The sequence below is a fragment of the Diceros bicornis genome, chromosome 2, assembly GCF_020826845.1.
Source record: "Diceros bicornis minor isolate mBicDic1 chromosome 2, mDicBic1.mat.cur, whole genome shotgun sequence".
NCBI lineage: Eukaryota > Metazoa > Chordata > Mammalia > Perissodactyla > Rhinocerotidae > Diceros > Diceros bicornis.
In genome coordinates, this window is record NC_080741.1 from 42,104,227 (window position 1) to 43,257,659 (window position 1,153,433).

At 41.9% G+C, this 1,153,433-nt stretch overlaps 12 protein-coding genes, 2 non-coding genes and 1 pseudogene across 34 annotated transcripts in view; all 15 read left to right on the top strand.

The window, feature by feature from the left end:
* Positions 1 to 857, top strand: part of CCR8 (C-C motif chemokine receptor 8) — a 1,131-nt gene extending 274 nt beyond the window's left edge. The window contains exon 1 of the mRNA XM_058549442.1: positions 1 to 857. This exon is cut by the window's left edge and continues 274 nt beyond it. Within this exon, the coding sequence (XP_058405425.1) occupies positions 1 to 794 (794 nt within the window). The 3' untranslated portion in view covers positions 795 to 857.
* Positions 858 to 19,857: 19,000 nt separating this feature from the next.
* SLC25A38 (solute carrier family 25 member 38) lies at positions 19,858 to 32,144 on the top strand. 3 transcript variants are annotated; one of them, XM_058555489.1, is made up of 7 exons: positions 19,859 to 20,258; positions 25,498 to 25,619; positions 26,223 to 26,307; positions 27,039 to 27,218; positions 27,483 to 27,651; positions 29,837 to 30,003; positions 31,328 to 32,144. In XM_058555489.1, the coding sequence occupies exons 1-7, from the start codon at positions 20,190 to 20,192 to the stop codon at positions 31,448 to 31,450; spliced, it is 915 nt and encodes a 304-aa protein (XP_058411472.1). In that variant the 5' UTR covers positions 19,859 to 20,189; the 3' UTR covers positions 31,451 to 32,144. The 3 variants fall into 3 exon arrangements, with proteins under 3 accessions (XP_058411474.1, XP_058411472.1, XP_058411473.1); XM_058555490.1 differs by lacking the exon at positions 19,859 to 20,258 and adding an exon at positions 23,878 to 23,963; XM_058555491.1 differs by lacking the exon at positions 29,837 to 30,003 and having other exon boundaries at positions 19,858 to 20,258.
* A 3,580-nt stretch (positions 32,145 to 35,724) lies between these two features.
* On the top strand, positions 35,725 to 57,330 carry LOC131414386 (caspase-14-like). 2 transcript variants are annotated; one of them, XM_058555492.1, is made up of 8 exons: positions 35,725 to 36,192; positions 37,766 to 37,818; positions 38,986 to 39,135; positions 42,139 to 42,228; positions 42,384 to 42,609; positions 43,081 to 43,197; positions 55,052 to 55,161; positions 56,121 to 57,330. In XM_058555492.1, the coding sequence occupies exons 1-8, from the start codon at positions 35,826 to 35,828 to the stop codon at positions 56,220 to 56,222; spliced, it is 1,215 nt and encodes a 404-aa protein (XP_058411475.1). In that variant the 5' UTR covers positions 35,725 to 35,825; the 3' UTR covers positions 56,223 to 57,330. The 2 variants fall into 2 exon arrangements, with proteins under 2 accessions (XP_058411475.1, XP_058411476.1); XM_058555493.1 differs by lacking the exon at positions 42,139 to 42,228.
* Positions 57,331 to 60,413: 3,083 nt separating this feature from the next.
* On the top strand, positions 60,414 to 66,060 carry RPSA (ribosomal protein SA). The gene is made up of 7 exons (XM_058555494.1): positions 60,414 to 60,476; positions 61,370 to 61,536; positions 62,469 to 62,606; positions 64,146 to 64,387; positions 65,201 to 65,329; positions 65,445 to 65,610; positions 65,898 to 66,060. The coding sequence occupies exons 2-7, from the start codon at positions 61,404 to 61,406 to the stop codon at positions 65,990 to 65,992; spliced, it is 903 nt and encodes a 300-aa protein (XP_058411477.1). The 5' UTR covers positions 60,414 to 60,476; positions 61,370 to 61,403; the 3' UTR covers positions 65,993 to 66,060.
* Positions 62,245 to 62,395, top strand: LOC131421614 (small nucleolar RNA SNORA62/SNORA6 family). The gene has a single exon (XR_009223915.1). It is a non-coding gene; the product is annotated as a small nucleolar RNA SNORA62/SNORA6 family (small nucleolar RNA).
* On the top strand, positions 64,453 to 64,606 carry LOC131421609 (small nucleolar RNA SNORA62/SNORA6 family). Its single transcript, XR_009223914.1, has one exon. It is a non-coding gene; the product is annotated as a small nucleolar RNA SNORA62/SNORA6 family (small nucleolar RNA).
* Positions 66,061 to 136,123: 70,063 nt separating the features above from the next.
* On the top strand, positions 136,124 to 146,243 carry MOBP (myelin associated oligodendrocyte basic protein). 2 transcript variants are annotated; one of them, XM_058549462.1, is made up of 2 exons: positions 136,124 to 136,329; positions 146,204 to 146,243. In XM_058549462.1, exons 1-2 carry the CDS (start codon positions 136,124 to 136,126, stop codon positions 146,241 to 146,243), a joined length of 246 nt encoding a protein of 81 aa, XP_058405445.1. The 2 variants fall into 2 exon arrangements, with proteins under 2 accessions (XP_058405445.1, XP_058405438.1); XM_058549455.1 differs by lacking the exon at positions 146,204 to 146,243 and adding an exon at positions 136,628 to 136,883.
* Positions 146,244 to 360,811: 214,568 nt separating this feature from the next.
* On the top strand, positions 360,812 to 707,823 carry MYRIP (myosin VIIA and Rab interacting protein). 3 transcript variants are annotated; one of them, XM_058555496.1, is made up of 17 exons: positions 360,812 to 361,052; positions 411,979 to 412,122; positions 510,841 to 511,062; positions 619,893 to 620,029; positions 625,761 to 625,841; positions 629,604 to 629,701; positions 629,921 to 630,001; positions 632,629 to 632,772; positions 643,596 to 643,749; positions 651,536 to 652,173; positions 669,117 to 669,356; positions 690,986 to 691,180; positions 697,802 to 697,963; positions 702,079 to 702,183; positions 702,296 to 702,356; positions 703,726 to 703,844; positions 705,678 to 707,823. In XM_058555496.1, the coding sequence occupies exons 2-17, from the start codon at positions 412,013 to 412,015 to the stop codon at positions 705,708 to 705,710; spliced, it is 2,580 nt and encodes an 859-aa protein (XP_058411479.1). In that variant the 5' UTR covers positions 360,812 to 361,052; positions 411,979 to 412,012; the 3' UTR covers positions 705,711 to 707,823. The 3 variants fall into 3 exon arrangements, with proteins under 3 accessions (XP_058411479.1, XP_058411481.1, XP_058411480.1); XM_058555497.1 differs by lacking the exon at positions 360,812 to 361,052 and adding an exon at positions 361,367 to 361,425; XM_058555498.1 differs by lacking the exon at positions 690,986 to 691,180.
* On the top strand, positions 705,557 to 874,717 carry RPL14 (ribosomal protein L14). Of its 2 annotated transcripts, XM_058555523.1 has the most exons (7): positions 870,460 to 870,481; positions 871,286 to 871,548; positions 872,080 to 872,181; positions 872,819 to 872,913; positions 873,946 to 874,045; positions 874,136 to 874,189; positions 874,402 to 874,717. In XM_058555523.1, exons 1-7 carry the CDS (start codon positions 870,475 to 870,477, stop codon positions 874,675 to 874,677), a joined length of 897 nt encoding a protein of 298 aa, XP_058411506.1. In that variant the 5' UTR covers positions 870,460 to 870,474; the 3' UTR covers positions 874,678 to 874,717. The 2 variants fall into 2 exon arrangements, with proteins under 2 accessions (XP_058411513.1, XP_058411506.1); XM_058555530.1 differs by lacking the exons at positions 870,460 to 870,481; positions 871,286 to 871,548 and adding an exon at positions 705,557 to 705,561 and having other exon boundaries at positions 872,079 to 872,181.
* Positions 742,738 to 745,400, top strand: EIF1B (eukaryotic translation initiation factor 1B). Its single transcript, XM_058555539.1, has 4 exons — positions 742,738 to 743,003; positions 743,919 to 744,082; positions 744,512 to 744,613; positions 744,996 to 745,400. The coding sequence occupies exons 1-4, from the start codon at positions 742,973 to 742,975 to the stop codon at positions 745,038 to 745,040; spliced, it is 342 nt and encodes a 113-aa protein (XP_058411522.1). The 5' UTR covers positions 742,738 to 742,972; the 3' UTR covers positions 745,041 to 745,400.
* Positions 809,372 to 848,446, top strand: ENTPD3 (ectonucleoside triphosphate diphosphohydrolase 3). 5 transcript variants are annotated; one of them, XM_058555501.1, is made up of 11 exons: positions 809,372 to 809,439; positions 810,221 to 810,272; positions 814,383 to 814,510; positions 822,132 to 822,249; positions 829,592 to 829,742; positions 831,819 to 831,978; positions 832,961 to 833,194; positions 840,266 to 840,538; positions 840,683 to 840,793; positions 841,231 to 841,368; positions 848,308 to 848,446. In XM_058555501.1, the coding sequence occupies exons 2-11, from the start codon at positions 810,233 to 810,235 to the stop codon at positions 848,395 to 848,397; spliced, it is 1,443 nt and encodes a 480-aa protein (XP_058411484.1). In that variant the 5' UTR covers positions 809,372 to 809,439; positions 810,221 to 810,232; the 3' UTR covers positions 848,398 to 848,446. The 5 variants fall into 5 exon arrangements, with proteins under 5 accessions (XP_058411484.1, XP_058411482.1, XP_058411483.1 ...); XM_058555499.1 differs by lacking the exon at positions 848,308 to 848,446 and adding an exon at positions 843,610 to 844,986; XM_058555500.1 differs by lacking the exon at positions 848,308 to 848,446 and adding an exon at positions 843,795 to 844,986.
* Positions 874,718 to 876,311: 1,594 nt separating the features above from the next.
* ZNF619 (zinc finger protein 619) lies at positions 876,312 to 905,266 on the top strand. Its single transcript, XM_058555549.1, has 7 exons — positions 876,312 to 878,709; positions 879,238 to 879,323; positions 882,913 to 883,039; positions 883,622 to 883,738; positions 887,244 to 893,448; positions 900,488 to 900,561; positions 905,181 to 905,266. Exons 2-5 carry the CDS (start codon positions 879,300 to 879,302, stop codon positions 888,677 to 888,679), a joined length of 1,704 nt encoding a protein of 567 aa, XP_058411532.1. The 5' UTR covers positions 876,312 to 878,709; positions 879,238 to 879,299; the 3' UTR covers positions 888,680 to 893,448; positions 900,488 to 900,561; positions 905,181 to 905,266.
* On the top strand, positions 893,418 to 907,962 carry ZNF620 (zinc finger protein 620). 3 transcript variants are annotated; one of them, XM_058555573.1, is made up of 5 exons: positions 893,418 to 893,448; positions 900,488 to 900,561; positions 902,417 to 902,543; positions 903,036 to 903,149; positions 905,181 to 907,962. In XM_058555573.1, the coding sequence occupies exons 2-5, from the start codon at positions 900,538 to 900,540 to the stop codon at positions 906,176 to 906,178; spliced, it is 1,263 nt and encodes a 420-aa protein (XP_058411556.1). In that variant the 5' UTR covers positions 893,418 to 893,448; positions 900,488 to 900,537; the 3' UTR covers positions 906,179 to 907,962. The 3 variants fall into 3 exon arrangements, with proteins under 3 accessions (XP_058411556.1, XP_058411548.1, XP_058411541.1); XM_058555565.1 differs by lacking the exon at positions 893,418 to 893,448 and adding an exon at positions 900,267 to 900,288; XM_058555558.1 differs by lacking the exon at positions 893,418 to 893,448 and adding an exon at positions 900,301 to 900,384.
* Positions 907,963 to 912,470: 4,508 nt separating this feature from the next.
* On the top strand, positions 912,471 to 945,526 carry ZNF621 (zinc finger protein 621). 8 transcript variants are annotated; one of them, XM_058555618.1, is made up of 6 exons: positions 912,471 to 913,371; positions 918,908 to 919,034; positions 919,596 to 919,700; positions 921,002 to 921,535; positions 924,508 to 924,622; positions 944,858 to 944,922. In XM_058555618.1, the coding sequence occupies exons 1-5, from the start codon at positions 913,267 to 913,269 to the stop codon at positions 924,588 to 924,590; spliced, it is 954 nt and encodes a 317-aa protein (XP_058411601.1). In that variant the 5' UTR covers positions 912,471 to 913,266; the 3' UTR covers positions 924,591 to 924,622; positions 944,858 to 944,922. The 8 variants fall into 8 exon arrangements, with proteins under 8 accessions (XP_058411601.1, XP_058411597.1, XP_058411602.1 ...); XM_058555614.1 differs by lacking the exon at positions 944,858 to 944,922 and having other exon boundaries at positions 924,508 to 927,488; XM_058555619.1 differs by lacking the exon at positions 924,508 to 924,622 and having other exon boundaries at positions 912,472 to 913,371; positions 944,858 to 945,526.
* LOC131411313 (transmembrane protein 134-like) lies at positions 937,521 to 938,487 on the top strand (annotated as a pseudogene).
* Positions 945,527 to 1,153,433: the final 207,907 nt, after the last annotated feature.

A 1,153,433-nucleotide genomic window follows, 5' to 3' on the forward strand; every position in this document is an offset into this window, starting at 1 on the left:
CCCACTATCAGCTGGACCAGTGGGTGTTTGGGACTGTAATGTGCAAGGTGGTCTCTGGCTTTTATTACATTGGCTTCTTCAGCAGCATGTTCTTTATCACCCTCATGAGCGTAGACAGGTACCTGGCAATTGTCCACGCTGTATATGCCATGAAAGTGAGGACAGCCAGAATCGGCACGGCCCTAAGTCTGGCAGTATGGCTGACTGCCATCATGGCCACCAGCCCCTTACTAATATTTTACCAAGTGGCCTCTGAAGATGGCGTTCTACAGTGTTATTCATCTTACAATCAACAGACTTGGAAGTGGAAGATCATCATCAACTTTGAAATGAATATCTTAGGCCTGTTGATCCCATTCACCATCCTTATGTTCTGTTACATTAGTATCTTGCATCAGCTGAAGAGTTGCCAAAACCACAACAAGACCAAGGCCGTCAAGTTGGTGCTCATTGTGGTCGTTGCATCTTTACTCTTCTGGGTCCCATTCAATGTGGTCCTTTTCCTTACTTCCCTGCACAGCATGCACATTTTAGATGGATGTGCCATGAGCCAGCGGTTGATTTATGCCAGCCATGTCACAGAAACCATTTCCTTCACTCACTGCTGTGTGAACCCTATCATCTATGCTTTCATGGGTGAGAAGTTCAAGAAAAACCTCTCAGAAATATTTCAGAAAAGTTGCAGCCACATCTTCCTCTATGTAGGGAGACAAATCCCCAGGGAGAGCTGGGAAAGATCATCCTCCCTCTATCAGCACTCCTCCCGTTCCTGCAGCACAGACTACATTTTGTGAGGAGGGTGCCTTAAAGCAGGCTTCTGTGCTCATCACCATTCTTCTCTCAGGAACCAAAAATGATTTACATTGGAGTATGAGGCTACATGAAGGGATTCTCTTAGAAGTTTGGTTACAGACACAAGACTTATGTTATAATATTAAATGAATTCCTACTATTGCAAATTAATTTTCTCAACTTTCAAGACTTTTTTTTTTTTTACTATTTTCTGGAAATAGTCTATATATTTCACTATTAAGTATAGTGTTAGTTGTGGGGTTAATTTTGTTTTTAGTTTTTAGAGTATATCATATACCAATTTAAATTTTATCAAATGCTTTTTCCTTATCTATTGAGGTGATCATATAGTTTCCCTCCATTATTCTGTTAATTTGGTGAACTACATTGATCAATTTTCTTATCTTAAATCAACCTGTATTTTTCCTGGAAAAAAATGACCTCTTGATCACAATCATTTTAATAAGTTAGTGGGTTCTCTTGGAATTTCCATATATCTGTGTTGTGGGAGATCAGAATTTGCCACCCCCTAATGTGTCTTTTGGCTTGATTATTTTTAAGAACAAAAGACTCAGAAAGAAACTTTGGCTTTCCCCCTAACTGCCAAAAAAATTTAAGATAGAAGCCCTGTCCCAGGAAGGAACTATCACCATATATAACTGTAAGTGTGGTAGACTGGAAGGCACCTAGCAACACCATGGCCCAGCAAACATTTGTTTACCAAACATTTGCTTTTCCATCTCCATGTGAATTGCCTTCTTCCCCTTTGAAGTCCCAAACAACTACCCCCAACATCCTCCTTTGTCTTTAGCTGAAGACAGTATTTAAGGTGGTGACTTCAGATATTTTGGCGAGTTACTCAGTTTTCCTGGGTTTCTCTCATGTATACATGTTCTTCAACTTTGTTTTATTTTCTCCTGTTATTCTGTCTCATGTCCGTTTAATTCTTAGACCAGCCACAAGAGAGTAGAGGAATATTCTTCCTCCCCTACAGTGTTTATAAGAGATATTATCTTGTAATTTTCCTTTCTTATAATGTCCTGGTCGGATTTGGCCTCCAAAAATGTGTTGGGAAGTACTTCCTTTTCCACTACTCTCTGAAACAAAGTTTGTGTAAAATATTTGGTTTGCTTCCTGCTTAAAAGTTTGGTAAAATTCGTTAGTGAAGCCATCTGGGGTTTCTCTGTAGGAAGATTTCAAATTATGCATTCAATTTCTTTGGCAGATAGAGATTATTCAGCTTTTCTGTTTTTGTTTGTCTGATTTTTGGAAAGTTGTGATTTTTAAGGAATTTTCCCACTTTAAATTGCAAAACATTTTAGCATAAAGCTGTTCCTAATATCTTCTTATAGTCTTTTTTTTTTCTTTTGGTGAGGAAGATTGGCCCTGAGCTAACACCTGCTGCCAATCCTCCTCTTTTTGCTTGAGGAAGAGTGGCTCTGAGCTAATATCTGTGCCCATCTTCCTCCATTTTGTATGTGGGACACTGCCACAGCATGGCTTGATGAGTGGTGTAGGTCTGCAGCTGGGATTCAAACCTGTGAACCCTGAGCCTCCAAAGCGGAGCATGCGAACTTAACCACTACACCACCAGCTGGCCCCCTTATAGTCTTTTTAATACATGAGGATCCGAAGTAATGTCCCTTTTCATTCCTGATATTGGTAATTTATATTTTCTCTCTTTTTTTTCTCTGGTCAGTCTTATGGGGTTTATCAACTTTACTAATCTTTTCAAATAACCAGTTTTTGACATTGTCGATTTTCTGTTTTTGTCTTTTCATTGATTTCTATAGTTATTATCTTACCTGCTTTCTTTGGGTTTAATTTGCTGTTTTATTCTAGCTTCTTGAAATGGAAATCTAGATTATTGATTGTCAATCTTCATTCATTTCTGAAAGATGTCTTTAAAGCTACAAAATTCCCTCTAAGCACTGCTTTGGCTGCATCCCATACATTTTGATATAACAGATTTTGATTAATTTTCAATTTAAATTATTTTCTATTTTCCATTGTGAATTCTTCTTTGAATCATGAGTTGTTTAGAAATTAATTTAAAATTTCCAAACATTTGGCGATTTCTAATTATCTTTATGTTTTAATTTCTAGTTTGACTCCAGTGTTCTCAGAGAACATACATGTACAACTCAGGTTTTTGAAATTTATTGAGAATTGTTTTATGATCCAGAATATGGCTTATTATGGTGTATGTTCCACGTATACTTGAAAAGAATGGGCATATTGTGCAGTTGTTGGCTATAGCTGGTTGATCTCATTGTTCAAGTCTTGTATATTCTTGCTGACTTTTTTCTGTTTGCTTATTCTACAAGTCACTGAGACAGGTATATTAACATCTCAAACTGTGATTGTGACTTTGTCTATTTTTCACTTTAATTCTGTTAATTTTTGCTGTATATATTTTGAAGCCATATTATTAGGTGCATACAAACGTAGGATTGTTATGCTTTTCTGTTGAATTGACTCTTTTATCACTATGAAATGTGTCTTTTTCTGCAGTATTGCTTCTTGTCTTAATGGTACTAGGCCCAGCACTAACATAACCACACCAGCTTTCTTTTGATCAGTGTATATACTGTGTTTCTCTCTACTCTTACTTTAAACCAAACTATTTGCTTATATTTAAAGTTTCTTTCTTGTAGGCAGAATTTATTTGGGGCTTTTAAAATTCTTTTTGCACAGAGAAGGTTTTATTACCATGAGGATACACAGTATGTTTAAAATATAAAGCTCACTTTTAGATGGAATATTTTATTGGATCCCATTACATAGCATACAAAAGGCTGATTTCAGATTTTGGAACAATTTTTTTCTTCAATTTTCCAGTTAAATAGCATAACTTAAATTACAGATGTTACATTCTGCAAAACTGACCTTCTACTGACCATAGTGAAGAGAAATGCCCGGAGGGCAGTCTAATCATTTCGGGAAAGCATCCAAACAGCTTTACCTCGAAATGTTTAAACATGTGCTTACAGTATTCACACCACTCCTCAAAAAAAGTGTAAACTTCTGAAAAACATGAAAAAATAGTTTCTTTCTTCTTCTTTAAACACAAATTTACTTAATTCTGAATATTCTGTGAGCTCCATTATTATGTTGAGGTCACTAGTAACAAAAGACAAACTCTCCTCATTCTGAATTTCTAGAATCTGAAATCCCAGTTGAAATGTAACCATGTGGCAATTTCCTGATAATCTGTGTCTTTGTAGAACTTTCATTATATTCTTTTCTGTCATCTCAGTGCTTGCTAAATCCTCTATCTTCTTGGAGTAATTTCTTACATTGATGCCAGAAAGTGTATTTAGAAATGAAAGTTCTGATTCTAAATGTCCAAGCTGACTTCTCAGATCTTTTGAAGACTCCTTTCTGAATTGACACGAGTGAAGCCATGATGGCCGCTCCATGACCCTCAGAAACCATCTGCACTGAAAAAAATACAAAGCAGTTGCTTGTGGTGGGAACTGGCCCTTCCCCCACAATACAAACTGCAATTGTTTATGTCTCAAGACTCTAGGAGCATCGGGAGCAGGCACAGACTGGCCGTCTGTGTCGGCTCCGGGCGATCACCGGGAGTCACGGTGCACGTAAACACTAGATAACGCCTAACACCTAAAGAAAAGAAACACCAGATGTTCCCATATGGGCCCTCGATGAAATCCTAAATAAAAACCCTTGCTCAGCATTGCCTGGGTGGGAGTCTTACCTGTGGAGGGGACGCCTTGCCCAGGATCCTTTCTTTCAACCGGCACTCCCCGCCTGGCCGTGCTGTTGGGACCCCCCGGGCTAAAGGCGTGGATGTTGTGAGTACCCGGTTTGATGTTACTTTCGTTTTCCCATTCTTGTATTCTCATATTTTACAGATTTTCTTTCGCTGTAGCTGTTTCAGCCTAATTTTGTATATCTCTATTAATAAACAATCATTGCTTACTTACTAGATATTTGCTCTGAGTGGTCCTTTGGGCAGGAAAGGCGCTATTCTTTGACCGATCCGAGCCCTTTTCCCCGGTTAAAACACTATCCTTCAGAATCTGATTGGTGTATTTCTTGAAACGATTTTTGGACTCTGGAAGTTTCTTCCCAGGGTGCCAGCAGCTCCTCACAAGCCAGGCTCAGGGCTGCCATCTCTGCTTCCAAGATGTGGACCTCAGGCATTCCTGCCTGGCGCCGACAGGTACTGGGCCCCAGGGGGTCCTCAGTCACTTCCCGAGTGCTGTACACACCTCACCCAGCGCGAGGAGCCTGTGCGCATGCCTAGCCAGTGTGGATCATTTCCCTAGCTCAGAGGGGAAATGGGAGAGTGACAATGACTCTGCCCCCAACACATAGAACCCCATGCTCACATAATCTCTCAGGGTCATTTATGGCCCTGCTCACGTTGCTATAGCTGTCTATAAGTAGCCCTCCACTGCAGGGAGTGGGATCATTCCAACCCAAAGCCCAAGGGTGCCACAGCCTGTATTTCTTACCCAGTCTAATATCTTTGTCTTTTAATCAGAGTGTTTACCCCATTTATATTTAATAAAAATATATGAAGCAATAGCATAAAAGAGGGGTGTAAATAGAAGAATAAATGGAGTTGAACGTTTATATTGTTTTTTTGCGTTATTCAAGAAGTTAGAGATGACTTTTGAAGTTTCTAGGATAAACAGTAAAAAATATAAGAACAAATAACTAAAAAGCTAGTGGAGAGAAATGGAATTAAAATAATACTTGATTAATCAAAAAGAAGCCTGGAAAGGAGCAAGAAACAGGTATAACGAATACAGCAGCCTGGTAGAATTGAACCCAACCACATCAGTAATAGATACCAACCCCAAACTCTCATATTGAGTTGCTAAGCCAACTCTGACCTCCTACATCTAGGCTCTTTTTTTTTATTGTTAAGGTAAAATTCACGTAATATAAAATTCACCGTTTTAATCACTTTAAAGTGTACAACTGGTGGCTTTAAGTACATTCACAATGTTGTGCAACCATCACTACTGTGTAGTTCCAGAACTTTTTCAACACCCCAAATGGAAATCCCATTTCCATTAAGCACTCTCCATTCCTCTCCCCCTTCCCCAAGCACTAATCTGCTGTGTCTCCATGAAATTGCCTATTCTGGATATTTCATATAAATGAAATTACACAGTATGTAGTCTTTTTTGTCTGGCTTCTTTCATTTTGCAAAATGTTTTCAGGTCTAGGCTTCTTTTTATGTGAGGAAAAATATACCCTGACTTCTACTCTTGGTAGTGCTAGACTAGGTACATCAGACCAACACTTCCAATGAAGAAAAGTGGAAAAGCTGGACAAAAACTAAAAATATATATGTATCCAACTGCTTGAAAGTTCATGGATAATTATGTAAGCAGACCTTGGAAAAGACATAAATCCAGAGAGTTAAACCCAGAATTTGGGTCTGTTGTTCCCCTAGAGATATTTGCCAATTTCAGGAGAGGCTTCTACAAGGCTGAGAATCTGAGTAGCATTTTTGACTGACTCATAGGGAATAGGGAGACTACATTTGGACCCCAGTACTTTCCAAAAAGGGATGCTGGTAAATCTCTGTTTGGGGTTGGGACCCTGAGAGCTATACCTTAGGACTAGGTGAACCAGAAACAGAGCAGCCCTTGGAGGAACCAGAACTCAGCTTCCAGTTATCTCAATCCTTAGAAATTGGTTTGAGGGAATCCCAGGTTGCTACTGTTCCCCAGGAACGTGACATATTTGAACTAATCCCCTCTGGAGGAAGATAATATCATTCTCCACCTCAATCATTCTATGAACAGTTTTCTAAATTTTTTTGAATTTTTTATTGTTTTTGACGCACAATAAAAATAACATAAAGAGATGTGAGACTGTAAACAAGAAAGACCAGAAGAAACAGACAATAAAAGCAGACCTACAGAAACTCCAGACACAGATGTGACAAAACACAGATTTTAAAACAACTATACTCACTGTGATTGGTTAGATAAAAGAAAAGCTTGAGAATTTTGGCAGGGAACTGGAAACTATAATTTTAAAAAAGAAGATAGTATATTTGAAAAAGAACTAAATAGAAACTCTAAAAATGAAAAATAAAATAATTAAAATTAATAACTCTATGGATGGGTTTTTCAACAGATTAGACACAGCTGAAGAGGGAATTAGTGAACTGGGAGGTAGGAAAGAAGAAAATATAAAAAATAAAGCATGGAGAGACCCCTCTCCACCAAAAAAAGAAAAAGAAGAAGATAACGGAAAGGGAACGAGTCATAGAGTGTAAAATGATAGAGCCTATCACATGTTTTTGAGTCCTAAAAGGAGAATAGAGATAGAACAGGGCAGAAGCAACATTAGAAAATGTAATGGTTGAGAATGTTCCCACATTGAAGAAAGTCATTAAGAGACAAATTCAAGAAGTCCTGCAATCCCAAGCAGGAAAAAAACTTCACATTTAGGCAAATCAGAAATTGAAGAAAACCAAAAACTTAGAGAAAATTTTAAAAGCATCCAGATTTATTTTTATTTTATTTATTTATTTTTTTGGTGAGGAAGTTTCTGCCTGAGCTAACATCCACTGGCAATGTTTCTCTTTTTTTTTTGCTTGAGGAAGATTAGCCCTGAGCTAACATCTGTGCCAGTCTTCCTCTAGTTCGTATGTGGGACGCCTCCATACCGTGGCTGATGAGCAGAGTAGGTCCACGCCTGGGATCCGAACAGGCGAACCTGGGCTGCCAAAGCAGAGCACGTGGAACTTTAACCATTTGGCCATGGGGCCGGCCCCCAGATTTTTTTCTTTCTTTTTTTTTTTTTTTGTGAGGAGATCAGCCCTGAGCTAACATCCGCCAATCCTCCTCTTTTTTTTTGCTGAGGAAGACGGCCCTGGGCTAACATCGGTGCCCATCTTCCTCCACTTTATATGGGACGCCGCCACAGCATGGCTTACCAAGCAGTGCGTCAGTGCGCGCGCGGGATCCGAACCAGCGAACCCCAGGCCGCCGCAGCGGAGCGCGCGCACCTAACTGCTTGCGCCACCGGGCCAGCCCCCAGATTTTTTTTATAAAGACGTTACCTTCAAAAGAGTGGCAATTAAAATGAAAGCAGACTTCTCAACAGGAAGAATGAAAGCTAGAAGAAAAAGAAATAATACCTTCAAAGAGCTAAAAGAAAATAACCACTGAACTAGAATTCATATCCAGTGAAGATATCCTTTAGGAATGATGGTAATATAAAGCATTTCATAATTTATCTTTTTAAAATGCAAGGTGTCAAATATAAACAAGGCAAATAATGAAATTAAGCTTCTGGACAATAATATAAAAGAAGATCTTCATGACTTTGGTGTAAGGAAAGATATCTTAAACAGAATTCAAAAATATCAGATTAAATTAGACTGCATTGAAATTAAGACTTCTATTAATCAAAAGACAAAGTGGTGGATGTTATGATGTGCCACCCAGATTCTCCCTCGGGAATAAATAACTTTTTACTCCAGCTGCTGGAAGAGCCATCAGCAGACATCACTCAGCTCTCAGCCCCCTTGGGGATTGCCTCATCTGTCCCCTTCACAGGGTGGCTTGCATCCCATGATCAGTCAACTTGAAAGTATAAAGTCCTGGTCCCCTCATCTCAACTTGGGATAGCTTTGAAGGATAGAGTCAGCTAAAATTTGCATTAAGACTACAGTGCAGCTCAACCTCTCCCTCTCCCCAACCCCCTCTTTCCCCAGATGTTGATCCCAAGAGCACTCTCAAATAAACTTCCTACACACTAGTCTCCATCTCAGAATCTGCTTCTTGGGAAACCCAACCTGCCACAGATACCATTCAGAAAGTGAAAAGGCAAGCCTTAGACTATATCATGAATTTTGAGTTATTGAAAACAAAACTAAGAAAGATTTACAGGCTCTTTCTATTTTTCTGCTCTGCAACATGCTTCTCCCATGAGACAAAAAGGTGCATTGTACTATATGTCAATTATAACTTAATAAAAAAATGCAAACTTCTCCAAAAGAAACACCAAAACCAACCAAACAAAAAACTCTTCAACAGGGCCTATCACACCCTGCCTAGGCAGCTCGTCTTCCTCTCCTCCTCTTGGCCCCCCTTATCCTTCACTTGTGCTGTTCCAGCCGCTCTGGCCTCCCCTGAGCCCGGGGAGATTGGTCTCCATATTTATTCAAATGGTTCTTCCTCTCAATTTCTCTGTGTGTGTCTCTCTCTTTTTTCCCCCTGAACTCTAGTTATCTGAGTGTTAGCACTTTTATTTCTCTTATCCATATCTTGTAGCTTTATTTTATATTTGTTTATTAAAGAGTTCCTCAATCTGCTCTTGCAATTTTCTAATTCATTTTTCAGCTCTATTCCATCTATTGTGCTCTCATTTCAGCTATTACATTACATATATATGTTTATATATATGTATATATGTATTATACATATATATATATGTAATGTGCTCTTTTTCACACTGGCACAGTCAGGCGCTCAATCAACACTTGCTGAGTTGAATTGAGGAGGGCAGAAGGGATATGGGGAAGGGGACAGAGGGACATTCACATTTTTAGGCACCTGCTCCGAGCTGGGTATTTAAGCAGCATTTTCTCGTTCAACGAAAAAGTCCTTCAAGATGATTATTGTTAACCTAAGAGGCTGCCAAATCCGAATCCCAGAGCACAATGTCTCCAAAGCCGTGGGAGTCCACTCTACCTCCTGCATCGGCCGGCAAGTCCACTATCTTCTCACACATGCCCTGTGCTCCTCAGCTCGCCTGCCTGGCCTGGAGCAAACTGAGTTCTGGAGGATGTGACTCTGAGCTCAGCCAGCCGCACACCCTCCCCTGGAGGGGCCATCGTGCAGGGCACAGCCAGATTGGACCAGCTCTGTGGTTGGTGTGCAAACTGGGGAGATGTTTCCTCTACCTGCTGCCAGACTGCTGCCTGTCAGGACTTCTCTGTCTCTGAGCTAACAAAGACCATTTGGAGCAGCCAACACTTGTGAAGTGGGACATACCTCTGGATCTTGAACCACGCCAGGCTTTCCTGAGGGGATACTGCAAGGGACACCTCAGAAGTCCTGTCCTGGACCCTGCTCCTCCACTTACAAGCTGGCCTAAACCAACCTCTCCAAGCATCACAGCAGTCATCTGTAAGATAAGGATCTGAAGATAAGGTGATGATGATGCTATCTGTCCTGCCTGCTCCATAGAACTGCTCGATGTCCAATCTGTAACCTGTAAACATCTCTGTACACATAAAAGGTAAATTATTATTACTATAACAAAAATATACAGCATGTAGCCCTTTACCACCTGTGTAACTTTGGGAAACTTACCTTAACCATTCTGTGCTTCAGTGTCCTTATGTGTAAAATGGGGATAGTGACGATGCCCATCTCTGATTTATGCGAGAGGCTCACACAGGGTTATGAAGCTGTGTTCTAGCACCACCTATCACTCACTAGCTGGCAGTAACAACAGTCGCCTACAGAATAGAAAGACTTGGAGCTCATTTCTGTGTGTGTCTGGGTGCATGTGTGTGGTATGCTAAGAATATGTCTGTCAAGGAAAGGCTGAAGAACAGTTCCAGATTAAAGGAGAGTAAAGAGACATGACAATTAACTGAAATATATGATCCTAAATTGGATTTGGGATCAGGGGGGAAAATGCTATGAAGGAAAGTTTTGGTACAATTGGTGAAATTTAAATTTGGATTATATATGAGATAACATAAGTATTAAAAGAGATAAAACAGGGAAACAGCTAGAACAGTGCCTGGGATATAGAAAGCACAACAATAAATGTTACCTGTTATCACCTACTAGGATGTAAGCCCCATGAGGGCATCGACTTCATCTGTTTTATTCACTGCTGTTTCCCCAGAGCCTGGAACAGGCTCCTGGTACATAATATGTGCTTAATTAATATTTGTTGAATGAATAAATGAACGGGCCTCTGAAGCAAGAAAGAGTTAAGGACTAGGGTGAGGTATTCAGGGCCAATTGTCCTCACACGCAGAGACTGATGTTATTCACTCTGGTTCCTGGTCATTGTTGGTTACCCTGGTGACCCTGGTCTGCAAAACATTCTGAGATTGATCCAATTGTTCCAGGCATCTGGTTAACACAACCAAAAATGCATCTAGCAGCTCCCAAATCAAATGCATTGTAATTTACTAACTCACGATTGCCTGACGTCCCTCCTAGTTCTGCTCCTCACTGCTTTGCCTGGTAAGTGGAGGGGGACTGGATTTTGCTGCTGTCTTCTCTCTGCTCCTCAGGGGATGAAGAAAGGTTCTGATTAGCTGAGTCCGAGCCTCAGGCCAATGCTCACCTACAAGGAGGAAGGCTTGCCTTTGTAAGGAGGTGCAGTTGGCAAATCTCAGCTGGAAGTCATGCTGCAGAGCGGTCTCAGACGGCTGGTGGGGCACCGACATGCAGCACCTCTTCTCCAAGCCCTGGCTGGCCGGCACCGGCTGCCCAGGTCAGGCTGGGTGCCAGCCCAGCCTATCACCGTGAGTATCCTCATCGCTTACCAGATGCCGAGCAGTTGCGAGGGTGGTCAGAGTCCCAGAATGAGAGAGATGGAAGGGACCTTACCTGTCATCCAGTCTGCTGCTCTCCTTTGACAGATGAGAAAACTGAGGCCTGGAGATACCAGGTGGCCTGCCCAAGGCCACAGCAGTTATTGGCAGAACACAGACTTAGAGCCAGCACTGGTGATTCTCAGAAGATGCTCATTCCACTTGGCTATATTGTCCTATATTGAGGGGTGGGGCCCTCGAACTGAGGGCTTAGAGACAACATCTGGAGGCCACCTCAGTCTCACTCACCCTGTTGAACATTTCTTACATGGGAAAGTTGGCTTGCTGATCCCCAGAGTGAGCAGAGTCACGGGGAGAATATCTGATCAGCGGCAACTCAAGGGAAAGCAGTAATTACATTTTAATGAGGTACCTTCTGGATTAAAAAAAAAATAGGAGCCAAAATTAAAAGTGAACTGTGTGCAAATTAAGTGCAAAAAAGTGGCATTCATTGGATGTCACTCCTTTCATATTTTCATAAGGTGAGTAACCTCATTCCAAAAACATTTGAGTGCAGGCTTGGTTTCATATGATCAGTACTAGGAAAGAATTCTCTGGGATTAAACTAGGGAAGGGGAGACCTTTCCTGTTGGATTCAGATGGAAGTGACATCTTGGAATGCTTGCTCTGGGCCAGGGACCAGGACAAGGACATCTGTGTATCGTGACCTCATGCAGTCCTCACAGCTCCCCACAGGGCAGGTGGTGTTCTTCTCATTTGACAGATTTGAAAACCGATGCTGAGGGCAGTTAGGGACCAGCAGCAGGAAGTACAGTGTATTAATGGGAAGAAGTTATGGAGACTGAATTCAAATGCCACTCTACCATTAACTAGCTGGCAAAAGAGCCGCCTTGGGAGAGCAGTAAGGATTAGAGTTCATTCTTAGGTGTTAGGCTTTTGTTCCCCCCTTAAGTGCCTGTCTGTCTATAAATAGTATACGAATCTGTATTTCTCTCCATCTGTGTGGGTAAGGAAGGGCGTATGCAGGGAACTGTAAGTAAACCAGATAAATGAGCCAGAAAAAGTAGAAACTGTAAAAGAACAGGACTGCTTGGCACCAATGAATACAAATAATAACCAGGTGGAAGGTACAAGGTACAAGACAGTGCTGCCACATGATGGATTATTCAAAATTCCTGGGAGAAGAGCTGGCCATTTGGACCCTGTCTTCTCCCCTGTCTGTCAGAGAAGGGAGTCTCTGGTTGAGCCTCCAGTTGTAATGGGACACTAGGAGGCATAATAAACCAGATAGTCAACCAAAGTGAACTGTCTTGGGAGTAGAGCCTGGAGGACACGGGGGAGCAGGAGAGGGAAGAGGCAGTGAAAAGACTGTCTTTAAATTGTATATCAGCCAGACTCCCCAAGGTCACTGAGGCTTGACCAGACTACAAGTACCCCTGTGTGAGTAGGAATCTTTCTAACACACACATCTGGACAATTTATTCTCTTGCTTATAACTGTTCTGGATAAAGCCCAAATTCTTTCACATGGCAGCTCGGGTCCCAGGCTTTCTCTCTGACCTCCTCTGTTGCCTCCCTTCCCTCCCACTAGACCTTTCCACTTTTACAGTTCTGAGAACCTGCCATGCTGTCTCTCACCTCTGGGCATTTGTACACGCTCTGCCTGGTAAAAAAAAAAAAGGCCCACCTATTTAATACATGCATGAATTAATGAGTCAAATTGGAATTGTATCAGACACAGTCCACCACCTCTTTTGGACTCTGCAGGTCTCAAGCAGCCACTTCCAGTCCAATATAAAGGATTATTCCCTCCCCAATGCCAGCTGGAGCTGAGTCATGGTGGGGATGTCAAATGAACTCACAGAGAGGACTGTGGATGGGTCGTGGACGCACTTCCAGATTATTGGTGCTCTATGCAGTTACTGAAAGAGGCAGAACTTGCTAGGATTGCTAAAGCTGTCCCAGGTAAGTTCATACCCCTGTATCAGGAGTGCTTAACCTGGACTAGAGGGGGGCTCTGAATAATGCAGAACCATTGGCAAAACTTGCTTATGTGTGTGCATTTTCCTCAAGGCGCTCCGTGCCTCAGCCCATCTCCCACATCTCTGGTGTGGCTTGCATTAGCCTCAGAGTCAGGTACCAGGTAGTCACGACATGGTGATCCTAGACTCACCTGATATCAGGCCAGGAAAGGAACTTGGAGGCCACCTAGTTCAACTCGCTCGTTTTACAAGTGAGAAAAGTGAGGCCTAGAGAGGTGCCACAGTGAGTTTTTGGCAGAGCCTGGACAAGAATCAGGAAGCCCTGACTCCTGGTTCAGTGCTCTCTCCACCGGGTCGGCAGTCAGGATTCAGATGGAACCATCTCCTTATACCTGCCCGCCCCACCATCTCCTGTAGACCAGACAGGTGCAGTATGAGAGAGGAATTGGGGAGGGGCAGTGCCTTCACCCTGGTACACCCAAGGCTGGTAGCTCAGTGACACTACCAGTGGGCAGCAGTCAGTCAGACCACCGAGGCCAGGAACCACAACCTGTCGGGGAAAGGACTCATGCTCCCTCTAGTGGTCAGTTTGAGCTGAGATCCTGAATAGTCAAGGAGAACGGATCGAAAAGAATGGCAGAAGATGGGATATGGCATTGAAGAGACAGGAAGAGCCAGTTGGAAGACTTCTAATTTTACAAACCTAACCTGTCATTAGAAATTCTGCTTTGAGATTCTTGGCAAAAGTGCAGGCGTTTGATACGTGTTTGGATTTTATGTATTGGAGGCTTTACCCTTGACCTCCAATTAAGGCCTCTAAACCCTCCCACTTCCCTTGGAGGTCATACTGTATAGACAAATATCACTTAGATCTCAGACCTGTGGGAGTTAGAGGAGGGGACATATTTGCTTATTTTACGGGAAGGATTTTCACCTGCTTATTCCTTGATCTGCCCGAATCAGTGCATTTCAGAGTAGCATTTGCATATTCAGTTGATAGACACAGTGGTATTCCGATTCCACGGGCAGTTCACTTCTCCTCACTGTCCCTCACACTGCTGATCTCTTCCCCTCTCTGGAAGCTGCTCTTCTCCTTCAGAGGATTATGGGGCCATTCTAGGAGGTGGAGATGGGAAGCTGAGGGCAGTGGGTTTTCCTGAGGACCTCCTCCGGTCAGATGCTTTCTGCCCTGGAGACCCGCACCGCCCTGAGGGTCAGACTCTAGCTTGAGGTCCGTCTCATTGACTTGACTCTTCTCTCTAGTCCAAATGATAGAAGATGCCCGCCTCTTTCTGCGGATCACAGAGATGGAGACACTTGGCTTTGAGTATGTCATCTTCCACAATGACTCAGAGAAGAAGTGTATCTGCTTGTTCCAGCCTGGGCCCCTCCTGGAGGGGCTGCCTGGGTCAGGCATGGAGGACCATCCCAGTTGGCAGCTTAAATGGGCTTTTTCTTGGTCAAAGAGCAGGGACAGGGGCGAGAGGCCAATTTGTGGGTCCGTGGCTACCTTCAGCAGGTTCTTGGTTATCACAGTGCAGAGGAGCATAAACCTCATTCTACTGGCTCCCTGCGGAAGGTGGCTCAGCCAGCCCCTCAGCCACCTACCTCGCTGATCCTCAACCTCCCAATCGGCAGTGGAGTAAGCCATGGACGTTAAAAATGAGAAACGGGAGAAACTATTTTTGTTCAGTGGCTAGTATATGCCAGACCCTGTACATTGAGCTTTGGCAATGTTAATGCTCACAAAAATTCTTAGAAGGAGATGTTCTTTTTTCCTATCTTATAGATGAAGAAACAGATGTTCCAAGTGGTTATGTGACTGAGGTCACATAGCTAGAAATGTGGGATTCAGAGTTAGGTCTCTCTGCCTGCAAAGCCCACGCTGTGTTCCCTGCACCTGTCTATTTCCACCTGAGGCTAACCCAGGAGGGAACACAAGATTCATCAGAATTTGAAGCTGAGGCTGGCAGTGGGGTGGAGGGCTTCTGCCACCACTTTGAATAGCTCATCCCCTTCTAAGCAGGTGCAACTTGCTTTAGACAACTTTGCTTGTCTTCCCCTCTCATTGGTTTTCCTCCCACTTCTCTGCTCTACCCTGAGTGATGCAAGAATCTGGTCCTGGATGGCAGGGAGCCCTTCAGCATTTCACCTCTCCAGCACCTGGCTGTGCAGAGTGGGGTCCTGGGTGATTATTGTTTTCCTTTTCTTCCCTCGTCTGGCCCTGCAGGATCATCCACGGCAGTGCACTAGGGACCGTGATAGACACCACGTTTTTCATGATGGCGTACTACAGTGCCAGGGCGGTCTTTACAGGGACCATGACCATCACCTTCAAGAGGTCTGTTTCCTTGCCTGGGTTCAAGTGAGGAGTGAGCTGGTGTGGGGTTATTCCATGTGCTATGATGAGAAATAAGGGCTCAGGCAGCAATCTGAGTGCAAAGAGATTCAACTTCTGCTTTTCTCATGGACCAATCTAAACTTTTTAGCTGTTCCTTTTTCATCCAAGGACAAGGTAACAATCTTGAAGATGGGTTATGTGTCAAACATAAAAATATTCTACATAGCGTGATGATGGACTATTTTTGGCCACTTCTGATTTAGAGAAAACCAATCAATGTGCCCATAAATATTTAACTCATCCACAAATAATTATTGGGCCCCTACTGAAATGATAATTCCTTACATTTGATTAGTCTCTTACTAAACACTTAGATACACATTATTTCATTTGATCTTTACTATAACCCTGCGAGGTAGGTACTACTATCTCCAATTTGACAAATGAGGAAACTGAATACACAGCTAGCAAGTGACAAAGGCAGGATCAAAGGAAGGCATCGCTGCTTGATTCCAAAGTCCACTTTCTTTGCACGACACCACTCTGCCTGGGTGGGCTCTCAAGGACAAACAGGGAAGAGCAGGACACAGCCCCTACCCTCCAAGGAGGGCAACAAGGTGTATTGGTCAGAGTTCTCCAGAGAAATACAGATAGACAGACATGAAATCTTATATTAATATATTAACATAGCTATTATATATAATATTAATATATTAACATACACATATATAGATAGATTTATTTCAAGGAACTGGCTTATGCAAATGTGGGGACTGCCGAGCCTGAAATCCATAGGACAGGCCATCAGGCTGGAAACTCTTAGGCAGGAACTGAGGCTGCAGCCTTGAGGCAGAATTTCTTCTTCCTCAGAGAAGCCTCAGTTTTGTTCTCAAGGCCTTTCAACTGACTAGATTCAGCCCACCCAGTTTATTGAAGATAATCTGCTTTACTTAAAGTTAACCATGTCTACAAAATACCTTCACAGCAACTCCTAGATTAGTGTTGACTGAATAACTGGGGATTATAACCTAGTCAAGTTGACATATATAACTCACCGTCACACAAGGAATACTCGTTTACAGATAGAGCCTTTCTGCCAAAGAGGAAAACCTTCCATGTGTGGGTACAGCTACTTGACATCAGGCAAACTGCTACTGGGTCCTGCTCAGCCCTGTGGGCAATTCACACCGGTCAGGAACAGGGAGAACTGTGACCAGAAAATATGTGCTAAAGTTTATGAACTTTTAGCCAAAATGTAGCATATGTTTCCTCACTGGGAAGACGGCAGGAAAACAAGAGGAACTTGATCTTTCCGGAGGACGGGGAAATGGTTTGTCACAATGTTGATGGAGTGGTTTGTGGCTTCAATATGATGATAAAACAAAATGCCACACAGCCTGGGCTTGCCTTATGGCTCCACTCTTCCAAGGCCCCTGATACTCAGCCCTCGGCGTAGAATTCCAGGACCCCCTTTCTGGTAGGGGCATAGTCTCTCTGCCCGAGTCATCCACTCCTTTCTTGGAGACCAGCCCATGAGCCGCTCTATCTCGCTGCTCTCTCATAGCCCAGGCATCCTCAGCTCACTGGTGAGGCTGGAGGCAAAGGTCACTGGCACAGAAGGAAGAAAGGTAATTCTCTCTTGTGAAGCCCAAGGCAGTGACAGGACCATCATCTTTGCCGAAGCTTCTGGTAAAGCCATTACAATTCATTTTTCTTCCTGTTTGTGCCCATCCCTGTGACCAGGCACAGAGGGTGACTTCCCCCACCACTGAGGGCAGTGCTTGCCCTTGGAGACCCTTAAGGTTGCTCTTTCGTGTTTGGGGGGGGAGGGATGTCCAAATAGAGAAGAGCATCCATTAGTTATAGGATGGAGACCACCGTAACATACCCATTCGCCTCTCTGGGAGGCCCCAAGTCATAAAGAGGCCTGTGAAGAGGAGGGGAGGAGGTTGTGGCAGCACAGTGTGCATGGTATCTCACCTCTTGATCCCCTACTGGCTTCCAAAATGCAAAGGCGAGCTCATTGCTTTGACAACAGTAGAGGAAATTTAGACATTTCCAGAAGCAGCTCTGGCTCCAGCAGACAGGAAGGGTCTCCCTGAGCCAGTTTTCCTGGAAGCACTGGGGGCAACTCACCTTCGTGTTCTTCACCATTCCAGCCATCTTCTTCCGGATGAGGTGACACAGGTGCAAGGCACTGTAAGGCTCATCTCCTCTTGCCCTGGAGGGCAGAAAAATGAAGCTTCCTTTGGAGCAGCTTCTGTTTCTCCCATTCGTCTCCAGCTTCTCATGTTTACTCCAGCTGTTTCCATTGTGGGTGGTGGAAACTTCTCCAGATGTCAAAGCTTGTTGTAAATAAAGTTTTAAGAGGGAGGTCATGTATCCAAATTGACATATGTGCATTTCTTCCTGGATAGAGAGTGTCTACAGTCACTGGGATGGGAATGCATCATTTAACCTTAGCATTCAACTCAGAAAAAAAAGGGTCAGATTGGGTTTGAAGGACCCAGTGTGTAACTGGGGAGGAGTTAGGTCATAGAAGCAAAATCACTTTCCACTGACTGTGAACAAGTCAGGGAAGCCTTGCCTGATGTAAATGACCTTGTTTTGAACTAACGTCACACACAATGTTTTTACCAGATATTTTTCCTTTTATTGTTTAATTCACTCCTCTAAGTTCTGCCATTAAGTACTGCTCCAAAATCCTCACTTATCTGCCGATGGGTAATGCTTCTTTCACGCGACCTTATACATCTTTGCATCTCTAAGAATATGGGGGGAGGATCGGAGGAGATGGGGGGACCTGGGGCTCCAGGGTTGTGAGTGTGGCAGGAACATATAGAGGAGGAAAACCTGGCAGGCATCCACTGCCCTTGAAAGCCAGCCCACTTCTTTTGAGCTCAGAGCCAAGACCACAAACCTGCGGAGGGTGGGGCAGTGGGCCACCACCCGCAGAGTGGCCAAGAGCAGCCTCTGAAATATACCAATCCATTATTTCTCATAAGTAGGAAGCCTTGCCTTATAAGGGGGAAAAAGTAGGTCTCCCTTCAAAAAGAACTCTCAGCTTAGTCATCAACATTGCACAAAGAAAATGAGTCTAGCAGCTCAGAACAAGGGGTAGCAAAGTACTCAACAATTACCAGACAAGTTTGCATATATATATTTTTTAATGTTCATGCTTTGCTTAATCCCCTCTGGGGATAAAGAGCCCACTTTCTTGCCTGTTCCTTGGGCGTCAGTGGCACAGGAATGAGGCCTTAAAAAATAGCATCTTGCTTCCTAAATCATCAGTTTCTTTCCTGACCTAGATTTCCTGGGTGAAGAATGGATGGTGAAAAGTAGCAAAGGCTGTTGCTATGAAAAGTTTGGACTTTATTCTTCAGATAACCGGGGCCACTGAAGGTGTGTGCCTGGCTTTTTCAACAGGAGTAGCACGATCTCAGCAGTAATACTTTTCCATGGATCAGCCAGACAAGAATAACAGGAAATTGGAGACCAAAAAGAAGGTTATTAACAGAGTCCAGCTGCAGGATAAAACCATAATCTTAACCATCTAGACTACAGTTGTCCAACAAAAATGTAGTGTGAGCCACATGCTGTAATTTTAAATGTTCTAATAGCCATATTAAAAAAGTAAAAAGAAACAGGTAAAATTAATTTTAATAATATATTTCACCTAACCCCAAATATCCAATATATGATTTCGACATGTTATAATATAAAAATTATTGAGATATTTTACCTTGTTACCATAAGTCTTAGAAATCCAGTGTGTGGATAACTTACAGCACATGTCAATTCCTAAGTTAAATTTTCAGCGTTTAAGGGAAAACGTGGGTCTGCCAAAACAAAGAAGTCGCGTTTAACGAAAAAATATTCCGCACTGCTTCAGTTCTTAATATAAGTTAATTAAAATTAAATAAAATTTTAAATTCTGGTCTTCAGTCACACTAGCCACATTTCAAGTGCTCAATAGTCATGGATGGCTACGGGCTACCGTATTGGGCGGAGCAAGTCTCGACTGTAAATATGTTCCGAAGTTGTGCCCAAAAGCATAACCCCGCGTTAACGCCCCATTAAGCTCCCGGCGCAGAGAAAGCGCGGATCCTGCAGTTCTGGACGTCTTCAGGAGGTGGCACTAAGGAGAACGCCCTTACCCGCTCGTGACCAGCGTCCAACCCCGGAAGCTAAATCCCCCTGTTCTTTCTAGTTCTTCCGGCTTTCTCCACCGGCTGGTACACACGGCCTGATTTCCTCAGGTCCTGAAGACTGCGGCGAGGCAGGATGGGCCGGAGAGCAGAGCCGCGGTGTCTGCGGAGCGAGTGAAGAGCGGCGAGTAGTTGCCGGGTCCGGCGCCCGGAGCTACGCACGGGCGGTGGGTGCTCAGGTCCTGACTCCCGACAGGCACAGACGGCAGAGCCCCCGCCTTAGAACGCATCTCCGGGCTACCGCCATCACGTCGTTTTGTCCTCTGAGGTCCCCAGGGCCGGACCTGAGCTCCCACCGACGCCACCCTGAGCCCAGTGCACTCGCAGGCCTCCTCTCCAATGATTCAGAAGTCACGCCCGGCGCTGCTGCAGCCTCAGGATGTCGGAGACAGAGTGGAAACGCTTATGGTAAACTGCGGGAAAGAAGAGGCAGGGGTTCTGGGACCGCCGGCCCGGGGAGGGAAATTCGGGAGATTGCCAAGGGTCAGCAGCCCTTGGGGAAGCTTTTTCGCGTCCTGGATGCGCGCGGAACCAGTTGGGGACGTGGCAGGAGAGACGGAGTTGGACTAAGGGAATTTAAAAGCGTGGGAGCAGAGAGGAGAGGAGTTGCAGCCCAGCCCTTGCGACAGGCAAGCAGAGGTCTCGCTGCTTCATTAGATCTGGGTAGAGATGGGCGGAATTGCCAGAGCCTTGGGGGATCTCCGGAGAATGTGCCCGCACAGCCCTGAGCGAAGTGCGAGCGCTACGGGACGTTGCTTTGAGTTGGATGCCTAGAGTGACAGAGGTGGGAGGACACCTGGGCAGATATTTGGACTATCGCAAGGCCCGGTAATAGTCCTATGCCTGAGAAGCGGTCGGTGCTGGAGTGAGGTGTGCCAGGACCGCAGTGCCCGCGGGCGGGGCGAGAGGGCCCCCTCTGGAAGTCCACCTCCACGCCTGCCGGGATCCGCGTGGTTCCCGGGCGCCGCCAGGCCACGCCCCTCCGGTGTCTGGATTGGTTGCCGTGGTCGGGCCGCCGGGCCGTCATTGGTGGAGACGGAGGCGGGGCTGGGGAGGCGGGTCCCGGAGGATGGTCTGGTTGAGTCACTGTTAATGATGGGTGGAGGCCGGGATGCTGCTTGGCCTTGAGCGGCGAGAGCCCGGGGTCGGTGGCCGCTCTCCCCTTGAAGTCATGGTTCCGGTCCGCCCGCGCAGGAGTCGAGGGACGGTGCGGGATCCTTTTTATTTTAATCCTTAAAAAAGGTAGCGGCGGCCGCTCTACGTTTACATCTCTGAAAACATGCTTATCTATTTCTCTTTCTGATTCCTCCAGCTCTGGTCTTGAGCTAAATTGAGCTAAATTGAATTTAGGATTTAGTTTCTTAATGGGAGTAGGAATTGCTTGTGGAACCTGTTTGCTAACTATGTAAGTGCTAGTTACTGCCTTTGTTTTCCTCCGGATTATTGTTTGGTTGTTTTTGCCCTCCCTCCTCAAAAAAAAAACAAAACAAAAAAACCCTGTATTACTCGTCTTATTTACCTTGAATAACTTTGGGCTATTTAGGAAAAAAATCAAACATGCCTTCAAAGGATGTGCCGTTCACCATTGATAATATCTTAAGACTATTCAAAACGAGAAGTGTAAATTCTGTTTTGTTTTGTTTTTTTTTAACAATTATATTACCTGCTGTTTTTTAACTATTAGAGGTTAATCCATACTGCTAGTATATATTTAGCATCTGCTGTGTGCTAATGCACCTGGAAAATTACAAAGTTAAAAAAGTTATGAACTCTATTCATTTATTCAACATATATTCATTGAGCCAATAATATGTCCAAGCAATGTGCTGTGAAAATAAAGACATAAAGAAGATAATTCCTGCAGTGGGGGATGGTGTGTGTGTGTGTGTGTGTGTGTGTGTGTGTGTGAGTGAGTGTGAAGGACAGCAGCCTTAAAACAAATGCCATACAACACCTGTGAGAGCATTAGGGAACCAGCACCGAGGAGAACTGCTCCGAAGCTTTAAAGCTGGAACTACAGGTCATTCCTACAGCCTCACTGGAGCTAAGGGCTGAAGGAGATTACCCTGTCTGGGGATGGGGCATGCAGGGCCCACTAAGCTTTATCTTGTGGAATTGTGCTCAAGGAAGAGCCATGTGCAGATTTCCTGTTAGATGATATGATTCCTTCATTCTTGACTGTTGAGCTCTACTGTGCGCTCGGCTCCATGCTGGGCAGGACAGCCAGTGACCTCTTCTGTCCTAGACCCTCAGTCATAAGGGAGATGGGCTCAGGTGCAGTGGAAACACTGAGGAGGAGCGCTGAACACCAGTGGGGGTTTACGGGGCTTTCCCAGAGCAGATGAGATCTAAGCAGAGGCCCCCAGGGATGAACTAGACGTGGGAGGAGCTAGGGTGGAGTTTTCAGAGATGAGAAGAAGGCAGAGTCCATCATGGCTGCAGAGTGTGTAAGAGGGAGGAGGCTGAGAGAACAAGCCACAAAGGTAAGAAGGGCCCCATGAGTCTGAAAGGCCTTGTCAGCCAGCAGATTGGACTTTATCCTGAAAGGAATATGGAACAAGGGTATCGTTTTGTTTTTTTAATTGTAATTCAGTGAGTGTTAATGACATTTATATGATACTTTATGGTTTCTAATACATTTGTCACTACTTAAACTTTTTATTCTATCTTGTATTTAATTTCAAATTGATAACTTCAAATTATACAAAATATTGTCTCTCATTGAAGGGTTTTGCACCTGGAAGCAATGTGGTCAGATTTACAGTTTTAAAAGATGACTCTGGCTGCAGGGTAGAGGGTAGATTAGAGGGATCAAAGAGATGAGGTGACGTGTGGGTGAAGAGGTGGTGGCAGTTGCCAAGGTAAGAGATGTTGGGGTTCTCAGCTAAGGTGGACAGAAGGAGGTAAATTTGAGAGCTGTTTAGGAGGTAGAATGAGGCTGAGTCAAGGACGGTGCCCATATTTCTGGCTGGGGCAGCTGGGTAGATAAATGGCAGGGCATTCACTGGGATAGGGCACCCTGGAGGAGGAGCGGATTGGGGGCGAGGGAGAGAGACGAGTTCAGGTTTGGAAGTGTTGTCTGAGGTGCCTGTGGGGCGTCTGAATAAGTGGATTATGTGGGTTTGAAGCTCTGGAGAGAGGTTGCAGGTGTGGATAGGAGGGTGGAAATTGAAGCCATGGGAGTGGATGAAGGAGTGTGTGAGCATTGTTCAGGGAAAAAAGAGCCTCTCCCTGTAAAGGAGGAGAGGCCAGAGAAGTGGGAGGAAGACCAGGACAGTGTTAATCCCCGAAGCCGGAGGAAGAGACCATTTCAAGAGGGAGCTCCAGTAGTAGTCAACAGTGGAATGCTGCTGAGCTGCCTGAGAAGTGCCCTGGATTTTCACTTCACACTAGGTGGTGTGCTGAAAAGACCGTGAACGTTGAGTCCTAGCCAATGGCTTCAAACCCTGTGACTTAGGACACATTTGTAACCTCTGTGAGCTTGTTTCATCTGTAAAATGGGTTTAAATACCTAGCTCTTAACAGTGTTGTGAGACTTTGAGGTGGTGTATATAGATGCCTTGCCCAGTGCTGCTCTGGGAGCACAGTGGAGGGTGGGTTGGTACGGTTGAGGCTGGAGACCACCAAGGAGGCTACTAGTGTGGATCAGTGGGGGGCAGACTCTGGGAAGACTGAGGGGTCATCAGCCGATCTTGGTCATGAAGCAGTAGGTGGAGTGAGGAGTCTTATGTGTCTCCCAAATATCCCACTGGAATATCTCAGTGTGGACTGGAGAAGAGGCAAGTGTGTGGAGAACTGTTGGCCGAGTTTCCATTTTGGAATGTTGAATTTGAGTTGCCTGTGGGCCATTCGACACAAGATCAAGGAGGTGTGGGGATAGCAGAGTCTGGAGAGAGGCTGGACTGGGCTGAAGATGTGGGCGTTGTCAGCATGTGTGTGTGAAGTGTGGTGCAGTGTGGGTGTGAGGAGGGTGCCCTGATAGGCTACAGCTGGGGGAGATAAGAGGAACAGCAACATCTGTGGGCAGGGCCAAGGGAAAGGACAGAGGATCTAAAAACAGGACTAATGGTCAGCAGAGCACCAGAACGCCAGCAAATGCACCAGAGAGGCCAAGTAAGAGAAGGCGAAGGATGGGAAAGGGTCCTGGGATATGGCAGGTCTTTGGTGAGACACAGGGCAGCCTTAGTGGATTGAGCTTTAGCTGGATAGTAAACTGTGGGGACCTGAGGGGTGATTAGTCAAGAGGGAGTAGAGATGATATGGCATCAGGCTAGAAAGATGGGGGCTTTCAAGCTTGTTTCCAGGCAAAGGAGAAGATGCCTATGAAAGGGAGAGGCCGAGTGTGCAGGGAAGAAGGGCTCATTGATGCCACAAAGTCTAGGATGAGGCCAAGAAACATAAAACTCATGAGAATATGGGTTAGCAAAAAGAGCCTCTCCTTGGGGGAGAGGGAGTTGGGTGCGGACACAGACCTGGCGAAGTATACATGTTGTGCTTGGTTGTACTTGTTGTCTTACCAATTCTACCATCCTTTGATACTTTACAAGCTATCTGAATGTGGTTATAAGCTCCAGTATTTATTATCTGAATTTATTTAGTTCTTTCCCCAACAGCCTTTTATGTAATTCAGTTACAATTTGAGACTTGCTTGTTTGGTGGAATGTGGAATGAGCTCTCTTCTCTGTGAAACACGTGCCACAGATTACAAACATTTTAGTTCCGGGTAAGTGGTTATGTGAGGTGTGTAACAGGCAACTTGCTATTTATCTTAGTGTTTTAGGACAACAGTATGCCGTTTATTAAAAAATAATAGTGCAAATGCCATTTAATGAGGAGAGAGAAGATCTTTTTGGATGGAGTTTGCCGTGTCTCCTTTGGACAAGAGGGCTTTTCGTGGTTGGGTTTTTTAAAGTGTTTTTCACAACCATTTGTGGTTGAGTCTGGATTCTGGGGCAGGTACTTGGGGGAAGCACATTTTGTCTTTGAGGGAGTCCTGCCCTTCTGGGTGGTGCCTCTAGATTAGCCAGTGTGTGTGACTGTCCTGGATTAAAGGAGGGCCAGCGAACCCAGAAGTGGCTGCTGGTCTATGTCACCATCTGCGATCTGTGTAGGTCCCAGCGAGATGGATGGGTATAAGAGAAGGGGAAAGTTTTAAAGTAAGGAAATCATAGGTTTTACAGGAAGTGGCACATATGTTTCACACTGCATCTGAGCTTACGGTTTCACTTCTGTGTCTTCTTCCTATAAATATCTACAGGTCCTACAACCAAGGGAGCCTAGAAACCAGCAGTTGAGAGTTAAAACATTATGTTCAGTTTATTTTGCTTTTGTGAAAATAAAGAGATGGTCAATAACTTTTATTGTCAGAACAAATAGGGAGATGTGGTCGGTGGCGTAATTTACAGATGGAAATAGACATGTTGCTCAGCAGGAGGAAACATTATGGATACTAAGACCAGAGAGATACCTCTTGCAATATACTATGTTCTCAACAACATTCTAGTACTGTTAATTCCTGGCTACACTTTTCCCTCCTCTGAAGTATGGAGGTAATACAGGGCACTACCAGGTGAGCTTCTAAGTGATCCTTGCAAAAGTGAGTCTTGCTGCAGCAAAGCCGCTGACACAGTGTTCTCTTGTCCTGCAGTTGCATCCAGTGATCAAAGCTTTCCTGTGTGGCTCCATCAGTGGTACTTGCTCTACCCTCCTTTTCCAACCTCTGGATCTCCTGAAAACACGCTTGCAGACTCTCCAGCCCTCCGCCCACGGGTAAGACCTGCTGCCCCCCATTTCACTGAGGAGCTGGTTTCAACAATTTCTCCCAGACACAGGAGCATCTTTACTGGGTCAAGTCAACTTTCATTCTGTTGGATGTTCAAAGAGAAACACTGGCCATGCCCAACTTTCGTGTGTTTTGTGTATCTTCTTTTCTGTGAATATTTTTTATATTTGACATTTCTTGTTAATTAAATAGGATCCTTCCCTGAGCAGCTTTCTGGGATCGGCCTCCGTGACATTCGCATTTTATTGTGCTAGCCTGTAATGTCCTAACTGTGCTGCCTGGCATGAGTAGTGGGTGGTCCTTGAAATAATGTTAAGTATTGAGTGCCCGCATATTGGGCTCAGCACTGTGGGAGGTATACAGAATATATAAAACAGGAGGTTATCCCATTGCTTGTAGTGTGAATGGACAGATAAACATGTACATGCAAAATCATGAACACATAGGAACTCCAAGATTCCGAGATGCATTGTGGAGATTCTTAAGTGTTCTACAAGAGTCCATACAAAGAAGTCTTTGAGTGGGGAGTTCTTTTATGAGAATGTGGTCTAGGTGATTTTTTCTTCCCTGCCTCCATTTTGTCTCCTCAGATCCAGACGTGTCGGGATGCTGGCTCTGCTCTTGAAGGTGGTTCGCACGGAGAGTCTTCTGGGCCTCTGGAAAGGGATGTCCCCTGTAAGCTGCGTTTTGGGTCTTCTCTTGCACCTTCTGCTTTAATAACTAGCCATTTCTCGTCTTCCTCGTGTATCCTCTCTTTTAAGGATCCATGAGAGTTGGAAGTGGTGAAAAGACCTGCATAGTCTTCCTGCCCATCTCTCATACCGTCGCTAACTTCTGTTTGAGGGCTTGGGGAAATATTACATCTGTATGCCCGGGGTATGACTTGTTGATGCAGCACAATCTCTGGAGCAGACGCAGCTGGTGCCCCTGCCCATCAGCCTATCCTTGCCCTTACCCCGTCAGTGCAAGCGGGCTGAGACCGCCACACCTGCCCTTTGTCTGAAGGCTTTTTCTCACCTTAGGAACTCACTTTGCTGGAAGAGCCAGGGGAATTAATGCCCACCCCAACCCCGCAGCATCCCTTAACCAATGAGAGATGAGAGTTGATGGTTAAAACCTCACTCCCCTCCTCAGGTGGAGGGATAACTCTGAGGTATGTCCTACACTGATTCCCAGAGGTCCCCAAAGGGATTAACTTGACCATGGCAGTAACTGGTTAGATAACACAGCCTTTACTGGCTGCCTTCTCTCCTATCTCTCTTCCCCACTCTCCTGTTGGTTCCCTCCACACCTTAAATCAACTACATGCGTGCAAATCCTGGGCCTCCTTTTGGGAAAATCCAGCTAAGACAGTATCTTACAGTGTTGGTCTTTGATTTCGTTCCTTCTTCCCACTTTTTCTGCAGTCCATTGTGAGGTGTGTTCCTGGCGTTGGAATCTACTTTGGCACTCTCTACTCTTTGAAGCAGTACTTCCTGCGAGGCCATCCCCCCACTGCCCTGGAGTCGGTCATACTAGGGGTGGGCTCTCGCTCAGTTGCAGGGGTCTGCATGTCGCCTATCACTGTGATCAAGACACGTTACGAGGTGAGTTTGACTGCTCTAGGCCCTCAGGGTGGGTAAATAGAGGCACTAGGCTCTTGAGTCAAGTGGCCACTGATGTCAACTCCTGATTTATAACCTAACATAGAGGCAGATGTGGTCAGAGAACCCATTTGTGTAGGCAGGCCAAGCCACATGTGAACCAGAGCGCCCAATGCTCTGGTAATGCCACATACTCTAAGTTGGCTTGGTTCATTGCTCAAACCCAAGGGTGCCATGCCAGTCACTGGTTCTGTGCCTCCTTTGCAGAGTGGGAGGTATGGCTATGAGAGCATCTACGCAGCCCTGAGGAGCATCTATCGCAACGAGGGGCACCGGGGCCTCTTCAGCGGCCTGACAGCGACACTCCTTCGTGATGCACCCTTTTCTGGAATCTACCTGATGTTTTACAACCAGACCAAAAACATTGTGCTCCACGGTACGGATAAGGGAAGGTGTGGTAGGGAAGAGATATCCCCAAGACATCACGTCCTCACCACTTTTTCTTTGATATGAGACTATTTGTTGTTCTTAGCAGCTCCAGGTTCTTAGCAGAGTTAAGGGACTGAGCCATATCAGCACTATGTCAGGCATGGGCCCGGGTGCTGGGATGCAGTGGCGGACATGACAGACGTGGTCCCTGGCCGTTCGAGTTTATAGCCTAGTGAGGCAGAGTACTGATAGTACTGTAATTCTTACGTGGGGGAGGGGATGGAATAAAGCACGTTTTGCATAGGTCTTGCGACAATACTTCCCAAATTTGCCTGATCTTCTGATTGCTGGGTCCCACCCAGGGCCTCCTGAATCAGAAGCTTTGGGGTAAGACCTGGGAGTCTGTATTTTTCAAGAAGCACTTGATGTGATTCTTATCAGACAAATTTGGGAAACACCAACGGGTTAGGAAGAAAAATATTATTTCCGCCTCTCTTGCTGTGTTCTCAGTTAATGTGGTTCTAAGCCCTTCATTTGGATGGAGAGAAATGTGCCAGACCTCAGGCATTCTGGCAGGCTAACCCTACCAGTAAGTTTATATTGGGCAAGACCTGGGCAAAGTCAATGGGCAGTAAACATCTACCCAAGCAGAGCCAGGTATTGATAGAAACACATCCTGTAGAATGAACCTTTGTTCAATAAGTTTCCTGTGGATAATTTGAGCAAAGAATTGCAACCAAGGTCATTTAATTGGGAAAGCTGGAATGCCACCATCATGTGATCAGTGATGACCAGCTGCAATTGGGGTGTTTTGGAAGATTTGCTGCTTCTCCCCAGGCACCAGGAGTTGTGACACTGCAGGTCACAGCTTTACTTTTTTTTTTTGCTGAGGAAGATTCGCCCTGAGCTAATATCTGTTGCCAATCTTCCTCTTTTTTTGCTTGAGGTAGATTAGCTCAAGACATGGGCAAAGACATGGGCAAAGTCAATGGGCAGTAAACATCTACCCAAGCAGAGCCAGGTATTGATAGAAACACATCCTGTAGAATGAACCTGAGCTAACATCTGTGCCAATCTTCCTCTATTTTTTGTATGTGCGTTGCCACCACAGCATGACTTCATGAGTGGTGTAGGTCTGCACCCAGGATCTGAACCCATGAACCTGGGCCGCCAAAGCAGAGCACGTGGAACTTTAACCACTTGGCCACGGGGCCGGCCCCAGTCACAGCCTTATTTTGCAGTAGAAAGTTAAGGCAATATGGGAGCTGGGATGTACGTTTTTAACTTCTCAATCCATCTTTAAAATTTTTTTTTATTTGGTATTTACAAATCATTTTAAACTTACAAAAAAGCCACACGAGTAGTACAGATAACTCCATAGCCGTTTATTATTCTCTTTCTATGTGGTAATTGTTTTTTTCCAAACCATTTAAAAGTAAGTGGCAGACATGATGCCCCTTTCCCCTTAAATAACTCAGTATGTATTTCCTAAGAACAATGACCTTCTCATATAACCATCTTATCAAATTCAGGAAATTTAACGTAGGTATAATTCTTTAACCTATAGTCTGATCTCTAGTCTTAATTTCTCCAGTTGTCCCAATCATGTACTTTGTAGCAATTTTTATTTTTTATTTTCAAGAGTATGGGCCAGTTATATAACCTCAGCGTGGGTTTATCTGATGTTTCCTCGTGACTAGATTCAGTTATACGTTTTTAGCAAGAAGACCACATAAGTGATGTTGTGTCCCCATGCCTTATATCAGGAAGCTCATGACATCAGCTTGACCCATTGTGGGTGATGTTAACTTTTTATCTCTTGGATAAGATAGTGTCTCCACTGAAAGCTCAATTATTTTTTCTTTTGTAATTTGTATCTCTATGGGGAGATACTTTGAATCTATATAAATCTATATAAAACATCCTGTGCCTTTCATCTATATGTCTTAGCATCAGTCAAGGATTCTTACCTGAATCAATTATGATGATGATGGTTGTAAAAATGTGAATTTTTAGCTTCATTATTTTGTCCACATTTATTAGTTATACCTTTAAGTTTTTAATTCTTAACCTCGTTTGAATCCAAACCCTTCTGGCTTTTTGGAAAGAATTAGTGGGCAACTTGGCATTGATATTTATCTGATGAATGTGAGATTTGTTTATAACTGAATGTTGCCTTTGTCCTATTTCAGACCGGTTGGATGTAGCCTTTATTCCTGTTGTAAATTTCAGCTGTGGGATATTTGCTGGTATTCTGGCCTCACTGGTAACTCAACCTGCAGATGTTATCAAAACTCATATGCAGCTCTCCCCAGTGAAATTTCGGTGGATTGGCCAGGCAGTGACACTCATTTTCAAAGTAAGGCTATAGAAAAAATACTGGTTCTTATTGTGGTTAAGGCTCCTCTGTAGAGCAGTAGCTCTCATCCTTTACACGTTAGAATCACCTGGGGAGCTTTTAAAAATCCCCATTCCCAAGTCACAACTTGGGCTAAATTATATCAGAATCTCTTGAGGGAGTGAGACCTTGGCAGCAGTATTTTAAGTTCCCCAGTGATTCCAATGTGTTGCCAAGGTTGAGAATCACAGCTTAAAATCTCTTGTTCTTTTTTTTAGGGGGGGAGGCTACATTAGGACAACCTGCAATGTTTGTTAAACATGCAGATTGCTGGGCTCTACCCCAGATCTACTGAATCAGGCGATCTGGGAGGACTAAGTAATCTAATCAAGGACCTAGGAGGAAATATAGTCAGAACAAAACCAGAAACACATTGTTTTGTTTCTAGGAGTTTGCTCTAATACAAAGGACAAAGGGTATTATTGAAGATAAAAAGTAAAGTGCACTAAAGTATTATTTAAAAGCCACTGAGTTGGCCCTGTGGGAACATGTACTGTTATCACACACCAAATATTCTTGTTCAAGGTAAATTTGTCACCTATATCTTTAGCTTTTCTGTACTTCTCAATTTTTCTGTGTAGCAGGGGAAACACATGAGCATATGCATCAAGTATCTGTCTCACTCTAGATCTAAGCAGACATTTGTGAATCGGATCAGATTCCTCACAGTGCTTAGGTTGCCTGCTTTCTTATTCTCTGTACCTAAAATCACAAAGTTTGAAAATACATTCTTCAGTATACATGAAAATGTCAGGAATGATAACAATAGAAATGAACAAATCAATCCAAATTATGAGGGAGGGATAAGAGGTGTTTTGTCTTTAATTCTTATGTAACGCGACCAAGAACATACAATGAATTACAAAACGTTGCTCCCTCCAGGCATACAAATTGCCAAAAAGTCACCTTTTCCTGCAGCCTGGAGCCAGGGCCCACGGCTTGGCAAGCAGACCTTGGTCTGGATTTCAGCTGCCACCTGGGGGCTTGATGCTTCTGTGCACTGTACAAGCTGTACAACTGTATGCAGCAACCCTGCATAAAGATTTTCAGCTAAGAAATAAATTCCCCTGGATAGAGCAAGCCATAGCTTAGCAACTATGCAAAAAATTTTTTTTAAGTTCATTGGCTCCTTGGACCCATTATTCATAGTTTTGGCATTCTTTATAAAAGTCTAAAAACTGAGTCTTAAAAATGGGGTAACAGAGAGAGACCCTCACTCTCATGCCAGGTGTATAATTGCATTGCTACTTTGCTTCCAGAGTTTTGACGTTCATTTTCCTCATAGGACTATGGGCTGCGTGGCTTCTTCCAAGGTGGCGTCCCCCGGGCCCTCCGCAGAACTCTGATGGCAGCCATGGCGTGGACAGTCTATGAAGAGATGATGGCCAAGATGGGCCTGAAGTCCTGACCCAGTACCTTCCTAGAGGGAACTGGGAAAAGATGGGATCCGTTGCCCTGCCTGGTTTGGGCCATAGGCTGCCTCCTCTCACGATCCTGAAGTAAGATGAAGTCCTATCTGGAAAGCGAGGCAGATATGTCACCCTGTTACTCAGTTCAAGTAGAGAATAGATGAGCCTGACTCAAGCCTTCAGAATCTCCCCAAAGAGGAGTCAACTGATACACACAGCACTTTGGGGAGTTAGGAAAAGGGTTTGCATACCCTGCAAGGCTACTTGAAAAGGCATTTCCAGAGAGAGCCCTGCCAGGTGGCTCCACCTCAGCCACCCTCCTGTACCACGGTGCCTCTTTGGGTCTGTTCCTGGGCAAGGAATCACAGAGCCAGAGCTGTGGGCTGCCTGCTGTGGCCGAGGAGCTCCAGCAGGGAACGCTGGATCTTCAGAGAAAGGAGTGACTGTTACCAGGCTGAAGTCTGCATCTGAGGTGATGTGAGGATGAGGAAGATAAGATGTCACTACTTAACTGGTTCCTAATCAACTTCTCAGAGGCTCTGGAGAAGGGGGGACAGTGGCTTCCTAGCCTCTTAAGTGTCCAAATTAAATTGTTTGATCTTGGCCCCAGCACTGTCTCAACTCTAAGTTGTTCTGGCATTTTTCTGCAGCAAAAGTTCAGATAAATAAAGTGAAGCACTTTATCATTGAAAACTTTGGAATACCTAGCGTCATCACTCTGTTCTGAAATAACAAAATAGTCTAAGGTGGCTGGCTCTTGACCTATATGGATTCTAAAACCTAAAAATTTTTAAAACAGCTTTATTTTACACATCATACAATTCACCGACTTCAGATATACAATTCAATGATTTTTAGTAAGTTTACTGAGTGGTGCAACCATCACTATAAATCAGTTTAGAACACATTCATCCCCCAAAAGTTCTCTTATTTGCAATTAATCCTCGTTCTAAGCCCCAGGCAGCCACTGATCTGCTTTCCGTCTCTATAAATTGGCCTTTTCTGTACACTTCCTGTAAATGGAGTCACACAATATATAGTCTCTTGTTTCCAGCTTCTTTAGCATAATGTTGTTGAGGTTCATCCATGATGTGGAATGTTCAATACTTTTTCCTTTTATTTTTAATGGCCTGATAATATTGTATCGTATGCCTATACCATATTTTATTTATCCATTCATAAATTGACGAATATTTGAATTGTTTCCACTTTTTAGCTCTTATGAATAATGCCACCATGAGCATTCATGTACAAGTGTTTTGGGGACATATATTTTCATTTCTCTTGCGTATATGCCTAGGAATGGAATTGCTGGATCGTGTGGTAACTATGTTTAAACATTCGAGAAACTACCAGACTGTTTTTCAAAGTGGCTATACCATTTTACGTTCCCACCAGGAGTGTATGAGGGTTCTGATTTCCCCACACCCTCCTCAACACTTGTTATTGTCTGTTTTATTTGTTATAGCTATTCTAGTTAGTACACAAGTTTTTCTGTCAATTTTCAAACCTAGGAAAGGGCCATTATTTTATCCAAAACAGCAGAAGGGGGAGGTTTTGTCTCCTGGTTAAGAACATGGGCTGTTCTTAACAGGGGGCCCAGATTGAAAGTCTGGCTCTCCATTTACTTAGACACATTTGAAATTGTGCCAGGGAAATGGGGTTAGTAACATTTCCTACCTCCTGCGGGGTGGTAGGGTTAAATGAACAAATGTTTCTGGCACACTGTATTAGTTTCCTAGGGCTGCCACAGCAAATTACCACACACTGGGTGGCTTCTAACAACAGAAATTTATTCTCTCACAGTTCTGGAGCCTATAAGTCTGAAATCAAGGTGTCACCAGGGCCATACTCTCTTTGAAGTTCCTTGTCTCTTCCAGCTTCTGGTGGAACCTGGCAATTCTTGGCATTCATCACTCGAATCTCTGCCTCTATCTTCACAGTGCCTCTCCCCCATGTGTCTGTCTCTCTGTGTCCAAATTTCTGTCTTCTTTTAAAGACGCTAGTCGTTGGATTAGGGCCCATCCTACTCCAGAATGACCTCATCTTAACTTGATTACATTTGTAAAGACCCCTATTTCCAAATGAGGTCACATTCATAGGAACTGGGGGTTAGGATTCCAACATATCTTTGTGGGGGACACAAGTTAACCTATGACACACATTAAGTTTAATGATTTGTAAGTTTAAATTAAGTTTATACTTTAGGTTTTAGGTTAAAATGCCCTATTCAAAATAATATGGGGAGGAGTATGGGAGAGAACAAAGGATCCTAATCTCATAGTGGCACCCAAGCTACCAGTGCTTGGTGACATATGTGTGAGGCCTTGTGCTGGGGAAAGCAGGGGAGCACTGAGCACTGGAAATGGTGTGCTGGCCCAGGAGTGAGGGAAGGCAGGTTACACAGACAATGGATGAAGTAGCTGTGTCCTAAGAATTAGACTCTGAGGCAGGGTATTCAGGTCCTTTCTCAGGGCCTCTTCAGTCTCCTTTGACCCTCATCTTGGGCAGTGGGAGACTAATGCCAGTGATGGCCCAGGGGGAGGGCTTGGGGGTGGGGGGACAGAGATGAGGCCCAGAGGTGTAGGCTTCACCCAACACAGATTTGCTCACCTTATACTTGGTTGGTGAATTTTGGCCACTACAGTCCCCTTCTGTGCCCCTCATTTGTTCTTTTTGGGGTAAATAATCATAAGATTTGGAGAAATAGTCTAATTTTCTCTAAACATGGGGTAAAACTGAAATTTGCCTTTGTGAACTCTGACTCCAGAGGCAAGTGGCCCTGGAGTCTGCATTTGCCAAGTCCCAAGAATTTTTTCTTCCTCTCCTGCCGTCTCCCAGTGTATGAGTGTTACAGTTCAGAAGGAAGGGGCTAGTGAGCTTCAGCTGGCTTTGGGAACATTACCCAGTGCCCTTTTTTTTTTTTTGATTGATTCATTTTAGCTGTCTCAGACAAGGCAAATTACTTAGTGGCGGGGCTTTGTGGGAGGAAATAGTCATCTGGGGACTAGAGATAAGGCTTAGTAAAGCATGAGCCAAAAGAGGACAGAAGCAAAGCTTTGAAACTGCCGTTATACTCAATTTACAAAAATATGTCATGAAATTTTTCAAACAGTCAGGAGAGTAGAGCACATGGTACATTGGCCCTTCAGTCACATCACCCAGGTGGAACAATTATCAGGATTTTGTCCCTCTTGCTTGTCTTTCTTCTCCCCCCACTTTTTTCTTTCCTTTATGAAGCTTTTAAAAGCAGATCCCAGACCTCACACCATTTCACCCTTCCTCACTTAATATGCATCTCTAAAAATGATGGACATTTCTCTAACATAACTACAATGTTGTTTTCCTATGGGGAAAAAGTAAAATTTTTTGCATATCATCCAATACCCAGCCCATAGTCACATTTCCCTGATTGTCTCAAAAATGATTTTTTACAGTTGGTTTATTTGACTCAGGATTCAAAGGAGGTCCTGAGATTCTTTCATCAGCTGTTCGAAAGGGTGAGTCTGAGACAAACCACGATTCGAGTCAGTTCCTGAGGGCTCAATCAAGTCAGGGAATCTAGCAATAATAACGGGGGGGGGGGGGTCGCAAAGCTGAGATTTGCTCACCAAGGCAACGCCCCTTCCACGCCCCCCAGGCTGAGCAGTGTGCATTTCTAACTTCTTGCTGACATCAAATTCTCAAATCTCAGCTTTTGTCAGTATGCCCTCTACAGAAAAAGCTGGCTCAATGCAACAACCTCTAGGTCTTATTTCAGCTTCCAAGTTCTTCCCGCTCCTTGGGAACCGCTGGCTTGGGTAGCTGATAAACACTCTGGAGTCTAAGATCAGTGGTTCTCAAACTTGCCTGCACATTGGAATCATCTGGAGAGCTTAACTGATGCCTGGGTCTGCCACCCAGAGATTCTGCTGTAATCAGCTTAGATTGTGGCCTGGGCACCAAGAGTTTTAAAAGTTCCCCAGGTGATGCTAACGCGCAGGCAAGGCTGAGCACCACGGAGGAGCCCTGCAGGGCCAGATTCACCACTCAGCTCTCCCGACCCGGGCTCCAGGGGTTAAACTGGAGCGGGTTTCTATGGCAGGGAGAGCAGAGCCTCTGGGATGCGGCGGGGTCGGGGTCGGGGGCGGGAGCGGGAGCGGTAGCGGGAACGCGGGGGCTCGGATGCGGGGCGTGGCTCGGGTCGGGGGCGGGGCCCGAGGGGACGAAAGGCGGGAGCAGCCAGGCGCAGCAGCCTGCCTGCCAGCAGACAAGCGGAAACGCCTCCGGTTTTCAAAACAAAGAGGAGAAGCGGGAGGCGTGTGCGGCGCGCAGGGTTGAGACCTCCTTGGGTTGGTCCGTCAGGCTCGGGCGCTTCAGCATCGCTAGGTGACAATGGAGGGAAGCATGGGGGGCGGCCGGCGCTCGGGGTCCGACGGCCTCCAGGTGCCTGCGAAGATGACGCCAGCCATGGAGGAGTTGCAGAGCCGCTTGCAGGAGACTCTGGACGTGCTGTCCCCGCAAGAGCTGCGCAGCTTCCGCGTCATCCTCAAGACAGTGGACGAGGAGCCGCGCGTGAGCCCGCTGCAGCTGGAGCTGGAGGGCGGCAGCGCGTCGGGGCTGGCTCGCCTCCTCGCCAAGCACTACTACCTGAGGGCCGCGCCGCGCGTCCTCGCCAAGGTGCTGGAGCAGCTACGCCGCGCCGACCTGCTGGCCAGCTGGCAGAACGCCGCCGCTGCGGCCGCTGAGGACGACGGCCCGGGTGAGCGCGGGGACTGCCCCGTGCCCGGGCATTCCCGGACATTGGCGGGGACAACTAGGGGGAGGGGGCATGTGTGAGCGCGCGACTGCTCCGTGCCCGGGCATTCCCGGACATTGTGGGGGACAACTTGGGGGAGGGGGCTTGGGTGAGAGCGCGGTTTGGCCCTTCCGCCCCGGGGATTCCCAGGCACGTCCTGAGGGGCGGCCCGGCGCCCAGATTAGCGGCGGGGAACCGGGCTTGGCTGGGGGAGGAGGAGCAGAGGAAGGAGGGTGCGGGCGTCGAGGGACCAAGTGAACGCGCGGCGGGAGGGGGGAGCCCGGGGGTAAGCGGGCAGGAGAGTCGCCTTCCCAGGCACGGAATCCGAGTGACCAGTCGATGAGTAGCCCCCCGGATCTACCAGTTCCTTTTGGGGTGGGCTCAGCAATCAGATTGACTCAGCAGGCCTGAGATGCATTTTTAACAAGTACCTCCAAGTGATTATGATGTGGGAAGTTTTTAGACGATGCAGTGAGAAACCCAGTGTTGGAATCCCCACTGCTACATCTCCAGTGGGTGTGTTGATTGGCAGTGGGGGTGGGGCCCCTCTTCTTGTACGCCGTTAGACCATTTGCCATAAATCTGGGAAGATGTGGCTTACGATCAAGAAATGCAGTATGGAACAGGTTGAGGAAGGTTAGGGCTTTCCCCGCTAAATTTAATAAATGTGTGTGTATGAATGTGTGTGTGAGTGTGTGTGAGAGAGTGTGAGAGAGAGAGAGAGAGAGAGAGAGAGGAAGCAGCCCTTGTATGCGGGGCATTGAGGTAGACACTAAATGTACCGTCGCTGGTCTCTGTCCTCAGCATGCTTATGATCTGGTTGAGTTTTGAGGTATGTTGCTGATTTTTCTTAGATTTGTAATGGATGACAACTGTAATCGCCCACAAAACCTGGCCTGTAGGCAGAATCCGGCCCCATGGAGCCCTTGATTCTCCCTTTACTGCACCTGCGCAGCACTTCTCTCCTTGTCCCTCAGGACTTCCTTGTTTATGTATCACTCTTTTATTATCACCCCTTTAGACTGTGAGTCTCTTGCTGTTGGCAAAGTGGTTTTTTTTCCAGAATCATCCAAACTACACAATATCATGACTGCACACTGTAGGTACCCAATAAATATTTGAATTGAATGCTAAGAGATTATGTTAAATAGAAGAAGTATAGTCCTTTACTTCATCTTTCCCTTTATTGGTGCCATGGTCTCCTCTTCAGGAAATGCATATGCAGTGATGTTAGTTACTCCTTGTCCTTTTTATCCCTGGCCTGGGTCTTTCTGCCCTTGAACCTGACTGGCATCTAAGGGAATTCTGTTTGAAGTTTCCCACTTCATGAGTTTGAGAGAGGGTGTTCATAATCCAAGGAACCTGTTCTAAAGTGAGATTGAACCTGCTGACCCAAAAACCTAAGAGGCAACTGAATTCCTTGGGAGGACTTCCTGTTAACAGGCACAACAGCAGATATTGATTAGAAAGAAAAAAATGAGAAAAAAAAGTAATGCTCTTTTTCTCTTTTATTCTCTTTTCATGAAAATTCATCCAGTGATTCCAAGCAAGATTCTAAAGAGAAGCTATGACTGTGTGGAAGGTGAAATGGTAAATATTTTCTCTCTTACTCCAACACTACACACTGGTTAGTAAAGATAATATTTAGCCACTGTTTGAACCTTTTTTTGTCCTGGTCCTGTTTGGTTAAAGGGCGCTATCTCTGTGGTTGTCTCAAGTGTTCAGATCGTTATAATACTAAAAGATAAACATTAGCCAGTTAAAACCATGGTGCATACATTAATCAAATGAGGTAGGCCTTTTTTTTATCTCCAATTTACAAGTCAAAGAGGGTGAGGCACTGGGGGTTAAATGACGATTGTATGGCCTTGGGCAACTACATAAATTGCTGGCTGCAAGATTTTTTTTTTTTAAGTTTTAATTATGGAAATTTTAAACAAATACTAAAGTAGAATAGAAAAATGAATCTCCCAAACTCCAGCCCAACTGTTATCACCCTGCTTCAACAATTAGCAACATATGACCAATCTTGTTTCATCTGCTCCCCCCTCCCAGTTATTTTAAAGCAAATCCAGATATCAGATCACTTTTATCTACAAATATTTTGATATGTATCTCTGAGAAAGACTTTTTTCAAAACATAACCACAATACCATTATTTTACCTAAAAACAAGTTCCTTAATCTTGGCAAAGATGCAGTTAGTATTCAGATTTTCTTGGCTGGTTCCTATGTCTTTTACAGTTGGTTTGTTTGAATCAGGATTCTGATTCAAACCAGGTCTACACAATGACATTTGATTAGTTTGTCTCTTAAGACTCTGAATTTATGATACTTCTCCCTTCTTTAACCTTTTTCTTGTTTATTTGTTGAAGAAACCAGGTTATGTGTCCTGTAGCATGTCTCATAGTCTCTGGATTTGCTGACTGCAGCCCATGTTGTCATTCACCATTTTCCTCTATTTGCTGTATTTCCTTAAACCAGTAGTTATGGCTATATATAGGAATTTAAAAATGAGATTGGCCTATTAGTCCTAGTCTGAGAAAGGTGTTTGAAAGAATTATAAATCAAGTCATGGTTTCCCCCTACTCCCCTTCCAGAACTGATAAGAGAGGCAGTCAGTGTTGTTCCCCTGATTTGAACTGGAAAACCTCACCATTAATACCAGAAAAAACTCGTTGTTTCATATATATGGCATATTTGGATTTCTGAGCTTGGTTTGGTTTGAATATTGTTTCTCGGCTTTCCTGGCAAACAGGACCGTTATGACCTGAGTGGCAGACGGAAGGCTTTCCTCATGTGTGTGAAGAGGAACAGGCCCGGGGCTCACCGGGACATCGTGCTGATGAAGGAATGGCTTGGTCAGTGCCAGTTCGAACATACATCCTGCATCGATCCTGACAAAATGGTAACAAATTAAAATCAGAAATGAAAAATTATAACTTGGATTTCGTAACTTTCCTTTTTCTTTTTTTTCAAATTGGGTTTTAGTACCTGGTGAGAACCAGGACCTGCTGAGCAATGACATGTATGTCCTGATGAAATTCTTGATGCTTTTGTGATCTTCAGTGTGTGATACCCCAGCTCCCCTTCCAGTCAAGCAGGGACCTCTGGGGCTCCATTCCTGGCTAGGGCTGCAGTTGAAGAGGGAAGAGAACCCAAGATGGTGTCCTAAGCAAGACAGGCAAGGAGGCCCGAGGACAAGCCGTGAGTCCACGGTGGGCAAGGTCCAGAGCATTTGGGAGCAGGGAAGACCAAGGAAACAGCTTTGAGAGGTCAGGCCAGAGGAATTCCAGCAGCATCAGAGCCCAGGGACTTTGAGTCCTTGTGGGACTCACTTGGAACTGTGGGAGGGGTGAAGGGGGTCTGAGAGCCCTGGTAGAATTGCATTGTGACTTAACTAGATGACACAGAAAAAAATAAGGTGGAAGAGTGGTGGTGCTGGTTGGGTGGGAACTCCAGTTTGACCTCTTTGACCCTAGTTGAGTCATGGCCTACACCTGCCCTTATATGGGGACAATAACATAGGAAGGCCCTTCATAGATGTCTGGAGTCATTGCTAATGAATATCAAGGAACAGCATAGCAGAAGGGCTATGAGTGCAGCATGGACTGCCAGAGTTGGAATCCTGTCTTTTACTAGTTGTTACCTTAAATCTGGTTCTCAACCTAGGGTAATTTTGTCCCCCAGAGGACATTTGGCAGTGTCTGGAGACATTTTTGGTTGTCACAACTAGAGGGTGCTGCTGGCATCTAGTGCGTAGAAGCCAGGGATGCTCCTACAATGCCCAAGACAGCCCCTACAGCAAGGAATTATCTCGCCCCAAATGTCAATAGTGCAATAGTTTTAGAAACCCTGCCTTAAATTGACTACTTTCTTATCTCTAAAATGGGAGTGATGATAGTAACTTATCTTGTAAGGCTGTTGTGAGGATGAAGTGAGCTGCTATGTATAAAAGATCTCAGAATGTTAGCTGGCTTATAGTAAGTGCTCAGTAAAGTTAGATTTTATTATTTCAAAGCTAAAAATAGACTCCTTCGTTCTTCCCAAGGATTGTACCAGAATCTCTTCCACAATACGTGATTTTTAATCCAGTCCTTTCCATTCAGATGGAAGATATTGCCAATGTTCTTTTGATTTATTCCCCTAAGGGTCAGGAAGTAGGCTCTTTCTCTTACATCCTGTCCACATTTATTTGTATATATTTAGTAATCTTACTGGCAAAACTATTTTGCTGTTTTAAGTTTCATTTTGCAGATTGTAGTCATGCTCTGCAAAACGACGTGTCAGTCAACAGACTGCATATATAACGGTGGTCCCATAACATTAGTACCATATAGCCTAGGTGTGTAGTAGGCTATACCATCTAGGTTTGTCTAAGTACACTCTATGATGTTCGCACAATGATTAAATCACCTAATGATGCATTTCTCAGACTGTATCCCCATCATTAAGCGATGCACAACTGTATTAGTTTGGTTGAACATCCTTTGGCATTTTTTTCCTTCTGTATAAATTACCTGTTTGTATCCTTTGCCCTTTTTCCTACTGGATTTTCTTTTTCTTGTTCTTATTCTATAGTTATTTTCCTGGACATTATTCATTTACAAATATAGCACAGATATTTTTCTCTTACCCTGTTACTTGCTTTTTGACTTTTTGTTGTCTTAAGTCATATGGAAGTCTTTTAATTTTTGTGAGTAAACTTGTCAATCTTTGTTTATCGGCTTCTTGGTTTATGTCTTGATTAGACCCCATGCCTTCCCAATTTTAAAATTTTTAAATTATTTTTCTGTAATTTTTTATAGTCTAAGGTTTACTTTTTACTCTCTGGAATTTTATTTTTGGAACTGTGTGGGGTAGGAGGTCTAACTTTCTTTCCAAATGGATGGTCAGTCTTCTCAACATTTATTGAATGATACATCCTTACTCCACATATTTGAAATTCCACCTTTATCATGAACTCTAAATTCCTATATATACTTGGATCAATTTCTGGATTCTCAAATATACTGTTCATATATTTGCTTGTACTTTTGCTGGTATATCACTGTTTTATTCACCATGATTTTGTAGTACATTTTGATGTCTAATAGGACCTATCCCCTCTCATTGGGTTTGTTTTGGTTTTTGTTTTTTGCTTCTGAATGTTCTTGGTTATTCTTGAGCATTATTTGTTCTCTATGACCCTGAGAATATTCTAGTTAAGCTCCACAGAAATCTTTTGACATTTTGATTGACATGCCATTGAATTGAGATTAATTGGGAATGAAATGGCAAATTAATAGTATTGAGTCATCTCTATCAGAAGCATTGGCATGTCATGGTTTGTTTATGTTCTTCACTAAAGTTTTTTTTATCATTTTCTTCATTTAGGTAATGTGCATTTCTTCTCAGGTTTATTCCTAGGTATTGTTTTAGTTTTGGTGTAACCATGTATGACATTTCTTTTTCCATTATGTGGTTTAAATGATTATTGCTGGGTAATTGGGGAGCTATAGATCTTTGTATCTGGTCGAGTTGCTGATCTGTAGTTCTAATAGTTTTTAATTGATTATTTTATATTTCTAGATAGTTGTGTTATCTGTAAATAATGAGTTTTGGCTCTTTGTTTCCAGTATTTGAACTTCATTTAATTTTTACTTTATTGACACGGTTAGGATCTTTGTTACAACTTGTATAGGAACAGAGAAAGCAGCCGGTCCTGCCTTGCTTCTCTTTTTAGTGGGCTTGATTCTGATGACATCTCCTCATAGATTCTGGCAGGTGTATATTATTGGGTAGACTCCTCCATTCCCTTCCATTTCTAGCTTACTTATAAAATGATTTTTATATATAAAATAAGTTAATATAAAATTTAAATACATTAACCATTTGGGGAGCTATAATTCTGTTGTATTTTGTGGTAGAGAATCAGAAATCTCATAATTTTGTCAAACAAGAACCAGTGGCACAGGAAGAAATCCTACGAATTCTGAGAGCAACGAAAAGGAAAGTGAAAGTAAGGAACTAATATTTACCTTATACTTCCCCTGTTAGAGATATACGTATTTCCATACTTATCATCTCATCAGATCACCTTGTAAAGGGGCAGTCTCTAGCATTTCTGATTTTTCCTACCTCCAGTTCTTTTTCATATGTTATCCTATTTTACAGGAGTTACTTGGAAAAATAACATCATTTCGTGATGGACTGAATGAAATTAAAGATGAAATTGGCTGTTGTCTTGTTACTCTCATGTCCCATGGAGAAAAAGGCTTTATTAAAATGAAAGATGATGAAAGAGTCAGCCTGGAAGACATTTTTGAAATGTTTAACAATAAAAATTGTCCAGCACTTCAAGAGAAACCGAAAATCTTTATAATCCAGGCCTGCAGAGGAGGTAAGTGGAAACTTCTTTATAATAGTCCTGTTTCTAAGAAATTCTCATATTGATGATTGAGGGAAGAAAAGCAAGTTAAAAAAATTATTTATTTATTTTAAATTAGAGGACCCTTAGCTGATGTAACTTTAGTCGTGTAGTATACTAGGGACTTTGAGCTGGGAGGAAGGGGTGGAAGGAAATCTTAACCTGGGATAGAATAGTTAATTTAGGCTAAGGAAAGGTCCAAGTTGCTAACTTCATGAGGTAGGTCAGGGAGCCTCAAGTTCTGTGAGAGAGATATGCAATATCCAAGGGATGGTCCACCATCCATGTGATTTCAGGTTGCTATGGGACTAACATCTGACTTATATAGCTTTTGTGGATATTTTTCTCTCTTGTGAAGATACAAGCTTGTTGTGACTTTTATTAAGGGTTACTGGTGTCGGTGGCATATTGTTGTAATTTGTATTTTTATTCCTCAAAAAACAGAGAGAAGAGATAATGGTGTCGAAACGGATGATGAACCCATGGACTTTGATGACCTATCAGAGAAGAGGAGGCTGCCTACATTCAGTGATTATTTCATCATCTATCCCACCCAGGCAGGTAAGACAGTGAGGGTAGATGACAGTGAGATACACATTCTTCCAGAGGGTTCAGGTTATTCCTAATGACTTTTTAAATCTTTTAAAAAAATTATCTGTGCTTTACAAATTGACATATATAAGGAGAAATGTTTATTAATCCACCCATCGGCCTTCAAAAAATGTTTCACTTTCGGGGCCGGCCTGGTGGCATAGCGGTTAAGTTCGCCTGTTCCACTTTGGTGGCCCAGGGTTCACTGGTTCGGATCCTGGGCGCAGACGTACTCACTGGTTATCAAAGCCATGCTGAGGCGGCGTCCCACATAGAAGAGTTACAACTCTACAACTATGACACACAACTGTGTTCTGGGGCTTTGGGGAGAAAAAAGAAAAAGAGGAAGATTGGCAACAGATGTTAGCACAGGGCCAATCTTCCTAAAAAAGAAAAAAAAAAAGTTTCACTTTCAGAGATGGCAGGTTGGCATCTTACTATTCATGTCTTCTAGGAAGGCGCTAACCTCTTAGCAAAGTATCACATAGTAACTAAGATCATTGGCTGTCATACAAAAAAGATGTTGGACCAAAAGCTAGCTCTGCCACTTGCTGTCTTTGTGACCTTCAATATTTCTTAACCTCTAGATATGTCAGTTTCTTCATGTAAAACAAGAATGATAAAATTTACTTATGTCATGTAAGTTAAACTATGTAATGCAGATGTTGTGCTTATCATAATAACTGGCATAATAAATACAAAAAAAGTTAGCTACTGTTATTACTAATATGCTAATAACATTATTATCATTATTATTACTAATACTATTTCTAATAATAAAAATCTTGCATACTGAAAGGGTAGACTTGATTCACTCATGAAGGGAAACAGAAAAATGTAGAGAAGATAGAAGTAAGTGGTCAAGGACATTTATTTAGCTGTTTTTATCTTGACTTTCCTTGAAAAGGATTAAAGTAGTTTACAAATATATGTATATGTAATTCAAGATGAAATATGAGTGAAGAAATGGAAGCAAAGGAAAATAAGGACAGTAATGTAAAATGAAACATACTTAATGGTGAGACATTAAAAATGTCCCCATTGAAGTTAGATATAAGATTCCACTCCTTGGTTATTTACCCAAGAGAGGTGAAAGCATGTGGCCTCGTAGAGACTTGCACATGGATGTTCATAGCAGCTTTATCTGAAATAGTCAAAGACAGGAAACAACCCAAGTGACCATCAACAGGTGAATGAATAAACAAATCGTGGTATATCATACATGGAATACGACTCAGCAATAAAGAAATGAGCTCCTGATACATGCTACAACATAGAGGAAGCTCAAAATAACTATGCTGACTGGAAAAAAAACAGGCAAAACAAGATACATACTGTGTGATTCCATGTATATAAAATTCTAGAAAATGCAAACTAATCTACAGCAACAGAAGGCAAATCAATAGCGCTTGGAGATGGGGATGAGGTGGGAGGGAAGGATTACAAAGAGGCACGAGGACAATGCAGGGGATTGATTGGTATGTTTGTTATCTTAATTGTGGTGATGGTTTCATGGAAGTATACATATGTGAAAACTTATTAAATTTTAAACTTAAAATATGTACAGATGATTATCAATTATAAATTATACTTTAATAAAACTGTAAAAATTTTTAAAAATTAAGTGTAAGACAAGCATACCCATATCACCCCTACTATTTAACATGGCGTGGGTGGTCCTAGCTAATGCATTAAGATAAGAAAAAGGTATAAGGAATAGTATTCCAGAAATTAGTAGTGTTGAAAACAGGAGCAGTAATCACTTAGAAAACATAATAGAAAAGAAAAAGATACCATATTATTTTTCTTGCTTTAGTGAGTGATGTCTAGAAATGACTAACAAAAGATGAGCAAGAATTTTATTAGAGAAAATTACAAAACATTCCTAAAAGACATAAAGGAAGACCTGAATAAATGATGAGAAATACCATGCTCATGGATAGAAATTTCAATACCATAGAAATGACAGTTTTTTTCCAAATTAATCTATAAATTGAATTCCAAAGCGTTTTTTCATAGAATTTGACAAACTAATAATAAAATTATTCTGAAACAGTTAAGGATCAAGACAAGGAACCTTGTGCTCCAATTTTGTTGAATGAATGAATTTTTTGACTATGTGCTGGTCTCTTTATGTTTGAGGGCTAGAGATTCAGTATTGAACAAAAGAACTAAAAATCTCTGCCTCAGCAGAGCTTATATTCTAGTTGGGGAGAAAGACAATAAACACAGAGAGAAAACAGATACTGTGTTTATGATTCCATTTGTATAAAGTTCGAAAGTCAGGATACTGCTTACCCTTGGGGGTGCAGAGTGTTTGGAGTGGTCATGACCAGAGTGGGCAAGATGGAGTGCTGGTACCATCTTGATTATTGATGAGGGTGCCAGTTATGTGAGTGTGTTCATTTTATGAAAATTTACTGAGCTATTATATACCCTTATGCTTTGCACAGTTTTCCCTATGATGGTTACCAACTTCAATGAAAAGTTTACCAAAAATAACATAAAATATGTTAGATGGTGCTAAGTGCTATAGAGAAAAATAATGCTGAAACAGGGGATATGGAGTTTTGAGGGGTAGGCGTGGAGATTGTAGTTTCTAAAAAGAGATGTATAGAGATGTCCCCACTGAGAAGTTGATCATTGTGTAGAGACTTGAAAGACATGAGAGAGTGAGCTACGCAGTATTTGAGAGAATTTGTTTTGTCAGATATGAATGCTTAGTGTAAAGCAATAACAAAAACTCTGTGTGTCCGCCTATGTATAGACAAATAGGCCATTGGGGTCAAACAGAGAACCTAGAGGTAGAACCAAATATATAGGGAAACTAGATATGTGACAGAGGAGCCATTACTAATCAATGGTGAAAGAATGGGCCATTCAATAAATAGTGCTGGGAAAACTGGCTTCTCCATGGGAGAAAAATAAGAATTTATTTTCAAATTTCTTGGCATAGAGTTCATTGTATCTTTAATCATGTGAAATCTCTATGGTTATGTTCTCTTCTTTATCTCTAGTGTTTGTGGCTTCCTTCTTTTATTCTTGATCAATCTTGCCCGTGGTGTATTTTTTTATTAAAAACCCATTTTTAGTTTTGTTAGTCCTCTCTAGTATATGTTTGGTTTTGATTTCATTAATTTTGGCTCTTATTTCAATTTTTCTCCATTTTGGAGGGTTTATTCTACTCTTCTTTTCCCAACTATTTCAGTTAGGTACTTGGCTTATTATTTTCTACCTTTTTAAAAAATAAGCATTTTTAAAGCTATCTTTCCCCTCTAAGTACTGCTTTCACTGTAACCCTCACATTTTAACGTGTAACGTTTTTATCCTTCAGTTCTAAGAATTCTTGAATTTCCATTATTGTTTTACGCATTACTTATTTACAAATACATCTCTAAATTTCTGGTGTTGGGATTTTAAAATTTATCCATTTGTTATTGATATCTAGTTTATTCGTGCCATGAACTGAGAAAGAATATTGACTATGATACCAATTTGAAATCAGTTGAAACTTGGTTTATGTCTTGGTCTATAGTAAATTTTTTAATGGCTCTCGGACTGTCATAAATATTATGTATATGCTTAAGAATATATGCTCTCCACTTCTTGAGTGCAGGGTTCTATATATTTCTGTTAATTTAGCTTAACTGTGTTGTTCAAATGTTTTATGTCTGTACTAAATTTGTCTGCTTGACCTGCCAATAATTGAGATAATGTGTTACTATGTCCCATTATGATGGTCGGTTTGTCAGTTTCTTCTGTAGTTCTATTGTTTATTTTTGTTTTCTTTATATATTTTGAGGCAACTGTAGTAGAGGCATATGATTTTAGAATTGTTACAGTTTGTGGTGAAATAAGTATTTTAATCATTTTTTGGTGAACCTGTTATCCCAAATAGTGGTTTTTTTGTATTAGTTTGTTTTGTCTGATATTAATATAGATACCCTAGTATTCTTTTGGTCTATATTTGTCTGGTATATATTCTTTAGACTTTTTTCTATTAACCTTTCTGACTGGTGAGTTAGGACAACTTATCTTTATTTGTGACTGTTGATATAGTTGCACTGTTACCATTTTACTTTGTATTATTTGTCCTATTTTTCTTTGCTTTTTTTTTTTTTTTTTTAATTGGTGAGGAAGATTAGCCCTGAGCTAATATCTGTTGCCAATCCTCCTCTTTTTGCTGAGGAAGATGAGCCCTGGGCTAACATCTGTTGCCAAACTTCCTCTTTTTGCTGAGGAAGATTGGCCCTGAGCTAACATCTATGCCCATCTTCCTCTATTTTATATGTGGGACACCTGCCACAGCATGGCTTGATAAGCAGTGCATAGATCCGCACCCAGGATCCAAACCTGCTAACCCCAGGCTGCTGAAGTGGAGCACGTGAATTTAACCACTACACCAGCAGGCTGGCCCCATTCTTTGCTTTTTTTTCCTCCTTTATTACTCTTGTTTTTCACTGATTATGAGTTTAGATTGTCATTCTTGCATTTTCTCCCCCTGCTCACTTTGAAGGTGTACATTCCATATCTTTTCTTCTCATGGTTACCCGTCAAATTTTACACGTGTACTTAGTCTAAAGTTAGTAGGAAAGCTCATTCTTACTCCCTGATGACACAAGGAAACTTAGAACACTTTCTCATCACCATCTTTCACACTTAAGTGCTGCTTTTGTTTAACATTTATTTCTACCCTTTATTTTTTGTATCTTGCTTAATGTTCTTTATTTATGTGAAAGTATTTATGTATTCTTAAACTCCTTCCACTTCCCCCTGATTTTCTTCTGAATTAAGACATTAATCCAACACATTTTTATCAAATATGTTGTCATGTACCAGGGTGGCAAACACTATTCTAGGTAACGCTTATCCCTTTTTTAAAATCCCACAAATTAGAACATTATTGTAATATTTTATACAGTCTGTGTTTGTTTATATTTACCCACGTGTTTACCATTTTCTTTGTTCTCTATTCCTTTCTGACTCTTAGACCATTTTTCTGGGGTCATTTTCTTTCTTCCTTTAGATTTCCTTTGGAAATTCATTTAAGGAAGATTTATGGGTGGTAAATTCATTTTACACCCAAATCTGGCTGATTATTTGACAGGATCTTGGCTTGTTCCTTCTTGCGATTCCATCTTTTATTTCATTAAACGTTTCATGCACAGTTATTTTGTATTTTGTACCTGATAACTTCTAACACCTGAAGTCTTTAGGGGTCACTCATTTGGTTGTTTCTGTTGACTGTCACTCATGGTGATGTTTCTTTGTGTGTTTGAACTCTTAGTTCATTTGTTGAATCCAAATCTGTGGTCCTCCTGGGGGCATAAATAGGGAATACTTCCTTTAGAGAGGAGTATCAGCCACCTGGATGGGGTAGCTCCCTTCAGGGTCACAGGGATGATGCAGGAATCCTAGGTGCTTCTCCCTACCTCCTAGGCACAGCTTGGAAGCTTTTACTTTCCAAAGGTGACGATAACAGACGTTTTCCCTTAGACACAGTGCAGCTCTGTTTTTCCTGTTTGCTTTCTGCTCTTAGCTCGGGTTTCAACTTCCTCATTTGGAGGGAAAGGGTGCCTTGGAGATTTCTATTAATGCCTATCAGCCCAGAATAGCATTAAAATTTTATTTTAATCAAGAATCAAGTTTTATAGCTGGAGGGATATTTGAAGTATCTGGTGTCCAATGTGGAAAACTTGCAATATGTGTTAAAATGAATCTTTTAGGCTTACCCATTTTTATCTCATCAGACAATGCATAAACGTTCTGGCAGTACCAGATAACGTGTGGGGATGTGGGCAACAGGTACTTCCATATACCATTGATGAGAGCAAGTTAGTGCTACCTCTTTGGAGAGCAAAGTATGATACCTAGTAAAGTTCAAAATATGTTTATTTCTGACCCAGCAGTTTCACTGCTGGGTGTATACCCTAGTGCTGTGGTCCCCAAACCAGGGGGCCACAGTGAAGTCACACAGCTATACTTAATTCTGTGAACCACTAGCTTGGGTAGTTTAAGGTTTCAAAAGTTAGATCATGCAACATTCTTTTCGATGATATCATATCGTTGGGTAGCTAGGTTTTGGAAGTTTGCTGAGATAAAAAGCAAGTACTGTGGTGGATTCCTAGGCCGAGAAGTTGTGCAGTGCCCAACAGGTGCACACATCCCATTAGTAGGTAATTGTGGTTATTTAAGAAGAAAATAAAAATATTTTCCTTTCAATTTGTGTAGGTGTTTTTCCCCCAAATTGCCAATAAATTATCAGGATGTGAATACTAAGTTTAAACCTAACTACTTTAATAAATGGGACTCTTAGTTATTTGTTTTGGCCTAGGAGCACTGTGAAAAAATTCCAGAGAACTAAAGGTACTGTGAAGTGGGAGAGTTTGGGAATCTCTGCCCTAAAGAATCTTCGGCACATGTATATGTGGGATAGAGTGACCCACTGTCCCAGTTTGCTAGAGACTGAGGGGTTTCCTGGGATACTGGACTTTCAGTGTTAAAACTAGCAAAGTGGGCAAATCAGGATGACTTGCTCACTCTGACATGGGTGATTCTTTGAAATTGTTTACAGTAGGGAGAATTGAAGTGGAGGGAAAGCTAAAGTCATTGGGAGTGTGTATTCACAAAGTAGAATACTGTGCGGCAGTTGAAAAGAATCGTGGTGGGGAAGTTTTAAATGTAACAATGAATGAAGATAAGACAGTTGTCACATAATATAGATAGCGTACCTTGAATATAAAGATTTAAAACACATATATATTTAAAATAATATTACTGAATATATACCTAGTAAAAGTATAAAAATATGGGCAAAAAGAACAGCCAACAGCTTTGTGATAGGGACTGTCTCTGGCAGAGGCAGAGAGGGTAGGGAAGGAGGGACCAGAAAGTAATCAGGGAGGAAATTCAAATGAGGCGTCAACTATATCTCACAAGAGAAGAAGAGCTGGAACAAATATGGCAAAACGTTAGTATTTGTTAGATCTGGGTGGTGGATACGCAGGTGTTTGTTACGTTATTCTATGTTCTTTTTTGTATATTTAAAGATTTTCGAGAGATAGGAATTGAAGAAAGGGATTGGAAACAACAAATGTAGCTAAGACTGATGTAGTTTTTCTATAGAGGGAGTTAACAAATGGGACACTGTCTGGATGGTGATGAGGGATCAAAGGAGTCTTTTGTTTGTTTTTAAGGTGGGCGGTACTGCAGCACAGATGCTGATGGAATGATCCAGTAGAGAGGGGAAATTTTCAGGAGAGAATACAGATCAGACAGCTATGGAGCTGCAATTTTGAGCCTAGGCAATGTATATCTTTCAAGTACTATGTCAGGCTGATTTTTCAAATGGAAGAAAGAAGTTGCCATTTTCCTCCATTGGGAGGACTCCAAGAAGAGCGGAATTGAGGGAGGCGGGAAATCAAGATTTTAAAATGGTGACTAGCCATCCCAGTGGACGTGCTAAGAAGGCAGTTGATTATTTAAGTCTGGAATCAGGTGAGTGGTCTGCATTGGAGAGAGAAATGTGGGAGTTATCAGCTTGTAATGTCATTTAAAGCCATAGGCCTGGATAGGGTCACAGGCCTTATTCCAGCACGTATAGAATGCTGAGATGAAGAATCAGCAGTGGAGACTAAGAAGGAGTGCCCGCTGATGTGGGAGAGAACCAAGTGGGTATGGTGTCCCGGAAGCCACGTGAAGGAAGATGTGGCTGACAATATCAGACACTGCTGATGGATCACGTAGGATGTGGACAGAGAATTAACCTTTGGATTTAGAAATGTGCAGGTCATTGGGGATCTTAACAAGAATAGTTTGGGATGTGGACTAAATCGTGGACTCAAAGGAGTAGAACTACAGCTACATGCAAGAAAAAGGATCAGCCTTAGAAATATAACATTGAAATGGGTTTTGTTTTGTTTTGTCTTTTTTAAAAAAATTTAGAACAAGCAAAATCACATATTTTATTATTTAAGGATACATATATATGTGGTAAAACTATGACATTTTTAAAAAAGATGAATGCTAAATACAAAATTAAGATTAGTGGTTTCTGTATGGGGGAGGGAGAGAATAGGAGGAACACACAGGTAGATGCTAATTTTCCTAATACGTGAATCAATAAGCAAAAGACCGATAACGCATAGGACGATGGGTATAGGCTATTAACTGACAATTCCTAGGGAACACAGTTACCATGGAGAAGATGCTCAACCTTACTTATAAGAAGAAAGTTTATTAAACAAGATTGAAGTACCATTTTTAATCTATCAGACTGGCTGAGATCAAACAGTTTGAATGTGTACTTTTGGTGAAGAGATAGAGAATTTACAGATTAATTACTGGTGGGACTATAAATTAGTATCACTTCTTTGGAGGACCATTTGGCATTATCTAGCAAAATTACAAGTACACACATAATTCCTGTCTAGGAGTTTATCTTCCAGGTATTTAGTACATGTCTGATTGACATGTGCTCAATTCATTGACATTGTTTTTTATAGTAAAGTACTAGGAACATCTAAATGTCTATCCATATGGGACTACTTAAATAAATTATGGTAAAGCATAGAGTAGAATACTATGTAACAGAGGAAGCAGCTCTTTATGTATTGATGATGAACAACCTCCAAGATGAACTGGTGAAAAAAAATCAGGTCATGGAACAGCATGTATAATATGCTACTGGGGTTGGGAGGAGAGTGGTTACACACTCAAACATGTATAAGCTTCTTCATACATAGAACAGATCTGAAAGGATGCACAAGAAACTGATACCCTTGATTTTCTTGGGCATTGGACAAGGAGGGAGGGAGACTTCACTAGATTCCTTTTGCAATTTGAATTTTAAACCATTTGAATGTATTATCTATTCAAAAAATGAATTTAAAACATTTTAAAATGGAGATATCTGCTTTTAAAAATTGGGAGATTTTACATAAAAACTCAGATTTCTGACGTCTCGCTCACCATAGACATTTATACCAGCTACCTGACCCCGGCAAGTCCTAGAGCTTGTCATTCTTGGTTTGTGACAAAGCCATGCCACCTGTGTGCAAGAGAAAGAGCAACATGCTTTCATCTGTTTATTGGCTATTTGTGTTTAGTCTTGTGAGTGAGTGTTGCTCATGTTCCATGGCCAAAGTTATCTTAACGATTTTATAATGCAAGTATAGGGATCCCAGTCCTGGTGATCTTTTGACCTTGTTTGGTAAATCTCTGGACTCACACTAGCTTTCAGCCAGAGTCTAAAGTTCTCCAATTTCACTCATCAGACTTTTTTAGTTGTTTAGAATCTGTCCTAAGGACTGAACTCATGGCCACGACTTACCATCGCTGATAATTTTCAAAGCGAGGAGAAATATATAATCTTTCATTTGATAAGATCCGTGGCAGCTACTCTTGATTTTTGCTTTGCTGATTGGCGCTTGATTCTTCAAAGAGGTTGCAGACTGCCTTAGGCCAGAGGCTTTCAAATGTGATTTGCCATAACCCACAGTAAGAAATAGCTGTTGTATTTCATCAAATCTAATGCCTTGATTGTAAGACATACCATTATTTTGTATCATCAAGAAGCTACTAATTAATCTATGACACAGCAGAGATTATATAGCACATCCAGATTTTAGAGAAGCTAAAGTGAAAAGAAATCTTAGAATTGATAAAATACGTAGTTCGTTATAATGTTACATACATTTACATAAATATGTTAACAAATACTAGTTTTAAAAATAGTACTTGCCCTTACTACGTTTGAGACACTTTAATATTTTCTGTTATATCCCACGCTATCCCATTATAAAAAAATGTTGGTTTCAGTCTACTAAATTGATTTCTTGACTGATTCTTGGGCCACAACCTGCAGTTTGAAGAACACTAGACTAGATGGATTATGAAGCTTTGCGATGTGGTGTTTCTACTCAGATTTACTCTGAGGGGCAATACTGAAATTCCCATATAGTTCCCACACTAAATAGATATGTTCTGTGGATTTTTTTACAACTTTACTGAGGTATAATTGAAGTATGTTGTATACATTTCAAGTATACAATTTGAACAGATATAAGTATACACTCATGACACCAGCACCATGATCAAGGTAAGCAAATATTTCCATCACCCCAAAAAGTTTTCTCATGTTCTAATCCGTCCCTGCCTCCGTCCCATCCCTAGGTTACCACAGATCCGCTCTCTGTTACCATGGGTTAGATTACGTTTTCTGGAATTTTATAGAACTAGAATTACACAGTTCTATGGTATTTTCTTCCACACACCATAATGGTTTTGTGATTGATCCATCCATGCTGTTTTGTATATCAATAGTTCATTTCCTTTTATTTCTGAGTAATATTCAATTATGTGGATATAACAATTTGTTTATCCATTCACGTTTTGAACATTTGAGTTCTTCCTGGTTTTTGGTTATTACAAATAAAGCTGCTGTGAACGTTTGTGTGCAAGTCTTTGAGCATGTTTTTGTTTTCCTTGGGTAAATACTAAGAACTGGAATAGCTTGTTCATATAGTAGGTACATATTTAACTTTTAAAGAAACTGCCAAATTTTTTTCTGAAGGGGTTGTGTTATTTTCCATTCCCACCAGCAGTGTACGAGAGTTCCAGTTGCTACACATCCTCATTAGCACTTGGTATGATCTGTTTTTAAAATTTTAGACAATCTAATGGGCGTATAATAGTATCACCTTGTGATTTTAATTTGCATTTCCTGGGAGACCAATAATGATAATTATTCATGTACCCATTGGTCATTCATATATCTTCTTTTGCCCAATTTTGTATTGGGTTGTTTGTTTTCTTATTAAGTTGTAAGAGTTCTTTGTATATTCTGGATACAAGTCCTTCTTTGGTACGTGTTAAAAATATTTTCTCCCAATCTGTGGCTTGCTTTTGATTTTCTTAATTATGTCTTTCAAAAAGCAAAAGTTTTTAATTTTAAGTCCAATTTATCAATTTTTTCTGTTATGGTTTATGCTTCTTGCTTTTCTAAGAAACCTTTGCCTACCCTGAAGTTGTGAAGATGACCCATATTTTTTCTGTTCCAATACAGATTACTATGAGAGGGTACAATTTTGATATTCCCATTGAATTTCCACACTAAACAGGCATGTTTTTTAATCTAATAATAAAAATAATTTCAGTAAATTTTGGGAGATCCCAAAATAAATTCCATATAGATGTATTTAGGGAGTATTCAGCTTAAAATGCTATAGCAAAAGTCAGCAATAGAAAAATAGAAAGGGGATTGGGCCAGCCCCAGTGGCCTGGTAGTTAAGTTCGGCATGCTCCATTTCAGCGGCCTGGGTTTGGTTCCTGGGCACGGACCTACACCACTCGTCTCTCTGTGGCCGTGCTGTGGCAGCCACCCACATACAAAAAGAGGCAGATTAGCAACAGATGTTAGCTCAGGGTGAATCTTGCTCAGCAAAAAAATAGGAAGGGCACAAATGAAGCAAATATGGCAAAATGATGATAACTGTTGAATCTGAGGGATGATTATATTGGGGCTTGTTAAGCTTTACTTTCTACTTTTGTGAATATTTGAAAACTTTTATTTAAAAAAAAGCACATAAAAAGAATGCCCTTCAGAGGTTATGTGTATTGGTCACACGAGGTCCCTGGGAGGCTCAGATGCTCCCTTTGTTTGTGTCCTTGTCTGTTGTGGCCCCAGACACACTCTGCTAATGCAAGACTGTTTCTGTATTCACACTTCAAAGCCATTTTCTTGGTTTTAGATGTGGGTCAAAGAACAAGTTAGCTGCAAGTAGAGGAGGAAAATGGATGGAATGTTTTTGTCTTTCCTTTGTAGACCATGTCGCTTTACGGCACCCCCGCACTGGCTCTGTGATGATCGAAGCAATGATTGAAGTCTTTAAACAGCATGGAAATAAGTGGCACATTGCTGACTTTTTCACCAAAGTAAGTAAATTCCAAGTGAGCATGTGCTCCATTCACTCTAAAGCTAACACACTTGATCAGAACGTTTTCCTGAGAAGATTGACTAGAGCTGTGAAAACGTGAGAGATACTGAAAAGTTGCTTGAAAACAATGGGCTGATCGTGAGTTTAGATGACTTGGCAGCATTGTTCAGAAGACCTGGCTGAGCCAGATGCCGAGAAAAACTGAGAGTGACACTTTCTATCATTGGTAATATGAGTGAGTTGCATAATAGGTGGGCTTGCAAGTTCCTGCCTGCTCTGTAGTCCTGCCCTTGCAGTCAGCTTTGGCCTGGCCCAGCTCCCCTAGGAGAGGGGAGGATCTGAGGGCTTCTTTAAGAACCAGCGCTAGCTCACGTTTGTCTCCCCAGCTTGTAGCCCATAGTAAATGTTCACTGAATGAATGAGTGGCCAAGAATTGCAGCAGATTTATACACAAACTGTAGTTTGGAGAAGGGCCCGATTACAGTGGCCTATCATATCAGGATTGAAGAGTAATTTTCTTCTTAATCCGGGAGTTTGATACCCAAAGAGAGCTAATTTAGAAAAGGTTGTGAATGAGCACAGTACAAGCAACGCTAACATTTATTGTGTTGCTCGCTCTGCCAGTTACTGCTCTCTGTGCTTCACAGATATTAATCCATTTAAGCCTTCCAACAACCCCAGGTTGGTACTGAGATTCACATCCACTATTCAGGTGGAGAGCTAGTAAGTGGCAGAGTTGGCACTCCAGCCCAGGCAGAGGGCTTTTGGAGTTCATTCTCAACCACAATTATGTATTAATTACTCCTCACCTCCCCCAGGTATGATAACTATTCTTATTTCTTTAAAAAAAATATTTAATGTTAATACTTTACATTTGATGCTTAACAGCTTTCAGAACTCCTTTTCACCTCATTTTTTCACTCACATTTTTTAACAGTTTGTGCTTTTATCTTTCAGGTGAATAACAGAGTGGTGCACACTGAATTTCATCTACGTGAGGAACCAATAAAAGTATCACTTGTAATGGAATCAACTTTAACTAAATCTGTGTACTTTTGACATCAGGAAGATTTAAACAATGACTGCTTAATAATAGACGTTGTAAAGAGCGTTTGTAGTATAGTAGTAATGGTTATCATTTTGCATTATTTCTGTCACTAGTTGTATTTCTCCATTTTGTTTTATATATATGTTACTTTTGTAAGATTTAACTATGCTTGTTTGATACTTGTAAATAATTTGACTTTTTTTTTTAAAGGATCACTGTTTTCTGAAAAATTTTTTTCCTGAACTGTTATCCAAACATGGAAATCCAGGTGTATTTGTGTACTGTTTATATCATGTGCTTCTCGTGCTGATTACACCCACCCTCCCTCCTCTCAATTTGGTGCTGGTGGTAAGCCTCATTGCCTTGGCTTAGTGGTCAAGAACTGCCTTATGTGGTCTTGTTCTCTGCTTCACTTTATTTCTCCCATATTGTTTTCTGCAGCCAGACTGATCTCCTTTTTGACTCCGTAAACCATTCTCAAGTCTTACCTGGGTGTCTTTGCCTGCACTTTGTGCCCTTGATGCCTCCCACGCACACCCCAATTTCCTCCCTGCTGCATCATACATTTGAACTGCTGTTTTCTCTGCCTGGAACACTCTGTTCCACCCCATGTAGGTGAGTCCTTTCCACCCTTCAGAGTTTGGTTCAAACATCATTTGCACAGGAAAGCTTTCCACCACCCCTCATGGTGGGTCAGCTTTTTCTAAGTGCTCAGAGACCCTATGCTTTTCTTCTGTAGCATTTAGATGTGTCGTGGCTGTTTAGTATCTCTCTCCAGTTCAGTCATAAGCTCCAAGAGGCAGACGCCATGTGTCTTGTTCATTGTTGTATCCGAGCTTCTCTCTGTGCCTTAAGACGCAGAGAAGCCATGCAATGAATGTTTACTGATTGACTGGTCTCTGTCTTTTAATTATTTTATCCATTCCTCAGACCTCGCCTTATTACCTCTGTGCATATCAGGGTAGTCATCCCCACCTACTTGGATGTCCCATAGTCGCTTTAACTTAACAAGTTGGAAGTTAATCTAAGTTTCCCCTAAATCTCTTCATAAAACCCATTCCATTGTTAATAATCCTTTGACTGCCTGCTGCCTGCAAAATATACCCCAAATTGCCTTAGAATATTAATCTAAGTTTCCCCTAAATCTCTTCATAAAACCCATTCCCTTGTTAATAATCCTTTGACTGCCTGCTGCCTGCAAAATATACCCCAAATTGCCTTAGAATATTCCAAGTCCTTCTCTGTCAGGCCTTAACCTATGCTACCTATGTATTGCCTGTTTGTCCTGAGTCTGGGCTACACCAGGTGATTCGCCTTTCCCTCCATAATCCTTTCTCACAGAGTTGGGCTTGTGGATTAATGAATGTTGAATGAACACTCTTGGATGTGTTATCATACTCACTCTCTCCTTTCTGCCTGAAATGCCCTTTTTTCTCACTGTATGCTTCCTCTATGCCATGCATTCTTCAGGGTGCAACTTGGGTCCCATCCCACTGTAAAGAAAACCTGTGTGTAGACCAGTGTTTTTAGTGTAAAAAACTGTGGACTGAGCATGAGTTTTAATTGTAACTGTGTAACTCTGAACTGTATTTGGACCTCGGTTTCCTCATCTATATAAAAGGAAATTCGGCTCAGCTGACTCTGAGAACTCATCCTGCTGGACTTCAGTGAACTTCTTAGTGAACCTGCACATGAACATCCTGCAGATGTGGCTGTTCCTGAACTTAGGGCTTCAAGCTGGCAGTTGCCTCAGACGGTTGGGCCTGTGTGAGGATGCCGGTGTTTGCTGAGAACGCTCTGAGATTGAGGGTCAAACTGACTGAAGCCACCCAGACTCTCCAGGCCTGTCTCCATTTCAGGGATAATTGTTTCCTTTTTAGTTAATGTGATTTCTTAAGTATATATACATGTGACTTAATTTTTAAACTTTTGAGTTCTGACATTTGATATGTAACTTTGGTTTTTTTATAGCACATTAAAATGTCTCCTTGGTTTATAAAATATGCACATCAGGTAAGCCTTCTCTATTCACTCACATCCTAGAGGATTTCCAGGCACAGGGGCTCGTTTCAGGGGCACAGCAGCAGCTGAAATATCAACAGCTCTTATTTCTTGGGGGAGGTTAAGTGACTTAATTCAGAGTCACAGTTAGCATGTGGCAAAGCTGGGATTCCAATACATGAACTAATACAGCACACAAAGTGCCAAGCGACAGAGAAAAGTTGTAGGATGGAATGCTTTCAGTAGACAGAAGGGACCATACTATTTAACTGAGGGAATGAGAGCTGAGGGACAAAGGAGGGAAGAGTGAGTTGGGAACACTGTTCAGGTCACTACAGGTAAGGTTGGTGGAGAGGACTGTAGGACAACTGGATACCAGACAAACAGATGAAGAGGAGCAAGGAGGAAGCCTGGTTAGAAAGGGAGGTGGGAAGGTCCCAGAGATGAACTTGATGCCTGGACCCAGCTAGGTGCTCCATATTCTCTGTTTCCAATCAGAATAGAGGCTCTCCTAGCCACCCAATGCCATGTGAAGTGTAGCCCAAAACATCTACAGTCCCTAGCACAGTTTTATACTTGAAAAATAATCTTCTTAAGTCTAGTTTTTATTTTTTAAATATAAACCCCAGGAACCAAAGTTTGCAAAATGAAGACTCTGAGATTTTTATCAAAAATGGGCATGAATAAAAAATGGTGGAGAAACTTGTGGTGCAGAGGACGAGGAGGCTGAGAGGTGGGGAAGAGGGCACCTGGCTGGGGGGCTAGGGCCATTCTTCGACAAGCGCCTCTTCGGCCAAGGGCTGCTCACTGTGGTTTACTGCCGCTAAAGGACATTTTCATCTTTGGGCTTTTCTCAACTCATTTCCTCACCCAAAATTTCATCATGCGGATCAGTTCTCAAGGACAAAGTTATTTTGTGGAGAAACAAATACCTAAGAATAATTACAGTACAATTTCCTAGTTGTTTTAATGGAAGAATTCTTGAGACTCTGGTGCATAGGAGAGGGAGCTGCTGAGATGGTTTTGGAGTGTCCCAGAAGGCCTTCCAGAGAAGTTCTGCAGTGACAGGAAACTGTCCATAAAAGCCAGCCATTCAGTTTTCATATAGCTATTTTTAAGTTTTTTTTTTTTTTTTTTTGAGAGCCAAAATGTCTCTAGGTATTTTCAGCAGTTTCTAAGGATGCTTAAAGCCATGCCTAAGTTTACTCCTTCCCTTCTATGTCAGCTCTTTCTTTAAATGCACTAGGGTTTTGTTTTGTTTCAATTTAAAAACAACCTGTGTTCCTGAGAAAATTTACTAACAACTGAGGAAAAAACGCACCCAGTTTCTCTATGCGTCTATCAGTGGTTCTCACCCTTGGCTACACACCAAAATTTTCGAGAGCTATTTTTAAAAATCAGATTTTTTTGTTGGTTTGGGGTTCGGCACATGTTTAAAAGCTCTCCAAGTGATTCTAAGTGCAGCCAGGGTTGAAACCTACTATACGAGTTATAATTTGGCTATTGGCTATTGCTTTACAATCATCTTTTAATGCATAGGGCTTCAATTTTTTTAAAATAATCGCCCTCATCCTCCAACTCCTTTCTGTACTATAGTATATACTTTACTTTTTAATGATTGCATGGTACTGTATTGGACGGAATAAGTCTTTATTAACTAAGCTATTTATGGATATTGCAATTTTTCTTCTACCAGAAAAAAAATCTCATGTATACCATCTGTGCAGTCTTTTCTATTTTTTCAGGAACGCATTCCGTAAGTGAACTTTTAAAAAGTCTTCATTATGTACTGCTAAATTGTCCTCCAAAAAATAAAAATAATTTCTCAGCTTTTGTTTATTAAACACAAGCTTGTTCCACGTAAGGAAACTGCAGCTTAGGTGTGGGACCCGCTCAGGTTCATAGATACAAAACATTGGGTGAGAACTCGAAGCCCACTTGGCTAGCTGGCTTCAGGACCGCGTCCTTCACTGGAATTACAGTAGGAGAGGCCGAGACGCGCGGAACAGCGCTGCGGTGCAAGAAAGCCCCAAACTCGCCAACCGCCCAGCCCGAGCCAGCCCAATAACAGCCGCCATTCCCCGAGCGTCCGCGCCAGCCCTGCAAGCCCGCCTTCCGGAAGGGGAAGGCCCGCCTCTTCAGACTCCGCCCTTCCGCTCAGCTCTAGTTGTCATTGGCTGGAGGCGGAGTATATAAGGACGTCATTTCCGCCCGCCTGTCCTTTCCGCGCTGCCCGAGGAGGGGTCCATACGGCGTTGTTCTGGGTGAGTCTTCTGAAGGTCTCCGTGTGCATCAGGGCCACCAAAACGAGCTGCCTGTTCAGTGAGGGCTGCAAGGACGGGATGAAAGCCGGCAGATGGAGCGGGTCCGTCTGCGGCTCGGCGCATTCCCGTAAGGTCTGGCGGCCGCACGTGGGCGCCTCGGGCCCGCGGGTTCCCACAGTGCCCCGCGGGCGGGCGGAAGGCGCGCTGGGCGGAGGCCCCGGCTGGAGTGCGGGCTGGACCGCAGATGGTGGGGGTGCAGAAAGCAGGGCCAAGGCAGCGCGCTGCGATCACTTCGGGCCCCGGCTCTTGGCTGTGAACCCAGAGCCCGAGGCGCCAGTTTACAGCAGCTCCTTGGCCGGTCGGGTTTTCCCGTGCGTGTTACACCGTTCAGGAGTTAAGGTTCTTGGCAGGGTTTTGAGGAAAACTAGTGACTGCAGGGAGAAGTAATGCCGAAGCGCCCGCCTACAATCTGCTTGAAAATAAACCTAATAACCCTGCCCCCATCTCCGCCATTTCTGCTCAACCTTAGCATATTCTCGAACATGGCTGCTGTTTTCACATCTGGTTATCTTTGCGCGTCCATAACTTAACTCTTGGGCACCTTGAGAAGGGTAAAGTCTTAATTTACTGTTTTCGTTTAGTTTCATTATCTAAGTGTTCTGCCCATCTCCACCCCACTCTTTGCTCAGCGAGATTTGCTGCAGTTCTATAATGTGTGGCATGTCTGTTACTCTTCTGTTGTGTTTTGACTCTGTAGGAGGTGTAGGCCATGGTTGCATTTAAATATGAAGTTGCCTGATTCTTGCGAGTATTTAGTTAGAATGCGTCTGTTCCCCTACCCCACTTACCTCAGTGGAATGAAAAGGACTAGATTTTTAACAATTGCTTTTCAGGTTCCCGTCGTAACTTAAAAGGGAAACTTTCACAATGTCCGGAGCCCTTGATGTCCTGCAAATGAAGGAGGAGGATGTCCTCAAATTCCTTGCAGCAGGAACCCACTTAGGTGGCACCAACCTTGACTTCCAAATGGAACAGTACATCTACAAAAGGAAAAGTGATGGTCAGTCGTTGCTTTAATTTTTTTTTTTTTTTTGACATGACAGCTATAAGCTATTTTGACCCTGCTATTCTGATGATTAGTGCTGTGTGAAGTAATTTCTAATATCAGCTTTGGAGGGCTCTATTAAGTAATAAATGAAACCAGATCTCTAGATTTGAAACAAGCTTTAAAGCTAAATAAAAGTGTTCTGGTGGTTTTTGGAAGGAAAGGTTGCTGGGCTCCAGTGGAGAAGTATGGCAGTTGCTAGGTTGGGTCATGAAGGAGATGTGAGATATGAAGATGATGAGGGAGCTCATTAGCTGAGTTCCTAATAACTTATCTTCCATAGTGTCTGTTTTGTAGGTACTAATACAGGTTTGTTCAACTGAATTCTGAGAGGAATGTATAGAGCAGGAGAGATGGGAATAAACAATTTGGCTTGGAAGGTGTCAGAAAAGGGAAGGTAGGTTGTGACAAGAATATGGAAGTCATTAAGTTGGGTAAGGCGTTCTTCAGCTTAGAGATAGAGCCACTGTGAAGGATTTCAGCCTGGGGGAGACATGCTGTAAAGGAGTTTTGGGGGTGAATCTGACATCAAAGCAGGAGATAAAGAGAAGAATGGTAAGAGACCATGAAATGGGTAAGAAGTAGGAAAACAAATGGGGGCCTGATGGAGGGTTAGTACAGGGGGAGAGAAAGGAGAAGATGCACCTTGCCTACTGAATCAGAGCTGCACACTATTAAAGCTCAGGGTGGAGGCCGGTCTTGGCCAATGAACTTCTGAGTGTCGGAAGTGTGCTATATTAAAGGCAGGATTTTCGCTAACACCAGTAGAGCTTGCCTCGATGACTGGAGTTTGATAGTACTCGCTGCCACATACATTCAACTTTTTAGATAATTTTCCATTTGCAAAGCTTGGTGTGATACAAACAAAGCCTTGTGCCCTCATCTAGGCATCTACATCATAAATCTGAAGAGAACTTGGGAGAAGCTTCTGCTGGCAGCTCGTGCCATTGTTGCCATTGAAAACCCAGCTGATGTCAGTGTCATATCCTCCAGGAATACTGGCCAGGTTTGTGGAATGATGCTAGGTTTTTATTATAAGAATAGTAAAGGTTATAGATGTTTTGGGATGTATAGAAAAGCATAAGGAAATAAAAAATAATCCATAATTTCGCTGGTCAGAAATCACTTTAAATTTGCCTGAGCCATAGGACTTGCCAGTATTTGACATTTTCAACATACATTACCACTTGGCGTCTGGCAGTATGTTAAGGTTCACGTTTTCGTGTCATTATATATTTTCTTGTGCCACCAAATATCGAGAAATGACCCTATTAAAGTGGTTCATCACAGTTTTCTGTAGTCAGAGTTTTTATAGTTAAAATGATGAAATAGTGGGTAAAAAAATTTTGATGTCAACTGCAGAATTTTTCAGAAAGCTTTTCTAAGTAGGGTACCAGATCTTGTCTCATCCATCTCATACGCAGGAGTGAGAAGTTTTGCCAGCTTAAAGGAATAAAAAACAGCTTAATTTTTTTTAATGGCCAGTGAGGTAAAATTTTAGTTTTTTTGCCCTATTTGTATTTTGATAATTCTTTCCTTCATTTTTTTATTGGGAAAGCTAATCAGTTTCTTGCAGATTGATTTATAAGAGCTCTAACAATGACTTCATTCACCCCATTTCTCATGTAAAAAAAATGCTTGAGTTGGATTTTCACCGATTTTAAAGTAATGTAGTAAGGTGGTGCTTTTGTATTTCATTGTTGAGGTTGGCAGTTTCCATGAACTTAAGATGTGTCTTGTTAAGGGATTACTCCTGCAGAGGCTGGCTTGTGACTGGACCCGTACAGTTTGATGAATGGTAGAAGACAGTTTTAATTACTGTTGTAGAATGAACTTAGTGACCACTCGCAATGCTTTCCTCTGCAAAAGGTGACTAAATATCTAGACTGGTCTGGACACTGTTGCTGAGTGCTTGGGATGTAGTAGAGAAACAGTAAGTCGGCCTTTTTGAAGGGATGTAGGACATAATAAGCTCTATAGAGGAAAAAAGAGAAGGTAAAGAAAGCTGAATGTATTCTTGCTTTATAATAGGGTGGCTGTGATGAAATTTGACTAGAGGCTGGAAGTGCTTACTGGGTGCTGGGCACTGTTCTGTGTTGTATTGATTCATTTAATTTTCATAACCTCATGAGGAACTTGGAGGCACTTGAGTAACCTTGCCCAAGTCACTCACAAAGTGACCTACATGGTACTTGAAACCAGGCAGGTTGGCTCTGGAGCCTCCAGAAGTAAGGAAGCCAGTGAGCCACAGACACTTGAGGGGAATGGGAGTGGGGAGAGCATTCCAGGCAGAGGGCCTGGGGATGGGGGCATGCTTAGCATGTTGCCTAGCTCTGGTTTTGTAAGTACTTTTCAGGACACATGGCAGTTATTGGAGAATTACTGGATATTTTAAGTGTTTAATTTGATGTTTTCATTTTTGAGGAAGGGGTATTTGGGTGTTCCAACTAGATCCGCTGCTTCATGTGATCACAGAACCGGGTGTCGGCACATTTACCCTTGGACAGTTCCTTTGACTCATCTCTGGCGTACTGCTAACTCTTAATGTTAATTCTTTAAGCGAGCTGTGCTGAAGTTTGCTGCTGCCACTGGAGCCACTCCTATTGCTGGCCGCTTCACTCCTGGAACCTTCACTAACCAGATCCAGGCAGCCTTCCGGGAGCCAAGACTTCTGGTGGTTACTGATCCCAGGGCTGACCACCAGCCTCTCACAGAGGCGTCTTATGTTAACTTGCCTACCATTGCTCTGTGTAACACAGACTCTCCTCTGCGCTATGTGGACATTGCCATCCCGTGCAACAACAAGGTAACAGCTTGATGATCTGAACTAGAGCTTGAGAATGAGTGCTCTAGGAACAGTTGGACATTGCCTCTGCACATTGTTAGAGCTTGGAGTTGAGGCTGCTGGCTGGCCGATGAACTCACAAGTGTAGGTAGTGTGCTACATGAGGGGCAAGTTTTTCGCTAACGCCACAAGGGTCTCTGGCCCAATGAGTGGAGTTGGATAGTAATTCTTGCTACAAGTATAATTTTAATGCATAAGAGCTTTAAAGAGAGAGAAAAACATTTGAAAAATGGCCTGTGTTTTCTGCTTTTCTCCATAATTCTTGCTCTACTTGGGCCTCTCACGCAGTATGCACTTGGCCTTTATGTTTTCAGACCAACTTGATGAATCCTGCTCTAAGATCCTAAAAAGGTGGGTTGCATGTGGTTCAGATAGGTTCAGTTTGTCACTCGTCTCAAAACCCTGGTTCTACATAAGAATCACCCAAAGAGATTTTTTTTTTTTGAAATACTGATATCCAGGCACTGATCCCTGGGATTTCATTTCGTTGCCTAGGGTGGAGTCTTGACAATAGTATTTGCTTAAATCTCCGTGATTTCAGTGTGCAGTAGTCAAGGTTGAAAAACACTGATTTATAGAATAATCTTCCTTACTATAAACAGTTTCAAACTAAGAAACATGTCTGTCCTTCCTCTTAGTACCAACAACCTAGATGATGTGGGGGCAGGTTTACCAACAACCTAGATGATGTGGGGGCAGGTTAGGTGGAATGGGGAGGTGCTTGCTGTTCGGGATTGACCAAGAATCACTTTCAAATAACCTGGACTCTGGCAGGGAGCTCACTCTGTGGGTCTGATGTGGTGGATGCTTGCCCGGGAAGTTCTGCGCATGCGGGGCACCATCTCCCGTGAACACCCCTGGGAGGTCATGCCTGATCTCTACTTCTACAGAGATCCTGAAGAGGTAAGCTTTCTCCATAAAGGCTTGTGGTCACATAAGCAAGTTGGACACCTTGGTCGGTGCTTCTTGGACGTAAAGTTGGTCAGTCCCTGTATATTTTCTTCTTTTTCATAACCAGATTGAAAAGGAGGAGCAGGCTGCTGCTGAGAAGGCTGTGACCAAGGAGGAATTTCAGGGTGAATGGACTGCTCCAGCTCCTGAGTTCACTGCTACTCAACCTGAGGTAGCTGACTGGTCTGAAGGCGTGCAGGTGCCCTCTGTGCCTATTCAGCAGTTCCCTACTGGTATGTATCATGATACAAGTGCCTCAGGCTGGTGGCTTGGAACTTGTATGTTTATAATCTAATTTTAATTATCTCCATGGCTATATATGGTAGCATTAAAAAGTTTTCATCCTGGTGTGCTATAGCTGTGCTAATAACTTGAGACAGCTTGTATTCAGGTGCTTTTGAAATGGTCGTCTTTTGAAATGTGTATGTGATGGAATGCAAGGCAAATTGCTTGTGGGCATGGGGTGACAAAACTACTTTGGGAATGGAGCTGATGGTTTTTTTTTTTGGTGTTTTAACAGAAGACTGGAGTGCTCAGCCTGCTACTGAAGACTGGTCTGCAGCTCCCACTGCTCAGGCCACTGAATGGGTGGGAACAACCACTGAGTGGTCTTAAGCTGTTCTTCCACAGACTCTTTAAAATGGAAATAAGGTTGATGGAAAATAAACAGTTTCTAAAAGTTGTGTCCATTTATTTCAGTGTTTTTGTTCCAGATCAAGATGCCTAGGATTGCTTGGGGTCTCTTGACGTCAGTTTTACTTCTAAAGCCCACTGTAGATAAAGTATATTGCTTTTTTGGGAGTTTTCCTGAACTTCTTTGTGTAAGGAAGATGTGTGTTCTGAAAATAGATGTGAATAGTTGCACATACATAGGTGGTAACCCTTGGAATATTTTTCCGGGCTCCTGATAATCTTTTATTGCCATCTGCATTGGTAAATTCTATACAGCCCAGATTTTAAAGTAAATTGGTTTTCGGTGACTGCCCGGCTGTTGGCCAGTTGTGTGGCCAATGTGTTGAGTGACATCTGGCATTTGCAGACTTACCTTGGGCAAAGGTGGGATGTAGTCTTGGAACATGGAGGGGCTGGGTACAGCCTTCTCTACCCTTGAGAGACATCTATTGCTGGGTCACCTTGCCTGGAGTTCTGGGAGAGGGTTGAAGGAGTGTATAAAAATTTCATGTACTATTACATAAATGCTCTACATATTTGCCATTTTCTGTGCATTTCAATTCTGTTAAAAAAGCTAGTGTCTCCCTCCTTAACTGATTTCACAGTGATACTTAGCTTCTTGAAAAACACTGTCTTAGATGAATAAGAGAATGGAGAAATTAGGGTGGATCCAGGTTTTGAGGAGCCTGAATGATTTACATTGATTCATACATTGTCTCCTTGGCCAAATCTACCACATCCATGTGAATCCACTGCGTGAGACTTGAACCCATGGTGTTTCCCAGTGCTGCAAGTGGTAACACCTGCAGTAATTCCTGGACTCAAGATGGCTATTAGCAGAGGGAGGCTGGGTGGCATTGGAGAGGATGGGCCAGAGTAAGGATTGAGTGAGGGGTACAAAACTCATTTGTTAGCATATTCTAGGGTGGAGGAGGAGGAGCAGGAAAACACTGGCATTTCCTGGCAATTTCATCTATATTGTGGGAAATAAATCCTGTCATCATAGATGTACTTCGTTTGGCAACTGCTGACTCCTCCAGGACTGCCCAACCCACCTTGTTCTCACATCTCAAACCCCTGTCCTTCCCTGAAGTCTTGTGTTCTAGTGCCCTGTATTTCCAATCTAGAGACTGCTGCATTCCTCTTGCCCCTTGTTCTGGCGTTACCACATCAGTTTCACAAACTTACTTTCTAGAATCTTAAGTTACAAAACTTAGTAGTTGAGACAGATGTCCTCCCCTGGCAAGGTTGGTTTATGCTTAGCGTGGTGGAAGCCATGAGATCCTAGATGGAACTTGTAGATCCACTCCCTGCTCACCTGGGTTTAACTTAGCTCGTACTCTCTTCACACCCTCCCTGAGAGTTGGATGTTGTTCGTCCTGTGAATAGGTACTGAAATTCTGCCCCAACTTAGGACCCCGCAAACTGGCCCAGACCTGAGGTCACCCCACTGTGGGCTCTAGTAGCCGCCCCCTGGCTGCAGCCAGTGCCCTTGAGCTAGCATAAGCTAGAATAGGCATCTTATGCTAGCTCATCCAAACGGTGTTCTCATGGATCTGGTGGTGCCTGCCTTATGGGCAGTCCTTAAGCACTGCCCGGTGAATCTGAGTGAGAGATGAGTCCTCACCCCCAGCTGTGTTCACCCAGCAACTTGCCACTGGCAACTTTTCCCCATTGGTGTCAGCATCATTGAGTCTTCCTTGGGACTGCTGTGGGCTGTTCCCTGCATGAGGCTGTTGCTCCCTCCTTGGAGCAACACGCCATCCCTCCTTCCTGGCGCTGCACTTGATTTGCCTGAGTGAGCCGCCTCCTTTCTTTCCCGAGCACTTCTCCATCTCTGTCCACACCAGAGCAGTTTTCCTAGAAATGTAACTCATTCACTTCCCCTGTCCTGCCTGATCTTGGAAACTCAGCTTGCTGTAAATAATACATGGCCTAAGATTTTTTTTTTTTCTTTTTTATTGTGGAAAGATCACTTAACATGAGATGTACTGTCTAGCTTAAGATTTTTCTTGTTCTTACCTATCACAGCTTCCAACTTGTGATGCACTTCTTGGAGCTTTGTCTGCTAAGCTTAAAGAAACTGAATCCCATATAGAATTTTGTAGAGTACTCCCTTTTTCCCGTTTCCTAAGTACCTTAGGAGCTTCTCCTTCCATAGGACGCTGGGCGACAAGCACACGTTTTCCTGATACCTCCCAAATACAAGGGCAAATCAGCATCCCCGGTGAATTCAGCCTAACACAGTACCTGTTAGACACCGGTAAGTACTCTCTGAGTGAACAGAGAAAATGGTTAAGAATAAACCTTAAGAGACTTAATGAGCATTTAAGAGAGAGTTGGAGGGTAAATTCCTTTTGGCACAGCTGAGGCTCCTGATGAGATGCAAGGTACTCACTGTTGCATGTTGCTTAGGGGCACATAGCTCACTTCATGGGGGAGCCGCGTCACCTGCTTTGAACTTCACTAGGGTGTTATAATCTCGTCCCCTAGGTCAAAGCTGCGGGCTCACGTGGGCTTTAGAGAATGTGCTGCACTTCCTGAGTCGGCTTGGGTTGTGGTCTCCTAGTGAGTGGGTGGGTGAGTCTGGGTCTGGTCTGAGCCGTCACTCAGCACCAGGGACCCCCTGACATGCACAAGTAGCCTGTGAGGGGACTCTGGCCGTTGTATTACCATCACCATCATGTGCTGTGTGGTGAGGCAGGTAAGAGGCTTTGGAATCGAGTCATGCCTGGGATGATGAAAGCTCTGCTCAGCCCATTCCTTGTGTGTGGCTCTGGGCAAGAGACGATAACTCCGGGCCCAAGTGGCCTCACCATGAAATGGGGATAATCATGGGGTTGTGATTCAGAGATTGTCGTGCGCAGTCATTATTCTGAGTCTGGGCATGTGGCAAACGCTCATTCTCTGTATCACATTGTTCTGTAAGTACATACTTTAAAAATAATTTTTAATTGTAAAATGCATCATACATGCAGATTATTATAAAAGGCATATCGGTATATTCTTGAATAAGAGCCTGAAACCATTATGCAGGTTATGAAATAGGAGGGTGCCAGGACCTGAGAATGTCTCCGCGTGCTCTTTCCTCCCTGCTCCTTCCTCCCTGCTCCTTCCTCCCTGCAGTCACAGAGCTCCTGCTCCTGCGAGCCCTTGGTTGACTTGATCGTTTTACCTAAGTATGCCGTTTCCAATCAAGAACTGTTTACTTTCCCTGTTTGTTTTTGAGCTTCCTATAAATGGAATCATAGCATATCTTCCTGTGTGACTTGCTTCTTTGCTTCAATGTTATTTTTGTGCTTTTCATCCCTGGTTGCCGTGCTCCTGTAGAATCATCCGTGACATCAGTGTACTGTAATGGCCATTTGGGTTGTTTCCATGTTCTGGCCATTATCAACAGAGCTACTCTGAACATTTTTGATAGGTCCTGGTGCACAGGAATTTCCCCACTGACTTCACTAGATAATGTCAGATAGTTTCACTAGGACATATAAAATACTATGAAAACACAGCCACAAACCTTAGCACTTTCTATTGAAAACACTTTCCTTTCTTCACTGCTCAGAATTGCTGCCTCTCAAAAATCCAGGGTCCATCCATGCAGGGTCTGATTCTGGCCTCTATTCTCCCCTCAGCTCTGTGACTCTGTCCCTGAGCCAAGGCCACACTGTCCTTCCTTTTTATTAGAATTTAATAATTTACTGTGGCAACAGTTAAGGGCAATCCTCCTGCCTTCTTCCTTTTCTCGAAGAGACTCTTGGCTATTATTGATCTTTTTGAATTGTCATACACATTTTTTAACCAACTAATACAGCTCCACTATAAAGCCAGTTGGGATTGCATTGATTCTATAATTTAAAGCAATATTGACTGATGGGCAATCTATGTATCTTGCCAGTTTCCCATATTTATGTCCCTCCCTCAATAAAATTTTGTAATCTTTTATAATTATATAATCTTTTGCTAAATTTATTCCTAGATATTCAAGATATTTTAAATTGTACCCTTTTAAGAAACTACTATTAGGGATCCTGTTGGAACAGCTCAACCCGTATTCTAGATAACACAGATATTCAGTGGTAAAGATCACTATTGCCGTAGGGTTTCTGACCCTGCCTGAACAATGCAGATCATTTGTGCAAGGCAGAGATGAGATTACTAAATTCTATCCATGAAAAACCTGCTCCAAACATACATGCGAAACATTGTACTCATTTAGTAGAGCAGAACCTGCTGCACTTGTGCATATGCTAAGTTAAGTGGGTTTCACTTAGGAATAATCCAAGAATTATCCAATTCTACCTTTGCAAAGTATCTCAAATAAAATAAGAATTCAACATTCAACCAATATTAAGCACTTACTCTGGACCGGACATTATTCTAAGCACTAGGGACAGAGCAGTGAATGAAGACAAAGCTTGTCACCTTGTGGCAGTTACATTTTCAATGGGGAGGCAGATAACTAACAAGTTAACATGTAAACCGTTTTCTGTGGGAACGGAAGTGAGGATTATGGAAACATGAAATAGGTCTAAAGCAAGAATCACAGGCATCATGCTATAGAAAAGAGAGACAAGTGGAGAGAATCAAAAGAGAGCAAAGAAATGCCTCTAGAAGGAGGAGTCTCAGCCCAGCCTCATCAAGTGGAGTTGAGAGGTTCTACCATCATGGGGAGCTGGAGGCCTTTACCAGGGGCCGTGGAGTCTCTTGGAGCCCATGCTATGTGAACAGTGTAGACCTCTACTGCCCAATCCATGGAAAACTCACCTAAGTTTTTTCTCTTCTCTCCTTTAGATATTTCTGGAAATGAGTTGGGGAATAAGAAAAAAAGTTCTGACTGCACAGACATCAACCCTAGTTCTGTCCCCTGCTATACCCTCATGGAAAGACAGTGGTCCAAGGAGCACTGCCCCCTCTCCATGGGTGGCTGACTCAGTTCACACTGGTGCAAAGAGCACCTAGTATTGCCAGAAGTGTCCATCATCATGTCGCCACTGGAAGGCCCTCCACCACTTCCATAGCCACTGACCTCTGCATTTCCTTCCATCTGATACCCTATCTCAACCCAAGGCTGTCTTCCATTTATGATTTGCAAGTGAAAGTTACAGCCTTCAGCATGGGAAAGTAGTCTTCCAGACCATCATGGCCATACCCGGGACTCTGCGCAGGGGCCTCACAGGCTTTCAAGCCTGAAGGAATGAATGGGCAGGTTTGACATTTGTTTCAAAATCCCTTATAGAGGATTCGTTTTATATTAGTGTATATCATTTCATATAGATATAATTCTAAGTAAATTATTTTTTTCAAAACAATGTCTAATTATTCATACTTTATGCTTTTGCAATTTAGAAATGAAAAATACGATCATCACAATTTAAAACACAATGGGCAGATTAAATAATAAGACACTATCAGAGGAGTTTTGTGAACTAGAAAAGTATATGAAGAAATTACAAGGAGAACAGAGACAGAGGGATAGAAAATAGGAAAAAGAAGTTAAGATATACAGAGGGTAAAATGAGAAAGTCAAACATCTAGTTGGAGTTTCAACAGGAGAGAAGAGAGAAAATGGAGAAAGTATCAAAGAGAAAAGGCTGAGAATTTTCTGAAATTCTCATGAATCTACAAATTCAGGAATCCCAATGTGTGTTAAGTAGGATTGATTTATAAAAACCTATCCTTAGTTACATTGTTGAGGAGTCATGGAAATGCCAGTAACAAAAGTGTTCTTGAAAGGAGCTAAGGAGAAAAAGAAAGACACCCAACTGTTCCCCATTAACAGTGACAGCTAGAAGACAGTAGAATGAGAAAAAAGAATGGTCAACCCAGCTCTGTTATCCAAGAATTAGGACAATATAAAGACTTTTCCGGAAAACAAAAAGTTAATAAGGACTTTTGATGCCAGAAGGAAGCTGTGGCCCAGAGTGCTGGTGGTCCATTGGTGCCCATCCTCCCTTCTCACATAGTAATAGATCCCCTGATTTTTAACTGGGCCCAGGCTGAAAAGCTGGTGCCTCATATTACATGGTGGTAAAATGTACGGTCAAATTTTTTTTTTTTTTTAGAGTTGGTATCTTTTTTTTTTTAAATTTTTTTTTATTTGTTTATTTATTTTCTCCCCAAAGCCTCAGTAGATAGTTGTAGGTCATAGCTGCACATCCTTCTAGTTGCTGTATGTGGGACGCGGCCTCAGCGTGGCCGGAGAAGCAGTGCGTCGGTGCGCGCCCGGGATCCGAACCCGGGCCGCCAGTAGCGGAGCACACGCACTCAACCGCTAAGCCATGGGGCCGGCCCACGGTCAAGTTTTGAGGCTTGCATTACTTTGGAGGGTAGACCACAATTTGACAAAATCTGTGGCTTTAAGGAAATGGTAGGAAAGATCCAGAAATGATGGCTTATGTAGGCAATTTTTTTGACTGCTTTGAGTTAAGTCCTCTGAGAGACAGGAACTCCAGCTAAATCTAGCCAGCCTGCAGGCAGAAATGGAAGGATCCACAATTTAGCTAATATAGGCACATTCCCTCTCTGGTCTGCAATATACTCAGCTGAACACTTCTGTACAACTAAGTCAAGCAGTTATGAGCTATGCCTCTGAAGGAGATAACACTCTTGCTCCTTGGAAAGATAGTACGCAGTCAAGCAAGATTAAGGTAGCATTAAAGGTGTTGTTTTCCATTACAGACCTACCATAAATAAGAAAAAAATCTGGCAAAATCAGATTATAGTAACCGGGCTTTGGAACAGGAACTCTCATACTGGCTGGAGGGAGTATAAATTGGTACGGTTTGGTATTATTTAATAATATAAGCATCTGCAATATCCCTCTTGGGAGTACACACCAAAGAAACTCATGCATATTTGCACTAGGACATGTGAATGCTAATCAACAAACCTGGAAACAGCCCAGGGTCCATCTACAGCACAGAGTGCCAGGCAACAATGAAAACGAACAAAGCACAGCTGCATGCAGTGACATGCATAAATCTTACAAACTTACACTTTGGGCAAAAGAAGTGCTAACAGAAATCATTCCTAATATGTAATTCCACTTGTAAAAAGTTCAAAAACAGGCAATGGTAAGCTGTATTCTTTAGAGATGTATTCCTTGGTGGCAAACATTATAGAAATCAATAAATATCCAATTTATGGGGTAAAACTAAGCAAAATAAAAGCATTCAACAAAATATATACAAAGAGCATAGGAGACGTGGAAGATAATGTTTCAAGGTCTTGTTAATGAAAGAGGTAAATAGCAACTTTAGAATATAAGAATGTTTCTCATCCCACATGCTCATCTTACAACATGACCATGTCACTACCCCATGGGTGGAGTCTGTGTCCCCTCCTTTTAAACCTGGGTGGAACTTTGTGACTCCCTTAACTAATAAGGTACAATGGAATTGTATGCTATGTGATTCGAAGGATAGAGCATAAAAGCATCACCCCCTTTTGTCTGGATCTCTTGGGACATTTGCACTGGGACCTCAGCCATCATCCAGTGAGGAAGCCCAAGCAGCTGAGGAGAAGCCTGCTTGGAGAAGAAGCAAGGCGTCTCACTCCCAGGCTCCAGACCAGCTGAGCAGCCAGCCAGCAGCCAGCATTCACTTGCCAGCCATTGTGCGTGATCCGTATTGAAAGCAGATCGTCCAGTCTCCATTGGAGCCATCTCAGTTGATGCCATGTGGAGCAGATGTAAGTCATTCCTGTCAAGCTCTGTCAGAATTGCATATTTGTGAGCAAAAGAAATGATTGCTGTTGTTTTAAGCAACTTAGCTTTAGGAAAGTTTGTTACCCAACAATAGATAGTGATATAATGAGAAAATTCTAGAGGCATTTTCATTGAAGTCAGAAACAAGACATGGATGCCCACTATCACTGCTACTTTACTATATCATAGCAATGAACCTACCAGGCAATGCACCTAGGCAAGAGTAACTAGTTATATACACACTATACAGCCAATTGACTTTTCCCTGTAGAATTTACAATAAGCGTTTGTCTATGATATTATAGCTTTTGTACCTATTGTATATATTAGCTACATAATAAACTATTAAGTGACTACAAAAGACTATATACTATTTTCCTATTTTTAATATTTTACAAAATTTCTTTTATAAACATAGCTGTCATGAACATCCTTGTGGTTAACTGGATCAAATGGCAGGGACATTTTAAGGATTTAATCTAGTAGCAACAAAAGAGATTACGGGTTTCAATTTATCATTACCCAAAATAATTATTAATTTTTCTTCACCTGATTAATGAAAAATTGCATTTCAGTGTTGTTTTTTTGCATTTCAATGAGGTAAAGAGCAATTGCTGACCTGCTCTGATTTGAATACCCAGGAAGAGGATTCAAGGCTTGACTCCTCTGGAAGCATTCCTCCCTGCACTGGAAAGCGGGTCTAGGTGGCATTAAGGTCCCCTCTGCCAGTAATAATCCATGCGTAAGATGATCAAATAAAAAAGGCACTGCCTGCCATGTTTGTTGCAAAAAGAGAGAGAAAAATAACAAACTCTTATACATTGTAATTTTACTATTCAACAATATTTGCTGAAAACCATGTGCCCTGCACAGAGCTAGAAACATGGGATCTGACAGAACTAGAAACATTCCCCACCTTTCAGGAACTTACTCTGTAATTTGAAGAGATGACAAATGGAAAGGCATCCAAGGGCAGGGGTATCTATGCCACCTTTTTTTTTTTTATTTTCTTCCTATAAAGACAGTAGGTTTATGAGCTTTTTTTAAAAAAAGATACAGTCCTTGAGAAAAAAACTTCTATTTTATATTTCAAAGAATTTATGTGTTTCACCTTACCCATGCTCATAATAGAGACTACCATCTAAATTAAAATAGGAAAATGGAGAAATTTATGGCTTTAATACATCTAAGTTCACAAACCTAAGCAGGGCACCTGACAGGTCACTGTAGGTCATTCTGTTAACCACAGGAGGGCAGAGACACTCTTCATGTGAAATGCTTCCTCACTGGCACTTTTCCAAACCCTGGTGAAGATTAGGGGTCAGGATGGCATCTGTGCCTTCTCCACCATCTGAGATCTGGTGCTCAGGGACCAGAACATGACCCAGGTGCTTAAAACATGATTTCTCACCACTAACCTTTCACAAGGGCTCCAGCAGGAGACAGATCAAAGGCCAGAGAAGGATGTGTTCTTATCCCTTTTTGTGACCAAGGATTCACAAAGAATTCCTTAGAGCCCCCTGCATCTTGCCAGATCAGCAGCCTCAGGGGCTCAGTATCACAGAGGGCTTCTTCCAACTCAGATGGGCACTCGCACTGAGAAGGAACCATGGGAAATGATTGTCTTTCTTGGAGCTCTTTCCCTAGGGCTGGGAGAGACTGTTGTCATCAGCAGCACAGCTCTTGTCTGCACAGGCCCTGAATACTCTACTCTCAGGGTGAGAAAGCTTTTTGTTCCTTTTTGTTGTCTTTTGCCTTAGACTCTTTCATTTTATTCTAACTTTTTAGAACCCAAGCTAGTACATTATTTACCAAAGCACAGACCCCAAACGCTTACTACTGTATAAAATATTATCTACCATTGCTCAGGAAACCAGAACCTTAAATTTAAGACTTAAAATTTCCAGCAAGAATACCCAACTTAATTCTGTGCAAGAAACCTGGGGCATAATATACACCTCCCAGGTAAAAGGCTGCTTTTGTGAAACAACCTCAACAAGTCTAACTGAGTTCTTGTTCTTGTCTTCTAAAGAATCCCCTTGGGCAGCGGCTTGGCCACTCCACCTGGGAGGTCACGGCTTAGTACTGCTCTGGAACTCCTCTCGGGAACCCCCTGAAGCCCATAGCACAATGGGCTTTGAAATATTTTCCAAGGTGGAAAATCTTTATAAGAGAGTCAACTGAATTTTTGATACATGCTGAAATAAGTCTGGAATCAATGATGTGAAGAAAAGGGCAATCAAGTTGCATAATACCATTTGAGATGGAAAGTGGAAATTGACTCTACAGGAATGAGAACAAGTTCTCATATGACTTCTAAACTGGCTCCAAAGGAAATTTTCAGTGAGGGGTCTTAAACATGTTTTGACTACCTAAAGGGCAATATTCCTGTGCAAGTTCAGTCTCTAGTTTAAGGATCAGTCATGAAACTTTACCCATATTTCCTAAAACTTTGCTAACAGATTGGACCTGCTTTTGAAATGGCCAAGCAGCTCCTATCAGACATAATCTCCCACAGATAACCACTAAAAACGCTGGGGAAAATATAAAAGGTATTGCTGGAAGATACTGAAGGAAAAACAAAGCAAGTAAGTTCTGGAGGAGAGTTGACCACTTTAAGAAGAAAGTCACTAGTGAGTTTCCCATTTTTTGCAGCTTTTATCTTTTGGTTAACCTCAGTCCACCCAAGCAAGACAGCTAAAACCTGGATAGAATCCAGTGGTCTTCTAGCTTGAAGAATCAGAACTAGTTTGAAGCAACTGAATTAAAATCACCCGTAACCCCACTGGCACTCATTGGCAATCATCTTAAAGAAAGAAAGAAATGCATTTCCTATCCACATCCTCACATGTACAAGGATGGCAATGTGTATCTGAGATTTTTCAAGGACAAAGGACATCTTTGTGAAATGACTAACCACAGGGCACAGCACATGGCAGGCATACAATGAAGGTTTCCTTCCTTTTCAAGAAATAGTAATAACTCAGAGTTCAGATTTCACATCCCCAAATTCCTCTTTCAGTCCCTTCTCTAAGCTTGGATTGTCTAATAAAACTTAAAAGAAGGGCGTCTGTCCGTGAATGATGGCCCCATAAATATTACCCAGCGGAGAACCTTCAATCGCCAAAGAAATCTTAAGTCCAAGTCATTGCTAGAAAACAAGAGAGCATGGAGGAGTTTAGCAGAACAAAGTCCCTTTTGAGGGTACTCAATATTTGAAGGAAAAAGGAACTTGTAACCACTGAAGGAATATACAGCAAATGTTTCTCCTTTCATCCAGAAACAGGACTGGGATTGGTAGGATTAAGGCATTTAGCCATGGCCCACCGATGGAGGATTTAAAGGTGGTCCCTGGTCCTGGCCACGTCACAACCAGGCCTTTATAATTCTATCTCCTTTGCTTACTTTTATGCTTTAGTCTATTTTAACAGTGTGAGTTTAAGAAGCTGCCTTGTCCCACCTCAACGGTGGCTAAGTCTGAGTGGTGAAGGGCACAGCCCAGCAGTGTCTGTCAAGGCCTTTATCAGAAGAGCTTTTGGTAAAAGTGGACGAGTCTGACTGATCCAAGCCTGACGTGGAGAGACCCTACTCAGGAGTTGGGTTTTGGGAGTCAAGACATCTCAGGGCCCTCACAGACTCACATAATCCCTTTGTTCTAAGTCACTGAGGTCGGCCCACGGTCTTTGGTGTTCTAGCCATAAGTACACAGCCTGGGTCAGCTGGGTGAGAATTTGGCGGGCAGTTGGCAAGGCCTTTTGAGCACTCACCCTTAACTAGTACTGGGGAGAGCCCGTGTTAGGTAAAAGCAGTGACAGTAGCCTGGGCTAAGATCTTTCCTAGAAACTCACTTTCTGGAGGAGGGAGATGGCAAAGTAGAGGGTGGTGAGAAGGTTGACTTTATTCTCTTGAAGGCACAAATCCTGGGCTCTGTTTCTTAGAAAAGCCAGCTCAGGACCACTGCAGAGAGGGAATTATTGTAAAGTTAATTTCTCCTCAGTTAACTCCTGAATGCAAAGTCAAACGTGGGGAGACCATTTTCCAAGACCTCACCTTGATTCCTCCTCCAGCTTCATTTTCAGTCCTCAGAAGTCCTTGGGCTGAGAGGATCAACCCGAGAGAAGGCTGACACTGTGAGTCAGCCCTGGAGTGCTTGAAGCAGGGCACTGACCCAAGGAGGGGAGGAGATGAGGGAAATGGACTGCCCCAGCTCTCATCAGCACACGTCGTACTGATGTCTTCCAAATTCCTCAAGGTTATCTTCTTAGGTCAACATCTGGATGGTGCCCAGGGACAGGGGCAAGTTAGGACACTGCAACAACTATGGATGAGGAAGGAGACACGTATTAAAACGTGTCCAGTGGGACAGAGGGATTTGTCAAATTGAAGATTCTCATTCTGTACTCCCAAAGACTCCTGGCAATTCCCAGGAATCAGTATTTCCAAAAGGTTCTCCAGGCTATTCTGATGCAGGGGGTCCATGTAAAAAATTCTGGGAAACACTTGTTTAGAAACCCTAATGGGGCTCTTCCAGGCTTGTTCGAGAAAGGGGTGGGGGGGGGGAGGACAACAAAGGGGTTTGATCTAAAGGCTTGCATAGTATACAAGTCATCTATTGGTATAAAACAATCTACATCCAATTAACAGCACTTATTTAGCTCAAGATTTCACTGGGTGATTCTTCTGGTCTGGGCCAAGCTCAGCTGACTTGGGATGGGTTTACTCACTTGTCTGGGGTCAGGTGGCTGGAGGGCTGGGAGATTGGCTGGATGATCCCAGCTGACCTCTCCCTCAGCTGGGTCTTTGGGGGTGCTGGGCCATGTCATCTGTCAGAATAGTCAGGGTTTGCTCATGTAGAGGCAGCTTTCCAAGAGCAGCAAGCAATTTTCCAGTTTTCTCTTGCATCACCTTTGCTATTGTCCCATTGGCCAAAACAAGTCACTTGTCCAAGCCCAGACTCAGGGTGCCAGTGTTCCCCAAGAGTGTGGATAAAGGAAGGCATGAGCAAATACAGGGGCTTCAGTATATCCCATGGAGGAATGAGAAGAGACCAAAGGCAACTAATCATAAAAATAAAAAGGGAGTTCCTGAGATTGGGTGGGGCAGCTGATGAAGGCTCTGACTTCAGGAGGAAAGAGAACTGACAAAGGCCACCTGGACCCCAGCTCCCCTGGAGCGACTGTTTGGAGAAAGCAGAGCGATCAGACCCTGAGTCAGATCCGTTCCCTGCCCAGTCCTCCACAACCTCTAAAACTGGAGCCTGTGCTCAAACAGGTCGGGGAACAGCCACAGTGAGACGGGAAACTGGGTCCAGTCCAGGATCCCACGCTCCTCCCGCGGCCGCGGGGGCGAGGCGGCCGGGGCCTCCTGGGTCTGAGCAGGAGCGGCCCCGGACTTGGGGGTGAGCCGAACCTCCTGTGGGCAGGACTCTCCCGAGGACAGTCCAGTGGGCTCAGCCTCCCTCTGAGCCCAGACCTGCTCCTCGCAGCGGGGGCGGCCTCGCCCTGCCTCCGGCGGACGGCCTGGGGCACGGGGGTGCACCGGGGCGCCCCGGCTCTCGCTCATCAGTCCCGGCCGAGGGCACGCGCGGCTGGGGGCTCTGGGTCGGATTCCTTCTCTCTCAGCGTCCAGGGCGCTCGTGGGCGGGTGGACCCACGGCGCCTACTCTTTGGTGCCCACTTTCTGGTCCATTTTTTGTTTCAGTCGAGCCACCTTGGGCACAGGCTGGGCCTCCGTCAGCGCTCGCAGCAAGTGTCTGCAGCTCCAACGGCCCCCAGCCAGACGCCAACGGCCCCCACCTATCCCCAACGACCCCAGCCGGTTCCCAACGGCCCCCAGCCAGACCTCAACGGCCCCAGCCAGTCCCCAACGGCTCTCAACGACCCTGGATTCAGGTCTTAACCTCCTAGCCTGGTGGGGTGAGGCTGGCGCTGGGAGGGCTCCCTAGAGGAAGCAGAGTTTGGGGGTTCGAAAGGATGAGTAGGAGCTGACAAATGAAGAAAGTCTGCAGAGTGTTGTAGGCTGAGGGTAAGGAGGGTGCGATATCCTGCAGAGGTGCCTGGAGAAAGCCATAACTTTGGGAGCCCCTCAGGTTATCTAGTGTGCTCTGGAGCTTAGAACCAGAGGAGAGAGTGGAGAGAGACAATGTTGGGGAGGAAGGCAGAGCCGAGATCATGAGGCCTCCACGTCTGGAAGAAGAGGGTTGAAGGGTGTGATCAGATGTGTGATGTAGGAGGAAGCTCTGGGTACAGTGGGGACAATGGACAAAGTTCTTAAGCAAGTCTGGGGCGGGAAGCTGGCCAGGAGATGGTGTGTGTGACCTAGGTAGGAGGGAAGATGACCTGGGCTAGGTGATGGCCCTTAGGGTGGAGAATTGTGGACTTTTTTTTTTAAGCTGTAAACAAGAACATAAGTCACAGACCACTCAGGATGATGGGGGCAGGGCTGTGAAGACAGGGGGTCAGGGATGAAGGAGGCTGAATTTAGTAGCTGACTGGTGCCCCTGCCCTTAATTGAGAGGGTGAAGTGGGAGTAAAGGAAGTTAGGGGTATTGTGGGGGAAGGGGATGACTAGTTCAATTTGGGAAATGTTTCGTTTGTAAATGGAGATACTCTGGGCCCATCTAAGATTCGCAGGGAGGGTCCAGTGTGTGGACATGAAGAGCAGAGATGGGCTGGATTCATTAACATACATGTGGAGCCATGGGACTGGATGAGATCAGAGAGAGCTGAGCCCAGAAATCTGTGGACAGCCCCATGCAAGGGACCGGTAGAGGGAGAGAAACTTCCCAGGCGAAGAAGACGACGAAAATCAAAAGTAAAGATGTTTTAAAGGCTGAAGAACAAATCTAGTTTGGAATGGGGTTTGGAATAAACATTTGGCAGCACTCATGGAAACTGAAATATAATTCCACTTCTCAGTATCTACCAGGAGGAAGGAAGTACGCACGTAACAGCAGAGGTGGAGGGGAGGGGAGCAGCCTAATCCTGCAGGCGATACGGGTTGCATGGTGTGAAATTTAAAAACAGTCATCTGACTAAAAGCCTGTCTGCTGCTAATTATCACCATGCAAAAGAAATCCTAAAAGTCATTGATAAACTGCTCCTCCCCACTGTAGCAGACTCCTGCCATATACCCCTCCAGCTCGGCGTGGCACTAGGGGCTGGCATTATTGCAGCATCATTTATAATAGAAGAACTTCGGGAAAACCCCAGCGCCCATCCACAGGGGAAAGGCGAAAATCAAAGATATGTGCAGAGGATGAAACAGGACATACAGCAGTTAAAAGGAATTCACACACCTAAGTATCTGAATAGATCCTAAAAACACTGCCCAAAAAGCAAAAAGTTCATGAATATATTCATATTGACACCCCTGAAGAGACGATACCTCACATGTCTTAAGGAATATAGACATGAATATAAACGTGTAATGAAAGGAATGGAGATAGGCCCCAGTAGCAGATACTGCTGAGAAGGACTTGAGGGCACTGAGGTTGGGGGTGGTACTGAAGAGGACTTAAACTTTGTGATTCAAAAAAAAAAGAAAAAAGGCAAATATAAAGTTACTGGTATAATTGAAAATGACACAACTGAAAACAAGTTTTATTTTTAAAAAGTACAAGGAAAAAAAGGCACAAACATCTTACTTCACTCCATTGCATAGAAAGTACATTATTCGAATCCTCATTTTCCTTTGTCTCGGCCTCACTTTGGGGGCACAGGGGGGACACAGGAACATCATGGGCACACCTCACTGACTTATGGTTCCAGCTGCACAGGTAAACTCTCCACTGCCTTTCGGCCTCCCCCAGCCCCACTGTCTCTGGGGGCCCTAAGCAGGGAGGGTGCCGAGTGTCATCTGGAAACTGCTGACTGCTGCTTGGGCGGGTTCTGCTCCAGGCCGCTGCTTCCTGGGAGGGTAGAGGATCTCTAACTTGCCCTGCACGGGGTCGGAAGGAGAGGTAAGACTCAAGGAGTGGCCCACCCTTTGGTGGGGTGTGTCCAGCTTTTCCTTCCATGTCCTGGGTTCTGTAGGAATGCACTGCCCCACCTCGCCCAGGTAACCCCTCTCCAGGTCACCTGCCCAGCCCCCAGGCCCAGATTGTCAGGCTCTCAGGCAGGCTGAGGGAGGGCCCACAGGGAGAAGAGAGGGACTTTCTGCTCTGTTTGGATTTACTTGACTTTTAAAGATGCATGCATATTGTGTTTTTAAAATTCAAGTTTTCTTTCTGGCAGTGATATGCTAACAGTATGGGTCAACTTCCTTAAGGTCCTTTTCTATTTTCTGGAATTTAAACTGAATCAGGAAGTTGGCAACAGTACTATCCTGTCCAATCCAGTCCCTGCAGTGGGACTTGGGTCTCCTTGATGACAGCCCCTCTGTCCACACTGAAACCCTCGATGACCATTGCAAAAGGCTGAGTTTTGTACTCTTTATACCTAAAGGAAATAAAAAGAGGGGGGATTTTCTTGATTATAAAATGACTCAGAACCTCCCTCCTGTCCTTCCACAACCTGGCCTCCATCCCTGCTCATTCTTTCCTTTGCCCAGTTCTCTAGCTGCACTCCAAAATCAAGAAAGCAAAAAGCCCAGGCTTGAGACTGGAGCCGCCCTCTGGAAGAGGCATCTTCTGTCCTCTGGTTGCCGTCTGCTCACCTACAGGGCTTGGGAGGGAGTGTGTGTATGTTTGTGTGTTGGTTGGTGTGGGGATGCCTTGGTGAGGCCAGTGTGTTCAACAGAAAAAAGAGAGAGAGGGCCTCAAATTAGTTGAGGGGGAGAGGATCCCAGATGTGGACGTGGCAGGAACCCCAGGTGGGGACCTCTGGGGAGAGTGGAGGAGAAAGAGATGCTGCCGCCTTCTCCAAGGCCAAGCTCATGGTGCTGCCCAAAGGGCTTCTTCAGGGGGACGTTGGCCAACAGGTCCCAGGATGCTTTCTCAGGCCTGAAAAAGTTTTTCACAGGGAAGAGACCCACCCCCCCCTCACCCCCACTGCCACAGTGCCCAGGAGAGCTGAGACTTCCTGTTCTCCTCCTTCGTTGGGTCCATTCCACAGTGCTAATCTGGGAGGTAGGGTGGGTGGGAGAGGTGGAGAGGAGGTGTTTAGCCCTATGGGGTGGGAGGTAGGGATGCTCATAAAGCCAGAGCCCCACTTGCAAGGTAGGAAGGGTGGAGTCTGAACTAGATTGATGGGCACTGACTTCCTCTCCTGCCCTTTGCCCTGATGCCAGAGGCCATGGGGAAGGGCTCTGACCTTAGACAAGGGCACTTCTGGGCTGGAGGAGAACTGGAGCCCTGAGGTTTTGGTGGGGAGAGGGTCAAGCTGAAGCTCCTCCAAGCCTACTGTGCCCCAGGGAATGAGAAGGTTACTCTTGGGGTAACCAGGTGCCAGGTGCTGGTGACCTACCTCGACCTTCTGTATCGTCCCTGTGCCCCCTTGTGAACCCTCCTCCCACCTCACTTCTTTAGGCCTCTCCCCTCCCCTCAAGCCCCTATTTCAGTGTGGCACACTGATTGTTCCCGTCCCACCCCAGGAGGTCTCCTTCTGGCCCCGGCTAGGAAATGAACATGTATGCTTTTGCCACCAATGTATCAAGGTAGCATGTGAAGAAAAGGAATTTCTGGAAAATGTCAAGTGTCATAATCATGTCTGGGGAGTATGTTCTAATAAGAACCCTGAACTGTGCAGAGAGCACTGCGTGCTGCTGTGAGAGGCAGGTGGGAAGCTCGAGGGTCTGAGAGGTGAGTGAGTGCTCAGAGGGGGCTCAAAGGACACTGTTATGCCCAGTAAGAATGTTTTTAAATCTGATGGGGGGGAGGGGCCGGCCCGGCGGCGCAAGCGGTTGAGTGTGTGCACTCCTCTGCGGCTGCCCGTGGTTCACGGGTTCGGATCCCGGGCGCGTACTGACACACTGCTTCGCAAGCCATGCTGTGGCGGCGTCCCATATAAAGTGGAGGAAGATGGGCATGGATGTTAGCCCACGGCCAGTCTTCCTCAGCAAAAAAAAAAAAAAAAAAGAGGAGGATCGGCAGATGTTAGCACAGGGCTGAGCTGCCTCACAAAAAAAAAAAAAAAAAAAATCTGATGAGGAAGGCCTGGCCATAGGGACTGGAGGCTGAGGAGCTGGTCCAATGGCCCTGAGTAGTGGTGGCAAAGATTTCTGAGACTGCTAGGGCGCTCGGCTCCAGCTCTGGCCAGGCCAGCTGTCTGTGTGGAATGAATGGAGATTGCTGGGCCAGTGTCAGAGTGTGCGGAGGTGCAGGCGTCTGTCCAGTGTGCCAGACAGCTCAGGGATGGGGAGAGAAAGTTTCCTGAAAGAATGCCACGTGAAGTGTTCTCTGATATTTCCTTTCTCCTGAGGTCACAGAACTGCTACAGTTATGATACCTTGATTGACTTTATCGTTTTACCCTTGAATATGCCCCTTTGATTCACAAATTGTTTAGTTTTCCCTTTTGTTTTTTTAAAAAACAACTTTATTGAGATATAATTCACATACCATACAATTTAGCTATTTAAAGTATACAATTTCAGTGGTTTTTAATCTACTCAAGGAGTTGTGCAACTATCTCCACAATCAATTTTAGAATATTTTCCTCATCCTGAAAAGAACCTTCATACCCATCAGCAGTTATTCCCTCTTTCCTCCCATCCCCAACCCCAGCCCTAGGCAACCACTAATCTACTTTTGGTCTCTATAGAGATTTCTATGCCGACATTTCATATAAATGGACTCATACAACATATAGTCCTTCATGACTGGCTTCTTTCATGTAGCATAATGTTTTCAAGGTTTATCCATACTGTAGCCTGTATCAGTACTTTATTTCTCTTTATTGATGAATAATATTCCACTGTATGGATATACCACATTTTTAAAATCTCATCAGTTTATGGACATTTGGGTTGTTTCCACTTTTTGGCTGTCATGAATAACGCTGCTATGAACATTCGTGTACAACTGTTTGTGTGGATATATGTTTTTGTTTCTCTTGCATACCTGCCTAGAAGTGGAATTGCTGGATCATGTGGTAACTCTGTTTAACACCTTGAGGAACCACCAGACTGTTTTCCAAATTGCAGGCACCATTTTGCATTCCCACCAGCAGTGTATGAGAGTTCCAATTTCTCCACATCTCCACCAATACTTATCATCTGCCTTTGTGGTTTTGGTGTGCATTTGATGTGTGTTTCCCTGGATAACTATGTACTTATTGGCCATTTGTATATTTTCTTTTAGAGAACTGTCTATTCAGATCCTTTGTCCATTTTTTAATTGGCCTGTTTGTTTTTGTGCTTCCTGTAAATGGAATCACAGCATATCTTTCTGTGTGACTTGCTTCTTTCCCTCAATGTTATTTTTATGTTTTTCATCCCTGGTTGCTGTGCTTCCGTAGAGTCATCCGACATCAGTGTACTGCTGCTGTCTTAGTTTGTTTGGGCTGCTATAACAAAATATGACAAACTAAAATGTATTGCTCACAGTTCTGGAGGCTGGAAGTCAGAGATCAGGGTGCCAGCAAGGTCGAGTGAGGGCCTTCTTTTGGGTCGTGGATGGAAGGGGCTAGGGAGCTCTGTGGGACCTCTTTTATAAGTGCACTAATCCCATTTATGAGAGCTCTGCCCTCGTGATCTAATCACCTCCCAAAGGCCCCATCTCCTAATACCATTTCCTTTGGGGGTTAGGATTTCAACATATGAATTTTGGGGGGACACAAACATTCAGACCATAGCAACTTCAATGGCCATTTGGGTTGTTTCCATGTTCTGGCTGTTACCAACAGGGCTGCTTTGAACATTTTTGATAAGTCCTGGTGCGCAGAAATTTCCCCGCTATAGGTTTTAGACTTTAACTTGACCAAGTAACATTAGATAGTTTCACAAGCATATATAAAATCCTATGACAATACAGCCTCAATCTTTGGCACTTTCTGTTGAAAACACCATCCATTCTTCACTGTTCAGGACCACTGCCTCTCAAAAATCCAGGGTCCATCCATGCAGGGTCTGATTCTGGCCTCTATTCTCCACCTTGCTCTATGACTCTGTGTCTAGGCCAGTACTACATTCTCCTAATTACTATGCTTTTCAGTTTATCGGGATGTCTGGTAGGGCAGATTTTTTACCTATGAATTTTGATTAGAGAAAATCAGATCATATTTTGCATGGTATGTGTCAAGATTTACCAAAGACATTGATTGGAACAAGGGAAGGGTGGTTTGGGGGGATTTCTATGTGCGAAGAGCCCTGCAGGATCCATTGTCACCAGGTCAAGTAATAGCTGTGGGTGGAAGGGGCACTTGATGCAGTATTGGCCAGAGGGCTGGAGGTACACAACAAAAGGGGTAAGGTCTTGGGGTGAAAACAAGACTGTCCATGATCCTTTGGCCCTCCTTCTTGTGGTCTTTCCCTTTTTAGCCTCCCAGAAGCCACAGGATACTTCCCAAATACTTCCCACTACTCCCTGACCCATCTTCTCTATCCCAGCATCACAGAGCTGAAAGACTACTCAGATGTCGGAAAATAATCATTAAAATAGAAGGAAAAGACTTTCAGATTTCACCAACGAGGATTATCACTTTATACATTGTAAAGAAATGGAACTTAAAAACTCATAGCAAAATTCGCTGATCTTGATCATAGAAACACCTATGGATTTCTCCACTTTCCTATTAATATAAGAAAGTGGTGTTCAAACTACAAGAGGTGAACTCTTAATCTTTGTTTAAATTAAACATTCCAACTAGCATCTTTATAATGGAACAATACCATCATGGGCAATATAATAAAATAGAAAACATGAGAAAATCACTCCTAACGTGGTTGAGCAGGGTTTGGTGAAATGGCATTTCAGTTCGTTATAGCGTGAATGAACAAATTTAAGATGCAGAATGAATTTCTTAATGTAGGTCTTATCAAAGTTGGATTGTTAAATATAGAATTCTCATAATAGATCCAGGTGTCAACTTGGGCTGGAGAAACTTCTGAAGTGTATGTGTAGGATTCTGTTCTGTGGGGCTCATGGGCAAGAGTTTTTGGCCCTTCAAGCCCACTCTGAGTGATACAAGGGCCCTCCACTGTGAAGTCTTACCTTGATTTTCTTTCTCTTCTCCATCAGATATGTCTAGAAGTCCGGTATGTCTAGAAGTGGACCAGGAAGAGGCTTCTAGCTACATTTATGTGGGTAAATGAGGTTAAACCACATAAGCAGGTAAAATTTTCCTACTCTTCCATGGTATAATAAAAAATATACTTGGTCTTTTCCCCCAGTTCCTGGTACAGAGCTCCTAAAACCCTTGGAATTTCCTGAGTGTTAAGAAGAGTGTCTCTTCTATGCTAGTAAGATGACTCAAGGTAGGGTCCCCTAGATAGCTTCAGGATGGCAGCTGGTCCCTCTGACCTCCAGGGAGGCAAGAGGGGCCGGAGATTAAGTTCAATCACCAATGGTCAATGATTTAATCAATCATTGTATGTATGTAATGAAATCTTGATTAAAAAAATCCTAAACAACCGCAGTTATAGGGCTTCTGGGTTGGTGAACACATCAGTGTACCAACAGTGTGGTGGTCCCGGAAGCTCTGGGCAACCTCCTCCACCCCACCTCTCCCCTATGCTTTTCTTCTACTTGACTGTTCCTGGGTTATATCCTTTATAATAAATTTGCAGTCGTAAGTAAAGCACATCCTGAATTCTGTGAGATATTCTAGCAAATTATTAAACCTCGGGGGAGGGTCATGGAAACCCCTGAATTGGTGGGCAGTTGGGCAGAAATGAGGGTACCCTGGGGACCCCGTTTGGCTGGCATCTGAAGTGGGGGCAGACTTGTGGGACTGAGTCCTTAACTTGTGGGATCTGCGCTAACTCTGCGTAGTTAGTGTCAGAATTGAATTGTTGGACACCCAGTTGGTGTCAGAGAATTGGAGAATTGGATAGTATATGGAATGATATATTTGGTCATTGCTTAGAGAAAACCCTCGCCTCTCCTCCTTCTCTACCCCATGGAAGTTTGATCCACCTGCAGCATATCCTGTACTCTGAGTCATTGATTTGGATATGTATCTCTTTGTAGGGCTGGGAATGGGGCTTCCATTTATTTTTATGTATAATAATTTCTTGAATGAGTCACTCCTGTATGTCAAATAAGGCCCATTAGAGGGATCCCTCTCAAAACTAGAAAAGCTCTACACAAAAGGCAAATTCCAATTCCATCCTTATTGCCAAAGAAGGCAGTTTTAGAAAGCTTGCTTTGTCCTGCCTTCCAGTGATCAAAGTGGTGGAAATATTAAAATCACCTTTCTAGCCAGATTTTGTTTAACTCTAAATCCTAAAACTAGGATTACTTTACTGCCTTATTGTATTTTTAAAGTTATCCTTTAATCAGTGAGGACACTAAGAGGAAGAAAGAAAGAGAGAGACAGAGAAAGAGAGAGAGGAAGAGAGGGAGGAAGGGAGGGAGAAAGAAAAGAAGAAAGAAAGAAAAAGAAGGAAGGGAGGAAGAGAGTCATGGTCAAGTTCAGATCTAGACAGTGGTAAGGCTATATTTAGAAATGTTGCATATTTTACCAGAATTTAAAATAAAACCATTAGGCCTCTGAAAGTTTTACTTTATTTACAAAGTAAATGATTTGTTTAAGTGATCTCCAAGTTTCTTTTTCTCCTAAGTAGTCTGTGGTAGACCAGACATCAAAGTTTTCCAAGTGATCTGATAAAACTTAGTGCGGGAATGGATAAATAAAGAAATGAGGCTGCCTTCCAGGGTCACTCAGCTGCTAGGTGGCAGGATGGAGACTGGTAACTGCACCTCTGAAAAGAAGGACAAAGCTCCTTCTGTGCATCACACTCCCAGGCGTGGCTCACACTGATGGAGCCTGACTCATCTCTCCCCAGGCTGTAGCTTCAGAAAGTAGCTGATAGATGATGGGAAAATGTCTCTAAAAAGTTACTTCACATGATGTCAGGCTGCAGGGGTAGAGCAGAGGTTGTCAAGGTCTGATCGCACTTGCTTCCTGGCGCACTCAGCTGGGCCCACCTACCCAGGAGCTCTCCTAGGTGACTGCACATCAGGTCGGCGCTGGGCCTTCATGTGTCCTTGGACTGTGCATGTTCCCCATTGCCTGCTAATGTCATTTGGGCTCCTGAAGATAATAACTATAAAGAGGGGATGAGTAATGTAGTGATTGCAAAAATGTGGGGCCTACGGCTTATGAATTACCTAATACACAATTATTGGTTCAATCATTTATTTACCCCCAAATTATGCACTTGGAAACCATGATGATCCAACTTTTGCAGTAGCTGCTGGGACGATAATGGCCAGAATTTAGTAATTTCAAATAAAAAACTACCTTTGCTTAGTTTAGGGACTAAACTCGCCATATAACCAATTTTCTCTGCTCTCGTCTCCAGGCGCATTTCACTATCTTCTTGTAAAGAGTCTACCCTCCAAGGCATACAGTTGGCCCTGAGGATCCTGATCTCTCTCCCTTCCAGGACTTCATAGGTACCATTCTCTTTCCTTCTGCAATTTTTGTTTTGTTTTTGCATATAGCAGCTTTCACAATTTTCTTTTGAGAGAGGAGAGATCATATTTTTATTATTCAAAAACATGTTTCAACAACAATGAAATACCACATGCTGATAACTCTAATAAAAAGAAAAAAACGTAATAGGTATTTGCTTTAAAGATGTTCCTGAAAAATTCGTGATCACAGCTGTGTATGTGTGCTGCCAGCTCCCAATTATCTATGCTCAAATTGTTTATTTTATGGAATGTCTGTGGAAAAAATTTGAATCCTAGATTGCTCCTGGCTTACTCTCTAGACTCAACATCCGGAACTCTTTTCTTTATTTTCAAGTTAGTATATTATCAGAGCATGAAAACTAATTTGAATGGCTGCCTAAGAATGCATAAATCCATGTTCAAAACTATGTTTTCCACAGCTTAAGATCACTTTGCAACCACAGTTTTCTCCAATATTCACAGAAAACTAGAACTGGCTGAATTGAAAATATGGATATTATGATCAGTAAATTACTTGTTATACAAAGAGTAAAAAATACCTTCAACATCTAAATTTATTTATTTATTTATTTATTTATTTATTTATTTACTTACTTACTTACTTATGAGGAAGATCAGCCCTGAGATAACATCCATGCCAATCCTCCTCTTTTTTGCTGAGGAAGACTGGTCCTGGGCTAACATCCATGCCCATCTTCCTCCACTTTATACGGGACACTGCCACAGCATGGCCTGACAAGCGGTGCGTCGGTGTGCACCCGGGATCCCAATCAGCGAACCCTGGGCCTCTGCAGCGGAGCGCGCACACTTACCCACTATGCCCCGGGGCTGTCCCCTCTAAATTCTTTTAAACCCCAAACCAGGGGAATATGTCTAAAGCACTGAATATTTAAAGAGGCTATCCATCTCCAAACTTCTATGAAAACAAATATTACACAAGCCTTCTGTCCTATTCCACATAGTCCCAATGGGCTTGAAGTAAAAGGAAATCAGATCGCTAACAAAGTCAAGAATAAGTCTTTAAATACCGCAAAATATTTATAAAGAAGGATTTTGCAGGAAAAAAAGTGGAAGCAGGGGTTGAATGGTCAGCTTTGAAAACCATAACATGCAACTCACAGCCCTAAGTGCTTCTCAGCATCAATCTGTGTTTACCGTACCTTGTGCAACCTCTCTGACAATGTGTGGGAGAACTTCTCTCCCTAGATCTCTCTTGACGAAAATTGATAATTCATACCAATCAGCTATTGTGAATAGCAAGCAGAAATGGTAAGTTTGGAAATATTTGAAAGCTAGGACTCATTGCACCAAAAAAAAAAATTTATAAAAGTACTTTTTATGCCTATTAATACAGGTAGATGTATTTTCGACAGTCTACTAATTTCTGGACTGTTGCATTTTGTAATTACTTAATTTGTCAACATAAGAAAGACTTCAGTTCTGGTGTGACTAAATGCACTAGTTAGGATTTGGCCTGAATTTTGCCTACTGGAATGTGGATTGTGTAACCACAGGCAGGTTTTTCATCTGAAAACACATTGAAATGCATCGGCTAACAAAGCTATCCCTCAATAAGATGGGTTGTGTTTTCTTTGTCCTTTAACTCAATGTTCTTTACAAGCTTCTCCAGCAAAAAAGCCCCTCCCCTTTGGCAGAGGAGGAAGAAGTAAGACTGAATTCAAATCTCTCGGTGTCTTGGAAAGCAATGCAAATAAGGAAGAATGGTATTTCTTTAAAAGCTCGTTTTTGTTTGAAAGTATGAGATTTTACTCCATAACACATCTGAGTAATGCATCATTTTGTTCCTGAAGCCTCAAGTACCCCTGGGATCTTCTTATTCTCCACGGCAATAGACAAAGCATGAGCATACTCTCAAAACTGTGGGCCGAATCCTAATATTGTTTGGGAATTCACAAAACAGAGCATAAACATTTTATTTAAAATCAAGGATAGGAGAAACTTTATTTTTATATCCCCCCTCAAACATTTCTAAATAGAGGGGCACCTCCATGTTTTTTTTCTAAAATTCACTGAATATGCAGAAAAAATTAGCAGGTGAATTTGAAACAAAAGCAAAATCCTGTGACAATTTGTATTTTTGCACTAGCAGATGAACTACCCTCTGAGTTCTTTCCTGTAATCCCAATTTGAATTACTGAATACTAACAAAAATTACTAATTAATTATCATGTTAACTATGGAATGATTGTTAAATTTTTAGGTGTGGTCATGTAATAAAGTCATGATTTGTTAGAGATACATACAGTAAATAGTGCAGATTTGTGGGTGAAATAATATGATGGCTGAGATTTGATTTTCAAACTTCTGACTTGCCCCAACACCCCCCCAAAAAAAGTGTGTGTGAGTCTGGTGGAGGGTGAGTGAAGATGAGGAATTAATGAAAAAGAAAGGAAAATGTTGATGGTTACTGAAACTAGGTAAAAATAATAAGAGAATTTCCCCTCCTAATTTTGTGTATATTTAAAGTTTTCATAATAAAAACAAACTACCAAGTTATCATGTTGAACATGGCAATTTACTGAAATTTACTGAGAAAAAATTAAATTGAATTAACCAATATTAAATATTTAAATGAAAATACTAACCGTAAAATACAGCCTCCACAGTGGGTTTCCTGAAATAAGGATCTGTTTTCAACCAAAGTATTTGTTAGATCTGGGTTTTTGGCCTTGTGTTTGTTTTTTTTTAGGTAACTACTGCAATTAAATAATATTCAAAATAATAATTTGTGAAGAGATTCGAATCCCATGTTATAAAATGACGATCCACTCTGCTCAGATCTGTACATTTGTAATTAGAGTGCAAAATCACACTTTGTGTGATTAACAAAGACACTGCTGATGCTGAGAGATGCGACAAGTTCCTTATTTGCATGCCTGGATACTCTGCTTTTCAGTGTTTATTTCTTCTAATCAGTGGTTCCACGAGACCAAGTCTACCGCCTCACATGTGAGGACTTAACTGATTTACTATCTATCACTGGAATTAGATATGCGTTTTTTTGTAATGTTCAATGTTCAAGCACAAAGTTGTTTTCTTTTAGTAATCAAAGAGAATGTTACACATTTATACAATTTAGTATATACCGTATGCATAATCTGTTCATATTATTATTATTATTATTATTATTTGCTGAGGAAGATTTGCCCTGAGCTAACATCTCTTGCCAATCTTCCTCTATTTTGTATGTGGGATGCTGCCATATCACGGCTGCTGTGGAGTGGTGTAGAGTCACTGTCATAACAGAACCAGGGCCTCTGAAGCGGAGCACACAGTAACTTAATCACTAGGCCACGGGGCTGGCCCCGTTCATATTATTTTTAAAAAGAGAATATTTCTCGAAGCTAATAAACTAAAACTGAGTGAAGGGTAACACTTTCATATGGAGATGTCCTGAGTTTCGGCAACTGTTAAAGGGCTTACTAGAGCAGAAGTTGGTTGCAGGAAAAAGGTACTGGTGGTGGCATCTGCTTTAGCAGCAAACAGAAGCAAAAACTTGGCTAAATCATGCCAAAAGTTCAGGATGACCTAAGGTTAGTTGGATCCGGATGGGGAATCTGACTTCCTATACAAGGCAGACACGGTCCTCCAAGGTTACAATAAGCGCCCCCTGCCCCTGCCATTATATGAAGGAACAAAGGGCAAGGCTCACAGGAAGACTGTCCTCTGGTCTATCCTTAGATTGGGTTCCCCCAGGAGCAGACCCAGGAACAGGGATGCTAGTACAAGTAATTAATTGGGGAGGGATCCCAGGAAGTCCGTACACATAGGGATTGGGGAAGGTGGGGAAGGGAGATCGGGATGGGTGCATCATTGAGTAGGCAAATGCTGTGGTCAACTGAGCTCCTTCCACTGGTGACTCTGGGAGGCATCGTAGAACACAAAGAGTATCTCAACTGGGGGATGATGGAACAGTGCGGAGAATTAACACATCCCTCGGGTTAATGATAATTGCGATTTGCTAAAACTTCAAAAACTGGTTTTTTGTGCTCCATGCATTAAATATTTTGATTAAAGAGTTCCAATTGATTTTGAACAAAAACACAACCAAAATCTAAATTAATTAATTTACAAAAGTGAGTAGGAACAATTTGATTTGTAAAGTAGTTTTTCAAAGGCTCAAATATTTCTAAAATCTGATGATTAGCACCAAACTTTGAATGAAAAATGAGCAAAATTAAAAGGACAGTCATTTGATTTAAACAAACAGACCCTTTCATGGAGTTACCTGTAAATACATGTTCTGTAGCTGCCCGTGTTGAACTGCTGTTTTGGGAGGCAGTCTTCTTAAAATACCCACTTACCTTTGAAGTGGACCTTGATGCTTTCCCAGCAGATTTCTGTCTTTTTGGGGAGATGCGGGAGGATGAGTGACATCACCGCAGCACCCACAGTGGAATGTAAATGCTTACACACATTTTGTGCAAGTTACACATTCATCACCAACTTTCTGGAGAAACTGAGATTCAACACTTAGTGTTCTATTAAACTTTGGCTTTCATTTACGTGAGCTCTTTGCTACCAAAAGCTTTATTGAAAAATGCAAAAATCATTGCCAGATAATTAAATAAATATTTGTAGTTTTATATCATACAAAAGAAATGATAAAACCACTGTAGTAAAAACCATTAGACTATTCTTTGTATTCTCCATGTATGATTTCTCAGCTTCCTTTACCTGCTTCCTTTCCTCACCCAATTTCCTACATACCCCACCCACCCACCAACAGTACAGCTTTGTGCATTTCACATGCCATGGCACTTGTCACGGTGCATCTGGCTGGTGCACAAGTCAGGAGCAGAGGCAACAGCTTGGGGTACTTCTATCACCATCTGAGACGAGTAGGAATTGACTGTCTCTAGGTCCTCATGTCCCAGCACACTCTAATTTTAGCAAGTGCCCTGAGTGCTGTTATTGAAAGAGGGCATTAGTTAAGCTGCTGCTTCTGGAAAGAGTAGGGAAAGAGAGAGGGGTTACAGTTGTCATCTTTCAGACTTAAGCACATCTAGGTGAGAGTTCCTTTCACAGCACGTGTGTCTCATACGTCACCAAGAGATCACAGCAGAAGTGGGATGTGTACAGTGGAGGCCTACCAAACTCATCCTGGCTTATTTTAATGTAGCCATTAAGAATAATATTTTCTTACAAAATAAAAATCCCAACAAATGATAAACTGGAAGGGACACAGGGAAAAGAGACATAAACTGGGCCTGTCCAGGCCCATCTGGATGTTTGTCACCCCTGTCAAGCGCGTCACCCGGCTACAGCTGCTTGTGACCCTAGGTGGAGTGTGGAAGCTGCTTTGGTTAATATCTTACTAGTTCTGAATAGTGAGAGCTGAAATCCAGAAAATCCCATTCCCAAACCAGTAATAATAAGTACTCCTTATTCCATATATTACATCACCATCCTCCTAGCCAGTGATTACTTTCAGCTGTTTCTACTGATTCAGGCTGGCCACATCCCCTTTATATAGCCAAGCAGATATAACCCATTGCATATGTTTCCAAACAAATAACAACAGCACCTCCTAAGACAGACACTTAGATGATCTGACTTTAAGCAGAAAAAGGACATTTGATTCTTTTCGCAGCGATGCTTCAGAGTACTTCCCACTCCCCAAATATTTTAGAAGAAAGAAAATTACATAGTCACAGAACTTTCAAAGATGTCGTGGGGGCTGGCCCAGTGGCATAGTGATTAAGTTCGTGAGCTCCACTTCTGCAACCTGGGGTTCGCGGGTTTGGATCCCAGGTGTGGACCTACACACCACTAGCCAGGCCATGCTGTGGCAGCATCCCACATACAAAATAGAGGAAGATTGCCACAGACAGTAGCTCAGGGACAATCTTCCTCAAGCAAAAAGAGGAAGATTGGCAATAGATGTTAGCTCAAAACCAACCTTCCTTACCAAAAAAAGAAAAGATATCATAAATACATTTCGTTTGCAGACTTGGTTACATATAGTTCACCCTAAATTCACCTGGTAATTGAGGTGACCATCTGTGTTAGCCAATTGGCTTTATCCAAAGGAAAAATAAACTTCTCATATCTTTATGACAGGAGGTGTTTTTGCCACTTGGAGTGAGGGGCCCACTAAAGCTAGGCTCCAACCGTCCCCCAGAAACTGGGAGCGAGGGGCACTCTCTTCCTTGATGATATTTCAAAGAGATGGCTCCCTGGTCCTTGAGAAAGACATTCCTGGGTTGTACAGCTGGCAAGAGCCTCAGTTAGATTTTAGAAAGATTTATTTACATTTCAAAGAGACAGAGAAAGAACTTACAATTGCAAGTGTTCTAAAGTACATGCTCTAAGAAAAAGGAGGAGGAGAAATCTCTTATTTTCAACAGGGAGAATTAAGCGTCTTTTTCAACATCTTGTTTTGAATTTGTATTTGTCCTTACACAAGTAATGTAGGCAATCTTCTCAAGGAATGCAAGCTGTAAAAGGTAAGAAAATGTCTTCTCCCTTAGAGCCTCCAGAAGGAATAGCCCTGCTGATATCTCCAGTGTAGCCCAGTGAAACCAATTTTGGAGTTCTGACCTCCTGAACTGTAAAATAACAATTTTATGTTGTTTTAAGCCACTAAGTTTGTGGCACTTTGTTACATCAGCAATAGGAAACTAACATACTAATATACTCCTCATTGGATGATAAGAAAAGAAATACTATGTATGCATAGCAGATCACTATTATACATATAATCTATACTAATATACATAATATATGCTAATATATATTTAACATATATGTAATTGCTAGTATTTTCATCATTTACTCTGTCCGCTGAAGTAGCTTACAGAGTTTTGGATGAGATACATTTAACTCAATAATTGATGTACTAAAGTTTTATGACATGACTATTTATTACAAATAGGAGTCAGTTCCAACCATGTTGCCTCCCTTCCATTCCTCATGGAGACCAGCTTATATCACTTAGAAGTTGTTTGGCTGCTCGTTACAGAGGCCTAAAATAAAGTGGCTTAATTAAGATGGGGGTGTATTTTTCATTCTTATAAAGTGAATTCCAGAGCTAGGCAGCCCAGAGTTTGTTCGAAAGCTCCAGGTGCTTTCAGTGATGCAGGGGCCTCCTAGCTGTGCTCTGCCCACCTTACTTTTTATTCTTATGGTTGTTAGATGGCCACTGTGGCTCCATTTGAAACATCCCATGTTACAGGCAGGAAAAGGGGGAAAAAGGAAGGAGAAAGGGTGCCTGCCAGCCGAGTGAATCCCCTTGCAGAGCCCCCTGAAGGCCTCCACAGCATTGGCTACCACCATGGGCGGGAAGGCTAGCATGTGTAGGTTCTTCTAAAAGCTGAGCACATTGCCACTCCAATATTAGAGGGATTCCATGAATAAGAAGGAAAGGTCGAAGAGGTATTCATTGGGCAGTTAGTGGTTTCTGATGCACTGTTCTTCCCAGACAGCCTAAGATGTTTCAGATGCTCTGTCCTGTCCTCCTGCTGCCACACCCTGGGTGAGAATGATGTGTCTGGATCAAGGGTTTAGAAAAATTCATGTTGTTAGTTTTTCATATTGTTCTCTGAGGAGACACAGGGCTCTTCAGAGTTGCGTCAGAAGTTCCACAGACAATAAATTAATTTCTACTAAAGTGAAGATTTAACGATTTTGTGGAACACCTCTGTCATTTTTATAGGTTTTATACTAGAGATTCTTGAACATCTAGATTCAAGGAGCTCTTAGGGTTTCTGTAATTTTCTCACGGCACCCATAGGCCAAAAGAAATACCTAACAGCTCCTTTTACAAAGTAGTTAGGCCCAAAAAACTTAATAAGCATTTATGTTCTGACAACTTAGTAGTGATTTGAAAAATACACATAAATTGAAAGAAACATCTTTATTTTATTCTTAGACAACCACAACTACTTACTAATGGGTGTGTGCACCTGTTGGACATTGTACAACTTCTCCAACTTTAGAATCAAATTTTGACACCACCATCTACATTTCCTGTTCCACATAAATTTTCCTATGATACTTGCTTTTTATCAAGCAAACATCTAAAAATCCAGCTCTAGAAAGACATGACATCATCTAAAGAAACAGTACAATCTACTGTTGAAGTAGTGAACCATCTCAAGCTATTGGTCCACGGAGTGTCAGACAGAGGCTTAGTATTGTTGTGTTTTTCTTGAAATTTTAAATATTCCACGGCACTCCTGTGAGCTTGTTGTGGCACACCAGGGCTTCTTGCAGAGTTTGGGAACCATGAGTTTTGTGTATAGAAGTGCCGTGTGGCGTGTTACCCGAGATGCACTGTCGTGGCCATGAGGGCTTGTTGGCTTAGGTGGAGGAAATGGTATAAAAAGAATACTAAGGAGAGGTTAATGGGACATGGCCATGTATGCACTCTGTTCAAATAAAATCTTTTTTTTTCACTTTCCAAATATTTCTGAAACTTCTAACACAACTTCGAAGCTGGATAGTCACTTCATTCGCCACTGTTACTGTGTGAGAGAGGGCAATGCCACAGAATGACATGACGCAACAGACAAAACCAGAGGAATTAAGTTCCCATCATTATTTTACTTGAAATGCATTGAGGATCTTCCTTACGGATAAAGCTGCTTGTGACAAATATTTAATATATTGGTTTAACCAAAGACAGAATTTCATTCTAGGATTTCTTTCTATAAAGTGGAAAAACATTGCTCTTCTCTTTGCTTCAAATATCATGTGAAACTCTCTTTATTACAAAATGAGTTCAAGGTGTGGTTTGTCACGCTTCCAGATTTGACCTCCTTTCACGTTATGGTATAGTTATGGGCTTGTGAGATAACTACTATAGACTATCTGTGAGGAATGATTTAACATTTTCCCCTCACAAAGCCCTTTATATGTAACTGTCCATATAGCTCCCTCTCTGGGAATCAGGGCAGACCCGGCCAAGTTTGCCTTGAGTGAAAATCCACTGGCTACTTCCTCACCAGGTGCTGAACTCTGGGAACAATTTTAATGGGCGGGGATCCTTTTTATTAAAAAGAAATCTTGCAGGAGTCATGTTGGACTCTTAGCTATCTTTGAGAAATCTGCCCAACGGAGTTGATGAGGCAGTTGCTGCTGAGAGGAGAGAGAACCCGGGGGGGGAGGGGAGAGAAAGAGAGAGAGAGAGAGAATGACTTGGGTGGTTGTGGGAATTCCCAGGGTGAGAGGGTTTTCTTAGAGACCCGTGAGAAAGCAAAGCTGGGGCTGGTTCTATCTTACAGTAGAACAGGGTACAGATCTTTCTCAAACCAGGCCACACTAGCTGAGAAGCTAAGCTTGGAGAAAAGGGAAGAGGGTCAGTGGGAACTTTGGGTAAAAACTGCAGTCAAGATTATGTTAAAAATAGGCTGTTCTCAGTTTAGTCGTATGTGTTCTGTCTACACCTCATTGTGGACTTCAAATTAACAGGATCAGAAACCAGATTTTTAGTTTATCAAAGGGCAATAAATTTAAGAAGGTAGCTTCTATTGTAGAGATCTTACCAAGTGCCAGGCAGTGTTCTTGGCATTTTTTAAAAAAGAGAACCTGATAATTAATTCAAATCTGTTAACTCAAATGGCAACAGATTACCTGGAATCTATGATTTTCTCAAAGCCCTTTCTTAACAAACCGCCAGATAACAAAAGGATAGATGCTTGGCTGCTTGGTAAGCATAGAATTAAAACAAAGAAAGTTCTCGTTTCAAAGATTATTTCCATTACTGTTGGGTCCTGCTTCACTGTGCATATTTCTTGTCTCTGGATTACTGATAACAGTAATTAGAATCAGTGCTCCCCTACTGCAACACGCTGACCTCTGACGCGTGACCCTCCTTGACCCACTTTAGTCAGACTCCTCTGAACCCGCTTCTCAACTAGGCCTCGACCCTGGGACTTCAGTGTCCATCTTTGCATCATCCAATTTTAATAAGAACCTTGCTAAGTCATTTGAGCAAGAATCACCCACCCTCGATATCTGGTCAAATTCCGCATCCCCCACCATCCCCCAGGTGATGTCTGACCACCTGGCGTGACTTCAGCAAGAATCTTGTCAGGTTGGTTTAGCCAGAAATCTTCCCTTATCCTTAATATTTCCTCTGAATAATTTTCACCCACCGACTCCTGCAACCTGCTCTTTGGCTGTAAATCCCCACTTGTTAATATTGTATTTGGAATTGAGCCCAGTTTTTTTTTTTTCCCCTGAGGAAGATTCACCCTGAGCTAAAGTCTGTGGCAATCTTCCTCTATTTTGTATGTGGGTTGCCGCCACAGCATGGCTGATGAGTGGTGTGGGTCTGCACCCAGGATCCAAACCTGTGAACCCTGCTGCCTAAGCAGAGCATGCTGAACTTAACCACCAGGCCACAGGGCCAGCCCCCGAGCCCAGTTTTTGCTGAGGTCTCTTTTGTCCTATCACAATAGTTCCTGAAAAAATCTATTTTTAACACATGAATTACTGTTCAGCTCTGGTTTTCTTTAACACACCACACTGATACATTCTTATTCTGAGTCTCTCCTTTTGTTAAAATCCTTGCATGTTGTTACTTTGTATCCATCCTTTCCTTCTTGAATAGTAATATTACAGGCATAAAAATCCATGAATTGGACTCAGAAAGTTGAACAGCAGAAGGATGTCTTCTACAGAGTGAGTTTTTACACAGTGAGTTGGATAAAACCCAGTCCCTTAACTCGGGAACATAATGTACATTCTTACACAGGTCACCACTGGTCAGAACACAATTGTGACTAGGCCCTAGCATGCAGAGAAAGAGAGAAAGAGGGAGAGAGGGGTTGGGTGTGGAGCTTGGGAACACACAGAAGCTTTGTCTGAGTGGCTGGCAGCTCAGTTGGTGTCGTATTCCTCTGTTTACCATTGAAACTTGGGGACCGTGAAGCTAAAAATTGTAAGATCAAGGTCAAAGTCTTGGAGGAGGCAGATTTGCTCTGAAAGTGAGGATTGAAGGGCAAATGCAGAACAATTTAGGCTTGTTTCTCTCAGATTTGATCAACCAATTCATTATTATTTATCTTGCAATAATTAAATGTTCTTATACCTATTTGGAAAACTCATTCTTTTTCATATTTCTACAGGAAAAATAGCATTGTTGTCATGAATCTGAACATCTCTGGCTTGCCTTTTATCTTTTTAATTAAAAAACAACTTTTACAACACATATTTTGATACATAATTTTGTTAAGTAAACAACAATTGTCTAATTGTGGATATGACTTTATATATATTTAAGTTTTTAAGTGAAATACGGAGACGTCCTTGTCTAACTGGTGACTTTCCTAAGGTAACTTTCTTCTATGGATAATTCACTCATTTATACTAGTTTTCAATAATCCCCCTAACAAAATGTTTGCCATACCCTCTAGTCCTTTTTATTTATTTTTTATTTTATTATTATTTTTTTGTGAGGAAGATTGGCCCTGAGCTAACATCTGCCAATCCTCCTCTTTTTTTTTTTTTTTTGCTGAGGAAGACTGGCCGGGGGCTAACATCCATGCCCATCTTCCTCCACTTTATATGGGATGCCGCCATAGCATGGCCTGACAAGTGGTGCGTCGGTGTGCGCCCGGGATGCGCGCCTGGGATCCGAATCGGCGAACCCCGGGCCGCCGCAGCAGAGCGCGCGCACCTAACTGCTTGCGCCACCGGGCCGGCCCCCCTCTAGTGCTTTTTATACTTGACTCTTTCTATGTGCTGATATAAGATAGTATAATGTTTCATTGCTAATGAGTATGGATTTGCTTTTAGAGTGATGATCTTATAGAATTAGATAGTGGTGATGCCTCCACAACCTTGTGAACATATTAAAAATCTCTAAATTTTACACTTTAAAATTGTGAATTTTGTGGTATGTGAACTATATCTCCATAAAAACAATTACTGTGTTTTTGGTTTAAAACGGCAGGTTAACTACACATGCTTATTTTATCTACTCTCCCTTCAAAAATATTACTAAAATTATAGTAGTACAATATTTTAAAGAAGAAAAGAGTTAAAAATATTTTACTTCTTGGGGCAGTAAAGAATTTTAAAAAAGGTTTTAACTCGCAAAGTAAAGGAGACACCGAAGACGGGAGATTATAATAATTTTGGGAGATAGAAAGTGGATGGAGGAAGGTAACTGACTTGGCAGAATGGAGGAAGTTCCAATTTAAGTGCTTGCCCGGGCAATGCCAGAGGAAGGCATGCCAGAACTATGTGTCAAAATACTGAGAGTCCCCACACTTGGAGGACAAGATACAGTGCAAAGCAGGGCTAAGGCCTGGGCAAGCTGCACATTCCGAATGGATTCCCAAGTTTACTGAACCAACTTGCTCTGGTCACTGGAAGTTTATTATGGAGAAATTTCCAGACTCAGAAACTGTGGAGAACAGGAGTGATGGGCACAGCTTAGGAAAAGGACACGTCCACATACTCATATGGGTCCGTCGCCTACTCTGATCACAGAATATCAGTAGCAAGATATTCACACTCCCCTGCCTACCTACCATTGCCAGGCTGGAAAATGGATTGCGCTCCCCTGAAGAAACTGAATGACCCAAGGGGCAAATATCCCAGCTGCTTAGATTTTGAGGTCTGCCCATGTAAAGACCAGCATGGCTGCCCATTACACCACTCCTCAGCAAGCCCTGTGCTTGTGCTTGGGGCATCCAGTCACCTCTTGAACGCCTAACTATTTTACAGCAAGGGACAGTGAAAGATCATCAGCAAAGGGGAAAGCTTTCAACAAGAAGAGGACAGGTGAAAACAAACCAGGATGAAAGAACCTGGAGTAAACAAGCCAACTCAACACAAGGAACGAAGCTGACAAAAAAGCAAACAAACAAAACGAAAGAATAGCAAACACCTCCCAACATAGTATAATAACTATTTTCCTAGAGTTTAGAGAAATACTATATGCTTTGAAAAAGAAAAAGTCAACAAACAAAAAGGAGGTCTTAGAATTTTAAAGTATGATTACCAAAGTAAAATATAAAATTCAATAGAAAGTATATAATGAATAAAATAAGAAAAATTTATGCAAGGTAAAACAAAAAGTCAAAGAATTGGAAACTAGGAAAGAAAAGAATGAGGAACAATTTAGAGGATCAATTTAGTTTTCTGTCATTAGTTTTCAACAACCAACTAACAGAAATTCCAAAAAGAGGAAAGAAAATGGAGGGGAATCAATCAATAAAAACAACAAAAAGAAAAATTACAGAATAGAATTTTATAAATTTCTAGATTAAAATGGTCCACTGGGCCGGCCCCATGGCTTAGCGGTTAAGTGCGTGCACTCCACTACTCGCGGCCCAGGTTCGGATCCCGGGCGCGCACTGACACACTGCTTCTCCGGCCATGCTGAGGCCATGTCCCACGTACAGCAACTAGAAGGATGTGCAGCTATGACATACAACTATCTATGGGGCTTTGGGGGAAAAATAAATAAAATTATTAAAAAGCAGTGAAATAAGAAAAAAGAAATAATTATTAAAAAAAAGAAAACGGTCCACCAAGTATGGATAAAAAAAAAGACTCACGTTGAAGCATAGTACGGGGAAGTTTCTGGACAATTGGGTTAAAATAAGATCTTGGACATTTTCAGAGATTAAAAAAATAATCCCTCGGGGCTGGACCTACGGCATTGTGATTAAGTTTGGCATGCTCCACTTCGGGGGTCCCAGGTTCGCAGGTTTGGATCCTGGGTGCAGACCTATACCACTTGTCAGCCATGCTGTGGTGGCGACCCACATACAAAATGGAGGAAGAGTGGCACAGATATTAGCTCAGGGCTAATCTACCTCAAGCAAAAACAAAGGAAGATTGGTAACAGATGTTAGCTCAAGGTGAATCTTTCTCAGCAAAAAAAAAAAATAATAAAAATAATAATCACAAAGGAATGAGGATCTGATAGTTCTAGAACTTCTCAACCACAGCATTGGAGGAAAAAATATGGAAAGACAATGCATCCATAATTCTGAAGTAAAATAATTTTCAACCTAGAATTCTATACCCAGCCAAACAGGCAATCAAATTTGAGGGTAGAATAAAGCAGTTTTCAGGTATGCAAGCACTCAAAAGATAATTCGCTTAATGTATACCCTTTTTAAGGAAAGTACTAGAGGGCGTGCTTCAGAAAATGAGAGAACAAACCAAAAACGAGAATGACATGCGATCCAGGACACAGGTGACTCATTATAGCAAAGCAATAAAGGGAAGCTCCAGTCCTACACCAGTCTTAGAGAGCAACCAGTCTAAAAACAGAGCAAGAGAACAGAGGATTACAGAAGACAATAGAAGTAAATGATTATTTGATGTACTGGAATGCTTGAAAAATTATCACTAGATATTTGACAGATCTGTTGGAATATTTGGAAAAAATGAGTGATAAGTAAATAAAAATCTAAGCAAATTAAAATACATAAATGAAAACAAAAACAGGACAATTATTAACTCCAGGAAAAACAAAGTTATACAAAGAAAGGAAGCAATCGTAGTTGATCACAAGGTTCTGTAGGAATAATATTTACATATTTATACTCACATCAATACTGAATGATATAACTACATTCAGCAAGTGAAGGAAAAGGTACAGGATGGAGTAGAACGTAAGAAAACTAAACCCTCAATAGGAAGCCAATAGCCTACAATGAATATATAAATGGCTGTTTGTGTGAATTATTTAGCAATATGGAAATAAATATAGAAAAAATAGCTGAAAAAAAAGTTAAACATGGTTGGCCTCTGAAGAGTGGGATTATGGGGTGAGGTGAGGTGGCAAAAGAGGCTATTGTCTTTCCACCTAAGCCTTTTAATTCTATTATAACTTTGTACAAGTATTATTTTGATAAATATAAAAGCTAATTAAAATAGTACTTTTAGGAACTGTAGTGTATTATTTTGCTAGGGCTGCCATAACATAGTACCACATAGTATCACTGGGTGGCTTAAACAACAGAAATTTATTGTCTCGCAGCTCTCAAGGCTAGAAGTCTGAGATCAAGCTGTCAGCAGGGTTGGTTCCCTCTGAGGGCTGGAGAGAAGGATCTGTTCCAGATCTCTCTCCTTGGCTTGTAGATGACTGTCTTCTCCCCCTGTCTTCACATTGTCTCCCCCCTATACATGTCTCTGCGTCCAAATCTCCCCTTTTTTATAAGGACATCAGTGGCCCACCCTAATGACCTCTTTTTCACTTGATTACCTCTCTAAAAACTCCATCTCCAAAAAAGGTCACATTCTGAGGTACTGGAGGTTAGATCTGCAACACATGAATTGCGAGCGGACACAAGTCAACCCATAACATGTGGGGATTGTCAGTTGCAGCCAAAGTTTCTGTGGAGAAATCCTCTGTAATGTTAGCAAGTTACTTAATGTTGGCCATGAGTCCATTTGGAGTCCTGGGAGGTCTTACTCTCTGTGGAACACAAAGCTACCACTCAGAGCAGTGTCACTGACCCAAATGTGGTCTCCTAAGTTGTCTTGCTTGGACTAATAACACCACTGCATGACGGGCAAACATCAAAATTTAAATAGGAATAAAGAGAGATGGCATAATGAGTGTTCTGTGGGACCTCCATACTTTGGTTGCATAAATTGTATATCACTCCATATATAATGGAGTAGATCAAAGATAGGACTTCACAAAAATTTGCCACGAAGGACCTTTGTTGTAAAGGTTTGAGAAGCAGAGGAGTCCTTTAATAAAGATGGAAACATTATAATCTACCCACTCTATCTTGCAGGTTTTCTGGGTTTTTTTGGTGAGGAAGATTAGCCCTGCGCTAACATCTGTTGTCAATCCTCCTCTTTTGCTGAGGAAGATTGGCCCTGGGCTAACATCCGTGCCCATTTTCCTCTACTTTTTATGTAGGATGCCTGCCACAGTATGGCTTGATAAGCAGTGTGGAGGTCTGTGCCCGGGATCCGAACCAGTGAACCCTGGACCGCCAAAGCAGAGCACACGAAAGTAACCACTATGCCACTGGGCCGGCCCCTATCTTGCAGTTTTTAAATAGCCTGAATTCATCTCCAGTTGTTTTCTGAATAGGAAGTGTGTTCTTACAACTGATGCCCACCCCTGTTTTGCACACTTCTTTAGGGCCAGAACCACAATAGCTACCATTGATGCAGCACTAACTCAGTGCCAGGCACTGTTCCAACCAGTGGACACATCTTAACTGACTTAGTGACCATCCAGTGTTCAGGACCTCCAGAGCCCAGGCTCTGAACCACCCTGCTCTGTTCCCCATCCCTCAAGAACATCTACTGCAAGAGAAGCAAAGTGCTGGCCTCACAGTAGGAGTGAATCAACCAGCATACGTTTATAACTCGTTACTCAGAGAAAGAATGTTTAATTAGCCATGAAGTTGGTGTACAATGAGATTTATATTGGATGTTTGCAGTGTGGTTAGATTGCTTCTTCAAGGTTCCCTGGATGATTCCTTTTTGTATACACTGAGACAAGAGCGTAAAAGGAAACTTGATGACAATGTTGGCATTTATACTTCACAGTCATGCAGAGAGCTCCGGGAATTCAAGAGGCCAGGCTGTTGTTGGTTGGATTAGTTTCAAAATTGTCCTTTCATCGTTCAAGTCCTTAGTGTGTGGTTCTACACATATAAAATGAAACTAAGCAGAAGCACAGGGTTATAAAACCCATGAAATTGAACAGAGGCACAAGAGTCGTAGGACTCAATAGCGTGGCCTCCAAATTTTGGGAAAATTATAAGAAAGTGCCAATGTCTAAGACTGAAACCAATATTATCATGTTAATTGAATGAGATTCATCATTTACAGAAATCATCTAGCATAAAAGATGGTTTTTGAAAGTTTTCATAAATTTGAGTGCAAAGGATAATTGTCTTAGAATCTTCCAAATCCAGTCTCAGTTGTAACTAGACTGAGGTTCTCTTGTAAATTAAATGTGTGAGGGTATGCATGTGCAGACGTTAGTCCTGGGGGCATGTGTGTATGTATGTGTGTGTACATGGGTGTGTTAGGGAGGAGAGTGTGGATGGTTTTTTAATCTGCATAGAGTATAGAAACAGGAGCCTAAAATAGGAATTTGTCAGTGTGACTCCTACTCTGTTCACAGCTGGTAAGTTTGGCTTGTGGCATGTGGGGTGAGGTGTAGTGTGGAAGGGGGATGTGGGGTGGTGCATTGGCAGAACAGTGTGTGCTTTGGTGGGGTGAGCTGGTGTGCGGTGTGGTTGGACCTGGCAGGTGGTGTGATGTGGGGTAGAGTTGGTGTAGAGTGGACCCCCTTGGTTAGGGGTTTGGCATGGGGTGTTGATTATGTGGGAGAAGGAGGACTGAAATGTGTGAGTGTGTGTGGGGATATAGTGTGGATATGGTATATGTGTGTGAGACATGGTTGTAGCTTAGCTTAGCTTTTGTTTAGATTTTCTTTTGCCCTTTGTTTCAGTCTTTGTTTCTGTCTTTCTTTGGCCTTTGTTTTGTCTATGTTTCACTCTTTGTTTAAACTTTCTTTGGCTTTTGTTTGGTCTTTCTTTAGCCTTTTGTTTAAACTTTGTGTGGCTTTTTTGTAGTCTTTGTGTAGCTTTTGTTTTTAAGTGGATCTTGCCTAAGAATCCATCAAAAACACCTTGTATAATGAAAAACCGGGATATATAGCCTCTCCCTATATATTCTCCATGCATTGAAGCAGCCTCAACACGCCCAGGGACCTGGTACAGACGTGGGACCTGTTTCATGCAACATCTGCTACTGGAAGGTAAGGGGATTCCATTGGTTTTCATCTTACTTGATGTTGTCCTTCATCTTCTAGTGGCAAGTGCACATTTTTGTATGGGCCATTTTGTTATATGCCAGGGGAAACTTGCTGTGCGTAATAGCACTCAAGGTTGGGAGGACATAAAGGGATGGAGAAAACAAGAACAAAGGACACCAAGCTCATTCTGATGTGGGCAGAGGTCCTTCCTGGAATGTTCTGGCTAATGTTTGGGAATTGCCTGAGCCTGAGGAGAGACTCTGAATCTTAACTCAGATTCTCTCAGGTTTAAAGCCCATGTTCCTGGAGCTAGATCAATAGCGCCACTGACTTCTTTTTCTGTTTCTTCTTTTATTATATGTCATGATTTGGTAATGAGTTTTTCTTCTTATCTAGTAACAACTTCTTTCCTCCCTACAGCTGGGTTTATGTGTGGAGGAAACTAATGAAACAACAAAGCCCCAATCTTGTAAGAATTTTGTTCCCTGTAGACTAGCAACCTTAAATGGAAAGACATTAATGCTTTGTCTTGTACAGAATCTCAGAAATCATAGTTTTTTTTTTTTGGTTTTGTGGTTGATAGGAAAAGGAAAGAAAAGATTTTGTGTCAGGGGAATAAAGTCATGAACTTAGCCAGAGTTCTAGGAAGAAAATGGGGAGAAGAATTTTTAATGCTTTGTGAATAAAACAGGGAGGGAGAAAACAGGCTGCTGTCAGGTGTGCAGATACCTGATGAACATACCACTTCATGTTTGTTTAGAATAGCAGGAGAATGCCCTGGTGAGTAGATTTAAAAAATTGTTTCAGACTTACAGAAAAATTGCAAACAGCACAAAATTCCATATGTATCCAGATTACTCAAATGTTGACATTTTACCACATTTGCTTTATCATTCTTTCTCTCTCTGTCTACACATCAACATATTGTTTTTTTCAGAGCATTTGAGACAGACATGATCATAATTACATTATATTATCTGTAACATAAATTACAGACATGATCAAAATCAGAAAATGAACATGGAGAAAATACTATTATCTAATCTACAGACATCTAGATTTCATCAACTGTCCTAGGAGTCAATCCAGGATCACGTGTCACCTTTAGTTGTCACATCTCTTTAGTGCCCTTTAATCTGGAACACTACCTGGAGAGTCATTCTGTTCCATGACCTTGACAATTTTGGAGAATATAGGGCCGTTATTTTGTTAAATGTCCCTCAATTTGGGTTGGGTCTGATGTTTTCTCACGCTTAGGTCAAGATTATGCAGTTTTGGAAGGAATATGCTTGCATTTTAGATCATACATATCCAAATTTATACTTGCATCTGATTGCACGAACTTCTAATTCAAGGTCTTGTTTATCTAATGGTAACCAGGATTTTAAATGAGTACCTAAAATATTACAAGAAAATGCAAAAAATCAAAAGTCCAGAGCTTTTACAGATAATCCCCAAGTATTCACCGAAAGTATATGTGTTGCCCTTTAATTATAAATGGTAATTACAATGACATGTACATGAACTTGATAGGTGTATAGCGAGGTATTTCATCTAGATTCTTTGTGTGTATTGGATTCATGTCCACTGCTCTATGGGTATTCACTTCATAAGTGTGATAATTCCTTTCTAAGCAAAACCATCTGCTGCAAGCAGATATAGTTCAATAAAGAGCTATCCTGAATTGCCACTCCAGGCTCGCTGGCTACCTTTAGTATGTTGACAGGTGCCTGGTAAAGAAAGAACTTTCATTTTCTTTGTAAGTGGAAAAACTTCTGTTTAAAGGTGTCTGTTTTATCATTCTGGAGGTGGAGACTTCGACTTCCCAGCAGACTTGGTTTTGGGAGAATTACTAAAATGGGTTCTTTAGATATGCAGATATAAAGCATCCTTTTTTTTTTCCTCAAAGAAAACTCTGAAGTCATCATAAATCTGAATGTAAGGCAGTTGATTAACTTGTTACATGACCTTTGTAGTCACAAGAATGTGTTGTGGATTTAACAGAACTGCTCCCTGGATGAAGTAGATAAATATTTTCTTTCCTAAATATGGAGTTAGGTTAGAAGTTTGGGGTTCTGCACATGGTGCTATTTAATGCTGAGGAACTCAGCTTTTGGGAAAATATAGCATTAACTATTATGATTGCCTTATCTGGGCCATAGAAGTCACCCTGGAGTTTGAGAAAGTGTTTTCTACTTAAAGGATTATGTGTTCCCATGATGTGCCATCCTGGGTGGAAAATGCGGGCCTCCTTCTCTCACTCAGCCAAAAGAGCTGGGGGCCAGGATGTGGAAAGCTTGGAAGGCCAGGAGAGTCTTGTGGATGGGAGTTGCTTTCACAACCTGGAACTCTGCTGGGCTGGGCTGGGCTGGGCCCCTAAGATTAGGTTCCATCATGTGGGCTCCAAGAATGACCTCTTCTATTGTCCATGCAGGCCACTCTGGCTTTTGTTGCTTCTGTTACCCCCAACGCATGATGTAAAAACCTAGTGTTAGCTGTGCTCTGCGTGGTTAAGGGATCAATGTGTTTTAAAATGTATGAGGGATTTTGTTTTTAGGTGTGGTGAGGCCAGGAGATTAGGAGATGATTGTCATTGAAAAGATAGTTTGTTACTCACAGTTCCCAAGAGAAGGGACATTACCAGGCCATGCAGAGCCACATGGGGAAGCACCAGGGTCAGTCAGGAGTCAGAAGGAGTGAGGGGAAAGCATGGGCAAGAGCCTTTATTGTTTTTTTTGTGGGGAGGAATGGGAAAGGCAGGCTAAGCAGGCTAGGTGGGTTTAGGATGGGCTAGTTTGAATAACTTCAGTGGGCTCAGTGGTGTAGGGGCTGTCTTAAATTGTCTGGCACATGGCCCTGGTGTGATTAGGACAGAGGAATATCGGCTTGATCTGTGAGAGTTTTATAAAGAAGGTAATTGGCTAGTTTAGGCTCTGGATTGATTGGTTTTCATATGAAAGGCACATTCTCAGGGGAGTCCTTTGCTGTCTTTAGGTATTAGTTAGCCTTAGGAGGTGCAATCTGTCTAGGATCAGCAAGGTCCCACATACCAGAGCATCAAGACTGCAGAATATAAGAAAATATAGTTATACAATTAATGTTCACATTTGGAGTGAATGGGCCTAGGGAAAGGAGAACAGCATTTATTCTTCTGTGTCACTTCTTCTAAGTCCCATAAGTGAACAGAGCTAGGAAATATATGTATGTTAACTAATGTATATATACTCATATCTATATTCATCTCTGTATCTCTGACTCCAGCCCAGTACCACAAGGTTCTTTCTAGCATTCCTCTTTTCCTTATTTGTAACCTCATTGTCTGATAGAAAGAAACCTGATTCTCATTATCTACAGCATATTTACTTATTTACTCAATCCTAGTATACATATGAAGTAGTTTTAGAGTTGCTAATCTATACATCTGTGAGAAACAAATTTATAAACAAAAGCATACCACTTGTGTACAGTTATTTTTGTCTTTAGCCTTATGGTATCCAGTTAAAACACTGTTTTCCAAAGTTACTTAGGTCATCTCCTTTCTTTCTCATCTTTTCAGTGTGGTTATGTGATTAACTTGTAATCCAGTTCAATTCATTTGTCAGAGTCTGCATTTCATCTTGGGTTTCCTCTCCCTTCCCACATCCTGATTGACTTTTTTGTTTGATTTTTAAGAACTTTTTCTTTTTCTTTTTGAAATTCCTCATCTTGTCACCCATTTTGTTCATCTTTCCTCTATTTTCTTTAACATATCAATAATGATCATCTCTGAGTCTGCTTCTATTGACCATTTTTCTCTTGATTTCAGTCTCCTTTGCCTATTTCTTCATATGCCTGGTAACTTTTATTGTATGCTGAACATTGTAGGTAATAGATTGTAGCGATTCTGTGTTATGTTAAATTATTAGAGGATAACCTTGATTCTGTCAAGGTTTGGCTTTAGGCTTTGTTAGGGCAGACCTATTTCATCTTTGCCCTTACTCCTAGGTGTGGTCCCTACCCTAGTGTGAGATCTTTCAGAGGCCTCAACTGAAAGCCTGGGGTGTTCACCAAGGTATCAATATGCTTCTCCAGTAATGTGTGAGCTCTGATATTTCTGCTCATTTATCAGCCCCTTAGCAACTGTTTTTTCTTGGGCTTCCTACAGTCTCACCCCAACATTGCACAACTTTGGAATTGGTGAAGTATCTGAGAGAAGTTGTATATATCTTCTCAGTAATTCTCTACTCTTTGTTACTCTCCCCTCCATCCAGATCCCTGTAGTCTTAGCAACCCCTAACTCTGATCTCTGTTTCTTCCCCTCTCTGCTTGAGCTCTTTTTCCATGTAGAGCAGTTTGAAAAATACCTTCAAAGAGAAAACCAGGATAAATGTGGAATTTATCTCTTCTATTTTTTTTTTTCTCTTGAGGTCATAGCCCTGCAGTGTCTGCCATGCAATGTCTGAAAACAAGTACTTTTATTTCCTGTTCAGCTTTTGTGGTTGTTTTCAATGGGAATTGTAAGTTCAATACTTGCTACTACCTGAGAACTGATAAATGTTTTTTAAATAAGAAAGCTTGCAGAATCATAGGATTTCAATTATTCTGTCAAGCAGGTAGGAGAAGAGGAACATACTCATCTGATTTGACAGAGAAATCTTACAAAGATTTATACAGTTAGTTATACTGTTGTCAATTGCATCATTATTACTAGAAAAACAAATTATCAACTAAGACAACCAATCAGAATTACAGGTTTCTTTTGGAGGTTATTTTGTATCTAGAATCTTCATAATCTTATAAGACCTCTTTGTTCAAACAAGACTTCCAAGATCTGATATACATTAACAAAGAATGGGATAAATGGTTATGAATAGTCACATAAATCTCCATTTTGCCTGGGAAAACAAGATTGATATTTTGAAGAAGTTCTCAATTTAATGCCTTATCAAATTGAACTCCTTTATCAAGTTTATAATGCAAAAAACACATTTCTCTTCCAGAGCTGTAGGTGAGGAAGACATTCTTTCAACTCCTTTCTTAGATGCTTTACTTAATTGCAAAGACTTGCATTTTTAGAGCCAGATTCTGAAATTTCATTTATTAGTGTTATAAGCAAAAATCAGGTTTGTAGAGATGGGATTTTCTAGGAGAAATTACTAGACTTTTTACTTAATGACAGTGAATTAACTGGACATATAGCATTTTTCCTCTATAATGATAAAATAGGCTTTAAAAAGCTTGGATGTGATTTTGTGATTATGTCCTCTCCGTCGCCTCCAACGGACAGACAGCAGCTAGATCAAACATCCTGATCCTTCCTAGAACTGTGAGAGTGAACCCCTGTGTATAACACACTTGAATTAACCAAAACAGTAAATTAACTGGAACACATTCTACTGCTTTACTTTTAGGAAAAAAAGAAGCAAATGATACCAAGACAAGCTCATAACAAAGATCTAATCACCAGATGTGTATGGATGAAAACACAGGTACAAATGAATCTCTTATACTCTTTTGGATCTGCATCTAGATTATTGTACAGTGATTCAGAATGTTGTATTCAGAATGTCAAAGTAGAATGCAGAATCAGCAAAAGATTGAGCAATCAAACTTTCTATAAGAGTTAAACTCTTTAAAAAACTCTTCCAGGTGTTTCATAGTATTCTAGGTTTGTGGAGTAGAAATTTGAAAAGAACATTTCTCTGCACCAGAAGGACCGTGACCTAAGCCACCATTCGTCCACCTTTGGCAAACCCACGTGCCATGCACAGTGAAACAGCCATTCCATGAAAAAGAAATTTCCTTCCCTTTTATCCTTAAACTCTGCTCAGGAGATTCAGTCCATCTCTTTGTCTTAACTGAATCCAGCCACTCTTCTGGGAACAAGTCTTCACTTGTCAGTCTCTCAAATGGGGGCCATTTTACACTCCACGTAGCTCCAGATTTGAGAGTCAGATCAGTGTCCTCCCCATTGACACTTTCAGGCCACTACTCCTTCACTCTCTAGTTATTCCTCCACATCTTGAAACTTGTGCTCCATTCCTTGTGTCAGCCTTCACCTGACCTCCCAGTCACTCTTCCTCCTTCAATGATGGTTTTGTTACCACGCTCCTATTCTCTCTCCATTCCAACTCCATCCATCAACCTAGATAACTTTAATGTCTATGTGAATGCACTATTCACTATTCCAGTGAACGTCAAAGTAGAATGCAGAATCAGAAAAAGACTGAGCAATCAAACTTTCAATAAGAGTTAAACACTTTTAAAAACTCCAGATGTTTCACAGTATTCTAGGTTTTGGGAGTAGAAATTTGAAAAAAAACATTTCTCTGCATCAGAGGAATATGACCTAAGCCCAATTTGTCCACCTTTGGCAAGCCCATGTACTATGCATTCTGCCTCATCCATCCATTGACATGCTGTGGAACTTGTCAATACTTGAAACTACCACATCTCTGAATCAAATAATGCAAACATCTAGGATCTCATTCACAACCTTCCTTTCTTTCAACTTGCTTTGTTAAGTACCCCACTACAACTGTTCTTCCACTAGGTACTTCTAGTTCACTTGCCCCTACACTTCTCCATCCATTTATGAATCCATTCACCTATCTATTCATCACCCTTTTCTACCTTCTATTTTTTTCCTATTATGGATAGATTCTAAGATCCATCATTTCAATTATTCTATTGCAAATTCTCTGGCAAATCTCAACCATGGATGAACCTATCTGCTTCTCCATGTCTGCACCTAGGCTGCTGAGAACAACTGGAGAAAAACACATTGGGGGTAATTGGTACCACTACAAAGTAATGGGCAGTGACCTCAACCAGGCAGTCAAAACTACCTGGCAGCTTGGTCTCCGAATTTCTGCAAAATCTCTTTTGAACCCATTCTATTCTTCTCAAATCTTCAACTCTTTCATTCTCAGCTGATAACCTTATCTACTATTTCAATGGATAAACGAAAGCTGCTGGATGGGAACTTCCGCTTCCAACAAAGGCCAATCCTACCTGTGCTCCGCTTTCTATCTCCTCAGGTTTTCCTCAAGAATACTAATTATTGTCTCTCTTTCTGATTTTATTTCAATCTCTTCCTCTCTACTAGAGCCTTCCCATCAGCACTTAACACATGCTTTCATCATAACAAAAAACAAATCAACCAACCAACCAATTGCCCTCTCCACCCCCCTCAAAAACAAAAACAAAAACCTCTGGAAACCACATGCTTCTCTAGCTACCACCACTCTCCTCCCCTTCAGTCTCAAACTTCTGGCCTGAGTTGCCTATAGTTTCTCTCTCCAACTCCTCAGCCCCTATTCCCTCCACAAGCCATCTAATCTAATTCCTGTTTCAACCATTCCTTGGATATAATTCTTGTTAAAGCCATAGATTATCTCTGTATCGCTTAATCTAATGTACTCTTCATATCCTTATATCATACCACCTTTCAGAATCATTCTACAAAGTTGACAACTCTCTCTTTTGAAACACTCCTTCTCTTGGCTTCCATGATACCACACGCTCCTAGTTTCCCTCCTACCTCTCTGACTCTTCTCCTTATTCTTGGCAAATCACTCCTCTTCCACCTAACCTGTAAATGTGGGAGAGCCCCAAGGCAAAGTCATACCCTCTTCTCCTTCTACATTCTGCCACCAAGGCAATCCTGCCCATCCCTTTCGCTTCAGTTACCACCTATACTCCAACAACTTTCAAATTCTATCGCCTGCTCAGACTTCTCCTCTGAACTTTCCAGTTGATATCTCCATCTAGATGCCCCTCTAACACCCCAACTCCAACGCATCTAAAACTGAACTCATGATTCTGCCTCTTTTCCCAAAACTTCTCCTCTAGAAGATGCTTCTACCACCCACTTAGTTGCTCAAACTATGTGCCTTGGAATCACCCTTGACTACTCCTCCAGTGTTTTTTTGAATAGATGAATGATTTCAATATAATATGGTAAATATGAAGATGGAGCCATATAAATTGCAAAATGGAGCAAATACAAGTGGCATTTCATCCAACTGAGGAAGTCTACCAGTGTAACTGATATTGGGTGACTCAGACGGTGACCTTGGACACAAAATTCAGGAAAAGGGGTGGTCAACAATCCAGTGCTTATTTTAGCTTATCTCTGGTCTGGTCTCTTTGTCTCCCCGAGACTGACGCCCTTGGAGAACCCAAGGCAGCTTAGCAGCTCTCACCTTCCACTAGCTGTCGGAGGAGCAATAAATCAGCCCAGCAGGTAATCTAAGTTCTCCCCTTTAGCCCCCTGCTATGACCATGGCCAAATTAACATTTAAGGTTTTCTTAAGACAATGCAAATCTGGAAGATTTGTTGCCTTTTCCATCCTTCAGGAAGAATTACAAGAGAGAGGATGTAGTTAACCTACATACGTATACATTCAAAATCCCATCATTTTCATAGAGAAGTAGAAACACACAACTCTTATTTCTTACATCACAAGCAGATTAAGAAAGGCAAATAATAATAATAACAATAATAAAACTTAGCACACTTTGAAAAAATAATGCTTTCTGTGGAGAAACCACTTTATGTTAAAACCTTAATTCTTAAAATAGCCCTGCTGGGAATCTGACAAAAGCAGCCCAAGTCCTACATAACATCCCGGGGAATAGAAGTACCTGGGGATTTTAAAGACACTACAATTCAATCACAGTTAACACTCATTCACTGAATGGAGGGCACAGCAGAACCCTGCAGATTCAGACAGAAGCCCTTCCCTCAAGGAGTTCAAGCTGAGATCACAGACATACAGCCACACTGTTATAAAGTAGTGTGATATGTCTGCCAATAGAAGTCTGTAGAAATTACAGAGATCGCCCAGAGAAGGAGCGGAGACTTTGACAAGGTGAGACCTTAGCTGAGCTGTTTAGGATGAATAGGAGTTCACCACACAAGCGTGATAGAGACAAGGCTTTCCAGGAAAAGAGAACAGTGTGTTCAAAGGCTCATCTTTTTTGTTTTTTTTTTTTTGGTGAGGAAGACTGGCTCTGAGCTAACATCCATTGCCAATCCTCCTCTTTTTGCTGAGGAAGATTAGCTCTAAGCTAACATCTGTGCCCATCTTCCTCCATTTTATGTGGGACACTTGGCACAGCATGGCTTGATAAGCTGTGCGTAGGTCCGCGCCCAGGATCCGAACCTGTGAACCTGGGCCACTGCAGCGGAGCATGCGAACTTAACCACTACCCCACTGCGCTGGCCCTCAAAGGTTCATCTTTCGATCATAGGATGATGTTTCTGACCTATGGCAGTGAGGGGTAGCGGTGGGAGATAGACGGGAAAGCTAGGCGTGAGTGGGAGCCCTCTGCCCGGGTCCACTCAAACTGGCCTCAGACTTGCTTGTTTGCCTTCTGTGTCCTGTTCCTATCTTGAGCTGTTGACTTCACTCTCTAGCAACTTAAACCTCTTGTCCTTATGACTCACTGTGAATCTGTTCTCTGGCTTAATAGACCAAACTGACTCTTCTTGTGCCGCTTTCATGTTGGGGCACCCTCAGTATTTCAGGAGAGATGTTTCTGCCGGTGCAGCATCAAATCCAGCTTGTCACTGGACTGCAAAACCCAACAGTGGGATTTCCATCTCCAAATTTTATGTGTGGGAACTGAGATCCCCAGAGTACCCATTGGAAGACAATGGATGGCAGGGCAGGGACCAAATCATGAGGAGTCTTGTGTGCCACCTAAACTCAGAAGCAAGGACTTTGCTCTGTAGCTGAGGAGAGCCTCTGAAGTTCTTGGCCAGGGTAATGGATAAACAGGAGACAAACTCAGGCCTTTGCTTCCCTTTCCTGGATCCTCTTGCCCCCTACCTGGAGAAAATTATGGAATTATTCATCCACACACAATTCTAGTGTAAATTCATGTGTCCATAAGCGAAAACAAGGTAACTGTGTAATTTTAGATGTAAGAAAATGAAGAATGTCATGTTATTAAAATTACATTCAGAAAATTACTGTACTTCTTACCTGTTTATCTGGCTCCACTATATAAGCAAGGTTTTTACTCCTAAAACACTTGCTAAATGTATCACCTGTGCGCTAAGGATACCAACGTTGGGTGACACTTCTTTCCTTCCCTAGGATAGCTGCAGTTGGGTAGAGTTTGTTCAGTCACAAAGGGCTTTTGCACAAGTCTGTGAGATAGTCGTGTGGGCAGTGTGGTCCTTGGACGGCTCTAATTTGTCCTTGTTGCCTGGAACCAAGCAAAGCAATGAGGGCTTTGTTTTGTCTCACCATGTGGGTTGTCAGCTCCAAGACAATCAGGACCCTCTTATGCTGTCATTTTTTCATAGCCTTGTTAAGTCCCCAAATCAGCATTTTGGCAAGATATTCCTCTCTGTGGAAAAGCACCCTGATTCAAAATAAATCTCTGTATGAAGTTTTCCATTACCCTGAACTGGTTCCCCAACAAGAATCTACTGTTCAACATTCATTGTACTAATTTGTAAACATATTGGTTGCTAAGGAGACAAGTGGATAAAGATATCCTTAGAGATGGTGTGTAGTAGTTACAACTCAAGTTCATTTCCTGCATAGGTTTTTGCAGCTGTGGACTGATCAACATGGAAGCCGTTGTCTTTTACTCTGTAAATCTACACTCAGAGGAAAGCATTAGCCTTTGGCCTGGGAGAGAATTAGGAAGGTTTTAGACACTATTAAAGTTCTCTTAGGGAGGTGGTGACTGTGGAATGGATTTGCTCTGCAGTGGTAATGTTTTTTCATAGCAGAGGAGTTGGGGCTGAGCAGCCTTAGGAAGGATGTGGTAGCGCTACGTGATAGAAGCCCCGGCCTGGAGGGGAACCATTGAACCCCCCGTTTTTATTCAGAAACAGCTCCTGACAAAGCACCCGTGTGCATTCCTCACTTGGAGGAAGTTGTGGGCGTCCTACTCACAGCCTGGGGCTCTCAGCCTGGGACAGCCGAGCTCCAGTCCCGTTCAGGTTTCCTGAATGGTTCTGCCCGAGCGCCCTTCCCCTGATTGGCTGCCATTCCCCCACCTTCGCCAATGTAATTGTTTTTTCTTTTTGGGCCAGTTGAAACCGGCGTGAATTGACATTTCCTTGTTGTCATTTCCCTTTCCTTGAGTCCTGCAGAGTGAAGCATATTTGTATATGATTACTGGCTTTTAAAGATTCTTCTTTTTCTATTATTTTCCTGTTTTTCTATTTTTTTTAATTTATAGGGTTTTTTTCTTTAGACATTCTGATTATTAAAACTTTATGCTTTTATGTGTTCGTATATTTTCTTCTATATTGGCACAGTTCTTTTAACTTGTATCCTCATGGTATCTTTTATTCTATAAAATCATAATCTTTGGTTAGCTCCCTCCTCTTCACTCTGCTGTGTTAGAATCCGCAGGTGTCAGGAATACAGACTAGTCTACCTTAGTTGGGATCTTGGGGCCTCCATTTACTAGCTCTGTGTCCTCCGGTCGGTCATCTGACTTCTCTGTATTTCGGGTTACTCACTTATAAAACCGGGCTATTGAGAGGTTGTGAGGATTAAATGAGTTAAATACATAAAGCCCTTGAATAGTGCCTGGCTTGTATCTCGTGACATATGTTTGCTGTTATTATTCTTATTGGGGTCTTTGGTCTACTTTCATTTTGTCTGTCTTTTGAGTACTTCATCCCTTAAAAAAAATGCCAGGGCCAGCCCTATGGCTTAGTGGTTAAGTGCGTGCGCTCAGCTACTGGCGGCCCGGGTTCAGATCCTAGGCGTGCACCGACCCACTGCTTGTCTGGCCATGTTGAGGCGGCATCCCACATACAGCAACTAGAAGGATGTGCAACTGTGACATACAACTATCTACTGGGGCTTGGGGGAGAAAAAGGGGGGGAAAAAAAGGAGGAGGATTGGCAATAGATGTTAGCTCAGGGCCTGTCTTCCTCAACAAAAAAGGAGGAGGATTCGCATGGATGTTAGCTCAGGAATGATCTTCCTCACAAAATAAAAAAAAAAAAGCCCCCTCGATTGTGAACCATACTACTGTACATATGTCGGTCTGTTTCTGGGCTTTCTATTCTGTCCCATTGATCTGTTGGTCTATTTCCAAGCCAATATGCTGCTGTTTTAACTAGTAGTTTATGATGAGTGTTGAACCTAGTAGGGCAAGACCCTATTCTTATTCAAAATTGTCTTGGTCCTTTATAGTTCCATGAGAACTATTGGATCGTCTTGTCAATTACATGAAAATCTAATATTTATTAGAATTGCATTACATTTACAGATTTATTAGGAATATTCAGCATACTTGTGATACTGACTATTTCTTTTGCAGCCCTGAAAAAGGCTTTGCAAATTTCTTCATGAAGGTCTTGCATTTCTTTCATCATATATATTTTTACCAGTAGATGTCCTATTGTTTTGTGGTCAGTGTGAATGTCTTCTTTTATTTTACATTTTCTAATTGGATCTTCCTGATCTATAGAAGTGATTTTGGTTTTGGTATATTGATATTAGGTCCAGAAATCTTGTTGGACTTTCTTTTTACTTCTAGCACCTTATAGGGTCTCATAGTTTTTTGTTTGATTTTGTTTTTTGTATTGGTTAGGATTTCAAGTGCACTGTTGAATAGTAGTAATGATAGATAGCATCCTTCTTGGGGTGTCTGATTTGGATGAAAATGTTTCTAAGATTTCTCCAGCAGTAAGCTGTTACTGTAGATATTTTGGTAGCTAGTTTGTTGTAACGTTAAAGGCATTCTCTTCCCTTCCCCCTATGCTAAGAGTATTTATTGTGGATGGGTATTGAATTTTATTGAATGCTTTGCTAGCATCTATTACTGATCATATTTTTTCCTTAATTTGTTAATATGGTAAACCATACTTATAGACTTTCCAAATCTAAACCATTTTGGGATTTACCATCTTTAGTTGACATTATGAAACATTTTACCCATCAGATTGGCAAAAATCTGAGGGTTTAATGACCCACTTTATTGTTGAGGTGATGAGAAAATGGGCATTATCATACCTTGCTTGTAGAATGTTAATTTGTGTAGCCCTCATGGAGAGCTAGTTGGAAAAATCTATCAAAATCCATAAAAGTACAAGTGAATAGATTCTTTGACCCAGTGATCCCACTTTTAGAGATTTATCCCTCAGATATTTGCACATGTGTGAAATGGTGGATGCACAACTTTATTCACTATTCATTTGTAATGATAACAGGTGGGAAACAACCAAACTTTTCACTTATGGGAGACTAGTTAAGTAATGTACGATGCCCCCTTACAATAGAGTCTTAGATAAAAAGGAATGAGGAAACTCTTTGTGTTCTGTTTGGAAAGACACATTGTCAAATGAAAAAATAAGGTATACATATTATACCTTTGGATAAAAATCATGGCAGAACGGTCACACAAACATATGTTATCTACAAAAAAAACAGGGCAATAACTAATATTTATTGAAGGCTTTCTATGTGTAAGAACTCTAGAAGCCTCTGAAGATAGAATGGGAACAAAATGCCTGCTCTCGTGAAGCCTGTATTTTCATGAGGGAGACAAAAATAAACAAATAATAAATACATAATAGAGTTCTTTGTGATAAGATAGACATTGTCAAAGATGTGTCTACACAGAGTCTTTATTTTATCTTCTGTTCATTTCTTCAACTTTTTTTATTCAACAGTATGTTTTTTGAGAGAGGGTTCAGGTCCATGTATAGAGATCTAGTTAATTCTTTTAAATGACTGCACAGAATTCCATTGCATGAATTTACCACACTTTATCCATTTCTCTAATGAAGATTTGGCTTATGTTTTGTGTTTTTTGTTGATTTTTCAAGTGAAGCTGCAGTTAACATTGTTGTACGCACCTCTCTGTGCACGTGTACTATGATCTCTCTAAGATAAACCCTGAGGAGTGGAATTCCTGGTCCTTTACATGCACACTGTCAGTTTTACCACATACTGCCAATTTGCCCTCGCAGATGGCTCTTCCGAGTTACATGGCCACCCGCTGTGTGTGAGCTGTCCTGTTTGCTTACCTCCTCACTTCGTTTGATGTTAGGCTATTTAACATTTACCAATGTGATGCTTGTGGAATGATATCTAATTGTTGTTTTAATTTGTATCTTTCTGATAATAGATGAGTTTGAATGTATTTTTATATGCTTACTAGTCATCTACTGCTTTCTTTTCTGTAAATTACCTGTTCAAATCATTTGCCCAATTTTCTCTGGGGTTGTCTTTTTCTTATCAATTTATAGGAGCTCTTTAAAGATTCCAGATAGTAATTCTTTGTATGTTATATGTGTTGTATTCTCCCAATGTTGCTTATCTTTTGACCATGTTTATGGTGCCTTTTCATGTATACTAGTTTTTCATTTTGATGTAGTCAATTATATCACCTGGAAAGTTAATTATATCAACATCGTATGTTGACAAATCCACCTTATCTCTACTGATTTGTAATAACATCTCTGTCATACATCAAGTTCTCCTGTATAGATGGATTTGCTTCTGGGTTCTATTTTTTTCCCCACTGGTCTACTTGTCTATTGCTGGGCCAGTGCCAACTATTTTAATTACTATCTCTTAGTAATATGTTTTGATATCTGGTAGGAAAAGTCCTGTTATTCTTTTCAGAATTTTCTTTTCCTGGTGATTCTTAGTCCTTTGCTTTTTCATCAGATCAGTTTGTCATGTTCCAAAAGATTTTTGGTGATTTTAGTAAGAAATGCATAGAATTTATGAATTAATTTTGGAAAAGATTGCATCTTTATGATATAGATCTTTTCCGTCTGTGAACAATTTTTCCTTTTATTTATTTATTCACATGTTCTTTTATACTTTCACTGAAGTTTTGAATTTTTCTCCACAAAGATTTACACATTTTAATTTTCTCTTTTCTTCTAGGTATCTCAGGATTCTTGTTGCTACTGTGAATACAATTTTTCCGGTTATTCTTTTCCATACTCCCTCTCTCCCTGGGTGTTCTCCTGCATTCTCTTGGCTGCAAATCTCATCTCCATGTCAAGTACACTTACATTTATTTCTCACCCTCTCTCTCTCGAGATCTCCTGACCCATGTGGCCAATCACATCCTTTCACAGCTTGGAGGCTTCACAAGTTTCTCAAACAACATGCCTAAGACTGAGCTCTGGATTCTTCCCTTCCCCTATCCCTAAACTTCTTCCCATCCTAGTAAAATGACCCATCACCTAACTAATTTCTCTGGGAAAAACCCTGTTTGTCCTCTCCTTCCTGCTTACATTCAGTCCATCTGCATGTCCTGTTCATTGGGCTTCCTCTATCGCTCACTCTATACTCTGACCCTTAACAATTTTGATCTATATGCTAATGCTTCCAGTACAGAGCAGTCTACAGTGTGGCATCATCAGGACTAGATCCTCATAGGCATCTCAGATTTAACATGTTTGGCACATAGTTGGTGCTCAATTAATATTTATTGAATAAACGAATGTCCAAAATGCTACCCTTACTCCCCTGTCTCACAGCCTTCCCCACCTCAGTAAATTGCTCCATTGGGCATTTGCTTAAGCCATAAGCCCAGCAGTCATCCTTGCCTTATTCTTTCCAATGAACCTCACGTCTATTTCATCCTCAAGTCCTATTAATTTTGCCTCCAGGATCCACCTCTGCTGCCACTGCCCTAGCTCAAGGCCCTGTCCTCTCTCACTGGTGTTCTTGCATCCACTCTTGCTTCACTCCAATCTATGTTGCAAGAAGGCTGAGTGATCTTCATGGAACGTAAATAGGAAGACTTATCTCCTCTAGTTAAGATCTTTCAATGCCTTCCTATTCTTCCTATTCTTTAGCTCACCTTCAAGGCCCTGTACCCTCTTGGCCACATCTCACCCTCCAGACTCATGATGCTCCAGCTACATCCTCTTCTCTGGTTTCTCCAGCACATCAAGTCTCAAGGACTTCTGTCTGGAAATTTCTCCTCCCTACTGAAAGGAATGCTCCCACTTACCTTTCAGATCTCAAATTAAATATTGCTTCTTTGAGAATTCCTCTTAGCCCCTCAATCTAAATTTGTCTTGCTGTTATATTCTCTCCTAGCACCCAGGAGCCTAATCACATTTTAATTATACATGGACTATACTGTTCATGGGATGATCTGTTAAAGTACCTTCCCTGTAGCCTGAACTCTGTAAGTATAGGGACCTTCCTTGTCTTGTTCACCACTGGCACTTAGTAGGCTCAGTAAATGTTTGAATGAATGGCTGAGTGTGAGTATTATATTTGGTTGTATTTACCTTCAGTCTTTTTCTGTGTATATTTTTTACACAAGTAGCCTGATATCCTGGCCTTCTCTGTCAGTGGGGTCCACTGCAGTCACAAACTGTCTCAAGAGCTCCCACTGACAGTTCAGAAGGCCCTCACCAGCCTGAAAGATAAGCCCTAAGATTTCTTGGAAGTCTCCAGAGTGCCAGTATCTCATCTGTTCAAGGCAGGGTCTGAGCATGTGGCTCTTCCCCTGCTGAGGGCCCCCCGGTTCCTGCCCCAGTCCCCTGCTGAAAGTGCTACCTCTGGAGGTGTCTGAAGGTAACTGAGGGAGCTGGGAGCTCTCTTGATATAGACTGCTGCATTGACTCTCAGCTGGCTTCAGCTGGGATGGCTGGCTACCTGGAGTTGATGCCATGCAATAAATAATCTAGCTTCTTGCTGCTTTCACTTGATATTACAGAAGTATTTTCTTATGTCAGTACAACCTCTTCATAAGCACCTTTCAAAATGGCTGCCTAGGGCCGGCCCCTTGGCTTAGTGGTTAAGTGCGTGCGCCCTGCTGCTGGCGGCCCAGGTTCGGATCCCAGGTGCGCACCGACGCACCGCTTCTCCGGCCATGCTGAGGCCGCGTCCCACATACAGCAACTAGGAGGATGTGCAGCTATGACATACAACTATCTACTGGGGCTTTGGGGGGGAAAAATAAATAAATAAATACAATCTAAAAAAAAAAAAAATGGCTGCCCAATATCCAGTTGGTCTTCAAATGATTACCTAATATTTCCATGGTTAATCAATTATAAGTATATTAATAATTCAATAAAAATCAAAGATGTATTGTTACATTGTATTTTCACAAAAATGCCAAGGTCCCCTCACCCATCTTCTCTCCTTTGATAAGCGAGCTTGATTTTAAGAAATATATAGAATAATGAATGCTTCACTTTTTCTGTTCTGGCGATTTCTTGGAAGACCATCTCCCTATTCTGGGGAATATGCAGAAATTAAGTTTGGGTATTCCTACCACTCTCACGCTCTGTTCCTACCAGCAAGTAAAATTCCATTTACTATTTTTCATCTGTATTCTTACATTATTATTAAAAATGTATTTTATTTCTGTCTCCTCTCATAGAATGAAAGGTTAAAAGATTTTATTGTTCTTAAGGACTTTGATTTTCAGAGAATAAATATTAAATTATGAACTGGAGGCAAGGTTTAACAGAAATTCATTCAAGATTTATAGGTATTTTAAGTGCTTGAAGTTAATTCTCCCCGCTTTGAAATAATTATCTTAAATGCTAGACATTTTATCTTGTTCTCAAAACCATGTACAAAAACTGCAGTTCCTGGTCACTTCCATCTCTTCCTTACGGTTATTCCTAATCATTTGAAGGCAGAGAGGGTGGGAGTGTGGGTTTTAAAGAGAAATTAATGCTGTGTAAAGGAAGGAGTTGGGAAAAGGAAAGGGAAGGCCTAGGAAGAGCATGTTTGCTCAAGCTTCTCCACTTTGTGAATTTACGGGTGAACACTGTGTCCTATGGAGCACGTTCAAGGGGGAGAGAGAGAGGGAAAGCTAAGGAGGCAGACATCCATGTTCTCTCTTTTCTTCAGATGAAACTGCAAAATCATGGTGGGGATGTGATATGGTGTTGTAGAAACATTCAGATATGTTTGAAATTGTGTGTGTAGGTGTGAGGGGTGGTGGCTGCTTGTGATACACTTCAACAGGAAGAGTGGGGACAGGCTGCAAACCCCTGGGGAAGGCCTGCCTTCAGCCACATCCAATGTGGCCCAGGGGTAGGTGCACAGTTTTGGTTGGGGAGCTGTCTAGGCCAATGGCCCCAAGATAGGGCTCTTGATTCCCCACATGTAGTGCACGGTATGCATGGGAACCAGAAGTGACCTAGAGTGGATGTGTAGGAGCTGAGAGGACAGCTAGATGAGAATAGGAGGCGTCTGAGTAGGGACACTGATGGCTTTGGTGGGGTCAAGTGGTCAGCAGTAACATGTGTCATTCATGCCAAGGGGACCCGTGAGAACAGATGAGGCACCCCATGGGTGAGTCCAGCAGCGGAGGACACCACTCACACCAGCCATCCCTTCCCTCATTGCTATGAGGACTCTTGGCTTCCCCACACTCGTTCACCTTGAGAAGGAATAAAAGGAATAGTTCTGTTAAGGAACTGAACTTTAACTGACTGCTTGTTAGGAAGAGATAGTTTATGCCAGAAGTGACCAAGGCAATATAAATTCAGAGGTTTTGTTGTTCTCTCCCTTCCTCTTCCTTTCTCAGCCAATATTCAGAATGGGATGGGCTTGTAATATTGCATCAAATATACAATTATAGAGAAATGAAAAAGTTAGGGCTTTTTATTTTGGTACAACTAAGCTGAGTTTGAATAAATCTGAAATTTCTTGCTGTGCTTGTTAACTTAAAAATTTTTTCCCAAGTATATATTAACCATCCCATTCCCTAATCCATATAATATATTAAGAGGTCTTGGGACTATCATCATCTTCCTTTGGAGTTTTGATATCCGAAGCCAGAATAGCATTCTCACATAGGGTTCAAGTCCTGGATAGTCAGGGTAAAGCCTTGCCTCCTGTTGAAGTTCTTTATAACAAGGGTAGGCCCTTGCTCATGGTTCTGAGGGACCTGACTGACAAGAATTGAAGAGTTGTTCTGTTTCCCAAATATTGACCCTCATCCACACTTCACTCTGCAGGGCCTATACCCATTTCCACGTTTGGCTTCCTGTGGTCCCATGTAGATGTGAAGGAGTGCCCAGGCTGCAACATGTCAACTTACTACTTGCATTGTCTTTCCTTTCTAGAGGACTGCCCAGGACTAAGGGCCACATGTCACGTCTATTAAAAAATAATTACCTCATATCCCAGCTGTCTTTTAAATAAGATGGTAGAAATGAAGAAAGAATGGATAGAAGGAATAAAATCCATTTTGCATTCAAGGCTCTAATGTCCACCTGCAGTCTCCTTAGGGAATAGTGAGGCCGTGTTAAAAGATACCCATGACACTGGTGGTTATGTGGAGATGCTAGTGCCATCTCCAGAATGTGTAATTAAATGTATGTATTGATTAAAGCTTGCTAATTAATTTGCATCAATTAGTAAAAGGTATAGTGGGTTCACAAAGTCTTTTTTTTTTTCCCAAAGAGCCCAGTTTTATAACTTTCAAGGTCAGTTGGAAAGGTCTCTTCATGTGTTGCCTTTTTCATTTAACAGACCCTGTTGCCTGAGCCAGAGCAGAGGTCCCTGAGGGGCTGTGGGACTGGTAGGGAGCATCTGGAGACAGGCAGCGACAGGCTGAGGGCCCCCGCAGCAGTTGTGAGAGACACTCTTTGTTCTCTCTCTCATTTTAATCAGGCATCTACTGAACATCTGTTCTGAATCAGGCATTGAACAAGGCTCTGAGGACAGAAAATTTTAGGAGACAGTGAAATAGTAAGGGTGACCCTAAAGGTTCTAGATACTTTCCTAGAATTACAAACAGCACACAAGTTCAGGGTGTGAAAGAGGGAGGAGTGATCATTTCTCCTTGCAGGGAGAGAAGACTCTGGAAAGCCTCCCGAAGAAGTGACTTGGCTTTGGGCTGAGGCTCAAGGCTGTGGAGGCAGACGTTTAATTGTAAATTGTGTAATTGTTGGGTGGGAGGGAGCCCTATGGGACAAAGTCTGAAGGCTTGACATAATCTCAGCTCTTGGGGGCCGGGGACAGCTGGGTTGGGCTGGGTGCACTCACTAGGGGAGAACCCCTTCATTAATAAAAGTCTTATTATTGAAGAAAAGTCAACCTCCCCAAGGACTTTTGCCTACGTCTCAATGGCCAGAAAGTGGTCACATGGGGGGTTGTATATATTGAACTGGGCATATCACACTGCCAAACAAAATCAAGGTTTGTTATGGAAGAAGGGGAGAGTGGATAGTGGGTAGTCAACTAGTCATATTGACTGTTATGAGTTTGCTATTTTATTATTATTATATGATGTTGGAGAGTTTGCTTAGCTTCTTCAGGCCTCACTTTCCTCATCTCTAAAATGAGGACAGTAGGGACTACCTGGAAGGGTTATTTGGAGAATTAGAAATAATAGATATAAAGCATCTGAAACATGGTAGCTGCTCAATAAATAGTGGGGGAAGGTTCTTGTTCTCCTCCCTTTGCTTCTTCTCTCTCACTTCCTCTTCCTCCTTCGTCAAATACCTGCCTCACTTTCTCTCCTCGTTAGTTAAAAGTATATGGAAACATCTGGAAAGTCTAGAGAATATTATATTTTACAGTTTCAGATTCAGTTATTTTTCTTTTCATTCTGCCAGACAGTTCATAATTACCTTTGCTCTGCAATTAGGTGGCATCTTTTGTGAAAACATCATGTAGTTGTTTATAGTGATTTGTTTTTAGTCACTAAAGCAAATAAAGATGTAATTAATGCTTGAATTAAATGTCATCAGAGATACACAGTGAGATACATAGAGAACATGTCTGAAAAATTCAGTAGAATTAGACAGGTCATTTGAATGAGTTCTTAGTGAAAGGGAAATGGAATTTATTAAGCAAGTTATTTGCATTAGGTACAGTACTAAGTTTGTTACCTACTTTATTTTATTTAATACTTTCAAAGGTCCTCTGAGTTAAGTATTATTATTTGTTATTCCTCTCTATAATGGGCTAAATGTCTGTGTCTTCCAAAATTCATATGTCGAAATCTAATCTCCAATGTGATGGTATTAGGAGGCTGGCCTTCGGGAGGTGATTAGGTCATAAGAGTGGAGCTTTCATGAATGGGATTATTGCCCTTATAAAAGAGACTACAGAGAGCTCCCTTGTGCCTTCTGCCATGTGAGGACACAGTGAGAAGAATGACATCTATGGACCAGGAAGGGTGCCCTCACCAGACACTGAATCTGCTGGCTCCTTGATCTTGGATTTCCCAGCCTCCAGAACTTGAGAAATAAGTTTCTGTCATTTATAAGCTACCTGGTTTATGGTATTTTGTTGTAGTAGCCTGAGCTGACTATAACACCCTCATTTAGATGAGGAAACCAAGTATATTAATTGGGAATTGGTTTGATTATTTGTAACTGAAATAATAGTGGTTTTTTTTTTTTAATTTTTTGTTTATTGCAGTAACATTGGTTTATAACATTGTAAAAATTTCAGGTGTACATCATTGTACTTCTATTTCTGCATAGATTACATCATGTTCACCACCAAAATACTAATTACAACCCATCACCACACACGTGTACAGAATTATCCCTTTCACCCTCCTCCCTCCCCCCTTCCCCTCTGCTAACCACCAATCCAATCTCTGTCCCTATGTGTTTGTTTATTGTTGTTATTATCTACTACTTAATGAAGGAAATCATACGGTATTTGACCTTCTCCCTCTGACTTATTTCACTTTGCATTATACCCTCAATGTCCATCCATGTTGTCACAAATGGCTGGATTTCATCGTTTCTTATGGCTGAGTAGTATTCCATTGCGTATATATACCACAGCTTCTTTATCCATCCGTCCCTTGATGGGCACTTAGGTTGCTTCCAAGTCTTGGCTATTGTGAATAATGCTGCAATGAACACAGAGGTGCATGTACCTTTGGAAATTGGTGTTTTCAAGTTCTTTGGATAAATACCCAACAGTGGAATAGCTGGATCATATGGCAGTTCTATCCTTGATTTTTTGAGGAATCTCTATACTGTTTTCCATAGTGGCTGGACCAGTTTGCACTCCCACCAGCAGTGTATGAAAGTTCCCTTCTCTCCACATCCTCTCCAACACATGTTGTTTCCCGTCTTGTTAATTATAGCCATTCTGACGGGCGTGAGGTGATATCTCATTGTAGTTTTGATTTGCATTTCCCTGATAGTTAGTGATTTTGAACATCTTTTCATGTGCCTGTTGGCCATCTGTATATCTTCTTTGGAGAAATGTCTGTTCAGGTCTTTTGCCCATTTTTTAATTGGGTTGGTAGTTTTTTTGTTGCTGAGATGCATGAGTTCTTTATATATTTTGGAGATTAAGCCCTTATCAGATGTATGGTTTGCAAATATCTTCTCCCAATTGTTAGGTTGTCTTTTTGTTTTGTTGATGGTTTCCTTTGCTGTGCAGAAGCTTTTTAGTTTGATGTAGTCCCATTTGTTTATTTTTTCTATTGTTTCTCTTGCCCGGTCAGATGTGGTGTTTGAAAAGATGTTGCTAAGACCGATGTCGAAGAGCGTACTGCCTATGTTTTCTTCTAGAAGTTTCACAGTTTCAGGTCTTACATTCAAGTCTTTAACCCATTTGGAGTTAATTTTTGTGCGTGGTGTAGGGTAAGGGTCTACTTTCATTTTTTTGCATGTGGCTGTCCAGTTTTCCCAACACCATTTGTTGAAGAGACTTTCTTTTCCCCATTGTATGTTCTTGGCTCCTTTGTCAAAGATTAGCTGTCCATAGACGTGTGGGTTTATTTCTGGGCTTTCGATTCTATTCCATTGATCCGTGTGTCTGTTTTTGTGCCAGTAAACAAGGTGGAAGTTTGATTGTCTCTCATGTAAAAGGTGCTAATGGTTCAAGGGCCCAGGCCTGGAAGAGCAGCTCATACAGTTATCAAAGGTTCAGGCTCCTCGAGGCATTTGTGCTCCACCATGTGGCTTCACCTGCAAGGTTGAGCCATGATCCAAGATGGCTGCTGCGCCCAAGAATAGATTGCTAAACTGCAGTTTGTGCACATGTTTATCTTCACTAGATAATTCCAAATTGTTTCTGGAAATACACAATCTTTTTAGGCACCCATGGAACATTTAAAAATATTGACTATGAGCTACGCCATAAAGCAAATCTCAACAAATATCAGAACTATTATCATACAGACCACTGTCTCTGACTAGAATGCATTAGAATTGGAAGTTAAAGTAACAAAAATAACTCCATAGACTTGGAAATTTTACAGTAGATTTTAAAAAATAATTAATGAATCAAAGAACTCATCTATATTTAAAATCAAGCGAAGTGAAAAACTTATGTTAGCACTTTTGTTACATAGCTAAAGTTGTACTTAATGGAAAAATTATAGCCATAAATGCATATGTGAGAAGTGATTGACTCAAGAATAGAGAAAAAGAATAAGAACATAAACCTAAAGAAAACTGAAGAAAAGAAATAATAAATGCAAATGAACTAGAAAACAAAGAGCAAATGCAAGAAAAACAAGAGCTTGTTTTTGAAAAGAATAATAAACTAGATAAGTTCTCACAATATTAATCATGAAAAATGAGAGAAGATCCAAATATATGCTATAAAATACAAAAGGGGCTATAACTATAAATTTATCATAGATTTTAAAAGCCATAAAAGAATGCTATAGAAGATGCATAAAAGAATAACATTATGTCTATATCCGTAAAAGTTAAAAAAACGAATGATTGTCCAAGTATATAAATTTGAACAGTATGTAAGGTATGGTCCTACTTTTTATTAACTATATATTTACACATAAATATTCCTAAAGAAAAAAATGTTCAAATATTTTACAAGTGGTTAACTATGGGATAAAAATTTAGGAATTTTTATTTTCATTCATCCAAGTTTCTAATTTTCTTTCTTTCTTTTTTTTTTTTTGGTGAGGAAAATTGGCCCTGAGCTAACATCTGTTGCAAATCCTCCTCTCTTTCCTTGAGGAAGATTGTCCCTGGGCTAACATCTGTGCCAATCTTCCCCTATTTTGCATGTGGGTTGCCGCCACAGCATGGCTTGATGAGCAGTGCATAAGTCCGTGCTGCAAACCCTGGGCCGCCAAAGCAAAGCATGTGAACTTAACTACTATGCCACTGGGCCGGCCCTGAGTTTTCTAATTTTCAACAGTGAATATAGATTTTAAAACCTACTAAGGAGCGGTGGGGGAGGAATGGAGGAAGCACCTGTGTGTCACACTCCCTTCAGCACCCTTTCTGAGTTTACATTCTAGTCCTCCACTATGAGTCTTATTGCTCTGCCAGGAAGCTCCTGGCCACCATACCTTGTGATGTCTCCAAATTTCTTTCTCTACCTTTCCTTCTTCAGTGCACTGTTTCCCCAACTTTTAGTCTTTTTCACCCTAAGACATAGACTCATGCATCTATGCAGGCTTTTCTCATCCCTGGGCCTATCTCTAGTCCCCCAAACTCTGGGCCCAGAGCCTGGACTCCTGCTCCTTGGAGAGGAGGGCTGAGCACAGGAGGCACAGAGAGCGTCGGACCTGCTCAAATGGCACAGATGTTGGAGTCACACAGGCATGGATTCAAATCCCCTGTCTGCCTTTTACTGGCTTTATGAACTCGGTCATGTTCCTTAGTCTCGCTCATCTTTAATTTGTTGATGATAATGTCATATTATAAAAACCAGGTAAAGTATATAAAGCAACCACTATGCACCAGGTGCTTAGCAAATGTGAATTTTTTCCTCTGCTGTTAGTCATCTGCCTGTAGCTACAATTAAATTAACCAGTAAGCCTGGAGTGTTGGGGAAAGATGACTCGTGTGTATATTGCTCTTGTTAAGCATTTGGGGCCTAGCATTCCTAAACTGGAGCAGGAGGTGGGGCAAAGAGTTGGAGAGGCAGTATATATAAGCAATGAACCATGCATCCCAGCTGAACACTGTATTTCTTCTGCCAAGGGAAACTACCAGGGGAAATAGTTAGTGGCCAGAGCCTTTCCACAGACTATAAACATTTTACTAAGAGAAAGGGAAAAATGTTATTTTAAAGCTCAATGAATTTTTAGCTGGTTGCCCTAGAAGAATGTCAGGGTTCCAGGGAAGAGAACTGTTTTTTTGCTTTAGGACCACACGTGATGGGTAACAAGAGGTGGGGCTGTCCCCTGCTGGACATAGTGGGAAAGGCGGAGAGTGAAGAAAGACTGTCATAGAATAAGAATTTGAGAACTCTCCCCTGATGTGCTGGAGGAAGTGATGGTTGGGTGGGGCATCTGGATGGGCACAGAGGGGGCCCAGGCATTACGTTAGGTGGGTGGGAATTGAGAATTCAGTCAGAGCAGGAATTCAGAATTACAGGAGACAAAATCTCTCTTTTACCCCAAGCTAGTCATTCTTAAAAATTTGGGGGTCTTGCTTGGTGGTGTAGTGGTTAAGTTCCCATGCTCCAACAGCCCAGTGTTCACAGGTTCAGGTCCCGGGTGTGGATCTACACACCACTCATCAAGCCATGCTTTGGCAGTGTCCCACATTCAAAATAGAGGAAGACTGGCACAGATGTTAACTCAGGGACAATCTTCCTCAAGCAAAAAGAGGAAGATTGGCAACAGATGTTAGCTCAGGGCCAATATTCCTCACCAAAAAAAAAAAAAAAAAAAAATTGGGGGGATGAGTGCTAGGTTTTCTGTTATTTGTGATGAGTGTCTGAGCCATTTGGGAAAAGATGACCCCAGAAGGCTGGAGGAATTGGGGGTGTCTGAGTTGCCTGTGAAAAGTTGAGTAACATCATCTCCATGTGCTGGGAGCCTAAAGAAATGAGTCCGGCAGGCTGGCCCTGGAGTGTTTCATTTCATTGTTGTCCACGGGAGGAGAAACTTGGGCTGAACTTTGCCACATGTGTAGGAGTTGGGTAGGGGTTTGGCAGATCTTTAAAGTCTTACAATGACTCAGACCCTAAAAATCAAACTTAGTTTCTTGTTGGTCTAAAATTGCCTGTTTGCACGAAGGGTTTCTTTGGACACTGCTGACCATCTCCTCCTCCTGCAGATTTGGAAATTTCTCTTTTAAGAAGCTACTACTCACTCCTCCTGCCTTTCTGACTGCACCTGCTGCTCCTTCTTCCCTGGCCCCTCTTCCTGCAGCTTGAAAGTAGGGCCACTCCTCCTCCTGGGAGCCTTCCCTGGTCTGGCTCCTCATTCAGGTCATTCCCAAAGTTGTGCTTCTTCCCTGAGGGGAAGGACTCTCAAGATGACAGCTCTAGCTCCCGAATTCTGGATGCCCATGTCCACATGGATGTCCCGAGCACCTGAAACTCATGGTGTACCAGACCAATGAGATGATCTCCCCCGCTCTCGTCTGTTGAGACTTCTGATTGGCTGATGGTATGACCATGCGTCCAGCCAGCGGGGCTAGATCCTTCACAGTGACAGGTAACTCCTGTCCCAACTCGTCACCTGTGTGATGAGCACCATCTGCTCTCCCACATTGCACTGCAGACAGGGTGGGCTTTCAGAGGGACTGCAATTCACCCCTCTGTATTTTTGCCTTGGTGTTAACCATTCCTCATCTCTGACTGTCCAAATCTTAGGGCCAGATGAAATGTTTCTACCCATGAAGTTTCCCCTGCTTCCCCAGCCCACATATAGCCCCCTCTCTTGTGGACTCAATGCCATTTTATCAGCACATTCTCATGTTCCAGAGCATTCTTTTCTTGTGTTGCACTTACTGACATCTGTGTAACATTTCTCCATCTACACTGTTACTCATTGTCAGCGAGATGTTTATCTGATCCATCCCTTCAACCCCCTCAAGAACTTGTACATATTTGGGCTCAATAAATGGGTTTTGTGGCCATTAATACACTATATGCATCCTTGCTTGTCTCCCCAGCTGCTGGATAAGTTTCTTGAGGACTGGACTAAGCATGATTCAGCTTGTGTCCACTATAGCAGCTGAGCACTGTGCCTGGCACAACCTAAGTGTATAATAAATGCTGAATAGAATGAGTGAAGGTAACCCTAATAATTATTTAGTATTTATTGTACCTTGAATAACTCGAACATTAAACGTTTTGGATAAAGCAAACGACCCTAAAAGAGAAACTGAGAAGAAAGGGATGGAGATGGAGGAAGGAATCTAGGAGAATGTGGTGTGACAGGAAAGGGAAGAATTTAGATGGAGAGAGGGATCAAATAAGAAGACAACTGGTTTAGCAGGATGGAGGTCTTTGGGGAGCTGTGGAAAACCATTTTTCTTTGGGAGGAAAGGAATGGAAGTTGGATTGGATGCACTGAGGAGGAGGAGATGTAGAAATGGAGGAAAAGAGTGTTGACAATTTTTCAGAAACTTTGCCTGTAGAGAGGAGAAGTTATAGGGAGGAAAAGAGATGTGTAAGTGTGATCCAGAGAGGATTTTCTTTTACAATGGGATGTACACTACATGAGTATGTTTAAAAGCAGATAGAGTGAGAAAGACCTTCCCAACCAACATGTAAAACCCTGAATAAGAACTAAGAAACTTAATCACATAAAAATTAATTATTTTGCATGATAAATGCAGGTGAAACATGGGGAAAGAACACTTGCAACACACGTAACAGGTGCAACACGTAATTCGGGCTCTCACAAACTGAAGTGCAAAATATGTATTTTTTCATAACTGCACTCAACTTGCTCCTCAGCCCTTATTTCTATCTGTAATAGAAGACAATCACACCAAAAAACAAAAAATTTAAAATATCCCCTCAGAGTAACTTAGTTGTTTTTAATGTATTCATGCTTACAAACCTAGGTCATATTTTCTGTCTTCAAAGAATCCATTCCTTCTCCGTGCTTTCCTTGAACTTGGTACATACTTCCATTGGTGGACATCATGCTGTTTTGTAATCACATACTGCACATCTGTGTCTCCAACTTGATCTTGAGTTTACTGAGAGCAGGGACATTCTCAGCGTCCAGCATATGTCCATCACCCATGTATATTTGTTGACTCTTGTTGATTAATAGTCATTTAAGCCCCAGGAGCTTCAGTGTTTTGGAGTGTTAGGCAGGACTATTTCTGCATTTGTCACATTCCTAGAAAGGATGTTGGAGTAATTAAGTTTTTTAATCCCTTTTGGAATTTTTTCAAGACTCAAATTCTCTTTAGTCCCTTCTGCCTCTCTTCCTCCTCCTTTTCTTTTTTTTGTGAGGAAGATCAGCCCTGAGCTAACATCCATGCTAATCCTCCTCTTTTTGCTGAGGAAGACCAGCTCTGAGCTAACATCTATTGCCAATCCTCTTCCTTTTTTTTTCCCCAAAGCCCCAGTAGACAGTTGTGTGTCATAACTGCACATCCTTCTAGTTGCTGTATGTGGGACACGGCCTCAGCATGGCCGGAGAAGCAGTGCGTCAGTGCACGCCCGGGATCCAAACCCAGGCCGCCAGTACCAGAGCGCGTGCACTTAACCACTAAGCCATGGGGCTGGCCCTTCCCCCTCCTTTTTAACTGAGGTAAAGAGTAAAATCCACAAAAATTAAGTGTACAGCTCACTAAATTTTTATATATGCACACATCTGTGTAATCACTTCTCAGATCAAGATCCAGAACATTCTCAGCCCCTAGCAGGCTCCCTCATGCCCCTTCTTAGTCAGAGCCCACCTTCTCCAAACATAATTAGGTTCTGATTTCTTGTGCTATGGATTAGATTACTTTTGCCTGTTTTTGAACCTCATATAAATTGAATCATACAGCTTGTATTCCTTTGCACTGGCTTCTTTTGTTCAACATTATGTTTGTGAGTCAAACATATTGTTGTGTGTATCAGTAGTTTGTTCTTTTTCGTTGTTGTGTAGTATTTTTTTGTATGAATAGTGATTATGGTTTTAATAACAATATATTCTTTTGCTTTTTAGAGAAAAAGCCTTTCCTAAATCTATAATATTATTTTGCCAGGGATAAGTTTGGTTTCGTAATATTTTTCCTATTCTAAACGGGTCACTAAAACATAAGAGAAAAAAGAGTTAATTTTCAGAAAATATGATTAAAAAATACACAAACAAAAATTAATAAACACTTAATTTAGTTCTTTTCAATTGAGTTGGGCAGGAAATTGATCTTCCAAATTCAGGATTTAGGACAACCCTGAATGTTGGCTTGGACTATGGGAATAGCTGGGAATGGGTTCCTTGAGTAGAAAGCTCCCTCGCCTGATGTGCTGTTTTATGGATGATTTCCAGTGAGATGAGTCAGAAAACGGCTAAGGAGGGTCCCAGACTCTCCAAGAACCAAAAGTTTTCCGAGCACTTCGTCATACGTTGCTGCCCACCATTCACCTTCCTCAACTCCAAACGTGAGATTGTGGATCGGAAATACAGCATCTGTAGAAGTGGCTGCTTTTACCAGAAGAAAGAAGAGGACTGGATCTGCTGTGCCTGCCAGAAGACCAGGTAAGTGGTCTGCACTGCCCACTCAGCACGGGGCTGGGTGTTGGCCTGTTATCTCTCAGCTCCAAGCCCCGGCTTCCTACTCTGTGATGCTGGGGCTGGGGCTCTGCAAACTGCTCTTCTCCCCAAGCCCCTAGCAGTCAGCTCCCCATTAGGTTCTGCTGTTGGAAGGTACTGGAGGGAGATTGGAAGGTGGGAGGGGGAGCAGGGCCTGCCTTCCTGTTTCCAGCTCCTGTCAGCATCCCTTAAGCAGCAAAGGAGAGCCATGGCTCCAGCCTCCAGCTTCTTTTGGCCCTCTCAGCACCAGCCGCCGTGCAACGTCCCCTCAGAAGCCCAAGAAACAACCAGCTGCACCCCCCGCCGTGGTCAAAGCACCAGCCAAGCCACGGTCCCCTCCGAGGTCTGAGCGTCAGCCACGCCCCCGCCCAGACGTCCGAACACCACCAGCCAAGCAGCGCCCCCCTCAGAAGCCCAAGCAGCAGCCGCGCAGCAGTCCCCAGAGAGGGCCAGGCACCAGCCGTGGGGGGTCTCCCGGCAAAGCTTCTAGGTTCTGGTAACACCATCTCTTCCCTTTTGTTCCCCCAGCCCTAAGGTTAGTAGCTGCTTCCTGTGTTTACTAACATCTGGGTTATCTCAATGGCCCTCCTTCTGCCTTACCAAACCTGTGTAATCAATTCCCTGCATTAAATCCCCTCGTTTGAAATACCTAGTGTGGCTTCTGATTTCCTCATAGTTGCTGTTGGTATAATATTTCAGATGGCACTATCCATTGATTCCTTTGTCTAGTAGAACTGGAAGTGATTAATGTATCAATTCAGAGTATGGACCACAATAATAGATTGAATAAATGAGGCCCTTCCTCGATTCCCATGCCTCAGAGAGTGGAGGAACAATGACTCTAAGGAATATCTGTATACATGTAAAAGGAGAAGTTCAGCCAGTTTATCCATCCATCTTCCCGACACACTTCATCTGATGTTAATCTCAGTGGCAAGATCATTCATTCATTTGCTCATTCAGTCATTCAGCAAACTTCATCGCATACCTATAGAGTTCCACATACCACACTAGGGGTTGGGAATATGGCAGGGAACAAGCCAGGATTTTTGTGATTCACGAGCACCAAACAACAGAATAGTTGATCACAACGTAGGGTGTAAAGCCTCTAATATTGTCATAATCACTGACAATAATATTGTCAGCCCACATTGGGCTATGGGACCCTGGAGCTGGGCTCTTTCTCAGGAGTTGGGGGCTTCAGTGAGGAGGTTAGGCTAGAATAAGCAGAGGATAAATGGAGGATGATCTATGTAGAGACAAAAAGTGAGCCAGAGAGGCACATGTTCATCTGCTCCATCTTAGGCAGGTCAGCTTTTCCTTTTCTTTTTTTAGCAGGCTTCATTTTTTAGAGCAGTTCTAGGTCCACAGCAAAATCGAGCAGAAGGTACAGAGGCGTCCATATACTCCCTGCCCACACACATGGCAGGCCAGATTTTTAGTCCTTTTACTATTTGGAAATGAACCTGTTTTATAAATTAATAATGGGTGTTAATTGTATTTGAGGTTCTCATATCTGCTCTGATGCACAGCACCTGCATAGAACATTACTGTGTGTATGTTTAGTGTGTAAACATCCTGTGTGTATGTCACATGATGTTTACAAATTTAGTATGCAGAAGGATCAGCTGGGGAGAATGTTAAAGATGCCACCAGAGAATCTAATTTCCCGGATCACTAGTGAGGTCTGGGGATCTGCATTTTCGACAAGCACTGCCCCTCCCCCAGCTTAGTGACACAGGTGGTGCACAGACCACACTTTAAGAAACACTGAGCTACATCCATAAATAAATGGTCCACATTATATGGGATACATAGTAAAGAAATGTGGAAGCTGCTACATTTATGGTATTAAAAGAGAAAGCCTTTAAGAGTGCAAGATCAGGTGAGGTTAATTTGTGAAGGGAGTAACAGGCTACCAGTCACTAAAACTGTAATAGGAAGTTGCCAGGTTACCTAGTCATTAATTGAGGCCCGCCTAAGGGGCCTGAGTGAAAGGGTCTAGGACAGGTAAGTTTTGATATATGGAAGTGGTTAGGAAATGTGCGGAGCCGAGGGAATTAATTGTACAAGGCATGTCATCTATGGTGGCGGCTTCAAGCCACTGCCAACGGTGAGTTGCGTGCTGGCTGTTTGGGTGGCTGGAGTTCAAGCAGGACATGGAAAGGAGATGGAAGACAATGAAAGCAAACTTCATCTGAGCTACAGATTTGTCTGGACCCAGCCTTGCTGGTTTTATTCACCTAAACTCAAGAGACAACCTAGTGTTGGTGTATTTTGACTCCCTCAGTTAACTGTTCTCAGTGGGTATCAGAGGAGGTACCTTCTCAGGCTGTCATTGCCTCCTCAGCCATTGTCCTTTACCTGGGACCAGGGAATCTGACAGGCTCCATTCATAATGTCCCACAACCTCGTGGATGCACCATCTGAGCCCTTCTGTGATGCTCAATTTTCCTGCTCAGATTTCCAAAGGTCCTAAGGGAATGCATCAGAGCCACTGCTTCACCGTATTGTCTATCCCCTCTCTTGATACTGATGGATTATCCTCAATCAAAGGGGTGGGAGGAAGGTTAATGGGAAAAAATTCACGCTTAAGCAAAACTTCTAAATTGCACATGAAGAAAGGGTCAGAAAAGGTTTTCTGAAGCAGGCTTGCTTTCTGAAATAGTGCCATTCCTGAGGTCTGACCTTTAGAGGTCAAACACTTTTGACAAAGGCCTTTTGGGTTCTTAGTCATCCCTTTGGATAGATCTTCTCAATAATTCCAAGAATATTTACATCTTAGGGTCCAACTGATATGACTCCCTGCATCCTAATTGAACATGGAGCATTCTCGTATTTGATGAGAGGAAACCCTGGCATCTCCCTCTTGGTTTATACTATTCTCTCAGTTCCTCAAGAATTTAGGATTTCATAGGTCAGCCTTGCCTTTAGGGGTAACGTGTTTCCTGGGCTGAGCTACTTTTCGCTCCTCAGTGCTCCACTTTTGGGAGCTGGGGACCTGTGGTTTTCTGAAAGTGGCTGTGAGTGACTGATTTGGGGTCAGTCACACATATTTGGGCAGTGCTGTGTGTGCCTTTGACTCATTCTTTCACAGCAAGTCCTGTTGCACCAAATCAAGCCCTGTACCGCAGAAGCCTGGAGGACCAATTTATTTCCATGTGTATTTTCAAGCCTATTCATCAAGACTACGTGCACAGCACTGCACCAAGCTCTGAGCGTTCAAGGGAAATGATGCACGCCCCTGGTCCAGCTGCTCAGATGGTATTTATGAGGGGCCCATCCCACGGGGATTCTGCTGTTCCCTTCAGGAACAACCCTGAGCTCGGCTGCCTCCACCCTCAGCCCACATTCAGCAGCCCCACCTCACGGATCCCTCTCCTTCTCCAGCCTCTTCTTTATTCCCTTGTCACACTTCAGCAGATAATAAAATCAAAGCCCAGGAACGATAACCGATTGTTAGAGGGTAAATGTTCTAAGTGGCTTCAGGTTCTCCACAGAATTTGGTCTTTTGGAGACAGAGGATGCTCTAGTTTTGAGTCTCAGATTGAAGCAAGCCAGGTTTGGTGTTTTATGGACCACCTACCATCCTGGACTAGCCATGGCAGTGCGTTGCTTCTAAAGTTTAGGACAAGCACACCAACTGAATGGCTACATGCTGGTTACATTGGTAGTAGAGTAGAAAGCACCCCACTTGCCCTTGTAGCTGTAGAAGAAGATTCATATTAGTATATTGTTTTGGGTTTGCTTGGAATTATCAGGACTGCCAAAGGACAATGCAAAGTAAACACTTATATAGCTGACAAGCTAGAATTTACTTCAGAAATGTGTGGACCTGTGAGCACTTACTGTGAGGGATTTGAGACAGTGCACTGACAGAACCGGGTATCAGGGCCAGCTGCCTAAGGTCTAGGCTGTTAGACAGAGGTAGGCTGCCTGCTTATCAGGCGTGCAGACCCAAACTTATTCCAGACACTTTCTATGACATGACTTGTCTTCCCTTGTCCTTCCTGATGCTAAGAGGTACACTCTTCATTTTCTCCTTCCAGAAACCATGGAGCATTCTGTCTGTGTGCAGGATTGGGTAAATCAGCCATTCCAATCCCTTTTCTGAGCACACCCCTCTATGTCCCCAGGCAACAATCACTGACTCTGTAGTCATGTCTTAGAAAGAACTTCTTTCTTAATATGTTTGTGGAAAAATTTCATCCAGGCACATATTATGCTTAATTTTACCCCAGTGGTTATGCCCCTGCAATCTATTTTTGGTCTTGCCAGCCAAACAAAATCAGGAATTCACCTATCATTTTCCAGGTAACAGCAGTTAGGAAAAGGGCCCGAGCTCTTTTTGCTCTCAGATCAAGCTCTTGCCCTGCTTGCCTCTCGGATTGCATTACTGCTTTTGTGAGTTTGGGTGACCAAACTCTTGAATCTTGCTCTACCTAAGTCATAAATTCCTGCCCATTGGGAGCAGGCCTTTACACATCATGGTGGCCCCTATAGCACAATGCCTATGCAGAACAGGCACTTAACGCGGAGGCCTGAGTGTGCTGGAGAGGCCTCTAGTTCTGTGAGCTGTGTGTGTTCTCTCAGCCTGACAGCTCCACCCTGGCCACAAGTCCTCAGTCTAGACCACACAGTGACCACTCTCTCTAATATCCTTAATCCTGTTGTCGCCCATCCTCCTGCTACACTCATCCCACAAATCCCTGCCCTAGATCAAGCTGATGACTCGCTTGCACTGCTGCAGCTTCCCAGCTGCTGAGCCCAGTCATGGATGCTGAGCATGGCTCGGAAAAGCCCTCTAGCCTTAACAGTTGGTGACCACAAACGAATGCGCCCCAGCCCCTCTCCAGAACAGCTTGTCTCCACCCACCCCCACCCATTTGTCAGGATGTGAGTCTCTCTAAATCCTCAGCCCTCAGCCTCAGAGGATGAAGGACTTTTTCCTGATCAGTCAACCCCATCCCCCACTGCTCACCCCATGCTCTTCCTCCCTCTGCTCCTGTCTCCTCTAGGGTCTTGCTGCAGAATGTATTCACTTCTCCAACAGCTTCAGCATTTTTCTACTGTCTAAAAGAAATTATCTTTTTCTACTGTCTAAATAGAAATTCTCTAAAGAGAAAGCTCTATAGCTTTTTACACATGTTCCGCTGTCTCTTAGTGACTGTGCATTCACCTGTGGCCCTGTCCTATCTCTTTTCTTCCCTTCTCAGGCAAAATTTAAAAAGGATAGTGTAAACTCATCACCTTTACTTCCCCAAACCCCATTTACTCTTCTGACCATGCTCTGATTCTTCCATAGCACCTCACTGGAATTTCTCCCATGCAGGTTCCCCCAGAAACAACAATGCAAGGGCAAGCAGTCTATTTGGGAGGTGAAGAGAATGCTGCAGGGATGGGGGAAGTGAGACAGGAAGGGAAGCAGCCCACAAAAAGTGCATTATCAATTCAGCTCATACCATGGGCTTCTGGGGCTTAATCTTGCAGGGAACCGTGGGAACCAGTGTAGGATGTGCACCTCAGAGCTATTCCATCCATGGGGTGAAGGAGCTGGGGCATTTATACACCAGTTCCTGTCAGTCAGTGGTCAACCAATGCTGCTTTGAAGGTGGGGGCATTAATTCCTCGACACTTCTGGCCTGCCAAGTGGATGGTAAAGTGGGCTGTGGCAGCAGAAAAAAGCCCACAGGCAAGGAAAGTTATCTGGAAGTTGGACCAGTGTGCACAGAAGTGTAAGGGTGAGGGGCCATACACAAGGCACCAACAGCATCTGCTCTAACAGCTTGGTCTATGGCCTTCGTGTTGCTTTGCCTAATGAGTGCTGAATCCAGTCTTGATGTCAGTGGTGCTGTCTATTGAACTTGTTGACCACTCCCTCACTCAGTTGTTAAATTCTCTGTTCTCCTGGCTTCCATGACCCTTCTCTTTCCTAATTCCCTGCATGAACTTTCTCAGTCTCCCTCATGAGTCCTTCCTTTTCTGCCAATTGCTTTCATAGATCATGCTTTTTTTTTTTTTTTGTGAGGAAGATGGGCCCTGAGCTAACATCCATGCCCATCATCCTCTTTTTGCTGAGGAAGACCGGCCCTGAGCTAACATCTATTGCCATTCCTCCTCCTTTTTCTTCCCCCCAAAGCCCCAGTAGATAGTTGCATGTTATAGTTGCATGTCCTGCTAGTTGCTGTATGTGGGATGCCGCCACAGCATGGCCCAATAAGCAGTGTGTCGGTGCGTGCCCGGGATCCGAACCTGGGCCGCCAGTAGCGGAGCGTGAGCACTTAACCGCTAAGCCACGGGGCTGGCCCCGATCATCATGCTTTTTGTATTGCATGTAAGAATTCTTGGCCTAATCCAAGGTCAAAAAAATTTTCTCCTGTTTTCTTCCAGAAATTTAAAATTTGAGGTTTTACATTTACATTGTTATCCATTTTGAGTTAAATTTTTCTAAATAGTGTGAGGTATGGATTGAGGTTAAATTTTTTTGCATATGCATATTTACTTGTTCCAGCATTATTTGTTGAAAAGATTCTTCACTGACTTACTTTTGCAATTTTGTTGAAAATCAGTTGACCACAATGTGTGAGTTTATTTCTGGACTTTTTATTCTGTCTTGTTAATTTATATATCTTTCCTTTATAACAATACATTATATATATAACACATATAACTCCAATATAACACTTGATTACTGTACCTTTATAGTAAGTATTGAAATTAGTGCAAATTCTCCAACGTTGTTTTTCATTTTTGAAATTGTTTTTGGCTATTCTAGTTCCTCTATTTTTCCATATAAATGTTAGTGTCAATTTCTACAATATATCCTGGTAGGATTTTGAATGGGATCACTTTAAGTTTGTAGATCAATTTGGGGAGAATTGTAACAATATTGAATCTATTAACATGGTATATCTCTCCATTCATTTAGGTCTTTTCTGTTTTGTAGTTTTCAGCATACATATCTTGCACATATTTTGTTTGCTTTATAGCTAAGTATTTCATACTTTTAGGTGCTATTAAAATAGTACTTTTTTAATTTCAATTTTCAATTGTTCGTTGCTAATATATCAAAACAATTGATATTTGTATATTGATCACATATCCTGTGATCTTGCTAAACTCACTTATTCTACCTTTTCTTTTTTGGTAGACTGGGATTTTCTACATCGACAGTCATATTGCCTGTGAATAGAGACAGTTTTATCTTTTAGTTTTCAATCTGTATGCCTAGCTTTTGTGTATGGTCTAAACTGCTATTTCACTTAGAATATTTGCTTCTGAGAGAAATATTTTAAGAAGATTAACTCCTTGCCAAATTGGCTTTCTGGATCATTAAAAGGAGTTAGAGCCCAAAGGCCTGAGCCCAACCAGATAAGCTGCTTGGGTTGGGTTGTTTATACCTGTTCTTTCTTCAAATTCTCATTTCAAGATATGGTTCATCTTTCCTCACTGTTCATCCACTGACTTACTCTATCATCAAACTAGAGAATGGACATGAATGTGTTTTGGATTTAAAGAATCAAAGAGGTCGTAATTACTACTAGAATTATTATCATGGTAATTGCCCAAGATCACCAGGTACTGATGTCATCTTGACACTTTTGAGTAATGGTTACTGAAGCTCTAGGGATTGGATTTACATGACGGATTTACTTCCAATCCACATTTAGGGCCAAGCTCTTCTTGGAGGGAATTAACTCCTGAAGATCAGTCATGTGATGGTTGCCCATATGTGAACCAAAGACTCATGTCACTTCCTTCCCCAACCCTACATGGACCTGAGCTGTTTGTTTCTTCTGCTCTGCTATGTGGGCAGTCTTTAGAATTTTCACCCTTCAAAGCTGTGCTACAAAAAGATGAGTAGGCCATTTTATACAGTGTTTGATTTTTGTGTCGTGGTGACTTGTTATTTTCCTATTTTGAGTTGGTCAATGGGGATGATGTGTGGAGTATTTCATGTGGGCAAAGAACCGCCCTCCTATGTCTGCAGAATCATCACTATTGTCAGCGGTAAGGAGATTTGTCATAGCTCTTTGACTTAAGAGCCTTCATACTTCTTGCTGAGGAGATGGCCACCTGGTCCATGGGCTTAACTGGTACCTCCACTGCTACATTTCCAACACCCTAGTGTCCATCTCTCTTGCTGGAGTGTGCATGAGTCGCTAGTAGGGACTCTACCTTATATTCATAGCCCCAGGGCCTGACTCAGGGCTTAACTGATGTTATTGTCTGCATGAGATCTATAAATACACTTAGTATTCAGTCTGGCACAGTGGGAAGGCCAAGGACTCTGGCATCAGGTTTGGGTCTGAGCTCTGCTCCCCGTCCAAGTTACTTGTTCTCTCAAAACCACATTCCCCCATCTGTAAAATGAGGATATTATCTACCTCATTAGTTATTGTAAAGTTCTTAGTTTATCATCTTATAGTACTAGATAAGTGGATATTATTAGAACTGTTACTTAATGGATCTATTGTGTCATTTAATCCTAACGCACAAATTCTCCCCAACTCCGTTGCTTCCACTGGTTGAATTGGAGTTCAGGGGCTGTTGTCACACAATTTGGCCATCCCCAGTGCCATTAATGTGGCTGCCATTGCCAGTGAAGTGTCAATTAGATAATTAAGTGCTCATACTATTTAAGATGCCACAGTGGCTGATTGTAGTGGTACCTGCACAGGGTGATGCCTGGGATCTGTGGGCTTCCTTGCTAGTATCAGCATCCAGGGTTTTATACTCAGCAGGATCTATGGGGAGTTCTAATCCGTACAAGCTGTCCCATGTCTGGAGGTCATAGAGGCAATCCAGAAGATGTATAAAGAATCCCTCCCCAAATTTCAAGGGATGTGTTCCAAACTTCCAAGCTACAACTCACTCTACATGTTTCAATAAAGTATTTCTTCATTTATTTTTCCTGGTATCCTCCATCCTATCTGAAGGCGCCAGCATTGTTAGCTTGACATATAATTTGGGGTTTTGGAAAACGCTATTGTTAATAACTGAATATGAATTTTATTTCTTATTTTTAAAACATCTCAAATTATAAGAAAAGCTGTGATTCCTATGAGTTTAGTCTTTAGTGTAAAAGTATGGCATATTCCTAATGCATGCATCTTGGTGTTCTTTTTTTTTCCTTGTTTGTATTTTAAATTAGGAATGTTGATGATGTTCTGAAACTATTTGACATGGCCTCATTTTGAAGGTGGTCACATAGAGATCTGCTGTCTAAAGAAATTGCAGTTAATAGAATATAATCTCTCAGTTGGAGAATAAGCTTTCAACAATGCTTGTCTAGGGCCACATGTTCATAATATCTTTACTGGGTGTTGTTTATCTCCTTCTTGAACACAGTCTGTTCTTCATCAAAATAGGAACATGTCAATACGGTCACGATTTTATGGTGTGAGTGCACATACCCTATGTGTATATGTATATACATTCACGTCTTTACGTCTATGGGCAGTAAAACTAGTTGTTTTCTAGGAGTGGGTTGGTACTTTGATTGCTTTCATGTTTTTCTGTGTTTCAAAATTATCTGCAATGATTAAATATAAAGGCAATAATTATTGTACATAAAAATAGAAGGGCTTTTTAAGAATATCTTTCCTATGCTCTGGCCAGGAAAAAAATTTATCATATTATTTTGGCCGGATACTACCAGAATTGGGAAATTAAAGAGAGGGATTCTAAGGCTGGATTTCCCAGAAGAAGAATAACTTCAAAGGTAGTTTACAAATTCACAGTTATATTAACTGAGCATGGAGAAAGAGTATATCACTTAACAGTGTTGTGGATTTTTATGTTTCTTTTTATAAACCAGATTGAAAAGGAAAACCAAGCCAGCCCCAAAGAAGAAGTGACCCAGAAGGAATTTCAAGTGAATGGACGGCCTCAGCTCCTGGACTCACTGCTTCTCGACCCACATGTCTTTGGGCAAGTTATCAGGCTTCGAATATGATGCTGGGGCAGACACCTGTGGAGGTGGCAACTACCAACACCCACAGTCCCCATGGCGCGGGGGGCCACCAGGCATCCTGCCTAGAGGTGAGAAGGGCATCTCTGTGTGTTATGCTCCAGTCGGTGGGCCCCAGCAGTACCCCTCAGGCTCCAGAACTCAGTGCACGGCTCTTTGATCTCACCTGCAGTCCTTTCTCCTCCAGGATGTGCACAGGCCTCCAGGGTCTTTGGATCAGGGTGGCTCAAGTGCCAGCCCATGTGTTGTCCTCCAACCTCTGTTCCCCTCCTTCCCTGGCATCCTGTTGCTAAGTCTGCCTTTTTTGATCCTTGATATTGTTCTTTGTAATTAATCCTCTATCTGGGCTCTGCTCTTCCCCTGAGCCATTTGGTTTCCATTTGGCCTCCCTAATCAGTTTCCTGTACTTGCCCACAGTCAGAGGCACAGTCGGCTCCGGGAAGATCCAAGTTCTTTTCTGAGTAAGATATTAGGCTACCAAACACTCCAGAGCTGCAAAGAAATTCCCAGAGAGGGTAGGAGTTGTCTAAATCCACATGTCAGATGTAGCTAGACGTCTAGACAACTGTAGTCAGTTGTCTAGATTCACAGCCAATGTGCTGTGTCAGAAGCTGAGAGAAAAGACAAGAAGTAGCTCTCTTCCACTCCCCAGTCCCGTCTCCAATCTCACACAGGGATTCGTGAATGTTTCCTCCTGGTTCCCCTGAGTGGAAGCAAATACTCTAAGGCACTGCCTTTGAGCCTTGTTCAATTCATCTGGATAGTCCCAACTCCAGAATTCATTGCTTTGCAAACTGTGTAACTTTGAGCAAGTTATATGGCCTAAATCATGATGCCCTCCACTCAGCCCCTCTCCTGAAGGAGTCCTGGAGACAGGACTGCTAAGATGGGCCCTCTGTGAGGCAGTAAATGCTGCCCTCCCACCTCCCCACTTCACTATGTGGGCAGATGGCCCCAGGGCACTTTCACAGGACCAGAAAGGGTGCTCAGAGAGTTGCTATTTCTAGACCACAGCACCCCAGTTCCTGAGGAGGGCTGAGGCCTGGTCCCTCTGTGCTCTCCCAGCTGGGATCCTCCATATTTCCATCTGACACTGTGGTGGGATCAGGAAAAAATAGGAGAGGAGCTTGGCCTTGGGGGGAGAGGAGAATTTTGTGGAGAAGTGCATGAGGGGAGGTTAAGCAGTCTAAGTCTTCTCTCTCTGTGTAGGAGGCCATTCAGGGGGGCGGGAGTCTGATCCCAATTATAATGGAGCAGGGTTGGCGGTTGACTTCTCATCTCTTCTCTCTATTTTGCTCCCAATATCTGTAGCCCTAGACTCTTGGGAAGAACTTTGGTCGCGAGTATGGGCTCTTGATCAGGGCCATAGGAACTAACACCCTCATTCCACCCTGGTTCCACCACACCATATACACATACATATGATGGAGGGGGGGCTGCCTCTGGGTTAAATGGAGGACCCTCAGATCGTCTTGCACTCCTGTGGATTGGGGTGTGTGTGTGTGTGTGTGTGTGTGTGTGTGTGTGTGTCTGTGTGTGTTGGGGAACTTGGTTTTGGGAGGAAATCTTTGGGTTTTTCTCATTTCCTCTCCCAGGCACAAATACTGGAGAACTCCTCCAAGTCCCATGTCGGTTCCATGCCCCCTGAGGACCCTGGCCACTGAAGCTGATCGTGAGACCGCACTCTATCACACTCCCTTTCGGGGCCTGCCCTTGGCTTAGGGTTCCCCTGTATGCCCAGCAGTCGCCTTGTAAGATCCCTTCTTGGGCTACTTTTCCTACTCAGCTCAGAGTTGGAGGATGAAAGGAGAGGGGTTGGAGTGGATCTATCTGTCTTCAGGGTCCAGCAAGGTCGATTCCAGAAGCTGTCCCAGCTTGTATTAAGCCCAAGCTTGGCTGATTTGCGTGTTGGCTCCTAAAGCAGGGATGGAAGGATACAAAATGCAGGCCATAGGTACTTCTCTCTCTCCTCCCCATCTCCTCCAACACTTCTACTTAGGAGGCCCATGGAGGGGAGGTAGAGCCAGGCACCAGCCGGTAAGGGTACAAGGCTCATTGTTCTTCGGGACTTGGTCCACTCTGTTTGTTACTCAGAAGCCCTTTCACTATCCAGCAAGACCACACTTTCTTGCATTCTTTCTATTCTTTCCTTTGTACATGTAAACAGGATGCTGTCATATCTACCCAGGGCTTGTGCCCATCTTGGGCTCTGTTCTTGTTCATTCTGCCTGTGCTGATCCAGCCCAAGAGGTCTGCACTGGTGCCTTCAGCTCAAACATTATCTCAGAGAACCTTCCCTTGGAAACTCAGTGTGGTTTCCATATTTACTCTCTAGCCTATCACTCTAGTTTGTTTGTCTTCACGGCACTTATCACCTTCTGGAATGATATGGTTCATACCTTTACTTGTTTATTGCTTGGCTCCCCTTCCCCTCCTAATGTAAACTCCAGGATTGCCGACACCTGTTTACTGCTACATCCTCGGTTCCCAGCACCAGTAAGAAATCAATAAATACTTGTCGACTGAATGGATGTTTGTTTGTTGTTTCTTTATAGGAATAATTTTTCAAAAGTTTAAATACTTTTGAGAAGTCAAAAGTGTCTACCATATTTAGCAACAAGGAATTGTTGGTGACCTTGTAGGGCACCTTCTGTGTGGAGTAAATGAGAGGTGAGAAACAGGAATTCATGAAGGGAGATGCAACTCCGTCAACTAAGCTTGAGCATGAAGGGAAGCAGAAGACGGCAATAGCTGGAATGTTCCATGAACTCAGGAGACACTTGAGCGTGGTGAATGCTGCTGGGAAGAAGGCAGCAGAGTGGGTGTATGACAAAGGAGGAGGAGATAATTGATGGAGTCAAGAACTGAGGAGGTGGGAGGGGGGAATCCAGGGCACAGGTGAGGTGATCAGGCACTGAGCAGGGGTCCTTTTTCATTGGAAAAAAGTGAAGGAGGAAAGGAGCACGTAGATTTTGCAGGGTCAGTGGCAGGAGCTTGAGCCAATTCCTGTCTGTAGCTTTGATTTTCTCCTGAAGTAGGAGATGAATTGGTGTGTTCACAGTGGGGGTGGCGTGGGGGTGGTATTGGGAGTCAGAGATATGAGGACGATGAAGAGGATTGTAAAGAAATCACTTCATCCTAGGTCTTTGAAATCTTTAAAAAAAAACCTTTCTCCAGGGGCCAGCCCCGTGGCGTGGCAGTTGAGTGCACGCGCTCTGCTGCTGGCGGCCCAGGTTCGGATCACGGGTGGGCACCGAGGCACTGTTTGTCGGGCCACGCTCTGGCTGGGTCCCATATAAAGTGAAGGAAAATAGGCAGAGATGTTAGCCCAGGGCCAGTCTTCCTCAGCAGAAAGAGGAGGATTGGCATGGATGTTAGCTCAGGGCTGGTCTTCCTCGCAAAAAAAAAAAAAAACAAAAACCAAAAAAAACCTTTCTCCAGATGAATTTAATTAATTAATTAATGTACAATTCAAGGCACCATTTTGCCACTAAGTCATTGCCTACAACTTCATATTTAGATGTAAATCCCATATCTAAACTTGAGACCCATAGGGTCTCGGACTGAAGATGAAAGAGCTGGAGAAAGAAAGGCAGAGTCTGATCATCCCAAGAAATAAAGAATCACAAGGAAGTTTTCAATATGGGAAAATTCTGACAGATTTTTGCAAAATTCTGCAAAAATTCTGACAGATCACAGCAAGATGGGGCTGTGCTATGAATGTCCATCTGGGCTACTATTCTAACACCAGAGAAATGTGGAAACTCAAGCCTGGAATGGACCTGGGAGGGCTTCTTGCCTGACTCTGTGGCACACGTCTCTGTCGCATTAATAACACCATTAGCAGGTACTTATTATCTCTGCTTACATAAAATGAAGTGTTCTTAATGGACAAAGATGATTCTGTTGATCCAACTTTAGGATGTACAGTTGTAATTTGGAGAGGTTTTGCATACTCACTCTTATTTGTAGCACAGGTACATGCTTTCAGGAATGTTGGTTTATAAAGATAGTGATAAAAATAACTTTTTTGTATTGAGCATCAACTATGCATCCATCCTGTACCACAGGGTGTTTTGCATTTGTAAATGGAAGATGTTGGTCATGGCCCCCATGGCCACTAGAACCATGACCTTGACCTTATTGCCATCATGCTGCAACCTAGAAGTTTCCAATTGGAGCTTGATGGAGCCCTGAGATACTTGGAGATGCAGCTTATGTGATGAGAGGGAGGTAGAGCCAACAGGGCTCCTGGCCACATCTCCACATTGACAAAGATAGCTTTTAGGGTCTATGTCAACTTCTAATTTTATGTAGCTAAATGGTTCCACTGGGGTGACAGAGTCTGACAATCTTCACTTTCATGACTGTAAGCAAATATTGATAGAATACTTAACGTTAGTGATTCTCTAAATGATTTATTGAGTTGAGTGTACTGTTTGGCATTACATCATAGGTTTGGGTTTAGTTGACTGGTATTTCAGTGACTCCTTATTTCCTCTTAGGCAACAATTCACCTACCACCAAGTTGAGTGTTTTGACTTTTGATCAACTCACTAGGTTTATACAAAGTATGGGCGAGCAAAAGAGCATAGATTAACAAACAGTCCTGATAATTATACCTATACTTTTACTTTTAAACAAATTTATGTACAAGTATTACATTCAACATGGTACTAAAAATCCATTTTTGTTGCATATGCTACGTTATCTACATAGACTACTTTAATAATACAAAAAATAGGTTTGAGGAGAGTGGAGAAAATGGGAGGCTACAGCTTAAGGGGTGGTCTTACTTCATAGCAAATCAAATATCTATCAGATTTGAATCATTTGGCTCAAAAAGATCTCTTAACAATAAAACTAAGTTCTAAAAAAGTGTTAAATCTCATCACTAAAGTAACATTGACATTGGATTTTGAAGCACATAAACTGTCCTGACAGTCCATTCACGACCTGAGCCTGGAAGCCTGTGGGATCCATTGGTAGTATCTGGAGAGGCTAGTGGGTTCCTCTCTAGAACCCAAAGGCTGTAAGTATTTTGTAGAGACAAAGATAGATAATCTCACGTAATTAGGGTCCAGCAAGAAGGTACTTTTTTATGGCAAGAGGGTCTAAGTTTCCAAAGGTTCTTTTATCCAGAAGATGTAAGCTCACCAGGAAGAAAGGGTGGGAAAGAGTGTCCAGGTCCACGACTGAGACGGTGGCTGATGGCAGTGAAAGTCTTTTCTGTGGTGAGTTAGTGACAGATATTCCCAATAAAGATAGGAAGTTATCAGCATCAGCATTCACCAAATCAGGCCTTGCTGCAGAAAGTGCGAGCTTTTGGGCCATTCTTTATTAATGAAGCCACACTAAGGTCAATATTAGAGGCAGATATTTTATCAGATATTGGCCCAGGTGGTGGTCCACGCACAGCCTCATGTCGACCTCCAGGCAAATCTATTTGATTAATGATGAAATGTAGATGTCACTATTGTGTCCACCATTAAAGAGGGTTGGATAGTCTGTCCTTCAGAGAGTGTGAGACCCAATAGACGTTCTGGCAACTTTGCCTCAATTAAATCATGTTTGCATACAGATCAGAAGGTAAAGTTTTTCCTCACACCTCATATGTCCTTCTAACTAGGTTCAAACCCGTTCACAACTAACTCACTTCTAGGCATATCAAGAAAAGGTGCAGGGGGCTGGCCCCGTGGCTTAGCGGTTAAGTGTGCACACTCCACTACTGGTGGCCCGGGTTCAGATCCGGGTGTGCACCTACGCACTGCTTGTCAGGCCATGCTGAGGCGGCGTCCCACATACAGCAACTAGAAGGATGTGCAACTATGACATACAACTATCTACTGGGGCTTTGGGGAGGAAAAGGGAAAAAAAGGAGGAGGATTGGCAATAGATGTTAGCTCAGGGCCGGCCTTCCTCAGCAAAAAGAGGAGAATTGGCATGGATGTTAGCTCAGGGCTGAACTTCCTCACAAAAAAAAAAAAAAAAAAGGTGCATGGTACACTGGAGAGTAGAGTGTCCCTCACTCACCGGAAGTATCCTGTGGGAGCCAGCCTGGTCTCTAGGACCTCTGATTGATGGGAGTTATTTAATATATCTCCCTAGATTTGGTTTTATTTCTGAGATCTCTGAAGTACACAAATCTTTGAGTTTGTTGCCTGCAATATCTGTCTCAGGAAGGCAGCATCTCTCTTCTCTATAGGAAGAAATCTTGATGCATCAAAAAGCAAAGCCCTGGTGTCCTGGGCATTTTCCCCCCCACATAGTGATCCAGCAGATTTTTACATAATCTGTTTTCACTTTAATTCACCCTCCATTTCTTAAATTCTCTGTGAACATCCTTTTCTGCAGCTGAAAGCTTCTGTTCTTTCTCTTCTGGCTTGTAAGCTTTCTGGGTCAGGTCCTTGAATAGAGGCGTAGTGTTCTGCTGATGGAGATCGTTAAGGATCTCCACTGCCAGCTGCAAGATTTTGCATTTATTTTCCACTAGAGCTTTGGCTGCAAGCAGTAAGAAAAGAATCATTTTCCAACTTTTTTTTTTTTCTTCCAGCTGATGCCTTGCTAACACCTCATTATTGGGCTTGGATTGTAAATGATGTCTGTTTTCTTCAACTCTCATTAATGTGGATTTTGGTACCATCTGACTTCCCCGACTTTTCATCTTCTTACTACAGTAATCTGCCAACTAACTCTTTATTTTTAAAATGATCCTGTCCATTTCCTTCCTTATGATTTTTCTCCAAAGATCAAGATTAAGTGGTTTCGGCTACATAGCGTATTTTTTCAGAACTTCAACCCCATTATTTTTTCTAATCCACAGCTTCTTTCTGAGACCTGTGATCTTATCTGATTCGCTCACCCATCTCAGTAGATAGGGATGGGAGGGCAGGAACAGTGAGGGGCAGGAGATCACAGCCTCCTCCCCACTCCAGGCTCCCATGTGCCCCCTCCAATTGCCACCCTTTCTTCTTCTTCCAACTCCTGTCTTCCTTCCATCTCTTTCCCTCACTTATCTGTTTTTCTACAACTTAAATTTACAAAAGATCTTGGTTTTTAGATTTCTAGCAGAGCTACATACAAGCTTTCTACATTTTTGTTGCTTGGGCTTCACACCATCTTCACTGCCTTCTCCAGATCTTGTTACCAGGTGCTAATTGAGATTCTGCCCAAAACAGCACCACTTTGACTCACGGAGGTCCCCACCGTTAGGTGACCAAGAATGGCCCCTGGTAGGGGTGCTGACCCACAGCCAGAGGCATTCTGACTCCAGGTCTCTCTTATCCCAGTTTTCTTCTCTTCCCCAAATGGCCTGATGCCAAGGCGCCATCATGCCTTACAGATGTGCTCACCTGAATTAGGATGGTTATGTCATTGCTGAATCTACTTCCTTAACTTGCCTTCACCTATAGTTTTAATTTGCTGTTACTTGCATTGTCTCAAGTATCCAAAAGTCCTCAGCCAAACGCTTGAACCCAGCTTCTCATGTGATGGCTTCTTTTTCTTCTGGTGTAAGTTTCCTTTCAGTGAGCTCTTGGGGTCCTAATAAAACAATCTCTGGAGTCCAAAGTGTGTGTGTGTGTGTGTGTGTGAGAGAGAGAGAGACAGAGAGAGACAGAGAGAGGCAGAGACAGAGAGAAAATGAATCTTCCCTTTTTGTGGCTTCTTTCCTTCTGCTGCTTCATGTGCTCTGGGAGAGGTGGGTTCCTCCCTTCCATTCCTTGTCTTCCTCTTGTTCAAAATCATATACAGACAGGAGGTACAGGCTTCTGGTAGGGGTAAACCTTGTGATGCTCCTTACCCATACAGAAGGAGGTTTGGTTGGCATGTCATTCCAAATTCCTCTCTTCCGACTTGTGAAACTTAAATTGCTGTGAAAATGAAAGAGCCTTAGTGTGTACATATATCACCCAACAAAGCTTTATAAAGCTGCTTCTAAAGGCAGCTCTTTTCTGAACATTTTAGACCCACACTGGGATGTAACTGGTTTAGAACAATGTTATATAGTAACCTTCTCATACAGTTCTGAAATTCTGTGATTTAAATGGACTATGTTGTCTTTAGTTTGAATAAAGAGAACATAGATGTACAACCCAAGGACATTCAGAGCCACTTGGTTTCTGTGCTTGTGGTGGGAGTCTACACAAATTGAGTTGCTCTATTTCCTGAGCTAGAAAGTTGCTGAAAGGTGGGGCCCATCAAAATTCATCTACTAATGGGCAATGCTTTTACTTAGTGCTTTTTTTGGTTGCCTTTGTCTCTCATCTTGCCCAGTGGTTGGGCTACATGTTTCCAGTCCACATACCTCACCTGCCCTCTTCCACTTCTGTGTCTCCAGGTAGTTAAAAGATGAGCTCTGACTAGAACCACTTAAATTGCCTCTCTCTCTCTTTTCTTCAAAATGCTTCCTCTCACGACTCTCAGATACAAGGAACCGAAACAAAGAGGATGCATCTCCAAAACATGGAGAGGGCAGGGCTGAAAGTGTCCATAGCTCTTTCTGTATTTCTTTGTTTATATGCCTACTCTTTGGATCATTCATGTGACCAGAGGGTATGTGGTTCTAGGATTTGCCCGGCTTCAGTCACCTACCCACCCCTTTGGTCACAGCGCAGTGTCTATTTCTGAAGAAGATGGGGGAAACCAATCAAGGATGCACAGATACAACCACTAGGAGAATAATATAGAATTCTGGTTTGACAGGTTTTTTTCCCCAACAGCATTTTGAAGATATCATCCTATTGTCTTCTGACCTCTATAATTGCCAATGAAAAATCTGCTGTCAGTGTACTTGTCCCTCCATTGTAAGTAAATTATATTTTCCCTTTGGTTTCTTTCAAGATTTTTCTCTTTGTCTGTGGTGTTTTGAAGTTTCACTATGATATAACTAAGTATGGATTTATTTTTATTTATTTTACTCAGGATTCAAGTTTCTTCAATCTGAAGAAAAATATCTTTCTTCAGGGATGTGCAAAAAAAAGATTTCGTTGTACAACCATCAAAATGGCAAAAATTAAAAATGATCAAGTGTTGGCAAGGATATGGGGAAAATTCTCAAAAGCTACTGATGGAAATTTGTAAACTATTGCAATACCTTTGGGATGAAATCTGGGGATACACGCAAAGCTGGATATTGTATAACCTATGATCAAGTAATTATGATTTTAGGCACCAATACTAAAGAAAACTTGAATTCATTGAAAAAAGAGATACATATAAGTATGTTCAGTGAAGCACTGTTTGCCATTGGAAAAAAGAGAGAGAGAGAGAAAGGAATTAATCAAAATGTCCACCAATAGGAGAATGAGTGAATCAGTAAATGTATATTCATAAATAGAATCCTAAACAGCAATTAAAACACATGAATCAGGTACACTCACATCAGGTAGATACATTTGGAAAACGAAATGAGGAATATAAAAAGCAAATAGTAGATGGTAAATGCAATGTGATGCCCTGTGCATAGATTTTAATAGCCCACAATACTATAATTGCCCAATAAGCAGAAAGATCTCACACTCACCCTATGATGTGATAGAATAAAGAAAAATGACGACAAAATAAAAGGCTATCCAAGATATATTTGTCCTCTTGGAAATCAAAAATATTTGAAATATTCCGGGTTTGAAGAAACAACTGAAATTAAAAGCTATGTGGAAATGGTCAGCAATTTTAGTCATACACAAACGTTTTTGGAGAGATAAGTGGGAGGCTGATGATATGCCTGGGGTCTCTCCAAGGTTACAAGTCTTAGAAAACGAAAACACTTGTTCTGAGTCAATTTTGGATCTGAGTTGTACTGTGGTGTCTGCAGGTTTCTGACATGGGGAAGGGGGGAAGAGTTAGAATACACCCCTCCCTCACAAACTTCCTGTAGTAATATGTAGAAAAACACAGTAGAAGATAATAGAATGTTGTAGAATGTGGAGGGATGTAAAATGGCAGTGTTAGGTAGAGGGAACTCGGAATGAAGGAGAGAGGGGGCATCTGGAGCAGTCTTGTGCTGGGAGCTGGCATGGCCAAGCACAGGCAGATGCCCCAACAAGGCAAGGTTCTGTGTCCTTGAGTGAGCACAGCCAGACCCAGCCAAGTTTAAGGGGCAAGTAAAATATGGGGCAATGCCAGAGGTAGATCTGTTCAAGGTGTGGGGCTGGGATGAGAGGAAATGCCAGAGGGTAGGGAGGAAGAGTGGGAGACTCAGATGAGATTTAGCTCAGAACACCACACCTCCAGAAGGAGAAATCAGGCCAAGTACTGTTCCAGGACAGCTGGAAGGCAAGGCCAGAGTGTCCTGGCTTCCTCACTTGGGGAGGCCACTTATCTGTGGAAGTGGCAATAAAAAGGCAGGGGAATTGAACTCCACAGAGCTTTCAGGTAGAAATGTTTCTCCTGCCTCAATTCAGGTGCTAAATGAACAACAAAATGAGAACCTCTACTATGAACAGTTTCCAATGATGAGATATCTGAGGCCATTACATTCCTGGGAATAGAACCAGGGGTGCCATGACAGACTACTAGAAAGAAAAAATTAGTGGGCCAGCCCCACTCAGACCCAATAAGGAAGCTCAATATTCCTTCAGCCCATTTTAGATTTTAGCAAAGCCAGATCCCATACTCAGAGTTTGCTAAGCTCTATCCTCCATATCATCCAGAAAATACAGTTACTACAGAGTGCACAATTGGGGAGGAGAAAGCATAGTGCGTATTAATTCATGTAAAAAATTGGATATTAGCACAGAAATGTTAATAAACAGAAATTCCTGAATTCTTTATGTTCGTCTGTTGTGGAAATAAAACCCTTTGGGAATAGATCAAAAATATACAGAAATTACTTGAAACTGGTGGACAACTAAATGTAATGTGCCTTGGATATTATTACTAAAATGTACTATAATTCAATTGTATTTTTTGTCTTTTAAGGGTTGGTTCTGGGGAGCATTATGCAGTGAATATTGCAGAAGTTATATAAAGCTCCAAAAGCTATTCTGTGTAAATTTCATGAGTGTGAATTCTCAACCATGATGTTTGGCATATTACTTTGATAATTCTGGGTGTTAATTGATTTTATGTTCTGACATTTTGACTGATTTTGGGAAAACTGAGACATGTACCCAGACTTGTTCTGTAAATGCTTAACAACTGGCTCCCTAGGTGAAAAGTCCTGATTTACGGTCTTTGCCAATTTCCCTGGTGTAAATATTTCCACTATGGCTGAGTGCAAGCTATGAATGTGATGTCACTGAACTCAGAATTGGGAAGAAATGTGCACAGTCGACTATTGTGAGTCAATACAGACCATTGTATGTACCCACGGGCTTCTGTGAAATTACAGATTTTACCAAAATTCTGCTCCATAAATATACAAAGGCCTAGTGAAAGAACAAATATCAAGGGAAAACAAAATAAATTCAAATTGGGGAGCTCAGATGAAGAAAATTGACAGATTTGTTTTTGAAACTTTGAGAAACGGCATTTGTCTATAATCTGCATTTTATTAAACGAACAAGATATCTATGTATCATGTTGAGTGTTCCGAACTCTTAGTTTCTTTGGTGTTCCCCTAGACGGAAGCGGGGGCTTCTTTCCTTTCAGATATTCGTGCTAAGGCAATGCTGACCGAAGGATCGATGGGACCTGCACACTGTGAAGCCAGTTTCAGGATGGCTGATCTTAGAGTCAACAAAGAGGAAAAGATAAGGAGCCTTCTGAGTTTTGGGAGGCAACACTGAAATTTAGAGCCGTGATTTGGTATGATAATGTATAGTTTTTTAAATTAACATTAATGAAAAGAAGAAAAATTAGCTGTTCAAAAATTGAAAAAATGGATTAATAAACTCTTCTATTAGAGTAAGGCAAGAAGAACTTATTAAAATAGAGGTGGGGAGCCGCCGGTGGCGCAAGCGGGTAAGTGCGCGTGCTTCGCTGCGGCGGCCCCGGGTTCGCCGATTTGGGTCCTGGGCCCGCACCGATGCACCACTTGTCAAGCCATGCTGTGGCAGCGTCCCATATAAAGTGGAGGAAGATGGGCATGGATGTTAGCCCAGGGCCAGTCTTACTCAGCAAAAAGAGGAGGATTGGCAGATGTTAGCTCAGGGCTGATCTTCCTCACAAAAAAAAAAAAAAAGAAATAGAGGTGAATTGGAACATCAGTAAGATTCCATGGACATTTTTTAAAGGAGGCTTTATCTGATCTGTCCCTGCAGTGACTTATGCTATTGGATGTTTTTGCTGCCATCCTGCCAAATTCCAGTCAAAATTTGGAACAAGTTTATTTGTAGAACTAATGCCTGTAGCTTCCAAAACTACCCTCCACTGAAAGGAACAAACGCTCTTGGAGGATAGTTGACTCCATATTCTGGGCAGCAACAAGAAATCAGGACTTGTTTGTGAATACTAGGTGTTGAAAGAAAGCAAGTTTGCATTAGGGTATCAGAGAGTCATAAATCCACAATGATGCAAAAGAGAAGATAAAAAAGAATTACCTGAAAATCACACGTGATTTCTGAAACTGTTTACTGCAAAGGCTGTATATTGATTAACACACGTTATGTGAGGCCTACACCTAAGTTTTTATAACCAACAGTTTGAAAATACAGGATGCTACTTTTTCTTGTAAGGAGATGAACCTGTAGCAGGTCACAGTCAGAAGAGGTTTCACAGGACATTATCAATATTCCAAAGATCTCTGCGAAATGTGGTTCAATTAATAGAAAAGGATACACGCAGGTTGGAGAGAGAATCAGAACTTTTGGTGATGCCCAGGATGGCCTTTCAGAGTTGTTTCTCTTATCTTCCCAGCAGTAAATTATAATCTTTTCTAAGTATTGCCGGCAGTGGCTGCATAGCTGATAGAGGCATGCCCTGAAAGCCGCGCTGTGTTTTATCAACTAGCCAGTGCATGTGCACTGTTGCAAGTTACGTGCTGTTGTTTGGGACCATTCATCCAACAATGACTCACTTTGCACAGGCAGGTGCACCACATCCTCTTTCTATATTATTTCGATTACCACGTTGCTGTGCACCTCAGATGGCAAATCAGAACCAGCTTCTCCACCCACCATAGACCTCACTATGCCTCACTACAAGAGGAGAAAATCCTATAGATGTCATAAAATGTTAAATGGACCCTGATGAATGGAACATTTTGAGAGGGCAAAATCAAACGGAAAAAAGCATTTTGGTGAAGAAGTACCAAAGCTAGTTAGAAACTAAAAGGAGAAAGATGAACTAAAGGGAAAATATATCATAAAATGTAAATTTTAACTGAGCTTCTCTTTCTAAGGAGATTTTAAAATTAAGGAGGCATAGGGAATAAGTGAAGGAACAGAAAGTAGGATGATAAGGGGTAAGTTTGTCATAAATATGTGAGGAAAAACATGCTTGCACTAAACGCAGCCAAAAGTACACACATCAAGTGGAAAAACAGGTCAATATATGCCAATTGGTGTCTATATGAACGAAATGTATGATAAAACAAATGAAAAAGAGGTCATTTTAACACCAATTGGAGCTTATGATAACATCCGGTTCTTTGCAAAATCTGTATCTTAGATGCACTATGGTTTACGTTATGGTTTACAAAATTGGAAGAAAACCAACTAACAACAGGTTTATTATCATCAGTAAAGGATAGCGCGGTGTCAGACATGTGCAAGTAGGAGGTCCAACCCTTTTCCTAAAGGAGGTGGTTGTGGAGGCCTGCTTTGGGGAAGAAGGTAGCAGCACTCTGGGACTGTCCAGCGGATGGCGTGATGCAGGTATCGGGTGGAAACTGAGCAGGATTAAGGGAGAAACAAAGAAAAGAGGGGTTTGGGTTTTGTGTAAACAAATAAATCCAAGAATGCGTGTTTGTGAGCCTCTGAGCACTGCCCACCGTCAGTGTCAATCACTCGGGATTGGCAAGTTTGCCTTGCCAGCCTCCTCTTCTTCTCTCCTATGAGTGTCACAGTGAGAACTCATCCTGGGGGCTTATGAGTCAAAATGGATTTGTAGTGATCAAGACAGCCTACTGTCCTCAACACACTGTCCTCCTTGTTCCTAACATCTCTGAAGGAAAGGTGAGACCCCTGGAGAGAGGGTAAAGAAGAGGCTGTCAGCATATGAGCATCCCTCCTTTCCTGGCTCTTTAAGTTGCTGAACATAATTTGTGGCAATTAGGGGGATACTGCTCTGGACTTTGTTGGACACCTTTGTTGGACATTGCCTAGATGTATGTAAAAAAATCCAGAAGGCTCTATCTCTAGATTTTTGGTAAGGAGGAGAAACAGGGGCCTTTGTAGATGATGAACATCAAGAAGAAGAGAACAAAAGGCAGACTTTAATGATAATTGCTGAGGAAGGCTGGTTTGTCAGCCCTATGGTGAACAGTTAGAAAATTAGGGGTATTTTGAGGGGTTCAAATTCCTTCCTTCACAAGTTAGGGAATTGAAGTTGGTTTTGGAGCATTAATACAATGTTATCCCATTTCTATAGCCACAGGCTGATGAGTTCACAGTCAAAACAACATTCCACATAAAAATTCACTCATACCCACCCCTCCCTCTCCTGGTTCCCTCACTGCGCTTCCTTACTCAGCCTGGGTTTTTATCATATAGTTTTTGGATGCTGCCCTGCTTCTTCCTGGTTATTGCCATCACTCTCTGAACTTTAGGTAGCCCAGCCCTGCTTTCCCTCCAGGTCCTGGGCAGTGGCTTCTTTCTTCTTGATAGTGAGAATCTCCTGCTCCATCTCCTGCTTCTCTCTCTGTACTTCCAACTAAATTCTAATACCTACGGACCTCCATGCCACCAACCCAAGATACAAGCAGACCACATGGGGATCATTTCTCTCATCATATGATCAATCTCTCTCTGTTCTCTTACATACCAGAAAGCATTTTGCCCAAAGTAAATCTTCACTAACATTAGTTTTACATAAAATGGATTCCACAGTTTCTCATAAGAGCAGGTGAAGTTTTAGAGTCAGAAGTGTCTCCATGAATCGGTGTCACCTGAGTCTGTAAGACAGGTTGTAATCACAGACCCATAAAACAAGCACAGACATCAGAGCTTATTTAGTCCAACATGCCTAAATTACAAGTGAAGAAACTGACTCCCAGAGAGGGTAGATGATTTGCCCTGAGTCTCTCAGAGAAGCCGTGCTGGAAGACACACTTTCTGACCCAGTGTTTGAGAAACTTTCTATCATTAAGAACAATTTAATAATTTACATAATTCTGGAAGCAGTGAGGACAGGTTTGAGTGGTGAGAGACTGGCAGGAAAAACATACAGGAGGCCATTGTGAAAGTTCAGGAAAAAGTTGATGAGGGAATGGAATCTAATGCTGAAAAAGTAGAAATTCATCTGTTGTACTTAGAGTAAATTTCCTCACCTGCAAATGACACAAAGACCTACTTGCCTCATCCCTATATTTCCCAGGGAATAGACATTTGAGGCTGAGATAATACTGTGTACATCATGCAGAGGCATGAAAGGCGTCTTCAAGCAGTTCAGTATGGATGGAGTATAGGAGGTATGTAGGGGCAAAACAGGAAGTAAGGCCACTTCATGGAATTAGGATTTCCTTGCAAAGTGTGGAATAGATGTTCATTGTACCTAAGAACTCAGTCCATAGTAAGGTTCCAGAAGAGGGTCCAACACAGAGTGGAACTATTGAAAGACCAATACTAAAGGCAGTGCAAACACAACCACCCATATCTTCTGCCTGTGAACCAGAAGTGGTAATACAGTGGGCAATGGAGATCCATGATGGAGGCCATGTGGAGTCACCTGGAGCAGAGAAGAGCAAGGTGTCCCAAACTATGGCTGAGAGCAGCGCTAGGAACAAGGGGATAATGCTGAGGAAATGGGAGGTTCTGAGACTGGCTCACTGGGTGGAGCATATACTCATTCACAGAGTCTCGAAGGTGCTGTGCAGCACCAAAACCAACTCGCCACACACCGGACATTGTTAAGTGTTTAATCACAACCAACAGTGCTTCCAAGTGTGGTTTTTGGAATAAACTGAATCATTCCCATGCTTGGCATAGCCGCTTATGCATCAGCACAGACCATATAAGCACCACTTTCCCCCTTCCACTGATGTGTGTTAAAGATTTACTGAGCTATGCCCTACTCAGTATTTCATAAGATAACATGTTATCTTATTTAGTCATAATGCAGCTTTTTCTGATCATATTTTAGGTGAGAAAAAAATAAGGATCAGAGACTCACCCAAATGTTACACAGCTGGTATCTTGAGGATCTGAGATTCTGACACCCAAGCAAGCTCTACACTCAGCCCTCTTTTCCTAGTAAATCTCAGTGAACTGAAACTGCCTGATGTCCCCCTGCAGGGCTGGCGGGCCTTAAGGGTGTCTTCCGTCAGAGATGAGTGATTCCTGCTTTTGCTGCCCTCTCCCTCATGTAAGTGGCCAGGATGCTCCTACATGCTGTCTGGCCACTGGTGGCATTGGTGGTGAGTCACAGGGGATTTGTAGGGTAGTGGTATAACCCAGCTGCTCCACATTTCAAATCCAGGTAGGACAAGACCAAAAGTCCTATGCCACAGCTTCAGATGAGAATCTCTGTGTTGAGCAAAGCCCTGGTTCTCAATCCTTTCTTGCCAGGCTGCTGGTTTGTGCTGGATCTTGATTTCCCCCCAGGTGTGCTACATCATCCTTATTCATCTTAATAAAAAATAGTCATCATATTGAGTGCCTAATATGTGCTAGACACTGAATTAAGCACTTTAGATATATTTAATTTTCATAACAACCCTTTGAAATACATAGTTTTATTATCCAAGTTTTATAGAAGAAGAAATAAATCAGCTCAGAGACTTTAATAAGTTGCCCAAGCTTCCACAATTAGTAAGAAGTGAAACTGAGATTTGAACCCAGCAGTTTGGATCCTGCGTTTCTTGACTTCCATTTTGATCCTGGGCTTCTTGGTGTTGCCACCTTGCCTGACCCCAGACACTGACCACAGCTCTTCTTCCTGGTTTCAACTCAGTGACTCACAGGCAACATGGGTTCCTCAATCTCCAGTTATGGTCCTGTGGTTTTTGAACTGGTGATGTCCTTCAACTGGACACTTCCTGCCCCAGAAGTTTCCCGAGACTCACTAGCAACACTGCCCAAGTGTTCTGGGCTTGACTATTTGGAAAATGAACTAGCCCCTTGTTACAGCTGAGACCTACTCCAATATTGAAAGCCAAGACTAACCCAGTTCTAAAGCCAGGCATGCCTTGAATTGCTGTTTGCTGGGTGAATGTTTGTCTAGACTGTTTCCTACCTGTTAAAAGACCTGCTGAAATCCAAATAGAAAATATGGGTTTATTGTGATTTGTCTCAATCATATGTATTATTTAGGCTACTGGAGGCTGGAGTAACAAACACATTCACAACTGATTAGTGGCTCAAAAACAATCAAAATTTGTGCTTTGGCTTAGGTGACAATCCTGGACAGGTGTGTGGATCAGGTGGGCACCTCTCCTCCACCCAGTCGTTTAAGGACATAGGATGACAGAGGCTCTGCCATCCTCAGTACAGAGCTTCCAATCTCACTATTGTCATGTCCTTCTCAGTCAAGTAGAAGAAGGAAAGAGTATGGAAGATGCACAAGGAAGCTTTTCATGGACCACTGCCAGAAATAGCACATATCACTTCTAGTCACATCCCATTGGCTGAAATTCAAACACAGGGCCTTAACTGCAAGGGAGGCTGGGAAATGCAATCTAGTTGTGTGCCTAAGAAGAAGGAAACAGATTTTGGTGAAGAGTAAGTGTTCCTGCCACCCTCCACATATGATGAGTAATGGTCTGCACATTTGTATCTTAACTTTCATTTTCAGTTTGCTCTTTCGCATTTTCCTGGACTCAACTTTTATATATTTATAGCTTTCTACTCTATTGAGTGTGTTTATTCTTCAAGTCTTCTATAGAAGGTGGCAAAAAAGAAATTAAGTAAATGAGTAATTCTATAAAGAATGTAGTAGAAAATGACAAAGTATAAAATGACTTCTGTCTCTCCTATACATAGTTGGAAGAGAGAATGGGAAGACAGCAAGTTGTTTTGGTTTTGAGGAAAGACCTACATTTGCATAACGTATGCCAAGATTTTACAGGTCACAGGTTGCACCCTAGACATTGTTCACTTCTACACAGGTATCCCTATGTTTGTAATATGGGTAACCTGATACTCGTCATGTGATTGGGCACACTGAAGGTGTAGATGACTGGGGAATGTAGACATCCATGCTCACCTGGAATTCTAAGTATGGATTGTTTATGAAGACAGAGCAAATAAAAACCACTATATTTATAAGCTTTTTGTATAATTAAATGCAGAGTTTTTCTCATTTATCTTTAAATGTTATTCATCACTAATTAATGAATTTCATTCCACCGTCACACTTGAATAGAGATTTCTTGACTTGAATTTCATTAATAAAACTTGTCAAATTAATTATTGAAAATTCACATCATGGAATAATATATAATACTTGAAAATTGAGTAAAAGCTTTATTTGTTGTTACTGAATAATTTCCAAGACATATAAATCAAGAAGTAAAGTCCAGGGAAACTTGCAGGATATAGAGGTCTGGAGCAGAGAGCAAGTCCTGGTTTATATTCATAACAATCCCTGCTCATTTTCACTAGAAAAAAATGGTAAGACTGGTAGATGTGGATCATTTTTGGTCCCTTCCCAAAGATAAAGCCAACTCTTTTTTGAGAGCCACACAATTGGGTTTCCACTTAGGAAATCCTGGGAAAGAAAGGGTCGAAATAAATCTCTTTGAAGAAAAATACACCTGGAATTCCAATATGAACTTGTTTGTGTGAGACAATAAACTTCTCTTGTGTATCATAAGAAAGCAACAAGTGAGGGAGAAATCTATTAAACCTCATTTTAGCAAAACAAGAGACAGATAAGATCTAAGTTTCAAAAAATTAGGACTGCCAAAGGCAAGTGAAATAAGCTCAGAAGCTGCTTAGGGAAAGTGAGCAAAAAGGTGGCCTTACAACAGTGTATTTCAAAAATATACCTCCTATAGATAAGGATACTTGCTGAGTGAGGAACACACATCTCTTGCACATATCAAGAGCTGAGGATCTGGGCAGTTGGATAGAGACTGAGTGGAAACTACGTGGGGGTGGGAAAGAAAAGGCGATGAAAATGCATGGCGAATAGCAAGCAGTGGCAACTCTCAGACAATGCCAAAAAAAAAGAAACCCTGAATAACAAAAATATCTACCTCCTGCAAACAGTTAGGAAATTCCAACTAATTCACTGTTGAGAAAAATAAAAAGTAGCTGACCTAGCATCACGGAAAGATATAATAAAAAAATAATCAGCAAGACTTGTCAGCTAAAAGATACCAGAACAACTTGCAATGCGATAGATGAACATTCTAAGCAAATATTTTGTCTTGAGCTGAAAAAAAAAAGAGAAACCTTAAGAAATCAATTGCCCGTAGGAAGGAAGATTACCAAGCAGAAATACAAGAAACCAAGGGAGGAGAAACAATGTGAACTGTCAAAAAAAAAAGAAGAAAATAAAACACAATAACTCAGTACAAAGCAACCCTGCAACACCTTCGTTTATCTTTTAAGTAGTAAATTCCATCAGTCGATATTTGTAAGTGTTCCAGCCAGGGTCAAAACAGCCTCAGGCAGCCCCAAGGAAAGAGGGACAATTTACAGATCTGATATACTCCTGTCCTCCCCACAAATCTTCTAAAGAAGAAACACATAAAAAAATAAACAACTACAAGCCGCAAAACTTAAAAAAATGGAGAATATATAATATTTAATCATATGACAGAACAAAAGTGAAATATATTTGTTATATTACTAAATGTAAATGGCCTCAATTCACCTATTAAAAGAAAAAGATGCTCAGATTGATCACAAAGCAAACTACACAAGAAAAATATCTGAAAAAGAGTAATTCAGAAAGGCTGAAAATAAAAGGATGAGCAAAGGTATACCTGAAAAATGCCTCCCTTCACTAAAAAAGACCAGGAAGGTCACAATCTTAATACCAAACAAGAATGTTAGCTAATGTCCAAAAGTATTAAATGACACTAGTGTTCTATATATAATGCTAGTGTGCAATTGATACAAAAGTAATGAATATCTATGCACAAAATAACACAACATTAACATTTATTAAGATGAAATTACAGAATATGAAAGCAAATAAAGTTAACAAAATACAGTAGAAAATGACTTTAATTTACTTCTCTCAGTTGATAACAGAGCAAGTAGATAAAAAAAATAAGCAAAGATTTAGAAGTCTTAATAACACAATTAGTAAGATAGATGTAATTGATGTGCTTGGATCTATCATTCCTGAAAATATAGGTGACTATAGAAGATCAAGAAAATTGACCATTTCCCAAAGAAGACATAGAAATGGCCAACAGGTGCATGAAAAGATGCTCAATATCACTAATTGTCAGGGAAATGCAAATCAAAACCGCAATGAGCTATCACCTCACACCTGTTAGGATGTCTATTATCAAAAAGACAAGAGATACAAATGTTGGTGAGGATGTGGAGAGAAGGGAGCCCTTGTACACTGTTGGTGGGAAGGTAAACTGGTACAGCTACTATGGGAAACAGTATGGAGCATCCACAAGAAATTAAAAATAGAACTATCATATGATCCAGCAATCCCACTTCTGAATATATATCCAAAGGAAACAAAATCTTTCTCAAAGAGATATTTGTACTCCCCTGTTCATTGCAGCATTATTCGCAATAGCCAACACACTTAGGAAACAACCTAAGTGTCTGTTGATGGATGAAGGGATACAAAAAATGTGGTATATATACACAATGGAATATTATTCGGCCATAAAAAGAAGGAAATCCTGCCATTTGCAACAACGTGGATGAACCTGGAAGGCATTATGCTAAGTGAAATAAGTCAGGCAGAAAAAGGCAAACACTGTGTGGGATCACTTATGTGTGAAATCTAAAAAGAAAAACAAAATAAGTCGAACTCATAGAAACAATGGTGGTTGCCAGGGGCAGAGGGGGTGGGGGACATGGGAAGACGTTGGTCAGTACAAACTTTCAGTTATAAGATGAATAAGCTCTGGGGATCTAATGTACAGCACAGTGATTATATTTAATAATCCTGTCTTGTATATGCTTGAAATTTGCTAAGATAGTAGATCTTAAATGTTCTCACCAAAAAAAAGAGGGTAACTATGTGAGATGATAGATGTTAATTAACTTGATTGTGGGAATCATTTCACAATGTATACGTATATCAAATCATCACATTGTGTGCTTTAAATATATTGCAATTTCCTTTGTCAATTATACCTCAATAAAATTGGAAAAAAATCCTTAGTAATTCCACAATGCAAAAAAAAAAAGAAGAAGAAGAAGAAAAGAAAAAGAAATTAATAACAACAACAAAGCCCAGAAGGACATTTCCTCCTGGAAATTAAAAATACCACCACCATCAGATCTCTTCAAACAACTTTTTGGTCAAAGAGAAAATACAAACCAAAATTTGAATATTTTGAGAAAACAACAAAAACACTACAAATCATAAGGGATACAGCTAAAGCTGTGCTAAGATGAAAGTTAATAGCCTTACATTTTTATATCAATAAAAAAATAAATAATGAAAATAAATGAAATAAGCACCCTCCTCAAACGTTAAAATAAACAGCAAATAATCCAAAGAAATGCAGAAGAAAGGAATAATGAATATAAAGTTAGAAATTAACGAAGTAGAAAAACCTCAGTGGTTTCCTGAATGGTCCAATGAAAGCTTAAATAGTGATTGGGCCCCAGGCCAAAAGTGTGTTGCAAGTTTATATCTGAAGAAAAATAACAAGGTAATTCATATTGCCACTTGCCAACTGAAATTCCTTGCCAAGTGGCAACTTGCTGGATTGTGAAGAGAATGTGTTCAGTCAACAATATTTATCAAATTTGTTCCAGTGCTTTTCCAGAGCACCAATGATGCTGTGGGCTGAGAAAGGAATTCATTAAAAATCAAGGAACCTAGAAATACCTTTCCCAAAGGTATTTTACAAATGCTAGCCCTTCACCTCTCTCAATTATAAATAGATTGGTTCTGTGATTGAACAATTTTTGGGAAAAAACTATGTGTGATGGCTGATTTTATTTGTCAACTTGACTGGCCACGGGGTGCCCAGATTAAACATTATTTCTGAGCACGTCTGTGAGAATGTTTCTGGATGAGATTAGCAATTGAATTGGTGGACTCAGTAAAGCAGATTGCCCTCCCCAATTGGGCATCATCCAATTTGTTGAAGGCCTGAAAAGAACTAAAGGTAGAGAAAGGAGAAAATTGCCTCCTTTTGTTCTGCCTCACTGTTGAGCTGGGATGTCTCATCTCATCTTCTCCTGCCCTCAGACTTGGATTTACATGGTCTGCTCAGGCCATTGGACTCAGACTGAATTACACCACCGGCTTTCCTGGGTCTTCAGCTTGCAGACAGCAGATCTTGGTACTTCTCAGCCCCTATAATTGTGCAAGCCAATTCTTCATAATTAATCTCCTTTTATACATATGTGTCTTATTGGTTCTATTTCTCTGGAGAACCCTAATCAACTACGTATTGTATTCTATTTATGGAGAGTAACAATACCCATTAGCATGTTAGAAACCCTGAGAAGGATGCTATTTTTTTAAGAAAAGAGGTTTCTACAGTATTTCCCAAGCTGATTTGACCACAGAATCCTTTTTACACATAACATCTCTTAATACTCCATGGAGCACATGTTGGGATATGTTGTTTTAGAGTTTACTCATTTTATAAGAGTTGATTAGAATGATGCAAAATATTGTTTAAAAAGTACTGGTGATAAGTGTTTGCTCGGTGGTCAACTTTCCATAAGTGTTAGTAACAATTTATTTTAATTGTCTAACATAACCTTGAAAAGCTACTTTGTGAGTTCTCCTCTCCAGGAAGGAAAGGTTGTCTTTCTGCCAAATTCTTTCTTAAGGTGTTGATATCATTTGGAAGACAGTGAAAATTTACTGACCCTTGCTGATGACTATAATATTTGTAGCTAAAATGTGACTTAGAAGGAAAAGATTAGAAACAAAAAGAGCTCTTAGTAACTGAACATTGAGGATGAATATAAGAGTCTCTAAATAAAGCTAGATTTACTTACAGATTGTAAATAAAGTCATAGAAGCCAAATATTAAGTCTTACAAATACTTTCTCTTTTATATTATAAAGTAGAAATTCTGCGAGCAACTACCCAAAGCCAAAGGCATCATCTCCAAGAGCATTTGGACCAGGTGAGCCAGCAAAGGCCTGGGGCACATCACTGGGAAAGGGAACAGACTCCTATCCTGCTCCTGACCCTTGGAACATGTGCAATGTTTCTAATCCCAGAGAGGCTCCTCAACTTTCTTGTTCTTACAGCTCTGTGTGCAGCTCTTAGACGCTATCCTTATGCAAATACACCAGGTGAAGTGGAGAGAGGAGCTATCCAGGGTACTGAGATCAGATAGGATTGCTTTGGTTCTGACCCATGGATTATTTGGTCATTTCTAAAGATTATACACCAACACAATGCTACTAATATACTTCCTATGGGCTGTGAAGTTGCCTTGTTTCTCATCAATGGTGGGCAGCTTTCAGGGTGGTGTGAAGACTATGTGGACTTTGGAATCAAACAGTTGAGGGATTGGTCCCAACACCATCACTTTCATCTGTGAGATCCTGAGCACATTGCTTCTCTGAGCCTCAGTGTCCTCATGGGTATAATGGAAAATACTGTTATCCAATAGAGGATGATTGAAAGGATTAGAAGTAATGAATGTAAAGTGTTTAGCACAGGTCCTGATATCTAGTAGGTGCACAAAAAATAACTAGATAGTAATAATTATTATTATTTATGCATTCATTTATTTATATAACCAATGTTTATAGAGCACCTTCTTTGCACAAGGGATCTGGGGGACAGAGATGACTAAGATATGCTTCCTGACTTCTAGGAAGTTTCATTTTAGTCCGGGAGATATAATTTAACTGTTTTACTCAGGCTCCAAATCACTTTGGATCCAAATTGCTTACTTGGGATCCAAATCACTTATTTGTACAGTGGTGGGGTATATTCAATGCCCATTCAATGGAAGAAAGTCTCTTGGGGCCGGCCCCATGGCTTGGCGGTTGGGTGTGCGTGCTCCGCTGCTGGTGGCCTGGGTCGGATCCTGATCTCGCACCGACGCACCGCTTCGCCGGCCATGCTGGGGCCGCGTCCCACATACAGCAACTGGAAGGATGTGCAACTATGACATACAACTATCTGCCGGGGCTTTGGGGGAAAAATAAATAAATAAAATCATAAAAAAAAAAGAAAGTCTTTGTTCTCAACAGAAATTCCGACCCTAAGCTTGTGATTATTTACATTCTGCTCTAGGCTATTAAGCCAAGTTAGACAGAAAACATCCATTGGTAGCACATTTTTGGATTGAAAGTCATCAATAGCCTATGTAGTTAGAGAAATAACTGGAGATGCTGTTTTACTGGTTTGTGGCAGAGTATAACTCAGAGTGATATTGTGGAATAAATGGAAAAGGCACAATCTTAGAGGTCAATTACTATCTATGGGGATCAGGTTATGAATCTGTATATTGAGCTCAGGGTATGTATGTTCTCTGTCTCTCTCTGAGAATTGCTGTTAGGATCCAACCAAATGTGATAGTAAATGTGAAATGTAAAATGTAGTATCAGTAGTGTTGATATTACTTTTATTGAATATATTTTTATATTTTATATTATTTGTGTATGATACTTTTAAAAATCAGTGATCACAGATCTCAGTTTTCTTGTATTCTTCACTATCAACATGACTTGACAACTTATTGGTCAAAACCATCCATGATGGCAGGCAGACTGATGCTTCAAGGAGAACTGCCCTACACTGTTACTGACTGTGTAACAGCAAGATCCATTTTTTACAGTCGTCTCCCCTTATTTGCAGGGGATGTGTTCCAAGACTCCCAGTGGATGCCTGAAACCGTAGATAATACCAACCATAGATATACCCTATACACACTATATTTTTTTCCTAACTAATGGGCTAACTGGCAGATAGTGTATACAGCATGGATATGCTGGCCAAAGGAACGATTCATATCCTGGGTGGGACTGAGCAGGACAGCACAAGATTTCATCACGCTATTCAGAACACGCACAATTTAAAACTTATGAATTGTTTATTTCTGGAATTTTCCATTTAATATTTTAGGACCGCAGTTGACCACTGGTAACTGAAATCACAGCAAGCAAAATCACAGATAAGGGGGGACCACTGTATTATCGTGTTTTTTAAAAACACCTTGAAATCAAGCATATTAGAGTTCCAGAGAAAGAGAGCCAACAGGTTGCATATATATATATATATATACACATACACATGAATGGCTCACATGATTATAGAGACTGAGAAGTCCCAAGATCTGCAGCTGCAAGCTGGAGACCCAGGAGAGCTGATGGTGTAGTTCTAGTCTGAGTCAGAAGAACTGAGAACTAAGAGAGCCAACAGTCCAAAAGCTGGCAGGCTCAAGACCCAAGAAGAGCCAATGTTTCAGTTCATCTCTGAAGATGGGAAAAACTGATGTCCTAGCTCAAGCACACAGGCGAGTGGAGTTGCCTTGTACTTGAGAAAAAGAGTCAGCCTTTTTCTTTTATACGGACCTTCAACTGATTGGATGAGAGCCATCCACCTTAGGGAAGACAATCTACTTTACTCAGTCTACTGATTCAAATACTAATCGCATCCAAAAACACACTCACAGACACACTCAAAATAATGTTTGACCAAATAGCTGGGCACCTTATGGCTCCATCAAGCTGACACATAATATTAATCATTACATCAAGTAAGTTCTGTTTTCACTTATGCCGATATGGTTTTCAGAGGTGGGAATATCATGGTTTTCTAGAACCTGTAAATTGAAAGGGGATACAGATGATCTAGTTACAAAGGCAAATGACTCATTAACCAATAATAATAAAGGAAGTCCTCAGTTCTAAAAGAACAGAGGTATTTCATTTTCCCAAGAATCTGCTGTCCAAATAAATAGCCATTAGAGGGAGCTCTGGTTGCAGCTTAGAAACAAAATTATTCTCCATGAATTGATAATGTTAACTTGGAATTCCAAGTTTCCATGTTTTAATGGAGACACAGAGAATACATACTTTTTAAAAAACTAAAATAAAGAATAGTAAGTATTCTTTAACATCACCCTTTTGTATATCTGAACTTAGTGAGACCAAACTTGTTTCACGGGGTACAGGAGCCAAATGATACAGAGAGGAAGCTGGGTGGAATGGGACGGTGCTGGGCTTGAATCCCAGCCAAGTGATGAAGCCACTGTGCGCCCTTGAGTCAGTCGCTTCCCCTCTCTCTTGGCCTATTTCTTCTCCTGAACAATGAAGAAGATGACAGAGATTAGTGTTTATCACACTTTGGTGTCTGTGGATGGGATAATTCTGGAAGAATTTAAAAATTTTTCTTTTTTCAAAAGATAACCTTCTTGAAAATGTTATGCTCTCAAAAGCTGACGGTCTTGAAAGGATTATTTTAACTGTATTCTCAGTCATGTGGATGATATATACACATCAAAACAAGTTTCCGCCATGCAGTTTCTGAGCTGTGTTGACGATTATGTTGGTACCAAGTAATCCCCGTCTTGAAGTGACAGCGCTGAACTTTTAATATGTTGCTAAGCCTCTCTGGATGACTTTAGGTTGATGTTGTCAAAATGACAATAGTTGACGTATAATTACCATTGTACTCATGCTATAAAGACAAATTTTCTCTTCAGCAGAGATAATATGCAATGGAAGGCATTGTCATAGAAGAAGGCTTTAGAGTCATAAGTCATTTAGCAAACTGAGATTCTGATTTGACACAATAAAAATTATTGCAGAAGAGGAATGTACTTTGCTTTCATTTCATTTCTTTCACTTCTTGGGCTAATGAGAAGAGAATAGGACAATATTACGTAACTAATGCATCCATGCAAGTGAAAGCCGCATGACAATATGCTGTGCTGAATAAGCCGCATACAATGAAGAGTTTGGTGGTGGTTTGAGAAGAGAAAGAAGTAGGAGAATTGAGGCCTCACTCAACGCCTTGTGTGATAGACAAGCTGAACTCAAAAGACTTAGATCACAGCAGGCAGAAATATACTCATGGAAAGTAAAGGCCTGTGCAGATCTTGTTTTTGTGCAATCAACTCAAAACAACTTAGTAGCAGTAGCTATGAAGATTTTAAATGCATTCTCACTATTTTAGATTGTACAATTTTATTGATTGGTTAATTAGAATAATGGATCATTGTTAAATGAAAAAATAGCAATGACTCAGCGTGCTCCAAAACAAAAGTAAAACAGGCCAACAAGTAAAAACGGCTAAACAACCTCACAAATACATTTTTCTATTATTAAACCAATATCAATGTTTTAGCTTAGCAAAACAGCATCATCCATTACATTAAACTTGTTAATTTGAATGAAAGCAGTTTTGTAGTTTTGCTTTTGGTATTATCCAGAACATACATCATGTGAAGAAGAGGATGCTAATCAGGTCTTCACTTTCATATCAAGAGTCCACTTGGCATGGCCTCCGGGAGTCTCTGCTCTCTGGTCTTAGTACTCTTCCTGCTCCTGCAAGTCCTAGAACCTGGCTAGATGAAAGGAAAAGAGGAAATACTGGGGTCAGCAGGAAAGTTCTCCAAAGTGGTTAATCCATTTACAGATCACTGGGAATGGATTGTTTTAATACTAACTAGGGCGTTCAGGTATTTCCTGCTGAATTCCATAGACGACAGCTGAAGGTGTTTTGCTGGCAAATATAGCTTTAAGCTCCTCTTGCTAGGTTGGCCCTAATTCAACAAAGTCTGGACTCACAAAAGGAGGCTAAGAGGACATGCAGGAATGTATCAAGAGAACTTTGGAATTAGAGGAAGAGCTTTGCATACTTAAGTGTTTGCATACTTTGCATTCTTAAGTGTTGTAATGGTTTGGGACCAAAAGGGAAAGGACAAATGTAGGGGGTCAGTTTACTGGGACTTCCCACATGTTGTCATTTACATTTTAGGAGGAGAGTTTCTTTCTCTTTCACTGGCTTTATTCTTTTCCATTCTAACCCTTATTGAGATATTTACATTGAATTTTTGCTAAGAGAGGCAATCAAGCTTATCAAGAGTGTTTTTATTTGTCTCATAGAATCTCCACTCTACTCCTCCCAGAAAGAAGTTGAGATTAGGTCTTCCCAGTCCTCATCAAGGGATTGTGCTAAAATGGAACTGGGTTCCTATGGAGGGAGCAGTTGGGTAGTAAAAGAAGTAGGAGGAGACCAAGGGAGAAGAGGCTTTGGTACCCAACTGAGATGAATACTGGTTGGATTGAATGTGGGCAGAGAAGAAAAGTAAAGAACATTTTGCTCCATCTTCAGAACTCTGAGGGTATTCATGTGATATTGAATTTTTTTGGAACACAGTGACAGATTTATGGGAATGTGGAGTTATTTAAGTTTTGCAACAATACTGTGAGGTAGGGATTATCCTATCCACTTTAGAGTTGAGGAAACTGAGCCTTAAAAAGGTTAGGTGATTTGCCGAAGGTCATAAAATTTGCAAGTGGCAGGGCTAGACTTCAACACCAAAACTACCTGATACCCACACTGGTGCTCTTTTCACCACACCGCCTTGTCTCCCCTATTCTCTACCTCTCCCTCCCAAACTCTCCATCTGCCTTCCTCTCTCTTACCTGGATCCATTCTGACTGATGAGGCACATGTAAGAGATGCAGAGTTTGGGCACAACCTGGAACTCTGTGCCTGGGAGATGCTAACAGCAGTCAAAATCTATAACCCCCAGGTCTATAGCAACATCCTCTGCTCTACTCCACACCTCCTGAATCAGAGTCTCCATTTTAGCAAGATCCCTGGGTAGCTAGAATGAGTATTAAAAGTTTGAGAAGTCTGCTCAAACCTACTTAGGCAACCTATTATGTGATGATACAAATTTTACGGCTCTATTATCAGCTTATTTTAAAAATAGAAAAGACCACCAGTTTAAAAGCTTACCATCTCAATTAAGGAACACAATGGAGTGGGTTCATTTCCATAAAAGGGCACAAGGCAGTGTGGAAGCTAATGGACTTTCATGGAGAAGATCTGGATCACTGTTCATTGAACACCTTCTATATATGCTGGGCACATACTTAACCTGATTTACTCTTCACAAAATCCTTCTGAGATCCATAAGCCTCCATTTGCAGGCAAGGAAACTGGGGCATAGAGAGGCCAAGTGAACTTAATCTCATTTACTCCTCACAAAATCCTTGTGAGATCCATAAACCTCCATTTGCAGGCAAGGAAACTGAGGCATAGAGAGGCCAAGTGACTTGCTCAAGTTCCCACGTTTGCTCAGTGCCAAGGTTGGAACTTGAGTCCCAGTCTTTAGGCTCCAGGCCAGCTCTCTTCTGACTAGTAGGCAGGTCCTCATGGGAGTTCACCCCAGAGAAGATGGGAAGAGCAGATGCCCCTAACTTCTGCTGACTCACAGGAAGCAGGAATCATAGGCTCAAAAGTGAAACTCACCCCATGTCACATGGCAAGGCAGCAAACACCAGATTCTATGGCTGAGCTGACAAGAGCCAGAGGCCCATGGGTAGGTGAAAGCCATTCTATCTTTTAATGTGATTTGGAGATGTTTATGCTTAGGGATAAAGTAAATTCTTCTATGTCACCAGGAAGAAGCAGCCCTCATAATAAACATCAGATACACTGGGATCTCCAAAGTCTTTAGGACTTTTAAGAAGTGATCAAATATTTCAGATTTCTGGTAATATACAACGGATCTAGAAAAATGTAGCTTTAGGCTTTTGATTAAATATGGCAAAGTGAACACACATATTTATCTCCTTTCTCCCATGAAGCCCCAGTAAAACAACTGTAAAGGAATAATAAATAAAATGAGTGTAAATGAAGCAACTTTTACGTTTAGGAAAACATCTTGATGGGTTTTAGGGTTGTGAAATGTGAGGACTCAGATAAGTAGAACAGAAGGATATTTGATTGCTCTGAGAAATAAAGCAACAAATTTAGGAATTGCCCTCTGACAAAGAGGGTTGGGGCCTGGGGACTAGAAGAAGCACCGAGATGGAGAAAATCTTGACAAGAAGGATACTGGTAAGTAGTGTCTCAGGGAAAAGGCATCACCCATACGGATTGTGGTGGGCATGAGTGAGGAAAGTATAATATCGAATATTCTATTCTTGATGTTTCCTGTCCCCTGCTCTGTTTGAGTCATCTTTCATTTTTCTCAGTTAATCACTTAAAGCCTGTAATACACATTAGGTTGGTGTTGGAGCTCTGGGAAATGAGGAGGAGGGGCTTAGCTGCCCTAAGAACAAAGCAGGGAGGAGGGAGGGCAAGAAGGTTGGGGAGAGGTAGGGTGACCGGAAGTCAACAGGACAGGCTCTTAGAGGAAGAGGGAGCTGAGTGTAGGAAAACGTCCTCTCTCTGACTCCTTACCACCATAATTCCAGAATCTTCAGTCAGTGGTAAAGACCTGTTATACACACCTGTTTGGGCTAACGATGCTCTGAGGAATGGAGGAAAAATGGCTTTTCCTTGTTTGGGGCAAAGGGAGGTGGGCAGAGAAGGCAAGACAATAAACAGGATTATCAGCAGGAGAAATTTGGAATGAGTGGTGGTTATCCCACCTTTACTATGAAAATTTGTGGCTGGAAGACTTGAGGATACTTAGGCTACAGAAAGAAGGTCTCATTTAATTCATTTAGTTTAATGATTTAATTCTCACTTAATCTTGTGAGATTAATTTTTATTTTCCCAATTTTACAAATAAGAAAACTGAGGTTAGTGAGTTTCAATATCTTGCCCAGTGTAGTGTAGCTACAAAGTGGCTGAGGAAAAATTTGAATCCAACTATGCATTACTCAAAAGTTATCTACAATTCATATTCTGATTTTATTCATTTAAAACATTTGCATCTGGAAGGCCTTTCGACCATCATAAAATTGTACATTTTAAAGGCAACATTAATGGGCTCCCAAATCCTTCCTTTCCACTTTTGCTTTCTTTGACCTTGCCCTCCTTGGCAGATAGAGGCAGGGGCTGGAGTGAGGAATTTCAAATTGAAGCATGATCCTATAAATATTCTCTGTCTTTAGTTTTCCCCTTTGGCTTGTGAAATTGGGGCAACCCAGTATAAGGTGAGTAGGCGGGAGGGTTCCAAGACAGATGCCATCTCTTTGTGTCTTAAATAATTGCACTACCTTGGGCTTCCAGAGCTTTTGGTCAGATGGGTGTAGAGCCCTTGGTCAAGTAGGTCAAATATTCTTGTGTGTGTGTGTGTCTTTCTATTTAGACCGAGCTCTAGGAGGAAGAGCAAGGATCACGTGAGGTTCATTTCTTAATTTCCCACAGATCAAACCCAGAGCTGTGTACATTCTCTGTGAACAACAAACACTTGTTGGCATCGCATTGGGTTGAACTCTGCTTCCTTATAGATAAGTCCATCTGCCATTTCCTCAGAGCCTACTTAAAAATGGATGGGAAATAAGACTCCAGTCCATAAAGGCTTAATAACAATTCTTTCCATAAACTTAAAAAAATAACCCACAAAAATTTGCATGCAGGGACACCTTGACACACTTAATTCTCTGCACAGAATAAACTTATTCTGGAGCCTTCTCTAGATCTCTACTTTGCCATGGCACCATTTACTCTATCCACAGCAATGAGATCTGTTGGATGGGCAAGACAAGTTGAGTACAGCTGCATGGTGGGTTGGTCTGGCTCAGGTTATCCAGACGAAGCATAATCTCTTAATAACCATGTCGTCACTCTTGTTCTGCCCTACAAGATTATGCTAAGGAAATTCAGTATCTCCTTGGCCCCTCACCCTACATGGGGAAATCAATCCACATGATTAGCCTGGAAGCAAAACATGTGCAAGTGATTTCCTGACACCAGCACAGCTGGCTTTGACCACTCTTTGAGGCTTGGTTGGGATTTCACCTGCTAGTTTTTCATTTGCTTCGGCCAAAGCCTACCTTGTGCAAAACAATCATCTCAAAGCTTTCCTCCAAGAACCAGCAATAGAAGGAACTTCCACCTTCCTCCTAAAATATTAGAGTACACTACTTAAATGTTTTTTATTTCCAGGGGCAATGATTGTTTATACATGAGTTCACTGCCCCATAAACTTGACTCAAGTACTACTTAGCTAAATTCTCATGTTAACTAGGATGAAATTAGAGACAGAAATATCTCATGAAAAACTTAAGAAGCTATTTTATTAGTGTCTCCAATATTTGGTTACACTGTCCTCAAACTGAACAGTTTGTACTGAAAACCTTCACAAGTAGGAGATGTCAGTCAAAACCTCTAATGTTGCAAACATGATATTAATTTCCACAAGAGAAAAAGTCAACTCTTGAAGAGGAAAATTCAGAGGGAGAAGAATAGGAGAGAAAAATTCTTCCTTGAGGCTTGACTGAGCTCTACAGACCCCAGACCACAGCATGAACACTTGTTCTGATTCAATCAGTGATGAATTTGAACTTATATTGCAGTGAAGTCAGCTGTCACCTCCCCGGCCATAATCAGCAGGAAATTCATGGGATAGATCTTACACACGGCGGCCATTTTATCCCCAGAAAGAAATTCTATTCTCTACCCCAAGAGAAGACATTCATCCAAGTCTTTGCAATGAGGAAGGGCACACATTCCCTCCACCTCAGTTTTGATGTTCAGGAAAATGCATGAATCCATGGGGAAGGGGTAGAGATGATCATGTAACCGGGTGAGATTCAGCTCAATTGCCCCACCACATGGTCCAGACTCTGTGGGACTCACTCCGGCAGATGTCTCCACCGGGACCTACTGATAGGATGAGTGTGTGTTCTCTCCATGCCTGCAACTGAGGTTTGGGTATTATCTTCTGTTGTTTCTCACCCAAGGATGAAGTGGCTCAAAGATAACAGAAACCATAGTGTTTATGACTTGTCAGGAGGAGCCCCCCCAAATTGTTTCCCCACTGTCAGCACTTTGGGAGCCAGGCTGGGGCTCTGAGCCTGTTACTCCTCTGCTTAAAACCTTTCTGAGATTCCCAGCATGACAGGATAGACCTTCACACATCCAGGTGTCCTCTGTGGCCTGGCTTCTGTCTACCTCTCCAGCCCTATCTCCCCCATCTCTCACTCTACAATTAACCCTCCGACCATACCAAATGGCACAAGCTAGGCTACTCTTGCCCCTGGGTTGTCTTCATGTCATCTGCTAAGTCTAAAAAGGCCTCCCTCATCCTGCAGTCTCCTATCCTGCTTCACACCTACTCAGCCTTTGAGACACAGCTCTGGTTCCTTCACCTCCCGTTGCAGGGGATTAGGAGGTGCTTCCTCTCTGCCCTTATAATACTCTGAGCCCAGAGAAAAGAGCTCTGTGCTTGAGTTATAGAAGGAGCCTATCACTCCTACCTCATTCCTTTCAGTTCAATATCTTGGGCCTGATTCCTTCCAGACTTTCTTAAAGAGGGTGGACCTGACTTCTCAGATAACAACCCATGTGCACCTGACCAGACCTTGCTTTCCCAATGCCCTCAAGGCTGTGTCCCATCCTCAGAGTTAGGTAGGGGCAGGCCAACTGGACAGTTGCCTTATGCACAAACATCACTGGGAGCTTAACAAGCAATTGAAAAGGAAGAAGTATGCAGATTACAGTTTGAAAAGGGAGTGAGATCTGCACTAGGCTCTCACATAAGGCCAACAGAAATGGTGGATTGGGTTACCTACAGAGCTTTCGTTTCATTAAATAAGGTATGTATATTTGTGTCATCAGCTGCATTTCTCAGGACCAATGAAGACAGGCTGAGGCTGCCAATCCTATCCCCCTTCTCTGCCCTGCTCTCATGATCAGTCTGTCCTCTGTGCACATATTGAATAAATATTTAAAGAATATTCTTTTGAAGGGGTACCAAGTTATATGCCTGTGTCCAGCCCTTTCTGCTCACCCCCTGGGACTGGATCATCCATAGAGACTGGTCCATGGCCAAAATAGCTCTGAAGGTTTTTTTTCCTGACCCCTCAGCCTTGGTTGCTGTGACTTGCCAGCCACCCCACTCCCCATCTGTCCTGTTTCTTCAGTTGCCCTTTTCCCTTTTCCTCAACCACCTGCTTCACTCCCACCCCCTCCACGTTGAGGTTTTCCTTAATACTCCACCATAGGAGGCATTTTTGACAAGAGTGACTCATTTCTCTCCGGAGCTCAGCCCCAAACCCCAGAAGACTGGAAAGTTTTTCCCGTGGTAGTCTGATAACGGGTAACACGGGTAACAAAGCCTTTTATCTCTGATATAGGTGTAGAGACTTGGGACATTGGAGGGTAATTCTGTTAAGAATTCTGTTAAGAAGCAACATTAGGCCCACAAAGTCCCACTGAAACAACACCTGAAGCTGGCAGGGAAGTTTTCTTTGAGGATTCTTTAAGGCTAGCATGACATTGGTTCTGGGTATCCCTACAGATACAGAAAATAAAGATAAAGTGTTAGGGAGACTAAATCCAGGACTTAAAGGTTAAAAATAGTGGCTTCATTATATACATGTATCTCCTTACCCTCCAAACACCCCGTGAAAATGACAGCAAAAATTAAAAATGGTATTAATCCATAAGAACAAAGAGAATTGCAAAGGAGATATTAAACCTAAGAGAGTTCACCAAATTTTGGACAACAGAATGTAGGTAGATGAGAGGGAAGAGATTAGCATCATAGAACATGGTACAATGTAGTGCTGTTGGGTGGTTGCTGACAAGATATGAACCAGATTTACCTGAAATCCTCCCCAGAGGCTTGACACCTGGAGATACTTGTAACTGCAAAATCCATAAAGGTTGGAAAGCTGAAAAAATTTTTTTGAAAGTTCATTTAGCTGCATAACATGGTCTGAACTGAACTCTTTTGGGGAGAACTTGACTTAAACTAACATGAGGCTATTTATAGCCTTTAATTTTTCCGCTAAATGTGCACATTCATAAGTTTCACTGCAGAAATAATAATAATAATGCAGAAATAATGTTTGAGAATTTTTTATTTATAAAAACGTAAGGGCCAGCCCATGCCTTAGCAGTTAAGTGCGCGTGCTCTGCTACTGGCGGCCCGGGTTTGGATCCTGAGCAAGCACCAACGCACCGCTTGTCCAGTCATGCTGAGGCCGCGTCCCACATACAGCAACTAGAAGGATGTGCAACTATGACATACAACTATCAACTGGGGCTTTGGGAGAAAAAGGGAAAAAAAAAAGGAGGAGAATTGGCAATAGATGTTAGTTCAGGGCCGCTCTTCCTCAGCAAAAAAAAGAGGAGGATTGGCATGGATGTTAGCTCAGGGCTGATCTTCCTCACACACACACACAAAAAAACATAAAAAAAAAATGTAAACAAAAATTGTAATATAACTCTTCAGGGAAGACAGAAGAGGGGGATTAGTGTTGAGATTAGGGGATGTAAGAGCTAAAGCCTCAAGAACCTTAAAAGGAAATTAAGGCATAATGCTCTAAAACTGATATGTCAAGGAATGGCAAGGCAGCTATATTATTCAGAAATATGGTAGCAAATACCTAGGCAGTGCTATAACCACAAAGAAAAGTAGGTGTCCAAAGAACTTCTTTAGTAACTTCTCCCAAACAATCGAGGAATAAATAATTCTAATTGATACAATCTCTTTGAGATAGTACAAGAAGAAAGACTATTTCCCAACTAATTTTAAGGAGGTAGCTTAACTTTAATACCTCTCAGGACAGCACGGGAAAGGACAATTTCAGCCCAAGTATCACCCATGAACATCAATTTAGATTATTAGCAAACTGAATCCAGGAATGTTTGAAAGGGATACTACATAATGATTAAGTAGAGCTAATCCCAAGAGAACAATGCTGATTTAATATAAGAACATCAATTAATATAATATGTAACCCACCCATTAACAGATAAAAGAATAATCATTTTATGATTGTTTCAGTTAATACAGAAGAAGCATCTGATAAAATTCAGCATTGATTTGTGATTTAAAAATTAGCAAGTCTCCAGTAAAAAGAACTTCCTTGATCTGATAAACGGTATCTACAAATAACTCATGGCAAATGTCATTCTCAATGATGAAAGGTTAAAAGCTTTACCTTTGAGGTCCGGAACAAGACAAAGATGCCCACCATCACCACTGCACTTCAGCATTGTTTTGGAGGTCTTAGCCAGAAATAAAAATGAAGAAACAAAATTGACATTTTTACAGATTTACAGATCCAACAATCTACAGATATGTTAGAATTAATAAGCAAGTTTTGCAATTTGCTGGATACAGAAAAAAATATATATATAGACTCCAAATTGCTTTATATATTTCAACAGATTTATTTTACAGAACGTGACAAGTTGATTTTAGAGTTTATATGGAATTGCAAAGGGCTGAGAACAGACAAGAGAGTCTTGAAGAAGAAGAATGAGGTACAGGACTTGCCCTAACAGATATCAAGATTGATATAAAGCTTTAGTAGTCAAGACAGTTTGGTATTGAAACAAGGATAGAAAAATATCCCAGTGGAACAGAACAGAGTGTCTGGAGGCAAACCCATTCTTATATGAACGTTTTATTTCTAAGGAAGGAGGAATTGAAGGTCGCTGGAAACAGAAAGACTTTTTAATAAACGGTATATAGTTCAATAAATAGTGTCTGGTTATCTGTATAATAAAATAAGGAATCTGACACTCTTTGACACCATACACAAAAGTCAATTCCAGATGGATTAAAGTGAGAACTATGAAGATTTTAGAAGATAATATAGGAGAATATTTTCATGACCCTGTATAAGGAAAGATTTTTAACATGAGATACAAAAAATGCTAACCAACAATGTAACCATTAATAAATTTGACTACACTAAAGTAAAGAGCTTCTGTTCATCAGTCACTTTAGAGAGTGAATGTTTGAGACACAGAGTGAGAGATGTATATAACTAAGAAAGGGCTAATATCAAAGATGCATGACGACCTTCCACAAATCAGAAAATCTTATTAAAAATGGGCAAAAGTCTTGACTAGACACTTCACAAGAGAGGCAATGCAAACGGCCAATAAAATATGAAAAGCCTCTCAATCTTAAACTAATTAAATTAGATATGAAATTAAATACCATTAACATGTAGATATCCCTTACCCAGCCAACAGATTGGTACTGATGATAAAGTCTGACAACATTAAATGTTGGAGTTAATGTGCATCATGAACAACTTTCATTTATTGTTGAAGGGAGCATGAATTGATACCATCATTTTGGAAAACAGTTTGGCATTATCTAGTGGATCTAGACAAGTATAAGAATGCTTATAACAGTATTGCTCTTAATAGCCCCAAATTGGAAATAACTTGAATGTTAATTCACAGCAGAACTGATAATAAATTTATTGTGGATTGATAAATGGTGGTTGATTCTCACCAGCATAGTAATGAGTAAAAGGAGCAAGAGACAAAAGAATACATATAGTATAATTATATTAGTATATATTATATTTTAAGGGATAGAGGATTGCCTGGTATCCCAGTAAGACTGAAGTCAAGTTTCTTCTTTTCTCTCCATTTTCTCTGTCTACTTGCTTAAGCCCAGACACTGGGTCCTGGTCTATGAACTTAAATTCTATCTGCGGAAATCTTCTGCCAAGGGTTAGTCTTGATATTAAGTTTACTGTATTTGTAGGTAAAATCCAGTTATTACATATTCTCTCAGAATTTCAGACATTTCTGCTTTTGTTTCTTTGTTTTGCAAAATTCAGATATCTTTACTGATGGCGCTCTTCAATCCTTCTTATCTTGTTTATTAAAAACCTCTTCATTGCCACTTTCCATTCCTCTAGCACAGAGCTAAATTACCCATTGACATAGCTTCTGCTTCCACTTCTGAATCAATATGGCTACTTACTTCTTTTTATTTATTCAGTGATAAAACCCATCACATTTCTATGGTTCAAATCACACTTCAAGGTCCCTAGACCACCACAGTACTATATACCCTAAATTTTTTCATGTGTGGCACCTTCATAGTCAAGCTTTCTCCCTTGAAATATCAACTTAAATATCTTTACCAAGGCAACAAATTATTAAGTCAATAAATCATAATTACAGATTTTTAGAAGTCAAAGACAACTTTTATAGACTATAGAAACAATTACTGAAGTTCAAATTTCTTACAGGACTCCTTTGTTAGAAGTATCATCTGCAAAAACAAGAAGAAAGAAGACGAAAAATTGGAGGAGTGAAAACTGGTGGAAGAAACATGAACAATCTAAGATATGCAGGTGACACCAACTTACTGGCAGAAAGCAGAAATGACTTGAAATGACTTCTGACAAAAGTGGAAGAATAAAGTGCCAAAGCAGGGCTGCATTTGAACATCAAGAAGACAAAAATCACGACTACAGAAGAACTACACAACTTTAGCATAGACAATGAAGATACTGAAATTGTCAAAGATTTTATTTAGTTGGTTCAGTCATCAACGTAAATGGAGACTGCAGCCAAGAAATCTAGAGAGGACTGAGACTTGGATGGGCAGCAAATGAAAGAATTAGGAAAGAGCAGCAAGTGTAAGGAAGTGTCATTAGAGACGAAGGCCAAGATCATCCACACCCTCATATTCCCAATTATTATGTACGGGTGTGAAAGCTGGACAGTGAAGAAGACCAACAGGGAAAATTTGATTCATTTAAAATGTGGTCTTGGAGGTGAGCTCTACGGATACTCTGGACTATGAGAAAGATGAACAAGTGGGTCCTAGAGCAAATTAAGCCTGAACTATTTCTTGGAGGCAAAAATGATAAAACTGAGGCTGTCCTACTTTGAGCACATCATGAGAAGGCAGGCTCTTTTGGAAAAGACAGTAATGCTGGGAAAAGTAGAAGGCAGCTGGAAAACAGGAAGACCAAATATGAGATGATTGGACTCCATGAAGGAAGCCATAGGCATGCGTCTACAGGAGCTGAGTAGGGCTGTTGAGGACAGGACATTGAGCACGTCACTCATTCATAGGGTCGTCAGGAGTCAGAGCCAGCTTGATGGCATGTAACAACAAAGAACAATTTTATGAAGCAAGGTGCTATCGCTTGTCAGTAGTTTTAGGACAAGATGAACATTTTTTTCCTTCTTATTAAGATTTATCTCACCAGTTGTTAGAAAACCTTGTAGATATCAAGGCCAAGTGCTAGAATTCCATTAGTTTGTACTAAGGAAGAAAAAAACCAAAAACAGATCTGAGAAGCTCAACAATTACAATATGGAAAGAAAGAGGATAGATGAGGATTTTTAACAAATTAAATATGAAGCGTGAAGTGTTTTCCATTTCTAACACCAAGCTGACACCCCTGGGATAGCTCCTAGTTGATTTTTCTTATTTCTGGTTTTTCTGTTAACTGTTCCAAGAGTATATATATATATATTTTTTTTTTGTGAGGAGATCAGCCCTGTGCTAACATCCACCAATCCTCCTCTTTTTTTTTTTTTGCTGAGGAAGACGGCCCTGGGCTAACATCTGTGCCCATCTTCCTCCACTTTATATGGGACGCCGCCACAGCATGGCTTGCCAAGCAGTGCGTCGGTGCGCGCCCGGGATCCGAACCAGCGAACCCCGGGCCGCCGCAGCGGAGCGCGCGCACTTAACCACTTGTGCCACCGGGCCGGCCCCCCAAGAGTATTTTATTATATTAAAAAAGAGAGTTTATAGGTTATCACTGATTGAAAGTTGTGGCTGAAACGTTTAATACTCATCCAATATCCATGGCTTCTCATATTTCCCAGTGCCCTTTCAGTTCAATGGGCTGTGCAACTAGTTCTGGCTAGTTACAGCATGGCTATTACAGTGAGTTACAGGAGCTCCACAGATGGGGCTATGTAACTAGTTCTGGCTGTGAGCAGAAGTGATGCTGAGAGTGATCCTCCTGTAATTTCCACAGCTGGTTGCTACTGGAAGCCCGGGCTTTTGGGTCACCACATGGAAGGGGGATCCCTGAAGAGATATCAGACTCATATGAGATTGTTAATGAGCTAGAAATAAACCTGCACGTGTTGGGACATTGATATTGTTTGTTACTACAGCAGAGCCTCGTCTAAACTGACTGACACAGAAGGGATTTTTAAATCTAATTTCTTCCAGCAATCTATCTGATGTTTCCTTCCTTCATTCAGTGGTGTTTATGGAGCATCTCCTAGGTAGGGCTTGGGCAGTATACTCTAATGAGTGAGTGGCCAGGAAGTTAACAGAAAATTGCTGTGCAGAACAGCTGAGAGGCAGGGAAGCCAACTAAGCCATCAGGAAAAGCTTCCAGGAAAAGGTGGCACTCAATTAGAGTCCTGAAAAACAGCAGGAAGTCGGTAAGTCTAAGAAACTGTAGAAGGGCATTTTAGGCAGTAGAAACAATATGCAAGGGTAGAGAGGTATGAACAGACACACTAGGTACAGGGAACTATAGTAGAAGGTCAATAGTGCCAGTGAGGCCCACTCACCCAGCCTTCCTTTGCACAGCACACCAACCTGACCCCTGGGAGAACCCCACATGCTATGCCCTCTCCAGAATTGGTAACTGCTAATGTTTGCTAATTTGGTTCAGTCAGTCTTGCTATGTTCTGCTCTGTGGAGAGGTGAAAAGTGCTAGGAAACTTAATTAAAAAATGGTTTTAGAATGAGCCAGTGCTGAGTGTAAATCTTGCCTGGGTCATCTGGCAAGTCATGTAACCTCCTGTGTAAAATGGCCATAGTAATACTTCATCCCATATTGCAGGGTTTGTGAGAGCATTCAGTAATGTTTTCATGGGCAAGGTATCTCAATTTATAGCTGAAAAAATGCACACACACACACACACACACACACACATACACATCTGGTACAGTGGAAGCCAATTTGCCATGCTGAACGGCAGTTCTGATGCAGCACAACCAGAACACAGTGGCTGTGGCACATCTCTTCTGCAGACCTGGTCTGATCTGAGGCTTGAGCCAGAGCAGAGGCCCCTCCTTAGTGCCCCCTGAACCACATTCAGACCACAGATTCATTTTGTTTAACCTGTATAACATGACTTTAAAAGTGAACTCATTGTCAACCTGTAAAAATTAGATGATTTCATATAAAAGATAGAATTTCCAGCTTTTCTTGAAAAATCGGAATAAAGCAGCAACATAGATCTACAAGGTGGCAGCCTCTTGGCATGGCGCATGCCCGGGTCATCACAGCCCACTGGAATCTGTTAGTCTCATTTACTTTACCTCGTAGGCATTTCATTTGCTACCCTGAGTCAGACAAATGGATGGGTTACATAGTCTCCAGGTAAGCAGTCATCCAAGAACAGTTTCTCTCACATCCAGACCTGAGAAGTCCGAACAGCATTTAGTCCTTGCTTGTGTGCTCTGGGAACCAGTGGGGGTAACTCTGCTGTGGACTGGTCAAGGTGGGGCCATTGCCAGCCAGGCTGGAGTGGAGACGACATTCTGAGCGTTGGCTGCCCCAGTCTAAGGAGGAGATGAGTGAGGTCGTTTATCCTCTCCCTGAGGATGGGCCAAACCAGTACTCACAGGCAGCTTTTTTCACTCTCCAATTTATAAAATGCTGTCAACTATGTGCTCTTCTGCTAACCTCCTAGGTACCAGGCAATTTTGCAGTTAAGGAATCAGAGGTTCTGGAGAGTTATGAACTCTCAGAGCTGGAAGGGAAGACCCAGTGTTGAGGAGAGTGACTTGCTTTCAGTTGGCCCTCTTTGACCCTCAAGGCCAGAGCTCTTTCCCCTCCATCATCCTGTTGTCCCCTGGGTCACAGGGGTTCCTAGTCTCCAGTAGGGTAGAGAGATGAAACATGAGCAGAAGGTAAAGCATTATGTGAGAGTCCACCATCAACCTCCATGGCCCCAGCAGGGCCTTGCTCAGGGCTGACACATAGGACAGCAGGCCCAGGCATCCAGGGGCTCAGCCACATCCTACTTGCCTTCAACAGCTGATCCTCACCTCCTCTCACAGGCACAGAGAGTGTGTGTGTGCATGGTGTACATCAGGGCTGCATCCCCCCGTTTAGCAGTTTGTGTACTGCATAATGACTGCAGGCTGAGGGAGCACTGAGTGAAGGCTGAAATCCAGCCCATGATTCTCACCCATTTATGGGCTTGCATCTGCCCAGAAGCGGCATTTTTTTTCTTCTAATTCCCATAAAAGTGCCCTGTAAGGTAGTAGGTGGTCCTCTGTACCATGACCCCAAAGATCCCTCCCGCCTAAAGCGAGAAGTTGTCCCAGACTCAGTCCTTTCCCTCTTTCTGTAAGAAATGACATCAGAAATGTCACATCTGGTTTTCCTTTTTACTTTCTCTTCTTCCTCCAGGAGGCCACTTCTCCACTCCTGATGTGGCTGCTCAGACCACTGCCAAGGCTGTAGGGGCCAAACCATTGGATTGAAGGGAGCATGATAGATGAGCAGAGTTCCAGGCAGTAAATGCAGGGAGTCGGTTTTGTGTTACTAAAGTGGAAATTCACATACTCCACACATTCAACTCTGTTTGAGCTGAAATAGTCATATTTCCTTCCCCAGAGCAAAGGAAATAGTGGATCAGTGAACAAGTGGAAAACTGGGCAAGATTTTCATCCTAGGAACTCAATAGGAAAGGACTGCAGTGAAATTAGGTATTAGACATTCACTAAACTAACCAAGATCCAAAACATAGAGAATTATTTAATTGTCTCTAATAGTCTAAAAGGGAGAAAAGATATCATTTTGAGAAGCCAACTTTTGGTTGATAAATTTGTCCACCTTTCTCCTATGCCACAGTTGGTAAATGTAGAAGTTGCAAAACAAGTGTGAGGTGATTAATTGCCCAGGGTTGATACCTGCCTCTCTGTTGGTCCAGTCTTTTTCATTCACCCAGTTTCTATTCTGCCAAATTATCTTACTTGTAGGCAATACTTCATATGCCTCAGGTAGAGACCAGTTCATAAATATTTACTTTATATTAACATATCCCCTTCTTGGTTGTCCTCCTGAAACACACATGGAGTGGTCTCTATGGTGGAAGAGTCAAGGGCAATTTCCAACTTCTTTTCCAAAAACCTGCATGAAGTCTGTTTAATTAGGAAATGAGATGTAGCATTTTTCCAGTCACATTAATGAAAATTCCCAGAACAGTTATTGCTTGGAAGGAAATATGTGTAACCTTCAGTTATGTCTGCAAGGAAGCGTGGGGCAGTCTATTACTAAAAGTAGAATTAATTACCTTATCATGAGATGATAAAGACCACACAGTCTAGAGCTGTACTATCCAATATGGTAGCCATGAGCCACAGGTGGCGATTGAGCATTTGAAATGTAGCTAGTCCAAATTGAGATATGGTTATGTGCAAAATACACATTGGATTTCAAAGACTTTGTATGAAAAAAGTTGTAAAATATCTCATTAACTGTTTTAAAATATCAATTACATGTTATTAAATGATAATGTTAGATATATTGTGTTAAATAAAATATATGATTAAATTGAATTCACCGATTTCTTTTTTACTTTTAAAAATCTGGGTCCTAGAAAGTTTAAAATTACATATGTGGCTTGCATTATACTTCTATTGGACAGCTCTGCTCTTGAACATGGGAGAAAAAATTACTCTTCTTATTGATTCACTGTTTAGTCCCTTTGAAGTCCATCTAGGCAAGGCACCCAGGAATCCATTACTCTCCCTTCTCCATGCCAAGTCTCCTGGGCCTTTCTAACCTCAGCACCCCACCACCTTCCATCCCTCTGTCATTCTGGGAGATGATACTCACTCAGGGTTCTGAAGACCATATTGATCATGGTTTTTTACTCTTTCCTGGAAGGCTTTGGCAGATCCACAGTCTCTTTCGTAGGAGAATTGACCTAGATCATTCAGAGTCTTCAGGTAGCTGCCTCTACAAGACAAACAAACCTTTCTCTTCCTAACTTTGTTGGCTTTCCAACAAAGTTTCCATGACCAAACTTAGATGAGTTCTTATGCTAATAAGGTTTCTGCCTCTTGACTTGATTCTACCAAAGACCCTGCCCTACTATGCATGAAAAATAACTCTCCATAAAGCCCTCTGAATACTTTTCAATGTGTTTTACATATTCTTTATTGCATCCTCGCAGAATATACTGAGGAAAGTAAGGCTATCATGAAATTCATTTAATGGATGAAATCCACAAAATGTAAGTGCTTTGCACAAGACTCAGCAAATGTTAGTTGATCAAACAGACCATAAGCCCTAGTTCTCTTCCGGCCCTGAATCTCTACAGCAAGTGAAGAAATCAACAGAAAATTTACTAGTGCTCTGAAACAAAAGCTGTAACCAGTTACTCTTTTTCCAATTCAGCTTCCACAATGTTTCAAAGGTAATCCTTTGAAAACACAACTTGATTGTGCTATCCCCTACAAAACAAACAAACAGAAACAAACAAGCAAACAAAGAAAATCTCCAGTGGCCACAGAATCACCACCATGCCCCTTTGCCTGCATAAATGATCTTCAATATACCTTTCTAGCCTCATTTCTCCCCTCCCTATCCTGCAACCTCCCCAACCCCCACAGCCCCTAGCACCTGTACAAATGTCACAGCTCAGCTCTCCTTTGGTCTTGTTTTCTCTGTTCCTCTCTTCTGGCTCTTTGCATTACTTCTACATCCCCCAGCCTCTTCACCTCCTGGCACACCCTTCAGGCCCAGAACAAATGTCAGCTCTATCAGAAGATTTCCGCAACCTTTCCAGGCAGAATTAGTATCTTCCTTCACTGGATTTCCACAATCCTTTGTACTCCCTTTGTGCACTATACTATTATCATATTAGGATCAACTCTTTTGTCTTTCTTCTCCTTTCGACTGTAAACTTCTTGAGAGCAGAGACTCTCCATCTCTGTATCTCTATGTGTAGTAAATACTCAGTGGATGATCGCATCCATTGCCATCTATGTGTTGATGTTTCTCAAGTCTATCTGCTGAATCCAGCTTTCTTTTCCAATTTCTAGACATAGTCCTTTAACAAATATCTGTCATCTGATGTCCCACGGGGACTTTAAACTCATTGTGACCCAACCTGAACTCACCATGTCCCCTACCCAAACTGCTCCTCTTCCAGGGTCCCCAACTCTGTGTTTGGCACCATCATCTACCTTTTTGCTCAAGCCAGAAAATGGGATTTATCCTTGACTCTATCTCCTCTCTTACCAACATCCCTTTCCCTCATCTAAAAAATCTTATTCTGTTACTTCAGCTTCCCAAATATCAATGAACTCTGTGCACTTCTCTTCATTCCTGCTGTCATTATCTCTGGGCATCATCATCTCTTGCCTGAATTATAGAAATCACACTCTTTGGAGTCTCCCTATCTTCAGATTTTCCCCCAACACCTAGAAAAGTGTCTGGCATGTAGCAAGCACTCAATAATTGTGATAACTGAACAAAAGAATCAATGACTATACATAGAAGAGTGAGTGTGTGACTCAATCATGTTAAGAGGGACCTTTGGATATGTCTCTCCTCCACCTCCCCATCTCCCACCATCCTGGTCCAATGATCCAGGAAATGACTTTAGGGCTGTTTTTTTTTGAACTTGAGACTGGAATAGCTTTCTTAACATGTGCAGCACCCACCAGCTTTCAACACATTTGCATATCAGTTATGTCAGCTGAACCTCACATTCCCCTATGAGACAGACACACTTGAGAACTCCCTTTTGGCAGCTGAGTCTCTTTTTCGTAGACTTAGAGAGGCTAAGTAATTTTCCCAGAGCTACCAAGGTGGTAAGGAGCAGAGGCAGGGCTCAGGTAGGAGCGTGTGGTCTCCAAAGCCTAGCCCAGTTTGGCTCAATTTGGCCTCATGCTCAGTGGGGCAGGTTTGGTTCTCTTGTTCAGTGGAATGCTCGCTCCTCAGGGAGTAGCTCCAGCACCAAGATACTGAAGACCAGGGGAGTCAGATGAAAACCTCTGAACCTCTGCTAGCCAGAGGCCTAGTGCCTCATCCTCACAGCCTGGGGAGTCTGGGACAGGGGCAAATGAAGGAAAGCTTGAACTTAAAGGCTTGAGGCTCTTCCTCAACTCATTTTGTCAACAATAGTCAACAATAATCGGGAGCTGCCTCTCCCACGTTGCTGATGAGAATGTCAGGGAGATGAAGTGCTTCTCTGCTGTGTCCTTAGTTTGCTTTCTGGAAACCAAAACTGCTGGAAATGTAGAAACGCAGTTGATGAAATCTACTTGGTCAGGGTAGAAAATCCAGATTTGTGAGTAATCACAGGAAGCAAGAAGAATCGCTGCAGTCAGCCTTGACGCCAGGAAATGGGCTGTCGATGGGCACCGATAGTGGAAGAAAGGAACTGAGTGCGTCCCAAATGGCACTGCGGGTGGCCTGAGCTCTGGAGGGGCCCACATCTTCCCGAGTCAACCATGTGTAAGTGCTGACAGGGAGCAGGAAGACTTCACTCAGGTGACTCTCAGCAGCTGCTTACAAGTACCACAGCATTTGAGGCATTGTGCCAGGCACTGGGCATGGAGCTGACACAGCACAGCCCTGGCTCCCTAGATGCTTAGTTCAGCTGGGCAGGTAAGACATGGACATAAATAGCATAACGCAAGATACAAAGTCATATGTTTCACAGAAGAGATTTTGGCAAGGTCCTGGGGCAACCAGAGCTGGGGGAACTAGGATTTGCTTCATGAGGGAGGAGACATTTCAACAGGGCTTAGACTAATATGTAGGATTTAGATTAACAGAGAATAAGAACATTCCTCACCAAAAGAGCCAGGAGTACCAAGATAAGAACTAGGATTCATGGCAAGGAGTCTGTCTAGTAAAGTTTCCTCAAAACTCAGCAACGGAGACTCCAGCAACTTGAGGCAATTCAGCCTTCTCTGTTGCTTCTATGGAGTTTAACCCCTCCCCCCAGTGGCTGGTAGCTAATGGTATACATTTCTGCATGATTCCAGAGCCTTATGGCTACTTCGTTCCCAGCTTGTTAGTTTCCCCAACAATAATTCTGCCAGGGTTGATCTCCAGAGCATTGGATCTTGTCATCTCCCGCTGGAAATCCTCTGCAGAAAAGTTGTAGCAGACTCTCTTAGTGCACTACATCTGTATCCCCTCGATCCTGTTACCCTTTCTGCGCACACTGGCTCCCCATGTGCTTTCCCTCTCCGTAGCCAGCACGTGTACTTATGTCACAGTGTGGTTGGTCTGTGCACATGAAGAGCCAGACGTGCCTGGGAATCTATGTCCCTACCCAGGGTCAGCCCTTGACTAACGATTGATGGACATGAGGTGCAAACACTCCACTTTCTTTGTCCCTGAGGTGTGCCTAATCTGTCTCCAGAGCCCACTGCAACATTGAGCCAAAGTTCCTTCTGGGGGACTTTGTTTGCTGTCACACTTTACTTGGCCCTTTTTCTTTCCTGATCCCACTTCCCCTTCACCTCTCCAGGTTTTTCCTGGAAACACTTCCTGATTACTTTCACTTGAATTCTCATATCAGGGTCTGTTTCTGGGGAACCCAATTTAGACATAAGCCAAGTGTGGAAAGCAAAATAATGACCCCCCACAGGTGTCCACATCCTAACCCCTAGAACTTGGGAACATGCAAACAGGACTTCACAGATGTAATAAAGGTTATGAATCTTAAAAGAGAAAGATTATGCTAGATTATCTGGGCAGGTCCAATCTAATCACATGAACTCTTAAAAGCAGAGAACTTTGTCTGGCTAGAGTCAGAAAGATGTGGCAGAAGAAGCAATCAGAGAGATTCCAAGCGTGAGAGGATTCAACACACCTTTGCTGGCTTTGAGTTGTAGGGGCTTCGTACAAGGACTGAGAGTGGCCTCTAGGAGCTAAGGGTGGCCCCCAGCTGACAGCCAGCAAGGAAACAAACCCTCAGTCCTATAGCTGCAAGGAACTGGATTCTGCAAAAATCTGAATGAGTATGGAAATGGATTCTTCCCAGAGCTTCCCAACAAGAGCCCAGGGGCTGTCACCTTGACTTCTGTCTTATGACACCCAGAGCAAAGAACCCAGCCAAGCCAATTCATACTTCTGACCTACAGAACTTTGAGATCATAAATATGCGTTCTTTTTCAAGCTTCTAAGTTTGTGTTAATTTGTTACAGCAGCAAATAAAACCAATATACCAAGTTTTATCCTAAGTAATGTACACATTCACTTTATATCTTCATGGCATCTGCACTAGGAAGGTCACAGGTTTTGTCCATAAACCAGCATCCTTCAATTCCACATACAGATGTACAGCTTTATGAGGTTGGTTGACCCTCTCAGGATTGTCACTTCTTTTTCCCCTCCCTGATCTCAGTCAGGTTGTACTGGAGTGGGGGTCTTAGTTTTCTCTATTTTCCTCCTACCTGTATTTTATTGATGAAAGAGTACTGAGGGCTATGGAGATGTGGAGGGTGTGGGTAGAAATGGGAAATCACTTGTGGTGGTGGTGAATGAGCCTGTCACCTGTGGGATGGGGAGGATCATCACAGAGGAGGACTTCCATCAGGGCACTGTCCTTCCCACATCAGGTTCTCCAGAGTTGAGGTGTGAAGAGTGAAACTGATTCTGGAGTTCTGAGGGCCTCAGAGGTGAGGAGCTAAGACATCATGGTTCCGTAACGGGAGCTGGTGCAGGCTTTCAGCAGGGTCTGACGCCCAGGCCTGCAGTAGGTGTTCAATAAGCTTTGGTTTGCATGAAAGAATGTATAACTCAGATGTCAGTGGTCCTCTTTTCCATGCCCTCCAATTCAGCCATTTCATTCATTTCCACACCAAGCCCCTTGAGAAGTTTGTCTCCTCTGTTAAAGATTTGAAGCTACAGAGGGGTCAGTTTGTGTAACTTTTAGAATTCCATTTAAAAATCCCCATTGGACATTTCAATCCTCCCAAGTCCCTCTGCTTGGTTGTCACATGGAGAGCAGTTTCCTCTCTCCCTCCTCGTATATAGAACCTGCCCTTTGAGGCTCCTCTCAGTCCTGGATTCCCCAATGTCAAATTTTATCATATAAGAGTACTTAGAGATTTACATTTAGAGTATTTAGAGTGTACTTATAACTTCATTCTTTCTCTCAGGTTTATGGAAAGACTCTGGGATGAACAAACGTAGCACAGGTCCTGGAGATGTTTTGGTGAAAACACTCGCTCCACTGCATGGCACTTCATTAAGTCCAGGATGTAAAGCACAATAGACTCCTTTTCATCTGTAGGACCAAAATATCTCACTATGGAACTTCTCATGTGTCCCGGGTGGGGTGTTACCCTGTCTCCCCAGCCTTTTCTTCTGAATCATTTTCTCCTCACTCAGGGGCAAGCCACAGTCCCTTAGATGCCTGTGGACATTCTGTCGCTTCTCCATGTTCTTGCGTGACCAAGCCCTCCTAACCATGAAGAAGAAATTGCCATTGCCTCATCTCACAAACACTCACCAAGAGGCATCTTCTAGATTAAACTACAGAAGGTCCTCAATTTATGATGGTTCAACTTACGATTTTTTGACTTTATGATGGTGCAAAAGCAATACGCATTCAGTAGAAACTGTACTTCGAATTTTGAATTTTGATCTTTTCCCAGTTTAGCAATATGCAGCAAGATACTCTCTCTCGATGCTGGGTAGCAGTGGCAAGCTGCAGCTCCCAGTCAGCCCGTGATTACGAAAGTAAACACGAGGGTAAACAATGGGTATAACCATGCTGTACCCATACAACCATTCTGTTTTTCACTTTCGTACAGTAGTCAATAAATTACATGAGATATTTAACACTTTATCATAAAATAGGCTTTGTGTTAGGTTATTTAGCCCAACTTAGGCTAACGTAAGTGCTCTGAGCACATTTAAGGTAGGCCAGGCTAAGCTATGAAGTTTGATAGGTTAGGTATATTAAATGCATTTTCAACTTACGATATTTTCAACTTATGATGGACTTATTGGGACGTAACCCCATTCTAAGTTGAGGAAGAGCTGTATATTGGAGACTCTTTTGATGGTGGGAATGCCCAGTGGAGAAGGAGGTATCTGGAGATTTAGAGGTAATTCTGCTAGACAAATCTGGTTTACTTCTTTTGTGGTGACTTGAGAGGGGGCCTCCTCTGCTGGCTCTGAGGGTCAACCCTGCAGCTGAGGTAGGTGGGTGAGGGAGGTGAGGCTCTGGGAGGCTGGGTCATGTGACCTCCGGTGTTTGGAGATAGGTGTGTCCCTGTCTGGGAACACTTCCAAGTCAAGGCCTGTGTTGCCTCCGCCCCTTCCCTCCTGATCTTCCCCTTGTCTCTTCAGCTCTTCTCCCATCTACCAGAAGACTCACATCCCTGTTGAAGGCTTGCTTATCTTTTCCCCTCTGTGTCTCTGTTGAAGCACATGTGCCCTTTTACCAATTGTGGGATGTTGTTTTTGATCTTCTATCTAACAATAACTCACTCTGAGCAGATGCTCTGCATTCTCTTTATGTAATATTTTTATCAACCTGCAGCTGCACCTGTGCTGTAGCCTCGAGGCTTCTCCATCACTGGAAGGCTTCCTGACATCACCACTCTGTGAGTTAGGACCTTCTTCCCTCCCAGCACATGGATCTCTGATGATCTGAACTGATGAAGGGTGAAGGGGAATGATAATCTGAGTCACACTGCTCCCTGGGCTCTTTCTCCCTCTGTTCCCTCCTACAGAGAGGTACCTCTGGCTGTGGACATCCTCCTAGGCCAGTAGAGATGGCAGGTTTTGTCAAAGTGATGCAAGGTGCTCCCTAGAGAGGCCTCACGTGGAGGTACTCTTCCCCTTCACTTGTCCTTAGCCTCTTTTTTGTGCTTATATTATCAGCTCCCTGAGAATGGACTCATCTCTCAGGCAAATTTCACATTCATAAAGCTCATGAATGTGACTGAAGTATAAAATAAACAGGCCAGATTAATAGTTTACAAGAACCACCTCAAGAAGCAGAATATTTAAAGTTCAAATCAGTAGCAGACTCTTTCTTTGGAGCAGAGTTACCTGAAAGCCAAGCCGTAATCAGAGCCCCAGCTCTGATTTTCAATGAGAAATCTCTACCACAGAGAGAAAACTCTGAAGCCCAGGGGATCCGTATATACTCCCTTTAGGCAGTCTTATGAAGGAAGGCAGATAATCCAAAGGCTGACTGGTGAGGGTAGAAATCAACAAAGGGAATTAAATAAAAGAAATGTTCCCTGGCATTGGACATGATAGCTGGATGCTTTCCTCTTAAGTTTGGGATGGTCTCAAATGACATTGAAATACTGAGAGTCCATAAGCAACAATTCACCATGTCTATGGCCACCTTCACATCAAGGATGTCTTTGCCACCACAACCCAAATGCTCTAGGTCTGTTGGGTGTGAACCTTTCTCCACTGGACAGTGGTTTCTCATCATGCCAGCATTCACCTGGCCTCTCTTGTTTCTGCATGGCTGATGCAGGCCCTCTTCTGAGGGAGTTCCTTCTTTAGATGCCAATATGTTTTATCCGATTAGAGTGAAGACCTGCCAAATAGAGATCCATGCTGACTCCTTCAAGGAAGTTTTCTCCATTTCATTATCCAATGAATTTACAATTTGGTTGTCAAGGGAAAATCTTACTTCTCTCATTCCCAGTTCTCACACCATTTACCCCAACCTTCTTGAAAAGGCACAAGCCTCACCAGTGTCTCTTTCTACTACTTCCTGCCCTGATGTTTTCTAGAGGTTCTAGGCTCCAAATGGATACATAAGGCTTCCACAGGTAAAGGCAGAGAGAATAACACTTTGGCCACTCCAAGGTATGGCCCCCAGCCAGCAGACAGGCAGCTACTCCTATGCCTGATTGCTACAGAAAATACACACGGGAGAGGGAAGAAAAGTTTTGCTTTTCTTTCAGAAAAAGCACGGCTGGTACATGGGGTGAAGCATAGAGCACATATTTTTATTTTTTATTTTTTTTTTAATTTTTTGTTTATTGCAGTAACATTGGTTTATAACATTGTATAAATTTCAGGTGTACATCATTATACTTCTATTTCTGCATAGATTACATCATGTTCACCACCCAAATACTAATTACAACCCATCACCACACACATGTGCCAAATCATCCCTTTCGCCCTCCTCCCTCCCCCCTTCCCCTCTGGTAACCACCAATCCAATCTCTGTCTCTATGTGTTTGTTTATTGTTGTTATTATCTACTACTTAATGAAGGAAATCATACGGTATTTGACCTTCTCCCTCTGACTTATTTCACTTTGCATAATACCCTCAATGTCCATTCATGTTGTCACAAATGACTGGATTTCATCGTTTCTTATGGCTGAGTAGTATTCCATTGTGTATATATACCACAGCTTCTTTATCCATTTGTGAGCATGGACCACATATTGACATTTATTTGTTTAGAACCATCTGCCTTATCATAGTGAAAATTTTTACTAGATTCTCGCAATTGACTACTTAACAAATTCTAGTTTTAGTGTGGTTGTGAGTTTCCAAATTTGGGGGGTATTTCTAGGTTGGGAAACACTATCAAGTGTTTCTAACTTGATTTAATCATAAATAGAATTCCTGGTTCTACAGTATATCTTGAGGTTTGGAGCTACAATGTCCAAACCTAAAACTTGATAAACATCGTGGACCAAAGAAAGGCCCTGTTTACTGTCCTGGTTTCTCTCTCACTTTACACACAAATTTGGGCACGTGAAGCTTTGGAAATAGAGCTCTGATTGCTTGAGGTCCAGCTAAAATAGATGGAAGTAACTTTATATTGGGAGCTCTCTGAAATGTCGGTATTCCTGTTGGTATCTTTCTAAACATTCTGTTGACTGTAAAATCGACTTTTTAAATTTCAGAAATAGGTCAAGTTTAACAGGAACTTTAGAAATTTCAAGACTCAGTGTATGCCATGGGAAATGAAGACTGAAAATATTAAAAGTAAATATTTTGGGACAGTGTTCTTCGAGGGAAACAATAGTTTTCAAAGGAATTTGACTGCTCCGGCTTTCTGTTTAGGTTCTTTCACAGATTGTGATATGTTGGGAAGTGAATGAGCTTGGAGCTGGTCAAAACAAGGAGATTCAATTAAGGGAGTTTAGACAAATTGATTTTTCTTCTCTTTGAATTTTACTTTGCTCAACAGTAAAAACGTGGGTGACAATGGTGGGAGTCAAGGCATAACACACAAAGTTGTCAGCAAATGTTAATTTCCTCCCTTTGAAGCATCCTTATCTTCTTTTACTTTTGAAATAAAATATATTTTAAAAATAAAATGTGATAAAATAAGATAATCATTTTGATATTTTGATTTTCAATAGTATCACAACTAATCTTTCTCAAATGGTGCACTTTGGATTAATTTGTAGTCTACTCATAATCCCAGAAATAAGATGAGAAGTTACTTTATTTTGAGGATAGTTTAATATGAACACCACTATCATGTCTTGACACTTATTAAGTATTTTCTGGTTTGATAAAAAGACAATTGGTCATTTAAAACCCCTACATCAAAGCAGCTGTGTTGCCTAGGCAAGCAGGAGAAGAAATAAGACTAAAGCATTTGTGCTTCTGAATTATGAGGTGATCCATGTGGGTGATCACCCACATTTGTAATCTTCTCCCACATAAGTTCTTATCTGTCATCTGATTTAACTTGCCCCTACAGACCACTACGGGGAATCGTTTGACATCTTTTTACAGTTGAGGAAACTGAGACACACACGCAGATGCTCAGTTGCCTGAAGCTGTGCAATGTGATAATAGTAAAAGCAGAATCCAAGGCTCTCTAGCGCCAGCTAGGTCTTTTCTCCCTAGAGGAACTGGAAGCCCATTAAATGCTGTATCATTTGTGGTAATTATTTGCATACAGTGCTGTATGAATCTCATTAATATTAATGTTATCAACACCCATCAATCTATTTTAAGGTGCTTCAAGATAACAGTCTGCCCACATGCATTATTTTCTTTTAGGTACTTTAATCATTCATAATATCTAGCCAATAACTATTTCATTATAAATGGATTAGTGAGCATATTAGAATCATTACTACCTATAGTTTCTACCCTTGGGAATCCTTTATTCTTGGTACTTTATTAAGAACTTCAAAACTCCTAACAATGTCAATTAAATCAGATTAGTTAAAAATGTTTGCTGGTGCATTATAAGAGCCCTAGGTTGCAAATGTATGTTTCATTATTTATGCGCTCTTTGAATACTACTCTACATTAGCAATAAAATATAAATATATCATTAATCCAGCCTTGAAATCAAGGACTACCAATCAATTTATCCAACATAATAAGTTCATAAAGCACTATTACCCTCTAACTCAAAGATAAAGTGACTTAAGATCTCCTGGCAGATATGTACAAACGCTCTGGCACCAATTCTAGTATCTCCCAAGGGAGAAAACACTACAAGAATAGGAAACAAACTCATAGATTCCTTTCTCTTATCTACCTTCAGACAAGGATGTAAAGTATTCCTAATAGCCAAAGAAAGCAATTTAGTTCACTCCTACTTGGATTTCCACTTGTGCTTCCGTCAGGCAACAATGAGAAGAGAACACATTAAATGCCTACAGCCTAAAACATTTTCATGTTTCCCTACCAATTTGTCTAAAAAGACAAAATCTTCCTGCAAAGTAACAAACTATTTGTGGGAATCAGAAAGATGTGTGACTTTGGTTAATATTTCTAGATGACAAAATGTCAGTAATTCTTTATTTAATGAATGTATGCACACAGTAAAAAAATTTAAGTAAAAGCATATATGAAATTAAAGTTCAGTTTGAACATTGAGATTCTCTGACACTAATTTTTTCTTTTCTTCTGTGATACTGTTACAAATTTTTAACTTAGGCTTTGATTTAAGTTTTTTGGTTTCATGTTATAACCGATAATCTTCCTTGTTCTAAAATCTACTCTATGTGAATCAATAAAACTACTCCAGCTTTCTTTTTGTTAGTATAAAAAATGGTATATCTTTCTCCATTCTTTTACTTTTAACCTATTTATGTCTTTATATTTGAAATGGGTTTTCTTTAGACAGCATATGGTTGAGTCTTTTATCCAATTTGATAATCTCTGTCTTTTAAATGACATATTTAGACTGCTCACATTTAAAGTGATTATTGATATGGTTGGATTAAGATCTAGCAGTTTGCTAGCTGTCTTCTATTTGTTTCATTTGTTTTTTGTTCTTTTTTCCTCCTTTTCTGCTGCTTCTTTTAACTGAGCATTTTTATGATTCCACTTTATCTCCTCTTTTGACTCATTATTATACCTCTTCTAAAATGTTTTTGTTGATTGCTCTAGGGTTTATAATATACATTTAAAAAGTATGAATTTAGGGGCTGGCCTGGTGGCACAAGTGGTTAAGTGTACACACTCTGCTTCGGTGGCCCCGGGTTCGCAGGTTTGGATCCCGGGCACGCACTGATGCACCACTTGCCAAGCCATGTTGTATATAAAGTAGAGGAAGATGGGCACAGATGTTAGCCCAGGGCCAATCTTCCTCAGCAAAAAAAGAGGAGGATTGGCATCGAATGTTAGCTCAGGGCTGATCTTCCTCACACAAAAAAAGTGTGAATTAAGTTTCAAATAATATTATACCACTTTGCTTGTAGTATAAGACACTTATAATAATATATTCCCAATATTCCCACTCATCCTACTATGGTCTGAATGTTTGTGTTTGCCCCAAATTCGTATGTTGAAATCCTAATGCCCAAGTGATGGTATTTGGAAGTGGAGTCTTTGGGAGGTGCCTTGGTCACAAGGTGGAAACCTGATGAATGGGATTAGTGTCTTATAAAAGAGACCCCACAGAACTTCCTAGCCCCTTCTGCTGTGTGAGGATACAATGAGAAGTCTGTGACCTGGAAGAGGGCCTCTCACCTGACCGTGCTGGCACCCTGATCTCAGACTTCCAGCCTCCAGAACAGTTAGAAATAATTTCTGTTGTTGATAAGCTACCCAGCCTGTGGTATTTTGTTATAGCAGCCCGAATAGATTAAGACATATCCCTTGTGCCATTTTGTCATACATTTTACTTTTACATATGCTATAAACACACAATATGTTGTTATAATTTTTGCTTTAAACAGATTATAAGCAGATAAGAGGAGCAATTAAAAATAAAAAGTTCATTTTACCCACATTTATTTCATTTCCAATGCTTTTCAGTTCTTTTTGTGGATACTGGTTTCTGGCTATACCAGATTTCTTCCATCGGAAGAACTTCCTTTGACATTTCTTGTAGAGTAAGTCTACTGACAATGAATTTCCTGAGTTTTTATTTGTCTGACACAGTCTTTATTTCTTCATCACTTTTGAAGGATATTTTTGATGAGTGTAGAATTCTGCAGTGACAGTTTTTTTTTCTCTCAGCACTTCAAAGAAGTCACTTCATTATCTCTTGGTTGTACAGTTTCTGAAGAGGGTTGGCAACAATTCATATCTTTGTTCCTTTCTAGGCAACTGGTTTTTTTTGTTGTTTTTGTTTTTCTTTTCTTTTTTTTTTTTTTTTTTTGTTGCCTTCAAGATTTTATCTTTGTCTTTGGTTATCAGCAGTTTCACTATGATATGCTTAGGTGTATTATATGTTTTTTTCTTTTTCTTTTTATATATAAATTTACCCTGCTTAGTTTTTTCTGAGCTTCTTTGATCTGTGGTTTGGTATCTGTCACTAATTTTGGAAAATTCTTGGCCATTATTTCTTCAAATATTTTGTCTGTCCCATTCTCTTTCTTTTCCTTTTGGTATTCCAGTTATGTTTACATTACACTGTTTAATATTAAGCACAGCACTTGAAAATTCTCTTCTGTTTTTTAATTTTTCCACTTTTTGTTCTTTGCATCTCTGCTCAGGTAATTTTTATTGACCTCTCTAAAAGATCACTGATTGTTTCCTCTGTTGTGTCAATCTCTTGATGAGGCCATCCAGGGAACTTTTCATCTCCACTACCGTGTTTTTGATTTCTATCCTTTCCATTTGATTCTTGCTTATAGTTTCCACTTCTTTGACGAGATTATCTACCTGATCTTGTATGTTGTCTACCTTTACCATTAGAGCCTTTGACGTATTGTTCATAGTTATTTTAAATGTCCTATCTGACAACTCTAACATGTGTCATGTCTGAATGTGGTTCAAGTCATTGTTTTGCCTCTTTAGACTATTTTTTTCTCACCTCTTTGTATGCTTCTTGATTTTTTATTGAGAGCTGGGCATGTTGTAAAGGACTATAGATACTAGGGTAAATATTTGTTATACTTAGAGATGAACACACCTTCCCTTCTGGCTAGGTCTTTATGTCAGAGTTCGTGTTAATCTAGTGAGGAGTTAACAGGGTCTGAAGTTTGCTCCCTGCTTGGCTTTGGGTCTTCCCTTTACCTTACTTCTTTTTTTGTTTGTTTTTGGTGAGGAAGATCAGCCCTGTGCTAACATCTGCCAATCCTCCTCTTTTTTTGCGGAAGAAGACCGGCCCTGGGCTAACATCCTTGCCCATCTTCCTCCACTTTATATGGGACACTGCCACAACATGGCTTGCCAAGCGGTGCGTCAGTGCGCACCCGGGATCTGAACCGGTGAACCCCAGGCTGCCACAGCGGAGCACACGCACTTAACTGCTTGCACCACCAGGCTGGCCCTCCCCTTTACCTTACTTCTAAGAGAAAAACCTGTCTCTTGCAACTCTCCCATCTGTATTCTACTGTTTATTTTTACTCAGTGCTGATTAGTGTGGTGGTGGAGAGCAGAGGAGGAGGCATTCTCTCGTGTTCTGATTAAGCCTCCGTCTTAGGCACTGTGAACCTGAGTCTCTGTGGTATAGCCTTCACTAGTGTTCCTGCCTCTCCTCCAGATGTAATGCTGAGCCTAGCATGTATTCCTGCTCCTCCCCAAGGGTAGAGCTTTGTTTATTTTCCTGTTTCCCTCCCCCAGATGCAGGTATATTTCCACCAGTGCCCTCAGGCTACACTTTTGTCACCTTTTTCCCTGCAGACTAAGGCTTTTGTTCCTTAGAGGAGACAGGGGATATGGGTCAGGATGAGTCTTGGCAGTGACTGCTGTTCCCTCCCTTCTGCAAATTAAGACTTGTTTCATAGAAGAGATAGAGGAAGTGGGTCTGGACAGAGTTTTGGCCCCAAGGGAAGAGCTTTCTCAGGATTCTTCCAGATCTTCCCTACGAGTGCTTGGTAGTGTTCCTGGAGGAAAAGCTTGCAAGAGGGTGTGAACTCTCATGTCTGTGGCCCCCAGGGGCTTCACACTGTCACATTAGCCCACACTAGGACATTCCTAATTGGTTAAAAATTTCTAGCCAAATCTTTTTACAGCTTATATGGCAGTTGACAGTGTCTGTCCCAAGTAAGCAAATGCTTGGATCCTATTTCTCCATGGAGATGCTTATGTCTCCAGATTTCACATTAGTTATTAGTCCTGTGAGCCCAGTCTTTGATGGGTTCAAGAAAAATTGTTAATTTGAAATTTATCCAGCTTCTTTTGGTTGTTGTAGGTTAGGAGCAATGCTCTGTCCATTTTTCTCTACCCACAAATCAAAAGTCTGTGTTATTGTAATCTAATAAATATTTTATAATTGGGGAAGATTGCTTAGCAAAATGAATACTTGCTAACTGACCATTTTCCATAATTGTGTAAGACCTGTGCCTTCCAGTAAAATGATACCTTTGATTGATGGGCAACTTGGTGGGAAGGACCTCCCAATGGAATGGATTCCTGACAGGTGGAGGGCTGATTAGGAGGCTGTTTAGGAAGGAATTTTTCTCATCTGGAGAAAGGCAATGGCAGTGGGAATAGAATGTTAGGATGTATTTGAGAGATATTCTGAAGGTAGAAACTACTGTTCTGTAGTTTCCAGTTTTGAAGTCTTGCATTTCATTTGTTATATTAGTTTTTAAGTATTTCATGTTTATTGATGTTGGCAAAAATGGAATGTATTTTTAAAATATTTTATTTTCCAAATGTTTACTGCTAGTACCTAGCAGTATAATTGATTTTGTATCCTGACAACTTGCTAAATTAACTTATTAGTTTTAATAGTTGTTTTAAAAGTTCCTTAAGAAAGGGAAAATAAAAAAATGAAAAACAGAGGGAACAAACATTAAAAAATGATAAAATGGTAGCCATAAATCCAAACATATCAATAACTACATTAAATATAAATGGTCCAAATACAGCAATTAAACAAAGGTTGTGAAAATAAATTTTAAAAATAATCCAACTACAGAGGCCGGCCCGGTGGTGTAGTGGTTAAGTGTGCGCACTCAACTTCCACGGCCTGGGGTTCGCAGGTTCGGATTCCAGGTGCAGACATGTGCACCACTCATCAAGCCATGCTGTGGCAGGCATCCCACATATAAAGTAGAGGAAGATGGGCATGGATGTTAGCCTAGGGCCAATCTTCCTCAGCAAAAAGAGGAGGATTGGCAACAGATGTTAGCTTGGGGCTAATCTTTCTCACACACACACACAAAAAATCCAACTATATATTATCTACAAGAAACTAACTTGACATAGGTACGTTTTAAAATTATAAGGTTGGTAAAAGATATATCATGCAAACACTAATCAAAAGAAGGCTAAATAACTATATTAATATTAGACAAAATAGACTTCAGAACAAAGAAATATCTCAGGGATAAAGAGGGACACTGCACAAGGATAAAAGGATCAATTCACCCAGAAGGCATAACAATGTTAATGTGTGTGTATCTAACAATAGAGCTTCAAAATACATGATGCAAAAAATGACAGAACTGAAAATACAAATAGACAAATTCACAATTACAGTTGGAGACATCAACACTTTCCTCTCACTATTCCATAAAACTAGTAGACAGAAAATTAGCAAAGATACGGAAGACCTAAACAACACTATCAGACAACTAGATGTAATTGACATTTATAGAAAATATACCCAAGAACTGCAGAATACACATTCCTTAGAAGTGTCATGGGAACATTCACCAAGATAGATCATATTCTGGATCAAAATGCAAACTCTAAAATATTTAAAAGAATTTAAATAATGCAAAGTATATCTCTTATCATAATGGAACTAGAAACCAACAGACAGATAACAGGAACATCTTCAGACACTTGGAAATGAAGCAACGCATTTATAAATAATTCATGAATAGAAAAGAAAGGCTCAAGGAAAACTTAGACAATATTTTGAACTGAATGGAAACGAAAATACAACACGTCAAGATTTGTGGGAAGTAGCTAACACAGTGCTTAGAGGGAAATTTGCAGCATCAAAATACTTATACGAGAAAAGAAGAAAAGTCTGAAATAGTAACAATCTAAGATTCTACTTTAAGGAACTAGGAAACAAAGAACAAAATGAAATGAAAGTAAAAAAATGAGGAAAATAATGAAGATGAAAGCCCACATCAATGAAATCAAAAACAGGAAAACAACAGAGAAAAATCAATGAAACCAAAAGCTGTTCTTTGAAAAGATCAATAAAATTGATAAACCTACGGAAAAGCTTAAAGATGAACCTTTCATTAACTATCCCTCAGAAAATAGTGATAAGGAAATATTATGAAAAACTTAATGAACATAAACTTGACAACTTAAATGAAAAATGAACACTTACTCAAAAACCACAAATTGTCAAAACTCACCAAAGAGGAGGAAACAATTCCCAAGTCATTCTATGAGGCCGTGCATTACTCTGATACCAACAACAGAAAAAATAGTACAAGAAAAATGTCAACAGACCAATATCTCTCATGACCATACTTGCAAAAAGTCTTAGCAAAACATTAAAAAATTAGGCTGGGATTGCCAAGCTGGTTCAATATTTGAAAAAAATCAATCAATATGCTCCACCTTATTAGTGTTTTAAAGAAGAAAAACCACACAATCTCATCAATTGGTGCAGAAAAAGCACTTGACAAAAACAAAATATCTATTAATTATACAAACTCTCATGAATAGAATGGAATTTTATTAACTCGATAAAGCACGTCAACCTAAAACCTATTGCTAACATCATATTTAATGGTGAAAGATTGGATGCTTTCCCTTTAAGACTGGGAGCAAGGCAAGCATGTCTGTTCTTATCACTCCTATTCATCATCACACTGCAAATCTTAGCTAGCTCATCAAGGCAAGAAAGAGAAATGAAAAGCATACAGATTGGAAAGGAAGACTAAAAATACCCCTATTTGCAGATGACATGATTGTCTTTGTAGAAAATCCCAAGACCTGAAGAGAAAAACCTCCTAGAGTATAAGTGAGTTTAGCAAGTTTGCAGAATACAAAGTCAACACACAAAAATCAATCATATTTCTATATACTAGCAATGAACAATTGAAAAATGAAATTAAAAAATTTTCCACTTATAATGGCTCCAAAAGAATGAAATACTTAGCTATATATCTAATACCACTAGTATAGGATCTGGATGCTGAAACCTATAAAATACTGAAGGAAGAAATTAAAGAAGACCTAAATAAATGGAGAGATATATTGTAATCGTAGATTGAAAGACTCAGCATAGTGAAGATGTCAACTCTCCAAATATGTCTATAGATTTAATGGAATTTAAATAAAAATACCAGTAGGACGTTTTTGGATATAAACAAGCTGATTCCAAAGTTTGTATGGAAAGGCAAAGGAACTAGAATAGCCAAAATACCTTGAAAAAGTAGAATAATGTTGGAGGAATTACACTGTCCAATTTTAAGAGTTACTATAAAGCTATTCTAATTAAAACAGTACGGTATTGGCAAAGTGATAGATACAAACATCAACAGGACAGAATAGAGAGTCTAGAAATATACTCACATGGATATGGTCAATTGATTTTTGACAAAAGCGCAAGACAATTCGATGGAGTCATTAGTGTTTTCAACAAACAGCAGTGGAAAAATTGGACATCACATGCAAAATAGCTAACCTTGATCTAAACTTCACAATTATATTTAAAAGAATAATTAAAATGTATCACAGATCTAAATGTAAAATATAAAACTATAAATCTTTTCTAACAAAACATCGGAGAAAATCTTCATGACCTGGAGTTAAGCAAAGAGTTCTCAGACATGTCACCAAAAACACAATCTATTTTTTAAAATTGATAACTCTCACACATTATAGTGGGAGTAAAAAACGATATAGTCACTTTGGAAAATAGTTTTAGGGTACTATAAAGTTAAATATACCCTTACCATATGTCCCAGCAATTCCACGCCCAGGAATTTCCCAGGAGAAATGAAAACATATATCCCCAAAAAGACTCATACAAGAATGCTCATAGCAACTTTGCTTGTAATAGACAAAACCTTAAAACATAGGACAATGCAGAAACACACGACTCCATTTATATGATGTTTAAGAACAGGTAAAGCTAATCTATGGCGACAGAACATTAGTTGCCTATGGTGGGTGGGGAGTGACTGGAAGGAAGCTCATGGAAACTTTCTAGAATGATAGACATGTTCTATATCTAGATCAGTGTGGTAAGTGCTTCCAAAGAAGGTCCTAACAATCCCTCATACTCTATGTGCTCTTTTGTAGTGTGACTTGGGCACTCTCCAACACAAGGTTTCTCCTTTTATTGAATGTGGTCTAGTCCTGTGACTTTTTTTGTCAAACCAAATGAAGAAGTGGTGCTGTGTAACTTTCAAGGCTGAGCCTTAATGGAGCTTCAATTTCATCTTTGCCTCTTGGAACACTCTTTGGAATTCAGCTGCCCAAGCAGCCACATAGAGAGACCCAAATCAAAGAGAACTGAGGCCTAGATCTATAGTCCCAGCTGGTAGCTGGTCGCAACTGCCAGCCTTTTTGGACCTCCCAACCATCCCAATCACCAACTGATGCCACGTGAAGCTGAAGAACTCCCTGGTCAACCCATTGAGTCTTGAGAAATAATAGATTGTTCTTAAGTTACTCAGTTTTGGAGCAATTTGTTATGCAGCAGTAAATATCAAAACTTTTGGTCTATTAGTTACATGGACATGTACATTTGGCAAAACTCACAGGATTATACACTTATATTCTGAGCATTTTACTGTGTGTTAACTTAATCTCAAAAAGAAAACAACTTGTAAGCATAAGTAAAACATAAGAATATTAACTAATCATGAAAAACCAATGCCGATCATCACAATAAATAGTAAAAAATTAAAGCCTTTCTAGTTCCTGAATGCTATTAAATTCAGGAACTAGAAAGGGGTGTTATATAATTCAAAATTGCTTTGAAGATTTTAGCTAATTCAATGTACAAGAAATTGAAACCATGCAAGTTTTGGTAAAGAAGGGAAAACTATTTTTATTTGCTGGTGTTAAAATTGTATACCTAGAAAACTCCAGGGACTATATTTGATGATATAAAATTCAATAAAAATTATAGTGAGGTGACTGGATTAATCGGTAATACACAAATGCTGGTACATTGCTTTCTCTAAATAAACAATTATCAGCTAGATATGGAAATAAAAAAATATCCAGTTCTCAATAGCAACAAAAATATAAAATAGCTTAAAAAGCTACAAAAACCAAATGGAGAAAGCCACAAAACATTATTGGAAATAAGATAAAATATGAACTGAGATATGCTATATACCTGGTTGGGAAAACATAATATCATGAAAATATTAATCTTTCCAAGCTATATATGTGTATACATACACACACTTAATGCAATTCCAATAAGAATCCCAATTTTTTTAATTAACTGGTTCAAATTACTTTACAATTCATAAGGAAGAATAGCTAAGATACTTTTGGGAAGTAAAATGGTGATTGCATATTTGCTTTATCAGCTATTAAAATTTACCATATAGAAGTATGATATTGGTATAATAGTAGACACATGAGTCTGTGAGGCAGAGCACAGAGTCCATACACAAATCCTAGAATGTATGAGAACTGCTTTATGATAGAGTTGGCATTTCAATTCAGTGTTTATTTAATATGCAGTGCTGGACTAAGTGGTTCTTTATCTGAGAGAATGTAATGTCAGGCTTCTCAGTCTCCACATACATCAAAGCATATTCTTGATAGGTGAAAATGGAGGTATTTTAGACTGGAACGTTTTATCAAGGGCAAACATATATTTTTCTTGATGGATTTTTTTTTTTTTTGGTACATTGAGAGGAACTCATGGTTTCACATTGCTGCTTCTGAAGAACCTACTGGAAATGAGAGAAGAAATATTGGCTCTGTACACAGGAATGTGTGCACCCGCACATACTTGCAAACATACTGAAATTATCCCTAAGTTATTACTCCTATTTTACCTAAACTTTTCCCTCTCTCCAGTACGCGCAGGCTGCTGCTGTGGGGAGGTAATGGGAAGGGAGTGATGGAGAAAGGAAGGGATCAGGAAAGGCAGGAAGGGAAAAGCAGTGCCAAGGCACGGGCCCTGGAGCAGTGGGCACTGGTTCTGAAGTGAAGAGAAAAACAGGATACTTGTGGCCTCCCTTCATCTTTCCTCCACATGCTAATTAAAACTGATAGACAACCATGACGAAGGGGAAGTTTCTGAGCATCTGGTATCTGTACTGAGCTTGTAGTGCAGAGGGTGTGTTTCATCAATTAAACTTGAATAGTCACAGAGGCTTTGACTTTGAAGCTCTGCAGAGCTATGTGAAATACTTTGCTTTCCCCTATTGTTACCCATTGTGGATAAAAAGATGGCTGAAATACAAGTTGCCTATGGCTTACTTCTTGGTTGCGGGTAAGCCTGTTCAGACAGAGTTTGGTGGTTATTATTATTGTATCTCATCTAATCTAAAATTCCATCAATTGTAAGTCATACTATAATTTTATGTGCCACTAAAAAAGAAAAAAAACACTGCCAGTTACACTAGCACACAGCCTTAATGATGTTCCTGCTCAATGCATGGATTGGGCACATCAGCTTCTTGGTGCTTTGAAATGCCTTTCATTTGTGCTGAGGGATTTGGCGATTTCTTTTGCCTTCAGCTGCATTGTGTTGGTGGGTGATAAGCCATCCCTGTGCGTTTATCTCAGTAACAAAATGTACCATAATTTCTTCCTCCTATGGATTTCTAAAGCACTTGGTGATTGCTTTGAAAGAAATATGAGATTACAATCATTCCTTCAACAAAAACGTTTGCTTCATTAAAATAAAATATATACTCCACCTTTCCATTTTCATCCCTTTCTGCAACCATAATGGCTTTTTCTGTTTGATTGCCAAATCATAGTGAAATCTTTCTGATGATTTTTTTTTGTGTGTGAGGAAGATCAGCCCTGAGCTAACATCCATGCTAATCCTCCTCTTTTTGCTGAGGAAGACTGGCTCTGAGCTAACATCCATTGCCAATCCTCCTCCTTTTTTTCCCCCAAAGCCCCAGTAGATAGTTGTATGTCATAGTTGCACATCCTTCTAGTTGCTGTATGTGGGACGCAGCCTCAGCATGGCCAGAGATGCGGTGCGTCGGTGCGCACCCAGGATCCAAACCCCGGCCGCCAGCAGTGGAGTGCGCGCACTTAACTGCTAAGCCACGGGGCCGGCCCTCTGAAGATATTTTCAACCACAAACTCAACATTTGTAGCTCTGACAAGGCAAATGACTCAGTCGAAGTGACAACACTGTGAACAGCCATGGCCAAGTTTGTTCATGACAACTACAGTGGTTCTAACTGGCAGACAGTGATTCTGAGACACAACCCAATTTCACAAATGTTAAGCCATGAAGAATAAAAAAGATATGTTTTAGAATCAACAAAATACATTAGATCTGCTTCATTGTAAGTTTTGCTTTTCCTTCTTGGGCACTCTATACAGCAGCTCTGCCTCCCACAAATAGCACTCTCACCTGGCTAGTCTTTGCCTACAGCCCTGAGACACAGCATTGGTTCAGGGGACAGTGGTTGCCTGTGCCTCCTCCTGTCCTCAGCAGCAGCATCACTAGCCTGACCAAACATCCCACTGTCTTTGACCTTCACAGTGGAGATAAGGAGCTATCTTGTTTGGGTTACACAGAGCAGCAAGAAGCAAAATCTTCTTTGTATAGGTTTAAGAAAATGGGGATTATTTGTGAGGCCCCAACAGGTAATTGCACAGGCTTCCAAGGGCTGAAAATAAAGTCAGCCAGGCTCATGGGACAAAGCCTGTTAAGTCGGAACCCAAGATCTCTAACTCTTGGGCCAAAGGCTTCTTCCATTTATGCTTCTGATTCCTCCACATAATAGAAATTCAATAACTAATTGGATGACTCTGGCTCACCATGGCAGCAACATGGGCCCAAATCCACATGACCCAGGGTCTAATCACAGGGTCTGGGTTTTATAATCCACATTCTTGATAGAGAAACCTGTTAGACTCAGCCCAGCCCATGGAATTGCTGTCCACCCCATCTTTCCCCAGCTCAGGGTCAGATGTACATCTTTAGTCAACTATGGCCTCAGGCTATCTGTTCAGTAGGAACTGTGGATGTGATCACTTTCCCTGCTCTCCCAACAAATGATGTGGGCAGACAAGTAACAACTGGCCTACCTGGTACAGGAGTAGTGCAGGTTTTAATCCTCGTTAGAACCCCTGAAAGATGCTGCCTGGGCCTGGCTCAATATTCTGTTAATTAATCTCAAGGAAAAACTCAACTTCCATAGAAGCCTACCTGCGGTGACCAGGCCATGTCTGGATGACCAGTTATGACAAAGGAAGAGAAGAAGGGACATGGAGCTGATTTTATTTCTAGTTTCAATGTTGGTATTTTTGTTTGATATAGGCCTACATAAACCTATCAAGCATAGGATGCTTTCTCTGTGAATCAAAAATGCATCTAAGGTTTCATCCTAGCCCATTTGCCAGAACCGCCATATAGAATTCTGTGAACCCAGCAGTGCTAAACAGTGGCAAAGAGTGGGATGGATGGGGGTGGGGAGGTGCTTCCATGGGTAGTTGTGCATTGGTGTGTAGGTAGGTAGGTGTATTTTATAGCAGAATTTTTTTTTAAGGATTTATCACAGAGTTCCTTCAAATAAGCACATTTGTAGGGTGAGTCCTATCCCAGGCTGATTGCCCCTTCCTCCCAGCATTAGCATTGCCTGAAGGTAGATGTCCCTGTAGGGTAAATGGGACACCAGCCTTATAGAAGGAAGTCACCTCTATAATAGAACAATGGTATGACCTTGATAGTGTCCTGGACATGTCCACACTTCTAACCCCCTCTCCATAAAATGTGAGGAGATGGTGGCTTCTGGCCCAGCTGGCAGGATCCCTGCTTACAAAGAACACTGCATTGGGGAAACAAAGGTGCCTTCACTATTATCAACGCTATTCCAGTGTGTCTTGGCTGAGGGCCCTGCTCATTATAGGATTTCTGCCTCAGGTGCCCAAGGCATTCTCTGCCCAAAGACTGTTTTGTACTGACAGTACATTTTGTTGCTGGCAGAGGAAACCAAGCAGGCTCTCTTTGGCCCAACAGACCCAACAGACAGCCACGTGTTTCCTGCAGATGCTCACTCTCAGAGAAGCACCCAATTCATATGCAACTTCCAGATGTTCACCAGATGGGACAGCTTGATTAGAAACCCAGAGACAGGCAACCACAAATATTCCTCTGACACCCTGACTCTGAGTTGGGTCCAGAGGGATCCAGGGTCCCCTGCTGTGGGCAGATTCCTCCTAGCTGGGCCACTGGAAACAAGTTTCCTGGCAACATGTGGCTGAGTTCGTGAAAAGAAGCAAATGATTGGATTCATCACTAGCTATTTCTTCCAGTAGCAGAGAATTCTAGGGTCAGGCCTTTCTGACCCTACAAGACATTTCTCTGAAGAGAAGGGAGGCATGGGTTTAGAGCACGCTGCAAGGAGCATCAAGGGGCACCTCACTCATTCTCATTTATTTCTCTAAACCTCACCTTGTTCACAAAGGGGATTTGAGTGCAGTTAGAGAAATATGGGCAATACAAAAGAATAAAAAGAAAATTTAAAAAGAATAAAAAATAGAAGAGACTCAGAGCAAAGGAAAATGACAGTGGGAAAAAATGTGGAGGCTGATGGAATGACAGCAGAGCACAGTTCATTTTCTCTGATGACTCTGTGAAAATCGCCTATCACGGGCATTTGATGTCTCTCCTTTGCGACGAGGACACTGATACTCCCTCCTCCCAACCCCAGGGACTGGCAGAGGTCAGTTCTGGGTTGAACTGGGGTCAGTTCTCTCCTGCCTTTCATTTTCAGGCCTCCTGACCCCCCTACTTCCCCAGGGGTAAGCGGACTGCTCACCACACTAAGGAAGCTGCCTTAGATAAACCTCTGGAATAAAAGGATCAGGGTCAGGAGGCTGATCCCGATTCACAAGCCCAGAGTCCTATTTGGGGCCCTGGTGAGGAGAGAAGCCAGAGGGAGCGTGGTCCCAGCAATCTGCTCCCACCATTCTGCAGCACCGCGTCTGAGTCCCTTCTCTGACACGGCTGCTGTGGCTGTGGCTGCTGGTGTCACAGGGCCAGGGAGGGCAGGGAGGTGGCCCAGTGAAGGCTGAGCTCTATAAAACATTTAGTGCAACTTTCTAGCTATGTGACACTGAGCGAATATGTCAGTCTTCTCAAGCCTGTTACAGATGAAGCTAATATGACCTGTTTAAGAAGCTAGATATCTTGAAAGTTAAATAAGTTAATAGATATTAACTTGTTTACATGGGCCTAGTGAGTTAGTTGAATCAGAACCTGAACACAGAAACTGCTGGTTGGTTGGAGAGGTAGCATCTAGGTTCTGGAAGGAGAGACAGCCTAGGAGATCTGCTAGAGAAGCTGAGTTGCATGATAGTTAATGGGTGGAGTGTGGGATACAGGGCTCATTCACTTACTTTTGGCAAGTTCCCAAACTTCCTTTAGTCTCAGTTTCCTCCTCTGAAAAGTGGGAATAATCATAGTTACATCGTTTATGATTTTTGTGTGGCTTAAGCAGCCTGGTGTATGAAAGGTGTTTAGAACTCTGTCATGGAAAGTGCTCAACGAACATAAGCTATTGCTACTACTTTAACCCACATTAATAAGAGAGTGGCGTTGACTTCCAGGAAATCACTAATTCTCCGTAGTGCAAGAGGACATTGTATTTTCCCCTTGTATTGAGAGAACGGGCACTGTTCTCAGGAGCAGAGCATGGAAATCCATGTTCTCAGAGACCTGGCAACAGTTTTTGTTGGAAACTGACCTAATAGTGCTCATATTTCACTTCCACTCATTAAGGAGACAATTGTGGATGAGGAAAAGAGCAGTAAAGAAGAGAACGGTTATCTGACGAGTTTTCCCTGTGGCTTGGCCAACTCTCTCATCATCTGCTCTTGATGTGGAATTGCCTCATTTACTTGGTGGTGATAGGACCCTGGTAAGTTTCCACAGAGCAGAAGGACAGCTGATGTGTAGGTAATGGGGGACAAAGGGAAGGGTTGAATACCATTTTCTGAAGATGAATGGTACATGCAAACATAGGGATTGTACCAGTTCTGCAATAGAGGCTGAATTGGAGAAAGCCTGGATTATCCAATATCTTTAAAGAAGTGGTGGGACTTAGGAAAATGCATTAAGAAATAGATAAGTCCAGGGGCCGGCTCTGTGGCTTAGCGGTTAAGTGCGTGCACTCCACTGCTGGCGGCCCGGGTTCGGATCCTGGGCATGCACCGACGCACCGCTTGTCAGGCCATGCTGATGCCACGTCCCACGTACAGCAACTAGCAGGATGTGCAACTATGACATACAACTATCTACTGGGGCTTTGGGGGAAAAAAAGGAGGAGGATTGGCAATAGACGTTAGCTCAGAGCCGGTCTTCCTCGGCAAAAAGAGGAGGATTAGCATGGATGTTAGCTCAGGGCTGATCTTGTGCGCGCGCGCGCGCGCACACACACACACACAAAAAGGATACTTTCCTAAGAAAAAAAAAAGAAATAGATAAGTCTGATTTATAATTAAAACTAAGTTTTTCCCTATAAGATGCTTAGTTTGGTGCCAGCCCAGTGGCATAGTGGTTAAGTTTGTGCACATCACTTCAGCATCCCGGGGTTCACAGGTTTGAATCCTGCACACGGACCTATGCACCACTTATCAAGCCATGCTATGGCAGCGTCCCATATAAAGTAGAGGAAAATGGGCACAGATGTTAGCCCAGGGCCAATCCTCTTCAAGCAGAAAGAGGAGGATTGGCAACAGATGTTAGCTCAGGACTAATCTTCCTCACAAAAAAAAAAAAAAAGAAAGAAAAAGAAAAGATGCTTAGTTTAAGAATGCTTAGAGAGAATTTTTCTGTTAAGTAGGTTAAACAGTTTCCCTATAATCTCATTTACACTATTACAGTGCTGAGCAAATAGTTTCTTCATGTAAATGCACTTGCCTGATGTTGTGGAGGGATAAAAAAGCCATGGCCCTGTCCTCTAGGTAAACCTCTTCCTAGGCCAGTTTTAAGTTATCCTTAGTAGGTTCAAAATTAGTATTGCCAGTCACGCTATTTTGAAAGATGGTGGGAAAACAAGGGCCTCTTCCTGCCTCTGGGAGTAAGACCAGGTCAATTTCAGCTCACACAAATCAATAAGGGAAGGAAAATGAGCAGACTTTGTGTGTGTGTGTGTGTGTGTGTGTCTGTGTGGGTGAGTGTGTGGGGAATGCGTGAGAGTGTGCGCGTGTGGAGTGTGTGAGAACGTGTGGTGACAGTGTGTGAGTGTGTGTATGTGAATGTGTGTGTCTGTGTGGGTGAGTGTGTGGGGAATGCGTGAGAGTGTGTGTGTGTGTGGAGTGTGTGAGAACGTTTGGTGACAGTGTGTGAGTGTGTGTATGTGAATGTGTGTGTGTGTGTAAGAGTATGTGTGGCTCACTCAGTGAATGATGAACACTGAACATGGACAGTCATTTCTGTGTCCCCAGGAGCACACCTGCAGTACATATGCTCTTCTCCGAGAGGTGTTGCTTGTGACAGAGGGTTTGCAAAGAACTGGGTAAACAGGGCTGGATTTAAGGGGTAGTCACGGCCGTCTAGGGCTTCAGGAACATGGGACTCAGAGAAGACCCTGCAGCCAAGGCTGAGGAGAGAAGGAGGAAGACTTTTGGAGTCCAACTGGCCTGACTTGGAGTTCTGGCCTTGTCGCTTATGAGCTGTATGACCTGATTACCTGGTCTGTCTGAGCCTCAGGTTATTCATCTGTCAGATGCAGATAATCAGACTCATCTCACAGAGTTGCTGTGAGAATTCAGTGAAAAAACTGTGTGCAGGGCATGGAGTGTGGCAGGTGCTTTTCTTAGCAGTACCTTTGAGGCAGACACCTCCTGTGTTGTTGGTCCGCCTCGGATTTCAGATACACCCAAGGAGGGCGGTTCTGTGTGAGTTCAGGTTGATCTTCCACTGACAACATCCCACCTACCTCAAGGGTCAGAGTCTTCTTGCCCTGGGGTTCTTTTCTAGGTAGCTGGAACAACAGCCCACAGGTGGTCTGGAAGTAGCCAAGTGCATTTGCCTATAGCCTTCAGATGACACATCTGGGAAGCCTTTCAGCAGGTCTCAGTGGAATTGGACCCCGTGTGGCAGTGACCTCAGTAACACAAGCTGATATTGGATTTTCCTCTTTCCCTCTCTCCCTCACCCTGTTTCCTCATTTCTGCTCCCCGGAATCACCTAACTTAACTATCTGCACTCAAGACCTTATCCCAGGCTCGGTCCTTAAGGGAACCCAACTTAAGACAGTCTCATAAAACTAACTAGTATACACTGTGCAAGGGCAGAGCCCTCTACAAACTCCTGCTTCTGAATAGGAGATTGGTGATGTGTGACTTTCCTAGAGGAGGACATTCTGTGTGCTCATTTTTCCTAGGCAAGAGTCTTCCATGGTAGTCTTCCCATGATTGTCTTGGCTTAACCAGAGGAGGTTCGGGGCCAGGAGTCTGCAGGGCAGAAGCAGCTCCTATATTTTTGAGCTGGCCCAGCTGCCCATAAGGAAGGAGGTCATAATCCCAGAGGGACAAATATTTTACAAAAGGCTCTCAGTGTCTTAGGCAGCTGGAAGCCTGGGGTTTGTAGGTGGTATGAATGGGGCAAGGTAGAGAAGGGGGGATGCTGGCAGGTGCATCTCCCCTTCTGGAAAAGTCTTAAATTCCACAAGGTCAGAACATTCATCTCCCTACCTTCTCCAGAGCCTGAGTCAGGAAAGGGAAGCAATATTTATTCTGGCTCAAAATATGAAGTTGTCCTCACCCTTCCTCTCCTCACCTCCCATCCTCAACCACCCAGTCAAAAAGGCTCATCCCTTCCATGTCCTAAAGCCTGCTAGAACCCGTCCACTTCTCTCCCTCTCTTGTACTATTGCAGAAGCTTCCTGTCTGTCTCAATACACGGTCCCCACATAGTATGGTCTCCACGCACAGGAACAGGAGTTCTCTTTTTAAGAAACTACTCCTCTCCTTAGGCCCTTCCATGATTCCCATCGGTCTTAGAACTCTGCCCTGCGCCAATAAGCCCGGCCTCCTGTCTAGGCACTCTATATTCCCCCTTCCTTGAGCAAAGAAACAGAGAATATCTCTTTCTAGTCAAGCTTTGTAATAAAACCCAGATGTCTCCCTTCATGTTACAAGAAAGAGCTTCCATTGAATGCTTACTATATTCAAGGTACTGGCACCAGTGCTCTACACCTTGCCTTATTTAATCCTCACCACAACCTTGAACTTTAGGTACTTCTACCCTTCCCATTTTACAGATGGAGATGCACGGGGAAGTAAATAACATCTTCTAGATAAGCTCACTAGTAAATGACGGCATCAGGATTCAAACCAGCCAGTCTGACTCTGGAGGGAAACTGTGCCTTCCCTCCTGTGGCCTGAATTGACCACCTTGGATGATCGGGCCATGAGCACATATTGGACAGACACGTTAACCAATTTGTTTCTTGAAGCAACTCTGGGAAGCAGGGAAGTCAGGGAATATTATTCTTACTTTGAAGATAGGAAAACTGAACTTGAGAGGCCATTATTCTCTAAGAATTAACCACGATGATGATAATAATGACTCTCCATCAAGTGGCTAACACACGCTGGCAAGCGCACTGGCCCTGTCAGGAGAACTGTCTCCATGGATGATGTGTACAATAGCCAAGGTCACACAGGTACTCACCTAAGCGAGGAGTATGGCCAGATTCCAGGGGGACTCTCCGGGGGCAGAAGATGGGGGCAGAGAGGACTCAGAGCCCACAGTTTTTGCTCCCAGAGGTGACCTGGTGGGACAGGAGGGAGTGAATTAACCGGGCATATTGACAGTACAAAGTACCACACATACAGGGACCAGCACCTCCTGAAAGTCCTCATTTGTCAGCTGGAGTTTTCGTGCCTGGCTTGGGCTGCTCGTCGCCCTGTTTACAGCCAGTGCAGTCTGGGGAATCACCACCAGCACGTTGGGCTGCGGTGGCCATTGGGTTGCCTCTTTCCTCTTTTGGGGAACTTCTCACCAGTGGTTCCTCCAGTGTTTGCTCTCAGGACCCCTTTACTCCCTTGCAAGTTCTTGAGGACCCCAAAAGAGCTCATTTATATGGGCTATCTCCTTTGATATTTACCATATGAGAAATTAATAGTAAGACATTAAAAATATATATACTAATTCATTTTAAAATAACAATAATAAACCCATTACATGTTAACATTAATAATATATTTTAATAATAGACAGCTGTACTTCCCAAAACAAAAAATACTTTACTAAGAAGATTGGCCTTTTTACATTTATGAACTGCTGTTGGTGCCAGGATGCAGAGGTTGGCTTCATAGGTCACGATTTTGCAGGAATTCCACTGAAAGCATTTCAGACCCTTTTTCTCTCAGTATTTAGATTATATTTATATACATTTTAATGCATTTCTTTGGTTGTTTAATGCCAGCATCTATACTTCCAATTACTTGTCCTCTCTGTAGTTCCTGCAGGCTAACAGATTTACCTTCCAAAATATGTTTTGCTTCATTGTAATTAATAAAGCGACCTTCTGAAATGGGAAATGGCAGCGTCTGGATCAGGGAACATGTGCATTGTTCAACTGAGTGCTGCAGGTGGTCACCAGAGCCAGGCCTGAACTATAGCATCTGTCAGTAGCAAGGCCAAAAGTCAGAGCACCTAAGAGAGACTTGTGAAAGCAAACATGGAGAGGAAGGAGAAAAGGAGGAAATTCATAAATCAGGAGTGATTTTTATGTTTCAGGAGCTCATGAACATACCAAATGACAAAATAAATGTTGTGGTCTTTGGAATATGCTTTAAGGAAGCTTCTTCTGACCACTATTCTGTTAGCCTAGAGTCCTTCCCTAAGGCATCCAGCCTCCACGAGTCTGGGAAGTCACTCTTCCATTAAGGCAGGTCCATATCACATCACTGTTCTCCACAGACTTCTGACTGACCTGGCTGCCTGTGTCCTGTGACTCCTGCCATTCTTCTTCCCCCACTGAGTTCCCTGAACGTGCATACTTTTTCTCACTCATCTTTTTAAAAATTATTTTATTATTTTTAATTCTGGTAAAATACACATACATAAAATTTACCAACTTAACCATTTTTAAGTGTACAGTTCAGTGCCATTAAGTACATTCAGCTTGTTGTGCAACCATCACCACCATTCATCTCCAGAACTCTTTCATCTTGTAAAACTGAAACTCTATACCCATTAAACAATAACTCCCCATTTCCCACTCCCCTCCCGCGGCTGGTAATCACTAGTTTACTTTCTGTCTCTATGAATTTGACTACTTAGGTACCTCATGTAAGTGAAATTCTACAGTATTTGTCCTTTCGTGACTGGCTTATTTCATTTAGCATAATGTCCTCAAAGTTCATCTGTGTTACAGCATGTGTCAGAGTTTCTCTCCTTTTTAAGGCTGAATAATATTCCAATGTAAGGATATACTACATTTTGTTTATCCTTTCATCTGTTTATGGACACTTGGGTTGCTTCCATCTTTTCACTGTTGTGAATAATGCTACCATGAACACAGGTATACAAATATCTCTTTGAGTCCCTGATTTCAATTCTTTTGGGTCTACACCCAGAAGTGGAATTGCTGGATCATATGGTAATTCTGTTATTAAGTTTTTGAGGAACACCACATTGTTTTTCATAGCAGTGCATCATTTTACATTCCCACCAGCGGTGCACAAGTGTTTTAATTTCCCCACATCCTTGCTAACACTTATTATTTTCTGTTTTTTTCGATAGTAGCCATCCTAGTGGGTTCTTACCCATCTTTGTATCCTCTACAACAGCACATGATACAGTGCCTGGCCCTAGGGATGACCACAATGAGTGGCTTTTAAAAATACCCCATTGTTTCAGTAACATATTGAACCAACTCTCCCTCTGACCAGGCTGCTCACCCTTACCAAAGCCATCTTTGTCAATCCACAGTGGTGACATATGTCAGGGATGAGAGACCCTTATATCTGAAGAGAGTGCCTCCTGACTCACCTAGTTCATATGTGGGAAGATTCAACATTGTAAAGATGTCGATCTTTCCCAAACCCATCTGTAAAGTCATGTTGAAACTTGATACCACAATATAAAATTTATCTAAAAAATAAGCTTGTGAGAAGAGACACAAAAATCCTGGTAAGGAATAAGGTGAGGCACAGGAAGACTATATTTTACAGCTATTTAAACAAATTAACAGTGTGCATCTGCTTTTGCTGGGAGCCAGGGGGTTGCTACTGGCATGGTGTGATATGGAGGTTTCTGCTCAGCTCCCCTTCCTTGCTGTGGCCTGAAGTTTAATATCACAATTGCAAATCACAGCGCTGCTATCAGCATGGCCCTCAGGGCAACCTGGTTCCTTCAGCTTATTCACCACTCACTGCTCCCAGCTCTGGTTGGCTCAGTTTGTTACCCTTTCTTTAGGAGGGCGGGTTCCTTGGAGATTTTCCTTACTTCCTGCAAGCACAGCAATCCAAAAAGGAAATTTCCTTTAAGATCTAGGTGTTCTGGACCAAATGGGGACGATCTGCAAAGTATCTATTATGTTATTGAGTTAAAAATAGATTTATTTAAGGAATTCAAAGAATATTTTGGACGTCATCACTATTTTGTCTTAGTGAAACCAAGGCAGATAGACCTAATGGCTGGACAATGGCAGTGCCCTGACCAGACCTTAAGCCCAGCAAATCCCCCTTTTCAGATGCTGAGAGGGTTGCTGAGTGGTTTGTGGCTTGCTGATCAGTGTTTTGTGGTCTGGGAGGCCAACTACTTCTTTGGACCAACAGGGAAATCAGAGATGGCCTCATGCTGCCAGCTCATCACTGTCTCCTATTTATTGCTGGGCCAACCAGCTCTTCTGATTATATTTTTTCAAGAAAGGCTCCTTCTAGGCTTCTAGACAATTCAGAATTCCTGTGCTGTGTTTGCTGAAATCTAAATATTTTTTCTTTTTTTTCTGGCTTTACTGAGATATAATTTACATATAACATTGTGTAAGTTTAAGGTGTACATGTTATGAAATCAAAATATTTTTAATGTTGGAGAATGGGAAGCAAGAGCAACCAGACAGACTCCTGCTGTCTCCCACACTCTCGAGTTCCTCCCTCTGTTGACGGCGGGCTGCTCAGGCATATGAGAAATTCTCAAGACCTGTTTCTCCCCCAGAGCCAGTTAAGACTCTGCTGAATTTGGGCTGGGAATCAGGGCACCTAGATTCTTGTCCAGCTCATCCTACAAATATCACTTTTAATCATTTGAGGAAATCTGCTGCTCTACCTAAATCTTAAAGTAACTTAAAGATGACCTCATCATACACTGATTAAAAAGAGATGTGAAGATTAAATGGTTACTTCAGAAACATTATTCAAATGGAAGACAACAGTAGCAGCAGCACCAAAATCTTACTGAACACCTAAGGTACACAAGCTTGGTGTTAGCACAGTGGGAACAGCTATAGACTCAGCCTAGGTGGAGAGACTGGATTCACAACACCTAAATAACTGTGTAAGGAAGTACAGGGAAATATGTGTGTCTGGGGTTGTCTTTCTGAAAGTGTGACCCACAGAAGAGATACCTCAAAATACTTCATGAAAGGAGTTTTGTGTTTAACTCAGTTTGGAAAATTCTATCTCTTGTATCTTCTCCATTGGGAATTCACAATGGATATGAACTTGTTAAAAATTTGGATGAATCCTGCAGCAGGTAACCCATGTAAAGCACGATTTCTCACATTCACTTGACCACAGAGCTTATTTTCAGTAACACTCACTGAAACGAAGAGGAATACATTTTGGCAAAACTGATCTGGACCTTTACACTTTGGCAGGACTGTAATGGGTATGAGATTTCTGTGAAAGGCGGCAACCCACAAGAAGAGGTCAGTGGAGACATGAGCAAGTGGAGAGTGTCCAACAAGAGAGAAGAAAAGGAGCTGGAGGAGAGTAGTCTCACAGGTAAGTCAAGAGAGGAAGATGTCAACTGGAAAGCCTTGAACACCAGATGAAGTGACTGGACTTATAGGAGGAAGCTATGTGTCACGTTCCTCAATAGGCTTCCTCTTGAGAGACTGTGAGAAAGCTCACAGGTTGCCCCTGACCCTTGGGGAGCACACCAGAGTCCTTTGCCATCTCTATTTCTCAAGCAGGAGAAGACCATCAAGTTGGGTCTGTGTTGTCTCCAGTCCTTGCTTAGATCAGTGGTTCTCAAACTTCAGCATGCGTTAGAGTAACCTGGAGAGCTGGGTAAAACACAGATTGCTGGGCTGTACCCAGAGATTCTGATTAGTAGGTCTCAGATGGGGCCTGAGAATTTGCATTTGTAACAAGCGTAAGGTGATGCCGATGCTGTTGGTCTGGGGCCCACCCTTTGAGCAGTCCACATGAATACTTTTATTCCTGACCCTCTGCCCACCAACAGTGTCTGCCCTGGTGGAAATACAGAGGACACAGATGAAGGGGGTATTTTAAGTGGAACTTGAGAGACTGATGACTGCCGTCAGCTCCCTCACTCATCAGGGTCTCAGTTTTCCCACAGAAACAGTAAGAGTCTTGGTGTTTGGGCCAGGTCAGGGCTTGCAAACTCAAATCCTAGAAGTGTCCAGGTAGCCAAGGAAGACGAGTGAAGCAAGCTAGAGAAACCAACCTGAGACTCTGCTCACGTCAACTGGTGCCAGGCCAGGGTTTGGGGCTGATGTTGCCATGTAGGTATTATTGTCACCTTTCTATAGGTGAAGAAACAGGCTCTGTGAGGGTTGATAATGGGCTCAAGTAACTCAGCTAGTGAGGGAAAAAGCCTAGATTCCAATTTAAGGGGTTTAATTCCAAAATCTAAGTTCTTTCCCCTCTACAACGCAGTCTCTGAGTACATCCCAAAAGGGTTTGTGGGCTGGAGAGGAGTGAGGAGGTATCAGTGCCCTCCTGGAGATCTGGAAAATTTATATTTGCTATTTTTTCCTATTGCTATTCCAAGGCAGAGCCACAGGCACAGGGCAAACTTAGACAAGGGACCGCCTGGGTTTGTTAAATGCTCTCGTTTACGTTCTACCAGGTTTAATCCTCTAGCCTCTCTATTACCAGCTTGTCACCCAGGTTTCTTGCCTGGGAGCTTATCAAGCCTTAATTGGAAACAGAAATGCAGCCGTTTGCCTGAGTCACAGGATGACAACAAACCAAGATAAATTAGAGTTAGGCTTGCATGAGCTTGGGCTTCTTCTGCTAATAAAGCAAGTACAAGCTGGAATCTGCAGCCAATTTAAAGAGATGGTTTGTTATAGTCTGTAGCACACGGGGCAAGGTTGTCTGCTTTTATACTTGTGGTGGCACCAAGCTCCCAAGTGCCTATTTCAGAGTCCTCCTCAATCTTTTAAAAAATTGGACTAGGAATAATAATGCCAAATTTCTCACATGTCACATCATACAGAATATAAGGAAACATTAGAGAGTGCAACTCCACAAATTCAACCCACTGATAATTTAGGATGCTAATAAGATATGACAGATAGATTAAATTTTTTCATATATCCCCAGACTCATTTTAAATCCTGTTTTGTTGCAACATATATTCTTCTTTTGACACATTAGGGGATGTGTGGTGAGTTGAACTTCATTTCATTTCTCTTCTATGCGTTGTGCCCAAATTGGCCAGTGGTGAGGGATGAGATCCAATAAGGGGTTAATATCCAAAATACATAAAGAACTCATACAACTCAACACCAAAAAAACAAACAACCCAATCAAGAAATGGCAGAGGATATGAACAGACATTTTTCCAAAGAAGATATACAGATTGCCAACAGGCACATGAAAAGATGTTTGACATCACAAATTATTAGGGAAATGCAAATCAAAACTATAATTAGATATCACCTCATACCCGTCAGAATGGCTATTATTAAAAAGACACGAAGTAACAAGCGTTGGGAGGCATACAGAGAAAAAGGAACCCTCATATGGTGGGAATGTAAATTGGTGCATCCACTAGGGAAAACAGCATGGAGATTTCTCAAAAAAATTAAAAATAGAAATACCATATGATCTAGCTATTCCACTTCTGGGTATTTAACCAAAGAACACAAAAACACTAATTTGAAAAGATATATGCACCTCTATGTTCATTGTAGCATTATTCACAATAGCCACGACTTGGAAGCAACCTGAGTGGCCATCAATGGATGAATGGATAAAGAAGATGTGGAATATATATACCATGGAATACTACTCAGCCATAAAAAAGATGAAATCTTGCTATTTGCAACGACATGGATGGACTTTGAGGGTAATATGCTAAGCAAAATGAGTCAGACAGAGGAAGACAATCACCGTATGGCTTCACTCATATGTAGAAGATAAACAAACAAACAAACACATAGATACAGAGAACAGATTGGTGGTTACCAGAAGGGAAGGGAAGGGGGGAGGGAGACAGAGGTAAAGGGGCACATGTGTATGGTGACAAATGGCAACTAGACTATTGGTGATAAACACAATGTAGTCTATACAGAAGTCAAAATATAATGATGTACACCTGAAATTTATATAATGTTATAAACCAATGTGACCTCAATAAAAAATTTTTTTAAAAAGAGAAGGTGAGAACATAGATGTAGAATTAATAGAATTATTAGAATACTAGGGAATTTTTAGAATTAGTAAGTGAATTTAAAAAGTCCTTGAGCTACAAGGTCAATATATAAATATTGACTGTATTTCTTTATACAAACATTATAGAAAATAAAATTTAAATTTTATTTTACAATTTACAATTACATAAACTGGATCAAAGATTTAGGAATAAATACAAAAAAGATGTGCGATACCTCCAAATTGAAAACTAAAAATCACAACAGGAGATTTTAAAGAACATCTATAAAAATAGAGGGAATATACAATGTTCATGAATAGAGCACTCAATATTGTGAAGGGTCAATTCTCCCCAAACCGATCTATAGATTCAACACAACCAGAAGGATGTCAAATCTCATAAAGATGTTTCTTGGAGAAATTGACAAGCTGATTCTAAGTGTTATAAGGAAATGCAAAGGGACAAGAATAGCCAAGCCACTTTATTGAAGAACAGAGTTGGAGAATATTGAGACTTATTATACAATTACATTAATTAATACAAGTTTGGACAAATAGATCGATAGAACAGAATGGAAATTTCTAAAACAAATCCATACATAGGCATCACCTGGTTGTCACAAAGGTTACACTGCAGTGCAGTGGGGAGAGGAGGGTCTTTTCAATAAATGGTGTTAGATCCCCTACTTTACACTATTCACAAAACCCAATTCCAGGTAGGTTAGTGCTTTAAATGTGAGTGGAAAGCCATCAAAGCTTCTAGGAGACAGCATAGGAGAATATCTTCATGATTTTAGGGTAGACAAAGGTTTCTTCAGTGGAATACGAAAAGCATGAATAGTTACGGAAAAGATTGATAAGTTGGAATTCATTCAAGCCAAGAATTTTTAGCATGACTAGTTATGGAAAAGATTGATAAGTTGGAATTCATTCAAGTCAAGAATTTTTAGCAAAGAGCCCTTCTCTAATCTTCCCTCCTAATTAAAAGAAAAAGAAGAAATAAAAATTAAAAACTTTTAGTCATCAAAACTCTATTAAAGATATGAAAAAGTACTCACAGAGTGAGAGAAAATATTTGCAAAACATTTATTAACAATATAAAGAACTTGCACAAATCAAGTAAAAAAGATAGACATCTCAATAGAAAAATGGGCACTTTATGTAAAAGGATATGAAATATGCTCAACATCAGGGAAATGCAAATTAATCATCAGGGAAATGCAAATTAAAAGCACAAAAAGAACCCAAACTCTATGACCCAGTAATTCTACCACTAGGCATAAATCTTCCTAGTATCCCCCCACATACTTTCCAGTTTCTAGGAGCCCCTTTTCTCAGTTCCTCTGGCCACAGAAACCGATCTCCCTGTGACTTGGGCTGCCTTCTAAGCAAAGCAGTGAGAGAAAAGAGAGAGGAAAGAACAGGATCCTCCCACCCTCTGGTCCTCTGGCTAAAAAGACGGACATTCTCTCAGGGCAGGACTGGAGGAGAGAGAAAACAAAAGCAAAAACAACACAGGGATCTCCCTCCACAGCAGAATGGAAGAAGTATGGAAAATGGAATGCATAGAAAGTGATTAGGTGGTATACAATTAGAGCACAAACCAGGACAAAAATAAAATTTATAATTGAACATTGAATTTTTTGTTGCTTCCTGACAGACCAAAAAAAGGGGGGGGGTATGATTGTATTGAATGGAATCTTTGGACTCTTTGACTCTATCTAAAGTTTTTGTTAAATTTTCCCATTTTAAGAATTGTCATCTTTATCCTCCAGCAATGGTTTCTGAGCTGGCAGCCAGAATATCCTCTAAGCTATCCCCTTCCGGTCAGCACTGGACCCAGGCACACAGGGGAAGTTGGAAACAGATTCACAGGCAGGTCCAAGGGTCAAAGAAGGAGAGAAGGGGCCAGTCATGTGTTCTTTATTCTGTTCATTCATTCCACACATTCTTATCAAGTGACCCGTATATGCCTGGGACTAAACTACTGACTGAAGTGCACACGTATTGCCATATTACTTCCTTCAATTCACACACCCTTTGCTCCTAGCCCTGGAGTGAGGGCTGACCTTGTAGCCCTTGCCTGAGTGTCCTAGGACCATGGAGCCGAGGACTTGACATTGGGACCTGAACAGCAAACATGTCAGTGTAGGCAGCAAGGGAAAGGGTCATATTTGGAACCATCTTCAGGGGGAACTAGCCACTTAGCTGTGTGACACCAGGTGAGGCACTTCAACTCTCTGAATCTCATTTTTTGTGTCCACAAAATGGTGTAAACACAGCGACTTCATCAAAGGGTTATAGTGGGAGTAAATGATGTGAAGTGTATGTCTGACACAGAGTCAAATCTTTACTCAACAAAAGCGATGCTTTCTGGTTCCCTCTCTCCCTCTTCTCCCAGTCTCCTGTCCGCTTGGGCAGTCTCCCTCCCAGGACCTCAGAGCCACCCCCGGAGACTAAGAAGGGGCAGGAGGAAATGCCCTTCTCCCGGAGGAGGGGGAGCTCTCCTCCACCTCCACGGGCTGAGGGCCAGGAGATGGGAAAGCAGGCAGCTGGTTCCCGGCCTCTTCAGCCCTGTCATGTGAGGACTTCGTGAGCTTTACAAACAAGGAAGAAATGTTATAAATGTGTATGTACCTCAAAAGCTCTAAGGCAGTGCTCCTCAAACTTTAAATTTCACTCAGATTGCTTGGGACCTTGTACAATGTAGGTTCTGATTCAGTCGGTCTAGGGTGCGGCCTGGGATTCTGCATTTTTGCCAGGTGGTGTGGATGCTGCTAGACCATCGACTACAATCCAAAATGACTCTTCCCACCTAGAGCATGCAGACTCAGGCTTCCGCACACCCAGCAGCTGCCCGCGTCCCTCATGGGCCGGCCCCTCCCACTCTGCCCTCTCCTGCTCACCCCTCCAGAAGGAAAGCTCTGAGGATGGTCCCTTCTCTCTCCAGACCTGGCCCAGCCACCTTGGCCCCCGTCACAGTTGGTTCTTTCCCTGACTGAGCTGTGCACGTGGTGGAGGGAGAGGGCCTCACCCCCAAGAAGGCCCTACAACAGCCTCTGCTAGACCTAGGCTGAGAGCACTGGCAGCTGAGCCTTGGGCGCTGTGTCACGGAGCTGCCCTCTTGGCCTCTGGCCCCTGCAGAGAGACAGTGGGAGCTGGGCCTCCAGGAAGCTGCACTTTGCTTTGCAATTTTGGAGAGTCCCCTTAACCCCTTGATTTTTTAGTTTTTCAGGCTCTATCACTTATTGACTGTGTGACTTCAGGCTGTTACCCCACCATTCTGAACTTGAGGGTCCTCATTTGTAAAAATAGGACACCCAAGTTCACAGTGGCACTATTCAGAATATCCAAGAGGTGGAAGCAACTCAAGTGTAATAAATTTTATGTTAGGTTTTTTTAAAAAAAAATTTTTTAACCACAATTTTTTAAAAAAGGAATAAAACTATGGCCCTTATGGGGTTTTTGTGAGAGACTTCAGTTAGATTCTGGGCAGGACCACCAAGGCACAGGGGTCAAGAAAAATGAGTTTGATTCTTCCGCAAATAGAAAACTTGGTCACTTACTCCCTCTGCAGAATCCTACTGTCTCTCATTTCCCTAAGAGGGAATTCCACAATTCCACATCCGTTCCACAATCACAAATTGGATACCACTCTGTGCTGGGAAGTTTGAGAGACAATGATGGATAGAGCATGTGTAGGTTCTCAACAAGCATTGGGGAGCAGACGGGTTTGGTTACTTCCCCCATGTTGGGTGGGGAGCCTATTGCTTGGAGGGTCACTTCTGGCACTGAGAGGAATCCAAGAGAGGGTCCCCCGGGCAAAGACCAGCCTCCACCCACCCCAGCTATGGAAATTCCTTCTTGGGTTTCCTGGGAAATGGGGCCCCATCTCTCATTCTTACCTCTGAGGGCCCTGCCAAGTGCTCCCTGAACTCCCTCTGAAGGAAGACTTGCTTGAGCCATTGCCCAGTGAGGAATAAAACCAAGCTGTCAGTCAGGCAGGAATTGCACCCTGGAAGGTAGAGGAAAGTTGTGAGAAAACAGTTTTCTTTTTCATCTGTGCGTCCAGCTATATTATGTGAAATGCTTTCCTCTGGAAAGCAAATCTTAAAACAGCCATCTTATAGAAATGAGCACTTAACAGCATTATTTCATTTTCTGCTATTTGGTTGTTAATTATAATAATGATGATGTAAATTAAATGAAATTGTTAAAAGTGGAGTATAGTGGATTCTACCATTCCACACGTATGTTTAATTCATTACTACAAACGTTTGTCCATATTAAAATTAACACTGTAACTATGAAAAAAATATTGTCATCAAAATAGCATATCACTGGAGCTCTTTAGTTTAATTCATCCAATGAGGTTCACAACAAAAATTCCCGTATAACACACACATAGTCCCTCTCAACCTATCACTGCTGTTCTGCTCCCCCCACCCCATAGGCATAAAAGCAGGCACCAACCATCTCCCAGATCTGCTCTCTACTTTTCCTCCCCTCTCTCTTTCCTGCAATAGCATCAGGTTTGCTATTTTCCCCCCTTCTCTTCACTCCTACTGACAGCCTCATTCTCAGAACTTCTTTGTAGATATGGAAAAAAAACACAAAATAGTCATCTGGTAGGTGCTTGTATATCTCATTTCAAATTCTGAGACATGAAATTCCCTGTGTGCACCAGCCCCACTTTTAAATGGAAAACGGACCACTGACCATTAGACCAAGCACCAAGGAATGAAGGCAATTTAAATCAGTTGCCAAGGACTAAAACTGTCACCACTCTGTAGCCTGGGCCTTATACACCCATTATCCTTGCCAAGATGACAAGTGAGTTGATGCATAAGTAGTGTAGAGGCTGAACCACAGCCAAACATCCAAGTGACATACTTAGGAGAAGCTCCAAAACCACTAACCAGCTCCAACTCGAAGAAGCATGTAAACCGACTCGCAGGTGACACCGGCTGAAGCAACATGCCAAGACTTAAGGAGTGTGTGCTTTGAAATCGGGCAGACCTGGGCTTGATGGAATTTTGCTACTCACTAGCTGTGTGAAGATGGACAAGTTACTTAACTTTTCTGAGCATAAATTTCTTTAAATGTAAAATCGAGATAATATTTGCATCTGTGTTTGTGTGTAAAGTGCTTAGCATACTTCCTGACACGGGGTAGATGCTGAATAAACCCAACACAAGGTAGGTACTCAAGCCCTGGGAGCTACTGCTGATGCCGTGTAGGATGAGAGTAGTAAGGATGCTTCCAAGGAAGGTGATTCAGAAGTAGGGGAAAGATGAATGTAGAAGCATCTAATCTTTTCTGGAAATTTGCTTCCTTGGATATTCCTCCTACTCCAAAGGGTAGGGCATGGCATCCTCCAAGGCCTTGAACATCCTCCTTGGAATACCCTTTCTGACACTCCTTAGCCACCGCTATTACATTTTAAACAGCCATATTGATTTTTTCCTTCCCTTTACCAGCAAAATCCTCCAGGCTCTGTTGACAGAGCAAAGCACATGCTCTGCTTCTTTCAAGCTCTCCTCAAATGCAGTCACTGCATCAGCTCTTTATGCCTGGGTTTGTGGAGAAAGTAACTGGAGAACGCTGCAGGCCCTTTGCAGATTGTCTGTCCATTCCTGGGCATGTGGGCAAATCAGAGTCGCGCAAGTCAGGGAGAGTTGGAATTGACTCAGGGTCAGGACTTGCGGAGATGTATTAAACTCCTTTTTTTTTTTCATGATAGAGAAAGGGAATCAGATGAAATTCAAGAGCTCTGGTTCACTTGTCTTTTCCTTCCAGGCATGCGTTGTGTTTCACACACTCACTCCGGCGGCTGCTGCCAGCTCTTGCTGAGACTACGCCCAGGATGCTAGATGCCGACTCCTCACCTTCAGTGCTTGTGACTTAGCTAAGGCCCAGATATATAAAAGGTGGCAACATGGCCCAGTGACATATTGTGAGGACAGACCCTGGTGGGGGTCTAGAAACATCTGTCCATTTGGTAATGTCCCCTGGGAGTGATGGAGAGAAAGAGGCCACACTCTAGTGTTCTCACAGCCTCAGAGGATTCTCTCCAGAGCCTCTGTGGCCAGCAGCTCCTGGGCAGACAGGCGTGGCAGCAATTCAATTCCCTGAGACAGGGGAGGGGAGGCAGGGAATGGGACGACATGGGAAATCAAGGTGCATGGAAGGGAGATCCTTTGCTGGCCTTTCCTTGTCAGAATAGAGAGATTAGGAGAATCTTGGAGGCAGCCTCTTCCTTATACTGTGAGAACTACCACAAGCTCTAAGTCCCCCTCTCTCCCTTTTTCCCCTGCCTTTTTCTTTTTTCCTTCCTCTCTTCCTTCCTTCCTTCTTTCCTCCCTCCCTCCCTTCCTCCCCCCTCCCTCGTACCTTCCATCTCTCCCTTCCTCCCACCCTCTCTCCCTCCCTTCCATTCACAAACATTTTTTCAGCATGTCCCGTGTTCTAGGCACTGCCTTGGGTGTTGGGGATCCAATGGTGCACAAGACAGAATCCTTAACTCTCAATCTAGTGGTGGAGAAGACAAGAAACAACCATTTCTCTCTTGGGAGTTAAGTGCTGTCACAGAGGCCAGGGCACCCAGGGTGCTGTGGGAGTAGTAGACAGACACCTGGTGAGCTACTGGTGGAGGGAGAAAGTGCATGGAATTAGAGAAGACTTCTCGAACGGGATAAAGTCTTAAAGTACAAATAAATATTAGCCAAGCAGAAAAGATGGCTGAATTCAGGGTGCTCCCGGCAGTAAACTTTTTCTCCAAATGCTTTCTCAGTTTAGACCTTCCAGAGCTAAGAATAGCATCTCACTTTTGAAGATCCCAAAGTTTTGTCTAAATTTTATAAACTGAAAGGATGGCTCAGAGCCATGCAAGGCTAATCAAGGCAAAAATATATATAATGAGTAGGCACTGGTATTCTAAAACAATTAATTAGACCAATGTAAATCTCTGGGCATTCAAAATGTTTTGCCTGAAGATTACTATTAAATACCTGTGGGTAAAATCATTAATTCAACAAATATTTGTTAAGGGTAATTTCCTTCCAGGTCCTATTCTAGGTGATGGGGATAGGGTAGGGAATGAAATGAACAACTTCTCTCCCCTAAAAGACATTATATTTTAGTAGGGGAAGATAGAAAATAAACAACTTTTTCTCTTCCTCTTTCTATCTGTATCTCTCTATATCTCTTTTTCTGTCTATATCTACAGATATATAAATACTTCACAACACACACATAGTTAATAGGGATAGTTCATATGAAAAAGAGCAATTCTAAATTTGTACTGTCCAGTATGGCAGCCACTGGTCATGTGTGACAATTTAAATATACATTTAAATTAATTAAAATAAAATAAAAAATTCAATTCCTCAGTCTCACTAGCTTTGTCAGCTGCTCAATAGCCATATGTGGCCAGTGGCTATCATATTGGACAGTGCAGATATAGAACATTTCTAACATCACAGAAAGTTCTACTGAATGACACTGCTCCAGCTTACCTGTTTGCATGGCCAACTCATTCTCCTTTAATATTAAGGCTCTTCAATAGTGTTGGTCAAGGTTCTCCAGAGAAACAGAACCAATAGGCTGTACATTTATATAAAGAGATTTATTATAAGGAATTGGCTCAGGCAATTATGGAACCTGTGAAGTCCCAAGATCTGCAGGGTGAATCATCAAGCTGGAGACCCATCAAGCAAGAGAGCCAATGGTATATTTCAAGCATGAGTCTGAAGGCCCGAGAACCAGGAGAATCATCCAAAGGCTGACAGGCCTGAAGCCCAGGAAGAAGTTTCTTTTTGAGACCAAAGGTGGAAAAAAGCTGATGTCCCAGTTTGAAGGCAGTCAGGCAGGAGGAATTCTCTCTTATGAGGGGAGAGTAAGCCTTTATGTTCTATTCAGGTTTTCAACTGATTGGATGAGGCCCACCCACATTATGGAGGGCAATCTGCTTTACTCAGTCTATGGATTTAAACATTAATCTCATCCAAAAACACTCTCACAGAAACATCCAGAATAACGTTTGACCAAATATCTGGGCACCCATTGCCTAGTCAAGTTAACACGTAAAATTAACCATCACACCAACATTAATTCATGTTAATACTAGTGACTGTGACATTCTGAAGCACTGTCAAGCCACACCCAAGCAGTCTGGCTACCAAAATATCAACTCTGAGTTCATTTCATTTCCAAGGAAATAAATCCTAAAGCTAGAGGGAAGAAGCAGCTTCCACTTGAACTCTATCAAATGAAATTTTAGAACATTCTTTGAGGTAATATAGAGCATGGCATACTTAAAGAGCTTGGATTTATGGTGACACAACATGGGTTCAAATCTCAGCCCTGACACTTGCTAACCGTATCACTTTGAGCAAGTGACTTAACATCTCCGAGTCTTGGGTTTCTCACCTGTAAAACAGGATGACAACACCTCCCTCACTATCATGTAAAAAATAAAGGAGGTAATGCAAAAGAGTGTCTGTCTGAAAGATGGTGGACCATGCCAACACGTCTATAATGTGACTTTGAAATGGGACACCTTTTCACTGTGAGACCAGAATAGGATAGGATAGGATGTGTTAGGATAGGATAGAAGAGGATAGCATAGGATGTGTTCTTTTCATCTTAATTTACTCCCAGCATACCTGCTACATGGTAGACACTGAAAAAATAGTGAATGAATGAATGTATACATGAATTTTCGCCCAACCAATTGTGAGCTTTAAAAGTCAGATACCAAATTTTGTCTTTCTACGTTTAATACAATGCTGTGTTCACATATTAAGCTTTCGAAAATGTTTTATGATAGATTGTCAATGTTTGAAATTCAAAAAAGAAGAGTTTGTTCATAAGAAATTCAAGTCTTGGAGATTAACTAGTTTATAAAAATGTGAAACTATTAGACATTCATTTTTTTTGTGTTTTCCCTCTTAGTGTGTCAGAGATTAAAATCACATTTAATAGCTTTTTGTTACGTTCACACCATCGAGCCACATTTTCAGTTCAATAATTCACCCACTACAGAAGTCATTATATCTCACTTGGGGGAAGAGAATAATTCTGTTTCACTCAAAGAGGGCACGTTGGCCTGTTTTACTCCCTCCAATGTCACCTACAAAATAATTTCTGATTTTCAACTTTTCAGTTTAATGTGACCTTTCTCTGTAATGAATAAAAATGTGCTCATCAACTAATCTCGGTGAATTTTTCTGTGAAAATGAATGCCTTGACTCTGTGAAGAGACTTTCTCATTATATTAACAAAAGCAAAAGGGCTGAGTCACCAGTGGCTTATGATTCATTAATTTAACAGGACAGTGAGTGGGTTGGGCCCTGACTGGAGATTGGAAGTTTGGCAAAGGAACCAGGTAGATGAATGCTTCTTGAGTTGCCAATATAAAACAAGGGAGCAAGTCTATGAACAGGAACAGAGAAGGGAGGCTCTGCTGGTTAAGGAGGTAGTTGGACTTCCAGAGAGTGGCCATTGAAGGCGAGAGGGCTTCCATGGGGATGACCTAGAGGCTAAGGAGGAGACATGTAAAGTTCTACAGAGTCAGCAAAGATGTGATTCAGTCACATGTGGGCTTGTGTGTGAAGTTTGGAAATCAAAGCAGCTCTAGCCCTGGGGAAAGTTTGCAATGGTATAACAAAACAGTCCTTTTCAACAAAGTGCCTAGTAAAAATGAAAATACTCACTCCTAGGGGACTGAAAGGCAAGAAATACAATCGAGTTCAAGAAAATTATAGGGACAAGAAACATTTAGAAAGCACCTACTGTATGGGGCACCGCATGTATTGTTCTATCTTCAAGACTCTTGAGGATTATGGGGAAGCGTATGTGTTGGGCAGGATATGATACTGCTCTGTTTAATGATGGTGCTCAGGAAAGTGCCATATTACTGTACAAACAGGGGTCCCATTTCCGAGCAGACGGTGATTCTGCCTGTCATCTTCCACACACAGCTAGTAGGAATGCAAATGGGCACAGCTTTCTTGGAGCAAAATTCAGCAATATTATGCAAATTTGCCTTTGGTGTCTACAGAATGTGAATATGCATAAAAATATAGCAACAAGGGTGTCCTTTATGATGCTAATAATAACATAGAAGTGACTTGATTACATAATAAGACATTAAATAATTTAAGTCTAGAAAGTGTAATAAATATAATGAAAGAGTATTCAACCATTTAAATTGGTTTTGTAAAAGAAAAATTAAAGATGTGGAGAAAGAATGTTTGCAATACATAGTTGCATAAAAAAATTACAAAACTGTGGATAGTATTTTACAATAAATACTAATACAATAATATCCTATTATTATAGGATAATACAGTGAGTATTATACAATACAGCACATTGAGCAGTTTCCTGATCATCTATCTAATTCTAAAGCCTATGAGTTTTTTTTTCTTATATCAGATAAAATTTCTATTGAATTCCTTAAGTCTCAGCTCAAATGTTACCTCCTTTATGGAGATTTTATGGACTCTTTTCCCTGGCTGGGATTTCTCTCTTCCTCCTCCAAATCCCAGGGCACTGTATTTTGACCGCCTTTGTGGAATGTCCATCCTCCAAATTGTATTATATCTTAATTCTTCTACTAGGCTGTAAACTCTTAGAGAACTTACAGAATTTATCTCTTGAGTCCCATTAAATAAACAAAGATACATGTTCTTTCAAAGTATGAGAGCTCTCCTTCTCTCCTGGCTCCTGTCCTGTTGAATATAAACTACTTAATTCTGCCTAGCCTTCAAGAAAAACTTTGCATCTCAGCTGCTGCCTTTTTCTTGGCCTCATAGCCAACCCTCTGAACAGAGTAGCCTGTACCTACTGTCTCCTTTTCAGGGCACGTTGATTCTTCCTCTCACTGCACCTGGCCTTTGCTCCCAGTGATGCCGCCTTTGTGCCAGGTACTTCCGTAGAGTTTGCACCTGCTTCTTAAATTTATGCACGTTGCTTGATTTCTAGCCTTTTTGACTCATTTTAGGAATGACTGGTTTATATAGCATGGAGCTCAGTTTTGCTTTGTGAGTCAATCCTCAAATTGTGTTCTTTTAGTACATGATTACGGTTATTAGATTTTTTAAATAGGAATTGATTTGTTTGGTCTTTCCTAACTCTGTCATGTGACTTTATGTTATATTTACTTGATGTATTATGTCATATTTCTTTGTGGTTCATTTTCTCTGCTATTTGTCTTTTGTATTCTTTTTGGTATTTAGAAAAGTTTGCATTTTTGTTCTAGTCATTGCCTTTATATGAATGCCTTTTATAATATTTTTAGGTCCCTTTCCTTACTTAGACTTCCACTAAATGGTTTGTTCAGCTCTAAATTACATCCTTTTATTCTTGTCTGTTACTCATGTGGAAGTCAATTGAATTATTTTGTTTTCCCCTTTCTTACTCCCTTCTTCCCCTATTTTTAAGATGTTCTCCTGGAGTTTCTGTTATTTTTAAAGAATAATAGGATTTATCTTGAATATAACCATTTTGGATCCATTTTAAATATTTAGATTTAGGCTTTCTTTTATTTTAGAAAATATTTTTTAGATTATAATTTGATATATTAATTTTTTTTAAGTTTAAAAGATTCTTTAAAGACTCCAATCATACGTATGTTTGTATTTTCTTGTCTGTCTGTCTGTTTTCTATCTCTATTACTTTCTCTTTCACTTATTTTGCCTCTTTCTTTATTTTGCTTTTGGTCCTTTGTCTGTTATTATTCCTCTCCTCAATGCTCCTCGTTATATTTTTGGTCAAATCTATTCTCTCTTGTGCACCTTATAATTTAGTTCATTTCTAAGATGATTTTGCATTTTTTTTTCCTGCAGTTTCTTTCTTGAATTTGGTCAACTCCCATTTCACATTTCCTGTCTTTTGTTTACTTCTATCTTAAGTTTTAAAATTTATGATTCAAGATGATTTTTCATAATTGCAAATGCTTGTTTATTAATATTTACCCTAAGTTAGAATGTCACATAGTTGTTTTCCTTTGCTTCCTGGCTGGTTTGTAGGGAAAAAATATTATTAGGTGAAACGTTTTATTCCCATTTAAAAATTTTCCTCTTAGCGTAGCTCTATATGGATGTGGCCTGCCATTTTCTGTTCATTTTTTAAGTGCTTTTATTTTTCTGGACCAGAGATAACATACCGGTCTAAGGAGTTTGGATGGCTCATTGGTTTTCTTAGTTCAAGACCACCTCTTTGTTTATATGCTGAGGGGCAGTTCTTTAAGGAGTGGCCCCTTGGGGGAGGGAGTAGGAGGGATTAGTTAGCTTCCTAATTTTATGAGCCTTTTGTTTCTTTCTGACTCTTAATTTCCACTTCTTGCTTTCTTTCCATTTACCACGAAGATTCCAAGAGATATCGTCCCTTCCAGTTGCCTCCCTATCCCCCAGAAGCAGTGTTTTCCATTTCGATCCTGTGAACTTTCACATCTCTTCCTTTTAGTTTCTCCATAGCCAACTCAATCCTGTCCATAGCCAGTGCTCTGGTTCACCGGGTTTTAGATCTGTCCTCATTTTTCTCCACTTAGGGTGGGACCATCTCTTTCTGGTGTGCTTTCATTTGTATTTCATCACAGCGAGGCTCCTCCTGTCCTCTTCTTTCCCATGCAGTCTCTGCCCATGCTCCATTTGGGTGTGAGTTCTGGTGCTGGCTCTGGCTTCGCTGTTTTGAATATTTATTCCCCTACTTACAGAAAAGTTGATGATGTCCGTAGTCTCTGTCTCCTAGTTATGCTATAGCATGGCTTAAATGTGGTTTTCTTTGCTTTCTTTAATGGTCTGTATGTTTTCTGGAGGATGTATGAATAGATTCTAATTTAGATGGTGCCATTACCCCACAAAAACGTGGAAGCTCTATTCATATCATTTTTGAAGACATCAACATGTTTCAGAGAATCCCAAGTGTAAATCAGATACAAAGTTGAGCTCTGGCATAAACTTGGGAGTATGGTGTGATGGGGGCCTCAGAACCTTGTCTGCTCAGGCTTTTCTCTATTCTTTGGATGGCCCTCGAAGGAGATCAGTGGAATCCTTCCAGAGAGCAGTATGAAGATCCTTGGACTTGATATTTACTATCCCTCCAAGCCTTGATATTCTATGATTACATGAACCAGGAGCTTGCCATTAATGCCTAATTAACAGGAAGATTCAGTTAACTGGAATAGTATCACATGCAGCTTTGTCAATTGACATTTCTTGGGTTTTTCTCTTTTTCTTTGTACTCTGGATTGTCTGGTAAGAAATCGTGAAGACTTAAGAAGCAGTGGGGTACAGAGATGAACTTGTTACTGTGTATTGTGAACTCCTACAAGTGTGCTAAGCCAAATCCCTAATTGTCATGGATAATTGTCATTCTGCTAGAAAAACTCCCTTTCCTGAGACAGAACTTTATAATGCTTTCTCTTCAGAATCATTATTTTCTGAAGCTTCTGTGCTAGACTTGCTAAAAATGGCTCCATAACATTCTCTCCTGCTTCTTGCTAATTGGCTGCCATAAGCTTCTGTCTACATTACTAAATTTTGAATTCTCTTCTGAGTGTCTGGTCTGATGCTCTTTACACAACAGTAAGAAAACTTTTCTAAACGTGGTGCTTCTTAGCATGAATATAATGCTTTCACTTTTCTTCCCTAAATTCTCAAACCCATTAACTCATCAGACCCATTCTTCTTGAGCTAAGCAGGGCAGACATTCTCAAAAGTGTTTTGTTTTTCACAAGATATAACTAAGGCCGTGAGAAGTGAAGTGACTTGTCAAAGGTCTAGTTGAGAAAACTAGATTTATAATTCATGTTTCCTCATCCTCAGACAAATGCACACTGTCCACTAGATTTCCTCAAATCTGTAATTAACGTAGATTAAATTAACACACATTTCATTATTAACCAATGGTAATAGCAATGTACTAGTGACTATTAGGGATTATAGTTGCCTTAATTGTGGGGGAGGGTCCTTTCCATCAAGCTCATATGTCTGTTTTAGTGGTTACTGATACTTTAGAATCACTGACCACATGAGTTGTGACCATCTAATTAGCTAAGATTCCTGACACATTTAGTGGGCTGATGAGGTAATTTGTAGGACCATGGGGGATGGGGAGCAGGAAGAAGAGGAACTAATTTAAAGATCTGGGATGCTTCGTGGTTCCTCCAAGGAATCTGGAAAATTAATCCCACCCTCTGGTCTGTAAAGGATAAGGGCAAATGACAGTGGTCAAATGGAGAGTGAGTGACCATGTTATTGTGACTCAGTTGGGGAAAAACCTGATTCCAAGTCTAAGAGATTATCTTTTTGTTTTTATTTCAGGACCTGGCATCAGGAAAGGGCACCCTGTCTCTGAACATCCTCTGGAAATGCTGGGAAAGCCAATCATGGTCTTCCACTCACAGAAGGTGTGGCAGAACACACTGTTGGCAACAAAAGGTTGTTCCACCCTAATGGGAACACACCTGACTGAGCACGTATAGGGTGCTGGAAAAGGAGAGACCAAGTGGGAATCGACACATTGGAACCATTTCACACTCATTGTCTCCTTTGAGCCTCACACTACTTCTGAGGTAGGTATAATTATAGCACCTTGTAGATAAGGAAAGTGGGGCTCAAAGAAGTTAAGAAAACTACCAAATGTAAGAAATCTGGAACTCAGAAGGGACCCAGGTTGTCTGAATGCAAAGCCTTAACTTAACCAACATGTTAAGGTGCCCTGGGATATGTCCCTTGATCAAAAGGACAGGTTCTTCACCATTTGAATGTTTCACCTGTTTAAACCTCACATCCTTCATCTGCAAGCAGGGATAATGCATATCTGCTTTACAGTAATAGCATGAGGATTGAATAAAGAACTTAGGGAAATGTCTGGCGTGCAATAATCTATCATTCTCCATTGATTGATTTTATTTGGCCATTGAGTTTTCGTATTATTAATTAAAAAACTATTTATTGAGCTATAGTATCAGCTATCACTTATTTGTTGATCACTTTCTGTGTGCTAGGCACATGTTTGGTAATTTGTATTTACTATTTTATGTAATCTTTACAATAACCCTACAATGTAGGTATTATTGTTATTTTCGTTTTACAGATGAGGAAACAGACTCAGAAAGACTAAGTGATGCAAGAAGGCCAAGTCTTTAAAAATTAATTTCCCAAAGCCATTTCACTAAAACAGCAATTTGCTTAATTTTTAAGGATTTTTTTAGAGTTTAGTTTTGCATCAGCACCATCCCTGCCCTTGCCCTGGTGTTTACATTCTCCCACCTCTTTGTTTCATCTAGGATTGGATGACATCTCCCTTAAGTACAAAATAGTGTTGTTTTACAGTATTCTGTGTGGCTTGCCCTGTACTTGCCCTGTACCTTGGGGGGAAATTATGCAGGGGGCTGCCTTACTCCAGTTTATTTGCCTGAGGGTTTATAGTGAATTGTTATTCAGTTAAAATATCAATGATTGATCAGCAGATAATTGGATGAGTTAATTAAAAACTATTTGTTTATGACAAATTGAATTTCGCCTACTTGACCCAGGACCAGGCTGGTGGCCAGCTTTTCATTATGTTGTTATTGTTGGTGATGTTTAACCAGATGGCAGGTGACTGACACGAAGTACTCTGAATCATGCGAGTGTTCAGTATGTTTGGAATTTAAAACAAAATTGATTCTTTTTGATCTTGGGGCTCTGTGTCCAGAGGGCAGGATGATCTCTGGGGAAGCCAGATTTCGCAGCTACCCAATCCTATGTTTATAAAAAAGCCAATAACACACATTCTTTATTTTTAGCTTGGACTGGTTTCTGGCAAAATCCACCTCTTGTAATAAAAAGAACAGGGCTGGTTCTGTTTTCCCCCTCCATTCTCTTGTCCAACTTACAAATGCTCAGCTCTTTCCCTCACCGGCCCCCACTTTTATGCATGTCAATTTCTGCTTCTTATATACCTCTTGACACAGTCCACTTTGATCTAACCTTCCACCACTACCCAAGAGAAGGCACCATTATCTCTTACCTAATCACTAAAACAACCTTCTAAAAGTTCTCCTATCTCCACCTCTTCCTCACCCCAATCCATTCTCCACACCACAAACAGAATGATCCACGTAAAATATAAAAGCCACCATGGTATCACTCTATAGGTACGACCCCACCATAAGATTCTTGTCACTTTAATAATAAAGTTCAAATGAAAATGTATGGCAGCCAAGTACTTCACAGTTGGGACCTAGCCTCTTCTCCACTGGATCCTCTCCTCCTACCAGTGTGAATCAAGGAAGTTCTCCAAACACAGCAACCTCCCCTCATGTCTAGGTCTTTGAATATGCTGTTCCCTCTGTTTGGAATGCTCTTCCCCTTTCTCTGTCTGACTTCCTCTTACTTATGCCCCCCCAAGTCCTTGCGGTGCAGTTTTACGTACTCACATAGCACTTCCATCAGAGCACTCGGCACCCTAGGCTGCAATTGACCATGATCCCTTTTATGCCTTCACTATAGGACTGTTAACTCATGAGGGGCAAGCACACAGGACAGGCCAAATAAATATTTAAGGACTGGGTGAAAAGTAAGTGATTTGCACTTTTTATCATGGAAGACTAAGTACTTTGGATGCTTCAACCCTCCCAGCTGAGGATAAGTAGAAAACTTGAACAAAGGAAAGAAAATCTTAAAGGCACCGAAGAAGTAGGAAGAGAGTGAAGAACGACTGGGCTCAGATCCAGGGGGCAGTGAAGGACTAAAGATATGAGCCCAACTCGTTTTGTGAGGCCACCATAACCTTAACATCAAAATCTGATACAGGTATTACAAGAAAGAAAACTTATAGGTAATTCTCATTCTTGAATAAAAATGAAAATAACCTAAATATTAGCAAACTGAGTCTAGCAATATTTTATATGGTAATACACAATGACCAAAATGGTTTTATTCCAGGAATGTATGGTTAATTTAACATTTGAAAATCAAACAATGAAATCTTCCACATTAACAGAATGAGGCAGAAAAATCACATGACCATTTTCAAGAGATGCAGAAACTTTTTTTTTTTTTTTGTGAGGAAGATTGGCCCTGAGCTAACATCTATTGTCAATCCTCCTCTTTTTGCCTGAGGAAGACTGGCCCTGGACTAACATCCATGCTAATTCTCCTCTATTTTGTATGTGGGTTGCCACAATAGCATGGCTTGATGAGTGGTATAGGTCCACGCCCAGGATCCAAACCTGCAAACCCTGGCCACTGAAGTGGAGTGCACCAGACTTAACCACTACGCCACTGGGACGGTCCCAGAGAAACATTTTCAATATAATTCGGTATCCATTCTTATAACAGCACTTTAAAAACTAAGAATAGAATGAAAATTCCTTAATCAGATAAAATATATCCACAAAATACCTTCAGCAAACAAAAACACTTGAGGGTCAAGTCATGAAAACTTTCTCACTGAGATCAGAAACAAGACAAGGATGCCCACTATCATCACTTTTATTCAACATTGCTTTGGAGGTCCTTGTCAGGGCTGTAGGGCAAGAAATAGAATTAAAAGTTATGGAGATTGGCTATGATTAAATAAAACTGATATTATTCACGAGTAATTTAATTGTTTATGTAAAAATGTCTAAGGCTAAGAATTCAAAATGCATGTAAGTTTTCTACTGCTGTGTAACAAATTACCACAAACCCAGCAGCTTAAAACCACCTATACTTATTAGCTCATAATTTCCATGGGTCAGCAGATCAGGCATAGCTCAACTGGCCCCCCTGCTCAGGTTCTCAGCAGGCTGCAATCCAGGTGTCAGCCAGGGCTGTGGTCTCATCTGAGGCTCAGAGTCTTCTTCCCTGCTCACACAGCAGAATTCATTTCCTTGCAGCTGTAAAATTCACGCCCATTTGTTTCTTCTCTGAGGCCAACAGGAGGATCTCTCTGAACTCAGACAGGGACCCTGTCCATCTTTCAAAGGATTCCCTTGATCACATCCACCCAGGTAGTCTTCCTTTTGATTAACTTAAAGTTGATTGATTTGGGACTTTAAGCATAGCTGCAAAATCCCTTCACAGCTGCACATTGATTTGTGTTTGAATAACTGGGGACCATAGTTCAGCTTAGCCAAGCTGACAAATGAAAAAGCCATCACTTTGGCACACTTACTGAATAAACATTAATAACAAAATATCAACTGTTTATCTGTATACCAGAAACCATTCATAATAACATAAAAATATAAAATACATATTAATAACTCTAACAAAAGATGGGCAGGAAGTCTGTGTAGAAAACAAGACATATTATTGAGATAAAGAAGACCTGGATAAACAAAGGAATAAATCATTTTCATGGAGTGGGAGACTCAATACTGTAAAAGTCTCAATTTTCTTAAAAACTGCTGTATAAACGCAATGCCATTCCAATAAAAATCCTAAAGATTTTGTGGAAAATAATAAGATGATTCTAAAATTTATGTGGAAATATAAAGGACCAAAAAATGACAAGACTGTCTTGAAAAAGTAAACAAGTCAGAAAAACTTGCTCTACAAGATGTTGACATTTATTATAAAGTGAACACAATGAGTCATTTATCCAAAAATGGACAAATAGACCAATGGAACAAAATAAATAGCCCAGAAACAAACCTACATATGTACAGACATTTGCTTTATGACAAAGTTGCCACTACAGAATAGTGGGAGAAATTATAATCTTTTCAAAAAATTGTTCTGGACAATATGAAACTTGACTTCTATATCATACTGTATCTAAAAATTAATTCCAGAATTATAACTAATTACAGAATTTTAGATCTAATTGTGAAACATGAATCAATAAACTTTTAGAAGAGAAGAAAAGAGAACTCTATGACGTCACAGATGGGAAAAAACTCTTAATATATAGAATATTAAAAGAACTTCTCACAATGTGTAGAAAAAGATTGATAAATTATACTACATTAAAATTGAAAACTCCTGTTCACCAAAAGACACCATTAAATAGGAAAAAATCAACTGTTTTTCTGTATTCCAGAAACCATTCATAATGACATAAAAATATGAAATACCTAATAGTAAATTTAACAAAAGATGAGCAAGAAGTCTTTGTAGAAAACAATACATTATTGTTGAGATAAATTAAAGAAAAACTTAAGATATATTAAAGATAAATGAGATTAAAGGAGATAAATTACATAAGAAATACAGAAGAAATTAATTTTAAAAATTAGAGAGGAAATTAAAGAAGATAAATTAAATAAGAAGATAAAAAAGAAAAGGGTATAAAGTCAAGCCACAGAGTAGGAGATTTTTGCAATACATAGAACTGACAATCTGCTCCTATCCAGCATATAAAAATAACTCTCACAAATCAATAATAAAAATATAGACAACCCAAAGAAAAATGGACAAGAGACTTGAACAGCTATCTCAGAAAAAAATATAAACAAATACCCAACAAGGAAATAAAAAAAAGTTCACCTTTATCAACAATCATGGAAGTATTTCTTAAAAACAATAAACATGCACCAAAACGGTGAAAAGTAAAAAGACTAACACTAGCAAGTGTTGGTGAGGATGTGGAGCAACAGGAATTCTCACTCACTTTGTAAAACTATTTGAAATTATATACAAAATTTAAAGATACACAAAACTTAGGACCCAGTAATTCTACTCCTCAGGATAAACCCCCACAGATATGCCCTGTGAATCAACAGATGTGAACACCGATGTCCATAACAACACTATTATTAGTAGACAAAAGCTGGGAACAGCCCAAATGTCCATTTATAGTAAAAGAGATGAATAATTTATGGTATATTCACTGACCTAAATATGGTAGAGCAATGGCATTGAATGAACAACAGCTATAGGCAACATGATGAATCTCATAAACACTGTATTGAACCAAAGAAGCTAGACACAAGAGGATACTTACATTCTATTTATTGATTTTTTTTTTCAAATAGAGAGACAGGCAAATTAAGCTATAGCATTTAGAGAGAATGCTTAGGTGGTCTAAGCATAAAAAGAAAAAGGAAGAAATGACCACATTAGTCAGTATAGAGGTTACCTTTGGGAAGGAGGGATGGGCGGGGACTGGAAGAGAGTACTAAGGAGCTTCTGGCATGTGGTAATGTTCTATTTCTTGACCTATGCAGTGCTTGCATAGGTATTTACTTCATGATAGAGCATTGCTCTGTATATCTTTGTTAGATTTCCTAATAGAAAACATTAAATAAAAATGTAAGTGAATGAATGAATGAATCGATGAATGAATGAATACAAGAAAACCCAAAGTTCTTGATAGTCCTGAGGATCTTTCTCTAACTCTTCCCTCTTCCGACAACTCTGGGGAGGAAGGTGAAGAAAGGTGTCCAGATAAGAGGTCCTTCCCTTCTCTCTTTTGGGGCTTCCCCTTCCACATGCCTTGATTTCCCACATCATCCCATTCCCTGCCTCCCCTCCTGTGTCTCAGGGTGTTGCATTGCTGCCATGCTGCTCTGTCCAGGAGCTGCTGACCACAGAGGCCCTGGGGAGAACACTCTGAGGGTATGAGGGCATTGGAGGGTGGCTTCTTTCTCTCCATCACTCCTAGAGGACATTATCCAATGGGCAGGTGTTTCTAGCAAACATGTGGAGGGAGGCATCAGGCCAGACCACCACGGTCGGTCCTCACAATATGTCACGGGTCATGTTGCCAACTTCTACATGTCTGAGCTCTGGCTGAGTTACTAGCACTGAAGGTGAGGAGTCAGAATCTAGTGTCCTGGGCATAGTCTTAGCAAGAGCTGGCAGTAGCCACCTGCCCTCATCAGCCAGAGCGAGTGTGCAAAACACAGTACATGTCTGAAGAGAAAAGGTGAGTGAACTGGACCTCTGAAATTTCATCCAACTCCCTTTCTTTACTACGAAAAAAAGAGCCTACACATCTCCCCAAGTCCTGACTCCAAGTCAATTCCAACTCTCCCTGACTTGCACGACTTTGATTTGCCCACATGGTCAGGAATGGACAGGTAATCTGCAAAGGGCTGCAGCATTCTCCAGTTGCTTTCTCCACAAACCCAGGCATAAAGGGCTGACATAGTGACTGCATTTGAAGAGAGCTTGAAAGAAGCAGAGAGTATGCTTTGCTCTGTCAACAGAACCTAGAGGATTTTTCTGATAAAGGGAAGGAAAAATCAATATGGCTGTTTAAAAATGTAGTGGTGGTGGCTAAGAAGAGTCAGAAAGGGTATTCCAAAAAGGTCAATTAAGGTTTTAGGGAAAGAAAAGGAAGAATCTCATTGGAGTTTTAAAGCTTCATACTTTTGTTCTTGTTCTCCTTCCAAATCATCTGCTTCTAAAACGTTACTACTCTCTATTCTTGCCCAGAGATAGTAATAGCTGCTCTTTCTTGAGTACCTAGAGTATGCTTGGAGCTTTGCACACAAAGTCAGCAGTAATGTTAACCCTAGTTAAAGACTTTTCTATCAATACTACAACTACTAGGTTATTTCAAATGTTACAGTGTATTTTTGGAAAAGATTCTTAGAAATGGAATTGCTGGACCAAATAATGATAGGATAGCCAAAACAGAGGAGATAAAGCAGTGTCAGGGTGGTCGTTGGAATACTGCATGGAACTAGAGAAGACTTCAATGGATGGAGGCCCTTGAAGGAATGGAGTGAGGTCATCACAGAAGGGCTCATTTTCACTGGATTGGGTAGAAGCGCTTGATGCCTTGGCCTAACCTCCAAATGACTACCTCTCCTCCCCATAATTTCCAGGACTGTGTGTCTTTATGCAAAGAGAATTGTGGGGAACATAGCAAGGACATGTGTTTTCCACATAAGACCTTTGGGCCACAATGGGCAGGATTTTTGCAGAGGCAGTTGCCTAGACCCTAACTTCTGGCCAATATATTTCTCCTCACTAACAGAGTCGTGAGGGCTTTTATCTTGCCCCACAAATATAGGGAAATGCAGCATCTCTAGGTTTCTCATCTGTAGTGTTTACATCAAAGCTAAGACTCTCCACTCCTTGTGACACTGGAGCTCTAGGAGGTCTCATCTGATTTTACTCCGCTTGAAAGCCAGAATAGCATATCCTGACACTAGATATAGTGTGTGTGTGTGTGTGTGTGGGGGGGGTTGAAAGGGAGGTGGAGGCAGGAGGCCAGACTACAGGATCAAATACCTAAGGTTATAGTCCTTCCTGAAAGACTTAAAGCTGCAGTTAATGAGAACAGAACATAGAATAGAAATGTCTTGAAAATTGAAACCAATGTCTTCAATAGCATGGCTTCCCATACAGGAAGGGTTGCTCTGCCCTGTTCTGCCCACCTACATAACCCCATCTCTAGTCCCTGGGCTAAGCTCCTCTCTTATCCCTCCAAAGTCCCCTCACCCTATGAAACCAACAGTATAGAAAGGACTCATCTAGGGGGGTGAGAGGAGATTATCTCCATCTCTCTGGAAGTTGATGTGGAGGTGTCTTAGAAATACCTGCATTAGAACACCATTTCTGGATGAAACATGCCCAGGGACATCTATCTATTCACGTCTCCATGCTCTGATCTCACTTGGCTCAGGCTCTATCAGGAAGCAGGAATGCTAAGCCAAGACTCAAGATGTCCTCTTCTGTCATTCCCAAACCCTGGCCTTTCCTGATCAACAGGACCCTGCCCCCACCTCTCCACATAGATACATAGATACATAGATAGATAGATAAATAGGTAGATAGATAGAAATATACATAATTGAAACAACTGATTATATCCAAAGTTTCATTTTAAGCCCATGACTTCTTAACCCTCATATCCCTATCCTGTACATTTTACATCTTGAATGAACTGTGGTTGTTCATCCATTGTCCAAAAGACAATGGTATAATATCTCCAAGGTGATTAAAGAAAATAACTACTAATCTAGAATTCAATATTGAGCAAAAATAATCTTCAAAAATGAAGGTGAAATAAGTACATTTTCAGAAAAATAAAAACTGAGAGAATTTGTCATCAGCAAACCTACACTAATACACAAAATAAAAGATGTTCTTTAGAAGAAAAAGGAAAACTTGGAGTTGCAGGAAAAAAAGAAGAAAAATAAAAACTGTTTAAATGTGAATAAATCTCAATGAATTTTGTCTCAAAAAAGCATTATTAACAATGACCTGAGGGATTTGAATACAGAAATAAATGCATGGCAACAATAACATATACATACAGAGGGGATGAACGGAATTAAAAGCTTCTATGGCCTTCACATTGTCTGGGAAGTGGTAAGAGTAATTCTTTATATTAAATCCTAAGTCATGGATGAATGTGGTAATTTCTAAGGTAACTAATAAAATAATAGTAAAGTAATGTGTTACTGCTAAGTTAATGGGGAGAAGGAGAATAGAATTAAAAAATTATCAATCCAAACAAAGGAAGGAAGAGTAGATAAAACAAATAAATAAGTGGAAGTGTAGAAAGCAAGTAATAAGATGCTCTTTGTAAACTAACATATATGAGTATAAAGTAATATTAAATATACATTGACTAAATATGCCAACTAAGTGATTGTAGAATAGATTCAGGTATTTCATAATAGTAAAATATAAATCCATGGGAAATATATAATTAAAAAAAACTTACGCATCTAACAACATATGCTCAAACTGCATGAAGCAAAAATTCATAATCTTAAAAAAGGAAATATACAAGTCCATAATCATAGTGGTAGAGTCTAATATACCTCTCTTAATAGATGATGGAACAAGCAGACAAAAATATGTATGTGGAAGATTTAAACAACATGATTAACAAACTTGATCTGATTCACATAAGCAACAGCAGAATATTTATTCTATTTGAGTCACACAAAACATTTACAAAAATTATAGACCACAAAGCAATAAAAATTTCAAAGGATTGAAATCATACAGAATGCAATCCAACCATAAATCTGTAACAACAAAACAACAACCCTAAAAAAATTCTTGTATGCTTGGAAGTCACAAAATTTACCTATAAATAATCCATAGATCAAAGAAGAAATGACAATGAAATTTGAAACATATATATTTCAAATGAACTTAATGAGAATGCTACAAATCAATAATTGGAGTTTGCAACTAAAGCTGAGCTTAAAGGAAAATTTATAGCCTTAAGCGAATGCATGTTATAATGGATATATTATAAAATAAGAAAGGCTGACAATTAAAGAAGTTAGAAGAGAAAATGAAACCCAAACAAAACAGAAAAAGAAAATAATAACGAGGAATAAATTAATGAAGTAGAAGGAAACCCAAATATAGAGAATCTACAGAGCCAAATTGTTTATTTGAAAAGATGAATAAAATTGACAAACCCAGGCAAAGCTGAAAGGGAGAAAGAGAGGGATGGGGGGGAGAACACAAGTAACCTATATTAGGAATAAATGAGGGACATCATCACAGACATTTAGATAATATTAAGAACAACTTTATGCCAATAAATTTGAAAATATACATGAAACTAATTAATTCCTAGGAAAAAACAAGTTAGCAAACTGACCCAAAGAGAAATAAAAATTTGGAATAGACCCATAGATGTCAATGAAATTAAATGTGCAATTAAAAATCTTTTCAGCAGCCAGCCCGGTGGCATAGTGGTTATGTTTGCGTGCTCTACTTCAGTGGCCTGGGGTTCGCCTGTTTGGATCCTAGCTACAGACCTACGCACCGCTCGTCAAGCCATGCTGTGGCGGTGTCCCACATAGAGCCACTAGAAGGATGTACAACTATGATATACAACTATCTACTGGGGCTTTGGGGAGAAAAAAGGAAAAAAGGAGGAAGATTGGCAACAGATGTTAGCTCAGGGCCAGTCTTCCTAAAAAAAAAAAAAAGAAAAAGAAGAAGATTTGTCCCTTCTCTCTTATTAAACAAACAAACAAACAAACCTTCTCAGAAAAGTCTCCAGATCTAGATGGCTCCACTGATATATTCTACTAAATTATTAAAACTCTTTTAGAATATAGAAAAAGAGAGAACGCTTTCCAACTCATTTTATAAAGCTATTATAACCTTGATACCAAAACCTGACAAATTCATTAAGGGAAAGGAAAATTAAAAATCAACCTTACTAAAGATAATATTAACAAAATCTTAACAAATGGAATCCAGAAATACATAAATAAAATAATACATCAAAACATTAATAAAACTAGAAAATTGAATCTAGCAATATGTGAAGAGGATATTAGAATATGATCATGTAGTATTTATTCAAGGAATGTAAAGTAGACTTAATCTTTGAAAATAGTCAGTACAATTAACCATATTAACAGAATAAAGGAGAAAAATAATATGATCATTTTAATAGATGGAGAATAATTTATAAAATTTGTCTGTTTATGATTTTTAAAAAATTCTTAGAAAAATGGGTATGGTAAAGGACAGCTCTAAAACGTCTACAGTAAAAACTGTACTTAATGTAATAAGTTAAAAGCATTCCTTCCAAGATTGCAACTGAGGCAAAAATGTCTACTAAGCCCACTTTCATTCAACAATGGACCAATGATAATAGCTAGAGCAACGTGGCAAGAAGAAGAAAATCATTCAAATTATAGAGGAAAAAACTGTTATTCCTTGCAGATGACATAATTATGTATATAGAAAATGTGAAAGAATCTGTAGATAAACAATTAGGATTACTAAAAGAATTTAGAAAGGTCTCTGGAAACAATCTCACTTAAAATTAATTGTGTAAGTATATACCAGTGTCTCACTGTGGGTTCTGCTGAAGAGCATAGCCTCAGAGTAGGCCTTTTAATCTTATTTTAGGAAGTGATCCCAGTGAACATGAGTAGGATACTTGGAAGAATACAACAAGGAAGGATGGAAATCAAATCCAAATATATGATGTCAAACCAATTAATATTATGAGGAACTGGGACTCTACCCTGCTGAGGATATTCTGAGGCAAGTAGAAATCACCTCAGAATAGTCTTATCAAGAAATGGAAGAGGAAAGTATCTGCTGGTGAGCATTGGCTAAAGGTTGCTCCCTAAGGTTTTAAGTTGCTTGTATTTCTAGGTTAGCATGTGTATCAGAATGGCTGAGCATTTCCCATGGTCTTCCCATGCAGAGGCGAAGTAGCCCCAGGGACAGAAGGCTAGTTACTTCAGCAATACCTGGGATAAAAAGAAGAGCCAACAGGTTTGGATACAAAGCACAATAGCTGTCTGATACCAAGAAAAATCAATTAGAAAGAATTTTTTAAAAATAGATAACATGCTTATGTTAGGACTCCACCTCAAGTAAAAGAAATAAAAAGCCCCACAAATATCTAAAAATAACTCTAGTGGAAGACGTTCAAACCTGTACAAAGAAACCTAAAAATATTGAGAATGATTAAGGAAGATCTATGTAAATGCCAGTTATATTTTATGTTATATTACATACTGGAAGACTCAATATTGTAAAAATGCTAACTTTATCAGAGTTGATGTATAAATTCTATTCAGTCTCATACTAAATGTAAGCATGTTTCATTTTGGAAATTGATAAGCTTATTCTAAAATTTATATAAAAATTCAAAGGGCCATGAATATCTTACAGAACAAGGTTGGTGGAGTAATCACATATCAAATTTTATTATAATGCTACATTAATAAAGATAGTATAGCGTTGCTACAAAGATAGACAAATAGACGAGTGGGAACAGAATAAAAAGTCCACAAGCAGACCCATATGTAGGTAGACCATTGATTTGGACACAGTTGGCACTGCAGAGCAGTGGGGAAAGACCGTCTTTTCAAAAAACAGTGTGGAGGTTGACTGGATATCCATATGGGAAAAAAATGAATCTCAACTTCACACCATACACAGATCTATACACCATTCAAACTATACATAGATCTAAATGTAAAGGATAAAGCTACAAAGTTTCCAGAAGATAACTAGAAGAATATGTTCACGAGGTTGGGGTAGGAATAGATTTCTTAACTAGAATACATAAAGTATAATCCTAAGGTAAAAGATTGATATTAAAATTAGGAATTTCTGCTTATCAAAAAAACACCATTAAGAGCAAAAAGGCAAGTCATAGTGGAAGAATATATTTCCAATATATGTAAGTAACAAATGCTCAGTTACAGAATATAACCCCCAAAGAAAGAGACAAAGAATAGGCAAAATACACGAACAAGAATTTCACAAAAGAGGATAACCAAATGTCCAATGGAAAAATGAGAAAATGCTCAATCTCATTAGTCCTTAGGGAAATACTGATTAAAACTATGAGATACCACTACACACCCTGCAGAATGGCTAAAATTAAGAAATAAAAACAAAATGTTGTAGCCATTCTGTAGCGACAGGATGAAACCTCACCCCAAATTTGGTTCAGAAGTCAAGATTAATGAAGCCACCCAACACCAAGATGGTATGAATAGGTTTAAAGCTGACATAATGTGACCTTCTGGACAGAGCAGGGTAGCTCCCAAGCAACTCTGCAATGGCTTGAGAAAGCAAGGAAAGGAGAACGGCTTGGGGTTTTTATCATGGTTAGAGGGTGGGGCCAGGGTGAGAGTTTCCATGCATGGTTTGAACTTACCATCAATGCCAAAGGAGCGGGCCCCGGGCTTTCTTATCAGCTTACCCAGACGTGGGGCACAGGGGAAGAGGAAAGAGTGAAGCTTAAATGTTGTCAGCAGTCAAACATCCAAAAGTAAAGTCAAATTCCTTATTACGCAGACAATACCAAATATTGGCAAAGATGTGGAGCACATGGAATTCTCTTACACTGCTAACAGGAGTATTGCAGAAAACCCTTTGGTAGTATCTGTAGTAGCCGTTTCAGACCACACTTCCAATTTAACACCTTGCTACCATGGCACCCAAGGTTCTCGCAACTTTTTTTCTTCCAAGGACTCGGACATCATCTCTCACCGTGTCTTCATTTCTTGCTCTAAGCGCCAACCTCGCTGGATGACCTGAGACTCCCTAATGATGTTACCCTCTCCCAACTCTAGAATTGCTGCTGTCTGAGGCACTCTTCCCAGCCTCTTCATCTGGCCAGCTCCTGACTTCTTAGAAAATTTCCCTGACCTACTAGCCAGGCCTAGACATCTCTACTATTAGGGTCCCATATTACCTGTTAGTTACACTCATCAGAGTATGTTTCATACTATAATGTAAATGCTTATTTATTTGTTTGTCTCCCTTGTTAAATTGTGAATTTACTGTTATTTCCTAGTTCTTAGTACAATGCCTGGTACATAGTAAAAAATCAGCAAATATACTCTGAATTGAATTGAATGGCAAGATAATGTGAAATGTGGGTGTGAGTGATTTATTCTCTTTGCTTTCTTTTTTTTTTTTCCTCTAGAAAATATGAGATGGGGCAAGCATTACTTTCTCATTTCATGCCTAAACTATTGCAAGCAGAAGGTGCCTTAGTGTCACCTACTTTAAATTCCCACTACCCACTACATGAAGGAATTCTTTCCTGACTTGAATTCTTGAATACTAACATCTAGGAAGGTCGATACTTGCTTTCACTTTGAAAATATGGATGCTCAATTTTCTTAGCAACTAAAAGTTCAAATAAAACTACACTGAGATACTGTTTTTTAATTGATAAAATTAGCAAAGATTCACTGTGGGTGAAAATGTATTAAACCTACTATCCATATGTAAAAGAATTAAGTTGGACCCTTACCTTGCACCATATACAAAAAAAATAACTCAGAGTGGATCAAAGACCTAAATGTAAGAGCTAAAACTATAAAACTCTTGGAAGAAACATAGGACAAACAACTAGAAAAAATAGATAAATTGAACATCATCAAAATTAAAAACTTTCATGCTTCAAATGTCACCATCAAGAAAGTAAAAAGACAACCCACAGAATGGGAGAAAATTTTGCAAATCATATATCTGAGAAGGGACTTGTATCTAGAATATATAATGAACTCTTACAACTCAATAATAAAAAGACAAATAACACAATTAAAAATGGGCAAAGTATTTGAATATACACTTCTCCAAAAAAGTTACAGTCATGTGTCACTTGACGGGGATATGTTCTGAGAAATGCGTTGTTAGGCCATTTCGCCATTGTGCGAGCATCATAGAGTATACTTAGACAAACCTAGATGATATAGCCTACTACACACCTAGGCTTTATGGTTTAGTCTATTGCTCCTAGGTGACAAACCTGTACAGCATGTTACTTTACTAAATACTGTAGGCAACTGTAACACAATGGTAAGTATTTGTGTATCTAAATATATCTAAACATAGAAAAGATACAGTAAAACTACAGTATAAAAGATAAAAAATGGTACACCTCTATAGGGCACTTATCATGAATGGAGCTTGCAGAACTGGAAGTTGCTCTGGATGAGTCAATGAGTAAGTGATGAGTGAACGTGAAGGCCTAGGACATTACTGCACTCTACTGTAGACTTTATAAACACTGTACACTTAGACTACACTAAATTTATAAAAATTATTTTTCTTTCTTCAACAATAAATTAACCTTAGCCTATTGTAACTTTATTACTTTATCAACTTTAAAATTTTTTTAATTTTTTGATTCTATTTTTAGTAACACAGCTTACAACACACATTGTACAGCTGTACAAAAATATTTTTTCTTTATATCCTTATTGTATAAGCTGTTTTCTATATTTAAATTATTTTTATTTTTATTTTTTACTTTTGAGACTTTTTTGTTAAAAACTAAGACACAAAAACACACACATTAGCCTAGGCCTACCCAGGGTCAGGATCATCAATATCACTGTCTTCCACCTCCATATCTTGTCCCACTGGAAGGTCTTCAGGGGCAATAACACGCATAGAGCTGCCATCTCCTACGATAACAATGCCTTCTTCTCCAATATCTCTGAAGGACCTGCCTGAGGCTCTTCTTGAGGAGCTGTCACTCTTTTCAGAAATATGTCCATGGTGGTTTGCTTGGTTTCTTTCTTTCTTCCATCATAGATTTGCTTGTAAGCAGATAATGCACCATGAACACTCCTCTCTATCAGTGCAAACCTTTCAGTGTTGGGGTCCATGCTGTCAAACTTTTTAAGGAGCTTGTTGAAGTCTGCAAAAGCTTCTGCTAAACACTTCACTAAATTTTCTTGGGGGTTCTTCTCCTTTTTCTTCTCCTGTAGTTTCCTTTTTTCTTGTCTCTCCTTCAGATATGTGTTCCTGTTCCAGTTCCAACAACTCCTCATTAGTCAATTCCTCAGGAACCACCTCTAGGAGCTCCTCAATGTCATCCTCATCCACCCCCAGGTTAAAGTTGTTTGCCATCTCAACCACAGCCTTGATGATTTTTGCAACCTCTTCATCCTTGGCAAATCCTTTGAAGTCATGGACGAAACTCTTGAGTGTCTTCTTCCAGATGCCATTCATACACTCCTTGGTGACATCTCTCAAAGCCCAAGCAAGGTTCTTGATGCAGTCATAGATATTGTAATCCGTCCAGAATTTCATCACTGATGGTCTTCCTCAGTTGCAGTAATAGCCTGGGCAAAGGTCCTTCTCAGGTAGTAAGCCTTAAAAGTTGTTATAACTCCTTGATCCATTTGTTGGATCAAAGAGGTGGTATTTGGAGGGAGAAACACCACTATGATATTAATCACCAACCACCAATCACCAAGATCACCAATAAAAGGAGGATGTTCAGGAGCATTATCAACAGTAAGCAAAATCTTGAAACGTATATTATTCTCCAAACAGTACTTCTCCATTTTGCTTGCATAGCAATTCAAGAGGGCATCTTGGAAGAGGAGATGGGTCATCCATGACTTCTTATTGCTCTTGTAGTACACTGGCAGTGTGTGCTTATTGATATGCTTGAAGGCCCTGGCGTTCTCACTATGCTGGATCACAAAGGGTTTCAATATTTAGCCTGCAACATTGCTGCTAAACAAGACAGCTATTCTGTCCTTGAAAGCCTTGAAACCTGGCATTGACTTCACCCCCTTATGGACAGAAGTCCTTTCCAGCATCTGCTTCAAGAATAGGGAGTTTTCATCCATACTGAACATTTGCTCTGGTAAGGAATTTTCCTCCATAATCAGCTTATCTAGAGTTTCCAAAAATTCTTCAGCTGTCTTCACATCAGCACTTGCAGACTCAACGCTCACTTTCACGTTATGTAATGAATAACGATTCTTGAATCGTTTAAACCACCCAGAGCTAGCAGTAAATTCAACATCGTAGTTGGGTCTAGCCTTTTCTTTCAACATTGGAAACAAAATTTTTGCTCTGGCTGTGATCATCATAGTGCTGAGAGGGATATGCTTCTGTGTCTGATCTTCAATCCAGGTTATTAGAAATTTCTCCATGTCTGATATAGGCCTTTCTCTAATTTTTTTAGTCTCATTGTCTTCAACAAAGCAAATCCTGTAACAGCTTCCATCACTTTGCTCTTGTTCTTCAAGATTGTAGCTATGGTGGAATGGGACATGCCTGAGCGGCAAGGAATAACCATCACTGATTTTCCACCTTCACAGTCCTTAATCACTTTTATTTCCTTTCCAGGTCAATCACTCGACGTGACCTCTTACTAGAAACATTAGCAGTGGATTTTGTATGCTTAGGGGCCATGATGAATAAAACAGCATGAGATTAAATCAAGCACAAGAGAAAATGATGCAATCAAGAAACACGGTAAACACAAGATGTATGAGGCTGCTGCCGGCTTGACGCGGCATGTTGTTTTACAGTCAACTTTTTTTATATAAGTAGGAAGAGTACACTCTGAAATAGTGATAAATAAATACATAAATCAGTAACATAGTTTATTATCATTATCAAGTATTATGTACTGTATATAATCATATGTGCTATACTTTTATATGACTGGTAGCGCAATAGGTTTTTTTTACACCAGCATCACCACAAACACGTGAGTAATGCATTGAGCTACAATATTACAATATCACTTGGTGATAAGAATTTTTCAGCTCCATTATAATCTTATGGGACCACAGTTGTGTATGCAGTCTGTCATTGACCGAAACATCATTATGCAGCACATGACTGTATATAAATAGTCAATAAGTACAGGGACAGATGCTCAATATTATTTGCTATCAGGGAAAAGCAAATCAAAGCCATGATGAGATACTACTTCACACTCACTAGGATGGTTATAATCAAAAAGTTAGATAATAACAAGTGTTGACAAGGATGTTGTTGGAGGAGGTCATTGAGAAGATGTGACTGCTGGTTGACCCTTGAGCTGGACTCTGGCAATTGGAGGCTTCTTACTCCCTTCCCTGTCCTTGGAATGTATGTTCCACCTACTACTCCCATACTAACAGCCATTCCAAGGATGTAGCTTTGAGACAGTAAGGTATTGTTGAGACCATCTGGACAGTATACATGACTGAACCCAATCAAGACCTCTATATAAACTTTTAAGATTCTGGCGGGTGGGTGCAGAGATCTACTCCATCTTGCAGTCACCCAAGATAAGCCATGTAGTATGTAAGCTCCCTTGCTTATTAAACCTGCCACCTACCAATCTGGAAAGGTCTCCCTCTTTCTTTGGTCTCTCCTTGCCCTCTGAGTATGGGGTCCAGTTTTGGATTTCACCCAGGGAACTCCTGAGGTTGCAATCCAACAGATGTGGAGAAATCAGAACTCTCGTAGAGTGCTAGTGGCAATGTAAAATGGTACAGCCACTGTGGAAAACAGTCTTTCAGTTCTTCAAATGGTTAAATAGTTAAAATATGATCCATAAATTCCATTCCTAGATATCTACCCAAGAGAATTGAAAACATGTCCACACTAACACTTGTACATGAATGTTCACAGCAGCATTATTCATAATAGCCAAAAAGCGGAACAACCAAATGTCCATCAACTGATGAATGGAAAAATAAAATGTGATATTCATACAGTGGAATATTAATCAATAAAAGAAATGAAGTAATGATATATGCTACAACATTGAAAAACCTTGAAAACATTACACTAAGTGAAAGAAGCTGATCACAAAGGACGACACGTTATATGATCACAATTATGTGAAATGCCCAGAATAGGCAAATATATAGAGATAGAAAATAGATTAGTGGTTGCCTAGGACTGAGGGGGATAGAAGGTGGGAGGTGACAGCTAAAGGATGCAGGTTCCATTTTGGGGTAATGGAAATGTTCTGTAATTGAATTTGGTGATGGATGAACAACTCTGTGAATACACTAAAAGATATTGGATTGTATACTTTAAATGGGCAAATTGCATGGCATGTGAATTATCTCTCCAAAAACTGTTCATAAAATGTTTTTAATTTATTGGAAACAGCACTCTATTCTTCTTGTACATATATATATTTTGTGTGTGTGTGTGTGTGAGAAAGATCAGCCCTGAGCTAACATCCATGCTAATCCTCCTCTTTTTCCTGAGGAAGACCGGCTCTGAGCTAACATCTATTGCCAATCCTCCTCCTTTTTTCCCCTTTTTCTCCCCAAAGCCCCAGTAGATAGTTGTATGTCATAGTTGCACATCCTTCTAGTTGCTGTATGTGGGACGCCGCCTCAGCATGGCTGGAGAAGCGGTGCGTCGGTGCGTGCCCAGGATCCGAACCCGGGCCACCAGTAGCAGAGCGCACGCACTTAACCGCTAAGCCACAGGGCCGGCCCCCTCTTCTTGTATATTTTTAATGGGCATAAAGTTTAATACAACTAACTTGGATAGTTTCATCAAGAATGTTAAAATGTACCTCTTTTGGTCCATTTATAGTGATATCTATATCCATATCCCATCACTGTTGATAATAGTTAAAATTATAAACAAATTTTCAAAAATTAGAAAAGATTATGATGAGATTATAGTTGTAATTGCCCAACTTAAATGTGCTAGATAAAAAGGTAATCAACATCATTAGGCATTAGGGAAGTGCAAATTAAAACCACAATGAGATACCATTACACATGAGATAAGATTACACGTCAGAATGATTAAAATGGGGGAAAAAAAGACAAAGCCAAGTGCTGGTGAAGAAACAGAGCAACTGGAACTCTCATACTTCACAGGTGGGAATGCAAAATGGTACAACCACTTTGAAAAACAGATTTGCAGTTTCTTATAAAGTTAAACATACCATTGCCATATCACCCAAGAGATATGAAAATTTATGTTCACATAACAACCTGTATATGACTGTTTATAGCAGCTTTTTTTCATAATCTCCCCAAACTGGAAACAACAAATGCCCTTCAGTTGAGGAATGAATAAGCAAACTGCAGTACAGCCATGCCCTGGAATAATATTCAACAATAAAAAGAAAAGAATACCAATATGTCCAACAACAAGGATGCATCTGAAATTCATTAGGTTAAGTGAAAGAAACCAAACTCAGAGGCCACATACTGTATGATTTTATTTCCATGACATTCTGGAACAGGCAAAACTATAGAGACAAAACACAGACCAGTGGTTTCCAGGAACTGAGAGTAGGGGGACAGTTTGACTACAAAAAGGCACAAGGGAATTTTTTTAATAAAGGAACTGTTCTGTATATTGATTGTAGTGATGGTCACATGCGTTCGTCATGTATTTGTCAAGTACAAATTTGTCAAAACTCACAGAATTGTATTTTAAACAGGGTGACTTTACCTGCATATAAGTCTTATTGCAATAAAAAGTTTTAAAAAATAAGTTTTAAAAACTGTTAAATTAATATAAGATACCCTTATTTTTGTTTACCATTTTGTTTAAAATGTTTACCAAATATAAAAAACATGGACACACGATATAATAGTATGTGAAAAAGTCAAGTGAGTATACTATATATTTATAGCACAAATACAAATACTATATTTAAAAATTCTTACATATTGGAGAAGAAAAGATAGAAAAAGATTAACCAAAATGTCGAGTAGTAATTTATGATGGAGGAGAGGACATGGCTGATTTTCCCCCCATTTTTCTATTTTTTAAGTTATATTTAATAAGTATTTCCATCAAGAAAATGACATATTACATTTATGAAAAAGAATATATGTGAGTCAGAATAATCCTTCCCAAAGGAAAAATTTGCTCCGAGTCTAATTACATTGGTCTAAGTAAGATGTTCATTTTGTAAACAAGCCACTATTCTTTGTGGCTATAGTTTAATTTCCTGCAAAACGAGAGGAATCCGTTTGATATTTTTGCTACTCTCACCTTGAAGGCAAATCAAACAAATAGCAGCTAATTCAGAGTGGGTGGAAAGGGGAGTTTGTGAAAACAGGAGCATTTATTTGCATGTCTAGACTTTCATATTCTAAATCAAATTTCTCTACAGTTTCACTTTTCCCAGTGAAAACAGAAAAGCTCTGCTATTACTAAGCAACATATTTATATGAGCCCCACTCTCTCTCTATCAAATCTATGATAATATGCCCAATAAAAGAAGATCCACCAGCAGAGGTCTGTTTCCATGGCACTAGCCACCACCTGTGTGGTGACTAGGCTTATAAAGTAGCCTCTTATTATCACAGACCTCACTGATACTGCTGAGACCTGAAGGAAAATGTGTTTTAACCCTCGCTGTCTAAACTCGCAGGGGCCCACAGTGCTGCTGCAGCACTTATGGGATTAAAGGATGGTTTGAACTGAACAAGAAACAAGGGCATCCTAAGTGTTTTTGAAAAATAATTTTCTTTGAGCCAATATGCACTCTGTGACTCAATGAGGGAGAGACCTCAGGGCTATTCTAACATAAACAAACTCTCAGGAGGTGGCAGGGCTATGAAATCAGATAGACCCAAGGTCGACTCCAGCTTCTGCCTCAAATTGGTGGTAACGAATAATTTTTTTTCTTTGAGCTCCAATATCCTCATATATAGCAAGGGAGATCATAAGGCCTATCCTTGAAAATTATGAGGATTAAACGGGGTAAAAGTGCCTGGTATATAATAAGCACTTAATAAAATGTTATTTCTTTTCCATGGAGGTTCAGGATGTTTCGTGAAAAATCATCAGGAAGCCCAGCCAACTATTTTAGAGAGAACAACAGGACTGTGTGTGCGTGTGTGTGTGTGTGTGTGTATGTGTGTGTGTGTGTGTTAGGAGTAGTGGTCAGAAAGAATCACGTGAGATGGCGTGGATATATAATTAGAGGTGGAAACTTTGAAACCTACAAGATCTGGGAGAAAGGCTTCTAGATTCCTAGTGTAAAAGTTATGAAGAAAGAGAAACAATTAGTCAACCCATTTTAAAAGATCAGCTGAACCTAATTATAAGTTCATGGTATATTCTAGTTGAAAGATAGTTTCAAATTGATTATGTCCAATTTTCTCACTTTTAAGCAAAACACACAAACGTGCACCCACACACAGACACACACCAAGGTTCAGAGAAGAAAAGAGAATTTCTTAAGGTCACACAACATGTGAAGAGCAAAAATGGGACTAGGACATTCCCAGTCCCCTGTTTCTGAAAAGGTAAGTTTCCCTTGCCCTCTGAGATACTGCTGACTCTTCTTTGAAATGCCTGTGTAAATAGGCCCTGTGCTGTGTGCTGGGCAAAGCAAGGCGTGGACTCACCCCTCAGTGCAGTGATTGCGTGACTAGTTCTGGCCACCAGAAGGTGAGCAGAAATTATGTTTGTCATGGCTGAATGTAGAGAGGTGTGAGGATCTGCACGAGGATGGAGCTACATGATGGAAAGAGCCAAGATCATGAATCACTAAATCACTGAACTACATGAGCAAGAAATCATCTTCTACTGTGTTTCACTGCTGAGATTTGAAGGTGTATCTGTTACATCATTTAGCCTACCTAAATGCCTAAGTATAGCCTAAGCCTAAGTATAAATAGGCTAAGTACAAATAGCCTAAGTATAAATATATATACTTAATATATTTCATCAATCCTAAAATGCATATATTGCCATATTTTCATGCTCCCTCTTAGCCTCGATGAAATACAGTAATACAAGAATAGTAAGAGAGGATTATCAACATGCTCACATTCACACAGCAAGTGTGATACTGATCGTCTAAGTCTCCCAACACTGGGCCAGATTTGGAAGTTCCATGTGGTACTAATGAGGAAGGGAAAGCTACCTCATCCCAGAAGCTGCTACATTTGACTAACTCACTCATAGCTCACTGTCACAGTGTGTGGAACCATCACGTGTTATCACTAGTGTTTCGAATACTGACTCCCTGGATTCTGTGACCTAGGTAGGGATCAAAGGTTGAACACCAGCTAGATTTGGGGATGGTGGAGTGGAGGGCTGGTAAACCACTGAGAGCCCTACTGTGTCCAGGAAAGGGGAAGATTCTACTTGGCAGAACTGAGCTCAATTTCAAGTTCTGTCAGAGTACAGAAAAGAGGTGCCTCTGCCTGCAGCGTTAGTGTGTGTCCCCTTCAAACAGCCTTTGGATGTTAGATCTGCCACCTGCACCGTGGCGTCCTGTTGCCTAGGTTACAATGCTCTCCTTGAACAGAAAATCAAATAGTTGCCCAAAACCTGCAGGTAAACGTCACAGGGGGTAGAACATGCATCCTTTCTGGTATATAAAGGGAAAAATATGCTGTAGGGTAAGCAAGTACTTCAGATTCCTCCTTTGAGGCCAAGCTGGCAAAAATAATCTGGGTAGAAACTTCAGAGATCAGCAATATATAAGTGAGCATCCTGATAATGCAACAGAAAATCCATAACTGGACGTCGGAAATGAATGCTGGAAAACTGAACATGAGATCCCATATCTTTGAGGGGACATGGTCCCATATGAAGCACTCCACATTCTCGACTCTCAGCTAACCCCTTTCCTCACTCAGCTTTCACAGTGAATTCAGTCCAGATGGCTGAGGAATAAGAAACTCTACAAACGTGATGCTGGAGCATTGAAAGAACTACATTTCCCAGATCTTAACGAGTGACTTAAATAATGGTTTGATTTTCTGCCTTTTCAGAGCTCAGACAGACTTGGGGATGATGAAGTGAAGGGGAGGGGAATATTCTCTGGCCGGAATGATTTAGTTCTGCAGTCCAGTCTTGAAGAGACAGAGCACTCCCTCCAGGAGGCTAGAGAAGTAACAGACTTTATCAAAACTCTTAGAGAAGGGGGAAGAGAGCTACCAATGGTCTTGTGCTTGTTGCTTTTCATTCTTCTTCTTATAATTTTTACTAGTGTTGATGCTTCTAATAATATTGCTACTGCTCCTGCTTCTAATGCTGATACCGGCCCTGATCAGTTCCCCTACATTAAACCCAGCATATATGGGGTTAAAACCAAAAGCACTTATCCCCTTCCCCTGCTTCTGTAAGTTACATTCGTATGTAAGTACTGGTTTTTTAAACTTTCCTATCCCTGAGCTTCACAAGGCAAACAGAAGTTACAAATTGTTGGAGCCCAGGTGGCCTCATGCTAACATTTGGGCTAGCTATGGGTCCTTTGAAGTTTTTTTACAGGGAAACTGAGATCCAGAGAATATCAAGAAGATGAAGATTCCCAGACCCCAACTGCTCGGCTTCCTGGCACCAGAATCCACCCTCCACCAGGGAGGCAGACAACCAAGGACACTCACCTGCGGATTCTCTTGTCCTGCCCTCCTCCTCCCTGCAAGCAGCCTCACAAGGCCAGACCCAGGCTGGTGGGAAAGTGCTGACCTGCAAGGCCACGGCTCCCCCTCCCCTACCTAAAACCTCAAATAAAAACCCCTACCTTTTTTCCTTCGAGGAGGTGGATCTGAGTTCTAACTTACTCCCATCTCCTCATCTGCCTGCCTTTTGATAAACCTCTTTCCTTGTCATAAGCCTGGCATTTCCATTTCTATTTTGGTCTCTTTCTGGTGTGGCGGGTAAAAGAACCTGTGTTTGCGGCCGGTAACAATACTACTGGTATTTATGATCACTAGTTCTTCTCAAATAATTCTCAGTGAAAGTCTTATAAATGTAATATATGCAAGTAGTAAGAGTGTAACTGTACAAAAACACATAAAATGAAGTTTCCTTCCATTACCTTGGGTATCCAAGAACCACTCCTCAGCTGTAACCAATCTAAAACATCTCGTGTGTTACTTCAGAAATATTCTTTGCTTATATAAAGACATATAAATACATTTTAACAGATGTGGGATTTAATATACATACTGTTCCTCAACATGGTTTTATCACTCAACACTGTGTCTTGGACATATTTCCTTGTTAGCACCTATAGAGCTATATAAATGTGAGATACAAATTTGGCAGCATGGTACAGTAGAAAGAGCATGGGCTATAATTAGGAATATGTGAAAAGATTTGACTAAAAGATGATAATAGCTTTATTCTTTAGAATAGCAAAACTTTTGCAACAACCCAAACGTCAATTAAAATTGTCATTTTGATTGTCATTATGATATCATAGAAAAATATATAGCAAAACAGCATGTTTTGTTTGATATGAAATTTTAATTACATTACATAAAATAGTTCTTAGACCAGATTTGGGACAATTTTTCTTTCTCATTCTCAATATTTGTAATTGATTCTTTTCCATAACAGCTTGTTCGTTTCATGTTTTAAAAATTCTTTCTTATAACTCTGAGGATATGTATTAAACAGACCCTAAATTTTTATTCTGTATGGTTCTTTAACTTGGCCTCCTTTAGTACAGTTCATTCAGTCTGCTTTTCTTTTTTTTTTTTTTAAAGATTTTATTTATTTTATTTTTTCCCCCCAAAGCCCCAGTAGACAGTTGCATGTCATAGCTGCACATCCCTCCAGCTGCTGTATGTGGGACTCAGCCTCAGGATGGACGGAGAAGCGGTGCCTCGATGCGCACCCGGGATCCGAACCCGGGCAACCAGCATCGCAGCGCGCGCACTTAACCACCAAGCCACGGGGCCGGCCCCAGTCTGTTTTTCTTAAAGACTGCTTGTATTTCTTACACATTGGGCTATTTTGTTTTATGAATTAACTTGGCTTAATGTGATCTAGGAAGAATATAATAAGCCAAAATCTTAACTTGAGCAACTCTTAAAAAACTTTCTTAGCTGAGTTAAGAAATGGGGCAGGAGCATCTCAGGATGGAGAGGAAAGGAACAGGTGTTGCATTCTGGGTTTGACTAATCCTTGCTAGTATCTTTCCCAACTGTGTTAGGTGACTGCTACTCCCCCTTGAGGTGCCTCTGCCCAAGAGCTTTCACTCTTTCTTATAAGAGGCTCAACCACTGGGTCAGGGATGAAGGAACTATGAAGTGGGAGAATGCTTAGAGGCTTGCCAATCTACAAGCCACCATTACTATTGGCTTCCCCACTACTAGCCAGGTGTAGCCCTAGGGTGATCTGTGTCATGTGTAAGTGAGATCATTAACTCCCTGACTTGAAATCCTACCACAGCTTACCATTATAGTAGACTAAATTCCAGTCTTTTTCATGGTCCACAAGGTCTGCATGATATGACTCCTGCCCATCTCCCCTGCATATCTTCCTCCCTCCTTCTAGTCTCCAGGAACTCCTATTCGTCAAATCCAACTGGAAGCCAGAGACAAGAGAATCTATTAGGGTAATCCACAGAAGTCAGCGTACTGGGGAAGAGAGCAAAATGGAAAGGGTGGAGAGCAGGTCTGGAGGGGGATGAAAAAGATCCCACGTGATAATCCCCAAAAGTTAAGAGACACAGGCTTATGGGGCTAGTGGTTACTTAGGTTGGCAATTCAGAACTTTCTTGAGGAGCTATGTCTTATCTTGCCTCAAAGGGTTATAGTCACTTAATGTGAGGAGAGTATGTATGTGGGGAGGGGTGCAGGGACGCTGCCACTCCTCCCAGAAGACACTCTTCTCTTTAACCCTCCACCCCACAGGGATCAGAAAATGCCTAAATAAAGTGAGGTGGAGACTTTCATTCCCTCCAGGACAGGCACCTTGGGAAACCTTAAGAGTAAATGAGCCTGTTCCATCCAAGACAAACATTTTAGTCTATAAGTGGAGCATACTAATAACATCCCTGAAACTTTAGTCAAAGAGCCTCTTGATCAACAAAATCCATAATTTTAAAAAATTTCTTTATAAATTGAACATTTTCTAAGCAATCCATGCAGAATTCCATTTTTTTGAAAAAGAATAGAATATAGAATTTTTCTACCTAAGATGTGTGCGTGTGTGTGAATGTGTGTGTGTAGAAGAAGGCCAACTGGGTCTTTGCCTACTCTTCCTCCTTTTCCTCATCTCAGCAGCACTTGAGACAGCAGTTTGGAAAACGGTAATAGTCTCTGATACAGTCCAACTTCACTGCATGGATAGAAAGCCCAATCCTAAGACTTCACTCCAAGCTCATGCAGGGAGCAGAATTCTGAATCTCTTAATGCTCGGTCTAGATCCCTGTCTGGCTCCCTACCCTCCTCCCATATGGTCTCTCGTATGATCACAGGTGCAGCATTAAGCCAGTCCAAAGCACCTTGGATTTGGGTGCACATCACATAGAGTGATGGGGTTAGAATAAGCAATAGAACAGATTGGGGGTAGGAGAGTGGTGCACGCCAAAAGAAAAATATGGAGCAAATATTAAACCCAAAATATGTTTGCGGTTGACTTTTTTCTCAAATATGCCAAATGCTTATGTTTAGGGATGAGCAAGTCTTAATGCTACCATGTTATCAACTCATTAATCAAAAGGAAAGGCTTCTCATTCTCACAGATGTTAAGGATGAATTATTCTCGAAGCATGCAGGCCACAGATGACAGGTACTCGATCAGCCTAAAGTATTTTTGGAAGCAGTGGCAGTCAGTGAAAACTGACCTGGTTACTGAAGTCAGTTGGAATGCAAAGATATTTTGGTGGTTTTTGATATTTTGATAGGAAGCAGATGCTACTGAAGAAATTATTGACCTGTCTGTTCAAAATAATCTAATTAGGAATTGGCTATTTGGGCTTATTTAAGTCTCCATATAACAGACTAAAGGCCTTATTAAAGCTGTTCTGAGAATAAGGTCAAGCTGCCTTTGAAATTTAAAGCACATACCAAGTTGTCCACACAAGTAACTTTTGGGTCATTCTCTTACTGTATCTCTAAGCTTTTGAATTTCCAAGTGGGCTCCACACCTACCACTTCTGATGTGTGTGCATTTTATTTTTAGAAAAGCTCTAAATACCTACTGACATTTATAATCAAAAGTAAATATTTGAAGGAAGCAGTCATTGCAGCGATGCTGCATTACAAGAGAAGACAAGAAAATAGAGGTTGGATTCCAGACACTTGATTGCTCCCAATTCTGCCTTGGTAATTAAAGAGCTTGGAGTTTTAGTCATTGAAAGACGGTCAGCAAGTCTTGTTCCAAACTTAAACCATCTGTGTCTGTCGACTAGTACTCAATTATCTTCATCTTTTTTGTTACTCTTATAAAAATCTAAATCTAAGTTCTTGAGTCTGTCATCTTCCCACTCACACCCTATTTATCTTATGCACTTTCAGACAAATGTAACAAGCAGGCTAATAGCTTCCTGACCCACTCCGAAGCACGTTAGAAATAGAGGATGCGGTGGGATGATGGTAATAGACAGGAATAAAGGAAGGATGAGATGGACATATGTGAGGATCAATAACTCCACTCATAGATCTTTTTTTAGTTTACTAAGTCTGCTGTAACAAATTACCATAAACTGAGTAGCTTAAACAACAGAAATTTATTGAATCATATTTCTGGAGATTAGAAGTTTCAGATCAAGTTTGAGGTCTGCAGGGCCATGCTCCGTCTGAAGGCACTAGGGAAAGATCTGTGCCCGGCTTCTCTCCTAGCTTCTGGTAGTTCTTTGGCTTGTGGCAGCACAGCTTCAATTTTCTTTTTTTTTTTTTCTCCCCAAAGCCCCAGTAGATAGGTGTACGTCAGTCATAGTTGCACATCCTTCTAGTTGCTGTATGTGGGACGTGGCCTCAGCATGACTGGAGAAGCGGTGCGTCGGTGCGCGCCGGGATCCGAACCGGGGGCTGCCAGTAGCAGAGTGCGTGCACTTAACCGCTAAGCCACGGGGCCGGCTGACAGCTTCAATTTTCATGGCATTCTCCTTATGTGGATGTCTGTGTCCAAATTTCCCCTTTATATAAGGACATTAGTCATATTGAATTAGGGACCCACCCTGCTCCAGTACGACCTCATCTTAACTAATGCATTTACAACATCCCTATTTCCAAATAAGGTCACATTCTGAGGCACTGGGGGTTAGGACTTCAACATATAAATTTGGAGGGGACACAATTCAACTCATAAAAGACCTCAATAGCTTCTGATGATGGAATCACTTCACAGAAAAATCCATAATAAACTTGAGCCAAGAAGAGGTTAAACGAAAGGAAAGATGGACTAGCTGGGCCCTGATTTAGGATTTAGATCTGTATTCTTTACAGCTATGTAACTTCAGACTCATTGTTTAATGACTCTGGATTTTTTTTTTTTTATCTATAAAAGGGGATAATGAAACTTTTTCTTGCCTCAGGATGGTTTGAATCAAAATATATGTGAAAACACCCTAAAATTTCAAATTCTATTCATGTAGCATATAGCATATTTCATAGTCTACTTAGAATTAATATTATAATAATTTATGTAATATATAAAAATCTTGTAATATAGCTTCAGTTATTCCGTGTTATTTTTCAAACTATAGTTGTCAAATGCATTATATTTTAATACATTATAAATTTGACAAGGTAGTGTTATAAATTTCAGTTTAAACAGTCATATGTATTTTAAACAACTTAAGAGAAAAATTCTATTATATTTACCCAAATTTTTACCATTTCTAATGCTCTTCTTACATCCTTAAAATCTGAGTTTTCCTCTGGTATCATTTTCCTTCATTCCTAAGAACTTTCTTTAGCATTTCTTGTAGAGCACATCTGTTGGTGACAAATTCTCTTAGTTTTCTTTTCTTTTTTTTTGCTGAGGAAGACTAGCCCTGAGCTAACATCTGTGCCCATTTCCCTCCACTTTATATTTGGGTCACTGTCACAGCATGGCTGTCAAGTGGTGTAGGTCTGTGCCCGGGATCCGAACCCACCAACCTAGGCCGTCGAAGCAGAGCGCGCCGAACTTAACCACTATGCCATGGGGCCAGCCCCTCTCTTAGCTTTCTTTTATTTGAAATGTCTTTATTTTGCCAAAGTTCTTAAAGGATATTTTTGCTGGATATAAAATTCTTTTTCCCTCTTTCGGTACTTTAAAAGTGTTTCCCACTGTCATCTGGCCTCTACGGTTTCAGATGAGAAATATGCACTATTTCAAATCATTCTCTTGTATGTAATGTGGCATTTTTCTCTGGTTGTTTTCAAGAGTTTTCCTTTATCTTTGATTTTTAGCATTTGATTTATGACATGCCTAAGCATGGTTTTCTTTTTGTTTATCCTGTTTAGAGTTTGCTGAGATTCCTGAATCTTTAAACTTATGTCTTTCATCAAATTTGGGAGTTTTCAGCCATTATGGGAGGGTTAGACTGTTAGGAGGCTATACCACCATACCATAGCAGAACTTCTAAACTACAGTGGTACAGAAGCTAAAGACTGGCAGAGCTATCTGCGGAAGTCATACCATATGGCACATGAAGTCAGAATCCCTGGGAGCTGAGTACAGACATACTAAGGAGCCCCAATTAAGATCCTATGTAATTCTACTCTCAAGAGGTGATGACAGGCGTCTTTGTCAGCAAATATAAAGGGAGTACTAAAAGGACTAGGGGTTTGTATTGGGTGAGTGGGTCCTAGCTGAACCTGAGGACATTCAGAAACGCCTAGGAATGCAGAAACTGGTGGGGACATCTGCCTGAGAGCATTTGTTTGTTAGTTAAGCTTGCCTAGTTGTGCTCCCTCCTCCACATGGTATGTCCAGTGACTGCGTGAGCCTGCAGGGATCCTGGGCATGTGCTGATGGGCAGCTCTGATTGTAGGGACATACAAAGGGTCATCTCTTTTTCTCAGAAGCCTTTGCTAGCACAGATCCTGTTTCAAGATTCAGAGTTTAATCCACTTGAGCCATGAGCTACTGAAGAGAGGCTGGTATTCACTCTTTTTTTTTTTTTTTAATTTTATTTATTTTTTTCCCCCCAAAGCCCCAGTAGATAGTTGTACGTCATAGCTGAACATCCTTCTAGTTGCTGTATGTGGGACACGGCCTCAGCGTGGCCAGAGAAGCGGTGCGTCGGTGCACGCCCGGGATCCGAACCCAGGCTGCCAGCAGTGGAGCACGAGCACTTAACCGCTAAGCCACGGGGCCGGCCCTGTATTCACTCTTAAATGCCTCTTGTACTGATTTTCTGCCTTCTTTCTCTTGAATTAATAAACTGAACCACATTAACTCTTTAAGAAGTTAATAAGGTGTGACTTTTGAACACAAGGTAGCTCTGAGTAAAGGATGATGGCCTTCTTAGGTCAGAAGAGATAACACTCACACCCAAGCAGATGATGGACTAAATATTTCAAGATGAGAACACTCGTGCTCCCTCTGAGTTTTCAGTGCTTATTGGAAATCCAACAAATCAAGTAAGTTCCTGCTATTAAACTAGACCACCTGTCAGAGAGTCACAGCTTTTCCCCTGCAAATTATTTACATCAATAGAAAAATCATTGGTGTGTGATCCAGACTCTCTAGCTATGATTCATCAAGAATGAGCTTTAGTTAACAGATTAAATGCCACACTGCCTTGAGGACATTCAACTCAGATTCTACTTAGAGTTGTGTGGGTTTTAAAGTAGGGAACAGAACATTTTCTTCCACCATCAAAGTGTCTAATAACTCTAGAAAAGAGTTTTTATTCCAAAACACTGTGATTACCAAAGGCAGAGTCTGAGGGCATTTTTGTCTATGACTAGAGTGTATAGGGCATTAGGAAAATAGAAGAAAGTGTTTTTAAAGAATCTGTTTGGACGTGACAGAGAACTAACAAGGTAGTGAAGAATTATAGGTCCAGGATCTGGGAGGAGAACAGAGCACAGAGAAGTGAACCCATCACTTGGGGCCACTTTTCCATAGGATTAGCACCATGGCAGGAGAGGCTGTAAGTAATTGTCAACTGATCAGATGGCAGTGGGTGAAAGCTGCTCACCCAGAATCTTTGTCACTCAATTCCCCCTCTGATTCCTTTTGAGAACTTCCTATCCATTCCCTGTACAACTAGTGGGGATTTTAATCTTGACTACTAATAGGGTAGGCATATGACCCAAGCTGGGGGCAATCAAATAATATGCCAGCCAAGAGAACAAGATAAATAATAAAGTTGAGAACTGAAATTTGAAGATGTTCAAATCTTAGAGGTAGCTAGGAAAAAGGTACTAGGAAAGGAGTTAGTCAGACAAAGAGTAATCAGCAAGATTAGGAGTGGGTGGCGTCATGAAACCCAAGAGAAGGGAGTGTTTCATGAAAACCAGAGAGGTTAACTATGCTAGATGCTATTGAGAGGTCAGGACGCCAACTGAAAGGTATCCATTATATATGGCAACATGGAAGTTGTTGGCAATTTTTGACAAGAGAAATTTCAGGAAACTGGTAGGGGAGAAGCCAGATTGGAGCGGGAAGGAGAGGAACCAGGCGGTGAAGAAATGGAAACACTGTGTAGACAATTATTTTGTGGTTTGGTTCTGAAGGCGGTAGAAAGTGTGGCCATATCTGGAGGTAGATAAGGAATCAAGGGAATATTTGTTTTGTTTTGCTTAAGATGAAAGATATTCAGGCATGCTTGTATGATCTCTCTGAAGTCGAATCTATTTTTCTGTAGTGAAACCAGCTTTTGTGCTAGTTTTTAAGTTCCCTACGTTGTTCTCTACAACCAACTTCTTGACATCAGATGTTGACAACAATATGTTTGTAAGTCCTGCATTTGGACATAAATATTTGGGAGCTTTAGAATTGTCACGAGATGGACCCCACGTTATCTAGTCCAATCACAAGGTGCCTTGCTAAGTAAGGGTTTACAGCTGGTTAATGACAGGATCTCCTCCTCGAAGACTAGCAAAGCCAGCCATAGAACTTAAACTTCACTGCTGAATCCAATGGCCTGCAGGCTCAGATTCACTCTCAGAGCTGTCATAATTATATGTAGAAAGAACAACCCCAAAGCTTCCTTTCACCAGTTTCCTGAGAGTGGGTAAGTGTGAGCCTATTCTTTAGACCATGATCATCTTTGGAATATTGATAACATTGAATTTCTGAACTGCAAATCTGGGGATTGGACTTTCTAATTGGGCAAAATCTCTGATGTACATTATGAGCCCCTAACTGGCCAGTCGGTTGGAATCTTAGCTAGTATGTCTATTTGGAGAGAGCAGAGTTCAACATTCAATACTCTTATTTCTTAATTAGATAATTGGCCCAACGAGGCTTTCTTTCAGTTCTATGCACAAACTCAGAATCTAGACAAAGTTGTGGGCTAAAGAGTCAGTATATAATGTTTATTTAGGAGCCCTTTTTGCAGGGAAATGCCAAGCAAGAGCAAAATGTGTGAGCAAGAAAACAAAAACAAAACCAAAGAGTAAATTAAGATGAAGAAATCAAAGTATTTGAAGCTTTTTAAAAACTCTTTAAAAAGAGTAGATGGATGAATATCTCAAGCAATGGTCAAACATCAGATTCTGCCTAGATGGTTGAATGTATTACACGAAAACCACATATAGCACAAGCAACTTTATTGTCTCCTTGAAAACCTAGTTCCCTGTCATGATCTACAAACTTTTCCACAAATATAAAATTACTTAAAATAGATTGAGGCCCTCATCCCAGACAAGCTGCCTGATGCAAGGATAGCTAAGACCTTACTAAAACATGCAGTACTTTCAACAGGATGTTAAACATCTGGCTCAAGACAAAAATCTATGAAACTACTGGATTACTATTTCTGAAAGTGCTAGGCTACTGACTACATTTGGCATGCAGCCTGGAGGGTGGGGAGCAGGAACTAATTCTATATTTGAGCAAGGAGTCTTTTTGAAAACTTTTAACACTTTAGGATTTCCTGTTTTCTTTTGAATTATCTAGGTATTGCATTTCTTTCCTTAAAAATTTCTCACTTCAAAGAAAGATGCATGTGTACACACAGAGTAGATGAATTTGTTTCTTCCAGAGCGATCATTAATGCAAATTTTGGTGAAAGACTGGGGAACATTAAGTTGATAACTTTGACCCTATTTCATCACGGAAGTGGCAGTGATTTTTTTCTCACTGGAACAGGTTCCTGTTTAGAGAATGAATTTGCTTTCTCTGCCAGCACCAGCACTACCATCTGTAGATTTATTGAATGCCTGTAACCCATCAAGTATTCCTCACAACATAGCTTCTGACTGAGCAACCCATTTCACAGCATGAAAAGTATAACACTTCTCTTTCACCTCTGGAATTCTCTGTACTCATCATCTACTCCATCACTGAGAAGGAGCTGGCCCCTTAACATGGTTGTATTGCCAAACGGGAAACAAAACTCTCCAAGGTCGGAGTGCTATCCTTCAGAATGTGGTATATATTCTCAACCTGCAACTGACATATAGAGCTTGAGAACAAAGTGGCAGGGATCCCTCTCATTGCTAAACTTAATAACCCACTGGCAGAGTTTTTGCTTCCCACTCCAGAACCTTGGGCTCTTTTGATCTAAAGGTCTTCATTCCTAAAGGAGGAATACTTCACCAGGGACACACAATGGCTCCACTAAATTTGAAGCACAGTCTATCCCCTAGCCAGGTTGGGTTCCTCATGTCCTTGAACCAACAGGCAAAGCACTCATTGAAGCAGGGTTAACAGCTGTCTGGGGTGATTGGTCCTAATGAGTAAGGGGAAATTGGGTTTCTGTTCTGAAATGGTTTGGAAATAGCTTCCCACTGAGGTTAAATTCTGTGTTACCTTATCATAGCCTGTTTGGCTTCGCAGCTTTTCTATCATCTGGGTAGCCAATTTCCTGCATTAAATTCCCTCTGTTTTAAATCTTTTTTTTTTTTATTTTCCCCCGGAAGCCCCAGTAGATAGTTGTATGTCATAGCTGCACATCCTTCTAGTTGCTGTATGTGGGACGCCGCCTCAGCATGGCCGGAGAAGCGGTGCGTTGGTGCGCGCCCGGGATCCGAACCCAGGCCGCCAGTAGCAGAGCGCGCGCACTTAACCGCTAAGCCACCAGGCCGGCCCCTAAATTCCCTCTGTTTTAAATTTTTAGAGTGGTTCCTTAGGACCTTGATTGATATAGTTTTTGGTATCAAGAGTGGTCCCAGGAAAAATCCTTGAAGATAGGATTCTAGGATTGAGTTCTCATCTGTTTGAACACAATTTCAGGGTTGTCATACTTAACAGATAGGAAATGCGTTACCAGTACCCTTGGCATACTCACTTCTTCCTCTGTAGTGGAACCTCCATATATTATCTGGGCTCGTGGCCACCCAGAATAACTATTAGTCCTGGCCCGTCTGACTTGCATCAGGGATAGCCATGTGACTAAGTTTTGGCCAATGGAATATAAATGAGAGTAGTATGTGTAATTTCCTGGAGCCATCCTTAAAGGGAGGGGCCTGAACTTCCCTTCCCTTTTTTCTTTCTGCTGCCTGGAATGTAGACATAAAGACTGTAACTCAAGCAAACATCTTGAATTGTCCTTTAGGACAGCAGAAAAGAAAGCTTGAAGGAGCCATGGTCTCTGATGAATTTAAAGAACTTTCTTATCAGCCCAAAGTCTGGATAGGACCAGTGACATTGTCAGTGGGCCCAGGGAGGCCAGAGGCTCTTGCCCAGAGATAAGCAAAATGCAATACCTCAACTGGAGTTCATGAGGACCTAGAACACAGGACATAAAGAGGCCTCTCCTCTCCCATGGAGGGTAGATTCCTAAGGGGCCCCATACACCCATTTGCCAAGTTAAGAAGAAGACAGAAAGGAGGAACTTCTGTGATAAAGAGACGATCTTCAAATTCCTTGTCTACTCCAAAAAGACTCAGAGTCCAAAGGAAATGGTTTAAACCAGAAGAAACTGAGACAACATCCACTGGAACATTCAAGGTTTGCCTGTTTGTTTGTTTGTTTTCCCTTGCAACCCAGTGAAGGAGGACTTAAGGGGGATGTTGATCAGTCATAGGAAAAAAAGAAGCAACATCACCTGAATCTGATGAGTTTACGCATAGAAGAATAATTCACATACCCTGCAGGACCTCTGCCCACACCAGTGTAAGAGGACATCTGTGAGCAAGTTGTAGAAACTTCAGAAAATGCCTCAGCCCAGTCCCCAGTAAAGTCCCCAAGACCCTGAGCCTTGGTGACAAATGTCTGCCTTCTCCCACTGGAGCCCAGGTTCCATGAAGGCAGCGATGGTGCCTGCTTTTGTGGACCATTGTGTGTCCAGTGCTCAGAAAGAGGGTTTGACACCCAGTATCTGTTCAATAAATATTTGATGAATGTAAAAGAATGAGCAAATGAGTTTTTCTTTATTTTCAAAACTTTCTACCATAAGGAGATGATACATTTCTACTCAGAAGGAAAGAATTATTAAAATTTTCTTTGTAAATATGAATTACAGTACTTTAAAAAGTTCCCTATTGATATGTCTAAAAGAAAACACTAGGAGACAGTTGAGCAAAACCTACACACATTTGAGGGAGGAAGTTATGACTTAAGCAGGGGAAGCAGTTAGGGGCGCAGGGTTTCCCAGGTTTGCTTCAGGAGCCAGGGGACCAGGACTGGAACAGAGGTGAGGTGGGAGAGCCAGAGGCAAAGATGGGCACCACGGTCTCATATTGGCTTATAATGTCTCCCAAATATTTGGAGTGGCTAGTACATGCAAATCACTGTTCTGGGCATTTTATTTCTGCATCTCCTTTAATCTTCACAGCAACCCTGTTAGGTAAGAATGATTCCAATTTAACAGGATCAGAGAGGTTAAATTACTTGCTCAAAGTCTCACAGCTGGAGGTAACTGGAGTGAGATCTGACCCAAGCCTGTTTCGTTCACATGCTTGGGCTCAATCCTCCAGCCTCACCTGGACACCTGCTCAGGGAGCCCCTCTGCTCACTGGCTATCTCTGCCGCTCACTTCTTGAAGGCTCACTCCAGTTCTTAAGGCCAGCTCCGTGCAGTGAGAGGCTCTCAGCCTTCCCTTTGTCTGGTTAACTCCAGCTCAGTCTTCAGAAAAAGCTTAAATGCCGTTGCCCCCAAGTGGCTCTCTTGGATCACCCTTAATAGTGCTCCGGCAGAGCGCTGTCACAATTGCAATACTGCATTCCACTGTGTGGTTATTTCGTTAATGTGTCTTCTCCACTAATGTGGAGACAGTATTTGTTTTCACTCTCCATTGTTACCTAGTGTCTAGAACAGTGCTGGCATGTAGCAAGTCTTGACAGATATTTGTTGAATGAACAAAGGAATGTTTGAGTGTGAGAATCTGCTCCAGGGATCCTTTCTACAGTCCAACTGTTGATTGATTTCCCTAGTTCAGTGTGCTCTGACAACCCTGTGTGCCTTTTCATGTGGGTTTCTGTTGTATGGAGGCCTAAGGCAGAGGGAATCAGGGTATGACTTGGGTTAGATTCTTTTTTAAAATGGAATATATTGTCAATTTTTCTTCAAAGTTTCTCACATAGTTATCCTAGTCTGGAGACTATGCATTATTAACAAAAGTTCTTCTTAAGACTCAGAAAAAAATAAAATTATTTCTTATTAAAAATGAATTACTGAAGTGAAATATGAAAAGTTTCACTATTAAAAGTAGGTCTTTGGTGATTAGATACTTTATAATCTAGTAAAAACTAGTTTACAAACTTTACACATTCTCTGTCTATCAATAACTCAGTTTCAGGAAAACAAGTATTTGTGCTCTAAAAGAGTCATGCTCCTATAAGCTGAATCAACTATAAACATCTTAAACTTTTAATATTTAAAAGAAATATGTTGCAAATCATACATTTGATAAGGGACGTGTATCCAGAATATATAAAGAACTCTTGCAACTTAACAATAAAAAAGACAACTAACCCGCTTCAAAAATGGGGAAAGCATTTGAAAAGACATTTCTCCAAAAAAACTATACATATGGCCAATAAGCACATGAAAAGATGTTCAACATCATTAACCATCAAGGAAATACAAATTAAAACCATAATGAGATACCACTTCACACCCACTTGAATGGCTATAATCAAAAAGACAGATAATAACAAGTGTGGATGAGGATGTGGAAAAACTGGAACCCTCATACACTCCTGGTGGGAATGTAAAATGGTTCAGACAACTTTAGAAAACAGTTTAGCAATTTCTCAAATGGTTAAACAAAGAGTTATCATATTACATAGCAATTCCACTCCTACGTATATACCCAAGAGAAGAGAAAACATGCCCACACAAAAACTTGTACAGGATGTTCACAGTATTGTTATTCAAAATAGTAACAAAATGGGAACAGTCCAATGCCCATCAACTGATGAATGGATAAATAAAATGTGGTATATCCAAACAATGGAATATTATTAAACAATAGAAAGGAATGAAGTGCTGATGTATGCTACAACATGAATGAACCTTGAAAACATTATCCTAAGTGAAGAAGCCGGGCACTGCAGACTAAATATTGTATGACTCCATTTATATGAAATTTCCAGAATAGACAAATCTATAGTGACAGAAAGTAGATTAGTGGTTGTCAGGGGCTGGAGGTTGCGAGGAACTAGGAGTGACTGTCAGAGAGTGCAGCACAATGAAAACTAGGGCAGTTCCAGAAATCTGTACAGATGGGGGGGGAAGGGGTCCCAGACAAGAGAGTTGCTGTCACACAGTCACGTGTCAATTTCTTCCAGATTTTCAAGTTTATTACTATAGTAATGTTTGGTCATTAACAAAATCTATTTGTAATACAACTACCATCATTTCTAACACTGTGTATTTAGTTGAGATTTTTAAATAATAGTAGGTAACATTTATTGACTACCTACTACATTCTGGTGGTACATCTTGGTGCTAAGAAGACAGACTCTGGAGCAACATGAACTGGGTTAAAACCCAGCCCCACCACTTGCTATGTGACCTTTGGGCAAGTTGTGTGACCTGAGATGAGTTATCCAAACCTGCCTTGCCTATTTCTTCATCTATAAAATGAGAATAATAATAGCACTGACAGTACAGGGCTGTTTTGTAGTACTTAGAACAGCGTTGGTGTGTAATAAGTGTTAGCTATTTTTCTTTCCTTAACTGTAACAGAATTTAATCCTGTTTACTGGTGATTTTCCCCCAAAAAAACCAGTGTATGAACTAATTCATCAATTATATTTTATTTAAAAAAATTAATAGACTTACTTTTATAGCATTTTTAGGTGTACAGAAAAATTTAATGGAAAGTACAGAGCTTCCATACCTGCCCCCCCAACACACACATAGTTTCCCCTATTATTAGCATCTTGCATTAGTGTGGTACATTTGATACAATTGATAAGCCAATATTGATATATTATTATTAACTAAAGTCCATAGTTTACATTAGAGTTCACTTTTTGTGTTGTACAATCATTTGGTGTTGACAAATATATGATGGCACATATCCATCATTACAATATCATATAGAATAGTTTCACTGCCCTAAAAAATCCCCTGTGCTCCACCTATTCATCCCTCCCTCCCCTCTGAACCACTGGTGACCACTAATATTTTTACTGCCTCCAGAGTTTTGCCTTTTCCAGGATGTCAGATATCTGGAATCACATAGTATGCAGCCTTTCAGAATGGCTTCTTTCACTTAGAAATATGCATTTAAGTTTCCTCCATGTCTTTTTGTGGCTTGATAGCTCATTTCCTTTTATTATTGAATAATATTCCATTGTCTGGATGTACCAGTTTGTCCATTCACCTACTGAAGGACATCTTAGTTGCTTCCAAGTTTTGGCAATTATGAATAAATCTTCTATGTACATTCACGTGCAAGTGTTTGCCTGGACATACATTTTCAGCTAATTTGGGTAAATATGAAGGAGCATGATTGCTGGATAGTATGGGAAGAGTGTGTTTCGTTTTCTAAGAAACTGCCAAATTGTCTCCAAAGGAGTTGTACCATTATGAACTCCCATCAGTAACGAATGAGAGATCCTGTTGCTCTACATCCCCGCCAGCATTTGGTGTTGTCAGTGTTTTGGATTCTGGTCATTCTAGTAGGTGTGTAATGGTATCTAATTGTTGTGTTAATTTGCAATTGTCTGATGACATATGGTGTTGAACATCTTTTCATGTGCTTATTTGCCATCTGTATATCTTCTTTGGTGAGGCATCTGTTCAGATCTCTTGCCTATTTTTAAATTGGGTTGTTCATTTTCTTATTATTGAGTTTTAAGTGTTCTTTGTATATTTTGGATAGCAGTTCCTTATCAGATATATGTTTCACAAAGATTTTCTCCCATTCTCTGGCTTGTCTTTTCATTCTCTTAACATATTTGTTTTTGTAATTCATTAATATCGTCTTTAACCTTGATGTAATCCTCCTGCTCTTTTTCGGGTTTGTTTTGTTTATTCTAATTTCATGAGTCAACTATTTACTAACTTAATTTCTTTATTTGCTTTTGTTTAACCATGAAAATATGCATGCTTTTGTATTTTCTTCTTGGTGCACTGTTGGCTGAATACCATCTTTTGTACATATCTAGGGTTTTTAAAATAATGATGAAAAATGATAGATATATGGAAATTTAAAAAATAGTAAAGTCGGATAAAAGATGAAAAGAAGACACGTGCTACATGATGAATAGTTATTAAAATTAACTGAGGGGATTTCCACTTCTGGATATGATGCAGTGACTTGCAACAGACTGATACTCCCCCAAGACTGACCAGAGAAGCTGAATAAAATACAAAGTTTCTTCTGTTTGGAGACCACAGAAAACTGCTGAGCAAACAGGACTCTGGGGGCCAAGACTCTGGAACAGGGGAATTCCAGACTGGTGAGCAGACATTTTAGAGCTGCTCTGCCCTTAGGGAAGCTGCCAATTTTTGGCACCAATCCAGCAGGAAGGCAAAGAAAGGGAGTCATTGCTTACAGCCAGAGAAGCTAGCAGAAACTCTAGAAGGTTCACAGACCTGGGGAGGAAAAGTGGAGTTTGGAACCGCTCAAATAGCCACAAGACCCCAGTGAGAGAAGCCAGTACCTGGAAGTGAGTCTGAAGCTATTGGTTTTTCTGGAGGCATTTGTCAAATACTTAAATGGTACAAGGAAGAAATATAAGACATTGGGAAGAAAGACAATGGGTGAAGCAGAATTTTCTGCACGTTCATGAGTTCAGGACTGACCATGGGAGAGAGGGCCAATAAACAACCCTGGAGCTCAACTAGAAACCCCAAAGGACCATACCCTAGAAGCAGGTGGAACCAGAGGTAGCCTGACTTATACAAAAAGTGCAACCCAACCTTGAATTAGCTCAGTCCCTGACTGGGTGAAGGTAATCCATCACCTCACTGTCTGCTTATCAGAGGACAGGTTGAGCCTTTTTAGAGAAAGAAAACATCATTCAGAGTTTCTACAATTTGACACACAATATACAGCACTCAACAAGAAATTACAAAGCCTTCCTAAGAAAATTGATCAAGAGGAAAACAAACAATAGAAGCAGTTATGAGAGCTATCAGAGAGGGACTTTAAAATTTTTATACATACTATGTTCAAGAAAAGAGAATTTCACAAGAAAATTGGAATATATAAACAAGAATCAAATAGAAATGCTGGAATTAAAAATTACTGAAATTACCCTATGATCCAAGAATTCTACTCCTAAACATATACTGAGCAGAAATTTGTCCTTATATTCACTAAATATCTGTATAAGAATATTTTTAGAAGCTTTGGTTCATAAGAGTCCCAAACTGGAAACTACCCAAGTGTTCATCAATCAGTGAATGGATAGACAAGCTGTGGTATATCCATACAATGGAATACCACTCAGCAATTAAAAGGGAAGAACTAGTGATATACTTAAAACCAAACTCTTCTTTCCACATCCCCACCTTTCCTCTGTCAAGCCTGCCCCTCTCCCATTTGTCTCAAAGCAAAACTCTTGTAGTCAACCTTGACTACTGTGGTTCTCACATATATGATCTAATAGCAAATAAAGTTGCCTCTGCTTTCAAAACATGCTTCTTTCAAACTATTAATTTCTTTTTAAAATTTTGAATCCAGCCACTTCTCATGACTCCCAGCCCTACCACACCAACATAAGCCATGATCATTTCTCTCCTAGAGCCTATACGTGGGCTTCCTGCATCTGTACTTGCCTCCCTAACACCCCGAGATGTGGGCCTTCTGAAATGTACACCTAATCATTACCTCATCTGTTCACCACCATCCAGTGATGCCCCTCTCACATAGAATACACATCCTGACTTAAAAGGCCCCACATTGTCTCTCTTCTCTTTCCAAGCTCCAGATCCATAGGTCTCTTTACTCCCCAAACTCCCTGTCAGGAATTTTCATTGCTCTCTATGACCATCTCCTCAGAATTGCCCTTGACTGACAGAGCCTCCTCACCTGGAGATGCCTGGGAGGTTAGTCCCCACTCCAGGTGGCCAATGATTGGCATGGGGCTGCAAAACACTGTCCCCTTGCCTCAATATAGGGCAATGCTGGATTAATATATGCTGCAGAGCTGGACTTTACCTGGGACCGCATCCCTGCTCAGCTACTTCCTCTGAACCTTCTTGCTTCCCTCCCACCCCTTCTCCTGAGAACACTTCCCCAAGAAACTGCATGCATCCAAATTCCTATCTCAGACTCTGCTTCTAGTTAGCCTAACCTAAGACGCAGGGCTACTGCAGAAGAAAGTGCAGTGATTTGGGTAAAGAAAAAGGCTTTGGTACCCAATTTCCCATCCCACTCCTGTGGCAGTTGCCCATTCCATACAAAGTGTCCAATCAGGGCTTGTAGGTTTTGGAATACCAAAACCTCAAATCTGCATTAAGCCTCCTAGTTAATTAACAAAATTAAAAAACAGACTGATGCAGCATGGGTAAGAGCTAAACTCTCAGATGTCACTGCAACCAGGACAAAAGCCTTGGCATATGGTCAACTTGGAAAGTTGAAAGGTCTGGAAACCAAGCCAAAAGAAAGAATGCCAAGATGAGAAGCCCATAAATCTTAGGGCAAAAGTTATCACCCAACGAGTAAGGAGTGGTTTCTTAAAGCACCTCCCCTGAGTAATCCTACACTTAAGGAGGCTTCATGGAAAAGCTCCAGGGAAAAGGCCAAATGTTCCCAAGAGAAAAGACACAGAGCCTGTCTAAATCCCATCTCTGGGGCGTGGGGGTTTACTCTCTCAGGATGCTGCTTGATGAGGCAGCTTCTGTTAGCCAAGGGCAATCTGGGGAGCTTGACTGTGTAAGCCATTAGCTTCAGCACTCGAAGTACCTGGGGATGGATATGCCAGGTGGTAAAGAGAATTCAGGCGAGTATCAACAGAGTCTATCATACCCTGCCTCCATTGAAAGCTGATAAGAGAGTGGGATATGAATCTCTGGGAGAGACATAAGAAGCCAATTTCTTGCATGTCACTAAAAAGTAAATCAAGCAGGCCATTCAGGACCCCCGCCCTTGATTGCTCTGAGGATGGCTATGTGTTTGAAGACTTTTCCTTGTAAATATCCAATCTCTTCTTTTCCCATGACTGAGTTGTTCCCCTTTACCCCTAAATTGGGGTTATCATAAACTCCTTACTCCTGCCACCCAAAGTATGAACGCCACATGGGTTCAACTTCGTGCACAAGCATAGTCAGAGGACTGTCATCACTGGGGACCTCTGGAGCTCCCAGGCTAAGCCGACTGTCCTCCCATGCTCATCTCACAACCTTCTCAGCCACAGTCATGTACACTAACCAGGAGGTTTGCTATAAATCATAACTTGACCTGAACTTCCTGGTGAATCAAATATCAACTCCCTCACCCTCTTTCTTTTAGTTTAATTTTTGTTTGCATCCAAGTAATATGTTTACATAGATTTAAAGGTCAGTGTCCCCAGAGAGGAGTCTTCCAGTGTCCTTCCTGAGATGCATGTGTCTGACACGAGTGTTCCCACACCAGATAGGGAACAAGGCCATAAAGTGTCATCACCCAGAATGCAGGCTTAACTCCTCTGTACAACCTCTCACCACATCTTCAGCTGTGCAAGCTCTCCACAGAAAGTAAATTTCCCTTCTCCTGCCAGGATGTCCCTGGGCTGCATGGGGTATGGGGGCCAATCTGGTAGGTGGGTTCTACCAGCTCCACATTCAAACTGTCAGTGAATCCTCTTCAACTTCACCCCACAGACACCTCCCCCACTTAGAGGTAACTGGTGTCTCTAGTTCCTGTGTCTTCCTGGGGTTCTGTGCTGGCAGTTCACTTGTTTCTTGTTACCTTCACCATCTGCAGCACCACATTTAAGATTTACCTGGTTAGCTAAGCAGGTTACCAGGTAACCATTTCACTTTTAGCCTTTCAAAATTCATGGAAATTTATATGATCTCTGGTTTTTGGGGTTTTTTTGACTGAACTCCTGTTCTGTGTGTTCTTATGAACGGATGGCCTTTTTATTTTTTAACTCATTTTAATGGGGTTGGTAAGGGAATAGATATATATGCTTGGGCTCAGACTGCCATATTTCGAGTCCATCCTTTTCGGAATTTTGTCCATTAGTTGGCCCTCCGCCATAGGCTCCTTGCTCACATCCATAAGAATTATCCAGAGAGTCTGAGGTGTATTACAGAAAAGATATGATTTTATTTTTTATTTCCAAACAAAAAACCAGGGAAAATGGAATGGGCAAAGTCTTGGATGGGGAGAGGCCAGCTAATTTCCACCACACTCCCGCCCAGTCCAAGCCAGCATCTTTTTCCGGTGCAATGGAAAGATTACTGGGGCTGACAGTGCCCCACCTCCCCATCCCAAGAACCAAACCTTAAATAGACTAGACTCTTCCAGAAACCATTAGAGTAAGGTCTTCTGCCATTCCAGACTTTCCTACTTTCAAGGCTGAGCTGTGAAAGATTGCTTCTTTTAATTTCTGTTGCAACGTTAACCTCACCTTTTAAATTTACAGAGAGCTTATTCAGAAATAGAGATAATCTGTCAATTCTTGGTGGTCATCAAAAAACATACAAGTCCTGCTATAAAGCACCCTTTGACTGTGCTGGTCTGGGTCCACTGTCCAGACTACAATTTTACTTGAAAACACGGTCCTGTTTCCAAATTGGTTAATGTCTAAGTCTGGAGTGTAATGCCATGGGTGGCCATTAGGGGGTGTAAGAAATTTAATGTACTGTCCTCCTAAAAGATGCCACTCAGACCTTTTCCATTTAATAGACAAGGTGGACTTTTTCTTATGATTCTTAGAAAAACTTTTTAAACCACTGTACATTTTTAAATTTCTATCATATCACCAAATACGTAAAGAGGAAGAAAGAAAATGGGAAAGACAAATAAATACCTTTCATTTTTTACTCTGTTCTTTGATGGTGATGCGTCCATCCTTTACTTGTTTCAAAGGGCAATCATATCTAGGGATCACCCTGCCCCCAATCTTAGGAGGAAACAAATAAATTCATCCACCATGAAGCACATTGACACAAACTTGTCAGCGCTTTTCCCCCAAGATAACCTGCATCCCTTTTAAGTCCAGGATGACTGACGGTGATGACATCTTATTCCAGCTTCTCCTTTTCCACTTGAGGCTTTGTCTACTCTCTAAAGAGGTATTTCAAAGTAACAAGTGAGCAAAAATTTTATGTGATGATGCAAGAACATCACATTCATTCATTCATTCTCTTCCTTTGCTGTAATATAAAATTAATCTCAAAGAAATGGAGGGACCTAGGCATTGCTGTATCCTGTTCTCTTGTTGACAATTTACCATCCCATATGTTCCCAGATCAAGAAAGTCTCAGCATTATGGCAAATGGTCCAGAAGCCCTCTGCGCCTGATGAGGAAGGGCTGTGCCAGGATCCCAGGCACATGCTCATCTTTGTGTTGGCTTTGGTGGGAAACATGGTCACCAACAATTCCAGAGCAGTGTTTCCTATTAATTGTACCACTCGAAAGAAACTGATTAACTTTCTCAGTTCCAATGCAAAATTAAGTATAAATAAATAAATAATCAGATGCTACTAGAACAAATGTGACCAAGGGGGTGCAGCTATGGGTGGATCTTGGATGGGAACTGCACGGCAGCAGTGGAGGAGCACTTCCCAGAAACAGGGGCATGTTCCCAGAAGAATGGGCATGCTGTGAAGACAAAGCAATAGGTGTTCACTGTGGCAAAGTTCACTGTCCCTTTTTACTATGAAATTAATTCTGGCTTTTGGATACAGAGCTATTTTAGACATTATTGACAAAAAATTTTTTGACTTCTTTTTTAGTTCAACAAACACAGGCAAAAACTTTCAAGAATGGATATTGTTTAACATTAGACTGAGAAATATTTGGAATCATCCCATATAGTACACCATAAAAAAGTAAAATACCATCAACTATTACTGATTCCAGCAAATCTCAAAAATGAATCTTTCATCTAGCATACATGAAACTTAGCACAATTCCTGGTGAAAGCACACTTTTCCTGACCCCATCAAATACCTTGTTTCCACACCCAGTAAGTTCTCAGCTTTGATATCTGAGGGCTAGTGGCAGCAGAATAGAAGCTCGTTTTTAATTCCTCCGTCTATAGAAAGAAGGATGATCTCTAGAGAAATGCCGTTTGAAAGTATCTGGATTTAGCACCTTTAAATTATCAGAGGTGAACAGGCAGATCCTGCAGTTGGCAGGGGAAAGATTTTCAGGTATAAAATTGAATTTAGCTCCTGCAGTCTGCAAAAACCCTAAATATAAAACTTTGGGAGAGGCATAAAGGTATTTGTGGCTGCTTTGTTTGAAAGAATTGGTTTTTGCTTTGTTTTTATGAAAAGATTCATCCTCTAATTAAGAAATGTGAAGAGGAATTTTAAAACATTTTAATTTCACATTCAAAGTTACATTAAAAATAGTTTGATTTGTATTTCTAAAGATTAGAACTAGATTTTTTTCTCAAAGATTGTTGCATAACACCTACTTAGGAAAAAAAATTTTATTGAGGTTTAACATACATCTCAAGCACATAGCTGGGTGAATTTTTGCTAATGTATATATCTGTGTGGCCACTACTCAGATTAAGATATAAAATATATCCAACATCACAGAAGACCTCCTCATGACCCTCTATGGTCAACTTCTATCCCTACCTGTGTCCACTGGGGTAACTACTATTCCAACTTTTATGATAAAATGGAAAAGATAAAAATGGAAAAGTTCAATATATGCTCTTTTAGGTCTGGCTTCTTTCACTCAGTATTATTTCTCTGAGATACATCTATGTTGTTTCATGTAGCAATGATTCATTTGTTCTCATTACTCTGTATTATTTTATAGTATGAATAGACCACGGTTTCATTATCCATCTATTGTCTTTGTTAGACGTACGTATTCATTTCTCGTAGATATATCCCCAGTAGTGGACTTGCTGAATCATTGGGTAGGCAGCCGTTTACCTTTACTAGATAATGCCGGCCAGTTATCTAACGTGACTGTACCAATTACACCACAGCAAGAAGAGAGAGTTCTAGCTGTTTCACACTCCTAACAACTCTTGTTTATGATCAGTCTCTTTAATTTTAGCCAGTCCGGTAAGCACAGAGTGGTGTCTTACTACGGTTTTACTTTGCATTTCCCTGAATACTACAGATGCTATGTTTCTTTTCATATGCTTGATGTTGTTTGGATTTCCCATTTTGTGAAGTGGCAGCTCAGCTATGTTTCCTATGTCTTATTGGGTGGTTTGTCTTTTCCTTATTGATTTATGGAAGGTCTTTGTATATTCTGGATATAGGAACTTTATGGGTTATATGCATTGCAACTATCTTCTCCCAATCTGTAGCTTGCCTTTCACTCCTACATTGATGCTTAATGAAAGCCAATTTATCAATCTCTTTTTTATGGTTAATGGCTTTTTTTATTTTAAGAATTTTTTAACATTTTATTTTGAAAAAATCATAGATGCACAGAAAGTTGCAAAAATAATACAGAGAAGTCCCATGTACCCTTCACTGATTTTCCACAAAGGTAACATCTTACAAAACTATAGTACAATAACAAAACCAGGAAGTAGACATTGGTTTAATTCACAGAGCTTATTCAGATTTCACATCTTACATGCACTCACGGGGTGTGTGTGTGTGGTTCTACGCAATTATATTATGTGTGTAGATCATGTAACCACCACCACAATCAAGATACAGAACTGGTCCACCACCACAAAGATCCCTATGCTACCCCTTCATAACCAAATCCACCCTACACATCTACCCTCTGGCAACCACTAATCTGTTCTTCATCTCTATAACTTTGTCGTTTCAAGAATGTTATATAGTGGAATCGCATAGTATGTAACCTTTAGAGATTGGCTTTTATCTCTCAGCACAATGCCCTTGAGATCCATTCAAGTTATTGCATGGTATCAATAGTTCGTTACTTTTGACTACTGAGTAGTGTTCTATCGTATAGCAATACCACGGTTTGTTTAACAATTTGCTCACTTAAGAACATTTGAGTTGTTTTCAATTTTTAGCTTTTACAGATAAAGCTGCTCTGTACATTTGTGTAAAAGGTTTTGTATGGACATAGTTTTCATTTCTCTGGAGTAAATGCTCATGAATATGGTTTCTGGGTCATATGGTAAATATATATTTAGTTTTTTCAGAAACTGCCAAACTATTTTCCAGAGTGACTATCATTTTACATTCTCACCAGCAATGTAGGAGGGATCCATTTCTCCACCCCTTGACAGAATTTGGTATCATCTCTCTGACATGCTGCCTGATGGTGTGGCATGATGTGATGGTGTGGCTTTTTTTTTTCTGGAACCCACTGCAAGTTGTATTTCTCTAAGGTTTTATCCCAACCAGTCTCTTAAAAACCAAGTAATACAGACCTGGAGGGTAGGGGTTGGGGACCGCGCCTCCCTCCTACTCCCTATGGATGGCAGTGGGAACGAGGGAGGGGGCAGGAGAGGTAGCTAAATTGAGATAGCAGCAGTGTACTGTGGCAACGATGTCACAGAGCCACCTCCCTCCTCTCCCAGGCCAGGGCTGAAGCCTCTGTGGTTCAGGGTTGGGGATGGGTAGAACCCACCCCAGGCTCTCCCCCTCCCTTCCTCAGATAGCCTCCTTGGGGGCTCAACCCATTTCTTCCATCAGCAGACAGAGGCACGTGGAGAGGAAGCAGTGGGAGAGGAGGATGCTGGAGAGGCAGGGTGGTGGCACAAATGAAGGCAGAGGTGAGAGGTGTGGGTGAGACCCCCTGGCTTGGAGGCCTCTGGACACTCCACCCCCATGCCGACCCTTGGGAGGGGTGAGGAAGCCACACCATCACATCATATTTTTTTTACTTTAGTTGCTCTAATAGGTATGTAGATAATAGATGTAGATAATATATTATCTCACCATGATTTTAATTTCCATTTCTCTAATAACTGATGGATTGAACATCTTTTCATGTGCTTGTCATTTTTTCCAATAAAACATCAGGTGGTGGGCTGGACTTGGCCCATGAACCATAGTTTGTCCACTCTTGTTCTAGATTATTTATTTGTTCTTTTACTTTCCACTTTCTCTTTATCCTGACTGTTGTGTTCTTTATTTTTTTAATTTTAATTTTTTTCTAATTTTGATTTTAAAAAAGTCAATCCAGAGGTTCAAGAAGCTCAACAAATCCAAGCAGGTTACGTTCAAAGAAAATCACACTTAGATACATCATATTTCAAATTGATGAAAACCAAGATAAAGAGTAAGCCTTGAAAGAAGCAGAGGGAGAAATATACATTATATATAGGTAATAATGATAAGAATTGCTACTTATGTCTTATCAAACACAACGCTACCAGAAGCCAACGTAAAGGCATCCAAGTATTTGGAAAGTAACATGCTTCTGTATGACCCACAGGTCAAAGAAAAAATCTAAAAGGAAGTGCAGAAGAGTTGAACTAATGGCAATTAAAACCCAATATATCAGCTAGAGAAGTCCTTAGATGGGAACTTATAGCTTGAAATGCTTATATCAGAGAAAAATTTTATAAAATTGATGATGTAGAGTTTTATCTCTAAAAAAAGATAGAAAATAAGAGGAACTAAACTTTAAAAAAAGCAAAAGAAAAGAGATAGTAAAGAGCAGAAATCATTGAAATAGAAGACAGTCAAACAATAGAGAAAGTTAAAGAAACCAAAAGTGGGTCATTTGAAAGATCCATAAAATTGATAAACCCCTATCTAAATGGACCTCTAGCTGGACTGAGAGGAAGAGCGAGAGAGAGAGCACAGATTACCAATATCAGACATAAAAGAGGGGATATTGCTACAGAACATACAGATATTAAGAAGTTAATAAGGAAGAGTATCAATTACTTTATGCCAATAAAATTGGCAATTTAGATGAAAAGGATAATTCCTTGAAAGACAGAATTACCAATAGTGACACTAAAAGAAATTGAAAGTCTAAATAGCCCTGTATCTATTAAAGAAATTGAAATCAAAAATAAAAAGGGACTTCTCACAAAGAAAACTCCAGACCCAGGTGGTTTGACCAGTGACTTCCATCAAACATTTGAGGAAGAAATAATGCCAGTATCACACAGCTCCTGAAGAAAACAGAAAAGGAGCGAATACTTCCCAACTCATTTTTGAGGCCAGCATGACCCTTAGAACAACACTAGATAAAGAAGTTTTAAGAAAAGAAAAATAAAATTCAAGAGGCTAGAGCTAAGAACTGAGCTAAGGGAGTGTGATGGCTTTTTGTGTCAACTTTTGGAGCCTATAGTCCCTAGTTATTCAAACAAACACTAATCTAGGTGTTGCTGCAAAGGGATTTTGAAGATGCAATGAAAGTTCCTAATTAGTTGTCTTTAAGTAAGTGAGATTATCCTGGATAATCTGGGTCAGCCTGAGTTAATCAGTTGGAAGTCCTTAAAAGCAGGGCTGAGGCTTCTGAGAGAGAACTAGAGAGAAAAAACAATTCTGCCTTTGGGGAACAGTGTTGGCCCTTGCCAGTGGAGTTCCAGCCTCTTCATGATCTTCCCTTCTCTGGCTGAATCCTGACTGATACAGGAATAGTGGCATTGAAGAAGTTAGAAAAGTACACAGAACCCAACTATCTTAGACCTTACAAGCCATGTTAACAGGAAGAGATTTTTAAGTGTAATTGGATATGAGCAGTCTTATAACTTAAGGGTTTTCCCAAGAGTTTGCTTAATAAACACCAACTTCTGCCCATTGAACTAGAAAAATAAAACGACATCACAATGTTGGTGGGTTTAAAGAGAAACTAGAACCATTTTATGTTTGGGAACTATATCCCAGGGAAATAATTGAAATTAAAAAAATATATATGTTTTCTACTGCTGCATAACAAATTACCGCAAACTTAGCAGCTTCAAAGATAACACCCATTTATTAACTCACAGTTCTGTAGGGCAGAAGTCCGGTCTGGTGTGGTAGAATTCAGTTCATTGTGGTAGCTGTAGGACTGAAGTCCTATTTCCTTACTGACTGTTAGCCAGTAGCCACTCTCAGCTCCTAGAGGCTGCCCAGATTCCTTGCCATGTGGCCCCCTCTGTCTTCAACAGAGAAACGCCCTCACAGTGAATCCCTGTCATGCTTTGAATCTTTCTGACTTCTCAAATTGTGAGCTCTAGATCCAAATTTGACTAGCACATGTGAATAGGTCAGGCCCACCCGGAAATTCTTCTCTTCTTAAAGACAATTGTGCCATGTAACATAACCTAATCATGTAGTGAAATCCATCAAGTTCACAGTCCTGGGGATTATAAAGGGCATGTTCACCAGGGAGCGGGGAAGCTTGCGCCCATCTTAAAATTCTACCCACCTCAATATCTATGTCTGTATCTAATTTAGATAGACATAGAGATAGATAGGCACACAGAGTGTTTATTCCTGCACTATGTGTATGTTCAAATATGTGTCTACTGGAAATTCCTACCTCTAGACCAGGAAGCCTGTGGCATGTTAGACGATGGAATATTGTCATTATTTTGAGACATGTTTCTTTATGTTTTTTGTGACATCTTCGCCTATTTGCCACCTCTAATGACAATGTAGGTGGGAAAATACAACATGGAATGATGCATGTGCAGCGATAATAGGAGTTGCAAAATCATATAAATATTAGAATCACTGTAAGGATCAGAATGAAAATGGGGAAGAAAGAGTTTTTTGTTATTGTGTAGTTGATGCAAGGTGGGGGAGGGCAGAGAAAGAGCAAATGTCTTCAGATCAGCAAATGTCTTCAAAATAATTGGGCAGAAGTGGAACGAATTTGGCAAACATATGCTGCCAGTTGAAGCCAGACTCTGATCATTTGCAGGCTGTGTGAAGCTGGCTTGCAGAGGCAGGGCTGCTGGGGGAGGTGAATTCGATAAGGAGGGTCGAGGGGTTGAGTGACTCACTTCTGCAGGGCTCCCTTTGCCACAGCTCTGGTCTCTTCCTGACTGTTCTCTTCATCTCTGAGTCACTGATTGTGAGTGACAGCCGGAGAAAATATAAAGTCCCTCCCCGTTCTCTTGGGCCTGCTGTCCAAACTCCTTTCCCCTCCAGCTGCCGGGCCAGGCTCCTTGCTGCTGGCTGATCTCTCCAGGCTCTGGACAATCTTCCTTTACACTTCAGGCATCAGACTTCATTATCCTTGCTTTACCAAGCAGGCCGCCCCTGTGGGAGGCCTGGAGGGAATGGGGAGAGTGGGAGCAAGGCCTGAAGCTTGCCTTCATACTTCAGAGAGTTTGGTAAATGAGTTTTCTTCCCAATGGTAAAAGCCCTGGGACAAAGAGACCATGTTTCTTTGAAGCTTGTAACTCAGACATCCATCTTCTTGGTGAGTTTGTGTTCTAAATTTTCTCAGAGACCACAGAAGAAACTAAACTTCTTAGGAAGCCCCCAAATTGCTTTCAAATGGCACAAGCGAGGTGAGAAAGCCAGGCTCCTGATGTGAGCTCCCTAAGCAATCTGCCTGTTCCTGCTCCCACAGTTTCCTGATTCATCCTCCAGTGCTCTTTTCCCCGTTTCATAAGAATATTTTTAAGCTTTTAAAAAATATCTCACCTTTCTATTCCTACTTGTCAGTGAGGGCTCTGAGGAACAAAATAAATTTTCCTGTTTTTGACATCTAAAGTACTTGGAACAAATGTGGGTGGGCTGAGGAGGAAATCACGATGTGGTTGAAAGGCATAGGGGGTTTTCTTTTCTTTTGTTTCCCACTCCAGAGTCCCCTCATTGACTTTCAATCAACACAGTCCTGCTCCTGTTCACAAAAGTAGGTAGTAAATTTAGGTCCATCACAATTGAGGGGTTTTGTTTGAAAACTTCCTGAAATCTCCATTAATCTTCACAGCAAGTCTCTGAGGTACATGGAACTTCTCTGAACCTAAGATTCCACAGCTTGTTGACTTATCCCCATTTTTCAGATGAGAAGCACACCAGTAGAATGGCCAGAATATAACTACTTCAAAAAATTCCATGAAATCGGAAGACCTATGATGAATGAAAACAAACATTTCCTAGGGAACATGAGAGAAAAAAATGCAAAAAAGTTTCAATTGTTAAATGCAAAATTGCAAAGGTTTCTTTCCATTTGTCCAAAATGAAAAGAAAAAATAGAATATGTCTTTATCCCAACCAATTTGGAAAACAATTAGACAGTTTCTGTAAATGTTAAACACACGCTTATCACATAACCCAGTCAATCCTGGATATTTACCCAAAAGAAACAAAAGCATGTGTCCATACAAGGACTTGAATATGAATGTTCACAGTGGCTTTACTTGTAAGAGCCACAAACTGGAAACAATCAAAATAACAACAGGTGAATGAATAAGCAAATTGTGGTACATACATACAATATACAGTAACTAAGCCATAAAAAAGATGAACAATTGATACACACAACCACATGGATGAGTAAAAACAATAATTATGCTGACTGAAAGAAGCCAGACAAAAAGAGAGTACAAACTGTATGATACCATTTATATAAAATATATATGAATCTATACTGACAGACAGTGGATCACTTGTTGCGGGGGGACGCGGTGTCGATGACCAAAGGGCTCAAGGGAACTTTGGGGATGATTATCTTGACCGTGATGAATTTTTTGGATGACATCAGATTGTATTTTATATTTTAAAGTACATTTTAAATATATGCACTTTATTGTGTCAATTATACTCAATAAAGCTGTCTAAAACACAGCAATGATTCTTTCCTTCTGTTCAAAATGAAAAGAATTAAAGAATATGCCTATGTGCCCAAGACCGTTGATAGAATTTAGAAGTTTGTAATGAATAATGACATAGACTTTTTTCATCTGAATGTTTAGCACTGGTTAGAAAGACCCAGAGATAGGAAAAATAATTCCCATTGTTCAGGCTCTTCAAATACATAATAATCTCATTGGATAGTATTGAGCATGGAATAAACTTTCTGGCCTCATTTGCTACATTTTCCCATGGATGATCTGCTTGTAGAATAGGGGGTATTTCTCTTCCTACTGCAGATATTCCTGATTTGGCCCATGGAATAGGATCTGTCAACACTCTTACTACTCAGGAAGAGCTGGGGAAAAGCTTTTGCCTTACCCCCTCTCCATGGCAGGAGTAGTGACTTACCTGATGGATGATATTAAAAGAAGCAGCCTTCTCTCTTGCTGACCAGCATGGAGGCAGGCTATTTTCTTCCCTCTACCCCTCCTTCTAGGTGGTAAGTACACTTGGGTTGGGCCTCTTGTCTGTCTGACTTGATGGGGCTTGAGGTACACCCAGATCTTCATCCATGTGACTAGAGGAGTCACCTCTGCAGATGGAACTCTTCCCTTGTGTGGTGGTAAGGTCTAGATTTGAGTTAAGGTGGAAAGAAATCATTGAAAGCTGAGTTTGGCCTCAGGTCTGAGTCATATTCTGCAATCTGGCTAATAATAAAGTGGATATTGTGATTCAATTCCAATCTCTAGATTGGTTCAGAATCCATAGAGGAAGGAGATGTGATTAAATAGATGACGGGATCAGGTCAGGTGGCCTTGTTAGTGCTATAGCATTCTTCATGGAAGGGAATGATGGGTATGCTCTCATATTCCCAACAGGAGGAAGAATCTTTCTATAAATAACATAAAAAGGACTTCCAGTTATAAAATAAATAATCATGGGAGTGTAATGTACAGCATGGTGACTCTAGTCAATAATACTGTATTGTATATTTGAATGTTGCTAAAAGAGTAGATTTTTGAAGATCTCATCACAAGAAAAAGTATTTTCCTTGTAAGTATGTATCATGATGAATGTCAACTAGACTTATTGTGGTGATCATTTCACAATATATACAAATGTCAAATCATTATGCTGCACACCTGAAACTAATATAACGTTATATGTCAATTATCTGTCAACTAAAAAAAAAAGAACGAACAAAAGAGTTATTAAAAAAAGTGAAGGAAAACACAAGGTGAAATTTTTGTCACGTTACTAAGTGAAACAGTTTATTCCTCTCATTGGGCATTTTGATATGACAATTATAAAAAGTATTACACCTTTAAATCAATAGGTTCAAGGAAGAGATTAATTACCCTTTTAAGCTAAGAATGGCAATGCTACTTGATGGCATGATATAAAATTTTGATTTGTGAAGGTATATTTATGTTATTCAGTTGCTAAATTGTCTAAGAATGATTTGGAAGAAGGAGTTGAAGATTTAGGGGAAGCATTATTATATAATATTTAAATGATTGAACCATTTATTAGATGATTTTTCCTGAATTCTTTATGATTCTAGTTCTCTAAAATAGAAAAACCTGAGGTCCAAAAATAAAAGGAAAAAATGTAAAGCCACTCAGAGATCCTTTTGATTTTATCACACATCTCTCTGTTAATTTCTAAACTTGTCATGGCTGAGGAAGAATTGGAGAATTTTTGCACAGGTAGAGCCAGAGAACACGGCTGTCATGTGCACTGTGTTTCCTCTGTGCTCAGATCAAAGGCATGCCCTTGACACCCCCTACTACCCCTCAGGCCCTCAGAACTTTCCCTGTGGTCCAGGGAAAAATCAGAGTCCACTGGGTACCACTTGCGAGATTTTGTTTTTGCTGTTTATGACCTAACCCTTAAGTAGTAGTAATAGCAGCAGTAATAGCAACAGCTACTTTTTCTGCTGTGCCAGGCATAGTCTAAGTGATTTACATGCATTATTTCATTTAAATCTCACATCACATCAATGGACAACCTGGAACAAATCTTAATTCATCAGAGATCTTCATTCCACATGACTCCACTTATAAAGTCTTGTGATCACTCCCTTTAAGTTTCCAGAAGATAATTTGTATAGGGATTTTCTTTTTTTTTAACCTCGCTTTTAAGGATGGCCCAAACTGTAAGCTATGTGTTTAGGTCAAATGAATAGGAGAGAGAGAAAGAGAGAGAGTGAGGGAGAAAGAGAGAGAAATGGTATCCAAATAAATGACCCGTAGTAACAAGTAAGAGCTGACCACCAAGATGGGGGCTCAGAGTGCAGAAAAGACAGGTATGATGGCCCCATGGAATAATATACCCACATCTCACCACTTTTTCATGTCATGGTACACTCACTTGAGGCACTAAGAGTCTCAAGTACACTACCCAGATGGGGCAGCTTTGTAAACTGTTTCCACCACACACTTGCTGGAGCGCTCCTATCTTCTCTCGTCATCTGCCACTGTACCCAGAATTGCCACAAGAGACCTCATCTCCCACCAGCCTCATTGATTCTCCATCTCTGTTTCTATTCCCTCCTTCCAGCTCCCTCCTTCTCCTTTAACTGTCTTCATTTTTAAATGAGCTCATCTAATAATGCTGTTTGTTTGTTTGTTTGTTTTAAAGGGACTTGGGAAGGTCTCTCCAGGTGCCGTGGGGAAAGGTTCCAAATTCTTGGATTGGACAGGAGGTCCCATCAAAATGGTTTAGAATGCAATAGTCTATGCCTCATTATACTTTAAGTCTTCCACTAAAACTGAAGTCTGCTGTACTAGAGAAAAGAGCCTTAAGAATTGATTGAACTATCTCAAAAACAATAGAGTTGGGATAACAGAACCTCCATGAGGAAAATGAGGCTAAATAAAGTGACTTGTCCAAGATAGAGAGAGCTGGAGCCAGCCAACACTTGAACCCAGCTGTGTCTGAATTCAGAACCACACTCTTTAACCACTACTATACAGAATCTCTCATCTAAGGAAGCATTTGCCACTACCAGCCCCAAGTATGTCCATATACAAAACTGTATCTGTTTCTCACAGATATTCACCTTTTCATTGTGAGCATGGAAGTCTTTGGTCCTTCTCTTTTAGAAGTGATTTCTAGGGCCAAAGCCCTTCTAGTCTTCTAGGTACTGTAATTATCAGGTCTATGTGATAATCAAAGATTCTAGGAGACTTATACTTTTAATTCTTAGTGTAACCTATGTGCTGCTGCTCCTACTTCCATCTGCCATGGGTACCCAGCCTCTGGTCTCTCCCCAGGTCAACCTTGCAATGGTATTTATTACAGTCATGCACTGCATAGCAAGGTTTTAGTCAACGATGGATCACAAATGTGTCGGTGGTCCCCTAAGGTTAGTAGCGCATAACCTAGGTGTGTGGTAGGCTAGACCATTTAGGTTTGCGTAAGTACACGCTATGATATTCGCACAATGACGACATCGCCTAATGAAGCATTTCTCAGAATGTATCCCCATAGTTAAGAAACACATGACTACGCTTTGTATCATTTCCAATACCAAATCCTACCACAAAAGTAGATTTTACTAAAGATGTTGTAACAGACGCAGAGGAGGTAGTTTATGTCGCATGACAGCATTTCACTCAAAAATTCCTGAATATCTTCTAAATCTCTCTTCTTCGACTTGGAGTATCTGCCTTTCAGGCTTTCATCATCTCTTCATCGTTAATTTGTGGAGCAATTTAGCTGTCTCCCTGCCTCCATATCCAAACTTACATACCTCCACAAAACCACTGAGAACATTGTGCTGTTTTTCCGAGTATAAAGATTTTTGTTTAAATGGGCAAGCAAATGATTCTTCCTCAGTGAATAAAGAGCAACCATTTTAAAGACAGTGAGTTATTGTAAATATTAAAGCAGAAGGAAGTCAAGTAAATCAGGGCCAGTTAAAATCCATCTGATATCCTCCCATCAGGAGGATAGAGGAGGAGATATGTTTCTCAAAGATCCACTCCTGAAATCTTTAGAACGAATGTGACTTTGGTTCTCATGGAAACATTTGTTCCTGGAGAGGCTTCCTTACCTGCAAAATGAGGAGGTTGGAGAAGATCTTCTTTTACAAATCATTCATCTGCATGAGGCCACCATGGGGAACAATAGGGCTGGAATTCACATGTCCAATCCCAGAGACCTGGTGTGAGGGTCAAAACCTCCCCAGGAGAGGTCTCAAGCCTGGCCCAAACTTGGGTGTAAACGCCAGTTTTATATTTGCTTCCAAAATAGTTTTTAAGCAGTTAAGACTTTCCATCTACCAATGACTCATAATATGTGGCAGAACAATGATAATATGGACCAGAGTCAAAGAACTCCACGCATGTAGGCACAGATTCTGGTATCTTTTTCTATTTATCAACACTGCCTCCTGCCATCCCGATGTACAGAAGGATAGGGTACCTTTTGTGAGGCTTTGCACAAAACTACAGAGAGTACAATAAGCTTCCTAATACCCTGCTGTCTCCATCCATGATCTGTCCTAGCCTCCCAGTACCTCACCGACTCTTATCTTTAGCCTGAGTGAATTACAGAAAAGGCTCAGCCCTGTGACTGTGATGATTCGAGATTCGGTATTTGTAATGGAGAAGCAACAACAATGAAGGAATGTATTGGCTTCCAGCCATTCTACGTCCAAAGATTGCCCATTTCCTTCTGCCAGCTACTGAAGTCCTTGGGTTGAGAGATATGAGCAAGAATTCTCTCTCTTCCTTCTGGCTCAGGATAAGAACCTGAGAATCTGCATTACTCACAACCTCCTATAGCTAAATTTTATTCAAATTAAAATTTGATAACCACTCTGAAACAGAGAAAGGGTATAGATGTAAGCTAACATAGGAGAATTTATAGAGAAGAATGAGAAGATGATGTTGGTATGTGTGGGCCAGGGATAGTTTGGCAGCCTAGGATGCCTCTTAAGAATCGAGCAAGTTAACAAGCAATTTTGGTGGCTCCTCCAGCACTTTCCTGTCTCTTGTCCCCACCCCTCAACCTTACTTCTGGATTGATGCACACTTGGCTGGCTACAAGGCAAGTCTGTTACTGTCCCACTGTCTCTCTCTTTCCCCTAGACACAGAGCTGCTGAGACGAGCTGGTTCATAGCCCCTTGAGAGGAGCAGTGATGACACATTTGCATTAACATCTGTCCATTTGTCTCTAGACACTCTCTAAGTGGCCTCATTTAGGTAGATGCTCCACACATGTGGTCTCCTAATTATCTCCTGCACCTGTGTAGTCTTTACAGCTGTTCTGGAGTCTCGGGGGGCCTCTACAAGGCCCTTATAGGTTCCCTACCCATCTGTCATCCTCTCCATCCTCATTCTTGTCAGTGAGACTCAGCTGCAGCCAGAGCACAGAGGTCAGGACTCCAGCTGGTGTTTACTTGCTCCATAATCATAGCCAGCAGTGGGGAACAATGTCTTGAGCACGCTTCTGCCTGACTTTGCTGAGGCTCACTAAGGCTCCCCACCTAGGAATCCTGAGAACTTTTCCATGAAAAGAAGAGAAGAGACAGCAAAGATAGCTGATACACTCCTTAGAACTAGAGCCTGAGTCAGAACTTCAAGGGCTCTGGTACGGCTCCTGGTGTAAGAGCCAATGAGAGCTCAGACTAGACTTGGTAGCTGTGGGGAAAGGGGACCTTAACATCTGTTCCAAGGCTTTCTCTTGTCTTGACTTTGTATCACCTCCTTTCAAGCTGATGTGTGGATGGTTTTCATCTTGAGATAGACTCTGCAGAGACAGTCCATTGGAGCATACTGTGCACCAGCTGGCATCCTACTGGGGTGTTTCTCCCTTCACAGAAGCTAAGCCTGTGATAACCCTTTAGGGAATAGGCTCAGGCACTTTGAGCATAACCCTAGATCTTAGACCCAAAGAGAAGCTTCTTTGATCCCTAATAATATGATTCATGATAGCCTGACAGATGTAGGGAGAAGGGAAGGGAGATAATAACCCAGGAGGCTTAGCCTCTTGGTCACCAGTAGAACGATCTTTCATTATCAATGGAGTGGGGCCGTGTTATCACATATGTGCTCATCTGTTTTGAGTTGGGTTTCCCAGAACAGAGCCTGCAAGAGACTCAAGGTTATGGGATTTATGGAGGGAGTACTCTTCAGGAAAAACCTGTAAGTGAAGGAGAGAACCAGGACAGGGAAGGAGAAAGAGCTGAGGAAGGATAAAGTCTCAGCCTGATCCATGGAAAGGAATACCCCCAATGCCCCAGCCTTGACCTCACTCCCTGATGACTCCCACTCCTGCTTCAACCCCTGCCTCATCTCAGCTCCACAAGCTCCATTAGGTGCTGGAGATGGACAAGATGCTGGAGATGGAAAGCATCCCTGTCTTGAAGAGCTCACAGTGGTCATCAGTGCCTATAGCCAAGCAGGTATCTATGTCATTGAACTTTTCATTATCACTGGACTGTTTCTGTGCCTTGTGCTCGGAAATGAGTTATTTCTAGTCAAATTAACCTCTACTCTTGGGCATACCAGTTTACAAACACATTTCAAACCTAGTCTTCTAATGGTTCTGAAACAACATTCCCCCCAAATTTTGTTCCGGACTACAATGATGGGTTGTTATTTCCATAAAAAGAGCTGCAAACTTTGTTTCCCTTTAAAAAATCCACTTGTATTTACAGGAGAGTTTCTTTTAATTTGATGCTTTAAAAATGATTAACATATTGGGTTTTTTGCATTTCTAGCTAAAGGTTAACTTCACCTCAATTAAGAGGATAAAATCAAAGTGTACATGCCATGATTCAGAACATGCAGATAAAGTTAATTTTATTTTGAAATTAAAGTTGAAAGCTTTAAATAATGTCACCTAACTATGTGTTTACTGTGTATATTTAACCATACATACAAAGGTATATTATAATTAATGAACAAAGGAAGCTTATGGATGATGAAAAAGAGAGGACTAATAAGTTAAACCTGAGTTTGGAGTATTCGGTTAGCTCTTAATGAGAGGTGGTGAAGAGTTGTTCTCTACATTTTGTGTAATCCGCCCAGAGAACAGAAGTTTTTTATCTCCTCCAAAAACCCTTACTTGAGAGCTAGCTAACTTTGTGTCTCTGTGCTGACTTTTGTCATGCTCTTGAATTATTCTATAAGCAAACAACAAGTTTCTTGCTTCTAAAAGAGCTAAAGCTCCTAGGTTATCTTCTGCTATGTCTATTTTAAACTGTTTTATTACCAGTCTGGTTAATAAAAGAGCCAAGCTACACACCTTTTTTATTCTCAGGCCCCTAAGCTCCTATCATAATCAAGTGGCCAATATCCTGCAACAACTCCTTTTCAATGTTGTGCCCACTTAACAGGATGGATCGGAAAGCCCTGGAGATTTGGAAAAGGCTCTCAGCAGCCGTGATATGTTCTTACCTTCAGGGTAATAATTTGGCCTGATCTGTATAAAATAGTTATATATATATGTATTATCATTGAAGGATTCTACCATCCTTCATTTCAAAATCTTGTTTGTCACTATAACAATTAAATAGAATCATTCTGTTTCATCCTCAACAGGCGGCTTCTCTGCTCCCTCATTTTGCCTGAAGGCCTGTTATAGGCTACAGGCCAGAAACTAGGTCTTCTGAAAGTAACAGCAAAGAAGGACAGCCTCGGAGCACTGGTAAGAAGGACTGTATCAGATACTCTAACTATTGGAAATATATTCATGGCTCCGGGTTTCCCAGAGAAGTTACCTCGCCACTGTGAGCAGAGATCTCTCAGACTGTGTTAAGGGCATCAGTTGGAACTTCCAGGTCTCTAGTAACCCAGAAGCAGATGACTTTATGAAAGCAGACAGCTGACCCAAGCTCTGACAAAACAAGAATTGATTATGTAGATGATGAAGGAAATATTGTATTTGTTGGCATTCTCTCTAATGTTCTATTTTTGAAGGGCATACAAAGAAGCCCTTTTACTGTATTCTAAGGGCGTCTCTAATCCTCATAACTGGCATAGTTGTGCAAAGTGGAATGAAACGCTGTTTGAATGGTGCCTTATTCCAATCGACCACTCAGAATTCATGCAACACATTCTAAGGAAACGTTAATATAGTTAACAAGCTAATGAGTCACGGAGGAATGTATATACCTCAAATAATGTCATCTAACTGATATACTACCTTATAGCATTCTTGTGAGGATTAAACCAATAATCTGTGAAAAGGGTTTACTACAGTGCCTGGCCTGAAGTAGTTGTTCAATAAATGTTATTTTTTAAGATTATTGTCACTAACATAATTGCATTTGATCCTCATAGTAACTCTGTGAGGTAGGAGTGTAAAAATGAGGAGACAATAGGCAGACTGGAGTAAGAAGGGATATTTTTTCCAGAAGCAAGCATAACTGCTGGTCATATCTCAGTCACTTATTGCTTCTGGACCACAAGGGGAAAGGTGTCTTCTAAGCTTATGCAGGGCACAACATGTGCAACTATACACTGTGGTCTTGGTTTAGAAGGTGACATTTGGATAAATATCTAAAGGTGATAAAGTAGCAAGACTTGCAGATATTGTGGAGAAAAGCATTCCAGGCAGAGGGAAGAGAATGAGCAAAGACCTCAGACAGGAAGATGCTTGGTGAGATTGAGCAATGGCCAGGAGGCCAGTATGGTAAAGGGACTTGAGTGAGAGGGAGAGTAGATGGCAGTGAGATTAGGAAGTTGTAGGGAGTCCTGACCATTTGGCTCCCTAGGCCCTTGTGGGGTCCTTTGGTTTTTGCCCCAAGTGAGATGAGAGCCATGGGAGGATAGTGACATGACACTAAAAGGCTCACTATTGTGTTAAGAGGTAAATATAGAAGCAGAGAGGTCAATAGGAGGCTATTACAGAAATCCAAGGCAACTTCGATGTTGTAGGCACTGGGATACAACAATGAATAAAACCAAGGCCAGGCCTTTGTGTTGCTTACATTCTAGTTTTGAGAGATAGACAATAAAACAAAGAAGCAGGTTGGTATGCAATATTTCATGAAGATGAGTGGGTTGAGAGTGATGGGAAGAAGTCTACCTCCAGCTGAGATGGAATAGTGGCAGATCAATGCTTCTACTATTAACTGCTAAAACAGCCAGAAATAAACATTAAAAAAAATGTTTTTGAAGGCTTCTGAATGCAACAAAATTGGGGGAAAAATCCTGAAGAAAATGGAATCACAGAGAAATATATTTGTCAGCTGCTTTTACTCTTGGCATTGGCCAAAGAATCAGACAAGCGGTCCCATTAAAATAGAAACTGGATCATGTCATTACTTTGGTCCACACCTTCCCATACTCATCTAATTCAGTGTAAAGCCAATGTCTTTTCAATGACCCACAGGCCCTACAGTTGGACCCCCTTATTTAACCATTTCCTACTATGATTTCCCTCTGCCCATTCTGCTTCAGCCACCCTGAACTTTTTGCTGGTCCTCTAACATGCCAACCACGTCTGACTCAAGGCCTTTGCACGCTGTGCTTTCTAGCTGGAATGCTCTTCTCCAGCTATTAGCATGGCTATCTCCCTGTCCTTCTTTACTCAATGCCATCTTTTCAATGATTCCTTCCCTGACACACAATTTAAAATTACAACATCACTCCCAGAATTCCTTATACCCCTTCCCTGCTTTAGTATTTTTTTCTCTATAGCATTAATCACTATAGTCTTTATTATACTTACTTATTTGTTTTGATTACTTTCTATTTCCTTCCCGCAGAATGTAAGCTGTGGAGGGAATTTGTTTTTATGTTTTGTTCACATTACCTAAAACAGAGACTGGCCCACTTCAGGCCATTAATAAATATTTGTTGAATAAATGAACCAGTGAATGACCTGCATACCACCAACATTGATAAATTTCAATCAAATAGAGTTAAATCTATTTGAAATTGAAAGAGATGACAGAAGCTGACACAAAATTCTCCTTCCTAGGAAGTTCAGTGTTATAGGAGGAGATTCTGGCAAACCTCACTAATAATCGCTTAAATTTTAAAGTTGAAGCCTGAAGACATGGGTGAAAGGTTGGACAGTCAACAATAACTTTGCCTGCCATAGATCAACTCTGAAGGGGCCAGAAGGAAAAGGATGCGGTCAGGTTATTTTTCTGACTTGGTTTCCAAATAGAAGTTTGATCTTGCTTCAATGTGAGAGACAGGCTCCTACCATGGAGTGAACTAGTCTGCAGAAAGAAGTCTCAGTGAATGACCTACCAGGAGCACATCTGTAGACAAACCAGAAAAGTGTTGGAAAATATAAAATTTTATTCGGTCTCATCAAATAGTCCACGAGCCTTTTGAATTTCTTTGTCATTCATCTTTTCTCCTGTGTGACCTATTCGCCTAAAAGTAGGGCTTATATTGTCAATCTTAAATTACACCTCCCTATTGGACATGCTATTACACCAACATATACTCAGTGTTCACTAAACTTTAGTTTCATAAATGAATGAGGCTAAATGCACAGCACACAGAACAAATACATGTACCTAATGGTGATATTCAAAATATTTAACAATAGTCACGGCTCAGGTACAAACCATCCAGAAAGAATGACCCCCATAAATAACCAGTACAGCTATTTCAGTGTATATTGGTTGAAAATCAGCTGCACAATTATCACCTCTTCCCCCTGCCAACTTAGATTCAAACGTCACTGTATGATACACTGTATCTAACTGTGACAATGTGCTCGACCTTTTGGTCTTCAGTCTTTTATTTCCTAATGCATTCATTCACTTAAAGAAAGTAAATTGAGTCAGCAATAAAGACTTACCTTTCCAGGATGTAGGCTTCTTAATGTTTTGCTGATCTTTGTGCAGAAATTTTTCATCACTAGATATTAATTGTTTACGTTCAGCAAAAATATACCCAGGTTCTAGGCCAATAAACCAATGGTGATTTGCATGCCTACTCAGTTTGATCTTTTTATTATCTTAGCAAAAGTAATTTCTCATAAAAATCATTTACTAATAATTTCTAATTTCATTATTCTAAGAGCTCTTATAAGTACAAGTGTCTTTTCAATGATTTAAAACTTCCTTTTCTTCAAGATTAAATATAAAACTTTAATTAAAATACTCAAGGCAATAAAGTCAAATTCTAATCCTTTTACATTGTCAATGAAATGGAATTGAAAGAGAGAGGGGTGGTGGATTTTTTTTAATGATCCATCCAATCTTTTTTAAAATTCCATTATCTCCCAAAAATAATTTATCTGAGATAATAAGTTTCTTCTTTATAGGAGGCAGAATTTTCCAATGAAGTTGTTATTCACTCAGTCGATATTAAAATAATCAGCTACGGGGAATGTTGTGTCTACAAAATAAATGTCTAGTCTGCTAATGGGCACATCATCTCTGTAGACCATGTTTGTGTAATTTTATTTTATGTATGTCTATCTCATTTCAGCATTCATTATGGAAGCAGAGATAATTCTCTAATTTTAGTGACTGCAAATACACCAGCAGCAAGCAACTGTGTAGTTGTATAACTTTAAGCATTTGTCCTACAATATTTTAACACATACCATCCTCCAATTTCCTTCTCCATCTCCATAAAAAGTTGTTTGACCCCAGCTTCCATGAAAAATGTTAAAGTTCATTTGATCTTACATATATACATACAATGGAAACGTTCTCTCCACCACCACAATTACGCTGTTACACATCTTGTGCACTGTAAGTAATAAATTTAACTATTCTAAGTGCCTCTTCTTGCACAAAGTTGCCAGCTCTCTCCTTTTAAAGATGAGTAAGATTTTTAAAAATTAATATGCAGCTACTAAAAATTACAGCTAATAGGAGAATCGTCATCTTGAAGATTAGAACAAAGAATAGACTTTGAAAAACTGACTTGCTATAGACAATAAAATAAAACAAAAAATTGTCATGTTTTATGAAACTGAAGGAGAAAGCTAATATCATAAAATGGAAGAGACTGTGCTTAATTCATGAGCACATATTATTTACCACATAGTACTCACTAAATAAATATTTGTCAATTTAATATTTGAAGGAAAAAATTTCAAAATAAAAATAACACCAGGGTATGCATATCAACACTGAACACATCCTGGGTAAATTCTGTATTTAAAGAATGAAGGGTAGGTGGATAAATAGGTAGATAGACAGATAGCTAGATGGATAGATACAGACAGATGAGAGAGGGAGAAAGAGAAATTTCTATAAGCATTGAGTAAAGGAGAAAAATTAGGAATGTAATTCAGACGGGGCTCAGATTTCTCTGGAAATATGAAACCGCAAATGACAATGAGGAAATTTTTAAGAATTTAAGAAAAATAAATTAATAAATTGAATGAGAACCTGATGGATCATTTAAAAGATTGTTTCATACTAGTGAATGTGATTTTTGGCTTATAATACAGAAGTCTAAAGAATTAAGTAACATTGTCATAGAAAATATTTTCTACCTACTTAAACATTAGTTTGCATTTCCTAGAATTTTATATAAATGTACTCTTTTCAGTCTGACTTCTTTCACTCAGCATTATACCTTTAAAATTCATCTGTTATTGCATATATCAACAGTTCACTCCTTTTTATTAATGAATGATATTCAATTGTATGGATATACTATAGTTGACTTATCCACTCAGCTGTCAAGGTACATTTAGGTTGTGTTTGGCTGTTACAAATAAAGCTGCTGTGAACATTTGTGTACAAGTTTTTGTACAGACACATGTTTTAATAAGTATGTAGTATGTAATAATAGTTAATTTTCTTTTCTTTTCTCTTGCATAAATATCTAGGAGAGAAATGAGTAAATCATATAGTAGGTGTATGTTTAATATTTTAAAAAGCTAACAAACTATTTTCAAAAGTGGCTATGCCATTTTATCTTCCCACCAGCATTGTACGAGAGTTCTAGTTCTGCCACATCCTCACCAACACTTTGTAAGCTGAAGTGAAAGCAGTGCTTAGAGATAATTTTATAGCTAAATGCTTATATTAAAAAGAGAAAGTTCTATAATCAGTAATCTACTCTTCCAACATAAGACACTAGAAAAAGAAGAGTAAATTATATGCAAAGCAAGTAGAAAGAAGGAATTAATAAAGATAAGAGCAGAAATCAGTAAAATCAAAAATAGAAATGTAGGCCGGCCCCGTGGCTTAGTGGTTAAGTGCGCACGTTCCGCTACTGGTGGCCTGGGTTCGGATCTCGGGCGCCCACCAACGCACCGCTTCTCCGGCCACGTTGAGGCCGCGTCCCACATACAGCAACTAGAAGGATGTGCAATTATGACATACAACTATCTACTGGGGCTTTGGGGAAAAAAAAAAAAGGAGGAGGATTGGCAATAGATGTTAGCTCAGGGCCGGTCTTCCTCAGCAAAAAAAGAGGAGGATTAGCACGGATGTTAGCTCAGGGCTGATCTTCCTCAAAAAAAAAAAAAATGTAAAAAAATAGAAATGTAGTAGAAAAAAATCAGTGAAACCCCAGGCTGTTTCTTGAAAAGCATTAATAAAATTGGTAAGTTTCTAGCCAGATATACTAAGAAAAAAAGAGAGAAGATACAAAATAACAATAGAAGGAATAAAAGAGGGGTCATCACTACAAATCTGACAGAGAGTAAAAAGATAAAGATAATAAGATAATAAGGGAACTAAAATGATATTAAGGGATATTACGAAAGATAAAAGATAAAAATATAATAAGGGAATATTACAAAAAAAACCACTATGTCCATAAATTTGACAATCTAGAAGAAATGAATCAACTCCTTGAAAGGGACAAACCATCAAAATTCACCCAAGAAGTGTAGATAATTTGAATATTGCCATATGTATTAAAGAAATTGAATTCATAGTTGTTGTTGTTATTTTAAAGCAATAAGGAGAACTCCAGGCCCCAAAGATTTCACTGGTAATTTCTATCAAACATTAAGGAAGAAATAATACTAATTCTACACAATTATTTCAAGAAAATAGAAGAAAAGGAAACACTTCTCCAAGACATAAGCAAGAAAACTACAGACCAATATCCCTCATGAATATAGATACAACCTCCCTTTCCCAAATATTAGCAAATCAAAATCAGCTACATATAAAAAGGATAATACATCACAACCAAGTGGAGCTTATCATGGGAATGCAAGGTTGGTTTAACGTTCTAAGAGTAATCAACACAATTTACAATACTAACAGACTAAAGAAGAAAAGTCATACGACAGTTTCAACAGATGCAGAAAAAGAATTCGTTTCTTCCATCCCAATAATACCTAGCAGTGGCCTCAAGTCAATGTACTTTTTAGAGCAGAAAGGCCCTGTCATCAGACCCTGTCATCAGTACTTACATGGCCAGAGGTGAGCTGTGCTTGCTTATGTGTTCTAAGGAATAAGGACTGCATGGGTATAAGGATGTCACTTGGACAATAATTTTTCCAAATCAAGCTCCTGGAGCCCTCTGTCATGGATGGGGAAGGGGAGAGGTGGGAGGGCAGATGCCCATTTCAAGAAAACATTTCTTTGTCATCAGCATTTTACAAAGATCTGAGTCTTAGAAGAAATGGATAAGAGAGGAGGAGATTGGAATAGCTCAGGGACCTTCAAACTTCTTTTGATAATGTTTCAATGAGATTCGCAAATCTCATCTTGTGACTTAAGTAAAAATCCTCCTGCTGAGAATTTGAACAATACTTTCTCAGACTTCCTCTTCTGTTATGAAATAATAGAGGGCATTGATGAGTCCCAAACATTTTCCTTGGTGAAATTCCTTCTCTTTTCTTTGGGATGTTTTCCTCTACAGCCTCAGGACTATGTGCTCTGACTTTGGCTTTGAGACAGAAGCAGCAGAGTGTCTTCTAGTAATATCTGGAACAGGGCTCACGGTGGCTCTGTTCTAATAATAATAAGGGCTTGCAACTAATTGTAGCCCTGTTTTCCACTCATTTGCCCATTGCTTACAATGAAATCCAAAATTCTTATCACAGCCCACAAGGCTCTACAATTCTAGCCCCTTCCCCTGTGCCTCTGCCCTTTGTTCTCTAAGCTCCAATCATAATTTCAGTTTCTCAAATTCATAAAGCCTTCCTAAAATTTACACATTTAGACATGCTGTTCCCTCTATTTGAGATGCTCTTCACCTGGTTAACTCCTATTCATGCCTCAAGTCTCAACTTAACAGTCTTCCTCAGAGATACCTGCCCTGAACACACCCCACCCTGTCTAGAAATTGTTCTCCTCTACACTTTCTCTTAGCACCCTGTAGTATTTCTTCATTGCACTTAGCATGATCTGCTGTTTTATATCCATTTGTGATCTTTTCCTTGGCGTCTTTCTCCCACTAGATTGCAAGTTCCATGCACGCAGAGACCACGTTCACTTTATACATCATTGCGTCTCCAGTGCATAAACAGTTCCTACCACATAGTAAGTGCTCAATAAATTCTTATTGAATAAATGCTGAATGGACCACCACTATCCTTCTGGACTCTAATACTTGATCCAAAGTGAATACCCCAGTTTCAAGCCCCCTCAAAATATGTTACTGTAATTAGCATTAACAATTAACATTTAGCATACCTATTAAAATCATATACTCTATTAGAATGCTATAAAAATATCATAGCCTTAAAGAATAAGGCACCTTTTTGAATGTGAAGATAGATTGGAGTGTTAGCGAGTCAAGCAGCTTTACCACCTGTTCCATTCGGCATTATCACCATGGGTTGCTACCACATGTGATCAGATAGCTTAGGATAAAAATAGTTTTGCAACAATTTCCAGTAAATTCTTTTACTTTTCTGTACTTTTCTCAACCATTTCTTCATAAATGCTCATGTAATGAGAAACGGTTAATAATTTTATTTTGTTAGTGACCTCCTTCTGTGTACTTGACTCAGTGATAACAATCAGTATAAGGAATCCAAGAACTGTGTGTGTAATACAGATTGTTTCCTCAGCTACTAAAAATTGGATTATATGTTTGTCTTCATTTCTTATCTTCTAATTGTTTGCCATTTGAAGGAGCATCCCAAAATTAGGGTAACAGGGTTGAAATACCCTGTCTATCTTTGCAGTAGCAGCTCTGCCACATATCTGTACCTTTGATATTTCAGTGGCTAGACAACTGCTGTGTCTAGCTACAGTGTGACAATGATAGGAAAATTAATAATGTTGACCATCTCACTCCTAGCCTAATGGTTTGTTCAATTAATTGGTTGTCAGGCACAGCAAACACTATTTAATATCCTAAGACATCCATAATGGGGACAGCAATCTCTAATAGACTCGGAACCGAAGAGCTAAATTGGATTTTATTCAAGATCAGCCCAAACTACAGTGTTGCATTATGACTTCAACATGAAGACATATGGCTTGATAAATAATTTGGGGACAATGGTTCATAATTTGAAATTGGAATGGCTCCAGGAAATCTCAGAATCAGGTTATCCTAGCTAAAATGTATAGGAGAGTCTTTTTCTCTTCTTTTAAGGAGCCAGGCGTAATGAGTATTTCTGGCATCCAAGGCCATCCTCCTGACCAATAAAAAGTAAAGGGAAGGGAAATGGATTAAATTCCTCTTCAGCCTTGAGAAATCAGGAAGAGGCTGTTGGCATGGAACCACAAATGGAAGAAAAAACATAAAAATCTTGCATGACACAGGTTCCATAGAATTGGAAAAATTAGCAACTATGGCTAAGAATGAGACAGACATAGGGAGAAAAGATACTGACAAAAAGGCATCTGGTCACAGGGAGGATCAAACTGAGTGATATGGTAGAATTCTGTGTCCATGAGCAGGTGAAGATTTGAATGGGGTCCCATGTAGGTGAGGTGAGTGTGTTTTGCAAGCTTTTGTCACCCAGAAATTCCCAGTGGCTATTTCCAAACTACATGCTTAATGTTTATATATATATATATAAATATATAAACATATATATTTATATATATAATATACATAATGTTTCACATATATATGTGAAATGTAGTATTGTCTGTTATTTAAATACTGCTTGTCCAATTTATGTTTCAAATAATCTTTGAAGTGTTGGGAAAGGGGGTTGTGGTATCTGGCAATATTCTATGAAAATCATTAACTGTTTTCTCTTTCATTCCCTCCTTTTCTAGAGTAACATCAAATTTATTCACTTTTTAATACAGCACAATTCTGCCAACACTTTAAGTCCCTGAGTCTCTCTTCTTTCCATGAGGCAGATTCCAGTTCCCTAAGTGGAATTCCAGAAATAACTATTGTTATAACTGTTGTATATACAGTTGAGTTATGTCACTTCCAACAAGCGACATTTAGCAACACTGAGTTCTCCTTTATGTTCATTCTTGGGAGAAAGCAAGCCGTGCATTAGGCTGCTGTGGTTGATGTTGGGGTTGCTTGTCCCAGACCCCCTTTATGGAGCCAGTGGACTCATCCCCTAGCTGCTGTGAATGTTGGCTGCTCGTGGCTCTCAGCTGTCCCCTTCTCAGGAGGATTGTTTTTGGCCAAGGAGACCTCACTCTGGAGATGCCTGGGCGATTGTGCCCTCCTCACCCCCAGGACTGATTGATATGTGGTTAAACTACTGAGTTGTTGAAACTGGAGAAGTCTGAGCAGGAGGCTACAGGAAATGCCAAAAAGACTTGTTTCTTCCCCAGAGGCCATCCTTCATAGTTTAACTGAATGACCCACCTAGGGACATTCCTCTGCCCAAAAGAGTGAAGTGTAACATCTATACCAACCTCCACCTCCACAACGGGGGGGAGGGGGGTGCTGCAGGGGGAGGAAGGGAGCAGAGGGGGAAGGCCAGCAACTGGCTGAGCAGGAGGCATAGACTCTAAAACCAAAAAAAAAAAAAAAAACACCTAAAAATGGCAAGAAAAGTCATTTCTGGGGGAAATAAATAATCAGCAGCAAGAACTTTGAAGACAGCACTGAAGCACTCAATCCTCCTTAGGAAGGGCAAGGATGGAGATTCAGTACTTAAAAATGCATTTGGAGCAATTGTAGAAGCAGAACTAAAATTAGCTGCAATTGATAATAAGAATCCCAACCATAAAAATAACAATAGCTATTAATAATAATAATAAGTAATAAAAAGTAACAATAGCTATTGTTGTTTGAGCACCTGCCAAGTCTGAGGCTCCATGCCAGGTTCTCTACATTGATTCATCATAATCCTTGCAACAAATCTGTAAGGCTGGAATGAAGCCAACACTCGCCTCTTTCCACAATGTGGTGTTGCCTCTTATTCCATTACAAACTGGCACAGGAAAGAGTAGTATGGAACAGGTAGAAAAAGAGAAGTGGAATGCATAGTATCATTTCCTTCTTCTTAGCACACAGCACGGTGCCTGGCACGTAGGAGTCACTCAATAAACATTTGTGAAATGAATGAAAGACCAGAAATTTAGATACCAAAATTTTAATAATGGTTAACTTTGGGTGGTGGGGCCAGGAGCCGCATTTTCATTTCTGTTTTCTCAAGCTTTCTGCATTAAATTTGTACTTTCATAAATTGGAAAATCATGAGCATATATAACTATATGCCAGTGCTTAAATATTTTGAAAATTATGATCAATTTAATTTCAAAATGAACAGGGTTTTTTGGTATAAAAAGACCTTGTTTAGTTTTCCTGTGTATCACTTTAGGCTTTAACTTATTAGAACACATCAATTTGAGGTTGCGTAAATGTCTCTTAGAAATCGACCTTTAGTACCAACTACACATCTGCAGAATGCCATTGTGAAGGTTGCTCTGAATCCCAAACTGAGGGCTGCTGTGGCTTTCCCCTGGAGAAGGGGGCCACTGTTCAGGGCAACTCTTTTGTTCTCTATAAGGGAACTTCTCCTTTCATCTATGACCACTCAGATGTCTTAAAAAGAGAGAGTCCTACACATGTGCCTTAAATCACGGGCCTGCGCTTCATAACAGCCAGCAATGAACAAAAGAAATCTCAGCAAATGCAACGGCAACACACCCAAAAATTAGGACTTAGACTAAAATATGCCTGCGTGCCACGACTCGGTTTTCTGGAATTATCCCCTAAAATTCTATCCTTAGGTGAGATAAATGAAAATGCTCTGGGATGCCACTTTCTTTTCCTCAGTGAACCACTTTCTCACCAGCAATCGGTCCTCTGCCAGGTGACTTTGACCCAGAAATGAACTGTGCTCTTACGTTATAGATGAAGAAACTGAGGCTCAGAGAGCTTGAACAATCTGCCAAGGAACAGAGGTAGCTGAAAGCAAGTCTAAAACAAGAGACCAGGTTTCCTGAGTGTCTGATGCAATTTCTGTGGTACCCACTGGACCCTTCTGGACACTTCACAGCCTAAAAGTCACTCCACATTCCGACCTCATCCAGGCTTCCTGGAATAATTCAGCCCACCTTGCAGCCCGTTCCCCATCCTCAGCTGACATTTCTCCTGTCTTCAGCCTATAGGGGGCAGAGGTGCTCCCCTGAGGGTCACTGTTCCACAAGCTCCATGGACAGGACAGCCCTCTAAACACCACTTTTCTCCCACCCCTCTCTGCAAGTAGTCCCTTTGTCTGATGCTGCTCCTTGCAGGATGGATGCTTTCTTTCAGCTGTAGTTTAATGAAGCTCAAACTAAGTTCTAGCCAAGCAGCCTGGGTCAGGAGCTTAGAAAAAAAGCGGCTACTTACACTTGTTGCTTGCCCTGTTATCAGCCTAGCTCTTCTGACAAGACAGCATTTTATTTTAAAATTTTTCCCCCATTTGTAGTTGTGGGTTCCTGTCCCCTTACCCTATTCATGAGATCCTGCCTCTATGATCCGCCGACTTCCCTATTTCCTCTGAGCTTGGGGCTATTACCTGCTAGGCCTCCTGGAGAAGAGCTCCTGCCTCTTAACTTCACCCTGCTGGCTGCTGATTGTGTATTAGGTTAAACCATATTATGCATATTTTTTACCTACAAAAAAGTCAATTTCATTTGGTTTAACTTAACATAGGAAAGTCCTACACGAACACCAAGACACTAGACACTGTTGAATTGTAACTGGGTGAAATTTGAAGGAAAGGTTATCTTCCAGGTTATGTACTTTCATTTTTGGAGGTCCTGATCTCTCTAGTCACGCACATACTGTACAGTCATACGTCCTCATGTGTGTGACGTGTGGGTATATAAAAACATATGTCTTGATAACTGTTTATGTTATTTTCACTGACTACCCTTAACATGGGAACATAATTGTTTATACTTAAAAACAAAGCCAAAGCCCTAGGCCCTGCACTCTCAGCAGACAGGGAGGGGCTCCCGTTCACAGCTGTGTCCTCAGCGCGTGGATTCTAGCAAGGACCACAGTCTTCGGATGTCCTGAAGTGGGCACAGCAATGTCATTCCGCCATAGGCTCGGTTCCTGCCAAGGGAGCGGCTCAGCTCCAGAACAGAGGAGCCAGCACATCTGTCCGCTTGGGAGGAAGTTTTGGCTCAGTCGCTGCAGAAGGTTTCAAAGTGGGGCTGGAGCAATTTGCAATTAGACATTCTCATTTGCATTTTTCTTACTAACAGCTATTTAGAGAAGAGCTTTAGATATGCTGGCTGATGATTCTGGGAACTGGGTCTGCTTCTATCCACAGACCTGCAGGCAGAAGGGATTTCAGCAGAGCTATCATTTAAACACTTAAGTGAAAACACTTAAAGAGCAGATATTCCATTTCGCTTTTTGGGTTAGTAATATTGTATCTGTTCTCAGGACTGTTTACTATAGCAGATAGTGAATTCCTCCACATTTCATCTGGGTGATCTTAGACAAAGCATTCAACTTTTCTAAATCTCAGTTTCCTCATCTGTAAAATGGGATAAGAATGTGTTCCTCATAGGATTGTTGTGAGGACTACATGAGATAATGTTTACATTCTAGTGCGGCAGGCAGACAGCAAACAATGATTGTATTAGTCAGTGTTTGGTTGTCATTGTGATGAACGATGAAAAGGAAATATTCAGGCTACCATGAGAGTGACTAATGGGGATCTGGGTTGGTCAGGGATTCCAGGGAAGGTTTTACATCTTAGGGAAGATGTTTTGAAGAATGACGTCACTGTTACATCTATTTAGGATAAGACAAGGTGAGCATCTTGAGATTATTGCAAAAGTTTAGATCTGGAATGCACGGCTTTGGGTAAAGGAAGCAGATAAGACCCATGGCTATCAATAGAGGCTTTCTTATTCTCTTAGTGTTTCTACATGTGCTTGATTAAGCAAAATAAATGAACTGAATAAATTAGAAGTAGGCTCTTACTTCTGGTGCAGAGTTCTCAACAATGGCATTATTGACATTTGAGTGGGATAACTCTTTGTTGTGGGGGCCTGTCCTGTGCATTGTAGAATGTTTAGCAGCATCCTTTGCATCTACTCACCCCCTAGTCATGAAATCCAAAAATGTCTCCAGACATTGCCAAATGTCCCTTGGTGGGCAAAATCACCCCCATTTGAGAGTCACTGTTCTAGTGAATTCATCTTAGAATCACATAGCATTTGCAGTAGATAAACCAGTAGTAAATAGTCCCTCACCTTTGAGGACAGGGGAGAATATATAAAAACAAAAAAGCAGAAACAAAAACAAAGTCAGCTTCAATCAGAGTCTGGGGTGGGTCACTTTGCGTGATGAATTCTGCTTGAGACCTGACTGTGCTGGGTTGTTCTGTTGTGAACTTCGTAAGCTAGAACGAGGTTGCCCAGAAGCCCCATCCCTGAGTGGCTCCATATAGGGCTGGTCAAAAGAGGAACGTGCACAAAATTTGGGGGGCAGAAGTGAAGTACCAGCCTTCACTCTCAGAAGGACTTTGGGGTCTGATACGGTGATGGACAGATGCACAGCTGACTCCAGCTTGTCCTCATTCTCCTCCACTCCCTGTCCAGTTCTTCTTCCCAACAGCTGGTCCTGCTGACCAGTAGCAAGCCCAGCTTACCACCAGAAACTTGGTTGTGGAAGTGCAGAGGTGGTAGCCTCACAGAGACAACAGCTTTCTCTCCATGACAGACCTGCTTGGGTAACTGGATGTGCTTGGCCTCTCAGAGTTCTCTGCAAGCTCTCTTGTCCACCTGACTTGTCCTTCAGTGGATCTAGTTAGATCTAATTCTCTGACTGGTAAACCTTCTTGCAGAACTTCACTTCTCTAGCTCCTCCCACAATTGGGTAATGTCCAATTTCTATAATAAATTCAACCCCTTATTCAATAACACTCATAATAGTTGAGTGATTGAGCTTTGATAACATCTCTCTATCCTTTAGCCTTCCTCAGAACTGGAATTTCAGAAGCCACTGCTATCTAAGCCATTGTTAGTCATATCCGTCCCAAGGGAGGATGCTTAGGACATGAATCATCACCCAGAACAGAAGCAGAGAAGCAGGACAAGCAGTCAACTTCCTTCCTAATTCAATGGGTACTAATCAATTTATCTCTACTATGCCTGTTCCAAGAGCTTAATTTGTTTTGTCTGCACTGGAAATATTGTAGACTAGAAAAATATTAACTCCTTGTAGGTTGAAAGAGTAAGGTTTTTCTATGAGCAGCCCCAGGTTTAGGATTTAAGCTGTGGTAATAATTCAGCAGAGCAGGGCCCACCATATCCAAACTGAAAGTGGTGACCACAGAGCAACCTTGACATTCCCTAGGTCTTAGTTCAGGTTCCCCAGAAGCAGACCCAGAGACAAGGCTTTGAGACAAGTGGTTCACTTAAGAGGTGATGCCAGGAGACACTGAGAGAGGCATGGGGATGTGAGGCAGGGCAGGACAGGCAGCCAATAAAGGGTTTGTATCAAGCTAGTGGCTGCTTGAGTAACTGGAGCTCACTTCCACTGGAGAGCTTTGGAAACCAGTAGGGAACGCACTGAGTTATCCCACCTGGGGTTGATGACTGTTGGGAAGGAAGGGTGTTAGGTTTATTCTTGACATACACTTCTGACTCGCTCTGCACACAGGCAGAAGACCCCAGCTGCTAGAGATGCAGATGCTGGCAGCTGGATATTGGCCAGCATGCATTAAAATGGTAAGGCCCAAGGGAACACTCAGAGAGGCACTGACAGCATCTGTTACCCTTTGCAACACCAGGTTTTGTGCATAAGACTCAATATTCAGACAGAAACCAGATCTTAGAAAAGAAGCACATCAAAAAATTAGAAAGGGTGTGTCCTGTGTCTTGCCTCTAGTCTCAGGAAGTGATTGAAACCACTGTCTTTGAATCTTAAGTCCTGCAAACTAGAGTCTTCCCCATTCTTATACCTCTGGTCAATTTAGAGCCATGTGAAACATATTACATTTATTTGCTCAGTTTATTTATTTCCTATTCTTTCTGTCCTTAGATTATCTTCAGACCTGTTGGTCATTTCTCTGTTACCTCTTCTGCTGGTGCCATTGGACCAAACAGAGGAAAGAGGTCAGAGGTTGTTACTAGAAACTTCACAAGGTGAAATTTGATCAGCCGTGCCCTTTGGGTATGGATTTTAGCTTATCAGAAAAACTGATCCCACATCCTTATGATCTACAGGAGGACCTGCCTTGACCTGTATCATGGACATAAGGGAATACCCAAGAGAAATAACCTCCTAATTCCCTTCCCCATACTGTGAGTTGGCCATTTTGTAGACAGGATGAAGAGATTACAGGAATATCATTGAACATTCTACTCCTGCAGTAAGTGCCTTTTGCCTATGAGGGTTTTTCATGCTAAAGGGATGAGATGGGCCAAGACAGGGCTCCAGGAAGCTGATATTTGAGTTTGGCTCCTGAGAGCTGGCTCAGGTGAAGCCTCTAATGGAGGAGAGCCAAGGGTCTTGGAGGTTCCTGTGTGTTCAGGTTTACTCTTGAGCATAGGGATGTATATAGGGATCCAGGGAAAAGACCAAACTAAGAATGAAATGCACCTAGGACTGCAGTGTCACTTCTCCTGGAACTAAAGGATGAGAGAGAGAGGGAGGTATGGGGAAAAGAAGGCGAAAGAAAAGAGAGAGAAAGAATGGAGGGCCGGATCATAGTGCTTCCTGCTGCCCAGCCAGTGAGATGGTGTCATCTTAATTTTGAGATGACATCTCTGAAGCTCAGAGAGGTTAAGTGACTCTTCCTAAGGTGACTTAGCTAGTCAGTGGCAATTTAGAACAACTTTGAGGATGGTGATATAGTGATTCCCATTTTATGTATTAATAAACTGAGGCTTGGTGATGACCAAGCCAGAACATGTACTCAGGTCAGTGATCCATGCCCTTAAAATCTATGCTTTATTTGCCTCACCTCGTGCACAGGTTGATCAGGCCTGACTTTGCTGAATGCTTCACTGTAAAGCAGCAACAGCCGATATCCAGCGCTGTGTAAAAGTCTGCCTGGTGGGCTGCATTAAGTCAGTTCCAAATTCTTGCCTAGCAAGAAGGAAGAAGCATTAGAGATTACAAAGCCAATTTAGCTTCATTAAACAAGATAACATTAATTGCTCCAATCTTCTTAATGAAGGAGCTCTAATGCATACAAAAACACTTCATCCAAGACAACTTCCAAGTGCCTCCTCCAGGACCCGCGCTCAGAAACCTAAAGCTCTTCTGGATTAATGTTCTCTCCTGAATGGACTCGGATCGCTGTACTGCCCGCCTAAACAGCTAGGATGTCCCTTAGAAAGCATAACTCCTGTTCCAGGTAATCCCTGGAGCAAGCCTCGGGTGCCCCAGTGAAGGAGGGCTGCAGTCTATGTGGAATGCAGGGACGGTCTCCCAGGTGGATTTCAATTCTTTGTAAAAGTCAGAAGTTAAAGCCAAAGAGCATCATAAGCAAACTGATCACAAGTTCAATTTCCTCCAGCATTTCTTTTTTCTTGCCACAGAGGTGAATTTCGAGACCTCAAGCATTCAAGTGATTGCACTCTCAACTTAAATCAATTTCCATTTAACTTCTCAGATGGGCTGAGGGCCTCCAAGATTCTTGGAGGAGGCCAGCCTTCTGTTTATGCACTCTCCCTCCCATATCCCCCCTCCATGCAGGCTTTCTCCTTAGAACAGCGGTCCTTTCATTTAGAAAAGGGGTATGGAGCTGAGATATGCCATAATAAGATTATTCCCTGGCTCCGTTCTCTCCTTCCCATCTTCTCCGTGCTCCACAATTTTTTTCTTTTTGAGCACCGTGCAACCAACAGGCAGAGAGTAAACAGGAAACTGTCTTATGTAGAATCTCTGAAAGCAGAGCCTGAGGTGGGTTGTTGCACAAATGATTGAGGGAATGCTCTCAATTCCCGCGAGAGGGAGGAAAGCAGGCAGGAGAGGGGAAAAAAACTAGGCAAAGATGTGAGTTCAACTGAAATCTAGCCTCAGCCCGATCCCCTAGGGAGCTCTGGAGCATGAGTTACAACACAGTGTTCCTTCCTGGAGGCAAGGAGGCCAGCGTTTTGTACCCTTATCAGTCAGCGATTGGCTGTAGGCCACTGATGGGAAGGGCATAATATCCCAGGAATTTCTAAAAGTGGTTCCCAACAGACCAAGGGCAAGTCTCAGGATAAAGGGGCAGCTGTGTAACACTCACAGAAGGTAGGGATGGGTGCACCTGCCAGATAAAGGGGATCTGGGCACCAACAGCATCTACTACAGGAACGTCACAGAATCAAGGAGCCTCTTCCTCGTGTGTACGTGTAGCAAGTGCAGCTGGGAAGTAAGTGATGTTTTCCTTCTGTGGCCTTTCTTCAGGACTGCCCAGGGCCCTTGGTTGGCTTTCCCTCTCTCTGTATTCATACCTCTGCTGTAGCCCTTAGGTATGTTAACATGTTATATTCCGTCTGTCTCCACATTGAGACCAAGAGCTTCTTGAGATTTGGAACCCTGACCCACTCATCTTTGTATCCTAAGACCTAGCGCAGCACCTGGCACATGCAGGAGCCCCCTGGTTTGTTAATGGTGTGACCCAAAGCTTTGCTGTCCCTCCTCTTCATTAACACCTCTCAGTCCAATCCCATCTGGATCACTTTCAATGAAAGGGACAACAATCAAGATCTTAAAAATGCCCATTTCTGAAGCTTGGGCAGCATGTTAATGTAATTGCAATTGCGTAGAAATGAAATAAAGACAGTTGTTTCTCTCCAAATAGATGACAATGCACAGAAGGTTTAGTTATTCATAAACTCTTTTTGGTCCAAAGAAAGACCCACTCAATGGATCTTTAAAGGAAGAGGCAACAACCTGCACAGAGATAAAACAACAGGGACATAGACCATTCTTCAAGGTACTAACTGGCACATTCACAGATAGCATTTTGCATAGTGGAGGTTGTTACAAGGAATAAAAGCAAAGTAACTAGGGAATAGAAGCTCATTTCACAAAGTTGGTAACCTGTAAGTAGGGATCACTCTGACATTATTACGATATGTAGAAATTGGATTTTCCAAGCATATTCCAGAACAATATCCTTCACTTAAACTAAAACTCTTTCCTTTCTACTTATAACCATGAAAATTTATCATTGCAATACAAAATTCACAAGCGAAAAAATAACTTACACAAAAATAATGCCAATAGTATTTTAAAGGAAGCAAAGATTGTATCATGATGGCAGATTGAATACATGGTTTTGCCTAAAATCCCTAAAAATGATACAAAAATAACAGTCAAGTTCTTTATTTTGAGTGAGAAAAGCTCCAACTAGACACACTGTTTCTAAAAAGATTATGTGAGTATTGGAGAGGGGTTCTCTTGGACCCCTGCCCAGGCACTTAGCCATTGTGACTTTCCCTTCTAAGATACATGATTGGTGGAAGTTGGGTGATGTGCCTCATCTTAATACCATTTTCATGGTCTATCAGGTGGTCTTCATGGTCTTCATCAAAAGGTGGTATACCTGAAGCAAAGGCAGCTCCTCTTGTCCTGTCCTGCTCAGGTACCATGGTATCCTCAACAGCTAGAGCATTGTGCTAAAAGGAAAGCTCTCCCTAGCATCATGGTCATGGCTCTTTTGGTCAGTCTTCACTCCCGCCCACCCTTCCTGGACTGCATTCCTTTTTTGGCAGTTGGTGGTCAGTAGGTAGAGGGAGCTAGTTTGGGGAATTTATAAAGAGAATTCCTATGGAATATAGTAGGATAGGAGGTGGGGAACTCTGAACACCTCAACAAGCCATGGAAGGATGATTCCTGTTATTTCTTTTTTTTTTTTTTAATAATTTTATTTATTTATTTTTTTCCCCCAAAGCCCCAGTAGATAGTTGTATGTCATAGCTGCACATCCTTCTAGTTGCTGTACATGGGACGTGGCCTCAGCACGGCCAGAGAAGCGGTGCGTTGGTGCCCGCCCGGGATCCGAACCCAGGCCGCCAGCAGCGGAGCGCGCGCACTTAACCGCTAAGGCCCTAATTCCTGTTATTTTGATTGTTAGGATTCCTGGGGCTCTTACTCAAGGATTGGTCCTGGAAGAAAAGTATGTGTTTGTATCACGTCCCTCCACATGGCCAGTGCTGTCCACCCAGGACCTGATGGAGACAGTAGGGGCATCAATTGCTATTCTAGATTCTGCACCAGAGCTTTAAAATTAGTGAAAACCTCCTTGATCCTGGCAATCCGTCTAGTTTGGGGCATTGACAGGAGCATGGTATGTTATTGGAATATGTGAAAGGCTGAGTCAGAGACTGCGTACTACATACCGTTTTACATCATACTATTTTACATTATTTACATTTACATACTATTTACCGTTTTTTACTAAAAGCTCTAACTTTTTAGTGGAATATAGGTAATGTGACTGCTTCTGCTTCCAGCTTTTTATGACTGAGCCACTTGCACGCTTTACTATCTGATGTCTTACAAGACAGATCTTCCTTCCCTACACTTAGGAAACATGAACTTTGCTCGTCTACATATTTTTAGTTTGTTGTTAAAATGCTTTTCCATAGGCATTACTTTACCATACAAGAAAAATCTAAATGATCTAATAAAAACTTCTAGTACATTTTTACTAATTAATTTTACATTTTCCCCAACTTTTAATTTTTTTAAAAAATTGAGCATGTAATAGAGTGCACAAATATTAAGTGTACAGTTTGATTAGCTTTGACATGCATGTATAGCCTCATCGACCCAGGAAGTTCCCTCATGCCCCTCCCACTCAATCCCTACATCCCCCTCCCCCAGAGGCAACAACTGTTCTGATTGCTGTCACTATAGACTTGTTTGATCTGTTCTTGAACTTCACATAAATGAATGCTCTTTTGTGTCTGATTTTTTTCATTCAACATAATGTCATTGAGATTTATCCTTGTTTCCGCATGTATCAATAGCACATTCTTTTTATTGCTGAGTGGATTACATTGTATGAAAAATTTTGTTCTTTTGAGCATAAGTGTTTCTACTTTACTTGAGTAAATATTTAGGTGTGGAATTGTTATAGCAGATTTCAAGGGTCCAGGCACTAACCCCCTCCTGTCAACAGTGCTTCCAGTTTCACAATCACTCAATACCACATCCAGAATTAGTTTAATAATTCTGGGTCTGGTATTCACATCTTGTATTGCTTCAAAAACTCTTTAAGAATGATCCGTGAAAGAGAAACTAAATAATTCTAGCTATGGATGGATTTATTTAAGTTTCTGTTTTGAATATGTTGTAAGAGAAATTTCCAGTTGACTTCAGTGAGGTTTTTAAGTCATCACCTGCAGCAGGCACTTGTGCTGGCCCACCGATAGCCCCTCACCTCACCACCTCGGTGCGTGCCCATCCAACTGCCAACGGGCAGCACCTGCCTTTCTTTGCTGAGAGCTTTTTTTCTCATCACCAAAAAAAAATCCACATGAGGTGAGCCAGAAGTGCCAGGGAATTAACGTCCCCCAGGAGCAGCCCTCAACCCTGGCTGAGCTGTATAAACAACTAATAGTTCCTTTGCTTTTGAGCAGAATAAATCTGAGGCCTGAGTTTTATATTGGCTCCACATTTCGCCTGTGGGATTAAGGTTCATGTACCCCTAGCGGTAGTGGTAAATTGCCTGATGAAATATCCTTGCTTGGCCGTCTTCCCTTCCCTGTCTCACTTCCCCACTCACCTACTGGTGTTTTCTTCGCCTCCCAAGTAAATCACCTCCTCTCCATGCACTTGTCAGGGTCTGCTTCTGAGGAAACCCAAACTAAAACCCTCCCATATACAAATCCAAAGCAGAGTATTGTTTTTCAGATCACCCTGTTTGTTTCCGCAGAGCACTTATCACAATAAAAGATTATTGTGTGTGTCTACCTGTTTACTGTTTCCCTAACAAGGTTAAATTCCATGAGTTTAGTCTGTGTCCATGTTCCTCAAGGCCTTCTCCTTAGAATTCTCACAAAGCTTTGCATACAGTAGGAGCTCAACAAATGGTTGTTCAATGAATGAATGAAAGTGTGAATTCTAAGGAGGTTGATTCCAAGCCAACAGATCTACAACCAGTTTACCAAATATGTTTCAAGGAACACACACAATGTGTGTGTATATGCCAAGCTTACCTAATAAATGATATGCAAGAATATCCTCCAGTCAAAACTGGAACCTGAGGCTGGCTGATTCCAGAGCCTGTGTTCTAACTCTTATACTGACTTTTTTTTTCATGTGAAAAACAAAATTATAACCTGTATTATTCCTACCACAAAAGTTTCTTGGGACCATTAAATTAATGTGTGTATGATACGGCTTTGAAAAGCAAGAAATATTCCGACCTCTGGCAGGTACTGTTCACATCCATGCATGTGAAATGGAAGAACATGACTCTTGTCCTTGACAAAGGTCAAGGGCATCCTCAAGACATAATATCTACAATCGCAACATAGATTCCTATTTCCATGAAGCACCTGGGTACCTGCGAGGAAAAATGTCATTGGGATGTTTTCAGGATGCTGGCAAGGTGGTTTGGAAAGCAGCGTTGCCTAAATACAAAGAGGTAGAGTACAGTGAAAGCGAATATAGCATAAGCTGAGGTGTGAAGTCACAGGCCTGCATGCTTGAAACTTGCAGAAGAATCAAGGGCAGAAGTCCAGCTCAGGCCGCTGGCCGCCTGGCTCCCAACTTGGCTCCCTAGGTAGCTCTCTCCTTCTTCTTTCCTTTCAGCATTTCAAACAGCAAATTCCACCCTTTGCCTCATTCGGAGTAACTTTCATCTTTTTCCTTTATTTCTTAATACCTTCCAACATCAATGCCCACAGGACCTCCTCCTTTTAAGTGGCTTTCTCAAGTTGGGTTCCTCAGGAGCAGAATATGAGACAGGGATTCATGTGCACAGGATTTATTAAGGATGTGCTCACAGGGGAAACTTGAAAGGGGAAGAGAGAAGCAAGATAACATGCTTGAAGGAGCTGAGCAAGAATATGGTCTCAGCTAGAGTCCAGCTTCAGGCTGATTGCATGTGGAGCTCAGGAGTGTGAACTGCACCATAGAGTTGGTCCCACTTTGAAGCAAGGAGCCAGCCATTTGAATCCCTTCATCACTCAGTCATTGCTCTTGGGCTGTCCTGGGCAGGGGGCTATAACCTCATAGTAAAGCAGCTCCCCTCTGGCTGAAGACATAATATTGGAGAAGGGGCAGCTGTGAGCCATTAGCAGCCTACTCTCACTGTTCTGAGGGGATGGAGACACCAAATGAGTAATGGGGTCTGACTGGGTATCAAGAGAAGTTAAAATAGTGGGTATTGAGTTACTTTGCAAGATGGAGGCACTGGAGAGGACTTAGGTCTTGGAACTTCCGATATGCTCATTTGCAATTATACATCCCCCTTTTTGCATGCCTTTTGAATGGATTAAAGGCAATGGTTATTTTACTTTCTTCTCTAGGAAGAATCCTGTGCCATATTCCTCCTGTACTGACTTCCATAATCATACATTTGTCATTCATGTCAAAAACAAACAAAAACTGCCTGGAACTTATGTATAACTATGTCCCATTACAGCTAATATTAGTTGAGTGCTTACTATGTGCTGGCCACTGATCTAAGATCTTTACACGTGTTATCTCACTTAGCACTCACACAACAGAGGAGGTGCTATTAGGCCTAAAGTAAACTGCTCTGGAGCATAGAAAAAGAGGTAAGACTTCCAAATTCTTTTTCTGAAGCCAACATAGCTCAGATACCAAAACCTGACAAAGAGCACACGCAAGAAGGAAGGAAGGAGGGAAGGAAGGAAGGAAGGAAGGAAAGAAGGAGTAGACCAATCTCCCTTATAAATAGTGACAAAATATTACAGGCAGGAAAAATTTAAGAATCCTTATTGAGATAGGTAGCTAGGTAGACATGAGTGGGAGATCATAATTGGAGACCTTGCTGCATCAGTGGAGCGTCTTACTGGCATCCAGACAAGAGCGGAGAAACACAGCTGGAGACCCAGCTACATCAAAGAAGCACCTTGCTGGTACCCCACAAGATACAGATAACACGGGAGTCTGAGACCTTCAACCATCACGATAAAAATAATGAGTGCACAAAACAAAGCCTTCTGCTCTACATCTCTAGAGGACATTGACCTTTTCTTTAATTTACATACAAATTCCATATGCATTAGCCCCCCTTCCTCAGGGCATGACTGCCATGACAGTTCCAGAGACTCCCCTAAAAGGTCAAGAACTCCCCCTCCCGACACGAAGGTGGAGGAAAAACCATTATTGGCAGATAACCAGATAATGCAAATTCCCTCTAAACAGCCCAAATAAAAATAAAACTAACCCAAGACACAGGGCAGATGCGTTCTCTGGTACTGCCTGCTCCTCTCTTGGAGTGTATCTGACCTTTCCTCTAATAAATCTTTGCTTGCTTGCTGTTGCCGTTGTGTCGGTGTCTGAATTCCTCTCTTACGCTGACCAAGAACCTGGGCAATCGGACTATTCAGTCCAGTTACACTTATTGTCATTGAAATTGTATAACAAATACATGTAATATAAATAATACCCAATACAATTAGATAAGAGAAAGAACAAGAGGTACGAACAGTAGGATATCAGAAAGACACAGGCAAAAGTATTACCATGTGTAGATCATATAATTTTATATCTGAGAATTTAAGAGAATCCATTGTATTTTACAATTTAATGATCATATCTTTTTTCTTTTCTACATTTCTTTTAATTTAAACTTTATATCTACAGTGGCTTTATGTTGTTATGTTAGAGTCTTTTGAGCTAAGCAGCAAAGAAAGCAGTGAGCTTTCACTTAAAGAACTACATGGCAGGAAAATCACTCACTGTGCTGAGAGGTGGGTACCCTAACTCTGGGGTTAACTGAGCCACTCTCCTCTTTTCAAACTATTTCTGTGATTAATGGATATTTTAGATGAATTTGCATATTAGTAAAATATAGCATTGCCACATGTGTCCCTTTCTGTAAATAGAGCCAAAGTACACTTTTTCCTAAATGCTAGAAGAAAAAAAAAGTAGAAATTGTATTATACCTTCAGTTGCTGTGATTTTGGTGGTAATGTCAACTCTAATACATTAAACTGTAAAGATTTTGAAGGCAATATGCATTTCAGCTGGGAAGCCTAAAGTAGGAATAAACAGAAGGAGTGTGGGATGGTAAGGAAGAAAATTATCTTAGAGAGTATTTTCAACTCTCAAAAAAAGAAATTTGAAAGTAAGCTTTGCCACAACAGGAAATAGAACTATTCCAAATGCCCATTAAACATATCATCAACCTGTCTGAACAAAGCTGAGATTGCTTCCTGGGAAGTAGTAATATTTCCAGAAAATAAAAATGTAAATATTCTTTTTGCCTGTTAACTCTAATATTGAGAATTATAAACAAAATAGAAAAGATTATAAGAAAGATGGAAAGTATGAGGGTGCAAGTATATTCTCCTGGTTCCTCTACTTGCTGGCTTTGTGAGCCTAGAAAAGTTACTTAACTTCAGTGAGCTCATGTTTTTGCATTTTAAAATGGAATTACTACCAACAATGTAGTGATAGAATATTGCTAAAGTGAATAAAAAAAATGAAACAAAGAGTATATACAGCATGCTACTTTTTGTGTAAGAGAAATAGTGAAATAAAACATTATAAATGTATCTGTCTATTTTTGCAAAAGGAAACACAGGAATGATAGTCGGAAGAGGTCATTGAGAGGACATGACCCACAAGCTGGACCCTGGCAATCAGAGGCTCCTCACCACTCCCCATCCTTGGAATGCACGCTCTCCCCACCATTCCCACAGTGGGAGCTGTTTTCAAGGGTGCAGCCTTGAGATGTGTTATTGAGACCATCTAGATGGTATACGTGAATGAACCCCATTAAGGCCTCTATATAAACATTTAAGATTCTGATAGGCGGGTGCAGAGATCTACTCATATTGCAGTTGCCCAAGACAGGCCTCATAAGTAAGTTTCCTTGCTTGTTAAACCTGCCATCTATCAATCTGGAGTGGTCTGCTTCTTTCTTAGGTCTCTCCTTGCCCTCTGTGTATGGGGGCTAGTTTGCAAACGAACAAGGATAAACCAAAAGCTAATGAGATTGTTTACCTGAAGGAGGTGGGTGGAAATGGGGTGGAAGGGCTGAGGGGCACCAACTTACACTCCTCTGAGTATCTGATTTCCTAGAGTTTTGACTTTTGGAACCATGGTTGTCTTTTATATAAACAAAAACTAAAATTAAAAAAATCGACAAGGATGAGAAGAGAAACCCTAAAATGGAATACGAACAAAACCAAATGTATTTAATTATACTTCAAACAAATAACATAACCAAACTGAAGGGGAAAATAAATAGAACTAATCCATGTAAATTTTTAACATAGTGTTTTGACTATATCCCCTCAAACTAAACTAAAAAAGAATTTTAAACAAATATTGAATTCTAGATAGTAGTGTTTTTTTTCCTTCCACAGTGGTGTCTGTTAGCAATTCTAAAACTATTTTTTATACATTCTCAGCTTGAGCAAATAAGTAAATATATTAAGGGTGAAGAAGCTAAAATCAAATCTTTGGTTTTGGATTGGAATTGAAAGTATCAGCACAAACTCATAGATTCTAATATAGAGATACATTAGATAGATAGATAGATAGATAGATAGATAGATAGATAGATAGATAGATGTGTGCATGTTTACATGAACATACATATATTTCCTAGCTCTGTCCACTGAGAGTCTAGAAGCTATGATATAGCAGTAGCAGTGAGAATGTCCAATGCCCAGATTTTAGTTTCTAAAATATCATCTTCTAATAAAAGAAACCAGAAGTCCTTGGAGAAATGGCAGATTCCAGGGCTGGTACTAGGAGAGTACAAGATGAGCCCTGAACATTTTGTTGTGCCAAAAAAAAGAAAGCACTGAAAGACTGATAGAGACATGTTAAAAGGACATCAGAGCTAACTGAAAGGAGCACACCTGGCCAAATACAGCACAATTTGAGTACCAAATAGAATAATGACAGTAATGGATTAGAACACATCAATTATAAAAGAATCCATGAAACCATAATGATACTCAAAAATGGAGACATAGGGCGAAAAAGTTCTTCTTTAGAGAAGAATGCTGGCTAATAGATGTAGAATAAATAATAGAATCACGGAGAAAATCACCATTTTGCAACCTGGATGTAATAATCGATTCAGGTAAGAATTATCAATGGATACTAACATCATTAGGTGAAAAGTTCTTGGAAAAGAGAATATTCAAATGGTCTCACATTATCTCCCCACAAACTACTCAGTTGCAAAGGGAAAAATTTACTTTTTCAATGGGAGATACAAGGAAAATACTTTTGCTTAAGAAAGCTACCCACAGCAACCAAGATCAAATAACATACATAAGGGGAGAAGCAATAAGATAGACATGCCGGCGGCCTGTCTCATTTAATGTACAATGTTATAATATAGACCTTTGTCATTGGAATAACACAAGAAATAGGGATATGAGATATGAATATTGTTCTGAAAATATTAAACTCAATGTGTAGATGCTATGACTATATATGTAGAAATTCAAGAGTATCAAATGAAAAACTATTTTAACTAATACGAGAATTCAATAAAGTAGCCAGAAACATAATCAACAATTTAAAAATTCAATCATTTTCTATACATCAGAGAATGTAATAGAGAAAGAGTTTGATTCACAAAGGAAATAAGAACTATAACAAAAGCAAACGACACTCAGAGTATGTGCAAGACTTGTATGAAAGAAACTATTCAGTTATCCAGAAGGACACAGACCATCATGATCCCGATAAGACAACTCAGTAAAGTTAAATGTTCTTTCCGAATTAATCCATGATTTAATTCAATGCAATGTTAATCAAAGTCCCTAAAGTATTTATTTTAATTTTCCAAGTTTGTTTTAAGTTTATCAGATGATGAAATTAACAAAAGTTGCCTATATATTTTTGAACAACTTTATTGATATGAAATTTACAAACATAAAGTTTACCTGTTAAAGTGTACATTTCAGTGGTTTTCAGTATATTTACAGAGTTGTGCAACCATCATTAAAATCTAACTTTAGAACAATTTCATTGTCCCCAAACAGAAATCTCATGCCCATTTTCAGCTTCACTTTTTAATAATAGCTTTATTGAGATATAATTCACATACCATAAAGTTCAACTTTTTAAAGTGTACAGTTCAGTCATTTTTAGTGTGCAGGCAAAGTTGTGCATAGACTGCCACTATTTAATTCCAGAACATTTTCATCACCCCAGAAAGAAACCTCAGACCCATTAGCAGTCATTCCCTATTTGTCCCTCCCCTCGTCCCTGGCAACCACTAATCTATTTTCTGTCTCTATGGATTTGCCTATTCTGGACATTTCATATAAAAGGAATCATACAATATATGCCTTCTTGTGTCTGGCTTCTTTTGAAAAAAGAAGAAATGGAAGAATTTTGCCTGATATCAGAACATACTGTAAAGTAAAGTATTAAGGCAGTGTAGAATTTTGACAGAAATAGAAAAGTATATAATGAATCACATATGCGCACCACTTAACACATTGATAATTGTGGCAATTTGAGCCAATGGGAAAGAAAGTTAATAAATGATGTTAGGACAAATAAATGCAAATGCGTAAGAAACAAATTTAGAGCCTTCTCTCATGTCACACACAAAATTGAATTACTATTAGATTAAATAATTAAATGTCAAAGAGAAAATTGCAAGAACCACCTTCCTTAATAAGATGTAAAACACAGAAGATATAGGTAAAAGATTGATAAATTTGAAAACATCAAAATTCGTTTCTGTAATAAATTAGATTATAATCCGAAGAATAAAAGAAATATTCATAAATGAATAAAAAAATAAATGGAGAAGGGACAAAACTTCTTTACAGAAGAATTTCAAATAATAAGTGTAGATTCTCTCCCCTGTTCCAGGAGGTGGAGCTTAATTTCCTTCCCCTTAAGTGTGAGCTGGATTTAGTGACTTGATTCTAACAAATAGAAAATGTAAAGTGAAAAACAATGACTTTACAGTGGAGAAATCTGGCAAATATCACCTTAACCAGGTGACCAAGGTTAACACTACTAGTGGTAAGTCATGTGGGTATCATGTACCCCCGATACGATGTGGTGAGAAGGGCGCTCACCTCCGGGGTATTCTTCCCCAAAATCCATAACCCCAGTTAAATCATAAGAAAATATCAGACAAACCTGAATTAAGGAACATTCTACAAAATACCTGACAAGTACTCTTCAAAAGCATCAAGGTCCTGAAAAATAAGGAAAGACTTAGAAATTATCACAGATTGGAGGAGGTAAGAAAACATGATGACTGAATGCATAGTGGTGTCCTGGATGAGATCTTGGAAGAGAAAAATGACATTAGTGGGAAAACTGGTGAAATCTGAATAAAGTCTATAATTTAGTTAATACTATTGTACCAATGTTAATTTCTTGGTTTTGACAAATGTACAATGATAATGTAAGATGTTAACATTAGGAGAAGCTGGGTGAAGAGTATACGGGAACTCTTTATACTATCTTTGCAACTTTTCTGTAAATCTAAAATTATTTCAAGATAGAAAGAAATTTTTAAGCTTAATAATAATAAAATTTACATGGAAAAATTTTTTTCCACTAACAACACCCCACCATAAACAAAGATAATACTACAATGACAGGATGAGAAACAATGTTTTTATATATATATAAATCAAAATATATAAAGAGCCCCTACAAATCAATAAGAGAAAGGCAAACAACTCAGTACAGAACTGGACAAAGAATGTGAAATGGAAAACAAACACAGAAGGAGAAATACCTACAACCAATATTTCTATGAGAAGATTCTGAATAATCAGGAAAATGCAAATCAAAACAAAAAGATAACGTCAGATTGGCAAACAATTAAAAAGAATGCTAATAATGGGGATTTGGGGACATGGGAACTTATTTAGACAGCCGATGGGAATGTGAATTGGTGCAATTTAGAATGCAATTTGGCAACATCTATCAAGACTTTAACTGGGGATTCATTCTTTATCGAACAATTCAACAATTGGGAACACACTCTAGAGAAATGTTCTAGCTCAGGCACAAGGGTATATGTACAAGGATGCTAATTAGAAGTTTGGTTCAGAAAATTGTAAACAATCTAAATGTCCACAAAGAGAGAAATATTATTCAGAAAATTAAGAATAATCTAATTTTCTAAAAAAGGGGAATTTAAAATAAATAGGTTAATACATGAAATACCATGCAACTCTTAAAAGTAGGAAAGAGATAGATAGATAGATAGATAGATAGATAGATAGATAGATAGATAGATAGATAGATAGATGCTTGTTGTCTTCTCTTACTTTAACATGATTATTGTCCTCGTGATTTCAGCAATATAAGCAACAAGCAAGGGGGATGAGTCATACAAATAATGTACTTATTTTCTGATAACTTATTTGGCCAACATTTATGTATCTCAAGATCCTTAGTACATAAAGCTTACTCTTTATAAATCTCTGAACTTTGTTAACTCCAAGAAGAGCAGTGTGTTTTTGTCTTTAACCGTCTTGAAATAGAAAGAATATATCAATATTATTTTCACTTTAAATGAAATCAAGATACCCTGCGTTTGGAGTGAGTAATGCTAGAAGAAAGCCAATGCTTTTGTGTATTTGTTTGATGTTGTGTGGATGTGTACTCATTGTTTGCATGGGTGTGTCTCTGTGCATGTGTCTGTTGTTCTGTGTGTGTGTCTGAGTGTCTGTGTGCTATATGTGTGTTTTAAAGAGGTGCTGGTTCTCACCAGTCCAAGAATTGTACAAATCTCCTCCTATTCCTCTATTCTTGGTCTCCTATCTCCACCCATGACAGCTCCATTGGCATATGAATGTATTTGTTCTGGCAAATGATTCTGTCCAAGTGGCAACATTAATTTTTTTTGAGCAGATGTGTGTCAAACTCTATTAGGGGTAAAGGGGAAAGGATGTATTCATGCCATATCTACAGCTACTATTCAGGTCAATCTCAGTTTAAAACATTTTATTCTCCCTACAAATCAGAAAAACCATCTTTTTCAGATAATGTATCTCACTTAGAGGTTCAAAAAATAAGGCCATTAAAACCGTATCAGGGGATACTATTCAGCAATAAAATGGACCCAACCTCTGATATTGGCTGCCACATGAATAAACCTCAAAAACATTATGTTCGGTGAAAGAAGCCAAATGCAAAAGACCACATATTCTGATTCCAGCTACATGAAATGTCCAGAAATGACAAATCTATGGAGCCGGAAAGTAGATTAGTGTCGTTCAAGGCTGGGGGGTGAGAACAGGGATTGTTTGCAAAGGGGAAGAATAGATCTTTTGGAGTGATGGGAATATTCTAAGATTGGATTGTGGTGATGTTTGCACAATTCTGTAAATTTACTAAGAGTCACTGTACACTTAAAATAGGTGAATGTGACGATATGTAAACTATACCTCAATAAAGCTGTTAAAGCTATGACACAATCTTGAAAAGACAGAACTGTGCTAAATTTACATTGCTGAGGTCTGTATGGTACTCAATGCCTCACTGAGGTCTACAACTTGACTACATTCCATATTCACCCAATGAGAGTTGCCACTGTTTCTCATTTGACGGCTTACTCATTCATTAGAAAGCGCCCAAATGCAATGGTGACAGCTGGTTGCCTTTACTCATGGGCACATGGAAGCTCTCTCCACATGGAAGCCCTTCCCTTTACACACTTCCCCCACCAATCGCTTACACTCACTAATCAATATACAACCAAACAACTGAAAAGAGAGCACCAACCGTCAATATCAATATAGAGAGAGGCTTGGACAAGGTATGCAAAAGCATGAACAAGGATAATCCATTCACATTATTACTGGGCAAAGAGCAAGCCCAGTTAGAATTGACCAATTTGTAGACTGAAGAGGCAGCAGCAACACCAACAACAAAACTAAGGACAAAACAGCTTGCAAAAGAAAGATGGAGAGAAGTATGTGTGTTATTATAACAGATCCCACATTCCTGATCATAGATGCAGAGCCACGGCCCAAGCTGGGCCGATCTGTTCTTTAGCCTTTGGCAACACTCATTGATGTGGGGATAGGAATGTAACTAGGCTGCTTCCTCAACAAGTTTCTAACTCTAGCTAGAGTGAAAATGTTCTTTCTTCCATAATAATGGAGTGTTTGGCTGAGAGCCTGTAGGGACCAGGTGTACACTGAGAGAAGGAAAATAACACAATGAAAGAAGTAGCGGCAAGAGACAGCGTGCTGATGGCACTGTGTCCCCAACTCCAGGTGCCTCTAAAGCTAGCTCCAACCCTGCCTCTCCTACAGTTTGGTTATGTGAGCCAATAAATTTCCCATTTGTGCTTAAATTGGTTTGAGTTGGATTTCCATAAGTCATAACCTGAACTTTTTCTAATAAAACCTCACATTGGACAAAGAAATCAAATAGAACAGAGAATCAATGAAATAGAAGTTGAAGAGGAGACACAATACTTCAAAGAAGCAATAAAGCAACAGAATGGAATGTAAAGGTAGATAGCAGAATAAAATAAAGAGAGGGCATAGAAACCTAAAACCGTCTCAAAACTAAAGATTCAAACTAGAAGCAGCAAGAAATAGAATTGACAGTGCAGGAAATTGTATCAGGATGTGGAGTGCAGGCTAGAGGGTGAAAAATCACAGAGAATTCAGAAGGAAAGGATAAATAGAAAGCAATCTTTCTGATTTAAAAAGATGACATGCACCTACAGAGTAAAAGGATCTATAGATTCCAGGAAAACAAAGATAGCAATTTTGGAGCCATCGTCAACATTTACATACTAGCATGCAAAAAAGCAGTACATTTACAAAGGAAAATGAACTGGACAAGCTTCAGAAGAGAACAGAACAACATGTATACAGTGCAGAAGAGACAAGAGTGTGCACCAAGAATTCTGCACCAAGTGTCATCTGCATGACAAGAAGGTATAACGGAATTTAAAATGACATGGGAATGTTGATCACTTCTTGCTATTTTTTGCCCTGTATTTATGACTTGCTAACTGAAATTACAATGTATTTGAATGTGGATACACACCTAGTAGTTGTAGCCTAACATTACTCAGCCATGTGTAATCAATACTGGAACATCCTCCAGTATGTGAACGTATTCAGAGATCTATGCTGAAAAGAAACAATGTGAGAGTCAGGCAAATGTGTATGAATGTGGGTCAAAAATGATCTAAAAGTCTGAGTTAGACAAATGTGAAGACAAAGGAATTCTAAAGGCATTAGGGCACAGGATTTACCTACTGACCTTCCATCTCTGCTCATGGGCTATTCAAGGACTTGCCCTAACTGACCATCTTTGACATCAGGAGGGGAAGGACGAAACACTTAAAGCCCCTGTTCCAACTCAAATGGGAAAGACCTTTGCAGTCTGTTGGTTGTCTGATAGTTCCAGAACACACGACTGGAGATCGAAATTTACCCCTCACCACCTCCCCAGTTGAATAATTATGGGATCCAGCAATGGCTAGGTATTAAGACTGGACTGGAAAAGACACAATTCCCCAAGATTGTGGAACTTCAAGCAAAGGAGTACCCTGTCGAAGAAGAACAGGAAAAGTAGGAAAGAAATAGGAAGTGGGGCTCTATTATGATTCCAATAAATTTTATCCCAATAAACATGTATGTGCTCCAAAACCCTGGCTGCCCAGAGAGCTCTATTTTATCAATTTTAGGCAGATTAGAAAGAAAACTGGAAATCTGTGACTCCACCCTGACCAAGGCCATCAATTATAGGAAGATGTGATCAAATGTGCAAGGAAATCTAAAACCAATGCTCCCTAACTAAAGAATTTACTTCAAGGTATAACCCAGCCCTCTTAGAGGAAGAAGAAGAAAGGAAAGGAAAAGGGAGAGACAGGAAAAGAACTCACAAATGGAGAAGCTGTGGCATTAAAGGGCACAGGAAGTCTTGGCTCCATTTAAATGTATTATTATATATAAATAGATATATATGTACAATATATAGATAAATATTAATATAACATACTGCTATACAGATACATGATTATATATTAATATGCATAATTATATATAATCAAATATATACATCATAATCTAAATAATTATAGTAATATTGATTACAAACAATGTATGTTCATAGTTTTTAAATGAAAAGATAAATAATATAAAAAATAATTTATCTTTAAGACAGAAATATAGCTCAGAGGATACCAATTTCAATAACCACACTCGGGTCCAGCAATATCACAAGCTCTCCTGAACTGTCAGTTGGAGTGTTACGGTTGCCACTTTTCTAGAGAGTAAAATGGCCAGATGTATACATACAATGAAATACTTTCATAATCTTTGACTCAGAAACTCTACTTTTGGAAATTTATCCTAAAAGAGTAATCAGATGTACACATATGATTTGTATACAATTCTGTGTATTTGCAAGAGGGCATCCAAATCCTGCACAATCAGTAGGGTGGCAATATAAGTTACAGTTCAAACAAGGATATTTCTGAGAGTGAAAGGCAGTGCTACTAAAAATTATACTAGGACAACAGGTGCCAACAGGGATGGTGCCAGACAGCCAGCATGTACCACAAGTACCATAAATATATTTGTTGTTAGTGCTATCAGTCGATGCCAACTCCTAGCGACCCTGTGGACAGCAGAGCGAAACCGTGCTCGGTCTTTTTGCACCATCCTCTCACCTTCCAGCACTCTATCAGAAAATGCTCCGCTGCTACTCATAGGGTTTTTATGGCCAATTTTTTCGGAAGTGGGTGGCCAGGTCCTCTTTCCTAGTCTGTCTTAGTCTGGAAGCTCCACTGAAAACTCCACCATGGATGATCCTGCTGGCATAGCTTTCAGTATCACAGCAACATGCAGCCACCCCAGTCTGACAATTGACAGACAGGTGGTATGGTTTCCTGACCGGGAAATGAACCCAGGCCACAGAGGTAAGAGCACCGCATCTTAACCACGAGACCACCACCATAAATATATACTACTTTTATAATCAAGAAAAAAAGAGTTACTTTAAAATCTACTAAATTCTAAGAGAAAACAAAAGGGCAATGAACAAAAAGAGTGCAAGAGTTGTGGGGCCTTCCAGCTTCTACTGGCTGAGACACGGCCATTCTAGCACCAAAGGCTAGAGCGACTTGGAAGGCAGCTTGCCTGGCTCCCTCTCATGACTCATCTGCCCACAATCTGCTGTTAGACAACATGACCCTTTCATGATTCTCTGCTATACACCTAAGATCTCTTCATTCAGAGTTTTCTCAACGTTTAGGTCATCAGAATAACCTAACAGTATCTTAACCACATAACGAATCAAACATCCAATAAAAGAAAAGTTACCAATAATAAGACGCCATTCCTTCACATACACATCTGTTAATGCACCAAGAATGATCACAAACAGAGAGAAGCTCTTATAGAGTTTTGTCCCAAGTGTTGTGGAGGCTCAGAGGGTTGTCTCATTTGGCCAACCTTACCTGAAGGAAACAGGATCAGGGAGGCTCTCAGAGAGGAAGGGATATTGAGGTTGAGGCTTGAAGGAAGTCTCCATGTGCTGGGACTGCAAGAAATCCTAGTGTAGCTGGTGCATGAGATATAAGTTGAGAGCCCAAAGAGAAGATTCCAGGAAGGGCAGATTGAGAAGGCGGCATGGTCGTTCTACTCTTCCATCTCCCACAATAATTCTCAGATTTCAAGCCTGGTACCTAATAAAATCATCTCTGTTTGTGTCAGGGGTGTAAGAGCTTTGCTGGGCCAAGAACTGCCTGTGTTTCATTAGATCTCCATGTTTACAGCATAGATGGACATAGATGACAATACAAGACACACAACTGCTCCAAGCCGTCTTTGTCCTAACTCTGACGTGCACAGGATATGAAAATATCTGTTAGTGTTTTAGCTGCTAGGAGAGCTGGGAGTGGCTGTTCTTTCTGCTGCTGGCATTGTCTGTCCAAAGAGAAGTGGAATGAGCAAGTCTCTTCTACAAATGGGAGCACTTTGAACTATGCCCAGTATGAGCAGACACAGTGGGACTGATCTACAGGAGCGGTGTTAACAGCAATGGGTTGTCCAAGATCTCTGAGAGGATCAGCACTTCGAAAATAATCTCATTATGGTTGGTGATGTCACACAAAGGAATTCAATGTCAACATTATCAAAGGGTAAATTGTAGCTGATATGCAGACCCAAGGCTTACTTTCCTCCTCTCCCTTGCATCCACTTATCACCAAAACATTGAATGAGCAGAACTCATACATAGGTGTAACTTGAAACGAATTTTACTTTGTTTCCCACTGTCTCTTTAAAGTTGCTCAGTGGGAGAAATTCTTCGCCCTTGGATGAAAACTAACAGTAAATGACTTTCTGATCACTCATAGATAGTAAAAGATCCTATGAACAGTTTAAAATAAAATATAGAATGTCAGTTCAGAAATTAAAATTTAGTCCCATTTAATAATCCAGATTCCAAACTTGATTTAAAGCTAAATCTTCTCTATTTTCCTAGTTAGGGCCTTCTGCAATCTTTCCTTCTCTCTCTCCTTCTGTCTACTAACCTGGTTTCTGATCTATCACATTACTTGGCCCTGACAAACTGTGGGAACAGCCTGATTACTAAGCAGCCACTTCAACTCGTCAGTCAGCAGCCAGCCAGCCTGTGTCTCGCCCTTTGCATTCTCGGTCAGACCTCAGTCCCCTTTGTCTCTCCAAGTCTAGGTGATACTTACTGTGCTGTTGGAGAGTTCCACTGAAATTCTCTCTCTTGATTTGAGATTAAGGGGAATGCACCCTCCACATTACACCCTTGTTCACAGCCCATTAACAGCTCCCGGCAAATAAGTCCTGTCTAAAATAAGCTTCCTCTGATGCCCCGAAACCCAATCCTTTTATACTCCCAATGTCGATGAGAAGTCTGAGTCATATAACTGGTTTTCATTATTTCCTTTGAAAATTTTCATTTTGGTTTAACATCTCACTTTAGTACCTCGCAACTCAAATGTGGTCCAAGAACCCAGCAGCATCAGCAATATCTGCAAGCTTTTTAGAAATGGAGAAGCTCAGGCCCGCCCCAGACCTACAAAATCAAAATCTGCAGTTTAGCACGACTTCCCAGTGACTTGACGCACGTTAAATTTTGAGAAGCGCTGCTTTAGAAACCCTTTTCAACTGTTTCTTGGTGCCTCAGTCAAAACTTTCTACTTAATTTCCTGTTGACACATTTATAGTTCCATATTCTAATGTAGCTCTGTGGGTTCTATTTGCAGAAAGGAGGAGAGTCAGTGTCTGTCCTTTTCAAGTTCAGATCTCAAACCACCTAAAGAACTAACTTAAATGTCTTCCTATCAAATTCAAATGTTCCTTTGTCACTTCAAATTCAACATAACCTAAACCAAAGTCATCATTTTCCCCCAAACTTGACACCTCTTCTTGACTCCTCTTATCTATAAACCTACCAATTCTTTAAGACCTGATAAAGATCAGTCTCCTCCAAGAGTTTTTTCTTGACCATTATAGCCCACACTGATCACTCCCCAGTTTCAACTCACACGCCATGTCATCCTTTAGCACTTATTACATCCTGCTATTTTTCATTTAAGTTTTACTGCCCTAAATTGGTATTTAATTTTTCATTCATTCAATAATATCCATTGGGCACTTTCTATGTGCCAATCAATGATCTAGGAGCTGGGGATATAGGAAAGAACAAAACAGTTTAATTTTCCACCCTCACAAAACTCATATTCTTGGGGGAGAAAGAGACACAAAATAAACAGATAAATATCTAATCTTACATCGTAACAATGACGATCAAATTGAGATCGCCAATCCTAAACCTCTCCCTTTAAGTGCAGCTCATATATTCAACTCTCTGCTCAAAATCTTCACTTGGATGTCTAATAAGCATCTCAAATTTAAGATATCCCAAACGGAACGCTTGGTGTTCACTCTAACACCTTATTTTCCCAGTGTCCTCCATTTCAATAAATGGCATCTCCATCCCCATAATCCTCTCTTTCTCTCACACCCCACTTCCACTCCACCAGGAAATCCTGGTAACTCTACTTCTAGAACATATCCAAAATACTGGCACTTCTCTCCACCTCCCCTGCTACACCCCTGACCAGGTCACCAACAACTCACTTGGACTGCTACAGCAGGTCTGACAGACTTCCTGCTTCCAATTTCATCCCTCTACTACAGGATGTACTCGACATAGTAGCTGGAGTGATCCTTTTACAGAGGAAATCTGAGCATTCTATAGCTCAATGCCCTCCAGTGACCTCCCATTGCACTAAGAACTAAATCCAGAGATCCTACAGACTCTGGACCCCTTGCTATCCCTCTGACTTCAACTCCTAACACTGTCCGCCTTCCTCTCCCACCCCAGCCACTTCGGCCCACTTGATGTTCTTTGAACCACACAGCGGGCTCTCTCCCCAGGGCCTTGGCAATTGCTTGGACAACTCTTCCTCCAGACACCCAGAAGGCTTGCCTTCTCACTTCCTTCAGATCTCTCTCTGATCAAATATCACCTCCTAAGAGAGGTCTTTCCTGATTTTCTATTGAACAACACACTCTCTCACATTCTCCTTTTCTTTTCTTCATGACATTTACCTATAACTCCACCCCCCTGTCCCCGCTCTACACATTTGTTTATTCGTCTATTTGTTTATTGTTTCCTCACTAAAATGTAATTACCCTAAAATGTAATTTCCATGGATAGCAGCACTTTTTTTTTAAAACTATTTCATGCCCAGCTCCTAGACCAGTGCCTGGAGGGTAGACATTGAATAAATATTTGTTGAGTAAACAAACAGTAACTAAAGTACCTAAGTGTGCAAATTATTTACTTTATTTAATAACAACTCAAATTGTCCCTATAATTATGTCACTGTCACTAACTTGCATTTTTCAACCCTTTCGTAAATAGAATCAAACCTGGGAACTGAGCCTCGCTTGGGTATCACAGCAGGACAGCATCATGCACGTGAATATTGTCCATAATATGTGCAACAACAGAAGAAAAGTTTGAGAGCAGTTGCTCTAAAACATACTTTCCAGCCTCACTGTGAAGATATTTTTTTTCTGGAGACCTTTGGTGACAAGGTGGGGAGCACGGCTTCAAGAAGCTGACTATTGACTTTCTTTGAGAAGGAGTTGGGATGATGTTGCCTCCCACATTCAATGAGGAATGCACACTGCTGGCCTCTTACCTGCAGCAGAGCAAAGATATGGACATCTAAAGTGGGGCTTTGGATCAGATGATATTCCTCAATGTTTGATGGTGATATCCTCTCTAAATGGCACTAGTTGTTAACTGTGACTGCACTTTAGACTCATGCACGAGCTTTTAAGAAATGGCAGTATACATACAGTCACACCCCCAGAGATTCTGATTTAATTGTTTGGGGTGAGCCTAGGCATTGGTGTTTCTTAAAAGTTCCCCTGGTGATTCTAATGAGCAGCCAGGAGGCCAAACTGTGGTCTATAATCGTTGGGTGCTAGTGCCAGCGTAACACTGAAAGAGTGCACATTCTGGGCAGAGCCAAACACAAGGCATCAGGGAGGACACTCAGGAACTAGAGCTGGTCTCAGCCCTTGAAGAACTCACAGCCTTGTGGAGGGCTTCACAGTTGCATGACCACGTCCCAATTAGAACACTGTGAACACTTTGGGGTTTGACAGCTCTAGAGGTGTGGAAAACTTAGGAAGATTTAAGAAAAGAATGGATGAAAAGATTTAAGGAGTTTAGAATATGGAATACATGAAGCAAAAGTCAAAAGTTAGATATATTTAGCCTGGAGAAGTAAAGTTAGTAGAAGAAGAGTTAGTAGAAGTAGAGTTAATTTTCTGACTCTCTTTAAGTATATTCATATATCCCATACGAAGAAAAATCTAGGATATAAAAATCCAAGTGTGTGAAATAGACACAGGAGAGGGTAACCATTTATACTTGTGCTATATACACAAACTCACACAGATTAATTACAGGCAGATATTACATCGTGTTTACCATGGGCTGGATGCCATTCTAATTTCTGTGTCAAGCTGGGCATATATTCACTCATTTAGCCTGTATAACAACCCTATGAAATAGATACAAATATTGTTCTCATTTTAGAATGAGGAATCTGAGGACTCAAAGGTTAAGTAACTTGCCTTTGTTACCATATGAATCTGGTATTTAAATCTAAGCAGACTGGTTGCAGAGTCCGTGCTCTTAACCATACTTTGTACTGTATGTATGTATGTACGTATGTATATACATGTGTGTATGTATGGATGCATATCTGTATATTATATACACTGTGTGTGAGTATATGTGTGTCTATCTATCTAGATACATACTAGGTAGGTAGGTATGTACTGCTATGTGTGAGTACACATACACAGAAATATACATATATACGCGTAGGTAATGTCTTAAAGAACATATATACACATTGTGCTTTACAGAAAATGCACAATGTCCTTTAAATAATAAGCATACTTATTTAAATGATAATTTGTAATGTTGGGGTTCACAAATAAGTAAGCAAAAATTTTAAAGAGAAAAACACTTCTGTTATCATGTGATAACTCATTACAAATCATTTACAGTGAAAGTTTTTTGAGACAGATTTAACGGGAAGGCACAAGTTCAATGGAAAGTTCAATGGAAAAGTCTTGTACATTTGTTCTGGGTTATTTTAGCATGTGATGGATAAATGCGGTGAAAAATGTGTTCTTTGGGGATTTTCCTGCTGGACAAGAAACCACAAAAGGCTGACTTAAATATTAAGGCTCTGCAATTCAGTGACTCAATGTCTCATTGTTCTTTAATTGGCTAATTAGCTGTAGGGGAGTCAAGGAGTGGTATTGGGGAGGATGGCATGTTCCTGCCTGCACTTTAACAGGACTATTAAAAAGCTTGTGTGAGTTTTGTTTTGTTTTGCTTTGCCTGTTGCTTTTGTAATGAATTAGGCAAGGTGCTTAAAGGATTGCCCAGTAATGTAGTAGAAATAGAACTTTTAAAATTTCATCTAAAATTCTCTTGGAAATAAGGTCTGGGTTTATGGCAATGATCTATGAAATAATGAATATGCACATGGTAATAAAAACTAAAATATTCATTCATTTCTTATTGATCTATTTAACAGAAAATTTAGAGATCTTCCTATACTGAATTGAAATTATGTTTTTATATTTATAATTTGATAATTGTAAATGCGATCTTAATGGAAAAGTTAATCCAAAATAAACTCACTACAGTCATTTGGTTATTTAATTAAATAGTGCTAAGTTTAAAGAGTGTGTAGTAATAACGAATAAACATAAATTATTCATAAATAACGAATAAACATAAACATAAAAGGAAGAGACGTGAAAGTCTCAGAAGATGAGAATGATGAATAAGGAGGAAGGATGATACCAGTTACATTGGCCTTTGTTTTCATTGCACTAAAGTTGTGGATAGTTAACGAAATATCTCAGTAGCAAAGATAAGAGATAAAGATGCTTTATAGAATACTCGTGATGAAGCTCTTCTTGTAAAAGGGCAACCGCTCAACTTGGTTGATGCCTATTAGACCCAATTAGCCTATTTCTTAAAAACAGAAACTCTGCAGAGTCATTCTTTCTCTAGGCTCACATTCTCCTTTGTCTAGTAGGATGTGTGTTATGAATGTAAATGAAATTTTCAGACTTAGTTATGAAGTAACTTGTGGAACAACACTAAGCATTTCAGTCCTCTCTGTTAGATGAATTTCCTGGGAGCTATGTCTGCCCCCTCTCCTCCCATGCCCCATCCAGTCTCCCCTGCAATTAGCGTCTCTGGAGGACAGGGCACTTCTTCCCGCTGCAGCTCGCACCCTAGCTATTCTTAGCTAAAGTTTTTAAACCTTCCCTATTTCCTTACCCTAGAAGAGGGACTACAACTCTAGGATCCCTGCTTTTATCCTTCTTGACCAAGACTGAAAGCAGGTGCAGTTCCACTGCCCGTCCCATGCCCCCTCCTCCTGGCACTGCCCAGATCTTCTCATCAGAGACAACCTTTCAAGCAGTAGATACCATTAGATCACATCAGCCCTGGGACAGAAAAATCTGCCAGCAATAGGAGGAATGGACCGCCAAACTTCTCAAAGGCACAGAACTTGTCTTATTCATCTTCACATTTCCAGAGCTACCAACAGTGCCTCGCAGGTGTTCAATAAATATTAGTTGCACTGAACTTGGACTCCTCTTCTTTTCTTCCCCCTCCCACCTTCATCCTCAGGATCAGTGGCCCCATTGTGTATTTCTTAAGAAGCTGCCATAAAAAAATATTTTACTTATAATGCCTAGCACATGATTTGTTCTAGATTAACAAAATTTCCACAGTTTAGATGCCTTAACTTCAAAAAGAATTTTGAAAAATTTTGAGAAAATGAGTTTTAAAACTTCAAAAACTGACAATTACCTAAATGCACTTCAACAGTTGAATGGATAAATAAATTGTGGTATACTCATGCAATGAGTGAATCTCACAAATATAATATTTAGAGAATGAAGCCAGATACAAAAGACTGTAGTGTATGAGTTCATTTATATAAAGTACAAAACAGGCTAAATTAATCTGTGCTATTAGAAGTCATAATAGTGGTTACCCTAGAGGCAGTGATTCCCAAACAGGCATAATTTGGTCCCCAGGGGATATTTGGTCCCCAGGGGATATTTGGCAATTTCTAGAGAGATGTTTTTGGTTGTCACACTGGGGATAATGGTTGCTACTGGAAACTAATGGGTAGAGGCCAGGGATGCTGCTAAACATCCTACAATGCACAGGACAGCTCCCCACGGCAAAGAATTGCCCAGCCCAAAACACCAATAGTACTGGGGTTGAACAGCCCTATCTGAGAGGGGTAGTGACTGAAAGTGGGCACAAGAAAGCTTCTGGGGCCTGGTAATACTCGGTTTCTTATCTGCGTGCTGATTACACAAGTGTGCTCAGGTGGAAAATTCATCACACTATACACATATGGTATGTGTACTTTTCTATATGTACATTGTCCTTTAACAAAAAATTCTAAAAATGTTAAAAGCTACCTATGCTTTAGAAAGGCTTTATTCAATAAAAATACATCATAGGACTCAATTAAAGGATATATTAAGTAGCTATCAGCTTACATTGACCAAAATAATCTAGACTTAGTAGAAAACAGAAAAAATGTAACATTTCATAGAAAACCCTAAATGTTTAATGACAAAACACAACATATATATTTCACTTATCAAATCTTGCACTGAATATCAAGATTTAGGGTGCACTTTGAAATGGCAATGAAACTTCAAAAAAACATCAAGCACTAATAAAAAATGCATGAATGTTTTATTTACCAGAAAATCCTGGTTGATCTGTAGATAGGAATCTGGCCAAGTCACTTAGAATCAGAATTTGTTGTGTCAGCATCTGCAGAAACCAAAGAAGAAAATAGCTACTTAAAAAAATGCTTCACTGCCATCCACAGCCTTTGCTGAGACCTTTCTCTTCAGCCTGCACATCTGCAGCATCTGCTGCTCTGTGATTGTTGGTTCATAAACTGACCCGCATGCACAGACGGCAAGGAAGACTGAAGAAAGAGGCAGACCACTCCAGAGTGGTAGGTGGCAGGTTTCATAAGCAGGGAAATTTACTTATGAGACTTGTTTTGGGCGGCCACAAGATAAGTAGATCTTCGCACCCACCTGCTAGAATCTTAGAAGTTTATACAGAGGCCTTAACTGGGTTCAGTCACATATTCAACCCCGATGGTCTCAACAACACCCTACTCTCTCAAGGCTATGTCCTTGAGACAGCTCCTAGAGTGGGAGTGGTGGGCAGAATATACATTCCAAGGACAGGGGAGGGGTGAGGAATCTCCAATTGTCTGGCTCCAGCTTGCAGGTCAACCAGCCGTCAAGTCCTCTCGATGACCTCCTTCAACAGCGATGACATCCTTTGGTCCATGAAATTTACAAGATTTTTCACAGCATGAATTGTCCTTGACAGAATATTTTGAATGGGAAAGTCTATCATGGTCATCCTGTCTGTATCTCACATTTGTATGTTGGGTGTGTTGAGGTCATATAACTTGCCTTTTTAGTTCACAGGCCTCCAGTCAAGGGAAGCCTCATGTGGCAGGATGTAGGTCCCCAAATCATGAACTCCAATTCAGATGGAAAGAGGTCTTGGGAGGAGGTAAGTGTATTTTGCATGTAGAAGGGACATAAATAATTGGGGCCAGAAGATGGAGTATGAACGATTATTTACAAAAGTGGCCATAATTATTTTCTTCTCTAAATCTAGATCACCATGCAATGTGACTTTGTAGCTCTTCCCATATGGAGATGGAGTCTATTTCCCCACTGCTTTAAATCTGGACTGGCCTTAAGACTTGTTTTAACTAATAGAATGTGGGGAAAGTGAGGCCATAGAAGTTCAGAGCCTGATCCTCAAGAGGCCTTACACACTCCCACTCACTTTCTTGGAACCATGCCCCTGCTATGTGAATAAGCCTGGGCCCGTCTGCTGGACAATTAGAGACCACGTGGAGCAGAGACGAGCCATCCCAGGCGAGGCCATCCTAGACCAGCCAGGCCTGGCTAATTTAGGGTCTGCCCCCAGATGTATGGTGTGAGTCCAGCCAAGACCAGTAAAACCACTCAACTGAGCCCAGCTCACATTGGCAGTCCACAAAATCATGAACTAAATAATTTGGAGTGATTTGTTATGCAGCATATACCTTTGTTCTCAGAAAGATGACTATAAGCAGCTCTTGTATTTATTCTGTTTGTGTCAAATCCAGTTTTATTAATAGCCCCTCTTTCTCAATAGTTGAGCGAAAGTTCCTAAACTGAATATCAGTGATTTAGCTCAAGTAACCTAGCTCAGTCACTGTGGCCAGGGGTTTGGATGCTTAGTGGCCATACCTGGGTCCTTTCCAGAAGCTGGGGTGATGGGATGGACTGTGAGAAAGGGATGATTCCCAAAAGACAAAAATAATATATATCTAATGCACAGCTTGCTCTGTATCTCCTTGTCTCTAATGTGAGAATTCAAGTGCTGTGATGTCTCCAACTGGTTGGTCATTCATCACTTTGTAGATTCTTTCATCACCACAAACACCAGAGTAAATCATTCATTAATTATTCTACTTGCATGATTTGAAACATGGAAGATGACTAGAAAAAAAGTCCATTTAGATAAAATTTTGTATTTTGAACACTGTAGTATTTGGATTTCTGGGAAACTTATTTTCTACTGTATTCTATTCTTGAAGCATACCAGAGCTCCTTCCTCCTGGAAAATGAAAGAAGGATGTTTTGGCCAATTTTATGCCCTGATGTGCTACAGAATCACACACATTATAGTAAATACTCCAGTCTTCATGGAAAGTAGAAGGACACTAAGCAAAAATGAAGAAAGAGATGTTGTTAATGCTTGAACAATAAGTATAGAGAGAATTGACAGGTAATGGACAAAAGAATACTATTTCCTTTAATCTTATTTAATAAGCTCTGTCTTCTAGACTTTTGATTTTCTCCGGCTGACTTGTGGATGTGCTTGACTTGAATTCATTTGCCCTCAAAAATAATGAACACTAAGAAGTGGACATGGTGTATGAGTGGGAAATCCAGTGGAAAGAATTGATAGGGCTTAATAATCTTTCTGTAGATGAAGATTGTGTAGGTTCCTTCTGTTAAAACCGTGGTTTTGTGATGGGTAATTCACCAAATCATTCCAGTGAGTAAACCACTCAGGAATCAAGAAATGAATTATAAAACATCCATAGGATGGACTAATCTGCAGCTGTTAAAATAGTGTTTCTAAGGAATATTAATTGACATGGGAAAGTGTACATAATATTTTTCTACGTGAAAAATATTTTTAGAGGTGTATTATGTCATCATTTTCTAATATATATATATATATTATATATAAAAAATATTACCAGTAGGGTTTCTAAAGACACAATTTGAGTGCATTTCGGCTTTTAACACTTCTTTATGTTTTGCAGGCTCCCAGTGTTAGAATGTGTTACTTCTGTAATTATAAAATGTAAAAATAAAAATGCAAAATGTATCAATTTACTATTGTAGTACCACATAGAAAGTAATGCTGACAAAATATTGAAACCAGAAAAAAATGATTCCCTTACTCCTCAAGATGTGTCCCTCTTGTATGAATTTTGAAATCAGTATTGTAGACTGATGGGGATATTCTTTATAAGTCCTGCCAGATCTAAGCTAAATTAAATAATTACTGACATCTATAGAATACACTGTATATGCCAGACACTATTCTGAGTATTTTACATGCATTAACTCACGTAACACTCATAACATACTATGGAGTATTTACTACTATTATCATTTTACACATGAGAAAATTGAAACATGATTTTAAGTTAAGATTTGGTAGAGTCAGACTCCAGAGTTCTTGCTCTTGATGACTATTCTACAGTTCTCGCCTACCTTGTGAGAAGGGACATTCCAGGTATTACTCATCTGAAAAGGAAGGACTTCTCAGAAAGAAAAGCAGAACTGTGAGTGCAGAGCTTAAGTAGTCATGAGAAGGTTTTGACCTCCTTCTCTTTGTCTAGTCGTGGAGGAATTCACCTTGAGCTTTGAGGACAGCATCTACTATGCAGAAGCTGAAGGAGGATGTGGGAAAGAAGAGACTTCAGTACAATCTCTGCCTTAGGGGGTCCCTTTTGTAAGGGTTGGGATACAATTCAGGTGACCAAACTGATATCCTAGGGCATGTTGTCTGTTGGATATTGGTTGTATGCCAAATTAAAGGGCTCCATGCTTTCATATGCTTGAGAATCACTGGATTAGGAAAAGTTAAAGGTCTGTTGCAGGACTTCTCGGAGCCTTTATTATGCTCATGTACGTTTTAGTATCTATGAAGCAGATATAGCATGCACCATTTCCCAACTCTGTTCAATCACAGAACATCTTTTTTCATGGAGCATCTTCTAATAGCTACCCAAGCTGATGTTCTGTGGAACAAAATTTGGGAAACACTGATCTCAAATAATGGTACCCTTTATATTATTTCCATTTTGCCCTGGTCTTCAGTGATTTTTTTTAACATCCCAGCCTTATCTCAAGCGCCCTCTGGAGACACAAGAAAGAATTTTTATCCGTCTTTGGATATGTTTATTAGAGGAAGGGTAGCAATCTACTGAGGTCAACATGGTGGAGGCAGCCATGAGCCCCTAGGGGAAATAAATCTTGGTGATAAAATAGGAACAGTGCCTAAAACTTCACCCAAGTCTACCAGGAGCTCTCTCTCCTTGTACAGTAAACCTTGGGTGGTTTATTGTTAATGGAGTAGTGTTTCCTTCTAGTAGTATTAGCTGAGCTTGGTCCGTTGAATTGCAGGACTTCCTATATGATACACACAGTTACCAGATAAGCATATGGAAGAGTTCACCTTCAGTGATTTAATTCAAATACATGTGGCCATGGCATGGGGATGATGCTACACTCTCATTTTTCATATAGCAAAGAAATGAGAGACCTTCGAATAACTCAAAAGTCAGTGCAGACAGCCCCTCCCAGAGCCTGTCTCCTGCACATGCTCATCTTCAAAAATACTGTAGAGTATATATTTGGTTGAGTTGTAAGGTCATAAATGGAAAGAAGTTGAAAATTCATGTAAGGAGGAGACTGCCAGCTAAATTACTAGGAGCATCACTGTGCTTGCTGATATAATTAACTGATAAATATTCAAAAATATTTTTGTGAATGCTATGAAATTGCAACTGTGGCTTGTTTTCAGAATGTTGGAGAGGGAACAAGAATAGGGAAGGAAAACCATAGAAAATCACTAAAATAAATTGTCAGATGACCTCTGATTTACAACCCATTTCATTCAGTGGGTGAGGTCATCCTAGATCATCCAGCCATCAGCCAACACACTTCCTGAATGAGCCCAGCAAGATCTGCTGAGCCAGCCAGTTCCAAAGAACCACCAAGGAACCCATAGAATGATGAGGTAAAGGAATGCTTATTGTTTTAAGTTGCTATGCTTTCAGGTGGTTTGTTACACAGCAAAACCTAACTAATACAGTGTTCTTGGCATGGTGAGGATTTGTGGTCTTTCCCTTGATAACCTGACCCCACTTTGTCTCTTAAAGTCTTGACAGAGCCTCTGAATTTCAGACAAATCCCACATCAGTTCCCATGGAAAACCACTTCACATCCCCTTGCAATGGTATTGCCTAGTCCCTCCCACCAGCGGCCCCTACAGGCTTGCTGGCTCTCAATTCTCAGTACCTTCCACATTCTTTCACAGGGAACATCTAGGGATTTACGGATTCCTTCTTTGCTGTATAAGAGCCAAGGGAGTATCAGGGTGCCATCTCCTGTTCTTTCTCACCTTAAATCTGCCACAATCCCATTCCTATTTGGCAGCAGCTGCTCTGTGTTGCCAGATGGGAGCCACACGAGGCTGCCTCTTTCCAGAATTCCAGATGGGCTGTGGAAATAAATGAAGACCATGCAAATAAGAAAGCCACCACCACTTGTGTTTGGTAGAGTCAAAGGCAGGCAGGGGAGTAGGAAAGCTTTATAATAAAAGAAAAAAGGAAGGCCTTAGGTGTGCTCTGATTGGAGGTTGTTGGCATAGAAATCTGAAGGCAGGGTAACTAGAAGTGGGATATCTTATGAGATTAGTTTGGAAAGCATATTTGGCTTTCTCTCATTGGTCCTGAGTTGGAAGCTGGCAAAAAATAGAAAAGTTGGCAATTATTAACAAAGCGCTAATTATTCTGGGCCAATTGCTATAGAGGTTGTGCTTTCACCTCCTGAACTGGTTGCTGCAGAGGTGGCAAGTTGGCATTCTATTGTCATATATAGGCTGGCCATTGTCCATTTGTATAGTCAGTCTCTCAGTCCCCTTCTCAGTCATTCTTTCTCTTGCAAGAGGTTGACCAATTCTGGCTACAGCTCCAGATCTTCACTGTTTGGGGATTGTTCAGTTGTCTCCATGGTCAACTGTATTGCAAGATCATCCTGAGCTTTTTCTTGTTGTATCATCATGGTGATTATCTGTCAAGATAAGATTCTGGATAAAATTCAAGAGACCAGCATCATGACCACTGACAAAAACAAGAATAATTAATAGTCCCTATAAGATGCTTCAGAACTAGGAACCCCAGCTGCCCAACCCAGGCCAAGTGAATGAATCCCATGAACAATGAGGAAGAACCTTAAAAAGCCAAGTAGTTTTTTCCTTAAGGCAATGTATTGCCCTTTCTACTTTGCCTGTTTCATTAATCTAAGTACAGCACAAAGTATTAGCAATGGCACAGACACCACCATGGCCAGCCAACAAGAAATCTAGAGCAGCACAATTGCTCATCACTACTTGTGCCAAAGAGCTAAGATTGGTTTATACTTCATCTAGGGTGGAGATGGTATTGCTAATAACTTCTGCCAAAGTTAACACATTTATTTATTTATTTATTTTGAGAAAGATTCGCCCTGAGCTAACATCTATGCCAATCTGTGTCTACTTTGTATGTGGGTCGCCACCACAGCATGGCTGATGAATGATGTATGTCCGTGCCTGGGATCTGAACCCACAAACCCAGACCGTGAAGCGGAGCACATGAACTTAACCACTATGCCATAGGGTCGGCCCCAAAACATTTCCTATAGTACTTTCTACTGGAATGATTCCCACCATTGGGAACACTGCTCTGATTATTCACATAAACAATTAGTCAGCAATTTCTCCAGTTGGAGGCCTTGAATAATCAAGGGTAGGCTCATTTAGGAACCTGCATTCTGAATTGGAATTTCCTAGGTTGGTGATTTCTAGAATTAAGATCTCTGTGTATAAATGTCTTGGAATATTATTCTTAAAGTGCATGAGGTATTAGTCTGAGGTGAACAAGACCAGGCATCCTGGCTGCAAAAGAAGTAGTATCCAATAGGGTGCACATGGAAATCCAGGAGAAAAGGAGTTGACAACGAGAGGTCAGAAGAAAGGCCTTACATTAGCTGAGTTACCTATTTGGATCTCCATTAGCCTCTTCGAAGCGGCAAGCAACTGGCCCATCACCCCATGAACGTTGTTGAATTCAAACATAGAAGCAATTATAATAATTGGTTCTTTTCCTGGTAGAGAAGGGCACTACCAAATTCACATGTTGATTTATTTAAGGTCATTTGTCTATGTAGATGCAAATGCCATTGGCTGTAATTCTCTATGATCTTGCTTGATAAGACTGGAATGGTCCAGAGGTTTTATCACAATGATCTGATGGTGGATGAAATATACAGCAGTCAGTAAGCTTCAGGGCAGTGGCTACTGTTTGGGATAATCTGAGACTGGCCTTAGAAAGAGTGTGTTCTGATCTAACAATTATAATAAAGAGGAAAGAAAAGAGAAAAAGGGCCATTATGGGTGGACAATAACTAGGGGTCTATAAAAAGTGAGAAGAAGAATGGTTATAAGAAAGCAGATGAATCACAAAATAGGAATTAGTCAGGGGTCTTAGTCCCAGGTCTTAGGCGGCAGCTGTCTGCTATCCTCAGTCATCTGCATATTCCAAAGATCTTGAGTCAGCTGTCTACTTCTAAAGATTGGCTGCTACTAGAGGATCTCTGAGAATCCTAAATTGGAGGTTCCTTATTGGGGTAGCTTGTCAACCGTGTGGAATTCTGAATTGTTTCTTTAGTTGTGAAACATGAACCCAAAGATTGACTCCCTGGAGTTTCAATGCTGTATTTGTTGTTAACGGTACCTGATAAAGTCCCTTCCAACGAAGTTCAACAGTAGTTTTTCTCCAATCTCTTCCAATAGATGAAATCTGCTGGTTTAAGGTCATGAGGAGGCTGAGGCTATTTAGGCAGATGTCGTAGGAAGGCAGCCTTAATCTGTTGATGACGGGATTGAGTGCATGAGTCGCTTGCAATATTTTGCCATGTCTTCATATAGCAGGGTGGACTATCAAGGTGAAATTCCTGAACGCATGGGTCTTCCACTTACTAAAACATAGAGGGGTAACTGATGTGTCCCTGAGGGAGTGAACTGTATGGCCATAATCTCCATCGGTTTCATCTTTTCTCTGTGTGCGCAATTGAATTACAGTCTAATCAAATTGTATTGGAAATGTTTTGGGTATGCTTTTAGTAGTCTTTGCCCTAATTTGGGGGCCTTTTTTTGACCCTCGGGTTTATTGTAAAAAGAGGGAGTCTGTAGATCCCTTTCCGTGTCAGTTCAATCAGTTTTTGCCATCCAGGATTTAGCATTTGAGGTTTTGACCAACACGTGTACAAGTTAGTATAGTTCAGGCAACCCTGGGACATATATACCCAAAAGAAGTCTAAATTCTATGAATAGTAGCTGGCCTTGTCTGGGTTAGGGAAATTGTGAATTATAACTGTTAATTCAGATCGGGTCCAAGGCATACCTGACTCATGGGAAGGATGGACTTTTAGAAGCAACCAGCATTTCGGGGTCTGAGGAGAGTCCCTAGGAAAAGGTCGGGAATCTGGATGAGGGAAGGAAGAGGGAGGAGTTGAGGGAACTATGGAAGGAGACAGATCAGAAGGGTAAGAGGGCAGAGGGAAAGCTGGATATTGGGAGGCAACTGGAGGACAAAGGGAAAAGAGTCATTAGACAATGAAAAGAGTTTGTCATTGCTTAAGTCTGTCAGGTTGCTTATTAGCTTTGGCCAGAGAATCTTCTAGTGAAGCAATTTTTCCATCAGAATTTCATGTGGAGGCCTCTGCATAACAATAAAAAACTGCTGCCCATTAAATCTGAGAAATCTTAGTCCCTTTCTTTTCTAAGGCACGTCTCAAATGAACAATCTTGTTCAAGCCAAATGTTCCCAGAGTGGCTACTGAAGATCCAAATCATCACTGGTGAAGTTATGCTATTTAGAGCAAGAGATGCGAGAACTAGATTGTAAGGAGAGTTCAAGTAGAAAGGGGCAGTTTCTCTTGGAGGAGGAGAGGACTTAGACCAGATGATCCCTTCAGAGCAGGCAACAGTGTCGAAAGTGATGCTTGTGCACTTGGTATCTCGGCCCCCCAGCCTGAGGGTTGGCTGCCTCTGAACGCAGACCTGATAGTGGGCACCTCCAGGTAGGTAGAAAAAGAAAGAGAATGTTCACCAAAGAGAACATTCTCTCTGGATAAAAGCCAAGCTCTCAAAACAAACAAAAAAAAAAATGTGATGGAAGGAGAACCTCACCCAGTTTTATTGGTAACTTGGCAAAATTTGACCAAACGGACTCTGGTTTGGTGAGAATCACAGACTCCGGCTTATAGGCCCTATGCCTGTGTTCTAGCCTCTAGTTCTCCTTCTTATGACAAACACTTGTAGACAGCACGAAACAAAGCAGAAGCACAAAAGAGAGCAAAGTGGGTTGAAAAAGAATGACCCAATTCCACCAAGGACGCCAAACAAATGAGAACCAATAACAAAACCCAGGTACCAAACTGAGAATAAATGGCTGAGGAATTCAACACAGAGGGTGGAGTTCAGACCCAGGGCTGGGTCACGACACTGGTGAGAGCTGGACAAGCCAGGAGCAGCAAGGCACAAGGGGCCTCTGTGGGTGCTGTGCCTGGATGAAGGCTGGAGTCTGCAGTGGTGGGCAGTGCAGTCTGTCTCGGTGTGACCCTTAGGAAAAGTGTGGAAATAAATGAAGATCACGCAAATGAGAACAAACAGAAGCTTTTTATTCAGAGCTATGTTTGGCGGGGAGACGAGTAGAAAAGCTTTATCATGAGAAAAAAAGAAGGCTTCAGTCGTGCCCTGATTGGAGGCTGTTGGTATGGGGAACCTGGAGGCAGGTTAAATAGAAGCAGGGGCATCCTATGTGATTGGTTTGGGAGCATATTTGGCTTTCTCTGGTTGGTCCTAAATTGGAAGCAGGGGCAAAAACATAGGGAAGCTGATAGCCATTGACCAAGTCCTGATCACCGAGGGCTGATTGTTGTAGAGGTTGTGGTTTGGCTTCCTGAGCTGGTTGCTGGAAAGGTGGTTGGTTAGAGTCCTATTGTCATCTATGGTCCGGTTGTTGTCTATTTCTATATTTAGTTTCTCAGGGGCTTAACTCTATTAGCCTTTTCTGCATTCAGAGTCCACCTCAAATGCTATATTGTTTCCATCATCTCACCCCCTCCCACATTTCCCATTCTGGGTTCCCTGGGGACCAAGAAAGAGTCAGTCCTGGATCCTCCGCAGAACCAAATAGCATCTTTCTGGGGTACTCACATTCCTTCCTAATTATACTCTTGCTCTTCTGGAAGAGAGAGTGCTTTTTTTTTTTTTTTCTTTCTTACTATAGAGTAGAAGCTTCCCCTACATTATAACCCCCTTCTCCCCCACCCTTAGATTTCTATGTTCCAGGTAGGATCCACTTTTCCGTCTCCTGGAGCCATATGCCTCTTGGCTCTGCCTTCAAGATAGTGGTGGTGTTGGCAGACAAGGCATTGCTGAAAGGAGAAATATCCTCAACGAACTAGCAATATCACTGCAACCAGCATAGAGAGTTTTCACTTCTCCAAGGAACTTTGAAATACATGAAAATTCGGGTCACTTGATTAAAAAAAAAATCAATGTGAATATTCACTGCGCATGGAAGCCTCTGAACATCTTTGAATTGTAAATGTTGGTGGGTGAGCATTTTCTCTAGCATCTTCATTCATTCAATAAATATTTATTGAGCACTTCCTTTGTGACAGGCTTTGTCCAAGGCACTTGGAGATATCAGTGAACAAAAGAGAGCTCTGCCCTCATGCAGTTTACATCCTAGTGGGGGAAGACAAACAATAAATAAGAAACAGAATAAGAAAGTTTATAGTATGTTAAAGGGTGGCAAGTGCTACGGAATAAAGAAAACGCAGAGCAGGGTAGGGAGGATCAGGCACTGAGGGAAAGAGGAGGGGTTCACCTGTTTCCTTTTCTTTGGTGATGCTTGGCTTTGCCATTTCAACAGCCACCTTATTGTTAAGCCTCAGTGAAGAAGACCGTGACAATTAAGCCATCCCTCTGGGTTTGAGGATTGTTATGAAGGAGACACACACTCACACACAGGGCCCTGGATAAGTTTCCGGGCTTTATTGCTAATTTTATTAATCCTCAGCACAGCTGCAGGCTGAGTCAGCTGCCACAGATCTCAACTGGTTCAGGATTCAGAGAAGCATTGTATCTGATTTGGCTATGGAAGTTATTAACCAAGTCTGGACTTTATTGTAGGGACTTGATTTACAGTATAAAAATCATAAGAGGAGAGAGTCACAAATCAAGACTCTGTTAAGTCAGCAATCATCTATACTCCTGTAAAATGATATTGTCATTATCAGTACCTCTCAGCAGCATCAGAATCCCTTATGAGATACCCTGGTCAGTGAATGACAAGATTCTATTATTACTTCTGCCTTGTCCTTCCAAGATAGAATCTTTACTAAAGAAAGCAGTAAAGCTTTTTAAAAGCCATTACTTAGTAGGGAACAAATAGCTGTAAAATAAATTATTAATTTTTCTAAAAAATACCTCAGAGAAAAATACTGTACTTACCAGAAGTAATAAATTCTTTTCTCTGTGTTATTTCTATTTAGTCCAGTCTGATCTGCTTCATCAACTCTGGATACACATATGGTTACCTGTCTTTTATTTTCCTAACCAATCACTGTAGAAGAGCAGAAAATCCAGGATTTCCATTTTGAAGCCTCCCATTCCCCTTGAGTTGTCCACAAACATGAGTGTTCGCCTAGTGCAGTGGGTCCATCCTGTTTCCTCATACAGCATGCAGAATGGATTGGACGTGCATCGTGGTCTTCTGCTTTCTTGTTGTCTTATGGTGGGGCTATTGAGGACTGGTCTTGTGTGATTTGGTTTGCACAAGCTTTTGTGTGAATGTAAGTTTTCATTCCTCTAGGATAAATTCCGAAGGCGAAATTGCTGGGTTGTACGGTAGGTGCGATTTTAGTTTTAAAAGAAATAGCCGAACTATTTTCCAGAGTGGTTGCACCATTTTACATTCCCACCAGCAATGCATAAGTGACACAGTTTCTCTGTCTCCTCGCGAGCATTTGGTGTTGTCACTATTTTTTATCTTACCCATTCTGCTAGGTATGTAGTGATTTTTCATTATAGTTCTAATTTACATTCCCCGAATGGCTAATGATGTTGAGCATCTTTCCATGTGCTTATTTGCCAGCTGTATAGTCCTCAGTGAAATATCTCTTCCTATCTTTTGCCCATTTCTAATTGGATTGTTTGTGGGGTTTTACTGTTGAATATTGAAAGTTTTTTATATATTCTAGATCAAGTCCTGTGTCAGATATGTTATTTGAAAATATTTTTTCCAAGTAAATCATTTTTCTTTACATTCTCTTAATAGGGTTTTTCACAGAACAAATGTTTTTTAACTTTGATGAGATCCAATTTATAAATTTTTCCTTTCACTCACTTTTCATTCAACAAATAATTATTGTATGTCTACAATTTATCAAGATAATGTTCCAGGTAAGAATCAAAGATGTGACATGGTTCCAACTTCAGGGCATTTCCAGTCTACTTGGGAAGATTGGAGATACACTCAAATAACTAATATTATGTAACAAGTGTTAAGTGCCATGGAAGAGGCAAAGATACATTTTTTGGAAAATCAGATATCATGTTTTGACTGATAGAGAAGAAGTGGGTGAAGGTTTCACCATTTCTGTGCCAGGAAATGTCACAAAATGGCATAGAAATTTCCTTTATAAACTCATTTTCTTCCAGGTTAAATATGATAATTTTTAGATAACTAATATATATTAAATCTCACTCTGTGCAAAGCAATTTCATATACGTTGCATCAATTAATAACAATCTTGTAGAGCAGTGGAGAGGATAACACCATATTTTATACTTAGGGAATCTAGGATTCAGCGAAGTTAAGTAACTAGCCCAAAGTCACATAGCCAGGAAGTGGTAAGGTCAGACTGGCACCCCAGCTTTGTGATTAATGCTCTTTTAATTCTACCCAGAATCCTCTTGGGACATGTCCTTTCCCTGCCAGTATAAACTCATCAATCTTCTGGCTAAGAAATGGACTGTCTGATTCACATTTTAAAAGAAGACATGATACATTTCCTTGAGAGCACAAAAGTCAATGAACTCTTCTTGATAAAGGAAGAATCCATTAAAACTCTTACAGTGGTCAAGATCATGCAGAAAACGGAAAAACAAGCACTGTCTGTGAGTCATGAGGGGCAAAAGAAGGGATGGATATTGCTGAAATTCAGTAAATTTTGCTGGATGACAGCTCAGGATGGAGTAATCAAGGAGGTTGCATTTTAGGTCATCTTGCAGGCTCGTTGTTACTCAAATCATCTTCAAATGCCAAACCTTTCACTGGGAACAGGGAACATTAAAAAAAATCAACAATAGTTCTGGTGAAGAATTGAAACTTTGTGTGTTTCTGACCTAAAGAATGACAAATAGGGAATTGGGCTCTTTCTCATTCATAATGTCTCTGGATTTCCATCTGTACTTTCTTCCTGTCTTATTTGTGACCTTATGCAAATCACTTAACTATTCTGTATTTATTTGTCTTTCTTTTAAAATGTTTATATTTTAGGGAAGATGTTAGAACCTTGATTCTGAAAGAGCCTGTAAAGATGTGAATTTATATATTAGCTCAGTTTTGCAAACATCTGCATGGTGTCAAATAACCTTTGAACCCAGTCCCCATTCTTGTCGTGATGCAGCCACTGTGGAGAGTAATCCTTTCACATTCTACATTCAAACCTTTACCTTGTTGCCCTGGGATCCAGCTGCAGAAGCTGAGGTCTTTACAATGTCTGGACGTAAATGAACATGAGTGTTTATATGTGGCTTACTGCTGACCAGCCAGGAGGCACGGGTAGGAAGGCATTCATGAACTGCCTGCAAACTCCCACCGCTGTGTCCATCTCATTGTCTTTGCTCACCCACAAACAATCAGAATACCCAAATCCTAGACCCCTCAAGGGGTGGACTCAAGACTGAAGCAGGGCAAATAAGTTTTCTTGGGCAGCTTAATGCGCACTCTGGGAAGAAGACTCGCCTTAGTCTTGATCACTGAGGAGAAGATAATCCTGGAGCTGCCAGGTGCCACCACGCCAAGTAAATCAGCTTAACAATGAAGCCCACCAGGGAAAGCAGAGAGGAAGAGGGAGAGAGGAGGGAAAGGGGAGTGAGGAAGAGAGGGGCCAAGACTCTAGTTCTACTTTTGACATCACTTGAACCCCTGAATCCACATGTGCCTGAAGTTAGACCTACCATTTTGTATAACAAAAGGGAAAAATAAGAACATTAGACAAATATGTTTGGTTGTGTATACGTAGATTTTCTCTAGGAGGGTACACAAGAAGACCATAGCAAATGTTGCCTCCAGGGAGAGGAAATGAGAGGCTGCGAGACAAGGGTGGGAGGGAATCTTGTTAATTGTGCCCATTTGCACTTTTTGAATTTTGTACCACGCCAATGCTAATAAGCATAGATAAATAAAGTTAAAATCGAATGTAAATAAAATAGAAACAAAACACAAACTCTTTTCCACTTTACCCAGTTTGTGGATAATAACATCCCGTTACGAGAGGACACCAGATCTTTACAGAAATCAACTCCTTTACCTTTGAAGTTCCCTTCTTAACGATTTTTTTTTTTTTTTTTTTGCCGCTGCGGACAGATGAGGGAACCATTTCTACTGCGCAAACGTGCACGGAGAGAACAGCCTCAATCTGCCGTCCCGAGAGAGGATTCCTAGGGTTTTAGGAATCGCCAACGTAGCTCCACAAACGCTTTAGTCTGATGGAGTGACTTCCATCCTGCAGCTAAAACTGAGAGTGTTTTCACAGCTTAATTGTTGGGGCTGAGGCAGTCCGTTTTAGGAAGATTCCGGGCCCCGTGCCTGATGGATGCAAACGCGCAATGAAGTCCTGGCCTGGGTGGAACCTTTCAACTCCCAGTCGTTCTTCCAGGACCTGGAACTCCAGTCACGAGCCCGAATGCGTTCCTCACTTGCAGCAATCTTCGGGCATCCTTCTGACAGCGCGAGCTCACTACCTCGGCCGTGCGGGCAGCGATGGGAGCTTAGGGAGACTTGGGCGCGCAGTAGCCTGGGACAGCTCCCTGAGCCAAGCGCGACCCCGGTCAGTGCGTGTTAACGGATGAGCGTCTCTAGCGCAGTAAATTCAGGAGAGAATTAAAGAAATCCAGATCAGGGGATGGGTTACCACGGTGACTTTAAATACCCAGGGACTGTGAAGTGAGGAGAGCTGTCGGTGGAGAAGCGCCACGCCGGCTTTGGCGAGGCTCCGGAGGATGGGCGCCCGCACTCTGGCCGGCGAGCGGCGGGCTTGGTAGAGCCAGGCCAGCCCCGGATTTGGGTGACCCATCACTCCGCGGTCAGGGAGAGTCCGGGCGCCAGGGACACAGGGGTAGGGGACAGAAAAAGCCTCACTTCAAAGCTGGGAACGACCTGAGGTCTTGCCTGGGGGCTGCTACACTGCACTGCGCCGCCAGAGAGAGCCCAGCAAGGGGCGCGGGTCCACGCCCCGGGCGCGCGCAGCCCCAGCCCCGCCTCCTTCCGATGCGCCCTGCCCCTCCCCGCGCGTGCCGCCCTCGCTTGGGGAGCTCCTGAGGAGCTGGCCGGGCAGGCACCCCCTACCCCAGCGCAGGCGCGATCGAGCGCCGCCCCTCCTGCCGGGCTCCCGGCACGCGCCCCCGCCCCGCCTCCGCACGCGCCCCGCCGCGGGCACATCTGATTGGCGGTCGCCCGGGCCAGCAGGTGTCGGCGGCGGCCGCGGCCAGGCTGGCCCTGGCTTCCTGCGGCGTGGGCGCCTCCCTCGCAGCCGCTGCTGCCGCCGCGCTCCCGCCTCCAACCCGCTCCCGGGCTCCCGCTGCGGCTGCGGTTCTGGCGGCCGAGCCCCCGCGGCGTTGCAGCGCAGATCTGGCGCTCCGACCGACCCGCGCTCCTGCCTTGCAGCCTCCCAATCCACGCGCCGCGCTGCGGCAGGTGCCCTAGGCATCCTGAGGCGCAGTGGCCTGAGCCCGGCCGTCATCGATGATCTCGGTCACGGACCCGCTCCAAGCTGACCACCTAGTGTGAGTACCGTCCCCTCCCCTCCGGCGGTTTTGCGCCACTCTTTCCCTTACGTTGCCGCAACTTCGGGGGTGGGTGTGTGGAGGAGTCTCTCACGCCCCCCCCCCCCACACCCCGTGCGCGTCCTGAGCCAGGGCCTCTGGGCACTGCCAGTCTGCCTCTGCGGAGGGGCGTCGGGGGGGGGGGGGGGACGTTGAACTTGCTAGGGGATCGTCGCAGTCGGAACCGCCCCTTTCTCCCGCTGCTTGAGCCGGAGCTCGCCTCTGCGTTTCCCTCGCGTTTCCCGATCCCCACTGGCCACGTAGCGCTTGGGCTGCGGCTCGCCGCGCACCTACTACGCTACGGGTGCACCAGCGGGGCGCCTTAAACCACCGGGTAAGCGCCCCGAAGCAGCCCAGCGTGGCGCACTTGACTCTTTAGGACTCTTAATTTCTGTAAAATGAGGCTAATCAGGGACTTGCTCAAGGTCATGGCCGGTGCGCGGAGTAAGAAGCCGAGTCGGTCGCATCTGACCCGGTCCCCGGACTGTCTGGGGAGGGGGCGCGCTGTTTGGCAGGGGGCGTGGGGGTCACTTCAGCTCAGCCCAGTCCCCTCCTCATACTCTCCCCCCCACACACACACTCCTCCACATTTGGAGAGGTCGGGAGCCGATCAGGAGCCAGGGGACGCTACAGAGGTTTGGGAGTAGCCGCGGGGGACCTCCTGGGTGAGCGCGGAGCAGAGCGATTCCGCGGTGAGAATGCCTGGACCTGCGGTATTTGCAGCGTCGCCTGCATTCCCCGTCACTTAATTTATCAACGTCTCGGCAGGGTGGGGGAATTTGCTAGGTGCCTGCTCTTAGATCCGTCCTGCTTCCGTTTTCTTCTCCCAAATAAGCCTTGTCCCCGAGAATAAGTATCCCAGAGACTAACTGCTCACACTAGTTTGGGCCCAGGGACTTGCTAAGAGAAGCGAGTCCGCTCTGGGGTTGGCTCCCATCTACTCTTAGAAAATGCCTTGAGTCTGGCTTCATTTCTGCCCGCCCCACTCCCTACCCCTTGATCTGGATTTGTTTCACACTTTCCCGGGGTGGGGGGTGCAGTCCAGTCCCAGAATGTGTAAATGTTGCCGGACATGAATTGTTTACTCCAGGTCCTTTGAGGCAGCTGCTATGGGACTGTGGGCAGTTCGCAGAGCTTTGGGCTGGGGAAAGGGTCATCCCTCCTCTGTTGACATTATCACCCTGTCCCCCCAACTCAGCCATCCTCGCCCCAACTTAGTGATGAGATGACTACTTAGTTTTGTGATGTCTGACAAACATCTTTGAGCCTCAATTTTTTAATCTATAAAATGGGATAATCCCTGCCTTTTAGTCTTCCCAAGGTAGTTGGAGTTCTGGGGGCTTGACAGTGTGGAAGTAGAAGGAAGATAGTCCCAGAGGATTTGAGCTATGGTGGAAGTGGGGTGATTTAAAGAATTTTTTTACAGCAGCCTCTGGGACTCTATTCACAGATCTAAAAATCCTTCTTTCCAGAGAAATTTAGTTTGGTAAGACTTTGAAAATACTACCTCTGTCTTTCTGTTGATGTTCCTTGCCTGGCCATGGGCAGCTGCATCTCTCCTCATTACCCCCTCCCCCATCGGTGGTGGTCTCTGTGGTCTGGAAGCTAGCTACCTCTGTGGGGCTGGGGGATCTCTTTGTGGAGCTGGGGGTTGTCTTTGGTGGTGGTGGGGCAATGTGTCTCGGTGTTGGGGGTTGTCTCTGTGGAGCTGACATATGTCTCTGTGGAGATGGTGTGTATCTCTGTGTCAGGATTCTCTTTGTGGTGTAAGTGTCCTGTGTGGAGGAGAATGGGGAATTGTCTGCTCCCAGATCTGCTCACTTTTGAGAAAGTGAAGTGTTAGCCACGCTCAGCAATTTAAACTAACTGTGGTATAGATTGTGTCCTGTCTCCTTCCTCCCTGTCCAGAGGGACAGAAGGACAGCTCATCTGTGGCCGTGGCCTTCAGAGCAATTAACTTACACAGACTGAAATACCTCATAGAGAACTGGGCATCCTTCTGTTTTTGCCTTCCTGGTTATTATTGTGTTTGCAGTCTTTTGTCTCAAATGCAAGTTAAGGAGGGATGACTGGTCAGACCTTGGTGAATTTGTTTTAACATTATGTTGAGGTATAACATAATCACAGAAAATTGCACAGATCTGAATTGTACACTCAGTGGATTTTCACCCACACAACATACCTGTGTAATCAGTGCCCAGATTAAGATCTAAAATATTCCCAGTCTCCCCATTAACCCTACAGGCACTGTCCCCTAAAGGTAACCATCATCCTGCTTAATTTTGTCAGATGTTTTATTTTTATTACTATTATTATTTATTTGATCGTTTTAGTTTCAAAGCTAAAATGAAACTACTTGATGATTTTCTACCTCCTTTTTTTTTTGTGGTGAGGAAGATTGGCCCTGAGCTAACATCTGTTGCCAATCCTCCTCTTTTTGCTTAAGGAAGATTGTTGCTGAGCTAACATCTGTGCCAGTCTTCCTCTATTTTGTATATAGGACGCCACCAGAGCATGGCTTAATGAGCAGTGTGTAGGTCTGTGCCTGCGTGCGATCCGAACCCGTGAACCCCAGGCCGCGGAAGCGAAGCATGGGAACTTAACCACTCTGCCAAGGGGCTGGCGCCCTCTACCTCCTTTTTTTTTTTTTTTTTTTTTTTTTTTGAGGAAGATCAGCCTTGAGCTAACATCTGCCAGTCCTCCTCTTTTGCTGAGGAAGACTGGCTCTGGGCTAGCATCCAGCCCATCTTCCTCCACTTTATGTGGGATGCCGCCACAGCCTGCCCTGACACGCAGTGCGTCAGTGCGCGCCTGGGATCCAAACCTTGGCCGCCAGCAGCGGAGCGCGCGTGCTTAACCGCTAAGCCGCCACCGGGCCGGCCCCCTCTACCTCCTTTTTAATGTAGGCAAACCAAAGGTAGTTATACCTAAGCCAGTCCAGAAACCTAGAAGGAAGAATTTGGTCTTAAGATCAGGGTAGAGTCTGAACTGGTTGTGTCCTCCACACTCTGATCATTGGTTCTGGGGTGGTGTAACAAGCCAGACCCCAGATATAACAATGCTGACATTGATAAATGGAGGTCGGTTTATTCCTAGCATGTATTTGAAAACTGCCATTCTGAAATAGTGGGATAAAATATGAATGAAGAAAATATGTGACTGAATTCTCATTTGAAGCATAAAAAGTGGAGATATTTTGAATTCCTCAAAGTTAAAAATTGGTGGAGAAGCACAGAATTGCAAGGCTGAGTGGTTTATGAACTATTTGTGCTGTTGCCACATGGTGGCGCCACATTGGCCAGAGAACTTAAACATACACCATCGTTTCCCAAGCCCGCACGAAGGAATCCCAGGAAAAAAATCCAACAGTTCACTATTTCCAAACACTATGGTTTTTTCCAGTGTCTGGTAGGCAGGCCTCCCTTCTGGTGTCTGCTACTAAGTCCAAGGATAGAACTCTATCCCAGCTGTTTAGGATGGTGGCTTGTGGGTTGGAAGCGGGTGTGTGCTAGAGGAGGCTGGAGCTGAGACACGGTTGCCTTCTTTTTAGTAGTATGGAGCTGTGGTTATGTTCTTGGAATTTTAAAGAAGGTGAACTGAGAAGCTAGCTTAGGTGTGTTATGATCCTTTTGGTCTCATTTCACCCCAGAATCCCCCAGTGGTGTGAGAGAAGGAGTGCTCTTTTCTGAGGCAGGTCGCTCTTTTCACAGCGCACTGTCCATGGTGAACTCGGAAGAATAAATAGGTCTGAGTGTAGCCACGCTGCTGCTGGAAGAAGTGCCCTATGCGTTCCACAGAGTGGGCGCCAAGTCACCAGGGCAACCACAGGGCGCTGGGGATATTGAATCCGGCTGTGGAGAGGGCGAAGTGGACTCATCCAATGGCCTTCTCCCGTCCATCGCCTTTCCTTTTTCGTCACTGTGACTGAGAAGATTGTATTCATGTGATGGCTGCCGTGCCTGTGATTGCTAAGAGCGTTGAATATTTGCCGTGTGCTGGACACTATATATATATATATATTTATTTAATCTTCACAACATGAGGAGGGTCACTTTCCCATTTTATAGATTAAGGGACTGGGCCTTGAAAAATAAGCACTCTTTCTAAGTTTACACACTATGTGAGGCAGCGTGAGAACTGAGAGCTAGCTCTCTCAGACAACTTCCCCAGCTGAGTTGTACCCTTCTGCAGGGTGAGAGGAGTCTTACATAATTCTTTTGTCCTCCCTGGCACGTAGTGTAGCTCTTTACCCGTGGTAGCTACTTAAGTCCAAGTATGGGATTGCCGTAAATAGAAAATTCTCTGCTGAGCAAGAGGGAAATCCAGACAGGGAAGGATGAGAATTTGGGGTTGAATCCATGCAACCTATATCATTGGGACTGAGTGTGTGCCCGTCAGACTCTGTCGTCTTATTTTGTGTTTAAAATTTCATGTAAACGGAGGCCTGTCGTTTATTTTTGTGATTTGCTTTTTTCACCCTGCGTTGTTTTTTGACATGGGTTGATAACATATGCTGATAATTGTAGATCTAGTATTTCTTTGTTTGATACACCAGAGTTCCCCATTGATGGACAAAAAGGTGTTTTTACCTTCTGCTATTATAAAAAATATTGCAAGGAATATCCTTGATAAGAACTTGTAGAAATGTACAGCATTTGTCTGTTACTTCAACCTTCTTAGGTTTTGCAAATTGCCCTCTGAAGCGGCTGTGCCACTTCATTGTCCCACTAACGCTGTGTTGGTGTATCTTTGACTGTGCCTGCTATCAATCAGGTGTTTTAGTTTTGGTTAATCTGATAAGCATGGAATGTATTTCACTGCTCTTATATTTGCACTTCCCTTAGAGATCTTTAAAAAATGTATTTTGATTTTCAGGTTTTCTTTTCTATGCATTGCCATTTTTTACTAGATCAAACTTTTAGATCGTTAAACACATCTGAAATTTATATTTCTGTACTGTGTGAGCCCGGGATCTAATTGTTTTCCATATTGAAAGCCATTTATCCCATTGTCATTTAATGAACAGTTAACTGTTTTCTCATTTATTTTGTTGCCATCTCTGTCACATACCAATTTCTGTTTTATTTTTGGCTCTGTTGCTGAACTCTGCTCTGTTCTCTTCATCTCTTTATGATTCTTGAGCTAATACCCTTTTCATTTAGTTATTAAAGCTTTATAATAAATCTTTCCTTCCTAGCCTTTTTCTTCAAAATTGTCTTGGCTCTTCTTCAGGCTTCAACATCAATTTTAGGATTTATCCTAAATAGCCCTTCCCATGAAAAATACTGTTATCAAATTTTGGTAAAATATCAAATAAAATATATTTTCTTGTTTCTTTTTCTTAAAATGTAGTGCTAATCAAACCTTTTTATTTTCCATTATATCCTGTGAAATTTTGGTCCCCATTTTAAGTGGATTCTCTTTAAGTGACTCTTCTGTGGTACCAGATATTCTTGAATAATAAGGACCATACGAATATAGTTTTTAAACACAAATAAGATCACTTTTTTTTACTCAACAATGTAATGTCAATGATTATTCTTCCGTGTCGTTATTTTTATCCTCCTAATAATCTATTTCATCTATGTACCATAATTTATTCAACAAAATCATTCTTTTAAAACATTAAGCACTTTCTACTTTTTATTGTAACTTTATCTTTGTACACATCTTTATTTTCTTAGGATGAATTACTTTGTCAAAATTTGTTTACTTTTCTTTAAATTTTTGATACCTATTGCCAAATAACCCTCCAGGAAAGTTTATAAATTTATTTTGCTCTTGGTAGTGTATGAGTGTGCCAGATCTCCATGCCTTGCCAGCGATAAATATGATTATTCATCAACATTGCCAATTTCATAGGCAAAGAGAAAAACCCAGAATCTTGTTTTTTACTTGGCTTTTCTTTTCTAGTGAGGCAGAACGTATCTTCATATTTATTGGCTCTTCATAGCTGACTTCACTATGGAGTTTTCCACGAGTGTTGTTTCTCTTTTACTTTCTGTAAAAGAAATTTTATCATCACTTGATGTTTTTGAGAGAACTATCAGATTGTTTTATACAGATCATGTTCACATTTTTGACTGTTAAATATTATTCCATCATATGAAAATATCATATTTTATTAACCTGTTCCTCCATGATGGACTTTAGATTGTTTCTGTCTTTTTTTTTTTTTTTTGGCTATTACATAGATGTGTGCAATAAACATCTTTGAAATGTATTTATACATATGCAAAAGAAATTCTTGAGGATGTATGCCCAGAAGTGGAATTGCAGGGTGGTATTTTATGTAAACTTAAAATTTGAGCGCCTGGTGCCAAATTGCTCCCCAGAGTGGCTATATACACTCATGTAAACTTCCTTAGCAGTGTATACAGATAGTATCTGTCACATTAAGGAAATAATACTAAAGAAGGAGGAACAAAGGTGTTAAAGCAAAAAGTATATATGTATGTATGTTTGTGTATGTATAATCCTAAAGTTCATTTAGAAAGCTCAGAGATTTTTGACCTTTTCGTTTCAAGTCTTGCATCATTTTTAAATGATTATATGTAAGTATGTAAATCATAAACTTCATATAAATGTTTGCTTAGTTTAGGAGAATTGGTGAGAGTTTAAGTAAAAGGTCAGCTGTTTTGCAGTGCCTTTGTTCAGGGCAGCCTGTAAGCGGAGGTGAGCACCTGTTGAGAACCAGAGGAGCGCCTCCACCCAGCTCTGTGCCTCCCACCCCAGGGTATGGGTTCCATCACTGGACAGTTGTTCCTTTTCATCATCTCTTCTTTTAAAATTTAGAAGATTGGGGTATCTCCGAAGTAGTAATCTACCATTATCACCCTAATGCAAATGAGTTTATGTGATCAATTGCTAGTGACAAGAAGATCAGAACAGCATGAAACCGCCAGAAAGTTATTGGGGAAAAGGCTGCAGGATGGACTTGGATGGAGGACGGGCTGGATACTTTACTGAGAGAAGCCTTGCCCACTTCATACTTACTCTGAGTATCAATTCTGTATTTGTGTAAGGGGAGTAAAAAGAGCTTCATGAAACTGTGCCTAAATGCTGTTTGAAAACTGTTTTTGGTTTTGTATTCAATCATGTTTTATTTTCCCCCATTGCCTTCCCTAGGTAATTATGAGTTAATTTTTTTGTACATATTTATATATCTTTAGCAGGGGAAAGAAAAACACTCCATGGAAAGTTCTTTTGTGGCTGTGATTTATAGCATATTGCCACTGATGTGATGGATAGGTGATCTGCAGCTGGGATGCACAAATCCATTCTGTGGGCTGACAGTTTAATCTCACTGAGCAGAGACTTGGGAAAAGAATGCAAGACATGCAAGGAAGGACAGGTGCCTGGAGGACAGAGGTGCCCATGGCCCCAGGATCTAATGTGGCTATTCACCCAAGTCCCAAATAATCCTCTGACACTGACTCGTGGCTCAGATAACTATGTCATTCTCTATGGTTCTCCCGTTGTCGTATGAAGTGTGCAGGGTCATTTTCTAGGCTTGGAAGCCTCCATATCACTGGAGAAAAGGGAAATAACCCAAGCCTCTTTACATTACGTTTTTTTCTGAGGATAGCCCAATCTGCATAAGCAGTGCTTCCAGCCCAAACCTCTTTCTAATGTCCTCTTGAAAACCATTGTCTCAAGCATCATTTCACTTTGTGTAGCTCCAGCCCGAGAAAATATGGCAGGTGCTGTTTTTGCTTTTGGGTTGTATAACTGTGGTTTTGTTGTTTTGCTTTTTTTGAAAAACAGTTTATTGATCATTAGGGACTCTGATTTACTAGAATGACATGTAACCAGAGTTTCGAGATTAATCTCTTTCTTTTATGGCTAATTAGAAGAAAAATTAAAAATGTTGTTTTTATTGGAGCTTTGTTTAAAGTCTTTTAGAAATCCACCAGTTGGTTTTCAGCTTCTTGGTCCAGTTAATGTCAGGTGCCTCTCCCAGGCCTGTAGACCTTGTGATCTGGTGCCCGAATGTCAGAGATCCCCCAACCATCCCTTTGTGCTCCCCGTTCTGAATCCTTCCTCCAACAGCTTCCGGGTACCTGATGCTTGCTTTTCCCACTGCCACCACCCCTACTTTCTGCCTCAGTTCCCCTCCCTTCAGACTGCTGCTGACGGTGGATGGTGATGTAATGCTGGTATTTCCCCCCTTCTCTTCTATAAATGATCCAAAAGCAACAAGGAGAATGAGAAACAAAAAACCAAAAAAACACCATTTTTGGCCAATCTGGGAGATGGTTAAAATTGTTTCCCAAAAAAGGTGGAAGGGCTGCCAGAAGAAGCGTGACCAAGTGGGTGCATGAGAAGAGGCATGGAGATGTGCTCCGCGTGTTCGGTCGAGATCGCTTCTTGAGAAAGTGAGGGCTCTCGGTGGGGCACAAAACCCGAGTCCCTTGTAGGTCACAGTGGGAGAAGGAAGCCTGAAGAGGCATCCACCACCTCCTACCGCCTCAGCTCAACGCCTTCTCTCTTTTGCTCTTGACCAATCTCACCAGAGTTGTTACAGGTTCTTTTCAGACTTTCCAAAGAACCACCTTTTGGCTTTCTCTTCTCTGTTGTATCGTTATTTATTTTATTTCATCTCTGTTCTCATCTTTATTATTTCCTTCCTTCTACTTTCTTTGGCTTTATTCTTTTTCTAATCTCTTAACTTTACATGATCAACTCATTGACTCCAGCCTTTCTTCTTTCCCGTATATGCGTTTAGCACAATAAATTTCCCTCTAAATACTGCTTTAGCAATATCTGTATTCCACAAGTTTGACATGTAGTGTTTTCATTATTGTTCATATGTAAGTTTTTAATGCTTTCATTATGATTTCTGTAAGCTTCTGACTTACAAGCTTTTATTTTATTTTTTTAATTTCCAGAACTTTTTAGCAAATATTTTTTCTATTTTAATACATAGCGATTAGAGAATGTGGTCTGCATGATTCCAACTCTTTGAAATTTGTTGAGACTTGTTTTATGGCCTGTACATAGTTTTCAATAGTCTTCCATGTTTTCTTGAAAAGAAAGTTAACGGTTGCAGTGATCTATGTATGTTCATTAGCTTAAGCTAGTTAACTGTGTTATTCAGATCTTCCATCTTCCTTACTGATTTTTTTTTGTGTGTGTGAAGAAGATCAGCCCTGAGCTAACATCCAATGCCAATCCCCCTCTTTTTGCCGAGGAAGAGTGACCCTGAGCTAACATCTGTGCCCATCTTCATGTACTTTATATGGGACATCTCCACAGCATGGCTTGACGAGCGGTGTGTTGGTACGCGCCTGGGATCCGAACTTGTGAACCCTCGGGCTGCCGAAGTGGAGCGCACGCACTTAACCGTGCGTGCTGGCCCCTTACTCATTTTTTTGCAGCTCGATTAATCAGTTGTTGAGGGAGAAATATATAGAGGTGAATTTGTCAATTTCATCTTGCGCTTCTTTCAATTTTTGCTTTATATGTTTTGAAGCAATGTGTTATTAGATGCATTCTAATTTTCCTGGTCAGTTGAGTATATATCATCATGAAACAACCCTATTCATCTCTAGTAATGCCCCTTGTGTTTAGGTCTGTTTTTAATAGAGCTATACCAGTTTGTTTTGCTTAGTATTTTCCTGTTTTATCATTTTCTTATCCTTTCACTGTTAACAGTTCTGTATATTTTTATTTCACTTGTGAAACTGCTGTAAAGAGCATAAAGTTGCTTTATTTTTTCTAACCTATAAGCTTTAATGTGAAAGTCATGTTCATTTACAGGGCTACTATTAATACGTTTGGATTTTTTTTTACCATTTTGCTTTGTTCTCTCTCATTGTCTCACTTTTTATATACTTGGTTACTCTATCTAGTTGCTTTTTTTTGTGAGGAAGACTGGCGCTGAGCTAACATCCATTGCCAATCCTCCTCTTTTTGCTGAGGAAGATTAGCCCTGAGCTAACATCTATGCCCATCTTCCTCTGTTTCGTATGTGGGATGCTGTCACAGCATGACTTGATGAGTGGTGTGTAGGTGCGCGCCTGGGATCCGAACCTGCGAACTCCGGGCTGCCAAAGTGGAGCACGCAAACTTAACCACTACACCACCACACCAGCCCCCTCTATCTAGTTGCTTTTTGTATTAATTTAGATCCTCTCTCCTACCCCACATTATATTTCCCTTTTCCGCTTATTCGAAAGCTTTGCACTCCATTTTTATTTCCTAGCGTTTATTTTATGGTAATTTTAGCATCCATATTTACCTTAACAAAATCGAAACTAAATCAGATTTATTTCTGTCCTCCTGAGCAATTCAAGGACTTTATACTTAAATTTGGTCATCTCCCTATCCAATTTATATGTTAATGTTGTCTAGTATTTTAGTCAGACTTTTTGAAACCACATGTATTACACCTTTTCATTATTATTTTTTCCACATGGTGTGCAATTTGTTGACAATATTATTCCACTGTCTTCCAATGTCCATTATTGCATTTTAATAATTCAGCTAACAATCTGATTATTGTTCTTTTGTAGTAATCTGTCTTTTGTGTCTGGCTGATTTTAGTTCCTTTTCTATGTATTTGTTGTTCTAAGTTTCACTTTGATGTATGTAGTAATGGGCTTTCTTTTAATTATCCCACTCAGGATTCACTGGACTTCTTAAATGTGAGAATTTATGTCTAATCAGTGTTCTGGAAAATTCACAGCCATTATTTCTTTGACTATTGCCTTTCCCCATTCTCTACTGTCTCCTCCTGGAACTCTGATGAGGTACTGTACGTGTTGGACCTTCTTCCTGTATCATCTGTGTCCTTTAACCTCTCTTCCATGTTTTACTTCCTTTCTCAGTGCTGCCTTCTGGGTTATTATTTCAGCTCTGTCTGCCAATTCACTAATTCTCTTTTCTGCTGTGTCTATTCAATTTTTTAATCTATCCACTGAGTTTCCATTAACCTTTTCAAATATGTGTGGTGATTTTTATAGTTTCTTGTTTATTAGTTATCCTTTGATAAACTCTTGTTTCCTTAATCATATTAAGCATACTTATTTGATGTTTTGTGTAAAATAATTTCATTACTAATAGGAATTTAGCAATCAGAAAGACTGGTCAGGCAGTCTAGTTCTTTATTAGTGTGGAATAAAGGGAGAGAACAAACAAGGGGCCAGGTAGGGGGCCAAACACTGGAACTAAGACTACCCCAACCAGACTTTCTACCCACCCCCATCGTAAAGGTCAAGAAGTGTTTGTGAGCTTGAGGAATGCTGAGCTCCCTCAGACATCCTCAACCTCCGCAGTAAGGACCAAGGGTGCCCTGCTCCCCTGGAGTGAGTCTGACCCTACTCAATAAACATCAAAAGGAGCCCCTCACACCAGGATAAGGATCACGTCTACTCTGGCCTGCTCTCCATTGATTGGATCAAGAGGAAACTTGAGATATACATTCCTCCTGCCCCTCCTCATTCACAGTCCCACGCCCACTCTGCCTTGAGTGGACCAGGACTCATCCCATCATGCCCTTTATCCCTGTTTTCAGTCCCCAGGCTCCAGGGCTACTTCCCCTCAGTTCCTGATGACTTTAGCTCCTGCCTCTCTGTCACTCCCTGCAGCACTACTCCTGCCTTCGTCCTGGCAATTTCAATATACAAGTAGAGGATCCTTCTGAACTCTCAGTTCCTTGACCTCGTATGCTCCAATTTTCTGTTCTCCATCCAACCCTGCCACTTCTTTCCTCAGTCGTAGATACACATTTTCATTCCCAGTAATGGCCGGGCCTTTGTAATCTGTTTCATGCATCATGTTTCCTGATAACTGACTTCCATCTTCCAATCCTTTCTCTCTCTTACTCCAATTCTAACAGTCCCTCAGTGCTCCTGACTTTCAGTTCATGATCCCTGACACTGGAGGTCCTCTCCTTCTGCCTTTTCCAGCTTATATTTCATGCTCTGCCCTATAATCAACCCTTTGAGTACACCCTCAGTTCACTTACCCTTCTCGGGCAACATCCTCCTCACTTGGCAGAACTATACACTGGTTAAATCCGAATCTCTGCCTCCTCCTTCCTGCATTTGTGTTGCTGAATGTGGGTGGAGAAAAACTCACAGTTGACTGGTCTCACATGGCCATGAATGTCAGGTGGATCCTTAATGCTTCCTGATATTTCCCTGGTCCTTGTACTCTCCTATTCTCTTCATTGGTTGTTTCACATTTTCTCCCATCTCCTCACACATCCACACCCCCTCTCCATCCTCAGTCTTACACTGTGTCCCTGCTTCTACTCTCACTGAGAAAACTGAAGCGATCAGAGGGGAGCTTCCACAGACTCACTCCACTATCTGCCCACCTGCCCACCTCTGTTGCCATATACTCTGCCTTTTCTTCTTTCACTAAACATGAAATAGTTATGCTCATATCTAAATTTTCTTAAATGGGAAATTTTAGGAGTACTGAAAACCACACAAAAACTCTAAAGGAAAAACTCAAAAGAATGAGAGGGGACAGAGAGCTATTAGAGGCTCCTTCTGATGAGCACCTGGGAGTTTGTTCCCCTTTGATAACATTTTGCAGAATTGAGAATCCAAGAGAATGAGATGGTACAGGAAAGGTGCCCCAGCGGGGCCAGATGGGGGTACACATTGTTAGGAGGCTGTCTTCCACCTTGTCTGTGGAGATTCACAGTAGGGCTGTGTGCTTTATTTCTGGGTTCTCCTTTGTCTGTCATATCTCCGGGTACAAGTGGGTACTCAAACAGTGTTTGTTGACTTTAGAATCAATGGGCAGAGACCACAGCAAATTTCATTGGCCACATTACAGAATACTTACATTATGCTTTTAGGATATTACTTTTGGATTTTGAGAAAGAACATGAAGAAAATTTGTTTTTTATTTCTCTCCAATTTGAATTAAATATCCATGGGCATTACTAATCAGTACTAAGCTACCTTCCCCGCCTTATGTAGTCCATCTCAAATTGCTGAGCCACTTTATTTAAAATATAGCTGTAGCTGTTTTGGTTAGTTTATGCTTAAGAGTTCTGTAATCTTGTCTATAGAATTCTGTAACACACCTTACTTATCCTTGAAGTAGCCAGCTTTAATTAAAGTATGTGTCTCTGAACTTCCTGCTGATGGAAGATGTATTACTGAAGTATAGCTGGGTTTGCAAAACCCGCCATCGATCAGGCTAATGTTAAAGATCATTAAACAATTTCCCTCCTGCCATGATACTGAATTGGAGATTTCTTTCTTTTTATTGCCTAGAGCAATTTTACTCTCCTCTTTTTCATCTGTCCAATAGGATATTATCTAGGATCAAATCTCTTTATGTTATTGCTTATATATCTTCGAATATAACCACAGTTTGAAAGGCCTAGCTGAACGCAATATTTTATTGTAAGCTTTTCTATTTGGAACTATTTTCCTTTTGAAAATGTACACTACAGTCTAGTTCAAACATTTATTTCAACTTTCACTGTATTGAGGCTTCAAAAAAGAGAAAGAAACCTATTTATTGCACTTGGGCTTTGGGTCATTGAAGAAACTACAACATTAAAAAGGATCAGATCAGAGAGTGTTTTGAAAATCATCTGGTCGAGGGGTAGAAAACTGGTAAACTAAAAGTTGTCAAGTAGGTCATTCCACCATTTCACCAGGTGATGTGGTACATTGGTGAGGGTAGTGAATTCTGTGGACATGAGTCCATGGCCAAACTTCTTTTTCTGTAAAATGGGTTTCTTGGTCAGTCACAATGTGGTGAGGGGCACCATAATAATGAGTTAAGTATTCTGTAAGTGTTGGATAAATGTGCAGACAGGAGCATTACAGGCAGAGATGGCAAATCTATGTGTGTCTATTCCAGGGAGGAATCACTACTCCCTTTATGACAGAAGGGGTCTAGTGTAATCACTCTGCCACCAGATGGTTGATTGGTTTCCTCCCCTCCGCATTCCAGGGGAGGGGCTCAGCACTCGCTCTGCTGTTGGGAAGATAGGCCCTCAGCAGTGGTGATAGTCAGATTAGGCCTGCAACAAGGAAGTCTGTGAGGTTGGACCCATGCGTAGCCAAATTTTTTGGCCCCAGGGGCCATGCTGTTGGACCCTGCTGCCATGTCCATTTTGTACAAGGACTCACACTGAATAAGCACTGGGGAAGAGGCTGCCTGACCTCCCCAGGTGTCATCTGGTCTACTTGATTATTGAGAGCTTCCACATAGATATTCAAATATCATCACGCTGTGCTCCTCTCAGAAGTCTGTCATCCAAATACCTCTTCCTCAGACCTCCTTGCCACTGATCTCCCAATCCTGTTCTTTCCATCCTGCCATACTATTAACTACTGCCCATGAATTGGTGTAGGTCCATTCTTCCAGACATCTCTTAGTTCAGACAACATGGGAAGTCAATATACTGCTTGGAATCCTGCTCACCAGAAGGATTACCCTTCGCTACTATCCTTCAGAGCCACCCCTGAATGAGGCTGTAATGCTCCAGCTGTCCACTCATGGTTGGTGTTAATGATATCTCACAGAATCATCCACAAATCAGGCCTGAGGTTTTTTCTTCTTATGTTGGTTGATCATCAGGAACTTCCTGTGAGGACATAGGTGTGGATTGAGGGAGAGGAGACAAAGCAACAGACTTTAGAGACATAGGAGTCTGAGTCACCTGCCCGTGCAACTTACACGTTCTGATACTACTTAAGCCTGATTTCTTACATACTATTTCCACTTGACATAGATGCCTACTGCACACACCTAGCCTAACAAGAGCTAGCCTCACTCAAAGCTGGGTTCTTCTGGCCACAGGGTTACTCGATGTCCCATAGTCAGGCATTCAGCACCAGGGCCTGGTAGCAAGCGTGAGCTGTTTCTCAAAAAGAGAATAGTTGTTTGTAGAGGAGGGTATGGCTCTATTCTAATACCCTTAGAAGGCTTTGCGGTGCTTCTCCTTGACCTTCCCAGAGATCCTGTACGGCGCCTCTATTTCTTACGAACACTTTGCATATCATTGGGTCTTTTGGGTCATGCGTAAACCAAGGGACAGAGCAGCTTGCACTGCCGCCTGGACTAGAGAGCCTTGTCTTGCTCCAGACCCCACTCAAACTGGCTGTTTTACAGTTTACTTAGTAAGTGGCCTAGAGCAGCATACCATGTCATCTCCAAAATCCAAAAAAAGCCCACCAAGCTTCAAGCCTCTTTTTTCACTGAAAGGCTGAATGATGATGATGATTATAATAATAACAATAATAAAACAACAACCGTAGACTGTCTAGGACAATCCAACAGACTACACTTGGGTGGTTGGGACTGAGGCTGTAGCTGGAGAGGCAGTGTGCTGACTGTCTCATTCTAGGGCCTGGAGGAGGTACTGTTGGGCTGATGGGAGTGGACATGTCTTGGGCACAGATGTTTGCTCTTGGAACACTTGGCTTGAAGTACTATGGGAGCTGGTTTAGAATTAGACTTTTTATCACACATTTGAAAAGTATCCTTCGTTTGGGGGTTTACTTTTTCATACACTTCATTTCCTCTTCTTTAAGATTATTATCTATATTTCTGTGTCTTCCTTTACCTTCTTGAGGACCATAATTGGGATCATTTTCTTTACTGTTTATGTATAGAATGCATCTCTGAGTTTCTAAGTTATAAACTGAGTTTTAGGCACTTGGTAGGCATTTTGGATGATCTTATTTGGCACAGAATAGTTGGCACTGTCTTAGTAACAGCACTCATGGCTGGACTCCGTGAAATTTGGCAAGAGTTCTTTTTAATAGCCTGCTATCAAAGCAGTCAATCAACAAATAAATGCCACCATGAGTAACTGAGTGGAGGTGGAGGCTGGAGGGACCGCTGGGTGCTAAGGGATTTGTCACCCACATTTCTTCTAAGCCCAGATGCTCTGCTCTAGCAAGGCCTTTGCCGGTCAGCCCTGCTGAACAGATGCCTGTAGCACTGGGTCCATTACACAGAACTTATCCAAAAAAAAAAAAAAAAATCCATACTTTCAGCAGTCACCTGAATCTGAATGAACAGATTAAAAAGCTTAGATCAGATTTAAATTATTTTAGTTCACTGCAAAATGAAATGACTTTCCTGCAGTCACAGAATGATTCTAGAACATGCAGGTCAAATATAAGTTCTGTGCCTTCTACAGGGTGTACTAGAAAATTAAAGTGTGTGGATAGTTTGGAAAATTTTGTTTTGAAACTTCTAGAATGGACTACAACTAGCACAGAAGTTGAAAGCGTTCCTTCCTGCAGTGTTCAGCACTTTTTCTTCCTGAAGGCAAATCTATGAAAATTGTTATTCCCAATTAGTACCATCTCTTCCCTAAAAGTATTGCTAAATTTTTACACCAAGAAAGAGGGAGACCTTGTGGGTTTTAATAATTTACAGCTCTGTGGTAGGAAGGAGTTGGAAAGAGAAAGGGCAGATCTAGGTCACATATGCCCAAGGATGCTCAGGCCTATCTATCAAACATGCACAGGAATGATTTTCAAAGAAGAGAATGAATCATTTTAAAGTATTCATTCTTCCAGTTCTGCGAATCTATGAGAGAATTTTTTTTTTCAATTTTCTTAAATTATTTTTTTATTGAAGTATAGTTGGAATATAATATTGTGTTAGTTTCAGGTGTACAACATAGTGATTTCACATTTATTTAGATTACAAAATGACCACCCTGATAAGACTAGTAACCACCTGTCAACGTACAAAGTTATTACAATATTGTTGACTGTATTTCTTATGCTGTACATATGAGAGAATTTTTTATTCTGTGGAACGTATTTTTGAGATGGAGAGGGAACTCTATCCCTACAGATAAACCACAGCGTTGTAGTAGGTGCAGAAGGAAAGGACAAAGGATCTAAAATGATTCATGGCAACTTGCTTTACCTTCTTTTCACAACTGTACTGACCACCCTCATCCTGAAGTAGGCTCCCATATCCCATTGCCAAAGGATGGTGGGAGAAGGAAAGAGATTTTCCTAGGATCCTTTGGATGGTCAGAAGTTGGATACAAATAGATAAAATCACCTCTGTACCCTCATTTATTTCTGAGTCTAAATACTAAAGCCATTAAAACAACTAAATTTTTATGAGGTGTTTTTAATTAATCATCCATTTGAAAAATTGTGCCAGGGTAACACTGGTGAGAGGTTTTCTCTAGTGCACAGAATGTGGTGATAGGCCGTGGGTGACAGAGGTCCAGCCTGCCCCATGTGGAAATGATGATGGATCATTAGTTGCTGCAGGCATGTCATGGTGACCACCCTGAGTTAGAAATGTGAACTTTCAAGTTGTCTCTTAACTGTTTAAGTTTGTTAGAGGGAAGATATTTTTAGGATGGTAACCTAAAGAACTTTTTTTCTTGGCAGTCCCTGGACCTCAGTTTTCCTGCAGCTTTGTATTATCTCACATGAGAGTTTCTTCTGTAGTGTAGAGCGGATGACTCTCCCACTATTAAGACTAAGCCTTGAGACCTAGAAGGATGAAATGTAAGGGGGTAAAGAGAAGAAAGCCTAACACTTTGACCCAAGAAGTGTGGGGAAGAGAGAGAGAGAGAGCATGAGCAAAGAGGTCAAGGAGTGTGGGTCCTCAGTCTCCTTGGATTAGGACATCAAGTGGTGTGAGTATGTGCCTTATGGTGGGAAGAATAGAACATTCAGCAGAAGCTACAGTGGGCCTAAGAACGTGGTAGGGAAGGCTAGTCTGGGGGAAACTGCAGTCCTCTCCAGGAAGCCGGGTATAACCACATCCACCGCGGCCCAGGAATGACTGTGGAGTGCTGGTTAGGGGAGCTGTCTATCAAGTTGGTCCCCACAGCCTGTGCATGGCATGCAGGGAACCAGGGGTTCCCGTGGGCCCTGGTGAGCAAATGTTGAACAGCTGTGTGGACAGCTGGAGCTGCTGAAGCCTGGGGTCCAGAAGGGGAGGCTGCCAAGAACAAGGACTCTGATGATGAGAGGCCTCAGTGGGGTCATGGTCGACAGCTGGGTATGCCATTCATGACAAAGGACAAAGAAGGCTAGTTACTCCTTGCTAGATATGGTCCAGACACCAGACCAGCCACCTGTGGCAGAAGCCAGCCTAGAAGGACTCTGTGTATACTGGTCACCCTTTCCCTTATTGCTATGAAAGCAGTAAAGCCTGCCCCTAGTGGCAGATGCCATCTTGAGAAGGAAGAGGTAGAGAGAGGGAGCAGCCCTACTGGGGAGTTGGACCTTGAACTGCCTGAACATTTTCCAGGAGGAAAGAGTTTTAATCAGAGAGTAAGTAGGCAGGTTTGAGGCATTTTCTCTGCTTTCTTCTCATCTTAGAGCTCTCACGTGGACCACCGCCGTGGCTCCCACTTACCTGCGTCTGTCCTTGTTCACCATCCCTCTTTCGCACCACTACCTGAGTGAGCCAGGAAAGCACAAATGCTGTGCCTCTAGTTGCTCACCTGTTTAGGACCCTGCGGCGGCTCCCAGGCCCTCAGGTGAAGCCCAAGCTCTTTAACATGGCTTCAGAGACTCCCTCCACAACCCTGCCACAGACATATCAAATGGGACGCACATCTCTAAGGGATGCCTCTGTGCTCTTCCCTCAGCTTGGATACCTGGCCAACTCTTGCCCCTCCTTAGGGCCCTGCCCCAGGCATTACTGACTCCTAGAAGCCTCCACATCTCTGGCTCCTGTGCTCCTCCTTCCCCTCCTTGGGGGCAGTGACTCACAGCCCATTCCTCAGGTAGCCCTTACCACACTATGCCTGATTGTCCATTATTGCCAGCTCTTCTGGCCTCTATTTAGTGAAGGTGTGAACAAACAGGACTTACCCTGGTCCTTGGATTACATCCCAGCGTTTGTGACTAGGAGAACCCCCTGAGGTTTGCCTTCTACCCAGGCTCTGCAGCTGTTATTTGCTTATACTGCAATTGTGGTGTTTACATATAAATTGAAACTTCTAAGTAAGTACCTGATAATAATTTGCTCTCTTTGGAAGGCAAATATTCTCCTTTTCTCATCTACTGTTAGTTGTCTTAATCTCTTTATTTTTAGAACAAATGGAATAGTAAATTTTAGCCTACCGTGTTTGATCACAAATTCAGAATTGATGAAGTCTGAATTAGTGAGGTTTTAATGTATATTTTTTCATAGTCTTATGTTTTCCTCTATAATTATGTGGTCTAGTTCCAAATGCAGCCAGCTGCCAACTCATATCTTGAGGCACTTTTATTACAGACAGAAGAAACGTACCAGGCTTTTATAGAGTAGAGGGAGCAAAGAGCATCATTATCCCATTGAAACTGAAGAGGAAATTCTCAGTGGGCTGAAGAGCTGTGTGTTTTTATCAAGTGTTCATTAGCTGTCCTCTGTGCAGGGGATCAACATGAAAACACCCAAAAGATAGGAAGCAGACAGAGAAGAAACCCAAAAGGCGGGAGAGGCATCACAGGGCTTCCACTGTGTCCAGAGGCTCAGAAAACAAAAATGGGGGATTGTAGGCATTGCTCTAATGTCAAGATGGCAGAGAAATGCACTGGGCTCTAATACAGACACTGGGCTTTTTGTTTCCTATAAGTATAGTCATTGTAGATAAACCCAGAAAAATACAATCAAGGTTTATAAATCAGGTCATTTATTTGCCAATAATGTGTAATGTTTGTGTGTGTCTGTATTAGAATTCTCCAGAAAAACAGAGCCAATAGGATGTGTGTGTGTGTGTGTGTGTGTGTGTAAATATATATATGTACAAAATAAAGAGATTTATTATAAGAAATTGGCTTGCATGATTATGTATGCTGACAAATCCCTAGATCTGCAGCTGGAGACCCAGGTGAGCCAATGGTATAGTTCCAGTCCAAAGGCCAGCAGACTTGAGACCCAGGAAGAACAGATGTTTCAGTTTGAGTCCAGAGGCAGGAAAAAGCCAGTGTCCCAATTTGAACACATCAGCCAGAAAGAATTCTCTCTTACTTGGGGGAAGGTCAGCCTTTTTGTTCTGTTCAGGCCTTCAACTGACTGGATGAGGCCCACCCATGTTAGGAAGAGCAATTATCCAGAAACCCTCACAGGCACACCCAGAATAACGTTTGACCAAATATCTGGGCACCCCATTGCCCAGTCATTTGACACATAAAATTAACCATCACGGTGTCTGTGATTTCGTTGCCCAGAGTCTCTGCAGTGATCCTAGTCCCTGGTGCCTCCTTGCACAGTGATGGTAGTGAAGGCCCCCTTGTGAACTCTGCCTGGCATGCCTGGGGGTGCTGGGAGGCACAGAACAGAAGTCTCACAGGCTTTGTAGCTTTCTGTTTAGACCAGGGTTTCTCAACCTTGGCACTATCGACATTTTGGACCAGATAATTCTTTGTTGTAGGGGATTGTTCTGTGCATCACTGGATGTTTAGTAGCAACCTCTGGCCTCTACCCACTAGATGCCAGTAGCACACCCCTAGTTATGACAACTAAAAATTTCTCCAGACATTGCCAAATGTCCCCTGGGGGGCAATATCGTCCTCAGTTGAGAACCATTGGTTTAGACTCCCACTCTCTTGCACCCACTCCCACCCCCCACACTCCTGGTAACTCCATACACTTTGTGCTCAGGGTGTGTGTGGGTGCCCATCTAATACCACTTGAAAACATCTCCCAAGACCTGTTGCCACCAGACACTGCCAGCAGGGGCAGTGGAAACAGCTCCCTCACCTTTACCTGCTTACTTCTGAAAAAGTTTCTACCATGATCTAATAGAAAATGCAATCAAATCTCGAATGGATGGGGATAATGAGCTCTCCCCACCATTTTCAACCTCTAGACCTGTTCTCATTAGGTGGAAATAAAATTATAGTGTCACTTCTGTTTAATGAGGGATAAAGTTCAGCCTAAAACAGCATGAGCTTGGAACCTCCATGGGGTATCAGGAGAGTCAGTGGTTCAGATGGAGGTCACAGGGGCGATAGGAGCTGGTGCCTGGCAATCTCAGGTGATGGCATCTAGACTGTAGGAAGCCATGGGTTCCTCATGCAGCTGGGCTTGGAACTGATCTGGCTCCTTATGCAGTGCAAGGGTCCTTGGTGTGGAATTTGGGTCTGCAAAGTGTGCCTGGGGTTCAGCCATTCATGGGCCAGAGTGTCCCTGGAGCCAGAGGGGACCTCTTTGTTCATTCTTTCATTCCTTTAGCAATCATCCATTTAGTCCACACCTATTCTGAACCAGGCATTGGACAAAGTCCTGAGGATTGAACATTTAAGGAGATAGATTTATGAAATAGTAAAGCAAAAGTGTTTCAGGTGGGGGCCGGCCTGGTGGCGCAAGTGGTTGAGTGCGTGCTCCGCTGCAGCGTCCCGGGGTTCTCCAGCTTGGATCCCAGGTGCGCACGACACACTGCTTGGCAAGCCATGCTGTGGCGGCATCCCATATAAAGTGGAGGAAGATGAGCATGGATGTTAGCCCAGGGCCAGTCTTCCTCAGTAAAAAAAAGAGGAGGGCTGGCAGATGTTAGCACAGGGCTGATCTTCCTCACACACACACACACACACAAAAAGTGTTTCAGGTGTTTATGTTATTATCTGTCTTTTTGAATACATTCATATGTCACCTAATGATGGGGATATATTCTGTGAAATGCATCGTTAGGTGATTTCGTCGTTGTGAACATCATAGGGGGTACTTATACAAACCTAGATGGTATAGTCTACCATACAACTAGGCTATATGGTGCTAATCTTATGGGACCACCATCATATATGTGGTCTGTCATTGACTGAAACATCCTTGTACAGCGCATGACGGTATAGCTATCCTAGTGGGTGTGAAGTGGTATCTCATTATGGTTTTGATTTGCATTTTTTCTGATGGCTAATGGTTTTTAAGCATCTTTTCATATGCTTATTGGCCATTTGTATATCTTCTTTGGAGAAATGTCTATTCAAATCCTTTGCCTATTTTTTAAAAAATTGGATTATTTGTATTTTTGTTAGAGTTGTAAGAGTTTTCATATATTCTAGATATAAGTCCCTTATCAGATAAATGATTAGCAAATATTTTATCCTATTCTGTGGGTTGTCTTTTCACGTTAATGATAGTGTCTTTGAAGTACAAAAGTTTTTCATTTTGGCGAGTTCCAATTTGTCTATTTTTTTTTTTTTTTTTGTCACTTGTGCTTTTGGTGTCATATCTAAGAGACTATTGCTTAACCCAAGGTCATGGAGATTTACTCTGTTTGCTTTTAAGAGTTTTATAAATTTACCTTTTGAATTTAGGGGATTTATTCATTTTGAGTTAATTTTTGTATATGGTGTAAGGTGGGTGTTGAACTTCATTCTTTTGCATACGCATATCCAGTTGTCTCAGCACTGTTTGTTGTATAGACTATTCTTTTTGCCATTAAATTGCCTTGACACCCTTGTCTAAAATCAATTGATCATAAACTTATGGGTTTATTTCAGGACTCTCAATTCTCTTCCATTGATCTATATTTCTATTCTTATGCCAGTACCACACTGTATTGATTACTGTAGCTTGGTAGTAAGTTGTGAAATTAAGAAGTGTGACTTCTACAACGTTGTGTTTTTTCAAGATTGTTTTGGCTATTTGTGGTCCTATGTTCCCGTACGAATTTTTGGATCAGCTTGTCAATTCTTGCAAAAAAGGCAGCTGGGATTTTAATAAGAGTTGCATTGAATCTGTAGATCAGTTTCGAGAGTTTTATTTTCTTAAAAACATTAAGTCTTCCAATCCATGACATGGGATGTCTTTCCTATGTTTAGTGTACAAGTCTTGAACTTCTTGTGTTAGTTTAATTCATAAGTATTTTATTCTTTTTGATGCCATTATAAATGGAATTGTTTTCTTAATTTTATTTTTTGAAGTGTTCATTTCTAGTGTATAGAAATAGGATTGATTTTTATATATCAATCTTGTATCCTACAGCCTTGCTGATCTCAGTTTTTTGGTTCTAATTTTTTTTGTGTGTGTATGTGTATTCCTTAGAATTTTCTATATATGAAGTCATGTTTTCTGAGTAGAGATAGTTTTACTTTTTTCTTTCCAATGTAGATGCTTTTTAGTTCTTTTTCTTGCCTAATTTCTCTGGCTAGGACCCTCAGAATAATACTGAATAGAAGTGGTAAGAATGACAGTCTTGTCATGTCCGTTATATTTGGGGGGGAAGCATCCATTCTTTCACCATTAAGTATAATATTAGGTGTGAGTTTTTTGTAGACAACCTTAATCAAGTTAAGAAAGTTTTCTTCTACTACTAGTTTATTGAGCGTTTATATCATGAAAGGGTGTTGAATTTTATCAAATGCCTTTTCTGTATTTATTGAGATGATCATGTGGTCTTTGTCTTTTATTCTATTAATATGCTGTATTACATAGATTGATTTTCACATGTCCAACCAACCTTGCATTCTTGGCATAAATCCCACTTTCTTATGGTGTACATGATCTTTTTTTTTGTATGGTGCTGGATTTTGTTTGCTAATATTTTGTTGAGGATTTTTTCATATATATTCATAAGGGATATTGATTTATAGTTTTATTTTAATCAATTTGTCTGCTTTATTTATTGTCTGATTTATTTGTCTGCTTTTGGTATCTATTGCTCTTATTGAGGATCCTCTGTATGTGATGAGTCACCTCCTCCTGTTGCTTCCAAGATTCTGTCTTCTTTTGACAGTTTGGCTATGATGTGTCTAGGTGTGCATCTCTTTGAGTCTATCCTACCTAGAATTCATTGAGCTTCCTGGATGAGCAGTTAATGCTTTGCATCAAATTTGAGAAGTTATTCACCATAATTTATTTGGATATTCTTCTGTCCCTTTTTCTCACTCCTGTTTTTCTGGTGTGCTTGATAATGTTCCACGAGTCTCTGAGGCTCTCTTCACTTTTATTCATTCTTTTTTCTTTTTGTACCTCAGACTGGATAATCTCAATTTCAAACAATCTGAAAACTTATCTTCAAGTTACCTGATTCTTTCTTCTGCCAATTCTGGTATGCTGTTGAGTCCTTCTAGTGGTTTCTTTCATTTCAGTTATTGCATTTTTCAACTCCAGAATTTCTACTTGGTTCTTTTTTATAATTTCTCTCCTTTTATTGATATTTTCTGGTGAAATATCATTCTGAGACTTTTCCTTAATTCTTTAGATGTGGTTTCCTTTTTTTCTTTAATCATATTTTTAAAAGATAATTTAAAGTCTTTGTCCAGTAAGTCCAATATATGTCCTTCATTGGGGACAGTTTCTATTAACTCTTCTTTTTCCCCTGCATGAATCTTTTTCCTGTTTCTTTACATGTCACATTTTTTTTGAAAATTGGAAATTTCCAATAATATAATGTGGCAACTCTGAACATCAGCTCTCCTTTTCCCCTGGGTTTGTTATTTCTGTTTGTTATTTAGTAACTTTTCTGGACTAGTTCTATAAATCTCATATTCTTTGTCATGTATGGCCACTGAAGTTCTGTTTGGTTAGCTTAGTGGTCAGCTGATTGGACAGAAATTTCCTTAATGCCTTGAATCAATAAGTCTCCCAGACTTTGCCAGAGGGGCTCTGTGTTTGTGTTAGAGTATGTTTTCATTGCTATGGCGGGCAGTTTACACCTCTGTCTTAGCCTTTGCTTCTTGCTTACTCAGTGCCTGAAGGTTCATATAGTGATGAGAAATTAGAGTCTCTTTATCTCATTTTTGAGCACATTCACAGCTCTGTGTATGCACACAGCCCTTTACATACACACAGCCTTGCAGATTCCCAGGAATATGTTGGAGATTTTCAAAGCTTCCTATGGACATCTCATTCCCCAGTTTTCCCTTTTAAGTGTTTTGATCAACCTCTTGTTATCACTAATTGGTAATTCTGCTCCATGCCTTTTCTGGGCCCTCTTCTGTTCTTTTCACTCCCAACTTGTAGAGCCCTGTACACTTCCCAGACTGAGCATGGCTCACTGTCTATATGAGAGAGTCTGTTAACTTGTGTGTCTCCCTTACTAAATTATGATGCTCATGGAGAACAGTGATCAATATTTTTTCTTTTTGCCTCTGAAGATGTGTAATACACTCCCAGATGTTTGTGGAACAAGTGAATATTTATGGACTCTGTACCATAAGGAACATTCCTCATCTGTATGATATGTGGTGTTTACCATGTTACATTTAAAGCTCTTATTTGGCACTTAGAATAGGAATTCTTTCTGGATGAACTTTTCTTTGCAACCTCTCACCTATCAGTCATGTGCTTAAAGTGTGGGAGTTATTTATATTCTTGAAATATGTTGACTATCCTTCAGTTCCTGATGCTGGTTTGACAAGGCTGCTGGCTCTGGGTTCAGCAAAGCTGACCTTTTCAAACTAAGCCATGTCTGTTACTGAAAGCTCGATATCATTTGCTAGACAATAAAGATTTGTCCATTGGGATATGTGACAGAAGACAACCTGCTTCACATTCCTTAGTGTAGCCCACCAAATAGATGTGGTATGAAATTGACATTTGTTTTTGGAAATGAACATACACACACACACACACACACACACACACAAATATATATACACGCATTTTAATTTTTAATTGTAGTAAAATAGACATAACATAAAATTTAGCATCTTAACCATTTTTAAGTGTACAGTTCAGTAATGTTAAGTATATTCACATTGTTGTGCAATTGGTCTCTAAAGCACTATATTTTTAATGTTGAATTCTGTAAGCCAAAGCTCTCTTGATTATTCAAGGGTGATGAACCAGTTGGTGGGTTGTCCCAATCCTTTGGATCTGTGTCCTTTTCCCTGATGAAGCAATCCTCATATCCGTATACTTATTATCAGCCAAGAGGGAACCCAGGGATAGAGGAGAGTAGGATCCATGTCTGTTAATCTTAGGCAGCTTAGGTTACTGCTTTGGTGGGCAAGGAGCCTAAGCCTAAGTTAGATGATGTTTGAGCCTTTTGGGTGGATTGCAATGAATTATGCTACAAATTTTGGGAGAGAAAATCTCATCGGCCTGGCATGAGTCCTGTGCCTATATTTTGCCGGGAGTGACACAAACTTCAAAATGGGTGGTTCCACCAAGACTACACAAAATGTGGGAATGGAAGTTCCCAAGAATGAAGTTAGGTGGTGTTACCAAATTGTTGGGGGGATATTGAGCAGGGGAAAACAACATGTGTCTGCTCTCGAAGTACAACTTTATAGGAGCTGCCTGAATTGACAAAGCCTGGTAAGCAGAAGCCACTTTGGTGTGAACAGAATAAACACTATGCTTTAAATTTAGAGGCTATGAGAAACCTCTCCCCAACCTCTAAATCTTTTCCAAAGTTTGGAAATTCACCTGGGAAAAATTTATAAAGTAGTAGATGGGACTGTGAAAAGTCGTGTTGTCTGAGAGATGGCTTCAGGATCTAGTGGGATTCTGATCTTTGTCTATCAAGAGAGATATTTAAGGATTCATTCCTTCAAAATAGGGAGGTAGAGATCCTAGAGCCCAAAGTCAACCTGGATCTGACTCCACCTCTTTGACTTCCATTGGCATTACATCAGACAAGTGTTTAATCAAGCTAAGTTTCAGTTTTATCATTTGTAGCATGGAAGTGATAATTCCCTTTCATAGTTTTATTGGTGTTAAGTGACAATATCTATTGTACCTAGTGCATTCTCTGATAAACCCAAGGTACTGATATACCTTCCCCCAAACTTCTTACCACCCTTAAAAAATGTTTATTCAATATCTTCTTGACTAAGCATTGAGGAAATACAGACTAACAATGTATAGTCTCTACCCTCAAAGAATTCTGTCATATACAGACAGTTGCAGGCTGGCAGCCAGAGATTCAAAGGCAGAGGAGTGGGCAGTAAAAAAATGGAGGCACCTAGCCTGATCAGAGAAGCTTTTCTAGAGTAGAGATGGATCCTGAACTAGGGGGAGCTGCATAGGTGAAATGACTAGGAGGGACTAGAGTATAGTCATGCCCAGGGTAAGGACAGGGGCACAGGCCGAGAGCTGGCCAGGGTTCACTCAGATGGGAAGGACTTGGGATCTCAAGCCAGGAAGTTTTGTCTTTTCCTATTGTGGAAAACCTCTTTAAGAAACTGTAATCCTTCTGGATATCTTTACTTTGTCCTGAAAGAACGAGGGAGGGGAAACATGGTGCAGACTGAATAATATGCAGGGATAAGGATGCCAGGAAGGGCTGGATCAGGTTGCAGCAGGCATCATTATTACTTTCCAAATTAACAGCTGACATGGCACAGAATTCTCAAATGATGCAGATAGAATAATGTTTTCATTTAGCAAGAGCTAAGCCTAAGTTTCATAATAGATGTTTCCTCCTGGGTATGAGACTGCCTTAAGGTTAGTAAAGATTTTTTTTCTTTAGCTTTTAATTTTCTATCCATTTTAGGAAATACTTATTTAAAAGAGTATTTTCAATCAATATTCATGTCTTTCTCCCAAATCCTATAAATGAAGGAAGCCAAAGGAAAACAAAATGCATGCCTGAATGCAAATTCTAGGTAGTTAAAAAAAATCACTATTTTTTGTCTGCCTTACCCCAAGTTAACTTGCATTTTTCCATGGAACACTCCAAACTCAAACAGCCTTTATTTATGAGCTTAATTTCAGCAGATGCTTCATCCGCTCCTTGAGCAACAGGGGAATGTGATAACAGGAGTTTCTTTGGGTCTCAGCAGAAGCTTATACTATAGTTGGTGATATATTGACTGATAAGTCTTTTAATGTGAAATGAACAGTGTCATGTCTTCAGGTTTTCTCATCTTGATTCCTGCCAGGGAAGTGATAATGTTTGTATTTCAGCTGAGGATTTTCTTCTCTCCAGTCTCCTTTCTTGTGTAGGTGGGCTGTCAGAGCTGCTGGAGATTTACTGGGATTTAATGACACATGCCCCTGGGACCTTTCAGTTCTCTGCAGCTACATCCTATGCTTGAAGCCAGTGAGGGTTAATCTAATCTAAGAAACTGATACCTTTGGGGGAGGCAGATTGTACTCTGAGAACCCCAAGTAGGAAGATTTTAGGACATATGCTTGAATATATGCCAATTAAGTTAAATCTTTTGGTTTAGCCAAGGATTTAGCCAAGCGCTTCAAGTGTATAAAACTGTTTGCAAATTGGAATGTCAGTCACTTAAAATTTAAATAAACGTGAGTTTGTGATTCAAGTTCAAATTTAAAAATAGCACGAACTTTAGGACTGTCCGTTAAAAATTGTTTTCATACACATGGAGGAAAAGATTTGGTCAGGGTGATTGCTTTTTATAATGACTATCTGAGCAGCAGGGTAGGATGGCGAACAGATTAGGAACATAGATTCAGAAGTCAAGTCTGCTCAACTTGTAGCTTGGCACGGCCACTTACCAGTCGGCCTCTTATTTAACTCTGTGCCTCAGTTTCCCTCAATGAAAGAATAGGAACCATAATAACTGTAATATGATTCTCGAGAGCCTTTAGAGCAGAGCCTGCCACAAATAACACATTCTATAAAAAATGTTAGCCACTATTGTTATTATTAATTAGAGATCATCATCAGTATTGACATCACTTAGACCCACATGTTTGGGCAATGGAGATAACATCTGCAGAGGATGTGATGATGATGTAGAAATTATGTCTGAGTTATCTAGAATCATTTTTTAACTTTCTAAAAACAATTTCTAGCGTTATTAGCATAAAGTAGAGAGAATGATAATATAAAGGGCTTACAAAGTGCCAAGCATTATATATGTATTATATAATATTACACAAAATATGTAGCACAAATGGAACCCAGTATAAGCTGCTATATATCCTATAAAGTTGTCTACAGCTGTCACACATTATGGATGCCCCAAAGCTATTATTAAATACTTTTGTGTCTCTTTGTGTTTTCTTGGCCCTGGAGGTTCATTTATAAAATGTGGACTACTGATGAATTTTCTGTCTCATGGCCCAGCTTTATTTTTCAGAAATCATATATTTTTCATTTACTTTTTTCCTCAGTATGAATATTATATAATATATATATAATTGTATATAAACATATATTTTTTTCTGATTATAAAGTTAATAAATACTTATATAGAGGAATGTGAAGAATATTACTGTCTTAATAATTCAAACTCTCTGTGCATTTGGTCTAATTTTTCAACAGTGTGCACCTGGTACTTTCAGAAGGTGCTCAATGAACATTTTTGAAGATATATATACTCTGTATCTTCATACCAAATGTGTTTTCTAAAGCATTTTTTACTAAACAATATATCAAGGAGATATCAATGGGTATAGATATACCAATTCTATTCCTTCTTAACGTGCACAGATTATCAAACAGTTTAAATTCATTGTACCAAATTGATACAAATACTGCAACATCTGCTTTTTAGGTATTGTTTGCTAATTTTGCTAATATTGTTTGCTAATATTTTTGCTAATTCTCTAATTTTTACCCTTTGAGTCCTTTTGTTTTAAATATGCCTCATATGTTGAATGTAAAGGTGGTTGTTATCTTTTTTTAACGCAGTTTGAGAGTTTTTTAAAGTGGTTTTGTTTCCTTTATAGCTATTATAAATTATGTGTCGGTCTTATTCCTGTTGTCTTCTATTTGTCTGCTAATCCTAGCATCTGGGTTATCTTAGCATATGTTTCCTTTTTCTTTTGACTTTGGGTGACCTTTTTCTATTTTTTTCACATGTCTAGTAATTATTGATGGTATATTGGACATGGTAGAGAATGTATTGTAGTCTTCTTCTAAAGAGTTTTGAGTTTTCTTCTTTAAGGCAGTTAAATCGTCTTGATTTTATTATGGAGCTTGGTTTTGTACTTTGTTAGGAGGAATCCATTTCAGGTTTTACCCTTAGACTTAGGGTGAATACTTTAATCCTGGGAAATAATCTTTATTCTTAAGATGTGGCTCTTCTTTGGTTTCAAAGGAAAACCTTGAGGTGTTTACCAAGACCTTCTAACTTGGCAGTACTCAAACTCCAAACTCTTCTTTACCGTGAAGGGCAGCAGCTGAAATCTCTGCTCGTGTTTATCAGTGTTCCATGTATTGCTTTAAACTGGGCTTCTTGGAATCTCTGCCACACATACATAGTTCTGGGGTCAGCCAAGGATTTAAGGGAGTTTATAGGTAGATTTTGGAGTTTCCCTTTGGGACTCCCTCCGTTCTGGGTCCACCTCCCACCTCAATCTCCAGCCATCCTGGCAACTCTGAGCTCCATCCTCTGATACTTCGTGAGTTCTAGTCATCCTGCACCACAGAGACTGATGACTATTCTCATTGGAGAAACCTTAGAAATCTGGACGTTACCCAGTTACTTTCTTTCAAGAGTCAAATCCCCTCTAACTTCTGTCTTCTTTTGACTCCTTTCTGGTACCTTAAAGCAATTATTTTTATTTTTTTTCCAGAATTTATAATTGTTATCTGCAGGAAGGTTAGTCTGATACAGGCTACTTCTCTATTACTGGAACTCACTAGGAATAACTTAATTTTAATAGCTGCATAATTTTCCAAGGAATAAGCATTTCCAAATTTATTCAGCCATTTCTTCATGGAGGGAAATTTGGCTTTGTACCTATATTTTTTGCCAGTGAAAACAATGAAGATGCTAAGAGGTATGTTCTGCAACCAGACACCATGATTCAATTCATATAATTGATCTCCTACTTCCAATATGTGTTACCTTGAGCAAGTTATTTAGCTGTCTTTGCCTCCATTTACTCATCTGAAAAATGGGTATAATAAATGTTTCTATCTCCTAAGGTTGTGTGATGATTAAATGGGTCAATACATGTAAAATATTTAAACAGTTCTTTACCTATAGACTGCACTAAATGGTAGCAAATTTTGTTATTGTTATCATTATTTAAACCACCTAATGTGAAATTTGCTCTGATGTACCTTAATGTAGGTCATTTTTCATTCATTGTTTTGGATACTTAGTGGGTTCTTCTAATCTGGAAATAAATATCCCTGAGTTTTGGGAATACTTTGCATAATTTTGTTGGTAAGTTATTTCTCTTCATTCTCTCTGTTATATCGTTCTGTATCTCCTTTCATTTTCTTCCTTTAGTCTTCAATTTTCTATCTCAGTTGTATTTTCTGGAGGTTGCCTCAATTTTCCAAGCTTTCTGTTAAATTCTTTATTGTCACTATATGTTTTCAACTTCCATAGTTTATTCTTATTCACTAACTAAATATTTGTTTTTAATTTAGCATTATGTTATTTTTTTTTATGGGTGAAATTGATATTTTCTTCCACATCTTGGATGACGTAGTGTTTTTTTTTGTTTTTTTTGTGTTTTTTTTTTGGCGAGGAAGATTAACTCTGAGCTAACATCTGTTGCCAATCCTCCTCTTTTTGCTGAGAAAGACTGGCCCTGGGCTAACATCCATGCCCATCTTCCTCTACTTTATATGTGGGATGCCACCACAGCATGGCTTGACAAGTGGTGCGTAGGTCTGTGCCCGGCATCTGAACCTGCAAAACTCCAGGCTTCTGAAGCGGAGCATGCAAACTTAATCACTATGCCACCAGGCTGGCCCTCTGGTGTTTTTTTATATACAGTTTTTTTTAGAGCTTTCTTCCATACTGAGCATTATAGCTATTTCTTCTGCTATTATATTTGTTACTTTTATTCTTTGTCTTTCATGTTGGAGGTTTCCTCAAATATCTGATCATCTTGGGCTGTTTACTCATATTTAAAAGGAAGTAATAAAATACTGGTTGGAAGCTCTGTGTACATGGGAGGTCTTACTGACGAAGCAACCTGTTTCCTTGCTGCCTCCCAAGTGGGAGAATCTCCAGAGTAAATACCTCCAGGGCTTTCCATTTGAACATATCAGTTTCTCTTCAAAGGAATCTTCTCGTCTTCTGTTCAGGTATAAGCTTTAACGCCACCTTCCTGGGAACCCAGTATGGGATTTGGGTCTGAGGCCTCAATGTTCTTTCTGCACATTTTTAGTGATTTATTTTGTTTTCAGTGTGATTTTACGCTGCATCTTCAGCTATGCCTACAGTCTGAATTCAGAGCTTCTCCAGCCCAGTCTCTTTTGAGAGGAAGCTGCTTTTCTCCCTCACTCTTCACCCTGATTGTTGGAGGTCCCTGGTGCTCCCTGATTTTTTTAACCTTTTTAGCTCTTGTGGGACAAATTGGCATTCCTCCTATTTCCTTTCCCCTCTGGAAGCTTGGATTTCAGTTTCCTTTACTCTGTCAAGTCAGTTATCCTTTATGTACTTTCCGTCTTTCAAAATTTTGTTGACATCATTCATCGGCTTGTCTTCTCTTGTTTCTTTGTTCCTGATTTTTTTTTTTTTTTCTTTTGGTTTTTGGTTTTAATGATTTTGAGAGTTCTTTCCCATCATCTTTTTAGAGTTTCGGGAGATGGCACAGATAATGAGTGTTTCAGTCAAATATGTGTAACTGGAAGCATTTTTCAGAAATTTAATCTTTGGTATCTTGTAACATTTTATCTAATTTATAAATATTAAACATGGTGTCTGAACATTCTCCCATTTTTCTTATTAGTCTTTTCCAGTGAGCATTACATCACGAGTGATGCACTGAAGTTGTCTTTCACAGCTTGCAGACGCGTGGGTTTATGCCCAGTTGGAAGCATTTCCATTTCACAAAGGTGGAAGTGGTTGACCTTTTGCACATTAATTTCTTTTCCCTGTGGCACCAGTTTCAGTTTAGACACTCGGAGCAGGATGGATCCTCTCCAGAATGTACTTCCCTTTTGCATCCCATAAAGGGATCTATTAGACCTGTGCATTGGACTACTTTGCATGTCTAGCTGAACACATTAAGTCCTATCACCAGTCTTGAGATAGTTTGTAAATGTGGGTATCAAAATAGAGATTTAGAGATTCAAAATGACATTGAAAATTATTTAAAATGTTATTTTAATTTTTCTACTCTTTTACTAGAATAAGATTATTCATTATTTCTGACTGGTTGGTTAATATGATTTTGAGAAATTTTAACTAGGTGAGGCAGCCTTGCTTGGTGGTTAAGAGCGTAGATTCTGGAGCTAATTACAACCTGCATAATCTTGGGCAAGTTATTTGCTTTAGTTTTTTTCCTTTGTAAAATGAGGATAATAATAATATCCACTTCCTAATATTCTTTTAAGGAAAAAAATGAATTAATATATGTAAAGTGTTTAAAACAGTACCTGGTTCCTAGTAATTGTGCTATATTTGCTGTTATGTACTTTGAATCAGGAATACAGAGTTAGGTAATCCAAGCGTCATAATCGTATAATTTCTCCCCATTTAAGATAGCAGATGAGCATATCTGTTAATGGAAGATCAGGCAAGTGGGATCTAGCCTTCTACTGAGGACAACTGGAAAAGGTGAATAAAATATATCAGAAAAATAATAAAATACATCTGTTTAAAGGCATTAGAGAGTTAACGAGATAGTGAAGAATCACTGGGCCAGAGCCTGTGGTGAACCATGGCCCAAGGAGGTGAGACCAGCGTTTGGGGCCGGCTTTTCCCTGGTGGCCTTTGCCAATTTGTGAAACTGAGCAGCATTTTGACAGTTTCCAGGGGCCTGGGAGATGAAATTTAGACACCTGGCAAAGGGAGGGACCCTATTGAGAAACCCTTACTTTGTGTTGAGATTCCAAAAGGTTTCTGCTTTGAAGTAGGGTGATCTCAATGTAGAAGTCCTGTGCAGGAACTGCAGCTCAGCTTACAGTTGTTTCAATCCTGAAATTGCTAATGCATTCCCAGCTTGCGGGTGCTATAGGCATCTGAGAGAAACGAACATGATTCCTCTCTAGAGGAAAGTACCCTCATCATGGGCCTCAATTTTGCAAACCCAATGTGCATAAAAATAACTGGGAACAAAAAGAAGTGAGTACAAACCAGCAGAAAAAATGGAAAATACAAACAGACATACAGAGTCCCCAGATATTGAGTTATCAGACGGGTTTAAAAATGTTACTATATTCAAGGAATAAAGGAAAAGATTGAGAATTTAGACAGAAAAACCAGAACGAGTGAAAAAGAATGAAATGGAAAATTTAGATTTGAAAAATTCAATTACCAAATTTAAAAACTTAAAAATGGGTTTAATGACATTAAAAATAGATGAGGAGAAAATGAGTAAACGATTGAAGAATTTCTAACTTAGGTCAGAGTATTATCCAGAATGCAGTATGGAAAAACAAAAGGATATAAAATCAGAAGAGAGAATATGAGACATGAAGAGTACAATGAGAAGGTTTGACTAACATATGTGTGATTGTAGTCAGCAGAAAGAAAAGAAGGAAAAAAAGAGGTATTATTTGAAGAGAAATGCTTGAGAAATTTACCAAACTGATAGAAGTTTGTGGGGGCTACAGATCCAAGATGCCTGTCTACAAACTCTCTACAAAGTAGAACAAAAATACAAAACAAAACAAACTCTAGGCACGTGATAGTAAAACTCCTGAAAACCAAAGATAAGTCCTTAAAAGTAACCAGAGAACAAAAGGCAAACAATGAATTGTAGCTGATATCTGACCAGAAATGATGGAATATCTGGAATACAGTGTTATGCTATCCTTAAAGTGCTAAAAGAAAACAAGTAACTACCTAGAATTCTAAAACCAACAAACCATCCTTCAAAACTGAAGATGAGAGAGCCAGCCCTGATGGCCTAGTGGTTAAAATTCGGCGCACTCCACTTTGGCTGCCTGGGTTCGGTTCCCAAGCATGGAACCACACCCCTTATGCGTCAGTAGCCATACTGTGGTGGTGGCTCACATAGAAGAACCAGAAGAACTTACAACTATACACAACTATGTACTTTGGGGGTGGGGGGGAAAGAAAAGGAATAAAAAATGAGGAAGATTGGCAAAAGATGTTAGCTTAGGGCGAATCTTCCCCTGCAAAACAAAACAAAACAAAATAAAAACAACTGAAGATGAGAGGCCACAATCCAGACAAGCTGGCATAGACTTGTTTCTCCCTACTTCTCCCTGCTGTGTACAACTATAAACCTAAGAAAGCAAGCACAGGAAAACACAACTGCGATGGTTAATTTTATGTGTCAACTTGGCTGGGCCACGGTGCCCAGATATTTAGTCAAACATTATTTTTGATGTTTCTGTGAGTATGTTTTTTGGATGAGGTTAATATTTAAATAGGTGGAATTTGAGTAGAGCCAATTACCCTCCATAATGTGAGTGCACCTCATCCAATCAGTTGAAGGCCTTAATAGAACAAAGACTGACCTTCCCCCCAAGCAAGAAGAAATTCTGCCAGGAGACTGCCATTGGACTCAAATTGCAGTTCTTCCTTGGGTCTCCAGCCTGTCAGTCTCCCCATCAGATCTCTGCCTTAGCAAGCCTCCACAATTGCATGACCCAATTCCTTAAAATAAATCTCTCTCTCCCTCTGTATGTGTGTGTGTATATATATATCTATATAATATATGTATACATGTATATATATATCTATCCTGTTGGTTCTGGTTCTCTGGAGAACTGTGACTAATGCAACAGCCAAAGGTGAATTCTGAAAGGAGGAAAGCAAAAGCAAATGCAAACTAGTTTGGGACTCTAGGACTGGAGAAACAACATGGTGGCAAGATGTCTTATGATACTCAACCCAACAGCAGAAGATGACCCAGGAGTTCAGTATTTCCTGAACTCCAAACTATTGGTAGTCTCCTTCCTTCCCCAGATTGAACAGAAGTCCTGCGATGACACCTGGTGAACATGGCACCTCCCCAAGGGGAATCAATTGGGAGGCAAGTGCGAATTGGGAATCCAGCGGGCAGGGGAAGTGCCCTCCTTCCCTACTGGGTCTGAGACTCCCTCATATACTGAGCAACAACAGGGGGGATTCAGCCGCAACAAACTGGGCTGAGAAACACTCTGTATCACCACATGCAGGGGGATCCCACCACCACAAGTGCCCTGCCCAAGAAGCCTCTTCACCCCACGGGGCTGCTTCCCTTCTACCCACCTGGACATACTGAGCTGCACTGGCAAGAGAAATCCTGCCATAGCAAGCAACTCAGCCCTGGAAGCCTCTTTAACCCACAGCTGGAGGCTCCCTTACCCCACTGAGAGGCAGCTGGCAATCTGGCCTAGGGAAGCCCCATCCACCCCTCATGCAGCACAGCAGGGACCAGTGTGAGCTTCGTTGGCACTAGATAAGCCAAGTGGATGAAAATTACACTGCATAGGCTATGAGAATTAAATTGTCATTGGAACTTCAGTCTAGAAAAATAGGACAGGACCTCCTCATGCTAAACGTAAACAAAGTGACTGCCTGTTACAACAAAATAAATAGATAGAACCCAGAGTCTCCTGATGTAATAGCTAAAATGTCCAGGATACAATTGAAAACACCCATCATACCAAGAACTAGGAATATCACAGTTTGAATGAGAAAAGACATTTAACTGATGCTAATGTGGAAATGCATCAGATTTGGAATTGACAAGAATTTTAAAGCAGCCATTATAAAAATGCTTCAAAAAATAATTACAAATTCTCTTGAAACACATGAGAAATAGAAAATTACAATTAAGAAATAGAGTTATAAAAAAGAACCAAAAAGAAATTATAGAACTGAAAAATATAACAACAGAATAAAAGCTTGCTAGATGACCAAAAAACTAGAGTGGAGATGACAGAATACAATCTGTGGACATGAGAACAGATCCATAGAATTTGCCCAGGCTGAACGACAGAGAGAAAATAGACTGTAAAAAAATAATAAATAAAGCCTCAAGGACCTGTGGGACAATAACAAAAGATCCAACTTGTTTAAGGTTAGAGGCAAGAAAGAGCAGGATGTGCTCTAAGTAACTCAGTGTGGCTGGATCATAGAGTTCGAGGGGGGAAGGTGAAAGTCAAGGCTAGAGAGAGAGCAGGTTAGGATGAAGTCATCAAGGGCCTGGGTTGTAAGCTAAGTCCTTTGAAGTTTATCCCAAAAGCTGTAGGGAGTGGTAAAAGGATTTTATGCATGGGGGAGACTTGATCAGATTTTCTCTTTCAAAAAAGATTAGATTCATTTTTTTAATTTAAAATCTTGAATAGACAATACATTCAAATGTTCCAAAATTTCAAAAGCATTAAAAAGTATGCTTCACACTTCTGATCACAGTCACCCTTCCCTTTAAGTAATCTGTGTTACTGGGTTTTTCCTATGAATTTTTCCAGAGATATTTATGCATTTATGGGCAAATGTGTGTATACATATATACATTAGAAACATATATTTTGTTCCTCCATTTTTATACAAATGGTGGCCTAATATACCAACTATTTGGTTTGCACTTTGCTTTTTGCACCTGCTGTTCTGCACCCTTTACTTAACCCTGTATCTTGAAGAATTTTACATATCAGCTCATAAAGAGTTTTTCCATCCGTTTTTTTCTTAATAGCTACATAGTTTTCCATTGTATGGCTATGCCATCATTATTTTTCAATTAGTTCTCTAATGATATTTCTAAATATGTCATTTTGCGTAAATATAAAACGTATTTTCTCTATGGGATAAATTCCTAGAAGTGGAATTGCTGAATCAAAGGATATCTGTCTGTTTATCTAAATATTGATAGATATTGGCAAATTGCCCTCCACAGAGATGGTATACATTTACAGTCTTAACAGCAATGTATGAGATGCCTGTTTCCTCACAAACTTACCAGCACAAGGTGATACTAAGCTTTTGAATCTTTGCAAATCCGATAGGTGAAAAAAAGTGTCTTTCAGTTTGCATTTGTCTTTCTTTCAGTTTGCATTTGTCTTTTTATGTGTTTGATAGGTTTATGAGCCATTTATAGTTCTATTTGTGAACACTATTGCCTTTGCTTTTTGCCTCTCACTGTCTGTTTTTCTATTCGCTTTTTGTTCTTTTTTTCTTAACCACTTGAAGTTTTATATTGGAGGAAAATTATCCTTTTGTCTTTGATGCGAGATGCAATTTTTTTCCTATTTGTCACTTAACTTTGCTTCTAATGTTTTTTTTTAAATTATGCAGACATTTTAAATTTTGTGTTGAATGTATTCAGTGTTTTCAATGGCTGCTGCATTTTGTGTCGTTTTAGAGATGCTTTTCCCTTTCTAAGATTATGAAAGAATCCTCTCATGTTTTCTTTTATTACCTCTATGGTTTTATTTTTTTTTTTTGCCTTTAAGTTATTCCTCCATTTTGAATTATCCTGGTGGAGTGTGGGTATGGTTATGTTGTTTATTGTTTTTATAGCATAAAAAATCAAAAAATTAAAAAGTCAGCTTCCTTGAGACCCAATGTAGTCTCAAAATTTTCATGAATTATTTATGTATTTGTTCCAGTATTCCCATTTCCATCTTTTGGAGTCTCTTCTAGTTTTCCTCCATATCTGCAGTATTCTCTCCAATCTTTTTGACTCTATTTCTATTCCATTTTGGCCCTTTTTCTCATGTCTGTCCCCCCTCGCACCATGTCTCTTACTTTGTTCCACTAGTTTCTCCGCTGTCTTGTATGCCTTTCTGGCATGGTTATTATTTTCCCCGCTCCTTTCCCAAACTCTATCAATTCACGTTCTATCATTTCTTGTTACTTTGATATTTGTCTCTGTTTCTTCATTCATGGGTATGGTTATATCATTAAGTTTTTAATTTCTTAAAAAATATTTTGTCACTCTATTGCTCTGTTGAATGTCTTATAATGAGAGATCTTTATCTGCTACTTGCCTTTTTTGCTCATTTATTTTTTTCTACTATTTTTGTATAGTTCCTGAGTTTCTTTTTTTTTTATTACTCACCATGAAACGTGTTTAATTTTTCCTGAATAGCTCTTGGTGGAAGGTTCGTAGAGGTTGGGGATGTGGTCCAGGCTGGCTGGAATTTTTTGTTATGATTGGTCTATTTCATGAAAGCCAATGAACAAAGGGAGATTTTTTGTTTTGTTTTGATTTGGCTTCTTTTTTTTGTAATGAAAAGATTGCCTTTTCTCTACTGCAGTAAATGTGTTTTCTCTGTTCGTGATTCTTTCTATATTGTTGCCATTTCTTTTTGGGAAAAACAAACAAACAAACAAAAAACTGGGTCTACACAAGCTTATTGAGCCAGCTGGTCTACATCTCCTGTTTCAAGCAAGTGTTGGCACCTCAGATTGTATCTCTTGCCTTTGAGAAAGGGAGTTTTGCTGGTGCTTGCTGAGGCCTGCAGCTTCAGGAAGCTCTATCTGCAACCTTTTATCTTCTCTTCCTTCAACTCCATTTCCTCCGTTTTAGATGCCTTTCCATGTACATTTGGTCTCTGTAGTTTTAATTGTCTCCTGGTTTAGCTGAAATGAAATTTACATTTTGTTTTTTATCATCCTTGTTGATTTTTGGATGATTTCCAGAATGAGAAGGGAGAAAGGTTGATTTTTACGCACCAAGTTCAAACTAGAAGTCAGCCTAGATTTTGTTTAAACTGCAAAAGTCCCAATAATACTTATTTTAAAAGTCAAAGAATACAGAGTAGTATGAAGAAAATTTTCATAATCTCCTTTTGACCAAGTTTAAACTGCCTTCCTGAAACGTCCAATATTAACATTTGATATCTTTCCATTAATGTCTTTCTCTGTTTTTATGCATGCATATAAAAAGGTATATATAACCCACATATGTAAGTTTTATTGTATAAAAAGTTTGTGATATTCATATTGCTCAGCAGTTTTTTTCTTTTAACTGTGTATCATGAGCATCCTTCTGTATCAGTGAAAATCGACCTAACTCATTCTTTATAACATCTGCATAATACAGGGAGTGGACATACCACATTTGATTCAACCATTCACTATTGATGGGCTTTCAGATTATTTCCAGATTTTTGCAGCTATGAATAGTGCTGTAGTAAACATTAATTTACATATCCCTTTACACTCAGATGCTCTGATTTTCCTAAGATCCCTTTCCAAAATTGGTATTGCTGGATCAAAGGTATTTCATTTGAATAAATTGTGGTCCACTTTTCAAAAAGTTGTATCAGTTCATCTTTCCACTGGCAATGAATGAAAGAGCTGATTTCCTGACATTCTTGCTACCATTGGAGTTACCAATCCTACTGTAGTTGCTAATTCAAGGGGGGAAATAATGATATCTCTGCTTTAATTTGTCTTACCCTAACTATTGATGCGGTTGAACATCTTTTTCATATCCTTTGTCAATTTTTTGACTGTCTATTTTTTTGTCATTTTGTAGAGATCCTCTTGAATATTGGGACTCCTAACAATTTTTCTTACAGGTTACACACACTTTTTCTATTTTTTTCTTTTGATTTTATTTATAATGACTTTGACTTTTGTAGCTTTGTTTATGATGTCTTTAGCTTTCTCATTTTAAATTTTTATATAGACAACTACTTTTCTCTTCCCATTTATGGATTTCCTATCTTCTTCTAGAAAATTTCCCCTATCCTAAAGTTATACAAATATTAATAAAAATTATTCTAATATTGTTATTATTAAAAAATATTTAGGGGGCCGGCCCAGTGGCGTAGTGGTTAAGTTCGCGCATTCCACTTCAGGAGCCCAGGGTTCACTGGTTCAGATCCTGGGCACGGACCCACTCATGGCTCATCAAGCCATGCTGAGGCAGCGTCCCATATAGAAGAGCTACAACTCTACAACTATGATAGACAACTACGTACTAGGGCTTTGGGCAAAAAAAGACAACAACAGAGGAACATTGGTGACAGATGTTAGCGCAGGGCCAATCCTCCTCCTCAAAAAAAAAAGTTTAGGTCTTTAATCCACTTTATATCTATGGAGAGATCACTACCCTGGCTCTGTGAGTGATGCTGTAGAGTGAGGATGGATTTGGAATACAAGGGAACTGGATACATTCTGCTCAACTGAGGTGAAAACTGGTGAGAGCCCCAAATCAGGCAGAAGTTGTAGGATGGAAGGGAGTGGAGATGGCAGACTGAAACCATTGGAGATGGAATCTCTTAGGAATTGAGAATGACTTCCTATAGGTGGTGAGTGAGAGGAAGGAGACTAAGCTCTTCTTGGAGATTGGATGGCCAGAGTTGCTAGTCCATAAATCAGGGGCCTCAGAGGAGAAGCATATATGGGTTCAGTTATGGACTAAGTTTGGGAACTTAAAAGAGCATCTTATATAAGTACGTTACTAGTAATTTAGATTTTATGTAAATCTATATATGTAAAAAATTATGTAAATTAATTTTAGCCTGAATCTTGCTAGTGAGTGAGCAGATGCTTGAAAAAGTATGAATTTTTTTCTATTAAGTTAGGGAAGTAAATTATAACATGATATGGAAGTTGAACAATCCTATGTCTTCAGGTATCGCATAATTTGGGTAGCTTTAAAAGTAACTTTTTAAATTGTAAAATTGGTACAATGATGTTGTAGAGAACTTTGAAAATATAAGGAAAATCACTCATGAATGCTGCTGTCAAGCATCCACATTTTGTCATAACCTACCTCCTGCTTTGCTTTTTAGAGTGGATGATACAGATCACTTTTTCTTTAACGCTTGCAATAAAATGTCTCTCCCATAATGTCTTGTGGGAGTTCAGGCGAAGAAATGTGGTGAGCACACTGCTTCTTTATGTCACGTGGCAAACCTGCGAATGGGCCCTGTCCCTTCCTCTTTTGAGAGGTTTTTGCAAGCTGAGTATGGTGAGAGTTTGTTGTGGTTCCTGTCTCAGCTGCTGTAATCAAATTTGACCAAACACAGAATTAAAACACAAATCAGTCTTGAGTGGGTTGCATAGCTTCATAAATAAGACCCCCAAACTCTTTTATAAGTGAGTTTTCTGTTCTCCAGATTTTTGTGAATTGTATTGTTTACAGATGGCCTCAGGCTAAACTGTATGTTTTCATTTTTTGGCCTATTCAGATTGGAAGGATTTACCCATTTTTGCATTAGTTATACTAAAATTTCCAATTGTCTTTTGCTCATCCCTAGGTTTTCCAAGTCTTGAGATATAAATATTCTTTGGTTCTTGAAGCATAATAGGAACCTGAGTTGATATTAGTTGTTTATCAATTGATACTAATAGAGCATCCACTAGGCATTATTTCAAGCTCTTGACACAAAATGAGAATTTTTAGGGTTGATATTGTAACTTTTCTTGTGTTAGAGTCTCTGTAGCTATAAACTGATGTGAAATCAGGTATAATTGAATAGTGATCAGTTTTCAGGCTATTTCTTATAACATGATAACATCAGGACTCTCCTTGGACATTTTAGTTATTGTGGTCCTCTTGTAATGTCAAGATTCCTTACTATATTATAATGTTGAGTTATTCTTGTATAATTATTGCTGGCTTTTATTTGTGTGCAAAATAACATTTAGTTTTCATTAACAAAGTAATCTATGTTCATTGTGGGAAAATTGGTAAGCATAAATAAGCAAAAAATAAAAATAACTAAAAATTATAAGAACTCCTACCCGAAGATAACAACTGTGAACACTTTGACATATGATCAATCATTCAATTCTTTTCAATGTAATACACACAAATTTTTTAGAAAAACAAAACAATTGAGATAATTTTTATATAGTTTTTTGATCTGTAGCTTTCATTTATAAATATGTTGTGAATGTTTTTCCATGTTAATAATACATCATTTTTTCTGGTAGTGTAGTATCCCATCTTAGAAATATATCATAGCAAATTTAACCAGTGTTCTATCATTAGACAGTTTAGTTGCTTAAACAATTTTGCTGTTATAAATAGCACTAAGGTGAATATCTTCATACATATCTTGATAATTTTTGTTTAATTGTTCAAACGATGTTTATTGTAGAAGGAAGGGAAAGTATATGCAAAAGCAAATATTTTAAAATTGCATTGTATGAAATTTTACCACTTAAAGGTAACCATTGGTAATATTTCTTATGATTATCTTTCAGTGTATTTCTAGTGTATCTATTTACATAGGATGATACTATTCATACTGTATTTTCTGTTTTTTTATTGAGCCATGCCATACATAGAGGAGTGCACAAATCAAAAGTGTACACTTCAGTGAAGATTCACAAATTAAACACATCTGTGTAACCAGCGCCCAGGTTAGGAAACAGCATTACCAATTCCCCAGCCTGGCCCCTTCTAGCCACTATCTTCCAGTGGTAACCACTGTCTAGGCCTTCTAACAGTACAGAGTAGTTTTGCCTGATTTTGAACTTTATATAATTGGAATCATCAGTATGTACTCTTTGTATGTAACTTATTTTGCTCAACGTAATATTTATGAGATTCACTCATATTGTTATATGTAGTTGTAGTTTATCCATGCCTGTTGCTGTGTAGTATTCCACTGGGTGAATGTACCACAGTTTAGTCTTCTATTGATGGATATATGCATAGATTCCAGTTTGGGTCTATTATTAATGGTGTTGCTATGCACATTCTTGTATTAACACATGCTTTTGGTGCACTACATGCTGTATTTTTCATCTGAAATTTTTCCTCAATATGTCCTAAATGTCTTTATTTTCAATGCATTTATATGGGTACAGAATATTGCACTGTATGGCTTTACCACAATTTAACCAGTCTGACTTTTGGACTTTTGGTTTATTTTCAATATTTTTCTATGGTAAACAACACTAAGATGAACATCCTTGTACATACATACTTGCACATTTTTCCAATTTCTTGAAAAAAATTATTAGATTAAAATGGCAGGGTTAATGTTTAGGCATATTTGATAATTACTGCAAGATTGCCATCTAAAACATTGGCACTTATGTTCCTCCTATTAGTGTATATGAATTCCCATGTTCCCCAAGTCTTATTAAATGAAAATTGCAATTTATTATAATTAGCAGTGCTTTGTTTACTAGTGATATGGAATATTTTATTAAACTATGTTTTGGACATTGATAGTTGCTAAATTGCCTTTTTTGTGAGTTTTGTAATTTTATCTTCTAGAGAATTTTATATTTTTCTTAATATTTTTAAAGGATGCTTAATATATTGAAATAATCATCTGTCCTGTTTTACACCAGATTGTCACTTGCTTTTTAATTTATTCATCTTATTTTTTGCTATGTGAACTTCCTTATTTTATGCAGTAAAAGGTTGTGTGCTATTTTTAGGTTATCCATCAAGTTTGCATAAACTTCTACCTGTTCTCGATTCCTTTATGAGAAGACCTAATATTGTAAAATGGCAGTTCTTCCCCATATTAGTTGATAAACTTCTCAATCAATAAAAAATTTATTTGAAATTTTACTCCTAACTTGGTTAAATGATTTTAAAGTTTATCTGGGGACATAAATGGATAATATTTGCCAGACAGTTTTGAAAAGGAAAAATAATGAGGTGATTTGCAATACCAGGTTTTAAAGTGTGTTACTGGCATGAGATCAGCTAGTAGATCACCAGCTCGGGACAGGTCAGGACAGAAAGTCCTGAGAAAGACCCATGTGTGTCTGTGTGTCTGTGTGTCTGTCTGTCTATCTATCTATCTATCTATCTATCTATCTATCTATCTATCTATCCATTGTTCATGGACCATCTAAGTCAGATAGATTGGTCAATAAATGGTATTTGGACAGTTGACCAATCATGTAAGGTTTGTGAGATGTCTAAGGACCATTAGTGAGTTAAAGAAACTGAAGTGATAAAAGAAACAAAAAGCAAAATGGAAAATTTATCACAGAGATAAAAGGGCATTTGCTGGCGTTCTCAGGCAGAGGTAGAGCAGACCACCAAGAGCAACATACCCTAGCTGAACATTAATATCATTTCCAGGAGAGAGACTCTGGCATCCAGCCTGGGTCAAGTGACACCTCTGGTCCAATCAACTGTGCCCCGGTGGTGTAACCCTGTGTGCTCTGGGCCATTCCTGTATAGGTAAAGGAGATGTCTCAGAGAAGGGGGCTGTCCATGGCAGGGATGACACCCTTGAAGGTGAAGGAGTGGTCAATGAGCCCTCCAGCCCAAGCACCACTTGCTCCAAAGAACAGTCACAGTGAAAATACATCTTTGATTATTTGTGGAGCTTTTTTCCTTCCCAGGCCAAGTTCTTTTCTCTTTTGTCCACTCTTAGCAAGTGCCTTAAATGGGAGAGTCCTAACATTTAGATTCCTTTGTAGGAATAAGAAATTTCTTTTCAGTTCTCATCAAGATCTAGCCATGGTCAAAGAGGGAAGCCCCAGGAGTATTTACTGTTTATCACTTTTAGGACTTTGGATATTCCAAGTTAATCTTTTTACTTTTCTCTCTGTATTAAGTTCATTGTCCCCCCCCCCCCCCACACACACACCCACCCACTCACACTCACATACAAACCTCCTGTGGATTTGTATAGATCTCATTCAAGCATTTGTCCTTGGACCCTTCTGTTCTTGGTACCTTTCTAGAATGTTGCTTGTGTAGACATTGACCTTTCATGATGAACCTCCCATTATGTATGTATTTAGTATTCTTGGACTGTATGTTTTTTTTCATTCGTGCTAACCAGTTTTCTATGGAAGTGTCTATATGTTTCCTCACGTTAGTTATTCTAGCCAGAAATCATATAGACAATTCTACCTTTGTTTTGGTCTTTTTGCTTTAATGCTGCATTCTTTTGCTTTCCTTTTTAAGTCATCAGCTTCTTCTAAAGCTCATCTCACTCTGTACCTTCTAATGATAATTACATTCGAAAAACACAGTTACATCAATGCAGTAATTATATTAGAGAAGCTACTGGGATTTGCCCTCATGGGATGGGCTTACCGCAGTATTTTCCAGAGAGTCATTTCTTTGGATGTGAAGAGGTAGCTGTTATCAAAGAAAGAGGCGTCTGCAGACAAATGCATTTGAGAAATCCAGACTGTTAAACAAAACCAAACTGGTTCTTTAGGGAAAGACTTCTCAGAGGCTCTGATAAGCTTAGATGCATTGTGCATCCCCAAGAGAGCAATACAGATGGAAGCGTTTCTCAAATTTACTTCATCACAGAGCTCCCCTTTCTCAGACCGCTTGGGGGATCAGTAACCTGAGAAACACACGTTTGGGGAATGGTAATATAATTAAATCTTGAAGTTGTATTAATTTTCTCATTACTAAATTTTAAAATGTGCTCTCTCTGCTACCATCTTAGTTAGCTATAAACCAGAGAAATCCAGGGGCAGCAGCACTGGTCTGAAAGGCAGGAGCATCTGAACTGGCTTTTTGTCTGGGAAACCTCTGCCTTCTCCTGGGCTTGCCCTCTCTCGTCTTTAAACGGAAGGGTCATACCCAAGTGACATCTGACTCGTGGACAATGAGGCTTCTCCAGCTCTAAGATGCTATTTCTCTTGTTGCACAGGGAATCTAATTGTGTTTATTGCAGAAAAAGGAAGAAGTCTTACCATTAAAAGATTTTCTCATTATTCTCTGTCTTATCCATGTAGAGCTACTTTATTTATTTTTTTGTTTATTTATTTACAGAAACCATTTATCCCTCTTGAGTCCTGATTATTCTTTTTAAATTTGATATGATCAAAGCTGCCACTTCTGTCTTTTACTAACTAGACATCTTAGAATCTCATTGAGAATCCTCGGAAACCGAAAGGCAGTTTCGGTAAAAGTGAAGTGAAGCGGACAGACGTGTCACCTTCTGGGAAACCCTGAAGTACCATTATCACCTTTAATAGGGTGTTTTAAAGGAAGAAGTCAGTCTGCATTTTCCCTGTGCCCTCTAATCTGTTTCTTCTTGCTCACCATGAGACTAGAAGATGGCAGCTTATGAAGCTTCTTTCTTCCCTTTGCAGCCAAAGGGTGGAGTCTTACTTCTAATACTTCTACCAACCAGCAGGCGCACTAGGTTCTCCCCAACCCCCCAACTCCAACATCACTTGGGCAAAGTGGACCAAAGATTTACTTTTTTTTTTTTTGGTGAGGAAGATCAGCCCTGAGCTAACATCCATACTAATCCTCCTCTTTTTTCCACTGAGGAAGACCGGCTCTGAGCTAACATCTATTGCCAATCCTCCTCCTTTTTTTCCCCCAAAGCCCCGGTAGATAGTTGTATGTGATAGTTGCACATCCTTCTAGTTGCTGTATGTGGGACGCCGCCCAGCATGGTTGGAGAATCGGCGCGTCGGTGCGCGCCCGGGATCTGAACCCGGGCCACCAGTAGTGGAGCGCGCTCACTTAACCACTAAGCCATGGAGCCGGCCCCCAAAGATTTACTTTTGACAAACAGCATTACTGGTGTTAAAAAATCTTTTTGTTTTTTAAATAGTTGGAATTCCTGTTGTGATTTGTTTGTTAAATCTTGAGATTAGTTTGCATCATACAGTCATGAGATTTTAAATCATTTAGCAAAAGACTTTTAAGGACTGAAACTGTTCTGTTCTCTGCATTTATTGCCATTATTTGGAGACTAACAGGCTTCATCTGAATAGCAACCAAGTAATGGGATCTCCTGTTCTTAGCTGCCACATGCTGGGAAGAGAGGGCAGGGAACTCTGGCCCTCAAGTTTGAAAACCTGAGGTCTAGAGTTTCCGTGTCCATCTGACAGGAAGACGCGTGCATGGAGTAAAGGTGTGGACTCTGAGCCAGACCAAGAGACAGTCAGACACTAGCTGTCATTTGTCACTAATCTTAGAACATGTAACTATGAGCCTGCATTTTCTCATTTTGTCATCTGTAAGTGGTGGCAATGGTAGTGACTGTCTATAGGATTTTGTGGGAGTTAAGAATATTAAATGTAATATATATATATGTAGTATATATATATATACATGAAATGCTAAAGCATCTGGAACATTGTAGGTATTCAATCAATGATAGATTTGTCAAAGTCATTATCATTATTTTTTATTGTAATTCTCAGCATATTCCTTGAACAATTTTTCAGATATTTGCTTTAATTATTGTGTATTCATTATGATTCATAATGTCAAATATTTGCTTTAATTATAATGAAATTAGATTATTTTTTAGCGTTAGGTTTATTTTACTTTCTATGCTGATAAAAGGTACCTTATAAACAAAGTGTGTTTAACTTGAACCTTTTAATAAGCAGCAGCAGCAGCAGCAGCACTGTCTCTCCAGTGAGACAGAACATTACTGACAGCTTTGAAGCCCCTATGTGATTATCCCCTCTCAAATCCTCTCCCCCTCAGAGGTCCCATTTTGCTCTTTATACTTTCACCACATTTATCCCTAAAAAATATATATTCTTGGGCTTTCTATGTTTTTGAACTTTATATAAAAGGAGCCATACTGTATGCATGTTGTACATGTGTATACATGTGGCAAACTTCTCTGTCTCAACATTATGTTTTTAAGATTCATCCACGATGATGAATATACCTACAATATGCACTTTTTCACTGCAGTAGAGTATTCCATTGTATGAAACAAGTATACACTATTTGTTTATCTTTCCTCCTGTTTATGGATGTTTGGGGTAGTTTTCAGGTTTTATTTATTTTGTTTTATTTTATTTTTTGCCGTTTTTGAGTGACTGCTATTAATATTCTTCTGTTAGGTTGAACTATGTGAAATAGGCATTTTTATAGGTACAAACTTAGAAATTTCATATGATTCAACCCAATTCGGATCTCTTGTTGCGTATTTGCAAGACTACATCAGAGGAATATACCTAGATGTGGCAGAAATGCTAGTTCATACGATAAATGCATCTTCAACTTTGAAAATGATACCTAATTATGTTACAAAGAGATTGCACCAATTTGTACTCACTATGTGAAATTTGCCATTGTCCCACCTCCTGTCAACACTTGATAAAGACCTTTTATTTTGGTAGGTGTGAAATGTGGTTTTAATTTGCGGTTCCCTGACTACCAATGAAATCAAGCATCTTTTCCTATGTGTTATTTGCCATTTCTGTTTGTTCTTCTATATAGAAATGTGGAGGTGACTTTGGAACTTGTTAATGGGTAGCTCTAGAAGAGTTTTGAGGCTGGAAGACTTAGGCATGTTAGAAAAAGCCTAAGTCACCTCAGAAACTGTTGGTAGAAATATGAATGTGAAGATACTTCTAGTGAGGTTTCAGATGGAAATGAGGAACCCGTTATTGGAAACTGGAGGAAAGGTGATCCTTGTTATAAAGTGGCAGACAATATGGCCGAATTGTGTTCTAGTGTTTTGTGGAAAGTAGAACTTATAAGAGATGAACTTGGATATTTAGCTGAGGAGATTTCTAAGCAAAATGTTGAAGGCATGGCCTGGTTTCTCCTTGCTGCTTATAGTAAACTGTGAGAGCAGAGAGATAAATTGAAGAAGGAATTGTTAGGCAAAAAGAACCAGAACTTGAAGATTTGGAAAATTCTCAGTCCATCCATACTGCAAAAAATGAGAAAGCATGTCTATAGAGAACATCAGGGGTGTGGCTGGACAATGCTTTGCTAAAGAGATTATGAGTTTGACGTGAATTTTGGGGGGCCAAATGGTTAAGTGTTATGAGCTGAGTTGTGTCACCCCAAAATTCATAACCCCAGTTATTGTTGAAATTGTTGAAGTCCTAACCCCAGTGCCTCAGACTGTGACTGTATTTAGAGACAGGATATTTAAACAGGCAATTAAGTTGAAATGAGGTTATTAGGGTACTGGCATTCTTACAAGAAGAAATTTAGACACAGACTTGTACAGAGGGAAGACCCTATGAAGACACAGGGAAAAGACAGCCATCTGTAAGCCAAGGAGAGGCTTCAGAAGAAACCAACTCTGCTGACATCTTGGTCTCAGACTTTTAGCTTTCAGAACTGTGAAAAGATTGATTTCTGTTGTTTAAGCCTCCTAGCCTGTGGTTCTCTGTTATAGCAGCCCTAGCAAACTAATACAACTACCTATATGCCAATACCACTCTCTCCTGATTAATGTAGCTTTATAAAAAGACATTCAGTATTGAGCAGAGGTAGCGAAAGTGGACATTCTTGCCTTTGCCCTGATCTTTAGGGGAAAGCATTCTGTCTTTCATCATTGATTATGATGTTAGTTGCAGGGTTTTGTTGTTTTTATTTTTTTTATATACTCTTTATATAATTAAGGAAGTTTCCTTCTAGTCTTAGTTTGCAGAGGGTTTCTATTATGAATGGGTATTGAATTTTGTCAAATGCTTTTTCTGCATCTATTGAAGTGATCATAGATCATTCATAGGGATTTTTCCCTTTTATTCTGCTAATGTGGTGAATTACAGTGATTGATTCTTGAATGTTGAACCAACCTTCCATTGCTTGGATAAAACCCACTTGATCATTGTATATAATCCTTTTGAAATCTTGCTGGATTGGTTCCACTAATATTTTGTGGAGGATGTTTGCATTCATGTTTATGATGGCCTTCAGTTCTGGTTAGTTTTCTGGAATTATTTATTTGATTTCTTCCTTGAGTGCAGCCATTCATTAAAAATGATTTTTAAAAGTACAACTTCCCATAATTTTTAGGTATGCACTGCTTTAGGAGGTGTTTCTTTGAAATATTATCTTTTCTACTGCTAAGAAAATGGCTAAATAAGATATTTTACTATATTTTTTTCCTTTTGCAGAAGAGAGTTTATTGATTTCTGGTTTATATTTCTTAGTCATGTAATGAAAACTTCAAGGGATATAGTATATATAAGATATTTTTAAAAAGCATTATACTTTATTTTATTTTATAATTACATATAGTATTTAGAATTTAAAACTTTAGACCACAGAAATTTAGAATTTTTGGATATTGTCTTTTGGGGTTTTGTGGAAATCCACATTAGGTCTCATGTATGCTCCATTTGTTGAAAAGAATAATTTATTTATTCTTTTCTAATTTAAGAGTTGAGATGAATGAAACTGGCAGATGATCAATTACCTTCTCTTTTTCTCTGTAGCCTTGCTGAAGTCACCTGTAAATGTTTGCTGAGTATGAGACCAGAGCAAGATACTACCTTATATAAACGCTGTATTTAATTCTGTTATAATAACAAAATTGGTTGATTTTGTCCGTCTAGAGCTTTTATTTTGCCCTCAATTTGTGGTCTCTCCTTTGATTTCTCAGGTCTTGTTTTATCGTCTGTGTTTGGTATTAAATCATGGGGAGGAAGCTGGACCTGTCTGGTCTGACCGATGATGAAACGGAGCATGTTCTCCAGGTGGTTCAGCGAGACTTCAATCTTCGAAAAAAAGAGGAAGAACGACTAAGGTGAGATGCTTCTATTGGCCTCCGGGGTACAGTGAACCATGTATGGACAAGTGAAACAGGTTTCCCAAGAGTGTTCCTTGCTGCTGGCCCTGAGTTTGGAAGTCTTTATGTCATGTAAACACACGCTTAGGTTTATACGAAGAATGCTCTGCCCTTTGTAGAAAGGCTTGCCAGCTTCAACGCTGAGCATCACAATGTCAGTCCAGAAATGTGACTGTTCACACTCCCAATCAAGGTTTTGTTTGGGCTGCTTACCCTGTAAATTATTAGCTGTAGAATGAGTGGAGTTTGTGATGACAATGGCTGTTCTGAGCTTGCTCCTGGCTTTAGTTTTCCTGTTGGCAGGTACTATTGAAGAATAACTACAGTGTTATGAAACAAATCTTTGGAGAATTAGATTCATACCTATACAATCTTCTGTTAGAACTCTCAGCTACCATGGTACAGGAAAAGAGCTCTGAAGACCTGGTACAAGGAACATGACCATCAGATTAGGATGGGGTCACCTGGCCCAGCACCGCCCTCCTCATTTGATAGAGGAGGAAACTGAGACCCAGAGAGGGGGTCTTTGGACTCCTCTGCTGTTGATATTTCCTCATGGAATGTTCTTGGAAGTGCTGTTGCTGCTTAGTTGGGCAGAGTGAAGAAGTCAGAGTGATAGATATGAGGTCATGTGTTGGGCCTAGTGTGTTAGAACCAGATGGCAAGTCATCATTAGCTCCCCTCATCCATAAATCTCTTCTCTCTTAGGATTCCATAGGTCTATCATGACACTGTCTTCTTCCTTAGCCACTGAGCTCAAAACCTCACTCTTTATAATTCCTCTCCTGACTTGGTACCCACACAGGACAGGGGCAGGCCCTATTAATTCTGCCTCCTCAACATCTCCCCCCCTCCCTCATCCCAGTCCAGCTTTCATCGCTTTTCATCCCAGTCATTGCAGCAATCTGCTTTATGCCTCCGCTCTCTGCCTTTACTCCTCCAAATAGCCTGCCAATGCCAGGGTTGTACCACATCTCAGCTCTAGTCATGCCCTTTCCCACTCTGCTTAAAATTGATATGGGTTACTTTCCTTTTCCCTTGGGGTACCTCAGACTTTCTATTTCTTTCCAACATTACCTCCCTTACTAGGTTATAAGCACCCTAGTGTAATCATCTTTATTTTCCCTATGTTTTTTTTCTCCCATATTGTGTATATTCAATATGTCCTTGTTATATGGAAGACAAGAAATCTTTTAATTAAATAATCAGTTGATTTAAAAATCATGTGCCAGGCACTATTCTAGCTGTTGGGTATATAACAGTGAGCAAAACAAGCCTTTGCCCTGCGGAGTTTATATTCCAGAGCTGTGCTGACCAGTACTATAGCCAGTACGTGTGGCTCCTGAGCACCTGAAATGTGCTGAGTCTAATTGAGATGCTCGGTAAGTGTAAAACACACACCAGATTTCAAAAATTTAGTAAAAAAAAAATGTAAAAATATCTCATTAATAATTTTTATATTGATTACATTTTTGGAATGCCAATGTTTTGGATATACAAGGTTCAAGAGAAAACATTAAAATTAATTTTCCCTATTTCTTTTTACTTTTTTTAGTATGGCTACTAGGAAATTTAAAATTCCATATATGTCTCACATTATATTTCTATTGGATAGTGCTGTTCTAGATGGGGGAATGAGAGAGGAAGTGAACAAATAAAAATATATTTATATGCATTAGGTAGTAGTGAGAGCCGTGAAGAAAAATGAAGCGGGGAAAGAAGGCAGAGACTGATCTGGGGTGGGCAGGGTGCGATTTTTTTCCATGGGCTGCTCAGGGAAGACCTCCTGGTGAGATCTGAGCAGATACCTGAAGGAAGTGAAAGAGGGAGCTGTGCTGCTGTCGGGGTAACATCAAACAAGGCAGAGGGAAAAGCAAATGTCAAATTTCTGATTGAAGGGCATGCCTTACTTGTTTCCAGAGGAGCTAGGAGTGAGTGAGCCAGTGGAGGAGGGTGTAGTAGTAGAATGAAGTCCAAGCAGTAGCCGGAGCCCAAATGACATAGTAGTAAATCTGTGGTAAAGCCCTTGAGATAGTTTTTAGATATCCAAGCAGAGATGTCAAGTTGGCATTTGTATATACGCATCTAGAGTTCAAGTGGGAAATCCAAGCTGGAGGTAAAAATTTCGTAATGGAAAAGGTCACCTAAAGGGCGGGAGTCCAGTCAAAACTAAGACCTACTTGAAATTTGTAGCCAATAATTAACATTGAGACCAGTTTCAGCTTGGTAGTGTATGTTTCTCCTGCATCGTTCCCCTTCTCTCCTCTAAAGGACCGTGGGCAAGAACATGTCTTAATCAGTTTTGTTCCCCAGGCTCTGGGCACAGGACCTGGCACATAAGAGACATGCCCTAAATATTTGTGGAATGGATGGATACATGTAGATTGTCTGTCAATCCATACAGCCAACTTTATGTGTGGCTTTGAAGAATCAGTCTTGATATTTTCTAGGAATCATAAAGACCATCTGTGTATCATGCTTCATCTCTCGGGAACTCAAATATGGGTAAGCCAAGATCTTATTTAGTGTCCTCTTATGATTGTGGAGACAGGTGCCAGTCTAGTGGAAGAGGAGCCTTCCGGCTTGGTTTGAGGAGGAGAGTTTTAAAGGCAGTGCAGTTGCCACTGCAGTAGACTTGACAAGGTAGGTGCCATCTTTCTGGTGAGGACGTGTGGTCTTAGTGGACAGCAGTCAGTGGCCCTACTGTAGTTCTGTGCAAATGCATGGTCATGGGAGCCTGCTCCTGCTGGGGAAAGAATTATCAATGACGCTTGAAGCCATCAGTGGCCAAAAAGGTTGACAAAGCACCTCACGGTCCTAGGATTGGATGGTTTTTCTCTGAAGACAACTGTCATTATTCTCCTTCTGCCCATGGCCGTGCCTCGGTGGGTGCCTGGCAAACGAGTGTGACACTCTGAATGATTTTGGCAAAGAACCTTACTTAGTAGTGGAGAAAAAGAGGTTGAGACAATGCCACCTAACCGTTGAAATTGTCAAACATTTGCCTCGTTTTTTTTGTATTTCTTGGATTTAAGGTATATGGAAGAGTCTAGGAAGCTGTGTTATAGAAAGTATTTTTGAATTCTTTAATATTTGCTTCAGTGAGCATAAGACTCAGAATGGAAGATTTTTATTTTAAAGTTTTAAATTAAATTATGTTTCTTTTCTCCTAACCAGCTGTTCTTTATTCCCTAGTTTCTCTGCTTAGGTTTTGTGAGGGTAGGTCTCGGGTTGGAGCTTATACAGTGTTTCTAAGGATCTGTTCTTCAGTGTTGACATAAAGTGCAGTAAATAGGTGGTGGAAGTGTGAATTAATGTCCTCGGAACATATCATGGTAAGGTAAAGAGAGATAGTGGGCTGAAGAATTCAGCGCAGTTAGCTCATTGGAATGAATTCACGGAAAGAGAACTAAAAGGCGTTAAGTAGTCCCTGTGACCTGGCACTGCCCTGGGCACTTTGCACACTTCATCTTATTCATTCCTCACAGGAGCCCCTATAAGGAGGATCCCCATTTTACACAGAGCACCTAGCACAGAGAGGTTACAAAGCATGCTCAGAATCACACAGTTAATTGGGATAGAGCCAGGATTCTGTTTCCCAAATTCTCTCTGTTATACAGAGTGGATTACACCTTTTCAAAACATTTTGTTTCCTCCCTCTCTCCCTCTCTTCTTTCCTTTCTTCCTTCTATCCTTGTTCCTTCTTCCCTTCCCTTCCCTTCCTTTCCTCTTTCCTTTTTTGTAGTTAGGACTTTGTTAACAGAGAGACAGCCAGAAGTGTTGAAGAGAGCCTGGTTTTAGAGTTTGAAAATGTGAGTTTGGGTCTTAGCATGAGCCCCAAACTTTGGAGAATCCTTGATCCTTCAGCATAACTTCTTCCTCTGTAAAATGGGACTAAGGTTGCCTGCCCTATCTATTCCATTATGCTGTTGTAAATATTGAAATAAGCGATGTATTTATAAGTGCTTTATAAGTTAAAGATACATGAGAATAGATGGTAGTAATTGACATAGATAGGGGAAAATGTTGACCTGTAGCTGACAGCACCATGATTTGGGGAAGCCTTCCAAGATTGAGAGCTAAGGCAGGCACCCTCATGAGCCGGAGTGGTGGGCATGTAGGAGGATGAGCAGTTTGTGCCTGCAGCCAGGCCTGAGTTCAGGCCTGTAGAGTGCGCCATGGAGAATGAGAGCCCACGTCTTCTGGATGGCTCTATCAGGACATCCTACAGGTACCTCAATTCTCCATGCTCAGAAAGTGCCCTCTCCCAAGGCCCCAGGAGGGGGGAGTTGCAGGCACTGGCCTGACTTTGCAGACCTGCTGGCTTGCTGGCTTTCAGCAGGGGGAGGGGCCGGCATCTGCAGGGCCTTTGGGATCTCAGAGACACATCTGGAAGATCCCACGTAATTTAGTGTGTTCTGGATAGACTTTTTTAAAAATAATGTCACATTTTAAGTGAAAAGAATGGCTGTTCCCTCAGCCCATTACAGGTTAGGCTACCTATGGGTTTTTGGGAAGTGACATTTAACAAACATTTACTGGGTGCCTACTATGTGCTGAAACTGTGGTAGGGTACTGAGTATAGAAGATCAACGAAACAATTACAGAGCCTGCCCTGTCTGGGAAATAGAAGGAAAAAGGCAACTATTAAGCAAATAATTCTACAAATAGGTATGTAACTTCAATTGTGAAAAATTCTCTGAAGGAAAATTGCCGAATGCTTTGTCAAAGTAACAACAGAAGAACTGGTTAGATGTAGGGGGCCATAGAAGACATTCCCAGGAAACTGACATTCCTGCTGAGTCCTGAAGGCTGATCTCGAATGAGCCAGGTCAAAAGGTGGATGGATATTTTGGGGGCAGCTTTGGTGTGTGTGCTCAGGCTCACATTCTGCACGGCACCTGCCTCCCCCACTGTGGGCACTAGGATGATGTAGCTGAGCATACATATACCAAACTGGCTTCAAAATGCATATGCTGGCATATAGAAAGTGCTCTGGTCACAAAAATGGAATTAGGTACAAGAGTATGGAAAGTATAAAGAGGTGACGGGGCTTCTAAGCTGTTGCTGGGAGCATTACAGAATCTGCTCCCTGAACCAAGCTGAACCAAGTGGCTGAAGATTGGATGCGTCTCTGTCTCTGGTTCCCTAGGGACTCTGCGGGAGGTGGGAGAGAGGCTCTCTTACTGACAGTGCACACATATGCAGTAAAGTCATCATAAGATCTTCAGATTAGCTGTGTATCTGCGCGTGCTGTTGTGGATCTTGGTCTCCAAATTGATGTATGCAAGATATATAGCGTTTCTTTATTTTCTTTAAATGAACTCAGATTCAACTCCAAGCCCATCTGGACGGGCTGGTGGAGAACTCAGTCATTTTTGGGCTTCCCTGTCCTGCTGATTCTGCAAAGATCCTGGGTTTGTGTGCGGTTCTAAGGTATTGGGAAAGTATCTCCAGTTACCTGTCCACATGGGGTTTCTCTTTGATGACCATTTCCCAAGGCCACAGGGTCCTGTTAGTTGGGCCACTCTGCTGCTGCTTCCCATGCAGGTGTCCCCCTGTGGTGGGCTACCTCCCCACTGCGCTGCCTTGAGCAGTAGAGAGTTCTTTGCCACACAAGGCCTACTAACCTGTGGTCTCTTCCTGATCTGACGGAAATCTCTCTTTGCCGTAGATCGCTGCCCTCAGTAGCAGTACTACCCTCTTGGCTCTCCTCTGAGCCCCCAAGTAACATGAGTGAGTGAGTTTAGAATTTATAAAAGATGTGAGAAGCCCTTGATTTCCAACAACTTGTTTCCTGCCCTGCAGAATCCCCAAAGTACAGAATTAACAAACACAATATTTATAATTTTGGGGGGCTTTATGTGAGTACTGACACCTTACCATTGGCAAGTGACCTTGTTTTCCATGCCCAAGGTGTCTGCACTTGACTATGGCCTCAGTTATAAGTGAGCCCTTAGCGACTGTCCTCTCCAGATGTCCAGTGAAATTGTTCTCCTTGGGCCAGCCTAGTCATGAAGAACATGGAATCAGTCTTGGTTTTCCATTTTCAAACCAACCATAATTCTTGTATTTTTTGTATGTAATTACTTTTTTCTTTTTAAAGATAAAATTTACATAGGGTTAAATGCACATATCTTATGTGTACAGTTGAATTTTAACAAATATATACACACGTGTAACCAACACTCCAATCAAGATATAGAACATTTCCGTCATCTCCAAAAGTTCCCTGCCGCAGTCAGCCCCCACTCCTCAGAGGCAGAGACTGTTTTAATTTCTATCACATGGCTTTTCTCACTCAGCATTATGCCTTTGAGATTCATTCATGTTGTTGCAGGCATCCGTAGTTTGTTCCTTTATGTTGCTGAGTAGTACTCCATGGTATATTCCGTCGAGTTTGTTTGTTTATCCATTCTCCTGTTGATAATTGGGTTGTTTCCAGTTTTTAGTTGTTACAAATAAAGCTGCATAAACATTTTTGTACAAGTCTTTGTGTGGACTATGTTTTCATTTCTCTTGAGCAGATACTTAGAAGTAGAATTGCTGGATCTTGAGGAGATACACAAAAGTGGAGAGTACAAAAAGTTGCCGTGTATCCACACTCAGTGATAGCTACTATCAACATTCTACTGTCAATTGCAGACATTGTGTTGTTTTATCTCTAAGTACTTCATTATGCATTGCAGAAAAAGGCATTTTCTTACATAGCGTAATGCATTTTAACAGCTAACAAAACTAAAATATTCCTTACTATCATCTAATATTCAGCAAATTTATCCAACTGTCTTTTTAAAAAAGTCTTTTTACAGTAAGTGTGTTGAAATTCAAACAAGGTCCACTCGTTAATTTGGTTGTTTTGAATCTAAAGTCTCTTAATTTTGTCATAACTCTTGACTTAAATCAGAAGGCAAGAGTGGTGTGGGGTGTCTGTGGGAATAGTTGTACTTTTAATTGACTGCTGTTGTGGTTAGGTGGAGTGAAAGGCAGAGCTTAGTTTTGTTGTAATTTTCCTCCCCTGTAAGAAGGTCCTTTTTTACAATTTGTTCCATGGGGTCTCCCTCCAAATTCTGCTATTTTAAAAAAGTTTTAGGACCAGCCTTGCTGGCCTAGTGGTTAAACTCGGCACTCTCCACTTCAGCGGCCTGGGTTTGGTTCCCAACCAAACCTACACTGCTTGTGTATCAGTGGCCATGCTGTGATGGCGGCTCACATACAAAATAGAGGGAGGTTGGCAACAGTTGTTAGCTCAGGGCGAATCTTTCTCAGCAAAACAAAAAAAAAAGTTTTATCCATAACTAAGTGTTCCTTTTATTTCCCAAAACCATGTATTTAGATTGGATGTGATATTTTAACATATGCAGAAGGAGCAGCACGATTGTCATGGCAGGTGAGTGGAGAAGTATTGCAGCCGCCATTCTTTCTAGGACTCCCAGTGTGTAGGTAGAAAAGTCCTGTCCCCCACTCCCACCACAGCTCATATGGGCGTAGTCACATCACAACTAGGGTGTATATATAAGCTCCTGTGTATATGCACGGTCATAGGTCTTACTATGTGTGGTGATTCTGTGGACCCTGTATCAATAAGATTATGTGCTTTCCCAGCACTGGGGATGTGGGGCATTGAACATTTAATCCCATTAAAGGCCATAAGTATAGTGGGACTGTGGGGGAGGACAGAGGACTGGACGGGCCTGAGAATAGTAGACACACAGTATCAGGCAGTGGAGGGGGCACTTATTTTCAAGTTCAATAGAGTGTTGACTGTGTTTCTTCAAGACACACAACAGCGTTAAATCTATGGATGGAGGATCTTAGAGAACAAAAGATACGTTGACCCCTGGTCCTACCTCCAGGGGCTTTGGATCTATTCTAGACTAATCAGGTAAATGTGTAGAAAATACACATTATACTTGGTTAATTTTATTCTTTGTTTTTCTTTTTTTTATCAGATGATTTCATGAAAATAGTAAAAAAACAAAATGGTAGAGAAGACCTTGTAAGGAAAAGCACAAGTCCTGTGCTCCACGGTGAATTGTTTTTGTTCTTAGTTCTTTAGTCCTCCTGGCATTACCTCCATAAATCTAAAAAACAGGCTTATGTTGCTATTTCTTGATATATCAGTTTTAGACATTCTTTCAGTTCTCTGCTCTGACTGATGGGGCTTTAGCTCACGTACACTACCGTTACTTTGTGTTTCTTGATGGTTACATTACTTTTGGCTTGGTTTTCTATTGGTCATCTTTCAACTGTAAATAGTATACAGAAACTTCTGGGTCTCATTCCATCAACTTCTGCCATCCTTCCTGGATTCTGACAGTGCGGACGTGCATATGGCATCCCTACCTTCCTCTACCACACCTTCCACTTTCTTTATCTCACAGCTCTCCCTGCGGTACCTCTACTCCTACATATTCAAGGGCGAGGGCATTCACAGGCTGTTCTGCAAACCTATTTGAGCCTCTCCTGTTTTGTTTAGAGGCTGACTCTAGTGTTGAAAATCAATAAGCAGCCCTTAAGTAATGATGATTGAACACAGTGTTTGTGCCCCCACTTCTTCTTTTTGAGACTTCATTGAAGTCTGTAGGTGGCTGATTGTTATCCTTTTCTCTTTACTGTTATGAATTAATCACACTTTTATTTGCTGTCATTTTAAAGGAATCTTGGGAAAGAGAAGAGGCTACTAAGTGTTTGCTTAGTCTGTCATCTGGAACCTAGGTGCCATAGTAACTTATTTGCTAGTCAGGGCCATGCGAGGATCTTGGGGAAGGTGCAGAGATATAGGCACTCCTAGTGTACAACACGTACCCAGAGCACACTCTGGTGTGAGAGAGACATGAATGTGACTCCTTCTATCCCTTGTTACCTCAGGCTTGTTACCCAAGCTAATGATTCCAGGAGAGGCTGGAGCATTGCTGTACATTAACACTGTCTATCTTCAGGAAAGTTGACATTTCTGGAAACTCTGCCCTAACTTTCACATCACCTATGTTGATAGAGCCTTTGCGGGGCCAAGGCAGCCCAGACAATGGGCTCTGTTCTCTCTGTAATGGATCTATCCCTACGTTCCATAAGTCCAGGCATCAATGATGCTCACTGAGAGGCACATCTTTTCATGAATTTTCAGGTTTCTACATTTTTCTTTGCTTTGATTGCCCTCTCTGCTTCTAGTGTTGATCCCTTCTAGAGAGTATGTTGTTGTTAATGCCATCAAGTAGATTCCTACTCCTGGTAACCCTGTGTATAGCAGAGCTGAACCCTGCCCAGTCTGTTTGCACCACCCTCTCACCTTCCGGCACTATATCAGACAATGCTCTGCTCCTATTCATAGGGTTTTTATGGCCAGTTTTTTCAGTAGTGAGTAGCCATGTCCTTCTTCCTAGTCTGTCTTAGTCTGGAAGCTCCACTGAAACCTGTCCACCACGGGTGACCCTGCTGGTATTTGAAATACCAGTAGCATAGCTTTCAGCATCACAGCAACACACAGCTACCACAGTATGACAACGGACAGGTGGGTGGTGTGGTTCCCTGACCAGGAAACGAACCTGGGCCATGGCAGTAAGAGCGCCGTATCTTAACCACTAGACCACCAGGGCTGGCTCTTCAAGAGAGTAAACAGGGCTAAATATATTGTGAGAGTCTACACAGGATTCAATGAGAATAATACTAATTATTTATACTAATTAATAAACTATTTATACTAATTAATTTAAACGAGAAATTAATGAGTATAAAAATTCAGTATCTTCAACTTTGTCTGTGGAGGTTGTGTTCTCCCAGTAATGAGATTTGTCATCAGCATATCTTCATATTTCTCCATCCCTTTCTTCTCTCAATTATACAACTCTTGAAAAAAAATCTTTATATAGTAGAAAACATGACTAGGTATATATACTGCATTTAAGGCCATGATTTTCCAAAAGACTTCCCCAACTACTTTACTTCTTTTAGAATTTGAGTTTCTGGGAAGAATGGAAGCGTGGGAACCTCAGGTGGGATCACTGTGGTACCTATTCCAGCTCTGAGCCTGGTACCAGGCAGCGATGGACAGCTTTTGGCCAAGCAGGTTTTTGATGACATTATTTACGGCAGAAATAAAGTCTTAGAGAGGGAGCAAGGCCCTAACTGGAGGAAGAAAGGCTAAATATAGCTTCCTGGGTTGTAGATAGACTAGCAGAAGACCACCACTGTGCAGTGTGATTGGGGCGGGAATGGCTAAGCCTTGTTCCTTTCTCTGTTGGACTCCACGTGCCTCCTGTGTGACTCAGATCCAGGAAGCCTGGCATCCAGTGAGCATGCCAGTGTCTCCATAGTAACTTACAGAGGGCATGGCCCCTGACTTGTACTTTGTCCCTCCTCCTAGGTACCTCATGGACTGTGTTTGTTTGGGTGTTGGGTGTTTGGTTTGGTGTTCTCGCCTCTTCATCTGCCCTTATGTGTATCTGGCAGATTTAATTTTAAGAACTTCTTTTTCTTGACTTCTGCAATGTATCATATCATGATGTTCTGTTAATATCTGTTCAGATAAATAGATTAAATTATTAAAATAGGTAAGTAGAATGTCATCTGTGTGGCACAGATAGATAGTGCTCACCAAATATTTCACGTGCTCCTGCACATTTCCCAGCCTCCCTTGCAGTTAAGTTGAGGCCATGTGAGTAGGTCTGGCCAATAGACTATAAGAGGAGGGGCATGTATCACTGCCAGGCCAAGGCACTTAAGAGCTGGTGTGGCTCTCCCTCCTTCCCTGCCTGCTGTGGGGCTCTTGGAGGCCTCCTATTGAGACATGGCATCATTAGATGGAGGCAGCCGAATCCCTAAGGCACTGGATGGAGGAGAGTTTCTGATAATCAGCAGGGGACTTTGTGTGAGAAAGAAACCTTTGTTGAGTTAAGTCGCTGAGGCATCTTGGGGTTTATTTCTTACACCCTGGTATTACTTTGACTAATATAGTTTCTGAAAGCAAAAAGATACCTAAGTATTCATTATGCCCCAGCCCTTGACTTTGCAGCTGAAGAAGCAGGCTTGGAGGGTGCACAGGCAGTTAGTGGTAGAGTGTGGCCTGGACCTGAGGTTCTTGATGCTGGAGCTCCTGGTCTTCTTCTGCCATCCAGCCCTTCATGTAGTAGAAGACACCTGTGGAAAGATCTCCAGACTTACACTAGAATCATAGTTTATACCCTATGATTTTATATTGTCAGGCACGTTCACAAAGTGTTTTTAAAAATGACTGTTAATTGTATGGTACTCTGGTATTCAAATTGCATCTTGGAGACATTTATGAGATAGGCACAGCCTTTAAAATTTCTCATTTAATATGTGCTTGCCAGAAGCTAGTTAGCGTCTGGATAACTTCCAAAGATTTGCTGGTGCTTTAATGGACTTGGCCTGTCGGGGAGCAGGGGTTAGATTTGATGACACTGTTTCCCGTAACTGCAACTGGCCGTTAATTGTCAGGGTTTGCTGAACTGCCTGTGTGCTTATGTCTGCCAAGGACTGCTGGGCCCAGGCGAGGCCAGGGCAGGGGGAAGGCAGCGGGGGAGGACTGTGAGTGGCAGAGCACTTCCTGCCTACTCTTTTTCTGAGGGGCTTAGCTCCTGCAGCCTCAGCTACAGCGTGTAAACTCCTCCTTTCACCTGGGTTGAGGAAGGGAACTACATGCACTTGGAGACCTGTTTCTGTGGCCATAATGGTATCAATTACTCACTTGCTCTGACATGGCCGGCACCGTCTTTGCCACCTTGGTGGGGACAATCTTCCATCCCCCAAGAGTCAGTTCTACGTGTCAGGAGAAAATAAATAAGCTCTGGCAGGGAGTGTGGAAGAGCCATTGCAGGGAAACAAAGCGTCTCTCAAAACTAGAAAAAATTTGTGTTTCTAGTCTGTTATACAGAAACTCCTTTGAGAACTGATCACCATTTTTTAAAGTACAAAGAATACAGCGCATTTAATAAAATGAGTTAGTGATCTTCGTTCAAAATTCATTTTCATTTTCAACAAATTAAAATTTTATTTTAAGAACTTAATTTTTCAAGGAGTTTCTTTTTCAAAAAGTAAAATGCCTTTGTTCTCAATATCCTTTGTTTGGACACTTAAATTGATCTAATGAATTAACAAACAGTCCTGGTTATATCCTTCTTTGAAGTTGAAAGTCGGATGGCCTTCTCTTTACTCAGTTGGAATAGGTATGCCCTATGGTTTATGAAGTAACTATATGTTCACAGAGTGCATCTGCCCAGCATCTCCTCACTGGTCCTTTGTAGCTCTTGAGATTCCACACAAACACTGTGGCATTAACCTGTCCAGTTAATGAATCTGCTGTCTCGGAGGGAAGATGCTGCAAGGTAGGAATTCCTTTCTCAGCATCGGTAGATCCGATTAGCCAGCCAGTCACCTGTCAGAACCCTGAAGCAACATAGCCCAGAACAGGGCATTTTGCGGTGGAGTGGAAGGTCTGACACAGCTCTCTTTGAGAATCACTCTATAGTGAAGGAAGGCCCCACAGGAGTCAGAACTGGGAGACACCAGGAGAGAATCTGGAGACTTGTGAGGGCAGGTGTGGCGACCTCAGAAGTGAGGAGGAGGGTAGGATATAGAGTATCGACCTCACAGCTAGAGGGACCATCACAAGATTTTTTTTAAATCTTCTTTTTACTTATTATTGGTATTTTTATTAATAATGAAAAGGTCAAATATATTAAATATAAGCTGTTGGATTCATTTGCTTCAAAATCATAAATGGAATGTCAGGAGTCTTCTGGGCAAATGTGAAGGAGGTGAAAGGGCAGGGGGAGAGAGAGAGGGGTTCACAAGTTTAATAAGGGCCTTAACCTTTGAATAAGAGTGCAGAAGGTGAGCTAAGTCTGATATGAAAAATTAGGATGCTATAGAGAGTGAGAAATAAAAACAGTAAGGCAGACCCATGGGAATCCTTCCATCTTGAAGGTAGAAAGTAGGAAAAAGGAAAGACTTCCTAAAGGAGAGGTATATTTGATCTGATCCTTGAAGACAGACAGGATTTTTTAAGTGGATTGAAACAAAAGTCTGGGCAGCAGGGAGCATAATAAGGATAGAAAAGAGGACATGCTTTCTCAACCCCAAATCAGGACCTGTGGTGGGGCAGGGGAGGAAGTGACCTCTACTTCCACGTTGCTAATCATGTTGAATAGAGTGTGGTGTTCCAGGAATATCACCTCCTCGCATTCCCAGCAACTCTGGGAAAAACACTATTCTTATCTGTTTCCAAAATGGGGAAACCGAGGATCTAAAAAGATGTTAAATAACTTGCCCAGTTTGCACATAGGAGAGGTAAATTCAAACCCAGGCAGTGTCACCCCAGAGCTGGCCACTGCCTTGGCGCTGAAGAGAGGGGCACCCAGTCGCCATGGGACAGAGTGGGTGAAACTGGGGCTGTCTTAGAAAGTCTGGTATTTGTGCCTGCTAAAACTTGGGGTATGTTCAGGCATGGGGACGCAGTAGGGTTTAAGTCAGGATAGGGGGACTCGTAGCTGGGTCATTACAATAGTCATTAGCCACATGTGGCACTGAGATCTTCAAATATGGCTTGTCCAAATTGAGATGTCAGCTAAGGGTAAAATACACTCTGGATTTCAAAGATCTAGTATGAAAAAGAATGTGAAATATTTCACTAATAATGTTTTATATTGAAAACACATTGAAATGTATCTAAAATTACATTTCAAATAAAATATATAATTAAAATTAATTTCACCTGTTTCTTTTTTACTTTTTAAAAATGTGACTACTAAAAGATTTTACATATATGGCTCACATTATATTTTTATTGGACAGCACTGGTTTGGAATGCTAGGTTAAGCAGTTTGGAATTTCTAGGACCAAAAAGTAAGCTTTCTTCTCCCATTCTGTTTAAGGCTTGTTCTTTTCTATATGAGATTTGTAGGTATCTGAAAGATCAGCTAAAGTCTTAGCAGCCTAATTGTATATTGGCCTTTGCTATCAAGAATTGTCATATCTGTCATGTGAAGATGATCTCAGAATAATGGTCTGGTATTGGCTTTCTATACAGTTTAAAAGGACAGCATACTGGGTTCATGCCATATTCATCATAGAGAGTTTGTGCATCTCAGGATGATAAACCCTGTGATGTTCCTCTGAAGTTAATGTTTGAGCAAATATGTCACGACGTTTGAAATAATATGTGGCTTTAGAATGGCCTCATATTCATAATTTGTATAATGTCTCTGGCACCATAAAATTGTTTTGCTTGTGAGGGTCTGCTTTTAGAAATGGCCAAGAGACTTTGATGCTACAAATGTGCTTGTAATATAGAAAAAGAATCATACTAATGCTGTTATTCACTTTTTACTGTGTAGCCCTTCAAAGATTTACAATTACTAATTTGTAGATTCTGGATACATTCTCCCCGTAATCTTGTACTCTTTAATGACAGTCTTCTACTAGATTGCTTTCATGGTTCTAAGTTCCTGATCTTATTTACTTTTCCATTGCAAATGTCAGAGGCTCAACTCTGCTGGGCTCTGATAAAGCTTCTGTGGCACTAATTCTTGGCCTGACCTTATTCCTCAGACCTCTGGCTGCAGAAAGCATTTCTCTGGCATTTGGTGTGCATAGAATTCAGGACTTGAAAGAGAATAAGGAAGGAAGCTTCTGCAGCCATTGTAAAAGCAGCTTTCTTCAACCACAGTAATTCAGGCACGTACACAATCATTTAGCCGGAAATGGTCTGAAACACGGAGTTGGTGAGCATAGATGGACAGTGTGGAGATCAGCTTCACTTTCTTCCTCGTCCTATGCTGTGCTGTTGGAATGACAACTTCCTCATTGCTGTGAACTTCTTCAGTGCCTGGAAACAGGTCCCTGCCTCAATGGCCAGCAGCTGCCTTCCCCTCCTTACTCAGCTCCTGAAGCCAACAGGCCCATCTCCAGTGTCTAAGCTGACACTGTAACCACAGGCCCTCAAGGACCAGTTCAACTGACGCTCTCTTATCAACGGTGTAATTAAGAGTGGTTTTTCAGGAACTGAGACCCCTTGTCCAGTTCAGGCCAGTTGAGACCACCAACCCATCAACTGGGCCTGTGCAAATGCCTGGTAAGTGACCTTTTTGACGTCAAAGGGCTGAAAACTCCACCCTCAGATCATGCTAACACCACCAGTTTATGAACATGCGTCCTATGAAGAGCCATGAAGCTTGACTACGCTTGTACAGATCATCAATTACCTCCCTTCTCCTTACCTCCGGTCAATCTCCACACTTCATACTGCCCTGCCCTTCATCCCATGAATTTTGCCTCAAGCCCTGGATTGGGAAGACAGATCTGAGAGCATACGCCTTCTATCTCCTTGCAGATTGATCTTGCAAATAAAGCTACTTTTCTTTTCCCAAAGGCTGATGTTCTTTATAATTGGCTCTTTATGCACATTGGGTGGCGAGCACTTGCTCGGTAACAATACCTTCGTAAGGCAATTCATGGACAACCTCTCTGACTCTTGGGGTGACTTATATAAATGGGGCTCCTTGTCTCAGATGGGAGATTTCTGCTCCAGTCTAGAGATTCATTTGCTGGAAATCAGATTGATGCCTTGAATTCCCAGAAGAACTGGGCCCCATGTGCCCCCTGAGTCCCAGGCAGCTGCAGTTCACCTACCCCTCGCTGGCCTGACTCATGGGCTCCCATTCTACATCAACTGTTAATATGTGTGGGTGTAGGACTCAAGCCTCCTTCCCTGGATGTTTCTTATCCCCATGCCTCAGGCTAGAGCCAGAGTGCCTAGCTCCAGCATCCAGCCAGATTCTGGGTTTCCAGATGTGATGACCTGCCCAGTAGGTTGGCAGGGTCTTTGGTTCTGACCACCTCTGGAGTTAGCACTGGAATGGTGTATCCTTAGCCTCTGTCAGGTTCCCCTAGACGTTCCTGTGTGCTCAGCTCCTGTAGCTGTGACATCTACCCCTAGTCATCTCCCACCTTATAACACTTAGCTTGCTTTTTATTTCTTCCAGGGTGAGCATCTTGCAGCCACCAGGGTCCATTCCTCATCCAGTGTAAGGTGGCCTGGGCTGTGACTTTGCCCCATTGCATGCTGGGAATGTGCCTAGAGCCTGGGCTTCCTCACTTCCCAAGGCTGTTCCTGGCCCCTGGTTGGAGCGACATGGTTTGTGTTGCTCTCCGAATCCCATTTAGAGGACCCCCGTACCCCACTGCCCTACTCACCTACAGATCCCCGCCCTGCTCTGAACCACACCTCCAGCAAGGTCCCAGGTCAGCCTGCCTGATGGCTGTGGCTGTCTCCCTCTCTGTGCTTCATCTCTGAGCCCTGAGAGGACTTGCATTTCCCCAGACCCTAGGCCTTGCCCTCTGACACTCTCCCTTCCCTTCCTGCCTTCTATTTCTCCCTCTCCTGGGTCAGTTCCCCTGGCACCACGTTTATCCAACTGAGTGAATCCAGAGCCAGATCCTAGAAGCTTCTATTGCTGTGAGAGCGTAAACAGTTTTATGTGGTCCTGAAGTAGGCCCATAATGGCCTACGTTGCCTGCCATGCTTTGGCATGCATACGTTATATGTGGTACACGAGAAAGAGAGAGAAAAAGATTAAAATTCATTGTTGACTGTGTTTTTAATCCTCTTTCCTTCATACAGTATTTATTCATTTTACATGAACCTCAGAGCAAGGCATGGGATTGGTATTTAATCCCAGACACTCAATTGCACTAATTGTCTTGTTGAAAATATAAGAACTAAGGGGTTCATTGATACTGGTTTGTTTTGTAGCCAAAGAATCCTCACCTGACGTGTGACCTTGGGCATCTTTCCTCATCTATTTGCACCTCCCCTTTTCCCACTGTACAGTGAGGATGATGAGGGTACCTGCCTGGAGTGTTGTGAGAGTTAAATGAATTAATATGTGGAAAGCCCTTTGGACAGCCCCTGGAACATAGTAAGAACTCATAGGAACTTGGGGTGAGATCTGTTAGTGGCTTGCTCCTGGCTGTTTTATCTGGTCTAGGAATTAAATAATTAGAGTTACCTTTAAATGTTCATTATGTTTAGTAAATTCAAATAGTTTTATAGTTTGGCTTTTTCTAAAGCAAGATACTGTCTCTTTTTTTTGTTGTTATTATTAGATGATTCCCTACAGGCAGAAAGAAATCCTAGTGTTTGTTTTACAGCAGTACTTAATTATTTAGACCTTGGATGTCTTTCATCATTTTGTACATTCATTCACTAGTGTGCTGACCTGCTGTGGCCAGAGGAGACTTAGCTGCCAGGACTTAGCTGTGTTTCCCTTAGAATTAGGGACTCTGACACCTTTTACTTAGGGATGTTGTTCTACACATTTTCTGTTTCCCTGTGTACCTTCTATACGAACTGTTCAGTGGCTTCCTTTCTTTCTGGTTGTAGAAACAAATTATTTCGATATGAAGTAGAAAATGGATCAGGGGGCCAATGAAGAGTGGATTTCTGAGAAAATCACACTTTCTGCTTTGACAGCTTGAATATTGAAAGGGAAGCTTTTAAATACTAAGTAGAAGCTCTAACACATACGGGCACCTCAGCAGGACTAATTGGCCTTGGATGCAGCCACTGAGAGTGTGTGTTTTCTCCTAGAGAAACATTTCTGCCTGGAAGGCGGTTTCCTAGGTCTTGTATATTGCAGCCCCATAGTCCAGCAGAGCCTCCCTTCTGGGCTCTTTCTTCATGAATCACACCAGCTGGTGCTTGTCCTCTAGTCCCTTCACTCTGAAGGCACTGTGCTCTAATATGCCATTAAAGGCCTCAGTACCGTTGATGTGCTCAAAAGATCACCTGACATGGAGGAGATTCTGGTCACCTCTTGCCATTATTGAGGATGGCAAGGATGCCTCTGGTTGGAAAAACTTCACTTGTTCCTCATGTCTTCCGTTTAACCTTAGGAAGCCTGTGCCTAGACCTGACATTATCAAACCTTAGTTTCCTCTCTGAAGTAGAGAGAGAATATTCCAGAATAAATGATAGAATTTAAGAGCTAAAGTAGAACTTAAAAATAAGTCCTAAATTCAGGTATAATTTGCTCATTTTATAAGCGAAGACTCTGAGTCCCCAGGAGTTAAGCATGTTACATAAAGCAGCATAGCGAGTGAACACTGGCGGTCTTGTCCTGTTTCCTCAATCATGACAGTAGATCTCTTGTTTAGTCTTTGTTTTCCAGTGCAGTTAGGTGTTCAGTTAAATGTCAGGAGATCTACAGTCCCCAACCCCCACCTGCTTACAAGGGAATATTTAAACTCACTGTATTGCTTAAATGCAAATAATCATTATTTAAAATAAATTTGTTTTTTGGGGGTTTGAATTTTGAACATTGAGAAATAAATTTGTTATGAAATTCACACATATTCATGTGGGATATTACAGCCCAACTCTAGGTACGTTGTAAAAATGCCAACAGCTGGCTGACTTCTTCTTCCAGGAAGATGGAACAGAGGTACTCGTCACTATTCTTTCCACTAAGTACAACTAAAAACTCTGGGCACTATGTCTAAGATAAACATAAGAAGATTATGAAAGGTGGACAGAAGAAGGCAGACTGGCTAAGTACCTTGGGAACTGAGGAAGGACACAGTGATGAGTTCCCTGGGTTTCTTTTTGCTGTATATAGATATATATAGATATATCTATATATGGCAAGTGTGTGTGTGTGTGTGTGTGTGTGTGTGTGTGTGTGTGTGTATAAGACTTAGAGGTAAAAAATCTGGCAGCCTAGAAACACAAATGGTCACAGACAAAAAAAGCCCCAACCTCACCCAACCAAAAAAACCCCCAACAATAGCCAAAGGACCAGGAAAGGAGCAGCTGAACAAGACAGAAAACTTCTAGACAATAACTGCTGTACTCCATCCAAACACCACAGAAAAATATCTGTGTCCCCAACCCCTACCCAAAGAAGGCGAAGTAGGGAGCTGGAACTTTTATCCTCAGTGGCCAATAACAAGCCCCCACCTCTCTTGTGGTATAAGTGGGGCCACGTGGGGAGCCAGACTTCTACATGCACCCGGCAGAAACAAGGTGCCCCTCCCATTCCCAGCAAGGGCGGTGTCAGAGGAGGACTAGTGAAGAGTCGAAACTTTCACTATTGCCCAGAAATAATGAGGCCATCCCCATTGTGGAGCCAGTAGAGACCATTTCCGGGGCTGGAATTCCCACCCAGCAATAAAAGGAGCCTCCTCCTCAGGTGTCAACAGAAGCCAAGTGGAGAACCTGGACTTCTACCTCTGTCTGGCAGTAACAGTGCCACATTGGTATTAGAGAAAGCCAGCTAAAACAGGTTTAAATAAGATCCAGAGTCTCAGAACAGAATACAAAAATGTACAGGCTTCAATAAAAAATTACTCACATACCAAGAATCAGGAACATCTCAAACTGAATGAAAAAAAGACAATCAATAGATGCCAACACTGAGATGACAGAGATGATAGAATTATTAGGCAATATTTTAAAGCAGGCATGATAAAAATGCTTCAATGAGCAATTTCGAATATGCTATAAACAAACAAAAAACAAAACAAAAAAGCCTCAATAAAGAAGTAGAAAGTTTCAGGAGAGACATAGAAGATATAAAGAAGAGCCAAATGGAAATTTTAGAACTGAAAAATATAATAACTGAAGCTCAACAGCAGAATGGAAAAATAAGGAAAGAATCAATGAGCTGGAAGAAAGAACAATAGAAATTACTACATGTGAACAACACAGAGAAAGTAGACTGGAATGAAAATAATGAACAGAACCTTAGGGGCCTATGGACTATAATATAGGATCTAACATTCATATTATCAGAGTCCCAGGAGAAAGAGGGCTGAAAAAGTACTTGAAGAAATAATGGCTGAAAACTTCCCAAATTTGGCAAGAGACACAAACCTACAGATTCAAGAAGCTGAGTGAATCTTAAACAAAATAAACCGAAAGAAATCCACACAAAGACACATCATAACTAAACTTCTGAAACTAAAGAAAAGAAGAAAATCTTGAAAACAGCCAGAGGAAAATGACACCTTACCTATGGGGAAAAACAATTAGAATTACAGCAGATTTCTCAACAGAAACCATGCAGACCAGAGAGAAGTGGCACATTATTTTTCAGGTGATGAAAGAAAAGAACTGTCCACCCAGAATCCAATACTTAATGAAAATGTCCTCCAGGAATGAAGGGGAAATCAAGACATTCTCAGATGAAGGAAAACTAAGCATTTGTTGCCAGTAGATCTTTGATAGAAGACTGGCTAAAGAAAGTTCTCTAGACAGAAATGAGTTGATAAAAGAAGAAATCTTAAAGCACCAGAAAAGAAGAAAGAATTTTACAAGCAAAAATATGAGTAAATATAATGTTTTCTTTATCCTCTTCTAAATATGTTTTCTAAATTTTGTTTGACAGTTGAAGAAAAATTATAACCTGTCTGTTGTGACTTTAAATGTATGTAGATGCAATATTTAAGACAATTATATTGCAAATGGGGTAAAGGGATTAAAGGGAGATAAGGTTACTATATTTTACTTGAACTAGTAAAATGACTATATCAGTAGAGTGTGATAAGTTTTGTATATGTAAAATGTCTTACCTACTAACCACTAAGAAAGCTATACAAAAAGATACATTCTCAAACATTAGATAAATCAAAATGAAATTCTAAAAAATGTTCAAGTAACCCACAGGAGGGCAGGACAAAGAAAACAGAGAAATAAAAGAGAGAAGAAACAGAAAAAAATAAAATCGCAGATTTTAAGCCCTTATGTATCAATAATTACATTAAGTATAAATGGCCTAAATACACCAATGAAAGACACAAATTAGCAAAAAAGACATGTCCCAATGATATGCTATCTATAAGAAACTCACCTCAAATATAACAATATAGGCAGGTTGAAAGTGAAAGTATGGAAAAAGATTATCATGCAAAACTTAATTTTAAAAAACAGGAGTGGCTCTATTAATATCGGATAAGTTAGACTGCAGAGCAAAGAAAATCACCAGAGATGGAGAGAGACATTACATAATGATAAAAGGGTTGATTCACCAAGAAGACACAACAATCTTAAATGTGTATGTACCAAACAACAGAGCTTGAAAATATGTAAAGCAAAAACTGGTAGAACTAAAAACAGAGATAGACAAATCAACAATTAGAGATGGAGACTTCAACAACCTCTCTCAAGTTGTTAATAGAACAACTAAACAGATAATCAGCAAGGATATAGAAAAAAATCAACACCATAATCCACCATGGAGAGGCAATAGGATACTGTGGAAGGGGCCCTGCACCAGAATGTAAAGAGCCACCCTGGAGAAGAACAGGGATTTGGAAAATATCTCCAAACTGTAAAATGGTCACTCTATCAGTCAGACTTGCACCCTCAGAATGAGTCATATCTGTTCCCTTCGGTGTCTGCAGACCTGGTCTTTGCTGGTCCAGAAGAGGTCAGAGAGCTCTACAGTCAAGGATCCTGAGAGCTTATTCAGTTTTCTTTCCACTCTTGTAGCATAATAGCATTGAGGCTGCTCTCCACCCCTCAGGTCTGTGTCTTAAACACTGGCAGTGCCTAGTGTCAGAGGCCAGGCCCTCAGGCCTCACTTCCCAGTGATGTGCTTACTCTTTCCTTGGAGCATTGGCACAAGCCCCTGAATTGAACATGTTAAAGTAATCATAATTTGCATATAAAATTTAAAGTTATATTTGCATGAATGGTGTTAACTCTAATAATGTGTAGACCCAGAGTTTAAACAAGGACAGAATACACAGCATCTCTAGGACTCCTCTAGAATAAATGACCCTCTAACAAACTAGATGAATCTAGAAGCAGCAATATGGGCAAAAGTGTCTTAGCTTTCTAATTTCTTGTCTAATCACCCATCATTGCAAAGTTTATAGCTCAGAATTAAAAATCTTTTAGTGTAGAGGTTGGCAAACTATGGACCCATAAGCCCGATTTGGACTGCCACCTGTTTTTGTAAGTAAAGCTGTATTGGAACCCTAGAGAGAAGCATCAGAACCATCTGGGAACTTGTTAGAAACACAAATTCTCATGCTTCAAAACTACTAAATCAGAAACTCTGGAGGTGGCACTCAGTAATGTGTGTTTGAACAAGGCTTCCAGGAAAGTTTGAGAACACTGAATTATACTATCCTACCATACACTGGCTAATATGATATGACAGTACTTAGTACTTTTGTCTTATTCGGGGAATTTTGCATGTAGTTCAGCCAAGATCGCTTGATGCTGTGGCCATGCACCAGAGTCCTTACTATGCCGAAAAGTACAGGCTGTGGTCTCCCAGGGAAGCAGGCATGTGTCCTGCTAACTGCAGCATGGCATGTGGAGTCTTCTAAGAGGTACATGAGCTCTGCAAGCCTGGAGCCAGAGAGGGCAGAAGTGATAGACTTTGCTTTATGTGTCTACCCTCAGGACCTTTTTATGGAGGGAAGGCATAAGGTCACACTTGAGATGCAGGCTTCAGGAAGCAGGATGAACAACACAGAGATGAGCTGGGAACCTAGGCTGGGAGCTGAAGGAAAGCCCACTCCAGTGTGCTAAGCAGGTGGGATCACCACAGCACAGGCTACGGCAAAGAGCTCAGAGAAGGACAGGACTGGTCCAAAGGGAACAGAGAGGAGTTATTTTTCTTCTTTTCTGTTGCATGTCTTAGGGTGCTGGGCTTCAGGATCTGATGAGATGCTTTAGGATACCCAGCATCCAGCTCTGAAGTCCAGCTGGAGAAGAAGCAGACAGAGAGCAGTGCCTAAGTTATTCTTAATCTTTCTAAAAATCAAAGTTCTCCTCATGGATGAGAAATGTTATCAGTACACAGTAAGGCATCCAGTCAAGAGTTGACGGTGACGGGAAATGATAGAATAATCCGTTGCTCAGGTATATTTGAAAACTCCATCTCTTCGTAGATAGAATTTGAAGGCGACTCCACCTAAGAAGTGGGCAGAGCAGATAGAAACTGCCTCTTTCCAAAGCTAAAGTGATAAAAGCAACAAAAGTCTTTTCGGAAAAGCCAAGAACCAAGTGGCAAGGACTCACCTATGATGGAGAACTAATCTAGAGACCGTAAGGCAGGAACTTCTAGAGAAGACCTACTGAGTTCAAAGTTGGCCAGGGACAGGGTCTGAGAGGGAACATGTTAAATACAAGTGGGTGTGGTCCAGGCAATGCCTGAACAAGATTGCTTTCAGGTGGTTATTATGTGGCTACGGTGCTTGTATATATGTGGTTAAAGGGCCAGAGATAGGATGAGATTGGTGTTTTACCCAAAATGTGTGTAGTAAAAATATCAAATGAATAAAAAGGAGACGATCTTAAAAACAAAAACAAAAACAAAAACAAAAAAACTGCCATTCCCCACCCCAGGCTTGTGCTTCCTTCTCCCATTCCCGGGCTGATCCCTTTTCCTCCTCCTGTGACCTAGTGACATTTTGTTTCATTCCTCTGACTTGTGTGTCAATGACAGCTTCCCTGCCTGCCTGGTGTTGCTTTCTGCTTTGGCATTAACTGTGATGAGAGTCCTGGGGCAGAACTCTTTTCCCTGACCCTCGGCTCCCTCCCTAGAACACCAGGTACCCTGAGTTCAGGGGGTGTTTGTTGTGCCTGTGTAAATGCACAGACCCTGCCCCACCAGTTTAAATTCTTTGCACACTTTCCCAAATCCCAAGAAAAATCAGTAGAGACATCATGAAAATAGGGGAAAGTATTATCATTTTCTTCTTAGAAATAAAGTTTAACCATCAGTGGAGAGATGTTATTGGTTTGAAGGGATCCACTGATGTTAAGCAAAAGCAAGAACAGGAAACACTGGTACACAGAGGTGAAGGTCAAGGTCAAGGTCAACATTTCTAGGAACAGGACAGAGCAGTGGGGAGAGAAGCAGTCATGATCTGATCAGTCATTCTTGCTTATAGGTATTTGCGTGTTATAAGTGTGTGTCTGTGGCCCCAACTGCTGTTAAAATAAGTCATTTTTGCAAATAAAATAAATATTAATAAGTTTATGGGCATGGTATACTTTATACAAATCCTATAAGTGATGTTTCAAGATATGATACGTTTTGGGATTTAAATCCTTAAATTGGCAATTTCAACTTGTAAGTCTGTGTAGTGCTGTTAATTTTGCTAGGAGATTCGAATGTTACATTATTCCAATACTACCAAATAATGTTCACCTTTGCTTTCTAGCGTTGGACTATTTGGTATAGGCTACGGTTCTCTGTAAATACTGCTAAGCTGAATATTTCTTTTTGTTAAACACATTTTTTAGGTATTTGTAATAATAAGTAAAGAGTATGAAGAATGTTGGAAGTTTTTTTTTTTTTTAGTACACCACTTTTTATTTTTTATTTATTTATTTTTAGTTTTTTGTTTATTGCAGTAACATTGGTTTATAACATTGTATAAATTTCAGGTGTACATCATTATACTTCTATTTCTGCGTAGATTACATCATGTTCACCACCCAAATACTAATTACAACTCATCACCACATACATGTGCTGAATTATCCCTTTCGCCCTCCTCCCTCCCCCCTTCCCCTCTGGTAACCACCAATCCAATCTCTGTATCTATGTGTTTGTTTATTGTTGTTATTATCTACTACAAGAAACTTATGATTTTGAGATTTCCCAAGAATTCCCAGAATTCTGATTTCTCATTCTATATCCCATATCTGTGGGAAATTTGGAAACACTAGCATTAGGTACAGTCCCTTCAAGGGAGGAGCCAGAGCCACAGTACGGCCCGTGCAGCCTCCATAGAGGGGTGACAGGGACTCATGGAGCTGGATGGAAATGGGAGTGCAAGAGGGCCACTGAAGGCCAACTGGATGGCTTAGACATACACTTACAACCCGAGAGCCTCAGTGTCTTGAGGAAGCAAATAAGACATGGTAGGGTGGCTGCCAGTTCTTGAATAATGAGACCTCTTGGGCATGCTCATGTTGGCCGTGCTGAGTGCACAGCCTGAAGCTCTGAGAAGATGGGAAGCCCTAGCAGGCAGGCCCTGTAACTGCAGCACGCAGAAATATGCTTACATCGTGACAAATGAGGGCTCCCCACCTCGCCCGAAATGGTGCTCAAGACAGGGAGCTCACAGTTCTGGGTTCCTCACCCTGGCAGATTTCTCCCAGGACTCTAAACATCTTCTTGAGCACTAGTGATCTATATTTAATTTTTAAACACGTCTGTATGTAAATGTAGATGATATGTATATGTAATGTATATGTATGTATCTCCTTCCCTCTGAAGTGGAGTAACTGGGCCATGTCCGGGTTGTCATTCTCCAGGTCCCTAAACCACGTGCCTTTGTGGTCTGGCTTAGTTCAGTGCTTTAGGGACTTGGTCTAAATTAGTCCTCACGTTACTTGTGTGAGGTAGGCATTATTATCCCCAGTTTACAGCTGAGGAAACAGAGGTTCAATGAGGAGAAGTCACTGACCCTAAGTCACCCAGCTCCACAATGGCAGAGCTGGTGTTCAAGCCCAGATCTGCCTGCCCCTCCAAGCCTTAACACTTGACCACCATGCTCCAGCCCAAGTTAAATCATTTGGTGCTTCCAGCCATTGAATCTTAGATCTGGAAGAACCTTCAGGAGATCATGGGTAACCTATCTCTTACCTTCCTACAGGCAAGATATTTTTATCCCCATATTAGAGATGAGCTCTCCGAGGTGTTAGCATTTTGCATGTGCCTTGCACAAGGCCGAAGAGTAAAATCTAAAAGAAGCTAGAGGCTTGCAGTTCCTTTTGTCAAACCATGCTGCTCTTTTCTTGGCTTTCACCATTAAGAATAGACAGTTTAGGGGCCAGCCCAGTGGCGTAGTGGTTAAGTGTGCACGCTCCGCTGCTGCAGCCTGGAGTTCACAAGTTCGGATCCTGGGCACGCACTGACGCACCACTTGTCAAGCCACGCTGTGGCGGTGTCCCATATAAAGTAGAGGAAGATGGGCACGGATGTTAGCCCAGGGCCAATCTTCCTCAGCAAAAGAGGAGGATTGGCATCAGGCTGGTCTTCCTCACACACACAAAAAAGAATAGTTTAGTTTAAGGAATCAACAAATAATTTGAAAAGGTGATTGCAAACCAGACCTGTCCTTTGTGCCTGCCCTTTCTTTGTCAGATCACTGCTTGGTGTGATTGACCATGGTTGTGTTCTAGTCCACCCGTGCTGAGGATCCAGTTTCAGCTAGGATATTTAAAATCAGGTGCCTGAATCTGGCTGCCTTCCTAATAACAACAGTCTTACTCTGGTGTGTTCATCTTCCAAAGACAGACAGAGCTGCCTTCAGTGTACTTGGGGCAAGATGCTTATTTGCCAGGACAGCGGCAAGGGTGTTCCTTATGACTGTTATGCTATTCTTATTGAAAAATAATCTTCTTTTCTTACAAGTCAGGGTCTTTGACACTTTATCTTCACTGGGGTTTCTGAGGCAGAGGTCCAGTGCATTTTGCTTATGTCCCTTGTCTCCCCACTTTTGAGAAGGAAAATGGTGTGAAAATTCCTGTGTGCCTTCTCTGTGCCAGGGCTCCCCTGAACAGCATCTCAGGCTGGTGTGAAGCCTCTGGATCAGAGTTCAGACACACTCCTGCTCTTTGTCCTCAGGTCAAGCCAGTCTCTGTGATGTGGACCGCCTGATGCTTGTGTATTCGAGGCCTGTCGCCAGTCAGAGGAATTGGAGTTTGTCCACTAGCATCCAATGTGGCCTTTCTTTGGGCCTGGACTTCATATATGAGCCCAAATAAAAAGGGAGCTAATAAAAGGGACTCAAGTAAGAGCTACAAAATGACCAGAGGCCTGGAAGATATGATTTAATAAGAAAAATAAAAACAACTAATGACAGATTAACTGCTAAATTATGGCCACTGCTGACTTAAACTTTCATAACAATAGTGAATTTTGTTTAGTCGTGCTAAGAAAGCTTTTAATTTTCCTGAATTATAACCAGGGGAGAATTAACCTCATTTTAGGGGAGGAAGAAGGGTAATTTAGAACCGTAGTGAATTAAATCATAGGTAGAATTGTAAAGGTAGAGGGAGAGGCAGAGTCAAATGAGAAGAAGGAGAGAGAATTAAGGATGAAGGTCTAGAGAAGCAGCTGCCAACCAGCTGTAGCTAAACTGAGGTCTCTGTGCCCAGGAGAAAACCGGAAAACATGGCACCAGCCTTGAAACTGAACACATCTGTGTAACCAGCATCCAGATCAAAAAGCAGGACACGGCCAGCTTCCAGAAGCCACTGTGTGCCCCCTTCTAGTCACTGCCCCTCATGGACAAGGTCAATTTGGACTTCTAGTGGCATGATCAATTTTGCCTATTTTTAAACATATAGAATCACACTGTATATTCTCTTTCAAATTTGGCCTATTTTGTTCAGTGTTGTTTATGAGATTCAGCCACATGTTACATGTAGTTATAGACCGTTTATTCTCATTGCTCTATAGTGGTCAATGTGTTGATCCATTCTGTCTGGATGGACATCTGGGTAGTTTCTAGTTTAAGCTTGTTACAGATGCTTCTGCTGTGAGCATTCTGTCTTGAGGTGACCATGTGAACGCGTTTCTGTTATGTATACAACTAGGAGTGGGATTTCTGGGTCAGAAGGCGTGCATGTATTAGCTAGAGCAGGTACTGCCAAATAGTTTTCCTAAGCGGTCGTACCAGTTCACACTCACCAGCAGCATATGAGAGCTCCAACTATTCCATATCCTCACCAAAACTTGGCATTTTCTGTCTTAATATTAGCCATTCTGGTGGTTAGTAGGTGCTAATGTAACAGATGAGAAAGGTGAGGCATGGAGAGGTACCTAACATTCTATAGCTTACAAGTAGTGGAGATGGAGTTTGAACCCTCATAGCCTATCTCCAGGGTCCATGCTCTTCCCACCGCATTATCCTCCCTTCCTCATAAGAGATGCTTCATGTCCTGAGTGGTGACCCACGTTGGTCAGCCCTGGCTAGCTACTACACTGATAGCTCAGTCAGCCTCTGTGGGCCCCCGTGTCAAATATTTTAACAAAATCTCAAATGTCAGCCATTCAAATGTTGAGCCAATTTTAAAATGTAATTTCTGGACCTGGGATTCAGGCAGCTGCAGGCTGCCTGAAAATCTCATTTGGGCTTCAGATATAAAATTTCAAATCCCATTAATGAATTTTCTAATGAGCCACAAAATTGGCTCACTTTGGGTTCATCTCTTTGTCCTCTCTGGCCAACCTCTGAGGGAAGAGGCTAGTTTCATCAGACAGCAAGAAAAAGAGCAGCCAACTCACAGTGGAGCCTTCCAGCAGGAAGATAGCCAGAGTGGGCAACAATCTAGCATGTTCCAGTCCTTTCTGCAGATGCTCATGGAGACTATGTAGCTACATGGGAAAATGGGCAAGGAGAAGTTAAAAAAATAAAGCAGGATATCAAATATTATGATCACTGGAATTACATCTAATAAAACACACACATGCACCTGAACATGTGTGTGTAAATTAGAAAGAGAAAGCAAAAGGCTAATAGTGGTTGTCTTAGGTTCATAGGATAGTGTATGGGTTTGTAATCTTTTGTGTTTTGCTGAATTTTTGCAAATCGCTTATATTAGTTTTGTAAAGAAAAAAATTCAAATTTATAATTTATAAAGAGATATTTTTCCTTTCATGTTTTTCCTGCCTATATTTGGAAAATATAACTTAGAATTGTAATCATTTTGAAGTTCTGGAATTATGTTCAAAAATCACAGAACCATAATATAATGATTAACGGCAGGGTAATATGATGAAATGAATAACAATTCACAGCTGATGTTCCAAGGAGGGAATAAGTCTATATTAATAAAATAGGACCTATTCCAGAAGTAGAATTAAGGAGAGTGTATGTGAATAATATATATGTATCAATGGGTATGTATAAGTGTGTATATGTATGTGTATATATGTGCATATGTGTGTATATACATACATATGCTCAAACTGACTATACACACATATATATGTATGTTATCGGTCTATTTATCCTAATTCTTAATAGTCTCCCCCTTTGTAAGATAGGTAGGGATGCTAAAGAACTGGGAAGTAAGATATGTATAATGTGTGTTTAATAGTAGATAGATAGATAGACATTAAGTAGTCAATAAAAATATGCTGAAGTACACATTTTGTATGTGTGTATATTTAACACAGTTGAATCACATATACATAAATTTGTGTGGAAATACACAGAATAATGTCATTGATATTATGAGTAGTTTTCCTTTATACTTTATTGTATTTGCAGAATTTTTTATGATGACCTTATATTAAAATGAAAAATTCCTAGGTAACATGTGAAACTTGTAAGTCTCCTTTGTAAGGTCAGTAAGGATACTGAGAAGGAAAAGGCGGCGTTGTAGAAAGATACTGCTGTTCTCTAGTTTCCAAAGGAACACAAACTGTATTATCCAAACCACAACTCTCTTTGTTTTTAGGTAGATAATACAGTAAAAGAATTTTGAATGTTGTCCTAGGTCTTTTGCTAACAATGAGAACATGTTCTTGGCTTTGTTCTCTTTTCAATGGTGTATTTTATTTTCTATCAGATTTATGGATTATTAGTTCCCATTTCTTTACTTGCCTTAACAGAGAGAAAATTAATCATTTGACTTTTTATTGGCACATGATTTCTTAATGCTCAAATGTTCCACTCTACTTGGACGGTTGGTGAGACATTATTGTGTGCACTTGTATATTTACCAAACTGGACAATGGAATGAAAATGTATTAGAAACCAAATCAGTATTATTTCATTTATTAAAATTAATTTATTTAAAAATACTTTCTGATTACAGACATGTGACAGTATAGAAAACTAGGAAAAAGACATAGAAGTTTAAAGAAAATAAAAATTATGTGTAACTGCACACCTTAGAAATACCCTCTGTAAAAAGAGTAGTAAGTTGCCTTCTAGATATTCAGCATTTATTGCAAGTTACTGCCTTTCTTGGGCTTTAATGAGCTGCGCAGTATGCCTTGCTGTACTCTGGGGAAAAGTTTACGAGACAAACAAGATCCTGCCACAACATAGCTTACTGTCTGGCTGGGGAGCACTGTGTGTGTGTGTGTGTGTGTGTGTGTGTGTGTGTGTGTGTAGAGGGGGATACGAGAGTGAGAGGGAAGGGAGTGAACAGCAAAACAGGTACATACTTTGGCAGTTTAGTGTGAGAAGCGCCATTATGGGGGAAATGTGGTCTTTTTAAGAAGCGTGTGCTTGTGTATATATAGTAGACAGATTTTTAAAAAGCATATTGGCGTTCTGTATAGTTTTCCCTCACTTTAATATTATATTAAGCAATGTCCTATGTCATTAGATATGGTTGTATTCTATTATGTTGTATTGTAATATCATGTCATATCATATATCATATCACATTGTATCACATTGTATTATATGAATGCATCTTAATCTAACCATTTCTTAATTATAGGATATTTGGGTTGTTTGTGATTTTTGTAACATAAAGAATGCTGCAGTGAACATCCTCGTATATCATGAAATTTTGTCATCTTCTCCAATGTTTCTCCTTAAAATTCATTGCTAAAAATAGAATGGCTTAAATGTTTGATATAAAACTTTTCCAAGCTACTGAGATACACCACTGAGTTGGTTTCCAGAGAGTCATGCCAGTTACTCACCTACTGTTTGCTTGCTGGTGAAACATTTTATGTGTACTCCTTTGGAAACTTTGGACAGCATCCAAGTGAACACGCCCTGTGTTGAGTTCTTTATGGCAAGTGCTGCTTGGCAAGGGCTCTCTGTTTATCTCTGATTAAGCAAATAGACAGAGTTGAGTTTCACGTACGGCTGAACAATGTTAGCAGCCCTGTGGACTTAGTACCTCTCCGTGCATTCGGAATAGGAAGTGTGTGTTAAGTGCAGGTCAGAATAACAAAAGAGAGCCATGTCACTGGAGTTTTCTTTGATTCATTGTGTTTCAGGCACGGAAGGCAGAAGGACCACCACTAACCTTCTAAAACAATAAACTCTTGAGACTTTGTGCCAGAATAAAAATTAAAAATTTTAATAAAAAAATTGTATTATGTGAACGCTGCTGAAACCCTTGTGTTTTACATATCTCTAGAAATTAACATTGATCATTTAGGCCTGATGTGTCAGATTTGTGGATTTTATAGAAATAGGAATTAGAAAATTTCTCTTGTATTTTGGATATATCAATTTCATCAATAAAGACAAATGGCTTTTTAAAAATTAAATGAGATACTTGTTTGCTCTAGAACAGCTTTCCAGCTGTGGACATGATGATGGAATGCTCATATGAATACACTTTTACTTCTGATGACCTTGACTGTTGTGGTCTATAGACTCATCTAGGGCACCCGTGACTGAGGCCGTGTTTAGGGATATGAAGCCATTTTAATGCTCTAGAAATTTTCTCTTTCTGATTTGGATGAGCTACAGCCACTTAAATTTTTGGGCATAATTGCTTTCATGACTGACCATAGTTTATCACAACATTCTTGTTTGTTCTACATTTTTATAAATCCTACCCTTCAGTTTAATATTTTTAACATTTTATGGTGGCCTCATCCAATGAGGAAAAACAAATGGAAACAACTCACCATTGTTTTGTGTCCTTTTTACCAGGCAGAGGTCCTGTTTTTAGTGCTGGTCCTTAGGTTTGAAGTGGAAGTGAGAGTCCCTTCTGCATTGAGAGACAGCTCTCAGCTGATGATGTCTGACCTGGAGTGGGCTTGAGGCAGCATGGCTCTGCATCTTGTAGTGGCTGTGCCTAGTGCTTGGAGTTTGATAACTGCTCTCCTTTCCTTAAGTTATCCAGTAGAAGACCACTGCCCTATGAGATCAGTGCATTCCCCTGGAATTATCTTTTAATTAACTTTTCTAGTGGTTAATCATCATAAGCCCTATTTAATATCTAGCCAGTGTAGGAAAGTGCCGGATGGGATTTCTTTTATTAGCAATAAGATAAGGTCCCTTGGAGCCTGTTAAATCAATTCTCATTAGACATTGATTCATAAGACCAAGAGTTCACCAGCTCTCTGCTGCTGTTATGTTGCAGTTTAGCATTTAGATGGGCTTTGTACAGACACTCAAACTTAATGGACTCTGAGCCCTGATAGTTTCAGTATGTCCTAAATTTGTGAAGTTTTATAGCACTAGTGTATGTTTTGTGCTATTCATATATTTTAGAGAAAAAAGAGAGAGGCTAGGATTGTTTGGGCCCATCTGACTAGTCACATTCCTATCTCAAACAGCCCCACAAAACCAAACAAAAAAGGAATTGGGGACAAGAATTTGAAAGTACCATGTAGTGTGCTTTGTAACTATTACAAATCATGCTATAGTAGGCTCATACATTACTGGGTGGGAGTATAAATTGTTATTTCCTTTATGGACAGCAATGTGACTATAACTACCAAAATTACGGATGTGTGTAGCCTATAACCTAGCCATTTCATCATCTCTAAGAATTATCCCACAAATATACTTCACACATTTGAAATAACATATATTTGAAGTTATAATTGTAACACTGTTTAAAATATGCACCAATAAGTTATTGGGAAGATAAACTACGGTATATCTGGACAATGGAATGCTATGTTGTTATAAAAAGGAATGAGGAAGCACTCTATATTGATATACAAAGATCTCCAAGATATGTTAAGTAAAAATAAGGTTCAGAACAATAGAATGATACAATTTTATTTAAAAAGAGACGAAAAACTAAAAAATAAGAGAGAGAGACAGAGACAGAAAAAGGGAGGAGGAGGGCAAAGGGGGAGAAGGAGAGAGATTCTGTATATGTATGAATTATCTCTGGAAGGATCCATGTGAAGCACACAACTTTGTTTGACTGTGGGGAGGGGAATCCAGAAGCTAAAGGGCAGAATTAAGGGGGAGACCTTTCATTGTAAACTGTTCTATAATTTCTAAATTTTGAACCATGTCACTATAAAACCTAGTCAAAACATTTGTAAATGGGGCCTAAAAAACATTCATAAGTGTCTTAATTGCTTGTGTGATATTGTTGGATAAATACTAAGAGTTCATCAAAAGTTTATTTCCTTTCCCATAGACTTTAAAATAATGCAACTGGACCTGCACTTGGAAGAAGTATTGTTTGTGAGTTTCTACTTTTAGTCCTAAGCAGGACACTGAGAAAAATATTCATTTTTATATTTACTGTCCGTCACTGTGTGACTCTGAATCTTTAAACACATGTATAAGTAAACTTCATTAATATTTTGCTGGAACTTAATTCTTCTGCTTTTACGGGGTAGTGTGTTGATAAAATATTAATATTTTTATTAGTTTTAAAAAGTCTTGACTGGTGCATCTGGAAGTCTCCAAGGTGGTTTGGTTGAACCCCATTTTACCCCTGAGGAAGGATAGCTCAGAGAAATTAGAGGATGAGCATAAAGTCACCAGCTAGTCAGGGACACCTGGCTGTTTTTGTGTTTTGTTGGGGTACCTTAAGAATATATCTTTGGTGCAAGAAATCACAGTTATGCCCATGCATTTAACCTCATTCCAAATGCCTGTCAGCATAATAGGAGTTTCATCAGTGAGGTAGTACCTTCCAGTCCTCACCCCAAAGGACTTCTCAGACATTCAAGAACTCAGAGTTACTTAAAATTGTTTGGTCAATTAAAAATGTAATCAGAAGAGAGATCTCAGAATGAAATATAAAATAAATGATGAGTAATTAAACCTTTAAAATTTGAATTAGTGTTAAATAATTGTTCTTATGATTACACAACTTAATATGACATCAAAAATAATTGCTTAAGAGGGGCCAGCCCCGTGGTGTAATAGTTAAGTCCGGCGCGCTCGCTTCGGTGGCCTGAGTTCATGAGTTTGGATGCTGGGCGTGGACCTATACCACTTGTCAAGCCATGTTGTGGCGGCCACCCACATGCAAAATAGAGGAAGATTGGAACAGATGTTAGCTCAGGGCTAATCTGCCTCAAGCAAAAATAAAAAGAAGAGGAAGATTGACAAGAGATGTTAGCTCAGAGCAAATCTTCCTCACCAAAAAAATATAATAATCATTCTTAAGAGACAAGAAAGCATAAAAAGCATTAATAATCTGGATATAAAGGCTATGATCCTTTTATTTGGTGGGGGGTGAGAAGAGGGAAAATTACGTAGGCATATATTTAGATACTGTTTTATTCTTTATGGTAATCGAGAAAATAGGATTAAATGGTTTAAAAATATGCAGGTAATTGCTTAAAAAATTTAACAGACTACATATTACTTCTACATGACCAAGGAAAGAGAAAAAGGATCAAAGGAAGCTTTGATCTCTAGAGGAAAAGATATATTGGGGAGGGGGCATTAGAAGGGGCAGGGGAACAGCGAGAATGTAGAAAGGAAAATGATACAAGAAGATCAAATTTATTATCCAAGTCATTGTGAATTTGTTAAACTCATTTACTAAAAAATAAAGAGCCCCAAATTTAATAAAAATACAAAGTCAATGCCATTACCAGAGACCCACCTAAACAAAGGAACACAGAAAAGAGGAAAATAAAGAACTGAACATTGTGGTTGGCAGGATTTTTAGATGGCCCTTGAGGTTCCACCCCACCTGACCCCCAACCCTGGTGGACAGGCCCTGCCTAATACTCCTGTGATTAAGTTAGTGATATGGCACAGTTGACTGTAAGAAAAGGAAATTATCCAGATGGGCCTGACCTAATCCCATGAGCCTTTTAAAAGCAGAGAGTTTTCTCTGGCTGATAGTAGAAGGGAAAGTCAGAGAGATGAGAAGTGTGACATGAGGGAGGTTCCCTATTCCTGAGATGGAGGGGCTACATGGCAAGGACCTGAGAGTGGCCTCTAGGAGAGAAGTCCCCTGCTGACAGTTAGAAGACAGCAGGGACCTCAGTCTTGCAAGTGTAAGGGAATGAATTCTGCCAACAACCTGAAGGAGCTTGAAAGAGGATCTTTCCCCATTCAAGTCCCCCAGATGAGGATACAGCTGACTGACACCTTGATTTCAGCCTTATGAGACCCTGAGCAGAGGCCCCAGCTAAAGCATCCAGACTCTTGACCCTTGGAAACTGCAAGATAATAAGTTTAGCAGCAAAGTAGTGAGTTTGTGGTGATTTGTTACACAGCAACAGAAAACTAATGCGGATACATACACACAGACATACAGACACACACACACAAATTCTAAATAAGAAGGTCGGGGTGTCGCTATTAATGCCAGACAAGTTAGAATTCAAGGCAAGAAGCATTAGATGAGCCAAAGTAGGCTTTTTAATTTAAAAAAGAATAACCTATAAATATATAAAAAGAAACAATGTTGCATGGTTAAGATATCTCAGATTCTACTTTTAATAAGACAATTTAAATACTCAGAGGAATAGACAAATGCTCAGCAGGAGACACTAGCGCACTTGTAACCGTCCAGCAGGTCAGGCAGACATAGAGAAAGTGGAGTTGTGGTAATGGTTTAGGACAGGATTAATAAATCTTGTTTGGATGATGCTCTTGGTCTGGGTGACTGATCCTCTAGGTGCACCTCTGTGGACGGACCTGAAAACCCACAGCCCACTCAACACAAGAACAAATCCTCACAGCTTCCGAATTCCTGGAAAGGGCAGCAGTCTCTGGACTTGGAATGATTCCCCTGTTTGCTTCACCCCTAGGCTGAGCTGGCCATTCCTGCGGGAGCCAACAGATGGTTCTGAGACTCAGGCTCTCAATCCCCTGTGGTCTATCCTGCTCAAGTCCATCTCTGTGTGAGCCCAAAAACCAACCCTGCTCCTCCAAGAGAGAAAGTGGCCTGATCACAGGAGCTGTCGTGAAACTGTTGCTTTACTGCTTCTTCTTCCAGTCCAGGGCACCCTGTAGGGGTTATCGTTGCAGTTAATCTTGCTCTCTCATAGCTCCTCGGCGGGAGAATGTTGGAGTTGCACAGGGCAGGGCAGTAAGGCACATACTCAAGGTTAATGCTGGGATGTCTGAGGTCTCTGGCCCCATAAATAAGACATAATGGAAATAAATGGCATTTTATAATCTACAGAGGATATACAGACTTTTCCCTCCAAAATCTTATGAGACACTTAAGAACTTAGTTATATTAGGCCAAAATTAAAAAAAAAAAAAAAACCTCATTAAATTATCTAAAGTAGAAATTGTACAGTCTGTTTTCTTGGATCACAAAATAATAGACCTAAAACCTAATCACAGAAGTATAGACAAAAGAAATTCTCTCCTGAATAACTCTGCATTTACACACTTGCTGTTTATAAGATGTTATTAATGACAGTGCTCTATGCACACAGCCAAGCCTGTCAGAGGGAGAGCCTTTCATTTCCATGATTTCAATTTTAAACAAGTAAACACAGAAATAATTAAACTAGGATTCAAAAACTAGGAAAAGAAAAGAGTAGCAAAAGTAAACTCAGGGTAATAAGAGAGAGAGAGACGAATAAAAATAAAAGCAAAATTAATGATCTATGAGACAGGAAGGAAAGAATAGAATTAGCAAATTAAAATAAAATCCAGCTAGCTTGTTCCCTGAAAAAAAAAATGAATAAAATGCCAAAAAATGTACTCGTGACCAGACTATTCAAGGAAAGAACAACTATAGAACATCAGGAATGAGAAGGAGAATATCATAGGTGCAAAGGAGGTAAAATTTACCTCCAAGAGAGGACTAATCTACAGCGTCGGTACTTGAAGTGTGGTCCACAGACCAGCAGTGGTGGTTTCAACTTGGTAGCATATTAGAAATTGAGACTCGCAGGCCCCACCCTAGACCTACTGCATCAGCATCTACATTTTAATAAGGTCCCCAGGTGATTCACATACACATTAAAGTTTGGTTGACATTACTCTAAATCAGTGATTCTCAACTTTGGCTGCACACGACAATCACTTTCAGAACTACCGATACCACTGGACTGGGCATCAGGAATTTTGAGAACCACCCAGGTGACGCTAATGTGAAGCCAGAGTTGAGAATCACTGCTCTAAATTATTTTATGCAAATAAATGTTAAAATTGTGATGTAATGGATGACCCTCCAGAAAAATGTAAATTTTCTGGGGAAAAAACAACTAAAAATGTGATACATCATCTGAATAGACCACCAATCTTGGAACAACCTAAAAATATGTCAAATGACAACCTCCCGAAAGACAAGGGATTTCTATGGCCTGGGAGACAAAAGACAAAGCCAGGAGTGCTTTCAATGTAGGGCCTCTAACGAAGCTTAGACCCAAAGCATTAGATCCCCTGCATAAGGATGCATTAGAACCCCACTCCCCCATCATAGAATTGCAAGGAATATCATTCTCCTTGGACCTAAGGAGAAAGTGAAAAAATATCCTCCACTAATCTCCCCTAAGAATCTCTAACCATAAGGCAGCCACCCTTGTATTTGCAGCCCAAGTTTCCAATATCTTTGTGGCATCCACACCCTCGGAAAGGAAAGTTTTTAAAAAGGTTCCAGCTGGTCATGCTCCCAAGGGCCAAACAGAAGCCAATGCAAATGTTATGGAAGGACCCTACCTTCACTGTAGGACTCAAAAACTTTCTGCAGAGAAAGTTTTTAATATAAGCAGTTAATATTTTAAAATCACTAATCACTTAAGGAAACAAGGTATATAAGCAAAATCCAGAGGCAACAGAATGAGGTCTGTAAAATATATAGACAGAAGAAATAACAGATACGGAGTACAAAAGTAATGCTTACTATGCTAAAGAAATCAGGCAAATATGAAAATATGAATAAAGAACAAACTTAAACAAAAAGAGCTCATTAAAATGAACTATACAATAATTTAAACTAAAACACTGACCAGTGTATTACATAGCAAATTAAACACAGCTGAAGAGAGAATTAGTACAGTGTAAGATGAATCTTTAAAACGATCTAGAATGCAGTGGAGAGAAATGGAGATGAAAATGTGAAAGAGAGATTAAGAGTCAGAGAGAGGATTAAGTGAGGAGGACTATCCAGAGTTCCAGAAGGAGAAGGAGAGAAAGAATAGATTAGAGGAAATATTTGAAGAGATATTGGCAGGGAATTTCCAACAATTGATGCAAGAGTCCAGTCAAGATTTTCATGAAGCCTGGCAATTCCCAAGCAGGACAATAAAAATAAATCTACATCCAGACTCATCTTAGCGAAGCTGTAGAACACCAAAGACAAACAGAGGATCTCAAAAACAGCCAGAGATAAAAGATATAGTTCAAAAGAATAACAGCCAGACTGACACTTGATTGTTAGCAGAAGTGGAATGATACCTTTAATGATACTACTGAGAGGTATTTCAGAGTAAAATTGGTAGGCTTTGGTGATGGATTTGACATGGGATCATGGAGGAAGCGTTTCAAGAGTGTCTATCAAGTTTCTGGAATGCACAAGATACCTTCACTGATATGTATATATACTTAAAGAGAGCCAAGTTTGAGGGAGAAGTTGATCAATTTGGTTTTGGACAAGTTGAATTTGAGATGCTTTGAGACATCCAAAAGAAGATTAGGTTCCTTTTCCATCTCATCATCTAGTTCAGTTTCTATCTCGTCTAAAAACGTATTACAAGGAAGTTGGTCAAATGTCTTGCTGAAATTGACTCATACTATATCTATGGAAATCCTTTCATTCTATCAGAAATGAGGTTAGTTTGGTGTGCATTGATTTTGAGTTGTAGCTCAGCCACTTACTGTGTGACTTTGGACATAACTCAATGTTTAGGAACCTCAGTATCTTCATCTATATCGTGGCAATAGTATCATATACCTCCCTGAGGTGATGTGAGAACTAAAAGAGATGTTATATCTGAAAAACCTTTGCTATATAAAATGCCACACATTTTTAGTTAGTGATTCCTAACTCCTCAGAATCAGCTTTTTCCCAAGTTCTTGTTAGCCACCTGTTTCATTAACTGTCTTTCTAGACTTTTATCAGGCATTGACTTCAAGCTTCATATTTAAACAGAATCTACCTTCTTCTCTTCTGTCTTTTGAAAAGTGGAATACCATTGATCTGATTCAGAGCTCTTGGTGCCTATCCTCAGTGACTATTGACAGTGCTTTGTAATCATATTTGCAAGTTCTTTCTGGGCCTTGGGATGTGATTTAGCTCAGGCGGGCCACTTGAAGTCAGCATAAGGCACCTGTGTACTTTTTTCTTTTAACTAATTTTATCTCTTGTCTTGGGTTCCAGTTTCTTATTTTAACTGGAAAACAGTTTCTTCCGTGGAGAAGATGGAAGAAAAAAGGATGTTGAAGAGTTCTGAATTTCCCACTAGCATCTGTTAAATAGCATTATACCATCTGCCCCAAGCAATATCACTTTTTGTTTCTTATTTCTATTGCCCAGGAACATAATTTTAGACACCATTTATTCTGAATGTCTTAGCTTGTTCTGAGCTTTTCTGTAAATATTCTTATGGATCTCTGCCACTTATTTTTTCAGTATATATTTTTCAAAAATATGAGTTCTTCCAACTTTAGTTTGTGCTTTTAAAAATATGACCTCATTAGAAGACAAAACTTTGCACATGGTTGATATTCCATGTTTGTTTGTTTGTGTGAATAAATGAATGAATCAGAGAATTTTCCACATTGATTACTTAAGATTTCTTCACCTTATCTTCCTTATTATCAGTTTTCATTTATATATTCCATTTCCTTTTGAGTTGTGTTCCATCATGGGCTTGACCTTTTGATAATACATATATTTTTCACGTTTTAGAAAAACATACTTTCCTGAGGTCCTTTTCTATATTTGATTTTGCCCAGATTTTCGTTTCTTCAGTGTTATGAATTCTAAGATGATATGATCACTTTCTTTCAAGGTTTCTGTCATTTCAGCATCACAGAGACTTTTTTATTTTGATATCTGGTCTCAGCTGGGACAGTTGTGATGACTGGGTCTCTCCGTTTTGTCCTTCATCTTTTTTTTTTTTTTTTGGGTTTTCTTTTTTTTTTTTATTGGTTTATAACATTGTAAAAATTTCTGGTGTACATCATTGTACTTCTATTTCTGCATAGATTACATCATGTTCACCACCAAAATACTAATTACAACCCATCACCATACACATGTACCGAATTATCCCTTTCACCCTCCTCCCTCCCCCCTTCCCCTCTGCTAACCACCAATCCAATCTCTGTCCCTATGTGTTTGTTTATTGTTGTTATTATCTACTACTTAATGAAGGAAATCATACGGTATTTGACCTTCTCCCTCTGACTTATTTCACTTTGCATTATACCCTCAATGTCCATCCATGTTGTCACAAATGGCTGGATTTCATCGTTTCTTATGGCTGAGTAGTATTCCATTGTGTATATATACCACATCTTCTTTATCCATTCGTCCCTTGATGGGCACTTAGGTTGCTTCCAAGTCTTGGCTATTGTGAATAACGCTGCAATTAACTCCAAATGGATTAAAGACTTGAATGTAAGACCTGAAACTATGTCCTTCATCTTGAGTTTCTTTGTGGACTGGTCATCTCAAGATTTTAAGAAAAGTATGAGTAGAAGCTGCAAGGACTCCTGAAGGCAAGGATCAGGGTTAGGCTAGTAGACTCCAACTCTTGATGAGAGGAGCTGCAAAGAACTGGAGGTCATGTTTAATCTACCATATATGTTATTTATTTGCACTTATTTTCCCAATAGTTGTTGATTGTATCGGGCTACATAATACATAAATCTAAAGTAAGTAAAAGTGGAATCATCAAAATCTTGGCACTATATGTTATTTCCAATTATACCTTTTCGTTTTCAGGTTAGCAAAAATCCTCCTGGTAGTGCTCTGGCAGAGAGAGACTGGTTCCTAGTGACCAACTCAGTTCATGTATCTTGGAAACACTGACTGAGGAGCAGTGGCCATCTGGGTCCTTTCTCTTCTGGAGATAGACGAATAAGGTGGTTTTGTCACAGATAGGCACATTTAATCTACCTATTTAGATTTAGATCACTGATCTAAAGCTGTTTTGTTTACTAATTTTTAAAACTTGGTGTGATGTCAATGTGTTAAAATAAAACTCAAGTCCTCCAGTCTTAGCTCCATGGATGAAGCTAAGTGAAACTCCTGGTGAAACACTGGAATCACCTAGAGAGCTTTTAAAAAACCACAGTGTCCCAAGATTGTCATGTAATTGGTTGGACAAAGGGAAGGAAGGTTGGTAGAATTCAGTTGAGAATATTTTTTAAAGCCCCCAAGTGAATCTAATGTGCATTCAGAATAGGGAAGCAGTTCTTTAAAACAGGGGTCAGCAGATTTTTTCTTTAAAGGGCCAGATAGTAAATATTTAGGCTTTTCAGGTCATAAGTTCTCTGTTGCAGCTACTCAATTCTGCCTTTGTAGCACAAAAGCAGCCACAGACTGTGTGTAAAAGAATGAGCATGGCTGTGTTCCAATACACTTTATTTATGGACATTAAAATTATAATTTCATGTAATTTTCATGTGTCATGAAATATTATTCTTTTTGGGTTTTTTTCAACCATTAAATTAATAAAAACCATTCTTAGCCCATGGGCCATGCGAAAACAAGTGGTGGGCCTGATTTGACTGACGGGACAGTTTGTTGATCCCAGCTCTAGAACACCTCTGACAAAAGGTCTCTACCTCTGCTGAAACACTACTCTCCTGTTCTGGGAAGAAGTTTTCATCATCTTTTTTTTTTTTTAATCACCATTTTTCAGTCACTATGACATTTTTCTTTTTAAACAGTTCTATTTTGGTATAATTTACATTCTGTAAGTTAGCCCATTGTAAGTGTACAATTCCATGATTTTTAGTAAATTTATAGATTTGTGCAATCATTACTGCAATCCAGTTTTAGAATATTTTCATTACCCCCAAAAGATCCCTTGTGACCATTTCCATTCAGTCAGCCCCAGGCAACCACTAATCTGCTTATTGTTTCTATAGATTTGCCTTTTCTGGACATTTCATATACATAGAATGATACAATATGTCATCTTCTCCACTTGGCTTCTTTCATTTAGCCTACTGTTTTCGAGTTAATCTGTATTGTAGCATGCACAAGTAATTTATTCCCTTTTATTACTACATAGTACTGTATTTTATGGATAAACCTCATTTTGTTTATCCATTCATTCAATGGATTGTTTCCATTCTTTGCCATTATGAATAATGCTGCTGTGAGGAAATTCCTCTCCGTTCCTAGTTTATTGAGAGTTTTTATCATGAAGGAATGTTGAATTTTGTGAAACCCTTTTTCTGCCTCTATTAAAATGATCATGTGTTTTTTGTCTTTTTTCCATTACTATGGTGTATTACAAATTAGTTGATTTTCAAATGTTATAAATCCCACTTAGTCATAGTATATAATCCTTTCTATGTGTTCCTCAATTTGGTTTGTAATATTTGCTAAGGATCTTTGTGTCTATATTCCTGAGGGATATAGGTCAGTAGTTTTCTTTAATTACTATGTTTCTATGTAGCTTTGGTTTCATGGAATGAGCTGGGAAGCATTCTTTCCTCCTCCATTTTCTGAATAAGTTTGTGAAAGATTGGTAGCAATGAATTCTCTCGATCTTTGTTTCTGGGAATGTTTTTGTTTTGCCTACATTTTTGGATGGATAGTTTTGCTGGATATTGAATTCTTAGTTGACAGGAATATGGGAATAACCAGGGACCTTTCTAGTCTCTCCTGAGTGTGTGTGCAGCCTTGCATATATGCACAGCCTTCCAGACTCCCAGAGATAAATGTGAGCTAATCACATCCACTGTGGCTGTCTCATTCCCCAGATTTTGGATTGTCTGCTGGTCTGTTGTTTGTCCCAAATAGGATAATGACCTCTTTATCTTTCCTCATTCTTTTCTGTTTCTTATAGTGCCCAGGGGCATGAGGTTTTACTGTGCCCGTCTCCAAATCAGATTGGCTTCTTTTGGCAGCAAAATTGCAGGTTTTCATGGCTTGCTTCTCCTGGTAGAACTACCAGCTGGCAGGTATGTAGGGGGGAATAGGAGCAGCCCCAAGCTAAAAAGCACAGACTCCCACTGTTCTTACTTGCAGTTCAATAGTTTCATTTGAATAAATGCTTCTCAGTTTGCTATGTACCTTTGGTCCATTTCCAGAGTTCTGAAACAGTTGTTTTTGACAATTTTTTTGTTTTATCATTGCTTTGTGGAGAGAGGATTTTCCGAGCTCCTCATGCTGCCATTCCAGATGTCATGCATTGCAGTATCTTTAACTTATTGATTAAGGCTTCCATTCTTAGGCAGCTTATGGAAAATAAATTTTTCTTTGCTTACTATCAATAAAATCTGTAGCAGCCTTGTCAGCTCAAGAAAACTTACTGGATTTTGTTTATGGTATTCAAAAGTACCACTAAAACAGCAGGCATATTTGTGCGGAGGACTGAAAGATTAAGTATTAAACAACTAAGTATTATTAAGTATATACAAATATTGTAGATTGAATAACTGGTAGCAGAATTAAATAGATTCATGTATAAAATAATTTTCTTTCTGAATGGCAGTGTTCCTTTCTAGCACCATCATGGTTGGTGTTTTCTTATCACACGTTTAGTTCTTATTCTGGGAGGGCCCTGAGTGAGCCAGAGGAATGAAGAGCAGTGAAAACAGTTCGTCCCTATTCTCCCTAATCCACCAATGTGAGCAGGTGGAATTGAGCACTCATGATACCAGGTAACGAAAAAGGTAGGAAAGAGGACTGTTGGGTGCAGTGTACCCAGCAGGAACTGGTGTCAGCTTCCTGTGCCTCCATGCATCTCCCATTCCCAGTACCAAGGCAGGCTGTTCTCTTGGTCTTGGCATTATCCCTGGAAACAAATGGGACCAGCATATGTGACAGTGACTTGCTGGTCCAGTCCCCATTGCTGGCCCAGGGAACATCGAGAATTAGTGGATTTGGGTCTTAGAAGTAAGTGAGAATCAAAGCCCATTAACCCCACTTCATGACTACAAGACTCTGTTTCTCTCCTGCCCCCATTCTTTCCTGCACGTCCCCTATCTTCCTCCCAAATGATCATCACATCAAATCTGGGAATCCCATTCTCAGTGAGCATTTATTCCTGAAACCCTCTTGTAAAAAGCACGAGCCCAGTTAATAAAGCAATTATTTAATTTTACTTGCGGAGGCAAAGTTGTCACAGCCATAAACTGTAAAGAGTAAACTGTTTTTGCTTATGATTGTAAGATTGTTCTTGGGGCCGGCCCGGTGGCATAGTGGTCAAGTTCGCGGGCTGCGCTTTGGCAGCCTGGGGTTTGTGGGTTCAGATCCCAGGTACAGACCTATGCAGCACTTATCAAGCCATGCTGTAGCAGGCGTTCCACGTATAAAATAGAGGAAGATGGGCACAGATGTTAGCTCAGGGCTCATCTTCCTCACCAAAAAATAACTAAAAGATAAGACTGCTCTTTTTCCTTTATTTCCCTAATCTTAGCATTTGTAGTTCATTAACGGGTTGACTCGCTCTCCTTTTCTCATCCACCAAACAGAACTTTAAGGAATCCTTACTGCTTTGCAGAGGAACGATGTTATGTAAAACAATACTGTACCTACAGTTAAACTAGTGTGACTAGCTTATATATCAGTGTAATTGTACTGGCACCTCATACACTTGTTGTGTATTTCTTTTGGCAAAGTTACAACTTAAAAGAATCGAGTATTCTGGGGTACCATGTGGTGGTTTCGCCATAACAGGTTGCTAATGAGGGAATCAAGACAGATGCAGACTTGCCCTTAAATGTGAGCTTACATAAGCCACATTAGTCAGTGCTGGTTTTAAACAATTGCATTTCTTAGGAAGCAAGTTGTACACTGGCTCTTCCTTCTGAAAATCAATGCCTTCCCCCTCATGAGGGGTATGCTGTGCAGACAGGAACCTCATGGTGAGGAGAAGTGTCACTTTGATTGTTGCTGTGCTTTTAATGTCATGCTAAGTGGAACAGCACTTTGCAATCTCTCAACCACAGCAGTTTCCTCTTCTCATTCGAAGCTAAGCGTACAAATGTTTCCCTAACTACTATTTGAATCCAAAATGTTTATCTGGCAGACCAGTGCACATAGAATTCTGGAAGGAAATCTAGCTTTAGAAAACATCTTAGAACATTGTGTCCACGGTTGAAATAAAGGACCCATATTATTTCCCAGGCCATTTTCCTTGAGTTTTTTGCTGAAGAGGCTAGACTGGTGCTTGTATGTAAAGAGAAAATGGTCGCAGGAGACCCAGAGAGCCAAAGGACCCACACACATTTCCCTGACAATAGTTACTTTATTCATTTACACCTCAATCTTATTTCAGAAAGGATGTGAAGTGGCTTACTGATGTAACCACGATTCAACTGGCAGAGACAGGCAAAGGGGAATGAGAGTGGAGATACAATAAGAGATGGACTGACCTTACTCTAGAGTGAGTCACTGGATATCTCCACCACGTGAGGCCCATTTTCCCCTAGTGTCCTGGGAGTCCAAGCAGGAAAGGCAAGTGTTGAGTTTGGATGGTTGAGGCCCAGGGGTTAGGCACTGGCTTTGAAGGGCAAGATCAGCCACAACGTCCTCATTTCCTGGCCTTACTCCCTGGAAGATTCCAGATTTGGATTTTGAACTAACTCTTCCATTTCTAGTTGAGGTGTTTAATGTCAGAGGGCCAAAAAACTGCCTCTTTTAGTCCTATGCTGTCATGTCTAGTTTTGGGATTAGCTCCCTCAGCAAGGCACATTTTCCTATTCTGCTGTGAGATCTATGCGTCTCACCATAGCAGTCAGCTGCATGTCTTGCAGTAGGACCATTAGGTCAGCAAGTGGGGAATTAGAAGGAATTAAAGGCAAGTAGTTTCAGGTTTCAGGTAGGCTCAAGACATAAGGATATTTGGTGGCTGGTTACATGGACGGAGCAGCAGGGTAAAATTATCACTGTACGATTCTGTTTCATGAACAGAGGATGAATAGACTTTCTTAAAGGATTTCACAAGGCCAGTTCTAAGCAGGGTAGTATAGCATGGCAATGTAGACACTTGATAGCTAACCTCCTAATTCATCTAGGTTTAAACTGCAGATCTACCATTTTTAGCTGTATAACCTTAAACAAGTAACTTAATTTCTCAGAGCCTCAGTTTGCCCATCTGTAAGATGGCTGTGATAATGCCACCTCTCTCAGGATTGTCATGAGGGTCAAGTAGGATTATGCACATAAAGAATTTAGGCATCTCCTGACACATGGTAATCACTTGTAAATGTCAGTGGTTATGATGTCTAAACTCCTGACCTGTTGTTGTTATTGTTACATTGTAACTCTGCATTTCATTGTTTAAGGAACTGACTGACTATTAAAAGGAATAAAATTGCCTGTCAATCTGCTGGAAAACAATTTGGAGACGGGAAAGAACTCAGAAACACCAATGGCTATGTGTTCTCTGCCTTAGAGCTTTTTCACTTGTTCAGTGAAGGGATGGGAGTGGAGCATCTGTGCAGTCCATTCTAATGTGGAAATTCCCTGTGGGTGAAAGGGTGCTGTTTGCTTAGAGATACACATCCCTCTAAGGGCCTCAACTGTACTCCAAAAGGAGGAGGTTCAAGGGCTCTGGTGCAGGTACCTCTGCAGGAGACGTTGGTCCAGAGCTTCCCCCCACCCAGGACATTCCAGTGTTGGGACAAGGGGCCAAAGCACCACTAAGTCTTGGGGAAGCAGGCCTCATGTTTTAGAGCCCTAAGTTGCTGACTGTAGCCAAGACTTAGAATCACTGCGTAGGAAGATGGAAGCGTCTTTGTCAGCCCATTTCTGGCCAAGGTGCTGGGTATAGAAGCCAAAATTTATTTGACTTGGAAACAATTTCTGTGTTAGAGCGGTAGAATTATGGATGATTGATTTTTTCATCTTAGTTTTATATTATAAAGTTATCATACCTCAGTCTTATGAGAGAACATATGCGTAAGACAAACAGAGCAAAAATAAATTAATACAATTATGTGCAAATAATTAGATAAACTCATGTATGAGAGGGGCCTCATATCATCTAGATGTCATAGAAATATAAAGAGAAAAGGCACACACTTTGTGTTAGAAAAGGCTTGGCTTTGAATCCAGCTTCAGCACTTTCTGAGTGAGCAGTGCCTGGGTGTGTTGCTTCTTAGAACCTTGGTCTCCTTTTCTGTAAAATAGGCAGTGCTTACCTGATTTAACAGTGGGCAGACTAAATGAGGCGACGTGTGTGAACTGCCAGGCAAAGTCAGATCCCGTCCCTTCTGGTGGAGGTGTCTGATGGTGTGAGGAGTGAGCTAACAGTTCGTCAAGATTAGTGTTAGAAGTGTTAGCATGTTAAAAGTGGGGATGACTTTCGCTTCATTTCAGTTAAGCCTATCCAGTCTCTTTCAATCCCTCCATTCATCTTTCACCTTATTTATTCATACGTGCATGCATTCATTCATTCGCCTATTCATCCAGACTTTTTTTAATGAGTATCTTGCAGTGTGCCAGAGCTATTGATACAGAAATGAATCAATTCTGGTGCTTTTGCTTGGAATTTGTGATTTCATATGTGAATGCAGAGATGGCACCTTGCTTCCTTAAGTGTTGGTGTTTAAATTTAAAAACATGATCACATTAAAAACATAAAGCTTAGTTCTAGAATCAAAGATATCAGAAGAAGTTTGATGTTTTACGTGTCCAAAATTGAATATTTATGTATATGGTGAACATGTGTATATTTACATTTCTACTAATCACTTGTTTGTATTAAAAGTAAAAAGAGAGCCAGCCCTGATGGCGCAGTGGTTCAAGTTCAGCACATTCTGCTACAGCAGCCCAGGTTCCGTTCCCGGGCATGGAATCACACCTCTTGTCTGTCAGTAGCCATGCTGTGGTGGTGGCTCACTCAGAAGAACTAGAAGGACTTACAACGATTCAGCTATATACTGGGGCTTTGGGGAGGGGAAAAAAAAAGAGAGAGAGAGGAAGGTTGGCAACAGATGTTAGCTCAGGGTGAATCTTTCCCAATAAAAAAAAAAAAAAAGTAAAAAGAATATTTTTCCACTTGACCTAGATCATTTGCTTGTTGTTTACTGCTTATTTTACCAATAAATCTGCACATTTGTATTATGTGCTGGAAATCTACATCTTCATATTCATATTATGTACTAGCAGTCTAGATCTTCAAAGATCAGTTATTTTAGTTTTATGTTTAAGATTGGAATAAGTCTAGAAGGATTATATGTTTAGTCAATTGCATGCTGTATTTAATTTTGAAATTCAGTATTAAAATAGTTTGCTATCCTCCATTTCCTGGATTCTATATGGGACAGTATATGGTGCTGAGCAGCTCTCATTGTTTCAGATTTCTTCTTCAGTTGTGCATTTAAATTCCTTTCTTGTGTCAGTGCCTGACATTTCACCCAAGAGTGCCACTTGGTGTGTTCAAAATGGCAAAATATTTATTTTCATCCTTCTATAGCTTGCTTCTCCCTGATTGATTTTCAGTTCTTAATTACCATTATGAGAAACTTGCGTTCTATTCTGTTTGTTTCACTTCAGGAAAAACTTTTTAAAAACTGTTTTCAAAGTATTTTAAGCAGTAAGAAGAGTTTTTAAGTGGTACACATGATAATGTAGCAGGTAAGAAATTGCTGGCATGAATTCCAAATGAAGAGACAATAAGATATTATTCAGTGAACCATGCAATAAAGAGATTGCAGCACGGGGCTGGGCTCCTCACCACTGTGTTCGTTATTCTTGCCTGAAAGGGAGAATAAAGAACTCCTCTGTTCTCCAAGAGCCTTTTTTATTAGTTATTAAGTTGTTATAGATAAATACTTAACATCTGTTCAAGGTCTTTGGTTCCCCTCTTTAAAAACTGCATGCAGGTTGACTTTGGCTCATGGCAACATCTTGTTTAGATGTTATACTAATGACAAGATCACTGAGGCCTGCCTGCAGTGCTGTTTATGAAACCTTTACTTCAGGGTCCAGCTGCAGGTAAAATGTCATCCAGAAGAGCTTTTGGCCTTTCAAGAAATCGTCATGAAACTGTTCCAAGAAGAACTTGAAATTATATACTGCTTTGGAACACAGCGTAGACTGCAGTAGAATTTCATCATAGTTTTTATGGGAGATGACAAATTTTGAAGACGCTTAAAACTTTTCTTAAAATCTTCATTGACTGTGTATTCATCTGATCAGTGTAACTGCTTGGAGAATCATGGCAAGAATAAATATCTTGGGTCATTTTGATACAGACATTTTCTAGTTTTGAGAGAAGGGATAGATGTGTTTGCTAAATGTGGTCATTAAAAGTCAGTTTATAAACTCAATGTTTTAATATCATATCTTTGGAAAAACTATAGACTTTAAATAAATTTATAATAAAATTCATATTTGCAACTGAGTCTGAGGCACAGGTTAACAATTTGATAAAGTATTTTATGTTCAAGTACAAAGTTAGAAAATATTCTCTGAAACTTTTTTTGTGTCTTCCCATAAATCCCCTAAGTGGACATGTTACATATTAAGTTTTGTTTTACTGAATTGATTAGTACTGTGACTCAATTGGATTTGACCTTCTTTATGTACATATTTGTGGGTCCCAGAAGCCTCCAGGTGAACTTATTTGGATGATTTCTTGTACATTCCTTACGGCCACCTAACTCTGAATTGCATTAAAAGGAAAAAAAGTATTTTATAGAACCAAATGCGATTTCTCTCAGTTTAAACTTTGCGTTCTTCCCATTTGGAGCTACTTGATTTGCTATTTTATCCCTCCTCCCCTACCCCGAACCAGTACAGCCTTATTCTTAATTATAGCAATTAAGAGCATTTTTTAAATCTCAATTCTTTGCTCTTCCTAATAGATATTTGTATCAGTCAGGGTCAACCAGAGAAACAGAACCAGTAGGGATATGTATTGAGATTTATTGCAAAGAATTAGCTTACGTGATTGTGAGAGGTGGATAGGCAAGTCTAAAATCCACAGGACAGGCCATCATGAAGGGCGGGCTGGAACTCTCATGCATGAGCTGAAGGTGGTGTCCACAGGCAGATTTTCTTCTTTCTCAGGGAAGCCTCAGTTCTGCTCTTAAGGCCTTTCAACTGATTGAATCTAGCCCACCCAGATCATCTAAAATAATCTCCCTTGCGTAAAATCAACTGATTATTGGACTTTAATCACATCTACAAAATACCTTCACAGTAACACCTGGATTAATGTTTGAATAACTGGAGGCTATAGCCTAGCCAAGTTGACACATGAAATATACCAGCACAGTATTTAAATGCAAAACATTTCAACTTCAGCAAAACTAATGTAGACTTATGCATAATTGTATTTGTTTGATATCAGTTGAAACCAGTTGTTCCTTTAGTGCTGCAATGAAATGCACGTCGTGAAAGTCAATGTTCAAGTCTCTCCTATCTTGGCAGAGGGAAGAGGCATTAGACAGATGATGTGGGTGGTTGTCACTGGGATTCTCTGCCCTGCAGCCAAGTCACGCAGGCTGTTGGATAATTCAGGATTTCAAGCTAAGTCCACCCTAGTGTGTTCTGTCTCCTCTATAGCTCCTCAGAACTAGCCTTTCTGAAGGACTCTGTGTAATAAGTCAAGAGGGCTTTCCTTGGCTACTCAGAGTGTGTCTGTTGCTGAATGATTATCCAAAACAGCCAGGCTTGAATCCAGAAGCTTTGGAAGCCAGAGGAGGGCACCCTGAGTTTTACCAAGAATATCTATGCTGTTGAAGGAGTGGTTCCCCACAATGCCAGAAAAAGGGGTCACAGATACTAGGCATTTGAAAACATTGAATGACAACTGCTTTTGTTTGCTTCTGCTCTATCTCTAAGAATAAAAGCTTCTTGAAGGTACAGACTGTATATCCTCAGAGCGTGTCACAGTGAATAGCATAGGTATCAGTTGGGTCCCAGGCAGAAAACAGTGTACAGTCATGTGTTACTTAATGATGGTGATACACAGTCTGAAAAATACGTCATTAGGTGATTTTGTCATTGTGCAAATGTCATAGCGTGTGCTTGCACAAACCTAGATGGTATAGCCTACTACACACCTAGGCTATGTGGTACTAATCTTATGGGACCACTGTCGTATATGTGGTCTGTAACTGACTGAAATGTCATTATGAGGACATGACTGTACTCAAATTAGGACACTTTGAGGCAGGGTTAACAAAAAGGCCTACTTATAAAGATGTGGGCTCTATGGAAACCCCAAATGATATTGTAGTACCCTATAGCCATTATCATCCCCAGTCTGGGATCAGGCGAGGGAGAGGTTATTAGAAGTATGAAGACAAAGTCTGGGATGGAGGGCTGCCCTCATAGGTGCTGTGAACTCTGGATAAGGGATGAAACCAGTCTTCTGGAGAGGGAGCTGGGAGGAAAGAAGTACCCTGACCCTCAAGATATACCTCATTCTCTCCCTCTGATCACCTGCCCGGGTTCTCTGTTGGCTGAACCCACCAAAAATCAGAGGGCCAAGGAGTCCGCTGATATGGTCCCTCCAAGTCAGTCACCTGGTGGGCACAGTGGAGAGTGGATCTAGAGGGGCAACAGGAGATTGTAAGCCCTCCGTTAATGTTATAAATAGCTCCAGATATCTGAACTTGAACAAGCTGTGTGATTTCTCTGAACCTCAGTTTTCTCATTTTAAAATGGGGTAATCATAGTTATCTGACTAGGTTAGTTTAGGGGCAGATAGTATATGTAAATTACCTTTAATAATAGGTGGCATTTTATGTAATAGCTGCTATTATTATTATAGTTGCCAGCACCATTGTTATCTCAACTAACTCCTAACATAGACATGAGGTTCACATGCCAGTAGGGAAAGAGATAAGATGTTCACAAAGCATTTTAAACTGTTTTAGAGTAAACATAGCTTCTTACATGTATATATATTTATATATACACTTTAACCTAAACTCTGATGAGGAATAAGACAAAACTCCCATCTCCTGTAGATGCTCTTATGACCATACATTTTCACTTTTCCCTACCTGCTTGCCAGAGATAAAAAAGAAAGTTAGTAAACTACCTCAATGTGAGTTCTATTCCCCTCCTTACCTCCCTCCTGATGGAGAATTTAAAGATGGAGAAAATGGCCAAGAGATTTGGGATCAGTGGAGAGAAACTGAGACTAATGCATATTGCCTGATTTCACTGTTACTACAATTTGATGTGATTTCATAAAAACTGAGTATTAGGCAGATGATAGCATTATGATATAATAAATGTGCCCACATTTGTAATTTCTCTTCTCTAGAGTATTTAGGATTATAAAGGAGGATTTATAAATACAATAGTATAGATAATAGTATATATATATATAGAAAGTATAGATTACTATGCTTTATGTATAAGTGTGATTTAGATCATAAGTCAAATAGAAAGCCAAAATGGAAACATCTTAACAATTCATCTTGGAGAAGTTTCAAAGGGAATCTGTTGTCTTTGCAAGCAAGAAATCTGCACCTTCAAGGTCCTGGGGACACCAGCAATAGCTTGCTGATTTTGAAAGAAATTCTTACTCATTCCTTATGACAGGCATTCTGTGCTGTCTGCATTGATAAGATTCCTGGCTGTGAATAAAACCAGGTCAGAGGTTTTGCTACAGTTTATCTTATTATACCTATGAATAATTCACGAGCCATCTGTTGACCATAAAGCCAGTTAAGGAATTCTAATAAATGCATGATTTCCACTTCCTAGGGTAAAGCAGCATTGGCATTTACAACCTTCCTGAGCAATAAAATGCCAGTAAAAATATAGCTGACAGTTATAAGTCTTTGCTATTTCTAAGCATTAATCACCTCAAAGCACAGTATCAGGTATCTGCATTTCTAGGACTATTAGCTACAAAATGTTGGCAACATGTTAAACTTGAATTACTTCTTATAATATCTTACATTCACATGAACAAGACTTAATGACTCACAAAGACAATTTGGAATAAATATAGATATTCACCCTGGAATTTTCTCTTTCAATGGCAATAATTATTAACAACACTAGTTTCTTCTCTGAGGTAGTAATTTTTGGCAGTTTATTTCTTATTCAGAATGTACTGAAGATGTGATTATTGTTAGTACTGCTATCTTTCTCACCATGTTATTATTCACATATTAATTTAACTTCTTTTTTATTGTGTGAAAATAGCACCATATCAGCAAAGGGATATGATTTCAAAGTATCACTGACACAAAATGATTTTAACATGGAGTTAACTTTAACCGTTAGGATTCTGAGTTACTGTCAAAATTCATAAATATTGCCTTTTATGACATCCTGATCACACTGGAAAAAATAAGGAAATAAATATACTTTAAAAAGTATCAAACCTCAATCAGATTTTTGGTATTTTGATATTTTTGTTTTGAACAATCTCTCTCGTCATTTTTTGACGTTGTGACATGTTCTGATTATGCTTTAGCAGATGAAAAGGAGAATGTACAAGAAGCCCCCATAAATGGATTAGGAAATAGAAACTAGTGTTGTACAAACCTCAGGGCTCATCGCTAACCTGCCAGTGGCTTCTCTTTCCACCTCTCAGTTTTTTTCCTCTGAAATGAGAGAATAGGCCCTGCTTTTCATGATGGCACTGGAGCTAGATACCATTGGTGAGCATTTCCCTTGGACTAGAAAAAAATTCATGCCCTGAAGGTCTTGATTTTTATCTCTTGTTTCAACTGACTTTATTAATGTGACTCTGTTTATTGGACTGTCTTTATAGCTTGAAAGTAAAGATAGTAAGATGCATATATAGAAAGACTCCATTTTTATAAATAAATGGAGAAGGTGCCTATGTGTGTTTGTATTGATTTTAAAAGATCTGGAGAGAATATTGATAAATATTGAAAATGATTATCTCTGGGTGATTTTTTTTCTCTTTTCTCCTTTTTTCTAAATTTCCTTTAATCATAAAAATAGTTTATTAATAAAAAAATGGTAATAAGTAAAAATGCTTACTTCCCTTCTCGCCTTATGCACTAAGGAACACATCCAAAGAAAGCACTATAGAAGTTTGACAGAGGAGGTGTGCATGGAGAGGGAGTCCATGCCAAGGACTGGGAAGGGGGCAAAGGTGGTCCTTTGCACTGGGAAGGTCCTTCAGGCCATGCACCTGCTTGGTCAGCAAACTGAAAGCAGATTTCTCGGGGGAGGACTCACCTGAACCAGGTTCCCAGTAACTGAGAGGTAAGTCAGAGCACATGGGCCCCAGTTGACGATGGGACTGTTACCACCTCTTGGATCAGGGTGCCCCTGCTGACATGACGTGCATTCTCTTCTCTACTAGATGGAGCCCTGATGTTTGTTCACTGCACACAGAACCAGGGTGGGGCTCACTCTCACAGGCTGATTGCCTTTGTCATCCATCTCCATGGGAGGGATGTACTGCCCCTATTAAAGTGTTTGGCATGAGAACTTTTGGTTAAACATGGCTGGGATGAAGCTAGCCTTGTGAAAAGGTGATCTGCATAGAACATATTGAAATGGAAAGAATAAAACCCACAAGCCTTGAGGCTATTTAACTTCTTAGTCAATGTTTATTCGTCTATCCTTTGCACCTTCTGACCTCTTCCTTTGTTCTTTCTTCAGACTGAACCTTCCAGACTTCTCATATAAAACTCTTTGCCTCCTCCTTCCCAGATGGTCAGTGCTGGTCATCACCTTCCAATACAGCGTCCAGCTTTGTCCTCTTTAGTGTTTGCCTGAGATTTCATTAATTTATCAATGTATGTGGAGCCCCTATTGTTTATGTCCTAGATCTTGGGCAGGGACCCATAAAAGTAACCTCCATTTGTTAACAAAAAGGCTCTTCAAACCTTATCTCAATAGGACTCCTTAGAGATGAGTTCACTGTGTAGTTAGAACTATTAACCTGAGTCCTCCAGGTGTGGTTCTAGACCCAGGCTTGGTACTATGTTGCTACTGATGAGGGCTGGTACTACTTGATGCCCTTGAATTGAGACCTGGGCTGGCGTACCGTGCATCCATGAAATTAGCAGTGGCTATCATAGTCCTTAAGTAGAAATTCAGACAAAATGTGTTTTGTACATTGGCATATGTACACACTGGAGATTTTATTTTCCCTGAATAAGGGTGCTGGTATAAAGTCACTGAACAGTTAGCAACTCAGTTGGAGACATTAAGGTTATCAGTGGGTGATGAGCACTATGGACATTGGGGTATCTGCCCTGTGGAGTTGGGTTGGTGTCTCCCACAGCAGTCTGTTTTATCTTCCTGTCATTAGGTGACCTTGGGCTGTGCAAAGTGAGTTACAGTCCCTCCTTGATTAAATGCATCCTGTCTCTCTTACATTGTAAAAATAACCGTGAACTCTATGCCTAGGATTATGATTCCTCAATGCCATATGTTTGTGTTGTCATAAGCAGTCTTCCCAGGAATTTGGCACAAGCCTGGCCACGTGCTGATTGGGACAGGACTTCTTAGAGTTCACCAAGAAATCAATTCTGACTCCAGCCTTGATCAGATCATTGAATATGAGTTTAATGCTCTAATCTATAGTGGTAGCTCCATAATCTTATCAAAGACATTTATTTGGAAGAAAAGTGCTTCATAACTGATGTTTGTGTTTTATGGAACTCTGTATTGATTTTTTTTTTGTATTGATTTTTTTTAAATGTTGCCAGAATCCTCACGTATGTCACCTAGATCCCCAGCCTCTTTTATGTTCTAAGTTGTAGCATTTTCCTACTTTCAAAATGACATTTGATGCAAGAGTTGCTTATTACCCCACTTTTGAGAAATGGTATAAAACAGGAAGAAATGACATAGGGGGGCAGGAAGCCCTCTATAGAAATGGGACATGGGCTCATTGTACATGGGTGTTGACTGCTGAATGAAAACAAACTCAGTAGCTATGGAATGCTTAAGGCCTGAAGTTTTTCATATACTAGAGCTTCGTGAAATGCTCAACCCAGATTTTTAATGAGTGTGTCCCTCTTGGGATTTGCCATGTTTAGTAATTAAAACTAAGCAGCTACCTTGCCAAATATGGTCAGATGAACAACCTTTTGTCACACATTCTGCTGGAGGATACAGGCAACATTTGATCTCATGACATTTAATAGGTAGTTTTTAAATGGCAAGTAAATTGGCAATTGATTATGTTTTCAAATGAACACAGCCACCACAGAAATACTTGTCACCTTTAATTAGCATCAACATGATACTTTTGTAATGAAAATTAACGTCAGTCGTGAAAAGATTTTTACAAGATCTGTTTAAAATATTCACTGAATGCAGATCACTGTGGTGGGTGCTGAGGAAACAAAGGTGAGCACAGGAGTTCACGCTCCAGTGGGGAGGCAGAAGTTGGTCCAAGAATCACAGGAGGAAGTGTTAAATTACAGCTGTAGCACAAGTTACGAAGGAGAACGGTCATAATGCTGCTTAGGATGGGTTCTCTAGAAGCAGAGCCTGAGATGAGGATTCGGATGCCCGTGATGTATTGGGGGACTGCTCTTAGGAGAGGGGGAGTGTCCAAATCGGGCTGAGGTGGGGAAGGGTGACGTCTCAGCTGGACTGATCTTCAGCGTGATCCCACGGGGAGCTCTGGAGCATGAGTTGCTCCACAAAGTTGCCCCAACTTAAGGCAAGGGGCTGGCCTTTCATAGTCTCTCCCACTCTGCACTAGTCAGACATTAACCAAGGTCTGACCTGGGGTGGATGGGTATGGCCCCTGGGCAAGGGGGCTTCTGAAAGGCCAAGAGAAATTTTCTCAAGAAGGAGAGCAGCAACCAAGAGAATGAGAGCATCAAGTTGTGAGGGGCCCAGGATGCAGCATCAACAGCATCTATTACAGATGCTAAGAGAACGTATAATACAATGTTCTTCTTTGTTCAAAACCCTCTGAGGGCCTCCCATATCTCTCAGAAAAAGAGCCAAATCTCTAAAAAGGACTGCCAAGGCCTGTGGGACCTGGTGCCACTCTGACCTCATCTCATGAATGTCTTTGGGTCAATGCTCCTTGTCAATGTGATTCTCATTGTTACTCTAGTTAACTTTGTCCCAGCTGGATTTTCAGTTATCTTTTTTATTTAAGCAGCAACATATATCTTGGTCATTATTTCACATTTGATCAGCATATGTTGAGGCACCCAGTTTTTTTGTCCTATGTTTTTATTTCAAAGATCTGTAAGTTTAAGTTAAAACTTGACATATGATATGACTTTTCTGGCTCCAGAGAAATCTTTTTTCTTTCACCAAACATGATCAGAATTACTATCTCCATTTGAAATTGGCCTAGGGTTGAAGATAGAAGAAAAGAGAGTCTTTGAGATCATTTTTTTTTAATTTTATACAAATAGATTGCTAGATACAGTAGGCTTCCTTATCTGCACTGTATCCTTGCCTTTTACATCTGCCTTTCTTTCCACATTTGGGTTTGTCTCTTAGATCTCTGCCGTCTGAGCTCTTTTCACAACTTTTTTCGGTATTAAGGCTTCTCTTTATTATTTAGTATCTATTAATTTTTTTCCTCTGTGCATTCTTCACCTCTCCGAGTTCTATTTTAGCATTCGGTTTCCATTATATAACAAATCAAGGGAGGTTATCGAAATCTGGTTCTTTGTCAAAATAATATGCTGTCTCCTACATTACTCACTACTCATGTTGTTGGGGTCTTGGTGCAGAGAGGCCATCTGTTGATGACATTGTGATCCTTCCTTTGAGATGTTTCGAATCGTTTTCATTATCAACCTGGCTGCTAGATCTGAAACACTGCTGAGTTCCTAAAAAGACAATTTTATCTGACAAAATTTTTCTAATTACGGGAATGTATGTTACTTACAAGACGTACATCTGAGGACTAATTTAACGTTGGAGGTTATAACACATCAGTAAACGTTTATGGAGGGCCCACTGTGTGCCAGCCAGGGGCTGGAGGAGGGGGCACTTCTGGCACATAGAAGAGCTCAGGAAATACATGTAGGTTGAATCAAAGTGAACTGGCTGGATTGGAGAATACAAAGGTAAACAAAACATGGCTTTTATTTGTTTATTTTTTGTGAGGAAGATCAGCCCTGAGCTAACATCCATGCTAATCCTCCTCTTTTTGCTGAGGAAGACCGGCTCTGAGCTAACATCTATTGCCAATCCTCCTCCTTTTTTTCCCCAAAGCCCCAGTAGATAGTTGTATGTCATAGTTGCATATCTTTCTAGTTACTGTACGTGGGACGTGGCCTCAGCATGGCCAGAGAAGCGATGTGTCGGTGCCCACCTGGGATCCGAACCCCGGCCGCCAGTAGCGGAGTGTGCGCACTTAACCGCTAAGCCACGGGGCCGGCCCAACAAACATGGTTTTGAAGAACTCAAAATACTAGAAGGGGAGGTGGACCTGCAAACACATGATTATAATAAACTGTAATATGCTTCAATTTCCTCGTCTATAAACTAGGGGCAAGATCTGTCTTCTGAGAGTATTAAATGAAATGATGCATGTGAAGTGCTTAATGGATGACGAATTTAACAATGAAATGTTAAATGCGAATGACGAATTTAACAAGATTAGAGCACTATTTATTAGAGATATATACAGAACAGGGAGAAAGTAGTTGATTCTGTAGAGAGTAGTGGGTGGATAAGTATATCCAAGAAAACTTGGAGGGAAACATTAACTGGGGTCTGGCTTGGGGTAGATGGGTATGGCCCTTGGGCAGGGGGCCTTCTGAAAGGCCAAGGACAATATTCCCGAGAAGGAAGGCAGCAACTGAGAGAATGAGACCATCAAGTTGTGAGGGGCCCTGAGTGCAGCACCAATAGCATCGACTATAGATGCTAAAAGAACGTATCATACAATGTTCTTCTTTGATAGAGTTGGTGCCTGAGAGTTGAGCAAGGTTTAATGGGTCTACCCATCCCTTCACAATCCGTGTTGGCAGCAGCACCCATGTCTGCTGGTGGCATTATATACGTTTACACAGGATGAGAAATTGGACCCCTGTAGATAAGTTTGATCCCCTAATATTGATTGACATTTTTGTTAATGGAATTTCCAGTTTTATTACCAAAGGAAATTACCAAAGGAACCACTTAAACTGCAGGTAAACATTATTTACAGATACTCGATGGCCTTGATTGTGTTAAACAGTAGTAATTGCTAATCATTGTGTTTCAGAAGCCCAGGGCCTGCCCAGTCTCTTGGGAATGACACAAAATATTTTCGTAACAGATTTAGTAATTTCGACATCGTAAAATATTCACTAGTGAACAGTAAATATTATTAATCTTAAAAAATATTTTAAAGGAGGGAATGTGCTTTTTTAGTATCTGCTCTACAATTTTTTTTCATTGTTGCCTGAATCATGATCCTAATTACTAGGCGTCATTTCCCCTGAAAATGGAATCTTAAAAACACTTTCTGGAATATACAACTATGTACTGGGGCTTTGGGGAGGGGGAAAAAAAAAAGAGAGGAAGATTGACAACGGATGTTAGCTCAAGCGAATCTTCCTCAGGAAAAACAAAACAAAACAAAACACTTTCAGGTGTCTAAGGCAAAATATATCATGGTGCATTGGCAAAAACTCCTCCAGGATTATTTACCCAGTAATGTCAATCTCATAGATAAGAGGATATGTCAACTCCATTTTCTGTAAGTTTGAGTTGTCTGGAGTAATATGGAAAAGCATTTATTGTGATGACAAATGGGTATTAAGTGTTTAACTAAAGATTAGAAATATTTAAAACCTATAGCAATCATAGAAACATATTTCTTCAGAAATCTTTTCAAAATTTTACTTTTGTTGAGGCTTAATCCATAACCAAATGCCATTGCTAAATATAAACCTGAAATACAGGTTTCTGATATTTTGAAAAGGTGGGCCTGGATTACATTTCAGCCTATGTGATCTAGTTCCTTTATCCCTGCCAGTGCCTTGCAGTATATGGGGCACTAAATTAAACATCGTCAGGAAAATGTGAAGTAGCGCTGCAATAGAAGGAAGAAAATCTAAAACAAATCAAAACAGAAGGGAATATTGGTTTCCTTGGTTGAAACTGTCTCCTTATATATTAGGTGTGTGTGTGTATATTTATACCTCTTTGCTGTTTAACATAAATTTTAACCCTAAAGTTTAAGTAGTATGAATCACTGATTAAAAATATTCTTCATCCAGATTATTTGGTTTTGATTGTTATGCTAGACTATTTTGACCCTATTGATTTTGGCTCCTAAAGCCTCTCCTGCTATACCACGGTACCCTGAGGCTTGACTTGTTCTATTTATTTATTCAACAACCAGCTGACGGCCTGTTACTGGACCCTGTGGAAGGGCTAGGCATGCACTGGTGAGCCACCCAGACGGGCCCCTGCCCTCACGGAGTTGAGTTCTAGTGGAGGAGTTAATTAACAAGTAAACAAATGAACAGACACGGAAAGTCATTAATCACGGATTGTGATAAGGGCTGGGAAAGAAATAAATAGAGCTCTAAGACAGACATTAATGGGGATGCATTCTCTACAAAATATTTGAAGACCTGAATTTTTATGTCACTTGTTTTCCCAACATAAACACTGCATGAGAAATTTAATTTAGAATTAGTTGCCAAGTAATGCTACCTCCTGTGAGGAACCGGCGAGCTTCCTTCTTTGTGAAACTGAAAATTATGTAATTTACCCTTTTCCCCTTTTTTGCTATGGTTGCCAGGAAACTTGAAGAAAACTTTGATGTCCAGTGGAAGTATCTCTTCTGGTTCGTGCAGCAGAGGAGCTAAATACCACCTTGGCCCCTGCACCCCCATCCCAAGGATGTGCTTGTGAAATAGTGAGTGGTTCTGGGGCAGGCCAGGCCCAGCCTAGACAGACCAGAGAGAAGATTTTTCAGGCCAGAGCAGAGATGTTTGAAAGGGAGTTTTTAAAAGGAAGTTTCTCAGCATGGTACACAACATAACGCACACCTCCATTTCTATACAAAACTCTCGGTAAAATCGACCTTGCTCTCTAATGTTTGGTGGGAATTGGATTTGTTTTGGGAATGCATCCAAGTGTTGAGGCTGGCCTGAAACTGGCCACAGAGTTAAGAGCAGATGTCCCAAAGGGGCCAGCATCACATTTGGTTCCAATCCTTTTAGCTCTTTTTCTTATTACTTTTTTTTTTCCTAGTTTATTGATTTTATCGTATTTATACATTTGTATATAAGAACATTAGTGATAACTACAAATCTCTCTCTCTCGACTTCCCTGAGAACCTAAGGTGTGATAGGCAAGCAGACCCCGGTTAAAATCCTTGATCTGATACCTGCCAGCAATGTCCTTGCACAAGATGCTTGGGAGTGGGTGCTACAGTGCCGGCCCAGATCCCCTTTACCAGTCCAGTGCACCCAGAGCCCAGTGGCTCCAAGTGTTGGCTACTGATGGCTCACAGCTGCTCCCATCTCATGGGATATTTCCTCCCTAGAGATTACAACCTCCTTGGGTTGGGGTGGAATGGCTTTCCAGAGACATGACCGACTAATCCAAGGGTACGAAAGGCTACCCTCTTTTCTCGGAGTGGGACAAGCTCTGCAGTACTCCAGAGTTCCAGAGCTCCCCGTGGGATCAGATGAAGCAGACTCCAGCTGAGACCACATCTCTGCTCACCTCCGTTCCCTTTCCTATCCTGCTTCCTTTAGTCCCTTTCTTTTGAGAGCACTCCTACAATGAATCATGTGTGCAAGAATCCCTGTCTCAGGCTCTGCTCTTTGGGCTTCTGTTTTCTTATCTGTAAAACAAAGATAGCTCATCACTTATAGAATTATTTTGAGACTTAAGTGAAATAATACATATATAATATCCAGACTTAGAAAGCAGGCATTCAAGAGCTGGTTAACTGTTACTGTAATGTCAGGCCACAACCCGTGACTAGAGAAATGTTGAAAAGCTGAAACATTCCTGAAAGCTTTTAGAGTGTCTTGTTATTCATTATGATTGTTCTAGTCATCATGATCTAATAGATGATGCACAGTCAGATTGCTAAGTGGTAGACTTTTTCCCATTTCTAAGTGCAGGGCTGCCCTCTAGTGGACTCTGAATAAATGTTAATTGAGGATAATAGGTTATGAAATATAACACTTGCAGTCAAATGGCAAACTGTATGAAGATTGGTCTGTCTAAGCTTCAGTCCCAACAAGCTTTTAGCAGCCTCCAGAGACAAACTCCTGCAACCACTTGTCCTCAAAACATATGTCCCTATTCCCTTGAGGCTTGGGTTTTAGAACCAGGTGGAAACTTAAAGAGATCTCTGCTCCAAATTCTCATTTCTAGAAAAGAAACTTAGAATTCATAGAGGTGAAATGACTTGTTGACTGCCCCATGGTGAATGAGGAGAACTAAATTCTAATTCTGCCTTGTCCCTGGCTTCCAACTCAGCCTATTTTTGTGTGAGGTACCGCTCTCCCTGTAGGCATGGATTCTTTCTCTAGAAATAGTTCCAACTTATTTAATCACATCTATTACTAATTATATTTATTACCTTCCTATGTCTCTCCCCTTTGCTCACTTTTCACTGTCCTCTTATTGTTTCTCTAGCACAACATGCAAGCTTCCCACTCCAGGACCTTTGCAGTGGCTGTTCCCTCTGCCTACCATGCTCTTCCCTGCACTACCTTTAAGTCTTTGTTCACATGTCACTTTCTCACTCTGACCACCCTATTTAATATTGCAGGCCCTCACCACTAGCACTCTAGATCTCCTCTTACCCTGGTCTACTTTTTCTTTTTTCCATAGCCCTTATTACCTTCCATAATACTACATGACTTACTTATTAATTGTGTAATACGATGAATATAACTGCCCCAAGAGCAGAGATTTGTCTCTTTTGTTCAGTGACATAGTTTATGTGCCTAGACTAGTGCATAGCACACAATATGTTGTTAGTGCCATCGATTCAATTCCGACTCCTAGTGACCCTGTGTACAGCAGAGCAGAACACTGCCCAATCTTTTTGCGCCATCCTCTCACCTTCCAGCACTGTATCAGTCAATGCTCCACTGTTATTCATAGAGTTTTCATGGACAGTTTTTCAGAAATGGATGGCCAGGTCCTTCTTCCTAGTCTGTCTTAGTCTGGAAGCTCCACTGAAACCTGTCCACCATGGGTGACCCTGCTGGTATTTGAAATACCAGTGGCATAGCTTTCAGCATCACAGCAACACCTAGCCACCACAGTATGACAACCGACAGACACACAATAGGAACTCAATAAGTATGTGTTGGATTAATTAACCTTCCAAAATGAATTTGTCACCTAGTGGAAGGGCCACTTGCCCCAGTGTGGAAGTACAATTCTGTGAAGGCTGAGAGAGGCTGAACAAATTTCCTATGAAAAACCAGGCTACTGCTGCCTTAAGTCTGCCCACCACTCAGTGTTGCCATCACAATTAGCCCAAGAGACCAGTCTCAAGAGGGAGGCTGTAGTTAGAACCACTTATCCCTGTCCCCTTAGAGGCCTCCAGGATCCATCCCAACAAGCCTCTTATCCCCCTTTATCCTCTTCATGCCCACAAGGCCAAGCCTCCTCCATCCCTAGACTCTCTCCTCATGCTGTGCAGTTCAACCTCTTCTCTGACTCCACCTCCACCACCCCAGCTCCCCAAACCATCTGTTCTGCCCCCTGGAGCTCACCACCATCATGAGCAGAGGCCCCCTAGCCTCAGCCTCTTCTCGGACAGTTACAATTGTTGTCTTGCCCTGAAGCATGCCTCTCGCTCAAAGATACTGCTACCCCAAAGCTTTTTCAAATGGTAGCTGTTTCTTCCCTTCCCCCCTGTAATTCTGGGTCTACTCCAGACCAGAGCCTCCCGTCCTTTGAAGCACTAGCCACGTGAACATACTACCCACCACCCGTCCTTGTTCCGCCACCTGTCAGCTTTATAGCCAGTCACCCTCGTTCACAGAACGTTTTATTACCTAGACCTCTGTCTTGGTCTCACCCCATATTCCTGTGACCCTTCCACTCCTTGCAGTGACCCATCCAGCATCCTAGTCTCTCAATTCTTTGCCTTTCATTAATCTTCCCATGCAAGGACTTTCTCTAGTCCTTGTCATCCTCAGCATTGCCCAACCTCCAGCATCCCAGTCTCCGACCACCACTTCCTGTCTTCTAGTTGTCCCTCTCCAATAATTCTTTGTCCCGAGGATCCGGTGACTTCCACTTTTTCAAGTCAAGGCCCCCTTTGTCCTGACTTCATCCTTACTTATTTTGGACTCCATCAGTATATTTGTGCCTTTGCATTCACCTTCAGTCCTTTTGCCTCTGCTCCTTCAGCCATACTCACCTGACAGACCCCACCCCTGGTTAAGCTCCAGTCCTCTGTACCTTCCTATGCTCCTGAGCAGCTGAGTGTGGATAGAGGAAAATGTACACCATGCTGACTGCTTTTATGTTAAATTTATGACCAAAAGAGTCAGTGGTCCCTGAGCTTTGCCTGGCATTCCTGAATGATTTCCCTAGTCAATCTCCACTCTCCAATGTGTCAATTATTCACACCTTGTCCTCTCTCCTCAACCCGTCTCACCCCACCATCTCCTCATTCTCAACTAGTAAAAATCTTTTCTATCTTTTTTTTGGTCTAATTATTATTTATTTATTTCAAACTAAGAATAAAGTTACATGTTTTATTAATAGAGGAGCCCTATCCTCCCAGGCATGGTTGCTTATTAATAGTAATGAACTGGTAATTTAAATTTCAACTAGAAGTAAATTGGCCCTAATAGAAAAGTCAGCCAGCCACCACTTAATTTTTCCCTCTTCCACTAGTTTTTTATAGAATTAAGGCTTAAGTTACATTAATCTAATCTTTGCCCCTCTTTGATGATAAGCAACTTCCATTTTAAAGAGATGGAGGTTGCTCTCTATCCAAAGATAAACACTATTAACATTTTGGTATTTATTATTCCAAAGTTTTTTTAAATTACATCTTTTATTAATTCAACAAGAAAACAAAAGCAATTGGAAGCAATCTGTCTCATCTTTCCACCACTGAATCTGCTCTGTCTGCCCTCTTAGAGCAGGTGACTCAACATCACACGTGGGTAGTAATAATCAGTCTTGTGGGCAGAGGCAATAGTTCCCAGCGTTTCAAGGCCTGAGAGGGGTAGGCACAGCAGGCCTGGATCCTTTGGGTTATAAGATTTTACTCTGTTCTAACTCCTCTTAACCTTCAGAGACTGTCAACTTTCCAGTTACTTTCTTTACCATGATTTCAGTTAAATATTGACATCATTTTTAATCATGTGTCTGCCTGCTTTTAATCTGCTTGCTAAATGGGCATAACTTAAACTTAATAACTTCAAGGATGACTGTAAGTATAGCTTAAAGTATAAATACTTCTTTTGTAACTTAAAGTGTAAACACTTCTTTAAGGTGTTTATAACTTACGGTATAAACTTAAATAACTTAATAACTTAAAGTATGAACACTGCAAACAAAGTGGAGTCCCAAAGACACAGAACTTATAAATGCAGAAAGGACTTACAAATGTAAACTTATAAATGTCATAAATAAATGTATACTGCCTGGTTACTGTGATCTAAAATGTATCATCCATAAAAACAATTCTGAGTGTTTCCAAGTCAATTGCTGTCGACATTTCCCTGCAGCAGCACAGCTAGGAAGATGTAGAGGTTGTGCTGCAAACAGCATCTGCTCTTCCCAGGAAAGGCTCCTTCCTTCCCACGGCACAGCTGACTTATGTCTTAAGTTCCAAAGCTAGACAGTCAAGTAAAAAACCCATACACACTGCCTCTGAAATCCCTTCAGTCATGCATGAAGCTGGTCCCTGGCTGTGTCATGGGAAGATGCACATTGTATCTTTACACAGAGTCACACCTAAGAGGTACTTGAGGGACTTGAACTTGACGGTCTGTAGGTGAACTTGAACTTGATGGTCTGTAAGTTGCTCTCTGTTCCTTCTCTAATAAGCCAAGAAAGCTGACGAGACTGGCATAAATTCCTCCCCCCCCCCCGCCACCCCGTGTGGCTGGTCATCCCCACAGTCAGCCCTGAGCAGCCCACAGCCGTGATGACAGGTCTCTGCAAGGTTTTACAGATGCAAATTATATTCGCTTGTTCATTTTTCCTAACAATGCTCTTAGATTAGAAACATGACAGGTTACTTTCTCCTTTCTCCTGCCTTAGATCTGAATACCTGGAAAACATTAGAAGCTTCTGCATTTCAGTTGTAATTTTCATGAATTCCTTGTAATAGTGTTTCCCAAAGTGTGACGTGTGGACCACTGCTGGTATACCAGATGAATGTGGGTGGGGCAGGACTAATCATTTTTTGTATTAATAATTATGTTTTTGTTTTAATGTGTATTGGAAAAAATTTTAACAAACATATCTAGTCCAGTATTTCATAGATGTAAATGCTTAGAATTAGTCAAAATGATGATATTTAAGATTTTTTAGGTGAGACGATTAAAAGAAAAAGATGAAATAAACAGTAATAAAGTTGATATATACAAAAATTGAGGAGTGATCGCCTACAGACTCACAATGAGAAATAATGTGCTCAATGGGCAGAGGCCATCAGACACAGTTTCTTAAATGGCAAAGGACGTGGAAACTTTTGGAGACAGTTCCATAAAACAAAAGACAGTTTGGCCTAATCCCACATGGAAAGAGATTCTTCTCAGGCACTCAGGGTTCCCCCACTGGAAAGTACAGCTGCCAGGGATACTGTCTATACAGAGTGGGGATTATTTTACTGTCCTTTTGGGGTTTTGTCTCATAAAGAAATGGTAGGAACCATTCAGTCTTTCACTTTCAGAGTCAGAGAATAACCACATCATAACGACAACTGAATTCCTTCAGTCGGTCATTCAACAAACACTGCAGAGCACCTTTATGTGTCAGGCACCGGGCCGGATGCTGGGATTAAAGGAGTGAGAAGGCCACTTTACAAGATTATAAGCCTGGAAGTGACTTATCATTGTAGCATCTCTGAAAGATTGTTCTGCCTGCCCCTGTGATTGGACAGGCAGCAGAACTGGAATAGACCAGAGAAGAGGTGAGGGCAAAAAGACATGATGGTGGCTTGGACCAGCATGGTGGCGGTGGCAGTAGAGAGAAATGAGCAGATTCAAGAGATGTTTCAGGGTAGATCCAATAGGCCGTGGTGACTGAACACATGGGTGGTTGACTTATGGTGTAGAGCAGTCCCCTCTGCCCTATTTTATTTATTTATTTTTTTTGTGACGAAGATCAGCGCTGAGCTAACATCTGATGCCAATCCTCCTCTTTTTGCTGAGGAAGATTGGCCCTAGGCTAACGTCCATGCTCATCTTCCTCTACTTTATATAGGACACCGCCACAGCATGGCTTGACAAGCAGTGCCTCTGTGCGCCCCCGGGATCCAAACCCGCGAACCCCGGCCTTCAAAGCAGAGCGCACGCACTCAACCGCTGCGCCACCGGGCCAGCGCCACCTCTGCCCCATTTTAAATTTCATCTTGAAGAAATGATTTTGAAACTGGACTCCACTGTTACCCTGTCACTATACAGACCTACAAGTAAACGCAATAGAGGCCCTACCCTTCTGCCTCTGGGACATAAGAATGTGCTTGGTGACAGGCAGAGCTGAGACCAGGTGAGCAGCTTGAGGTGACAGAATAAAAAAGGGAGATTAAAGGGGCCGGCCCAGTGGCGTAACAGTTAAGTACACGCACTCCACTGCGGTGGCCCGGGGTTCAGATCCCGGGGGCACACCGATGCACCGCATGTCAAGCCATGCTGTGGCAGCATCCCATATAAAAAAGTGGAGGCAGATGGGCACGGATGTTAGCTCAGGGCCAGTCTTCCTCAGGAAAAAGAGGAGGATTGGTGACAGATGTTAGCTCAGGGCTAATCTTCCTCACAAAAAAAAGGGGGGGGGGAGATTAAAGCTAATCCAAGCCATATATTAAAGCCAATCAATACCCATATACTATTAAAAGAAATATCTGTATGTCTATCTATGTTTGTATCTATATCTGTAGATAGACTGATAGATATTTCTTTTATAGCACCTTGAAACTAAATTCTAGCAATCACTGGTTGACAAAATGCAGGCTCAGTTTTCCCATTAGTCCATGTAAGTCATCCAGGTGGCTTTCTTACACGGATCTTAAGTGGTTTTTAGTCCCTTCAGGCAGGGAAATGGCCTTTTGAAGCTGAAGGATGTTTGGGAAGAGCAGAATCAGGAAGAGGATGATAAATGGGAACAAGGACAACCCATTAGGATATAAAATAAGCCAGCAGCCTGCGCCAGCATTTCTGCCTGGCTCTGTGTGGGAATTGGTGACCTCTCATTGAGTCACAGCCTGTGAGGCGTCTTCAAGAACTTCATCGAGAGTGGACATGTCCAGGTGAGAGTGGAGCCAGAGAAAGAAAACAGACTTGTGAATGAGACCCCTTTTGGGGATCCCCAGAAATGATAGGGGTGCTGAAGACCTGCTTGTACGTGGGTTGAGTCTCTTGACACAGGATTTCACTGGTTCAGAACAACTTTAGAGGTGGAGACCAGAGTTGAGAAATTGACCTGCTCAAAGTATTGAAAATTTAACAGACTGGAAAGCACATACTTACAGTGACAGCTCTGGATGAAGCATGGTGGGGTGAAGAGAAGGCAATGGTCTGGCTTTCCTTAATGCGCTTTTCCTCCGTTCCAACAGTGTTTGGAGATTCCATACTTTCATAGCTAGCTCTCTGATACTCTTTCTCCTCAAGTCCTTTGGCACACATCTAGAGTGTGGCAACAAAGATGCCTCACCAACCAGATCAGATCCACATTCATTTAGTATTGAGATTATTGTATTCTTAACTTTGTTTCTGAAAAGCTCACACCCTGACCTCTGGCCTCATGGTATAATTCATACTTTTTTCCTGACCCCAAAACTAAGGCTTTGAGAGGTTTATACATGAATAATTTGCTCAGGGCCAAGTAAGTGCTACCCAGTTGATTCAGCCCAAGTCTGACTGTGAAGTTTATGAACTTCCTGCTATTCCCATCTGCCATCCTTCATTTTTGACAATTTTTTTACTATGTAAAAACTTCCAGACAATTTCAGAGAGTTTATAGCGCTAGGAGAGCTCTTGAAACCCCTAGGTGTCCATGAATATGTTTAAATCTGGTGGATTTCAGTGCAGGCATGTCTGACTCTGAGTTCCTGAACTTTCTGCTATACCACCCTGATGTCTTCTCTTCCAAACAACTCTTGAGTATTACATTTTTTACCTTTGCCTGAGGGACTTACACTAGTCAAAGGAATCAGAGAAATATTAGAGAGTGTACAGTTGATAGAACTTAGATCCACAAAGCAGAAGCTTTGCCAGAAAGAAATCTATGATGCCCAGGAAGGGTTTCCACCCTCCACCGTGTTGCTGGGACAGGATGAAAGTGAGGCTATGCTATGGGGTCAGCATTCTACTGCGGGCCTTTGAATCTGGCCCGTGTTTGGCCCACCCTGGGTAGTCCACATCCTACTTCTTCCTAATCCCCACATGCGATGTGTTCATCGGCTCCTGTACATTGCAGGTTCCTGTTTTACTAATCCACCTCTGTGACCCACAGGACCTGACACAGTGCTATGAGAAAGTCAGTACTAAGTCATTATTTGTTAGATGCACAAAATAACGCTTGTCTATGTCTGAGGCCTAGTTTTACCATCAACTGTTATTTCTATAATTAATTAAATTCATTTTCTGGCTTTATTGGTCACACCCTCTCTTTATTAGGTGCTCCAAGGTAAAAGTGGATGCACAAAATTAATAAGCCAGAACAATCGTGGTTTCTAAAATGATACAGATGAGAGTATTAAAACATGGAAAATAGACTTCATAGGCAGGTGATTTGAAACAATGTGATTTGACTTCATGAGCATCACAATGAACTATTTAGTGATGGGAACATTAGCAGTGCTGCTCCTTGCTGTTAATGGCCCACCTTTTAGCATGCTACTTGTATTGGACACATGTCATGCTCATCTTTTGAGTATCTTGTCTATATTTTGCAACACAATATATATAATATCATGTAATACTTTGCAAATCTCCTTTGTAACTGAGTCTAAAGTAGCAAAGCAGACAAATAAAACATACTAAAATATAAATATAATGTACATATACATGTATAATTAGAAATTATGAAAAGTCTATAAAGGAGAAAACTAAGGTGCTATGAGAGAGAATCACAGGGGGACTTAACTTACTCTGAAGGACAAGAGAAGGCCTTTCGTGGAGAAATGGTGGAGGGTGAATGGATTTAGGCTGAGTGAACATTGGTAAGAGGAGCTTTCAAGAAGAGGGATCATGTGATAAAGCCTCAAAGAAGGCAAGAACATGGGATTTTCAAAGAATAGCAAGAAATTGAACAGGTGGTGTGGTTAGAGCATTGATAAGGGGAGAGGTTGAGTTTGAAGGCAAACAAGCAATGTGGGCTCCTATTAGATCTTGAGAAAAACTAGAATCTGTGAAAGCATGTTAAGCAGATGGGTGACCCAATCATTTCATTTCATTTTTTAAAGTTCCTTTTTACTGTAGTTTAGAGAAGGGATTAGAGAAGAGGAAGCAGTGTCCCTGGTTTAGGAAAAGGCTGTTGCCCTGGTCTCAGAGGAGATGAGGCTGGGTCAGACTAGGGGGTGACAGCGAAGATGGAGACAAATAGATGGATGCCAGATATTTTATATTTAGGACCTAGAATGTGTAGAACCTGGATTGACGATGATATATAAGGAGAGGCAAGACCAAGAAAATGTCCTGTGTCTGGCTTTAGCAGTTTGGTGGATAGAGGGGCCATTCACTGAGCCCAGGAAGCCTGGAGCAGGAACAGCTTTGCAGGGACTAATCAAAAATTTAAAACATGTTAAATTTGAGGCGTCTGTGAAGTGACATCCATGTACTCACTTCTGGAATCTGTGATTGAGCATCCACCCTTCTTAGAAGTTTTCATGCCTTCTTAGAAGTTTTCATGTTAAATATTAATCACACTACCCCATAATTATAAAGACTAATTGTGTCACTCCAGAACATTTCAGATTTGCAGCCTTCACTGTCTGGTATTTGCACTCACTTTGGGTTCTATTCAAAACATGAGGATAGCTGCTGGGTTAAATGGAAAATTGCTGTGGTTATGTTTCCCTTAAATGGCCAAATTGAATGGGGCCATGTTGTTCTAAGGGCCAATTTCTTATCTTTGTGTGAGTGTGATGGCCTCAGCAAATGCTTGTGGAAAATTTCTTTGCTTTGGAGAAATAACTCATACTGGTTTAGTCTTCAGGGTCATTTGGAGACAGAGGCAGCCTCTATTTTTGTCAGCATTCTGTTTCAGGCTAATGCATCCAGCCATGGAGAAAGCAGTTTCAAAATAGACCTGATCAGTTGTCAGGGGACAGTTCATGTTGAGACAATAGCCCTGAGGCCTTGGCCAGTCATGGTTCTCCTGTGAGCTACTAAGCAGGCTGTCCTCTGATTTTGCATTGGTTTAATTATATATATAAAAAAAAAAAAACATTCACAGAGAGTGGATTTTAAAATAGTAGATCCAATGAGGAAGTTGTGGGAGGAGAGGGAATAGGAAAGCTAACACACACGAATGCTGCCAGCCTTAGCTCAGACGTCCTCTCCCCTTCAGTGCACACGACATGGGTTCAAACCCTCTCTCAATCCCTCACTGACTCCGTGATGAGAGAAGATAATTCAACCTACGTGAACCTCAGTTTCTCCTTCTGCACATGCTGGCAATGTGCGTGGGGTGCCTAACGTCACTTCTGGCCCGCAGCAGGTTGAAGTAGTCAGGGTTCTCCAGAGATACAGAACCAATAGGAGGTGTGTTTGTGTGTGTGTGTGTGTGTGTGTGTGTGTGTGTGCGCGCGTGTGTGTGTGTGTGTGTGTGTGTGGAGAGAGAGCGATTTTAAGGAATAGGCTCATGCAGTCATGGAGGCTTGGTAAATAAAAAATCTGCGCGGTAGGCTGGCAGGCTGAGACCCAAGGAAGAATTGCAGTTCAAATCCAAAAGTAGTCTGCTAGCAGTATTCCTTCTCCTTCAGGGGAGATCAGTCTTTCTTAAAAATCCAACTGATTGAATAAGCTCCAGGCACAATGGAAAGTAATCTGCTTTACCCAAAGTCTACTGATTTAAATGTTCATCTTGTCTAAAAATTACCTTGACAGCAACATCCGGATGTGTTTGACCAAGTATCTGGGTACCGTGGCCTAGCCAATTTGACATCTAAGATTAACCATCACACAGTTTCTCTAAAATGTCGTTTTAGACTTCTCCAGCTCTCCCTGCTCAGTGTAGCCTGCAGAAGGGCCCTCGGGAGTTTTCATGTTCCTTATTACTTGCCTTCCTGACTCTGTCCTTTTTTGTGTCTGAACCCCCTGCATTTAGAACAAACGGCACAAGGTGACATCTCCATATATGTTTACTTAATAAAGCACCACGTAAATTATGTAGGATCCATTTATAAAACCAAAAGTGGGACAGAAATTTCAACAGACTGTGAATTTATTTATTCAGTAAAAATTTTAAAGCAATGGATAAATTTAGATGTAGGCTTCAGGACACACATTTTAACATATTGTTAAAATAAAAATATACAACCAAAGCCCATGAAGGCCATGAAACCAGTGCTGTCCTTCTTCCCAAATGATCTTTTCTGTATTCAACTTCAGACCATGTTCTCTGGCTTAGCTGGGCTGTAAGTCTCCACTTGACCCCGGTTTTTTCTGCAGGGAAATAAGAGAGTGTGGTACAAAGAGGAGAGGGTACTGCACTGTCACTGTGGTTCTAGAATCAAGAGGCGGCTCAGACACAGAAGAGTGTGGGCTGGAAGACAGAGCTAAGGGAGAGAGCTCTTCAGCAATGTTGATAGTTACAGCAGGACCCTGCAGGACACCTAACTTCACAGCTCTCCACGTGGACACTCAACCTCAGGAGGCCTGACAGTTCTAAAGCGAGAGAACACACTTATGCCAATCAACCCCCTAGAGCAGTGTTGCTAAAGGAAGGAGAAGTGTACAGAATTTCAGGTTCTCGGCAGTCAATTTTGCCTCTTGTCTTCTCATTTCCTTGTGCCTAGACAGGACCAGGCAGCCTTAGGGATGCAGACATGGGGTGATGTTTTCCGGTGGAGACCCCACTGAGTTAGTCTGCTCCCTGAGTGTTTTCTGTCTCCTTGCTGGAAGCTCCTTCTGCTTGCCCTTGCCCCAGGGCTAGGGGTGGGGTGGCAGGACTCACTGTCAGGAAAGCCAAGGCAAAGGGAGAGACAGGAAGGGGAAAGAAATAGCAGCTCCGGGGTTCGGGGTTCTCTGCTGGAGTGAGGCTTCCAGCAGGGTCAGGAGCTGGGACTGGTGGACAGGCAGCCCAGAGCTGCATGGTCTAGACGTGGAGCTAGCCAGACCCTGCCACTGCTGAGGCCTTGTCCTGGGCAGGGTCACCACGGTGGAGGGAAGGAAAACTGCTGCCTTCAGCGTGGTGGCTCAGGACTTCCTGAGCAGCCCCACTGAGGAACAATCTGAGATGGGGTTCAAGGGGACACAGGTTTTCTGGATGGATGGGGCTGTCTCCTGGGCTCAGAAATCCCTCACATCACTGGACATGCCACATCCTAGAAAAAGACTGCATTTCTCCACAGTTCCATTAAATAGTCACACTGATGCTACTAATATTGTTACAATTATAAAAACAGTGATTTTATCACATGCCCATGATGTACAGGTGCTATGAATGCATACTTCATTTCTAGCCCTTCCAGCAACTCTATGAGGTGATCATTATTTGCCTCATAGAATACATGAAGAAAATGAGGTCAGACAGCTGAAGTACCTCTCCACGTCAGGATTCTCACCCAGGTCTTTCTGATGCCCAGGCCTCTGCTCTTCATGTGGCACTTTCTCAATAAAGATGATTTTCCTTCGTCCTCCAAGGGAGGATGAGCCTAGGGAAAGGAATGCTGTCCTGGAAACTAGGAAGGAAGGACAGCACATGGGAGAGTCCTAGGGAGGTAGTCAGCCACTCAAGGGCAAGCCAAACAGGGGAGCTGTATATCCAGGCAGGGAAAGGCAGAGGGAGTGGGGCAGTGCTGGGTGTTATGAAGCACAGAGCCAGGAGATTTCTGGGAATTCTGCTGGACAGCAAGGCCAAGGAGTAAGAGCAGTGGCAAGACTTGAATTCGGTCACCAGGAACTCATGGAAAGCTGGCCTCTGAGAGTGGCAGCCAAAGCAATGGCACAGCTTCCTCTGGCATCCAGTGCCTGCAGGGGAGGAGAAAGGGCAGAGGAACCCTGGCCACCTGGGAAATTCTAGTCGGAGGGAGCCATAGAGGTGACAAGTAGCAGTGACCAGCTACAAACCTTACAGGCCTATGAAGTGAGGGCTCCTGATAGACAGATCTACGTGCTTCCCTTTGGTTCCAAGAGAAGAGAGCAGCCCCTAGTGAGCCAGTGAGCTGGGAGGCATCAGAAGCCCATGCAAAGAAAGCTGCCCTACAGCAGGGTCACTTTTAGACCATCCACATACCCACCCTCACTCTGTGGGGGGTTGAGCATGTTTCTACATATAGTACTATGCTTTGCATTGGTTCCCCAGCCCAGGGTGGGAGCTTTAAGTTGACATACCTCCCCTGTCCCTGCCGCTACATTAAAGGGGACCTCAGCAGTCTCCTGCAATGCATGGTTCTAGTTATGGGTGGCTTGTGCCATCCCTTCTTTCTTTTCCATTCCATCCTTCTCTGACTCCTACCACTCTCTACCTCATCACTCAGCCTTCCTTTTCCATCCTTACCTTGTTCTCCCTCTACTTGACACTTGGCACTGCCCTCGTTTCTCAGTTAGGTTGATCTGCATGTGAGAGAAAAACCCAAAAGAACGATGGATAAACAGGATAAACAGTGATTCAACAGGCTAGATGTTTATTTCTCTAACACATAACAGAAATTCAGGGGTGGGTTCAGGACTAGTGTGGGGGCTCCCCCACGTCATTGAGGACACAACCTCCTATGTTTCTGATCCACACAGCTTCCCAAGGCCAACTCATATATCGAGGTGGCAGCAAGAGCTCACTCCATCATGAACCCAGAGTGAGATGGAGGAGGAAAAGCAGAAAGACAAGGAGAGTGCTGCGCGGAGTGAGCTCCCTCTAAGCATCCTGTCTCCCACATGTCCCTTCCACTTTTATCTCATGGGCCAGAACTTAGTCACATGGCTACACCATGTGTACATGGCTACACATGTCCCACCACTACTGGGAAGTGTGGTCTTTATTCTGGGAAGCAATGGCCCAGCTAAAAGTTAAGGGGAAGAAGAGGAGAACGGGTATCTTCCCGCCCTCCTCCTCTGCAATGACCAGGATCACCCTCAATCAAGGTCTGGGTTTTCCTTCTGGGTTCGGTGTCTTAGGCTGCCTGAGTATGGAAGAAAATTAACACATTGTTAACACAGTACTTAACTTAGCACCAAGATCATAGCTAAGCTTTTCCCTCTCCTTGCAAGGACAGTGTTACTTCCCACCATGTTTGCCCAAGCTCCCTGTGTGGACCCAGAGCCCCTGCTGTGTTCTGATTACATTAGGGGAGGCAAAGTGCTATGGCAGCTGAAGACGGATGCAGTTTCTGTCCTGAATTATTTCTCTTTTTTTGTTTAATGAACCAACCTTTGCAGATAGAATTAGAAGCAGGAAAATAGAAATCCTGGGGCATCTAAAAGATAAACAATCGTCACTCCCACTTTAGAAGCTATTTTAGGTAAAAAACAAGTAAATAACTACATAAAATGAAAAAACACGAAAGCTACAGCCTCAAGGTATCCTTGTGCAGTGACTGTCAATCTAAATAAAAGAACCATCTTAAAAATAAAACCTGAGGCCAATTCCCAATACGTAGAAGATATAAAAGCGGTATTGTATTTCCATAAATTTACTTTGTGCATTCAGATGGATAATATTTACTTATAAATCCCATCAGCTAAACAATGAAATGAAGCCATATTAATGAGCTTAACTATTTGAAATTAGAGCTTATAGGTGCACTCTTATAAAAATGTTAATATCTAGTTTATTTTGTATGTATTTTTGCATACATAACATCAAAATATATTTCGTAATATCATGGAGGTCTGGATACACATAGAAAGTAGTTATAAAGGTAACACTGTTTACCGCTTATCTCACACCTGCAGTTGTGCTCTTCTTTCTAGTGTAGACGGCAGGAGCAGCTTTCTTGTAGCCTGCCCAGTGCGCAGTGGTGAATGATCCTTGACAGTTCAGGTTAACCCACTGGTGGCTTCAAAATATTAAAATATAGTACATAACATGTTTGAATGTGATGTTTTATCTTACGACATTATAAATAGTTAAGTGTATTAAAAATGAAATAAAACCCAACAGCCATGGAACCTCTGGCATGCTGCGGTCCGTGGAGATATCTCCAAGTAGAATGTCTTATGTCTTGGTTTCACCAAAGCTGCCTGTATCACACGCCCTGTCCTTCCCTGCCCCGCCACTTCTTCTCGAGCTGGGTCTTATCTGCACTTGCCCAGGAGGGCAAGTACGCTCCCTTCTCGCCTTTCCCGCCTCTGCTGTTACTGTTTGCTGCATCCTGCCTCTTCTGTTTTTCAGCCTGTACAGCTTCTCTCTGGTGGCCCCATGTTCCCTCCCTCACATCTTTCTCCATTGTGTGTCCTTGGCAGAGGAGGTCTGGGTGGGCAGGCAGGATGCAGGGTAACAGGAAGAATCACAGTTTTGTACTTCCTTTCATTACCCTCTGCATCACCCCTGGAGAAGTAAGAATCCTCACAGTATCTTCCTTCCTTGGTATGTGTGGAGAAACAAACGTGCAAAGTGGTCTCAGCCAGAAGGCAGAAACCTTTTATTTCCGTGGAAGGAGAGAGGCCATGGATGTAGGTTACAACACGACAACTGGATATTAGGCGCCTGAGCTGTGTGTGAGCCTTGCAGGCTCAAGAGCGGAGGATTCTCATTCCGACTTGTCTGAAATCTTTCCCCCAGATTAGAACATGGGCCCTCACCCAGCAGCATCTTACTGGGAAGAAAGAACCTTTTCACTCTTTTCCATGGCATCTCACCAACCATGGGTGGTGGCTTGCTGTGGGAAAGAGAACCGGGGCTTTGTGTGGGATGCCTGCGCTCAAGCCCAGATCCCACCACTCGTGAGCTTTGTGGGACTGAGCAAGTTTCTTAACCTCTCTGTGTCTCAGTTTCCTGATCTGTAAAATGGGAACGTGATAGCTGCCTGCCTCTGCCACATGTGGTTGCTGGGCAATAAAGAGAATCAGCATCTGTGAAACTTCTTTGTACCTGTGGAGGTTACACATGGTAATTTTAGGCAAGTGGGCAAATTTGAGAGCCAGGGAGCAGCTTATTAATCTAAAACATTAAAGATGCTTAAATTCCCACCTCTTTCCTCATCCTTGTCTGGTACATATTCTAAACACAACTCTTATTGTATTTGAACTGTGCCAGAAGCACTGAAATCTATTGATGTAACATGAGCATTAAATTTATTCATAACCATAGCCTCATTTTCATAAAGAGGGGAAAACACAGATCTCTTAGGGCATTCTGTAGATGCTGATGTTTGAGAGGATGTTTATAAGGAGCTGTTTTTTGAGTTTTCTATGAAACCATGTGATGATTTAAGATTCTTATTTAATTAAGTATATCTTTTGCCATTTTTACCCATATGAGAAAAATTATGAGTGATTTGTAGACATTTCCATAATTCCCAAGATGAAAATATTGTCTTAGAATGCTCCTTTGGTATAACTTATTTGGGTTTTATCTCTGTGCCAAAGAAGGCTCAAAAAAATAATAAACCAACATTTTTAATGTGAAGCTGTTTACATAATTTACCAAAATAAGGGTTTTTAAGTGTCTTTGACCCCTACCTTGCATATTTTTTTCCTGCAAGCATGCAGGCATTCAGCAGAATATCCCCAGGGTCTTGGGAACAGAACAATTACTCCCATCAGCATTGTTTTGAGGGTAATAGAGAGCAGTGGGAAGAACCGGGGCCCTGCAAGTGGCGACTTGGCCCCACACCCCGAGTCCACTGCTCCCTGGGCGGCCACCCCTCCCCTGGGCCTCAGTTTCTTCACATGTACAGTGAGGACACCAAACCTTTAGCTCTCCTCCACTGCCTCTTCCTCTGCCATCATGGTCTATGGTAGTTTCTGCCTTCCTAGGGAGGTCTTACAAATCAAATCATGTTCAATGGGGTTTGAATCTGATGACCTTTAGCCCTTAACCGGACTGTACACATTTTGTTTTATCCATACAGTATTTTGAAACTGGAAAGTTTACATAAAAATCCAGTTGGGAGCTTTTATTGAAAAATCAGAGGATTTGCAACATTGGCTCTGCATTACAATTTTTGTTTGGGCTTGAGTTACAGCCACCCCCTTGTTGTGTCGGAGAGTCTGGGCTCTCCTGCTCCCCCACCTGCCCTGGTCTGGCTCACTCATGTCACCTGCCCAGGACCTATGCCTGTGAGTTTGGTGATCCTTATGAATAGGAGAATCCATTCTGTTCTCCTTTCCTAATGGAATTTCGATTGTTAGTGTAAGTATCTCTAAGAAGGAAAGAGATGATCTTAACTTTTCATGGGTCCATTTTGTTAAGCACAAGCTTAAGAAAAACCCTACCTTCCAAAGTTGCATTTTGTCATTGCTGATTCCTCATGGAACTATGCAGGGTAGTTCTGGCTTATGTCATTAGCTCTGAAAGTGGTTAGGTTGGTCTAAGAAAATCAGGCTGCGAGTGAGTAAGAGTTCAGTTATGAATTGGTTCAGGGTTTTTGTAGGCCACTGTAGTCCACCTGAGAGACCCGGGGAGCAAGGGCCAAGAGCTTGTGGCCAGTCACCAGAAGGGTAGAGAGCTGAATGAACAGAGTCTGATGCAAGGACAGGTGAGAGAGGCTTGGATCAGGGTTAAGCCATGATCCTGAGTGACATTTGAGGCTCTTGCAGTAGCATTTCAAGACCCCTGCCAAGTGGACATGGATGCTGGGACCATCAGTGACATGGCAGGGCACTGACATGGGGGATATCTAGGGGCCCCTGGATCCCCATCTCCCTGGGAGCCAGACCCTGCACCAGGGATTGGGCAGCACATGGCTAGCTTAGTAGCATGGCCTGGTGAGGTCCGGAACCAGGACAGCCAGAGCAGGTTGTCTGCCATCTGCTGTTCCTAACTCAGCCCTGGGCCCTCCGTGTAGATCCACAGCAGGAGCTTCTATGCGTGCATGCTCTTGGCAATTTTGCACTTTGTGTCTTTTAAAGACATTATTGTGATACTAATAAATGAAACATTTAAGGCAGAACACCTACTACCTACCATCATAGCATACCTATTTTTAAATTTAGTTCATAAGAAAGTTTATTTCACAAACTACTCTTAACTGTGGTCCAGCTTCCATCTTCACCACTTCACTGAAAGGTGCTCTTTCAAAGTTCACCGATTTTAATAACTCTGGTGGATACCCTTTGGTTCTTATATTGCTTGACCTCTTGGTGGCATTGGATAAAGCTGACCATGCCGTCCTTGAAGAATTCTTCACAGCCCCCTCATTTCTTCCTACCTTATCTGCTGGCCTCAGTGGTAGTTAAGTGGCTTGGTCCTGGACTCTTTTCTTATCTTACCTCGTTGCCTTTCCTTGGATAATCTCATCCACTCCCATCTCTATGCTGGTGACTCCTGTGTTTGTTTCTTCTGCCCGGGTTTCTCCTGTGAGTTCAGACATGTGTGTCCTCTTGCCTGTTACACATCCCTGCTTCGATATTTTAATAGCTGCTCTTGGTGCCCCACCCAGGTCCCCGTCACTGCCAGGCGTACCCATCCCGCAGCTGCTGTGACAATTGCCCTCCACCCAACAGGATCTGCCTCCTTTATGCCTCTACCCTACCCCATGGGAAGATATCTGCCACTGACCAGCTGACATGGGGTCATGCCTCAAGGCGGGGCAACTCTGTGGTGTAATTCCTGCTCCACAGCCCCTGTGGGATCAGGCTGAAGATGACTGACACCTTGCTTAGCCTGTTCCCCTGCCATGTCCAGTTTCCCTCACTTCCCTTCTCCTGAGGGAATTACTTTCAAGAGAATCCCCATCTCAGGCTCTGCTTCTAGAACCTGATCTAAGACAACTGTCATATTGACAGCTCAGAATTACTATATCTGAAACCTAAATGTCCCCCACTCCCTCACAGAGTGTCTATTAATATGCACGTACCTTGAGTGCACTCAGGTAAAATTGGTGCCTCGGTCAAATTATAGATTATAGTATACTTCATCACCTAGGAAGGTTTCTTGTAAAGAACTGGCCGGTTTATGGGTTGGCCCAGGTATCGCCTTCTTCTCCAGATGGGAAAACTGAGATTCTGAGAAGATACGTACAAAGTAGATATTGTAATGATTTCTTGGACTCCAAATGCAGTTCTCTTCATTGACATAATTACAGAGGTATAATTTCTGTATCTTGGATTTCTGTCATTTCTGATTCCTCCCTTTTGGAACTTGCTATCCAAAGCAACTTAACAAAATGTTGGACATATATTCATAGACTATAAAACTTTAAATCTGGAAGGAAACTTAGACATCATATAATAAGCAAAGCTAAGTGCAAGCTCCCACTCCCTTAGACATCCAGGAGCAGAGCAGACATCACTAATCAAACCTGACACGCTTTCCCAGTGTGTCTAGGTGTGCCCTCAGAATCCCTCTTAATACAGTTTTCCAGATGACCATTATCAGTCCATGAGTGTATAGGTAGCTACTTAGGGAGATTAGATATACATATACATTTTACATATACATATACATATAAATTGAACCTTCACAATCCTTATCAGATTCAATCCCTTTATTGAATACATGAGCAAACTGAGTTCTCATTGAGATAAGCAATTTGCACCAGGTGAGGCGGTTCTCAAATTCAGCCCTACTGACTCCTGATTCTGCATTCTTTTGAACATCCTATACACATATTTGCATTTCTGTTCCTTTCATTTGAATACTTACCACCAGTAGATGTTTTGCTGACAAAAATACCTAAAGGAACTTTGCATGATTTCCAAATCCACTTAACTGGATAGTTTTCCTGGAAAACAGCAAAGAATCTAAGACAACTGGTTTACTTTTTTTTTTTTCCCTGAATGTGAGCAGTTGGACAAGGAAATGATTTAGTCTGGGAATTGCAGTTATACCTAGGATGGCTGATTGGGCCGAATTTTGTGAGTTTTTGAAGGAGGAGTCAATTTGGTTTTCAATTTAGCAGATTAAAATTTGGATATTTAATGTGAAGTCTTTCCCTTTTCTCACCATTTAGCCTAATGAGTAATCACCTTGTGGAAACTTTTTTGTTCGTTTGTCTTTTGCTAATTGTGACTGTTCATTTATAGCTAGGCGTTACTGTGCATTTTCATTGGCCATGTGACAGAGTTAAGTAGAAACAGGCAGAACTGAATTTTTCATGCAAATGAGTCCTAAGAAAATTGAGACCCATGTGAACTTTAAACTAGAAGCTTTCTCTTTTCCATATGAAATGCGTCAGTCCCAGCCTAGCATGGTGTGTATGTATTACTCTTGCCTGTTCCTTCCTCGAAGACACCGCTTTCTTTCGCTACTGTATTACTGCATTATCTTGGCCTCCTTCTCAACACTGACAGATTTCTCAGTTTCATCAATGCTTATGTATTCTTCTTTTGCTCCATCTCTGTTGGTCTCCCCCAATATTCAGTCCTCAGCACTCTCTCTTTGTTCTCTCAACCTCCAAAATTTACTCACAGAGCTTCAGCTCCCACTTTATAAGGATGAGGCCGTGATAAAAGTCTAGAGCCTTCATCTCTCTGCAGAGCTCCAGTCTGCTTCCTTGTCAGCTGCTAAACATGTTCATTTTGTGTTCCATTCATCCCTCTGAGTTCAGTGAGAAGACCTACACCTTGTCTTCATTCTGACTTTATTCTTCATGTCCACAATATGATCTTTTTATCGGTGAGTCATGAAAACCGAAGACATTGGTGGTCTTTGGATCCCCTGTTTCCTGTATCCTGACATTCTAGATCCCAAGTCCCCTCAAATGTTTTTGTCACAATGTCCTTCACACCCATATCAGCCTTTCTACTCCCATTGCCACCTCCCTGATCCAGGCCTGGGCAGGACTGGTCCTATGTCCTCCTCCACAGCTTTCATACCTCCTATAGGCCTAGTAATTATAGCAATCCAGGGATTCCAAAAAGAGGTCACTTCCATGTGCAATGCCTTAACGTAATGGACAATCAAATCAATAAAGTGGTTACAAAAAATAAATGACATGAGAAAAAGCCTGGAAGGAAATGATCTCAAATAATGGTACACATCACCTACCTAGCAGCCCAGGCCAGAAACCCCACTGCCATCTTCAGCTTCTCACTACTAGGAATCCCAGCATTCCATTAAGCCTGCTTCTTAAAAGTCTCTTAAATTAGTTTCTGCCTCTTCATTTCCATTGCCCTGGTCTTCGTTTACAGTCTCAGCCTCAGTATCCATCACTATGACGAAAAGTGTCAACCAGCCTCCCTCCTCTAACCCAGCTAGCACCTTCCAATCCACTCTCTTGTGTCAGGAGCTCTGTTTTTCAAAACAGGTCTTACCTTAGTGAAGACCATGATTGTCTTCTTATCATTTACTTTTACAAATGCTGATTCTTTAGATGGCCTCCAAGGCCCTTTGAGACCAGCCACAAACCTCCTCCCCTGGCTTGTCCCCTCCATTTCTGACTCCAACCACTGAACCAACAATCATCCCTTCTGAAACACGCCATGTGCAGTTATGTCGCTGCCCTTTTACACAAGGTGTCCTCCCCAGTTACAGAGTAGCTTCCTCCAAATACCACAAGCTTTCAGCTATATGTAGAATCTAAAAAAAAAATGTTGAATTTATTGAAAAAGAGAGTATAATTGTGGTTGTCGGGGGCTGGGGGGTGGGGTAAATAGGGAGAGATTGGTAAAAGGGTACAGATTCTCAGTTATAAGATGAATAAGTTCTGAGGAGCTAATGTACAGCATGGTGACTATAGTTGATAATACTGTATTGTATAATCGAAATTTGCTAAGAGAGTAGAACTTGTGTTCTCACCAAAAATAAAATAAAATAAAGGTAGATATATGAGATGATGACTGTGTTAATTAACTCAGTGGGGGGAATCTTTTCACAATGTATATGTACAGATCATCACATTGTACACTACAAATATATTACAATTTTATTTGTCAATTACACCTCAATAAAGCTGAAAAAAAGTCTTCTTCCATTCTCCTGCTATAAACTCTTGTGCATCTTTCCAGACCTAGCTCAAGTACCCCTGCTTCTATAAACCACAGTTCACCTCTCCTGATCTGCTACCTGGCATTTTATACACTTATCTGTTGCACCTCCAATATTGTTGTGTAGCTACATCTTTACATTTTCCTCCTCCTTCAGGCTGTGAGCTGTGATTTGCTTTATGTTCCCAACACCTGACAGAGAGCCAGGCACGTAATAGGAGCTTAATAGTATTGGATGAGTGAATGAATGAATGAATGTTCCAAGAATAAAGGTACCAGTTAAATCATTTCTTTTTGGTTAGAGAACATGTGTAAAGTGTATTTTCAGTGTAAATTAGCAAAAGTGCTATAAGTGATTCAGAGTATTAGAGATACTCTATTTTGGCAAGAAAAACTTTTTTTTAATTGTGAAATTTTTGTTGTACATTATTGTTTATCAGTCACCATATAAGTGCATCCCTCCACCCCTTGTGCCCAACCCCTACCCCATAGCCCCTGGTAACCACCAAACAGTTCTATCTGTGAGTGTGTTGGTTTATCTTCCACATATGAGTGAAATCATGCCCTGTTTGTCTTTCTCTTTCTGGCTTATTTCACTTAACATAATACCCTTCAGGTCCATCCATGTTGTTGTACATGGGACGATTTTGTCTTTCTTTATGGCTGAGTAGTATTCCATGATGTATATACATATATATATATATATGTGGTGTGTATATATATATATGTGGTGTATATATATATATATGTGGTGTATATATATATATATGTGGTGTATATATGTATGTATGTATGTGTGTGTATATATATATATATATATATATATATATATATATACACCACATCTTCTTTATCCAATCATCGGTTGAGGGACGCTTGGGTTGCTTCCATGTGTTGGCTATAGTGAATAATGCTGCGATGAACATAGGGGTGCATAAGCCTCTTTGGATTGTTGATTTCAGGTTTGTTGGGTAGACACCCAGTAGTGGGATAGCTGGATCATAAGGTATTTCTATTTTTAATTTTTTGAGGAATCTCCATACTGTTTTCCATAGAGGCTGCACCAGTTTGCATTCCCACCAGCAATGGATTAGGGTTTCTCCACAGCCTCTCCAGCATTTGTTGCTTTTTGTCTTGGTGATTATAGCCATTCTAACGGGTGTAAGGTGATATCTTAGTGTGGTTTTGATTTGCATTTCCCTGATGACTAGTAATGTTGAGCATCTTTTCATGTGCCTCTTGGCCATCTGTATATCTTCTTTGGAGAAGTGTCTGTTCATTTTGTCTGCCCATTTTTTGATTGGGTTGTTTGTTTTTTTGTTATTCAGTTGTGTGAGTTCCTTATATATTATGGAGATTAATCCCTTGTCAGATATACGGTTTGCAAATATTTTTTCCCAGCTGGTGGGTTCTCTATTCATTTTGGTTCTGGTTGCATTTGCCTCGTAGAAGCTCTTTAATCTGATGAAGTCCCACTTGTTTATTTTTTCTTTTGTTTCCCTTGTCTGAGTCGACATGGAATTCAAGAAGATCCCTTTATGGCTGATGGCAAGTAGTGTACTACTTATATTTTCCTCCAGGAGTTTTATAGTTTCAGGTCTCACCTTCAGGTCTTTGATCCATTTTGAGTTAATTTTTGTGTATAGCAAAAGAAGGTGGTCTACTTTCATTCTTTTGCAAGTGGCTGTCCAGTTTTCCCAGCACCATTTATTGAAGAGACTTTCCTTTCTCCACTGTATGTCCTTAGCTCCTTTGTGAAAGATTAGCTGCCCATAGATAAGAGGTTTTGTTTCTGGACTTCCAGTTCTGTTCCATTGATCTGTGTGTCTGTTATTTTACCAGTACCTTGCTGTGTTAATTACTATCGCATGTAGTATGTTTTGAAGTCAGGGATTGTGATGCCTCAGCCTTGTTCTTCTTTTTCAGGATTGCTTTAGCTATATGGGGTCTTTTATTGCCCCATATGAATGTTAATATTCTTTGTTCTATTTCTGTGAAGAATGTCCTTGGGATTCTGATTGGGATTGCATTGAATCTGTAGATTGCTTTAGGTAGTATGGACATTTTAACTATGTTTATTCTTCCAATCCAAGTGCATGGAATATTTTTCCATTTCTTTATGTCATCATTGATTTTGCTCAATAATGTCTTATAGTTTTCACTGTATAGGTCTTTCGCTTCCTTGGTTAAATTTACTCCTAGATATTTTATTCTTTTTGTTGCAATTGTATATGGGATTGTCTTCTTGAATTCTCTTTCTGTTAGTTCGTCGTTGGTATATAGAAATGCAACTGATTTCTGTAAGTTGATTTTGTACCCTGCCACTTGGCTGTAGTTGTTGATTATTTCCAATGGATTCTTTAGGGTTTTCTATATATAAGATCATGTCATCTGCAAACAGTGAGCGTTTCACTTCTTCATTGCCTATTTGGATTCCTTTTATTCTTTTTGCTTGCCTAATTGCTCTGGCCAGAACCTCCAGTACTGTGTTGAATAAGGGTGGTGAGAGTGGGCACCCTTGTCTTGTCCCTGTTTTCAGAGGGATGGCTTTCAGTTTTTCCCCATTGAGAATGATGTTGGCTATGGATTTGTCATATATGGCCTTTATTATGTTAAGGTACTTTCCTTATATACCCATTTTGTTGAGAGTTTTTATCATAAATGGCTGTTGGATCTTGTCAAAAGCCTTCTCTGCATATATTGAGATGATCATGTGGTTTTTATTCCTCGTTTTTTTAATGTGGTGTATCACATTGAATGATTTGCAGATGTTGAACCATCCCTGTTTCCCTGGTATAAATCCCACTTGATTGTGGTGTATGATCTTTTTAATGTATTGCTGTATTCAGTTTGCCAATATTTTCTTGAGGATTTTTGCATCTATGTTCATCAGGGATATTGGTCTGTAGTTTTCCTTCTTAGTATTGTCTTTGCCTGGCTTTGGTATCAGGGTGATGTTGGCCTCGTAGAATGTGTTGGGAAGTGTTCCATCTTCTTCTATTTTTTGGAATAGTTTGAGAAGGATAGGTATTAAGTCTTCTTTGAATGTTTGGTAAAATTCTCCAGAGAAGCCATCTGGTCCTGGACTCTTTATTTTTTGGGAGGTTTTTGATTGTTGTTTCAATCTCTTTACTTGTGATTGGTCTATTCAGTTTCTCTATTTCTTCTTGATTCAGTTTTGGGAGGTTGTAAGAGTCTAGGAATTTATCCATTTCTTCTAGATTATCCAATTTGTTGACATACACTTTTTCATAGTATTCTCTTATAATCTTTTGCATTTCTGTGGTGTTTGTTGTAATTTCTCCTTTTTCCTTTCTAATTTTATTTATTTGAGCCTTCTCTCTTTTTTTCTTGGTGAGTCTGGCTAAGGGTTTGTCAATTTTATCTTCTCAAAGAACCAGCTCTTTGTTTCATTGATCCTTTCTACTGTTTTTTTAATTTCAATTTCGTTTATTTCTGCTCTGATTTTTATTATTTCCCTCTTTCTGCTGACTTTTGACTTTGTTTGTTCTTCTTTTTCTAATTCTGTTAGGTGTAGTTTGAGGTTGCTTATTTGGGCTTTTTCTTGTTTGTTAAGGTGGGCCTGTATTGCTATGAGTTTCCCTCTCAGGACTGCTTTTGCTGCATCCCATGTGAGTTGGTATGGTGTATTTTCATTTTCATTTGTCTCCAGATATGCTTTGATTTCTCCTTTAGTTTCATCAATGATCCATTGGTGGTTTAGTAGCATGTTGTTGAGTCTCCACAGCTTTGTCACTTTCCCAGTTTTTTACTTGTAGTTGATTTCTAACTTCATGGCATTATGGTCTGAAAAGATGCTTGTTATGATTTCAATCTTCTTAAATTTATATAAGCATGCTTTGTTTCCCAACATATCGTCTATTCTTGAGAATGTTCCATGCACGCTTGAGAAGAATGTGTAATCTGCTGTGTTTGGATGGAGTGCTCTCTATATGTCTGTTAAGTCCATCTCATCTAGTTTTTCATTTAGGTCCATTATTTCCTTATTTATTTTCTGTCTGGATGATCTGTCCATTGATGAGAGTGGGGTGTTAAGATCCCCTACTATTATTGTGTTGTTGTTAATATCTCCTTTTAGGTTTGTTAATATTGCTTTATGTACCTTGGTGCTCCTGTATTGGGTGCATATATATTTAAAAGTGATATGTCTTCTTGGTGGAGTGTCCCTTTTATCATTATATAATGCCCCTCTTTGTTTCTCATTACCTGTTTTGTCTTGAAGTCAACTTTGTCTGATATAAGTATGGCAACACCTGCTTTCTTTTGTTTGCCATTAGCTTGGAGTATTGTCTTCCATCCTTTCACTCTGAGCCTGTGTTTGTCTTTAGAGCTGAGATGTGTTTCCTGGAGGCAGCATATTGTTGGGTCTTGTTTTTTAATCCATCCCACCACTCTGTGTCTTTTGAGTAGAGAGTTCAGTCCATTTACACTTAGGGTAATTATTGATATGTGGGGGCTTGTTGTTGTTATTTTATCACTCTTTTTCCGGTTCTTTTACCTGATCTGACGAGCCTACCAACTTGAAGGTGTGTCCCCTCTTGTAGTTAGATGCCCTTTGATTTTTCTTTTTCACATGCTCCAAAGTCTGAGTTTGTTATGAAGTTCTGATATACTGTTATATTGATATGAATCTACAGGGTAAAGGTCTCGGCTTCTCTTGTGAAAGAGAAGCCATTCGCTCAGTCCTCTGCTTTTCAAGGAAAGAATTCTGATGCTCCGAGTGTGCCCTTGTTTGTTTTTAGAGAACCCTCTATCTGCTCAAGTTCAGGATGGATGTATGTCTGATTTCACTATCTTCCCTCCAGATGTCCAAATGTCACTAAACATCTTTCATAGTCTATTTTGGCAGAGGCGGGTTGTGGGAATTGCTTCATCGTATTGAACATGGGGCTTACTGTCTGTTTCCATTCTTTTTACTTATTTCACTGGGTTCCATAGAGGAGATTTATGTAAATGTGCTTTCATCCTGCAACTCTTTTTTTCTGTATAGTGATTGTAAGTTCCTTGTAGATTATGGGTTGAACATGGTAAATATAAACTATGGCTCTTTTCAGTGAGCTCAAATTTTTCAATCTCAGTATTCTTCTTATATAGAGATGGTAAGTTGAAAAATGTTTCACGGTACAGAAAGGATTGTAACCATCCTGACCCTCACCCTCTTTGGAGGTTAAAAAACCATTACTAGTTCTTTAAAAAAAGTAATTGGAGATATTAATTTTTGTCCAAACCATCCTTTCAATCAAATTGTCTGGTTGACAGGCCTCATATTGGCTAAATTGAATCCTGAAAAATGGCTTTTGGCCAAATATTCCAGAATATCTAGTGAAAGAGGAGGGGTAGGAGCCTTTTCTGAGCACCTACTGTGGAGCCTAAGCTTAGCTGGCTTGAAAGAAATAATACCAGGCATCTGTGGAATTGCTTTTGCTTTTTAGGCACCTGCTCTTCAACTCAGGCACATTTTCTCGTTTACTGCTGCAACAAACATTTTGGGATGCTTCTGATCTCCTTCTTTGACAAAAAAAGAAACTGAGGCTTAGAAGAGCTGAGTAACTTGCAGCCATCAGGAGCAGAGCCAGTGCCCCGCACCTGCTCTCCCGCCTCGTTGTTTACTAAGCTGCCTGTGGAAATACAGGTTTATGAGACTCCAGCAACACTTACCAGACAACGCTCAGGGGAAACGTGCAGGGCATGGTGGGTGCTCCAGCTTACAGGGCTAAAAGAATTGTCAAAAGTTCTGGTTTAAAATGGTCTCTTCCATTTTAGAGCTAGTAACCACACAGTGTATTTGGTGTGTGTCTATTAACTCTACCACCCAGAGGGACTAGTTAAATGTTTATTCTCTTTACTGTGGTACGCTGAGCTCCATCAGCCTTGAATGAATTTTGATAACACCATCAGGGGGCGCAAAACGATTCTGCCTGAAATTACAGAGTGAGAGTGTTATTACCCATAACATATTAAGAGCAAAACATACTTTTAAATTATCATGACTATTATTACCCTGTAAATTGGGTTTGCTCTTTGGAGCCTTGCTCTTAAAAGCATTTCTAGCATTGCTGGCAGAAGTATGCCACAATTGATCCACTGCCTCACCTCCTATTCACTCTTCAGTCCACAACAGTGGATCCTGCCCCACTTCTCCCAGTGAAACTGCTTTTGTCAGGGTCACCCATGCTGTCCCTGTTGCCAAATCCTGTTGTCTGCCCTCATGGCAGACACAGTCAGCCACTCTTTCCTTGAAACATCCTCTTCCTTTGGTCTCTTTCTTGGTCTCTGTCTGGCTTCAGCTCTTCAACTTTTCTGCCTTAGTTTAAATGTTTGAAGTTTTCCTGGCTTGTTCCTAGGCCCTCATTTTTTCCCCTTGCCTATACTCTCTCCCCTAGGGTGGCCCATCAATTCCCATATTTATGAAGATGTTTATGAAAATGACTGCCATACTTACACAGCTGGCACAGATCCCTCCTCTGAGCTGCTCAAACACCTATCCAGTTGTCCACTTAGTAAATCTCTTCAGATGCCTCACAGATTTCACTAAAACAGGCTCCTACCCACCCTAGTCTTCCTTTTCTCCAGAAACAGCTTCGCTGTCCACACAAGCCAGAAACCTGGGAATGATTCTCAATTCATTCTTTCCCTCAGCCCTCAGATCAAATCTTTCAGCAGGTGTGCCATGCGTCAGTCCACTTCTCTCCATCTCCTCTGCTCCCGGTCTGGTCCAGACCTCAGTCATCTTTACCTAGATTACTGCAGTGCCCTCCATGCTTCCACATGGCCCTCTAGAAGTCGGTCCAAATGCAATAGCAGGTGATATTACAGTGTGTAAATTGGATCCTGCTCTTTTCCTGCTCACAATCCTCAATAACTTCTCATTGCACTTAGAATAAATTCGAACTCCTTGTGCTTCTCTCCTTATTCTCCAACATTAAGCTCTTTTCTTCTGCTGTTCTCTCTACCTGGAATGCTATTACTTCTATTAGGCCAGCCCCTTCTCAACCTATAGTTTTAACTTAAATGTCACCTTCTCTCACAACTCCATCTAAAGTAGGTCACTATGTAATTCTTAGTCTAAGTACCCTACCTATTCTCTAATAAGATACCTTACAAATTCTAATCATTTTATGTTTTAATTAGTTTTTCATCATTTGAATCCCCACTTTAATACATGTTTCATGAAGGGAGGGACTGTGTCTTGTTTTCTTTTTATTACCAGTGCCTGAAATGGTAGGTGCTCAATAAATGTGAACTGAGTGAATAATGGCAATCTAAGCCATAGTGCCTGTGACCATGAGGTGATGGCTCTAGCTGTGGATCAGAATTACTCTCTCTTTGATAACAAACAAGTGACATATATACTGTCACTTCTCCCTGCTACACCCATTTCAGACACTGCTAACTGATCATGACTCTGCAGCCTCATTGAACCTGTGTGCGTCCTCTCAACACTTGGCGCTTCACCTGCTACCGACCATTCAGAGTTGGCACGGCAGTGGACCAAGAAACCATGAAATGTTGATCGGCTTTTCAGATGCCTGTTGCAGAGTGATGTATCAAGAGGAGGCTAGACTAGATGTTAGAAGACATTTCTAAAGACCAAACTAACCATGTTCAGCATCATGAGTCGTTAGAGAAATGCAGATCAAAACCACGAGATACCACTTCACATCCACTATTATCCAATGTTCAAGCAACAAATAAGTATTGGGGGTTCTTGCCCAGATTCTATCACAAAAACTTTCTTACGTATAAACAAGTGTGATCAAATGTTATAGGTACTCAGACCACTGGATTTCTTGCTAATCCAAATGAATAACTAGTATTTGCTTATTGTTGCTTTGCTCATTTAAAATCTGTAGCAACTTTGTGAAGTAGAAATTATTATTGCCACTCAGAAAGCAGAGGCTCAGAAAGGTTGGGGGGCTGTTTGGTAAGTAAGTGAGCCCAGCTATACACCCAAGCCTCTGACTCTAAACCCATCACTCTTTCCCACGTGGCTGACCATTTGGGGGCCTGGTCCTTCCCAGGACATTTTGAGGCAGGTACCTGATCTCACATGATTCTTGGTTGATTCTGCATTCAGCCACTATAAGTTATCCTACACAATTCTATCCAATGACTTCTTTCATGAAATGCTACAAGAGAATCTGATAAGTAAGAGATGGTCCAGAAGAAGGGCATTTTATTCCTCCACTAAGTCTGTGGTTCAAAACACTTCATTTGCTTGGAACAAATTCTAGAGGTGTTGGTACAATTTTATTATTAGACACTCAGTGAGTTTTAAAATGCCATTAGAGTTTGCAGTCCTATGTATCAGGAAACAAAACTCAGAAAGCTCAAGTGATCCTGGGGATTGAGCTCACAGAGCTTTTTTGATCTCTGAAGACTTTCCTTCCTGGATGTTTTATCCCATTTAATTTAGCATCTCTGAAATATCTGTGGAAGCTGGTCAATTGCTGAGGCTGTTCTTCTATTGTTTATAGATGTCAGAGCCGTTGATATCTTAGCTCATCTTCTGCTCTAAATCTGAGGAGCAGATAACAACATCTTCATGCCTTAAGAAAAAAAACATCTGTCCTGTTTCCTGTAAATATTATGCTCAGCCAAGTATACACATATTGTATATTTTACCCTGTAGAATTATCAGCTGGCCTGATGTAGTCTCCCCTTCCAGTTCTGGATTCAGCCTCCCTTTGTTACCCAATGCTCAAGCAGCAAATAGTATTGGGTACTGCTATGCAGAGCAGTAAGCCTTGCTCACATATTGGCAGATGCTGTAGCCAGCTCAGGGCATCAGAAAGCTAATGCTGCAAACACTCTTTGAATTGTCGTGGAAAGATGTTTATGATATGCTGCTGTTAACTGAAAAATGAGGTTATAAAACCATACATAGATTTCCACTTCTAGCAGTAGGGTGAGATGAGCTAGTGCAACCCTTCTTGGTACTAAAAACACAAAAATACTAGTAAAATATAGGTTTTAATATAAGAAAGAGAAAATATTTGCAAAACATATATCTTAAAGAGACTTATATCCAGAATATATATAAAGAACTCTTGCAACACAACAATAAAAAATACAAATAATCTAATTTAAAAGTGAGCAAAAATTTGAATAGACTTTTCTCCAAAGAAGATGTACAAAAGGCCAATAAGTACATGAAAAGATGCTCAACATTATTCATCATTAGGGAAATGCAAATCAAAACTACAGTTAGATAACACCTCACACCCCCTAGGATGACTATAGTAAAAAAGGCAGACAATAACAAGTCTTGGTGAGGATGTGGAGAAATTGGAACACTTATATATTTCTGGTGGGGATGTAAAGTGGTACAACCATTTGGAAAACAGTGTGGCAGTTTCTTAAAAGTTTAAACATAGCCTTACCGTATTACCCAGTAATTCCATTCCTGGAATTGAAAAGGTATGTCCACACAAAAACTTGTACATGAGTGTTCATAGCATCATTATTCATAATAGCCAAAAACTAGAAGCAACCCAGATGTCCATCAGTTGATGAATGGATAAATAAAATATGGTATATCTCTAAATAGAATATTATTTGACAGTAAAAAGGAATGAAGTGCTGATACATGCTACAACATTGATGAACCTTGAACACATACAAAGAAAGAAGCCAGACACAAAAGGCCACGTATGGTCTGATTCCATTTATATTAAATGTCCAGAATAGACAAATTCGTAGAAGCAGAAAGTAGAATAGTGGTTGGCAGGGGCTGGGGCAGGGGGAAATGAGGAGTGACTGCTTAATTAGTGTGGTATTTCTTTTTGGAATGATGGAAATATTCTGGAATTAGATAGTGGTAGGGGTTACAGAACTTTGTGAATATACTAAAAACCACTGAATTGTATGATTTAAAAGGGTAAATGTTATGGTGTGTGGATTGCATCTCAGTAATGTAGAGGGGAGGAGTAAGAAAGGGAAATTTCCAGGGAGTAGAAGTGAAGAAGGAATTTAAAACCAGAGTGGTCAGCCTAGCCAGATGGGGAAAGAGAGGCTTATGGCTCTGATGGCTAGTGGCTGCAGTATTAATTTCTGCATGATGGCAGGAGATGTGGCCTTGAGACTTTGGAGGACAAGCAGCTGAAAATGCGTATTGATGCAAATAATCAATAACCAATCTATAGATAGGACAGATAAGATGACCTTTACTTGAGCCAGGCTGAGGACTATAAGCTGAGAAGACAGTCTCCACAAAGGAAGAAAGCTTCCTGGAGAAGCATGGTTTTCAGTACAGTTTTATACATTTTTAAAGCAAAGAACATACATTAAAAATGCCCAGGATACATATTCATCAAAGTTTCAAAGAGGTATTCAGTTGCAAATTAGCGGGTCAACGTGTGAGCCTGATGTCCAGGAAAGGGAACTTACCTTTAGGAGCACTGATACAGGCATTACTGATACTGGATACTGGCAGTGTAGGAGGAGAAGTATGCATTCTTATCTTCAAAGAGTGCATTCTTTTACTTTGAGATAATGTTTAATGCATTCTTTAATGGTTAAAGCAGATGTGTAATGTATGTTTGATAAGCCATAGGTCAGGCTTCTTTAATTCAAGCAGAATCAGTTTTAAACCAGAATACCTACCCCATATACCTCAATATGTGAAAATTTTCTTGTCATGAGATACCTGCATAAAGTTCCACATTGGGGAGTTTCATTCTCAGTAAAAGGGGCGGCTAGAAAATTTCCACTCACTGGCTTAGGGGAACTGCAATTCAGGTGATCTTTTCCTAGACCCTTGGGTGGGAGAAAAGAAGTCTTCCATAAGAAATCAAAGCTCAGAGTCCCAAGCCTCCACTACACATAGGATTGAAGATCAAAATCTTATTACTCATGTGGTACAGGATTCCCCAAGCTAAGAAACAAACCTGAAGCTGGTCCGGAATTGATGACCTCTCTGTGGTGCCTTGTGAAAGCAGATGCATAGCTGCTCTGAGGCAACACTTGCACAGAAAACGTGCACTTACAGGAAAAGCCATCTTGGCTGGAGATGACCTCAACCAAAATGATAAACCGTGAAAGAAAAGAATCCACCTTGAACAAGAGTTAATAGACACACTCAATAGAAGGATTAGCACCACTTCTAAGAATTTAAAATAATATAAGAATCAGGAAAAGGATATAAAAGAAGTATGTTTAAAATAATTCAAAAGATAAAAGAATGAATAGAAACTGTAAGGAAGGAATGACACAAAAGAGAAAAGGACAGGCAGATTTAGGTACAGATAAATCAATAGAACTTCTGGAAATGAAAATTAAAATCAGTAAATTTCAAAACAGTTAAACAGTAGAGAAAACACGAATGAAGAAGGAATTACTAAACTAGAAGCTAGAACTGAGTTACTTATCCAGAATGTATCCCAGAAATACAAAGAGATGAAAAAAGAGATTGGGAGGCATGGAAAAGTAGGGGAAGTTTGACATATAACTGGGGTTCCAGAAGGAGACAGTATGGAGCAGGGGACAACATTCAAAGTTATAATGCTTGGAGAATTCTTTAGGATTTATGAAAGTTTTAGAAAATTACCAAGTGTCTCAAGTAGAATAAATGCAAACAAATCCTCACTTAGACACTTCTTAGTGAAACCACAGAACTCTGAAGACAAAAAACTCTTAAAAGTAACCAGTGAGAAAAGTGAGGTTCCCTACAAAGGAATAATTAGACTGACAAACTTCACATTACAACATTTGAAGTCAGGAAAAAAAAAAAAAAAATGATGGACTAATACCTTCAGTGTTATTTGGTGCTTTTGCAAAAGAACTGACAACTTAAGATTCTGTACCCACCTAAACTGTCATTCAAATATAAGGGCGAAATAGACATTTTCAGCAAATAAAGGCTGCTAGAATTTCCTTCCTGAAAGAATGACAGAAGAACTTTAGCAATAAAAAAATTAACGTAAGATGAAAAATCAGATGCAAGAAGCAATGATAATCAAAGAAATTGGTAAATGTGGATAAATCTATACAAATATCAACTGAAAAAATGATAAATGAGTTCTGCTTCTGGTCATGGCTGAGTAAGCTCCTAATGTACTGACCCTCCTGCAGATAAAAAGTATACTTTCTGGACAAAATGGAAAAACCAGTTACCATAGAGCACCCTATTTGCAACCAAATTCAGAAGAAACTAGAGGGATATCGATACTTGGAAGAAAGGAATGGCACTAGATGGGTTTCCTGTGTTGAGGGCTCTTAGTCTGTGGGCAGGCCCCAGTTTGTATAATGTGGGGTGGCTAAAACTCCAATTAAACAATATTAAGAATAATTTTTGCAGTTACAAACCAGGATTAAACCAAAATACTATCAATAATAACATAGAGCATCAGAGGGAATTAAAGCTTGTGTTGTTGATGAAAAGAAAGCTGTTAACATTAGGCATTAATCCCAATGTACATGTTAACATGTTAAGAGTAACCACTAAAAGAAGTGAAAAAGAACATAAAATGCCAAATCATACTTGGGAATTCAACGAAAATGAAGAAAACCAATCAATTTAATAGAAAGTAGGAAAGGAGAAAAGGAGGAAACAAAGAAGCAGCATGGTAAATAGAAAACACAAAATAACATAGTAGAGCTAAATCCAAGTATATTAGTAATCTCAATATAAATGGTTTAAACTTCGATGCTAAAAGAGAGATTCCCATGCAGGATAAAAGTGGAAAATTCAGCTGTGTTCTGCTTATAAGATCCCAATCTGAAACATAATGATACAAATGTTGAAAGTGAAAAGGTGTAAAAAGATATACCCAGGCACGCTATCAATTTAAAAAATAACTAACATAGACTATAAATATAAGACAGACTTTAAGGCAAAAAGCATTATTAGGGATAGCGAGGGTTGTGTGTAATCACAAAAGAAATATTCCATTAAGTACATAACACTTATGAACCTTAATGCACCTTACATTATAGTCTTAAAAAATATAAAGTAAAAATTAACTAGAATTGAAGAGAAATTGATAAATCCACAATTATAATGGGAAAGTTTAATGTCTCCTTCTCAATAGGTAGAGAATAAATACTCTTTTTAAACACACCTGGGACTTTACAAAGATTCATCATGTACTAGGCTATAATGCAAGTCTCAACAAATACCAGAGAATTAATTTCTTCCAGACTCTCTTCTCTGATCAAAATGTTAAAAAATAAAAATAAAAATAAATAAAAAACCCATATATTTTGAAATTTTAAACCTGAGAATTATAAAATTTGTAAGACTGAATGACAATAAAAATGATCTGATTCAAGCTGTGCAGCTAAAGTGATATGTTGAGAGAATCTTTTAGCCTTAAATGCATAAATTAGAAAAGAATAAACATTAAAAGTAAGTGAGCTTTACTTTTTAAAAGTTTATTTTTTTAAAGTTATAAAAAAGAATAGAGCAAATTCAAAATTAGTAGAATGCAGAATAAAGATAAGACTGGACTTTATTGCAATGGAAAACAGGTAAACAATGTAGACAATCAACTTCACTGAATGCTAGTTCTTCATTAAAATTAACAAAATAAACCTCAGAACTTACTAATCAAGGGGTAAAAAAGCTTAGGCTCAAATAAGCAATATTCAGAAAGAAAAGGGGGACATGATTACAAATATAACAGAAGACTTAAAGCATGAGAGAAATCTGTGAACCAGTTTATGCCAACACAATTGAAAATCTAAACAAAGATAGACAATTTTGTAGGCTTCAACCTTCCCATTTTAAAATATGAGGGCAGGGGAGGGAGCGAGAGAGAGTAAGGGAGAGGAAGGATGTTCACCTAAATAGCTCTGAGTAGAAGAATGCAGGTAATGCTAATATTTTTCCTTTTTACTTACCTGTGTCCTGATTAATTTATTCCCATGCCGAATGTGTCAGGCAAGGGTGACTCCTGTGTACAAAGCTACTGTTTACCATTTAGGTCATGGATTTTGAGAATTTTCCTCTGGTCAGCCAGGCCATGGAAGACCCTGGAAAGAAAGAGTGGAGTCAGGAAGGAGCCTGGATGGGCAGAGAAGGGACAGCAACATGGCCAGCGACAGGGCCACGGGAGGAATCCCTGAGGCAGGGATGGCTGAGGACTTTCACTCCATCTTCACATTGTCTTCTCTGCTGCTGTGTGTCTCTTCCAAGGAGACTTGTCATTGAATTTACGGCCCACCAGGGTAATCCAGGATACTCTCATCTCAAGATCTTTACCTTAATTACATCTCCCAAGACTCTTTTTCCAAATAAGGTAACATTTCAGGTTACAGTGGGTTAGGGCTTGGACATATCTTTTGGGGGGCCACCATTCAACCCACTGCAGGGGCTATTTGAGTATGTATAAAATGGATTGGGGTAGTATGGGCCTTCTTAAGCAAGACGTAAAACTCAGAAGCCATTAAAGGAAAGACTGACAGATTTAACTACAGAAAAATTAAACGCTTCTAAATGATGAAAGACAACATAAGTTGAAAAGACAAGTGCAAAATGGGAGAAAATATTTGTCACATAAATCATAGATTTATCCATGATGAATTATACAAGCACAAACTGGGTACAGAAAAATAGATTTTAAATTATTAAATGAATTGTTTTTCTGTTACTGTTTGTGGGCATCTATTTTTGTAGCAGGAAAAACAGCTCAAACTTACCAAGTCACAGTAACTTGGTTACTTGCAGTCAGTTCTTTCCTAGGTAACTCAGTCTGTTTGGGGTGTATCCTTGCCTCTCAGGGTTACTCCTTTCCTTCTCCCGGAGTGTAGAGAGAAGTCGTGTTTTGTATTAATATGACTGGCTGTGTACCCACTATGACCATGAGCTCTTTGGAAGACGGAGCTTGTCTTTTATTCAACTCTGAATCACCTTAGGATTTGCTCATCACCCAGAGAATCCTTATTGACTTAGATTGATTTGAAAGCTTTTAAAATCCCTGGATGATTCAGTTTCCAGAGATGTTAAATAGGGCCAGGACTGCATTTATCGTATTCCCAGCAGGGCTGTTGTGAGGATTCATGTTTTAACATAAATGATCTCCTGCTCCTTTCCAAAGGCATTAATTAAGAGTTTTATTTTTCAAGGATGTGCTTAGTTTTATAATAATTCATATCTCAATCTAGTATCTGAAATATAAGTAATAAGGTTCTTGTGCTTTCTCATAGAAAATATAACATACAGAAGTACACAGAATTAATCCACTTTTATTAGGGTTCTGCTCCGGATAGTATGTCAAGCAAGTATGTCTCAGATCTTTCTGAGTTTCATTGTTTTACCGGAAGATCCTACATGGTAGCTTGGCCTATGGGAGGGACAGGACTGGATGCTTTAGGGAGAGAGCCCCAGACCTGATGTTCTGTTTCTCTTCTCCTCACCCTTCCCCTGCCCCGGTTTCCCAGCGAGATGAAGCAGAAGCTGGATGAGGAGGGCAGCAAGTGCAGCATCCTCTCAAAGCACCAGAAGTTCGTGGAGCACTGCTGCATGCGCTGCTGCTCGCCCTTCACCTTCCTCGTCAACACCAAGCGCCGGTGTGGGGACTGCAAGTTCAACGTCTGCAAGAGCTGCTGCTCCTACCAGAAGCACGAGAAGGTCTGGATCTGCTGCGTCTGCCAGCAAGCAAGGTGAGGGGCCGAGTGTACTCTTAGAGTCTCAGCTGGTGGCACCCATCTTCCTTCAACCAGGTAGGACAAGCAGTGATTGATGGATCAGCACAGAGTGCTGACTGCAGTGGAGAGATTCCCGAGGTGAGGTGCTGTTAAGGATGCCTCATGACCTTCACAGAGAGGAGGAGAGGGGGCTACATTTCTCATCTGGTCTCATCCTTTTGTTCATTCATTCCCCAGGAATGTGCTGGATTCCTAGGAATTACGCTGGGTACAGGAGACATGATGGTGAATTAGGCAGATTGGTAAGGGGGGATGACAGAATGCATGAGTGTTGATCCCAGTATATGGTGATACATGCCTGACCAATTCACCCATCAGCTGTGGGGACACAGAACAAGGAGTCACTAGCTCTGGTATTTGGAGAAAGCTTCACAGAGAATGAGAAATAAAAGCAGGATGGTAAAAGATAAAAAAGAATTAATAATGTGAAAGGCAGGTGGTGATCTCCATGTGAAGGAAATGGCTAGCATGGAGTTTCACAGAGATACGTGTTTATGTTCTCCCTCAGTGACTGGCAGAGCATTTCTTTGATACGTTGAGTGTTTGAAAACTGATGAGTTTGATAAGCCAGTGTCTAGTTTCTGTTCCTTGTGATTCTTAAATATTTGCTGGTCATAGCATCTGCATAGCACATTTGTATTCACTGCATCCTTCCATAATGCCTCTATTACTGAGCAAGATGGACACTGGCTGGTCCCTGAGAGCACACACTCAGGAGCTCCTGCCTTTCTCATCTTTTCCTTCTTTCCTCCTCTCTCTCCTCCTGCCTTGCTTATTCACTTGTATCCTTTAACACATCAAGTCCCAGCATTTTCCCATAAAGCTAGGTAATGAGGATAACTGCTAAGCTCCCTTGTGGTCTCCAAGGAATCAGTCTCTGGGCCATAAAGAACAGAGTAGCCCAGAGACACCAACTGAAGCAAAAGTGGTATGTTTAGAACCCCTTGTCCAGGGCGGGGTGATGGCCAGGTTCTGTGTCTGACTTTCAGAGCAAGGAACCCATTTGAGTCTCCACATAGCAGCTTGGTAGGAGGAAGAAAAGCCCTGTGGTAACAAAGGGAAGAGGAGATTTTAATTGTATGGGAGCATATGCTAGGGAGTGAATGATTCAGAAAGGTTCGTCTCACTCCTTCCCTTTCTCAGTGAAGTTGGGTTAAGGTCAAGTGCTGATAACAAGAGAGTTGGATATTGGAAGAGATGAGAGTAGGTTTGAAATGGACGTTAAAAAGTTGGAGATCCAGGCTTTCGAGCTGGGTGCTGCTAAACCATTCATCAATTTGTATGCTTCTGATATTCCCATCGTGTGTTTTGCTCCAGTCACGCTCGACTTCCCATATGCAGACGTAAGAAAAGTAGATGGTGGGTTTCTTTGTGGGTTGGGGCTTTTTCAGGGATTTGGGACAGATCCAAGTGTACTGGAGTTTAAGATAGTTCAAATACAGAAATTAAAATGATAGACTCTAATTTGGATAGTGAGGGAAGTAAAGATAGAAGGGAGCTATAGATAGATGGGAAGAAAATGGAGGAGTTAGTCAATTAGAAGTACCTGGTAAAATTGAAGAACTGTCACCGTGGGGGTACTTAGCAGAGAAAATTTTGTGTAGTGAAAAAGATGTTTGAATTAGTGACTTCTGAAATGGATCAGTTGGGTGGTAACCATAGGAATAAAAGGCTGAGGTCTAGATGAGGAAGCCAGAGACTCAAAAGGCCAGGGCACATGGATTGTGATGTGACCGGGATGATGGCAGCAGTATGGAGGCGAAGACTAAACCAGGTGGCAAAATTTTTTTGAGTGAGGAGAAGGAACCAGAAGGCCAGGAGGTGACAGCAGTAAGGAGTAGAAGAGGGGGGTATGGCTGAATGTCATGATTCTGCACCCAGTGAGTTAGGTCAGTCTTACACAGCACTTGACTCAAACATCTGCCACGGCACCACTGTGCTGCCCTGATGAACACCTCAAGGACAGGAACCTTCCCTGTCTTCTTCTACTCCATTTGTAGCACCAGAGCCCAGCATGTAGAAGGCACACAAATCTCTGTGGGCTAAATAATAGAACAAGACAATGTTCAATAGCAGCCAACCACATGGTACAAATAAGGCTTCAGAAATTTTAAGGAGATAAGGATCCAGAGAGTGTTGAGGTGTCCTACAGAGGTTTTTTTGGAAGAGGAGGGGACCCTAGATGGAACTCAGATAGAGAGGAGGAATCAGAGGCATTCCTGGACAAGGTGTGCCATGAGCAAAAAAGACAGATCCCCCAAGATGTGTGGAAGGCCTGGAACAGACCACTCTTGCAGTGGTGTGTAGAGCTGGGTCAGTTTATGTGAAGAATGTGGGTTTGATCCTCAAGGGGTTGTGAAATCGTTGAAATTTTAAACCCTAGCTGTTATTAAAATATGCTGTTCTTTACTGTCCTTCTATATGTTCACCCACACACAGAAGGAAAATTAGTACCTACACAGTCTTGTTTCTTTAGATTTTTCTCCATTCCTCTTCTCCATGGATCAGAAAAATCTCCAAATTTATTGAACAGTTAACAGCGGTAAAGTATGCATTCACAGCCTCTTGACCCCACATCCACCTTGAGTTGTATGTGTAGGTCTATTATCAGTTTCAATTAAATGACACACTGCTTTCATCAAACAGCAGTGATGTTAAGTGACTACTACACTACTTTAGGATCACGTCACTTATAAATGGAGGAGCCTTGCCTAGAAATCCAGTCTTCGGGTTTCAATACTGGAATTTCAGATTATCTCAAGGAATAGCCAAATATTGAAAAATAAGTTGTAAAAAGGGCAGCAAATAGTTCCTAAGGCTACATTTTAAATTTCCATTTCATATTTCTAGCCACTTATGAGGAGGCAGGAGGCTTAGGTAATCCCATTTAACTCAATATTGCATCATTTCCTCGTCAACATTGCATGACAACGCCCTGAATCTCAGAAGTAGCACATCAGAAGATAAAGGATCATTCATAGAAGGAAAGATATCCAAAAAACTAATGTACGTTTGTTCCATTTTTTTTTTTTTTTTTAAGAAAGGGGAGGGTTACTGAGGAGTCTTCCGCATTCATTGTGTCTAGTGAAGATAGAACACACTCAAACTTGCTTAATCAAAGTGGGCAGAAAGAGGATGCTGGGGAGAAGTTGGGAACTTCACTGTTTTAATCTTATATGCTGCCTTGTGGGGACATCTCCAGGAGTCTTGGGATTATTATTGTCTGAAATCAAAAGAGATGGAAAAGTTGAGCTCATTCCATTTTCCATATTATTCAAGTCCATCATAGGAACCTGTCCAGGAAAGAAATCCATGATACACGTGGCAGGTTTTTGCTTCTTGAAATTCCTCGAAGGCCCAATTCAATAGAGAAGTATGTTCAGGTCAGAGGACCTCAGATTTGTGGCCCATAGGCTGACAATCTTTTACATTTTGAAGGATGCCTCAGAAGAGTTTATTTTGTTTATGTAGCAACAAGCTGTGTAACCCCTCAGCATTACACTAGAGACACAGCCAAATTCATCATGTGAAACACTTAAGGAATATTGTGACTTGAGTCAAGTATGGAAAATTCCAGATAAACAACAGCTTTTAAAACCTGCCTGGTTTCTTAAAGCAGAAAAAATAGTTTACAACAGATTGTTTAGACTTTAAATGCAGATTTTACCTGGCAAAAGTGGTGTCATGCTGGGGGATGGCTTTGTGGGACACTGGGCTGCCATCTATTTTGTCCATCAGCTTCCCTGCCCCTTGTTTAATCTGAAATACACTTCTGGGTTTAGAAGTGATTTACTTTACGTAACAGTCTTTGGGACATTCTTATAGCGTATTTATATTCAAGCAGTTGGATTTGAAAACAATTTATATGTCAAATTCCATGAAGAACACATTGTATGTTGTGTGTGAAATCTCAGCAAAATAGTTGTTAGCAGCTCTGTGAAACTGCAGAGATGACCACCTTTGTGAGGCCACTTTCAGACCTATATTTCACTCCCCGCTGCCCACAATGCACTTTTCCTTTCCTATGTAAATTAATCCCATTTTTTCTGCATTGGTTTAATTTCTAGCTATTTATCCAGGGGCTACCATATGCGTATGTTTTTCTGAGATACTATGGAGCCATGAATAATTATAATAATGAAAGTTGTTGTCCACAAAAAATTAAGGAGCTAGGAGGTCCTAGCTCATACAAAAGTATTAATAAATTGCATCAGAAGTAAATGAGTGTATTAAGCACCTGGGCCTGTCTATAGTGTAGTTCTAAATGAGTAACTTGGATTAGAAATGTAGGTTTCTCAGGGAGAACCCAGATAGTGTCTAGTCACTGTAAAAATGGTGGTAGGCTGGAACCTCAGCTTTCTTCTTTTTCATCTCCATGAACAAGAGTCTACATGTCCTAGTGTTCTGTTTGGTTATTTATTACAGTGAAAGCACTTTAATTTTAAATGAAAATTCTCTTTTAACTGTAGTTGCTGTAATAATGGTCAGATGACTGGTTCTTCATCAGTTCTTTTGCTCCATATGTTTTGCATTAAAATGTATTTCTGTTGTCAGTGTTAGTTTAAAAATTTTAACTTTGGGAGATTAACAAACATCAGATGAGTTTATTATCAAATGAGTGATGGATTACTTATTTTGGAAGTTATATAGGCAATGGGATACTACTGAATCATTCCCTTTGTCATTTTTTTATGGTATATAAATTTATATTCTTGACAATTTGTTGTATAGATTCATTCAAACATTATAAATAAGGACATATGGTAGTTGCATTTTAAGGTCTTCTGCAGGAAACAAAACTTTCGGAGTGAGCCCAGACCGTGCATATCAGCCATTATCTTTTGGAGTTAAATTGATTCAAGAATGACGTTCCTACTCTCCTTGGGAACAAACTGGCTTCCTAGTTCTTTGCTTCATTATAAAAATTGTTCTCTCTGGTTTTTGTCATTTTGTGCTATTACCTTTAACACAGACCAATTTGGGAGGTTGTTTTCAGGGCCTGGAACTGAAATCAAAACATATCTGCTCGTTATGCCTGTGGCATTTGCTTTGGTTTTTCTGAGACAACTTAAAGCTTCATTTCTTTTCACTTAGAGTTGAATATCATTTACTTCTACCTGATCCCATATTACTTGGTATTCACATAGCCCACGTGATTCATAAATTAGCATACTGCCCTTTTGGTATAAACTCCACAGTATGTTTTAGAGATTTGGTAATTGGTTTGCAATATCCCTAAAGAAGATGTAATATTAAAATACTATCATGGGATAAGGACATTCACAGGTTAACAAGTATATGTGGAAATATTGAACCTCACTAGAAAGCAAAGGAATAGAGATTTATGCTTCAAGTAGCTTTTTTTTCTTCATTAAATTAGTGATTTTTTTCATCATTCTACTCAGTGTTGACAAGGGCACATTGGAAAAGGCATTCTCATCCATTGCTGGAGAAGTCTAATGGGCATAAGCTTTTATCAACGTGTATCAAGAGCCTTTAGCTTGCCGAAGCCCTTTTACCCAGGACTTTCATTTTTGAAGACCTATACCTAAAGAGAAAACGGAATATTTTTTTAAATGCTGTACAAAAATGAATTGTACTGAATTATTTGTAGTATATAAACCATGAATAATCTAAATGACCAACAATAGAACACTGGAAGTAAATTAGGGCACATTCAACTTGACAGAATATGATGAGACCTTTAAAATAATGTGTATGGTGTATTAGCATGGGTAAATTCTGATATTAAAATGTTAGATTAAAAATTGCAATGCAAAATGTACATATAATTACTATGTAGTAAACAAACATACAGAATAAAGACTGAAAGGAAATACACAATCAATGCCTTTAATGTAATTGTTCTGTGTGAGGTAGGCTTATGGATAATTTTTCTCTTGCCTCTATTTTCCATTTAGTTTCCAAGATTTCCACATTTTGCACGTGTGCTTTTATAACCACGTATAAATGAAACAAACGTAAAGAAATCTAGGACTTGATCCTTTCTCTTCTCCCCATTCCAGAATCCTCTCCCCCGTCACCTCAGTGCTGCTCTTCGCCCTTTATCCCCCCCTGCCTTACACCACAGGCCTAAAACCACCCAGCTTCCCAGGGAACATGGAACCATTGAAGGGGACTTGTATTTTGAAGTCTTGATTAGTGGTCAGTTTAGGTTATAGATACCAGCCTGTCTCTAACAGATCTCCATAGAGACTGTGACTGGAGTACACAGTCTAATTGTTGTCAGAGTGAGCTGAATGAGGCAGATGGGAATTCTTTAAAATTTGAATTGCCCCCAGTGAAAGCTAAGCATCTAACTTTCTATTCACTAATTATTTACTATCAATATATTAAGTAACAAATAAATATATCAAGCATGCCTGCTATAGGCATGGGATTGAATTTGCCTTTTCAGATGAGTTATTTCATCTAATCCTTATAACAGCTCTTTGAGGGGCAGGAGATTACCCCCATTTTTGAGCCACGGATGTGTGAATCACAGAATGACTGTGTGGCTAGCCACAGCCACCTTGTCAGTCTGAAGTTCGGAAGTCTCTTTACAATCTCCCCAGCAATACAGCCTGGGGCTCTGGGTCTCTTATCTTCAGATTCCCTACAGGCCTTCTCGCTCAGCCAGCCACTTGGACCCTATTTTTAAGTCTTTAGAGCAGCGGACAGCCTGTGCTCCTTCCCTGTGTCAAAAGGATGGTGGAGGTTTCTATTCGTCTTGAAGGCTCTATGTGTCTATAGGTGGTTAACTGCACACTTGCCTTTCCTGTGCAGCCACAGCAGTGTGAACAGACTCAGACATGGAGAGAACATCGTCAGTGAAGGACAGAGTATAGTGGCCTCACAGCGCATGCCACCACGTTGAACACTGGCATTCCCCTCCCTTTGGCACTCTGGGCCTCACAGTCCGTCTTACCTGAGGCCTTTCAGCTCTAACATTTATCCTGTCTGGACCATGGGGGATGAGTGGGGGCTATATCCATTGAATGATTGAATCCCTAGATCCCTAGAAGTCTGTGTTTTTAGGGAAAGTACAGACTGTGGCATTGTGTGACATTGCACATTGGGAGCATGAATTAAATCTTTGAGCTATTTTGGTAAACTGTTGGCCTCTTAACACATCTTTTAATAGGCTAAAAAAAAAAAAGAGAAGAAGAAAGATTTACCTTGACATAAAAGTTTAACAGGCTCCTGATTAAATTTGTAATATTCACAATGTCTGAACATTTGGGATACATTTTTAGGCTGACAACCACAGGTTCTTAGTAATGTGAGTTTGTTTGCATAAGGGGCTGTCACGGTTGATTTTATATGTCAGCTTGACTAGGCCATGCTACCCAGATATTTTATCAAACACTAGTCTAGATGTTGCTGTGAAGATATATTTTAGGTAAGATTAACATTTAAATTAGTAGACTTTAAGTAAATCAGATACCCCATAATTTTGCCAGTGTGCTCATCCAATCATTTGGAGATCTTAAGATTCTCTAAGTAAGAGAGAATTCTGCCAGCACACTGCCTTTGGACTCTAGCTGCAATATCAGCTCTTTCTTGGTCCTCCAGCCTGCCCGCCCACCCAGAAGATATTGGGCTTGCTGGCCTCTACAATCATGTGAGGCAGTTCCTTAAAATAAATCTCTCTCTATATATATACATATATAGATATAGATATAGATATAGATATAGATCCTATTAGTTCTGTTTCTCTGGAGAACCCTGACTTATACAGGAGCCTTCAAGGAATGTAGGACAATGGGGGATGGGAGGTGGAGAGAAGTGAAATGGGAGACCCCATGCTGTGTATTCTCCTGCCTGGCTCCGGAGAGAGGGAGCTGCAGGTAAAAACCATAGGAGCTGTTTTCACCTTGGAACATGGGAGCCAGCAGTGTTGCTCTGCAGCCTAGGGAACAATGTATGATATAGACCTGAGAGAGAGAGGCTTTCTCCTGTGAGGACAGAAGTTCAAGTGCAGGGAGGATTATTGGACCTGGTATCACTAAGGGAAGCTAGGCAGTGATTTGGCATTTGCACAGGAGAGCAGGGCCTAGTAACAGAGGAGAGAGGAAACCGCCAACCCAGTGGTTTCTCTACAACTGGACATTGTAGGGGCTGGAAAGGGGAAGTACCATCAGTGGCTTCCCATGAGACTTCCTCAGAACTCTAAGAAAGAACTAGGAGACACATTAGGGATGGAGACTGGTGTCCTGCTTTGTCCAGGCAAAGGCACAGAACCAGTAACATTGGGATTGTTATTAAGATTGCTTTATATGTGTATTTTCCCGTGGACTGGTGGCACTTCGGGAAATTCAGGTTGCAATAGTAAAGCAGGCATTGACTTGGGCAAAGCAGAGGGAAAAGAAAACTTAGGATATTGAAACATTGGAGGATGGACCACCCCAGTCAGCAGGTGGGCCCACGACCCAAACATTGCCAGTCTGATCCTCTCTGGGAATTTGAATCTTGGGTGGAGTGACACATCAATGGAGGACAGTTAAAGTTGAGTCATCCTGAGATAGGTGACAAAACGTTGACCATGAGTAGAGTTCTCATTACTGAGGTCCCTAGTTCTGCTGCCTCAAGTCTTGGATATTCAGGTTTTCCCTCAATTCTTTAAGCCACCAGATCTTTCCATTAAATTACCTTTTCAGAGGCCGGCCCAGTGGCGTAGCGGTTAAGTGTGTGCCCTCCTCAGTGGCGGCCCGGGGTTCAGATCACAGACACGCACCTACGTACCGCTTGTCAAGCCATGCTGTGGTGGCGTCCCATATAAAGTGTAGGAAGATGGGCGCGGATGTTAGCCCAGGGCCAGTCTTCCTCAGCAAAAAAAGGAGGATTGGCAGATGTTAGCTCAGGGCTGATCTTCCTCACAAAATAAATAAATAAATTACCTTTTGACAGAAGTTATCAGGAGTCCTTTTCTACAGCTTAAAACAGAACTAAAGAGCCATAACTGATACAGGAGAGATTATGGAATCAGAGCTAAAAGGTAGAAATTTTAGGCCAAGATGGTGAAGAGGTGAGTGACCATCCTGATATGGGACTAAGAAGGGGATATTGTGGTTTCTTATATGTTTTCTAACCTTCCACACTTAAGTGCCATGTCTTGAAATTGGCAGGCCTAGCCAATAATTAGGGATAACCTGCAAGAAAAAGTGTTCCTGAGTTTCCAATTTTCTAAAATCCCTGGTGCATAGCAAACAGAAGGGACTTCAGCTATAGCATTAATTAAATGTGTGCAGCAAAGAGAAGAGTAAAGCTATACGAATGAAGCGGGTGAGGACGTTAAGAGATGTTTGTGTAAAGGCCAGGAATAGTGCAAACATGCAACGGTACTCCAACTGGGAAATGACTCCTTTTGTAGCTCAGGTGATTTCTGAGTCTTTTTTTCAACCAAACAGAAGGAGGACCTAAATGGCCACTAAAAATAATATTGGAACATTGATTGGTGTGTGATTTTTGGCATATTTCTCAGATGGCATTCAAAGTTGAAGGACGTTGCTGTAAAAAAATAACTGCTTCCATTCCCATTTATAGGAACAAGTTTTCTCAGGGCTTACTTTTTTTTGAAAAAGGATAAAACTAGGGCTGAAACTATCTCATTCAAGTAATAAATAATTTTCACCTATGCATAAAGGAACCAATAAAAAAGTCATCTCATTGCAAGATCTGTTCCCAATAAATGTATATGTTTATGTTTTGTTACTATTTATCAGAATTTTAATACATTTATATTCTTGATCAATTGTGTCTTAATAATCATAATTGATAACTCAATCTGAGATAAATATTTTGACACTTTGTGCCTCATGTCTCAAAAAAAATTATTAAATTCAATTGATTACATATATTTCTGTGACAAAGAATGATAACTGGGTGATAAATAAAAAACTTACACATAAAAATATATGACATTAAAATAAAATCCTGTAAGAGATGTTGAAGGGGATAGAAATATCTGTTTAAGGAGAAAAATGAAAAGTGTTAATTTTCCGACTGTTCGAGTCAGCAAACTATGGCCCATAGACCAAACCTGGCCTGTCACCTGTTTTTATAAAAAAGTTTTATTGACACCCAGCCATTTACGTGTTGTCTATCGCTGCATTTGACTACAACAGCAGATTTGAATAATTACAACAGAGACTGTAGAGCCCACAGACCTGAAAATATTTACTCTCTGGCCATTTGCAGAAGTTTGCCAACTCCCAGTTAGACCAGTCGTGACCCATCACCTGGATTTCAGCCCATTTCCATCCTGAACATAATTGGGACACTTAGCTAGGATGTTGGCTGGCATGAAGAGGGAAGGGATGTGATGGCAACCGTCAGTGTCTGCTGCGATGCACAGTTTGAAGTATATGCAGATTTTAACAGCTGACAAAACATCACACAGGCTCGTAGCACCATTCCTGTTAATTGACTGCAGGCCTGTGAACCAAGGAAGCCCACAGAGAGGGCCACGCGTTCTGGCCTTGGAACAATCAGGAGTTTAAGGATTCGTGGATTCTTTAGCACTATTTTTTTTTTTTCCTCTCGTTATTTATTTATTTATTTATTTAAGTGGTAGAATCAGGATTTTATTTATTTTTTTTTTTAATTTTTTGTTTATTGCAGTAACATTGGTTTATAGCATTGTATAAATTTCAGATGTACATCATTATACTTCTATTTCTGCATAGATTACATCATGTTCACCACCCAAATACTAATTACAACCCATCACCACACACATGTGCCAAATTATCCCTTTTGCCCTCCTCCCTCCCCCCTTCCCCTCTGGTAACCACCAATCCAATCTCTGTTTCTATGTGTTTGTTTATTGTTGTTATTATCTACTACTTAATGAAGGAAATCATACAGTATTTGACCTTCTCCCTCTGACTTATTTCACTTTGCATAATACCCTCAATGTCCATCCATGTTGTCACAAATGGCTGGATTTCATCGTTTCTTATAGCTGAGTAGTATTCCATTGTGTATATATACCACATCTTCTTTATCCATTCGTCCCTTGATGGGCACTTAGGTTGCTTCCAAGTCTTGGCTATTGTGAATAACGCTGCAGTGAACACAGGGGTGCATGTATCTTTATGCGTTGGTGTTTTCAAGTTCTTTGGATAAATACCCAGCTGTGGAATAGCTGGATCATATGGTAGTTCTATCCTTGATTTTTTGAGGCATCTCCATACTGTTTTCCATAGTGGCTGCACCAGTTTGCACTCCCACCACCAGTGTATGAGAGTTCCCTTCTCTCCACATCCTCTCCAACCCATGTTGTTTCCTGTCTTGTTGATTATAGCCATTCTGACGGCCGTGAGGTGATATCTCATTGTAGTTTTGATTTGCATTTCCCTGATAGTTAATGATTTTGAACATCTTTTCATGTGTTTGTTGGCCATCTGTATATCTTCTTTGGAGAAATGTCTGTTCAGGTCTTTTGCCCATTTTTTAATTGGGTTGGTAGTTTTTTTTGTTGTTGAGATGCATGAGTTCTTTATATATTTTGGAGATTAAGCCCTTATCAGATGTATGGTTGGCAAATATCTTCTCCCAGTTGTTAGGTTGTCTTTTCGTTTTGTTGATGGTTTCCTTTGCTGTACAGAAGCTAGCACTATTTTTTTTACCGGTAACCAGTCTAGAAGATGTCGTCATCAACTTTGCTCATTAATGTGGTAGGAAAAAATGCCTAATTTCTAACCGTTTTAGGCTCTAGTATTTACATTTTTGTACTCCATCTTGAGGCCATTAGGCATTTCCCCAGCATCATCTTTTTAGCATGTAATTAGCCGGTGCATACCCACCAACCACATCAGTGCTTGATTCATTAGATGAAAATAATTCCTGAAATTATAAGAAGCATCTGTCTTAGATATTCCACTAACGTGCTTTAACGTTTTAGGAGAAAAACAACAAATAAAAAGAGAAATTTTTTGTTTTGGTCGAATAGTGAAATAAAGGAGGCTATCAAATAGAAAACAAACTGCTCTCATAGAGAATGTTCCTCATTTAGCCCCTAATTGAGGATACATTTAAATTGAGAGAAAATCAACAGAAATATTCTTTAAAATTGAGCCAGCAGTTGAACAGTTTGTCATCATTTGAGGAAAAAAAAGCCAAAAATGTAAAAAGCATCTGTGCCTCAGATATTTGATGATTTTCTGGAGATAGAACATGCCTGTCTCTCTGGTTTGCCTCCCATTGCCAGCCATTCTATACCAAGGACGTGAAGAGGCCGTACTAAAGATAATCCCCATAATAATAACGCTTTACCTCTCCATAGTACTTTGCTGTTTTCAAATGTCTTTGTTGAAGAGATACATCCAGAGCTAACAGACCTCGTTAATGTGCCTTTTATTAAGAGAAACAGCTTTGCTACTCAGGCCAGTCTTGGACCAGGGTCTAGGCAGCAAGTATTGGCTGGAATTCCCAGAATAGATTCCACTTTTAACTTTAGCTGGAGGTTCTCTTTCACTTGATAATACAGAAACAAGAGAATTAATTGAGAATGGCTGAAGCCATGCTGTGGACTAAACCATATACGATTGTTAATGTTCACATAAATATCATTATAATTCAACAAATATAGAACAATATACATTTGGGTTCAGATGCTAACATCTAATCCCTCCCCACCAAGGAAGTAGTGAAAGCTTAGCCAGGAGTTATGAGAGGCATCCCTGTCCCGGTCCCCATTCCTGTCACCATTCATCTTCTTGGTTCTTGGTCTGGCCGCACTTTCTCTCTGATCCTTCTCAAGCTGCACAAGAATGAGTGTTTCATTAATCCGGGGTATTCATAACAATTACATGTGATGCCCTTGTGATTCAGTTCTCTCTTGGCGGTGTTTATTCTACAATTTTCAATTTAGCTATCAGTTTTCCTAATAGAGAAGAAAGGAGAACTCATGGGCTCAGTTTTCAGCTCAGTACTTGTTGACATTAGATCTTTGGCTTCAAGGTGGAGGCCTGCACCCTCCTTCTTAGCAACTTTAAGCACAGGAAGAACCTTCTTTGTTGTCTGTCCGAAGTGTCTTCCCCCACCTCAGATTCTCTCAGCTCATATTTTTCTTTCCTGGATGAATATGACCATTGTCCCAGCTGCTGTAGGGGCAAGCTTTATTTAGAGAGAATTCTATATAACAACCACTTGCATAACCACTTATGTATGTGCTAGGTAATGCTCTAAGAGTATTATAAATATTAACTCTTTTAATATTTATAATGATACTATGAGGTAGATACTATTATTTCTCCGTTTTACATAGAGGGAAACTTAGGCATAAAGAAGTTAAATAACGTAGGTTAAGTAGATTAGATTTCACTAAACAGATGGGATTGGTTCAATAGATGGGATTGGATTGCCTGAAAAACCATAGCACATCATAAAACTAAGCAGGTTAGGTGCCTTACTGAAATCAGTCTGTCTCTGTGGTGTGTTGGAAATAGCACGGACTCTGAAATTAATTAATTAATTAGTTAATTAATAACTGAGTTCAGCTCCACCATTCACTGTGCAAGGGTAGGGGTAATAATGCCCACCTATTGGAGTTGTCGTGAGAATTAAATTGAGTGACCTGCTTCATTGCCTGACGTTTAGGTGTTTAGTGAATGTCAGTTTCTATTTTTATTACTGCTGTTATTGATGTCATGATCATAGCATTGCTGGCTTCTCTAGGGCCCCTATGGAATAGTCCCTTAGCACTTGTGGAGCACACTGGTATCGACCTCCCCAGCCCCCCACTCTCACCCCTCTTCTCTCCTCCCACCCCATGCCTGCCTCCTTATCTGCTGGATTCTGGCGAGCTCTGGATGTATAGAAAGAGCCTCAATGAAGATTTAAGAGAAGCCTAAACGAAGTCCTAGGGCACAGGCTGCATCAAACCGGTGTGTTCTTCACATTTTCCTTTAGCCTGACTTATCCAAACAGGCTTGTTCCCGGGATTGCGTTTCTGGGCTAAGGCAGCTGATCTTTCTAAGGGGCTGAAGTTCACAGAAGGATAATTGAAAACTGTCTCTCTTCTAACACAGCAGAGCCCTTGAGTGGAATGGAACAGCCCTGAGCGGCTATGTGTGTTAATCTAGGCAGATTCTGTCGTCATCAGCTAATTAGTGAGGAGAAAGATGCTGACCTGTGAACACAGGCACCCAGTGCCTTGGCGACTCCCAGGGAGTCCTGCTCAGGGACCCCAGTGGTTCCTCTCAGACCATCCCTATCCCATAATTTATGCCTTCCCTAGCACAGTGGTGCACACTTGGAGTGATGGAGCCTAAAATATGTTATCAAAAACATCATGATCCTCTACACTCGAAACTTGTGTTAATGGGAAGCCCAGAATTTTCCTCTCTTGACAGCACTTCCCGGAGGAATGAATTGGGTTTGGTAATCCTTTGAGGTTCTTTTCCATCCTACATTCATTTATTAAATCCATGTGGTCTGCATCAGATAGATCTAGATTTGAATCCTGGATCAGCCACTTATTTGCTGTGTAATCCTGGGCAAGTTATTCAACCATTCTGAGTTTGGAAGTAACAAGACTTTCCTCAAAAGGTTATTGTAAAGAAAAGGAGACATAAGGCATATAAATCACTGAGCAATACCTTAGCCACAATAACTGGTAGCTGTTATTATGTTGTTTTCATTTTGAGGTTGTTAAATAGATATTTCCTTTACTTTATAAAATATTAAGCACAGTGTTATTTTCTATGAGCATGAAGACATTTTCTCAGTTTTCAGTACTTCCTTTTTTAGCACAGCAAAAATAATTTATTTTTTATAATTAATTCCTGTAGTTTCTTTCCTAGCACTGACCCAAGGCAATTAAAGATATCACCACTTGGGAATCAGCAAATGAGACTTGTGCACCTTCTGAAAGATTTCATAGGCTCGCTCAGTGAATGCTTGAGGATATTAATTATCATTTAATAACCTTAAGTATGTATTATTTTAAATTTTATTGCCCTAGAAACTAAAAAATATGCACAGCAGACTATAGCTTCAATACAAACATCAGGTAAAAATTATTTGTACTGTATCACAATATACATTTCATTTTTTTTGCTCAAATACAGTGTTTAATCACCAAGGTATGTTAATATTATAAGCAGATATTTTTTAACTTGGCAACATGAATGCTGTCTTTACAATGTTTTTTTAATTCACTAGGTAGTAATAAAGTTATACAAAGAGAATTAAAAATGATATAGCAAATACTTATGGATCCATCACTCAGGTTGTAAACTAAATAAAACGCTACCCATCCTATGGAAGCCCCTGAATATCCCCCTTTAATTATATCTTCCTTTCTTCCTCTGGAGGTGACCACCATTTTCAATATGGTACTTGTTGGATTCATTCATTTCTTCATACTTTTAACATGACTGTACAAATCTCTAAACAATACATAGTATTATTTTACTTGTTTGTTATCTTTATACAGTCACGTGTTGCTTAACGATGGGTATATGTTCTGAGAAATGCATCCTTAGGCAATGTCATTCATTGTGCGAACATCACAGAGTGTGCTTACACAAACCTAGATGGTGTAACCTACTACACACCTAGAATGTATGGTCCTAATCTTATGGGACCACTGTCGTATATGTGGTCCATCATTGACCAAGATGTCATTATGTGGTGCATTATGTGGTGCGTGACTGTATATTTAGTATTATGCTGTATGTATTATTCTGCAACTTGATTCGTTGCCCAACTTTGTTATATTTATTGGTTGACGTGTATAGTTTATTTATGTAGCAGAGATTACCAAGATACTTTACCAAGTATTCCATGTGCTCCCCTGTATTTCCCAGTCTCCTTTGCAGGTAGACCAGAGCTGTATGATTGGTTCTGGACAATGGACTCTGAGCAGAAGTGTCATGTGTCATGCTTAAGTCAAGGCAGTTAGCCAGGGTGCCTTCTCTCTATCTTCCCCTCCGATGATGACCTTAAAGGCCTTGTGTTCTCATTGTGCAGCTATAAGATGGCAAAGTCTTCATTAGCCTGGGTCTGTGAGTGACTGTGTGGAACAGAGTCTCCTGCCAACACACATTGAACATGTAAGATGAGCAAAAAGAAAAAATCCCTTGTGGTTTTAAGCTAACTGAGATTTGAAGGTTAATATATTAAAACCTGAACAATCCTATATCCTGAACAATACAGCCATTCACACTGCTATATGGTATTCCAGTGTATGACTACACACAATTTCTGTTCTCCTGTTAATGGATGTTTAAGTTGTTTCTCACTTTTAGCTATTACAAAACAATAACAAGACATTCTTACACACTTATATACACATGCAAGAGTTTTTCTAGCATTACAGCTAGGACTGATTTTTAAGTTGTAGGGTACACACATATTCCACTTTACTAGGTATATCCCAACTGTTTTTCAACAGGATTATAGCAGTTTATATTCCCACAATCAGTAAACAAGTCCCCATTGTATCACATCCTTGCTAACAGTTGATGTTAAAATGTATTTTTAATTTTTCTAAATCTGATACATATAAAACAATGCTTTTAATTATATTTTAATTGTATTTTAACTTACACAATACAAGTTAAGGTTTGATTTGCATTTTGTTTTTTGTAGTGAACTTACACATCTTTATATATGTTTCCCAGTCATTTATATTTCCTCCTCAATGAATTGCCTATTTGTAACTTTTAATCATTTTTCTATTTATTTATTTCTTTTTCTTAATGACAAGTAGAAATTCTCTTTATATTATCCGTACTAATCCCTAATCTTTTTTGGTGCCACAAATATCTTCTCCCAGACTGTGGCCTGTCCTTTCATTTTTTTGATAAACAGAAATTTACAATATTTATTTATTTATTTATTTATTTATTTATTTATTTATTTATGCTGGGGAAGATTTGCCCTAAGCTAACATCTGTTGCTGGTCTTCCTCTTTTTGCTGAACTAACATCTGTGCCAGTCTTCCTCTATTTTGGGTCGCCGCCACAGCATAGCTGACGCATGGTGTATGTCCACACCTGGGAACCGAACCTGGACAGCTGAAGTGGAGCACACCAAACTTAACTACTAGGCCATGGGACCGGCCCCCAGAAGTTTTCAATTTTAGTGTCAAGTTTTTCAGTCTTTTCCTTTATAGTTAGCACTTTTGTGTCTTTTTAAGAGATCCTTCCTGACTCTCGGGGTATAAATATATTCTACTACATTTTTATCTAAAACTTTTTTTTTTTTTTTTTTTTTTGGTGAGGAAGATCAGCCTTGAGCTAAAATCTGTTGCCAATCCTCCTCTTTTTTGCTGAGGAAGATTGGCCCTGGGCTAACATCCCTGCCTATCTTCCTCTACTTTACATGGGAAACCGCCACAGCATGGCTTGACAAGCGATGTGTCGATACACACCCGGGATCCGAACCTATGAACCCTGGGCCACCACAGCAGAGCATGCACACTTAACCACTACGTCACTGGGCCAGTTCCTTATCTAGAACTCTTAAAGATTTGATTTCAATGTAATTCATTAATCTACCTGAAATTGATTTAAGCCTATGATCTGAGGTATTGTATCAATCATAGTTTGGTTGCAGATAAGGAGTGCAATCTCTCTAGTTTGAGCAGAAAGATTTTTATTTTTATTTCTATTTTTTTTTTTTTTTGTGAGGAAGATCAGCCCTGAGCTAACATCCATGCCAATCCTCCTCTTTTTGCCGAGGAAGACTGGCCCTGGGCTAACATCTGTGCCCATCTTCCTCCACTTTGTATGGGACGCTGCCACAGCATGGCCTGAACAAGCGGTGCATTGGTGCGCACCCAGGATCCGAACCCGGGCTGCCAGCAGTGGAGCACGCGCACTTAACTGCTATGCCACAGGGCCGGCCCTGAGCAGAAAGATTTTTAATAGAGAGAATTAGGTGCATGCAAATTGTTGGAGGGCCTCCTGATTTCAGGAGGCCACAGAAATCAGGGATCATCTACCCAATTCTGGCTCCCAAAGGACCCACTTCAGCCGTAGACCCCGCCAACAAAGTAGAGATCTCACCTAACTGCCTTCCAGCACCACAAAGTGAGGAACTTGGCCTTGGGACCTCTGCCACCACTGCCAAAGAAAAGCCAGATCCGTGCTTGCCAGCTGAAGAGGAGCACATAGTTATTAGTCTTCATCTTATATGTAAATAGGATTGGTGCTCCTTGCCAATCTTTTTAACACGATTGTCCATTACTGAGACCATTATTTTGATTTTTAATCTTTTGGTTGGTTGGTTTCATCGCTAGGCTTTTTTATAAAGAAAATTTAAAAACTTGTCAGTGTATAAAATTCTGTTATCACACTTTCTTCCCTCTCAGACCTTTGTCAGTATTGTCTCTGGTAGACGTTAGCGCTGCTCACTGTCATTTCCAGCTCTCTTCTTTCCAGGCACTTGAAGGAATGGCTCTTCTTCGTCTTCTTGAGGATAGGTGTAACTATATGACTTGCTCTGTCCAACAAAATATGAGTGGAAGTGATCCATTGTATTGTAAACATTTTTAATTTTCTGTATATTATGATGTTTTGACATCTTAAAAACACTTTCTGGGGCCAGCCCCATGGCATAGTGGTTGAGTTCAGCGTGTTCCACTTCGGCAGCCTGGGGTTCGTGGGTTCAGATCCCGGGCACGGACCTACACCACTCATCAGCCACACTGTGGCTGCGACCCACATATAAAGTAGAGGAAGATTGGCAACAGACGTTAGCTCAGGGCTAATCTTCCTCAGCAAAAAAAAAAACGAAAAAAAAACTTTCTGGCTGGGGAGAGACTGCCCCTCCTGGGGCTAGCCAATTCTTAGAGACAGCAAAGGCCCAGCCCAGAGCGTGTCTTTAATATGCAAACTAACCAATCTAGGTTAGACCTCTTCTGTCTGGCTCATACACACTAGGAGGCAATATTCCTCTGCCTTAATCATCCCAGGGTCAGGTGCCAGGCAGCTAGGGACCACTTCTGTAGTCCAACACCCACCAACATTATTCAAACTAGCCAGTCCTAAACTGTTCACCCTACCCTGCCTTACTTTTCACACAGAAATCCCAATAAAGGCCGTGGGCTAAGCACTCCTCTCTCCTGTCTTCTGCCTCCTGACTACCCTGATGTCTTTCCCTTGTGCCTCTCATCTCTAGGACCTGTGAGTATAAGAAACATTGTTGTTTCCTGAGCCTCTCCTCTGTCTCCTCTTGTGGCCGCACCTGACTGACCATCTCATAAAAGAATACAAAACACCCATGTGTCACTTCTGGATGGAAGCATTCAGCTGCTCTTGTGAGACTCTCAGGAGCCCTCCTCCCTTGTCTTGACAATTGTGGAATCACACTTTGATATTGAAGTGCAATGCTGAACTTTCAAATGGAAGGCCAGTTCCCTGGAGGGCCTGATGGACTTGTAGCAAATTTTGCGTGATCATGAAGTGAATTTTTGGGGATGAAGGCCACTGAGAAGTGAGAGTTGTTTGTTCCAATATGTAGCCTATTCTGACTGACACACAACTCCAATGCTTTCTGGCACCAAGTTTGTGCTGGTTCCTTAACCAAGATTTCTGCATCCATTTTTTTTTTCTTGGCTGGATTCTATTATTTGGTAGTCATATTTTTTCAAGAAATATTCATGAGTAACTCATTTCTGGAATTTTTATCATGTTTCAGAATGTCTGCCTGATGCCTTTCTACATTCTTAACAACAACAAAGTACAGTATCCTTGGATCACACTTTCTTCATGAATTGCAGAAGTTACCACAGGAATGGCATTGAATGCTCCTTTGGAGAAATTTCAAGCCAGACTGACTCCCCCCACCCCCCAATTTAGGTCTCAAATGTGTTTTTGTCAGGTTGCCTAGAGTTCTGTCTGTATACATGAAGTTATAACTTCATCACCATAAGGCTCCATGTGGCAAAGGTTTTTACTGAAATATAGTGTGCCTTTTGGATATGCAAACTCAATTTCATTCATTTCAAAGAAATTTTCTGCTGTTATACCTCTGAATATATTTTTTTCATTTCATTTGGTGCTCATTCCACCTCATAAATAGGAGTTAACCTTATGGTGAATACTTTCCATCTATCTTGCATATCTAGTGCCTTTTCTTTAATTTTTTTCTTTTGTGTGTGGAGGAAGATTTTCCCTGAGCTAATATCTGTTGCCAATCCTCCTCTTTTCGCTTGAGGAAGATTCTCCCTAAGCTAACATCTGCACCATTCTTCCTCTATTTTGTATGTGGAATGCCGTCACAGCATGGCTGACAAGAGGTGTATGTCCTTGCCCAGGATCCAATCCTGCGAACCCAGGCCGCTGAAGTGGAGTGTGCCGAACTTGACAACTAGGCCACGGGGCTGGCCCACATCTTCTCTTTAATTTTTAAAGTCACTGTGTCCTTTTCCTATGCATTCATTCTGATTACTACATGTCTTTTTTTTATGTCCATAATTTGACTTTCAGCCTTATCTATTCTGTTCCTTGATGTTTCTGATTTATTTAGTAGTTCTGTAATGGTGGTGCTTTCCCCTTAATTTGTTTCTTTAGATCTGTGATCTTCCTTTCATCCCATCCTCTTGTTTATTGTTTTGTCTTTAAGTTCTTGAGTACTTGTCTTATTGACTTCGTGTTCTTATTAAGTTTTCCATAGTACAGAACCCTCAAGGGGAATTTTCTTCTTTTTCTTGGGTTCTCTTGACTTTCAGACGGGGTTCTTCCTCTCCTTCTTACATACTATTTTTTCCTACCTATCTGTCTTTTTTTTACATATCCACAATCTTCCTTCCATCTTTTCTTGTGTTTTGTTCACTTTCTTTTATTTTGTTTACTATTTGTATTTGCACAGTTACAGTCCTGATTCTTTTCACTATGACCAGGCTTAACATGGGCAGCTCTGTCCAAATCTTCTGTTTGATCTAATGTGGTATGCTGGGATTTTCCTTGATGTTCCTCACACACACATTGTCTGATACTACCCTGTCTTCTCCTCTAAATTGGAGTATTGCAGATATATCTACATTTCTGTGGTCTGAATTGGGGATGGGTGGGGAGAGCCTCTCACAAGGCTGTCTTTGACGTGGACTGCTCAGCCTCTCTGCTGAGATCCCAGTTCATCTGCCTGTACCAGGTTTCTTTCCCCCTAAACAGGGGTATATCTCTTTCTCATGCTGGAGGAAAGGGATTGTCCTTCAGGTTTTAGATCATATCCCCATATTCAGCTAGTGATGGGCCCTGAGGAATCTTCTTGTGATGGATTTGGGGTTGATCGAGGGAAAAATATGACCATGAGAGGCAGTAGCACAAACAAGGTTTATTGGTCAGCACTTGGAGAGGATGGCATGAGAGAGGAAGTCCCTCACAGCAAGAGTCTCTCCAGAGGCTACCCATGGGCCACTACTCAGAAGCGGAGGAGGGCAAGGGGATTTCCAGGGGAGAGGATCTTGCATGTCCAGGTAATGTCACCCAGCAGCGCTCTGGAGAGTCTCTGGGTCAGAGAGCTCCAGAGGGCCGTAGCAGTTTGAGGTCTTATAACCACAATTGCTCTGTCTTATCAATAATGGCCAACAGATATGAGGTGAGGTTTTGTGAGGTATGCAAAGCAGGCAGGTTTTAAATGGCTAAAAATCTGCTTGTTTGGGCTATTTTTTAAATAATTAGATGTGTAAATTTTGAGTATGCAGCTGGCAGGCTTTTAAGCTAATGAGTCTCAGCCTACAGTTACAAAATAAACAACCTAGGGGCCCATATCAAAGATGGCACAGGCGCCATCTTTGGCTCATTTATATAACATCTTGCTTCACGAAGATCCTGAAATTCTTTTGTCATAGGTGGAGACTCTTCCTTAGGCTTCCCACCCAGTGAATGTTAACACAGTTAATAGTAAATTTCAGGACTGTCTATGTATTTAAATCAACTTAATATCAACAACACTTGCTTTGGGGGTCATCCTTTCTTCAGTTGGGACCTCCATTTCCGTATCTCCAAGGACAGGTAGTCATTCAGTAAATTTATTGAGTACCTACTACATGCCTAGGACTGTGCTAGGCACTGAGGATCCAAAAGTGAACAAAATAGAACGAGTCCTAACTCCCACAGCCCTTACACTCTAGTGGAGGGTGACACACAGTGAACAAAGACAGACAGTGATCAAATATAAATGCATTTGCTGTGGGTAAAACTCTAATAAAGAAAAACAAAGCAGGATGACGTGGCTGAGAGTGTTGGAGGAAGGGTGACATTCTCAATAGGGGGTCAGGGAATACCTTCCTGAAGTGACAGGAAGGTCCTGTTTAATCTTTGAGATGACTCTCTGGCTCTGTGAGTCCACCTTTGAGTATATTATGCTGCTGGATCCCTGACTGAGTTTAATTTTATGCTCTCTCTTTTTTCATGCACTTACTTTTTAAGGGCTGATAATAAAAAGTGAAATGGCTGGAAGGCAGGCAATCTAGCAGAAAAGGGCCTAAGAAAAGCAAACTAGCTCCTACTACAAGGTAGCATTGTTAGTTATATCCAAAGGTATTAATAGAGTTCTTTTAAGGGGTGCTGTGGTCAGAGGGAAAGGGAACAAGGTTTAGTATCACTAATCCTGGTTTTGAGACCTGGTTCCACATTTGTTTGAATAAAAAACATTGGAAATCTCCTTTTCCCCCAGGACTTCTGTACTTCCTCTCTCACTGTTTCCTGTCATCAAATGCAGCAGTAAGAAATAGGAAGCCAGCCTGATTTGCTTCTCTCTTTACAGATGAATTCATTTTTACTTTTGTCTTGTTTTGTTATGGGCCTGAGTGCTCATAGATATGTCTTGCTGATTATTCAATGCTTTATTTTTTTTAAATCCAGTGTGTCCTTTAATCTATAATTGAGATCTCTCTTTCTTTTGGAAAAACTATTTTTTTATTATAGTGAATCTCAAACTTGAATGTGCATCAGAATCACCGAGAGAGCTTTTTAAAACACAAATTACTAGGCTTGAACCCTGAGTTTCTGATTTGGTAGGTCTTGGGAGGGGCTCTAAAATTTGTATTTCTAATAAATTCCAAGGTGATGATATTGGGGCAAGGATCTCACTTTGAGAACCACTGTTCTAAAATATCATTAAATATTGATTTTCTATGTCTTTAATGTTACTCTTTTTTAGGGGCATCAATTATGCAAATAGTGGACCTTCTTTACCTGCCTTCCATCTCCATCACACTTTCTCTCATCCTCCTAATTCCTTGTCCCTCTCCTTTCACATTGCTTTATTTTCCCCAGTCCATCCTCTGTGTCCTTGATGGAGGTTCAGCAATATCTCTTCTCCTTTTTGCCACCACTAATTCATTTCTGTAATTGTGCTTTTTGTTTCATTTCTTTCCTGAATTCTGCCATCTCACATTTTGTCTATTTCTGTTGTTTCATATTCTCTTCTTTAGAACTTTTTTCCTTCTCATCTGAATTCTTTGTCTGGCAGTTTATAATTTTTTTTTTTCTTTCTTTTTGTCTTGAAGTGTCTTTGCAAAAATCATGTGATGGTTTCTTTAAAGTATTTCACTTTTTTGAATGGAGAGCATCATTACTGGATCTACCGTTTGTAGAGTGTTTATGTAATGAAGAAGCCTAAGACGTCTAAATGGAGTAGCAGTTAACCTGAAATTTTGGTCTGCTACCACAGAACACTTTCTCAAGGGCTAACAAGAACTTGCCCACCCTTACAATGAGCCTTACACACCACATTGTGTGAGTGTGCGTGTGTGTGTGTGTACATGAGTTGTCAACATCTACTTTTTTATCTGTCTAAGATCGGAGTCTCTGCGTAAGCTTGTCACCTACTCTTTCTCCTCCATCCTGCCGCAGTGACTGCCTGCTTCTTTCAAACATGGCTTCTTGCATGTTACTTATCAGCCACTCCTATCCTGCCAGTCCATGCTGCAAACATGCTGGGAGACTCTCATAGCCCACAAGTACCTTGGCCTTGCTGGTCTAAGCCAGGTGTTTTATGGTTGCCCTGTGAAGTGCTGGATCAACACCCTACTCAAAATTAGTTTGGATATTGAGACTGATGACTCCACACCCACCAAGAGGATATGAAAAGGTTTATTACTGACATAATGGGAATTTCTGGGGAAAGCTGAAAGGTTCCTGCCAGTCCAGGTGGCAAGCAAGCGGAGAGAGTGGTTGAGCCCTTATAGTGGCTGGGGAGTGGAACAGGATGGAAGTGAGGGTTCCTGCATGTGGCCTGGGCGTGCTTGGGTTGAGTGTGCCGGCTTTCTTATCAGCTTTCCCAGATGTAGGACAAAAGGTGGGGGAGGGAAGGGGCTTCAAAGCTGTCAGCTGTCAAACATCAAAAACAGAGTCTTCCTCTTTATTTCACCAGGCATCATTAATTTTGCCCCTCAGGGTGACACCTACTTTGGAAACTCTGTCCTCTGACCCTTTTGCCTAGCTCTTTTCAGATGGCTTCAGAGACAGGGCAGGGCAGTGATGTCTTTACTCTGTTATTTTTAAACCAGAAATCTCCTGTCTAAATGCTTCTTTATAAATGATAGTGATAAGCTGAGAGAATTCTGCCACTTTTAGTTTATGGACTATGTTCTGCATAAACTCAGAAGTTTTCTTATTTTTTGTTCTCCCAAGGGAAAAATACTGACAAAAAGTATATGTTCTGCTTGTGATTATTTTGCAAAGAAGACTTACATATGCGTAGTTATACTTGAATATCTTAGAGGGCCATGGTTACATCTTGGGAAACATTAACGATTTGAATATGAGGTTTTTATATTAAACAAACAAAATAAGGATTTTACGCTTACACAGTTGAATTGGATGTGCTTTCATAATCACTCAACAGGATATGCATATTGATGTTGCTATAGATATCTTTGATTAAAAGCCTCATTATATCATGCATTTTTAAAAGTTCTACTTTCTTAGTGAAATGAGAAAGACAATATTAAAAAATTTTAAAGCATTATTTAGTGTAAAAATTATACCAAATGTATTTTATTTTAAAATAAATATAAGTACTAGAATATGGTAATTTGTAGGAGACCTATGCAGGATTCCTAGGCAGCAGAATCTTGACTAATGATCAGATAAGGTTGACTCTAGATACTGTTAACTTGAGTATAATAAGATATCCATGTTTTCACATTTTAATGATCCTGAAATCAGGATGTGTCTTAAAAGTGATATGAAGATATACTTTCCAAGCACCAGGAAAAGAATAAGTTGTAATTATAATTGCTTGTTCTCTTGTAGACTTAGCCTTGCGTAAAAGGTATCTGCTCTTGAAATGATCACTTCCATGGAGTTATTTGTGTTGGTAGCACCACCTGCCATTTTCATTTAGTTTACATTGGATAATTAGCTCTTAAGATGCCTTTACATACCACAATGCAGCAAGTCAAAGAAAGCTACTGTGTAATTGGAAAATCCCATCTTACACAGAGCTGTTCAGTGAAAAAGCTGTAAAATTGACAAATCTCTTGACTAGATTGAAGAATTTGAAGGAAAAAAAAAATTGGGAAAAGTTCCATTCATGTACTGTGAGAGACAATCTACTCTTCCAAATTTCAGAATATATCTAATCTTGAGGAAACATCAAACAAATACACACTGAGGAATATTATCCAAAATAACTGGCTTGAAGTCTTCAAAATGTTGGTGTCATGAAAGATAAAGAAAGACTGAGGAATGTTCAGATTAAAGGAGACTAACAAGACGTAATAACAAAATGAAATGCCTAATCCATGATCAGCTCCTGAGGTGAGGAAAAATAACTATAAAGAACTTTGAGACAACTGACAAAATTTGATTATGGATAATGGTAGAATAGTATTGTATTAATTATAAATTTCCTGAAATTGATCACTTCACATGATTTTGTAAGAGAGCGTCCTTGTTCCTGTAAATACACACTGACATATCTCATGGTGAATTGAAATACTTTTCACTTATTTCCTCCATAAATGTTATAGCCTACACAGGAGGCCTATGCTAAAGCATCAACTGTTTACTGCCCATCACTGATTTTCTGGAGAACTGTTTGTTCAAATTTTCACTTGAGTTGTTTGTAGTATAATTTTTTGGTACAAATTCTTGGTGTGCCTTTATTTGTAAATGTTCTTTTTTTCCTTTCTTCTTGAAGCATCTTTGCATAGGTTACAGAACAGTTACTTTGGGGAAGAGGCCAGCCTGAAATTTCTATCTTTTGGAATCTCTCTAATAAGCAGAGACACTGGTTCACTCTTTCAGCAAGTGCCAGGCCTACATTAATGGCCAAGGTTAAAGAATCAAACAGAACACAGTACATACATGCTCATGACAGCTTCCATGGTAACCTGGAAACAGGTCTTTGCGTGCAGTTGTGAAAGAGTGAAAAGTGCTCTCAGAAAAGACTGAAAATGCTCAGGGGCCGGTGGCTAGGGCCACAGCAGGACAAGTGTCCCATAGTAGGGATGCGTAAGCTGGGCTTTTATGAGACAAGAGTTCAGCAGGTGAGGACAAGAGGCAAAGGCAGGCTGGACTAAGTAAAGGGGGAGCAAGTGGGCAGACGGGAAAGCGCAAGCAAGTTAGGGAAGGCTAATTTTCTGAGAGCTGAATCTAGGCTGCGGGTGGAGAGGAGGGAGAAGATGTTGATTCGGTGCCAACACTCTGCACTTTAAAGTATCGAGTCCTGTAAGGTGGAGGGCACCCCCTTTTATAGTTGTAGACACCGAGCTCCCCAAGGCAGTAACTTGCCCATGGGCATGTTCCAAGTAAGGGTGGGAGCAAGATCCAAACCCAAATCTTTGACTTTAGGGTGTGCATTCTCAACAGGACCATTTCCCCCCAAAGGGGCAAAAATCGGTCTCTGGAAGGAAGGGGGGAGTCTTGCTCTTTTTATGTATAAAGCATAAATATATGTACAGTACATACACAGACAATATAACTGTGGTATCAAAATTTCAGGGGGGGAGGGCATTAGGAAAAAAATGAGTAAAAAGGCTCCCTAGGGAGGCAATAATGAAAACAGAAGGTTGTGAAACTGTCTAGAACAAAACAGCTAGGACATATGTCCTCAAAGTGTACAGGTCCTGGGATGCCTGAGTCAGGCTGATGTTTCTGTTCCCTGAGCTAATGGCTTGTGTCCTTGGCTTCATTAAGAGTGGCTGCTACAGCCCCAGAAAGCTAGTTGTTGATCTTGTTTGTGAAAAGTGATGAAATGAGCTTTTGTTGATTCAAGAAAAGAATCCTTACCCTGTGACATAATTCCTCACGCTGTTAAAGTGATGGGTAGAGTGCAGTGCTTGTGTCAAAGGAGCACATCTCTAAGAGGGGAACATGGTAAGTGATAGTTAGGGAGTGATTACCCACAAATTTCCAAGTTCCCTTCAGATGAGTAATATTAACCTTGTGTATGTATCGGTTTCCTAGGGCTACTGTAACAAAGTACCACAAACTTGGGTGGCTTAAAACAATAGAAATGTATTATTTCACAGTTCTGGAGGCTAGACCTCTGAAATCAAGGTGTCAGCAGGGTCATGCTCCCTCTGAAACCATCCTCCTTCCTAGTGGAATCCTTCCTTGCCTCTTCCTAGCCTCTCGTGGTTTACAGGCAATCTTTGGGGCTCCTTGGCTTGCAGCTGCCTGACTCCAATCACTGCTTTCTTGGTCACATGGCGATCTCCCTATGTGTCTCTGTCTTCACATGGCAGTCTTCTTATAAGGACACCAGTCACATTGGATTAGGGGCTCACCCTACTCCACAATGACCTCTTTTTAACTTAATTAATTGCATCTGTAATGACTCTATTTCTAAATAAGGTCACGTTCTGAGGTACTAGGAGTTAGAACTCCAACTTATCTTTTTTTTTTTATGTGAGGGAGGGGCCACACAACTCAGCCTGTAACACGCTGTTAGGGATTTTCTTTGTTGCTTGACTTCCACCCTTCAGTGGTATTTGGTGGATGTTGATGTCAGTCTTGCAGCTTGTACCCCTGAAGGCTGAGACCTCAGGGTGTTGGTCTGGGACTGGCATCAATGTGATCGAAACTAAAGAAAGAGATATGGACAAACAGAGGCAAGTAGGCAGGAAAAAGTCACAATGTGCAGGCATCACTGAGAAGGTGACAGTTTTAAAACAAGAGGGAAATGCTTCTAACCCCAGAAAGGATTTCATAAATCTTGCATTTCATGCCATTACACCCAGAAGGAACGTGTGGCTCTGTTGTCCCTCATCTCACTGCGTGGCTGAGCCTCATTCCACCAGTCCTAAAGGGTGGGATCTGGTCTTCTTCCTCTTTGTACCCCACAGCTTGAGCACAATGCGTGGTGCACAGTGCATGCCCAGAAAATGTGGAGTTGAAGTCTCAAGGCCCAGTCTATGTTGCATGGACCAGCAGTTCTCCTTCAGGGCAGGGCAGCCTAGAGAAATGGATGAGTGATAACTTGGATGACCTAACAGCTCAGATATGCTCCAACTCTCAACTCTAGGAGAAATAGGCCTTTGTCATGCTGGAGAAGGACCCATAGCTTTCTGCACAACCTCTCGGAGGCCATGTGGTGGCAGGAGAGGTGGGTTTAGGGTTCCAGTGATGCCAGGAAGTCCTTTGCTGTGCCCCCCACACACACATAAAAAGTGTACTTCAGTCTGCCCTTTACCGGGTGAATTTGGAAGATTCTGCCTTGAGAGCTCTGACACACACAGACCTCAAACTTTCTGGGGATTAAGGCCATCCTGATATGTTAAAGGGAATCCCTCCCCAAGTTGCACATCTGGGAGGACAATACAATCTTTAGGTCTGGAGAAAACCTTTTTCCTTTATTTTTGTGACATCCCCACTCTTGACCAAAACGTGTTGGCAATGTTTGCTTGGGGTGGAATTGAGGCTGTTTATAAATGCTGGTTCGACACTTTAATAAGAATTTTAATCCATTACTGAAAACTCTGGACATAAATGAAAACCTGTGATCCCCTTGAGGTTGACACTCGAGTTTAAATGTATATCAGATTCCTAATTCATGAATTCTGGTTGAATATGTGTTTTTTTAATTACTGAATTTGGAAGTCCTAAAATTTACTCAATGGAATCTTTTTACAGAGAAAGTTCTGCATTCCAAGTAATTTACACTTACTACAGTCTAGCCACTCACTTGGATAAGACTGCAGATTATGCTGTAGGAGCCAGTGAATGATTAGAATATAAATTGCGGTCTAAGGTATTCTCAGCGGTCTACATTGCCCCCAACTTGCACTTAATATATTCCTACTAGATGGCCCTCTACACCACAATATGACTCCCAGTTTTATAATGAATGGAAATATATTATGTGTACAAGTAATATGTATGTGTATGTCTGTAAATTAAAGACTGGTATCTCTCCATGTAGGAGGCAATTTTTGTATCCCCTTTGTTTTTCTGTAGTTTCCAAAGTTTCTAGAATCCACACTTATTACTTATATAATCAGGAAAACAATGACTGTTATTCATAAATATATGAGGATCTTTCAGAAGAAAATTCCTAAAACCAGGCCAAGAATAAAAATAATCATTTTCTGTTTTCAGAGATTATAAGAGTTGAGGATGGTAAAGAATAATTCTAAGTCTGGGCTTCACAGAAGAGAATGAGACTCATGAGTCTGCAGTTTAGAAATTATGTAAATTAAGCAAGCATGCATCGGTTATCCACAAGTGGATGGGTTTGAGCAAAGGCTGTACGTAGTTGTAAAGCAGATCTGGGGTCTGGGTGGGGGATGGACCCAGTGGTTCTCCCAGGGGTCAGTATCACTGCTCAGGGGGAGTTCATAAATATCTTTAGTGGGAATATTTTGATTATCACAATGACTGGGATTACTACTGACCTCTGGTGCCTGGGGGACAGGCATCTTTCAATATGTGGGACAGTCACAGTCCAGGAAGACCTGTTCCCTCCAAAATACCAGGAAGGTTCTGATGAGCAACAGCATTGGACTATGTTGAGTGGGTTTTTTCTGAGTAGAGAGGAGGGTGAGGGGCTCCCAAGTTAGGCTGGATATTGTGCTCAGAATGGATGATAGGCCTTCATTCTACACAGAGAGACCCAGTTAGCTCTGCTCTGTTGGGAAGGGACTAGTCCACATAAAACCCAACTTTTCCTTTTCCAGATATGCCCTACTCTGAAATGAGGCCTAACAGGTGGAGATAACAATATCTACCCCAACATTTATGGAGTGCTTATCAGGAGCCAGGCATGGTGAATAAGTCACCCACAATCCTCTCTCTCTTAGTGAAGTTACCTTCATCTCTACATATTATCATCCATGTAAACCCACATTTTACGTGGTGATCATCATGGTAATACCTACCTTTTATATACTACTATTTTACTTAAATACATCACCTCTTATCCACATTTCTATACAATATTCATAGCTGAATGCCTTTTTGATAGTCTATTATGACATTGTACCATAATTTATTAACACATTTTTATGATTTTAAACATTGACATTTCTTGTCCCAATTTTTTTTTTTGCAACTACAGACAGTACTCCCATGATCATCTTTATACAGATATCCTTTTGCTTCTGGTTATTTTCTTAAGAAAATCTCTAGGAGTAGAACTCTTGGCTCAAAGACTGTGTATGTATTTTTGACTCTTCTGAAATAGTATCCATCTTGCTTTCTCACAGAATTGTACAAACTTATTCTGCCATTGGCAATAAACATCATTTCCAGCACAAACTCCAATGTCAGGTTCTCTCTTTTTTTTAGTTTTTATTACTTTGCTGGGAATAGAACAGTGTTTTGTGGTAGGAGAGTAAAATATATCAATGACTTTGAATGTTTTCCTAAAAGATTCTATTAACCTCTTGAGATGGTTGGAGATATGGTGTCAGATTTGTGACGCTGAAACTAGAGTTACTATTAAAGATATATTGTATAGAGTTTTCTCTCAGCAAGATTATTTAGCCTTGAAAGCCAAACAGCAACTCTGCACAAAATACTGTAGTCATTAATCCTTTCATCACCTTGGGGAGATATGAAAGGAAATCAAATACATATCGGTCAAGACATGGCATTGAAATTATACACCAGAGAAGGGGAAAGAGCCCCCCAGTCTCAGCCCCCCTGGGTGGCAGTGCTTCACTGAGACGAGGGGATAAGCAAGAGGAAAAAATATACATCATCTCTGGCTTTGGTTCCCAACCCTTTGCTGGCTTTTCGTGAATGTTTTAGAATGTGGTCACTATATTTTCATGTGGAGAGCCCCGTGTAGACTTGTAGTAACAGTGGCAGGACAGAGTGTTCACTTCCACTTGTCAGGAAGGCTGCAAGACCTTTGCAGATGCTTGATTTGAAAACTCTGTGCTCCATATCACAGGCTGCAAAACCTCAGCACAGCCCCGTCTTCACCCTTGTTATAAAAAAAAGAAAAACACTTGAGAAGCAAAGCCTGGCTTGTCTTGAATATCTAAATATATAGGAATATAGTACTACTTTTCTGAATAAACGAGTGTATTGGTAGCTGTTACTCATGGGACAAATGATTGGAGATGACAAGTGAGTTGAGTAACATGGCTTCTTTGGAAGAACAAAAGGTTGTCATCCATTTTAGGGGTACACCTGGATATCTCTTCTCCTCCATATCCTGGAAATGGCTGCAAAGAAACCACCCATGCCACCCACTTTTTCTTTACTGCCATTACACATGTATTTACACACATTACACATGAAGACATTACACATGTCTTCAAGTATTTTCATTTGCTCATTTCATCTGAAAAAAATTCACAACGTGTTCTAATTCAACCTACTTCCAGGGAAAATGTGACATTTTCTTTTTGTTTTACCTTTTAAAATTATGGTAAAATATACACAACGTAAAACTTACCATTTTAACCATTATTAAGTGTATGGTTCAGTGGCATTAAGTATATTCATATTGTTGTGCAGCCATTATCACCATCCGTCTCCAGAACTTTTTCATCATCCCACGCTGAAACTCCATGCCCATTCAGCAGTAACTGCCCATCCCTGCCTCCCCCCAACCCCTGGCAACCACCATTCTGCTTTCTGTCTCTATGAATTTGACTACTGTAGACACCTCACATAAGTGGAATCACCCAGTATTTGTCCTTTGTGTCTTACGAGATACATTTTTAAACATCTTAATTTTACCCCAGCTTATGTTCAAGTGGTTTGCAATATCTTACAAAAAGATCTTCTCTAAAGTAGAAAGATACATGGAAATAAATTTAAAAATAGGACCAGAAAAATGTAAATTAATTACAATGCAAAAATGCACCCTGCAGTGAAGGACACATTTCCAGATGTTGGACCGCACATTTGTCTCTGGGCTCCTTGATAGACAAAACAGAAAACAAAACTTGATCAATTCTGTAATTCTTAGGGAGAAAAACATGACTTCCTGGCAAAGCAAGTGTTTCCAGGCACTTTTATTCTGCAGGACTTTTGTCCCCTTCATTCTTTGCAGGGAAGCATTTATGTGGGGGACTGTTTTTTTAATAATGGCCTCATAGTATTTCACAAGACTGCTCCTTAGTGAACTTCTAATGTAGACCAAAGGCATAACTCTACAAAAGTACTCTGAAAAAGTACACTCTTTTGGAGTGGAGCCAAGACAGCGTGGATCAAGTTAACATTATTTATTCATACAGTCATTTAACAAACATTTCACTAAGTTACCTATGAGCATGTGAATTTTAAAAGCAAATGAGACACAGTTTTTACCCTCAATGAGAATGCAAATTGCAGTCTAGTGCTTTTGCTGATCAGACTTGGTTTGGGGGCTGGAAATCTTGACTTCATGTCCTTAAACATCCAAAATATCATTTCTTCCTATTGGGCTTTTGTTAAATGTTGGGCATTTGAAAGGTATTTTTCCTGGCATTCCATGTGGTGGATTATGGTGAGCTCCATATACCTTAAAGCACAAGCCAACAGGTGGTGGGGTTGGTGGCTCTCTCTGCCTAGGTGATACCTCCTCTTCCACATGGAGCAAATCAAAAAAGATATCAGGCAAAGCCAAAGCAAGAGGCATTTGCCTTTTGACATAAGAATGTGTGGCTGGGAAGAAAGCATGGAAGGAAGAGGGTCATTTCGATGTTCTAATCTACCATGGGACCCATCTCCCAGATCTTCTGACCTAACTTGTGCCCTGCTGTAATTTTCTGGGTGTAGAAGTCCTTCGGGCCGCTCTGGCAGGATAAGGATCTTATTGGAGTCAGAATTTGGGCCATCAGAGAGATGGCAGGAGCAAGGGACTCAGACAATTATGTAGAGTGGGACGGTCAGTGTTTGAAAGGGTAGAAGGTCAGGATTGAAGACAGGTGGACTGAAAATGGGAGATGTGGAAATGCAGGCAACCCATCTAGACAGCTCTTCTCAGGAGTTTGGCCATAGAGAATGGGATGATAGCTAGAAAAGATGTGTCATCAAAGAGTGGGTGTCTGCTTATTTACCATGGGTGATTTTAGAACATATGTAATGATCCAGTTTAGAGGGAAATATTGGTGATCAGGGGCACAAGGATAACTCCAGGTGTGAGGATTTTGGGAGTCTTAGAGGAGATGGGACCCAGAGCATGAATGAAGGACTGGCTTCTGATAGGAGGAGCGTTCCCACCATTATTGGAGGGTGGGGAGAAGGGTGCTGGGAGGCTTGGGGTCGGAAGATGAGGAACCCCAGTTGGTGCTTCTTTTTTTCACTGAGAAATGAGGCAAGGGCATCAGCTGGTAGGATTGAGGAGAGAGGACATAAAAGAGTTGTCTTGGGAAAGGGGAAATGCAATCCTAGAGAAACATAGGTTTGCTGATCAGAATGGCTTGCCCATTTCCAGTCTATAGACTTTAATGGGAAACCAGCCAGCTTGGTCATGTGATTTTTCTGCAGCACATTCGGTGCCTCAGGGGCTGGCATGCAGAAGGCAGGTCATAGGAATCATCTGGGTCAAGCATCAAGATAAGTGCTTAGTTCACAAAGTTTCAAGCTTTATTCTGTTCTGTTAAATGAATTTGAAACCATAAAATTTTTGCTAAATACTGTTTTACTACATTTATAAATTTTTATATATAGTATGTTGTTACCAGTCCATTCAAATATATTCCAATTTCTGTTGTGATTTCTTCTTTAACCCATGAGTTATTTAGAAGTATTTTTTAAAATTTCCAAACATATAGAGATCTCTTATTTATATTTCTATTATTGATTCTAATCTAATTGAATTGAGATCAGAGATCTCTTCTGTATGATTTCAATCCTGTGAAATGCTTTGAGACTTGCTTTGTGGTCCAGGTTATAGTTAATTATTGTAAATGTTGTATGTATTCTTTAAAAAAATGGATATTGTGCAGTTGTTGGGTACATGATATACATACACACATACCTGTATATGTCTATGTAGATTATATGTATGTATATATACACATATATATGTCTATCATATTTACATTCATACTCTTCTATATTCTTAATGATCTTTTAATCTACTTGTGGCATAATTTTTAAAAGAGGTATATTAAAAATATCTCAATGTGATTATATGTCTGTCTGTTTTTCTGGTAGCGCTGTCAGTTTCTGCTTTATTTCCTTTATATGTCTGATGCTATATTACTGGATGCATAGATGTTTAGAATTGTTGTCTCTTTCTGGTAGATCTTATTTTGAATTATTTCTCTTTATGTCTAGTAATGTTTTTTGCCCTAGAATCTATTTTGTTTGATATTTCTGTGGCAACAACAGATTTTTTTTTGGTTAGTATTCAAATGGTATATGTTTTTTTCTATTCTTTTTCTTCCAAGCTCTCTGTATCATGTGTTTAGATGTGTCTCTTTTAAGCAGAATATGTTGTGGTGGTTTTTGGTTTTTTATTATTATTATTGTTATTGTTACCTTATTTTTTTAACAGCTTTATTGAGGTATAATTGATATAAAAAACTGCACATATTTAATGTATACAATTTGATGAGTTTGGAGATGTGCATACAACCGTGAAAACATCACCACAATCAAGGTAGTAGACATATCCCATCACCTCCAAAAGTTTCCTTGTGCCTCTTTGGTGTTTTGTTGATAAGACCACCTAGCATGAGATCTATCTTCTTAACAATTTTTTAAGTGCATAATACAGTATTGTTGACTGTAGACTCTATGCTGTAAAGCAGATCTTTAGAACTAATTCATCTCGCATAATTGCAACTTTATACCAATTGAACGATAATTCTCCATTTCCCCCTTCCCTCAGCCCCTAGTAGCCACTGTTCTATTCTCTGCTTCTATGAGTTTGACTATTTTATGTACCTAATATAAGTGAGCTCATGCAGTATCTGTCCTTCTGTGACTGGCTTATTTCACTTAGCATAGTATTCTCCAAGTTCATCCAGGTTGTCACAAATGGCAGGATTTCCTTCTTTTTTAAGGCTGAATAATAACCCATTTTATGTATATACTACATTTTCTTTATCCGTTCATCTGTCGATAGACATTTGCTTGTTTTCATAACTCGGCTATTATAAATAGTGCTGCAATGAAGATGGAAGTGCAAATATCTATTCAAGATCCTGATTTCAATTATTTTGGGTATATACCCAGAAGTGGGATTGTTGGATCATATGGTAGTTCTAAGTTTAACTTTTTGAGGAACTTCCATACTGTTTTCTATAGCAGCTGCACAAGAAACAATGACGGTTATTATATAATGATTAAAGAGTCAATTCATCTGGAAGATATAACAATTATAAACATATATGCACCCAACATCAGAGCACCTAAAAACATAAAGCACACATTGACAGATCTGAAGGGAGAAATAGACAGCAATTACAATAATGGTAGGAGACTTCATTATCTCACTTTTAACAATGGATGGAATATCCAGACAGAACATCAATAAGGAAACAGTGGACTTGAACTACACTGTAGACCAAATGGACCCCACAGACATATACAGAACATTCCACCCAACAGCTGAATACACATTCTTTTCAAGCATACACAGCACATTATTCAGAATAGATCACATGTTAAGTCACAAAACAAGTCTCAAAAAATTTAGGAAGATTGAAATCATACCAGTTATCTTTTCTAACCACAATAGAATGAAACTAGAAATCAATAACAGAAGGAAAACTGGAAAATTCACAAATATGTGTTGTCTTGGTTTTTTGATTGTTTTTCATTTAGTCTCATAGTTTTTTAAACTGAATTGTATGGCCTTTATCGTTTAGAACAATACTGATATATTTAGGTTTCAATATACCACTATCTTATATGCTTTCTTTTTGTCCTATCTCCTCTATGTTCCTTTTTCTCTCCTTTCTTTACTTTTTAGATTGCATTAGTAATTTTTAATCATTCTATTTTCCTTTTCTACCTGGTTAAAAGTTATACTCTCTTTTTTGTGTTTTGGTGGTCGCACTAGGGATTACAACACATGTCCTGGATTTGTTAAAATCTAATAGTAACCATTACCTTTATCCGTCTCCTAAAGTCACAGACAAGTATTTTACAACATTTTAACTTCATTAACTCTTCCTGATTCTATACTACCTTTGTTGTATATTAATATTATATATACATATTCTAATACTGTATTTTTGAAACAGCTTTATTGGGATATAACTCACATACCATCCAGTTCACCCATTTAAAGGGTACACTTTAATGGATTTTAGTGTATTCATAGAGTTGTGCAACCATCATCACATTCTAATTTTAGAACATTTTCATCACCCCATAACGAAACTTCATGCCAATTAGCAGTCTCCATTCTCCCCTCCTCCTCTAAGCCCTAGGCAACCTCTAATCTACTTTCTTTCTCTATGGATTTGCCTATTCTGGCCATTTCATATGAGTGGAATCATATAATATGTGGTCTGTTGTGACTGGCTTCTCTCACTTAGCATAATGTTTTCAGGTTCATCCATGTTTTAGCATGTATCAGAACTTCATTTCTTTTTATTGCCAAATAATTCTCAGTTGTATGGATATATCACATTTTATTTATCCATTCATTGATTGACATTTGGGATGTTTCCACTGTTGGCTATTGTGAGTAATGTTGCTATGAACAATTTTGTTCAAGTTACTATTTTTTTTAATTACTTGACATTACCACTTTATAACAGGGCTTGACAAACTATAGCCAGCAGGGCAAGTCCAGCTATACCTATTTACATATGTATTGTCTATGGTGCTTCTATGCTATGGTGGCAAACTAATTGCCACAGAAACCATATGGCCCATAAAGTCAAAAAATATTTACTGTCTGGCCCTTTATAGGAAAAGTTTACTAACCTCTGCTTACATAGTCAAAATACACATAGATTTGCTACTTTCTGTGCTCTTCATTCTTTAGTGCCTCTCTACATTTCCATCTAACTGGATTGATTTTCCTAGTGCCTGGAATTCTCAAGAATTTCTATTGCTGCTGGTTTGATACTGGCAAATTCTCTTGCTCTGAAATGCCTCATTGAAAATGCGTTGATTTTGCCTTCATCCTTGAAGTTATTTTCTGTCACAGAAAATTCTAGGTTGGCAGTTATTTTCTTTTACCACCTTGAAACCGTTTCTCAATTGTCATATCACTTCCAGTGTTGCTGCTGAGAAGTCAGCTGTCTGTCGTTTCTTTAGGTAATCTGCCTTTTTTCTTTAGATGCTTTTATGATTTTCCCATTATCTTTTATTTTCTTTAGTTTTACTAGAATGTATCTAAGCATGATTTTTAAAAATCTTTCTTAAGCCTCATTGGACTTCTTGAATCAGTGTATTAAGATCTCTTTCATTAGTTCCAGGAAATTCTCAACTGTTTTTTCCTGGGCCAGGCACCAACAGCAACTGTACACTGGAAAAGACAATTAAGAATATTTTGTAATAAATTTACACCTTTAGGATATTACAGGCTGTAAATGCTTGTGGCTAGTTACAATACAAGCTCTCTTATAGTAGTAATACAATCTGGACTACACTGGTTTGTAATTCCCAGGGGAATGATCCTATTGAAGTATGCATACTTTAGAACTTTTTAAACTTAAAACATATAAATATACATTTATTTGTCAATACTTTAATGGAGTGCTGAGATTTGTTCCTTGATAATGGGTTTAGTGGAGTTATATATATAAACCATATTCATAATGTGCTATGTGTAAATTCCAATTGTAGCTTCTTTAAATTAGAGCAAGAAGCTAAGATACTTGCAAAGAATCTAAAAGCAGAATTCTAATTTATTTCATTTTTCCAAGCTTTTACAGTTTTCTTGCCCAGACCTAATTTCGTCTACCAAGTCTTTCCCAAACTTTCAGTTACTAAACTAAATTTTGTATAACTGGCATAAACATTTTGGGATACTAATTCATGATACAACTCAAGTGACAGAAGCAGAAATGTTTAGGTGTCCTAGAAAGTAAGCTGCTACCTGTGATCATGCAGTGTACCTTGAGGATTGTCATGTTTTACAGAAAAAAAATGGAGAGATGAGGAGTATTGGCTGAGTAAAGATTGGCTAAGATAGCTTCTCTCTACTGCAGTCCTGCTTCCTAGAATTCATCTCTACTAGCCCTTACCCCATTTCTGGACTTTAACTGATAATTCGAAAATCATTAAAAAGGCTTCAGAGCACAGAGAAAAAAAATTATATAATGCTAAGATAGCTCAAAAATCTGAAAAAATAGTCAAAATATGAAAATGTTAGATCAACCTCATTTATGAATGTTAATGCAAAATCCTTAAATAAAAGACTGGCTAATAGAATCCAAAAGTACGTTTAAAAAACAACATGTCATAATAAAGTGTTATTCATCCCAGAAATATGAGGAATTCAAAAATCTATTGATGTAACATCACATATTAATAAGCCAAAGGAAATCAGCCATATGAGTCTCTGAATAGAAGCTAAAAAATGCATTTGACAAAATCCATTATCTTTTCCATTTTAAAAGCTATTCTAGAAAAAGAGTGAATGTTTTCTTAATGATAAATACCCGTGTGCATTCTTGCCCACTCTCTCACTCCCTCTCTCTCCTCAAGTCAAAAGGCAGCATCGCACTTCACAGTTAAGTACCAGGAGCGTAGACATTAAAGTCAGAATGTTCTCAATCACCACTGTTATTTAACACAATAGAAAAAGAAATAAAATATCTAAAATTTTTAAAAGACGAGGCAAAATCTTCATTATTTTCAGATGATGTAGTTGTGAAACTGGGAGGGTGGGACTACTGAGAACTAATTACAATCGTTAAGAGTAGGCAAATGACTACCGTGTTAAAATACAAAAGTCAGTAACTTTCCTACATAGAAACAGTTAAAAATATAGTGGAAAAGAACATCCCATCTGTAACAGCAACAATAGCAAAAAAGGATAAGACACTTCAAAGTAACTTACCGTGAAATCCATAGACTCCATATGGACAAAACCAAAACAAAACAATGCTAAACCTCTACAGGGCCAGAAAAGAAGACTTCACTAAGTGGTGATATGCCCTGTTCTGGGTGGAGGAGTCAACATTGCAAAGAGCTCAGTCCTCTCTAAATCAATCTGTAAATTTAATTTAATCTCAATAAAATTCTCAACAGGATGTTTCTTAAAGCTATCCAAGCTGAATGTAAAAGTTCATATGGAAAAATAAATACAAGAAAAACTATTAAAACTCAGGTAAAAAATAGAAGAAAAATGAAGAGCATTCTTATCCTAGTAGTTATTAAGCATGTGATAAGTCTACTGTAAATATAACGGTTTTATACTACACTGAATAGATAGCTCTGGAACAGAAAGCTAAGAAATAGGCCACAGAGAGAGGATTGAGATAGATGAATTTAGTTTGTGATACCTATGGCATTTCAATTCAGTGGAGAAAATATCAGTAAACGGTATTTGGTTTCACCAGCTGGCCAGCTTGGGGACGTTGCGGGGTGGGGTGCTGTATCCTTAAGTTGTTCTTTACATCGAAATAAATTCCAGATCAATCAAATATTTAAATATCAAAGACTGGACATTGTAAGAAGTATATCAAAATATAAGAATATATATAATCTCAAAGGGAGTTGAGCCCAAACACAGAAATTCTAAAATAAAATATCTCTTAATTTGACCACATGAAAATTAGAAACTTTTGTATGATGAAAATTACTATAGTCCGCTATAAAGAAATGACACACTGGGAAAGAATATCTGTAACATAACTTCAAAGAGCTCATGTCCTCAAATTATAAAAGAAACACAGAGCAAGAAAAAAGATACTGAAATAGAAAAAAAGACATGAATAGGCAGCTTAGAGAAGAAGAAATAGCTATGAATTGTGGGAAAAGTTGCTTAATTTCAGTTATAATTGAAACAATTCCAATCAAAATGGAAAAACACTGTTCATCTATCAAATTGGCAAAACATATTAAAGTTTAACGATACCCAGCACTGGTGTATGTATGGGAAACAGGCATTCTGTTGCACAATTAATGGGGATATAAACTGGTACAAACTTTTAAAAGGCAGTTTACACATGCTTTCTAATTCTAAAAATTCACCCAACTGAACAATTTACCAAAAAATGGCAAATACACAAGTACAGTTGTACTTATTGGAGCATGGTTTCTAATGGCTAAGAAGGACTGGAAGCTATAGAAATATCCATTAATCAAGGACTGGTTTAAAAAACTGAGACGTGCATTCTATGAAGTACTAAAGTAGATCCATCTATCCTGCTGAGAGAAGGTTAAGAGCATGGCTTTGGAGCCAAACCTCCTGGGTGCAAATCCCAGTTCTACCATTTACTACCTGTGAGATCTGAGGCAAGTTATTTGCCTCTCTGTGCCTCAGTTTCCTCATTTGTAAACTGTGAGTAGTAGTACCTAGCTCAGAAGGATATTGTTAGGTTTAAGTAAATTAATAAAGTGGTATTTAGAACAATGCCAACCACAGCATAAGCTTTCAATAAATGTTAATTTATATGTATTCTTAAGTGGTACAAATGCAGGATATTAGCCAGTGTGTAATATGGTCTCTTGTGTGGAAGGAAGGGAGGGAGGGAGTGAAGGAGTGGCGAAATAGATAGAGAGATAGACAGATAGATGATAGATAGATAGATAGATAGATAGATAGATAGATAGATAGATAGATCTAGATCTAGATCTGAGTGTGCAAATGCTTAACTGTAGTGGGGAAGAACCTTTTCATCTTCATTTTACACTTCTATTTGTATTCCTGAATTGCCCAGCTGTATTATTAGGAAAGCTAATTTTTGATAACAAAGAAACCCCCAAAATGTAGTGATTTAAAGAACAAAGTGGTATTTATCTCTCTCTCGGAACAGTCCAAGGGGAGTGTTCCAGGTTGGCCAATGTGTCTGCTCCATACTGTCATTCAAGGCCCCAGGGTTCTGCTGTCCCATTGGGGCAGGTAGTTCTCAAACTTGACTGCATTAGAATCCTCTGGAGAGGAGAAGTCAAGATGGTGGCAAAGGCAGACTCTGAACTCACTCCCTCCTGCGGACACAGCCAATTTACAACTACTCTTAGAAAAATTACCCCGGAGAGAGAACTAAAAACTGGGTAAGAGGACCTCCTACAACAAACGACAATCCTAATTGAGGTGGAAGAGGCAGAAATTCCCTTCTGGAGAGGAAAAATGCCGCCTTCACAAGCTGCAGTGCTTTACAGCCACCCGGGAGCAGCCCAAAGGAGACGTAGGCGACCTACCTACTACATAGACACAAGCACAAAGAAAGAGGCAAAATGAGGAGGCAAAGGAATGCATTCCAAGTAAGGGAACAGGACAAAACCCCAGAAAAGGAACTAAGCGAAACAGAAATGAGCAACCTACCCAACAGAGAGTTCAATCAAAGAGTGTTAAGAATGCTCACTGATATTGGGAGAAGAATGGATGAACTCAGTGAGAACATCAACAAAGAAATGGAAGATATAAAAAAGAACCAATCAGAAATGAAGAATACAATACTGGAAATGAAAAATTCACTAGATGGACTCAAAAGCAGAGTAGAGGATACAGAAGAACGGATCTGTGAGCTGGAGGAAAGACTAGAAGAAATCACCCAAGCTGAACAGATAAAAGAAAAAAGAATTTCAAAGAGTGAAGACAGTCTAAGGGACCTCTGGGACAACATCAAGTGCACTAGCATTCGTGTTATAGGTGTCCCAGAAGGAGAAGAATGAGACAAAGGGGCAGAGAATCTATTTCAAGAAATAATAGATGAAAACTTCCCTAACCTAAGGAAGGAAACAGATATCCAGGTACAGGAAATACAACACACCAAACAAGAAAAACCCAAAGAGGCCCACACCAAGAAATATCATAATCAAAATGTCCAGAATTAAAGATAAAGAGAGAATCCTAAAAGCCACAAGAGAAAGACAAGTTACATACAAAGGAAACCCCATAAGGCTATCAGCTGACTTCTCAGCAGAAACCTTACAGGCTAGAGGAGAGTGGCACGATATATTTAAAGCACTAAAAGGAAAAAACCTACAGCCAAGAATACTCTACCCAGCAAGGTTATCATTCAAAATTGAAGGAGAGATAAAAAGTTTCCCAGACAAGCAAAAATTAAAGGAGTTTGTCACCAAGAAACCAGTACTACAAGAAATGCGAAGGGGACTTATTTAAGGGGAAAAGAGAAGACCACAAATAGGAAAAATTATCTATTTCCATGATAAGAGGGTAATGGACACAAATGCACAAAAAAGAGGTTAGATATGGTATCAAAAACATAAAATGTGGGATGAGGGGAGTTAAAGAGTAGAGCTTTCAGACAGAGGTCAAATTAAAGAGACTATCAACTTAATATAGAGTGCTATATACATAGGTTATTATGTATGAACCCCATGGTAATCACAAACCAGAAACCTATAATAAATACACAAAAAACTAAGAGAAAGGAACCCAAACATAGTACTAAAGAAAGCCATCAAACCACAAGAGAAGAGAGCACGAGAAGAAGAAAGTAACAGAGAAGAACTACTAAAACACCAAGCAAAAAAAGTTATAAAATGGCAGTAAGTACATACTTATCAATTGCTACTTTAAATGTTAATGGACTAAATGCTCCAATTAAAAAGCATAAGGTGGCTGACTGGATAAAAAAACAAGACCCATATATATGCTGCATACAAGAGACACATTTCAGACCTAAAGACATTCACAAACTGAAAGTAAAGGGATGGAAAAAGATACTGCATGCTAATGGCAATGAAAAGAAAGCTGGGGTAGCAATTCTTGTATCAGACAAAATAGACTTTAAAACAAAAACTGTAAAAAGAGACAAAGAAGGGCACTACATAATGATCAAGGGAACAATCCAGCAAGAGGACATAACACTTGTAAATATCTATGCACCCAATGCAGGAGCACCTAAATATATAAAGCAATCATTAGCAGACATAAAAAGAGAAATAAACAGTAACACAATAATACTAGGGGACTTGAACACTCCACTTACACCAACAGATAGATCATCCAAACAGAAGATCAATAAGGAAACATTGGAGTTAAATGACACACTAGAAGAGATGGACCTAGTAAGTATATACAGAACATTCCATCCAAAAACTGAAGAATACACGTTCTTTTCAAATGCACATGGAACATTCTCCAGGATTGATCACATATTAGGCCACAAAACAAGTCTCCATAAATTTAAGAAGACTGAAATAATACCAAGCATCTTTTCTGACCACAACAGTATGAAACTAGAAATCAACTGTAGGAAGAAAATCAGAAAAGCCACAGATATGTGGAGATTAAACGAAATGCTACTGAGCAACGATTGGGTCAATGAAGAAATCAAAGGAGAAATCAAAAAATACCTGGAGACAAATGAAAATGAAAATACGACATGCCAGAATTTATGGGATACAGCAAAAGCGGTTCTAAAAGGGAAGTTTATAGCAATACAGGCCTATCTCAACAAACAAGAAAAATCTCAAATAACCAATCTAACAATGCACCTAAAGGAGCTGGAAAAAGAAGAACAAACAAAGCCCAAAATCAGTAGAAGAAGAGAAATCATAAAAATCAGAGCAGAAATAAATGAAATAGAGACTAAAAAAAATAGAAAAAATTAATAAAACCAAGAGCTGGTTCTTTGGAAAGATAAACAAAATTGACAAACCTTTAGCTAGACTCGCCAAGAAAAAAAGAGAGAAGGCTCAAATAAGTAAAATCAAAAATGAAAGAGGGGAAATTACAACGGACACCTCAGAAATACAAAGGATTGTAAGAGAATACTATGAAAAGCTATATGCCAACCAATTTGACCATCTGGAAGAAATGGATAAATTCTTGGAATCATACAACCTTCCAAAACTGGATCAAGAAGAAATAGAGAATTTGAATAGACCAATCACCAGTAAGGAGATCGAAACTGTAATCAAAAACCTCCCCAAAAATAAAAGTCCAGGACCACACGGCTTCCCTGGTGAATTCTACCAAACATTCAAAGAAGACATAATACCTATCCTTCTCAAACTCCTCCAAAAAACTGAGGAGTGGGGGAAGCTCCCTAACTCATTCTACGAAGCTGACATTACCCTGATACCAAAACTAGACAAGGACAACACAAAAAAAGAAAAATACAGGCCAATATCGCTGATGAACATCGATGCAAAAATCCTCAACAAAATACTAGCAAATCACATACAACAATATATTAAAAAGATTATACACCATGATCAAATGGGATTTATTCCAGGGATGCAGGGATGGTTCAACATTCACAAATCAATCAACGTGATACACCACATTAATAAAATGAAGAATAAAAATCACATGATCATCTCAATAGATGCAGAGAAAGCATTTGACAAGATACAGCATCCATTTATGATAAAAACTCTGAATAAAATGGATATAGAAGGAAAGTACCTCGACATAATAAAGGCCATATATGACAAACCCACAGCTAATATCATCCTCAATGTTGAAAAACTGAAAGCTATCCCTCTAGGAACAGGAACCAGACAAGGATGCCCACTCTCACCACTCCTATTTAACATAGTATTGGAATCCTAGCCAGAGCAATCAGGCAAGAAAAAGAAATAAAAGGGATCCAAATTGGAAAGGAAGGAGTGAAACTGTCACTATTTGCAGAGGACATGATTTTATGTATAGAAAACTCTAAAGAATCCACAAAAAACTTTTAGAAGTAATAAACGAATACAGTAAAGTTGCAGACTACAGAATCAACATACAAAAATCAGTTGCATTTCTATACACTAACAATGAAGTAGCAGAAAGAGAAATTAAGAATACCATCCCATTTACAATTGCAACAAAAAGAATAAAATACCTAGGAATAAACTTAACCAAAGAAGTGAAAGAGCTGTACACGGAAAACTATAAAACATTGCTGAAAGAAATTGAAGAAGACACAAAGAAATGGAAAGATGTTCCATGCTCTTTGATTGGAACAATTAACATAATTAAGATGTCCATACTTTCTAAAGCAATCTGTAGATTCAATGCAATCCCTATCAAAGTTCCAACAACATTTTTCACAGAAATAGAACAAAGAATCCTAAAATTTATATGGAACAACAAAAGACCCCAAATAGCTAAAAGAATCCTGAGAAAAAAGAACAAAGCTGGAGGTATCACACTCCCTGATTTCAAAATATACTACAAAGCTACAGTAACCAAAACAGCATGGTACTGGCACAAAAACAGACACACAGATCAATGGAATAGAATCGAAAGCCCAGAAATAAACCCACACATCTATGGACAGCTAATCTTCGATAAAGGAGCCAAGAACATACAATGGAGAAAAGAAAGTATCTTCAATAAATGGTGTTGGGAAAACTGGACAGCAACATGCGAAAAAATGAAAGTAGACCATTACCTTATACCATACACAAAAATTAACTCAAAATGGATTAAAAACTTGAATGTAAGACCTGAAACTATGAAACTTCTAGAAGAAAACATACGCAGTACGCTGTTCAACGTTGGTCTTAGCAACATATTTTCAAGCACCATGTCTGACCGGGCAAGAGAAACAAAAGAAAAAGTCAACAAATGGGACTATGTCAAACTAAAAAGCTTCTGCACAACAAAGGAAACCATCAACGAAACGAAAAGACAACCTAACAATTGGGAGAAGATATTTGCAAGCCATACATCTGATAAGCGCTTAATCTCCAAAATATATAAAGAACTCATGCATCTCAACACCAAAAATCTACCAACCCAGTTAAAAAATGGGCAAAAGATCTGAACAGACATTTCTCCAAAGAAGATATACAGATGGCCAACAGGCACATGAAAAGATGTTCAACATCATTAACTATCAGGGAAATGCAAATCAAAACTACAAGGAGATATCACCTCACGCCCATCAGAATGGCTATAATTAACAAGACAGGAAACAACATGTGTTGGAGATGATGTAGAGAGAAGGGAACTCTCATACACTGCTGGTGGGAGTACAAACTGCTGCAGCCACTATGGAAAACAGTATGGAGATTCCTCGAAAAATTAAGGCTAGAACTACCATACAATCCAGCTATTCCACTGCTGGGTATTTATCCAAAGAACGTGAAAACACCAATGCGTAAAGATACACGCACCCCCCTGTTCATTGCAGCGTTATTCACAATAGCCAAGACATGGAAGCAACCTAAGTGCCCATCAAGGGACGAATGGATAAGGAGATGTGGTATTTATACACAATGGTATAGTACTCAGCCATAAGAAACTATGAAATCCAGCCATTTGTGATGACATGAATGGACATTGAGGGTATTATGCAAAGTGAAATAAAGTCAGAGGGAGAAGGTCAAATACCATATGATCTCACTCATTAAGTAGTAGATAACAACAACAAACAAACACATAGAGACAGAGATTGGGTTGGTGGTTCCCAGAGGTGTAGGGGGGAGGGAGGAGGGTGAAAGATTAATTAGGCACATGTGTGTAGTGATGGATTGTAATTACTATTTGGGTGGTGAACATGAGAACATGGTGTAATCCATGCAGAAATAGAAGTATAATGATATACACCTGAAATTTATGCAATGTTATAAACCAATGTTACTACAATAAACCAAAAAAATAAAAATAAAAACTAATACAAAAAAAAAGAAAGAATCCTCTGGAGAGCTTTGAAAAAAATCACATTGTCCAACCATACTGCACACCAATTAAATCAGAATCACTGGAGTGGGATCCAGGCATCAGAATTTATTATAATGCTCCAGGAGATTCCTATGCAGCGAAGTGCCCTGGGGTCTTATCATCTAATGGTTGATGCTATGCCACATGTCATTGGTTTCAGCCTCTGAGAAGGGGAGGAGAGCGTGGAAGAGGCCCAACTTCTGTATTAAGGGCCTAGCCCCAAAGAGGTACATGTCTCTTGTGCTCCCATTCCATTGTTGAGAACATAATCACACAGCCACACTTAGCCCCAGGGGAGCTGGCAACCACCTGGCTAAAATCCTGTTACCAGGGAAGGAGGGGAGAAGGGATTTTGGTGGCCAACTAACAGTCTCCATGATATAAACCGTGTGGAAATATTCTCCTCTTGCCCCCAAAAATAAGAGCAAGGATTATGTAGAGGGTAGGATTATGGCCGAATTTTTTCTTTATAGTTTTCTGTATTTCAGAACCTCTAGTGTTATTTTTTAAACTGGAAAAAAAAAAAGGAAACGTTTAGTTTTCTTTTGAATTTTGTGAAATAAATACACAGTTTTCAACGTATGAAAATGAGATGTCATTACTATGAAGTAAATATATTTCAAGGCAGCTGTCTACAGTGACATTCAAAACTGAGGTGCAATAATAAACAAATATGGAGATGGCATCTCATTAGCTGATCCAGTGATGCAAAACAGCAGACGCCATGAGGGTGATTGTATTAATATTGATAACCTCTTTTCCATTGCATGTGACAGTTTACAATCACTGTTGCATGACTTTCTCATTTCAATTAGAGGGTAAAACAAAACCATGAGTCTTTTGTATAGTGATTTTGTGCCACATTTTAAAATGCAATTTTTGAAATTTAAATGGTACATATCCCAAAACACTGCTGAATTCGGGACCCTCTTCTTCCTCTTGGAGTTTATATATGGATAAGCCTCCCACAGACACCTCAGCTCCTGGTAAGAAAGACTCCATTGGTATCCTCTGGCTTCCTCGCCCCCAAGGCTCCCAGATTAGCATTTATGACATTGCTTCTTATGCTGCAGCAGGCAAGTTGTTCCGCCAAGAATCGGCTTGTGCTCCGCAGACAAGAGCCCTATTTTAAGAGACACTACGGACCGCCAGTTCTGCTGAAGGAGACGTGGGAGTGGTAGGACTCTCACCTGTTGAAACATGGTTTGGAGTTCCTTTGCAAAGTAGAATATGCTCAGAACCCTCTTTCTCCCTCCATCACCTCTCGGTTCTCCAGTTTTCCTTCATTTCCACGTCAGTTGGAACTCTTTAACCCTTGGGATGAGGCCAACCAATGTGAAAGGACTTTTAGGAAAAAGGGCTAGATTTTCTAATTTAGCAGTGAAAAACCAAGCAAGAGTAGACAGAAGCTAGTAAATACAAGCTGGCAGGAGAACTCACTCCACTGATATTTGTCAGTAGAGATAAAGGGATTTAAAATGTTGTATCTAGAATTCGATTATATGTAAGATCACATAATTTATCATTTAAGCCTCTGAGACACTTTTGAGAGTAAAAGGGAGTGACCTTTTTTACACTAGGACCAATAGACATGAACTGGAACTGTTCTGGGCAAACTGGACTACGTGATGTCTCTAATTAGGGACCCCTCAACCTTCATTCACAGAAAAGCCATCCTTGGTGTGTATTTCTAACTTTTCAGTGCCCAGTGGGCCTGTGACTCCAGATCTGGGGAGCCCTACACAGTTGTTATACTGAGTCAGGGAAATTTAGCTCTATCAGTTGCCACAAAACCCACCTGAAGAGTCCAGTTGGTAGCTCACACCTGAGGCAGCCCAGACCCTAACCTAAAAGCATTTAGCTTTCAGATCACATACTCATGCTAAAAAAGTCAGGACTTACTCTGGTTGCATGTAAGATAGAACAAAAAGTGCCCAGGTACCATGCATTTGCTAGGCACACTCTCCTTTTGGGGGATTCTAGAACCTTGCATTCCAGGAGCCTTTGCAAAACCGCCACAGGATCCTGGAATGCATGTGTGCTGGCTAAACTGAGGTATGAATTCATCCTAGTTAGGAATGTTCAGAGGGCTGGGGCCAAAGGAACGTAAAGTATAGTATTATGCACAGGTATTTCATGAGAGAAGATACTTTCATGACAATACAAAATAACTTTGTCCATGAAACTTGTGTTGTTCCTTTTTTAAAATCAATTCTAATTATTTATATGTTGATTTTAAGGGTTTTCTAAGAAAATATTCCTACCATATACCAAAAAAAAAAAAAAAAAAAAAAACAGTTTTATTCTTCCTTCCTAATCTGTGTGAATTTTGTTTCTTTTCCTGTTTTACTACCCTGCCCAAACCTCCGGTGAAAGTTTAATAACATTAGGGATCACCACCAACCTTGGATGGTTCCTGACCTTAAGGGGAATGCTATTAATGCTTCACCAGTGTGTGTGAATTTGGCTGTAGGGAGTTTTGGATGCTCCTTTCCAGAATAAGCAAGTTCCTTTTTATTCCTAGGTTGCCAAGAGATTTTCACATAAATGGGTAATTTTTCTTCTCTCTTAATTTGGTGATTTACATTAATTAGTTTTCTAAAAAGTAAACTAACTTGCATTCCTGGCACCAACCCAACTTGGTCATGTATTCTCTTTTTAGACTCTGTTTATATTTGTTAGGATTTTTGTACTTATGTTCGCAGGTGAGATTGGCCAGTAATTTTCTAATCTTTTACTTTTCTTTGTGAGGTTTTGGCTTTTGGTACTGATGTTGTGCTACTCCCATAAATTGAGTAGAGTATTGTGCCTGCTTTTCCTATTTTTCTAAAAAAGTATACACAAAGTTACATTATTTGTTCCTTAATTTGTAGTAGAACTCTCTTGCTTGGGACTGGTGGTTTCTTTTTAGAGAAAACATTTTACTGCTGATTCAGTTTTTTAACTAATGTAGAACTACTTATATTTTCTATTTTGTCTTCAGTTGGTTTTTAGTAAGGTGCATATTTTGGGAATTTGCCCATTCCTTCTAACTTTCCACTTAGTTTGCATACTGTTCTTTATAATATCGTTTTATCATCTCTCTAATTTCTGTCTGCATCTATAGCATCATTCTTATTACTATTTCAGCCTTCTTTCTTTTTTAAGACGGGGGTTATCTATTTTTTTTATTTTCAAAAACAAACTTCTTACTTGCAAGGTCCTCTCTATTGAATATTTTTTTTCTATTCTATTAATTTCTGCTCTATTTTTTTTCTTCCTTCTAGTTTCTTTGGGCTTTTTCTGCTGTTCTTTGTCTAATTTGTGAAGTTGAATGCTTAGCTAATTTATTTTTAGCCTTTTTCTTTTCTCCCTAAATGACTTTCTGTGTACCACAGTAACTACATCCCATAAGTTTTGATATGTAGTTTTTTTAATCATCATTAAATTCTAAGAATTTTAAATTTCTATTTAGATTTTTTTCTTTGACCCATGTGTTATATTCCTTAAAAATACATTTTTAATTGCCAACCTATGAGGTTTTTCTAATTATCTTTTTATTATGGTTAGAAATTTAATTGCATTATGCTCGGAGACTGTGGGCTGTATTATACCAGACCTTTGAAATTTGTTTAGGCTTGCCAAAGTCATGATCAACTTCCCTAAATATTCCATGGGTGCTTGGAAAGAATATATATTCACGAATTGTTAAGTAGAATGCCCTATGTATGATCATTGGATCAAGCCTGGTATTGTGCTATTCGGGTAGTCTATATTCTTCCCCTTTTTTTGCCTACTTGATATATTAGTTACTAAGAGAGGCATTTAAAAATCTACCACAATAATAGATTTATCTATTTCCCCTTGTAATTCTGTCAGTTTATGTTTTGTACATTTTGAGGCTATGTTATTAGGTACATACAGGTTTACAATTGCTATATATTCCTTTCTCACTTTGGCTCTTGGTATTGCATTTTGGATAATTTGTTTACATCTGTCCTTCTTTTCACTAATTCTCCCTCAGGTTGTGTTTAATTTGCTGCATAACCTATCCATCAAGTTTGCAGTTTCAAGTATAATATTTTTTTTGTTTTTGGAAATTATATTTTCTTCTTTTCAAATCTGATTGATCATCTTACAGTCACTGTTTCTTGCTCATAATTTAAATAATCTTCTATTTCTTTATACTTATTAAACATAGTTATTTTATTTTTTATCCAGTAATTCTAATATCTGAGGTGTTAGCTCGTCTGATTCTTCTTTCTTTTTTTTTCTCTTGACTCTTGCTCAAGATTACCCACATTTAGCAGGTACTCTCAGCCTTAGTTTTTTGTTTTTGACTGGTAGAGATAATGAGAAATTAGGCTAAAACTCCAAGAAAGGTTTGTGGTTATGACTTGAAGTGATAAATTTTCAGAGGAGATTTTTAGTACACCCATTTTCAAATAGAGTCTATTCCATTCATCACCAAATGTTTCTTTGCTGCCCCTTCTGCATGATGGGTTTATTTTTAGGTGACACTTAAACTAAAAGTATAACCTAATGGTGTCCAAGCTTTATATGAAGGGTCTCTTATTAGATTTCTTCATGTTAGTAGAAGCCCTAAAATTTATTTCTTATGCCTTGCACCCAATGCAGTTGTCAAAAGAGAAGCTTCAGGTTATCTGGATTCATCTGAAACCCTCTGGGCAAAAAGCACCTGCATATTTGCTTACTTAGTTGAGTTCTCATTTTTGCATAATTTTTAGCTTTGAAGATTTCTCATTTTCTTTAGTTGTTCCCAAGGGATTATAATTCAGGGTATATAATCCACCGTACTGCTGGAAATGGAAGTCAACCTATAAATTTTTAGGTTATGATATGACCAAAGTTCAGTGATGTTCTGTTGGACAACTCTGTCAGAGCCAGCCTGGCATTTCTGAACCTCACAGTAGCTGAAGCCGTAGCAAGAGCTGGTGGCTGAAATTAATAGATCTCTGCCAGGCTGAGAAATCTGCATTTAACCAATTCCAACAGGTTTGAGCTCTCTCAAAATTTCAGACACCTGTCTCTTGCGTGTGTTTTTCTTTAGTGGCTTAGTCAATTTGTGCTTAATAACCCAAAGTGATAAACTTCAAGCTTATTTATTTTCTAGGCAAAAAATCAACAAATCATGTCTCTAGCATTTAGTGCTCTGTATGCTTTTCCTGTGATCATTAGGCTTCACAGGGTTTGGGAACTCTGTAATTCTAAGTAGAGCCTCGTCACCAGCTTATTTGAAGTATAAATCTTATTGCCAATTTCAGAGGCTGAGGAAAAACAAAAACAATGAATTTCCACCCTGCTGATTACATGGCTTCTTGCAGTGTGGCCACCTAACCAAAAAGTGCCATGATATATATGTGATAGATGCATTCTTCATCTTGACTCTCGAGAAATCAACTGCATTTCTTTAGCAGATAAATTTGGGGAATTGGTCCCTTAACTCCTTCTTTACTAAAACATTTAATAAGATAAAAATCAGATTAAAAATCAAAGTGTCTGCCCATAATATAGTCCAAAATAATACTGGATCATTTTGAGTAGAGAACCCAACTTGAAGATGCTGAGCATTACCTTGCATTTAATAGACATTTTATAGGCATTTGAGTTTTGCCAAGATTAGAAAATAAAATCTCTTGGTAGCTCATCCGGGAGCTGACAGAGATTTAGTTATTCATTCAACACGTATTTAATGAGTGGCCACTATGTGCAAGGCACTGTGTTTCAGCATTAGGGATTCAGAAGTGAACAGAACCAGACACAGGCTCTGCGTTCATGGAGCTCGTGGCCTAGAAAGGGAGTAGGCAAATTACTGTGTGATTCCAATTGGGGTAAGTACTGAAAGGGAAAGAGGTGCTGCTGTGATTGGGTTCTCAATCAGATTGTGGGGACCAGGGGTGTGACATTTTGGTTCCCCTTAAAGGATGGTGGGAGCTGTCAGACAAGGCAGATTGGGCAATGTGGGAGGCAGGAGAAGGAGAAGCACATTCCAGGGAAGGCCAGATGTAGTCAAGATTGCTTCCTTCCTTATTTCTCCTCCTTCTTCATTATTCCCTTCTCTTCATTTCAATTTCCACATCAACAAGAAAACATAGTAGTGGTGGTAAAAGGCAAAAGGAAGAAGAGCATTGAATTATCTTTGGGGTTCCCTAGAAACTAGACCTCAATGAGACCTTGGGGGCCTGGGGCAGAGATGTCACCTCCTGCAGGGTACTTCAGAGTTCCCCCAACACAATACCACAATATCAGGGAGTATGTCACAAAGAGCTACCCCAAACAGGCCTACTTCAGAGATGCAGATTCTAGAACCTCGGGCCAGACTCTGCTCCTTTTATCTCATCTCTTTCTGCTTTTTCTCCTGGTTATGACCCTACCTGGCTCCTTGGAAGTGCCCATGCGCTGGCTTTCTGGGTTGCCGCCTTGACAGTTCTCCTATGGCTTTACTTCTCCATTAGCTGCACACTGAAGCTCAGCTAAGCATCCAGACCCTCCCTCCTGACAGCACAGGACGCAAGCCTAAAAACCTGCCTCTCCAGGCCTTATGGAGGGGGATCCACAGGACAGATCGTCTTAGCAAACCTGCTCCTTTCACAGATAAAGAAACTTCAATGACTTCTCTAGTGTACCACCTCTGGCCTGAGTATTTTTTCTAAAAGAAAATTAATCAAATTTAATCTGGATATCAAGTTATTCCAGCTGTGTTTATGAAAAGACGTTCCTCCGCCTGTTGGATTGCGTTGGTTCCTTTGTTGAGTATCGCACGACCATACAAGTGTGGGTCTATTTCTGGGCTTGCTGTTCTGCTCCATTGATCTGTTTGTTGATCTTTATGACAGTACCGCATAGTAATGATAATTTACCATAAAGTAAGTTTAGAAGGCAGATAATATACACTATCCAAATTTGTTCTTCTTTTTCAAAATTGCTTTGACTATTCTGGATCCTTTGCATTTCCAGATAAATTTTAGAATCATCTTGTCAACTTCGACAAATACACTCTCTGAGATTTGATTGGGATTGTGTTGAATCTGAAGATCTGTTTGGGAGGAATTAACATCTCACCAATACCAAGTCTCTCAATATGTGAAAATGTTATAGCTTTCCATTTATTTAGTTCTTTTTTAATTTCTCTCAGCAATGATTTGTAGGTTTCAGCGTAAAAAAATTGAACATCTTCTGTTAAATTTGTTCCTATTATATGCTTTTTGATACCACTATAACAAAAATTTTTCAGTTTTATTTTCTAATTGTTTGCTGCTAGCACATAAAAGTACATTCTAGGATTTCCTGAGCTGGAGGAGAGAGAAGAAGAGAGCAGGATTCAAAGCATAGCCAGGAGAGAAGCCTCCAAGGAAGCAGTTACTTCTAGAATTTTCTTCTACCTTTTTTGACCTCTGCAGCCTGTGACTGAAAGGGCCTTTTCCACCTTACGGAGTCTGGTCCTCCTTTCACCACTCACACAAACTTCAACTTCAGAGAAATTTAGGTTTGACTCTTAGTTTGACCAACTGTGTGACCTTCAGCCCGTTACTTCTCATCTCTATCTATCAATTTTCTCATCTATAGATAAAGATAATACCTACCACTTAGGACTGTAGTGAGGATTAAAGGAGATGCAGTGAAAGTGCCGAGGGTCCATCACTGCTAATTCCCTTCCTTTGTCCTTCTCCAGGCACCACTAACGGGCTGCTGCTCCACAGAGCAACCCTGTGCCCCATCTCAGGAGAGCAGAGAGATGCTGTAATCATTGTGCCCTGTTACTCTTTGCAGTGAAAGTACAGCCACGCAACACCATGTGTCAACCACCAAAGAAACGTGGGGCCCCAAAATAAATGTACTATGTAGAATCAGAATTCCCCTAGCACAAAAATGGAAAAAGGAGTTGTTCTTACTTCCTCCATTCATTCCAGGAAACTTTGTTATGTCCCTGACCCATGCCAGGCTCAATGCCAGGAGCTAAAGGGCATTAAAAGCCTAAAACAGCCAGATTCTCTCCCTAAAGCCCCAGCTCCACTGCTGGGCTGGGCACCCAGAGCCCACAAGAGGAGATGACTTCTCCCTCAGAAGCCCCATCCTCCAGGCCCTGTGAAGTGCAGGGGTATGTCAGAGAATCAGTCTCCAAACACTTCTAAAAGATGATTTTACTCTAAACTTAGAAACGAGAGGATGAGTTTAAGCAGTGGTCACATTGGAAGCATGTCTCAGCTAATTTAGAAAAGCAGACAATGGTCTAGAATCCAAAGAAGTTTGCTCACCAAGAATGGAACCAGATGGGGGTGCTTAAAGCACAATCTAAGTAGGGGTGAGTCCCCCATTTGATTGGGTTTTAAACTTTCATTCTGTACTTCAGTCTGGCAATTCGGGTCTAATTTTTTTTTTCTGTCTTCTTTCCATGCCTAATGGAAAGTTTATTATTAGCAATTAGTCTACAGGAATTTACTAAGCACGTGATGTATGTCAGTCACTGTGCCAGAATCTGGGGATACACTGTTGGCAAAATACACACAATTCCTGACTCACTGGAGTTTACAGCATTGTGGGAGCATTTACAATCACATAACCACAAAAGTACGTGAATATTTTCAAGCAGTGCCAAGGGCTATGAAAGAGAGGCTCACAAAAGTGTGAGCACCTGTAGGAGGGAGACCTTGTCTGGGCTGGAGGTAAGGCAAGGCTTCCCCAACAATTAAGCTGAGAGCTAAAGGTTGAGTAGGTGTTAACAAAGCTAAGTGGATGGGAGTGGGGAGGAGAAGTTTCCAGGTAGAGGGAACAGTATATGCAAAGGCCATGAGATGAGTAGAAGGTTGGCTTAACTAAAGAACCCAGAGGCCCAGGTGGTGGGAGCCAGAGAAGGGGGAGAAGAGTGGGAAGGGGTGAGGATGGAGGGGGCAAGGGCGGGATCTGGTCCTGGTCAGTAAGTTCAGACATTTAATTCAGCACATGTATACTGAGCATCTTCTCTGTTCAGGCCTGTTCTAGGCTCTGAGATTTCTCCAAAACGAGAAGCAGAGTCTTTGCCCTCATGTGCTAATATTCCATGGAGGAGTCTTGTCTGATGTTACTGCAGTGGCCCAGGTTAGGAGTAGGCCCAGGTTAGGGTGGGAAGTGTAGGGAAGCGAATGGATTTGAGAGACGGCTCAGATGTCTTCTCCTGATGGAAACTTTCAGTGGCCCCACAAGGTCCCCTGATACGTGTTCTTATAGCTCTTTAACTTTTTCTGTGCTGTTACACCTCACCATTGTAACTATACAACTGTCCAACTATTTACTTAGTATTTTTTTTTTTTTTTTTTTTTTGGTGAGGGAGATTAGCCCTGAGCTAACATTTGTGCCAGTCTTCCTCTATTTTGTATGTGGGATGCCGCCACAGCACAGCTTGATGAGCGGTGTGTAGATCCAGGCCCAAGATCCAAACCTGAGAAGCAGAGCGCGCAAACTTAACCACTATGCCACCGGGCCAGCCCCTTGCTTAGTATTTTTATTTTTCCACTCTCTTCTCATGAATAAGGGTCCTTGAGGCCAGGGTCCCTATCTCTTTTTGCTCCTTGCTGCATCCGCGGTACCTGGCGCAGTGCCTGGCACTCAGTGAATACTTAGTAAATAACTGCTAGTTGGAGGAATGGATTGGCTATTGGGGAATGAGGGAGGAATAACGATGATTCCACAGTTTCTACTTACCCTCTGGAAGGAAGGGAGGTCCCATTTATGAAGTCAGAGAACAGTAGTGAAGTACCATGATTGAGGACAAGATGAAGATGACAGATTGGTTTTGCACATATTGAGCATGAGGTGTCTTTGGAGTGACATGTCAGATAGGGAGCTGGCCAGAGCACAGGGGCTCATAAGTGCATGGATGGTACCCAGGACTAGAAGGAGCATACAAAAGATGAATAATAATTGAGGGGAGAAGAGAGCCTAGGATAAGCCTTGTGGTTAAAAATTCAGAGTTCCCTCAAAAGAGTCCACAGAACATCAATTTAAGAAATGAAAAGAAGCGTTTGATACCCGGTATAAAAGAGGGATACCCGTTAGATAATACCCATTTCACCTTATACTTTAAAAAATGTAAATCCTTAGAAAGGTCCTAGAGAAATAAGGCCTAATTTGGACAAAGCGTATTCAGCATGAAGACGATTAAGTTCAGCAGGAACAAATATAGAAGATGATGCTGTATTCATTCTCAAGACTACAAACAGCTCTTAACATCAAGACCAAAATCTACTGCAGAATGCTTTTGAATTTCTTGAATTCTCATTTGAGAGCAGGAATGTGTGACCTAAAGAAAACAAACTTTAATTCAGCATCGCCTGTTGGGAGAGCCAACACATTTGCCAGCTAAGTGGGCTACTTCATCCTGGGCTTCATAAGCTGTACGGCCATAAGGACTCCTAGGAATCCTGCCTGAGGTGTGAATTGCTCTCAGAATCATCATAAAGGCATCGGAGGATATTATGCTGCCGTAATTCAAAGGCAGCACTAGCAAGGGAGTATTTAAGAATCTGTTGGTAAGGAAAGAATTGAAGAGGCTTATAGTTTACAACAGTAGGTGTGAAGATATGAGATAATTAAGAAAAGAGGGTTTAATTTATTCTAAAAAATTGTGCCAGGGACCCCAACTCCCCAGTCAAGTAACATCCAGAGCCTGTCCAAATGAAACCACACAAAGACATCTGCCGTTTCCATGGCTGTGTGTCCCTCAGATTCTCACTCCAGCCTCTAAAACGAGATCCCTCCAGAAACATGTAGGAGTGGCCTTGTAAACTTAGGAAGCGTAACAAATTCCAAATAAGCTGAATAACTTTAAAAAGTCTTTTTGGCAGCTGTGCCTCTTAGATGCAAAATCATAGGGCATGAAAAATTTTTCGTTGCTTCTAATCCTTTTAGCTTGTGTCTCTAACTTTGGGAAAAATAATACACCACCCAGTAGGTAAGTTCTGTCTTGGAAAATATGTATTATCAAATAGGGCTGATTTGCTTCTCAGCTTTTATAAATTTCCTATGTATTAAACTGTGTCCTTTGTGTTTAAAAATTGCCTTCCAGGAACCAAAATTTGTTATAAATTCTCATATAAATAAAATTTGTGTGTTTGTGTATTGGTTTTGTTTATTTAGTACTTATGTTCCCACCAACTGACGATTCTGTCAACTTGCCAAAGAGGAAAGGGAATACTTCATTTAAGCAAGGATTTGAAAGAGGGATGGAGCCTCACAGAGGAGGGATAAAGCAGGATGCAGGGTCGTGAAAGAGTGTATCTTTTTCAGGGGCAGCAGAACTGGTGTGGCTGAAGCACAAGGTGCATTCCCGAGGGCAGGTAGGATAGTTGGTGGATGATGTTGGGAATCTAGGAATGTAGAGCAAGACAGAGTTTGAAATGATGCAAAGCGTGGGGAAGTATGAGAATATATTCCTGTGTATGAGTTTATTGGAGAGGTAAGAATGATCCTTTCTCACCTTGCTTCCCAGGACTCCCCAAGAAGGGATTGAAAACTGCTTGGAGGGCACTTTAAGAACTTACTCAGACCTCTTCTTATTTAAGTCAGTAAGATTCCTCTTTCCCTGTGCCCATATTGCTAAAAATAAGAGAAGCATAATTTCTATAGCAAAAGAAAACAAAAAAAGTAAAACAAAACTGGAACTTCCTGCTTTATGGTGGAACTGGGGCAGGAGGAGTTTCCATTGTGTTTGTAAGATTGTGTATGTCCAGAAAAGGCATGCACAGAGATGTCTATAGCAACTTTATTTGTAATACCACCAAACTGGAAACCAACCAGAAGTCTATGAGCAGGAGAATCAGGACATAAATTGTGGTGTATTCATGTAATAAAATACTGTGCAGCAGTGAAAAAGAAGGGAATACAGATACATGCAACAGCATGGATGAACAGACATAATGTTGAGTCAAAGGAGCCAGACACTGATGGGCACATACTGTGTGATTCCATTTATGTACAGTTCCAAAATGATCAAATTGATCTATGAGGAAAGAAGTAGGAATAGTGATTGCCCTTGGGGGGAGGAGGGATTACTGAATGGGATGGGACATGCGGGAGCCTCCTGGAGTGATTAAAATGTTCTATACCTTGAATAGGTGGTGGTCTTACTTGTGGACACATATATAAAAATTCATTGGGTGTGACACTTATGATTAGTGCACTTTATTATATGCAAGGTATACCACCATAAAATAAATTTTTAAAAATTAATTAGGACACACCCTGGCTCTGCCATGTAATAGCTATGTGGCTACTGGCCAGTTGCTAAGTATCTCTGAGCATCATTTTCCTCATCTGAAAAGTGTGAATTAATGATACTGGACTCATAAGGTGGCTAAGGATTAAAGAAAGGATGAATTGTGCTCACCATGATGTCTGTCACATGTTAGGAGGCTCCCAATGACAAGAACTTTCGTTTCTTTCACTATAATGGTCTGTAGTCCAGAGCCCCTCGCTCTGACAGCACAGCTGGGAAGTCGTGCTGAGTCCCTGCAGGTGTGCCAGAAGATGGCATTTCCTGTGACAAGGACATTGCTTCTAATCACACTCATAAAATTCCAGCTACACTTTTTATTGCAGTATAAGATTTTCTAAGCATAAGTGGAGAAAATTAGAAACTGTTAGATAAGGCTTGTGGGTGATACTCGAGGGAAATAAAAACCAAATAAATTTGCTGGCTGATTTTGAGGAGAAAAAAAGGTCATTCTCTGAGAATAATGCCATAATGTGTCCCTATAACCCTGAAAAATAAACACACAAGTTGGAAAATCACACACATTCAGATCCATTCCAAGACAAAATAATAATTAAAACTTTTAAAAACTAAAGAAAAAGAAAAAATCTCGCAGGCAACCAAAGAGACACAATATATTTCTTAAAAGGGAAGATCAATTCAGGTGACAGCAGATTTCTCATCTGGAACCCGGGAGGCCAGAAGGAAGTGGCACAACATTTTTCAAGTGCTGAAAGAAAAGCACTGTCAACTGTAAAGTCTCTGTCTGGGCAAATTACCCTTCAGAAATGAAGGGGAAATCAAAAGGTTCTTAGAAGAAAGAAACCTAAAAGAATTTGTAGTTGGCAGATATATCCCTAAAGATTGGCTAAAGGAATTCATCAAACAGAAAGGAAATGATAAAAGAGGGGATCCTGGACCATCCAGAAGAAAGAAGCAGCAAAGGAAAGAGCTGAAATATGAGTACACATGATAGACCATCTTTATAAGTCATATACAATGACAGAAACAAAAATTTGTAACACCGTCTGATACTCAAAACAATGATATTTGAAAGTGGGAAAGGCAAAGGAACCTAAATGCAAAGGAGGTTTCCACACTTCACTTGAAGTGGGAAAATGTTAACCCCAGTAGACTGTAAGAAACATACCCAGAGCAACTTCTACAAAAACTGTACAAAGAGATACACTCAAAACCCCTGTAAATATGGGCCAGCCCCAGTGGCCTACTGGTTAAGTTTGGCACACTCTGCTTCAGCAGCCTGGGTTCAGTTCCCAGGCATGGACCTACACCACTTGTCGGTGGCCATGCTGTGGCAGCGGCTCACATACAAAATAGAGGAAGATTGGCCACAGATGTTAGCTCAGGGCACACCTTCCTCAGCAAAAAAGAGGAAGATTGGCAACAGATGTTAGCTCAGGGCAACTCTTCCTCAGCAAAAAAAGAGGAAGATTGGCAACAGATGTTAGCTCAGGGCAACTCTTCCTCAGCAAGAAAAAAAAAAAACTTGTAAATAAATCAAGATAGAATCCTAAAGGTAACTCACAAGAAGGCAGGAAAGGAGAAACAAACTAACAATAACCAAAAGAAACAATGGCAGAGGGCATTACTGAAGCATTTGCAAAATCTGGGGAAATTCTCTTCCTGGATTCTTGGAAAGTTCTGCATCTCACAGCAGACCCCCAGTACAGACTCCAAGACAATAACTTCTTGCTGTCTGAAAGGTCCGCTCCAACCAGGGTGTCCCACAACGACCCAGAGGGAATGGATGTGGTTCCCTAAGTGACCTGAACTACTCTTAGCTTAGCAGAGGCCTTAAAACAAAATTAAAGGGCTTGCTTTTCGCTGTGTGAAGGCTGCTTGTGAAGGATGAGAAGACTTTGTGGCAGTAGGGATTTTGCATCTTGGGCAGGACCTCCCCGGCACAGAAGGGGGTTGCAGCTCAACCCACAGCAGGCTCCTGTTCACCAGGGGCTGGGACAGGAGGCTGGGAGAAGGAGCTGCAGGGCCCACCTGAAGGGTCACTACAGTGGGACCTGCTGCTCTGTGGGGCAGGTGCCAGAACAGGGCAGTGTGAACCGGCTCCCCTGGCCGTTCAGAGGCCTGTCTCCTGCTCCACACTCAGGACCTCTGCTGTTGTGGAAATAATGTTGGCCCTGCCATCAGACATGCCTGGCTTAAACCCTGGCATGGCCCCTTACTAGCTCTCTGTCCCCCAGTCCAGCATCCATCAAACAGAACTGACGCTGGTTTGGGGAAGTGCTGAGAGTGATAAATGAGGCAGCCCTGGGCCTACTGTGGTGGACCTCCAGTGAATGCTCCCCAAGGCCAGGGTCAGGTAAGTGATTTGGACAGCTGTGGCCCCTGGGAGCCTCAATGCAGAAGGAAGAAGGTAGCAGCAAGTGAATCTCAGGGTAGGCATGGAGGCTGGTTGGCATTCAGAGCTCTAGGGTGGGGACAAGGGAAGCCAGCCCTGTGCCCTGAGCCCTGGGTGAAAACTGGGGGCTCTCAGGGAATTCATAATGTGCCATAGGCATTACCAATGAACTCATGCCGGGCCATTGCTACACAGATGAAAACAGAACTATGGTGACTAGTTCTGGACATACAGAGGCATGATTGTCCCCACGGAGGGAGGCCTCAGGAGGGAAGTGGGGCATGTGACCTAGTGTAGTCATGATGGGGAAGCAATACAGCCAAGTTGGCTTGGGTTCTGATGCCGTCTCTGCCTGTCCTTGGGCGAGGCTCCAAAGCCTCATGCTCCTCCTTGGTCAGATGAGTGTGCTAACAGTCCCAAACTCACAGCGCTGTGGACGAAATTCAAAGAGAGCACATGCCAGGGCTCAGCCCAGCAGCTGGCTCATGGTGGGCACCAATAGGTGTTGGCTATTATCATTACTGTTGTTATTGTTGCTGTCGCTGGGGAGTGAGCCAGGCGAGTAGTCATAGAACCAAGGGTACAAACTGAAATGTGTGCTTCAAGAAAGGAGGGTGTTAGGAGACACCAGGTTTCCCTTCTGTTACAGAGTGCATTTGTCCAGCCTGAATGGGTCAGGTTAAAAGGCCGAGGCGAGAGGGATGGCCTGGGGCCAGTGGTGTCCTGGTAAATGTTTAACAACCAGTTCTCTAGGGATAAAGAAAAGTTTGATTTGTAGCATTTGCCAATTTCCATAATGTAAAGACTCCCACCATATATGTCTTCAGACTACCAACATGTCATCACTGAACAGGGAGTTGGGGAGGTCAGCTCTCCTGAGCCAGCAGAAGCCTGACCCAGCAGAACACTGACTGGGGTGGAGCAAGGTGTTTCCAAGAACCGCAGAAAGAGACTCCTGCCCTCCAGGCTCTCAGGTCTGTTATGGAAGACAGGAAAGCCTTAACCGCACCTTATGGAGTTTGTGTCGATGCTGGGAAAGCACGTGGAAGAAGTGCAGAGGCCCTGAGGTGTGAGCCAGGGAACCAGAGAGCATCCTATGGTTGGAGCCCATTCTGCAACAGATGGGAGAGGCTGGGCCAGGCTAGGATGGAGGGTAGGGCCCTGCCCACATGGCCTTCTCAGCCCTGTTAAGGAGAACAAAGGATAGCCATCAGATGCAGAGGCGTGACACACTCAGATTTGTGTTTTAGGAGGATGCCTCTGTATGCTGGGTGGAGAAAGGCTCAGCCGGAGTCAGGAAGACAGGGCAAGGTTGTCGCAGTCATCTCTGTCAGGGATGGAGGCCTGGACTTGGTGGTGGCCATGGGAATGGAAAGACACAGGTAGTTTTGACAGAGACCTAGGCACGTAGACAGTGGGGAGACAGGGGAGGAGTCAGGAGATATGCTGCTGTGATTTCAGCTCGGTCCCTGGATGGATGCTGGTGTCATTCCCATGAGACAGCCCAGGGAGGACAGCAGCTCACTGGAGGGTCATGTGTGAGTGTGGGCCTGTGATCCCCCGCAGTGTAGATGCCCAACAGGACCAGGAGAGCCAGACAGGGAATGTAGAACAAATGGTAGCCGTCAGCATCTTAATGCCTAAATCCCAAACTGGACTCTAGGTCCTTGAGAAGAATTAGCCATATCTTATTTAGCACTTAAATTTAAGAAGCATTTTTGCTTGCATTATGTAGTTTTAACCTCTCAGCCATCCATGAGCTATGTGGAGCCAATATTTCGGTTTTGTAGCTGAAGAAATTGATGCTTGCAAAGGTTGTTATAACATCCTCCTTTCTCATTGATAGCCTTCAAAAGCCACCTTTGAGCTTAGTAGCTTTCCATGTAGGTTCTTAAGACTCCAAGATGCTCTCCTGGGCAGGAGACAGGAATGTATTCACATAGCAGGAAAATTTTTGTCCTAGACACAGTTGGAGTATGCCAAAATGCTAGAAGTGATTATTCGATATCTCTGTGGCTCAAAAAAAATCAACTCAAACAAGACCAAAAACAAACAAACAAAACTAAAAAAGGCCATGAGACTTTACAGAATTTTGTCCAAGGTTCTCGGAAATGTAATCAACATCATAAAGCTTTTATACATTAGTTCCAAGGGAGATGCCTCTCTTCGCTGGATGTTTCTGGGCTTATTGTATTATAATGGCCTTGGCAGTGGATTGTTTATGCAGAATTGCATTTGCTTCCCTAAAAGCCACTTTCTATAGATTTATGTTTTCTTCTCTAAAATTATATACAGGATCTTCAGGCCAAGGTGTATGTGGATGTGTGAGAGCCTGTGAATCTATTTCAATGGAACAAGGTCAAGGAAAGTCAATTCCTATACTGCGTGCATGTCTAATAATAATATAAAAGTGCTTCTCTCCATCCTTTTATTTTTGACCTTGGAACAATCTCTCTCAAGAGTTTATTAATAAGTACCTAGTATGGTGTTACTGGATGCTGAAAAACACTCCGTGAATAGTTGGTGCATTCAGAATTTTATCAAGAAAAATCAACGTATTCAGTTTTATTTCTAGTCAGACTTTTTTCTTGCTTGGTGAGCTTTGAGACTTTGTGCAAAATCCCTGACTTTTCTGAGCCCTCCTTGTGAGGATGACAATGATCAGGTGACCCTGTGACGCATTCCTCAAAGTGCCTGGGGGCTGGCCAGTGAGGAGCTGGACCGAGGCTCTGTGCTGAAATTTGCCAATGTTGTGAAGGGTGGTGATTGTATTCAGGCAACACCGTGCACATGGACTTAGAAGGCAGTGTAGCTTCCCCAGATGGCTGGAGAAACGAGGAAGGGAAGGGACAGCAGAGGAGTTTTCCTTGGCATATGGCAAGTACCCACCTGGTGTGAGACTAAAGTCTGTGGCAAGAGCCCTTTCCCCTTGTTGACCAGCCAGACTTTCTTCTGTCACCATTTGTGCTGAAGGATGGTCTCTAGTCTCCAAGACAACTATAAGTATGACAGGATAGGGTTTGACTTTTAGGAAAGGAAAACCTCACTCAGTGGACCAGCTTTATTCATTTTTAACTCATTGTTTATCAAACCTGCTGGCTTATGCACTTCTCTGCCCAGAACCATTTCAGAAATGCCTTTCAGGAATAAGAGGCCATAAGGTGACCCCTTGTGTGCCACATCCATCTGTGCCTTTCTTTCCCTAGTGGTAGTGTCCCACTTTCACTTGGTGTATGTTTCTTGTGTGTATATCTGTGGAGGACATACAGTATTGAGTTGTGTTCTAGTGTGGTGTGGCAGTGGAGCCTTCAGTAGGTGCCACATGAAAGCTCCATCCTCAGACACTCAAGTGGAGCAGAGGTGGGTGCTCAGAAAGCAGTGAAGAGGACTCCTCTTCTTTCTTTCAGTCGTGGCTTCTCAGGTGTAGACTTCAGGAAGACCGTTATGTGTGCTTCCAGGTAAGCTGGTGCACGTGGCGTCTGCCCCATGGACTGTCACTCCTTAGCAGGAAGCAGGTCTGTGCCCGTCGAGGAGCTGATCCAGCCGACGGTCCCCTCTGTATTCACCTCTCTTTTGAGGCTCTGGAGTCTTCATCCCAGTCTTCTGGCCTGCTCTCCCAGGGATCTCCCCACCTGGGGCACTGAAGGGGGTCAGCAACTAACGGAGAGGCCAGGGTGGAGGAGGGTCTGGCTATTAGGGGGAGACCACAGAGTTGGGCTTCCTGATCCAGATACTCCATTGTAGTAAAACCTTTCCTTCCAGTGCCAGCCACTTTTTTTAAATTAAAGAATATGGTATTTCTCTGCAACAATAGTTTTAATGGCCATGTGACAAATCAAGGCCAATCCAGACCTCCCCGTGTTTGATTTAAATCACTAGACACACATTTTAGCAGACAATTGCTAAGTATATTCTTAGTGAGCTTGGATTTTATCTGAAAAAATAGACAAGAATGGTTTAATGAGCATTAGCATCATGGCATGGACCATTTTGCTTGTCACTTCTAGTTCTCACATTTTATAACATCTTGATCTACAAATTAGACTGCAGGATTCTAGTCCGAGCTGCATCAGGGCCAAGGAGAGTAGAGGGAATTCAGACAAGATAAAGGCTCTGTCTTGATTGTTTCCTCCTCTTCCCAGAACCGCCCAGAAGGAACATTTCATGTTAACGTTGCCCAGGGAGGTCTTCACCTTCCACTTTCACCCCTGTAACGGAGCCAAGGATTGAAATTGCATGGAAAGAGATGACATGGCAAAGAGACACATTAGAAGCCATTTTGCAAGCTATAAATTGCTTGTCTGAGGCTCTGTAAGCCTGGAATGGACTCTGTTCTTTTGGCATCTTTTGCCCAGGGTGTGTTTACATTCCTTTTTCTTGACCTGCGAGTCTGTGCTCACTGAGGACAGGGGCCACCACCAACATGTGACTGCAAAGGGGATGCTCCTGGGGCTCCAGGTCTCCTTCCCTTGAAGTTTTGAAACTGCCACTAACTCTCGACTCAGAGACCTGCCTGAGGTCTTTGCTGCCTGTGCATGGTCAGCACCTCAAGGCCCCCAAAGGTGTCTCCCCCAGATACTCTGAGCCCCTGCTGGTCTCTCTCTCCATTTTCCATTTATCACAGCCAGCTGTCAGGAAAGACTGTGAAAGGCATTCACCCCACACCATAAGGGATGGGTGTGTCTCTCCAAATCCCTCTCCCAGGGGAATTTTATTTTCACAGGCAAGTCCTTAAGCTTACTAGGGGTATTGTAGAAGATCCAGGACTTTATTTTGGGATGCTTGCAGCAGTGCCTGGGGCTGTCTTGGGTCTATCTTGTCACATGTGGCTCAGGTTGGTCACCCAAAGAAAAGAAGGATAAGAGAACTGAAAGTCATGTCACTCTTCCTGAGTGCAAGGCGTGTTTTATAAGTTAACTCACCAAATCCTCAAAAAGCCTGCAAGGTGAGTGTTAGCCCCAATTTACAGAGTAGGAGATGATGCTCAGAGAGGTTAGTAACCTGCTCAAAGTCACACAGCTAATAAGGCACCGAGCCTGGATTTGGAACCCCGTCCACTTGAATCTGAAACCCGCCATCTTTCCACTGTCTCACTCTGCTTACCTGGGGGCATGAGGCCACCATCACCAGTTTCCAGAGGCAAGTCTGTCTCAGATGCCTCCACCCCAGGAAGTTTAGTCTGCTAATGGGCTTCATGTTCCAGAAGATCCAGGCCCCTTGATACATCACAGCTTTGTGGTTAGTGATCACTCCCCTCCATGGAGCTGAGGCCTAGGCCTGGTACCTCTGGCCCTCTGAGGGCACTGTGGAAGCATATCTGCCATCCCCCACTGGTACCTCCTGCCCCAGCACCGGGATAACAGTGTACCTTCACCGCTGCAGCTCACCCTGTCTCAGCATTGCTCAAACACAGAGGTGAGATGCATGAACTTGTCACGGTTTGCTTCTCGCCTCATCTCTGTTCTCAACCAAGCCACAACACCATTGCAGTTGACTGCAAAACAAGTGACAACAATTTGCTTTGAACTCCTGATTACCGAGAGGCAACCCATCCATATTTTCTTTTGCTCCTAAGGTGAGGACAACACTCCTCAAGGTCCAGCAAAGGCCCGCAGGGTCAGTCCCACCTGCTCTTGCACCTCTTTCACTCTCTCTCCCTCCCTCTCTCTCTCTTCTTAATGGGAGTCTGTCAGTCCTTCCTATTCCCACATTTCCAACTCCACAAGGCCTTTGCACATGGTGTTTCCTCCGCCTGGAATGCTGCCCCCTCCCTCCCCGTTCACATGTTCCATTCTTCTTCTGCTTTCAGACCTCCACTCCCTGGCCACAACTCCATCATCAAAGATTGTCAAGTGAGTTTGTGTTCATTTGATGTTTACCCCACTGGATTATAAGCTCCCTCCCTGTTTTTCCACACCGTGTTGTCCACAGTTTCTGACACATAACAGGTGCTTAACAAATATGTCTTGAGTGGCTGATTACATGTTTCATTCTTACAACAATCCTATGAGCTAAGACTCCCCCTTTTGCAGGTGAATAAATGGAGACTTAGGTTGCGTTGAGATTTAAGGCTCGATTCTTCTTTCTCACGCTGGTGTTTGTTACCCAATAATAACTCTGTGCCCTGACTCCTCAGTCCCCCCATTGGCCTCCTCACCTTGGCTTCTGGATTAAGGCTGTCCAGCTCCTCTTTGTAGCACATGGCTATCTGTTGCTGAGATGTTGGCTCCTCGTTCAGGCATCTACCTTCCCTGGTGACTGCAAGTCCCCCAGGGACAGGAGCCTTGTATTTGGTCACCTCCTTCCCCAGCACCTGTCACTATACCTGCCTAGTACATTGTGGGTTCTTGGTAGGAGTTTGGGAAGCCCATTCACCTCTGTTTCAGCCAGGCCTCTATGGATCACCAATAATGGAAAACCCAACCTGACCTGGCTTACAGAAAAGAGAATGTATTAGCTTGTGTAATTGAAGAAGTTCAAGGGTAGTCTGGCTTCAGGTACTGCTGGATTCAGAGTTCAAACTATACCTTCAGGACTCAGTTTCTTTACTTTCCATTGCTTTCTGCTGATGGACTGCAGTTTCAAACTTCTCACAATAGCAAGATGACAGCCAGAACTCTAGCCCCTCCCTTCTCTCAATCACACATCCTTAGAAGCCACCCCACTCCCAAGGGCTGAACAAAAGTCCTAGGCGTGGCTCACATTGGCCTGATTTAGGGTCACCTGTCCCTCCATGGCCTAATCACTGTGCCTGGGAGGAGGGGAGGACACCTGATTAAAGCAAAACCCACTCATGGAGCTGAGAGTCAGGTCAACTCCACCAAAGAGTAAGAGCGGGGAGTGGGGAGACATGGTTTCCCAAATACTGGGGTACTGTTTTACCAGGAAGAGGGTGAATGGATGCTAGGCCCCGAAAGCAAGATTTCCACTACAACCTCTTTTTACACTTTCCCAAAGTGACCTCACACCTCCTCCAAACTTGCCTAGCCCAACACTGTTACTGTCCTTTGCAAGGATAGAGACTGATTCCCCCTTCCTCGCATCCCTTCCCGGAAGACTTCATCACACTTGGAGCTGCAAACAGATCCTGGCACCCTCCCTCTCTGAGCGGGGAGGGTGAGTCAGCTTCTAGCTGCTGCCTACATGGTTGTGCTGCTCTGAAAAATCCCAGCTAATGTGGGACCGACGATCTCCTGAGTGAGGACCATTCCATCCAAGCTTAGAGCCAGACTTTCAGATACCCAGAGTCAGAAATCAGGCCCTGATAAGAGGGGCAGGACCCTGGAGGGCCTCCTGATCCTCTGCCTTTAGACTTGGAGAATCCAGCCTTGCTTTTTAAAGTCAGTCAGAGGAGAGAATTCCCCAAAGTCCCTGACAGTACTTCTCCGGGGAGCTTGGGGAGGTTTTTGAGAAGTGTGTAGGCAGAGGCTGTGTATACAATCCAGCCACTGGTTACAGCTGCCACACACACAGAAGCAACACACACGCACAGAAGCAACACATGCACTCTCACAAACGCATAGACATGTACTTGCACATATACACACACATCACAAATACCGGCTCTCTGCCTCCCTCTCTTCCTTGCTCTCCCTCCCTCTCCCCATTCCCTTTTCCTCTCACATAGTCGCAATATGCTCTCACGCAATGTTTTTCTTACATACTCCACAGTATGGAGTACTGTGGCACAGTATGCCTCCCTCTTCTCTCCTCCTCCTCTTTTTCCTCCTCCCTCTCTTTCCCCATCCTTCTTTCTCTCACACACATATACATGGTACACCTAGTGTCTTGCTCTCTGGTTCTCTCACACATACACACTTCTTTTCTCTCACACACATATAAGCTGTACAACATAACACCTCCCCCTCTCTCCCTCTTCCCTAGTCCCCCAACACACACATACACACACACACACACACACAAATATATCCCACCCTGAGCCCTGAGACCATATCTGTGACCACTGACCCTTCAAAGGGTGACCTCCGTGAGTTTTCTCAGGTCATTCCACCTCTGGATACGCCCCCAAATGGCAGTCGAATCCTAAACTTATGTTCTGTCTTCAAAGATTGGACTCACGCTCTCATGGAGTACCTCAGATAAGAAACTATAGACAGAGAAGGGAAGTGATCTGAGCATGGCCACACAGCCAGTATAGGACAGAAGTAGGGATGGAACCCAGCTCTCTGGACCTCTAGGCTATTGTTTTTCCATGTCTCTCTTCTGACTTAAAGTGCATCTCCATGTCCTGAATCCTCGCTGTGTAATAAGGGAGACACTGTGAGGATGAAGTCACATTTAGCATATGACAAAGGCAGCACGATAAACTGATGGGGAGATCTCTGCAAATGATTTTGAGTCCATCGGTTCAACTCCTGTCCAACAAAACCCTCATCTAAGTGACCAAAGAAATCAAAGGTTGTTTTTAATGTGTCTGTGTTAGCTTTGGCCGTAGGGGTGGCCATCCCAGGCCAGAATTTCTGCATGATTTCATGAATTGCTGCATAGAAGGGTGTCTGGACCAGCCCCAGGAGAGCTGCTGTGACAGCAGCCTGGGAAGTGGGGTTCATTCCAGCAGATTCTTCCAGAGCCCTCCACCTCAGAGCAGTAGAGCTGAGAACACAGGCAAGGATGAAGCATTGGGCAAAGGCATCAACATCTTTGAAATGATGAAAACTTTCTTTGCCAGGCAAAATGACAACTGTAGGAAAAATCTGGGCACTTTGAGATGCAGCATCTGTGCTGCTTGGCAAAGCCCCCGGTTTACTGTTTGGGTGAAGCAGTTTGCTCCACCCATCGTCCTAACTCCTTGCTTTCTGCATCATCGTGCCTCGATATCAGCGGCCCTGCCAACACTCAGAAAAAAGGCTCATCTGTTGCCATGGAGGCTTTCAACTTCTTCGAGGCTGGGCCTTGAATCTCTGCCTTTGCAAATAGATTCCACTACCAACAACACAAAAAGCTTATGGAAATGGGAAATTACTTTTCTGTATAATAGCTAACATTATTGAGAGCTTACTCTATACTGAATTACTGCTCTAAGCACTCAGTTACCCTCATAACAACCCCATAAAGCAGGTTTACTGCACCCATTTTACAGATGCAAAAACTAAGGAAAGAGAAGTCAACAGTCTTGCCCAGGGTCTCACAGCTAGGAATTGGAGGAGTCAGGATTTACACCCAGGCAGGCTGGCCCCGTGGTTGGCACTCCTGCACTATGTATGATGCACTCAAGAACTCGGAAATCTGCAGACTTTCTAAATGATGGGTTCTGGGGTGCTTAGTTGAATCCTGGTCAGTGGTTTCAATTTTGGTGAGGAAAAAAAGCCCCCTCTAAAAGTAATTTATTCAAGGCTTCTCTTGAGAGATACTTTTGGCTCTATACAGATGGAGTGGCTCTTTCTATTCAAAGCCCTTAAGTCCACCATGGTGGATAATGCTAAAATAAAACACCCTCTTCAACCTACACACACGAGATCTTTGGCCAGGCTCCCATTCTGGAGGTGGAGATTGGTAGCAAATGTGCACGATTTCCATCCCTGAAGGAAGTGTCCCGCAGCGTGGCACCTGGAGCTCGGAGCCTCCTGAGTTTCTCTGTAGGCAGAGATCTGCAGGGGCCTGGGAACGCTGCAGAACCCTTTTGGAGGTCCCTTCTGCTCGAACTTGGACATGGGAGAGGGAATTTGTGATCCTCTGTTGACGGTGTAGACAACAGGGCTGGAGATGAGCCCTTGCAGAAGATGAGCTTGGTGACTTAGTGAGAACAGAAATGTTGCTAGAGGAATTCAGCCAGAAGATTGTTAGGGAATTCTAGTATTCCTTATCTGCTCTCATCTGTCGAAGCAACTGTGGAAACTCCGATGCAAGTTTATTACCGCACTCCCCTGTAAATCAGAGCTGCTAGTACTGTCACCACCAAAATGAGAAGTCTTAATAAATGGGTAGGTCCGATGACTTGCATTTGGCCCTGTCAGAGACCACCCCATGATTTGTACTTATTTTTCGAGTCAAGCAACAGCAGCAGTGTTTTTTGGAGATTTATATTTGAACAGAAGTGCATTAACTTCATGTTTGATTTGCAGACTATAAATTTGTTTTCATTTTTGTAAGAAGTGGCGATTGATTTTTGCATGAAAATGAGTGGATGAGGCATGCGCCTTTTCAAAGTTTGTGTTTATATCCTGTATACGTGAAGAGAATTTATTTCTAATGCAATACATTCCATAAAAATGTAAGCAGAACTTTGCACATATGCATTTGTCTGGAAGAAAGGGACCCATGGGCAGAGGATGCAGTTAGTTGGCAGTAGGCAGAATGGAACCAATTTCTTCCTTTCCTCCTTAACACCCTCAGTGTATCTGTAGGTCCTTTCCTCAGTAAGTGCTATACAAACAGTAGTGCACTGTAAGCAGAGTACCCTGGGTCCTCATGAATATTCTGAATCATGCACTCAAACACACAGACAGAGATAGTGTGATGACTTGCAGAATCTTCTGCCTACCACTTCATATTAAAGGCATATGCGCATTCTTCAAAATCCTGCCCAGACTCTTTAGGGAGAGGCTTCCCCAAATCTTTCCTATCAAATGTTCTGCTCCCTTCTCTTTGTGTGTATGTGTGTGTGTGTGTGTGTGTGTGTGTGTGTGTGTGTGTGAGAGAGAGAGAGAGAGAGAGTAGGAATCTCGAGTCAAGAACTCACGTTTTATTCAGCTCCAGAATGAAATGTTATCTGAAAAATCTACTCTGGTTTTGGACAGAGAACAGATTGGCCGAGCTGAGAGCTGGCATTTGGAATCGCACTGGACAGTTAGGCAGCTTTTCTTGTAGAACTTTCTTTCCTGGTGACCGCCTGAATTTGCGTTGCCTACGTAGAAGGGAGGGGGACTCACAGCAGACCAGACGGGATGTGCAGGGGGCACATTTCAAGCAAGTGCCTGGGGTTACAAATAAATGTTCTGTGATAGCTCCTTTATAATCCACGTGGTCTGAGAAAAACGTCATCCGTGTTTATTATTAATAGCGCCTTGCAGACTAGGTGGTGCTAATATTTCAGCACTAAAATATGCTAAGTATTATAATTTGGTGCACTACAAGCGTGATCTCTTTTGATCCTTTCAAGAGGTGGGGGGTGGGGATGATGCCCATTGCTCATAGAAGCAAAATAACTTGCTTGTGGCCACAGCTAGCAGGCGGTCATGTCCACTCCATCACCCCATAGCTGTATTTACACACGCTGGAGTCAAGATGAGTTGGGTAAAACATGTACACACACCCTTGTGCACCACAGGGAAGTGTGCCTGCTTGCTCTTCCCAAAAAGTTCCTCTGAGATTTCTCTTCCACTCATTCCTTCCCCTCTGTCCAGTCTCCCGCTGTGGGAAACATGTTTTTGTTGAGAACATTTAGCAAAACAAACACGATGGTTTGCCTGACCAAAAAGCACAAGGTGAAACCACATCTTGGGTTTTTCTGTATCACAGGATTTTGCAAAGTAAGAAAGTAAAAAAAAAAAAAATATGTAAAAATCGATATGACATTTCCTCCACCAAGTTTTATTAAACTGGGCAGCTTTAAATGGGTTTTGGTCCCTCTCCCTCCCTGTTGCACACGTGTTGATGGGTTTTTCTCGGCTTGGCTGTCTGAGATTTCACAGCTCTCTGTCACCTCCCTTCTGAAGCTGGTAATAGAAACAGGCGATGGCACTGTGCTATTCCTTCACTCTGGGATTGCTCTCTGCCCGGAGCCCTGTGTCTTCCTAAGAAGGATTCCTGGGCTTTTCTGGCCATGAGGACACAGACTGAAGATTTGGGGGCTCCATTGCCTGTGTCCTGGCATTTAATTCTCTCTCAAGACACTTGAACTAGATCTGGGTGGAAGAACTTGGCAGAAAGAAAACCACTGCTTCTGGTAATTTTAATAATTAAACGACGTTGACCTGTCCTTTATTTCACAGTTTACTACTATTGACTATTCGCTATAATCTTTATTATAGGCTGCCTGGTTGTTGTCATTGATGTTTTCCAGCAGAACCGGCTCATTTTGGTCCTTTTGCTGCAATAGTTTTCAGCATTTTGCATATGAATATCTGTGTAAATGTTAAGAAGTGAATTTTAAAGGACATATTGAACTATTGGTTCCATTTCAAAAATATGGGGGAAAAAAGTATTTCTTCTCTCTTTATTGATTGCTTTACCAAAACAGGTGGAATTTTATTCTTCTGCTGATAAAACAGAAAGCTGAAGTGGTGAGAGGGTTGTAGTTGTAACTGCCTTCTCTGCAGATGTGCCGTCTCTGACTCTGTGGCTCGACTCCTTAGTTTATTCCTGTGGGGAGTGGGAAAGGGCGTCTGAATTTAAAGACATTGACTTATTCCAAGCTAACTTTACACACTGGCTTGTGAGGCAGCAACTGATGAGACATGTATGTCCTTGGGTATGGTGTTGGTTAAGCTTGGATTTTTCACAGAGCAAACACAACATGATAACTGTCCATCACCCAAAAGGGACATTAAGAGATTTCTCAGGGCCCTAAAGCTAAGAACTAAATCCTCAGATCTTTTATTTATTTAATTTTATTTTAATCAAGTCATAAATATACATACTTAAAAATGTCAACTAGTTCTCTTGATTTATTATAAAAAACAATAGTCCCTTGCCCCACCCCCAACCCCATTTCTGCTTTCTAAATACAGCCATTTTCAGCTTTTAGCTTTCTTTTGATATTTATCTCCAAATTTGTAAATAGCTTGCTTACATTGCTGGGGTTATTTTAGATTTTTATCTCTTCATTTCCTACTGTGAAAATGTTTTATTCTCTTATACTTCCAGGCTCCCAACGCATACACATCCCCCTTCCCTCCATTCTCCCAGTGTATGTATAACATAGTCTTTATTAGATCAGTTTTCAGTGTTTTATTATTGTCACTATAAAAAACAGCTTTCTGGTATTGCTATTGAGTGATCCAAAGTCGTTCTGATATTTGATCCTTTGCACATGGCTTCGTCCCCTCCTCCGAAAGTTTGTAGGATCTTCTCTTTGGTCTCAGTGTTATAAAATTTCACAACAATGTACTTTCGTTTGAGTCTTTTTGTCTTCCATTGTACTGGGCTCTTAGAGAGCCATTTCACTTTGGAAACACAGCTCTTTCAAGCTTGGGAAATTTTCTTGAATTATTTCTTTTGATTATTTTATTTCTTCCTTTTTCTTTTTTCTTTTTTTGGTTCCTCCTGGAGCACAGCTATTGAACCTCACAGATTAATCCTCTAGTTTTCTTTTTCTCCTAAATTCTCTCTTTGTCGTTTTGTTCTATTTTCTGGAAGGTATCCTCAACTTTATCTTCCATCCTATCTACTAAGTTTTCAATTTCCACAATAATTTTTTTTTTTATTTCTAAGAGTTATTTTTGTTACTCTGTTCCTTTCAGAGTGTAATGTTGTTGCTTCATAGCTGCAATATATTCGCTTATTAGTATTTTTGAAGTTTTCTTCTCCTTTGAGTTTCTTTATTCTGTTTATTTTGGTATTTATCTTTAATGATAGACTCTTTGCTCAAGTATCCAATGATCTAGCACCGTCACTTTGTCCTTGAGAGTGATGCACTGAAAGCTGATTTGAAGACCAGTGGGCCTGAGTGGGGCTTGTTGGCTAGTGGGCTTCAGCCGTGATGATCTGGCTGGTGGTTTTATTGGGGGAACTGTCAGTTGGTCTTTACTTTGGAGTTGGTTAGTTTCCCCAGAGAAATGTTCCCATCTTCTGCTGGGGATACAAGTTGGGCAGCCAGTTTAGGGGAGCCCAGTGGCAGATGAGGGCCAACACCAGACCCAGCGTTCAGCATGAGGGCTGTCACTCGACCCATCTGTTTTCTGTGGGCGCCCCTGCCGCTACTCTGCCTGGAGCCTGGTCCAGATGTCTATATCAGTCTTTCTAGAAGTAAACTTTGAGTCCTCTGCCAAGATGGAGGAGGGCAGTTGCCTGGCTGAACAGAGTGGAAAAGGGAACCTGGGGGCCCAACTGCTTCAACTACCTGCACGCCCACTTCCAAAGGTAACTGATGCTTGGAATTCCTGAGCCTTGATGGGGTTCTGATGTGTGTGTCGGGATTCAGCATCTCAGGGTACTGAGTCATGTACTTATGTTCATCTGTTTTCCAGCTTCCCAGATGCTGTTGCTGTAGCCCCTGTAGGAGTTTTGGCTTTTGTACCTTATTTGTATTTTAATAGGATTTAGGAGAGAGCAGAAGTAAATGCATGGGTTTAATTTACCTTGTTCAATGGAAAGCAGATCCTTGACTCCTGCTCGCAGTGGTGACATTTGGGCCACATGAACATCCCTAGGAAACTACAACACTAGTCTCAGGTTGTGGAATTGTCTCGAGGTTTCATTTCTCTATGGCGGCCAGAGGGTCACCTCTGACATCTCAGAGCTGATCCACCCTAGAGGAGGGCAGAGCTGGGGGAGATCTGATAGGGGCTACAGCAATGGCTTGCAAACTTATTTTGACTCACTTTAAGAAGTTCTGTTTAATCTCACAATCGATCAAGGAAGCAGATACATACACTTCTATATATAAAACTGATGTGTAGCAAAGCAGAAGTTTGGCAAAATACTTACCCTTGCTACAGGCAGACACTTAGGTATTTCAATTCTATTATTATTTTTTTTTAATGATGGACTTGACCCACTAATGGGTGGCAACCAGAAGTTTGAGAAGCACCTGAGGTCACACCTGCAGCACCATCACCATTATCGTCATCTTCCTGCTTTAAAACTTTCCAGAGTTCTCCATCAGTCCCCAAACATTGCACTTGTGACCCTAAGCGCCTGGCTCCAACCTGTCAAACCTCATCCCACAGTGCGCGTGCGCAGAGCACATATGCTTCTCACAGCGGAGATTCCAGCGTGCTTTCTGCCCCCATCCTCCATGTACTTCTACCCTTTTCTGACAGTGCTTTCTCTGCCTGAGCACCCTCGCCCCCCTGCCCGCACCCTGGAGAATGCTACACACCCTGTAAGACCCGGATGAAACAGTAGAGCACCTGTGAATTTTCCCCTAATGCTCAAGCTCAGAATCCCAGGAATCGGGCTCAGACAGGACATGTGTGTTCTTCATTTGTATTGCAAAGCTAAACTATGGCCATACAAGAATAGTTAGGAAATGAGGAAAATACCAAGGAGAAAATATGATGTCAAATGTATTTCACCACCTGGAGATAATCGCAGTGAACATTCTGGTGTTCATCCTTCCCGTTTTTTCTCAGTGCATACATTGCTCTGGGTTTTCCTGGTTTTGCTTTGCTTTGTTTTGATAGAAAATTGGATTATTAATGTCAGAATTATCTAGTAACCTTTTCTACCTAGTAATAAATGTCAGAAATATTTTTATGTGAAAAAATATTCTTCTAAAACATAACGCTACAGTATATCATCGTAGTATGCTATGGTAAAGGTAAACTGTAATTTATTAAGCAGTATCCTACTATTAGATATTTAATTACTACCTTTTTGACTAACTGTGAAGAACTGCCTTGTGCTCACCTTTGCAAACCAGTCTAAATACTTGTAAGCACTTTGACTGGATTCTAGATACGTACTGCCAAGCCCCTCTCCAGAGAGAACAAACCAGTTCAAATTCTCATGCACAGTAGGAATGCCCGTTGGGCTACATGCTGGCCTCTTCCAGATGTTATCATTTTTTTATTTCCTTTGAAATTTTAAATTTTAGTAAGATAATATGTATCAGTCGTTTGCTTTATAGTTCCTACCGTTAGTGTCTTAGGAAGGCTTTCCAGAAACCCAACATTTAGACTACTCTTGCTTGAGTCACCCCAAATAAAATGCTATTCCCCATTTTCCCAGTGAGAAGATGAAAAAAAGTGGAATTCTTCTGTCCATGTTTGATACATAAACTTTGAGAGGTATAGAAGAAGTAATCAAATGCCTACTTATAAAATAAATGTATTAATACAGTGACATGTACACCTTTAAAATCCCTCATTAAGTATAATCACATATTAACTGGGAACCGTTGCCCTTTTCCTCTCTCATTTCATGAGCCGTTTGTCCTGAAGCCCTTTGTTTGTGTCTTCGACGTCAGCATTCTCATCATCATCAGAACCACTCTGGGTCATGTACTGTGGTTTCCCCCACACAGCAGAGGCACTTTCGCCTGAGTTACTTTATCTACGTGTCGCTCTGCCACTGACATTTTTAACTCAAGCCACAAAGAGACAGTCTCATAATATTAGCTTTTCAATTTATCTTGAAGGTGTATATTGTTGTTCTCCACAATGAAATAACTTACTCTATGCTTTATTTTAAGATTTTTACTTTTACTAAAGATGTGCTAAAGAGTTTAAAGAGTCAAGGCTTGTTATGAAAAACACAGCCTTCCTATGTTTCTTCATCATTTCCCTCTCCCCCCCACCCTCAGGGCAACCATTTTTATCTCTTTCACTTATTTTCATGATAAAATTGTCCTCCGTGTCTCTATATAGAATGCCTATATTGTTGCTCATTAATTGTTTAGTTTTAGACATTATCTGCGACTTCCCACCACGGAACAAGAGGATTTAGCCTCTTCCAGGCCACACCCCTCCCTTCCCATCCCCTCACCTATCAGTAATGAATCTTAATTCAATGCTTCATTATTATGTCTGTTTAAATGCTGTGCCCAGCTGAACCATGTACTAAACTGTGGTTAATGTTTTCCTACTTTTTTGTGTGTGTGTGGAGATCAGCCCTGTGCTAACATCTGCCAATCCTCCTGTTTTTTTTTTTTTTTTTTTTTGCTGAGGAAGACTGGCCCTGGGCTAACATCCGTGCCCATCTTCCTCCACTTTATATGGGACGCCGCCACAGCATGGCTTGCCAAGCAGTGCGTCGGTGCACGCCTGGCATCCGAACCTGCGAACCCCGGGCCACCGCAGCAGAGCGCGTGCACTTAACTGCTTGTGCCACTGGGCCGGCCCCAATGTTTTTCTACTTTTTTATAAATTTTTTTAAATTGGGAAATGTGTCATACCTACCAAAGAATGTATATAACATGTATTTATACAGTTTAAAGAACAGTAAAGTGAATATCGAGGTTAAGGAAAACAACCTTTCCACAGTCACATCCCCTCCTCTCCTCAAGGCATCTCTTCTTAAAGTCTGGGTCAATCATCTTTTCTTCATGGTTTCATCACTTCCGTATATATCCCTGAACAGTACTAACTGAAAAGGGTCGAGGTTAGACAAGTTACAGTGTAAAGCAGGGGTCAAGGAGCACGTGGACATTTTAGATAGCTGCACTGGACGTGCGACCGTCAGACTGTCTGCATTATAAGTCATGAGACCAAAAGGTTCCCCATGCCAGACTCACCTACATGTGAAAAGAATACAAAACAGCTGGAAACTCCACAATGCGATAGATGTTTTATTTCTTTTTAGACAGAGTTATTTAAGAGGAATTTTTTTGGGGGGTGGGGGCATTGTGTGGAGATCTAATATGCAAGTGGTTTGAATTTTCATGTTTATATGTTTGTTACCAATGCCTACCTTTGTAAAGTCAGGGAATTTTGTCTGAACAGTATCTTCTTTGGGGATGTCTGTTGTGATTTTCTCTATGTCTGAGTTGCAGTTCACTTTTATGAATCTTCCTGGTGCATCTGGGGAAAAACATGCCCTTTCTATTTCAAAGATATGACATATAATACATACTGTTTTTTGTGTATATATTTCCGACGAAGCTGATAGTGTTCACTCTCTCTGTGTTCTTACTTAGATTTGTCTGTTTGATCTGTCAAAGCATGAGAGAGCTCTTAAAATCTCCCACTGTGATTTGTTTTTAATTTCTCTTTGTTTTTCTAACAGATTTTGTTTTATGTATGTCAGTCTTATTACTCAGCCTTTTGTAGCTTCATTATGGGTTATTCCCTTTATCAATAGAAAAATAACCATCTCTCTTGTTTAATGGATTTTTCTTTAATTTTATTTTATCTGCTTTACTCTCTTTTCTTGGTGTTCACCTGATGCTCTCTGGCCCTTTCCTTCATTTTTAATCTTCTCTATGATTTTTTGACATGTCTTTTGTCAACAGCATATAATTGAGTTTTGATTTTTTTTATGTTTTCAAGCATCTGTCTATTAAATATGGGCTAACCCTACTGACCTGTATTATGATAACTGATATGTCTACCACCTTGATATGCTTTATCAATACATTATGTTGCTATTGCAGCCTATGCTCTCAATATTTTTTTAATTGGATGGTGGGGGTAGAGGGGGCAACTAGTTGTGATACCCACATATTTCCCCACTGATAAATTCTGCAAATAGTTACTGAATACCTGCTGGGTACCAGGTACCAGGCCAGATTGTTGTATCTGGAGATACAACAGACAATATGACCCAGTTCCTGCCCCATAGCAGGGCCGCCTTCGTAGGCATACAGTCACTCCATGGCTCCAAGTTGGGTGTAATGCTCTGCTGCTGTTGTCTTGAAATTCTTAATAATTTTTTAACGAGAGGATTTATATTTTACTTCTCCACTCGGCCCCACAGATTATGTGGCTAATCCTGTGTGTAAGAACATAAAGTTGGGGCCAGCCCAGTGGCATAGTGGTTAAGTTAATGCACTTCGCTTCGGCGACCCAGGCTCCGCAGATTCGGATCCTGGACGCGGACCTACACACCACTCGCAAGCCACGCTCTGGTGCCATCCCACATGCAAAATAGAGGATGATTGGCACAGACGTTAGCTCAGGGACAATCTTACTCAAGCAAAAAGAGGAAGATTGGCAACAGATGTTAACTCAGGGACAATCTTCCTCACCAAAAATAAAAGAACATAAAGCTGTGTGAGAGACAGAAAACTGGAAGTTTCAGTATTGTGTAATAAATACCCTAATAGGAATCAGCAGAGGGGACTGTGAGAGCACAGACGGGCGTCTCACCTGTGTGAGAGGTCTTCTGGATACAGCTTATCTCCCCGCTGAGTGAGATGAGGGGTAGGAGTTGGCCTGGAGGAGTGGAGGAGGCAGAGGAAATGGCACAGGCAAGGTCAGAGTCTTTAGACAGCATAATGTCTGTTGCCAGAGCAAAAATTATAGGTATCCCTGAACAAAGCTAACTGAAAACATCAAGGTCAGAAGAATTATCATCTAAGTAGGAGCAAGGGTCAAAAAACATTCCAGATATTGGTACCAGATGCTAAACTGAATGGCTGTCTGCATTTTAAGTGTTGCTGACAAGCCCCTTCTAGAATTGACCATCATTTTGTACCAGGTCTTATGCCAGGGTAATGGGAGTTGAGTCTGAGAGAGACAAATAAATGAAGATTGCTAAGGGTCTGGAATGCTGTCATAGAAATTTCTGCCTTTATCCTGAGTTAATGGGGAGCCATCTTTCTAAACTAGAAAACTGACTACATCAGTGTCCCACATTTGAGAATGGTCATCTGGCTTCAGCATGGAGCTTACCTTAAAGGAGTGAGGGGAGAAGCTGGGCTGAGCAGACTAGTTAGGAGGTTTTGCGTGACTATCCACATGAGAGATGATGGCAGCTAGAAAGTGTTAGCAGAGGAGGTGAAGTAATAATCTTGTTTCAGCCAACATGCAGGAGGGAAATGCTACACACTTACTATTACTTAGCTGTGGTTGTAAGAGGAGGGATTAGTCAAAGATGACAGAGGTGCTGTGAAGTCACTGAGGTAGGGGATGTAGGACCACACCCTGGTTTGTGTGAAAAAAGACAGTGTGTTGAATTTGAGGCGTGTTACATTTGAGGTGGGAGACATAGGTGGAGATATCCAATGAGCAGGAGAGTCTGGAGTTTAGCAGATAAACATAGAAGAGATGCCAGCTGAAGCCACAGGGGCGTCCCTGGGTTCACACTACTCCTCGTATTGGGAGAGTTCAGAGATGGGCATCTGAGAGTGCTGACATTCAGATGGGCAGAGGAGGAGTCTTTACAAAGGGCTGAGATTGAGAAAGAAGAGTCAGAGATAAGGAGAAACTAGCATTTTGGAAGTCAGAGTATTATGGAAGCCAAAGGAAGAAAGGCATTTCAGAAACAATGAAGAAGTCAAACATATAAACTATGGGCTGAAACAGCAAAGTGGCTCTTTGACTTAGCAGGGAGGCCTTGGAACCTTGGGGAGAGCAATTTCAGTGGAATGGACCTTGGATTGTTTGCAGAGGGAGTGGGAGGTGAGGTTAAAATGGATTGGATGCCGTAGACACCTGGCTGCTAAGGAGAGAGGTGTAATAACTATATTTCCTAGTTGTCTATCTCATGCTTTGACATCTGGGTTCTTGCTGACCCTGAAGAGACTACTAATTCCTCAAGATAGTTAACAATTCACCTATGAGTACTCCCTTCAAATGCAACCCAACCAATCCAGAGCCCATGCCCACACGCCCTCTATCTCCTCTGACAGGCTCTCACACTAAGGTCACTGTTCCCCTGCCCTAATCACCCCAGAGCCAGGTACTAGACAACTAGGGATGTCCACCATACCCAGAGCCCACTGAAGTTATTCAAACTAGCCAATCCTGAACTTCCTTTCCCATTCCTTCCCATGGAAACCGTAATAAAGGCACTCACCCGTGCTATCCTTCACTCCCTCTGCCTCCTGACCGACCCTGGTGCTTCCCTTTGTGGCCCTGCCTCCTCCTCTTAGGAACTATTAATCTTTTGATAATACACTATCTTTATAATATCAATTGTATCCTGATCTGTTGGCCTCCCCATACCTAAATAATAATAAAACCTACACTTTAAAACAAGAGGAAAATGTTACTGAGAGAGGATTTGGGTTTTTTGTGTATTTTTAACAGATGAGAGAGGCTGAGTGTAGTTTGATGCTGATTGGAAGATGCCAGTTGAGAGGGCAAGGTCAACAATGTAGGAAGGAATTGGGGACAGGCCTGAAGAGACAGGAGCAGACAGAATCCAGAGTCGTCACCTCTCAGAGAGAGGGTGGGCACAGCCTGGTGAAGATCACTGTCAGGAGGAAAATGCTCACAAACATGGAGAGGAGATCCCTACTTCAAAATAAACTCTGTGTCTTTCTTCTTGGTGTTGCTGCTTAGATGGATCATCCCCAGCCTCCTTCCTCCATTTTCTCATAGGGTCCTCTGAATCTGCCCATAGTGACCACTCCAGCCCCACATTCTGCTAGGACTTGGCCTAAGCCATGCATTTAACACCAATAAATCTTAACTGTGGGTTGTCTTTGTGGCTGATGAATATGTCCTGTCCACTCTGCTATAGGGAGACAGGGCATCTGTCTTAGTTATCTTATGCCCCCAATGCCCAGCATCTATTGGATACTAAATGAACACGCGTTGAAAGTGGTGATAGTGGCAATCTGATAATGTGAGCATTATAGAGCACCAACTGTATACAGTGTTTTGAAGAATAGAGTTGAATAGGACAGTCCCTGCCTAGGAGGCTTCCACTGGAAGAGAGGGCAGATACGGGAAGGGACACAGGGCAGCTGTGTTAAGTGTGATCAAGGGGCTGTTCTCCCACCATGGGCAGAAGAATGCAATCAGTTCTAGAGCCTGTTACCTCATTCCTTACCCACTTCTGCCCACCAGAGCCTGGGCCTTTTGAGATAAGGTCCTGCCAGACTCAAGGGGAATAGAGCCTTAGGCAGGAATCAAGAGAGAGAAAGCCATGAGAAGCAGGGGTTTTTGACCCCTTATCTGTGGGCTGCCTCCTTTGGAAAAAGCCTATTTGCATCTATTTGCAGGTTGCTTTTCCTGGAGGCCATCCTTGTAAGCAGAGCAGAGAACATTGTAGAAAAATGACCCTTCCAGCATATGAAGAAATGTGCCATCTGAAGCAAGTCTAGTTTAGAGGCAAGAAGCTAAGGCTAAAAGAAGTAGTCTAAGAGGACCAGCTATGTGAATAAGGGACATCAAGAGTAAAAATAATAATGTTGATTCCTGGCCCGAGATGCTCGAGATGCATGAGGCTGGAGAGACATTGAGTGACTCTGTTTAATCTGCTCAGCCACAGCTGAGGTCAGAAACCCCATGAACCTCAGGGGTACCAAGATCCCTTCCCCAACACCTAGGACTTCCCCTGGCCCCCAGAGTTCCTGAGACCCAGATGCTCTGTATCCTGCTACCCCTCTGAGCAGCTGCTCCTCTCACAAACCCGTACACACATGTCCAAGGCCCAGGTGTGCAGTGCCCAGCTTCCCTCATCACTGCACAGCTTCACTGCAGAAATCAGGTCTCTTCCCTGCTTTCTCCTTTTTCTCCCTTTTCTAGTCCCAACTTCAGTTCCCTCCATAATATTCCCAAATAACCACAGATGTCTTCAGGGTATTCTGCAGTTCATAAAGCCATGCGTGCATGTGTGTGTATGTGTGTGTGTGTGTACTCATATAGTTTTTCATGCAAACAGATCAATTGAACATCTTAATTTCCAGACAGACTTTTCTAATGCTTCTAAAAGGAGAAAATCCATAGTGTTGAGTCAAAGAAATGGGAAAATTTCTATCTGATACCTAAGAAGGGCAGAATCAGGACCCAGGCTCTCCCAAAAAGCAGTTTTGTGCATTTAGGTTTCAGAGTTCCTGGGACATTGACAGGGGTCAGAGCCGCAGTCCTGTGCCCTCCTCAGCATCCCCTGTTCAGGCTGGTTCACTAGAAGGGAAGTGGCAGATTGTTTAGCAGAACAGCACCCACTTGACATGTTTTGGGAGCTTTGAAGCCGGATCGTTCATGGACAGATTGATTTCCCTAGGGTAGAATACCACATTCCGTCACTTGATCAGCTGCTTCAGCAAATTTTACTTGAAAAATGTTTAAAAGGCAGGAAATTCCAAAGACTAGTCCTGCTCGACTCAGAGATGAGGTCTTCTTTTTGTTCACCTAGAAACTGGACAGACTAAACCTTTACAGTCTCAAAGGAAAGGAAAATTAAAGACCCATTTTCTAGTTTATCAATGCAAATGTTTTGTGATATAGAAGAAATCATAGAGTTGGGAGGTGCAGTATGTTGATGTGACTTTTGAGTCATCAGTGACATTGGAGGTGGACAGACTGTGGACAGTACAGGAGCCCCGGGAGTTCTGTAGGGTGTTCCCAGGCCTGGCCCATGGGCTCTGAGTCCCCAGCCTACACCTTGATAAGATGACTTAACTTTTATCTGATATATTAGGGTTCTCTGTAGATTTCAAGTGAAGAACATTTTAAAAAAATGGAAAGTTACCCAATTACTTGGTACACTAAATAATTAAGTAATTACTATGTTAAAGAAGGCAAGCAGATGGTTCCTATTTCCAGGAGTACAAGAGAAAGTATGCTCAGGGGAGAGATTCCTGGGGTAGGAACCAGTGGATCTGGACCTAATTAGTCTTGCTAACTAGCTGTGTGACCATGAGCTAACCACTTTACCTGTCTGACTAGATTTGAAGATCTCAGTGGTTCCTTCCAGATTTGAATGTCTGTGATTTTGTGTGCTCTCTACTTACTATTATTAAATATTCAGGTGCTGATGGCCTCATCCACATGTCAGAGAGGTGAAGGTTTAAGAGATTTGAGGTCAGCAAATGGACTGGGGAGTTGGATGGCTGAATGCTTCCTGTGTTGTTTCTGCGTTCCCCTGGGTTCTTAACATGGTCTGGACCAGATATGGAAAAGCCTGGAATCCATCTGTGTTGGTCCCACTACATTCATATCAGCCTTGATTTCATGTGTTTAGGATCAGGCTGGAGTGAAAGGAGGGACTTTAGTGACTTAAGGCTAGAAATACCCCTCCCTCATCACCATAGAATTCTGTAGGAGTAGAGAAATGACTGTCCCACCAGGGGAAAAAAAGGAGGAAGGGAGAACAAAGGAGTGAAGAGGAAGTGAGAGAAGGAGGGAGGGAGGAAAAAATGGGCATATACATTGGCACTAACAGTGTTTTTCTCGCACTGGTCCACAGTAAATGTTTGTGGGTACTTGTGGAAGGAATGAATGATTGAACTAAGTCAGTACTATCTCACTCCATCAGTCAATTCTAATTCCTACTGTAATAGCAGCGAGCTGGGCATGAGTTTGGCCCCCAGTTCCTAAAGCTGGTTGAAGCCATTACTGACCAGGTGCATCTTTAAGCAATCTGAATATTGCTTCAGATCGTGGCCATCAGCGAGCCTGAGCTCCCATAATCAAGGTCACTGTGGCAACGTGGGAGCTCAGAGAAGTCACAGGCCCTCTGGAAATGAGACCATTTGTCGGAGGAGAGGGTAGACCTGCTGGTTCATTTAGCCCTCTTAGGTCCAAGTTTTTGTGCCTCAGTGAAGAACTTCTACCTAATAAAATGAATGTTAGAAATGTGAGCCAGGCTGAATGTCAGGAAGTTCCAAGTGAGGAACAGGCTGCCCTTGCTGTTTCTGAACAGGTGGCCTCATGATCCACATGGCCAATTTTATGCCTGCTCTATAAGCCTGAGGGCAGACTTTTCCCCTGAAATCAAGTATGAGTAGCCATACCAGATATTGAAATTATTATATAGCTACAGCCATGAAAATAGTTTGGTCCTGGTATATGAACGGGCCTTCAGAACAATGGAAAAGAAGGGAAAGTCCAAAAACAGACCCCAATCCTTGGGAAGATGTAGTAGATGAAGTAAATGATGTTTCAGAGCCAGATGGGATGGTTGTTTAATACATAGTGCTGGGACAACTGGTTACTGTTTTGGAAAAAATAAAGTTAAATCCCAATTTACATCAAAATAAAATCCAGATTGTTCAGGGATTGAAATGTTAAAAGGAAAAACATGAAAGTATTAGAAGAATACACAGGAGAAATTTACTTTTATAATTTTCGTGTGGAAGCAGCCTTTCTAGGAAACACATGAAGCCCATAAAACCTAAAGAAAAAAATGGTAATCTATTTGACAACATAAAATTTAAGTTTTTCTGCAAGGCAAAATGTAGCATAAATAATGTCAAAAATCAAATGATAAAATAAAGGCAGGGGACATTTGAGTCTAACAAATATGGACAAGCGTCCATATATAACAACACAGGGCTAATTTACTTAGTGAATTAAGAATTCTCATAAATTAAGGGCCAATAAGACAAGATAGAAAAAAAGGAGCAAAGTTCAGAGAAAAGGAAACATCTGAAAAGATGCTTAACCTCTTTCATAAGTAAATGCAAATCAAAACAACAAAGTGTCATCAGATTAGCAGACATCAAGAGCATTGACAGTTCAGTGTTGACAAGATGGGGGAAGCAGTGCTCAAATGTGCTATCAGTGGGGATGTAAATCAGTACAGCTCCTTTCTTTGGAGGACAATTTGGCAATAGCTATCAAAATTACAAATGCACATAACCTGTGAGCTAACAATTCCATCTCTAGCAATACGGTAGAGAAATGTACACATGCCGAAGAATATTCTTTGCATTATTGTTTGTAATAGCAAAACACTGGGAAACTATCTAAATGTCTCTCATTTTGTGCCATAGATAAAGCATGGCACATGCCTATCATAGAATATTCTACAGGGAGGAAAAAAAAGAATGAGGTATTTCTATATTGCTGATATGAAAATATTAATATCATAATATCTCTCTATATATATGCCTAGAAATTTGGAGAGACCCCTGATGTGAGACTGAGCATTTGAAGAAGGAGGAAAACAAACATCTCCTTCCTACTTACCATGTGCATGTATTATATTTTAATTTAAAAATAGAATTAGTATTTTAAACTATGTATCCAAAGTTAGACTCCAAGAGCTAAGCTGGAATATACCTTTAAAATCTATGTCTACTTTCTTAGTTACAGAAGAACCCAAGACTTACAAAGTCCATGGTCACTTGATAAGTTAGACTCAGGAGTGAGATTTCCTAATCCCCTGTTCATGGTTCCTTGTACGTGATGCTTTGCTGTGGAATTTACTTGGCTATTTTATATCATAGAGTATCAGTTTCCCCAAGTGGGCGTCCACAAGAAAGCACATACAAAAACACCAAAAATGGGCTCTGAGGTCCATGTCCTCCTGCCCCCTCAGTCTGCAATGGTGACAACCTATGACAGTGCAGGTAACAACAACTCCACAGAGTGACCAAGGTTGGGAGGAACAGGAGTACAAATTAGCATGGACTAGTGAGGAGTCTGAATTCTCGAATGTTATTAAAGGAGCCAGCTGCAGTGTTCACCTGGCCCCCACGTAGCTCCCTGGGGCTAGCCGTCCTTCTGGGTTTCCAGTCACATCTTCCACTGTGTCCCTGAATGGACACGCAGTCACATCCCTCTGATGTCTATCCTCTCGCCCCTGATGCTGGGATCTCCCGGTACCTTACCTTTCAGCTGACTTTAGGCAAGCAGGAGCATTCACATCTCCTCCATGCCATTGTAGGCCCTCAGAAAATAGGGAATGGTCTCATACTCCCCAAGGAACAACCTATACTGCCCTCCCCTCTACCTGGCAGCCCAGGATGCATCTCTGGTATTGCTGTCTTTAGAAACTTCTAGATGGAAAACATTCTCTACTCTAAGGAACTCTTCCCCTCCAAAAAAAAAACCCAACTACATAAGGACCTCTTTCATTTTTCCCTTGCTTCTGGGAGTAGAGCAAGGAGAGGGGTCATTGCTTCTAACACTTTACTTTCTCTAAATTCAGCAGTCTTTGGCTCGGCCCCATTTTGTCTGATCCAGAGTAGGAAGGGCCTGTCTGTCTGCATCTTTGTCTCAGATTGGGAGGTGCCATTTTTAAGCTAAAGGTTTAGACTATAGCATCTTGGATTCTGACGGACTGCACAAGACGCTCACAGGACTGGAGAACAGAATAGAACATGCTATGTGGAGATTGCACGTTCTTAGCCTTAAATCAATTCACAAGTATATTTTAAAAACATTAAAATGATTTTTTTGACTGGAAGAAGTTAAAACATTTCTTTGCAATCTCAATTAAACTGTTATGTTGGCTTTGAAGCCTTTTTCTCACGAGACATACCAACATATATTTCAACCCCTTCCTTTCCATAGTTTCATAAATTTGGAATGAAAGGAGGCCACACCTGTGTTAATTTTCTCTTTCCTTTCTCTCCCATCTGATCTCACAGTCTTGGGCAAGTAGCTGAGCCTGCGGCTGTGACCTCTTTGCGGTTTGCTACCACCATTACTGCAACATCCAGTAAGGACACACGTGACTTTCAATCCTGTTTTTCCCACTTTGTAAAAGTTTACTATTTTGAAATTTTTGTAACTAAGTGCACCACTTTTTGGTGGCCAGTTTAGGAAAATTTGATCATTAAATTAATGAAAATATTATATACTCCACTAAATATGTTGATCTGAGGGCCTAGAAAGACACGTGATACGTGAAAGCAGAATAGGAGTAATAACAACAATCCTGGGAACTGAATATCAGAAACAGAATGAGAGCCTTAGAATACAACGTGTGAGTTCACTAAAGCTTATTATGACTATTGTTTATACAAAGTAAATTCCGTTAACAGTGTATCACAAATGCCACCCTTTTAGCTGTTATCTTCCACTGCTTAAAGTAACTTTTGACTGGTTTACTTCTGTCCATGTATGTTCTCCTTCTTTCCAGAGTATTCCCAATGCTATGTACTTAGGTGTTAGATTTCCAAACTGAAATGTCTTTTATTATCTGTGTCCAGTGCCTTCATGTACCTTGGCATCATTTCTTCCCTTGAGGGTACTATTGGCACATCTGAAGAAAGTATCATCTGTTATCATCAATATGGTATATCGGTTCCCTGGTGCTGTCTCTCAGCACAGAGGCGGAAGAGTAACAGCAGGCCTGGCATATAATGGGAGGCAGCTTTGTAGGCAGACCTGGGTTCAAATCTTACCTCCATCTGGAAAATAAATAAATTTGGATACTTACCCTCTACCTGACATCAAACTTAATTTTAGTTAATTAATTCGAGTTGGACTAACATATAAAGACTCCTTCAAATCCAAAGGAAAAAGCCCAACAATGTAATAGATAAAGGGACTAGGAGGGTGAATAAAGAGTTTTCAGAAAATGAAAAACAAATAGCTGTTAAACAAACAAAACAACACTTAGCTCCCTCATAATATGATAGATGCAAATTAAAACTACAGTGGCACACCAGCATTCATCTATTTGATTGGCAATGATTGAAAAACTTGATAACAAACTATATTGGCAAGGACAGGGATCTCATGTGTTGCTGTGGGGCTATAAATTGGGATAACCCCTATAGGACGATATTTGGCAATATCTGTGAAATTCAAATGCACGTACTTTTCGACCCTGTGATTCTACCTCTAGGAATTTATCTTGCAGATCTGTTCACCTGCATGCAAAAGGGTGGGTATAAAGGCCATTCCCTGCCACATTGATGTAATGGCAAATTAGGAAACAATTAAATGCCAACCAGTAGGGCACAGGTTAAATAAATTATAGTATACCCCTAAACAGGAATGAGGAGGATCTATATTTATAATATGGGATGATCTCCAGGATGTGTTCTTGTGAAACAGCAAGTGCACAGCGATGTGTCATGGCATACTGCTGTTTGTGGAGAAAAAAGAGGAAAGGAGAATATTTTTGTAAGTATTTCCTTGTGTGTGCATAGCTGCATAAGAAATTGATAGCATTGTTTGCCTCTGGGGAAGGGAACTGGATAGATGGTGAATATGAGTGAGCAGACTTAAATTTTAAACTCTATGACCCATCTATTAAATTTTTTTATTTAAAAAAATTAACAAGAAGAAAAAGAGAGAGGAACTTGGCTTTACCATTGACCAGCTATGTAGCCTTTGTTTTCACAAAATAATACCTGTCTCATAATTTAGTTTTGAGAACTAAAATGGCAGGCATGCAGTAAGCATTCAGTAGGTAGCAGATATTATTAATTGCACAGCAGCCCCAACAACTCCGATCTACGTTTTACTATGAACAAACAGTGATGTTTTTACGATATCTTTAACCACTCACTTAATATAGCAAAGTCCTTGCCTTTTAATTTTCACAGTAATGCTTTATGTGTATATTATAGATAAGTCCAGAATTGGCTAATATTAACAGTAATCAGATCATCTTCTTGTTCCAACAACCAGCTTGGAACTTAATTTAAATGGAAAACACCTCACTATATAGCATAATGTTACCATTAATCAAACAGCTGAATAAACCAAAAACGGAATTACATGTACTTTTTAATATGAATGTGAAGATGTTATCAGAGCAAAATTGGCACTGAGAGGTGAGCCAGTATCCCATGCAACTGTGTGTCCCTGGAAATTTGGTTGGAGGAAGTTGTGATCATTTGTATTCTGAGGATGAGGGAGGTGAGATGCAGAAAGATAAACTGATGTCTTCAAGGCCACACATTGAGTGATGTGGTTGGGGAAAGAATCTGTACGTGTGGTTTGTTCTTTGTTGTCTAGGTCCCCAGATCATACAGATTAACATAGGGAGGCTGCAAGATTTCTCTTCTGGGCCAGCTTAGCTCAGAGAGCAAATTGCTGCTGCTAGAGCAAGACAGCAGCTCTTCAAATAAACGCAATAAATTCTCTTACTCACTTCAAGTTGATTCTGACAAGTAAAAGAAGTATGTCCCAGTCAGCTTTATAAATAAGAAGGCAAAAGAAAAGCCATATTCAGATGACATTTATTCCTGCCTCCAAGCAGCCAAGGCTGAAAGAAACCACTTCATTCCTCATCCCCTAGGCTTGACAACTGCCTGGTTGAATATGAGTCAAACTCGCTGAACCATACGGAAGGGAATGAATCAAGTTTGAGGGTGGAGCCGAGAGCCATGGAGACCACCTGAGAGACGGAAAAGTTCAGGGCAAGGTCAGTGCCAATGGCCTCAGGTGTGGAGAGGACTCCTTGAAGGCCAGATGGGGACAGCTGGGCAGGTCCTGCTGAGGCCAGAATGGCTGCAAAGAGCAGGCACTGCTATGCCCAAGCCCTATGAATGACACCTGGGAAAGTCCTAGAAAGGACAGAGGATATCCTGACACATCCACCTCTAGACCATTTCAGAAATGTATTCTTACATAGACCTTTCTTGGGTAATGGTGTTCCATTGATTTTTATCCCTAACTGTTAATGCAGGACCCCAGCCTCCTTCAAAGCTCTTCTCCGCAACCCACTCCCGTGGATTTCTGGGAGTCGCTAAGGGCACAAGTCTCAACAGTTAACTCATGGCATCAATGGATTTTTTCTTTTACTTTTTTCTGCTTTTCCTCATCCCCAATATATTCTGAGAATCACTAGATTCATTCACCAGCATACTCCCCTGAGTACCACCACTGTATATTTTGGGCACCCAACCCTCTCCTCCTGGGCTCATCTGCTTCATTGGACACTTTTTCCCTTTCCACTGGCACAGCCTCTCCCACCAGGCACTCCACAGCCACCACGGAACCCCATGGCACGGCCCTGTCAGGGCAGGGGTTAGGGTGCGGTGAGCAAGGTATTCAGGCACAAAAGTTAAAGCAGTGCTAAAAAACCTAATAATCAAGATAAATTATATTTTAATGCAGTATTTAAAAAAATCAAAATTAATGCAAAAAATTCGTAAAGAACAAAATATAAAAATTTTAAATAAAGACAAGATCTAGTAAAAGCCTCTGTAATGGAGACTGAGACAAAAGGAAATACATGTCCCTGTACATAATATTTTTATGTATTTTTAATGACTACTTTTTCTAGAATATTAAAATATCTAAAAAAATATTGAAAAATTGCAACATAGGTACATTAAACTCACAACATTATTTTAAGTTTAAAAAGAAACATAACTTATAATTTTACTTTCCTGGTCTTCATGGAAGTACACTCATCAGTAATACTTTCAAAATCTACTGCTTTGTTATCTCGTTTTCAACTGAAGTTGCAAGTTGCAATAAATGTGAGAAAGTAACTCTGAAAGTCTGTTTGATGAGTATAAAACTTTAACAAGAGAAATTAATATACCTCCCAAATTTGAAAATCAATGAAAAAGAAATTGGAAATGTATGAATTACTGGATGAGAGTATCAATTATTATGGGGAAAGTGCATATCAAATAGGAATTAAGGAGACTATAGACATTCTAATTTCATGTTGAAATGGAGATATTAAAATTAAACAAAACGTCTTCAGATTTTGAATTTTTAACTTGTGGAAAGTTATTGTCTATGAATATATCCGATTCACAAAAAGCAGCCAGTGATTTGGCTCTTAGATAGTCTGATGATTTAAAATCCTATAGAAATTTCCTCTGACATGGTTTTAAGCAGCATGCAATATCAATAAGTTGTAATAAAAATCACCCTTGTGTTTGGATCATCTATAGCTGATTCATGAATTTTGCTTAGTGCAATCTTAAGGAAATTTGGAAGTGTTCTTAAGATTTTTGTTTTTTAACACCACCAGTCACCCTGGCATCTTGTAAAAGAAGTTTTAGTAAGTTGAACATAATTAAAAATTATTTAAGATTATCATTTGGTCAGAGACATTGCCAAACATGGGCAGTTCTCTTAATTGAAAATGGGGCTTCAGATGGAAGGACTCAGTGACTGTGTCCAGAGCCAGACAGCCATCTTTCTCTCTCCATGTACGTGGGGCATCTCCTGTGGCCTGCTTATGTGGTCTCTGCACCGTAACAGTCTCAGGATAGCTCCATCTCTTAGCAACCAGGGCGACCAGACAGAGTGCTCCAAGCAGCCCAGAATGGAGGTGCAGGACTTCTTACGACTTAGCCTCAGAAATTCCAAAACATCACCTCTGTCATATTCTAATGAACGAGCACAGATTCAAGGGGACAGGGAATTTAGACTCCACAATTCAACGGGAGGAATAGCAGAGAATTTGCAGCCATCTTTAACCTACCCCACCCCAGTGGAAAGACACTTCCTTCAGAGCTTATGCCAAAGCATCCAGAAATTTAGAGATCTCGGTGCCACCTGTGGACACAACCAAATCACAGAATTACTCCTGCCGGGCTCTTCTACTGTAGGAGGCCCTTTTTGAGTTCTCTGTGTGACTTCAGCATCTTTTGATTTTTACAGCCATGAATTGCTGTCTGAGGAAGAAGGAAGTTCTATACTTGGTCAGTTCATTGGGAGAAGGAGCAGGACTGGTCACCGTTGTAGCCAGGGCTGTGCTCGTGGTGACAGAGGGAGCGGAGAGCCAGGGCAGCCAAGAATGGTGATCTGCAGATGAGCTCAGAAGAGCCAGTCTGCAGCACCTGGAGCCCGGTGCCAGCCCACACCCTCCTCCCTGCACTCACTCTTGTCCCTGTGTGAGGCTTCGCAGGGGGGCTCAATCCTGGAGAGAAAGGCTGGCCCAGGGGGGTATTTGGGATTTGGTGCAGGGCTGGCAGGGATGTTCCAGTGGAGTAGTGGATGAAGAATGAATTTGATTGGATCCAGAGAAGGTGAGTCTAATCATATCAACGGAATGCAGCTGGAGGGAAGGGCAGCTGGGATCTGCACGCAGACCAGCAAGGCACGCAGCTCTGCCAGCGGAGATTTTTTAACAGCTGCTTCCTCATCTCCTGCATAACTTTGGACAAGCCACACACCTCTGCCTGGCTTATTACCTTTCTCTTTTGAATCTCTTCCCTTACAGGGGAGAGCAGTGCAGTAGCGATGGGCACAGGCTCTGGAGCCCAAATGCTGGGCTCAAATCCTGGCTCTGCCTCTTACTGGCCGTATGTCCTCCAATGGGTTATATGGCCTCCAGTTCCTCCTCTGTGAAATGGGGATTAATAAGAGTACCTACTCCACGGGGTAGTTGTGAGAATTAAATAGGTTAATTTGTATAAAGGGCTTAGAACCTTGCCTGCCATATGGGCAGCACAGAGTGAGTGTTTTCACAACATGTCCATAGTCCGTGTGGTCCAGTAGACATAGGGGCTTTGCAGCCAGGTGGAGCTGCCTTCAAATCCCAGTCCTGCTCTTTACTAGCTGTGTGACCTTGGGTGTCTTGACCCTCCTTTAGCCTCAGTTTCCACATCTGTCTCCCTCCTTGCTGTGAGGATTAGAGTAATAATGCATAGAGGGCCCAGGAACAATGGCAGGTCTGTCACACAGACATCTCCTCACTTCTCTTCCAGGCTTTTCTTCCTTCTTGCTATTTGTCAATTCCAGCTTCTCACCCTTAGCGAGATGCTTCACCTAATGACAATTGTCACGTATCAACTGAACATGACACTTGAGGCCTCATGGCCATGTCTGTCTGCAAATTCCCAGTGACACACTCAGGGGTCCCAGCGTGAGGGCTGTTCTTTTCTGTCCAGCCTTTCAGTCTCTCTTGACTTTTCAAAACTGATTGCTCTGACTCGGTGCTCAAGGGCCTTCTTGCTGTCAGGGCTGAAGCAGTCTTATTTTCCAAACACCTGACTGTCATTCTGTTGTTTTGCTCACAGCTTTGAATCCGTAATATCTTCTTGTGCTCTTAGCAACAGGCTAAATCTATCCTTAAATTTGTGGTTCACAAAGTGTGATCCTTGGACCAGCAGCATCACGTCATCTGGGATCTGTTAGAAGTGCCCATACTCAGGCCCCACCCAGACCTACCGAATCAGAGACTCTGGGGTAGGGTATTAACAAGTTTAGGTATTAACAAGTTTCAAAACATCTAAAGGTGAAGAACCACCTTAACCCTAAAGTCTAAATTTTTGGTTAAGATGTAATGTACAAAATGAATACATTTTCTGCGAAATCTATTTTTACTTTTTATTTATTGATTACATTCACATCCTTCCAAAAAAAGAATGCAGAGGGCTTAGGATAAAATAATAATGTTGACAAAAATAAAAAATAACATGTACTGAAGATTTACCCTGAGTGAGATGCTATGCTGAGTGCCTCTCATGTGTTATGTCATTTAATCTTTGTAAAAAAGTAATGAAATATTTATTGTCTCTATTTGCATCTGGAGAAGCAAAACCTCTGCTAGGTTAAATAAATTGCCTCGGATCAGATTTGGGGGAGAAAAAAGATGTGTTTGTTTGGTGGGCTTTTTTTTTGAGAAGTTGGGTAATCCTGACTTGAGTTTATTTTAGGGACGTTGTGTCCAAGGAGTTATTTAGAAATCATAATTCCTAAGACTTAAGTCTCACTAAGCAGAATAGGACTGAGTGATGCTGCTAGCAAGGCCGTCCCTGGGCCTTTCTTCAATGCTGAGCACTCATTTGGGTGAGCTGCCATCAGCAGGGTAACACACCCAGTTGGAGAGTTCTGGGCTCCACAAGCCTCTGCTGGCAGGAGAAGCAGTGCACGCCGTCCTTTAGTGATGTCTGTCGCTGCACAGCCTCTCTCTCAGAAGACATGCAACAAGCAGCTAAGGCCCAAATTGATGTCAATTTTGGGCCCTAGTGGATAAACCAAGGTCTTCCTACTGATGTCATGTTGTGGTCCATATAGGGGGAGCGTGGCTCTTTGATTTTACTTCTCTAAAGGAAAAGACTTTCTTATAACAGAACTTAAATTTAATGAACACTTAGCTTCTTCTGGGATTAAATAACTACCATTTTCTTTGTGCTTACTCTGTCCAAGTTCTATAGTAGATGCGTAAGTGTATTAGGTCAATGATGCCTCAGAAGACTCTGCCAGGTAAATATTAGTATCTCCATTTTGCAATTGAGGAAAACAGCACCCACAGAGGTTAGTAATGTGCCCTTGGTCACGCAGGTGGTAAGTGCTAAAGTTCAGTCTAATATCCAGCCCATGGTCTACCCTATACCAGCAATTCCTAAAGTATGTTCTGGGGTCACAGAGATGCTTCTTATAGGCTGCAAACTGATCCCTTTCTTCCCTTCTTGTGGGCAAATGGGTCACAATTCTGCAGACTGAGATTTCTACTTAAAACTAAGACTATTTAGTGGTAACCTATTAAGTGAGTTAATAGGGGTTGCTGGAATCTGGTGTTCATAAGCTAACATTTGCTGTGTGCTGCCAACCCCCGCATCTTGGCCCTCCCTTGCTCTAGCCTGTTCCTAGGGTCTGAGCTCCAAAGGCTGCCTTACCCAGGCTCTCTTCTGAGCTTGGCCAGTAGCAGGCCCTGGGTGGAGATGGGAGGGCAGGAAGAAAAGAGAAGACAGGGTATGGGCTGTTTGCCGTTGTCTCTCTGCCTGAGACAGCATCTCTGGCAGCAGCTATGTCTCGTCTGTGGCCTCAGATCCTGGCTCTAGGACACTACTGTGGCTAATGCCACCTCCTCTCTTGTCCTCTGGCCCTGCGGTGGTAGCAGCTTCTCCCTGTAGCTAGTCTCTGGGATGCCTCATCGTGCTCTCTTTGGAGTCTGCAGCAGTCTCATCATCTATACAGCCAAATGCCAAAGTCCCTCTGTTCGAAAGACCTAGAATTCTTTCTCTTTTTCTACCCTTCAGGGTGTTGTTAGTGCTTTGCTGAATCTTCTCATTCTGTATTCTGCACAAACTGAAGCAGAGCTCACAGATCCTGCACGTTCCTACAGTTTTCGGGGGAGATGCTTCATTATCTATGCATCATCAAGGCCATCTTGAGTTAGTCATAGATTTTAATTGCTGATCTTCTTAATTTTTACCAACTAAGTAATGTTAGTTTAGCTTCATCATTTTCAATTTAGTTTGTTGTAGATTTTGAGGGGAAGCTTACTGTGTATAATGATTTGAATTTGTATCAACAGTATTGTTGGAATTTTATTTTCTTATAATTAATGCACCTGAATTTGGGAGTGTTGTTTCAATTATTCTATTCCTCTTCAAAATGTTTTTTGGCTTTTTTTGTTTGGTGAGGAAGATTAGCCCTGAGCTAACATCCGTTGCCAATCCTCCACTTTTGGCTGAGGAAGACTGGCCCTGGGCTAACATCTGTGCCCATCTTTCTCTACTTTCTATGGGATGCCACCACACCATGGCTTGATAAGTGGTGCACGGGTCCTCGCCCAGGATCCGAACCTGCGAAGCCCGGGCCACTGAAGCAGAGCATGCAAACTTAACTGCTACGCCACCGGGCCAGCCCCTCTCTTCAAAACTTTTTATCACCGAGTTCAGTTCTTTTTCCTTGGAAAGTGAGAAGGAGTGAGACAAGTCTCTTATCCTACCTAAGTGGATTGTGGTAAAAGTTTAAAAGAAAAAAAAAATCATGCCAATTCAGAAAACACTCAGCTAATTTTGCTAGGCCAGTGCTTATCAAGCTTTGGTGAACACAGTAATCACTTGGGAATCTTGCTCAAGTGCAGGTTGATTCAGCAGGTCTTGGGGTGAGGGTGGAGGGCTGGGACTATGCATTTCTGTTAAGCTTCCAGAACGTGCCCACACTGCTGGTCTGAGGACCATACTGGAAGTAGGGAGATCTACAGTCTCAGAGTCTCCCCATAGTGAACTCAGTTTGCACAGTGCCGGGCCATGCTGGGGCTGAGGGCCTGGGGAAACCTTGCTTCATCACTGGCCACTAGGATCTGAGCGGTTTATGTAGGCAGCTCCATCCTCCTCACAGCTGGATTGTTTTAGTCTAATGAACCAAAGTCGCCTGGCATTCCTGGGTGGAGCTTCCGTATGATTGTCATAGTGCTGTTCTTGTGTTGAGTTACGTGATGCCAGTCTGTCTTCTGATGAGAATGCGTCATGTTTACAAATTTATTCATGTCATAGAAGAAAAATTAGAAAACTGCTTACACAACAAGTCCCTTGACATGATTAGTATTCACAATGTAAGCAAGTTTTTTTAGGGAAACAATACAATGATTTTAGATTTTCTTCTCATTCCTTGTTTCACAGGGCTTCCCATTTGCTTAAAATTTGAAGCAAAAGCCCTAATTTGCAATAAGAACACTAACTGGGGTCTCTGGAAGGAAAGCCACCTGATTAGACAATAAGGCACTGACCCAAGAATGAGGTCTTACAGTCTGTTCCTGGGTTTGTTCTAGTTCAGTCAGTGGCATATTTGCAAATTACTTAACTTGCTTCCATTTTCCTCATAAAATAGAGATAATGACAATTTGTACCTCCAATACATCGTTTATTGGTTTTAATACTACTGTAGACCAAAGACTCCCAAATCTATATTTCTAGTCCAGATTTCTATCCTTCTAAGCCCCAGACTAGTATATCCAAATGCCCACTAGGAATTGCCACCTGGGGATGTGGTGGGCACCCCAAATTCAGGTGTCCTAACTGAACTTACCACCTTTCCTCCAAACCTGATCCCCTTCCTAGATTCCCTATCCTGGTTAGTTGTGTGACCATTACGCCCTCCTTGTCCAAGCCAAGAGGCATCCTTCCCTGTTAGACTGTGAGCTCCTTGAAGCACTGGTTGGGCTCATTCACCCTTATACCCTAGTACCTTGCACTGGTCGTGGCACGGCAAAATGCTCAAAAATGTGCCTGAACTGAACTAAACTCCATAAAGATGGATGGTCTTTACCATCTCTGGGAATTATTTCTGAGAATAGTGAAGAATTGCAGCTCCTCCCAAAAAAGGTGAATACAACTTCTTTGTCGATTATTTCTGCTGCCAGAGTGTAGTGAACTCCTATGACTGTCAAATCCATGTGAGCAAAGCTTGGTACTTTTTTAATTTTTATTTTTATATTCTGCACCAACTGTGATATAGATTTATCCATGTACTTTTTGGTTTCTTTTCTTATCATGTTTCTTGGAGCCTGTCTCTCTCTCTCCTGGGTATGTTCCTACTTTGTACCAGCATCGTAATAGGCATGTTGAGACATTGTCTTTAATTTCACAACCTGGGAGGTAGATTTTGTAAACACCATTTTTAAATGAGGAGACTGAGGTTCAAAGAGAGTGATTACTGACTTTCCAAAAATCACACACAAGTAAGTGAGGGAGCTGGAGTGCCATGCTCTCTTCCTGTGGCTACAGGCCTTCCTACTATACTTTGGGAGGATGTCATCTTTCTTCATTTTACTTGTAAAACTTCAAAATGTTGCAGTATCATTCTTTCTGTTTATAAAATAGTATTTGTTTATGCAATTTGAAAAATTAAAGAAAAGTTACCCATAATACTAGTCTTCAGAGATATCAACCGTTACATTTGGTACACTTCTATGCAGGTTTTTTTTCCTATTTATTGTTATTTTTTAATATGCCTCACTGTTTTAATTATTATATATTTGTAGTTTATTTTAATATCTTGGGGGATGTTTCCCCCCTCCCATATATCTTTCCTTTTTCAGAAATCCTCTTAACCAGAAAAATATCCTTAATTTTTAAAAAATGAGAACTTCTCTCAGTCCACTTCTACTTTGTGGGAGGGGCCCATTCTGAATTCTAGACACAGAAACAAGAGTTCTCTCCATGCAGAAAGGATGTCATTTCAAGAAGCTCAGGTTGAGGAGGCTATCAATAAATGATGGAAAAATGATTCCAAAATGTGCTTATATAATTTTTTAAGACATCAATATATTTAATTCTTACGGAATCACTGGTCTTCTTCCAAATGCCTTCCATGAGCTGGGAATTGGTGAAGACATTGTGACACCAGGTAATGAGACAAGGCTGAGAGAGAGAGGAAAAAAATGCTATAGAGAACCTAGAAATTATGCAGTTGATTCTCTGTAGCTGTAGGAAAGGAGCTTCACCTTTTATTTTGGTTGGAATTTAGCTGCCAAAGAGAATTTTAACCCAAAGTGTTTCCCCAGGTGCCATTCAAGATGTTCTCAAAAAAAAGTTCTTCCGTGCCCCACTTTGCAAACTGAACAGATCAGCTCTTGTAGCTGTGGAACAAGAGACGCTCTGCTTTGACTGAAGGGCTTTTCCTAGCCCTTCTCCATGCCCACCTGTAGCTCCTAAAACTTGATGTTGTCACATTTTTATACCTCAGGTGCTGGACTGTTTCAGTGGCTGAGCAATTCCCCAGAAGTCCAAGAGCTATGGGAGTGAGAAGTATAAGTTGACATTTTTATATATTATCCTGTGCCAGGGCTCTGAGCTAGACCAGGCAGAGGCCCTGGGTTCCCTCAGAGTTTTGACCTCTCAGTGAATCTGACACAGAGTAGACCTGTTCAGTAAGCCTGATCCAGGGGGCATGAGGTCTCTGTTCAGCCCTTCCTTCTCAGCTTGAACATTGACCACCCAGAGGGTTATCCCACCAGTAGGCTCTCTCTGGGGATGATGCAGAGTCTCTGCCTGACGCCATGATACACCAGAGCAATGCAAAAAGATGGACATGGTGTCCAGCGGCCGAGCCCACCAAGGTCACACAGCATGTGCTAGTGGTCCAGCCTGGACTTGGACATGTTCCCCAATCCCAGTCCAACTCTCCTTCCTCAGAGTCTTGCAACAGATGCCTTTATTGAAGCTAACACACTGTCATGGAGATGCTCTTGTCGGCTAATGGACCACTGGTTCATGGAGGGAATTAGTAAAAAACTGATGAGCTGATATGTAGGTCAGAGATCACTGTGGAGCCCCACACAGGATTCATTGCTGGAGAGAATGCAGAAGGATGTGCTGAGTGGTGTCTAGAGTAATGGAATTGAAAGAAGCAGGTGGAGTGCACGAAAAAGAGCAGTGCAGGGCAGAAAGGAATTTTAAGGAAATTTATGTCTATTGAATCAACCCTGAAAATAAGAATTCATCCACTGCAGATTTAAAACCCTCCTGTGAAGCCAAGGAAGATAAGAGCTTAAGAGGTGGTTATGTTTTGGGTTTACAAAAAAAAAAAGAAAAATCAAGTGATATAATCTTGTTCTCTTTGCAAAGATCGTCTTAGGAGATGTGGTGTAATAGTACAAACTGTGAAGTGCATCTGCAGAAGCTTCTTCTTTGATGGACGCTTAACTTTGCAGTGAAGACAGATCCTAAATAATTCAAACAGTGCTATGAAGTGCTCCGATTAAGGTTGTGCTTAGAGAAGAGATGAGGAAGTTGGATGAGACTGTGTCAAGAAGAATGAGGACAATAAGTAGAAAGCATGTGTGCTTTGGATTTTGCTGGGTTTTCTTGTGCTTGTGTTGTAGAATGTTTCAGACACACTCAAAAATGGCATTCTGTAAGGACATTCTTGGACCGATCATCCTGATTTGACAACTCCCATGGACCCATCATAATATATTTTAAGGAGGTGAAACATTACCTATATCGCTGAAGCTCCATTGTGAGCTCCTCTCTGACTCTATTCCCTTTTCTCTCTGAAATTGGGTATATTGTCCCCATGCATATTATTCAATTTTGCAACTTATGTATGACTAAATATATATATAGTATTGTATATAGTATTTAAACACATATATATATATACTATCACTTTGTAATAGTGATGTTCCTAATTTACATTAATGGCATCGTGCTGCACATAGGGTTCTAAAGTGTTGTTTTTTAGATTAAACATGTTGATAAGGGTAGATCTGGTTTATTCACTTAATACAGCTGTATAATCTTTTACTGAATGAATAAATCACAGTTTATTAAGCTGCTCTCTTGTTGATGGACTCCCCACCTTGTTCACGCCACTCCAGACACATTGACCTCTTTAAAGACACCTTATCAGAGAGGCCTTCCCTGACCACCTGACATAAAATAGCTCCCCTTTCCCACCCAGCCCCTTTCTCTCTCTTCATCCTGCTGCATTTTTTCTCATGGCGCTTGCTGTGTCTGATGTAGAATATGTCTAGTTATTTGTCAGTCAGCCTCCTACCTCTTGCACTGGCGTGTAAACACCATGAGACTGGAGCCTTGCCCGTTTGTCCACTGCAGCATATTCAGTGCTCACACCAGCCCCTGGCATGTGGTGGGTGCTCGTATACAGTTGGTGAAGGAGTCAGTAACTAAAGAGGGAATTAATGAATGAACGAACGAACCAAGGTTATTTACGTTTTTCCATTATAAGCAATGCTTCAGTGAACACCCAGGGGACACATGTGCGTGCTTCTCTGAGGAGATTCCAAAGGTGAAATTGCTAGACCATAGGGATGTACACCTCCTGCAAGCACTCTGTGAAGTGTAAATCTCCATATAGAGGTAGCAGACTGTTGGAAGGGACGTGGGGGACAAGGCTCTTCATTCTGTGAAGGTGTGAGAAGTATGCTTATTTCTGATGGGGGGCGGCATGCAGTCCTACCTCCTGCTGTTTGTCCAACCTGGAACAGGGCTCCTCACCTGTCTGCCTGCCCAGACCCCACCTCAGTGTCAGACCGCAGCTCTCCTGTTACACTCTCAGAGTGGGACACCTGACCCTCCCCATCCACTCACACTTCCTCTGAAGCACCCTTAGGCTTAGCGAGGATAGCAGTTGCTTTCATTGTGTCTGGGCTGAGCACTTTACTTGGATGTTCCCATCAACTACTCCCAAAACTCTGTGGTGCCGTTATTATCCCTGTTGTACAGGTGAGGAAATAGAAACAGAGAGAGGTTGAGTGACTTGCCCAAGATCACCCAGCTAACTGGTGCAGAGCTGGGATTGGAACCCAGGCCCAGAGCCAGTGCCATTAACCACCGCACCGTGGAGATGGTGACACTACCAATAGCATGCACTGCAAATTGAGCAGTGGTTTTGTGCCAAACCCTGCTACATGCTTCATATTCTGTCCGTCATCTAACCTCCTCAATCACACAGGAGTAGGAGCTGTTGTTACTTCCACCTTGCACAGGAGACCAAAGCACCGAGAGGCGGACTCCCTTGCAGGATGGCGAGAGAGCCAGAATTTGAACTCTGTTTCTCTCAACCTTATCCCTAGTGCTGTGCTTCCCCAGCATAATTCCCGGGGGCTCGCCCAGCCTGTCCTGGAACCCATCACTCACTCACTCCTTCCTTCAGGGAGCTTCGGTAGTAAGATGGCCACACCCTGGCCGCTTGCCTCCTGCCCTTGAGCATCTTCTTGTCCTGACAATTGTATGAGCTCTCTGAGGACAAGTCCCATCATACGTCTTTGTCATGTATTTATTTACATCATCTAGGCAGTCAGTTGTTCTCAGTGTTGTTTTCTGCCTCATCAGTAATATCCCTCATTACCACAGTTATTCTCCATAGGGGAATGGAATAAGATGGAAGGACAGGGGTGCCAGAGGGAGGTCTTATCAGAGTCTCCAAGAATGTGTGTGTTTGGGGACAAACCCTCCTGCCAAGAGATTGTGCTGTTGCCCCATTGGGGCGCATGCCCCACATTGGGAATCACTCATTTGCAGCGTTTGGTACATGGCAGACACACGAAAGCCGTGCAGGAAAGATGCGTTCACGCACATTCACACTCAGCTGGCATCCCCAGTGGGGACCAAGGGTCTGGCCTTTCTGTGGGCACCCTCAGCTAAGTTATCTAATTCTTCCTCCAGCCCTGTAAGGCACAAGTTATTATCCCATTTTACAGATAAAGGAACCATAGTTCCAAGGACTGAAGGTAATCAAGTCTATGTTGTGATTGGTGAATTTTAAAGGTTTGTTGCTGATTTTTTTAAAAGCTTTCATATTTAAAGAAATTATCATACTTAAGTTTGTGAAACTACACAGAGCTAAGAATCTGTGTGTGAGCAGCCTTAGGGATAACTTGAGATCATTTAAAAAATAAGCCAGGGAAATGAAGCAGGGTCCCTCTGGACAGTTCCAAGTTGGAAAGTTTTTTACCACAAGTCTCGTCCCCGGGAGGGTGGCTCCCGTGCTTCCTGAGCCACCTCTCCTAGGTGTTCACTGCAGCTGAGAAGCAGCAGTTTGGGCATCGTTAAGAAAAATGCCTGAGACGTGGAGCAGATTGGTTCCAATTTCCCATACATCTGTGGGAATGATCTGGAACCCAAGGCCTGTGGGACACAGCCCGGCCATTTCAAAGATGCCTTTGTCTTGGCTTTTGATTCCATCTCATGACTCTTTCTGCACTTTTTGAGGAAATTATTCTGTCAGCACTGTTGGGTAGGGGCCTTATCTGTTTTGTCACCCCCTGTGTCTCTAGCACAGAACCTGCCACATAGGGCACTCAATAAATAGTGAGAGAATGAAAGAATGAATGAGTGAACAAATGAAGGAATCCATGCACAGATGCAGGCTTCCACTCTGCCTTCCATTCGAGCAGGATGCTGACACAAGTCCCTTTCCTTCTCATCTACCCTTGCCTGAGGTCATGTCTGTTCAGGTGGAAGCTGGAGACCTGAGGGTGGGCCAGGGAACCCTGAAGCACACAGAGCCAGTCCACCCTGGGTGCTGGCGTCCTCACAGCCCTCTCCTCACACCTCTGCCCCATGAACCACGTCCATCCTGTGAGTTTCCTCTGAGCCATGAATTTTAAAATAAGCGAAATAAAAGCAGTAATATCAAATGAGGGTAATCATGACTGAGCCTTCCCTGGGGCTTCCAGAAAAGCTTTCCTCATTAACTCTAAGTCAAAACATAAGCTAAAACACATCACTTCTTAAGAAAAAGCTTTCTGCTCTCTAAATCCGGCTGTGGTTCTGCCTGTCATTCTCTAAGGATTCACTGACACCTCACAGCAGCCCCAGGGCAGTGCCCTGATTCCACTCTAAGCCTTGAGCAAGCTGAGGCATTCCATGTTAGAGGTCAGTAAAGTGCTTCTGAATGCCATAGAGTTTTGTTATAACCAAAGATTGGAGAGCTCATCCTATGATGTGCTTGAACTTTTAGGAACTCTTGGTTGCAAATAATAGAAACCCAAGTCAAAAAGGCTTAAATGAAAGAGGGAATTTATTGGCTCGTGTGATGGAAAAGTCCAAGGGTTGACCTCGGGCTTGAGTAGATCCAGGTGTTCAAACTATATCGATAGGATCCTGTCCCTTCCCACTGTAAGATCTGCTTTTGTTCAGAAAACCATGAATATCTCCCAAGTGAGGACAAAGATGGCCCCAAGAGCCCCAGGCTTCTGCCATGGAGCCAGCCCAGCAGAAAGGGAGCACCTCCTTCCAAAAGCAACAGGAAAAGCCTCCACCTCCACCCTGATTGGCAGGTCTGGTCACGTGACCACCTCCATGGCTGCCAGGGTGCGAGGCCAGCCTTTTGAGACCAGCATAGACTCAGCTGAGGGGGAGGGATGAGTGTCCCAGAAGAGAAAGAAATGTCATTGAGCCAGAAGAATGAGGATTTCAGTAACTATCCCCCACCAATACCACTGTGGACCCTCTCATCTGCTGAGCCGAGCCCTGCAGCAGGTCCTTCCTGGTGGTCAGCTACTTAGAAAGCAGGACAGTGTGCACAAGACGTAGCCTGGAGAATATTTATCTTCTAGAATCATTTATTTTGTACTTTTAAAGCTATCAAATAAATCATAAGCCCAGAGGTTATGATTTCCAAGGACAAAGTCTGCTGTATTTTTTTCTTTTCTGCTGTATTACTCTAAATTCTGAAAATAGCTTTATGGGTTTTTCTTTTTATAAAAATGACAGATCCTTATTGTAATACACTAAAATGCTATAAGCAAATACACTGAAGAGAGCCAGTCACTCTTCACATTGGGTGCATGTGCATGGTTGAGCTCCCATTTTTGAATCCCTGCTCAGGCACTTGCTCCTTTGGGCAAGACCATCACACTACATCTCGATTTACTCATCCATAGAAATGGGACTCATCCTTGGAGAGTTGTTATAAGAAACTATTGAGCCTTGACACTGTGCCAGGCTTCTTATTGCTGTGTTATATCATTTAATCCTCAAAGCAGCCTTATATTGTCATCATCCCCATCTTGAAGATGAAGAAATTGAGGCTCAGAGCAATTAAATAATTTGCTTATAGCCACACACGTAGTAAATGCCAGGACATGGGCAGTCCCAACCTGCCTTAGCACCCAGCCCCTCACCTACTGCACTGTACTCCAGGACAATTAAATGCGATGATTCAGGGAAAGCTTTTGGCACAGTGCTGAAGACAGAGCAAGCACTCAAATAATTGTGTTCATTTTTATTAATAGCAATGATGCTGATGATTTAGTGCAGTTTTATATAAAAGGGATGATACGTCTGGTACATTCTGTGTTATAGCTGCCTTTCTCCCTCAATGAAGAAGACAGCCTCTGAAGGCCATCTTGTCTCCCAAACCAAAGTGGAGGAGATGATGCTTGCCTTCTGCCTTTTATCTTCCCTCCCACGCTGCACTGGGGGCCAGAAGTAGGCTTTGCCATGGAGATATTGGCCCCTCCATCGGGGGTTTCTTTTCAATGTGAGGCCACTTTGAGGACTTCAGAATCTCACACCATGGTCGAGCAGTGAAATTGGCACAAGCTTTCTGAAAGACTGACATCTTTGAACTCAGCAATTCTGCTTCTAGAATCCACAGTTGTGGACATGTGAAATCATTTAGCTGCCAACATATGCATCACAGACTTGTTTTTAGTAACAAAAGAAATGGGATAAATTCAATGTTACATAAAGCCCGCTGTGTTCATACTATGGAGAACTCTGGAGCTACTAAAAATGCTGTGGGGGAAGACCATTCAACAACATTAAAGTCATTCAGGAATATTAAGTGAAAAAATATGTTTAAAACAGTGTCCATTCACCATGTCCCAGATTTTATTGAGTGTCAACCATGTGCACTGCAGTGGTCTAGGAACTTGGGTTACAGGAGTGGGAAAAAACCTGCCTTCCATGAACTTATGTTCTATTGGAGAGAGGGAAATAGATAATAAAATATTTAACAAATAATTGTTAAGTAACATATTAGTGTATTATCTTATAAATAATGAGTTATATATAATTAAACAACAGGTACAGAAAATCACTCTATAGAAATATAGGGAGAGAACGTAAGAGCAAGAGGATAGAATTGGTGGTAGTATTTTAGCTATTTAGTATTTTAGCTAGGGCAATCAAGGAAGGCCTCCCAAAGAGGGTGACATTAGTGCAGAGAGCTCCAAGTTTGTAAGCCAGGCAGGCCACTAGCAGGCTTGACTTTGGGGTACATGGATAGGATCTTGTGGGTAGGCATGTGGGAGTTCCCCCAGTGCCAAACAAGGAGGGCTTCACTGCATGCTGGTAATCCCCTTGTTGAAGTCCGAGTGCCCCTCAAGTAGATTGTTCAATTTTATTAGAGAATTGCTTTCTATTTTTGGCCTAGGACAAAGCATTGTTGGACCAATGTCCATTTCTTTGGGAATAGGGATGGCGCCAAGAGCCCTCATTGTTGTCTACACAACCATTAAATTAGCTTTCTGAATACTGTCTCGTAATCCAGTCCTGCTCTCTGCACCAACTAACTTCGAATTGGACCTCCTATCTCTTCTGTCTGTTTTGCGGGACAACATTCTATTATCTCCATGCTATCACTCACTTTCAGTTTTCCAGAAATCTGTCAAAATCTCTGATTCTGTTCTCCCCCTATTCTTCATTTTTATAGATTTCTTTCCCTTTGGATATCATCTCACATTTCACTGGCATCTGGGAAGGAAGAGCAGCTAAATGTGTGCTTGTTCCTCCATTGAATTAGAAGCATTCATATTCATTTTGCTTTTCCGAATTTTCTAAAATGAGTATGCGTTATTACATTCATAATAACAAAAATAACAACAAAAGCTATTCTTAAAATGAAAAGGATTTAGAAATATGCTCTTATCGGGCAGAAAAGAGAAGAGTCATGTCAGTGTTTTGTAGTGACCATTACAGCCCTGACTAGGAGACTGCTTCCCCACAGTGCTTCAGGAGGAATGAATAAGAGGCTGGAGAACTTGCTGTAGGACCCAGTGTCTCACTTGTGCTTTTTATGCTCCCAAGCTGAATTAGAAATGTTGTTAATGCAGTATGAGGGTCAAATATAAAGCCTGCTCTTATACAGATGTATCAGTTAGTGGCTTCAAATGGCAAGCATTTATCAGCTTGCTCTTTGAATGGCCTCAGTTGATGGTTCTTCTGCTGGTCTTACCTAGGGTCGCTCATGCATCTCCAGTCAAGTGGCAGTCGATAGCCTTCCTCGCTTTCTGGGGTTGGCTGGATATTGGCTGGGGCAAGGAGAGGTGATTTGGCCAAGTGTCTGTTGTCATCCCAAAGGCTAGTTTGGGCTTGTTCACATGGTGATGGGTTGCAGGACTTCCAGGAGCAGCAAGAGAGGAAGGTGCAAGGTCCAAGACTCCACAGTATCACTTCCGCCACTCTCTATGGTCAGAGCAGTTGGCCAGCCCAGATTCAAGGAATAGGGAAATAAACTCCACATCTTGATAGAAGGAGCTACAAAGTATCGTGGCAACCTTTGCAATCCACAATTTAATAATTCTATTTTTTTAATTCAAATTTTCTGTTTTCTAATTCTGTGTTTTCTTCAGGCTTCTGAGAACCCAGTCTCTGGAATGGTTCTACAATAATGTGAAGAGCCGTTTCAAACGCTTTGGCAGTGCCAAGGTCCTGAAGAACCTGTACAGGAAACACCGGCTGGAGAGTGGAGCGTGCTTCGACACTCTAGGTACACTGGGTGCCTGCCATTCTAGGAGTCTGTGGTGGGCTGATGGGATAGAAGAAGGCCTAGCTTAGGGGCCCTGTATGCTGGGGCACACTTAACTGGGACAGAGAAAGTTACTTAAATACCTGGCTCTAGTGAGGAGCAGAAATAGAAGGACATATACCAAAGATTCTAAGTTTTGAGTCTTTTGGTTCCAGCATCCTCACTGGGCTGGATTTGTTAGAAGCTGGGAGGACCAAAGTATTTCTGCAAATTGTGGACATTTTAATTCTGGATCCTTAGAATTTAAAGATCCTTGATCATCTTCCCCTCGTGATTAAAACATTGGAAAGTCATCTTTGGTTGGTTGTGTAGACTAGGTCTGCACTCGGAGGATGTGCCCTCCACTCCCCTTCCTTCCTACTCCAAAATTCTATTCATACCAGGCCCAGAATTTGATGTAATTGGAGAGTTAGGCAAGTATCAGCTTCATCCCAGGAAGCTTGAAGGATGAATCCTACCTATGCTGTTTTTAATCAGTTAAGACAACCAATGTAATTAGAATGAGAAATTATATTCTTTAGTTCTATTAGACCAGCCAATAGAAAGAAATGATTGTCAGAATATGAGCAGCATGTCCTCCAAAAAGGCTGGTTTGTTTTTTTTTTTGTCTAGAGGCAGATTTTTTCATCACTTTGCTGACACAGGTAAATGCTTTTTATCCACAAGAAAGAGGGAAGAAAAAAATCTCATCCATCTCATTTGGAGCTTTTTCACCCTCATTATCTTACATTGTTGTATTCTCAATAAAGTCTGTGGTTGTGTCTTATCTAAAAATGTGCCAGCCACTGAGTCAAGGGGGAAAATAGGATGGAAGCATTCAACACAGAGAATCATTAGGGCCTTTTGTGGAGCTGTTAGAATCTCTGTCTTTCAAACTACTCAGGAAGCCCGTAGCTAAGAGAGCAGTGCCGAAGGTTTCCACATATTATTTTTATCTTCTCTTTATGGATTTTTCTAAAAATTTTTCTCTTGGAATAGAGGCAAAAAAGAAAGCTCTCAAGAAAGTTCCAGCATAGAATTGGCTCACTCATTTGCATCCCATCCTTTCTTTCCTCTCTTTACATCCTCAGGTCTGCTTCATGTACCCCTGTACATGTCACCAAGTTCAGATCTCATAGGGCTTCTCTACTGATTAATGCAAATTGAGGAAAAAAGCAAACGCATGTGGAGAATCCTATAGAACAGAGCACAATTCCTGTTTCTTTCCCTTTCTCCCTAAGGCCCCACAGGGGGAGTAGGTGGATGCAAATCCCAAGTGGGCAAGCTCAGGGCTTTGAAGTTTTCAAGTGCCATTTTCAAAGGAGAATCATTTGCTGGGAACAACTATCTGCCATGATTAAAGCAGATTTGGGTTCTGGGCCCTCTGTGATTCAGCACTTCCTTCATCGGGGCCTCAATCACAGCACTTATCACACTGCATTCAGGTGATGGTTTACAAAGCCGCTCTCCTGCTGGACCATGTGGAGGCGAGAGCTTCCTTATCTCTGTGTTCCCAAAGCGTGTCTCAATGCCTGGAACATCTTATGTCCTCAGTACTATGCTAGTTCAATCTAAAAAGCATTTTGTGGGTACCAAGTCACTTCATAAAAGTATTAGAATCAGTTGCTTTAATATAATTAGTATCTCCATGTAAACTAAGATTTCCTTTTAATAAACATGAAGACAAGCAGACAGGAGACAATTTTTGAGATGGCACTCAAACCTCTAAAGTCATGATCATAAAACAATGAGATTTAGTTTACACACCACTGAAAATTTAGTTACACCTCAAGTATGGAGAAATCTCCAGTGCTTAGGTGGTCTCCTGGCTATGGTGGATGACTGGGGTGTTATTAGCATTAGCTTTTCCTACCACCCAACACCCTTGTGGGGTGTCATCTGCCCTCCTTAATCCTGACTACACATTAGAATCATGTAGGGAGCTTTGAAAAACTCCCAGTGCCCAGGATCACCTTCCACCTCCAGTCAATTACTCCCAAACTTGTGAAGGTGGGCCTGGTACAGGTAGTTTTTAAAGCTCCCTGGGTTATTTTAAGGGAGCGCCAAGCCTGAGAATCTCAGCTAGAACTTCACTATGATTTGTTCGTCAGAGTTCTAAATAGGATGGTCCCATCAACTCCATCTAAGGATACTTATTTGCAGAATTTTGATTGTCAGAACATAATATGCAACATCTCCAGTGTGCACAGCATGTGCTATGCTCCAGGACTCTCAAAACTGCTTTTACCTATGAAACATCCCACTGCACGGACCAGTGTAGTTTGCCGTGAAAACACTCAGTCCATTGAAAATTCATTTGTTCCGCAGAATCTTATGGGTCACCCATCGCATGCACACCTTGCACTGCCATCAGTCTTTCCCTGCCCTCCCAAGCTGGCCTTACTCCTCCTGCAGCCCCATCAGGTGACCAGGTTAGGCCTAAACAGAGACCCATTCGTTTTGTCAGATAAATTTATCGAAGACTTATTCATTCCTTCAGTAAACATTTATTGCACACGTACTATGTGTCCACCTGGTTTAAGAGTTGGGGGTGACAAGACAGGCAAGACCCTGCCATCTCAGAGCCAACATGCCAGTCAAGAAGTCAGATAAATAAGTAAATAAATTTATAAAAAATATAATGTCCAATGGTAATGAGTGCTCACATGGTTTACCTGATCGATCCAGCATGGCATTTTTAGCAATTATCCTACAAAGAAGCACTACATGAAAAGATAAACGTAGCCATTATTAATATACTTAATCTCTAGACAACTGGATGAATAATATATGCTTTTATTTAGTATTGGATAAATAAAATGGGAAAAATAAACCCTGCTTTTGTTTATTAACACTCTGTATCTATTTTTGACATGATTCTTCGAAAAGTCTATGATACCTTTCCTCTGGGATTTGACTGACAAACTTGGTCTTTTGAAAATGCTGAGCCACATGAAATCAGAGGTTCCTCCAGCTCACGAAAGCTATGATGCTGTCGTCTGGCTGCTGTGTCACTGCTTTCCAGAACGGTTCAATTGCTCTGCCCTTGGAAAAATCACATCATCCTAAATAATGATGAAGCTCCCACCAGTAAATTTAAAGGGAAACAGGGAGAGATGTTATACTAGAGGATTTAAAATCATGCAAAACCAGAGCTCATCCTCTGACTGAGACAGCTCAGTCTCCCCAGGTGTTTGCAGATCCTCTCCTCTCTCCTCAGACTCCTCACTGCCCTCCCTGTTCTCTCAGCAGACAGCCTCATGCCCTCCTTCTCAGGGCAGGCAGTGTAGACCAGGCAGGGACTTCCTCGTCAGCCCCCTTCCAGTGCTGTCTGTGGCCATCCACCCCCTTTAGCTGCTGAAGTGGAGCCATCGTCCCCCCTGCTCTGTTGCCTGCTCCTCCCCTTGTTCTCTGCACTTGATCCCCATCACCTTCCAGGAAGGTCTCAAGGTCACTCAGCCCTTCCTCCTTGCTTGTTCAACCTCTCTCTGAGCTGGTTCCTTCCTATTGATTTGTAAACATGCCCAAGTCTCTCCTGTTTCCTAAACCCTTCTGGGACTGCACATTTTCCTCCACTTCCTGCCCTTCCATGCTCTCTCCCATCACAGGTACACTCCAGAGAGCAGCCTGCACTCGTGGCTTCCATTTCCTGCCCTTCCTCACTCTACGCCCACCCTCTCCTCTGTCCAAGCTGTTCTCCACACAGCAGCCAGAGGGCGCTTTTAGAAGCACAGGTCTGGCTGAGTCACTGGCTTCACGTGGCTGTTGGGATAAAGATCCAACATTGATGTGGCCACCCTGACCTGAGCAGTCTCTGTCTTCAGATCATCTCACCCCGTGCTTCCTCTCCTCTCTGCAGCCCAGCCGCACTGCCTCTTGTTAGGTCCCCAGATGCACCCTACTGCCCCTACTGCCTGTCCCTCTGCAAGCCGTTTGCTCTGCCCTGGACTGTCTCCCACCTCCCCACCCCGCCTTGGCTGGTTACTCACTGTCTGGGTCAGTCTTCCCTGCTGAACACTTTCACTATTCTGTGAACCACCCAATCAGAGCACTTAACATAGCTATAATTTTACATTTGTTTATATAAACTTTTGATTAATGAATTCTCTCCCACTAGACTATCAAGTTTGTCAGGACAGCAAGGGTTTCTGGCTTTGCTCACTGATGTACCCTCACACCCAGCCCAGGGCCAGGCACCTGATAGGTGCTCATGGATATTGCACTTAGATGTATAGCCTGGGAACTGAGGAGGTGACTTAGCCTAAAGCCTTATTTTATAAAAGTGAGGAAACTGAGACCCAGAGAGAGAAAGTAACTTCCTCAAAGTCATAGACCTAGTGTAAGTGGACTTCAGGCCTTTGGAAAGTCTGGTAAAAAAACGCAAACACAGGGGCTGGCCCTGTGGCATAGTGGTTAAGTTTGGTGCATTCCGCTTCGGCGGCCCAGGTTCACAGGTTCAGATCCCAGGTGCGGACCTGCACCACTCATCAGCCATGTTATGGCAGCAACCCACATATAAAATAGAGGAAGATTGGCACAGACGTTAGCTAAGGGCTAATCTTCCTCAGGAAAAATGAAAAACACACAAACACAGAGAATGGTATATGGTCAGAGTGAATTACCATGATAGGCTGCAAACCAACAACTTGTTTCATAAAAGTAGCAGCCTACTAAACCTGCTACAAATACCTACAGCAATTACCTTTAGAGTTCCCACGTGGGACCCCCCCCATGACAACCCATCCAAGGAAGCGCTGGGTATATTATATGTATCAAAGGCCTATTTTGACTTGTCATCAATGGCATTTGCCCCCTTTTGAGCTAAGGTATGTTGAACCATGTTTATTTTCTTGGTTCTCTTAAACAATGTTTTCCACCAGCATCAAATTCAATAAATTTTTTTTGAGCCACCTGCTGTGTAGGTGCTATTTTAGGTACTGGAGATACAATACAGTGATTAAAAAAAATCTGTCTTCCCCATCTTTAGAGATCTCATTTGGTGAAATAATATGTGAACACATATAATAAAAATCTCCAATTTAAAAACGGCTTAGCCAACTGCTCTTCTCAGCCTGGAACGCAGACAAGCGTTGTGTGTTCAACTGAGAGAAGACCAGAGAAGAGGCAGTGGACCTTAAAAGATCAAAAGCCATGGCTTACCTTGTCTCAGTCTGGGTTTGCTTCACATGGACTCTCTTCTGCAGAAGAGAATGATGGCAGTTAAATCCTTAGCTAAAGGCAACTGTTTGGGTCAATGCCATGGACTGCCTCTAAAGACCAGAATGCACTGTCTCATCACCCATCATGAGGAGAGTGCTCTTGTTATTCTTTTTTTTTCTAGTAAGGAAACTGAGTGTCAGAGAGATTAAGTAACTTGCTCAAGGTCACACAACTAGTAATTTGCAGGTCCAGGAACTGACCTCATATGTCTCTGACTTCAATCTATTGTTCTGTCTTTGACTCCACATTGCCTCCACAGAAGGTACTGGAAAGTTGGAGATGGCAGCAATGCTACACTGGGAATCAGTGTGAGAAGAAAAATGTGGTTGGTCAAAAATTGTAGCATTGCTATGGAACCCAGTGATTCCCTAAACCTATTTGCAAGGCTAACTTAATCAAAGTGGGCAATGGTGATCTGCCAGTTCAGTGACACAGTGCGTGAATGCTCACTGAAGACATTTGATAATCATATTCTCCCCCAACTCTCCTCTAGGAGGAAGCTTTTTTGAGGTGAACCTGGAGAATGAAGGAAGTATTTCAGGCAGTGATTCGACATTTTATAGACAGTCAGAAGGTAAGGTTGCTTAAGAGTTTACAACTAATGGGAAGTTGGAGGAATAGAAACACCTTCAGATCCTGTCAGGTTCTCCCAATTGTATAGTAACTGCTGGATGCAACTATTTATTGCTGTGTGGGAGTCTGCATGGGTCTTCTTGTTGTTGCCATTTGTGTGAATCCATCATCAAAATAGGTGAATATATCCAAGGCGTGGCCTAGAGAAGTGCATTCGCTACCTAATCGCTAGATACTTTATGATCAGCTAGTGGGTGTTCTAGTTGGAATATGACAATCAATACACTTGTGCAACTCATCTTAAAATATTCTTATAAAGCATGTATCACTTACTGATTAACTTCTACTTTTTTATAACAATATAATAGTCCCCTGAGAGCAGAGGTTAAAAGCAAAGCAAATTTCTAGTTTCAAATAAAACTTTCTCCAACACCCCAGCTCCTTCTCCAAAGTACTGGGCGTTGAGAACCGGTTCCTCCTGAGTGGCCCTGCTCCTGTGGCCCACACAGCTCTTCCACACTCTCTCTGTTCTCTCTTTGGGGGCCTTCTCATGAAGGTCTTGTCCTCTGTCATCCTTGCTGCTTGCAACTTCTCCCTGGGCTACCACACACAGTAGCCTGGGTGTGCCTCCATCTGCTGCTCAGCCTGAAATGCCCAGCCCTGGTTTCAGCCCAGAGTTCTAGACGCAGATTTCTGATGCTTGGCCATCCGGACCTGTAGATCCTCCAGGGATCTTTAACTCAGCGCGTCCTAATCAAGCTCCTCAGCCGCGTGGGCCCACCAGCAAGAGGTATCTTTCCCTCAGTCCCCCTCCCTGTGTCCACCCCGTCAAACGTGTTCCTGTCACCCCTGTTTCCACGCCTTTCCTTTTCTTTCCATTCTGAGGCCCACAGCCTGAGCACCTTCCTGCCACAGCTCTCCTACATTAATATCAATTTCAGTGACCAGCTGTATCCGTCAGTGTTTTCCAGAGAAACAGAACACACACAGAGACACACAAACAAAGAGGTTTATTTCATTTTAAGTATTTGGCTTACACAATTGTGGAGCCTTTTTTTTTTTTTAATGGAATAACAAAATAAAAGTTTATTTTATTAGAATTAGGAATGTTCTTTCCCTCTGGGCAACCTGAACAGTTCAGCTAAAATCAAAATCTGAGAACAATTATTTCCAAAGCACAGGGTGCTCTCTGCACAAAATTACAGGGTTAGGAGCATTTAATGGATTTATTGATTGTCTCACCAGCCCATCCCTCCCATCCCTCAAGTGCTCTGTACTGGGATTTGTAGCCCAAAATCTGTAGAGTAGGTCAGCAGGCTGGAAACGCAGGCAGGAGTTGATGCTTCAGTCTTGAGGCAGAATTTCTTCTCTGGGAAACCTCAGTTTTTGCTCTTCAGGCCTTTCAACTGATTGGGTGAGGCCCACCCACGTTTTTGAGGGTGCTCTCCTTTACTTAAAGTCAACTATTGTAGATGTTAGTCATATCTAAAAAATGCCTTCATAGCAACATCTAGATTAGTGTTTGATGAAATGAGTGGGTACTGTAGCCTAGCCAAGTTGACACATAAAACTAACCATCCCACCATCTAACTGGTCCTCTGAACTTGGATCATTCTGCCTCTGCCTTCTTAGCCTTCCTCCATGCCCTTGCCAGTTTTTCTCTCTGAAACACCAACCTAAGACTTCACTTTCAGCCAAAATATCTTCAGTATTCCCCTTCACCCTCATCCAAAAATCATAAACATATCATTCAAAGTCTTTCTGATTGTGGCTCCAGGCTCTTCCTTTCCAGGGATCTGTGGAACCTGATAACTATCCCTATCACAGGATCCACTGCACGCCTCTGAGCAGTTACTTATGCACCGGATCACTCAATAGCTTGGAAGACACATGAGAGTGTGGAATCACCTTGTCCTTCAGGGCATCACTGAGCCCTCACAGAGCCTAGCACTCAGGAGGTACTTGGTAAACTTTGATTCAGTGAGAATTTGTGGGGCACCTCCTCCGTGAAAACTACGTTGATTGAGATCTTGAAGAAGAGAGATAAGAGATATGATGTCTATCTCCAGGGAGCACTTAGTGTGATGACAACTTAAATTTTATAGACTCTACTTAGAGAAACATTGGACAAACTGTGTGTTCAGTCAGCCACCCTGGGGTGTACAGAGCCTTGAGCTGATTTCGTCTCCACCGTGACTATTACAGCCGGCCTGCAATGTACTCATCAGCTGGCTACATCGCTTTGACCTTAACTGGGTTGGTTTTGGATATTTTATTATGTTTGCCAGATGCCACTTTCTGTACACATTTGTGTCTTTAGGAGCCTAAGAAGCTTGAATTAAGTTTTTTATTTGAAGGATTGATTAATTAATTGATGTATTTACACCTTCTCTCGTTTTACAAAGATTTTGAGGCAGCTTTCAGGAGATTTGCATGTGTTAAATAGTGCATGACTAACAGATTATAAATGGAAACAAGAAGTTGAAATTGGGGAAAAGGAGACCCAGGTACGCAGTCCTTGCAGACCTACGTTTCTGTTTCTGACGTGAGTTGGGCTCCTAAGACAAACTGAGAGAGGATAATAGAAATTCTCACTTTCAAGTAAGAAGCAAAAATCTACTACCTCAGGGCAGCTGAGCTCTTCCAAGCACTTAGCTCCAAAAAAAATTTTGTCACCTGCGGAAGTCCTTTGATTTGAGGACAATTCCTCTTGTTTGTTGCCATATGCAAACAATATGTTCACTAAAAATATGATAGCATTATTTTTGAAAATCATGTTAGATTGTACTTATCTCATGTTTGTGGTTAAAGTCAAGGGCTTTGGAGACAGAGAGTCCTGAATTCAAATCTCAGCTCTCTTACTGTCTCACTCTGTAACCTTGGGCAAGTTATTTGACCTCTCTGTGCTTCAGTTCTCTCATCTGTAAAATGGTCCCTACTCAGTAGATTGTTGTCAGGATTAACTGTGATCATGTTTGTGATGCTCGGCCCAAGCATGGGGTGGAACTCAGCAAGGCTGGCCAGTGTTATCAATTATTAGACTGGTTTAAAGTCTAAAAAATTCTTCCATGGATTTTGTATTTGCATTAAACTACACGTACAGCCCAGTGCCCTTAGAACATTTAATAACTTTCATCCCTATAATGACAAAGATACATTATATGCACAAAATAAACATAATCTTTATCTGAGAAAGTAGATGAAGAATCATTATTTCTTTAAGTCCTTTTGTTCAGTTGTCATTAAGTCACTCTGTGTGCCTGGAGCTACACTGAGTGTTGGGGCACAGCAGTGACTGTGATCCAGTCTTGCTCTCTGAGAATGACCTGTGGGAGGGGGCGGAGAGGTGGAGCCTTTCCAGCTCTGATGGAACTAGCCCAGAGCCTCAGATGGACTCCAGCCAAAGGTGCAGGAGGGAGCTGAGGTTTTTCAGAGAACGAACCCTTGGGCCAAGCCTTGGGGTCCCCAGGAACCAGCCCAGTTACAGAGCAGGGGACCAGAGGGAGGAGAAACAAGACAATGGAGTCATGATGGTAGCTCTCAAAGAATCTCAAATAATTTATTGTGTCTGGGGCGGGGATGAGAATGACGAGTGGGTGGCAGTGAGGCAGGGGTGAAGGGCAAGGGGCTTTTGTGCCAGGATGAGCAGTGTGGGACTTATCCCAGAGCCCTGAAAGATTTAAGCAGAAGAGCTTAAAGTGGAACAACCGTTTTACTTGTCATTTCCTTTCAGAAAGTGGTCTGTGTTCTATTTCCTGTCTAGGACATAGCATGATGGACACATTGGCTGTCGCCCTACGGGTGGCTGAAGAGGCCATCGAGGAGGCAATTTCTAAAGCAGAAGCCTATGGGGACAGCCTGGTATGGCCCCCCTTCTCCTTTCTGGGGGAAGATGTGAGTGGGGTCCTGGCTGCCAGGAGAAAATGGAGGTTGTTGGGAAACCAACGTCCACTAGCCATCCTTGATTAGAGCGGTGTCCAACCTCCCCCTGCATTTGTGGTCAGGACTCCCAAGAAAGTGATTGCCAAGTCCCCCAAACCCACCCATATCACGTGGCCATTCTCTTCCCTCCCTCCGCAGGACAAGCAGAATGAGGCCAGTTACCTGCGGGACCACAAGGAAGAGCTGACTGAGGAACTGGCCTCAACTATCCTGCAGAAGGTAGGTGGGCCCTGGCATCCGAGGACTGCAGTTTACCATCTGGTGGGACCAGGGCCTCTGGTGAGCTGAAAAGCAAACATGGGCACTGCTGTTGCCTTGGGCACCATTTCTGTGCCTTGTCCCTTTTGCCTTTTGTGCTCTGGGGGCCAGTGCAGACGGACTGCATTGTAATACCAAATCTAAGCTGTGTGGATATGGTTGACTTTAGAGACTGAGCCAGTGGGTGAGGAGCCAGGAACTCAGCCCTGAGCAGGCTACTCACTGGCTTCCCATTTCCTAGCTTTTGTGTGTGCGCGTGTGTGTGTGTCCTCTTCTCACACTTATCAGATAGCTTCTTGCTGAAGAAGCTTTGCAGTCACCCCTTGCTACCTCTGTGCCCCAAATTGTCGCTTACATGGTGTATCAATTAATTACTGCTGAGAAGACAACCACCCCAGAACTCTGTGGCTTTAAACAAGGATTATTTCTATGTTCCACAGCCAATTCTCTGACACCCACTGTGTGTCCTACAATTTAATCCAATTTTGACACTAACTACTCCGAGTTAGCACAGACCCCACAAGTTAAGGGCTCACTCCCACAAGACTGCCCCCCATTCAGACACCAGCCGCAAGTCTCAGGTTTCTCCAAGTTACTGCGCTTGTGTCCAGCCTAGTACAAATTCGGATTCCCATGAGCCCCTCAGGTTAGATAATTTGCTAGACCAACTCACAGAACTCAGGAAAGCATGATACTTACAATTACCAGTTTATTATAAAGGATACAAATGAATAGCCAGATGAAGAGATACACAGGGCCACAAGGTCTGGGGAGGGGTTGTGCAATGCTTCCATGCCCTCTCCGTGCCCGCCACCCTCCCAACACATCACTGTATGCACCAGCCAGGAAGCTCTCTGAGCCTCATGGCTTCAGAGTTTTTATTGAGGTTTCATTAAGTAGGCATGATTGATTAAATCATTGATCACCTGATTGAACTCAATCTCCAGTCTCTCTCCCCTCCCCAGAGGTTGAGGGTGGAGCTGGAAGTTCCATGGTTCACATGGTTGGTTTTTCCCACCCACATGACCAGCCTTTATCTATCTAGTGGCCCTGGCCAGGAGTCATCTTATTAGCATAACAGAGATAATCCTATCATTCAAAGAATTACAAGGGTTTTTGAAGCTCTGTGCCAAGAACCAGAGTCAAAGGCCAAATATATTTTTTATTATACCACAATTTCTTTCTTGCTCATGCACTGCAATGACTCCCTCTCAAGCTGTGGGTTGGGACCAAGTCTGTGTAATGTGTCTACTCTGGGGCCCGGCTGAAGGCACATCTGCTACTCATGGCTGTGACAAAAGCACAGAGAGCCAGAGGAAGCCAGTGATATCTAGTAAGGCCTAGGCTCAGCCCTGACACTCAGTTACGACTCCCTCCTCACGTGTGATTGGCCAAAGCAAGGCGCCCAGTCAGCCCAAAGACAAGCATGGAAAGTATATTCTCCATGTACTGGGAGCTGCAGAGTCACACAACAAAGGGCTGTATACAGGGAGCATTGAACAAATTCAGTCTTCGCCCTTGGTCACAATAATTATGTCCCTTCCACATGCCATGTACAGTCACCCCACTCAAAGACCCCCACATGTCTCATCCAATCACAGTTCACAGTATATTTGATCCAGATTCAGTTCCTTTTAAGCTGGAAACCTATGAACTAACCAAACAAGTTATCTTCCCCCAAAGACCCAACACACAATGCTGGATCATAGACGGGAAAATAGCACTAACCCACTCATCTGCAAAGATGGAGGCACAGGAGGTCACTGGGCCACTGCAATTCTGAAATCCCACTGGGTACACGTGACCAGGTCCCCTCTCTGGAGGGCATGTACCTTGATTAGGCCCTGGGTCTATCCCATGTCACCTCAGTTCATGCTCTCCTTGGGTGTCAGCCTTCCTCTTCATCATCCTGTCTAGTCTAAAAAGGCATTGAAGAATATGCCCATCTTGGTGGCTCAGCAATTTTCTCAGCTACTTCCTCTCTGTAGGATGTTGGGAACCTAGAGACCTTTGTGCAAATGGACTCATTAAGTCCAAATGGCTGTGCCCCAAATAGTAAGTGGTACAAATGAGGTAAAGCCATCCCTAATGACTCTTGGTATCTCTCCCCTCCTTGTGGCTTCCAGAGGCTTCCTAAAATTGGGATTTACAATCAGAGACTCTGGGTTTGAAATCCAGCTCCACTATTCACGAGCTGTGTGGCATTAACTGATAACTTAACCTCTCTGAGCCTGTTTCCTTATCTGTAAAATGGAGAGAGTTGTAGTATGTAGCTCTTAGATTTATTTTGAGGATTAAATGAGGTAAAGCATATCAGGTACCTAAGACAGAGTCTGGCACATGGTAGGCACTTAATAAATAGAAGAAGTTGTTAACATCATAAAAGGATTACGTGTAAAGTGCTGTAGAATCTTCAGGGTTACAGTTGTGCTGTTTTATCCTAAGGCAGATCTGAAACAGGCTGGTATTCCATTGAAACTAAGCTCTTACGTGGCTAAAAAAATCCCACATATAGTCCCAGTTACCCACATGGCCTCCAGAGGCCTCTCTGCTAACGTGCTCCCTCTTGTCACCCACCCCCTCCCCAGATCATAAGAAAACAGAAGAGCAAAATCGAGCCACAAGTGGAAGAAGAGCCAGAGTGGTCACAGCCCCAGAGCTGCAGTGCCAAGGTGGCTGACGAGGGGACCACAGCCTCTGCAGGAGGTCACCGAGCTTCCGCCACCCTCTGGGTGAGTCCCCAAGCAGTGCCGGCCACCCGCACACAGGTGTCCTGCATGTACTCCCCATAGAAATGGGGACACCATGCTTCACCATCTGTCATTGACTCATGTGCCCACCAGACGGCATAAAGGTTCCCAAAGGGCAGGGGGAGAAGCTGAGAAAGTATATGTGAGTATGTGAGTGGGGACCAGGAGGATTGAGAGAGACTAGTGGAGGATACAGACGCACTAGTGGAGAGTATGGAGGTGGGTTTTACACAGAGACCAATTTAGGAGAAATAAAGATGCTAATAGGCATTTTTTAAATTCATTCTAAAAAAGTTGTACTGAATCCTGTGAAAAAAATAGCTTTATAAGGGCCATGTGTATTCTTACAGCTTAGAGCACTTGCTTTACTGAAACAGAAGTGACAGCGAGAGAATTGCCACTGCCCTTTGAGCCACCAAAACAGTCACATCTAGACATGGTTGGGAGGTGGTGATGTGGGTCAACCTTTTTGTCTGTCACTCTGAAATTAAGCCAAGGGTGGAGTCACAAAGCACAGTGTCCTTCCTGTGACCCAAGGGTCTGAGCCTGCCGTGTCTGCAGCAGAGTCACCAAGCCTGTAAAATCCTTGGTTATTTAAGTAGCCCCAGCAGAGGATATGCAGATGCTGGGAGTGGAGGAGATACAGGCTAAGACTGTGGAGCTGGGCCTTCTGTGCGAGCTTCAGCGTGGCAGAGGGGGCTGGCCGGCAGGGCTTGTGTTCTGTCAGCTGTCAGTGCCCACAGAATAGCATGGGGCACCAGACAGGGCAACACACAGGTGCGATTGAAAACTGGAAAGTCAGACATGGGAAGAGCAACGCCAGGTGTTTATCCCGCTCCTCCTAGGGATCAGTGGCCTTCCATGAACAGACTGAGAGGTGTGCAGAGCAGCCACATGGTAGACATGCAGTTCCAGAAGTGATGATCAGTGGCCTCACCTGCATAATCTCTCCCTGTGTCCTCACAGCTGCCAGATGCACGGGGGCAGCAAGGAGTGGCTTTATCAGAGATTTAGCTTCATTGATTTATTGGCAGAACCTTTCCTTGTCAACATGCTGTCATCTCGTTTTACTGCTGTTGTCATGGCTCGGCACCAAGGAGAACAGAATAAAGAGAAGCCTCAGTCCCTGCCCTCCAGAACTTTGTAGTCTGATTAGCAGATCAGGAGGGGATACGAGACAGTTCACAGTGGAGTGCTCAGTTGAAAGGTTGAGACTGGTAGTAGAACTGGAATCCAGAGGAGGGAGGGCCCCCCGCAGCAGTGAGGGGGCGAGTGACCTTCACATAGGCTGCCAGTCCGACATTTCACTCACTCAGCCCCGCAGTCCCGGGTTGCAGGCTGCATGCATGCACGGCGTTGCCCTGCATTTGGGGAATCTTTCTGAAGTATTTCCTGCAAACTACAAGAGTCAAGTTTGGGGGCTCTAGGAGGTCGAAATCCCCGCTGCACCCCAGACTCAGCCAAGAGCCGAGGGGTCAGAGGCAAGTTCAGGGAGCCTGGGCTCTGCCTCTGGCACTTCTAGGGGTGGGATTCTGGATTTTTCCTTGAGCAACTGTTTAGTTCCTGTCTGTAAAATAGCCATGATAAGGCCTGCCCCAAAGGATGGCTCTGAGGGTTCCTCGTGCAGTTAACACAGTCCTTATTGAGCTCCTACTGCGTGCAAGGTGCGGCACTAGGGGCTGCAGAGACAAGCTTCCTGCAGATGTGGTGGACTCCACCATAATCTAGTGATGGGACACACCATAAACAAGTAACTGCACAGAAACACAGGTACAAATCCAGTCACTGTTGTCAAGAGGAACCGAGAGGATGGAGGGAGAGAGCGCTGAGACAGGTGAGAGCTTGGTCAGCGGGGCAGAAAGGGAAAGCCTTCCCTAGGAGGTGACATGAAACAAAGGCTTGAAAAACGAGGGACTTGGGAGCCATAGGAGGAAGAGCATTCCCGCAGAGGGAACGGCATGCACAGAGGCTCTGAGCAGGAAGGAACTTAGCGTGCTCCAGGAATAGAATACGTCATATGTCTGGAGAACGGTGACTGAGGGGCACAGTGGCAGGTGACTACATGAGAAGTGGATATTGGCCACTTGGCACGTAAGTGTCATCCCCTAAATGATCATTATTGTTCTTATTATTATCACATTATTTCTGCATTTCAGAATCAAGGTCACTGTTTCATCAAGGTGTTCCCCTGTGCGTTGTGAGCTGAACCTCACCGTGTTTGGTCAGCTAGGCTCCAGGCCCAGAGAGCAGCAGCTGCTGCTGTATCACTGAGCCACCTACTCCGATTCCCAGGCCACCCTGTCCCCCACCGGCCGGCCTGTATTTCGGGTCCTCACAGGTGCCCCCTCTCCTTCCCCTCCACACACAGCCAAATGGCCTCACCTTGCTTCTCTACCACTGTCTCAACTCACCCATGGGACATCTCTGGCCCCTCGCTGCATCTTCGGGCTGCCCTGCTCTTCCTCCATCCGAGGCCAGAAGCTCCTTCCCTGAGTGTCCCGCCTCCCCCAACGCTGAAGAGAGCTCAGCGTTTAGCTGAGCTAAGCTCAGCTTAAAACTCCCCAGAAACACACTCTCCCGAGTTTCCTGTCACATCGGCTGGCTGCAGCTCTACACAGTGACTGAAGTGCTTATGCAAACCCCACAAACAGAGAGGCTGGGGAGTCATTGTGGAAAACTTAAGTAACCATAGCAATAACAGAGGGACTGGCGAACATCTGTAGGAATACACATGACCACTACCTTTCCTTTGTATGAACATTATGTGCACAGGGTGTTCATACACTGTGATTTCCTTAGATCCTGTGAGAGCACCCCGCATTATCCCATTTTACAGAGGAGTAAACTGAGGCCCGGCTAGCCTGAGCCACTGGAACACTAAGTGGTGGGCCAGGACTAGAACCCACGTCTCCTGGCTCTGAGCATTTCCTACACTCTGCTGTCTCCTGTTTCGCTGGGAAACCCTGGATGTGAAAAGCCTGCTTTCCCACCAGATGTTCATCAGGGCTCCTTGTCATGCCTACGGCTAACGCTGGAATGGTATTTCTGCCACCTCACAGAGACCAGAGACGCTGTCCGTCATTAGAGATGTGGGACAGTGGGCTCCGGCACCACGAGTCAGAATGACACAGCAGCCATTAGGGCAGCAGTGTCCCCTTTCCACAGCAGGATGGCCAAGGTGCTTTATCCACACTCCTCAGCTGAGCACTGGCCGAGAGCAGCTTAAAATAAATGGCAGTGACGCTTCCCAAGGGGACCTCGCACTCAGCCCTCAGCTCACGGGAAAGAATCCAGTCCTCCTGGGACCCAGGAACAGCTGGTGGCTCTTGTCATGAAGGAGACAGTTAGAGGCACAAGGCAGAGTCGCACAGGATTCCCATTTGGTTTGCTAAAACAAATACCTCTCAGGGTTTTATGTTCTCGTCAGGAAATCTGTCTTGCCAAACACTGCCTCCTGCACAGCAGAATCGTCGCTGTTGCTTCGACACCAACGTAGACAGAGCTGACGCATTTCCTACTTTTTTTTCCTGGGGCAAATAGCAGAATATGATTTGTTTTTAGACTTTGACATAGAATAAGGCCTAATGGAAGTCCATCTCTGATTCTAAAGCCTCTTTTGAATCTCTGGTATACAATCCTTTTGCAAGCTATGTCCACCTTCCCAGGGCATGAGTCCACCTTTGTGGGAGGGGGTGGGAGAGAACCTTGAGGGTGTAAGTTGGAAAAACCTCCATAAAGGACATTGATACACCCCCTTGGGTAAGCTCTCCTCCCGGCAAAACACTTTAACCACCCAGATCATATGGCCTGGCAAGGGATATGACACCTTACAAAAGGGACAAGACCGTTGGCTAGCTCCTATTACTACAACCTTCATCCTTAATTTGGACATTTGTTCAAGAAGGTCCCCTTCTGTCCTTTCCCTGTGAGTTCTCCCCATGCCATGATTTGCAGTATGTAAACAGCATATTTTTGTCAACAATATCAGTCAGGAAGACATGAATGCTTTGTCTTTCTCCATCCACACTTGTACGCATGGGAGCTGCCCCAAACAAAGCAGACTGAATCTGGGAATAAGGAGAAATCCAGCATCCAGCTAGGTCTCTGGCACAGTTTGCCCCTTTGTGCAGCCAATATTATTAGCCCCCAGTTGTCAGTGGTCACATGTGTTCTGTCTTTGAGCCAGCTCAGCATTGGGCGTGTGTTGGGCATCCTGCAGTTTCAGGTCCGTGTCTCTTGGTTTGGTTTAAAGACAAGCACTTTGATTAAAGCTTTTAAAAACATTATCTGGAAGGAGAGCTTGTGCCTTACCCAGCCCTCAGCAGTAAGAATCTATTGAGTCCCGATTAGTTGGCTGTTTAGAAAGGCTTACACCAAGTTCTAGCTGTTCTGGGGGCAAGGAAGCCAGCACACCTCCACCTTCTGAACCCTGTCCTCGGTTGGCTCCAACCACCCATGTAAACAGACTTACAGGATGAATGGAGGTGACCTTCAGCCCCCACACTGACCAGGCCAGGAAGAGAAGCCACAGACCCCCGAGAAGGCTTACTGGAAATGATGGGACCCTCCTTGCCCCGACCTCTTTCCCACCACGCTTCATTCCTTCCTCCGTTCGTCCTTGTCCTGTTGCCCTCCTCTCTTGCCTTCAGACTGCCATGTGATGTCACCACGTGAGTCTTGACCTGGGACAGACACTGGCCTGACTTCCCTTGGCCAGGACCCCTGGCCCTTCCCCTCTAACCAGCACCATAGCAGGTCCAGCCTGGGGCCCTCGAGAGGTGGCACATCCAGTTGACAGGGGTCAGCTTCCACACTGCCCACCCATGTGGGCTAAGCCGATGCTTTCTCCCAGCACCTGCCCCTAGTCTCTTGTGATGAAAGAGCCTGTGCTGGGACCACATCCAAGTGTTAGGAACTGAGAGGGTCTGACCCCGGCCAAGGCCACCATCTTGCACAACCCCAGTGCCCCGTTCATCTAGAATACAATGTGAGTGGCGCCCCCTGGGTTGTGCAGCATGATGACCACAGGACTCACTGCTGATGCGGCCCATGTGGGGAGGACACAAGAACAGCTGTTGGTTAAGGTGCAGACACTATGTTTGCCCATCACATGTTATTTCTTTTACTCCCCACCACGAGATGGGGATGCAGATATTATTGGACCCATTTTACAGATGAGGAACTGAGGCTAAAGCTTGAACGTAAGTTACCTAAGGTCCCACATCCGGTGATTGGTGGGACTGGGAGTTGAATACCTTTTTCCTGCTCCAAAGTCCTTGATTTAGCTTCTTCCTCCATAATGTGAGATCTGTGGACTCAGTGATCACTAAGGTCCCTTTCAGCTCAGAGGTTCTAGGGCTGCGCTGTCCAATAGGGTGGCCACAAGACACAAGTGACTATTTAAACTTAAATTAAAGTTAAGTAAAATTAAAAACCCAGTTCTTCGGTCACACTGGCCACATTTCAAGCGCTCAATAGCACCAGTGGCTGGTGGCTACCATATTGGACAGTGCAGATATAGAATATTTCCATCCTCCCAGGATGGTTTACTACACAGCACTGGTCTAGGGGGTTAGATGAAGAAGTGCTAAACAGAGGGCCTAAATGCAGAAATGCACCTAGACACTGGCCAGAGCCTGGACACGAAGCAGCAGGCCAAGGCTCAGTTCTTGGGGACTTCACGGAACATGGCTTTCCGCCTTTCCATCCGTTGTTCTTGCCCTGGATGCCCATCTGCATCACCTGCCCGAGCCCCACTCCAGGGGTTCTGACTCCCTGGGTCTGGAGTGGAGCCTGGGCATCTGTATACTGACCACAGTCTCCCCAGGTGATGCCAATAGGCTGCAGCTCTTGATGCTGTCTTGAGGAGCGCTCCCTGACCTGCAGACCCCGGAGGGCCCTAAACCTGCAGCCTCCTGGCAGCACTCCCTCCTTTTTCCTCAGCTCTCCAATGACCTGGACTCCTCTGGCTAGGGAATAACTGTGCAGAATCCCAGAGGCTGCAGGCCTCACTGCTTGGGCTTAACTGCAAAACCCAAACTTAATCCACCCCCATTCAGACAGAACGTCTCATCTGTTCTCTTGAAAGAAAGTTCAGCGTGATTGTTCTCTTTTTAATTTCCTCCTTTTTTGTGTGGTTCTCCGCCAGCAGGCGGGTCAGTGCAATCCCACTTTCAAAGCCTTAAGATGCAATATCCTAAAAGGCACTAGTGCAGGGGTTATAATCCATTTAATGCCTGTCTCTCTGGGCGCATGTATATAAAAAAGGCGTCTCCGTAATAATATGGTGATCCTATTGATAATAATAATGACAGCAGGGGCCAGGCACTCACCATGTGCCCAATGACTAAGATGCATCTCTGTCTGACTCTCTCTCGGTCTCTTCTCTATCCCTTTCTGTTTCCCTCAGCCTTTTCTCTTTGTGTCTCTGTCATTTCCTCCCTCCCATTCGCTCTCTCCTTTGACTGACTATAGTGTAGACCTATTTTTTATTGTTGTTATAATTATTGGATTGAATTTAATGATTATGCCTGACCCTACAAAGCATAGCTATATCTCAGTTGTTGATTTGCATGACCACTGTTATGGATCCCTTTGCCCCCAAACTCTTCAAACTAAAATATTTTCTCCCCGTTTTGTGTTATGGGCTCCTTGAAAACAAACACTATTTTGAAGCCGTGACCACTGCCTCGGGAAGCCTGCTCTGTTGGCGATGATGTTAATCATAGCAACAGTATACCATTCTAGGAGGTATAGGTAGAACACGATGCTGCTGCTTGTGAGAGGCAGTGACTGCAAAGGAAGGGATAACAAAGGTAACTGATGCTCACACTGTGTGTTTCGCCCAGAGCTTCAGAGCCAGCTGGTTCTGATGGAAAGTCCTGCTGGGTTGGAGCATGTTCGCCAGGAATGCATTGTTCCCAGGCTTTCAGCAAAGGCTCGGGCTCAGCACTGAGAGGGCACAGACGAGCATCAACTTGCAGCCAGATAGACCCGAGCTCAAACCCTGCCTCTGCCCCCTACCACTCGTGTGCCTTGAGCAAGTTATTCAGCCCTGCCTCAGTTTACTCATGTGTATCCAATCAGATTGAATGAGAGAATGGATATGTTGCTCTGGCTCAGTTGTAGAGCTTAATAAATGCTCTTATTTGGCTAATATTTATCAAGTGCTTTCTATGTGCCAGGCGTGACACTGATCCCTTTACTTGAGGAAACTAAGGCTGAGAACAGTTGAAGTTCCCCCCAGGATCCCACATAGAAGGGGAGGAGCTGGCATTGACCCACAACCTAACACACCACCCGTTAGTTAGTGCCTGAAGAGTTAAGAGGCAGGGCGTGCTTCAAAGCTGAAATGCTCAAGTCTGTGTTTGTGAGGCTTTGCTCGCATGCTAACATTCCTGGACCCATGGACTCCACCAACCATTCCCAGCCCCTCTGAGGAGATGTGCAGACACTGTTACTCAAGCCAGCCCTTCCTGATGTCACCAGCCCTGCTTCCATGGACCTTCGGGTGGGTAAGAGGAGGGAAAGGAAAGCAGAGGCTGTGGGTGGGAAAGACAGGTGGGTACAGAAGGTCCAGCCAGGCTAATGAGCAGATAAATTACTCAAGTAATCCAATCACTTCCCGGGAGCCACTGAGGTTGAACTAACTGGCAAGTAAAAGCATTGTTGTGGCGCCATCTGCTGGGCAATATGTTCATTGCAATGAATTTTTAGCAAAACGAGGTCTGGTTGTCAGAACTAGGGCTTTTCTGCCCTGGCCGGAGACCTGGGCCAGCAGCATCCTGAGACCTGTGGGAGACAGCTTTTTGGAGCTTTTAGTGATTGTCAGGGTAGTTTTCTTCTAGTGTGAAACAATGGCTTGCCTGAACTAGATTATAAAATCCTGGCACCCCCAACTCTCTCATGAAAAACACAGATTCTGTCTTCCCTGTTGGGACCAGAGAGGGACTTTTCGTTTGTTGTTCTTGGCTTTTTTAGGTGAAGGGAGCATTTTTGTCCCATAAAAATGGACCCCAGCCATCTCCTACAGACACACATACGCCATAAAATACTGTTTGAGCCACTGCAAAATAAAATATTAAATGTTATTTTTCCCCTTTTTAAAACATATATTCAGTGATCTACATGAGAAGCTTGGGGATATAAACAGGAAGGCGAGGGTATAGACATGGCTCATGGGAGGCTGCAGTAATACTGCACCTGGCGGTAGGCTGTCAGCTCCCAGACCTGTGTCTTACATCCTATAAATTCAGTAACAAACATGCCACGAGGATCACACCCAAAGACCATCCCTGCCTTCGAGGGGCTCACCGTCTGTGGAAGAGTCAACAAGTTGGGGTATGGCTGTAACAGGGTACGGGAAGATCCTCTGATCTCACAGAAGGGGCACCTTCTTGCCAGTCCAGGGTGGGAGGAATGTCTGCGGGGGTTTACCATAGAAGGATTTTTTTTCCTTCAGTTTTACTGACTTCACTTGCCAGGTGACCATCAGCCTTGCTCTCTGTCCTCTCTGAGAGCCGTGCGTCATCTGTCAAGGATTTAACAAAATCATAGATGGCTCCCCGAACACCCAACCTGAGAAAACCGTGGTTGTTGTCGAGCATCAAAGCTGTTTAGGACCCTAGGACAGGATCAGTGCTTCCTCTGCCCTCGGAATGACGGAAGTGTCACCAGGCTGAAAGCCACTTGACGTGTGTGTGTTAGTCTGGCTCTTCCCCAAGTAAGACCTTGGCCTCCATGATGTAAGTGAGATTGACAGTGAGATTCTTCGTATTTCTTTCTCTTGCTCCCATTTTTTCCCAAGAAGTTAGTAAAAATAATAATGATAATAATAATCGGGCACTTCTGAAAGCCCATCCTGAAACCCTACCCACCCTGTAGCCCACCTCAAATTACATTCACTCCACAGCAAACATTCATTGATCTCTGGTTCTATACCAGTGACTGTGCCAGGGGCTTGGGATGTCACCATTAACAGGCCGTTAGCTGCCCTCAGTGGCTCGCAGTCTAGTGAGGACACCAGGCAAAATTCGATGTTTGCAGAGAAGTGTAGTATAGCACAAGCATAAAGGAAGCCCAAGACTCCAGCCCAGCTTGGGGGAGGGGGTTCCCACAGACCGTGGCATGCATGAACTGAAAGCACACAGAATCTTATAGAATTGATAAGATGAGGAGAGCTCATCGGCCTCTGAGCTGTGTTACCCTGTGACCGCTACATTGAAAGGCAGTCTGGAGGCCCATCATGCTCTCTTCTTTATTCACAGGGATGGGAGGTAGGTTGTGACCCTGGGTACACAGCTTAGAGGGTTCCATGTTTGTTCTGTAAACCCATCTTCCTCCTAGATTGGCCTCAGGGTCTTGTGGGGGGAAGTAGAAGAGGATTTCTACGACTCTTTCTGACCTGGAACTGGCCTGCACTACCCTCTCCAACAAAGTGTACCAGATGCCCTATATTTGAGGGCTCCTGGGCCCTGGCCTGGCCTCTGATGATGAGGAGGCTGGACCTTGATCCTCAGCTATCATCGTGTCTTTTCTCAGACTAGTTAACCATCCTTTGGCGTAAGGCTATGGGGTGCATTGTCCTCTCCCCAAACTCCAGTTATGAAGCTCAGTGTTGTCACCCAAATATCCTGGTGCTGGTGTTTGCTATTTTTTGTTGGTATTCACAAACACCTTTTTTAAAATCCCATGTATTATGCATTTAGTGTGTGCAGGGCAAGATTAAGTTTCCACATCTCTCAAGAAATGAAGTCGCTTGGCCAAGGTGTTATTGCAGAGGTGGTATTGGAGCCCGGTACAGCTGACTCCTCAGTTCAGCTCCAACCACCTGCTCACAGCTCTCCGAAGATGCTCTCCTTCTGTCTCCTGTTCTTTGCACCTGTGGTGGGAGAGGAAGCAGATTACCAGGATGAGCCCGTTTCTCCCTGGGAGAGAAGGCAGTGGGGCTGTTGGTGTTGAGGACGGCTAGCAGGTGGTGACAGACTGCTCAGGGGCCTGAGAGATCCGTCCTTTGTTTCATGTTGTGGTCACAGATGCTTTCAGAGGCTTTGCCCTTTCCCTCCTCAGCCTATCAATATAAAAAGAATAAAATAAATCACCAATAAAAGATAATTCCTTCATTGAATGACAAAGGAAAAGATTAGTCTCCTATGATGAAATTCTTTCTATATAACATTTGAGCTTCAAATTCTCTATAGATGATATTTGTAACATATGTGTGTGACACAATTCAAACATATTTCCTGTCAGTCATTTGAAACCCCATTTTTACCACTTCTCCTTGGGCTGGAGTTAATTTTCCTTTCTTTAATTCAGACACTAAATAGGAATATGTTGCAATAGTTCTAGGCTTGTGGACTGCCCATACTCGGCTGACATATCTATTGCAGCACTTACGTTGTGCTATAACTTTCTGTTTACACCGCTGGAACTCTCAGGTTTGGAGGTCTGTGAGGGGAAGATGCTTTCATTTTTCATCACAAACAATTGGACCTAAGAGATCTTGGCTGGGAGAAGGGCTGGGTAAGAAGGAGCCATATGAGAACTGGCTCTGTCGGATTCCACTATGTCGCTTATGCTTTCCCGTGGTCCTGGCCAGCTTGGAATGGAACAAACAGGGAACCATGTGTGCCATTAGATAGCATTATGTACTGATTTGCAGCTTTTAAGCCTCAACTCAAGAAAAGCCAATACCATCAAACATGTCTCCTCCACGCTGTCCACTGTCTGCCGAATAGCTGAAGGCATCCATCCCAGTGACTGTGCCTTCTGAGTTCACCCCCTCCCCTCTTTTCTTTCCCCAGCGGTCCCAGTCTGCGTTCTCACTCACCAGAGAAGATGCCCTGAAGACCTCTTCGCTGGAGGCTGCGTCGAGGCAGCCGAGGGACCAGAGCCAGCAGCCAAGGGAGGAGTGGGCTTTGCCCAGCTGGAGGAGCGTGGACAGGCTGGACGAGACAAGTAACTGTTTTAAGCGGCGTCTGGTGGGTCTGTGGGTTTCAAAAGTGCTGTTCGGAGGCCTCTCGGCCATTGCATGGCCCCTCAGCTCTTCCTCCCGTCAGTGTGAGTGGGTGTGTGCCCCTGTGGGGCAGCTGAGCCACCAAGTCACGAGGCCTCTGGCACAGCACGCAATATACAATGTGGTCGTGTTTTCCGCTTGGGCTGTTTTCCTGCTGAGACCTGTGGGACGGTGGCGGGCTCCTGGGCAAGTGTGTTATAGTCACTCAGCTGCACAGCCCCACTTCAGCTGCGGGTTCTATGTGGACTAGGAGCAAGTGTCCCATGTCAGCCAGCAGTGCTACTCTAACCCAGCGGGGCATTTTCATGTTCAAAGGGATGTGAGTCCCAGCACTGGTCTGGTTTTAAGAGTGTCCTTTCTAAAACCTGACACATTAGTTAAGGTAACACTCGCTGCTATAACAAGCAAACCAAACATTTAGGTGTCTTAACGCAATAATTCTCTTTCTCATCACCCAACAGTGCAGTGCACTGTAGTGTCCTGGCTGTGGAGGCCTTCAGCAGCCAGAGGCTCCTTCCACCTGCCTAGAGGGCAGGCGGGCCTCTAGGGCCACTGAGTCTTCCGCTGGGTCATTCGTATTCTGCCAGCAGATGGAGGAAGAGGGAACGGAGAAGGCAGCACACTTGCTTCCTAACCACCTCAGCAGGGAAATGGCACACACACCACTCTCCCGTCCATGGGCAAGAACAAGTCATGTGGCCCCATTTCATTGGAGGGGGCCTGGGAAACGTAGTCCTGGCTGGGCAGATGCAAACCAGCAACACGGCTGCGCCATGAAAGAGCCAAAGCGCACGAGTCTTTGATGGGCAGCTGGCCATCCCGGTCACCCCTGAGGGTGACATTGCTGTCCCCTCTTCATGCTCATGCTCCTGGAATCTCCTACCTCTACATGGGGCAATTGAACTCGCCTCCCTGGAAGATTCCTCAACATCTATGACACACAGTCCTTTATAAAGCTGTCAAGTCATATAATCCCTCACAACGAAGAGGCTCAAATTAGCTGAGTCACTTTCCCAAAGCCACACATCAGAAGACTGTGAGATGCTTGGAACCACATGGGTGATGGCTAAGAGCCGTGAACCCCCCGGTGCTCAGGCCAGGTGGTCTCTTGGGCCCCATAACTGTGGGAGTAAAGATGCTCAGGCCACCCCAGCACAGCTCTGTTCTCTCTTCACCTAAATACACATGCTGTATACTGGAAGCCAGGCACATTTGTCCTCGCAAGAAGAAACCATTGTTATATAAACTCATGTTATATGTCAGATATAGACTCCTTTCCTGAACAACAACAAATTTACAGCAAAATATTCATTTTAGAAAAATCATTTTTAAAGATTGTGCTATCATTTCTATTCTATAGGGGAGAAGAGTTAACTAACAGCTATATAAACAAATTCTATTGCTATCACAATGCAGAGAATCAAAAATCATTAAATATTTTTTAACAGTGATTTTAAGATTTTCAAAAAGAGATCATTTCTATGTTGACCTCTTAGTACCTATCAGTAGAAACTGCAGAGATTCTGTGAGCACATGAAGTTTTCTTTATTTATGTGTATGCTTTTTGTTTTGGTTTTTAAGTTCGTTTTCCTTTCTAGATATGCTTTTCTTTCCCCATGCTGCCCAGCATATCCATATTTGTTCATTTATTCTTATTCTTTCTTTTTCTCTCTATCTCTTACCATGAATTGAAAATTCCCACAAAGAAGGGACTTTCAGATTCCACAAGGCATATAAGAATATCATATAATAGATCTTCAATAAACAATAATAATGACCTTTTAAAATCACTGTACAATGTACAGAGTCTATCTGAGGGGAGTGCTTTATTTACTCCTCCAACAATATTGCTGAGCTCTGTCATTGCCTTGTGTGGCAGATGAGAACCTTGAGGGACAGGGAAGGTGAGAGACTTGTCCAGCATCCCACAGCTAATGTGGTCCTCAAACCCAAACACCATGGCTCCAGGTAGCAGGCTTCTTCAGCTCGTGCATGATGGCAAGTGTCTCCCCACCATAAAAACAAACAACAACAACAAAATAGCATTTCAAAATTCAGACTTACAAACACAAATTTAGAGGATGTTATAAGCTCTTCTAAAAGACATTCCATTTCACAAAATAGTTCTCCACTGAATTATGAGCATTCTAGATAAATCTACAAAGGATTTTCACTTTCAAGACATGATTTTTTACCTAATTTTCTGTAAAAAAAAAAAAAAAGGCACCCATGTATAATTTATCAGTTGTATACATATAAACGTAAAACTTAGTTCAACAGCATCACGCGCACAAAAAGACTTCAAACTCTGCTCTAAAATCCATGCATTTGTCAGGATAGAGATTTTTAAAAATATGTATAAAACACTTGTGTAGAAAACTGGTGGGTTTTCTGAGGAACGCTCAGCTTCAATGTGCTAAAATGTCCAGGCCAACCCCAGAGGTCGTGAAGGATGTCTGATGTGCTTAGCAGGAAGCAGATTATTCCCAGGGCATTGCTCAGTCTCGGCAGAGCAGAAATGTAGAACAGAGGAGGCCCAGAGGTGGAAGTCATCTCAGAAGGTTAATGTCCACTGAGCTATTTTCAGCAGTTCTGTTTATGCCTTAGAGGAAGGGTTGGTTCCAGCGCCTGATAGCCCACAGTTGGGGTCAGTCTTAGGGACACTGTGGGCTGAGTAAACCACAGCAACTCCCCTTTCAATCTTGACAGGGCTTACAGCAGTTAACAGATGTCCTCCAGAACACATTTTCTCTTTATAGACTTTGATTGAGCGTCTGCTGTATGCACAGTGTGTGCTCAGTGTTGGGGAGTAGAGATCAGGGGACAGTCCCCGCTCTTGAGTTGCTCACTGACTGTTGCCTGCTCGATCATGAAAGAGTGAGAATTCGGAGAAAGGAGAAGTTGGAGGGGAGCAGGGTCCCAGAGGGATATTCCCAGTGGACTAAGAGAATGTGCTGTTAGAGCCCAGGCACAGCTTTGAGCAGTTCCGACAATGCAGCTTGACAACCAGGGTTTTCATAGGGTTGGGTATTTAGAGAGCCATCTGTGCTTTTGCTGAGATAAAAGTTGGCCAACTTCTAGCTTCCCCAGAGGAACATGGCAGTGTGGGATTATAAAAGGCAGGAAAAGAGAGGAGCCAGCAATGGGCTGAATCCCAGCCCACCATATAGCAGGTGTGGGAGGCAGGTCCAGGACCACATTTACAACTCAGTCAACCTGGAGCCAGGCACAGAGTGGCGTTACCAGGGGCCTTCCCTCTCTGGCTTGCTCCCATGGCCCCAGGAGAGGGTGCACAAAGTAGGGCTCACAGAGAGCCCCCCATCAACAGCCTATCTTGATCCTACAGCCTGGGGGTACTGTGTTCATTAACAAGTAGTCTTTCCAAACCCAGGATGGGATGCAGAACCAGGGTCTGGGGGTACAGCAGCGAAGAAGACGCTGCTCTGCCCTCAAGGAGCTCACAGTCAGGCGGGGGGCGGGTAGACAACCAAGAAAATAAACTACTGTAGTTTGTGTTAAAAAATGAAAGCCTTTTGGCAAAGCTCAGAGAACAGAGTAGCCAGCTCCTCAAGGAAAGAATGCCAGGGATCTCCACTGAGGAGCAGCGTGTGAGTCGAGTCTCTGAAGATGGTCCAGAGGGCAGACCTAGCAACTAATTGTAATACCCATAGGACACACCTCTCCCCTCAGAGTGAACACACTCCACAGCTGGGGCTGAGTCTGCTTTGCATCGTGTGGGTGTCTCTGTTTGCAGACTCTAATAGGAAGCTCTGAGGACTGTATTTTATTTGGAGGTGAGCCCAGGAAGCACAGAGAGGGGAGTGGGGACATGAGACAAGGAAGGGAAGGCAGGCAATAAACGACTCGTTATCAAGCAGGGTACCACCGTGGGTGACTGGAGCTTGTCCCCACTGGGGAACTCTGAGAGCCCGCATGGAATACTATACGCACCTGCCTAGCAGGCAGGGGAGCAGGGGTACTTATCCACAGCTCGCCCAGTCTGCTCCCAAGAGGCGGTGATTCCAGCCTGCCCTGGGACAGCCAGTGCAGCTCTGGTAACCGGAGCAAGCCTCAGGCAAAGAACTGCAAGTGCTGGCAGTTGGGAGCCCAGAGGGTGTGCAGTGAAGTAGCAAGGGCCAGGGTTATGGGAGGGGCACCCACAGGGTCAGCCACAGGGGAAATCCATATTGTCATTTAGCGGCCATTAATAGCTTCACTGAGCGAGAGCCTGAGCATTTCTGGAGAAACGCAGATGGGCCCTCTAGTCCCTGCCTTCCACACCTTCTGACTAATGATCTTGGGATATGGCATTGGGAGAATGCCAGCAAAATAGAACCCTTTTTTCCCAGAAGACCTACTGTTACCACCATGCCGAGTAGAGCCCATAACATGTAAATGGTGATAACACCCTAGTTAGCCTCTCCTCTGAATGTTTACACAGTCAATGAAAATAGTGTTGCTGTAGTAATGAATAATAACTATAGGATATAAATGTATCTGCTTTCTACATACATATATATGGAGTACGTAGGTGCTGATCCATAGTCAGGTGTTAAATAGTAGTAGTATAATCCAATTCAACAGACGTCAGATAACAATAGCCGAGGGTCCTCAGTGCAGCAGGCACTATGACCAATGCTGTCCATATGTTGTCTCATAATAATCCTCCGACAGCCGGGGAGGGTCACACCGTCCCCATTGGCGGGTCAGGAACCAGGCTGCGAGGTGCTCTCTGACCAAGGTCAGCTGCTAGGAATTGCAGTATGTAACTGGAGCTCAGCCCCGGACCTGCCTGAGTCCAAAGTTCTTGTTCTTTGCCCACACTAAAGCAGCCTCAGTTCTGGGCACGGGGAAAAGAGCTATTAGGAATTTATCTTCTGCTCTGAGCAGGCACATGAAACACACTTCATGAGCATCACCTCATTTAATCCTGACAGCGACCCAGGGAGGTATTAGCCATGCCCTTCGCACCAATGAGAGGACGGAGGCTGCGAGACTCACATAGCTGCTAAATGGGTGAGCAGGCTTTCCACCCAGGCCCTCTGACTTCACAGTCTCTGCTCTTTCTGTTGCTCAAGTGGCTCTGGGACAGAGTGAGCTAGAGAGATGACTGAGATCCAGACCCTGCCACAGGGGCCTGTCATCAGGGAGGAAGGCTCAGTTGTGGCGTGATCAGCCGGAACACAGTTGGATCGTGGAATGAGCCAAACTGTCACACTAGGAGGACTCAGGGAAGGAGGAGGCCACATCTGGGCAGAAAGACGAGAAAGTACTCTAGGAAAAGGGGGGCAGAGGAGATGAGGACCACTGGGGCTCCACTACATGGAGATGGTGGAGGTAGTGGGGAGGGACACTGAAGGTGGAGGGAGCAGTGGGAGGAAGACAGGACACAGCCCCTCAGGCTCCCGGGAGGACTGTGCTTAAAGCCCCACCTCCTGACTTGGAAGAAAGGGAACTCGATGTCCTGCCAGCCTGAGCTGCAGCCAGGCAGTAGAAGTGGGCTGGGTCGCTGAGTGGAAAACACGTTCAACCAGCATCTGAATCCCCTAAGGCTGTGGTTCTGAAACAGTCCTGGCAAGTACAGTGCTCTGTGGACACCGTGAAATACTGATAAATTTAATTTTATTATATGAAGTAGTAATAGTTTAATTGGTAGAAAATTGTGTGTTTGCAGTAGCATCTAGTAGGACACTGCCTCAATGTCCTACCACTGCTGGTGTCTACACACAAGTTGAGGAATGGTCCCCTCCAAAGCCCTGGGGCCCTCCTCACCCATCCCCAGGAAGCCCTGCAAGGTTCCTAATAAAGGAAAACAGCTTCTTTTGGCAACTGCTGTGCCTGGGGCCGCAGGGCTGGGCCTGGTACCCGTAGCTAAAGGATGTCATGTCATTTTACTCCCACTCCCCAGGGACATGGGCAGAAAACATCTTCCTGTTTGCCTTCAGCAAAAACAAAACAAAGCAGCTTTTACTGCCTCCCCCCCACCCCCCGCCCTGGCATGCAGATCAATGCTTGGGGACCCCGCCACCAGTTATCACAGATGCTCTGAGCCCCGTTTAGGCCAGTCAAGACCATGACCCCAAACTGAGACCTGCTCCAGCCTGCCTTTGCACAGTGCCTTACCACCGGCCCAGGGCTTCCATGGCACAGTTGACAACCAAGAGCTGCCTGGGGTCGGGTGGAGATGCACCCATCCTGACTCGGCCAGGCTCTGCGGCTTTGACAAGTCACTTAACTTCGCTCATCTTCGTTCCCTCCTCTGTAAAATGAAATTGGAAATACCAACCTCTTTCTGCCTCAAATCTTTTCCAGAATGAGGCATGTGCCTTGAGTTGAAAATAAACTTACATGCAGAGCAGGAAAAACTCTGTTATTCCTCTACTACTCACATAGAACACATCTGTGACCAGAGGTGTGGGTTTTTCCCCATACCAGCCAATTCTCTGACACTAGCTGGTGTCCTACAATTCAGTTCAGTTCTGACGCTCCCTCGCTGGAGTTAATGTCAGAGCCCACAGTTAAAGGTTCAGTCCCACATGACTCCAGATGCCAGCTCCAAGTCCCCAGTTGATCCCTGTACTTTTGACCAGCTATAAATGGGGTTCCCATGACCTTAGGTTCAATAATTTACTAGAACAGCTCACAGAACTCAGGGAAACTCTTATTATTTTTACTGGTTTATTATGTAATAAAAGATACGATAAAGGGTACAGATGAACAGCCAGATGAAGAGGTACATAGGGCAAGATCCAGAAGGGTTCAGAGCACAGAAGCTTCTGTCCCCGTGGAGTTGGAATGAGCCACTCTCTCAGTGTGTGGACATGTTCACCAACCTGGAAGCTCGCTGAACCCTGTACTTTGGGAATTTTTATGGAGGCTTCACCACATAGGAGTGATCCGTTATTAAGTCATTTCCCAGCCCCTCTCCCCTCTGTGGAGAATAGAGGTAGAGCTGAAAGTTCCAATCTTGTAATCATGGCTTGGTCTTTCTAGTGACCAGCCCACCTGCTGGAGCCCACCACCACCAAGAGTTGCCTCATTACAACAAAGGACACTCCCATCACCCAGGAAATTCCAAGGGATTTAGGATCTCTGTGTCAGGAACTCTAGTCAAAGACCAAATATTAGAAGAAACTGAGGCAGAGACGAGTATGTGTATGTGTGTGTAAACATATGTATCTTATTATTTCACACATGCCATCTCACGAGGCTGTGGTGAGTGAGACCTGTAAAAGGGCCAAGGGCAGGACGTGTTATCCTGTGAGGTAGGCCAGGGCAGATGACAGAGTCATCTCCCATCCGATGAGGGGAAATGAGGATCTAAGAGACAAACCGTGGCCCAAGATCAAAGAGCTAGAACCTGGGGCTGCCAACAGCAGCCCTCTCCTCTCTGCTTCTATACTCAAGCCAGCCTAGGGCAGGAGGGGGCAATTCTGAGGAGACTGAAGTGATCAGCAGACCCAGGTAGACATTAAATAGGAGCCAGATCTCCGACTCTCTCTCCATCTGTGAAGCTCTGTGGCCCTGTGTGGTGTCAGGGGACTTCCGGGGACCTTTAAACTCTGTCCCCCAATTAGATGTGCCCTCCTGGACTTCCTAGAGTCAGCTGCTCCCCAGGACCCCCACAAGCCAGTCATGGGAGGTGACAAATGGTGACAAGGTGACAAACCCCACCTTGCTCTGGGTGGTAACAGCCCCCTCTGGTTTCTCTCTCCCTCCCGCCCACAGACATGGCCCCGGTTTTACAGAGCCCTGACGGGAACTGGGTGGCCCTGAAGGATGATGCCCTGCCCCCCACCCGCCTGCTGACCAGACCTAAGAGTGGCACGTTTCAGGCCCTGGAGGCAGCCTCCAGCGTGGCGTCTGCCTATGATGAGATGGGCTCCGACAGTGAGGAGGACTTTGACTGGAGTGAGGCCTTGAGCACGCTGTGCCCGCAGCCCCGGGGCCTGCCCAGGAACCCCCAGCCCCAGCCCACGCAGGCCCGAGGCTCAGACCAAGGCCCCTCAGCCACCTCCGCCTCCTCTGGGCTCTCCCCCAACCTTGAGGCCATGTGCTCTGACTCAGAGACCTCCTCGGCAAGCTCTTCTCGGGAAGCTGGGCAGCGGGCCAGACTGTCCTGGTTGCAGAGGAAGACCCCCAGGAACCCCGCAGCCGAGAAGATGTACCTACAGGGAGAGCTAGACGTGAACTTCAACCCCCAGACAGCCAGCAGGGAGACCTCGGACAGCAGCGAGCCTGAGGAGGCCCCCCACACTGCAGACCGGCGGGCCAGGAGGTGGAGAAGGGCCCGGCTGGGCTCAGAGGAGCCAAGCAAGGAGTTATCTTCCCCCAACGCCCATCCCTCGGAGCTGGACACCCATCAGGTAATGAAGCTGGGTGCGAGCAAGCACACACACACTTTTCAGTCGGATGTGCCCTCCTCCAAGCAGGAGTGGCATAGAGAGCCCTGGATTTAGCATGCACAGACCCAGATTCTCATCTTGGTTTTGCTGCTAAGTAGCTGAGTGACCTAGTCAGGTCTCATCAACTCTCTGGGGCTCCATGTCATCCTCTCTGGAGATGAGAGCTTAGAGTTCAAAGTGGGTTTGCAAAGTGTGGCCCCCAGACCAGCAGCATCAGCACAACCTGGGAACTTGTTAGAAATGCAGATTCTCAGGCCCTGCCCCAGACCTGCTGAATCAGAATCTCCGGGGGTGGGGCCCAGGCATCTCTGTTGTGACAAGCTCTCTTGGTGATTCTGCTGTGCATTAAAGGTTGAGGGCCACTGGCTTAGGGTTAAGAATATGGGGTCTAGGGTCAGTCTGCCTGAGTTCAAATCCTACTGTGTGACCTTGGGCAAGGCATCTCTCTAGGTCTCAGTTTCCTCATCTGTAAAATGGAACTAATATTAGAACCCACTTCAAAGAATGGTTGTGATGAGTGGATAAGATGATGTTCATAAAGTGCTGAGGTCTGCCCGAGACACAGCCCAGGCCTCAGTAAATGTTATTTCAATATGACAATTCAGGGCACGCTTTACTAACATTCTGTGATTCTTTAGTCCACATGATACCCTTTCTCAGAATCCTCGGTGGCTCTGCCCACACGGTTTCATTCATGAACTTCTTTGACGATGTGATTGAAGCTACAGACTCTCCCTAGAACAATGCACCTCTACACACACACACACACTCACACACACTCACACTCACATACCATTTTACTTACAATCTCAGGTAGTTCTTTGACCTCAAACCAGATTAATATTATATTCTCTAATTACGCCTGCTTGTTCCCAGCTCTACGCCTGTGATCACGCTATGCCCTTGCCCTCTCTCGCCTCTTCCTGGTGAAGTGCTGTGATCACCGTGGACTGAATACCAAACTTTGTGGAACACACTCTGGCCTTCCCATAACAATATTTTCTAAACTCAAAAGTGACAGGTGTAGCCTGGAAAGATTAAATGACCTTATATAAGCAGTAGATTGCAATATTGGAAAACGAGAGTCTTATGGAAGATCTAGTTGCGTTGCCTCTGCCTTCTGTAGGCACATCATCATCACTTGCTCGCAATACTATCAACTTGACTTTTTCGGCTCCTGGAGAAACCACACCCACTTCCTGAATGCCATTGCATCTCCTCTAATACCCAGCTACCATGCACTGCATTCTTAGTTTGGGTTCCACCAAAAGTAAGTCCTGAGTCAAGGATCTGGGTGTAGCTTTATGTGGGAAGAGATCCCAGGAAGCCCAAGAGTGAGACAGGGAAGTGAGAAAGGCCACTTAACGTACAGTGTAGGCACCTGGGGCTCCATCCCACCAGGGACCCTCTGAGAAGCCATGTGGATCACAGCTCAGAATTCTCCTCCAGAAGACAGGGAGCAATTATCCACAGTCTCCATCTCCCAGTGGTAGAGAGTGGTCCCACCTAGCGTGGGCATTAACTCCATACACAGCCAGGTTTGCATGGATGGTGCCTGAGAAGTCCCTCAGATGGACAAGAAGAGGGAGACCCAGGTCTGAAGTGGGAAGCTCTGAGTGGGCCAGAAACTGTCCCCCACAGCTGCAGACAACTCATGTAGGTCCAGGGAGTACAGGCTGGGGCATCACCAGCATCTGCTACAATGACCTTCTATGAATGCAACAGCCAGATCCCTGATCCTGGGGCCCCCTGAAGATAGTTGTGGACTCAGAGGTCCTCGGGTCACAGAATTTGGCATCAGTCATGCCTGGCCTGCTAATGTATTGCCTGGAAAATATCCCTTATTAGGTCTAAGCTCTCATTTTCTCCTCTGTAAAACAAGATCATTACAAATCTGCCTCGTGGGTTGTTGTGATCACAGAGTAGAAATATAAAGTTCTTTTCAACTGTGAATCATTATTATCTAGCTCAAGTAGAGTCTTTTCCAGAGTCTCTGGGTGACTTGCCTCAAGGAATATTCTTGAGGGTTGTCTACGTGATTCACTTGCAAGTATAAAATGCCACGTCTCCACCACAACTTTGTGCCCGAAGCTTCCTAATTATTCTGAGGTGGCTTGAAAGTTGTATTCTGGTGTTAATCTTTGCAAGGCATCCACAGCGAGACGGTAGGGACCAGCAGAAAGGCACTGGAACCAGTGTTGCCTCTGCCTCCCTGGCAGTGTCCTCTCCTCCCCGTTAGGTGGCGATGGCGTTGCATTTTCGGAGACTTCAAAACCTTGGTCCTCTGCATCCTCCCTTCTACTTAGTTTACTATGGCAGTTCTCTTCTCAAAAAAAAAAAAAAAAAATACACATCGCATATATATGTATGTTTTTAACTGTTTGCATACTTTTTATTTAAGTAAATGAACATAATGTAAAAAATATTAAAACATACAAATATAGTCCCCCTTGACCACAACCTTAAATCCCTGTCATCTCCCCGAAAATGACTACAGTTGTATTTGTGCATTCATATACGTATAGTACATTTAAAAACATAGTTCTATAAATGTATCTGTGTTTTAGCAAAATCAGCATCTTACTCTGCATCTTATTCTGCCTCTTTCTTTTAACAGCAAGTGATAGAGATGTCAGCGCATGTCTACATATAGTGCCTGCAAAAGATTGCATTGCTGTGGTCCCCAGGGGGAGCGTGGGAGTGGGAGCAATCTGTCCAGGGTGCAAGCATTAAGGCTGCATTGACTGTAGAGAATTTTAAAACAATAAGTCCAATAAAAATCCATCTTTTTATTATCACCTTGCACCATGCACGGAAAATTCTAAGCAAAGTTAGTGATAAAAGACTTTTCCCTGCTGGGGCAGGCTATTCCCAACATCCCGCCCAACCCCCTTGGTTCACCATTGGTCCATGGTGGGCAGGAATTAACAATCAATAGTTCCCATGATGATGAATATTTAAGACTTTTTCAATGTTTGATGTTATAAACAATACCGCAGAGGATATCATTGTGCAAACCTCTTTATACAAGAAGTAGAATTGCTGACTTGAGATGTATATAGATCTTTAATTTTAATGAATACCTGCCAAATTAAGCTCCCAAAACTTCATAGCAATTTACTCATGGCCACAGCACTATGTTTTCTCGTATTGTCAACAATACTTAGTATTGTCAGTCTGTTAAACCATTGCCAACTGTATGTGAGGAAAAATATATATTTCTTTTTCGTTAACATTTTCATAGTTACTACTGAGGTTGAGCATTTTTTCTTATATTTAAAGCTATTTGCATTTTTTCTTCTGTGAAAGATACATTTATATGTTTCTTCTATTATTTTATTGGACCATTTGTCTTTTTCTTATTGATTTTTAGGAATTAGTCTTATTTTCTAATTATATTGTATATTTTAATTCTTTGATGGTTACACGTTGAAAATATTCTCCCTTTGTCTATCACTTTTGCCTTAACTTTATTTAAGTATATTTTACATGCAAAACGTTTTGTTACTAATAATTTATCAATTATTTTTGTTAATAATAATTTATCAATTATTTTCTGTCTTTTTATTTTGTACTGTGTTTAAGAAGGTTTTAAATCCCTAAGGTTATAAGAATATTTTTCCATTTTTTTCCTAATATTTTTTACTTTCGTATTTTAAGTTTAGCCGTTTAGTCCATCTGTACTTTACTTTTCTGGATGATATGAGGTAAGATCTAGCCTTATTTTTTTCAAATTAAATATTTGTCACCAAATCATTATTAAATAATTCATCCTGTATCTGCTGGCTTCAGCTGCCTCCTTTATATATATTAACCTTCTTTTATTTCCAAGAACTGTTTTTTTTTTTTCACTCTATTTTGTTCCATTGACCCAGAAGTGCCATTTGTGTACAAATAGAACTTTAATTATAATAACTTTATATTTTGATATCTGATAGATGGTATTCCTTTCACTGTTGTTTTTGTTAATGATATTTTTTAAAGTATCTTGACTTTTATCAATCCTTTACTCATATAAATGATTTTTTAAAATCTGCTCTTCAAATTGCAAAAAAAAAAAAATCTTTTAAAATTTTGATTGGATTGCTCCAAATGTATTTATCTATTTGGGAATAATTTATATCTTTATAATATTGAGCCTTCCCATCCAAGGGTGTCATACTTGTCTCTATTTATTTACTTCCAGTAAAGTTTTGTAGATTTTTTTCAAAGCTCTTATACTTTTCTTGTGAAGTAATTTTTAAGTTTGTTATATATTTTGTTCCTATTATGAATGAGATCTTTTTTTATCTACTACATGTTCTAATTGGATTCTGCTGGTGTATTGAACACTATTGATTTTATGTTTATATTTTATAACTTAGCACCCTAATATTTTCTCTTATTAATTCTTATAGTCTTTCAGGTGATTCTCTTAGCTATTCCAGGAAGATAGGCATATTGTCTACAAGTAATGACATTTTTATCTTTCCCTTTCCAGTATTTATACTTATTTCTTTTGCTTGTCTTATTGCACTGGCGACAATCTCTGCTACACTGTGACATGGTAGTGACATCTGGCATCCTGTCTGTCCTGCTGCTGTCCTTAGTCACTTGATTCCAGTGTTTCACTGTTAAGTGTGATGCCTCCTCTAAGTTTAGTAGACATTATCAAAATAAAGAAGGGTCTGTCTGTTCCTAGCTTCCTGAATGACTAAAGTCAGGAATGTGAGTTTTATCAACTACTTCTTGGTATCTATTGAGATGATCATATGCTTTTTCTTCTATAATCTGTTAATGTTGTAAATCACCTTAATAGATTTCTTAAGTCTGAATCATCTTTTCATTTGTGGCATAAATCTTATTGGATTGTGATTCCTTTCTATAAAAACTGGTTTCTATTTGCAAGTTTCCATTTTGATGCTATCTTGTTCAGTTTTGGTATCAGGTTATACTAATGACTTGGCAAAGATTCTCTATTTTTTACTATTTTCTAGAACACTTTATATGACATAATAATTTTCTGAAAGTTTGGAAGAATTCACCTATAAAGCTATTCAGGTCTGCTCCTACTAAAAGACAGACCCGGATAGCTTTAAAGACAAATTTTATATATGAAATATTTTATATATTAACATATGTAGAATACATATATATTAAAAATATACTAGCAAACAAGAAAGTAAAAGGAAGATATTAATTAATATAAAAGCAGAAACAAAAAACCCTTGAGATTAATTAATAAAATGAAAAGCTGGTTCATATATATATATAGTGTATCTAATGAATTTTCCCCCAAAATGCAGTTTTGTTTGCATCCCACAGGCTTTGATATATAGTGCGCCTATTGTCAAACTTTTCTAAGTAAATTATCATTTCCAATGTGATTCTCATTTTAATCAAAATTACGAAGTAATTAAAAGGGTAGGTAACTTTTTGCTTTGTTGTTTTGTTTTGTTTTGCTTTTGTCACTAATTTTTAGTGTTACAGCATTATGAGCAATGAATATGGCTTATGTGATTTTGATATTGGGAATTTGTTGAGATTTCCTTTGTGACCTAATATGTGGCCAATTTTTGTGACTGTTTCATGTGTTTTTGAAAAGAACACATACTCTGTTCATTGAGGACAAGACTGTATGTACATATGTACATTGTTCTGGGCGTTAACAAGACAGACCAGGTCCTGCCTCCTGAAGCTCATGTTCATTTGCCTTCATGTCTGCCACTCTTCATTTCCCTAATTCCGCACCCTTATTTACTGTTATCTTCATCCTTCCGTGGTTTTCTTACTTTCTATTTCTTTAGAGTCTGGCAAGTTGCCCAGAAGGTGCAGCAATGTGTCTCTACCACTTCACTCCCTGCTGGACCCTTCACCTCGCAACCATGATTAGTGGTTAAGCCAGCTGAGAGCAGAAGACCTTTCCCATATTCTCTAACTTCATCCTCAGCCTCAAATCTCCGCTCACATGTAACTTTGCATATGGGATCTCTCTGTGATCTGTTATCATAGACTGCTGGACACGTTCTTCTGTCCTCCAAAACCCAAGTCCCCTGATGCCACAGATGGGATGAAATCTGTGGGTCAGAATCTCTTCCTCCAACACTCTGCAGCCAATATTTCACTCCCTCTTGGCATTTAGTGTTGAATAGCAGCCTGCAGACAACCTAACTTTTCCTTTATGTATAACATTTTTCTCTTCTCTTAGGCATTTGTTTGATCTGTTGTATCTTTAAAAAGCACACATTTTTACAGAATGGTAAGTGTGTACTCAATCCACACTGTTGCACGTAGTATGTGTGCACTCAGGTATTTTTCAATTCACGAGTGTTTTCTTTTGTCTTTTGATTATTCCCTCTTCCAGGCCACCCGTAATTCATGTGCTGAATCTTGATTCTCTGTCTCCTAGGTCTATGATCTCTTATTGCTTTCCCATTTTGATCTTTCCTCAGCCATCTGGGAAACCTTCCAGATTTGTCCTCCACATCGCTCATATGCTTTCCCAAGATTAATTCTGCTGTTACTGTCTTCAAATACAGGTTCTAATCCTGCTGCTGTATTTTCACTCTTTCTGCAATCTTTTGTCTCATAGTTCTCTCCACATTTCATCTCATCCTATAGTCTTTTAGTCTGCGTGCTCATCCCTTATGACTTTCTATGCCTCTTCATTGACACTCTGCATTATTACGCCCTAATGAAAACACAAAATGCTCTCAGACATTGTGTCCTGGCTGTTAGTAAAATTTACATGACATCTTCATGCTAACTTTTGTTTCCTTTGCTCTGCTGTATTTTTCCATAGGTTCCTTGCTAACTTTTTCTGTTAGTCGTTCTTGAATGAGGAAATGCTATCCACACCCTGTTGTTTGCCAATATCTAGCATCCTCCAATCATTTTCCCTCTGCGAGCTTAAGATAGGAGGTTTTTCCTATTCTCATTTTCTTGCTCTATGTTTCTTTAACAGATGTCTAAGAACCGAGCCACAGTACTGAATATGCATATGTTGAATGAATGGATGAATGAATGGAAAACAACAAACCACTGTAGATTTCTACATGGTTTTTGTAGTCTCTGCCCCCAGGGCTTTACATTTCATGACCACAACTCCTAGGATGCAACATGGCGCCATGGCTAGTTCTTCTGTCCACCCACCTGGATGCTTGGGGGAGATCCATTTTCTAAGTGGCCATACAACGTGGCAGGATTAAGGGGGTTGGGAGTAAGGCTTATCTTTGGATGCTTAAAAAGCTCCACCACTGCACTAGAAGGCTCAGATGTTGTGTTTTTGTTTGGCGTTTGTTTCGTTTTGTTTTATGGTGAGCATTTATCTTACATTCTAGACCAGGGTGTGATGTTGGGAGACTATTGGGAGGAGGGTCAACAATTATTCTGTGTACTTAGAAGAAGGAGAGAATGGATGGGTCTCCAAATGCACTTTTTTCCAGTTCATTTCCATCGGCCTTGTACTTAGTGAAAATTTTCCCAAACCATTTACTGGCAACAAGCTGACTTCCATTACTTTTTAGGTATGTAGGTTTTCACCTTTTTCAGTATTTTCCCACACAATTTTGGTGGAAAATTTGGAGAGGTTGTAGAGAGATGTTTGCCAAATACCATTTGAAAATGGAAATCTACTAATTAATTTTTTGTTGATCGCAACTTCAGGATTGCAGGAGGCTGCTATTTTAGTTTCCTCTGACGTTTCATTTTTAGTTGCACTCATTAGTGAAACTTGTTTCCTTGGGTAAATTTGCCCTCTGTCTAGCATGCTAGGTCCTAATTATTCTTAAAAGATGTGTTTAGAATTTTGCCACATTGAGAAGCTACCAATTCTCTATAACTAATAATCTGTAAATATTCCTTTATTTGATGTGTTTATGCCTTGCCACAGAAAGAATTTAAAGTGGTTTACATAAATATAAACATGAGAAAATAAAATAAAAATATAAGGGAAAACCAGGATAGGAAAGATAAAATGAAGCCAGAAGTAATGGTAGTTCACACAATGGATGCGATGAGGTCCTAATCATGGGCTAGAGATACCAAAAATTTGGCTCCGAGCTTTCTAGAAGATAAGAGAAAGAGAATGATGTGAACAGTTTTCTGAGTCATGGAAGCCACGTTAGAACAATAAACCCATTCCTTAAAGGATGCTGCTCCTGGAGCTGAAAACCAAGAGAAATTTATCCTGTGGGTCCTTGTGGAGAGAATGCAGAATATGGCACCCTCCACAATAAACTACTCCAGGTGAACATGCACTTTTTGGAGGCTGCTTCTCACAGTGTCACTCAGTGTGGACCAATACATCACAGCAGTACACAATACATCAGGTCGGGTCTGAGGGGCCAAAATACACTGAGCTCTGTGGGTCTGAGTTGCTACAGGATTAAGTTCGGGGATATGAAGAGGAGCGAGTGGCTGCCTCCCCAAACCCTGGTTCATGAGTGTTGTGCAGCTCCGAATTCAAGGGGGTGCTCTCTGACAAGTGCTTGCAAGACCATGCATGTTGAGGGTAATATGACATCCCCCATCCTGTGAACATTGAGGCACCGACAGATCCACCTACCTCTGAGGTGTGCCAAGAGAATATCCCCAAACAAGCCCATAAATCTACTCAAATTGTATTTGAACTTCCTCCAGTACACAGACCAAAGGGTGATAATTCCCGCGTCCACCTCCCAGTTCTTCACCATTGGTTTTCAAATGAAACCCGTCCTTAAACAAAAAATTAAAGAGAAGACAGTTATATGGTGGAAAGTGGAACTGCTCTAGTTGAGACAAGGCTGTCCTCCCCCCACGCCCCTTGCTGCCTGCTCCACAGCAGCCTGAGCAAGTACAAATAATAATCTGGAAACAGTTTAGAGCAGGGGTGACCAATACCCCCTCAACAGAAGAAAAATTTTAGTCAAGTGTCTGTCAAGTGATTCCTCTTGAGCATGATAATCACGGGGTGTGCCCTCCAGGATAAACTGGTTGCAGAGAACAGGTCTAGAAAACAATCAGGTATTTGCTGAATAACAGTGTTTCTCAAACATTTGTGTGTCATAGGCCCTTTTGAGAACCTGATGAATATGAAGTCTTCTCCTCAGTGAGGGGGGACAAATGTGCATAAACGCAAGCACGCAGTTTTGCATTCAGTGTCAGGGAGTTTTGGGAGCTGGCTTAAAAGCCCTGCTGTGTAGGAATTTTTACCAGGAGTCTGTTGGATATTAAGGATCAGCCACCAAAAATGATGACTTTAGTTTTGTAATAGTTAACTTGTAGCCCTTCTTTGGGGCAGATATTAAATAGCAGGCTACCTATCAGTTAAGGCTTTACCTATTTGTGGCAATCAGACCATGTTAACTCCATGAAGAAGATGTTGAGTTCTCTATTCCATATGGCAGGGACCCGAACCCAGCTCACTCAAAACAGATAGAAAGTCATTAGGAACCAATGAAAAGAAGGGGATCTGGAATACCTCAGTCCCCCTACCCCAGCCCCTGCCTTGAACGTCATCACTTGTTTGTTCTGGAGATTCTCTGCTGATCCAGACCCTCATGCTGGCATTTGAGGTCCAGGTTCAGAATCACCATCAAAATCCAAGGGTCATGTAACTTAGTCTACATCCAATTCCTATCCAGAGTCAAAGAAAAAAACAAAGATGGAACCCACCCTTAATGCTATTTTATTCCTAACATATTCTCCACAAAGTGATAGACCAATTGCAGTCAGCATGAAAATAATTGTGTCTTAAATGCCTGTTCCTCATGTAAATATTGATCTGAGGAGTCCAGACTAGTGATTTTGCAGATATTTTATATGAGATTGCATAATTCTGGGGAACAAGTGGCTCCCCTTTCAACAAATGGCATGGTCTAATTCTGTCAGATAGGAGATTATAAAGAGAAAAAAAAAACAAGGAAGGGCAGAGCCCATCAGTCAGAGGGAATTTTGGTTCCAGGAGAGGGAGATGTGCCCCAAATTAGATTAAGGTTTTATTTGTTTGTTTTTAAATCAATTATATAAGATGAAGAACTCAGAAAACAGCCTGGGATCCATACTAGGACAACTGACCTGTAATTATAAATGCTAAAAATAAGCCTTCTAGATGAAATCCAGGTGCTAAGTTTCCATAACCTCCCTCACCAAATTCATCCCCAGGAGCTGGTCCCCATATCTATCTTCTGTGCAGTTCCACTGGCCAAATTAGGACCTTCCACATGGAGGGGTTCTTCTTGAGGCAGGAAGAAATATATTATAATCTTAAATTCAATCATATTTCAGGTGATGTCTTCCCATTTCTACCATGTTAAGTTGATCAAGGATTTGGTGTGTATTTTTGTGTGTGTGACTGTTCTTATCACACCAGTTAGAAGAAAAAAAAATGCTTTATTCGCCAGGGGACAGCATGTGAATAAAACTAGTTTTAGGTTAATGGCAATACATTGCGAGAGGAGAAACCTCTACCTGAAGGCGCCAGAGACAGGACTTTCCGAGTCCTCAGAAGAAGCAGGTCAGCAGTAGAGTCAGCCAGCCCCAAGGCTCACCCTGCTTTTCTCCAGCTTCAGGACAACTATGCCAAGGGATTTGCAAGTAAAACCACCTACATTTGCCACATACAGTGCCCCTAGGATTAGTTAACCTGTAAGTCGGGGCTTTTCTCTGAAGTTCACTAGAATATCTAAAAGCCAGCTGGAGAAACTCTTGTTCTTAGGTCAGGTTCAGTATCTTTTATCAACAGGTGTGGGGAGAGCCACCAGGACACTAGGATGTGTTCAACGAAGGCTGACGTGTAACATTTGAAAGTAATCCTTTAGCTGGGCTCTTTCTAAAAAGGTGGAGAAAATGCAGAGCCTCCCTTCTCTCCCTCAAAGGACCTGGCAGATGAAAGACAGGCTCTGTGAAAAAGTGTTTCTAGGACTGAGGTTGCTTACTCTAGACTACATTGACATTGCTCCCTGCAAACATGTGGAGAATTTTGATGAGAAAGATGGTGAGGCGGGATAGGAGAAAAATTGCTTTAATTTAAGGCAGGCAGGATTTCAAGGTGCATAAAGATAGCACACTTGGGTAACTGAAGGTGAGAACAGTCCTCTGAGGAAATCTGAGGGTATCCATCTCTAGAAAGCTTCTAGAAAAAGTATCTTTTCACTCATTTAAACTTTGTGAAACAAGAGATTAAATCCTTTGCCTCTCGGCTTCTCTCCCTACTCAGTGGTTCTGCTATCTGTTCTCCTTTTAATGAGCATGGTTTAATTTGGAGCATCTAGTCTTGTATTGGAAGAATGAAAAGAGCTTGGCCTTCAGGGTAAGACCCTCTTCAGCTCAGCCACGCACTAGTCACATGACCTTGGACAGCCTGTTGAACCTCAGTGTCCTCATGGATATAGAGAGAAATACTGGGACACTTGAATGAGATTCTGTGTGTCCAGTGCCCAGGGCAGTACTCGCCCACTCGGAGGCACCCAGCAATGAGAACTCTTCCTTCCCTGACCTCTCACATCCCCCTCACCTCCATTTATTTCTATCTCTGTGTTTCTCAAACTTGAGAATTCACAGATTCCTCAAGGATTTTTCAGAGGACCTCTCGTTTTAGAAAGGCTGCATTGAAATTTAAATACTGTCAATTTAAGAAACTTCTTAGCATCACCGTAAACATAAATGCAAACATAAGAATGGAGATCACATGGCAACACTCCGCTGCAAGGTGGTTGCCCCGGTAAGCCAGAATATGCTTTTTTTCAGGTGATCAATGAAATGAAAACCAAAATTTAAAGATTATTATAAAAAACTTGCAGACCACTAAGAATATATTTGCAGACTCTTGTTTAAGAAAGTGTGCTAGCTGATCTTAGTGAGTATTCCATCACTAGGTGTTTAAAAATACACATTCTTATTTAGCCAGGGTCTCCAAGTTCCACACAGTACATTTAAATGTGCAAGGAAAATGCTTGTTCTTCTGTAACTGCCTTAAACTTCCGTATCAGCCTGTCCACTCTGAATAGCCAGGAATGTAAACTAGCTGATCCAAGAAACACTTAGCCTTTTGTGATTTAAACAATTTTCTTTCCATTTAGAACTGTTTTTCTAAATATATAATCAGTCGTCCAACTCCTCCACTCTCTCCACCTTCGCCATCTTGGGGAGTAGATGAGGAACTTCTAGTGTCCACATGGCTGCAAGGACATCTTAGAGCTGAGCAGTGTCCTCTGGGTCCTGGCAGGTCTCCCCAGTGACGGGGCCCCTGTTCATGGAGTCATTTCCCACCCCACATGCACCTCCTACCAGTGTCTGGGGCCTGAGCACCTGTGGTCTGTTCCCTGTGTACTCAGTCAGAACCCAGTGTCTCTTCCTCTGGCTCCACGTTGGCTGTCACTTTCATCAGCTCCCTGGCACCAGCTGTCCAGCCCCAGGCCAGCTACTTCATTGCCCCCAAAGGGAGCCCCTGGTAAGCTCACCTTCCAGCACCTTCAGTGCTCTTCCATGGGCCCACTTCTGGATGCCCTCTGTGTCACACAGGACCCTGGGGAGATCTGGAGCCCCCTCAGGCCTCCCTCTGAAACCTTTCATCGGGGCCCGATTGGACTCTGATAGAGCTGCCCCGTATTATTGGGGGCTAAAGGGTCAGAGGCCACAGGCAGTCTGTGAGGCTCCCTATCCCTGGGTCTCAATGGAGGAACAAGCTAAATCCAGCTTTTGAACGAGGAGTTTTAGTCTCTAGAAATCCTTTCTCTCCACAAAATCTGACTTTCTAGACTATTACCACGCTAAAGAGGTCATAGAGTGAGCTGATCAGTGCTCTTTGGGTTCCGATCTATACTCTTCTTCCCTAGGGCAGAGTGCTCATGCTCAGCTTGAGAAAATGAAGATGCAACGGAATGCAATTTTAGTGGGAACTGAAAAACATTACTTCCTCTTTTCAAAATACTTGTCCTTAAGGCAGTGGACAGTGTCCAGTGGGCAGGCAATTCCGATTTTCAACAGATTACTTAAAATGTTTTATGCCCAGATACACATATTGCTAGTAGTTATCCAGCTTGCCCATAAGGAATTCCATTCTATGGTTTTTTTTTTTCAAGTCACAAAAGTTTCTCAGAATTCTCCACTGACTTCATAATCTTCTCAGTAGTCTGTTTGAGTCACTGTCCAACACACTGGGTGTGTTTGGTGTTCGGGTGAAGTTGTTTTAATATCCAAGGTCCTGTTGAAGTAGGAGAGCATATTCTTCAGGCTGGAGATTCAGCAGCATCCTCATCTTCTCTAAATGCTGAGTCCAGGTTCCCGACAGGCTCTGAACACCAACCTCCCTTCTCCCCCTTCCTCTGATTTCAACTGGAATTTTCCCATTCCCTATCCAAGTAACATGTGCCTATCTACTGTTGTCTTACTAGGAAGTAGCAATGTTTCTTAGCCTTTTCGGGGCATGGAGCCCCTGTGAAAATCTGATGAAAGTCAGTAACCCTCTCCCTAGAAAAGTGTGCATGTAAACCAAAATTTGCAAACAATATCATGGGTCTACAGAGGCCCATCCACAGATTGTGTGTTAGCTAAGACCCTAACTTAGCATTTATTTTTCCTGCTGTCATGGAGACTGACATTAAAATCAGGACATGGGGAAAATGTATAAGTTTATAGTACAGGCAGGGATTGCTTAACCCTTTGCAGACTGAACACACATACCTATTTTTCTTTGGCGATGTAAATATTTGTTAATCTGCTTGATAAATATTACATGGCCAAATATTACCAAGTTATATTTGAAGCTCTGGTGGCTTTTGATAATGATACCTCCATCCATGTTCATGATGTCATATCTCCTAGGTGTCAGATCCCTGTGCATATGATTACAGAGTCTTTGTTGAACTCTAGGACCATCATTTAGCATTAATACAATCCTCAATGCTCAAATATAACTTGAGGCATATCCTGATAATCTTTAGGATTCCATTCCTTAAGATTCTGCTCAGGTATCACCTATTCCAATTTCCCTTCCCTGACAGCCTCCACTTCAACCAACTAGGTTGAGGGCTCCTCCTCTGAGTCTCATCACACCCTCACATGTGTGTACGTTGTACCCCAGTGTGGTACAGCTATCTGGTTATACGTTCCTCTCTTCACCACACCATGAATGCTGCCAGAGCAGGCATGATGTCACTCTCACCTCCGAGCTCCAGTGGCCAGCACAGGGCCCAGCCCATAGTAGGTATTCAATACATGTTTGCTGAATGTAGACTGAATCACCACTGACTAATTCTTCATAAGCTCTCACGTGATAAAGAAATAGACAAGCCAAAGCTAAAGAAAAGGGAACTGCAGGGGCCAGCCCCGTGGCTTAGCGGTTAAGTGCGCGTGCTCCGCTACTGGGGGCCCGGGTTCGGATCCCGGGCGCGCACCGATGCACCGCTTGTCCAGCCATGCTGAGGCAGCGTCCCACATACAGCAACTAGAGGGATGTGCAACTATGACATACAACTATCTACTAGGGCTTTGGGGAGAAAAGGGGGAAAATAAAGGAGGAAGATTGGCAATAGATGTTAGCTCAGGGCTGGTCTTCCTCAGCAAAAAGAGGAGGATTGGCATGGATGTTAGCTCAGGGCTGATCTTCCTCACATAAATAAATAAATAAATAAGAAGAGGGAACTGCAGTTGAGATGAATTGATAATTCAGTGTGTTAAATCTGTTGAGTGAGATGCTAAGAGAAAGTTACCAGGTGTGAGTTTGTAGCCAGCTGACTTCCTGGCTAATGCAGTGCATACCACAACAATAGCAGCAAAACTTCTTGATAGATAAAGCTCACTTCCTTAGGCTGATGCTTAGCCCTCTGCAGTCTGACCCAGGCCTGTTTTCTCCATCCTTTCAAGCTCCCCACTTTTTCCACTTCTAAGCCTCATTCGCCTAACTATGCCAAGGAGTTTCATGCACCCCAGGTCTTATTGGTCCTGCTGCTTCCTCATCAAGAATGCCTGACCTCATGTCTACATATTAAAATTTTCCTCATCTTCGAAGAATCTGCTAAGAGGCCATTCTTCCTGTATCCCTAGACAAAGGAATTCCTCCATCTCAAGGACATTGGGAGCACTAGTGACATCTCCTGCGGCCCTCATCATTGATTCTTGCTCAGAACCAGAAAAGATAGTTATTCCCAATGGACCCTTTTTCTTTTATTAATCCAGTGATGTTTTTTTTCATTTCTAACATCTGTTTCCTTCTAATCACCTTTATATAGACAGCTGTCTTTAGCATTTGTCCAATTAAAAACTGTATCAAGCAAATTTGATCATATCAAAGCGCAAACATCATAAAGAATGAAAGAATCTGTCGCACATCTTTTTAGCAGAGCAAGATGGTCCAGATTCTTGTTGCAAAATGTTGTGTGATGAAGCCCTTCCTGTTAAATAACTAACTGAATGAAAACACCATATTTTCCTTTGTCCTTATAAATACATTGTTTACTCATCAATTCTTGAGTTTGAGAAAATTCATCTAGGACACTATCATCTAAAGACCCTTAGTCTGAGATTTTACTTATACAATCAATTTCACCATCATTGTTAGTCTAGAAAGCTGCTCTCCTTCTCTTTGAGTTCATTGTCTGAGTCATCTAATAATTGTGAATTGTTGTTCTCTGTCAGTTTTCTTCTCTTTGCCATTATGAAAAATTTTGAATTCTCAACTGTGTGCAATGAAAGCTAAAAGCAGATTCAAAATGATTATGACTTATTTCACTATTGAATCATCCTTCTAGGCAATTCCATCCTTCTCTTTTATTATTTAAGTGTCTTTTAGCATAAGTGGGAATAATTGATGAGTAATGATGAAAAATAATTCTCAAGATGATGAAATTGCAAAATATTTCAAAAGAAAGGAAAAATAAGATCACAGAGATCCCGTGATGTATCTTAGATTTATAAAAGGGTCCAATGAACCCATATAGTAATTGAAAAATAGAATGAGTTTTATTTTATTTAAAAAATGAGTGAATTTTCTCTTTGTTCCTTGGAAGCCCTTCAAGAAAGAATAAAATCCATGAAATATCAAGCCTTATAAATAGAACAACTCAAAGAGGAAACTCAAAAACTAAAATTGGGTCTAATGGACCATGATGGTATGCCAAGATTCCATACACATCCATCCAACTTAAGGCCAAGAAGAGTGAGAATTCCAATCTCCATGTCTTCCTGGAGTTCCCCAGGCCTGGTCAGGGCTCTACTCATAGAAGGAGCTTAGGAGATATTCACCAAATGGATAGTAGGAGCCGGAGATGTAATTATTAAGCTGGAACTGTAATTATCAAGGGAATGTCACATGGTATTCCTTACATATGTGCAAGGATCTTGCACCATCTCAAAATCTTTGCACTTTGCCTAGAATACTGTTCTTCCCTCTCTCCCTTTTAGCCAGGTAACTGCAACACTGAATCTCAACTCGAACATCACTTCCACAAGGAAGCTTTCCCTAACTCCCAGCCCCTCCCATCAAGTGCCCCTTAATGAGCTGTCAGAGCCTCCCTCTATCCCTGCTTCTCTGCGCTTACCACCGTGACAGTTAGTGTGTAAGGTTTTAGTATGTCTCCTCCACTAGGAGGCCAGCCAGGGCTGCCGACCAGATTTGCCCAGCCTTGCATCATCAGCACCAGCACAGTGCTGCACGTGCTGGGCACTCGTCAGTATTTTGTGAATGAAAAACACTGAAGGAATTCAAACACTTTTCTAAGTACAGATGCTCACCTCCCTGAACCTTTAACAAAGAGTTAAGATGCATGTGTTTGAGAAAATAAAAGTAAAAAGTCAAAGCCCGTTTGTAGAGAAAGCAGATCAGGTAAGAGAGCTTTATTTTCCTGGACAATCTTTTACCGGGGTGGGGGGGGGGACGTTATGGGGAAGAATAAGCAACACGACTAGAGCAGAGGAGTCCTCAGCTCATGGTTCTGGCTTTCATGTAGGTGTCAGGCGATTTATCAGAGACTGACGTCAGCAGTGAGGCTCAGCACCCCCGGACCGGCGCAGACACCACGGAGGAGAAACTGAGAAACAGGTTGTACGAGTTAGCAGTGAAAATGAGTGAGAAGGAGACTTCGTCAGGGGAGGATCAGGAGTCCGAGCCCAAGACAGAGTCAGAGAACCAGAAGGAAAGTCTGTCTTCTGAAGACAACAACCAGAGTGTGCAGGAAGAGCTGAAGAAGGTAAGGGCCCTGAACCACCTGCAGACAGCTCGGTTCCTGCAGCTGGGGTGTGGGGAAAGGTTCTATATTTGCCCAGAGAGGTACTGGGCCCCCAAAGGGCTCTCTGTGAAATGCCCATCCCTGTGCACTTGGGAGAGCCCAAGAAAACCCTTCTTGATTAGTGCTGAGAAGTTTAATCAGGAACCCAGCACCACGTGTCCTGTGAAGTCTCCCAAGACCTCTTGTCTCCTTCTACTAACTGTCCTTCATCAAGACAGCCCTTCTGTTTCGAGTCTGTAATTTAGTGCCCATGATCTCTCTCCTTGGTAAAGAGTAGTGTTATTTCGCGTCCCCCTCCCTGAGGAATTTGCCTGTGGGCTGAGATCACGTAGCCATCCCTCTTTTAGTCAATGATGAAGCTTCACTCCATAGTATAAAGTCTTTGTGTTAAAAGTGGCCTTCTGGACTATTTATCTCTGCAGTTTTCAGATTTTTTGTTTGTTTATCTTAGCCTCAGAATCCTTTTTCAAACAAGCCTTACATGGAATCCCAGTGTTTTAAACAGATAAAAGCACAGCTACCCTTAGGGTCCCCAAAGCCCCAGCCACTTCTCTTCAGTCCCGTGCCCCACCTCCCCTCCTCCTAAGCCAGCCCCTGAGTTCCAAGGGACATTGTTTGAAAACCGCAGAAGACAGACCCAACCCCTGCAGAAAGGGATCCCAGACTCCCCACCTCCCAGTCAGTGCTCTGCCCACCATCCTCCAGCGTGTCTTCAGCTTTCCAAGCACATTCATGCTAGACTTGGCCACTTTAGAGTCAGGAGATCCCTGCTGCCTCCAGTGGAAGGGGAAAAAGCTAACATTTGTTGAGTGTCTCCTATGTGCCTGGTGCTCTGCATGTTAGTTCATTTAATAACCCTTTGAGGTAGATGCAGCCCCTTTTTGCAGTTGAGGAAACTGAGGCTGAGTCATGAAGCAACTTACCCAAGGACCACAGCTAGTAAGTTTCAGAGCAAGTTCACAAACCTACTTGGCCTCAAATCGCAGGCTCCTTCCTTTACAACAAGCTGCCTCTTTTGTAACTCTGATAAGATCTTGTCTGGTAACATCTAGATTTCTTTGCCCTTGTGATCAGTTCTTCCCCTATTCTGAGAGTATGCTACATAAGCTAACAAGTTGCTGATAATCCATGTGTATGAGTGAAAGAGCCCCCTTCACCTGCTCAGCAGCCAGCCTGGGTACGATAGAGGAGCCAGGCCAACGTGGGGATGACCACAGGTGGTCAAGAACAGACCCGGGGGGAGTGGGGACTGTCCTCCATGGCTGAGGCCCTGAACTTTCAACACCTCAGATTCTACCTTTCATTCATTCCATTCCCATCCTACCCTCCATAACCATCGAGTTCTCACTCATCAATCTGCCAGGTCCTCTGCCTGTGGACAGTGTACACACCTTTCCCCTGGCATGTCTGTGGGTTGGGGAGTGGAGCTTGGCCTTCACAGGCAGCCCCTCCCTGGGATGTGGGCTCCAACCCATTGTTTCCTCAATGGTGATGGCTCTGATCCTCTCTGTTACTTGAACCAATGCCCCATTACAGTCACATTTGTCTGCTAGAGCTGAGAGCCAAATGGTAACTGAAGAATATCACATTATTTCTTACAATGGCTCTGCGTCCTACTGGCTTTGCTGCCTGATGATCTGAAGGCTCCAAAAACTCATGCTGTACCAGTGGCATGCCAGACCACGATGAGTCATGCACTCCCACCCCTCATGAGCCTGCAGGCCTCGCCTCTGGAGGCGCAGCCACCAATCTGCGCTGTGCTCTCCTGGGCAGAATGTGAACAGGGAAAGGAGGATCCACTGGGAGAAATTCCTAGGCACTTGGCTAAGCCCCCATCCTGCCTCGTGCTCTTGCTGAGTGGGAAATTAGGAGAGTTGCTTTTATTCCGACTCTCAAATGTGTCCGTTTCTCAAAGTTTAAGTCTTTCCCCTAGCCTACTATGAATCAACAAATTAAATATCAATCAGATATCACTTGCTGTATGTAAAAAACCATACAGCAAACAAAAAAGGTAATTAATATATTTTTCTGTATCAGGCATGGGCTACTATATGGAGTTAAAGGAAAGCAGAAATACAGGTTTACGTATTGAATATTATTTAGAAGCAGAAAAGTATAGAGATTGGCTTTCGGATTGGACTGAATTTGAAACACAATCATGCAATTTGCAAACTTAGGACTTTGGGTAATGTCTTACCTCACCGCTGCTACTTACAGCAAGCCAATGTCATTTCTTGCCTAGTTACTATCCCCCGCCTCCTAACTGTTCTCCCTGTCCCTCCAGGCCTTTCTTGGCCCCTCAGTTCTTTCTCCACTTGGGCAGCTGGAGCTGCCCTGCAGTTCCTGAACTTGCTCCCAGCATGTGGACAAGCCCGCATCTGTCTTGTTTTTAATTTGATCCCTAGGACCCAGTCTAGGTCTTCATTGTTGATTGGATAAACACATCTTGGCCTCATCTGTAAAATGGGGATAATCATACCCTGTTATAGAGTTGTGAGGACTGAATTATGCAGCATAGGGTTAGCAGGAGCCCCACAACTATTAATTATTGTATCACCTTTAACAACCTCAAGGAAAATAAAGTTCACTGTCATGAAATAACATCCATCTGCTAGTACTGGAGGAACAGCTTACTGCCTGTTTCCAGTTAACACTTGCAGTGTCAAGCCGTAGGTCTGTAACCACGTTTGATGCTTCGTCATGCTATGCAGAATGTAATGGGAAAAATGCTGCATTGGAACCTCCCAGGTTCCCATGTTCAGGATCAGAATAACTGTGACTTCCTCTGTGATCCAACTACAACTAGTTTGTACAGCACGCACACATACACACACACACCATGGTTGAGAGTGGATTTGGGCTCATTAACTCTTCTGGAAGCTGTCAATGCTCACTCTTATCTCTTTACCATGGTAATGCACACTGGTCCAAAGTCCAACTGCCTGAGGGCTCCTGAGGCAGCAGGAGCTCCTCTTCCTATGCAGAAGGCAGGCTGGAAGTGAGAGAAATAACACTGCCCCGCAGCAGCCCTAACCCGTGACTGATGGGAAGAGTGTAAATACTCCAGCTCCTTTGCCCCATTGGGGTGGTGACTCTGGAGCATGAGCTACACACTGACTCTTCAAGTTCCCCAGCAGATTGAGCTCTAGGCACCCACAGTGATGGACAGCTTGCTAAGGTAGTCTTCACTGACTCTCTTCCCTTCCCTACCTAACTTCCCTGACTTCTCTACCGCTATTTCCTGGGATCGCCTCCCAAATAAACTACATGCACTCAAATACTTGTCTCAGGGTCTGCTTCTGGGGGAAACCAGACTAAGACATCAGCCAAACAGGAGAAAATGTCGAGTCCCCAGTTCACAAATACTTACCTCAGGGTTGTGACTAAGCAGTGAGGGAATCCAGACGCCTAATTGGTGCTAAGTGCTTTTGCCATACCAAGAGGAGCTTTCCCTTACACAGACAGAGAGCTTTATGCAGACTTCACTGTCCATCCTGCTTCCACTACTGGCCCCGCTCTCTGGGAGTCAAAGCAGAGGAATGTGCATATTCCCACAGACATAGTGACATCAGTGACAGTTCAGTGTCCTTATTATGACAACTAGGAGGAAATGGGGAATCGGGGCTTCAGACTCCTGTCCAGCAACAGAAGAGCCATTTTAGAAACATGCTTTCTTGATAGGAGTCTGCCCTTTGCTGTAGGCAGATTTGGCCCTACAGTTGGCTCACTTTGGCTAGGTGTTAGGGGCCCAATGATGATTCACGGTTGATCACTGCCATCTGAATTTTAACGAGCTGAAGAATGAGCTTGTAGAGCTTGGGGCCAGCCCAGAAACCTCCTGGGAACTGGATTCCCAGAGGTCATGTTTTTCTTTAAGTCAGCTTGGTTCCATCAATCCTCAGTGGTGAGCCTTCCAAACCATGGAGTCCTCAGAGGCCAGGAATGAGCACTTGCTTCTCCTCTCCCACTGGGCAGTGGCCATACCAATGGTTCTGGAAGAATGTCCTGACTGAAATGGTTCTTAGAACCATTGCGTCTAGATATGCAGGTGCTGCTTTCCTGAAAGAGGGATGCAAAGAGAGGCCGCGAACTCCTGGCCTGGGTTTAGAGACTACATTCAAGAGCTGATTCTCCCACAAACCCCCTAATCTTTCCAGGCTTGGAGTGTGATCCCCAAGGTCCCTTCTGGCTCCAAAACCCCATGGTTCTAGATGGATTTAATCCATGGTTGATGGATTAAATAGGTTTTTGTTTCCTGACCCATAAGTGTCATTTGTGACACTGTTTATATGACAAAAGATGTCCTATGTGACATCTTAGTGAATTCTTACATTAAGTCAAATTTGTACATCCAGTGTCCTAAAAGCATTTTTATTTAAAGTGTCTTTGTTTATTAATTATTATCACAAGTAGCTGAATCATTGTGCTTTATTTTCACAAGGGAGTTACAGACCAACAGATATCTTCCATGTTTATAGTTTCATGGAATCATTCTCATCAAAGTACTGAGACTTCTCTAAACTAATAAATGTCTTTCTCCTCAAACAAGAGACTAATTTGTGCATCTTCTCATGGCTGCTTCCCATTTACTAACATCAAGCCACATGGAACCACAATTCTGGTCAATGGTCAAGGAGACAGATTCACTGGCTGTTGTCTGAGAAAACCCAGAGCCTTGGGTTTCTGAAGTTTAATGTGCTTGTGAAAAATTGTTGGTGATATCACAGTGTAAACATAAAATGAAGTGTTGTTGTCCACATGTGTCTCACCCTTGTGAAATAACTCACCATTCACATGAGGATTCAGTGTCTTTCATCCCAGGTAGCATTTTATTTGAGAAGAGTGTCTTCATCTTCAGTTGGTGCTAAAGTGAATATAGCGTTAGATACTGACTTACAAGCTGCACTGATCTCGTCAGGCCTTATGCCTGTTGAGGAATTAACACCTCTTTTCTAACTTTCTATTTAACTGCTGCCCTAGGGAAAAAGAGAAGCATTAGCTGTCCACTTAGAGCTACAGCTCTTATCCACAGTGCTTGAACAGGTGAGGAGGTTTCATGTCACTTATGTTGTCATTGGCATCACTCATTCCCACGACTGTGTCCTGTGTGGGGTTGGGGGAGGGACATGCCAGGCTAGGAAGACAGAGTTCCAGGTGCTCTCCTGGATCACTGGGACTTCAGCAGAACATCTTCCTCTCTAGGCAGAAGATGAACTGAGCACTAAAGAAAGATTGTCCAGAACTCCAGTGGGAAGATTCCTTAAAGCCTCTGTGAAATGCAGCTGTTATCTGAAAGGCTAGGGAAAACAGATGTTGCCTCAGCCACAGCAGGAGAATGAGACATAGGACAGATGTGGTTTGAAGGGAGAAAGGCAGAGTTGCTCTAGCAGGTTGTTAGTTGAAAAGTCTAGAAAAGAAGGCATTGGTTCAGAGCTTTTGCCCCACAAAAGCCCAAAAGTAAGATGCCCTGAGGAGATGGGATCACGGGAGGTAACAGGGGAGAGAAGGCATAGAAGACACTGTTTCTGCAGCTCTGCAGAATAAGCAGGATTGTGCTCTTGGAAAACATTTTTGGGTAGAGGGAATATAAAAACAGAAGAAAGAAAGAAATATATACCAGTCTCACCTACAAACCAAATACCAAAATCCCAAATAAAATGCTAACAAACTAAATTTTACAATATTAAGAAAATCACATGCCACAACTAATATATTTATTCTCAGATTGCAAAAATGAAGTTAATAGCAGGGAACCTCTTTGCTGTAATAAATCATTTAGTAAGTACTACTTTTTAAAAGCACATGATAATCTCAACTGATGCCAAAATGGCCTTTGGAAACATTCAACACATGTTAGAATTAAAAAATAAAAACTCTCAATGGAATAGAAAGATAATTTTGATGAAGAATATCCATATCAAAGCACCACAGTGAAACCCTGGAGAGTTTTTTCCTGGATGTAACTCATTGGAAATATCAAAAACATCTTGAACATTGTAATATTTTACTATTTATCAAATAAATACATCACAAGGAGTTATGAATATAAATGCTTTTACATAAATGTGTATTTTTTTAATTAAAATAGCATGTACATACATTTTAAAAATAATAAATATGTGTGGCTTTAAGGTTTATTTTAAATTATGGGCTAATAATTTGTTATTTGTAATAATTTTTAAAATATTGATTATTTCCAAAGAAGTAAATGAGCAAAACTGGCTCCAGAAGAGTTTTAAAACCTGAACAGACCATGGAAGAAATTGGCAAAGTGGTCAAAGAATTTTCCCTTAGAAAGAAGCTAGTCCCAGTATCTTTGCCAATAAAGTCCATCAAATGTTCGTTGTACTAATTACTCCTGTACTATTTAAACTGTTCGTGAGCATTAAAAAACTGAAAGTATCCAAGTTCGTTTTATTTATTTAAAACCTTGGCCTGAATCTGACCCAAAAATCACACACCACCAAAAATTTACATACTATAAACATTCAAAAAGTCTCAATATGTTAGCAAACTGTTTCCAACTACTATATATTAAAATAATAATTTACAATGGTCAAGTAGGATTTGGTCTAGGAATGTAATAATGTCAATTTTTAGGAAGCCTATTAACATTTTTCATTATAGTTACAGGTTAAAAGTGGGAAAACATGATTATTTTATTAAGTTCCTAGATTGATATTTGACATATAGTAGGAAGTTCATAAATATTGAATGAAGAATGAATTCCAAAACAACAGCTGATAAAGTTAAGCAACCATTTCTAATAAAATAGGAAGATAAAAACTCAGTAGCAATGGCTGCTAGCCTTTTGAAATTTACAGACCTCTTTAGGAATTTGAGGAAAGCTGTGAACCCTCTCTCATAAAAATGTAAAGAATGAAAATGATTTGGACAGAATTGGAGAGTTCACAGACCCCATTGAAGCCCATCCGTAGACTCTAAGTTTAGAAATTCCCATTAATGACAGGAAGAAGTCAAAGATGGCTTCTATTACCTTTATTATTCAACATTGTTCTGAAATTCTCACCAATATGGTAAGACTAGAAATAAAAGTTACTGGTATTGGATATCAGAAAACTAAATTATGATGATAAATTACTGGTTTTCAGACTTCTGAATTAAAATAATAAAATCAATGGAAAAGATTATTGGAAATAATGAGTTTGGCAGGGAGGCCTATCATAAAAGAATAATACATAAGCAAAGATTTCCTGTATACCAGCAATAACCTCTCAGAAAATGTAAAGGGAAATCCTAATTACAATAGCAATGAAAGTATATGCGATGCTGAACATGCACTTAGCATGCAACCCAGCAATCCCAAGGTATTTACCCAAGAGAAGTGAAGACCTAAGTCCACATTAAAAAAGTGGACTTTGAGGCCAGCCCAGTGGTGTAGTGGTTAAGTTCGCGCACTCGTCTTTGGCAGCCCAGGGTTCGCAGGTTCGGATCCTGGGCACAGACCTATGCACCGCTTATTGAGCCATGCTGTGGTGACGTCCCATATAAAGTAGAGGAATATGGGCGTGGATGTTAGCCCAGGGCCAATCTTCCTTAGCAAAAAAGAGAAGGATTGGCAACGGATGTTAGCTCAGGGCTAATCTCCCTCACCAAAAAAAAAAAAAAAATGGATTGGGAATGTTTTTAACGGCTCTGTTCATAATCATCAAAAACTGGAAACAACCCACATGTCCATCAGCTGGTGAACGGAAAGTCTGTGATACAGCTATACAATGGAATACTACTCAGTGATGAAAAGGAACAAAGCACTTTTACATGTAGCAGCATAGATGAATCTCAAAAGCATTATGCTGAGTGGAGAAAAGACAGACTCAAGTATCCACAGAAGGTCTGAGAAAGCCTCAGAATCCCTAGCAGGGCTGAGAGAAGGTATTTGTCTCCCAAAGTCAGTCAGTAAAGACTGGAGGAGGTGACTGCTACTTCAAATGCAAAGACAGTAGTAGATTGAAGACTTGAAACCATAAAACTCCTAGAAGAAAACATAGGGGAAAAGCTCCTTGACATTGGTCTCAGCAATAATTTTCTGGATGTGACAACAAAAGCATAAGCAACAAAAGCAAAAGTAAAAATAGAAAAACAAGTGGGACTACATCAAACTAAAAGCTTCTGCCACAGCAAAAGAAACAAACAGTAAAATGAAAAGGCAGCCTACAGAATAGGAGAAAATATTTGCAAACTATATATGTGATAAGAGGTTAACATCCAAAATATATAAGGAATTCATACAACTCAATAGCAAAAAAGCAAACAATCCAATTTAAAAATGGGCAGAGGACCTGAATAGACATTTTTCCAAAGAAGACATACAAACAGCCAACAAGTACATGAAAAGGTACCCAATATCACTTATCATCAGGGAAATGCAAATCAAAACCACAATGAGATATCACCTCACACTTGATAAAATGGCTGTTATCAAAAAGACAAGAGATAACAAATATTGGTGAGGGTGTGGAGACAAGGGAACCCTTGTGCATAGTTGGTGGGAATGTAAATTAGTGCAGCCACTATGGAAAACAGTGTGAATGTTCCTCAAAAAAATTAAAATAGAACTACCTTATGATCCAGTAATTCCAATTCTGAGTATACAGTCATGTGTCACTTAACAATGAGGATGCGTTCTGAGAAATATATCGTTAGGCAATTTTGTTGTCGTGCAAATATCGTAGAGTGGCTTACACCAACTTAGATAGGATAGCCTATTACACACCTAGGCTATATGGTACTAATCTTATGGGACCACCGTTGTATATGAGGTCCGTTGTTGACTGAAACGTCATTATATGGTACATGACTATATAGCCAAAGGAAATGAAACCAGGATCTCAAAAAGGTATCTGCACTCCCATGTTCATTGCAGCATTATGCACAGTAGCCAAGGTATGGAAACAACCTAAGTGTCCATCAGTGGATGAATGGATAAAGAAAATGTGGTGTATATCTATATATATATATACAGTGGAATATTCTTCAGCCGTGAGAAAGAGGAAATCCTGCCATTTGTGACAACATAGATAGACCGCAAGGGCGTTAGGCTAAGTGAAATAAGTCAGACAAAGACAAATACTATATGATCTCACTTACATGTAGAATCTAAAAAAACCAAACTTATAGAAACAGAGAGTAGAATCGTGGTTGCCAGAGCTGGAGGGGGAAATGGGGAGATGTTGGTCAAAGGATACAAGCTTTCAGTTAAAAGATAAATAAGTTCTGGGGATCTAGTGTACAGCATGGTGTCTGTAGTTAATAATACTGCATTATATACTTGAAAGTTGCTAAGAGAGTAGATCTTAAATGTTCTCATCACAAAAAAAAGGTAATTATGTGAGGTGATGGAGGTGTTAACTAGCCCTATTATGGTGATCATTTCACAATATATAAATATATCAAATCATCACATCGTACACCTTAAACTTACACAATGTTATATGTCAGTTATATCTTAATAAAGCAGGGGGGAAAAAAGACTTGTTGATTTAAAAAACCTGAAAATTAAAAGGCAAACAATAATTGGGAGGTCATATTGCTTAAATATACAATGGACAAAGAATTAATATCTTCATAATGCCAATAGATAAAAGGACAATGTACATAAGCAAGTAATCCACAAAAAAACAAAAAAAACAAAGAAAGAATATAAATGGCCAATAAGCAAGTGAAAAAAAAATTCAATTTCAGTTGTATTTCACCTGTATTCAATACAGCACCTAGCCCAGAACTTGGCATGTGGTTTGCACATTCACTTTTTCCGTTCAATAAATGCAGATCGCAGCACTGGAGAAACAGCCATGAACAGGGCAAAGTTCATCGTTTGTTAGGACAAGCAAAAAAAATGCCAACTGCTGTCATGAAATGCCACTTTGCCTAACAAATTGAATGATTAAGGAGAACAATAATAATGTTGCTAAGAATTCAGGGAAACAGGGAGTGTAATGCACACAAAATAGTGGGAGCACATATGAGCACACTGGTAACTTGGTAACTCAGGGCAATCCAAGTGTGAATACCCTTTGATCCAGCAATTGTTCTTTCAGTCGTATACACGAGGAAAAACTGGACAAGCAGCCAAGGGTATATCACAATGCAGTTCATCAAGTGTTGTGTTTTTGTTGTAGAGAAACATTGGAAACAACCTAAATGTCTGACAGTAAGGAATTCGGGGAAATGGAGGGGATGAGGTCCAGAGAATAGATGGGGCATCAGCATTGGAATAGCAAAGACAGATTGGTCCAGATACAAGAGAGTGGGTAAATTAGATGTCAGGAGGTTGAAAAGATTTTGTTTTATGTTCTATGTTTCTGTTCCCCCACCACTAGCTCTCTGAATTAGAAGGCAAATTTGTCTTCTGAAAGCGAGAGGAGAGTGAAATTGGAGTTTCAGGATTGTGGAGAGGGTTGGAAATAGCTATTGTGTAGAACAGGAGAGAAAACAATGTGAAGAAATAGAAAGAATCCCCAGGCAGCAGTGAAGGCCTGGATTAGGTCAGAGATCATGAACATTTACCTGAGATATAAAGAGCCTGTAAAAGAATATAGCAACCTTGAACATAAATAAATGCAGAATAAAAGTCCATTCTATTCAAAGAAAAATTCTACTAGTGGCAGGTCTATTCATAAATCCACATTGTTCAGCATAATTACACAGTACAGCTCAAGGGGTTCTGGGATTTACAATAGAACTCCCCATTTCAGGGGTTTCTAATTTAGCCATTAATTTGCCATGGACTAAAATTTGCAGATGAATCTCAAACCAGATTGGAAGGTGAGGGGATAACATGGAAATTAATTCCATCCATAGTAGGAGCAAAAAATGTGAAGTTAAAACCTAACAAGAAAACTGCACATCTCCAAAAAACCTAGCAGTTTGCTGGTAGGAAAGACAGTGTAAAGATGAATTCTTCCAAAATTAGAGTATAAGTTTAATATAATTCAAATCAAAATTTGAACCAGACATTTTGTAACTTTTCAAAAGGCTTCAAAAAATCATCTGATAGAAAAAAGTCAAGAATAGTTTAGAAATGTTTAGAAAAAATAAAAGAGGAATGAAGAGAACCTATCTATTAAGATATTACATTTTGTTTTAAAGGCACAGTAATTAAATTTATGAGATATTGATACAAGATTACAATGAAATAGTCCAGAAGTACAGCCTAGAATATATTAAAATTTAACTCACGATTTATCTCATGATTCCCTCCCACCTCTCACCCCTGGTTGGGAAGAGATCACTTCTTAATAAGTGGTATTGGGACAAATGTTCACTAGGTATTTTGGGGAAGGGGGAATGTGGTGAGAGGGGAAGGTCCTTAATTTTCATTCCAGTGAAGGAATGAATGGATTTTCCTGGTTTGCAGGCCCAGCAATGCATACAGGAGACAATCAAGACAGACATGCCAACTTCCCTTGTGAGACGTGGTGGCACAAGCTCTGGAGGTTGAATGTCTGTTCACTCACCATTTATTCAACAAATATTTTTTGTACTTCTAGACAATTGTTAAACTATTCTAAGAGCTGCAGTACAGTAGAGATAAAAGGGGCAAGTTCCCTGCCCTCATGGAATTTACCTTTTATTGGAGGAGTCAGCTGATAAATACCAAACACGTACAGGGGAAGATGTCAAATAGTGACAAGTGCTAAGAAGAAGATTAAGCAGGGCAGTGCTGGGAGGGAGTTGGGAGGAGGTTGAGTCCTGAGTGGTGTAGTCCTTTCTGACCAAGTGTCTTTTGGACTGAGACCTGAAAGATAGAAGGAAGAAGTCAGGCAAAGATTGAAAGAATGGGCTTACCAGGCAGAGGAACATATGGAGACCTTAAGGTGGAAATGACCATGCCAAGTTCAGGAACAGAATAAAGAGCCAGGGTGGCTGGAGCAACATGGCCAAGGGGAGAGTGATAGGAGAAGTGAGAGGCCAGGAGTCAGAGCAAGCAGGGCCATGTGGACCATGCAGAGAACTTGGGCTTTTATTCTGGGCGAGATGGCAAGCACCTGGAAAGGTTTCAGCAGAAAAGTAACAAGGAGGACCTTATGTTTATCAAGATCACCCTGGCTGCCATGTGCCACCTCCTTTCCAAGTGAACGGGGAAGGTGGTTTCATGTCTCATCAGGCTTCTTCAGGGCTGAACACATGCCCTGGTGGCGTCCTGGTTACCACCAATGGTGCAGAAATGTTTCCAATGGGTATCAGGAACTATTTTTCTGAGGATGAGCAAGGATGCAAGTATGAAAAAACAGAAAAGATTGATGACCATGCTCACCTCCTCTACCAGGGAAGGAAGTCCTGCCTGCTCTACACCTGCCAGGGCAGGTTTGGTCAAAGGTAATAGCCCCAGCATTCCCCTCCCTTCTCACCCTGGCCAGGTCCTGAAGTGGCCTTGCTCAGATGGCCTACATTGAACAACAGGGACTCCACCCAGGAAGGGAATGCAAATGACCTCAGGAAAACATACAGACCAGTGGGTTTAATTCTGGAACTAAATTACAAATAGCACGTTTTAAAAAATTCATTTTTATAATCACCGTCAAAAAAAGAAACTCTTATTTCTTTCATAAAAGGCCATGACCATCAAAAACTAGATGATTTAAGAACCCAAACATTCCTAGAGGTCAGTTCTCTAATGTCTGTTATGTTTCGTTGTTTCGGTTTATTACATATGCTGATTTATTAGGTTCATGCTCAGTTTCTTTCCACAGTTCTGTGCCACCCTCTTTCATCAAGTCACTCTTCAGGGACATGAGTCTGTTCATGGAGAATGTATTTTGACGGATCGTAGAGGCATAGCCAGAGCGCCTTCTGTTTCATGAGAACTGAAACATTTGCATTGAATTTTTCTAGCAGATTTCTGTCAACTATTTAGGAGGACATATGGAGTTTCTTTTCTTACCTTTGAAAAGGGAAAAAATACATGAAATCAGAGCATTTGGACAAATTTCCTTACTTGCTCTGGTGGTTTAATAGAAGCATTTCATAAAGCCAAGACAGCATCTGTAATATGGGACAGAAAAGTAATGAGTGGACTGTAAAGTCTGGATCACATTTAGAGCAGATTTTCTTACGGACCACATTCTTTTGCACTCTGATTATCTTTGGCAGCTCAATCTCTAGTAGACTCAGTAAGGCTCAGAACAGGAGCTTGTCACTCGGGAGATCTCACGCTCTATCGTGTGGCTCGGTAGTTGGTGTACCAAATCAATACGCTCATTCTGATTGATGTCAGTTGGTAGAGGCTGCAAAAGGACCTGAGGGCTCCCTGTATTAGGCCCTTCTCTTGCTGATCTATTGTTCACCAATCTGATTATTCATTCCTATTCTGTTCCGTCATCACTTCCTACAGTCCATTGGGTCTGGGAATTATGGGCATGGAAGAGGTGGTGTGACAGGTGGGAAGGAGCGTGGGCTTTGGAGACCAAAGTCTCTGGGCTCAAATCCCAGTTCTGTATCTTCTTCACTGAGCCATGGTTTCTGCATTTCTAAAGATGGGATTAAAACATCAACCATGTCAGGTTGTTAACGATGGTTAAATGAAACAGTGAGAAGCCTGGAGTCATACCCAGTGCGGGATGGATCCACATTAACTCTGAGCTGGCTTCCTTCTTCCTTCTTCTCTTCCCTCCTAAAGGAGTCTCTCAGGAGCAGCATTCGGCAGGGGAGAAGGTGTGGCCCCATATGTATTTTATGCAACTTGAACAGCTGAAAGGCTTTTCCACTCTGCCTGGAATTCCTCCTTGAGAGCCACCCCTTTGTGTTCAAACATGTCTTCAGAAGACTCCTGTTACAGTTCTTTCTGTTACTTGGGATGTCCACTGTCCCCACTAGCCCCCTAAGGAACATTCATTCATCAAAGGCTGAAAGGAGGACTGGAGGGCCCCACATTTTTACCATTTTCTCATTTTTACTAAAGCCAACTCTGAAGGTAGTGTCCCCTCAAACCCACTCAGGAAACTTGACATAAAAAATAATGGATTCAAAATAAAGACTAAACAAATGACGTGGAGGTTATTCCATTTTGGCACTTGGTAATCACTCAGTCTCTTGGGTTGTGAGAAAAGGAGCTTTGAAATATTATATTTTTCCTTATTTCAAAAGTTAACGAACTCTTGTTTCTCTCCTGGTGTTTAAATCTCCCTTAATGGTCTCGCTTTCTTCTAGATCACTCAGCTGGAAAGCACAACAGTGTCTTGCCATCTCCCTCTTCTTCACCTCACAGCCACAGCATTCTCTCATTTCTCTTTCCAGAATGTTGCACCTTCTGTCCTTTTATTCCCACTGCAGCCGCCCCGCCTCAGGCCCTTGTGACCTTTGATTCAAGCTGCAGTAATAGTTTCCCCTGCTTTTCTCTGCCTCTGATTCTCCCCAGCCCTAAACCTGTCCCTCCTACAGCAGTCAGAGTCGCCTTTCTAGAGCATAAGCCTCTCATGCCGGCGTGTTAAGAACCTGGGCTTTGGAATCAGGCAGACCTGGGTGCAAATCCCAGCTCCTTCAGGGCCAATCACATCACCTCTGTAAGCCTCAGTTCCTCGTCTGTAAGACAGAGTGGTCACAGTACTGCATCTTAGTGAGCTCACGAGGGTCAAATGAGGCAAGACACATAAAGTGCTTATCCCAGAGCCTGGCACCTCGTAAGCGCTCGGTAAATGACAGCTCTTGATAACCACAGCAAGAACCTGCAGTGGCACCTGACTGCCAGCAGTACAAACCTCAAACTCTTGAGCTTGGCATTCAGGGCACTGTAAGACCCAGACCTGCCTCCCTTTTCCCATTTGTCATCCTCTGCACGCCCTGGGCTGCAGTGCCATTCCCTGTGCATGCTGTGCCATCACACCTTCAAAGCCAGTGTCCTTACATCCTTCCGCCAGAAGTACCCGTCTCATCTTCTCTATTTCTCAGCATCTTTCTGTGCCTCCAGACTCACCCCAAAGTCCCCTCTGCAGGACCATAGCCTGTTGCTCACAGTGCGGAGTAGGACCTGTATTATGCTACCTGCTGTCGGTCTTCCTGTCCGTCTCCCCTCTCTTCTCTCTGAGGACAGGGACTGTGGCTTACTCACTTCTGCATCCTCTGCAGGGCCCAGTGCTGTGCCTGACATAGCGTAGATGCTTCCTGAAGGCTTGAATTAAATTAGTGATGGTGGGAAATAGTAGATGATGTTTGAGGGCCTGGTTTGTTCAGTTTCCCAGCTAGGCAGTGACATACCTTGTTTTTATTGCATATCTGTACATATGGTTCAGTCTGCTCCCAGTGAAAGGGAAATACAGGGTCCTGTGTGTGTTAGTGTGTGTGTGTGTGTTTGTGTCTGTGTCAGTGTCAAGTTGTTTACTGTCATTTCTTAGGACAGAACGTTCTGTATTCTGATATCATGTCCTCCTTTTTTGGTGTTAAGTGATCCCTTCTTTATGAAATTATGGTGGTGGTAGGCAAAAGTAGATCATAGTGGCTTTTTTTTCCTGTAATATTCTTACTTGGCAAGTAAGAAAAAAACTGGAAAACAAAGAGCAGCAAAGGTGAACATTTTTTGGTGAAAAGCATTATTCAAAACACCAAGTAGGCAAGGAAAGATGTTTTAAGAGCACAGTACATAATGAAAGGCATCTAAGCCGCCAACAATGTGCCTGCCTAGAGCCAGTAGAGCAAGTGAGAGGGGTTTGAGGAGGGGCCCACGGCTCTGGGCCCAGACACTGCGTGGACACTTGACACATGCTGTCTAATTTAATCTTCTCAAATACCCCTTGAGCTAGGTGGTGTTATCTCCATTTCACAGCTGAGGCTCAGAGAGGTTGAGTTATTTACCCAAAGTCACACAGACAGTGCATCCTGAATTTCCCAAGCCTCATGGTCTGGTGTGTGCAATGAGGTGGTCACATTAGCATCAGTCCCCAGTAGGAAGCCATAAGACCACAGCACCCACCTGTGTTGTCTCCCTCCATTATTTGGGGGAATCGAGGGGAGGGTTCTCCCAGGTGTTCATGAACAGCCCTCTCATAGGGCTGCTCAGGCCCTCACTGATGTCTGGGGAGGACCTCAGTCCCCCAGAGGACAGGCCTCACCAGGCCGCTGCTGCCCAGGTGCCCTCTCACAGAGGGGCTCCGGATCAGCCAGACCAGGGCCCATTTATGACTCTCCTGTGCCCAGGCACTTTTGCCTTCATGGGACCCTCCGTCCATTAAAAAAACATTTAAAAATCATATTTTACAACTGTTGGTATAAAGATTACTATATTAATATTACGTATTAAAACATCTTCCTGGACCTAAGAGTTCTTTTTTTCCTTCTGATTTTAAAAGAACTTAAAACATTTTCATGGGCCCCTAAAAGAATAATGGGCCCTAGGCTCCGTGCCTGCTGTGCCCAAGGGCAAGGAGGCCCTTTGCAAGACCCTGCCGAAGTGGCTGTCCCCTCACCACTGCACCTCCCTGTTTCCTGGGTTGACCCATGGACCTCAAAGCACTTGCTTGCTTCTGTATCTCACAAAAACCCCCGTGTCAGTGTCCCTTCGGCTTCGAGCTGTTTAGCCTTTTTGCTCTTGTTTAGGTGTCAGAACAATCCCCGAGGTGGAGCCAGGAAGATCTCTCTTCTGCTCCAGATACCTGTGCACATCATTAATCCTCAAAGCTTTTCCCCCACATTGTGTTAGATTATATCATATCAAGTCACATAAATAGATACCCCAGGCCTCTGTCACAGCCCCAGTTCATCACACACAGCCAGACACTGAATCTGTTTTGGCTCAGCTGAGTCAGACAGACACACGTGCATGCACATGCCCAGGGGTAGAGCTGGGGCTGGAATCAGCCCTCTGTCATTCCACAGTGTTCTCTTTCTATTAAGCCAGGCATCTAATGAGCCCCTGCTGCTCACATGTTCACAAGCTTGAGATATTCTGGTAAGGAGCATTCCTGTTTATTCCAGTTTGAAATGAGTTTACATTTCTTTGTCTAACACAAAGGTTTGAAATGAATGATAGCACTGGAAAAATCTCAGGAAAATTTGCAAGCATTGCTAATAAGCAGATCTATCTAGTGTTTAGGATGAAAAAATTTTCTTCTTTAGAATTCTGTAGACTCAGAATCTCCCTTTGGCAGCACCTTGCATTCTGCATGTCTTTGGAAAACAATTTATAAGGAAGAGTAAATAGAGGGAGAATTGGTTTCTGGCAACATGTTTTATATGAAGAGAAAGTACATGGGGACAGGATGGAGAGATTGCTAAGGCTCAAGTTTTGGGTCCATTGAAATGGCCACTGTGGCAGGGCCCCAACCTCAGAGTGGTTCATAACCTTCTTAAAGGTCTGCATGGGTGCTATTGTTGGTTATAGTCAGGTAGGAAGAATAAGTCTTTGTTAAGATTGCTTATTTGTCTGCCTCGCTGATAAGCGATCAAGAAAACACTGGAGTGTATCTCATCACCTTCTGTACCCCGAGGGGTGGACTGTTTGTTTCAGCCTCCGTGGTTGTGGAGTTGACATTATGGATTTGATGTTGACATGGGGTGTGACCCAGACTGAACCCTGGAAGTGGACACTTTTGCTCTGAGCGGTGACCATCAGTGGTCGGGAGACCGAGGAGTGTGAGTGCGTCAGAGCAAACAGATGCCATGGTGGATCAACAACTCAGAGTACGCGCTCCACCTGTGGGAAGTGATATTGGCATACGCCGGGCATTTTAAAAGGGAATCGTGCATGTATCCGGCACTTAATAGAATTTTTTGTTTAATTTGTATTTCTTTGATCTCTAGAAGGTTGAATTTGGTTCCTACATGGGTTCACGGGCCATTTTCATTCCATCATCTCTGGGGCCCTTGGCCACAAATGTCTTTGAGGCCAACCTTGTTCGGCAATAGCCCCTAGTCTGTCAGCTGATTTTCTCCACACTTTCACCTCTCCCTTATTTGATACCATGAAACTGTCACATTTGATCCATCTTATCATTAATGTCTGGAGTACCGTCAGCTCCCGTGATAGAGAGCTCTCTCTGGGCTCTCGAATTGTGCTTTGTTTGTGCCATTCAGCTCGTCTCTCTGGGCTGTAAGCAATAAAGCAGAAAGGATCCTTTAGCTTTTCATTTCTCCCACACACGGGGCTCCCTGCCAGCACCCCTGAATCCCCACCAGCTTTTCATCTGAACAAAACCCTGTCCAGTGCTAAATATAGTTTTATTTAACATAATTGTAGAAGGTGCTTTCTACTTTCAAATCTAGACTGGGTAGGGAACAGGACATTTACATAACAAGTCAGTGTTAGCCCTGTAACTAATCTCCTCTCTTCTTTGGGCCCATGAGTAAACTCAGGAACAGGGAGGTGAGGTGCCCCAGCTAATTAAATCCCAGTTATCTGAACTTCAACTAGGTGCTCCATCCACTCCCACCCCCACGGCAAACACTCACACTTGTGTAACAGACAAGGGACACTTGATTCTCTGCAGGTGGGGTTGCTTCCCTACAAGTAAGTGCTTGTGGATTCCAGTTTCTGTTTTCCCATCCAAAGCAAAACTGGATCACCAAACAAACAGAGAGATCTTGTCCAGTTTTCACAAATGTTTTTTTAGTCACTTCCCTCGGCTGGAGGCTAGTTCTCCTCTGCAGTGTTCTAGGGTTTTAACCAGACCACAGATCTTCCAAGTGAAGCTATGGCACTCTCATCAGACTAGCTGTTGGGGACTCCTCACTCTGACTTAATGGCAAATGCAAATGCCTTTAGGGGCCAGGAATATATGTCACCATGTCAAGTCACTGGGGTAGGACTAAAGACCTGCCATGAGGGCAGGGACTTCATCCATTGTCCGCTGATTTATCCCAGTGCCTGGAGCAGAGCCTGCACACCATAGGCCCCCCAATAAAATATGTAGAATGAATGATGGGGACTGCAGAGAACTGGGAAGTGCATATCTCACAGAAGCCATTCTTGTCAAAAAGGCACGCCTCTCGGCAATATTTGGCATCCAGCTTGCAACTCCTATGATTGAATAAAGAAGGCTATTTATGGATGGAATGGAACGATGACTGCCAAGCAACATTGATGTCCAACTTATCACTTTGATATTACATGTTTAATTGGAGTCAGGATGCAGATAACTCTTTCTGGTTAAACACCTCTTAAGTCCTTGTCATTAATAACCTTGGCCCTTCAATGACCCTGGAATAATTGGAGATTTGTGTAAATTTTCATACTTTCCCTTCTATCATGCTGTGATCCTTTTTTTCTGAATCCCTTAGTCATATGTCTTTCTTTTCAAAAGATGTACAGACACACCTTTTCTACTAAATAAGGGGCAAACTTTCTAAATACAAGCTTTATTTACTAAAAGAAGGGTCACAAATTGGCTTTCCTACATGTAGCGTTGCCTTTTCTAAAATGGATTTAAGCAAACAGTGGCAGCTGTTTCGTGCCAAAATCATTTTGAGCCCAATTCATCTCCGAAATCTGCCACATCAAGTTACAGGGTCCTGATGGTGGGGAACAGCCTCTGCAAGTTTTTCCTACGGTGAAGAGTTGGTCCTGGCTGCTCCCTTGGATGCTGCCCTTATTCTGGTGGGTTTGTGTCACCATCTCTCCATCCCATTCTGACACTCGAGACCCAATTTTTTTGGTTAGTAGCAAAGTCCCTTAAACCAAAAGGAGTGTAACTATTGGATCAGTCCCACAGCTGCTGTGGAATAGACAGGCTGGAGAGGAGCCCTCTGAGCACAGGTACCCTAACCCTAGGATGGATTGACAGGTATGAGACCATGTGCATCAGCATGGAAGCCCAGAGCCAGCTTCTACACTGTGGAGTCAGCCACTGACTTGTCACTTAGACACTTTGATTCCCTAATGAAGCAGGAGGGCCATCGAAAACATTCTCTAATGAAACAAAACCTGCAGTAGAATCTACTTGGAGGAACAAACTTTGCAAAATCAAGCCATAGCTATCATTAGTATGTGGGCCAGGAAATAGGAGTCAGATAGGTACCGTAGAGGGTACCAAAGGCATTAAAATTCCAGATTTTCTCAAAACATTTTACTGGTAAACACACACACACAGGCCTGCAGGCAATATTTGACTTCCAGTTTACAAACCCTGTGATGGGATAAATAAAATCAATAATAGATGGAAACCATTCCTGCCAAGCAACATTGATCTCCAGCTTACTGCTTTATGCTATATGTTCAGATGAACGCAAAGATGCAGATAATTCTTTGTGCATGAAGTACCTCTACTCCATTAATGACCTTGGCCCACATCTAGACTGATTGTAATTTTGAGCCATGAATGTAAAAAGTAGAAGCAAGATGTGTCAGTTAGTAATATATTCAGCCACAAAAAACAGAAAACCTGGCCAACAGTGGCTTCAATGGAAGGGGGTTATTTTTCTCATGTAACAAGTTGTTCACAGGCAGGTAGTGATTCACAGTGGTCCAGCTGATCCAGTGCTGTCTGGGCCCAGGCTCTTTCAGTCTTTCTGATCCACCTCACTCAGCATTTTGGTATTCCTCCTCACCCTTGTTATAACTGCACATCTATGATCAAGGCAGAAAGAAGTGAGGAAGGAGAGCATCAGCTGCATCTGTTTACCTGATAAGGAAAACAAAAGCTCATCTAGAAACCTCCTCAGCAGGCTTTTCCTTCAGGCTCACTGGTCAGAATTATGTCACATGACCACCACTAGCTGCAAGGGAGTCTGAGAAATGGAGTATTTTGTTTGTTTGTTTCAGCCTCCTTGGTGGAGGAGAGTAGGGAGGAATGGGCTTGAGAATAGGTGTATGAGCTAACACACAGTGGCAACCAAGACACTGCAGAGAAACTCTTTTCCAATACTCTCATTGTACAGATGACAAAACGGAGTTCTAGAAAGGGGAAGTAACTCAGTCAAGGTCCCATAATTAGATGAAGTTAGAGCCTTATCTATAGCCCCAGTTTCCTAATTCCCAGTCCAGAAGGCTACCCACTGGACCACACCATGGGTGTGGTTTGACAGAGTCTGTGACTGAAGCTCTGTTGAGGAAGTAGAATATCATCCAAAAAATGAGGTAATGGATATAAAACTGTCAGCAGTGGGGGCCAGCTCGGTGGCATAGTGGTTGAGTTTGCACGCCCGGGGTTCGCAGGTTCAGATCCCAGGCGCAGACCCATGCACCGCTCATCAAGCCACGCTGTGGTGGCGTCCCATATAAAGTAGAGGAAGATGGACACAGATGTTAGCCCAGGGCCAATCTTCCTCAGCAAAAAAGAGGAGGATTGGCAATAAATGTTAGCTGTTAGCTCAGGACAGATCTTCCTCACACTAAAAAAGAAAAACACTGTCAGCAGTGGGCAGAGGATGTAATAGCTTCCACTTGAGCTCTCCTTTCTCCCTCCCTAAGAATCTGAAATAATTCAGTGGGAGTCACAGAAGCCAGGCCAAGTCAAATCAGGCCTCCTCTAGGTTCCCTCCTGCTGTGTAGACTTTTTAGCTTCACGTTCCTTTGGCACATTGATGTTTGTGTGTGTTATAGCAGAATCAGTGTCATGATGAGCACCATGATAATGTAGAATTTCCATGTCATTGTTAATGTGCTGTTCTTGTCTTCTGTCCCCTTCTGTTATTGGACCAAACAGAAGTATTCTGCTGTTTCTCTCTGCAACATCTCCACAGAAGTCCTGAAAGTTATCAACGCCACAGAGGAGTTGATAGCAGAGTCTGCAGGGCCCTGGGAGTTCCCACCTGTCCCTCCTGACAGAGAGAAGGGGACATTTCCTCTTGGGACAGACCAAGTGAGACTGGATGAGCAGCTGACTTCCCTGGAAGAAAACGTAAGACAGTGTGGCTGTGCCATGTCAGGGCAAACGTGTGTGAAGAAGAAGCTGATGAAGTTGTAACTCATCACAAAGAGTGCAAGGACACATACACATCACCACCACCACGACCATAGTAAATATATTCTCAGGAAGGTTCTTAGGCTGGGTTCCCCAGAAGCAGACCCTGAGACGAGGCTTTGCATACAAGTGATCTGTTAGGGAAGTGCTCCCAGGGGAGGCTGGTAAAGGAGTGGGGAAAGAAAGGGAGAGAGAAGAAGCCAAGCAAAGGTATGATCTTAGACAAAGAGTAGCTTTGACCTGATCCTGCAGGGAGCTCTGGGGTATAAGTTGCATCTCAGAGTTGTCCTGACCTAAGGCAAAGGAACTGGCCCTTCCCTTAGCCAGCAGGCTCTTCAGTCTCTGCATGTAGGCAGATTGTCAACAGTAGCCCAAAGGTAGTCTTACATGTAGATTTGAGTTGTTGGGAATAAAAGCACACTGAAGCTCGAGGGGTGGGGAGGGGAGTACACAGAAACTATAAAAGGGATCTGTGGGGATCCGGGTGGAGCACTGCCAGTGCCGCCACGGGAAATGAGGGTGGTTGCCAACAGACCTTAGTTACTGCGACTGGTCTGCCCTGCTTCACAGATATGTCTGCTGGTAATGGATTTTTCTATCCTTCTGACTTATGAGGAAAGAAAGAATGTAATAGATTCTTACATATAAATATCCACAGTCATTGTTGAGTATTTCAATAAATGTCTGATGATAATTTTCTAGCGCTGTAGACCAAGGGTGATACAGAGAGATTTGGACATTAGCCACTGAGGCCATCGTCACCATCACCAGCTGGCATAGTCCTGCCCACGATACTGATATCAGATCAAGTCAGGTGATTCCCTCTTTCCAGACTCAGCAGAATCAACCCTGATTTTGGGGTGCTCTAATGAATGCTGTTCTCAGAAATCAGGAATTGTTATTAGAGGTAATTTTTGCTAAAAGTTGAAACAACAACAAATCAAAATGACTCAAGGTAAAAAAAAAAATGCCGGTATTTGTTTCACCTTAAAAGTTGAAGACTCTCTCCCTTTGGATTCCCATAAAACCTTAGCATATGTCTATCTGGCCACTCATCTCACTTTGCTGCCCTTTCTGTTAACATGTCTATCTCCCATTAGATTGGCACCATTGACGTTTTGGATTAGATAATTCTCTGCTGTAGGGGGCTGTCCTGTATGTTGTAGGATGTTGAGCAGCATCCCTCGTCTCTACCCACCAGATGCCAGTAGCAGCACCCTCCTAGTTGTGACAATCAAAAATGACAATCAAAAATGTCTCCAGACATTGTCAGATGTTGGGGGAGGGGGCAATGAAAGGAGGCAGGGGCACAATCACCCCCAGGTTGGGAACCAGGTATATAAATTCCTGCAGAACAGGGCCTGCTGTCTTTCATGTCTATAGCCCTGGCCCTTGACCCAGAGCCTGACACAGAGGAGTTGCCCAACAAATGTTTATCTGATGTCTGATTACATCGCATGAATGAAGTTCTTTTTTAAAAGGAGAAATGTCTTACTTCTCAAGTGCAAGTCTTTGTTGTTTAAGTATGTCTATAACACAGTTCTTTCAGTGCTGATAGTCCTAAAATGGCCCTAATTGTGGACACAGAACTGAAAAGGTTAAAAAAGACATAGTTCACCCAGGAAGGGATGTGGTTTTTTACAAAATATTGTATCAAAAACACTTATAATGCATGAAATACCCAGATTTAAATGATAGTGCCAGTCCCCATGGCAGACTTAAAGCAAACACAGTATGCCTTTTTTGTCCTCCAAGGAGCATGTTGAAAAATACAATAGCTTTGTTGCAGTTTTCATTTTGTAAGATCCTTTTATTATACATTGTTTCTTTTCTTGGGTTCGTTAACACTTTCAGTTCGAAACACATCCACTCACCCGCTGATTTAAGGTGTCAGAAACCCCAGCAAGGATACGTGCTGAGAGGCCGGGCTTTGTCATTTGCTGTCCCCTGCCCAGCGCCTCTAAGATGCCTCTCCTGTCCCCAGAGTTAGCTGCCTTCCTCCTCCTTCCTTTCCTCCCATCCAGCTTTTCAAATTTCGCCTCAGAAGAAATTCCATCTATGTTCCTTCGACTTCTATGGGTGTTTGAGTCAGAGAGGGGATGACTCGGCTTTATCTCTTTAGCTCACCAGATCACAGAGCCACGGGCAGGTTGCTACGCTCTGCAGTTTCCAGGATGGAATTCAGTTGAGCAGCGGGAGAAGGGCAGGGCTGGTTCTTAACACTGGCCTCTGGGTGCAGCTGATTTAATTAAACCATGATTTTTGTCTGTCTGTGTTCTAAAGACTGCCCCTTTGTTCCACTGCTATCTTTCTCTTTTGTGCTGAGGAACCCGGGGACCGTCAGAAATAGAAATGGCGACACTGATTCTCGCCTTCTGAACGTTGGCTACTGCAGACCAGGACTCCAAGATGAAAGAGAACATTTGCTTGAGAATATTTCACCTTTAAAAATATTTCTGAAGGCCTCAGAGCTACATAAGACAAAACAAAAAATGTCACATTCGTATGTCAAACCTCCTGTTTTCATAAATTGCCTTGTTAATCCACTTAATTAGGGTAGGGCATGGGGATTTTAGAATTCCCTTAGTCTCTCACTTGCTGCCTGGCCACAGCACTGTGAAATCAGCTCTTGTCTCTCCTAAAGGCAGGAGGAACCTCGGGTCAATCCCAGCCTCCCCTGCGCACATAGTGGGGGCTCAGTTCCTCAGACTAAAAGCCTGGGTCTCTTGCATTTGAAGCTCTTGCTGAGAGCTGTGAAGCATAGGGTTCTATTGTACCTGTAGGAATTGGGCTGGGAGAGGAGAGTTTCAGGAAGGGACTATTAACTGAGGTGTGGGCAAGGTTAAGGGATACTGTAGTGCTCAGAGAGTAGCAGTAGGAGGAAGAGGTCACCAGTCCTGGGCACTGTAGTCCAGGGAGAACTGGAGCCTAGAAAATCACCCCCTAATGGGAGCTGTCACCATGGAGCCAAAGCAGGCAGACTGCAGGGGAAGAAAGACTCTAACTTCTTTCTTCTCCTGCTGGTGTCTCCCATTGGCCAAACCTATCCTGGCCAGCGAGGGAGTCTTGGTGAAGAAACTCATACAGGTCAGCCTCACAGAAAACAAAGCAGGGCAGAGGAGAGTGGAAAAAGGATCTAGGGATCAACAGAGAACAACTAGCATAACCATTCTCAGACCTGTGGTGTGATTATTAGAGACCTACAGGGGCCACCCTGTGAATTTATGCAGGGTTGTGAGTGGGAGGTATGAGTCAGCTCCCTCCCCCTCCCACCCCCATCTGAGGACCTTCCTCATTCTCATCTTGGCTAACCTAGGGTACCCCGTAATTCACAGCCACAGAGGGAGTAGAAGGACAGTCCTAACTTGCCTTTTATCTTGGCCCTATAATTCTCAGCAACACGAAATACACTGCCCATGTAATGTACAACCAGTGGCAACAGACACAGTGGGACTGCCCCACGGGAACCCAGCTTTGTCACAGAATCCAGGATCAGGCAGAGGATGTTGTCCTCCTTCTCAAAGCTCTTTCTCATACAACCGCCACAGCACAGGAGAGGATGTGGCACTAGAACTTGTGGAGGTGGTCATGGCTGTTCAGGTGGTGAAAAGAAATACTATCAGTTACTGTCTAACCTTAGCCCTCTAAAGTGTATTTCATGGAAGCCAAGTCCAGCAAGATGCTCTAAGATCAAATAAGTTTGAGAAACCTGTATACTCTTTCTAGGAAAATTGAGATACATATCAGCACATTAAAAACTCTGAGACATCCTGAGGTAAAAAAATCTGTTTAATGCTCTTTATCCTGGGGGCTTTAACCACAAAGTCCTTCCTTAATGAAACATGTATCCTCTTCCCTTAAAACTACTTTGAGAAAGGCTTGTTAAACCAGGAGCCCGTCAATGGGATCCTTGGCATCAGTGACTAGAGTTTGAAGACGACATAGATTACTTTAACTTTTGTTATTTCAGCCAAGCAAGAGAACCAATATCATGTCCATCTATAACCACAATAACTCTAGTACCTTTATGTCAAAGCTGGAAATGCAAGTCCTCATAACATTCCAACCGAGATTAAGTGTCACAACATCATAGGGCAGGGTGGATAAAGCCAGGGATCCAGCATCAGCCTTCCAGAGCTCAAATCCGGGCTCCACCACTTCCCAGCTGGAGAAATCACTGAACCTCCAGGACATAATGTTCTCATCTTTAACATAGTGGTTAAAGATGGTACCTACCTCAAGGGTTGCCATGAGCATTAAATAAGATAAGTCACATAAAATCCTTGGCTCAGTGCCTGGCTCAGTAAATATGTGTCGTCATCATCATCCCCATGATCCCTGTCATCGTCATCCTCCAGTCCTTCAGGCGCCATCTCCTTGGCTGTAAGTTCCTGTTCAGCCAGTGTCAGTGCCAAACCACTGAACTTCCCCTTCCTTCTGGCGCCAGGAAAGCAGTCTTTTAGGGAACACGAAGTAAAAGATGAACATTCTGGCCTCACTGAAGGCTTGCAGCTATTTCATATTGCTTTGTCTTGGCAGAGAAAACAAGGAACATTAGCAGGTGACCACGTTGAAGGTAAAACAGCAAAGCCGATGGGATGTGATGTGATGACCCTCGAGTTTTGTGTATTTCTGATAAAATCAAGGTTCAGAAACCAAAGTTAAGTCAAGTTATGTTTAACCATTGCCACACTTAAATTATTCATTTCATTTAAGTAATAATTCCAAATTTTGTTTCATTGTGCAAAACTGTAAGTGTATATTTTAAATTATCTTATCAAAATAAGTTCGCCTCTTTTGGGTGTGAGTAGCAAAAGTCTAATATCCAAACTCAAAACTGCCCTGGCCATCTCTGTCCCCTCTCCCCCTCCCCACTCCCTCCTCCTCTTCCTCCTCCGCCTCCTCCTTCTTTACTTTCTCTCACTCTTTTTCTCTCCCCAATTTTTCTTCCTCTCTCAAGAGAAGTTTTTCGACCTTAAAACTTTTAAGACAAATTTTTAAAAATTTCTCCACTCAGATTGCTTTGAAATATTCATCATTTCCTTCATATGACAAACAAGAAGTGTTTTTTGTTTTGACGACAAAGAATAAATGGCTATATTGAACTGTGAGGATCTTTTAGAAACAGAAGTTCTCTAATACTTGCATATGATAAAGAAAGAAAAAACTAAGGTCTTATCTGAACTATGGCAGTTCCCGCAGACATTGGATTCATGGCCCCCTGTATGACTGACGAATCACCTACCAGAACATCCACTGTGTCAGTCACTGCTGGAAGCTCGTACAGCCCAGCTAGTCGGGCCAGGTGATGCACAAATTTGCTCTCAGCATACCTACACCTGCCTTTGCTCCACTTTGAAATGTTTTGTAAAATTGCCAGTGTTAATGCAGATGCATGAACCATGCCAAGGAATTGACAGAGTAGGAGCGTCTCAGGGTTCTTTCCCCTCCTTACCCACATTCAGCATCGCTCAGTGCAAAAGATGTGCATGACTTGTGTGCACAAGCTCTTGGCTTGTCCTAACTCCCTTATATATTTTAACTAAACTTAAAGGAACTGTTAAAGGATTGGCGGTGCATTTCATTCAAATATATCCTAAATTGCTGCGATTATGTGTTTAGAGCTTTATACACATTGATTAAACCTCCTGAACCTCTCTGTAAGTAATTACCTTCTTTAGATACATCTCGTTCCTTGTGCTGTTGGTTGTTTCAGCACACTATTAATTAGGCTGAAGAAGCATTTGTTTCATTCACCCTGACTGGCATCCTTTAGTCTGAATTATTCTAACTATTTTACTTTCTGTTTGCTCATTTTTTATGGGAATCACCTTATAAACTCAAAACTCAAAATGTCTTTTCCATTTTTTCCTCAAATTGCTCTCTTTATCTGATTTTGTCTTTAATTTTCAATAGCTCCCAAAAAACCATCTTAATTGACTGATAAATAGATTTGACATGCTTCTCTTAACATCACACTATTTTTCTAAGAAATAAAGTATTTTCCTACTACAAATCTCAGGCTCATTTTAATTCCCTTAACCTGTTTGAAGCAAGCTGAAGGTAATTAATTAAAGATAATTCACTCAAAATTTGTAATTGTTTTAAGTTAATTTCACCTCTATCATGTTTCCTGAATTTTCCCAATTACTAAATGCCAACCAAAAACTTTTATGGAAAAACGACATCATGAGTTTTTCTCTTTGTTTCTTCTACCTTGGTATGATGGTTGATATAGTCACTAGACAAATTTGGAGTGTATGTAGCTGATGTCATGTATTTTGTACTATCTTATCATATTTTCAAAACTTACAAATTGCTTTTATTTGCAGGAAAGTTGTGGGGGAGGGAAGATGTGGTTGACAGTGAGGGAGTGGTAAGACCTCATGCTACCATTTGAGTGAGAAGAATGTTTATAATGGGGGCATTCCCTATCTTTCTCCCCCTAGTGTTGAGCCTACTTCCCTCTCACTCTCCTGAATTACAGGGGTCCCCCAAGAGGGTCCCACCAGTCTTGTGTCCTCAGACCTGAGCTCAAAGGCTATGCCTTCACTACAGGTGTACCTGGCGGCAGGCACCGTGTATGGACTTGAAGGCCAACTGAATGAGCTGGAGGATGCCGCCCGCTGCATCCACAGTGGCACTGATGAGACCGAACTGGCAGATCTGGAGGACCAGGTGGCCACAGCTGCAGCCCAGGTCCACCATGCCGAGCTCCAGGTAAGAACTCTCCTCTCTGCCCAGATCGAGGACTACCGGGCAAAAGGAAAGGGCACCCCATCTTCCAAAAGAATTGTTTCAAAGCCTTTGTATCTATCAGTTCCTGCCATCTCCCATGCACTTGCATGATTACAGTCCTTTCAGGATTTAATTCCACTGAATCTTCCCTTTTTAAAGTGCAGCCATCTTCTCCCCAAATTATAGTCTTGATAATATATCAGACTTCTCTTTAAAACCTACGCCACTTTCCTCTTGGACAAATCTCTGACCCATAGGTAGGTCTCCTTGCTATACAGGTTCCCATTCCACCCCAAGACCACCCTTCCCTAACCTTTATCACACTGCTGATTACTTACTTAATGCCACTTTTCCCCACTAGAGACTAAAAGCTCCATGAGGAAAGGACTATAGCTGTCTAGCTTAACACAGCAACTCCAGGGCCTAGCACAATACCTGACACAGATTTGGCACTCAATAAAAAGAGGATGAACAAATGAATGAAATTGGAAGTGTGGATTTCTCAGACCAATAATTTGCATGATTTTGATATGCTGTTTCAGAACAGATCACTATATTATCTATAACTTTGTGAAGATGCCTGTTGTTTGCAATTTTCATGGATATCACCTTGGCCTTTCACTCTGGATCAGAGGTGACCATGGACTAAGCCACTGATTTTCAAACTGGGGTCCATGGACATACACATAGGGACCCATGAGAAACGCTGGTCTCTGCAGCATACTCTCAGTATAGACTCGTGGTTAACTGATATTTCTATAGACCCTGCATCTTAAACTGTATCCTTGGGAGAACTGGGTCAATAGAAACCACCTCTGGATAGAGAAGATGACAATCTTGCGTGGTAATTATTTTAAAAATAAAAAATTTTATTTTGAAGCATCAAAACTCACAACAACCGCTGACATCCTTAAATGCTCTTGAGAATGCCAGAGCACTGAGTCTCCTCTCTGTGGATGGGTTATTGCTGCATACTAGGAATGGTCTCATCACAGATGGCCCTGTTGACTATTATAAGCAAGAGTAGCTGAAGAGCAACTGTCCTCAAATAAAAATCGTTTTCCATAAATGCCACCTAAAGTTTAATTAATTTATATTCAAAGTGATGTGAAGTAGAATCAATCATTCATTTTCTGGGGGTACATTTTGCAGCAAATACTTCTTGAATGGTTTAGCCAGAAGTAATATTATTTACAAGTGTTTGGGAGGGTTTTATTGGATAATTAGTTATTCCTGCTTGCAAATTTTTCTGGGCTTAATTTATTGGGGCCATGTTTTATTGCATAAAATCCTGGAGTCCATAATGTCCATTTTCCAGGTGTTTGAATGTGCCTATTAACTTATTATTCATTTTTAAATATTACAGTAATGTTATCAATAACACTTAATATTCAGTGAGCCTTACTTTGTGACAGGAATTGTGCTCAACGCTTGATCTCACTGTTGTATTTAATCCTTTCAGCAACCCCATGAGGTGGCTACTGGTGTTATTCTCCTTTTATGTCTGGAGAAACAGGCTCAGAAAGGTTAAACCACTTGCCTAAGATCAAGTGCCTAGAAAGTGATGAGGCCAGGATTTTGATTCAAGTTTTTCTGACCTCATAGCCCACATTCTTCACCAGTGTGTGCTATGTGGTTTCCTGAGAAACGTGTTGGTTTTGCCGTCAGGCATGTATCCACTTATATAAAAATTGTTAATTTGCAAAGGAGATTGTCAACCCTGCCTTCAGCTTTATGGATCTTTTCAACGTGGGAACCTTCATTAGCATAGAGACTCTCCCCGTACTGCCCGTTGCTGCCAGAGAATGAAGCCTCAGACTGCCTGTTGTCTGTTCTCATGCAAAGCTGAGTCTCAGAGAAGATGTCACAGAGGGTGCCCTGCAGGATGGTAGGAGGGGTTCCACTGAGGAAGGTAGATGTGCTAAATTGTGTTCTTGGATTAGGTCACATTCTAGGGACGCTATCACCTTGGAGTTTACCTTTGGGACAGGATTGCCTAGTGCTGAAGGAGATTGCAGGACGATCCATGGAGAACATGGAAGCTAAGGGTGCTGTCCAGTGCGTCATGCAAGGCCATCCCTGTGGGCCTTCCTGGGGAAGGTCTCTCTTAACTCTTAGTATCAGGAAAAGTCGTTCTTTTGAGTACTGGGTCTTTATCTTGTGGACATAGAGTTCTATACTAATCTCTTTGCTTTGGCTTCCAGGAAACTCAGAGCTGAATTGGTCATTCCCTTCTAGCAAGTGTAAGAGTCATTGGGTTGCAGTCTTAGTAGTTAATTGGAACATGATTAAATAGATAGATAACAAAATGGAGGCAAAATCAGCCCTCAGTAGTCTCCTTTCCTCTTTCTTTGTCCTTTGCCCTATGGACTAAAACTTGAAAAATTAACCCCTTCTTATTCCAGAGTCTGGCAGTCAGCAAATCAGGAGGTCAATAGCTTGCTCTCCCATTGCCCTGTCTTTCAGGGCACTCCGAGCAAGGCCCTCCATCAAAACTGCTTCCGGGAAAGAATGTGAGGATCTAATCCACAATGACTGATAAAAGTGTAGCCATCAACCTTTCACAAAGCCTTGTGCAATTTATTGATCTGTAAACCAAAGGAATGCAGCTCTCAGCGTGAATTTGAGGAGTGAGAACAAAAAGGCACCTGGGAGCCAGGGAGGGGCAGGGGCTGCACAGTGGCCATTCTGGGGACTGGTGGCTAGGCAGCTTAACTTGCATTCCTTCACCAGCTGCCAGTCTTGGCCTTCACCTACCTCCTCCTCCTTTTCTGAGCAAGACTGCCACTCCTTGGGGACAGGGGAAGCGCCTCCCATATGTGCTGACCTCTCAGCCCTTCTCTCTACAGTTCCAATAGTAGGTATCCCGATCAGCTTTGTCCAAAGGAGCCCTCAGTAAATGACGGCAGAAATAGAATTTGTCTTGAGTAGCACAAAATAGTTGAGGGATAGAGGAGGCAATGGAGACCTTGGAGTGGAGCGCACACATGTTGGCTTCTGGGCCTACTTTCAGGTTTCTTGTTTGATGCCCCAGCAACATTCAGGTTGTGCCATCTTGGCAGGACAGCTGCAATCCCTGCCTCCTCTGTCAACTCTGCTAGCCTTCTCCTGCCTCTTCCAGCGTCCCCCATGCCAGGCCTTGCCAAGTCCTCTTAGAATGTGGCAGTGTGGCAAGAGTGTGAGCATTGGCATTAATCCTGAGCTCTGCCCCAGACCAGCTGTGAAATGTTGGGTATATTACTTATCCCTCTGAGCCAGTTTCCTCATCTGTAAAACACAGAGAATGGTACCTATGTCATAGGATTAGGAATGAGTTCATGAATGAAACATGAATAAGTTCATGTATTTAAAGCACTTAGCATGGTGATGGCACATAGTAATGTCCTTCTCTGAGAGCAGGGACTGTGTCTTCTTCATCCCTGGGGACATGGATGGACCAGTGTTCTATCTGGGCACTGAGTGGGCTCTTGCTCTCTATATCTGCCTTAAGACTCTGTTGGAAGGAAATCTGAACTCTCTCTGACCTTCCGATGTTATAGTCAAGGAAACTGATGCCTAGAGAGAAGAGGGAATTTCTTAAGGCCATTTGGCCTCTTACTGGAAGAAATGGACTTGAACCAGGAGCTGCTAGGCCTCCCTCCTGAGATCTGGTGCTGTGGTTTTGGTTCATGGAGTCATGGAAGAAGAAAACAGGACTATAAATCATGCTTGCCTTTCAATGCTCACATCAAGTGTTGCCTCTTATGGAAGCCTTCCCTGACCACCTGCCTCCCGGCCCCATGCTGAGCCAGGCATCCCTGGGCCAGGATTCCTTCCCATCATGCCCTGGGTTCCCATTTATCCCTAGGAGTACTCTGTCAGGGGTGTTGATATGCTCTAGAGCTACCGAACTAGATGTTTAAATTTACGAAGAAAGACCTGTGTTTTATTTTCTCACTATAGCACTAAATAGAGAAGAGCTTGGTAGAAGTTGAATGAACGAATGAATGGGCATACATCAAAGCAGATTTGTTCTTTATAGGTTCATAAAACTTTCAGCAAAGATTCTCCCCTCCTGTGTTCTCTCCCTGCTGATTCTGTCTTTCCGTTACATTAAGATTTCTGATATCGAGAGCCGGATTTCAGCCCTGACCATTGCAGGATTAAACATTGCGCCGTGTGTGCGCCTCACAAGAAAACGAGATCAGAAGCAGAGGAACCAGGTGTGTTTGTCTCTCACTCCCTCTGTTGGAATATTGCACGACCTGGAAAATTTAGAAGATAAAATGTCTTTGGCTTTGCAAAAGTGTATTGATTGCTCTGTTCTGTTTGTAGGTACAAACCATAGACACATCAAGGCAGCAGAGGAGGAAACTGCCTGCTCCACCAGTGAAAGGTATGCTGAAATTAAAACCACAAAGCTGTCAAAGAATGAAGCCTGACTCATTTACTTTGAGTAACTCAGAGATCTGAGTTTGAGGGCCAGATCTAAGGGGGAGTTCTCACCCAGAATTGGTCTTGTGGAGAGTCTGTCTTGACTTGGATGCACCCAAGAAGCAGACTCTGGGACAAGGATGTGATTTGGGAGGTGATTCCAAGAAACACTGGGAGTGGAAGAGAGAAGTGATTCAGGGAAAGAAATCAAGTCAATACAGTGTACTTTAATTAGTAGTTTACCTCTTTGGGCAAATGAGGCTAAATCCTTTTGGGGACTTCTGGGAGACAGTATTGACTGTACCTCGGAGTTTCCTGCTCAAAGAGTAGGAGGATGAGGTGTTTCCACTCTCATCAATCATTGCCTGAAGGTTATTCCTGGGGAGCATTAAATCCCTGGCGCTTCTGACCTGCCACATGCATGGACCAAGAGAGAGTGATGGTGTGATGGTGCTTGCAGTAGAATCCTGTCAGAATGTGCTGGAATGGTGACTGTCAGGGAGATGTGAGCAGGGCACCAAAAGCATCTAACACAGTGCCCAACCTAGAAGGTATTCCAGCGACACCGGCATTACCCTAATCCACTGGACATTTTCAACAATTTCTCTGGATTTAGGAGCCACATAATGATGATGCCAAACTAGAAATTTAGGTCTACAGATTAGAAGAGTAGAAAGTCAGATATGTTTGAGTCTTGGTTCCACCATTCATTGTTCAACAAACATTTATTGAATGCCTACTTTATATTCCACAAAACCCTATACAATTAAAATTTATTACAGATCCACCATCCCTTATTTGAAACCCTTGGGCCAATATGTTTCAGAATTTCTTGGACATTAGAAAGGTAATATGGTACATGTACTATATGTTCATAACAGCTCCCTACCCATGCTGTCTGGGGCAGCATCTGATAAGCACATTCATATCTTTGCAGCAGAGCATGAGAATGTTCATACTCAGTGAGATGGACAAGGACTTTAAATGGCTGCATTTCATTCAAGTCAGGTTTTGCCGTTTGACAGTTTTGGCTCCAAAGTTATAAAGATTTGCAGTTTTAAGATCCTTTTATATTTCAGAATTGCTAATAAGAATTTATGGAGTGTATTGGATTATCTCCAAGCTACCTTCTCCCATAAAGCGATTAATGATGCCTTGATTTATTTGGTCCGTCATAAAAATAAACACAAAATAAGATCCCACAATCATACCTTTGGACCAGAATGAGATGCCAAGTCTAGAATAAAAACCTGGGTAATCCAGACACCTGGTCTTTCTTAACAATTGCTCCATCTTCTGGGTAACACTTATTCTCATTTGTTTCCCTTTAGCTGAAAAAATTGAGGCATCTTCAGTGAACGCCGTTAAAACATTTAACCGCAACTTCATTCTCCAAGGCTCCTCAACAAACAGGACTAAAGAAAGGAAAAACACCACCAAGGATTTGATGGTAAATGTCATCTCTGTTTTAATGCCCATCACTTTCACTGTTGATGGTACCTCCATTCTGTACCCCTTCTTTCTGTAGCTCCCCGATCAGAGCCACAAGAAGCATCATTCCTGCATGGTCTCATGGTCTTTTGGTTGGGCAGTGGGGGTCTTTGTATAGCTAACCTCTTTGATACGTGGATACATCCTCTCAACTATATCTCCAGCTCCTTGTAGGAACCAGGTTTGATATAAGACAGATAAAAATATGTACACAGGAATGTAAGTTCTGGTTGAGGTGTAAGAGTTTTTATTCTGGTTTTGATCCATATTCACTCTTTCTTAATTTTCTTGTTAGCCATTAGTTACTTGTTGTGTTCCTGAAAAAAGTCAGCAGCTGCCCGTAAATGTAGCAAAGGAAGAGACAGTAGATAATCTGTACAATCCTGGAGGTCATATAGAGAGAGCTAACGGATGATTTGTCTAAACACCAACATATGCTTCAGAATTTTGGCAAATACTTGATGCTGCTTATATGGGAGATGATGATCCAGCCAAACTGCTTCTGTGATACCATTATGCTGAGGGCAGACAATGCCTGGGGTGACAAGATTGAAGCAAGGGCAAATTTATTCTGTTGCCTTTTATGCATCGCCCTTTGCTCCCTTCCTCTTCCTCCTCCTCATTGTCCCTGTGTCATGAGCACAGAAGCACCAGGTAATGATATAATGGTGGGTATGTCCTTTTGAATTACAGATTACTACATCTCTTAGGCACCATATGGCAATAATGCTGCCCACTGCCTTTCCTTCATTGGTCAGCCATTACCTCTGACCTTTCAAAGTCCAGTTACCTTGCTTCTGGCCATTACTTCAAAGAGCTAAAAAGATGATTATCACTAAAAGGGCAGACCACTAGAGCCAGGGAAGAAATCTGTTATAAATAAGATAGTTAAAAATAAATTACCTTTCACAGAGATAGAACATACATCTGTGGGCAGCATTATTTAATATAAATTAATTTAAATTAATATAAAATTAATTTATAGTTTAATCCAATTCTCATAAAAATCTTAGTGGGATTTTCTTTTGAACTAAAGTTTGTATAAGAATAAATCAGAAAGAAAAGACAAAAGCATGTTGCAAAATTAAAGTGATTTCCCTGTGAGATTTTAAAACCAATTAAAAGCTTTAAAGAAATTGATGATTAATGGAATAGAAGAGAAAGCTTAGAAATAGATACAGCCATATATGAGAAAGTGTTATATGATTTTTAAGACAGCATTAGGAACTAGTAGAGAAGGTATAGCTTATTAAAAAAATTTAAAAATAATTTTAAAAAACTGCGCTTGAGAAATTGGCCATGGGGATGGTAGTGGGAAGAGAATCAAATTAAATAATCGCCTTATTCCACATATCAAAATAAATTTCAGATGGACTAAGAAGTACATGTAAAAAAATGCACCACTTTTTAAATATTGTGAAATGCTTAACTGGTCAATGAGCACAAATACCTTTTATGATGTAAAAAAGCACTAAACATTGTTTTTATTTTTTATTTTATTTTATTTTATTTTTTTATAATTTTTATTTATTCTTTTTTCCCCCAAAGCCCCAGTAGATAGTTGTATGTCATAGTTGCACATTCTTCTAGTTGCTGTATGTGGGACGCGGCCTCAGCATGGCCAGAGAAGCAGTGCGTCGGTGCGCACCCAGGATCCGAATGCGGGCCGCCAGCATCGGAGCACACGCACTTAACCGCTAAGCCACGGGGCCGGCCCTAAACATTGTTTTTAATCCTCCCTCCTCACTTTTGCCAAGTGGCTGATGACAGTGTGCTCATTGTCTTGCCTCAGGAGCCCACCCTGGAGTCTGCTGGGATGTATTAGCACCATGAAACTCCACTGCCAGTGACCCACTGCCTCCGGCCGTACACGACAGTGCCTTGACCCAACAGCCATCGAACACTGTATGGATTTCCACCTGAGGAGAGGGCCTGGGAGACCACAGTGCACCATTGCACAGGGCTGTCCTGATACCTCACCCAGAAAGCAGTCCCAGACTTCAGCATTGTGGTCTTGTCCACCCTCTGCCTTAGGCTCCCGGGGAATCTAAGACAGAAAACCAAGACGCTGGCTTCCAACAGCAGAGCTCCATGTTCAAAAGATGCATCTTTTCCCTGTTTGCTTTGCTACTGTGTGTTGTCTTTAAGATCTTTTTTTTTTATCCCTTTGATTCAACCAGAATTACATGTCAATTATTTGTCCAAAGGAAAATTGTTGGGAAGAGGGGATGGTGGAGGGAAGGGAGATGGGTATTATCATTCAATTGATCATCAATTCTTATCAATCTCCCACAAGCATCTTTGTCTTACAAATGCTAAGGAAAAAAGTGAAAATTCCCCTGTAGTGAGCACTAGGGACTGTCAAATATGGGGAGTGCTCATCCATCAAGGATGCAGGCCTCCCTTCAGCCGCCTTCTTCTTGCTAAGCTCCCAGTTCACTGCACTACTAGTCATTCCCAGTGCTTTGCAATCAAAAGCCAAGAAAGGAAAGCTTGGATTCACCCATGCCACACCCAGGTCTGTCTGAAACAATGTCTCACTAAGAACTTAGGGCTCTTCCTTGGACTTATGAGAGCTCCCCCACTCCGAAGGGGAGAGGGGCTTGAGAAAGTCCACCATCAGCTTAACTTTAGGGCACTGTCCACAATCAACATGACACGGTTTAGCAATGATTGCATCTGAATGTGGTTAGGTAACTGGATTACTGTAGAATACAGCCACATGAGAAAATATTGTCCTCCAAAATTGATTTCCCAATAAATATTCAGAAAAAGTAGTAAAATGACCTTAAAGATAAAAATGGTTAAGGAATAGCCTTAGAAAACTTAGAGGTATGAAAAAAGCAAGGATAAACTGTGAACTTAATGGACACAAGAGTTGACACCAACTCTACATTTGTGTTCTCAAAAACAAGACTATTTAGAGTGTGTTTATAAAAGCAAGTGGAACTGGAATTTCACTCAATTAATTGAACATTAGCAACCTTTTTTTAATTTGCTCCTGATTATTCTGAATCTGAGGAACAAGGCAAAGATGGGAGGCAAGGGACTAGTGTGACTGATGTTTAGTAAGTGACCGCTCTGAAGGAGGCAGTATTCTTCTCATTTGAATCCTTATAGCAACCCTATTCAGTAGGTATCCCCATTTTTCAGATTTGGAAACTGAGGGCCAGAGAGATTAATTTGCCAAAGTCACATCTGTAAGCTAAGTGTAACTGGAATGCCTCACAAAAGCCTCACTCTGTTGTTTTCAGCTTCTACGTTCTTTTGCTGCTATGCACATTTTCAGACCTGATTTGCTACTGAAATGTGTATAATGACCCATTCCTGATGGGGGTCTACCCACCTTCCAATAATACTCTTTGCTGATGCTGTGTATGTGCTATCCAACAGAAATGACTCCTTTGAAATAAAGTAAATCTTTGGCTTTTTGTTCTGTTGGTGTGATTCAAAGCAAACAAATACAAATTTTAAAAACACAACAAAAAAAGGTTTGAGTTCCAAATAGAACGTTTTTCTAAGAGGCATGAAAAGCAACTATTGTTGTGTTACAGTGTTAAAATATTCAGTTTTGTTTGACAAAAATGTGTACTGTGTAAGCCTTGCAAAAAAACAAAAAAAGAAGAAGAAGCCTGCTCTATGGCATTTGAATTTTTATAAAGGTTTCCTTGTGCCAAATAAGTGCAAAGATTTAATTTACTATTAAAAATCATTAGCATATGTTATAGTTCCAGAAGATTTATTTTGTCATCAAGTGATTTTGATCTTCAGTGTCAATATTTATATTTAGATTAATTTTTATAAATGAAAATATTTTAATGGTTTAAGAAAATGAGGACAATGAGACCATATCTTTGATGACTTCTGAAAGTTATGCTTGCCTTCATGTTATATGCACATTGCCAAGAATCACTGTCAAGAGAAATGATGAAGAAGTAAAAGTCATTTATGAAAATAACGTTTGTGGGTGTGTGGGTTTTCTTTGGTTAGGGGAGACTGGGAGTGAAGAGGGGATAGGGAAATAAGTCAATGTCTAGTCATGGGAGGGGCCAAGATTCAAAGCTACTGTTGCCCCACGCCTCATGGTCCTTGCAGTTACACACTCATCTCTCCATTGCTTGTTCTCCTGAGAACAGAATTTCCTAGTGACCACCTCTACTGAGTGGTCCCTCAGGTAAGACCAGCAGTTCTCAAAGCAGGGGGCAGGAGTGGGCAGTGTGATTTTTGTACCTCAGGAAACATTTTTCGTTATCACAACGTGGGGTGTTGGGAGCAGGATGTATGCTACTGGCATAGAGTGGATAGCGGCCAGGGATGCTGCTAAACATCCTACAGTGCACAGGGCAGCCCCCCACAACAAAGAATTATCCAACTGAAAATGTCAATAGCGCCAAGGTTGAGAACCCAGGTTAGACCCTGGAGGTAAGCCTGAACTTCAGTTGAGAGCCCCTGCCGGTCTCGGTGGGGAATGTGTAGCTGAGTATGAAGCGGGACGGTGATTCTCCCTGAGCCTTGCACAGGCTCAGTGCAGCTGTTGCTCCTTGAGGCCGGCCTGCCCAGAACACTGAAGCCAGGGATGGCCCCTGCCGTCCCCAAATAGGAATAGGAACCCTCCTCTAACTTGAAATGAATGAGTGAATGAAAATACTCATTGACGCCAAGAGCTTTCTCTGCCTGATGGCCTATCACAGTAGTACTCAAACTTGAGTGGGCATCAGAATCACCTGTTAATGCACAGATTGTGGGGCTTGTTAAAACACAGATTCATGAGATAAATCTCATCATTCCCAGTCCTCAATTTCCCTTTCTGTACACTACCATTAATGTGTCTGGCACAATAATGTTTATGAAACATTAATAACAAACAAGCTAACATTTAGGTTGACGGGGCATTTCAGGTAGGGTAGAGGGGAGAACATCAGTAGATCCATCGGAAATCCTCTCCAGGCAGCATTTCCTGGCCAGAATTCCTGATTGCTCCATCCTCCCACCCCACACCCCCATCCCTATAGGATAGCAAGACATGTAAGGCAGTGAAGAGGGTCTGGTCACACTCAAGTTACAGGAGCATTCAGCCTCTCTAACCCAGAAGCCCAAAAGCATGTGTTGAGCAACCAACCTGCATCAATAATCTGAGTAGTCAAGAAAATCAATTTGAGTCAACAAGTTGAGTATCAAGAGTGACAGGCAGCTATGCTCAGAAAATTTACAGCTCCTCTTGCTTCTGGGGTGAATTGGAACAGTGTAAAGATATTTTCCCCTAAGAAATAAGTGATTTGCCATGACAAAAAAAAAGAAAATGTGACCCAATATTCAAAGCATTTGAAGGCTACCAGAAACACAGGCTCCACTCTTAGACTTTCCCTTTACCAGCTCTGTGGCCTGTCACTTCATCTGTAAAGTGGAGTTACAAATAGCTTCCTTGTGATGTTGTTAAAAGATTAAATGAAATAACATGTGAGAAAACACTCAGCAGAATGCTTGGTAGCTATAGGTACTCAATTCTTATTTCCTCCTTTTTCTCTTAGAATAAGAAAATCATTCAAATATCAGCACTATGACTTATTTTGCAAAATGCTGTGCCTCCATTTTTCTATTCATAGTAGAAAAGATCGTTGTTTTGCAACTATTCACTCCCTTTACCCTCCAACTTTGGGAGGAGCACACCACCCTGACTCCTTGACGTTGGGCTTGGCCAGGTGACTTGCCTCATGGTTGGTAGAGGGTACTTCTCTTAGTTCGTTCTGGTTGCTGTAACAACATACCAGAGACTGGTAGTTTATAAACAACAGAAATTTATTTCTCACAGTTCTGGAGGCTGGAAGTCCAAGATCAGGGTGCCAACACAGTTGGGTTCTAGTGAAAGCTGTTGCAGACTCCCAACTTCTTGCTGTGTCCCCACATAGTAGAAAGGGGCTAGGGATCTCTCTGGAGCCTCTTTTAAAAAGGCACTAACGGCAAACATGAGCGAGGACCCTCACAACCTAATCACCTCCCAAAGACCTCTCCTCCTCATACCATCATCTTAGGGGTTAGGTTTCAACATAGAATTTTGGGGGGTCATAAACAATCAGACCATAGCATTCTCCAACTATTGGTTTGGGCTTGGCCATATGACTTGCTTTGGCTAATGAGATGTTAACGGAAGAGTTACATAAGGGGATTGAAATATGTTTTTGGAGTTGGGTTTGTCCACTTACATTTTGCCATTGACTATGAAAACATGCCACAGGCAGCCCACTGGTATGAGGAAGTGACCCAGACCCAAGCTGCAGCTCATAGTCAAGCTCAGCTGAACCCAGCCAAAATCAGCAGAGCCAGCCCAGCCAACATGTAGACATGAGCAAGAATAAATCATTGCTCTTTAAACCATTGAGTTTTGGGGTGGTTTATTATGCAGCAATATCTAACTGATACACTACCTGAAAAACTAGTTTTGTCACCTTAGATTAATCCTTGTGTTAGGGCTAGAATAAAGATGAGTGAATGTCAATACAAAGTTGCATGCCAATATAAAGGATGTATAAGCAAACTATTGAGCTACTTGTTTTGACATTTCACAACTTACATATGAATTTTCAGTTACATTTTTGGGAGGGTCTCTCTACCTCTCTCTACTTGTGTGTGTGTGTGTGAGGAAGATTGGGCCTGAGCTAACATCTGTTGCCAATCTTCCCGTTTTTGCTTGAGGAAGATTAGCCCTGAGCTAACATCTGTGCCCATCTTCTTCTACTTTATATGTGGGATGCCGCCACAGCATGGCTTGGTGAGCAGTGTGTAGGTCTGCACCTGGGATCCGGGCCTGCAAACCTTGGGCCACTGAAGCGGAGCACGAACTTAACCACTACGCCACCCGGCCAGCCCCATCTCTGTCTCTTTCTCTTAATGTGTGTGTATTGATCGTTCACAAAGGGTCCTCTATTCGTTGAAATTTTTTATAAAACATTAAAGCACAGGAAACATTTGGCATGTTCCTTTAAAAATAACTTCTCACACAACAGCCGCTCTATTTTCTCCCAGGGGAAGCATTTCCCATACAAAATTTGCATTTTACAGAACAGTTGGTTGCGTGAGCCTTCTGTCTCTGCAATTGAGTTATAATTATGATAAAGTGCAGGTAAATGAAGTTGCATTTTAAAGACCTTTCAAGGGGCTGGAAAACTTTAATATCCACTTCAAACATTGGAAACCTCAAAGAAGTTATTCAGAAGGATCCAGTTTGGTAGAATCAAATCCTAAAATATAGAAAAGCATGTTTTACATCAAAGTGATCATGTTTGATAAAGATGAAAGATCTAAGGCAGTGCTTCTCAAACTTTAATATGCAAACAAATTCTGATTCAGCAGGTCTGGGGTGGGACCCACGATGCTGCAGTTCTAACAAGCTCCCAAGTGATGCCAATGCTGCTGGCCACACTTTGAGTAGCAAGAGTCCCTCAGAGGGTCCCCTGCAGGGTTGAGGCCCAGTTACCCACAGTGGTAACCTGTTCATTGATGCCTCTTTTGTGACTTTTCCTCCCTTCAGTCTCTCATGTTCCCCCACCTGCAGCATGTATCCTGGAGTCACTTCTCAAATGAACTACTCAACACAGAGTCTCATATGGGGAAAACCTAAACTAAGACATTCTCTGTACTGCATATATATGTTTGCACCTCTTTCTCCTGCACTGACCTGAAAGTTTCTTGAGGAATTGGGTTCCATTCACTCCACACAGAACTTAACACAGAGCAGGTGCTTGAAACAAATTTGGTTCACCTAGGGTGGCCGTGGTGGTCCTAGCTTTAGGCTGTGGTCACCCCATGCCCATGTGACTAAACTGAAGATCATGTACTACAGGGAGCAATCCCTCTCATACCCATCCTGGCCTTGCAGGTGAGAATCCTCCCAACACTGAAGTGTATAGGAGGAATATCCACACCAAGATGGAGGAGCAGAAGGCTCCCCCAAACCTCTACTTCACCCTCAAACCTCTTCTAGAGATGGGGGCAACCCCACATGGCAATGAATGGTCCAGGTACCTGCTGCCCAGGGTCCCAAAGCACAAGCCCCTGTATCCACAAATGCTCACGACCTGTGGGCCCCAACGAGACAATAGCAACTTAGGCTTAGTTTAACCAGGCCTCTTACTACACTATCTCTAGGCTGAGGAAGAGTTAATCCAGAGTTCTTGGATGCCATCACCCCTTCCTGCTATCATTGATAAGGCAGGGAAGACTTTGAGATGCTTACTCTGTGCATTGACTTCTTCAAACATGGCGCATGTGCCCAGCCATGGCCCATTTTTTTCTGAGTGGATCCCTCTCCTTCTTCCTTTGCCCATAAAAGCCAGAACTTGAGGAACTCAAAAGTTAGAGCAGTAGTTTCCAAAGTGGGGTAGAGACTACGTGTGGGGCATAAAAGATAGTCAATTGGGGGCAGATGAAAGAAAATATTAGACTTTCTTTTTACACTTATTTTTTATCTGGAAGTAAACTTTACCAATATTAAATATATGGATAAATGAGAGTACATGTAAATAATTTATAAATGAATATACATATTTTGAGGGTGCACTGTCAAACAGTTTTTACTGATGGGATGTGTGGCCAAAAAGTTCGGAGACCACTTACTAGTTAGAAAAACCTAGTAAGCTTCTGATGCCTCAAATTTCCCCTCCAACTAGTCCCCACCCCACCTCTGTCAGGGACAGTGCTAACTCTCAAGACCTGACTTAAAGCTTTAAGGGCAGCTGAAAAAAGAGAGGAGGTGGGGAGGTAATCCAGAGAGCCCCAATCTATGGGTTAGGTCCTGGGATGAGTGTGGTTCCATCCCTTTAGGAAAAAGTTTTCTGCTGGTCTTGTCTGCATTCCTTGCTCTCCTCCCCAGCCCAGGGAGGGAATGTCCACTTACTATCCACCATCTTACCTGAAGTTCTGAAGTTCAGGTTATTATGGCCCAGAAACAACCCAAGGGGCTGCCTTGAGGTGTGAGTGAGAATTTCCAATCAAGTTTCCTTGTGGCTCTTTGAAGTGGACGGGGGTTAAATCTCTCTGCTGGTAGAGGTAAGAGCCATATAGCATTATGAGGTGGGCGAACCAGGTAACAATCTCCTCCTCTATCCAGCTCTGCCTCCTTTCGTATTCATAGCACTCAAAGCCAGCAAGCCAGCCAGGGGCAGCAGTTTACAAGCCCAGCAACCTGAGAACCTCTGGGAAGACTACTGTGCAGAAAAAGTGCACAGCACATGCCCCACATCTGTCAACTCTTAAGTTCTTCCAAGAGTCCAGGAGAGTCTGTACTCTGCTGTAATCAGAGCCATTTGGGGAGTATGCCTTTGGCACCTCCCAGACAGCCTCACCACGTGTGCCAAGTTCTCAGCTTTGTACTTGCTCAGGGAGGTTTGAGGAGAGACAGGACTGAGAGCCTGGTGGCCTCAAGACTGTGAGAGCCACCTTCTTCTCTATGTGCTGTGTGTATCAAATAACAAGAAGCAATGCTGGCCTGGAGCCATGAAGTACCACAACCATGAAGAGTTAGGTGGTGAGGTGACAGGATGAAAAGGCATGTCATTGCTGTCCTCACTCCCTGAGCAATACGGTAATTACTTAATTGAAGATGAAAGGGCTATTTGCAGGCAGCGGTGACAGTGTTTTCTATTGCACTTCTATCTTCAACATACCCTTTCCTCTTTCCTGGTAACGACAATAGTTTGCACTTTCGAGCCTGTCCTTTCTGATTTATTCTTCTCTACGATTCCATTCATTTCATGACAAACCTACTGGAAAGTCAGAAAAAGATTTTCATCTTTGAGGAAGGCCAGTCTTTAAAAGGGAAAGGCCAGACAAGTATTCTTTGCCCTGATAAACGTAGACCATGTGTCGTGAATACTCTACTGAGGACAGACTCTGAATGAGCATTTCTACCCCATTTGTAATCTGGGTCTCTGTAGAACCACCCTGGTAATGAATGGGTTGCTGTCCTCAGTCTGGCAGAATTGAAATTCTTCTTTGTCTTTAAATGACACTGTTATTGTCTTCTCTGTGTCCAGTAGCAATTCTTCCTAATGACCCTGGGCTGTTGAAATGCTGACTGTCTGAGATTCAACAGCTCTGCTGATGTCACTTGTCCAGATGTCGGCTTGGTGCCCATTGATTGTTGAACTGTCTAATGATAAAGGAGTAAGTCACCTCTTCTGGACTTGAAGAAGTTTGGATTCTGCTCTCTTGCCCTCCACTTTGTCTTTGATTGCAGATGAAAATGGATGTCTTGGCTACCGCTAAAAGGACAGATATAAATGTGGTTGGAAAGCCTGCTCCAGGCATTTTCAGAGCTGGGCTGTAACCGTGTAGGAATTCTGGACCACAGCTCCTTGCAGGGCCCCATTTACCGTCTGTGGGTCAAAAACCATGAAAGCTACGACTTTTCTCAACTCTACATCTTCCCACATTATATTCAGTCCCCTGGAATGCCTTCCTCTGACTTTGAAAATCTCTACCCATCCTTTAAGAAGTCTCAGCTCAAATGACACCTCCTCTCTGATGGTCCCAACCGCTCCCCAGCACAGGGGAATTCTAGTGTAACCCAGATAATTAGAGATGGAAGTAGGTTCCATGCCACTCAAAATCCAGGTTCAAATCCACACTGATTCAAACCCCTAATTCTATGTTCTGTAGAGCTCAAAGCCTTTCCCAAAAGCTTATGAATTTGTGCTTGTGGAGATTAACGGTTTCTGTTCTTTGCTTCCTATTGCAGCCTCTGTTTTGCACTATATCAATCCAGACAGAAAACTCAACCCTTTCACCGTTTTCACTTGAAACAACAACAAAAGAACAATCAACCACCTCTGATAGTTGACCTCACTGAAGGGCTAATGGGCAGGCAGCAGCTGGCAGAAGTTGCACTTTGGGAAGGGTGAGCCGGGGGGGGAGGGGTGTACATAGCATATTATCTAATAGCTGAAAATCCAATTTAGACATTCCTGCTCCTCAAAAGTCCTCTTTCTAACCAATAGTGGGCTCCCCACACAGCACCAGTCTTCTGCTGTGCCCTCCCTCCTCCCCTCTGACCTACAGCATTGTTTGGCCAACTCCATGGGCCTCTCTGATGCCTTAGCCCCACTGACAACTCAAGGCATAGGTGTCCCACTTCCTGCCCCAAGTACTTACCTAGAGATAGTTCTTCACCTGTGCAGAGTGCTAGGACTCACTTTTAAGATATTATTTTCCACCTAGTTACATGATTCACTCCTTCATCTGTATAAGGAGCATTTTGCATGTTCCCCCAATTGCTAGTCCATTTATCATTTATGTACATGTCTGGATTGATATGGTGCATTTTGTCTTTCATCCACGATTAATGGTAAGACACTGAAAAGTTCTAGAAAGGAAGTGACCTGATGAGATTTGTGTGTTTATTTTTTAATCACTTGGCATTTGTAGTATAAGGAGTACATTGCAGCAAGGCAAAGAGATTGTGAGTAGACTAATTAGGAGACTTCCAATGGAGTCCAGGAGGAAATCAAGACAGCTTAGATTAAGGCAGTGAGGAAGGAAAATTTTGATAGATCCAGAAGACATTTTGGAGGCAAAATGCAATTTGGAAAGTGGTTGAATATAGATAGTGAAAAAGATTGAGGTGTGAAGGATGCCCTCAGACCTCCGGCTGGAACAATAGGGGAAACATTGGTCCTATTCACTGAGCTGGGGGATGGTGAAGGAAGACAAATTTGCTTTTGGATACATTCAACTTGAGATGTCTGCCAAGTGGAGAGGTCTAGGAGGTAGGTAGATCTACATTTGTAGACATCAGGGCTGGAGTTAGAGGTCTGAGAGTTGTTGGGACATGGATGAGATCACTGAGGGAACTTGTAAAATAAGATAAGGACCAAGGGCCCTGGACCTGTGGAAAGCACTGTATCAGCAGAGGAAGAGCATTCAGAAAGGTAGTAGGAAAATCAGAAGAGAATAATGTCTCAGGAAACAAGGAAGTTTAAGAAGGAAAAAGTGAGTGAGTGGCTACTGAGCAGTCAAGTAGTACGAAGACTGGAAGACATGTTACCGAGCAAGGGCTCCCTGCCCAAAGCACACAGAAGCCAATACTCTGGCATCAGCTTTTGAGAAAGTAAAGAGCTTTATTGCAAGGTTGACCAACAAGGAGACAGGAGGCAAAACTCTCAAATCTGTCTCTCTGATCCAAGGTTTAGGGCAAAATTTAAGGAGTTGGGGGCTACTAAGCTGTAGCTGGGCCCATGTAAGCTGACTGGCTAGACTCAAATCAGTCCATATATGGTAATCAAGCTACTTGGGCTGCTAGAAGCCAGAGTTTCCTTATTAAAAGCTGGGGTTATCCTGGGGCTCTGGATTCCTGCCTGGCAGGTGTGCAGTGCTGTCTCTGTTACTGAGCAAGGTTTGATTAATTTACAACCTCTTTTAAGAAAGCAAAACTAGTTTAAGCTGGTCTATGTTTTATGTGCTGTTTCAGACATCAGGGCTCTGACTGCATGACTGGATTCCATCAACCAATACAGAAACGGAAGAACAAGATTGAGCATATTCTAGATATAAACATCAATTTTTGGTCACATTGAGTTTAAGGTGCTTCTGGAACATCTTGATAGAGACATCCACGTGCAGTAAACATACATTTACTCACTGAATTCAGTACCATGTGCTTAGGCATGGTCCCTGGCACTGGATAGATGGAAAGAAAAAGATATAATCCTATCCTCTGGAAGCTGGCAGTCTAGGAAGGGAGATTAGACACAGAATTAACAATGTTGGCATGTCATTTAAAGGAGGATACACAGTCAGGACTGGGTAGAGTTATATTGCCCAGAGACAGGTTCGGGGGGTCAAAAAATCTGTATTGAATATCTCAAATCCATGTCTCTGTCTTGTCCTGCTTTCTTCCATGTTCTCTCACAACTCCTTTGTAGTGACTTTTCGTTCCTTTATTTTGCCTGAATGATGTATTTGGAGTTTGGAAAATCTGTTCCTGCTGTGAAAAATCTTGTATTCTCTTTGATTTTGAGAATCTATATTATACCTTGAGGTTCTTAACTGTGTGGAGGGAAGGGAGAGTCAGAATCCCCTGGGGTGCTTTTTAAGAATACATGGCTGGCCCAGTGGCGTAAGGGTTAAGTTCGTGCACTCCGCTTCGGTGGCCTGGGGTTCACGGGTTCGGATCCTGGGCATGGACTTATACACTGCTTATCAAGCAATGCTGTGGCGGCATCCGATATCCAAAATACAGGAAGATTGGCACAGATGTTAGCTCAGGGACAATCTTCCTCAAGCAAAAAGAGGAAGATTGGCAACAGATGTTAGCTCAAGGCCAAACTTCCCCACCAAAAAAAAAAAAAAAAAAAAAGAATACACATGACAGCCCCCCTTCCCCTTCCAAAATCTGAATATTTCACACAAACCTATTCCTTAATCACCTCCCCACCAAGGCTCAAGGCAATAGTGAGGCTGAAAGTAGGCGTTCATGAGTTGGAGACAGACTTAGAGACCAAGTAGAAAGAGTGGAGAAAAAGGAATAAGGGGGTGGAAAGGCCGCCAGGTTTCCTGCCAGGGCTGCTGGGTCAGTGGCAGCTCCATTAGCTGAAACAATGGAATAGATATAGGAAACAGTAGTACTTTCTTTTGCTCAGAAGTTTGCTCAAATTTTTGCTTTAAATGATATTGCAATTTTCACACTTTTTAATTAGCTACCCTGGAAAACACCTAAAATTATCATTCTGAGTAACTAAAAGAGGTCATTCATGGACTGGTTATACCATTTCCACCACAATTTGTAACAGTAGCACCTCAGCTGTACAACATGGTGACTGAGTTTATGGCTAACAATTTATAATATTTTCACAACATCCTAGGTCATGCATGAAGATAAATCTCATTCCATCTGTTTTTTTTTTTTTTTTCTGCTAATGGGTCAGTGATGTCCCCACAGCTAATTATAGCAATTACATAGAAAATAATGTATTTACTTTGAAAAGCCAGATTTGCTTTTTGTGTTTGGGTAGTTTTGACAGATGCACAACTGTTTCTAAGAGAGTGAAGATCTTCACTCTTTTTCATCTGTAAGAAAAAGCCACATGGAATCCCTTTCTGCAGTTACTGAAAAAAATGCTAGGGAGGATATTGTCTGTTATATTGCCTGGGGTCTTTTATCTATTTTGGAATTATACTCCAAGAAGGAATGACATTGCCCTCCAAATTCATTGCTCTTACTGACAGTTCCGCAAATTCTCATGTTTCTGTTAAGGACTAGTATTGTTAAAGAGAACCAATATTCAAAGGGAATTAAGGTGATCTGAACTGAAGAGTAGATTTCCTTTTATTTAATCTGTTTTCTCACCTTCTTTCCATGTCCTGCCGTTTCTCAAGGCCAAATGGCTTTATTTACATAATTGTCCCCCTTTGTTTCCCTTCTCAAAGATGTTTTTGAGGCAGAATAACTTCCTCTCTATCTTTACTCTTCTTTAGCTCAAGGAAAGGTTCTAATGCATTTCCTTTTTGCTGGTAGCTTATTGCAACCAGTGTTACCCAAATGGAAATGATCTGAGACCCTCACTGGTCACACGAATATTTGGAAATAGCTACCTCCTCTACTTCAGCTCTATCCCCCTCATCCTGACACCATGATGCCACTGAATGCAACTGTGAGGTTTCCAGGCCACTGGGCTCAACTGTCCTCTGCTGGTGACTACCACTCCTAATCCAGCTTCCAGGATGCACTTCCTTTTCTCTGCATCCAAGACACCACCATCTCCTGATTTTCCTCCTATCTTAAGAATCACACTGGCATAGTTTGAACAGAGAAGGAGCCAGCAAAGGAGTTGGAAATAGTGTGACCAATGATATGGAAGAAAACCAATAGAGGGTGATGTCATAGAAACCAAGAGAAGGAAGAAGTAGTTCACTTCGTCAAATACCATGGAGAGGGTGAAGTAAAATAAAAACAGTGAAATGGCATTGGAATGGCAATATGGAGGTCAAGCAAACTGGGGCAAAATCGTCTCAGTGCAGCGATGAACATGGAGGCCTGTTTGGAAGGGTTGAGGAGAGATGGGTCTTAAGCAAGTGGAGAGAGTAACTATAGAAAGTCAAGGGAGGGTTTTGTTTCTGACTTTTTAAGATGGAAGATTCTAAAGAATATTTGCATCCTGGTGGAACTAATACTATTACATTATAAATGCAAGAGAGAGACAGGGATACTTTCAGGAACAACGTCCTTCAGAGGAAAAAAGAAAATAGGGATACTTCATCCATTCTAACAAGTGGCAAAGCAGAGAGCAGAGGTACAAATGCAAGGCGATTTGGAATTTGGTGTCCAGATGATTTCTGTTCCCACCTGATTACTTCAATTTTCTCAGTAAAGTATGAGCAAGGTCATCAGCTGAGAATGAACATAGGGGAAGGAGTTGGATTTTGAGAAGAGAGAAGATGTATGAAATCATCATTGCAGAGAGTGAGAAAAAGAACATCTAAAAAAGTGCAGTGAGAAGTGTAGTGCTGACTGCCCATTTGAGATTTGTGGTCCAGAACTTAAAATGAGGCTTGTTAATGAAAATAGAAGTATTGCGTGTAAAGCACTTAGATCTCACCTGGTACAAACTGCACACTCAGTGAATGCAAGCTATTACTATTTTGCCACATGAATATTTCTTTATTGTTTGCTTAAATGAGATACAATCTTGTCAAAAAAAAGAAGCTGAGTTTTTGGTGAGGTTGTTTTACCAGCACTGTAAATCCATTAAATACAGAAAATGTTTCCAATAAAGTAAGATGATTAAATTTAAAAGTCTTGAAGCTGTAGGCCCAACGACCTAAGAAACTGACAAAACATGAAGAGCATATCAATTAAATAAGACTCTATGAGGACATGGTGCCACAGGCTTGCATCTCAATGTGGCTGATACCAGAGCTTTGTGCAGCCCTGTAATGTAGGGCATGGTTGGTCTGGGATTACATGTCATGGTGGGCAGACTGTGATATGGGTATATTGCATATAAAAAAAATAACTGGTGGCTCAGTTAAGAGTAATAGAATCAATTAAGCAGCTCTTATATTAAGGTGAGCTAAGAAAAGAATTCAGGAAGCTGTTACTACCTTGAAAATATCAGCATAAAACTTTGAGACTTGGAAAGGTCACTGCTCTGCCCTTGAAATAACAAGTAACAACCTTCTGTGTCATCCCACTTCCAGAAGTTGTATGAGATATAATATGCAGCCTTAACTCCCACCCTGTGGTCCTTGGCCTTTCCTTCATTGGAGAAAAAAAGGAGTGGGGGAGAGGGCGGTATCCTTGGAGAACAGAACTAGGTGATCAATGAAAATCAATTCTTTTTCATCTTACTGAGATGACCAAGAGCTGTGTGCTTTAATATGTCAATGTGTTGGGAAGAGAGGGATCAGTCTCTTCACAATGTGATGGTGCATCACATGCAATGAAATGATACTACATGGCTTTCCAAATGTATATTATCAGTACCCCTTTCCAAAGAGCTTCTTAGAAGTTAGCGTACTTATGACTATGATGTCTATCTTTCCTTCTCCTGTTGTCAAGGGGTCTCATCTCCTCCATCTGAGAGATGTAAGGTCTCCATCTCCTCTACTCAAGTGTCACCAAGCCTCCGTTCCCCTTCTGAGTACCCCAAGGACCCTCCAACCTTACTGACCAAAAGGCAGCTCTCAGGAGTGGTCTTAGTTGTATTTGTCTTATAAAAGCCTGTCATTTTGATGGGTTAAGGACTTGGGGTATGGAGGGTTCCTCAGCCCCTGGCTGGTGAACACTTCTCTCTGTTCTTGCAAAATCCTATATTTAAATCCATATATGTTAAATTCTGAATCTTTTACTACAATTATAATAATATACTTATTTATGATTGATTACCCTGGCATTTCTGGGTTAATAATATTCTTTTTGATACAATGCTGACTTTATTTGCTAGTAATTTATTTAATATAACAACAGTGAGGAGGAAGTCAAGATGGCGGCGTAGGCAGACTCTGAACTCACCTCCTCCCACGGACACAGCCAATTTACAACTACTCGTGGAAAAATTACCCCTGAGACAGAACTGAAAACTGGATAAGAGGAACTCCTGCAACAACAGACAATCCTAACTGAGGTAGAAGAGGAAGAAACTCCCTTCTGGAGAGTAAAAATGCTGCCTTCACAAGCCACGAACTTCACGGCCACCCGGGAGCAGCCCAAAGGTACGCAGCCCTCCCTGGAGGAGCGGGGCCCTGAGCTGGGGAGCGCCCCTGCTGTGGGCATTTTGTGGACCCAGCACAATCGAGATCTGACTTTGCCTGCTACTAAAACGTTGGGGAATACCCCCAGAAAAGCTGGTTCACAAAGAAATTAAAACCGGCTCTTAAAGGGCACACGCACAAACTCACCCATTTCAGAAAGCAACCTAAAATCACCAGAAAGAAAGGTGCACAGTGCTTTGGTGAAAAGAGACTCATCTGATAAGCCTTGAGTGCATCTCCGTGAGAGGTGAGACCTCTCCAGGGACTGGACAGTGGCGGCAGCCATTGTTGTGGTCTGGTGTGGGCGTGCTGACACAGACGCCATTGGAGTTCTCCCTGAGGCCTGCTAGCCCAGGGTCTGCCCCACCCGCTAGAGCACCGATTTAATCCAGCTCAGCCAGGGCAGGCAGCCCACCCTAGAGACTGGCCCCACCCAACAACAAGCCCTCAGGCAACTTGTGGGTCTGCATAGATTGGTGACTGGATTCTCTGCAGCCTGGCAACTGAGCCGACTTCAGTGGGGCAGGGCGTGCACAAGGAGCGGGTGGAGAGTGTGGGGCGGTGGTGGAGTGTGTGGGGCTCCCACCGTGGAGAGACTGGGTCAGCTTCAGGAGGTCGGGGCGCGCACATGGGGCAGGACTGTGTTGACTATGTGTGTGGACCTGTGGGTGGTGGGGCTTGTCAGCTGCAGAAGACTTGTGCTTCTCAAAGACCCACATAGGGGGTTTGCTCCACCTTCCAAAGCCTGAAACAATTGGGTGCCCCCGTGCCTGAGGCCAGCCGCACCCAGCTGCAATCCTCAGAGAGCTGACAAGAGACCTAACAGATGGAGGCTCATAGCAATTGTAAGCCCCTGAGCCTAACAACCTGCCACACTGGAGGCCTACTCACTTAAAAGAAATACTGCAACACAAATGTGGTATTAGAACTTGCAGCCAACTGTGCTGGGGCTCCCCACACCTGATAAAGAGACTGAAGGGCCCACAACAACTACAAGCAGCTGAGAATTACAACAGCTGGCCAGGAGCATAACTCGGCCTCCCTGGGCACCTACAGGGAGAGCAAACAGGCCACAACAGAAGGACACACGTAGCCCACATAGGGGTCACTCCTGGAACATTGAGAACTGAGGGAAGCACACTGCAGGCCTCCTAAGGCATCACTTACATAAGGTCACCTATCCAAGAGCAGGAGACGTAGCTGACCTACCTAATACGTAGACACAAGCACAGGGAAAGAGGCAAAATGAGGAGGCAAAGGAATACATTCCAAGTAAGGGAACAGGACAAAACCCCAGAAAAGGAACTAAGTGAAACAGAAATGAGCAACCTACCCGACAGAGAGTTCAAACAAAGAGTGTTAAGGATGCTTACTGATCTGGGGAGAAGAATAGATGAACTCAGTGAGAATGTCAACAAAGAAATGGAAGATATAAAAAAGAACCAATCAGAAATGAAGAATACAATACTGGAAATGAAAAATTCACTAGAGGGACTCAAAAGCAGAGTAGAGGATACAGAAGAACGGATCTGTGAGCTGGATGAAAGGCTAGAAGAAATTACCCAAGGTGAACAGGTAAAAGAGAAAAGAATTAAAAAGAGTGAGGACAGTCTAAGGGACCTCTGGGACAACATCAAGTGCACTAACATCCGTGTTATAGATGTCCCGGAAGGAGAAGAGTGAGACAAAGGGGCAGAGAATCTACTTCAAGAAATAATAGATGAAAACTTCCCTAACCTAAGGAAGGAAACAGACATCCAGGTACAGGAAGCACAGAGAGCCGCAAACAAGATAAACCCAAAGAGGCCCACACCAAGACACATCATAATCAAAATGTCCAGAATTAAAGATAAAGAGAGAATCCTAAAAGCCGTAAGAGAATGTCAAGTTACATACAAAGGAAACCCCATAAGGCTATCAGCTGACTTCTCAGCAGAAACCTTACAGGCTAGAAGAGAATGGCATGATATATTTAAAGTGCTAAAAGGAAAAAACTTACAGCCAAGAATACTCTACCCAGCAAGGTTGTCATTCAAAACGGAAGGAGAGATCAAAAATTTCCCAGGCAAGCAAAAATTAAAGGAGTTTGTCACCAAGAAACCAGTGCTACAAGAAATGTTAAAGGGACTGATTTAAGGGGAAAAGAGAAGACCACAAATACGAAAAATTATCTATTTCCATGATAAGAGGGCAATGGATACAAATGCACAAAAAAGAGGTTAGATATAATATCAAAAACATAAAAGGAGGGAGGAGGGGAGTTAAAGAATAGAGCTTTCAGACAGGGGTCAAACTAAAGAGACCATCAATTCTGTATAGAAGAAGAAAGGAACAGAGAAGGACTACTAAAACATTGAGAAAAAAAAGTTAAAAAATACCAGTAAGTACATACTTATCAATAGCTACTTTAAACGTCAATGGATTAAATCTCCAAGTAAAAGGCATAGGGTGGCTGATTGGATAAAAAAACAAGACCCATATATATGCTGCATACAAGAGACACACTTCAACCTAAAGACACTCACACACTGAAAGTGAAGGCATGGAAAAAGATACTCCATGCAAATGGCAATGAAAAGAAAGCTGGAGTAGCAGTACTCATATCAGACAAAATAGACTTTAAAACATAAACTGTAAAAAGAGACAAAGAAGGGCATTACATAATGATCAAGGGAACAATCGAACAAGAGGATATAACACTTGTAAATATCTACGCACCCAATGTAGGTGCACCTAAATATATAAAGCAATTATTAACAGACATAAAAACAGAAATAGACAGTAACACAATAATAGTAGGGGACTTTAACACTCCACTTACACCAAGGGATAGATCATCCAAACGGGAGATCAATAAGGAAACATTGGCCTTAAATGATACACTAGAACAGATGGACCTAGTAGATATATACAGAGCATTCCATCCAAAAACCGAACAATACACTTTCTTTTCAAATGCACATGGAACATTCTCCAGGATTGACCACATATTAGGCCACAAAACAATTCTCCATAAATTTAAGAAGATTGAAATAATACCAAGCATCATTTCTGACCACAACTGTATGAAACTAGAAATCAACCATAGGAAGAAAATCAGAAAAGTCACAAATATGTGGAGATTAAACAAAATGCTACTGAACAACGACTGGGTTAACGAAGAAATCAAAGAAGAAATCAAAAAATACCTGGAGACAAATGAAAATGAAAATACGACATGCCAGAATTTATGGGATACAGCAAAAGCGGTTCTAAAAGGGAAGTTTATAGCAATACAGGCCTATCTCAACAAACAAGAAAAATCTCAAATAAACAATCTAACAATGCACCTAAAGGAACTGGAAAAAGAAGAACAAACAAAGCCCAAAATCAGTAGAAGAAGGGAAATAATAAAAATCAGAGCAGAAATAAATGAAATAGAGACCAAAAAAACAATAGAAAAAATTAATAAAACCAAGAGCTGGTTCTTTGAAAAGATAAACAAAATTGACAAACCTTTAGCTAGACTCACCAAGAAAAAAAGAGAGAAGGCACAAATAAGTAAAATCAGAAATGAAAGAGGAGAAATTACAACAGACACCTCAGAAATGCAAAAGATTATAAGAGAATACTATGAAAAGCTATATGCCAACGAATTCGACCATCTGGAAGAAATGGATAAATTCTTAGAATCATACAACCTTCCAAAACTGGATCAAGAAGAAGTAGAGAATTTGAATAGACCAATCACCAGTAAGGAGATCGAAACAGTAATCAAAAACCTGCCCAAAAATAAAAGTCCAGGACCACACGGCTTCCCTGGTGAATTCTACCAAACATTCAAAGAAGACTTAATACCTATCCTTCTCAAACTCTTCCAAAAAATTGAGGGGGGGGGGAAGCTCCCTAACTCATTCTACGAAGCCAACATTACCCTGATACCAAAACCAGACAAGGACAACACAAAAAAAGAAAATTACAGGCCAATATCACTGATGAACATTGATGCAAAAATCCTCAACAAAATACTAGCAAATCGCATACAACAATACGTTAAAAAGATTATACACCATGATCAAGTGAGATTTATTCCAGGTATGCAGGGATGGTTTAACATTCGCAAATCAATCAACGTGAAACACCATATTAATAAAATGAAGAATAAAAATCACATGATCATCTCAATAGATGCAGAGAAAGCATTTGACAAGATACAGCATCCATTTATGGTAAAAACTCTGAATAAAATGAGCATAGAAGGAAAGTACCTCAACATAACAAAGGCCTTATATGACAAACCCACAGCTAATATCATCCTCAATGGTGAAAAACTGAAAGCTATCCCTCTAAGAACAGGAACCAAACAAGGATGCCCACTGTCACCACTCCTATTTAACATAGTACTGGAAGTCCTAGCCAAAGCAATCAGGCAGAAAGAAAGAAAAGGGATCCAAATTGGAAAGGAAGAAGTGAAACTGCCACTATTTGCAGATGACATGATTTTATATATAGAAAACCCTAAAGAATCCACCAGAAAACTTTTAGAAGTAATAAACGAATATGGTAAAGTTGCAGGATACAAAATCAACATGCAAAAATCAGTTGCATTTCTATACACTAACAATGAAGTAGCAGAAAGAGAAATTAAGAATACCATCCCATTTACAATTGCAACAAAAAGAATAAAATACCTAGGAATAAACTTAACCAAAGAGGTGAAAGAGCTGTACACGGAAAACTATAAAACATTGCTGAAAGAAATTGAAGAAGACACAAAGAAATGGAAAGATATTCCGTGCTCTTGGATTGGAAGAATTAACATAGTTAAGATGTCCATACTTCCTAAAGCCATCTATAGATTCAATGCAATCCCTATCAAAGTTCCAACAACATTTTTCACAGAAATAGAATAAAGAATCCTAAAATTTGTATGGAACAACAAAAGACCCCGAATAGCTAAAGGAATCCTGAGAAAAAAGAACAAAGTTGGAGGTATCACACTCCCTGATTTCAAAATGTACTACAAAGCTATAGTAACCAAAACAGCATGGTACTGGCACAAAAACAGACACACAGATCAACGGAATAGAATTGAAAGCCCAGAAATAAACCCACACATCTATGGACAGCTAATCTTTGACAAAGGAGCCAAGAACATACAATGGAGAAAAGAAAGTCTCTTCAACAAATGGTGTTGGGAAAACTGGATAGCCACATGCAAAAAAATGAAAGTAGACCATTATCTTACACCATACACAAAAATTAACTCCAAATGGATTAAAGACTTGAATGTAAGACCTGAAACTATGAAACTTCTAGAAGAAAACATACGCAGTACGCTCTTCGACATCGGTCTTAGCAACATATTTTCAAGCACCATGTCTGACCGGGCAAGAGAAACAATAGAAAAAATAAACAAATGGGACTACATCAAACTAAAAAGCTTCTGCACAGCAAAGGAAACCATCAACAAAACGAAAAGACAACCTAACAATTGGGAGAAGATATTTGCAAACCATACATCTGATAAGGGCTTAATCTCCAAAATATATAAAGAACTTATGCATCTCAACAACAAAAAATCTACCAACCCAATTAAAAATTGGGCAAAAGACCTGAACAGACATTTCTCCAAAGAAGATATACAGATGGCCAACAGACACATGAAAAGATGTTCAAAATCATTAACTATCAGGGAAATGCAAATCAAAACTACAATGAGATATCACCTCATGCCCATCAGAATGGCTATAATTAACAAGATAGGAAACAACGTGTTGGAGAGGATGTGGAGAGAAGGGAACTCTCATACACTGCTGGTGGGAGTGCAAACTGGTGCAGCCACTATGGAAAACAGTATGGAGACTCCTCAAAAAATCAAGGGTAGAACTACCATATGGTCCAGCTATTCCGCTGCTGGGTATTTATCCAAAGAACTTGAAAACGCCAATGCGTAAAGATACACGCACCCCTGTGTTCATTGCAGCGTTATTCACAATAGCCAAGACTTGGAAGCAACCTAAGTGCCCATCAAGGGACAAATGGATAAAGAAGCTGTGGTATATATACACAATGGAATACTACTCAGCCATAAGAAACAATGAAATCCAGCCATTTGTGACAACATGGATGGACATTGAGGGTATTATGCAAAGTGAAATAAGTCAGAGGGAGAAGGTCAAATACCGTATGATTTCCTTCATTAAGTAGTAGATAATAACAACAATAAACAAACACATAGAGACAGAGATTGGATTGGTGGTTACCAGAGGGGAAGGGGGGAGGGAGGAGGGTGAAAGGGATAATTCGGCACATGTGTGTGGTGATGGGTTGTAGTTAGTATTTGGGTGGTGAACATGATGTAATCTATGCAGAAATAGAAATATAATGATGTACACCTGAAACTTATACAATGTTATAAACCAATGTTACTGTAATAAACAAAAAATTTAAAAAAAAACAACAACAGTGAATAAGAAAAACTGGTTTTTACGTTTTTGGTATACTTTCTTTTTATATCAGTTTTATTGAGATATAATTCACATACTACACAATTCAGCCATTTAAAGTATAGAATTCAATGATTTTTAGTGTATTTATAGAGTTGTGTAATCATCACCACAATCAATTTGAGAACATTCTCATCACCCAAAAAAAGAAACCACATACTCATTAGAAGCAATGACCTATTTCCCCTCAAACGCACCACCAACCACTAATCTACTTTCTCTCTCTTCTGGGCAGTTCACATAAATGGAACCATACCATATGGTCTTTTGTGACTGGCTTCTTTCACTTAGCATGTTTTCAAAGTTCATCCATGTTATAGCACATATCATTTCTTTTATGACTGAATATTATTCCATTGTATGGATATAACAAAGGTTGTTTACTCATTCATCAGTTGATGGACATTTGGGTGGTTTCCTCTTTTTGCCTATTATGAATAATGCTGTTATGAACATTCTTGTACAAGTTTTTGTGAGCATATAGGTTTTCATTTCTCTTGGGTATATACCTTGGAGTGGAATAGGTGGGTCATGTAATCTATGTTTAACTTCTCAAGGAGCTATCAGACTGTTTTCTAAAAGGATTGCAGCATTTTACATTCCAAGCAGTGTATGAAAATTCCAATTTCTCCACATCCTCATCAACACTTATTACTGTCTGTCTTTTTGATTGTAGCCATCTTAGTGGGTATAAAGTGGTATCTCATTGTGATTTTGATTTGCATTTCCCTGATCACTAATGATGTTGAGCATCTTTTCATGTACTTACTGGCCATTTGTGTATCTTCTTTGGAGAAATATCTATTCAAATCATTTCCCACTTTTTAATAGTGTTATTTATTTTTTATTATTGAATTGCAAGAGTTCTTTATGTATTCTGGATCCAACTCTCTTATCGGATATATAATTTACAAATATTTTATCCCATTTTGTGGGTTATTGCTTCTCTTTCTTGATGGTGTCCTTTCAAGCACAAAAGTTTTTAATTTTGATGAAGTCCAACTTATCCATTTTTTTTCTTGTTATTTGTGCTTTTGATATCATACCTAAGAAATCATTGCCTAATCCAAGGCCATGAAGATTTACACCTATGTTTTCTTATAAGCATTTTGTAGTTTTAGCTCTTACATTTAGATCTATGGTGCACTCGAGTTAATTTTTGTGTATGGTGTGAGTTAGCATCCAACTTTATTCTTTTGCGTGTGAATTCCATGCAATTGTCCCACACTATGGGTGGAAAAGACTATTCTTTGCCCCATTGAATTGTCTTGTCACTGTCATCAAAAAATCAATTGACCATAAATGTAAGGGTTTATTTCTGGCCTCTCAGTTCTATTCCATTGATCTAGATGTCTGTCCTTATGCCAGTCCCAAACTGTTGACTTCTATAGCTTTGTAGTAAGTTTTAAAATCTGGAGTGCAAGTCTTTGCTATTCTTTTTCAAGATTGTTTTAGCTATTCTGTGTATCTTACAATTCCTTATGAATTTTAGGATCAGCTTCTCAATCTCTGCAAAGAAGCCAGCTGGGATTTTGATGGATGTTGTGTTGAATTGTAGCTCAATTTGGGGAACATTATTATCTTAACAATATTGTCTTTTTTTTTTTTTTTTGGTGAGCAAGATTGGCCCTGAGCTAATATCTGTTGCCAATCCTCTTCTTTTTGCTTGGGGAAGATTGTCGCTGAGCTAACATCTGTGCCAATCTTCCTCTATTTTTTTGTTTGTGGGATACCGCCACAGCATGGCTTGGTCAGTGGTGTGTAGGTCCATGCCCGGGATCTGAACCTGCCAAACCTGGGCCGCTGAAGCAGAGCACGTGAACTTAATCACCAGACCACTGGGCCAGCCCCAATATTAAGTCTTTTGATCCATGAACATGAGACATCTTTCCATTTATTTAGTTGAATTTCTTTCAAGAATGTTACGTAGTTTTAAGAGTATACGTTTTGCACTTTGTTAAATTTATTGCTAAGTAGTTGATTATTTTTGATGCTATTATACACTATTTCTTTTACATCATCTTTGCTTTTAGAATTATAAAATAAGTTGAGAAGTGGGGGCTGGCCTGGTGGTGCAGCAGTTAAGTGCGCACGCTCCATTTCGGTGGCCCGGGGTTCGAAGTTTCTGATCCCTGGCACGCACCGACGCACCGCTTGTCAAGCCATGGTGTGGCGGCATCCCATATAAAGTGGAGGAAGATGGGCACGGATGTTAGCCCAGGGCCAATCTTCCTTAGCAAAAAAGAGGAGGATTGGCATTGGATGTTAGCTCAGGGCCGATCTTCCTCACAAAAAACAAATAAATAAATAAGTTGGGAAGCTTCCATCTTTTTCTATGCTTTGGAACATTTTATGTAACATGGAACTTTTGATGTTTGATGAACTTGACTGTAAATCTATTTGGGCCAGTTTCCTTTTTCAAGAAAGGATATTTTTTTACCATCTTCTTGTAAATAAATTATAAGAATTTATGGAAAATCATCCTTTGCATCCAGATTTTCAAATTTATTCCTATAAGGACAAGTAAAGAATTCTCAGGGCTGGCCCAGTGGCACAAGCAGTTAAGTGCGTGCGCTCTGCTGCGGCGGCCTGGGGTTTGCCAGTTGGATCCCAGGCATGCACCAACACACCACTTGGCAAGCCATGCTGTGGTGGCGTCCCATATAAAGTGGAAGAAGATGGGCACAGATGTTAGCCCAGGGCCAGTCTTCCTCAGCAAAAAGAGGAGGCTTGGCAGATGTTAGCTCAGGGCCGATCTTCCTCACAAAAAAAAAAAAAAGAATCTCATATTTTTTAAAAAGTCATCTGTCTCTATAGTTATGTCTCTTCCTTATTATCAAGGTTATCTTTATAAGCCTTCTCCCTTTTTCTTGATCACAATTGCCAAAGTTTTGTCTATTTTAACACTCTTTTAAAAGAACAAAATTTGGTTTCTTACTTATCAGTAAATTATATTGATCACTACTCATTTTTCCTAACTTACTAACTTTTGCTTTTCTCTTTATTATTTTTTTCCCATATTTTTGGATTTATTTTGTTGTTCCTTTTCTAACTTTTGAGTTGAAAATATAGTCCATTTATTTTCTGTATTTTCTCATAAGCACAAGTAATGCTACAAATTTTCCCCTAAGACTGCTTTGGCTACATTCCCTAAGTTTAGATGTATATTTCTTTCTTTTTAAAATTAATTTCTTAATAATTTATAATTTCAATTTTGATTTCCTACCTAATCCAAGAATTAATTACAAGCACATACTTTTTTAAATTTCCAAGTAAATTGTTTGTTTTGGCTACCTTCTTTCGTTAATAACTAATTTATTGAATTTTGATCAGAGAATTTGTCCTATATAATTTCTACATTTTAAATTTTGTGGAGATTCTCTTTATGAAATAACATATAACATGTCATGGGTATTTGAAAACAATTAGTATGCTTTGCATTGGGTACAAAGTTTTACATATGTCTATTGGGCCAAACATGTTAATTGCATTATTAAAAATACCTATTCTTTGCTTAACTTTTGTTTACTTTACACATCTATTTCTAAAACAGATGTTACCGTATCCCATTATGACAGCAAATTGTCAATTTTTCCATATTTTTCTTTTCCTTTTTGCTTTATGTGCATTTTGCCAAGTTTTTAGGAATATAAAAGTTCATGACTCATATTCTTGGCTTAATATAACTTTGATCTATATGAACTATTCTTCTTTGTCCTGTTTCATGTGATTCTTCTTGAATTCATTTTTCCTGATAATAATATTGTTACCCCCTACTTTTCAACTAGCAGTTGCTTGTGATAACTTCTTCAATCTCTCATTGTCATTTGACCTTAAATGTGTCATAAATAGCAGCTAGATGAGGTTTTGCAACCACTTTTAATTGAAACCAAAGAGGTTGCCTTTTAATAGAAAAATAGTCACACTTTTTGTGATTACTGATAATTATGTACTTTTTACTTCTTTATTATGATTTAATGTTTTTAATTTACTGTATGATTTCTTGCTGCTCTTTTATCCCTTTTCCTGCCTTTTGTTGGATTGAAAAATGCATGAAATTTCTATTCTTCTAGAAATTACCCATAAAACATTTCAACCTCATTACATACCAATATGATTTAGATATAAATACAATTTTTACTGATTTCTTTATACACCTGTATTTCTTTTATCTTATGTCTTTCTCTTCCTTGGGTTTTTAATTTTTATGGAGTGTGTCATCAATATTGTCTGCGAGAGTAAACTTTCTGAGCTCTTGAATGTTTTGAAAATGCCTTTATTTTGCCTTCCTTCTTGCATATTATTTTGCCTAAATATAGAATTTCAGATTCAAAATCTCAGAATTTTAAAGATATCCCATGGTCTTCAAGAACCCAGTGGTGCCAGTGTTTAAGCATGCAGTTTCCTCTGTCAGTTGATTTCCATCTGTTTTTTCCTTTAGGAGGAAGGAAATGTCTGATCCATTGATGTTACATCCTTATTGTCCAGTGCTGGATTTATTCTTCCCAAAAATATATCTTTTCTGACATTTTTAGGAACTTTTTGATGGCGAAGATGCTGAGTTAGCCATCTTGAGACAACGACTATTCTCTTCTCTTTAAGGATAGTGTAAACCTTGATTATCATTGTTACTTTGAATGACCTGTCATTCAAGTTCCCACTCTAGGTATGTAGGTTTCTGAGGGCAAGATTTTACTTTTAGCCTATGCAAACACTCATAATAATGAATTTTGCTCTAACAGAATTCTATTATTTTCAATGATAAATAAAAGAATTAAATCCTTCTTACCTTATGTTTCAAGCATTTTATTTGTATTACACATTGCTAATATAAGAATTAAGTGCTCATGATAATAAGTCGAGATTTTTACTGACTTTTTCTAACTGACCTAGACACTACAGAGTGTCCAAAAGGTCTAGAAACATAAATAGTGTATTTATTGCACTTTTTCTTGTTTTTTTTGGTGAGGAAGATTTACCCTGAGCTAACATCCACTGGCAATTGTCCTCTTTTTTTTTTTTTTTTGCTTGAGGAAGACTAGCTCTGAGCTAACATCTGTGCCAATCTGCCTCTACTTTGTATATGGGATGCCTCCACAGCATGGCTGATGAGTGGAGTAGGTCCACACCCAGGATCTGAACCCCCAAACCTGGGCCACCGAAGAGGATCGTGTGGAACTTTAACCACTCAGCCACAAGGCGGGCCCCCTATTACACTTTTTCAGAATAAAAAATAGATTGGACTTATTGCTTTAAGTCTAGAGGTAGTTCACCTGAAAAGTTTTCTGGAAGTTGAAGAAAATCATAAGAATATATTATTTGAAAATGTAATTAATATACTTCTAAAAATGAGTTTATCCTTATGCTTCTTGGCTTGTCAGACACCCTGTAAATTATGTCTACTGTTTGCTCCAGCTCTGTGAATCATTTAGGTATATTTATCCACTTTCTGTCACTCAGAGAGTGTGAGAGTGTTTGAGTAGGAGACATTATGAGATTTGGAATCAGACGCCCTGGATCCAAATCTCAGCCGAAGCACTAACTATAAGTTGTGTGAGCCTGAACAAGAGTCTTAACTCCTCTTAGCCTTACCTTCCTTCTACATAAAATTAAGATAATAACAACACCTACTTTATTTACCTTTTATATATATAAACACTCTGGTTTGACTGTTTTTAGCCAGAATGCTTGTATGTGTAGATAACACCACCAGAGTTGTAAGTATCAGAAGTTGAAATATACGTCTACCACAGGGAACAAGGCTTGTTTCTGTTTGGGAGCCGTCACATTGCCAAGTCAACCAACACATCTTAATTTCTAACTGGAGCCAAATTTATTTCTTAATCTTAAATCTGGAGAGGCCGTTATTTATATTTGGAAAAAGGCAACTCATTTTTAGGACAACAATCTGCAGGTCACTTAGCCTCTCCACTTCACATATGGCTCTTATTAAGCTGAAAGTCTGGAATATCAGTCATCATAAACAAAGGAAAAGGTAGGAGAGACTCCAAGGAAACACTTCCCCAGAGGTATCAAATACTGTGAATACAATAAAACCAAAGTAGCAAAAAGATTTTTGTTTTTTACAGCATTTTACTATTTCAAAAGGGCTTTACATAAATTATTTGATTTGATTTTCCTAGTAGGTAGTTCTGGCAAATATTCTTTTTTTCATAATTTACAGATGAAACTGAGGTTCAGAGAGATGATGTTACATCCCTGAAGTCATACACCTGGTAGCCAGTGCCAGTCCTTGGGCCTTTGGTTATTAACACAGATCTGCTCTGATAGAAGCTCTCATAATGGACCTCCATTACCAACTCTCCAAACTAACCGACATCTTCCTTCCGTAGAACATCACCCACACGGAATGCTGCTGCCTGGTTTGCCCCTTGCACCACTATTGTCTCCACGACGTGAAACACACGCTTACCAGGAGTCAGGTGTGTTTGCTCCCAAATCTGTTTATGCTGGTTTTACGTTATTCTAATTATCTAATTCAAATATAATGAAACTGATTAAATGAGTCCAAAAAGAAAGACAGTTGTCATTTCTAGGATAAATAAATTAACTACTTTGGAAAAACTAGATAAAAGTGAATTGCTAAGGAGAATTATAGTCAAGTAAGGTGCAAATGAGACAAATATTGGCGGGGAATAGTCATAAAAATCTAGATGGATTTTTACACTGATTGCTTGAAAAAAATCTATGTTCTTATTTTACTTTAAATAAACAAAAACAAGACACAAACAAATGTATTATAGGTACAATTTATGACACCAGAGAAGTCCAATTAGTAAGCCAATAATCAAAAAAAGGCCTTAGCCCAACATCAAAATATTGTCATATTATATATTTTAATAAAATACAAAACATAATTACCTATCGTTGTTATGAATGTTTGTATTAACTGACTTTTTGGATTAGTTACCCTACTAACAGTTCAATAATACATGATAAAAGAGTGTCTATTGAACTACAGGTTCCAGATTCCTCCCCACAAATCATCAAGTCCCCAGAATCCATGGGTTCTGGTTGGTGGAGAGAGAACCTTGTTCAAGAATCTGCTTTGCCACAGCTTAAAGCAAAATAGAATGTAAAACATTGTTGCTATTTGGTATTGGTGCTACTATTTGGTTTTGGAGACTCCAGCACAGAAAGGTCTCTATTCTGTGATGGGCAGTGGGATGAGGGAGGCAGTTAAATCGCTCTGCAGGGTAAAGTACCAGAAAATTTTCATCTCCCCCTAGTGAATGGTTTTGTTTCCCAAAAAACAGGGAGAGGAGGAGGGGCCAGCAACAGGGCAGCAGGAGGGGTCTCAGGAGAAAGAGGCAATGATGCCTAACGCTGAACTTGAAGTTGATCCCTAGTTTGTGCTGTAGCCTTTTAAGTTATCTCCATTTTTTCCATAAATGTGCTACACACTATAACCCCGTGTTAGTAGTGTTTGCGGGAATAAGGGAGGAGGAGGGATGATTATTTTTGGGTCAAAGAATTCAACCAGTGTAAGAATTTAAAGTAGGAGATGACCAGAAGAATGCAGGCCTCTTGGGAATCCTTGGAAATCACAGGCAGGGCACAGGACAGCCCAGAGTTACGTGAGATGAGACTTGAATCAGTTTATTAACAAAAAGAAAAGGTAATCCCAGAAGACACAGTACTTGGATATGTCTACACGTTTATGGAAATTATGAAGAACAGACTTTCCCTGTTTGGCAAAAGGCAAATTGGGACAGAGTGTACAAAAAAACATTTGCATTGTGTCTACCTTAGAATTAAAGCAAAGTTTCCAAATTTCGTTCTGCAAGGCCTTAACTGTGCTGGAAGTGTTTATTTGTAAAAATACTGTGGTAAAAGGAAGAGCTTAGAAGTCTGTGGACATGTGAATTTAAAGATTATATCCTCTCCAGTTAGGTATTGTTTTTATTCGAGAGATCTGAAAATTGAGTTTCATAATTGTTACTCAGTATAAATCTGTGATAAGTTAATATTGAAATTCCACTGAGGAAAAAGATGCAAAATGCTTTTGTATTTAGGTTCCTTTGGTTATGTGCTCTGATTTTTCATAACTTTATTTAAATCTTTTCTTCCTCCCTTCCTTCCTTCCTTCTCTGCCTCATTCCAGAATGGTTGTAAGTACACTTACAAAGACAGGGAGAAGGGAAAACTGGACACTTACAAACAGGTTTATAAGATTAAAAAGAGAACAGTTTCCCTGGAGTAACACAACTGTTCTTGCTTCTAAAACCAGTTAGGCATTTCTCTGAGGATTCTTATAAACAGACACTGTGATATAAAAAACACATCCTTGACAACATTCTACACGACAGACAACAGTGAGCGCCCTTTGTGCTGTTTCCTTCCCTGTCTCTCAGCACAGGATGATGACATTACTCCACAACACAGTTCAGCAAGACCAGTTCTCAAGATGGTGGGAGCTGGCAGGAGCTAATTAAAATGAAATACACATTCTCAGTTTCTCTGCTGACCTGATTTGATGCAAGATTGGACTCTGGAATATCTAGAGCAATACCCTCGATACCGTTTCAATCAAACTATGGACAAATATTGGGCAGCAATGAACACATTGCTGGAAAAATGAACACATTGCTGGAAAAATGAACACTGTGGGCTCAAATGCCTGCCCTAAAAGTGCATAGTGACTAAATCCAGGAAGGCCCCTGCTGTCGGGCATTCACCTTTTAGTTGCTGGTTCAAGCAGTGGTCTGAGATGTCCAAAAGAAGGAGCCAGGGGTTGGGCAGGCTGGGCAGCAGCTATTTGCCAACCAGCATGAAAGTATTTCAATAATTTACCAACTTGTATGGATACAGTGATGTATACCAGCTGGATGTCAACCCTCCAACATTTACAACCAAATTACAAAAAGCCAAAGAATGTTTATTTGATTTAAGACTTTTTACACTTGAGATTCAGGAAACTCTATTTCTAGTTTCATGGTGACAGTCCAGGTGCAGTGTTTACAAGGCAGACAATAAACAATGCTAAATTTGATCAACTCTTCCCTTTAAAACTCCCGTAGGACACTGTCTGTCATCGTTGTTTATTGCAAAGATGTGATGAGCCCAAGACAGTTAATGGACATCTGTCCTGCCACATGGCCTCTGAAGTTTGAGGAGACACAACGTACTGTCAGTTTGTTTCCAGTGTGTCCTCCTACAACCCACATTGAGCTGGCCCAACTCTGCGGATCATGGTTAGGATAGAAAGCATAAGCCAAGCCACAGACAATGGCAACATGGGGCACTAGGAAAGCACATGGCCAGCTTCTCAGAGTCCTGGGGTTTCCATTCAGGCAACAGTGTTCTCAGGCTAGGGGTAGGTTCAGCTTCATTTAATTGAAAAGCCAAAATAGCAGAGGCTTAAACACGTGGGGTTTCTACTGTCACATAACAAGTCCAGAGACAGGCAGTCCATGGCCCCAGGCTCCCTCTATCATTGTGCCTCACCAGCTGCAGCACATCCACATGGCAAGGTCACCTCATCATCCAAGATGGCTGTTGGACTTCCAGCATTATGTCTGCATTCCCGGCAGCAGCAAGGAAGAAGAAAGAAGAGCAAAACAGGCACTTTTCCAAACTGAGTCAGCTTCCTTTAAGCGATTTTTTGGAAAACCCACTCAATACTTCTGCCTACATCTCATTGGCCACGTCTAGCAAGGAAAGCTGTGAAATGTAGTATAGTCTTCTAGTTGGGCACATTGCAACCCAGAATAAAATTGGGATGCTATTTTACTAAGAAAGAAGGGGAGAATGGACATTAGGTAGCAACCAGCAATCTCTGCCACAAATTCCAGTGAACAAAACAGCAAAACAACAAGAATGGCAACTACATGATTTATTATGTACACCAGACTAACCCAAGTCAGAAGATGAACCCAAAATTCTGCAGCACCAGCTGCTCTTAGCCAAAAGTTTTAACTTTTTAATACAATTTAACTTTTTAATACAAAGCAAATTTTTTCCTTCACAACTTTACCCGTTGACTTGACACTAACTCTTCCCAAAACGTCCCCTAAGGTGGAACAATCTAGGTGACATTTGGCTCCACCTCTTTTTAATATTTTTTTAATTCGTTGATTGTTTTTCTCATCATAATTCCATTAACATAAGGAGCGAGTCCCACTGCCTGGGCAATCAGAAGTGAAGTATCTACAGATCAGCCTTGACTAATTTTTTTCTAAAGATAAGCTGTTGATGTAGATTTTTTTTCTTAAGTGAAGACAGAAATCTGAATTTTCATATGAAATATGACAGCTAATTTACCTTTTTAAAAACAATGGGTGGGCCTCTATTTGACCAAGACCTAAACTCTACTTGGGTCAGTGTCCACTGTGTCTTGGATTTCCTCACTTTTGTTGTCATAAGGATGCAATTCTTTCCACAGAACATCCTGCCTGCCTTGTTCTCCCTTTGCTTATTTTCTTTCCCCTTCCTTCCTTCCTTTCATGTATCTATCCATCTGCCTATCTTTACTAAAGTAACTAATTTCCCTTCAGATCTTGATACCCTTTCCTCCTCCTACAGATTCCTTTTTTGAAATCCTCCTCTGATCAGTACTTCTCTCTCAACATCTAGTTTTAATATCCAACTATAGATTCTCTTTCAAAATCAGTCCTACATTTTAAAATCCATCCCATTTCTTCCCCCGACTCCCTGACTCTCAGGAAGCTCTGAGCTCAAGAAAATGCATGAAAGCATCTATTATGCCTTCTCTAAATCTATAGCAAGAGGCTACAAACCAAGTGCCACTAGCAGTTACTCACTCAGGTGGTATTGCAGGTAACTGATGATGGCAACGGCAATGGACACTCAGCCTCCACGTTAAAGAGACAATAGGAAATAGTAGGTATTGGTGACATAGTCAAGAACCCATCCCTCTTCCAAAGTAGAGCAAATGCTAGTGGCTTTTCTGAATTTTTTTTTAAAGATAAGCTAGAAACTCACCTTCTTAAGAAAATAAATAAATCTAAATTTTCATATAAAATATGACAGCTAATTTACCTTTTTAAAAATAATGGGTGGGTCTATATTTTCAACCTTTGACCTTCAGCACATATTGAATTACTCCCTAATTGATTCAAACATATGTATCTTGTCACAACACCTGGAAGAATGCTAAGCACATTGTCGGCCTGCTTCTCTGGTTGAATAAGCACAAATATATAGAAACGGATTTGTCACAGGGAATTGGCTTATGCAGTTACGAGGGCTGGTTAAGCAGCTTCTGTAAGGCGGTATCTCTGATGCAGAGTCCACAGGGAAGGATGTCAGAAAGGGAAAGTCAGGAAGAGGAGATCCAAGCAAGCTGGAACCCTACAAGCGTGAGATGGAAACCCATGAGAATGGACTGAAACCTATGTCCTTTCTTGAAATTTGGTGCAAGGGTATCTTGCAGAAGCTGAGGTTCTTTTTCACGGAGCTAAAAACACAGACCTGGCTCATGAGTAAGAAAAACTGAAGGAGAATCCAGGGAAGGTAGAGTAATTGCAGGCCCAGATGCTGCTTTATTCCATCAAGGTGAGTCAGCTACGAAAGTGCTTCTTTCCTTCTTCCTCCCAAATCTCACAAGAATAGCCCTCGGGTCCCACCCAGTATGGAGTTAGGTGTATCAATCTGAGTCCTTTGAGAAGCAGACATCAAGACGGGATTAGATGAGCAAGAGGTTTACTGGGGTTAACACATGTGAGGGAAAGAGGATGAAGCCAGAGGAGGTGACGCTGTGACAGAGAGAAGAGAGAATTGAAGAGGAAGAGTCTTAGACTTCAGCACAAGCCTAAGAAAGTTCAGCCAGGCCAATGCAGAGTCTTGAGGAAAGTCGCCCATCAGAGGAGTCCCAGATCTCTCCAGAACAGGCCTGCATTAGGATCCTTGTCACACTCAGTCATTGGCTGAGAGCAGCCAGTGGAAAGCGCGGCCTCAGCGGGATGCAATGTTGAATTCAGTGTGCTGCAGCCAGGGCTCTTGGTCAATTATGCTCACTGAAGCAGGAAATCTGAGTGGCGCATTGTCATATGCCCCACAGTGGGCAACCTATGGATGGATGAGGACCCAAGGTTCTAACCAGAGAGCATGTCTCCATGACTAGCAGACATAAGAAATGCCTGCATAAAACTCACCATTGTCTTCATGGTGGGCACGCTGCTAGGGATGCTGTCCACTACATCACAGTGTCCCCTTTGTGAGGGTCCAGGAAAAACATCTGCTGTGGCTCAGGGTCAGGCAAAGTCATTCCTGCTGCACAACTGGTATGTTTTCACCCTGTAGACATATGGATTTTCTAGCCGGTTTTCTCTTTGCCTTAACCATTAGGAAGTTAAGAACTGGGTTTGGGTCTACCTCTAGCTTTGGGGGCTTTTATTTTTCAACTGTTGTACTTGAAATTTACCTTCTCCAATTCCTTTAGCCACTACTACTGTTCTCTGCAAGTGACCTAAACTCCTTTGTGAAACAAGGCAGGAAATAATCACCTTAAATGAGGCTGGTGCCATTTAGAACTAATAATACTAGATTTTAAATGCTTTAGGTTATTTCTTTTACGATAACTTTACATATAGGTCAAATTCTTTCACTCTAAACCAGGGCTATATAATAGAAATAGTATGCAAGTCACATGCAATTTTAAATTTTTTAGCAGCCACATGTAAAAAAGTAAAAAGAAATTGAGACAATTTTAGTCTTTGAAAGGCCAGTGTATACTTTGTACTTTTGCACATCTCACTTTGGACCAGCTACACTGAAAGTGCTCAATAGCCACATGTGGCTAGTGGTTCCTATATTGGACAGTGCAGGTCTAAACACAAAGGCTATGAATGACTAGAAAGTCAGAAGAATTTTAAAGATAATAATTACAATTGTATCTAACATAGTTGGCTTTGATTGAAGATTTCTGAGCCCCTGGGTGTTTCTGATGCAAACACTAGGTCTAAGAAAGGATGAGTTCTCCTGACAAGGGTAATGACCATGAAAACCCTAAGATTTCTGGATTTTTTTTTTAACTTCTCTATGTTTGTTATTTTTTTCTTCACTGGCCCACCCTTAGCTCCTTCTGAGAAACAACGTAATATAAAATGGCTATGGACATCTAGTAAGAAAGCAAGAAAACAGAAATAGAGATGCATTTTGTTTATTCTGCACTTCATCTAGAGTAGTATCAAAAATTACTTTAAAGCATGCTTATAAAGTTATAAGACCAAAGAACAGCAACCATTGTGGCTGTAATCAACAAATGAACCACAAAAAAATTTTTGATTCTCCTTGTTTAGGAATCAGATCTAAAACTTTACACCTTAGTTTGGATAAGAAAGGTGTTATTCATTTAAATCAGGACTAGAAGATCAAAACTGTAGTTAGATTCCTGAAAGTTAAGAACTTGATTTTTTTAGGCAAATTATTTGACCTATGAAAGCCTCCATTTCTACATCTGTTAAATAGAGTAATAACTACATCATAGAACGGTTACAAAGATTAATAATATTGTGTGTAAGCCTTATAACAGGCAAGTAGTAAGCACTCAATAAATGGTACCTATCATCACTGTTAATCACAAATTATTAAATCCAGGTATTCTTAACCTGGGGTCTGCAGATCCTTGGTTCATGGATAAAACTGCAGGATTGGGGGAATTCCTAAAATTGGATGGGGAAAAAAGATTACATCCCCATTTCCTCTAACCTCTAAGCAAAATTTAGCGTCTCCTCCATTATAAATGCTGGCATTATCACAGTAGTATTAGGATCTGTCACTTTGCACCATGGATAGAAGCCATGGATATTTTCATATTACATTTCTGGTGTTACAGACATCTCAAAATATCTTTTATCACCTTTTTGAAATTCTGGTAGTTATTAGATCTACTGCTAGATCTTGTTAATTAATGCATTAGTAAAGAAGCAATACTATGTTATCAATGTATTGTTTTTAATTTTAATATGATTGGTTTCTTTTGTAATCTTACATGTTTTATTTTTTGCACTTAAAGTATTATTCTGAGAAGGGGTCCATAGGCTTCACAAGACTGCCTTGGCACCAATAAAAAGGTTAAGAATCCCTAAATTTTACTCTATCTCTGCTTCCAGAAAGCCAACCAAGCTTGACAAGTGAGCACCTGTTTGGGTGAGCCCATTCCCGAAGTCTCAGGTTTGTTTTTCTGTGTGTAGCTTGACAGAAAGATTACAGTTCTGGTACCTGAGTGTATATCAATTAACCTATTCGCTAAGCTCACCTTCCACTTATAACTGACGCCTATTCTGTTCAAAGTTCTGTGTTCAAGTTGACAGGCTGGTTTTCTGGTATGTTCCGTTGACACACACCTGGCCCCACTGGACGCCAGGCCGCTGGGGAAGCTGGGCAGTGGTTCTGAAGCGTGGTTCCAGACCAGCAGCATCTGCATCTCCTGGCAGCTTGTGAGATTTGCAAATTCTCCGGTCATAGCCCAGACCTCCTGAAACAAACTCTGGGGTCTATCAAGCTGTGTTTTATGCAGTCCTCCGGGAGATGCACGCCGGAATTTGAGAACCACCGCGCTTGGGAATCGAAGGGGGACCCAACCCTTGGCAAGAGGCGCCCACCTCGAACATTGGTGGAAACTAACATGGCTCCTGCAACGGAGCGGGGTTCAGGGGGGACTGGAATTTCGATGCAGAAAGTGCTGCGGGACGGCCGACGAGTCGAAAGCCAGGGCTAGGGGGCTTGTTTTGCTCCTGCACCCCGATTTCACTTACATTACCCCGAGCCCCGAGGGTGACTGATGGAGATTATCCCCCCAGCACCGACTCCTCGGCGCCGCCACCGTAGGTGAGTGAAGGGGAGTCAAGGGAGAGCCCGCGAGCGCACAGAGCAGACAGCCCTAGACCTGTGGCCTCTGGCCGGACGGACCTCAGCTCCCTGGACCCTTCCCAGCCCGGCTGTCCGGCGCTGGAGGGCGCACTCCCTGCTGGGAATTGAGGTCGCGGAAGCCCGCCAGCCCCCGGCTTTCCGGGCAATGTCGCCTCGGGAAAACTACAAGTCCCAGGTTGCCTGGCGCGGGAGGGTCACGTGGGAGGGGCGGCGGGCGCGGCTAAATAGTCTCCGTCGGCCATTTTGTGGGAGAAGCTGCAGCGCCGCCTCTTGTTTCGCGTCCTCGCATCCGTCGCCGCCGCCTCTTCCTCCGCCTCCTCCTTCGCCTCTTCCTGCCTCCTCCCGGCTTCCGCCGCCGCCGCCGCTCCAGCCGAATCCCAACCCCCGGGCGAAGCGTTGCCTTATTTATTTCCGTTTTCTCGCCACTACAGCCTCCTGACACTGTGATCCGGGCGGGCCCCGCAGGAATTTTATCCCCTCTCCGGCCTCACACTAGTATCGCATGTCCACTATCCAGAACCTCCAATCTTTCGGTAAGATCCGATCGCCGCTGCCCCTCCCTTCCCCCGCGCATCGGCCGGCTGCCCGCCCTCGCCGGCCGCCCGCCCCGACCACCGCCCCGACGGGCCCCCTTCTGCCCTCCCCGCACCCCGAGTGGGGCTTTGTCTCGTTGCCCAGAAAATGGCGACTGGCCCCCTGGCGACCCCCTCCCCGAAGACGGCCGCAGACCCCGGCCCCTCCTCTCGGAGCCCAGGCCGCCCCTGCCCGGACTTTGACCCGGCCCCCGCCTCGCTTCTGCCCCTTGACACCCCTGCGCCCCCGTTGCCGGACCTGCCCTGCTGCTCCGAGGGGCCGTCGGGCTGGGGGGGTCGGAGATCGGCATCCATTAGTAGTCGAAGCTGTTTTTAAGCAGCTCGGGGGGGAATTAAGTGAAAGAAGCGGATACAGGCCTCTGATCTGTCACAGGGCAGCCGGCCGGTGTTCTCTGCTTGCGTGGTAATTTGTGAAATTACGCCTCTTGATAGATACGGATGGATAGATTTGTTTTTACTTTTTGCAAGGCCAGGTTGCGGTTAAGTGATTGGGGTGGGCACATTTGAATGTTGTTGTCATCAGAATGTAATCGAGATGACGCACATTTTTATAGGTGGCTATAAAATTAAGGTTCTAAAATCTTTTATTAGAGAGGTATGTTCGACGGTAATAATATCTACCTATAACAACGTTTTTCTGCTCAAATATCAATGGACATACTTGCTTAAATTTTTCTCTTTTTGTGAGAGTACCTTGGAGGTTTTATCAGTACCCTACCCCCACCCCATCCTCAAAAGAAGCAGAGGCACTAGAACCTTCTTAGCTGACTGTCTAGATTGTAGTTTATCGTCTATCTGGAAATTATTTACTAAAAGATATTTTCCTGCTTTGAAATTTTTTGTATCCCTTTGCAGACCCCTTTGCTGATGCAACTAAGGGTGACGACTTACTCCCGGCAGGGACTGAGGATTACATTCATATAAGAATCCAGCAACGGAACGGCAGAAAGACGCTGACTACTGTTCAGGGCATTGCTGATGATTATGACAAAAAGAAACTTGTGAAGGCTTTCAAAAAGGTAAAGGTGTTAGAAAGAAGAGATTAAAATATAGTTATTGATGCACATCTCTGAATAGGATTGTGGTTTACGCCTTTGCTTGACTGTATCAGTGTGGGTGAAAATGATTGGACCCAAGAAGGCTGTGTCCATTCTCTTAATTAACACCCAGGTATTTATGGCTGGTTTCCCATCTGAAAATAAGATTTACATGGCTTTCAAACAAAATGTGAAATATTTAGTACCTGATGTTCCAAATAAAATCATTTCCTTTATATGACTTGCTGATTCATTTTTAAATTAATTTGAGAGTGTTGGGGGTTACAGGAGACAAAACCTGCTTCTTAAATGTAATCAGGGCTACTGAAATAGTTAATTTTAGTCTTATGGTGAAAGTAGAGCCTCATTGCATTTGCCTCAGTTATGTTGAACATTTATATACTTCTCTAGAAATTTGCCTGTAATGGTACTGTGATTGAACATCCCGAGTACGGAGAGGTTATTCAGCTTCAAGGTGACCAGAGAAAAAACATTTGCCAGTTTCTCTTGGAGGTGAGTGATTAAGTTGCTCCTAAAATTGTATTTACCAGCACTGTGAATTATTTCCTACTTAGTAAAAAATCATCTGAATGAAGTAAATTAGTTGAGTGAAATACCAAGTTGGTACTTAATTTTGAAGGGAGTAGGACCTTTATCCGGTTTGTTTTGTCGTTAGAATGACCTGATCATCCTGTATCTACAAAGAGTGTTTTCTCATATGTCAAGGTGTTCAAATGTGTGTTAAATTTTTTGTTATTAACAGTTAATGCCACAAATAATAGTGTTGCAACAAGCTATTAACAATGATTCTTTTTAGTAACTACTCCATGTTTTCTTAGGGATGACTTTATATACTCCTTAGAGTGATTCTGCTAAATTAAATTTTATTTTGCAGGTTGGCATTGTGAAGGAGGAACAGCTTAAGGTTCATGGATTCTAAAATGAACCTAAATACGTGGAGAATTTCTTGAATATTTTTGTTCTCTAAACGCAGTTTGGCTGCCTTGTGAAATGATTCTCTGCAGTAAATGGACTTTTCATTTATTTAATCATTCAAACTTCCATTCACATCTGCATGATTCCAGAAGACATGGGGTATGTAGGCTAGTAACACATAAGAAAATTGCAGTAAGATGGTAACACAACCCCGTATTCATCTTAACATGTTTCCAATGGAAAATATTTTGTTTTGAGTGTTAATTTGTTTATAGTTCAGTTTATTACTTTTCACTTGATTAAATGTATTTTGTTGTATTAAACCATGTACGTTGCAGCTTAACAATAAAAAAAAATCTGTGAATCCGTTTGTGAGCCATTAGGTTCCCAAATCTAAGCAAGTAAGATAACACATGTATTTTGTCTTCATAATTGGAGTTCTCATTCTGCAAGTATTCTTTCTAATTACCTTCAGCTGCTGTTAAACCCAAAGCTAGAGGAGAACCTTTGTTAATATGTAGCTTGTGTTCTTCATTTACTGACTTAAAAATAAGAATAGAAACAAGAGTATAAACTCAACCAGAGCCAAGAATTTGTCAGAATGTAGTGTTAAGTATTAGCACATTGAATTCTTTTATATGTTTTTATTGGTTATGTTACTGGGCTGCCAGCATAAGTCTGTCCCTAAGTGCCAGATAATACAGTAGGCTCCTGACATAAAATAAATTTAGTCACAGACACTGCCCTGCAAGTGTGGGTGGATGGTAGCACTGTCTTATAGATAGAAGATAGTGGGTTCAGGTTAACTTCACTAGAGTGCCAGAAAGTGACAGAGTTAGGGTGCCAGCCCAGGGCTTCCAGCCAGAAAAGCCATGTTCTGTCACATCATGGTTTTGGTGTGTGTTCCACTAAAGGAATTGAAAGCCACAAGTGATAATGCATGGGGGTTGGGGGTGGTATGAGAAATAATATGATTTGCAGTTCTTATGAGATTTCTGCAGTTAATTTTGAGTTCCAGACTTCTGCTTTTTATTGAGTAATTATTCAGTTATACCAGCCATGTCATTAAAACCATTTAGCCAAGACAAATGCACCTACAGGTGCACACTTTAAGTTAATGCAGTGAGGTAATGATGAGGGGAGACATGTCTCACTTGAGTCACTACATTCTGTACCAGGTAAACCCTTGCCCCTATTTTGACGATAGTGCTTTTGGAAAAACAAAATCAGCCCCCACCGAGTTTACCTCTGAAAGACACTTAAGTAACAAGTTTTGTTATTTTCTCACCCCATCCTAACTCCAATCAAGAAAGACTGGGACTGGGGCCGGCCCCATGGCTTGGCGGTTAAGTGGTGCGCTCCGCTACTGGTGGCCCCGGTTCGGATCCCGAGTGCGCACCAACGTACTGCTCCGGCCATGCTGAGGCTGCGTCCCACGTACAGCAACTAGAAGGATGTGCAACTATGACGTACAACTATCTGCCGGGGCTTTGGGGAAAAAGAGGAGGATTGGTGATAGAGGTTAGCTCAGAGCCAGTCTTCCTCAGCAAGAAGAGGAGGATTGGCATGGATGTTAGCTCAGGGCTGATCTTCCTCATAAAAGAAAAAAAAAAAAAAGATTGGGACTGTTAAGTGAGTACACCAGAATATAGTGCCAAATTTGGTAAGGTCATTTCTGAAAAACATCAATATAATTTGACCAAGAAGATCAAGAGGTTTGGGAGAATTTTCCAACTTATTGGGAAATCCTCACTTTTCTCTCTGTAATGTTTTGTCATGATTCTGCCTCTTGTTGAGAGATACTGTGCGAACAGTTTATGAAAGTGATGAAGAAACTGACATTAACATGCGCATTCAAGTGTTGCCTCATCATCTACTGAGAACCAAGCTAATGCCCAGAAAAGAATTGTCTATTAAGAGAGATTGAACAAAGAAGGTAGAGGGGCAAGGGAAGCTTCATAGATGGGGGAAAAAAGGCCCTTCATCTTGGCACCCACAGATAAGCTCTCAGTCACTGCATCATGTCAGGCTGCTCCCACTGGATGAGACCAAAAGCCTTGAGCAAAACTCGATTTTGTGAGGAGCTCCTTTTCTGATCCTCCCTTCAGCCTGTGAGCCCCAGCCATCGGATTGGACTTGTCAACTGTAGGGCAGGCTCCATCCTTAGAGTAAGAAGAGAGCGTGTACCCTTTCCTTCTTTCTTGTCTTTGAGCAATGCAGTGGAAATGACATAATTAAGAATATCTACAGATTTCTTCAATTTTACTGAAATTGGTCAAAGGATCGAGTTGGAACATCACCCTCATGCGGGAAAGCTATCTGACTGGGAGCTTTGGAGGTGCCTGAGAGCGTGGGAGCAGGGCTAACTGCTCTTGTCTGCTTCCATGTCAAAAAGGGACTATGCGGTGTTGTGTACTTGAGGCAGGAAAATAAATTATGTCTTACAAATGCAACAAAAACTAGCTGAACTGAGCCTCCCATGTGGTAAGGTTTTGATGTATCGTTTCTTTAGTGGTCTGTACTTCCAGGGTGCAAAATGAAAAATGTCAAGTAGAGGACAAGTAGATTTGGCCCTGAACCTCTAGACTTGGCAAAGGACTTGGTGAAGCTGTTAGGACATTGATTGACCTTTGGTTGAGGCACAACCTGGAGTCAAGTGCTACTCGTAATGATGTCCTCTGCCCTTCGGTCTTGGCCCATGTGAGGCTGAGGAAAGCCTGAGGAAGCAGCCTGCTGTACCTGCTTAGGAACTTAAGTAATAGCAACTGTCTTCTGAACCATCCTAGAAAGGAGGCAGCTCTGATCATATGGAAGGAACAGTTCTAGTCCCAGTCGGGGTGGCGGTTAACCAAAGTAACTTGAGAAGTACAGAATGGTAACAGACCTGTGTGCTACCTGTCACCAGCCGGGCTCCAGCTAAAGAAATGGGTAGTTACAGCTCAGGAAACATCAACCTCATTAGATTGCCCATGCAGACGTGTTCCTTTGGGCCTGTGCGGATTCTCTGTACCAAGCCAGAATTCCATGTGGGGAGGAAACAAGGGAGGCATCGCCCTGCCGTAACTAAACCCAAGGGAATCCTCATTTGTGGCAGACTGCAACCAGCTACCCCCACTTGACAGCCAGGTGACATTGCGCTGGTCTAGGATCAAGGGGCCAGGTGAATCAGCTACAATTAAGCAGGAGCAAAGCCATGTAAAGGGCCTTCAGTATTGACAGCCTCTTTCATGTGGCTGTGCAGGCATTTAACTTCTTTTTTATCTGGATAATGGAAGCTTGGAAAAAGAAGAGTCATGAGAGGAATGGCTGTATATCTTCACTCCTGGAAAACCATTCAGAGTAGAATTCGTACCAGTAGAGGAGGGAATGCCAAAATGTCCTCAGATGTTCCTAATCCAGGCATTATCGTGTTAGATGATAGGCCTGTGGGGAGTCTCTGACCTATACGGAGAACTGAAACGGCAATTTAAACTCAGCATTGGCTGTGAGGATGCCAGTGTGGGTCAGGTGGCTCCCCAGGTAGTTCATCAGTTGGATTTTGAACCAGCAGGGGCAACAGTAGATCTGCCATGGTCTGTGGCTGTGCTCCCAGTGAACTGAGGGCACGGTCTGAATCTTGGTGGCCCCTTCATCTCAAAGTAGTGAACAACCTACAGACATTTTTCCATGCAAAAAGCAGTTACATAGAGATAGGCGCCATTCATTCAAGGCACAAGAGGGGACTAAAGTTCAAAGCCAAAATCCCCTACAGGGCATCTAAGTGATCTGGCCCCCAAGCTGGATTTCAGCTACAGCCCTCTGCTCTAGCCTAGGAGTTATGAAGGGCCTGCCCAAAAGGAGGCTGGCTGTAACCCCCAGGTTTTTCTCCCTGTGTCTTTCACCCATGTGCCCAGGCCCCACCTCCTGAGTCCATTGGGCAAGGAATAACATACAGTCTGGAGAGTGGAGATGGAATCAGAAACTACCTCAATCTGTGTCAAGCATGACAAATTCTGTGGGGAAGATGTCAAGGATTGGGAAAGAGGTATAATCCTTTGAAGTAGGAGAAAGGCCCATCCACTCCCTGGTCACAAATGTTCACTCTGAGTGCTTCATTGCCATTGACTTGTTAAAAACTCAGGAAACATTAGCCTGATATTCAGATTAGACTACAGGAACCATTAGCAATCTTGGTAGACCAAGGTTGTTGAACTGAAACAGCATAGGGTACCCAAGGAGTGACTGACTATTAAAGAAGGAAGGATGGGGAGGGGGAGTTGGAGGGAATGAATGGGGCAAGTATGTAGTCCTTTCACTCCCCCTTGTGGCCACTTAAAACGCTTGATAGTTGGCAGTTCACAGTAAATTATGGGAGGTTTCAGTTGTTGCAGGCATCATTAAGGCACCAGCTGACGGGTTTCCTTTTGTCATCCCTCAAATGTTATGCAGAAATTGATCTAGCCAGTCCTTTAGTATTGCAATCCACAAAAATCTACTGCAATTTGCTTTTACCTGGGAGAGACAAGAAAACGCTTTTACGGTCTTGCCCTGGGGATGCATGTAGCCACCTCACCTGCTATCTCCCACAATGTTATTAGAAGGAATTTAATTCAAAAGTAAACAGAGACATCTGTTTATGGCCTCCAGAAAATGGGTGATTAAGCTAAAGAACAATTGAGACTCCTCCTAAATTGTCACCTGTTGAACACAATCTGGGGTTTTACACATACACGTACACGCAACCTAAATATATTGTGTTCTTAATTTAAATCTCTGTCTTAGACAATACACAGGTTAGTGTGCCTTTTTGTCTACTGGAGGCACACCCACGTAGAGGGTCACTTGTCTGGGAAAAGTCGTGACTGGATTCCTTAAAAGCCCACAATACATGATGCCATTCCATTAGGCCTGAAGAACCCAGAACAGGACTCACTTGGAAGACCAGTCGTTAGTAATATACTCACTTGGAGAGCCTCTGGAAGCTCTCACCTTCACAAGAAGGGGCGGCCTCATGAGAGCCCAGTGGTAACCTGGGAATCGCAGTTCAGAAATTTGATTCTACATGAGCCGACGTCAGCATCACGAGTGAGCGCCTGACCAGGGAATCCCCCCAGAGAGGTATTGGGAGCTATTACTTCAGAAAATTTACTATCTCAAACAACAGGTCCTTTGATCCTTTCCACATTTTAACCAAGCATTGTCCTTCATTTTCTAGCTTCCCTGGCAATAAAAGTAAAAATGACTAACCTCTTTTCAACATTTGTAACCTAGAGCTCTGAGTGCTGTTCATGTACCAGCATGTAATTCACACAGACTCCATGACACAGCATAGACGCCCAGGCCCATCATCATCATTACCTCCTTGCAAATACTCTCGTCTCCTTTGATCCTCTCTCCTTCCCTTGTCCTCATTTGTCAAGACCTAACCCTTGTTAAACTCAACCACTGACTCCATACCTGCACAGAACAGCTGACGGTGGCTAGAGGAAAATAATGGTTTTTCTCCCTTTCCCTTCACCCCCATCATCCATCTTGCACAGCTGAAGGCTTTGCCTCATCCATCACTGAGATATTTCAAGCTCCCTCACTTTTCCACCTCCAGATCTTCCCATCTAAGGCAATGCGTGCATGCTCTCCGTCTTCTTTCCTGTTTGTAATGGATGAAGGGTACTTGCTCCCATCAAAACCATCCCCTCCCTTTGTGTCCTGGGTACTGTACCCTCTTCTCCATGAATTACCACTGTAATTACCCTCTTTTTTCTGAATCTTCAATTTCTTCCTCTCTATTGGATTCTTTTCATCACATAGAAATATCCTCTAATATCTCCCATCTTTCAGACAGAAGAAAAGAAAACTTCTCTTGATCTCGTATCCCCTTAAGCTAACTAAACAGCCTGCTTAACATCCATTTGGATGTATAACAAGCATCTCAAAATTAACGTGACTGAAGTAGAAACATTGACTCCATCCTCCACCCCACCTCTACCTCCATCTAGCCTCTTTTCCCAGTCTGCCTCATCTAAGTAGATCACACCGCCATCCACAAATAGCTCAAGCCCCAAATTTTATCATCTTTGAATCTTGCCTTTATTGTGTATACTCCCATCCAATGTATTCAGGTCTTATTGTTTCTATTTGCAAAATATGTCTATATCCATCCTTCCCTCCCCACCCCCGCATCTCCTGACTAGTCCATCCCGGTTCAAGCCATCATTGTCTTTCCCTGGACTATTGCGGTAGCCCCCAAACTGGTCTTCTTGTATCCATTGACCACACAGAAGCCTGAGGATTCTTTATAAAATTCAAATGAGATTATGTCAGTTCTCTGCACAAAATCTTCTAAAGGCTTCCCGCTGCGCTTAATATTAATTCCAGACGTATTACAGTGGCTTACAGGATCCCAGGCCTGTTCCCTGCCTGCCTTCTGCTCTTGCTGTCTACCCCTTGACTCCTCACTATGATTCCAGACACGCTGGTCTCCTACCTTAGTGCATCTGCACTCTGTGTTCACTTTGCCCGGGATGCCCTGCCCACTCTCCATCTCCCTTCTTGTCACTCAGTTTCAGCTCAAACCTCAAGGAGGCCATCCCTGACCACCAAGTCTAAATAGGCCCCCACCATCCATTGCTAACAAAGCAGCTTGTATTTTATTTTCTTCATAATACTTATCTTTATCCACAAATATCTTGTTCATTATTCATTTTTGCTGGTTTACTTTCCATCTCCCCACCACTAATATGTAAGGTACGCGAGAGACACTTGTAGAAGAGGCTGTCAGCGCCTCCCCCATATCCCCTCGGCACTCACCATTCCCCTGCATGTTCACTGGATGCTCCAACTGCGAGCATCTGTGACCTTTGCTTGAGGGCTTTCTCTGGCCACAGGAGCATACTGGGCCTACACAGGGCAGGATGGAAGTACCAGGGGAGTTAACACCTGCCCCCCACTCTCTTCCAGAGGAGCCCTCAACCAATGACTGATGGAAGTTGGCATATAAGTATCCCAGATCCCTTACTCTCAGGTGGGAAAACTTGGGAGCATGTTCTATACTGGCTTCCAGAATTCCCCAGCAAGCTTAGACATTAGTTGCCCATAATGATAATCTGTCAATAAAGTGCCCTTTATTGGCTTCCTTCCATTTCCTGTCTCATTTCCCCATACCTCTACCAGTGCTTTCCGAGATCACCTCTCAAATAAACCACTTGCACTTATATCCTTACCACAGACTTCTGGGGAACCCAACCAAGGACACTTCTGTATCTCTCACCCCCAGTGCTTAGAACAGGGTCTGGAACACAGTGGATGCTCAATAAAGATCTGTTGAACAGATGACTAAATTTCCCTTCCTCTGACTTCCACTCAACCTTTGGGAAATTCTAATATAATTATCATATAATGTAGCTGTGGATCATTCTCAATTTTGAAGGCATTTGGTACCTGTGCATCCCTGAAATGAAAAATGGCTAAGATTTTTGTCATAGGATTGTTTGAACACTATTATTTCTGGCAAACCATCTCCTTACCCCTTCTCTCTTCCATGCTATCTCCCCCAGAATGTGGGAAGAGGAAAGAAATTCAGTTCCAGGAGAAAGAAAGCTGGCAGAATGCCCAGCAGAGGCGTATCCTACCACGGCCTTGGAAAGACCTGGGTTCTAGGCCCCTTTGCCATTTGTCGACGTTATCCTAGTGCCCTAGCCTGCCCAGATGCTGGGTGAGACTTAGTTATCTTCCTATCACAATCCTTCTATGTTGCAATGGACATCTATTGGGGAAAAGATTGGATTATTTAGTTGAAGATGTTGGGAAATTTGGCTAAATGAAGAAAAAATTTGGTCCCTAGTTCATACCATAAACAATGGTGAATTGCAAATGAATTAAAGACCTAATTGTGAAAGGCAAAAATATAAAGGTAATCAAAGAAATCTAGTAGGATATATTGTGACTTTGAGATGGAAAAGGAGTTTTTTTAATTGTAGTAAAATATACCTAAGATAAAATTTACCATCCTAACCATTTCTAAGTGTACAGTTCAGTGGCATTAACACTTCACATTATTGTGCTACCGTCACCACCACCCATCCACAGAATGCTTTTCGTCTTGCAAAACTGAAACTCTGTACCCATTAAACGATAACTCCCAATTCCTCCCTCCCCTCACCCCTGGTAATCACCATTTTACTTTCTATCTCCATGAATTTGACTATTCTAAGTACCCTATATAAGAGGAATCAGATAGTATTTTTCCTTTTGTGATTGACTTATTTTACCTGGCGTAATGTCCTTAGGGTTCATTCATGTTGTAGCATGTGTCAGAATTTCTTTCCTTTTTAAACCCGAATAACAAATATTCCATTGTATGTACAGTCTACATTTTGTTTATCCATTCATCCATTGATGGACACTTGGGTTTCTTCCACCTTCTGGCTATTGTGAACAACGCTGCTCTGAATATGGGGAAAAGGAATTTTTTAACAGGACCCCAAAACACAAACTATGAGGCGACAAATTAATGATTTGGACTCCATTAAAATTAAAGACTTCTTGGTGATGGATGTTAACTAGACTTGTTGGGGTGATCATTTTACAATATATACAAATATTGAATCATTTTGTTGTACACCTGAAACTAATATAATGTTATATGTCAATTATATCTAAAAAAAATTTTTTAAAGACTTCTGTTCTATTGAAAACACACTAGAAAGTTAACAGACAATGAGAAAAGATATTACAATGCCTAAAGCCTATAAAAGATTTAGAGCTAGTTTCTAGACTATAAAAGGAACTCTTGCAAATCGGCAAGAAAAGCCGTTGCTACGTGAGAATGACTTTTTTTCCCACAAGACTCATTGGAGAAAACCCTCCAAAAAGGTTTTCTCCACCTTTTTCCTAAATGTTCAATAGCCTCCATCTTTAAAAATTAATTGATTTGGCAAAATTTTTAAATTTCTGTTTTGCAAAAGCCAAATAAAATAAAATCTAAAACAATAAACAAAGTTTAGAGACAAAAACAAGGTGATACACGTTATTATCAACGTGTATCAGAGTTATTACCCTTTTTTGCAAATCAATTTTTGAAAAATATGTACATATCATATCTTTCAAAAAAGAAATTAGCCTTTAGCTATACTTTGAGGGAAGACAGTTTCACATTTTGAGCTATTAGAACTGCAGATCATTAAGTGAAAGATTAAACTATTTTATTATTATCTCTGTAATGTTTGGTTTTTGCAGATCTTTTGGGAAACTCAGAAAATCCAGAAAAGCTCAAAGAAAAAATAAAAGTTGCCTGTTATTCCACTATGCAGGGAAACACTGTTATCATTTTAGTATATAACCTGATCGCTTTTTTTCTTGATATAATGATTTTTATAATGAAGGTAGGATTAGTTTGTCCATTATCTTTCATAAGCCATTTTGTGGGTTTTTCTCTCTCAGTAACTATTTCCCACATCATTAATTATTCTTCCTCCAGTGGTTGATAGCCCTTGTTCCCTCGGACCTTGCTTCCAGACTGAGGTGTGGAAATTCGGGGTGTGGAAGCCAAACTTCGGAGCCAGGCAGACTTGGGTTTGAATCCCAGGTGTTCCTCAGAACTGTGGGACCTAGTACAAGTCACTGAGCCTCTCAGAGGTTCAACTGGGCATACTAGTCCCTCTCTCCCAGGGTGGGGCGAGAAGCTAAGGGATCTCATTCACGTAGGGTACAAAGTCAACCACCCTCCCGTCTCCCCTGCCTTCCTTCTGAGTGTCATTGGTTGCGGCTGGGAGAGCAGGTTAGCAAACAGTGGTCAGGAAGGGCCAAAGTGGCATTGTTTTGGCCAAGACCCGCACGACAGGAGCCCTCACTCTTTCAAGGGTCGGGAGGAGCATCAGGGAATGCAGAACAGAAAGAGCTCAAAAGAAGTCAGAAAAGCTGTTCTAAAAGGGTGAGCCCGTTGGGACTGGCAGGAGTAGGAAGAAGGAGGGGTCCCACCAGGAGAGAGGGTGGGGGCAGCCTGGAGCCTGCCAGGATTTTCCCTGCCCCTTTAGCAGCAGCAAACAGGAGTTGGCCACATTCTCTGGGCCAGGCAGTGAGCTAGAAGATCATGCGGCGAATGTGACCGTGTCCTTGCCTCCGCATCCGAAACACACAGTCTGGCTGGGCTGGAAGACCAGTGGAAGAGGCAAGTTTCTTTAAAAGGTTTTTAACTATCACACTAAAGAGTATGAGTGTGTCCATGTTTTGTAGCCTTAGGCAGGGCCCGGCAGTTTAGGCTCCAGGAACCCATCTGTGTAAATCCTTGAACAGGCTTATCCTTGAACAGGAAGGTATTCAATTTGAGTGGCATGGAGAATTGCTCAGGAATGGAATCAGTGAAAAACAGGCTCAGAAAAGAGGGAGAAACACATTGGGTCCCAAAGAAACATCGTGGCAAGGTATAGAGTTCCTCCCCAGCCCACTGATTCCTACCCTACAGAAACTTCTTTCACTCCCCCAGCCACCGAGCCTCACAGAAAAGCGCTGGGCTGATCATGTTCCTTCACACCCACATTCATCCAGGCCCCTGCCACATTGTCTATTTTTAACAGTTTTATTGAGATATAATTTACATACCATAAAATTCAACCATATAAAGTGTCGAAACCAGTGGGGTTTCGGTACATTCACAAATTTCTGCAACCATCACCATAATCAATTTTAGAACATTTTCATTATGCCCAAAAGAAACTCCCTATCCATTAGCAGTCATTCCCCATTTGTATGTTTTCCTTTGGAGTGTTTTTAGTTTTTCGGTCCATTTTTAGTTAATTTTTGTGTACTGGTGTAAGGTAGGGATCTAAACTCATTCTTCTACATATGAATATCCAGTTGTTTCAGCATCATTTGTTGAAGGGATTTTTCTTTCCCCCACTGAATAGTCTTTGCACCCTTGTTGAAAATCAATTGCCATAAGTGAGAGTTTATTTCTGGACTCTCAATTCTATTCCACTGACCTATATATCTATCCTTATGCCAAAACCACACTGTCTTAATTACTGTAGCTTTACGGTAAGTTTCAAAATCAGGAAGTGTGAGTCCTCCAAATTTGTTCTTCTTTTTCAAGATTGTTTGGCTATTCAAGGTCCCTTAAATTTCAACTAGTTATGAAGTGTCACTGTGCCTCCCATATGGGATGCTCTGTCCTATGCACAGGTCTCTCTCAGGGACATTGTAGGGAGAGCTTGATTCCAGGGCGACTGAATGCCCTAACCATCTTCCTGGCTCATAGCCTCCCAGTCTCATCTTTATAATGAAGGGTAGCAGAATATGCCATCCTAAAATATGCTACTTTGTTGTTTTTTATTTATTTATTATTTTTGTGTGTGTGTGAGGAAGATCAGCCCTGAGCTAACATCCATGCTAATCCTCCTCTTTTTTTTTGCTGAGGAAGACCGGCTCTGAGCTAACATCTATTGCCAATCCTCCTCCTTTTTTTTCCCCCAAAGCCCCAGAAGATAGTTGTATGTCATAGCTGCACATCCTTCTAGTTGCTGTATGTGGGACACGGCCTCAGCATGGCCGGAGAAGCGGTGCGTCGGTGGGCGCCCGGGATCCGAACCTGGGCCGCCAGTAGTGGAGTGCGAGCACTTAACTGCTAAGCCACGGGGCCGGCCCCTAAAATATGCTACTTTGGCATAAGGATTATTTCGAGCTAAAGGCAATTGAGAAGAAGCAGATACAAGAAAAGCTCTCTGCCCTCCTCCTGTTGCCTAAAAGCAGGCATAAATTTGTAATGGTGCCCCCCATCCCCTCTCTACCAGGAAGGACAGAAGTTAAGTTAATTACAAGAGGCAACTCTAGACCCTTAGCCTGGAGACTGGACCAGAGGAGTCTACATAACCTTACCAACAAGCCCTTTGCTTATTGGTTTCCACATATATTTGCCTTCCCACAATTTGCTGCCCCTAGAAGCTCAAGGTCCTCTTCCTTTTCCTTGTCACTTTTCTAAAAAATTATTGTTCTTTGCTAAGTTGCTACATGGGCCCAAGTTCAACCATCCCTTTGAGTTACTCATCACTGAGCACTCCCAAGTGTATGCGAGATGCACATGTTAATAAACTTTGGTTCTCTCATTAGTCTGTCTTTCATCAGTCTAATTTACGCACCCCCAGTGGAGAACCTAGGAGAGTAGAAGAAAACGTTAAGTTTTTCCTTCCCTGCAACATCAATACCTTCAACTATGTAACCCGGCACTGCCACTCACTGGGCTTCTGAAAGCCCAGCCTGGGCGGAGCCAGAAGCCTCATCCCCAAATGCCTGAGGGCAGAGCAGCTCCAGGATAAACCCCAGTAAACTGTGTGTCACAGAGATTCTCATAGTGATTAGTTTTCCCTCTGCTAGGAAAAAGAGAGAATTTATTTTGAAAATGTTGTTTTCTTTTGCTTGTTTTCCTTGCCAGCAGTCTCCAAATCTAAGTTCCTTGATGGTAATTTAGTGTGGGGGTTGGCAAATTTTTCTGTAAATATTGATAGTAAATATTTTAGGCTCGCAGGCTATATCGACTACTCAACTCTGCTATCGAAGCAGGAAAGCTGCCCCAGATTATGGTCAAAGAATGGCTGTGGCTGTGTTTCCATAAAACTTTCTTATGGACGTTAAAATTTCAATTTCATTTTTTTCATACTTTTCACATGTCACAAAATACTACTCTTCTTTTGGCTTTATCATCAACCATTTAGAAATGGAAAAATCATTCTTTCTTAACTTACTGGTCATGGAAAAACAACCGACAGGCTGGGTTTGGCCCGAGGTCCGTAGTTTGTGGATCCTAATCTAATGTGACACCGTGTTGACTGAAATGAAAAGTCCAGGTGCTATTAGTGAAGGAATTTATTCAATAATCAGCATGAGGAGTTTGAACCCCAGGAAAACAGTTCAGCAGAGCACTCTGGTGCCACTGCTCCGAGACTGTGAGTGTAAGCGCAGCTTACATCTCTTTCACAAACGGTGCACGTGCAGGGAAGAGGAAAAGGAAAAAAAAACTTACAACTAGAGTTCATATATGTTAAAAAAAAAAAGGGGGATAGAGTCCATCTGGGCTTTTCTCTAGATTATACATTGAAGGTAACATAAGCAAGAATGTCTTGTTTATATATCAAAGAAGTTCAGAGATGCTGACGTTATCCGTGTGTGGAGAAAGGCAAGGACCAGGGACGTTAATTATTCCCTCAATCTCCAACAAATGCAGCTGGGAAATGTGGGAGCAAGTTACTCCTTTATCTTGTCCAGCTGGCATCTTCAGTCATGAGGTGTGGGGTTGCAAGGTCATTTTGACACAGGCTGAAGATGGCCTGCAAGGCTGCTTCACGGTACAGCATGGATTTTTATTGTACCGATTTAAAAGCCTATGCAGTTTGCTTGCTAGATTTGCCTGTTAGACCAGGGAGAGCGGTCCCAAAAATCTATCCACAAGAGGAATCCTGATGCTTAAGGAAATCACACTGAACCAAGAAACTTTGGTTAGCAGCTCATTCTGACTAAAACGGCATTTGCAGAACCACAGTTCTCCCTAAGGTGCAGCAGGTTTTTACCTGAAGCCCCTAAAAGTAAAAAGTCGTAGCCCAGTAACAATGGATGAAAGCCTATTTAAAGAAGTGTTTCCAAAACAGGCAGGAGAGGGAGACCTGGGTAAGAAGCCACTTGGCTCCCAAGGCCTTGGGGATTTCCCCACACATAGTCAGGGCCGTGTTAGTGCCTACGTCTAAGACTAAATTTGCATCCATGGATTCACCCAGAGTCACAGAGCACATCCCCGCTCAATTTGGAGAGGGAAAGGAAAAAATAAACAGCGTGTAGAGCTGCCTTTTTGGCACAGGCAATGTTGATGTCACTAAGACTTTTTGTCAAAGGCCTAGATTCTGTCCTGGCCCTGCTGTCAACTTGCTCTGCGACCAGGAGAGGCTCGACAGCCCGAGTGCCCAGCCAAAATCCTGGCACTACCTCCTTCTGGCTATGCGATGTTCGGTTGTTACTCTATGTCCCAAATCTCCATTTCCTAATCTATAAAATGGAGATGATGATGATAACCTCAGGGACTCATTGTGGGTATGACTTGCACAGTACTTGGCACATGGTAAGCATTTAAAAAATGTCAGCTTTCATTATTATCTATCAAATGAGACAATGTTGGTCATCGTAACTGTATGGAAACCAATAAGGTACATGATGTGAAAATGTAGAAGAGTGAGGTCTAAAGCAGAATTTCAGTGGTCTCTTTACAAGCAAGGCCTGCAGAGTCCTGGGGACTGAATAAATGGATGAGGTCTGGGGCAGGGCTCAGAAGCCTGGTTTATGGTCACCTTAGAGACCAAAGTGAGCTTTGACCTTGAGCTGGCTAATCTCTGTAGCGTTGTAGTTATGGCTCCTCTTTTATTCTTATTTGCACCTTTCGTCTTTTTTTCTTGATCAATATTGCCAGAGGCTTATCAGTTTTTCATTATTTTTAAAAAACCAACTTCTTTGGCTTTCTTGACCCTCCCTATTACAAGTTTATTTTCTGTTTCATTAATATCTGCCTTTATCTTTATTATTTTCTTCCTTCTACTTTCTTTGTTCTTTTTTTGGTTCTATCTTTTTTTTTAACTTCTAAAGTTAGATGCTTAGCTCATTAACTTTTATCTTCTCTTCTTTTTGACTATAAGCATTTAAGGATGTAAATTTCCCTTGTGCAGCCCAGAGGTTTTGATGTTTAGAATTTTCATTATCATTCACTGAGAAATGTTTTCTAGTTTCTGTTAAATGTGCTGAAATGTTTTCTAGTTTCCGTTAAATGTGGTGATCTCCACTCCTTGGGGAGCTCTGTGGTCTACCTGCCCTGCCCAAATCTGCAGACATAGGCACCTGCTCACAGCATCCTCCTCAACCTGGTTCATCTTCCCTGCTTGGGTCAAACTCTCTTCAAATATTGTATTTGGAAATATCAGGTGTTAACTTATTTCCTTGAAGATAGCACTTTTTCACTTTCTCATTCTCTTTGTTACAATGTGGCCAGGATGTCTTTACTCTGCCTTATTTAACCACAAATCCCCCGGTGTATTTTGTAATTTGACTAGTTGAAAAAAAAAAAAAAAAAAAATCATAGATGCAGTACCCACATATGGGCAATAGATGGTGGTATTTACCCAATTAAGGCCGGCCCTTGATGATTGCTTATAGTACTTAATCTAATTTCTGTCGCTTGCATTTGAGTTTGTTTTAGAGAAAAGACCCAAAAGTCAGAAGAGATAGAGAGGTTATATGATACTGGCTAAACTCTCATATGCTCCAGGCACTCAAGAAAAAAATGTAACAAATAAAAACTTTGGTTTAAAATGTGCAGAGAAACGTCCCTCTGGTGACTTCTTGTTCCAGAAGTCCAGGAGAGGAAGAACATTTGCTTCCTGGTGTCCTGACGTCCAAGTGAGCTGCTCAGCCAGTCCCTGGAGATGGTTCCCTTGGTGCAGTCACCTGGCTGACTTGTTTTGGATTGCAAATGAGCAGTCCTCCCAAAATACACTTTCGAGGGTTAAAAAGGTTAGATTGTCTTTAGTTGGGGACAATTTCCCACCAGAGTGAAATTGGATGTGCAAGTGACGGTATCTGAGGAAGGGCATCTGCCTTTGAATGATTAGACCTTTCCAAGGTATGAATACCCCCATGTTTGCGTTCTCTCTCTCTCTCTCTCTGTCACATGACCTCTGCTGGAACCACAGCCTCCTGAGTGCTGCTTGAGTTTAATGCAATTAAGAATCACCTGGTGTCCCACTTCTGGATATGTATGCAAAGGAAATGAAATCACTCTCTTAAAGAGATATCTGCACCCCCATATTCACTGGAGCATTATGCACAATAGCCAAGATATGGAAAAAACCTAAGTGTCCATCAATGGATGAATGGATAAAGAAAATGTGATATATATATACAATGGAATATTATTCAGCTATAAGAAGGAAATCCTGCCATTTGTGACAACATGGATGGACTTTGAAGACATTATGTTAAATGGTATAAGTCAGATAGAGAAAGAAAAATACAGTATGATCCCACTTATATGTGGAATCTGAAAAAGCTGAATTTATAGAACCAGGAAGAATGGTGGTTGCCGGGGCTGAGGGGTAAGGGAAATGGGGAGATGCTGGTCAAAGGGTACAAACTTCCAGTTATAAGATGAATAAGTTCTGGGAATCTAAGGTACAGCATGGTGACTGTAGTTAACAATGCTGTGCTGTATACTTGAAGGTTGCTGTGAGAGCAGAGCTTTAACATTTTCACCTCCACGACAACAAAATGGTAATTATGTGAGGTGAAAGATGTGCTAACCAACCTGACTGTGGTAAACATTTCATAACACATATGTGTATCAAATCATTAAGTTGTACACTTTAAACGGACACAATGTTATATGTCAATTACATCTCAGAAAAGCTGGGAGGAAAAGAATCACCAAGTGATTTCATTAAAATGCAGATGTTGACTCAGGAGGTTCTGCATTTCTAACAAGCTCCCAAGTGATGCGGGTCTGCCAGCCACCCTTTGAGTGGCAAGGGTTCATGGCAGTGGTATAATGACAGGAGTCAGTGTGGCGGCTTCAGGGAAGCTCCAGGATTTAGCATCAGAAGCTCTGCATTCAAATCCAGGCTCCACCACCTTCCAGCTGTGTGAACTGGTCAAGCCAGCTAACCTCTGACAGCCTCAGTTTCCTCAGCAGTAACTTAGGGATAATTACTGTTAGTGACATAACGGCTACTATCGGGGAGAAATGAAGTGATGTGAGTATGGCACCAAACTCAATGCCTGGCCATAGAAGAGGTCATGCTTTTAGGAAATGTAAGACTTATGCATAAGACCATAATGTGAATACTGATGTAGAACACCCTGGGCCACTTATAGTTTGTCATGGAAATGACCTATGGAATCATTTTCCAAACCCACCTGATCATTTGAACGACCTGGGACACAGTGAAAAATGCAAACTCTTGAGACCCATCATCTCCCAGATCCTGAGTCAGAATCTCTGAGGAGGAGAGGGACTTACGTTTTAACAAGTGCTCAGCAGGATTCTTGAGATGAGGCAAATTTGAAACATTAGCATACAGAATATAAAAATATGAAAAAACCTGCCTCTACTCTAGGAACTAGGGAAATATACCCTCCATCTGCCTGAAATGGCAGCATTTTTCTATGGGCTTTCAGAAAGATGGGGTCAAAAGAAGCTAAGAAAGACAGCCCCTACCCTCTAGTGAAAGACAGATGAGGAAGGGAGTGGAGGAGACCCGTCACCAGACAGCCCACAAACGCCTTAACTCGGAGGGACGGGAGCAGGCCTGGGACAGGCCTCCAGGCTTCCATCCGAGGACCAGTGCACTCCCGTGCTCTCCCAGAAGGCAGGGCTTCCTGCTTGGCTGCAGGGAGACCACTGCACCCCATTCCTTTCTGGGGGCTGCTGCTTCTCCCAGGAGGATGAGCAGAGGGAGGCAAATCAGGAACACGGAGATATTACAATGTTGTGCAGGACATTTTATCATTATCATATCAAAATTTAATATAAGAATTCCTTTCCCCCGTAGCAATTCCACTTCTTGGAATTTATGCCACGGAGAGAACCAGACAATGGGACAAAGCTGAATGCATTCAGATGTTCAACGCACCATTGTTTGTAAAACTGAAAAGTTTGAAACCATCAACAGGAGTCTGAATTGTTAAATACATTCGAACCAAGGAGAATTTAGGCAGGCCAAGAGTGGGAGGCGGCAAGCTTCAGAAAGAGGGCTCAGCAGACACCGAGTGCTCCCGTGAGTGAGTGGCTGACCAGCGTGATGAGAGCACAGGGCGCCAGGGGAGTGAGGTTGGAGAGGTGGGCAGATCAGACAGGGCCTCGCAGACCACAGCGAGAAGCATGAATGTCATTCTGAGGCACTGCTGTATTTTAAGCAGGGGAGCAGCCTGAGCCGTTTATCGTAAGAAGCTGACGGTGGCTGCTCTGCAGAGAGGAACGTGGGGGAAGCAGGAGTGGAGCTGAGGAGGTCCACTTGAGGCTACTCCAATGGTCCAGGTAGGAGATGGTGGCAAAGAGGCAGGGAAGTGGGTGCATTAGAGACTTGTTTGGGGGATGTAACTAACAGGACTTGCCGTTGTCTCGGATGTAAGTGGCAAGGAAAAGATGACTCCCGGGATCCAATCTTTAGAAACTGATGAGAAATCTTGAGAAACTCAGTGTCTGGAAGTGACATTACTGAAACGAGGAAGGCCGGGGTATAGGCACAGGATTGAGGAATGGAAACGAGAATTCAGTTTGAATATGTTATGGTTTTAGAAGGCTTAAAGACATCCAATTGGAGATGTAAGCGGGTAGTTGGATTTATAAGTCTGGAGCTCAGAGAAGACATAAATTCAGGGGCATTAGCCTATGAATATGTTTAAAGCCATGGAATGAATGAGATTTTTAGAGAGAGAATGTATAGAAAAGCAAGCCCAGAAGAATCCAGAGGGGACACCAAAAATGCTAGTTTCAAAGAAGTATATGTAGTGTGACATCATTTTGTTTAAAACTTAAAAAATTAAAATTATATCTTAGTATATACACAGAAAAAATCTGCATGAATGTTGACCAGATTGTTCATAGTGATTATCTCTGGATGGTTGGTTGGGGGGCCTTTCACTTTCTCCATTATATGTTTCTGTTGCATTTGAATTTTTATAAAGAGCATTTTTATAACTTTTGTACTGAGAGAAAAATAATAAATAGAGTTGTTTTAAATGATAGCGCCCATTATTGGTGAGGATGCTGTGAAGCGGGCACATGTGTCCTCTTTGGAGAAAGTGTAAATTGGTACAACTTTCTGGAATGAAACTTGAATGAATTTCATTTGAATGAAATTACATGTCAAGGGCCTTAAAATATTCAGATCTTTCCACTTGCAGGTACTTTTCTTACAGAAATCATCAGAGGTGGGTGGTAGGAACCATGGAAACGTTTTGATAATTTTAAGATGATGATTTGGCCATGAGCCCATGAGTCCCATAAATGCCCCAAATTTGGCTGGGTCTAGCCATCCCTTATCCCCATAAGCCCACTGAGCGAGCTGTGTAGACAAGGAACGAGGAACACGCAGGGCCCTAAATTACCGCTTGATCACTCTCCACTGTGCCTGCACCTCCCCCTGTAGATCTCCAGGGAGCCTGGCTCTTTGTCCATGGCCCCAGGGAAGTTTCCTTCTCTCAACTCCAGCTTCTGGAGGGACCTGTGAGATGGAGAGATGGCCAAGTCCACCCTGAGAAGACAAGCTTTCCCTGCATGGTTGAGAGAATATCAGAGAGAGGGGACATGCTCGAAGTCACCAACTTTCAACAGGTTTGGTACCATGGAATGTCACCCTCCACCCCAACCACCAAGAAACGCTTATTATTAGACTATAGCAGAGGCTGACTCACCCTGATTCAAACACACTTGAAGCTTCAGGGCGCTCACCCATCCAGGCCTCCTCCAGGTCCCTGAGCCTAGATTTGTGTTCATACGTTTTATTTTTCTTTTCTTAAAGAGTGTCTCTAAAATTGCATAAGCATCAGGTCCCTCCCTGCAGACTGGGGATGTTCCTGCTTTTGGAAATTTGAGCTGGGAAATGGGGAAATAATCAAACGGTTAGTGGCAGACACTGCAGCTTTCTGAAAGGAGGGACGTGAGAGGCTCTGAGGAGAGCAGGAGCAGTGGGCAAGCCGGAGATTTGTCTAAGCTGGAATTATGAGACATCAGTAAGCAGGGAGGGTGAAAATGAGGGTGAAGATGCCTCCTGGGGCTGTGCCAAGGAGCAAACGAGTAAATGAGATGATGTGTATAAAGGTCTGAGCGTGTGCTCAGCACAGTGAGTACTTGCTAAACTTTATTATTATTATGATTATCATCGTTGATGTTACCATGAAGATCTGCAGACTCCATTTGCTGAGGTCCCTGGGGCTGCTGTGAGTCCAGTTTCAGTCACTCTACAGCCCAAAGGTCCAGGGCCAGTGTGTGATGAGGCTGGCACCTGAACCTAGAGCGTGGATTTTCTGATCTTCCAGTGATTTCTCTGATCACTGGAAGCTTGGCACTGGATGGAAAAGCTGGCTTATCAGTTCCAGTTAAAACTATGGAATAGTTTTCTCTGTTCTCTAATTAATTTTCCAGGAAATGAGGGTTGAGGTAGGTGAAGGGAGAGGTGCATGTTCACTGATGATGGAATCAAGGTGATCTGGAAGAGGATGTCTCTCTGACGCAGAGGCTTTCCATGGAGCTCATGTTTGGAGTCTTGTTGGGGAGGATGGGGGTAGAGGGAAAGAGGAGGTGGAGAGGGGACACTGAGTTCTGCTGCCCTTTAGCCCAGCGGTTTGGACAGTCATCCCTGTGGCATCTTTTTGCTTGGCTTCCACGTACTGGTGGAGGTAACTTCCCTGTTTTCTTAAGTTTGTTTACTAAGTAAGTTCCTGTTGGTCCTTTTGGTAATTCTGTCTCGCACTGCAAATAATTCAGTTGGCTTTCGGCAGTTTGTGAGAGTGTGGGCAGCACAAACCAGTTCCCCTGGGCCTGGATCTGCTCTGGGAGAGTTCGAAGCTGCAGAACTGAGTATACCCCCGAGGTTGTGGGTGGAAGCTGAAGGAATTGCCCCCCACCCCCATGCCCACACGCACAGCTGGAAGGCCATTTGGCAAAAATGCTCATTGACACCCATGAGAGTCAGGTCTAGCCCCAAGAAACCTTTTCCATCTGATATTTCAAAGATGGCTGCTTGAGGGCCCAGGATGGGGAGTCTGGAAGTCAGCGCACCCAATCTAATTATAAGCCTGAGAAACCACTCTGCATTTGCTACCCCAGACTCCCCACACTGGCTGTCTGTGTTTTTACCACCATATTCCTCAAGTTCTTTTTATCCCCTTTGCAAGAGAGAAAGAAAGGTGTCCCACAGAACAGCCGGAGGACACACGAGACTGGGAGGGAGGTCCCACGTCACTGGGAGTGCTTGTACTGCCCTTTTGGACCCTCACCTACACTAAATACCCAAGAGGAAGCAGGCCTCTCCATCTTCAGTGGAGTCTCACCTTTAAGTAAACTTGAATTCACTCACGCCTTGTCCCTGCGGTCCCATGCTGCTGGGAATCAGCATCACGGTGACCTGGACTCAGGCCAGGGCCTCTCAGAACACCCAGAGGCATCACTGAGAAAAAATAGATTTTCCTGGCCATTAAATCCAATGCTCCACTCAGGAAGCCAATGAGAGGACTCCCAAAGGATGCTCGGAGCTTCCTAGGGTAGGGAAGAGATACTTTCAGTAAATGCGCCCACCCCAACACACACACACACTTGAACAAATTGGGATTATGCAATTACCCATTTAAATTCTTCTTGTTTCCAATGGAAGTCATCAGGATGAGGATGAGGAAAGCAAGAGCTTCCAACCACTCACACGTACGAAGTGCTAACTTGATGCCAGGCACTGTGGGGAAATGAGATGAGATCAGCTGTCAGCAGACACTGCCAGTGCCCCATCCACTGTGCAACTGGAGATCACCTACATTTCCTACACTAGGCTTCCTACCCTAGACCCCTGCCTCTCTCTGACTGAGGGTCTCCTCTGGCTGTGGAGCAAGGGGCATGTGAACAGGACAGTCTTGAATTGCTACTGAGTAATGCTCCGAGGAGGGGATCCAATGAGGTACAGAAGCTGGTGGATAAATACCCCAGTTTCCTCACCTCTTGTTCTACTTAGTCTCTCAGAGGATCCCCAGCAAGAAGGAGCCCCAGCTCCCTGCCCTGGCCTCCTGCTCATTAATTCACCCTGTAGTGGGATTCTTTCTTTTCTGACTAACTGCTCCCCTCCCTCACCAGGCTTTTTGGAATCACTTTTCAAATACACTACTTACACCAAATCCTAGTCTCAACTCTGCCTGTGGAGGAACTCAAACTAAGCCTCAATTTTACTCTTAACTTCAGTAATGATGACATTTCCAAGTTAGATTTACTAAAAGTGACCAGCTCAAACTCAGGTATCTACAGGCCAAAGCCAATGAGTGGAGAAGCCAAGAGGAGCCCGAGGGGTCCTGGAGAGCCTGTGTCCTCTCTCGGAGGTAGCTCTACTCTACTCAAAAGACTGTTGCCACGCAATAAGGTGAGCCCAGTATTGCTTGATCTTCTAATTTTTAAAGAGAAGCTGAAATTCTGCATTTTTATATGTTAGAGTCAATTCAAAAATTTAAAACAGTATGAAGCCAAGAGAAACCTATTTGTGGACTAGAGCCCACCCACAGTCCCCCAGTTTGTGACCTCTGGTTCCACTGGATTTGTCAGTCAGGCACTGGTGACCTTTTCCAAGGCAGTTTAAATTGAGTGGTGAGGCCAGAGGCATATTTTGAAGAGTTGAGAAAAGAATTGGAGGTGAGAAAACAGAAAAAGGCAGTGTTGATGGTTCTTTCCAGAACAGAGAGAGAGCAGTAGTTCTTGAGGTCAAAGAAGTGTTTTAGTTTTTACAGTTTGGGCACTTGAGAATGTTTGCACACAGAAAGGAAAGATTTAGTAACAAAGAAGAGCAAGGTAGGGTGAACAATTGGGCAAAATCCCTCAAATGAAGGTGAGAATGGATGCAAGAGTGCCAGCTGTGGGGTTGGCCTTCAACACGAAAAAGCCCATCATTCTCTGAGATAGGGGTGGCAGGAGTGGGGGGACTGTGATACGATACACCCTAGAGTAAAGACATTCTGAAGTACCCAAGGCACAGTGACTCATTGCTTTACAAATAACATTTATTAGATATTTTTATGATCTAAATACGAAACTGATAACATACTTACTGTGGAAATGTTGGAAATGCAGAAAAGCATAAAGAAGACAATAAAAATTTCCCACTATCCCACAACCTAGAGATAATTATTGTTAATATTTTGCATCTATACCTTTTTCCTTCAAACTGGAATTATACTGTATATCTTGTTTTTCAATCTGATTTTTTTTTTTACTTCACAGCATATCATGAACATTTTCCCATACCATTAGATATTCTTTTGAGATACGGCTAGTTATAGTCAAGTTGTATTTTCCATGGATGCTGGCACCAGCATATATGGCATCCCACATGCTTTTCCTACAGTGTGACATTGACGTGCCTCCATCAAGAGGCGGGGTCTTTGTTTCCTCCCTTTGAACTTGGCCAGACTTTCGTAACTGCCACAATAAATAGGATGTGGCATAGTTGATGCTGTGTGACTTTCATGTCTAAGTCATAAAAGGCAGTATGGCTTCTGCCTGGCTCTCTTTCTTTCTTTTCAGCCTTGGAATCAAGCCACCATATCATGAGGAAGTCCAAGCTACATGGAAAGGCCGCGTGTGAATGTTCCAGCTGCCATACCCAGTTGGGCCTCTAGCTGATTATGTGTCGCCAATATGTGAGCAAAGAAGCCTTTAGATGATTCCAGCCTTTAAGTTCTCCAGCTGAGGCTCCAGACATCATGGAGCAGAGATAAGCCATCTCTACTCTGTCCTGTCTGAATTCCTGACCACAGAAACCATGGGAGATAATAAATGATACTGTTAGATGACTAAAACAGTATTGCATTGCATGAATATATAATTCCTCTTTCTTGAGCCTTAGGTCATCTCCAATTCTTCTTTATTATAGGTAACGCTTAAATGAGCCTCCATATAGCTAATTCTTTGCCTAATTAATCATCTATTTCCTAAGAATGAATTTATAGAAGTGCAGTAACTAGGTCAAAGGCTATGATCATTTTAACAGCTTTGGAAACACACCGCTAAGTTGCTTTCTGGAATGATTGAGTCAATTTACTTTCCTGACAATAGTGTATGAGAGTATGTGAAAGCATCAGTGAGTTATTCTTAGTCACCACCCTCCAGCAACTTCACATTTCTTTTCCTCAAACTGTCATCCCCACCTCTGTTGGTCACTTTTTGAGGTATATAATTCTGGAGTTCAGCAACAGATTAGAGAATGCCATGTTGGGACTTGCTCAAGGCAAGGAGTGGATGGGAACTGCTGACGGTGGGGCCATGGGACCCAGCTATTTTGCTCAAAACGGGGGGTCCTGGGCAGGCTCCCTAGGTTGACCACACCACAGACCAGAGGATCCTCCTGCCCTGATTGGGTGGAGCCTGGGACAGCAGGCAATATGTCTGCCCCTGCCCTGCTCCTCAATGGAGTTCATAATAGAGGCAGGAATATCCTTTCCTGTTACTTTGTTGTTGTTGAGATGAAATTTACATAACATAAAATTAACCATTTTAAAGTGATAAATTCAGTAGCACTTAGTAAAATTCACAACGTTGTGCAATGACCACCTCTATCTAGTTCCAAAACATTTTCATTGTCCCAAAAGGAAACCCCATTCCCACTAAGCAATTTTCCTCATGCCCCTCCCCCCAGTCCCTGGCAACCACCAATTTGTTTTCTGTCTCTATAGATTTTTCTTTCTGAGTATTCCATGTAAATAGAATCATGCAGTGTGTGACCTTTTGTGTCTGACTTCTTTCACTTAGCGTAATGTTTTTGAGGTCCATCCACATTGTAGCATGTATCAGTACTTCATTCCTTTTTATAGCTGAATAATATTCCATTGTATGGCTATACCACAATTTGTTTATCCTTTCACAGATATTTGGGTTGTTTCTTTCTTGTTCTTTTTTACCAAGATATGTGTGTTGGAACTTGCCCCATGAATATAGTCATTCCTTATCACTTCTCTGGCTGAATTCTTCACAGGTTCTTTGACTCAATTATAGAGGAGTATTCATCACTCTATAACTCACCTCTAAAAACCACTTAATTCCTTATTGAAGCCCTCCTTTAACCTGACTTAGAATCAATTTCTCCCATTTACTTTCAAATCAAAACAAAAATCTTTCCACAGAGTCTATCAGGCAACTCAAATATTTTTTTTGATAGAATAGGCTTTAAAAGAAGGTATTCAAATAGAGTTGAAGCAAGCCATAGTGTTCTAGCAGGTATTTCTGATTTAGCTGGAGAAGTTGGGCCAAATAAATGTTTACTGGACTCTCCTTTGTCCTTCCACATGATTTGACAAATTAAGCACTCAACTAAAAAGGGAAAAGAAACCAGTCATTTGAGTGTCAGAGCAAAGATGCCAAAGAAAGAATCAGTGGCACTGTCTCTACCCAGTCTGTTTTCCCACCGAAGCTGCAATGCTGGACTCTCGTTGTGATGTGAGATGGACATGGTGCACAGTGGATGTGACTTTGATTACCCTTCTTGTATAGAGCTAACCTGCTGCTGCCCCATTCTTCATGTTCAGTTGTTGGATCCATGTGGGAACTCAAGGAGGCCATGACTGACACATCAGAATTAAGAGCTTTTGGCTAATTCATTTATTCCCTCTGAAGATCTACTCTAACGGAGGGATAGATGTACTGGGCTCCACTGGGTTATCTTACTCAGAAAAAGTTCATAAAAACATTTTTATGGCCAAATATTACTGACTAGTTCTAGGTTTTGTTGTTAATGGTTGAATATCAACTGTCAACATCTTGATCTATTGAAGAATTTAAACCCAAATCTATCTAAACAATATGGCTCCTACTCCTTCTCCACATTAAATACTAGGAAAGTTGCTGTAAGATTCTGTTCAATATTTCCTGGTCCCAGGGGTCAAGTAGAGTATTCTGATCCAGACGAGGGTTTTCAGGTACTGATCAAAGATACAGAGATCAGCAGATAAGATGCCTGAGGACATATACCACCCCTGGATGAGCATCTCTCAATTGGCAATAAAAATCAGACGGTTTCATAGGTAAGCTATCTTCTCTCATCCCCTGCTGTTTGGGATATAGGATATTATAGGAGTGAGGCCAGGTTGAAAACGAAGATATTTTGCCATATAAGTAGAAGCATATATTAGTAGTCCAGACTGTTTTGGTCATATGTGCCAGAAACACAGCACTAATTAACTTAAGCATAAGAAGACAATTTATTGGTTCATTAAACTAAAGATTCATGGTTATAGCGTTCTTCAATCACAGCTGAATCTAGGAGCTCAAACTGTGTCATCCATTCTAGCTTCCTCAGTATTCTCTTCACTGTTAGGCAGTGGCTGGGGTGAAGTCAGCTCCATCTGAACCAAAGATGGACTGGAGTAATTCCCCAGAATAAAAGTGCCAATTTCAAGGTAGACAAGAATAAAAGACTACACAAGAGGTCATAAAAGTGACCTTCATGAATCTTGCCTTGAGGTATCACATTGCCTGATTCCCTGATGCCTCTTGAGCATCTACAATGGGCGAAGCATTGTACTAAGTGCTAGGAATACACTGATGAGCAAAAAAGACATTCTCTTTGCCTTTATACAGTTTGCATTTTAAAGTCAATATGCTTTTTTACAGCTCCAGCCAGATTAGTCCCTGTCTTCTTCATGAATCGCCACACAATAGCTGATGGGAGAAGTGTCATAGGCCAGAGCCTGAGACAAGGATTGAGTACATATGATTTATGGAGGGAGTGTTCTTAGGAGAAAGATGAGGGAAGGAAACAGGATGGAGTAGGGGGAGGAGATAAGAAAGAAAGGAGTCTCAGCTGGAGTCAGCTTCAGCCTGATCCCATGGGAAGCTCTGGAGCTTGAAGTGAACTATAGAGTTGGCCACAGCTTGAGGCAAGGGGGACAGTCTTTTGTACCCCCCTGTCAGTCACTCCTTGGCTGTTGGTTGTCCTGGGTGGGCTGGGGGTGTAATATTCCAGGCCAGATGGCTCCTGTCCTTCCAGAGCAACTCTCTGAAGGGGGCAGCTGTGAGTCAATAGCCACCAACACTCCCAGCTGCTGGGGTTGGGTCCGCTGGCCAGGTGAAGGCATCTGGGTGGGACAGTGGCAGTGTCCATACAGAGAGGACTGTTGATTATATTTTCCATTGTGTAATGTGTAATGCCTATCTATGTATTGGAGAGTAGCTTTTATTCAATTAGTTACTCAGTTATTCAATTAGTTAAGTGATATGACCAAAGAGCAAAATGATAGTAATAATAATAAGGGGAGATGAATTAAAACTCCCTTTGAACCTTTCTTAGGACCTTGATGTTTCTTTTAGGGAAAATAATAATAACAGTAAAATTAAGACAGTACTGTAAGCTGAGTTTTTCTCAAAAATGCCCAGGGTATTGAGGGAATTTAAGAGAATGAAGTTGAATAATGTAAATTGTTCTTGGCAGCTGGAGAGTGCCAAACCTACCAGGAAATCTTTGCTTCCTAAAAATGGAAACACTGACTCATATAGTCAGGACAATTACAGCCATTAATCATTTGTAACTGAAAACTTGTAACAGAACAAAATGGGAGTTGAAAACTCCAAATCTAATTTGTTGGTAATGGACAAAAGATGATGTCTGTTGGGACATCTACTGCAGATAAACAATGAACAGTATTGGTCAAAATCTTATGCTTTCTTCAATTTAAAATGACTTTGCTCATTAGGAATTGCAGCTTCATTAACTGCAAAATCTTTACAGGCATTGAGGAGATGTAGAACCATCAATTACTTGCTTAGAAAGAGAACTCGAAGCCCTGGGAGCCCAGAGTCAGCAGTCATACTGTGGTCAGGGCTGGGGATTGGAGGCCTGAACCCACTGTGAGAAATGGCCCAGCTAGGTTTTTTGTCTTGAGTAACTGAAATGAACACACACCCCACTCCCCCTACACACACAGAGCTTACTGTCTATATTAACGTGACTTTACCATTCCATTGTATTCATCAGTGTAACTTCGTCATGCCAGGAGACTCCTGCCCAGGAAAGTAACTTGAAAGTTCATTACATGAACCTCCTGAAAGATACACCAATGCTTATTATAAGAAGCATCAACAGACAGCTTACTCCCTAAGATTCTTTGAATTCCTCACCTCAAAATCATCGCCTTGCTCTTTCCACCTATTCTAAACCAATATGTCATGATCTTCACCCAATCCTAATCAAGCATCTCAGTGAAAGACCCCCTTTAAATAAAACTTCCAATTCTCAATAAAATCCAGCTTTGCTTTTGCCCCTTGAAGACACAGCCACAGCTCTGTTGTGGTGGTGTTCTCCCTTACCACAGTGGGCAATCAACTTAGCATTGTCTTATCAATAGGTTGTGTTACTAATATTTAGGGCGCTTGTATTTGACAGTGTTTAATAGCTGCAGCTTTTCTCTGGTACAAATTTTAGTGCTTGCTTCTTTCATCCTCAATCGCTTACTCCAGGGCCATTTCTTAAGTCCCTGTCTTTAACATCATGTTGTTTTTCCATCAAACTCTAAGCTCCCTCAAAGAAAACAACAGGGATATGAATAAATTTTAAGAATAGGTAGAAAAATTACATAAGTGAACTCTTTATGCACTTAACATTAAAGCTTTGAAATATGTAAAACAAAAATGATAGAAATGCAAAGATAAATGGACAAATCCACAATCTTTATGACAAAATTAAAAATATCAGAAATTCACAGAGTAGCTACAAATTGATAAGAATATAGAATATTTGAATAACAATTAACAGTATACATTAAATGTTATACCCTCAAAACAAATAATGTATTTCCTCTCGTTGATTCAGTTTCTACACTTAGCCTCCATGACCCCATTCTCTCAGTTTTCCTTCCACTTCAGTGATGCCTCTTTCTCAATCCTTTGCTTGTTCCTCTCATTCTTCCAGACTTAACATGTGTGTGTCTCATGGTTTAGTCCTTGAGCTCTTCTCCCTTCTATCTACACTCACTCCGTTGGTGACTTCATCTAGTCTCTTGGCTATAAATACCAACTACCTACTGACAGCTCCTAAATTTATATCTCCATTCCAAACCTCTCTTGTCAGCCCAATTTCATGGAACCAATTGTCTACTCAACACATCTCAAATTTACCATTTTTGAAATTGAATTCCAGATCTTCACCACCCAACTTGATCCATCTGCAACCTTCCCCATTTCAGTGTATGGCAACTCTAGAAAGTTACAGAAGCCAAAACCTTGGCATGATCCTGGACTCCTCTCTTTGATTCTCCATCGCTAACCTATCAGGAAATCTAGTTGGCTCTACCTTCAAAATATATCCCAAATCCAATCCCTCATCTCCACCTCTACTGCTGCCACCCTGATCCAAGCCACCATCATCTCTCACCTGAACAATGGCAATAAACTCCTAGCCATCTCCTTGCCTCTACTCTTGTCCCCCTACAGTCAATTCTTCACAAAGGCATCAGTGTGAGCCCTTAAAACCTAAGTGAAGTCATGACATTCCTCATTATCCTGGAGAATGTTCCATGTGCACTTGAAAGAATGTGTATTCTGCTGGTTTTGGTTGGAATGTTCTGTATATATCTATTAACTCCATCTGGTCTAATGTGTCATTTAAGGCCAATGTTTCCTTATTGATTTTCTATCTGGTTCATGGACAGTGAGCACTTTGTTACTGATCTGAGATACAGTGTGCCCCACAGTAAACAATTAGGCAAAGAGCCCAAGCCTGGAGACCTAACTGGAGACCACACTGGCTATGAGCACTGGTCCATCTCTGTGTACCTTGGTTATGTGGTCCATGTGTCTCCAAGAGCAGGACTTGCTCTTGAGTGGGACTTGAATATCTGATGCTCAGCATGTTCTCTTTCATTTTACTTTACTGAATATACTTTTTATTTTATTTACTTATTTTTAAAATTATTTTATTGAGATCATATTGGCTTATAACATTGTGTAAACTTCAGGTGTACATTATTATATTTCAATTCTGTATAGTCTGCATTGTGTTCACCACCAATAGTCTACTTTTTATCTATCACCATAACTATGTGCTCCTTTACCCCTTCGCCCTCCCTTCCTTCCCCTCTGGTAACCACCAATCTGTTCTCCTTATCTGTGTATTTGTTTGTTTATCTTTCACATATGAGTCAAATCATATGGTATTTGTCTTTCTCTGTCTGACTTATTTCACTTAGCATAATACCCTCAAGGTCCAACCATCTTGTCACAAATGGCACAGTTTTGTGTTTTTTTATGGCTGAGTAGCGTTTCATTGTACATACATATATACCACATCTTCTTTATCCATTCATCCATTGGTGGGCACTTGGGTTGCTTCCATGTCTTGGCTATTGTGAATAATGCTGCAATGAACATAAGGGTGGAGATATCTTTTTGAATTATTGACTTCATGTTATTTGGATAAATACTCAGTGGTGGAATAGCTGGATCATACGGTATTTCTATTTTTAATTTTTTGATAACTCTGCACACTGTTTTCCATAGTGATTGCACAAGTTTGCATTCCGACCAGCAGTGTATGAGGGCACCCTTTTCTCCACATCCTCCCCAACACTTGTTATTTCTTATCTTGTTAATTATAGCCATTCTCACTGGTGTAAGGTGATATCTCATTGTAGTTTTGATTTGCATTTCCCTAATAATTAATGATGTTGAACATCTTTTCATGTGTTTGTTGGCCATCTGTATATCTTCTTTGGAAAAATGTCTGTTCATATCCTCTGCCCATTTTTTGATTGGGTTGTTTATTTTGTTGTTGTTGAGTTGTATGGGTTATTTATACATTTTGAAAATTAACCCCTTGTTGGATATATGATTTGCAAATATTTTCTTCCAGTTGATGGGTTGTCTTTTCATTTTGTTGATGGTTTCCTTTGCTGTGCAGAAGCTTTCTAGTCTCATGTAGTCCCATTGTTTATTTTTTCTTTTGTTTCTCTTGCCTGAGTAGACATGGTATTCAAAAAGATATTGCTAAGACCAATGTCAAAGAGCATATTGCCTGTTTTCTTCTAGGAGTTTTATGGTTTCAGGTCTCACATTCAAGTCTTTAATGCATTTTGAGTTAACTTTTGTGTATGGTATAAGATAATGGTCTACTTTCATTCTTTTCCACATGGCCGTCCAGTTTTCCCAACACCATTTATGGAAGAGACGCCTTTCTCCATTGTATGTTCTTGTCTCCTTTGTCAAATTTTAGCTGTTCATAGATGTGTGGTTTTATTTCTGGGCACTCATTTCTGTTCCATTGATCTGTGTGTCTGTTTTTCTGCCAGTACCATGCTGTTTTTATTACTGTAGCTTCATGGTATATTTTGAATTCAGAAAGTATGATACCCCCAACTTTGTTTTTTTTTCTCAGGGTTGTTTTGGGTATTCAGGTCTTTTGTTGTTTCATATAAATTTTAAGATTCTTTATTCTATTTCTGTGAAGAATGTAATTGGGATTATGATTTGGATTGCATTGAATCTGTAGATTGCTTTGGGTAATATGGACATTTTAACTATGTTTGTTCTTCTGATCTGTGAGCATGGAATATCTTTCCACTTCCTTATGTCTTCTTTCTATTTCTTTCAACAATGCCTTATAATTTTCAGTGTATAGGTCTTTCACCTCCTTGGTTCAATTTATTCCTAGGTATTTTATTCCTTTTGTTGCAATTATAAATGGGATTGTATTCTTGACTGAGTATACTTTTTAAACTGAAGTGTAACATACATTCAGGAAGATGTACAAATCATAATTGAATAGCTCTATTATGGACTGAATTATGTCTCCCCTCCAAAAAAAATGTTTATACATTGAAGCTCTAACATGTAAAAATTTTCATATGTTGAAGTCACTGTATTTGGACATATGGCCTCTGAGGAGATGATAAAGGTTAAATGAAGTCATAAGGGTGGGGCCCTAATCCTATAGGGATGGTGCTCTCATAAGAAGGGGAAGAGGCACCAGAGTGCTCTCTCTTTCTTTCTTTCTGCCATGTGAGGACACAGAGAGAATGTAGCCATCTACAAGCCAAGAAGAGGGCCCTTAAATTGGCTGGCACCTTGGTCTTGGACTTCCTAGACTCCAGAACTGTGAGAAAAGAAATTTTGTTGTTTAAGCCACCCAGTCTGTGTTATTTTGTTATGGCAACCTAAGCTGACTAATAGAAGCTCAATGGATTTTCACAAAGTGAACACACCCATGTAACCACCGTTAGGGTCGAGATAGAAAATTATCAGCATCCCAGAAGCCCTCATCATTTCCCCTCCCGATCCCCTCCTTCCCAAAGTTAGCCAATATATTAACTTCTAATACCATAGACCTGGGTTTGGCCAGAGGCTGGAGTTGGGAGGGAGAAAAGAGAGTCAAGTTAGAACATTTTTCCTCTCTCTCTCTCTCTGCAGGCTGTGTCTGCCTGTGTCTCTCATTGTCAAATCAGAGCTTCTCTCAAGGCAGACCATCCATGACTCTCTCCTTCCAGGTTTTTATCACTGCTCCCACCCTTCATTCATTTATGTCTAGGAGGGACAATGCCCCCATTACTAGCCCTTTGCATTTCACTATACACTGACCACACCTTTCTAAAGCGTCTTTTGTTAAACTCCTCTCAAATTATCCAATTTGAGTGTGCCAACTGTTTCCTGACTGTAGCAACACCCCAAAAATTAAAAAATAATTAAAATTTTAAAGTATTTTGGCAAGCTTCATCAAGAAAAAAGAGAAAGCACACACACAAACACATTAGGATCAGTAAAAGAGAAACAATTGAAAATAAGGAAGAGTTTTTCAAAGGATAAATCAATTATGTGAAACTTTATACGAATAAATTTGGAAAACTAGATAAAATGAATAATTTTCTAGAGCAATATAGATGATAAAAATTTCTTTAATTAAAAGAAAACAACCAGAAAAGAAAAGTAAAAGATCTACTCTAAACAAGGCACTTGGGGCTAAATGATTAAATAGGAAAAGAGAATTTCCATGTTAGATAAATTGTTCTACAGCATAGAAAAAGATGGACATCTCTCCAACTCATTTATTATCCTGGCATAATTCTTATACCAAAATTAGTGAAGTAGAAGAAAGTGATTGGTCAATTCTACTTAGGAATATGGATGAAAAACTATCCGAATAAAATACTAACAAATTGAGTCCAGCAGTGGATTAAAAGAATAATATATTGTGGATTTATTCCAGAAATGGAAAGATGATTCAACATAAAGATATCTATTACTATAATTTAGTACAGCAAGGGATTAAAGGGAAAAAAAGGTATCATTATCTCACTAGACGCCAGAAACTCATTTGACAAAATTCAACACCCATTTCTACATTAATTTTTTAAAAAAACATCTCCCAGCAAAACAGAAATTAAAGGAAACTCTCTTAACTTGATGATGGGTATCTTCCAGAGCTGCAAGAAGAGGAGAAGGAATTAGCCATGGTATAGACCTCAAAGAAGCAGGGCTTTTGTTTTTTGTTTTTAAATTTTAAGTTAATTCATTTATTAGTAGATAATGTTTCATGCTTCAAAATTCAAACTACGTAAAAGAGTATAGAGCTAAAGCCTCTCTCCCAGCCCATCCTCCAGCCACCCACCTGCCCTCTCCAGACACAGTGTTATTACCTTCTTGGTTATCCTTCCAGAGCTAGTCTGTGCCTTTGTAAGCAAATCCACAAATATTTTTTACAGAATGGTAGTAAACACTGGTTCTTCTTCTTAGCAATATACTGTTCTATATCAGTATGTACAGAGCTTCTTCTTTCTTTTTCCTGGCTAAAAAAATCACATTGGATAAATCTATCATGAATTTGTTCAACCAGCACTCTGCTGAGAGATAGTTAGGTTCTATCAAACTTTTGCTATGACAAACAATGCTGCAGTTAGTAAGCTTTACATGTACGCCATTTTGCACACTTGTCAATGTATATGTAGGACTGTATAGTAAAGAATTTGGCTTTGCCCAAAGTGATGGTCTGGCTTTTGCCTTCAGCTTCTAGAAAATAATCTATGTCATACTTGATAGGAGTGTCTTTGTTCAAGGTGGAGGCTGGCCACACCAAAAGTCTTAGGGTAGGAGCTGGCCATTCTAGAAAGACCAACTATGTGACTTAAGATTGAGGTTTTGGGTCACACGGTATCAGTCAACCTGGAGACTGAGTTCAACCACATAATCGATCATTCAATCATGCCTATGTAACAGAGCCCCAATAAAAACTTGGGACACTGAGGCTTGGGTAATTTTCCCTAGTTGATGTTACTCAATGCTTATTGTCACGCAGCAATGCTGGGAGAGTAGTGTGTCCTGACTCCATGGAGAGAGGACAATGGAAGCTCATGTTTGTAACCCTGCAGGGCTCTGCCCTATGCTTCTCTCTTTTTTTTTTTTTTTGGCTCATATTAATCTGTATCCTTTCCCTGTAATTAACTGTAACTGTGAGTATAACTGCTTTCAGTGAGTTCTGTGAGTCCTTCTAGTGAATTATCAAGCCCACGGGTGGCTTGAGGAACCCCTGAACTTGCAGTTGGTGTCAGAAGTCGTCTTGTGTGGAGACTGTATCCTCTAACCTTGTAGTTGGCCCTGAACTCCTCACAAGGATAAAACCCTGGAAGTAGAATTTCTGGGTCAGATATGTGCTTTTACATATATGGTAAAGATTAACAAAATGCCCTCCATAGAGCTTCCCCCAAATTATGTTCCCACCAAGAACAGAGCATAGACTTTTACCAGAGGGTGGGGTAAAAAATAATAACCACTTCCCCACCCTAAATTGTGAGAGAATAAAAATCTATTTGTGGGAGCCACCCTTGGTAGACACCAGGGGGTTTAAAGGCAAGGATTCTGGGCAAAATGTTCCCAGAAGTGATTGAGGCAGGAGACATACACAGGACTTGAAGAGTGGTGGCTGCATCAAGGACAAAGAAGGACAGAACCTGACAAAGCAAAGGGGCAATAGAGTGGCCATCTTCAGAACAGGGTATTCATGCTCCTGGGTGGTACCAAGGGACTTCTGAGAGCAGATAGGATTCCAGATCCTCAACTTCCTTATGTACTCCTTTCTAAAATGAATTTGAGAAGAAACTTGCATTCTTCCATTTCTCCTCCTCCCGTTGTATCAAGAAAAGCCTCACTTCTCCCACATCCCGAATCTTTCAAAGGAAGTTGTCCTAAGACACAAACACCTCTGAGGCACCCCAAAACTGGACAAGTAAAGAATGCATTGCTCCTGAAGGAGACTTTGGCCCACCTTTGCTGTACAGTGATGTGGTTGTAAAGGAGCAAGTATAGCACATTTATTTGAATTTAAAAACACAGCCAGGCTTCTTCTGAGAAAAACTAAGCCTGATTTGGTGGATGGATTTGACCATGAGGATTGGCATTGCTGATTAGATTCTACGGCAATTTCCACAAATTGAATAAACTAAATCTGCAACTACAATATCTTGACAAAAAATACATATATAAGGCTCATATATAATATGTGTACATTGGAGATTCTATCCTTTGCAGTTACTTAATCTTAAGATGAAAAAAAAGTAGATGTTAACTTAAAAATGTGTGAAGGGTACATAGTTTTACAATATTCTTTAAACACACAAGCTTGAAGAAAACTGCAGTAGAAGTCTGGGGAGGTGGGTATCGTTAAAGAAAAATAGAGATTTTAATGATCTCTTGGGGGAGGGAGGTGGACGCTGGGCTGGAGGGCTTGATTCATCTGCATGGGAGATGGTGGAACCAGAAACCTTGGACTCCACAGCTATTGGGGATGGAAGGAGGGAGGGTTAATGGCAGACATGAGGAATCTTCATGTTATTTTTTTGAAATCTCACTTGCCTCTCGAGCATGTCTTTTTTCTATCTTTCCTTTTCTTTCTCTTTGTGTCTCTACCCACCCACCTTTTCCTTCTCTGTTTATTTCTCTCAGAACCCTGTCCTCCCACTTCGGGTGTCTTCATCTTCATCCCTGCAGCTGAATTAGCATCAATAATGAATGAATGAATTTGTTCTACTATTAATTCATGTTTTAACGTTTCAAGTTCCTAATCTTATGCCTAAAAACTGTGTGAGATGTATTTTATGTCTCTCTCTTTCAAGAAGTGTGATTCAGCTACCATTTACTTCTGAAAGATGCCTGCTTGCTTTATTCCCTGCGGGTCAGAAGCTATTGACAAGACAGAAGAGAGCTTCCAGTACCTGTCTTAAGCATATCAAACTGTACACTTTTCCCTCAAGGGCAATGCTTTCCATTCTCTTAGAAATCCATGAACACAGCGGTTCCTGGGGAGTTCCTCCTCAGTGCACAGCAAGCTTCAGGCCTCCCATCCTTCTTTCCACATACCTCCCCGTTTTTTCTCCATCTGGGCTGTGGATGTCACTAGGGATTTTTTATTTTATTTCTGGTTGTAGCACTTTCTGATTTCTTCCCTCACAGTTTCTGTGGTCCGTTCATCGCTTCCTGAGGCTCTTACTGCCATGGTCTCCCCCAAACTTGCCTACTCGCACAGACCATGTGGTTGACCTAGAGGGCCAAGGAGGTTCCTGACCCCGGGGGCAGCTCTCTTCTCCTTGGCAGAGCTGTTCAATGAGTTCATTCTGTGAAAAGTCAAGGAACCCATTCAGTCACGTTTCCAGAACCATACTATGAAAAGAGTTGCAGAATGTCATTTTCTACAGTTCTTTTACACCTTGAATAACCTTTTGCGTGGACCTAACCAGGTTGGAAGCTGGTTTTCATCTCAGCTCTGCAAATACCTGTGAGATTCTGGGCCAGTTGCTTAATTTCACTAGGCCCCAGCTTGAAAGATAACTTCTAAGGGAGCTTCTAGCTCCAAAATTTATGATTTCATCAAGTCCCGTGGTTAGCTGGCATCGCAAAAAATAAAGAGCATCTTGCCAGTGAGCCCCTGTCAGCCTGACTCCTCTTTTCTATAGTTCCTGAACATAGCCCAGCATTGACACATGGTAGACAGTCAATAAAATTCGATGTTTGAATGAATGAATAAATGAATACAAGGCAGATTTTAACAGACTATCTGGAGCCTGCTTTGTCATGAATGTGGCAAATGACGTGATGATCATGGAGTTATAAGGACTGGGCTTCTCTCACCTCCTCTACAATTAAACAGGGGAGCTTTTGAGATATTGTTCCTCTGCCTCATCCCATCCCCACCCTAGACTCGTCCACCTGCTGGATATCATGCTTGGGAATGAATCCTTAGAGCCCTGGGGAAACGTGTTTAACAAGAACTGGATGAAACACATCCTGTTTAATAAATAACAACTTAGGCTGCCCCAAAATTGTGTCTTGTCTTTACTAATATCTGTAATTGACTCTTAAGTAAACCAGCAGCCAAACTCACCATTAGCTCCGGAAGAGAGACCTATTGCCAAGTGTAAGGACAGAACATTTGGTTGAAGTCAGCATCCTCTCATTCTAAAAGTGGCAACAAATACAAGAAAATTAAAATCTGAGTTTCATGCCTCTGAGAAAGAAAGTGAAGTTGTAGTTATTGTAAATGTGTTAATGTTCAATTTAATGACATGATTATTTTTCCCAGAAAAACTGTCGTTAGAGCAAAAGTGTGAATTACTACTGATGGTGTCAAGGAATTATGATATCCTATTAATTTTCTGCAAAAGTCACTTCACTGCATTGAGATTAAATTTATTTTATTGGACCATGAGAATTACCTACCGCAGCCAATTTTCTTTTTGGCTTAACTCATTTTAAACTAGTATTCGTTTTAATAAAAAGAATATAAGCAAATTATCTTTGGAGCAATACACACACACAAAAATATTGGTTGCCTTTGCAGAGGGGAGCTAGATGGGAAGGGGCAAGGAAGAAAGTAGACTTTTTACTGTACCATTTGAATTTTGAAACATGTGAAAATACTTTCTATTATAAAAAATTAATAATAAAATAACACAGGCACATAATTTAAAAATCAATAGTATTAAAAAGCAGTTCTCTGCCCTACCTCTTGCCTCCTCCCACCCCCACCCATCCTTCTTCAGAAGCATCTACTTTCAACTCTTTCAGCTACTTCTTCTCATACTTAGCCTCACATTTCTAAGTAGAATGTTCTTATTGCTACTACTAGATTTATCAATTTTAGAGAGTGTCTGTTAATTTCCAATTATGGTCTTTGAGAGTTTAATTCTCTTACATACCATGACCACTTGCTTTCCCTTCTTCATCTTCACAGAACAGTTATATAATAGTTTTTTGATTTGACAAACAGCCAACGTAAGTATTGTTCACTGGGGAGCCAAGCAGTTGTATCATTTGCTTCCTTTTTCTTACAGTTTTCTATTTTCCTCAGTTTTTATTTGCTAAATTTTCTGTGATATTTTTTCAAGTGATCCAATACATCTGTTACACGTCTAGTAATAATTTTTCTAAATGTCCAAACACATCAAATTTCCCCCAGAATTTTTTTATTCCGCCTGTCCTGAGATTATCAATGCTGGTCATCGGCGGCAGCGTCCAAGGTGATTCACTCCCTTCCTAAGACCCTCCTTTGTTCACATTAACTTTCACCAGGACTCAGTTACCAAGTCCCACTTGGAAAAAGGTAAATTAAATTCTGTTTCCTCAAGGGACATGCCCGCCTCTCCAGGGGCTGCCAAAACACTCTGAATGTTCTCCCCTGGAACTCCCTCTCCTGCTTCACAAAGTAGATGGGGCTCAAGTTGTAAATACCCTTTATTCACTCAGAACACATTTAAGGTAACAAGCTGACTTCTTCAGTAGCAAATATTTGTTTATGTGCCCAGTATCACCATGTGTGCAAAGTATCAGACATGTTCCCTAATGTCAAAGATTTTGGGGCCGGCCCAGTGGCTTAGCGGTTAAGTGCGCACGCTCCGCTACTGGCGGCCTGGGTTCGGTTCCCAGGCGCGCACCGACGCACTGCTTCTCCAGCCATGCTGAGGCCGTGTCCCACATACAGCAACTAGAAGGATGTGCGTCTATGACATACAACTGTCTACTGGGGCTTTGGGGCGCAAAAAAAAGGAGGAGGATTGGCAATAGATGTTAGCTCAAAAAAAAAAAAAAAAGATTTTGCACTCAGGCTCAAACAGAACTAACCTCCACTCCCTTGGCCCATCATATTTTTTTTCTAATATCAGAAGAGCAAGGTAAGCTCACAACTTCAAAATAAAAACTAACTCAAGGGGACCAGCTGGTGGTGCAGCGGTTAAGTTTGCACATTCCACTTCGGCGGCCTGGGGTTCGTGGTTCAGATCCTGGGCGCTGGCCTACTCAAGCCATGCTGAGGCGGTGTCCCATATAGAAGAGCTACAGCTCTACAACTATGATACACAACTATGTACTGGGGCTTTGGGGAGAAAAAAAAGAAGAAAAAAAAAGGAAGATTGGCAACAGATGTTAGCGCAGGGCCAATCTTCCTCAAAAAAAAAAACCTAACAAAAAAAAGAAGAGCTAAAATATATTCACTTCTTTAGTCCTACTGCCTGTCTTCTTTGATTCTCATTATCCGTGGTCTGATTGATTTTGGTACGGAGTTCATGCTAATATCTGCAGCTGTCAGTATAATTACCGATGTCATCTTAACTGTGATGGTATTAGAACTTGACATTTCTATATTTAAAAACAACGTAATGCCTCACAATTAAAACTAAAATTTTTAAAAGTTAAAAGTATAGCCTAGCAGACTACACATTATATCTTCTGATTTTGCTCTGGAATAATTTTTAAATTACATATTGAAAGGCTGCATTTAACTCTCTCCTCTTCTCTAAAAAGAACAATAGGAGACAGGAATTTAAAAATGGAAGAACATGAGAAAGACCTTGAAGATGAAATGTAGTTCATCCACCTCTGAATTTTGTCTCCTTAGTGTCATCAGCTGGTCTTCAGGGTGGGACCCCAAAGAATCTAGGAGTTCTATCTCATCAACATGTAACATAACCAGCATCCCTGATTGTATCCAAACCCATCTGAGCTATTTTAAGACCTTGATAGGTCTTGAACATTCTTACTTTTGAAAGCACCACCTATATTCTTATCAAATCCTTTAAAATGCACCCATATCATAAATATTTATTGAATACCTACATTGTCCTAGGCGTTGTTTTAGGAACTTGGCATATATTAGTGAACAAAACCAAGATCCCTACCTTTGTGGACCCTTTATCCTATTTAATTTATATACAACTAAGGAAGAGCTGGGTTGAATTGAGTTGAGTATAATTGAATGGTTGGCCTGTACCATCAAGTAGATACTTGTATTAGTTGGGTTAGGCTAGTCTACGCCGGGGTAACAAATAATCCCCAAAATCTCAGTGGCTTAACATAACACAGCTGATTTCTGACTTATTACATGTCCACTGTAGATTGGAGATGTTCTGCTCCTTATAGTCACTTGGGAACCAAGACTTCAGTAGGCGTCACCAGCTTGTAGCTGCACCAGTGAGAACATATGACTTCCTCAGTCTCCATAACTGGGAAGGAATAAGCTGGAGAGTCATGCACTGGCTCATAAATGCTTCACACCGGAAGGGACAAAAGACACTTCCAGTCATACCCAGTGGCCAAAACCAGCCACAAGACTCTGCCTAACTGTAAGGGAATTAGGAAATGCAGTGGAGCCCAGGGCTATTTACGAACAGTAAATACCCCTGCCCCAAAACTTATTTAATATTTACTGATTTGATTTTGCAGTTTTCCTTTTATATTTTAGAGCCAATAAACGTTTCCTCAAGCTTCAGACATTTGCATGAAGAGCCACAGACGCTGAGCACAGCTCTATAATTGTAATAGTTTGCGTTCACTGGAAGCTCGCTATGTGCCAGGCACTGCTTTAGGAGCTTCATATGTGTACATAACTGTCTGGCTCATTCACCACAACCCTATGACTTAGGTACTCTGCCTGTCCCCATTCTACAGCTGAGGAAGTGGAGGCACAGAACAGGTGAGTCACCTGCCAGAAGTCACACAACTAGTAAATGGCAATACCTGAATTTGTACCACCTCATCACACCGCCTTGAAGACATGAAGGATAAGCCAGCCTGTGGGACACGCAGTGTTTATCTTTTCTGCCTGCACCAACACTTATGGTAACACTAATGAAAGAGGAGAGAAAAGAAAGGGGAAAAGCAAGACTCCTCCTGCCCAATTCACGACCAGTAGCAAGTGGTTCTCATTTTCTTTCGGGTGTGTTTCTACCCAGCACAGTGCTATAAAGAGACAGGAAAAAAGAAAAAAGAAAAAAATCTCGTCCTTTAAAAGCTTGAGATTTCAATATCCACTACAGTCTACCTTCTGATCAAATGGGATAAAGCACTTTCTCAACCAGTGCTGTCCCAATGGAGTTAATTTTGTTCCAAATGAACATCTAATGTGATTGAGGAACAGAAGTTATTAAGCAAACAGGTGATGTTCACCAAGGCAATGATTTTCATTATTGTGCCCCAAACAAATGTAAATGTAGCCAATTCACTCGAGATGTTGCCTTACCCCATGGCTAGCAATTAGAGATCTATAGAACATCTGTGACTCAGCACACCCATTCACAGTGCACGTTGTTTCTTTCTGGCTTTGTATTCAAAGTGTCATCAAGAAGGGCCAACAAGACTCAGCAGCACACAGCAGGCACTAGCACGCACACGCCCGTTACCTGGAGTAAGAAGCCACACTGGAGAGCACATACTGTGCCATTACATTTATGCCAAGTTCAAGAACAGGCAAAACTTATTCATGGTGACAGACACCAGAATAGTGATTACATCTGGGAAGAGATACGAGGAAACATTCTGGAGTGATGGAAATGTTCTATATCTTGAACTAGGTGATATTTATACATTAAAAATTCATCAAACTAAGCACTTAAGATTTGTACATTTTACTATATGCAAAGCACACTTCATAAATTTACTTTACTCCCCTTCCTCACTAGAAATCACTAATCAGGTAGTATATGATTCTACCATAATGGGGTCAAACAAACCAAGAGTTACCTTTACCACACATTAGCTGGGTGAGCTTGTCCAAGTCACTTAATCTCTCTAAGCCCCAACTCCCACATCCATAATAAAATGGGCTAGTCACTGTGCCTGCCTTCAGCTGTTCCTACCTGCACCCCCTTATCCCTAGACACAAAAAATTCTATGCTATATTCATGAATTCATACATATATATTTTATGCAATAACCCGGTAGCCCATCAGTACTAGAGATAGAATCATTAGCATGCAACAACTGGTTCACAGTTCCTAAGGCAGGAAGAACTCAGTGTTCAAACAGTCCCGGCAATGAGTGGGGAGGGGCTCAAGGAGGTGCACACCTGGAACCTCAAGCTTGGAAGTTGATCCTGTAGAAATTATGGCAACAAAAAGGCAAGAAGTGAGGAGTGAGGGGGACCCTGCTGCTCTGGAAGCCTGTGTGCCTAGCCAGGCCCAAGCCACTGTGTTTGACTGTATAGGTTGCACACTGCACAACTCCAGAGTTGTAGTCCACGTGAATGGCACCACTTGCAGTTGAATTGTGCAGGATCACTGTGAGAGGCACCATCGGAAGGCTGAGATCTCACCTGCTGAACGTTCCACCTTCTCCAGAAGGAGAACCTCTCGGGTCAGGATTTCACCTTAGCTGCATCAGCCCTTCACCTGGTGAGTTCTCAAAGAAGCAAAACCCATCACCGCCATGAGATCTTGTTCCATCCCTATCTGAGTGCCCCGTTCCGTTCAACTCGACCCAGTAATGTGCCAGGAAAACTTACACCCAGTGGTGCCCCTGGACACTCAGAGTGGTGGAGGTGTGAAACCCTGCAATTGTACTTGGGGAGTGGGGACCCCTGAGCTGAGTTGTGTTAGTGACACACACATCCATTGTATCTGCTGACAGTAGTAGCACTATTAATTCTGATAAAACCCCTAACCATGGCTTATTTGGCGCTTTGATATAGCAAAATACTATGAGGGTGCCCAGATACGGCAGGGACACAGGACAAGGACTTGTCACACCAGAACGCATCAATATCTGCATTCTTAAAATTTGTAAAACCTCAAGAAAACTAAATCGTTTATGCAAACTTTTATAAAATGTACTTATCCCCTCACTACCCAAGGAAGTATAAGCTGAAAGAGATGTTTAAAAACGGTGAACCAAAATTAAAAAACAAAACAAAACAAAACTATTTTCTCCAAAAGGGCAGTACTGAGTTGTGTTGTCTCACCTTAAAGTTACAGCAAAGAGGGCACGTCCAATGGCTTACAGCCCTCCCGGGAGGACACTCTGATCTTCGGGGAGTCCAAGGCGGGGTGGGAGAGCCAGGCCTTGAGGGGCTAGGAGCAGGGATGCTTGCTTTTTTCCTTAAAATCTTTTTCTTCCTTATAGAAACACGTTAATTTTAGAAAGAGAGAAAATAATGATTGCCTCACTATAAGAAATGAATTCAATGGGACAGTTCATCTATTTCTCTCACTCTCTTATTTTTCCTTTTCTTTTTTATTGTTTTATAAAAGTCTTAGTGAAATTGCTATTGAATTTGATTGTTTAGGCAATTCTTAAAAATTGCCCAAAAGAGATTGCTTAAATTTTCATAAACATCCACACGGATTCTGGATACACCCCAGGAAAACTAGACTTATAGCTTCTCAGAACTATGTGGATGTGAGGGAAGTCTGCTCAGGGTGAGAATTCTTACTTGACAAGTTCTGCCTTTGTATTTCCCAAATTGTGTGTGTTAGAGTATATTCGTGTATGTATTGTGTGGTTACTGTTATTGGGGGAATATTTCATGAAACCGGGTGAGTCTACAACTCTGAATGGAACTGTTATCACCGCAATTGTTAAAGCACCTTTCAGTTCCCTGGAAAAATTCACTTACCAGATAATAAATGACATTCCAAATGTAATAACACTGAAGCCAATGTTCACTGGGCCCTTCTTATGTGTCAAGACTTGAGTTAAGCACTTTACGTTATTTGGTTATTTCATCCTCAAAAAATTCTATTAGTTGTACATAATCCTCAAAAACATTATTTTTTATAAACACTATGAGTTATATAATCCTCAGAAAATCTTTTTGTAAAAAGGGTAATTTATAAGGAACTTGTAACAAAACCAAAGCAAAAGGGGGTAAATAATGTACTCAAGGTCACCCTGTAGGTAAGGAATGCAGTGTTTCACAGACAGGCAGCCCATCCTCAGAGCATGGCTCTGACCCCCTACGTTAGCTAGACTGCTTCACCTGCTCCATCACGAAGTCAATCATAACGGCAGTTTTTATCTGAGGCTCTCACAACAGGTGACTGGACATTTAGGCAGGGATTCAGCTGAGTTCAAATCAATAAACACGGTGTCCACTATGCTCTGAACTATGGACTGGAGCTAAGGGGCTCTCAAGGAGTCTAACGGAGAGGAAAGAATACATTGATCACTATAACATTTGGTAGCATCAGTTAAGTAACAGAAGAGAACAAAAAACAGAGTTAGATCTCTGTCAACATGGCAGACTGAGCAGATGTAGGCAGTTGTCTTTTCCAGACAAGCTCATAGAAATGCTACATAATGATACAAACAAATTCTTAATACACAGATGAAATCAAAATAAGTAAGGGAATAGTGCCATAAACCAAAGGGGAAGGTGCCATGAACAAAGAGAGAACTTGAGGCCAGAGGGATCAGTATAAGCTAAAAACCACTCTAGCCCAAGAAAATGTCAGACCCAAATACAGACTTCTGAGGCTGGAGGATGGCATTACAAGAGACGTGATGGCAAGCTAACTGGATGAGCCCCCTGCACAAAGCCCAGATCCTCTAAGAATTGCCACATACTTAATAAAGGCTCTTGAAAAATTACATCCACTAGCCTGGAAAGCAGCCAAGAAACTTATTTCTGAGACCATGCCCAATCTTAACATCTCTAAAAATAGGGCAACCAGACATTGTACACCTCATGATGTGGTATAGTAAGTAGCTGGTGCACATAACCACCTATGAGGCATTCTTGCCAAAAACAATTGACCCTGAATCCAACCAAGCTTCTACAACAAACTATCATTTTACAGGGTAATGACACTACAAGAAAATAATCAGCCAACCGGAATGTGGGAAAGTCTTGACCAATGGCCCCATTTGCCCAGCAAATCAAAGAGGTGGGAGGAAAAAAAAAAAAGAACAAGAGTGGACTATAATAGAATAAAAAAGACTTAAGAGATATAACAATTAAATGCAATATATGGACGTGGTTTAGATTCTGATTCAAATAAACAAACCATAGAAAGGCACCTAGTATATGATACTATGACTATTAATTCTGCTATGTGGAAGGAAATGGGAGTTTTTTAATGTCCCTATCAGTTTACCACTGAAATGACATGTCTGATACTTGCTTTAAAATACTGCAGAAAAAATGTTGACTGAGGGAGTACAGAAGAAACAAGACTGGCATAGTGTCAATTATTGAAGCTAGATTATAGGAGTTCACTACACTATTTTCTTTATTTTTGTATATTGTTAAAATTTCCATAATAAAAAAATTTTAAAAAGAAGCAATGGAGAGCAAAGAAATTGGTAAATGTAATAACTAAATGTAAAGATAAATCACTAAATATCTTGTACGGAAGAATTCCAAATAATTTATGTAGATAACCTGCCCTCAAAGAGGTGGAATATAACTCCCCACCCTTTTAAGTATGGGATGCTCATAATGACTCCTTTCTTAAGAGTACAGAATGGAAAAGGAGAAAAGGAGAATAACATTGCAGTGGATAAACCAAATGAACGCTACTTCAGCCAGTTGATCAAGGTCAACATCATCAGTGTATCAAATCATGTTGATAGTGTGTACTCTTGATACGATGTGATGAAAAGGGCACTTCACCTCTGCAGTCTTCATCCCTAAAATGCATAACCCCTGCCCTACCATGAGAAAAACATCTGACAAGCCCAAATTGAAGGACAGTTTACAAAATACTTGACCAGTATTTCTCAAACTTGTTAAGATCATCAAAAATAAGGAAAATCCGAGAAACTCACAGTCTAGAGGAGCCTAAAGAGACATGATGACCAAGTGTAACGTGGATTCTGGATGGGATCCTGGGACATAAAAAGGACATTGGGTAAAAACTAAGTAAATATAAATAAATATTGAATTCATAATAATGTATCAATATTAATTTATTAATTGTGATAACTGTATCATAGTAATGTTAGGAAAACTGGGCACAGGGTATACTCAGAAACCCTCTGAGATATTCTAGCAACTTTTTTGTAAAACTAAAACTATTCTAAAATGAAAATTTTATTGAAAAAATAAATGACTACTTCTGAGGAAGTAAAAAAATACAAAAGTAAAGTTAAAGTAACAGCAATAATGACTCCAGGTCACTTACATCAAAATCACTGGGGGTGGATGTCAGGCATAGTTATTTTTTTAAACTGCCTGAGAAAGAGAGAGACAGAGACAGAGAGAGAGACACAAGGACACAGAGAGAGAGAGATACATATATAGACGTTATGGACTGAATTGTGTCCCCTCAAAATTTATATGTTGAAGCTCTTACATCTCTCTCTCTCACTCTCTCTCTTTCTCTGCATGCACACAGAGGAAAGGCCATGAGAGGACACAGCACGAAGGTGACTGTCTGCAAGCCAGGAAGAGAGATCTCACCAGAAACCAACCCTGACAGCACCTTGATCTGGGACTTCTGGCCTCTGGAACTGTGAGAAAATGAATTCCTGTTGTTTAAGCCAATCTGTGGTATTTTGTCATGGCAGCCCAAGCAGACTAATACAGTAGATACATGGCACACAGGAGAGGGGATCAGAGCGATTGCATTCTACAGATTGTGCATTGTTTGGGAGTAAAATAAAGATATTCATTATCTTCATCAAGCACACATTTTATATCTTTGTTATATCAAGCATACATGTCAAAGAGAAAAGAGTAACTAAAAGAAAAAAAAACCTGTTTTCCTCTACTCTCAACACTTCTGACACCAAACGTGTGAGAGGTTTTCCCCACACTAATTCTCCAACTCTCCAGACGCTAAGTGGGTGTCCTAGAATTCAGTTATAACACTAAATACCTGGAGTTAGTGCAGACCCCACAGGTTAAGGGCTCATTCCCACAAGACTGCCCCCACTTCAGATGCCAATCACAGGTCTCAAGTTGTCACTGTACTTCTAACCTACGTGACTACAAATTGGGGGTTCCCACAACCCCCTCCTCAGGTTCAATAATTTGCTATAACTGCTCACAGAACTCAGGGAAACACGTTTATCAATTTATTATATAGGATACAATAAAGGATACAGATGGATAGCCAGTTGAAAGGGTACCTAGGGTGAGGTCCAGAAGAGCTCCAAGTGCAGTGGAGTTTGGGTAAGCCACCTTCCCAGCACGTGGATGTGTTTAGCAACCCAGAAACTCTCTGAACCTCATAGTCTAGGGATTTTTATGGAGGTTTCCTCACATAGGCATGATTGATTATTAACTCTATCTCCAGCTCCTCTCACGTCCCAGCAGGATGGGGGGTGGGGATAAAAGTTCCAAGTTTCTAATCATACTTGGTCTTTCTGGTGACCAGCACTATCCAGGAGCCCACCAAGAGTTACCTCATTAGAACAAAAGATGCTCCTATCACCCAGGAAATTCCAAGGGACTTAGGAGCTCTGTGTAGGAGGCTCCTGTTATCCCCATCACTCAAGAAATTACAACAGTTTTTAGGAGCTCTGAGTAAGGAACCAGAGCAGATACCAAATATATATTTCTTATTATGTCACAGTAAGCAATAAAAGAATAAAAATATAATGTATACCTTCAAAACTGGTGAATGGAAAACAAGGGAATAAAGAAAACTCAATAAATTCTAATGGAAGCCAGGAAAAAAGGTAAAAAGAAGCAAAGACAAAGAGATAAAGCATAGTAAATAAAAATCTCTAAATAAGATGGCAGAAAAAGCATTGAAAATATATCAGTAATCACAAATGCACCTTAAAAATGGAAAGGTTTTAAAAGGAACACAAAATCTAGTTACACAACAAGGTTGAAATAAAAGGATGGAAAAATATCTGTCAAGTGGATCAGTCTGTTTCCCAGCAGAATCCAGACCAAAGAGTTCAAAAGACTTTAGGGACAACCCACAGAGGGAAATAGGATTCAGGAAATAAAACAGAGATGAGAAACAGAGAGAAGCTGCTGCCACTCTCAGCTGGAAGTGACAAGGGGAAGAACAATTTTTCCAGGACTCAGAGGATGCTGGAGCCATGGAGGAGGGATCTCTCCAGGCCCTACAGTCATAGAAGGACATGGTGTCTGCCAGATAATGCAGCTTAGACTGAGAGGAGGGGAAGAGAAATACTTGACTTCTCTCTTCCCCACTATTACATCTCTTGCCTCCCTTCACAACCTAACTGCAAGGCAGCTGGCAAGGGAGCTTGAGTGAAGCAGTTTGTGGGTCAGAGCAGGGAAGAGAAGGGTGGAGAATTTCTGGTGGGCAAAGGGCATGGCAGTATTCATGCCTGATAAAGAGGACTACAAGATGAAAAGCATTGTTAGGAATAAAGAGGAGTTTTGCTCAATGATAAAAGGAACAATTCATTTGAAAGCTATAACAATCCTGGACCTATATGAATCTAACAACATAGCCTTCTCAGTATATAAAGAAAACACCACAGGGGTTCTGAGCAGACAACAACAAATATACTATCGTAGTGGGAGGTTTTAACATATCTCTCCCAGAAAGTGATGTATCCAACGGACAAGAACTTTCTAAGTCTATAGGAAAACTGAACAACACAATATGCTTTATATAATGGACATATATAGAATTCTACTCCCAATAATTTAAAACATATAGTGTTACTGAAAACCATACAAATGTACTTCAGGTGGTTAATGGACAAACTGTAGTATATCCATACAAGGAAACACTATTCAGCAATAAAAAGGAATGAATTATTGATACATGCCCACAACACAGATGAATTTCAAACACATTATTGCTGAATAAAGAACCCAGACTCAAAAGGTCACATATTATATTACTCCACTTATATGATATTCTGGAGGAGGCAAAACTACAGAAACAGACTAGTGATTGCCAGGGTCTGAGCAACAGAGGATGATAGAACTGATCTGGTTCTATTGTGGTGGTGGTTACTTGACTCTATGCGTCTGCTAAAACTCATAGAACTGTACATCAAAACCAGGAATTGTACTGCATGCAAACAAATTTTTTAATTAAATTTTAAAAGCATAGACTATTCAAGCTCAATAAAATATCTACAAATTTGACCAAGTACATGGCCACAAAGGAAATCTTGACTTAGCAGAGATCAATATCATACACACCAAATTTTCTAACTACAGTGCAATAAAAACCTAAATTAGTTATAAAAATTTAGCTCCCAAATTCATACTTTTGGAAACCAAGAAAATAAGTGGGTCAAAGAATATCATAATAGAAATAAATAAAAATAAGTGGGTCAAAGAATATCATAATAGAAATCACAAAATATTTAGAGCTAAATAACAAAATTTTTAAATATGAAAAATTGTGGAACATAGCTAAAGTGGCATTTGGAGTAAAGAGTATAGTTTTAGATACATATATAGAAGACAGTAATTTGCTAAAATAATAAGCTAACCATTTTGCTCAAGAAGTTAGAAAAAGGACAAAGAAAACCAAAGTAGAAATAAGGAAATATAATTGCAAACAAAGGCGCATTGCAGAGAGGACTATTAATAAAATGACAATAGAATTGTGGCTGAGTCAGACAACAAAACTATGAAAAAAATGCAAAATCCAATCAGGCGGAAAACAGATAAATTGAAGCCAGTCAAGTGAAGAAGGAAATTAGACATATTCCAACCAGGACGTAGAATTTCGTTCCCCCAAATCAGGTGATAAAAAATGGAGATTATAACTAAAATTGGTGCCCAGGGAACATGTGAAGAACTTGTTTATAAATCTTGACCCCCCTGAAAGGCTTCAGCTGGGCCCACCCATGCCCGCCGGGTCCCTGGCATGGACAAGGCCCAATTCTAAGAAAGGGCTTAGTGTGCACCAATCTGTGACTCAGGTAGAATTGGCCTAGATGGGAAGTTCTCAGGACCCCAAAGAGCTTTTATTTTCATGGGTTGTAGCTACCAATACTTAATGCATTTGAATTTAAAACTGAGAATTAAAGAAAACTTTATTCATTTAAAGATAACAATAATAAATCCAATACACCATTGTTTGCAAACAATGCAAAAATGAGAACAATCCAAATATCCACAAATACAGAAATGCATAAGTGAACCATAGTCTATTTCTACGATAGAATACTATACAGCTTGTTTTTAACTAAATCTATAGATAATAACATGGGTAAATGTCAGGGAAAAAAACACACTTGAATGAAAAATGCAAGTGGCAAAAGAACTGAATATACAATACCATTTATGTAAATTTTTTAAAAGGCAGGTAAAAATAAATTGGTAGAAATGATCTTTCGATGCCAGCCTGAATTTGAACTTATTTCAGTGGGCATTCAGGCTTGAATGAATGAGTCATCAAAAGACTCTGAGCAGAAAACCCACACCTCTGCTATAAGATCAGTCTAGCAGGTTCTTAACCTGGGGTCCACAGACCGAAACCAGGGGGCTTGTGTCCTTGCATGGAGGAAAAATACATCTTTATTTTCAGGAAACGGAATGTTTCCTCCAATTTTGAGCGTAGTCAACAAAGCATAATGGTATTGGCAGGACCTGTGACTTTGTCACCAATAGAAATCACAGATATTTCCATATCGCATTGTGGTAGATGACTTTAAATATCCCTTACACTCACCACACTTTGAAATTAGGCTTCAGATCTGCTGCTGGATCTCATTACTTAACGAGTTAATAAAGAAGCCCATATATGTTTCATCACAGATTTGATTTTTAAAACATTTTGAAAATGCATTTCAATATAAATGTTTCCTTTGTAATTCTATGTGTTTCATCTTATACATGTAAAAAAATGATTCTGAGAATGTCTATCAGTCTCACCAGACTGCCAAAGGGGTCCATGGCACAAAAAATGCGAAAACTATGTAAGATGGCTACTAGTGGGGAGGTGGGGGCAGATCTCTGCAGGCTGCTGCAGCGGTCTGATCCAGGGACAGCAGGGCCCGGTGGACGGTGTGAAGGACAGGGGTGAAGCTCAGTCCAACGAGTGTCTGACTCATTTCCTGCCCAACCCAGCACCTAGAACTTAGCACAATGCCCGGAACATAGAGGCCGCCAAGTCAAATTGTCAAATGAATGGAAAACGGAACTGGGGTGGGAGGCAATTGTGAAGTGGAATATGCTGGGTCTGTCCAGGAAGTGGGCTTTTGAGGCTAGAAAGAAGGAAGGGTCAAAGGGAGTAGAAGCTGTTGCATCAAACCCGGCTGCACTCCAGGGAGGTCTGGCACTAGAGCAGGTGTAGGAGGATAGAGACTAGCAGGGAACCTACCGAAGGCGAAGGGCTCGTTCCTCTTCTGAGGCTCCAGACAGTCTGGAATCACACATTGCTCTTAGCTTTTAATTTCGCTTATCTTGTTTCATATTTACCTTTTCTCCTTTATACATGGGACTCTTGAGCCACTGTGACAAAGCACATTTGTGAGTCTTCCTGAAGCCCAACAAAAGCAGATTGGAGTGAGGCTTTTCCTAGCCCAGAACTTGCATTGCAAGTGACAGCTAGCCCTATGTGACAGTACCCAGGCAAGACCTGGATTTGGAGCCAGAACTGTAGAATTAAAGGAAAGGCAATAGGGTTTTGTAATGGTTAATTTTATGTGTCAATTTGACTGGATCATCAAATGCCCAGCTATCTGGTCAAACAGATACTGGCAGAGTAAGGAGAATTCACTCTCTGCCTGACTGTCTTCAAGTTGGGACACTGATCTTCTTCTATCTTCAGCCTTGGACTCAGATTGAAACTTATACCATCAGCTCTCCCGGTTCTCATGCCTTCAGACTCAGACTGGAATTACACCATTAGCTCTCCTGAGTTTCCAGCTTGTGAACTGCAGATCCTGAGATGAGCCAATTCCTTATAATAAATCTCTTTATATATATATATATATATAAATATATATATATAAATATATCCTATTCATTCTGTTTCTCTGAAGAACCCAAACTAATACAGATTTTTAGAAATATCAGATGAAAATGGTCTTTGTCTGCAACTCTCCACCTACAAAAATGTTACAAAACCGTAAATTCAGAGAAAAATTATTTGTTCCTTGTGCTTTATTACACTTGTTAATCAACTAAAGAACATCAAGAAAAATGAGGTAATGAACTTTAGTAGAACTTAAGTTGGGCTGAAATGGTAGAGGTGAGGACTGCTTTGCTGGGGAGCAGGAGTTGGGGTTGTCTGGGGCACGTGCTTGCATACACACACACCTGCTCCCCTTCCTCCTCATCCACTCTTCATGACCTCTGGCAATTTGACTTCCACCCCAAGGCTGTACCCTTAGACCTTTACTCTTAGTCACTTCTAGTGTCTCCCAAAACTCTAACATCTGTAGCCTTGAGTTTTCAAAAATAATGGAATCATAGACAATCTGATTCCACCCAATGCCTTTATTTCACAGATGAAAAAACTCAGGATCCTAGAAGTCTAGAGATGTGTCCAGGGTCATGTATTTCCTGGTAATTAGTGGAGTTGAGACTAGAAGCCAGGTTTCCTAAATACCAGTCTAGCATTATCTTGGATAACCTGGTTGTCCCTCTGGTCTATATTCTAGTTAGCTATGAACCCTCTCCAATTAGATATCCTCTATTCAATTCAGATGCTATTAGCCTCAACATACAGTCAGAGACAGAAGTCACTTGTAAAAATGTTGAGCCTTAAATGGAAAACTGAGAGAAACTATTTATTATATGAGATAGTCAAAGGATTAATATCCTTAATCTGTAAAAGAGCATGCTGCTCATTCAACACATATTTATTGAGTGTTTACTAGGTACTCAACAGAGCTCAACATTCAGAATACAATGGTGAGTAACAATAGCATGGTATCTACTTGCATGGAGTTTACTGTCTATTGGGCAGTAATCAGACTAATCAGAAATTACTGTTGGGAAAGGCAATCATGTGCAGCTTCTTGCCTTCTACATAGAAGGGCAGCCCTGGACCTGGAACATTTCCTTACAAAACGATAAAAAGCCCTCACGGCCTGTATTGGCCATATCCTTCCGCTCTGGAATATCTTTCCCTGTTTGGGTTTGATGTGTACCTCTTTGTTCTGCTTAAGCACATGAGTCAATGGCCCTCAGCCATGCCCTCAGCTTTCTGTATTTCAGACCCCATGGGGAGGAGTCGGGGTCCTTCTTCACATGAGGGGTACATCTGCTGTGGGGCAAGACCCAGTGGCCATGGGAGACGGATACTCACTATTGAAGCTGATCTTGCTCTGTTTCTTCTCTATGTGAGGAAAGTGCTGTTCCTTCTAGTGCCTATGCGAGTCATCTCTTTCTTGGCGACCCTGACACCTGAAAACCATGCAGTGGGTTGACATCCTGGGACTGCTCCTCCTCGTAGTAGGCGACAGGTGTCACTCACTTGATAGTTTGGCTCAGCAAGAAGAATCGCCAACAAAGCACACAACGGCATGGTGGAGATGCAAGCATTCATCAGTTCAGTCATCTTAGGATAGCATGGCTCCCCCAGGGGTGACAGGCTAACTGAGGTGCTGCCCTTCCTCTGGCCACATGGAGATAAGCGGGATGTAGACAATCTCCCTGTCAATAGGCATGAGCTGGAGCAACGCATGAGGATGGAGATGTGAGAGGAGGGCCCAAAAAGAGTAAGGAAACTATACCCTGGCTCCTTGCCACTCTCACTTTCCCACACCAACTGCCAGCTCCACGGTATCCCAGGAGTGATGGTTAATTTTATGTGTCAATTTTGACTGGATCATGAGATGCCCAGATACTTGGTTAAACATTATTTCTGGATGTGCCTGTGAGGGTGTTTCTGGAAGAGATTAGCATTTGAATCAGTAAAGTGAGTAAAGCAGATTACCCTCCCCAATGTGAGTGGGTATCACCCAATTCATTGAGGGCCTGACTAGAGTAAAAAGTGGAGGAAGGGAGGACTCGCTCTCTCTGCCTGACTACTTGAGCTGGGACATTGATCTTCTGCTGTTCTTGGACAGGGACATACACCATCAGTGCTCCTTGTTCTCAGGCCTTCAGACTCAGACTGGAATTACGACCACCAGCTCTCTGGTTCTCAGGCCTTCAGACTGGGACTAGAACTTACACTATTGGTTCTCTTGGTTCTCAGGCCTTTGAACTCAGACTTGAACTACATCACTGGCTTTCCTGAGTCTCCAGCTTGTAGATTGCAGGTTATGGAACTTCTCAGCCTCCATAATTGCGTGGGTCAACTCCTTTGAATGAATGAATGAGCACATCGTATTGGTTCTGTTTCTCTGGAGAACCCTAATACACCAGGTGTCACAGATGACATCCAAGGGAGGTCGGGGACCCTAGTCAGGGAGCTCCGCCCGATCTGGGTCCCTTACAGGCCTCAAGTAAGACCTGTTTTCACTCTGTAAAACCATTGAAGGCGTTGCTGAAAACGAAACTGTTAGTCTTTCTCTGAGAGTGAAATACAAAAACTGAAAGACATGGGCAGAAGCCAGGGAATCCCATGCTGTTGGTTAGTGTACCTGTTTGGTGAGGGAGCATTGCAAACCCAAATATCTTGGTCTGAATGGCACAGTCTGAAGAAGCTAACCACTGACCTCTGCTGCGGTGCATTTTTGCCACATCGAACAGCACAACCAACAAGACAGAGACCAAGAAAAACCCATGCTGATCTCGATCTGGGTGGCAGGAAACATGAAGGCAGGGTTTCCTACTGTGGAGACTTCCCTAAAAGTAAGACCCCCTGGAAACCTGTCCACGAGGCCATAAGTGCCCTGCATGTGCAGGCAATAGACACTTGGTTATATGGTCCTGCTCCTGGACAGGATGTGGACAACATAGTCCTGTCCTCAACAGCTTTAGAGGTTCTCATAAGACCAGGGCTTCCTTAGTGGAAGGCCCCTCATCCCTCCTACTACCTTCAAGAATGATGGTAGAAGAGGCAGTGCAGAAACTCCACTACAACGTCCCATTTTGCTGTGGAAACAGCCAGATGATTTCAGCCACCGAGCAGGCCCAGATGACTGAAGCCCAGTAACAGGAAGCTACGCCCAAAAGGCCAAAAAGGGAACTCGAAGATGCTGGAGGGAATAGGAAGGAGGGGGCAGGGCTGAACTGCAGAGCAAGGTGGCTCTGGCTATTGAAATGGGGAATAGAGAAAACAGAAACCGATGAGTCCCCAGAAGATCTCCGCCAACGGTGTAAGGGGGAATGGGGTCCCTCTAAGTTAAAAGTTGAGGCTCTGGTTAGAGCCATAAAAGAGCAAGAGGAGGAGAACCCACAGGACTAGAAAGATCTCCTGTCCCACAGAGCAGCCCTCTGAGTCCCTGAAACAGTTTGGGGAAGGAGGCACACAAGAGGGGCCAAGGATCCCTGCACCCTGCCCAGGGCAGTGGAGAAGACAGTTCTGACTGTGAGCATGATGAGTCAGATAGGGAGAATGACCCTCCTTGGTGTATCCTGACCTTACGCCCTTCAAGATAAACTATCAGGCATGGGGCCAGCCTCTGGTTTGGACCAGCAGTCCTGTGCTCCTAGGAGAGGAAAAGGGGAAAAAGTGGGGGTTCGGATTTTTATAGGGCTCTTGGATACTGGTGCCCAAATGATAATGATCCCAGTCCCCCTAAGTTGGCGACCTTAGGGGGCTTCAGGAATGACACTGTGACCCATGGCAGGCAGGTGCTCATGTATTTACCGGTGGAGTCCCTTGGGCTATTTCAGGTGCTGATGATCATGGTTCCCACTGCTGAGTGTATTGTAAGTATTGACATTGTGGCTGCTTGTAACACAGAACATCATCCACACCTCAGGGGGTATGCTTTTCACAACAAAGGATTCAAGCCATACAGTGGGGTGCATTCACTCCTGCCCACCACTTAAGTTACCCAGCCTGGACAGGTTATTCAACAAAAGCAGTACTGCATACTGGGCAGAGGAAAAGACATTACCTGTTGATACAGGACTTGCTGCAGGCAGGAGCATTAGGCATCACCCTGTCCCAGTTAAACAGCCCAGTCTGGACCATAAAAAAGGCCTCAGGAGCTTGGAGGCTAACAGTGGACTACTGCAGATTGAATGCCAAGGTGCCACCCTTGGCCCCTGTGGTACCCAACATCATTGCCATCACCAAGGGAGTGGCACCCACACAGGAGACTGATACTCTGTTATGGATATGGCTAATGTCTTCTCCTCAATCCCTTTGTGGTTTGAAGATGAGGACCAATTTGTGTTCACATGGAACGACCTGCAGTATACTTTCACTGTACTTCTACAGGGAAACTTCAATTCCCTTGCAATATGCCACCAGTGATAGGTCTAGATCTGCAACAAGCCCAATTACCCCCAGAAGTACGTATCATCCTCTATATTGAAGACATCCTCATTGCCAGCATGACTAAGAAACAAATTAACCAGCCCCTATATAAGGTTGTAGATACTATGACACACAGGATTGGCTGTCAACTCTGATGAGATCCAGGGACCTGCTCAAAAGTGCAGTTCCTGGGAGCCACCTGGCCTGGTAATCAGAGGAGTATTCCAGATGAAGCTAAACAGAAACTGCTGTTCTGGGCAGTCCCCACCAACAAGAAAGAAGCTCCACAGCTGGTAGGCCTGCTTGGCTATTGAAAACAACATGTACCACACCTGGATATTCTTTTGTCCCTTTTAGTCAAGGTTACCCACAAGGCAGCCATCTTTGGATAGGGCCCCCAACAAGAGCAGACTCTAGAAGCCATGCAACATGCATTGGCATGGGCCCTGTCATTGGGACCAATGGAGCTTGCTATCCCTATGGAGCTACACGTTTTGACAACTTATCCATAAGGATTGGAGCCTGTGGCTACAAGAGACTGCTACTGGGGTGCATAGACCCCTTGGGTTTTGGAAACATATGTTACCAGAGATGACTGTGAAATACACCCCATTCAAATGGCAACTCCTAGCCTGCTATTGGGCCCTAATGGAAACAGAATGTCTGACCACTGAAGTGCCATATGTGATCTTAAAACCTGGGTGCCTATCCTCATATGGGTACTTACTGATCCTGCTAATAAAAGAGGATAGGCGGGCCGGCCCCGTGGCTTAGCGGTTAAGTGCGCGCGCTCCGCTACTAGCGGCCGGGGTTCGAATCCCGGGCGCACACCGACACACCGTTTCTCCGGTCATGCTGAGGCCGCGTCCCACATACAGCAACTAGAAGGATGTGCAACTATGACATACAACTATCTACTGGGGCTTTGGGGGAAAAAAAAAAGGAGGAGGGGAGGAAGATGGGCACAGATGTTAGCCCAGGGCCGTCTTCCTCAGCAAAAAAAGAGGAGGATTGGCGGATGTTAGCACAGGGCTGATCTCCTCACAAAAAAAAAAAAAAAAAAAAAAAAAGGAGGAGGATTGGCAATAGATGTTAGCTCAGAGCCGGTCTTCCTCAGCAAAAAGAGGAGGATTAGCACAGATGTTAGCTCAGGGCTGATGTTCCTCACAAAAAAAAAAAAAAAAAAGAGGATAGGCTTAGCAAAACTCCACCATTAAATGGAAATGTTACATCCAAGATCGAGCCATAGTGGGATTCCAGGGGGTCAGGTGACTCCACGAAATAGCTGCTTCACTGGAGGGGGCTGAACAGCCTGTAGGGAACACTCCTGTCCCTCCCTTAGCTAAGTGCAGGCCTTGGTTCAAAGATGTTCCAGCTGATGGTATGGCTTGGTTCACAGACAGATTTGTGAAACTCAAAGCTGACGGAGCCCAATAGACCTCTGTGGCCATCTGCTCTAAAGGTGGCCATTTTTTGACTAAGACCAGGTGAGGATGCTCTGCCTAATGAGCTGAACTCCATGCAATAGCGATGGCTGTGCAGGCCACTCCAACAGCACCTCCCTGCTACATATTTATAGATTCATGGGCTGATGCAAATCGGCTAGCCATATGGTCCCGTGACTGGCAGATTAAGGATTAGATTATTAAGGGCTCCCCTGTGTGGGATCAGGGACTGTGGCAGCAGCTTGTGGATTAGACAAGAGACCTATTTGTCACTCTTGCTGACACCCATAGCAAAGGACCATTCAAAAGAAACAAGAATGGAACTTGCAATCTGACTTAGCATGGGCTCAACAAATCACCATGGCTGTCTGTTGGGTCCACCACAGAATGGGACATGGAAATCCAACTCACATGCAAGACTGGGCCAAGGAAAGAGGCCAAGGAAAGAAAAAATGACAGCCAAAGAGACAACACAATCACCTGACTCCTGCCAGCAAGCCCAGGCCTTGCAACATGGCAAACGGCCACATCAACAGGGGTATCGGCCCCACGTGAGTGTGGCAAATTGATCACTTTGGACCACTAGTCCCCAGTCATGGGTTCCTGTGGTGCCTCACCACCATGGATCCATATTCCACATATGGGACCACCATTCCAACATGTCATGTAGATATGAGAACCACCACCGTGGCTTTAGAAAAACTCCTTTGCCATGTGTTTGGATATCCAGCAGGATTTCAACCCAATCAAGGCACTGATCTTACTGCACAAGCTGCCCGGCAATGGGCACACTCCCATGGCATAGGATGGACTTCTCCTGCTCCCTGTCACCCCCAGATGAATGGGGTGATAGAATGATGGAGTGGGTGGCTTGATCAACAAAACACATAGGCCATCAAGATGGACAACTTACCGCGTGGCACCCCCACCCATCAAAAGCCATTTGAACATTAAACGCTGCAATCCAGTGGAAGGGAAACATGGCACTGCAACCCTGTTGGGAAATACTGAGCTTGGGGTGGGTGAGGACCAGGCAGTTGCCTGATTAGACTATGCCTGAGAAATCCCAATCTAAGTGCACCCAACCATTTGTTTTCTTCTTACTTCCCACTGGAATGCACTCCCTGGGAGTGGTTTGCGGTCTAGACGACAGTGGTGTCACCAGTAGTGCCTCCAGATTCAAACCTGGAGGCAATGCTATCTTCAAGTACCTCCCCTCTGTTTGCCCCTGGGACTCTGATCCCTCGATACAGGTGGGTAGTATTACAGGATATGACAAATTTGTTCAGAATGTGCCCTCTCTTCCTGAGTTGGATGTCAGAGGCTGAAAGTTTCGGCTCAACAACAGGGGCAACAAATCTCTGCAGAAGTTGTAGCCTCGGTCCTGGGACAGACAGCCTGGGTAGCTGTACCTGAGCAATCTTCACCTTCATCACTGGACAAGAGAATCTCTGGCCTCAGGAAGTTCCTGGAGGGGGAGGGGGACAGGAATATTAATCTTTCCTTTTCTCATTCCTACAGATGCCTCTTCTATGCCTGACACAATACCTGATAAGAATCACCATGGCAGCAGCTAGAGGTGGCAAGCTCTAACGATGCTGGATTGCAACCCCAAACTGAACTCCCTCTTATCCCATACTCCCATTGTAATGGCCTGGTGGGCACACAACAACTTGGACCTTCCCCAAGCCTTCCAAAACCAACAAGACTCACTAACCTCTCTAGCCAAGGTGATGATGGACACCAGAACAGGCATTGATTACCTGCTGGTGGAACAGAGTGGTGTTTGTATTGTTGCCAGCACCTCTTCCTGTGTATATATCAATGATTCAGGGAAAGTAGAAACTGAGCTGAAGAAGATTTATGCTCAGGCAGGATGGTCATGAACAATATACCTGCAGGCCCCCTAGACTCATTTTTTGACCTCATCAATTGGCTTAATCCAGGCACTTGGGGTTCCTGGTTGAGGACCATCCACCTGGGAGGTCTGATAATCTTCCTGGGTCTGGTTCTCCTGGCGACCCTGGTAAGGTGCTGCCTCAAAATGACAGGGAGTCTCTGCAAACAAACCGCATCCATACGGGTTGTTCAGGGGCCTGCCAGACCCAGCTCTTCCCCCACATTCAGGGGTGGATGATGGTCCTATCAGATTTCATATGCTGTTTCAGCAGCCAAGCAAGGATCTGGGGCTGGACTGTTGGGAAAGACAATCATGGGCAGCTTCTCATCCACTGCCTGGTTGTGTAAGAGTGGCCCTGGGCCTGAAACATTTCCTTGAAATGAGATAAAGAGCCCTCACAGCCTATATTGGCCATATCTCTTTGCTCTGGCATATCTTCCCCTGTTTGGGTTTGCCGTGTACTTCCTTATTCTGCTTCAGCACATAGGTCAATGGACCTTAGGCATGCCCTCAGCTTTCTATATTTCAGAGCCTATGAGGGAGGGGATGGGGTCCTTCTGCAGCACAAAAGGGATATATCAGATCATCTCCCTTTGTTGACTATGGAGTAAGAGCTGCTGACCACAGGGGACGGACGCTGGCTATTGCAGCTGACCTTGTTCTGTCTCTTCTCTGTGTGAGTAAAGTGTTGTTCCATCTAGTGCCCATGTGAGTCATGTCTTTCTTGGCATCCCTGACACCTGCAAACCATGCAGTGGGTTGACATCCTGGGACTACTGCTCCCGGTAGTAGGCAACAGGTGTCATTTGCTCGACAATTACCATAATGAAACACTAGCTGAAGGAAAGGAATGCCCACTGAGAAAGGATGTAACTGAGGAACCTGACCATGTTGGAATTGTGACCCAGATGGGGGAGTGTAGGGTGGTATCAGTGAAGTGACTGAGCTGAGAAAGTATAAACAAGAGCTAACTACGGAGGATAGAAGAAGGGGCAGGCACTACAGGCAAAGGAAATTATGTGCAAAGGACCTGTGGCAGGAGGAAACACAATATATTTGAAAAACAGAAAGAAGGCTGGTATGCCCTCAGAGCATAAAGTGAGAAGAAAGATGTGGCTAAAAGAGACTGGAAAGGGAGGCAGGGACCAGAAAGGGCAGGGCCTTCTAGGTCATTGAGTATTTGAGTCTGTATCCATTGAGAAATGGACAGCACAGAAGAGTTTGTTAAGGAGAGTGTTGACACAGTGAGCGAGATTTGTTTTAAAGAGATGAGGCAAGTGGCGGTGGGCAAAAATGAATCGAAAGGGAGGAAGTGGACACAGAGATAAATGAGACCATTGCCAACATCCTGGAGAGAGAGAATGGTAGCTTAGACCAGTGGTTCTCAACCAGGGAAATTTTACCCCTCAGAAGACACCTGCAATGTCTCGAGACATTTTTGGTTGTCACATTGTGCATGGGGGATGCTACTGGCATTTAGTGGGTAAAGGTCAGGGATGCAACTAAATAAATATCCCACAATGCACAGGACTTCTCCCACAACAAAGAATTATCTAGACTGAAATATAAATAATGCCTAGATTGAGAAACCCTGGCTCACACTATGATGATGGTCACAATAGAGTACATGTTTGAGAGATAAATAAGAGGTTAAAATCAGCAGTAATTAATGACTGATTGATTACGAGGAATGAGGGGAAGATTATCAAAGATAACCCTCAGGTTTCTGGCTTGCTAACCTGGATGAGTGGGTGGGCCACCCACTGCGATGAAACACGCTGGAGGAGATGATGGTTTGGTGGAGGAGGATAAGGAGCTCATCTTTAAACCTAGTAAACTGAGATGTCTTTAAGACATCTAAAAGAAGTCAAAGAGGCAATTCTCTTAGTTCTACAACTCAAGAGGGGAAGCCTGAGCAGGAGATGCGCCTTTGAGATGCTTCTGTCAATAGAACGGGAGCCATGGGCTTGAATGAGTTAATCTAGGAAAAGAGCAAAGAGTGAGGAGAAAAGAGGGCCCAGGACTGAGTCTTGAGAAACTCCTGGGAAAGGAGCACAAGCCAGCAAAAACCAGGTAGAGAGGTGGAAAGAAAACTGGGGCATGTCACATCCCAGCAGCTTCGAGTGGGTCTATTTCCCCCACACCTTCGCCAACATGGAGCACCACAGATCTTTTTAAGCTTTGCTAAACCGATCAGTTAAAAAAAAATCTTGTTTAAAGATATCAAAATTTTAATTGACAATTTTGGGGTAAGTAATGAGATTAAGTATCTTTGCCATGTTTATTGGCCATTTAAATTTCTTTTGTAAATTGGCCAATGCATGTCATTTGTTCATTTTTCTATATTAAATATTCATATTTTTATAGATTTGTATGACCTTAGTATATATGATGATTTTTCACTCTTTGCTATCACATTCTTAAATATTTCCCCACAGTTTATCCTTTTTTTTTTTGAATGTCTTTTTCCATGCCGTTGTTTAACATTTTTATGAACTCAAGATTGTTGACTTTCTCTTCCTGCTTTGATCTCATGCTAGAAGAAGCTGTTCCTTCCCAAGGATCATAAAAATATTCTCCTATATTTTCTTAGGATATTAAATCATTTTTTATATTTAAACCTTTAATCTAGCTAAAATCTATTTTTGTGTATGATGAGTGATTGGGATTTTTTTCCAAATGGTGAGCCAGTACTTTCAACACCAGTTATTGAAAAATACATTCTTTCAATCTCCTTTTATGTTATACTAAATCCCATATCCATTAGTCTGATATTGGGCTCTCTCTTTGTTCTTTAGATCTCTTGGTATATCCCTGTGCCCAAACCAGGCTGTTTTAATCACTACAGCTTTATGGTATAGTTTGATATCTAGTAAGGCAAATATGTATTATTTTATAATCAGGAAAAACCATAAAGGTTTGTGTAGATATGTATGTGTACATATATGTGTTTATTCCTACATGTAGAGGGTTGATGTGTGCAGGTGCGTGTGTTCTTACACACAGAAGGTTGATGGAGAAGTACTTTTGACTAGGACTGGTTTGGGAGCCGCGAAGAAGTTTGAGACAGTGGCTGGAGCACAGAGTTTCCAGGGAAGTTTGGAAGAATAAAAGGAGAATTGGAGACTATAGGGCTCTCAAGGGGGGGTTGCTACTCACGCATACGAGGCCTGTAGACTGAAGGAAGCAGAGAGGAAAGCTGGTGACATGAACCGACCTGCGTTGTTTTTAGACACTAGCACCAACTCCATTTCAAGGCCCAACCTTTTCTCAGCTCCCTGGAAACCACTGGGGATGTTAAGGTCAGCCATTCATCCCCTGGAGCCCATGTTACTGACCTCAGGTCTGGGCGCAGCGTCAGCAGCTGTTTGAAGGTTTATGGCCGCCTGGGTGCAGGGAGTCCCTCAGCTTTCAGTCATATGCTTCACCTTTCACTGGCTCACAGTTTTCAAAGAAAATAAGTCTTGAAATTCATCAAGCGTTCACTGAATGTCTGGCACCCCCAATGCAGGCCCTGTACAAACCCGCCATCCAGGGCCAATTTCCATCCAACCTCGGGTGAGTGACTGCTGTTCTTGTGCTTACACACACACACACACACACACACCCTTAGCTTGGGACTCTCCTCTCTGGGCTCAGAGGTCTCAAAGCTTCTCTAAAGGCCCTCTTTGGCCCCACCTGCACAGGACAGGAAACCAGTGGCACACGAGGCCTAGCTCTCCAGGAGATGACAGGCAGGCCCAGGACATAGGTGGAGACTCAGCTCTTCCTTCCAGATATTCAGGAGCCACAAGGAGGGGCGGTCCAACAGAAGCCTGTTTAGGCCTCTTGCTGGGATTATTCCAAGAGCCCTTGGGGTCACTCAGAGGAGCCAGGAAGCTGCCTGCTGCTGCATTAAAAACAGATTCCTGGGGCATTTGAATCGCTGCATTTTTGTCATCTTTCCTATTTGGCCCCTTCCAGGCAGCGTTTGTCCTGAATTTTGGCCTGACGACATCCATATAAAATGTGGTATGGGAGAGCATTGCTCAGTAACCAGTGAGAATGTCCGTGCGCACAGCCAAGGCGGTTCTGCTAAAATATCTGAGAAGGAAAATCTGTTCCTGGCCCAGGTGACCCAGGGACCAGTTGCCTACTCACCTCACCCCCAACAGTGCAGGTGTTTACCGGCCTCTACTCCACAGAAAGATGTGACACCGGGCCCATCTGTGTGCACCCACAGAGTGCCCAGTCTCTGCCCTGCCCTTCCCCCACTATCCGGCCACTTAGGCTTGGGGTGATGGTGGAGGAGACTAAAAGAGAGATCAAAAGGTTCTTGTCCTTGGGGCCGCGCGGTCGGTGGCGGTTAAGTTCCTGCACTCTGCTTTGGCGACCTGGGGTTGGGGGTTTGGATAGGATCCTGGGGGCGGACTTATGCAGAGCTCATGAAGCCATGCTTTGGCGGCATCCCACATGCAAAGTAGAGGAAGGCTGAGACAGACAGACAGCTCAGGGACAATCTTCCTCACCAAAAAAAAAAGAACCATACAAAAATAGAAAGGTTCTTGGCCTCGACATTGATGGAAGAGAGAGGCAGGCAATGGACACCTACCCCTCTTCCCCAGATAGGTCCGGCTAGATTGTGGGGGAGAGCCGAGGCCGAGGCCCCCCCCCCACCCCGGCACTGTGGGTTGAGTTGATGGTGGAGTGAACTAGAAGAGGGAAGGTGAAGAGGTGCTCGGCCTTGAGCCGACTGAGGAGGCGGTCCCTGGTCGCGGCCGCCCCGCCCCCGCCCCGCCCCGCCCCCGCCCCGCTCCTCTGCCACCGGCTGCCACTGCGGCAGCGCCGGTCGCCCTCCTCGGATCGTCAGCGTACAGGTGAGGACAGGGGACCCCGCGCCCGAGCCGCCGAGGAGGGAGCGGGCAGCTTCGTGAGTCTGTGAGCTGGGAGAAAAGGAAAAGGAATCGGATTCCGCAGAGGGCGGGAGGGACCGAAGGACGCTAGCCCCAAATCCTCAGGCGGCGGGGAGGTGGTGCCTGCCAAGCCCGGAGAAGAGGACGCGTCCTTACCGAGCGCCTCTGTGAGTCCGGAGATGCGCTGGGCGCATAGATGCCTTTGCTGCGCGGGGACGCAGTCTAGAGTGGGGCCTCCTAGATTCTGGGGCCCTGGATTCCGGGGAGCCCAACGTCCCCTTGCAGTTGTTCAGCCAGCAGCTCAAGGTACCGCTCCTGGGTATTGAAAGGGCGACTCCAGGCTCGCGGGCCGGGAACACGCACAGAAACCTCCCTTGCTGGGGTGCTTTCAAGAACAGCCTTGCCTCAGCCCTGTGAATGTTAATAATAGGTGGAGAATTTGTTCTGCACGGGGTGGTGTGTACAGGTGGAAAAATCTGCAGGAAAAGATTGACTTATTTTTTGAAAATTTTTTCAGTTTAAAATTTCAGCTAACCCGTTCTTCCTTTTCTTGTGTCTGGGGAGGTGACACTAGAATGTAAGCCCATCTTTGGGTCTATCTCTGAAGTTCTAGGTTCATCTGTCCCCCATGAGGTTTTGGTTTGGAAGAAGTGAAGTGGGTTTGTGTTTTAACACTGTGCAAGTTTCTTGAACTCCTTAAGTCAGGGGCCATAGACACACTGTTGTTCTGTTTCTCTCCCTGCAGCTGGGAGGAAGGATGTTCACTGTGCTGACCCGCCAACCTTGTGAGCAAGCAGGTTAGTATCTCCACAGTCAGCAAGTGTGATTTTGTCAAGTCCCATGAAAATCCGAGCCTCAGCCCACGGCTTTTCATCCATGGCCCCTGCAAATGACTGTCTAACCTCTTTGGTTTGAGACTCAGTTGCTCATCGGGCTCACACCACCAGCATTCCTCAGATAAAAGTAATGCTTTTCATCAAAGCTGTGCAAAGCAAGGACTAACATGCATGTGTGGCTTAAATGGTTTTTCCGGTTTGCATAATCCATTAATTTGGCCCTTGTGGTTTCCCTTACCCAGCTGTGTGTAAGGTTTGCTTTAGAATATTGTTGATTTTGTGATGAATTGTAAAGTACTTGGATCTTTCCTCTGTTTTCATCCAAGTGTTGTTGCTGGCACAGCACCTACAGCATCCCCCACCCCCCACCATGGGTCAGCGTCGTTACCATTGATACTGCAGGCACATGTGCAGAATTCTCTCTCTCACACACACACACATACACACACTCACACACAGACACTTCCAGGCTTGCCCTGCCTGCCTGCCTGCCTCTGGAGCACTTTTTGCAGTAGGGCCTGGCCTCTCCACTGTCAGGTAGACACCTTATAATTACAGTGTTTGTCCAGCCCTAATGACAGCACAGCTCTAGGTTGCATTCCCTAAATGAATGAGACCCGGTCTAGTCCATTTTGCTTTGTGATAGGCTTTTCGACTGGGGCAAGGGTTTGCTTGAGATAATCATAGCTTTTTACCTGAAAACTGCTGAAGCACAGAGGACTGAGGAGGCCAGCCATGTGGCTGTGGTCAGGAGACTGCTTACATATCACCCCCTCCTGCCCCATGGACAGATGTTCTTTGGTCATGCCCCTAAATTGGGTGTTCTTGTCTTCCAAAAGGATGTGATTTTAGGATAGTAGGGGCAGTTTAAAGAATCTTTTTTTGTAAAGGGAAATTGTACCTAAGGGGTTGGTTTACTTTGATTGCCAGGTTTTCTCCAAAACACTTTGAAATTTTAACACATACTGTAACACACACATACAGACTAATTTGTTACATTCCTTCCAGAAGACAAGTTTAACTTGGCAGATTAAACCTTTACCATGTCTTGTTAGGGAGGGAAAAAATCTCTTAAATCTCTATAACTGAAATCGATATATGCATTCTTTTTTTTTTTTTTTGTGAGGAAGATCAGCCCTGAGCTAACATCCACGCCAATCCTCTTCTTTTTGCTAAGGAAGACCGGCCCTGAGCTAACATCTATTGCCGATCCTCCTCATTTTTTTTTTTCCTCCCCAAAGCCCCAGTGGATAGTTGTATGTGGAGACTGCACATCCTTCTAGTTGCTGTATGTGGGACGCGGCCTCAGCATGGCAGGACAAGCGGTGCGTCCGTGCGTGCCCGGGATCCGAACCCAGGCCGCCAGTAGCGGAGCTCGAGCGCTTAACCGCTAAGCCAGGGGGCTGGCCCCTGATATATGCACTCTTTAAAAGTTGATACAAAAATTTGCCTCTCTGAATAAAGTGATTCCTGGCTGGTTCATGTACTTTTATCCACAATCACAGAAAAATGATCTAGGACCCCTTGAGAGGCTCTGAAGGTCAACTCCATAGTGGTTGGCCTCCCTCCAGTCGCTGTCACAAACAATTCTGCAATGAGTAACTTTCTGTATGAGTCATTTTACACATGAGGGGCTAGTTCTGTGGAATAAATTCCCAGAAGGGGGATTGCAAGTCAGATGGTGTACACATTCGCAATTCTGGTAAATATTGACAAGTTGCCTTCCCTTGGTGCTGTGCTAATTTACATTCCCAGTGACAAGGTAGGAGAATTAAGGTGTTAAGTGACCACCTTTGAAGTCAGGATGTGTCTGTGGCAGCATCTCTACTGCAGGGGAGTCAGATGGGGCAGAAAGAGGTGGCTGTTCGGAGCCATTGAGACCCACTGCGTGAGTGGACTCCCCAGGTAATAAGTTTTGAGGTGACTGGATATTGAGCCTGAATCTAATTCTATATGGTGGTATACATGTGTCTTTTTTTTCTTCCAGGCTTATGTCTCCCAGACATAGTGAAGGAGGAAAGCGTAGGTTATGTTGATCTAAAAATAAATGTTCTAGAATAGGACAGGATCTAGCCCATTGCTCTTCAATAGAACTTTCCGTGATGATGGAAATGTTCTGTAACTGCGTTGTCCAATTGGTAGCCATTAACCACAAGTGGTTATTAAACATTTGAAATGTGGCTAGTGAGACTGAGGAACAGAGTTTTTTATTTTATTTAATTTTAATGAATTTACATTTAAATACCCAATTGGTGAGAGACATGTTGGGATTCTCTGAATCCAGTGATCTTTCTGTTATGCTAGTATTTATCCTATTCAGCCATTTGGGTGTTACCATTTGTATTTATGCCATAATAGTTCTACCAAGACTATTATTAGGTCAACATTTTAATTGAATGTCTTTTTATCTTTTAAAAAATTAGGTATAATTTATATACACTGAAATGGATAGATCTTAAGTTATGCCCCTAAGTTGGATATTCTTGCCTTCCAAAAGGATGTTTTTAGGATAGGGGCAATTTATAAGACTTTTTTTTTTTTTTAAGAGAAATTGTACTTAAGGAGCTGGTTTACCTTGATTTTCAGATTTTTCCCAAAAAACTTTGAAAGGTTTGATAAATTCTGACAAATGCACAGACCCATATACCCCATAATGCTGTTAAGATACAAGGCATTTCCATTACCCCAGAAAGTGCCCATGTGTTCCTTCCCAGTGAATCCCTGTCCCAGACCCCCAGGCAATCACTGTTCTGATTTCTGTCACGTGCCTGTTTTAGAACTTCACATAAATGGAATCATTTCAGTATAGTACAGTAGCAGTTTCTTTTTTTTTTCAATCTACTTGCTACTTTATTTACGAAATTTTCATTAGCCTACACTGGTTTATTAAGACTCAAGTAAATATCTGCTCATAATCATCTAGTTAAGCAATATTAGTTTAAATTTAATAAATAGACTTAGTCCCTTATGATACATTATATATTATTATATAATACATATACAATTATATAATTATTCAGAGGCTATATATTTAGTTGAAGATTATTCATATGCTTCATTTTTTTTTTTTTTTTTGCTTTTAAATGAGTGGATATCGTTTACATGTTATGATTAAAATACAAATAGCAGAGATTACATGCCCTCTTTGGGAGGGAACACATGGATTAAGTCATTTGTGAAGGTGTAGGTGAAACCCTATGCCTTCACTGTAGACACAGGAAAAATGACTGAGGTTGAGTTCTTATTGAGAACCCAAATATTTTAGAAATTCAGACATGTTACCATTTGCTTAACAAAAGTCACCTTTATAATCATTGATTATATCTGAAGTACAGTATTAATTTCTTTTTATTTATCTGAGATTATTTTTAAATTAAATATTATATCACCTGCTTTAATAGAAAACCCATATTTTTCAAATCTACATTGAAACAAATGTTATTGTAAATCATCTCCGGGACAACCAGTCATATGCATAATATGCTTTGGGAAATACCAGAAAACTGAACCAAGCATACCCTCCCACAAACACTGTTTTAGTCCACTCCTTGAAGGAAAGATAAGTTGGTATTGGAGTCCAGTTGCCACTCCACCTTAAAACTGTGGGTCTCGGGCCGGCCCCGTGGCTTAGTGGTTAAGTGCGCGCACTCCGCTACTTGCGGCCCGGGTTCAGATCCGGGTGCGCACTGACACACTGCTTGTCCAGCCATGCTGAGGCCACGTCCTACATACAACAACCAGAAGGATGTGCAACTGTGACATGCAACTATCTACTGAGGCTTTGGGGAGAAAAAGGGAAAAAAAAAGAAGGAGGATTGGCAATAGATGTTAGCTCAGGGCCGGTCTTCCTCAGCAAAAAGAGGAGGATTGGCATGGATGTTAGCTCAGGGCTGATCTTCCTCACAAAAAAAAAAAAAAAAAAAAAAAAAAACCAAAAACTGTGGGTCTCACTAAAGCCAGAGGAAGTGACATATGCACGCAGTTATGTTCCCAGTTCATGGATTCTATAAAGAAGTCCAGAACTTTGTTCCTGCTTTCCCCTCATGGGTCTTCTGGGTCTTCCCATTTTAGGCCTCAAGGCCTTCTCCCGAACTCCAGCCATCATCGCCTTGGTGTTCTTGCTTTTGAGTGTTGTGGTGCTTGTGGCTATCACGCTCATCCAGATTCACCAGAAGGAGGTCCTCCTTCCAGGACTGAAGGTACGTGTAAAGGGATTGGCATTGAAGGGAAGAAATGGGCTATGACATCACTTATTCTAAAGCTGTGAGTGAGAAGAAAAGAAAATCCTATCCCTCACCTCCAGCTGGAGCCAGGGGAAGCTGGTGTAAGACCCAAGGGAGAAGGTCTGGAAACGCTGGATTTGTGATGTTTGAGCCTACAGATTGATAGTAGTGACACCTTCTCCAAGGACTGTGTGACTTGCTTTGACTCTTGACTGTTAGAACTAAAGCTAGACTTTGCAACCAAGAATTACAGATGGCTACCAAAGATTTACCAGCTTGTTCGTTCCCCCGGACCGCACAACCCTGATCATGTGCAGAGACCAGGAGACCCAGGCTCCTCTTTTGGCCTAGCCTGGATGACCAAAAAATCAAGTACTAGAAAAGTCTCCTTGAACTGTATTTGTGCTACCTTTCTTGGATCTAGAAGTGTGCCACGATCCCTCTGACTCTTCTGCCCCAAAAATTACCCATGACCTTGTGCTCAGTTCCAGAGGCCTGTCTCAGCTCTTGATAAGTTCATCCCCAAATGGCCTCTTGGGTGGTCTCTGGTAGGCTGAGAATCATGTATATCACCCATGCCTTGGCTATAAGGATGATGGGAGGTGACCCCATGAGAGACTGTCAAATGAAAGGTGAAGAGAGTCAGTGAATCCTTCAATCATTTCGGGTAGAGGTCAGCAAACTTCTTCTGTAAAGGGCCAAATAGTACACATTTTAGACTTTGAGGGCCATTTATAGTCTCTGTTGCATATCTTCTTTTGTTTTTGTTTTTGTCTTCTTATGACTCTTTAAAAATTTAAAAACCCTTCTTAGCTGGGGTGGGGGCGGGGGTGGGTGTTGGGGCTAAGTAATTCAATTATTTTATTTGAATATCATTTGGCATTTACCCTTGACCTTGTGAGTCCATTCTCCATCTTCCTGCTGTTAGTGACTGTTCAAAGGCTATATTTGAAATAGAAATTTTTAGAAGATGAAAAAGAAACTAATATTGCTTTGGCTCTGTGAGTGAGTTTGATCTACCATTCTGAGGCCACTTTTCTAAAGGATTAAAGTAAAATCTCCTTTAGATAATGGTATTTGGCTCTTTTATAGGACATTTTACTTAAGAATCTCAGCCCCCAATGAATAACATGAATAAAAAAGAAAAAGAAAAAAATGCTTATGCAACTTTCCAGTGGTGAGAGGAAAACAAATTGCTTGTCCAAAGACATTAGCTAAGGCCAGAGAAGCTGTTTTCCCAGGCTCCAGGCGCTGCCTTCTTCTGTAAACTGTATAAAATCAGGATTGCAACTAGGAGTAATACCATCTCCTTACACTTTGTAAACTGCTGTTCAGTTGAGTGAGCATTTTCCCCTGAATTATCTCATTAAACCCTTGTGTCCACTATAGAAGGTGGACAGAGCAAGCACTGTCACCACCATTTTTCAAATGAGGAAACATAGGTTTGGCCAGTGGATGGCAGGACCAGAACTGAAACTCGGTCCCTCCTGTTCCCAAGGCCGGGGCTCTCTTCACATACTGCCCACCTCTCCCTGATCCTAAGTTCTGAGTGGGGAACCCAGGAGGAGGTATTGACCTCTGATAGGTGAACACGTCCTCCTTTGCACAGAGGGAAGGTGGGGAGGATGGGTGCAGATGCAGGAAGGTTTGCTGAATTGGGGGAGGGAAATATCTCTCAATTGGGGGGAAGGCTAATACCACCCTTAGAGCCCAGTAACCCTTCTTAGACCCCATATTTCAGAAACCAGCTCTAGCTGAACTCCAGATTTATCTCTTTCCATGGGACAAGGAAATTTACCCACTCAGAGCCATGCTTTCCCTTCTAGAACATGCTGTGGTGCCTGGGACCCCAGAATCCAGCATCTGTGTGGGCCTCCTTCTGAGGCCCAATCTCACCCCTGGTCTGAGGGGTGGCAAAGGGGCAGCTGCTTGCAGGGAGTATAGACAGAGCATGGATGTGAGGTCTGAGCTGTTCCATTTTCTACAGTCAACGAACAGGTGCAGGAGGCTCTTCACTCTGTGGATTTGCTGGGGAAGAGGACAGGTTGGGGAGGGGGAGCAGAGCAAAAGCCTTCATTTATAAAATTTTCCCTCAGGCCCTACAAAAGTTAGGAATGGGCTGGTTAAGGCAGTTGCCAGCTACTGGCTTCTACTTGTTCTGGGGATAAGAGGTAAGTCCTCTGTTCGTACTGAGGGATGTGGAGGACTTAGAAGACTGGAAGAGTAAACTGAGTAGAGAAAAGTAGATCATGGGGCAGTATGGAGGGCACTGTTAAAGGAGGAAGCACACCTGTTTATGTTACTGTGTCAGGTGGGTTCCCCCAGTCAAAGAAGTGAGTGCAAGTAGGCCATCCGGGGATGTCCCCAGGAAACAAGGGTAGGGGATAGGGAAGTGAGACAGGAGGGAAGGCAGCCAATGGAGGGCCTGTTACACAGCAGGTTACCACTGTGGGCAACTGGGGCTCAGTCCTGCTGAGGATCTCTGGGAGCTAGCGTACGACTCACCTCAGGGTTGTCCTCTACCAAGGGGGGTGTATAGAACACCAGCCTCATGGTTACCCACTCAAGGGCGTACACACCAACTTCCACTAGTCATTGAGGGGCTATGTTAACTCTAGTATTTTTGGCATACTGTGTGCTCTGGTAGGCTCAGGCTACTAGAGAAAGCCCTCGGGCAGGTGGAAAGTGCATGGTTGGACATTGCAGTGGCAAGGTCTGAGGGACTGTGGGCAGGGAACCCTCAGTGACTGTTCCATGTAGATACGACTGTTATTATCATCCTCATTTTGCATGTGAGAAAACAGAGGAACAGAAAGGGCAAATAGCTTCCCATAGTTACCCAGACTGGAAATAACGGAACTGGTATAGAAGAAAGAAAAGAGAGCCGAAAACATTGGCCTTAAGCAAGGGTTTGGAAGGACCAGAAAACCTACCCTCACCAATTAGCAGACAGTTCAAAGAGGGGATTTTTAATCTCTTCAGAGTCTTATTGTCAGGCCCCACTCACAGTTGTAGAGGACAGGAAGTTGTATAACACTGGAATATTGGCTCAGAAAGCCCATTCTGCTCAGTTGAGTGGGTTAAATGTGAGAAAAGACAGATGTTCTGGGCCAGTTGAACCGGGAGCAGAATGACAGCTTGGAAGAGAGCATTCCACATGCAGCTTTTCTCAGGTGCTGAGAGACCTCTTTCCTTTTGTTCTGCAGTGAGTGCCAGGAACAGGAAGTGTGGTTGTGGAGGTGAAGATGAATGGATAGAACGGCGTTTTAACTGTTAACATTGATGTTTTCATGCCCTGAGCCTTGTTTTGCCTTTGTGTGCAGCTGACAGTTGGTTATGAGGGGCCAGCTCTGCAGTGGCCTATCCGGAGGGCCCTGGAATATTCCTCAAGACCCTCATGAAAGGTCATGATACCTGTCTATTAAATCCAGCCTTGGCTTCCCTAACCTGGTTTATCTGAGTTTAAGAGCAGAACTATTAAAACTTAAGGGTTGAAATGTCTCCAGTCCCTTTTTCATTGTTACTGGTCTGACCTGCTCTATCAGCTTGAAGAGTAAACATGATGACATGGCTTTTATTTTTCACGCAGGCCCCCACCTGCTTTATTATCATTAAGTCCAATGTCTTCCTCTTGAGGCTTCACCCTCCCCACCCCTAATCACAACTGTCCAGAAGCCTGGAGCTTCTCAGTCCAATAAGATCAATATCCCATTGCTATTGTCTCTTGCAGCTATATGATGTCACTGTTGAAGAGGGGCCTGCATAGTCTCACAGTTTGAGGGATGCAGCTTTTCTGCCATAACCTACTCAGGTCACATTAGATCCCCATGTTGGGTCACACTCCTGTGCTCAGCCATTAGTCTCCCAAAGCACAACCGCTGTGCCAGCCTGTGTTAAAACCATTCCCTTCTTTTTTTTTTTTTTTTTTTTTTTTGCTGAGGAAGACTGTCTCTGAGCTAACATCCATTGCCAATCCTCCTCCTTTTTTTTTTTCCCCCCAAAGCCCCGGTAGATAGTTGTGTGTCATAGTTGCACATCCTTCTAGTTGCTATATGTGGGACGCGGCCTCAGCATGGCCGGAGAAGCGGTGGGTCAGTGTGCGCCCAGGATCCGAACCCAGGCCGCCAGTAGTGGAGTGTGTGCACTCAACCACTAGGCCACGGGGCTGGCCCAAAAACCATTCCCTTCCAAGCCTCATCCATTCTCGGTCATCAGCCTGGATCTCTGGTGCCTGGTGGCTCACCCTGGTTTACCGGTTGGAGAGCAAGAGGTAGACAATTGGTTTCTTCCTTTTCAGAAAGCCCTGGCTCCCTATTCTAATTGGTCCACCTCTTCTCCAGCCAGATCTGCACTCCACTTAACTAAGAATTTGCTTTTGAGGGACTTTTTGTCCGGACAAAGAAAGTCTGCTGTACCATACCAGTCACCTTATTACTGAACAGTTACCCCCTTAGACTTGGTTTCCTTGGAGCTCAGTGAAAGCATGGGGGCTATGAGTACAGGTTTGAGAGTCAGACCGAGGCTTGATCCCAAGTCTGTGACCTTGGACAATTATTTACCTTGGTGAGCCTCAGTTTCTTCATCTGTCAAGTGGAATAATGCTAACACCTGCCCTAGAAATGCAATGCTAAAGCACTCTGTGCAGGGCCTGGCATATTATAAGTACTCAACAAATGTTTATTACTCCTGCTATTATTATTATAGTAATGGTAATATTGATGATAATAATAATAATAAACAAATCTAAGAAAGTTGATCTTATGACCTTTGCTTTTGCTTTTGTTAAAAGCTCACACAGTCCTTAAGTTTTGGACCACAGAGTTCATATGGAGGACTGTTTCCTTTTGGTTAATGCACTGAGTGTGTCTTCAGTTCCACAATCAAGCCATGTTTTTTCTGACACTGCCTTAGGCAGAGGGTTACTTACTGCTTTTCATCCAGACGTCACCCACCTAGCTGAACTGAATGAAATTCATTACCCTCTCCTCGCCTTCCCTGGAACCACATTGAGTTCCACTGATCTAGGCAAATGAGCTCTGAAAACTGGTTCAAGACCAATTTTCCCACTTTCGAAAATCTCAGTGAATGATGGGGGAGGGTGGATCAGTGTTAGTTAGAAGTAGTGTTGGGCCTCCAGGCTGGCCCCTGTCAGCACCTCCGCAGGTCCCCGAGGGGCAACCATTTCTCCAGGCTCCCAGAGCAAAGACTCTGGCTGCCCCCTTCCCTGGTGAAAACTGGATCCCAGCTGGAGTTACAAATGAGAGTAGATATTCTTCCTTCTTTCTGATCTTGCCCCAGCAGCCCCGAACTTCATACACAGGGAAAATGCATTCTCTGTGAAGGGTTGGAATGAATAAGATTTGGGGAAAGGTGGGTACCCTCTGGAGTAGTTGTCCTCTCATTCTCTCTCTTGTCTTGTCAGCACCGGGCGTGGAGGGGCCAGTGGAGGGGTGATCAGGTCGGCAGAAGGAGGGAGGAAAGAAAGCCGACTGATATGGAGGCTCAGACCTCTTGAGGGCCTGGTTTCCTTCACTTTCAGCCTGTGCTTTAATCTCACGGTGAGCCTCTGCCTGGAACGGATTATGAACAATGCCTCCCTTGTTCACCATGGGGGGTGTCATGTCAGGATCCCAGTCAACACTCATCAGACTGAATGGTTGAGATTAAGAGGCTGTCCAAGTTCAAATACCAGTGTATACAGGATGTTCTATTGCAATGTAATGGAGAAGCTGTGATTGAGGAGCTAGAGCAACATTTTTTTATTTGGTCCCACTTCAAATGAAGCAAGTATCTGTGATAGTAGAAAGCTGGAACCTTCCTAAACGTCTAGAATCAGGGAATTGGTTAAATAAATTGTACATCTCACAATGATGTGATGAATGTATTAAACATGATGATATCAGTATTTTTACTGGCAGGGAGAGATGTTCATGCTATACTTCTAAAGTAAGAAAAGAGCATTGGAAAAGATTGTGTACAATATAATCCTGTGTTGATTTAAAAACATGTCTAAACACATATTTATATATGTAGCTGTATGCACAGAAGACCATTAGAAAAGATATATAACAAAGTGTTAAAACAATAATTGGATTGAGGGGCCAGGCCTGTGGCCTAGTGGTTGAGTTTGGTGCACTCCACATCAGCGGCCTGGGTTTGGTTCCTGGGCACAGACCTACACCATTCTTCGGCAGCACCCACATACAAAATAGAGGAAGATTGGCACAGATGTTAGCTCAGGGTGAATCTTCCTCAGCAAAAAAAAAAAAAAAAAAAAGCAATAGTTGGATTGAAGGATGTTATTTACTTTTTTTCCTCTGTCTTGCTTGTAATTTTATTTGTTTATTTTGCTTTATTGATTTTTTTTTATATAGCCTGTTTTATAGCCCCATTTTTATTTAGCAGCCACTAAACATCAGGCATATGGTCTCCTATTGACTTCTGAAAGTAAGTAGCCTCAAGATGGGGAAACCCAGAGAGCTTAGGCCTCTTACCCAGGGTTGTAAAAGCAAGAATCCAGCTGAGTTGACCTGCCTGCCAAACCCAACTTCATTTTCCTCCCTGGGACAAGCTAGGCTAACTCAACGGTGGTGCAACTGGGGAAAAGCTGCCACCCAAAGCCTCTGACGCCCTGGGCAGACTCCAGGCTCAACCAAATGCTGACCTAGGTCAGCATTACTCCTTCCAATCCCTGTAGGCTGCTATTACGTGCTCTTTCCCGGTCAGGCTTGGTCCAGGACTGGGCTGGGCCACACCTTCAGGTGAAGCTCCCGGGTGCCTGCCCCAAGCTGGGTGAGATGGTCCAGGACTCCCAGCCTACTCTCCTATGCACAGGTAGCCCCAGCACTGCCCTGGCAACACCCTCCTGTCCATTTGTTCACATACCTGTTACCAGAGTGGGACAATATGTCAACATTAGTGTGTCTTTTGTTTTTCCCTCCTTAACTACAAATACTTTCATACTGAAGGCTGATACAAATACTGATGTGTCTCTCCCTTGTGAGAACTGCTTCCTTATAGTTTCCTTTTGGTTGTTTATTTCCAGACTGCTAGGCCTGGAAGTTTGGAGAATAGAGGGCAGCAGGTGACTGACTATTTATTTCCCTCCTGAGACCCAGATGGCTTCTGTTCCCAACCTCAGAGGTCTGGATGAGGAGGGATCAGTACTTGTCTTTGCACACAAGATCCTTGGAGTACTGATTTTCAACCTTGGCTGCATATTGGAATCACCAAGGGAGCTTTAAAAACCGTTGATGCCTGGGTCCCCTCCCAGAGGTTCTGATTTAATGGGTCTGGGGTGCAGCCTTAGCATTAGGAGTTTCAGAAGCTCCCCAAGTGATTCCAATGTGTGGCCAAGGCTGAGAACCATGCCCTAGAACACTTGACCCGCCTTACCCCATCACCTTCCCCCACAGTCCAAGGAGACAAAGTTGGTTTGGAGAAAATAGTTTTTTCTTCTTGGTCAGTGAAGCACCTCAATGAAGCAGAGTGGATTAAGCTCTTGAGAATATTTGGGGTTCTCAAGTGGCCCACTGGCAAAAGGAGTCCTCAGAAAGGCTCAGTCCATTTCTAACTCTCCCTTTCCCTTTTTGTTCAGTATGGAATCGTGCTCGATGCTGGGTCTTCCAGAACCACAGTCTATGTGTATGAGTGGCCAGCAGAGAAGGAGAATAATACTGGAGTGGTCAGTCAAACCTTCAAATGTAATGTGAAAGGTAAGACCCAGAGAGAGTCTGGGAGGCCCATAGGGAAGCTAGGGAGAGTCCTAATGTCCTCCAGAGGCTGGAGAGTTCCTGAGAAGCTACCTGGGGACAGGGAATGAGTACTGACTAGGTGCCAGGAAAATGTGAGATCTTGTGCTAGTGCTGCTACTCATCGGTGCAGTGACCTTGGGCCAGTCACTTCCCTTCTCTGGGCCTCAGTTTTCTCATCTGTAAAACATGCAGGGGAGGGCATGTCAATAACTGTGAATGGTGTGAGATTTTACCCTGCCACACTTGCATGAATGCTGGTGGAAGACACAAGATTCCTGGGTCGGAAGTGAAGGACAGTTTATTGCTCACAGTAATAGTGGTAGCCAGAGTAACAGCATTTTCTTGCACTAGTTGTCTGAGCCCCAGTTTGCACACGATGGTGTAAAGAGGGCCAGATAGTACATGCTCATGCAGTGGATTGTGTAACAGAAGAGGAACCCTGAGATTAGGGAATCTGAAACATGGATAATGGACACTGAGCATACCTGCCTTTTGCTCTGGGGTGAAACACTATCTCTTTTATGCAAACATCCCTGATGAGATAATCCAGAACAAAGGCAGTCAGTGCCTCTGCTCATAAAATCGCAGAAACATACATACAAAAATACAAAATTGTATCCCCATAGGGGAATTGTATTCCAGTTGGCTGTGTATGTCATGGGGGGAGGGGATGGAGTGGAGAGAGATAGATGAAGACAGACAATACGTAAACAAACAGGCATGGTTCTATTCCAGTAAAGCTTTATTTACAGACTCTGAAATTTCAAATTTCATGTAATTCTCAAATGTCACAAAATATTATTCTTATAATTTTTCTTCCCCACCATTTAAAAAGGTAAAAACTATCTTAGCTCACAGGCTGTATATAAAAAAGATGGTGAACTGGATTTGGCCTGTGAGCTGCCAACCCCTGAAATAGAACCTTATCAGCATCTTTAATGACCCCCTCTGCAACTCCCTGCCTCCTCCACAGCGTATCCTGAATTTTATGTTAACTGTTTCCTTGTTGTTCTTTCTAGTTTTGTCCTTGGCATTTAGTTTTTCCTGTTTTTGAAAATAAAATCAAATACATGTTTATATAAATGAAATCAAATATTTATTCTTCTGTAATTTGCTTTGTTCACTAACATTGGGTTTTTAAGATCTGTCTATGTTGATATGAACAGCAATAGCTCATTCATTTTTCCTTGTTGATGGGCATTTGTATTTCCATCATTACTAATATCTTTTCACATATTTACTACCATTTCATTTTTCTGTAAAATATATGTTCATGTTTTTTACTCATTTTTCTACTGAATTGCTTGACTTTTTCTTATTGATTCATTAGAATTCTTTATATATATTCTTAATATGAATGCTTTGCTAGTATTATTATTGTATTGTTACTAATATCCTCTCACAGTTTTTGGTTTGTCTTTTCAGTCCCTTTATGATGTCTTTTGATGACTAGAAGTTCTTAATTTTTATGTAGGTACAATTATCAGTCTTCTCCTTTAGGGTTTGCTCTTTTGTATGTTTTATTTAAGAAATCCTTCTGTATCTCGAGGTCATAAAAAGTTTTATAATTTTGCCTTTTACAATGAAGTCTTCAGTCTTTAGTCCACATAATTGAGCCCAGTTAGTGAGTGTGTGTGTGTGTGTGTGTGTGAGTGTGTGTGTGTGCGCCTTTTTAAAAGCCACCCTCTTGAGGTTGGCCCCGTGGTCCAATGGTTAAAATCGTCGTGCTCTGCTTCGGCAGCCCAGGTTCAGTTCCCAGGCACAGACCTACACCACTCATTGGCGGCCATACTGTTTTGGCGACCCATATACAAAATAGAGGAAGATTGGCACAGATGTTAGGTCAGGGCGAATCTTCCTCAAGCAAAAAGAGAAGGATTGGCAACAGATGTTAGCCCAGGGTAAATCTTCCTCAGCAAAAATAATAAATTAATTAAATAAAATAAAAGCCACCCTCTTTAGAGCATTATGATCTTTGAGTTGGTCTGGAGCTTCCCAATCAGTGTGTCCTGAATGGGTTACAGGTATACCCTCAGCCCACAGGACAACAGGTTAGAGACTCTGGAACAGTCCTCCCAGCCCCGAGCAATCGCCTTCATTTCCCTCCATCTGCTGCCCAAATATAATAATTTCTTGGGGATTATGGCATTGAAAAAGTTGGGAAGCAGAATTAGCCTTTCCCATAGGGAGGCCAAGAGTCTTCTTTGAATAACCAGGATGAGTTCTGATCTCTGCCCTTCCATGGAGGGCAGCCAAGAGCTTGCCTACTCTGGTGCCTAGATGTCACAGTTAGGTTATCTAGAAGCAGATACTGAGAAAGAGTTTGGGATGCAAGGTAGTTGTTAGAGATCCACACTTGTGGAAGGAAGGAGGAAAAAGTAGGACTGGACAGGAGAAGTCAAACTGCGGTGTAGGCCTGACAAAGCTTCAGCCAATCAGAGTTATTCTGCATTGGGTTGCAATGGCCTGAAATGGTTGGGCTGCGATACCCCGCCACCATCAATCATTGGATGTTGCCATCCTGGGAAGAGCAAGACATTGAGCAAGGCAGCTCTCTGCAACTGAGGTAAACTCTGAAGGAGCCGACAGCTGGGACAATAAGTCTTTATTTGAAGGGGAATCTATGTGGCACCGCTCTGAGCTCACCACAACAGGGGACTCGGATGTTTTCTGAGTGCTGCTTGCTTTGTTATCCACAAGAGGCAGGCAGCAGCAGACTTGCTCTGGCCTCAGCCAGAGATCCCACCCCTGGTCTCCCAACTTCTGAGCCATTTCTCCACCTCTATGCATGAAAGAGGGCAGGAGGACCCTCCCTTAGAAAAAAGAGACCACCCTCTTCAAGAAAAGAGAGGGTAGTATAGGATAGTGATTAAGACCTCACCTCATCCCTACTGTGCGAGCTCTGGAAAGTTATCTAACCTCTCTGAATCTTGATCCCCTCATCTCTTTTAAGATAAGAATCATAATAATAATACCTACCCCATAGGAATGATTTGAAGATTAAATGACATAATATATGTAAAGCAGGCAGCAAATGCCTGGCATACAGTAAGCACTCAATAAGTGTTAGCTATTATTATTCATGGAGCACCACGCTCTAGAGCTTCTGGTGGGTATTCTTGTCAAATGTTACTCTGTCCCATAGTTACAAGATCTGTCTTTAGACCCAGGAAAGAAATTCAGCCAACTCAGTCCTGATGGCCCTCTGACTGTAGGGTGAGGTGAGACTTTCATGGGGAAGACACAGGCATTCTCTCAGGGGAAGGGGCCCTTGGCCCCACCCTAGCTGTGATTTAGGGGAGGGGCAGGGTCATAGAGCCCACACCACATCCATAAATGGATCTTCCCTTCTTTGATAACAGTAGCCTTGGGGATGCAGTTATACTCTGAATGACCAGATGATCACAAACTAAAGTTCAAATTACATAGTTGCAGTTTGGCAAGTGTCATCCCCTCGAGGCCTTGTGGCTTCTCCAAGGATAATTTGAATTCCTGGTTTCTTAGTTGCAAATTTCCCCAGGACTCCTTTGCCTTGGTCAGTCTAAGGAGGTGGTGAATGCTTGCTCAACCAGCAGTGTTTCCCAGATGCCCAGGCCCTCAGAAATTTCTTTGTTGTGGCGCGGGGGCGGGGGGGGGGGGTCCCTGGTGTCTATTAGTCCTCAGATGCTGCTCTTTTCCATGAGTTCACTGAGTGCTGCCTTTGCTGCTGGTCCTGTGCTGGTGTCTGTGGCTCTGGCTGCTGGTTGTAAAGCCATCTCCTGAAGGGGCTGGTTCCCTGCATGCCCCTCATCTCTTTTGCAGTGTACAGTGCTCATACCTGCTGCTGCCTTCTCCCACAAGGGACATTCATGTTTTCCCTTTAAACTAGTGGTTAAAAAGTTTTCAAACTCCACTGGAGCCTAAACTTAACCATCTTCTCCATTGAAATACCTTAAAGAGCTGCTTCAGGGACCAGGCCACTACAATGTTGAAAAGCATCCTTCGCCCGTTGTTGACCAGACAAAGCCCCAGCTGAGGCACATGTCTTTTGCTTCTGTCCCACCTCAAGTAAGTTTTGTGCTGTCTGTCCAACCTCTCTCCCTAGATTGGAATAACACTTTTAACTCTCTTTTCTTGGGAGTGTGGATCTCAGTATCTATGAGCCTGTGCGTCCAATCTCCTTTTCCATCCAGGAGGTTTAAGGGACCTTATGCAGATAGACCCTCAGGTGACATGCTCAGATACCCCAATGCTAACATTCTATCTTGCTCCTAACCAGCCCCTACCCAGAGACCAGCTCTAGGAGAATGTATTTTGTTTGCTCCAGATTGGACTCCACATTCCCCTTAGTGTAGAGTTGCATGCTGGTTTGAAAATCTCATTGATTGATTCATTCATTCATTCATGTATTTACTAAATACTTATTAGGTGCCTGCTGTTTGCCAGGAACTGTTATTGACACTGGGAATTCTAAAGTAAACAGCAGAATTCTAAAGTTCTGCTGTTACAGAACTTACATTCTAATAAAGGAGATAGATAATAAATAAGTGGATATCTAATATGTCAGGGAAATGTGCTGTGAAGAGAAATCAAGCAAGGGAGGCGGATAGAGAGTGATCATGCTATTTGAGACAGGATCATCAGGGAAGGGCAAAGAAGGTAAGAGTTGAGCAGAGACAGAAGTGAGGTGAGAGGATAATCATGCAAACGTGTGGGGGACTACGTGCTGAGCAGACGGCGTGGCAGGGGCAAAGGCCAAAGGTGGAAGTTGCTCAGCATTTTTGAGGAAAAGCAAAGTGGCCAGTGTGCCTGGAGCAGAATGAGGAGGGGGAGGAAAGGTGAGAAATGAGACCAAAGCTGTAGCCCAGCTGGCTCACGGAGGCCTTGAGATGCAGGAAGGGATCTGACTTTTACTGAAATGAATTTTCTTCAAAGTATATTGGGAAGCCATGAGGAGAATTCTGATCGGGGAACTAACATGATATGACTTATAATTTTAACAGATCACTTGGTTGATATAGAGCACGTTGTCAAAGGGTAAGATTAGAAGCAGAGGGCCCAGGGCTCTGAGAGCAGTCCCGGTGGGAGAAGAAGTGACAGTGGTCTGGCCTACACCACTGCTTCTCAACATGGTGCGATTTTGCCCCCAGGGAACATTTGGCAATGTCTGGGGACATTTTTAATTGTCACAACTGGGGTTGGTGGTGCTGCTGGCACCTAGTGTTAGAGGCCAAGGATGCTGCTAAACCTTGTACAATGCACAGGACAGCCCCTAACAAAGAATTATCCAGCCCAAAATGTTGGTAGTGCCAAGGTTGAGAAACTCTGATCTAGACTGGTTCTGGGGAAGGGAGCGAGAAGTACTCAGGTTTGAGAAGTATTTTGAAAGTAGAGCCAACAAGCTTTTATGATAGAGTCAATGTGAAGCTGATGGTGCCTAAGCATCACTTCTGATCTGAGAAACTGTGCATGATGGTACCATTCCCTGAGAGTGGGGAGCACTGGGAGTGGAGTCAGTTAAAGGCATGACAGGGATTAAGGAATTCGGTTTTGGACATATTAAGTTGGAGATGGCTATAAATCATCTAAGTCAGGGGTCAGCAAACTTTTTCGATAAGGAGCGAGGTGATGAATATTTTTTACTTGTTGGCCATATGGCCTTTGTTGTAACTGTTCAACTCTGCCACTGCAGCATGAGAGCAGCCATAGACAATGTGCAGGCAAATTAGTAAGTATGTGTTTCAAGAAAACTTTATTTATGGACACTGTACATGCCTAATGGGCTATAGCTTAAGGACAAAAAGAACTTTAAAAACATCTTAAACTGTTTTCAATAATCATACAGTTGGTGGTAGTGCTGGTATTGTTATTCCAAGACTGTTGTGTGTGGATTGTGAAATAAAGCATATGAGTTGTTAAGTTGAAGTTGCTGGAAAACAAGATTTTTAGCATAGGAAAAAAGAAGATAAAGACATAAGATCAAAGAAGTTAAGTAAAAACCCGTATTTTGAATTAGAAGTACCAATAAGAATTCATGATGTATTTTCTCTTGAAATAAAGTTTTCCCTACGTCTGTCCTCTGAAAAGACTTGGAATGAGAACCCTAGCTTCAACATTTTTGACATTAAATACCATTACTCATGGTTAAATTAGAAGGATATTGGAGATGAAATCTATATTTTTTAAGCTGATAAATAAAAGGAAAGAATCAAACACTTATCTTGCCTTCCCTGTACAAACTGTACTGTAGGGTAACCAAATGGTTAATGATGGGGAAGTTTTTCTCTTATAAAAGCATTTTAGGTAATAAGTGAAGCAAGAATGATGGAAGTAAAATATCACCATTTCATAAACTCTAATGGGCTAATGGATCCAAGCAATGATCATTGATACCTGCTAAGAGCACAAAGAGAGAAACAGTGAGACACTTGTGCCTCATATTGGAAATGCATACTCATCCTTATAGATTGTTCTCTCTAAAAAAGTTCAAACTTGCATCTGATTAATTCTCTGCATTCAGCTACCAATTTATAGGAAAAACCGGGACCAAATAACATGTTAAATGAACCGTGAGGATGCAGTCAGCAAATTCTAGGCTATGGGAAACTGCAGGACAAATGAAATTGCAAGGAAAATTTTTTTTTTAATTACAAGGAAAAAATAGAGAGGACAGAACCTATAGATTAAAAGAGACTTAAGAGATATACCAACCAACTGCAATGGATAGAATTTATTTCAAACTAGATAGAGAGAAAGAGAAAGGTGGAGGAGGGAAAGGGAGAGAAAAAATATGAATGTGGAGGAAATGTGAACCTTAACTACATATTTGATTCTATTAAGGAATTATTTTTAATTTTTATAGATATATTAATGGGACTACCGTTATGCTTCTTTAAAAGAATTCTTGTCTTTTAGTGACATACTGAAATATTTATAGAATGAAATGATACCATGTCTGCAGTTTGCTTTGTGGGGAGAGAATGGGAGAGAGTGCAGAGGCAAGAGTTGATTGATGTTGAAGCTTGGAGATGGGTGCACAGGGTTCATTACACAATTCTCCCTACTTTATTTATAATTGAAATTTCCATAATGAGAATTTCTTTTTTAAGCAGGTCTTGGTTCATTTTGTGCATCTTTGTAATTCCTTTCTTATAGATTTTGGGAGTTGACTCATCATCGTGACCAAATGGAACTTAGCGCATCCACCTATTTTCAGCCCTCAACTAAGACCCATTAATTTCCAAAGCTAATTTGTTTTTTGTTTAAAAGTTGTATTACTTTTGTTGTTCCTGGGAATGCTAAGTGCTGACTGCTTGCTCTTCAGGCCCTGGAATCTCCAGCTATGGGAAAAACCCCCAAGATGCCCCCAGAGCCTTTGAAGATTGCATGCAAAAAGTCAAGGAGCAGATTCCAGCCCAGCTCCGTGGATCTACCCGCATCTACCTAGGGGCCACCGCTGGGATGCGCTTGCTGAGGTAAGGCCTGAAATGGCACGAAGGAGCCCATTTGACCAAAATAGACAAGAATGTGTTGAACCTTGCCAAGAATGGAATTCTATTTCTGGGAACATATCTGAAAGAAAGAAACTTATATTCTGCCATAAATTTAGGCTTTAAAAGTTGGGAAACTTTTTGCTTTATTTTAATGCCCAGAAAGAAACAATTCTAAAATTGATTCCCTTTCCCCTGGCGATATTTCTGAGAACTCTGAAAAAAGGGAGGTAACATGAAATCTGCTCAGGGGGTGTACCTCTCATTTTTTAGAAAAGTAGAAACTGTTTTTGACACCTGATATTTTGACACCTGTGCACAAACAACTCCACAAAGTGCAACCCATAACTATGTAGCTTCTTCCCATGTACCAAACTGAAATCTGCTTAAAAACAAGGAAATTTCTGCACCTCATGCCAGTCAAAGCCTTTGGAGCTATTACGAAACAAACATGTCATTTCGTTTAATTACCTTCTAAATTTACAGCCATGACTTTTAGCCCAGTGGCATTGTTTGTGAATGTCTTTTCTCTTCATTTTTCCTCATTATAGTATTTGTTTGACTTTGAAATAAAAGAAAAATAGTTCAGAAAAAGAAAAACCCGCAAAAATCACCGAGCCTAAATCTATCCAGGATAGAGGCTGCTCCAGACTTTGATAACACTCATTCTGCTTGTAAGCTGCTTTGTCTCTGATCCCAGTGATGTCAAATTATATGTGTGGGCGTGCAGAAAATATAAAGGAACAAGCAAACAGGATCATCAAAAGAAATCCTGGAGCACTCTTAGTGGGATGGGGCCTTTTCCTTGTAGTTTTCCTATCTTTGTTTCTATTGCTATGTCCTGGTGGACCAAGTAGAATGTGGAAGGAAGTCGGATTTCTTTGCTTACTCTTGGATTCTGCAGTGTGTTTCAAATTTACTGAGTTTACCTGAAATAGAAATGATATGGAAATTCTTTCCCCTGCCTTTTCTTTCTTATGGAAACAGTTCTTAAGAAACTGACTTTTTATTAGTTGCTTTCTTCTCCCAGTCCTCTCAGTGAGAAATAATTAAAAGGCTCTGTAATTTATAGCTCATGACGAACACTATGGAATAGAAAGTTCACCACTTGGGAAAAAAGTGAACGTCCCATTTGAATAAATTAAATATTAACTCCTCCTTGTAAAACTGTTTCTGATGGTGATCCATTTCTTCTGAGGAACTAGCTGACATTTTAATTGCTAGAAAAGTCAAATATAAAAAAAAATGAGAATCAGCTGAGATGGGAACTGATAAAACTGGGAAAACTTGGATTTATTTTCCAAGCAGTGATATTTTGCTACTGAATTGGAGTGGACTTCTGCTTGTAGCATTGCTCTTAAGCCATGTGCCCCTGGCTTTCTTAACCCGCTGATAAAAGGGAAACTAATCTCCCTAAGGAGCTTTCTTCTGTAGGGTAAAATGGCAGGAGATGAATGGCATAATAATGCTATGTCATGAGTGATATTATAATGCCATGTTGCTACTGCTCCATGGGTTAGCACATTGATGGATTTCAATCCAGTGACGGCCATGAGGGCCATCATGATGGAGCTTTCCCAAAGATCGAAGCAGACATAGCTGAAAACTCAACCTTCTTCCTTCCCACCTTCCTCCTAAGAGCCCCTTCCTTCTGGGCTGATGAGGTACCCCCAAGGGATTACTTATACCACTCCCATGCCTTCACCAATCTCCTTTCCGCTGCTGATCTTAGACAGAGCAATGGTGGTTAAGCAGGAGGCTCTTTTGATTAGCTGGTTGCTAGAGAGTGGGACAGGAACCGATAGGCAGGGAGAGAACAAGTGGTATTTTTACTGGAGGCTGTTTTCCTGCTTGGCAGTTTGACAGGAAACAAGTGCATCCTGCCTTCACGGTTGCCTCGGAGGCTTCAACCTGCAAAAGAGGTTGCCATGTATTGCACACATCTGGAAAATCGTCCCCGCCAGCAGGGGGGTGGGGAAGTTTACATTTTCACCTGAGTGAGATTATTTTAAGACTGTGTTGTCTGGGCACTCAGCCTTTTGTGTTCTGTGCCTTGCACAGGTTGCAAAATGAAACAGCAGCTAATGAAGTCCTTGCAAGCATCCAACACTACTTCAAGTCCCAGCCCTTTGACTTTAGGGATGCTCAAATCATTTCTGGGCAAGAGGAAGGGATATATGGATGGATTACAGCCAACTATTTAATGGGAAATTTCCTGGAGGTGTGTGAAAACAAATGCATGGGTTTTAATCTTGCTGTTTGTCCTGTCCCCTGTGGGTGGCAGCTTAAGTAGAGGTGCATGCCGACAGGGGCATCTGTCCTGTGTCATTCCTATTGTGTAACATATTAGGGAAACACCTATGAGATAATAGCTAAGAAAAGATTTGGCTAGCTGGGGCAAAACCTTGGATCATAAACAGCACCAAATGCATGAGGGAGAGGGAATATCATCACTCTACTAGCTAATAAGAAATTGGAGGTGGGGGGATCTAAATCTAACACTGGGCTATGGGTCTTTTGAAGGGCAGCTGGAGAGTGACCCTTCAAAGAAGTTCCATAGCCATTTGGAATTTACAGAGCCCTCAGGCAGTCTGCTTCCCAACTCATTCTATGTCCCCAAGTCTCCTTATAGTCCATTCCCCACATCCCCTGCTCCTTTGGTGCAGAGGAAAGCTAACTCCAAGACACAGTCACCATGTTACAGAGGGCATAACCTGAGGACACCCACTACACCATATCCAGCCCAAGACCTTATTTGTTCCCCCTCAAATATATTTTAAAAATTTGATTAATTACAAACTGTTAGTGTTTTGGAAATTTCACATAGAAGTCCACATTTCTAGCTTCTCCTGACCCCCTCAGCCTTCAAAAGTTGGAAGAGCTGGTCACAGTGGACTCACATTCTTACATGGCAGCAACCAGCTGAAACAGAGTATAGCTCATGCACTCTCCGGTTTGCCACAGTCCTCACCATTCCCTATTATGTACACCTAATCTACTTCACACATTTATGTTACCTATCCAGCCTCTGTAAGCATTTGAGTTCACTACCCCCAAAATAAAGGAGAGATTTGGTCCTGAATGCTCCCCCTGTCATACTTCTTAGCAATAAGAGATGGGTCTTGGGTCCAAGGTGGAGAACCCTGGGTAAACAGAGACAGTGCCTTTGGTCTTCTTTCTTGCGTCCTTTTCCCACTCTGCAGAAGAACCTGTGGCATATGTGGGTGCATCCGAATGGAGTGGAAACGACAGGTGCCCTGGATTTAGGTGGTGCCTCCACCCAAATATCCTTTGCCACTGGAGAGAAGGTGGGGCTGAACACCAGTGACATCATGAAGGTGCCCCTGTACGGCTATGTGTACACGCTCTACACACACAGCTTCCAGTGCTACGGCCGGAACGAGGCTGAGAAGAGATTTCTGGCCACCCTCCTTCAGGTACCTGAGCCAGGGCAGCGGGTGATCCCTTGGGTATCTTAGCTGAGGGGAGGGTGCCTTGCCTTCTGGGGTCCGTCCTTTCCAGTTAGAAGGTGGATGAAAACAACAGCATTTTGCAGGGGCCAAGAGCTGTCCGCCTGTCTGCCTGTCTGTCTGCCTGTCTCTCTCTGTTGTATTGACCGCTTCCAGTGTATTTGAGTCAGAAGTCCAGGGAAATTCCAGAGCTCCAGGTGTTTTATAAATGATTCAAGACCTGGGCTCCCTTTGTGGACATAAACTGTTTTAAACCAGTAGCTAAATAAGCCTGAGAATTTTGAGACTCCCCTGAGTGCAAACAAAATAATAAAAGTGGTCACAAGAGAAATGCTTGCTGTCAGGGCAGAGGGCAGAGCCCTCCCCAGGCTCTGCCTCCATTTAGATGGGCCTATATTAGGCAGGTTTGAAGCCCTTTATATGTTGGGATTTTAGAGCAGCCGAATTCTCACATCAGTCAGTAATTCATATGGTAACTGTTCCATGGCACAGATGGCTACTTCAGGCATCAGCTGGAAGGCTGTCACCAATATAAACTTGACATTAGTGAAGTGTGTTTCAGTGAGCACTAGCTCTGTGCGTGAGACAGACCCCAGACCCCAAACTCTGGGACTCAGGAGACATTAGTCTCAGCTATGGTTGAGAAAGGAAGATGAAGATGAAGGGAAGATGAAGAGAAGGGGACTTGACGACCTAGAGGGACATGAAGCCAACCAGAGGCCACAGATTGTAGCTTCTGATGGGACCCAGGGGCAGGGGACAAGGGCTGGGTCAACCAATGAACATAGTGGACACAGCATCAGTAGGTTAACCCCAACCCCTTCAACCTACTTTGGTAATTGAGAAAGGCAGCATTATTCCCCAGCCACTAGCCTGCAGAAAAATTGGACTGGCTCACAAAAGTATCATCAGCAAAACTCACACCTTCAGACCCCTGCATGTACCAAGTAGTAATTACTGAGCCGGTGCTTCTAGAAAGTGAAGTGAAAGCTGCCCTGAAAGTACTGGGAAGAAATAAGTCACCAGAGGTACATGGGATATTGACAGAATTATTTCAAGCCACGGAGACTGAATCTGTCCAAATCCTAACAAGAATATGCCAACAAATATGGAAAACAAAACAATGGTCTATAAACTGGAAATGCTCAATATACATCCCGATCCCCAAGAAAGGAGTGCAGGAACTATAGGACCATTGCTCGAATTTCCCATGCAAGTAAAGTGATGCTCAAGGTGCTGCAACACAGGCTTTTACCTTACATGGAGCAAGAAATGCCTGCTGTCTACACTGGATTTTGAAAAGGGAGAGGCACACAAGATCATTTGTTTGTTGGTTACTGGAGTGCTCCAAGGAATTTCAGAAGAAGTTTAGTCTATGTTTTATAGACTACAGTAAAGCCTTTGTCTGCATGGATCATGAAAAGCTCTGGGCTGCTCTAAAAGAAATGGGTGTGCCTCAGCACTTGATTATCCTGACGTGTAACCTGTATGGTGGACAAGAAGCCACTGGCAGGACAGAATATGGAGAGACAGAATGGTTTTCTGTAAGCAAAGGTGTCAGACAAGGGTGCAATTTCTCTCCCTATCTGTTTAATCTGTACACAGAACATATACAGAAACTGGGCTAGACTCAGATGAAGGAGGATGAAAATCAGTGCAAGAAATATCCACAGTCTAAGATATGCAGATGACACCATCTTACAGGCAAAAGCAGCAATGACCTGAAACAACTTCCGACAAAAGTGAAAGAAGAAGATGCCCAAGCAGGACAGCACTTAACGTCAAGAAGACAAAACTCATGACCATGGAAGACCCACACAACTTTAACGCAGAAAATGAAGACGTTGAAATTCTTGAAGATTTGGTTTACTTTGGTTCAGTCATCAATTTATGCCTTTTTTTTTTTTTTTTGTGAGGAAGATCAGCCCTGAGCTAACATACATGCTAATCCTCCTCTTTTTGCTGAGGAAGACCGGCTCTCACCTAACATCTATTGCCAATCCTCCTCCTTTTTTCCCCCAAAGCCCCAGTAGATAGTTGTATGTCATAGCTGCACGTCCTTCTAGTTGCTGTACGTGGGACGCGGCCTCAGCATGGCCGGAGATGCGGTGCATCGGTGCGCACCCGGGATCCGAACCCGGGCCGCCAGTAGCGGAGCGCGCACACTTAACCACTAAGCCACGGGGCCGGCCCCAGTCATCAATTTAAATGGAAACTGCAGCCAGGAAATCAAGCGAAGACTGAGACTCGGAAGAGCAGTAATCAAAGAATTAGGAAAGAGCACCAAGTGTCAGGAAGTGTCATTAGAGACGAAGGCCAAGAACATCCACATCCTCGTATTCCCAATTACTACATACGGGTGCGAAAGCCGGACAGGGAAGAAGGCTGACAGGGATAAAATGGATTCCTTTGAAATATGGTTAGGTGGAGGAGAGGTCTATGGATACCCTGAACTGCCAGAACGACAAACAAGTGGGTCCTAGAGCAAATTAAGCCTGAACTATTGCTGGAGGCAAAAATGATAAAACAGGCAGTCCTACTTTGGGCACATCATGAGAAGGCAGGATCCTTTGGAATAGACAATAAGGCTGGGAAAAGTAGAAGGCAGCAGGAAAAGATAAAGACCAAATATGAGATGGATGGACTCCATAAAGGAAGCCATAGGCATGCGTCTACAGGAGCTGAGTAGGGCTGTTGAGGACAGGACATTGAGCACATCACTCATTCATAGGGTCGCCTGGAGTCAGAGCTGACTTGACAGCACGTGACACACATGCAAGGTGGGTTGTGAGAGTTTGCCCTCTAGTTCTGGCTCACTCCCCAAAACTTCTCTTTCAGCCTCACGGTAAAAGCTGGAGCCCCAGTACACATGCATATGGTATGTATTATCAGGAGAGGCTGAGCACTGCCTGGGAAGGACAGAGAGGGGGAATCCTACAGGCAACCCTCAGCTACTCTACCACGCCTCAAGAGACTCAGCGCCCACCCCAGACTCTCATACACCCCCGACTCAGCCAAACTCAGTTCCCACAGGGAAATCAATCAACCCTCCCTAGGAAGGTCTCCATAACCACCACTCCTCCCCACTCACTCATTAAAGTATTTCATCCAACATGCTTTTTTCCAGGAGAGAAGCTCTGGAAAATTCTCTTTTCTGCATCTCCTTTTATTTCCAGCAATGCTTAATGCCCTTCCCTCCACCTCTGGCCCTGGCAGGGGTGGAGGGTGGGGGCTCCCCTGAACTTCACACAGGAGAAAGGGGGCAGATGAAATCATCCTTTTCCTAGGGTGAATGGAGTTCAGAGAAGCTAACCTCTTAAATTTGGCTGGCCTTGAGGTAATAAAACTCCTACAATGTTTATTAAAGAATGATTATCTATGTATGCAACAGTCTACAATAGAGAAGTGAATACTCCTCCTGTCTGAGGTCTCATTTGGGTTTGAGAACTCAAGTCTCAAGGTGTGAGCACAGGACTGGCGACAGAGGTGGGAAACCCCAGCCTCTCACTTTGGACGGTCAGCTCACAGGGACAGGGGCATCTCTCCAACTTGCCTGGTAACCTCTCAATGCCTGAGAGGGTGGCTCTGCCTTCTAAGCCTTCTGACTCAGGTGAGCAGAAGCATCCAGATGTCATGAGGATCACCCGCAAACTCATGTCTGGACCTGCCTGACCGATACTTGCGTGTGCCAAAATACATGTTGCGAAGTGCCGACTTAGAAGGCTCATGCAGATTATTGCATCTTGAACACTGCCTGAGTAAATTCCACCAGTCTGGGTCTCATTTCCTCCTCTGTAATATCAAGGGGCTAGTAGTGTGGTGAGAATAATATCTGGATATGTAGTTTGCAAATTATTTTCTTATTAACAAATCTCCAGTCGCCCCAGGGCTCAAGTCTCACTCTGACAGCATGTTGAACATTAGAGACATGCATTCACTTTCTTTCTTTCCCTCTTTAAGTTAGATCTTTTTTCTTCTGTTTTTAAAGTAATACATGTTCAGTGAAAAAAATTTAGAAAATGCAGACAAAAAAATATAAATAATTTTAAAAAAAACAGAATTAACCACCATCAACATATTGTATTTTCTTCCAGTTTTTTTTTTTTGTGTGTGCTTGAATATGTGTATTTACAAATTTGGCTTCATATGGTATATATAGTTTTTCAGCTTTTTGTTTCACCTAACAATATATCATGAGCAATTTCCTGGGTTGTTAAACATCCTTTGAAATTATAATTTTTATCAGTGCATAATATTCCAAGTACCATTATTTAAAGAGAAAAATTATATTGGTCATTTTATTATAAAAGAAAGTACATTTTTGTTGTAAAAATGTCAAACTGTACAAAAAGATGTTAAAGTAGATATAAAAGAAGCTCCCTCCAATCCTTTTCACTGAGTGTCCTCACTGATCATAGCTTGATATGTTGTTGTTCTATGCTTTCTGGGTCAATGTATAACTTATTTTCTTTACTATTTAATATTCCAAAATTTATCAACCATTCCTCTCCTGATGGACACCAGGCTATGTCCTGTTTTACTGCTATGACAATAATATAATAAACCTTCTTGTACATACAACCTCATGAACTAGTGATTATACTTCTGTAGGATAGGGTCAAAGGGTAGGTATATTTTTCACTTAAATGGATAAATAGGCAATCTCCCAACAAAATTAAAGCCATTAAGATTTCCACCAACAATGTGGGACTTTTTGCAGTCAGAATTTCAAGGATTCCAAGATAGTCCAATAATAAGTATTTGGATGAAGAGGATGTATTTCTGGATTTTCTGTTCTTTTCTGTTCATCCATTTGTCTATTCTTGAGCCAGTATCATGTTGTTCTAGTTGCAATAGTTTGCTTTTCTACTCTCAGACATTTATTCTGAACTTCAAAATCATTTTAAGTAGCAACAAAAGGAAAAATTTTTATTAAGATCATGATTGCAATTGCATTGATTCATATACTAATTTGGTAAAAATTGCCTTATTAATAATAAGAATTTCTATCCAGAATTATAAAATGTCCTTCTGTTTATTTAGTTCTTGGTTTGTATCCTTCAATAAAACTTACAGTTTTCATCACTGGTCCTGTACCTTTCTTTTAAATGTAGTTTCCTTGTGTGGGTGTTTTTTTTTTTTTTTTTTTTTTTGTGAGGAAGATCAGCCCTGAGCTAACATCCATGCTAATCCTCCTCTTTTTGCTGAGGAAGACCGGCGATGGGCTAACATCCGTGCCCATCTTCCTCCACTTTATATGGGATGCTCCCACAGCACAGCCTGACAAGCGGTGCATCGGTGCACACTCGGGATCCGAACCCGGGGCCGCCAGCAGCCGAGTGCGCGCACTTAACCGCTAGGCCACGGGGCCGGCTCCTCCTTGTGTGTTTTCTTCATGATTTCAATCACTATTGAAGATAGTTTTGATCACTATTATTTCCATTTATAACAGGTGTTACTCTAAGATCAGATTGTGTTCTAGTTTTCTAGTGGACTTTTTTCTCTCAAGCCCACTGGTTGACCATTTCATGCAAGTGTCCTGCAAACACTAAGTTCAGGGAAGATATATTGAATGTTAAGGGCCTGAGCCACTTGGCACATTGTCAAATTATCTTTACAGAATGCCATAACAAACAATTCAAACTCCAGAAAGAGAATAGAAATAATCTTTGCTGAGCTTCTTCTATGTTCCAAGCCAGAAATAATTTATATTGTCTTGCTTCTTCCCCAGGCCAAGCCAGAACTTATTTTATTTTAGTTATTTAAAACACTGAAGTCAGATTTGGAGGGGGAAACTAAAAACCAGTTGGTTGATTTGATTTTTTTTCTTTCAACCAATATTTCAGCCATAGGGTGACTTTGGAGTGATATGTTACAAATTAGACACAATAATTTTTGAAAATAATAGATTTTTTTCACACTATTGAGGCAGAAAGGGGCCTGTTTGCTGCCTCCACAGAGTTACATGAAGGTCTTTGCGGAGGATGCTCTTGTGAGTTATATTGGATGGGGGTTGGACTTCTGTGGGATTCTGTGCAGAATCCTGTCACTCACTTTTGTTAAATGACTACATTATTTTGCTGTGTACCTCACTTCCTCATTGTGAAATGAATGAGTTGGGCTAAATGTTGTCTGAGTCAAGAATTTACTGTAGGGGATACAATTGTAGGTCCCTACCACAGTCTTTATACCAAATAAATTACAAAAGAATCAAAGACTTACATGCAACAAGAGTATGTATTGCAGCATTGTTTTGTCAGGTCAAAATGATTGGAAACCACCTAAATTTTCATCTAGAGGGAATTTCTTAAATAAATTATAGTTTATTTGTACAGTGGAGTGCTATGCAGCTGCTAAGGAGAAGAGGCCCCTCTACATGTACAATGAATGAAAAGATCTCAAAGATATATTTTTAAATAAGAAAACAGTGTGTATAGAATACTACCGTTTATGGTTTTGAAAAAGAAAGGAAGAGAGAGAAAAAGAAAATATATTTGCTTATGCATACAAGAAGTATACACAAAATCTCTGGTAGAATATACAAAAACTGGCAATGGTTACTTCCAGGGAGGGGAGCTGGTGGTTGGAAGTGGGTGAGAGGGACACTTAATTTTCATAATATATATCTTTGAACTTTTTGGATTATTTGATTAGGTGAAGAGATAACATCGTATTCAAAATGGTCAGTTAATCAAAACAAATCTTGTTTTCTCATCAAAGTAGAACTCATAAAACCTGCTTCACAGGGCTTACTTAAGGGCTGGAGCAGATGACGTGACCAACAACCTAGCATTGATTTGACGGGGGTGGGGGTGGGGGGACAGTTACCCATGTAGGTGCAGGGTAACTGTCCCCCCACCCCCACTTGAGTTATCCAAACAACCTGGGAGTTGCCTTCAAGTACACACTGACACAGAATGGCATTTTTTCCATTTCTCTTTTGGCATTGGAGGGTAGCGATAGTGAGAATTTGCAAAAGGGAAGGACTTGGTCCTCCATAAAAGAGTGATTTCTAACACCTCACTCTTGTACCTACAGAATTCTACCACCAAAACCAGACTCACCAACCCCTGTTACCCTCGGAATTACATCACCAACTTCACTGGGGACCGCATATTTGACAGCTTGTGCACAGAAGGCCTGAGGCCTGGAAGTTACGAGCCCAGTGCCATCATCACTTTTGAAGGAACCGGGGACCCATCCCTGTGTAGGGAAAAAGTGGCTTCCCTATTTAACTTCAGCGCTTGCCATGACCAAGAAGACTGTTCCTTTGTTGGGGTTTATCAGCCAAAAGTTAAAGGGTCATTTGTGGTAAGAGCAAAATCCACTGAAAGATTCCTTTCTTCCCCATTGAATATTTATTTCTCACCTTTCTGTTTCTCTTCTGCTGACCTGTTTCCCACTTTCTTATTCCCATTCTGAGAACTAATTTCCTTCTGTACTACTTCCTTACAGGCTTTTGCAGGATTCTACTACACAGCCAGTGCTATGAATCTTTCAGGTAGCTTTTCCCTGAACTCCTTCAACTCAAGCACCTGGAATTTCTGCTCACAGAGTTGGAATCAGGTCAGTATTTAAAGAGAAAGGATCAATATCAGCACAAAACAGTAGAGAGGACTGTATTCCATTTGTGTGCATGTGTGTGAATGGCCTGAATGTGGCCCTTATGCTGTCCTGCTGTCACTACATTCTTAAAAGGGACTCATAGGGGAACCCACCTCACACCCACGTTGTGATTAAGGTTCTAACCACAGGCTAGAATGGTTGGAACAGTGTTTGGCACTTAATAAGCACTCTGTAAACTCAGAGATTGTTCTTCCGTGATATTGTATAGGGATATTTTCATTATTATATAATGGTATTATTTTATAGTAATTTTTATTATGAAATTCTGGGGATAAGATTCTTTAAAATATGACTGTTGACCTAAGGTGTTCTGAAATGTGCATTTTAAAGCATGCCTGCCCGGCCTCCCTCTTACCTGTTTTGAACCTCATCCTCAGCTCCCGTTGCTGCTCCCCAGGTTTGATGAGGTGTATGCCCGCTCCTACTGCTTCTCAGCCCACTATATCTATCACTTGCTGGTAAATGGATACAAATTCACCGAGGAGACTTGGCCCCAAATACATTTTAAAAAAGAAGTAAGTCAAAGCACAAATTGTTTTCTCTTCTTCCTCTCAAAATAGTGGTTTGTGTGCATGTGAGTGAGAGAATGTAGAAGATAAAAGGATATTGGTGATTTCAGCTTGCTGAACAGAAGCTGATGGGACTGTGATCACTTGTGAGCTTCCCAGAAGAGATGATGGAGAATTCAGAGGAGGTGTTCACTGGACACCCTTCCACACGGTAAAGGATTGGAAGCCAAGAACCTGTGGACTCTGAGTTCTGCGAGGGCAGGACTTGTTTTATCATCCTTGTATTCCTAGCATTCAGCACAGGGGCCAGAACCCGGAAGATGCTTGGGTTGAGTGAATAAATAATTATGTTAAAGAGTTGAGACTTTTCATCCTGAAAAGAAGCTTCAAATATAACAATAACTTTTTTATGAAGATAGTAACTAATTGCTCACAGATTTTACACAGATGCCAGAATAAGATAGAGCATGAGGGATTTACAGCAGCACTAAGTAAGAATTTTCTCTTGGGATGCGATTGAGGTCACTGTATTTCCTCTCAAGTGTCCAGAATGGTCTGAAGCTGGAATCACAGCTGGTCTCAGTCACTCTCTGGACCTTGTTTCCAGGCAAGACTCAGCTTTGCTAATATGTTCATCCAGCACCGTGTTCCCCAGGTTCTGGGAGGGTTTTCTCATGTCAGGAATGACTGATAGAAAGCCTGAAGTATGTCTGGAGTCGGTCTGTTCAGTATTAGCTTCGACAATAATTAGATTAAACCAATCAATATCCAGCATTAGGCCTGTGCCTGTCTACTTTTACATAAATAAAATTGAGTCATCTACAAAAACTAAGGATGTCTGGAGACGTATAAGGCCTGTTGGTAGCATGTGCTCTCTAAGCTTTGCTTCTAGTGAATCTAATTACCAGGAAAGTACATTATGAAAACGGAGAATGACTTTCCCTTGAATACCAATTTGGATGGATACAGAATTCTAGGCTTGAAGTTCCTTTCCTTTATTCATAAAGGGTTTTGTATCCAGCCAAATTAGTATTCAAAATGTGAGGGCATAAAAAGACTTCAGAAGATTGGCCGCACAAAGACTTACGTTGAAAATACTTTTGGAGGAATTAATTAAGTAAGAAGAAAAATAAATCCAGGAGATGTTATAAAAATAGAGGAAGTAAGAATAAATGATGTTGTAGCTTAAAATTTAGGTTAAAAAAAGAAAACTAACACCAAAGAAAAGTAAAGGAAAAGAATCCATTTGTAACAAGCCAGCATTCAAGTACAGCTAATATCCAATGTGATGGGGGCAGGGTAGGGGGTCATAGGATACAGGGACATGAAAATGGCCTAAAATGCTCATCTTGTAAAGAGGAATGTATATCTGTATCATTTTTAAGGCAAGAACGGAAAAAAATAAATATAGGAAAATAGCACCAGTGGAAAATTTAAAACTAACATATTAGAGAGAAGTTCAAATATATCAATAATCGTAATAATCATAAATGGACTAAACCTACCAGTTAAAAGACAGACATTGTCAGATTGGACTTTTAAAAATCAAGTATATGTTGTTTGTAAGAGAAACACTTAGGCTTTATGCCTCAGGACCTGGAAAGATTGAAAGTTAAAAAAATTTTTTTAAGTATCAAACAAACACTACCCAAAAGAAAACTGGTGTAGCTATTTAATATCTGACAAAATAGTCTTTGAGATAAGAGCATCATTTGAGATAGAGAGGATTCCGACATAATGATAAAAAGTTCATTATGAATATTGCAAATTCGAAACATTTATATGTCTAATAAAACAGCCTAAAAACATATAAACAAAAATTGAGGGAACTACCAGAAGAAATTGACAAAATCTGTTTCCCATTTAGACTGACCCCCTGTTCTAAGAAACTAGTCCTGGGTTCAATAAACCCTCTTTCTTTAGCCACGGACACTTGTGTACCCGACAACAGAAAAACTGTCACTGTTGTTAACTGTGCCCCCTTCACGCTTGGTTATGACAAGGTTGTGAGGATTGGTTCTTCTGTTTTCTCTGCAATGCCAGAGGTAGGGCCTTGAGCCTTTGTGGTCATGGTGACCTGGGTTCTAGCCCAGTCTCTGCAGTGTCTGAATATGGCCAAGTCTTTTTACCTCCTTAGGCCACAGTTTCCTGTGGGTGTTCCATGAGGGTGACAGTAGTGTGCCCCAGGTGTGTAATTCCCGCCTCGAGCCCTGCCCTGGGAACTGAGCCATCTCCTCTCCTCCACAGGTAGGGAATAGCAGCATAGCCTGGTCTCTCGGCTACATGCTCAGCCTGACCAACCACATCCCAGCCGAAAGCCCCCTGATCCGCCTGCCCGTGAAGCCATCTGCCTTTCTGTGCACCGTCTCCTTCTTCTCAGTAGTGACCTTGCTGTGTCTGGCGTTTCTTGTGTACCTGTGTGCATCGTCCAGGAATCAGAGGCGTGCCCAGCATACCTTCAGTCATGCGGTGGATTCTGCGTGAGCCTCGCAAAGCAGCTCCTGGAGCCTGAGGGCTGCCCATAACCAGCCTGAGTGGCACCAGACAGTGCAAACAAAGTGTCCATCTTCAGGAAACACAACTAAAGTGAGATGCCTAGGTCACGTGCCTCTCAGATACTGATTTATGCCAAAACACCTCTTGGGGAGTTCCTCAACTGTTCTGTGCACATTGCTCCGCCAGAGACCCCACCACCCACTTGCTGACCTACTGGGGAACAGAGAGGGGAGAGACAGGCCATCAAGGTTAGGGTTTTTATTTGAAGTGCCCCAGAGGAAGAGTAAGTTGAGAATAGGACAAAATGTTGAAGAATTCTTAATGTTGAAGAATTGACCTCAGGGCTCAGTGTGCATTTTTCCTCCCTCAGAAATGCCATATTCCTCCAGGCAAGTTTGGAAACTGGCAGACGTCCATTAAGCATTTGGCCCAGTCAGATATCTCATTTTATGGCTTCTTCCCCTCCATCCTTCACTAAGACTTTCCTTTCACAATCCCATAAACCTTGAGCTCCCTCAGATTGGTAGAATATAGTATCTGGAGGAGAAGACTCCTTTACCCCGACGACAGTGGCCATAGCGAGGCTTCTGTCATGCAGGCAGAACCTGAAGGACAAAGACACACAGAGAGTGTCCCAGGAAACTGCAGGCCATTCCCAAAGTGGGATTCCCACGCAGAGCTCTGGGCATCAGATTGCAGCCTGTATGTCATCGGCCACACCGCCCCTTCACATTGCTGTGTCTTCCTATAAAACACTTACTCCTGGTGAGACTATTGTGTTCCCAATATTTTTGCCTTTGCTAGGCTTTTGCTTAGAGCTGTCTTTTCATTGTTAGCATGATTTGTGTATTTTGCCCACCATTCCCCCAGGTGTACCTGATGCTGTCACGAGACATCCTGTTCTATGATTTGCTGACCAATTACTTTCCTAGATCATAGCTGTTTCTGCATAGTAGCCATAGTTCTTGATTTGGGGGAAAGAAAGGAAGCTGCAGGGACATTTAATTCCAAAGTGCGATGGGAAAGAATTCTAGTGACTCCAATGGCTGCAAACTAAAAATCAACATTATTTCAGATTGTTGTTTGTCGGCTGAATACGGAATAAAGCACTCTGATTTTGACTTGCAATGTGTGTGTTTGTTACCCAAGGTAGTATTTATCAGAGGAAGTTTTGAAAATTTTCTTAAGCAAACTTTCCTAGTGAATTAAGAAAATCATGCATTAATATCACCTTTATTCCAGAGAGTTCCAAGTGCTTCACTTTAATAAGCTTTTGACTCCTTGAGATAATTGAGTCAAACATTTCTTTACCTTATTTGACATTCAAAGCTTCTGTGAGGCCACAACTCACCACTCAGATCTTGATTCCACCGAGAATGGCTACACCCATTCCAAAATGCGCCTTTGCTCACACAGTTCTCCCTATCTGACTGTGGGTCATCCTCCCACCCATCCAAATAATGCTTATTTTTCAAGGCCTCATGCTAGCTCTACTTCTTCCACAAAGCTTTCCTTACACACACACACACACACACACACACAATGATCTATCTCCTTGACTACCTGTTAAAAACTAGTTATATAATTTCTTATGTTATTATTTATTTTTGTGTGTGCATATGGCTTATTTCTAAAATAGACAGTATGCTACTTAAATGCAAAGCCTATCATTCATCATTCACTCATTCATTCAACAGACATCTAAGAAATACCTACTATGGGCCCAACACCTTGCCAGATGTGATCTTGGATTTGGATAAGTGCTATGAATGTAGTGTATACTTAAAATATTTGTTGATTGATGTTATTTCCATATATGACAGAAATGAGGGGTAGACAATAAACTATAGAGATATCAGATAAAAATAGCATCTAAATATCAAGAGTTTGCAAGAAAAAAGGATATGTCTGTGCAGGAAACAGGGCCAAGGTTCCAGGAAGGCAAGTCGTAGTCAACGTCTCTAGCCCATTTGGGAACTTGGAATAAGCTGATGAAGTATTTTGCGCTTTCTGACATATATCAAAGAATTCTTATGAGATGGACCATCATGAAATCTGCAGTCCAAGTAACATATCTAGTACTACTGTGGTAGGCAGAAGTCTGAAATTGTCCCCATCACCTTCGCCCTCTGGTGTTACTCCCGAGACTATGTTGTTACGTGGTGAAGGGGATCTGCAGATGTAATTACTAATCAGTTGACCTTAAAATGGAGAAATTATCCACATAGGCCTAATCTCATCACGTGAGCTCTTTGAAAGTAGAGTATTTTCTCCAGAGGAAGTCAGAAAGATTCAAAGCATGAGAAGGATTTGCTAACTTGAAGATGGAGGAGGCCAGGTGGAAAGGGCCTGGGAGCAGCCTCTAGGAACTAAGACCAACTCCTGGCTGACAGCCAGCCAGAAAACAGGGACCTCAGTCTTGCAACTGCAAGGAACTGAGTTCAGCCAACAACCTGAATGAACTTGGAGGCATGTTTCCCCAGAGCCTCCAGATAAGAGCTCAACTCAGCAGACACATTGATTTCAGCCATTTAGACCCTGAGCAGAGAACCTGGGTGAGCCCACCCAGATTTCTGACCTACAGAACTGGGAGATAATAAGTGAATGTTGTCTTAGGCCTCTAAGTTTGTGGCAATTTGTTACAAAGCAATAGAAAATTAATACTACAGAACCCAAGCCCCAAGCCTCCAACCAGAGCAAGTGCTTACATTTGCAATATGTGGTGAACATAAGAGCGAGTAGTATCGCCAAGTGTGCCCATTCCTTCCAGTAACGATGCAAGAAAGGAATGGGCTCAGAGGTAAAATCACATGCCAACATCACCCAGCTGGTAAGCATTTTTGGAGGTGGAGATTATGAGTTGAGATTCTGGCCTGGTGGAGTCTGAAGCCCGTTATGTCCACCACATTTCCTTTCACAAAAAAAGATAGTATCATGTGGCAGTTAGGAGTTTGGCTTTAGAATTTTGTCATCCAACGTACCCATTCACATACAGACACTTTATTTATGACAAAGGTGTCACATCGGAGCAGTGGGAAAAGATGTGGGACAATTGGGTTTCCATATGGAGAAAAAAGAAAATTCGACCCCTACCTTGTGCCATTTTCAAAAGTCATTTCCAGGTGGGTTAAAGACCTAAATGTGCAAGATAAACCTATAAAGTTTTTACAATAGAATATAGGAGAAAATTTTTAAGATTTCGAATAGGGAAGCATTTCTTTTTTTTTTTTTTTTTTTATAATTTTTATTTATTTATTTTTTTCCCCCAAAGCCCCAGTAGATAGTTGTATGTCATAGTTGCACAGCCTTCTAGTTGCTGTATGTGGGACGCGGCCTCAGCATGGCCAGAGAAGCAGTGCGTCGGTGCGCGCCCAGGATCCGAACCCGGGCCGCCAGCAGCGGAGCGTGCGCACTTAATCGCTAAGCCACGGGGCCGGCCCGGAAAGCGTTTTTTAAACTCTACAGAAAAAGCATTAACATAAAGAATACTTGATACATTTGATTACATTAAAATTAAGAACTTCGTTTCATCAGAAAACACCATTATAAGAGAGAAAAGACAAGCCACAGAGAAGAAGGTATTTGCAACATATATAACTGATAAAGGACTAGTTTCCAAATTATATGAAAAACTCCTATAAATCAGTGATGAAAATGCAGATGATCCAATTTTTCTAAATGGGCAAAAGGCTTGAAAAGACACTTTACAAAAGGAGAAATCTAAATGTCCAATAAACATGAAAAGATGCTCAATCTCATTCATAGATTGGGTCAATGCAAACTAAAACTACAGTGAGCTAACAGAATGTACCTATTAGTTTGGCAAAAATTTAAATATCTGACAATACCACTCTTAGTGAGAGTGTAGAAGAACTGGAACTCTCATACATTGCTGGTGGGAATGTAAATTAATGCAACCTCTCTGGGAAACTGTGGTATCGTCTAATAAAGTTGAAGATATACATACAAATGACCTTCCAGTCCAAGGTATATACTACCTTAGACATATGTGTTCTGATGTACACCAGGATACATGCCTAAGAATGTTCTTACCAGCAACTGAGTTGCCCATCTCATAAAATGGAAGAATTAATAGTAATATATCTATACGAGAAAATACCATACAGCATGAAAACCAAAGAACTACAAATATACGCATACAAATATACGATGGATCTTATGAACATAATTTTGAGGGTAAAAAGTAAGTCACAAAAAATATATATATAGCATAATTCCATTTATACAAAGTTCAAAAACAGACAAAACTAAACACAAAAGGTAAACTCTAAATAAAAGCACGGGAATTATTACTCTTAAATTTGGTGGAAGATGGAGGTTGTGTTTGGAAGGGGATAAATGAGTGTCTTGGTCTGCTAGGGCTGCCGTAACAAAATACCACAGACTGGGTGGTTTAAACAGTAGAAATTTATTTTCTCTCAATTCTAGAGATCGGGAAGCCCAAGACCAAGGTGCCAGCCAATTCAGTTCCTGGTGACAGCCCTCTTTCTGGTTTGTAGATGGCCGCCTTCTTGCTGAGGCCTCACATGGCCTTTCCTCTGTGCTCGCTGGGAGAACGTGTGTGTCTGTGTGTGAGCTCTCTGGTGTCTCTTTTTATAAGGGGACTAATCTCATCATGAAGGCCCCACCCTTATGACCTCATCTAACTCTAAGTACCTCCCAAAGGCCCCATCTCCAATTACCATTACATTAGGGGTTAGGGCTTCAACATATGAATATTGGGGGGGACACAAACATTTGGTCCATAACAACAGGGCTTCTGGGGTGACAGTGATGTTCTATAACTGGGTAGTAGTTACAGGTGTTCCCTTATTTCAACCATTTATGCACATTCTATATGTCTTGTATGACATTTAAAAAATAAATTTATACATCTAGGTTAACTCAAAGATTTGCCACCTCTGTGATCTTCATAAAGTCTTTTGATCTCTTTGAGCCTTGATTTCATCATATATAAAATGGGGATAATATGCACCTCATGGGATAGTTGAGAGAAAATTTAGTGCTCCGCCAGTGCCAGACACAGCAGATAGCCAATGAATAAAGGCTTTAAAAAGTATTTCTTTCGCCCATTTACTTATTCCTTCATTTACGCATCATATATTTACCAGAAGTTCCATGTGTTAAGAGCTGGGCTGAGTGATCAAGGCTGTAGGAGACATGAGACTGTAGGAGAAATTTCTTTCCTCTTGAACACCTGAGACCTGAAGGCCCTCTGCTGGAACCATGAGAGAATCCTTCTCCAGATGCACTCTTCTTTCCTCCCTAATTAAAGATGCTGAAAAAAATCATTAGTTTAAAAATATTTTTAATGTTATAAAATAATGAGACAACTGGAAATCTGACCATTTGATGATATCAAGGAATTGCTGTTAATTTTTGTTTAGGTGAGATAATGGTAACGTGGATTTTTTTTTCAAGAATCCTTACCATTTAGATAGTTGCTAAACTATTTCCAGATGAAATGATATGTCTGGTACAGCAGTCAGGGGTTAAACAGAGAAATAGAACCAGTAGGAGATATATGTTAAGCGATTTGAAAGAAATTGGTGTATGTGATTGTGGGGGCTGGCCAGGCAAATCTGAAATCTGCAGGGCAGGCCATCAGGAAGGGCAGACTGGAACTCTGGGGCTTGACCTACAGCGGCTTTCCACAGGGGGAATTTCTTCTTTCTCAGGGAAGCCTTGGATCTGCTCTTAATGTCTTTCAACTGATTTCGTCAGGCTCACCCAGATTACCTAGGATAATTTCCCTTACTTAAAAACACCTGATTATGGGCTTTAATCACATTTACAAAACGCCTTCACAGCAACACCTCCATTCATGAATAACTGAGGATTGTAGTCTAGCCAAGCTGACACATAAAATTGACCATCACATCTGTGAATGGATTAAAAATAACGTGGAAGGGAGGCTGTGGATGGGACAGGGTTGGCCCATGGTTTGATAGTCCTTGAGGCTCGGGTGACGGGTACATGGGGGTTCATTATACTATTCTGTCTGCTTTGTGTTCTTCACAATTTTCTATAATAAAAGGGCTTTCAAATATACTATAAAAAACACTCAGAAACTCACTGCTTTATATTTTATATTTTTCTTGCTGGACCTTTTTCTCTATACATTTTTACATAGCTAAAATCATGCTGGAGTTACAATTTTATATCTTCCTTCTTTCATAGCATTATACCATTAGCACTTTCACACCTCATTAAAAATTATTCCCAAATATCAAACAAAATGATTAAGCACTCAGGCTCTGACATCACACAGAGCTGGTTCAAATCCCAGTTCTGTTGTTCATTGCCAAGTGACCTTGGCCTGAACTTCTTAGGCTCTCTATGCCTCAGTTTCTTTTAATATAGTCATTTGATTCATTCATTTATTCATTGAACTAATATTGATTGAGTGTGTCCTCTGAGCCAGATCTTGTTTTAGGTGCTGTGGCTACACCAGTGAACAAAATAGACAAAGTCCCTGCCTTCATGGGGCTGACATTCTAGAGGGGGAAAAAGATAATAAGAAACTAAATACACACTCTACAGGGGACTGTAACTCATCTAGAGACAAATAAAGCAGATTAAGGGGGTTAGGGAGTGCCAGGAGCAGGGGATGGGGATTGCTGCTTCATACAAATAGGTGTCTTTTCTGATAAGGTGATATTTGAACAAAGACTTGAAGAAAGTGGAGTCAGCCATTTGAATATTCGGCGGAAGGGCATTCTCAGCAAAGGAAACAGCATATGCAAAGGCCCTGAGGTAGGAGCATGTTCAAGGTATAGAGAGGAGGCCAGTGTGATTGGAGCAAAATGAACTACTAGAAGATGTAGGAAATGAGGTCAGAGAGTTAATAGGAAGTAAACTGTGCAAAAGGGAGCCATTGGAGGGTTTTGAACAGAGGAGGGACATCTGGCTTCTGGTTTAAAGGGTGCTGCAGTGAGAAAAATGAAGTGAAGGGGGCAAGGGCAGAAACAGGAAAACCAATTGGTAGGCAATTAGAATCATCCAGATGAGAGATGCTGGGAGCTTTGACCAGGGTGATGGTAGTGGAGCCTGTGGGCAGTGGTCAGATCCTGCATATATAGAGCCCACAACGCTGATGCATGTATGTGGAGTGAGAGAAAGAAGGAGGAGTCAAGAATTATTCCAAAAATTTTATCTGAGCAGCTGAAAGTATGGGGTTGCCATTAACTGATGTGAATACAGCAGAGGGAGAGGGTTTAGTAGGAAGAAGGCTAGGATCCAGGCTGCTTTCAAAAAAGGCTGTCCATACCAGCACAGGTCCACAAGCATGGGAGAATAGGAGAAAAGAAAACAGCAACAACATTTTGGCACCTGAGAAGTTGATGGACCAGGGCTAATTGACTTAGCAGACCCAAGAAAGCCTAATCCTAAATCAACGAGGAAATTAAGAATCAACCAATTTAAACAGTAGCATCATCAAAAAGCTCAGAAATTCATGGCATCGGGCACAGCTAGGTTGGTGGGCATAAAATAAAGATGATTAGTTTAAAGCTGTTCAAGAAGTAGTGGCTCCCTGGTCCTTTCTCCCACTCTTCGCTGATGAGTGACTACCTCTCCCCAACTCAGCCAGAGGAGCTGGAAGGCACAAGTCACAGTTGAGGGTGGAGGTATCATACCCAAAACAGTAGGATTAGGGATCTAGGGCATATTCAGTGTTTAGACTCCAAGCCTCCTAACCCCTTTAACCCCCAGGCTCTAGGCTAACTTTGTCCTCCAGGCAGGACTTCAGAAGAGTCCTCTTTTATGGGGAATCCAAGCAGCCCAGGAGGAAGGACAAAATGTGCTGGCATTGGAGTTTGCCAGTCAGATCATCTTATACTGAAGCTGGAGTCAACAACACACAACTTTCATCAGCTTTTTACCCTCTCCCCACTTAAATATGAGAAGATAAGCAAGGATTGCCAAGTATCTAAGGAAAGCGTCATTGTAGTTTTAGCGGAGTGTCAGGAAGGAATGCAATCGTATGTTTGTGTTCTATCAGCCGTCTTTACCCAGAGTCTGTCTGTATGTTGTTATTCTTATCTCCTCTCTACCTTTTGTCATCTGCCCTCTTCTTTCTTAAAAAATGTGGTGTTCTGAGAGGCCCCTGATTTTGTTGCTTTGTTCTTGTCTGCCTAAAGCTCACCTCTGAATCATCTTAGAACTTGACCTCTCAGCAGAGGAAAGTCTCATTGCCTTTCTCTGGATTTCAGAACCATGGCCAGGGATAAAAATACACTCTATGAGATGATGTGAGCTCCATCACACATTCCTGATAGGAGTATAAATTGGTGTCAATTATCTGGTAATATGCTGTAAGATTTTAAATGAGCATATCCTTCAACCCAACAATCTCATTTCTAGAAATTTACTCTAAGGAAATCTCTTTTTTTTTTAATGTGGACATTATTATTAGAGATACATACTGGTATATTTGCAGATACATTGATACAGTATCTGGAATTTGCTTCAAAATAATCATCTTTGGTGGGTATACGGGAGCCACTAGGCATATGAGGTTATCTAGACCAATTGAAATGTGCTGCAAATGTATAACACACTGGATTTTGAAAACTTAGTATCAAAAAGAAAAAGTAAAATATGTCATTAATAACTTGCATATTGGTTGTATATTGGAATAATACTTTGGATATATTGAGTAAAATAAAATATATCATTAAAATTAATTTCATCTATTTTCTTTTTCAAATGTAGCTACTAGAAAATTTTAAATTACATTTAAGTTACATTTTTAATTATAAATGTGGCTTGCATTTGTGATTTACATTATGTTCTTATCAGACAGTGCTGGTATAGAATATATACACTATAAGTAAAACAAAATTTTCCATTAAACATGAACATGTTTGGATATTGACCATAAATAGGTAATTATTGAAACTAGGTGATGAGTACATGGGAGTTCATTATACCATTTCCACTACTTTTGTATATGATTGAAATTTTCCATAATAACAGTTTAAAAATATGTGAATAAAGCTATTTTCACAAAGATGTTCATCTCTGCTTGTATAACAGTAAAAAGTAGGAGGAAAAAAAGCCCAATGCTCAATAGCAGTAGAGAAATAGTTAAATTAATTATGCTCATCTATGTGCTGTATACAGTCATTAAATAACAAAATAAAAGTAACATCTAGTGGCTGGCCCAGTGGCGCAGCAGTTAAGTGCGTGCGCTCCACTTTGGCGGCCCAAGGGTTCGCAGGTTTGGATCCCAGGTGCGCACTGACGCACCACTTGTCAAGCCATGCTGTGGTGGCATCCCATATAAAGTAGAGGAAGATGGGCACGGATGTTAGCGCAGGGCCAATCTTTCCTCAGCAAAAAGAGGAGGATTGGCATCGGATGTTAGCTCAGGGCTGATCTTCCTCACAAAAAAAAAAAAAGTAACATCTAACATTTGAATTATTATTATATTCCAGGCTCTGTGCCAAGCAAATTATGTACACTATATCATTTAATGTTCATGACAGCTATATGAGGTAGATAAAATTTTTATCCTCTGACCTCTCCCTTTAACTACAGATTTATATATCTAATAGCCTGCCAATCAACATCTATTAGCTGGAATATATGGATAAAGAACAAAACAGACTAACAGGAAAAAGTGAATTGGAGGAAATAGAAACTATGCATGGAAAAGAAAATTTTAAACAAAAAAGAAAACTATGATTAATTCCTCAGAGAGATAAAAGAAGATATTGCATCTATGAAATAGAAACAAATTTTTTAAAAGGTCAGGTGGGATTCAGAAGAAAGAAACAGCTTTTGAAAATTAAAAACATGATAGCAGACATTAAAAGACTAGACTAGAAGGGTTGGAAGATAACATTGACGCAAACCCTCAGAAAGTAGAGAAAGAAGACAAAGGAATGGGGAAAAAGAGTGAAAAGACAAAAGAATTCTAAAACCAGTCTTCAAAGGTCCCCATCTGGATAACACAAGTTCCAAAAAAGAAAAAATAGAGAAGAGGAAGTCACCCATGAAATAAATAGAAAATTTTACCCTGAACAGAAGGACATGTTTGAAAGGACCCAGTCCAATGGCTGAAAACTATAGGTACAAGTCTAAAATTTCAGAACACTAGGAGAAAAAGAATAGATCTAACAAGCTTTCAGAGGAAAAAAAAAAAAGCAAAAAACAGGCCACATACAAAGGACCAAGATGAGAATGGCTTTAGGTTTCTCTACAATAACTCTGGAAGCAAGAGGACAAAGAAACAATGCCTTTAAAACTCTGAAGGAAAATGATTTCCAAACCAGAGTTCTATACCCAGCCAAACCATCAATTAAGTGTGAGAACAGAGTAGATATTTTCAGACAACATCATTTCACAGGAAGCTAACTGGAGCATGTGTTCCACCAAAACAAGGGTATAAACAAAGAAAAAGGAAGGTATCCTAGGAAAGAGGGGATGCCACATGGGAGAAGAGGGGAAAGAAATCTCCAGGACAATCATGAAGGTATAGAGAGAACTGCCCAGAACAAAGCAAATCAGATGGCTCTGACAGAAACCTCTCCAAGAAGGTGAAATTGAGAGAATTTTACATGTGATGCAAATTAATATCTTGAGAAGAGATGTAGATAGTTGGAGAAGAGTTTGAGATTAAGTTATTAAGAAGACCACAGACACGAAGCAAATGAAAACAACAAAAAAATTTTAATGATAGAGAAACAGAACATTGTGCAGCATAGCCTGACACAGTCACTTTGATGTAAATACTTACCATTGCTCTAACATTATAAGAGCACATGTCATAGAAACAGAATGAGGAAAGAGAGATAAATATCCCTCTTCCATAGTGGGAAATCGATAGATAGGTCTTAAAAGTGAAAAATCAAGAAGTAGCCATACAAACCTGTTGTTTAAAAACATGTTGGTAAATATAATCAGCTTAACGAAGTGAAATGATTGCCTCTCTGGAAGGGTCTGGGAAGAAAGGAGTGGGGAAACTACTGTTTTCTATAACAAACTATTTGATCCTTTCTGTGAATGTACACTTCTGATTTAAAAAAAAAATTAACAAAATACCATATTGGCCTAGAAATCTATGAGTTGTGGGATGTAGAATATGTTTTTCTCTGAAAATTCTTTTTTAAAACAAAGAAATAAAGGGTACTATTTATGATACTGAATGGATTGACTAAAATTAAAGATCTGTTTAAAATGGAGATAGATCATTTGTTAATGGGTTGGAAGATCCATTATTGTTAAGATGTCACTACTATTCTCCCAGTAATGGATGCTATGGTGCTCTGCCCAGCATCTGCTAATTCCCCAGCTTCTGAGAGTGTTGGCTGCTGATGGCTCCCGTCTGAGTCCCTCTTCTTGTCCTCAGGTTGAGGAGAGCTGCCTGGCCCAATGTTATACCTCGTCCCCAGGAGAAGCCTGCCTTTAATGATTGGTCTATGTGGGGGGGAGGGGTACAAAATGACCACTCTGAAGGGCCCTCCCAGCTCCAGAGCTCCCTGGGGAATTGACTGAGAACTCCGTTGTAACTGCATTGCTTTCCACTTCTCCCTCTACTCAATTCTACTTCTTCACTCCCTTCTAGGTGTAGATCCTGAAAGCACTTCCCAGGGAAACTCTGCATGTAATTCTTTGTCTTAGAGTCTGTTTAACAGAGACTCTAACCTAAGATACTCCCCCAATTGATCTATAGATTCCATGCAATCCCAGTCAAAATCCCTGCAGTTCATTTTTTCATAGAAGTTGACAAGTTGATTCTAAACTTTACATGGAAGTGCAAAGGACCTAGACGAGCCAAAAATTTTTGAAAAAGAACAGCAAAGTTGGGGGTATATCCACTTGCACAAAGACTTATACAAGAATGTTCATAGCAGCTATATTTGTTACAGCCCCAAAGTGGAAAAACCCAAATGCCTATAGACAGAAGAATGTGTAAGCAAATTGTGATATATGCATGCAATGGAATACTACTCAGCGATAAAAAGTATTGAACTCCTAATACTTAGAACAACATGGATGAATCTCGCAGAAATAACACTGAGCTGAAGAAGACAGACCCAAAGGAATATATACTGTATGATTCTATTTACATGAATTTCAAAAATTGGTCAAATAAATTTGGTGATGAAGGCAGAAGCGTGTTTGACCACTATTGGGAGGGTTGATCATCCTCCACAGGGGATGGAGTGAAGAAGCAACAGAGAACTTAACAGGGTGACAGAAATGTTTTGTATCTTAATCTGGATGGTGGTTATAAGGACATATACATTTGTTAAAACTCATTATCTGTATGTTTAAGATCTATGTATTTTACTGCAGGTAAGTCGTACTTTAATAAAAAAGAGAAAAAGAGAAAAGGAATAGGTTTTCTGAATTAAAAAAAAAAAATAGAAGAGTAACATGTGGACTAGCCTTCCAGGCCTTGATTTTGTACAGAAAAGGCTGTTTTCTGTGTCAGTAAAGCAATTTCATTCAACCTTATATGGTTCCTCTTCTTAATAACCTCTAAGAATATGTCATTGGTAAAATTATGAGAAAGTTCTGGACCCAAATTTATATTTTCCCCTCATACCGCCTCTCAGGCTCATTCCTCAGTTTTTGTTTTGTTTTGTTTTTTTAATGCTGAGTCTAAAAGAACACTTCTTTTTTTGCCCTAAAATGACATTTCTTGGGTTTTAAACACAAGCCCCAGCTATAGTTCTGTGACTTTTGAGGAGCAAGACCAGGTCTTCCCTGTACATGTTTCTGTCAGTAAGGCTGTCACTTCCATCCTCTTTCAACTTTGCCATTCCAGATGAAAGTCTTAAGATACCCAATTTCACCTCCTGTAGCTCACTGCTGCCCACATCACAGGTGTGGGGTATTAGGTGTCTGTTTCCTGATATTTGTTTTTGCCTTTCTCCGTAGTACAGTACTAGACCGTCTGGTTTTAGCAGGGCTCACAGCCACCCAGAGACAGACTCCATTTCCCAGCATTGCTTGTAGGTAGGTGTGGGTGTGACGATGAGGCTGAGTTCTGGCCAATGGGAAGGAAGCAGAAGTGTCCTGATGTGGCAGCCCAGCCTCTTCCTGAGAAGACAGGGGACAGACACCTTTGCCTTCTTCCTCTATCCCACTGCATGGATGTAAGGCAGAATCTATAAGCCTTGGGTAGTGAGAATAAGCCCACCTCAGCACATTTGGGGCGACGGAGGAGTAAGCTGAGTCCCTGAGCCAAAGCACTAGGCCAGCCCGGTGCTGCCCGCAAGAGAGGGAAATAGATGTCTGACAACTTTAAGCCCTAATTATTGACAGTCTCTGTAACTCATAGTTAAACTTAGTGCAAACTAACTCCAGTCTGTAGTCGTTGTAGTTGGCCTCCTGATACCTTTTCTGGGTCTGATGCCACCTCTCAGGGGCCAGGTGACTAGAATTAAACATCATCAACTTCTCGTTCAGATGTGGCCCCATGTCTTTGTTCAGGTTTCCTGGGCTCTCAATGTCCTGATCCTTCTCAAGCTCCAGTCTGTGAATGTATCTTCAATCCATTCTTTCAAAGTGGTCCGTAGAGATTTTCCTTTTCAAATATCTAAGAAGGGTTTGCTATACAGGATGGACAGACAGTTCCTTGCCATTAAAATAATATTCCTTTTTTAAAACTTTAATGTTCAAAAACATCGATTTTCAACAATCCAAAGAGGCTTATGCACCCCTATGTTCATCGCAGCATTATTCACTATAGCCAAGACATGGAAGCAACCCAAGTGTCCCTCGACTGAGGATTGGATAAAAGTGTGGTATATATACACCATGGAATACTACTGAGCCATAAAAAAGACAAAATCCTCCCATTTGCAACAACATGGATAGAACTGGAGGGTATTATGTTAAGTGAAATAAGCCAGAAAGAGAAAGACAAACACTGCATGATTTCACTCATATGTGGAAGATAAACCAACATACGGACAGATAGAACTGATTGGTGGTTACCAGGGGTAAAGAGGGTGTGGGGTGGGAACAAGGGGTAGAGGGTGGAGGGTTTATATGGTGACTGACAAACAATAATGTACAACAAAAATTTCATAATAAAAAAAAAAAACCTCGATTTTCTTAAACCTTTGATTTCAACCTACAAATCTTGTTTATACTTAACTTCACATCTAGTAGTTTTTATATAAATTAGAAACAATAACTTTAGCTTGCTCTGTGATAAATGTTCAACTAAGTCAAGTCTAAGAGATGAAATTTCCAGAAACATTGGCACCACTTAAAACTGTTACTAATTAAATTCTCCGAAATTTTTAAATTTACTTCATAAACATCATATATTTGAAATTTTCAAGCACTTCATATGCCTGACAGGGCAGACTTACAAACCTAACAAACTTTTCTAAGCACTAAAGAAAGTCGTATAAATCCAAAAAAATCAAATGTATAGTGTAGTAAATCAAGTTCTCTTAAACATCCCAAAGTTGTCTATATACTTAACCAAATTCTCACAAATCTTTCAACTTAAAATCCAAAGTCGAAAATCAATCACATGTTTTTGTTTGAATTTACACAATGAATCTGTTAGTCTCTTAAACATTAGAGATACTTTAATAATAAATACTCAGAGATTGGCTACATTTAACACAAAATGTTATAATTATGGGTTTGATTTACTTAATCATGGCTATATATCTTCCTTGGATTGTAGAATCTCTCACCCAGTTTTAGGATTATAGCTGGAACACAGGTGGGCTGAGACGAATGGGTCAAAGGTATAGGTTAGCAGTAATTACCCACAGGTCAGATATTTGAGACCAGATCACAGGATCAGGCTTCAAATATGTCATGGATGATTCTACCTCAGCCACATCTTAAAACACAGAACTTTCTGTTTGCTATTTCAACGAGGTGTTCCAAATCTTTCAGAGAGGATTTAGATTCACAATTAATAAATTATTTATTGAAGGCACTCAATTGAATGAGGTGATGTTTGAGACACCAAGGTTACATCAAAGAACAAAACAAATTTGTTTTGCTTTCTCAGAGATTAAATTTTAGTAAGGGCCTAAAGACAATAAAATAATAATGTAACAATGGAGTAAATTATTTTGTGTTAGACCTTAAATAGTATGGCCAAGATAGGCCTCACTGAGAAAGTGAATCTGAGCAAAGACTTAAAGGAGATGATGGAGTGAGCCAGGCAAATGTCTGGGGGAAGAATGTTCTAGAAGAGGGGACAGTCAGTGCACAGGTTACAAGGCAGGCGCTTGCTTGCCATACCTGAAAAATAGAAGAAGGCCAATGTGGCTGGAGAAAAAATGAGCCAGAGGGAGAGTGATAGGAGAGGAAGAAAAGGAGGTGATAGGGGATCAGACTGATCCTTGTTGACTGTCATATTCACTACATTGCATTATCCAGCTCCTTTCTTGTTGTAATATCATTCGTTTTGTGAGGAGGTTTCCATGGTGATGCAGGAGCTTTCACCTACTTAGCAGGCCTCTCAGAAAACTCTTTGCAGCAAAGTTCTATTTCTGGTGCTATTAAGACTCCAAAACATGTGGAACTTTCCATTCCTATCCTGGAGAGTAGTGTCCCTCAGCATAGGTAGCTAGGTCGACAAACTGATTTGTCGACAAAGTGATTTTCAGCAGCTGTGTAGGCTAGTTTATTTAAGCAGACCCCTTTTATGCACATATAGTATGCCCCAAGGCTTTGGCTATTCATTGATTCACTCAAAAATACTTGTGGAGGGCCTATTCTATTCCAGGCACTGTTTTAGGCCCTTGGAATACACCAGTGACTCCATCCTGGTTTCCTGGTTCTATCATAAACTATTCAGCTTATTGTCGATGTTGTGAAGAGTTCAAAGATCTTGATTTTGCTTATCTCTGGCTCCTGGCCTCACAGCCCATCAAGCAAAATATGTACAGCAAAAACCACATTTCCTCTGCTTACTGGGGAGAAAGAAAGTGCTCAGGATCATGGTTACACAACAAGCCATTAGTCCTGGAGACTATAATCCTTAGAAAGAATGAACTCTGGCTAACTGTCCTTGCGCCAAGGAGAGGAAAAGACATGGCAACTCTCACTCATCGGGTTCCACTTTGGAACATTACACACACCACAGAGACACAGTGATAGCTCCCACCACAGATGCACCTGCCCCCCTCATACACACACTCACAAAGCCACACCCATTCTCCACACACCCACCACACTGTCCTGGCCATCCCCCCACTCATACCACACATACCTGTGCCCCTCTTACACTCCATACACAGACACCCTGCCCCTCCACCATACCTGATACCTCCACACCACCCAGACACCCTTAGTACACATACATACACAGACACACACAGCAGACATTCCTACTCTCCAAGACCACTGCTGCTTACAAATAGACACATTCACCATTTTTCAGACATTCACACCAAATCTGAAAAAGTCAGAGCTGTGCACATTTAAAAAAAAATTAACTGCTTTATTGAGGTATAATTCACATATGATATAATTCACTCATTTAAAGTATATAATTCAGTGGTTTTTAATATATTCACAGAGTTGTGCCACCACACTCAATTTTAGAACATTTCACCAACCCAGAAAGAAACTCCATACCCATTAGCAGCCACACCCCATTCCCCCCATCCACCTCTCCCCAGCCCCTGGCAATCACTAATATACTTCCTATCTCTATGGATTTGCCTATTCTGCACATTTCATATAAATGCAATTATACAATATGTGGCCTTTTGTGACTGGCTTCTTTCACTTAGCATAATGTTTTCAAGCTTCATCCATTTTGTAGCATCAATCAATACTTTATTGGCTTTTATTGTCATATAATATTCCATTTCATAGATGTACCATATTTTATTTATCCCTTCATCAGTCAGTGGACAGTTGGATTGTTTCCATTATTTGGCTACTATGAACAATGATGCTATGAACATTTGTGTACAAGTTTTTGTGTTTTAATTCTAAATATGTATTATCTTCCCTCAGATTGTTTTTATATGATCCACCATAGACCAAGGAAGATCCCTAGAGCTAGGACCCTAAAACACAACTTTTCTAACAAATAAAGGGCACAATCAATAAGAGCCCATAGTAGAAGACACTTTATAGGGGAATAGGAAAACTTTATAAGGGAACAAAATTGTACCTTTAAGAGAAACAGCACGAAGTCAGGCGTGATGTACTTGCCAAAATGGAGTGCAAATACATTTCTGAACATAACAATGGGAAAAAGTTATGCAGCATTCTTCGCCCCAGACATAGTGCACAAAGAGGAAACGAGTTATTCTTCCTAGGGTGAAAGCATAGTTGCTAAAGCTTATCTTTCCAAAGGAATCAGTTAGGACCTAGTGAGGATCTAATCATTTATATGTACCTGCCTAATATTCACCCAGAAGCTAAGGAAAAACCTTCCAAAAGAAGTGCACAGTACCTTATTTCAATTCAAACCAGCAAGCGCTAAATCCCCTCTTTACAATATCCCCTTTCACTCCTTGTCCCCCAATTTCTGCTTAAGACTCACCCCATACCACTAGCGCTTGGGGGCACCCAATAACATGCAACAACTGAGCGCCTATATGCCAAACACAGTGTTAGTCCCTGGGGACATAAAAGTACTAAAACCACATAAGGCTCATACCCCCAAGGAACTTACCCCCTTTTGAAAAAGAGGGAGGCCAATCAATCAGTATACAAATAAATCATCAAAAATATCTCATATATAGAGATACACACACACTCTTTTGGTTGTAAGTAATGAAAATTCACTTCAAACTAGCTTAGTTCTCCAAATAACAATCATTGGAAAGATATTATGGTGTCTCAATCTCACAGAACTAGAAAGACCACTGGACATCTGGCCTTGGGAGAGCTGTGCACCTCTGTGCTCTGTCTGAACCCGGACTCTGGTCACCTGTCTCAGCGGTAGTTGGAACCCAGCTGGGCAGACTGGAATGGTCATCATAATAGTAACTCACTTGCAATTACTCTCCCAGTCTCCCACCAACCCCAGCAGTCACCTGTGGCCTGGAAGCCTGGATGACAAAGCCTGGAGGACAAAGCCCCAGTGAAGAACTGGGGAAAGTCTCATGGCTCTGTGGCCCAGAGTGATCTGTGCAAGTTTCATGAGGGCTTTAGTGTGGCGCGTGGACATTTTTTCTCTTCACCCAGATTCTAGACCTTGTTTATCCTTCTTATTTCTAGCTTAGATAGTCCATGAAACCCTCCCAAATATAAGGTATTATTTCCCAGTTTTTCCCTCCAATATACTTGTCCCAGACAAGTAGATATGTATGCCTTAAAGATTTATCTCAGGAACATGGGAAATTAGGTTACCTGAATCATGGTACTCACAAAAATCAAGGAAGAGGGGCCAGCCCGGTGGCGCAAGCAGTTAAGAGCGCGCACTCTGCTGCGGCGGCCGGGGTTCGCCGGTTCCGATCGCGGGCGCGCAACCAACGCACCACTTGTCAAGCCATGCTGTGGCGGCATCCCATATAAAGTGCAGAAAGATGGGCATGGATGTTAGCCCAGGGCCAGTCTTCCTCAGCAAAATGAGGAGGATTGGCAGATGTTAGCTCAGGGCAGATATTTCTCACACACACACACACAAAAAAATCAAGGAAGAATTCAGTTCAAGAAATCAAGGAAGAGTTCCTACCAGTCAGCTAACCTTGCCATCAAGCTTCCAGCCAGAATCTGGCCTGTCTGTTACCTGAAGACAATGAAGCCCAAAGCACCTAGAACACCCACTTGGCACACACTTAAATATTCAATACCTATTATTCATTTTACAGAGACTAATTGAGGACAAATTCTGATAGGTTAAGGACTTCATCTAGACCAGGGATTGGCAAACTATGGCCCAGGGGGTCAACTCCAGCCCACTTCCTATTTTTATAAATAAAGTTTATTGGAACACAACCACACCCATTCGTTTTTGTATTGTCTATGGCTGCCTTTGCACTAAAATGGCAGAATTGAACGGTTGTGGTTGAGACTGTCTGGCTATCAAAGTCTAACATATTTACTATCAGTCCCTTTACAAGAAAAGTTTGTGGATCTCTGATATAGATTATTCTATTTAGCCCTTGAGGTTGGCATTTGTCATCCATATTTTATCAAAGAGGAAGCTGAGGTTTAGAGAAAGCAAATCACTTGCCTGGGGTCACAGGAAGTATTGAAAACATCATCAAACTGTCTTTTGACAACATCATATGGTCTCCTATCACAGTCATTTCCCTGCCTCATGGGACCCTTGTAAAGAATCAATGAAAAGATACAGTAGGTCAAAGAATCCCAAGGAAGTATCAAGCCAGCCAAGATGTCATGAGTACTTTCCCTGGAGCTAAAGGCCATCCTCCATGTTTCTGTCACTTTACTTTTTCAGAAGTTGACCCTGTCCACTGTGCAGGAGCACCAACCTTGCCCTGGGATCCCAACCAACCCTGCACCCCTCCCCGCAATCCTCCCAACATCTCTGCCACCCTTTCTCCCAGCAGACAGCCCCAACCCTTCTGAGGAAAACTCATTTTACAAGTGAATAAGGAATATCAGTGGTTCAACACTGCCATCACAAAGGGCGAACTTGTCTCACTCTTCCTGAGTTTTGTTAGCTCACTTTGAGGAAAATCCCTCATTCCCAGGCTCAAATGAGCACAGAGGTGAGAACAAACCACACTCACTCTCCTGAGGCAAAGGCTGCCCCAGGCTATGAAGTCCAGTCTTGTCAGGTGAATTCATCTCAGGCTGCAGCACTGAGCTGCCAGAGGGCATGTTTCTTCACAGAAGAGCTGTCCTAGGCTAGAGTTCTCTCATGGTTGGGGCTGTATTACAGACCGTAGGGTCTACTTAGCACAGGGCTTGGCACAAAAAATGTGAACAAAAAATGAAAGCTATGATCATTAAGTGTACATGAGAGTTTGCTAAACAAATGAATCAAGGAATAATGGTCTTACTACAAATCTCTCAGCACCAGGGTAGTTAACCACATACACAATCTGATAATTTACGAAGTATTTTTCACATCTCCTATCTCAGTTCACCCTTCCAACAACGTTTAGGGGAATACAGAGAGCTTTTAAACAGATGAAAGGAGATAAAAAGCTTAAGTGACTCAACTAACATCACACAGCCAGAGAGGGACAGAGGGGAGATGTGAACCCAGGGCTGCTTCAACAGCCTGTGTTTCTTCCAGCAAACCACACCGCTTCTCTGCCAGAGAACCAGAGGCAACAGCTGAATTTATCTGCCCACTCCTCACCATGGATATGTCTTTATTTTTTCTCTCTCTTCCCTTCTCTCTAAAGATCCCCTTTTCCCTTTCTTTCCCTTGCCTCAGGTCCCATAAAAGGATTCCTTGACTGTGCTAATGATTCTATACTACATATTGTCCCTTTTTAAAAAAAGTATGCTTGGGTTCTACCCAAGGTTTCTTTGAAAGTTTTAAGTTCTAATAACAGCAGGGAAAGAAAACTTAAAATGCCACTTGCATTTAAGGGCTCCATACACAACTCTTCTTTACAAAACCACAGGGATTAGATTTTAAATGTATTGAGCACCCCTGCCTGCCTCTTATGCTACTGTCTCCCAACCTCACTGCACTAAAGGTTCACAAGATCCACTTTCCCCAGTACAAGTACAAGCTCCATTTATGCTGGAAAGCCTTTTTAAAACAATTATATAAAATAGATACCAAAATCTAAAAATATGTTTAGCAGACTCACTTGCCCTGAGGCAAGTTCCAAGTACCAGTATATACACTCAGCAATTCAGGAAGCTTTCCAGCCACTGTCAGTGTGTGTATGGGTCGAAGTCATCCAAGACCTGATGCATATCAGATGTCCTGAGGAATACACGTCAGGGACAGCCCAAGCAAGTCCTTGCTCCCTTCCAAAGTGCCTCTGTCAGATTCTGACTCTCTCCACCCTCCAGGTGGGACACGGATAGGCATAGTGGCCAGGATAGTGGCCACAACGGAGAGGGCTGTATTAATGCTGGGGCAGGAGATGAGGTTCAAGTGTTGCAGAGCAGCAAGGATATGATTTGGCTGCTCTTGCCTGGGAACGTCCATCCACTCAGCCATCTATGTCTGCAGCTCTGCTCTACACTTGTCCAGGTAGAGAATATCTCCCTTAAATGCCTCACATAGTGCCCCCTCAAACTCATCATTCTCCAGCAAATGCAGGTTGTTTGGGACAAGACACTGAGTAATGAATCACAGCAAGCACTTTAACAGCTGTTCCTGCACTTCAAAAATGACATGGTTCAGAAGACGAATGAACAAGGCCTTCTGTGGCTCTCTTGGAGGTCTGTGGCTATGAAGACACTTTGAGGAACTTGTTGACCACACAACATGGGCAAGGTAGGAGGAGATTCTTCTATTTCAATGCTTCACTTCATTGTACAAGGACACAAAGCCTGGGTCCCACTGTCCTTCATTTTCAGGAACCTCTGGATGACAAAGTTGACTTCATTAGACAAGTGAATGAGGTCAGTCGGCCTGCTGCATGTCCTGAGGCAAGGACTTAGTATATGAAGGACGTACTCAACACACACCTTCATTACCATGAAGTCAAAGTTGGTGATGGAATAAAAAAGGTCTTCCAGCATCCCTGTGGCTGCTGATTTGCTGAAAAACTTTGAGGATGATTGTACACTTGGCCTTGAAAAGGCTCAGACACTGAAAGTCTGCTCCACCTGGCATTTTCTCTGATACTTCTCTCTTCCTCCTCATCTTCCTCCCAGTATTCACCCCACTCATTCAGGAAAGCCTGAAGCAACTCCAACTGAGCTGTGAAGTGCTCTGAGAATGCCTTTGGCAGTACTGTGACTTTGCCCACAGGGTCTAGAAGTTTTGTGATTGGTTCCACTGCCCAGGACCAAATAATAGTTGGGTCCAGCTCCCCCATCTTAGAGGCCAAGAACAAGGCCTTGGGAAAGATGTCACAAATCTTTGCCAGTTGACCATTCATGGGATTACCCTCTGGTAAGTGAAACCCCACAGAAGTTCCTTTGGTAAACCCCAGACTGATATTCTCTACAGGAAGACTCCTATCAGGAGATTCTAGTCATGTCGATAGCCTCTACAAAATCAACGAGATCTTTACAAAGCTCCATCTTACCTTCTTCACTGCAGTGAACATAGCACACAGAGAGGGAGAAATTTTCTTTGGAAGAGATACCAGTGCTCCCCTCATGATCACACTAAAGAATCTGGCTGCTTTCAGTTGCTCCTGGAGCTTGTTCTGGGTTTGGAGGCCTATTAGCTTGATCAGTTCATTCCACATTTGTTCAGCTGTTTCCAGAGTACTGAGTGGTACATAGCTAACATTCTCCTTCAACACTGAGTCCAATTCTGTAATATAATGTGAGAATGCATATATGGTCTTGGTGTTAGTGAGCCTTCCATACAGTGGAATATTCTGTCTTATACAGACAATAAGGAGTTTAATGATCTAATTTAGGGCATGACAACTTCTTTCTGCCAACAGCTTCTTATGTTCAAAGGCAACAATAGCCTTCATCTTTGCTGTGGCCTTTCAATGTTCCTTAGATCTGCTATGTTTCCCAAGTATTTTCTTGACACTGGACCAATCTTTCAAAGGCATAGAAACCAGCACTACCTCCTTGGTTGTTAAACACAAAAGATAGATCACAAAACTCCCATTCTGGCATTTAGAGTATTGTCCAATACTTGACCTACCGAAGGAGCTGGGTGCTGTATTCCAAGAGTGTTGACCATTCCAGAGTCCATCAGCCACTTTGGCAACTAGAAATTAGAAGTGAGCAACCACTGGATTGCTAAGATGACTTTCATCTGCATCTCATTTAGCTTCCTGTGACTTAATAGGCCAATGTCCTTCTCATTATGGACATCTTTCTCATCTCAGGATATGTTGTCACCTGTGGTTTGTGAGTTTACCTCCTGCTTTGTAACAGAAAAGATCTAAAACTTTCCCATTGATATAACTCTCAGAATACCTTCCTGCTATACCATCAGCCTTCCTGTTAAGTTAAAATTAGCTCTAAGAAAGTAAAATCTACATGGCAATTCATCAGGCAGGAAAAACACACAAACAAAAATAGCTGTAAAGTTAACAGGAAATAATATTTCTGCCAACGTCATGCAACATTTGTAAAGTGTCATAATAACCCTATTCTTTGAGTTACTACTGCTTTCTTACCGAGAAACTTTGTTCTCTAAAATCAAACTCTCAGAAACTTTGGTGTTTCCGTTTTTTTTTTTTTTTTTTTTGGTGAGGAAGATTGTCCCTGAGCTAACATCTGTTGCCAGTCTTCCTCTTTTTGCTTGAGCAAGATTGTCACTGAGCTAACATCTGTGCCAATCCTCCTCTCTTTCGTATGTAGGACGCCACCATAGCACAGCTTGATGAGCGGTGTGTGGGTTTGCCCCGCTGGATCCGAACCCATGAACCCTGGGCCCCCGAAGGTGAGCACGTGAACTTACCACTACAACACCGGGCAGTCAGGGTGTTTGAGATTTTATCAGTAAAAATGAAACATCCCATTCTTGCCTGGAAGATCTAAGTCACTTTAACACAGAAAAGCAGTTTCAATTTACAACCCAGGTGCAAAGCTTCAGAAAAACGGTTTCTGGACAACATTTTCAAAGAAACAGGACCATGGGTCCATTTTGCTGTCTATGCCTTATGTTGACCCCTTTCCACAGTCCTGCTTTGCTTTGAGCCTTTCTAAACAGTGTTTCATTTAGGTTCCATCTAAACAATGGAATTGTTTAGATTCCACTCTGCAATCCTGTAACTCTATCTTCTCCTTTGTTTAGTTAAACTTCCCATGGGTTTCTGGTGTGCAGTCTCCCTTACAGCAATGAATCAATACACCTAATTTTGTTGCACTACAGGTTTACTCCTGGTGATCTTAGGTTGACTGGGCTTGGACACTGTCTTGCTCAGCTTCAGGTCTCCAAAGATGCAAATTTTTAAAACAGGTGTAACACCCACTTTTTCACTTCTAAGGATACATGCACCTATCCACCATGCCAGGTAGGCATGCATAGGACTTCCATGCCAGTTTGGTCATAACTGGGATCGGTTCACATCTCTGAAAGGTTACAGGAACAAGAAAGGAAGTCAGATTTTGGGTAGCTTTTGGTTCACTTCTTGAACAGGCTTAGTTTTCTTTCTCTTCGGGGCCCCAGACATTTTGTCTGATAAACTGATGCCTCCATCCCCCGTGACTGACAAAAAAAAGAGACACATCTACTCAGCTGAAGCTGACAGGAATACTGGGGTCCAGCTGGTTACATGTGGACAGCAGTACAAGCGGACTGCACACCACGCTGACACTCGCAGGGACTCCGCAAACACTGCGGGGAAGCGGGCATGCTGCTGCCGTTCCCTGAGACCTCCGGCAAGGACCCGGGACCTGTGCGACCCCTCTCTTGCCTCTTGCCTCACGGCAAGAACCCGAAGCGGGGCGCACGTCCTGCGCCTCACATCCGTCTCTTGCCACACGCAAGAGCAGTGAGGCGCGGTTCACGGGAACACAGCTTCCAAGGCGGCTCGCACGAAGGACCAGCGGAATCTCCTAAACGTGAGCGCCTCTAGCCGCCACGTCTGTTGCAGGTGCGGACTGCAGCTCGCCCTTCCTCTAGGTGATTGGACGAACAGGGAGGGCGTACGGCAGGGACGTGGCTCCGCAGGGAGACGCCGAATGCACGCCATCTTGGATCCTGGCATCGTCCAGAAGTTGCCCTTCCTCCCGGTGATTGGACGAGCCAGTTGGTTGTCCCGGAGGCGTAGCCCGCCCACCAGAGCTCTGCGTGTGCTTGGTCTGGTCGTCTGGTTTCTGAAGCCTGTAGTTGATAATGATTCTGTGTTCATTCCTGCACTCCTGCGACCTCACGACGTAGACAGGTTTACTTAGGGCTTGGAAGAAATCTGACAACTGTCTGGGGGTGCTTGGGAGGGGATCTTGAAATGCTTCTTCAAGGACGCGCTGTCGTTCTCCAGGGAGAAAAAGTTGGGAGCACACTGTAGGGAGTGGGCCCAGCTGCAGGAAAAGCCACGAGACTTGTAGCTATAGCGGGATTAGGGGTGAGGGACGCAGAATGCCCAGAGAAAAAAATCTAAGAAGGTGTTGGGGTAAGATTGTGGAGGGCCTTGAATGCCAGGCTAGGGAATTTGGACTTTATCCTATAGAATAGGGGATAAAAATGAACACTGGGAGGATTTTAAACAGAGGTAACATAATCAGATAAATAACTTTAGAAAAATAATTCTGTTACCGAGTGGAGAATCTGAAAATGTTTCCCAAAGTATGTTCAGTAAACCACTTGGGGAGCTTGTTTTTAAATGCAGAGTCTGGCCGCTCTCCAGACCTGCATATCACATTCTCTGCTTGTAGAGCTAAGAAACTCCATTAAAATTTTTTTTAAGTTAACATATATTTGGGGAAAAGAAATGCACAAATCATAAGGCTAGAGCTCTGAATTTTCACAAGCTGAACACACTCATGTAGCAAATATCCAGATGAAGAAACAACACCAACAATGTAGAAGCCCCTTTCCCTCCAGTCACTGCTGCCTGTGCCAAGGGTAACCATGATCATTACTTCTCACAACCATAGATTAGTTGGTTGTCCCGGTTGCCTGTTTTGAAATTTATATAAATGATATCACAGCATATACTCGTTGTGTCTGACTTATTTCACTGTCGTATAAGTTCATCCACGTTGTTCTGTGTAGTTGCTGTTGTCTCCATTGCTGCAGACTTCTTCAGTTTATCCATTCTCTTGTTTATGGGCCTTTGGGTAGTTTCCAGTTTGGGGCTACTACCACAAAAGTGTTGTTATGAATGTCTTTATGTCTTTTGCTTTGTAAGTTATAAAGCAAGATCTCAAGGCCTGAAGACTAATTCATTCATATCCACTTACTGAGCCCCTTATCAGGCATTGTGCTAAGAAAAGAAGATGGCCAAGGTCCTGCCCTCATGGAACTTATTCCATCTGGCACAAAACCACAACCAAAGTGAACAGAAAAATAAGACAAACAATTGCAATTATGATAATAGCTCTGAGGGAAACAAAAAGCTGAGCTAGAAAAGGGGGAAGGGGACTGACCTATTTCTTTTATGTGGTAGTCAGGCTAAGTCTCTCAGAAGAGCTTTCTAGAGAAAAATACAAGAGATGAGTTGGCACTGCCAGGAGATGAGTACAAATAGAGGGAAGAGCATTCCTGAAGGGGAGACACCAGGTAAAAAAGTCACAGAGCAGGAGAGAGCTTGCCCTGTTCAAGACCGTGTGGCTGAAGCACAATGAAGGGGACGGGGGATAGCATAAAGTGTGTTTGGTCATAGGAGCATAGGATGCAGGGCCTTGTAGTCCTGAGTAAGGAGTTTAGATTTTATTCTAAATACTGTAAAAAGCCATTGAAGTGTTTTAAACAGGAAAATGATGGCATCTGCTTAATTTTTTTAAAAGATCCCTATGACTGATGAGCAGAGAATAAAGGGAGCAATGGAGAAAGCATGTCACTTAGGAGGCTACCAGAACAGCCCTGGGAAGATATGCTGGCATAGAGCTTAAAGGAAAAGACTGAAACACATCTGGGAATTGTCAGCACAATGATCACCACGGATGCAAGGTCATAGAGATATCCTGCGTGTGTTCTGATGTGGTGCATCAAGGGGACCGCATTTCTACAAAAAAAATGTATAATCTGAATCTAATCATGAGGAAAACTACAATAAACCCATATTGAGAGACACTCTACAAAACAACTAGCCTGTATTTTAAAATGTCAGCATTATGAAAGACAAGGAAAGGCTTAGGAACTACTACAAATTTTAAAAAATTGGACATTAAATGCAAGTGGGAATCCTCCGTTAGATCATGGACCAGGGAAACTTTTTTTTTCATTTGCTCTGAAGGACATAAGTGGGACAACTGATAATATTTGAATAAGGACTGCAAATTAAATAAGGGACTATATCGGTATTGATTTCCTGATTTTGATCTTTGTCAAAGATTATGTAAGATAATGTTCTTGTTTTCAGGAAATACATTTATCTGTGTAGAGATAAAGAAACATCATGTCTGCAATTTCCTCTCAAAGGATTCGGAAAAAAATGATAGAACGATAAAGCAAACATAAAATGTTAACATTTGGGCTATCTAAAGGAAGAGTTTATAGGAATTATTCGTACTAGTTTTACAACTTTTCTATGAGTCTGAATTACTTTAAAATGAAAGGTTAACAAAACTACTGGGGTCACTTAGGGAGAGGAAAAAATCTAATACTAAGCTATGGATAACAACATTTAGACAAAAAACAGCGAGTACTGACGGAGCAGTGGAAGGAAAGATGGAAGAATGTTAAAAAAGGAAGTCAAATGGAATGCTGACAGAATTACAAGTCATAGCTTCTGTTCTTTTCTTCACCCTAAAGTCCTAAGAGATGACCTCCCTGCGCCTCGACCGCAGCATCACTGCAGCCACTCTCTCGGCTCCCGTCCGCGAAGAAGCAAGCATGGTCTGGCCGGCTCCGCCGTGTTTTCCCAGTGCGCATGCGTGCGCATACGCACGCACGCTCCAATCCCAACCAATCGATGCGCACGTCGGCGTCTCGTTCACCACAGGGGCGGGGCGACCTTCTACACATGCGCACGGTGGGGCGGGCCTTCTTTCTTCTCGCCGAACGCCGCCAACATGGTGAGTGTCGCTGTTTCGGGCTCCGGGTCTGGAGGCCATGCAGCTCCGCCTCTGCCTGGGTAGGGTAGCGGAGGCGCGGAACGGCGCCTAGCGAGTCTTAGTTAGCGCGTGGTGAGGAGCCCCGGGCGGGCGGCGCATGGAGTTTGGGAACTTCCCGGACGCGCGGCAGACGAGCGCGTGGAGGGCCCGGCCGGACCGGCGCGCCTTGGGCCACGCGTGCGCGCCGTCGCCGCCGGATCCGGGCGGCTGGGGCGGGCGGTGACCTGGCCGGGCAGTCGAGGCCGAGCCGGGCTGGGGCTGGTGAGCGAGGGCGTGCAGGCCCCATAGGCCTGGAGGCAGGAGAGAACTCCAGCTTTTGCCGCTGCCGGCTCTGCGAATTTTGTCCATCCGGGTCGCGCCATGACACTTGGGCGTGTTCCGTTCGGCGTTCTTTTCCGTGGTACTTAGCCACGTTGCCTTTAAGCTGCAAAGCTTATAAACTAGCGAGTATTTTTAACCAGTCTTGCTATTCTTCTCCGCCCCCCATTTTAGGTGTTCAGGCGCTTCGTGGAGGTTGGCCGGGTGGCCTATGTCTCCTTTGGCCCTCATGCCGGGAAGCTGGTCGCGATTGTAGATGTTATTGATCAGAACAGGGTACGTGTAAGGAAAAATGTCACAAGTTTGCTTTCATGGCGGTGAATGGTATGCAGTATAGATGATAATAGTACTTATTCCAATGGTCTTGTAAGGTAGGAGTACTATGGGTGTTAGCTTTATTTCACCATTGAGGAAGCAGGCAGTGCTTTATTTCACCATTGAGGAAGCAGGCAGTGCAAAGTAGTGGTTTCCAACACAGACTTTAGTTGGCCTACACTACTGGGTTTGAGTATTACCACTGCCACTTAAACTAGCCAGAGCTTTCCACCAATTGAGACGTTGGTGAGGTTTAAATGAGTTACTATATGTAAAGGGAGTTTAGAACAATGCCATGCACACAGAAAGCCTTTGCTTGCTATTGTCGGTATTTGAAAACCACGAACTAGAGGATTGACTAAAGGCTGTGGAGGAACATGAAGTTGGTTGTTGGAAATGTAAAGATTAAAGACTTAAAATTGTCAAGTAGATTGTATGTAGTTGCTTCAATACGGTGTATTAAGGGTAATAGTTTGATCTTTTTAAAAAGCATTTAAATAGGGATTTGATGATTCTGAAAGGACACGTATATAGAATATCTATTCATTTTGATTGCTGTTATATTTTGCCCAGAGATCCTTGGTCTTATGTATTCTAGGCTTTGGTTGATGGACCTTGCACTCAGGTAAGGAGACAAGCTATGCCTTTCAAATGCATGCAGCTCACTGACTTCATCCTCAAGTTCCCACACAGGTAACTTATCTACCAACCATCATCCCTCCCCTAGCTTTGTTTATACTGGTAAAAGTTTGCTTAGGTTAATTCAAAAAATGTTTTTGCTATTTTGTTTTTCACTTGAGAATATAGTAAGCAATTCTGAAGAGCAAAAGCAATTTAAAAGAGGGATTTACAGTGTAGATGTAGACAGGCATTATTTACTTTTTTAAATGTCTTGTGATCTGGTAGTTCTCTTGCTTTCCCTTTATCCAGATTTCCTATCCTCTTTTTTGTACCCCTTCCTTTCAGGATTTATACAGCGAAGACCTTCCTAAAGAATTCTGTTTTCCAGGAACATATTTTAGACACTTGCTTCAAAAAAAGATAGTGATTCTTTTCTAAAACTAGCTGTCATTAGTTCAGCTTTTAGTATGTGTCACTTATTAAGTATATAACATACATCATCTCATTATGGCAGCCACTAAGCAGGTTCTATTCCCAGCTACTTATAAGGAATTGAGGCAATCAGTATTGAGTGTTCTTGGCATGTTGTGGATTATGGAAGATAAAACACTATTGTCTGTTGCTATACAGTTACCTCAGCTATAGTGGTAGTTGGTTGCAGTGGAACATGTGCTGTAACACGTACTGTTAGTTTATTTTTAAAGCATACTGGGTTTTGCTACTTGAAATATTTGAAAGAAATTCAAAATGATTATAAGTGGATTTTATGATGATTGACCACAAATTTTTAAACATTATACTGAAGAAAACATTAGGCCTCAGGATTAACTTCACCTTGTTCTTTATGAAAAGAAATTACTTTCTACACCTCCACTACCCGGGAGTGGTATTAAGTCAAAGACATAGTGTGCCAGGTGCTGTGTTCAATGGAGACAGCTAGAGCTGGAAAGTATAAAAAAGGGAAGGGTACTTTGGGCATCATTTTGCTTATACTTTTTAACTTGACGGGGTATAAATTGTGCTTTTTAGAGAATGCAAACCTGTCCTTCGATCGGTGTGGCTTCAAAGCTAATTTCTTAATCTGTGGTCTTGCCTCTTTTCTAGTGCCCGCCAGAAGTATGTTCGAAAAGCCTGGGAGAAGGCAGATATCAATACAAAATGGGCAGCTACAAGATGGGCCAAGAAGATTGAAGCCAGAGAAAGGGTAATGACTTAGAGTCATTTGAATTCTGACGTTTTTTTTTGGAGGGTTGGTATGAGAGGGGTAATATCTTTTGTTTTTGTTTTTTCACAGAAAGCCAAGATGACAGATTTTGATCGTTATAAAGTCATGAAGGCAAAGAAAATGGTAAATTTTTAAAATTATTACAGGATTGTTGTATTCTGACCCTAAACTTGATTGGTAATTCTGCTTATTCAAGCTTGGTAGACCAGGGTTGACTTCATAGAAGTCTTAGATCTAAGGGTTGTCTTGTATATGTGTATATACTATACTTATAGGATTGACAAAATAGTTTTTTGTATGCATATATGATAAATATTTCTATTGAAATTTTTCAGAGGAACAGAATAATCAAGCTTGAAGTTAGGAAGCTTCAAAAGGCAGCTCTCCTGAAAGCTTCTCCCAAAAAGGCGCCTGCTGCTAAGGGTGCAGCTGGAACAGCTGCAAAGGTTCCAGCAAAAAAGACGACCACTGCGGGCAAGAAGGCTCCAGCCCAGAAGGTTCCTGCCCAGAAAGCTGCAGGCCAGAAGGCAGCACCTCCAAAAGCTCAGAAGGGTCAGAAAGCTCCAGCCCAGAAAGCACCTGCTCCAAAGGCATCTGGCAAGAAAGCATAAGGGGCTGTTAGAAAAATAATAAAGGTTCTTTTTGACATGCTGGCAAATCTAATCTATGGATTAAAGTCTTGCTAGGGCTGGGATTGTGAAACAGATTGATAGTAGGATGGTTAATGTCATCTTTAGAGAATCAGTTCCTTAGTCCCACTCTCCCCAGACTTGGATAGCTATATAAAGTCATCACACAAAGTCGTAACTGGTTAATGTTTTCATGGGAAGTAGTGATAATTAGAACACTAGGTGATTTGTTTTTTTCCTTGTACAAATACATTTCCCATGAATATGTAAAATCCCAGCAGCTTTTGATGCTTGGAAGTTTAGTAAGTTTTCTTATAAAAATACACTGTAGGAAAACAAGACAAGTAAACAAAATACATTATGGTCTGTTAGAGTTTCTGGTTACCTATCACGTCTAACCAAAAGCTGGCTTCTGAGCCTCACTGGAATAATGGGGCAAAACTCATTTTTGCTTGGGGGTATTAATAGGCACATGGTAAAGTGTAATAGCTTCTGTGACAGAGGGATTACTGTTAATTTTGGGTTACCTGTCCTATCCTGAAGGGTAGGAGTTGTCTAGAGAAATTGGGATCTTCAACTACAACTTGAAAGAAAGATGGTGTGAGAGGAAGGGTAGCATGAATGTCAGGAATGTAGAGGACTGGTTAGAGAGACCACAGAACAAGGAAGCGGGGTAGTTAGATCCGTGGGTTACTGCAGGAAGCCATTGAGTATTTTTTTTTTTTTTTTTTTTTTTTTTTTGGTGAGGAGATCAGCCCTGTGCTAACATCCGCCAATCCTCTTTTTTTGCTGAGGAAGACGGCCCTGGGCTAACATCTGTGCCCATCTTCCTCCACTTTATATGGGACGCCGCCACAGCATAGCCTGCCAAGCAGTGCGTCGGTGCGCGCCCGGGATCCGAACCAGCGAACCCCGGGCCGTCGCAGCGGAGCGCGCGCACCCAACCGCCCGCGCCACCGGGCCGGCCCCAACCATTGAGTATTTTTAAGTGGAGAGATACCTCAGGTGTAGATCATTGTGCTGTTGGACTAAATTTTAAGAGATCAAGACTGGGAAGGTCAGAAATGGTGGTATGAAGCTTGGCAGTACTCACATTGACCAGGGTCCAAACCGACCAAGTAGTAGTGGTGATGCCAGAACTTAGGCCTTGATGATGGTTTGGGCTGGAAGGAAAGTAAGGAAACCAAATGTGGTAAGGGTTTCTGGCTTGTATTTCTGGCTCTGGCTGTAGGAGAAAAGGGGAAATGATTTTAAGACATGATACAGACTGTCTGGACAAATATGCGAGGGTGTAGACAACTTGTATTCATATCCTGGCTCTGCCACTTAAAAAACTGTTGTGATTTAGGCATGTCCCTTACCCTGAAAGCCCACTTTTCCTCTTCTACATAGGTATGCTTCATGGAGTAGGGAAATCACAATGGTACAGCCCAGTGATTGGCTCATGGTAATACCTGTGATAGTTATGACACAAGGAGAAGTCTCAAGGACAGATTAAGGGTTCGTGGTAGGTAATGGTCATTCTAAGATTGCCCAGGGTTAAAGTGGACAAAAATCGATTAGAGAAAGATTGCAGAGGAGTGGGAAACGAGGAGGGAGACAAGCCACAGAAGAATTTTGGTTGAGATTGTCAAAGTGAGGGGAAGAGGACAGTAAGTTAAGGAGAACTGTTATATGGAGTTTGAAGGTTGTGATTTTGTGAAGTTGGAGTGACTTGAGCAAGTCTGAATGCTTCTGGAAAAGCAGCTAATTGGAGGACAGGGGCTGGTTCTTGAGAAAACAAGACAGAATGGAGCCTCGAGAAGAGGAGGGATTGATGAGCTTTACAGGAGCGATGTCCTTTGCCTGAAAAGGAAGAAAAAGTGAGTTTAGATGCTAAGTGTGTAGGTTTGCTCTCAGGAAATTGAGAATGTCTCACTGTGATCGCTGAATTTTCCTGGAGTTAGAAGGCAAGGTCACACTGAGAAAGGGAGGAGTGAGGAAATGTAGATTTGCAGAGAATGTTGGTTCAAAATCGCTTGTTGAGGAAAGTGGAGAGCGCTTCTGTCAGATTGCCATTGACTTGGAAGGCCCTTTAGCTCCAGTCCATGAGGTTGTGCTCAGAAGAGAATTTAAGGGTGAGAGGATGAGAAAGCTTCAGGGTGGAAGCAGCATTCAAGCTGCACCTAGAAAATAGTGCAATATGAAACAGCGAGAATTGGGAATTCCAATCTAAGGGACCTGCAAGACAGTGACTGAGGTATAAGGCCCCTGAGAAGCAGTAGGAAGGAGAATAGGATGGGGCCAGACAATAAAGATTTTGAGCTAGGGAGTAATCTTCGAGAAAATCAATCTGGCAGCATAGACTGGATTGGGTTGGGGGTGCAAGAGGAGATCAGGAGATTATTAAAATATGCAGGCACATAATAGTCCACTCTGATTATAGAGAACTGCACACTTGTCCAGTTACTCTCATTAGGGAGATGGCGTAGGGGAAGAAGACTGACTGTAGAGGCAGCCCCAGGTTTACATCCTGTCATTCAGCCTGAGTGCATTCTTGTACTTCACATAAACCTCATCTTAAAAAACGGGCTGTGATACCTGCCTTATACAAAATTGTGGCAAGGATGAAATGACAAAGTGAGGACAAGGTCCGTTATGCCCAATACATAACAGGTCCTTTCACACATTAGTACTCAGTAATCTGAGTTGAATTGTGTTGAGCTAAATTGGCCCTATAGGCAAAATTAGGAAGTTGGATAGTTTGGTTTTCAGGGAGCATCTAGAACTGTTGTGACCAGATTCATATCTTAGATCACTTGACTGCAGTGTAGAAAGGATTGGAGGGGGCCAGAAGAGACCAGGAGAACAGTTAGGAGGCTGCAGCAGTAATCCAGGTGAGAAGAGATTTGGAGGAAGGAATCAGCGATGACTCCCAGGTGAATGACAGTTGGCTGCATGGAGAGTGGTGTTCCAACGGAGATGGGGAACCCTAGAGGAGGAACAGGATGGTGAGGGGAGGATGATGAGATTAGTCTGGAACATTTTGCCTTTTAGGCACTTGTGGGATAGCCAAGTAGAAATAAACAGTAGGCAGGTTGACACACAGGTCTCTAGCTCCAAGCTATCTGAACAGTGCGTCGCCGATAGCAAGGACTATTGCCATGACTATTATATCTGGACTGGAGAAAGAGATATGGGAGTGTGTTATAGGACAGTGGCGATGATACACAGGAATAATAATAATGTCAGCAACGACCGAGCTAGCACTTATTTTGAATTATTTATGGTACAGAACCAGAAGTTGTAATAAGTGCTTTGCATGAATTGACTGACTCAGTTAATCCACTGAATTTATGAGTATGAAACTATTACCATTCTCAATTGGGAAACGGAGGCACAGAGTTTAAGTAACTTGTGCAAGGCCACAGTACTGTGAATAAATGGTGGAGCCAGGCTTTGAACCCAGTCAGACCCCAAATTTCATGATCTTAGGTCACAGTCCAGAAAATAAGCCATTAAACGCAAGACGGGCTATAAATTAATTAGCAGGTCAGGTTACTGCTAGTAAGCGTTAAAGCCAGAATTCAAAGCATCACAAGAAGTATAAAGTGAATCTCCGTCCTTGAAGAACTGATCGTCCACGTGGGGTGATGAGCCATGGAAGAAATGCTGGGAAGAGCCGGCGCCGGAGCAGTGGTGGGGGGTCTAGCTTGGGGGGAACCATGGAGAAGGGCCAGCCTCCCGGCTTCCTAGAGAGGCGCTAGGAGCGTCGGCCGCTCGGGCTTCCGCCTAGCTACGTTTGGCAGGGCTGCGGGCGCCCCGGGTGAGCTGCCGGGGATTCGGCGACCCCGCTCCCCGGGGGTGGCCTAGTCCTCCCTGTCCTGAAGCTCTGGCGTCGGGGTCTCGTAGACGCCTCCCGAGAGGCCCGCGCGGCTGCCCCGAGCCGGGGCCCACCCCGCTGCCGGCAGAGGCACGATCGTCCTTCCTGTCCCGGAGAGCTGGCCTGACATCCTCTGGCTCCCGGTACTCAGGGTACGGGCCGGTGACGTTTGGGGTCGTCTGCTTCCCGGGGTGGAATGTTCAGATCCCGGTCAGGTCTCCGGTCAGCATCGCCCACTAGGACGCTGAGCATCTTACCCTTTCCCCCGGGGCCAGATCATTTTGCCCTGCGACCTGTGGTCGGTCCAGGGGCCCCGTTACCCTACTTTCTCTCCTGAAGCTCGTTTTGTGTCTTTGCCATGATCACTGGAAGCATTCAGTGCCAACTACTTAGTTATGCATTTATAGTGAGCCAGGGATTTTCTTAAAAGCTGCGAATCCACTGCAGTTCTTGACTCTTGCTTCACAGATATTCTTTCTAGGAATTTACAGCTTCACCAGGCAGATCTGTAGAATGTACAGAGAGAGCAGTTGCAGCACTGGAGAAGGTGCATTGAGAGCATCCAGTGTCCTAAGCATATGTGTTTCCAATGAGAGTGGCAAGGAGACCGAGGGAGGAAGAGGTGGCAAGTGTGGGAAACAAGACAGGGTCAGTCTCATTGTGGTTCTCTCTCCTCTTAGTTCTGCAGGTTCTTGCTTTTCCCAACAGAGGGGGCAGTGCATGAAGCCAGGGGTCATCAGCCATGCTCCAGACAGTGCGGTCCCAGGTGAGCTGAGCTGTTTTCCAGCTTTCCATATTCAGAACAGATACAGAAGATCCTGGCAGGACCAGTCCGGTGCTTAACTTTGCCTCCATTCATAGAGTACGGCAGAGGAGTATGTTAGGGGAGTTGATGAGGGAGAGTAGGTAAACTTGGGAGCATCAGGTTGGTTGGGAAAGAGGGAAGCACCAGCCAAAAAAGTCTCCAGAAATTGAGAATCGACAGCCATGCAAACTGAACGTATGGTCCACAGATGAGCAGCTTCAGCCTCACCAGGGGGCTTGTTAGAAAGGCAGAATCTCAGGTCCCTCACCCCAGATCTCGCGAATCAGAATTTACATTTGTACAATATCTGGGGAATTAATGGGCAGGTTAAAATTTGGGGAGTCCTCAAATATTATGAGTCTGCATCACAATACATAGAGGAAGGCCACCTCCTGAGATTAAACAGGCACATCCACAGGAGGAGTTTGCCCTGCAGACCGTGAGGTTAGGATACAGTGGAACCAAAACTGGGAGCATTTGGAGGGTGTGGATTGATAAGGGAGGCGGATTCTTGGAGGAATGCTGAGTTTGGAGCTGAAGCCAGTGCCTCTAGCCCAGTGCAAAGACTGCAGCTTAACCTCTGTGAGAGCCTGTATCTTTTGTTGGCACAAATTCATGCAGCCTTGGGAGCAGATGTCCCTCCAGAGTTTTCTTGGCAGTAGAGGGTGATCTCACTGATTTTTTCTCCAGTGTCCTAGGGCATGTAATGAGAAAGCTGAGTGTTATCATGCAATGGATGTATCATGTAATGAGAAAGCTCTACCCCAGAGACTTAAGAGCAATGTGTATGTGGCTCATTTTTGTGGTCATTGGACCATCTACTTCTGTTTTAGCACTTAAGCCCAAATTAGTTCTAAGTTAGGAAATGTTTAAGTATCTGTGAGGGCAGTCTGTTTTCTTCAGGTGCTTTACCTGGAGTATAGTAGTCACTCAGGATTACATTCCAGTAAGAAAACCCCAAGTGACAAGTGGCTTAAACAAGATAGAGTCTTCTTTCTCCTGCACAAGAAGTCTGGGAGAGAGTCCCAGGCTAGTGTGGCAGCTCCACTATTATCACATACCCGGGCTCTTTCTGTCTTCTGCTTCACCACCCTAGCACTGGCTGTCATGCTCAAGGCCACTTCATGGTCCAAGGTGGCTGGGCAATCTCCAGCTATCGTGGGCATTGCAGCTAAAAGAGGAGATGCCAAAAAACGCAAACTTCTCAGCTGAGTTTGCTCTCTTTTAGACAACTTCCCAGGAGTCCTGACAAAAATTAGGGTTCCATCACTAAGAAACAAAGGGAGGGGGGAAATATATATATATATATCTTTTCAATAAGAATTGAATGTCTGTATATATATTTAGGCAACTATCAGTCTTTGCTGCAATCTTTATGAGAAACATTTGTTATTTGGAATCTTCTAGGAAGTTCTCCCAGTCTCATCTGTAGTTGTAATAAGTGCTGAGATTTATACAACACCATGTGCCAGGTGCTGTTTTAGTGCTTACTCATTCCATCCTTACAAGAGCCCTGTGAGATAGGTACTCCTATTATCCCAGTTTTCCAGATGAAGAAACTGAGGCACAAAAAAGTTAAGTGTTTCATTCAAGGTCATACAGCTAATGGTTATCAGGGATGGGATTTGAACCTAGGAAGTCTGGCTCTAGAGCTGGGTTTGTCAGCCTCGGCACTATTGACATTTTGGGCCAGATCATTCTTTGTCGTGGAGGACTGTTCTGTACATTGTAGGATGTGTTAAGCAACATCCTTGGCCTCTAGGTGCCAGTAGGACTACACCACCCCATGGTTGTGACAACTAAAAACATCTCCAGACATTGCCACATATCCCCTGGGGGGCAAAATTGCACCCCATTGAGAACCACAGCTCTAAAGTCTGTGCCATTTGCCATTATGCTGTGCTGTCTCTGTTACCTACTTCCCATATAGGGAAATCAACAGCCCTGCTTAATAATGGAGGAGGAAGTGCTAGGAAAGGATAGCAGCAGAGTGATCAGAGTTGGAATAGGATGTTGGGAAGCTGAATGTTGCAGAAAACAAGGAACAAAGAATGCATTGATCATTAGAGAGATGTCTCAGAGGTGTGGAGGGTTAGAAGCCAGAATGTGAGGAAAGCAAGTCAGTCAGGTCCATGTTCCCAGCTGTAGACTCTGAAGGAAGTAGAGACAGAATATTAACATTTGGGGTCAGTGAAGTATCTTTTCAATAAGAATTGAATGTCTGTTCAATCAGGTAGCCACTGGCTACATGTGCCTATTTAAATTAAAATTAATTAAAATTAGAAATTCAGTTCCTCAGTCACACTAGCCACATTTGAACTTCTTGGTCAAGGTGTTATCTGTTCTTCACTGTATAGTTACTATTTTCCCCTTGCAACTAATAAGAAATCTGTGGGGAATCATTTCAGATCATGCAAATATCCTGCTCCTCATCAAAATTTCCTCCTAGATTTACCATCCACTGATGATTCTTGTCATGATCAATCTTTAAATGATGGCTGCAGTCCTCTAGTACTTCTGTCATTGTTTCTTCCATCCATAAGAGACAAAACACAAAGAGAAGGTTGTTGACATGACAGACTGGGATAGGGTACAGTGTGAATCAGGGAGAAATGTTATAATGGGACTAATTTATATAAGTGGTCAGTTCATTTTGAAATTTTTGCTTCCTTATAAACCTTGTCATACATATTCAGAGAAAGAAGACTCCTGTTTTATCTGTTTGAAAGTGCTTAATATCACTGATTCCCATCATCTAAAAATGGGAATAATAATTCGTGTTTCACAGATGTGTTCTAATGATTGAGTGAATTGATGTAAAAGTAACTGACATAGGACAAGGCACAAAGGCCTAAACAACCTATGATGGTTTCCTTCTCCCTTGAGAAGGTGGAAGTGACCCCAGCGGGAGGCAGAAAGAGACCCCAGTGTCAGCAGGTCAGACAGAGCTTAGGTGATCAGGGGTCAGGTCCATGCTCAAGGATGGAGACTGCCATCTTATCCCTGGAGTCAGGTGTGTTAGGAAAGGAGGAGGTGACACTTCACATTGCCTTTAAGGGACAACCAGCTTTCTGATAAGGCAAGATGTCAGAATGAGGGAGACCTATCCAGAGTGAAAGGAGCTCTAAGCGCATGGAATCACCCCTCTGTCTATAGTAAAAGATGTGGAGGGGGATGACCAGAGAGAAGCTGAGTGGAGGGTGCTGATGGGGACTTCAGGATGGATGGAGGCAGGTGAAAGACAGATACCTGCTGTGGTCAGTCTAGAGAACTTGCCAGAAAGATAGACCCAGCTCGTGGAAGCAGATGCAGGGTGATGTGATCACAGGCAGACAACAGTAGGTACTGCACTGTGTGCTGGGATGACAGCATTGGCCCCCAGAGGTGTGCACACTGAAAATGGGAATGCTGCAGTGCTGGTGGCTCTCCTTGCCAGTAAACCTTCCATGGGGCTCAGAGCCATGGAATCCACTAGATTCATCCTTTTCCTGGAGTTCAGACGCCTCCCTCTGCCCTCACGCAGGGCTTGAGCAGCACCCTGTTGTTTCAGGAGTCAGTGACCTTTGAGGACGTGGCTGTATACTTCACCCAGAACCAATGGGCGAGCTTGGACCCTGTGCAGAGGGCCCTGTACAGGGAGGTGATGCTGGAGAATTATGCAAATGTAACTTCCTTGGGTAAGTCCTCCTTCCTCTCGGACACTCAGTTTCTGCCCTTGGGGGCTCCTGACTTCCTCCTTAGTGGATCTGGAATCTCTAGTACCACCAGGATTGATGCTCCATGAGCTGAGCTCCCTAATCCCCAGTTGCAGAAGTAGCTGATGGAGAAAGATCTGGGTTCACTTTGATTTTAAACAAGACTTCTCTCTTCCCTGTTTCCTGGTAGAGACTCTCCTGAGGGGGCTTTGCTCTGGGCACAGAGAGCTGGGAAGGTTTCCGGTGGCCCAACTTCATTCCGCCACTCTTCCAGTTCTCCGGAGGAGACGTTGGCCCCATCTCCTCTGTGTGAGTGTCTCCTAGGACCCCCATGTACACACCTCCAACGATGGTGGGAGCTTTCTGTCCTCTCAGAGTTGGAATAAGCTTCCTCCTGAGAAAAACAATTTTAGCCTTCTTCAGATCCCCAGATTCTCTCTGCAGTGACCTCCCTTAGTTTCCTGAAACGTCCACTTCTTTTTTCACCTGGCAAAGCAGAGGGTGGACTGAGAGGGGTCAGGAGGGACTCTCCTCAACTTCCTGTTCCTTTTCTTTTTCCTTCAGCAGTATTTCCATTCCCTAAACCAGATGTGATATTCCAGCTGGAGCGAGGGGAAGCACCACGGGGCCTGGATCCCTGGACCCCTGTCAGGGGAGAGGCCCTGAGAGCTGTCTGCACAGGTAAGCAGCAGAACCTACCACCTTCCTCTCCAGCTTTGCCTCTGCCTGTCTTTTAGTGATTTAACATGAAAAAGGTTTTCTTCTGTCATATGGCTATTATGGGGATGAAAATGGTCACTCTTATTCAGAGAAATGTCTCTTGCTAGAGCTTCAGCCCCAAACTGGAAAAGGCCAGTCCGAACATTCATTTTCTGTCATGTGTCTTTGTAAAGTTAAAGTATTTCAAACACTTTGTAGGGAAAATAGGTTTCTGTTGGTTAATTTAGGAATATAAACACAAGATAGTAAGAACTTGTTTCTATAAGAACATTTTATGTATCTGTGTGTGTGTATGAAACTGTATATGAGAATGGAATTTTTGTGAATTCCTAAACAATAAATTATAAACTAGCTTTTGAAAGAAAGCTTGTTTATTTATTGGGAATGAGTGGTTTCCTTTTTGAAAGATATTGAATTGAAGTAACTGTAAAGAACCATCCAGAGATTTGGCCTATAGCCTTTCTCACTCGTTGGCCCTGTTCTCATACTGTCTCCCTGATGCTATTCAGAGCCTCTGTCAACCAAATGCCCCTTTCTGATTCACCCCCACTCTGTCTTAATCAGTGCCCTTAGGTTGACTCCAGCACTTGAGGTCACCTTGATGAAGAACCTTTCCTATCAGTCTGCCTGCAGTTGTCAGGGGTTCTCTTTGCCACAGCTGCACATTGTTTATTTAGCCTGCCGAAGGCTTTACACCAGCAGTGTCCAATAGAACTTTCTACAGTGATGGAAATGTGATATATCTGCACTGTCCAGTATGGCAGCCATTAGCCACATGAGCACTTGAAATGTGGCTAGCGGAACTGAGGAACTGAATTTTAAATTTTAATTAATTTAAATTGAATTTTTTTTAGTTTTAATTTTTTAATTTTTTATTTTATTTTATTTTTTTGGTGAAGAAGATTAGCCCTGAGCTAACATCTGTGGCCAATCTGCCTCATTTTGCTCGAGGAAGATGGTCTCTGAGCTAACATCCATGCAAATCATCCTCTATTTTTTTTTTTTATGTGGGATACCACCACAGCATGGCTTGATGAATGGTGTGTGGGTCCATGCCTGGGATCCAAACCCGCAAACCCCTCGCCGCCGATGCAGAGGGCATGACCTTAACCACAGTGCCGGCCCCAATTTGAATTTAAACACAGTCATGCGTCACCACTTAACGAAATGTTCTGAGAAATGTGTTGTTAGGTGATTTCGTCATTGTGCGAACATCATAGAGTGTACTTACACAAACCTAGACCATATAGTTTACTATACACTTACACTATATGGTACTAATCTTACGGGACCGCTGTTGTATATGTGGTTCGTCATTGACCAAAACAGCATTATGTGGTGCATGACTGTTGCCACATGTGGCTAGCAGCTGCCTTATCAGACAGTGCAGCCTTAAACAATTAAAACAACAGCCTCCAACTGCCTTTTTTAGTTTCTAGATCAGTGGGTTTCAAAGTCTGCTGTGCATCAGAATCACTTGCAGAGCTTGTTAAAATACGGATTTCTGGACTCTACCTCCAGAGATTCTAATTCAGTAGGACTGGGATGAGGCCTGACAATTTGCATTTCTAACAAGTTCCCAGATGATGATGGCCTGGGGACCACAGTTTGAGGACCACTGTTCTTGAGAATCTTGAACCGTGTTTTTTAAACTCTTCCAGAGTTTAAAAGAGAGGTTGCAACTCTTCCAGAGTTGTGCTCAGCATTTAAAAATTAAACTAGACTGTACTAGACTTAAATAAAATGGACCAAAATACAGTCATGCACTGCATAATGATGTTTTCGTGAATGATGGACCGCATATGCAGTGGTGGTCACCTAAGATTAGTACCATTAGTAGCCTAGGTGTGTAGTAGGCTATACCGTCTAGGTTTGTGTAAGTACACTCTATGATGTTCGCACAATGATGAAATCGCCTAACAATGCATTTTTTATGTTTTACTTTTAATTTTTTTGTGAGGAAGATCAGCCCTGAGCTAACATCCATGCCAATCCTCCTTTTTTTGCTGAGGAAGACTGGCCCTGAGCTAACATCTGTGCCGATCTTCCTCCACTTTATGTGGGATGCTGCCACAGCATGGCCTGACAGGCAGTGCATTGGTGCACGCCCGGAATCCGAACCCAGGCCACCAGCAACGGAGCGTGCGCACTTAACCGCTACACCACGGGGCCGGACCCAACAATGCATTTTTTAGAACGTATCCCCATCATTAAGCAATGCATGACTATAGTATAAAATTTGTCATAAATGTATCACTCTTATTAAGGATGTGGGTTTGTGAAACTTTTGTTTCTGTTTTAGTTTTGTATGTTTATGAGTATATATGTGTGCGTGTAAGCGTGTGTGTAGTGGGTCAGGATCTAAAATGTGAGTCATGGTCAAAAAAGCTCAAGAAACACTAAGTTATAAGTTTCTTTCTTTTTTTTTTTTTTGTGAGGAAGATCAGCCCTGAGCTAACATCCATGCTAATCCTCCTCTTTTTGCTGAGGAAGACTGGCTCTGAGCTAACATCCATTGCCAGTCCTCCTCCTTTTTTTTTTTTCCCCCCAAAGCCCCAGTAGATAGTTGTACGTCATAGTTGCACATCCTTCTAGTTGCTGTATGTGGAACGCGGCCTCAGCATGGCTGGAGAAGCAGTGCGTCAGTGTGCGCCCAGATCTGAACCCAGGCCGCCAGCAGCAGAGCGCGGGCACTTAACCGCTAAGCCATGGAGCCGGCCCCTAAGCTAGAAGTTTCATTTGTCAGATCTTTGGTGCTTAAAAAGGCAAAAAAGGTTTGTATGTTGTAGTGCCACCAGTGAGGGTGCGAGTCCCCATTCCCCTCAAGTTCCGTGTCCAGTCCTGAAAGGGTCCGACCAGGCATGGCTTTTTTCCTTTCAGAGGTAGGTCTCTCTCCAGGACTACAGTACATGGGTTTGAAATAGTGGTCCTTTCCTGAACCCCTCACAACCGGCAGTGTTACAAACCATTTTCTCCCTAGTCAGGCTTGTGATAGAGAACATCTCTTTATAGACTACAGAATATTGTAAAGTATTTGGGCAGCTTTCATGCCTTGACCGGGCCACGGGTCCACTGTTGCAGACAGCATCTCCCAGCTGTCTGGACACTGAGTGGTACTAGAGCTGCTTACCTAGCTCTCTCTTCTCCAGTTCAGAGATCTCTTTCCTCACTGTCAGCTCCCTCTGCTTTTCTTCATCGCTTCCCCTTCTGGCAACTTCTCTACCCCCTTCCCATTTTTCTTTATCTGTTGTCTCAATTAACAACTTCTGCTGTCTACAAAGTTTGTTGTCCTAATGGCATTTCTTGCCTTCTTCACCTCCAGTATTTTTACTTTCCCTTTGGGGCACCATCCACTGGCTCTGTCTCTCTCCAAAATGTACCTATGTCTGGGGCAAGCTAATACTGCTTAATCCCTTCCCCCTCTAGCATAAATAAGTGGCTCTTATGTTTTCTTTTATCATGCTAGGTGGTAAAAGCAAGACTGAGAATGCAGAGCAGACTCCAAAGCTGAACATTTCTGAAGAAGCAGAGTTGCACAGACTGATGGCAGAAGGGCTACTGATGGGTGCTTCCCAGCACCCTCACAGTAAGGACGGCTTGGAGAAGCTGCAGCTGTGTGGCACAGGGAGGAAAACAAACTCAAAAAAAGGAGCCTTCACAGACTTGACAGTCCAGGATCATAAATCCTCCACCATGGAAAGAGCCAGGAAATTGGAAGGAAGCAGTGGTGTCGGCACACATCTCATTACAAAGCAGGGCCTCCCTAGAGGACAGGTGTTTTATAAATGTGGCGAGTGTGGCAGATATTTCAACCAACATTCAGACTTTTGCCAGCATCAGAGAATTCACACTGATGAGAAGCCCTACAAATGCAAAGAATGTGGGAAAGCCTTCAGATACAACTCAAAACTCTCACGGCACCAGAAAATCCACACTGGGGAGAAACCCTACTCATGTCAGGAATGTGGACAAGCCTTCAGTCAAAATTCCCACCTCCTTCAGCATCAGAAACTCCATGGTGGAGAGAAGCCCTATGAATGTAAAGACTGTGGGAAAACCTTTAGCTACAACTCAAAACTTATTCGGCATCAGCGAATCCACACTGGGGAGAAACCCTTTAAGTGTAAGGAATGTGGGAAGGCTTTCAGGTGTAGCTATGACTGCATCATCCATGAGCGAATTCATACTGGGGAGAAGCCCTATGAATGTAAGGAATGTGGGAAAAGTTTCAGTTCAAATTCAGTCCTGATTCAGCATCAGAGAATCCACACTGGGGAGAAACCTTATGAATGTAAAGAGTGCGGCAAGACTTTTCGCCGGAGTTCAGTGTTTCTTCAGCACCAGAGGTTCCACACTGGGGAAAGACTCTATAAATGTAACGACTGTTGGAAAACTTTCAGTTGTAGCTCACGCTTTATCGTACATCAGAGAATCCACACTGGGGAGAAACCTTATGAATGCCAGGAGTGTGGGAAGGCATTCAATCAGAAAATCACCCTGGTTCAGCATCAGCGAGTTCACACGGGAGAGAAACCTTATGAATGTAAGGTGTGTGGGAAAGCCTTCAAATGGAGCGCCAGTTTCATTCAGCATCAGAAGTTGCATACTAGGAAGAAACCCGCCCACAGTACAGGGCCATCCACAGTTAAGCCCCACTGCCCCTCATCAGTCCCATCCCCTCTGCCTCCTCAGCATGCGTGCTCTGCCCCAGCCATGCCAGGGTCTCCCTTGTCTTCTCCACATGCAGTGCTACTTGCTCCCGCCGTGCCTCTCTTCGTGCTACTCCCCTCATCTGAAATGGCCAGTTCTTCACCCGTCCAGTTAGTGCATTTCTTTCAGGATCTTGCTTCTCCTGAGAAGTCATCCCCTTATAGCCTGAACACTTTGTCTCACTCCCCGTGAGCTCCCTCAAGTTCTCAACTCCCAGTGCACCTGGAGTCATCAGTTTCCACTTGCTCCTGATCATGTCTTTGTCTATACACTTCTGGTCTTGTGTATGTCATTATTGTTTTCACAACTCCATTTTAAGTTCTCACACTTAAGGACCATGTTTGATTACCTTCTCTCCCCATGGTAGGAAGTGGTTGTATCTATCCTTTATAGTGCCTGGTCTTGGCCTCTACCATCAGTTTGCACCTGCCTTCTCTACTAGAGTTGGAAGAGTTTGCAGAACATTTTGGGTTTTAAAGGTGTGGCATTACAATGGGATGGGCCATTGTAATTCAAGAAATAGGGGAAATGCAGTCCATAGGGGGAGGTAATCGAGAAAGTACCCAGTGATTGCTTTCAGGATTTAAGGAGGACCATTTGGTGGGCCAGTAGCAGGGCTCACTGTGGGGATATGAGCCTTGGGTTTTTTATTACCTTGATAATGACCGTTATGAGGATCCTGTGTAACTAAGCAGTAGAGCAAGAAAATGATCACTGAAAAGAATATGAAGTGATGAGTTGGCATTGATAGCAATAATGTAAAATCATGTCTTTAAACTTGATTGGAAGGGGATGTGGTTTTCCTGTTTGGATTCCTTTTCCATTCCTATCCATATCTTTGTTAAATTTCAGTGCTCACTCAAATATGTAGGTATAAAGATTGACCTGGGCTTGTGCAATTTAGGACACGTGCCTGGGTGTAGTAATCTCTAAATTATACACGGAGTGGACTTGTTGGCAATACGTGGATAAGCAGTGGAGGGAAGGAGAAGAGAAACCCAACCATGACTTAATGTAGCTCCTGCCTCGGAAGGGAGTCTATTCGTGATCAGTAACCATGCGCACACTCAGATATGTTCTCATACCTGTTCCACATCCCCTATGATGAAATCTGAATTTGTGAGTGGTGGCACTTTTAAATTGATTTTATAATGAACTACTTTGGTAACACCAAGGAGTGTTTTAAGAATGCTGGTCTTGCTAGATGTTACAATCTCACTGGTTTGACCATACTTTCTGTCTAGTAGTTAGAGGCTCTGCCCCATCTCAGAATCACTGCTTCAGGACAGTGTAGCAACATGGAAAGGTACTTTAAATAATTAAGCAGGAATACAGTACTAAGGATATGATATGTACACTGTTATTGTAACACCATAAAATTATGTCTGAGGGAGGGCATAGAGAGACATTTGGTTTTGGTTTTGGTCAGGTTTACTGAGATATACTTTGTAGACAGTAAAATCCACCCTTTAAAAAAAAAGTAAATAGTTTGGTGAATTTTGACAAATGAATACAGTTGTATAACCAAGATATAGAAAATTTCCATCACGCCAAAAAGTTCCCTCAGCACCAGGGAGAAATTTAAATGGTTGGTGGGATGTTGGCGATTGTTCTTTATTTTTATTCGTTGATAAGGTTGTACAGTACATACAATTCAGGATAAGAAAAGGCAAAAACCAAACTTATTTCCCCAGCTGTAGTCAGAGCTTCCAGAATATGCAAAGATCCCTCACCCAGAATCATTGCTAAGAAAAAGTCAAAATGGAGGAAAATGACAATGAGTCTGGTTTCTTTGTCATATTTCTGAAACAGACACATATATAAAAATTTTGCCCTATTTATTTCCCCCAAACACCATTAAACAGAAAGGGCCTCAGGGCTTCTGGGAGGATTATAGCAAGGAAGGATGGGGGTGAGAGACTCCTAAACTAGCAGGACTTCAAAAAAGAGGAACTTCTAAATAGAGTTTGGAGGGTAGCAGATTATACGACAAGAAAAAGTAAAGAATGTAGGGGAAAAATAAATGGATATGCTCTGGGCTGATAAAGGCTCTTGAGTCCTCCTGGCCATGAGATTTATGAGTTTCTGACTTTGGTAACTTTTATGTTCTCATTTGTTCCTTCCTTTATTCATTAATTCAATAGGCATTTAGGGTTTTTCCCCATTGTTACACAAATGTTATTACACAGCCTCCACAGCACGTCCTAGGTGCTGAACGATGAAGACTGTGCCACTGTTCAATGCAGGGACCAGCGCTGCCAGGTTGTCTGGCACTTAGTAGACACTCAGGTGTTTTTGACAAGGGCCATGTGTAGCTCATGGAAAGGACAGATGTGTAAAAATAAACTCATACATCACTTAAATTCCAACTTAGCGTTCCTTCAGGAGTTTCTATTTTCACTCAAAGTGAAATGACTATAAACTTACTGACTCCCCCCACACTTGTTAATTTAGCATGAGGACTGCCCACTTCCTTCAGGAAAGGTATATGGGTGTCATAATACTTGAAAGGTTTAGTTTTGAGACTTCTGTCTTTACCAGTGACTTGGCTAAGTATATGATTTAGGTCTCTGCTTAAAAATACCAGAAACCGGGGCGGCCAGGTGGCAGAGCGGTTATGTGCACGCGCTCCACTTCAGCGGCCCGGGGTTCTCAGGTTCGGATCCTGGGCGTGCAACAACACACCACTTGTCAGGCCATGCTGTGGCGGCGTCCCATATAAAGTAGAGGAAGATGGGCACGGATGTTAGCCCAGGGCCAATCTTCCTTAGCCCCCCCCAAAAAAAAAGGAGGATTGGCATCAGATGTTAGCTCAGGGGTGATCTTCCTCACAAAAAATAAAAATAGCAGAAACCTACTTGAATTAACTCAAATACATTTAATTTATCATAAGGATTCCTGTGTGTATCCTGACACCCAAGGGCAAGAATGCAGCCAGGAGCTCTGGAGCCTGGAAAACCCAAGCAGTCAGGAAGAACAGGCAGAACACTCAGGCTCAGTCTCAGCTCTCTCCTCACTTCTGATCCCTTCTCCTCTTTGCATTCCTGCTTTCTCTATCCCTAAGCACATGGCAGAAGTTGCCGTAGGTCCCACGTTTACAACTCCATTCCAGAGAACCAGCCCAAACTGAGAATCTCCCAGACTTAATTCCAAATTCCAGGAGAGAGAATCTGATTTGCCCACTTCAGGTGTTCACTTCTGTTCTACTCTCCCTTGCCTTGGGGAGAGGGAGGCAGGGGGCTCTGGGTTGTCAAGTGTAAACAAGGCTGCTGGGGCCCCCACCCTGTGGCTGGGCTCAGCAGACACCCAAAAGGTTGTCTGTTGCTGTCTTCTTAGTTCACAACCCTTTCCCTCATTTCTGTTGCTCCATGTCTCCTGGCAACTAAGATAACTGAGGACAACCTTCAGGATATTTTTGTCCTGACTGCCTGGAAGCTTTTAAAAATTTATCTTTGACAGTGGTTTACCCTGGTGTTGATCACCCTCCATTAGTGTATCTTGGCTCACAGTGAGCTCTCTCAGTCTGTGCATTCAAATCTTCCTTTGTGGATGGCTTGTGACTGGCCAATCTGGGGCGGAAGAGCTGATGGGGTTATGGGAAGTGGGGATATAGTCCCCTCTGATTTCCTCTGGATTCTGTGTTTGGGTTAAACAGGCACCTATGGCCATGGGTTGAGTGAGGGTGAATATGGTTCTTGGGCCTTTCTCTTTGAGGTATATGTGTATAGCCAACTCAGCAGCAGCAAGGCTGGCTTCCTGATTATAGCTCTTCATCTGGTTCATTTCTGGTTATAGTTCTCCCTGGTTTCCCTTGTCCTTTCACAGCCACTCCACCATGGAAGCTGGGTTGGTGATAAGAAAAACCACGTGGCTGCATGATTTCTCCTTTAATCTTGCTACTACTGCCATGCCTCTGGAAGGAATAGGCCTCCTGCAGGGTATTGCCTGCATCTCCCTTAACTGCCCCTGCCCACAGCCCTCATCTCCCAAGTTGAGATTTCTAAGTAGCAGCTTCAGAGAGATCTCATTCTATATACTCCCTGTACCCTTCACCATAACAGAGATTAGGCAAGCTGTGGGGCAGACCTCTGCCTCCTCCTACAGGTCTGTCTAAATTGTAACGTGCTCCGCTGACAGTCTTCAGTGATTTCAGTGTGAATTCGGGCTAATTCTGTAGTATCTAGCCTTCTCCTAGGGAAAGATTAGCACTCAGTATGTGAAATCTTGCCCTGTTAACAAGACCTCAGAGGTTAGAGGGATCAGTGATTGTGCACAGTGCAGACTGTTAAACTAATCTTTACCAGTCCAGCCCCTAGACTGGGTTCCAGGAATAGTGAGGGCATAAGAAGAGATGCAAACAGCTATTTTCCTATATGATGCCGCGCCCTGGAGGCCAAGACGCCCCGGCTTTTAGATCATAGTTGCACGTGGGACAGCCAGGAGTACAGGCAGGACCCCCAAACATTTGCGTCGTTCCTGGTCCTGCTGCGGCCCCATCTGTAGCCAGCCGCTGGGGTCTGGGCAGGCAGGGTTGCAACAAGAGTATCGCTACCGCCGGTGGGCATCTCCAACTCTAACTGCAGCGAGAAGGCCGGGCTATGCCGCCCGGGCACGTGAGCGTTCCGGACCAACGCACCACCGAGAGGGAACCCTCCGGCTTCCTAGAGGGGACAGTGGGCTCCGCCGCGCTTCCGGCTCGGTGCTGGTTGGTGGAGCCCCGGCGCTCCCGCGGGAGAAGGAATCCGGGCGCTGGTGCTGCGGGCCCGGGCGGGCGGGAGCCGGTGAGGCGACGCGCTCGGCCCGTCCGTGGTCTGGGCTGGCTTGAGGGCCTTGACCTGGAAGTGGCTGGCCGAGGAGGCCCGGTGCCCCGGGGCCGCGCAGCCCGCGCCCCTGCCGGCGGGGCGGGTTCGTTGGTCCTCCGCTGAAGGGATGTCCGCACCGGCCTCTGCTCGCCTTCCTAGGTGCGACTGACGATGTTGGTGTCGCCGGCTTCCCATTGCCCCGAGCGGGTCTGCGCCCAGCGTCACCCACCGGGGCACTGGAGCATGTATTTTTCCTGCTTGACCCGTGGCCAAGCCTCCACCTACATTTTGTCCTGTAGCCCTTCTCGGTCCACCGCCCGCCGCCCTCTTTCTCTCCAGCGGAGGCCTCTCTCGGCCATGGTGGCAAAGATAAACAAAGCCGGACAGGCTTTAATCAGTAATAACTACGTACTGCAGGAGGGAAGAGAGTCCGGAGTGAACTGAACTCAGCTTCTACTTGTGCAGATGTGCCCGTGACCGGGCGTTTTAAAGGAAGAAGGAGGCGGTAGGGAGCGGGGTGAGCGGAGGCTCGGGGGCGTCATGTGAAACCCGTCTGGGTTTGCTAAGCGGAGCTTATGGAAGTTGGGCTCCTATCCTCCCACAGAGACCGGGAGACCGGCCCTATCTTCAGGTGGTTGCCTGAAACAGTGACTTCTTTTGGCAGTGTTGAGTTTTCTCAGGCAGACCGTTTAAGAGGGGCTAGGGTCATAATTAGGGATGTGGCCTTGAGTTGTTAGAGAGTATATTAATGTTTTATTTGTCATTAAGGGTCACGGTTGAGGCCTAGTTGAGAAAGGGCTCGGGGGAGCCTGGCTAGAGTTTGGTCAAGGACAGAAACTTTGTTAGTGGTCAGGGTCACTGGACACATCCAGTAAGAATTATTTTCTACTCCAACCGAAGCGGACATTGAGCCCTGGATTCTCCTCCAGCTTAGGCTCAGTTCTGGGCAATGGAGTGTAGCGGCATGTTTTGAGAAGCCTTGTGCTTTGCCAGCAAGTGGATGGAGAAATAAACTGAAGGAGAAGTTATAACTCTGTGGGTGAGGGTAGGGGCCAGACTGCCCTGGAATGGTAGGACAGTCATTGTTCTAAGAGTTAACAGACTCCTGGGGTGGAGGTGAGAGATGTGAGGGGGAGTAATGCACATAGGGCTGCGAGAGAGGGGCAGTGTCGTTCGGAATTCTTTTATCCTTTCTCAGATCTGAGGCTCTTCCTTTTCCAAATCTGCAGTGCAGGAGCCAGGGGACGGCAGCCATGCTCCAGACAGCGTGGTCCCAGGTGAACTGGCTTCCTGACAGCCGCTCTTAGATCAGCTCCCAGAGAAGTCAGTGCAGGACTCAGGCCTGATCTGGCTTCCGGTTGGCCAGGCAGTTATTGCAGGTGTGTATGTGTGTCTATGCACATGAGGGAGTGTTTGGGGAAAGTGGTTTGAGGTGAGATGAGATTATCGAGACCGGGAGATATCTTTGGTTAGAGAGAGGACATGATTTTCAGAAGATCCATTTAATTGCATGAGGTGGAAGCACCTGACAGTAAAATTTTCTGGGAACTAGAAATCCACGTCACTATCTACAGATGAAGTCCACCAATAGGCAGGCCTGTGCCAGTAGTTCACACCTGTGATTTGAGGCCATGGAACTTAGAAGAATTTGGACGATAATTTGGAGATACTAGGTTAGTAGAGAGTGAGTCGAGGAGGACTGCAAAACCTATAGCATTAGGCAGTTCAGAGAATTGTTGGCGAAATAAAGGTGGATTGAGTAGTGCAGCAGAGGCTGTGGTGTGTAGAGCTGTGGGATTCTCTGTCATGGTTCCATGGTGTTTAAGATGATTTCCAGCTCAACAGAGAAACTGTACATGGTATTGGTTAATGGGCTTTTCTGGCTGTGTGGCCTCAGATGACTTCTAAACCTCTTTGGCTTCAATTCCCTCAGTTGCAAAATGAGCATGGTAACAGTACCTACCTCAGAAGTGAAGATGAAAAGAGCTGATGCTTATACAGCCTTAGCACAGTTTCTAGCACATATTAAGCACCTATAAATCTTAGCTATTATATAAAGACGATTTAAGTGACTAGAGAAAGGAAGCTTAATTAATAAATATAAATTGATAGCAACAAAGTAATATACTTTAAACATATTAGTTTTTCATTTTGGACTGCTGTTGCTATCTAGATGTTTCTGTTTAGTTTCAGTATATATTTATATGTGTAGTTACAGAAGAGAGCCAGGCTGGAGCAATGTGCAGCAGATTCCTGACTGCAGGAGACTGATTATACTGTGTTAAAGGCCTCCTGTTGTTGGGCATTTGAGACAGCAGAGGAAGAAGTCCCTGGATTACTGCGGCACCTGTACCTCAGAAGAGACGCCGTTTGTGGTTCAGTTACCATGCAGGCCCTCTGTCATGTAGTTGCGCTACCTGAAGATTCCTTTGTAGTTAAAACCTTTCTGGGTAGAAGTGCTGAATTTCCCACAAATATATTAAAAGTAATTCTACATTGGGGCCAGCCCCCTGGCCTAGTGGTTAAGTTCGGCGCACTCCGCTCCGGTGGCCTGGGTTCGTGAGTTCAGACCTACACCACTTGTCAGCCATGCTGTGGCGGTGACCCACATACAAAATAGAGGAAGACTGGCACAGATGTAGCTCAGGATGAATCTTCCTCAAGCAAAAAGAAGAAGGATGGTGGCAGATGTTAGCTCAGGGTGAATCTTCCTCAGCCAAAAAAAAAAAAAAAAAGTAATTCTACATTTATCACTTTTCTAATAGTAATGAAAACGAGAAGCCTGCTACTCTCTAATTTTGCATGATTGTCACTAACGTAGACATGTTTTGCCCCCTTTTTAATATTTATAGACCCTATCCTTTGAGTACATTCTGTTAATCACTATTTCAGGACTGTGTAACAAGAAAAATGTGTATTTTCTGATTAGTAAGAAAAGAGACTATAAAATGACATATACATTCTCTCAATTCCTTAAAATTCCTTATGTCTGCATGAGAAGGAGTTGGAACAGAATAAGCAAAATTGAAATGCTTAATGTTTAGATTGTGGAGTTCAGGTAGCTTTTCCTTCTATTTATTCTTTTATAACTGGTATGCAATAGGTAGGCTCAGGGGAAAAATCAAAATTCAAGCTTAGTGCATCCAGATGCAGTTTGAGCATCTGGATCAGAGTCTACAAAGGGTATTTATCCCAGAGTCACTCCCAGATCATCTCTAAAAAGAACAGTTAAATTGTAGGAAAAAAGACAATTATTTTGATTTCTGGAAATTATATTTATTAACTGTGTTTTCCAATAGTGATCAAGAAGAAAACTTTTGTGCAGCAAGTAGGAGTCCAGGCAAGCCGGAGACACACCAGCTTTTTTCACAGCTAGCCTACAGGAGAGAGGAACCCCTGAAAAACCATTGTACATTGTAGCAGCTTAGAGCAGGAGAAGAGGACCTGGGACCTCTGGTCCTATTTGATAGACAGGAATTTGTCCCACTAATGGCCCATCATATGGGGACAGGAACACTTGGAAGGCTGAGACCTTTGTGCCCTGAGTTGTTTGTACTAGTTCTTGGTAGGTAGATAGTTTATTTAGAAAGACCTTGATCATAGTGGTAGATTTCGGAGGCCCATTCCACTGTAGTTAGTGCCACCTTTTTTTTTTTTGGCTGAGGAAGAGTAGCCCGGAGCTAACATCTGTTGCCAATCTTCCTCTATTTTTTTTGCTTGAGGAACATTCACCCTGAGCTAACATCTATGCCAGTCTTCCTCTATTTTGGATGTGGGTTGCTGCCACAGCATGGCTGCTGACAAGTGGTATAGGTCCACACCTGGGAACCAAACCCAGGCTGCCGAAGCAGAGCACACTGAACTTAACCACTAAGCCACAGGGCCGGCCCCCATTAGTGGCTTTTTATCAATGACAAAATAAAAGAGAATAAGAGCCCATATAGAACAATGCCTTATATGCAATATAGGAAATATAACATCTTTGAGTGAATGAGAGAAAACTCTTACAAACCATACAGCCAAGAAAGAAAGTGTAAAAGACTACTTCTTCAACACTTAATAGGAATAAGGTTTTCCCAGACACTCAAGGACTAATGGAATTAGTTTTAAAAATAGGTTTTAGGTTTATAGTAAGAACATGAACATTGGGTAAATGGTAGTAAGATGGAAAGCAGATGGGCTAATTGAGCAGGAGGAAAGGAATTTCTGTAGAAGAAAGCTTGAGTCATAAAAGCCAGGTCAGGAAGATATAAAATGGAGTAGGATATTCCTATATATAATTGGCCCTGAAGATATGACTAAATATCATTATTTGAGGGTGTGCTCCAGCGAAGGAAGGAAGAATGTGGAAGACATCGTGTCCAGAAAAGCATGAGTCCATTGTGTGAAAACAGTGAAGACTCAGGATGACGGTTGTGCAGCAGGGTGGGAATCTTGTGTCCTCATACCAAGGAGAGTTTGTGAAAATTTTAGGATATCACGAAGTTAAGTAGTGGAAAATAGAAAGGCAACAAAGGAATTTTTTAAAATGTTGTACAATAAAGGAAATGTAATCTTAGTATACCATTTGGCTTTGTAGTGAGCAGTGTTCACATGGTATAGGGAAAAGGTCTTTCTGGGTTGTTGGAAAAACTGGAGGTAGAGATATTGTTGAGAGACCAAGGGTGCTGGACTCTCCTTCCCCTGGCACCCACCACCACGCTCATTATTGCCACCTGATTCTGGTTTATTTCAGGGACCAAAAGGGCCCAGAATTTATAAACATTCCTTTACACAGAAGTGCATACATTTGTGTGTATGTGTAAATTCTGATTAGCTTACCTTGAGTATAAAAGACTGGCTCACAAAAGATGAGCTTCTCCAAGATAGAAGGATCCACTCCAGTATCCTGTATGGGCAACATGAGCAGCAGCTGTCAGGTGTACTGGCACCGAGTAAAGCGCTGCTGAGATACACTGCATCTGCTGCTGCTCTCTGTGGTTGCCTCATTTCCAATAAGATTTTTGTAAAACTTCCCTAATTAAATCTTACCTAACCATATGTAAGTGTTGCATTAAGTTTTCTCTGGCTCTTTGTCATTTATAGCAGTGGCAATTTTGCATTGTTTGTATATTTCTTTTGTCTTTACTCTTTTTTTGCAAAAGGTTCAGATAAATGGACATTAAATATTATATGTATGCTTTGTAGGGTCTTAAGTGTATTGTATATAACACCTTCCTAAGAAAACACTGAATGAAGATGATTACACAGCCATATTGTAGAGTAATTAATGAAAGAAATGACCTTGTGTTATAATTATTGTCAAATGTTGAAACAATTGTGTTTATCTTAATGAAATTTGTGTTCTGGCATAATTTGTAATTTTGGAGCTTGGAAATGCATAAACTCTTTCCCAGGGAAATTACTAGTATAATAGTTTGTTACAGTAATTATCCTTAAGGTTTTTTGTTTTTAAACATGCTTCCCTCATAACATGAGGAAGATGCTATTGTTTAAAAGCCCTTAAAAGGAGCAGCCTTATCCCTTAATCCTTTTCCTGATGCCATGTAGCCAAGGGACTCTCCCTCCACCCAGGCAGAAGTCTGGAAGTGCAGTTTCTCGAGCTGGTGAACAACAGATGTTCTTCTCTTAGGGACACCACGCAAAGCTGAAGGGCAGGAGTGAGGCACCCAGTCCTTGAAAACTGGGATTGTCAAAGATGCATACTGAATCCCTAGGCTCCTTTCCCTGCTAAGCTTCTAGAATGCTCAAACCACTCTTCCTAATCTTGGAGAAGAGGGAGGACAGTTCTTCTACACAGCACAGCAGTGCTTGGCAAGTAGAAGCCATGTCTCTGAAGCTGTTCTTGGGAGTATTAGAGCCCTCAAGGTAAAACAAAGTCTTCCCATATTGGCAACCTCCAAGAAAAGCTTCTTGGGCTAGAGTGGAGACATTTGCTTTGCTTAGATTGCAAATATGTAATGAAGGCAAATCATGGTGGCTATCCCACTGGCAGGTCTAGCTATGTAGTGGGGTGCCCTGACAAGTCTTTGAGAATGGAGTGGTTCTGAAGACTGGGAGAGGAGGAACCTGGAGAATGCTTATCCTAAGGCATGAAACATTTAACTTAATATCAAGGACCCTGTATTCACAGGACAGGCTGCTATGCCATTAACTGAAATCTGTCTCCAGGCTGGGCTGGATACACATCCAGGTATAGGGTGAGAAAGGGCTCTAAGGCTAAATGTTAATTACTCTTTCCCTAAATTGTGCCACATATTGGAGCCCCAGCAGCACTTGTATCTTCACACCAAATGACACAATTAGAAAACAAAACAAACTCGCAAGCACTTGTGTGCTAGGCACTACTGTAAATACTTTGCCAATCCATTAACTCATTTAATTATTAACCCTCAACAGCCCTTTGAGGTTGGTACCACCATCGTACCCATTTAACGGACAAGGAAACAGGCGAAAAACTTGCTGCCGGTCACACAGCTAAGTGGTACAGTCCGGTTTCTGGACCTAGGTAGTTGATGCTCTCCACTGATACACATTTGGACGTTGAAGTGATGGGCCCCACTCTCCCCATTCCAATCCTCCCATCGCGGCAGAACCAGAACCCAGGCAGCTTTGGCACATGTGGAGCAACGATCCCATCCCCTCACTACCTGGAAGGGCAACCAGAAGTGGCCAACGCCAGGGAACTCTGGGTGATTCCCAGGATTGTAATCATTGTGTGGCCTGAGCTGGCCGGCCGACATCCTCCAGAGAGGCTACCAGGAGGGGGTGCTGCAGGAACCGAACCTGCGGCCGGCAACTCTGGCCAGTAGGGTCTCCGAAAGTAGGGACAGTGGCGGTTGCAGCTGGGATAGGAAACCACAGAGACGGGCAACTTCCCAGGTTCTTAGAGAAGAGGGGGAATGACGTAGGCACTTCCGACTGAGTCGGTCCAGAGCTTCCCTAGGAGCCGGCGGATGGCCGCGTTCCCACGCTTTCCCTGCGCCTGCGCCTTGCGGGGTTAGCGGTCGCCCGGGATCTGGGTTCCCGGGTCCGGGTGATAGATTCGCTTCCCTCTAGCGTAGTATCGGGTTCTTCAGCCCCTGTGTTTTTGTGGTGAGGGGGTGGCGCGACAGAGAAGGGCCCGGGGCGGACGGAGGGCATTTGTGGGGTGCGAGGCAGCATCAGTCTTACCCGTGCCTTTTTATTTTCTCTTCAGTCTCATTTCTCAGGACCCCGAGGGCAGTGTGTGAAGCGGGGACGCCAGCCATGTTCCAGGCCACTTGGCGCCAGGTGAGCCAGCATCCTCTCAGCCTCTGTTGTCCCCTCCCCAATCCTCCCACCCTTTTGATGTCGAGAGAGCAGGTGTCAGCTCTGCATCCAGATCCTGAGTTGTACAGGCCTGCGGCTTCCATTGTGTATCTGTCACTATTGGGTGTGTTTTGGGACGGGGAGGAATTGGCGGGGGTGGACGGATGAGAATGCCCAAACTAAGATAATCAAGATCGAAAAAACAAGTAAGCGTGGGGGAATGGATTGGGATAGGTTTGGCAATTGGGGCTGAAAAGTGGAAATCTGCATCACTGCGTACACTGAAGACCCCTTTCATCCCATCCACAAAATTGGAGAAGTCTTTCCTTGCATAAAGTAATTCTAGTAATTTTTTTGTAGATCCCGTTGGATTTTCTATATAGATGTGCTATCTATGAACAAAGACAGTTTTACTTCTTTCTAGTTTGGATGCCTTTTATTTCTTTTTCTTGCTTTATTGCACTGGCTAGAACACCATTTCAATGTCAAGTAGGAGTGGTGAGAGCAGATATCCTTGTCTTCTTCCTGATCTTAGGGCAAAAGCGTTCACTGTTTCACTGTATTTCCTTTCTCTGGCTTTGGGTAGTTTCTTTACACCCACGCCCTGATCAGTACTCTGTTGAATTTTCTACAGGGACCCTCTGCAGATGATGGGGATTTTTCCTCTGTGCAGCTCTCTCCTCTCTGGTATTCTGTCCTATAAACTGTAGCTGTCTAGGTCGCCTCAGACTCCAGCAGGGAATCTGCTGGGCTCTGCCTCAGTTCCCCCTCCCTGTATTACAGCCTGGAAATTTTCAAGGTAGTAAGCTTTGGGAATCAGGGGGCTCACCTCTTTGTTTCCCATCTCTAAGGGATTATTGTCCTTCATTGCCTGATATCCAATATCTTGAAAACCACTGTTTTATGTAATGTGTCTTATTTTGGTTCAGGCAGGAGGATAAATCTGATCCCTGTGACTCCATGTAGATGAGAAGTGGAAGATTTCCTTCAGAGTTTTGACAAACATTTCCCCTTTTACTTTTGCTATGTAGTCTTGCCATCTCGACTCCCCAGTCTTCATGTGTGTCTTGTTTTTCCTTCTCTGAAAGCCTTTAGTATCTTTTTTATGTTCTCATTTTTCTGAGACTTCTCGGTGACGCGCCTTTGTGTGGGTATTTTTCATTCATTGCCCTAAGTACTTTGTCAGTCCTCTCTCCTCCCTGGTGCTTTTAAACAGATAGAATGTTTTACCAAGTTATAAAAAGCAGTGCACACTTAAAAACCCAGAGCTCATCCTTGGTTCTGTGGTGTGAACTGGCCTCCTTTTTGTTTGCTTCCCCTTCCACCAGCACTTATGATTCAGCTTTCTCTGCTCTTCTAATTTAGTTACCATTCACCCTTTTTTCTGCATTCTAAAATTCTGTTAACACCTCTAGTCCACTCTGATTCTTCTCCTCTTGGGCCATTGTGTTACTGTCACTGTAGTGGGATCAGAAAGGGAGTGGCAATCAGTACAAGACTGCTGTGCGCTGTGTTTGTACAGATGTCCCCTGTACACGTGCACACAAAACCCAGGTAGGGGAGGGAGCCAGAGGGACCGACAGTCCCACAGAGCAGGGCATGGCGGAGTTGATGCAGAGATCAGCAGGTGAAGGAAGGGCTGTTTGCTGGGGATGACCACAAAGGGGTGCAGTGAATCTTGGGCTCCCCTGTTGTTGAGAGCAATAATGCTGGCTGAGGGCTGGCCCCTGCAGGGGGCACTGGATAGCTGTCCTTGGAATACCAGACCCAGTCTCTGCCTGGATACTTAGGCTCCTCTGCCCTCACACAGGGTTTGAGCAGAAACCTATTGTTTCAGGAGCCAGTGACCTTTGAGGACGTGGCTGTGTACTTCACTCAGAATGAATGGGTCATCCTGGACCCAGCACAGAGGGCCCTGTACAGGGAGGTGATGCTGGAGAATTATGCAAATGTGGCTTCTCTAGGTAAGACATCTCTTCTCCTCGCTGTTGTCTGCCTCTGCCCTTTGAGCATCCTGGCTTCTTTCTTCCTTAGACTTTGGGGGCCTCTAATAACCCTCATGGGCAGTCTCTCTGAAGGCTGAGCTCCCCAGTGGCTACTGGGTGGGAAGACCCCTGGGTTCCCAGGTTTTGAAATCAGCTGTCCCTCCAACCCTGGGAGGGACTCTGCCCCAAGCATGGAGGGAAATGAAGAGCTTTTGGGAGCTCAGTGGAACCCTTTGTGCCTCTGTCTTCCAAATTCTCTGAAGAAGATTTGGGACTCCCTCATGTCAGTGGGGGATTAGTCCAGGACTCTGCCCCACTTTGTGGGAATTTCCTGTCGTCTATGATGGCACAGGCTGATTTCGCTTCATCTCTTTCCACCTGGCTCAACAGAGAAAGATAAAGAGAGCTGCAAGGGACTCTGCTTCATGATTCCCTTGACCTTTTTGTTTTTGTTTCTTTCTCCCTGGGCAGCTTTTCCATTCACCAGACCCGTTCTGGTGTCCCAGCTGGAGCAAGGGGAACTGCCATGGGGCCTCGATCCCTGGGAACCTGTGGGCAGGGAGGCCCTCAGAGGTATCTGTCTAGGTGAGCACAAGGACTACCAGCTGCCTTTTTTGCTTAGCCTGCTTTCTTGTTTTCACATTTCAATGTGTAAGAAGTGTGTCTTCTCCTGTGAGACTGTTTTCATTAGAATCATTACATGGATTGGAATTGTTCCAGTGGAATCATTACATGTGATTCTCTGAGTTCACAGTGGTAGCCTCCTTCGAATGAGGAAGGGCCAGTCTCTTCCAAGAAAGGTGTGGCTGCAAGATTTCTTTGCATGAGTCTTTGCCTTTCCACCTCACCACCTGCCAAGGGAGAGTGACTGAGCAGCTCTTAAACTAGCTCTTTCATTCATGTCATGTGGAGACATTTTATTTTTCCATCAGTTTGTTTTTGTGAAAATTAGAACATCAACTACCTTATGAGGAAAATAGGCTTCTGGGGGCCTGTCCAGCCAGCCACATATTTGTAGAGTACATTATTTCTATGGAAAACTGAATCATGAATTCCTAAACTCTGACTTAACAAATAAAACAATTTCATTTTTATAATGGAAATTTTCAAACATATGCAGATACCAGCCAAAAGCACCCCAGGTATCCCTCACCTCAACAGTCACCAATATTTGGCTGTTCTTGTTTCATCTTTCCCCTACAGATATTTGAAAAATTTTTCTTTTTTTGCTGAGGAAGATTCGCCCTGAGCTAACATCTGTTGCCAATCTTTCCTCTTTTTGCTTGAGGAACATTGTGGCTGAGCTAACATCTGTGCCAGTCTTCCTCTATTTTGTATGTGGGTTGCTGCCACAGCATGGCTGCCAATGAATGGTGTAGGTCCGCACCCAGGAACCGAACCTGGGCCGCCGAAGCAGAGCGCGCGGAACTTAACCACTAGGCCACTGGGCTTGCCCCTTAAAAAATTTTTTCAACAGATGAACTTTTGAAGCAAAACTTGTTGTAAATAAAAGGTGAATGGCTTCCTCATTTTGAAAGGTATTTATATGAGAATTAAAAATAACAACATAGTGAATTTTTTTGCCTTTCTTATTCTGCTTCACGCTTTCTCTGCCTGTTAAAATTTCCTCTTTGCAGAGAATACCCCTTAATGATACACCCCCCAGCTTTGTGTTATTGTGCCTTTCTGGATATGACCCCAGGACTTCAGGCTTTCTGGGTAAAAAATATTTTCTAAGCAATTTGCTTGTAAACACATGAGGTTTTGCGCTAACCCAGTGCTGAAGATTATATCAGCCTGCAAAAGGTCTCAGTAGCAGAGGGAAAATAGCCTTGGCTTTTCCTTTTCTAGTATGCTAATTTAGGATTTCATATTCCAAACTGTCATGTTAAACTATATACATGTCCTCTGTGGTGTTTTAGGAAAAGGGCAGAAATCATTGCCTGGTCCTCTCTGGGACTTATGTCCATTCTTGGAAGGGTTCTTCACATGTCCAGTACCCTTTTATTTCAGAGGCAAGCCTCCACATATTCCCCTTTTCTTCTGGTTGCTGTGGTGTGTGCGCTGCATGGGCCCCTCAGCTGCACCCTAGGAGCCTGCTGCTTTGCTGGAGCCACCTTGATGTCAGAGATCAGTTCTCTTTTCAAAGATTTTGACAGGGATGATGTTTTAAAATAAGCAGCTCTTAAGAAATTTCTGCCTGTGGGACCCTTGGTAGTTCTTGAGCTGCTTGGCCTGCCCTTTTTCCAATCTTGGTGGTCTTCTTCTCACCTGGGGGTCTCTGTTCATCACTTCTCTATGTCTACCCTTTTATCCATCCCATTCACTTTTCTCTTGGTCTTTCTGTCATAGTTAACAGTCTGCTGTTTTCCAGTCTTCACCCTTTTTATGGGAGTGTCTCCTGGCCTTGCTCTCTTCTATCTCACAGAGTCTTCATTTCACTTGTGGGGCTCTGTTGTGTGATGATCTTTGGTAGCCATTTTGTGGACATATTGGAAAAATATCCACGTACTCAGGGCAGATTAGAACCACTTGATCCCATTTCCCCTTCAGCACAGGTATTTTCTTTTTGTGATGTGAGGGGCTGACACTTGTATTTTCTTTTTGTGATATCAGGGGCTGAGATCAGAACTGAGAAGGGAGAATCAACTCAAAAGGAACACATTTCTAAAGAAATGGAGTCCTACAGACTGACATTAGGAGGGCTGCCAGGGAATGTTCCCCAGCACCTTGACCTTGGGAGCAGCCCAGAGTGGCAGCATGGTAACTGGATAGTCAAGAAGACAGACTCAAAGAGGAGAGAGTTCACAGATGGGTCAACCAGGCATCATGAGGCCTCCGCTGTCGAGAATGGGGAGAAGTGTGAGAAGTTAGGAAAAAATAGCACACAACTCACTACAAATCAGAGCATTCTTAGTGGTCAGATATCTTATGAATGTAGAAAATGTGACAGATATTTCAGTCGAATGGCAGACTTCCACCAACATCAGAGACGTCACACCAGTGAAAAATCTTATGAATGCAAAGAATGTGGAAAAGACTTCAGATATAACTCATTACTTATTCGACATCAGATAATTCACACTGGAAAGAAACCATTTAAATGTAAAGAATGTGGGAAAGGTTTAAGTTCAGACACAGCTTTGATTCAGCATCAGAGAATCCACACTGGAGAAAAGCCCTATGAATGTAAGGAGTGTGGCAAGGCCTTCAGTAGTAGCTCTGTCTTCCTCCAGCACCAGAGGTTCCACACTGGGGAGAAACTCTATGAATGTAATGAATGTTGGAAAACTTTCAGTTGTAGCTCAAGTTTTATTGTCCATCAGCGAATGCACACTGGGGAGAAACCGTATGAATGTAAAGAATGTGGGAAACGATTAAGCTCCAACACAGCCTTGACTCAGCATCAGCGAATTCACACCGGGGAGAAACCTTTTGAATGTAAGGAGTGTGGGAAGGCGTTCAATCAGAAAATAACCCTGGTTCAGCACGAGCGAGTTCACACTGGCGAGAAACCTTATGAATGTAAGGTGTGCGGGAAAACCTTTAGCTGGTGTGGAAGATTCATTCTGCATCAGAAACTACATGTGCAGAAGACATCTGTCCAAGAGTAGTACTGGATTATCCACAGCTAGGCTCACTGTGCCTCTTCTTGTTTCTCTCCATTTCCATGCTTTTTATGAGTGTCATCACTGTCCTTCCTGGACTGTGCTAATTCTTAACCATGTGCCTCTGTTTCTACAGCTCTGCGTAACTGGAACGTCCCAGTAAGATGTTTAATTCAGACTCGCAGCTTCCATCATGAAACCTTGCTCAAATTCTCTGAGCCCTTGTTTCTTCAATATAAATTCTCTTTACAGTCAGAAAAGACAAGAAACAAACCCCCAAACTTACAAACATAAAAGGAAATGTAAGTTTCCAGATCGAAAGGGTATGCTGAGCGCCCAGCAAGATAGACTGGGGTAAACCTACATCAAAGAACATCACTGTGCATGATCAACCCATGAGGTTTAAAGAGGAGATCCTACAAAGTTTCTAGAGAGAGAAAACAAAAGATCAGGAATAAGAATGGTACCAGATTTCTCAACAGCAACCTTGAAAGTGAGATGACGATGGCGTTTGCCTTCAGAATAGAAAAGGGAAAATGATTCCCACCCAGAATTTTATACCCTCAAGTGTGAGTATAGAATAAAGGCATTTCAGACCCTTTAGATATGAAAACTTTACCTCCCATGTATTCTTTCTCAGATGTGCAACACTAAACAAGGGGTAAACCAGCAAAGAAAAAGACAAATATGTGGTAACCTTATTACCATCTGTACATTTTAAGTCTACTAAACTCAAACAGAGGGATCTTGTCCATGTAGAGCCAGCTGCATCCTGGAAGACATTCCTAATAGGGTGCAAACTTTCAGAGACCTACCTCGGGTGCAGTGCCCACCTACACTACTTCTTACTCTGCAGTTACTCTTCACCACTCAGTTACAGTCTGTGCCTTTGCAAAAGTTGGGGTGTATGTACCCTCTGAGTCAGATGCAAGGCCCTATTTATCCTAAATGTATCCATCTCATTGCTGTTCCAAGTGACCTCATAGCAGGAAACATTTCCTTGTAACTTCATCTAGTTGTTTTTTTATGATCATGGAAGGAGCTACCATTATTTTCTGTTACCTGTGAAAATGAAGGAAGATGTAAATGTGTTCTGTTTTAGCATCTACTTCTGCAGACAGCTTGACTTTGCCCACAGGAGGCAGAGGGTAGTGGTTAATAATACAGAGCCTGGCAGACTTTGGTATGAATGCAGGTATGTGACCTTGGTTAAGTTGCAGAAATTCTGTACTAAGTTCCTTATCTGTAAAATAGGGATGACCGTCTACCTCATAGGTTTGTGTTGAGGCATAACTGCATTCATACATGTAGCGTGCTTAGAACAGTGACTGGAGCGTAATAAACAAAAGTGTTATTTATTATTATAATGCCATTGCTAAGTTTTGACTTATGTATACACCACTGAAACAATCACCACAACCAAGATAATAAACACGGCCATAACACCCAAAACTTTGCTTATGCCCCTTGGTAATCCCTCCCTCCTAGCTCTCCACAGGCAACCACTGATCTATTTTCTGTCACTTTGGATTAGTTTTCCTTTTCTAGGATTTTATATAAATGTTATCACACTGTATGTACTCTTCTTTTTGGTCTGGTGTCTTTCACTCAGCATAATTATTTTGAGATTCACCCATGTTGCCTATATCAATGGTTCATTCTTTTTTATTATTGAGTAGTATTCCACTATGGATATACCACAATTTGTCCATTCACCTCTCGATGGCCATTTGAATTGTTTCTGGTTTTTGGCTGTTACAAATAAAGCTGCTATGAACATCTGTGTCCAAGTCTTTGTAAGGATGTATGCTTTTATTTCTCTTGGGTAAATATTAGGAGTGGAATAACTAGATCATAAAATAGGTGTATATTTAACTTTTTAAGAATCTTCAAAACTGTTCTACAAAGAAGTTGTGCCATTTTACATGCCCATCAGCATTGTATGAGAGTTCCACTTTTAATACATCTCTGCCTACAATTGACACTGTCAGTCTTTTAAATTTTAGCTATTCTAATAAGTGTGTAAAGCTATCTCACTGAGGTTTTAATTTACATTTCCCTAATGACTAATGATATTGAACATATTTTCACGTGCTCAATTGCCTTCTGTTATGTCACCTTTGGTAAAGTATCTGTTCATAACTTTTGCCTGTGTTTTTATTGGGTTTTCTTTTTATTGATCTTTAAGAGGTCTTTATGTATTATGGATACAAGTCTTTTTATTTATATATATATATGTGATTTCCAAATATTTTCTCCCAGCCTGCGGTTTGTCTTTATATTCTCTTGACAGTATCTTTTGAAGAGCAGAAGATTTTAATATCAATGAGGTCCAATTTATCAGTTTGTTCTTTTAAGGATTGTGCTTTTAGTGTCATATTTAAGAATCTTTGCCTTACTCAGGTTTACAAAGACTTATTCCTATTTTTCCTTCTAGAAGATTTATAGTTTTAGATTTTACATTTAGCTCTATCATCTATTTTGAATTAAATTTTGTATAGGGTATGAGGTATGTATCTAAGTTCCTTCCTTCCTCTCTCCCTCCCTTCCTTTTTTTAATGGGTAACCTCTTGTAGCACCACTTTTTGAAAATATCATTCCTTCTCCACTGAATTGCCTTTGCACCATTATCACAAATCAGTTGTCCATATATGTGTGGGTCTAGTTTTAGATTCTATTTTGTTCCATTGACCTATTTGTCTTGATGCCATTAACACACTGCCTTAATTACTGTAGTTTTTCTAAGTGTTGAAGTCATATGGTGTTAGTCCTCCTACTCTGTTTTTTGCCAAGTTGTTTTGGTCATTCCAGGTCCTTTGTATTTCCATATGAATTTTAGAATCAATTTGTCAATTTCTGCAAAAAACATCCTGGGATTTTGATTGAGATTGTATTGAATCTATAGATCGATTTTGGAATAATTGACTTTTTTTTTTTTTCTGGTGAGGAAGATTGGCCCTGAGCTGACATCTCCTGCCAATCTTCCTCTTTTTGCTTGAGGAAGATTATCCCTGGGCTAACATCTGTGCTAATCTTCCTCTATTTTGTACTTGGGACGCTGCCACAGCATGGCTCGACAAGCGGTATGGAGGTCCGCGCCCGGGATCCGAACCCATAAACCCAAGGCCACTGAAGCAGAGTGTGTGAACTTAACGCCACTGGGCTGGCCCCTATTTTTGATGCTATTATAAATAGTACATTTCCAATTTTCATTGATGGCATATAGAAATATAATTGATTTTTGTATTTTGACCTTGTATCCTGCAACCTTGCACAACTCACTTACTAGTACTAGTAACATTTTGTAGATTCCATAGAATTTCCTAACATTGAGAATCATGTTCACAAATAACAATCATTTTACTTCTTCCTTTCCAATTCTGGATGCATTTTCTTTCATTTTCTTGCCTTACTGCACTGGCTAGTGGCTGGTGATAGTGTGTTTTTAGGGAAAGCCAGTCTCTCTGGCATTGGCCAGGTGAGGAACATCCAGCCCCAGACATTAATTTTGCTGATACATGAACAGACTCTCTGACAGCTGCAAAGGCTAAAGTTTCCCATGTCTCCTGGTTCACGTTGCCATCTAGCTGCCTCTAGCTCAGTGCTGCCTGTGCTCTGTGGTGTCTCGTGAGGCTGTTCTGGGAAAGAATAAGCCTCTTGTAGCATGTTCCCAATTTTCTTCTCTGGCTTCTCATAATTCCAGTTATCCTCCCAATTTGGGGTTTTTATTTGGGCCTACCAAAGCTTTCTAATTTCTTCTCCTTGCACCATAACACCAGAGAGAACAATTGCATGTCCAATTTTGTTCCCCTCCAAGTTGGTCCTAATTGTAATAGCTGGCTGGTACTCTTTAGAGTTTGTGGTGTATATGTGTGTATGTGTATGTGCACCCATGTATGTGTGCCCATCTCTCTAGATTCATGGTAGATGTTCATTTTGATAGGTTTAGAGAGGGAGCAATATGCAAATATAAGTCCTCATCATGCTATTGTTCCTGGAAATCTAATTCTTCTATTTAAAACAGTTGCTTTGCATAAACTTTACAATAAAAATACTATAGGTTTTATAAGATGGACTTTTTCTGTGGTAGGTAAAATCTCTATGTTAGGTGGCCTCCATAATGGTCCCCAGTGATTCTCATCCTAGCATTCATGCCTTTGTGCATCTCTTCCAAAACTGAATCATGAGTGGCCTGTGATGATAGTATATTGAGGTAATGATGCTGCATGACTTCCAAAATTATGTCATAAATGACGTTGCAGCTAGCCTTGATCTCTTGGATTGCTTTCCTTGGGTGGAAGTCTGTTGCCAGGTTGTGATGACACAGCCATGTGCAGATACCCAAGTGGGAAGGGACTGAGGATTCACACCAATAACCAGTACCAACTTGCCAGGCATGTGAATGAGCTACCTTGGAGGCAGATCCTCCAGCCTCAGTCAAGCTTGCAGATGAGTGTACCCCAGGTGACACCTGACTGGAACCTCATGAAAGATCCCCAGCCAGTCCATCCAGCCAAGCCACTCCTGAATTCCTGATCCACAGAAACTTTGAGAGATAATAAATGTGTATCATTTTCAGCTACAAAGTTTTGGGGTGACTTGTTATGCGGTAGTAGATACCTAATGTACTCTCCATGATAGGACTTCTTTATGCTATAGTTGGTCAGAAACAAAATCTAATTCCTGTGAAAGGAGTAACAAACTCCTGTGGTAGAGTCATATATCCAGATATCCAGGATCATTCTATCTTCTAGCAGTGAGAGGCCAATTTCCCTTTATAGCTCTGAGGAGCTTGGTGAGCAGGAGCCGTATATCTGGAACTGTGTTCGGTAGAAACATCAGAGAGGACAAGGTAAAAGTCAGTTCATGCTGGCAACCACATTGGCAAGAAGTGGTCGCTGGAGTAAGGCTACTATTGACCCAGTGATTTTCAGAAGCACAGCCACTGTAGTGAGGCACTTGCTAATTGGCTGTTGTCCAGTAGGTAGGACCGTCACTGATTGGCTGGCTTTCAAGGGCTTTTGTGACCGACTGGCTCATGTTTAGAAGCTTGAGGCTGCAATTGATCTGCTAACTTTCAGAAGCATAGTTACTTGGGGTCACTAAAGTGAGGCTGTCACTGATTGGCTGATTTTTAGAGCATGTGTATTGACTCGAAGTTATGTAAATTTACAGCAGTTACTTGTTCGTGACTTGGAACTTTGGTCAAAGAACACTCTTCTCTTTTCTTGAGTATGAAAAACAAATACTTTTGTGTGTGTGTGTGAGGAAGAGCGGCCCTGAGCTAACATCTGCCAATCCTCCTCTTTTTTTGCTGAGGAAGACTGGCCCTGGGCTAACATCCATGCCTATCTTCCTCTACTTTATATAGGATGCCGCAACAGCATGGCTTGACAGGCAGTGCACCAGTGCACGCCCAGGATCCGAACTGGCGGACCTGGGGCCGCCAGAGCTCGCGCATTTAACCGCTTGCGCCACCAGGCCAGCCCCCAAAAAACAAATACTTTTAATGTTTTAATTCTCAGTCTTTTTTCTTTTCTGTTCTTCCCTCAGCCCAACCTGCATGAGACTGTAAGAAGGGATTATCCAGATCTTTATTTGTGGAAGTATGATTTTTTTCACCCAGGGTTGACATTTAAATTTATTTAAGTGCTAGTTACTGGGCGGAAAAATAGCTCTAAACTACAAAAATTTCATAATTTATTGGGAAAAGCTAAACGCAGGACATTTAGGGCGCCCTGACAAAGTCAATACAGGACAAAATAATTTAATATAGGACACGTCCTGTGTATACAGAATGCCTGGCAACCTTAGTCACCATTATTTTGGTTGTTAAATGAATCTGCTCTAAAAGGTCCCACACACGTCTAGGTCCTTGGAAGGGAGAGGGCTTTTAAAAGGCAGGTGGAAACCAAGGTTTTCCTAAGGGCTGCCCAATCTAGGACCCAAGCAGGATCCTTGGCTTGGTCTCTAAGAAATGACACAACAGGAGCCATTCTCACCACACCTGCACAGCCCAGGCGACCCACAGAGTTAAGGTGGCCGACAGCCGATGAGGCAGTCCGCTAAGTTGGGCCACACCTGGATCTAGAGGCTGAGGTGTGAGTACAGCGGGGCTGCATTAGCGCCGCGACGCCCCAGCCCCGAGGAGGGTCCCCGACGGCAGCGGCCAGACGCACCCGCTGAGAGCGTCGCGGCTCGGCGCCCGCCAGTGACGACACACGCAGTGCCCGCCTGCAACCCCGCCTCTTCCACAGGGTCGGACTAGTCACGTGGGGCCGGGCCGCGGGGAGCACCGAGATGGGCGGCCTCCGGAGGCCTAGAGGGGCACTGGGTGCGCGCGCTGCCTTCCGCATCAAGTTTGAGCGGCCCCTTCTCGGGGTGTGGAGAGGAAGAGCGTTGGTTCCAGCGCGTTCTGCGTGCCAGGTCTGCCTGGTGCCGGCTTCCTCGCTTTCCCTGGCGGCTCGTCAGCACTCCCTCCCCTGAACTCAGTCCCACTGGCAGCTCGCCCCTAACCCGGAGCTCCGGCGTCTGGGCTTCGCAGAAGCCCCCCGAGGTGGCTGCGCGGCCTTCTAGAGCCTGATCCAGCCCCTTGCCCACCGAGGCATGATCCTCTTTTCTGTCCTAGAGAACTTGGCCTAATAGCCTCCTTCGCCTGGTACTGACGTTTCTAATGTTTGGGGTCTCCTGCTTCCCTGGATAGAGATCCCGGTTGGGTCTCCGGTCAGCATCACCCACTGAACACTATTTTCCTCTTAATCCCTGTCCCTTCTTCCCTCCATAGGCACCTTTTTTGGGTCAATGCCATGGTCCCTATAAGCGCTTTGTTAGGTTTAGATCTGTTTAGACCCAACACTGCAGGGACAGGTTTCGTCTTGGATCCCTCAGTCCGCTTCGTGTGAATGGGCTCAGGGACGCTCTTCTGCTGAGCAGGCAGATGGAGGATTGTCCTGAGGACCAGGCAGAACAATTCACGAGGATCTTGGGGCGATCAGCCGGAAGGGGGCCTGATGGAGTCTCCTGCCAGTGCTGGAAATGAGACCGGGAAGGCCGTAGGCCGCTGTGGGTGATGCAGGACAGAGACCATTGCACTTATGGCTCTTCTTCTCTTAGCTTCTAAGGTTCTTGCTTTTCCAAACCCAGAAGACAGTGCACGGAGCCAGGGGACATCAGCCATGCTCCAAACATCTTGGCCTCAGGTGAGCTGAGCTTCCTTTCAGTCTTTTTTAAATCGCATTAGTTATGTGGTGACCAGGAAAGGACCAAGAAGGCCTAACTTGGCCAGGCTGTGGTTTCCCCCTGGAGTGCATCCCCAGGGCTGTGGCTGTAAATACGTGGTGAAGGAAATAAGAGTTTTGTGTATAGGGAGTGATGAGTTTGGATGCCTAAGTTTAACTGGAAAAAGGGGGACCCAAGGCAAGAAATTCTCCCTGCATGTGGAAATTCAGATCTTGTTCTGCAAATAATAATCACCTGCTAAGATCAGAGAACTTTATCATTGGAGAGATTGTCCCATAAATTGTAGATGTATCCCAGAGAGACTAGCATTGTTCTTTCCATATGCTAGGTGCAGAGTATTGAATAATGCAGACAAGTTCCCTTTTCTCATGAAGAGTACTTTTAGCAAAATAATCTGTAAACAAGTAAGTTAATTACCATAATCACATGTTGCTAAAGTACAGTGCTTCTCAAAAGTGTGGTCCACAGGTAGGCAGCATCAGCATCACCTGGGAGCTTATTAGAATTGCATATTCTTGGGCTGCACCGTAGACCCAGAATCAGACTGGGGAGGAGGGTTGTTGTAACAAACGTTACAGAATCCAGGTGATTCTTATGCACCTTCTCAAATTGGAGAAGCCCACAGAAGCTACCTTTAATGGTAATGGTCAGGGAAGCATTCATGGAAGTGGTAACATAAGGTTGAGACTTCGAGGATGAAATAGACACAGTTTGGGGAACTACTGAAGAGAGAGCTAAAGAAGAGCTTTCTAGACAGGACAGCAGATGCAAAGGCCTTGAAGTGGAGGGGAAAGCTGAGTGTACTCTAGACACAGGGAGAGGTCAGAGAAGTTCAGTGTGAGGCGAGAGAAATAGGCACATGTCTTGTAGGTCACTGTGAAGAGGTTGGTTTCTATTCTGAGTTCAGTGGGAAGGTGCTAAAGGACTTTAAGCGGGGGAGGTGACATGTAGGATTTATATATTAAAAAGATTTTCCAGCCCTTAGTGGTGTGTTGGTTGTAGAAGGATGTGAGTCAGTTAGGAACATATGCAGTCCAGGTAAGAGATTAAGTATTGTCCTTTTTTTTTTTTTAATAGACTCTAATTTTTAGAGAAATTTTGGATTCATTGAAAAATTGAGCAGAAAGCACAGGGAGATCCCATATGCTTCCTACCCCTACACATGCATAGCCGCCTCCATTATCAACATCCCGCACCAGAGTGGTACATTAGTTACAATTGATGAACCTACACGGACACATCATTATAATTCAGAGTTCATAGTTTGCATTAGGGTTCACTCTTGGTGTTGTACATTCTGTGGGTTACAAATATATAATGACATGTATCTGTTATTACAGTATGACAGTATTATTATAGTATTGTACAGAGTGTTTTCACAGCCCTGAAAATCCTCTGTGCTCCGCCTATTCATCCCCCCTCCCTGACAGCCAATAATCTTTTTACTGCCTCTATAGTTTTGCCTTTTCCAGAATGTCATGTAGTTGGAATCATACAGTGTGTAGCCTTTTCTGATTGGCTTTTTCAATTAGTAATATGCATTTAAGGTTCCTCTCTGACTTTTCATGGCTTGATAGCTTATTTGCCTTTTAGCACTGAATAATGTTCCATTGTCTGGATATACTCAAGTTAATGTATCGATTAACCTACTGAAGGGCATCTTGATTGCTTCCAAGTTCTGACATTATGAATGAAGTTACTGTAAACATCTGTGTGCTGGTTTTTGTGTGGACATGTTTCCAACTCATTTGGGAAGATAACAGGGAGCATGATTACTGGATTAAATGGTAAGAGTATGTTTATTTTTGTAAGAAACCTCCAAACTGTCTTCCACAGTGGCTGTACCATTTTACATTCCCACTAGCAACGAAGGAGAGTTTCTGTTGCTCCGCATCCTCACTAGAATTTAGTGTTGTCAGTGTTCTGGATTTCGGCCATTCTGATAGGTGTGTAGTGGTATCTCATCATTTTAATTTGCATTTCCGTGATGACATATGATGTGGAGCATCTTTTTATGTACCAATTTGCCATCTGTATATCTTCTTTGGTGAGGTATCTGTTCAGGTCTTTTGCCCATTTTTTAATTGGGTTGTTCATTTTCTTATTGTTGAGTTTTAAGAGTTCTTTGTATACTTTGGATAACAGTTCTTTATCAGATATGTCTTTTCAAGTATTTTTCCTCTATCTGTGGCTTGTCTTCTCATTTTCTTGAACTATTATCCTTTAAGGTAGGGTTTAATTCCTTCTCATCTTTTCTTTCAAAAAATTTTTTTTCTTCAAAACATTTTCGTCTGGTCTCTCACACTTACTTTTTCAGATGACTTTATTTATGTTTTTAATTTATTTTTTTTTGCTGAGGAAGATTCGCCCTGAGTTAACATCCACTGCCAATCTTCCTCTTTTTGTATGTGAGCTGCCGCCACACTAACAGATGAGTGGTCTAGGTCCATGCCCAGGAACCGAACCCCAGGCTGATGAAGCAGAGTGTGCTGAACTCAACCACTAGGCCACTGGGGCTGGCCCTTCAGATGACTTTAAGTGATCCCCTACTCCTGCACAAATCTCATTGATCTTTTTGGTGGGGGAGTGGATTTTATTGAATTCATAGGGAAAATTGGAGATAATTGACTTGTTTACAAATTTGATTCTTCCCATTCAGAAACACTGCATGTTCCAATTTATTCAGTTCTTTTATTTATTTGAATAAACATTCAGTTTTCTTCATCTTAATTTTGCACATTTTTAAGTATATTCTTAGCTATTTTTATATGAATGGCATCTTATTTTCTCCCATTTTATCTTCTCATTGTTTATGATGGTATTTATGAAAGCTAATGATTTTGGTTTACTTATCCTATATTTAGCTAACTTAATGAATTATTTGGCTCTTGGATACTTTTAGGCAGATAGCTATTTCATCTATAAGCAAAAATATTTATGTTTATTCCTCTCTTATATTTATGCTCGTTTTCCAGTCTTTCACAGAAAGTAGAACCTCAGCTCATGGAAATTATCAGCCATCCACTTTAATGGATATGCCCTGGCATTTCACTGTTAAGGTGGGGTTTGCTGTTGTTTTCTGATCCTCTTCATAAGTTTAAAAAATTTTATTTGTAGTCAAACCATTTTTGAAATTAATTCTTTCAGCAAATTTATATTAAGCTTCTAGTATCTGCCAGGTACCGTACTGTGTGCTAGTAAACGAATTATGAACAAAACAGAATCTTGGCCTCATAGATTTGCGTTCTGGTCGGGGGAGATAGATAATAAACAATATAACTTGTCAGATGATGAAAAATTCTGTGGAGATAAATAAAATAAGATGAGGTACATAGGGACCATCCACAGGAAGGAAAAAACCCACCTACCTTAAAACAGTAAGTTTTCCTTTAATAGTAGGCATTTTTTCGGATTCATGAAACCGGGGATATTTGGTAGCAGGTAGGAAGAACAGTTTAGGGAGGAAGAGATTGATGGTGCCAGGCTGGTAGGAGAATGTTGTGAGGTCAGCTCTGGAGAGGTTTGGGAATGGGGTCTGACTTGCTGTAAGTAGTGGTGAACCCTGTGAGTCAGTGGTTGCTGTCCTCAGAAGGCCTTAGAGCCTTGTTGTAGCTGTGATTACTCACAGGACATCATGGTTCTGTCTGGTGTTTGGACTTGTGGCTCAGACTGTTTTGGGGGGCCCTTTGGACCTCATCATTGCCCAGTTTATAGGCCAGCTCTCCTTTTTGATGATTGTCCAGATTTATTCTTTTTCTTTCAGTGTCTCCTTTTGAACTGAGTTCCCTAATTATTATTGTTTTAAAAGGACCCACTCATAAGGACCTGTGAGTAGCGCCAGTAGAGCTGCTGGGAGCAGTTTGAGTTGCCAGGATTTATCCTTGGGGTGTGTTTCTTCCCTGCTTCCTCCAAGAGCAGTTGCAGTCGCATCACTTCTCCCTGTCCCCTGTGCTAACTCCAGTGCACAGGCTGCTTTAGGGGCTGCTGCTAGAGAATGTGACACTCAAGTTTGGGGCTTAGCTGAGCCCCTGTTGGTAGGTGTTTTCATTTTCAGTGGCTGAAAAGAACAGGGCTTATTGCATAAGGTAGTGAGGTCTCCTGGGAGATGGAATCATCTGTGGGGTCATCAAGGTGAGAAAGCCCAGAAGTCATGAAACCTCCTCCAAGATGAGACCCTAGTCTCTGTGGTCTGCACTATGCTGACTGTAGAAGCAGAGAAGGTAGCCAGTATACACCATTCAGGACTGTTCTTGGGCCTCATGGAAGATTCAGAGGCTCTGGCTCCCAGGGTGGTATATGTGGTTTTGAAATAGCTGATCCCTCAGTCCGGATTAGGGGAGGAGCCCCATCTGGTCTGGATGGATTGACAGGTAATTTTGGGAATAGGGAGTTTGAGAAGCTATTCTCCAGAGATGGGGCAACAACAGGTTATGATGAGGTTCAGGGGTTAGCCATGTTTTTGGAGAAGTTCAGACTTTCCAAAGTTTGGAGCAGCTTGGTGTGTGAGAAGAGCCCAGGTTTGCTGTTTGACAGATCTGGTTGAAGTCTCAGCTCTGCCACTTCCTGGTTGTGGGATCTTGGGCAAAGTAATTAATCTTTCTGATTCCTTATTTGAAAAATGGGAGTAATAATTTCTACTTCATATATATGTTGTAAATATTAAATGAAATACAGGATTTAAGAGTACCCACCTAAGAGCCTGGTGCCCAGGGGCTAATCAACAAGTATTAGTTCCCTTCACTCTTGGGAAGATGGAGATGGATGGCCTCAGGGGGAGGCAGAGAGAGGCACACCTTGGCAGGAGGAGTGCTGCTCAAGACTGGGGGATGGAGCTGTGTTCAGAGAGCGGGCACTGCCAACCTTCTTTGCAGACAGGTGGTTCAGAGAAGAGGCCAGAACAGGCAGGCTGCAGATTTCCTTCAAGAGAGCCAGCTTTCTGATAAAGTAAGAAGGTATAAAAAGAAATTTGTAAAATGCTGAGATGACTTCTGAGGAGTGGCTCTGCACGTGGTGGAAGATGTTGGGGAAGACTAAGGGGAAGCTAAGTGCAGGGAACAAGTGGGGCTGTTCATGTGTACTTTGGGTGGGTGGAGACGGGGGGTGGCGGTGCCTGCAGTGGCTGGTGTATAGAAAATAAAGTGACGGAATTATGGAATACATGAAGGTAGGAGATGCCAGAGAGACAGATCCGAGGATCCGGGAACAAAGGGGTTGATGCAGTTACCAGGCAGAGAGCCCCAGGTGCCAGGCTATGAGATTGGGATGACAGTTTGGGGCCCCAGAGTTGAGCAGATGGGAGAGCATTGGGGTTCTGATTGGAAGTGAGAACTCTGGCTGAGGGCTGCCCCTGGCTGGGGTGCTGGGTGCCCTTCTCGCTAGAGCAGACCTTCCACGGGGCTCAGAATTGCAGAACCTGGCAGGTCCATCTCTTCCCTGAAGCTCAGGGTGCCTCCTTCTGCCCTCACTCAGAGCTTGAGCAGGACCCTGTTGTTTCAGGAGTCAGTGACCTTTGAGGACGTGGCCGTGTACTTCACCCAGAACCAATGGGCGAGCTTGGACCCTGCACAGAGGGCCCTGTACGGGGAGGTGATGCTGGAGAATTATGCAAATATGGCTTCTCTGGGTAAGGTCTCTCGAAGTAGTCCTTTGTGATAGTTTGATGTCTTCCTCGGATGTTTAGGGGGTTCTAGTAGCCCTTAGGTTTGATGACTCCAGAAGGGAATTCTGTAGTCACCAGCCTCTGGAGATGATGGTGGGGAAATCCTTGGTTCCCTTTGTTTTTGAAATTGGACTTCCTTACATCCCAGGGAAGAGCATGGCTTTGGGCCCTGAGGGAAAGGACTCTTCCTGGTGCCCTGGGTGAGCCCTTTGTTCCTCCATCCTTCTAGTTTTCTGGGAATGTGGGCCCTCCTGTTTGTGGAGGAGTCTTCCAGGATATCAGTATGTACATTCTTCCCAAGGAGATTTCCTTTCTCCTAAGTCAGGGCGAAGTTGCAGTTTCTTCCTGAGGAGAATTGCTATCTTTTGGAGCCCTTCTTCAGAACCCCGGGGTAGCTCACTTGGTCTCCTGGGTGTTCTGTTTCTCTCCCCAACTAGCCTGTTATGGGATGGGCCTAGAGAGAGCTCAGGAACAGCTCTGGATGTCTCCCCTCAACTTGTCTGTCTTTTTTTCTTGGTGGGGTAGCATTTCCATTCCCCAAACCTGTTCTGATCTCCCAGCTGGAGAGAGGGGAAGCACCATGGGGCCCAGATCCCTGGGAAGCGGAGGTTTTGAGAGGTATCCATCCAGGTAAGTAAGAGAACCTAACGGTTTCTGATTTTGCCTTCCCGTTTTACTGAAGTGTTTCTTCGGCAGCAGTGAACAAAGCTCCCTGTCGTTTATAAGGCAGTACTCAGTGTACTCTCTGACATCTACCGAGTTCCAGCCCTGAGCCTGGAAAGACCAGTCCCTAGGAATATGTGGCTGTGTGCTGTCTGTGTGTTCATGTGGCTGTCCTGCCACAGAAAAGCTGTGACCCCGCAGCTCCTAAGCCACTTCTTTTCTCACTTACCAGTGGAAATACTTAATTTTATGCCAGACTGATTGATTTGTGCCACAGCTATGAATTTTATTTTTAGGTCTTCAGAAATGAAAAAAATGCTTTTAATTTGCCTTTTTAGTATTTAAATCACCTAAAAATTCCTATGCCATAACCTTTAGGTCTACATTGTATTTGTCTTATGTGGAGCTGTAGAAGAAAGGGCAAGGACTATTCCACACGACCCCCCCCCACCCCCACTGCACCCAGCATACACCCAGCGCACACACCTACCCACCCACCCACCCACCCTAAAATTCCCCTGAGACTGCTTGCCAGTCCTGGGAGCTTTTGATTACTTGGGTTTTCTTTCCTTTTGGAAGAAAGTTTCCAGGCCTCACTTCTCACACCTACCTGATTTTGTAAACAGTGGTTCCTTTAGTAGTAATACCACAGTGGCCTACAGCTCTCCAGTCAACTTGTGTTCTAGCTGGCTTTCTGAAGGAGATCATCTTTACCCCAGAATATTATGTGAAATAGTTAAAAGTAGAATTATTAGGCCATTGTTTAGAATTCAGAATTCTGGGTGGGTTCCTGGCGCTCAGGGGGCACTGGGGTCTGTTGTTTTTCAGTCTTTGTCTCCTGCTGGACCCCTCTTAGTGTTGGAGCTGCCCCTCTGCGCTCCCTAGTCTCACTGGTGTCTTTTTCCTCTTCTGGGTCTCTCTGTCTCATTTCTTGCTGATCCCTCTTATCTCTCCAATTCTTTTTCTTTCCCCCTCTGCCTTCTTTTCTCCCCATTCTTGAAGTTCTCTCTCTGCCCATTTCACCTGCCTTATTAGTTCATTTCCCAGCCTTCCTCATAAGAGGCACTTCCTGGTCTGTTTCCAGTGTCATCACTTCTCCAGTTGCATGTTATTATTTTTCTTTTTCTCTCTCATCCTCCTTTATGGATGCTTGTAGCCGTTTCGTGGGTATATTTTAAAAATCACATCTTACAAGAGAAAATGAGGACCACTGGATCCTGTTTTCTTCCAGTTCAGTAACTAGGAACACTTGTGGTTTCTTTGGTCAGGTGGTGAGTCCTGGATCAAGAAGGAAGAGCCAGCTGTAAAGCAGGAAGCCTCTGAAGAAGCAGAGGTGCACAGAATGCCAGTAGGAGGACTTCTCAGAAACGTTGCTCAGCACTTTGATTTTAAAAGCAAGGCAACATGGCAGACTTTCAGTCTGAATCCGAATCTGATACTTCGAGGTGGAATGAAGTTCTATGAATGTAAAGAATGTGGAAAAATCTTCAGATATAACTCAAAGCTTATTCGGCATCAGATGAGTCATACTGGAGAAAAGCCCTTCAAATGTAAGGAATGCGGCAAAGCTTTCAAGTCCAGCTACGACTGTATTGTCCACGAGAAGAATCACATTGGAGAAGGGCCTTATGAGTGTAAGGAGTGCGGCAAAGGTTTGAGTTCCAACACGGCCTTGACTCAGCATCAAAGGATCCACACTGGAGAGAAACCCTATGAGTGTAAGGAGTGTGGAAAGGCTTTCCGTAGGAGTGCAGCATATCTTCAGCATCAGAGACTACACACTGGAGAGAAACTCTATAAATGTAAGGAATGTTGGAAAGCTTTTGGTTGTAGGTCACTTTTTATTGTCCATCAGAGAATTCATACGGGGGAGAAACCCTACCAATGTAAGGAGTGTGGCAAGGCCTTCACTCAGAAGATAGCCTCCATTCAGCACCAACGAGTTCACACTGGAGAGAAGCCTTATGAATGTAAGGTGTGTGGGAAGGCCTTCAAATGGTATGGCAGTTTTGTTCAGCATCAGAAGTTGCACCCTGTGGAGAAGAAGCCTGTCAAGGTTCTTGGGCCATCCCTGATGACTCCCCAGTGCCCCTCTTCAGCCTTATCTCCAGTTCCTCTCCAGAGTCCATGCTCTGCTCCAGCTGTGGCTGTGCCTTCACTGACCTTTCCACATGCTGTGCTCATTCCTACCTCTGGGCCTTTGTTCATGCTGCTGCCCACATCTGGAATACCTTCTTCACCTGTCCAAATAGTACGAGTCTTCCAGGGTCTTACTCCCACTGTGAAGCCTTCCCCAATTATTCTGACTCCTTCTTCTCACCCCTCATGATTTTTATCTGCCACTCCTATGGCTCTGAGGCCCAGCAAATCTCCAAGCTAATTTGAGTTTCATTTGTGTTTTTTTCTTACCTTACATGTATTACAACTGTTTCAGCATAAACCCCGTTGTAATCTATATATATTTGAAGACTGTGTTTATATAACTCATTCTCTTTTTCTCTGGGTAGAAAATGGAAATACTTGACCTTTGCATTGGTCCCTTTCAGGCTTGAACAGCAATGGCTGTGTCTGCATTGTGAGCGTGCTGGTGTTAGAAGTCCTGGTAGGACACTCTGATGTGTTAGAGTTTGGGAGAGAGGACTTCCCTGGATTAAGCCATTGTGATTAGCAGGAAGCAGCCTGGGAGAAACGGAGGAGGCATGCAAGACCTGTGGGAGTAGAGAATTGGAATAAGTGTCCAACAATGAACTTTAGAAATTAATGCAGATTATTTAGTGGGCTAAGGTGGTGTATTAATGCCATTGAAGTTGCATTGCCCTTGGCAATGGATCGTTGAGGATCTCATATGTCTATGCAAAAGATCATGTGAAATAACCAGTAAAAAATAGTATGTATGCAGTGATAGCAATTATTTACACGATTGATAGCAATCATGTCTTTAAAAAGGAACTTTCTTTTTCTTTAGTTTTGCTCTTGATATCTAGATGTTTCTTTTTAACTTTGGTTTTCTAAGTAAATATACACCAAGGCCTTCATCTCTGTGACATCTGTTGTGTAAAGTTTTCTTTGTGGGTGTTCTGGTTTTCTGTTTGCAAGCACTGACTTCTACGTTTTATTTTCTCCAGATAGCATGAGTTGTAAATATGAATTTGGTGAATTACTAAAGAAATAGGAGCAATGGTATAAAGCCAACTTGGGGGAACTCTGAATAAGCCTCCAAAATTGTTTTTTAGGAGTAGAGGGGGCTGTGTAATGGGTCAGTGGCTAAGTTTATGTGATGTGTGAGTGAAGTGGAATTTTGGGTTGTTCTTGCTTTTGACCTTGAGGATCTGTGACAACTATGCAAAATAATGCATGAATTAATTCCTGGAAAAAGAACTCAAGTTATGCATTATTAGTGTTAATGTAAAGTAAAGCCTTAAACACCGATGGAAGGGGCCATACATTATTTTAAGTTGTTTTTGCTATCTAGATGTTTCTCCATAAAATTAACAGAAAACCTTTAAATAGGTTGTTCTTTAAACTTTACCATGTGTCTGAATAACCTGATGTGCTCAATAACTTGGTGTAAAAAGAGTAATTTTCTGGCCTAACTCCCAGAAATTCTGATTTTGGATATCTGTGGTGATGCCCAGACCTTTAATGTGGACCATACTTTGAGAGAGATGCTTTAAACAGAAAATGCATTTGGCCTGTTTGGAGGCATACATTGATAAAGGGTTTGAGTAAGACTTCCTTATTTCACAGTGGATCTTTAGGAGAGAGACCTCCAAGAGTAATTTGGGTGGTGTCACTTTAGAAGAAGAGAGAAAAGTAAGTGAAATATGGCCTGTAGGGAAAGAAAGAAAGGGGCAAAGAGATCTGATGTGGCCTATGAAGAATTCCTGAGGTCTGCACTCGTAGGAGGTTTGTGGGGGTTGACATTGGCTACCTTTTGCTATTTATTTGCTTGTTGGCTGAAGTAATGAAATTTTTTTTCTTATTATAAAGTTAATACACTTCAAAATAGCTCTTGGGTTAAAGAGAGCACAAAATGGATGCTACAGATGATTTAGAACCGAACAACAGTAAGAACAGGACATAGCAGGGTCTATGGGATGTGGCAAAAGGTGGTACTCAGAGCAATATTTACAGTCTTGGATGCATTAGGAAACAAGTTTGAAGGCTTGCAATTCAGAAAGCTGGGGGTGGTGTTTGGTGGTGGAAAACAAACAAAATTAACCAAAGACAAAACAAGCAAACAGACCAAAAAACCCTCAAATGAATTTAGCAGAAATAAGATATTCAACAGAGTTTTTGGTAAAGATGGTGTTTGAACGTGTTATCATTCATGCCCTCCTGTAACCCCCCTAAAATAGTAAAAGAGATTAAAAATTAAAAGGCATAAACTCACAAGGACAATAAGATGATGATAACATTTTGGAAGCTTGAAAGCAGGTGAAAGAGTTGTAACTTTTAGCAGACCTGAGAAAGGTGAATCCTAAGCCAAACTGGGGGAAGCTGAGCAGCCGTCCTGTATGGCAGAATTCCCAAAAGGGCTTAGTGAAACCAGGTATCAGGGATGCTGGTGGGACTAAGAACAGGAGAATTGGCTAAAAGTGTTTAAGAATCGCTTAGATTCTCAGGTCACCCTTCTAACCCCCTATGCTCTGGTGCAGCAAAGCAGGAATTTTGGAGGTCAGGGTACCACCCTGAACATGAGATCTTTCACCCTTTAGCCTTCTACCCCTACTTCTATCCAGAACGCTGCCAGTAAGACTTGTGTACCTTCTAGGCCAGAAATCAGAAGAACTTGCTTTGGGAACTCTGGTGAAGTCAAGAGAAAAGACCAATGATACTGGCATCTCAGATTCCTGAATGAAATGGCTCCACGGAGAACTTCCAACTATGTATGTAGACCTCCTAGCCAGCTTTTTACTGCTTCGTTCTTACACATAAACTGATAGCCAAGAATATGAAAATGGCTGAAGCAAGGCAACAGGAAGGCCCAGGTGAAGCAGACTACGCAGGGAGAAGAAAACTTATCCTAAGGTTAGGGAAGATGTTTGCATCCCTGAAACAATAGGTTGCTATAAAAAAGGAAAATTCAGAGAACAAAAAATAACTCTGGAAAACTAAAAGTTGTTATCTGAAATGAGACAATCAATGTAAGCATTGGAAAATAAAGTCAAGGGAATCACCCCGAAAGTATAACAAAAAGAGGTCAAAGTAGCAAAAAAAGGTGACCTAACAGTTAAATAGGCATTTTGAGAGAGAAGAATGGAGAAGTTGGAGAGAAAGAAATCGTAAATAATTCAGGGAGATTTCCCAGAGTTGAAGCCTGGGGCTCCAAGCCTTCATCAGCGGTGTTGAGGTGTTGAGGGAGCCGCAAGCACTCCCCGGCCTCAGGCCTCCCTTCCTCTGCTGGCGGGAATGAAGGGAGGGACTCCAGACCCATACCTCTCCTACGGTCCTCCAATCTCAGCCTTCCTACCATTAGCAGTCTGGAGACTATCGGAACTTTCTCAGCGTGCACTTTGTTTAATTCAGTCCCCACAAAGAGCCCTGAACTCCCAGGATAATCCCCAGCTCCTGCAAGTTTAATCCTTTATGTCTGTACATTTCACTTTCTGTCTCTTCAGCTCCTGATAACTTCATTCTGCCCGCTGAAGCTAACAATCCATTGGTAGCAAAGTTCCCCGTGTGCCGAACATCTTTGAACCTTACCTCCTCCTTCTAATCAAAACCTGCCTGTCCTGTGACGATACTGCTTCCCCAGCACCCTCTGAAAAGGTGGTTATTTTTCTTCTGCATTCCTAACATCAGATATCCTGGATCCTCTTTGTTTCTCTTTGCCAGTTCCAGATCGTTCTTCACCCCTCCTCTTTACTGAAAACCTCCACCTCTGAATCACATGTCATCAGGCAGTGCTGCTGGGCCTCTGGGTCACACTCCCTCATTCCTTGAAGATTTTAGCTTCTGCCCTACTGTCACTCTCTTCAACATTATTCTTGTCTTAATTCTTGGTGATTTCAGTAGATGATCCTTCCAATACCTCACCCTATCATTTCCTTTCTTATCCTTTGTGTTACCTCAACCGCCCCTTTGATGACATCCTAGACCTTGTATCCCCTCTGTAATCTCAGCACTTTAAATATCTTGCTCTATTACCTATATTTCCAATTTATTCCCTTTAGAATCCTCATGCTAATAATCCTTCAACTTCCATTGTTCCTCCTTTTTCACTGCCCTTCACTTCCCTGTCCTCCAGCTCGGTTATGCTTGTCCTTTCTTTTTCACTCAAATCTGCAGTCAATTATTATAACAATTCCTTTATAATCGCCCTTAACTCCCTTCTCCTTCTCTCGCTTTGTCACACTCACATGGCAAAAGCCTACCTCTGAGTAAATACAATTCTTTGCCTTCTCTGTGCCTGCACCTGTGCTACAAAAGTCATCAGGAAAAAACACACTGCCATGCTGAATCGACTGACTTTCAATTCATGACCAGTGACTTCAGGTAGGCTCTTAATGCTTCCTGACAGTTGTACTACAATTCTGGGGTCCACTTCACTCTCCTACTTTCCTAGACCACTACTCTTTACCTTCTTAAAACTCTTCTTGAGCCTCCGACACCCCCTCCTCAGTCTTCATGCTCAGCTGATGATTGTTTCTGCCCCCTGCCGGCAGAACAGCAAGCTCCAGAGAGCGACTGTGCCCTCAGCCCAGGTGCCAGAATGAGAAGACACAAGGAGCTGTGTTGGGCCCAGAATTGCTGTGGGCACCTGTCTTGCCTATCTGCTTTTCAGCTTGCAATATCGGATCTTCCATCACCATATTCTCAATCACTTCCACTAAGGCAGTTCCACCTTTTTAAGATTCTATCACATTCAGTAACACACTTCTGCTTCCTAATTCTGTGTCAGCCAGTGTTTAGTTGCAGACGACAGAACTCACTTTAACTAGTTTAAGCAGAAAGGCATTTGCTACATACTATTAGCTTACAAAACTTCCACAGGGGAACCAAGTCGGGATGCCACAGGCAGAAGCCAAGAAAAATGACCAATGACAGTACCAAATCATTCCAGTGGAAACCCAGCAGCTGCTGGTGCCTGCTGATGGACTGCCACGCCCATTGAAGAGAGGGACTGGACCACTAGGAGGTGTGCTACGTATTGTGGAGAAAAAGCAAATACCCCCACAACCATTTTGGTAGGAGACTGTAGGGTCTCATGATCTTTACTTCCATCTTCTGCAAGGGTATACCTGCTCAGTGGAAGTAGGTTATGTGTGTACATCTAAGTAACAAGGGCTTTTGGGAAATCTTTTTTGGATTCGACCTGGGAAAGTAAGATTTATAATGTGGAGAAGTCCTAAAATGGGGAAAGGATTTTCAAAATATTTTGGGCAGCTATAAAGTATCAGTTATCCATTGCAGGCATGAAAGATGGCCTAAATGACAGAAGGATACACTATGTTCATGGGTAGGGAAGAGCAATATCCTCAAGAATTCAAATTTTGCCAAATCAATTTATAAATTAAAAGTAATTCCAGGGGCTGGCTGGTGGTGCAAGCGGTTAAGTGCGCGCGCTCCAATGCCGCGGCCTGGGGTTCGCTGGTTCGGATCCTGGGCGCGCACCGATGCACTGCTTGGCAAGCCATGCTGTGGCGGCGTCCCATATAAAGTGAAGGAAGATGGGTACGGATGTTAGCCCAGGGCCAGTCTTCCTCAGCAAAGAAAGAGGAGGATTGTTAGCACAGGGCTGATCTCCTCACACACACACACAAAAAAAACAGTTACAATCAAAATTCTGAAGAGATTTGTGTCTGTGTGTGACCTGACAAACTGATCTTAAAATTTATATAGAAGAACAAGGGATAGCTCAGACAATTTCAAAGACCAAGGTGGGAGATTTTGTGCACCCAGGTATTAAATATCATGATCATCAAAAACAGAACAAAACAAAATAAAAACCAAAAAAACCCAAGTTATAAAAAAATAGAGATACACTGTAAAATTATTTGTATAAGTTGAAAAAATCTAAAACAACAATATACTATTTAGGAATATATACATTTTATACGACATTGTACACATATAAAACACAATTATAGAGAAATGAAGTATAGAGAGATCATGCATCACTGGCATAGGCTGAGAAAATATAAAGGATATTTCTGTCCCTCTCCTACCTCTTTTCTTCTCCTCTTATTGCTTATCTCATTCTGTTCCAAATGCCAGGAACCCAATCCCAAATGCTGCCCACCAATTGTGCAACACCGTCCACTTTTGCCACTTATTTCTGGTCTAAAAACAAACAATAGTAGTCAGATGTTTTGTTTCTAAAATATCTTGAATTAATGATTCTCAAAGTACTTGACAAAGTGTGGTCTCTTAACATCCCTATAAGTAGATCAGTACTAATATCTTATTTCATGGCTGTCCAGAAAGAAGTTATATAACTTGCTTTAATCTAAAAATCATATTGTTGTAAAAGCCAGATGATTAAATATATTGCTTGAAGAAAACATTAACTTTTATTGCATGAAGCCCGATTGTATGGCTGGCTAAATCTTTCTCTTAAGTGAATCAGTAATCAGTGTTATCATTTCATTTCTACTGATCCACTTACTAGTTACAATGGATTTGTGGGGTTACAGGAAATTTCAATTGGCCAAAATTTTCAATGTACTCCACTTGGCTACCTCGACAAGGATACCTTGGGTTTTAATAATGATAAAAATATATACTTTCCTGGTACTGTTTACCATTTAATATTTAAGCACAATACATTGCAAGTTAGATTTTCTATCTCAGGTATGTTTAAAAAGAAATGGAACTCCAGAGATGGTAAAGGACCTTGCTCAAGGTCACAGTGATTGGAGACAGAACGGAAGTATTTTGATGCCCACTTTCAGCTCTGATGGTAGCTTTCTAAGAAAAACAGTCTCAAATATAGCAGGCGTTTTCAATGTATCAAGTAATTACTTATATGGGTAGATATTTTTCCTTGCCGTTGTTTTGCAGGCAATCTTAGCAGTTTAGTTGTAATTTGTTCTTCAGGGACTGCTAGCAGGTTGGTTAATTATGGAAGGAGTGATGTCCATTCGATTGTAAAAGTGTAAACAATGAGTCTCAAATGTATAGGCAGCAGAAAACTGAAGGCGAATTGTGCCTGTTCCTGAGAAGGGAGGTTCTCTTTACAGCCACTGTGTGCTGGGAACAGGGCAATTTTCTTGTACTTCTCAGATCTCTCATTTTCCATAAACAAGATGCCTAATTGTTTTATGACCAATTGAGGTGTCTACATTGTTTGCATAGATTGTCCACTGTTAACCTTTTGACCATATACAGTGGCTTTTAAATTTAATTTAAAAATTGATTTTCTAGTTATGAAAGAAATACATGCGTAGAGCAAAAGTTTTACCTTGAAAAGTACCTAGGGCTGAATTTCACTACTTTTTTTTTGTTTTTTTGGTGAGGAAGACTGGCCCTGAGCTAACATCTGTTGCCAATCTTCCTCTTTTTGCTGAGAAAGATCTGCCCTGATCTAACATCTGTGCCCATCCTCCTCTATCTTGTATGTGGGACGCCACCACAGCATGGCTTGATGAGTGGTGCATCAGTCCGCGCCCGGGATCTGAACCTGCGAACCTTGGGCCGCCGAAGCAGAGTGTGTGAACTTGACTACACCACTGGGCTGGCCCCGGAATTTCACCACTTTTAATACTTTGGTGTACACACAAACATACACACACTCACACATACCTTTACACGTATGCATGCACACACAAAGTATAATATGCATATTCTATCATAGACTCTTTTTTTCAGTTAGCAGAATATCCTGCACATGTGCTAGTCAGCAAGTAATGCATAATATGTTTAATAGCTGCATAATGTTACATTGCATGGATTTATATTCTTTATGTCACCAGTCTATTATCAAACATGTAGGACATTTCCATTTTGAATCTCTTTGAAATGCTTTGATGAACACCTAGTGTATACATGACTGATACAGTCATGATTTATTATTTTTTTAGTTTATTTCTACATATTTTTTTGAAAATTAAAGAATATTTCTGATAAAATAAGGGTCCCTTTTGTTCTTCTCCTCCTTATTTCCCTCTTTCATTATTTTTCCAGAGTTAATCCATAAATAATAAGTGGCGTTACTTTACATGTTTAAAAAAGTCGACATAGGTGCTGTTGTCCCAGGGATGCTGGAGACACTTATGCCATGTGCAGCCGTGGACAGTGATTCTCTGTTAGTCTCTGTGAGTCATTAGTTAGTCTTTCTTGTTATTTAGCAACTTCCGTTTTTTAAAAAAGAGTTTTATTTAATTTTTATTGAGGTATAATTGACATACAACATTATATTAGTTTCAAGTGTATAACATAATGTTTTGATATTTGTATGTATTGAGAAATCACTACAATAAGTCTAGTTAACAATCTGTTACCATACATAGTTACAGAATTTTTTTTTCTAGTGATGAGAACTTGTTTTTACTCTCTTGGCAACTTTTAAATATGCAATACAGTATTATTAACTATACTTGTCATGCTGTACATTATATCCTCATTACTTATTTATTTATTTTTACTTTTTATTTTTTTGGTGAGGAAGATTGGCCCTGAGCTAACATCTGTTGCCAATCCTCCTCTTTTTGCTTGAGGAAGATTGTCGCTGAGCTAACATCTGTGCCAATCTTCCTCTACTTGATAAATGGGCTGCTGCTGCAGCATGGCTTGATGAGCAGTGCGTAGGTCCGTGCCCAGGATCCGAACCTGGGAACCCTGGGCCGCTGAAGCAGAGCATGCGAACTTAACCACTATACCACCGGGCCAGCGTTCCCATGACTTATTTATTTTATAACTGGAGTTTTGTACCTTTTGACTCCCTTCACCCATTCTGCCCACCTCCTATCCCCTACCTCTGGCAACCGTCAATCTGTTCTCTCTATCTATGACCTTGTTGTTTTTTTTTTTAGATTCCACATATAAGTGAGATCATATGGTGTTTGTCTTTCTCTATCTGACTTATTTCACTTAGCATAATGCCCTCAAGGTCCGTCCATGTTGCCACAAATGGCAAGATCTCATTCTTTTTTATGGCTGAATAATAGTCCATTGTATATGTATGCCACATTTTCTTTATCCATTCACCCATTGATGGACACTTAGGTTGTTTCTATGTCTTGGCTATTGTAAATAATGCTACAATGAATGTAGGGATGCATATATCTTTTCGGGTTAGTGTTTTTGTTTTCTTCAGATAATACCAAGAAGTGGAATTGCTGGATCATGTGGTAGTTCTATTTTTAAATTTTTGAGGAACTTCTGTACTATTTTCCATAGTGGCTGCACCAATTTACATTCCCGCGAACAGTGCATAAGTGTTCCCTTTTCTCCACATCCTTGCCAATGCTTGTTATTTTTTGTCCTTTTGATAATTGCTTTTTTTCTCTTAACCATATGCTTGAGAGATATTACCAGAGGATGTGTGATTCAGCAAAATGAGGGAATAAACCAAAAAAGAGAAAGATTTGGAGTTCAGGAAATGGAGCATCCAATATTTGTAGAATAGTGAAGGAATGAGAAGACAGTTGTACACCTGTCCTAGCAACAACCAGTTTGAATTGGAATAGGAGGATGAAAAACTGAGAGGTCTCCAGGAAAAAAAGGACAAAAAATATTCTAAATTCAGGCATATCATTATAAACTGTCATAACACTAAGGATAAAGAAAAGATCCTAAGAGCTCCTGGAGGTGAGTGGGGATGGGGAACAGGTCGTACAGCAAGGAACTGGAATCAGAATGATAACAGACTTCTCAATAGCAACATGGGATGCTCCAAGATAGTGGAGCAATGCCTTCAAAATTCTGAAGAAAATTATTTTCAATCTAGAATTCCATTCCTAGCCAAACTATTCCTCAAAAGTAAATTAAGGCCAATACAATGGCAAGTGCTAACTGGTAATGTACTGGGAGTGCTAAGTTGGAAAATCATCATTTTGGGACCATTATAATAAAGATAAGTTCAGGTAAGAATCACCAGTGGATGCTCAATATAGGGAGAAATTTAACGAGGATCAGAATATTGGTATAGTCTTAAAGTTTCTATCCATGTAAAGCTTATTAGTTGCAAGAGAAAGCACAGTAACTATCTGGAAATTGTACAACACCTTGATTGGATGATCAAAATTAACACCATCAATGAGTGGCAGATGGAAAATGTGTCCTCCATATGTGATGACCTGAGAAAGGCACATCACTTTATAAGTATTCTTGTGAGGGATGAATATCCTGAATCTAACCACAAGGAAGCACCAGACAAACCCCAAAAGGAGTACATTCTATGCAAAAAGGAGTTTCTGTATTCTTAAAAAATGTAAATGTCATAATAAATGATGACTGAGAAAATATTCCAGATTAAGGGTGACTAAAGAGACATGACAACTATATACAATACTTCATCTGACGGGATCCTCTATCAGAGGAAAAATAAACTGCTATAAAAGACGTTATTCGGGGGCTGGCCCCTTGGCTTAGTGGTTAAGTGCATGCGTTCCGCTATTGGCAGCCCGGGTTCGGATCCCGAGCGTGCACCGATGCATCGCTTCTCCGGCCATGCCGAGGTGGCTTCCCACATACAGCAACTAGAAGGATGTGCAACTATGGCATACAACTATCTACTGGGGCTTTGGGGAGAAAAGGGGGAAAAAAATAAAAGGAGGAGGATTGGCAATAGATGTTAGCTCAGGGCCGGTCTTCCTCAGCAAAAAGAGGAGGATTGGCGTGGATGTTAGCTCAGGGCTGATCTTCCTCACACACACACACAAAAAGACATTATTGGGCCAATTTACAACATTAAAATCCAGACAATAAATTAGATAAAAATATTGGATCAATATTAAATTTACTAAAGCTGATAACAGTATTGTTATTAAGAGAATATTTTATTCTAAGGAAATATATATACTGAAGTATTTATGGATAAAGGGCCATGATGTATGCAACTTACTCTTAAATACTTCAGAAAAAAATGACCATCCATTCATCCATCCATCCACTTACCTGAGAGAGAGAAAGAGGAAAAAGCAAGTGCTAAAGAAAATGGAGCAAAATGTTAATAAAAGATGAATCTGGGTAAAAGGTAACATGGGTTTCATGTACTATCCTTATTCTTACAACTCTTCTATAAGTTTGAAATTATTTCCAAAAAAATATAAAAAGTAATATAAACATATTTTCAGACATTCAAGGACTAAACAATTTAACCATCATTTTATAAGAATATGTATACTTCAGAAAAATGAGGAAGTAACCCAGAAAAAAATACAGAAGATCCAGGAAATTGGGTATCCAGCATAGGAGAAGGAGAAAGGAAGTCCCAAGAAGGCAGCAGTATTCTGGGATAAGACAGCAACCAGTCCAGATTGGAAGAGAAGGATAAGGGGTTGTGGAAGAGAGATCTCTGGGGGCAGGGTGGTGGTGGTGGTGGTGGTGGTGGGTGGACCAGATAGATTACTTGAAGTATTTGAGTGTTTGGGAAAAATATTATTAATTTTTTCACAGATCTGTGGGGGAATTTGGAAGAAGTTAGTAAGGGGTCATACAAAACAAAGGAAATTCCAAAAAAAATCAAGCAACTATGAAGTACAGGAAAAGCAAAAGGTTGAATAAGAAAGAAAATGTAATCATAAAACACAACTTGGCTTATCAAGTAACAATATTTACAGTCATGATAGTGTAAAAACTTCATTTTTTATGACCAAAACTTGTGATATATTGGGAGAATGATGGAGTGCAGTGAGGTGTAAAAATGATATATCCTCAACAATTACAACCAGAACTCAACAGATTCTATCTAAAATTAATAACTCCATGAAAAGCAGTATAAGCACATGTGGCAGCTACAGTTGGTTGCCTACAAACATCCAATCTCTTTCTTCCTTCTACCTAGATTTGTTCAGCATTCCCTCCCTCCATTGGCCATATATAGCAGACAGCGTCTCCAAGGGGTAAACACTGCTTGGTCCAAGTCAATCATGCTGAGCTCCTACCCCTTTCTTACCAGCTAGGGCATGGCAATGTGCTGCAGTTGTGGCCAATGACACTCGAAGGAGGGCTTCTGAGGGCTTCAAGGAGTAAATTTTTCACTCTTGCAAAAGATGTCATGTCTGGATGTGGTATTCAGAGCTCCTGCAGCAATCTTGTGAGCCTGAGGGGAGCCAGATAAGATGGCAGAGGGCAGAGCCCAGAGAGACCCAGAGAGGTTGAGCTCTGATCACACTACACCTTATATTTTCTTTTGGAAATATCTTTAAAAGATAAAATCAACAAAAATAATAAAAGTAAAAAAAATAGTATAAAAATAATAAAAGTAAAAAAAAAAATTGTCCTCTTCATCTGAATCCTTCATCCAGATGTTACTCTGAATAGAGTGTACATTATTCTGTTTTTTTGCATATGTTTATATGTGTGTATGTGTGTGTATGTATATATGACTTTTTCTATATATATGTATGTATTTGTATACACATACACACACATACAATTTTTTAAAACCCAAATGGGATCATATTATAGACTAGTGCTTCTCAAATTTGAGTGTGCTTAAGGATTTTCTGGAAGACTTCTTAAACAGATTACTAGGTGCCATCCCCAGAGATTATCACACTTCAGGGATTACAGCTGTGTCTTCCCAAGTGCTAGTGGACAACTCATCTGGAATCCTGCCACCTCAAACTCTCTGAATATGCATGACTCATGCCCCCATCCCTCCCACTTCTCTTCCCAGTCCTGGGGGAACAAGTATCTTTGTTGTAGATTCCCCTCCCCGAACAGAAAAGCACAAAGTCTGCAATGCATCTTCTCCCCAGTCTAGTTAATTCCCTCAATAAACTTATACTTTTAACAACAAATGCTTGTTTTTAGGGATTGTTTTCATGTCACTAGCCTCCAATTAGCAGTTTCTTCCTCTTCTTTTTTTTTTTAGAAACACAAACACTTATTAACTGCCCCCAGAGGGAGCAAAAAATCCAGATTTTAGTATCTGAGATATCTGGCTACTCTCCTGGCAGAGGTAAAAAAATAATGTTCACTTCTTGATGATTGACAGGAGCAAAACCAGGAAAACAAGTCACAAGCCACTTTCTTAATCACCTTGCAACATCTACGATATACCAGATGCTGCAGTAAACTCTGCTAAAATCCATCGAATGAGCCTTTGCATGATGTTTTCTGCTTTGTCCTTGACTGATTTATCATGTTCTTTACAACATATTTCCCCCCTAAATGAGTGCATGCTCATTCTGTTTGATTTTTTTGGGTCCATTATGGAGATATTGAGAAACAGGCTGGCAGAGACCTCCGGGGAATATCAGCAGACATGAATGTAAAATGATAACTGTTCCTTAGGGACAAACCTATTCTAAGATAAAGTGGTGCTTCCCTACGCTAGTCTAGTTCAAATTAAATCTAGCTTAATTTCAACAGTATAAAGAAAATTTGCTCCAATATTGCTCCATTCCCTCTCGCATCCTTTGTGCTATTATTGTCATACAAATTACGTTTTTCTACATGGTAATTTCATTAACAGAGTTTTATAATTATTTTATGCAGTTGTCTTTTAAATCATTTAGGAGAAGAAAAGAATTGCAAAAATACTTTTGTATCCTGTTTTATATTTGCTCATGTATATATTTTTAGCAATACTCTTAATTTCTTGATGTAGCTTTGAGTTATCTTCCAGTGTCCATTCTTTCCAGCCTGAAAGATTTCTTTAGTATTTCTTGTAGGACTTATCTGTTAGTAACAAAGTCTCTCTGCTCTTATTCATCTAAGAGTGTCTTAATTTCTCCTTTTTTGATGGCTTTTTTGCTGGAGATAGAATGCTTATTTGACAGTCTTTCTTTGAGCACTTTAATATGCCATCCCTCCTTCTAGCCTTCATGGTTTCTAGTGAGAAGTCAGCTGTTAATCTTATTGAGGATCTCTTGTACACAATGAGTTGTTTTTCCTTTTGCTTCTTTCAAGATTCTTTCTTTGTCTTTGACTTCTTAAGTTTTAACTATGATATGTCTAGGGGTGGATATCTTGGGGTTTATCCTTCGTGGAGTTCATTGAGCTTTTTAGACATGTAGATTAATGTTTTCTAAAAAATTTGGGAAGTTTTTGGCCATTATTTCTTGAAGTTTTCACCTCTCTTTTTCTCTCTATTCTGTCCTTCTGGGACTCTCATTATATGTATATTGATATGCTTAATGGTGTCCCACAGCTGTCTTGAGGCTCTGTCCATTTTTCTTCATTTTTTTGTCTTTCTGTTCCTCAGACTGAATACTCTCTGTTCAAGTTCACTGTTTCTGTCTTCTGTCAGCTTAAATATGCTGTGGAGCCTCTACTGAAATTTTCATTTCAGTTATTGCAATTTTCAACTCCATAATTTTTATTTGATTATTCTTTATTATTTCTCTCTTCATCAGTATTCTCTGTTTGGTTGGATATTATTGTCATACTTTCCCTTAATTCTTTAGACACATTTTTCTTAGCTCTTTAAATGTATTTATGATAGCTGATGTAAAATCTTTGTCTAATAAGTCCAACATCTGGGATCAATCAGGGATTGATTGTATAGACTGCTTTTTCCCCTGTGTATAGGCCATCCTTTCCTGTTTCTTAGCATGTCTCATATTTTTTTTGTTGTTGAAAACTGGACATTTTAGATAATATAATTAGTCAACTCTGGAAATTAGATTCCCTCCTCCCAACGGTTTATTGTTGTTGCTAACTGTTTACTGACTTTCCTGGGCTAATTCTGTAAGGTCTGTATTCCCTGTAGTGTGCAGTCACTACAGTCTCTGCTCAGTTAGCTAGTGGTCAACAGATGATTGGTCAAAAATTTTCTTAAATGCCTGAGCTAGCAAGTATTCCATCTTTTGCCAAGGGTGCTCTGTGTGTGTTGGATTATGCCTCCATTGCTCAGGCAGTTTACCAGCCTGCCTTAGCCTGTACGTCTTGCTTGCACAGGGCCTCAAGATCAGTCAGAAGTGAGTGGCTGGAGCCCTCTGAGATCTTTCCTAGTCATGCACCCAGTATGGCATGTGTGCACAGACTTATAGGTCTCTAGAAATATATTAGAATTTCTCAAAGCCCATGTGGGCATCTCATTTCCCAGATCTTCCTGTTAAATTTTTGGTTGGGCACTTGTTTTCCCCAATTAGTATTGCAGCCCTAGGTAACGGTGATGTTAAAAATTGACACTGACTGTTCTTGCCAAATGCCCTGGGGATAGGGCTTTTCCCCTGGAGTGAGTTCTGAGTCAGGTCAAATAATGACAATAGCTTTTGAATGGATCTTTTCCAGGGAGCTGTGAGATAGGTGAAATGGTGACACTGTTCTGGGGATGGGACTTTTTGAAGAGCTCCAGACCTGGTCTGCCCCCTCTAATGGCTGCAAGGCTGCTGGTTTTCAAAGCTACAGTGAAGCTGGGGAGAAGGGGATGGGAATAGGCTAAGTTAAAACACACAAATCCCATTGTTGTTACTGAGTTTCAGTGGTTTTTTTGAATAAATGCTCTTCTGGTTGTTGTAAGCCTTTGGTTATTTTCCAGAGTTCTGAAAAAATCAATTTTGATCATTTTTTTCATTGTTTTTATGTTTTGTGTACCACTCCATCATTTTGGAAGTCTTGGTCATATTGACTTTGTAAAGAGTTATCTTGGTGTGGGGTGTGGCCACAGTGATTCGGGGCAGGCAGGTGCAGATGGCGGCACGCAGGGCCCCTGAGTGGTCCGGGACCATGTGTGCCACCTGGCTCCAGTGCAGCATTGATGACACTTTTGAGCTGTCCCTGAGGATGCGGGCCCTGGGTTCAGTGGGGTTGCCCACTTCTGGCCACTGCACTTCTAGTGCAGGCCCAGTTTGAGATGGCCGATGAGGACACTGGGTCCTGACTGTGCTACCAGAACCTGGAGAATGATGAGGATGGAGCTCAGGCCTCTCCGGAGCCAGACGGGGGAATCAGCACCAGATTCCAGCTGAACATCCATCTGTAGCTCTCAATGGTTATTTAGCACTATCAGCAACAGTACATAGTGCTCCTACAATGCCTGCCGCAGCTGGATTCAACACCCTTTGATGCAGAAGAACTGCCAGTGCTGGCCTCCTTCTTGCTCCTGCTGCTAGGGCTGGGGAACAGAAGAGTAACAGCTACCATTTATTCTGTCTACTTTGAGCCAGGTGCAGGGCAGGTTTATTTTCCCTGTCTTACACAGGTCACACAGCAAGTGAGAGTGCTGATCCTGATCAGGGTGGGACTGGAAGTGGCCCCTCTCTACGTGTCTCCAGCACCATCTTCTTCAGGATAGGCTTTCCTGACCTAGGTTGTTGGTCCCAGGAGTCTACCATGTACTCAAGGACCACTGGGGCTTCTAGTTCTTCTACCTTCCCTACTTTGAAAAATGAGCCATTGGCAAGAATGCTGGGCATGGGCACCAGCCAGGATCCAGGGTTGGCTCTGAATGGCCCCGTGTGGCCTCCACATGTCCACAGGGAGCATTCTTTGGACCCATGACCCCTCCATTTCCCTCATCTCAAGGGAAAAGCCCCTCTAGGATCCTTGAACCCCCAGCCCCCTCAGGAGTTTGCTTAGGAAGTTTGGGACACGCAGGCCCTGGGCCCACTATCTGGGGCCGGGAAAGTTGCCCCTCATTTGCTCTGAGGCTTGACTTATTCTTGGGCCCTGTGGCTGCTGTGTTGGTGGTGTTTTGTGCTAATAAAAGGATAGTTAATCCCCCCCCCCCCCCAAAAAAAGGAATTGTCTTGTAAAATATCCGTCAGTCTTGATTTATTTGGTCACATCCTCTGGGGATTGCCTTACTTGTTCCTCTTTTCTCTGTATCTCCTGGATCCTGGACGTTTGTCTAGAGGTTTGATTAGGTCCTGGTAAACATTTCTGTCAATAATACTTCGTGATGATGTTGTATCTTTCATACCGCATTTCAGGAGGCACTTAATGCCAAGATGTCCTGCTATTAATGATGCCAAGTTTGATCACCTGTGACTCCTAGATCTTTCGGCTGTTAGGTACATTTTTCTCTTGAAATCACTGTGCAGTTTATGGTGTGATACTTTAGCATCATGCTCATTTCTGATTCCCCAGCAACCTTTTGTCTAATGGTTTCAGTATCCAGTAATAATTTTTGCTTGAATTGATCGTTGAGGATGGCAAGAGAGTGCTCTTCCAATTCTATTATTTCTTCTACATTTATTAGCCAGTATTCTTCTGCAAAGATGATTGTTTTATCCCCTTCCACTTTGAGTATCATTGTGGACTCATGGTTTTTTAAAAAAATTATTATTCAATGTGTTATAATCAATTTCAGTCATTCTTGTTATTCTTAAATTGTCCCCAATTTGGCCAATGGGAGCCCTTTCATTGTGGCTCCCCTGTCCTTTGGCCATGTCCCCATTAGTCTTTGAGCATTTTTTTGCTTTCTGGTACAACATGATGTCCATGCTTAGCTGGTAGTTCCCAGCCTCAGCCCTGGAATCAATCATTTCTCCAAGGAGCCTTGCTGTGGGGAATGATATTTAGAAACCAAGAGCTGGGAACCTGATGTCTTGTGTTATCTTGAACATGGATTGTCCAAGGCTGGGATTTGATACATTTATGGTTCATTCTGGGCTGATACACTGATACCTTTATGGAACATTCTGGTTCATGGATGTGGGGCTGTTGGACTTTTATCTGGCTGTCTAACTCTCTTCGTGTGGAAACCAAAACTGAATGATAAGATAGATCTCTGTGATCTTGGTGCTGAAAGATGGTGATCAAGAGGCATCAATTGTTGGTTCTCATTTGAACTTGTAGCCATCATAGTTCTTTTTTTTCAGTATAAGAAAAGAGTAAGTAATCTATGATTGGCTGACATATCTAATTCATATAGCTGTCTGATTCCAAATAACTGACAGAGTGCTTGACTTGTAGAAGGCTTTCAATAAGTACTTTTTTTTTTTTGTGAGGAAGATCAGCTCTGAGCTAACATCCATGCCCATCTTCCTCTTTTTGCTGAGGAAGACTGGCCCTGGGCTAACATCCATGCCCATCTTCCTCTACTTTACATGGGATGCCGCCACAGCGTGGCCTGACAAGCGGTGCATTGGTGCGCGCCTGGGATCCCAACCCGGGCTGCCAGCAGCGGAGCGCGTGCTCTTAACCGCTATGCCACTTGGGCCAGCCCCAATAAGTGCTTTTTGAATCAATAAATTACTAAAGTATCTTTATATAAATAGTTATTGCCTTCATCATAATTCAAGCTGTAGCTTAATGTCACCAGAAGGCTGAGCAGTAAATATGTAGTGATTCATGAGCTATAAATTGTAAAACAGGTCTCAGTACATATTAAAATATAGACAAATAATATCTACAAATCCTAGTTTATTTATAAATTGAAGAAACTACTCTCATAATCATAGGATTACTTTAAGGACATGCAGCAAAAATGATCTTAAAACATTAAGCAAATGTATATTGGTAGATAAATGTTTGTCATTAGCAAAAGGGAAGCGAACAATGTGAGAAGCAGCAAGTTTAGTCTTTCCTTGTTAGTAGGGAGGGGGACAAAATTAGGCATTGTTTATCACTATTTTACCTGTGCCTTAGATTTTAAACAAGTGACATTTCCAAGAAAACGTGGTATTGTCATGTGAGAGAGCACAGCATTAGTCATGGAAAAAAAGGGAAAACACAAAGATGATTTGAGTCATTTCAGTTCATCTAGCTGGAAACATATACACCCCCAAAATAGCTCAATTTGTTCCTATTGGGGTCAACTGGGATGCTAGTATCCAGTGAGGGGACTGAGCCCTGGTTATATCTCCACCCTCATTTTCACCTTATTGGAAAAAAGTTTCACAGATGCACCAATTGTTAACAGTTTCCATATTTGGTTCCTCTCTCTCTCTCGATGTGTGTGTACATATATACACACACACACATCCATATGTACACACACATCCATATGTACACACACTTTTTTTTTTCTGACCCATTTGAGAGTAAGTTGCAGACATCGTGTCCCTTCATCCCTAAATACTTCCGTGGGTATATCAAAGAATAAGAACATTTTCTTATGTAACCTCAGCACAGTTATCAAATTCAGGAAATTTAACATTGATCCAATACTATTTTCTAATTTATAGTCTACATAGCAATTTGACCAATTATCCAATTAATATTGTTTATAGCTACTTTTATTTCTAATCTAGGATCACACATTGTATTTAGTTTTCATGTCTTTCTAGGGTCCTTTAATTTGGAACACTTTCTCATCCTTTCTTTGTCTTTCATGACTTTGACATTGTCTAACTTCAGTTTGTCTGACATTTTCTTCTTGTTAGATTCAGATTATGCATTTTGGCCAGAATATCCCAGAAGTGATATCGTGTCCTTCTAGGTGCATCTTATCATGAGGCATGCATTGTGGGTTGATTTCATTATTGATGATATGAATGTTGATCATTTGGTTAAGGTGTCCATCAGGTTTTTCCACTGTTAAGTTACTATTTTTCCCGTTGTAGTTAATAAGTACTGTTGTGGGAGATATTTTGTGTTTATTTAAATATCCTGTTCCTTATCAAACTCTCACCTATTCTTGCCTGAATCATCACCCTAATTTTAAAATATAGATAATATGTATCTATCTGTATGATCGGTGGAGCATAATACAGAACCTGAATCAAGTTTTGTACTTCTACTAAATTATCCTTGGCAGATGAAATGGCTGCAAGATGCCAGCAAATTCCAGACTGTTTATTCAGTAGGCTGATAAACAAACCAATCAGGTGAAAGCTGCCAGATATTTTTAAACAGAGCTATAAACAACACCAGGGAAAGAAAGAATAAATTCAGGCTGAGACTGGATCCTCTAAGTCCTCAGGTCGTGATTGTCCTGCTCACCAGAGGCAGGTACACTTGACGAGGATGACTGTCTAGATGACTCACCGTTATTCTTAGGACCAGGAAGACCCTTCATCCCTCTGTAGAGTTACTGAATGTTTATTTTTGACATGTACTTAGTTTCCAAGGCTGAGGTCTTTCTTAGGGAGAAGCTTCACTTCGTCATGAAGAATCCTTAGACTTGTAAGGGGAGTGTGCTGGTCACACCCACCCCGGTGCCCCCCCAATGCCTGGCAGTAGAAGGCAGAGAGGTCCCTGGCTTCACTGGGACAGCTGGGTTTGGGCTTTCTCCAGCTCACTGCATATGGTGCATTTACTCCTCTCAAATGAGAACATTTGCTTTATATTCATTGGTTCTGTGTGGTATGGCTCCTTGACATACATCATACTAAAAAATGGTCATTCAGAAAGAAGATCCCAAATGGGGTGATTTGTCTGTGACAAGTCCTGCTGGGATTTTCTAAGTATCTGTGGCTCCAGGATGGAATTATTCTTACAGCTAAATAACAGTACTGTTATTTTCATACATTTCTTCCCTGGCAAGGAGAACTAATGCTTATGAGCTTGCACGAAGATTTATGTATGATAGTCTTCATAGCATTAGTCATAAAGAAAACTGATGACCAGAATAAGTGTTCTTCAAGCTAAAAAAATAATTACTATGATGGCAAGAGACTAAACCTAGTTTTTATTGAAATGTAATTAATATATAATGAAATGCACATATCTTGAGCATTTGATGAGTTTTGATGACTATATACCATGTACCATCACCAAAATAAGATAAAGAACGTTTCAGTCATTCCAGAAGTTTCCCTCCTGCTCCCTTCCTGTCAATACCCACCACCCAGAGGCAGGTATTCTGATTTCCATCAGCATCTTTCCCTGCTAGGTATCCACTATTCTAACGTATCTCAAAAGGTTGGTTTTGCCTGCTTTTGGTCCTCATATAAAGGGGATCATACTCTTCTAGTTTGTTATGTACTCTTTTGGGGTCTAGTTTCTTGACTCAATATTGACTGTGAGATTCATCCATGTAGTGGTAATTTGTTTTCTTTAATTGCTGTGTAATATTCCCCAATATTATTTTGAAGCAAATTCCAGACATCATATCATTCCACTCATAAATATTTCAGTAGGTAACTCTAAAAGATAATCTAAAAGATTATCTAAAAGAAAGATTGTCTAAAAGAAATCAGCACACATGCTCTGATATAATTCTGATCCTCTGTCTGGTGGGGATGTTGGGGGTTGTGGTCCAGGCTGGGTCAGGAACACAAGGGATTGGGGGCTTGCGCATGGCAGAGGGGTGTGCAGTGGAAGGAAAGTATTTATGAACCCTAAGCGGAGTATTGGGGAAGAGAAAGGCACAAGAAGGAGGGCAGGGGGAGGATAATGTCATCCTGTGGTCCAGGTTGGGTCTCAAACACTGGGGCTTGGGGCTTGCTAAGTGTATATGGAATAAATGAATGACAATGTCAATGACCTTAGATGGCAAAATACCTTGTTTTCTATTCCTTCTGCCTTTTATTCTTGGATTTCCAGCCACTGAACCATACACCATAAGAAGCATTTATTCCCCTTAAGTGTGTTTATTATGCTTAAAAATTCAACTAGCCTGCCTTAGGACACACAATATCTCTCAACCCAAAACACCTTTTCTTCTCTTTGTTTAAAATGAGTCTCTATTCACATACCCACCTCCTCTTTTTTGTTGGGATTTAATTTTGACTAGAAGAGGTTGGTCTCATTCCCAGGTTATCGTGAATCTGCCTGCATACTGTCTTTTCTTGTTCATTAAAAGAAAAATTCTTTCAATTTAAATTTTCTATTCCAAAAATGGTGTGTGTTGGCCCAATGCAACATGCAAATCAGTAACAGCACATTTCGTGTTCTTGGTATACTTCCCTGTGCTTGCCTCTATGTCTGCAGCCCTCCTGCTGTTTTCCTGCCTGTGTGTTCTTTTATTCTGTTGATAGCTTTCATTTTGGTCTCCCTTCGCATCTGGCCCTTCAAGCTGGGCTGCAGTTCTGCGCTGCGGTTGGGCCGTTCAGCGATTGGACTCTTTCCAGCCCCCACCAAATGCTGTCTTTTTCTGTAGCAGGAAGATGAGCTTAGGATGTCTTTCTTATGCTGCCTTAAATAATGTTTTGCTTTGGGTGCAAAAGCCCATACCAATTTGAAATGCTATTTGTGCTCTGTATTTAATAATAGTAATAGTAATAATAATAAAAAGCCACACACTTTTAGGGCCATCTTTGAGCAGAGCCTTCCCCTTTGGCTATTATCTTTCAATAATATTCAAAAAGGTTTATAGATTATATTGCAAAATATCTTTGTGAGTTTCTGTTCTCCTAACATTTTTTTCCTTTGCTATTATGTATTGTATCATTTTCTCCTCTCAATAGAAGGAAAAATTTAAAAATTAGAATTGTTCTAGTTTTTTAGCTTGAAGAATTCTTATTCTTCAAGCTAAAAAAATAATTATTATGATGGCAAGAGACTAAGCCTAGTTCTTATTGAAACATAATTAGCATACAATGTAATGCACATATGCTAATCATTTGGTGAGTTTTGACAATTGTATACACCCATGTACCACCATCAAAAAAAGCTTTGGAACATTTCCATCACCCCAGAATGTTCCCTCATGTCCTCTTCCAGTCAATACCCACCACCTAGAGGCAGCCACTCTTCTGATTTCTGTCACCGTAGATTAGTTTTGCCTGTTCTTGAACATTGTATGAATACAATACGAGTGCTTTTGTGTCTGGCTTTTTCTGTTTTTACACTTATCGTCAAGTCTGTGAGATCCATTCACGTTATTGTGTGTATTTATAATCCATTCCCTTTTGTAGCTGAATAGTATTCCATTGTATATCACACAATTGGTTTGTCCATTCACCTGTTGATGGGCATTTGGGTTGTTTCCAGTTTTGGACTACTTTGAATAAAGCTGCTACAAACATTCGTGTATGAGTCTGCATGAGTGTAGCAGAAGGCTCTAGGATGGCTCCCAACAATCCTGCCTCCTGGTGTTCATGCCCTTGCATCATCTCCTCCCCTTGAGTATGGCAGGACCTGTGACTTGCTTCTAACCAACAGAATCTGGCAAAGGTGAGGGGATGTCACTTCTGTGATTATGTTACATAAGATTGTATCTTCCATCTTGCTAGGGGACTTATTGGCTGTCTTGCTGGCTTTGATGACGTAAGCTGCCCTATGGAGAGGCTCACATGGCAAGGAATTGACGGCAGCTTCTGGCCAATAGCCAGCAAGAAATTGAGGCCCTCAGTCGAGGGCCTGCAACGAAGCGAATCCTGCCAACAACCGTGTGAGCTGTGAAGTGGTTCCTTCCCTGTCAAGCCTCAGATGAGACCCCAGCCCTGGCCTTGATGGCAGTCTTGTGAGAGATGCTGAATCAGAGGACCCAGCTAAGCTGTGTCCAGACTCCTGACTCACAGAAACCGTGAGACGATAAATATGTGCTGTTTAAACTGCTAAGTTTGTGGTAACGTTACCCAGCGATAGATAACTAATTCATTGGGCATATGTTTTTATTTCTCTTGGGTACATATCTGTAAGTGGAATGACTGGATCGTATGGTAGGTTTACATTTAAATTTGAAGAAATTGCCAAACTGTTTTTCATGCGGTTGTGTATTTTCACACTCCCACGAGCAGCGTATGCGAGTTCCACTTACTTGACAACATTTTGCCTTGCCAGTCTTTTTGATTTTCCGTTCTAATGGGCATGAAATGATACCTCATTGTGGTTTTTAATTTGCATTTACTTGATGACTAATGAGGAATAAATATATTTTAACCATTTATGCAACCTGTTCAAATTTTGTTTTCCTTCCAAGAGAAGTATATCTTGTTTGTTGGCTTAATTTTTTATTGTTATTTGAGATATACAGATGAAAAGACAGGATTCCTGTCTTCAGGAAACTCATAATATAACAAAAATATCAACATAATATTATATGAAAAATACATAATGTGGAATAGAGGACATAAGGTATGTGGTATATGTAGAAAAATAAGTAATTCAGTGTACACATTGCTGGGTAAGATAACATGCACCACTGTGCTCTAAGGTAGGTATTTGTAAATTTCATTTTAAGATAAGGAATCTGAGGCTTACAGACTGATATCAGCTGAGATGGTCTAGGCTGTGCTGCAGTAACAAGCAGCCCATCATCTTTCAGTGGCCTAGAACAATAAAGGTTTATTTCTTGCTCATATACATATCCACTGTAGGTTGCTCTGGGACTCTGTTCTGCATCATTGTTGTTTTTGTTATAGAACTATGGGTGACAGAGTATCCACCACCTGGAATGTTGCTGATCCCTCAGAAGGAAAAGAAAGCATAGCAAAGCTTGCACAGGCTCTTGAAACTTCACCTAGGTGTAACATATTCACTTCACACTTTTATTGCCCAAAGGAATGACTCCAACAGGGCAGAGATATATAATCCTATCATCCAGAGGTTAAGTAATTTACCCGAAAGGGCAGAATCTGGAAGTAAGCCAGATCTTATGATTCTACACCTAATGCTTTCCCCCTACACCACAGTTGTCCCAAATGATCCTTGAAATAATATTGTTTCATTTACTTTTTCCGTAGTTTTTTGTTCTATTTCTAAAGCTGAAATATTCCTTTTTTTTTTATTTCATCAGTATGGGCCAGGTACCTCATGGAAAAAGAATTTATTTAGCACGTCTGTTTACTTTATATACAGATGCGTATTTTCAATTTCTTTCTTTCCGGCTCAGAAAGCTCTATTGGTAATGAATTTTCACTAAAGTAGTACAAGATTGGAAAATAAAATAAGCTTCAACACGTTTTCCAAAATAATCAACACAAACTCAATGTGAGAACCAAACAGTTATTACCTTCAGAATTAGCCTCAGATTATTAAAATGCAATTATACTTGGAAAAGTAACCCAGTAGGAGGCCATGTTTCTTTTTTCTCATTTTCACAATAAATTTTCTGAGTGTAGAGGGGACGCCCCCCCTCTACACTCTGCTCCTAATATCTGAACAATACCCAGGACTCAAGGGTAAAATAATTTGTTTCTTTCTCCCCTGATTTCTAAGATAGCAATCAGATACCGATCAGATACTAAATCAGATGCCATCAGATTTGACCTGTATATGTGTTTTATGTTGCTCACAGTGTTTACAATTTAAAAAAATTAGCTGCCAATACTTAAAAATCTCGCATGCAAGTTTGGATTTGCAGCTTCTCTTGGAAAACTGAAGGCGCTGGCAACTCTGGGCCCCGTTCCCTGTGGCAGCACTTGACTGAGCAGCAGCCGCCCCTGTAGGAGGGCCACTTGCCATTCAGGTCCGCACTGTCCCCACCTATGGCCTCTTCACTCATTTGAGTTTCCCGACTGAGGGCAAAGAGGAACTGGGGCATTTCTCAACATTTCTCTCCCCCCAGTTCTCTACGGTCTTTCCAGCCCCAGCTGGCAGAAGGCTCTTGATGCCCGGAGCTTCTCGGTAGGGGAGCTTCCCTAAGAACTACCTGCAGGGCTGAGAGGCAGATGCCACAGCAGTAGGTACCAGGGAATTCAGCCCAGGGTGGTGCACATGTTCCCTTGGCTGCTGTCAGGGACTTCAGACGATGCCTAGGCTCCTTCTGCCTTGGTGTCCTGGCTTGCCTTTTTCCTTCTGCTCTTGTTACAGGGACAGTCCACCCCTTGTTTGGTCCCATGAGGTGCACAGATTCTCAGATTGGCTGTAACCGGCCCTTCCTTGAGCGGGCTCCCCGGCTTCCTGCTTATCTGCAGCTCCCTGCCGGCAGCCTCAGCTCACAGCCTGGCTACTTCCTCTGGCCCTGTCCACCGCTCAGGCTCTCAAGTGGGCATGGCAATGCTTAAAGTTGTTATTGGCTTAAAGTTTTGTTGTTTATTTGCATAGAGTAAGTCTGCAACAGGGTCTTTGCCTCAGGAAGCTGGGTGATGAACTGACCAATGGACGAGAATAGAAAGTCCAGAAACTGACCCACTCATATCCAGTCACCTGATTTATGACAAAGATGACACTGCAGTGTAGTGGGGACAGGATGGTCTTTTTAATAGAAGTGTTGGGTCAACTGCATATCTATATGGAAAAAAGTCTATCTTTACCTCTTCCTCACACACACACACACACACACAGATCCAGGTGGATTGCAGATCTACAACAGGGCCCCTGGAGGAATACAGAGGAGAACATCCTCATGGCCCCAGAGTAGCATTTGTTTGTCTAGTTCACTTGTTCAGTCATCCAAGACAAAGAAGGATGAGAGCCTACTGTATACTGGACTCTGCTGGGCAGCAGTGATACATGAGTAAAAAAGACAGTCTGTGCCCTCAAAGAGCACATGGTTTAGAGCCAGTCCTGATGGCCTAGTGGTTCAAGTTCGTGGCTCTCACTGCCTTGGCCGCCCGGGTTCGTCTCCCGGTCACGGAACCACACCACCCATCTGTCAGTTGCCATTCTGTGGTGGAGCTCATAGAGAGGAACTAGTAGGACTTACAACTAGGATATACAACCACGTACTGGGGCTTTAGGGAGGAAAAAAAAAAAAAAGAGGAAGATTGGCAACAGATGTTAGCTCAGGGCGAATCTTTCCCTGCCAAAAAAACAAGCACACAGTTTAGTCGGGGGAAGAGACAAGGAACAAATGGTCACAACAAAGTGTGATGAGAGCCATAGCAGTATGTTGTGGAAGCCCAGAAGTGAAGGTACCCAGTTCAGCCTGGGGGTGGGCGGAGGGAGGACTTTCTGGAGGAGGTGATGGGTGTATGAAGGAGTTAGCCAGAAGGAGTGGGGAGAAGAGCCCCAGGCAGAGAAACTAGCATCTACAAGGCAGGGAAAAGCAGGCACAAGGATTGCTACCCTTTTCTTAAAAATGTGTAGAAATTCTCTTGGCTTATTTCTTGGCTTTTTGCAGAGAAATATCATGTGTGTTTAGCACATTCACCACGATGTGATGCGATGTCAAGGATGGGTCTTATCCTGTGTCCCTTGCACAGACAGCACAGGTGGATTTGGGGCACCTGGATGATTTATCCAAGTCCACCTACCTCTCCGGTGGGGTCGGTGGAATTAGAACTCAGGTCTTTGGAGACCTAGTTTTGTATTCTTTCCACTATGCCAGGTGGCTGCCGGTTCAGCCCTGGCCAAGCCTTTGGGACATCATAGAGCTTTGTGGGCTTGGAGAGAAATAGGAAGGATGCTCCAAGCCGTCTTGGGTCAGGTTTACAGTTAGCCAATCAGTGCCTTCAGGCTTCCTGTTATGGTTAAAGCTAAGGAACTGCCACAGGGCAGGTTATATGGCCAGGGTCACAGGTGGAGTCCAAAGTGTCCATTTTACACTAAATGACTCTAATATAGGGAGGCGGCTCTGGAAGAAAATGCACACTTGGACGCCATGCCCCAAATCTGCCACTAGGTGGAGCTTGAATGCAGGCTTAAACCGGCAACTTGCGGGGTTTGCCATGACTGCGCCTGCACAGAGGTTAGGCGAATGTGCTAGTATCTCTAACGGAAACTCTGATGGAGGCGGGGGGGTGGGGCTGGGGGAGTGGTGGTGGCTTGGACACACACAAGACGACAATCTCCAATTGCGGCCCTCCCAAGATCTGCTGTGGTCAATTAGAAAGCCCCAGGCTGAATGTCCTTGTTGGCCTCACCAGGTCTGTATGCCTTGAGACCAGCAGGGAAACTGGAAGTAGAAGTGCAGACTCTCCTCCTTGCCCCGTCTGCATTTACCTATGGGGAACCACAAGCAGCTGGATTGAGACTCTGGAAAGATTATGGGACCCCTCCCCTTCCCCACATGTGTAAAATATGACCCTGAGCCCACGGGACCCCAAACGTGTGTGGTGCAAATTGGCAATGAGTGTCTTTCTAGGTTTTCCGATGGCAAAATTCTGGATGGCCTCATCAGACCTATTCTCCTTTTCTGGTGTTCTGTTTTGCTATCCTTTGGGAAATCCATGTGGATGACAAGCAAGTCTTGGCACTTTGCAACCTCAGTTTTCTCATCTGTGATGTGGGATAATTACAGCTTGTGCCTCCTAGGGCCACTGTGAGCATCGCAGGAAAGAACAGAACCAAGAGAGCTTTGCAAACTGTAAAGTGCTCTATACGCTTACTGTGGCTCCAGCTATGGCGCCAAGTCTTCTGTTGCGCTATTTACTCCTTTTCCTACTTCTGGATAGCGTTTACCATGTGCCAGGCATGGTTCTAGGTGTTTCATCATTCAAAAATCTCCCCACCCCTGTAAGGCAGTGCTTCCACATTCTCACAAGGCTAGTTAGTGGCAGAGGGGGGCTTCAAACCCAGGCTTGTGGCTTCAAAACTTACCTGCCTCACCGCTACCCCAGATGGCCTCTCCTGATCAAAGACAAATTGCAAGAATGGAAAAACATGTGCCTCATTTTCCACATGGTCATTTATTACCAGATGGAGGCCTAAAAGTAGTTTACTCTGTGATTCTCGCCTCCATTTATATGCACCTACAGCCTCAAGGGTCCTCTTTGGGCCCAGCTGTTCTTCCCTCCCCATCTACTCCCTCCTGGGATGGAGTGGAAGAGAGCAGGAGGGTGGAGGGGAGAGCTGGGAAAGCAAGATGGAGGTGCCCTGCTCTCCGCGTGTCCTGCTGTGGGGAGGGTGGAAGAGGTGAGGGGTCCCCCCACTCCCAGGCACCATTTGGCTTCTGTTAGGGATAGTGACACTTCCAGGGTATATTTGTCACTGACCTATTTGGGCCCTGTTAACTGGAGTCACGCTGGGCATGCAGAATTACAAAACACAAGACGTTTTTCCTGAGGCCGGCAGCCTCCTCACCGCCTCAGAGCTCTTACCTCCCACCTTGGTCCAGTGAAGTGGCCTGTAACGGACCCTCCCTCCCTTCTCCTCTCTCAAGAGCCCAAGGGGGTCTGGGAGCCTCCCAGGCCACAAGCTTCATCTAGGAGATGAGGGAGGGCCTGTACTGGATGGGCATTGGACCTGGTACGCTTTCAGTTTTTATAATTTTGTGGAAGGATGCCTGATTTAACAGGATTCATAGTTAGTGTTTCAATTTTAAATTCATTAAGAAAGAGTGAGGGGTGTGAGAAGAGGGTCGGAGATGTATTTTGTCAATGTGTCAAGTTATGGCAGCAGCACTGACTGAAGGGAAGGGAGCCAGCTAGACAGAAGGGGTGCTGGTTGACAGAAGGCCTCCTTGCATGCTAAGGTTCTGGGATTCAGTGACCAGATTGTATTCACTTGTTTTCCTTAAGGTGTAAATGACTGAGAGATTCTGCAACTATCCTTAGATCTTACACAGGAACTACGAACAAGGCTTCTCAGCCGGGTTCTTCAGACAGCAGTTCCAGTAGCAAATACAAGGAGCTGAAATTCCCACTGTAGGAGATTCCTTCTGCAGCCCCCAGCCGTATACTCAGATCACCTCAGCCAGCCCTTTCTGGTGGGTCAGACAGGCCAGGGATGGACCTGGAACCATGGCTCAGTGACACCTCGCTGGGTTAGCTACTTCCCCTTGGGCCTGATGGGCACCTCTGGCCAACTCATCCTGGAATGATGAAGTTGGTCCTCTCTCTGCCACCTGGGGGCCCTGGGGAGGGAGTGGGGCCAGAAAGAAACCTCTTTTCCTCTCAGGACAATCCCAAAGGAAAATATTTAGTCCTGTGGTCAGATCCCAAGTCCCACTTTCCAATTCAGCAAGTGTGGTCCCTGAACACAGGGGCAGTCACGTCCAGATGTGAAGAGATTAGGGAATCAACCAAATATTTGCTAAGTGCTTTCCAGCTGGACTCTACACAGGAAGATGAACCAGTGGTCAAGTGACTGCATGATGACGTTGTTGTCTGAGGAATGCGTGGGTGGGCGGTGTGGTAGAGATCAGAGCAGGGGCACCCAGCCCGTGTGGGAAGGTGGAGGGGAAGAGCTGTCTAGAAGAGCTGATACTTGGTGACACGTTGGAGTCAGGCAAGTGAGGAAGGGGCAGAAGGGGCTTCCAGGCAGGGGAGCAGCTTGTGCAAAAGCCCAGAGGTGGAAGAGAGTGGGACATGTGCCGAGCCTGGCAAGCAGTTTTGCCTTGCTGGAGAGGGAGCTCTGTGGAGAGAGGGGGTCAGAGAGGTGAGTGGGCCACTTTAGGAGGGTTTGGAAGAGGAAGGAATGCCCAAGGGTGCACTGCAGGGTCTTAAGTCAACAGCAGAGATTCTGGCCTTGTCCCTGTAACGGCCAGGAGCAGGCAGGCCAGAGGGCTCAGAGCAGGGCTGGGCTGCCTGGAGACTGGGGTCGGGAGGCAGAGGTCCCTTCACACTAGATTAAACATGAATCACCAGAGGGTCCTGGCCACGCCCGGCCCCTTCTAAAGGTCACTGATCCTGAGTGTCTGATATTACGATTTGTAGCTGCCGCCAAGTGGGAAGTCTCTGGTCAGGGGTCATCCCAGCGTGATGTTTACAGAGTCAGTCCCTGTGTAAGGGGGTCACAGCCCAAGACAGCCTCAGCAGGGGGAGAAATGCAGGGTTGTCAGGAGATTCCAGAGGCCAGAGTGTGGCCAGGATGCTCCTCAATCTACAACGCCCCCCTGAGCGCTGGGTGGGGTGTGGGAATCAAGGAGCCTCCCTCAGCTTCACAGCAGGTGTGACATCCTTGAATCCAGGACCACTCCAAGCCTGAGGCCATAGGGATGTGAAGACCTCAGCCTGGCCCTGGGGGACTCACGGGCAGGGTGGCCTCCTTGCTGGTCTGGTCCTATTTGGGTAGCGGAACTCCAGTTATCATTCCATCTTTCCTGAGACGGGAATGCTGGCATTGACGGCCACAGCACACAGGGTCACGGAAGGGGCGCTGGGGTCAAATGCCAATATTGAATAAACCAGTTGCATCCTTTGGGCAAATCACTCAACTTCTTGGGACCTGTGATTTCTCACCTGTAAAAAGAGTCAATGTCCTCACCTTGCAGGGGTGACAATTGAATGAGACAATGCATGTAACACTGAGGCCCAGGCCCAGCTCAGTTCTTCCAGCCGTGGCCTTGCAGCTCGCAGAGGACCATTCTTCTGCCTCTCTGGGCCAGATGGACAGGAAGGCTCCACCAGCTGGCAGAGGCCTGGCTCAGTCCATGGACCCCAGCCTTGGCTGGCTTTCCGGGCGCCCTTCAGCTCACGGCCTGCAGGGGGCAGCAACAGGACGCACAGCCGCAGCCGGGTCTGTCTGGTTTTCCCTGCAGTCTGGGATAGAAAGTTCTCCTCTGCATCAGTGAATGCAGCTTGGGTCGATTTGTTTTTATATGGGTGATGTTTGAGATTCCTTTATGAAAGCCCTTCACATCTGGAATTCAAAGAAAATCATCAGTCTAGACTCTCATGCCCGATAGCAGCTTATATGAAATTTGGGTTTGTCTTTCCAGTAAAACTGCCTCCCTGCTCCAAGCCTGCGCTCCCGCCCTCTCTCCCTCCTTCTCTTCTTGTGACCTTTTATCTCAGCGGGAGCCCTGACTAGAAAGAGGGTTCTGGAAATGTAGTGTGTTTCTCATTAAGTTTCTGCGGCATGAAAGTCACGTGGTACAAAGCTCTTTTTTTCCCCCATCTTTCTTTACCTTATGTATCTACAATAACTCCTGCTGCTTAGGTTTTATTTAATTTGAGATGATTGAAGACTGAAATCTTGTTGATATGAAGATTTTAAAAAATCTGTTTCTAGGGTGCTGGTGGTACATTTGGTTCATTTTTCCTCAGCATTGAAGTGGTCAAACAGAATTCCAAATAGAATCAGTCCTCTGCTAGGGCCCAAATGTCTCCATTTCCTTCTCTTTCCAAATCTGTAAATTCCTTTCTTTAAAACTTGAGACTATGACTTGGGAGATTTTAAGGTTGGAGGCTGCTGAGGGGGCCCTAAGGAACCCCTGGGGGCTGCAGGGGTTCTCCCAGCTCTCAGAGGTTCATTGCCGTGACCAGCTGCTCCCTTCGCTGCATCTGTTGAGAGGCTGTCATCTGAGCCCAGTGGTCCGTGGTGACGGAGACACCATGGGAGACAGGGAGAGAGAGAAAGAGAGAGAGAGAAAGAGATAGAGAGAGGCCACAGGCCCTGACAACTGCCAAGTCTCCTTTATCTTCTCCTGGGGCCAATGGCCCTACTTCTTCTTGAGGCTGCACGCCCTGCACTGCCTCTAAGAAAGGCAAAGCCACAGGAGTTTGTGCAGCTGGTGTCTCAAAATAGGCCCACAGCTTCCTGCCTAAAGCAAAGGCTTGTGAGAGCGTGAATCAAGTCACACCTGTGCAGGTGAACATTACAGTCTCAGTGGTGTGAGCTGAGGGTCTTTTTCACCCACTGCTCTGTGGCACTCAGCCACTGGGACTCTTCTTCCCTTGAGCCCCTCACCTTGGTCTTGGCAGTGGGAGGGGCCCGCGTTTTATCTTCCTTTGAAAAGCAATAGGGTACTGGAGCTCATGGGTCTGCCTCATCCTTGCTGCCTTGTGGTTGTGGAGGGGTCCTGCCCCTCACTGGGCTGGCTCAGAGGCTGAGCCACAGGCGCGAGTGCTGATGGCTGTCTCCATGACTGGTTCCCTGCTGACATCTGCCCTTCTCTCCTTCTCCTGGGGCATCGTGTCACCCTCTATTACCAACATTCATAGAAACCTTTAGGATTCAGCCCTTTTACGCACGTAAGCTTCAGTTCTGAACAACAGAATAGAAAGCAGGAGTGGGCTGTTCATTTCTAGTCTGACTGCCACTAACTCCCTGTAGAAGTTGCACCCTCTGTGCTTGTCCTCATTTTTGCAATCTGGGGTTGGATCTGAGGTTTGCTAAACTCCCAGCTCCAAGGGCCTGTGGCAGGGGTCAGCAAACTATTGCCCACAGTGGCCTGTTTCTTTAAATAAAGTTTTATTGGCACACAGCCACACCTGTCATTTACGTACTGTCTGTGGCTGCTTTTGCACTGCACCAGCAGAATTGAGTAATTGTGACAGAGACCACATGGCCTGCAAAGCCGAAGATATTTACTATCTGGCCCTTTACAGAAAAAGTTTTCCACCTCTACTCAATTTTATTTTATTTTCTGTGAAGTGAGGCAGGGTTGTTCCCAGAGCCACAGTAATTTTATTTCGTGGTGATGGGTCACTTGAATGAGGCAGAGGAGGCTGTTCCAGCCGGAGAGCAGGTGAAGGAATCTGTATCAGTCAGACTGGGCTGCCATAACAAAATACCACGGACTGGGCGGCTTAAACAACAGATATTTATTTTCTCACAGTTCTGGAGCCTGGAAGCCCATGATCAAGATGCAGGTAAATCCAGTTTCATTCTGAGACCTCTTCTCTTGGCTTGTAGGCAGCCACCATCTTGCTGTGTCCTCACATGGCCTTTCCTTGGTGCATGTGTGGGGAAAGAGAGAGAGCTTTCTGGTGTCTCTTCTTATAAGGACACTAATCCTATCGCATCAGGGCTCCACTCTTATGACCTCATTTAACCTTAATTACTTCCTTATAGGCCCCATCTCCAAATACAGTCACATTGGGGTTGGGACTTCAACATATGAATTTTGAGGGGACACAATTCAGTCCATAACAGAATCCTAATCCTTTTCTCTGGAGACTTTCTAATTATGCCAACCTGACAGATGGGGAAACTAAGGCAGTGGGGGGGGTCAGATACTTATTCTGTGTTTTAGGTCAGATTCACCAGAAGCAAACCCTGAGATGAAGACCTATGTCAAATGATGCATTGAAGACGTGCTCACTGGGGGTCTGGCCAGAGAGTCAGGGAGGGGCGGGGCAAGAGCTCAGGCAAAGTCCTTCAGGGGGTGGCTTCGTCTTGACCCTGCATGGAGCGCTGGAGTGTGAATTCCATCCCAGAGTCTGAGACATGGGTCACTGGCTAGGGCTGCCTTGGGGGGACATCAATTCCCAGGCATTTCCGATCTCTGCAGGTGTGAGCAAAGCAGCTCTAGTTGCCTGAGGGCAGTCCTCCAACAGGAGTTGCAGATGCCGGTGTCAGAAGCAAGATCACCCAGAGGCCAGTGGAAGGCCGCACAGCAACCCTAAAAGGGATTGGAGGGCATCTGGGCAGGGCGTTGACTGTGTTGCTACATCCCACAAAGAAAAGTCTGAGTCGGTAACAAAATGGGTATTGAAGAGCCCCTAGGCTCAATCCAGTAAAACAAAATTTGGCACATCTGCAAGAACATTCTCCACTTGGAAGTCCTCTGAGGAAGGGACTGGGCCTTTTGTATTCTTCCATACCCAGACCTGGCACAGAGTAGGTGCTCAGTTAGGCTTGAGGGCTGCTTGGGGAATGGCTGAGTGGATGCTGGGGGAGGGGCCGGAGTGATGGGAGACAGGCCAGGTCAGGCTTACACGGCCAGCCCTGCCCTGGGCTTCTCCTTCCAGCTAGGACACCTGCCCCCCGCCTTGAGGTTTGACTGTCTGCCCCAACAAACGACTTTTCTGAGTCTGAGTTTCAAAGACTTTCTTCACCACAAGGGCAGTGGCCTTTCCCCGGGGGTGGTGTGAGGCAGAGGGGCACCGACATGTTGGGGGTGGGCTGGGTGGGAACAGATGACTTGCCTGTAAGACATGTGGGATTTTGTTTCTATCTGGATTTTTACACATCTCAGAACAAATGGAATGGTGGCTGATTTCAGGCATTTTGTCAGTTTTATCACATCACCTAAATTTTTTTTCCTGTGGGAGAAGTGAACTGAAAACCTATTAGAAATAATGAGAGTTCAGTAAGGCAGGCAGTCGCAAAATAAATGTACAAAAATCAATAGCTTTCCTATTTCCAACAGTAACCACTTAGAAAAAATAATGGAAAAGAAAGATCTCATTCACAACAGAAACAAAAGATATTTATCACCTCGGAGCAAACTGATAGGAGAAGACACATGTGCTGCACTTCCCTCCCTCTGTCCCAGGCGGCCCTCTGCGGTGGGAGAGAGAATTGTTATGACTGCAGCGTGGATTCCTGGCCCCCATCCCTCAGACCTTTGCCACGGGAGCACTGGGGCCAGCGTTTCCCCGGCTCTCTGGGTGGGAGGTTTTGGCCTCTTCTAAGGCATGTTGAAGATATAAGCTCATGACAACTGTTCTGAGCAGCTGCCAAAGGGCCACAGGGCCTGCTGGTTGTCTGTTGTGGTTGCTGTGGGTGGTCACCCGAGCCCAGGGCCGGGCCTGGGGTGCAGGGTATTCGATGGAGCAGGGAGCCATGGAGTGGTGCTGTTTCCCAGAGGGCTGGCCGACTCTAGAAGGCTACAGGGTTGACCACTTCTATCACTCTAGGATGTCTTGGTGAACAAGCTGGCCATGCCAGTGTGGGGACAGGGCACAAAAGATGTCATTGGTAAGAGTTTCCCCTGTAACTATGACAGTGTCATGTCTGGGGTGTGGTTAGGTCAAGGAAGAAATCCAGGGCTCTTTTATCCCAGGAACATTCTAAGCTGACCTCTGACTTGGGTGGAAGAGTCACATATATTAGTCAGGATGTTTTTCCTTTGCAAATGGCAGAAAGCCTAGCTTAACCTGCGTCCCACTCACTGCAAAAATCGAACAAAACCAAACATACAAAACAAGAGTATTCCACTCACTTCCCTTTGCCACAGGGCACACCAGCTGGACCACTGGCGGCCAGCCCCCATGGCTGCCTGAGGAACTGCTTTGCCCACTCTTCTACATGCCTTCCCTCGGAGGATGGGAGAGGGAAGTCTGTTCTGCTGGTTCTGTGGATGAGAGAAACTCTCTTCCCACTAGTCCAAGTACGGTGATAGTGGAAAGAAGAAGCTTTAACCAAGTGGGGCATAGTCATACCTGGTGTACGAGTTAGAAGCAATCCATCAGTGCTTATGAAATGACAGAGCTTAACAGCAAAGAATTAGTGGTTTGCGCAGATCCAGGCTGGAGAAACCTGTCTATGTAGTCCACAAAGCAGGCAAGAGGAACAAAAGACAGCTTAGCTCTGAGAGCAAGGACTCTGCCTGCAGTTCTTATGAATTTGTCCCCAGCATCCAGCAAGTGCCTGACACACAGTGAGTGCACAGCGTATATTTGGTGAGTGAATGAACAAATGGATGCACGTTGGCAGTTTTTTTTTTTTAACAATACTACTTCCCAAATGTATTTCCATGACAACAAATAAATAATTTCTGACAGTTGCATAATAGTTCCTAATATATCAACTTATTTAACACTTTATTGAACTAATAGTCCAAAATTGTTTGATATATTTAACTGTTTAATTCCCTATTTTTGAACAATTGGGTAGTTTATATTTTGGGGGGATATTAAACAATGCTACAAATTCTTTGCACTTAAATTTTGTAAATTTTTCAAATAGTTTCCCTAAGATATGTGCAGAAAAGAATTGCTTGGTTAAATAGTATGCACATTTTAAGGCTTTTTCTTTTTCTTGGATACACACAGCCAAATAAATATCCATGTATAATAAGACAAAACATAATTTGTTTTTATTTGGGCTAGACCTATCAGTCATATCTTAGCACAAATTAGCACTCCAAAGCTAATAAATTAATTTTTGTGGATTATTGTGTAAGATAAGTGGGGCACTGGATAAGATTTGAAAATCCTTTGCTTGCTTTTTATTTCCACCACCCTGTTGTGTGAATCTTTGGTGACTCTCTGGAGAGAGTGAGCATCTCGTCTTTGGGCCTGTGATGCCATGTCTCCTGTAGCTTACATCCTGCTTTTCTTCCTCTCCACCCCTGCAACCTCTTTAGTGCCTCACACACAATCCAGATTCCAAAAATACTTGTGGAATTTAGTGTTGGCAAGAGTGTGGGAAACCCAGACTTGCACACACCGTTGGTGGGAGTATTAATTGGTACAGCCACTTTGAAGGCAATTTGGCAGCGTCTATTAAAATGTAAAATGTGCATACCCTGTGATTCAGCAATTATACTTCTCCACATTTTCTCGAGAGGAACTTTTACACACGTGCCGATGTTCCCTGCAACACTGATCACAATAGTGAAAAACTGGAAACAACTCACATATCTATCAATAGTGGAATGATTGAAACTCTGAAAAAATTCTGTACTGTACAGTAGTTAAGGAGAATGAAATAGACCAGAGACTAAAAATTGGGTCCTGTGGGCCAAATCCAGGCCAGCAGACATATTTTATTTACTTTGCACAGTATTTTTGCCCCGCATAATCTACAACTATTTTAGTACAATCAAATCTTGTTATCTGTGGTAGTTATGTTCTTTAAAGTTGCTGCAAACGCTGAATTAGTGAATACGGAACCATTGCTCCTTGGGGAAACATAGGGCTGGGTTCCTGGGAGCCTCTGGCCACATTTTCATCAACCAAATACATATCCTTGTTTTACATATGTTTCTGTTTAAAGACATCTTACTTAATATACGTTATTGATTCATTAACGTTGAACTCATGGCCAACGGCACTATAACTCATGCCTGAATGAAGCTTATCTAACAGACATATTTACTCCATAAGGCACATGACAGCCTTCTTGTGCTTAGGAACGCTAAACAGCACTTCAGCACTGAACTTAGGGGCCATTTTACATAGTAACATTACCAACAGAAAGCACAAAAATGTAAAAAAAGTGACATTAAATAGACCACAGAAAGTACACTTTTTTACAGTATGAGAGCTGAAACAAGAAGGCAGAGCGTCCCCTTGTATAACCTCAGTTGAGAATGTGCCTGTCGGGTGACTCAAATTTTTTGCCACTCTGAACGTCTATGAATGACCCCAAAACACTGAGAGTATTGATTTTGGGGTTAAAAATAAATTTTAGTGAGTAGGAGGATTCACAAATATAGAATCGTGGATAATAAGGACTGACTGTGTATATCTCTAAAATATGAGGACTCTTTTTAAAACATAACCTCCATTACCATTATTACTCCTGGATTCCTTAATACTATTGAATATCCAAAGTTCACATTTTTCCAATTGTCTTATTAAAAAATCATTATGAGGTGTCGGCCCGGTGGCGCAGTGGTTAAGTGCTCGCGATCCGCTTTGGCGGCCTGGGGTCCGAAGGTTCAGATCCCGGGCGCGCACCAACACAACGCTTGTCAAGCCGTGCTGTGGTGACGTTCCATATAAAGTAGAGGAAGAGGGGCACGGACATTGGCCCAGGGCCAGTCTTCCTCAGCAAAAAGAGGAGGATTGGCATTGGATGTGAGCTCAGGGCTAGTCTTCCTCACACACACACACACACAAATCACTATGAATCCATGGATTTAAGCATATTTGACGTGTTTTAATTCATTGCAATGATTATTATTATTTATTTTTAAGATTATTACTGATGCTCAAATTGTCCTATTTTTGGCCAGAAGAAGCTTTTTCAAGTTGGCATAGCCCCAGCAGTCTTTGATAATTTTCTTGCTTTCTGATAGAATTAGATGTTTCAGGCTCCTCTTGTTTATTTCCTGCTCCATACCTGGAATTAGTTATTTCTCCAAGCAGCTTTGGTTCCTTTTAGTGAGAAATGGTAGATAGAGACCCCAACATGAGTGCTGAGGGTGCTCATTGCTATTGGCATTGTCACTGTTTCCAGTCAGCTTGTGTGGACAGAACTAGGGAATGTAAGGAGCATCCATCTATCTAAGACAAAATACATTGTGAATTTGAGTCAGTGCTTCCTTTTCAGTTTCAGGATTACATGATTTTTATTTAACCTCTTCTATCTCACAGGTGCATTTCCTTCTTCTCACATCCCGAACCTTTGTTCTCAAAAATAGCATGAATGATAAAATTAGAATATCACATAATTGTTCAGTAGTTTTATGGCACATTACACATACAGCAGTCTTAGAATAGCAAAACCACACATTACCAACAGCAATATTATTTCTGAAAACAGTTACTTCTTACTGTTGTTGTTTTTGTAGTTCTTTTTGTACTTAGGGCATATTCCACTAGGAGCGTGCAGTCAAATTATTATAGTTTCTGTCTGGGTTGTTTTAACACCAAAATGCATATACAGTTAGGTTCATTTAATTTTTTGTATTTTAGGATTAATATTTTAAAATTTAATTTTGTCTTTATGTAAAAAAATTACATAGCATCGAAGACATATCTAAAAACCAAAATATATTCAAATAAGTCTAGCTTCTATCCCTGTCTCACCCACTCTATACCTTCCTTTCCCCTATATAAAGCCTTTAAAAATTTTTGTGCTTTATTCTTCCATTGAAAAATGTAATTAAATCTGTATATATGTATATCTATATAGCTCCTCCTTTCTTACAGAAACAGTAGAGTATGATACATATTTTTCTGCACCTTGTTTTTTTTTTTTTTAATTACTTTAACAATGTATTTTGGAAATTACTTGATAGTAGAGATGGAGATATTCCTCATTCCTTATTATAGTTATATACACCAGTACTCTACCATATGAATGTACCATAATTTATTCATCTAGCCCCTGATTGGGGCATTTTGATTGTTTTCTGTCTTGGCTATTATAATTAGTGCTTTAATTAGTGGCCTTGTGCATATATCTCTTTTGTAGTTTTGCCAGTATATATTTGGGATAGATTCCAAGAAGTATAATTATTGGATCAAAGGGTAAATGAACATATAATTTTACTAAATATCTCCAAATTCTCCTCCATAGGGGTTATACCATTCTGCATTCCTTCTGGCAATATATGAAAGTGCCTGTTTTCCCAAAGCTTCCCCCACAGGATATATTGTTGAACTTCTAGATTTTAGCTAATCTTTTGGATAGGTGAGAAACTGTAATTTGCATTTCTGTTATTATTGCCCAACTTTTTGAGGAAAATAAAATATATTGATAACATACAAAATAATACATTTCTTATAAAAACCTGAATCTCCATCTCTCAAAAAATTGCTTTGGCAGCACTGAATCCACATTTCCACGTGGCATGCCTGGTTAGAACTGAGTACTAGCTGTCCACTTTAGATAGGCATGAATTTTCCAATTGAATATAGACTCCACTTTACCTCTCCACTGGATTATGTCACCTGCCTTTCCCTGTCAGCATTTGAATTTGTCAGCCCAGTCCTTGACTTGGAAAGTAGGTGTATCAGTTATCTATGGCCACAAAAATGCTGTGTAACAATCACAAAACTGCAGTGGCATATAACACTGAGCATTTATTGCTTTTGCATCTAGGGTAGTTGGCTAGGTGGCTCTGCTGATGTTAGCTAGACTCATTCACGTATCTGGGTGTTTGGTTAGCTAGCAACTGATCTAGATTGCTTTGGGCTATATGGGTATAGAACCATATGAAAAGTGTGATCCCATATATGTAAAACATAGTGTGCTCTGGATGGCGTGCTTTTTGTCTAGCTACTGCTCATGGCACGAGCCCTCACTGCTAGCTTTATGTTTGAGGCCCATGTCCCATTTAGACGCATACGTTCTAATGCTCCTCTGGAGGTCCCTCATTCCCTGACTTCCCCCCTTCTAAACATCCCTAGCACTCTAGTCTCAGGCATTTGCGCAATATCAGGAAGGACTTTGTCTTCTACTCAGAAGCAAATTTTGCTCTGTCAAAAATGGGAATGTATTCTTGTTGTGCATGAGGATGTGGGGTTGGGGAGAGATGAAAGTAGTAATGTTGGCCTTAATAGACAAAGCCTGAACTCCCCGGGAGAAGGAGGAATTCTGCCAGAAGACCACATTTGGACTCGAACTGCAATTCCTCCTTGGGCCTCCAGCCTGCCAGCCTACCAGTGTGAGCCAATCCTAAACATAAGTCTCTCTCTGTATATATATATATACTCACAACACACACACACACACACACACACACACGTGTGCATACACACACAATCCTGTTGGTTCTGTTTCTCTGGAGACCCCTGACTAATACAGAGTGTCAGTGGGAGAAGGACTTCCAACCTTGGTGGTTGTTTTTTGTCTCCTAAGCTAACTTAAAATTAAATACACCTCACCACTATGAGAATTAATTTCCTGCAGTTTCATGTGAAAAGATGACTGTTCCTCACATAAACAAAATGCTGACTTTATTTCTTGTCAATTATAACTCTATTCTTAGAATCTACTCCCTTCTTATTCTGAGTTGCACTATGGAGATTTCTGGTATTAACTGACAATGAAGGGTCCCAGCTCCAGGTAAGCGTTCCGTATCCCCTAGGTTTTTCTCCTGCAGTGGTGGGCTGAATGGGGTGGTGAGGGGGCAGAAGGAGCAGGGTAGAAAGAAGTCTCCTCACTCTGCCATAGACTTTTAGAGGGTCATTGTGGTTATGCCCCCAAAGATGTTGACCTTCCCTAAGCACTATTTGTTCTCAGAAACTGTCCTGGGCTCTGGGACAGATTTGGTTCAGGCCAAACCCGAAAAGACGGATCGTGCAGATGTAAGATTATTTGGGGCCATTTTATCTCATTTAACCCACAACAATTTATGCTCAATGTGGGACTCAGAAGGAGGAGACTCTGTGTGTCCTGGAGATGCTGAGTTTTGTACAAATGGCACCAATGACCTACAGGTCTTGACTTATCCTGAGACCAATATGAGAAAGATCTTCAGGATTCCTGAGAGCATGTGAGAAAGGTCTCAGCAGCCCGAATTGGGAAATGAGAGGAAGTGAGAGGGGATAACAGCCTGCTGGTGTGTCAGGCACTCTAGACTCTGGTGTTTTCACAGTACCCGAGGTTGCGTTGCTCTTCTTCCTATCACATTATTTTGCAAATATTCCATGCAGTGCTTGCTCTAAATATCCTTTGATTTGGCAGAGGCACCTTTGCATCACGGGGAACCGGCAGCTGAGAGAAGAACTGAAGGTCTTCTGCAGTGGGGGCTGGTTCCTTAAATGCTCATAAATTCTGCATGCTGTGGAAACAACAAAACACATAACAAACACACGCTCTGCAAATCCTCTGAAGAATCCTTTCAATCCATGCCTCTGCAGAGAATGGGGCCATCATCTGAAAAATAAATAATCACTTGGCCTCCAAAACCCACAATGGATGAATGAGGGACTGATGGGCTTGACTCTCTAAATTTGGGTCTCACCCCCCAGATTCCAACATTAAATGTTCACTAGAGCGCGGTAGTAGGGTGAGTGGAGGAAAGAGAGAGACGGAAGAGAAAAGTGGTAACGCTGTCTGCAATGGAGCCGCTTTTCTTCTCTGGGGAAGGAAACTGATGTGAGTAGGGTGACAGCAACAGTGAGCCACCAAGGCATACAGGGTTTTGAGCTAGATAAACCTAGGTTCAAATCCAAGTCCTACTGCTTACCAGCCACCTGACCTGAGGCAAGTTATTTAATGCCCTGAGCCTTAGCTTCCTCGTGTGTACAATGAGAATAATAATAGGTCTTCATAAGTAGTAGTTGTTGTTGCTTTTATTTTTATCATATGCCTGGTTGTGGCCCTGCAAGGAAGGCCAATGGGCAGCCATTTCTGCTTCTACGAGGGCCAAGGGGAAGGGAGAGAAGAAGAGAAAAAAGAAGCTGTGGCCGATGAGTCAGTGTAGGGTGGGGCTGAGAGTTGAATTCTTGGCTCCTGGTCCATGACTCAGTCTAATTAAAGGACCAGATTCTTGATAAGCCATTGCCCGAATCATTGGAGAAACCAGACCAGCCCTGGGGACTGGTTTTGTTCTCTGAGCCTTGGCCACCTTGCCTGGGAGAGGAAGCTGAGCACAGGGCAGCCTTGTTTCTCTGACCTCTGCTTATCTGGGCCGTGAGTTTATCTGGACAGAGTGCTCAGCTGACTGGCTTATGTCTCCTACACTCCCTTCAGGACAGAGCACTGCACCCCTGGAGATGCTGTGTTTCTGTTTAGAGAGACTTCTCTGGCCTTCTTAGGACACATTTCTCTTAGATTATTCAGGAGTGAGTGTGTGTGTGTGTGTGGGTGTGTGTCCTGGACCTAATTCAGATTAAAAGGAGGTCTGAAAAGTGAAAAACCCTGAAAGGAAAAGGAAAATGAATCAAGGACATAGTCACTTCACGAAGAGACTCTCTCTCTTTCTCTCTCCCTCCCTCAGTCTTTCCATTGTTTTGGTAAACTGGATGCTAACCTCACTCCAGCTGTGGCATCCTGGTAAAACCTTGGCCTTTCTCTACTATCCATGAAGGTTATATCAGGGTCACTTTCCCTCACAAAATGGAGTTATTTTGAGGAACTGAGCTACGCAATGTGAGACAGCAGCATGGAGTAGTGGCAAAGTCAGTGGATTTGGGTTCAGTTGGCCTGAGTTTGTGTCCTGGCCCTGTAACTAGGGGCTATGTCACCTGGAGTAAATTACTTACCTGCTTTGAGTCTAGTTTCCTCATATGTGTAAATGATCTTGGTTTGCTCACTTTTTGTATGTACCTCACTTTTTTGCAATATTTGTGTTCTGGTTAAGACTGGAATTGCAATGTGTTTTGAAGGTGAATAAGTACTGAACATCAACATTGAAATGTTAAGTGATTATTTATAATAATGCCTTGGAACATTCTGGATAATGTCAGAGTGTCAGAAAAAAGGTCAAAAATTTCCTAAGGTTTTAAACTGGGTAAGATTGAGAGGAACTGAAGATTTTTGGATAGGGAAAGACAAATGAATGTCCCTCATTTTTTATGTCAAGAATTAGAGCATTGAAAGAATAAAGATCCCACAACATGTGGAGTGTGGAACATGGCAATGGGTCATTCTAGACAATCCTGGAGATGCCAGTCCCACCCAAACCCTGCTCTTCTGTGTTTGTCCTGCTCAAAAGGAGCAACAGTGGGGCCACTGATGCCTCGGTGCTTAGGATCAGTCTGCTTAGAGCTAGAGTTTCATCCAACAAGGCCATCGTCCTTGCACCAGAGGTGTCCCGAGGTTGTGAGAGCTGAGAAGTCATACATTGGGTGGTGGGATGGGGGGAGGACTGGGAGAATTTCACAGCATTCTCTGTTGGACTGTGTCTCCCAATAACCCACTTCTGCTTTAAGAGCCTGGGGGGTGGGGGTGCTGTTAATGGGAGGGTGCTGGACACGAACTCTGATTGACTTGAGTTGATATAGTGAATGTCCAGGACCATGGGAACTCTGCATTTAGCAAACACCAGTGATCCTGAAAGAGTCCCAGTCTCCCCTTGGATCTCAGTATATATGATGAAGCTAAACCCAGGGGAGGGAGAAAGCAGAGCTTCTTGGATTCCAGGTGGCTTGTCAAAATCCTTCTTCAAAAAGGCTTCATTGTATTGTTGCCGGTGTGGGGGCTTCTGACCCCAGTGGAGGTGCCCTAGTATTCCCACCAATAGCTCCTTAACCCAGGGGTCCTTTCGGAACATCTGTCAAAAGGGGCACAAAATAAATATAATAGAAGTCCTTTGTAAACAATGCCTTTTATGCAACTTCAAGCTCTTGTAACAATTCTTATTATTACACTGATCTTCAATGGAGTGTTTTTATTCATCTCAAATGGAGTATAGAGAAACTCCCCCTGACTGTTGGATGCAAGTTGTTGTCTCTGTTTAAAAAAGAAAATTCTCCCAAGAATGTACTTGATGGAATCTTTCCCGACAATGTCATTTTTTTCTAAGTGTTTACTGGTGAATCCCCTGGAGCAATATTATCCCCAAGACATCTTAATATGGATAATATTCCCTTTAAAAAGGCAAACATAGAGGAAGATGGGCACGGATGTTAGCTCAGGGCCAATCTTCCTCAGAAAAAAGAGGAAGATTGGCATCAGATGTTAGCTAAGTGCTGATCTTCCTCACACACACACAAAAAAGGCAAACAGCCTTGGTAGTTTGCTTGCCATGTGGTGTCACGTGACACTTTATCATCTTTACTGAGTACAGTGAGGAGTTTAGAAAAAGATGAGATTTCTGTTCCTGGCAAAATGAAAGATTAGAAATTCTAAAACCCTTCTATTACAAAACAACTAAAAATGGTAGATAAAATATAAGAAACACAATTTTAAATGCATGGATAACCTTGCAAGGAAATGAAGGAAGTTGTCAGAGACCAGGGATGAAGTGGGGGTGGGAATGAGTGCAGGGATGTAAGTGGGCACTGGTGATGCCGGCCTTCTGGAGGCCCCTGCAGCCACGGACATGAAGGGATACAAGATATTGGGCCCAGGGAGCATTGGAGTGGAGTCTTCTCTGCACTCCGTATGAAGCCACGATCCACAAAAGACTACACGTTCAGTGAAAATGTAAACCAACAAAAACCCTCCTTGCAAAGGAAAAATGCAAGAAAACTTGTTTGTCTCAGCCTAGACTTGGTTCTTTGTGAAGGGGGAAAAGTATCCTCTGTGAATCTATAGACATGGGCTGGCCCTTGGGTGGGGTTGGTGCCTGAATGTCATTATTTGCAAGGTTTGAAATAAATAACCTGGGACATTTAATGTAACATAGGCCCAGAATGGTAAAGCCCCCCAACATTTGCTGGAAGAAGCAAATGGAGATCCTCTCTAGCCTCAAAAAATTCCCCCGATGGAATTCCAATGACTATGGGATATGACTATATTCCAATGATTATACAAAAAAAATTATAAAACTTAGATGGAAACAAGGCCCCTTGAGAAAGTCAGTAGAAACAACTGTACAGGAAAAACACTTCATCTGTTTCTCTGTAATCTTAGTGCTCTCAATAAATCACTTCTGGTCACCAAACCTTGAGTTTTTTCCCCATACCAAGCAATTCTCTGACACCAGCTGGGTGTCCTACAATGTAACTAAATTCTAACACTATCTACCTGGAGATAGCATCAGATCCCACAGGTTAAGGGCTCAGTCCCACAAGACTGCCCCCATTTCAAACATCAATTACAAGTCCAGGTTGTAATTGTCCAGTCACCTGTACTTCTGACAAACCAATTATAAATTGGAGGCTCCTCTCTTTAGGTTCAATAATGTACTAGAATGGCTCACAAAACTCAGGAACTTACTAGATCGATGGTTTGTTATAAAAGGATACAACTCAGTAACAGCCAGATGGAAGAGATGCATAGGGCAAGATATGGGGAAGGGGTATGCAGCTTCTATGCCCTCTCCAGGTGTACCACCCTCCCAGCACCTCCCCGTGTTCACCAACCCAGAAGCTCTCCTACCCCTTTGGTGAGGGTTTTTTATGGACGCCTCATTATGTAGGCAGGATTGATCAAATCATCGGCCATTGGTGATTAATTCAACCTCCAGCTCCTCTCCACTCCCTGGAGGTTGGAGGTCAGAAGGGGGAGGCGGGGAGGTAGGTCTGAAAGTTCCAACCTTCTAGTCACATGGTCGGTTCCCCTGGTAACCAGCCCTCATCCTTAGGGGATGTCACCTCACTCACATAAACCCAGGTGTGGTTGAAAGGGACTTGTTATGAATAACAAAAGACACCTGTATCACTAGCTCTTATCACTTCTGAAATTCCAAATGTTTTAGGAGCTCTGTGCCAGAAAGGGATGAAGACCAAATACTCTTATTATAAATCACAATATCACAGCAATATACATTAGGAAAAAACTCAGTAAAGACTCAGAGATCAGAACTATCAGATAAAGAATATCAAATAAATATTCTTAGTTTTTAAAGAAATAGAAGAAGGAATTGATAACATGAACAAGGAGCAAGAGATAGTAAAAATGGCTAGAAAGAATGAACAAGAACCAATCTGTACTTCTGGAAATGAAAAGCATAACAGTGGAAATTAAAAATCAGTGGAAATTAATAATGGAAATTTAAAACTCAATGGATGTGTTCAATAGCAGATTCAGGACAGCTGAGGCAAGAATTAGTGAACTAGAAAAAACATAAAGAAATCACAAAGAGTGTAGTACAGAGAGTTCTAATTTGATTGAGAGAATGGGGAGAGGCAATGGTTAAAGAAATAATTGCTGAAAACTTTCCAGGATAGATGAAAGTACCAAATTTTCAGATTCAGGAATCCCCTCAAACCTTACCTGTAAACGGGGACACAAATCTCTACTTTGCTGAATTATAGGGATTAAATAAGATAAGAGATATGAAAATACTGAATATACTATATCACACTGTAGAAATTTCCACTAAATTCTGTTCATCAAACAATGAATGAATACATATAATTATAGTGACCACATACAACACTCGCTAAATGAAGCGCATCACCACTCAGTGTGGTCCTTGGACCAGCACCATTGGCATAATCCAGGAGTTTGTAAGAAAGGCAGCGTCTCAGGCCCCACCCCAGACCTCCTGAATCAGAAGCTGCATTTTAACAAGATTCCCAGATAATCTGTGTGCACATTACAGTATGAGAAACATTGATCTAAGCACATGAATTAATTCATTTAACCCTTAAAACAACTCTTTGATTCAAATCCTGACTCCAGAGCCCTCACCCAGAATTGGAGTCCCAGTACCCAGCAGAGACCTGGCCCAAGGTGTTGGTCCTGAATAAATATACATTTTGCTCCTTTTCCCATCTGGAAGGTGGAGAGAGGGCTGCCAACAGCAAAATAAGATCGGAGGAGGGTCTACATTGCGTAGGGTTTAGGGGGAGTTGAACTCCTGAGTCCCGGGGCTTTATCTAATTCAAGTTTACAGTGGAATGGAGCGAGAATTTGGAGTTCCTCACTCCAAAGCCCTGCAGCTGCTTCTAGTTCCAGTCTATTCGCTCAGTTCTTGCAGAGGAAGAATTAAGAGTCAGAATAAAGAAATCACCAAGGCTTGGTGACCCAGTCTTGCCTTTTGATAGGCGAGTGTGTTTATGGTTGTAAAAGTAGCCAAGGGAACCCTGGATGGGGGTTCAGCCTTGAAAGCCAACAGCCTGGGAAGAGCTGGCGTCATTTGTAAATTGGTGGTTGAATTGCTGTGTGTGTGTTTCAGAAAGCCCTTGCTCCACTTCTGGGTGCCTCAGCACTTGCCCAGGGAGAATCGTTAATCAGCCCGATCGCCTGAATTAACGTTCTCCAATATTTCATTGGAGATTAATATCTATTTGCAAAGAGCTGAAGTTTCAACTGTTAGGTGTAATGAGCTCAAACTCTAAGTTAGAGATACTCTAAATTCCATCGGCACCTCCAGGGCCGAGCAATGCATGCGATGACTTTGAAGGTCTTATGGGGCACTTTATGTACGTGGAATAATTATCGTTATTATGCACCAGGCACTGAGCAAAGTTCTTTTTATGCATTATCTCATTTAATCTTCACAACCATCCTATGAGGAAAGACTTATTATCCCTATTTTACAGATGAAACAGTTGAAATTTCAAAAGGTTAAATAATGTGCCCAGTAGCAGAACTAGTGAATGTCATAGCTGGGATGTGAAAACAGTCTGAGTTCATGTCCTTAACCGCTGCCTCCCAAGGTGCCAAGTTTTCATTATGCTTCTCTCACTTTTGGGACCCCACGACATTCCTATAAAGGTCTTTCCCAGCCTTTTAATTGGTAGGGGGATTGTATCTGTCAGAATGTTTTCTGCAGCAAATATCTGAGTATACGTCTCTATCTTGCTTAAACTATCAGGAAATATGTCACCTCACACTCCTGGACAACAGTCCAGAGGTAGGTGAGTATCAGAGAGGAAGATGGGTATCATCACAGTGGCTCTGACACTGTGTGTCTGTGATAACTCTGGCTTGATCTTCCTCTGTGTGGAGGCTTCATCCTCAGATGGGCTTCCCTCAGGGTACAAGTGTGGCCATGGCTGCTCCAGGCTTTGCTTCTGTACTCCAGAGGAGGAGAAAGGACTAGTTACTTTTTAGAGTAAAGAGAGCTGTGATGTGCCCAGTCTCTGGTGTCCTCTCGCCTCCTCTTTATGGGCTCAGTTGTCCTTGAAGGCGATAGGATCTGTCATGACCTTCCTGTCTCCAAACTGGGCCTACTCCCTCCCCCCAGCAGCATTGCGATGGCTCACCATCCTCCTCCTATGTCCTGTGCTCTTGGGGCCTACTAGGCTACCAACCAAAGCTAAGTAGACGGCCTTGTGTATACTATGCTACAGTGGGGGAAATGTATTTGTGAGCTACTGTTCTGTCTTAACACGGAAATTCTATGGTTTTAACTTGAAATGGAATCATGGGTGAACCCTTGACATTGTGGCAGTGGGCAAGTTATATACAGAAAAAGAACCTTCCCATGTCCCTCATTCTGAAAATGTTTCTGGATGGTTCAAAAAAACTGAGTAGTATTGTAGGAAGAATAGTGGACTAGGGTTCAGAAGAATAAACAAAATGACCCCTGTAAGGGACCTAACCAGAGCCTGGCATGTAGTAGCTGCCATTATCACCATCATTACTTCCACATTGATCTGTTTACCAATGGTCTTGGGTAGGACACTTAATTTCCTTGAGCTTCAATTTTTGTATCAAAGATTTTAATTGCTTTTACTTATAAAATGGAAACAGTACAATCTTGCCTCATCTTGCCCCTCCTTGTGTGGGTTATTGTGTGGCTCAGATGAACAAAGGCAGTGGATGAGCTTTGTAAACAGTAATGTAGTCTTCAAATGTGTAGTAGTAGCAGGTTGCTTTGCCAGTGCCTTGTGTAGGAGGGAAAACTTTTCCCTTCTTCTCTTCTAGATTCTTTGACTGGCCTAATAATTAAATTGATATAAGGCAGATTAACTGAAGAAAATCAAATTTAATATCATACATATGGGAGCTCATAGAAATATGAGACTCAAAGAAGTGACCAAAGCAGGCAGTTTTTATACTTTTTTAGACAAAGAAACAATAAATTTTTGAAAAATTGACAATACAAGAGGTTTGGGCTTGGGGTAGTAAACTAGTAAAGAAGTAACAAGGTCTGTTTATACAGCCTTTTGGCCCTGAATTCCCTATCTCTGGTGATAAGGATGTCTCTCTTTCTCCTGGTACAGGGAGGATACCTTTTCCATGGGAGATTTATTTCTTGCTTTCGGGGGGGCAAAGGAGAGTCAGAGTGTCTTTCTTGCACTGGCTTTTTCCTAAGTAACTTTAATTCAAAATAATCAACATGCCAAAATGGCATATTTTGGGGTGGCCTGCCCTGAACCCCATAGCTTGCTTTGAGAAATGAATTAATATTTTCAATAAGTGTTAACTGAGTTGCAGAACCCTGTGTTGAACTCTGTATTGAACCTGTGTTGGAGGTCAATGTTGAATAAGATCTCTTTTTGGCCCTCAAGGAGCTCACAGTCTAACTAGGGACACTGAGAAGTGACCAAGGAAGTACAATAAATGCTATTGTATAGGTCAGCCCAGGGTTCTCTTGGAACCCAGAGAAGGGCAGCAAACTCAGTGTGAGTGGGACAAGAAAGGTGTCCCCAAGACATGACACTTAAGCTGAGTCTGGGGGTGAATGGGAGTTAACCAGGAGGAGGTGGTTAGAGGCAGTGCAAACAGTCAGGGAGAAGATGATGAGTGCCACAGAACTGGACCATGTTCAGCTGAGTGGAGTGTGGCACTGGGGACACCAGGAGGGCAGGGAGAGGTGGGTGGTGGCAGATCACACAGGGCTTTGTATGCCATGCTAAGGATTTGGCATTTGGATTTGGAGGGCAAGGTCTTTCTGGTGGCATGGAAACCCACAATCTCTTTAGCTGCTTTGTGGAAAATGCATTGGAAAGGGAGAGACTGAAGCATCGAGACCAAGCAGCAGGCTGTTGCAGTAATTTGGGAAACATTGAAGAGGGAGGGGAAAAGAAATGGACACATTTGGGTGTGATTTAGGAGATGAAATCAACAGGACTTGGTGACCGATAAGATACAGGGCTGACAAAGAGGGACCTGAGGATGTCACCAGATCTCTGGCTTGGGTGAGTGGTTGGGGCCATTCAGAGATGGGAAAGAAAGAAGAACCAACTAAAGGATGCTGTCCACTTAACAGAGGTCCAGATGCCACTCAGGAAAACCTCCCAAGGATGGCTTTCATGAAAATACAGATTTGAGGATGGAGCATCACTGTCAGTCCGAATCTCTGCGCTTCTCTCTGTGTCCTTGGTGAAGATGGCTTGGCAAGCAGAACACAGCAGAGGCTCACATGTGTGCCAAGTGGACGAGGCCATAGTTGCTGATAATTGGTATTCTATCAACCCAGACGGGCAGCAGGAGGGCTTTTGTCTGTTTTTGTGGCATTTGTTGGGGTGACAGAGAAATGTGAATGTCTCTGCTGCCTGCAGATGCGCCTGCATGGTAATATATTCCTTTGTCTTGTCCAAATATTGATAAAGATATTTTGCATAGAGCTGTAGGTGCCTTTCTGGAAGGTCTAAGGGCTTTGAACAGGTTCTGGCTGAGGAAAAATTGATCTCTGCAGGGGGAGGAAGCTGTATCTCTATGTTGCACACCAAAGCCTCTGCTGAGGCTTTCAGAGCTGTTGATGGTGAAGGGAGAGAACTCCCACTGCTTTTTCAGAGGTGGTGGCATCTCCTGAGATGGCTCAGCTGCTGTACCAGGACTGGAAGCCAGCACCTCTGACTCCCACCCAAGCTGAGCCCGGAGAGACCAAATTACACCCGCCTGAAGTGGAGCTGGGCTTAATCACAGGGAGCACGGTGTCCTCCCACCTTCCAGGTCACTTACTACTTCTGAGTTTGAACAAAGGGGTCCTGGGTGGAGAAGCAGAAAGAAATGAAGAGGGTGTGGTATAGGTGCCAGGCTAAGTGTGCTCTTTCCCTTGTGTAGAATGGATACAGTACCTCAAGGCTCCACCCCATCCCCAGGGAATCAGCAAGGCTCTGCTGAACTAATGGAAACCATGAAAGCTAATGACGGAGTGAGGTCCAAAATAGCCTCAAGGGGCAAATAAAAGGCCAAATCTAACAAGGTGATATGGAACGAGTGTTATATATTAATCAGACTCTTGAAAAGTAACGTGGGCTAGACCTGCCCATGCATTCTATAGGTGCTTTGCACAAATAATCTCATTGAATGAGCACAACTACCCTATGAAGCAGGCACTGTTATCCCAACTTACCGGCAAGGAAACTGTGGTGTAGAGAGGTTAAATAATGGGTCAAGGTCATGCTGCTCAGTATGTGGTAGATCGGGGATCTAACTCAGGACCAGGCAGTCTGACCCGAAAACCCATCCTCTTGACCACTGTGCTTTGTTATTTTCTGGTAGCAGCTAGCTTGAAACCTGCTTGTGTGGACCATCAGATGCACTTCCGATAACATCAAGGAGGAAATAAGAATGCTCACCATCGCTGCTGTTATTTAACAACTTAAAAAATAGAGTAAATAGAGCAAAAGAATCAGCAGAATTAAGGCTGAGCGAATCATTACTCAGAGATGATATTATAAACTAAAAAAAATCCCAGAAGATTCAACTGAAAAACTATTTGCAATAATATAAGATTACAGTATGAGGGTCATATTTTAAAATAGCAAAATCAATGATTTTTCTATGTCAGCAATAATTACTTAAAAATCTTACTTTAAAAATGGCATTCAAAATAGAAATACAAATATAAAGGTCTTAGGGATAAAATCAATAAGAAATATACAGAAACAATATAAGAAATGTACAGAAACAATATACAAACAGACAACACAAATTTTACTGAGAGACATAACAGAAAACATGAATAACTTAAGAGACATAACTACTCAAGAGTGGGAAGACCCAATACTTACTGTTGTCAATAATTCCCATATTAATTATTGAGTTGCAGTTTTGTTAACTCTATGTCAATATGTTTTTTAATCAAAATAATGCATATCCATGGGATAATACATATCCATGGGGTAATACATATCCATGGGATGACAATAATCCCCAAATTAATGGTTTAGTGCATTTCTTTTAACTATATTTTTAATGTAGGCCTTTTAATTGAGGTAATACATGTTCTTGGTTAAAAAATCAAATTGAACAGAGGCTTATAAAGACAAACAACTGTTTCTTGCTTCATCCTTCCCACCCTGAGCCCCACTCTTCAGATACAGCCCTTATTAACACTTCTAGCTATTTCTTCTGAAAGTTACCTCCATATTTTAAAGTATGTTTTGCTGCAACTTATAGACTGACCAACTTTGGACATTAATCATCAACCTCCTGCTATGACAGATGAAGACTTAGTTCCCTTCCATCACCTCTCCATCTCTCCCCAACAGCCCAATATAATAAGATCACTCTTTATTTTTTCTATGGGTTACACTTGTCACTTTTGGAGCTTACACTCACTTTATTTCTTGTTTGGTCCATAATAGCATCTTCTGCCTCCTCATTTTGTAAGATGAAGGTGTTAACATTCCCTACTAATCTCCTATCCCTTTCCGCTCATTATCTGTACTTAAATGTCTACGTTGTCAAGGCGGAGGATGTTTATATTGTGTACTTTTACCCTAAAGTCTTCTCGTTTGACTCAATTTTAAGAGTGGGAAATCATTAAGCAGTGATTGCATTGTTGTGACTTTGTGAACATGGCTTACTGCAGTGCCAACTAGTGTGCTGTGATGATGGCACCTTCCTTCAATAGGTTTGGTTTATTCTTCCTGGAATTAAAAAAGATATTTGCTTTTGTTTTTCCATCGTTTGCCTTGACTGGCTCCTTCAGTTCAAATTGTCACGGAAGGTATAGGATCTTTCAAATCTTACCCCAGTCCCCTGCCTCCATCCTCTGTTCCTGTCTGGGCTGATTGCCTTCTCTCCAAGACTGCCCTTCACCCTCTCTGCTGGCTCTATCATTTCCCGGAGGCCATGGCTACTCACATCCTAGTGAATTCCCAAGAAAGGAAAGACGGGGGGTAATTTTCGTCACTTCCATGTAACTAAAAATGACTTCATTCTACCCTAATTCCTAATGGCTTTAAGTCTCATTGATGACCCTTGTCTGAACCGTTTACTTCATTCAGGGCTGCAAACTGGTCGATTTTCTAATTTCTTCATTCCTTCCACATCTATTAGCTGGCATTCTTCTGTAAATACAAATTTTTTTATCATCAACTAGATGTAAACTATGACTCCTAAAAATCAAGGAATTGCTTAATTCTTCTCTTTTACAAATTTTCAGGGTAAGGAGTTGGTGAAAGTGTCATAGGTCAAGTTTTTTTTTAACGTCAGATGAAAGTATCTGTGAAACAGAAAGCAAAAAAAGTCCGGCTGCCCTTCTGTGGGGTTGACGCATAAGCAATCCATTGTGATTTCTGGATTCCTTCCTGTCTGGGAATCAGAAGGACAGGGAGAGTCATGCACCAAATGGATTCAACTTGCAAGCCTTTGCTTCAGGACAGGTAGAGAAAGAGGACAGATCTTCCCTCCTGGGAAAGCTTCCTGGCCTTTCCTTGGGTACTGCACAAAGAATATCCTAGGCACCAACTCGACCCACTGGAATTCTGATGTTTTAAAATTTCATGCTGCAGATGTTTTTAGAATAATTGCTATGCCTGCCGAAGCTGTGCCCGCCTCAGCAAAGGCGGCCTCCTCCCCGCACTCCCCCCAAGCCCTGTCCTCACATGGGGGCTTGTGGAAAGGAAAAAGATCCAAATGAATTTCCAGTCCTATTTGGTTAATCTGTTGTGTTACAGTGAATACCCCTGGGTTTGGAGTTCATTGGGGCTTTGCAGTAAAAAGAGAAAAGGAGCACAGTTAAAATGTTTTGTAATCCTCTTGTCTCTTGGAGCAAAGATTGTAATTTCCGGTTCAAAGGAACTCCAGCATAGACAATCTGCCTTGTTTTGTTTGTCCCAGGGGAAAAAATAAAACTAACACTCCAAAATGGCCTCCTTTCCTGGTGAGCATGAGTATATCTATGCACTCACCTGCTCCTCCTTGGCTGTAGCATTCATTCCTTTCTCAACGCAGATGTAGGCCCTCTGCTGCTGTTCTGGACACTGTGCTGGGCCAGGAGCTGTGGAGATGTGATGCAGATGGTGTGGCCACATCTTGGTGTAGAATGCCATTTCCACACACTCTCTCTTGAGAGTTTCTGTAGACGAGACATAATTGCTCACAAAGTTTCCTTATCAGGAAAATGACAAAGTGGAACTGGGTCGAAGTCCTGTTCACAAAGTGTCCTGCACAGTGTGGGCAAAGAATAGGCAGTCGATAAGTATCACCTCCATGCCCATCCTGCCCCCCACAAAGGCAATCTCTAAAATCTTAATAAATTAATGGCAAGCAATAGGACATATTGGAGTATATGAGGAAGCCATTTGGTGTAAAACTAATTTGGCCTGCCCTTGTTTTTCCAAAAGGGCCTGACGTGGCCTTTGAACATGCATTCTATATCTGCTTTAAGCATTTACTGTGTCCCAAAGACAAGAACAAATGCCCTTAAGATAAGGATGCAACTTTCCCCACATTGGCATTTCCTTAAGGATAAGCATTTCTCCCTAGGCTAGGATTTGATTGCTGTACTCTTCCCGCGACCACCCAACTTGAGATAACAGACCTGCTACCAGCTGTGCCCATCAAGACAGCAGACCTGATACCTGCTGTGTCCATCAATCGCTGTGCCCACAGGACAATCTCGTGACTATTGTAAAAGGGACATTGCAATCATATGTGATACATGCTCTTTGACAGTATAAAACCACTCTGTACACCCCACTTCTTTGGTGCCCTTCCTTCCTTGGAGAAGGAAGGCCCCAGGCTATATGGTCCTCAAATTTGGCTGATAATAAACTCATCCCAATTTTGATTTATAGATTGATTATGGATTATTTGCTTCAACAATCTCTAGATCTGCAGTTCTGTGCCTCCATATGTAAATGGATTGATAATGGGGATCAAGTGGAATGCCTCAGGTGGAAGCGGATGGGAAAGCTCTGTGCTCACAGGCAGGGATTTTAGCAGTGCTGTTCATAAATGGGAAGAACTTTGGGGAAAACTCTTCACCCAGAGCCTCTGCTCCTCTACACATGTCAAGGGGGACTGTTCCTTCTTAGTTCAGGGAATGAGGCCACCAGAAAGGCCATGCTCATGACTCCCATTTACTTTGTCATTTTTTTCTTTCAAAATGAAATTATATTTATGCATTTTTCCTAATACTTGAATATTGTAAAAAAAATTCAAACACTATAGAGAAAGTTCAAATCCTCCCATCCCATGGAGGGAACTACTGTTAATAGCTGGGTATACAATTGTTCAAGTTTGTTGAAAAACAAAATTCAGCTGAGTAAATTTGAAAGCTCTTATTGGCTTTATTCAACAATTCATGAATTGGGCAGCATCCAATCTAGCCAATAGAAAGCAGCTCCAAGGAGCTGCACAAAATGAAAGACTTTTATAGGCAGAAGGGAGCGGGGACAAGGAAGTTATACTGGGCAAAAAGCGGGTTGGTTATTGCCAGATCACTTTCCTTTTGTGGATGGCAGGAGTCTATCAGGCAGATTACCTACCTAGTGCTGATCAGACGATTCTTGATTGACTGGTTTAAGATTCCATCTCCGGGACAGCTGAAACTATAAATAAGTGAGGCCTGGGTTTGTTGATGTGAGGCTTAGCATAAGTGATTCCATTTTGGGCCTGTTGTCTTCTTTTTAACAGTCTTAAAAAATGAATATCTAGATATGTGAATTAACTGAAATTTTATTACAGCAATGGAATCTGATCTGTTTTCTCTCTCTTGCAACATATGTATTTATGTTTTTCCTCCCTGTCCATGTAAAGCCTGTATCACCAGCATCCACCCAGGTCTGCCCATCTTTACAGGGAATTCTATTGTCTGGGATTTTGGATCCCCTTCTTCCTCCTTGCTAGTCTAAGGCCCCGACATCACACACCGGCCGGGACTCCTCGTGGAGTTCTTGCTGACTTCTCCCTCTAACATGCTTCCCCAGGAAGGAGGGCTGGGGATAAGTGTAGCTGTGTTTTAGCAAATAGTTTCCTCTCCATGAATACAAACCTTGTTGACATCTGAGAGAGAGAAGGCGTGTGCCCCAAAGCAGGAGGGACCCCACAGCACCAAGACCCTGATTTGTGTTTGGGATCCCTGCTATTCATGAAGTACTTCCTCTGTTGTTCTCTCCCAGGGAAGGTAAGTCTGAGAAGCTTTGAACCGGGTCTCTGCTCCTCTGCTCTGGCCTCATTTTTTCTTCCTCATTTCATTTGTGATTGCAGTATGACTGAGATGCAGGAAAGTGCACACATCTGATATTTACAATGTCACATAAATGATATTGTAACCATCTGTATATCCATCGCCCTGGTTAAGGTGCTGGACGTTCCAGCATTCTAGGCCTTTCTCCTCCTGGCCTCCTTTCCCACTGCCCACATTGTAGAATGTCTTCTGGCTGCCTGTGCTGCCATCAGTGTACCAGGAAATGCATAGCCGGGCCACTGCATTTCCTACTCCCCTTGTTATTTCCTCAACACCCCCTCCCCCTCCCAACCACATTTTCCAAAGAAGTCACCACCCTGGAGGAACCAGCCTCTTTCCTTCAGCTTCTTGGTTCTTCCCAACTCCATTTTCCTGCATCCCCATTTGGGTCTGGTCCCATACCCCGATCAGAGCTCCCAGTAGCAACCCCCTTGCAGCCCTGAAACAGTCCAGAAAGGGTTAAACTCAGGCAAGCACCGGCTCCAGGCAGTTAATCCGGGATTCTCAGCACTGATCTCCGTGCCTGTCATTTGCATTTCTCTCCTTTGTGCAGGCTTTTCTTCCTCCCTTTCCGAGGCTCAGGCGCCTGCATTAGCATACTGTGCCTGGCGCACCGGCTGCAGGGGGCCCCCCGCTGTGTGCCAGCCTGCGCAATCTGCAGGCACCATCAATTTTTCAGCACTTTCCTCATTTCTCATTACAGTCAGGCCCACGCGTCTCCCCGTTCAACACCCTCCTAGGCCGTCCTGCCCTGCCGGTGAGCTGGAGAGCTAGGGACTGTCACGTCCCTCCCAGACCCTCCAGAGCAAGCACTTGCTTGTTGAGGCTCCCACCATAATTAATCACAGTATTAATCCTGGCCAAGCCTGTCTTCCTGAATAATTATATCAACACGCTTGGGTTCCTGGGCCCAACTTTGAGCACTGGACGATATCTCTGCAGCCAGGACTGCCAGGGGGCCCTGGGCTCCTTGCCCACCCCTGCCTCACAGTCATGTGCACGCGTGCATATCCATGCACACGGGCCTGCTTGCACACATCTACAGGCGCACACAATGCACAAAGCCATAGGTGATAGGGAAGAGCGGAATGGTGAACTCACAATAAACAGCATTTCCTTTCAAACATGGGAGTATGGCCACACAATGAAGTTATCTTTAGGTATCAAGGTGGGTAGTTGTCATAGCGATATGTGCATTATTAAGAGAGTGTTGTTCATCCCAGCAGCTAATCTTACAATGAGTCTGGTTCATTATCAGGCTTTTGCTTTCCATTTTGCCATGGGCCTGGGGCGCACTGGGGTCCTCATCTCCAGCTCCAAGCTGGATCACGAACTTCCAGCATGCATCTTTTATTTGGTTACCCCGTCTTCCTTCCCTGCTCTTCTAAGGGACAGATGCAGGAGGATGGGGCTAGGCAGGGCTCCTGGTGCCTTTGCCTACTATATGTCCCATCGCTGGTGCCGGCTATAGTTTGTGAAGCACTTAGCAGCACCTGAGAATTATATTGGCTCAGGCAACTGGGGCCTGTGTGAATTAAAATTCCAGATTGGCCTGTAAACAAGCAGTTCCTCTGCTTTCTCTCTGCACCTGTTTCTCTTGCCTACTCAGTCCCAGGAAACTAACCTAAAGGACCAAATAGTGCCTTTTGCATCACAACCACCATTTAATGGGGACTTCTTTATTTCCCAGTGGACATTGCAATTTGTGAGTCCCCAAGATTCATTAAAAGTCCTTGCCTCAAGTGTGGGTGCCTGGCAACTCTTTCCCTTTGTGACCAGATGTCCAGTTAATCTTAAATCATTTTGAAGAGTGTCTGATCTGAAAAAAAAAACCCTAAGATCTAAGATACACAGTTTTGATCCTAAGACACAAATAGGTTGAAAACAAAAGAATAGAAAAAGATATACCATGCAAATAGTACCCATAAGAGAGCTGGAGTGGCTATACTAATATCAGACAAAATGAAACTATGGCATATCAGAATTTATGGGACATAGCTAACACAGTGCTTACAGGGAAATTTATAGCTTTAAATGACTGTATTAGAAGAGAAGAAACTTCTATTTTTTGAGTCTCCTCATAAATTAAAAAATAAAGAAGTGGAAAATTGGTATAAAAAAATCATGGTGGAGATTGTTTGCCATTGCTTTCTTTGTCTGTCTCTTCTGGGTATTTTTGTAGATTGCTATAAAGGTCTATTGGATGCAAGTTTAGATTTCACGCAGCTTGTCATTTTTGTCCTCCCGTTTCTTTTTAAATTAAGCTGCTTCTAATTTTGCTGACTGTTTGGGTTAGGAGAGCATCCTTTACAAAGGGCAAGGAGAAAGCAAGCAGAGTAACCGGCTGCCACCTATGCCATAGACCTGAGAGGCAAGTTGAGATGGTCTCCATAGACCTGAGAGGTGAGTTGGGGAAAGGAAATGGCTTGTACCTGACTTTATAATTAAGTGTCATGTCGTGGTGAGCAGAGATGCTGCCCTCACAGGCACAGCCCTTGGTGATGTGCAGATGCCCTCGGCTCTGCCAGTCTCCAATCCACCAGTTCCTCCAGAGCCTTCAGCAGCCTGTGTTGCAGCCCAATGCAGCTGGCACCTTGTGGTAGATTTTCTCACAGTCTAGTCCACCTACATGAGAATCAACTGGGGACTGATTAGAAATGCAGATTCTAGAATCTCCTGACCAATTGGAGCTGCCATTTTCAACAAGTTCCTCAGCTAAATGTGATGCACATTGATTTTTTTCATGAGCCTCTTTGTTTAATTTAATAGCGTGCTTCCTTTTTCTTTTCCTCTTTTAAAAGTAATATAGGGATATAGTGAACTGGTTCAAACAATGAAAGGGAGAAATAGTCCTCAGTCCTCAGGCTCCCTCCTCAAGGACTCCTACATTTTTCAGTTTTTTATGTATCTTTCTAGAGATATTCTTTGCATACATCGGTATACAAATCCCTTTATGATCCACAAATGGCAGCATCCTATTCACTGTTCTGTCACTTGCTTTCTTCACTATGCAATATGTCTTGGCTATGGCTTCATATCAACATATTGAGATTTTCCTCATTTTTAAAAATGGCTGCACAGTATATTTTGTATGGAATGTAGCATGTTTTGTGGGTTCTGGATAAAGCTGGTGTCTGCTCCTAACCAGGCTTTAAGAATATGGTCTCATAAATCTGCAACAACCCCTGAGGAAAGGGACACAGTTGACTTCTTTGTTTTTTTTAGCCCTACTTTTGACCATCGGGTAGCCTGCCTTGGTCTGGATTCCTCAGAGGCAGATCCGGAGATGAGGATTCCAGCGTGGGTATTTTATCTTGGAGGTGACCACAGAGAACACCTGTAGGAGTGGAGGGACATGAGGCAGAAGGGAAGGAAGCCAATAAAAGCCATGTTATCAAGCAAGTTACCACTGTGAACAACTGGGGCTTATCCTTCTGAGCAACTTTGTGAGATAGTGGAGACCACACCTCAGAGTTATTATACCTGGAGGGTGAGGGAGCTGGGGTATTTATACACCAACTCCTGTTAGCCTCTGGTGACTGACTGGTTGTTGGTGGGAGGTGGGAGTATTCAAGTCCCCTGCACTTCTGGCCGCCCTCATTCGGCAGGTGGGTTCCAGTGACCAGAAAAAGCAGATCTCAGGCAGAGATGTAGGTGCCAGCAGCTGGAAGTTGGGCAGGTATGCACTGAAACAATAAGGGCAAATGGATATGGTTGGGGTACCAACAGCAGGTACCAGCTGCTACACAGCTGGAAGCCAAAGCTTCCAGATCCATCCAAATACTCAAAAAGTGCAATGGACATGGATGTGGTGCCAGAAAAACAGATTCTATTCCTAGCTCTTCTCCTACCGGCTGGTGACCTTGGATGAGTCGAATCATTCAACTTTTTGGAGCTTTACTTTCCTCATCTGGAAAATGGGGTTAATAGCACCTACTTCTCAGGAAAGCTTTGAGGATTAAATGAAATTTCTAGTTTTGGAAAAAGTGCTTCCGAGCCCCAGATGTGGGTGATTACCGTTACTGTGTGACAGCTGACCCTCCGGGAAGAAAGGCAGATTGCATCCTTCAGAGCCTGCCAAGGTCACCACATTTGGTAAAATCAGAGCCCCCACTCCCTGCAGTCACACAAGTTATTCTCTAAAAATCCCCAAAGTCAAATTCAGACCAACCCAAATGGTGCCAAGAGGCCAACAAGAATAGGAACAACATGATTCTCAGGGAAATCCTTCCCATTAGGAGGGCAGCAAACCCTTTAATCCTGCAGGAGCAGGAACACCTTGTTTGTTTTTCAAGAAACAGCCTGGATTTTAGAGTCAGAAATAGTCTTCAAGTTTGCTTAGTTCATTGGTTTCAAGCATTTTTAACCTCAGAACCCTTTCTTTGTGGAGAATGGTGCCCAAAAGATTTGTCAAACAGAAGTGGAGCTCCTCCAGTGGAGGTTGGTGGGGGACCCAGGCCTTCCCTTGGGGTCCTGTCACACCTGCCTCCTCCTTTGCTCACCCCCAGCAGGCCTCAGGCCCCCCCAGGCTGTGCAGGTACAGTTTGTACACCCGACAGCTGGTCTGGTACACCACTTTTCAACAAACATAGGATGCCATGGGGCCATTGTCGTTCCATGTCGGGGCCTCTTTAAATGGGAGTCCAGGCCAAGGCACTCGGGGAAGGTGAAAAAAGCAGTCAGGGCTGTAAGACTCCAATCTTGGCGGGGATGAAACTGGCAGAGACCTCTATCCCCTTGCTCTGATTCTGTGCTTTAAGGATAAATTCTTGAGTCCCTTTTCCTCTGACCCCTCTGGCCCCACCTCTAAGCTCCCCACCCTGTTCAGGTGCACTGTCAACTCACTGCTGTCAAATTCAGCACACTCCTTCCCCATCACCCTTTGCTCTCAAGCATGTAAACTGACTAAGATTCCTGCTTCTCACTGGCCCCAAGGGACTGACTGTCTTGCTAGGCCCTCCCTCCCACCATGCCTTCTGCTTAGGGGAGAGGGATGTGATGCCCAGATAGACCAGGTCACTTGCTTAGTGTGGCAAAGCGCCTGCAAGCTCCTGGTGCAGAGCAATTTTGACCACATGTGATTCCAGTAGTTGTTAGTCCACTATTTTCAGATGTCTTCTCGTTTGCCTCTCATCTTATCCAAATCAGCCTCCTCTAGGAGGCCCTGTCACCACCCCAGGAATCAGCCAAATGGCACTGGGGGAGGACAAATTCTTGGCTACTGATGGGCACATCTTTTCTCCAGGGGAGGAACCCATGAAAATGGGATTGGAGGTTGTCATATGGATTGGCAAGAACAACTCTGATCTTTCTATTGTAAATGTGCCACTTCCTGGCAGGCAGAACCCCTGAGCTTCAGTTTCCCCATCTGTGAATTGGGATTATGATACCTTCCTCCTTATGTTGCTATGAAAACTACATAGAATGACGTGTGTGAAAGGGCTTTGGAAATAGGAAAGGCTTCACAAATGGAAGGGATTTTTTTTTTTTATTGTACCTTTTTGATGGCTGTGGAAGTATAACTTCGGTAAGGCTGAACATCAACCTCATAGGGAGCTTGGCATGGAGTGTGGAATATACCTGCTTCTCCAGTAGACCTTACCCTGCCTGGAGTGGGCTGTGCCCTTCTGATACCCATGATCAACGGGGATGGGAGTCCATGTATAAATGCCTCAGCCTTTCATTTCTTCAGTGGGACCACTCAGAGGCACGTTGTCAGTATCTCAGATGGTCCTAAGCATGATTAAGCCCCGGTACTGTTCATTAATGCACCCTTTACTGGATTTTCTCCCATCCCCGTCTTGCCCTCCCACTCTCTCCTCCACCCTACTTCTGGGAGTCTCCTCCCAAATAAACTATCTGTACCCTAATCCTTATTTCAGGGATTGGTTTCAAGGGAGATCAAACTAAGACATATAGTCACTTGGGCAGCGGAGAGAAGAGGGCTGAGAGAGGATGTAGGGAGATCAGAGAAGGTTCAGGCCTCCCACAGCTGGGAAGGCGACAGGGAAGGAGGAATACAGGTCCTTAATGAGTGGCCCAGGTAGAACGAGGGGCCTCTGGAGGCTGCCTAGCCCTGGCTGGCATGACCCCAACTGGAGCCTAAGGCTTCCAGCCCTGAACTAGCTTTTCCTCAGAGCGTCCTCTGCCTAAGCCCACTCCCAGGCTCAGCTATGCCCAGCTTGGGTGGGGATAGAGCACACAAGTGTTCTGTGCCACAGTGGAGGCTCAACATCTCAATTCAGTGCATACCTACTGAGCACCTCTTCCACGTGGAGGGTTTGGTGCTGAATCTGCTGGGAATGTGTCACAATACCCCAAAGCAGCCAGATGAAGCTAAACAACAAAAACACACATATTGGGGGAACGAGGGCAGGAAATTTAGGAATGAACTTACTGCATGAACTTGGACACATTTAACTTCTCCGGGTCCCTATTTTCCATCTGTAAAATCAGAGGTTGGGACTGGAAGATCTCCACGGGTTGTCCCAGCTCTGAAATTCATACATGACTTTTCTTCACTGACTCCATAACTGGGTACATCTGGCAGGGATAAATCGAGGCCGATTGAAGGTTAGCTCAGAATTTGTTCACACCATCTCTGGATCACTACATTTTCATAGTTCCCAGCCATCCTCAGTCCACCACAATGCTGTTCTTCCACCATGGGCTCTGTTCTGTATTCCTCCCCGCTGAAGCTTTCCAGTTGGAAGGCTCTGATGCCACATCATGTAGGCACAATCAAATAAGACCTTTTCCTGCTTCTTATCTCTTATCTGTCCCCCAGCTCCACCCTGGACGTTTAGAGGTTTCCGGCCCTAAGTCAGGTCCAAGGTGGAGAAGGGGGAAAAGCTTTAAAGTTTTGCTATTAGATTAGGCTGGGCTTTCTTAATACTTAAAAATAAGGTAAGGTATGGACAGGGCCACACGCCCTCTAAAGGCTCTAGGAGGACAGCCCTTCCTTGCCTCTTCCAGCTTCTAGTGGCTCTAGGAGTTCCTGACTGTGGCAGCATCACTCCAGTCTCTGCCCACATTTTCCCATGGCCTTCTCTGTGTCTTCACACGGCTTCCTTCTCTGTATCTGGGTCTTTTCCTCTTGTGTCTCTTATAAGGAGACCTGCCATTGGACTTAGGGCTCACCTGTTTAACCCTGGATGATCTCATCTTGAGATCCTTAACTTAATTATATCTGCAAAGATGCTTTTTCCAAAAAGGTCACATTCACAGCTTCCAAGTGGACATGTCTTTTCAGGAGTCCCCATTGAACCCACTGCAGTGGGGCTTCTTGATGTCCCCTGAATGTAAATCATGGGACTCACGTGCTTGAGCTTGCCTATGAAGAGATAGATGGGCGCCCAGTTCTCTTATTCAGCCAGCCACTTGGAATTGGGGATGATAGCATGAGAGGTTACCAGTGGAAGAATAAATATGAGTGAGTGGAGCCTGAGACTTTGCCTTTGGGTGCTCAGCAGTAGTGCTGCCCAGTCCACAACTCTGGCTCTGACCGAGCAGATCAGCATCTCCTCTTCCTTGAGGGGATGGAAAGAACTAGGAGCAGTGAGTGGAGGGGAGACCTCCTGGCATCGGGAGGGGGCCCAGTGGAAATGTTCCCAAGAAGGGACTGACAAATGCTTTAATCTGTCCAGTTTGGGCCGTCTGAACATGATTATCTCAAAGGGCTATCACCCCCAGGGTGGGCATAAAGATCATTACCTGGAGCAGAGTGGCCTTGTCCCGGGGACCCTGGTCGTCAAGGGGGTAGATGGGAATGAGCATGAAAGCTGGGTTACTCTGAGAGATCTTCCAGCCTGAGGAGCCTCAAGAGGAGAGAGAAGAGAGAGCTAGGCTGATGGGGACATTCCCTCAGTAGAGAGCAGTGAAGCATTTCTCAGGGGGCCTGGGGGCTGTAACCCCTGGTGCAGTAGCCATAAGGGCCTCTGTTATTACAGCATGAGCAACAGTTTCCCCCAGGTTTCAGAATCAAGAGTGGCAATTACCATAAGAGCCCAGCTCATAACGCTCATTAAAAATGGTGACCTTTCTCGTCCCCAAAACCAGTTAGGAAAAGGTTCTGAAAGAAAGAGGGCTTCAGCTGGTATTTAAAATCAGCGGCCACAAGCCACCAACCTACTCCAACCAGGCTGCAAGATCAGAGCTCTTGTGGAAGAGGCAGAGGAAGTGTTTCCTTTTGACTGGGGATTCTATTTTCCAAGATGGTCAAAGGCTTGGGCCTCAAGTGGTCAATGATTCTGCGAGTGTTGGAAACCATTTCCATCAGGAACTGTGCCTCAGTTTCTCCTGAGAGCTGACAGAATGGTTATCTCCTTGGTCTAGACACAAGTCTGGGAAGAGAGAACTTGTGCTTGGACAAGCCGTCCACTCCGCTGGGCCTGCTAGTTTTCAGGAACGGGAAGGACTTGTAGGGTGTAGGGGCAGGTGCTGCAGGAGCTGGAACCACCATTCCCACCATGACACCCTCTGGGGCAAAAGCAGAAGGAACGGAGCAGAGGGAGAGGAGATGGTTCTTGGGCAATTGGCAGTGATCACAGTCATTTTACAGAAAGGCTGGCAAGAGGGAAAGCCAGCCTCTTCAGAACTGTAGTCAGTTAGGCCTGAACTCAGAGTGTGAACAAAAGGCTGCGAAGCCCCTTCTTATAGTACAGAAACCCTGACATCAGGAAATGATGCAGCCAGCCCAGAGTGGTGGGGGACACAAGAGCGATCTGGAGGAAATGAAGGGATTTCTTCCAATTACTTGGTGAAGAAATACTAGGATTCCATAGTAGGACCACATTGTACTATGGATTATTTTTAGTGTGTCTTATAAATGTGGAAAGATGATATTTAAAAAAATATAAACTGATGTTTATATTTCCAGTTCTGTCATTTTTACTGTTGTGTTCCCCCCTCTTCCTCCCCTTTCAAGGAAGTAGGAGACCATCGTGAGATAATTGTTTCAGGAGACAAAAATGACAGAAAACAGCAAGTAGTGACAAAAGTGACAGCAGAGCCAGCCCCGATGGCCTAGTGGTTAAAGTTTGGCACTCACTACTTTGGTGGCCCGGGTTCGCTTCCCGGTAGCGGAACCATACCACCCGTCTGTCAGTTGCCATGCTGTGGCAGTGGCTCACATAGAAGAACTAGAACAACTTACAACTAGGATATAGAAACATGTACTGGAGCTTTGGGGAGAAAAAAAAAAAGAGGAAGATTGGCAAAAGATGTTAGCTCAGAGCAAATCTTTCCCTGCAAAAGAAAAAAAAGTGATAGCAGAAAACAGAATGTAACCTACAAGTTTCTTTCTGACTTTGGGCTCTAAAAGCAGGAGCCCTCAGGGGATGGAGGGGACTCCGGGCACAGACAGAACTCTCAGGAGACATGGTATGAGGGAGAGCAGAGTGTTTGAGGAGACAGGGCTTCTCCCTGTGTTGGGGAGGAAGGGAGCCAGAAGGAACGTGATGAAAGCATGGGCTCTGGTGGTCCTAGAAAGAGAGAGACCCTGGTTCTAGTTTCTGAGTGGAGCATCAGGGAAGCAGCCAAAGTCAACACAGGCAGACGGGATCTGAGAGTGGGCTTCTGTGTTCTGTTTCCTGAGTAGAGCCCTGGGGAGATGGGAACAGTGATGTAGCATGTTTTGATAGACTAATATAGGGATCTGTCACCCCCACATGGCGTGGCCTAGGCATAGGGAAGAGAGCTGCTGGGCCTGAGGGAGCCAGAGGACAGGAACAGAGGACAACACAGCAGCACCTTGTGCAGCTTGGTGACTAGGGATGATGGGATAGGGATGTCTTAGCTGATACCTAAGGGGGCAGGTGACTTGCCCATCAGTTGTTCCATCCCAGTCTATCCTTGCCATGCCTTGTTCCTCAGGAAATTCCCAGGAACTTGGACTTAAACCTTGTTAGTTTGAGTTTCCCTGAAAGCAGAGCCTGAGATAAGGATTGAGGTGCAGGTAGTCCATTTAAGAGAAGATCCCAGGAAGCAGAAGTGAGGAGGCGGGGGGAGTGAGTCAAGGAAGGAGGAGAAGCCAATGAAGGGAGCATTAATGAGCAAGTTACCCCTGCAAGCACCTGGGGATCAGTTTCTCGGGGCACTTTCTGAAGAACAAGCCTCCAAATTGTCTTCCCAGAGGGCAAGGAGGCTGGGGCACCTCCCCAGTGACACAGCAGAGCAGAGAGGTCTGGTGGCGTGTGCTTGACTTGAGCACTGGTAGCACACCTGGACCTTTGTGGACCTGTCCCCCACAACTGGGCTGAAGCCACATGCCCAAGGGGATGCAGTGTGGAACATCCCGAAGCCTGCTGCACAACCCTAGGAAAGGCAGGGGCAAGCAATTGCCTAAGTTTAAGTCACCATCATCCTGGTAGAATGAACTTGAAAGAGAAATTAAGTTGAGTAATAAAAAACTAAAGAAAGTTATATTTATTAGACACCTGTGTTTGTAGACTGAGATTTTATATCTGCTTTATGTAAGATATTAAGGTTGACTAACGTCAGTCTGGCATATGGAAAGAATATAAATTTTAGAGTCAGACCAGCATTGGATTTGAATTCAGGTCTTACCACTTAGTTGCTGGGTGACTGTGGGTTAATCACATCACCTCTCTGACCTTCATTCCTGCATGTGTCAAACCAGGCATGATGACACTTACCTTGAAGGTTTGTTGCGAGATTAACAGTGATTGATGTGAAAGCCCCAATGGTGGGTTTTCAGCATGCATCATTTTACTAAACCTTCGTCCATTTCCTTTATGTGATGTGGTCTGCTTACTGTTAACAAAATCTTTTTGTTATTCAAAAAGTTCTTAGCAAAGATATTCCTTCTGAGTACTGTTGTGAACAGATTTAAATGGAGTGAACCCAGAGTCTGGCACAGTCATACCTGGAAATCATCTTGTGCTTCTTTCTGTCCAACCACGACGCATATTGCACATGGGCTTTTTTTCCCAACTGACCTTCGGGAATTAAGTATTTGACTTTGGTATTTGTTTTTGGGTTGGAAGCAGTAGAGTGGAGGAATCCCTTCCTTTCTCCTTTCCAACATCTCTCCCCACAAACCAATAAAACCTGAATTCTTTAGTTCATTGCTACAAGTGGTGAAAAATGCATCTGTATCTGCAAAAGCCAAATCCACTGCAGCTGGATGGAGCTGTGATCAAGGCTTAAAAAAAGTGGTGAGGTGGCAGCGCTGCCTGGTGTGGCACTCATTAAAAACTGGCTGACTCAGTGGAAAGACTGCACAGACAAGATGTCTGCATCCTCAGAGGGGCTGCACTGGTGGTGGGTCGCAGCTCTCTCTGCTGAAAGAGAGGTGTGGACACTGACTCAGTGGAAAGACTCCACAGACAAGATGTCTGCATCCTCAGAGGGGCTGCACTGGTGGTGGGTCGCAGCTCTCTCTGCTGAAAGAGAGGTGTGGACACTCAAGCAAATGACTCTGCTCTGGGCTTTCCTGTCCCGCCGTGGTACCCAGCACAGTGGCCTTGCTTCAGTGGGCAGCACTCTCCTAGATTGACAGCACAGTATCTGGGCACACTCAGTACTCTCAATAGCCCCTCCTCACTCACAAGGGAAGCCTCAGGCATGCCCTGAAAAGTCCTGTAAGCTCAGCTCCAGAACCCGGCTAGGCATCATTTCCAACTTCTCAACATTGAGCGTGGGATGGAGATGTACATCCTCCCTCTTCTAGTGGGGCGCACTGCAGAGTCATGTGGCAAATGATGTGGATGCATAATGCTATAGTGGGGGTAGTGAAGAGTTGGAAAGAGTAATCCAATTTACCACATTGTGCCAGGCCCCATGCTCTGCGCAGTTTCTGGGCAGGCTGGGAGAACCAAACATTTGACTTCCAAGGAGAGAAATCTTCTCTTCCAAGGATATACCACCACATGGTGGTAAGTCGTCTTTCTGTGAATTACCAAAAGGTGCCCCTTGTGGGTAGATTGATTATCACAGGTACCCCTTCCTTGGGGCTAATACAGTCCCTAGTCTGGGTGATTGGCTTGGCAAGTGGAGGACGGGCTGGAATTCAGCGTCCCCCCACTCCCTGGGTGGGCACCCTAGTGCAAGGTCAACCTGCAGGTCTGTAGGCTGTGACCCTGTGCCCACCCAGGGAGTGGCTCATAGGGCCTGGGGAAGCACTTTGGTCACAAGTTACTTCAAGCTTTGCAGGTTGGAGCAGTCTGGGGTAGTTTTCTGTTTTTGTCAATCCAAGTAAAAAAGCTGGAGTTTTGGGTTTTTTTTGACTCCATCCTCAGGAAAAAAAAAAGGTTTTTCCTTCCCAGAATTAGCCTTGCCAGCTAACCATATAGGCCAAAGTCAATGTAAAAGAAAGGAGATGGTTACGAAACACTCATAATTGTAGAGCGGCACGTCTGTCTTTGAAGAAAGGCCTTCTTCTTCTTTCCCCGGGAATGACCACATAACCCACAATTACCCTCACATTCCGACGTCAGAGGAAACACCACACCTCTCTGGACAAGAGTAATAACCAATTCCAACAATATAGGCTCCTGAGTGCAATGGTCTACGTTGACTAGTCCTGCAGTGCAAATGAAGGAGGTAGCGCGCTCCTCCACTGTCATCCAGTTTTTGTGGTGAGCAGGCGCGAGTGTGTCATTCGCACCTTCATACTTCCTAATTATCAGAAATACAACAAATGGATGGGAACTCCAGAGTCTCCATCAATCAGCATGGCTTCAGTTTGAGTTTGGAGGCATGACCCAGGCTTTGGTAGACGGAATTGTTGACTCTGCATCCTTTACCCTGCCCTACATCCTCATCCTTGCCGTGGTCTCACTGTGGGTGGGAGGTAGTCCCGACCCCCTGACTTTGGGCTCAGCCATGTGACTTCCTTGAGCCAGTGATATATGGGTGGAAGTGAAGGGGTGCCAGTTCCAAGCCCAGACCTTAAGAGGCCTCAGATGTTTCTGATTTTTCTCTTGAGCTCAGAGAAGACCTTCTAGGTATCTGCATCCCCCCTAGTCTGGACCCTGCGATGAATACATGTGAAGTAGATGTGAGCCAAGCCTCAGTGAGAGCCAAGATGAGCTACATCCAAAGCCCGAGGCCGAGCCACCCAGCCAAGCCCAGCCTGGATCAGCGAACCTCCAGCAGACCCGCCGACACATGAGTGAATATGAGTGATGACTACTAAGATCTGGGGTGGTTTGTTACATAGCATTATTGCAGCAACAGTTAAGTGATTCACCTGTTTTCTCATCGAATGCCACAGTATACTGACTTTGGACATCAGACATGGCTGGGACACTGGAAACACCGCAGCAGAAAGGCCACTCTCTTCCTGACTTGAGGGCTCGGATCTGCATGAAGGAGAAAGTGTGTGACTCAATTAAGATACAATTAAGATCCTCCTCCATGGTCTCCCTTTCATCCTCCGTCCTCATTATCCCACTTCCTTTTCTTCTCACCGTGGGAATGGTGCTGTTGTTGCATGCTGATGAGTTTGTCTGTGGCCCAACTTCTGAACTAGAGATGTCTGGGTAATTAATTTGGATTTAAGCTCCTCTAGCCAGCCTTTAATAGACCCACGACTGAGTGCATTGGAAGGCCTTGATTTCTCCTGGGCATTTTTTGGGTACTTAGAGGTCAAGAGTCATTTGGTACCTGTCTATCCCCAGTCAGTCTCAAAGTGAGTTTTGAAAAATGTATGAAAATGTACAGTTGTTTCAAGTGACTTAGCTTCTCCTGGGAACCTCCCACTCTCCCCCCTAATGCTATGAAGTTTTTTGCATTTCATCTCTACAATTTGGTTACAGAGCAATTCTCCCTTATGAAACTATGACATGTTTGCTGGGCATGTGGCTTGGCTGGAACTCAGGCAGAATATAGACACCTTGACACAAGGCCCCCACTGAAGTAAGTTGATGAGCAGGTAGAAATAAAAATGTAACTCCAAAAGACAAATGGGAAATTAACTCGAGAAGTAATAGCCCCAGGTTTACATGTCATTGTTTGTGGATGCACAATGTGCTTTCCAACTTGTCATATTTCTTTGCCTTCTCTCTACCCACTTTGAATCTCCTCTAAGGCCTAGTCTTTCTAGATCTCATCAGGGTTAAATGAAACCACTTGTGCTCTGAAAGCCTGTAGTGCTTGCTACAATGACTTTCAAAATTTTTGCTGTGTTCCATGGTAAGAAATGAACTTTGTGTCAGTTCCTAATGCGTGCGTGCGTGCACGCACACACACACACGCACACACTTATATAGATATAATTTAAAGTTTCACTCTTTGTCTTAGTCTGGGTTCTCTCAGAAGTAGACCTTAAGATAAGGATTTGTATGCAAGTGGTTTATTTGGGAGATGATGCCAGGAAAGCCCAGTAGGGGAGTGGGGCGGTGAACCAGGGAAAGGAAGATTTTAGAGCGTGTGTTATCAACAAGCCCGTAATCTTACTGGGGAACTCTGGAAATAGTTTTCGTGGGAGCCAGCCTTCCAGTTGGCCCCCAGTGATCCTTGCCTCCTGGTACTCATGCCAGTGTGTAATTCCCTCCCACACTGAACTATGTGTGTGGACTGTGTGTCCAACAGAACATGGCAGGAGTGATGTTATCCTGCTAGGCACCCTCTGAGGTGGCCCCAGTTCTCTCCATCTCCTGGTATTCATGCCCTTGTGCGATCCCCTCCCTAGAGTGTGGACCACTTACAACCAATAAGAAGTGACTCAGTTCTAACCAATAGAATATGACAAAGGTGATGGATGTCACTTCTGAGATTAGGTCACAAAAAGACTCTGGCTTTTGCCTTGCTTGTGTTCTCTTGTTCTTTATTTCACTGGCTCTGAGGAAAAACCAGCCCCCACGTTGTGAGCTACCCTGTGGAGAGGCCCAAATGGTGAGGAACTGGTGTCTCCAGCCAACAGCCCATGAGGCGTTGAGGTCTGCCAACAGCCAGTGAAGGAGCCTGGGAGTGGATCCTTCCCCAGTTGAGCCCTGAGACACCTGCGGCTTTGGCTTGAGAGAGATTCTGAGTCAGAGGCACCAAGAAGCACCCAGCTAAGCTGGGTCCAGATTCTAACCAATAGATATCGTGAGTTAATACATTTTTTAATGCTGCAATGTCTTGGGGTAATTTGTTATGCAGTTGTAGATAATTAATGCAGCATCTGACTTTTGAGGCTGGGTCATAAAAGACTTTACTGTTCTCACTTTGGTCTTTCTCTTGGATTACAGCCTGAGGGGAAGCTAGTCACAGATCATGAGGACACTCAAGAAACCCAATATGGTGATGAAATGAGGCCTCCTGCCAATAGCCGGCACCAGCTTACCGGATACATGAATGAGCCAGCTTGGACACAGATCATCAGCCCCAGCCAAGCCTTCAATTGACTGCAGCCCCAGCTGATACCTCGACCGCAATCTCATGAGCAACCTGGAGCCAGAAGCTCCCAGTCAAGCTTCTTCTGAATTCTTGACCAACAGAAACTGAGAGGTAATAAATATTGTTGTCTCAGGCTGCTATGTTTTGGAGGTAAATTGTTATGCAGCAATAGATAACTAATACAGTGTAGAACAAGTGACTCAGTTATTTTATCCAAATGAAGGAGCTGGGGCGTTTATACACCAATACCCAGCTGTCAGTGGATGACGGCTGCTTCTAGGGGGTGTTAATTCCCCAGCACATATCTGTGGGCAGAGAGGGCTTCAGAGAAAGCCCGCAGGCAAAGAGATGCAGGTTCTGGCAGCTGGAAGTCAGGGCTGTGCGTACCCGAAGGTAAAGATGAGGGTTATAGGTAGGGGTGTTCACTGGGACTGCTAACTCTCAAACTCAATTTAAATCTCATCTACATTACTTCACTCCCCCCAGGCAGCATGGAGTATCTACTCCCTCTTCAGAGCCTGATTCCTCCAGGGTGTTGTCCCTAGTAGAAGGAAGAGGAAAAGGATCAGCCTCTCTTCACATAATTGGCACATGTCTTGGGCCAACACTGACTGGTTGTTGATACTTTCTGTGACACAAGTCCAAAGGCTAGGCTTTCTTGCAGGCTGTATGTCTAGGTCCTTGAAGGGCCTTGTGGTAATTCCCTGATGGAGACTGACCTTTTCTACCTCCCACTCAACTTTCATTGTGGAGTCTACCCCACTGCCTCCTGCTATCTGCCTCCCTGTGCCTGGGAGTGGAGTACGGGAAAGACAAGTCAAGTGCAGCTGCTTTCCTTGATGTCCACTTGACCTTTGGGGGACTCACATCACAGCCTCACCAAACAGCTGAGGTACGGGCTGTTCCAGGCTCTCCTCTTCTGCCATGCGCCTCTTCTCCAGGTGTGTCTCTTGCTCAGGTGGACACAGTACATCCCTGGTGGTTGAGGGCCCAGGCTCTCCATCTGGCAGGAAGCCCAGATCTTTACCACTGACTCTTGAAGCCTTCTCGCTTGGCTTTGAGGAGGGAACACAACTCACGTCCATTGGGAGGAATCACATTTCTCATATCCAGCATTGCCTTTTGCTGTGCGTCCCGGCTTCTGCTTCTGGAGCAGCAGGAAAAGTCTCACCCAGCACCCTGTAATACAAATAAAACCTTTCTCAGTGCTAGGCAGTGAGTATTCTATAAATGTTCATTTCCTCCTTCTCAGTGTCAATGATGGAACATGCACCAGTGTGGTTGGTCTGAGGACATGGGCTTTAATACAAAATGGGGCCCCAGAGAGAGGGAAAGGAAAGAGCATGTACATTCCTGGCTCCTAATGCAGAGCCTTGTGAGGAGCGGGTATTCACTGAAAGAATGTAAAATGGAGTTGATACACGAGCCTTTTCAGTAGAAAGCAAATGCGTAGAGATCCAGGGGTCCAGCATCAGTCTCTGCTGCTTGTTGGGGAACACGGGGTGGTGGCCTTAGCCTGGTCTTCAGTGGCCGGCTCGCATAAGCCAGGGGCTTCCCATTCTTGGGCACCAGGCAGCTGCGACCCCGCTTGCCTCTTTTGTGTAAAATGTAGCCAGGCCCAAGACCCTCACCATGAACCCTCCCTTGCAGAGGCTGCTCAGGCTCTCTCCCTTTCCCTTTCTCCCCTCCTTTCTTGTTCTTTCCACATATTTCTGTATCTATTGCAAAGGTCAGAAAAACAAATCAATGAGGAAAAGGACCCAATAATCCTGAGACCTTACTGGGGGATGGGAGGTAGGGAGGGAAGCCACTCAATAAAATGAAAGAGAATTTAAAAATTCCCTGAGCAAGGCACAGCATGGGGTCCTGATCAAAGGGACCAGGCAGCGTCAGCTTCATGTGTGCAGGCACTGGATGCTCTGTGGCTGGGGGAGAGATGGCCCCCAGCCCTCGCTCCCCTCCGCACTTCCCTTCCAACGCACGCCTGAATGGGCGCACACACATGCACGCACACTCCTTCCACCACCACCTGACTGCTAAAGAGATAGCTGAAGATGGATTTCGGGAGTTTGGGAGGCAGAGGGGAGAAGGCTTTGGCAGCCCACTTATATCCCTGTAGTGGTCCCATTTTCCAAGACTGTCTTAAAATCCCCATTCACACGAGAGAGGGAAATCGCCCTCTGAGGACCAGATAAATGTACTGATAGTGACTGAAGAATGGGATGTTACAAGTCCCACCTGGCTTTTTCTGAACCGACCTTGGAAAGAGGTGAGAAAAACACACCGGTCTGCAAAGAGCTGAATCAGGTTTTTAAAGTCCCTTCCTTGTGAATGGCAGCTCTTCCGTGAAGTCCTTCCTGACACCCACCACCACCCCAGCCCCAACCCCAGGGCCTGATTGATCACTCTCCTCTTGAAGCAGCCACCATTCCCCAGTGCCCTTCCACCAGAGCACGTGGGGTGCATTACCATTCTTCATCATTAGTCTGTCCCATTCTATTCTATGAGGGCCAGTGGTAAAGAAGAACAGGGGCAGACTGCCCCAGCTCAGATCGAGCCACCATGCCTTACCGGCATGTGACCTTGGACAAGCGACTTAACCTCAGTTTCCTTGTGTGTACAATGGGGGTAATAAATGTATTCCCCATTTCACACAATGGCTCTTCAAATATTTAAGGGCAGGCTTTTCTCCTCCAGGCTCAACAGGCTCTATTTTCACAATTCTTCATAAAACACAGCTTCCAAAGAGCCAAAAATGTTTTGAAGAAGAACAGCATCATCAGAATAAGGATAGAAGCTCTGCACTTTGGGGAACCTCACTCAGATGCATATGTTCGGCATGTTTGCTATCAAGTGACTCATTGCTTTGTATTATGCTTATTGCACACAGATTTAGAAAATATGAAGACTTCGATACATACATAGGTGGAGAAAGCTGCATACATGCAGGTCTGTTTGAGTGTGTGCGTGTGTGTGTGTGTGTGTGTATGTGTGTGTGTGAGAGTGAGTGCATGTGATTATTTTCTTGCTCGTTTCCAAAGAGGTTTGAGGTGGTTTGCTGATTATAACAGGATAGAAGATGAGTCATTTAATAATAAAATAGAATAAAGATTATGGGAAAGATGCAGAAGTAGATGCTTTATGATGTCTGAGTTGAACAGCTGAAATGTGCAGAAAATTTAGCTGTTTCTTGAAAGTTAAGGCTCTAAAACAAACCTTTCTGGTTACCTTGTTTTTGTTTTGGCAAAAGAGGTTTTATTTCCTATTTCTTGCTTGCAGTATGTCAGAGAAATGGCAGCTGGATCAGGGAGACAAGAAATTTAAGTAGGTTTAGGAGTTGGCAGCCAACAGTACAGTGGTTTGTGTCTTTTTTTTTCTCACTTACCTTTTCTTTGTCTGTCTCTTATTTGTGTAGCAACAAAAACAAAAATAAATTCTATATTCGTAAGCCACTTTCCACATTATTCCTCTAACATTACTCTTCCCATAAACCGAAGCCCCTGAGAGGTTAGAGTGACATGTCCGCTGTATGGACAGACCACAGTTTATTGATCTATTCTCTTCTTGATGGACATTTCAGCTGTTTCCACTTGGGCCTTTTATAAATAAAGCTACTATGAACATTCTTGTACAGGTCTTTTTGTGGATTTATGTTTTCATTTCTCTTGAGTAAATACCTAGGGGTGAAATGGCTGGGTCATAGAAAAGCTGAATGTTTAAATTTATTAAGTTTATTAGAAAGCCAACTAGTTTTCCATAGTGATTTTTACCAGCTTACATTCCCCCAACTAGTTTTCCATAGTGATTTTTACCAGTTTACACACCCAAGTGGTGTGCATGAGTCCCCGTTTCCACCTACCCTCACCAACTCTTGGTGCTGTCAGTCTTTGTTTTTAGTTATTCCTGTGAGTGTGCAGAGGTATCTCATTGTGGTTTTAATTTGCATTTCCTTGATGACTAATGACTTCGAACACTTTTTCCTATGCGATTTGGCCATTTGAATATCTTCCTCAGCACCAAAAGGAATGAGCTTCTGCTATTCCCAATAACAGACTAATTTCAAGCACATTATGTTGAGTTAAAGAAGTCAGACACAAAAGAGAACATACTGTATGGTTCCATTTTTATAAAAGAAGAGGCAAAACTGATACATAGTGATAGAGGTTGTCACAGTGGTTGCCAAGTGAGCTGGGGTGGGGTGTTGCCTGGAAAAGAGCAGGAGAGAAGGCTCTGTGGGTAATGGAAGTGTCGTTTATCTTGATCTGGGTAAAGATTACACAGGATTGCTTTCCTCTGGCTCTATGAGTTGAGCCCGGCCCTTTGCCAGAACACCTCTGTGTGTGCTCACCTAGGGCCACTGGCTGCCATACTCTGATTCACCAGCCCAAAAGGGGGCTGGAGAAGGGAGCCTGGCAACCCACTGGGCCACATTCTGTCTCCCCCCAAGGTATTAGCTTTTGCTTCATTATACAACTAATCAAAGCCACTTAGCGAGTTGTTCATTTTGTGCACTGCACAAAGTACCTGACAGAGGGAGTGAGTGGCATTGGAATCCAAGCTGTGGGTCCTGCCTGTGCCAGCCTGGAGCAGGTGCCTTTTCCTAATCATCCTCCAAGAGGGGATCATTTCTCTAATTTTGTGGAAAGTCATCCTTTAACTCTACAATGGAATTGTGGCTAACATTGGTTCGTGAAAAGCTGTTCATGAACAAAGCTTTCCCTGGTATTTGTTGAAATAGAAGTTTCTGATTAGTTTGGTGGGGAAACATCTCTTCCTGAAGAAAGAAGCCCAACTTAGGAGCATTTTTATGCTTGTTCATTCATTCTTCCTCTTTTTCTTCCATTCATCGTCTATCCCATCAATATTTTCTGTGTAGCGAGGCTGGTGAATACTGTGTACTGCGCACTGCGCTAGTTTCTGGAGATGAATTGGTTTTTTTTTTTTTTTTCTTTTAAGCTGGAGATGCAATGGCATTTTTATTCTTATGCTCCTGTCTCTGACTCCCCAGGAATTTGAAACATCTTTGGGTGAGGTGTGAAAAATATCTTCGATTTCCTGGCTGGAGAGCACAGCTCTGCCTTTGGATATCACAGACAAGCTGGAGGAAGCCCCATAGGCAGTGTTTTCTCAGCTCTGCACCATCAGCTCCACTCTCTCTGTGGTTAAGGAGTCTTGCCTGCTTGGGCTCATGGGGGACTTACTGAAGATCTCCTGCTACTCAGACTGGGAGAGCTCTTGGAGACCTGGGTGGGCTAGAGCTGACTGAGACAGTATAAAACCAGGTGGAGCTTGGATTTAAAGCCCAGCTCAAATTGTCCACCCAAAGAATCATGAGCTAAATAAATTGTTGTTGTTTTAAGTCACTAAATTTTGGGTGATTTGTTACACAGCAGAGTTTAACAGATAAACCCATAAAATGTACAACATCAGGAGTGAACTCTTATGTAAAATAAGAACTTTGGGTGATTATGATGTGTCAACATAGGTTCATCAGTTGTAACAAAGTTACCACTCTGATGGGGGATGTTGATAATGGGAGAGTCTAGGCACCTGTGGGGGCAGGGGTATATAGGAAATCTCTGTACTGTTTTCTCAGTTTTGCTGTGAACCTAAAACTGCTCTAAAAAAAAAGTCTTTATTTTTTTTCCCTTAGGAGTTAACAGCTATAAAGAGTTGATTAAGGAAGTGGCCAACAGAATCTCCAGAATCTTAGTGCAGTTGCTATGGAGGCCCAGTATGACCCTTTATGGCAGAGAGAGTGCTATGTGCTCTACAACCAATTTCATTTTCTTCTTGGCCCATACAGGAATACTAAATTTCCCAGCCTTCTTGCCTCTAGATAAGGGCATATCATTAGTTCTGGCTGCATATATTGTGAGCGGAAGTGGTGAGGGTGATTTCAGAGCTGAAGTGTTAACTGTTCAGTATGCTTTCCTCAAACTTTCTTTACTTCATCTGCCAGCTGGATGAAACCAGAGTGACATCAAAGACCATGATGGTAGAGCCACAAGATGGAATCAGACTGCTTGGAAGAGAGTACCTCACCTGTATGCATCTGTGATAGGAGCTATTTATGTTACTGTAAGCTAGTGAGATTTAGAATTTTTTGTTACAGCAGATAGCATTTATTACCCTGACTAATACCTAGTTAGAGACCAGGCACAATTTACGCCCTAGGGCTCTGAGGGAATTTATTTTCAAGAGATTCAATTTATTTATTTTTTATGTTAAATACATTTAAAAATTAGATAATACATTCATATGCTTCAAAATGAAAAAGATATGGGAGGATTTAGAACAAAATAATCTTCTCAAACCTATTGTCTAGCCATCCAGATCTTTCTTTTCAAAGCAATGTTATATATTTCCTGTGTATCCTTCAGAAATATTCCATGCATATGCAAATAAGTAAATACATATGTATTCTAATACATATATATATATACACATATTCATATATATATGTATTCTGCAAATGGTATATTGTTGTATACCTTACTTAAAAAAATTAAAACTAAACTTTGGAGAAATTACCTTTTAGTAAATAAATAGCTTCCTTTTTTTTTCAGCTTCATACTATCACAATGACGGACATATTATAATTAGTTTAACCACCTCCAAGTTGATTACCGTTTGGCTTGTTTCCAGTCTTTTGCTAACACAAGCAGTGCTGCAATGACCCCATCCTTATACATATGTCATTGCTCACATAAGTGTGAGTTTGCGTTAAAGAAAGATGACTAGAATTGGGATTATACAGCATTATGCATTTGTATTGTTGAAGGAAGTTTCCAAATTTCCTTCACAGAGATTTTACAATTTACACTTCTATCAGCAATATGTGAAAATGCCTGTTTTTGTATCCTCCCCAACACAGTATGATAATCAGTATTTTGATCTTTGATGAACTGATAACTTCTGTATTATATGTGCATTGTGAATCTTTTCATATGTTTGAGAGTTGTTGGGGTTCTTTTGATGAACTGTCTTTGTCATTTGCCCATTTTTCTACGCTATTGGATTGTTGGTCTTTTTCCATTACTTTGAGTCATAGGAATAGGTGAGGTTCACGTAGAGAAGTAGATAGAGTCTGCTTTTACTCCCCTCGACTGAGAGAACTCAGACGGGAAAGTAACCATTGCCAATCCATCTGGACCTGTGGAGAACAAAGGCAACACTAGCTTTGTTCAAGGTCATATCCACAGGGCCTACCATGAGGCCTGGCACACAAGAAGCACTTAATAAATATTTACTGAATTTCCAATTAGCAAATGAATGACAGCCAAATACTGTAGCTTGGAGATTTTTTTTTTTTCCAGCACTGAATTCCTTCCAGAACTTGGTTCCTGCCCTTACAAATGGTTCCACTGCAGGGTCTTGGGTGTTGGTAATGCAGGCACTAAGCATTCTTCTGCTACATTAACTGGGAGAAAATGCCAGAGGATGCTTCAGGCAGGGTTTTGTGCTCCAGAGATCCTCCCCACAATCCCAGGGCTCTGGGGGAGTCCATGTAGAGCTAAATGATGACACGTCTGATGTCTGAGGTAGAATCTCCCAATTTCCAAACCACTTCTAGGAAAGGTTCTGCTGTTACTAACCTTGGTTTGAGCTCATTGAGCAGCTGACTCTGAGACAAGGATTCGTGTACAAGTTGTTTATTTGGGAAATGGAGGAAGTGGGCAAGATGGAAAGTGAGTCAAAGAAGGGGAGCAAGACAATGTAGAGTGCACAGTCAGTCCAGCTACTGCTGTGCCAACTGGCTTTTAATCCCATTGGAGAGGCTCTGGAAGCTGGTGTAGACACATGACTCAGAGCTACCCCACCCAAGCTATAACACCCGGATGAGAAAGCTGGGGTGTTTAGACACTAACTCCACTCCATCATCGCTTCTGGCCTACTGTGTGCGTCGCAAAACAGGGGCAAGAGAAGGTCCTCAGGCAAAGAGATGCCAGTGCTGGCAGCTGGGAGAAGGGCCAGTGGGCTCTCCAAGTGGTCTGGGTGAGGGGATGTCGGCAGGGCACTGACATCTGCTCCAGCTATTTCTAGTGTGGCTTTGTCTCCAGTCTGACCCACTTCATTCCTCCAAACCATTTTCCTCCCAGCAGCCAGAGTGACCTTTCTAAAACGAAAATCCGATCCATTCACTTTCCTGCACTTAAGATGAGGCACAAACTCCTTAGCAAGGCTCACATGGCCCTGGCTGATCCAGCTTTTCAGCCTCATGGCTCACAACTGCCCCCTAGACCTGCAGGTTTCGAACCTGAGACACCTGTGGCTCCTGTTCACCTCACACCAGGCCTGCAGGGCTCTCTGCTACACTGGCCTCGTCTAGTACCGACCTCATGTACCTAGCATTGTCCACCCACCTGTCTGGTCTCCCCAGATGCTCCAACTGCTGTGAGCACCTCTAGGGCTAGGAAAACCCACGTGGTGGCTTCTGTATCCACAGCCCCTGTATCCACAGGCGTGCTGCAGGCCCTCAAGTGTCACCTGTAGAATGGATATGTGAATTTAAATAATGGAGAGGAAGGCATCTGGAACAGATAAGGGAAGATTTGGAGGGAAAGGGAACAAATAGGTATTTGCTAAGTACCTACTAGGAGCAAGGAGATTTCTAGTCATTACCTCATTTAATCCTCATGATGATCCTGTTATTATTCCCATTTAAAAAACAAGAAAACTTAGGCAAAGAGAGGTTATCTGACTCTCCCAGAGTCATGCAGATGGTGAGTGTTGTAGCCAGATGCAAATGTTGGTCTCTCTGAAGTGAAAGCCTGTGCACTTACTGATGAGACCAGTTTGCTTGCGATTATCCACTCTGTCGGCTATAAGGTCAGTCCTATGGTTGTGAATCGTTACTCCCCTCGGTCAGAAGGCCTACCCCCTCTCTCAGGCATTAACGCCACCCTGGGCTGAGGGCAGCGGAGAGCACAAGGAAACCTTGCCCTGCTCCTCCTCCTCTCCTCGCCTTCTTCCCTGGACTCGTTGGCAATGCTCAGAGCCTCTCTCAGTTCTGAATGTCAGCGTTTCTGTTATCACACGTTATCAGGACCAAGTCTCCCTGGGACAGAGTGCTTATTAGAATCCTCCAGAAGCCCACTTATCAAGCGTCCCACACCAGAGAGGTCCCAGCTCTCTGGAAACAAGCCCCTTTCCCTCAGCCTGAGACAGAATTAACATCCCAAAGGACCCTGTACAGCCTTTATGAACCAATCACAATTGGTTCCACACTGGGTTTCCATGCGCTTTATTTTATTTTTCCTCCAAATCTTGTGGCTGTTGCATTAGGCACCAGCTCCACAAGTTGCTTAGAAACTGCTTTGCGTCAGCGGGCTCATCCAGGTCCCCGTGTGCAGGCAGAGTGATAAGCACCACTATTTTTTTAAATACAGACATATAATTAAGCAAAATGTTCTGATGTCTGCAAAGTCCAGCTGGCAATGAACAGCCAGTGAGAAAGGCCTCAAGGTGGAACAGAGCTGGGGATTTCAGTGAGAAAATGAATAAATAAGACCCCCTTTCACTCCTCTCTCTGTAAACTTAGAGTCAGTGCCAATTTTAGGTGACTTACTTTTTTTTTTTTCCTCAATCTGGTTCTTCTCTGGCCCTATCCAATCCTTCAGAGCTAAAGATGTTTCTCAAGGAGGAGACATTTCCAACACCATGTCTTACTATTCTGAATGAGAAAACGGAAGAGAAAAGAGAGGCTGCAAACGGCAGTGGACATCTGTTGTGCTTGTCAGCCCAGCTTCCACGTCCCCTTCTTCTGCTGACAGCGCTTTGATTTTGCACTGGGGCACCACTTCGCCCCTATTCAAGGCCGCAAGTTTTGTGGAGGTGACTCCACCCAACTCCAGGGAGCAGACACAGGACTCAGGCCTGGCCAGGGAGAATGGTTCAGGGCTGCACACATGACCCGGGAGAGTCAGTCCTGGGACTTGGCTGGAACTCTGGGAAAGGTGGCATTTTCTTCCTGCTTTAGTTGCAACCTTGGTAGGGTAGACACCTGCTTCTGCTGGTAGTCATCTTTTCACCACATGGGGAAGGTCTGCTGAGAATGAAGCCAAAATAGAGAGAATAGAGTTAAGAGATGGAGACCATTTTGTTGGAGCCGCTGGGTCTAGTAAAATGAGTCCATAAATTTTCTCTCTCCCCCTTTGTTTTTGCTTAAGCCAGTTTAACCTGTGCTTTCGTCATTTGCAGCCAAGATAGTCCCGGAAAGACATTGTGCCAGTCCCTCACTCCTTCCACCAAAGATCTGCTTCCCACCTTCTGGATAGGGCCGGGGCAGACGGGTTGCTTTGTGGTGGTCCCATTAAGGTCCTGATACCTACCAGTGCAGGTATTTCTCCTCCATAGAGACGGTGGGTGAAGAGGAAGTGGGTGTGTGCTCAACAACATGGAGAAGGGGAAAGAAGTCTTAGAATTCTCTTTGAAGACAGTGGAAATGTGTATTACAGTGCACAGATGTGGTGGCTGAAGAGAAACATCAGACATGTGCTCTAAACTCCAGGAACTTTTGTCCTGAGAAAGGGTGACAGGACGCACGTGTAGATAAAGCTAAAGCTACAAGCCCATAATGCAAGCCCTGATGGGAAACCTAGACGGTCAGTGTTGTAGGAGTTTAAGAAGGGTAGAGAAGCAGGCTTCCTACAGCTGTTGGGTCAGGGGGTTAAAGCGGTCAGTGGAAAGGAAGGCAGAGGGACAATGTCCCCAAAACTGTGACAGTTGCAACAAGGACAAATTCGCAAGACTAGAGACTGCCAGCCCTTTAAAGCCATGCCTCCACTTCTGGGTGAAGGGTCTCTTATTGTCCTCCTGGCCCCTCCTTTTCACACTCTTTCTTTTCTCTTCTCCTTCTCTTTCTCCATCCCCTAAAACTCTCACGGAGCAGGGGACAGGTGGGAGGGTGTGGTTGTGGGGAATCATTTCTACCCGCTCCTCCAGCCCTGGGAGTCCAGCACAGGATGAATGGGCTTTGAATTGCATCAGGGTGGAAGTAGGTTAGACCCAAGGAAGAACCAAGTGACACCTAAAAGGGGCCCATAGGTTACCAAGGCAACATGCTGACTCTTTCCCTGGAGGAATTTTAAAATAGGTCACACATTCCTTTTTATGGGAGATTGGGAGTTCTTCCAGGAACGATGATGGGACCCGCAAAAGATTCAGCGTGAGAGGTCAAACTCTGTCAAATCACAGATTTCATTTATAGACATCTGTACAAAAGGACAACTCTCTGTCATTGGCTAGGCTGCTCTCATGGGTGACCTGTTTGCACAGCCTGGGAAGCCAATGTGGTGGTCCAAGGGATGCAGGGGCCTGTGTGGTTATGGTTTTATGACATATTCTGGGGGTTTAAGCACCTGAGTGTCACCTGGGTGCATCCAACCTTTCTTTACAGCAGATGGGGGTGCCTCTTGGTGGCTTCTTTTCCAGTGCTGGAGCAGGGGCCCCTCAAGCATCCCTGTCTTATGTTACTGGCTCCTTGGGGCTTTGGATCCAGGTTTGACTCCCTGATCCACCTCTTACTAACAAGGAGATGCAATCAGCCTACTGAAACTTTGGGAGCTTGGTTCTTAACCTGCAAAACTTGGGGAGTAGGACACCTATCTGCAAGTGCTGTGTAGAGGAGGAGATGAAATAGCGGAGAGAAATGGCCCTGGACCCAGAGTATCTGGCACAGAGCAGACATGTAGACATTATCAGCTTCCTTTTTAAGTTCAGTGTTTTCATCTCTTTTAGAAAGAATAACTGAATTTAGGGCGGTCACACCTCTTGAGAATCTGGTCCCAGCTCAGATGTCCCTTAGGCAGAGATGCCTTCTCTGAAGACCCACCTCATGCAAATCTCACCTCATCCTCTCTCATGGCCTCCTTTATTTGCCTTTCTAATTTGTGCTTATATATTTATGATCATGTGATGAACATCTGCCTCTGCAGTAAGAGAGGGAGGGCAGGGACCTTGTCCGCTATGTTCTCCACTGTATCCCCAGTGCCTAGCACATGATAAGAGTTCAGTAAATGTTAGTTGAACGAACAAATGAATGATCAGAAACCCTGCTTGGTAGTTGCATATGTCTTTGCTTAATAAGACACAGGGGAAATGAAGACATAGCTATCTAATAAATGTAATTTCTCTGGGAGGAAAAATCTTTGCAAACATGAGCCCATGTGATGTATATAAATAATTAAACGGGCCCTTGGTGGTGAAAAAGTGAGTAATGCCTAGAGTTACAGGATCTGGTTGAATTTTGCTTTTGTTTGCTCCAGTTTAATGCAGCAGTCTTCAAATCTGCATCTGTTGCTTCCACCTGCTGAATTACTTGGACTAGATCACATCTGTGTTGCTTTAGGTTCTTGGCAGAGGTATTTCAATTCAAAATTTACCCCGAAATTGTTGCTTCTCAGGTATCTGTTGATGTGTTTCTCTCTTCCTTCCTACAGGGCTGTGGGCAGGTTTTTCCCTTGCAACATCCTGCTTTTGCTTCCTTGGGGCTGGGCACAGTAATAGCTACATCACAGCCTCGGTGCATGTACATGCGTGTGCACGAGTGTAAGCACATGTGAAGGCACTGGGCTGACAGGGTTAGGAGGCTGATCTGGGGAATAAAAAAGCCACTCCATTGGAAATGAGTGCTGGAACTGGAGTCAGGTGGGTCAAGAAGAGAACACACAATTTATCATTGAACAGCCCTCTTGCCAGTAAATAGATGATAAACTAAAACAGAAAGTCTGAGGGGCACAAGGAAACATTGATGAGAGCATCAGAAATGAGTGATGGGAAAAGATAGTGATTCTGATTTCTGCACTGGGCCACCTGGAGGCTCAGGGTAGATGAGGTCTCCAACTAGCTCCTGTGGCTCTCTTCATCATTCCAACTGGAGATAAGCTTCTTCATCTCCACAAACCACCTCAGAGTCTCCTTTATATCAGCAAGGACTGACACAGGGGTTCCTTGGAAAGGTTTGTTGAGAGAATGATGGTTGGAAACTCTCCCAGTATTCCTTCAGTAATGGAGAAAGAGATGGTGTCAGAGATGGGTAACTGTCTGCTCTGCCCTCCCATGGTAAATGTTGAGGTAGAAAGAGTTTGTCCAGCTAGGGACTGCATTTCCCAGCCTGCCTTGTACTTCGTGGCCATGTGACTTGTTTTCACCAATAGAATATGAGAGGAAGTGATGTGTGTCACTTCTGGGCCAAGGTTTTTAATAAAAGAAGGATGTGAGCACATATGCTCTCTTCACACTTGTTCCCTTTCTGCCAGTTGGATATATATGATATCGAGGCCTTAGGGGATGAGGTGAGTGGACATCAGATAGAAGGATTCTGATGTCTGAATGATGATGTGGAGGGCACCCACCTGCAGCCTCAAACACCCTTCCAGGTATGTGAGCAAGAAATAAACTTTTACTATGTCAGAACATTACATTTTTGGGTCTATTTTTCATGGCAGCTTGGCCCACACTGAATAATACACACAAAATACTTCAAATATGAGCCAATGGAGTGGCGGGACAGAGAAGATCTTCCCCAAATCTGTGTATATATTCTGTCACACACTTTTCATGATCAGCCTTGGCAACTGACTCTCTGAAGAGGTTCAAATAATATTTTGTTGGGCTCAAGATGGTCATCCTTTTTGAATAGGTAATTCATTCACATGGTTCAAAGAGCAAAATGTTATGAAAATATATATTGTGCTCACTGTCATCCCTGCCCCATCTACCCTATTTACTCTGCCTCCTCTAACACACATAGGGGTCATCATTTTTATTAGATTCTTGTGTATCCTTCTAGAGTTTCCATTTGAGTTGTTTCCACTCTTCTTGTTACACACAGTGCAGAAAAGAAAAATCTTTTCATGAGTTCAGGAATATCAGTAGGACACATTTCTAGAAGTGGGATTATTGGGTCAAGAGGTAAATGCATTTACGATTTTCATGGATATTTGCTCATCCCCTTTGAATCTAGTTTCTGGGAGGGTCAAGGGCACATTCAGGCTGGCACCTTGGATTTCATTTCTCTGGAGTCTCCTGCCACCAGTTGAAGCATTCAGTTGAGTTGAGAGAATGTGACCAGAGCTCAGTGTTGGTGCAGTATCTTAGACACTCCAAGGTAGGAGCTGCAGTCCTTCCAGATTCCCTGAGTCTCTGCCAGCCAGAGGTGCTGTTATTTGTGCTCTGTTCTCTTGTTACATGGTACCCATTAGAGCTGTGAGTTCTGAGCTGTCATTCCCCATCTGTCAAATGAGGAAGAGAGCCTCTCTGGCTGCCACATGTTGGTGGTGACACTCAAGTGAAGTGATGTGTATGACAGAGCGGCAGAGACTGTGTGGTTCAGAGCTGGAGCTCTGGACTCAGACCATTTGATTCCTGGATCCATCTTTTCTTAACTTTGTGACCTTGGGCATGTGTTTAACCCCTTGAGAAGACCTTAGTTTCCTCAGCTATAAAATGGGAAAGATAATAATAGAGGATTATCTCTGTTGTTGGAGAGGATTATAGAAGATAATGGAGGTAAAACATTTAGCAAAATGAAGGGCACAAAGTACTCAAAATGAACATGAGTTAAATGATCTAGATGAGTCAGAAAGCATCATTTGTTCTTCTAATTGGCATTATACCCAGCCTTATGCATTATACCTGTCTCTTCACTCAAACTGTGGTTAGATGATGTTTATAGGCCACCAGAAAGTTCTTAGTTTTTGTCACATTTACTCCTCTGATCAACTCCTCTTGATAAGAGACTGATCTAGGACAGCACTGGTACATTTTAAGTGAAGGCTTTTGGTTCGAGTGTCATCAGCTCAAACATGAAATAAACTCATAACCCAAAAGAACGATAAATTCGTAAACAAATGCCCCTTCTGTCTTTTAAGCTGTATTTCAATTTGGCCAAACTAAGTGACATTTATGCTGTGTCATTGCAGCACAGAGGAAAATTGAGAGGAAAACAGTTTCTAGCACACCTGCTGATTTAGACAGATGGACTTTATAGGCTAGTGTCCACAGTGGAAGATCTAGCTACAGTTATGATTCTGAGAGCCATGTCATTTTCACTGAGTAGATAGAACCTGAAGTTCTCACTGAAGATCATCTTTATATCCTCAGAATTTAACAGTGTGCTTGAAGCATAGTAGGTGCTCAATAAGCATTTACTGAATGAATGAATGAATGAATGAACCAATGGAGAAAGACTGTTGGTGAGTAAGAAGTAGAATACAGGAGTAAATTCATGCTTTTTGAGAGTATCAGTTTTCCTTCTATTGTTGGGTTTACTTTATGGGTCATTATTTCTTCTGGCCAAGAGTTGGTTTTATTCAATATCTAGTATGTACTGAGTGCTTACTATGTGAAGGCCTAGTGCTAGGGGCTGGTGGGCATATAGGGGTCACTGATTCTCTATGTCATTTATTTAATTTAAATTAGAGAACGTTTTGGCCTGGCAGGGATTGAGACATCACAAGTTGTTTGCAATGACTTTGCTTCAGAATCCTCCCTGACTTTAGAAAATGCAGCTTTGAATATTTTCTGCCTGTTATGATTCAGGTATGAAAATTGTCATCAAATAGAAATGAGAATGAAACACAAGAAGTCCGACCAATAACCCAGGCAGTAATCTGAGCTCAAAGTTCCACTGCTGTCAGACAGCTCACATCACTGGGAGGAGAGAGACAGGAAGGGAGTCAGTGACCAAGCCTGGTGCTCCAAGGACTTCCCCAGTGGCAGTGGCCTCTGCCCTGATACTAAGCCCTAGCCCTGCTTCCCGCTATTACATTGTCAAGAGCTAAGTGCAGCCCAGCTCAGTCCTTTTGAAGGCAGAGACCCACTCACCTTGTAAGAAAAGACTCAAGTGTGTTCTCAGCTGCCAACTGACTTCCATGCTTGGCCACCTAGCAGGACTTGGTAAATTGGATCTGAGCACACATCTGACCTTCTGCAAAAGTGGCCTGAAGTGAGCACCCTGCCTTCATGTTCGTAGCTATTATGTTTTCTGTTTGAATACTACTTGTAAGGATATATTCTCTTTTATTTTTATTTTATTTATTTATTTATTTTGGTGAGGAAGATTAGCCCTGAGCTAACATCTGTTGCCAATCCTCCTCTTTTTGCTGAGGAGGAGCTAACATCTTCCTAACATCTGTGCCCATATTTCTCTACTTTATATGTGGGATGCCCACACAGCATGGCTTGATAAGTGGTGTGTAGGTCCGTGCCTGGGATCCAAACCTGCGAACCCCGGGCTGCCAAAGCAGAGCATGTGAACCCAACCACTACGACGGCCCCTAATTTTTATTGTTTATTTGTTTGTTTGTTTATTTATTCTTACTGTCCTTAGGCCAGAAAGCATGAAAAACCAAATTTTCTGATTTGTAAAAACCCTGATTTAGGGTAAGGATGGCAGATTAAAAACTACCCACCCCACTGCCTTTAGCAGTGGGCATCTTTCATTAACAGGAGGAAAAGGAACAGGTGGAAGGCTGTGGGGATTTCTGCTACCAACACCCACATGCATGTCTCAGCAGCAAAGGGAAGTGAGCAGGCATCTCTTACTGAAAATCAACTGTGTCAGCCATTGTGCTATGTGCTTTATCTGCATAAGCTTAGTTCTCACAAAATCCTTCAAAGAAGGGGTCATTTTCTCATTTTATAGATGAAGAAACCCAGGCTCAGAGACAGTGACTCATAACAGACCACCCAGTTGTGAGCAATGAGGAGATGTTAATTCCTTTTTGGGGTTTATCATCCAAAGGAGATACTGCAGACTGTGGGTTAGATCTGGCTTTGCTTGGTATACAGTATTTAAAAACAAGTTAATTTACCACATTTAAAAGCCAGAAAATTTCACATAAAAATCTAGGCTTTGGGCTTTTCTTGAAGAACAGCTAGCCACATTGGAACTGCACACCTGTGTGGTACAATTGGCTGAGCAGTGGCTGCTCTCTCAGGTGGCGAAACCCTCCCTAGGTTACCACAGTCCCATTTGGCCCACTTTATTTGTATACTCTGCCTGGTCCCTTAGCCATTTGAGTTTGAGACCCTTGATCTAGGTTTCTCTGTGGGTAATGGTAAGGTATGTGGTACGTGATAGAGGAGAAGGTGTGGGGGTGAAGGATGATGAGGCAGAAGACATATTTAGGATATTCTGGTACCAGCTCAACAATTCCAAGCTCTGTTAACTCTTTTGAGCGTGGATAGCTTGGAGTAAAATGTAGGGGCTGTACTAGTTGACCTCTGAATTTCCATCTAGTTCTGAGTTTCTCTCTAGGTCTTGCTTCACCTGCAAAACCATATTTCCTTATTATGAGTGGGTTTGTGATAATTGCTATTGAAAAGTGACTTCATTATCAAGGTCACCAATGAGCAGTAATCTTGAGTTGATACTGATCAGTACTGCTGAGTTTACAACTCCAGGGTTCCATTTCCACGGTATTGTAGGTAAATGGTGCACTCTGGAGTTATGCAACATGGCAGCCATGCTGGCGGTGTGTGCCACTGTTCTAGATAGATAAAATAGTTAAGACGGTCTTTCCTCAGGGGCTATTAAGTCTAGGACAGTGATGTAGACTTGGAAAGGATATGAACAACAAAAGAAACGTGTTAATCACATTTATGGAGTGTCAGACTACAGAAAAAAGAGTGTGTAAAGTGAGGATTGGTGTTTCCAATTTGGGTAGGATGAAATTGAAGGTTGTCACTTTGCTTCTTACTCCAGAAAGGTGTCACGAAAGAGGCCTATGTTTACGAGCTGATTAATAGTGAAGGGAAGCTGCCATTTGGGCTGGGGTCAGGGATAGGAATGAAGGGAAAGAGAAAAAGCAATATTTTCAGGGAAAAAGTCTTTTTCTAAGAATTTTTCCTTCCACATTAAAAAAATTTAGATGGAGCATTTCTTTTGGCATGAAGACAATTATTCCAAAAGAATACATTGCTACTTCGTCTTTATTGTCCCCAAATGATTAAAAAAATCTACATACTAGGAAAATATTAATATGATATTTACATGTATTTCCTGCCAGTCTCACATTCCTTCTCCACTAGCCCAGGTAAAAGTCAACCTCTCTTTTTTTTTGAAAATCCAAGTGTATTTCCAATTTCAAGTGTAAAAGAGAACCAAGTAGAGGACTTTATGAAGAAACAGAAAGAATCTCACTTTCAGTGAGTTTATTCAGTGTTTCAGGGCCCTGTTGACTCATTGGGTCACATTAGAAAATGAACAGTCTGCTTAGGATTTGCTGCTATGATGGGAGTTTTCAGATGCTCAGACCCTGGGACACTTGTGCATGTCTAGTGAATAGATGCACCTTAGGATTCTGCCAGACAGGTTCCCCCTGCAACATGGTGGCAAGAACTTTCTACAACATACTGTCTATCCTCTTCCTTTCTCACAGACTCCTGATTCTGCAATCTTCTGCTTGCTATAAAAGAATCAGCCCATCTTTCGATCCTTATACCAAGCCAAAGAGCACAACTGTGGAGAAGGATAATGAATCCTGAAGAAAACTTGTGTTCTGTAGTTATCACTGTTCCAGCCTATCCCCTCAGAATTTACCTAAGACAAAGGCTGCTACTGTAACATTTATGAATCTCTGCCTGAGGGCTATTTATCTGGCACTGGGAGCACACAGCCTGTGTGCAAGGCAAGCCAGAAGCAGCCCTCAACTAATCATTGATAGAAGTTGGTGGATAACTACCCCAGATTCTCACTCCTTAGTAAGGATAACTCCAACGTTTATGCCCTACACCATCAAGCCTGAGCTGCAGCTGTCCCAACAGTAACTCGTTTGGTAACATCGTTGGCTGCCTTCCTTCCCCATCTCTCTCCTTCATGCTGTTTCCCAGATTACCTCTCAAATCAGCTGCTTGCACTCGAATCTTTGTCTCAGGATCTGCTTTTACGGTCATCCAAACTAAGACATCTCTTGAAAGGATAACAAGGAAGCCTCAGAATAAACAGGAGCTGATGATCATGATAGTTGTGAAGGAGACATTGATTGGGCAAAGTTAAAGGCTCAAGGACTGAACCTGGTGAATTTGGAACTCTTTTTAACTCCTTCTTTTCTCTCAACCACTTTGTTGAAAATGAGGCCTTCTATGTTTACTAGATATTTGAAAGGCCATAGTAAAAATTTTGATGTATGGCTGTATAGCACCTAACAGAGTGCCTGGCACATAGTAGGTGCATATAGTAGTTGCTGAATTCATGAGCATGGGCATGTCAGACACGTTTTTCAACTAACCCCCCTCAGTCATTTCTACATGCATCAGTGTTGTATCAGTTCTTACTTCTACTATTCATCCTGAACAGTTTGGTTGATTTTTTTCCCCAATCCAAGTGCGGATCTTTACCTTCACCCATATTGACCTTTCTCTTATTATATTTACCATATTTCTGGGTATTGGGGTTCTTCCGGCTACTGATTCTTTCACCTTACTCTTGCTGCTGCTCTGCTCAGCTTCACATTCCCCGCAGTTGTCCTAAGGACATCATCTCTGCACTCATCCAAGGCACTGGGACAGTTCTTAATCAGGATTGAAGTGAAGAACCTGAGCAGGAAATCACGTGACTTATGTCACTACCTCCCTTTATCTCAGGAGTTGTTGGATAGCAAAGAACAGAAAACTGCTCAAACTAGCTTAAGAAAAAGAGGGTTTATTTTAAGCACTCTGGGAAATTTCATATGCTCTGGTATTGCTCTGCCACTTGAGTCCTCATGGTTTTCTATTTCTGCTAGGGGAACTACTGCTTTTGTAGCCTGTGCAGACTTGCATTTCTTCTCACTCACTGGGGCTTATAGTGAGCCATGATGGCTGCCCTCAAGGAGTTCCCTCAGACCCCAAGACCACTTGGCCTTCCAGCTCAGCTCCCTATATACACATACCCTTTGGATTGACCTAGTTTGGTATAAGTGTCCACATTTGTTTCAACCATCTAAAGCCAAAGGCAAAATCATATTGTATAGCGAGCTGCCCCTTCAAGATTGTGAGTGAGTCTCTCCATGTTGGGTAAAACAGAGAAGAAAATGATTGCACACATCTAGGATTCCTCCAACAGCCAAAAATGCCTCTATAGTTAAGAGGGCATTCATGGGGTAGATTTTGGAGACATCAACATTTCAAGGCCACATAACCTTCTAGGTAGGCCTGTTATGTGGTTCCCTCAATAGACAGAGCCTAGTGTAGCCAAATGTCTATTGGAAGCCTACTTTTATTGAAAAGGTATTTATTTATTCATTACTGGGGAAAACAAACAATTTCCTATTGTCCTATTCTGATTTTAATTAGATTATTAATCAGCTATGCTCTGCACTATTTTGGCTAAAACTCCACAATGCAATATACTAAAATTCCTAGGAACAGAGCCAATTTAATTCGTATTAGATATTTTGCCCCAGGTTAGCATTAGGGACTTATTATTGCATGTCTCATGCAGCTATTATTATTTTAAATGTGCATATTGTGCAAATTAAAATCATATTTCATTCAGGGAAAAACCTCTCTGTTTGCTCCAGTACTAGTGACTGTGTCTCTGTTCCTGAGGGAATTCAGTACTTGTGACCCTTCTCATGGTAGATCTAGCAAGGAACTGTGTCTGAGACACTTAACCACTTAGCACTTCTGGAAGGATATAGTTTACCCACTGCTTCAATGGCTGCACTGAGGACACAGAGGAGGACCAGATGATGGTCATCACTGTGTTTTTGTTCAAGGAGCTTTCAGCACCCACAATGATGTATGATAAATATTATGATGGCAAAGTGCAGGATACTATGATATATTTGGTGGGGTCCCAGCCTTGTCTAGGGGGGTCAGGAAAAGTCTCTGGAGGATAGAATATGTAAATCAAGACCTGATGATTGAGTAGGAGTTAAACAAGGGAAGAGCGAGTAGGGTACAGGAAGAATGAACTAAAGTTCAGTATGGCTGCATTATAGAGGGTGGGGTGAGGATTGGCAAGACTGGAACTGGAGAGCTAGGGTGGGGCCAGTTAATGGAGAATTTTGAAGCCATGGTATGGAATTTTACCATAAAGGACAAATGGGAAGCCAGTGAGGCTTTTAGTAGAGGAGTGTTATGATGAGACTGGCATTTTAGTAGAATCCTTCTGGCTAAGAAGGGGAGCATAGGTTGGAGTAATATAACAATAGAAGCAGTGACATTAGTTAGGAAATCATTTCCAAGATGCAGGCGAGAGAAGATGATGGCCTGAACTATGGGAGTGGCTATGGAAATGGAGAGAAGTGGATGGACGGAGGGATTATTTGGGAGGTGGAATTGATAGATGGTGATGATTGACTAGATGTGGAGGGTGAGGAGGAGTTATGGGTCAAAGAAGAATTCCAGGTTTGCTTGAAGCATCTTGGTGAATGATAGTGTCATTTACTGAGATGAGTAATTAAAAGAAATATAATTAAAAGAATTATATCTAGTATCAATAGGTATTCAGTATAGCCAGTGGGTTTCCACTTAAATTCTCTCTGCCATTTTGACTAGAAATCTTCATCCAGGTATGTATACTCATTGTTTTTCTGTACTCACTGTTTTCACTGTCACATAAACGTTTATATTTATTTAGTGGCTCCTTTAAAGTAGTGGTTCTCAAATGAAGTCCCTGGAGCAGAATCAATAGGATCATCTGATGTGGTAAGCAGAATTCTAAGATGGCCCCCAGACTCTTCACTCCTATATAATTCTCTCCCTGTGAGTGTGAGTGGGACTTGTCAATGTGATGGGAATATCACTTCCATGATTATGAGGAGAAGAGGATTTCCAGGTGTAAGTAAGGTCTCTAATCAGTTGACTTTGAGTTGATCAAAAGGGAGATTATTTGGGTGGGCTTGATGTAATCAATTGAGTCCTTAAAAAGAGCTGGGCCCTCCCTGAAAGAACAAGTTCAAAGCATGGAAGAAATTTCTTCTACTGGCCTTGAAATGAAGAAAATCCATGTATTGTGACAGGGCCTATGGAGAGGCTACATGGCAAGGACATGAAGATGACCTCTAGTCTCTGGCTAATAGCCAGCAAGAAAATGGGGCTCTCAATTCTATACTCACAAGGAGCTGAATTCTGCCACCAGCCACCACATGAGCTTGGAAGTGGAGCCTGAGTGGAATGCAGTGCAACTGACCCCTTGATGCCAAAGCTGTTGTGGGCTGTCCCTGAAGATCTGGGGCCCACAAATCATGCCCTACTGGGCCCCGAATGCACAGAGGCCTCTTCCTTGCTCACCGTGTGCTGCACGCATCTCCCTATTGTCCTCTTTTCCTCCTACAGCACCCGCCTGGGTCCCCTGGGCTCTGGTGACCTCCTGTCACCAGCACAAGTGCAGCCAAGGCCCCAGACTTCGCCAAGGAGTCTGAAAGGTCAAGTGGCCTCTGATCATTCAATCCAGACACAGGCACCAACTGAGGACAAATTAGCCCCAGCCATAAGCAAATTCCACTGGGAGGAGGGGCAATGTAATCTATTTAACCCCTCTTGGCCTCAGTTTCTCCATGTAAAATGAGAGGAAAAGAATGGTCCTTGATTTGGTCTGGGCTCAGACCTGCCTCTGCCCTTCCAGCTGCAGCCCTCAGGCCAGCCCCTTCTGTGCTCTGAGCCTCAGACCCCCTCACTGGGTTCTGAGCAGCAAGTGGGAGGATGTAAACAAAAAAGCACATGGAAGATACAGGCAAAGAGCCTTGAGGAGGTGAGTGGTTATTCTTCCAGAATCTAGTTTTATTTGATTTAGACTCTTTCTCCAGCTACCATGACATTTTTGGCAGCACAGTTGAGTGATTCAGGAGTGTGGCTCAGGAGCCAGACAGCTGTGTTGAATCTCGCTCTGCTAATCAGCAGCAGTGGGATCTCGGCAAGTAACTCATCCTGTATGTTCCCCAGTGTCCTCACCTGTAAAATGGGTCAGTAATAGAACCATCTTGGGGAGCATGGTGAGGATTCAATGAGTTAATACACATAAAGGCTTCAAACTGTTCATGTTAATAATCTCTGCCCTCAGAAGATGCTAGAGTGTGACTCTTGTGGTGGCAGTGGGGAGGACATGGGAATAGTGACCAGGGAGGCATGTAGGGTTCTGGGAATAAGCTGTTTCCTGATCTGGGTGCTAGTTTCAGAGGTGCGTGAAAACTTATCAAGCTGTATGCAGAAGATATGCGCACTTTCTCTGTAGCACACCTTCGGGGGGGTGTCTATTTTTTTTTATTAGTGCCTGGGAATTAGCAAAATTCCTGGGAAAACTCCAGACTTTCAAAGGCTGTGGAATCGGTGGGGTCCAAGCCAGATGTCCCTGTGTTACAGGAACCCAACTTGTCTGGGTTATAGGTAGAATAAGTGGAAAATTACACTGAGGTATAAGTGTTATATGGTGATAGGACAGGGCTGGCAAATAAGAAGTCCTAGAGAAGTGAGGAGGGATTTAGACGCCCAGGAAAGTGCTGGGACCTCTTAGGCTGGGTGGTAAGGGTGGGGGCTCCCTCCCCCATCCTCAGGAACTTTTTGTGAGTATTTCATCACTGTGATGCAGGCCTGGAACATTCTAGAACAGAGCACACATCTCAGTGCCCATTGCCTGAGGCAGCAGTGTGCTTTAGATGTTGGACAACCATCTCCACCTCCTTTTTCTGAGGAAACTTAGTGAGACATGGAGCTTCAATTCCATTTTTTATTTCCATTGTGTGGTTGGATTCCTCTCACTGTCATTCTTCTTCCTCTAGGGGAACGAATTGCTGCCAGTCTTCAGAATAAAGGAGGCATCAACCAGGTAAGAGAGTCAAGGCCCAGAGCCAATGAGATTCACTTTTGACTTTCCTGTTCCTCTTTAGAACTTTGTAAATCAATTCTGTTGGCGCCAAGAGACATCTGAGATGGGAACACCTCAGAGAGGTGTTATCTCTGATTATCATGTGGAAAGAGTTTAGAATGGGGACTAGGTTTCCATCGGAAGCTCACAGACTATCTTTCTGGGTCTGACTCAGGCTCTGGGGTGAAAGCCCAAACACAGTGATTTGGTGGCCATGGATTGGATTAAGGGAGTTCAGGAGCCCTGAAAGAGAACAGTGTGCCTCAACACCTGTTCATCAGCTGCCTTCCTATCTTAGGTGTTTCTGGTATACGTGTTTCCTTTGTGTTAGGGACAATCTAAATAGCAATGTTGAGCCTCTGAAAACCTCTGAAGACATGCCAGAGCCCTCTCTCCCTCAGGGAGCGGAATCCTACCTGATGAATCATCAAGCATTGTAGGTCTGAGACTTTGTGCCTGTCTTCAGCTGAGGACTACCAACTGAAATGTCAATTGAGGATCATGGTCAGAAGACCCTTCTTTGAGTTTTTCAAAGCAAAAATAGGAAATATTTGTATCTACTTTAAAAGTAAATATCTTATATTTGCAATGCCAGACAAGATGGAGTAGATGCATTTCTCCCACACTTCCTAAAAACTCTGGACATTATAATCAAATATAAGAAAGCTCTGAAAGATGTAGAGAAGAAGGTGGATCAGCCAGAGACCTTAGGATTTGAGGAACAACCGAGCTGTGACTTCCCTGAGTTTTCTTTTTGCCTCTTAATATCCCAGACTGGCTGCAACCCAGTCCACCTGTCCAGAAGCTGGCAACTCAGAAATGTCAATAAGAACAGACAAAAACAAGCCCAAGAAAAGGCTTCTCTCTCTAAGCAAAGGACATAAAATGTACAGCCTGGAAGGCTATAAAACTCCTTAATAACAATTACCCTCAACCAGATAAACGAAACATACCTCTTCCTCACCCCCAGCAAAGGCTCAGTGAGGAGCTTAGACTTCCACCCTTACTTGGTTCTCTTATCCCTCTTATTCAACACAGTACTCAAAGTCCTAGCCAGTGCAATAAGCAAAAAAAGGAAATAGGCATATAGAGTGGAGGAGAATAAAACTCCTTATTTGTAGATGACATGAATGGCCTATAGGGAAAATTCCCATAAATCTACAAAAAAGCTTCTAGAACTAATTCATGAGCTGAGTAAGGTTGTAGGCTATATCAACATACAAAGGGGAATGTATTTCTATACACTAGCAATGAATGCATGGAAACTGAAATAATAAACATACCATTTATGATTAGCTAAAAAAAGGAAATACATAGGTATAAATCGAACAGAACTTGTAAGAGCCTTGTATGCTGAAAACTACAAAATGCTAATGAAAGAAACAGGATCTAAATAAATGGAGATAAATGTTCATGGATTGAAAGACTCAACATAGAAAAGATGTCAAATCGATCTATAGGTTAACACAATTCCTATTAAAATCCCAGCAAGATTTTTTTGTAGAAACAGACAAGCTTAATCTAAAATTTATATGGAAAGGCAAAGGAACAAGAATAGCCAAAACAGGAGTGACGTCAGCATCATGGCGGAGTGAGCTTTCCCGTGAACTCTTCCCCCAACAAGATACAACAAAAGCAACAGTCACAGACCAACAACGGAATCCCAGACAGTGCAAAGCTAGAGCGGAGGGATCCACACTGCCACACGTCTGAGAGCAGAACGTGCTGGGCCCCCGGAGGAAGTGAGGAGAGGTAAGGAGAACTCCTCTCCCTCCCCATCAGATCAGCAATCCCGGTCCGTGCGGCTCCCAGAGAGGGGGGAGGGGTGGCCCTCGGCGGGGAAACCGTGGCTCTTCGGACTCTCTCAGCCAGTGGGAAACTCCCGCACAGAGGACTCAGAGGAGCCACAGGGCTACCATGAACATCTGAGCACCCCAGAGAGCGGATAAAGAGGGGCAAACGAGAAGCCTCCCACGTCAGGGACCCAGAGGGCAAAAGAGAGAGCTCCCTTCTCCCCGCAAACTGGACTCTGCAGCTCAACCGACCAGACCAGACCTAGCGATCCGCGGCAGACCAGACCAAGTGATCCACGACAGACCAGACCAAGCGATCCGCGGCAGACCTGATCAAACGACTGGACCCGTGGATCACAGCAGGAAAAAAAACACCAAAACTGCGGATCGCAGCAGAAAAACCGGGGCAGAGCGCAGGGGGCTTAGACTACACAGCCCTTTACCACCAGACAGTGGCGGCAGGTGGAAATTGCAACCAGAGATTTCCAGGATGAGGAAAAACAAAACCAACACAGGAACCACAATGCAAAAATATATGAAATCACCAGACCAGAAACAAAATGACAAGCACCCAGAAATCAACCCCGAAGACACAGAAATCCGTAAACTAAATGACAGAGATTTCAAAATAGCTATCATAAAAACACTCAATGAAATATGAGACAACACAGACAAACAATTCAATGAGATTAGGAGTTTCTTCACAAAAGAGATTGAAATCATAAAGAAAAACCAATCAGTGCTGATGGAGATGAAGAACACAATGGAGGAGATAAAGGAGAATCTGGAATCTTTAAAGAACAGAGCTGACAATATGGAGGAAAGAATTAGTACTTTAGAGGATAGGAATACAGATATACTCCAGATGGAAGAGGAGAGAGAACTAAGACTAAAAAGAAATGAAGAAAGACTCCGAGAAATATCTGACTCTATTAGAAAATGTAACATAAGAATTATAGGTATTTCTGAGGGAGAGGAGAGGGAAAGAGGAACAGAGAGCCTATTCAAGGAAATAATAGCTGAGAATTTCCCAAATCTGGGGAAGGAGCAGGAAATACCAGTAAGCGAAGCCAACAGGACACCTATATATATTAACAGACAAAGGCCTTCACCACGACACCTAGTGGTAAGGCTAGCCAGGGTCAACGACAAAGAAACAATATTAAGGGCAGCAAGAAAAAACAAAAAATAATGTACAAAGGAACTCCCATCAGGCTCTCAGCGGATTTCTCAACAGAAACTTTACAGGCTAGAAGAGACTGGAATGATATATTCAAAATACTGAAAGACAAAAACTTTCAGCCAAGAATACTCTATCCAGCAAAAATTTCCTTCAAATATGATGGAGAAATAGTAACTCTCTCAGATAAACAAAAGCTAAGGGAGTTCATGGCCACGAGACCCCCACTACAAGAAATACTCAAGAAGGCCCTCAGGCCTGATAAAAAGAAGAGAAAGGGAACACAGAGCTTGGAGGAAGGAGAAAAGTAGGTAGACAAACTCAGAAAAATAGTAGATCTTTACCGGAATAGGTTAGCAACCACTTAAATACTAAATTCAAAGATCAAAGGAAGAGATTCACCAAAAATAAATTTAACCTCATCACTGTAAACACACAGCCACAACACAAGATAGAATAAGGTATAACAAGAACAACTTAGAAGGGGAAGAGGAAAGTGACTGAATTGACTTAGTATAAGGAAATAGGAGGCCATCAGATAATGGACTATCTCATACACAAGATTTTTTGCCCAAACCTCAAGGTAACCACTAAACAAATAATCAAAGCAAAACCACATACGATAAACAAAGAGAAAACTAGAAGAGTCATAAGACAGAACAACCAAACTGAATTGGCAGTCCAAAACAAATGCAACAAGAAACAAAGGAAATGCAAAAGAACCAGAAAATAAGTGACAAAAGAGCAAAATTAAGCCCTCATATATCAATAATTACCCTAAATGTAAATGGTTTGAACTCTCCAATCAAAAGATACAGAGTGGCAGGATGGATTAAAAAGCAAGACCCAACAATATGCTGCCTTCAGGAAACACATCTTAGCACTAAAGACAAGCACAGGCTCAGAGTGAAAGGATGGAAGACAATACTCCAAGCTAATGGCAAACAAAAGAAAGCAGGTGTTGCCATACTCATATCAGACAAAGTAAACTTCAAGATAAAACAGGTTAAGAAAGACAAAGAAGGGAAATATATAATGATAAAAGGGACACTACATCAAGAAGACATATCACTTATAAATATATATGCACCCAACATAGGAGCACCAATGTACATAAAGCAACTATTAACAAACCTAAAAGGAGAAATCAACAACAACACAATAATAGTAGGGGAATCTTAACACCCCACTTACAGCAATGGATAGATCATCCAGACAAAAAGTTAATAAAGAAATATTAGACTTAAATGAAAAACTGGACGAGATGGACCTAGTAGACATATACAGAGCACTCCATCCAAAAACAGCTGACTACACATTCTTCTCAAGCGCGCATGGAACATTCTCTAGGATAGACCATATGTTGGGAAACAAAGCAAGCCTCAATAAATTTAAGAAGATTGAAATCATAACAAGCATTTTTCAGACCATAAGGCTATGAAACTGGAAATGAACCATGAAAAAAAAACTGGGAAAGTGACAAAAATGTGGAGATTAAACAACATGCTACTGAACAACCAATGGATCATTGATGAAATTAAAGGAGAAATCAAAAACTATCTGGAAACAAACGAAAATGATAACATGCCATATCAAACCATATGGGATGCAGCAAAAGCGGTCCTGAGAGGGAAACTCATAGCGATACAAGCCCACCTTAACAAACAAGAAAAAGCCCTAATAGGCAACCTTAAATTACACCTAACAGAACTAGAAAAAGAAGAACAAACAAAGCCCAAAGCCAGCAGAAGGAGAGAAATAATAAAAATCAGAGCAGAAATAAATGAAATTGAGACCAAAAAAACAGTAGAAAGGATTAATGAAACAAAGAGTTGGTTCTTCGAGAAGATAAACAAAATCGACAAACCATTAGCCAGGCTTACTAAGAAAAAAAGAGAAAAGGCTCAAGTAAATAAAATTAGAAATGAAAGAGGAGAAATTACAACGGATACCATGGAAATACAGAGGATTATAAGAGAATACTATGAGAAATTATATGCCAACAAATTGGACAATCTAGAAGAAATGGATAAATTCTTAGACTTATACAACCTCCCAAAATTGAACCAAGAAGAAATGGAGAATCTGAATAGACCAATAACAAGTAAAGAGATTGAAATAGTAATCAAAAACCTCCCAAAAAATAAAAGTCCAGGACCAGATGGCTTCTCCAGTGAATTTTACCAAACATTCAAAGAAGATTTAATACCCATCCTTCTCAAACTATTCCAAAAAATAGAGGAAGATGGAACACTTCCTAAATCATTCTACGAGGCCAACATCACCCTGATACCAAAACCAGACAAAGACAATACAAAGAAAGAAAATTACAGGCCAATATCGCTGATGAACATTGATGCAAAAATCCTCAACAAAATATTGGCAAACCGAATACAACAATACATTAAAAAGATCATACACCATGATCAAGTGGGATTTATACCAGGGACGCAGGGATGGTTCAACATCCGTAAATCAATCAACGTGATACATCACGTCAACAAAACAAAGAATAAAAACCACATGATCATCTCAATAGACGCAGAGAAGACATTTGACAAGATACAACATCCATTTATGATAAAAACTCTCAATAAAATGGGAATAGAAGGAAAGTACCTCAACATAATAAAGGCCGTATATGACAAACCCACAGCCAACATCATACTCAACGGGGAAAGACTGAAAGCCATTCCTCTGAGAACAGGAATGAGGCAGGGCTGCCCACTCTCACCACTCCTGTTCAACATAGTACTGGAGGTTTTGGCCAGAGCAATTAGGCAAGAAAAAGGAATAAAAGGAATCCAAATAGGTAACAAAGAAGTGAAACTCTCACTATTTGCAGATGACATGATTGTATATATAGAAAACCCTAAAGAATCCATTGGAAAACTATTAGAAACAATCAACAACTACAGCAAAGTTGCAGGGTACAAAATCAATCTACAAAAATCAGTTGCATTTCTATATGCTAATAATGAACTAACAGAAAGAGAGCTCAAAAAGATAATACCATTTACAATTGCATCAAAAAGAATAAAATACCTAGGAATAAATCTTACCAAGGAAGTGAAGGACCTATACAATGAGAACTACAAGACATTATTGAAAGAAATCCATGACGACATAAAGAAATGGAAAGATATCCCATGCACGTGGATTGGAAGAATAAACATAGTTAAAATGTCTATATTACCTAAAGCAATCTACAGATTCAATGCAATCCCAATCAGAATCCCAACGACATTCTTCACAGAAATAGAAAAAAGAACACTAAAATTTATATGGGGCAACAAAAGACCTGGAATAGCTAAAGAAATCCTAAAGAAAAAGAACAAAGCAGGAGGCATCACAATCCCTGACTTCAAAACATACTACAAAGCAATAGTAATCAAAACAGCATGGTACTGGTACAAAAACAGACACACAGATCAATGGAACAGAATTGAAAGCCCAGAAATAAAACCACACATATACGGACAGCTAATTTTCGACAAAGGTGCTAAGAACATGCAATGGAGAAAGGAAAGTCTCTTCAATAAATGGTGTTGGGAAAACTGGACAGCCACATGCAAAAGAATGAAAGTGGACCATGTGCTATCGCCATTCACAAAAATTAACTCAAAATGGATCAAAGACCTGAAGGTGAGACCTGAAACTATAAAACTCATAGAAGAAAATATAGGCAACACACTATTTGACATTGGGTTTAAAGGAATCTTTTAGGATGACATGCCTACCCAGACTAGGGAAACTAAAGAAAAAATAAACAAGTGGGACTTTATCAGATTAAAGAGCTTTTATAAGACAAATGAAACCAGAATCAAAATGAACAGACAACCAACCAGCTGGGAGAGAATATTTGCAAAACATATATCTGACAAGGGGTTGATCTCCATAATATATAAAGAACTCACACAACTGAACAACAAAAAAACAAACAACCTGATCAAAAAATGGGCAGAGGAAATGAACAGACACTTCTCCAAGGAAGATATACAGATGGCCAATAGGCTCATGAAAAGATGCTCAACATCACTAATCATCAGGGAAATGCAAATCAAAACAACACTAAGATACCACCTCACGCCTGTTAGAATGGCTATAATCACCAAGACAAAAAACTACAAATGTTGGAGAGGATGTGGAGAAACAAGAACCCTCATACACAGCTGGTGGGAATGCAAATTGGTGCAGCCTCTATGGAAAACGGTATGGAGAATCCTCAAAGAATTAAAAATAGAGATGCCCTATGATCCAGCCATCCCACTACTGGGAATCTATCCAATGCACCTGAAATCAACAATCCAAAGAGGCTTATGCACCCCTATGTTCATTGCAGCATTATTCACCATAGCCAAGAAGTGGAAGCAACCTAAGTGTCCCTCGACTGACGATTGGATTAAGAAAATGTGGTATATATATACAATGGAATACTACTCAGCCATAAAAAAAGACAAAATCGTCCCATTTGCAACAACATGGATGGGCCTGGAGTGTATTATGTTAAGTGAAATAAGCCAGAAAGAGAAAGACAAACACTGTATGATCTCACTCATATGTGGAATATAAACCAACACATAGACAGAGAAAACTGGACTGTGGTTACCAGGGGCAGTGGGGGTGGGGGGTGGGCACAAGGGGTGAAGGGAGTCATATATATGGTGATGGACAAACAAAAATGTACAACCCAAAATTTCACAATGTTAGAAACCATTAAAACATCAATAAAAAAAAAAACTGAAAAAAAAAAAAGAATAGCCAAAACAATTTTTAAAAAGAAGTGAGAGGAATCAGTCCACCTGATTTTAAAACTTACTATATGGCTACAATAATTAAGGTGAGTGTTATTGGCAGAGGTATATAGGCACACTGATCAATAAAACAGAATAGACAACCCAGAAATAAACCACTCTGATTTTTGACAAAGGTGCAAAAGTAATTCAGTGGAGGAAAGATCATCTTTTTAACAAATGGTGTTGGAGTAATTGGATAGACACAGGCAAAATACAAAACAAAACAAAAACCTCGACCTAAATCCCATAGCTTCTATAAAATTTAACTTAAAATGAGTCATAGATTTAAATGTAAAAGATAAAACTATAAAATTTTTAGAAGAAAATGTAGGGGAAAAAATTTGGGACCTATAGCTTGGTGAAGAGTTCTTAGACAATATCTAAAGAATGAAGCATAAAAGGAAAAAAATTGATAAATTGGACTTCATTAAAATTTAAATTTTTGCTCTGTGAAAGACCCTGGTAAGAGGATGAAATACAAGCTACATGGAGAAAATATTTGCAAGCAACATATATGGCAAAAGACGTGGATATATAAAATATAAAGAATCCTCAAAACTCAACAATGGTCCAATTAGAAAATGGGCAAAAGGCATGAAGAGATATTTCACTGAAAATTATATACAGATGGCAAATAAATACATGAAATGATGTTGAATACCACTAGCCATTAGGGAAATGCAAGTTAAGACCCTGATGAGATACCACTATATGACCATTTGAACAGCTAAAATAAAAAAAAAAAAATAGTGACTATACCATACACTGGCAAGGATGCAGAGACACTGGTTCTGTCAAATTGCTGGTGGGAATGTAAAATGGTACTGCCACTCTGGAAAACCATTTGGCAGTTTCTTATAAATGAAACATACACTCATAGAATGACCCAGCAATCACACTCCTGGGCATTTACCCCAGGGAAATGAAACTTATTTCCACACCAAAAGCAGAACATGAATGTTCATAGCAGCTTTATTTGTGATAGCCCCAAATAGGAAAGAACCAACATGTCTTTCAGCGGATGAATGAATAAACAAACTGGGGTACATCCATGCCATGGAATACTATCAATAAAAAGGAGCAAACTTTTGATATAAGTCAGATGGATCTCAAGGACATTATGCTGAATGCAAAAAGCCAATATTAAAGGGTCACATACTGTATGATTCCATTTATATAACATTCTTGAAATGACATAATTATAGATATAGAAAACAGATTAGTGGTTACCAGGGGTTAGAAATGATGAGTGGCAGGAGATGGGTACGATTATGAAGGGTTAGCACGAGGGAGATCTTTGTGGTGATAGACTAATTCTGTACCTTGATTGTAGTGGTGGCTACAAAAATTCATGCACATGATAAAATGGCATAGAACTATACACACACTGTGCCAATGTCAGTTTCCTGGTCTTGACATTGTGCTATAGTTATGCAGCAAGTAACCATTAGGGGAAACAGGATAAAGGTTCATAGGACCACACCATTTTTGCAGCTTCCTGTGAATCTACAATTATTTCAAAATAAAAAGTTAAAAAATATTTTAAAAACCCCCAAAGTAAAATATTTTATAATTTTACACTGATACCATCAATTCAAATTTAGGATTACAGAGTAAACCTCACTGATCTGACATTCGTGTCTCCTTTTCTTCACCCTGAACAACCTGATTCTCAGTGACACCACCATAAGTGCCCTGCCCTCCTTTTTGTTATACAATACACAGACTCAGAGTGTGTTGGCAAATAATACTAATACTCCTGTCAACAATGTGATTACTGAAAGCAATTTAAGAATTTTGCATATCTTTCTCTCTTTAAGGTATCTCCTACTTGGGATGTCCAGGTAATTATTTTAGAATCACTTAGAATAGCTTCTCTCAGGATTATGCTACCAAAAGATATACATCTATGTTCATTTGTTTAATTTGATTTTAGGGATCGCATTTTTAAAATTTAATTTCATTTTGTAATTACGTAAATTCTTTATGTAGATTACTTGTTTCAAGCCAAATCCTCAAAACTAGGAAGAAGCCTAGATTTTTATCCCTTCTGTTCCCCTCTGTCTATAGGTAACCATTTAAAAAGTTTTATGGTTCATCCTTCCATTTGAAAATATGCATTTGCATATATATGCATATCTTTATATCCACCACATTTTAGGAGCTATACAGACTTAACCACATTGAAATTTTTACTTAACTACTTCTTGTGGCAAATACTTCCTTATACCATACCTTTTTTGACAGGTGTATAACACTCCACTGTGTGGATATACCATATATTATTCTATTACTTTTCTATTGATGGGCATTTAAATCTTTCCAGTTTTTTGCTATTATATACAATACTGCAGCAAATAGTCATATGCACATATCTTTTCTTACTTTTGCCAGTGTGTCTTTGGGATAGACTCCTAGAAGTGGGATTGCTGGACCAAATGATAATTTTTATAGATATACAGATAGTTTTTGATTTGTTAAAAAATAAAACGCAATGAAACACTAAGGTGAAATGCAGAATTTCAGTTCTGTGGGGATGACCGTGAATTTTGGCCCCTTGGTTCTTCCTCAAGGTAGTGGAATGTTCCATCACAGGGATGGTCACTGTGGAGGTTTGGAAGGTGTCTTCTGCCTGCCCCACCAGCCCCTGGATGATTTTTGGGTAGTGAGCTGAATCAGGAATGCGGGTGAATACACGTGGTGGTACCACATTATCTCTGGGACTGCTCTGCTCTCCAGCCTCACGGGGAAGTCCTAGCACTACCTTGTGTACCAACCATTGTCCATCTCTTGATGTAACAGGACTCCTCTTTGTCCCAAGCATCATGCTCATTCAATCCATCCACCCTAAGAAGAGAAGATTATTAGGAAAGTTGAGAAAACTGAGATTCAGAAAAGATAAGTCTCTCTCACAAAATGCCATAGCTAATAAATGACGGAGGCTGTTTCAAATCTTGGTCAGTAGAACACTCTGGAAGATGAAGGAGTAAGGTGTTTCTCGATATTTCTCTTCTCCAAAAGTTTTCCAAAATCAACAGGGAGAACAAGAAGTAGGAAAGTATGAAACAATTGGAACCCTGAATCACAAAACACCAAGTCAGAGAGACAAGAGAAGAAAAGTTCAGGGCTTAGCTGAGGGGAGGAAGCTTAAAACCGAGTGGTTTCAAGGTGTGTGTGTTTGTGTGTGTGTGAGTGGGGGTGTGGGGGTGTGAGTGTGTGTGCACACATGCTTTGCTGGCTTTTGTCATGTAGAATACAGGAAAGGCTCTGATATGGGGTGCCACAGGAGCCTTACAATGTTGGGTGAGGTGCGGCCCTGGAGACAGGAGTTATCTGAAAGTCTATGTAAGAAGCAGTTAGATATTAGAGTCCCATCCCATTTCTGCAGGAGACCTGGAATTTATTCTTTAGAGAAACTGAACCAGAGGAAAGGATGCTGGGCTGGAGAGGAGAGCTATGTCTTGATTTGCCTTAACAGGAAGTCAATAGGTGATATCTAAAATGGACAAATCTGGAGATAACAGCAAATGCATATCATTTGGAGACATAGCAGTAAAGCCTGGAAAAAAATAACCTGAAGTATTAAAAATGGTTGCTTAAACAAAAATAAATAAGTGGTGAAATGGGGAACAGGTGAAACCAGAATGGCCAAATGTTGATAGTCATTGAAACTGGATGACAGGTACATGCAGAGTCATCATACTATTCTCTCTACTTTTGAGTATGTTTGAAAATTTCTATAATTAAAAAGTAATGGGCTGGCCCGTGGCTTAGCGGTTAAGTGCGCGCGCTCCGCTGCTGGCGGCCCCGGTTCGGATCCCGGGCGCACAGCGACGCACCGCTTCTCTGGCCATGCTGAGGCCGCGTCCCACATACAGCAACTAGAAGGATGTGCAACTATGATGTACAACTATCTACTGGGGCTTTGGGGGAAAAACAATAAATAAATAAAATTATTAAAAAAAAAAAGTAAAAATCAAGAGCCACTGAAGTTGTTGTTGTTGTTGTTGTTGTTGTTATTATTATTATTAAAGCACCATTTGACTTTTGAAGCTGTTTACCAGGAATACCCAGATGGCAAAAGAACAACAAACTTGGTTTGTCCGCTCCCAAGTCTACACTCTCCATACTGTTAAACTAAGCAAGACAACTTGAGATCATGGAGGAAGCCCTGGTTTCTGGGTGAAACCTGGAGGGCTTTGGGCAAGTTGCCCAACCTCTCTGGGCTTCCGATTTCTTATCTGTAAAATGAAGAGTTTGGACCCACTCTGAAGTCTATAATATTAGGTTTAAGCAGAGTTAGAATAGACTATGGGAAAAGAATGGGACAAGGTGTGTGGGAGGGGAGTGTTTTAAAAATTTTGGGAGAAAATGAGGGTTAAAAAAAAAAGTGAAGATTTCCTGCTGTCAAAGAATTTTAAATTAAGAATTGCTTCCACTTTTACTTATTTTCTTCTCTAGTGCTTTGTAATCCTCTTCAGCCAATTTAGAAAATGCCCCTCTATGCTCTGGGAGGATTACATTCAATAGGAGCAACATTGGTTATATGGAGGAGCTTAGCAGGGACCAGTGAACACCACCGGTGACAGTGACTAATGAAAGAGCAGGGCAGACAGCATGTGAATGGGGACGAGTGTTGTGTGGCTGCACTTCCACTCTTAGTTAAATCGAAGAGTCCAATTTGGTCTGCTGAACAAACATATTTATGGAGGTTTATTGAAGACAAAATTAATTTAGGAGACATTAATCTAAAGAGAACTCGACTGACAGTGACAGTGGTGGTATTTAATGGAAGACAGAGTGAAAAAATGAGCCAGGCCTGCCACAGTTCTTCCTTTTGTTGAGAAAATATGAGCATCCCCAGGGCTTTAATAGACTCCAATCCTTTCTTCTGAACAATACAGCCTCCAAATAGACCAGTGAGCAAAATAGAATCCTGAAGAATGCACAATCTAAGACATAACCGTCCTAAAGTCCCATTGGCTTCAGGGTGAGATGCCATCTATGCACTGGTGCATCTTCTCTTCCTGCTTTTGTTCTCTTTGTACGTATGTTTGAGTTGGGCTTTATTTTACATTAGACTGTAACCTGGCTTCTCACAGTGTGGTCCACAGACCCACACTCTCAGCATCACCTGGGAACTTGTGAGAAACGCAGGCTCTCAGGCACTGCCCAGACCCAAAATTTGAATCTGCATTTTAACCAAGTTCCCAGGCTTTTCATAAGCACATTAGAGTTTGGGAAGCTCAATTTCATAAAGTTCCCTCTTTATGAGGGAAAAGTGAGAACAATCTAATCTCAGGTGGTCCAGAAAACCAAGAACTGTCTGAATTTTTTCCCCTTCCAAATGATAAAACTAAAGACCAGTGAGGAAAATTTGGGGAAAAAAAATACGGAGAAGTACAGAGGAAAAAACAACCATCTGTAATCTTGTGAACCCAATACGACGACAATGAACATTTTAAAGTGTGTCCCTCCTCTTTTTGTTCTATGCATAGTACGAGTATTTTTAAATACAAAAGGTAATCAATTCTTCATTCATTCATTTAGTCATTCAACTTATTGAGCACCTAGTAGACACTGGGTGCTGGGGATCCAGTGACAAACAAGACTGATAAGGTTCGTGGGGAAACCAATATGTAACCATATGAGACTTAACCAGTGCCAAACCATGGATGGGACCCTCCTGTTTCCCCTTGCCCAATCTCTGCCTTCGTGTTCCCTATGTCTTTCTGTCTAACCCTCAGCTCCAGAGAGACAGTGATGGTCTCCCGTGAATCTGCCCTCACTGGCCTTCCCCTCATCCAGATACTTCCCCTGAATACCCCTTCCTCAGGGTCTTGTTTATTACAAGATTAGCTAATGTTTATTGAGTGCTTACAAAGTGCCAGTCATTGCCCTCAGTGCTTTGCATGTAATATCTCTTATCCTTGCAGCAATCCTATCAGGTAGATACTGTTATTATCAACAAAGGTCACCCATATAGTAACTGACAATCAAACTCCAGAACTAGCATTGAGCTGATACACTGATTCATGCTAGAGTGTTAATGGATAATAGCTAACATGTGTTTCATCTGTGCATTTAATAGGCAATTGCCAGAGAGCAAACAAGATACCTTAACTCAAAAGAATCAATCTCTAGTAGTAACATTTTAGGAGGAGAGGAAGACCAAGTGGGGTGGAAGGATGTTAGAAGAGGGTTGTATTCCCATGTGCTCCCTATTTCATATTATTTAATTTTTTAGTGATCTTGTTACTTTATGTTGGCTAAATGGGGAAACAAACATCAAAAAGAAGGTCCAGTTACTGAGTCTAAAAGTGCTTTAAGAAATTTGACCTCCTGCAACACTATCTATTTTAAATTGCTAGCAAGGCAAGTGTTGCGGACCCAGAAGCCTCCTACTTATTCTTCAAGGTTCAACCCTGGAGACTTCTGCTCCTTGAAGTCTTTTCTGCATTAACCAGGCTGAGCTCCTCTTCCCTCCTTATTGTAACACGCTCTTCCCACTCCCTAGTTATAGGACTCTGAGTCTGACTTGGTCTCTCCAAGCCTCAGTCCCCTCATCTGTAAGACAGGAATGATGGCAGGGTCTACATCATAGGACTGTGGCGAGGGCCGCAGGTGATATGCCTAGCTCCCTGGCCAGCATGTGGTAAACACCCAGTAATGGTATTTATTGTTCTTTTCATAGTGCAGCTTTTTATCTTTTTATTTGCATGTGTGGGAGATCAAAATTGGCCACCCTGAAATATATCTCTTTACCTTGATTATTTTCTATTTTCTCTGACCGATATTTGGCCTCCCCCAAACTGCCTAAAGAATTTAACATAGAAGACCTGTTTCAGGACAGAGCCACTATCATATGATGGCTGTAATCTAATTTAAAATAGATGTTACAATAGGAAAGGCACCAAGCCCCTCTTATCAAAAATTCTGTCTCTCCAAAATCGTCCCATTTGCAACAACATGGATGGGCCTGGAGCGTATTATGTTAAGTGAAATAAGCCAGAAAGAGAAAGACAAACACTGTATGATCTCACTCATATGTGGAATATAAACCAACACATGGACAGAGAAAACTGGACTGTGGTTACCAGGGGCAGTGGGGGTGGGGGGTGGGCACAAGGGGTGAAGGGAGTCATATATATGGTGATGGACAAACAAAAATGTACAACTCAAAATTTCACAATGTTAGAAACCATTAAAACATCAATTAAAAGAAAAATATTCTGTCTCTCCACGGCCACATTCTCTAGGTCCCTGAAAAGAGTTGCTAAGCAAACATTTACATTTATAAGGGAAATCTCCATTTGTAAAGGTATCTCCCTCTCTGTACTAGGAAGAGGGGGGATGACCTCATCTCTAGAAACTTATCAATGTGGAAGGTGAGGTCTTAAATCTTCATAATAACCTTACTCTTGTTTACTGTGCTTTTCTGGTAATCTCCCATAACTGACTCCCCCCACCCCTAACATCCTCCTTTGTCTTTAGCTGAAGATAGTATTTAAGATGAGAATCTCTGCCATTTTGTTGAGAAACTCAGTTTCTCGGGTTTCTCCCGTGTATACATGTTATGAAACTTGGTATTATTTTCTCCTGCTAATCTGTCTTTTAATTATTTGGCCAGCCATAAGAACCTTAAGGGAAAGGGTGGAGGGGGATTCTCCCTCTTCCCAAACACATGTCTATCTCTCTTTTTTGACTGTTTTTTGGAGAACAAGGACTGTGTCTCACTCGTTTTTATATCTCAAGGAGCAAGGATGGGCCCAAAATTGCTGTTCAGTGCATTAAAGTACTAGTAGAAAAGAAAAAGAGTCAGTACTTATATTAGGTAAGAAATTAAGACAAGGATTTCATTTATGGTGGCACCTCATGCTCTGGGACATAGAAGTAGAAGACAACAACTGGTGTTTATGGAGGGTGTGAGTAAATATTTTGTATTTCCATATGATTCCAAAGCATCAATAAACAAATCCAGAGTAAGTAAATGTCCAATGATCTTGCCTCTCCTTTTATATTTGTGGCCATAGTCAGTGGTTTGGTATATTCTTCAGTGTCAGGCTTTGTAGTTACAGGTTTAAGGAGAACTTGTCATTGGTTTAGGGGAGATTTAAGCTGATCAGTGAATTGGAAAATACCTATAAGAGAAGGTTAAAGGATCCAGTACTAGCTGATATTAGAAGAAAAAATGTTTAGAGCAAATTGATGTTATTACTAAGATGATAGGAAAAGTGTGTGTGTGTGTGTGTGTTTACACAAAGAATAGTTTTCTATATCTCAAGTCATGTTTACATTGATTTGGGTATAGACTCATCTCAATTCCTACCACAGACAAAGTGAGAGGACTCTGGCGGTTTGGGGCTTTAGATGTGCTCTAAGGGCTTTATATTTGACTTAAGGCATTTAAATTAGTTATAAACAATGCTCTTTTGAGACCATCTTAAGCTGTTACCTGCTTCCTAGGTTATATAGAAAGGTCTAGGAGTAGCTTTTACCTGAATTTATTTTTTTAAATATAAGAGTTCTTTTGCTATAATAAAAAATCCTGGTTAATGAATTTCTTGGGGAATTTTATGCAATAAAATATGAACAGAATACAACTACAAATTAATTTCACAAATATCCTAGGTTATTATTAGCAAAGAAAGGCCCATCTTTCTCAAAGGCCTAATAATGGCCTAGAACAATTTTATACCTCTTGAGAATAAATAATAGTAATACTTATTATAATTATAATGTTGAATTTCTCTGAAAGGCTCAATAATAATTCTCTCCCAGCTTCTGGTTGAACTCTCTGGACTGCTCTGACTGACAGCAGAGCTTGGAATGGAGACCTCTCCCTCCAGATGGTCTCTCTGATATAGCATCTGCAGCCTCTGAAGGCTGGGGTCATGCACCTTGCTCCAGCTTCCTGTTTAAGAAGGAAGTATTCTTGGCTTGCAGCTAAGTTGCATGCTTAAGCTTTGTTTCTCTTTAATTTGTTTTTCCTCTCAGCGCAACATTATTTCCTTTGTGGGACACAACCCTGAATGACCAATGGGAGGGGAAGTATGTTCAGAGTATGCTATCTGGGCTAGATCCACCACGGCTGCCCCACTTTCCAGGCAGTCTAACCAAGATCCTCAACACTCTTGGCCATTGTCTAGTGGTCCTAGACCTTCCAAAGGGGAGATGAGAGGGAACCTCAGGCCAAGTCAACTGCAGAAAATGCATGGGTCCCTGATCATTGCTCTGTCAGAAGACTGCCATCCTGGGTCTTGTGTCTGGACTTTTGATTGAGAAGGAAAACAAAACTCAGTCACTAAATCACACATTGAAGCAGCAAGCATTCAGCTCCTACTTTGCTGCTGATACAAATGTACACAAAGACTTAGACCCTCTAAGAAGGAGCCAAAGTTTGATATGTGAAAAACAGACATGTAAAAAATATCTATGGGGCAGCATGTTGTGATAATAGAGGTATGTAACAGGGAAGCTCCCCAGTCTTCTCTATGAAGGAAAGGTACCTTAGGTAAGTGGCCATAACTACAGTCAGTCCACGAGTGTCCTCTCTGGGATTTGGCTCCTGTTTTCTTCTAGTCTGAAGAGTAATACCTTTATCCATTTGTCTATCATCATTCATTCATCATCCATTCATTCATTCGTTCAACAAACATTAAATGCCTACCAAGTGCCAGGCACCTTTACAGGTTTTAGGAATGTGAATATGAGTTCCTGTTTTCTGAGAGCCCATAAGTAGACAAGGAGAAAGACCCCTAGAAACTAGTGTGACAAAGGCACTGTTAGGGGTGAGGACATACTAGAGGGTCTAGTGGTATCATCTTTAAAGACTTCATGGAGGGTGATTCATCTACTGGGGCTGTTGGGTGGAACAGAGAACTCTGGACTTGTCCCATTTGCTTGACGGTGATTCATTGGGTGAGTGGGGGTAGGCAGAAAGGGCAATTAGAATTATTTTCAGTTGAATAATGTACCTAATAGTCTCTGGTGCAGAATGTGTGGTCTGAGAGAGAATTTCAAAATTGGTGCATTTTGAAAATGATATGATATGATGGTGCGATGCTTTATAGTTAGCAGAACTTATGCATATTTCAGGTATTTTTATCTGCAATTATATTTTGAATCTTGGAGCACTGGTTAAGCAAAGACCCGCCTTTGTCCATGACATGTCAGCATTACAGATGTGAGTCACTGGGATAAACCTTCAGAAGGGGTGTCCCTGGCCTCTGCCTTGTGAGGCCAAAGAGAGACTGGGATGGGAATAGGCCTCTAAAGTGGCTGAGGGAAGGAGCTTTGCAACCTCCCTGATCTGGCTTTTATTCCCAGGTCTGTCAGTTAACTTGGGTACATTTCCTAACTTTCTCAACTTCAGTTTTCTTTATTTGTAAAATAGAATAAAACTGTATTTGAGAATTAAACAAGGTAATGCAGGTTAGATTGGGTTCTCCAGTAGCAGACGCTGAGTTGAGGATTCATGTGAAAGTGATTTATTAGGAAGTGGATTTAGGAAAAGATTGTTTTTATGTAAAAAGAAAGGCAGTTATATACATTTATTTTCCTTTATGCCTCACTGATTTGAAATTCCACCCTTTAAAAACACAATTCTCTATTTTATTCCATTGATCAATCTATTCATTCATCATTGTTTTTTTTATCAAATACCTATAATTATATTTTGCAAAGGATTGCACACCCAATGAATTTACTAATGATGCAAAGAGTTTACATCCTCCTATACTGACAGATAAACATCATTGTTTTAATAACTGTAGATTTACAGCACATTTAATATGATAGAATGGATCCCCCTTAATACTCTCTTTTTTTTTTCTGTTGCCAGTCTTCCTCTTTTTCTTTTTTCTCCCCAAAGCCCCAGTACATAGATGTATATCCTAGTTATAGGTCCTTCTAGTTCCTCTATGTGGGATACCACCTCAGCATGGCTTGATGAGTGGTGAGTAGGTCTGTGCCCAGGATCCGAACCAGTGAACCCGGGGCTGCCAAAGCAGAATGCCCGAACTTAACCACTAAGCCACCGGCCTGCCCCAATACTCTCCTTTTTTGAAGATTCTGGCTATTCTTACTCATTTGTTTTCCAAGATGAACTGTAGAATCATTTTATCAAGTTTCTAGAAAATTTATCTAGGAATTTTGATGGCCAGTGGTTCAATTTATAGGGTTAGAGAAGTGACATCTTCACATTTTTAATCTTCCTATCCAAGAACATGACATTCCTCTCCATATAGTCCTATCTTCTTTTAGATCCTTTAGTACAGCTTTATAGTTTTAATCTTATAGGTCATATACATGTTTGTTGGATTTATTCATATACGTCTTATATTAATGTGATTATATTATATTAATTTATCTTAAGATATAAGATATATTAATATCTTATAATATCAATATCTTATAATCTTACTATAATATCTTATAATATCTTATATTAATTTATATTTCATTTTCTAAATGAATTAGATTTTTATTCTTGATGTATAAGAAACCTGTTTTCTGCATTTATTTTGTACTTGATCACTTTCTTGAATTTCTTATTATTTCCAATAGTTTTTCAGTTGATTTTCTTGTGTTTTTGAGGAATGCAATGACAGTATACGCAAATAATGGGAAACTTGCCTTCTCATTTAGAATATTAATACCACTTATTTTACTTTTTAGTTATTTTATTGTTTAGCATGTTTGTATTGTTTGGGACTCTAACCAGAATGCTTATGTTTCACCATTAAGCAGGATACAAGTTATTGGTTTTGTGTTTGTGTATATTATAAATTTTGTTGAATTTTTAAAAAATCAGGATATTATGCTTTTTGGAAATCTTTCATGGTCATCATATGGTTTCTCCCTTTGATCCATTAATATGAAGAAATATAGTATCAGATTTCCTAATTTTGAACTGTGCTTACCTTCCTGGAATAAATCCCACTTGAATTAATTTTTAAAATATCCTTAGAGTCTATTGTTATTAAATTCAGACTTTTTATGGATATTTATCAATATTGGAGTGGTTTTTTAAAAAAAATTATCATGGACAACTTCCAGTATCAGCACCATGTCAGTGTCTTTTAAAGAATGAAGATATTTTCCCTCTTCTCTTAATTTTCGATTTGTCCTAAAGAGCATATGAGGTTTGATTTTGAAATAACCCACTCCTGAAACAATTTAAAACTGGCACTTTTTTGAGTAGTTTCTTTCTGATAATTTCCCCAATTTTGATCTGTGGAGAGAGCAGAAAGTGAATTATTTTCAGCTTCTCTTATCAAAGGGAATAGTCAATTATCACTTTAACCATTAACTGAACCTAGAATTGCCTTTTCTGGGAAGCTATTTCCTTTTCTTATGAGGGGACACCCAGGAGCATCTACAGCCACGTTAGCTGCCTCCCAGGTTTGGGGGATGGAAACTTAGTGGACTGACTTCAGGGGTTGGTGATTTTCTTCCCCAGGACAAGACTTCACTGAGAGGAGAAAGCAAAGCAGGAGGAGGGCTGGGGGCTTAAATTGTGTCCCCACTTGGCCCTCCCTCTCCCCTCCCCCTAGGAACCCTGTCGTTGGGTATGTAGAATCTGTCTTAGCCCAAAGGTTTTCAAATGCCTCCTAAACATCTCCTAATGAGAATCTCACCTGTCTCCTCGCCCTCCCAACGACCTTTCCTCCTGTATTCTTTGATCAGTTAATGGCACCTCCACCCATTCAATTGAGAACTTGAGCTTTGTTCTCGTTTATTCCTTCTCCCTTAACACTTCCCATTTGATTTGTTGACGGTATCTCTCCCATCTTTCTCTTTCTCTCTCTTTCCGTCATTGCTGCCTTACTTCAGGTCCTTAAACCATTTTGCGTTCGCCTTGTCATCAGTCCCTTACTCTTGTTCCCCGCTGTCTTCTCACTCCTCCAATCTCCTCCACCCTTCTACCTGAGTGAGTTTTTTAAAAGATGATTTTGACTTTTATCAAAGTACTGTATATAGTTAAAAATATCAAATACAAGTCTACAATTACTGGTGTGCATTTTTTAAATCGAAAAAGCTTTGAAAACCGACTTTTTTGGTACCTTTAGCACCAAAGCTCATTCTAGTGGCAAAACCTGATCTAAACTTAAAGTCTCATTGTGAAAATATTGTGTTAATTATTGGATGCTGCCCCACACCCTGATGGGAGTAAGTATGATACTGTATGTTCATGATATTATTTTTTGAAAATAGAAAATTTCTGAAATACATCTAGCTTCAAGGATTCAAGGTTGTGGATTTTGGGTTCCCATCCCACTCTCCAGAGACAACTCTTTAATCTCCTTTAGCTTTTTAAAATTATATTTATGTTCATATTTTTAAATAATATAACTTAGTTTTATACTTCTTGATTTATCAATTTTGGACTTTCTATTATAATTTATGAAGATTTGACTTACATCTTTCCAACTGTATTAGTCTGCTGGGGCTGCCATAACAAAGTACTACAGACTGGGGCTCTTCTCTTCATTTTCTTCCTCATATTTCTGGAGCACATCTGCAGTTTGTTGAATTTATTCAAGTTGCAGCTTTCCCAGAAGAGGCATAGGATATAAGTTCTTAGGTTCCCTGCATGCAGGAAAATATAATTTATACTCACACATGATTGATATCTTGTGTGGGGGTAGAATTCCAGGCTGAGAATAATTACTCTCTAGATGTTTGAAGGCATAGACCTCCCACCTCTGCTAGACTTTAACATGACCTTTGTATGTACCTGTTTATATTCTCTCTGGAAGCTCTGAAATCTACTTTATCCTTGAGATTCTGAAATTTCACAATGATGCACCTTGTAGTGAGTATTTTTTCACTTATCATTTTAGGCTGTTGGTAGCTCTTTCACTTTGTTGGCTTATTTTTCAATTTGGGAATTTCTTTGAAAATTTCTTCCTGTTTTCTGTGTTGTCTTTCTGTAACTCTTATTATTCAGATGTTGGGCCCCCTAGTATGATCCTCTAATTTTCTTTTCTCTCCTATGTTCCATCTGCTTCCCTGTTTGACCTCCATAGAGATTTTACCCCTGACCTGCAAAAATTGGTTGAAATGTGTATCCCATTTAATGGCTCTGTGTAGCTTTCAGAATAAAGTCCAAGCTTCTTTAATGATCAACTCTGCCTAAACCTCTTCCCTTGTAGTCTGCACCCATCCTTTGCTGTTCTGTGATGTCTTTGGAATGTCTCTCTCAGTGCTTATCACACTGTATGATTGGTTCTACTCAGTTCTCTCTATTTTTTTGTGTCCTAAGGACAGGGATTGGCATCTGTTTGTTCATCCTGATACATGAAAGGGACTCAATAATGTTTGTTGAATAAATGTCAACAAAGCTACTATACCCCCTTCTTAGACTGGTCACCCCAGAAGTGGATCTTGAGATGAAGATTGGTGTGCAAGTGGTTTGTTAAGGAACTGCTCCCAGTAGAATTTACTAAGGGAGCAGGGAAGAAGGACAGGGAAATGAGAGAAGCCAGGCAAGGATGTAATTCTGGGCAAAGTCAGCAGCCTCAGTCTAACCCCCTAGAGGAACTCTGGAGTGCAAATTATCCCTCAGAGTTTGTCCAAACTTGAGGGAAGGGAGTTGGGTTTTCATAATCCAGCACTGTCAGTCACTGGCTAAGGTGTGTTCTGGGTTACAGCAACCGATCACCTTAGTTGGTCCAGGACTATTCTGGTTTTATCACTAAAAGTCGCATGTCCCAGGAAACCCCTCAGTCGGGGGCAAGCAAAGACAATTGGCAACACTAGCAGATATTTCTAGCTCTCTACACTTGCAGGCAAAGTGATTCCAGTAGTTCAAGGGAAGTCCTTGGAAGAAAGAAACAGTTGCAGCTATTAGAAGCTGTGGTAGGCAGAATAGTGGCCTCCAAAGATGGCCACATCCTAATTCCTAGAACCTGTAGATACCTTACTTTAGGTAGCAAAAGGGATGGTGCAGATGTGATTAAATTAAGGATGTTGAGATGGAGAGATTATCCTGGTTTATCCAGGTGGGCCCAATGTAATCACAAGGATCCTTATAAGTGAAAGAGGGAGGCAGGAGAGTCAGAGGAGATGTGATGACAGAAGCAGAGCTCAGAATGATGTGATCGCTGGCTTTGCAGATGGAGGGAGCCACAAGCCAAGGAACACAGGCAGCCTCTAGAAACCGAAGGAGGCAAGACATGGATTCCCCCCTAGATCCTCCAGAAGGAATATAGGCCTGTGACACCTTGATTTTGGTCCCATGAGGCCTATTTTGGATTTCTGACTTCCAGAACTCTAAGATTATAAATTTATGTTGTTTAAACCACTAAGTTTGTAGCAATTTGTTACAGAAGCAATAGGAAACTAATACAAAGGCAAAGATTCATTGAAGCTAGGGGAGGGGAACACAGAAACAGTAAAAGTGATCTGAAGTGGACCCAGAGGGGGGTGCCCCAACAATATCTGCTCCCTCCAAATCAGAAAACTAAATTGGAGAGTTAAAATTTTATATCACTGATCAACAAATTAGTTGACTGTCAAACTAGGGAAGTATGGCATAGTGATCAAGCCATGGGATCTGGGAGTTGATGCCCATTTTAACCAATCTTGGCTTTGGGCACTTTTAGCTCTATGACCTTGGCATGTTACATCAGCCTTTCTGAACTTCAGTGCCTTATCTGTAAAACGGGGATAACAAGACCCAAGAGTTGTTCTAAGGATTAAATGAATATGTATGTAAAGTGCCTGAGACATGGTAAAATCTCAAAGCAGATATTATTGGTAGCACAGTGGAATCCCATCTCCATTCAACTGTTACAGTCTAAAGACAGCACAGGTGAAAATCAAGCTTGGTGAATATTAGGGATTAAAACCACTTAACTCGCCCAGAGGGTACAGTAGATAGAGTTTTGTGTTCATAATCTTGTCAATAAGGTGTATATATGAGAGGTTACTTGTCACTACAATGGGAATTATATAATACTGAGTCCAGGTGCAAAGCATATATTATAGTATTTTAAATTACTAGACGCGGGAGGGAGTTGTTGGATACTGTACAGTGGTCTCCTCTGTATGTCTAGTATTTTAGCACATTTTTCAATCCATGGTTTGTTTATGTAAAGGATAGCTTTAGCCTTCATTTGAATTTCCTCTCCTCCTGAGATCTTTGTTAAGCCAGTAAAGTCACCCATGATTCCTTGTGCCTGTCTTCTCTCCCCAAGGTTATTTGGGGGATATTTTCCCAGCCTTTGGATATGCTAAGCAGCCACAATTGGACAAAGTTTAATAAACAACCATTAAGTTGCTATTAGAAGTGTCAGGACTGGTATAACTAGTGATTTTGTAATAATTAATGAAGTTCAACTCTAACTATAAAGCCACTTAAATGTCCCAGATCAGCTTCAGCTCGATCTAAAAATGGGCTCTACAGACCCTTTCTGTTATCAAGGTGCGTGCTGTCCAGATGGGCAATTTCCTCGGGTCTTTTATTCATCTCTGTTAGAGAACAGTGCCCCAAACTCAAATCAGCTAATGTGGAGACTTTTAAACAGCTCTTCAGGGAGGCCAAAGCCACTGATTATACTTGGCAGGTAGGAGCCATCCAGAAGTGGTACATCTGTGGTCTGCTCTATCACCCTCTCCCCAGGTCACAGGCTCAGAGCCGTTGAACATCCTAGCAGGGCTTTCTTTCACATTCCAGTGACGTCACTGGTTTGGGCTGAATCTCTTAAATGTGGTGATTTTTCTGCCGGGGTCAAGTGGCGGCAGAGAAAGGATGGGAGCTAGGGGAGGAGGAGGAGGTCCTTGGCTGATCTGTAGCCCAGGGGGCCGGCCTGATCCCTGGTGAGGAAGGGAGTGGGTGTGGGAGAGCTTGCTTCCCTCTGAGGCTGCGCCAGCTCCTGGAAACGCTGCCTTTTTTTCTGAAAACCCTCCCTGAGGAGGATCAGTTAAAACAACAACAAAAGACATCAATCAAACCTTATGGGGTGATTTTAGGGCCAAAGGGAAAGTATGTAGATGGAAAAACGAGGTGGTCAGCAGTGGGAACTCCACCCATTGCCTGCTCTCACAGAGCCTTGCTTTGCAGCCCCTCACGCCCTCCAACCCCCCTCTCCCACCTCCATCCGGCTGCCCTGGAGCCTGGCGCCCTAGCCTTGTTCACCAGATGAACTGCCCTGTCTGTGCCTTGCCTCAGGCGGGGCCTCTCGGGGACAGAGCTGTGTTTGTCTCCACTGTGTGTTGAACTTGGCAGGTGCAGAAGCATCTCATTCCAAGTCAAACTACCACCTTTCAGAAGAGAGGGCTGGGCCTGGAACCCACGGCTTGGGGCGGGCCCTGTCTACAACCACCAATAGTTGGAAGCAATTGTTGTCCTTCACCACCACCCACGCCAGGCCTGCCGCAGGTAATGACTGAGAGGGGAAGAAACGGGCATTCGGGCTGGAGGTAACAGGAGATTAGGGCTAGAGGGCTGTGGGCAGTAGGAATGAGGGCAGCTTCACTGCCAGAGGTTCAAGCAGCCCTGGAGTGTCAACTATTGCTGTGGACAAATGAGCAGTTATTGACCACGCTGCTGCCACCTGGGTGCATACCTGAGTGTGTAGAGCCAGCTCAAGAATGAGGTCTTGTTTCTCAAGAACCAGCCCTCCTATTGGAAAGCTCTGGAAAGACAATGAGTACATTCAGGAAGTTTTTCTCTTTTTTCTCCCTTTGCTTTCCCTGGCTGTCATGGAATCTTTGCTCCCACAGAAAGAGGCTGCCCTCCAAGGACAGGGAAGGGAATGCTGCAGATTAGAGGGGCAGAGAGACCACCAGCCTCAGTTTCTCATTTGAAAATTGTTGCCAGATGGTGAGATCCCTTGTCCACTTCACCAGTGGTAATGACTCCCTGATAGTTCAGAGTAGACGTCTAGATGCCAGCTCCATCATATACTAGCTATGTGGCTTGGGCAAATGACTTAGCCTCTCTGTGCCACAGTTTCCTCATCTATGAAATGGGGATATGGTCTATCCAATAAGTGATGTTTAGATTAGAGGAGAGAGCACGTGAAAAAGTGCTTGCTTGGCTGTTATTTCAATCAGCCCTTGTGCCGAGATCATAGCATTTTCACATTAGTTTCCCACTTTCACTTCATGATAGTTCCATGAAGTCAGAAGTAGAAGGGTGGTGTGAGAATAATCACATTTTCTTCTAAAGTTTGCAGAGCTTTGCCAGTGGAAATGATGGTACTAGCAGCCCACATCTGGCACAGAGATAATGACTGTAGCAGTTTTTGTGCCCATGTTGGGTATGTTCTCTCTGTGTCTGGTGAACTTGCTATGAAACAAAGAACTTCAATGGAGGTGGACAATGTTGAACATTTCGAAGACCCTCTGGGGCCACCAAAGATGAGTAATCTGGCTTAGGGAAAACAATTCATTATCCCTACCAGTGCTGTCCGGTAGAAATTTCATGTGAGTCACTCATGGAATTTTAAATTTTCCTGTAGTCACATTGGAAAAGTTTTTAAAAGGTGAAATTAATTTTAGGAATATATATATATATTTTAACCCCCATATATTAAAAATATTTTCATTTCAACATATAATCTAAAAATTATTAATGAGATATTTTATATTCTTTTTTTTATACCAAGTCTTTGAAGGCCAGTGTGTATTTTACATTTACAGCACATCTCGATTCCATTGCTAAGAATTCATTGGAAATTCTTGATCTGTATTTAGATTTCATAAACTTTATAGTTGCCAGAATAGACTCACATACTCAAGTCATTCCAAATATACTTAAAAGTTTTCCAGTAATGGAATCGAATATCAGTTTTTAACTATAAATTTAAATTAATTAAAATTAAGTAAAATTTAAACTTCAGTTCTTCAGTTGCAATATTTCAAGTGCTCAATAGCCACACATAGCTTGTGGCTGTCAAATAGGACAGTACAAGAGAAGTAGTATTTGCTAGGCCATTTTCTTGTTCACCTGTATTTCCAAAGTTAGAATTATCTTCAATAACTTTCTTTGCAGGAATGTTTTTAAGTCACTCGCCTATTTTTTTTCAATTAATTTATTTTTTTGAGGAAGATTGGCCCTGAGCTAACATCTGTTGCCAATCTTCCTCCTTTTTTCCTGTTTTCTCCCCAAAGCCCCAGTAGATAGTTGTATGTCATAGTTGTACATCCTTCTAGTTGCTCCATGTGGGATGCTGCCTCAGCGTGGCTTGATGAGTGGTGCATAGGTCCCCGCACAGAATCTGAACCAGTGAACCGCGGGCTGCTGAAGCGGAGCGTGGAAACTTAACCCCTACACCACCGGGCTAGCCCCAGTCACTTGCCTATTCTACAAGTATTTAAAACTAGACAACACAGTCTGTCTATTCACTCAACTGGCAACACTGCAGGACAGTAGAAATGACTGAGGGGGTTCTACTGGTGACCCTCTGCCCTGTGGAGGAATAAAGCCATAGAGTCCACATGATGTGGGATTCTCTGACATAGTGACTGAGGGAGGGCCCCAGTGTCAATCCATATATTAAAAATTTTAAAATGTTTATTTCCGTCTTTTGCGGGGGGAGAGGGTAGACAAAAATAAACAGAAATGGAAGATCTAACTTTCTCTTCCTACATTCCTGTGGATCACCTTTGCACACTACGCTTGGAAGGCCAGGGTGGGAACACTACTGCTGTGGTCTTGACCTTTCCCTGAGGTCAGGCCCAAGCTCTGGTCCTTGACTTTCAGAGAATGGGTAGTGTCTGTTCACAGTCTTTTCCGTTCTGACTTCCCCTCCCACTCCCAGAGTTCCTCAGTCCTTTTTTTTTTTAAAGCATTATGTAATATATTCATTTTAAGACTTTTTATTAAATATTAATTACTTTGTCATCCCAAACAAAAAACAACAAAATGTTGCCAGTAGAAGTCACAAAGACATGACTAAATCTTTACTTTAGGAATTTGACCTAATTTTATTCTTTGGGTGTAAATTGTACAGTACTTTTTCCCTCTTACTCAAAATTGCCTAAATATTTTGACACACTGTAGTGGGACAACATCATGGGAACTTGTACTTATATTTCCAGTGTTACAATTTTCTCCAGCATCACAATTTTCAAAAACAGAGGCGCCCTCCTATTTATGTGAGGATCATGGATTGTTTTATTTGTTTGAGATTTCAGAGTTTTGGCTGAGTCTTTGCTTAGCAGTTTCATCCTGGCTGGGTTCTGGGTGGTCCATTTCTTCTTCCGTTTCTCTAAGTGTCCCTCCTCACTCCTGCCACTTTTATTTTTCTTTCTTTAGCTATTTTGCTACTTAAGTCATCTGAAGTGGAATTTTTGGAATCCTTGGCTTTCTGTGGACACAAGTTTGACTCTTATGACCCAAGCAGGAGGAGCTGCTTTTCTTGTCTCCTGCTTCCCTTTTGACGAGGAGCCAGATTAAATTCTCTGAGGGAGTGAAAGGATTCTTGGCAAACTGTAGGGACTTTCTTCCTCTCTTTTGTCTTAAATTGTGTAAATAAAATATTCCAGAGCCCTGAAATGTTGTTTTCCACAAGTGCCTCACGAAGAATACATTTTTTTGGGGGGGAGGAAGATTGGCCCTGAGCTAACATCTGTGCCCATCTTCCTCTATTTTTTTTTTGTGTGTGGGACGCTGTCACAGCATGGCTTGATGAGCGATGAGTAGGTCCGCGCCTGGGATCCGAACCCCTGAACTCTGGGCTGCCAAAGTGCAGCACACGAACTCAACCACTAGGCCACGGGGCCTGCCCTGAAGAATACATTTTACTGGAGGAAATCTAGAACGTTCCTATCTAAGTTCATCCAGGCTTCCAGCATTCGGGTGACTTGTACGTGGCCCTGCTGGGCCCTGCTCAGGAGCTAAGGTCCCTCTTGCTGGTTATCATGGCCTAGGACATGATTCCAGTTTCTTTGATCAGTTTAATTCCGAGAAATTCTAACATTGTTTTATAAGCCAGGAGGTAACTTCTCATTGCTTCTGCTGCTTTTCTCATTTTAATTCCTCAGTTTCAAATATATTTATTTCCTTAGCATCAGCTCCAGCCTTGTCTTCCCAGGGAAGAAACTCCCAACAGGGAATAGTTGGGCCCTACTTGGCTGTTTTGGAAAGTCTCCCCCATAAACACTGGTCCTGGGCTGAGATTTGCATACATCTGTATGCATAAAGAGCTCTCTTCGGGTTTCCCATGACCTTCACCTGCCTCCCAGGAGTCCTGTTGCCAAGCGGGAGGGCACTGTGGCAGGAGGGTGGCAGTGTGCAGGGTGAGGGACTGGAGCACCTGGATTTCCATCAACCATGTTTCAACCTCCCATCTGCTCTGTGAATGGTTTTTATTAACGGTATTAGTATTTTAAAATAGCTAACTTTTTGTTTATAAATCAAGGCTACTACTGTTTTTTTCTTGCCTTTTTAGTTCATTAATTTCTGCATCTATATTAATTTATTGCATTTTGGCTCATTTTCTTTTATTCTTCTCCTAGCTTCTTGAATGCTTAATTCACTTATTTTTCTACTCCTGCATGTGTCCCATTTAAAAATCTTTGCTTATCCAAGGTCGTAAATGTCATAGCAAAAAGAGAAACTACTCTGTTTTCTCTAGAATCTGTATAGTTTTTGCTCTCATATTTAGGCTCTGTGAACCACCTCAAAACACTTTTTAGTATAATGTGAGTTAGTTAGGGATTGTGTGGTTAGTCAACTGACCCAGCCAAATTTATTGGAAAGTAATTCTTTTCCCAGTGAATGGAATGAATCAGGTGATCATGTGTGTGTGAGCCTGTTTCTAGACTCTCTTCCACTTGTCTATTTTTTTGTTTATCTTTGCTCCAAAACCTTGTCATAGCTTTACAATAACGTTTGATATTTGTTATTATTCATCTTCTAGGTTCAGTCTTTTTCAAAACTGCTTTGGCTATTCTTACCCCTTTGCATATCCATATATATTTAGAAACAGCTTGTCAATTTCTGTGGTAGGCTGAAAAATGGTCCCACAAAAGATATCCATGTCCGGGGGCCAGCCCGGTGGCGTAGCGGTTAAGTGTGCCCTCTCTGCTTCGGTGGCCCGGGGTTCGCAGGTTTGGATCCCTGGTGTGCACCGACGCACTGCTTGTCAAGTGATACTATTGTGGCGTCCATACAAAGTAGAGGAAGATGGGCACAGATGTTAGCCCAGGGCCAATCTTCCTCAGCAAAACAAAAGATAAGGATTGGCATCAGATGTTAGCTCAGGGCTAATTTTCCTCACACACACACATAACAAAAAATATCCATGTCCCAATCCCTGGATTATTACCTTGTATGAAGGATTGGCATCAGATGTTAGCTCAGGGCTAATTTTCCTCACACACACACATAAAAAAGATATCCATGTCCCAATCCCTGGATTATTACCTTGTATGAAAAAAAAGTCTTTGCTGATGTGATTACATTAAGGATCTTGAGATGGGGAGATTATCCTGGATTATCCAGGTGGGTCCTAAATGCAACCACATGTTTCTGTATAAGTGAGAGGCAGAGAAAGATTTGACTACACAAAGAGGAGAAGATGATATGAAGATGGAGCAGAGAGAGATTTCAAGATGGTGGTCTTGAAAACTGGAGAATAAGCGGCAAGCCAAGGAACACTGGCAGCCACCAGAAGCTGACAAGCAAGACACAGATTCTCCCTTAGAGCCTCTGAAAAGAGTGAGATCTGGCCAACACCTTGATTTCAGCTCAGTGATACTGATTTCAGACCTCTGGCCTCCAGAACTGTGAGAGAATAACTTTTTATTGTTTTAAGCCACCAACTTTGTGGTAATTTGTTACAGCATCCTTAGGAAACTAATATAATTTCCAAAGAAAAATCTGCCACAAGTTTGTGGAGATTGCATTGAATCTACAGATCACTTTGGGACATCTTAACAATTTTGTCTTTCCATTCATGAACGTGATATACTCTTTCATTTACTTAGGGCTTTATTTATTTGTGAAGAGTTTATTTTTTGCCCGTGAAATGTTGGTCAAGGGGCCAGCATTGGACGGCACATGGAGAGGTTGGCGCTAGGCCTTGCCCTGTGCCTTATTAGCACCTGTGTCTGGGTAGCTTTGTGTCCACAGGTAGGGAACAAAACCAGAAGGGAAGAGAATGTAGGCTGTTGCTCCGCTTAAGGGGATGCACAGAAGGGTGAGGTGCTCTAAGGAGCAAGTGCTGAAAGAACCCTCTGAGTGAGACAGGGATGGTATCCTTGAGAGTTCCTGCATCCTTCTTATTGGTGTCACAAGAAAACCACCTGGACAGTTTAAACAATCCCAATACCTAGGCGCACTGCAGAGTTTCTCATTTAATTGGCGTGGCACGGGACCTGGGCACCTATATTTTGGGAAAGCTACTCAGGTTATTTAACTATGAAGCTAGGGTTGAAAACCAGTGTGCTACAGAAATGATATGAAATCCTGGGACTGTGGGATCAACAGAAAGGGAATTTTAGCTCCTTATTTTAATATTAGAAAGGCTGATCCTGGCTGATGAAGGGTGTTTCTCTGTATATGTGTGTATGTGTGTGTGTGTGTAAGAGAGCGAGATAGAGAGAGATTGGGGTGGGGGATATAAAGGAGAAAGGATAGAAATGGGGAGGGAGCTTTGGTCCACAGGGAGCTACTTACCTCGGGTTTGTGGTGAAAGTGTAGGAAACTGAAGTGAGGCATCCCTGTTTAAGAGGGAAGGTAAACATGAAGCAAGGACATTTGGAGGCACAGAACCCAACCACACAGAGGTCTTCAGAGCTGGAAAGTGGGGCTGAGGGGCACAATACCGGTGATTTCCATGGCAGCCAGTAGCCTGCCCAGAATAGTAACTGGAGGTGGATCAAGCAGAAGGATAAGTGAACATTCATTCATTCAACAAATGTTGATCTAGAGGATAACTGACAAACACTTTAGCATTCCTGATGCTCTCCTATTCATTATTCTCCTCTTTATATTCCTATATTCCTATATACATTTCATATATATGTGTATATATGCACAGTATGTCTTACTAAGCTATATATTTCTGAAACATATATGGGATGGTGGGATTATCACAATGTATAGAAGATTCATACAAGTCAATGTGTTGTTACATTTAAGAAAAATAGAGGTTGGATATGAACAGGAAATTCACAGAAGAAACATGAATGGTTAATAAAAATGTGAAGAGTCTCAACTTCACTAATGCACTGTGGATGAAGGTGTTGTGTGAGCTCCAAATCCACTCTCCTGTGTTCTGCTTGTGATGCTGGGTCTGGGATTCTGTAAATTGTGTTTCTCTGCTAGCTGGCTCCCATTAGTTTCCACCAGAAGGACTGGAAGGAGGAGGAAGGAGAAGGGCCCTTCTCTTTCTTCTACATCTCCTGTTTCTCCCAGTGTCACCTCAGAAACAGCAGTAGTTGGTTCCTTTTCCCAGATTCTTTCCTAACTCCCCGCGACAACCTTATTGCACGCCTTCGCGGTACACTTTACATCTGGACAAGGGTTTCTTTACATTTGGAGTCCAGCTTTGGGAGCCCCCTTCTCCAAGCTCCTGAGATGTCCACTCCATCCACACAATGAACCCTATTCTGTAGTCTAAGCCTGTCCACGTGGCCTCCTCTCCAAGCTTCTGACTTCCGAGAACCCCCACCCCTCCCTTTGTTTCCCCAGCCTTGGGGGTGGATGTGCTGCCTGCATTTGTTACCTTTGTCTTAACCTCTGACTTTTCCAGGCCTCCAACATCTGTTTACCCAATTATCTATATCAAATTCTCTGTTAAGATAACTAGTGTGGTTTTTCATAAAACTCAGTTGAAAATAAGATACAAAACACATTATAATATAGTTCAAGGTTTTGTCAAGGTTAGAAAATCCAGTAATCACCTGACCCCAGGACTGGCTCAAGGGGTCATTCCTCCTATCCCTCACTATTTTCACCTTTATATAGCTGTAGGGGGAAGGTGGTAATCTACAGGCCTGCGAGAGGTCGAGTGGAGCTTCCTATGTCACAGAAGCAGGATGGGACATTCTCTGCTGAAATGCCACGGAAATAATAATAGTAATATTGACTTATTTATTGAGGATACACCACCAATGCCTTTCCTTGGCAAGTAACTTAACCCGAGTCCCAGATCCCAGATATTATATGGAGATATATTATACCCACCTAATAGAGTTGTCCTGAAGGTTGAAATGAACAAGGAAAGTGCTTTATACCATGGCAGAGTTAGACACCATGCCAAGAGCCCTGCTACCATTGCTACATGGGCTCAATGTCCACTGAGAACTCCAAGCCTTGGAAATGTCAGGATTGGTCAAGAGGACAGTAAGACCTCCAGTCATCACCAGCATGAAATGGTAGGGTCAACAACGCCAACTCTCTTTTCTAGAAGAGGGACTATGCCCACAGTCACAGCTTTCAGAGGAGCTGATGAAAGCTGTGAAGGCACTGTTGCCCAACTGTGAGGGGAGTGGAAATAGTTTGGCAGAACCTCAGGGGAAGGCCCATCATGGCATGGGATCAGTGACCAGAGACGAGGACTACCCTCCAGGGGCAGAGGTAGAACCACATGTCATGCCCTGCAGACTCTGGACCTGCACCTCCAAGACAGAGGGAGGCCTCCAGTAGACAGGATGGAGATGCAGGCCTTCTAAAACTAAGGTATGATACAGCCAAGCATATGTTGAGACCCTACTGTGTCAGGATCTGTGTTAGATAAGACACTAGCTGTGTTTGCTTCCACTAGAGGTGGAAAGAAATACTTTTCTCAAACAATTTTTTTCTTGTTATTGTAAAATTATTATATAGCAAATTTGAAAGATATAGAAAAATAGAAGGAAGTATCCAGAGATGTTGCTAGCTTCACTACTGCAGCCACTGTGATGAGTAAAACTATAGGGGATGAATGGTGAGAGACTATTTTCTATATTTTTATCATTTATACAGAAACTATACAATACATTGACATTGATACATTTAAATATATTCATATTTTTAAAATTCAATCAATTCAGATGAAAGCTGCCATTGGGGAATGCCGTTGGGAGTAACTCCCCAATTCCAGTCCCTTCCTAAGAGGTAACCTCTGTCAAGAGTTTGGTCTGTAATCTATCAGAATTTATATTTATATTTAAGTTTGTCTTGCGTTTGTTTCAAAATAATGAGTTGTATCAACAGCATCATTGGACAGTTTCAACTTTTTACCTACCATGTCCTGCAAATCTTTCCAAGTCAATTCATATAGATTGACCTTGTTTAAATAATGGATATGACATAGTTTTAACAACCATTTGACAATTCCCCTACTGTCATTATTTGAGTCCAAGCAGTGCAGCAATGAGTATCATACAGGTATGTCTCTGTACTCAGGTGGGAGTCTTTTCCAAGGCTAGCCCTGTGGCTCTTCTCCAATTTGAGCTTTGCTTGACCAGAAATCTGCTCTTTAAGGACATCCCTCAGGCACAGGAGACCTTAGACTACCCTGATCTCCATTTAACTTTGGGGAGTCTCCAAGTTCACTGTCTCTGAGGTGGTCTCCTGATTTTGGCTTAGGAGCTGGGGACTCTTCAACCTTGACGATTTCCCTGCAATCTTCAACCTTTTAAGAGATTCCTCAATTAATTTCCAACATCCTTTTTTTTAAAATGAAAATTCGTCTTAGAGAAGATGTTCTACTTCTTTGGTGAGCTTCTCCCCTCTAGACTTCCTCTTCCCTCAGGACCTTCTCTTACCTCTGTTCTCTGTCTCAGGGGCATTGCTATTCTATGGCTGGAGTCTCTTAGGGCACAACACCAACCCTCATCCATTGGTAGGATGACAAACTCAATCCTGGTTTGCCTGGGACTTTCCCGGTTTCAGCACAGAAATCCTGTAACCCAGGGAACCTCTCACTCCCAGGAAAGCTGAGATGGTTTGATCACCCTATCCCTTGGCTCATTTTCTGCCATCACTCCACCTATAAGTCAGCTCTGGGCCGCATCCATTAGCCCCAACTGCAACACCACTGTGCCACATTATGTCCACGATGCTGGGTGTGAGGGGCTGAAAAGTCTGTCTGTCATCTTCTCCAGTCTGAAGGCCCTATGTGAGTCCATGATCAGTATCAGAGGGGGACTATCTCAGGGTCCTCTGGGCTTCCACACTCACAGGTACTAGGACAGAGAGAGGACTATCGAGAGTGATGACCTTGTTTTCCTGGACTGCTTGGTAACCTTGGCTATGGAGTTCTACCCTGGAACATGGGTGCCTTGAGGGCGGAAAGGTAGATAGGGGAAGAGGCCAGGATTGGACATCTCTCAACTTAAATGCTTTAATGGATTCAAGGACCTTGAGAGACAGATCTGGCCTCTGCCACACACAAAACCAAAAACTAAGAGCATCTAGGACATTCTGAGCTCCTGAACAAGGAAGAAAATCTCCTAAGAGTTATTTAGGTGATGTTCCTAACGCACAAAGGGCACCTAATTTCTGGTTTCTAAGCTATTTGGAACTTCCCAGGAGAGGGCAGCAAGCCAAGAACCACTCACAACTGACTCAGACAGGATCCTGATGGGTCTGGCCCAACTTCTTGCCAGTGTGTACCTTTAGGGCATTTTTCAGTTGTGTGGTCTTCCTTGGAACCTTTAAACAAGTCATTTGCTGCTTGGTTCACAAAGTCGCTCTTAGCCTCCTCCTCAGTCAGACCCTGGACCCCTTACTGGGTAGCTTTTCGAGCTCCATGATAGGTTCTCTCTTAGGCCCCTCCCAGGTCCTTCACCAGCTGGGCCATGTTGACCCATTCACAGGAAGCTTTCTGGGAGCTCCACTCCTTCCTCCTTAGGACCTTGTTGCTTTGACCTTTAAACTCAGAGGGTGGTAAGGGTCTGTGTTTGTCTTTGGCTGAGAAATCCTGGTTATATTCTTGGAAGCTGCATCCACAACAGAGACTCTTGTACTCTGAGGGCTAAGACCCACTGGAGTTGGATGAGTCCCTCTGAGCTGGGGTGCTCCAGTTGCTTTTGGATGTCATTGTTTACAAGAAATCTCTCGGAAAGGATGGAGACCAGCCACATAGGCCCGGGAGCCCAGGCTGGATGGGTGGTGGTTGTGAGCGGAGGACTAAGGCTTCCTGACATCTTTGGACAACAGAAGGTGACCCACAAATGTCCCAGCTGCTTCTGCAACTAGTGTCATTTCAGGTGTTGAATTTCAGTCAGGGTGAGGGCCTGTGTCTCATTCTGGGCTCCAAGGAAAGATATACCACAGGCCCTAATCTAGGTTGGAGAAGATCACAGGACAAGCAGAGAAGGGAAAGAGAGAAATTGACCTTTTTCTGAAGAGAAATCAGGTCCTGTGCCACTTCAGGTCTTCTTGGCCAAGTTCTCCAAGCTGGTCCTTTAATGTCCCCTTTTCTGCCTCTGTGTCGATGCCGAAAGAGCAGAGCGAGGGGTGGAGACTCAAGTCTCACTCTCTTTTTTCCAGGCAAGTCACAAACCACCCATACAAATGTGTGGATAGTATGACGTTCTACATTGAATTAACAGAGAGCTGTGTTCTTTCCATGTTATTCACTTTTAAAGCGAATAAAAATATTTTCTATTTTTCCATCATTGAAAAACTCAAAGAAGGGTTTTTGGTACCATACCCTCGATTGGTATTTCAGTTGGTAGCTCTCAGATGAAGACAGCACCGAGTCTCAGACCTACACTTGCTGGATGCTCCATCAGGTAGGATTCTACACCCTGAGGACAGGCTGAGGGCTCTGTCTTCTGACCAGAGACTGGCCGAGGTTCAGCACCGCTCTCCAGATAGGTCCTAACCCAGGGGAGAGGCTCATTTCAAGATGCCTGAGATGGGAAGAACTGATACACCAGTGTTCTTCTGCAGGTGTCCTGAACTCTGTTAATAATCCAGTCCGTGACCACTGAATCCCTGTGTTTGGGATGATATTCTTTTCTTTCTGGATGTTTACTGTCTCACCTGTGCCTCTCTGAGCCAATAGAATTGATTTAGAAAAGTGGGAAGAGGGACAGGAGAAACCACAATCAAGCTCAGCTTGGGCCTGGGCCTTGGCTCCCTTACCCTGTTGATGTCTTCTTTATTCTGAAGACTGGTGGCAATTGGCTCCCTGTAGGAAGAAGGATGACAGAGGGAGGAGCTTAGCAACACACAGGAAGTAAACAATGGATTTGATGCCCCATGGCTCACTCAGCCTCCTCAGAAAGGAGATGAGTGTACATTGTCTGAGGCCTGAAGGTCACTGCTGCCTCGGACAACGGGCACTGAGATGTGTGCTGTATTCTAGAATGTTCCAGGCCTGCATCACAGAGCATGAAGCAGTCACAAAGGGTTTTTGAGGGTCGGGGAGGGGAACCCAGAGCCACACCCCTACCACCCAGACTGAGAGTTCCCGCCACCCTCCTGGGCATCTGGATCCCTCCCCCTTCTCTGGGCCTTCCTGTTGCCAGATCCGTCTGCTCACCATATCACATCTAGACCTTAGTGTGATTTTCTATTTATTCTACCTTTCTATTTATTCTACCTACATTACCTGCGTAGCATTACTTGGTATCCCCCTTAAAGATCTGACCTAGAGCCCACCAATTTCAAAGCCTTTGAAAGTCTGGAGTTTTCCCAGGAATTTTGCTAATTCTCAGTCACTACAAAAAAGGAAGACACCTTTCTGGAGCTGTGATGCAGAAAAAGTGCACATATCTTCTGCACACAGCTTGATGAGTTTTCACACACTGAACACACCTCTGAAACTAGCACCCAGATCAGGAAACAGCTTATTCCAGCACCCTGGATGCCTCCCTGGTCACTATTCTCACCTCCTCCCCACACCCACCATGAAAGTCACACTCTAGCATCTTCTGAGGGCAGGGATTATTATCAGGAACAGTTTGAAGCCTTTATGTGTATTAACTCATTGAATGCTCACAATGCTCCCCAAGATGGTTCTATTACTGACCCATTTCACAGGTGAGGACACTGAGGAACATACAGGATAAGTTACTTGCCGAGATCCCACTGCTGGTGATTAGCAGAGCAAGATTCAACACAGCTGTTTGGCTCCTGAGCCACACTCCTGAATCACTCAACTGTGCTGCCAAAAATGTCATGGTAGCTGGAGAAAGAGTCTAAATCAAATAAAACTAGATTCTGGAAGAATAACCACTCACCTCCTCAAGGCTCTTTGCCTGTGGCTTCCACGTGTCCTTTTGTTTACATCCTCTGACTTGCTGCTCAGAACCTGGTGAGGGGACGTGAGGCTCAGAGCACAGAAGGGGCTGGCCTGAGGGCTGCAGCTGGAAGGGCAGAGGCAGGTCTGAGCCCAGACCAAATCAAGGACCATTCTTGTCCTCTCATTTTACATGGAGAAACTGAGGCCAGAAGGGGTTAAATGGATTACATTGTCCCTCCTCCCAGTGGAATTTGCTCATGGCTGGGGCTAATTTGTTCTCAGTCAGGGCCTGTGGCTGGACTGAATGATCAGATGCCATTTGACCCTTGAGACTCCTTGGTGGTGCCTGGGACCACAGCTGCACTTGTACTGGTGACAGGGCCCAGGCAGATGCTGTAGGAGGAGGAGAGGACAGTAGGAAGATGCGTGCAGCAAGGGGTGAGCAGGGCAGAGGCCTCTGTGCATTTGGAGCCCAGAAGGAGATGCCCTGTGGGCTCCTGACCTGCAGGGACAGCACACAACAGTCTTAGTGGATGGTGCAATGGCATCCACTCTGTCCTGCAGCCTTGGGCTGCCAAGGGCACACCCAGATTCAAATCCCTGCCCTGCTACCCGCCAGTTGTGCACCCTGGACGTGTTGTTTAAGCTCTCAGAGTTGCTTTTTTCATTTGTAAACAGGGTTGATAGTAACACCGATCACACCTCATCCTAGGGTGGATTGAATAGGATAATATATGATTTATCTGACTCATGGTGCATAGTGGACATCAGGACATTTTTGTTTCTTTCTTATGATCTCTTTCTGCTCAACTCTTCTCCTCCATACTGATTTAGAGTAAGCATTGATGAGAACTTACTCCTTTGCAAAGTAAAATGAAATAAAAAATAATCTTGTTTTAGTCTTCTTCATGACAAATGTTTTCCAGGATCTTGCATGACTGCGAACAGGAGTAGCTTAGATGGACTCATCAAGGAGAAAGCAGCACTGGATGTGCATACAGACCTGGCCCTGAATCCTATCTTGCCACCTACCACTTACTGGCCATGTGACCCTGGCCACGGCACTTCCTGTCTGATCAGCAGCTGGCTCCTCATGTGACCTCCAGTGACTTGGGGTGAGTGAGCGCTTGGTGAAATGCTGCCCAAGGGTGATGGGTCTGTGACCAGGCAATGCAGAAACCGGAGCCCTGTGAGCAGAGCTCCCCAATGGTGAGGTTTGCTGGCGTTTCTTGAGCAGCAGTTGAAAACATTCTCCCAACTTGTTTCCTCGTGGTCAGGGCTCTCCACAGCCCTTTGCTGAGATGGTCCTCTCCATGCAGCCCCTCCGAGGTGACTGTCCTTCTCTGGAACTCTCATCCCTGAGGCCTAAGAAGAGGGAATAACGTACAAGCCCCTTGCCTGCTCCTCCATGTTCTCAGACAAGTGTGAGATGTTATGTGACCTTGTCGAAAAACACGATCCAGACCTGACACCATGTCACCTGAAACCCACCTCCTTCAGTTCTCCAAGGGCTCTGGGTGTACCCTCTAGCCCTGCTCTCCCAGCATGGCGGCCAGTAGCCACACATGGCTATTCACGTTTAAGTTAAAGTTAAATACAATAAAAAGTTCAGTGTCACTAACCCCATCACCTTGTCTCCTTCCATCTTCTGACATCACTTCTACTATGTGCCTTTTCCCACCACATTCCCTGCACACGGTCTCCTTTCTGTGCATGAACATGCCAAGCTCACTCTCCTCTCAGGGCCTCGGCACTGGTTCTTCATCTCCCTTGGAACACTCTTGCTCCAGATTGTCACCTGGTTGTGTTCTCCTCATCATTTAAGTTCCAGAGGAAGCATCCCTTCCTCAGATAGGTGCCCCAACCCCCTGGCTGATGCACCCCCCTGCCCCAGTCACTTTCCACCTGGCCCTGCCCTCTCGTTTGTTCACTCTCCAGTACCTGGGGTCAACTTATTTCTTTACACATTTAATGTCTGTTGCTCCCCACCAAAATGTCACCTATTTGAAGGCAGGGTCACTTACTGTCTCCTCTCACCACTGATGCCCACTACTTGGGGCAGAGTTGTCATTGAATGACAGCTTGTTGAGTGTCTCCTAAACTTGAGTTTCCTAAACATCAATCATTCATGCTTCATCCTCATGAGGTTTGCCTTGTTCGTGTAAAATCTGTACTAGGACTTAATATTTTTGTTTAAATTGATCTGCATTTTAACATGAATACCTACTTTAGCTTGATCCTAAACAAGTGATGTTATGGAATTTATATCCTAATTTTTCCAAACATGTATAAACACATAATTATTTTACACTTTTTTCTCCATGCTACCTAAAAATCACTGTACCCATCTCTAGTGTACACACTCTTTGGGAAACATTGCTGTACCCCAGCCAGGCTTTCCCATCACTGTTCCTCACACCCACCCTCCTATCTCTGGTGGCCCGTGTTGCCAACTCCCAGCATGACCACCGTTCCCCACTCCCCTCCCGCCCCAATCCCACCCCGTGGATGACAGAGCTGGAGTTCAAGGTGTTGAGGTTTCAACTTCATTGTTGGGAACTGAAGTCCTGGCACTTGAGTGTTTGAATAGCTTGATTCTTTCCCTGCCGGATATGTGACCCTCCAGCAATTTGCCCTCTGTGTGACTCTCGGGCTCTCCTAAAAGGCCCAGTCAATGTGCACAGCCCGACCAGCTCACTGACAGCCACCAACCGTCCCCCAGAGACCTGACAGTTGGGCCGGAATCTCAGTGATCACTGTTATTTTCTTCTAAATTCGGCAGCAGCCTTAGGTCCTCCTCCACTGGCTGTGGTAGAAACACGAGTTCTGGCTAGGCCTATTTCTCAGACACCACTTTCAGCTTAACTGAGTCAGATGAAGGAAAAAGGAGGAAGTGAAAAACACCTCTAACCTCAGGTGCCCTGCCTCCAGCTCCGGGTCTACTGAGAAATCCGTCGGGGTAGCCAGGCCAGGTTGGACTGGTCTGTGTGTGTTTTAAGTTGTGTGTTCTGGATCGCCAGTAGCTGGGATGCCTCCACAAGGGGTCATGATTTGGCATGTGTTACTTTGCTTTTTCTGTCTTCTCCTTGTTTTGTTTTTATCTCCTTTTTCTGAATAGAAAGCATGGTTTCATCACTGAGGGGATATTCTCCTTCCTTCTCCCTGAGTTTTCATTTTGTCTTCCTTCCTTCTTTCCCCACCTCATGACCACCATCCCCACACACTCCTTTTGCTCCTTTTAAGAGAGGACTCGCTGGGGGACCTTAGAAAGCTCCTGTCTTGTTTCTCATGGTTATATCACCTGAAAGCCTTTCATTTCCTCAGACTCGCCTTACTACCCCTTCTCACTTCTGAGCCTTCTCAACCTGGATCATCATTTCCCATCACTTTGGGTAGCTCACTGTTAATCATCCTTCAAATCCCATCTTAAATGTCACTTCTTCCTGAAGCCTTCCTCTGCCCCTGCTGCCATAGATTAGGTTAAATGCCTCTTCTCCCCACTTTCATAGCATCATGTGCCTCCTTTCCCCAAATCACAGCATCATGTTGGGACAGTGTTTTTGCCAAGTGTGGCTTCTCGGTTGGGGGTAGGGAACCTCATCCTTCTTATAACTGCCAACAGCCTTCTCCCCAAATAATCATACAGCCCAAATAAGAAGCGTGTTCTTGCTCCCCAAACATACTGCCTCTCCTTAAGAGAAATCCCAGAGCCCCTGCTGTAGTAATCCCTCTAGACTATTAGCTTTGTGAGGGAGAACCATGTCTTTGCTCGTCACTGGATCCCTGGTGCTTAGCACAGGGCTGGAATGTGGCAAATATTCCATAAATATTTATTGAATCAGTAACTGGATAAATTAATTTCCTTAGAATAATTGACACTGACTGAAATTTTAAGACTCTACTGAATAATAAAAAGATAACAAAAGGGAAAGAGCGAATATGCTAGAAGCCTGAATGGGTGACAAAGTTTGAGTAGAAACGGGTCTTAACATAACCAGTTCACTCTCAAGCCAGGCTCTGGGCCAGTCCACATTCCCTTGTTCACAGAAAGATCCTGGAGAGAGAGAGGTGGATTTTCATGCTGCTGTCCACCTAGGGTCTACCTCTCAATTCCATTTACCATCATCAGATGGTTGAAATGGAAACAGTGTGATAGTTTTAGATTTCTTCTTTCTTGGTATCTTTCCCAGGTAGCTTCAGAGAAGGACTTCTTACTTTCAGAGAAATCAGGTCCAGGATGGAAATAATGTAATGGAAAAGTATAATGAAATTTAAAAAAGAAAGTTTGAAGACAGCATCATAAAATCAGGATTTCTCCATTTTTTCTTTCCAATATGAAATTTCAGAAAATCTAAAGAAAAACAAATGAAAATATTGCATATCATCATTTATGGAATCATTTAAGTGGTATTCAGAGGAAAATTCTCTCCTTAAATACGTGTATCAATGAAAAAGAGAGAATTAAACTAAATGAATTAAGCATCTAACTCAGTAAGTTAGAAAAAAATAACAACAAAATAAATCTAAGAAAAGTGGAAGGAAGGAATGAATAATACAAGAGGAGAAAATAATGAATTAAAAAACAGAAAATAGTAAAATGAATTAAATATATCCAAGTTCTGATTCTTTGACAAAACCAACGAGATGATACATTAGTTATCTTAATCTAGGAAAAAAAGGGAGAATGCAAAAATACACAAAATAAAAGAAATGTTAAATGGAAATGAAAGATATAGAGGAAATTAAAAGAATCACGAGATTGCATTGCTTAACTCTATGTAAATATATCTTAACACTTAGATGAAATATATAATGTTCTAGGAAAATATACTTTACCAAAACTGACTTTGGAAAAGATAAAAAATCATAATAAACCAAGTACTATAAAAGAAATGGAGAAAGTCATCAAAGAGCTGCCCTCCAAAAAACACCAGGCCAGAAGGTTTCAAGAGGAATTATCCCAAATCCTTCAAAAATAAATCACTTTAATGTTATTTAAACTGTTTCAAGGCATAGAAAAAGAAGAAAGACTTCCAAATTTTTTTCATAAAGCAAATATAATATTGATACCAATCCTTGTAAGTCTGCACAAAAAAGAAAATTACTGTTCAATCTCACTTATCCTTAAATAAATCCAAGAGCACATAGAAAAATATACCATAACCAATGGAGTCTAGCCCAAGAACATATGGATGTTTTAATAATAAATCTGCCTTAATAGTATAATTTAATACTAGGGATTCTGTTTTTTGTTTGTTTTTGTTTTTGTTTGGTGAGGAAGGTTGGCCCTGAGCTAATATCTGTTGCCAATCCTCCTCTTTTTTTTGCCTGAGGAAGACTGGCTCTGAATTAACATCTGTGCCAATCTCCCTCTATTTTTTTGTATGTGAATTGTCGCCACAGCATGGCTGATGAGTGGTGTAGGTCCGCACCCAGGATCCGAACCTGCGAACCCTGGGCCGCCAAAGCAGAGAATGCCAAGCATAACCCATATCAGCCCATAATCCCCTGGGCTGGCCTGGGATTCTTTAATTATTGTTGTTGTTTTAAAAAAATCAAAGAAGTTACACGGAAAAATCAGAACTTCATTAAATCTTTTAACATGTATCTTATTGCTTAATATTTTTATTTGAGAAATGTATTGGGGTGATGTCATAATAGTTTCAATGTTTAGGACTTCTGAAGGTCTTGATTGTAGCAAGTAGGTGGGTAACACTGCCGACCAGCTGTGTTGTGTGGGGCTCACAGGGTCTGTTGGTTGACACATTTTAGAGCACAAGTGAGCCTGGGCTGAGTATGAGGAAGAGAGAAAGACAGCTGGTCAAGAGCCCTGGTGCCCCTATCAACCCGCACCCCCACCCCCGACAGGGGATAGCCAGAGCATTCACCTACCCAGCTGAGGTCTGCAGCACTCTTAAGGGCTTGGATTGTCATGGAGCTCAAAGAAAAGCATTCCCTGCCTCTTGAGGGGATTCTACAGGGACTGGCAGCTAGTCTCTAGGACATTTAAAATGGTAATATTTTTAGATGCAGTTGAAGAGTGAAGCTGACCTTGAGGTGGAGGAGAGAAGGTTAACATTATTGGGGATGATCATAATAGTGAAATGAGCCAGCCACCGTGGTTCAGCGATGGCCTAGAGTGGAATCAAGGAGAGGGTTGCACCCATTTGGAATATTTTCACCCTGACATACCTACTTGCGTATGTGATAGAGATTAATGCATATTGACAGAGAAACAGAGAAACAGAGACAGAGAGAAGGAGAGGGAAAGGGAGAGACTCATTTTATTTTTAAGAAAATATCAATAATTAAAGATCAATACTTTCTACAATGAACCTGCTGGTTACTGGTTTCTGGTTTGCAGCAATAGCTGCTGCTGATGGAGGCTGCTTCCCTGGAGGAATGTGGGAAGCTGCCCTAGACCAGCACAGCTTGACTGGGCCTTCTGAATGCACTTGCACTGGGCTGCATTCGCTAACTTATCACTCCCCAAAGGGCTGCCCAGACAGAACATAGGCAGACTTCAAAAAATTGTTTTTGGTACATACTGTATCATACTACCTTGGGCAACTGGCTTGTCCTTAATTCCATCCTCAGTGCACCCACCTAGATGCTAGTGCTTTGAGGATGGGGTCTTTGCTCTAGTTTCTACCTATAAGCACTTGGTGCATTAACAGAGAATGTAGAAAGGAAGGTCCTGGAGAACCTTTTCTTCTGGAAAGTCTCTACTTATGTCAGTCATGTGGAAATCCAGCCCTGAGACCCAGCACTGAAAGCTCACAGAAGCAGAGGGAGCTTGCCACTTACCAGCCCCAGCTCTCCCTGCAGCCTAGAATCCTCACTGCCCCATCTCTAAGGGTTAGTAGCCAGCTTCTCTTTAATCTCATCTAGGGATAGGGAGCTGACCCCTGCAAAATCAACTCCCCTCATCTTTTTTATTTTTTAATAAGAGAGCCTCTCTCAATGAAATTTTGCCTACTTTATAATTTTAAAAACCTGTCAACTTTGTAATTGAAAAACGACATCTCACCAATGTTTTATTTTTTATTTCTTTAACATAGTGGAAATAAATGTCGTTTTTCATTCTTATAATGGTCATTTATATTTATTCGTTTGTGATTTAACTTTATATTTCTTTTGCTCATTTTTTTCTAGTGGTGTGATAACGTTTTTAAAGTTAACTTATAAGAACTTTTCATGACAAAATGATAACCTTTATATTTTTCACATTTATTTTTATATTTCTTTTCTAATTTACAATTTGTCTTTTTTTATTGTTGGTTTGATAAATAAATATTTTTAATTTTATGGAGCTATATCTTTCTATCTGAAATTTTATGATTTTTTGTGTGTGTGTGGGAAAGATTAGCGCTGAGCTAACATCCGATGCCAATCCTCCTCTTTTTGCTGAGGAAGACTGGCCCTGGGCTAACATCTGTGCCCATCTTCCTCTACTTTATGTGGGACGCCGCCCATGGCATGGCTTGACAAGTGGTGCATCGGTCCACACCCAGGATCCGAGTCTGCGAACCTCGGGCCGCCAAAGCAAAGCGCTCAGACTTAACCACTGGCCACCCGGCTGGCCCCCTATCTGAAATTTTTACTGTTTTTATTCATAGAAACTCCTCCATTCTGAACAAACTTAAATATCACTTACATTTTAATTTATATTTTTACATTCTTTAAAGAACTATTTGGTACATATTTAACATATCTGAATTTTTATTTATTGGATTAGATCTAACTCCCGCCCCCAAAATGGCACTTTCCGCAACACCGTTTTTCATAGTCCATCTCTCCCTCTTAGTTTATGATCCTCATAATATGCTAAGTTCTTAAGCACACCAGGCTCAGTTTTCTTGGAACAGCTTTAATCTTATAAATTTCATTCTAGTATTGAACTGAAATCTGTCACTCTCTTTCACTTCTTGAGTCTTCTGCCCTGTAGCCCCCAAATATGAGGGGCTACATGTCACTCTGTCAAAAACGTGTTGAGTAACTCTGTGGAGAGATGGCTCACTGTTAGAGCACCTGGCTAGGGGCTGCTCTTGTCTTCTCAGTGAAAGGAAGTTATCATCTATGTGAGCGTACTGGGTTAGAAAACTACCTTGATACCTCTGGGCGCAGCTTTCTCAAAAGGCTAAGTCTAGAGATAGTAGCCCCAATTGTCAAGGGAGAAGGATATTTCAAAATATGTTGCTTTTTAAGGGTTTAAAAACAAATCGGTCTTACCCATAGGTAACGGACAGGTGGGTAGGGAAGAAGAAGAACCAGACATGGCGTATCCTGATCCCTTTCTGAGTGTTGAAGGGGATCAGGATATGCCATCCCAAAATATGCCACTTTGGCATAAAAATTATTTGCCAGTTTGATTTCCTGAAATCCCTCATCTGCCTAAAAGCCGAGCTTCCCCCATAACTAAGTCATCATCAGTTCCCTCCCCGGGAGCAACTCTAACCTCCTCAGAGCCCGGAAGTCGGCACCACACTCAAACAGGCATCATCGCAAAACTATCAAATTCCCATCTGTTCTCCTAAGGATCCATTTATCTTGCCAGAAAGTCATTTACTTTTCCATAAGTGCCCTTTTTGCCCCCTTCTAAGAAGTCATTTGTTCTCCCGGAAGTGCCCCTCTGCCCCTCTTCCTCTCCTATTAAGGCGGTAGATAAGCTCCAAATTTCTAACGTGAGTCACTGTTTTCCTTGAACTCCCACATACATATGTGAGTAAAAATCTGTCTTTTCTCTTGCTAATCTGTCTTTTGTCAGTTTGATTTGCGGATCCCCAAGTACTGAACATAAGAGTGTCGAGAAAAAGAATCTTTCTCCCTGATAGTCTGTAATGTGGCAGGTGCTAGACTGACAAATACCTGGGCTCTCTTTTTTTTTTTAGCTGAGAGAGATTCACACTGAGCTAACATCCATTGCCAAGCTTCCTTTTTTTTGCTGAGGAAGATTTGCCCTGAGCTAACATCTGTGTCAGTCCTCCTCCACTTTGTATGTGGGATGTCTCCACAGCATGGCCGACAACTGGAGTAGGTCCACGCCGGAGAGCAGACCCGCGAACCCCAGGCTGCCAAAGCAGAGCATGAGGAACTCGAACCACTCGGCCATGGGGCCGGCCCCAAGGTTGGGATCTCCTGAGGCCAGCTTGCCTGTGTCCACCCTGGGGAAGGGATAGTCCACCCTGGACTATCCCTGTGCAGGAGCATCCAAGGAATTGTGCAGGTCTAAGCTCCAACAGCCAATCTGTGGCAGTGAGAAACAGTGGTTGTCATGAGACACCCAGATTCCAGGTTCCTCATGCAGCATCAGAGAAGGCTGATTCGTTTGTGACTGAGTAACCCTCTGGGATTCTGGGACAATCCAGTTTGGTTGGGTGGGAAGCCTCACGAGGGATATACTGAATCAACTGTTAATCAAGTTTATGTGTACTCAATTAATTAGAAAAAGGAGAGATTTGACATGCATTTGTGAAGCAGTTCAAACCAGTTAAACTTGTCAAAAGAGGTCAAATCAGATCAAACCAGTTAAACTAGATAGGTACTGGCTATCCTTCCCAAATCTTGTCTTCAGACTAAATATTCCTATTTTTATAAAATCATCCTCAAAATGACTTAACTTCCCAGCACCCTCATCACTTTCTTATTCATCCCCAGTTTGCCAATATTGCCATTAAACTGTGGTATCTAGAATTTACCAGGTAATCCAATAAAGTTATCAGGTTGGTAATCACTCTTGTTCTGAACACAGTACAGGTTGGACATTTTCGGTTTGTCTCTTCAGGTCCCCTTTCCAACTTCTCTATCCTGGTTGGAGCCTGGGAGGCAGCTGTATGTCCAGGATGCATCAATGGCCCCCTTGCTTTCCAGCTGCTGGAGGGCATCAGTGAGAGATCCAGAGGATAGGAAGAGGGTGAGTCCTGGTGTTTATTCCCTTGGTTCCCTCCTGCTCTGCCTTCCGCTCAAGGCCACAGCTCATTTCAGGCCTCTCTTTCCAACAACTCTTCCTTTCTGGTTCCCCTTGCTTGGCCCTGGAGATCTAGGGATGGCAACAGGTCCCGCTCTTGTTCCCCTTAATCTTTCTTACACTTTGTAAATTTTTTCTTTATTAAACACTCCTTAATTACTCCATTTGACTTTGCCATCTCATTTGACTTTGCCATCTATGCCATCTGTGTCCTAAGAATATGCCTTTTATGAAACACCCCTTATGCACATTACATCTGAGAATCATTGAGAGATTTGAGGTGGGCTGAAAGCAATTCCCAGCAGTCTTTTACATGACAGAAATTATTAGACATATGTTGTGAGACCCTCCTCTTGCCTCCCAGTGAGGGGCATAGCCGTGTGCATTGTTGTCTGACTGGATATCTACACAGCCATCAATGAACAGCTTTGAAACGGACCTCCTTATGTGGGAAGGTCCAGCCTGGAACCCAGAGGCTGGGCAAAGAGGAGGCTGGGACTTTGATAAGCCAGGGCTGGGGCAGTCACAGAAAGTAAGAGTTGAGTCGTCACGACAGAAGTGGTTCACTCACATCTCTCTCTGCTGGGGCCTGTGCTGGGACAGCAGCATTCTAGAGAGGAGCTGGGTGTCAGGGCCCCAGGGAAGGCCAGTGAGCATGGAGGAGCTCGTCGCTGTGATCCTGTGTAACGCAGTCTGAAGACTGCTGCTTCCACCCTGGTCCTCACCCAAACTGCACAGGAGGGCCCCTGGTCTCTGCTGCATTCTCATCTCCCTTCTGGACCTCTCCACACCTCCTTCCTTCTCCCTTTGCCTCTTCCGGCCCCTCAGTACTGTCATCCTGGTTGAAGTCTCTGCTCCATCCAGCCTTCCCTCTCCCCACGCTCTCCTTGAAGTCCTCCCCACAGCCTCTTAGAAGGTGAGGAGGTGGATTAAAAACATTTGCAGGGAGGTGTGAATGAGCGTTCAGACACAAATCTTGTATTCCAAATGACTGTCTAATTGCTGGAAACGGGTGGGAGCCAATGGAAATGAATTCTGCTGCAAAGCTTTTGCTTAATCCTGGAGTATAATATTCAAGGACTCAGCTTGGAGAGCACAAAACTTCCCCGCCGTCTCCCCAGCCCCTCTCTCACCCCTGCAAGCCACGGCCTCAGACTCAGTCAATGCAGCTCCTGCTAACAAATAATAAAATCGCTGCCACATGTTCAGAATGGATGATGTCAGCCCCTGTATCTTGATAGCTGGAATCCCCAAAATGACCTTGCAAGGGCGCCATTGTCATCCCATTCCCACAGGCTCAGAGAGTCAGCCAGGATGGGGATATGGGTCTGTCTGACCCCAAGCCATGGACTGCCGTTGGCTGGACACCAGCCCCACCTCCAGGCCCTCAGCTGTCTGGAAGGTGAGGGCGGATGTCTGAGCAGCAAAGCCCTGTGAGAGAGGCTGCTTCTGAGGGAGGCTCACGGAGAGCTGTAGACCCATAGCAAAGTGCAAAAAGTGGAGCCCTCTCCTCCTACCCACAGGGCTGTTGCCCCAACCAGGACAGAGTCACAGTGACCTGGAGCTAGTGGAAATAAGCCCCCAAACTTTGTGCTTCTGTTCCCTACAATGATTTGTTTTGTTGTTGGTAATGTTTTTCTACTTTTTTTGAGATATAATGAAAAAATATAAAAAATATACATCTTGATGAATTTTGAGAGTTGCACACACTCAATGTAACTATCACACCAATCAAGATGTGGAACATTTTTATTATCCCAGGAAGTGCCCTCATGCCTCCTTCCAGGAAATGCCCCCTGCAGAGGCAACAGCTATTCTAACTTCATCACTATAAATTAGTTTTGCATTTTCTTGAAGTTCATAAAAATAGAACCATATGAGACATATTCTTTTATGTCTGACTTCTGCTCCACATTATGTCTGTGAGATTCTTCCATGTTGTGTGTATTGGTAGTTTGTTTATTTTTCTTGCTGAGTGGTATTTTATCAGAAGAAGTACCTCAGTTTGTTTGATTGTTTGTTTTTTATTCTCCTGTTGATGGGCATCTGGGTAATTTCCAGTGTTTACCTATTATGACCAAAGCTACTATGTCTTTTGGGGACATATGCAATTATTTCCCCAGGGCACATACTTAGGAGTGGAACTGCTGGACCATAGGTGGTGTATATTTAACTTTATTAGGAACCATCAAACAGTTTTCCAAAGTGGCTGTACTGTACCCACAGCAGCTTCTTACAAGTGTTCTGGTTCCTGGCCAGGCAGCTGGCAGGTCCACCTGCAACCAGATCATGGTGGCCTGAAGGGGCTGTTTGTGCACTATCAATCTGGATGTGGGCTGACAGCACTTCATCTTGAACCAGCTTAAATCAAAAGAAGGGGTCACTGGCTAATGTAGGCCAGTGGGTGGGGGGAGGGCCGGGTGTCAGGAGCCAGGGACACTCCCTCCTCTTTTTGTCTCTCAGTTCTGCTTCTCTTGGCCTGCGGTTGACCGTCTCCCCAGCTATCCTTCTCCAGATGGCTGCGGTATGGCTGCTGACAGCCTGGATCCCCACCTTACAGTTTTGCAAGTATTTGGTATCTTCCAACCTAAAGAAAAAAAAATGCTGAAAATTAAAACTACCTCAAGAGGCTCTTTTTAAACTTTTCAGATTGGTAATAATCTGAAAATTTGATAGCACCCTTTATTGACATGGCTGTGGGGAAATGGGCAGTTTCATACTTTGCAAGTGTGAGTGAAAAATTGGTAGAGCTCCTATAGAGGGAAATTAGCCTATGTGTATCAAGACAAGCGATCCCACTTCCAGGAATGTGTCGTACATACTTTCTCAGACACGCAAGACGATACATGGACAAGACGATACATTGCTGTGTTGTTTGAAATAGCTAAGATAGGAAATAACTCACATGTCCATTGGAAAGGTAGTGATTAAATCAAGTATAGTACATATATTCAACAGAATCCTCTGCAGCTGTCCTATTAAAAAAATACAGGTGAGGCAGTACTTCACATACTGATGTGGAAAGATCTCCATCAAGATACGATGTTAAGAGAAAAAAATCTAAGAGCAGAAAATGTGTACTTAGGCCACCATTTGTGTAACAAAAGGAGGGTGAGATAATAAATTTGTATTTGTTTGTGTATGCACCCGAAGAGAACTTGCTTATGGGAAGAGAACTGGGGAAACAGAGGAAACAAGACTTTTACACTATACCTTACACATTTTTAGACTTCCTGATTTTTGAACTATGTAAATGCATGAGCTAGTTAGGATGTTAAATACTTTGTTTTTTTTTTAAGCTGAAAATTGTAGCCCTGTTTGTCTTGGCTTAGTAATGTGCCTGTCTCTGGACCAATCACTATGTCTAGGGTGAGGTGCTATTTTTGGCAGCCTTCACTAGAAAGAGGATGGAGGAACATTTCCTAGGAGCAGAGGGATGCTGTTCTAAGCAGAGGAAACTAAAAATGTCCATTCGAGCCAGAGAGCAGGGTCAGGTGAATCCCAGAAGCAAGGGCTAATGTTGCTTCCAGGGACTTTCTGGGCACCGAGGAGACAGGTCTTTGGAGCCACAGGTGAGGTCCTGCCCCAGTGCTGCTCAACAAGCCTGCTGACTCCCCTCCCCTCCCCAACCCAGCCCCTGGAATTAAAGGGTAGCTGGCCAGAGCTCCTTTTCTGCTTGGATAGGGGAGCTCTAAAGAGAAATTTGCGGGTATGTCTTATGTACTGCTGACATCCTTATCCCCAAGTCCTTCTGTTTTATTGGTATAACTAATCCCAACAACCTCCAACCACACACACCTAGCAATTTCTTTGTAATCCTTCCAGTCCAACTTGGTTGGTCCTTGGCTTTATCCTCTACTTTCCTATGGAGGACAACCTTGCCCTCTTCTCCAGACCAAGTCTGTCACAAGCAGAGCGTGAGATGGGTGTTTTCCTGCACGTGATTTTTTTGGGGTGAGCTCTCGGGAGAAAGAGAAGGAAAGCAGTAGGACGGGACAGGGGGTGGCGCTATAAAGGATGCAGTCAGAGCTGGAGTCTGCTTTAGCCTGATCCTGTGGGGCGCTCTGGAGGGCGACTAGCACCGCAGAGTTGTTTCTGCTTTGAGACAAGGGTGCCTGCATTTTGTGCCTCTGTGTAAGTAGGTCTTTGGCTGGTAGCCTGGGGGGTGGGGTCATGCCTAAACTCCTGGCAAGATGGCTGCTGTTCAGCTGGCCAAGTTTTCCAGAGAAGGGGCAGCAGGCAACACTCACAGCAGCTGGGCTTGGGTGTTCCTGCCCAGTAGGAGGTCTGGGTAGGGCACCCACAGTGTTCAGTACTGGTTTGATTAGGTATCTTGAAGACAGCACTCCTTTCTGAGCACTTCAAGATGGTGTTTACTTAATTGCTATTTCTTCTATCCTCCCCCTACCTACTTCCTACCCACACTGATGTGGTGTTTCCAAGTGGATTCCAACTGTCATATCATTTTGTCTGTAAATACTTACATATGTATCTAGAATAACTGAGGATATTTTTCACAACCCTAATAACATTATAGCACCTAATAAAATAATATGTCCTTAACATCATTTTATACCCAGTCTGTGTTTAAATTTCCTGGATTGTCTCAAATATGTCTTTAGAGTTATTTTGTTTAAAGCAAGATTTGAACAAGGTCTCCATATTGTATTTGGTTGACTGTTCATCTCTAATACCCTTTCCCCCACTTTCTTATGCCATTTATGTGTTCAAGAAATTAGGGTATTTGGCCTACAGAAGTTCCATATTCTGGTCTTAGCTGGTTGTATCTTCATTGTGATGTTTAGCATGTTCGTCTATCCTCTGTACTTCCTGTAAACTGCCAGTTAGGGGGCCATTAGGGGTGCTCACTGCTACTGAGTTGTCATTGCTTCTAGGCCCTTCCAATGGACAGAGGTAGGAAACAGACATTTTGTAGACAGAGAAATAAATCATGGGTTCATACTATTTCCCATTTAAATTTAGGATTATATGGTTTTCTACTAAATTTTTAAATTTTATATATTTCTATTTTTTCTTATGCTGAAAATCTTTAGTCCTAACAAGAATTACATGGTTTCTTATTCTCTCTCTGTCTCTGTCTATCTATCCACCTACCTATTGATCAGTTAATCACTATAGATATATTTCTTTATGAATAGCTTATCAATGCTATTTCAACCTTGGCTAGAGCCCCATGGATGCAGGCACTCTAGGTGCCACACCCCCCAGCCCGGCCCCGTGGCTGGCAACAGTGGACACTCAGCCAACACATTAAAGCATCCAGGACAGGTGCTAATCTAACGGCTGAGAGGTCTATGCACTGAATTTGGGATCCTGATACTATCCCTGCAACTGGATACATGGCTCTGGGACAGTCACCTAATGTTCTCAAGCTTCTGTCTGCACATCTGTAAAATGGATATGAGAGTCCTCGCCCTTCCCCTCAACCCAGTGTGGCAGGATCAGATGAGATGATGAATGCAAGAGCCTGTTGTACAGATAGGGAAACACCTAGTGAATGAAGGCAGTAGCCCGTAGGGGCCTGCGAAAAAGTTCCAAGGGGTACTGAACGTGGGTTGTCTTAAGGGAATCGTTTTCTAGATTCTTAATTGACATACACACAATTTTCTGGTTTGATTTGCATGAGAATACCTCTGAATTCACAAAATTTGTTCTCTTACTTATTATTAAAAAAAAAAAAGCAAAAAGGCACACTCCTTAACTCACCCCCAATTTGACTATGGTACATTGCCACAAGATGTGAAACCTCAGGGAGAATAGAGAAAAATGAGGGGAAGAGTCTTTTCTGACTTAATCAAGATTCCATTGCCCCCTGGGCTCTCATATTTCCCCGTCTTATACACTTTATTTTAAGGGGAAAGATGGTCTGAGAAACAGTATTTTGACAAATTAAGATGTTCTGAATACAGACATATGGTAGCCTGAGTAGTGGGAGCCAAGACAATTTTCCTTCTTGAAGGAGAGTCCAATGGCAGCAAAGCAAAGAGAGCATCAGTCAGAAGCATTAAGAGCTAAAGATAAAAGAACTCAGCTTTTAAAAATGTCTTGAAATGTAAGCAATACTTTCCAACTACACTCAGTGCTAATCCCAGGTCAGGTCTTCAGCTGAAAGGAAGAGCACCATAGCACAGCCCAAGTATGCAGCTTAGCGACACTAACTCATTTAAACATTGCTCAAAGGCTTGCCAAGACATTAACTATTCTCAAGATACAGTAAATAAAACCCACAGATAAAATTTTTAGGTGACTTGTTTTGGATGTAGTCTATGCTATTCAGTAAGGTCATTTAAAATCCTTTTTATGAAATCATATCAGGAAATAATCCATTGATAGCTAATGCTCATTTTATTTTACCATATAAAATATTTTATCTTCTCTACCTCCTATTAACAAGAAAAATATTATTATAGCCTCTGGACTGGTTAATTTTCAGCAGAATATACGCTTCTTTTTCACTAAATGCATATGAAAAGTTAGATCATATTTAATCTCAGTAGGATATACATTTCCAATTATATTTAACTTTTTTATGTTTAAAAAATTGTCAAAATTGGTCATTTTTTTGTAGTTTTGATCAGTTGTACGATAACTCAATCCAGAAGCAAGTTTTTAAACATGGAGAGCCTTAAGGTCACAAGAATAAAATACATTTTTTTAATGTACTAAAATATATATTTAGTGTATGATAGGGCAATCAATATAAGATTTTGAAATTTTAGAGATATGTTAAATTATGTTAAAGGTTTGTGAAGGAAGTGGAAAAGAAATATGAATTTAAGGATAAAAAAGAAAGATGTAAAATTTCTCAACAGTGAAGAAGAGCACATTCATATATTTTAAATTGGGTGATAGTGAGCATGAAATTATTAGGAGCTTCAGATTCCCTTTAATACTTTAAAACTGATAGTTTTATGTTTAAATGTCAATATTTGAAGCAAAAGAAAATTATATCCCTTGCAATCACTAAACTTACGATAAAAACTTTTACGTGTGAATTTAAAAATATGCGACGGAGTGCATTGTTTTTCAAAATTCTTTTTGAGATGTGCGTGTAAGTAAAAATTTGAAGACCAATGAACTATGGGAAGACCACACTTGCAAAGATAAGAGGTGCCGTCTTCTTCTTCCTGGTCTTTCTCCACCTCCCTAGTCCATGGCCAACTTGACCAGGGGACTCTGTCTGCCTAAGCAGCGTTCAGCCAGCCTGCCCACAGAATTGCTCTTTTCTCTTCAGCCAACTGCCTGCTGAAAAGAATAATTATAATAAAAAACAAATAACACTCAGTTAGCTATTGCCACAATTATATTGCATGAAAAAAAACAACCAGAAAGCCCTCAGTGGCATAAAACAATAAATATCTATCTCAGGTCATGAATCTATGGGTTGGCTGGGCAGTTCTGCTAATCTTGCCCAAGCTCTGTTGATAATCAGCTGGGCTCACTTATGCATCCCTAGGTAGTGGGATGACTTGTCTCTCCTCCACATGATCGCTCATCCTCTAGCAGACTAGTTTAGGCTTATTTTCATGGTAGCTAAGCAGGGTTCTAAGAGGGAGAGAAAAACATGCAGGGCCACTAGAAGGCCTCACTCAACACTGGCACTCCATCACTTTCACTACACTTTATTGGCCAAAGCAAATCACAAGCTGGCCCAGATTGAAGGGGTTGGGAAGTAGTCTCCACTTCTTAGTGGGAGGAGCTGCAAAGTCACATTACAAAGGGGCAAAGATATGAGAAGAGATAGAGAACTGGGGCCATGTTTGCAATGAATCCATCACAAATAATAACAGCTGTTATGACTTAGGTCCTTGTAATGAGCCAGATGCTGTGTCAGGTGCTTCAAATGGGTGAACTCATTTGTTCCTCAAAAGGGTGGAGACTCTATCTGCATGTATACTATTATTTTTTTTCTGTCCCTCTCATAGGTATCCTGAAAACCTTTTGCTTCATAGGTACCATGAAAACCACTTTTTTTCCCTAATGAGGCAGAAACAAAGACTTAAGGAAGCTGTAACCCACAATGGCCAACAGAAAAGTTTAGAATGTGTTCTGCAGAACAAGATTTTCTGCTCTCCCAAACCAGGTAAGACTGGGGCTGGTGGGCAGGGGAGGAAAGGCAGACTGGGGAGGAAGGTACAGAGGGACCGTGAATGCTCAGACTGATGGGGAGAGGAAAGTCCTCCTGGCTTTAGGATGAGGAATGGGGAGGAAGAGAGCTGTATTCACTTCTCCTTAAGTGTGGACCCCCACTAATCTACAGCTGGAAGACAATCCACTAAGACTCCCTAAACCCCCTTTGAACAGAGGGTAGCGAATTTGAACTATTTGCAGAGAATGGGCCATAAAGGTGAACTTCATACCTTGACTAAGATAGAACGGAATGGAACCATGTTGCAATTTTCTTATGAGCAAGACTGTCCTTGTATGATTGGCTCTTGTTATTTGAGCACTTATGATGGGCAAGGCACTGTGCTAGATGCTTTACCTGTGTTGCCTCATTTAAGCTCAGAACAACCCAGGACAAGAGGAATTTGGGTTGTAGGATGGCTCCTGATCTCAGCACTGCAGGCTTTTTCCTTCACATTTGGCGAGAGAGACAGGGATGGGAAGGGGGGAGAGAAGGCACTTCTTCCTTGCCAACAAACAAAAATCTTTCCCTTAATTCTGATTGATTCAAGCTAGGCCATATGCCCATGCCTTATCCAGTAACTGTGTATCAAGGGAATGCCAAGTGCTGATTGGCTTAGGCTTGGGCTGCTGAATCAATCGCTGGCAGGGGAAATGGGGTTGCTATGACTGGCTGAGACTAATCAGGGTCTGCCTCTGGAGCAAGGGTCAATTTTTCAAACCACATTGCTGCTACTCAATGGGGGAGGGGTGGAATGGCATTTGGGGGGTCATCCACTCTGTCCACTACATATGTGCTATTATCATCTTCCCGTTGCAGAAGAAGGAGCTGAAGCTTGAGGAAGAGAAGGGGAGGGAGCTGAGGGGTAGTGTAAAGGACTTTCTATAGCCAGCAGATGACTGGGCTCAAGCCTCAGCCCTTCCGATGGCTCATGGGGAGCCTGGGAACCTCACTTCACAACTGTGGTCCTTGGTCCCTCCCCTGCCTTTAAGTGGCTTATCTCCATGGTTCTTTGTGGTGTTTTCGTGCTGTGATTGAAGCTCTATGACCTGTTCAAGCATACAAGGCCAGTAAGCAGAAGTGCCCCAACCAGAATTTCGTCAAATGGCCACACCTAGCTCAAGGGAGGCTGGGAAATGTAGTCTACAGCTGTGTGGCTGAAATTCGGGGTGATTTTGTTCTAAAAGGAAGAGCAGATGTTGAGAGACAGCACTCTGACACAGAGGGCTTATAGATCTACCAGCTTTCCTTTAATAGCATATGCCGTTGTAGCACATCTGAACAGTTAAAATATTAACACATTCTATTTACTTACTCGTATATTTCTCACAAATGCAATTAATTATTTCTTTATTCCCAGATACAACATGTAGAGGAATAATATTTTGAAATTTTACTTGAAGTATCTTCATTCTTGCTAATTCATTTTAATCTAGTCCTTCCTCCGCTAAAATTAGACTGCGAGGCTGAGGCTTATCTCCCCAGGAGCGGACTGAAATGTGGAGATAGAAATGATCCAGTGCTCAGCTTTGGGTTTTGAAACAGACTTTTGAAGCTCATGGCAGAGGCAGTGACTTTGAGAGATAAGACTTTTTAAATTCTAGACTGTTTGAATACCATTATCTCAGAGTTTATACCCTAAACAATAGTTTCTGAAGGAGTGCATGATGATAAAGAACTTGTTTTCCTACCCAAAAGGAAATAGGGTCTGTAGGAGGCAAGAGTCAGAGAGCTGAAGAGGGAGCAATAGAGAAAAGTGCTGGGGTGGGCTCTAAGCGGGGATCTCCATCCCTTCTCCCACCCCGGGGGGCAGATCCCTGGTCAGGGAGCACCCCAGGGAGGGTTATCAGACAGGGTAGTGGAGCCGGATCACCTAGTTTGCATCCCAGTTTTGCCATTTACGGCCTTCTGACTTGGGCAACTTCTCTCTGTGTCTGCATTTTCTTTTCTGTAAGACAGAGATAATAATATCTACTTTGTGTTGTTATTGTTAGGGTTCAATGAATAAGAACATGTAAAATACTTAGAACAGGGCCTGGTATATAACAAGCACCCAATAAATCTCTTGTGATTATTAATATCTGAGAGGAGAGCGATCTATATAGAGTTTCATTTTGTCTCTAATTTTAAAAATCTACAATTATGGCATTTCTTCCACATTTTTCCAGTTACATATGATTCAGATGAGAGTTTAAAATATTTTATTTAAGTAAATACTACTCAAAGTGTACAAAACTCTTTAATTACATAAAGTGGTACTGAGGATGCACAAATTCTTATAAACACTGAGTGCACTGCATGAGATTGAAAATCTGTAAATTGTGTTTGATGATACACCTTGTAGAAATTCTCGACTTCATTTCAAAAAGATTCAGTAAATTAACGTTCAAAGATGTACCCAATTCTTATAAGCATACCTGTCACCTGCCATTAACAACATTTCCAAGTTGACAGGCATGGCGTCCATCCATCTATGGATACCTGCAGGCCCATTGGCTTGAGAGATTATGAAGAAACTATACTTCAAAAAAATTTGGTGGAAACACACTTTGAGGGGAAGATTTCTAAAAGCACAGAACTACTCTAGACAATTTGAAAAGGATTGGCTTCGTGATCTCTTGAAATCTCAATTGCAATTGAGTCCAGGGTCCACTTGACTGGGAACGAGGGACATGGCTTATGGGGCAATCCCAGCGCCCTATGTGGAGTGGCTAGGCCTTTCTTAGTAGTAACATCATTCCTTTCCTTCGTGCTACACACGATCATATGCAAACACAAACACACATCCCACACTCCAACAGGAAGCACAGCTTTCTCTCTAATCATCTGCTCAGGTTGCCATAGCAACACTTGTAGACAAGTTCTCAGCTGAACAAGTTTCGCAAGACGCTAGAAGATTTTCCTGCACTGCTCTTACTGGAAGAGCAGAGCCTGAATTGGGCTAAGATGGCTCAAGTGGCCTGCAGTGAGGGCAATGGGAAAAGGCCCCCAGAAGACACCAAACCAACTCCATGTATAGCCACAGCGGAGGAAGACTGCCCGTGTGTTCTGAGTGATTTACCAAGGACTGGTCAGATTACGCGTGGCGTCCCTCTCTGGACACTCTGCAGGATCAGGCTTCCAGGAGGTGAGGATGGCTCTGTGCAGAGCCTCAGCTGCTGGTACCCAGGTGCTTTCCTGCAGACACATGCTCTATTTCTACCTTGTAGCCGGCAGGGCTTCAGCTGGACGCAAAACTTCAGTCTCTGCCTTCTCAAAAAATCTCTAAAAAAATTCATGGTCAAATATAGACCAATGTTTCTTATTATCATTTTTTTCTCAAGGGCTATTTGCTGATGGTTGCCTGCTGCTGATTTAAACCAACAGTCAGCCCCTCAATTCCCACCACACTCATTCTGTGAACAGGACCCTGAATGTCGGGACCTGGCCCAGGGTCTAGAACAAGATAAAGGAGTTCACCTGGGAGGGCATGCCTGCTAGGCCTCCTGATGCCAGACCAAGGGCCAGAAATCTATTTAATCCCTGTTTAGGGACAGATAGTCAACATCATCTAAGTAGCTACAAGATCATGTGGTAAGGAAGGCTCTTCAAGCTTCACAAAGTCCTTTCCCTCAACAGTATCTCATTGGAACCTGGCCACAAGTTTGGAAGGACAGAGAAGATCTTCTTGTATCTGTCTGATGGAGGAAATATACAAACCTTGGGATGAAGCCTAAGCGATATCTGAGGAATATTTATAGCTTTTATTAGAAAACTATAAAAGACTTAAAATAAATGAAGTAAGATTTCTACTCAAGAGCCTAGAAAAAAATCACAAGATAAACCTAAAGATCTTAAGGAATAGGATTCAGACCTTGGCTCTGCTATTTATATTGGCTAAGAGACCTTGGGGCAAATTAATTCAACTCTCCAAACCTCAGTTTTTTCAATAGCAAAATGAATGTAGTAATAAAAACATCTATCTTTGCACAGTTATTTTAACGATCAAATGAGATACTGTATGCAAAAGTGCTTTGTTAATGGTATAAAATAGTATTATGGAGAATGTCTATTGACATGGAAAGGTACAACATATACATATAATCCTATTTTTGTAAAATGAAAACATAGCACACATAGAAAAATCTGTAAAAACAGCTACCAATATGTTAAAATCAATATCTATGGCAGTATTTCTCAACTTTCTTTTTAATTATCACACTCTTCTGAAACTTTTTAGACTTTTTTCCCCCAATTTTGTTCCCCAATGAAATTTTAATACCACAGATATACTGTATATCTGTTTATGTATTGTGTGACTATCTGTGCTTTATATACATAAAGAGTAAGTTTTTCACCCCATGAGGACCAGTTTCTGTCCCCTTAGGGACTATATCATCCCTGGTGAGAACGCATGGTCTATGGGTAGTGGAAATATAGAAGATTTTTCTTTGTGCTTCTTTTGTATTTTCCTTTAATTTTCCCCCTTATTTCTTGTTATTCTCCTTCTTTTTCCTTTTCTTCTTCTTCCAATTAACATGCTCTCCTTGTAAAATTTAAAATATGGTAGTGATTTCAAAAAATAAAGTTGGATGATAAACGTACTGGACATTTCCAGACCCCTTCTTTATGTACGAAAAGTTCACACCAGTTAAAGAGTCAGAGCATCCTGGAATCGAACTGCCTGAATTTGAATCCTGACCCCATCTCACATTTGTGTGACCTGGAGCGTGTTGCTTAACCTCTCGAAGCTTCAGGTTACTCATTCTCAAAATGGTGATACCTGCTGTGTTCCTCCCTGAAAGTGGCTGATAGTAAATCCTCATTCATGCCAAATTTGTGGGTGCTAACATATTTCCAAGGCAGAAAATGCATGTGGCTGGGGCCTCCTAGATAAAATGCCTTAACCTACAGAAGCTGCTCTAATGGAGAGGATTTTAGACACCACAGCAAAAGAGGAGACGTGTCCTGTCCCTTCTCATCAGAACACGTGGGAGTTTATTTGCCTGCTGCCCTTCCCTCCTTTCTCAGCCTTAATTAAACACCTAATTTCTCTATTACCATAACAGTGAGTGCAACAACAACTGATCTGTTTCTCCAAATTAATTCTCCTTTTGGGAACCTGAAAGAACATTTATCAGAGCAGCAGAGATTTAAAAATGGAAACATCTTTCCAATATGTATGCCAACTTCAGAAAACTACGAGACTAATGTTTCAGCGTTTGAAGGCACCTTGGAGATCTGTTCACCGCGGTGTCCCCACAGGACAATGCTGGCGTAGAGAAGACACTCAGTGATGATTTGTTGAATGGACGAGTGGAATGAGTGTCACCAAGATCTCACTCTCACAAGTTTTAGCTGTTGCTTGCACAAAGTGTTCACAAGCAGGAGCAAGAATTTAATTTGTTTTGCCATTCATTAGATGTTTCCTGTATTTTATCCTGTTGGCAATTAAGAAAGAACAGGTTTGCCTTTTTATGCACAAGTCAAAATGGAGAAACTCCTCTAACATCATTCTATTTGCCAATGTGAAATGTTCCAGAGAATGAAAAACATAAGATATTTCCAGCATGGGCTCCCAAGTCGCTCTTTTTCTAAGGAAATATGACTGTGTCATAGGATATGACAGTACTTTAGAAATAAACATGGATGAAAGGGTGAACTCACTAAATGTTTTAAATTTTAAGGTCAATATTTTGGTAATTTAGAGGACTCCCTCATACATTCTTTTTCTAATGTCTTTTTAAGAATCAAGAAAATTTACTCAACCTCAAAGTTGTACCCACCGGGAGAAAGAATTAAAGATATCTTTTCTAAGATACTTTTAATGTCTGACCATTTCATCTTCATTTCTCATTTTGCATATTTTGTTTTATCCCGAAGAATTATTGAATGGAAATGAAGTGCAATTATATACCATCAATGAAGAACAAATTGCAACATGGGAACCAGCACCTACTCAATTTCTATTATTAGCCAAAACCTCCAGAGGAGAAGGAAGGAGGGATAGGGATGGGGATGGGCACAGCTGCAATGCCTACTTTACTGTGTGTCATCTCTGATGGGTAGGATTCAGTAATTCTTATGTTTCTGTGACTAGAGCTGAAAATTGCTACCACCATCACGTTTGGGCCTTTGCTTCAGGCACTCTTTCGGTGTGATTTAGGAACTATTTCCAATCCTGATGGGATAGTTTAGTACCCAGTCCCCAAAACCATGTGGTCTGCAGCTCTGTGTTGAAGAATTATAGACTTTCAGAACTGGGAGGTAAATAAAAACCAAACAAAAAACTATCTAGAAATCCTCTAGTCCAGTGGTATCAAACGTTTTTCAAGCAGCAGAATTTGTTCAAATGAGAGTTTATCTGGAAGCTGTAGCAGATAATGTTGGTGTCCTATCCGGATTCCCCTCAAATCCCCTTCCCCAGACTAGGTGCACTTTCATTACCAATGGCCAGCACTGCAGCTGGGCTGGTGGAGCCCGCTTTGCCCACACTGGTGGAAAGCCGGAAGGGTCTGGAAATCTATATCCCTCTGGAGTGGCCCTTACTAATGATTCATCAATACAGGAAGATGGGAGCCCAGCTCCCTTGCTGCAGGCCAGGACAACTCTGAGATGTAACTTACATGCCAGAGCTCCCCGTGGGATCAGGCTGAGGTCACCCCCTACAGATCAGATCTTTCCTTGGCTTTCTCCCCTGTCAAGTCTGGCTTCTCCCTGGAAGTTTCTAACTTCCTTATGAGTCTCCCCTGGGAGCATTTTCTTAATAAATCACTAGCACACATAATTTTTCATCTCAGGGTCTTTTCTGGGGAGCTCAGCCTAAGACAGAAGCTGGACATATAAAAGTGGAGATGTGATGAGTGAAGCATAGGAGGGAAGCTTGCAGACCAGTATAGCGTCTAACTTCTGTACTTCTTCCTTTCTCAATTTCTCACTTTCTCAGAGAGAAAATCAAGGCCAGGGTGGTGGAGGGGAAAACTTAGTATTATAAAGGCTCCAGATAGGCAGGGCCCTTAAAAGCCTGGGGAAAACCTTTACTGTTACTGGAAATTTGTTCATGGCAGCAGATGCTGCTGGTTCTGAAGCCACATCATTTGTGCCACCCTGGGATGTCATCTGTAGCTTCAGTTTCTGAACACCCTGATGCTTTCCTCCCTCTCTTTGCTCCAGGACTTTCTCAGCCACAGAAGTTACTTGCCAGCACACAGAAAGGGTGGAAGTGCTGGAGAGTTAATTCTCCCAAGATCAACACTGAACCCATGCATGTGGGAGCTGGTAGATGAATAGCTCATCCTCTTCACCCCTTGCTGGGTCAGTTTTGAGGTTTATGTTCTATACTGTTTCTTGGAGGGTTCCTGGCTGGATTGAGTTCCAGGTGCCCAGAGCTATAACCTGCTCATTAGCCCACTCTTTCTAGGCTTTTCTTCCCTTCTCATCTCCTTTCCTTACTGCCTCACTATATTTCCTTAGATTTTCTCCCAAACAAGCTACATTATTCACTCAGGTCTTTGTCTCAGAGTCAGCTTTCGGCTGAAGCCAAAGCAAGATATCCAGTTTGGAGTAGACCCAGGTTGAGTCTGAAATCAAGGTCCAGTTTCAAGGAAAGGAGTTGCCAAGAGCCAGGGCTGTGTATGTGCCTGGTGGGGGGGAGGGAGCTAGGGGTCGAGGCTGTCCAAAACTGAACTCAACCTTACTCTGGTATTGGGAATATTTTCAGGAAACAGAGGCAGAAACCTAGCAGGGACTGGGCAGTCTCCTGATTAAGGTTTTAGTCTGGAGAAGGTTGTAGTTTGTAGAGCTCAAGGCAGCGAGACTATTCCTTGATGCCACCAGCTGGTGGTCTGGAGTCTCTAACACACCCCCACCTTGATCAGGGCTCACTCTGGAGCTGGCCACAAGACCTCCTGGCCCTGTGCTGAGCAGAGCTGGAAATCAGTGGCACCCAAACCCTCCTGGATGATAGTTTTCCAAAAGGACAGTCAGCTGGATAGAAAGGTTCTCCAGGATGGGAAGTGGGGTGAGCAGTGGAGCTAGGGTTGTGGGTTTGAGAGTCAAAAATAGAAGATCTAAGGAGGAGTCATAAAAACATTGAGACATCTTCACCTGGTGAGTTTGACTTTGTGACCTAATTCAGGGCAAGTCATTCCTCTGTGGGCCCTGGAAACCTCTTTTTACAAAGATTAATATTAAAATATTTAACAACCAGGGAGACTTGGGCACTGACCAATCAAAATGACCCTTGTGTAAGTGATCAGGGGGCCCACCTAGCATGCCCTTGTTGAGCAGCAGTCCTGCTCTAGGTGAAATGAAGTCAGTTTCCAAAGCAGGATCAGCATGGTTCACAGGCTGGAAAAAGAATTGAGGTGGGATAAAGCTTTCTAGGTACACAGGAATTTGCCACCTCTCCCTTCTGCAAATTACAGGCATGATTGCAGGAATGTGCCAAAATTATTAGGAGTTGTTGCCCTCTTTCTGAATCTCTCCACTCAGACCCAGGAGGATAGAGCATGGGAGAAGGGAGACAGAAGACCTAGCTTGGAATTTCCAGTGTTGCCATGCACAAGTTGTGGGATCCAGGCTCCTTAAATTTCTTTAGATCTCGGTTTCCTCATTTGATGTGCATGTGTGTGAATGTGTTTGCGTGTGTGTCAGAGTCAAGACTACAGTAAGGCAAACAGGGTGCCTAGGTTGCAAAATTGAAGACACTCACTCTCTCCCATTTGCACAGACCTGTGAGTAAGCGCCTTCTCAAATTTTGCACCCTAGACTCTCAGCTTGCCTCTCCGTAGTCCTGACCCTGGTGTGTGTGTGTGTGTGCATGAGAGAGAGAGAGAGTGTGTGTGTGTGTGTGTGTGTGTGTGAGAGAGAGAGAGAGAGAGAGAGAGAGGGAGAGATAGAGGCAGAGTCAGAGACAGAGAAACAGAAACAGAGGTGGTGGTGGGGCCTTCATGATTTAGCAATAATACTTACTGCTATCATTTACGGAGCGTTACTATGGGCCTGACACTGTCTGAAGTGCTTTTCTTGCATGATTTCCCTTAATACTCATGACAACCCTATGTGGTGGGTGTTCTTCTCATTTAACAGATATGAAACTGAGGCGCAGGTAGAAAGAACTGGGGTTTGAGCCTAGATCTATTTGATGTCAGACTCTGGGCATTTAACCACCGAAGCACACAGACCCACGGCACGTTGTGTATCGCGATACTGTGTGGATCTGAGTCCTCATACAATGTACGACCCGTCTGCCTCTCTTTAAGGATAAACAGAGTGCCAAATTATAAACTAACATAACAGAGCAATAGAGAGTGAATAATTGTATTTCAAAAGGGTTCTCCAGTTTATGAAGTAATTTCCATAGCAGTTTTGTTTCCATGGGATTTTATTTATACCTCCCCTATCACTCATTTAAAGAAGTGAGAATGATGGATCTCTTTTGAGAAGCGTAGAATCCTGCACTGTCTCTCCCCAAGTCCTCAAATCTTTCTTCCCTATTTCACAGATGGGAGAAAGAGAGGCACAGAGAGATGGACGGATCAGACCAAGGGCATTGAATGAGGGTAAATCTGGGCCTAGAACGCACACTCTACCCTCCCACTTGAGCACCCATGGGCACTTTTTGGCTGCCTTCATTGACCTCAGCCCTGAGGAGGAAGATACGTCATTTGAAAAAGTTCCTGGAGAGTCCACACAGCCAGTGTGGAGCAGCTGCTCAGTCCTATTAAACTCCTCAAAGAGTGATTTTTCTAGTGCCCAAAAGGTGTTTGTTTCTTACCATTTCCACACAGCCTTTCTCCTACTTGCATTTCCAGGGAGCCTTGAGAGTACGCAGGGATGAATCATGCTCCTGGGCAGCCCATCAGTGTTTTCCATGCCTACCTGCAGGAGAAATCAAGCCTTTAGGGGCCAGTTGTGGGCCAGCCAGGAAGCTTACTGTATCCTCCCACGCCTGGAAAATCACGGGGCTTCAGTTGGTGCTTGGAATTCCCATGTGGCTTTGAGGGCGCCTTCCCATCAATGCTCCTGTGGTTACGGACCCTTCTGTGGGCCAGTTTACATCCTCACCAGCATTCTGTACTCTGGGCAACCATTGCCGGCAGGTGGATGGGCTAAAACAGCATGAGTTGCTCAGTGCAAATTCATCCCCTAACAAGCATGCACCTTGTTCACAAAGGCTTGGTAGCATCTCCGTTGAATAAGAAAGTAGATTGGGGTAGGGAAAGATGCTGTGAACAGGGGCACCTTCCCTCATGTGAAGTGAATCTGCTCAAGCCCTGAACAGGCCATGGCGAGCATCGTCATTATTCTTATGGAAGCTTCATGATCAGCTGTAAATCAGGGGCTCCCACTGATTGGTGGACCTTGGCTTTCATTAAGGCTGAATGTAATAAATGGCTGCATGTCGAATGTCTTGTATTTTATAGGATTACTTGCAAAGTCACGGTCCACAGACTTTGTGTGTTCTTATTTTGTGTGTGTTTCTATATACTCAACTTTGTTTCACAGTGGAATTGCATTGACATTCAACAGAAACACATACAATAAAATAATAAAATACATCTTAGAATAAAAATTCAGGTCCAGGAAAGTATAAACAATCACTTCCTTTGCTTCTTTTTCTTTCCTATGTTGTGTATCTCTAAATGTGGGCTTATTTTTTTTTTTTTCCAATCAGGGTCTAAATAAAATAGACAGGCAAAAGAGTCACTAAAACCTAATAAGAAGTCAGGAACAGGAGGGAAAGGAATTCGAGGTGCTGGCCACGAGTCTCTCCATGTAGGTGCTGGGATCGCACTGCTGTCCTGGCTCTGAACTTGATAACAGCCAGGGTGGAAAGGGGGAGGGAGGCAGTTATGAATTATTTATTACCAGAGAGAACACAGCGTATCTGTTTCTCGGGGGAAGTAAAGGTTTTAGTACTTGACTCTAAGAATGTTCTCAAGTATGAGATTCCAGAAGATTTGTGCACTGCTTGGGTGGACAGTAGCTTGCCAGAGCAATTCTTTGGAGACCAATGCATGATGGGATGGTGGGGGCAAGATCAGCCCTCTGGTGGCCTGGGGCTTCATTCAAAGATGTCAGAAGCCCTGAAGAAATTCTGGCTTGCTGCCATCAATATCTCTTATTCTGAAGGGCCCCGGCTTAGGCAGCAGCTGGCCTCTGGAGTCTGTGTTCCCCGAGAAGGGCCTGATGGGCTGGGAGTGGATACTCAGAAGTGGAAGGAGGGATCTGAACAAGGTGGCAACCATCATAGGCTGCTGTGTCTTCAGTTTCAAACCTAGAAATGCCACAGTGCAAAAGAGAGGTTGCTGGATCGAAGAAACCAGAAACTGGAGACAACCCTGGGACAGTGAAGGTGGGGTAGGGGCCCAGTGTGGGGTAACAGGGGCAGGCTGGGGTCACAGGTGGATTTGCAGCTGTAGCTTTTCTCTCCCGCATTGCCTTGGGTGGATGACTGCCCACTGGGTCAGTCTTGCACAGGGCAGGAAGCAATCCTGCCAGAGGGAGGTCCAGAGTGCAGTTAGGGCAGTGGGTGGCACCCAGTGCTGGTGGTTTGGCAGTCTTCCTCCCAAACTTAACCCCGAGGGGAAAGCTTGCCTAAAGAGCTACCTAGGGGCTCTGCCCTGAGAGGTGACCTTTAGGAGCACAGTGAGAGCCCTCCATCCCCAACCAAGTGGGCAGAACTTGCTGTATCAGCTGACAATCCCAAGGAGGGGGTGGGGCGACACCCTCGGAGAAAAATTATAAGACATTTGAGGAGTGCGTGTGCTATTAAGAAACCCAACAAATGCAGCAACTTGTGCAGGAGGAGCAGAACTAATGGAACAAATAGAACAAGAATTTAAAATAAGCATAATAAATATCCTCGGGGAGATCAGGAAGTATGAATAAACATTTATGAAGACAACTAATTAGGGATAATCGGTATGAAAAATACAATTGTTAGAATAGAGCATTCAGTGGATGGGTTGAAGAACATTGTGTGTTTAGCTGCAGAATGAATTATTGAGAGGGACATTTGGGTCATTCATCTTACAGGAGTTATCAGAATGGGATAAAAAGATGGAAAGAATAAAAGAAAACAAGATAGAGGCTAGAATTAGAAGCGTCGACATTTTTTTTCTGACTCCCATAGAGGGAAATGACTAAATGGAGGGAAGAAAATAAATATTTGAAGAACTGAGGATTTTTCAGATTTAATGAAATAATTCATCTCTCTGATTAAATGGGTGCATGGAATGCCAAACAGGATAGATTCACATACACATATGCGCGCACGCGCGTGCGCACACACGTAGACACATTAGAATGCAATTTAAATACATCAAAGACAGAGAAAAGTTTCCAGAGACAGACAGCAGATCCCTACCAAAAAGTCCATTTCAAATAGACATCAAACTTCTCAATTGCCAACTGGGATGGAGGAAGACACTAGAGTAATGTCTGCAGAGTATGGAAGGAAGATATCTTCATACCTAGAATTTTATGTATATCTAAATTATCATCTAGATATGAATAGGAAAAAAGCCATTCTCAGAGATGCGCAGTCTCAGACACAGATTATGTAAAGTCCCTTTCTGAAGAGACCTGAGAAGTTATCTCCAGGAGGAAGGAATGAGATGTGGGGGCAGCAGGGTGGACAAAAAACTCTGTGCAATTTATTATCACCTAAGTAAGTAACAACTTAAAATGTATATCCATACACTGTGGAACTACAAAGTCGGGCCCATCAGCACTGCGGGGGTGTTGGTGTGGATGGAGAAGGAGAGCAGGGAGAGGTCGGGGAGGTGGGGTGGGAGACCATCAAGGTCTGTCTTATTCAGAAGGAAGACATATGCATGGACCTAGACTGTTTTTTTAAGAACTCGTGATTGGGACCCTAGGTCAGTAGCCACTCCCTCTTCCCCAACCCTTCACAAAGGCACCTGAAGCAGAGTAGGCTTTCTCAACAAATACCAACCAATGACGAGCATCCTCTTCCTCAACAACAATGATGGTTCTGAATCTTGTTTCCTAAATAAGAAAAACTCCAGGACAAATCCATTTCAGGAATTAGGGCCAGGAAAGTCTCTTTTCTGACAAGTGGATTGAGTTGTTCCTAGGTGAAAGCAATGCCACGCCCTGCTCGTCCTTCTTTGCCTCACTGCCCGGGACACCTGGGGCTAAGTCATCTGGCCTGGTGCCATCCCTCACCTTGGCTTCATTTTTCTGTATGATTATTTTCTCTTTCCGCCCTCTCCATCCTTGCCCCGTCTCTGCTCCAGCCTTTCTCTTCTATTTATTAGTGGACTTCACTTGTAGAGGTTGTTTTTTGACACTGCTTTTGAAGACTTCTGTATGAGGCTGCACTGTATTGGTGTCTATATCTGTCTATGATAAAGTGGTTAGGAGCACGCTCAAGCATCCTCTTTGCGCCGGCCCTGCAAGCTTGGACAAGTTAGTTCTCTTCTCTGTGCTCCAGGCTCTTCATCCATAGAAGGGGGAATACTAATGATCCTTATTATATCAGAGGTTTGTTGTGGAGAACTGAGATCGTGCAAGAAAAGGGCTTGGCGCAGTGCCCAGAAAATATTAAGTCCTCAATAACTATTAGTGTTTTGGTCAATACTGTACCCTTTTCCGACCACATCTTTTATTTTCCCCTGGAAGGACAGAACAATCCTAAAATTATGATTATGCGTTATAGACTAGTGGCCACCTAAATGACTTACTATTGGACCTTTCTCTGCAAGATAGAGAAATATGTGTATACATACGAATATATATACATATACACATATATATACTATATATGTATACTATATATGAATATATACTATAGATGTGTGTGTGTATATAGATAGATAGATACAGAGACAGACAGAGAGAGAGGCAGAGAACTGTGAGCTCCGTGATAGCTGGCTGTGGTTGATACTGTGGCTTGGAGCCATTAACAGATTCCGTTTGCAGTTGGAGTGGTTGCCCTGCATGAGCCCCCAGATACTGTCTGGTTTTCCCAGCATGTTGGTGGGTGCTCTGTGAGGGACATCCTTTCCAGCAGCCCCATGCCTGCCCCTCTCACTAGCATGATGCTGGCTTTAGGTTCCCTTCGCCCACTTCTCACAACATCTCCTTTGTTATTCTATGAACAGGAAGGACATCGAGCTTGAAGAAGGAACGTTAAACAACATGTTTTAACTTCCCCTGGCTTCACAGGGCTGCAGTCCCCCCACTGTGGCCCTTCTCTCGTGGCAGGAGCCCTGCTTCATAGGCTCACATCCCCCACTGCACACCCCACCCCCCGCCCCCCGTCGTGGATCTCTGGGAGTGTGAGAGCGGATCCTGGGCTGGCCAAGCGTGAGCGCCCAGGCCCTTAGGAGAGGATCCCACGGAGGTAGGCCTGCAGAGATGAGCACAGATGCAAGTTAGCAGGCGAGAGGGAAGGCGCATAAGGCTTTGAAGGCAAAGGATGGCCTGCCCAGCAAATGTTCCCTCTCCACCTGCCAAGCGGAATTTGCTCAAACATAGGGAGACTACAGTGGGCTGCACAGCAGGCTTCCTGGCCAGAAACTCCTGGAGAGTGGGGCCAGCTTCGCCTCCAGATTGCACCAGCGTGGCTACTGCATCTCTGCTTGAATGTGCCACAGGTTGTTCAAAACCCAACACGTGCAAGCCTGTGCCTCTGCTCCTCCATCCTCCCAAGCCCAGAAGATGCTCGCCTGCAGCTGGTTGTTAGTTCTCGCCAGGGTGGGGTCTCCCTGGAGCAAGGATTGGTCTTTCTTGAGAGGGGGACCACAACCAGATGATTTGTGGTGATTTTTGTAAACCAAACCTGGAATAGTGCCTGGCAGGTAGTGGGTGCTGGACAATATCAGTTGAATAAATGGGAGGGGCTTTACGGAAGCTGAGTCTCTCTTCTTTTCTCAGCAAGTCTCTTCTACGTAGAGATATAAGAGAGTTAATGTTGGCATTTCCCAGGCATTGGTGGCTGTGGTTCACCCCTCCCCCAGCTGCTGTGAGAGGCTGCTATGGTTCACAGCAGCCCTTCTCTGGATAATTGCCCTTGGAGCCCATCTCACCCAGGAGGTATGGACATCCCCATCTAAGGCAGCCCATGGAGACTGACTTACCGATAAAGGAATGCAAAGCCTTTAACTACCTCAGTGGGGGCAACTCTGTAGTAGGATTTCTGCTCCAGAGACCCCATTGGGCTCAGGCCAAGGCTAAACTTACTTGAGATCAGATAAGTTCGGCTCCTCCTCTTTCCTGTCCTGTATCCCTCTCTTCCATGCACTGAATCCCTGTCTCAGGCTCTGCTTCTGGGGAAACCCACCTAAGTCATCCTCGAAGAGACTTCTGCTCTCACTCTGAGCTTGGAAATGTCGAGTTTGGAGAGGACTTTGGAGATCAAATTCCTTCCATTGGAAAGCAGATCTCAGAGGATATGCCTGGAATGCACGTGCTGCCTTAGGAGAGATGGGCCAGGTCATCAAGGGCTATGCCAGCAAAAGACAGAAGGGGCTTTCAGTTGAGGGAGACAGGAAGAGAGAGCAGGTAGCAGGCTTGCTATTGGGGTTCTTTGTTGCATGTGAAATTGACTCTGGATGATGTGATCAGAGAAAGGAATTCATTGAGAGGATATCAGGCAGCTCACAGAATCCCTGAGATCTCTGGAGAATGAGGCTTGGGGGTTGGATGTGGACAGAGGGAGGCTGCACTGACAGAAGCCCAGCCAGTGTTGTGCTACAGAAGTAGACTGGTGGGGACACCACTGCTACAGTTAGCTGACTGCTGGACTCTGGACGCTGTGGCTACACTGCCCCCATCACCATCAGGAGGAATTCTCCTCTGGCCCTGCTTCTTTGGGTCACTAACTTCCAACTGAGAGGCTGGGGAGGATGGCTGTGATTGACCAAGCCTAGGCCACCCATCAATGCACTACCTGCATGGTTCATTTGGCTTCTATGATGGGAGACAAGATTGATGGAGAAGACCCTAAACATAGGAAAATAAGGTTGGGATACTGAGCAACCAAAACCAAGGTAGGGGCATATTATTACTTAACAGGCTAAATTAACATGAACTTATCAGATTTTCTCAAGGCTTAGAGAAGAGAGGCTGAAGGTCAAGTTACAAAGGAAGGAAAAGTGATTTTGAGGGTCTTCAAGTGTCCGTACACTAGTTACTGCTTAATTAGTATTTGAAACCAATTAGAACTTGGATTAAAAAATGAGATCAAACTTGGTATGCATCAGTGTTCCGTATGATGAAGTTGATGCATATTTTGAAGAAGGAAGTGTGATGTGGAGTGCATCCCCCCACACATGTTTGAAAGGAGAGAGAATGGACAAGGGGGACCTGGCTCTGAGATCGGTCATCACAAAACTCAGGAGGCCCCAGAGAGCTTGGCAGCAGGTCAAGTGTCAGGCAAAGAACTTTCAGCCACTCCCATGGGGTAGGAGGAACAAAGTAATCTCAATGGCGACCAACAGTAAACCTATAAGCAGCAGGCACTTTTATAAGAAGCATGGTCCGGACTTATTCCACTTCCCTAACCCTGGGACAGTGTGGGAAGGTCTTTGGGCACCGTGCTCAGGTTTCCTAGCAAGAGGAACCACACCCATGTATGTGCTTGCCCCAGCATACACACATGCAGCTTCCTCTGGAGTAAGGCCGGTCTTCCTTGAGACCAAAGAAAAACAAAGAAGGTGGGCTGGATCACGGGTGACCGTGAAGGGTTGGGCCTCTGACCTAGGCCTCCCACTCACCCTCTGGATTCTTGAGGATGAGGAAGGGGAGCTCCAACACAGAAAGCACCTGGCAGTACCTGGGAGTGAACATTGAAGGAGGGGAGGATGTTGTTGCTTGGGGGAGCAGGAAAGATGGTCCCTGCAGGGGGATGGGCACAGCAAAGGCCTCCAGTCCCCTGCCCTTCTCTCACAACGATGATCAGCCAAGGTCTGGGCACTTCCAATGCCTCACTGAAATATGTCCTCAGGTCTTGCTACTGCCCTGGCCCTCAACCCCTGAATTGAAGGCACGTCAAACAGTAACAGTATTTATGACAGCATGACATTTCATACCCAGGAATGTAGGGGAATCTTGACAATGGAAGTGGTTGCCGTGAGATTTTCCAAAGCACCTCTGAGTTTTCAGGAATCAAGCATGGTAATGGCGTGGCCCAGCCAGAGATAGGGTCTGTACCAAGAGAACGTTTCACAGGCCGTGGTTGAGCATGGTAACTTGGATCTTGTTGTCAGGCCGCAGGGCTTTCCTGGACAGAGAATCAGGGAATTTTCAAGACAGGTGGGGTCTTGGAAATCTTCCAGCTGGTGGCCCAGAGAGGGAGAGAGATTTGTTTGAGGTCACACAGCTGTGAGTGCAAGAGCAGCTGGACACTAACGACTTTTTGTGCCTCTGTGTTGTAGTGCTCTTTCTATCTAACTCTAGGATTGTGAACAGGCCCAGAATCTTGGTCTGGGGGTTTTCTGCCACTTGAAGCAGGAGCTCCCTTAGTGGACTGGCATCCTCACTGGTTAACACTGGACTGATCCTCACTTGACCAGTGTTATGAAATATGCTGATTAGGCTCACCTGGGACCAAGTGGATCTTACCATCCAAACCATTGGGATTAAGAATGGGGAAGTGTGGGATTTCCATGGAAAACCGAGGAGCTGTTTCTGACAAAAGGGGATCTGGCTGCTTGGAAGACAAAACCCCTAGAAGTCCCCTCTAGCAGTCGATCTGAAACTGAGTCCTGTGTGTTTCCTCTGCACTGGTTGCAGGAGCCTTGAGCTTGCCTGACACTAGAAGCCCGGACTGTCCTTTCTAGTGCCCCGAGGGACCCCAGGCTTGCCTTTTACACCCAGGTGCCCTGAAATCTCAGCCACCAGGCAGTGGTCATTGCCAGGCTGCCCTGGGAAAGGGTGGAAGGGGGGAACAATCAAGTCTGCCGTAATACATCATTCTACCCCAAATGAAAAGATTAAGCAGCTTATTATTTTAACTGCATAACCCATTAACAGAAAATGCAGTCTTACAGTCCTCTTTGATTGAGACTAAGTGCCTCATTAATGCTTGGTACACCTGCCAAGGATGCCAAGGAAAGGCAGTAAGCCTGGTGCCTGGAGACTAGGGCCTGAGGGGCCCTCCCTAGGGAGGCTGAGGGCTTTGGAGTGCACTGCCTGGTGCTCTAGGGGCAGCACTGCCTGGCACAGGTCGCATCCTGGGGAAGGACTGGGCAGGGGCAACAAATGTAAACGTGGCTGCTTTCTTGGAGCTCTGCTTGGGCCAGACCTTTTCACAGGCTGCAGTTGAGCGTGGTAACTTGGATCTAGTTGTCAGAGAATCAGGGAATTGTTGAGACAGGTGGGGCCTTGGAAATCTTCCAACTAGGGGCCCAGAGAGGGTGAAAGATTTGTTCGAGGTCACACAGCTGTGAGTGCAAGAGCAGCTGGGCACTAACCGTTCTTTGTGCCACTATGCTGTAGTGCTCTTTCCATCTAGCTCGGGGGATTATGAGTTTACTGCTGAGAAACACTGTTCCTATAGGTGGTGTGGCTGGCCCCCTGGGTGCCCCAGCATTCTGTTCCCATACAGCCTGATGATGGCTCCTTACAGCAAGTGCCTGGTCCTCTCCACCTGAGGGCTCTCTCTGGCTTCAGGGCTGTGCACAGCTAGTACACAGGGCACCAGGGAGTTAACCACCCAAGAAGCAGCCTTCAGCCAACTCCTCACCCCTCGGTCAGACCACTCTGAAGCATGTTCTTCACTGTTATTCTCAAAGGGTGGTCCCAGGACCAGCAGCATTGGCATCACCTTTCCCAGGTGATAGAATACGCATAGATAGAAATGCAGATTCTCAGGGCCCACCACTTCAGACCTACTGGACCAGAAACTCGGAGGGTGGGGCCCAGCCCTCTGTTTTCACATGCCTTCCAGTGATTATGATGCACGCTCAAGTTTGGGAATCTCTTCTACACAGGATCCTAGAGCTTCCTTCCTCAAAGCCTTGGCTGCTCCCGTGGTGACCTGCTTGTTAATGTGCCCTGCTTGGCTTCTCTTTGCTTCTCTGTCTTACTCCCACTCTCCTCTACTGATGCTTGCTGAGATCATCTCCCAACTAAACTACTTGCGCTCAAATCCCTGGTCCGCAGCTTCCGCGGGAACCCAGTTAAGGCACGTGGTACAAAGGGCCCCAAACACTTGGAGGTTTCTTTTCTCTTTCTTATACCCACAGTTGGTTCTGGAGACAACGTGGGGATGCAAAGCCCTTGGTAAGTCCCATCCCACACACCAGCATGTAAACCGGCTATTCCTACCCAGGCACCAACTTGAGCCAGTGTGCGGCTACACCATTTTGGAAAATGTACCAGTGTCACCAAACTGCAAAAGTCACTTCCTTTAAACAACACCAACAAAGAGCTGTTCTTTCAACTTTCCAGTTCTAATCAAATGGAGGAGTAGAATCAGCCACCACTAAACACCGACCATAAACTCCACATTTGCAGCCCTGCAGGCACCACCCTTTCTTAAAATACGACCTTGCTGGGATTTTCCCCTCCTTGTCCTTCGTAGGCAAGAATTAGTGAGGGAACGCTCCCACATGTTACTGACAGCATGGTGGACTGGAATGTAGCCTTCTAAAAGGCCGGGATTTGTTCAGCCCAACTGGGGACATGGGGGCGGGGTGGAGTCTCCTGAGGAGGAGGGTTTCTGCTGCGCAACTGAGGTCCAGTGGACTCAGTAGGCTCAGGGGGGTGGGGGAGCAGGATACAAACGCTAATTGCCTTGATTTATCGAGTGCCAGGAGGGGTGTAAGTGTTTTCATATGGCATTGCTAACTGTCACAACAGCGTTGCACACTGCTAATTACTCACCCCAATCATGCTAGGATATATAGGAGTTTCCAGGTCCCTAACCCTGACGTTTGTGAGGGCTCACAATGTGCCATGCCCCATGCCAACTGTTTACGTGTATGACTTCTAATATTGACCAATCTCATGGTTGCCAACCTATGGTCTCACAGTGAGCAGAACACAACAAAGCAGATATTAACCATGTTGCTAATGGTTCCTATAGAAGAAAGCGGCTTCTTCTATTTTTTCAAATCAATAATGACAAGGAACACATTTTTAAAGGAAATAAGCTAATGCTAATTGCTTCCAAATATGATTGGTAAAACAGACAATTCCTTCTAAGAAAATGAGTATTTTATAATCTTGGCTTTTTGTTAACAGCTTTATTGAGCTATGTTTTACATATAAAATTCACCCATTTCAAGTGTACAATTCAATGCCTTTTAGGAAATTTACAAAGTTGTGCAACTGCCATCATAAATCAGTTTTACAACATTTTCATCCCCCAATAAGCTCTCTTTGGTAATTTACACTTAATCTCCATTCCCGCCCTCGCCTGAGGCAACTACTAATCTTTCTTTCTCTATATATTTGAATCTTGGCTGCTTAAAGTGCATTTCTCATCCTCTGTGTTCTCATTTGTCCAGTTGGAGATTAGGCAAGAGACAGCATGGGGTGATGGAAAAAGCATGGACCAGGAGCCCAGTGAAGATCTGCTCCACTGGGACACTCACCAGGTACGTGGGACTGGGCAGGTGGGGTCTCCTCTTGGGTCTTAGTTTCTTGGGTCTTAGTTTCTTCAGTGACAAAGTGAGCATAGCAATAGCAGCTTTGCAAGGTTGCTGAGAAATAACTGATACGAAAAAACACTGTGATCTAGGTAGGTGTCATCATCCTGATTCATAGGTGAGGAAACCAAAGCTTAGCAGGCAAGGTAATGTCCCCAGTGTCACTCAACTAGAAAGTGATGGAGCTGGAGTTTACACTCAATCCTTCTGCTCCTGAAGCTCAGGTGTTTTCTAGGATGCCTCACTGGCTTCCAAAATGAGTCCAATATTGAGCTCAGGTACTTTTTTGAGTCTCTGAGCTGCACAGAATAACGTACTTCTCCGCTGAGCTTACATGTAATTGATCATTGTGAACCGAGAGACTGCTGCCTCCAGCCACCTTAGCAGCCTTCGCCTGCAGCTCCCCCGGCAATGTACATATTCAGCTAGCAAGAACTTCGAGTCTTCTAGATTCAGAGTTATGCTGTCTGTGTGACTTCCCAGGTGTATAGCTGTAGTCCAGACATCTAAGGCTCCTCTCATCCAATATTCTCCTTCCCATCACTCGGCACTTCCATTTCAAACTGGTTCATAGCAATCGTTCTTAACCGAGGAGGGTCACTGTTCCCGTCTTCTACTCTCCAGCTCTGTTAGCCAAACACTGAGGGCTCGCCTTCCCACAAGCACAGGGCCACTCCTGTAAGAGCCAGTCTCCCATCCTGTGATTCTGACCTTGGTGACTAGACTAAAGTTATTCTGCCATTAGTCATTTACCAAAGAGTCAACCAACAGGTTCTGTCCCAGGAAATGAAGGAGCCACGGCTCAAGCGATATCTGGGACTTGAAACCTCCAAAATCACCACTCAGCCCAGTACATTTGCCAAAATGATGACCTGAAAAAATGAAAAGCCCAGACCCAGGGCCTCCCTGAAATTCTGAACTTGCCCATAAGGAATACGGTAGGAGGCGCTTACTGGAGAGCTGGAGTCGCTGTTGGTTCTACGGCTTAGGCGGCGCAAGGCCTTGTGTGGGTCACTTCCCTCCTTCTGTGACGCAGTTTACTCCTTGGCAAGCTAAGTCTGGTCAGGTCGGTTTTTTTTTTTTAAGTTATTTTCTATAGCCTTCTCCCTCCACCCCACAAACCACACCAAGTTCTGTTTTTATTCACCTTATATATTTGTGTTTTAGGTAAGATTTTATTCAGAAAAGAATTCCATTGCTAAAAAGAATAGAAAAACACTGGGCTTGTTGCCTCCAGCTCTAAGAAATAATTTAAAACTTTGTAAAAGATTTCTTTCAGAACTGAGTGCCATCACTATGGTTGATGTCAAGGAGCACTTGGTGGATAAGCATTCTACAATTTTCTTTACAGACACCGTTTGAGGAATTCACCGACAGGTGAGGCTCCACCAATTTTGTTCAGAATAACAGATAAAGTAACAAACAGATATCTGGGCAGCACTTTTCAGCCTTCAAGTTGGAAAATTCGTTTTGGTCCTAACTGCCTGCTACATGTGGATGGTTGAGGGGGCTCAATAACCAGAGGGTCTCGCGAGACCAGCGGAATGGGCGCAGCATGGAGAAGCAGAAAGTGCTTCAGGAAAGCGGCACTAACATTTCAGCCGGGGATCTGCTGCTTCCTTCAGACCCAGCCTGACACACTTTCAGTCAAGGCTGTGTGCAGGGCTCCCTTACTGACTCTCCTGGGGTGTAAGCCTGCATGTGAGTGTGCTTGGGGTGTGTGTGTGTGTCTCACAAAGACAGAAACGGCTTTGGGAAGGAGGCAGGGAGAGAAAGGACAGACAAAGGCAGAGAGAGAGAAAAATACTCACAGAAAGAGAGAGTTAGATAGAAACAGACATAGACAGAAAGCAAAGTGGTGGGAAGGTAGATGTGGATATAAGGGGAGACAGAAAAATACGAAGACACAGAGAAACAGAAGGGGATGCAGTCAGCCCCCAAATATGTGTTGACTATAGCTTAAAAGGGACTTGAGAGAGTTGACACTTATTAACAGAACACAGTGTATGGCTCGTACTTAGATGCTGATTTGAATTAGATACAGTAAAAAAAATTAGTGACACAATTGGGGAAATTTGAACACAGACGATGTTTGCTAATATTAAGGAATTATTGTTAACTCCTTTGGGTGTGTTAATGAGATCGTGGTTATGGTTTTTAGAGCCCTTATCATTTGGAGACACTTTCTGAAATATTCATAAGTGATGTCTGAGCTTGCTTGAGAATAACATGCGGGGAGCAGTGGGTAAAGATGTCCATGATTGTTGAAACTGGGAGATGGGCGCATGGGGGTTCCTTATATTATTCTGATAGTTTTGTGTATGTTTGAAATTTTCCATAATGTAAAGTTAAAAAATATTTGTTGAGTGAGTCAGGCATTGTGTGACAAATGGGAGGTAGGGCGAATAAGACAGAGAGACATGGAGATGGAGGGATGGAAGCAAAGACAGAGGCAGACAAAAATCCAGAAATAAAAAGAAAAGAGAGAGAGAGGGAGGGAGGGAGGAAGGGAGGGTGGGGCGCTTGAGTGCTCAAGGTAATGTGCAAAAAACAGGCTTCATCCCAATGATATCGGGATGTTGACAAATATTCCAGCATTCTTTGGCCATCCCAGGCTAGGGTTAAAACTGAAATGGCTTGGACACCAGCCAATGCAGGATTTCAGCTCCTGGCAAAGTGCCCTGTATTGTGTTTCTGGGAGTCCTTTGGGAGCTCCAGCCCAAGTCCACTCAGCCACCACACGGCATCCCCAGGCTCCCCAGCCTCTTTCACTGGCCCTTGGCGCAGAGTGCTGCCTCTGATGGGCACCTCTGTCCTTCCCTTTAACTGGTGACACTGATGTTCCTTCTGGTCATTGCTCCTGCTTCCAGTGGGTACGCCTGTGCATAGTGAGCACCTCCACCCTTCCCTCCCACTGGTCACTGAGGCCTGTCCTGGGCACGGCCATGCCTGCTGGACATTGCCACCTCTGCCAGGTTGTGCTTCACCCAACACTAGGTGCTGCCACCCTGGCCAAAGAAAATGCTAGAGCTCTCCACACAACAAAATGCGTAACAGCCTGTGGCAATGTGAAGGAGAGAAAGACATCTCTCCACCTCACAGCTGTTCTTTCAACAGCCCTTTCCATTTACACTCATGGCACCCTCTTTTCTGGGACAGACCTGAGTGTGAGGGACATACCCCAGGGACAGCCACCAAACCGTGCTCAGCATCATCCCCCTTTCTAGCAACCAAGGCCAAGCTGGCCGCTCTTCAGATGCTTCCCTCCCTCTGGTCTGTGGTCTCCAAAAGGCCTGCCCCACCACTTCCCACCCCAAAACATCTCCAGCCAGACAGGGACTGAGCTTGGTAGAGAGCAGATTGCCTCTTACACACAGTTACCGGGAAGCAGAACTCTAGGTGGGAACGCTGCAGTCCCCGTGTCTTGTGCCGTCACATTCCAGGGCATGGCTTCTCCTTAGCCCCATCCTCTCCCTCGGAGTCTCCCTCTGGATTTAAATTCAAGGGGACATTGTGAGCCTGCTGGACCCTGAAATCCAATCGGATTTCCTCCTCTGAGTCCTAAGAGGGAAAAATGTGTTTTCCAACAAAGGCAAAAACTTCCAGCAATGAAGAAATGATTCCTAAAACCATCATCTGAGTGTATGGATGTGTGCGAAGGTGCCTGGGTGCAAAGGGATGGATTTCATCTTAAGGCATGGATGACTGCTGCTCCTCTTTCCTTAGGAAAAGGAAGGAAAGGATGCTGGTCATGGCTGAGGTGGTGCCTATAAAGCACGTGGTATTGAGCTTGTCACTTGTGGGGTCTCTGTAAATAAGTGCTCCTCCCCAAGCCCTACCCTGCCCTCTTACTCCCACCAGAAAGATCTCTTCTCTGTAAAGTAGGCAGAGCTGTTGGTTGCACTTCTCCATGGGGATGTGCATTCTAACGCTTCTCTGTGCATTTGGATGGGGACTAGGGAGCAGGTTTAGGGTTGAGTCCAAGAAGCCTGACTCAGGGGTAGATGGAAATCAACTAAAGGCTGATGGATTACCCTAGAAAAGAAAAAGGGGGGCATAGAAGAAAACCAAGTTTTGCTTGGATTTATCAAGTGTTTATTGCACATCTACTATGTGTGAAGCATTATGCTAGGCATTTTCACATCCTATGGGATGCATATTATTATTTTAATCATAACAACAACTATTATTATTATTATTGTAACCACAGCTAGCATTTATTGAGCATTTACTATGTACTAGGTGTTGTGCTCTGTGCTCTATACACACTATCTCATTTAATTTTTGCAATAATCAAGTGAGGTAGCTACTTTTGTAATCCCATCCTACCAATGAGAAAGGGAGGTGTGGGGACAGTGGTGAGTCCCAAATCCACCTGCATCAATGCCCGATGGCTCCAGCCTTTCCGACTTCAGGCTTGAGCTAGGGAATGCTTGGTTATTGTGGCTCAAAGGCTCTGGATGTTGAGGCTGTATAACCTGGAGAAATGTGTTGTGAGGTTCCGATGCTGCTTTTATTTTCTAAGGTGATGACGGACTCTGAATCAGAAAGCAAATAGGCAGGAGAAAGGCTTCCCCTGTTGTAGGCAGCGTGTCAGCCCTGCTTGAGACACTGAAACCCCCGGGACAAGTAAGCACCTCTGCTTCATCCCCTCCTCGCTTAAGCAAGATGCCACCCCATCCCCCTGTTCAACCAGATGGTTTCTGACAATCCCAAACAGGGCTTTATGTCACTCAGCTGTGTCAGCATCAAGACGAGCGTCATCACCATCAGCCTCAGTGACCTCTTACCCTGCCATTTCTCTCACCCCAGCTTTGAAGATTGAGGCTTACCTTTCTATTTTACTCCACCCCAAATTCAGTTACAGTCCCACTGACTGTCAAATCTTCCTCCACTACAGAGATTTTCCAGATGCCTGGATGTGGCTTCTAGCCTAGCAATCCCAAAACCTAGAAGTCTGAAAGTCCTCTATTGACTCCCCCATCTCATCTCCTCACTGCTCCTGTCAAATCAACCAGGGAGAAGTACAGGGTGTCATTAGAGACTCTTAAGGTCTCCTAAAACTTGGCTCCTCCAAGTGTGTTTTATGGACCAGTGGTGTCAACATCCCTTGTTAGACCTCCAGAACCTTAGGCCCTGCTCTGATCTGCTGAATCAGGACTTAGTTTTTAACAAGATCCCAGGTAGTTCATATATATATATTAGAGTTTGAGAAGGACTGCTAAACCAGTGGTTCTCAAACTTGCCTGCACACTGGAATCACCTGGGGAGTTTTAAAAAACACCAATGCCTGGTCCCGACTCCCAGAGATTTGACTTCCTTGGTCTGGGGATGGCTTGATTAAGAGATTATTAAAAGGTCCCCAGGAGATCCCAGAGTGCAGCTGGGGCTGAAAACCACTGGCTTAGAGGATTGGGTAACACCCATTTAATGTTACATAAGTGGAATTGAGAGGAGGGACCCACTTGCAGGAGTTCTATCACCCAGGGTGCTGAGGGCGACTCTCTCTCAGGACTCTGGCTCAAGGCCAGCCCCTCCTCCTTGCTCCCTGGCAGAAAGAGCAGAGACCACTTTCTTTTGCAATAAACAAAGAGGGCCCCTTGCCATCATTTCATGGGAAGGTGGGAGGTGGGGAGCAGCTAGGGTACTTCCATGTTCCTGTGCCCCTATAGCCACAGTCTCTGGCAAGAAAGGAGGAGTCACTGGCCAGTTCATCTCAAGGTCAAACACATGTGAGTGCCTTTCCTGAAGGATGGAAAAGCAATGAAAGGAGTTAGACTTGGGCTGCTGCCTCGCCTTGCTCTTATGGGAAAAACAGAAGTTACGGTGGGAGGGGCGTGAGGGGCGGGTGTTGATGGCCCCCCTGGCATCTCCCCAGCTGGTCAACTGCAGCCCTGACAGGGGTGGCTTGTGAATTGCAGCCGTGACAGGCAGTCACTCCCCTTGCTCCCTCCACCCAGGCCCTGCCTGCTCCCTGCATCCCTGCCGAGACTGAGAATTCACCCACTGCAGAGGCCCCAGGTCTTGGCGGTTTCCTCCATGCAGCTATTTTGGGAACAGGAACTTGGATGTTTGGGTGGAAGAGAAGTAACAAAGGGCCTGGAGGCAGGCAGGCAGGAGGAGAGGGCCAGCAGCTCAGACATGGAAATGGCCCCAGTGCCCAGAGCAGAGGCAGCCTCCACTGGCCTCTGCTCAGGCACAAAAGCATGGTCACATGGCCACTGGGGCTGCCACTTGAAAGAGCTCCCATTGTCCACACTTTCAGGGAACCAGACTTGGGAGATCTGAGTTTTTTTGGTCTTAAAGCAACAGCGGCTAAGGCCGACTGCATTTTCTACTCCGGAAGGGGGCGTCTACACATGTACACAAGCCAAACAGACCTCTCCAAGTTTGTTTTTCTGACACATGGAAACCACACAGTTCAGAGAAAATTCATCTCACATGCTGGGGCCTGCTTTCCCGGAACGTGTCCAGCGACTGCTGTGTCAACACTGCCACACTCAGCAAGTTGCCCTCCCAAAGGGATGGTGTGATTTGCCAAGGGAAAAACACAACCCAGACCCTCGGGGGGACTGTGCATAGTTCAAAGGGAGGGTGGGCTTCCAATTGGACAAGGCGCTTCCCCGATTACACAGTTGTCACTGACCCCTCCAAAGGCAACTGCTGCATCCCCTCGGGTTCCCTGTTCCCAGACAGGGCTGCATTTGTGTGCTCAGCTGCTGACTGTCCTACTCTTAAAGTACATGGGGGGAGGGGATGTGTGGGGGGAGGGGATGTGGCGAGGGAGGGTAAGGCCGGGGGTTCAGAGGCAGCTTGGCGTAAGAGGAAAAGGCTTTGGCATCTCAGAGACCCGATGTAAATCCCCATGTTGCTACGTACTAGACTAGCCAGTTCTCTAAAATGAGGATGAGAGCTTCCTCCTTGCGGAGACTTTGGGAGGTGGGGCATGGGGCTAAAGATGATGGAGGTGCTTACCATAGAGCAGGGACATCATAGGTGCTCACTAAAGGCCGGTTCCTCTCACCAGGTTGTCTTTGGAGGCCTGGTGGGTGGTTCTAACTATCTCTTCAGCTACAGGTTGAGGCCAAATCCTCTTTGCTTTCAGGAGACAGAGGACAGCTGCCCCCTTGACTAAGAATGTTTTAGGTATGGAATTTCACAGTCAAAACAGCCCTCCAGACACCAAGCCCAGCAATGGAAATCTTTTGCTTTCCCTCCATGGGAGAAGCCCCAGTTTCACTGGGCAGCAGGAAACTTTACCCAGTTCGTTATAATGATTCCAGTCAACTCAGAATCTGCAATTTGCATTTTGAGCATAGGAGAGCTCAAAATGACCCTGTGAGACTTTGTGCCTCTCCTCTCAGTTCTAACTAAACTCCCGTGCTCTTAGGAGCAGGCAGCGAGTGAGGGTCTGTAGTGACTGGCTGTGGGTTGGGAGGGAGCAGCCACCTTGTTCTCCTCTGCTTTGGGTGCCTGCATGGCAAATGGCGGCCAGCTTCTCCATACAGGTGGACAGGATATGGACAGCCCTGCTGAGGCATGTTGCTCATGGAATTCATACTCTGGGTGTGGCCAGTGGGTGGTCTGGTCTCCAAAAAGCTCCCTTAGAACCAAATCAGCCATGCCTCCTTCTGGCCCTCACCATCAAACTGTACCCCTTTCCGGTGTGTGTCTCCTTGAATTACCTCACTCACCTGGCAACTTCCAAGGCAGCATGCTGGCTCTTTCCACTAGGGGATATAGGACCATTGGAGTCTCCTCCACACCATACCATAGCTGGAGAAAGTGCTGGCTATCTCCCTCCTCTCTCCTGCACCAGATCCCTTACACCCTGCTGGCTCCTGGGTGAGATTGCCACCTTCAAAACCTTCAGAAGAGAAGCAAAAGGCCTTCCTCTTCTCTCTCAGCTCTCCTAAATCTCATGAAGAACTCTCTTCTATTTCTTGCTCCTACCTCTGATGGTGATTATGATGATGATGGTGATGATGGTGTGTGTGTGTGGACAATGGAACACATGGCTTTTCATTCTTGATCTTTAAGGCAGAAGGAAAACTTGATTTTGTCTCCTAACACCTCTTTGCTTCAATCTGTCCAGTCTCAAACTTGGAGCTGTGTTTCTTGTTTGGAGGGGAGCACAGCTACTCTTATACCCTTGACTGAAGAACGGTCCTCTTTTATCTGGCAAGGTTATCCTCTTCCACCGAGCATGCAGCTTCAGGAGGGAGGCACATGGAGCAGGGAGGGAGTAAGAGGACACCTGCCCAGCCAGCCAGATCAGCCGAATCAACCCTGGCCATCAATGGGGTGACAGAAGTTGCAGCCAGATCACCCTCACATCCTCAGAGCTGTGTTCTTCAGCAACTTTAGGGTCAGGGGTTTTGATCCCAGTGCTGAGGGCCTCTCTGCTACAATGGATGGTCTTGATTTTAGTTTCCAGTAAGCGAGGAGTCCCAAAAAGAAGCCACAGGGGATCAAAAAAGGGCACATTTAATTAATATTTTAAATATCAACCAGCCACAGTTATGTAATTTTTAAGTTAACTGGTTTCGATTCCCCTCTCAAGGAGTCCACCAGCCACTGGCAATCATCTCACAGTGACTTTGGGCACTTTGCTTCAGATCTCTGAGCCTCAATTTTCCAAGGCTGGATCATCTCTAAGGCCCCTTCCAGCTCTAAACTTCTAACATGGATGTGTTTGGGATTCTGGACAAGCCTCTATGTACTGAGCCCTGACGTCCATGTGAAATACAGTGAGTCCTCATCAGACTCCAATTTCTCCAGTAATGGAGGGGAGGTCTGGTATAGATTCAATATAATCCACTGATAATCCAAAACCCCACTGTAGCCTCTGGTTTTGATCTCCTGTAGTAGGACAGCGAACAATCTACAAAATTAACCAATTTGAATTCTACCTGTCCCTTCCCCTTCTATCCTCTCAAAGACATTCTAATTTGATCTGTAATGTGGCCAAAGGGCAGACAGTAGAAAAGAGGAGAAGTCAGAGGCATGAAAAATCCCCAAACTGGATCATCCACCCCCTGGATAATGGGCAGCTGCCTGAACGGAATGCTCAATGAGCACGCAGCCTTTTTCAAGCCAGCCCCCGTCCCATGCTGCAATAGCTGTAATCTCCATGGCAAAATGCATTAAACTGTCCAGCTCCTTAGACAAATTCCACCATTCCTCACTCAATTCACAGGCGGGCTAGATTTTTTGAAATTGAGAAACTGGTCAATTGTCATTTGGAAGTAGCAGAATTCGAAACACCTTATCAAAATGCTAGTCTGGGAGGGCCCAAGGACTGTGTTTTCTGCTGTCTAGAAAAGTAAAAGCAAACAAACTTGCACAAATTTTCGTGTTTGCCTTCCTAATTATAAATACCCTTGTATGAACACCTCTTATCCCATGAATGGACCTGACTTGTAAATATTGCTAAAATCCCACATGACCTCCACTGGCCTCTCTCTATGCCATGATCTTTTTTAGGGGTACTCATCCTTGCTAACCATAATCTCTATGTATCTCAGTTTACACCTTTGAGGAAGAAAATCTGATTGGATCTTGGCCAGCCAGTGGATAGGCTGCCTTTGGGTTAGATGAGGGTATGTTCATTGCCTGTTCTACCCACATTCCCTGCCTAGAAGAGGCTGTCCCATATATCCTAAAATTCTGACCACAGGTATTTGGACTAGGAGTGGACATCTGAGCAGGTCAGTGCTTGTAAAACTCTTGGGCTTTATGGTAAGAGACTAGACCAGCCATGTGACAGGATCCTTCCCCACCAGGGATCCTGCGGTCAGCGTGTGGACTATGTGAGTCTCTGAAGGTCCCTCAAGCTTTAATGTTCTATATCTTTCCTAAGCCTAAAGACTCCTATAGTCTCTCACACCAGATCCCAGCAGGGATGAGGACTCACCCGGACAGAATGCCCGCCTTGGGGCAGGCTGGTAGCTAGGATTGAGGTGGTAGAGAGGGCTGGAAGTCAACAGAAATGGACAAAAATCGGGGACCAGGACTGTGCTGACTGTGACCTCTAGGAAGGGAGAGTACAACCAAAGACCAAGGCTAAAACATGTGTCACTGGGTGTCTTGACAGGGTTGGACTCCTGGATGCTTCTGGTATGTAGAGTTGGGTGGCCCTATCTCTATCCTCTTATTTACCTTGGGGCTGAGGAACTTCCAGGGAAGAAGATTCAAACCCTGCCCATACTTGGAGTTAGGCCTTCCAGATTCCCTTTACCTACTGGTGTACCCAGCCCCCAGCTGCTGTGAGTGTTGGCTGCTAATGGCTCATAGCTTTTTCCTTCTCCAGAGGATTGCCCTTGGCTGGACCTAAGGTTGTGCATCTTACCCCCTAGAGGCAGCCCATTACTAACTGATACAGGGGTACAGGCGCTCCTGGCTTTAAGGTGGGACCAATGTTACGTTGCAATTAATCCTCCAGAACACCCCATGGGATCAGGCTGAGGCTTGTCTCCAGAGGGGAACACATCCCTGCTTAGCTCCTTTCTTGCCCCATCCTGTTCCCTCCATACCCCTTCTCCCAAGACCTTCTTTCAATAAATCACGTGCCTTTGAATTCCTGTTTCAGCCTCTGTTTTTAGGGATCCCTACCTAGGAGACATTTTGCTGGTGAACACTTGGGAAGGGCCTGCATCTTAGAGATTCTATGGGAACCACCTTTTATGTCTTTCACGGCTTTGGGAACTTCATTCTAACAAGGGGGATACAACATGGTGAATTTATCAAGACTCTCGAGAATAACATTACCACTGCTCCTCAAGGTTAATTCATTTAGATTAGAAAGATAATTTTTTTGGTGTTAAGGGAGGTTTTAATTTATTACGTGCTGAGAAAAATTTGTACTATAACAATAGAATTAGGAAAAAAGAACGTATTTGTGTTATTTGAATTGCTTTCCAAACACACAAATTAATGGAAATTGCTTAAAGACTGTGGTACAGGCATTTCTGTTCTGGACTTTTCCTTTATTGTTTTCCTCTTAGCTCTTCCCCTCATCTTCTTCTTCCTCCCCCTCTTATTCTTTCTCTTTCTCTCCTTCATACCATCACCTTCTTACTGTGATACTCATCTCAAAACCTTCAGCTTCGTGAGTCACGCCAGTGTGTATATCATCTCAAAAGAGCTCTGTCTTCCCTTCTCATCTTTCAAACAATCATCTCAAGCACAGTTCCTGCTCTTAAGAAAGAAGCTCCACTTCCTGACTCACCCCACCATGCTGTTACCAGGAGTTTCCATGACGACTTTTGGTTCTGAGTTGTCCCTCTGTTATCTGGGAGTTCATCCAGTTGGCCAGTGCACCCCTGCTCTGCCTCCCTTCTTCCTCATTTCAGTTCCTCGAACTGGCCTCTTGCCCGAGGCTTTCCCTCTTACCCCGTTCTCCCCATAGTGGCAATGGCTGCTCTTGATAGTCATTGAAGACCATGGCAAGAGCAAAAACACGTGGGTCTAGAATTGCTTTGTGATTGGTGGATTAGTTTTCTATGCCGCATAACAAATTACCACAAGCTGAGTAGCTTAAGACAACATCTGTTTGTTCGCTCACTGTTCTATTGGTCAGAAGTCCTCGTCTCTCTGCTTGAAGTCTCACATTCAAGGTGTTCTTATTTGGAGGCTTTGGGGGAAAATCCAAGCTTAGTCATGTTGTTGGTAGAATCCAGGTCCTTGCTGTTGTAGGAGGAAGGTCTCCATCTTCTTGCTAGCTCTTGACCAGGATTTACTTTCAGCTCTTAGAGGCCAGCTGCCCTTACCTGCCGTATGGCCCCCTCCATCTTCAAGTCAACCACAAAGAATCTCTCTTGCATTAATTTCCTTTTCTACTTTGAATCTCCTTTTCCTCTGTCTCTGATCCCTCTAGACCCAGATTTAAAGGGCTCAAGTGATTAGGTCAGACCTAATTGGGTAAAATCCCTTTCTTAAAATCCACTGTGACATACAACATAATGTAATCACAGGAATGATATTCCATCTTATTCACACAGGGAGTATACACTGGGGGTGGGAATTTGGGGGTACATCTTAGAATTCTGCCTACCACAGTTTCTCATTTCTCACTTTTGGTCCACAGTGCCTGGCTTCTACCTTGGCTGGTGTTGGCTACAACGTTTTCTGGCCCTGTGGTGAGACATGGGGTCCCTGGGTGTCAAGCTGTTGAAAATGTACCCTAACCTCTGCACAGGTGCTCAGCATAGGGGTATAGTGGGAAGCCCAGCGGAGGAGTTCAGCTGGGACACACCTAGATCTGAGCCCGCCAACCTGTGAGCCCTGACATGGCAAAAGGACAGGAAAAAAACGAGCTTTTCTTAAATTTTTTTTCTGACCAGGGATGTACTTCATGCTCTTGGGTAAGTGCTATATATTATACAGCCATTTAACATGACATGGGAAAATGCATGATCAAATATATATATATATTTATCTTTGGAATTATGACTGTTTTCTGTACCTACATGGAGATAACCACTGTTAACACTTTGCCCATAGACCCGTCCATTCTTTGTATTTAAGCATTCTCTGTGCACATGTGCACACACATGTAAACACATGCACACACACATCCCACGTGGACATACTCGCATAAATACACATAAAGGACCTTACGTAAATTGGAATCATAATGTCTATACTGTTTATTATCTAGTGCTTATTTCACTTTTTTCATGTCATACTAAGTGGCTGCATAATATTTATTGCACCTATTCAAGAGCGTGGGCTCTGTAGCTAGATTCTCCAAGTCCTTACTAGTTGTGGACCAGTTGACTTATCCCTTCTGACCCTCAGTGTTCTTATCTGTAAAATGGACATAATAATTGTACCTCCTTTAAAAAGCATTTGTGAGAGTTAAATGAGTTTGTAAAGGAGTTAGAGCATAGTGCTTGGCAGGCAGAAGTTGCTCAAAAATTATTGATTATTGTACTATAATTGTTGTTGCTATTTTTCAGATTCTGATTGATGGGCATTAAAGTTGTGTTCAGTATTTCACCATTATCAATAGCCTGTGTTGAACATTGTTGTATACAAATTCATGCACATCTGATGATTTTTTTGGAATAAATTGCTAAAAATAGAATCTCCAGATTGAATGAGGTTTTTTGTACATATGCTGCCACGTCGCCCTGTTGGCAGCATATGCCCATGCCCACTCCTAGCAGCAGGACCAGCAAGCACCAGAGGAACCCAAGACTGTAGTCACCATCCCCCCTTGGGCACAGTCACGTGGCAGCTGCTCTGAAAAGACAGGATGCACATAAAGAATTAATCTGCAGATCTCACTCAGGTGTTATAGTCACTTGTGAAGTGTCACAAGTAACTTATTATGGATAATAATGAAAATTTCCAAATTTGTAAATGATCTACTTTTTGGTCCAAATTAGAATGGATTCTATGCTATTCTTAAAACACCAAGGCTCCTTGCTGTGTGTTCTGATATGCTTTTTTGAAAAGCAGAGTTATCATTACAAGAACATGTGCTTCTTTTGCAATTAGTACAAAGAATAATAAAAGTTCTTATTTTTACAAGAGCCTAAGTGTAGTGATTTTCCTTGGGCAGCAGAGAGGACGTCTCTTCCTCTTGTCTTCAGGATGTTACCGATAAGGTCAATTTCTAGGTATGAGTGAATAAAGTTGAGGAAGTTAAAGTCAGATAGCTTCAAAATCGTTATAAAAAAATTAATATAAAACTACCAAGTGGCATTAACATTTGGAAACTGTGGTTTTTTTCATGACTCCAGTCAGCATGATCATGCGCCCTGTTGGCACAGAGGGCAGGGATTGTTGATCCAAGTCAGGGGCTGGTAGAGCAGGTAGATGGGAAGCATATTGAGGATGCTGTCAAGAGAGTGTTATGAACAGCAAGCCTCAGGTCTAGGCTGCATAGAAGAGGAAGCCAGGCCACGCCTGGGGTAAGAAAGGAAGGATGGGAGGACAGGAAGGTCTCAATACCAGAAAAAAACCAGGTGTAATTCCAGGTGAGTTCAAAAGCTTGGCGGACAGGTATTGAGCTCAGAAAGGGGCATAGCCAAGTTTAAAATGCCTAAAGTTCTGGGACAGGGATTGTGTTGTTGGATGTTGGATGTGGGAAAAGGTTGCTGAAATTATGGTTTGGAAACCCAGTCAGTTAGCTTTGCTGTGTATCAAACGACCATTTTAAGTTTTAGCCATTACAACTTAGTGGCTTAAAACAACAATCAAATAGTAATAGATCTGGGTAGAATAGCATTCCCTAGAAAAAGTCATGAGAGGCAAGCAAAGCTTGGATGTTCAAACCACTTTCCACATTCTAGCAATGTGGAAAGCCAACCTCTTCTTTCCAAAGGAAGTACTCCATTATAAGGCAGCTCTAGATGCTAGAAAATCCTTCCTTGTGTCAAACTGAAACTGCTTTCCTGAAATTTCCACCTGCAGGTCCCGGTTCTGTGCACTGGGCCAGAGGGAGTGGTGAATCTCTGTCCTCCACCATACAGTCACTCAAGGAGACCGTGAGATGCGAAGGTGGAGCAATCTTTTTCATCTTCTGGGTAATGTCCCTTCATGTGCTTGAAGATCCTCATTGAATCTCTCCTCTGCTTGCCACATGAACAGCTGTGCACAAGTCTCCATTGCTCCTGACTCAAATAACAAGTGTTTCTCCTCCGGGAGGAGAGACAAGGAGTCACTCACCAAGAAGAGAGAGTTGGTTTTGAATCCTCTGGAGGGGCAGCCGCAAAAGAGAGAGTGTGGTAATTAGACAGGTTCTCTCGGCACCCCTAAAGCCGAAAACAGCTAATTGAGGCAAAATCGATTTCCTGAGCCTAAATTATACACTTAATGTTTTTTTGTTTCTCCATTGCTTTATAAGCATAGATTAGTCAAAATAGACATATAGCCTCAAGAGGTGAGAATAATTTACCAAGGGATTTTTTGACTATATTATTTTATTTAAACCTTTTAACAACCTTGCAACATAGATTGCATCATTTCCATTTTATAGGTGAGAAAATTGAGCCTCAGAAAGATTGAGTGGTCAACCTACTATTACCAAGCCAGGCCAGCCTTATTTTGGGCAAGTTGGGACCCAGCACCCTCTGCTACTTGTAGAGGGGGATCTGGGAAAAGACCTGGGTTCAGAGCACTAATACACATGGACATATATGTTTCCGGTTGGCATGTGCTAGGCAAGAGCAGTGTCTCAGAGGCCAGGAAGTGGGGGTCTTTGTGATCATGTGTTGCAGGAGAGGCAGTGGAACACTCGCCATGCTGCCTTTGCTGCCAGGGATGGCAGTTGGAGGTGAGGGCAGAGGCCATTGTAGAATTGAACGGGAAGAGAGCAAAAGAGGCCTGGAGTGAAAGGGGGCTCCTAAAACAACAGCACAGGATTAAACAGTGCTAGCTCCTGAGAAGAAAGATTGCAGGGGAATTTGAATTGTTGAAGACTGAGCAGGTTTGCAGCACTGCTGAGACTGCAGGGCCGCTGAGGTCTGCTTATTCGTCGACGGCTGCTCCTGGGGGCCCCCAGCACCTCTAGCCTGTTGCCACATAGACTGATCAGAGTCCTCAGGGAAAGAACCGCAGGTGCTCACAGTAAGAAGCCATCAGTGTGTGGGGGAATGGTGAGCGCTGTGGCAATATGGTGGGCCCAACAGGGTCTGCTAGGGCTGATTTCATGGAGGGTCTGCCAAAAAGACAGGCTGCTCCCTATTCTGCAGATTCATGTGGATAACCTGGGAAGTGCCTTGGAGTCTGAAATCCCAGTTAAGGAACTGAAGGGTTTGGAGACTCAGCAATTTCATTTCTCCTTTCACTTGTTGGACCTAAGGAATGAGTGGAGGGTGTGGGGTATGAACAGCTGGCTCCAGATACCAGCAGGGAGAAGGTAATTTTTCCTGGACTGTGGCCTTTGATGGCAGGGTGGAGGGTTCCTGGCTAGGGAAGGAAGGCACTTCATGAAAAAAGGGAGATAGGTGTTTCATGAGGACTCGCTTCCTTGATAAAGAAGGAGCTGGATGAGTCTTGATAGAGGGAGGGAGGAATAAAACCTAGGGAAAATCAAAGCGACCAAAAATTTTAACAGGAAACGGGAACAATAGTCTCATAAAGTACATTCAGGTCTGGTATATAACTCATCTGAAATACAAGTAGAAGAGTGCCATGTTCAAAAGAATGGCAAACAGATTTCATCTGTAGAATAAGGTGTGAAACTCAGAAACTTGTGGATCCAAGTGGAGAAGTGCAGTGGAGAATATTCCTGTGAGGCTAGAAGGTGGGCAGTACAATCTGTTTTGTGTCAGGGTTTTAGTGATGAGGCTGCGCCTGGAGTGGCAGCTCTCCAGACTTTGCTGCAAGCCCCACTTCACTGAAAGCAGAGCACATTCCTAACGTGCCCTGCTGACAACTTCAATTCCCAACAAGGCAGGGAAAGCCATGAGGGAAGAAAAATTATTCTGGAATGACTCTGATCACCAACAAAAACTAGTTGGCAAAATGGAAGAGAGAAAAGCTTTGCACGAAGTGACCATTTTACCTGGGATTCTCATTGAAATATTGGGGATGGTAAGAAAATGGATTCAAGACTTCAGAAGGCAGATTTCTAAAATGCTCACAAAAGACAGGTACAGTCCTATGGCTGGAGTATCTAAATGGAGAAATGACATAAGACAAAGAGGAGACTTTAAAAACCAAATTATAACAACTCAAGAAGGCGGCATCTCCAGAGAGAAATGTGCCTATATATGAGACTCTCCGGTAAATTCTACTCTAGAGAGTATAAGGGAAAGATAGAAGGAGCGGCAGAGCCAAAGACTACAATAAAAGTAAGGTATGGGCCAGGAGGGCTTCAGGAAGCCCGAATCCCAGGAAAACCCTGATTACTTTAAATGCTGAAAAAAATAATAACTGAACATTTATTGATTGCCTTCTGTGTTCCGATCTCTATGAAAAGCATATTATCCTATTTGATCCTGGTCTCAATCCTACGAGGCTGGAAGAGGAAACAGACTCAGAGTGACCAAGTGACTTGTTCAAGTTCACACAGCTAGTTAGTGGGTTAAGCAAAAATGTTTACACGTGAGGTGGACTTATAGCCGATTCAACCATTGCTCAAAGAGCACTGATTTATGCCTCTACATTAACCTGGAGAAAGGTTCCTGGTGGGTTACCAACAGGCTCTTCCTTTAGCATGGGTTTGGTTAACGTTTTTATGAATGCCCCTGATGAAAGCTGCATAAACCCAGGAGGCACATAGAAGGAATTTTGATAGATAAACATTCAAAATTATTATGAGGAGTTGGACTTCTTATACAAACCGGTGTCCGTGCAGAGGTTGAGGGGCCCTCTGGGGAAATTTCTGCGGTGCTTTGTGGTGGGGGCCAGACAATCACAAACTCACATGAGCTGACAGGGTGTTGTGGCCACGTCTGAAGAAGGCCTGGTGGTCTGACTGTCTGCTCTGAGCAACTACACTCGCATTTCTGAGTGGTCCCGTAGGCCTGCCTGGTGGTGAGGAATGCCCTGGTTGTACCACGTGGTTGCTCCATTGCAGTACCCCAACTAGTGATGCTATTGGGTACCCAGGGCCCCCTCCAGCTCCTGGATTCCACCAAACTGGTCCTCATTGCTGCGTCCCGTTTCCATGGCCACCATAGCCACAATGTCTTGCACATTCCTCATTACCTGTCTTCCTGTTCTACGTGATTCTCTCTGCTTTCTGTCGTTCACAAGTCTCTCATAGCTTTCTGTCCATTGAGAGCTCCTCTTCTTCTTTTTGAGCGTGTTTACGTGGCTATGTAATATATTCTTTTATATTTTCTCTCATTTCTAGGATTTGGCTTAAGAGAGGCTGACTGTAGTGTTTGCCACCAGCCACACTGAAACCAGAAGTCACTGCCTACACATTCTGCTGAAAACTATTCACGAAGTCTCTGTTTGAGAGCCACAAAAGACAGAAAAATTAAGCTATTTTCTTTTTAATTCCAACTCAAAAGGCACAAAGAACTGTTTATGCTCAACGCCCATACGACAGCCACATTCTCTTTCTTCACACACCCACGCAGGTGCCTCCTCTGGTCAAAGACTGAAAAGGAGGTGCAATAATACTGCATCAAACACTTTTCAGACTTGTGGCAATTTTTCTTCATGAAATCCTGGAGCAAGCCTTGGAGTATCTCCCAGAACAATAATTGCTTATAAGGTATCCAGTGAAATTATAATAGCTGGAGGCTATGAAAAATAACTTATTTGGTGATTACATAATGTTTCTGTTTTTTTCATTATAGATTACTAGAGCCACAACTTTTCAATTTTTTTCCAGCACACTTAATTTGAACTATCAAAACTCCTTCTATGTGCCTTCTTATTCTTTCCTTCCTTTTGTCGTTGCAAGAAAAATAGGAGAAAAGAGGAATTAAATTGAGTCTTTTTTTATCTCATCTTATTATCAAGAAATTGTTCTACAAATTGAACATGAAATAATATCTAAATGTGGCTTAAAGTTAGTAGGACTAGCAGGATTCCCGGAGTCCAATTTTATCCTTTGATATAAATCTCAGGAGATTTTTTTTAAAGACAAAGCAAACTTGGAGAGCCAGATTCATCAGAATCAACCATAAAAGATATGTAAGAAAATCTGAATAATGCAGAGGAGGGTCAGAACTCTTATTGTCTGTGCAAGAGTTTGAGACAGTCATAGAGAGTGGAGAGGCCCCAGGTTGTCCTCACTGGATTTAAATCCTTGATGAACCAGCTTCATCCTTCCTTTCCAGGCTTATTTCCCACTATTTTGTCTTGCTCTTACTTTCCTCTCTTTCCATACACACACACATTCACACACACATGCGCACACACACAGGTGTATACAAATCAGAGAACAGTTTAGCTGAAATTCACCAAGATTCCCAAGATATTTTCATAGTTGATGGTGAAGGCTAGAGTTGCCGGTTAAAATGTTAAAATACAGGATGGCTAGTTAAATTTGAATTTCAGATAAACAATGAATTCTGGCACCTGCTTATACTGAGAAAAGTTTTCTTATTTATCTGAAATTCAGTTTCAGTTGGGCATCTTGTGTTTTTAATTTTTTTTTTTTTTTTTTTTTTTTTTGTGAGGAGATCAGCCCTGAGCTAACATCCGCCAATCCTCCTCTCCTCCACTTTATATGGGACGCCGCCACAGCATGGCTTACCAAGCAGTGCGTCGGTGCGCGCCCGGGATCCAAACCAGCGAACCCCGGGCCGCCGCAGCGGAGCGCGCGCACTTAACCGCTTGCGCCACCGGGCAGGCCTGTGTTTTTAATTTTTTAAATCTAGTAACCCTAATGGAGGCAGTGTGTCAGCCAGGGTCTTGTCAGAAAAGAGATCACACACTGAAATTGGGTAATTTGAGGAGAGTTTCAAAAATAGATTATTTACAAAGGTGTGGACAGTCCCTGGAGACCATAAAGGATGATGGGGGCATCCTAGAGTTAGAAATAGCAGGGAACAGTTACTACCCCTAAAGGAGCAAGGAGAGGGAGAGGTTTTGGAACCCAGAGACAGAGGCTCCACGGAGAGGGCTGCCTGACAGGAGCAATGACCTTCGCATGAGGGGCTGAACCCAACTGGCGGCCTGGAGGTGAGAGAACCTGTCGATGTGGGTCACAAAGATCAGCTTCCTGAGGCTGGTGTAGACAGGAGGAGGTTGGATCTAAAGGCACAGGACATCTTGGTGAGTCTGGGCACCCAAGTGATGTGGCTCTAGTATAAAAGAGGTCACAGGGGCCGGCCCGGTGGCGCAAGTGGTTAAGTGCGTGTGCTCCACTGTGGCGTCCCGGGGTTCGCCAGTTCGGATCCCGGGTGCGCACCGTCCCACTGCTTGTCGAGCCATGCTGTGGCGGGCATCCCATATAAAGTAGAGGAAGATGGGCACGAATGTTAGCTCAGGGCCAGTCTTTCTCAGCAAAAAGAGGAAGATTGGCATCAGATGTTAGCTCAGGGCTGATCTTCCTCACAAAAAATAAATAAATAATTAATTAATTAAAAAAAAAATAAAGAGCTCACAGCATCCTGGGATGGAAACACTTCACTGTCAAATGCCTGCCTGGGAAGACTCCCTCTGCCCTGGGCAGCCTCCATGTGTGAGCTTAGGCAGATCAACTATTTGCCCTAGTTAGAGACAAACTTGCCCTCTGTGGGTCTTTTTTTCCTGGGTTTAATATTCCTTTCTTCTTTCCGCTGCAGGCTTGAGAGAAAGGTCAAGGAACCCTTTTGGCCTGTGCATTAGAGTTCTCCAGAGAAACAGAACCAATAGGACATTATATATATGTATATATATATATGAGTCTTTTGTTCTATTCAGGACTTCAACTGATTGGATGAGGCCCATGCACATTATGAAGGAGAATCTGCTTTACTCAGTTTACGAATTAAAATGTTAATCTCATCCAAAAACGCCCTCACAGAAACATTCAAAATAATGTTTGACCAAATATCTGGGCACCATGGCCCAGCCAAGTTGACACATAAAACCAGCACAGACTGCTTTTAGTGTAGTGCTTGGCCAGAGACACGAAGGTTGTCTGTCCCCTCCTGTGGTCCAGCTCAGCTACTAAGGCTGGGCTCTTCCTATACAGTTCTGGGCCCAAAGCAAGAGAAAGCTTGAGTTTTCCTCACTTGGGCCTCTTCCTTATTTCTCCCCTAGAAACTTGCCAAAGGTGTAGGCAGGTGGCCAAGGATTGGGGAATTTAGAATCTTGATCCTCTGATCCTCAATCTTAAATAGATTGGAGGCATTTTGAAAAAGAATCTACCACAATCAAGAAGCCATTTACCTAAAACGTTTGTTATGAGTTCTTGATCACGGAAAATATTAGAAGCCGGTGTCATAGCGTGCTGGCGTATATTTTCCTTGTAAGTGTTTGCAATATTGGGATTAAGAACTGGCCGTCAAGCCTAGGGCATTTCCAAGCTTTCATGTGGACAGTCCCTGGAAGAACCGCTTGTATAATGGCTAAACTAGTATGATGAGTGTCTTTTGGAGAAACAATGCTGCTTCTCAGGCAGATACAAACTGGTCCTCATACTCAAGGGTGAGTCAAATTCCTCTGAATTAGAAATAATATCCCATTTGCATTCTGAACCAATTTAAGATTTCACACAATTAACTGCAAAATGATCACCCTGAGAATGTCTAAATCTGGGACCTGCTGTGGCATTTCGATTTTTATATTAAGTGTTTCTCCTCCAGGTATATTGCCATGTCAAAGGATTTCAGCAAAGCATAAGTGGGAGTAAAAATAAAAATTATGGTCTTATTTTTCCATAAAAGCTTGTGGTCAGTTTACCTGTAATGGTCCAGTTGTCCCAGGAGGGACAGATGTTTTTAATTACTGAGATGAGAGCAAATGTTTACATTGTGTTCCTAAGGAGTGAATAATGGGAACCACACTGTCATTCTCACATTTTGTGGCAAGAACATCCTCCAGTCTTTCCATGGCTAATTATTGGTTTACCTCGTGATTAGGTGAGATCAGTTAATATCATTTCCAAAGGATGGTATTGCCCCTGAATCCTAGATGGCAGGGTGTCTATAAAGTATTGGAAAAATCCCAAGGTCGACAAAATTCCAAATGAAGAACTTGAATGTAGTTTCTTGAGTTTGATTGTGTTTTTGCTGTAATATAATTAATAATCAGCTGTTTATAAGGTTAACAAAGTCAGATTTCACAAAGTTTTAATTCCCCAACAAGATCAACAAGAAACTCACTGACTTTCAGTAAAGGTAATGCTTAAGAGTCTCGGTTAAATTGTATTTTCAGTCTCTGTAGAGCCTTACCTCACCCAGAGGTCTGAGTGCTGGAATAATGCACGTGTTACTAGTTCAAGGACATCTTGTTTGATTAAATGTTCAATCAATCTCTTATTCAGATCAAGAACTCCATTTATAGATTTCAAGGGAATTGGTAAAATCATTATTGAAGGCTCTAAGCAGAGGATTGACATATTCGATTTGTGTTTTAGAAAGGTCTTTCTGACTGTAGTGTGGAAATAGGTTTGGAGGGATAAAGATTAGCAGCAGAGAGGCCAGTTGTGGGGGGCTACTGCAATCCTCCAGGGAATGGAAGGGTCTGAGCTGGGCTGGGGATGGAAGAGTTGGTGAGGAGCCGTGTGTCTAGACTCACGTGGTGGTGGCTACGAGTCTAGCCTCACAGATCTCCAATTACAGGGAACATAATGGACCAAGGGCCCGCTGCAGTGCTCTGAAATCCAACATCACGCTTGTGTTGAAGCCATGCCTCCCATGGACTGTTCTCTGCCAATTACTGAAGGCAGCAGTAAACAAATGCAGGAATATTCCTAGGAGACACTGAACACCTCTAATGGCTGATTTCGCCTCAAGAACTCCCCAATGGCTTTGTGGAAATAGCAGTGTAAGGACACTGCCACCCAACCTTCCTCCCCTCTCTGTTTCACTCAGGGCCAGACTGCATTGTGGTCTGATGGCTCCTCCAGTCTCCCCTGGCTTCCTCCACATTTTCTCTCACAGGCATTTCCCTTAATCAAAACCCTTTCCTGTTTAATCACACCTTGGTGTCTGCTTCTTGAAGAACCTGGACTAACATAGGAGATAATTTCAAAATTAAAAAGAATTAAATATTTTATTTTAAATGTTTTAAAAATAGAATTAACAAATGAATGAGGGAAAAGGATGACAATTCCTGTGCTTCTGACCAGCAAGAAGGTGGATGGTGGAAGCATGCACAGAGGGAGAGAACCTAAGGGGAAGGTTTGGAGTTGAGATTTACTTCTTATCTCTACGGTCTCTGTGATGACAGGGGAGCCCCCAATGCCTGAGAGACCACTCTTTGCCTTCCCTTATGTCTAAAGTATACAAAATGTTGCTGTTCCTGGCTCCTTCCTTTCCTGCCGTTTGAGGCGTGTAACAGTACAGGAACCTGAGCCACTGTCTTTTAGTAATGAATTTCATTCCGCCTTCAGCTGTGATAATCCACGCACTCTTCACACTTTTCTTGTCTTCTTGTGATCCAAGAACACCCTCCTTTGGATCTCCATGCTTTTGCTTCTGCTCTGTCCTCAGCCTGGAAATCTCACCCAGAATTTTCCTGAAATATTTCTCCTTTGCTGGACAGCAGCTGTGTGAGAGAATGGGAAAGCGCAGGGTTTTAAGTCGTGAGTTGTGAGCTCTGGCTCTGCTGTTAAGAGAGGCAGCTCTGGTGGCTCTGGAGAGGACAACGTGGGGTCAAATCCTTGCTCTACCACCCACAAGCTATATGACCTCGGACAAGTTGCTTCACCTCTCTGTGCCTCAGCTTCTTCACCTGTAAAATGGGGATGGCAAGAATCTCCAGTTCCTAGGGTTATTGTGAGGTTTAAAAAGTCAATCTTGACAGTGGCTGGCACATGGTCTGCGTTGAATATGTGAGTGATTATTAAGCCCAGAGTTTTCAACCTGCCTGAGTCCTTAATTGTAAAGTGAGGGTGTTGGACTAGATGACCTTATCAGATTCTAAGGCCTAACTCCCATGCAAGGGTCCTTCCCCGACCCACTCCCCACTCCCGCCCCGAGAGCCCTTGGTTCCTTCCTAGGCATTCCCGTAGTGTGCAGAGGCACCTCTATTTGGTTCTCATGCTTATTTTGCTTTATATTTTACTTTGTTGTGTACAAATCTGTCTACTCCACCAGATTAGAAGCAATTAGAGGGCAGATATTCTTCCTTGGAACCTAAGAGTGACCAGCACAGTGCTTGACAGGAGTGCAAAAATGTCTGTAATTAATTACATTAATTAAAAATGGCTTCTAGAGAAAGATGGTGGCAAAATGGAATTATAATAGTAGATACATTGATTGAGTTCTCACTCATACCAGTCACTGTACTTCAGCACTTTGAAACATTATTTCACCTAACTCTCCTATCAGCCCTAAAGATAGGCATTATTATTCCCATTTTGCAGATGAGGAAAGAGGCTCACACGGGTTTAGAACTCAGTAGTGAGTGGCAGAACTGAGATGGAAACCCAGCTCTGTTGGCTTTCAGAGACCATGCTGTTCATGCTCCATCGCCAGAGTCTTCAATGCTCAGTGTTCCTCAAACTCCCCCCAGCTCATTTGTGCTGCATTCCACTTCCACCTCCAGGGCCCTAAAAGCCACCATGTTGTCCCATGCCTGCCAACTGTGGTTGTCATTCCAGGCCTTCCCCGGTGTTATTCCATGCACTAGACCTCTCCCTCCTTGTTAGTACGTCCTGTTGCCCCAGAACCTTGCCGACTGGATGCTTTAATGCATCTGAATATATTAGATACTCAAAAGGTTGTTTCTCTAGGACAAGGTTCTCGCTCAGGCTGTTGATGCCTTAAACCCAGCATATGAAACCTTTGAGTCTAAGGCAGGCTGGTGGGGAGATATGTGGAAACAGAAGGGCCTTTTGGTTCCTTCTGAAGCAGATCTCAGACTCCGTTACTTAGGCAGGAGCATCCATTTCTTATTAGAGAGAGAGAGCTGAAGGTGAGGCACCAACCTATTTATGCTAAGCTTACTCCTGGGAGGATCTGTTAATAGAATCAATCTACGAAGGCTTCAGAGCCTCTCATTTCACTGATTAGGCAACTGAAGCCCAGCAAGGTTAGTACAATGACACATCCAAAGTGGCAGAGCCAAGGCTGGAAGGAAAGCACCACGAGGAAGCCACATCATTACTAGAGCAGGGCCCCGCATGCGTGCGCTCCCTCCCTCCCTTTCTTTCTCCTCCTCTCACACACTTCCTTGTCGCCTTTGCTAAGCAGGAGAGCTGAATCACAGCCACAGTTTTAAGAGGTTAGTTTCCAGGGTAGACAGGTGCTGAGGTTACACAACCGCGTGGTGAATCACTCTGGAAGGTCACCTAGAGCACATTCTCCTGTGGTCAGCTCCACGGGGTGTGGCATTTGTCAACAGCTGCAGAGAAGCCTGAACAATCTTGTGTGCAAGATAAAACCCCTCTTAAGACTTTCAACTGTTTTAACCAACGTTCGAGGATCTCTCCATGCTGCAGCCACAACAACCCTGTGCGCCGCCCCAGGAGATGCAAAAGGCCTTTACCAAGACTCTTTAACCCTTAAGTTTGGGGGAAAGGTCCTACTAGGAGAAAATGAATCTTCTGGCCAGGAAAGTGGCCATTTCTTAGGAAATTATAAATGACCAACATTAACGCAAAAGTAGAAAACCTATACACAATGGAATACTACTCAGCCATAAGAAACAATGAAATCCAGCCATTTGTGACAACATGGATAGACATTGAGGGTATTATGCGAAGTGAAATAAGTCAGAGAGAGAAGGTCAAATACCATATGAGTTCCTTCATTAAGTAGTAGATAATAACAACAATAAACAAACACATAGAGACAGAGATTGGATTGGTGGTTACCAGAGGGGAAGGGGGGAGGGAGGAGGGCGAAAGGGATAATTCGGCACATGTGTGTGGTGATGGGTTTTAATTAGTATTTGGGTGGTGAACATGATGTAATCTATGCAGAAATAGAAGTATAATGATGTACACCTGAAATTTATACAATGTTATAAACCAATGTTACTGCAATAAACAAAAAATTAAAAAAAAAAAAGAAAACCTATACAGACCAATAATCATGGAAAACTCTAAAAAGTTATCCAAGAATTACCTGAAAGAAAAACAAGTTCCTGGTAGAAACATGATTGAATAATTTTTTTTGAAATTTTAGAGAATACATATTTCTTTTGCTATAATAATAATTACACCAGAACTTAAAAATGTAAAAAGCTCCTCTGATTCATTTCACAAGACAAGCGTAACCATGATACTAAACTATGACAATTATGATTTGAAAAAGAAATTCATAGACCAATCTCATTTATGAGTATAGATGTAAAAATTCTAAATATAAAGGTTACAACTCAAAAGTATAGTAAAAGAATATGCGTTAAGGGTTCTAGGACTGCAAGGATACTTTGAAACCAAATAAGCAATTTATTGATTTCATCACATCAGTAGACCCCAGAACATTAGTGGAGTTTACTATTCCTGATGTTTAAATAGGAGTAGAATGATATTTGCTTACAGTGCTGGTTATTCCCAGTTTTTGCTCTCAGATATTTTTCCCCTCCCTTTCTACCCTGTTCTGTATCCTTCTGTGGCTGACCTCTACAGACTGCGTCTCCCAGGTCCTCTGCCTTCAGATTGTGTTTAGCCATTGGGTGTGCACAGAAGCCTGGAAGACAGAGAGAAAGAGGGATGAAGTAGTTATTCCCTGCATTCTTCTCCACTCCCTGCGGTCCTGGCTCCACTACTTTTCCCTGTCTAGAGGTAGTAATGGGTGCCCACTGTTGCTAGCTCCTGGGCACCTCACCATCTTTTGTCGGTTCTCTCGACCCAGCCTCTATATTTAGTTTCCTCACTCAATTCTTCTTAGTTAAATTCTTTTCAGCATGCCATCTGCTTCCTGCCAGGGTCTTGACTAATACATTTGGCGTGATGGATAATGTTTATTATAAACCAATAAGCAATGTCATATTTATTAGTGTAATTAAATTATTTGATAATGTAATAATAAGGGAAAAACTCCTTAATTTTCCTTTCAGACAATTTTTGAGTCAATGAGAAAATTGAAGTTGAAATTGCAAACTCTAGAAATTAGCAATAATAAAATACAGCATTTCAAAATTAATGGAAGGTGGCCAAAGCTGGTTTCCCAAGGAAATAAAGCCGTAAACATATATATTAGAAACTACAAATGAAAATTTAAAAAAAAAAATGCATTCAGGAAGTTAGGTAAAAACATCAAGTGTAATAAATGGAAAGCACAAAGTAATAAATTACAAGATAGAAAAAGAGCAATCAATAAATTGAAAATCTGATTGCTCTTTCTTTGACAAAACCACTTATATTATAAATAAATTAAATTAAAAATTAAAAAGGAGAATTAATGAGAAATGCAGAGGACATTAAAAGAAGTTTCAGGAAGTGATCGGCAAACCTAGGTGTAAATTAGATTGAAATATGGATGAAATGATTAATTGTTCAGAAAATATTAGAAACTACCAAAATTTACTCTAGAAGAGATAAGAGTTTTATGCAGACCAATAATCAGAGAAGAAATGGAGAATGCAATATCCCTAATCACCAGGCCCATCAAGTAAATAATTTCAAACTTTCAGGGGACACAGAAATCTCAACACTTCAAGTCTCCAAGCACAGCAAGATAAGACAAGCTTCCAGAGGAAGCCAAAAATAACACCAGCACTCAAATCAGACAGAGCACAAGGAAGACCTCCAAGCTCATTTATAAATACTGATGTAAAAATGGTAATAAAAATTAGCAACTAGAACTGAGCAAAATATTAGCAAAATTATGAATGATGGCTTAGTGAGATCCATTTTCAGTGAAGCCAGGGATGGTTCAATATCATGAAATCATTGATATAATTCACCCCAATAACAGATCAAAGGAGAAAAACTGTATGTTCATCTCAGAGATTCAGAAAAGTCATATTTGAAAAAAATTCAATATCCATTCTTGATAAAATCTCTAGGTAAAATACAAATATATAGATACTCCTTGCCATGATAAGGTTGTCTCCACCCAAAAGTCAGGTTAATAGTGAAATACTTAATAGCAGTATTGCCATTAAAGTAAGAGACAAGATATGCCTTCTGAATTGACTGTTGTGGTTTTCAGCCATAACAAATAAAGTGGTTTATAAGTAAGGGATTTAAATAATGGATGGGGGCAGGGAAGCAACATTATAATTATTTGTTGATGATGTAATTATAAACCTTGAACAACCTGGAAAAATCAACTGAAAAACTACAGAGACAATAAGAAAATTCAGGAAGGTAGTTAGAAAATTAACACATAGCCTTTCTATATACAAACAATAAACAGATAATATAAAAGAAAATGTCTCATTCATAAGAGCAACAAAGAAGATGAGATACCTTATGAAAAAAAATTCTGCAAGACGATGGGTTTTGAATAGTCCAGTTTGATGCCCTGCCATGGAGCAAGACACAGGAAAGACCTTGTCCACAGATAGAGTGATCAACCATCCTGGTTTGCCTGGGACTGTTCCGGTTCAGCAGGAAACCCTTCCCTAAGACTCAAAATGTCCTGATTTTGGCAATGGATGTACAGGTTGGAGATAAAATACAAAACCTATATGGCAGCACCCAAAATAGAGACTGAAAGCAACACTGGATTTAGTGTCAAATGGATACACCTTTCCTTATTTGCTGTCAGTACTTTTTCCCCTGAATGCTGGCATTAGTGGCCATGATTTTGATGTTCACAGTAATACAAAATTTATTGTTGCATCACTCCAAGTGATGGGACTTTGTGCAATTTACATGCATTGTAATTGTGAGTGTTCACAGTTTGTCTTTAATTTGCTTGTTGATTAACTCTCAGGGCTTGTATGGAGATAGTGCTAGTTTTATTTTAAACAGCTTTATAGAGATATAATTCACATATCATAAAACTGACATTTTTAAAGTGTACATTTCAGTGCTTTTTGGTATAGTCAAAGAGCTGTGCAACCATCACCACAATCAAATTTTGGAACACTATCATCACCCCAAAAGAAAACCCTTACTCATTAGCAATCAACTTCCCCACCCTCGCCCCATATATCCCATGCAACCACAAATCTACTTTCTGTCTCTATTGATTTCCCTTTTCCAGACATCTCGTATAAATAGAACCATACAATATGTGGCCTCTTGTGACTGCCTTCTTTCACTTAGCATAATGTTTTCAAAATTCAGCCATTTTCTAGCATTTATCAATACTTCATTCCTTTTTATACTGAATAATATTCCACCATATGGATATAACACATTTCATTTAACCATTTATTAGTTGATGGACATTTGGGTTGCTTCCACTTCTTGGCTATTCTGAATAAAGCTGCTATGAATGCTGCTATTTGTATACAAATTTTGTGTGGACGTATGTTTCCATTTCTCTTGGTTATATACCTAGGAGTGGAATTGCTGGAATACTATGTTTAATTTTTTAAGGGAATGCCAGACTGTTTTTCAAGGCAGCTGCATTCCTGCTAGTATGGTATGAGGGTTCCAATTTCTCCACGTCCTTGCCAACACTTTTTTCTGATTTTTTGATTATAGCTGTCCCAGTGAGTGTGAAGTGGTATCTCCTTGTGGTTTTGATTTGCATTTCCCTGATGACTAACGATGTTGAGCAACTTTTCATGGGCTTATTGACTGTTTGTATATCTTTGGAGAAATGTCTGTCCAGATCCTTTGCCCATTTTTTAATTGAGTAGTTTGTCTTTTTATTATTGTGTTGTAAAAATTCTTATTAGTTTGGATACAAGTACCTTATCACAAAGATGTATGATTTGCAAATATTTTTTCTCAGTCTGTGAGTTGTCTTTTTTTACTTTCTTGATGATATCCTTTGAAAGAGAAGTTTTTGATTTTGATAAGGTTTAATTTATCTTTTCTTTTGTTGCTTTGTGCTTTTGGCGTCATATCTAAGAAACCATTGTCTAACTCAGGTTATAAAGACTTGCTCCTAATTTTCTTGTAAGAGTTTTATAGTTTTAACTCTTACATTTAGGTCTATGATACATTTTGAGTTAATTTTGTGTATGGTGTGAGGTAGAAGTCCAATTTCATTTTTTGCTTGTGGATTCCAGTTTACCCAGCACCATTTGTTGAAAAGACTATTCTTTCCCCATTGAATTGTCTTGGCATTCTTATTTAAAATCAATCAATGGTAAAAGAAGGTTTATTTATGGACTTTCAATTCATTCCATTGGTTTATGTGTCTATTCTTATGCCAGTACTAATCTTTATTAATTACTGTAGCTTTATAGTAAGTCTTGAAATCAGAATGTGTGAATTCTCCAACTTGGTTCTTTCTATTCAAGATTATTTTAGCTATTATGAATCCATTGCATTTGCATATAAATTTTAGGATCAGCTTGCCAATTTTTGCAAAAAAAGTAATCTGATATTTTGATATGGATTACACTAAATCTGTAGATCAACTTGGGAAGGATTGACATATTAACAATATTAAGTCTTCTGACTCATGAATCTGGATGCATTTCTTTATTTAGATCTTTAATTTCTTTCAACAATATTTAACAGCTTTTTGCACTTCTTTTATTAAATTTATGCCAAAGTATATTATTTTATTATTTTTGATGCTATTACAAATGAAATTGTAGTCTTAATTTAATTTTCAGATTGCTTATTGTAGTGTATACAAATACAATTGATTTTTGTATATTGATCTTGTATCCCTCAATCTTGCTGAACTTATTAGTTCTAGTAGTGTTTCTTTTTATGGATTTCTTGGGATTTTCTATATATAACATAATGTCATTTACAAATAGAAATAATTTAGCTTCTTTCTTTCCAATCTGGATAACTTTTATATCATTTTCTTTCCTAGTTGCCCTGGCTGGAACCTCCAATACAATGTTAAATAAGGGACAAGAGTGAGTGGATATCCTTCTCTTGCTTCTGTTCTTAGAGGGAGATAATTCAGTCTTTTACCACTAAGTATGATGTTAATTGTGGGTTTTTCAAACATGCCCTTTGTCAAGTTGAGGAAGTTCCTTTCTATTTGTAGTTTATTGAATGTTTGTTTCTTCATGAAGTGGCATTGAATTTTGTCAAATGCTTTTCCTGTGTGTGTTTTGTCAAATGCTATTCCTGTGTTAATGATCATGTGGTTTTTGGCCTTCATTTTATTAAGGTATACACTAATTGACTACATTGTTTTATTTTTGGATGTTAAACCAACCTTGCATTCTTAAGATAAATTCTACTTTGTCATTTTTATATGTTGCTGGATTTTGTTTTGCCAATTTTCTGGAGAAATTTTGCATCTTTATTTGTAAAAGATACTGGTCTGTAGTTTTATTCTTGTGATGTCTTTGCCTGGTTTTGGTGTTCGTGTCCCATAGAATGATTTGAGAATTTTTCCCTCTTCTATGTTTTTGGAAGAGTAAAATATTGGTATTAATTATTCAAATATTTGGGGGAATTCACCAATGTAGCCATTTGGATCTTTTCTTTGTGGAAAATTTTAATATTAGTAATCCAATCTCTTTACTTGTTATAGCTGTGTTCTATTACGTTTTGAGTCAGTTTTGGTATTTTGTGTGTTTCTAGGAATTTTTCCATTGTTGAAAGGCTTTGGCTATTCTACAAAGTTCTGAAAATTTTGATTTTAACATTTTTTTGCCTCTGTTTTAATTATTTTTAGGAGAGTAGATTTATGATAGTCCTTACTCTGGCAGTCTGGAAGTCCCACCTACTTTAATTTTAAACATTGTGAATAGTATAGCCATGTTTTCTAAGAATTCAGATAATAAAATGAGAACAATTACAATACAAATGCCAGTATTGTCAGACATCATCTGAACAGAAGGTAATTGAAAGTGTAATTTTAATGACAGAAGTAAAGACACATATAACTGGATTGCAGAGGTAAAAAAAATTGAAACATAGCATACTATACAATACGTAGAAACAATTTTGGATTCAGCACGGTGGAGAAAGATGTGAAAACACAGATGGAGACTGAATCTCCCAAGTCTGGGATGAAACAGAAAAGTACTTCTGAATCAATCAAATGTTTTTTCATCTCCAAACAATACAATAAAGCTTCCTTGAAAATAGCACCATCTGAATTAACTTGGCATACCACACAAATAAACACACACTTTATCATGTTATTCCCTTGATTGTTTTATGAAATTGAGTGAGGTTTCATTTCTTGATTCATAGGTTGCAATGAAAATATCCTGTGGATGAACCAAAGGGGAAGTTTTGATAACAGATATATTGGCCCCTTATGGTGTAGTGTAGATTCTGTCAGATCTTATCAACAATCATACTTTCCACAGTGCATCAAGTGACGCATCTTATCACAAAAGATAACAATGACAACTTACAGGAATTAGTTTCCAGCTCTTCAAAAATGTCCATCTGTTTTGCCACACAGACTTGTTTTGGTGAGTGGGAAGCTAGTTCCTATAAGTCTAAAACCCTGCTGTTGCTAATAAGTAAAATCCTAAATATTCCATATTGAACACTTATATAGAGACTTGAGGGTATATTTTGCTTGATGTCATCATATTAGACTGATACCAGGAATCAGTAAGAGAAGAACTGCAAGTAAAAGTAAAATTTACATTTGACTGTATTCAGTTTTACCACTACATGAAAGAAAAGAGAGACGTCTTAAAGGCTGCAGGCAATTCAGAGAAACATTATTGAGAAAGGAAACACAAAAAATAAAAATATCCTATTGTGTCATGGGACACAAAGACACATGCCATTGTTATCTTTTATTAAATATAGGTAATATCTACTTAACTAGTTCTATTGCATTATGTCCTTTTTAAAAGTCTTGCATTTGTGTATCTTATGAATATGTAATAATACAGCCTACAAAATTTCAATATCAACTAAAAAGTTTTTTTAAAAAAAGAGTTTAAGTAAATTGCTCTATCAGAGGATGGAAAGAAACATTGTAAAAATATTATTATGTTGTTCTCACACATATTTATTTTATTAGTTCTGCTATTAATTGCTACTAATTGCCACTGTTAGCTAGTCCTATTGCCGTTTTGTTTAATAACATAACAGAGAAGTAAATAATATATAATTTCAAATAAACATCTATTTTTCATATTTTCATGTTAAAGTATAAAGCATATGTATATTATTTATTAAATAGTATATTATTATTATATTTGATTTCATGTGCCTGTGTCCTGAGTTGGTTCTCTACAAAGTAGTTAATATCTATAAACTACACAAAAGCTCAGGCATTTTAGGGGTTCCCATGCCTCAGGGCCATTGGTGAAAAAGAGACAATCACCCTGCTGGTCTCTGCTAGGTCTGCAGTGTCCATCCAGAGGCTGGGGCAGCAGCAGTAGCTGGTGGGAACTCTTGCGCCCAGGGAGAGCTTGTAGGGCTGTACAGACCCTATAGGAAATGAGCCCAGTGATGCTTCCTGGTGACTCTCAGAAATACTGGGTGGGTAGGAGGCCTTTAGAGAGGAAACTAAGGTCTTGCACGAACAGGTATGGTCAAGCACCAGTGAATTGGAGTTATTAATTTTAGAGTGACTATATTAGTCTGCTCAGGTTGGCATAACAGAATACCACAAACTGGGTAGCTTAAACAACAGAAATTAATTTTCTCACAGTTTTGAAGGCTGGAAGTCCAAGATCAAAGTGCTAGCAGGGTTGGTTTCTCTTGAGGCCTCTTTCCTTGGCTTTCAAATGGCCACCTTCTCACTGTGTGCTCACATGACCTTTCCTCTGTGAGTGCATGGGGAGAGAGAGAGATCTCTCGTGTCTCTTCCTCTTCTCATAAGGATACCAGTCCTATTGGACTAGAGCCACAACCTTACGACTTCAATTAACCTTAATTACCTCCCGAAGGATCCATCTCCAAATACAGTTACATTGAAGGTTAGGGCTTCAACATATGAATTTTAGGGGGACACAATTCAATCCATAATCATGACCCTCATAGGCACCCATAAGCAGGTAGAGCCTATAAAGCAGAAAATAGAAATGAGGTTAAACAAGAAATGAGACCACTTTAAGAAATGTCACTAGCTACACTCTCTTATTTAATTATACAAACTCTCAGATGGATCCCACAAACAAAACCCAGCAATATGCTATCTATAAGAAATGCATGTAAAAAACATGTACAAGACAAAGGTTGAAATTAAAAGAACAGGCACACATACTTCATTCAAGTGCAAATGAAAAGAAATCAGGGTTCACAACACTGGTCTCAGAAAAAATACAGTTGTTGGTGAAAAAAATACTGAAATGGACCAGTAGGATAATTTAATAAATGTAATCATGCAAGGTTCAGTCAAAAGAAAGTAACTGTGTATGTATGTATGTATCTCTCTGTCTTCTTCATAGTGAGAAATTTTAATGTGTCTCCCAGTCTTTGAACAATTAGGCAAACCATTAATTATGATGGAGAGGATTTGAATAATAAAATCAACGAAGTTTATTTAATAAGAACCCAAGGAACTTTATGTTTTTTATACAGAGAATATATATTGTTTTTTATTGCCTGTAGAACACACACATACACACACAATATTATATACTCTTTGTTCACAATATCATGAAAGTTGAAAGTAATAAGAAAAACCTCTAAACACTCGGGAATTTTAAAAAACTCTATCCTAAATAACTCTTGGGTTAAAAAGAAAATGAAAACTATAATTACATAACATAGCAATATTTGTGGACTGAGTCCCAAAGCTTTACCAAATGGGAAATCAGTAGCCTTAAATTCTGTCGTTAATAAACAGACAGAATGAAAATAAATGAACTCCTGATTCCATTCAATAAGGTATATAAAGAATGTCAAATGGAGAAAAGAAATTAATGATGATAAAATGCATAAATTAATTAATTAGTAAGCAGAAAAGCAGTAGAACTGATAAATACCTCTAAAAGCTGCTTCCCTAAAAAAAGAAAAATAATAAAATAGAAGATATCTGACCACAAAGACAAAAGAGAAGAAACACAAATTCATGAAATTATGGATGAATAAAGGATGCAACCAAAATAGCATTTGACAAAATGATTCTAAAGCTGGTTAGGAAAGCTTGTGGCTCTAAATCTAGATGAATATCTAGTTCACTCATTTAAACTGCAAAATTTTTTTTTCCAGCATGTAAATATATCACAGTATGTTTATCTGTTCTCCCACTGGTGAATATTTAGATTGTTTCTTGTTTTTGACTGCAACAAATAATACTACAATGAACATTGTTGTAGATATACCTTGTGCATATGTGTAAGAGTTCTGCTGAGGCAGTAATTCTCAAAGTGTGGTCCCTGGCCCAGTAGCATCAGTATCACCTGAGGACAAGATAGCAATGCAAATTCTCGGGCCGCACTTCAGAAACTCTAAGGCTGGGTCCCAGCAATCTGTGTTTTAACAAGCCTTCCAGGTGATTCTGATAGATATTCTAGTTTGGGAAGCACTGCTCTAGAGTACGCACCTAAAGTGGAATTGTTGGATTGTAGGATAAGTGCACCTTTATTTTTATAGGATATTGCCAATGTGCTCTCCTAAGAGCTATGCCAATTTATGCTTTCATGAGTGGTATAAAAGAATTTTTGGTCCTCTACAGTCGTGCAAACACTTGCTATTATAAGACTTTTAAAATGTCAAACTGATAGTCATGAAACAGTACTTTATTTTAGTTTTCCTCTGATAACTAGTGAGCTTAAGCACCTTATCCCAGGCTTTTTGACCGTTTAGTTTTCTTCTTCTGTCAATTGCCTGCTCATATTGTTTGCCTATTTTTCTATTGGGTTGATGAACTCTTTCTAAACGACATGCAGAAGTTCTTTATACATGTTAGACATGTATTATAAATATCTTTTCTCAGTCTCTGGCTTATCTTTTTACTTTAATTATAGTGATTATAATTATACAAAAGTTTTACCTTTTTTTATTGTGAAATTTTTGTTGTACATTATTTTTTGTCAGTCACCACATAAGTGCATCCCTTCACCCCTTGTGCCCACCCCTCCCCCTTGCCCCTGGTAACCACCAACCAGTTCTATCTGTCTGTGTGTTGGTTTATCTTCCACACATGAGTGAAACCATGCAGGGTTTGTCTTTCTCTTTCTGGCTTATTTCACTTAACATAATACCCTCCAGGTCTATCCATGTTGTTGCAAATGGGACGATTTTGTCTTTTTTATGGCTGAGTAGTATTCCATGGTATATATATACCACATCTTCTTTATCCAGTCATCAGCTGAGGGACACTTGGGTTGCTTCCATGTCTTGGCTATAGTGAATAATGCTGCAATGAACATAGGGGTGCATAAGCCTCTTTGGATTGTTGATTTCAGATTTGTTGGGTAGATACCCAGTAGTGGGATATCTGGATCATAAAGTATTTCTATTTTTAATTTTTTGAGGAATCTCTGTACTGTTTTTCATAGAGGCTGTGCCAGTTTGCATTCCCACCAGCAGTGAATTAGGGTTCCCATTTCGCCACAGCCTCTCCAGCATTTGTTGTTTTTTGTCTTGGTGATTATAGCAATTCTGACGGGTGTAAGACGATATCTTTGTGTCGTTTTGATTTGCATTTCCCTGATGATTAGTGATGTTGAGCATCTTTTCATGTGTCTGTTGGCCATCTGTATATCTTCTTTCAAGAAGTGTCTGTTCATTTCCTTTGCCCATTTTTTGATTGGGTTGTTTGTTTTCTTGTTGTTCAGTTGCATGAGTTCTTTATATATTATGGAGATTAATCCCTTGTTGGATAGAATAGGCAGCCCACCAGCTGGGAAAAAATATTTGCAAAAGTTTTACCTTTTATGTGGTAATAAATTTATCACTTTTTTTTCCAGGTTTTTTTTTCCTAGTTTGTGTGTGTGTGGTTTTTTTTATGGGGGGGGTAGGGGATTGGATCTTGTTGAAGAAATCCTCTTTGGCTTCAGTGCGATAAAGATATTTCCCCTACTTTTCTTGTTAAATAGGACAGCCTGAGAAAGGGTAACTAAACATTTAATATGAATATGCCATCTATTTCTGGCAGAATCCTAGGGCTATTGCCTACTGGCCTACTTGAGTACTTCTCCATGAAGCAAAAAGAGTTCTCCTCTTTTTGTATCCTTAGCTTCCAATCCCTTTCTTCTGTCCCCACCTTGCTTCTGCAGCCCCATCAATCTGCATCTAGGGAGAGACAACAAATCCCAAACACTTACTGAATGTGGAATGGCAATGGTTGAGGTGATGAAGTTCGTAACAGAAATGACGTAATCAATTCTGAGAGGTGCAATATCCACCAGAGAAACACCATTGGCTGTATGGAGAACAGAAAATAAACCTAATAGAAGTCTAAACAGAGAATTGTAGTTTTTCGTGTGATACATTATTTAGAACCCAGATAAGCAGGAAAGTAGAGCAAAACATGAAAGGCAATCTAACACTGGAAAATGTATTGGTTGGTGTTGACATTAACTTGCCCTTCAGACAGAGGTTTGAGAAAACCTTTGAAGGAAACCAAGGGGATCTATTCATTCCCATCTGGGTGGATCTACCCTGTCTGAGGATAAAAGAAAAATGCCAATATGTGGGCTTTTGAAAAAATACTGAAGAATGAGGAACTGAAATTGTATCTAGAAGGTTCAGAGGAAGAGCACCCCTATGAAAACGATCTATTATAGAACCCAGAAGAAAAAAAATGGGAAATTACCTAGGATACTTAACAGAGTACTAAGTACAGAGTCTCTGTGAATCAGTAGCATAAAGTCATAAAGAGAGAACAGGCAAGATAATCAGACAACTGTAAGAGAAAAAAAAGAAAATGAAATAAAAGAGAAATGGATGAGAAGGAAAGTTTGCATGAAAACCAAAATCTAAGTAATAAACTAAAATCTCCACTGAAATCAGAAGTTATCTCATGTATAAAGAAGTTATGTCAAGGGAAATATAAGTAGTAACATGGAAGATAAACTTGAGATACTTTCGCAGAATGCAGAAGAAACGGACAAAAAAATGACACTGAAGGAAAGAAAAAGATGATAAATATAAAATAATGAATACAAAGATAATTCATTTTCCTTAAGAAGATATAAGAACTAATGGAACAAAACAACGTTAATTCACTCGTTTATTCACCATATGTTTATTGAGCAATCTCCCATGTGCGATGCACTGTGCTAGGTGCTGTGTAGACTGTGAATGTGAACAAAACACATATAATTACTTCCTTCCTTCATGTAAGTTTAAGTCTAGTCAGACAGATATTAGAGAAGCAAATACACAAATAATATGTACTTTCAGATTGTGGTAAGCATTATAGAGGAAAGCAGAACAATAACGATACAGCAGAAGAAAACTTTAGTGAGTTAAAGAAAGACCTCTGTATGGACTTAAAAGCACCCATTTCTTGTCAGGCAAAACCAATAAAGATAGAACTATACCAACTAGATGAAGACAACATTTTCAAATTACCAGAGTAAAAAAATAATCCTATACAGGGTCATGCAGAACAGCAAACAAAACCCCATCAGAGCTCATCTTTTCAGAACAGAATGTCAGAACATTCTGGAGCATCATGTCTAGAGGCTTTGAGAAAAAGTGATCCAAAAATTTCATACCCCGTAAAGTATCTTTCATGTGCAAAGACACACGACTTTACCAGATAAATAAAATCTTCAAAATAGATCCAATCCATGTATTCTTCTTATGGAAACTATTAGTTCAACCAAATAAAAGAAGATGAAAAAATGAGAACTCAAGGATGAAACAGGCAGGAGGGTGTGAGGCTGGATGGGTCCACATGGGCCAGGTCCTGTAAACGTTACAGGTCATGCACATTTTTCTTGACTTCTTGCTCTTTGAGAGAAGTACATCTAACTTTTTCAGAAGCATATTATACAAAAAAATTTAAAAAAGATCTCTGTCTCAAATTATATAAAGCTTTCTCAATTCTATAAGATAAAGGTGAATAACCTACTAGAAAATTTCTAAAAAATGAAAAGATAAATCAAAAAAGGAAGATAAAAATGTTATTAAAAATAAAAAACAATTAGATATTTTTGACCTACCAAAATAAAAAGGACTGAAAAAAAAAGATACTATCTAGCCTTGGCAGGGATGGGAGGAAATGTACATTGCTTATGCAATGTTTTTAGAAATGTAAATTGGAATGATTTATGCCAAATGTCTTGCAAATATGCATACTCTTTGACTCAGTAATTCCATTTGTAGGAATTTTTCCTTGTGCCTTTCCTTTATAGTACTTCCCTTGTTTTTTTTGTTAATTAGTTTTTAATTGTATGTTTATTTGCATGGTTATATGATTAATGCCTATTTCCGTAAGGGCAGAGATTAGTCTATTTGTACTTATTATTATAAACTAGCACCCAGCGTACTCTTGAATGAATGAATAAAAATGTTTTCAGGAAACATACACATGCGTGCACATGTTATAGGACAATTTTCAGTGAATTGGGGCATAGGCAGTGGCATACTGGAGCTGGCTCATACCGGTTATTCTGAATCTTGATTGCGGTGATAGTTACACAAATCTATACACGTGTTAAAATTCATAAAACTGTCAATTTTATGGTATATCAATTTTTAAAAAAACAGTATAAAAGAAAAAGGTAATATATGCTCACAACTTAACACTTATTTTACTACATTTTATTATTTCAATGCTCTTGAGGTGACTTATGTGTATTTTATGGTGAAAATACTATATAATTGCATGCTATCGCATAGCTCTCCCCAACTCCATGTTCAGTGACATCACGATGGTAGCTTGAAACTGGCCATGGTGGGAGCATTTACACCACAGAAATCAGCAAATGCTACAAATCAGGGCTTTGTTTTTCTTTGGAGAGCCAGTTGTTGAAAATTTACCAGCTAATTCCTTATCGTGGGCCCTGGCTTTCTAAGCAGATGTGCCACGAATATTTAGAGTTTGGATACGGCTGGGGGAAGCGGATGGGAGGGCAGGTGGGCAGAGCACCTCTGTCTGCTTATCTGTTTGTACCCATGAATATACACAGGAGTACAGGAGCTGTCTAGGGAAATGTGATGGAGGCCTAACATTGTCCCTTTTCAGGCAAAGGTATTAAAATAGGTCTGAGGACAGGGATTACTCTGACGGAGGTCACTTGCTAGGAAAGGGAGCAATACCCCTGTAGTAACGACTGTTGGCATACCCCATTCACCGTTGGTTGCCAACGGCTCACAGCTGCCCCCTTTTCTAGAAAATTGCCCTCGGCTGACCAGAAGCTGCCTTGTATAGAAGGTTATGCACCCCATTCCTCCTCTGGGAATAGCCCATAGCCAATAATCACCTGGCATGAGGTACAAAAGTCTGGACCCCTTTACCCCAAGGTGGGACAACTCTGGTGCAATTCCTTTCCAGAGCTCCCTGTGGGATCAGGCTGAAGTCAACTGAGCCGAGACCACACCCTCACTTAGCTCCTTCCTCTGCCCTTCCCTGCTTCCCTCACCTCTCCTGAGAACACTCCTCAGTAAATGAATTGGTCAAGAGTACCCAATTTCAGGCTCTTGTTCTAGGTGTCCTGACCCCAGATAGAACCAGAGAGAGATTTTACCAGAGGAGTAGGTGAAGACTTGACCAAGACTTGGGGCATGTATTGGCTTCCAGGTCAGCCATCTTGGTTTGTTCATGCTGTCAGGAAGTCGCCAAGATCTGAAAGGTGAAAGACCAGGCCATTTCCATCGCGGAGTGTCTTTATCTGAACCAAACACTGAGGTGGGAGCATCTTTCCCACCCCTGCAAGACCCCTGCAGCCTGGGCAGAGACCTGGGAAGGCAGATTCAGCCGGATTGGGATCTCTGTAGGTTGCCTGGATTCAGTAAGCAGTGATAATAAGCCTCAGGATTTGTGGAGACTAGTGGTGGTAGGGGAGAGAGATATCCAAAACCTGCGGCCAAGTTGGGATCTTGTCTTTGGGCACTGTTAGGCTGTCAACAAGCAGTGGAAGGGGCCCCTGGCATCACCAAGGGTCGAGGAGGCAATAATGGGAAGAAGCTGCAATAGTGTTGATGGCTGCACAAGAATGGCTGACTTCTGGCTTCATGGGAGCCCAGTGGAGTTTCTGCTTCATTGCTGAGGAGTGAGAAGCACCAGGAATGGAGGAGCCCCTAGGGAGTTTTGCATATACTCATTCAACAAATACTATTGAGCAACCATGTGTCAGGCATTGTTCTACATTATCTTGGGTTCCCTGGAAGCAGGCTGTGTAGCAGAAGTTAGCCTGCAGGTGGTTTACTGGGGAGTATTCTCAGAAATAGCATCGCTAGGGGAGTTAAGGAAGCAGGACTGGGCAGAGTACAGTGAACTGTGATGCAGTCACATCATAGGTCTCAGCCAATTCCACAGGGAGCTCTGGAATTGGAATGGTCCTTCAGAGTTGTTCCAAGTTGGGGCAAGGAGGTGGGGCCTCTGCACCTCCAAACCTACAGGTCATTGGATGTGGGCTGCCTCTGTGGAGGAGATGTAAACTTGGAAGAGGCTTTCCCCTTGGCTGAAGGCTATTCCTAGAGAAGGACTAATCTGTGAGCCAGGTTGGGTAATGAGTACCTCGGTCCTGAACTTGTGGTCTGGGCAGCAGACCATGTCACCCGTTACGTAAATGGTGGGGATGCAACAGTGATCAAAAGAGACAAAACCCTCACTTCATGGAGATTATGTTCTAATGAAGAGAGAGATCATAAATAAACAGGATTCACATGAAAATGCTATCACAGCGATCATCTCTGTATTGATAAGTTCATAAGTGATTTTAACTTTTCTTATTCTTGCTTATGTGCATTTCCTAAGCATTCAATGAGTATGTATTACTTGGATAATTAAAGCCTTGGATGTTTGGATAACATTGGATAATTAAAAATCTTTTGGAAGAATGTATCAGTAAGAATAGTCCAGATTAGTTTTGATTATGTAGAGTCATCAGGAGACCTTGTCCTATCAGCTGTTTAAATGATAAGATGCAAGACAGGACAGGCAGAGCAATGGAACCAAACAAAAATTGCAGGAAGGGACACGCCTGATGTAACCATTTGGTCTGTGATACAGGTGGCATCACAACAAGGTGTCTAAGGGAATTATTATTTGGGAGTAAGAAAGTCTAGGTTGCTGGCTGCGTCCCTGCTCAACCTCTCTGAGGCTCAGTTCCCAGATCTACTTAGTGTTGTGAGGTTTAAAGCCAGTGATGTATGCTAATGTGTGAAAAAGGACTTAGCACAATTCTGAGCAGGTAACAAGTACCACTAAATGGTAGTGGGGATGATTATTAATAAAAATCAGTAATATTCCCCTTAGATGCATTAAAGATTTTATATAAAAAAGAGAAAGTACATTCCAGGTGAATTAAAGAATTATATGTAAAAAATTATCACTACATTTCAAATGAGTTCAATAATTTTGAAAAACTCATACATTGATATTTAAATGTCCCCAAATCAAAAATGCTAATATTATACCTTTAAATGTAATTTAACAACAACAGCAACAAAAAAAAAAAAGGTGAAGAAATGGAATTTGGGCATCATTAGAAGTCTCCTCACGAAGGCTAGAGTTTTCCTTTGCAGAATCAATTTGCTTCCCTCCACTCTGCTAGAAGCAGGGACTATGCTTCTTGTCTGGAAATTCCTTCTAAATATCTGTTTAGAATTCTGCAGTTGCAGCCTTCAATTTTCCCTCCACCCCTGCCTCATACTTTACATCACCCAAAGTCCCCCTAATGGGAGCCATCTCCAGAGACATTATCTGACCTCTTCTACCTGAGATCTAATAACTCGGGGAGTTTTCAGATGTTTAAAGTGTCAGACACATCATCATCCAAGGAAATATTTTACCTAGCAGTTTACCAAGTTTCACAAAACCATTTTCCCAAACACTGACAGTGCTTTGTGAAGAATAAGTAAGATAAGTATAGAAAATTGCAGGGATGAACCAAACATCCAGTGATTTCACAGATGGATCATTACCAGACCCTCGCGAAAGCTTGTTTATCTTGTTAAAGATAAATTAGTTAGAAATGGGCAAAATGGTTTTGATAAAATAACTGTATTTGGCATATGTTTACTCTGACCTTCAAAAGCACTCCAAGTATCTCATATGTTTTAGTTTTCTGGTTTTCACTAGCTCCTCATGAGTAAACTAACATTAAAAAATAACTTTGTATATTACTATTATTTTATCATTCATCACTTTTTAATTATGATACTTGTATATTATAGAGAATAAGAAAAATAGAGAAAAATAAGAAGAGGGCAAAAGTCAATATTAAGTTCATGGAACAAACATATCCATTACTAACATGGTAGAGTATTTCTTTCATCTTGTTTTCCATGCACATACACAGAGATAAAGAAAAATTGAGATTATACCACGTATAGAGGAGGCAATCTTCCTTTTTAAAATGTAAAATTATTGTATTGAATTATTTTAATTTATCCAAGCAATTCCTTATTTTTGGACATGTCGATTATTTTCAATTTTTCACTATTATAAGTGATTTCCTTGCATGTATCTGTCAATAAATCTCCTTATCATTAGATTTCTTGTTATTTTCCCAAAGGAAATTCCTAGAAATGGAATTACTGGTCAGAAGTCATGAACATTTTAAAGGTTTTTCCTATTTTAATTTAATCTTTCTGTGTCTGTTTCCATATTGTAAAATGGGATAATAATAATACCAACCTCACATGACTGTTGAGAGGATCAAATGAGATAATTTATTACAAGTTTTTAGAAAACTATAAAGTAGTATACAGTTTATTATCATTAATCATTCCATTCCATTCCATTCCAATCCATGCCAGTTGGTTCCCAGGTAGGCTAATTAGCTACATCCTATTGCAAGCTTGCCAAAAACAAAGGCAAAACATTAATAACTTTCTGGGAGCTGGTGGCTACTGGGACTTAAAGCTAGCATTTTATTCCCTTGGGAAGTCGCCAATGTTTTTGCTCCATTTCTCTACCTGTAGTTACAAGCTGTAGTGATTTGTATGGGCTGGAATGGAGCAGTTCGGGGAGTGAAAAGTGCTCACAAGGTAAAAAACTTGCCTGTTTTCTGACATCCCAAACTCAGAGAGACAATCCAGCTCTGAGAAATCTCATCCCAAGGCTTCACTGCTCTGTGGAATCAGGAAGAGTGACTAATAAAGATTGTGTTTTATTTTTTAATGGAAAATTTAACTTCCTCAATATATTTATAGACTACATGTTTACACACACAGGCACACACATGCATGCACCATATGCATCATGACCAAGATCAACATCCAATTTTCAGGAGATGGTCTCAGGGTCAAGGCCAGCACAGCCAGGTTCACTCCCAGTGGCAACTGAGTCCACACGGGGGAAATGAGGGAACAAAGCAAACGGCCGCTTGCTGAATCCCTCTGAAGGCCATCTTTAGGATCAGAGCTCCTGACCATAAACTGTCTAAGGGATAATGGGCTTTAAGTCACAGAATGCAGCAAAATGGGAGAGAAATTCAGACCAGTTAAGTCAAGTCGAAGTGACTGGTGTGCTGAGGAACAGCAATGGCTCACAAGAAGAATCTCATTTCATCTTTAATTTGCATATGGTGAAGATTGATTTTCTACGGCTAATCCAAATTTATGACACTTCAGGTGATATTTAAAGGACTCAATGGAGCATTTAATAGCCAAACATTTTTCCTGATTAGTACCCACTTGACCTGGTGACCTAGAGATGAATGCTGATCACCCTGTCCCCCTCCTTCAAATGGCTATAAGGGGAATAGCTGCCAAGCAGGCAGCAGATAAACAGAGCCAGACTGTAGTCAATATCCAGCCATTTAGAAGGCTGGTGCTCTCAAAGTGTGGGCAGGGGTTAGCGGGGAGGGACTGGTGGGTTTGTCTCTTTTTCAAAATTACACTTTTCTGGAACTATATTGCTTTCACAACCCTAGCCTCATTTATGCAGAACACACTTTAGAGAGCATTCATTATATGTCATTGTCTTTATTATACATAGACTCAACAGTCTTTATAGATAGGGATTCTTAATTTCAATTGACAGATAAGAAAAATGAGTCTCAGAGAAGTTAGATAATTTGCCCAATCACCCAGCTAGTAAGTGGCAGGGCCACGATTGAAACTCAGTTTGGATGACCCCAAAGCTTAGACTTTGCAGTTCAGCACTACTCACCAAAGATTCCTGGGTCACTGCCTTGGGTGGTGTCTGGATCCAAGCAGAAACTATCAGGAGTCTAGGTCAAGGCACAGGGAAGAGAGTAGCCAGAGCCAGGCTAGAGGTCTCTGCATAAATCTGGGAGCCACATATCAGGAAATTTTGATCATGGCTTTTATTTCTTTACAGCATCCATCCAGAGAGCTATGAAGAGCACGTATTGGTCATAGAGCCTATGTTAATCACCCAGCGTGAACAGCTCCATTGCTCCATCATTTGTGGGCCTATTACCAAAGGGGCTTCCCCAACCAGGAATAAACTTGCCCAACCCTTAGTTTCACATCAGTGAAGGTAATTTCTTCCACCAAGATGGAGATGGACTTTCTCAGGAAACTCATGTGGCTCTGGTTGAAGATTTCAGGAATGTACTCTTATTGATGCATAAGAAAACACTCACATCGTCTGGAGGTTTAATACAATAAGAACTTTTTTTCTCATAATTCTGTAGGTCAGCCATTTGAGCTGGGCTCAGCTAGGCAGTTCTTCTGCTGGTCCAGGGGACACTTATGCAGCTGCTATCATCTGGCAGCTCAACTAGGGCTGGAAGATCTAACGTGACTCACTCACATGTCTGGTTGTTGGTTATGGCTCTTGGCTGGGCCTCACTCTCCACAAGTTTTGTCATCTTCCAGCCAGCTAGTTTGAGCTTCTTCACATGGTGTTCTCAGGGTTCCAAGAAGGTGGGAGCAGAAGTTTCAAGGACAGGGGCTGGCCCCGTGGCGTAGCGGTTAAGTGTGCGCACTCCACTGCTGGCGGCCCGGGTTCGGATCCTGGGCGCACACCGAGGCACCGCTTGTCAGGCCATGCTGTGGCAGCGTTCCACATAAAGTGGAGGAAGATGGTCATGGATGTTAGCTCAGGGCCAGTCTTCCTCAGCAAAAAGAGGAGGATTGTCATAGATGTTAGCTCAGGGCTGATCTTCCTCACAAAAAAAAAAAAAAAGAAGAAGTTGCAAGGCCCAGACTTGGAACTCCAAAGTCATCACTTCTCCTGCAATCTATTGTTCAGAGCAAGCTACAAAGTGCCCAGATTCAAAGGAGAAGAGAAAAAGACTCCCCCTCTTGCTGGGGGATCAAAGGGGTATGCCAACAGAAGTGGGAGGAACTGTGGCCAGTCTTTACATTCTGTCACAGTGAGAAAATAATCCCACTTGGACAGGGAGATACTCTGCCCCAGTGGTCTTCAAACTTTAACGTGTATATGGATCATCTGGGGAGCTTGTTACAATGCAGATTCTGATGCAGACTACACTTGGAGTAGCAGGGTTCTAATCGTTGGCATGGGGTGGTGTCCATTCCCTTTTTCCTGCTAACATGAGCTATGTTGGCCTCCCTGGTAATGTACTGTCTCTTCCAAGGGTGCAGAGCCACCCAGCCTATGCCTTTAGTTGGGATACACAGTCAGTGAATGCGTTCATGTCCATGTCTGTTTTCCAGCATGGTTTTATGATCACGTTAGGAAAGATCATCAAATCTTAATATGAAAATATTCACTCTTACTTTTAAAAAAATGCCATTAATCTCTTTGATAGGATTTGAAAAAGATTTTAAATAGTTTCATATTTCAAGTATTATTAGAACAGATTGCTTAGACCAGATGGATGGTTCTCTGAGTGCAGAACAGGTAAAGCTTGTCTGACTATATTCAGTCCCAATTTTCTTGCATAATAACTTCTCCCTAGTGTGAGAGAAGTTGCCACCATCTTGGGCAGGGCCTGCAAGCTCAAGGATAAATGCTTGGGCAACAAAAACCCGGGCTGAAGCCTGAGACTCTGGTCATGAGGAGCCCACACAGAGTATATGTTCTCTTTCCAACATAAACTGATGATGCGGTTTGTAATACAATAAAAACGAGTGTTCTGAGTTTGTGCTTGTTTTCCGGCTGACGTGGGAGCAATCAGGCATTTACAAACGAGAGTGGCCAACTGTCACATTTGTTCTTTTGTTTGTTTTGGTTTGGTTTTTTTTGATGTCACCAAGCCATTTTGTTTTTGTCCTCACAAATGCTGATTAGCTGGGGGAAACTGAGGCAATGCATATAGCTCTTCTTCAGATGGACAGTGTGCTACAAAATGAAAAAAAGGATGAGAAACAGACATAGATGATAGGCCACATGTGCTGATCTTTCTCTTTGGATGAAAATGAATCAAAATTAGGCATCAGGTCAACACATAGAGACAGTTTATTTTTTTAATGGTTGCCCAGATTCCTTTCAAAATGGAGGATTGAAAGTACAATACAGTTAGGCAAGTCCTGGTCATAAATTAATAAAATGTTAGTGTTCAAAGAGGCCTCAGAGATGAATTAATATAAGCCTGCTATTTTACAGATAGGAAAACTGAGGCCCATAGAGATGACTTGACTTCCATGAAGCCACAGAGCCTGTTCCTAATTCACTCTATAGACTCAAACAAAAAGTGGGGGCAATTTGACATTCTGAGGTTGCTGCCATGCTATTGGCCCTGCCTCTAAGATTTCTTGCCCCTTCATTGGAAAATTCTGGTCCTATATTTGAGATTTTCCAAATCATTTGTTCAAAATCATGAATATGATAACAGCCCTATTTTTCCCTTATGACCTGTTCCATTCTTTTGTGGAAATTTCTCATTTCACACTCTAACGTTTTTATTAAAGTCACCCTGGCAAATAAGGGAAATAAAACCCTGCTGAGGGTTCCTTTCCATCAACCCCTCTCTCTCTCTGCCTTGTGCTTTATAAAAGATAGAAAGGGCAGTAAGAATCCAATATCACAGCCAACCACCCACAGGCTTTCCAGAATTTTACACTGAATTGGCTTCCTCTGTGAGGATCTATTAGGGTTTGCGGAGGAGGAAGGGAAATAAATTCCATGTATGATGCTGGACACTTTACATAAATCAGCCTAACTAATCACCATTATGACTTTCCTCTATTTTTCTCAGGAGAAAATTGAAGCTCAGAGAAGTTAAAGTACTTGCCCAAGATTGTACAATTAGTAAGTAGAAGTATCTGGCTTTGAACCCAGATCTCCAAACCCTTTGATCTTTGCTGTATACCAATGGTTCTCGAATGCTTGTCCAGGTTGTGTTAGAGTCATCGTGGAGATTTTTAAACTCAAATTCTCAGGATTCACCCTCTAACATCATCTCATAAATCTGGGTTGGGAATCAGAATTCCTATTATATATCTTTTAAATTTCTATTTTATTTCTATCTCTGTGTCTACACCTATCAGTCAACATTTGATATAGAATAAACTACTTCCAAACTTAAACATTTAACACAAACTTTTATTTAGCTCATGATTCTGCAAGTAGGGAATTTGGGCTGGCCTCAGCTGGTTGGTTCTTCTGCTGGTCTTGCCGTGCTCATGCATCTGTGGTCAGCTGCCGGGTTGAATGGGGACTGGCTGGTCTAAGATAGCCTCAGCTGGAATGGTTGGTATCTGCTCCATCACGTCTCTCATCTTCCAGCAGGCTAGCTTGGGTTTTTCTACATGGTAGCAGTGTCAGGGGACCCAAGAGCAGCAAGAGAGGCCAGGGCCCGATGCACAAGCACTTTTCAAGGATCTGTCACATTTGTATCACGTTTGCTACTGTCCCATTGACCATCGCAAGCCAAATAGCCAAGCCCAGAAACAAACCCAGAGGGAACTACACAAGGGCATGGATACAAGGAGGACCATTATTGTGACCATTTTTGTAACCCATGTCTCTTTCTCTATGGATAGACATAGATATTTACTACACACACATGGAGATAAAAGTTCAAACAGCACTTAAAGTTTTGAAACTATTTCTGTGCTTTATCCAGCCCCTCCATCATAATCCTACTCTCCAGAAGTAATTACTTTTAACTATTTGTGTTTTTATCTGGTGGTGTATAACTCTTTATTGTTATTCAATAACTTTAAAAATCATTATAGTTACGTAAGTACACAACTTACAGAGTCAAGTTTTTCAAAAAGTTTGTTACACACAATAGAAGGCCCCTTCTCATTTTGCTCTCCTGAGAGGCAACAACTTTCTGTTCTTTTGGCTGATTCTTTTGGTAGTTACCTCCATATGATATATATATACATTTGCTTCTCAATCTTTCAGCATCTATTGTCCTCCCTCTTCAGAAGATGCGGGTCCTCTTTTTACTCACCTCCACTCTCTCAAACCACACACCCTTCACACCCTCTGCTGCCAATGGAGCTCTCACCACTCTCTCACCTGTCAGCCTTGGATTCAGGTGACCCAGATCAGGTTAGGCGAGTTAGTCTCATCCAATTGGAAACTACTTTCCAGTTTCCAAAATTTTTCCGACGTTATACTTTACTCTTTCTCTTTGTTCTTATGGACTATGTATTTTTATTTTTATTTTTTTTTTTTTTTTGCCGGGAACCCAGTACATAGATGTATATTCTAGTTGTAAGTCCTTCTATTTCTTCTATGTGAGCCACTGCCACAGCATGGCTACTGACACATGAGTGGTGTGGTTCTGAGCCTGGGAACGGAACCCAGGCTGCTGAAGCAGAGCACACCGAGCTTTAACCACTAGGCCGTCAGGGCTGGCTCTGGACTATGTCTTTTAAAAAGCCCCTTTACTGCTGTTTTATTGGAGTTTTGAGACAGGGTGGAAATGTATTCATATACTCAATCTACCGTCTTGACCTGGAAGTCCTATAGTATTTTTTCTTGATTTATCAACTTTAAGAAATATCTATTGATTCTCTGCTTTGAAAGGCAAGAATTTTAGCTCTTCTATACTATCTCTTTCACCTCCTTTTATTACTTTTGATTTGGGTTGGTTATATTTTTATTTTTAGTTTATTTATTTGTGTCAAATTCTAGGCAATAGGAACACAGCAATGAGAAAAATAGACAAAGTCCCTGCACTCTGAGAGCTTACATTCGAGTGGGGCAAACAGAGTTTAAATTCTGTGTACATACATATGCATGTAATTATTACAACTATGAAATCATTATGTATAAAATTTTATATACATAATTTATGAACTCATTCTTTTATTGACTGAAATATAATTGACATACAATATCCTATTAGTTTCAGGTGTACATCATAGTGATTTGATATTTATATACATTACAAAATGATCACCACGATAAGTCTAGTTACCATCTATCACCATAGAAAGTTATTACAATATTATTAACTATATTCCTTATGCTGTAATTACATTCTTATGACTTATTTATTTTATGACTGGAAAAATTTGTACCTCTTAATCCCCTTCACCTATTTCACCTGCTCCCCAACCCCTCCCCACTCTGGTAATCACCAGTTTGTTTCCTGTATCTACGAGTCTGTTTCTGTTTTGTTGTTTATCATTTGTTTTGTTTTTTAGATTACACATATAAGTGAAATAATATGGTATTTGTCTTTCTCTGTCTGACATTTCACTTAGCATAATACCCTTTAGGTCTATCTGTGTTGTCACAAATGGCAAGATTCCATTCTTTTTTATGGCTGAGTAACATTCCATTGTATATATATACACCACATCTTTTTTATCCATTCATCCATCGATGGACTCTTAGGTTGTTTCCGTATCTTGGCTATTGTAAATAATGCTGCAATGAACATAGGGGTGCATATGTCTCTTTGAATTAGTGTTTTCATTTTCTTCAGATAAATATCCAGAAGTGGAATTGCTGGATTGTATGGTAGTTCTATTCTTAACTGTTTGTTTTTATATTTTGGTGAGGGAAGATTGGCCCTGAGCTAACATCTGTTGCCAATACCCCTCCTTTTCCTTGAGGAAGATTGTTGCTGAGCCAACATCTGTGCCAATCTTCCTCTACTTTATATATGAGATGCCACCACAGCATGGCTGGATTAGCGGCACATAGGTCCATGCCTGGGATCTGAACCCCGTGATCCCTGGGCCGCCGAAGTGGAGCACATGAACTTAACCACTATGCCACCAGGCCAGCCCCTCTATTCTTAACCTTTTGAGGAACTTCTATACTGTTTTCCAAAGCGGCTACACCAATTTACATTCCCACCAACAGTGTATGAGTGTTCCCTTTTCCCCACATCCTCTCCAATACTTGTTATTTTTTGTCTTTTTCATGATAGCCATTCTGACAGGTGTGGGGTGGTATCTCACTGTGGTTTTGATTTGCATTTCCCTGATGATTAGTGATGTTGAGCATCTTTCCATGTGCCCGTTGGCCATATGTATGTCTTCTTTAGAAAAACGTCTATTCCAGTCCTCTGCCCATTTTTAAATCTAGTTGGCTTTTTTTTTTTAATTAAATTGTGTAAGTTCTTTATATATTTTGGACATTAACCCCTTCTGGATGTATGATTTGCAAATGTCTTCTCCCATTCAATAGGTTGCCTTTTCGTTTTGTTGATGATTTCCCTCATTCTTATTCTTTTGTTGCTCCTTTTTATAGATGCATGTTCTTATTTAATGGATGTATAGCCACTCAACTTTCTCTGGGGAGAAATTAAGTTGTCTTTTCCTCTAAAAGTTATTTCTGCTCCCCTAGGGCCAGTGTCCTATCTGTTCATATTGGCCTATCTTCTTTGTTCTGCTTGTTTACTTCAACAGCTAGTAAATCTTGGTTGTTCCATCTTTTATATGAAAGAATAACTATGGCAATTAACATGGGTAAGTAGTCAGGTTTTCTCTACCCTTTTGAAGGTCCTTTCCTTCTTAGGCTGCCTGTAAGTTCTGTGTAAGTGGACCAGATGGATCAACCAGCGAGCTTCATTTTAGGGGGCCCAGCAGGGATCAGGTGATCACTCAGTGTGCTTCAAATGTCAAGACAGAAAGAGTCCAGCCCAAAGGTGCAGCCTCTTCATCAGATGTCAGGCATGTTGTTCATTTTGAATTCTTCTCCTAGGGCCAGACTCTGACACCATATGTACTAGGGGAAGGAGTCACTTCAATTTGTGGCCCTTTGCTGTTCCCTTTCTTTTTACCCACCAACTCAAACCCAGCACTTTTCCCAAGCTCTTCTCCCTGTGTCCTCTGAATTGTGATGCCCCTTGCTCTGGTTTATTCTTTCAAATTATCCCACCCTGCCCAGAAATTCATCAAGGTCTCTAGTTGCCTTTACCATTCTCACTCCTGTATTAGTGTATCATCTTCTGACCATTTTATTGTCATTTAGTAGTAAATATATGAGACCACTCCACCGTCTTGAACCAGCCCCCAAATCTATACTTATAAAAAACTCCCCCTGTGATTGAAAAGTACAGTCAGATGTGAGAATCACAGCCTGTGAAACTCACAGGTTCTCTGGGCATCAGGGAAACTCTTGTTAACCTCTTTCAGCCCTTTTTAAAAACTTTATCTTAGTGATAAAGGAAGACACAGACCCAGTCATGGAGTGAGGCAATCCTAGCGTAGATTTCAAAAAGTCATTGAACATCGGCTAACAGCTAGATGTTGTGAGAATACAAAAGGTCTCAAGCTATGGTTCCTGACCTACAAGCTGTGTACAATCTAGTGAGAGGCATTCACACCATACAAGAGGGAGGAACAAAAGGCTTTAGAAATGCATCAGAGGGAGGGATCCCTTCTAGCTGGCTTGACTATGGGAGTTATGGAGAAGGTAGTATCTAAGCCAGGTTTCCCCAGGCCAGGATGTATCAGTTAGGAATCTTATGTTATGTGGAACAGAAAACACACTCAAAATAGCTTAAACAACAAGGGTAATTTATTGACTCAAGTAACAGAAGTGCTGAGTCAGGGCAGCCCTCAAGGTTGATGGATCAGGTGGCTCAGCCATCTCACTAAGGAATTTCCGCCACTCTCCTCACGCCACCTTTCACAGTACTGTCTTTGTTCTAAGATTGGTTGGTTGATGACTGATAGAAGCAGGTGGTGGCTTTGCTTACCGGTTATGTCCAGTGGTAGAGAGAATGCTTCTACCCCAGCTTCTGCCCAAGCAAGAGACCTCAATTCCCATTGAGTAATAGCTTAGGTTATATGTCCACTCCTGGGCCAATCACTAGGGTCAAAGGATATAGTGTCTTGGTGGGTCTGAGTCAACCAGGACCCACCCCTTGGTGCTAGGTGTGGTGCAGTCTGTTTCCGGAGTGGGAGAGTGGATAAGCAAACAAAACTATGGCCACTGACAGGAATTTCAGGGTGGAGAATGGATGTTACAGAGGCAATCAGCAATATCCACTGCAGGAGAAATGGCATTTTAGACAAGGTATCAATAAGAATACAGGCCTGAGACTGAGGGGACTGGTGAGTATCCCAATGTGCTACACAAAGAGGGGAGTAGCACCTCTGTACCCGCCTTTGCTGGCGTATGACTCACCTCTAGGTCTTTGATTTCCTTTTCCACAAGGAAGAGGGATCTTCATGCTGACATCTGTTCATCCCAATAAGTCCACTGGACAGAGTTTAGGGGGATTGTAAACCTCACACAGTCATGTACTGTGTTGGTTGTATTTGCACATTTTTCTGGGTCAAGATACCTTAACTTTACTCAGATTTTTAAAATGGCTCATGATTCATAACAGGTTAAAACCATAGGCCCAACTAAGGTCACCCATATCTGGGAACAGTGTAGAAGGCTGGCAGCCTGTGCCCCTCTTGCTGATCTTCCCATCTGATTTACTCTGATCCCTGCCTACCTGTATCCTAGACCCAAGTACATGCCTCTTTCTTCCTGCTTGTACAAATTTCCATGGATTTGACCTAGTATGATCCTTCCACATTATCTCACTTTTAAACCAATGAGGAAAGGATGGATTGTTAATAGATGGAGTTGGGTTGTCTAGCTAAACATTTTAAAAAGATAAGCCTCATAATTTCTATACAAAAATAGATTCCATATGGTGTAAGGGAATAAATGTAAAAAATTTAGCCAAGAATATACTAGAAGATGTTATACTTGAATAACCACATAATTTTAAAGTATGAAAGGAATTCCTTAGCATAAACTCAAGGGCAGTTATCTTAAAAGAAAATTATGTGAGGATTAAAACATCTGAACATCAAAAAGTAACATAAAAGATTAAAGGCAAATAAACTAAGAAAAAATATACGAAACGTGTGACCAAGGATTAATATAATTAATCTATAAAAATATCCTTGTAAATCAATAACAAAAGATGAATTCTCCAAAAGACAACTGGGCTACAGACATGAACAGTTCGTTTACAAAAGATGAATTACAACGTGCTAATAAACATGTGAAAAACTTCCATTTCACTTATAATAGAAGCAGTAAAATGAAGACACCGAGAGTTTTCTTCAAACTATAACAGTCAGTAAAGGAAAGCTATGAGGAAATGAGCCCAGGTATACCTGTTGATGTTTAAATTAGCACCACATTTTGGGGGAGTGACTTGATAGTTTTTAGTTTGTAACAAAAGTCCCAAAAATGTGTGTTTTTTGATTTAGCAATTCCACTTTTGGAAATTTAGTCTAATAAAATAGTCACTCACATAGGCAAAGATGTGGGTTCAAGGATATTTATTATAATGCTCTTTGTAATAGTGAAAAATGGAAACATTCCACTGTCTAGTAATAGGATATTAGTTAAAGAAATTATGGCCCGTTTATACAATGGAATACTGTGGCTATTACAAATGATTTTGAAGAAATATATCTACAGACATGGAAGTACGTCAATAATATATTAATAAGTGACGAGTGTGGATTATTAAATAGAAAGTACCATGATCTTGCTCTTATGTATATATGTATAGAGATGCACAGAAAATGATCATCTGAGCAGCAAATAGAAATATATGTCCAACGGAAATATAATGCAAGTCCCGTATGTAATTTTACATTTTTTAGTAGCCACATTAAACAAGGTAAAAAGAGGGGCCGGCCTGGTGGCGTAGTGGTGAAGTTCACACACTCTGCTTCGGTTGCCCGGGGTTTCTTGGTTTCGGATCTGGGCGCAGACCTACGCACTACTTATCAAGCCATGCTGTGACAGGCATCCCACATTTAAAATAGAGGAAGATGAGCACAGATGTTAGCTCAGGACTAATCTTCCTCACATACAAAAAAAGGTAAAGAGAAATTAATATAACTGATAATATGTTTTATTTAACCCATTATATTCATAATATTCTAATTTCAACATGCAAGCAATATAAAAATTATTGAGATATTTTACATCTTTGAGTGTATGTGTGTGTTAAATCTTTAAAATCTGATATTTACTTTCCCCTTACAATACATCTCAATTCTGGCTAGCTGCATTTCATGTGCTAAATAGCCACGTGGGAATAGTGGCTACTGATTTGGACAGCACAGATCTAGAATCATATTCACCAAGCTTTTAATAGCAGTTGGAAAGATCAGTGTCCTGTATATTCTTTATGTTATTGTGTTTTCTGGAATAATCATGTGTTACTTTTTTCATAGAAAAAATAATCAAAGAAACTTTACTGAGAGGAGGGAGTAGAAACAATAACTTTTGTGTGTGTGTGTGAGGAAGATCAGCCCTGAGCTAACATCCATGCCAAACCTCCTCTTTTTGCTGAGGAAGACTGGCCCTGGGCTAACATCTGTGCCCATCTTCCTCCACTTTATACGGGATGCCGCCACAGCATGGCCTGACAAGAGGTGCACCGGCGCGCCTGGGATCCAAACCCGGGCTGCCAGCAGCGGGCGCACACACTAACCACAACGCCATGGGGCCAGCCCTCAAGAATAATTTTAATATCAGATCATGCAGAAGCAGAAGCGAGAATCAAGCACACTGACCATGTACACCCAGAGAATGGAATTTCTGAGCTCTCCACAGGCAAACTTCCCAGAAACCAGCCCATGAGGGTGCTTAGTTACTTTAAGGAACACTGGAATTTTGTTCAAGTAAAAATACCGATTAAAAAAAATAGCTATCACCTGGGCTTTGGAAATCAGATAATTCCCTTTTAGAGATATTCCAAGTAATTCTACAGAGGTGTGATGAGAAAAACATTTAAAGCTTTTCTTCGCATGGATGTTAATCTTAAATGAAGAGTGTTTAGGAGAATCCTGCAATACACTCTTCAATTAAGCCAGATCGGTGGGTGGAAATGTTCCAGCAGAGATAACATAAAAATAGAATCGTTATTCAATCACAGTTTAAATTATTCAAATGTCTTCAGATCAAGTAGAATTTAAATGTAGAGATAGAAATAACTTATTCTAGTCATTAGACACATATGTATAGAGGTAGTGATACTCAAGCAAGAGGAGCCATGTGAAGACAAAGGTAAGCTGCAGAACTAATATCAGTAAGCTTGTTTTATCAAATTTGAACCTACTAATTAATTTTATTTAACTCTTCCCCTAAACTGTAAATTCCACGTCTTATTTGCTGGTGCTTCCTCAAGGCCTAGCATGGGGCCTGGTACATGGTAGGTACTTGTTACTATTTTCTTAACTATTTAGTGAGTGTCTATTATATGCCAGACCCTGTTCTGCTTGGGATACACAATACAAAAGACAAAATTCCCTACCCTCATGGAGCTTCCATTCTAGTGAGGGGAAACAGACACCAAGAAGTAAATGTATTAAATAAGTAAATTTTATAGTATGGTATAAAGTGATAAATGCAATGAGAAAAAAGAGGATAGTACACACCCATGTTCATAGCAGCACTATTCACAATAACCAAGAGGTGGAAGCAGCCCAAGTGTCCATAGATGGATGAATGGGTAAACAAAATGTGGTATTTACATGCAACGGAATATTATTCAACCTTAAAAGGAAAAGAAATTGACATATGGTGCAACAAGGATAAACTTTGAGGACATTAGGTTAACTGAAATAAGGCAGTCACAAAAAGACAAATATTATATGATTCTACTTACATGAGGTATCTAAAATAGTCAAATTCATAGAGACAGAAATAGAACAGTGGTTGCCAGGAGCTGTGGGAAGGAGTTGTCATTTAATGGGTACAGAGTTTCAGTTTTGCAAGATGAAAACGTCCTGGAGATTGGTTGCACAACACTATGAATTTACTTACCACCACTGAACGGTACACTTGGAAATGGTTACAATGGTAAATTTTATGTTATGCATTTTTTAACCACAATAAAAAATAATTAAAAAAAATAGAGGAGAGTAAAGTGGATCAGGAGTGCCGAGGGTAGGGGGTTAGGAAGGTCTCAATTTTAATGATGTGGTTAGAATTGGTGTTATGGACTGAAAGTTTGTGTGCTCTCAAAATTCATATGTTGAAATCCTAACCCCCAATGTGATGGTATTAGGAAGTGGGTCCTTTGAGAAGTAATCGGGTCATGCCACTATGATGGCATTATAAGAGAGAAAGAGACATGAGATCTCTCTGCTCTCCATGATGTTGAGCACACAGCAAGAAGAAAGCCATCTCAAACCAATAAGAGGGCCCTCGCCAGATATTGGATCTGCTGGCACTTTGATCTTGGACTTCCCAGACTCCAGAACTCTGAGAAATAAATGTTTGTTGTTTAAGCCACTCAATGGATGGTAATTTGTTACAGCAGCCTGAGCTGACTAAGACAATAGGCCTCACTGAAGAAGTAATATTGCAGCACAGACTTGAAGGAAGGCAAGGGACGGCCGCCTGGATTTCTGGGGGATATTTGCGTTCCAGGCAGAGAGAAGAACCAATGTAAAGGAACAGCCGGTGTATGTGAAGAGCACCACAGAGGTCGATGTGATGGGAGTGGAGTAAGGGAGGAGAGACAAGGGAGATCAGGCAGGCAGGGGATGGAAGCCAGGTGGTCTGGGCTTTATACACCACTGTAGGGACCCTGGCTTTTTGTCTGGGATAGGAAAGATTGGAGGGTCCTGAGCAGAGGAATGACATGATCTGACTTAGGTTTTGAGGAGAAAGGATGAAAGCAGGGAGACCATTTAGAAGGCTCTTAGAATGGTACAAACGTGCTGCTTTAATGAAGAAATCAATGAAGAAACAAAATAATAAATGGAATAATTAAGATATTTTCAAGCTCTTACATATTATATGTAGTGAAGAATTATCTTTACCCAAAGCAAGGTCTGGCCTTTGCCCTCAGCTTCTGCAAGCTGATCTTTAGGTCCCTAGAATGTCCTGCCGTATAGGGGTGTCTTTGCCTAGGAGCCTTGACCACCGATAGTCTCAGAATGTGATTTACACTGGGGGCTCTGGAACATGACATATCAGTTCTGGCCCCTGGAGGAGCTGGCAACTAAAGGTTTTAGCCCGAACCTCCTGGAGGGGCTGGAAACCAAAGGTCAGCCAGTACGTGGTCAGTATGTGATCGAGCCCCAGTCAAAGCTCTGGACACTGAAGCTTGAGTGAGCCTCCCTGGTTAGCAATACTCTCAAGTATTGTCCCAAATGGTAGCTGGGAAGAGGAAGTCCATCCAGGACTCCATGAGAGAAAATGACCGAAGCTTTGTGTTTGGGCCCCTCCCAGACCTCGCCCTATTTGTCTCTTCTTTGGCTGGTTCTCATTTGTATCCTTTTGCTGTAATAAAACTGTAATCATAAATATAGCACTTTCCTGAGTTCTATGAGTCATTCTAGCAAATTATCAAATCTGAGGGAGTCTCTGGAGAACCCCGAATTTGTAGCCACCTGGTCAGAAGTGAAGGTGGCCCTAAGGACCAACCTTCAAACTTGCAGCTGTATCTGAAGTCTTGGGCAGACGTGACAGTCTTGTGGAGGACTCTGTCCTTAGCCTCCGGTTTGGCAAACTCATTACAGCTACATATTTCATCACAGTCTCTAACTGAAAGATACCACACACATTCTTTTACAAATGGTCACTTCCTGGACCAGAGTTTTGCAAACTATAGCCCATGGGCCAAATCTGGCCCCCTGCTTATTTTTGCAAAGAAAGTTTTATTGGAACACAGCCATGCTCATTGCTTTACATGTCGTCTGTGGCTGTTTTCCTGCTCTGACAGCAGAGTTGAGTAGTTGCAACAGAGACAGTCTGGCCTGCAAAGCCTAAAATATTTGCTATCAGGCTCTTTACAGGAAAAGTTTACCAATCTCTGATCTGGACCTGACCCTGACCTCGGAATTGGAAGTACGGACTCAGAGGGTCACTAAATATGAGCTAATTCTTATTGTCTTTCATAGGACAACAGATGGGCAGGACAGTTCATACAGGACAAGGAAAGTGAGACACAGTTGTGGATTCAGCAAAAGAAGTGCAGGTTACTAGCTAGGCATGGCACTATTGCACAATTAATATAAAATGACAACCTTCAAGGCTGGCCTCCACCTCAACCACTTTGTCCTCAAAATATATTTTATAGAAGGATTTTTTTTGTCCCCATGACACACATTTCCAATTTTAGGCTAAGCAATGATGGTA

Coding starts and splice junctions, on each gene's coding strand:
- RPL14 (XM_058555523.1), top strand. Junction 871,549..872,079: donor CGCCGAACGCCGCCAACATG/GTGAGTGTCGCT, acceptor CCCCCATTTTAG/GTGTTCAGGCGCTTCGTGGA. Junction 874,190..874,401: donor TCATGAAGGCAAAGAAAATG/GTAAATTTTTAA, acceptor GAAATTTTTCAG/AGGAACAGAATAATCAAGCT.
- MYRIP (XM_058555496.1), top strand. CDS start 412,013: ATGGGGAGGAAGCTGGACCTGTCTGGTCTGACCGATGATGAAACGGAG. Junction 632,773..643,595: donor GAGCTTCCGCCACCCTCTGG/GTGAGTCCCCAA, acceptor TTCTTTCCCCAG/CGGTCCCAGTCTGCGTTCTC. Junction 702,357..703,725: donor GCCTGCTCCACCAGTGAAAG/GTATGCTGAAAT, acceptor GTTTCCCTTTAG/CTGAAAAAATTGAGGCATCT.
- SLC25A38 (XM_058555489.1), top strand. CDS start 20,190: ATGATTCAGAAGTCACGCCCGGCGCTGCTGCAGCCTCAGGATGTCGGA. Junction 25,620..26,222: donor CTCCAGCCCTCCGCCCACGG/GTAAGACCTGCT, acceptor TTGTCTCCTCAG/ATCCAGACGTGTCGGGATGC. Junction 27,652..29,836: donor CAAAAACATTGTGCTCCACG/GTACGGATAAGG, acceptor GTCCTATTTCAG/ACCGGTTGGATGTAGCCTTT.
- ZNF620 (XM_058555573.1), top strand. CDS start 900,538: ATGTTCCAGGCCACTTGGCGCCAG. Junction 902,544..903,035: donor TGCAAATGTGGCTTCTCTAG/GTAAGACATCTC, acceptor CTCCCTGGGCAG/CTTTTCCATTCACCAGACCC. Junction 903,150..905,180: donor CCTCAGAGGTATCTGTCTAG/GTGAGCACAAGG, acceptor TTGTGATATCAG/GGGCTGAGATCAGAACTGAG.
- EIF1B (XM_058555539.1), top strand. CDS start 742,973: ATGTCCACTATCCAGAACCTCCAATCTTTCG. Junction 743,004..743,918: donor CCAGAACCTCCAATCTTTCG/GTAAGATCCGAT, acceptor ATCCCTTTGCAG/ACCCCTTTGCTGATGCAACT. Junction 744,614..744,995: donor TTTGCCAGTTTCTCTTGGAG/GTGAGTGATTAA, acceptor TTTATTTTGCAG/GTTGGCATTGTGAAGGAGGA.
- MOBP (XM_058549455.1), top strand. CDS start 136,124: ATGAGTCAGAAAACGGCTAAGGAGGGTCCCAGACTCTCCAAGAACCAA. Junction 136,330..136,627: donor TGTGCCTGCCAGAAGACCAG/GTAAGTGGTCTG, acceptor TGGCCCTCTCAG/CACCAGCCGCCGTGCAACGT.
- RPSA (XM_058555494.1), top strand. CDS start 61,404: ATGTCCGGAGCCCTTGATGTCCTGCAAATGAAGGAGGAGGATGTCCTC. Junction 64,388..65,200: donor CCATCCCGTGCAACAACAAG/GTAACAGCTTGA, acceptor GGACTCTGGCAG/GGAGCTCACTCTGTGGGTCT. Junction 65,611..65,897: donor TATTCAGCAGTTCCCTACTG/GTATGTATCATG, acceptor GTGTTTTAACAG/AAGACTGGAGTGCTCAGCCT.
- ZNF619 (XM_058555549.1), top strand. CDS start 879,300: ATGCTCCAGACAGTGCGGTCCCAG. Junction 879,324..882,912: donor TCCAGACAGTGCGGTCCCAG/GTGAGCTGAGCT, acceptor CTGTTGTTTCAG/GAGTCAGTGACCTTTGAGGA. Junction 883,040..883,621: donor TGCAAATGTAACTTCCTTGG/GTAAGTCCTCCT, acceptor TTTTTCCTTCAG/CAGTATTTCCATTCCCTAAA.
- ZNF621 (XM_058555583.1), top strand. CDS start 913,267: ATGGCTCTTCTTCTCTTAGCTTCTAAGGTTCTTGCTTTTCCAAACCCA. Junction 919,035..919,595: donor TGCAAATATGGCTTCTCTGG/GTAAGGTCTCTC, acceptor TTGGTGGGGTAG/CATTTCCATTCCCCAAACCT. Junction 919,701..921,001: donor TTTGAGAGGTATCCATCCAG/GTAAGTAAGAGA, acceptor TTCTTTGGTCAG/GTGGTGAGTCCTGGATCAAG.
- ENTPD3 (XM_058555499.1), top strand. CDS start 810,233: ATGTTCACTGTGCTGACCCGCCAACCTTGTGAGCAAGCAG. Junction 831,979..832,960: donor TAATGGGAAATTTCCTGGAG/GTGTGTGAAAAC, acceptor CCCACTCTGCAG/AAGAACCTGTGGCATATGTG. Junction 840,794..841,230: donor GCTCACAGAGTTGGAATCAG/GTCAGTATTTAA, acceptor CCTCATCCTCAG/CTCCCGTTGCTGCTCCCCAG.
- LOC131414386 (XM_058555492.1), top strand. CDS start 35,826: ATGGAGGGAAGCATGGGGGGCGGCCGGCGCTCGGGGTCCGACGGCCTC. Junction 37,819..38,985: donor ACTGTGTGGAAGGTGAAATG/GTAAATATTTTC, acceptor CCTGGCAAACAG/GACCGTTATGACCTGAGTGG. Junction 55,162..56,120: donor TTGCTGACTTTTTCACCAAA/GTAAGTAAATTC, acceptor TTTATCTTTCAG/GTGAATAACAGAGTGGTGCA.